Source organism: Homo sapiens, chromosome 11 (assembly GCF_000001405.40).
Source record: "Homo sapiens chromosome 11, GRCh38.p14 Primary Assembly".
Lineage (NCBI taxonomy): Eukaryota > Metazoa > Chordata > Mammalia > Primates > Hominidae > Homo > Homo sapiens.
Window position 1 is genome coordinate 72,279,569 of NC_000011.10, and position 934,967 is coordinate 73,214,535.

General features: G+C 45.9%; 6 protein-coding genes, 10 long non-coding RNA genes, 2 other non-coding genes and 8 pseudogenes across 53 annotated transcripts, besides 120 other annotated features; 15 read left to right on the plus strand and 11 right to left on the minus strand.

Annotated features, from left to right (window-relative positions):
* On the plus strand, positions 583-1,539 carry LOC401703 (U2 small nuclear RNA auxiliary factor 1 like 4 pseudogene; annotated as a pseudogene).
* On the minus strand, positions 5,927-154,963 carry CLPB (ClpB family mitochondrial disaggregase). Of its 8 annotated transcripts, XM_047427656.1 has the most exons (19): positions 154,504-154,963; positions 150,744-150,795; positions 130,703-130,804; positions 128,530-128,636; positions 123,398-123,484; positions 100,713-100,816; positions 93,357-93,446; positions 79,312-79,440; positions 50,139-50,236; positions 37,538-37,652; positions 28,959-29,036; positions 27,631-27,686; positions 22,736-22,780; positions 22,235-22,396; positions 15,924-16,080; positions 15,052-15,125; positions 14,757-14,876; positions 14,454-14,558; positions 5,927-14,047 (listed from the first exon to the last, which is right to left on the minus strand). In XM_047427656.1, exons 5-19 carry the CDS (start codon positions 123,424-123,426, stop codon positions 13,799-13,801), a joined length of 1,611 nt encoding a protein of 536 aa, XP_047283612.1. In that variant the 5' UTR covers positions 123,427-123,484; positions 128,530-128,636; positions 130,703-130,804; positions 150,744-150,795; positions 154,504-154,963; the 3' UTR covers positions 5,927-13,798. The 8 variants fall into 8 exon arrangements, with proteins under 8 accessions (XP_047283612.1, NP_001245323.1, NP_110440.1 ...); NM_001258394.3 differs by lacking the exon at positions 130,703-130,804; NM_030813.6 differs by lacking the exons at positions 128,530-128,636; positions 130,703-130,804.
* LOC124902708 (uncharacterized) lies at positions 20,395-23,393 on the plus strand. Of its 2 annotated transcripts, XR_007062767.1 has the most exons (4): positions 20,523-20,612; positions 20,798-20,893; positions 21,165-21,361; positions 22,571-22,861. It is a non-coding gene; the product is annotated as an uncharacterized LOC124902708 (long non-coding RNA). The 2 variants fall into 2 exon arrangements; XR_007062766.1 differs by having other exon boundaries at positions 20,395-20,612; positions 21,165-23,393.
* Positions 21,630-22,829: an enhancer, noted in NCBI's record as "MED14-independent group 3 enhancer chr11:72012242-72013441 (GRCh37/hg19 assembly coordinates)". NCBI's record gives its function as "activates an origin of replication core promoter dependent on BRD2, BRD4, P300/CBP and CDK7 cofactors, and independent of MED14, by STARR-seq in HCT116 cells {active_cell/tissue: HCT116}" and the evidence as "EXISTENCE:reporter gene assay evidence [ECO:0000049][PMID:35650434]".
* Positions 28,896-29,377: a silencer, noted in NCBI's record as "fragment chr11:72019508-72019989 (GRCh37/hg19 assembly coordinates)". NCBI's record gives its function as "represses an EF-1alpha promoter that drives an FKBP-Casp9 reporter gene in an ReSE screen in phorbol 12-myristate 13-acetate-treated (for megakaryocytic differentiation) K562 erythroleukemia cells {active_cell/tissue: K562(+PMA)}" and the evidence as "EXISTENCE:reporter gene assay evidence [ECO:0000049][PMID:32094911]".
* Positions 35,117-35,411: a silencer, noted in NCBI's record as "tiled region #1135; K562 Repressive non-DNase unmatched - State 14:Gen5'". NCBI's record gives its function as "represses a minimal TATA promoter and a strong SV40 promoter by Sharpr-MPRA in K562 cells {active_cell/tissue: K562}" and the evidence as "EXISTENCE:reporter gene assay evidence [ECO:0000049][PMID:27701403]".
* Positions 35,515-36,016: an enhancer, noted in NCBI's record as "H3K27ac hESC enhancer chr11:72026127-72026628 (GRCh37/hg19 assembly coordinates)". NCBI's record gives its function as "activates a minimal SCP1, AML or CMV promoter by ChIP-STARR-seq in primed H9 embryonic stem cells {active_cell/tissue: H9 hESC(primed)}" and the evidence as "EXISTENCE:reporter gene assay evidence [ECO:0000049][PMID:30033119]".
* Positions 71,811-83,887, plus strand: LOC112268077 (uncharacterized). Of its 2 annotated transcripts, none has more exons than XR_002957257.2 (3): positions 71,811-71,899; positions 73,204-73,243; positions 75,583-78,416. It is a non-coding gene; the product is annotated as an uncharacterized LOC112268077 (long non-coding RNA). The 2 variants fall into 2 exon arrangements; XR_007062768.1 differs by lacking the exons at positions 71,811-71,899; positions 73,204-73,243 and adding exons at positions 74,948-75,126; positions 83,815-83,887 and having other exon boundaries at positions 75,583-75,807.
* Positions 112,656-112,705: an enhancer, noted in NCBI's record as "active region_5185". NCBI's record gives its function as "activates an Ori minimal core promoter by ATAC-STARR-seq in GM12878 lymphoblastoid cells {active_cell/tissue: GM12878}" and the evidence as "EXISTENCE:reporter gene assay evidence [ECO:0000049][PMID:35858748]".
* Positions 132,197-132,276: an enhancer, noted in NCBI's record as "active region_5186". NCBI's record gives its function as "activates an Ori minimal core promoter by ATAC-STARR-seq in GM12878 lymphoblastoid cells {active_cell/tissue: GM12878}" and the evidence as "EXISTENCE:reporter gene assay evidence [ECO:0000049][PMID:35858748]".
* Positions 132,347-132,406: an enhancer, noted in NCBI's record as "active region_5187". NCBI's record gives its function as "activates an Ori minimal core promoter by ATAC-STARR-seq in GM12878 lymphoblastoid cells {active_cell/tissue: GM12878}" and the evidence as "EXISTENCE:reporter gene assay evidence [ECO:0000049][PMID:35858748]".
* Positions 132,457-132,546: an enhancer, noted in NCBI's record as "active region_5188". NCBI's record gives its function as "activates an Ori minimal core promoter by ATAC-STARR-seq in GM12878 lymphoblastoid cells {active_cell/tissue: GM12878}" and the evidence as "EXISTENCE:reporter gene assay evidence [ECO:0000049][PMID:35858748]".
* Positions 134,498-134,547: an enhancer, noted in NCBI's record as "active region_5189". NCBI's record gives its function as "activates an Ori minimal core promoter by ATAC-STARR-seq in GM12878 lymphoblastoid cells {active_cell/tissue: GM12878}" and the evidence as "EXISTENCE:reporter gene assay evidence [ECO:0000049][PMID:35858748]".
* Positions 134,598-134,707: an enhancer, noted in NCBI's record as "active region_5190". NCBI's record gives its function as "activates an Ori minimal core promoter by ATAC-STARR-seq in GM12878 lymphoblastoid cells {active_cell/tissue: GM12878}" and the evidence as "EXISTENCE:reporter gene assay evidence [ECO:0000049][PMID:35858748]".
* Positions 138,461-139,148: an enhancer, noted in NCBI's record as "NANOG-H3K27ac hESC enhancer chr11:72129073-72129760 (GRCh37/hg19 assembly coordinates)". NCBI's record gives its function as "activates a minimal SCP1, AML or CMV promoter by ChIP-STARR-seq in naive H9 embryonic stem cells {active_cell/tissue: H9 hESC(naive)}" and the evidence as "EXISTENCE:reporter gene assay evidence [ECO:0000049][PMID:30033119]".
* Positions 139,149-139,836: an enhancer, noted in NCBI's record as "H3K27ac hESC enhancer chr11:72129761-72130448 (GRCh37/hg19 assembly coordinates)". NCBI's record gives its function as "activates a minimal SCP1, AML or CMV promoter by ChIP-STARR-seq in primed H9 embryonic stem cells {active_cell/tissue: H9 hESC(primed)}" and the evidence as "EXISTENCE:reporter gene assay evidence [ECO:0000049][PMID:30033119]".
* Positions 139,837-140,523: an enhancer, noted in NCBI's record as "H3K27ac hESC enhancer chr11:72130449-72131135 (GRCh37/hg19 assembly coordinates)". NCBI's record gives its function as "activates a minimal SCP1, AML or CMV promoter by ChIP-STARR-seq in primed H9 embryonic stem cells {active_cell/tissue: H9 hESC(primed)}" and the evidence as "EXISTENCE:reporter gene assay evidence [ECO:0000049][PMID:30033119]".
* Positions 141,206-142,405: an enhancer, noted in NCBI's record as "CDK7 strongly-dependent group 2 enhancer chr11:72131818-72133017 (GRCh37/hg19 assembly coordinates)". NCBI's record gives its function as "activates an origin of replication core promoter dependent on BRD2, BRD4, P300/CBP, MED14 and CDK7 cofactors, with strong dependence on CDK7, by STARR-seq in HCT116 cells {active_cell/tissue: HCT116}" and the evidence as "EXISTENCE:reporter gene assay evidence [ECO:0000049][PMID:35650434]".
* Positions 154,585-155,044: an enhancer, noted in NCBI's record as "active region_5191". NCBI's record gives its function as "activates an Ori minimal core promoter by ATAC-STARR-seq in GM12878 lymphoblastoid cells {active_cell/tissue: GM12878}" and the evidence as "EXISTENCE:reporter gene assay evidence [ECO:0000049][PMID:35858748]".
* Positions 155,108-155,914: an enhancer, noted in NCBI's record as "H3K27ac hESC enhancer chr11:72145720-72146526 (GRCh37/hg19 assembly coordinates)". NCBI's record gives its function as "activates a minimal SCP1, AML or CMV promoter by ChIP-STARR-seq in naive H9 embryonic stem cells {active_cell/tissue: H9 hESC(naive)}" and the evidence as "EXISTENCE:reporter gene assay evidence [ECO:0000049][PMID:30033119]".
* Positions 157,326-157,375: a silencer, noted in NCBI's record as "silent region_3719". NCBI's record gives its function as "represses an Ori minimal core promoter by ATAC-STARR-seq in GM12878 lymphoblastoid cells {active_cell/tissue: GM12878}" and the evidence as "EXISTENCE:reporter gene assay evidence [ECO:0000049][PMID:35858748]".
* On the plus strand, positions 198,653-199,669 carry ART2BP (ADP-ribosyltransferase 2B, pseudogene; annotated as a pseudogene).
* On the plus strand, positions 241,383-242,072 carry ART2P (ADP-ribosyltransferase 2, pseudogene; annotated as a pseudogene).
* Positions 244,296-255,469, minus strand: LOC105369376 (uncharacterized). Of its 2 annotated transcripts, XR_950284.3 has the most exons (4): positions 255,379-255,469; positions 248,686-248,845; positions 245,896-246,081; positions 244,296-244,586 (listed from the first exon to the last, which is right to left on the minus strand). It is a non-coding gene; the product is annotated as an uncharacterized LOC105369376 (long non-coding RNA). The 2 variants fall into 2 exon arrangements; XR_007062769.1 differs by lacking the exons at positions 244,296-244,586; positions 245,896-246,081 and having other exon boundaries at positions 248,605-248,845.
* Positions 255,602-256,102: an enhancer, noted in NCBI's record as "H3K4me1 hESC enhancer chr11:72246214-72246714 (GRCh37/hg19 assembly coordinates)". NCBI's record gives its function as "activates a minimal SCP1, AML or CMV promoter by ChIP-STARR-seq in naive H9 embryonic stem cells {active_cell/tissue: H9 hESC(naive)}" and the evidence as "EXISTENCE:reporter gene assay evidence [ECO:0000049][PMID:30033119]".
* Positions 256,103-256,603: an enhancer, noted in NCBI's record as "H3K4me1 hESC enhancer chr11:72246715-72247215 (GRCh37/hg19 assembly coordinates)". NCBI's record gives its function as "activates a minimal SCP1, AML or CMV promoter by ChIP-STARR-seq in naive H9 embryonic stem cells {active_cell/tissue: H9 hESC(naive)}" and the evidence as "EXISTENCE:reporter gene assay evidence [ECO:0000049][PMID:30033119]".
* LOC100421204 (cyclic nucleotide gated channel subunit alpha 1 pseudogene) lies at positions 271,492-272,815 on the minus strand (annotated as a pseudogene).
* Positions 282,688-282,895: a silencer, noted in NCBI's record as "fragment chr11:72273300-72273507 (GRCh37/hg19 assembly coordinates)". NCBI's record gives its function as "represses an EF-1alpha promoter that drives an FKBP-Casp9 reporter gene in an ReSE screen in phorbol 12-myristate 13-acetate-treated (for megakaryocytic differentiation) K562 erythroleukemia cells {active_cell/tissue: K562(+PMA)}" and the evidence as "EXISTENCE:reporter gene assay evidence [ECO:0000049][PMID:32094911]".
* LINC01537 (long intergenic non-protein coding RNA 1537) lies at positions 291,088-293,654 on the plus strand. The gene is made up of 2 exons (NR_126364.1): positions 291,088-291,339; positions 291,460-293,654. It is a non-coding gene; the product is annotated as a long intergenic non-protein coding RNA 1537 (long non-coding RNA).
* A 2,918-nt stretch (positions 293,655-296,572) lies between these two features.
* On the minus strand, positions 296,573-394,854 carry PDE2A (phosphodiesterase 2A). 5 transcript variants are annotated; one of them, NM_001146209.3, is made up of 32 exons: positions 389,442-389,496; positions 388,730-388,858; positions 362,686-362,758; positions 329,094-329,183; positions 325,570-325,658; positions 317,942-318,051; positions 317,025-317,080; positions 311,729-311,788; positions 310,859-311,012; positions 310,624-310,676; positions 310,339-310,413; positions 310,183-310,224; positions 309,607-309,672; positions 309,216-309,346; positions 306,502-306,613; positions 305,986-306,025; positions 305,803-305,866; positions 305,304-305,376; positions 304,983-305,160; positions 304,633-304,745; positions 303,870-303,947; positions 302,876-302,998; positions 302,309-302,379; positions 301,789-301,911; positions 301,318-301,405; positions 301,009-301,056; positions 299,966-300,040; positions 299,716-299,815; positions 299,329-299,441; positions 298,908-298,946; positions 298,665-298,771; positions 296,573-298,026 (listed from the first exon to the last, which is right to left on the minus strand). In NM_001146209.3, exons 2-32 carry the CDS (start codon positions 388,771-388,773, stop codon positions 297,816-297,818), a joined length of 2,799 nt encoding a protein of 932 aa, NP_001139681.1. In that variant the 5' UTR covers positions 388,774-388,858; positions 389,442-389,496; the 3' UTR covers positions 296,573-297,815. The 5 variants fall into 5 exon arrangements, with proteins under 5 accessions (NP_001139681.1, NP_002590.1, NP_001230713.1 ...); NM_002599.5 differs by lacking the exons at positions 388,730-388,858; positions 389,442-389,496 and adding an exon at positions 394,569-394,854; NM_001243784.2 differs by lacking the exons at positions 388,730-388,858; positions 389,442-389,496 and adding an exon at positions 351,510-351,571 and having other exon boundaries at positions 362,686-362,875.
* Positions 304,721-305,244: an enhancer, noted in NCBI's record as "H3K4me1 hESC enhancer chr11:72295333-72295856 (GRCh37/hg19 assembly coordinates)". NCBI's record gives its function as "activates a minimal SCP1, AML or CMV promoter by ChIP-STARR-seq in naive and primed H9 embryonic stem cells {active_cell/tissue: H9 hESC(naive and primed)}" and the evidence as "EXISTENCE:reporter gene assay evidence [ECO:0000049][PMID:30033119]".
* Positions 304,869-304,978: a silencer, noted in NCBI's record as "silent region_3720". NCBI's record gives its function as "represses an Ori minimal core promoter by ATAC-STARR-seq in GM12878 lymphoblastoid cells {active_cell/tissue: GM12878}" and the evidence as "EXISTENCE:reporter gene assay evidence [ECO:0000049][PMID:35858748]".
* On the plus strand, positions 305,038-308,638 carry PDE2A-AS2 (PDE2A antisense RNA 2). Its single transcript, XR_001748291.2, has 2 exons — positions 305,038-305,488; positions 308,233-308,638. It is a non-coding gene; the product is annotated as a PDE2A antisense RNA 2 (long non-coding RNA).
* Positions 305,245-305,766: an enhancer, noted in NCBI's record as "H3K4me1 hESC enhancer chr11:72295857-72296378 (GRCh37/hg19 assembly coordinates)". NCBI's record gives its function as "activates a minimal SCP1, AML or CMV promoter by ChIP-STARR-seq in naive H9 embryonic stem cells {active_cell/tissue: H9 hESC(naive)}" and the evidence as "EXISTENCE:reporter gene assay evidence [ECO:0000049][PMID:30033119]".
* Positions 306,209-306,308: a silencer, noted in NCBI's record as "silent region_3721". NCBI's record gives its function as "represses an Ori minimal core promoter by ATAC-STARR-seq in GM12878 lymphoblastoid cells {active_cell/tissue: GM12878}" and the evidence as "EXISTENCE:reporter gene assay evidence [ECO:0000049][PMID:35858748]".
* LOC105369377 (uncharacterized) lies at positions 326,659-339,621 on the plus strand. Of its 2 annotated transcripts, XR_001748292.2 has the most exons (4): positions 326,659-326,794; positions 334,524-334,734; positions 335,061-335,169; positions 339,376-339,621. It is a non-coding gene; the product is annotated as an uncharacterized LOC105369377 (long non-coding RNA). The 2 variants fall into 2 exon arrangements; XR_007062770.1 differs by lacking the exon at positions 339,376-339,621 and having other exon boundaries at positions 335,061-335,221.
* Positions 334,470-334,569: an enhancer, noted in NCBI's record as "active region_5192". NCBI's record gives its function as "activates an Ori minimal core promoter by ATAC-STARR-seq in GM12878 lymphoblastoid cells {active_cell/tissue: GM12878}" and the evidence as "EXISTENCE:reporter gene assay evidence [ECO:0000049][PMID:35858748]".
* Positions 335,495-335,562, minus strand: MIR139 (microRNA 139). The gene has a single exon (NR_029603.1). It is a non-coding gene; the product is annotated as a microRNA 139 (primary transcript).
* Positions 338,813-339,332: an enhancer, noted in NCBI's record as "H3K4me1 hESC enhancer chr11:72329425-72329944 (GRCh37/hg19 assembly coordinates)". NCBI's record gives its function as "activates a minimal SCP1, AML or CMV promoter by ChIP-STARR-seq in primed H9 embryonic stem cells {active_cell/tissue: H9 hESC(primed)}" and the evidence as "EXISTENCE:reporter gene assay evidence [ECO:0000049][PMID:30033119]".
* Positions 342,198-342,259, plus strand: RNU7-105P (RNA, U7 small nuclear 105 pseudogene; annotated as a pseudogene).
* Positions 346,271-346,815: an enhancer, noted in NCBI's record as "H3K4me1 hESC enhancer chr11:72336883-72337427 (GRCh37/hg19 assembly coordinates)". NCBI's record gives its function as "activates a minimal SCP1, AML or CMV promoter by ChIP-STARR-seq in primed H9 embryonic stem cells {active_cell/tissue: H9 hESC(primed)}" and the evidence as "EXISTENCE:reporter gene assay evidence [ECO:0000049][PMID:30033119]".
* Positions 346,816-347,359: an enhancer, noted in NCBI's record as "H3K4me1 hESC enhancer chr11:72337428-72337971 (GRCh37/hg19 assembly coordinates)". NCBI's record gives its function as "activates a minimal SCP1, AML or CMV promoter by ChIP-STARR-seq in naive H9 embryonic stem cells {active_cell/tissue: H9 hESC(naive)}" and the evidence as "EXISTENCE:reporter gene assay evidence [ECO:0000049][PMID:30033119]".
* Positions 349,059-349,584: an enhancer, noted in NCBI's record as "H3K27ac-H3K4me1 hESC enhancer chr11:72339671-72340196 (GRCh37/hg19 assembly coordinates)". NCBI's record gives its function as "activates a minimal SCP1, AML or CMV promoter by ChIP-STARR-seq in naive H9 embryonic stem cells {active_cell/tissue: H9 hESC(naive)}" and the evidence as "EXISTENCE:reporter gene assay evidence [ECO:0000049][PMID:30033119]".
* Positions 350,111-350,636: an enhancer, noted in NCBI's record as "H3K4me1 hESC enhancer chr11:72340723-72341248 (GRCh37/hg19 assembly coordinates)". NCBI's record gives its function as "activates a minimal SCP1, AML or CMV promoter by ChIP-STARR-seq in primed H9 embryonic stem cells {active_cell/tissue: H9 hESC(primed)}" and the evidence as "EXISTENCE:reporter gene assay evidence [ECO:0000049][PMID:30033119]".
* Positions 350,637-351,161: an enhancer, noted in NCBI's record as "H3K4me1 hESC enhancer chr11:72341249-72341773 (GRCh37/hg19 assembly coordinates)". NCBI's record gives its function as "activates a minimal SCP1, AML or CMV promoter by ChIP-STARR-seq in naive H9 embryonic stem cells {active_cell/tissue: H9 hESC(naive)}" and the evidence as "EXISTENCE:reporter gene assay evidence [ECO:0000049][PMID:30033119]".
* Positions 354,208-354,804: an enhancer, noted in NCBI's record as "H3K4me1 hESC enhancer chr11:72344820-72345416 (GRCh37/hg19 assembly coordinates)". NCBI's record gives its function as "activates a minimal SCP1, AML or CMV promoter by ChIP-STARR-seq in naive H9 embryonic stem cells {active_cell/tissue: H9 hESC(naive)}" and the evidence as "EXISTENCE:reporter gene assay evidence [ECO:0000049][PMID:30033119]".
* Positions 354,805-355,400: an enhancer, noted in NCBI's record as "H3K4me1 hESC enhancer chr11:72345417-72346012 (GRCh37/hg19 assembly coordinates)". NCBI's record gives its function as "activates a minimal SCP1, AML or CMV promoter by ChIP-STARR-seq in naive H9 embryonic stem cells {active_cell/tissue: H9 hESC(naive)}" and the evidence as "EXISTENCE:reporter gene assay evidence [ECO:0000049][PMID:30033119]".
* Positions 362,511-363,011: an enhancer, noted in NCBI's record as "H3K4me1 hESC enhancer chr11:72353123-72353623 (GRCh37/hg19 assembly coordinates)". NCBI's record gives its function as "activates a minimal SCP1, AML or CMV promoter by ChIP-STARR-seq in naive H9 embryonic stem cells {active_cell/tissue: H9 hESC(naive)}" and the evidence as "EXISTENCE:reporter gene assay evidence [ECO:0000049][PMID:30033119]".
* Positions 363,330-363,669: a silencer, noted in NCBI's record as "silent region_3722". NCBI's record gives its function as "represses an Ori minimal core promoter by ATAC-STARR-seq in GM12878 lymphoblastoid cells {active_cell/tissue: GM12878}" and the evidence as "EXISTENCE:reporter gene assay evidence [ECO:0000049][PMID:35858748]".
* Positions 363,330-364,035: a biological region, named in NCBI's record as "H3K4me1 hESC enhancer GRCh37_chr11:72354058-72354647".
* Positions 363,446-364,035: an enhancer, noted in NCBI's record as "H3K4me1 hESC enhancer chr11:72354058-72354647 (GRCh37/hg19 assembly coordinates)". NCBI's record gives its function as "activates a minimal SCP1, AML or CMV promoter by ChIP-STARR-seq in naive and primed H9 embryonic stem cells {active_cell/tissue: H9 hESC(naive and primed)}" and the evidence as "EXISTENCE:reporter gene assay evidence [ECO:0000049][PMID:30033119]".
* Positions 373,196-373,741: an enhancer, noted in NCBI's record as "H3K4me1 hESC enhancer chr11:72363808-72364353 (GRCh37/hg19 assembly coordinates)". NCBI's record gives its function as "activates a minimal SCP1, AML or CMV promoter by ChIP-STARR-seq in naive H9 embryonic stem cells {active_cell/tissue: H9 hESC(naive)}" and the evidence as "EXISTENCE:reporter gene assay evidence [ECO:0000049][PMID:30033119]".
* Positions 377,089-377,590: an enhancer, noted in NCBI's record as "H3K4me1 hESC enhancer chr11:72367701-72368202 (GRCh37/hg19 assembly coordinates)". NCBI's record gives its function as "activates a minimal SCP1, AML or CMV promoter by ChIP-STARR-seq in primed H9 embryonic stem cells {active_cell/tissue: H9 hESC(primed)}" and the evidence as "EXISTENCE:reporter gene assay evidence [ECO:0000049][PMID:30033119]".
* Positions 381,195-390,348, plus strand: PDE2A-AS1 (PDE2A antisense RNA 1). Its single transcript, XR_001748293.2, has 3 exons — positions 381,195-381,277; positions 385,956-386,087; positions 390,262-390,348. It is a non-coding gene; the product is annotated as a PDE2A antisense RNA 1 (long non-coding RNA).
* Positions 382,425-383,089: an enhancer, noted in NCBI's record as "H3K4me1 hESC enhancer chr11:72373037-72373701 (GRCh37/hg19 assembly coordinates)". NCBI's record gives its function as "activates a minimal SCP1, AML or CMV promoter by ChIP-STARR-seq in naive H9 embryonic stem cells {active_cell/tissue: H9 hESC(naive)}" and the evidence as "EXISTENCE:reporter gene assay evidence [ECO:0000049][PMID:30033119]".
* Positions 384,419-385,081: an enhancer, noted in NCBI's record as "H3K4me1 hESC enhancer chr11:72375031-72375693 (GRCh37/hg19 assembly coordinates)". NCBI's record gives its function as "activates a minimal SCP1, AML or CMV promoter by ChIP-STARR-seq in primed H9 embryonic stem cells {active_cell/tissue: H9 hESC(primed)}" and the evidence as "EXISTENCE:reporter gene assay evidence [ECO:0000049][PMID:30033119]".
* Positions 388,494-388,998: an enhancer, noted in NCBI's record as "H3K4me1 hESC enhancer chr11:72379106-72379610 (GRCh37/hg19 assembly coordinates)". NCBI's record gives its function as "activates a minimal SCP1, AML or CMV promoter by ChIP-STARR-seq in primed H9 embryonic stem cells {active_cell/tissue: H9 hESC(primed)}" and the evidence as "EXISTENCE:reporter gene assay evidence [ECO:0000049][PMID:30033119]".
* Positions 389,053-389,112: an enhancer, noted in NCBI's record as "active region_5193". NCBI's record gives its function as "activates an Ori minimal core promoter by ATAC-STARR-seq in GM12878 lymphoblastoid cells {active_cell/tissue: GM12878}" and the evidence as "EXISTENCE:reporter gene assay evidence [ECO:0000049][PMID:35858748]".
* Positions 393,423-394,049: an enhancer, noted in NCBI's record as "H3K4me1 hESC enhancer chr11:72384035-72384661 (GRCh37/hg19 assembly coordinates)". NCBI's record gives its function as "activates a minimal SCP1, AML or CMV promoter by ChIP-STARR-seq in primed H9 embryonic stem cells {active_cell/tissue: H9 hESC(primed)}" and the evidence as "EXISTENCE:reporter gene assay evidence [ECO:0000049][PMID:30033119]".
* Positions 394,050-394,675: an enhancer, noted in NCBI's record as "H3K4me1 hESC enhancer chr11:72384662-72385287 (GRCh37/hg19 assembly coordinates)". NCBI's record gives its function as "activates a minimal SCP1, AML or CMV promoter by ChIP-STARR-seq in primed H9 embryonic stem cells {active_cell/tissue: H9 hESC(primed)}" and the evidence as "EXISTENCE:reporter gene assay evidence [ECO:0000049][PMID:30033119]".
* Positions 394,676-395,302: an enhancer, noted in NCBI's record as "H3K4me1 hESC enhancer chr11:72385288-72385914 (GRCh37/hg19 assembly coordinates)". NCBI's record gives its function as "activates a minimal SCP1, AML or CMV promoter by ChIP-STARR-seq in naive and primed H9 embryonic stem cells {active_cell/tissue: H9 hESC(naive and primed)}" and the evidence as "EXISTENCE:reporter gene assay evidence [ECO:0000049][PMID:30033119]".
* Positions 395,303-395,927: an enhancer, noted in NCBI's record as "H3K4me1 hESC enhancer chr11:72385915-72386539 (GRCh37/hg19 assembly coordinates)". NCBI's record gives its function as "activates a minimal SCP1, AML or CMV promoter by ChIP-STARR-seq in naive H9 embryonic stem cells {active_cell/tissue: H9 hESC(naive)}" and the evidence as "EXISTENCE:reporter gene assay evidence [ECO:0000049][PMID:30033119]".
* Positions 396,078-396,578: an enhancer, noted in NCBI's record as "H3K4me1 hESC enhancer chr11:72386690-72387190 (GRCh37/hg19 assembly coordinates)". NCBI's record gives its function as "activates a minimal SCP1, AML or CMV promoter by ChIP-STARR-seq in primed H9 embryonic stem cells {active_cell/tissue: H9 hESC(primed)}" and the evidence as "EXISTENCE:reporter gene assay evidence [ECO:0000049][PMID:30033119]".
* Positions 397,439-397,488: a silencer, noted in NCBI's record as "silent region_3723". NCBI's record gives its function as "represses an Ori minimal core promoter by ATAC-STARR-seq in GM12878 lymphoblastoid cells {active_cell/tissue: GM12878}" and the evidence as "EXISTENCE:reporter gene assay evidence [ECO:0000049][PMID:35858748]".
* Positions 400,872-401,697: an enhancer, noted in NCBI's record as "H3K4me1 hESC enhancer chr11:72391485-72392310 (GRCh37/hg19 assembly coordinates)". NCBI's record gives its function as "activates a minimal SCP1, AML or CMV promoter by ChIP-STARR-seq in naive H9 embryonic stem cells {active_cell/tissue: H9 hESC(naive)}" and the evidence as "EXISTENCE:reporter gene assay evidence [ECO:0000049][PMID:30033119]".
* Positions 405,166-405,725: an enhancer, noted in NCBI's record as "H3K4me1 hESC enhancer chr11:72395779-72396338 (GRCh37/hg19 assembly coordinates)". NCBI's record gives its function as "activates a minimal SCP1, AML or CMV promoter by ChIP-STARR-seq in naive H9 embryonic stem cells {active_cell/tissue: H9 hESC(naive)}" and the evidence as "EXISTENCE:reporter gene assay evidence [ECO:0000049][PMID:30033119]".
* Positions 405,501-472,840, minus strand: ARAP1 (ArfGAP with RhoGAP domain, ankyrin repeat and PH domain 1). Of its 5 annotated transcripts, NM_001040118.3 has the most exons (35): positions 472,760-472,840; positions 452,947-453,029; positions 447,052-447,604; positions 434,584-434,753; positions 433,608-433,675; positions 432,870-433,000; positions 432,628-432,771; positions 431,862-431,931; positions 431,453-431,573; positions 430,817-431,019; positions 430,302-430,408; positions 427,607-427,806; positions 426,237-426,322; positions 424,584-424,766; positions 423,337-423,511; positions 422,081-422,215; positions 419,849-419,984; positions 419,437-419,539; positions 418,343-418,538; positions 418,030-418,081; positions 417,755-417,918; positions 417,415-417,627; positions 416,981-417,086; positions 416,150-416,297; positions 415,974-416,060; positions 415,819-415,887; positions 415,412-415,529; positions 414,124-414,237; positions 413,757-413,902; positions 413,185-413,217; positions 408,887-408,969; positions 408,120-408,170; positions 407,871-407,934; positions 406,474-406,623; positions 405,501-406,113 (listed from the first exon to the last, which is right to left on the minus strand). In NM_001040118.3, the coding sequence occupies exons 3-35, from the start codon at positions 447,558-447,560 to the stop codon at positions 406,096-406,098; spliced, it is 4,353 nt and encodes a 1,450-aa protein (NP_001035207.1). In that variant the 5' UTR covers positions 447,561-447,604; positions 452,947-453,029; positions 472,760-472,840; the 3' UTR covers positions 405,501-406,095. The 5 variants fall into 5 exon arrangements, 4 of the variants coding, with proteins under 4 accessions (NP_001035207.1, NP_056057.2, NP_001356418.1 ...); NM_015242.5 differs by lacking the exons at positions 447,052-447,604; positions 452,947-453,029; positions 472,760-472,840 and adding an exon at positions 442,282-442,772; NM_001369489.1 differs by lacking the exons at positions 413,185-413,217; positions 447,052-447,604; positions 452,947-453,029; positions 472,760-472,840 and adding an exon at positions 442,282-442,772.
* On the plus strand, positions 420,906-426,039 carry ARAP1-AS2 (ARAP1 antisense RNA 2). Its single transcript, NR_146780.1, has 2 exons — positions 420,906-420,985; positions 424,296-426,039. It is a non-coding gene; the product is annotated as an ARAP1 antisense RNA 2 (long non-coding RNA).
* Positions 421,452-421,551: a silencer, noted in NCBI's record as "silent region_3724". NCBI's record gives its function as "represses an Ori minimal core promoter by ATAC-STARR-seq in GM12878 lymphoblastoid cells {active_cell/tissue: GM12878}" and the evidence as "EXISTENCE:reporter gene assay evidence [ECO:0000049][PMID:35858748]".
* Positions 424,483-425,319: an enhancer, noted in NCBI's record as "H3K27ac-H3K4me1 hESC enhancer chr11:72415096-72415932 (GRCh37/hg19 assembly coordinates)". NCBI's record gives its function as "activates a minimal SCP1, AML or CMV promoter by ChIP-STARR-seq in primed H9 embryonic stem cells {active_cell/tissue: H9 hESC(primed)}" and the evidence as "EXISTENCE:reporter gene assay evidence [ECO:0000049][PMID:30033119]".
* Positions 426,397-426,983: an enhancer, noted in NCBI's record as "NANOG-H3K27ac-H3K4me1 hESC enhancer chr11:72417010-72417596 (GRCh37/hg19 assembly coordinates)". NCBI's record gives its function as "activates a minimal SCP1, AML or CMV promoter by ChIP-STARR-seq in naive H9 embryonic stem cells {active_cell/tissue: H9 hESC(naive)}" and the evidence as "EXISTENCE:reporter gene assay evidence [ECO:0000049][PMID:30033119]".
* Positions 428,618-428,997, plus strand: RPS12P20 (ribosomal protein S12 pseudogene 20; annotated as a pseudogene).
* Positions 430,073-430,775: an enhancer, noted in NCBI's record as "H3K27ac-H3K4me1 hESC enhancer chr11:72420686-72421388 (GRCh37/hg19 assembly coordinates)". NCBI's record gives its function as "activates a minimal SCP1, AML or CMV promoter by ChIP-STARR-seq in naive H9 embryonic stem cells {active_cell/tissue: H9 hESC(naive)}" and the evidence as "EXISTENCE:reporter gene assay evidence [ECO:0000049][PMID:30033119]".
* Positions 433,074-433,654: an enhancer, noted in NCBI's record as "H3K4me1 hESC enhancer chr11:72423687-72424267 (GRCh37/hg19 assembly coordinates)". NCBI's record gives its function as "activates a minimal SCP1, AML or CMV promoter by ChIP-STARR-seq in naive H9 embryonic stem cells {active_cell/tissue: H9 hESC(naive)}" and the evidence as "EXISTENCE:reporter gene assay evidence [ECO:0000049][PMID:30033119]".
* Positions 434,236-434,815: an enhancer, noted in NCBI's record as "H3K4me1 hESC enhancer chr11:72424849-72425428 (GRCh37/hg19 assembly coordinates)". NCBI's record gives its function as "activates a minimal SCP1, AML or CMV promoter by ChIP-STARR-seq in naive H9 embryonic stem cells {active_cell/tissue: H9 hESC(naive)}" and the evidence as "EXISTENCE:reporter gene assay evidence [ECO:0000049][PMID:30033119]".
* Positions 437,556-438,056: an enhancer, noted in NCBI's record as "H3K4me1 hESC enhancer chr11:72428169-72428669 (GRCh37/hg19 assembly coordinates)". NCBI's record gives its function as "activates a minimal SCP1, AML or CMV promoter by ChIP-STARR-seq in naive H9 embryonic stem cells {active_cell/tissue: H9 hESC(naive)}" and the evidence as "EXISTENCE:reporter gene assay evidence [ECO:0000049][PMID:30033119]".
* Positions 438,361-438,861: an enhancer, noted in NCBI's record as "H3K4me1 hESC enhancer chr11:72428974-72429474 (GRCh37/hg19 assembly coordinates)". NCBI's record gives its function as "activates a minimal SCP1, AML or CMV promoter by ChIP-STARR-seq in primed H9 embryonic stem cells {active_cell/tissue: H9 hESC(primed)}" and the evidence as "EXISTENCE:reporter gene assay evidence [ECO:0000049][PMID:30033119]".
* Positions 439,636-439,715: a silencer, noted in NCBI's record as "silent region_3725". NCBI's record gives its function as "represses an Ori minimal core promoter by ATAC-STARR-seq in GM12878 lymphoblastoid cells {active_cell/tissue: GM12878}" and the evidence as "EXISTENCE:reporter gene assay evidence [ECO:0000049][PMID:35858748]".
* Positions 439,946-440,015: an enhancer, noted in NCBI's record as "active region_5194". NCBI's record gives its function as "activates an Ori minimal core promoter by ATAC-STARR-seq in GM12878 lymphoblastoid cells {active_cell/tissue: GM12878}" and the evidence as "EXISTENCE:reporter gene assay evidence [ECO:0000049][PMID:35858748]".
* Positions 442,729-442,798: an enhancer, noted in NCBI's record as "active region_5195". NCBI's record gives its function as "activates an Ori minimal core promoter by ATAC-STARR-seq in GM12878 lymphoblastoid cells {active_cell/tissue: GM12878}" and the evidence as "EXISTENCE:reporter gene assay evidence [ECO:0000049][PMID:35858748]".
* Positions 450,181-450,250: an enhancer, noted in NCBI's record as "active region_5196". NCBI's record gives its function as "activates an Ori minimal core promoter by ATAC-STARR-seq in GM12878 lymphoblastoid cells {active_cell/tissue: GM12878}" and the evidence as "EXISTENCE:reporter gene assay evidence [ECO:0000049][PMID:35858748]".
* Positions 457,122-457,301: an enhancer, noted in NCBI's record as "active region_5197". NCBI's record gives its function as "activates an Ori minimal core promoter by ATAC-STARR-seq in GM12878 lymphoblastoid cells {active_cell/tissue: GM12878}" and the evidence as "EXISTENCE:reporter gene assay evidence [ECO:0000049][PMID:35858748]".
* Positions 457,472-457,571: an enhancer, noted in NCBI's record as "active region_5198". NCBI's record gives its function as "activates an Ori minimal core promoter by ATAC-STARR-seq in GM12878 lymphoblastoid cells {active_cell/tissue: GM12878}" and the evidence as "EXISTENCE:reporter gene assay evidence [ECO:0000049][PMID:35858748]".
* Positions 461,586-462,363: an enhancer, noted in NCBI's record as "H3K27ac-H3K4me1 hESC enhancer chr11:72452199-72452976 (GRCh37/hg19 assembly coordinates)". NCBI's record gives its function as "activates a minimal SCP1, AML or CMV promoter by ChIP-STARR-seq in naive H9 embryonic stem cells {active_cell/tissue: H9 hESC(naive)}" and the evidence as "EXISTENCE:reporter gene assay evidence [ECO:0000049][PMID:30033119]".
* Positions 461,890-461,939: an enhancer, noted in NCBI's record as "active region_5199". NCBI's record gives its function as "activates an Ori minimal core promoter by ATAC-STARR-seq in GM12878 lymphoblastoid cells {active_cell/tissue: GM12878}" and the evidence as "EXISTENCE:reporter gene assay evidence [ECO:0000049][PMID:35858748]".
* Positions 462,010-462,089: an enhancer, noted in NCBI's record as "active region_5200". NCBI's record gives its function as "activates an Ori minimal core promoter by ATAC-STARR-seq in GM12878 lymphoblastoid cells {active_cell/tissue: GM12878}" and the evidence as "EXISTENCE:reporter gene assay evidence [ECO:0000049][PMID:35858748]".
* Positions 463,141-463,917: an enhancer, noted in NCBI's record as "H3K27ac-H3K4me1 hESC enhancer chr11:72453754-72454530 (GRCh37/hg19 assembly coordinates)". NCBI's record gives its function as "activates a minimal SCP1, AML or CMV promoter by ChIP-STARR-seq in naive H9 embryonic stem cells {active_cell/tissue: H9 hESC(naive)}" and the evidence as "EXISTENCE:reporter gene assay evidence [ECO:0000049][PMID:30033119]".
* Positions 469,702-469,861: an enhancer, noted in NCBI's record as "active region_5201". NCBI's record gives its function as "activates an Ori minimal core promoter by ATAC-STARR-seq in GM12878 lymphoblastoid cells {active_cell/tissue: GM12878}" and the evidence as "EXISTENCE:reporter gene assay evidence [ECO:0000049][PMID:35858748]".
* Positions 472,521-472,640: an enhancer, noted in NCBI's record as "active region_5202". NCBI's record gives its function as "activates an Ori minimal core promoter by ATAC-STARR-seq in GM12878 lymphoblastoid cells {active_cell/tissue: GM12878}" and the evidence as "EXISTENCE:reporter gene assay evidence [ECO:0000049][PMID:35858748]".
* Positions 472,691-472,980: a silencer, noted in NCBI's record as "silent region_3726". NCBI's record gives its function as "represses an Ori minimal core promoter by ATAC-STARR-seq in GM12878 lymphoblastoid cells {active_cell/tissue: GM12878}" and the evidence as "EXISTENCE:reporter gene assay evidence [ECO:0000049][PMID:35858748]".
* Positions 473,251-473,480: an enhancer, noted in NCBI's record as "active region_5203". NCBI's record gives its function as "activates an Ori minimal core promoter by ATAC-STARR-seq in GM12878 lymphoblastoid cells {active_cell/tissue: GM12878}" and the evidence as "EXISTENCE:reporter gene assay evidence [ECO:0000049][PMID:35858748]".
* Positions 475,161-514,479, minus strand: STARD10 (StAR related lipid transfer domain containing 10). The gene is made up of 7 exons (NM_006645.3): positions 513,307-514,479; positions 501,407-501,726; positions 479,666-479,813; positions 478,962-479,065; positions 478,199-478,316; positions 476,133-476,185; positions 475,161-475,574 (listed from the first exon to the last, which is right to left on the minus strand). The coding sequence occupies exons 2-7, from the start codon at positions 501,611-501,613 to the stop codon at positions 475,329-475,331; spliced, it is 876 nt and encodes a 291-aa protein (NP_006636.2). The 5' UTR covers positions 501,614-501,726; positions 513,307-514,479; the 3' UTR covers positions 475,161-475,328.
* Positions 483,285-483,494: an enhancer, noted in NCBI's record as "active region_5204". NCBI's record gives its function as "activates an Ori minimal core promoter by ATAC-STARR-seq in GM12878 lymphoblastoid cells {active_cell/tissue: GM12878}" and the evidence as "EXISTENCE:reporter gene assay evidence [ECO:0000049][PMID:35858748]".
* Positions 495,196-495,695: an enhancer, noted in NCBI's record as "H3K4me1 hESC enhancer chr11:72485809-72486308 (GRCh37/hg19 assembly coordinates)". NCBI's record gives its function as "activates a minimal SCP1, AML or CMV promoter by ChIP-STARR-seq in primed H9 embryonic stem cells {active_cell/tissue: H9 hESC(primed)}" and the evidence as "EXISTENCE:reporter gene assay evidence [ECO:0000049][PMID:30033119]".
* Positions 501,903-502,082: a silencer, noted in NCBI's record as "silent region_3727". NCBI's record gives its function as "represses an Ori minimal core promoter by ATAC-STARR-seq in GM12878 lymphoblastoid cells {active_cell/tissue: GM12878}" and the evidence as "EXISTENCE:reporter gene assay evidence [ECO:0000049][PMID:35858748]".
* Positions 502,303-502,422: a silencer, noted in NCBI's record as "silent region_3728". NCBI's record gives its function as "represses an Ori minimal core promoter by ATAC-STARR-seq in GM12878 lymphoblastoid cells {active_cell/tissue: GM12878}" and the evidence as "EXISTENCE:reporter gene assay evidence [ECO:0000049][PMID:35858748]".
* Positions 502,771-503,473: an enhancer, noted in NCBI's record as "H3K4me1 hESC enhancer chr11:72493384-72494086 (GRCh37/hg19 assembly coordinates)". NCBI's record gives its function as "activates a minimal SCP1, AML or CMV promoter by ChIP-STARR-seq in naive H9 embryonic stem cells {active_cell/tissue: H9 hESC(naive)}" and the evidence as "EXISTENCE:reporter gene assay evidence [ECO:0000049][PMID:30033119]".
* MIR4692 (microRNA 4692) lies at positions 503,962-504,024 on the plus strand. The gene has a single exon (NR_039841.1). It is a non-coding gene; the product is annotated as a microRNA 4692 (primary transcript).
* Positions 506,525-507,523: an enhancer, noted in NCBI's record as "H3K4me1 hESC enhancer chr11:72497138-72498136 (GRCh37/hg19 assembly coordinates)". NCBI's record gives its function as "activates a minimal SCP1, AML or CMV promoter by ChIP-STARR-seq in primed H9 embryonic stem cells {active_cell/tissue: H9 hESC(primed)}" and the evidence as "EXISTENCE:reporter gene assay evidence [ECO:0000049][PMID:30033119]".
* Positions 506,893-507,228: a silencer, noted in NCBI's record as "fragment chr11:72497506-72497841 (GRCh37/hg19 assembly coordinates)". NCBI's record gives its function as "represses an EF-1alpha promoter that drives an FKBP-Casp9 reporter gene in an ReSE screen in HepG2 liver carcinoma cells and phorbol 12-myristate 13-acetate-treated (for megakaryocytic differentiation) K562 erythroleukemia cells {active_cell/tissue: HepG2 | K562(+PMA)}" and the evidence as "EXISTENCE:reporter gene assay evidence [ECO:0000049][PMID:32094911]".
* Positions 507,524-508,520: an enhancer, noted in NCBI's record as "H3K4me1 hESC enhancer chr11:72498137-72499133 (GRCh37/hg19 assembly coordinates)". NCBI's record gives its function as "activates a minimal SCP1, AML or CMV promoter by ChIP-STARR-seq in primed H9 embryonic stem cells {active_cell/tissue: H9 hESC(primed)}" and the evidence as "EXISTENCE:reporter gene assay evidence [ECO:0000049][PMID:30033119]".
* Positions 508,183-508,302: an enhancer, noted in NCBI's record as "active region_5205". NCBI's record gives its function as "activates an Ori minimal core promoter by ATAC-STARR-seq in GM12878 lymphoblastoid cells {active_cell/tissue: GM12878}" and the evidence as "EXISTENCE:reporter gene assay evidence [ECO:0000049][PMID:35858748]".
* Positions 512,604-513,103: an enhancer, noted in NCBI's record as "H3K4me1 hESC enhancer chr11:72503217-72503716 (GRCh37/hg19 assembly coordinates)". NCBI's record gives its function as "activates a minimal SCP1, AML or CMV promoter by ChIP-STARR-seq in naive H9 embryonic stem cells {active_cell/tissue: H9 hESC(naive)}" and the evidence as "EXISTENCE:reporter gene assay evidence [ECO:0000049][PMID:30033119]".
* Positions 514,235-514,804: an enhancer, noted in NCBI's record as "active region_5206". NCBI's record gives its function as "activates an Ori minimal core promoter by ATAC-STARR-seq in GM12878 lymphoblastoid cells {active_cell/tissue: GM12878}" and the evidence as "EXISTENCE:reporter gene assay evidence [ECO:0000049][PMID:35858748]".
* Positions 518,614-519,351: an enhancer, noted in NCBI's record as "H3K27ac hESC enhancer chr11:72509227-72509964 (GRCh37/hg19 assembly coordinates)". NCBI's record gives its function as "activates a minimal SCP1, AML or CMV promoter by ChIP-STARR-seq in primed H9 embryonic stem cells {active_cell/tissue: H9 hESC(primed)}" and the evidence as "EXISTENCE:reporter gene assay evidence [ECO:0000049][PMID:30033119]".
* On the minus strand, positions 522,740-534,499 carry LOC107984421 (uncharacterized). 2 transcript variants are annotated; one of them, XR_007062771.1, is made up of 3 exons: positions 533,065-534,499; positions 524,031-524,192; positions 522,740-522,976 (listed from the first exon to the last, which is right to left on the minus strand). It is a non-coding gene; the product is annotated as an uncharacterized LOC107984421 (long non-coding RNA). The 2 variants fall into 2 exon arrangements; XR_001748490.3 differs by lacking the exons at positions 522,740-522,976; positions 524,031-524,192 and adding an exon at positions 529,207-530,963.
* Positions 528,308-528,377: a silencer, noted in NCBI's record as "silent region_3729". NCBI's record gives its function as "represses an Ori minimal core promoter by ATAC-STARR-seq in GM12878 lymphoblastoid cells {active_cell/tissue: GM12878}" and the evidence as "EXISTENCE:reporter gene assay evidence [ECO:0000049][PMID:35858748]".
* Positions 533,106-533,165: an enhancer, noted in NCBI's record as "active region_5207". NCBI's record gives its function as "activates an Ori minimal core promoter by ATAC-STARR-seq in GM12878 lymphoblastoid cells {active_cell/tissue: GM12878}" and the evidence as "EXISTENCE:reporter gene assay evidence [ECO:0000049][PMID:35858748]".
* Positions 533,326-533,455: an enhancer, noted in NCBI's record as "active region_5208". NCBI's record gives its function as "activates an Ori minimal core promoter by ATAC-STARR-seq in GM12878 lymphoblastoid cells {active_cell/tissue: GM12878}" and the evidence as "EXISTENCE:reporter gene assay evidence [ECO:0000049][PMID:35858748]".
* Positions 533,996-534,085: a silencer, noted in NCBI's record as "silent region_3730". NCBI's record gives its function as "represses an Ori minimal core promoter by ATAC-STARR-seq in GM12878 lymphoblastoid cells {active_cell/tissue: GM12878}" and the evidence as "EXISTENCE:reporter gene assay evidence [ECO:0000049][PMID:35858748]".
* Positions 534,486-534,935: a silencer, noted in NCBI's record as "silent region_3731". NCBI's record gives its function as "represses an Ori minimal core promoter by ATAC-STARR-seq in GM12878 lymphoblastoid cells {active_cell/tissue: GM12878}" and the evidence as "EXISTENCE:reporter gene assay evidence [ECO:0000049][PMID:35858748]".
* ATG16L2 (autophagy related 16 like 2) lies at positions 534,843-564,172 on the plus strand. Of its 11 annotated transcripts, none has more exons than XM_005274376.6 (18): positions 534,843-534,995; positions 537,160-537,259; positions 538,188-538,287; positions 542,100-542,173; positions 542,476-542,727; positions 542,910-542,975; positions 543,280-543,393; positions 544,492-544,554; positions 545,166-545,274; positions 545,734-545,839; positions 546,605-546,675; positions 546,950-547,021; positions 547,135-547,255; positions 547,620-547,725; positions 548,791-548,940; positions 549,161-549,208; positions 549,315-549,416; positions 563,049-564,172. In XM_005274376.6, the coding sequence occupies exons 1-18, from the start codon at positions 534,878-534,880 to the stop codon at positions 563,089-563,091; spliced, it is 1,815 nt and encodes a 604-aa protein (XP_005274433.1). In that variant the 5' UTR covers positions 534,843-534,877; the 3' UTR covers positions 563,092-564,172. The 11 variants fall into 11 exon arrangements, with proteins under 11 accessions (XP_005274433.1, NP_001305695.1, NP_203746.1 ...); NM_001318766.2 differs by lacking the exon at positions 563,049-564,172 and adding an exon at positions 549,735-550,067 and having other exon boundaries at positions 541,980-542,173; NM_033388.2 differs by lacking the exon at positions 563,049-564,172 and adding an exon at positions 549,735-550,067.
* Positions 535,466-535,615: an enhancer, noted in NCBI's record as "active region_5209". NCBI's record gives its function as "activates an Ori minimal core promoter by ATAC-STARR-seq in GM12878 lymphoblastoid cells {active_cell/tissue: GM12878}" and the evidence as "EXISTENCE:reporter gene assay evidence [ECO:0000049][PMID:35858748]".
* Positions 542,670-542,839: a silencer, noted in NCBI's record as "silent region_3732". NCBI's record gives its function as "represses an Ori minimal core promoter by ATAC-STARR-seq in GM12878 lymphoblastoid cells {active_cell/tissue: GM12878}" and the evidence as "EXISTENCE:reporter gene assay evidence [ECO:0000049][PMID:35858748]".
* Positions 543,160-543,489: an enhancer, noted in NCBI's record as "active region_5210". NCBI's record gives its function as "activates an Ori minimal core promoter by ATAC-STARR-seq in GM12878 lymphoblastoid cells {active_cell/tissue: GM12878}" and the evidence as "EXISTENCE:reporter gene assay evidence [ECO:0000049][PMID:35858748]".
* Positions 543,530-543,639: an enhancer, noted in NCBI's record as "active region_5211". NCBI's record gives its function as "activates an Ori minimal core promoter by ATAC-STARR-seq in GM12878 lymphoblastoid cells {active_cell/tissue: GM12878}" and the evidence as "EXISTENCE:reporter gene assay evidence [ECO:0000049][PMID:35858748]".
* Positions 543,690-543,809: an enhancer, noted in NCBI's record as "active region_5212". NCBI's record gives its function as "activates an Ori minimal core promoter by ATAC-STARR-seq in GM12878 lymphoblastoid cells {active_cell/tissue: GM12878}" and the evidence as "EXISTENCE:reporter gene assay evidence [ECO:0000049][PMID:35858748]".
* Positions 546,770-547,270: an enhancer, noted in NCBI's record as "H3K4me1 hESC enhancer chr11:72537383-72537883 (GRCh37/hg19 assembly coordinates)". NCBI's record gives its function as "activates a minimal SCP1, AML or CMV promoter by ChIP-STARR-seq in primed H9 embryonic stem cells {active_cell/tissue: H9 hESC(primed)}" and the evidence as "EXISTENCE:reporter gene assay evidence [ECO:0000049][PMID:30033119]".
* FCHSD2 (FCH and double SH3 domains 2) lies at positions 557,177-862,750 on the minus strand. 5 transcript variants are annotated; one of them, NM_014824.3, is made up of 20 exons: positions 862,289-862,750; positions 860,463-860,560; positions 804,127-804,172; positions 736,241-736,317; positions 721,422-721,566; positions 709,396-709,529; positions 705,494-705,548; positions 704,520-704,648; positions 642,260-642,382; positions 622,975-623,070; positions 610,261-610,377; positions 607,902-608,006; positions 588,297-588,458; positions 570,187-570,321; positions 563,881-563,964; positions 563,583-563,760; positions 563,053-563,273; positions 561,886-562,015; positions 561,309-561,391; positions 557,177-559,306 (listed from the first exon to the last, which is right to left on the minus strand). In NM_014824.3, the coding sequence occupies exons 1-20, from the start codon at positions 862,307-862,309 to the stop codon at positions 559,223-559,225; spliced, it is 2,223 nt and encodes a 740-aa protein (NP_055639.2). In that variant the 5' UTR covers positions 862,310-862,750; the 3' UTR covers positions 557,177-559,222. The 5 variants fall into 5 exon arrangements, with proteins under 5 accessions (NP_055639.2, XP_011543711.1, XP_011543712.1 ...); XM_011545409.2 differs by lacking the exon at positions 862,289-862,750 and adding an exon at positions 861,653-861,916; XM_011545410.3 differs by lacking the exon at positions 862,289-862,750 and adding an exon at positions 736,956-737,037 and having other exon boundaries at positions 860,463-860,535.
* Positions 569,330-569,831: an enhancer, noted in NCBI's record as "NANOG hESC enhancer chr11:72559943-72560444 (GRCh37/hg19 assembly coordinates)". NCBI's record gives its function as "activates a minimal SCP1, AML or CMV promoter by ChIP-STARR-seq in naive H9 embryonic stem cells {active_cell/tissue: H9 hESC(naive)}" and the evidence as "EXISTENCE:reporter gene assay evidence [ECO:0000049][PMID:30033119]".
* RNU6-672P (RNA, U6 small nuclear 672, pseudogene) lies at positions 589,976-590,082 on the minus strand (annotated as a pseudogene).
* Positions 658,856-659,150: a silencer, noted in NCBI's record as "tiled region #15519; HepG2 Repressive non-DNase unmatched - State 15:Elon, and K562 Repressive non-DNase unmatched - State 24:Quies". NCBI's record gives its function as "represses a minimal TATA promoter and a strong SV40 promoter by Sharpr-MPRA in HepG2 and K562 cells {active_cell/tissue: HepG2 | K562}" and the evidence as "EXISTENCE:reporter gene assay evidence [ECO:0000049][PMID:27701403]".
* On the plus strand, positions 660,891-661,591 carry RPL15P16 (ribosomal protein L15 pseudogene 16; annotated as a pseudogene).
* Positions 706,143-706,343: a silencer, noted in NCBI's record as "peak1347 fragment used in MPRA reporter construct". NCBI's record gives its function as "represses an SCP1 promoter by STARR-seq MPRAs in K562 erythroleukemia cells {active_cell/tissue: K562}" and the evidence as "EXISTENCE:reporter gene assay evidence [ECO:0000049][PMID:32103011]".
* Positions 860,726-861,347: an enhancer, noted in NCBI's record as "H3K4me1 hESC enhancer chr11:72851339-72851960 (GRCh37/hg19 assembly coordinates)". NCBI's record gives its function as "activates a minimal SCP1, AML or CMV promoter by ChIP-STARR-seq in naive H9 embryonic stem cells {active_cell/tissue: H9 hESC(naive)}" and the evidence as "EXISTENCE:reporter gene assay evidence [ECO:0000049][PMID:30033119]".
* Positions 861,199-861,248: an enhancer, noted in NCBI's record as "active region_5213". NCBI's record gives its function as "activates an Ori minimal core promoter by ATAC-STARR-seq in GM12878 lymphoblastoid cells {active_cell/tissue: GM12878}" and the evidence as "EXISTENCE:reporter gene assay evidence [ECO:0000049][PMID:35858748]".
* Positions 861,348-861,969: an enhancer, noted in NCBI's record as "H3K4me1 hESC enhancer chr11:72851961-72852582 (GRCh37/hg19 assembly coordinates)". NCBI's record gives its function as "activates a minimal SCP1, AML or CMV promoter by ChIP-STARR-seq in naive H9 embryonic stem cells {active_cell/tissue: H9 hESC(naive)}" and the evidence as "EXISTENCE:reporter gene assay evidence [ECO:0000049][PMID:30033119]".
* Positions 861,348-862,018: a biological region, named in NCBI's record as "H3K4me1 hESC enhancer GRCh37_chr11:72851961-72852582".
* Positions 861,469-861,698: an enhancer, noted in NCBI's record as "active region_5214". NCBI's record gives its function as "activates an Ori minimal core promoter by ATAC-STARR-seq in GM12878 lymphoblastoid cells {active_cell/tissue: GM12878}" and the evidence as "EXISTENCE:reporter gene assay evidence [ECO:0000049][PMID:35858748]".
* Positions 861,879-862,018: a silencer, noted in NCBI's record as "silent region_3733". NCBI's record gives its function as "represses an Ori minimal core promoter by ATAC-STARR-seq in GM12878 lymphoblastoid cells {active_cell/tissue: GM12878}" and the evidence as "EXISTENCE:reporter gene assay evidence [ECO:0000049][PMID:35858748]".
* Positions 862,419-862,798: a silencer, noted in NCBI's record as "silent region_3734". NCBI's record gives its function as "represses an Ori minimal core promoter by ATAC-STARR-seq in GM12878 lymphoblastoid cells {active_cell/tissue: GM12878}" and the evidence as "EXISTENCE:reporter gene assay evidence [ECO:0000049][PMID:35858748]".
* Positions 862,959-863,338: a silencer, noted in NCBI's record as "silent region_3735". NCBI's record gives its function as "represses an Ori minimal core promoter by ATAC-STARR-seq in GM12878 lymphoblastoid cells {active_cell/tissue: GM12878}" and the evidence as "EXISTENCE:reporter gene assay evidence [ECO:0000049][PMID:35858748]".
* Positions 863,569-863,678: an enhancer, noted in NCBI's record as "active region_5215". NCBI's record gives its function as "activates an Ori minimal core promoter by ATAC-STARR-seq in GM12878 lymphoblastoid cells {active_cell/tissue: GM12878}" and the evidence as "EXISTENCE:reporter gene assay evidence [ECO:0000049][PMID:35858748]".
* Positions 863,759-863,898: an enhancer, noted in NCBI's record as "active region_5216". NCBI's record gives its function as "activates an Ori minimal core promoter by ATAC-STARR-seq in GM12878 lymphoblastoid cells {active_cell/tissue: GM12878}" and the evidence as "EXISTENCE:reporter gene assay evidence [ECO:0000049][PMID:35858748]".
* Positions 873,176-873,285: an enhancer, noted in NCBI's record as "active region_5217". NCBI's record gives its function as "activates an Ori minimal core promoter by ATAC-STARR-seq in GM12878 lymphoblastoid cells {active_cell/tissue: GM12878}" and the evidence as "EXISTENCE:reporter gene assay evidence [ECO:0000049][PMID:35858748]".
* Positions 873,526-873,745: an enhancer, noted in NCBI's record as "active region_5218". NCBI's record gives its function as "activates an Ori minimal core promoter by ATAC-STARR-seq in GM12878 lymphoblastoid cells {active_cell/tissue: GM12878}" and the evidence as "EXISTENCE:reporter gene assay evidence [ECO:0000049][PMID:35858748]".
* Positions 874,356-874,405: an enhancer, noted in NCBI's record as "active region_5219". NCBI's record gives its function as "activates an Ori minimal core promoter by ATAC-STARR-seq in GM12878 lymphoblastoid cells {active_cell/tissue: GM12878}" and the evidence as "EXISTENCE:reporter gene assay evidence [ECO:0000049][PMID:35858748]".
* Positions 874,876-875,115: an enhancer, noted in NCBI's record as "active region_5220". NCBI's record gives its function as "activates an Ori minimal core promoter by ATAC-STARR-seq in GM12878 lymphoblastoid cells {active_cell/tissue: GM12878}" and the evidence as "EXISTENCE:reporter gene assay evidence [ECO:0000049][PMID:35858748]".
* IUR1 (imatinib upregulated ABL suppressing lncRNA 1) lies at positions 876,212-903,335 on the minus strand. 2 transcript variants are annotated; one of them, XR_950294.3, is made up of 4 exons: positions 903,222-903,335; positions 885,139-885,202; positions 882,972-883,103; positions 876,212-878,445 (listed from the first exon to the last, which is right to left on the minus strand). It is a non-coding gene; the product is annotated as an imatinib upregulated ABL suppressing lncRNA 1 (long non-coding RNA). The 2 variants fall into 2 exon arrangements; XR_001748495.3 differs by lacking the exon at positions 885,139-885,202.
* Positions 877,169-877,258: an enhancer, noted in NCBI's record as "active region_5221". NCBI's record gives its function as "activates an Ori minimal core promoter by ATAC-STARR-seq in GM12878 lymphoblastoid cells {active_cell/tissue: GM12878}" and the evidence as "EXISTENCE:reporter gene assay evidence [ECO:0000049][PMID:35858748]".
* Positions 877,749-877,798: an enhancer, noted in NCBI's record as "active region_5222". NCBI's record gives its function as "activates an Ori minimal core promoter by ATAC-STARR-seq in GM12878 lymphoblastoid cells {active_cell/tissue: GM12878}" and the evidence as "EXISTENCE:reporter gene assay evidence [ECO:0000049][PMID:35858748]".
* Positions 877,809-877,948: an enhancer, noted in NCBI's record as "active region_5223". NCBI's record gives its function as "activates an Ori minimal core promoter by ATAC-STARR-seq in GM12878 lymphoblastoid cells {active_cell/tissue: GM12878}" and the evidence as "EXISTENCE:reporter gene assay evidence [ECO:0000049][PMID:35858748]".
* Positions 878,099-878,278: an enhancer, noted in NCBI's record as "active region_5224". NCBI's record gives its function as "activates an Ori minimal core promoter by ATAC-STARR-seq in GM12878 lymphoblastoid cells {active_cell/tissue: GM12878}" and the evidence as "EXISTENCE:reporter gene assay evidence [ECO:0000049][PMID:35858748]".
* Positions 898,483-898,532: an enhancer, noted in NCBI's record as "active region_5225". NCBI's record gives its function as "activates an Ori minimal core promoter by ATAC-STARR-seq in GM12878 lymphoblastoid cells {active_cell/tissue: GM12878}" and the evidence as "EXISTENCE:reporter gene assay evidence [ECO:0000049][PMID:35858748]".
* Positions 905,775-905,824: an enhancer, noted in NCBI's record as "active region_5226". NCBI's record gives its function as "activates an Ori minimal core promoter by ATAC-STARR-seq in GM12878 lymphoblastoid cells {active_cell/tissue: GM12878}" and the evidence as "EXISTENCE:reporter gene assay evidence [ECO:0000049][PMID:35858748]".
* Positions 919,096-919,390: an enhancer, noted in NCBI's record as "tiled region #14106; HepG2 Activating DNase unmatched - State 9:DNaseU, and K562 Activating non-DNase unmatched - State 9:DNaseU". NCBI's record gives its function as "activates a minimal TATA promoter and a strong SV40 promoter by Sharpr-MPRA in HepG2 and K562 cells {active_cell/tissue: HepG2 | K562}" and the evidence as "EXISTENCE:reporter gene assay evidence [ECO:0000049][PMID:27701403]".

Below are 934,967 nucleotides of genomic sequence, written 5' to 3' on the forward strand. Positions count from 1 at the left end.
TCACTAATAATGCCCTTGCTTTCATTTCTGATCTTAGTAATTTGACTCTTCTCCCTCTTTTGCTTAGTCCCTCTAGCTAAAGGTTTGTCAATTTATTGATCTTTTTAAAGAATCGATTTCTAGTTTCATTGATTTTCTCTGTTGTTTTCCTGTTCTTATGTTATTTCTCTTCTCATCTTTATTATGTCCTTCCTTCTGTTGGCTTTGAGTTTAGTTTGTTTTTGTTTTTCTAGTTCCTTAAATTGCAGGTTGTTGTTTGAGATCTTTTTTTTTAATGTAAGCATTTATAGCTATAAATTTCCTCCTTAGCACTGCTTTCACTGCATTCCATAAGTTTTGGTGTGGTGCATAAAGTTACAGGTCATTATCATGTATCTGTAAGTATTTTCTAATGTCTCTTGTGATTTCTTCAATTCATTGTTTGATTTTCATAATTTTATGAATTTTTGCCATTTTACTACTGTTACTGATTTCTAATTTATCTTGCTCTGTCAGAGAAAATGCTTTGATATCTATGTTTTAAATTCTAGGGCTGCGTTGGCAGCAGTGTCGGCGGTGGTGATGGCGGGTGGTGGGTGGGAAATGGCGGAGTATCTGGCTTCCATCTTCGGCACTGGGAAAGACAAAGTCAGCTGTTCATTTTATTTCAGAATTGGAGCATGTTGTCATGGAGACAGGTGCTCTCGGTTGCACAATAAACGGACGTTTAGACAGACCATTGCCCTCTTGAACATTTACGGTAACCCTCAAAACTCTTCCCTGTCTGCTGATGGTTTGCGCTGTGCCATGAGCGATGTTGAGATGCAGGAACACTATGATGAATTTTTTGAGGAGTTGTTGTTGTTGTTGTTGTTGTTTGAGATGGAGTTTTGCTTTGTTGCCCAGGCTGGAGTGCAGTGGCGCTATCTCGGCTCACTGCAAGCTCCGCCTCCTGGGTTCACGCCGTTCTCCTGCCTCAGCCTCCCGAGTAGCTGGGACTACAGGCGCCCGCCACCACGCCCGGCTAATTTTTTGTATTTTTAGTAGAAACAGGGTTTCACCGTGTTAGCCAGGATGGTCTCGATCTCCTGACCTCGTGATCCGCCCGCCTCGGCCTCCCAAAGTGCTAGGATTACAGGCATGAGCCACCGTGCCAGGCCTTTTGAGAGTTTTTTACAGAAATGGAGGAGAAGTATGGGGAAGTTGAAGAGATGAACGTCTGTGACAACCAGGGAGACCACCTGGTGGGGAACGTGTAGAACGTGTACGTCCTTTCGCCGTGAGGAAGATGCGGAAAAGGCTGTGATTGACTTGTATAACCGTTGGTTTAACGGACAGCCAATCCACGCCGAGCTGTCGCCTGTGACCGACTTCAGAGAAGCCTGCTGCAGTCAGTATGAGATGGGAGAATGCACACAAGGCAGCTTCTGCAACTTCATGCATTTGAAGCTCATTTCCAGAGAGCTGAGGCGGGAGCTGTATGGGTGCCATCCGAAGAAGCATAGATCAAGATCCCAGTCCCGGGAGCGTAGTTCTCGGTCTAGAGACCATGGCGGTGGCGGTGGTGGAGGCGGCGGCAGGCGGGAGCGTGACAGGAGGTGGTTGAGGGATCATGAAAGATCAGGGCAATTCTGAGCCATGCCATTTCTACCATATGTCTGCTAGAAAGTGTTGTGGTTGATTGACCAAACCAGATCATAAGGGGAATTTTTTTTTAAAACAACAACAACAAACCACAAAGTTAATTTTTTGAATAAAATTTGTTGTGATAACAGTAATAAATAAATAGATTCTATTGAGGCATTTTGTGGCCTAACATATGGTCTATCCTGAAAAATGTCCTGTGTACACTTGAGAAGAATGTATATGCTGTTGTTGTTGAGCACAGTGTTCTGTATATGCTCATTATATCTCGTTGGTTTATTGTCGTGTTTAAATCCTTTATTTCCTTACTTCTTTCTGGTTCTTCTATCTAATACTGAGAGTAGGGTATTGAAGACTCCAACTATTATTGTAGAACTTTCTATTTCTCCCTTTAGTTCTGCCAGTTTTTGTTTCATGTATTTTGATGGTCTTTTTAGGTATATAAATTTTCATAATTGTTGTATCTTATTCCTGTATTAAACCTTGTATTTATAATATTCTTGGCTGGGCCCCATGGCTCATGCCTGTAATCCCAGCAGTGTAGGAGGCCAAGGAAAGAGGATAGCTGGAGCCCAGGAATTTGAGACCAGCCTGGGCAACATAGTGATACCTCATCTCTACAAATAATTAAAAATATTTGCTGAGCATGGTGGTACATGTTTGTGGTCCTAGCTACTTGGGAGGCTGAAGTGGGAGGATCGCTTAAGCCCAGGTGGTTGAGATGGCAGTGAGCTGTGATCATGCCACTGCACTCCAGCCTAGGCCACAGAGACCTCGTCTTAAAAAATAATAATATAATGTTCTTTTCTCTTGTAAATTTTTAAAAAATGTCTTTAAAAAATTGAAGTGTATAGTGTCTGATGTTGGTATAAGCATTCCTGCTCTCTTTTGGTTACTATTTGCGTGGAATATGTTTTTTCCATCCTTTCACTTTCAATCTATTTGTCTCTTTGGAGCTAAAGTGAGACTCTGGTAGACAGCATATTGTTGGATTATGTTATTAAAATCAATTCTGACAATCTTTGCCTTTTGATTGGAGAGTTTAACCCATTAACATTTAAAGTTGACTGCGAGTGGTGGTTCATGCCTGCAATCCCAACACTTTGGGAAGTTGAGGCAGGTGGATCACCTGAGGTCATGGGTTTGAGCCCAGCCTGGCCAACATGGTGAAACCCCATCTCTACTAAAAATACAAAAATTACTAACTCTGCATCTTCTCTAAGACATTATGATTACTTTCTAAATTTCCCAGTATATGCAATTGCTTTTGAATATCCTAGTCTTAAATGTCTGGCTACCAACAGGAAGTAAAAGAGAAAAATGAAGAGGGAGGGAAGGGTGCAAGCACATTAATCCTAGACAGCACTTCAGCCAGAGGGGCTTGCTACAATGGGAGGAGGTATAAGAATAATGGTCTCTGCCTCTTTTTATGCCTGTGATCAGAAGTAGCAATCAGAGCACAGATCCTAAGTATTTGAAAGACAGGGTCCTTTTGCCCCTCCTGGCTCCTGGAAGCTGCATTCCAGCTGTTCTAGGAACACGTGCACAGCTGCCTGCCATGGGGCTGGGAGGTGGGGGATGGGTAGTTGTTACTGTGCTAAGAGTTGAAATTGAACAAAATTAACCACAATTTATCATCTAAGCCTTCCCTGGGAAGTCGCAGAACTCCAATAGACTCCAGAGCTCCAAAATAGTTACATCAGACAAATTCTGCCACTGTAATTGTCTGGGTGGGGAGACAGATTCCTGATGCTTCCTACTCTGGCATCTTCCCAGAATCCTCTGGGTATTTACCTTTTAAAAAATTATTTTACTCTTTTTTTTTGTGTGTGTGGGGGGTGTCTAAGGTGGGGAGCATACTATATAGTGCTTAATCTGCCATACTTTTTTCTCTTTTTTCCTTCCTTTTCCTCGCTTTGCCCTAGTATTTTATGTAGATTGTGTTGGTTGACTTCTCAATTTTGCCCACAGGTTAAAATATATCTAAATAGGGTTATGATAGAACCAGAGGAAGAATGCTCATCACACAGAGATCCTTGATATGGAACAAGTTGTAGCAACTGATGAGACTTTGCTATGTTTATCTTTGTAAGAGTAAATTGCTCTGTGCAAGGGATAGGTGGCATTACGTAGCGTGAAGTTTTTTTTGAAAATACAGGTTTGGGAAGATCTATATTGTTGTTGGGTTAAGTCTGAAGATTCTGAGAATATTTGGAAGAGAGAGATTATAATGATGGGCCCTGAGATTTAAGTGGACTTGGAGAAAGAGGGATCAGATGGGCAATAAGAAGGTTGGGGTTAATGGACTAGAAGTATCAATAAGGTCACAGAATTACACACAGAATGTACTCCAGTTCATATAAGTGAACTGGAAGATGAAAGATAATTGGCTAGAGAGGGATAGGGGCTTCGGAGGAAGTTTAATTACTTGTGATGAAATTTAGACTGTGACCATAACATAGGTGATTTAGGTGGGCAGGGGCAGAAAAAAGACCACTAAATGTGAGGAGAGCAGGGCTTTAGGTCATTCATGGAAGGTTGAAGCCACCAAGAATGATGGCATGTGCTGGGGAAGAGAGAAAGTGACACAGGTACTAAAATCTTCCCTGTGACACAGTGATTGGGAGATCAGTAGGCAGGACAATTAGAGAAAGGCTGGTATAGTCGAACTGATGAATTCAAAAGAGCTGAGAGGAAGGATGAGAACTAATTGAGGAGGAGCAGTGGAGGCTCACTTCTGGGTCTAACAATGAAAGCAGCCTCTGCCTAAGAGGGCTACAGGTAAGCAGTCTTAGGGGACAGCCAGAGTAAGCTGTGTCTTTAGGGGACAGTTAAGATGAAGAAGTGAAGCAAATATTCCAAATACAAGGTGCATATAGAAAAGAATCTACCGATTTTAGAAAGGAAGTGCTGGAGGACACAGTGGAAAGGCTGGAGAGGGAAGCAGTATGTGATGATGTGGTGGTAGATGACCACTGAGGTTAGGGTCAGACTTCTTGGGATTACTATAACGAATCTGTGAGGGATGGTATTAGACTTGAAGACTCTTAAGAGGATGGTGGGCTAATGGTTTCAGGATTGTGGTTGAGGCTATATTCCTTATCTCTGCAACTGATCATGACTCTGGAGGGTCACACTGGTGACTGCCCTCCCTGACCATTCCATATTCCCCTTGTCCTGTGTCACTGCCTTAGACCACTATGGTTTGTTGTCCAGTGGATGACCCAAATCTTCCTCCTTTAAGAATATGAGTCCTTATTACTCCTAGTATCTAATATCTAAGTCAATTAGGACCACAACACTAGAAAAAATTGTAGAAATGCATAAAAGACGAAAATTAATCTGAGAAAATCACTCAGAATGAAGCCTCTTTTTCAAATATACCTACTATTTTTTCTTACTGCCCTTTCTTGCTTTATGTTTTTTAGTCTTCTCTCCATGTCTGAACATTTTAAGATTTTTTTTTTTTTTTTTGAGGCGGAGTCTCGTTCTGTCACCCAGGCTGGAGTGCAGTGGTGTGATCTCAGCTCACTGCAACCTCTGCCTCCTGGTTCAAGCAATTCTCCTGCCTCAGTCTCCCCAGTAGGTGGGATTATAGGCACATGCCACCACACCCAGCTAATTTTTGTATTTTTAGTAGAGATAAGGTTTCACCATGTTGGCCAGGCTGACTTGAACTCCTGACCTCAGGTGATCTGCCTGCCTTGGCCTCCCAAAGTGCTGGGATTACAGGCATGAGCCACTGTACATGGCTGGGATTTCCCATTCTTGGTTTCAAGTCTAGTTGTGTATTAAACTTTCTTGTCTTATTACATATATTAAATATTTCTGTTTGAGGTGGAAGAGAGTTTGCCTGAAATTACTCTCTGTTGTATATTGGTCAGAAGTCATCCCAAATCATTCTACACAATGCAAACAAAGGGTCTTTTAAAACACAAATCTGGTCATTTCATTCCCTTAGCATGGCATTCAGGGCACTTTGAAATCAGGAAACTTGCCTCTCTAGCTTCATTTTCCACCAATTTCCTCTCTTCTCCACACTCATACACAGCTACTATACTCCAGCCACAGACAGTAACCCTTCTCTTTCCTTTCTCTCATAATTGTATTTAGGGTGTGTGTTAATAATAAATTTACATTTTCCCTAATTTTTGCATACTGTCAAGATGGGATTGCAAAAGTAGTAATGACTATTTCCTGAGAGGCTAGACCCAGAAAACAGTAGCTCCATGTAGCATCGCCTCTGGACATAGTAGTGCAGTATGACCTTAACATTATTTAATTAAAAGTGCTGTCAATTAGATTTGTATTAAATTATTTATTAGGTTTACATTAAGTTATATATTAAGAAATGTATATTTTAGTATTAAATCATCCTTTCTAAAACTTGATGTTTTTTCACTTGTCAGGTCTTATTTTTATGCCCTTCAATATGGTTTTCTTGTTAAATTTATTAAGTATAATTTTGAACAGGTAATACATTAATATGGTTCAAAGCTTACTAAAAAGTATTTAAAATAACATAGCAGTGTTCCCCTTCCATTGCTGTCCCTGAATTGCCCAGTTCTGCTCCCTTCCAGAAATAGGTTATGTGTAGAAGAGCAAATATATATATACCTATTTGTTGCAATTGTAAATGGAATGTTTTTCTTTTGATACTGTTTCTAGTTGATTATTGCTAGAATACAGAAAAAACAATTGATTTTTGTACAGTTATCTTTTATTCAGACACTTATCCATGCTAATAGGCTTCTACTATAGCCTTTTTTTTTTTTTTGGAGATAGGCTGGAGTGCAGTGGCACGATCTCATCTCACAGCAACCTCCACCTCCTGAGCTCCAGTTATATTCCCACCTCAGCCTCCCAAGTAGCTGAGACCACAGGTGGATGCCACCACAACCAGCTAATTTTTTGCAGAGATGGGGTTTCACCATGTTGCTCAGGCTGGTCTTGAACTCCTGGGCTCAAGCAGTCCACCTGCCTTGACCCCTCAGTGTTCTGTTGAGATTACAGGTGTGAGATACTGCACCTGTTTTTTTTTTTTTTTTTTTTTTTAAGAGATAGGGTGTCACTCTGCCACCCAGCCTGGAGTGCAGTGGCATGATCATAGCTCACTGTAACCTCATACTCCTAGACTCAAGGAATCTTCCACCTCAGCCTCGAGTAGCTGGGTATACAGGCATGCACTACCATGCCTGGCCTGAAATAACTTTATACTTAAAAGTTGCAAAAACAATACAAAGAATTCATGTACATCATTCCCTCAGATTTCCCAAATGTTAACATCTTTTTTTTGTTTGTTTTTGAGACAGTCTCACTCTGTCATCCAGGCTGGAGTGCAGTGGTGTGATGTAGGCTCACTACAACCTCTGCCTCCAGGTTCAAGGGATTCCTGTGCCTCAGCCTCCCAAATAGCTGGAATTACCGGCATGTGCCACTATGTCCGGCTAATTTTTGTACTTTAATAAAGAGGGGTTTCACCATGTTGTCCAGGCTGGTCTCGAACTCCAGACCTAGGTGATCCACCTGCCTGGGCCTCCCAAAGTGTTGGAATTACAGGTGTGAGCCACCATGCCTTGCCAACACCTTACTTTTTGCTTTATCATTCCGTGTGTGTGTGTGTGTGTGTGTGTGTGTGTGTAGTTATCTGAAATACTGGCAAACCAAATTAGAGGTTTACCTTTAACCTCTAAATACTTACATTTTCTGAAAACAAGGACGTTCTCTTCTGTAATCATAGTATAATTATCAAAATGAGAAAATTTAACAACACTAGCACTCTCTAGACATTTAAATAACATTTAAGTTCTTGATGTAATAAATTAATAAATTTCCTGACACTGAGCCTTGCATTGCTAAAATAAACCTTATGTAATCAGAGTGTGCAATTCAACTTGATTTTATTTGGGATTTTTGCATCTATGGCCATAGGTGAGATTAGGCTATAGCATTCTTTCTGGCACTTTATCAGGTTTGAGTACAATAATAGTTAAAACTCATCTATTTTGGGGGTTGAGTGATGGCTATAGGAGTGTGTTTACTTTGTAATCATTCACTGAGCTGCATACTTGTGATTTGTACAATTTCCCATATATTTTTCAATTAAAAAGTTTAATTAAAAACAATTTTTTATTTTTGGGACATGGTCTCGCTCTGTCACCCAGGCTGGAGTGCAGCAGCACAGTCTTGGCTCACTGCAACCTCTGCCTCCTGGGCTTAAACCATCTTCCCCACCTCAGCCTCCCAAGTAGCTGTTGACTACAGGCAAGCACCATCATGCCTGGCTAATTTTGGTATTTTTAGTAGAGGTGGGGTCTTGCCATGTTGCCCAGGCTGGTCTCAGACTCCGGGGCTCAAGTGATCTGCCTGCCTTGGCCTTCCAAAGTGCTAGGATTACAGGTGTGGGCCACCACCATGCCTGGCCATCAATCTTTTACAAGGATAAAATTTTATTTATTTTTCACCATCTTATGGTGCTCAAAAAGGATAAAATTTTAACCACCTTTCCAGTTTCTTCTTGGGTAACCAACTGGCCTATTCAAACTATTTCTAGGATCAGTGTTTGCTGGGAAATTATCCATTTCCTCTGATTTCAAATTTGTTGCCATAGAGTTCTATTCTTCTTCTCAATTCCTCAATATATATGGTTATGTCTAATTTCTCATGCCTAATTTTGTTAATTTTTTTGGCTCCTTTCCCCTTTTATCAGGCTCAGGAGGTTTTATCTATTTTATTGGTGCTTTCAAAGAATTTTTTAATTTATTCTTTTTCTTTTTCCTACCTTGTTAAGTTTAGCTTTTATCTTTATTGGTCCATTTTCTATTTTTTATGGTTTAAGTGTGTTTCTTTCCTAAATTTCTTTCTTGTTTTTCTTCTTTCACTATATTGAGGAATTTCCCTAAATTTTAAAATCACTACACACCTTTGAGTTTTTCTTTTTGAACAATAAACATGTTACACTTTCATTTCCAAGTCTGGTCTCATGTATTCTAGGATCCTCAATAAGGAATTTGGGGCCGGGTACAGTCGTTGACGCTTGTAATCTCAGCACTCTGGGAGGCCAAGGTGGGTGGATCACTTGAGACCAGGAGTTTGAGACTAGCCTGGCAAACATGGTGAAACCCCGTCTTTACTAAAAATACAAAAAAAATTAGCTGGGTATGGTGGCATATGCCTGTAGTCCCAGCTACTGAGGAGGCTGAGGCATGAGACCTGCTTGAACTGGAGGTGGAGGTTGCAGTGAGCCAAGATTGCACCACCGCACTCCAGCCTGGGCGACAGAGCAAGACTCTGTCTCAAAAAACAAAACAAAACAAAAGAAATCTGGGTCTCACCTTGCTGCATTGTCTCAGAGCTCAAATCCTGGCCACAGCAACATGGGACAAATAAAAATATGCTGAGCAAACAAACAATACTTTTCTGTTCCAGAGCCCACTGAGAAGATCTGCACTTGCTGCAGGTCCCATCCACTCACCCAAGTATAATAATAAAGGAACATCTGTCATATGCCTGCACTGTGCCAGGTTCTGTGAATGGCTGAACAGCTTGGCATCTGCCCTCTTAGAACTTACATTCTAGTGATGAAGACACAGAACAAGTAGGACAAGTGAGCTGAGCCTGGGATGCTATGGAAGTAAAAGATATGGGTCCAACACCACCTAGGAGTTCTGGCAGAGAATCTCTGGAAGAAGTAATTCTTTTTTTGTTTGTTTTTGTTGGAGACGGAGGCTGGCTCTGTCACCAGGCTGGAGTGCAGTGGCACAATTTCGGCTCACTGCAACCTCCACCTCCCGGGTTCAAGCGATTCTCCTGCCTCAGCCTCCCGAGTAGCTGAGACTACAGGCGCCCGCCACCACGCCTGGCTAATTTTTGTATTTTTAGTAGAGATGGGGTTTCACCATGTTGGTCAGGATGGTCTCAATCTCTTGATCTCGTGATCTGCCCCTACATGGCCTCCAGAGTGTTGGGATTACAGGCATGAGCCACCACGCCCGGCCAGAAGTGATTCTTAATTAGGTTCCTTAGAATCTAAGGTTCTACCCCTGTCTCCTTATCCTATTCTCAGGAAGGTGGCCATTGGCTTTTCTTGTATAAAAGTTATCTGATTTTAAGTTATATGCCTAGTATTCCTGGCCACAGTTAACTGAACCAACGGACTGACAGCCGGGCATAAGACCTCTATCTAGTAGGAATACTGCACACAGGCTGGTTACTAGCTGACTTAACTAGAGCCTCTATGGGAAGTCTAAACATCAAATAGAAAGGAGCAGAAACAGAGATAGCAGGAGAAAAAGCAGAAAAAGAATAGTAAGGTTATAAAAATGGCAGTCGCAAACCCTATGGTATTGAATTAAAACCGTATCTAAACTCATGATTTTTATTTATTTTTAAAAATATGAAACGGAGTCTTGCTCTGTCACTCAGGCTGCAGTGCAGTGGTACAATCACAGTTCACTACAGCCTCAACCTTCTGAACTCAAGCGATCCTCCTGCCTCAGCCTCCTACGTAGCTAGGATTACAGGAATGCACCACCATGCCTGGCTAATTTTTTATTTTTTAAACGTTTGGAGGATGAGGTCTTGCTATGATGCGCAGGCTGGTCTTGAACTCCTGGGCTCAAGTGATCCTCCCACTTTGGCCTCCCAAAGTCCTGGGATACAGGCACGAGCCACCATACCTGGCTCACGGTTTTTAATAACATACAGATGGATAGAATAATAAATTCAGGTGCTTGTATTTGCATGTTTTAACATATATACATATATGTTTTCTAGCTCTGTCTGCTGAGCAGGCCTACAAGCAATGACACTCCGCCAATGATACTCTAGCCAGGAGTATATATTCTGTCCAGATCTTGGTTTCCAGTGGCATCAAGAAACAACTTGGTTTCTAAGTTCCTTTTTTCTGGAATAAAAGGAACTGGGAGCTTCTTAGAGAATGACTGATGCCAGGGCTGAGATAGGGAAAATGTGAGGAAGCCTGAAACATCTTGTGGTGCCAGAAAATGCTTAAAAAGTGACAGGGGCAATGTCGAAACAACACAGTGCCAACTTCAATGAGTTCTCACTGGCCAAATCTGAGCCAATTTGAGCAACCAAATAAACTGTTAGCATTAGATTGTAGCCTGTAGAATAAAACAGATATCCACTCATTCATACTGATATAAATTATCAAATAAATAAATGGGGAAAAGGGACAGCTCTTCCTTATAGTAGAATACCAATTAATAAATACAGGTAAAATAATGAAACAAAGTCACCATTAGGCAAGCATAACATTAATACCTGTTATAAGCAAGAATCATTGATGATGGAAATGAAAATCAGTAGGCAAAATTTTAAGAATAAGACATTCACATAGCTTCAAAGTGGAAGATTCTTGTTAATTTCAAAGGGAAAATTCCTAATTTTACAGTGGAGAAACCTGGCACACACCACCTTAGCCATGTGATCAAAGTTACCACCACCTAGTCTAGGTGTGGTGGCTCATGCCTGTAATCTCAGCACTTTGGGAGGCCGAGGTGGGTGGATCACCTGAGGTCAGGAGTTCAAGACCAGCCTGGCCAACATGGCGAAAACCTGTCTCTACTAAAAATACAAAAATTAGCTGGGTGTGGTGGTGGGCACCTGCAATCCCAGCTACTCAGGAGGCTGAGGCAGGAGAATCACTTTGAACCCAGGAGGCAGAGGTTGCAGTGAGCCGAGATTGCGCCACTGCACTCCATCCTGGGTGACAGAGCGGGACTCCGTCTCAAAAAAAAAAAAAAAACCAAAACAAAAAGTTACCACCACCCTCCGCTAGGAGGCACTAAGAATAGCACAGTATCACTTCTGTGGTTGTCTTGGCAAAAATGCAGATCCTCAATCATATCATGTAAAAACATTAAACAAACTAAAACTGGGGAATATTCTATAAAATAACTGGCCTGGACTCTTCCAAAGTGTCAAGGTCATGAAAGATAAAGACCAAGAAACTGTCACAGGCTGACAGAGATGAAGGAAACACCACAACAAAATGCAATATGGGACCCTGGACCAGACAAAGGACATCATCGGGAAAACTGGCAAAATTTGAATGTCCGTAGATTAGTTAGTAGTAGTTTATCAATGTTAACTTCCTGGTTTTCTTTTTTTGAGACGGAGTCTCACTCTGTCGCCCAGGCTGGAGTGCAGTGGCGTGATTTCAGCTCACTGCAACCTCCGCCTCCTGGGCTCAAGTGATTCTCCTGCCTCAGCCTCCCAAGTAGCTGGGATTACAGGTGGGCACCAGCGGGCCTGGCTAATTTTTGTATTTTTAGTACAGACAGGGTTTCACCATGTTGGCCAGGCTGGTCTCGAACTCCTGACCTCAGGTAATCTGCCTGCCTCAGCCTCCCAAAGTGCTGGAATTACAGGCATGAGCCACCACACCCGGCAATTTCCTGGTTTTGATAAACTACAGTATGGCTTTGTAGGATGTAATCATTGGGAGATGCTAGATGAAAGATACATGGGAATTTTCTACTATTTCTGCAACTTTCTCTAAGTCTAAAATTATTTCAAAACAAAAAGTAAAAAACAATGAAAAGCAGGCCGGGTCCAGTGGCTCATGCCTGTAATCCCAGCACTTTGGGAGGCCGAGGCAGGCAGATCACAAGGTCAGGAGATTGAGACCATCCTGGCTAACATGGTGAAACCCTGTCTCTACTAAAAATACAAAAAGGTAGCCGGGCGTGGTGGTGGGCACCTGTAGTCCCAGCTACTCGGGAGGCTGAGGCAGGAGAATGGCGTGAACCTGGGAGGCAGGGCTTGCAGTGAGCCGAGATCGCGCCACTGCACTCCAGCTTGGGGGACAGAGTGAGACTCTGTCTCAAAAAAAAAAAAAAAAAAAAAAAGGCAGTCAGTGAGGTAGGGAGCAGCAGCCCCTGAGGGGTAGACAGTGATCCAAGCATCTGCTGGAGCTCACACCCTGGATTCTGACTGCCTCATACCCACCATACTGTTAGGACATGCTTCCATTACCCAAGGGACTTTGATTCCTGGCCCCATTCTCTGCTTCCTGAAAGACTAGCTAACACTACGCGAGGGTTCCATGAAGGGCCTGTGGGGGAAGGTGGGTGGACTGCTTATCAGCAGTGGCTACTGTAGATGGTGCCCAAGGATGCACCAGGCCTTACTGTGCCTGGCTAAGGTGGGCTTGAAACATTGGCTGGTCTGTGAAATGCCCTTGGGGGACGGTGTCCAGACCCTCTGCTTTGTGACTAACATGCAGACTGAATAAACTGCATGTTTATTCCAGGCTCGTTTAGCTGGACGAGCAGTACAGACAGGGCTGAGGCTGACTCCATGGCCATGTGGGCAGAGGTCAAACCCATGATCTCTCTTCCTACAGCTTCCTAATGTCTGCGATGTTGGTCTTTTGAAGGAGGCCCCCACAGAGCTGAGCTTGCTTGGTTATCTGGGACTGCTGCTCAGTCTGAGTAGGGGAGGGTAATGAACCAGTCAGGCCTCCTCCTGGAGGTGCCCAACACTGGCCTAGTCCCCAAGGCTGACGAAACATGGTCTGGCCTGACCCCAGGACGTGGGGTGAGGAGGAACACTGGGCATAATATAGTAGCGGAAACAGGCAAGCCTCTATGGGTCCCTTCCCCTTAGAATTTTAGGGTAGGGAACGAGGAGGCTACAGACTAAATTGCAGAACTATCTGCACCTGGGCCTCTGAGCTCTTCCTCCACTCCCAGTGGAGCCATTCTGGGGACTGAGTTGCATGAGGACTAGCAGAGGGTGGCAGTTCAGTCTGGTCCCTGTCTTCTTCCAGCCAGCTGTGTTCTTAGCTGCCATACTTCTGAGCTTCCTGGGAACATGAGAAAGTCTGGCGACTATGGGGGATGGGGATCATTCTGAAGGAAATAAGGGACCTCCATCCCTCCTTGCCTTGAAGGGGGTGGAAAGGCAGCTCCTCTCCTGAAGGCTTGTTAGCAGGTTATGGGCCCACAACAAAGGGGCCAGAGTAGGGCGAAATTCCTCCTTCAGGTTTTGGGGCTGAGAAGGGGTCTTCATGGGCTGTGAGGAGGTAAGCAGGCCTGAGACTGGGTAGAGATGGGAGCGGCATGAGGGGAAGGTAAGTCAGTTGCCATGCCACAGCCAAGGGGCCTTTATTGGATGGTGAGGGCACATAGGAGCAGGCAGGTGGCTGCTAGATGGTGTTGCACACCTTCTCAGGGTGCAGTGGTGCCCGGATGTCCAGTCTGCGAGTCTTGCTGTCCTTGTCGATGATCTCCAGACGCAGCTTGGGGAGGCGCTTCTCAGCCTGGGGTGAGGGCAGTTCTGGGCTTTTGAGTAGCTGCTTGTCTGAGTCCTCCACCGTGATGCGCAAAGTACAGCCCCCTGGCAGCAGGTCCTGCTCATAGGCTGCTGCCAGCTGGTTCACCACACGGCGTTCTACCTGTCGGTGGGGAGGTGAAGTGGTCACTCCCTCGGCCTGGACCCAGCTTGGAGGTCGGCCTCCATCACTTACTGCTAGGGCAACTCAGAGACCTCCTTTGAGCCTGAGCCTCAGCTTTCTCATTTGCCAATTGGGGCTAATAACAGCTAGCTCGCAGGACTGCGCTCAAGTTTCTGAGGCTCCCAGCCCAGTTCCCTGGTCCTAGTGGGGTTCATACTGGGCTACCCTCCAGCAGGGGTTTTACTTGGTGATCATGTGTTTATGGTTCTGAATGGGCATCCACTCTGGGTGTGAATATCCAGCAACCAAGCTATAGGGAGGCAGGCTGAGAGCTCAGGGACTGGGTCTGGGGGGCCCTGGGGAGGGAGGTGTGGAGGCGCCTCATTTCTCAGGCTCCTGTGCTCACCTCATGTTTGATGGAGCGGGCGCCATAGTGCACATTGTAGCCGTCGACCAGCACATCTGCCACCTCGCGGTCCCAGAGCAGCGTGATGTTGTGCCTTTGCTTGGCCTGAGATGGGTCAGATAGAAGCATGCCTGCATGTGGCCCACTGCTTTCCATCTCTTGCCACTCTGGCCTGAGGCCAGGGCCACTGGCCCCACACCACTGTGCTCCACCTTTTATGTGTGTGGGGGTGCCCCCAGTCCAGTGTTCCAGATTTCCAGTGGCTGGCTATCCCGCCCCCACCCATGGGCAGTTCCCTCTTACTCTCTTGGCCCAGAAGTTTAGTTCCTTGTTGACGAGTTGGATGAGCTCCGAGTGGCAGAAGGGGAGGAAGTAGACGATCTCATTGATCCGTCCCAGAAACTCATCCCTCCGGAAGTGAGCCTGAAGGGCCAGGTTAGGGGTGGGATGAGCTCAGTGACCCAGAGCGGGTTAGGGAAATTACCAGACACCAGGGGAAGACTGGGGAAATTATGGGGCTTCCAGATCTTTAGGATGGCTAAGATCACCCTCCCCCAACCTTAGGCTCCAGCAGGAAGTGCCAAGAAAGACCTCTTACTTTCAGGATAGGGCGAATCACATTCTCCTTGAAGTTCTTTGAGATGGTGATCTTGTCACTTATCTGGACATCCCCTGTGGAGAAGAATCATAAACTGCTTATTCCCCACATTCAGGGAACTTTGGGGGCTGTGCCTGCCCCTTGGCCTGCCCATGGAAAGAGCCCTGGTCCTGTCCATCTGTGTGGTCCTGGTCAAGGTCTAAGGCTCTCTGGGCTTCAGCCTGGTCTCCTCCTCTGACCAGGCACTTTCGGAGGCCTTTCCAGCTCTCAAGTGTATGAAGTCTGCGATTCCTCAGGGTGGGAGTTGTGTGAGGGAGGGAGAGGAGAGGAAACGTCAGGATTAAGACTTGAGTCCTGACTTGGAGGAAGGGGGCTGCAGGGCTCGATCTTGAATGGAAAAGGTGACAGACACAGCTTCCTGCCGGATGTGCTCCTTTTTTTCAGCACTCTCCATGGCCCACCTACGCAGGAAGCTGCCCTGGGTGAACAAGGCTGTGTCCACTGCCATAGAGTTTTCGATCTGCTGTCCCCTTCTTGCACCAAAGCATCTGTGTCTCTTGCATGTGCATCTCCTCAGTCCCCTAAGACACTGAGCAGCTTCTGGCCCCCCACCCTGGTGTAGCTCTGTCCATTCCTGCCTGGAGCCCTCTTATCACCCAACAGACTTGAGGCTTTCTTGAAGTGGGGTCTCTGTCTCTTTTGTCTCAACCCCCACTACTTGGTATGGTGTCTGATATCTGCTCAGTGTCAGCTAGGGACAGAGCTGCCCACTAGAACCTTCACCTGGGCCCAGGGCCCCAATCCCATCCTTCCCCAGGAGATAGGCTGGTGGCTTGGTCACTGGACCAGACTGCTCAGGTCAGCCGCCATACCCAGGTTTTCGGCAATACGGTTACGGCTCATCTCCAAAGCTTCCTGCCTCAGCTGCAGCGCGTGCTGTGCGATCTCGTCGCTGGCCACATTGGAGGTCATGATGAAGATGGCGTCCTTGCAATCAATGGTCTTCCCTTTTCCATCTGTCAGCCGGCCCTGGGAAGGGAAGGAAGGGAGTGTACAGTCAGGGAGCTATGTGCCTGGGCAGGCCTTAGCACTCTCAGTTCTCACCTCCTTCAGGAGGCCTCCCCAGAGCCCTGTGTCTCCCTCCAGCCCCAGCAGCCAGCTGCTTCCTCCTCTGGGTTCTCCGAGCACTAGACTTGCACCTTGGCTGCTGTGCTCACCGCCCTGCGCTGCAACTGCTCTCCCTACTGAGTGCCTCCAGGTGAGGCTGCAGTTGCTCTCTGGCATCTCTTGGGGCACCCAACTATCCCTGGCATGCAGAAGTCAGTCACAGTTAGCCATTCATTTGTGCAACCAACACATTTTTTGGAGGCCCGCTGTGGGCCAGGATCTGTGGTGGGGTACTGGGGTCCCACTGAGCCTACAACATGCTCCCAGTATAGAGAAGCAGTGAGATACAGGAAACAAGCACTGACCATCCAATATGTTACGTATGATAATAAAGGGAAGCCCAGCATGCTGCAGGAATTCAGAGGAGGGTACTTTACATGGCTACTGTCAGGACTAGATGTGGTTATCTGGTGAAAATTCTTAGTAAACCATGCTGTTCAAATGTTCAGAGCTATTATTACTGTAGTAGGTGATATATAATGAAACAGGACAACCTCTTTTATCTTTGGAGCTGCCGCCTGGCCTAACAGGGATAAAAAATGAGATTGCTTCTTTAACCACCTTGGGAAGTTTCCTTGGAATCTTCAGCTCTTTCTAGAAGGGACAAAGGAGGCATCTATACTGGAGAAAGATGCACCAAAGAAGGAGAAAAGGAGCAAACAGTATAGGGCAGAGACAGAAGAATGATAAAAGTACAGTGTTCTGGGACCAATCAGTTGAAGGGTACAGAGCCCCGCTCACTCAGCGAACCTCAAGGGCATGACCGTACAACAGCACTTTATGTCATTTATAACAAAAGCAATGATCAGGGACTCCTTGAGAGCAAGCAATAGAGTGACAATGCCGAACACGGACAGGGACTTCTACTTTCATCACAGATGCTCTGCTTAGTGCTTTTTGTGTACAACCCCACTCCTTCTACTAGGAAAGTGGCTCCTTGACAACAGAGGCTGGGTCTTGTTCATCACTGTGTCCCAGAACAGCGTCCGGTACAGAGTAGGTGTTTGACACCTGCTTGCTGGAGGCTGGAATCTTCACATCCACCCTTGGAGGTAGGTGCAGTTAGGACCCCTACAAAGAAACTGAGGCTCAGAGAGGATCATAACTTGTTCGAGGTTTCACAGCTAGGATACAGTAGAGGCGAGACTTGAACTATCTGACCTCAGAGCCCATGCCCTTCCTCTGCACCAGGCTACAGAGGTCAGACCAATGGTGCTGGATGAATGAGGCCTCGTGCTATTTTCTTTCCTTCGACAGAATTTTCTCAGAATTCTGCCAAATTCAGTTTGATCCTCACTGGAGAGATGCAACTGGGACAGGTGCTAGGGAGGAGATCTACCTGAGATTTCTTTTGGGAAGCAGAGAAAGCACAGCTCCCGCCAAGCCAGAAACCGTGGCTCTGGGGATATACATCACTGACCTCAGCCTGTTGGCTCCTGCCTGAGCCAGGGATGCTGGGCCCTGCCCGAGCTTCAGGGTTAGCCCTTGCTTCTAAAGCCAGTGTAATGGTAAACCCAGTCCTACTCCTTAGGAGCAAAGGAGAAAGGACTGTGCATCAACCGAGCTAGCTTACTGCATGCTGGGTGTAGTTTCCAGCCTTGCTTTCCACTGGACCTTGGCAGAGGCCTTTGAGAAACTGTTAATTCCCAAAGGGTCTATACACAAGGGGCCTGGTAATCCACATCCTGGAGCTGGTCACTCTGCTGTCCCTGCCTTGGGGCAGGAAAAGGGAAGCAAGGGTGCAAGCAGATGTCCTTGAGCTTTTACCAGCAGCTTTTCACTCTTACCCCACTGCTTATGGGTTCTAATCTAACAGATCCACTGAGGGCAGTTCTAGTTTTGGGGACCAGGTGTGTGTGTGTGTGTGTGTGTGTGTGTGTGTGTGTGTGTGTGTGTGTGTGTGTGTGTGTGTGTGTGACATGTCCAAGCATGTGCATATGACTGTGTGTGTGTTCCATACTCACTTTGCAGAGCTCATCCCTAAGGACTGGGTTCACACACTGCTATACTGGCCAGAGCAATAACCTAGCAGCAATTTCATTCTCAGAGATCAAAGCTCTGCTCATAACTGGGCCTGAGGATGGGTCCCAGGTGGGTGAGGGGAGCAGGTGCAGTGCATGACTGACCCAAAGGGTGACTTTCAGTGCTCATGTCTCCTCCTCAGTTTCCTTAGCAATAAAGATGTGTCTCAAACAGGAAGCTGTCCGTGCCTCACCTCCCTCTAACAACCAGAGCGTGCACATCTTGGGTGGGGCTTGAATGCTCACCCCAGGGTTATGGGGCTGCTTTCCCACTGTCTCACGTATGACTCCTTGGTGGGAGGAGTGGGGGCTGGGCTCTCTGGGGACTAGTCTCTTTCTGGGACTTCTGCCCTGGGGTCACCTGTGAGTGGCCAGCAGTAGACCTGCTTGGTGCTTTGATGAGAGCAATAGGGTTCTTACTTTTCTGGGCCCAGGCTTGGGAGAACTAGACTGGGTAGGGGTGAGGCTGCTTCCCTCACACCTCCAGCCTGGATTAGGTGCCCCTACAACTCCTGGCACTTGCTGCTTGTCCCTAGCGCAGCACCGACCACAGTGGACTGAACTACTTTTTAGCTGCCTGTCTCCGCACTCATTGGTCACGCCAAGGCCAGGGCTGCATCTGTTTTGTCAGTGTCCCCTCTACCCCACACAGCGCCTCATGAATAAATGAATGAGCCACATTCTTTTGGTTGGCTCTTTTTTGTTTTTGAGACAGGGTCTGGCTCTGTTGCCCAGGTTGGAGCGCAGTGGTGCAATCTCTGCTCACTGCAACCTCAGCCTCTGAGGCTCAAGCCATCCTCCCACCTCAGCCTCCTGAGTAGTGAGGACTACAGGCACATGTCACTATGCCCAGCTGATTTTTGTATTTTTTGTAGAGACAAGGTTTTGCCATGTTGCCCAAGCTGGTCTCGAACCCCTGAATTCAAGTGATCTGCCCACCTCGGCCTTCCAAAGTGCTGGGATTACAGGTGTGACCCATCATGCCTGGCCTGGTTTTGCCTCCTACTTCTCTGGCGAGTCTGTCTTGACTTCCCTGATAGGTCCCAAGGCTCTGTGTATAGCCCTCTTTTCTCTGCACATTATACACTCCCTGGGTTACAGACCTCATCCATTCCTGTGGCTTCCGTTAACCTCTCTGGGCTGAAGGATTCCTGAACTGCTATTTTCAGTCAGACCTTTCCTAAACTCCTGACCCATAAAACTGATGAACGGCCCCTTGGCCATCTCCATCTGGATGTCCCTCAGGTATCTCACCTTCAACATTTCCACACCTCAGTGCCTCACCTTCCTCTTCAATCTGCGGCTTCCCACTGTGTTCGCCGCCTTAGCTGATGGCCAACTGGCAGCAGCCAACTGGCCACCCTTGGCTCCTCCTCCTCTCCTCAGTCAACCTTCTAGTAGTTTCTCCAGCCCATGGCCTCCCCAGCTGTAGCTTGGGCTCCCCAGCAGTCTCCTTGTTAATGACCCTCTCCCTTCTCATCCATTCTTTACACAGCTGCCCACGGCATCTTTGTAAAGTGAAAATTTGACTGTTTCTTTCTTGCTTAAAGTCTTTAAAAGGCTCCTTACTCTCTACCAGAGAAATGCAAACTTCTGTGCCTGGCATTTTAACTGGGCCCTGTTTACCTTACCTACCTTGTCTCTAGCACTCTGTCCTTGTTTTCCCTCTGCAATCGAGCAGTACTGACCAGCTGCAGTTCCCTGAGCATGCCAGCCTGTTTCATGCCCTGTACTTTTATACATTAGGTTTCTACTGCCAGCCCCGCCACTCTGTTCACCTAGCACTTACTAACCCTTTGAAGGTTTGCTAACTACTGTTGAATTAAAACTACTGTTGAATTAAATTAGTCAATACAACATTTCCCCTGACTTTGTGGGCTCTGGGAATGGTTCAAGTGAACATGACAAGGGCCCATCCTCAAAGAGCCTAAATCGAGTAAACCTGGATGGCAGCTTTGGTCAATGGAACCAAGAGCATCAGAAACTATAGTAGGCTGGGGCTGGGGGAAGGGGCGACAACAGCTGCAGGAAGGAATTCCTATCAACCCCTAAAAGGCAGTCAGTGGAGTGAAGTGACGGAGGAGGGGGAGACAGGGCTTCCATGTATGGCTGATTGTACTTCAGTCAGCAGTTGCCTTCTGTTTTTTGGGCCAAGAATGCCATCAGAGGTGCCTCTCCAGGGAGACCAGAGATCAAACAGGCCGCGATGCTCACCCTCCCTCAGCGGCATGGTCCCGTCCCTTGCGTGCTTCACTGAGACGGACCTCGCTCTTTTGGCCCTAGCTGCGTGGCAGTCATTCAAGCTGCAGGATCTAGAACTGGGCTGCCTGGGTTTGAATCCTTGATTCTCTCTCCCCAGCTGCATGACCACAGGTAAATGACTTAATCTTACTTTGCTTCAGTTTCCACATCTGTTCAATGGAGGCCGTAATAATAGCTAGCTTTGGAGGGTTGTTGAAAGGGTTAAATTGATACACATAAGCCTCTGAAGACAGCGAATGGCACACAAAATGCAAAATGCCAGCTACTACCATGTCTCCTTTCCACCTGTCTACCAGGCAGAGAGCTCCAAGAGGGCACATTCGGGTCTGGTCATAGCTGTGCACTTGAATCCCATCAAGAGGCTGGAATGGAGTAGAGGCCTCAGTGTACACGTGAGTAACTGAGTATGTGACCTCTGAAGGACTGGTCTCTTCTTCCTCAGCAGAGGTTCAGGGGCAGGGAGCAGCTGAAGGGCTAGGAAGATACAACGGAACGGGCAGGGGCAAGGAGGCTGGGCCAGGTGGGGAAGGCAGTGAGCAGCTGGTAGGAGATCTGGATCTGGATCTTCCTGGCTTGGTACCTGATGTGCTGTTCGGTCTGGAGGAGTCCCCTCCCTGTGGCCTCCTATGACATGGGAAGCAAACCACCTTTTTGTTTTCCTAGGGCTGCAGGAGACTAGGTAGAAAGGTGAGCTGGACTCATGGCCAGGTGCTAGCTAATATAGCCCCTGCATGAGAGAAGAGAGGCCTCATCCCCGGTTCAGTCCTTGGCTCCTCACGCTCTCTTGATGGAGCAGGGCCCCTGAAAAGGTGGAAGTCATCTTCTTCCGTGATCGTAAGCAATCCCTCGCCTGGTTCAAGGTAAACAGTGGTATGGGGGGAGAATTGGGGCTCTGGGATCAGACATATCTGCAGCCCAATCTTGGCTCTTTACACAGCAGCTGTGGCCTTAGGCATGTCTTTTATAACCTCTCTGAACCTCAGTTTCTTCATCTGTAAAAAATGAGCTAATTTCTCCCTTGCCTGTTAGGAATTTTTCTACCTACCTTGTGAGGATTAGTGATAATGGCTGTAACGTCTTTAGTACAGGTCTAGTACACAGAAGGTACTGGATAGAAGTAAGCTCTTCTCTCCATTTAGAACTTACCCCTACGAGCAGGGGAACTGGACAGTCTGTGAGAACCCTCAGATTCTCAGAAGAGAAAGGCTCCATGAATCAGAGTATCAGCATCTCACCATTAGCAGCAACAATATTAGCATTTTAAAGAACTGCAGGAGACAATGTTTGGCACACAGGGAGGAACAAGAGCTGTCTGAGGCAGAAGGATTTTTGGGGCTTCTCTGATTCAGCCTCCTCGTTTGTCACATGAGATCTCTGATGCCTAGAGATGGGCAGTGACTTGCCAAGGCCACAAAGCCAGTCAGGAGCAGAGCTGGAACTAAAAATTCATGTCTCGCTCTCATGGCACCTCTGCCATACCATGTCTCTCTAGAAGGTGGGCTGAGCAGCCACACAATTTCAACTCTTAGGCAGGGCTGGTCTTCGCTTGAGTGCCCCACCCAGGCCCTAGTGCAGAGGGGCTAAGTTGCACCTACTGGATGAATGAATGTACACATGCGGGAGCAGGAAGCCGAGGAATGACCAGCTAGCCTCTGGGCCCTTGCTTTCTGCTGTTCACAGTCCCCCTTATCTCCAGGTGTCCCCCCGCTCCATCCTGGCCCAAGGTGACTCACCTCATCAAACAGCTGCAGCATGATGGTGAGCACATCTGGATGGGCCTTGTCTACTTCATCAAAGAGCACCACAGCATTGGGGCACTGCTTCAACTTCTTGGTCAGCTGGCCACCCTCCTCATGGCCAACGTAGCCTGGTGGAGACCCAATAAACTTGGCCACCTGGTAGAAGGAAGGAAACATGCTAGGAAGGCCTTTCTGTGCTTTTAGTTTCCAACATGGGGCATGCATGGGAAGATGACTTTATACGCTATTAAGGTTGCCTCTCTCAACAGAGATGATTGGCTGTCCATCTCCTGGTGTGGCAGATAGATCTTCTCTATGTTTATTCTTCAGAGCAAATCCTATGTGAAACAAATCAGTGACCCTGCTGCACACCTGTGCTCCCAACGACAAATCCCAAGGCTGCTGGAATTATCTGAGGCCCAAATGACAAGACCCCGGCAGTCATGCTGACAAGCCCTCCAAACCATGCTTCAATCAAGGACTGTCATCACTCACCTCGTGTCGCTCCTGGAACTCGGACATGTCCAGCCTGATGAAGCCCTGTGTGGAAACAAGCAAGTACCAACTCCGTTTGGAGGCAGGAAAGTGAAGAGAAGGGTTAGGGAGGAGAGCACCTCAACTATCCCCAAGGCTTTCACACCACACCAACATAAGATCTTCTATCTCACGCTCAAGATGTTTTTTTCTGACTTCCTGTCTCCTTTTCTGTGCACTCATTTCCTACGAGTCCCTCATTCTCTTCCTTAAAAGACCCAAATCATGTACCTGACCTTCTAAATCTGACTTGGGGTGTCTTCTTTCAGGGAGGCCTCTCCTGTTCTGATCACCACATCATCCACCCACCCATCCATCCATTCCACGTTTCCTGAGGGCATCCTGTGTGTGCTGGACACCGGAGTTACAACAGGGAACAAGTCTTGGTCTCTGTCCTTAAGAAGCACCCCATCGAATGGTGCAGACATGGACAAAGTCAGTCACGATCAGTGTGGACTGTGGTGCGAGGGAGGAGAGAAACACTCAGATGGCTCCAGAATGCCTCTCAACTCTGCAAGTCTGTGTGATGCCCGTGTCCCTTTGATTTACTTTTCTTCAAAATGAATATATTTTAAAATGTATTTACATTTCTTCATTTCATTAAAAAAGATATCCATAACATAGCTTTACAGCCCTTTTCTCTCCACCACAGGGTGTAGGGGTGATTTCCGAGGAAGTGGCCCCATGGGTGAGGGCCATGGTTAGCCCTTGGGGAAGAGAACAGCTTGCATTATGTGATCTGAAGAGTTAACACAGGCAGAGTGCCCACTGGTTTTCAAGAAGCATTACCTGATTAGGGAGCTGTAAAGGCATCCACAGGTGCCCTGTCTAGCCACAGCCAGGACCACAGTTCCCCACAGTCCCCCGGGCTCCTCTCCTACTGGCACATGCCTCCATCTAAGAGACAGCATTCACTGAATCCTGCTTCTCCTGAGAGCCGGTGATGATGGGGGTGCCAAGATTCTCAGCGGGAGGTAGCTATGTCTGAAATCCAGGGCTATATTCTAGCTTGGCCACTGGTCAGAAATTCACGCCATGATGTACTTTTAGTTCTTTCTCTGTCCTGTCATTCTACAGCTGAGACACAGGGTGGCAAGAAGAACCCTGGGCTGGGAGCCAGGGGGCTCGGGTTCCAGTCCTAGTTCTGCCTGCCTGTGGAGCCTTGGACATGCTGCCTCCCCTTTTTGAGCTGCAGTTTTGTCCTGTGTTACAGAAGGCTCTTGGCTCCTCTCCCTGCCTCACCAGGGGTCTGAGGATCTAATCCAAGAGGTGGGACAGGGCTTAGAGAAGTTATTAAGGCCACATGGGGGAAAGCACTGCTATCAGCACATGGGGCATAAGCCAGAAAGCATTTCCAGAGGGTCCCTAGGCTGCTCAGTCAAGAGATCTGCAGGTTTCAGGATTTACTGGGTATTTACTATGTGCCTGGCAATGTTTTAGGCAAGCTATAAAGGGCTTAGAACATGTACAAGTCTCTGAGGTAAGCACTACTATCATCTCCACTTTACAGATGAGAAAACTAAGTCACAGATTAAAGTAACTTGCTCAAGGTCACCTGCGCTTGGCAATTCAGCTCCAAGTCTGTGCTCTTAGCCATCATGCTACACTGCCTCATAGCTTCCTCTCTGCCAATCAGCTGGGCTCTTGACAGTCTTCACCTTGAAGGGTGCTGAGCTTTGTGTCCAGATGCCAATGAATGTCGGACGACAGATGGACTATAGACTCTCGTGCTTACTTATGTCAAGTGACCTGGGTTCTCACCCTAGTTCTTCTAATGATTTGCTATGTAATTTTGAACAAGTTTTTGGGCTTGACTTTCTTGGCCGGAATCATCATTTTGATTTCACATGATCTTAGTGAGGCAAGAACAATAAGAGTAACATCCAACATGTACTGATTGCTTACCACATGCCAAGAACGGCGTTTAACATTTTACATCACTATCTCATTTAACCTTCCGAACAATCCAGTGAGACTGGCACCATTATGGAGCCTACTTTACAGATGAGAAAGCTGATGTAAACAGAGGTCCTGGCCAACTCCACCTAGTAGAGTACAGTTGGGATTTGAACCCAAGCAGCTGGACTCAGATAGTTGTTCTTTATCCCTTATCATATTGCTACTATAACTAAGTCTTTTGGGCTCCACCACCCTACCTTATGATGATATCACAGAACACCATTAAGGTTCCTTCCCAAGGCTTATTAGCTCTAGTAAGGAAAGTTAACAGAGCCACTCAATTTGGAAGAAATAGTATACAGGCTAATGAGAGAAAAAAATAAGTTCACAGATCTGATAAAGAAATCATATAAATGTACAAAGAATGCTTCTGAAGCAGCAAGATCTGGAGGTGTCAGTGTCTCTTTACAAATGAAGAAACTAGGGATCAGAGAGCCAGAACTAGAATTCACATCATCAGACTCCAGGCCAGTGCTCATTTCATTTCGTCAGCTGTCTTGGGAGGCAAATTAAAGGGAGCTTCTGTTTGGTAAAAGTCTATTTTACACTGGGCTCTGAGAATGACACTTTCCATACATCACTCTTTGGGTCCCAGGTACACTGGCTACGTAGCTTAAAGTCCAGGGCTCTCTTGGATTTTGAAGGCAGGTCTCAAACATGCCTGTCATGTGGCTATAAAGTGTCTACGCAAAACACAGATTCTATAATGAGTTGACCCACAGGGCTAGCACAGGCAGGAGTTTCATAGAAGCACCACCTATGATTTAAAAATAAAATACATGGTTGTTTTTATGGAGCTTCTCATGCCTCTCATCTCCCAATGTGAAATGGGGACACACTGGCAAGTTTCCAATCCAGCTTCCTAGAGCAGCTGAGAACAACGGTATCACAGTGAGGAGTTGAGAGACTGGATTGATTCTGGTTTTATTTCTTCCCCTAATAGGTGACCTTAGATAAGCCTAAGAATGCTGTAGGGCCTCAGTTTTCTCATCTGAAAAGTGGGTCTAATTTAGCATCCATGCTATCTTCCCCATAGGATCAAATGGGAGAGTAGATGGGGCACTGCTATGGTAAGTAGGAAGTGACGAATAAATACAAGTCAAGGAATAGGCACTTGCTGTGTGCTCACCATGATGTGATGACATAAGTGATGAGCACACAGCATCGTCACTTGATGCTCACCATAACCTAAGATATGGGTTGGAGGGCTTTCACCTTGAGGCAAGAGAGCTGAAACTTCAAGGGGTAAAGTTTACCTGCCTAGGGCCAGTAGAAAGTAGAAGCACCGGAACCTGAAGCAAAGAATGGTTGCTCCAGAGCTCTGTCCACCACAGTGCACTGCCTCCGAGGGTGGTGGTGTTACTTCCTTCTGAGTGAGGCATGCACTGAAGGATGCCAACATCATCCTGCACTGGGGTGAATTTGTCTCCCATTCAGTTGTGCCAACTAAAAAATTACTTGCATTATTAGTCTTTTAACAAGCCCCCTCTCCTTTCTACATCAGCAAGTCAGTAGATACTTTCCTTCTACTTCTACTGTGTATGAAGACATATGAAGACAGCTTGGATAAGGAGATTATAATTTGTAATTAAATATTAACCTTTCTGACAGTATTAAAATTAAACCACTCAGAATTCTTCATCCCTAATCAGGTGGTTCCTGCCCATAACTACATCTTCCCTAATAGTCCTGCTAGTTTATGGCCCTTTCCAGAGTGCTAATTGTTTCAATCGCTGCCAACCTGATGAATTGACTTAAAAATGCTATCTCGGTCGGAGCGCATTAGCATGCTATGCGCTGCTTCTTGCTTGCCTGCTTGTCAAGTGGGTCTGCTCCAGGTTTGGTGGAGGCAGAGCACAGCTACTGGCAGAGCTAGGGGGAGTTTAAGAGCCTTCAGCCATTTATGAAGCAGAAGGGGGCTCAGGAGGACACAATCTGAGCTACCTTGTTTCTGTGGCTGCCAGTGGGGCAGGCAAGCCAGAAAGAGAACAGGAGTCCAAGACTCTGTGCTGCTGGGGCCACTTGGCTGGCAGAGGCCCAAGAAACTCCTCATTGCCTTGGCCAGGGAGGCTTTCCTTAGAAAGGCAAGAGCATCTGGGGTCTCGGGCGACCTCCTGCCCTGGATGCTGGGAAGGCTGGTAGGAGAATGTTTGGCTTTCAGTGAAATGTTTTTGCACTCTCTCCGAGGACTGCTGTCTCTGCACAAAAGCATTTCCTTTCTCCCTAAAAAGTTAAACTGAGCAGGCCTTGGAAAGCCTGAGTGTGAACAAACAGGGGATGGGGATGGCCCTCTCCTGTGGAGAATCCAGGGCTCTGAGCCATGGAGGAAGGGGGACTATAAGTATCCCAGGCTCAAGACATAAGAAACCATGTTTAAAAGCTCATGCAGGATAGTGAGAGGCAACAAGGCATCCTCTTATTCCCACTTGTTTTCTCCTACAGCCCCCAAGACTCCCATTAGCACAGCCATGACTGCACTGAACAGTAATGTTGTCTTTCTGAAGCTGTTTCCCCCTCCAACCTGAGCTCCTTGGAGCAGGGGGAGTGTCTTAATAAATGCTGTATTAGCAGCATCTAGTACAACACCTGGCATGGCACAGATGCTTGAAAATGTTGTATGGTAGATCTCACTTTGTTTCCTCAAGAGTCAGGCAGGGCAAGGATTATTATTCCTATTTTACAGATGAAGAAACTGAGGCACAAAGAGGTGGGATAACTTGCCCAAATCTCTGGAGCAACTGGTGGCCAAGTTGGGGCCAGAGCTGAGGTCTGCTTCCTGGGTCAGGGCCCATCTTTTTGATTGCCTATTACTGAATTCAGAGGGTCAGATTTTTTGGGATAGCAGGAATGGTGAGGTCTCCACGATCTGCAGATCAGACCTAGGTCCCAGTTCTTACCTTTTTAGCATCTTTGTGCATATATTTGGCTGTCTGCTTGGCCAGCTCTGTTTTTCCTAGTAAGAAAGAAGGGGGAGGTGTTGGGTTAGAACCAGGTGACTAACCGCTGGAATGAAAGAATACTAGAAATGCACGGACACTAGAAAGAATATATTCTATGGATGAGAATGTTGAGGCGCAGAAAGGATCAGCGACTCTCCCACAGTCACCTAGGGAGTTAATGGTGAAGCTGGGACCAAAATCAAAGTCTGCACCTGCATCTTAATTTTTCTGGGATTGGGATTGAGGCCTTTTCTCTGTAGCACCATCCTAAGAGTGACAGGCTGACTTTATAATCCAGAACCAACTTGCTTTTTAAAGCCCAGTACAAACCTCACCTCTTCTAGGAGTCCCCAGGCCTCCTGGCTCACTGCCCTGCATCCCTCTCAATACCCACAGTCCTGCCATTTAGCCAGGCCCTGGAACCACATGGCAGATAGAGGGTGGGAGGGGCTGAAGAGTACCTCTCACTGTGGCTTCACGGTCCTTCTTTGTAACACAGAGAAGGAATGACAATACTGAAGTGGGGGCTCTGAAGGGCCATTTGGTGGATGGTAACCTTTGGAAGTCCCTGACTAGTATAAAAGTCAAGTTCTGTAGCATCATGGTCAGGTGGTGGTATCCTTTTGGGGGCCTACATCTGAGGGAGAGGCCCATGAAGATGCTGGGAGGGGAAGAGGAGGAAACTAAACCATGAAATTTCCCATCAGGTTCCCTTCAGGTTCCAGTGCTTCTGGTGGGAGGTGGTAGTGAAGGAATGGGGGGGTTCTGTCAGGGCAGAGAATGAAGGGGTAAGAATGCCTCGGATAATCCAGCCCAACTGGCTAGAAAAATACTCAACCCATCTTACTGCAACCAATTTTGCTATCCACCTGGCACCATGGTGGTCATTAGGGGCCTTCTTTAGCATTTACAGCTAGGCTGTACTGAACATGGTTGATGTGCTGGGCAGAGGAGGTGGTTCAACTGTTCCCGAAGGGGAGGCTCTGCGCATGCAGAGTGGCTGGACCAGGGTTAATGGGCCCTGAAGGGCCTGGTCCTCCATGTGAATCAGTCTTAGCACCACAACTTCCAGAGGGAGGGGCATATTGCAGCTCTTCATAACATGACAGATGGTAACAGAGTCCTCTTTCTTGGTGGCTCTGTAATCTGGAGGCCGTTGCTTTTAGAGCTCAAGTTGACCTAGAGCTGGACCTGCTGACCCTGGCCCGCAGCAGCTGGGGCTGTCAGACTTGGGCCGGGCACTACCCTAGCTCTCTGTCCCCACTGGCTGATCTGCTCCCAATTACCTATTCCAGATGATCCCAAGAAGAGGAAGACCAGAGGGTGTTCTTCATCGTACCAGCCATTCTCCTTCCTCCGGATCGCTACGGCCAAACACACAAGATCAGGGGACAGGGAGGGAGGCAGATAAATCAATGACACAAAAGGCAGGATAATTATCACTAAGTATACAATATGTTTTACTGCTCTGCGCCCACTCAAAGTCCTCACTACCATTAGTGCTGCCTAATCTGATTAGCTGGCAAGGCCCCTAGAGACACGTAATCAGGTTAGCATGGATTTGGAAAGCTGCCCAGAGCAGATTTCGGATAAAGTTTTCCAGGATGAGCACTCAGCGTTGCTAGGGAAACTGAAAGGCGGGTGGATGGTGAATGGAGGTGAAGGGGGTGGGGGACTGGTGAAGGAGAATTCGAGAGGAACTTCTGCTCTCACTGGTTACTCATCTACTCATCGCTAGTGGGACTACGGGCCGCCTCCTATGCAAATACAAGAGGCAGAAGCCCATGGCAGGCCCTTGGGGATGTGGGGTGTGAGCCCTGGACTCTTTCCTGTCTGGGGAAGCTAAGGTCTGGTCCACTGTCTGGGTCAGAAAGTGGAAACACAGCCAAATGCATTTTCTGGAAGTCAATCAAAGGCAATGTGGAGCTCAGGGCATGGAAGGGGTAAGCCACATGGTTACCAGAGATGCTGACCATAGCCTCCAGTGGTGGAGGGAGTGGGGAGCACGGGGAGTGGGACAGATAGGTACCAGGTTCCTTGGAGGCTCAACTCTGCTAGAGCAAGACCTGACCTCCTCTTCAAGAGGACGTATGTAATTAAGGGCTATGCATTCAATCTGAGAAAACTAAGTGCTTAATTATGGAGTAGGAGAATCAGGCTCAGAAACATTCTCAAGTATACGAGTGGGGGTGGAGTGAGGCAGAACTGCAAGAAGAATCATGCACTGAACATGCTGTATGCTAAGCACAATGGGAAAATTCACCAACAACGTATCTATTCAAGACCCACACAAATACCCGGAGAGGAAAGTAGTATTCTCAACTCCATTATACTGAACACGAAACTGAGGCAACAGATAGAGACTTGCCCAAGTCACACAACTAGTAGATGGCAGAGTTGCTTCTCTCTCTAAACCTGTCGTCTTTTTTTAAAAAAGTAACATATGGCTGCTCAAAAAAGTATGAATTTTGGTTGCACTAATGGAAACACGGCAGTCAGGAGCAGGAAAGAGAGTACTGTGTAATGTCAAGGTCAGTCTGCAAATGGAACAGCATGTCTGATCTGGTCCCCAGGGTGTCAGGGGAAAATTAGCTAAGGGATAGATGTCAGAGAACAAGGCCTGGAACACTAGTCAATGGGGAAAGATTTGACAGTGTTTGGGATGTGTCTGCCCATCTTGAGTTGCCAAGATCCTAACTACTATACTGTGTGGTTGGATTTCAAAGAAACGACTGCAGAGGTCTGGGAAGGTTCTCTGGAAGAGGCAGGACTGGTGATGGATCATGGAGGATGGGCAGGATTTGAAGAGGCAAAGGTGGCCAGCATGTCAGAGGTGGAGAGACAGGAATGATCATGAGGAGTGGTGGGGTGGGACCAGACTGTGAAGGTCTGGAATACTGTTTTAGGAGTTCAGCCTCAAGCCAGTGGTCTTTCTCATCTCGATCTCTAATGTTCCTGCCTAAAATACGACTTTCTCTCTACTTCTGGCCTCAGTAGAAACAGATGGAAGCTGTGCAAATTCATGGACATCAGACTAGCCACTTCTGCCTGCCCAGAAAATGCTCCCTGAGAATCCTGAAAGAGGCCTGAGAAAAAGCTCAGTATAACCTCTCTCCTGGGCAAGAATCCAGATTTTGTCTAAACTAACTGGCCCAGGATCTCTGGAAAGGCTGGCTATAAGGGGAACCCACAGACCTCATAGGTACCTGAATGCTGGGGATGAAGAGGGAAAAGTGCAAGCTTGGCTAAGCGGGGAGTCCCTGGTGTCCAACAGAAACAGGGAGCTGAGAGTGTGGGTATCTGAGGAAGTGAAGATATTGAAACGGCAAAGGCTAGACTTGTGAATACTGTGTGGACATGTGTGTACGTGTTAGGGCAGGGGTGACAGCAGTGACGTGAAAGGAGCCGTGTTCTTCTAAAAGTTGGCTAAATTAAGAGTCTAGGTTGGAAACAAGTTGAGCATGAACTGAGTTCAAGCTTCATGGGGTATTTGGGGAGGGAGATGTACCCAGACATCCCCCTACGTGGGTTCTGCAGGGTATCATGTACCTGGGGTTCTGATCCTGCCTTTTCTTTTAAGGTAGCATCCCAGCCCACAGAGAGCTGCACACTGCTGGGCTGTGCAGTACAAAAACACCATGGAGAATGAGGAATTGAATTATGCCTGGGGCCACTGTTCCCCGCTTCTTTTCTAAGAATGCACCTGGGAGAGAGCTCTTTATAATGCCAGGCAGACTTCACTGCACAGCTGTCCCTGGTCAATTCTGCCCGACCTAGGGCATGAGTCCGGGGTGGGCTTGATGTGGGTCCCCTGTGAAACAGGTGAAATGCCAACCATTAAGCAATTCCAACTCTGGATATTTCTAATAATATCTGAAGAGAAAAACAGCCAAGCAGATGGAGTCTGACAGAATGAAAAATGGTGGCAGCTAGGAAGGACTGGAGAAGGCGGGCCCTAGTGTTTGTGGTTGGCAGGGTGGCCGAGGACCAAGGCTATGGGCCTTGAGGATCCCGTCAGGCCAGAGTAGAGGCTGGGACAGAGACCTGCATGGGCCCACGTGGGAGGTGGCCATAGTTGTTGTTGCTCTCACTGTGGCCAGCAAATGTATTTACAACTGACTCACTTCAACATTTCATTGTTGTCTATAAAGAACTTCTGTAGACATAATTTCATTTCAGCCTTGTGAGGTAAGCAGAACAGGGGACTTGATTTCCATTTTATAGGTGAGGAAACATGCACGCAGAAGTTAGGTGACCTGCTTAAGGTTACAGGGGGAAGAAACAAAGACCCTGGGCTTTACCCTCAGTTCTGGCTTAGCCTGAGCCTGCGCTGTACTATGGGAGCTTAGAGGAAGGTCAGCTCTCCTCCTCTGACTCTCCGCTGCCACAGCACCTCCTCACACCCTGACTCCTTGGAAAACGTTCTCTGTAGTCTTCCAATCTGGCCTGCTCAGCCATTCAGCACATGGCCTCAGGAGCCCCTGTCCCCTAACCCTGTCTTGGTCACTGCTCTTGGGCTAGAGATGGTGTCAGGGCCCTCTGCACAGGCAGCCTGGCTCCCTTCTCTGGCCAGTCCCATCGCCACAAGCTCCAGGCAGGCTGCTCTGCCTCCCAGCAGGTAGTGCCGGGTGCCCACCTGGCTTGTGTTCTGCTTTCTCCTGGCCATGCTTGTCACTACTGGACCATCTGAAAACTCACCTGCAACAGCTCTTTTTGATTCACTCCACCACACCACATCTAGCCATTAACTTGCAGGTCTGTATTCTCTGGCATGCATTCATCTACCGGGTGGTATAGTGGAGAGGGCAGGAGTTACAGGATCTAGCATGGAGTCCCGCCTCTGTCACTTACCAGCTGACTGACTTTAAATAAAACACTTATTCCTTTAGAGCCTCCGTTTCTTCCTCTATAAAATGGGAACAGTCACATATACTGTGTCAGCCCCACATGCAGATTAAACAAGTTAATGGTGATGAAAGCAATTTGTAAGTGGCGAGGAGTGGGATAACAATAAGAGTAAAAATAATGGTAGTCATAGCAGCAGCAATGGTAGTTACCATTAGCTTTGGTATTTTACAGTAACTCTTTCATCCTCCTAATAATCCTGATAAGTAGGTGTTATCTCCATTTTACACAGGATACCGAGGCTCAGAGACGGGCAGTGTAAGGTGTTTCATCTACCTGTGCCCTTGTGTCTGGCAGGGAGGGTGTGCCCCCAATCTGACCATATTCCATGGGAGCAGGTGCTGGGTGTCCTGGGTGCCCTATTTTCTGAGGACCCCTGAGACTAGCCCAACACTGGTTTAATACTTGCTGACTAAATGAATTATTGGTCTTTCTCAAATTGCAAGGGAGAAAGAACAGGTACTTCAACTCATTTTACAGAGAAGAGGAGAAGAGTAAGGCCTAGACTTGAGTCTCTTAGTGCCCCAGGTAGTTACTACCACTCTTGCATGAAGAAGGCTTCCACTTTCTTCTAAATCCTTCTCCAGGAAGCCTTATGTATTTGTTTAGCAAAAAAGCTCTGTGCTAGGTGCGGCGGCTCTCACAAAGAGGCCTCAAAAAAGGTGCGTGCCATAGAGGTAAAGGCTGCTATGAAAACTGTGGGCTCCAAACGGGATGGGTGCACAGAGGGAAGTATGGGAAGAGCCATTTGTGCTGGCCTGACATTTGTGCTTGAAGGGTGAGAGGGAGATTGCCAGCCACTTGCAGGTATGATGGGACATTCCAGGAAGAAGGCCCCAGTGTGTGTACAACCAAAAAGGCAAGAGCGGCCTCCTCCTTCCACCCCAGGCCTTTGTTTCTGTCCAGCTCAAGGTTCTAGGGCAGTCTGGGTGGGCTGACTTACCTTTCTTGATAGGTGCCAGGGATATAGTGTGGGAGGTTTTTTATAACCTAATCTGGAACATGTTTGTCACATGTCTGTGGCATCTCCTAGTGGGAACCAGTCCTTCAGAGGGACTCTCATGGTTGAGAGTCATACAAATGTTTATCAGCAATTGCCTGACAACTGCTTGTAGGTTCAAGGAACATGGTAAGTACTCGACAGGTGCCTACTGAGTGGATACTGATGCCTTGGGTTTGGTGGATCATGAAAGAGCTCTCTTCTTAGTCCTTAGTAAGGATTATTCTTTCTGCAGGCAAACTATTGCTGCCAAGTGGTTAACAACTTAAAAATGCAAGTAGTAGCTTCTTACAAGACCTAACATTGTGCGTGAGCTCAGGCTTCATTCACTGAGTTCAACAACTTTTTATACACCTGTGTGCCCAACCTTACAGAAAAAGAGCTGGTGTGCAGTAGCTCTGGACTTTTGGAGGGAGAAAGACATACAAACATAGTAGATAACATGTGATAAAGGTATTCCTAGGAATCCCAGGGAACGAGCCCTGAATCCAGGAGGACTGAGGAGGGCAACCTGCAGAAGGCCTAGGTCTCTTCTTTTTTAAATGGGTATTTGTGGGGTACATGAGATATTTCGATATAGGCATACAATCCATAATAATTACATCAAGGTAAATGAGGCATCCTTCACCTCAAGCATTTATTATTTCTTTGTGTTACAAACATTCCAATTATACTCTTTCAGTTGCTTTAAATGTATAGTAAAGGGCCTAGGTCTTGAATGTCTCAGCAGACAACGTGGAAGGGCAGGGCAGTCCAGCAACGAGAAAGCACAGCAAATGACTTCAGAAGTAACATGATGTGGGGTGGAACTGCAAGCAGTTTTGTAAGTTAATCACTACAACTCCACAACCCAGGGATGACCTAGATGTATTTCTCAGATGAGGATTCAAAGGGAGAGTCCAGAAGGGTGCAAAGCTTGGGAAGATTATGTTTTTGGGCTGGTCAAAGAGGGAAGTGAAGCATGAGATCTGGTGGTGTGCCGTGGTGGCCATACGCAATCCTTCTGTAATATGGAATATGCGTCATACTCTGGCAGAGCCGAACACATGAGGTGGCAGAGCTTCCCCAGGGGAGCATGTGGCTTCAGAGGGTCAACCGGGACTAGGTGGACGGAAGCTCGGGACAGGTTCCTGGTCAGAAGGAGCTCCGAGAAAGCTGCCGGGTATGTGCAGGCTGACCTGCTGCCCAGGAGAGGCTTCTTAGAGCAGGTCTGGGGAATAGCCTGCCCACCCCAGGGGTCAAAGGTCAAGGAGTATGGCTGTAATAAGCTATTCTATAGTTGTATTCCCAGTATGCTGTGGGCTACTAGAGAGCAGGTGTTGCAGCTTCTCTGTTTTACCTCAGGGTACATCCTAGAGCCCATGAGGGCCTGGGCTCTGGGGCCATTCCCTAGAGATGGACAAGGGGCCAGACCAAATTCTTTAATTTAACAAACTGCACTAAGCATCTACTTTGAGCAGGGTGCTGTGCCAGGAATTGGGAGCACAAAAACGATTAAGTCATGTTATCTCCCCTCAAGCAGCCTGCAGTCAATTGCTCCTGAACTGAGTTAGGCTAAGTAAAAACCAGCCAGTGTGTCGGCAATGGGCTGGGGTGGGGTGGGGGAAGGGCCAGAAGGGAAGGATTGCAAGCAGAGAGGGTGGCAGACAAATGCAGGCAGGAAATCGACAGAGTATGTGCAGAGAGGCAGAGGCAGGCCATTGTGGCTGGTGCATGCAGCACAAAGCAGGGAGCAGCAGGAGCAGGCCTGCATGCCAGGTTAGGGCAGCAAGGAACATGCAAAGGTTTTAAACAGGAGTGGTACTGTTAGATACGTGTTTTGCAAAGATCACTCCAACTGGTGAGAACTGATTCTAGGGGAAGGAAGGGAGGCAGGGACACCAGTGAAGGAGCTGCCTGGTTCAGATAGGAGACGTGGACACCCTGAGTTAGGGCAGTGGTATTAGGAAGAGAGTGGAAAGGCCAGGTGTTTGATCCTTCATTGGCTGTAAGGGGTGAGGGGGAGGGAGGGGCCAAGGAAGCATCTGAGTTTCTATTTAAGAGACCAGTGAATGTGGTCTCTACACAGATCAGAACACAGGAGATGAGCAGGCTGGGGAGGGGGAGGAGTCTGGTTCTGTATGTGCTGAATAGATAGCTGGTTGCCTTTCTGAGGAGCATGGTGGGGCTTAGAGGTGCTGAGCTCCCAGGAAGTCTGCCCAACAGGGCAGGCAGCCTCCCTTCCTCAGGATCGAGAGCAGCTCTGGATTCTGGAAGGAGAGCCTCACTTTCAATGCCAAGGCTCTGGCTTGCAGGTTGTCCTGGTTTGGCTCCAGTGGCCCTAGACCAGAGAGGCCATGGGGGCCTGAGCTGTGAGGCTGACGCTTTATCTCCTCCGTTTGTAAGGTGGTAACTGTGCGCCAGCCTTGCTAGAGGCCCTGCAGCTGGGGATCACACTGATAAATTCACTGTATTACTTTGCACAAATCAATATCCCAGCACTTACCAGGGGTTGATGTGACCGAAATTGGTTTCAGCCAATTCGTGAGGGTAATAAATGGCCATTTATCAAATCAATTCATTCTGCGGCACTTCTCTGGCTGCCCATCCTCATGGTACCCATGGGGTGCCAGGCTCCATCCAGCCAGTCCCTACCACACATGTGACACTAGCTTGGAGAACTCAGGGAGGCCTGGCCTAGCCTCTAGATCTGCCTCACTCTCCTGGACCTGCTTCAGTTTGAGGTCCCGAGGTGTTGGGTGCTGCTTGCCTACCATAAGTTCTGACCCAGAGAGTGCTTCATGCTTCAGCTGGGCTGGCAGTTGCAACCACCGGGCTGCCTTATTCCCTCATGCTTGGGTTTAGAAGCCTCTGGGAGCTAGTCACAAGGACTGGGCATGGCTCTGAACATTATCATTGTGATCCCCAGCTGCAGGGCTTCTCAGCAAGGTGGATGCAGTAACTTCCTTACAAATGGAGGTTAAAAAGCACCAACCCCTCAATCCAGGCATACCACACGACCAGGTAGGGCCTTCCTGGGGCAGTGGTATTTTAAACTTCAGCTGAGTGTCAGAATCACCTGAAGGGCCTGTTAACATACAGATCCCAGAATTTTTGATTCCACAGGTATGGAATAAGCCTGAGATCTGATTTTTAACAGGTTCCCAGAAGATAGTGATGCCGCTGGTCCAGAGACCATGCTTTGAGAACCACTGTGTTGGGGGATACACCTTTGTCTTGGCCTGGCCTGGGGTTCCTCTTCCCTTGCCTCATCTATCTGAAATCAAGCCCAAGGAGTGGTGCTCCAGAGTCGGAGAACAAAGATGAGGCCACTGTATTCAGCAGAACCTTAGTTTTAATTATCTGCTCGTTGGGTCTGCACAGGCAGGAGGGCCATTACATTAGGGATTACACCAGAGGGCAGTCTGGCTCCCAGGGATCAAAGTATGGAAATAAGAGCTTCATGGGTGGAGAAGACACTCAAAAGTTGCTCAGGATATTTTCTATAAAATTAGGCCAGCTGCTGACAAACTATCTGGAAGTGACAGAAGAGTCCCAAGTTGACAGATGGGGACATAAGTTCTGGCTCAGCTGCTACATTGCTAGTGACAGACAAGCTCCCATCCCTCTCTGGGTCTCAATTCTCCCACTTGAAAAATGGAGTTGAGGGTAGCGGACCAGATGACGGTCAGAGTTAAATTCTATGCATAGGAAAGCAGCCTCGAGCAAGTGATTTAGGTATTCTGTGTCTTGGCTTCCTCAGCAGTAAAATGGGATTTAGCAGTACCAACCTCAGAGGATTGCCATGAGGATTAAATGACACATGACATGCAGAGAGCTTATAACAATGTCTGGCATGTAGATAGTACTCAACAAATGCTAATTTTTAATATTATTAACAGCGCCTATCCAGTTTGGTGACGACAGGATGTACCCCTCAAAGGGCACCACTCTGCCCTTTCTGGTGTCCCACACACTCACCAGCACCCACTGTGGCGATGGCGCTCTCCTGGCCAATGATGTGCTCCTTTAGTCGCTGCTCCAGGGGGAAGCGGCGCCGCTCCTCAGCCTCACGCTTCCGCTGCTTCTCTTGGTACTGTGGGGAGAGAGGGCAAATGGTTGAGGGCTGCCGGGCCCATAGCACCATAGCTTCACTCTATCCCCCAACTCGGGGAAAACACAGGTCTGGGTATCCAGGGGTCCTGCTTCATAGCTGTGGTTCATGGTCACTGGAGGCTGGTCCAGCCCTTTCCACTCTCCACTCAGGTGGCTGCCGCTCAGGGGTCTCGGCTCACTCTGCTGGTAGAGTAAGTACTACTAGCAGATTAACCGTGGCTCTGGAGTCTGACAGAAGACCTGGGTCCAAGCCCAGCTTTATCACTTATGAGATGTGCTTATCACCTGGAGCAAGTTATTTCACCTCAGTTTTCTCATCAGCAAATTGGGGATTAAATATTAATATGATGATGTATGTAACAGGCCTAGCATCATGCTTGGCATGGAATAAATGCTTAATAAGTATAAATTCCTTTCTCTTTCCTCTTGAAAAACGTTTTGCTCAAAAGAGAGCTATGAACACCCTCCATTTCAATTATGCTGCATTTCAATTAAACATAATTATTCAGCAGTTCTTGCATGCCCAGCCTTGTGCATGGCCATGATGAAAGGGTGGGGCAGAGGAAGGAGGACTGTGCCCCGTTGCCTGGGAGGTTCTAGTTGATGCTGAGGGTCTGGCATGTCTGGCCCTGGGCTTCATCCACTTCACAAAAGGCAGCAGGAGAAGCCTAAGCTTGGTTGCCCGCACAGAAGAGGAGACCCGGGCTTGCCCTCAGGCAGCTCAAAGTCAGGAGATGAGGCATGGCCTGCACACAAATACTTCGCAACCATTTTCCTCAAGGGTCCAAAGCATGAATGTTTATCTCTAGCACTGTATCTTTCACTAAAAACACAAAAACCTACTTGAAAACAAGTTTGGTGAATATAAGTCTGTCCTCTAAATCAATTATGAGCTCCCCAAGGACAGGCCCTATCTTTGACTCACTGCTATTTCTAGCATGGGTCCTGGCATAGTGGGGCATCTGGTGAGTGTTTGCAAAAATGACAAAGAGGAGAGAATTAACAGCTAGATGGGGTGGTGTAGGAGTAGAGAAAGGAAAGACACATAAGTGTGGAACATCTGTTGGGGGGCTTTCTGGGGAACAGGAGGCTTGAAGAAGCTGGAGGAAGACTGGGCCAGGAGGGAGCCGTGGGACTGTCTGGAGAACAGGCAAGGAGGGGTGAGGGCAGGGACCTGATGGTAGAGTATTTGTGGAGGTTGGGAACTGGAGGGGAAGGAAGCAGATCTTGAAATGGAAAGGAATGACCAGGTCTTCAGGAGGCTCCTTTCCCCCAAGCCTGTAACACTAACATCTTTCTGGAAAGAGAGCTGTCAAAGTCAGGCCCTGTCACAAAAGTTGTGGTTGCAGATTGCTCTTGCGGGCAGAGTGGATAAAAAATACCTACTGCTTGGGCAGTGTTTTCCTGTTACAGTAGTGACCTTGACAGAAGTTAAAAAAAATAAATAGCAAACAATCCAATTTTGGCTGTTGCTATCAGTCTATAACTGAAAGCTCCCATCAGTCCTGGGGTTTCATATGGAGCAATAATTCGGCGCCAATCCCAGTGGAGTGACACTTGCCGGTTGGAATCCAGAGTGTCACTGTGCAGCTCCCTCAGGCGCCACATACATCACTTGGCTCTGCCGACTTCAGCCATAGATCTGCTTTTTCCTCCTCCCTGCCCACCCAGCCCCGCTCAGCACTTAGGTCCACTGGGCTGGAGGCTCTGATGGTGAGATGCATACATACTGGCTGGGACAGTGCTGACTTGCAGTCGGGCAGGCCATGGAAGGAGCCTGAAGGGATGGAAGCTGGCTTGCAAGGGTTTGTTGGGTCAGTTTCCTCACTTCCCTTCAGTGATGAGTTCCAGAGTATGCCTGCCTCTGGGCCTTTGCTGACACTATTACCCTACTACAAAGGTCTTCTCTCTTCCCACCAACCTCCAATGTGGTACTGTCTAGGGAGTCTGTTGTAAGGCTTTGTGCCTACCCCAGACCCTGGGACCTCTGGTACACTTAAATAACTTCCTGTTTGTCTCTCCTTCCTGGACCATGAGGTCACTGGTTACAAGACCATGTTTATTTCTCTCTATAGTTCCAGTGCCTAGCAAAGGGCCTGGCTCACAGCAGGCGTCAATTTGTGTTACTAACTGAATAAATGTGACTACCGTTTGTGGAATGGCTGCTGTATGCCAGGCACTGTACTCAGCACCTTATACACAGCATCTGCTTTAATTCTTTCAGCTGTCTCCATCTGAGGTTTGGCTCTTCTTTTGGCTCACAGTGAGGCAAGTTGTGTACAAAAATATGCTTTGCTCCAGACAGACCTGAGTTCACCCCTCAACTTCATCTACTTCCTAGCTAGCTGACCTTGGGGAAGTTAAGCTCCCAGAATCTTAGTTTTCCTCATTAAAACGCAGGATAGTATTCATAGTTTTAGCCTGTAGGATCCTTGTGGAATGCCACAAGGTGAGGATTAAATGAGATAATGCATTAATATATAAGTTCTTAGCAGAGTCTCTGGCACATAGCATTAAGAGGTAGTCTGAGTGACCAAAATGGCTACCTTCTACCTAACCCTTATTAAACCTTTGATAAATGTGACTCCTCTTCTCCTTCACTGCATTTTGATAACAGACTGTCTAATCTAGTGCCTTTTTGTTTTTGGTACTGGAATCCTTTAACTAATTTAATTGTGGGTGGAATTCCACAGATAATAAGAAGAGTTACCCTGGCTCAAGCCGAAGCCATGAGCCGAGTCCACTTGGTTGCTACCACTGCCCCAGAGGCGGCTCTCGAGGCTCCATCTCTAGGAACCCTAGGTCTGCAGGGTGCAGTCTCAACACTCACCCGGCTCTAGAGGTGCCTCCACTGCCTGAGGTGGCTCATCTTTGCTGTCAGTTTTCCTTACGTGATAGAGAATTCCACCTCTGGGTACCTTCCATCCATTGGTCTGTGGGGCCTCACATAACGTATCTTTTCCCTTTGCCACAGGCAAAGTCTAACATAACTTTTCTTTCCACTTTGTTGATTTGGGTATGACCAGTGTGGCCTCCCTGAGTCTTCTCTGGGGAAACACTTCTACTTCCTGTAACTCTTCTTCAGTGTCATGGTTTTAGGTTGTTTGGTATTCCTGTTTATTTCTTGGGCAAAGGAAAGGACTCCTTGACTTCTATGGAGGTGACAGGTGGGGTGGGGAGAGTTATACCGTGAACTGGTTAGTTTTCCAGGAGCTTTCTAGATGGTCTTGGGAAAGATTCAAACCATGGCCTAAATTTCAGTACATTCTGATTCTCCCCAGCCTGGAGTCCCAGATATCTATGCCAATTCACTAAAACCTCAGAAAATGGATCAGACTTCTTGATAAAAATGTAAAGGACACTGAGATTAAGCCAGGCAGGCAGAAGATTACTGCTTCATGCTCTTTTCACAATGCTTAGCACAGAGTTTGTGCTAAAAAACATATGAAATGAATGACTGACTTCTTTTATTTTATATATATATATTTTTTGAGACAGAGTCTCACTCTGTCGCTGAGGCTGAGTACAATGGCACTGTGTCGGCTCACTGCAACCTCCGTCTCCTGGGTTCAAGCAATTCTCCTGCCTCAGCCTCCCAAGTAGCTGGGATTATAGGCACCCACCACCACGCCCAGCTAGTTTTTATATTTTTAGTAGAGATGGGGTTTCACCATGTTGGCCAGGCTGGTCTTGAACTCCTGACCTCAGGTGATCCACTCGTCTTGGCCTCCCAAAGTGCTGGGATTACAGGCGTGAGCCACCGCTCCCGGCAATGATTGACTTGTGCCCAGCCTTGTGAAAGGCTAGCCAGTGGAGTAAACTAGAGAAGGAAAAATACTTGAGATATATATATATATTCTATTTGGAGAAGAGGAGAAAGAAGGATGGGAGGAGCTTGGTAAGGGCTCTATAAATACTATTGTTCCTGTCTTTGAGGAGATGGGGAGGAAGGCTACAAGACGAGTTCAAGGCTCTGCTCTGATAGGGATCCACTAGAGAAGAAGAGAAGGCAGGAATTCAGCCTGCAGAAGCAGAGGGCACTGAGCTGAGAGGCACCGTAAAGGAGCCACCCAGGAGAGCAGGAGTCGGGGAGTGAGCATCTTCTTAATAAAAGCCACACACAATTAGCTTCAGAAGCCCTCACCTGGAGCCATCAGCGACCAGCTTCCCATGCTGCATCTTGGCTGGGTAATTGCAGTCACTGGTTTCCATCAGTCTTGATTTAATATGGCACCCCTCCTGGCTGTGAGTGCATTTACAGGAAAGGGCTGGGAGGCCGAGGCGAAGCCTAGCTGGGCTCGCTTTGCTTAGAGGTGGGTGGCTGGGCTGAGTGGCTCTGCGGGGGAGGGTTACAGAAGGGATATGGCAGGCATCCCAACTGTTGGGCATCCCTCAGGGCAGAGGTCTGACAGTGAATCTGCCAGTGTGTTCACTGAGGGGGCAGCTGGAGTAGGCAGAACAAGACCCTGGGCAAGAATGGGAAGGTAGGTATGGAGGGGGAAGAGAAGAGAGGCCAAGCTGCAGTTTGCCTCTCAAGGGGAGGTCAGGCCTATAGAGTCCACCTGCTACTCATAGATAAACTCGGGTATGCCCCATACTCCTGAATCCCTGACTCAGATGGTGACTCATATCACAGTCGGGGCTTCTACCATGTCCTGAAATGGTATGACATAGAGGCCTGGGAAGGGAGGTCAACAAAGGGAACAAGGGGGTAACAGATGAGATGGTGGGGGTGGGGATGACGATGGAGAAAGCCTGGTGGAGGGGAATGATAAAAGAGGAGCCCAGGAGTGCCAACAAAGAAGTCTAGGGGATGCAGAGCAGATGGGAACACAAGACTGGGAGATGAGAGAGGCACACAAGGAATTTGAAAGTCTCTTAAACTAGTCCACAAAGGACACATCCCTGTAGAGGAAGGCCGAAAACAAAGCAGGTGTCAGCCCCTTCACACTTGGTAATCACTAGGTCGGCATCCCAGATTCCATTCTCCTCTCTTCCAGTCCATCCTCCTTTTGCTGCTAAAGCCAATATTTTAAACATGTAAATCTGATCATGTCACTCCTCTGCAAATAGCTAGGTGGATCAGAGACAAGACTGATGAGAGAAGGTTGAGGGGCAAAGAGTGGCTAAAGTGAGAAAATGAGTTTGTGCTCGTCTCAGGTGGAACTCCTGACCTCAGGTGATCCACCCGTCTTGGCCTCCCAAAGTGCTGGGATTACAGGTGTAAGCCACTGCGCCCGGCAATGACTGACTAAATTTTAAAGACATGAGCCATGTGCCCAGCCTTGTGAAAGGCTAGCCAGTGGAGTAAACTAGAGAAGGAAAAATACTTGATATGTATATATTCTATTTGGAGGAGAGGAGAAAGAACGATGGGAGAAGCTTGGTAAGGGCTCTATAAATACAGGCTACTACAGGCATCATATCAGAGACGTGTGATGTTGATTTATCTCATAACTGGTAGTCTTAACTTCGATCACTAGGTTAAGGTGGCGGCTGCCAGGTTTCTTCACTATTTTTTTTCCCTTTGTAATTAAAAAGTATCTTGTGGGGAGAGACTTTGACACTGTGTAAATATCCTGTTACTCCTCAAACTTCAACTCATTAATTTTAGCACTCACTGATTTGGGACTGGGTGTTTTAATCCTCATAGCCCTATGAAGTTGATAGTATCATCATCCCCATTGTACAGAGATTAAGTACATTCAAGCAAGGTTCTACTGGCAGCGAGTATAGAGACAGAACAGTAACCCTTGTAGTCTGATTCCAAAGCCTGCACCGTCCACCTGGAGATAAGGAAAGACTTGCCTTCAGGGAGTTCAGTCTGTTTAGGAAGATGAGACTTAAAACAGAAACTTTCTATCTGTTAGAAGTATTAATGCTTCTAGTAAAGGGCAACTTGATACATTTATTGAAAATAAACCCCACAGGGTGTTCTTGCCAGAAATGCATAATCTGAGTTTAATCACAATGAAACAGCAGATAAACCCAAATTGAGGGACATTTTACAAAATAACCAACCTGCACTTGTTAAAATGTCAAGGTCGGCTGGGCGTGGTGGCTCATGCCTGTAATCCCAGCACTTTGGGAGGCCGAGGCGGGCAGATCATGAGGTCAAGAGATCGAGACCATCCTAGCCAACATGGTGAAACCTCGTCTTTACTAAAAATACAAAAATTAGCTGGGCGTGGTGGTGGGTACCTGTAGTTCCAGCTACTCTGGAGGCTGAGGCAGGAGAATTGCTTGAACCCAGGAGGCGGAGGTTGCAGTGAACTGAGATCACACCACTGCACTCCAGCCTGGTGACAGAGCGAGACTCCATCTCAAAAAAAAAAAAAAAAAAGTCAAGGTCATAAAAGTCAAGGAAAGACTGAGGAACCATTCCAAATTATTATGTTTTATTTTTCTTTTTGATTTCCACATCATAACGTTTGGACCATTCCAGATTAAAGAAGGTTAAAGAGACATGACAACCGAATGCAACTTGGATTTTGAAACTGTCTTTTCTTGTAAGGAGAATTATTAGGACAACTTGTGAGATAGGAATAACATCTGTAGATTAGTTAATATCAATATTAATGCCCTGATTTTGATGATTATACTGAGGTTCTGTAAGAAAATGTCATCTTTTTTTAGGAAATACATACAAATATTTAGGGGTAAAGGAGCATCATGTGTAAACTTATTCTCAAATCATTGAGAAAAAAATTATATATATATCCTTATATGTATTATTTATGTACATAAATAATAAAGCAAGTATGATAAGATGTTAATAGTTGGGAATCTAGATGAAGGATTTATAGGAATTAATTGTACTATCTCTAAAATTATGCAAAAATAAAAGTTAAAAATATCAGGATAATGCCTACCCTTGGGGGATGAGTCTGGAAGGGAGTCTGAGGCAGGCTTTTGGGGTGCTTCTAATAGTCTGTTTCTTAATAAGGTGTGTCTTGTATGTGAAAATACAGTGATCCATACATTCCTGATATGTGTATCTTATACAAGTATATTTCAATAAAAAGCTTTTAAAAGTTAAAAAAAAGGCCAGGCATGGTGGCTCATGCCTATAATCCCAGCACTTTGGGAGGCCGAGGTGGGTGCATCACTTGAGGCCAGGAGTTTGAGACCAGCCTGGCCAACATGGTGAAACCCCGTCTCTACTAAAAATACAAAAATTAGCCAGTTGTGGTGTGGCCCCTGTAATTCCAGCTACTGGGGAGGCTGAGGCAGGAGAATCGCTTGAATCTGGAAGGCAGAGGTTGCAGTGAGCTGAGACCGTGCCCTGCACTCGAGCCTGGGCGACACAGCAAGACTTCATCTCAAAAAAAAGAAAAAAATAAAAATAAATAAAAGTTAAAAAAAGGGAAAGAGAAAGTTGGTCCCTAAAAAGCACTTAGCACTGTATCTGGCCCATACCATAGTAAGCCACAGGGCCAAGTACAGAGCCAGGCACATGGCAAGCTGGCACCTGTAATGAGAGGCAAAGCAGAGAATGGGTTGAGTGAGGCCAAGGGGAGGAAGAACATAATCCTCCTACCCTCCTGTGTGCTCCCCCTCTCTCCTCCTGTAGGGCTGCACTCAGCTCTGAGAGGAGCACCCAGGCTCTCAGCCTGGAATGCGGGCCCAGGGGAGCATCACATCCCCAGCTACCCCTGAAGCAAATGAAAAAATATAGATAGGAAATGTGCTTGTGATCCTGTCACTGGGATATGCAAATAAAATATATAGGATAGGCCTATCTGCCTAATATTCCTGCCGATGCATTCTTTGGGTGTGATTAAAATGAGCAATAAATTCCTCGTGAGTCTCGGTGCAGTGAGGATTGGGAGTGGAGATGCAGGCTGGCACGAGCACGTTCCCCTCAGCTGAATATTCATCATGGGATAGCTCCACATATTTTTGTTTTATCTGCTATCATGTCAACAGAGATATATTTCTACCTCTCCTTCATCTCTTAGTTAAGACATGAAAATGGTCCTGGCTTTAAGTATTAAACTCTCCATCTATTGAAATCCTTCAAGGTGAGATTACAGGCTACCTCCTCTTTGAAGCCTGCCCTGCTCTCTCTGCCAGGAGGTGATCCACGCTTTCTTGGAGACTCTACCAACTCTGCGAACCCTCCTAAGACAAATCAGTCTGCAGGTATCAGAGCTAAGAGTGCCTGCCTCTCCCCCAGCCAGATGGCAAACTCAGGGACAGGGGCTGGGCCTCATCACCTCTGGATATTCTCAGGGGGCCTAAGGAGGCTTCGGCGCACAGAATGCTGAGAGAACTGAGGAAGCCAACAGTGAGGGACACATCATTCAGACCACTTAAGGTGACAGAGATTCTAGGGTAAATGATGCATTTTAAAGGGCAGAATTAAATAAAAAATTAGGCTTATGGATAATTTTAAATGGAAAAATCACCAATAATATTAAGTGAATAAAAACCAAATTCCAAATATAGAATAGGATTGTAACTCCTTCAGGGCCAAGTAGGAAACAAAAGTGTCTGATAATCGAGGACATAATATAAGAGGGAATGGGGGGCCCTGTGGCTGGACAGTGCACACTCCCAATCCCCAAGGCATTACCTTCACATTTTTGGAAAACTCTGGGTGGCTATATAAAATGCGGCTGCCAGTCTGAGACTCCTGGTATATATGGTGGACTGTCAACCACATTTTTTACAAAAAAGGCCATCTATATAACTATACATAGATATGATCCAGAGAAGGCTAATACAGTATCATAAGAGGAAACCTATTGTTCAATTCCTAATAGTCACTTATAACAACTTGGTTTTCTGTAAATCATCTGCTTGCTTTCCTGCAGCTTTAGTTTTCCCATCTGAAACAGGGGTAACAAGAACTACTTCACAGATTTGCTACAGGGTTAGAAAAATATGTATTTGAGCACCTGGCACACTACCTAGATGCATTTGATAAAAACAGTATATATCATTGTTATAATTAATTAAAAATATTAATAGTGGTTATGTCTTGGTAGGAGGGCTAGAGTCTTTGAATTAAATTCAGCTCAGTTGTCATCTCTTCCAGGAAGTCTTCCTTGATAAGTCATACCACTGATGACTCAGTGGTGTCATGGTTTACTTGCCTGTCTCCCTATCAGACTATAGCTCCTTGAGTGTTTTACTCATCAGTCTTCTTCCCATCTAGCCCAGAACCTGGCACATAGATGTCATTCATAAATATGTACTATATTATTTATTTCTCTTCATTTTACTTTTCTGTATCTCTAAAACTTCTATAATGGGACATACAACTTTAATACAAGTTTTCTATGAGCATAATTTGACTACAGAGTGGTAGGTGGAGGTGGAGGAGGCTGAGCAGGGTGGCAGGGGGATGCTGAGCAGAGAGAAGGGGAGCCAGATAAGATCAGAGTGACAGCAACCCATGTCTAGACAAAGAGCCAGGAGATGGGGCCCAGGCTGGAGCTTCAGCAGCCTCCAGGCCTGAGTCATTATGTTACAGATGCAGGGCCTGAACTCAGAGGCAGCTGCTTCTTACTTACTGGCAGAGGGAGAAGAAACCAGGTCTAAAATGGTGTTCTTCCCACAAAAGCCTGCCTCACAATTTTGAAGAGGAAGCTTTTTGCAGTTTGGAGGAAAAATGCAGAACAGAATGAATGGGTGACCAAGTAGATGCTGAACAACTCAGAGAAAGCCAATGCCGTTGGCATCCAGGGAGGGCTGAGGGGTGCTTCACATAGGTAGAATCTGATGGGACAGCAAAGCAATTAGGTGGAGATGCTCAGTGGACACATTCAGAATGGAGAAAGTCCAGACTGGATGAAGGGATCAAGTGCACAGAGTGACAACGGATGAAATGATCTTCCAGCTGAGAGCTAGGGAATCCCTGGACTGGCTCCAAGTGGTCTTCTTAGCCTCTAAGGCAGCCCCTCCATGGTGGGACAGCTGTGTTAGGGGCTCTTCCCTGAAGCTGCTGCCCAATAAGCCTAGCCACTCTGGCTCTGCCATGGAATAAATCTCACTCCCTCTCACTCAGAGCTGTTTCTATGCTCTTCCTCTTCTGGCCAGATGCCCTATTACCATCAGCTTTCTCTCATGGCATAGTTCCTCCTGCCACCCTACTGCCCTTTTCTGCACAGATTCTAAGAGATCAATGTCTACTTCGAATATGGTGTCTGTAATTGCCCTCCATGCTCCAGAAGGGTCTGACTGGCACAGGGGATTGCAACTGCCATTTGTTCACTCTGGACATTAGCCCTGTAATAATGTGGCCAACTTCAAGCCACTTCCCTTGGGCAGCTAAATTTTGTGAAGGGTCCCTCAGTGGGCCTAACCCCTCCACCAGCGCTGGCACTAAGGGGCCTGTTCTCTTGCTTCAGTGGCCAGACCAGTACCTGCTCTATGTCACACAAGCTCAAAAGCTACAGGTACTCTTGGCCAAGTCTAGGGCTGGTCTCTCAGGCAAAAGCCACTGGGCTTGAAAGGGGAGCTGATGATGAGCATGCAGTCCCTAAGATTATGCACAACAGTGCTGAGGGATTTCCTTAAGGCACTTAAGGAAGTTGACCTGACCTCCTGACCTGCTCCTAGGACAGAAAAATCTGAACAAAAGGAAAGAAGCATTTGCCCTCTGAAATTTAGTAGTTCTTTCTGGTCACAAGGGCCCCCGGGGATGGGCTGTGAAAAGCTAGTCACCCTTCCTAATTCCTTCCCTTCTCCAGAAGAAACTACTGCAAAACAGTTACTAAAAATACCAGGGAGGCAAACTCTGTATGGTTCATGTTGATTACCAAATATTTCCAGCTCTCCCATTCTAGGCACATGGTAGGATCACTCTTCTTGGCCCCCCTTATGATTGGTTTGAAACATGGGATTAGTTCTGGCCAATGAATAGTGAGTGGAAGAAAAGGATCCTCCTTCTAGGCTGAGCATTTAACTGCAGATGTAAGACCCTTCAGAGCATCCTTTTCCCTCTGGCAAGCAACTAGCAACATTCCAGTGGGTGGCTGCTCTGCCTGCTGGGATCCCTAAGTGCCTAGGATGAACAGAGTCTGCCCCTCACCCACAACCACAAGGAACATGCAACATAAGGCAAAAATAAATCTTATTTTGTTTTGTTTTAAACCACTGAAATTTGGGGTTGTTACAATAGCATAATCTAGCTTATCCTGACTGATCCATAGACAATCATATGTTGCCTAGAACATTAGAAACCATTTAGTACAATGTTTTCATATCACAGAAGACTGAGCTTTAATGAGGGGATGTGGTAGCCCAAGGTCACATGGGCAGTGAGTGGTGAAGCTAGGATCAGAACCCACATCTCTTCAGTCTCAGTCCAGGGAGCTAAGTGCTTGGACTCAAGACAGAGAATATTTGCCACTAGGTGGGACCTGCCACACTGAATCATCTCAAGGTACTTCAGCCAATTTGTGGATAACAGACTCCATGAGGCTGGAAAGGGCACAAAAGTCAAAAACCAGGTCTTCCAGTCCCCGTCCTGCCACTGAACCTACCACATGACCTGTAGTCAAGCCTATTATGTTCAGTTTTGATGCTAACTCACTCTGGGACCAAAGGCAAGCCACATCACAGCCCTGGGCTCCAGTTTCTCCAGGAGTAAAATAAGTCAGCTGATTTAGGTTTCAGAGATTGAAACTTGTGGCAACAGCAGAGTCCCCTCAGAGGCTGAGTGAAGGGCAGGAGTGAAGGGCAGGCCACGTGGGCAGTGCTCTAGTCCATCTCTCTCCTTCAACTCGAACAACTCAATTTTCCTCTGATTTATTGGCTTATGTTTTTGTAAGATTTCCCATCACTGGACTTGATTTCTAAGGTCCTTGCCAGCTCTCAGATTTGTGATTCTAGTTCTTGGATTCTGTCCAGTAGTTCCTGAGTTACAGCTCTGTGGCTGGGAGAGGTGGAAGACTTAGCCCTGTTTTCAGGAGTTCAAAAGTTTGGTTGGGAAAACAGAATTAGAATGGAGGGTTTTTTGGCTCAGATTCTATACTAGGCTTTCTGGAGTGTGTGTGGAGGGGAGGGGTGAAGGAATAGTTCTAGAAAGAATGATGATAAGAAAAGATTGTTTGATGAGACTGTAGAATACATGAGGCCTAGGAAAAATATGACCAAAATCTTTGCTTGGGCTAAGGATTTTGTCTGGCTAGAACCCCCTCCTCTGAAAAGGACCTGGGAGATCCATCACTTCATAAACCAAATTTAAAGGTAATGCTCAGAAGCCAGAAGTGGCCAAGGCCGCTCCCTGGTCATGATAGGGGCAGCTTCCTATTCTTGATGAGACTGGGGGCTGGATTTGTATTTAAACAGATAATAATCAACAGATAATAATACAGATAATATCTGTATTTAAACAGATAATAATCACCTAAGGAGAAGTGGCCTTTGGTGTAAAGCCTGACATAATTTAATGAGTGAAGGATTAAATGATGCATGGAGTACCCACAGGCCTCCTCCCTTCCCTGAGACTTACCTTGGCTTCAGAAGTCCTCAGAAGCTTCATCACTTCCCCTTCTCGGGCATAATCCAAGGGTGTGTGTCCCATTTCATTCCTCTGCAGGGGGTTGGCTCCTGGCAAGAGAAGAAGGATAAACAGAGGCTCTATGAACGATCAGTGGGACCTCAGCCTTCCCTTGGAGGTGGCTTAAGGCTCTGATTTCTATGTTGGGAATGTCCATGGACACCTACAAATGGTGGAAAAACATGGTACTGGGGCTCCTACATGTGCATGCACACATGTTCGATAACATACTACACACACGTAGATGTGTTATACATACACAAACACACACAGTTGAACATGCTAAGAAAGTATGCCAAACAAATACACAGGTTAATATACCGCAGCACAAATACATGTAAACATACAATTTCATACATGTATTCATTAAAATGTCCATATTTTCCAACATATCAGCATACAGATAAACATTCATTCATGAAGCCATATAAAGGGTTCCTTTCTAAGGCAGAGAATATCCCAAATAACAATTAAATGGTTCCCCTTCTTTGTTTTCTGCTACTCTCCTTTTATGCTCTCTGACCTCTGGGCATTTCCTGTCTGTCTGAGTCAGCTGAGTCCCCTGGAAGGGCATGGGCACCACCAGCAACCTGTCTATGCCACTCTGGCTGTTGGTGGGTGAGTGCATGTGGCTGGGTATTTCCTCCAATCATTAGTTCCTGTGACTTAAGGACAAAGACTTTGAGTATGACAAGAAGAAGGGGTTAGCTTGGGGCCATGTATCTACCTTCTCTCTAAGTACTGGCAGCTGACAAGCCTGTATCAAGTGTCTACTTTGTGCCAGCCTTGGCAGTTATGGAGGAAAGGTCACTCTGACTCTGTGCTGTCACAGCCTTCCCAAAGCCCATGTGTAAGCACCTCACTCTCTTCTTCGAAAACCATCCATTCCATTCAAGTCGGCAGACCCTGAATGAATGGGGCCTGAGGATGCAGAAGAATCAGATCTGGCCCTGCCCTTTAGGGAAGGGCAGGAAGACAGAAACATAATTAGAAAGCTGCTTTGTACACAGCAGATGCTTAATAAATGTGTGTTACACAGAACATTAAGGTAATAATTATCTAGTATTTTTTGAGCTTCTCTCTTGCTCAGGAAGTACTGTCTGAAGTAAAGAAGGTTAAGACTCAGTCCCTGCCATAGGATAGAATGGGCTGGCTGGGAAACCAATTAGCACAGGGCATGGCTCAGGGTAGGTGTCCAGCCACTGTTGATGTACAGTAAAAACCAGTATTTCTCAATCCAGTATGTGAAAACATTTATATCATGATACAGAAGTATTCCTATTGCAAGTCTCTACTTTAAAAATTTTTTTATTAAAATTTTAATTAAAAATTTTTAATAAAACTTTTTTAATCAAAAAAATTTTTTTTGGCCAGGTGTGGTGGCTCACGCCTGTAATCTCAGCACTTTGGGAGGCCAAGGCAGGTGATCACGAGGTCAGGAGATTGAGACCATCCTGGCTAACATGGTGAAACGCCATCTCTCCTAAAAAATACAAAACATTAGCCGGGCGTGGTGGTAGGTACCTGTAGTCCCAGCTACTCAGGAGGCCGAGGCAGGAAAATAGTGTGAACCCGGGAGGCGGAGCTTGCAGTGAGCAGAGATCGCGCCACTGCACTCTAGCCTGGGCGACAGAGCGAGACTCTGTCTCAAAAAAAAAAAAAAATTTTAAGAGACAGGGTCTCACTATGTTGCCCAGGCTGGTCTTGAATTCCTGGGCTCAAGCAATCCTCCTGCCTTGACCTCCCAAACTGCTGGGATTACAGGCGTGGGCCACTGTGCCCAGCCACAAGTCTCTACTTCTTCTTTTCTTTTCTGTTTTTTTTTTTTTTTTTTTTTTGAGACAGGGTCTCACTCTGTTGCCCAGGCTGGAGTGCAGTGGCGTGATATCTGTTCACTGCAACCTCCACCTCCTGGGATCAAGCTATTCTCCACCTCAGCCTCCTGAATAGCTAGGATCACAGGCATGTGCCACCATGCCTGGCTAATTTTTGTATTTTTAGTAGAGATGGGGTTTCATCATGTTGGCCAGGCTGGTCTCAAACTCCTGACCTCAGGTGATCCTCCAACCTTGGTCTCCCAAAGTGCTGGGATTATAGGTGTGAGCCACCATGCCCAGCCACAGTCTCTACTTCTTAAAAGACCCTATCAACTTATGAACAACAGTAACCATTTATTAAGCATTTACATGTGGCTGTCTGCCTGAGAGGCAGAGGAAGTGGCTAAAGCTCTATAGCGATGTGGGAGGTGGAGGGGGAAGGGGCAGGCCATAGGAAATACAATCCAGGTGAAGGAAACTTTTATTATCAGTAAGAAAAAACTAAGTTTTTTTTACACAGTACTATCTTCTAACAGGAATTTAGTGCAGAATATTGATAAATATATTTTTTTTTATTAAGATACAATTCACACACCATAAAATTAAACCTTTCAAAGTATATAATTCAAGGCCGGGCACAGTGGTTCATGCCTGTAGTCCCAGCAATTTGGGAGGCTGAGGTGGGCGGATCACTTGAGGCCAGGAGTTCGAGACCAGCCTGGCCAACATGGTGAAACCCCATCTCTACTAAAAAAAAAAAAAAAAAAATTAGCCAGGCATGGGGGCACATGCCCGTAATCCCAGCTACTCGGAAGGCTGAAGCACAAGAATTGCATGAACCCAGGAGGCAGGGGCTGCAGTGAGCTGGGATCACGCCACTGCACTCCAGTCTGGGCAACAGAGCAAGGCCTTGTCTAAAAAATGGAAAGGAAAGGAAAAAGGAAAGAAAAAAGGAAAGGAAAAAGGAAAGCAAAGGAGGTATACAATTCAGTGGTTTAAAATATACCATTCCAGAACATTTTCACCCTCCTCCAAAAGAAATTCCCTATCTATTATCAGACACTCCCCCTACCCCCAGCCCCAGCAACCATTAGTTTACTTTCTGTCTATGGATTTGCCTATTCTGGATACTTCCTATGAATGGAGTTGTATAATATGTGGCCTTTTGTGTCTGACTTTTTCAGGCTTACCAGAATGTTTTCAAGGTTCATCCATGTGGTAGCATGGCTGAATAATACTCCATTCTGTGGATATACTACATTTTGTTTTTCTATCAGGTGATGATCGACATTTAAGCTATTTCCCCTTTTTGGCTATTATATAAACAGTGCCATGAACATTCACACACAAGTCTTTGTGTAGATGTATGTTTTCATGTCTCCTGGGCAGATAATTGGAGTCATGATGTAATAATAGTAACACTGGTATTTATTGAGCACTTACTCTGTGCCAGGCACTGTGCTCGGTACTTTCTGAGGGATGGGAATTAAAATCCCCAAGCTACAGGCTCAGAAAAGTGAAATAACTAGCCCAAGGCCACAAAGCTAGCTTTATTTGCTTGAACTAGGAGTAAAAACCACCCCCAGGTTTTCCTAACTCCAATTCTCTACTCTCATGAGGGCAGCCACAATATACCCCTGATGAAAAAGCCTTCAGTTGGCCTTTGCTTTCAGGACAAAGTGCAACCTCCCTAGGAAGGAGTGTGTCTGTGGTCTTCCTAACTACTGGGCAAGTCCTTAGAGGCTCAGCCAGAGCCTCATCCTTTCTTTCCATTCTGTTGGCACTTACTGGGCACTTTATATCTGCAAGCCTCTGTGTGCAGGATGATGAAGGATTGGCAGAGCCAATGAATAGTTTCCCTCTTTATATTTCACGACTGTTCTGTAGCAACTGATACCTTGGCCACTCTCTCCTTTGAGTTCTATAAAACCACTTTTCAGGTTTTCTTCCCACTCTTGTGACCATTTCTTCTGTTTCTTTTGCAGACTCCTCTTCCTGTCTTTAAGATTATTAGGTGCTACCTAGAGTTCGAGTCCAGCACAATTCCACCTCTCCAGGAGCTCATGGAGACAGGAGGTCACAGACTGAGTGTCATCAGTGTGCTGAAGGAGGGACAGGCGGCACTGGGGGGCTCAGGAAGGAACAAAGTGCTCAGGGACTTGTTCGCCTAGCCTAGCCTTCCTGGCCCAGCCCCACTGAGTTGCTTTCTCTGGCGCTCAGCACTGAGCGGCTCTGCAAGGGCTGAGGAGCCAGTGGCAGACAGCATCCTCCCCTCCCCGCAGAGCTAAACCACAACGGAGGCAGAAAGGGAGCTGCAAAGAAGCAGTGGAAAGGTCTGTCCTTTCTTAGCCTCAAGGGGAGCTCTGTCACTAGATATGAGCTGCAGTGGAAGGGAGGGTTAGGGAGAGACCTCTGGAAGGGGAAGAATGGCAAAGAGAAGAGCTTCTGCTTTGGATAGGAAGAAAGAAATGGGAGAGAGAAGAGGAGGGGCAAGAGGAGAGAAGGTGACAGAGGAAGACAGTGGAAGAACGAACAGAGTGAGATTAGCCTCTTCAAACAAGTGCTGTCAGTGATCTATATTTGCTTACAGAATGAAAAATGTGTGCCATAAACATTGGCCACTGAGTAATTTCTAGTAGGAGTCGTGTCACTTCTCATAAAGGATGGGATGGGGACAGGTAGGACATCTCTGCACCTGGGCCAGCCAGCACAGGGGCTCCTTTTAAAGCAGTACGGCGCCTGTCTCCAGCCCAGGAGGCTCTCAGGTCAGGCTCCACCTGACCATTCACGGAGAAGGCTCCCCAAGGTTCTGGAGCCTCAGGGCAGCATGTCTGCCCCCACTTTAGGAAGGCTGAGGCAGGGGTACCATGGATAGTGTCCATCTAATATTAGTACCCCAGCCCTGCACCCTCGCTCTGACTTGACTAATTGCTGTAATAATTGATAGAACCTGACTTCTACCACTGATCGATTTCACCTCCACGACCAACGGCCACAAACCATTACAGTCCAATAAATAACCACGTTGGGCCTCACCCGCCTGCCCTCTCCAGGGGCATCAGGATGGCCCGTGCCCTGGCCTGACCTCCCCTTGCCTCCCACCCAGGGCCCCTTCGGGCCAAGCAGCTGGTCTAGAGGGCCAGGCCTCTGGGAGCAAGTGAAAGGGCTGGATGGAGGTGGGGAATGCTAATCGCAGGTCATCCGTCACCTCCCACTGGCTGTCTGGGGCTGGGGCAAACACCTGGAGCACCCCAGGCAGTGTGGTACAGGACCCCTCCCCTCCTCTCCCTCTCCAGATTAGTGTGTCCCAGCTTATAATATTTGATAAATAGCAGACTGGCTTCCTGGCAGCACTGCTGCGGCTGCGCCTGCCCGCTACAGCTGTGGAAGGTCACTCATTGGGGAAATATGTTTCTGTCAGTGGTATTGAAAAAAGTTTAGTGGAGTGACAGGCCTCAATTTTTCAAATTTTATTAACTCCATCCTCTTAACCATTTGTCTTGAATTCCTTCAGATTCTGGGGGATCTGTCAATAGGGCCTAGGCCAGGAAAGTAGTGTGGGGGGGTGGGTGGTCGTGGGGCTGATGCTGATTGGTGCCACTATGGCTGGTTTGGACCTCATCACCCAGGGCAAGGTAAAGCAGTGGCAATGGTGTTGGTGGGAGTGAAGGCCTGGCTCACTGGTGCTGAGGGAGCCCACTCCTCTTCTCTGGTTCAGTACCTGCTTTTGATTTGACGCAATTATTGACTCTCCAAGTGGAAAAATGGTGAGTTCTTCCAATTCCCTAAGAAGATACTCCCTTCTACTACATCTCAAACGGGTGGTCACTCGGGCTCCTCTGAATGTCCCCAGTACCCAGCCCCAAGCTCATGGCTCTCCCAGGGGTGTCCCCCATTTAACTGAGGGCAGATTTTTCATATATGAGTCCCAGATTCTCTCACCAACCCCACTTCCATCTTGGTTCTGAAAACACCTGTTCATCTTTTAAGACTCAGTCCTAGCTTCTCCTCCAGGAAGGTTTCCTTGTTTCCCTTCCACCCCAGGTTGGGTACCATCCTCTCTGCTCCCATAGGTCTTTCGGCTTCCATCTTACTGCATTGGCCACCCTGCATTAAAGTCTGTCTCATCTAAGACTGAGAGTTCTTAGAAGCCAGACACTGTGTTTGATACACTGCTATATATCCTTGCATGGGATGGGAGCTCAATAATATTTGCCAGATGATTGAACCGTATTCTCTCCAGGTGCCATCTTCTGAGGCCACACAGAACATGGCTGTTCTTTCTGCCCCAGGAGAACCTTTATGATAGCAATACAAAACCATGTACCTTTTTCCTATAGACCAAAGTCCCCAGTTTCTTTGCTGGTCCCAGAAGCCTCTCTGCCTGGTTGGCAGAAGAGGTCAGGTCAGGCCCCGGTACCCTCTATGCTCTGTAGGTGCGAAGTGGGGAAGAAGTGGTTGGAGAGAGAGGCCCACCTGCCTTTCCTAGGGAGAGTGCTGAATCCCACCTAGGGAGGTGGGATTCAGATCTTCTCTGTGCTGGTGGGAAAAGCTCATAAGCTGAGGGGGTGGGAGGAGGCTTGTCACTCCCTCCTCCCTTGACACTACTCTGTCCTGGCCCTTGCCTACCTCAAATAAGATAATGTGTATAAGAGGGCTTAACAACAACAACAATAACAACAACAGTAAATGCCCTATATAAATGTGTCGGCCTATTATGATTAACATTGACATTCATGCCCCTCCCCACCCCCGGTTCTGTCAGCACACTGATCTTCTAGTGATACGATTCCACTACAGTTCCCATGACTCAGCCCTTCCCTCTGAGAGCACTGGGCTGGGGAGCCAGTGAGGGGCCGCCTCTCCCAGCTGTGTGATCCAGGGCACTTGCTCTACTTCTCTGGTGATAATGACTGCTGCCCTACCTACCACCTACCACTAAGGGCTTTGTGAGGACTAATTAGATTAACAAGTTCAAAAATGATTGGAAAGAAGGATTAGACAGGTGTACAATGTTCTTTGTAATAACTTTTACATTCACTCTTGCTTTCCATATTTATTGCTAGTGGCTTTACCACCTTCATCCTCATTGTCACTATTTCAGCAGTCTGTTGACTATCTCAAATTAGAAGTTTTGGTTGAAACTTCTGATTATGGGAAATCCTTCCCATGATCAGAGACATGTCAATGTGGACTGATCCATTCTTTTCCGTTATGAGCTCCCCATCAAGGAAACATTGAGAGAGAGAGTGGCAGGATGACCACATATGAGCAGCCATGCACCTTCCCTGTGTCCACGCTCAGCTCCACTCTGTCCCCACCTGTGGTCTCTCCGATTACCCAGATCCTGCCCATTCTTCAAGGCCCAGTTCTCTCCTCCTCCAGTGATCAGTGCTCTCCCTTCTGGGCTCCTAGTGTCCTCCCTACTTACTCCTTTTCCTGGCCCTCAGCCTCAGGGTCCTGGCCTGCCACTTTCATATCTTGGTTTAGTCTTCACATCCAGTATGTATGGGGCTACTCAAGTCAGAGCCAATTCTCCTCTACTTTCCCAGAGGCTGAAGGTGAGAGAGAAGAGACTTGTTGAGAATGCTGCAGGAAGCACAGAAGAACTGGGAATAGAGCTCTGGTCTTCTGATATCTTGAGCTTTTTCTATAAACCACACCACTGAGCCCTGCTCAACATACGTATGTACACAGACATTCACACTTGCAGATATGCCCCCGCCCCCCTGCCCCTGTAATGAAAAATACTTACTGGGCACTTGTTATGTGCCATAGCCTGTGCTGACAACGGCCATGGATTTAACAATTTGGTGAAGACAGCAGGAGACATTATTATTTTTTCTAGTTTACAGATGATTTAACTGAGTCTAGCAGAAGAGCAAGGGGAAAGGTGACAGGCTAACATTTTTTGGGTATAATGCCTTTATATACAGTGTCTGAATTATTCATCAAACAAAGATTCTGAGAAAGTAGAGGCTCAGAAAACTAAAATAATTTACCCATGGTCATACAGCAGATAAATAGTAAAGCTGGGATTTAACATGGGGATTTATTATACTATTCTCTCTTTTGTACATGTTTGATATTTTACATAATAAAAAGTATTTTTTTAGGAAAGGAAGCCAGGTCTGATTTTCCACTACAAAATGCTACCTTCCAAAGGCCTGATGACTCAAAAAGAGAGAAAACTCATCTTTTTTCCTCTCTTCCAGTGTGCTCAGATGCTCCAAAGCTAAGATAGGGGCATTTCTAGAGGTAGATTTGGGATAGACAGCTTTGTAGAAAGGGGACAAGATGAGGCTCCCTTTCCTCCCATTCAGGGCTTCCCTGTCTGGGGGCCAGGGGAATGGTGACACACATTAAGTAACCTCTCAGAAGGTCATCCACAAGTCCCAACCCCCCAGTGGACATGCTCTGATATGATCCCTTGCCTTCAGGGAGGCAGATTTCTAACATTCAGGGAACAGAGAGAGTTTTAATGGAATGGATCCAGACATTCCCCATTCCACTGTATGGAATCAGACTTGTTCTTGCCCTTGAGCAGAACTCAGAGTAGTGAAAGACAGAGAGGGATAGAAATAATGTCATTATACTACAGGGGAGTGAGGAGATGAGGATGTCAGGGGAGTGAGATGAAGATGATGATTCTTCCCCCTACCCCCCTGGTACAAGGGAGCTAGGCATTGTGTAGCTGAGGAGGTGGGAAACCACAGCACCAGCTGGAGAAGAGCAGAAGATACTACACTGAGCACTAAACAAAAAAGGACTGGAGAAGTGGAGAAGCCTGGGGAAAGGAAATTAGAGCTCAAGGTCACAGAGACTATGAGTAGGAGAGTGGGAGCTAGAACCCACGCCTACTAGTCCAGGGCTCTTTCCACCTACACTGTCTCAGCCTCTGCCCACCCCATAGCTTTCACTTCCTTAGCACCCACTGGAAGGACTGGCCTATACTGGGCTACCACTGTTCTCTTCTGTGGTGCCAAACTCATCTTTGCCCATCACTCAGACTTTATGTTCTGCAGACTCGGGTTCATCTTCCCTGCCCTGAAGCTCTTCCAGGCCACTCAAGCCTACAGATCACTTCTTCCTTTGAACCGCTAGAGTTATTACCTGATCACAGACTTTCACACATAGGTCTTGTCTCCACAATCAGATGTATGACCAAGAATGCTTTGTGAATGGCTAGAAAAGGAATGATGATGATCACTAGGCATCAGGATGGGTTCGCAGAAGCCAAGTCATGCCAGACTAACCTCTCCTTTCTTTATCAGGATGACCTATTTGCTCAATCAGGTACAATTAGGCCAAATGTGGACTTCATGAGACATCTGATGGGATGTCTCAGGATAATCCTGTGGTCACAATGGAGAAATGTGGGCTGGATGCCAGTACCACATGGAATGCTAGTAAATGACTGATGGACTAACCAGACCCAAGGAGGTGGGTCACTGATGGATCAGAGGTCTGGAAGGAGTTTCCACTGGCAGCAAACACTTGGTCCTTGTTCAGCATGTTTATCTATGACATGGATATCACAGGGACATCTTCCTCATCAAATCTGCAGATGTAATTAAGGTGGGAAGGGTACCAAATACACCAGATGGAAGATTGACATTAAGAGCTAAAGCAAATATGATGCAAGTTAGTGGAAATAAATAGGAAGTCATAGGTTTGGAAGAGAAAGTGAGGATTGTTCTGGGAAATGTGATTGAGAAAGGAAAGGGTTTAGAGGGCACCTGAGAAAAATAGTTTAAGGAAGTAGAGGGTTTAGGCTGGACATTTTCAGATATTTCAAGGGCCATCATGTTAAATTGGGATTAGATTCATTCTACATGAATCCAAGGGTAATATTAAAACCCTGAGAAGCAGATTTTGGCTAAATTTCTAACCATGGGAACATCCGAAAATAGAATATGAGCAGCCTCAAGAGCAACTGAGTTCTCCAGCACTGAAAGTGTTCAAGCATTAAATGGACAACCGCTTAGGAGGTTTCCTACTTATATACTGGTTTACAGATTTTTTTTCAAGATTAATTGTTATCCATTCAAAGATATTTTTTTGAGTCTTCTATGTGTTTGGCACCATGGTAAGTGCTAGGGATACAAAAGTGAGTAAGAAGATACTGTTCTTGCTTTTCAGGAGTTCCTGATCCAGTTGAGGGGAGATGGACAAGTTTATTTCAGTAGTATCTTGTGCTTTGATTACAGACCTCAGCACATGGAAGGCTGGCTTTAGTTTAGATTAAGTCAGAGTTCCTGTGGAAATTCAAAAATGCGTTTGGTTACTAAAGGCCAGTAACAGTTTAATCAAGGCCAAATCACTTGCTTAAACTTACTACTGGCTGTGAGAATGTAAGTGTACAGTGAAACAGAATTTGTGCATTTTTGTGCATGACATTTTGCTCTTATACCTTGAGTTTTGGTCTTTGGCTGGGACTTGTTTATGAACCTACAGATTGTCTTACAAGTGGCTGTGGTGTCAGGGTGAAATGATTTAGCCAGCAGGGCTACCCAAGTCTCCATTTCTTACCCACCCTATGGGGACTGCTTCAACACAGACATAAACATGCTCCTGCCGTTACCTTATTGCACTCGTCACACGGGGAGGCTAGAAGGCTTGATTCAGGGATATGATTGGATTTTAAATCCCAGTCTCACAGGATTTTAATTACTGGTTTGGGGCAGCAGAGATAGGCGCTGGCTGCCTTTGGATGGAGGAGGTCGATACACCAGTCCACGACATATTGAGCCACAATGCCTGCAGACTCTATTGCTCTATTTAATCATCTTTTGCAAAATTTACAGTGGAACAGGAGGGATCGATACGGAATTTATCACATTCTCTTGTAAATATGAGCCAGGAAAGAGTTCCAGGCAGTTTGTTACTGAGTGGGAGGGAACATGTCTGTGTACAGCTGGGCATTAGGAGATGAGACAAAATCCATACTTCTTGGCATAAGCTACAGACATTCAGCCAGTCCCTCTTACGCCTGAAGGCAAGTTCAATGGGTAGAATGCTGATTCATTCATTCATTCAACCAAGCAACCAACCAACATTCTAGATTACCTATTTTATGCCAGACCCTACAGAGGACAGGGTGGACCCTAGAGAGCTCTGGGAACATACACTGGAATTCTGCTTATGAGATCCTAATCATAGCTATAATAACACAATGGCTCTGCCACTTAGTGGTGAACCTTGGTTGTTACTGAACTGCTTGGTGCCCTTGTTTATGCATATGGAAATGTAGATAATAAGAGTCCCTAACTTGCAGAGTTATTATTATTATTTTTTGAGCTGGAGTCTCGCTCTGTCGTCCACGCTGGAGTGCAGTGGCACGATCTCGGCTCACTGCAAGCTCCATCTCCTGGGTTCACGCCATTCTCCTGCCTCAGCCTGGCACCACGCCCGGCTAATTTTTTGTATCTTTAGTAGAGATGGGGTTTCACTGTGTTAGCCAGGATGGTCATCTCCTGACCTCGTGATCCGCCCACCTCTGCTTCCCAAAGTGCTGGGATTACAGGCGTGAGCCACCGCGCCTGGCAAGTTATTTTAAGTATTAAAAGAGAGAAAAGCCTTAGTCCAGAGCTTTTATCAAAAAATGGTAACTGTTGTTATTTTTCCTTCAATTACTATTACTAACCATTCCTTCCTACAGTGGATAGGGTGTTGAACAGGGAGCCGGCTACCCTACCTCCTTAATAGACAGAAGGGAGACTGGATGGCCTTCCCAGGTTAGAGATCTGGTCAGGGCCACCAGCAGCAGAATCAGAGGAGCAAGAGGAAGAGGGTGTGTAAGGAGGAGATTCATGTTAAGCTCTGTTTTTTGAAGCTTCAATTGCAATCTTTAAAACAATAAAATAGTCTCCTAAAATTGCTGTGGGGGAACAGAGTGAGAAGTGATTCACTTCATGTAGGCCAACCATGGAAAGTTATACATTAAAGATATAAATGAGTTGGATCTTGAAGGCTAAGTAGGAGTTTGATAGGTGGAGAAGTGGGGAAAGGATATTCCAGGCAAAGTGAATGAGGACAGGTTTGGAGGCAGGAAAAACTATGCTAGGTAGTGAACAGTTCAGTGGGCCATAGGCAGAGACAGTTCCTGTCTCCCAGGCCTACTTGGCTGCAGGCATCCTCCTGGTAGGCCCACAGGATGATCCCAATCCTGAAGCAAACCATCATCCTCATCCTCTCTTGGAAACTGGTGGCAGAAGTCACTTTAGAGTGACTGCATGCTGGGTTAAACATCTGGGCTTAATTTATAGGCAGTGGGAACTGCTGAAGGTTTTAAAGCAGGAAAGTGACATGGTTTTGTGAGATGGAGGCTGGTTTGATGGGATCCTAGAGGTAGGAAGAACAAGGCTGTTATAATAGTCCAGGTGAGAGTGATGAAGCCTGAATTAGAGAAGTGGGGACAGAGGAGAGAATGGGCTTAAGATGAAATTCTAAGAAAGACAGGGCTTGGTGGAAAGTGAGGGAGAAGTCATCAGACATAACACTTCCTAGTTTGAGCGACCAGTAGACAACCATACTATTCATCAAAGAGAACATGGAAGAAAGTGTGAGGAGGTATGGATTTGGACGCATTGAGGATGAGAGATGTCTACGGAATATTAAGCATCAACAAAGCTATGGAAGACATGAAAATGCCTGGTTTGTTCTACGGAAAATAGGTAGATCAGTGTGGTTAGAAAGAGGTGGTATAAAAACCATGGAAATGAATATTCAAACATAACAGAGTTAGACAAGGAAAACAGCAAAAGCAAAAACTCCTGCCAAGGATCTCTGGTCAATGCAAAGCTAACGTAGAGGTTTTCTAACGGTGGATAATGCTCTGAATAGCATGTGACACAGGCAAAGAAGTGAGGATCCTTAGCTCATTTTCATTTTGGACAAGTCCCAAAATGAAAATGTTCACGACTTTCCTGGAAGTCGTGGGCTTTCAAGAGGCCAGCCCTACTCCTCCTTATCCCCACAGTATAGCACAGACTCTCCTCAGAGGTGGCAGCAGGTTCTATGGCCAGAGAGCAGCTAGGAGCAACTGTCAGTGGGGAGGGAAAGGCTCTGGATAAAGCAGAGTTCAAAGTGCACTATCAGAGCCAGGGTCCTCAGGCCTCTGCAGTCTTCCCTCCTGCAAATGACAGCTGAGACCAAAGCATCCGAGCCTGGGGTCTGGGCTGAATTTAGCAGTCATAATTACACTGTTAACGTCTGGGGCACAGCCACAGTCTCCGTAGAAGGCGGCAGCTTTTGTTCATGCACTAAAAACACATCATCTTCAAACATGCTAATCCTACGTCTGCTTCCATCTAACAACATTGAAAGGAGGCTGAGGAAAGGGCACACAATGCCCACACATCTGGCTAATTCAGTTATGAGGCCAATCAATCTTGATGGGTTGTCTACGAGACCCCAACCACCCCAAAGGACTGAGCTGACCAGATGTTTAAGCTTCTGTTGACCAATCCTAGCCTAATGTGCAGGGCAGAGAAGAGGGGTTATCAAGAGATGACTTTTGCTTCCACTTACACATCTATTCCCAAAGCCAAGTAGAGCCCTCTGCTTGGATGAAAAGTATCAGCACATTAAAGTAGTGGTTGAGCCAAGCTCACTGGAATGAGGTACACTCAAATATACAGACTTTCAGTCTGAACTCAAGGAAGATAGGAAGCCTTATTTATGGCTGCCTTTGTGAACACTCACAGCAACAGAAACCAATGAAATATTTTTTGCTAATTGCACTTCCCTATATGGAGAGAATCGGAAATGTGGGGGTGGGGGAGGTAGTATCTTCAACTATAATATCAAATGTTATAGGCTACGGTTCTGGGAACAGGAACTGTTTTATCTGCTGATACCTGCTTTCATTCAAGGCTGAAGGAATTACTCATCTCCCTCATAAAACATTTGCTTTTTAAAAAAACCAGAAGCTTCTGCCAACAAGGACTCTTCCAGTTTATGCACCTTCTTTTATGCCCAACCACAGTCACCAGGCAACCATCACCAAAAATAAAAGTGGAAAGGTGGTGGGAGGCTAGGAGGAAGGGGAGAGGACAGGGATAGACTACAAACACCAGGAGGACCACTTTGACCCAGAGCTCCTTGCTGTTGCTAGTGATTCCATTTTTTTCAAGATGCTTTTCCCTCATTAATTCTGAGGATTTCACCAAGTTTGTCCCAGAATTGAGGATGCATGACAAAACAGATGAATGGTCCTGGGTAAAAGAAACTTCCAACTTATTAGAAAGTAGTGAGAGAGAAGCAAAGATTAAAAATGAGATCTTTATTGTGATACCCTGTGCCCAGAACAGTAATTGGCACTCAGTAGGAGTTTAAAAAATACCTGCTGACTGAATAATTATGGCCCCATTATGACACAGCTGAGCTGTGCTCCTTCCATTTCTGTTTGTCAGGAGAGGCCTCCTATGGTCATGGGCAATACTGCTCGACAAAACCACTGCCCACAGATCAGGAGAGTCTTCCTTCAGCCTGAATAAGCACAGATGAAGTTGTGCTGAGAGGTAGGGCTATGAATGTCATTACCACATCCAGCAACCTCTTTTTCCTCCTCTCCATGGGTGCAGTAATCTATACTGCTGACCAATCTTGCCTCCTTTTAATTCTTTTCTACCTTAAAAAAACATATTTTTTTGAGGCAGGGTCTCACTTTGTCACCCAGGCTGGAGTGCAGTGGCGCAATCTCAGCTTATTGCAACCTCCACCTCCCGGACTCAAGCAATCCTCCCCACTCAGCCTCCTGAGTAGATGGGACCACAGGCACATCACCACACCCAGCTAATTTTTGTATTTTTTTTTTTGTAGAGACAGGGTTTTGCCATGTTGTCTAGGCTGGTCTCAAACTCCCGGGCTCAAGCCATTTGTCCACCTCAGCCTCCCAAAGTGGTGGGATTGCAGGGGTAAGAGCCACCATGCCTGGCCTTCTTTTCTACCTTGATTTCCATGATATGCAATATCCATGACTTTCTCTCCTTTGCAGTTCATTCTTCTTTTCCAAGTTATTGAGTGTCACCGAAGCCCGAGTCCTCAGCCCTTATTCCTTTCTCTCTCTAGGCATTCTCCTTTAAAAAACAGCTCCGATTTGTTTAAACTGCCCTAGTGGTTCTCACTCCTGGCTATATATTAGAATCACATGGGAAGTGTTAAAACCATATCAATCCAAAGTAGGATAAAATATTTCTATATATCACAGATAAAGGGCTAATATTCTTAACATAAACAGAAATTTTAAAAATCAAGAGAAAAACAAGACCAAAAGTCCTATAGAAAAGTGGGCAAAAGACACAAATAGACAATTCACAAAAGGAGATATAAAATGACCGCCAAACATATGAATTGATGTTCAAGTTCACTTATAATAAGATAATCAAACTAAAATTACAATGAGATACTATGTCTCACCTTCATATTGGCAAAAATCCAAAAGCTTGACAATACACTCTGTTGGAGAGGCTACAAGGAAACAGACCCTCTCATACGATGCTAATGGAAGTGTAACATGGTACAACTCGTACGGAGGAGAAGCTTGGTAATATCTAACCAGAGGACGTATGCATTTACCCCCTGACCCAGCAATACCACTTCTAAGACTTTACTGTAAAGGCATACCTCCAACAAGACCAAAATATATATGCATAAGGTTATTCATTGTAGCATTATTTGTAACTGCAAAATATTGGAAATCTCAAGGTCCAAGTATAGAATACATGGAATATACATACAATGAAGTATTATGCAGCTATTAAAAATGAGGAATATCTCTATGAATTTACATGAAGTGATTTTCAAGAAATATTGTTAAGTTAAAAAAGCAAACTGCAAAGCGACATATACAGTATGCTACCTTTTGTGTAGGCAGAAAAGTGAAATAAGAGAACATACAAATATTTGCTTATACAAAGAAACACAGGGAGGATAAACCAGAAAACAACAAAGCTAATTATTTACAAGGGGTCAGGACTCACTGAGAGGGACAGAAGCAGGTTGAAAGGGATACAGGAGGGAGGTTTACTTCTCTGAGTATACCTTTTGGTACCTTTGACTTTTAGAAATGAGATAGTGCTCTACATATTCAAACAATAAAATTAAATCAATCAGGATACGTAGGGGAGAAAAATCCTAAAACTGAGAGCAAATTGAAAAATTAACCCAACTGTATTTCAAATGAAGAGCATAAACACACTGAAGGGGGAGAAAAGAACCCTAGTAACTTAGGAACCCAGTATTTGACTATATACTCTCAGCCTTGGATAGACTAGGGGTGAGAACTGCAAACAAATCCTGACCTGAACTTTTAAGGAGATTTGTTTTCTACAGTGGCATGGGTAAAGCAGTTCTGAAGCTTTTTAAGATGTATTATAGGATTGAGCAAATGAGTAAATAAATAAATGTATCAACGTTATTTGCAGCTACCATTGTCACTAAGGAAGAAGGACATATTAATATGAAATGTGTGAAGACACGAAAGAACCCGTCAGGATTAACTAGAATGTGGGGCAGATGAGGGGGCAGGCAGTATTGGTGTTCTCAGGATTACTAACAAATGTAGGTGCATAAGAATAGCTCGTGCTTACAGTCCCAGCTACACGGGAGGCTGAGGTGAGAGGATCACTTGAGGCCAGGAGTTTGAGAGCAGCCTGGACAACATAGCTAGATGCTGTTTCTTAAAAGCAAATATCATCCTTAGTGCATTCACGTTATAAACAAAAAAGTAAACAATATAGAATATCTGTGTGCATATGTATATACATGTATGTGTATATTTTAATGGATATGTATATATATGTGTATATACCTATATAAATAGTTCTTGGCTCTATCAACAGAAGGAGCAATGAGTACACTTGGTACTCAGATTTCACACTCTAGTACAATTATCAACAAAAAAATCCGAGGGCTCCTCAAGAAATAGCTGATTTCAGGGCAACAGCAAGGTAGATACGAGATGAGCCTGAGACATTTCATTATGTAGAAAAATAAGAAAATGCTATATGTTAAAAAAAAAAAAGATGGAGATATGCCACACTGGCCAAATATGAGGCAATGATAGCCCCAACATAACTAAGCCTATAATAAATTTTACAACATTAAAATGGTAAGTACCCACCGAGCGTGGTGGCTCACACCTGTAATCCCAGCACTTTGGGAGGTTGAGATGGGTGGATCACCTGAGGTCAGCAGTTCAAGATCAGTCTGGCCAACATGGTGAAACCCCGTCTCTGATAAAAATACAAAAAAATTTAGCCGGGCTTGGTGGTGGGCACCTGTAATCCCAGCTACTCAGGAGGCTAAGGCAGGGGAATCGCTTGAACCCGGGAGACGGAGGTTGCGATGAGCCGAGATCACGACATTGCACTCCAGCCTGGGTGACGAGAGCAAAATTCCATCTCAAAAATTAAAAAAAAAAAAAAAAAAAAAAGGTAAGTACCCATGAACACATTTTGACAGTATTAGAAAATAGAGGGAAAGGGGTTCTTGCTTAGAGAGAATGCCAAGTGCTAACTGGTCAATGTGGAGTACGTGCTGGAGTTAGAAAACATGGAAAATATTCATTCGGCAAGCATCACATAAAGATTGGTTCAGGCAAAAACCAGCGATGGGTGCTAATTCTAGGGTAAAATTTTGATGAGGAGCAGGATATTTTTGTGGTCTTAAAAGTATCTCCTCACAGCCTGGGCAACACAGCAAGACTCTGTCTCTACAAAATTATTTTTTTAACAACTCAGCTAGGCAAGGTGGCTCATAACTCCAGCTACTTGGGACCCTGAGGTGGGAGGATCACTTGAGCCCAGGAATTAGAGATTGGAGTGTGCTATAATTGTGCCACTGCACTCCAGCCTGGGTGGTAGAACAAGACTCTATCTCAAAAACCAAAAGCTATCTCTTCATAGAGTGCTAACTAATGTCAAGGGAAAAGATAGTAACAATACAGTGGAGAAACTGGACAATTCTTTGATTGGAGATGGGGTGAGAGTAGACTTTTCTCTGAAAATTCTTGTGAATTTTGTACTATGTACAAGTATTAACTATTCAAAAACAGGATTAAAAATAAAGCATTTATAAAATATCTCCGAGAGTGTGATACACAGAATAACCCCCCACCCTCACCCAAGATGTCCATGTTCTAACCCTGGAACCTGTGAATATGTTAGGGGAATATGAAGGTTGCAGATAGAATTGATGTTGCTAATTAGTTGACTTTGAGATTACTCTGGACTATCTGAGTGGGCCCAATATAATCACAAAGGTTTCTAGAAGTAAAAGAGGAAGGTAGAAGAGCCAGTGTCAGAATGAGGAAACGTGAAAAAGATTCAACCGGTCATTGCTGGCTTTGAGGATGGATGGCAACTGCATGGAGACATAGAATGTGGGCAGCCACTAGAAGCTGGGAAAGACAGGAAAGATTCTCTCCTGGAGTCTCCAGAAAGGAAGACAGTTCTGTCAACACCGTTTTCAGTCCAGTGAAACCCATTTCAGACTTCTTCCCTCCAGAACTATAAGATAAATTTGTGTTGTTTTAAGCCACTAAGTTTGTGATAACTTGTTACAGCAGCAATAGGGATGATACATAAGAAGAGTTAGGTGGTTGCCTCTGAGGAGGACCAGGGATGTGGAAGGGAGACTTCCTTTCCACTGCATGTCTTCTGGTACTACTCCAAATTTTTATCTTGTGCAACTTTTAAAGTAAAAATCACAATGGTCACTAAACAAACACATAAACAACAGACAGTCACTTCAGGAGCTCTCTATGGACTACAAAAATAAGTACAAGTCCTCTGTCTCTTCCCCAAGATCCTCCACACCCATCTCCCTACCCCTTTATCCAGCAGGTGGCCAGCTTCTACCAGGACTCTAAATAATACACAGTATTTCTGGCTCCTGGCTCCTGTGGACAGCTCCTGTTGCTGCCTCACCTGAAAAGCTTCCTTCCTTCTCTCTCTTTGTTTGAATTTTACCTGTCCTTCTAGGTCTGGCTCTGGTCTCACCTCCTCCATTAAGCCTTCTATAATGCCACACTGGTCTCTCCCCTCCTCATTCCCCATGACAGCTGTTAATTCTGGCCCTTGCTTATGTTTAATTGAAAGTCCTGTTATCTACTGTCCTGCACTGTTCTCAGTGTGCTTTGCATATGGGCATTTTCACCAAACTATCACTGTACAGGGTGTAGTCTCAAGGAAGTGCCTGTATCTTTTTCTCTTATTTCTTGGCATGCCTAGTACCCATTAATTCAACAAATGTTGGCTAGGCACCTATCATATGCTAAGGACAGTGCAAGGTGCTGGGAACACAGTACCTCAGATCCACATCCTATCTTCTGTGAACTCACTGTTAAGTGAAGGAGAGATATATTAATCAAATAACTATAGAACTACATGTTATGGTAAAAGTGATAAATCATACAGGATGCTTTAAGAACATGTATCAGAGGAACTGAGAATAGGGATGATGGTGGTTAGTTGTAAGAAAATAATTAATAGTTGCTGAATAAATAAATACTTAAGACAGATCAGTGAGCAAGTATTCAGAATCACAAAATATTACAGTGAAAGGAAGTCTGAGATTATAGTCCAATTATATTATTTTACGGATAAGGAAATTGAAGCTCAGTACGGGGGAAGGGCTTGCTTGACAGCAAGGCAGAGTTAGTGCCAGAACCATGTGCCAGGTCCCTTGACCCCTAGTCAGCACTTTACCACACAGGCTTCTATTACTTCAAAGGGGTCCCTGAAGGATTTCTCAAGTGGCAAGCTCCTTTTTTCTGCTACATTTAAAAAATACTCATTTCCAAAATGCAGTTCAGGAAGGAGTCTGTGGTCCAAACCTATAGAGAACATCCCTGCTGTGTTCTTCCTTGGATACTGCCTGGCTTCTGTATCTTAGGAAGACAGCACATGAATGCTAGAAGCAAACTCCTTTTGGGAAGGGACACTTGAATGCTAGGAGCAAACTCCTTTTGGGAAGGGACACTTGGTTCTGGTCATCCCCAGTCTCAGCCTTGGAAGGGGCTTTTGCTGCTACTTTACAGGCCCTGACTTTCAGATTGACATTCTCCTTTCTTAAAGCTGCAGTGTGGTCCTTTATCTGTGCATTCTGCCCAACAGCAAAAGCTGCAGTGTGGTCCTTTATCTGTGCATTCTGCCCAACAGCACATACGCTGGAGGGGGCATGAGTGGGCTGGCAAAGGGCAGCTAGAAAATCTGATTCTGACTCAGCGCTGTTTCCAGGCTCAGTGCAGGTGGAGGAGAGTGTAGGACACGGAACAGACCTGGCCCAGCCGATGCTGACCTCTCCCTCACCCAAGGGAGCCTTGGCCTCCAGCTGCCACTACTGGCGGTGATGAGGTCATGCCGGATACCGGCCAGGCTCATCTGAGGACTGCTTGGAGCCGATTAAAGCCTTGATGAAATGCGGGGGCCTGGATGGCAAGTGGCTCTGGAGAGCATGGGCTCTGGTGACCAGGCTCATCTCCAGCTCAACTATGCAGTGGCTCCTCGATGTCCACAGGAGCCAGGATACAGAAATACTTTTCCCTGCGGTGAGCAAGGACAGTTCCTCATTCTATACTGGGTAAAGGGCTGAGGGTAGGACTTAGGTCACTGAGGGCCCCTTCAAGGCCTGGTCTTCCACATGGGCTGCAGATACAATACCACAGAACTCCTCCACTCCCCAAAATTGGACTAGACTGCTGGATCCCTTTGGATGACTAATGGACATCCCTCTCCACAGGATTTTCTCAAGCTAAATGACAGGCTAACATCCACATTTTGAGTCTCAGTGTAAATGCCATATGCTCAGGGAAGACTTCCTCCATTCCCCTTCGGACTAGATTAGGTCCCATTATGCTCTTATAGTACCCTCTATTCTTCCTTAATAATACTTTTATTATTAGCTAGCAATTTAGCTAATAATTAGCTGGTAATTTTGTAATTATTTGCCTAACATCTATATTCTACCAGACTTTAAGCTTTACAAGGATGCAATACATATTTGTTAAAATAATAACAGGAAATCAATAAAAAGGAAGGGAAGAGAGAGGTTTACAAATTTTTTAATGATATTCTTTAAAAGGAAACTGTTTTATACAACAGAGGGGCTCATCTCCTCTACCACACTAGCTGTGGGGTTGATCTGGTCCTCCTGGCTTTCCAGCCTGCTTTCAGGCAATCAGTCAGACATCCAAGACAAGATTTTCTGGTTTTGAGAGGCATGGAGGATTTTTTTCTTTTCTTTTTTAATAGCTTTACTGAGATGTAATTTACATACCATAAAGTTCACCCATTTAAAGTACACAATTTAGAGGAGGTTTCTCGTATACTTAGAGAGTTGTGCAACCATCACCATAATCTAATTTTAGAATATTTTCATCATCTCCAGAAGAAACCTTGTACCCATTAGCAATCTCTCCCCATCCCTCCCCCAGATAACTGCTAACATGGAGGGACTTTAACATTTGAATCCAAACAAGAAGAAGAAACCTTTAGTATTCAATCACCTGACACAAGTTCTTCATTTTATAGAGGAAAAAAGTGATGTTAGAGAAGGGCCATGATTTTATAGAGGAAAAAAGTGATGTTAGAGAAGGGCCATGTTAGAGAAGGGTGAGATGTGGCAGAACTGGGGTGGATCACAGTCCCTGATGTCTACATCATAATGGCAGTGCTGTGACCTCTTTGCCACACAGTGTGACTATATTTGTCCCAGAATGTCTATACCACTGGACTTTAAGCTAGTTGAGGGCAGAGGCTCTATTTTGCTCATTTGTCTCCCCTTTCTGCCTGGGAGTACCAGCAAAGCAGTCATGTTTTAAATGTGGTCTGTGTACTGGTGCCAGACGGTGAACTTTGCCACCAGCTTTTGATGGGATAAATACAAACAGTAAGTGTCTGGAAACTTTTATAGCAACTAGTCAGAGTAATTTTATGTCTATAGAAATTAGTGGCACATTTGGGGCTATATTTTGCATGCCTTTAAAAATATAATTTTTCTTTTTCTTTTTGAATCGGAGTTTTGATCTTCTCGCCCAGGCTGGAGTGCAATGGCATGATCTTGGCTCACTGCAACCTCCACCTCTCAGGTTCAAGTGATTCTCCTGCCTCAGCCTCCCAAGTAGCTGGGATTACAGGCACCTGCCACCATGCCTGGCTAATTTTTGTATTTTTAGTAGAGACAGGGTTTCACCATGTTGGCCAGGCTGGTCTTGAACTCCTGACCTCAGGGATCCACCCACCTCAGCCTCCCAAAGTGCTGGGATTACAGGCAAGAGCCACCGCACCCAGCCTCCCCTCATTTTTTTTTAAAACCTGTTTCAAGTGTAACATATAAAGAAAAGCACAAAAAGTACATAAGGATACAACTCAATTTTCACAAAACGGACACACCCACATAACCAGCATCTACATAAATAACATTACAGCATCCCAGAGATCCCCTCACGGCCTCTCCCAGTCACTACCCACACTCTCGAGGTTAAGCACTACCCTGACTTCTTATGCCACTGATTAGTTTTCTCTATTTTGGAATTTAAATGCAGGCATACAGTAAGCACTCTTCTGTTTGGCTTGTGACCTGATGTAAGGTTTGTGTTGTAGCACACAGCAAGAGTTGACTCAAGCCCATTGTACATTATTCCATTGTGTGACCATCCCACAATTTATTCATCCATTCAGCTACTGATAAACATTTTAACTATCTTTCACATTATACATAAAGCCTATCCTAGTCCTCCTCTAAATCTTAATGATTTTCCATTGCAGGATAAGTCCAGTCTCCTCAGCACAGCTTACATTAGTGACCTTCAATATTAGCTCCTGCTTTCCATTCTTGCCCTCTGATACCCTCCAGCTCTTCTGAACTACCTGCAATATTCTGAGTAAAGTATGCTGCTTCATACTCCATGCCTTTGAACACGTTGCTCCCTCCGCCTTCCTACCTCATCTACCTGGTACACTTGCATTCATCCTTCAAGAGTTGGTGTGAACACCATCTCCTACATCATGCTTTCCCTGCCCTCTTCAAGATTTAAAAGGTCTTTTCTTTGTGATCTCACAGCACCTTCTACAGATCTCCATTAATACACCAGATAGCAATTCTTGGTTAAAATGTCTGGTTTTCTCATAGAACTGTGAGTTACTTAAGTGCAAAAATCATGTCTGGATCATCTTTATTTCCTTGGTGCCTAGGGCAGGGCTTGTGGCAGCAGAGATGATCAGTAAGAATCTGGTAAGTGAAAGAATGCTGGAGCTGGAAGGGGTCCTTGGGATCTGCTATCCTAACTTCTTTATTTTACTGAGGAGGAGAGAGGATATGCCTAAAGGTGAAAGGATTTGTTGGTGGCAGAGCCAGAACATCTGATCCTTCACCCAGTGCTCATTCCCCTTCTCTGTACTGCTGGCGTGAATCAGAGTGTGGAGCTTCAACAGAGGACAGACAGCCTGAGGCACAGCTGATTCTCTCCACATCAGGCAGTGCCGCCAGATGGACAGACGGTGAAGTGTAACAAGAAGCGAACTCTTAAGTTTTGGGTCCTGACAACAAGCCAAGAGGCTGTTAAAGGGGATGGCACCACTGGAAAGGATCTTTGCCTCAGGCAGGGATGGTGGGGAATTTAAGGACTCATTTGATGATGGCTAGTTAACACTGATAACTCAGTGCAGACTTGGAGATGGGGCAAGGAGGATTCACTAAAGTAGGTGGGAAGGAGGCTGAGAGAGGCCCCAGGGAAAGTATTAAGTTTCGTTAAAGCCCAAGTGTTTCTGAAGTGAGAGCACCAGTGACTGAAAAGGAAGTGGCATTATGACTGTAAGGAGAAGGAAGGTAGCCAGGCAGAGGTGGCTCATAAGTGAAGCTCTAAAAAGTCAGACACATTAGGAAATTAAGAGTCGGGGAAGGGGATCAGCAAAGAGTAGACCAAAAAGTAAAGACACCACATCTCCCAAAAGAAAACCTACAGTGGTTTTGGAGATTTATCAGTGCATCCAATTCAAAAACATACTAAATCATGTGCAGAGCATTGCAGCAAAGGAGATGGAGACAAAAAAAGACACAGGCCTGGCCTTCATCCACCTTGGTCTAGTAAGTGAGACTGGACCCAAATCCAGAGAACAGGAAAGACTTCAGAAGGAAGGTGGCATGAGGCTGGTGACTGACTGGTAAAAGGAACTCCACCAGCATGCAAAATGGTCTTAAAGGGGACAGAGAGGCCGAACAAACTGCGAGAATAAAGGCACCAAGGTGGGAACACAGTGTAGCTGGAGTATTAGGGCTCCAGTAGGGGAAAAGGTAGGTGAGGGTCAGACTAGAACAACTCTAAAACCAGTTAAAAGCATTAGTATGGTTAGAATTTTTTTTTAAACGAGTGAGCACTGAGTGTTTCTGAAGTTAATAATAACAGAGACTATATATAAAGTACCTACTCTGGAGAAGTACATATGTCCTAATCCTTACAAATCCTTAGGAGGTAGGTGGCGCCACCCCCATTTCCAGATGAGGAGAAAGAACTTCAGAACAGTCAGTAATTTGCCCTGGATCACATAGCTATTAAATGGCAGGGCTGGTACCAAGATCCTGACTCCAATATTCATGCTCTTCCCTTGCAACCTCTCTTAGCTGGGGGTTCTCCTTTGAAGCACATACAAAAAAAAATTGACTAGTGATTTTCTCAATGCTTCCAAAGATGTGTGTGTGTGTATATATATATATATATATATAGCTAGTACCATTTTAGATTCCTGGGAGAGAAGTTAATTCCTGTGTACGATGGATGCCTTGGAGAATGAGGGCTCAATTCTCTGGAGGAACCTTGGTCAAGAAAAACGGCCATGATTAGAGATATGTTTTAGGAAGATGGATCTGCCGGTGGGATCACATCCCTGAGAGGACCTGGTTGCCAAAGCAACTTAACAGTCCTGGAAATATCAAGATGAGTCATCTTCAGGCACTTGAAGTATGAGGCTCCAGCCACCTTCCCTGATCACTCCTCTTTCTAGTCCTACTGCCTCTTCCCCACCTTCCTCCCTCCCTCCCACCACACCTGCATTCAAGTGCTGAAGCAGAGCCTTCCTGCTGATAAGCCATCAACACAGGCAAAAGCAGCATCTTCCAAGGTAAAAAACATGAGGGTCTCTGTACTTTTCTGTGGCGGTTGGGAGTAGAAGACTGGCACTAGTTAATTCAAAACCCTTCTGGAGAACTCTGGCAAACTCCCATCATCCTTCCTGATAAGGCCTAAGCACCCCCTCCTCTGGGAAGCCTTCTGTAACTGATTCTACCTCTCTGATCACCAGGCAGAAGACATCATTTCCCCCTGTTCGTCCCCAGAGCCCCTTGTCCAGGCGCCTGCCAGAGCACCTACCCCATTATCATGGTCTGTTTCCACATCTATCTCCTCTGACAGTGTGAGAGCCTCTCAGGGTCAGTGACAGTTTGCCTGATCTGTCTTAGGATTCCCTGAGGCCCATGGTCTCAGAGATGGCAAGTGGCTTGCCCAGGGTCACTTGACAAGGCTGAGATTTAAACCCAGGTCTGACTTCAAAGCTTGTTTCTTTTTCACTATGCTACAGGGTCTCCCGAAAATGAGACGACGTTAAGCAGTCTGTGCTAAGCTGTACAATGCTGTACAAGTTTGGAGGAGGAAGTATCGGAGTAGACCAGACGACGAAGAAAGGCTTCTTAAGAGAGAGAGGCCTTGAAGAGTCTGAGGATTCAGATAAGAAAACAGGGAACATGATGGCACTTTAGGCAGGATGGGAATATCGTAGGTAAAGACAGAATTAAGAGGCCTTAAGGTAGGAGTAAAGGTTCTATATTGGGGAGGAATGGAATTACAGCTGCCAGAATGAGAGTTTGATTTCTTTATACATGTCACAATGATAAGTACTTATAACAGGGAACCTACCATGTGCCTGCCAGGGGCTTTCATAAAAAATACCACCAATCCTCATGCTATCCTTGTGAAACAGGTGTTATTTTAGATGTACGAAAACTGAGGCTTAGAGAATTAAGGAAACATGCCCAAGGCAACACAGCTAATAGGTGGGTAAACTGGGATTCAAACCTAGGTTGGCCTGATTCTGAAGCCTGAGGTTCCCTTTCTATTACTCCATGCCACCTCCTAATGGGCCAGAGAGCTTTCCACATTATCAGCCTGATGCTTCTGTCTGAATCTCCTCCCAGCTCAAATGGGGACTTTTGGTCAGACAGCAAGAGCAGCTGACTTTTCTAGCTCTAACCCTCTAAGGTCTGGGGACCCTAAATCCCTGAGGACTAAGTAATTTCAAGGAAACTGTTCTGTGTGGGCCCTGTGAGCACAGGCTGGCCTCTGTATTTAGGCCTGCTTTGGATCTCACAGAATCTCCCTTTAGTTACTGCAGCAAAGCTGGTGGCAAGTACAGCCTAAGAAAACCGGATGGGGCTGGGCGCGGTAGCTCATGCCTGTAATCCCAGCACTTTGGGAGGCCGAGGCGGGCGGATCACCTGAGATCGGGAGTTTGAGACTAGCCTGACCAACATGGAGAAACCCTACCTCTACTAAAAAAAATACAAATTTAGCTGGGTGTGGTGGCACACGCCTGTGATCCTAGCTACTTGGGAGGCTGAAGGTAGGAGAATCGCTTGAAGGCGGAGGTTGTGGCAAGCCGAGATCGCGCCATTGCACTCCAGCCTGGGCAATAAGAGCGAAAATCTGTCTCAATTAAAAAAAAAAAAAAAAGCCAGCCAGATGGGCAGGAAGGTAGGCTCCCTTGCCTTTCCTGAAACCCTTTGGAGAGGGTCAGCTGAGGTCAAAAGACTCTGGAAATATTACTGGCAACAGCCCCTAGAATGATAGAGCAGGATCCTGCCTCTCGGTTGGCTGGTCACACACACAGGCAGACCAAGGGAGGTCAAGGGGGAAGGGAGGTCAGAAGTTGGCAGCCTGCAGGCCCTGAGTGACGGCAACTTGTTCAGGGTTGGGAGGGAGAAATAGTGGGTTAATGGTTTTGGCCCTTGAGGCTGGGAGGCTAGGGCAAGGGGTGTAAATGTATGCTGGCTAAAAAGGCAGGTGGGAGAAATGTAAAGGTGGGGGCTAAGGGCATCTGTTCCAAGTCAACAGGCAGGAACCATGCCCCTGGAACGGCTCAAAGGGCCAGCCTTGGCCTGGGGGTGAGGATAGAGGGAGTTTCATAAAAGGCCCTCGTCTTTTCATTTCAAAGGTGTTCGATCTAGAAGGCTAGGAAGAGGGGCTCCTTATAAAGTGAATTCTCTTGTCTGGGGGTTGGGGGAAGCAGAGAATGTAAACTACTGGACAATAGCTGGGAGTATTGATTGATTTTAAGGCACGGCAGAGATAATGTCCTTGGTGAACACTCCAATTCTTAGCTACAAATGTCTTGCCACAGAGTTTTCCAACGGACAAAGGAAGAAGCTTTCTGCTTGGGGATGTTTTCTAAGTCTCTGCTTCTGAGAACAGCAAGTTCTCGCTCCAGAAGCATCAGTCATCCCAAGAACTGCTGCCACATCCACAAGTAGTCCTGCCCTTCAGTGGCTGTGCCCTAGAACAAAGCATATTCTGGCTGCTCTGGGGCAGGTCCCTTGTAGGCTTGGGGATACAGGCCAGGCCTGGGTTTTAAGCTAGCATGGCTGTGGCTGACAGAAAGTGGCAAGATTACGTGCGTGTTCCTGGGAAGTTCCCAGAGGCCAATGAGAAGATGATCTGGGGATGCTGGGCCTGTGGAGGCAAAGGCTCTGGGACTGAAAGAACTTTCTTTGAAGACTGGTATTTGGAAAAGTGACTAGGTAGCAAAAGACAGTTGGCATAAGTTATAGAGAAGACCACAGCTCATTAAAAAGATGTTTCAACCATGCCGGGCGCAGTGGCCCAGCACTTAGGGAGGCTGAGGCGGGTGGATCACCTGAGGTTGAGAGTTCGAGACCAGCCTGACCAACATGGAGAAACCCTGTCTCTACTAAAAATACAATATTAGCCAGATGTGGTGGAACATGCCTGTAATCCCAGCTACTCGGGAGGCTGAGGTAGGAGAATTGCTTGAACCCGGGAGGCAGAGGTCACGGTAAGCCAAGATTGTGCCATTGCACTCCAGCCTGGGCAACAAAAGCAAAACTCCGTGTCCCAGAAAAAAAAAAAAAAAAAAAAAAAAAGGTTTCAACCAGTCTCCCTGGGGAAGAAGGAGGTTCCTTCTGTCTCTGAAAAATGTCAGCTAGCCAGCTGTTGGAGAGGGTTCTGCTGGAAGAGAGGCAGGCAATCATCAGAGTGGCCCAGAGACCTTTGAGGACCTTTCCAGTGCTCAGGTTCTATGAAGAATGATCCCAACAAGGAAGACCCTGGGGTCTAGCCCCAAGAGAGGATCCCTGGCCCTCAAAAAGCACCAGAGGAGGCATGAACAGGCAGTCATGTGCCATGTACTCACTCAGGGGTCTGTGCTCCACACATCCTGGCCAGATGCTTCCCACACTCTCCCAAGGAGAGGCAGGAGTGGGATATGGGGAAGTGGGAAAGAAAGTGACTGGGATGTGTCTGGCAGGTAGCACTACCAGACTTGGACAGGACTTGCCCAGCCTGAGTCTGGGGATGGCATGTTTTGTCTCTCCAATTAACTGATGTTCTCCAAAGGGAGGGTATTCATTATTCATTGATTTATTGAGTGCTTACTAAGTGCCAAGTACTATAGTAGATGCTGGGGACACTTGAACCAGTCAGCCATGGTTCTTGCCTTTTAGAAGCTCAGAGACAAGTTAGGGAGAAGGCTATTGAACAAATAAAAACAATTTCAGGTTGTGACAAGTGTAATGACGGAAAAGAATAGGGTGCCATGACCCAGAGTAATGAAAGGGGCCTGAGACGGGGGTGGGACCAAAGAGGATGTCTTTGTGACCTGGGTTAGGAGGGATTTAAAGAGCCTGTGTCCTTTGTTTCATTAGCTCTGCTTTGGAGGTCACGGGGGAGAAGAGAGAACACTTTTAGGGATAGCAAGAGTCCAGAAAACTCTCACAGCATACACAGACAGGCAGGATGACATGGTGTATCACACCACATATAGGCAGAGAACACACATCAGCCACAGGAGGGCAAACCACATGTGTGCACTGCCACTGTCAGCAGGCAAAGCTGCTCTCGAGGCATCTCTAGCTCTAGGAGGATAACAGGGCTCTGGGGAAGTATGTTATTTCCAGAATAGTGAGGCTGCCAAGTACTCTCTCCCCCTGCCAAGCCCCATCCCACCCCTCCTCCACCCCCCCCACCCCACCCCTCTTCCACTTCCCCCACCCCACCCCTCCTCCACCTCTGCTCTCACCTCCATCAAGCAGCTCCTTGACAGTGCGGTAGTCATCAGCAAGAACAGCATAGTGCAAGGCCGTGCAGCCCTTGAAACTGGCGCGGTTGTTCAGCCTGTTGTTGAAGTCATCCTCTCGGGTGATCAGGACTGGGGAGACAGCAACACAAACCCTTCCATTAGCAACGACAGCATGAGCCACCAATCTCACCTGTTTTCTAGTGGCATTTTAATTCACTCACTCATCTACCTACTTACTAAGCATAAAATGGCACCTACTATGTTCCTGGCCATCTGTGCTGGGTAAGAAGAGGCAAAACAGAGGCCAGTTAGTTCCACAATGTTTACTGACATCTGTTATGTGTTAGGATTCATCCTGGGGACATGAAATAGATCAGATAAGGTCCCTGACCTAACTGACAAGGGAGGCAGACAATAACCAGATGTTTATAGAACTGTTTGAGATAAATGCTCTGTTAGAGGTATAATAGGAGAATATACCAGAACGCCAGAAGAGAGTTTAGCTCAACTTGGGCATGAAGAGAGGATCCCAGAAGACAGGAGTCTTAAAGGATGAAGAGAAGTTATGCAGGTAAAGAAAGCAGGTTGGGGTAGGATAAGGAAAGAGTGGGGCAGGAGACAGAGGCTGTTTTAGCAGATTAATATACCTCTCTGCTCTGAAAATGTTTACATTCTAGTAAGTAAGTGGTTTTAATTTTTTAAAGCTTAAAAAATTTATAAAAGCAATTAAATTTTTAAAATCACAGAAAAGTACAACAAAGAAAAGGAACCAATATCTCAGTGACTTGAGAAACTATGTGTCAGATTTTGATATATGTTCTTCCAAATTTCATGTGTGTGTGTATCCCCTATAAAATTGGAATTTACTGTAAATGCAATTTTGTAATCTGCATTTTTACCCTTATTACCTGTAAACATTTTTTGAAAGAAGAACAAGCATTTCATGTGGTCAAAGAACCAAAATCCCCCAGGCTCACTCTAGTGCTAATATTTGTGATTTTCTCACTCTGATTTGATATAAAATAACATAAAACCAGTCCATCATTTTTCCAGGACTCTCTGGGTTGGGTGACTCCACACACCCTGTTTACCCAGGGTGGTCCTGGTTTTCTTCTGCTGTTATAGACAGTTCCAGTTTGGACAATAAATTAGAATGTTACCCCACCTCTGGGGCCCTCCCTTGGGAAATGAGACCCCTCAGAGCACTCTCTCCCCTGCTCAGGCAATGGAGCTTCTTTCTAGCCCCCATGTGAAAGTTATCCAGGCAACTGTCTTACATTCCCTCCTGAGCTGAGTTTGTAGGGGTAGAATTTGGGTCCTGACTACCTATACTCCTCCCTGAGTCCACAGCACAGGATCTGCAGAGGACAGGTTCCTCTTACCTCTCACTGGATAAAGGGGTACACTCAGTCAAGAGGCGATCTTACCTATGTAGTCAAAAGCACCAGACAATTCCTAAACCATTCTTTTTCAAGTGGTCTTGGAATGGAGTCTATGCAATACTAAATGTCCTATATAAAGTTCCAAAAGCCAGAAGACTGCCATGCCTCTTCCAAATACTAATAGATTTTTTTTTTTTGGAAATGGAGTTTTGATCTGTCACCCAGGCTGGAGGGCAGTGGCGCGATCTGGCTCAATGCAGCCTCTACCTCGGTTCAAGCGTTTCTCTGCCTTAGCCTCCCGAGTAGCTGGGATTACAGGTGCCCGCCACCACAGCCGGCTAATTTTTGTATTTTTAGTAGAGATGGGGTTTCACCATGTTGGCCAGGCTGGTCTCAAACTCCCGACCTCAGGTGATCCACCCGCCTCAGCCTCCCAAAGTGCTGGGATTACAGGCGTGAGCCACCGCGCCCAGCCATACTAATAGATTTCACTTACTGACCTTCTATACTATGCCTGACATGGTCACTTCACACAATCTTACTTAATTCTCATAATTACCTTACATAGTAGGTAATTATTATTCCCATTTTATAGATGAGGAAACTGAGGCTCAGAGGTCACATAGCTAATAAGTGATTGTCCCCACTGTTTCTCACATATCATAATGTCACCCTCAATTTCCAAATGAGGAAATCAGACACCAAGAAAGAAGTAGAGCCCAGATGTCCTGGTCCCAGCCTTGGCTCTTATTCCATCCTGTTTTCCTGTTTGGGTGAAGGTGCAAACTCACTCTCTGCAGAATTTGCCCTTAACAGAAAATGGCCTGAGGTTTGTAGCTAGCACTCAGATAACCTAATGTGGATGGAAGCATTTCAAATGTTTGGCCAAAATAAAGTTGGTGGAGTGTGCAGCTGGAGAACAGACAACAGTTTCTTAGTTTCTTGTGGTTTATAGAATCAATGGTCAATGAGCCTTCTACTCCTGACATGGCCTCTCCAGACTGATGAACCCCCTGCTCCTGCCCCAGGAGTGTTATCTGACCTTTCCTGGAGCAGGAAGAACAGGAAGTTAAAAGGCCTCTAACATACAAGTCCCATGTGCAATGGCATCTACACTTTTCCCATAAGAGAGCCGTTTAGGACCTCAATCAGAGATTACTAGCCCTTAGTTACAGTCTTATCAAATCATGCTAGGTGATCTTATTTCCAGCCCACTGCAGATTAGGAGAAGGAAATAAGAAGGCCAGGGAGGATGCTACAGAACCAAGCAGATTGATTACAATCAAGCACTGGCCAGGCAGGCAGGGAAAAGAACAGGACAATGAAAAGCTGAAAAAGGAATTCAGAGTACAGCACCTCAAAAGCCCCTAAGGGCATCACTGAACTGCCACATAGGACATTAACTGCTGGATATAATGATGAACCTGACGAAAAGTGATAGTTGGCTCAAGAAAGCAGGAAAGGTGTAATCCATTTTACAAAGAAAACACATCATTCATTCAACATTTAATGAGCACCAATGCATGGTGGTAGTTCCTGGAGATATAATAATAAATAAGACACAGTTCCTGACTTTCAGAAGCTAACATCCTAATGCAAGAATCAGACCACTGAGCAGACAAATGATAATACAATTTCACATGTGCAATGACAGAGCTATACACAGGGTACTTACCATAAACAGCAGATGAACTCAAGGAACACAGCTGGGGCTATTTTGGCACAAACGTCAGGAGAGTGCTGGTGTCATAGCCCAACTAATAAGGAATGTCCAGAGGAGGCCCACTGCTCACCTCAGTCTCATCTCTCATCATCACCTTTCTAATGCTCTTTCTTGCCTCTGAGCTTTTGTAAATACTATTCGACTGCCTGGAACATCTTCCCCTCTCCCATGCCTTTAGTTGGCTAACTCCAATACAGCGCTAGGCCTCTGATTAGAAGTCACTTTCTCCAGTGATTCCTCCTACGTTTGAGGTAGTTATTGTTCCTAAGAGCTCCTCTAGCACCTTAGGCATCTCCCAATTCTAGTATTTATTACATTCTATCGTAAGCACTTGCTTACTTGACTACAATTCCCCACTAGACAAAAAACTCAATGAATACAGGAAGTGTGACTACCTTCTCCATTGCCCAGCAGTGTATGGCCATAAGTATGTGCTTGACAAATACTTGTTGAATCAACAAATAAACACATCAAACATAAACAAGGTCCTAATATTATCTTTGGTTTTGGAATAATAAAAATAAAAGTAATACCAGTCAACAGTATTTGGTGGGGCCCTGGAGTCAGACCACTTATGTTTGAATCCCAGCTCTGAACTTACTGACTGTGTAATCTTGGGCAATTTACCTAACCTCTCTGTGCCAGGCTCCTTTATCTATATGTGGAGGTAATAACAGTAACGCCTTCATGGGATGTTGTAAGGATTAAATGAGACACTATGAATAAAGGGGCTGGGTACAGTGCCTAGCATATAGTAGCTCTCAATAAATGTTAGTCATTATCTCATCATGGGCTTCCAAAAGTGTATTTTCTCTGTGAAAAAAGGCTTCACTTGAGGAATCCTGCATATACTTTCCTCTCAGAAAGGCACAGTGAGGTGGGCAAAGTGAGGTGGGGGCAGTGGCTCACGCCTGTAATCCCAGCACTTTAGGAGGCCGAGGCGGGCAGATCGCTTGAGCTCAGAAGTGTAAGACCAGCGTGGGCAACATGGCGAAACACCAACTCTACAAAAAATACAAAAATTAGCTGGGCGTGGTGGCGCATGCCTGTAGTCCCAGCTACTCGGGAGGCTGAGGTGGGAGGATCACTTGAGCCAGGAAGGCAGAGGTTGCAGTGAGCCGAGATCACGCCACTGCACTCCAGCCTGGGTGACAGAGCCAGACCCTGTCTCAAAAAAAAAAGAGAAAGTAAAAGAAGGAAGGAAGGGAAGGGAAGGGAGGGGAGGGGACGGAGGGAAGGAGGGAGGGCACAGTGAGCATAAGAATAGAGTTCTGAGTTAAGAGTCATCTGTTTCACTGGGTGTCACTCAGCAGTTTCTTGTTTGACAGCTGAACCCTCGTTAAAATCCTGCAGTGGTCTCTAGATAACAAAAGCTTTATTTACTGTTCACTTCTGCAGGTGAAGACAACCCTAGCTTTGAGTCCCTCTCGGCCTCTACTGGCCACTCCCAGAAGCCGGTGCCATCTAATGTTATGGAATGTCTAGCAGTGCCCTTGCCTTTAAAGATGTGAACATGTTTCCATGAGAGGGAACCTCTATGACTAATAAGACAAATAAAAGAATAACCCCTTATGTTTGTATCATGTTTTAAAGTGTAGGGAGCACTTCAAGGCAATCATTCCCTCATCCTCATGACAATCCATGTAGGACCGACAGTTCAAGTACTATCATCTCTATTGAACAGATGAGGAAACACAGGCTTAAAGAGGTTAGGTGGCCTGCTCAACTTGCAATGCTGGTCGGTGGTAGGCTAGGACTAGACCCTAAGCCTGAGTGGCTCCATGGCCTCTGCTCTATCTTCTGTACTGTGCAGCTTCTGCCAATGCCCACAGGCCCAAGCCTCATATAACTCAGGGTCGGTTGATACCAGCTGAAGCTCAGGGACTAAGCTAACTTCTTTCAAGAATCTCTAGGAAGAAGCCTCTGGCCTCTCAGCTTCCTCTCACTGAAGACTCTATACAAATTAAGACCCTGCTGAGGCATCACAGCACCAGTTAGAAGCAGAGCACTTGCCCCTTCTTGCCACTGCTCAGGAATGGCATCTACAATGTGTGTGTATGTGAGGGAGTTGTCTACAACCCACCAGAAAGGTCTCCGACTTTCCAACTTGGATGAGTTACTTCATCTCATCATTTTCATCTTTTCCACCACCATTCAAACTAAAAAAAGTGTAGAGAGCTTCAGCATGAAGTGTATTCCAATTACTTTTTATTTATTTATTTTTTTGAGATGGAGTCTCACTCTTGATGCCCAGGCTAGAGTGCAATGGCATGATCTCGGCTCACTGCAACCTCCGCAACACTGCAACCACTGCAACAATCCAAGTGATTCTCCTGCCTCAGCCTCCCGAGTAGCTGGGATTACATGCACGCGCCACCATGCCCAGCTAATTTTGTATTTTTAGTAGAGATGGGGTTTCACTATGTTAGCCAGGCTGGTCTTGAACTCCCGACCTCAGATGATCCACCTGCCTCAGCTTCCCAAAGTGCTGGGATTACAGGTGTGAGTCACTGCGCCCGGCCAAAAAATTTTTTTTTATTAAAAAAAAATATATAGAGAGAGATGGAGTCTACCTATGTTGCCTAGGCTGGTCTCAAACTCCTGGGCTCAAGTGGTCCTCCTGCCACAGCCTCCCAAAGTGCTAAGATTACAGGCATGAACCACTCACTGCACCCAGCCTTCAAACAAATTTTCCTTCCCACCTTTTTCCTTTCCTCCTCCCTTCCTGCCACATAGAGGACCCTGGTGACCCCAGTATGACTCCTCAGCAGGCAGCAACGTGTATTAGAAAGACCATGGGGGCTGGAGTCAGCAAGCCTGGAAAGCAAAACTGACTGTGTGACTTTATTAACATCTGTGAGATTCAGCTTCTTCATCTCCAAACAGATAATATCACCTATCTCACAAGAGTCAATGGCAAACCTAATTTAAAAAATGGACAAAGGACTGGAATAGACATTTCTCCAAATAAGACATACAAATGGCCAAAGAGCACATGAACAGATGCTCAATATCACTGGCTATCAGGAAAGTGCAAATCAAAACCACAATGAGGCTGGGGGTGGTGGCTCCTACCTGTAATCCCAGCACTCTGTGAGTGTGAAACAGGAGGATCATCTGAGGTTGGGAGTTCGAGACCAGCCTGGCTAACATAGTGAAACCCCGTCTCTACTAAAAAGTACAGAATTAACTAGGGGCTGTGGTGGCACATGCTTGTGGTCCTAGCAACTCAGGAGGCTGAGATGGAGGATCCCTTAAGCCCAGGAAGTCAATGCTATAGTGAGCCGTGATCACACCATTGCACTCCAGCCTGGAGGACAGAGCAAGACCCTGTCTCAAAAAATAAAATAAGATTCAATTTCTATTTAATGTCCAGATTAGGCAAATCTATGGAGACAGAAAGTAAATTAGTGGTTGCCAGGAGCTGGGAATAGTTGAAGAGAAATGGAGAGTGACTGATAATGAATACGAGGTCTCTTTATGGAGTGATAAAAATGTCCTAAAACTGATTGTCATAATAGTTTGCACAACTCTTGTGAATATACTATATAAACCATTGAGTTATATACTCTAAATGGTGAAGTGCATATAGAACCAAAAAGAGTCCAAACAGCCAAAGCAATCCTAAGCAAAAGAACAAAGCCAAAGGTATCAGACTACCTGACTTCAAACTATACTACAAGGCTATAGTGATCAAAACAGCATGGCACTGTACAAAAACAGACACATAGACCAATGGAACAGAATAGAGAACTCAGAAATAAAGCCACACACCTATACCCAACTGATCTTCAACAAGGTCAACAAATATAAGCAACGGGGAAAGGACTCCCTATTCAATAAATGGTGCTGGGATAACTGGCTATCCACATGCAGAAGAATGAAGCTGGACCTCTACCTCTCACCATATACAAAAATCAACTCAAGATGGATTAAAGATTTAAGTGTAAAACCTAAAACTATAAAAATCCTAGAAGAAAACCTAGGAAATACCCTTCAGGACATCAGCCTTGGCAAAGAATTTATTACTAGGTCCTCAAAAGCAACTATGACAAAAACAAAAATTGACAAATGGGGCCTAATTAAATGAAAGAGCTTCTGCACAGCAAAACAAACTATCAACAGAGTAAACAGACAACTTATAGAATGGGAGAAAATATTTTTGCAAACTATGCATCTGACACTGGTCTAATATCCAGAATCTATAAGGAACTTATGTGGGTCTTTTGTCTTGTTTTGTTTTGTTTTGAGATGGAGTCTCATTTTGTCACCCAGGCTGGAGTACAATGGTGTGACCTTGGCTCACTGCAACTTCCGCCTCCCAGGCTCAAGCGATTCCTCTGTGTCAGCCTCCCACATAGCTGGGATTACAGGTGTGCACCACCACACCCGGCTAATTTTTGTATTTTTAGAAAACCCTGTTTTCTAAAACAGGGTTTCACCATGTTGGCCAGGCTGGTCTTGAACTTCTGACCATGGGTGATCCACCTGCCTCAGCCTCCCAAAGTGCTGGGATTACAGGTATGAACCACCGCACCCAGCCAAGAATCTATAAGGAACTTAAACAACTCAACAAAGCAAAAAACAAATCCCATTTAAAAAATGGGCCAAAGACAAGGACATTTCTCAAAAGAAGACATACAAGCAACCAACAAACATATGAAAAAATGTTCAACATCATTAATCATCAGAGAAATGCAAATCAAACCCACAATGAGATACCATCTCGCACCAGTCAGAATGGCTCTTATTGGTGAGGCTGTAGAGAAAAGAGAATGCTTATACACTGTTGGAGGGAATGTAAATTAGTTCAGCCACTATGGAAAGCTGTTTGGAGATTTCTCAGAGAACTCAGAACTACCATTCAACCCAGAAATCTCATTACTGGGTATATATCCAAAAGAAAACAAATCGTTCTACCAAAAAGAAACAGGCACTCATATGTTCATCACAGCACTATTCACGATAGCAAAGACACAGAATCAATCTAGGTGCCCATCAGTGGTGGACGGAATAAGGAAAACATGGTACTATACCATGGGATACTACATGGAATACTACACAGCCATAAAAAAGAATGAAATCATGTCCTTTGCAACAACATGGATGCAGCTAGAAGCCATCATCCTAAGCAAATTAACACAAGAACAGAAAACCAAATACTGCATGTTCTCACTTACTATTATTATTATTTTTTGAGATGGAGTCTCTCTCTGTTGCCCAGGCTGGAGTGCAGTGACACAATCTAGGCTCACTGCAACCTCTGCCTCCTGGATTCAAGTGATTCTCGTGCCTCAGCCTCCCGAGTAGCTGGGACTACAGGCGCGTGCCACCACACCAGGGTAATTTTTGTATTTTTAGTAGAGTTGGGGTTTCGCCATGTTGGCCAGGCTGGTCTTGAAATCCTGACCTCAAGTTATCCGCCTGCTTTGGCCTACCAAAGTGCTGGGATTACAGGCATGAGCTGTGTCCAGCCTGCATGTTCTCCCAAAGTGCTGGGATTACAGGCGTGAGCCACTGTGCCCAGCCTACCTGTTCTCACTTATAAGTGGAAGCTAAACAATGGGTACTCATGGACATGAGTACCCTGTTGGATGGCAACAATAGACACCAGGAACTCTTAGAGGAGGGAGGGATGAAGGGGGGCACGGGTTGAAAAACTATTGGATACTATGCATAGTACCTGGGTGATGGGATCAATTATACACCACACCCCAGCATCATGCAATATACCCAGGTAACAAACCTGCACATGTAGCCCCTGAATCTAAAAGAAAAGTTGAAATAAAAATATTTGATACAAAATTAAAAAAAAAAGAAATGAGGTAGGAATTCTAGTGAGGTGTGAGAGGAGAGGAAGAGAAGCTTTTTTATATTAAGCTCTTGTATAATTCATTTTCTTTCTTTTTTTATTGATATATAATTCACACTCCATAAAAACAAATGGTGAATTGTATAGTATGTAAATTAAAACTTAATAAAGCTGTTAGGTTAAAAAATATATGTAAGAAGATAAGCATATTGCCTGGCATGTAGTAAGGACTCAATAAATGGTAATAAATTCATTATTGTACCCTTTCCTCTTCCTGATGTCATTCCAATACTGGCTAGGATCACCTCTAACACTAACACTGTAGAATATGTCAGGCTCATTCGAGGCAGCCCATTTCATACTAGTGGAGAGTCACAGGTGAGTCCTGAAGGCTAACATCCCAAGACTAAGAGTTTTCCTCCAATACTCAGACAACTAAATATACAACAGAACAGTAAGAAAATAATGGTTCCATTTATTGAACACTCACTATGTGCCCAGGTACTGTGCCAGGAACTTTACGACTATTCTCATGAGAATCCTACTAGGCTGTTATATTATTATTCCTATTCATTAAACGAAGAAACTGACACTTAGAGAAGTTATGTATCTTACAAAGTCACACTGGCAGTCACTGACTGAGCTGGAAAGTTCAACTCCAAGGCTTATAACTCTTTTTCTCTAAGTGATTACATGGCTTTATTATGCTTTCTCTTATTTATGCACATTTTACCCACACTTTACAATTCAAGCATCTTGATTTCACTGATCTCCCTTTCCTCTATGCCTTCTGTTTACATCAAATTAGTAAACATTTCCTTTTACATAGTCTTGTGTGTTCTCAGATTGTTTCATGTATATTCTCTTAAGTATGGCAGGTTGCTTAATAAACACTTCTTTAGTGAATGGATGTTAAGCTTCCTCAGGCAGGAAACACATTCTTGATGGACAGACACTGTGTCTTCAACATGTCTTTATCCTTTATATAGAGAAGGCACTCATGGTCAAGTAGGTTGGCCGATGGCTGGAGGACCATTCCCTACTTGAAAATGGTTCTCACAGACATCATGCTTTCTGCCCATGGACTGGAAGTTTTCTCCTTAGGAATAGGACCTCACCTCATTATCACCCCATCCTAGTGTAGCATGGGGGCTCAGAATAGAGCTGATGAATTAAAGACTGGGTCAACACTTATTCCACTGGAGACACCTCAAGGGCAGCCTTCCCACAGGGACCCCAAGCACATTTTCTCTCACCTCCATGAAAGGGAAGGGGGAGACCAGGAAGGATGGCAAGGAACTTGAAGAAGACAGGCTATTGTCCCTGCCTGTGGCCATGACAGTCAGTGCGGCATCCTCTCTGACTCAGGACCCTTCTTTTTAGTGCAGACCCAGGGGGTGCTTTCCAGAGCCCACATCTCACCTTCACACCACCAAATTCATAAGGTGGGGTAAACTCTTAAGAATCTGTTAGTCGGTTATCTACAGACCCATCAAAACTCTGTTTTAACCTCCTCTACTTCCTATCTCGCCTAACTCTCAGAGTAGTGACATGCTCACAAGTATCTAGATTCCCTTAGATTTGTCCTATAAGTACCCTGAGGTCACCCTCTTCCCCCTCCTCCCCCACCCCCATCCTATCCAAAGCAGTGTTCTTTGAGCTCCAGGGATCCTCTGGGGCAGGGATGGCAACAAGAAGAAGGTGGCAGCTCTTTGCCTCTCGGCAGCTATGCTACTTGGTTGGTCAAACTTGGTCCCTCTGTGTTCCCCGTCTCTACACCTGCTTGCCTCTCCTCTGCCTTTTCTTCAAGATGTTAAAAACTCGCAATAAAAAACAAATACAAAATGCTGTAATTAATAGCCAATTCCAAGCCAACCCAGCATCTCTACTAATAAACCTCAACACTTGCAAAAAGAACAATAAATTCTGCCCCTCTCTGGTTCTGAGGTGGTCTCTTTTATATAGTCTGTGTGTGTGTATGTATGTGGGTAAGTGTGTCTACATATATATTTATTTTCCTTTATTTCCCATCCAGGGAGGGGCAGAATAATGAACTGCGTGCGTCAGGGAAGATGAATCTGAGATACTAGGGAGCAGTGCAGTAAAAAGATTAAAGTGTTATTATTGTTGGGTTTTTTTCCCCCATGGTCCATTGTGACAGCTCGACCGTCATCTGTAAAAAATGTCTCAGTGAGAGATAATCATCGGAAACTCAATAAAGCGTCAGGGGGAGCCTCAGCCCCTATCAATCACTAGGTGCCTGGAAAATTTCAGCCCTCTGTCTCCCTTCCTGCTATCCATATAAATGTCTCTAATATATTTTGTGTGGTGTGTGGGACCCGTCCCTGATTTGGAACTTTTGATGAAAAAATATTTATACACAAAATATGTAAATCAGTTAAAAATCATAAGACTAGTTCTTTGCCACCCAATCCTATTGTTTCTTATTTTTATAAATGCATCAAATTTATTCTGTTTAATAAAACATGTCAACTAGTCTATCTCTCTCTCCTAGGACACAGACACACACACACACACAGTTTGGAGGGCTAAAAGGATGGAAATAATTAACCTAACTGGCTGATTCATTTAATCATGCAGTTGGCCAAAATGTATCCTGGTAACTCTATGGTGGCCAGAACCAGCACTATGGAGAAATGACATGTAGAAACATTGGCCATGGAGTGTGACAAGGCTCTGAGTGAGCCTGGACAAGGATGAGGAAGGGGCTGTGACATTATTAAAAATAATAAATTGCCCATACAGCTTTTGGCCTGGCAGATTCTCCCAAGCCTTTGGACAAGCCAGAGATCTGAGCTGACTAAGCTGGGGGCACATGCAGGCTGATATGGTTGCTGGGTCTTATACAAGAGCAGGAGGCAGTTCTGCTGGCATTTGACATCCTCACTCTGCCTTAGTTTCCTTTAGTACCTGCATCATAAGGTTACTGTGAATACAAAGTAAGTATCAATCAATATTATCTGCTACCCTTGCAGCTATCATCATCATCGTCATCTCATTATCACCTCCCTCTGCTTCTCTACCCTGGAAGGAATCAGTTCCTGCAGTGCCCTCTCCTTTAGGACCTTCAAGGCTCTTCTCTGTCTAAAGGATAAAGTCCAAGAGTCTTGATCTGGTCCTATTCTACTAATGTTGCATCTTTATTGCTCATTACTCTCTAAGATGAATCTTCTGCTGTGTGCCTGCTTCACCCTAACATGTTCGTCTATCAGCGTGAAACATAATTTTTCTGTTTCTCATATCTGAGTGGTTTTTTTGTTTTTTGAGACAGGGTCTTGCTCTGTCACCCAGGCTGGAGTGCAGTGGCGTGATCATGGCTTACTGCAGCCTTGACCTCCTGGGCTCAGGCAATCCTCCTGTCTCAGCCTCCTGAGTAGCTGGGACCACAGGCACAACCCACTACACCTGGCTAATTAAAAAATATATATATTGGGCAGGGCGTGGTGGCTCATTACTAATCCTGGCACTTTGGGAGGCCAAGGTGGGCAGATTGCCTGAGCTCAGGAGTTCGAGACCAGCCTGGGCAACATGGTGAAACCCTGTCTCTACTAAAATAAAAAATTTTGCCAGGCATGGTGGCACATGCCTGTAATCCCAACTACTCAGGAGGCTGAGGCATAGGAATTGCTTGAACCCAGGAGGCGGAGGTTGCAGAGAGCTGAGATCATGCCACTCACTGGACTCCAGCCTGGGCAACACAGCAAGACTCTGTCTCAAAAATAAAATAAAATAAAATAAAATAAAATAAAATAAAATAAAATAAAATAAAATAAAAGTTGTGTAGAGATGGGGTCTCACAATGTTGCCCAGGCTGGTCTTGAACACCTGGGCTCAAGCAGTCCTCCTGGTTTAGCCTTCCAAAGTCTTGCGATTATAGGCATGAGCCACCACACTCGACCACTCTGTATGTTTTGAATATAGCACACCCCTTCTCTACTCACATTCAATTGCACTCACCTGTCAACCCTCCATACAGCTGTCCAAAACCTTCCTATACTTGGAGGCTCAAATGTCATTTTATTTCCTTGACTTCTCAGCCACAGATTCTCTTCTCTGAGCTCTGATAGTCCTTGTTATCTGAACCTCTGACTGGACCCTTTGTCAAATATTGTTTTGGTAATGTCTTACATCTTTATTATTACTAATTATTGTTCTTGCAAGCACCTTACATTTGCACAATGCCTTGTATTTTCTCAAGCGCTTTCGTAAGTACTCCAATTTGGGCCTTAAAATAAGCCTATGGTGTAGGAAATATTATTCTCTACAGATGCGAAAATCAAGCTCAGAGAGCGAAGAAGAACTGCCAAGGTCACACAGTTAGGTAATGGCTAAGCCATTCCTTGGACTCTAAATAATATTTGGCTCTTTGAGGGTTAATGGTTTGCTACCAGAGGAAAGCATTTGGAAGGCTGTGTCAAAGACTGACATTCCGTTAAGAATATGAGGAGGAGGATGTAGAAACACAGGTTTACATTCACAGAATTTCTTCTATGTTCTGGGGTTTAGGTTAGGCGTAAATGTACTATGCTGCCTCCCAATAACCTTTATTTTACAAATAAGGAGACAGTGCCTCTGGCAGGTATAGAAAATTGCTCCAGGTGTCAGAGCTATTAAGTGTTCTGCACACATATAATACCATGGCTTAAACACATAGCCTCTCTAGGAGTGAAGCTTAAAGTGGCAAAATAAGATCTCTGGTAGGGAGGTGAAGGCCCAGATGAGTTTTTTAAGCAGTTCAAGCACAACACCACAACTAATACCTGTAGTCCAAATCATGCTTCCCAAAGGGTAGGAGCCTATTATTAGAAACGCAAAACCTCGGGTCCCACCCCAGACATACTCAATCAGAATCTCTGAGGGTAGGGTCCAGGAACCTGTGTTTTAACAAGCTCTCTAGGGGATTCTTATTTCCTTGGGAGCCTTATTATTCTCATCTGAGTTTTTGCTCTCCAAGAGCATGCATTCTCTCTGCTATGCTTGGGTTAGGCTGGGCACACAGTGGGTGCTGGGTAGTTAACTTATACTGAGTAAAAGAGATAGTCAGATGAGACCATCCTTGGCATGTCCTGGGGAGGGGGAGAAATATTATACAGAGCAGTTCCATTACCGCCAGCGGGGAGTCCTAGCCATCTCCTGAACTCCAGGGCACTTGTCCACTGGTTTGTGATGTGCCGGCTTGCACCGTCCTGTCCCCCATCTGAAGACACAGAGATGGGGAGGTCAGCTGGAGCAGGCCAGGTCCTGCAGGCCCTGGAGCTCTGGGAAGGGGGCACTCAGGCTGGTGGGGTTGTTCCAAGCCCTCTACCCCCAGAAGGGCCCTATGCCAACCCAGCTTCTGCCCCACTCATCTTTATTCAGCTGCCACTTGGAGCTGAGAAGAGAGGCTGATTTATAGCCTGCTCTGGCTGCGTCTCTGCCGTGTTTTATTGTTTTAATTGTACATATGAGAGGCACTCAAAATGCTTGCTTGCATTTCTGACAGCCCCAGACACCCAATGTTTATAACAGTTACTTATAAGCAGCCAGCGGCAACCCCGGCTGGGCGACTTGTTTACTGTTACCACTAATTTATTACCTCCTCCATCTGAGGATTACGGCCCCCACCCATCAGCCAGCCACAAGTGGAACACTCCTGGAGTGGGCATGGGTAGGGCTCAAGGCACTGAATGGAATGTGGTTGAGATCAGGGAATAGGTTGGCAGAGGAACAGCTATGATCCTCATACTTCTCTCTACATTTATTCCATCTCACAGACATTCTAAGCTGTGCCCTCTGCTTTTTTATTTTTCCCCATCCTCTTCATCCTCCAAAGCCCAACTCAAATCCCACTTCTTTCAAGAATATCACATTGGGTGCAGTGGCTTACCCCTGTAATGCCAGCACTTTGGGAGGCCAAGGTGGGTGGATCACCTGAGGTCTGCAGTTAGAGACTAGCCTGGCCAACATGGTGAAACTCCATCTCTACTAAAAGTATTAGTAAAATAAAAATAAAAATTAGCCGGGCGTGGTGGTGGCGCCAGTAATCCCAGCTACTTGGGAGGCTGAGGCAGGAGAATCGCCTGAACCCAGGAGGCAGAGGTTGCAGTGAGCCGAGATCATGTCATTGCACTCCAGTCTGGGTAACAAGAGCGAAACTCTGTCTCAAAAAAAAAAAAAAAAAAAAAAGAACATTACTTGCTCTGATAGTGAGCCTAGAGCTTCTAAACATTAGAAATCACATGGCTGACAGGGGCACCGGAGGCCAGATAATCCAATGACCCATGGCGAGAATCCCCTTTACAGAATCCATGATGGGCAGACATCTCAGCTGTTAGTACCCCTTGAGTGGTGAGTTGCTCAATACCTCCTAGGCAGGCTTCCTGCTTTACACTTTGCCAAAACCCACCTCCATAGAGAAATTCTTTATTAAATGTCACTGTGCTTTAAATATATATGATTATCTCTAATCATCCTAACAACCCTATAAGATGGGTATTGTTTTTACTATGTTACAGATGAGAAAATTGAAATTCAGAGACTTTAAGTCATTTACTCAAGATCACACATCTAGTAATAGAGCTTAGATGAATCATTCAGATATCTGGTACTGAAGCCCAATCTTTCTCTAGGACACCAATGTGCCTCTGAAGATGCCACTCTGAGGGCTGGAGGGAAAGCAAAGAACAATCAGGCCAACAAGATTTCCATACCAAGCATCCTTGGGTTACCTGAACCAGTAAGACTGCCCTCTACCCAGAAACACCAACTTTGACAAAAGTGGACCCAGCTAAGTAGGCTTCTTGCTAAAGAGCAAATGCTCACATGACATGGGAGAAGAGTGTCACTAGGAATGGCATAACCAAAGATAAAGTCTCAGCAAGGATGGCAAAGAAGTTTCTTTCCTCCCTAGGCTGTGTCTGTTCTCAGCAGGTAAAACAGATACAAAGCATCTTTGATACCTTTTAGTTTTCTTGCCTGGATCCTTTTTCCTGCTCACACCTTAAATGCTGGTATCCTGAGTAAAGGACTTGTCCTCCTACCACCCCCTCACTTTAAATCCTTTCTTTGGGCAATTTTGGTTACATCTATTGTTTTAACTCCCAAGGAAATGGAAAATACTCCTAAATCCCTATCTCCTGCCAAACTACTCCTTTGAGCTCTCCAGACCCACATATCTAACTATTCACTCAAATTGGAAACTGAGGTGTCACCATGCATACCTCCTTTTCCATCAATTCTCACAATCCACTGAGTACTCAATCTTCTAATATTCTGCTAATATCTATTTACTCTATTCCCAAAGATCACCTTTAGGAATCTCCAGATATTTTAAATGTTTTTTTGGAGGACAGGAGCATAGCTTCTTACAGATTCCCAAAGGAGTCCATTATCCCTAAAAAGTCAAGAACCATTGCTAATCTTTCCCCTCCAATTCCTCCTCCACCCTGTCAGAATGGTCCATCTAAAATGCAAGTGTGAATTCGACATTGCCCTGCTTAAAATCCTTTAACGGCCTTCAGAATAGAGAATGAGCTCCCTAGAACTGCCTTACAAGGTCCTTCCTATGTGTAGCCTTCTTCACTCTCCGGCCTTATTTCTTGTTATTCTCCTCAATCCTGCAGCAGATGGTTCCACCTGCTGTCACTCCCTAACCCCCACCCAACGCCTCTGCATAGACTGTTCCCTCTGCCTGGAAGGTCCATCCCTTTTAGCCTTCCTGGCAATCTCCAACTCATCCTTAAGACCCAATTCAAGGTCACTTACCCTGTGACACTTCCCAGACACCAGCCTGCTCACTTCTCAGGTAGAGCTCACCAATACTTACAGCAGTGCTGCCTACATACTTTGTGCAGCTACCATTGCATTTATCACTCTGCGTTGTGATTCCTTGTTTACAGGCTTGTCTCTGTAAATGACTGGGAGCACTGATGAGGGGCTAGACTATGTATAATCATTTATATAATCCCAGCAACTGGCAGAGTGCCTGATACTCGGTAAGAACACGCTGAATTATGCATAAATGAAACTAATAAGCAATTACAACTGTAGAGCACTTTACAATCCACATATCACATATTTTATCTCTTGATATTCACAACAATACTGATACGGAAGAAAAGGAATGTATCATTGGAGGTTAGAGAGGTCTTGCCAAAGCCACAAACTACACCTTCCTTCCAAGGGCCACAGAAATATCTATTAGAAATTTAGTGGACTTCATGGACTTGGCAGTGACTCCATAGTCTAATATAACAGCAAAGGACTGCCCAACTTTCCTGAGCTTGTGAACTTCCTGTGAATTTGCCTAGACACACTCGAAGGAAAGGGAATTACATCTCTTGTTTTACTCTACCTTCCTTACCCATCCCTACAAGTCAGGTAATTTTTCATGCAAAAGTCAATGCAATACAAAAATAAGAGAACTACAGGATTCTTTTGTTTCTATTTCATCCATGAGAATGAGTCAGAGCTGGGTATGGTGCCTTGCATACAATTGGCAGTCAATATATATTGGTTGAATGGCTTAAAAAATGAGGTTTCCTTAAACGGAAAAAGGAAAGACATGGTTAAGACGAAGCTAAAGGCTTAGGCTGATGAGAGAGAAGAGCCCTGAGAAGATTCTAAAAGACTATCACTATCCAGGTCCAAGTCGGAACGTTCAGTGCACCAAGTTGGACAGCAGAGCACATCCAAACTGATACACCCAGGAAAATAAAGCCAGCTGCCAGAAAACTGTGGCAGACAAAGGTAGTCTAGAATTATTTAAAAAAAAAAAAAAAAAGGTAGAGAGATCTTGCAAGCCACAGTGAGTTTATTAATGATTCCTGACAAACTTCTAGGACGTTATTATTATTATTTTTTTTTAACAGTTGTTTGTTTTTGTTTTTGTTTTGAGACAGGGTCTTGCTCTGTCACCCAGGCTGTAATGCAGTGGTGTGATCTCAGCTCACTGCAACCTCTGCCTTCTGGGTTCAAGTGATTCTCGTGCCTCAGCCTCCTGAGTAGCTGGGACTACAGGCATGCACCACCACGCCCTGCTAAGTTTTGTATTTTTAGTAGAAATGGGGTTTTGCCATGTTGGCCAGGCTGCTCGAACTCCTAGCCTCAGGTGATCTGCTTGCCTCGGCCTCCCAATGTGCTGGGACTACAAGCGTGAGCCACAGTGCCCAGCGTTTTATAACAGTTCTTAAACACTTGGGTAATTACCGGGTACCAGTATGGGTTCCCTAAGAACAATAAATCAACATGCCAGAATAACCTGATTTCCTTTTTTGGAAAGCGTTATTAGACAGGAAAATACGACAAATGCTAGAAACATTTTAATTTTAGCAAGAAATATGGGGAAAAAGCTCTTAAAATTTTGTGAACAAAGCAGAGGAATGGAGGATGGAAAAGAATGAAGGTTGGTAGAATTACACCTGAGAATGCTGAATAATGCATCAAAATTATCCTGACCATGTGCTCTAGGACTCTGTGTTTAATAAAGTCTTTATAAACATTTTAATCCAAGTAAGAACATGACGGCAGGGGATCTTGTCTGTCTAACTCATCAGTGCTTAAAACACTGCCTGGTATACAGGAATGTGATCAATAAATACTTTTGAATAAATAAGTGAATCCACAGGAAGCCTACTACTAAATTTGCAGATCATATGAAATAAGAAGAGATAGTTAATATTTTAATTGTTATTTCATAAGGGGACATGATAGCCTTTTCAAATATTTTTGTTGTCTATCTCTCCCTATCTACCTACCTACCCAGAATGTAGGCTGTCTGGCATAAGAGTTAAAAATAATCCAGAGGTTGACCAGGAAAAAGAAAATAAAAGAAAAAAGAAAAGAAAGGGAAGCAAAGGGGAAGGGAAGGGGAAGGGAAGGGGAAGGGAAGGGGAAGGGAAAGGGAAGGGGAAGGAAGGAAGGAAAAACTAAGAAAAAGAAATTATGTAACCTTGAACTAGGAATGCGAAAAGAAAATTATGTAGAGCAGGGTTGGCAAACTACAGCCTCTGGGCCAAATCCAGCCTGCTGTGTGTTTTTATAAATAACATTTTATTGAAACATATCCACATCACTTCGTTTGTGTATTGTTTGTGGCTGCTTCTGTATCACAATGGTCGAGGTAAGTAGTCACAACTGAGATCAACTGGCCCACAAAGCTTAAATGTTTACTATCTGGCTCTTTCTAGAAAGTTTGCTGACTACTGATCTACAATGTTGAATGTGAGTATCACCCTGGAGGTTACCATTAAAACACAAAGCTACAAAACATGAATGTACATTGTGGAGATCAGTGTGACAGCAGAAGTTGGACTAGATGGCTTCATAGCTCTGAGATTCTATAAAACAAAAAAATGTTTATTGAGCCCTGCTAGAATCCTGACAGCAGAAGAGAAGGCACTCAAAAGAATCCCCTCCTGTCTACCTGGCCCTGCCCTCTCAACAAATGCTCCACCTTGCTTTTTGGTGAGAGCACCTGTATTAGTTCGTTTTCATCATGCTGATAAAGACATACCTGAAACTGGGAACAAAAAGAGGTTTAATTGGACTTACAGTTCCACATGGCCAGGGAGGCCTCAGAATCATGGCAGGAGGTAAAAGGCACTTCTTACATGGCAGTGGCAAGAGAAAAATGAGGACGAAGCAAAAATGGGAAACCCCTAGCAAACCCATCAGATCTCATGAGACTTATTCACTATCACAAGAATAGCATGGGAAAGACTAGCCCCCATGATTCAATTACTTTTCCCTAGGTCCCTGCCACAACACGTGGGAATTCTGGGAGATAAATTCAAGTTGAGATTTGAATAGGGATACAGCCAAACCATATCAGCACCTAAACTGAAGACAGAGCTGAGCACTGCAATGCTGTGCCTGAATGAGAAGAGGATGGCCCATAAGCTGAGTCCCCACATATCAGGCTGCAAATAGAGGGCAAGGTGGTACTCATGAAATTCTCTGTTTAAAACATAAACACAATTCCTCCGGCTCAGTGGGGAATACAAGGACACAAAGATCATGGCCTGCACATGAGGAGGAGAGAAAGGACATATGGGTAGATGAGAGTTCAAGTAACCATACAAGAGGCCAAGATCTAGAGAACATTCAAAAGAACAGCTGAGGGCAGGTTGCAATTATTGTCAAGGACAGGGAAGCCTTTGTGGAGGATCTAGCCTTAGCAATGGAGCCTTAAGAGAAGGAGCAGGTTTAGAGAGGTGGAAGGGAAGGGAGAGGGTAACTTCAAACTTTACCTGGGCAGCAATGCCTTAATGCTCTTGGACACTCCTCTCATGCCACTGATTTGAGAAACCTTCTCCCCGGGGCAGCAACAACACCGCTACTCTGAGTTACCACATACCACGTCAGTCTGGCAGCCTTACAGCTCTGAAGGCTGAGCACATTGCTCCCCTTGGCTGAATTTCCCCCAGCGTCAATATTCTGGCTCTCAGGCAGTCAGAGAGGCTGTCTGTCCTCCTGGCATCACTGCTAACACTAAAGCAGCCACTGCTCAGCCACCCTATTGCTGGCAATGTCAGAGGGATCGCAGCCTCTGTGAATGATCCAGGACAAGGGGAAAGCAGTGGCGACAGTCTGGATAAACGAAAGCTCAAATGTAAAATACTCATTTCTGACTGCAGCCAAAGCAACCAGCTGTTTTTTTCAATCCCACTTTGGAAGAAGTACTCACCAGACACAACATAGACTGACTTGCTGAGGCACCCCCCAACAGACACATGATCGAGCCCTAGTGCAAACCCAAACACCTGCCTTGGACATTCAATCCCCAAGACTCATCCCAGAGCCTCTTCATTCTGAAGTTCAAACCACCACCAACACAACATCCCAGACATCCCAGAGGAGGCATTGATGATGACCTCATTTTATGAGGATAGACATCAAAACACAGAGAAGGTCCACTGTTTGTCCTGGATCATAGAGTAAGTTGAGGGGACAGTCCCAGAGACAGGACTGCAATTTACATTTAGGAGGGGGAAAAGCAGTATTCAGAGTAATAGTATTTAGGGACTTCTGAGGCTGAGGAATCCAGTGAGGCTGTTGTCTAGTTCTGGGGCAGGAATGGGGCAAGGTAAGTCTGCAGGAAACAGGAGACGAACAAATCCACATTCCATGCAGTTGCCTTAATTATTTTACTGAAATCTGCTCCGTTGTCCACTCATCTGCGGCTCTCCAGGCTGAAGCACTTTCAGGAAAACACCAGTTGAAATGTACTTCCTACCCGCAATTAGGTCATGAAATCAGGCCTCTATTTCTTTCCCCAAGACTTCTTTTGAAGTGACATAAAGTTAGAGCCAGGGGACTGTGAAAGGCAGCTGTTCCAAGCCCTTTGGGGTCTCCATGAGTCCACAGAGGTAAAGAACATGCAGGCTGTCACTCTGAGTTGCTGGTAGAGCTGACACCACAGAGCAAGGCTGCATGAAAGCCACAAGAGGAGAGCTCTCAGAGAAGCAGGACAGCCCACACTTACCTTCCAAAGAATGGATTCCCTGTTCCTTGGCAGTCTTGTAAACACTGCTGAAATCATCTCCAAGGTTTGGATCAGCCCCAGCAGCAAGCAGGACCTGTACCACACTAGAAGAAATCACAAAGACAGAAGTGTCAAAAGCAAGAAAGGCCCAGGAGGTACAGACCCAGATCCGGAAGCATGTTTGGGGACTGGAGCTGTCTCTGCTCATGTGAGTGATACGGTGGGAAAAAAACCATGAACTTTGGGAGTGTAAAAGACAAGGATAGGAAAGACAGGGACAGGAGATCTTAGCCGGGTGCAGTGACTAATGACTGTAATCCCAGCACTTTGGGAGAATTACTTGAGTCCGGGAGTTCAAGACCAGTCTGGGCAACATAGTGAAACTTCATTTTTAAAAAAAAAGGCAGCAGCCTCTGAAACTTATCAGCTGAGAAGCTTGGGACAAGTTACTTAACACCTTTCTAAGGCCCAGTTTCCACAATTATAAAATACAAACTGTTTATCCAACAATTACTTATCAAATGCCTACCATGTTCTAGTCCCTATTTTAGGTGCTGAGGTCTGTGACCTCAAGAAGCTAGGGCCAGTCTGCTGAGAAAAACAATAATTAAGTATAAAGCTACAGCTCAAAGTGTGATAAAGGTTACGACAGGAGAAACGTGCAGCAGACCAAGAAACAGGATCAAGAAAGCCCTTACGGCATCAGCAAGATGGCAGAACAGGACTCTCCAGCACTTGCTCCCCAGCAGAAACATCAATTTGAACAATTATCCACATGCAAAAATACCTTCACAAGAGCTAAGTAAACCAAATGAGAGATTATAGCACCTGGGCGTAGCACAGAGGTAAAGAAAAGATTACCTACAGAGGGTAGGAAGACAGTCTCCCCTTACCCATATCACCCCTCCCCGAACTCCAGGCGGTACACATGGAGAGACATACACTCATGGGGGAAGGAGAGGGAAGTGAGGGCTGGACTTTGCCTTGGACCCTGAAACCAGGCCCACTCCAGTAAAACTCAGTGCCTGGAAGGCTCCCAAACTCCCGGCTGATACCCTCAGACTAAGCCTCTAGGCCTGCCCTGGTGCCAGGCCATACCCCATAGCCCCAGGCTCCAGATCTGCTTCCTAGCCAGACTGACCTTAGCAGCCCGACTCTGGCCCTAGTGCCAGGCCAGCCCCAGCAGTCATGGACTCTGGGCCCACCTTAACATGAGCCCAGCCCCTACAGACTCAGGCTTCAGGCCCACCTTGCAGATTCAATCTCCAGGCCCATCCTAGCGCCAGGGCAGCCTTGGTGGCCCAGGGCTCTAGACTCCCCCCAGAACCGGCTGGGGCATGAATCCAGGCTTCAGGTCTGCCCTAGCACTGGGTCAGCCTGACAGCCTTAGTTATCAGGCCTACACCAGCAGACCCAGCCTCCAGGTCCACCCCAGGCTCCAGCCCAGCCCACAGCCAAGTTGGTCCACACAGCTCAGAGCTTTAGGCCTGCCCTAGCACCAGGTCAGTACCCCTGGCCTTAGGCACTGGGCCAGCACCTGTGGACACAGGCTCTAGGCCTGCTCAGTTTCACACCAGTCCCTGCGGCCCCACACTCCAGGCCTGCTCTAGCAACCCCCAGGCCCATCCCAGTAGACCCAGTACTGAGCTGGCTCCCACAAATCCAGACTCCAGGATAGCCCTCATGGACCCAGGTCCCAGGCTGGCCCTCATTGCCCTAGTACCCAGGCTAGCCCTCACAGACCTACCCTCTGGGGCAGCATCTGCACATCCAGGCTCTTGACCATCACTCACAGACCCAGGCTCCGTGCCTGCCCAGGAACAGGCCAGCCCAGGCTCCAGGCCAGTCCCCATGCCACAGACTTCAGTGAACCCAAAGTCTAGGCCTGCTCCAGCAGACTCAAGGTCCAGACCCACTCCAACAGATGCCAGTAACAGCCTGGCCCCCATGGGATGAGACTCCAGGACCATCCCTGTATACCCACGTTCCAGGCCAGCCCTTGTGGACCCAGGGCCCGGGCCCAACCCCCATAAACTCAGGCTCCAGGTCTGCCCCAGTACCAGACCAACCCCTGTGGACTTAGGCTCCAGGCCCGTCCACCTGGATGCAGGCGCCAAGTCAATCCCAATGACTAACCATTCCCTGCAGATTCAGGCTCAAGGCCCATGCCATCACAGGGTCAGTCCCTGTGCACTTAGGCTTCAGGCTGGCTCCCGCAGATATAGGCTCTCAGCCCACCCCTGTGGTCCCAATCAATAGGTCCACTCCAGTGGGCCCAGGCTCCAAGCTTAACCCTATGAACCCAGGCACCAGGCCCACTCACCTGCTGACCCAGGTACCAGGCCAGCCTGCCTAAGGACTTCAGCACCAAGATCATTCATGAACCACACAAGATGGCCTGCCCAGAATCTCTGGACAGGCTGAATGGTGAAGGGCTTTCTCAGGCAAAGCCAATCTGCAAAGACTGGATAAGTTCCTACTTTTTCACATGCTCAGACACCAAAGCATGGCCAGAAGAATCAAGAACAATCAGGGAAACTTGATCCCACCCAAAGAACAAAACAAAGGATCAGTAACCAACCCTAAAGAAATGGATATTCATGACCTGCCTCACAAATAATTAAAAATAATTGTTTTAAGAAAGTTTAGCAAACATTAAGAAAATATAGAGAAACAATTTAACAAAATAAGGAAAACAATAAATATCCCAAACAAATTTAAGAGATTGAAATTATTTTTTTAAAAAACATCAAAAGAAATCCTGGAGCTGAAAAATACAATGAATCCAATGAAACTGCAACACAGAGCATCAACAGCAGAACTGATCAAGCAGAAGACAGAATATGTGAACTCAAAAATCAGTTATTTGAAAATAGGAAGGCCAATGGTTTCCAATAAGATTCAGTCCAAATAACACTACACCAAGACATATTATAATCAAACTATCAAAAATTAAAAGACAGGCTGGGTGCGGTGGCTCGCACCTGTAATCCCAGCACTTTGGGAGGCTGAGGGGGGCGGATCATGAGGTCAGGAGATCGAGACCATCCTGGCTAACACGGTGAAACCCCGTCTCTACTAAAAAATAAAAAATAAAAAAATTAGCCAGGCGTGGTGGCGGGCGCCTGTAGTCCCAGCTACTCGGAAGGCTGAGGCAGGAGAATGGCGTGAACCCGGGAGGCAGAGCTTGCAGTGAGCCAAGATCGCACCACTGCATTCCAGCCTGGGCGACAGAGCAAGACTCTGTCTCAAAAAAAAAAAAAAAAAATTAAAGATAAAGAAGGATTCTGAAAGCAGTGAGAGAAAAAAAGCAAGTAACATATAAGGGACTTCCAATAAGGCTAACAGTGGATTTCACATTATAAACCTTATAGGCCAGGAGAGAATGGGATGATAGATTCAAAATGCTGAATGAAAAAAAAACCCTGCCAACTAAGAAGACTATATCCAGCAAAACTCTTCTTCAGAAATCAAGGAAAGATAAAGACTTTCCCAGAGAAATAAAAGCTGAGGGAGTTTATCACCACCAGACCTGTCTTATATTTCTTAGACAGGTCTGACGGTAATAAATTTATATGAAATGCTAAGGAGAGTGCTTCATGTTGAAAGAAAAGGATGCTAATTAGCAACACAAAAACAAGAAAGTATAAAACTCACTGGAAGCCTGAGAAACATGCTGAAACCCCATCTCTACCAAAAACAGACAGACAAACAAATACAAACATTAGCCAGGCGTGGTGTCACATGCCAGTAGTCTCATATACTCAGGAGGCTGAGGTAGGAAAATCACTTGAGCTTGCGGGGCAGAGATTGTAGTGAGCTGAGATCAACCATTGCACTACAGCCTGGGTGACAGAATGAGACCCTATCTCAAAACAAACAAACAAAACACCCCAAAAACCTCACTGGTAATGGTAAGCACATAGTTAAATTCAGAATACTATGATACTGTAAATGGTGGTAAGTAAATCACTTTTATCTTTAGTATTAAGGTCAAAATACAAAACTGCTAAAAATAATATTAGCTACAATCATTTGTTAAGGGATATATAATACAAAAATATGTAAATTGTGACACTAAAAATACAGAATATGTTTGTGGCGGGTATGGAATAAAAGTGTAAAGAAACCACAAAGTAAAACCTAAAGTAGATTCATAAAAGGTAAAAAGTAAGGAATATAAGTATACTACTAAAGAAAACCACCTAATCACAAAGGAAGACGGCAAGAGAGGAAGAGAGGAATAATGGATCTACAAAACAACCAGAAAACAACAAAACGTCAGAAGTTAGTCCTCACCAATCAATAATTGCCTTGAATGTAAATGGATTAAAAAGAGTAAGACCCTACTGTATGTTACCTACAAGAGACTCACTTTACCTATAAGGACACACATAGACTAAATACGAAGGAATGGAAAAAGATATGGCATGCAAATGGGAACCAAAAGAGAGCAGAAGTACTGATATTCATATGGAATAAAATAGACTTTAAGTCCAAACTGTAAAAAGAGACAAAGAAGGTCATTATATAATAATAAAGGGGTCAATTAATCAAGACACTATAACAATTGTAAATATATATGCACCTAACATCACAGCACCTAGATATATAAAGCAACTATTAATCAATGGGAAGGGAAAGATAGACTATACTACAGAAACAGTAGGGACTTCAATATCCTACTTTCAGCAATGGACAGGTCATCCAGAAAGAAAACCAATAAGGAAATGTCTGACTTAAGCTACACTTTAGACTAAATGGATATAACAGACCTATACAGAACATTCCATCCAACAGCAGTACAACACACATTCTTCTCAAGCACATGGGAACATTAAAGGTCTCCCCTTACATGCATCTCCTTAGTCCAAATTCCAAGAGTAACTACTGTTTATAGATTGGCAAGTTTCCTTCCAAACCTTTGCAATTACAAAAATCACTCCAGTGGCTGTATAAGAAGAGGGAGTATGACCAGAGGCAGGGACTCCATGTTAGCTTCCCTTCTTCCTGCTATTTATGTAATATTCCCACTAATACATTTTTTCCTTCTAATAAAAAAGGGCTCATGTTCACTATAAAAAACCAGAAAATATAGATAACCAAAAGAAGAAAACGTCTTAGAACATATAACATCTTTCCAGTTTCTTCAATGGATATATACATACTTTTATTTATAAAAATGGCATCATATATAAACTTTCTCTCTGAATGCACATACATCTTTCCATGTATTATATGTCTATTACATTGTTTTACTGGCTGGGCACAGTGGCTCATGCCTATAATCTCAGCACTTTGGGAGGCCAAGATAGCTGGATCACCTGAGGTCAGGAGTTCGAGACCAGCCTGGCCAACATGGTGAAACCCTGTCTCTACTAAAAATACAAAAATTATCTGGGCGTGGTGGTGTATGTCTGTAATCCCAGCTACTTGGGAGGCTGAGGCAGGAGAATCGCTTGAATCCGGGAGGCGGAGGATGCAGTGAGCCGAGATCGCGCCACTGCATCAAGCCTGGGCGACACAGCAAGACGCCGTCTCAAACAAACAACAATAAAAAAACCCACATTGTTTTAAATGGCTACACAGTATTCCACTATAAGACTATTCCATGCTTGATTTAACCAATCCCTACTATAAAACAATAGATTGTTTTAAATATTTTAGTAACATATTTCTGATTATTTCCTTTGGATAAATTCATATGAGATAAAATTTACATCAAAAAGTATAAGCATTTTAAGAGTTTTATAAATATTACTAAGTTGCTTTGCAAAAAGATTGTGCTAATTTTTATTTTCACTAGCAAAGTATGCTGTATGAGAGTAACTGCTGTGCCTTCCTTTACCAAAATAGAGTAGTTTTTTTCTTCTTTTCCAGAATATGTCAATCTGGAAAACAGAAAATAGAATCACACTGCTCTTTCAATTTGCATTTTTTGATTACTAGTCAGGATGAATTTTTTTAAAATATGTTTAATAGTCAGTTGTGCTTCTTCTTCACAAATCCCTTATTAAGGTCCTTTGCCCATCTTTCTCTTAGGGTGTCTATCTTTTGCTTACTAACCTTCAAAACTGCTAATGCTTCTGCAAGCAGAAGTGGTAAGCATTTTAAACAAATTACTTATCGTAACTATTAAAAAGCCAAACTATGGCTTGTTTTCTCTTCCTTGATAGTTTTTTAGTATTTGTAACCAGTAATGTTGATGGTTTCCCACGTACCATTTGGTTTGAATTTCATTACCTTCAACAGGCACAGTATCTGATTCAATTACTTGCTGAACGAATGAAGGAATTTCACTAACTTACATGCACACAAAGATACAGTCCTTACAGGTAAGCCCAAAACCAGATTCCATCTCCTACATAGCAGTGGTTCTTCTATATGTGACCTAAATCAGTTAAGTGAGTCTTCTGTGCCTACTCACCTTACCTAAAATAACTTTTAAAATTACCTTCAAAGGTAATTTATCCAGAATATGAATTAAGATTTCAAAGAGAAATGAGAAGGGTCTCTAAGCAGCTAAAATCTATGTCTAAAACTCATATGTTTAATTCATAGAAGTCTGTTGGGTTCTCATTTGGAGACTATTTACTCTCAGTTTATACACAATTTGGATTAAGATTGGCATTAGTCAGTCTTCCTATTTCCCAGAACGTTTAAAGCTAAGAGGGTACAAAAAGGCAGATACAGATAGGCAAACTAACTGAAAGCACTGCAAAACAATGTCTGATAGAGAAGTAGTATGGCACAGAAATTAAGAAAACTGGCTGTAAAATCTGGGATGATCAGAGCATCAGAATGAATAATGACAGTAATGTATTATAACCCATTAATTATATATAATTATAACCCACTGAGTAAAATAAGATTCTCCATTGAAGTCCACACTGAAAATTAATAAGTAAATGGAGAGAAGGGAAAGTTCTGTCTTACTATAGAATGAAAACTAATAATTGTAGAAGGAAGGATGAAATTAGAAAACCACCATTTTGTGGCCTCATAATAATTATTAGGATAATAAGAGTAGCTCATCTGGTTGTGTTAATACACATAAAGTAGCTTAGAACAGTGTCTTGACACATAACAACTGCTCAATGAATGTTAGTTATTATTACTATGTACCTGACCCTGTGGCTGGACTAAGGAAAGTCAGGAGACATACCAATTAAGACATCTAAATTGGGAAGACAGCATGGCATTTTATAACAAGCACAGAGAGACCTGTGTTCAAATCAAAGCTCTATCATTTACTGATTGTGTGTTCTTGGACCAGTGACTACACCTCTGGGCCTTCATTTCCTTACCAGAATAATGGAGATAATGATGGCTGCCGTGCAGGTTATAAGTACGTAAAACTCCATAGTGCCTGACACATTAAAAAAAAAAAAGCTCCACAAATCTAAGCTCTTTACCCTCTGTTTGTATAATCTCAGCAATAATCACATGAATCTGGGCTGTGATGGGCACCAGATCTATACCTGACCACCCTAGCACTCATGCTGGAATAGTCCTGCGTTAAGAAGGCAGCTCTTCTATATTCTGCACAAGTTGATGTGTGTTAAAATCCAAGTGTCGATCTAAACTCAAAGGGACGTAATTTGGTTAATCCTCAGCTGCTGTGTCCAATCACCATTCAATCACACCCCCTCCCATGGCAGGCTGTCCCTCCAGGCAGCTAGCGTCACTAACTGTGCTACCTGGGCCTCTCCAGGTTCATGAGTATTGATTTCATCTGTCCAATTTGCAGGCTGTAGGACGTGTCCAAGCAACCACGTATGTTGCCCTTGGTCCCAGAGGGCAGACAGTGGTCTAGCAGGGTGGGGAGAAGAGAGTGACTAGGATCGACCCTGGGGCTGCTAACCCAATCAAAGGGAATAAGCAATTCACTTCACAAACTTGGAGGCCAAAGAGGGTAAGCATCCAAGACAGTGACTCATCCTGAAACCTCAGAGAAGATTCCCTTCCCCTTTTTTTTTTTTTTTTTTGAGACAGAATCTCGCTTTGTCGCCCAGGCTGGAGTGCACTGGCGCAATCTCGGCTCACTGCCAGCTCCGCCTCCCGGGTTCACACCATTCTCCTGCCTCAGCCTCCTGAGTAGCTGGGACTACAGGCACCTGCCACCATGCCCGGCTAATTTTTTTGCATTTTTAGTACAGCCGGGGTTTCACCGTGTTAGCCAGGATGGTCTCGATCTCCTGACCTCGTGATCCGCCCGCTTCAGCCTCCCAAAGTGCTAGGATTACAGGTGTGAACCACCATACCCGGCCCTCCCTTCACTTTTAATAATACTCAAAAGGCAGCAGCACCACTGTGGGGTATAGACAGGGCTAAAGAAACCATGGCTGCTCAGTAACCAACAGTGGCGTCAAACACCTTGACATATGGCCAGTAGGTTTTTTGTTCAACAGCCTTCATGTACTTATAAAGTATCTAACCAAGAGCTCCAAACGGGTCAGGCCCTTCTTGGAGAAGCCAGCCCAGATCGGGCTAGAGGGCTACAAGAGTATGATTCACCACTAGCTTTGATCACCAAAAGAACCTCACTGAAACTATAGCATATAGCATATAGCAGGGCAGAAACACGGTAGAAGGCTAGCCAGGTTAGAGAAATCTAAGGCAAGGATGGTGAAAACGGGCTCAGCAGTAGGCCAACACCAGGGAGTGCCAAGAAGTTCACAATCAAAATAAAATTAAGGGCCACACACCAGGCAGCAAAGGTGTACATGAGGTCAGAGGTCAAGAACTAGAGGGTGAGGTAGAACAGATTATAAACCAAGTGAGTAGCCAGAAACCAAGGATTACACTGGTACCAGAAGTCAAGGCAAGGCAAAAGCAGCAGCATCCAGGAGCAGCAGTAAGGAGACAATGGAAATGGAATTATTTCTGCCTCTTTTATTTTCTGCTGAAGCAGAAAGAAATCCCCAACTCAAAACAGTATTTGGGAGAAGGTGACTTACATGGGGAGATGATGGTGAGTCAGCCCACCTGGCTGATATACAGAACACAGAGTGAGCAATAAGAACCAAATCTGATGGCACAGAGGAAGGTAGGCACTGCTACTGGAGCTGATCCATTAAAGGACAATAGGACAGTAGCAACTTCTCCTTTGTTCTGATGCTGGCATACTGGCTGCCATGTTGTAGGTGTGGGTTTCACTATTACTGTCTTAAATTTGAGTAGCTGGTACCACATGGGCTGTGGTATAAGGCTAGGTCTTCACGGTCTTAACAGTTGGATTAAAGGAGGCAGAGTAAAACAGGCCACTCAATTATGTTTTTCTATATCAGGACACATCTCCACTCAAAGGAATTACTCCACAGGCACTCACTGGGCAAAGGCTTAAGAATATCAGCGATTCTCTGGCTGGCATGGTGGCTCATACCTATAATTCCAGCACTCTGGGAGACTGAGGAAGGAGGATCATTTGAGCCCAGGAGTTCAAGACCAGCCTGGGCAACATAGTGAGATCCTGTCACTTAAAAAAAATTAAAAATTAGCCAGGTGTGGTGGCACATGCCTGTAGTTCCAGCTACTCGGGAGGATCGCTTGAGCTCAGGAGGTCGAGGCTGCAGTGAGCTGTGGTTGTGCCACTGCACTCTAGCCTGGGCAGGAAAAAAAGAAAGATTATCAGCCATTCTCTCAACCAGCTCAAGATTTGGCCTCTCATGGTAGTACAACCCTCAAAGGCTAGGGATAATCTCCAGATACCCTATTACCCTTACTAATTTGGGGAAGCAGAGAATGTCTATGGCACAAGTATGTTATATTGCCTTTCACTTCCCAATACTGACTTTCAGGTAGTTAATAGTCTGTAGGAGCACTTTGCCCCAGATCAGGCTTTGATAGAAATGCTAGGATCAGAAGGCCCAACATGCCAGGCGCAGTGGCTCATGCCTATAATCCCAGCACTCCGGGAGGCTGAGGCGAGCAGATCACTTGAGGCCAGGAGTTGGAGACCACCCTGGCCAACATGGTAAAACCCCATCTCTACTAAAAATACAAAAATTAGCCAGGTGTGATGGCAGGTACCTGTAATCCCAACTAATCGGGAGGCTGAGGCAGAAGAATCACTTCAACCCAGGAGGCAGAGGTTGCAGTGAGCCAAGATCACACCACTGCACTCCAGCCTGGGCAACAGAGTGAGACTGTCTCAAAAAAAAAACGAAATAGAAAAAAAAAAAAAGAAAAGAAAAAAGAAAAAGAAGGCCCAACAAAAATGAGGCAAAGATATCAACAGCCAATTCCTAGAGGAGGAAACCAAAAAAGGATTATTACTAGGTATATAAAGAAAATCTTCAAGTTCATTTGTTATTACAGAAATGCAAATTAAAATGAGATATCACTGTAAATTCAACATATTCACAAATGTTAGAAAGCTGAAAAATGGCAAGTGTTGGTGAAGATGTGAGGATCTGGGACACTTCATGCACTGTTAGGGTATAGACTGGTGCAGCCATTCTGGAAGCCAATCTTGCAGGACTTCATTAAAGCACCTTACCCTATGACCAAGCACTTCTGCTCCTGAGTATACAATTCTTAGAAAAATTCTTATGCAGGTCCATAAAGGGCAACACAAGAAATGGTTCATCACAGCATTCTGTGGCAGTGGGGAGTTGCGGGCCATCAAGTGTCCACCACTGGGGGGACAGATAAGGTAAATGTGGTAGTCACACACTATGAAACACGATGCAGTAGTTAGAAGCAACAGGCTGGATATACATGCAACAACATAGATGGATGATTTTTTTCAAAAAGTGTTGAAGTCCTATCTCTTTTATTTACATATTAATTGAACTTGACCATTTGTTCCAAAAGTTAATCCCTTTCAGGGAGTCTCTCAATTATAAAACTTCTAATTCCTATATGATCTAGTAGTCTTGGGGGCTGAAATATTAAAGACCCACTGAAAACAATGAACTCCCTGCAGTACACCAAGGGCCATCAAAGATGCCACCTGCTGTCCCCTCCTTCAACTGGTTGGTGTTCATTCACCTTCAGGGCTCCTTGGTGACACCATCACCAACTCAACTGTGCCTTCTCTGATTCCCAGTATGAGTCCATGCTCTTTCTCTTTGTCTGCACAGCACCCAGTACTCACTCCCATGGTAGGTGACCCTCATATTGTATCATGATGGCCTGCTTACTTTTATTTGCCTTTCCCACTAGACTATGGGGCAAGGGCCATGTCTCAACCTTATTTCCCAGCTCCCTGCCCAGTGCCTGGATCACAGATGTTTTCTGAATGAGTGCATGAATAAATAAATGAAAGATGAATAAATGAAATCATTAATTTATTTGATGGAAAATGGGAGAGAAAGGTGGACAGCAGCTGTCTCTGCCCTGCTCAGCCTTCTCCCACCTGAAGGTCCCAACTAGGCTGCGGGTGGTTTAGCTGTGGAAAACGTATATGTTCCTCTCCTGAACAGTAGCTCCTTCCTGGGCTACAGAAAGTTCCCAGACAAAGCTCAGGAAATGAACAGGAGGGTGGTCACTAAGTGGCAGCTCCTGAGATTCATGGAACTCCCTTTGGAGCCACAGCCAAATTAATTTGCTGATCAGGCTGTAATTAGATTAAAAGTGGAAGCACATGTAGGAAGGTTGGCTCACACTGACCTTGATGAGCTCTTGCTTTCAGGGTGGTGGGGAGTCACAATAAATGGGAGGGCAGTTACTTCAATCAGTGTTTAGGCTTTCTGCTTTCAGTGGCCAGAGGGGGTTGGGGTGCTCACATTGTTTAGGGAAGAGCGAGAAAACCTATGGTGTGAGCTCAGGCTTGTGTTGGGCCAGGCGCGTGTCAAAGACGGCTGGCGAGCAGCTGGAGTTGGTGAAGCAAGAAGGGCAGTGATCCCAGCTCCAGGTCATCCCTACACAATGTTGAGCTTCAGAAGAAGCTCCTCTAACTCCTCCTCCTCCCCACCCCCCACATCTGAAGCATAGGATCACTGTGATGAGTGTCACGGGTCCCAAGGAGAAGACAAAGAGTGACCTCTTCTCAACCCAGTGCACACCTCGATGAGGGGAGGAAGTGAAAAGGTCACAGTTCAGGAGGTCTGCTGGAAAGTCAAATGAGTTGTGGCTCATTCAGTAACCTGGTCTCTGGCTGGTCAGGAAAGCCGGGTGGCCCAACCAAAGGCACTAGCATTTGTTAAATCTACAAGTCCTGTGGCATGGGGACATGAGCTGAGAGTAGAGAGGGCACAGAGAACAGTTTTCTTTTTAAAGCCAGATTCCTAAGGAAATGAATTAAAGATTGGGTAGGAAATAAGGTACCTGTATAGAAAATGTGCCCCAGTTTCCTCAAATGAGGATAATGTTTATTTATTTACTTCAAAAAGTAAAGATCAATAATCATAATAAAGCAGCCGCAGTGTGTTAGACACTTTATATTCACTATTTCAGATCCTTATAACAACTTGCAATGAGGTACCAGTCCTATTTTATAAATAAGTAAACTAAGGCTCGGCAAGATAATATGAGTTACCCAAATGTACACATTAAATAAGCACAAGAACCAAGATTCAAAACCAGGTCTGTCTGAGTCTAAATTTGGTGTACATTCCCCTAAACCACGTTGGCTCTCACCCAACTGACCATCCATTAGTCTGTCTTCTTATCCCATAGTTACTAAGCTCTTACTGCATAGTACCAGGAACAGTGATATTTTCAGATGGCAGTTAAAGCAAAGCAGGTCATAGCAGCTAGCTGGGATAAGAAGGAGTCTGTTTGAGATAGACAAGGGTAAAAATCAGTGGTGAACCCAGACAGAGGTGATATAATTAGGGGCAAGGCTCGAGGAAGGCATGGCACGTTAAGCTGATGGCCAAGGAATCAAGATCACCCACAACAGGGTTTCCAAGATAATCCCAATTTCACATCCTCAGCGTAGTTCTAAATACACTTCCATGTCTTTCAATTTGTGGTTCATAATATATGGTCACCAAACCTAAGGCCAGTGTAGTCAGGCCCTAGATGTTAGGACTTATTACAGTATGGACCCAGACTAGGCTCTCTCTAGGCAAATGATCCAGAACAGTATGATGGGGCTGGCATATCTCTTAGACTCGGGTGAAAATAACAACAAAAAGAAAAAACAATATTAATAACAGCAGCAGATACCTACTTATTCACTACACTAAGTAGTTTTATGTGCATTTTAATCTTTGCAACCACCTTATGCTGAGGTAGGTGCCATTATTATTCCCATTTTGCAGATGGGTAAACTAAAAACCATAAGAGGCACAGCAAGGTCTTCAACACAGGCAGCTTCACTCCAGAGCCCCTATTCTTCACTACCATAGTATACATAAGTAGACTGGATGCTCCCCAAAGCAGGGACTGTGCCTTGACTATTTCCATCTCCACACACATAGGGCCTATACAGGGCAGTAAATATTTGCTGAATCAATTCACTTCTGGGGCCTGATGTTGCACAGCAGACAACATATTGGGTTTTTAGTCAGCTTCTAGACTTTACTTTTAGTATTGCTAAGTTTTGCACGTTGGGTTTTACAGTTGGTTTTTAATTGTTGACCCATATACTTATCCTTGTTAGTTTTTATCAACACAGATTTAACCATTGCTCTAGCCCACTGAGGTTTTATTTAATGTCCCCTATTTTTTCACCCAATATATTAGTACCTCCTCAAGCTTCATTAACTCTGTTGGCATTTATCAATGACCTCAATGAAATCAGTGATATAAAATACTGAACAGGACAGAGCCCCATTGCTCACCACTCAAGCCTGCTCTCTAGTCTGATGTCCATTCATACATAAACAATGAACCAGGTCATTTACATTTACTAGTCTGACTATACTATTTTTACATCATAATTTTACTCATATAGATGTCATTAGAGACATCCAAATATCTTACTAAAAGCCTGAAACACCCATGATATCTACTGCCGACCCCTGGCCCACCAGCCTGGCAGCTCTGTTAAAATAAGCAGCTTATGGTACAGCTGTTTTTAAAGAAGTCTCTTAAAGAAGAGGTATAGAACTAGACCATCTCACAGTTCCTAGAGATGGAACACCCTGCCCCAAGCAGCTGAACTGAATGAACACTGGATGCTTTCCTATCCCCAACTGCCACTCTCCATAATGAACACTGGATGCTCTCCTATCCCCAACTGCCACTCTCCATAATGAACACTGGATGCTCTCCTATCCCCAACTGCCACTCTCCATGAAGACAGCACTGAACACAGAACCCCAGGACAGAACAGAGCATTGGGCCCAGGAAGTATACCCTGAGACTGTCACGTTAGGCAAATGAGCTGGCACTGATTTCCAGGGAGCAGCGTCTTGAGTTGCCTGAGGTTGAGGCATGTGTCTGCCAAACTACGAGTGCATGCTGGAATTGGAATATCATTACCACAAAACAGGATTATCTTGAGCAACGATTCCAAATGGGATTAGAAATGACTCTTTCTTACTCAGAGATAATCGGCCATAGCAGTAGGGGTGGGAGAAACGTCAAGCCCAACACTTTCCTGGGGGCACGGTGCTGCGGTGCTGGCATTCTGGGCACTTGGCCAGCACCCTCACCCATCCTTCCTTGCTGGGGAATACTGGGTACTGTCCTGCACTGGGCAGGTGGCCACCTGTAACAAAAGCCAGCCTATATCAAGGTACCCTGCTCAGGGGTCCCATGTTCTTGGGTTCCCTGCCGGTTGCTTCTACGAGCACATCTCTGCTTTCCACCTTTGTGAGCCTATGCTCACAATGGTCCTTCTGCAAATGCTCTCCCCCTACTCCCTATGTTACCAATCAAATCCTGCCCAACTCCTCTGAAAGGGCCTCTTTTCATGATGCTGGCTCTACACAGCATCATCTCCTCCACAGCACTCTATGTGTTCTTCTCTGTGGCACTGAACACATTCTGCCTCATTCTCCAAAGCGGGACTTTTATCCCTTTTCTGAGTGTCAGCTTTCTGAGAACAAGGAGAGTGGCTTGTCTGTTTTTACAGTTCTCAAAATCCATATAATACATCATGGGTCATCAAGAAACCCTGATAGAGCCGACTTGACTCCTGGTTCCAGCATCCTTCGGTCCATCCCATGGCCTTGCTCCCGGCCCCTTCCCTCCATAGGCAGTGTAGTCCAGTGGAAAGAGCAAGGGTTTGGGGTTCAGAAAGACCCAGCTTCAAATCCTGGCTCCTTCTTTTACTAGCTGGACAACCTTGGACAACTCTGAGCTTCATTTTCCCTATCTGTAAAATAGGAATAATAATCCCTTCCTTTCAAGATTGCCCTGAGGATTAGACCCAACATGGGAAGTGCTTGACATGGGCCTGGCACACAGAAAGCACCCAATCAACTACTGCCATCATCATTACTACAGTCAGGAGATCACACAGCACAAAGCCCAGCCTCCTTGGGCAGAAGGTAGCCCTACTCTACAGCACGAAGCCAGACCAAGAATAGGTTAGAAGACGGAAAAGGCTCTGTGCCCCTAAGGCAGGACCGACTTCCATGTGGTTGGTCAGGTTCCCTAAGGACCTACTTTCAAGCACAGGTACACTGGTACTCTACCTGCTCCACGTATAGCTAGCCAGGAAGGAAGCAGAGCCTCCCAGGGAGGCTGCCAGTAGTCTAGCTGCAAGATTAGCATCTGCTCTTCGCTCTAAGAACACCCATGGAGCTGTTGGGGTCCACAAAGGAAGGCCTTTAAAACCTCTTCTGTAGGACAGCAATCTGGCTTAGGCTATCGGTTTTTTAAAGAAAGGGTTTAATGCACCCTCTCCCCTTAGTAAGGCAGAGGGAAAATAAGCAAATGCTAAAAATAAATGACTGCTGTGAGAGGGAATTGAATGGTCTTCAGCCAAGGATGGCAGCACTTTAAAATTAACAAAGCCCGGGTACCACATCCAGGAAGGCCTTGGCAAATGCGTGTTATCCACTCATTAGCTCAGTTCCTCGGGGACCCTGGCCAAGCAGGGAAGGCAGTGCCGGGAACCAGTCCTTCCGACACTGATGAAATGCACTCGGGGAGAAAAGGCAGAAGGAGGGAGGGAGACTCTTGTGGGGAATTTCAAACAGTTCTGATGTGCTTCATGCTCTGCCTTGCAGTTCTCACCTTCTCCGAGGCAAAGGCTTGCAAAAGCCACCACCAAGCCCAAGCAGGATGAAATCAAAATCTCCCCACACCAGCCTCCCTTTTCAGGATCTTTGGTTCCTGAAGCACCACAACGGCCTCACTATATAGGTGGTGTCCCTGCATGAGAGTCCAGAGATAAGGAACCCAAGAATAGTGTGGGAGAGGCAAGCTCCCAGTCTGTAACCTCAACTTTCTCCTTGCTGGAATGAAGAATCATATACTTTATGAATTTATACAAGTCCACTGTACACTACTCATAAAGTGAATTTATCACTATTCATCAGTAATTATACTTCATTACATCACTGATAGTATGAATTGACAAATCTTCATTCCCTACTAAAAATCAGAATGCATATCACTCTAATGTGAGATATCATCAACAATAAGAATTCAAAACATTCCAGGTGACCATTAACAATATGAATTAATTTTGATACTACTAATACAAATTCTCAGTATGCCACTGGTCACAATTAATAATGAAAATTAGAGAGGGATGACAGCTTTTTAAAAAGTGTTTAAAGTCAGTTTACTGAAGTATCACATTTACACAGAGTAAAATTCATCCTTTTTAAGATATATAATTTAATGAATTTTGATAATTATATACATTCATGTAACCAGCATGATAATCAGGATACAGAATATTTCTCCATCATCCCAAAAAGTTCCTTTATATTCTCTTCCCATTCCCAAACACTGGCAACCACCAATCTGATTTCTGCCCCTAAAGTTCTGTCTTCTCCAGAATGTCATATACATGGAATTACAGAGCAGGTAGCTTTTTGTGTTGGTTTTAGCTTAGCATGGTGCTTTTGTTGTTGTCATTGTTTGTTTGGCTGTTTTTACCGTATGGATATACCACAATTTGTTGGTCCATTCACCAGTTGATGGACATTGCATTATATCCAGTTTTTGGTGGTCATGAATAAAGCTGCTATAAATATTTACATACAGGTATTTTTGCAGACGTACATTTTTATTTCTCTTAGACAAATACCTAGGAGTTGCTATTGCTCTGTGGTATGGTAAATGTATACTTTACCTTTATAAGAAACTGCCAAAGTGTTTTCCAATGTGGCTATACCATTATGCATTCCTATCAGTGATGTATCAATATTGTTCTGTATCCTTGTCAGCCCTTAGTATTGTCAGTTTTCCTAAATTTTAGCTACTGTAGCAGGTATGTAGTGGTATCTCATTGTGACTTGAATTTGCACTGAGTATGTTTTCATGTGCTTATTTGCCACCCATCTCTTTTTCGATGAAGCATCTGCTAAAATATTTTGCCCATTTAAAAAAATTAGATTTTTTTTATTATTGATTTGTAAGACTTCTTTATATGTTCTGGGTACTACTGCTTTATAAGATACATGTTTTTACAGCTCCTTTTTTATGAATTAGAAATTATAAGAATCTAAGTCTTACAATTTTTCTTCTAAACCACTATCCTCTGCACATATACTCTAATTAAGGGACTAGGAACAACTTAAACTTCTAATTTACAAACATCTTAGTGCTGCTGGAACAGAGGGCCAAGAAGTACTTAAACCGTGCTAAAACTCATGAGACTATTTTTATCTCCATTGCAAGCACCTAACAATACCAGAGCTTTAAGGAAAGCTACATCTGGAGAAATGACTGTCCTATGAACAGCTTTTGGCCCCCCAGGCTCTGCACCTCCCAAAGCCCTGTTCTGGTCCACCAGACTTCTGGAATGGTCAACAGTCGTCACACTCCATTGCTGGCCATTGTTCACTGGGAAAGGTAGGAGGCTCCCAATCCATCCCTCAGTGGAAGAGCAAATAGTGGGGCCTGTGGCTGCTTGGACATCAAAGTTGAGCAAACAGGCCTGGCAGGCCCTGCCTCTCCGCCTACACATCCTGCAAATGCCATCTGAAGGAGCTTCCCCAAGGGGGTCATGACTTTCAGCCTGTCATAGAACACATCAAAGTTTGCACCACACACGAACTGGGTGCATGGGTTCGAATCAAGTCGCCCGAGAGCGGATACTCAGCCATTGTGTCCAGTTTTAATCCTGTGTTTTCCCAAGTAATTAAGCCTTCTTGCTTATGAACTTGTGACTAAGTAAAGCATCACCGAGAGGTTGTAACATCAAAGTGCCTTCCACCGTCTGTCCGTGTTTGGTAAAATTGGATTTCTTTTCCTTCTTAAAGAAAAACTAATTGAATTTAGCTGAAGGCTGTGTATATTTGCACAAGCCGGTGAAGGCTACGCTAAGTCACAGTGATCATTCTGGGACCCTGTGGCTTAGCCTTTAGCTGGACTGGGTCAGAGTGCAATATAGAATGAGACACCCAGACTCAGGCTAAACAAGTGCCTTGTGGCATGAGGCTTATAGAGGGCTAACTGTGGAGAAGGGGCCAGACCCCAATGACTGTTCCTTGAGTCAATACTATACCCAAGCTGTTACTAGGGCTGGCAAAAGGATTGTCCTAGTAGAATGTTGGTAAAGCTTTGGCAGCACGGCTACTGAAGACAATGGCCATCACATTACTCAAGTCCTGGATGTCGGCAGTCCAAGTAAGCTTCTTAAGGCAAAAGCTGTGACTGCTTATTCTCTGAATCCCTGATAGCCTAGCACATTAGCACCTGACACCACAGAGTTTTTAAATATGTTTGCTGAATATACATAATGATAATATATATTTTATATATATAAAACCATAAATATATATAATACATAAAGATATAACTCTCTGTATCCCTTTTTTGCCCTATCAGGAAACTTCAATCTAAATTAATACTCAATTTCCCTAATTACTTAATTTACAGTAAATACAGCATGGTCCCATTCATGTTAAATTTGTACATAAACATATATATAACAATCAATTTCCAGATAAAGGGAATTCAGGTGACTACTATTTTATGTATGATTTTTACAAAAACAATAAATCTATTTTCAGAAAAGAGAATCTCTGGTTCAATCTTTATACAATTATCTTTCCTTTAACCAATATGATTTCTGATCTTGATCCAGTTTTCCCTCTCCTGTGTATATTTATATTTGTATTTTAAGTCACTTCAAACTCTTTTTGGAAATAAAAGGAGAAAATAAATTATAAATTAAATTATTGTGCATATTTTTAAAGTGTAGTTCTATAGCACTGTTATTTCCTATTCAAAACCAAATAAAATGTACATACAGACCTAGAAATTCATAAGACATTAAGCTCCTTAAGGACAGAGACTATTGTATTCTATATCCCTAAAGACTTAACATATTATTAAGCAGCATCAGGGTGAAATGATTGGGCTACTCCGAGGATCTCTCTCTTGAGCTTGTGGCTGCCTACATCCTAAAGGAGGTGAAGGAGGTGAAGGTTCTCTGCTTTCAGCCTTGAATCAAGGGTGCTCCCCCTCTATCTTCCCTTCATCGAAATCTAATTCAAAGGTGGTAGCATTTCAGGCCTGACCAATATGATTCTGGAAGGATTTGGAGATTGATTATATGAAAATCAGTATATTTCTAATAAGGAAAAACTTATTGGCAGATTGTGCTGGTATGGATATGCTAATCCTCCAAGACTACTCACAGGGCACCTTAACAATGAGGCCTACTCACCCTGACCAATGTACTCCTGGTACTCCCTTTTTAACAAGTTCTACTTTTCCTTTTTCCCACGGCACTTATCTTCTAATATATTAAATAGTTTACGCATCCATTATACTCATTGTTTATTGTCTATCCACATCTTTCTCTACCAAAGGACCACAACTAATACAGAAATAAGCTCTATGTGGGCAGGGATCTTTGTTTTTCATCAACATTATTTCAAGTACATAGAACAGTACCTGGCAAACAGTAGGGGCCAAAAAAAAATTCTGCGATATGAATACATAAATCCAACCCAAGAGTGTGCTATTTTCAGTAAAAATCTGTCCTCCCTGGATAGTGGAAGAGAAGGTCACAAAATGGATAATTAGTCCTAGGAACCAAAGCAAGTAAATATAAGCCAACACTCTCACTTTGCTCAACAAGCATCACTGATTTGCTAACAGCTCTGGATAAAGACAGAGCAATCAGTTAAGCCAACAACTCATTAGATTCAAAGAGATGTGTCCCCAAAAGCATATCTACTAGCCATCTGATCACTAATTGACAGTATTTTTAAGCATCGTGTTGTTTCCTATTCAGTCTCAACCTTGAAAATACTACACACAGAAGGGAACACACCTCTCCACCTCTCCTTCTTTAGCACCACTGGCTATTTCTTGCAGAGGGAAACAGCTACAAGCTGGGGGAAAAGACTGGTGCATGTGGTGAAGTACCAGCGGTGTAGAATAACACATGTGTTTGTGTACAGAGATCTAATGGGGGCATCAGGGACTAACAACCCACCTTTATAACCTGTAGCACATACATTACCTTATTTGATTCTCCAAAGAATATGGTGAGGATCTACTATGCTGCCACATTGAGTCCCCTCACACCCTTTGCTTCGAGGGTATCCCATACATACTGCTCTGAAATCACTGATCATACTATACTATGTCTCCTTACCTGCATTTGTTTTCCCCATTAGACTGCAAACTCCCCAAGGTCTCGGATTCTGCAAACACTAGCACAGGGCCTGGCTCAAGGCAGATATTTACCTAATGTTCATAGAAATAATTAATTTCTGATGAAGAAACAGGCTGTCCATGGAGTTCTGAAATTCAGTTAAGGCTTGGAACCAGGACTGGACTCTAGGTCTCTCAACTACGAAGCCTATTTATATCAATTTTGCTTTTAAAGAATAGGTGCGCCAGACATGGTGGCTCACGCCTGTAATCCCAGCACTTTGGGAGGCCAAGGCGGGTGGATCACAAGGTCAGGAGATCGATACCATTCTGGCCAACATGGTGAAACCCCATCTCTACTAAAAATACAAAAAAAATTAGCTGGGTGTGGTGGTGTGCGCCTGTAGTCCCAGCTACTCGGGAGGCTGAGGCAGTGGAATTGCTTGAACCTGGGAGGTGGAGGGTTGCAGTGATCCAAGATCGCGCCACTGCACTCCAGCCTGGCAACAGAGTGAGACTCCGTCTCAAAAAAATAAATAAATAAATAGTAAAAGAAAAAAGAAAAAAGAATAGGTGCTTGGAGCTAAAGAGAGCAAATCAGGAAACCGAGTGACTAAGAACAAGTCCACAACAAAGGAGCAGAGAAGAGAGACCTATCTCATGTACAGCTAAGTCTCTCAGTCAGTCTGAGGCAGTACCACCTCTAGATTATAAAATCCCAGTTACATTTGTTCTTTCACATTTATAATCCTTTCACAGGTGGCCAGTACACCTTAAACACCTACTTGCAGAAAGAACTGAAATTGGTACCTCCAACTATCAATTTCAATGGCTGTTACTAAAGTGCCCACTCTGCTTTCTTTGAAAGTATCCCTTTTTGCTCTTAATTCTTTCGCACAATCATAGCTAGAGCAAATGTGTACTTCATCCCAGCACTTCCAGAATTATACAGACTCCAAGGCAGAAATCAGAACAGACTGAAATGGAAAGGCAGCATCAGCACTAGGCTGGTATCTGGCATCGGGAGGTAGCAGTGAGATAAAGTAAAAAACACAGATCATGGCTGGGCACAGTGGCTCACGCCTGTCATCCCAACACTTTGGTAGGCTGAGGGTGCAGGAGCACTTGGAGGCCAGGAGTTCAAGACCAACCTGGATAGCACAGTGAGACCCCTATCTTTAAAAAAAAAAAAAAAATTAGCCCAGTGTGATGGTGCATACCTGTAGTCCTAGCTACTCAGGAGGGTGAGGTGGGTGGATCGCTTGAACCCAGGAGGCTGGGGCTGCAGCGAGCCATAGATCGTACCACTGCACTCCAGCCTGGGTGACCAAGCAAGACTGTATCTCAAAAAAACCCCAAAACCCAAAAACACAGACCTTTCAGGCAGCCAGACCAGGTTCTAAATCCTGTCCATGTGACATAAATAAATCACTTTATCTCTTTGGGTTTCAGTTTTCTGAGCTACAAAATGAGCATAATATATATTTTGTGGAGTGATTGTGAGAATTAGATAACTCACTACACAAAGTAAACTATTTCAATCTTTATACAATAGCTACAACCCTGATAGGATGGGGGAGGGGGCAGGAAAATAGCACAGCCTCCAATGGGAGGGAAAGAAGCCCCCATCTTTCTTAGTTTCCATCAGAACTTCCAAAGAAAAAGCCCCTGGAGGAGCACTCACTGGGGACAGTAACTGCAGACTTCTCAAGGTCAACAGATGGTAGGTAACAGAACATTACAATAATTTGCACCTATAAACACAACCAATTACAACAGGCTTCCAAACATTTGGTTGCTACAACAATGCAAATGACGTGCCTAAGGTCACAAAGCCAATGACTGAGGGAGCTGGGATTCAAGGCTACATCTTTCTGGTCCACAGCTACTATACAGTCCAATGCACCAGGTGAAGTCCAGTACCTCAGTCTGAATCTATCTTCCTGCCTCTGGAAAAGACAGCAGGGAGGCACACCAGGTGGGAGAGTGCTCAGGAGCACAGTCTGCAGAGATCTGCCTAAAGGAGCCCTGTGTGGAAGGTGGTCTCTCACCTGTTGTTTCGGTTGATGGCTGCCACCATGAGTGCTGTCCAGCCAAGTCTGTGCTTTGCATTGACATCTGCACCTTCTGACAACAGCCTAAAACAAGACAGAGGAATATTTTCAGTGTATGGCTTGACATCTGCACCTTCTGACAACAGCCTAAAACAAGACAGAGGAATATTTTCAGTGTATGGCTTATCATGGATGTAAAAGTAGAAACAACCATAGAAGAAATGACATAGTCAACAAACAGAGCCTGAATGAGTCAGGAAATAGAGGCCTTTGAGGACTACATTCCCAATTTCAGCTCCTCTGGCCATTCTGTCCCATCAAGACTTTCCCTACCTCTCTCCTTCCCTTAAATCAGTCTGTCCCCCTTATTATCTTCCAAACCCTTTGAGAAAAGAATGGTCCCTCCCTAACTTAATACTCTGACACTGTCACTCCCTTGGTCCAGAATGCTCTCTCCCGGCTCCTTTGCCTATTTGAATTCTCCTCTCATGCTATTTAATACAATCCTTGTGGCTCGTGGACTCCTGAGAAGGAAGCCTTCCTTAACTCATCCAGTCCACAGCAATTCCTTCCTTAATTTCCCAATGCTAGGAACAGAATGCCTAATGACATGTCTTATCTAGGTAGTTCTCAGTTCACAAAATGATCATATTCCTCAAGTTTATCTGTACTGTGGTTGTTTGGAAATTGAAAATCCTTCAACTCAAGGAAAGATGGAAACAATAGATTAGGTTCCTAGGAGAGTCCACACAGACCCTACCAGAATCTATATGCCAGTGCCTAACACATTGTAGAAGCTCAATAATTATTAAATAAATTAACAAACACAGAATTTAAAGTATCCCACTAAAAGTCTGAATTTTTGCTCCCAGGACAAAAGGACCAACAATGTAGGGGTGGGTAAATAGAATGAACTCTTACTGAGCACCTTCTACAAGCAGGAACTACCCCAAGTACTTTACATTCATGATTCCATGTACTCTCAACACCACCTAAGGACCTAAGAGTAATCGCCTCTTTTCAGGGATAAGGTAACAGGCTCACTGAGGTGAAATGACTTCCTTAAGGTCACGCAGCTAGTTAAGGGGCAGTGCAGTGACTGGTTGGCAGTGACTCTACAGCCAGGCTCCTTCTCACCTCACCACCCTTCCTCCAGACAGAACCTGGCTCTAGATAACATGAAAGACAAACACTACACTGATGTCAGTGAATCAGTATGACATGCACTTGGTCCCCTGCTAGATTCTGGATGAGGGTGAGGAGAAGACATGGCTCAAGACAGCATATCAAAGAACACAGTGCCAAGAAAGGGAGGAGGGGTTTGGGAAGCTAGGAGGCTGTTTTTCAGTGGGTTCTAGCCAAAGGGCAGAGAGTCAAAGGCTTGGGTTTGAATCCTAGCACCATTCTTGTGCCACGATCTATAGTAAATGTCCCTACAGACCAAGTCAAATAAAATCTGTGTTGCTGATGTTAGCAGGTAACTAAGGCTTGAGAGGATGATGAGAAACATCATGTACTAAGGCTTCTCTCAAATACTTTCGAAGGCACTGTCAAAGCCCAAGGGGGAGACAGAACAGAACTGCACATCTCATGAGTGATATGAATGGGACTATGGGTTGCAGGTGCACTACAAGGAAACTTAACCCAGTCTCAGTGGCCAAAAAGGCCTCTCTGAGGAGGTGCTGATAAAGGGGAACTGGCCAAACAAAAGCAGGTGAGGGAGGGGAAGGAGTGTTCCAGGTAGACGCAGTCCTCTTCACCTGGAGCAGACCCAGGGTATATGAGACCCCCTAAGATGTTTGGTATGACTGGGGTACAACATGTGAGGGAAGAGTATTAAGAGAGGTTAGGAAACATTCCTTTCTTACCTCTAGTTTGGAGGATTTACTCTGGTGAAGGTCCCTTACTATACATAATGTTACACTTCTTTTATGCAGAAACAATTTTCTATGGCCAAGAATGTTAAAGACGCTAAGAACCCTGTCTAATTTACAAAAACCTCTTCTCCTTGTTTAGCAGGCCACGTGATATGGTAGAGAGCGCATGGTTCTGATCCTAACTATGATCCTGATGGGATGGCCTCGCTTCTCTGACCCTCAGTCCAAGAGGCTAGAAAATCAGGATAGGCTGAAGAAAATCAGAGGCTTCTGACGGCACAAACTTGAATTGTGTCTTGAAGAAGGGGAAGAGTTTAGAGAAGTGGAAGGAAGTGCACGTCAATCAAGGCAAGAAACAGGGTATGACTGCGAAGCAGGAAAGGAACATTCAGAGATCATTAGGCAGCTCCATCTGGGTGACAGTTCACAGCAGAGAAACAGACAGCTGCTGAGGCATGCACAGCCAACACAAGACCTCGAATGTCAGACTAGGAGGCTAAGGCAGTGGGCATAAACCTTTCTGAGATATGGGCTCTTTTGTGACTACGATCAAATTTCTTCCAGAAAAGTGCATAGGAGCATACACTCTCAAAAACATTTTTTTTACATATAATGATCAGGTGTTCGCAGCCCCCATGAAATCAGTAATGGACCCTAGGATAAAAGCTCAGTCTAAAGGTTTGACAGATTCCTGGCATGCATGCTACTGTCCTGTGCTCCCACGTCTAAGAGGGATATCACACATCTCTCCCAGCAGTTCTTGCTGTGGAGCCTTTGAAAGAGCCTCAGAATCCTCTTCAAGGCCGGGCACGGTGGCTCACATCTGTAATCCCAGCACTTTAGGAGGCCAAGGCAGGTGGATCACGAGGTCAGGAGATCGAGACCATCCTGGCTAACACGGTGAAACCGCATCTCTACTAAAAATACAAAAAATTAGCCGGGCGTGGTGGCAGGCACGTGTAGTCCCAGCTACTCAAGAGACTGAGGCAGGAGAATGGTGTGAACCTGGGAGGCGGAGCTTGCAGTGAGCTGAGATCACACCACTGCACGCCAGCCCGGGCGACAGAGTGAGACTCTGTCTCAAAAAAAAAAAAAGAATCCTCTTCAAAATAGGTTCCAATCAGCCACCATCAATCCACTGAAGTTAGCAACAGAGAGAAAACCTAGTTGCCATTCCTTAGCTTCCCACCAAAGGCAGTGAGGTTGTCCATTCAAGGTTTTGGGACAAAAGAAATTATAAAATTAACCTAATCACTAAGCAGGCTGAATTTGAAGGGCGAAGAGTACAAAATGGGGATAAGAAGACCAGTTTGGAGGTGTAATACAGACCTTGGGAGAGGAGCTTGGGCAGGAAAATGAGAAAGGAGGGTGCAGCTAGGATAAACTCAGAGTGACCAAAATCCCTCATGCCTCCAAGGGAACAATGACCCATGTTCCCCTGCCTGGACCCTGAAAATTGTGGAAGCAGCGTTGCTCTAGAGGTAGGGCTGAAGAAAGAAGATTGAAATGCCTCCTCCTACTGCCCCTGAAGGGCCGAGTGCAGTCTAATAAAAAGAAATGGATGAATAAAGGGCATTGGAGTAAGTCAGACCCCGATTTGAATTCTGATCTAGCTAGATAACTCTAAGCAAATCAACACTAATTTTCAGTCTTCTGACCTCTGGGATAATAATCTCTAAGTTGCAAGATCCCAGCCTTGGCATATAGCAGGTATTCAATACAGACCCTACTATCCTATCTCACTTCCATCATTTTGATGGAACAAAGTGTTGCACTCTCAAGCTGGTAGTGGCAGGTTGGCTAATACCCAGGGATTCTAAGATGTGATCACACAGGATGACCTGGATAATTCAGCAAAGCTGGCTCTAGGCACTTTGTTCATTCATTCAGCAAACATGTGCACACACCCACTCTGTGCCCAGCCTCTTGCTGGCTACTGGGGAGGAGACAGAGAGAGAGGTTCTTGCTTTCCAAGACCTGAGCCAGGCAAGATCTATCTCTTCTTTTCCTTCCCTCCTTCCTTCTTTTATAAATACATATACATGGGTGTGTGTAGGTACGTGTGTGTGTGTATGTGTATAAAATTCTGCTTACAACTTTTTTCACAGAAAATTCTGTTTTAAGTATACTCATATTGCTAAGTATGCAATAACTCCATTGTTTTTAACTGTTGCATAACTCCCCACGGTGTGTGTCCACATTTTCTTTCTCTGCTCTCCCAGGCATACCCGCCCAGGGAGCCTCTATCTCCCAGCCACCAAAAACAATGCTCACAGAACATCCTCTCCTATGTCCCCTTTTGGACCTATGTGAGCATTTCCCTGTGGCATGTACTTGGAGTGAAATCACTGGGTCCTACAGTATGTGCATAGTTGATTTGACTAAATAGTGCCAAGGTCCTCTTCTGAATAGCTGCCCCACTGACCCTTCCACAAGCAGGACAGAGGTGTGCCTGTGTATCCCTCTTCCTGTCAACACTTGGCCATAGCCAGCTTTCTAATCACTGCCAGTCTAATGGGTGGGTGTAAAGGGCTATTATATTATTGTTTTATCTTGCATGTCTCTGATGACTAACAATTTTGAGCTATTTGTTATACGCATGTTTGCATTTCGGGATTTTCTCTTCTGTATATTGCAGGGTTTTCTATTTTAAGAGGAAGAACTCCTGGAAGAGGCATTTCTCTAAACCTGCTATCATAGAACTCCTGGAAGAGGCACTTCTCTAAACCTGCTATCATTTCAATGAAAGAACATACAGGAGAGTCAGGAGACCTGGGTTCTAGCTCTAGCTCTGCCACCTACTATTTTTTTTTTTTTTTGAGATGGAGTCTCGTTCTGTCGCCCAGGCTGGAGTGCAGTGGCACGATCTCGGCTCACTGCAAGCTCCGCCTCCCGAGTTCACGCCATTCTCCTGCCTCAGCCTCCCAAGTAGCTGGGCCTACAGGTGCCTGCCACCACGCCCAGCTAATTTTTTGTATTTTTTAGCAGAGACGGGGTTTCACCGTATTAGCCAGGATGGTCTTGATCTCCTGACCTTGTGATCCACCCGCCTCAGCCTCCCAAAGTGCTGGGATTACAGGCATGAGCCACCGCGCCCAGCCTCTGCCACCTACTATTCTAACATCCTAAAGGAAGGCACATCATCTGGCTAAGCTTTGTCTCTTCATAGGTCCAATGAGGATCACAATCCTCCCAGTGTCATAGGAGTTTTAGGAGGCAGCACCGAAATATAAAGGAAAGGGCTCTACAAACCTGAGGGGCCATTCAGAGGAGGAAATCTTGGTGTTCTTCAGTGAGACTCCAGCATTCAGCCCTGCCCAGCTTCTTGACTGAGCATCATTCTTTGCAGTCTCTTGGGGCTGAGGTATAATGGAAAAAAAGCAATGACCCTGGAGTCCAAAGGCTGGAGTTCAGATTCTAGCTCTGTCACTTACTAGCTGTGAAATGGAAGATATTAATCCCTCTTGTGCAAGGTGGTCGTAAGGATTAAAACAGAATTTCGTAAGGAGTGGTGGCACCTGGTAGATCAAGAAAGAACCGGGCTGGGTGCGGTGGCTCATGCCTGTAATCCCAACACTTTGGGAGGCCAAGGTGAGTGGATCATGAGGTCAGGAGATCAAGACCATCCTGGCTGACACGGTGAAACCCTGTCTCTACTAAAAATACAAAAAATTAGCCGGGTGTGGTGGCACACACCTGTAATCCCAGCTACTCGGGAGGCTGAGGCAGGAGAATCACTTGAACCCAGGAGGCGGAGGTTGCAGTGAGCCAAGATTGCGCCACTGCACTCCAGCCCGGGTGACAGGGCAAGACTCTGTCTCAAAAAAAAAAAAAAAAAAAAAGAAAAGAAAAGACCACAAGAGAACCCAACCACAAGTAACTCTGAAAGAGCTGGGTAGGCCCCTCCCCTGCCTCCCCTCAGTGCAGAGCAGCCCAGAAAGTTGGAATTTTACAAACCAGGTCTCCTGCATTTCACTGTGTTGCTCTGCAAGTGAATGCACAGTGGGCAGTCATTTCAAAGTCCTGGGCCAGCTAGGCGGCGGGCTGCCCGCTGAGAGAGGCTGAAAGGGCGTTTGAGGCCTGAGAAAGCCACCCTTGCTCTCCCCTGTGATTTTCACCAATGGGCAAAATGTGGCAAGTGAATTAATCTCTTTTAAAAAGAGCAATGCTTGTGACAGAGTACGGTGTCTCTGAAAAGGTTAGGATTCCATCATCCCTGAGATGATGAGTAGAATGCTTAATTCAGGCTGCCACTCAGGGCAGAACAGCCTGTGTCCAGGGGCTAGAGAGGCAGGGTGGGCATAGTGGGCCTTTCTGGGCTCACTCCAGACTTGTGGAAGGCCCTTCCCTAATGAACTAGGTCTCCTGCTTGGCAGGGCAGCAGTAGGTGACCCCTATCTGGGGATTGCCCAGGGTGGTAGACACAGAGTAGACCGCATTAGAAGTCCAGAGTTGAAGCCACGCATGGTGGCTCACACCTGTAATCCCAGCACTTTGAGAGGCCGAGGTGAACAGACCACCTAAGGTCAGGAGTTCGAGACCAGCCCAGCCAACAAGGCGAAACCCCATCTCTACTAAAAATACAAAAATTAGCCGGGCGTGGTGTCGGGCACCTGTAATCCCAGCTACTCGGGTGGCTGACGTATGACAATCACTTGAACTCGGGAGACAGAGGTTGCAGAGAGCTGAGATTATGCTACTGCACTACAGCCTGGGCAACAGAGAGAGGCTCCATGTCAAAAACAAAAAAAAAGTCCAGAGTTGAATCCAAGCTCTTGCACAACTCTCAGGCAGTAGAGTGGGTCAGAAAAATCAGCAGCAAAGATCTCGTTTCAAATCCAGGTTCTGGGGGCCAGGTGCAGTGGCTCACACCTGTAATCCCAGCACTTTGGAAGACGGAGGCGGGTGGATTACCTGGGGTTGGGAGTTCGAGATCAGCCTGGCTAATGTGGTAAAACCCCGTCTCTACTAAATATACAAAATTAGCTGGGCGTGGTGGCGCACGCCTGTAATCCCAGCTACTCCGGAGGCTGAGGCAGGAGAATCGCTTGAACCCAGGTGGCGGAGGTTGCAGTGAGCCGGGATTGTGCCACTGCACTCCGACCTGGGTGACAGTGAGACTCCGTATAAAAAAAAAAAAATCCAGGCTCTGGCGGGTGGATCACCTGAGGTCAGGAGTTTGAGACCAGCCTGGCCAACATGGTAAAACCCCATCTCTATTAAAAATATAAAAAATTAGCCTGGCATGGTGGCCAGTACCTGTAATCCAAGCTACTCAGGAGGCTGAAGCAGGAGAATCACTTGAGCCCAGGAAGCAGAGGCTGCAGTAAGCCAAGATCGTGCCACTGTACCCCAGCCTAGGCAACAAGAGCAGAACTCCATCTCAAAAAAAACAAAACAAACAAATCCAGGCTCTGTTACTTACTAAGTGAGGAGTGGTGGATGAATGAATGACTTAGCCTCTCTGAATCTCAACTGCTTCCTTCATTTACATGATAGCTCCTGCTCTCTAAGCCTGTTTCTGCATCTGTTAAAAAAAAATGGAGAACACCTCACCAACCCTACTATATATGTCACATAGGGGTGCTATGAAGAGACAGTGAGAAAAAATATGTAAAAATACTTGGGATGCAATAAAGCACTGTACAAAATAGCATAAGAAGAGCTTATACTATTCTTATCACTTTCCAATTTGTGTTCACTCGATTTTAAAGAAGTGACAGAGTAACTAGGATGATACAGGAAAAGGTATACACAGAACTTGGAACACAGTAAGTGCTCCAAATTACTGGAGGATAGATAAATGAACTGTCTAAAATTCCCAGGCAAGGGCAGCAGCAGGAAAGGGAAGGTTCCCTAGCCCAAGAGCTGAAGATTACCACAGAAGGACAAATCAGTCGGGAAAAACATATCCTGCTCCCATCCATCAGTGATCCTGGAGAGTCCAGCAGGCTAAAGACCAAAGAGGTAACAGCTATTACCACTGATTGGGGAAGGGGCAATGAAGCAGTCAAGCTTTCTCTTTCTGCTGTGAGTACCTCTGTATTGTTTGAAGTTGTGCTGTTTTTATAACAATGACCATACTATTACTCTTTTTTAAAATAAAACTTTCTTAGGAAAAAAAAAAGTCCTATACTTTAAGAAGCCTTCCCTAAGATGACCTTGTTGCCACCACAATCCCCTGTGCTAACCTGTATCAATGTAGTTATCATACAGTCCACAGGTCTAACTTCCCCAGTAGGCAAGCATGTCCTTCTAGAAACAAGGACTTGCCTTCATCTCTTTGCTCCAGGTGCCTGCCATGGCAGTTGGCACACCACAAAGCTCGGGGTCTGAATGAATGAATGTCTACAGCACTTACCTACATTAACTTCTCACCAATACTTCTGTCTGGTGCTGGAAGTTACCTGTTTTATAACTGTAAGCTTGTCTTTTTCGAAGAACTTAGGCTTCTATGTATATGTAGGAGGGTGTGAGTGCAGCTTCTCAGTCTCAGGGCTGAGGACATTTGTGGATACAGGCCTAGGGGCTACAGGTCACAAATTCCAGTCATGGCTCTATCACTTACTAGCTATGTGACCACAATAAATGTCTTTGTGGTCCTTACTTTTATCTGCAGTAAAAGAAGGAAATGAATGAAATTATTTCTGAAGTCCCTACCAGCTCTATAATGTTATAATTCTAAATATGTGTAGCATCAAAATGAAAATTGAGTAGATTCCTAGCAGACGCTGCACTCAGCAAGACTTCCAACGAAAAGACAACTCCCCAGGCTCTGTTTGTGGGAGGGAGGGAAAGAGTCCCAGAAAGGGACACAGGGGCAGCTTTGAGTTATTCTGGCTAACTAGCTCTTCCACTCAGGGGAGGGAGGTACCACTTGATTTTTCTTCCTCTTTCTTTAGGACCAATCAATACAAAGCGGCCACTGAACTTCAATGACGCATTGTTCCAACTGATTTCCGGATCCTTCACATGAACCAGCCCTCAGCTGCAGCTGGGGAGGGGCTGAAGGGTAGGGAGCCCTATCCCACCTGCATCAGAGGCCTGGAAGCACTGAGCCATGCAGACCCAATCATGATTGCTATCTGGGCAACAGGGCCCTGGCTGGAGCCTCACAGAAGGCCCTGTTTACAGTAATAACAGCACCAGGCCCTGCTGTCTGAGCAGAGGCAAGGTGCCTGGGGCCAGAATCCCCAGGCAGCCTCCATCTGTGCCTTATCTAGCCTGCCAGCCAGGGCTGGGAGGGGCAGGGCAAGGGAGCAAAGGCTGCTCATAGACCCCCCAGCCTGGGACAGCAGACTTCAGGCAGGGTCTTGGTGCTTCAACTCCATAGACAAGGCCTCTCCAGCAACTTCTGCATTTGCTACTTGAACTGAGCACCCTTCTCCAAGGCCTAGCTGGGGACCCTTCCGTGAGGAAGCTCTCCAGATGCTCTCACTCCCAGTGAGATGGCCCACTGAGCATTCTGTCATGCCTGGAGAACTCCAAGGGAGTGAGAGCAGTGAGGGAGGGGAGAGGCTGGCAGGTATGCAGTACCTACCACAAATGCCAAGTGTACTGTGGAATGTGTCTGCATGTTTCATAGCTGGCTATTTCCTATCACAGAAAACTTTAAAATTTCTGAACTTAAAGAATGATCTGCAGAGATTAATCAGTCCAAATCTTCCTTTTACACACACAGATAGGGAGGCTCAGAAAGCGTCCCCTTTGGAAAAGACTGATCTATATATGAGCCTGCCTCTGTCTGTCTCTTCCAGGCTGTGTGACTGTGGGCAGATCACACTACCCTCTCTGAACCTCAGTCATCTTACCCTATCAGCCTGTCAGCCCTACCTAACATGGGTGCTGAGATGACCAAAGGAAATAATGTTTGTGAGGGCACTTACATTTTCCAAATCTTAGTTGCTATTATTACACTTGTTCTGTTTGTTGAGGCACACAGTGGAGGAGCTGAATCACAACCTCAGTGAATACTTGCTGGATCAACTGAATAAAGTGCAACACTGGGTGATCATTCTTTGTCCCATCTCTCTTACAGAAACTTGGCCCACATTAAAGTGCTCAGATTATTTTTTAACTTTTTATTTTGAAATAATTTCAAACTTATAGAACAGTTACAAAAATCACACACACACACACACACCCCTTCAAACAGCCTTCATGCCAGGTGCGGTGGCTCAGGCCTGTAATCCCAGCACTTTGGGAGGCCAAGGCAGGCGAGTCACCTGAGGTCGGGAGTTCGAGACCAGCCTGACCAACATGGAGAAACCCCGTCTCTACTAAAAAATACAAAATTAGCCGGGCATGGTGGCACATGCCTGTAATCCCAGCTACTCGGGAGGCTGAGGCAGGAGAATCGCTTGAACCCTGGAGGCGGAGGCTGCAGTGAGCCGAGATCGTGCTATTGCACTCCAGCCTGGGCAACCAAAGCGAAAATCCGTCTCGAAAAAAAAAAACAAAGACAAAAAAACAAATAAATAAATAGCCTTCACTCATATCCTGTTTACATTTTGTTTCATTTGCTTTTCTATTCCTTTTCTATTTTTTTTTGCTGGACCATGTGAGAACTAATTTCAGATACTATGCCCCTTTACCTCCAAATACTTCATCGAGCATATACCAGATACATTGGTACATGCATCTCGTACCTAGTACCAGAGCATTCTCTTACAGAACCACTAACTAATGATGATAAAATTCAGAACATTTAACATTGATATACTATTTTTATCTGATATACAGCCCACATTCAAATTTCTTCAATTATCCCAATATTCATTATAGCAATCTCCCCCTGTGATCCAGATGAAAGCCAGGATCAATATCAGGACCAAACACTGCATATGTTTCAATTTCATCTAGGATAGTTCTTCAACCTTTCTTTGATTTTCATGATATTGACATTTTTTGCAGAGTAAGGCTAGTTTGTTTGTAGAATACCCTTCAATGTGGATAACAATTTTTGAGGTACTACTTATTATGCATCCATTCGTTCCATAAACTCTTCCTGAGGACTGGTTATTACAGGACTCTGAGCAGGGCACTCAGGGTACTGTGATGAATTCTGTGGTATCCTTGCCTTCAAAGCATTCACTGGACAGCTACACACTGGGCAAACAGCTAAAATACAAGCAAGGACCCTAGAGGAAGGTGCCATGAGAGTACAGGTCAGAGCAAGAGAGCCACAGGGATGACTTCCTAGAGGCAGAGTGTGCCAGAAAGGATGGGCCAGAAGCACAGATTCCCAGAGTGACCTTCTGGGATCCTCTATAGCAAACATCTTTGCTTCCCCAGGCAGTGTGTGCCAAGGCTGAGACTGAATAAAACACGGAAGTCCAACAATACAAGGCCATAAACAGGAGGGAGTGGCCCAAAGCACCTTCATCTGGGTACCCCTGCCCAGAGCTATTAATATATGCATTTCCCAGAGAGTCAGCAGCTGTGGTGGTGAGAAGGAAAGGCCTGTGCAGGACCTGAGGTGTGGGAAAGGGTCATAGGCGCCACCTACTGGCCCCACAGCAGGCCTCCTGGCTGGCTGCCAGGAAACCTGTCACACTACAGCAGTGAGACACAAAAGTGGTTCAAATTTCTCAAACAGTGAAACAGTGTTGGTACTTGAGCCACCTTCTGTGAAGTTCAGGAATCTCACAAAATTTCCAGTAAAGAAGAGACAATGAAAAGCCAACCATAAAACCTGGCCTCCTCGGGCAAAGGTGTGGCCTTCACTCACTCAACAAAACTGAAGTAACATCTCCAAGCTAGCCTCTGTGTTGGGCATTGACAGACACCGAAGTCAATCAGACATGAATCTTGCCTACAAGGAGCTCTTATTCTGAGCTGGAGGAGGGAAAATGAAACAAGCGCACAAATAAGTGCACTAAGTATCACAGGTGCTCAGAGATGTTTACACAGGCTCAGGGAGCACAACTCACCGCCTTGCAAAGCTCTTGAATGATGGAGTTCAAAAGAGCTCACATTTCTTGAGCTGCCTACTACGCAACAGATACTTGACATTTATGATCTCATTTGATCCTCTGAAAGAAGCCCAAGTCTTACAGAGGGTAAATGACTGATTAAGATTACAAGGCCAGGCTGGGAACGGTGGTTCACGCCTGTAATCCCAGTACTTTGAGAGGCCGAGGTGGGTGGATCACAAGGTCAGAGGTTGAAGACCAGCCTGACCAACATGGTGAAACCCTATCTCTACTAAAAATACAAAAATTAGCCAGGCATGGTGGCAGGCACCTGTAATCCCAGCTACTCAGGAGGCTGAGGCAGGAGAATCACTTGAACCCGGGAGGCGTGGGTTGCAGTAAGCCAAGATCGCACCACTGCACTCCAGCCTGGCGACAGAGTGAGACTCCGTCTCAAAAAAAAAGAAAAAGAAAGATTACAAGGCCAATAAGTAGCAGCCGGGGATGAAGCCCAAGCTCTATGGAGCCACACTGCCTTCCAGGGCTCATATGCCCAATTCTTCCCTTCTTTCCCAGATTTAGCATGCGTCAGCACACCATAGTTGTCTGATGGGACCAATCAGCTGACAGAAAATAAGGAAAAGCCTCAAGTGGAAAGGAGTTTACTTGAGGGGTGAAGATACTTTCTGTTTAGTCCTGAAGCTTCCTAGAACCTTCTCTCTTGGAAGTTCTAGTTCCTTCTAGTCGCATGCTGAGAACATTCCAAGCCTATCCTTTCTTCTTTCTGGTAGTCTCCATACCACCACCACTACTTTCACATAGTACATATTCACATTTCAAATATTACAAATTCACAAGCAAATACAAAGCCTTAAAGTGTCCTTACCTTTAGGTTAAAACAAGCTCTGCAAACAAATCCAATCAAAGGGTTACAGGACAGAAGAAGTCATGGATCTCAGAAGGCTGGGCCGATTACAAGCTTAACAGAACCTAGGAGTGTAACGCAGCTGCCAAGAAAGCCAATGCAAGGTCGGGCCATATTAATAGAAGTATAAAATCTTTAACAAAGGGGATGGTTGCCCTGCTCCTCACAATAATGGTCATGCCACACTGGAATTCAGAGAGGGCACCAAAACTTTCTAGCTGTTTCATTTTAAAATGACTAGGATGAGGAGGAGACTTGAAACCACAGTTTAGGGAACCAAGGCTCATATAGCTTGGAGCTCTGTCTCCTAAGAGTTAAAAATCTGGAACAGGAAAAGGAAGCCATGTAGTCCTAGAAGACAGAGCTGGGACCAAGTGAGGGGAGTTGCAAAGGGAGCTAACACATAATGACAGCCCATCATGTGCCAAGTGCTATGCCAGGTGCTTTCACACTATTGCTTCAGAGCTCATCAGAAGATAAAACTGTTTTCTACTACTAATTACAAATTGTCTTTACTTACATTACTCCAACTGCCCAGAAAGTCTTTCTGCAAAGCTCCTTGTATACAAATACGACCTATCTCCAGACCCAAACTAAAGGCCACCTTGCCTGTGAAGCCCTAACTTTTCACCTGTACTAACTACAATTCTCTTACCAGACCGCAAGTTCCTTGAAAGACAAAGGTCATCATGATACATTTTTCTCCCCCTCAATGCCTAATAAGAAATTGCTCATAACAGGCCTTAAGAATGAATAAATGCCAAAGAATGGCTGGGTGCGGTGGCTCACACCTGTAATCTCAGCACTTTGGGAGGCTGAGGCAGGCAGATCACCTGAGGTCAGGAGTTCGAGACAAGCCTGGCCAACATAGTGAAACCCCGTCTCTACCAAAAATACAAAAATTAGCCAGGCATGGTGGCACGTGCCTGTAATCCCAGCTACTTGGGAGGCTGAGGCAGAAGAATCGCTTGAACCCGGGAGGCAGAGGTTGGATTGAGCCAAGATCGCGCCACTGCATTCCAGCCTGGATGACAGAGCAAGACTCCGTCTCAAAAAAAAAAAAAAAAAAAAGAAAAAAGAATGAATAAATGCCAAAGAAGATACAGAAATGGCCAATAAGCACATAAAAAGATGCTCACATCATTAGCCATTAGGGAAATGCAAATCAAAACCACAATGAGATACCACTCCACACACACTAGGTTTGCTGTAAGTGATGACAACACTGATGACAACAATTGTTGGTGAGGATGTGGAAAAGGTAGAACCCTCACACGTTGCTTTTGGGAATGTAAAATGGTGAAGCCACCCTGGAAAATGGTTGGGCAGTTCCTCAAAATGTTAAATGTACAGTTACTCTATGGCCCAGCAATTCCACTCCTAGGTATACACTGAAGAGACATGAAAACATACATTCACATAGAAATCTGTACACGAATGTTCACAGCAGCATTATTCATAATAGCTAAAAAGTGGAAACACAAATGTCCATCAACTGACAAATGACATCCTGTATGGATGTACATCCAATAAAATGTAGTACATCCATACAGGGAATATTATTCAGCCACAAAAAGGAATAAAGTACTGATATATGCTACAACATAGATGAACCTTGAAAACATTAAGCTCAGTGAAAGAAGCCAGACACAAAAGGCCACATATTGTATAATTCCATTTATATGAAATGTTCAGAACAGGCAAATCCAGAAACAGAAAGCAGATTAGTGGTTGCAACATCTAGGGGGAGAGGAGAATGGGGAGTAACTACTATTGGAACCAGAGTTTTCTGAGGGTCCGGGGTGGGGTGGGAGAGTGATAGAACATTCTGGAATTAGTGGTGCTGGTTGCACAATCTTATAAATGTTCTAAAATCCACTAAATTGTATATTTTTAAAGGTTGAATTTTATGGTATGTGAATTATACCTCAAAAGAAAAAAGAATGAATGTATATTCAGTCAGAATCTGCCTATTCTTCAGGAGGCAGAGAGTGCCTCATACCTAGAGGCACCCAAAGAGGGCTGGATGTTGACCATCAGAGAAGCTAAAGTGGGGACCTGAATACTGGAAAGGAAATGAGGCTGGAGACAAAAGTGCCTGAGATCCTGTGTGACCCATCTAGGGGTTGTGACTGAGCCCCTGATGTGTCCTGGGAAGGATCCTGCCCCTCCCCACCCCTGCTGGACTCTTGAGCCCTTGGGAATTCCGGGGGCCTCCCTCAATTGTTTGTGCTTTACATCCTGCCCCAGTACACTGTCCATCTGCAAAGGCTGGTCAAACACACAGGCTTCGCAGGAGGCCTGGGTGCTATCCCTTCAAACAAAAGGGCATTGAGATGGAAGCCTCAGCCCAGCCTCAAAGAGGATTCTTATGCAGCCTTCCTGAGCCTTCCATCCACATGAATGGAGGATCCTGGAGACCAGTCAGCCTGCCCAGCTGCTGCCTAGGGCTGTGCTCTCCTGCTGGTTAGCCTTTGGAGAATAAACAAGGTTTCTATCAACCAATCAATCAACGGGCCAGACTCCATCTGTACCATGTGTCTTCTGAGTGCCAGCCAGCCTTGTGTGACTTACTACGGTGAAGGCAGGAGAAGGAGGTGCCATACACCTTGCTGTGACAGGGCTCACAGCCTAGGTCAGGAGAAATACATAAGAAGCAACTGAAGAGAAAAGTGAAGAGATGAATCAGTAAACATGACACAGCAATGGTGTGAGGCAGGTCAATTATCATCCCTACTTTGCAGATGAAGAATCTAAGGTTAAAGATGTTAGACAACTTTTCCAAGGTCACAGAACTAACCAATGGTCACAGCCAGGATTCAAGCCTTGTTTTGTCAGACTCCAAAGTCCTCACCACTGCTTCCTGCTAATGATAAGAAATCCACTTGAAGGCCAGGTGCAGTGGCTCATGCCTGTAATCCCAGCACTTTGGGAGGCTGAGGCGGGAGGATCACGAGGTCAGGAGTTCAAGACCAGCCTGGCCAACATGGCGAAACCCTGTCTCTACTAAAAATACAAAAATTAGCCGGGTGTGGTGGCACACACCTGTAATCCCAGCTACTCTGGAGGCTGAGCCAGGAGAATCGCTTGAACCCAGGAGTCAGAGGTTGTAATGAGCTGAGATCGTACCACTGCACTCCACCCTGGTGACAGAGTGAGACTCCATCTCCAAAAAAAAAAAAAAAAAAGAAAAGAAAAGAAATCCACTTGTATTTGCATCCATTGACAGAATCACAAGGAGAGGACGACTGATTGCCTTAGAAGGACTTTGGGCCTAGGGCTCTTGCTCAGAAGGGAGGAACACAAAGGAGGCAGGACATAGTAGAGCCTCAAAGTTCAGAAACTGAAATTTTCTGAGGTTTTTTCAAAAAGGCAGACACAGAACAGGAAGTACAAGGCAAGCAGCTTAAGTGAATATTAGAAGCCCAGTAACACACTGGCTTGATTGTTTTCAATATTCTTAGATTCATCTCTGTTCCTCAGTTTCCAGGAAAATTCCTTGGGAGAAAAATTCCAGTTGGTTCTGGCGGTGCTGACATGAATTGCGTTATGATTTTGATTAAGCTGGGATTTTAGAGGAGAGATAGCACTTGGGCGACATAAATGATGGTAGGGAGGCAGAGCCTGACAACTGCCCCTGCTGTTAGGCCCTGAGCGATTACAGCTTTGTGGCCTACACTGCCTCAAGAGGCAGGACCATGCCCAAGATGATGCCTGGCACATACAAGCAGGAAGGCACTCACATTAGTTCCTCATGTTCCTCAGCCATCAGAATGGCTACTGATCATATTGATCCCCTCTCAACCCATCTCAGCTGCCACTGCCATAAAAATAAAGACAAAGCTTCTTCATGTGGCCTCTGATGCCCTGTAGGGTCTGCTTGTTCTAGGCTCCTGGCACCTTCCTCTAGCTGGAGTACCATTGGCCTTTTTCAGTCCTTCACACTGGCCTTGCTTCCTCCTCATGCAGGATTCTTGTAAATAAAAGTTCCTTGTGCTAGAGAGCTCTTCCCAACCTTTTCCACCTAGATAAACTCTTCCTTATCCTTCAATTCCAAGCTCAAGCTTCCTCTGACCAGGGGAAATCTGGCTGTCACAGGCTCTCCTGATTCTCTGTGTCCTTCCTTTGCAGCATTTGTACTAGTTGTCATTTCGCATTTGTAGGATTCACGTCTGACAAGGCTTTGAGCTCCATGAGGCAAATCCTGTACATGTCTGACTACTGATCTACCAAGCACAGTGCCACACATAGTAGGCACTATTTGTTTAATGAATAAACGATTGAACTACTTCATTTTTGTTTGTCCTCTGTCTACAGGTTTATTATGACTGTAATAGCTACACAGTTTGCTTAATTTTTATCATTTACAAAACACTTTTAGCCAGGCGTGGTGGCTCACACCTGTAATCCCAGCACTTTGGGAGACCAAGGCAGGACTGCTTGAGCCCAGGAGTTCAAGACCAGCCTGTGCAACATGATGAGATCTTGTCTCAATTAAATAAACAAACAAACAAAAACACAAAACGCTTTCAATGGCTGGGCATGGTGGCTCACGCCTGTAATCCCAGTACTTTAGGAGGCCGAGGTGGGCGGATCAAGAGGTCAGGAGTTCAAGACCAGCCAACATGGTGAAACTCCGTCTCTACTAAAAATACAAAAATTAGCTGGGCGCAGTAGCTGTCGCCTGTAATCCCAGCTACTCGGGAGGCTGAGGCAGGAGAATGGCTTGAACCCAGGAGGCAGAGGTTGCAGTGAGCCGAGATTGTGCCACTGCACTCCAGCCTGGGCAACAGAGCAAGACTCCATCTCAGGGGAAAAAAAAAAAAACTTTCAATAATATTCAGTGAGTATTTGGTAACTATTTACATGCACAGTGATGAACAACACAGCAATGGTCTGCTGCCCTCCAAAACTCACAGTGTTGTGAGGGAGAGAAGGAAACAGATAACCCATCCCAACAGAAGGTGGTAAGTGCTCTCACTTATATAGTACAGGGTGCTATGGGAATCCACAGATACTGGTGTTGTAGGAGTTATTAAGAAACTATTTCAGGCAGATAAGAGAGGGAGAGGTCCTTGGGAAATTTTCGTTTTTTAAAGCATCTCCAGAAGTTTCTGGTAAAGCCCCGTTCTTAGAGCCAGTCGGCAACCTTTGATATACAAATGAAGGCCATTAAAAAAACTGGGTCTACCCAGCAGAACGCAGTGGCTCACGCCTGTAATCCCAGCACTTTGGGAGGCCAAGGCGGGCGGATCACCAGAGGTCGGGAGTTCGGGACCAGCCTGGCCAACATGGAGAAACCCCATATGTACTAAAAATACAAAATTAGCCGGGTGTGGTGGCGCATGCCTGTAATCCCAGCTACTCAGGACATGGTGCCCTGCATTTGCATATTAAAATGCTAGGGTGGGAGGACCAGCTTTTTTGCAGGGTACATGAATGACATACCTAGTCAAACCAATCCCTTGAGTCCTATGCAAATCAGATACCACCTCCTCCAGCCTCTGTATATACCTGGCTGGTATCCATGGCAGGTGGGGTTCCCTCTCTTGGCTTTGGAGCCCCCTCCCTCTGTCTCTGTACAGGGGAGCTTCTTCCTTCTCCCTTCCTTCTTGCCCCTCCTTCCCTACTAAACTCTCTGCTCCTTAAAACCAATCCACGTGTTTCCGTGTCATCTTATCTAATTCGACATGAGACAGGAGCACTGGTGTCCCTCCACTCATCAGAGCCGTATCACTGGGGGATCAGGGAAGGCTTTCAGGAAGATGTGACAGTGATGACCGAAGGATGAGGAATTTTCCAGACAAGGACTCACCTGCCTGGAATGCTCACAAGATCCTGGGAGAGTGATGAGACAAGTATCATCAAAGATACTTTACAGTGGAGGCCCCCGAGGAAACTGAGAGACTAGCCCAAGGCCACACAGGGCTGGCTGTGCTCCTTTTCAGTGACATGACCCCTCCCTCCAGGCCCACTGCGTTAGGCCCTGGCTGTTCTCTGCTCATGGCCAACTGCCTGCCTCTGCAGGGCTTCTGGGCAGTTGACCACCTGCTCCCACAACTCACCTACCCATGAAGTTATAGAGAAGCTGCTAATCCAACCTTTCCCAATTGCCTTCCATCACCAGGGAACAAGCAATCAGAGCCTCAGCAAGCCACATACCCCAGAAAAGAAGCCAGGCACTACGCCACTCTGTAGAACTGCTTGAGAGGTACAAGGTCTACTTGAGCAAGCCTAGGGTTTCAGTGTGTGATCTGGACCCTTCCAGAAGGACTCAGCTTTCTCTGAACACTAGGAAACTGGCCGGGCGTGGTGGCTCACGCCTGTAATCCCAGCACTTTGGGAGGCCAAGGCGGGCGGATCACGAGGTCAGGAGATCGAGACCATCTTGGCTAACATGGTGAAACCCCACCTCTACTAAAAATACAAAAAATTGGCCGGGCGTGGTGGCGGGCGCCTGTAGTCCAGCAACTTGGGAGGCTGAGGCAGGAGAATGGCGTGAACCCGAGAGGCGGAGCTTGCAGTGAGTCGAGATTGTGCCACTGCACTCCAGCCTGGGTGACAGAGCAAGACTCCGTCTCAAAAAAAAAAAAAAAAAAAAAAAAAACTAGGGAACTGTATTTAAAAGGTCTCAGTGGGGACCCCATGAACAATACTTGGAAGCTAAGACTTAGGGTAGGTCAGTGACTTATTAATGGTCACATAGCTTGTTAGTAACTATGACAAAAGTAAAACGAGGTCTTTTAATTCTAAAACTCTTGTATTCTTTCTGTAACATTATGCTGCCTTTCCAACATTCTGGAAAGGCATTCAAAAAACCTGTGTACACCCTAGCATTCAAAAAACTGTGTGATGATCTTCAGAAGCTCTCACTATAAGTATCAAATTACAGGAGTGATGCCCTTGAGGCCTTGACCTTTGGTCTAGGATAAAGCTTGTGTTTCAATCCACTGCAAGCCACAAGGATATTTACATACTTCCTGATTAAGAGAGCTGGATGTTTTGGTTGCTCTGATGCCATCATTAATATCTTCCCATCCAGCCAAAATGATACAACAATCAATAAACAGACAGCCTCTCTGAGGCCCCGAGACAGCCAAATGTATTTACCAGCCAGGGTTTTGTTAATTAGATAAAATCCCTGGATCAATGTGCAGGACATTTACCTATGCTGTAACTAAGTACATTCTGGACACCTCAATCCTGGCACATGGACAGCAAGTGCCTCAAGCCCCAAGCTGGGGCATCCAGGGACGAGAACCAAACCAAGCCATCAGTGCAAAGCTAGAATAAATATGTTTACCCCTCAACAAAGCCCAACCCTTTCTTTTTTCCTGAACTGTAAACCAAATCAGATTTTTTTCCCCAAAGCCATCTAGTAAACCAGTTTGGGCTAGTATGAAGTTCTTTATTTTCTAAAGCCATAAAACCAGAAATCAAAACAGGACACCAAAAGAATCTCCTAAATGATAATTTAAGAGGCAACATGGCATGTATAGTGGGAAGTCAGAAAGACCCAGAGGTTCTAGTGCCTAAATGACATTTCCATTGGCATGTTAAATTCAGCATGTTTAAAACTGAACTCATAATCTTTTCCCCAAACCCAGTGTTCCTCAGGGATCCACATCTCGGTGAATGGCAAGAGCATCTACACAGATGATCAAGCCAGAAAACTGAAATTCATTAAGACCCTTTTCTCCCTAATCAACCATATCCATTTATATTCATTCATTTATTGAATACTTACTGTGTGGCAGGCACTGTACCAGGCATTGTCCTAACCATCACCAAGTCCTATCTAGTTTACTTCCTCCATCTCTGCTGCTGTCATCTTAGTCCATGTCACATCTTCTCTCATCTGGACTACTCCAGCTACTTTTCAACCAGTCTTCCAGCATCCAACACAGATCTCTACCAATCTGTTCTCTACCAAACAACCAGAATGATCTTTCAAAACTGCAGATCTATATCATGTCACAATGTGTACCTGTTAGTCTTTCTCACACATACACATACTGGCTGAAAATTCCTCAACGGTTGCCCATGCTCTTAGGACAAAAATAAAAACTGTTAATATGGCCTACAGACCCAGTGTGGTATGGTCCCTGCTTAACTCGCCAACCTCATTTGACACCACTCTCCCCCTTGCTTTCTAGGGTCCAGCCTTATTGGCCTTCTCTCAATTCCTCAATTTCTCCACATCTTTGAGTCAGGACCTTCCACCTGCTGTTCCCTCTAACTGAACTGTCTTCCGCCTTTCTCTTCATCATTAAGAGTTCACTTCAGTCTCATTTACCAGAAGCTTTGATCTAGGACTTTGATCTCTAGAACTGAGAGGAATACATTTATGCTGTTTATAAACCACTCAATCTGCGGTATTCTGTTATAGCAGCCCAAACAGACAAAGACAGTGGCCTTCGGTGACTAGCTTTTTTCACTTAGCATATTTTCAGGGTTCATCCATGTTGTAGCACGTATCAGTGCTTCCTTTGAATTGATGAATAATATTCTGATGTACTGTTCTATCATATTTTTATGCAAAATGTATCGGGCCCAGAGAGACCTGAGTATAGGCGCTCAGCCATAACCCCACACCCTTGCCCCATGCCTGGGGGCAATTGTTTAAAGCCATTTTTTTCTTTCTTTTCTACCCTGTAGTTTCCTAACTAGCTGCCTCACCCATTATTTTCCTGTAGTTCCTGGAATATGTGATACAAAGAACAATGTATAGCCAAACAATAGCTTGTTATTTTAATGTAAATTCTTGGTAAACAACTTGGAAAGTGCCTCTTCTGCGTGGTGGCTCAGGCCTGTAATCCCAGCACACTTTGGGAGGCCGAGGTGGGCAGATCACTTGAGGTCAGGGGTTCGAGATCAGTCTAGCCAACATGGTGAAACCCCATTTCTACTTAAAAAAAAAACAAAAATACCCTGGGCGTGGTGGCTCACGCCTGTAATCCCAGCACTTTGGGAGGCCGAGGCGGGCGGATCACGAGGTCAGACCATCCTGGCTAACATGGTGAAACCCTGTCTCTTTGTAAAATACAAAAAATTAGCCGGGCGCGTTGGCGGGCACCTGTAGTCCCAGCTACTCGGGAGGCTGAGGCAGGAGAATGGCATGAACCCGGGTGGCGGAGTTTGCAGTGAGCCGAGATCGCACCACCGCACTCCAACCTGGGGGACAGAATGAGACTCCGTCTCAAAAAAAACAAAACAAAACAAAAAAAAACACAAAAAAAAACTTAGCCAGGTGTGGTGGCATGCACCTCTAATTCCAGCTACTCGGGAAGCTGACGTATGAATATCACTTGAACTCAAGAGGCGCAGGTTGCAGTGAGCCGAGATCGTGCCACTGCACTCCAGCTTGGGTGACGGACTGAGATTCTGTCTCAAAAACAACAAAAAAGTGTCTCTTGTTTTTCCCTTTAAAAACACACTTGCAACTGTTGCTAATCTGGAGCATATATTTATGGCAACTTGAATCTAGACTCTTGGGTTGCAGTCCTCAAACTTGGCCCCAGTAAACTCTTTCTACTAATTTTACAGTTGCATAATTAGTTATCTGACTCCTAGTTAGACTGTGCCAAGAGGGCAGGGACTGTGCCAATCTTGTTCGTTACTGTTAACTGCCACATTCAGCCCAATGCCTAGCTCTGAATATGCACTCGTAAGTATTGGCTGAATGAATTAATCATTTTGTTATTAGTAATAATGACTCTGCCACTCTGTGGGGTTAGTTATTATCATCTTCATGTTAGTTGGAAGGTAGGTAATTTGTTCCTTGTTTCACTGGCTCTCAATGTTTGACTCATGTCCTTCTTCCTCACCAGAGGGCACACGAGCTCCTCTAGGGCAGGGACTGTTTCTCCTTCCTCATTTTGTTGCCACAAATTCAGCTCAGGGCTAGGCACAAAGCACAGGCTGGACAGATGGGCGACTGAGGGACAAACGGAGAGTCAATCAATGTTCTCCACGACCAGGTCGCTACCTGTCTCCAGTCCCTCCTGGCCTCAGACTGTGATCCAGCAACACCGAACAGCAAGTGACTTCCCCTCTGCATACCCCCCAGGCTGCTCCTTGCCTTATGCTACCACATATGCTGCCCTTTTTGCCTGGAATGGCTTCCCCTTCTATTTACAAAGTCCAACTGATATTTTAAGTCTATGATCAGGTGCCATTTCCTCTGGAAGTCTTTCTCAGATCCTCCAGGCTGTTTGTCCTCTGGTCTCCTGCAGCCCCTGTAGTTTCCTGTCTCACAGCACTGACCACCCTATTGCCACAGTTTACCCCGACTCTGTCATCATGGGCAGGAACCATGACTGCTTAAGTGTTCCCTGTGCCAAGCAGAGGACTCAGGATATGGCAGATGCTGTTTGTCAAATGAATAAATAAATCCTGGAGAAAAAGGGCAGGCAGTCTGAGGCCCAAGACTGATCTTGCCAGGCTTCCTTTATTAGAGACTGCTTGGGCTGATGAACAACTGAGGTAAGCACTCAGCAGAGGCCTAGCCCCCTGCTGGGAGAAGGGAGATGGGTAGGGGTGTTGTCTTTCACCCACTTTGTGCTGAAGGAAATGTGATCTCCACCGGGAGAACAGGAGGCCTCACTTTTCCCAGTCCCAGTCCTGACAACTCCTCACATGGCTTGGCCTGAGCCTGGACAGATGTGCCTCTAGTCTGCCTTGTGCCCTAGGTTTCGGGTGAGCAGTTCCTCAGGCTCAAGTTTGGGGTAAGCCCAGGAGCAGGACCACCTGCTCACACTGCTGACAGGTAGGAGGCCAGGCTTCCACTTCTGAGGAACCAGAGATGGATGAACTTAAGTGCCTCAGGGGAGAAGGGAGGAAATGGATGTCACACAGGAAGGGAGGGAGGGAGGGAGCGAGGGAGGGAGGAAAGAGAAGAGACCTGGCCTCCCTCTGATATAGCCAAGGGGAGTGTGAAAGCCTCTGGACTGCTTACTTCAGGTACACTGAAAAGTCAATAAAAAGCAAAGAAAGAGTCACAAAAAACAAGTAAGTGCCGCTGTGCTGTGGAACAGGGTAAAAGACGGTAGAGAACACAACCTTGTCCCTGCCCTTCAGGAGGTGCACAATCCAGCAGTTTCAGATGAAATATAGCCCACAGACTTCTTCATATAAAGAACAGTGTGGCAAGTGGCATTCAGCTCTACTTCTCCAACCTGACCTCCAGCTTCTCTTCCACAAAAGGAGCTCCCTCCTGTGACAAGCTGCCATGGTCCTTTCTAGATCACCCTCATACCCTCCCAGACCAGAAGGCAGGTGTAGGATCAGAGTGGGGGGAAGAGGCAAAGGAAGATGAGATCACACCCAGCTGGGAGGAATCCAAGAAGGCTCTGTAAGGAAAGCAGCACTAGAGCTTTGAAAGGTGTAAGCAGAGGATAATGAATACAGATGGCAGAGGGCCATCTGTGGAGGACCCACATCCAGGGCCCATGGACTGAAGATTCCAGGGTGTCCTTAAAGAGGAGGATCGAATACCTCCCCCTGGGAGCAGAAGAGCATTAGGCTGCTGCCCTTCACTATCCAGAACTTTCCCAAGACTCTGGGGCTAAGGACAGGAGCTGGGGGAGGTCAAGTAGAGGCAGACACAGTACAGAGCCCCAGAGAGGTCAAGTGGGGAAGAAGGGTAAAGCACGACATTATTTACGAGGTCTGAGTTTTGCTCTAAATACTGATATTATTGACCATATCAATCATATACACAGTGACCCAACCATGTGTAACCTACAGTCATGCGCTACACAATGATGTGTTTGTTAACGATAGACTGCATGTATGAGGTGGTCTTATAAGATTATAATGAAGCTGAAAAATTCCTATCCTCTTGTGACGTTGTAACTGTCTCAACATCATAGTGCAACAAATGACCTTTTCTGTATTTAGGTATGTCTAGATACATAAATACTTACCATTATGTTACAATTGCCTACAGTATTCAGGGCAATAACGTGCTATACAGATTCCTAGCCTAGGAGCAACAGGCTATACCATATAGATTAGGTGTGTGGTAGGCTATTACCATTTAGGTTTGGGTAAGTATACTCTATGATGTTCACACTGTGATGAAATTGCACTACTCAGAATGTGTCCCTATTGTTAAGCAAGGCATGACTGTATGTGTAAATTCAAAGAAATAAATGAGTATGGGATTCTGTCCTGCTATAGGCAGGTCTGTTGGGCAGAGCTAAGAGCCCAGGACATTGAAGAAGAAATAAAGAGCAGCATGAACCACCTGTACAGAGTCTAGGGTACAGAAAGGCTGAATAAGGACCTACTGTAGGAATTCCAGAAAGTTTCCTTCTAGCAAGGATGGTCAGGCTCCCTTTACCCCCACTGCCCCCAGACCTGGCTCTGTTCGCAGGAAGAACTATAACTGGTGGGTTACATGTCTGTTTCCTTGAGACCAGGGCCTGGGTCACCATCCCCATCCCCCATCTGCAGTGCCCAGCAGAGGCCCACTCACTCTTTCATAATCAAGAGCTGCTTTGGGTGAGGGGGAGGGAAGGATGTCCTCATTCAGGCCCTCATCATCTTGAATCTGTCTTTACTGAAACAGAAACAGCCTCTTAACAGATCGGCCCTCAGCCTTTTCCCAATGCAGTCCATCCTTCACTCCTCTGCAAGTCAGCCTTAACTGGGTCATTCCCCTGCTCAAAAACTTCCCACGTCTCCCCACTGTGTACAGAGTAAGAGTTCAAAACTCCTCACCCTGGGCATGGCAGGCCTTGCACATTCCAGCTTCTCTCAGACAACCTTCCCTCTTTTCTGACACCCTGTACAAATCCCACCTCAGGAGCATCAACATATTCCGCAGGCCCAGCAGCCAGCCAGCATCTGCTTCCCGCCTTTGCTTAGCTTGCTCCTGGCTCTGTGGTCTTGTATGAGATGGGGGCTGAGGGCAGGTCTGTGCCTCGCTCATCTCTGATGTCCTCACATGGAGTGAAGGGAGATTCTGACAGGGTCATCCTGACCAAGTGAGGTGGGACAAGAGGAGGCAGGAGAAAAGCAGGCTAGAGCCTGGGGACACACATGAAAAGCCCCCCCAGACACTATCCACACGAGAATGAATGTTCAGAAAAATTGTCTGAATCACACATACACCGTTAAGTTCAATTACTTTCTGTATTTTTGGGATGGGTGTTTAATTGCTATTAGAAAAACATGTATTTGAAAGAACTAAATAATCAATGCCTGGCAGCTCAATGGAATATGGTAGTGGCATCCCCTGGGGGATGGAAGAGTGGATTCCCAACATTGCTGCTCTGCAAATGCCCTGCCAAAAGGGGAAAGTCGCAGCCCGGCAGCCCTTCGCAGTAGCCAACAGGTGATTCCAGGGTCAGCAAGGGTCAGTTTCCATACCCGTACTCCTGTACTGCAGCAGAATGAAGCAAAGCACATCTGTTTCTGGAGGAATGAAGATGCCACACACAGCCTGCAGTTATGAATGGCTCTTATAACAACAGGATGACATCTGTGCTTGGTTTTTAAGATGCATCATCGCATGTTTATTAAACTATTGCTCCAACATATTTATTTGGCTACAAAACAACTCCCAGCCCATATTTCCAAAAGTGGTTTATTAAAAACTAAGGCTTGAACATTAATACCCAAAAGCACCCTTGAGAATCAATAATAATGCTGCAGATAAAATGAAAGGGAATCAAAGCAGTAAGTCTTGGTGGGGTGGGCTGCTTTTCAACACTTTCTTGTATGTTCAGGAAGCTAAGGTGGGGAAGAACACCAAGGGCCTGTGGCACTGGGTGTGGAAATAGCCACCCCAACACCTGACTTCCTGTCTAACATGCAGACATGATGGCAAGGAAGGGGGGTGTCCTATGGCCACCTAGCTCTATATAAATGGCCAAGAGAGGCCAAGGTTAGGCCCAGTGGGGGGCATAGTTTCAACAAGAATAAGACCTCTGCCCTTAACCAACAGCCCTGTAACTGATGCCCCATGCTGGCCCCAGTCTGAGCATCCATCCTGGACACAGACTCTGCCCTATACCTGGCACTGGGCTGAGCCGAGTTGAATCTTGCCCTTGCCAAATAATAAGCCTCAAATTCAACCTGCCAGTGGTCACTGGAGACTAGCTGAGCCAGTGAAGCTACAGAAATGCAGTCTGTCCCCGGGCAAAGCCAGGTATGGGCCCCTGGCCCTGCAGGCAGGCATTTCTAGCCCCAGACCTTCTGGCAGATGGTCTCTTCCAGCTCTGTCCCAAATCCCCAAGCCTTTCCATAGATGCCGACCTGCAACCTGTCCAGGCAGCAAGCAGTAATACATGGCCATTCCCAAAGAAATGAGCACAAATCAGAAGATTCAGAGAAGAACCCAAAGGATATGGGGGCTGAAGGGAGTCCAAACCAACCCAGTGAAGAACAAAATAGCTGAAGGATCCAGGGATGTTTGGGAGCTGACTCCCTACCGAAAATATCCAAGGGGTGATCTGGGTAAAGGAAGCCCAGGTGACTCTGTGACTACAGAGATGTCACAGGGGACAGTTCCCAGCTTAGGGTAAGGATTTCCTCCAAAGCAAAGTCATCACACGAGAAGAGGCTCGCCCTGCTCAGCCTCTCCTGTAGGGGAGAGCAAGGCCTGGGGTTCAACTCACCTGCTGACTTCTTGCATATTGTTGGCACGGGCAGCTTCCAACAGGGCTGCATCTGAAGAGAAAGGGGGCACTGGTCAGATCCGCGGCCAGGACATACCCATCTCAGGACTGCGTGGAGGGCCCACTAAGACAGTGGCAGTACTTTAGAAACGTGGACTTTGACAAGCAAACTGATGTCACAATATATAATGAGAAACGAATCATTCCCTCCCCACATGGTGTCCACTGTTAACAACCTGACTTCCACACCTTTCTACTACAGAGCCCAAACTCTTCACTCCTCTCATCATAGAGGGAATGCAGGTCAACTGCTAGCACCACGTCTTGCCTATGGTAAATAATGTGCTCTTCATAATCTATGAAGCTCTGCATATGCTTTATGTTCCTATAAGAGTTATTACTAAAGATTCCCTGATCTTGTCCACTTTCTCCCTCAACTCCAGTTCTTCAACCCAGTTCTGAATCTTGATGTCAAGTCATAAACCCAAAAGGAAAGGTAGAATGGAGAGGAGCAAGCAGGGTGTAGGCCTCTCTGAGGATGGAGAGGTCTCAACTAGGAGTCTTTGAGATCTAGCTCCATTCCACTCCCACTACTCACCACGTGACCATGACAGCTCCTCTCTCTCTCAACCACAGCTTTCCTGACTGTAAAACATAGACAAAACTCCTTGCCCTGCCAGCTTCACAAGGATGTCAAGGAGATGAAATGACAGTTGAGACGTCTGCAAACTCCCCAGTGCTGAGCCCAGGGAAGGGAGACCCAAAGCAGAGGAGACACTAAGCCTAGGAGAAAAGCAACGCTAGCTAAGTGCGTCTGGCCTGGTCTGGGCAGCCTGCAGGCTGTTGCCACCACCTTGTGGCCATAAAGAAAATTGGACTGACTCAGAAAAACTCAAAAGTCAACAGGAGAGGCACAATCTTTTCAAATAGCTCAATACCAGGTACATGGAGCCCTCTGTGCCCAGCCTGGTTCTGAGCTACACTGCTGGGCAGTGGGCGGATTCATAGCCAGCCCTGACTCAGGGAACTCTCAGTCCAGCCAAAAGACTCACTCATGAGCAAATGCACTGGAGTAGAGTGAAAGAGCAGGATCTGGAGACAGTCAGACCTGGGGTCTAGCCCAGCTCTGTCGCTTATTTGCTGTATAACCTAGCCCACCTATCTAACCTCCTGAGCCTTAGTTTCCTTATCTGTACAATACACCTTATCATGCATATGAAAGCCAGTCCTGTGGTTCAGACATTGATGCCTCCTGGCCTAGATTCCAGGGACAGGTCCTTTCTACTTACCTTACCGGATGTACCTAAAGCACATACCCAAGCATGGCTCAGACAGCCACCAGCTGGGAGGGGATCAAGCCTTCCTTAGAGATGGCTATATCCACTCTCCCTTCACTCTGCAGAAAAAAATGTGGCTTCTACAAGGTTACAGAGTGAGGAATGAGCTAAGAACCAGGGCCTCCTGGCTTCTAAAAGGGTTCAGTTTCTACCACACTGCACTGAGGGTCAAAACTCTAAGTCAGGGGACAGGGTAGCTGGCAAGTCAGTTCCAGCAGGAACTGGTCACGGCTTTGACCATTATCTATTTTGGTAAATAGACCCTGGTATTCTTGCTGGAGTTCATAGGCCATAAAGTCCAGTTGGGAACCCCCAGGAACTTCTTAGGCAAGACCTCACCAAATACACTGGACTCAGAACATTCCCTGCTCATGAACCTTCCATAACTCTCCACTGCCTACAGAAGAAATTCCAACACCCTCACCTACCCCACCCCTGACTGGCATCCAGGCCCCACTCCATCTGCTCTCATCTAATTCCAAAGACCTTATCCTCCAACCAAGCTGGCTGCTCTGCTGGCCCCTGCACACACCATGGTGCCCCGAAACTGTTATTTCCATTCCCTGAAGCCTTTGCATGGAATATAATCCAACTCTCACACATTTACTGAGCACCTACTAAGTTCCAGACACTGTGGTGGGCAAATGATGTCTAGGTATTCGGGAAAGTTGCTAGTATAACCTGAAAAAACAAAAGAGAAGATACATTTCCTGCTCTCATGGGGCTCAAAAGATCACTCCCCTTTCCGTTTCTACTTCATCCTTCAGAACTCAAGTTCAAATTTCCCATCCTCTGGGGTCTCCAATACTCCAGAAAGGCTTTCCTGACCCTACTGGCCCTCTGATCCCCCAACGACACATAGCACCACTCACCAGCCCTACATTCCAACTGCCTGCACTGTCCCCTTGACTGATTTTGTGTTAAGTTAGGACTTCCCACACACCTAGCCTAAAACTAGACACACAGTGGGTACCCCCAAAAATGCTGGAAGTTATAGGATTACAACATGCCTAAGCTCGATGCCCTTAGTGTCTATTTCAAAACCCTCATTTTGTAGATGAGGAAACAGAGGACCCGTGAGGAGAAGCAAAAGTCCAAATTCACAATGAGAGTTAGACACAGAACCAAAACAAGATCCCCAGTGTTGTCTCTCCCAGACCAAAGTCCTTCCTTTACAATTGGCCACATCAAACGAATCAAAGTCAAGGCACTCCCTACTCCCCAACTCTTGCTCCAAATTCTCAGAGCTTGGGGTGCATGGAATCTATGGACACCATGCCTCAGTCTTTCTTCTTGAGGAACAACTAAGAACCTGAATGGCTGGACTCACATAGGTCATCAGTCTGGCTCTCTGTCCACTCTCTCAGCTGCTGCTTAGCTCCCCGGATCCAAATGAGATGCTAATCGGGATCAGCCAGTCCCCCAGCAGTTGCCCTTGGGCCTCCAGGAATCCACCTTCCTTCTCCTGCCAACTATCCCACATGGCAAGATCACCTCACAGCATGTGAGACCAGACACAGCAAAATCCTGAGACTGACAGACTCAGGCCGCTGAACTCCAAAAAGAGTCAAAATAACAGTACTGTAAAAATGTTGGGAAACTATCCTTCACTATATAAATAAAGAAATTGGTCAGACGCGGTGGCTCACGCCTGTAATCCCAGTACTTTGGGAGGCCAAGGCGGGTGGATCAGGAGGTCAAGAGATCGAGACCATCCTGACCAACAACTAAAAATACAAAAATTAGCTGGGTGTGGTGGCCCGCACCTGTAGTCCCAGCTACTTGGGAGGCTAAGGCAGGAGAATAGCTTGAACCCGGGAGGCGGAGGTTGCAGTGGGCCGAGATTGCGCCACTGCACTCCAGCTTGGCGACAGAGCAAGACTCCATCTCAGAAATAAATAAATAAATAAATAAATAAATAAATAAATAAATAAATAAATAAATTGAGGTCAAGCTGGCATTAGAACCGAGTCAGGTTGTTCCTGACTCTGGCACCTTTGGTGGCGGGGGGTAGGGGGGAGCGGTTTGGCAACTTCTCTAAACCATCTGGCGGTTGCCCTTAAAACACCCCATAATTTCCGTTTCCTGGAGATCTCAGGAAAGAGGAATTGGACCAGGCAGAATATGAGAAACATAAGGGGACCATGCTATAATATTAGATGTTTAGTCCAATATCCCCATTGTACAGATGGATAAAATGATGCCCAGAGAGGGGAAGCGGATCTATGGTACGAGATTATACAACTCCGAGGTGATGAGGTCTCTAGGGCAACACCCTGCCCCTGTAACCAGATGATGTCTGAGTCCCTCCAAGACTTAGGCTCTAAGGATCTAAACCTATAAGTACCTCCCACCCTCCTAAGATACGAAGTTAGGACAATCTTCCCGCCTCTCCCTTCCTCAAACCCAGATCTCATAATCACCCTTGTTGGACGGACTCTTGCTGTAGCAATGAACCACCAGCGCTGCGGCCAGGGCGCACATGCCCAGTCCGGCCCTGCTGGGGACCCCGTTCCAGCTGTCCTGTCCTGGGAGTGTTTCTTCGGGACCAGGAAGGCGTCCCCAAGTGGCAGCCGCGAGGCATTTGGTATCGAAGCGTCCTCCCTGGCGCCCCCCGGTGGCTGCCCCACGTCCGGAGAACAAGGCCGGCGATGTTCCAGGGCGCCCCCCGGTGGCTACCCTCAGCCACTGCGGCTCCCCGAGACTCCCAGTAGTCACATTCCGGCCGGAAGCACCTCCATGGCCCCGGAGCGTTGGGGACCTGAGCAGCCGGAGGAGTAGCCGTGGCGCCAGTGCTTTTCTCCTCAACACCAGGGACCCCAGCATCTTGACAGCTGCTTCGATAACCCCGTGGTGCCGGCCCCTGTGCTGACCACGTCCAACATGGCTGCCGCGGCGCGTTCGAAGACGCCGCGAACAGGGTGGAGTTGCGCACTACCTCACGGGAGAGGTAGTCCACAGCCCTAAGCCTTTCCCCAGCTGGAGAATAAATAAACTACGTTTCCCAGAAGGCTGTGGGATTGCGTCACAATGACTGCGGGATTATAGAAGCCCGGGGCATATTGGGAAATAGAGTTCGGGTGAAGGGGCGTGGCGATTAGAGTTAAAGATTAGAATCCCAAGACTTCTTTCCTAGTTTAGTTGAAGCACACGACACACTTTTTTTTTTTTTTTTTTTTTGAGACGGAGTCTCGCTCTGTCTCACAGGCCGGAGTGCCGTGGCGCGATCTCGGCTCACTGCAACCTTCGTCTCCTGTGTTCAAGCAATTCTCCTACCTCAGTCTCCCGAGTAGCTGGGATTACAGGCGCCCGCCACCATGCCCAGCTAATTTTTGTATTTTTAGTGGAAACGGGGTTTCACCACGTTGGCCAGGCTGGTCTCTAACTCCTGACCTCAGGCGATCCGCCCGCCTCGGCCTCCCAAAATGCTGGGGTTACAAGCGTGAGCCACCGCGCCCGGCCCACAATTTTTGACTGGTGTAAATTACCCAAGAATCTTCAGCAGAGGCATATTATGAAACTTATGCTTATTTAGTTTAGCCTATCTCTTTTTTCAGCCTGGGCGGCCTTTCAAAAAGATGTTTAGGGTAACTACTGCACCTGAGATAGGAATACATTTTATTTGAAGAGTTGACTTCCGGTCTTTTTTTTTTTTTTTTTTTTGAGACAGAATCTCACTCTGCCGCCCAAACTGGAGTGCAGTGGCGCCATCTCGGCTCACTGCAACCTCCGTCTCCCTGGTCCAAGCGATTCTCCCACCTCAGCCTACCGAGTAGCTGGGATTACAGGCACGCACCACCACGCTTGGCTAATTTTTGTATTTTTAGTAGTAGAGACGGGGTTTCACCATGTTGGCCAGGCTGGTCTCCAACTCCTGACCTCAAGCGACCCACCTGCCTCAGCCTCCCTAAGTACTGGGATTACTGGCGTGAGCCACTGCGCCTGGCCCTGATTGTGTTATTTTTAAAGGGCTTTCAAGTGGGTCATCTCATCTGATCCTCATGGCAGCTGTGTGTGAGAAGCTGGGCAAGAACTGTTATTCCCGTCTACAGTGAAGGGAATTGAGGCTCAAAGGTGAAAAGATTTGCCAGTAAATCACCTGGAGTAAAGTAATGCTCAGGTCTTCTGATTTTGAGCATATAGTTTCCATTAACACCTGCACTCCCATCCCGCCCCCTCTTTTCCAAACTGAACCCATAGGTAGGCAAAGGAGGAAGTTCTTCTTTGTGCCAGTTCTGTTTCTTCCAAGTCTTGTACGTCTGCTCAGACTTCACATGATCAGAGTCTTCCCTGACCATTCTGGTTAAAATAGTAATCCTACGCACCCCATCCTAATTTTCCTTCACAGCATTTATCACCATCTGACATACTACATTTTTATTGTCTTTCTCCACTACAGCATGAGCCCCATGAGACAAGGACTTTGTTTTTTCACTTTTATATCACTAGCACTCAGAACAATGTCTGGAACAAAAGAGGCACTCAGTTTTTTTATTTTTATGTATTTATTTATTTATTGAAGCAGAGTCTTGCTCTGTCGCCCAGGCTGCAGTGCAGTGGCACGATCTCAGCTCACTGCAAGCTCAGCCTCCTGTGTTCACGCCATTCTTCTGCCTCAGCCTCCCGAGTAGCTGGGACTACAGGCTCCCGCCACCATGCTCGGCTAATTTTTTTGTATTTTTAGTAGAGACGGGGTTTCACTGTATTAGTCAGGATGGTCTCGATCTCCTGACCTCGTGATCCACCTGCCTCGGCCTCCTAAAGTGCTGGGATTACAGGTGTGAGCCACCGCGCCCGGCCTGAGGCACTCAAATATTTTTTTCAGTGAATGGATTACTCTCACCTTATTAGTGTTGGAGAGTACTTGAGCTTTGGCATTCAGGCAGACGTGGATTTTAATTTTGACTCTTGCATTTATATGGGTGACCTTGGACAAACTCCCTTTACCTCTCTGGTAGTTAATTACTCATTGTTGAAGATATCAATTCCTGCCTTCAAGATGATTGCTTGTATTAAATAAGATAATATGTAGAAAGCCCCTAACACTGTCCCTGGCTCACAGTAGGTCTTCAAGAAATGGTAGCTATCATTGTATATTCTCTGCTCTGTGTATTCTACACTTCCTCCAGGCAAAGATGGAACTTCTCATTTCCACATCCGTTAGTAAGACAGGAATGAATGAGCGACTTTTTTGGTTTTTTTTGAGACAGGGTCACGCTCTGTTACACAGGCTGGAGTACAGTTGTTACTGCAACCTGAAACCTCCTGGGCTCAAGGGATCATCCCACCACCTCAGCCTCCTGAGTAGCTGGGACCACAGCTGGCACCACTACACCTAGCTAATTTTTTGTTATTATTATTATTATTATTATTTGGGTAGAGACTAGGTCTCGCTATGATGCCCAAGCTGGTCTGAACTCCTGGGCTCAAGCAGTCCTCCTGCCTCAGCCTCCTAAAGTGCTGGGATTACAGGCGTGAGCCACTGCGCCTGGCTTTAATAACTTTTTTTTTTTTTTGAGATGGAGTTTTGCTCTTGTTGCCCAGGCTGGAGTGCAATGGCGCGATCTTGACTCACCGCAACCTCCGCCTCCCAGGTTCAAGCGCTTTTCTTGCCTCAGCCTCCCGAGTAGCTAGGATTACAGGCATGTGTCACCACACCTGGCTAATTTTTTTTGTATTTTTAGTAGAGACGGGGTTTTACATGTTGGTCAGGCTGGTCTCAAACTCCCAACCTCAGATGATCCACCTGCCTTGGCCTCCCAGAGTGCTGGGATTACAGGCGTGAGCCACCGTGCCCAGCCTTGAATAACTATTTTTAAATCATTTTTAAAGCACTCAATAATGAAAGCATTTTGACCTTTCTGTTTTGAGAGATTTTCAGCACATATTATTTTGTTAACCACCCCATTCACTATAGCAACTTCACCTTCCCTGTATTCTTGAAACATTTCTGTCTCCCAACTTAGGGTGGTCACAGCAGGAAGAGCAGTCTCCGAAAGCTCCCATTACCAGATGCAGAGTTCAAACCCTCTCACTGCAGACACATCCCAGGGCCCTTCAGTTTACTTAGCAATGCATAATTTTCAAAGCACTTCCCCATTGATTTTCTTATTTTATTTTCACAGATACCATCTGCGAGGGGTTCAAGGAAGGGTTTAATTACTATCAGTATTTGGTAGGGATACTGAAAAGCTTAAATTATCAATCTCTGAGTGGGGGATGTAGTGAGGAAGTATGGAAACACCCATTAGGGTCGTGTGTGCTTGCTCACGTGCCTGTAATCCCAACACTTGGGGCAGGAGTTTGAGACCAGCCTGGGCAACATGGTGAGATCACAGTCTCTGCAAAAAATAAAAAATTAGCCAGGCATGGGGGTGTACACCTGTAGTTCTAGCTACTCAGGAGGCTGTGGCAGGAGGATCCCCACACTACTGCACTTCAGTCTAGGCAACAGAGTGAGACCCTGTCTCCAAAAAAAAGAAAAATAAACTAAAATTAAAACAAACAAAAAAACCCCACCCATTAGAATCAGCTGGGACTCAGAGTGAATTCTGTATGGTCAATAACCAATCCAGGGCCAGGCACAGTGGCTAATGCCTATAATCCCAGCACTTTGGGAGGCCGAGTTGGAAGGATCATTTGAGGTCAGGAGTTCGAGACCAGCCTGGCTAACATGGTGAAACCCCGTCTCTACTAAAGATCCAAAAAATTAGCTGGGCGTGGTGGCACACGCCTGTAATCCCAGCTACTCAGGAGGCTGAGGCAGGAGAATTACTTGAACCCAGGAGGCGGAGGTTGCAGTGAGCCAAGATCGCGCCATTGCACTCCAGCCTGGGCGACGGGGCGACTCCGTCTCAAAAAACAAACAAACACACAAAAAACTCTTAGGTCACATTTTAACAGATTTTCAACGCAGGATGGCTTCCTTTTGGTCTGCTCAGAAAGCAAAAATTTATATCAGGTTCCAATGACCCCACCTTGGCCCTAAGCTTCTAACTGTTGGGTTGGGAGAGAGAGAACTCCAGTTTTAGTTTGTAGGAAGGTGACTGGGGGATATCTGAATGGGGTTTAGGAGGAGACAGAAAGTGAAGAATCAATGCAGTTGCTGTGGTCAGCTGCCTCTGGCATGGAGTTGGAGGCCATTTGGTGCTACACATTCTATAGGTTTCTGAGAAAAACTTTTCCAGAAAAAGAAAACAAAACAACAACACACACACACATTTTTAAACAAATAAGTAAATAGATAGTAGCTGGGCTTTTCACTGTTGGAGAAAGAAGTTATAAATAGGGAAAAAAAGAAAGCTAAAATGAACCTTGTGGTATTGAATTGGAATCAGATGTATCAGCATAAACTCATGGCTTTAATTTTATTTTTACTTTATTTATTTTTGAGACGGAGTCTTGCTCTGTCATCCAGGCTGGAATGCAGTGGCGCGATCTTGGTCACTGCAGCCTCCGTCTCCCAGGTTCAAGTGATTCTCCTGCCTCAGCCTCCTGAGTAGCTGGGATTACAGCAATGTACCACCGCCCAGCTAACTTTTGTATTTTTAGTAGAGACAGGGTTTCGCCATGTTGGCCAGACTGGTCTCGAACCAGCCTGATTGGTCTCAATTGGTTATTGACCATATGGTTTTGCCACGTTGGCCAGGCTGGTCACAAACTCCTGACCTCAAATGATCTGCCTGTCTCAGCCTCCCAAAGTGCTAGGATTACAGGTTAGAGCCACCATGCCCAGCTGTAAAACTCATGGTTTTTAAAAATAGATACAGACAGATCAATACAGAAATATAAATATGTAAGTATGTATGGGTTCGTGTATTACATATATTACCTAGCCTCTGGGAGGGTCTAGAAGCAATTACACCCTAAAAATTGAACACACCTAACACCCAGACATAAACAGCATTCTCCAATAACCCAGAAACCAGTTACCCTTGGAGAATGGTTGTTTTCAGGACTGGGCAGAGAAAATCCAAAATGAGTCAACAACATCGTATGTGCCAGGAAGTTAGGAAAGGCTCAAAACCAGATGCAGGCTTGTGAAAAGAACACAGGAGCCAGTGTGAAGGAGTTCATAATGACCTAAGTAGGAACAATTTAACTGAAAAGTAATGACCATATGGGGTTTTGATCCACAGAGTAAAACAAATATGATATAAATAATCAAATAAATAAATAGATAAATAGGGGAGGAATGAGGGAAGAGGCAGCTTTCTTTCTTTCTTTTTTTTTGAGACGGAGTCTCGCTCTGTTGCCCAGGCTGGAGTGCAGTGGCGCGATCTCGGCTCACTGAAAGCTCTGCCTCCCGGGTTCACACCATTCTCCTGCCTCAGCCTCCAGCTGGGACTACAGGCGCCCGCCACCATGCCCGGCTAATTTTTTTTTTTGTTGTATTTTTAGTAGAGACGGGGTTTCACTGTGTTAGCCAGGATGGTCTCGATCTCCTGACCTTGTCATCTGCCCGCCTCGGCCTCCCAAAGTGCTGGGATTATAGGCGTGAACCACCACGCCTGGCCCGAGGCAGCTCTTTCTTACAGTGGAAGTTCAATCAATAAATGTAGAAGAAAGAGAGAAATAGAGAATTACCACTAGGCAGACACTGGAGTAATACAAATTTCAGGCTGGGCACAGTGACTCATGTAGTGACTAATGCCTGTAATCCCAGCACTTTGTGAGGCCAAGGCAGTAGGAGGATCACTCGAGGCCAGGAGTTTGAGACCAGCCTGGGCGACAAAGTGAGACCCTGTCTATACAAAAATATAAAATAAAAAAATTAGCAGAGCAGGGTGGCACACACCTGTTGTCCCAGCTACTTGGGAGGCCGAGGCGGAAGGATTGCTTGAGGCGAGGAGGTCAAGGCTGCAGCAAGCCTTCATCGCACCACAGTGCTCCAGCCTGGGTGACAGAGCAAGACCCTGTCTCTAAAAACATAAATAAAAATAAACATTTCAGGCAAGATCCATAGATGATACTAAAATTAGTGGGTGACAAGGAGGAGAAACAGAATTTATATAGTCTCAAAAGTACTTCCTGCAGCCGGGCACGGTGGCTCACGCCTGTAATCCCAGCACTTTGGGAGGCTGAGGCAGGTGGATCACAAGGTCAGGAGTTCAAGACCAGCCTGGCCAAGATGGTAAAACCCTGTCTCTACTAAAAATACAAAAATTAGCCAGGCGTGCTGGCAGGCGCCTGTAATCCCAGCTACTCGGAAGGCTGAGGCAGGAGAATCACTTGAACCCGGGGGGTGGAGGTTGCAGTGAGCCGAGATTGCGCCACTGCACTCCAGCCTGGGCAACAGAGTGAGACTTCCTCTCAAAAAAAAAAGTACTTCCTGCAAGATAATTATGAACTACAAAAACTTTACAGTGGGGAAAACCTGGCAGACACCAATTTAACTACATGATCAAAGGTAAATATCACCAGTAATAAGACATATACACAACAGACAAAATGAATCCCTTGATATGATGCACTGGGAAGAACACATCGTTTTTGTTCATTCTCATCAAGCATATATAACCTCATTCCAAACATGAGAAAACATCAGACAAACACATATTGAGGGATATTCTACAGATAACTGATTTATATTATTATTTGTATTAGTTTTCTATTGCTGCAAAACAAAGCACCATAAACTGAGCAGCTTAAAACAATTGCCATCTAATATCTCACAGTTTCTATGGGTCTGGAGTCTAGCATATTCTAACTATGCTCTGCTCTGGGTCTGAAATCAAGGTGTCGGCCAGCTGCATTCACATCTGGAGGCTCAATTAGGGAAAGGTAGTTTTTCTTTTTGTTTTTTGAGATGGAGTTTCACTCTTGTTGTCCAGGCTGGAGTGCAGTGGTGCAATCTGAGCTCACTGCAACCTCCACCTCCCAGGTTCAAATGATTCTGCTACCTCAGCTTCCCAAGTAGCTGGGATTACAGGTGCACGCCACCACACCCAGCTAATGTTTTTGTATTTTTAGTAGAGACAGGGTTTCACCATGTTGGACAGGTTGGTCTCGAACTTCTGACCTCAGGTGATCCACCCATCTTGGCCTCCCACAGTGCTGGGATTACAGGCATAAGCCACCATGCCCACCAGGCAAAGGTAGTTTTTCAAGCTGCCTTACACTGTTGGTTGAAATCATTTCCTAGCAGCTGTGGGACTGAGGCTGTATTGCTAGCCAGCAGCAGCTGAGAACCTCTCAGCTCCTGGAAAAAACTCTTGGGTCTTTGCCATGTAACCACTTCCTTAGATTCTCTCATACTTGCAAGCAAGCTTCTCTGACTTCAGGAAGGGCCTGGTTATTTTAAAGGGCTCACCTGATTAGATCAGGCCCACCCAGATAATCTCTCTTTTGATAAGTCAAAGTGAACCGATAAGTAATGTTATCACAGGAGTGATATCCCATCACATTCACAGGTTCTGCCTGTACTCAAGAGTGTATACAAGGTATGTACATTCAGCGGTGGAAACCTTAGGGATCATCTTAGAATTCTGCCTGTCACAGTACTCTGCAAAAGTGTCAAGGTCACGAAAGATAAGGAAAGACTGAGAAGCTGTTACAGACTGGGGATTGAGAAGAAATAAATACTAAATGCACTGTGTAATCATGGATAGGACCAGGGAACAGAAAAGGGACATTAGTGGGAAAATTGATGAATTTCAAATAAATTCTAAGGTTTAGTTAATGATATTGTATAAATGTTAATTTCCTGTTCTTGATCATTGTATTATGGTTATATAAGATGTTCACATTGGGGAAGTGGAGTGGAGGATATAAGAGAACTCTTTGGGCTGTGCATGGCGGCTCATGCCTATAATCCCAGCACTTTGGGAGGCCGAGGCCGGCGGATCACAAGGTCAGGAGATGGAGACCATCCTGGCTAACACAGTGAAACCCCCTCTCTACTAAAAAATACAAAAAATTAGCCGGGCATGGTGGTGGGCGCCTGTAGTCCCAGCTACTCGGGAGACTGAGGCAAGAGAATTGCTTGAACTGGGAGGCGGAGGTTGCAGTGAGCCGAGATCGTGCCACTATACTCCAGCCTGGGCGACAGAGCAAGACTCCGTCTCAAAAAAAAAAAAAAAGAATTCACTTTCTGCTGATCCTGCTGCATATTGCCATAGCACTGTCTTCAGGTCCACTCTTCTACAATTCTTCTTTGGAATAACTAAGACAAAATGATTTATTATTAATAATAACAGGAAGTTTTATTAAGTATTTTCTATGTTCCAGCCACTGTGCTGAGTAAGTGAACCACATCAATTATCTATATAAATGATCAGGTAAGTTTCTCCCAGGTTTGGTAGGCATGTTTTCCATGTGATCTCTCCAGTCAATGAAGGCACAATCCCTCAGTGATAGCAGGTAAACCACATCTGAGAAATCTTGGAGAAACTCATCTAAGCATTTTTCAAAAATAGAAGTTAACAGCTACTGAATATTGAGCATGTATTCTGAGTCTGGCATTGTGCTAATAAGCACTTTACATGAATAAACTCAATCCCTACATTAACACAAGTTAGAGACTAGTAGCATCACAGGCTTATGTTGAGTCAGAGCCCAAAGTCTTAGCCATTACACAACTTTTCCTAACGAAGGAACTTGTGTGTGTGTGTGTGTGTATGTGTGTGTGTAAAGTCTTCTGCATTACTTTTTCTCAAAAATATTGAACACTTTCCTTATTCACAAATAGAAGATAGTAAATACAATTTAATCTTTTCCTGATAAAGGTTATTGCTATCCTGATTTTTGTATCACATGATAGATGTAGAACTCTTAAGCACTAACTCAAATCATGCTCTGAAAATAAACAAATCTCTTAATTGCCTCCTTTTCTTGTCATCTGTTTCTTTCCCATAGAATCAAAGTGTAGCATGTGGCCTCTGGGCAGGGTAATATGTCCTCTTATTACATTAAAGATGAGAATTTAGTTTGTGATAAATCTGGCACTTTACGTAAGTGGGGAAAATATTAATTATTTAATAAACAGTGTTGGGACAACTAGGTGGCCAACTGGGGAAAAAATAAATTAGATTTGTCTCACCCCTTCACCAAAATAAATGCCAACTGAATCAAAAGACTTAAATGTGAAAAAGAAACAATAAACATGCCAGTAAGAAAACATGAAGTGATTTTTCAAAATAACTTTGGAGTAGGGAAGCTTTCTAAGCACGACACAAAATTCAGACCCACAATAGCAAAGACTGATGTATTTGACTCTACAAGTAATTATTCTGATTGAAAAATACCATGAACAGTAAAAAATGTAAATGATAATCTCGGAAGAATATATTCACACCACAATGATGGAGGGTTAAGTAATACAGAGAACTCTTATAAAATATGAAAAAGACCTACAATGCAGTAAGTGAACAAAGACAATGCCTCTGCTAGCTTATGCAGTGCCTCTGGGAAAAGTAAAGAAAGCAGCCATCTCAGGATGAATTAGAAAAAGGGGCCCCTAAGCAGTGTACATGTCCCAGGGAGCAGCATGCTGCCAGACTGCAGCCTCCACTTCTCCTATTGGTTTAGGCTTTTGAGTGGCACACGAACTGCATATCCAAACACAGCTGCCTGGGCAAAGGACTTGACCAAAGACCTCATGAGAAATGAAATATAAATCATATTTAAATATATGAAAATATGCTCAATACACCCATGACAAGAAACATACAAATTAAAACTATAGTGATCCATATCTTACAGCATATACAAAAATGAACTCAAAATGAATTATTGTCCTAAATGTAAAACCTAAGACTCCAAAATTTCTTGAAGAAAACATAGGAGAAAATCTTTGTGGCTTTGGATAAAGCAGATTTCTTAGATACAACATGAAAAACACAATGCATAAAAGAAAAAAAAAAAGATCAATTTGACTTCATCAACATTAGGAACTTTTGCTCCTCAAAAGCCACTGTTAAGAGAATGGATAAGCTGCAGAGTGGAGAAAATATTTGTAATTATACATCCAGTAAGGAACTTACATCAGAATATGAAAAGAATTCTCAAAACTCAATGATAAGAAAACCACCCAATTTTTATGTTGGAAAAAAGATTTGGAGAGATAACTTCTTACTGTCAAATAAGAACGCTAAAAAACACCCTCAATATCATTGCTCTTTAGAGAAATAAAAATTAAAACCATGAATTATATATGTATTAAAATGTCTAAGATTAAAAAGACTGGCCGTACCACATGACGATGTGGAGCAACTGGAACTCTCATATACTGCTGAAGGGGAATGTGAAATGGTACAACCACTTTTGAAAACAATTTGGCAGTTTCTTTAGAGGTTAAACAAGCATGTACCATATGATCCAGTCATTCCAACTTTTAGATTTATTATCCAAGGAAAACAAAAACATATGCTCACACAAAGACTTGTACATGAATGTTCATAGCAACTTTGTAAAAGCTACAAACTAAAAATATTACCAAAACACCAGGGGTTTGGTCTAGGTCCAGGGAGGGTCCTGCTTCTTCCATATACTAGAGGTTTGGTCTAGGTCAAGGGTTTGGTCTAGGTCAGGGGTGTGGCTTAGGTCAGGCCTGCTGCTCCCCTTTCTTGGTGCTACAGCCTAGAAGATGGGAGCTCAGTCTCAAATCCATCTCCCTGACTGATTAAAACTAGGGGTTTATACATCAGGGAAGAAATGTAACAATGTGTAAAAAAACAGGAACTAGGGAGGGGCAAAGGAAGCAATCATAATGAATGAGGGGTTGTCATCTGGTGCTGTGATCCATTGAGTTTCAGTTCTTTGATACTTTTTCCAGAGGCCTGAAGGTTGTTTCCTGAGGAAGGAACTCAGATAAAACAAATATAAATTTCAAGCTTTAAGATCAGGAGGGTCAATTTCTATGTTTATCAAAAAGAACCATCTTTGGGACTATTGGATTGGTTTCAAAAACAACCTAAACTTCTATCAATACATAAAAGGATAAACAAATTGTGGTATATCCATACAATGGAGTGTGACTCAGCAATAAAAAGGAACTATTGATATGCACAATGACATGGATGAACCTCAAGATATTAATGCTGAATGAAGCAAGTCAGTTCTACAAATAAATAAGCAAGCAAGCAAACACAGACTACACATTGTATTATCCAATTTTATAAGATTCTAGAAAATAAAAGCAAATACTGTATATAGTAACATAAAGCAGAACAGTGATTGCATGGGGATGATAGGATTACAGGGGTAGTGGGAGGAAGGGTTTACAAAGGGGCACAAGAAACTTTTGGAAGTGATGGATATAGTCATCTTGATTGTGGTGATGGTTTCAGAGGGGTACATATGTCAAAATTCATCAAATTTACACTTTAAACGTGAAATTTACTGTATGTCAGTTATACTTCAATAAAGCTGTTTCAAAAAGCTATAATGAGATATAGTTCACCTCAGACTGGCATATATACTGCATGTATTATTACGTATTATATATGTGTGTATATATATATATATATATATAAAAAAAACTGCGTGGCAAGTTTGTAAAGAAAAAACACTCATATTGTTGCTGGAAATGTAAATAGGTACAACTTCAATGGAGGGCTAATTGATAATATCAAAATATTGGAATTTAAAATCTAGATATACTTGCAGGTGTATAAAATGAGGAATGGTTTGAGATATTTGTAAGAGAAAGAGATGAGAAGCCATCTGAATGTCCATCACTGGGACATTGGTCAAATACATTAAAGCTAAACAATGGAATATTTTTTTAAACAGGGTAACACTGTTTTAATATGGAATGCACCGAGATATTTTAGGTACAAAAAAGTTCAAGGCGCAGAACAGTTGTATACAACCACTGGTGTTATTTGAAATATATATCTACTTGGCCAGGCGCAGTGGCTCATGCCTATAATCCCAGCACTTTGGGAGGCCGAGGCGGGCGGATCATGAGGTCAGGAGATCGAGACCATCCTGGCTAACACAGTGAAACCCCGTCTCTACTAAAAATACAAAAAAAAAACAAAAATTAGCCGGGCGTGGTGGCCGGTGCCTGTAGTCCCAGCTGCTCGGGAGGCTGAAGCAGGAGAATGGCATGAACCTGGGAGGTGGAGCTTGCAGTGAGCCGAGATCACGCCACTGCACTCCAGCCTGGGCTACAGAGCGAGACTCCGTCTCAACAAAAAAAAAAAAAAAAAAAAAAAAAAGAAATATACATCTACTTATGTGGTTTTATACCTAGGATATCCCTAGAAGGATATCCATCCCATGTGTATAATAAAAATTGTTGCCCATGGGTTGGGCAAAGTGGGGCTGGAGGAAAAGGGACAGAAGTAGGGAGGGAAGAAGAGTTTACTTTCCACTGTATACTTGAATTCTGTTCTATATGTACATATTACATATTCAATCCAATCAACCAATCCCTATTATTTCTATATCAATATTAACTTTAAACTACTTCTGCCATCAGGTAGAGGGAGTGCTTTTAATTTCATCCAGACTGCCACATTTTTTCTCAAGTAGAGACACTGACATCTTGTGGGCTTTTGGGATAATGCAGTGAAATAGCATTAAAATCAGCATATTCACCATTCCATTCCATTCCACTCCACTCCATTCTTCTCAACAAATTATTTGGCATTCAATGCCTATGCTGGGCTTTTGTCCAACTCTCTAAAGCTTACAAAGTTTCAATAATATTCAGCCTCATTTATTGAGCACCTGTAAGGCATGGGTTACTGAAACTGTAGTCATGAAGAAGCCATGGAGCTCTGGAGGGGCATGCAGACAATAGGCCATGTCAGCAGAGAGTGGTGAGTGCCACGATTGAGATAATTCTGGTGTCCCTGGGAGCACATAGCAAGCCGAGTGGTCAGAGAAGGCTTCCTGAAGGAAGTGACATCTAAGCTGAGCTCTGCAGGAGGAGCTAGAATTGACCAGACGAAAGGGATTACAGTAGCTGATGTAGGGTGGGGCACTTGGAGAATAGGGTCACTGTAGGTAAAGGGAACCCTACGGGCAAATGAGCAGAGGCAAGAGTGCAATTCTTTTTTTTTTTTTTTTTTTTTTTGGCAATGCATGTTTGAGGAACTGAGTGTTCAGTGTGGATTAAGTGTAGAGTGGGAGGGGCTAAGAGGGGATAATGAGGCTGAACCAGAGGGGTTAAGTAACTTACTAGGTTCTCCCAGCAAGTACTTAGTGCACCAAGAATTTGAACCCAGGGCTAAATGACTTAACCATTTTCTCTTATACTCATCATGAAGACTTTGCTCCACGAGCCTTTACTAGACCCCATGCCTACTGCCACTCTGCTTCTTCCAACTGGGCACAAAGCTTAGCCAACTGCTTTCCCTCTCTTGCTCCTTATTTCCCTCTCCTTCCTTCCTTCCACATTGCTTGTTTTCTGCAGCCTTGGTGCTAGGGAGAAGACAGAGAAGGCACTTTGGGTCAGGAGGTGATAATTCAGATCTCAGAGGAACTGTCCACTCTGCTCATGTTGATAGATAAAGCTGATAGATGAAAATGATTCCTGCATCAGAGCCTCTCTCCGTCTCTCCAGCTTAGTAGAGCAGGGTGGGGCCTGGGGTGGGGATGGTGGATGAGCCCTGGCATTGAAAGCTGCGTCTCTCGGTAGTAGCCCTCTGTCTGTTCATGGGCAAATAAATGTGTGTACGTGTTTACTGAGTGCTTACTATGAGCAAGACTCTGCTTTTGCTGCTTATGCTACATTAATTCCAACAACAATCCTATGAGGAAGAGATTCTCTCCACTTTACAGATTCAAAAAACCCAAAATGGAGCAGCCTTGCTAGTGAAGTATGCAGCATGTCAGTCTCAAAAAAAAAAAAAAAATATATGTATATATATATATATATAAAGGTTAAGTAATTTGGCCAGGGTCACCTAGCTTGTAAATGGCAAAAATGGGGCTCAAATGGTCTGAATCCAAAGCCCAGACTGTTTACCACTACAAAATCCCAGCTCCTAGGAAAAAACAAAGATCCACATGTGATAGATATCCTTGAAGTTTGCCTAAGGTATGGAGGAAGAGAAGAATTGAAAGTATAGTCAACACAGTGCTGAGCCAATATGATACATTCTGAGCTGTGATGTGTGCGAGGGTGCACTCTCACATAACTGAACCAAAGGCACAAACAAATGAAAGGGAGGAAGGAAAACTCCAGGCAGGAAGGAATTCCCAGATGCTCAGCTGCACAGATGGCTCTTCCTTGAGAGCTAATGGGATGACCACCATCACTCCTTTTCCAAGCTTGAAGGCTCCCAGTCTTTCTAACTGGACAGGCATAAGACAAACTCTTTTTTCTTCTTCATTCATCTGAGATATTGGACAGCCTTCAAATATAACCTTACTAGAATGCTGACAAAATAACAAAACCTTAAAAAGCAAAGGGACAAGTGTAATTCTAGAGCACATATTTTTGATAGAACGGCGAGTGAGTGAACTCTGGCCATAGATGTGCTGGCTGGGCCCTCTGGTGGGCAATGAAACTTCTACTCTTTCCTTTCCCTCCACCCCATATCTGTTTTGCTTGGATGATGGAGCAAGCTACTTTGTCTCCTGTCACAGGATGGGTTCTCTGGAAGCAGAAGCTGAGATAGAGCTGTGGGTGCAAGATGGTTATTAGGGATCAATATCTGTGAGGAGAAGCGGGAGGGAGCAGGATTGGGCAGAGGAAGAAACTGAACTGTGATGCAGACCTGGCCAAGGCTTGGTCAACTGTATTAGTCCATTCTCACGCTGCTATGAAGAAATACCCAAGACCGGGTAATTTTTTTTTTTTTTTTTTTTGAGACGGAGTCTCGCTCTGTTGCCCAGGCTAGAGTGCAGTGGCACGATCTCGGCTCACTGCAACCTCTGCCTCCCGGGTTCACGCCATTCTCCTGCCTCAGCCTCCGGAGTAGCTGGGACTACAGGCGCCTGCCACCATGCCCAGCTAATTTTTTTTTTTTTTTTTTTTTTAGTAGAGACGGGGTTTCACTGTCAAGATGGTCTCGATCTCCTGACCTCATGATCTGCCCGCCTCAGCCTCCCAAAGTGCTGGGATTACAGGCGTGAGCCATCGCGCCCAGCCAAGACTGGGTAATTTATAAAGGAAAGAGGTTTAATTGACTCACAGTTCCTCATTGCTGGGAAGCCCTCAGGAAACCTAATCATGGCAGGAGGGGAAGCAATCACGTCCTTCTTCACGTGACGGCAGGAGAGAGAAGAATGAGAACCGAGCAAAGGGGGAGCCCCTCATAAAAGCATCAGATATCATGAGAACTTACTATCACGAGAATAGCATGGGGGAAACTGCCCCCATGCTTCAATTACTTCCCATTGGGTCCCTCTCACGGCACGTGGGAATTATGGGAACTACAATTCAAGATGAGATTTGAGTGGCGACACAGCCAAACCATATCAACAACCCAGAGTTACTCCAGAGTATTGACTGTCGGAGCGGTTCTGCATCAGACTAAGTGGCTGAGCCTCTGTAACCCTTTTCCGTTCCCCTGACCTCCAACCTAGCTCAGTCACCAGCAAGGGCTGCTGAAGCAGACTCTGAAAGAGCTCACGGCAACAGTCTGTCTGCTGACTACATTCTCTAAGCCTGGGCAGCAAGTGTTTCCTTGAAGACTGATGTGAGCAGTACATGTCTATGACCACCAACATTTTTAACATTGTTCATTCGCTGATTGATTATTCAATGTGTTGGGTGCTAGCCACCATGTTGGGTGCTAGGGGACAGAAGAGGATACAGGGATGAAGCACAAGTGGATCCCACCCTCAAGTTTGGCCTAGTGGGGGACTCGGATCACTATGGATTAGGGCAGTGAATTCAGAAGGCAGGAGAATACCTAGACAGGGTCATTGCTCCTACTTAGGCAACCTCTGCTCGGGGTCCCTCTCAGTAGAACTTTTCCAAAAAAAGTAGTTCACATTTGGCCGGGTGCAGTGGCTCACGCCTGTAATCCCAGCACTTTGGGAGGCCGAAGCGGGTGGATCACGAGGTCAGAAGATCGAGACCACCCTGGCTAACACGGTGAAACCCCGTCTCTACTAAAAATACAAAAAATTAGCTGGGCGTGGTGGTGGGCGCCTGTGGTCCCAGCTACTCAGGAGGCTGAGGCAGGAGAATGGTGTGAACCCGGGAGGCGGAGCTTGCAGTGAGCCGAGATCGTGCCACTGCACTCCAGCCTGGGCGACAGAGCAAGATTCTATCTTCAAAAAAAAAAAAGCACCAAGTTATGACACTATTTATTATTATTATTATTATTACTTTTTTTTTTTTTTTGGCAGATGCCAAAATCTTGGTGTTTCCCGAATTTGCAGCCCTTTTCTGTACAGGCCTATGACTGCAAAAGAAAGGCACTCCCTGCCAGGTGCACTGGTTCATGCCTGTAATCCCAGCACTTTGGGAGGCCAATTACTTTTCTTCTATAGAGAATCTACTCTTCTGTGCCATCAAAAACTCAGGATGCACGGGACAGAAGGGAGGGAGTGGTGGGAGACGGGGCTGAAAGGTAGGCTGGAATTAGCTTGTGAGAAGCCTTATGAGCAATGCTAAGGAATTTAGAATTGATTTACTGAGGAGGTGATCACACTTCAGATGACTGGTTATTGTGATGGGGGTTTAGTGGATAGCAAGAAGGTATCAGATCAGAAAAACAAGCCAGATTTTGGGGATGTGAAAAGGTTCTTAATAGGTAGCAAGGATAGGTAGCAAGGAGAAGACATAAGAATTTCCATGGAGTTTGGATGCAACAGCAAGAGCACCATTAATTCGTAGGAGTGCCTTTCTTTCTTTCTTTCTTTCTTTCTTTCTTTCTTTCTTTCTTTCTTTCTTTCTTTCTTTCTTTTTTTTTTTTTTTTTTTGAGACAGAGTCTCACTGTGTCACCCAGGCTGGAATGCAGTGGCGTGATCTCGGCTAGCTGCAACCTCTGCCTCCCGGGTTCAAGCAATTCTCCTGCCTCAGCCTCCTGAGTAGCTGGGACTACAGACGCGCGCCACCATGCCCAGCTAATTTTTTGTATTTTTAGTAGAGACAGGGTTTCACCGCGTTAGCCAGGATGGTTTCGATCTCCTGACCTCGTGATCTGCCTGCCTCTGCCTCCCAAAGTGCTGGGATTACAGGCGTGAGCCAGTGCACCCAGCCAGGAGTGCCTTTCTTTTGCAGTCATGGGCCTGTACAGAAAAGGGCTGCAAATTCAGGAAACACCAAGATTTTGGCGTCTGCCAATTCTTTAACATACCTTCCATCAGGATGTGGGGTCTTTGTCCCTTCCCTTGAATCTGGGAAGGAGTTGTGATTGCTTAAATAGAATAAGGCAGAAGTGACGCCATGCCATTGTCCAGGCTCAGGTCTTAAGACACTAGTAACTTTCACTTACTGTCTTTTGATATGTGTGCTCTTGGAATCACGAGGAAGTTGGCGTTGACCCATGGTGAAGCCTATGTGGAGAGGAACTGAGGACCTTGGCCTACAGCCTTAGCTGAGCTCTTAGGTGACAGCCAGCCCCTGCTTGCTAGCCATCTTGGAAGGGGATTCTCCAGCCCCAGTCAAACCACCCCAGCTAATGCTGTGTGGTACAGAGATGAATCAGCCCCATCAAACATTGCCCAGATTGCAGATTCATGAGCAAAATAAGTGATTATTGTTGCTATAAGTCATTAAGCTTTGGGTAAGAGTTTGTTACTGTCTATTGTTTGTTACACAGCAATAGATAACCATGACAGCTGCTCATGCAGTTTGCCAGGAGGTGAGAAGGGAGAAGATATTTGCAATAAATATAACTGACAAAAGGCTCACATCTATGATTTAGTCTGCTCAGGCTGCCATAATAAAATCCCACAGACTGTGTGGCTTAAACAATGCATATTTATTTTCTCACAGTTCTAAAGGCTAGAAGTCCATGATTAAGCTACTAGCAAATTCAGCTCCTAATGAGGTTTCTATTCCTGGCTTGTAGATGGCTGCCTTCTTGTCATATCCTCACATGGCCTTTCCAGAGAGACAGCTCTGGTGTCTTTTCTTCTTTTTATAAGAACACCAGCCTTATCAGATTAAGGCTAGTCCCTTATGACCTCACTTAACCTTTGTTTCCTCCTTAGAGGCCCTATCTCTAAATACAGTCACATTGGGGGTTAGGGCGTCAACATAGAATTTTAGGGTGGGTACAGTTCAGTCCATCACTTCTTAGCATATAAAAAAGAATTCCTACAGATAAATGTTTTAAATAGACAAAATACTTGAACAAGCACAAGAAATGCAGATGGCCAATAAGCATATGAAAAGTGATTGATTTTATCAGTCATTAGGGAAATACAGAATGAAAACATGTTACAACTCTGTACCCACCAAAATGGTAAAAATCTGACAACATCAAATAATGGCCCCAACTAAAGCTGCTGTGCCATATTGTGTCTTTGTTGAAATGGATCAATTCAGTCTATGGCATTTGGCATGTGGCTACTGATCTGTCAAATGTGTTATTTTCTGTCACTGTCACTAAAAGCAGTTTACATCTATAGGAGAAGGTCATCAATACATGTTCACTGTCTTGTCCCATAACTATATTATTTCTCCTGCTCTCTGTCAAGACGTAGTCCACAGGGGCCTTGATCTTTATGTTTCACATATTGGTCCACTATATTGATGGCATCATGCTGATTAGGCCTGGACAATAGAAAGTGTCAAATATTCTGAATCCCCTAGTAAGACAAATGCATGCCAGAAGGTGGGGAATAAACTCTGTAAGAAATCAAGGGTCTACCACATTGGTGAAATTTTTAGGAGTTCAATGATCTGAGGAATTCTAGGATCTTCTTCTTCTTCTTCTTCTTCTTCTTCTTCTTCTTCTTTTTTTTTTTTTTGAGATGGAGTCTCACTCTGTTGCCCAGGCTGGAGCACAGTGGTGCAATCTCGGCTCACTGCAACCTCCACCTCCTGGGTTCAAGCAATTCTCTGCCTCAACCTCCTGAGTAGCTGGGATTACAGGTGCCCGCCACCATGGTTGGCTAATTTTTGTAGTTTTAGTAGAGACAGGGTTTTACCATCTTGGCCAGGCTGGTCTTGAACTCCTGACCTCATGATCCACCAGCCTTGGCCTCCCAAAGTGCTGGGATTACAGGCGTGAGCCACCATGCCCGGCCTCTGGGACATTCTTCTAAAACAAATGGCAAGTTATTGCATCTTCTAAACCCATATCACTAGAGAAGAGGTGGTGTTTTGTGGGTGGGGGGGATTTGGATTTGGGGAGCAATATACATTACACTTAGGAACACTGTTCTGACCTATTTCTCAAGTGACTAGGAAGGGTGCCAGTTTCAAGTGGAGCTCAGAGAAATATAGGGCCTTACAGCAAATCTGGGCTACAGTGGAAGCTGCCTTGCCGCTTAGTGGGTAAATGGTATATTTGGGATCAGTCCAGAGCAGATTCTAAGTTACAAGTAAGTTACATGAAGGAGTGGCCCAGTCTATATCACCCACTTTTGTAGCATTCAGCAAACCTCCTCCTTAATTCACACATGCAACCTCATGGAGGTTTTCCTTACAACCAGCTAACAAAGGAGAAAAAAAAATTGGGATGGCTATGGATGGGGGGGACTCAATATGTTTTTGTAACCAAAGCTGGACAGCTGCCACACTAATACTTCACTAAGTGGGACCCTAAAAGCAAGTGTAGTGAATAGTACACTTGGTTGTTACTTTGAATGGAGGGAAAGTAGTTTGAGGTAAGAATATACATAAACTCCTGGGCAGTGGAGAATGATTTAGCTGGTTGCTCAGGATTCTGGAAAGGTCAAGATTGGAGAATTAGAGACAAGCTGATGCAGGGGAAGAATCATGTGGCTGGATATTTGGAAGCAGATACAAAGTGAAGTGAAAGGACCACTTCTAATGGAGGGGGATGTGATTCTCCCTTACTGAAACTGACACCTGCTCTTGAAATGTTTGCCTTTCCTGCCTTAAGTGCCTTTCCCAGCACCACTATCCCAAAGGCCTGGAGTTGGGGAATGCCTGATCAACCCATATGGGATCCCAGAAGATGTTGCCCCAGACCGAAGGATCCATTTTACGGCCAAGGAGGTGCATAACAATAATCACAGTAGCCACTCGTTCTACCGTATATTGTATACTTGAAAGCAGCTGGCAAACAGAATGGTGAGATGGCCTATTAAAGGCTCATCTAAAGTGCCAACTTGGGGACAGTATTTTGAGGGTGGAGTCCTGTCCTCCAGGAAACCAATAGCCAACATATAAAGATGGAAGATTGGCCCCTCTCACCATCACTCCTAGTAACCAACCCCCAAATATTCGCTCATCCCCTCAACCTTGGGCTGCTGGATTTAAGGTCCTCATTCCCTGGGAGGAGGACTTTTCCACTAGGGGGCACAAAAAAGTCTCCGCTCAATCTGAATCTGTAACTGTGATCCGGTCACTTTGAGCTCCTTATGCCTGTGGACCAGCAGGCGCTAAAAGTTATACTGACAGCAGTGGTTGACCCTAATTATCATAATGACCTAGAGTAGCTGCCAATAATGAGGACAGTGAAAAAAATGTCTAGAATGTTGGAATTCTATGGTGTCTCTCAGTAATTCCAAGCCTAGTAATAACTGTGAATGAGCAATTGCAGCAACCACCACCTGACAAAGGCAAGACAACCAAGAGCTTAGACTCCTGAGCAATGAAGATCTCAGTCCTCCTGCCAGGCAGGCAAAGTAGACAAGATGGAATGCTAGAGTGGGGGTGGAGGGGAGGGTGTGGAGAGAAGAAAGATAATGTCTATTACCATTTTGGGTAACCAGTGGGATTGTAGCTTGTCTCAATAATCCCTATACATTAAATCTTTGTCTTTTTCACTTACTCCAACATGAAGCTTAATATTAAATCTTTTCTAGAGGCTGCAGCTGGCTAACATCTTTAACAGGGTGGATTTAACAGAATGGATATGGGATACAAAGGAATCTTAGTGGCGCAAGAAGTGACCAGAGTCTATGGTGCCCTGTGTCAAAACTCCTTAGCTTCCCTCTGACTTTGGCTATTACTGTGATTGATAGTTCTTTGTGACTGCAAACTCATCTTGTGGTGACTATTCCCACCTCAGGCAGGAATCTGTTTGCATCCTTATTTAATGTTTCATTTTTTTGATATTTAAACTACCAGAACCCAGTGGTAATTAAGATTTGCTTTTCAAATGGAGAAGAGCTGGCAGAAAAGGGCATGCTTTTACTCCAAACCTCAAAGAGTCTGCACTGTGATTCTCCTTTTGGGGCTTGGCAGAGGCTCCCCATACAATTTCTCTTTCTTCTACAGACACTTCCCACACCATGGGGTTTGCTGAGTCTCAAGACCCAAGCGGCAGGGCAGCTTGAATAACTGAGACCTGCTACAGGTATTTTTCTTGCTTTGGGTCCTACACAAGACTGTAAACCTGGATGGGCGTGGTGGCTCATGCCTGTAATCCCAGCACTTTGGGAAGTCAAGGTAGGGGGATCTCTTGAGGTCAGGAGTTCAAAACCAGGCTGGCCAACATAGTGAAACCCCATCTGTACTAAAAATACAAAAATTAGCCAGGCATGGTGGCACACACCTGTAATCCCAGCTACTCGAGAGGCTGAGGCACAAGAATTGCTTGAACCTGGGAGACAGAAGTTGCAGTGAGCTGAGATCATGCCACTGCACTGCACTCCAGCCTGGGTGACGGAGTTAGAGAAACTCTGTCTAAAAAAAACAAAACAAAAACAACAAAACTGTAAACCTTATAGATTCCTTGGTGAATGGACTGGAGCTACAAGTTCAAATGTAGAATATGTTGCCTCCAAAATCCAAACAGGCCTACCAAGCATTGTGCCTCTTTATTCATAGTGGACAATGTATGGTGAAGCAAACTGTCTGTCATTTTAAAGCTACTGTCAACATGCCGCAGGCCTTGGACCCCTAGAAACTTCCCTATGTGTCAGGTCCCTGAATTTTCACAGGGTTTATTGGCCAGCTTTTGAAACGCATGTGTTCCACTAGAGTATGTGGGATGCTTGATACTTCTTTCTCACCAGGTCCAATTAGCATAATGTCATCAATGTAATGGAATAGCATAATGTTCTGTGGGTTATCAAGGTAATCAAGGCCCCTTCTGGCTATAATATACCAAAGTAAAGAAGGTTGACACAGTCCTGAGGAAAAACAGTGAAGGAATACAGCTGTCATGCCACACAAAGGCAGTTTGCTTTTGAATGGAAAAGAAAACACTTTCCAGATGCCAGAGGCTATATTGATTTGCTCTGTTAAAGATACCACATCCAGGTTGCAGCTCTAATTGGATTCCCTACCTGATTACATTTACAATAATCCATAGTCATGTTCCAGGATCCATCAAGATTCTGCATCTGCCAAAAGGACAAATTAAATAGGATTGTGGAAGGAATAACTACCTTGCATCTTTCAAGCACTGGTGGTGGTATTAAGCATCGCAATTTTCTGAGGTTTTTTTTTTTTTTTTTTTTTTTGAGACGGAGTTTCATTCTTGTTGCCCAGGCTGGAGTGCAATGGCACGATCTCGGCTCACTGCAACCTCTGCCTCCCAGGATTAAGTGATTCTCCTGCCTCAGCCTCCCTAGTAGCTGGGATTACAGGGACCACCACCACGCCCAGCTAATTTTTGTATTTTCAGTAGAGACGGGGTTTTGCAATGTTGGCCAGGTTGGTCTCAAACTCCTGACCTCAGGTGATCCGCCCACCTCAGCCTCCCGAAGTGCTGGGATTACAGGCATAAGCCACCACACCCAGCCTGGGATGGTTTTTTGTCTGCCTTAATAGCTAGAATACACAGGCCTGGTCGACTACAAGGTGACAGAAGCATTGCCCCTGACCACCATTTCTCTCAATGACCCACTTGTGGAATTCATGTTTCCTGTAGCCTTAGGCCCTGAGAAGACCTATTCATATGTGCTTCCACCTGGGAACTGGAAACTGTGGTCATGTTTGGCCACTTTGGGCTCCTCATGCCAGAGGATCAGCAGACAAAGAATGGCATTTCTGTACTGGCAGGGGTAGTTGACCCTGAGTCACATGAATAGCAAGAGTTGCCATTTCATAATGGAGAATGAAAGAGCTCCCAGCCTGGGAAACATAGGGGGACCCCTGTCTCTAAAAAATTTTTTAAAAATTAGCCAGGCATGCTGGTGCGTGCCTGTAGTCCTGGCTACTCAGCAGGCTGAGGTCAGAGGATCATTTGACCCTATGAATTTGAGGTCACAGTGAACTATGATCATATCACTGCACTCCAGCCTGGGTAATAGAGTGAGACCCCATCTAAGAAAGATATAGAGATAGAGGAAGGAAGGAAGGAAGGAAGAAGGAAGGAAGGAAGATAGGAAGGAAGGAAGGAAGGAAGGAAGGAAGGAAGGAAGGAAGGAAGGGAAAAAGAAAGAAAGAAAGAAAGAGAAAGAAAAAGGAAGGAAGGAAAGAGGGAGGGAGGGAAGGAGGGAGAGAGAGAGAGGGAAGGAAGGAAAGAAAGAAAGTGAGGGAGAGGGAGGAAGGAGGGAAAGAAAGGAAGGAGAAAGAAAGAAGGAAAGAAGGGAGGGAGGGATGGAGGAAGAGAGAGAGAGGGAAGGAAATAAAGGAAGGAAGGAAGATGGGAAGAAGGGAAAGAAAGAGAAAGAAAGAAAGAAGGGAAGGAAGGGAAAGAAAAGAAGGAAGGAAAGAAGGGAGAGGGAAGGAAGGGAGGGAGGGAGGGAAGGAAGAGAAGAAAGTGAGAGTGGGGAAGGAAGAGAAGGAAGGAAGGAAGGAAAGAAAAAGAAAGAGAGAAGAAAGAAAGAAAGAAAGAAAGAAAGAAAGAAAGAAAGAAAGAAAGAAAGAAAGAAAGAAAGAAAGTAAGTCTGGAACTTGGGGGATTCGCTGGGCCATTTCTTGGTGCTTCTCTGCCCAGTGAGAACTGTGAGTGGTTAATTGCAGCAACCATGGCCTTACAAAAGCAAGGCAAGAGGGCTGAAGGTTTAGGTCACTTCACCAGGCCAGTGACCCAGACCAGCCAAAGTGCTGACTGAGGGTAAGGGAAACCTGGAATGGCTGGTGGAGGTGCAAAATGAGAATATCAATTATGGCCCTGGATGTCAATTATGACCAGCTGTAATAATGGGATTTAACTTGGTTTTCTAACTCCTTTTTTAGGAGATTGGAACTGGCCATCATCTTGAAGAACTGGGTTTTAAATTTTCTTCTTGAGAAAAAGTGAGAGCATCATTTTTTTTCTCATGCAAGATTCAGAAATGAATGGGTCTGAGCAGATCTATGTGGTGCAATGCATGGATGTGCAAGATCCAGTTTCTTTGCACCCCAAATGTGTTGAGCCTGACTTTTCCGCTCCTCTTCCCCAGGGCCTGAGCCTCTTGCCCTATTTTCTGGCTGGATTGGCCCTGGGGATGGCTCATTTCATTCCAGTGGTCATCGCCGTGGCTCTGGTTGCCTCAGCGGAACCTCAGGGTTGGACAAGGCTTCAGCACAGCTTCTGTCACAGCCACTGCCATAGGAGCTGTGGCAGCTTCGATACCACGTCTCACCTGACTGGGTCCATGGAGGCTCTGGCTTCCCCTGTGACTTCCCAGAGTGGTCAATACACAACCTGCAAATCGTAGGGAATTAAAGCTCCATGGGGATGATTTTGACCAAGGAGAAGAATGCCAGAAGGCTTGAGAAGGAGTTGAATAACCTCTGCGTGCCCCTGCTGAATTGGGTTTAGACGCCGTGGTCCTCTGGCCTCTCTGGAGGAGCCCTGTGAGCCCCGCGGTTGGATATTCTTGGAAGATGTTGCCAGCTCTACAGCACACTTTGTGGTTGCTCTCCTGACTTTCCTGCCTGACTGCTCCTTTCCCTCATTCTTGCTTCTTTCTCAGTAAAGCATCAGCACATTTGCTTTGCTTCAGGCTGACTCTGTGTTCCAGGGACCCTGGCCTAGGAAAGAGGTGTGTTCAGAGCATGGGATATTTGAAACTGAACTAGTGATGGGATTGAGGTGATTGTTATGACAAGACTTAAAATATGACCATGGAAGACAATCGCTTAGGTAGAATGGATGACCAGTTCGTTGGAGAAGAGAATATCATGGAATCTAGAGTCCAGGTTCCTGGAATAATCATCCATGTGGGTATGGAAATCTCTAGGAATGTTGGTGAGGATGATCCAGGAGCTAAACTCTTCAAAGCATGGGGGAAGGTGGCAGAGATGCCTGCAGACAGAGGGACTGTGGATTGTGGATACTGAGTCTGAAAGAGAGGGCATCTGGGATTAGCAACGGGGAACGAGGAGAACATCTAACTACCCCCCAGGCCCAGTAATAGAAGGGCTGTGGGAGGGCAAGCAACCACCTCTGAAGAGGACAGCAAAGAAAGAAGTATCCTTAGAGCATGAGGATGAAGAGAACATTTTGGAAAGAGAGTTAGGGTGCAGAATGTTCTGCTGATGAATAACTTTGAGCTCCAGAGTGCACGGTGGAAAGGTTTCAGGAGATGAGGAGCTATGGAAGATGGGGTTGAAAGGTAGTGCACAAGCTGAATGGGGATTAGAGGTGGGGAATGAGGAATGATGCGGTGGCTACAAGCACAAGACTAAAGGGCCTAGTAAGATTCATCCTGACAGTCCCCAGGTAGAGTGACAGAGCAGCTGCAAGTGTTCAGGGAAGCGGGAGTGTGAGCTCTTGTCCAGAGTGTGCCCATTCAGGGGTTCCCACTCAGCCTTGCTGAGAGAGGAGGGGGGGTCCTGCAGGCATGGGGGATGTGTCCTGTTCTGAATGCACAAGCTCCTCCTTCCTCCCTGAAGGATGTCTCACTCAGTTAGGCTGGGATGTCTTCTTTTTCGTTGTCTTTTGGTTGTATGTTTTGCAGGGGACTGTTCTTCTTTGCTTGCACTTGGTACATGTCTACTTATTTCTAAGACACCATTACACTTAGACAAACTTTCATGTTCTTCTATTTTTCTTTTCATTCCCTCACCTATTTTACATAACTCTTTGATTCTCTATCTTCTTATGAAAAAGAGACTATTTTTAATTTCTTGACATTTCTCCTATTCTCTTTTGCTGTGACACCAACTCCTTCTTTTACCTTAACTGACTTTGCACTTGTTTGAGCTCGTTCAGCCTGACACTGCCAGCCCAGACGGTTTCCCACTTCTTCCAAGAGATATGCAAACCTCCCTCCTCCTTTGAGCCCACTCTTCAGAAGGATTTGGTGACCTGTACACAATAACCTGAGTTTACTGGCTTTGTGCTTTTTATTACTATTAATTAATCTTGATATCTTCCCTTCTTCCATCACAGTAGACTTCCTCTCTGTTCAGTATTGCCTAGCTAATATTTCTCCACCTTTTACTTACATTTTCCATCTTCCATAGCATTGCCCTTATCCACAAAATTACCCTCACTTTCTACAAGTATACCCCCACCTTCTACAAGTACACTCTTACTTTAAAAAATACTTTTGGCCAGGCGCGGTGGCTCACGCCTGTAATCCCAGCACTTTGAGAGGCCAAGGCAGGCGGATCCCCTGAGGTCAGGAGTTCGAGACCAGCCTGGCCAACATGGTGAAGCCCTGTCTCTACTAAAAATACAAAAAAATTAGCCGGTTGTGCTGGCGTGAGCCTGTAGTCCCAGCTACTTGGGATGCTGAGGCAAGAGAATCACTTGAACCTGGGAGGTGGAGATACAGGTTGCAGTGAGCCGAGATCACGCCATTGCACTCCAGTCTGGGTGACAGAGCGAGACTCTGTCTCAAACAAAACAAAACAAAACAAAACAAAAAAGCAGTGCATGGTGGCTCACGCCTGTAATCCCAACACTTTGGGAGGCCGAGGAGGGTGGATCATGAGGTCAAGAGATTGAGACCATCCTGAACAACATAATGAAACCCCGTCTCTACTAAAAATACAAAAAATAGCTGGGCGTGGTGGCATGTGCCTGTAATCCCAGCTACTCGGGAGGCTGATGCAGGAGAATTGCTTGAACCAGAGAGTCAGAGGTTGCAGTGAGGTGAGATCATGCCACTGCACTCCAGCCTGGCAACAGACTTAAGACTCCATCTCAAAAAAAAAAAAGGCCGGGTGCGGTGGCTCACGCCTGTAATCCCAACACTTTGGGAGGCCGAGGAGGGTGGATCAAGAAGTCAAGAGATCAACACCATCCTGGCCAACATAATGAAACCCCATCTCTACTAAAAATACAAAAAATACCTAGGCATGGTGGCACGAGCCTGTAATCCCAGCTACTCGGGAGGCTGTGGCAGGAGAATTGCTTGAACCAGGGAGTCAGAGGTTGCAGTGAGCTGAGATCACGCCACTGCACTCCAGCCTGGCAACAGACTTGAGACTCTGTCTCAAAACCAAACCAAACAAAACAAAACAGAAAAAACTTTCCATGTTTGATGTGTGCCTTTCTAAGATTTTTTTCTCCCAAAACCTACTCCTAAATTTTATTTTCTGGGATATGACCAAAATGCCAGTGAATGACTCACGTAGTTTGGGCTGATCAATACAAAACTTTAATAATTTTGCTAGCTAGTGTGCACATTATCACTACTTTTTCTTTTTACTCGTATTTTTATCTTTTGAGGCAGAGTCTCACTGTGTTGCTCAGGTTGGAGTGCAGTGGCACGATCACTTCCCGGGCTCAAGTGATCCTCCTGCCTCAGCCTCCCAAGAAGCTGGGACTACCAGAGTGTGCCATTGTGCCAGGCCATCACTACCTTTCAGTTCCCTTTGTGAAGTCTTCCTTCTAACTATTTAGGATGCTGTGGACTCACAGTTCTTTCAATAGACTCAGTTCGTTCTGATTAACTGTGGTCATTTTTTCCCTCTCTGGAGTTTATGTGGTCACTCTTTGGCTACTCACAGCTCTGCTTTCTTGAATGACAGGGTGTTCCAGGCTGGGTATGAAATGCTTTCTACTTCAAAAGGTGGAATCAGTTTTTTTCCCCAGAATCTTAGTTCTTCTTCCAAGAGAAAAATATTAGAGCCAAAATTTGGGACCTAGGCTGGTGCCACTTATCAACCAGGAGAAGGCAGATCAATATCAGAGTTTTCTCAGGTCACTTTGATGACCTAGCATGCATTTTCTTTTTGTTTCTGCCCCACTCTCCCTTTCATGTAAGGAGTCATGAGTACATCGTATCATGCTCCAAGGTTGTTGTTACTTTTTTCTAATGTGAGATATTATTAAATATCCCTCCTTTTTTCAGCTGATAATTTTTCTATTTTCTCACCAACATTGATGTTAAACAACACTCAAACCAAGCCATGTTTTCATTAGTTTTATTCCCCCAATTTCTAAGTCTCCAATTCATTTTCTCTTTTAACCTCAGCTGAAGCATCCTCGGGCTGGCTACCAAGTGTGCACATCCAGATGATCTGACTGATAAGCATCAGTTGCACATCAATCATCCAAAAGGAAAAAGAAGTGCCAACCATCCTAGAGTAGCCTCAAAGCAAGTACCAAACGCTTATAAGGGCAGCATATAGACGAATACCATTGCTCACAGTTTCATTCCAATTTTTCCTCTAGTTTCCTCCAGCTGGACCTTACCATTTAAATCTATTTTCCTTCCCTTTGATTTTTTCCCCTTTTACTTGGTGCTCAAAAAAATTGTTTTTTTCTTCAGGATTGGAGGTCAAATAAATTTTGTTTTGTTTTTAGTGGTTTTAGAACTGAACTCCATTTTCTCAAAGGTCCTAGGGTACATATCTTTTACTCTCCTTACTTGTCTTCCCAATTTGCTTATAACATTGTTTGGGGTTCCTTTATTTGTTACTTCTGTAACTTTAAATGCTAACTTACACTTTTATTTCTTGTTTCATTGCCTATGGGCTGTTTCTTGACCTCAAGTTTTTAAGATATTGGTGCTCTTGTTCTTTATTTACTCTTCCTTTTATCTTCCACCTCTGTTTCTAGCATCTGTGCTTTTATGTTAACATTGTCAAGTTAAAAACACTGATATTGCTTGATGATACTGTCTTATAAAAATAAATAAAATAAAAACATTGATAGTCTCTTCTTTTGCCATAATACATTCTGTTCAATCTAAAAGTTAAAAATCAATATGTGAATACATACAATCTATATTAGTTAAGAATATTTTCATTGTATGCAAGACTATTTTCATTGTAAGCAAAAAGTGGATTGATAGGCTCATGCAATACAAAAGTCCCAGATTAGGGCTGGCTACAGGTGTAACTGAGACAGGAGCTTGTGAAACATAATCAGGACATGGATCCCCTCTGTCCTTTGGCTCTGCTCCCCAGTTTGTGTTGGTCTCATTCGCAGAGAGAGTGTCTCTCCCCTGTGGTTTTGATATGACTGTCGGCGACTTCTGGGGCAACATCATTCCACATTCATGTCCAGTAGGAAAGTGTGAAAATCTTTGCCTCAACTTTTCATCTAAAGTCATAAGACTCCCTGTGATGGGACATCTTGGGGCAAGTGTTGCCTCTTAACCTGTCAGGTCATTGGTGAGTGCTTTGTGTTGTTTATCTTAAGCCTGGCTTATATGGGCCACCCTTAGACTTGAGAGCAGAGCCCCACTTAAATCAAATGGCTGATTGGAGAAGGGCCTTGAGCTAATTGGGGAATAGATATTATGTAATTCTCCATTTCCTTGTAATTTTCCTTCAACCCCAACTTCCTTTAACCTCAATGCCCATCTCCCCTCCCCTCATATATATCAATTCTCTTAAACAGAACCCTGGGAGAAAGTTTCAGGCCTCACACTCCTAATTTCTCCTTCTCCTTCTCCTTCTCCTTCTCCTTCTTCTTCTCCTTTTCCTTCTCCTCCTCCCTCCTCCTCCCCCCTCCTCCCCCTCCCCTTCCCTTTCCCTCTCCCTCTCCCTCTCCCTCTCTCTGTCCCTCTCCTTCTCCTTTCCTTATTCTTCTTTTTGAGACAGGAGTCTTGCTCTGTCACCCAGACTGGAGTGCAGAGGTGCAATCATGGTTCACTGCAGCCTCAACTTCCCAGGCTCCAGTGATCCTCCTACTTCAGCCTCCAGAGTAGCTGGGACTACAGATGCGGGCCACTATGCCTGTCTAATTTTTGTATTTTGGGGAGAGATGGGGTTTCACCATGTTGCTCAGGCTGGTCTCAAGCTCCTGAGCTCAAATGATCCACCCACCTTGGTCTCCCAAAGTGCTGGGATTACGGGCGTGAGCCACTGTGCCTGGTGACACCTCCAAGTTCTGAGTAGGTAGACTCTTCTGAGAGCTCCATCTCCTGAGCATTTCCTGGAATGGGTACAGAGAAGAGGAGAGAATGGTAGTGTAGATTCACCAGGAAAGGATTTTGAAGCAATTTTTTAGAAATGAAAGACAATGGCTTTTCAGAAGGGAACAAAGCTTTCATTACCTCCTTAACTTTCTCTAAATACTCCAGGAGATCAAATTTCTTGACTCCATATTCTCCAGCTCCCTCCCTGTTGGAGTCCTCCACCTTCCTCCTCCAATCTGGACTGGTTGCCTACTGGGATTTCCCTTCATTAACCTACTGGCTTCAATCTCAAGTCACATCTTTGTTGGTTTACTCACTTTTTTTTTTTAAATGGAGTCTCTCTCTGTCACCCAGGCTGGAGTGCAGTGGCTCGATCTCAGCTCACTGTAACCTCTGCCTCCTGGGTTCAAGCGATTCTCCTGCCTCAGCCTCCCTAGTAGCTGGGATTACAGGCATGCGCCACCACACCCGGCTAATTTTGGTATTTTTAGTAGAGACGGGGTTTCACCATGTTGGCCAGGCTGGTCTCAAACTCCTGACCTCAAGTGATCTGCCCGACTCTACCTCCCAAAGTGCTAGGATTACAGGCCTGAGCCACAGTATCCGGCCTAGACCATGACTAATTCTTAAGAGAAATAAGCCAATGAACAATGGAAAAGCTTTGAGAAAGGGCCCAGTGAGAGGGAGATTCTGCTTGAAATGTTCAGGAATCATTGGGGTGGGATAGAAGAGTGGAATAGAGAAGAATAGAGAGAATCCTGTAAAATATCTGAGCCCTGGTCACAACTCTGGCCAATGCTATTTCTATTGCATCCACTCTATCAGGAAGATCCCTTCATCTCAACCCTTTTTCTATGGGTTTCTCCAGGACAGGGAATAGCCATGAACAGTATGTTCATAGTCACATCCATCTCAGACTGAAGCATGCACAGGGTTTCCCTCTGAGAAGCTAGGTGGTACTAAATGGTTGGAGTCCTTTTCTATTTTTTTTTTTTTTTTTTAGTCTTTATATACAATAGAGTTATCTTTTGACTTCTAGTTCAAGATAGAGAATATGTGTTTGTGTCTTTTCCTACATAAGAACCCATTTCATGATAGAAAATAAAATTTAAGGCCGGGCACAGTGGCTGGCGCCTGTAATCCCAGCACTTTGGGAGGCCAAGGTAGGCGGATCACCTGAGCTCAGGAGTTCGAGACTAGCCTGGCCAACATGGTGAAACTCCGTCTCTACTAAAAATACAAATATTAGCCGGGCGTGGTGGCACAGGTCTGTAATCCCAGCTACTGACAGGAGAATCACTTGAAACTGGGAGGCGGAGGTTGCTGTAAGCCGAGATTGCACCATTGCACTCCAGCCGGGGTGACAGAATGAGATTCCACCTCAAAAAAAAAAAAAAAAAAAAGAAAATTTAAAAAGTTATAAACCCACAGCAAACAGAAAATAAGAGAGAGGCTATCAATGTAAGAGAAATTTCAATGCATTTTGAAGAGAAAGAAAGTGAATGAAGAGGTAGTTACAGGTGAGGCAGGTGCTGGAAGCTGCAGCGTGGAATATGCAAGGGTGTGTGGGGAACAGAGTTGAGAACCCAAGAGAACCCTAAGACACAGAAATGCTAGGACAGCCACAGGAGGAAAGACGACTCACCCATGAAAACTGGGAAATAAATTGAAGTTCTATAGATAGAACATTGTACCCTTCTTGCACCCTCTCCTGCCCCACCCACACACAGAAACCCTAGCAGGCAGGCATCTGTCTCTCAAGCAAATATTTAGAGCATGCTTCTCTAACATCTACACTCTTGCTAGCTGGTTACTAGATCAGCCTAGAACAAATCCCTCCAATAAACGAGCCCAGTACATGCTCCTAGAATCCCAGTTAGGTATTTATGGCTCATTCTTAAAAATAAAAGAAGTATTCCCAGGCATCTGAAAGCCTGCAAGATGAAATAGAGTAACCAAGAGGCTATGAAGAACAAGAACAAGGCTGGGGCGGGGTAGCTCATGCCTCTAATCCTAGCACTTTGGGAGGCTGAGGCAGGAGGATTGCTTGAGCCCAGGAGTTCAAAACCAGCCTGGGCAACATAGGGAGACCCTGTCACTAATAAAAATTCAAAAAAAAAAAAATGTCAGCTGGACGCGGTGGCTCACACCTGTAATCCCAGCACTTTGGGAGGCCAAGCCAGGCGGATCATGAGGTCAGGAGATCGAGACCATCCTGGCTAACACAGTGAGACCCCGTCTCTACTAAAAATACAAAAAATTAGCCGGACGTGATGGCGGGCGCCTGTAGTCCCAGCTACTCAGGAGGATGAGGCAGGAGAATGGCGTGAACCTGGGAGGTGGAGCTTGCAGTGAGCCAAGATCGCGCCACTGCACTCCAGCCTGGGTGACAGAGTGAGACTCTGTCTCAAAAAAAAAAAAAAAAAAAAGTCAGGCACAGTGGTGCACTCCTGTAGTCTCAGCTCCTTGGGAGGCTGAAGTAGGAGGACCGCTTGAGCCTAGGAGATCGAGCCTGCAGTGAATGTGTTCGTGCCACTGCACTCCAGCCTGGGCAACAGAGTGAGACCCTGTCTCTAAAATAAAAAAAACAACAAAGGAAAACAAGAACAACAAGCTATGAAAAAGAACAACCAGCTCCTAGGATCTAAAGATATAATCGGCAGGGCATGGTTGCTCACACCTGTAATCCCAGAACTTTGGGAGGCCAAGGCAGGCAGGTCACCTGAGGTCAGGAGTTCGAGACCAGCCTGGCCAACATGGTGAAAACCTGTCTCTACTAAAAATATAAAAATTAGCCAGAAGTGGTGGCACACGTCTGTAATCCCAGCTACTCGGGAGGTGGAGGTTGCAGTGAGCCGAGATCATGCCACTGAACTCCAGCCTGGGTGACAGAGTGAGACTCTGTCTCAAAAAATAAAGATATAATTGATAAAATAAATAATGCAATAGAAGTACTGTAAGATAGAAAACATGAGAAAAAAAGATTATCAACATCAGAATCACAGAAACTCTAGAAATTACAAATGGGTAAAACAAGGAGTGAGAAATTATCAAAGAGATACTAGAGAATTGACCAGAACTAAAGGACACAGATCACTGGACTAAAAGGTTCCGTCAAGTTCCAAGCACATGAGTAAAAGAGACTCTCATCTTGATAAATCATTGTGAAATTTCAGAACTCCATGAAAAAAGAGGAGATTCTAAAAAATTTCAAAGATGGAAAAGAAAAAGGTGACTTTCAAATTAAACTTGGGAATTAGACTCACTTGGAACTGCTAGTCTGTAGTCCTAGGTGCTAGAGACAATGGAATAATGACTTTAAGATCTGAGGGGAAAGGTTTTCTATTTTAATTTTATGTTCTGCCAAATTTTCTGTCAAGTGTGAAGGCAGACTAAAGATATTTTTAGACAAACAAGGAATCAGAATTTTTACCTCCAGCATAGCCACTAGGAGGAAGTTACTTGAAGATAAACTCCAATAAAACAAGTGAGTAGCCGGGCCTGATGGCTCACGCCTGAAATCCAGCACTTTGGGAGGCCGAGGTGGGTGGATCACAAGGTCAGCAGTTCGAGATCAGCCTGGCCAATACAGTGAAACCTCGTCTCTACTAAAAATAGAAAAATTAGCTGGGCGGTAGTGGCATGCGCCTGTAATCCCGGCTACTCAGGAGGGTGAGGCAGCAGAATCACTTGAGCCTGGGAGGCAGGGGTTGCAGTGAGCTGAGATCACTCCATTGTACTCCAGTCTGGGTGACAGAGTGAGACCTCGTCTTAAAAAAAAAAAAAGGCCGGGCACGGTGTCTCATGCCTGTAATCCCAGCACTTTGGGAGGCTGAGGCAGGCAGATCACGAGGTCAAGAGATTGAGACCATCCTGGCTAACACGGTGAAACCCCGTCTCTACTAAAAATACAAAAAAAATTAGCCGGGCATGGTGGCAGGTGCCTGTAGTCCCAGCTACTTGGGAGGCTGAGGCAGGAGAATGGCGTGAACCCAGGAGGCGGAGGTTGCAGTGAGCCGAGATCACGCCACTGCACTCCAGCCTGGCGACAAAGCGAAACGCCGTCTCGAAAAAAAAAAAAAAAAAAGGTCAGAGCTCCCAATCAGGAAATCGGAGAATTTGTGGGGTGAATAAATAAGAATAAGAGACTGGAATCTAAATTAACCTGAGTCCTTCCTGAAAATGAGAATTTAGGGGAAGGTGAAGGAAGGGCTGAGGACTGGGGAAGTGGTGGCAATTAGGAGGGGGTGTGGGAGTGGATAACCAAATATTCCAAGCAGGGAAGTAACATCCCTTAGGAAATTCTAAAATTTAACCATATCATATCATTGTCCCCTGGCCCCTGGGGCAGCTCTGCTGGCTGCCTGGTCCCACATGGTCCCTTGTCAAAATGGTGAAACCCGGTTCCTCAGGACAGTTGATGAGCAGGAATATTCTATTTTCCCACCTCTCTCTCCCATCCCATTCAAGTTCCCCTGACTGTGTTAATCACCTCCTTTTTCCTTTAGTCAGATTTTTGTTGGAAATGAAAACTGTGAAATCAAGTCCTTCAAACCGATGCCCCTTGTGAGGGGTAATTCATAGTGGAAGGCCATGGTTCTGTATTTCCCTTGTCCATTTAGGCTCTGATAGAACATTCTGTTCTACTTCGAATGATTCTGTTTTATTGAGTTAGCATGACGGGTATGGGTATGAAAAAGAGCACCCAGAAAGTTCAAGGTGAGGAAATACTTGAGAACAGGAACCTGTCTGGCCCATCTTTGTAGTTCCCTTAGCCCAGCCTGGTGTCTAGCCAGGTATCAAAGGTACCAGAGCAGTGACTACAGTGCCATTGAGTATTGAGCTAGACGTGCTGACTACCTCACACTCCAGGTCAGGAATCACCCCCCAGCCTGGGGTAGAGCCACAAAGGCCAGTGGCATAAACTTGGCTATGGGGAAGGACTGCAAAAGCTAGACACCAGGAAGTTTTGACTTTCCAGGTGTGAAACGTAGAAGATGGCCAGTGACGACTAACTTCCCAATTTGTTATAAATACACATACATAATATGTTTATAGAAAATTACTTTTGAGAGTGAAAAGCAAGAAGCAGTTTTGAATAATAGGTGCTGAGAAATTATGTGATTATTAAAATAATGACTATGTAAAAACTACACATGCATATTAATGAATGAGGATAATCCAAAGAAAGACCACACCGACACTAAAATAGTTTCAGTGATAGCATGAAGCAATTTTAAGTGAAATTCTAATTAATTTTTATAATGTCATAAATGTAATTTTAAATATTCAAAGAAAAAAAGACTACTGAACTTCAGCATTGCACGTGGTGAACTGAAATTAACTTGGAAAACAGCACATGAGAGAACCCATTCAGGACTGCTACTCCTTGTAGATTTCCCCACAGGATCTGAACTGTGGGTAGCATACTTCCTTCCCATTTGTCACCTCTTTCTCCTATATCATTTTGAAGATGAAATACAATGGCTATTGGGCATGTCAGGTTTAGACAGAGATCCTGTTCCATGATCTTGGGAATTAGGTGGAGAATATTTCATAGTCCCCCAGGAAAAAGTATCTAGGGACAGCTGGAACATAGGCAAGATATCATTTTCAATTTCCTGTTTTCCTGTGTCTTCGCCCAGTTGGTTCTGGACCACCTAATTTCCCCTCTCCTTTAGTCACAACACACATTAACGAACACAAATAGATGTTTAGGCAGCTGCTGCCAGATTTACACATTCAGTATCTGATCTGATGGAGCTCTGCTGGAATGCTCCACTACGTTTAAGTGTGTGTAAGTTCTGGACAGCTGTGGAGAAAATGAATGATCAGAGTAAGCAGGGCTTCCTTGGTACTGTTGTCTAGTTCTTGCACTGCGTAAAGATGCCTGGCTGAGGAGGTGCAAGTGGACTGAAGCCCAGTCCCTCCGTCACTCCTCATGCTGTGTGCACCAGCAGGAGCTGCTTCAGAAGGAGTGCTATTTTCTTCTCACAAAGATGTTGTCCGCTTGTTAGGCTGTGGTCCCCAGGGGCCGCGTCTGCTCAAAGGAGGGCACTTGTGTCTAACTTGTCCACATAGAAGGAGCATTCCTCATTCATTCAAGGCACATACACTTCGCACCTGCTCTCAGAATGGGTTAGGGTTACTCAGAGAAGCCTGCTTGAGAGAGAAGGATTTTGAGACAACTCTGAAGGAAGAAAAGTATAGTTTTCCGAAGAGAAAAACTGGAAATGCACAGACTTATTTAGGGAAGGGGCCAGATGTCATAGAGACTCTCAATGTCTGCCTGTTTTCCCCTCAGACACTGCCATCTCTGTATTTGTTGCATCTCTGTACCTGAGGACTGTTTCCAGAACCATGGAAAGCTGTCTTACCCACCCAGACTCTCTAGGCTGGAAGTGCTGGGGAACAAACACTCCCGCCAGCAAGCAGCCCTCAACTGACGAGAGTTGGTATAAAGTACCCCAGTTCCCTTGTATCCCTAGTGAGATGATTCTGAGGGGGTGTGTTTTATACTTTTAATCAGAATTTTCCGTGGCGTTAAGCTCTAGTTGCACTCTGTGGCAGTCAGCTTGTTGCTCCTTTCACTGGCTTCCCTCAATCATTTCTCTATCTCTCCTGCAGGGGGCTCCTGCACCTCGCTTCAAAACTGCCTGCGCTTCCAACTCGTGCTCGGCTTCTGAGGGAACCCACACAAAGACATGGTTTGCCCGGCTGAAACAGAGATGAGCTGGGATTGAGGGGAAGCTGGATACATGATAAGGGGCAATTTGTGGAAGGCCTTAGAGACCACACTGAGAGGTCAGACTTGATTGAGGAGACAGTTCATGTGCCGGATGACATATGAGTGATATATTTTTCTTTCAATTTATTATTTTCATATTTGATTTATTAATTCCTAGGTTTCTACAAGCCTTGCATTGCCCATTGAGTTCTGGCTAATAAAATCTCAGCTGGGCCAGGCACGGTGGCTCACATCTGTAATCTCAGCACTTTTGGAGGCTGAGACAGGGGGATCCCTTGAGGTCAGGAGTTTAAGACCAGCCTGGCCATCATGGTGAAACCCCGTCTCTACTAAAAATACAAAAATTAGCCAGGCGTGCCTGTAATCCCAGCTACTCGGGAGGCTGAGGCACCAGAATCGCTTGAACCCAGGAAGTGGAGGTTGCAGTGAGCTGAGATCACGCCTCTGCATTCCAGCCTCGGTGACAAAGCCAGACTCTGTCTCAAAAAAACAACAACAACAACAAAAAAAAACTTAGCTGAAGATAAACACTGTAACCTTCTTATCTGTCAGTTGCCAGTAAAAAGAAATTCTAGAGAGAAAAGTGTGATTAAGGTGTAAGACTGAGATGAAATTCAGAGCTATGAAACCATTCCCAAGATCTCGTTAGAGAAATATGAAGGTGAAAATAATCACAAGACTATAGTCCACATAAAGGATTTTTATTTGCAGCCATCCTGTTCAACATTTTATATCCTTAAAAAAACCAACTTTGTAAAGTAATCTGAAAAGTATCCTTAAGCACACTGGGTTTTCAAAATTTTAAGATTATTTCTTATGGTAGGAAACCTTGAATCCCACAGCACTGCATAATAATTGGTTGTCAAGGGAAACTGCATGACTGTAACTGGTATTGGTAACTCCTAAATGTATATAAATAACTTAAAGCCTTTGTTTTGCAGAAGAGTCTGAAATTCTGTACATGGTTCTTCTCATTTAGACCCAGAATAAAATTAATAATGTCAGTGACTCTGGCAGACTCTTTGTCCTAAGAAAATACTTTTGAGTGGTTTAAATTAGAAATTTGGCAAATACATTATATTCTCTTTGCTTTGAAGGCTTAGAAACACAGATCAAATCTTCTGTCTAAGCATTTTCCTCTGCCACACAACTTCAGAAACCTAGAATCACCTTTAACATGTGGACTGTCATCAATCAATCTCACAGAAAATGTGGTATTAAAAAAAACCCAGAATGCCAGTTTGATAATTCATACTGGAACTCTTTCTACAGAGGGGTCTGGGTGCTCATATTCTCCTATCAGAGCACTTTTGCCCTGCAGGCAGCTACCCAAGGAGCCAGATTGTAATCAGAAGTTTATGTGGCATGCATGAATTCAAAACAAAGGGAATTTGATGAGTTGAATGGTTAATGGTTTCAGGCCAAATGAAGGTGACACTCCCATCTTATTCCCGGGACAGAACATTTTATGGATTTCTTGGTGCAGAGTCCTCATCACCATGGATAATATTGGATGGACACTGATAGTGTGTGTCTTTGTGACTCTTAAATACTTTTAATACATTGAACTAGTCCACACAGGCATGGGGTTCTTAACTATGGGTTTATGAACTGGATAACTAGAGATTCTTTCTTTTTTTAGGAACAGGGTCTCATTCTGATACCAGGCTGGAGTGCAGTGGCTTGATCCTAGCTCACTACATCTCAAATTCCTGGACTTTTATGATCCTCCTGCCTCAACCTCCTGAGTAGCTAGGACTCCAGGCTTGCCATCAAGCCTGGCTAAATTTTTATTTTTTGTAGCAACAGGGTCTTGCTATGTTGCCCAGGCTGGTCTTGAACTCCTGGGCTCAAGTGATCCTCCTGCCTTATCTCCTGCCTTGGCCTCCCAAAGTGCTGGAACTACAGGCATGCCCAGTCTGTATAACTAGGATTCTTGAGCACTTGGAAACTAAATGCAAATTTCGTGTCTATGCATATTTTCTCTGGGGAAAATTTATAGATTTTATCAGACTCTCAGTGTGATTTGTTATCCAAACAGAATTAAGAACCACTGATGTAAATAAAATCAAGTCCTGCCAGCCTGGGTCTCCACTTTTCCTTAAAGTGACTTTTTTAATGTTCCTGCTCTGATTCATTATGTGCTGCCTTTTTGTTTTGTTTTGTTTTGTTTTTGTTGTTGTTGTAGTTTTTGAGACACAGTCTCGCTCTGTCGCCAAGGCTGGAGTCAGTGACGCAATCTCGGCTCTCTGCAACCTCCGCCTCCCAGGTTTAAGTGATTCTCCTGCCTCAGCCTTCCGAGTAGCTGCGACTACAGGTGCCCGCCACCATGCCCAGCTAATTTTTGTATTTTTAGTAGAGATGGGGTTTCACCATATTGGCTAGGCTGGTCTCAAACTCCTGACCTTGTGATCTGCCTGCCTTGGTCTCCCAAAGTGCTGGGATTACAGGCGTGAGCCACTGCGCCCGGCCCCCATTATGTGCCGTTTTAAAGCATTAACTGCTCTAGGGAGCTCTTATTTCCAGGTTTAGGGGGAAAAGAGAGTTCCTTAATGTAACCATGAAAGGTTTGATAATCAGAGAGAAATGGGAGGATATTCTACACACAGTGATCAGTGTGAGCCCAAAGTGTCCCGTCCATCAAGAGTTTAGATGTATTTTTAAAAATTTACTCTGTGTTATTTTGAAAGTTCCAAGTTTGATTTCTTTCTTTTCATAGTTAGTGGTCAGAATGAGTAGAGATAGCATTAGAGCTGGAAAAGCTGGAAAGCATATGTGAAAATGAATTTTAAGTGCATTGGACCAAAGAGGATGAAATGTAAGTTTGATAGTCATGAAATTATCAGCAGGAGTGTACTTACATGGATTCAGGCTGTAGTAATTAATTGAGTGCTCACAAGTGGCTTTAACAACTTGCTTGACTAGTTTACTGAAGCCTGGATTCAGTGGTGGTCTAGAGTCAATGAGGCTAAGGTGTCAAAGATCCAAAATCTCAGGAAGATGGGAATCTTGGAATGGACCTAAATGTGCAATTTTCCCAGCCACCCTCATCCATGACCCTGGAAGGTTCAGAGGATGCTCCATTTACTGTGGTGCTGAGATATGTGGACCTGATGGGCACCCCAAAAAGCATTGCCAAATGTGATAGTGGGAGATGCTACCTGAGAACTGGTAATAGGTTGCAGGGACAGAAAGGCTATTAGAATGCTTTGACCTTCGAAGATCAGTAGTAGCAACTAATTGATGGTAGGGTTCTTAGAAATGAACAGATAGACAGTCTACCAAGATGTGGCTTTATCTATATTATTGAAAAATAGAAACCTGATTCAAGTCACCACAGTGGGAATTTACTGCCTCATACCCAATTATTAAACCTAAGACAGTTCGCAGGCCTATTGCTCATTGATTGAGAGAAAGGCTCAGTCCCTTTAAGGAAAGATCTTGCAATGTGGCAGTAAGTATATATTACAAACAAACTTTCCTCCAAGCCTCCCCTGGAAAGGCCTGCAGCCACTTACTAAAATGACTGTGCATTGGGAGAGAAAATACCCAAACCCTTTGGAAGCTATTATACACTGGTTCTGAGTGTGTACTAATCATTGGTGGTACAAAATGCCAACCTGGTCTTCTGGTCGGAACAAGGGCTTATGGAGGTCATGTGATACATGGATTCTTGGCCTCAGTCCATCACTGGACAGTGGGTCCAATGAATCTAGTTATTTCCCTTGTTCCTGCATATATAGTTAAAATAGACATACTTAGTCATTGACTGAACCCCTTCCATTGGCTGCATGATTCACCATTGTTTAGTGTCTCTCCTTCACCCACTCCTATGGCCTCTGTGGCTTCATGACATGGATGACCTGGAGAAGAGATACGTAGATGGGCCTCTTGGAATGGGCATAGAGTATGAAGGCAATCATGTCCCACAAAAATACCCAACAGAGGTCATCCACTGCAGATGAGTCACTCAGTGATCAGGTGGACAAGATGACTGGATGTGCAGATGTCAGTTGGCCTCCTTCCCCAGCCCCTCCAGTTGTTGCTCAATGGACCAGGTACAAAGTGTCAAGATGGAAGAGATGGAAGCTGCACACAAGCTTAACAACATCTATATCCTCTCACCAAAGCTTATTTGGCTACCACCACTAGTGAGTGCCCAGCTGCCAACTGCAGAAGCCAAGGATGAGTCCCCAGTATGGCACCATTCCCCAGAGAAACTAGCCAGGAATCTCTGGTGGTAACTGATTTAATAGGAACCCTTCCTTCATTGAGGACAGAAAGTGCTCTCATGGGAATAGATATGTTTCCAGAGTTTTTTTCCTTGTTCCTAATGCTTCTACCAGAACCATGTCATTTTTTTTTTTTTTTTTTGAGACAGGGTTTTGCTCTATCACCCAGGCTAGAGTGAAATGTTGTAATCATAGCTCACTGTAGCTTCCAATATGAGCCCTCCTGGCCTCAAGATATTCTCCCACCTTAGCCTCCAGAGTAGCGGGGACTACAGGCACATGCCACAATGCCTGGCTAACTTTTTAAATTTTTTATAGAGACAGGATCTTGCTGTGTTGCCCAGGCTGGTTCAAACTCCTTTCTTTTCATGGTTAGTGGTCAGAATGAGTAGAGACTAGCATTGAAGCTGGAAAAGCTGGAAAGCACGTGTGGATTGCCTCAAGCAATCCTCCTGCCTAGGCCTCTCACAGCCGTGGGATTACAGGCAGGAGCCACTGTACCCAGCCAAGAATGTCATCTTTACCAACATGGTATCCCATACATCTGACCAAGAGGCTAATTTTATAGTGGAAGAGGTGTGGCAACAGGCTCATACCATGAGATTTATGTTAACCTTAGGATATATGTTATCACCCAGAAACAGCTGGCTTGAGAGAATCACCTATGAAGGTCATGGTTACTGAGAGAATGACCTGCTGAAGGTCAGTTATGGTGCCAGCAGAAATACAGCACCCTAACAAATGGAAGAGCAGTACATTCTTTACATCAGCAACCAATATATGACATTATTTTCTCTACAGCAGGGACACACAAGCATAGAAAGGAGGAGGGTGGAGTAAGAGAGGCCCCTCTCATGAATGCATCTAATAATCCAGTTAAAGAATATTTGCTTCTTGTCCCCACTGTCTTATTCCTTGCAGGTTTAGAAGCCTTAGTTGCTAAGGGAGAAAATGCTTCCAATAGGGAACATAGTTGCAGACTCGTTAAGTTGGAAGCTAAGACTGCTCAGTTGCCATTTTGTTTTCCTCATGCCGCTGAGCCAATAGGCAGAGATGTGGGTTACTCTATCGGCTGGGATAACTAATTCTAATTATTAAGGGGAAAGTGAATTACTGGATGTTTTAGAACAACATAATTCCTAGAAACATTAAGGAGAAACTCTAATTTTTAGTCATCTTCAGTATATCAATTATTTTATTTTAAACTTTTTTTTGTGTGTGTGGAGACTGCGTCTTGCCATCTTGCCCAGGCTGGTCTCAAACTCCTGGCCTCAAGCTATCCTCCTGCTTCAGCCTCCCAAAGTGCTAAAATTACAGGCATGGACCACCATACCTGGCCCAGTTATTTTATTTTAAGTATGACTTGACAATCTAGGGACATGTGGTTTAACATGAAATGTGAGAAGTTGGAATTCTTTTCTAACCTTTGGTCTGGGGAAGGACCTTGAAAGGTTAGTCTAGCCTAGGGATAAAAGCAGAAAACTCAACCTTTTTATGGGTTACATGGGAAAGGTATCAGGGGAGTGGACAGGCTCAGTTTATGATCACTCTCTGAAATGACGAAGACTTCTCAAATAAAAGAAGTTCAAAAATGGAGTCACAGCTGGGCTTGGTGGCTCACGCCTCTAATTCCAATAACTGAAGAGGCTGAAGGAGGGCGGGTTGCTTGAGGCCCGGAGATTGAGGCCAGTTTGGGCAACATAGCAAAACCCCACCTCGCTTAAATCTCTCTTAAAAAAAAATTCCAGCCACTTAGCCAGGCTTGATGGTGCGTGCCTGTAGTTCCAGCTACTCAGAAGTCTGAGGTGGGAGGATTGCTTGAGCCCAGGAGTTCAAGGCTACCGTGAACCATGATCGGACCACTGCACTCCAGTCTGGGTGACAGAGCAAGACCCCGACTCTAAAAATAACAAAATAAAAATTTAAAAATGGAGTCAGATCAAGGAGAACTCAAAGACAGCAAAGAGGCTTACTACAGATACTCACTCTTATCCTGCTGGCCCTGTCGACCATTCTCAGGTTCTGCCGTGCTCCAGATTCTGGCAGAATTAGGTCAGACGGCGGTGGAATATAGGACTGCAGACTTAAAGATGATAATAACATTCCATCGTTTAATAAAAATAGCTCCATGCTGGAAGAAATGGAAAACACGCACCATTGAGAAATTTTCTGTTGGAACTTACCTAAGATGGAAGGTGTCCAGGATGCAGACGTAAATGCAAGTCTGGAGTTCTGGACCCTACACTGGTGGTTGATGGTCGTTAGCACAGAAATAAGGCAACAACAATGAAGTTAGTGCTCAGGCCTCACTTTCACGGTCTTATGTGAAGTCTTTGTTCAACTACTAGATGACATCAATTTTAGACATGACAGATCACCTTTTGACTCCAATTTGGTGGCTAATAGTACAGGTAATATTTACTACCTCTGGACCCTCATCCTACTGACAGCTACTCCTTCATATTTTATAAAACAAGAAGACCCTGGAGTGGAGCTATGATGAGGGTCTGTTAGAGATGGTGGATTATAAATAAGAATCACAATTTTTCAGCCAGGCACGGTGGCTCACACCTGTAATCCCAGCACTTTGAGAGGCTGAAGTGGGTGGATCCTTTGAGCTCCGGATTTAAGACCAGCCTGGGCAACATGGCAAAACCCGTTGCTACCAAAAATACAAAAATTAGCTGGGCGTGGTGGCACGCCTGTGGTCTCAGCTACATGGGACACTGAGGCAGGAGGATTGATTGAGCCCGGGAGGTTGAGGCTGCAGTGAGCTGAGATCACACCACTGCACTCCAGCCTGGGCAACAGAGCAAGACCCTGTCTCAAATTAAAAAAACAAAAAAGAGAGAGAGAAACTGAAAGCAAACAAAAAATTTAAAACTGAATGTGAAAGGGCAGAGGGGAAACAAACAAACCAAACCAAAATAAACAATTCAACGATTTCCACAGAACAGCTCTAGTGGCCTGTACTGGGTATACAGTGCCAGGGTTATTAGCAGGACTGTAAGAGAATTCCTCCAAATTTTACAAAACTTTCAGTTTAAAGCTTTCTCTTATTATTTGACAAGAGCTCTTCAACTTCTCACTACAGGGCAGTGTTACATCATTTATAGAGGCTGTTGCACCAAGTTTCATTACCATGGGAGAGGCAATGCAATTTTGGCCAATTTTCCTTGTATTTTTTTCCCTCAACAAATAGCTACTCATACACACCATATTTTAATAGAAAGCCTCAGTCCTTGTCATCAGAACCTTCTTAGAAGTTTCTATTAGAGATATGCTTTTGGCCCACGTGAAGATGAAGTGCTGATTCCAAGCTCTAAGGTGTTTCAGAATGTCACCCTTAAAAACAATAATAATGTTAACTTTGAAAAAATAAAGCCAGTAATTTCTACTGCTTCTCAGTTCAAGTGAGTCTGGGTCTGCTGATGTCCTGGAATAGGGAGCAGGGCACCGGCACAGAGCCATGAGGCAATTTAGCAGTCCAGTAAAGCTCCCAACCTCTGCTATGCAGAAAGGCCAGAAGGATCTGTTGGGCACCAGGCAGAACGAGTTATGAAAACTACTGCCACGTTGGGGGACACATCAGAGGGCCAGGAGAATGGGCAGACCTGGTTCCGGGCAGAAGGCTGTGGCTGCTGCAGAAATTGGGGCAAGAGATGAGGGTGCCTGAACTCAGCAGGTGGCCATGGTGATGGAGGCAGGCTTGGGAACTGGTGCTCTCTATGAGGTGCTCTAGGAGGTAGAGAGTGGAAGCTGGGCAGACTGAGAGGGGTGGTCAGAAAACAGATTGATGGGCCTTGAGATTTCAAAGGTGGAGTAATTTCAAGTTCTGATTAGATTGTAGAATACGTCCATGGAAGTTTGTTCTAAAATTTCTCTGGAAAATATAGGAGCATTCCATACACAGAAAAACAAAAACTTAAGGTGTGATTCCAGGGGAACTTTGAGCTTTCGAAAGGAACTTTTGTAGGCTTGCAAAATTCCTATCGGGCCTTACTGGAAACAGGATGGTCAGGTAAATAGGCCAGCAGAGGAAAGATGCCACCTCACATCTGGAGCAAATGATTCCCACCAGATCCTGGTAGCTTCACCAAGAGTAAGTACACCAGTCAACCTGTGAGTAGAACACATATTTTGCAAAGCCATGTTGGGTGGAGAATGTCACAAAAAATAGCGTTTCCAGAGCCAGAGATACTTTCAGGGGTGGAGAAAGACAAGCACAGAGGGTTCCCCTAATGGCCAGAGGACCGCCAGGCCCAGATAGGAAAGGTCTTTCTCACATAAGGAGCAGCACCCGGGGTGCCAAGGTCATTCAGAGCTGAGGACTTGCAGCCCTAAGCACAAAGGCCTACAGGTGGAGGAACTGAGTTGTTCATCAGGCTTGACAGCTGCAGCAGTTTGAGACTTTCTTGGGTTGGAATTTCCAGTGGAGAGGAAAGGAACTAAAAGATAATATCCTTGGAATCTTTGGAGTGTCACAGGAATTCCCGGTGGTGAGAGTGGATTTCATATGAGAATGTAGAGGAGTGGGCCCGAAAGTCCCTCTGTCTGGTTTGTTTTTGATTTTTTTATTATTATTATTATAGAGACAGGGTTTCACTATGTTGCCTAGGCTGGTCTTGAACTCCTGACCTCAAGTAATTCCCCTTCCTTGGCTTCCCAAAGTGCTGTGATTACAGGTGTGAGCCACCAGGCCAGGCCTGGTTTATTGTCAGAAGGGTGGAGCTGGAAAGGTCTCATATGTCCATGTTCTGAGACATTTCTTCCCTTCACAGACACAAGAGAAGGCCTTGTGCTCCTGGTTCTCCTGCCTGATCTCCTGGTCTTGTTGCTTCCCACTAAGTGGAGCCCTTAACCTGCTTTCTGACTGCACATTTTCTATAGCGTAGAGCAGATATTAAAGGAAGGGTAAGGATCTGACTGCTTCCCAAGTTTGTTATAGCAAATACTAGGAAGCACGAGAAGTGGAATCTTTTCCTTGGTTCACAGTTACTGCTTTTTTTCTGCAAGGAAATCCAAAGGATCTCCTAATTGAATTCTAAGATTGTGTGACCTATTTCGAGATTTTTTTTTTTTTTTTTTTTTTTTGAGATGGAGTCTCGCTCTGTCGCCCAGGCTAGAGTGCAGTGGCACGATCTGGCTCACTGCAAGCTCCGCCTCCCGGGTGCAGGCCATTCTCCTGCATCAGCCTCCCAAGTAGCTGAGACTACAGGCACCCGCCACCATGCCTGCCTAATTTTTTTGTATTTTTTAGTAGAGACGGGGTTTCACCGTGTTAGCCAGGATGGTCTCGATCTCCTAACCTCATGATCCACCCACCTCGGCCTCCCAAAGTGCTGGGATTACAGGTGTAAGCCACTGCATCCTGCCCCCCTCCTTTTTTTTTTTTTTTGTGACAGAGTCTTATTCTGTCACCCAGGCTGGATAGCAGTGGCACAAACATGGTTCACAGCATCTTTGACCTCCTGGGCTCAGGTGATCCTCTCGCCTCAGCCTTTTGAGTAGGTGGACTACAGGTGTGTGCCAACATGCCTGGCTAATTAAAAAAATTTTTTTTTTGGAGATAGGGTCTCTATGCTGCCCAGGCTGGTCTCGACCTCCTGGGCTCAAGGAGTCTTCCTGCCTTGGCCTCCCAAAGTGCTGGGGTTACAGGTGTGAGCCACTGCGCCAGGCCTACTTTGAGAATTTCTAGTTAACATGACTTGTATTCTGTGTTTAAGTCCTTCAGTGTGATTAATAACCACGTACACTGTCAGCAATAGTTTAAATATATGTATTGTGATCATAAATGTTGTAAGTTGAAGAAATAAATGATCTGTAATAATGTTTCCCCTTCCTTGACTTGAGAGAATTCCATAGGCTGTGCTAGCTCCTGGCTAGGATTGTCCTCAGACCTACCTGATCCTTGAACTGGACACAGTAGTGATAGCTCATGTGACAGGTTTTTCACAGCTTTTCTTGATGCAGTGAATGCCCAGGTTAGACTGTCTAGACCAGGTTATTTTGACCTTGGCACTTTGGCATTTTGGATTAGATAATTCTTTTTTTTTTTTCCTTTTTGTGGAGAACAGGGTCTCACTATATTGTTCAGGCAGGTCTTGAACTCCTGGGCTCAAGCTATCCTCCCGCCTCTGCCTCCCTAAGAGCTGGGATTATAGGCGTGAGCCACTGTGCCCAGTGGGACTGGATTATTCTTTATCGAGGGGCTGTCATGTGCATTGTAGGATATTTGGCAGCATCCTTGGTCTATCCCCACTAGACTGCAATAGCATTCCTCCTTCCAAGTTGTGACAACCAAAAATGTCTCCAGACATTGCCAGATGTCCCCTTTTTGGCAAAATCACCCCTACTTAAGAACCACTATTTTAGACAAATCCATCTTCCTTCCCCACTGGATATATAATTGATCACAAAGTCTGTTGAATCCACATTCTTGAATTATCTTTCAAATCCATTTCCTCTTCTCTGTCGCCAGTGTTCCCAGTTTTCCAAGGGAATGCACAAGGCTCTTCTTAAGGTTTGGACGGAGTCCAGGTTTGGAAGAGTAACCCTGGAGCAAGGTATTAGCCAAGGCTGGGATTACAGTAGCCCATGCTGGCCACTGGGTGGTGTCAGTACAGCACCAAACCTGGAACCAAGAGGCGCGCTCAGAGCCAGGACCCTGCATTGCCCTAGAAGCAGCCGGACATGACACCACCCAGGCTAAGTCAGTAACATTTGGCACCATCTATCTACAGAGTGCCTACTGTGCACTGGGCACTCCAGAAGGTGCTTTACCCATAATAATAAGAAGCATAGTTAACCGTTATTGAACATTTCCTCCATGCTAGACCCTGGGTTCTGTGCTTTGCGTGGATTATATTCTTGAATTCTCACAACAATCCTAAGAAATAGGCAAGGCATATTTTGCCGGGCGCTGTGGCTCATGCCCGTAATCCCAGCACTTTGGGAGGGTGAGGCGGGCGGATCACGAGGTCAGGAGATCGAGACCATCCTGGCTAACATAGTGAAACCCCATCTCTACTAAAAATACAAAAAAATTAGCCGGGCGTGGTGGCAGGTGCCTGTAGTCCCAGCTACTCGGGAGGCTGAGGCAGGAGAATGGCGTGAACCCGGGAGGCAGAGCTTGCAGTGAGCCAAGATTGCGCCACTGCACCCCCAGCCTGGGTGACAGAACGAGACTCCCTTTCAAAAAAAAAAAAAAGAAACAGGCAAGTTCATTTATTTATTATCTCATTTCACAGATAAGAAAACAGAGGTACAGAGAAGTTAAGAAACTGGAAAAAAATCATATTTAATTCTTTCAAAAACGTTCAATAAATTCATTTAACTATTGGACATCTACTGTGTGCCATGTACTCTTGTAGATATGAGGGGTTTTTTTTTGTTTGTTTGTTTTTTTGAGACTGAGTCTCACTCTGTCACCAGGCTGGAGTGCAGTGGCGTGGTCTCGGTTCACTGCAACCTCCGCCTCCCTGGTTCTAGCGATTCTCCTGCCTCAGCCTCCCGAGTAGCTGGGACTACAGGCGCAGCCACCACGCCCGGCTAATTTTTTGTATTTTTAGTAGAGATGGGGTTTCGCCATGTGAGCCAGGATGGTCTCGATCTTTTGACCTCGTGATCCACCTGCCTTAGCCTCCCAAAGTGGTGGGATTACAGGAGTGAGCCATCACGCCCGGCCACGAAGTGATATTTTTAACCCCATATTATATGAGAGGAAGTAGATCTCAGAACATGAGTGTTATAGTCCAGGTTTGCACAGCTTGCTGAGTCAGTATTTTAACTCAGGGCTATGTGTCTGATTCCAGCACCTCCCTCTGCACCCGTATTAGAACACATTGAGAAGGCTCCCCAAGCCATGCCTCCTGTTGGCCTATCTCTCGCTGATCTGCTCCACAGTGGAACCCTCACATGCATCTACATGTTTCAGACAAGGCTCTGGGCACCCAAAGATTAACAAGACAGACCCAGAGCTTGCTTTCATAGAGCCCACAGTTAGGGGGTGCTCAGGGAAGACAGCTGTTCAAACAACTCATTCCAGAAGTTGTTATGTACAATTGTGCTGACTGCTAGAAAGGAAAAGCACGGGACAGGAAGTTGTGAAATAGTTTCAGGGAAGCCATACTTGTGTAGGAAGTCAGGTCGAACTTCATGGGAAAGGGGAATTTAGGCTGAGAGTTCAAAATTGAATAGCAGTTGATTGAGCAGTGAGTCATGGAGGAACTGTCTATACTAGAAATGAAAAGGCTTTGAGGCTGGGAAAGAACTTGGCCCTAATGGTCAGAAGGGTGAAGGGCAGTGAGCAAGGGATAAATAATAAAAATCATAATTCATAGAGGTAAGTGCAACTAATGTTTCCACGTGTCTTATTCTAACCAATTCTGGTTAAGAATATGGGTTCTGGAGCCAGACAGGCTGGGTTTGAATCCTAGCTCCACCATATTGGTTGTATGGCACTGGGCAAGTTCCACCTTCTCTGTGTCTCTATTTCATCATCTGTAAAATGGGAGCAAAATTGTCCCTATCTTTTCAGGCTGCTGTGAGAATTAAATGAGTTAATATACGTAAAGCACTTAGTAAAGCACCTGGCACATGGTAAGTGCTATTTTTTATTACTACTCTTATACAGTTTGATACATAGAAATTTACATTCGATACATACAAATTTATATTCTACTCTCGTTGTTTTACAAGAAAGCATCTCCCCATGTGGTTAAAAACTTCTTTGTAAATGCACACTGTGTATGATTACATATGTTTGTAAGAGCATGGAGGAAAGCTAAATGCCTCTCAGAGTGGTAACGTGGTTACTTCAAAGAGAAGAGGGTGGGAGGACTTCATCCACTTTTTCTTTATGCAACTCTTTATTGCTCCTCTGGGAACAAAAAAAAAGAGAAAAAACCACCTAAAGAATAGAACAGAGAGCCCAGAAACAGACCCACACATATATTTATGTGTGGGATTCATGACAAAGGTTCCATTCCAATTTATCAGTTATTTAAATAAATGGGTTGATGGGATAACTAAGCTGAAAAATTGAACCTTGACTCCTTCCTCGCAACTACCAGAAATTAATTTAGAATGGATCGTAGACTTAAATGTGGAAGCTAAAATAAAGCAATCAAGCCTCTAGGAGAATATGGGTGGAAAAGAGTTCCTAGACAGAACATAAGATTGATAAATTGGATTTTACCAAAATTAAGAACTTCTGTTCACCAAAAGACACCATTAAGAGAGCAAAAAGGGGCCAGGTATGGTGGCTCACGCCTGTAATCCTAGCACTTTGGGAGGCTAAGGTGGGTAGATCACCTAAGGTCAAGAGTTCGAGACCACCCTGGCCAACATGGAGATACCCCATCTCTATTAAAAACACAAAAATTAGCCAGGCATGTGGTGCATGCCTGTAATCCCAGCTACTCGGGAGGCTGAGGTGGGAGAATTGCTTGAATCCAGGAGGTGGATGTTGCAGTGAGCTGAGATCATACCACTGCACTCCAGCCTGGGAAACAGTGAGTCTGTTTCAAAAAAAAAAAAAAAAAGCGAAAAGGCAACTCATAGACTGGGAGCAAATATTTGCAGTACATATATCTGACAAAGGAATCATACTAGATATTTAAATAATATGTATGAAATATCATATGTAATATTCACGACATCAGTAGGAATATATATAAATATAGCATACATGTGAAAAATTAAACAGCAATGAGAATAGTGAACTACTAACATGATACATGAAAAATATGGATGAATCTCAAAGACAATGTTAAATGAAAGAAGCCAGACATACAAAAAGTGTATATTATGTGATTCCATTTATATGACATTTTAAAATAGGATAAACTAATATATGGTGGTAGAGATCAGAATAGCAGTTACTGTTGGAGTGGGTACTGATTAGTAGGAGGCACAAGGATGTCTTTTGGGGTGCCAGAAATGTTCTGTATTTTTTTGGTGGAGGGTGATGGAGTTTTGCCCTTTTTGCCCAGGCTGGAGTGCAATGGTGCAATCTCGGCTCACTGCAACCTCTGCCTCCCGGGTTCAAGCAATTCTCCTGCCTCAGTCTCCTGAGTAGCCGGGACTACAGGCACACACCAACATGCCCAGCTAATTTTTGTATTTTTAGTAGAAATGGGTTTTCACCATGTTGGCCAGGCTGGTCTCAAACTCCTGGCCTCCCAAAGTGCTGGGATTACAGGCGTGAGTCACCAGGCTTTGCCAACGTTCTGCATCTTGATCTGGGTGATAGTTCCACAGGTGCACACATAAGTAAAACGTTATTAACCTTAGGATTTCTACACTTTGCTGATGTAAGTTGTATTTCAATAAAAAGCCTTTTTGTTTTGAGGCGGAGTCTCGCTCTGTCGCCTAGCCTGGAGTGCAGTGGTGCGATCTTGGCTCACTGCGAGATCTGCCTCCCGGGTTCACGCCATTCTCCTGCCTCAGCTTCCCAAGTAGCTCGGACTACAGGCGCCTGCCACCACGCCCAGCTAATTTTTTTTGTATTTTTAGTACAGACGGGGTTTTACTGTGTTAGCCAGGATGGTCTCGATCTCCTGACCTTGTGATCTGCCCACCTCGGCCTCCCAAAGTGGTGAGATTACAAGCGTGAGCCATTGCGCCCAGCCTAAAAAGTCTTTTTAAAGTCTTAGAAATAAAATTCAAAGGTGAATAATTTAGTGTAAATCATAATTAACCACACAAAGAAATAAGGTATCATGGGCAAGGACTAGTAGAAATGAAAACAGAGAGATTCAGAAGACAAAAAATCCAGTAATGGAATTATCAGAGTTTATATAATAACATGCTCCATAAGTATAAATAAACGACAGAAATGCTTGAGAAGCATGTGTAGGAAATGAGAAACTATAAAGAATTGCAAAGCAGACTTGAAAAAGAGAAAAATAGACTTTCTAGACATAAAGTCATAAAATAATTATAATTGAAAACTCAGTATATAGAACTCCCTTTTCCCTGAAGATGAAATAGGTGTACTTTTCCCTATTCTTCCTGCCAAGTACAGCTAAAGTCCCTGTACATTATATGTAAAATAAACATTAGACTTTGGAAGATGTGCAGAAGAAGGGAGACCAGATAGGGACTTTGGGACTGAAGGAGTGACACAGTAATGAGTTCTCTACATTTTCTTCCTGCCTCATATATCCCAGACTTGGAAGTGAAGAAGCGAGCAGTTTGCAAATGCCAACATGCACAGACAAGGAAAGGCCCAACAAAGGCTTGCTCTTTCCAGCCAGAAGACCAGGAAAGGAGAACGCAGAAAGACAGAAAACTTCTAAACAGTAACTGCTATACTCTAGCCAAACACCAAAGAAAAACTGTGATTCCTCCACCACCCATGTCTGCAAAGGCCAAGTGGGGAGTGTAGATTTACACTACTCGACACTAATGAAGCACCCCAACCCCTGCGGGGTAATGTCAGAGAAGACTGAGTAGGGAGCTGGGACTCTCATCCCTGCTAGATAGTAACAAGTTTCCCTCCCCACTGCAGTGTCAGTGAGGACCACGTTGGGAGTCATACCTGGCAGTCATGAGGAGCTCTTCTCCTTATGTGTCAATGGAGGCTGGGTGGAGAACTTGCACTTCTAGCCCTGACTGGTAATAATCAGGTGGTGCCACCCTGTTATCCCCTGCTGGAGTGGTTATTTAAAAAACAGCTAAAACAGATAATTTAAATACAATTCAGATTCTTATAACATAATATCTAAAATGTACAGGTTTAATAGAAAGCCACTTGCTGTACTATGTTAGTCTGCTCAGGCAGCCGTAACAAAATACTATAGACTGGATGGTATTTATTTATTTCTCAGAGTTCTGGAGGCTGAAAAGTCTCCAGATCAAGGTGCCAGCCCAATCAGTTCCTAGTGAGGGCTGTCTTCCTGGCTTTCAGACGACAGCCTTCTCACTCGGTCCTCATGTGGCCTTTCCTCTCTGCTCACAAGAGGAAACAGACAGCAAGTTCTCTGCTGTCTCTTGTTATAAGGGCACTAATCTCATCAGACAAAGGGCCCATCCTCATGACTACATCTAACCCTAATTATCTCCCAAAGGCCCCATTTTAAAATACCAGCACATTGGGGGTTAGGGGTTCAACATGTTAATTTGTAGGACTCAAACATTTAGTCCATGACACAAACCAAAAACCAGAAAGATCCTAAACTTAATCAAAATGGACAATGCATAGATGCCATCAGCAAGATGACAGAAATGTCAGAATTATCTGATAAAGATTTTAAAGCAGTATTGTAAAAATCACTTAATGAGAAATTATGAACACACTTGAAACAAATGAAAAAATGGACTGTCTAAGCAGACAGATAAAAGGGGAAGGAACAAATGGAAATTTTAAAATGGAAAAGTACAATGACTGAAATAAAAACACTCAGTGGATAGACTCAACAACAGAATAGAGGAGACAGAAAAAAAACCAGTGAACTGGAAAATAGAACATCAAAAATTGCCCAATTGTAACAACAGTGAGAAAATAGACTGAAAAAAACATTAACATGGCCTTAGAGACCTGTGAGACCCTAGCAAAAGATGGAACATTGCTGTCATACAGCCCCAGGAGAGGAGAAAGAGAGTGAGGCTAAAATGGTATTGAAGACATAATGGCTGAAAATTCCCCGAATTTGGCAAGAGACATAAACCTACAGAGTTAAAAAGCTGAGAAAAACCCACACAGGATAAATCTAAAGAAATCCACATCATGGCACATTAAAGCCAAATTTCTGAAAACTGAAGACAAAGAAAAAATCTTGCAAGGTACAGTGGCTCATGCCTGTAATCTCAGCACTTAGGGAGGCCAAGGTGGGAGGACGGCTTGAGACCAAGAGTTTGAGACCAGCCTGGGCAGCATAGCGAGACCCTGTCTCAATTTAAAAAAGAATATATATATAAAATATATATGTGTGTGTGTGTGTGTGTATGAATAAAAAAAGTAAAAACAATCTTGAAAGCAGCAAGAGAGAAATAACATCTTGTATATAGGGCAAAAATAATTCAAATGACTGCCAATTTCTCATCAGAAACAATGGAGGCCAGAAGAAAATGGCACAACCTTTTTCAAGTGCTGAAAGAAAAGAACTGTTGACCTAGAATCTTATATCCAGTGAAAATATCATTCAGGAATGAAGTAGAAATCAAGACATTTATGAACAAAGGAAAATAAAGGAAGCAAAGGAGAATTTGTTTCCCGTAGACCACTAAAAGAACAGTTAAAAGAAGTTCTCTAAACGTAAAGGAAACAATAAAAGAGGAAATCGTATAACATCAAAATGGAAGAATAAATGTGGTATGGGAAAATTTGGGCAAATAAATACAAACACTTATTCTCCTTTTGAATTTTCTAAAGTGTGTTAGATAGTTGCAGCGAAAATTGTAACACTGCCTGATACGGTCCTAAATGCAGAGAAAGGAAATTTTTAAGACAATTGTATCATAAATGGGGGATTAAATGAATTTAAAGGGAGGTAAGATTTCCAGTTTCATTCAAACTAGTGAATGATAACCTAGTAGACCGTGATAATGTACATATGTATAATATCTACAGCAATAACTTAAAAAGCCATACAAAGACATACAGTAAAAATACTACAGACAAATAAAAACAGAGCTCTAAAAAATGTTCAAGTAACACACAGGAAAGCAGGAAAAACAAAACAGAGAGAAAAAATAGAAAACAAGAAACAAAATAGCAGAATGAAGCCTTAACATACCAAGAAATGCATTAAATGTAAATGATTTAACTCACAAATCACCACTAAAGAACTTGTTCATGTAACCAAATACCACCTGTTCCCCAAAAACCTATGGAAATAAAAAAAATATTATTAAAAATAAATAAGTACATTTCACCAAAAATGTAAATGATTTAAATATAGCAATTAAAATACAGAAATTGGCAGACTAAATTAAGAAACATGACCTAACTATATGTTACCTACAAAAACTTCACTTCAAATATAAAACACAGGCAGGTTGAAAATGAAAGGATGGGAAAAAGAGATAGCATGAAAACACTTATCAAAAGAAAGTAGGAATAACTACTAATATCAGATAAAGATGACCTCAGAGCAAAGAAAATTACCAGAGACTGAGAGGAACGGGGTACCCTACAACACGGCTGATCAGTATTTTTCAATGCTCGCAAGATAATCAAAAAACAAAGACAGTCTGAGAAACTGTCACAGCCAACAGGAGCCTAAGAAGCTATGACAACTAAATGTATTGTGATATTCTGGGTGGGATCCTGAAACAGGAAAAGGTCATCAGGTAAAAATTACTGAAATCTGAATAAACTATGGACTTTAGTTCACAATCATGTATCAATATTGGTTCATTAATTGTGGCAAATGTATCATACTAACAAAGATGTTCATAATAAGACAACTTTTGTGCAGAGGACGTGTGGGAACTCTTTGTACTATCTGCTCAATTTTTCTGTAAATCAAAAACTGTTATATTTAAAAAAAAAGTATTTGGCTGGGCACAGGGGCTCACATCTGTAATCCCAGCACTTTGGGAGGCTGAGGCAGGCAAATCACTTGAGGTTGGGAGTTCGAGACCAGCCCGGCCAACATGGTGAAACCCAGTCTCTACTAAAAATACAAAAAATTAGCCAGGCGTGGTGGGGCATGCCTGTGATCCCAGCTACTTGGGAGGCTGAGGCACGAGAATCACTTGAACCCAGGAGGCGGAAGTTGCAGTGAGCCGAGATCTAGCCACTACACTCCAGCCTGGGCAACAGAGCAAGATTCTGTCAATAAATAAATAAATAATAAATAAGAATTAATTTTTTAAAAATAACAAGTGATCTCTTAGATATTAAGAAAAATGATGGCCAATATAAAAGTAATCAAAGTAGAAAATGCTGAAATACTGCCATTAGCTTATTAAGTTTAATGTTCACATACCTTCTGCTAAAGCAATTGTGATCCTAGATATTTTCTAGGATTCAGGTACTGGAATGTTATAGCAGCAAAACCCTGGAAATAAGCAAATGCCCATCAACAGGAGAATGGATAAATATGCCATTGTGATGTTTAATGTTATGTATTCTCCTGACTGGGCCATGGGGAGCCCAGATATTTGGTCAAATATTATTTTGAGTATTTCTATAAGGGTGTTTCTGGATGAGATTAGCATTCAAATCAGTAGACTGAGTAAAGCAGACTGTCTTCCCTAATGTGGGTGGGCCTCAAACACAAAGGCTGATTCTCCCCCAGTCAGAGAGAATTCTTTCCTGCCTGGCTGCCTTTCAGCTGAGATATCAGGTTTTCCATGTATTTGGACTTAAAGTGAAACATCAGCCATTCCTAGGTCTTGAGCCCGCCAGCTCAGACAGGAATGACAACATCAGTGCTCCTGGTTCTCAGGCCATTGGACTCAGACTGAAACAAAACCATTGGCCCACCTCCATAATCACATGAGCCAAATTCCTTATAATAAATCTATCTATTTATACTTACACATTCTATTGGTTGTGTTTCTCTGGAAACCCTGACTAATACAGTCACATTATATCAAATCAGATGGAGACGTTTCAAAAAAGGAAAATTACAGGACCACTCCATTCATGAATATGGATATAAAAAGTCCTTAAAATATTAGCAAATCTAAGCCAAAGGGAGTAAAAAAGCAATCATACCATTGCTTAATTGAATTTAACCCAGCTATGCAAAACTGGTTTAATATTAGAAAATCCACATATGTAAATCATTTTATAAACTGATTAAAAGAAAAAACCATATTATAATGTCAATTGATTCAGAAAAATCCTTTGATAAAATCCAACTCTCGATCATTATAAGTAGTTATGGAAAATTAAGAAGAGAAGAGAAAATCTGCAACCTAATAAAGAACAGCTATTAAACACACACACACACACACACACACACACACACACACACACACACCCCTAGAGAAATCTGATACTAAATGGTGAAACATTAGAAGCATTCCTTTGAAGTCAGCATGTCTACTAATGCCACTTTTATTCAATGTGGTATTGGAGATTTACACTGGAGAGTCGAGCCTGTACAATACAACAAAGAAAAACGATATTAGAGGCTGAGCACAGAAGCTCATGCCTGTAATCCAGTACTTTGGGAGATTGAGGCCAGAGAATGACTTGAGCCCATGAATTTGAGACCAGCCAGTAATATCTTTTTTTTTCTTTTCTTTTCTTTTCTCTTTTTTTTGAGATGGAGTCTCCCTTTGTCACCTAGGCTGGAGTGCAGTGGCATGATTTCGGCTCACTGCAACCTTGACCTCCCAGGTTCAAGCAATTCTCCTGCCTCAGCCTCCCGAGTAGCGGGATTACAGGCACCTACCGCCACACCCAGCTAATTTTTTGTATTTTTAGTAGAGACAGGGTTTCACCATGTTGGCCAGGCTGGTCTCGAACTCCTGATCTCAAGTGATCTGCCTGCCTCAGCCTCCCAAAGTGCTGGGATTACAAGCATGAGCCACCATGCCTGGCCAACATAGTGAGATCTTATTTTTACAAAAAGTAAAAAAATTAGTGGGGCATGGTGGAACACACTCTTAGCTACTAGGGAGGCTGAGGTAGGAGGATCACTTGAACCCGGGAGGTCAAGGCTGCAGTGAGCTGTGATTGCACCACTGCATGCCAGTCTGGGTGATAGGGCAAGACCCTGTCTCAAAAAGAAAAAAAATGATTGGCTGGGCGTGGTGGCTCACGCCTGTAATCCCAGCATTTTGGGAGGCTGAGGCAGGCATGTCACTTGAAGTCAGGAGTCTGAGACCAGCCTGGCCAACATGGTGAAACCCCGTCTCTACTAAAAATACAAAAATTAGCCAGGTGTGGTGGTGGGCATCTGTAGTCCCAGCTACTTCGGAGGCTGAGGCAGGAGAATCACTTGAACCTGGGAGGCAGAGGTTGCAGTGAGCCGAGATCACACCAGCCTGGGCAACAGAGCAAGACTCCATCTAAAAAAAAAAGATATTAGGGACAAAGTATTGGAAATGAGACATAAAATGTCATTGTTGAAAAATAACAAATCCAAACAAATATACAGATAAATTATTAGAAATATTTATAGCTGGTTATAGATTACCAAGCCAGTTGTATTTCTATATAACAGCAGCAAACGACTAAGAATACAATTAAAACTAAAAATAGGTCAGGTGCGGTGGCTCATGCCTGTAATTCCAGCACTTTGGGAGGCCAAAGCGGGCAGATCACAAGGTCAAGAGAACGAGACCATCCTGGCCAACATAGTGAAACCTCATCTCTACTAAAAATACAAAAATTAGCTGGGTGTGGTGGCGTGTGCCTGTAGTCCCAGCTACTTGGGAGGCTGAGGCAGGAGAATAGCTTGAACCCAGGAGGCGGAGGTTGCAGCGAGCAAAGATCACGCCACTGCACTCCAGCCTGGCAACAGAGCGAGACTCTGTCTCAAAGTAATAATAATAATAATGATGATGATGATGATATAGGTGTATCAGAGAATATCAAGTCCCTAGGAATAAATCTACCAGGTCTTCAAGATCTCTACAGACAAAATTTTAAGGATGTCAGTTCTCCCCAGATTGATCTGTAAGTTCGATGTGATTCCAGTAAATATCCCAACAGAGTTTTCATGGAACTTGGTAAGGTGCTTTTAAAATTGCTGTGGAAGAGTAAGGGCCAAGAATTGCCAGGGAATTTCTGTAGCTCAAAGAAGGGAGATGGTGCTTGGGACGAGAGAACCAGCTGGGGGCAGTGGCTCAATCCTGTAGTCTAAGCTATTCAGGGGGCTGAGGCCAGAGAATCCCTTGAGCCTAGGGGATCAAGGCTGCAGTGAGCTATGATTGCGTCACTGCACTCCAGCCTGGGCTGACAGAGCAAGACCCTGTCTCTAAAATAAAATTTAATTTTTAAAACAGAAGAGAACCAGAGGTCCACAACAGGTCCATTCCCAAATCCCCTGAGGGACTTCTTTCAGCTGACAAATTTTTGGACTTCTGGATTGCAAACCAGGATAGCATCTCCCTTTGTAGTGTGGAAGTACTCAATACTAATTTCACCTTATTAGAGAAATGAAGTTGGAAAAGGAGAGGAGAAGATCAAAAGAAATGTCATCCTACCCACAGCTCTGAGCATACAGCAAAACCTCAAATGAGCCAAAATCTCCTGCTTGTGGTTTCCATCTGCTGTGTGGAGTTAAGGCTTGCTGGCTATGTATCTGTCAAAAAGTTTGCACAAGTGTGGGAGAGAGATAAAGGCAATGCTGTCAGTATTTATAAAAGAATCAACTCAGAACATCATAAAAAAAGAAAATAATTTAAATTTCACTCATAAGTTCAAGCATCCCAGCAAAAAAAACTATTTTTTATATTCTCATGTTTCTTTATAGTCTAAATTTCTATATATAAATATAGACACATAATTTTTTGCATAGTCATCACTTTAAAGACTACATAATATTCATCCACTGTTTCTCTGGCTTTGGACATTTCTGCTGTTTTTGATTTTTTTTCACTGTTATAAAGAATGCTCTATAAACATTTTGTGCAGTCACGTTCTCTATCATTTCAGAACCATTTCAGGGTCAGAGACATTGAGAAGTATGCTAGGTTTCTAGTAATTACTTTTTCTCTTTTCCAAATATTCAGCAAGAAGCTCTACCTATTTCTCAACCTTTATAGATACCCTCTTCTATGGTTTACTTAATGTTATCTGCATAATAAATACAATTCCAGTTTCTAGAATCAATTCTGATCATTGAGAAGGGTTATTTAGCTAGCTCCAGTTCAACAGCCATTGATAGCACAAACATTAACTATCAACTATGAGATAAGCAAAATACCGAAGGCCGCCCTCCCAGGCAAATCTCCGAATTACTTAAGGTGGAGAATATTTTGTAAACTTTCATCTGTGATTATGTGCATTGAACTTATGACACACCTTTATTTTAAAGACTAAATCTTGGAGAAATAAGCCCAAATCTGGTAAGCCACCCTCTTCTGATGGAATGGTGTTGAGAGAGCAAGACCAGAGATTAAGATTCTTTTTCAATGGATGAGAGTAGTGGAAGTGATACGATAGAGTGTGGTGCAGAGGATTCCCCCAAAACATTTGAGCCCTGGTCACATGCTAGGCCTCATATGACTGAAATTACCTCTATTCCATTTGAAGAAGTCACTCTTTGACCAGACCCTCCTCCTTTAGCTTTCTCCAGGATAAGGAAATTGAGGCCCAGGCAGCTAAGCCTGGATCAGGAATAACCATTAACATGTATTGACCTTAGGGAAAAGATGTCTGCACTGGCTAGCTAGCTATTGGTTCACATCGAAGTAAAGTGCAAATAAGTAAGCCCAGTACATCTACCCAGAGCTCCCAAGTCAGTTCCTTATGGCCTTCTTCTTCTTTTTTTTTGTTTTTTTGTTTTTTTGTTTTTTTGAAACAGGATCTCACTATGTTGCCCAGGCTGATCTTAAACTCCTGGGCTGAAGCGATCCCCCTGTCTCAGCCTCCTGAGTAGCTGGGACTATAGGCATGCACCACCACACCCACTTTATTCTTTTTTTTTTTTTTTTTTCGAGACAGAGTCTTGCTCTGTCACCCAGGCTGGAGGCAGTGGCGTGATCTCGGCTCACTGCAAGCTCCGCCTCCCGGGTTCATGCCATTCTCCTGCCTCAGCCTCCCGAGTAGCTGGGACTACAGGTGCCCCCCACTGCACCCGGCTAATTTTTTGTATTTTTAGTAGAGACGGGGTTTCACCGTGTTAGCCAGGATGGTCTCGATCTCCTGACCCTGTGATCCGCCCGCCTCGGCCTCCCAAAGTGCTGGGACCGAGACCGGCCCGCTTTGTTCTTAAATATAAACAGATGACAAAGATCAGACATTTCTGGAATCAACATAAGCGTCTATCAACAGATGAATGGATAAAGAAAATGTGGTATATATATATATAACGGAAAATTATTCATCCTTAAAAAAGAATGCAATTTTGTCACTTGCAGCAACATGGATGGAACAGGAGATCATTATGTTAAGTGAAATAAGCCAGGCACAAAAAGACAAATATCACATGTTCTCATTTATATTTGGGAGGTCAAAAAGAGGGTCCCATGGAGATAGAGAGTAGAATGGTGGGGCCAGTCGTGGTGGCTCACACCTGTAATCCCAGCCCTTTGGGTGGCCAAGGTGGGTGGATCACGAGGTCAAGAGATCAAGACCATCCCGGCCAACCTGGTGAAACCTCATCTCTACTAAAAATACAAAAATTAGCTGGGCGTGGTAGCGCGTACCTGTAGTCTCACCTACTTGGGAGGCTGAGGCAGGGGAATCGCTTGAACCTGGGAGGCAGAGGTTGCAGTGAGCTGAGATCGTGCCACTGCACTCCAACCTGGCGACAGAGCAAGACTCTGTCTCAAAAAAAAAAAAAAAGAATGGTGGTTACCAGAGTACCAGAGGCTGGGAAGGGAAGGGGGAAGGGCAGACAAAGAGAAGTTGGTTACAGAGTACAAAAATACAGTTAAAATAAAGAAATAAGTTCCAGCATTTGAGAGCATAGTAGGGAAGTTATAGTTAACAATAATTTATTATATATTTCAAAACAGCTAGAAGAGAAGAATAGTCATGTTTACAACACAAAGATAAATATTTGAGGTGATGGATATGCTAATTACCCTGATTTGATCATTACACATTGTATACATCTATCAAAATATCACATGTACCCCCCAAATATGCACAACAATTATACATAAATTAAAAAAAAAATTTTAAGAGAATGACCAAGATCATATAAGAATAAGAGGTTATATAAAACAAAGGAAGTGGTGGGGGATGGTATTAATGGAAGAGGCAATGCATGTGTGGGATATGGGGTACACCGGCTATCTGTGCACCTTCCTCTCAATTTTTCTGCGAACTTAAAACTGCTCTGAAAAATAAGTCTTGGCCGGGCGCGGTGGCTCACGCCTGTAATCCCAACACTTTGGGAGGCCGAGGTGGGCGGATCACGAGGTCAGGAGATTGAGACCATCCTGGCTAACATGGTGAAACCCTGTCTCTACTAAAAATACAAAAAATTAGCGGGGCATGGTGGCAGGCGCCTGTAGTCCCAGCTACTTGGGAGGCTGAGGCAGGAGAATGGCATGAACTCGGGAGGCGGAGCTTGCAGTGAGCCTAGATCGCGCCACTGCACTCCAGCCTGGGCGACAGAGCAAGACTCTGTCTCAGAAAAAAATAAAAAATAAAAATAAAAATAAGTCTTTAAAATGTTGAGGGACAGGGAGCAGCAGAAAGGAACAATCAGAAGCCAAGATGAGTTATTGGATATTAAAAATATTTGCCAAGTTTTTAATGAGTTTAATAGAAGAGCAGAAGATAAATGCATATCAGTCTCCTTGAAGGTAGAACAAAGACAAGGAATCAGAAAATATGAGAGAAGGAAAATAGAAATAAAGATCAATCCAGAAGGTACAACCTCTAATAAAAAGAACTTCTTTTTTTTTTTTTTCTTTTTTGAGACGGAATCTCGCTCTGTTGCCCAGGCTGGAGTGCAATGGCACGATCTTGGCTTACTGCAACCTTCGCCTCCCGGGTTCAAGTGATTCTCCTGCCTCAGCCTCCCAAGTAGCTGGGATTACAGGCGCCCGCCACCGTGCCCAGCTGATTTTCGTATTTTTAGTAGAGATGGGGTTTCACCAGGTTGGCCAGGCTGGTCTCAAACTCCTGACCTCAGGTGATTCACCCTCCTCGGCCTCCCAAAATGCTAGGATTACAGGCATGAACCACCACGCCTGGCCAAAAGAACTTCATAAAAGAGAAAACTAAAGACAAGAAATCATCAAAGGATAAAGACAAGAAATTTTCCTAGATGTTAAAAACCAAGTCTCCAGATTAAAAAGGTCCACCAATTTCCCAGGACAAAGATAAAAGACCCATATCTAGATATATCATTGTGAAATTTCAGAAACCCAAGGATAAAGACAATAGTTTGGAAGCTTCCAGTGGGGAACAAGAGTGGGGAAAACAGATGACTTTCAGAGTCATGGGCTGGACGTAGAGTGCTTCAGATCTTCTCACACTCTCCGTTAAATCCAATCCATCACAGGGTCTTTGCAGCTGTCTTCTCTGCAAAGATTTGGTACAAGAGGATTAGGGAAAGAGCTACAATTCCTGCTGCTGCAGCTGGTCTCAAAGCCGTAATTGATATTTATCATCTCCCTATAATGCCCAACAATACAGTGTTATAATTATTGCTTTATACAATCATGTCTTTTAGAGAAGCTAAAAGGAGGAGGAAATATATAGGATTTTATATTAAGCTACATGTTTACCATTTATAGTACTCTTCATTTTTCTCTCTTTGAATTTGAGTTACCATCTAGAGTCATCTCCTTGCTCAAATGTTGCTTCATTCCCTCCCTCCTGCTTTGTGCTATTATTGTTACATATATTACATTTTAATGTTATAAGTCTAATAATACAACTTTATATTTATTGCTTTATGCAGTTGTCTTTTTTTTTTTTTTTTTTTTTTTTTTTTTTGAGATAGAGTCTCACTCTGTTGCCCAGGCTGGAGTTGGAGTGCAGTGGCGCCATCTTGGCTCACTGCAACCTCTGCCTCCTAGATTCCAACGATTCTCATGCCTCAGCCTCCTGTGTAGCTGGGATTACAGGCGTGTGCCAGCATGCTTGGCTAATTTTTTGTATCTTTAGTAAAGACAGGGTTTTGCTATGTTGGCCAGGCTGGTCTCAAACTCGTGGCCTCAAGTGATCTGCCCACCCCAGCCTCCCAAAGTGTTGGGATTAAAGGCGTGAGCCACTGCACCCGGCTGCAATTGTCTTTCAAATCATTACGGGAAGAAAAGAGAAAAATATGTTTATAACACCTTTGGTAATTACCTATATAATAAACTTTATTGGTGTTCTTTGTTTCTTCTCCTTTTGCTTTTGGTTCACAGCAAAATTGAGTGGAAGGTCCGGAGATTTCCCATATACCCCTCACTCTCCATGTATAGCCTCCCCCATTATCAACATCCCCCACCAGAGTGGTACATTTGTTTTAATTGATGAACCTATATTGACACATCTTTATCATCCACAGTCCATAGTTTACATTCCAGTTCACTCTTGATGTACATTCTATGGGTTTGGACAAATGTATAATGACATGTAACCACCATAAGTACCATACAGATAGTTTCGCTCTCCTAAATGTCCCTGTGCTTCACCTGTTCATCTCTGCCTCCCTCTCACCCTTGGCACATACTGATCATTTTACTGTCTCCATAGTTTTGCCTTTTCCCAAATGTCATATAATTGAAATCCTACACTATGTAGCCTTTTCAGATTGGCTTCTTTCACTTAGTAATATGCACTTAAGTTTCCTCCATGTCTTTTTATGGCTTTATAGCTCATTTCTTTTTTGCTGAATAACATTTCATGGTCTGAAATATCACAGTTTCTATCATGTGGCCTGAAATATCACAGTTTCCATTCACCTACTGAAGGACATCTTCATTGCTTCCAGGTTTTGGCAATTGTGAGAAAAGCTACCATAAATATCCACGTGCAGGTTTTTTTGTGGATGCAAATGTTCAATTACTTTGGGTAAATAGTAAGGTGCACAATTGCTGGATCATATGGTTAGAGTATGTTTACTTTTAGAAGAAACCATCAAGCTGTCTTCCAAAGTGGGTATACCATTTTGAATTCCCACAAGCAATGAAACAGAGTTCCTGTTACACCACATCCTTGCCAGCGATTGGTGCTGTCAGTATTTTGGATCTGAGCCATTCTAGTAGGTGTGTAGTGCTCTTTGTTTCTTCATGGGGATTGACATTATCATCTGAAGTCACTTCCTTTCATCTTCAAGACTTCTTTTAGTATTTCTTATCAGGTAAGTCTCCTAACAACAAATTATCTCAATTTTTGTTTATCTGGGAATTTATTCTTCATTTATTAACAAAGGATAGCTATTCTTTGTATGGAATGCTTGTTTGACAGTTTTTTTTCTTTTAGTACTTTTATTTTATTTTATTTTATTTTATTTTATTTTATTTTATTTTATTTTATTCTATTCTATTTTATTTTCAGATGGAGTCTCACTCTGCCTCCCAGGCTGGAGTGCAATGGCGCAATCTCCACTCACTGCAACCTCCACCTCCCAGATTCAAGCAATTCTCCTGCCTCAGCCTCCCGAGTAGCTGGGATTATAGGCACCTACCACCATGACCAGCTGATTTTTGTATTTTTAGTAGAGATGGGGTTTCACCATGTTGGTCAGGCTGGTCTTGAACTCCTGACCTCAGGTGATCCACCCACCTCGGCCTCCCCAAAGTACTGGGATTACAGGTGTGAGGCACTGCAGCTGGCCTCTTTCAGTACTTTTAATATGTCACATGTCATCCCACTGTAGTATAGTTTGAAGTTGGGTAATGTGATGCCTCAGCTTTGTTCTTTCTGCTTAGGATTGCTTTGGCTATTCAGGATCTTTTTTTGTTCCATCAATGTTTTAGAATTTTTTTTCTAAATCTGTAAAGAATGTCATTGGTATTTTAATAAGAATAGCATTGAATTTGTAAATTGCTTTGGGTAGTATGGCCTTTTTTTTTTTTTTCTTTTTCTTTTTGAGACAGAGTTTCACTCTTGTTGCCCAGGCTGGAGCACAATGGCGCAATCTTGGCTCACTGCAACCTCCACCTCCTGGATTCTCCTGTCTCAGCCTCCTGAGTAGCTGGGATTACAGGTGCCTGCCACCACACCCAGATAATTTTTGTATTTTTAGTAGAGATGGGGTTTTGCCATCTTGGCCAGGCTGGTCTCAAACTCCTGACCTCAGATGATGCACATGCCTCGGCCTTCCAATGTGCTGGGATTACAGATGTGAGCCACCACATCTGGCCAGTATGGCCATTTTAACAATATTGGTTGTTCTGATCCATGAGCATGGAATGTTTTTCCATTTGTTTGTGTTGCCTCTGATTTCTTTCAGTAGTGTTTTGTAATTCTCATTGTAGAGATCTTTCACCTCCCTGGTTAGCTGTTTTCCTAGGCATTTTATTCTTTTTGTGGCTATTGTGAATGGGATTGTGTTCCTGATTTGGCTGTCATCTTGGATGTCATTGGCCTATAGAAATGCTACTGATTTTTGCACATTGCTTTTGTATCCTGAAACTTTGCTGAAGTTGATTATCACATCTAGGCACTTTTGGACAGAGACTATGGGGTTTTCTAGGTGTAGAATCATATCATTTGCAAAAAGAAATAGTTTGACTTTTTGTCTTCTTATTTGGATGGCTTTTATTTCTTTTTCTTGTCTAATTGCTTTGGCTAGGACTTCAAGTACTATGTTGAATAGGACTGATGAGAGTGGGCATCCTTGTCTTGTTCCAGTTCTCAAGGGGAATACTTCTAGGTTTTGCTCATTCAGTATGATGTTGCCTGTGGGTTTGTCATAGATGGCTCTTATTATTTTGAACTATGTTTCTTCAATGCCTAGTTTGTTCAGGGTTTTTAACATAAAGGAATGTTGAATTTTATCAAAAGCCTTTTCTGCATCTATTAAGATGATCATGTGTGTTTTGTTTTTGTTTCTGTTTATGTCATGAATTACATATAATGATTTGCATATGTTGAACCAACCTTGCATCCCAGAGATAAAGCCTGCTTGATTGTGGTGGATTAGCTTTTTTTTTTTTTTTCATTTATTTTTTTATTGATAATTCTTGGGTGTTTCTCACAGAGGGGGATTTGGCAGGGTCATGGGACAATAGTGGAGGGAAGGTCAGCAGATAAACAAGTGAACAAAGGTCTCTGGTTTTCCTAGGCAGAGGACCCTGCGGCCTTCCGCAGTGTTTGTGTCCCTGATTACTTGAGATTAGGGAGTGGTGATGACTCTTAATGAGCATGCTGCCTTCAAGCATCTGTTTAACAAAGCACATCTTGCACCGCCCTTAATCCATTTAACCCTGAGTGGACACAGCACATGTTTCAGAGAGCACAGGGTTGGGGGTAAGGTCACAGATCAACAAGATCCCAAGGCAGAAGAATTTTTCTTAGTGCAGAACAAAATGAAAAGTCTCCCATGTCTACTTCTTTCTACACAGACACGGCAACCATCCGATTTCTCAATTTTTTCCCCACCCTTCCCGCCTTTCTATTCCACAAAGCCGCCATTGTCATCCTGGCCCATTCTCAATGAGCTGTTGGGCACACCTCCCAGACGGGGTGGTGGCCGGGCAGAGGGGCTCCTCACTTCCCAGTAGGGGCGGCCCGGCAGAGGCGCCCCTCACCTCCCGGACGGGGCGGCTGGCCGGGCGGGGGGCTGACCCCCCACCTCCCTCCGGGACGGGGCGGCTGGCCGGGCAGGGGGGCTGACCCCCCCACCTCCCTCCCGGACGGGGCGGCTGGCCGGGCGGGGGGCTGACCCCCCCACCTCCCTCCCGGATGGGGCGGCTGGCCGGGCAGAGGGGCTCCTCACTTCCCAGTAGGGGCGGCCGGGCAGAGGTGCCCCTCACCTCCCGGACGGGGCAGCTGGCCGGGCGGGGGGCTGACCCCCCACCTCCCTCCCGGACGGGGCAGCTGGCCGGGCAGAGGGTCTCCTCACTTCCCAGTAGGGGCGGCCGGGCAGAGGCGCCCCTCACCTCCCAGACGGGGCGGCTGGCTGGGCGGGGGGGCTGACCCCCCACCTCCCTCCCTGACGGGGCGGCTGGCCTGGCGGGGGGCTGACCCCCCACCTCCCTCCCGGACGGGGCGGCTGGCCGGGCGGGGGGCTGACCCCCCACCTCCCTCCCGGACTGGGCGGCTGGCCGGGCGGGGGGCTGACCCCCGCCACCTCCCTCCCGGACGGGGTGGCTGCCGGGCGGAGACGCTCCTCACTTCCCAGATGGGGTGGCTGCCGGGCAGAGAGGCTCCTCACTTCTCAGATGGGGCAGCTGCCGGGCGGAGGGGCTCCTCACTTCTCAGACGGGGTGGCTGCCAGGCGGAGGGTCTCCTCACTTCTCAGATGGGGCGGCCGGGCAGAGACGCTCCTCACCTCCCAGACGGGGTCGCGGCTGGGCAGAGGCGCTCCTCACATCCCAGATGGGGCGGTGGGGCAGAGGCGCTCCCCACATCTCAGACGATGGGCGGCGGGCAGAGACGCTCCTCACTTCCTAGATGTGATGGTGACCGGGAAGAGGCGCTCCTCACTTCCTAGATGGGATGGCGGCCGGGCTGAGACGCTCCTCACTTTCCAGACTAGGCAGCCAGGCAGAGGGGCTCCTCACATCCCAGACGATGGGCGGCCAGGCAGAGACACTCCTCACTTCCCAGACGGGGTGGTGGCCGGGCAGAGGCTGCAATCTCGGCACTTTGGGAGGCCAAGGCAGGCGGCTGGGAGGTGGAGGTTGTAGCGAGCCGAGATCACGCCACTGCACTCCAGCCTGGGCACCATTGAGCACTGAGTGAACGACATTCCGTCTGCAATCCCGGCACCTCGGGAGGCCGAGGCTGGCGGATCACTCGCGGTTAGGGGCTGGAGACCCGCCCGGCCAACACAGCGAAACCCCATCTCCACCAAAACCAGTCAGGCATGGCGGCGCGTGCCTGCAATCGCAGGCACTGGGCAGGCTGAGGCAGGAGAATCAGGCAGGGAGGTTGCAGTGAGCCGAGATGGCAGCAGTACAGTCCAGCTTCGGCTCCGCATGAGAGGGAGACCGTGGAAAGAGAGGGAGACCGTGGAAAGAGAGGGAGACCATGGAAAGAGAGGGAGACTGTGGGGAGGGGGAGGGGGAGAGGGAGAGGGAGAGGGAGAGGGAGAGCAGAGATGAGGTCTTGAGTGGTGGATTAGCTTTTTGATGTGTTGCTGGATTCAGGTTGCTAGTACTTTGTTGAGGATTTTTACATCTATGTTCATCAAGGATATTGGCCTGAAGTTTTCTTTTTTTGTGTGTCTTTGCCAGGTTTTGGTATCAGAATGATGTTGGCCTCAAAGAAAGAGTTAAGGCGGAGTCCTTCCTTCTCAGTTTTTTGGAATAGCTTCAGTAGGAATGGTACCAGCTCTTCTTCATACATTTGGTAGAATTTGGCTGTGAATTTCTTTGGTCCTGGGCTTTTTCTTGTTGGTAAGCTTTTTATTACTGATTCACTTTTGGAACTCATTACTGGTCTCCAAGGATTCAATTTATTCCTTGTTCAATCTTGGCAGGTTGCATGTTTCTAGGAATTTAACCATTTCTTCTAGGTTTTCTAGTTTGTGTGCACAGAGGAGTTCATTGCAGTCTCTGAGGGTTTTTTGTATTTCTGTGGGGTTTTTGGTAATGTCCCCATTGTCATTTCTGATTGTGTTTATTTGGATCTTCTCTTTTTTTCTTTATTAATCTAGCTAGTGGTCTATCAATCTTATTTATTCTTTCAGAAACCCAAGTCCTGGATTTATTGATCTTTTGAATGGTTTTCCACATCTCAATTTCATTCAGTTCAATGTCATTCAGTTCAGCTCTGATTTGGGTTATTTCTTGTTTTCTGCTAGCGTTGGGGTTGGTTTGCTCTTGTTTTTCTAGTTCCTCTAGGTGTGATATTAAGTTGTTAATTTGAGTTCTTTCTAGCTTTTTGATGTGGACATTTAGCACTATAAACTTTTCTCTTAACACTGCTTTAGCTGTGTCCCAGAGATTCTGATACGTTGTATCTTTGTTGTCACTAGTTTCAAATAATGTCTTTATGTCTGCCTTAATTTTATTTCTTACCCAAAAGTCATTCAGGAGCAGGTTGATTAATTTTCATGTAGTTTATGGTTTTGAGTGATCTTCTTAGTATTGATTTCTATTTTTATTGTGCTGTGGTCTGAGAGTGGTTGGTATGATTTCAGTTTTTTTGAATTTGCTGATAATTGTCTTATGGTTGATTATGTGAGCAGTTTTAGAGTATGTGCCATGTGCAAATGAGAAGAATGTATATTCTGTTGTTTTTGTGTGGAGAGTTCTGTAGATGCCTGTTAGGTCTATTTGATCAAGTGTTGAGTTCAGGTCCTGAATATCTTTGTTAGATTTCTGCCTCAATTATCTGTCTAATACTGTCAGTGGGATTTTGAAGTCTCCCACTATTATTGTGCGATTATCTAAGCTTTTTCCTAGGTCTCTAAGAACTTGTTTTATGAATCTGGGTACTCCTGAGTTGGGTGCATATATATTTATGATAGTTAGGTCTTCTTGTTAAATTGAACCCTTTACAATTATGCAATGCCCTTCTTTATCTTTTTGATTATTGTTTGTTTAAAATCTGTTTTATTTGAAATTAAAATAACAACCCCCACTTTTTTCTGTTTTCCATTTGCTTGGTAGATTTTTCTCCATCTCTTTACTTTGAGCCTATGTGTGTCATTGCATGTGAGATGGGTGTCTTGAAAACAGCATACCATTGGGTCTTCCTTCTTCATCCAACTTGCCACACCATGCCTTTTAACTGGGGCATTTAGCCTGTTTACATTCAAAATTAATATTGATATATGTGGGTTGGATCCTGTCATCATGTTGTTAGCTGGTTATTATGCAAACCTGATTGTGTAATTGCTTTATAGTGTCAATAGTCTATGTACTTATGTGTGTTTTTGTGTTAGCTGGTAACAGTCTTTCCTTTCTATATTTAGGACTTCCTTAAGGAACCTCTTGTTAGGCAGGTCTGGTGGTAACAAATTCCCTTAGCATTTGCTTGTCTGAAAAAGATCTTATTTCTCCTTCACTTAGAAACCTTAGTTTAGCTTGTGTATTAGGCCGTTCTTGCATTGCTATAAAGAAATATCTGAGACTGGGTAATTTATAAAGAAAAGCGTTTAATTCCCTCATAGTTCTGCAGGCTTTACAGGAAGCATGGTGCTGGCATCTGCTTGGCTTCTGGTGAAGTGTCAGAGAACTTTCCTTTTTTTTTTTTTTTTTTTTGGAGACAGAGTCTCACTCTGTCACCAGGCTGGAGTGCAGTGGCACAATCTCGGCTCACTGCAACCTCTGCCTCCCTGGTTCAAGCAATTCTCCTGCCTCAGCTTCCAAGTAGCTGGGACTTCAGGCACATACCACCATGCCCAGCTAATTTTTGTATTTTTAGTAGAGATGGAGTTTCACCATGTTGGCCAGGATGGTCTTGATCTCTTGACCTCGTGATTCACCCACCTCAGCCTCCCAAAGTGCTGGGATTACAGGCGTGAGCCACCGCACCCGGCCACCTCAGAGAACTTTCAATCATGGTGGAAGGCAAAGAAGGAACAAACATGTCACATGATAAAAGCAAGAGCAAATAAGGGGCAGGGCACACATTTTTAAATGACCAGATCTCCTGTGAACTCTGAGAAAGAGCTCACTTACCACCATGCAGATGGCCCAAGCCATTCATGAGGGATCAACCCTTGCAAACACCTCCCACCAGTTCACACCTTCAGCAGTGGGGATTACAATTCAACATGAGACTTGGTGGGGGGACACACATCCAAACTATATTAATCCACCCCTGGTCTCTTCCAAGTCTCATGTCCTTCTCACATTGGGAAATACAATCATGCCTTCCCAACAGTCCCCCAAAGTCTTAACTCATTCCAGCATCAATTCAGAAGTCCAAAGTCCAAAGTCTCATCTGAGACAAGGCAAGCCTCTCCCACCTATAAGCCCGTAAAATCAAACACAAATTAGTGACTTCCAAAATACAGCGGGTGTATGGGCATTGTGTAAACATTCCTATTTCAAAAAGGAGCAATTGGTTAAAAGAAAGGAGTAACAGGCCCAATGCATATTTAAAACCCAGCAGGATAGTCATTAAATCTTAAATGTCCAAAATAATCTCCTTTGACTCTATGTCCCACAACAAGGGCACACTGCTGTGAGGGGTAGATTCCCAAAGCCTTGGACAGCTCTGCCTCTGAAGCTTTGCAGGGATCAGCCCCTGTGGCTATCCTCACAGGTTGGAGTTGAGTGCTTGTGGATTTTCTTGGGGTGCAGAGAGCAAGCTGCTGATGGATCTACTGTTCTGGGGTCTAGGAGATGGTGGCCCCCTTCCCATAGCTCCACTAGGCAGTGCCCCAGTGGGGACCCCGTGTGGGAGCTTCAACCCTACATTTTTTCTCCACACTGCCATAGTAGAGGTTTTCTGTGAGGACTCTCCACTTGCAGCAGGCTTCTGCCTAGGTGCCCAGGCTTTTCCATACATCATCCGAAATCTAGGCAGTGATGCCAAGCCTCAATCACTCTTGCACTCTGTGCATCTAAAGGCTTAACACCATATGAAAGCCACCAAGGCTTATGGCTTGCACCCTCTGAAGCAACAGCATGAGCTGTATCTGGGGCCTTTTGAGCTGAGGCTGGAGCTGGAGTGTCCTGGATGCAGGGAACAGAATCCTGAGGTTATGCAGGGAAGTGGAGCCTTGGCCCCCGAAACCATTCTTTCCTCCTAGGCCTCAGAGCCTGTGGTGAGAGGTGCTACCTCTTAGATCTCTGAAATGCCTTTGCGGTCTTTTTCCCATTGTCTTGGTTACCAGCACTTGGATCCCTTTTAGTTATGCAAATTTCTGTAGCAAATGGGTGTTCTGCTGCCTGCTACAATTCCTCTCCCAGAAAAGCTTTTTCTTTCTCTGCTACATGGCCAACCTTCAAATTTCCCAAACTTTTATGCTCTGCTTCCTGTCTAAATATAAACTCCAAACTTAAGTCTTTTCTTTTCTCTCAAATCTGAGTGTAGGTTGTTCAAAGCAGCCAGGCCACATCTTGAACACTTTGCTGCTTAGAAATTTCTTCTGCCAAATACCCTAAATCAAGTTTGTCCAACCTGCAGCCTGCTGGCCGCATGTGACCCAGAATGACTTTGAGTGAAGCCCAATACAAATTCATAAACTTTCTTAAAACATTGTGAGTTTTTTGTGATTTTTTTTTTCTAGCTCATCAGCTATCGTTAGTGTTAGTGTATTTTATGTATGGTCCAAGAACAATTCTTCTTCCACTGTGGCCCAGGGAAGCCAAAAGATTGGATACCCTTGCCCTAAATCATCACTCTTTAGTTTAAACTTCCACAGATCCTTAGGACATGGACAAAATGGAGACAAGTTTTTTGCTAAGGCATAACACACATGACCTTTGCTCCAGTTCCCAATACGTTTCTCATTTCCATCTGAGACCTCATAAGCCTGGACTTCATCATCCATATTACTATTGTTGTAAGACTTTTCCTTAATTGAGTGAAAGATGGGGTCCTTGTCCATCCCACAGCCACAAAAATTTAGGCTCGTAGATGATTTGAAGGGTGAGTGAAGCAGGGTTTTACTGGGTTAAAAGGAAGAAAAGGGGGAAACAGGGACTCTCACTAGGCCAGAGTCCCTCCACTAGAGTGCTTCCTGCCCGGGTGATTGAATCCCAGGTTCCACACAGGAAGAGGAGGCACCAGGCTCCTCCCTGCTGCAAAGGTCATGAACTTCCTGAGGCTCCACCTCAGTGGGCAGGCTGGTTGGAGTTTCTCCAGGGACTCCCTCCCACCTGGCTGTCTCACTATCAGCATTTTGGTCACAATCATTTAACCAGTCTCTAAGAAGTTCTGGACTTCCCTTGGTCTTCCTCTCTTTTTCTGAGCCCTCCAAACTCTTCCAACCTCTGCCTGTTACCCATTTCCAAAGCTGCTTCCATGTTTTCAGGTATCTTTATAGCAAGGCCTCACTCCTCAGTAACAATTTTCTGTATTAGGCCATTCTTGCATTGCTATAAAGAAATACCTGAGACTGGGTCACTTATAAAGAAAAGAGGTTTCATTGGCTCATAGTTCTGCAGGTTTTACAGAAAGGATGGTGCTGGTATCTGCTTGGCTCTGTTGAACTGTTGAGGAGCATTCAATCACGGTGGAAGGTGAAAGGGGAACAGGCAGGTCACATGGTGAAAGCAGGAACAAGTGAGAGTGTAGGGGGAGGTCCACTTTTAAATGGCCAGATCTTGGCAAGAACTCACTATTGCAAAGACACCACCAAGCCGTGAGGGATCCACCCCCATGACCAAAACCCCTCCCACCAGGCCCCACTTACAGCATTGGGGATTACAATTCAACATGAGATTTGGGCAGGGACAAATATCCAAACTACATTAGCTGGATATGAAATTCTTGGTTGGAATTTCTTTTCTTTAAGAATGCTGAATAGGCCGGGCACGATGGCTCATGCCTGTAATCCCAGCACTTTGGGAGGCCGAGGTGGGCAGATCATGACGTCAGGAGATCGAGACCATCCTGGCTAGCATGGTGAAATCCGTCTCCACTAAAAATACAAAAAATTAGCCGGGTGTGGTGGCAGGCGCCTGTAGTCCCAGCTACTTGGGAGGCTGAGGCAGGAGAATGGTGTGAACCCAGCAGGCAGAGCTTGCAGTGAGCCGAGATTACACCACTGCACTCCAGCCTGGGCAACAATGCAAGACTCCATCTCAAAAAATAAATAAATATATAAAAGAATGCTGAATATAGGCCACCAATCTCTTCTGGCTTGTAGAGTTTCTACTGACAGGTTCACTGTTAGCCTGATGAGGTTCCCTTTGTTGATGACCTGCCCTTTCTCTCTAGCTGCCTTAAACATTTTTTCTTTCATTTCAACTTTGGAGAATCTGATGACTATGTGTCTTAGGGATGGTCATCTTATACAGTACCTCACAGGGGTTCTCTGCATTTCCTGAATTTGACTGTTGGCCTCTGTAGCGAGGTTGGAAAGATTTTCAAGAATGATATCTTCAGATATGTTTTCCAAGTTGTTTGCTTTTTCTCCCTCTCTTTCAGGGATGCCAATGAGTCATAGATTTGGTCTCTTTACATAATACCATCTTTCTCAGAGATTTTGTTCATTCTTTTTTATTTCTTCACTTTTGTCTGACTGAGTTACATTGGAGGACTGGCCTTCAAGCTCTGAGATTCTTTCCTCAGCTTGGTTTATTCTGCTATCAATATTTGTAATTATGAAATTCTTGAAGTAAGGTTTTCAGCTCAATCATATCAGTTTGATTCTTTCTTCAAATGGCCATTTCATCTTTCAGTTCCTGTGTTGTTTTATTATATTCCTTAGATTCCTTGGATTGGGTTCTGACTTTCTCCTGAATCTCAATGATCTTCATTCCTATCCATGTTCTGAATTCTGTATCTGTCATTTCAGCCTAATTAAGAACCATTCCTGGGGAAGTAGTGCCATTATTTGGAGGTAAGAGGACATTTTGGCTTTTTGACTTGCCAGAGTTCTTGCACTGGTTCTTTCTCGTTTATGTGGGCTGATATTCCTTCAATCTTTGAAGTTGCTGTCCTTTGGATAGAATTTTTTGTTTTTATCTTCTTTGATCCCCTTGGGGGTTTGATTGTGGTATAAAGTGGGTTTAGTTGACTGGCTTCATTTCTGAAAGATTTTCGGAGGCCCAGTCTCAGCTCAGTAGTCCTGGGAAGCATGCTCTGGGAGGCTGGTACTGGGCTCTTGGCTTTATTCTCTGGCCTCTTGAGGTTAGGAACCTGCTGTACTGAAGGGGCCACAGTGCTCCTGATCCACTGGCCACAACACTCCAATGAGTGGTGCCAGCTAAAGAACTTTGTTGGGGCAGTGGCAGCGGGATCCATGCTCCCCTGCATGTGCCAGTAACTGTGGCAGTGTGGTGGGGGTACACGTGCATTGTCTGAGGCAGGGCATTAGCTGGAGCAGGGTGGCAGTGTTCCTGCATGTGCTTACACCAGTAGTGGGTGCAGCATGGTGGGGATGGGACACTGGTAGGGGTGGGATTGCTGGTGTCTGTGTGTGCATTTGTGCCAGCAGTGGTGGTACAGCAGGGTGCCCATGTGTTAGTGGAGGGAGGGGTGGTAGGGTGCACTAGTGTTGGCAGTGGTGACATGGTGGGGTGCATGCGCACATTCACTGACAGTGGAGTGGGGTGAGGTCCACCTATGCATGCCTGCTGGCAAAGTGGTGGAGCAGGGGCTGTAGACAAATGTGTGCTGGCAAAGTGGCAGGGGGAGTCAATGGTGGAGGGAGACTGTGTGTGGACTGATGTGCATTGGCAGGGGCCCATCTGCTGGAGCTCTCCAACAGCGAGGTGTGGTCTGACAATGAAGAAGTTATGATGAGGTTCCCTGGATATAGCAGTTGGGCATCCAAAGTTGTGCTGCAAGTGAGAATGGGCAGGCTGGGTCCCCAGGCGACGCCAGCAGACAGAGGGGTGCTCAGATAAAATTGGCCCTGTCCCACAGGCAAGACTGCCCTGCTCTGTCCAGTTCTGACAGTCACCCTAAGGCTAAAGTCTCCTGAAGGAGCATGGTGAGCCTTGGGGGATGAGAATCCCTGGCCATGCTCCACTGCAAATGTTCCCACATCAAACACTGTTGGCTCCACACAGGCTGGAGTCCTGCCCTAACTGCCTCTCTAAGTAGCTCTTGCTGCCAGCTTAAGTGTCCATGGGGGTCATGGGGTCTCCTGCTGCTAGGATTCTGGAGGTCTGTGGCAAGAATGGGCCACTCCTCAACTGTTCAATTCATCTCTTCTCCAGGAGTCACTCAGGAATGAGTCCCAGTGCACAACAGCCCCATACAGGGTTCCCAGCATCATCCCCCTTCAGCTCAGTGTCTGAGTCCTACTTCCATCCATTCTCAAAGCCTTCCCTCTGAAGATCTGCTTGGAGTGTGCCATTCTTCCTGATGTCCCAGTCTCTTGGTTGGGAGATCTTCTCCTGGCTGTGTTTAGTCAGCCATCTTGGCTCCAAACTCTCCATTGTTTCTGATGAGAAATCAGCTGCTTATCTTAATCTGGTTCACTCATATGTGATGAGTCATTTTGCTCTTGTTGCTTTCAAGACATTCTTTTTGCCTTTCAATAGTTTGACTATGGTATTTTTAGTTGACAGTCTCTTTGTGTTTATCCTACTTAGAATTCTCTGACCTTATTGGATGTGTAGATTAATGTTTTTCATCAAATTTGGACTTTTTTTTAGTATTGATTTCTTCAAATATTTTTTCTGATCTTTTCTCTCTCTTTCTCCTTCTGGGACTCCTATTATACATTTGTTGGTATGTTTTATGTGTCCATAAAACATACAAGTCTTTGAGGCAATGTTCATTTTTCTTCATTGTTTTTCCTTTCTGTTCTTCCATTTGGATGATCTCTATAGACCTGTTTTTAAGTTCACTTACCTTTTCTTCTGCTAGCACAAATATACTGTTCAATCCCTCTAGAGAAATTTTTATTTCAGCTATTATATTTTTCACCTCCAGAATTTCTAGCTGTTTTTTTTTTTTTTTTTTTTTAGACAGAGTCTCACTCTGTCACCCAGGCTGGAGTGCAGTAGCACAATCTCGGCTCACTACAAGCTACAAGCTCCGCCTCCTGGGTTCACGCCATTCTCCTGCCTCAGCCTCCTGAGTAGCTGGGACTACAGGTGCCCGCCACCATGTCCAGCTAATTTTTTTTTGTATTTTTAGTAGAGATGAGGTTTCACCGGGTTAGCCAGGATGGTCTCTCTCTCTCCTGACCTCTTGATCTGCCTGCCTCAGCCTCCCAAAGTGCTGGGATTACAGGCATGAGCCACCACGCCTGGCCTCTAGTTGGTTTTTTAAAATAACTTTATCTTTTTGTTGAATTCTATAACTGAGACGTTGTTCTCATGCTTTACTTCTTTAAACAAGGTTTCTTTAGTTCTTTAAACATATTTATAGCAGTTGCTTTCAAATTTTTGTCTGCTAAGTTCAACATCTGTATGCTCTCACAGATAGTTTCTGCTGTCTGCTTTTCCCTCGTGTGTGGTCATATCTTCCTGTTTCTCTTTGTATCTTATGATTTTATTTTATTTTATTTTATTTTTGACAGAGTCTCACTCTGTTGCCCAGGCTGGAGTGCAGTGGTGCAATATCGGCTCACTGCAAGTTCCGCCTCCTGGGTTCACGCCATTCTCCTGCCTCAGCCTCCCGAGTAGCTGGGACTACAGGCGCCTGCTGCCATGCCTGGCTAATTTTTTGTATTTTTAGTAGAGACAGGGTTTCACCATGTTAGCCAGGATGGTCTCAATCTCCTGACCTTGTGATCCGCCTGTCTTGGCCTCCCAAAGTGCTGGGATTACAGGCGTGAGCCACCACGCCCGGCCATGATTTTTTTTTGAAATTGAACATTCCTGTAATATATTTTAGCAACTATGGGTTTTGATACCTCTTCCTTGGGGTTGTTGTTGCTGTGTTTTGTTTGTTTGCCTGGACTAATTCTGTGGAACCTGTTCTCCCTGTAGTGTGCAGCCTCTGATGTTTTGGTTCAGTTCCCCCAACCCTTCTTTTATTTTTAGGTCTGGCTTCCTATGGGTTGCCCCAGGTTGGCATAGCTTAGTGGTCAGCCAATGATTAGTCAGTGGTTATGCTTAAACACTGAGCCGGTAAGACTTCCACACTTAGCAGTTGAATCTGTGTGTGGCTTAGGGAATAATTTCACAATTCAGCGACTTTACAAGTTGCTTTATATTCATCCAGAGACAAGTGTCTTGCAAGGATTTTTTCTAATCTTTCCTAAGCTACTCCAGCCTTGTACGTGGGCACAGCTTTCTGAATTGCTGGTGACAAATATGATTTTAACATGGTCCTCTTTAGCTATCGCCTTACTTAAGTATCTCTTAAATTTCTGGGTGGCCCGATTTTTTGTTTGCCTCAATTATGATTTTAGCTTTCCCTGATTGTTTGCCACTGAAAGCTCCATTGTTTTTGACAATGTCACTGGGCATGGATTTCCCCATACTCTACTCCAAATTAACTCACCCCCTTCAGACATTGAAGCAGACCTGCCAGTCCTCATGGGCTGCCCCTCCCACCTGGGATAGAATTTCTGTGCATGGAGATAAAGTGCAGGGAGTGGAAGTGACTCCCAGCTAAAATGTCACAGACTACCACTTTCTCTATTTTTACCAATATTCAGATAATTTCTAAAAATAATTTATTCTCAATTTATTGTACAGTTAGTCCTCCATTATCTGTAGTTTTGCTCTCTTCAGTTTCAGTTACCCCTGGTCAACCAGGGCTCAAAAATAGGTGAGTATCATACAATTATATATTTTGGGAGAAAAAGAGACCATAGTCACATAACTTTAATTACAATATATTGTTATAATTATCCTATTTTTATTAGTGTTGTTCATCTCTTACTGTGCCTAATTTATAAGTTAAACTTTATCATAAGTATGTATGTACAGGGAAAAAAACAGTATATATAGGGTTCAGTACTATCCATGGTTTCAGGCATCCACTTGGGGTCTTAGAATGTATCCTCCATGGATAAGTAGGGACTACTGTATGCAGACACACATGCACACACATTATATGGATTGCTTTATCCATCTTTATATGGCTTTTTTCTCTGTTTATGGCATTTTACTTTACAGAGTTTCATATTTTAAATAATCAAATAGTTGAATTTTCAATTATGGCCTTGTCAAAACAAAGCTGAGTTTAATGCTAATGGAGGTAAGAGAGAACGCTATCTCAATAGGGTCTCAATAACATCTCAGAGGAGGAAGGGCAAAGTTAGGGTGTTGAGACTTTCTGAGGTCTCGAAGTCTGATCTAAGACAGGGACTTGGTTAGTATTGAATACGAATCCTAATAAAATGGAAGTAGATTGGTGAACACAGCAAACTGAGAGTTTTGAGGCAAAGTGTTCACAGAGTCTTGGGGTATAAACTGTCATTTGATGCTTTTTTTTGAGAGCAGATGGGCCACTCAGGAAGTTCCTCAAATTGATAATACTGTATCTGTGTTTAAAACTTTTATCTTCTTGGACAAGAGTTTCCTGGAATCATACAGTTATGCTGATAAAGAGGGGAATTGTGAAGTCAATTAACGTAGACAGTAAGCTGTGTGAACATAGATGATTTTGGTTCTTAGTGTCCCCTCTTGTGGTCATTCTTCAACCTTTGCTGATTGGCAGACCATTAATATGTGGGACTGGGATCAATAAAGATTTTCACTACTCTTTGAGGTGTCTGAATTACATGCCCAATTTCCAGGAGTGGTGGTTTTGACCTCTGTTAAGTATCAGTGTTCCCTGTTCTTTTTGCTGGGTGATCATTCCTTAGATCACTTGATGAGACAGCACAGCAAAGCAGCATTTGAGTCTGGAGATCACACATCTGAACACTGCAACATATAATCAGTTTGGTTATATGCTTCAGTCAATTCATGAGCAAATTGTAGGTGGATGTTGGTTTCATACTAAAGAGTGACTAAGGACGTGAAAATTATCCCCAAAAGCTCACCCCAGAAGTCCTACCCAAAGCAATTAGGCAAAAGAAAGATGTAAAAAACATCCAAATAGGAAGACAGGAGGTCAAACTATCTCTCTTAGTGGATGATATGATTCTATACCTAGAAAACCCCATAGTCTCTGCCCAAAGGCTTCAAGGCCTGATAAACAACATCAGCAAAGTTTCAGGATACAAAACCAATGTACAAAAATCTGTAGCATTTATATACACTAATAACATCCAAGCTGAGAGCCAAATCAAGAACACAATCCCACTCACAATAGCCATAAAAAGAATAAAATACCGTCAAACTGGCCATACTACCCAAAGCAATTTACAAATGCAGTGGTATTCCTATCAAACTACCAATGATATTATTTACAGAATTAGAAAAAAGTATTCTAAAATTCATATGGAACCAAAAAAGAGCCCGAATAGCCAAAGGAATTCTAAGCAAAAGAATAAAGCTGGAGGCACCACATTACCTGACTTGAAACTATACTACAAAGCTACAGTAACCAAAACAGCATGTTACTGGTACAAAAACAGACACATAGACCAATGGAACAGCATAAAGAACCCAGAAATAAAGCTGCACACCTAAAACCATCTGATCTTCAACAAAGTCAACAATAATATGCAATGGGGAAAGGATTCCCTATTCAATAAATGCTGCTGGGATAACTGGCTAGCCACAAACAGAAGGTTGAAACTGGACCCCTTCCTTTCATGATATACAAATATCAACTCAAGATGGATTAAAGAATTAAATGTAAGACCTCAAACTCTAAGAATCCCAGAAGAAAACTTAGGAAATATCGTTCTGGACATTGGGTTTGGCAAAGATTTCATGACAAAGTCTCCAAAAGCAACAAAAACAAAAATTGACAAGTGGGACCTAATTAAACTAAAGAGCTTCTGCACAGCAAAAGAAACTATCAACAGAGTAAACAGACAACCTAAAGAATGGGCTAAAATATTTACAAACTATGCATCTGACAAAGATCTAATATTCAGAATCTATAAGAACTTAAATCAACAAGCAAAAAACAAACAACCCCATGGGAAAAAAATGGGTAAAGGACACGAACAGACACTTCTCAAAAGAAGATATACACACAACCAACAAGCATATGAAAAATTGTTCAATGTCACTAATCATTAGAGAAATGCAGCCACAATGAGATACCATCTTGCACCAGTCAGAATGGCTATTATTTTTTTAAAAATGTTGGCAAGGTGTGAAGAAAAGGGAATGCTTATACACTGCTGGTGCGCATTTAAATTAGTTCAGTCACTGGAGAATGCAGTTTGGAGATTTCTCAAAGAACCTAAAACAGAACTACCATTTGACCCAGCAATATAATAACTGGCTATACACCCAAAGGAATGTAAATTGTTTTACCAAACACATATATTCACTCTCCTGTTTACCATAGCACTATTCACAATAGCAAAGACATAGAATTAACATAGATGCCCATCAACAATGGAATGGATAAAAAAATGCAGTATAGATACACCATGGAATATTACACGGCCATTAAAAAAGAATGAGATCATGCCTTATGCAGCAACATGAATGGAGCTGGAAGAATTATCCTAAGTGAATTAACACAGGAACAGAAAATCAAATATTGCATGTTCTCACTTATAAGTGGGAGCTAAGCACCAAGTACACATGGACACAAAGATGGGAACAATAGACACTGGGGCCTACTTGAGGGGAAGAGTGGGAGGAGGATAAAGCTCAGAAAACTACCTATTGGATACATCATCATTTGTACACCAAACCCCAGTGACACACAATCTACTTATGTAACAAACCTGCACATGGACCCCCTGAACCTAAAATAAAAGTTGACAGAAAAAAAGCTCATCTGTCCTTCCTTTGCCTTGCCCTAATTCTCTCAAATTCTAACACCCTCAAATGGCTCAGGTAATCGGTTAAAACCAAGTGTATGGGGAAAGGATCTACAGCAATCTCTGCTTTTTTCAGGACCTACCTCTAAGCCACAAGCCACACACACACACACACACACACACACACACACACACACACACACATATCAATTCCATGGAAAGAAAACATAAAAGGGCGAGAGCATTTTGTTCTCAGACACTATTGTCAGAGAGGGACAGGGACCAAATCAAGGATCTGCAGGAGACCAGATATTGACAAGTCTGAACTCGGCCCTCTGAAGAGCGGAAGAAGGGTCTCTGAAGGTGAGGAAATTAGGAATGTCCCCTGAGGAGACATTGGTATTAGGATGGGGCTGGGAGACGATCTGAGGGTTGGGGTGACTGAGGTAGGGGGCTTATATGTCAAGAGGCAAAGTCTAGTTCTGTGCAAGAAATATTCCATGTAGAGAGGTGGGGTCAGATCTGGAAAAAGGAAAACAGCTAAAAGGACAGGAATCTCTGTTGGTAACAAGTTTCCCAGTTGAGTTCTTATGCACTCAAACCTTGAGAACCACTGTGAGTAGAGGATAAGGAGCTGCTAAGTGATTTTAAAGTAGATAGGATGTAAAAGCAAAGTATTTTCTCATTAGCGGTGTCTTAACTCGGGGCCAGTCAAAATCTTCCTCCGGGGGATTTTAACAATTTAAGGAGGATAGCTCTAGTCTTAGAAATACTTAAAGAAGGCTGGGCATGGTGGCTCATGCTTGTAATCTCAGCACTTTGGGAAGCTGAGGCAGGAGGATCCCTTGAGCCCAGGAGTTCAAGACCAACCTGAGCAACATAGGGAGACCCGGTCTCTATAAAAATTTAAAAAATTAGCCGGGCATGGTGGTGTATGTCTGTAGTCCCAGCTACCCAGGAGGCTGAAGTAGGGGGATCACTTCAGCCTGGGAGGTCGAAGCTGTAGTGAGCCATGACGTGCCACTGTACTCCAGCCTGGGTGACAGAGCAAGACCCTGCCTCTAAAAAATAAAAGTCCTTAAACAAGGGTATATTAAATAGAAGCTTTTACAATTTTGCCTGAAGATCAAAGATTAGAATTTACTCCATATATAGAGACATTGGATAAATACAAATATTCATTACCCTAATGCTATACAATTTAAAAATTCTAAGAATCAATTAAGAATGTTAGAATAATATAATCAAAGTATAAGATGACTAAACAATTAAATTAAAAAGTAGTTATTTGAGGTATGTGTCAGACAGCAAAACTTTAAGTGGTGCTCAGATATTTTAGGTGGAAATTTTCTCATAGAGTCATATAATTTTCAAACACAGAAGACCAGTTTTTATCATTATAGCACATTTCAATTTGCAAAAAATTTCATTTGAACAGCCATGTTTATATTAATTTTGTATAGTGCTTTAGTTGTTCAATATTAGTGAAGAAATCTAAATTTTCACATAAAATCAAAATATGCCATGCTTAAAATTCCCAATCTTGCATTCTATAAAAAAAGCACTTATTATACAGAGAAAAATATAAAATTACTTCTTTTAGAATTAAGGAGAAATTTTAAATTTTTAGTTATAATTTCATTTAAGTCATTTTTTGAGGTTTAACAGTATTTAATACAAAGGCTCCCAAATTCAGAATACAAATTTTAGAAGAAAAACATCCATAGAATTATTACTATTATTTAATAAAAGAAAGCAGGATGTGGTTGGTTCAGACTTGGCCCCCATATTTTTGATTGCCCTAGAATCATGCTGACTCTGTGACAGGATTAAATTTGATTAAAAAAAATTATTTCAAGGGTACCATTCTTGGCTGGGTGCAGCGGCTCATGCCTGTAATCCCAGCACTTTGGGAGGCCAAGAGGGTGGGGATCAACTGAGGTCAGGAGTTTGAGACCAGCCTGGCCAACATGGCGAAACCCCGTCTCTGCTAAAAATACAAAAATTAGCTGGGTGTGGTGGCACACACCTGTAATCCCAGCTACTTGGGAGGCTGAGGCAGGAGAATCACTTGAACCCAGGAGGCAGAGGCTTCAGTGAGCCGAGATTGCGCCACTGCACTCTAGCCTGGGGAACAAAGCGAGACTCCATCTCAAAAAAAATTACCATTTTTTAGAACTTGAAACATAATTTTTATTCAATGCAATATATTCCTATCAATTATGGCTCCCCAAGTGCTTTTTGTCTGAAAGAAATTCTTTACCTACCATATTCATAGAATTTTCACAATTAGACATCAATTTCAGTATATTCTTAATGCTTCCGGCTAGACTAGGATTCTTTGTCATCCCCGACTTTCTGCAGTGTAGGGAACTGGGAAAGCTGCAAACACTCAAATTGTTGTTGTGGGCTGGTTGGGGTTCTTGACTTTGCCATACAAAAGAATTTGAGAGCAAGTCCGTAGTAAGAGTAGGCAAAGAAGTTTATTGCAAAGTGAAAGTACACTCTGAGAGGCAAAGGAGGCTGCTTAAAACTAGAGACAGCAACTAGTGCCTGAGGAGCGATTCCTTTTGTACTGACAACTTTGAGAGATATTCAGAAGTATTGACTTAAATTTGAGCCCCATGTTAACACAACTTTGAGAAGAATTTTTTTAAAAGCATTTGTGAAAGGACTTGCAATATTTCTCTATGGGAAAGTAAAATGTTAGGGGTTAGGAAGTATCTGCCAAAACGTAGTCTGTTTCTCTCACTGGCAGTCTGCATGACACGTGGCTCTGCCTATTACCAGGATGGATTGTTTTAATACCAGTGCCCTACCCGGAGCCAGATGTCAGAGTCACCTCATCCCTGGTGCAGGACCCAGGCAAAGCTCTTTACAAGGACTCCTGGTTAACTGTTCAGGAAGCAGTGTACATAGGAGCCTAGACTTCCAGATTTGAAGTAGGGATTCATTAACACAGAACGGATGCATCAGCACACTCACAATGAAACTTATGTTCACACTTCACATTGTCTTATGTTTATTTGCAGTTATTTTTGAACTTGAAGATGGCATATCTTCCAGCCATAGCAGTTCACTTCTTCATGTTAATTTGGTGGCTAACACAACAGATAATATCTACCACCCACTCCCAACCTACATCCTGCTAATCTTGCTTTTCTCACATCTTGGAGACAATAGAGTTTGCAGAGTTGAGTCTGTGGCTAGAGCTGGTCAGAGAGCATGAATCTGAAAGATATTTCTAAAATAGCACCAGTAGGCCAAGCAGGGTGGCTTACGCCTATAATCCCAGCACTTGGGAGGCCAAGGCAGGCAGATCACTTGAGGTCAAGAGTTAGTGAAAATACAAAATCAGCGGGGCATAGTGGTGCACACTTGTAATCTCAGCTACTCAGGAGGCTGAGGCAGGAGAATCACTTGAACTCGGGAGGCAGAGGTTGCAGTAAGCCGAGATCATGCCACTGCACTCCAGCCTGGGGAACAAAGCAAGACTCTGTCTCAAAATAAGAAAAAAAAATAGCACTACTAAACAGAACAGTCACAAAGCTTAGCTTTTCTCTTTATACTACTAATAGTGTCATAAGATGGTTCATACATGTGCCATACATGAGTCCTATGAGGGGAACCTGTGAAATTTCATACTGAGCTAAAGCCCATGCTGTGGGCTCTGGGCAGCTTGCAACACACTTTCCCAGCAGGTCAAGGGCCTCTACTCCTTCTTTTTTTTTTTTGAGATGGAGTCTCGCTCTGTTGCTCAGGCTGGAATGCAGTGGCACAATCTGGGCTCACTGCAACCTCCACCTCCCAGGTTCAAGCGATTCTCCTGCCTCAGCCTCCTGAGTAGCTGGGATTACAGGTGCATGCCACCAGGCCTAGCTAATTTTTTTTTTGTATTTTTAGTAGAGACAGGGTTTCACCATATTGGCCAGGCTGGTCTTGAACTCCTGACCTCAGGTGATCCACCCACCACGGCCTCCCAAAGTGCCAGAATTACAGGCGGGAGCCATCACACCCGGCCTCTACTCCTTCTTAACAGGTGACCAGCCTGGGACAGCCAGCCAAGCTGGACATGGCTGACAATGTGTTTGATGACCAGTGCGTGGGTTGTGTTGAAGAAATGGAGAAAAGGGTGCCCCAGCTGTTAAAAGAAGAACTGAGAGTGAATACAAATTTAAACATTGACTAGAAAAAGTCGGAAACATGGAAGCAACTCAAAAACAAAATAAGCTATTCTGAAAAACTCAGTGATTTCCATGAAACAGCTCTAGTGGCCTATACTGGGAACACTGCAAATGATTGTAACAAAGCTGTAAGAGAATTCCTTCAAAATTCACACAACTTTCAGTTTAAAGCCTTCCATTATTATCTGACAAGTGCTCTTCAGCTTCTCACTACAGGGAATTGTAACAGAGTTTACAGAGGCTCTAAAACCAAATTTGATTACAGTGGGGAAGGGAATGTATGATTTGGGCAATTTACTTCATCATCTTCATCTCGAAATGTATCTGTGTCACCACCATTTCTTGGTGAAGAGGGGACACTATTTATCATCACAACCTGCCTGGGTGTTAAAATCAAAAACTTCTCTTTCTATCCTCATGAAGAAGTGCTAATTCTTTTTTGAGAGTATAAGGTGTATCAGAAAGTTACCATTAAACAAACAAATAAAAAACACAATAAAATTTTGCTTGAAAGTTCTAAGAAAATAAGGAGTAACTTCAATTGTTTCTGCGATGGTTCTACTAAAAATCCCAGAAAACAAGACAGCAATTTCAACAGCTCAGGTGAGTCTGGGTCTGCATTGGAGGTGCGAGTGGTGGGGCCATCATGGAATGGAGGAGGGGATGCCCTCCTATCAGATGCAGCCAGGGCACAGAACCCTGGGCCTCCAATCAACTGCTGAAATGTATTAGGTTCCTGAAAGGACTGGGCTAATGTCCCAGAATAGAGAGCAGAGCCCAGGCACAGAGACACAGTGAAATGGGAAAGGTTCTTTTGTCCCCCTAACAGGGCATGTGACAGGGGAAATTGCTTGCTTCTTCAGTACTCCACTGCTCAAACCTCTAGGGGAGCATATAGATGGGCAGGTGGTGGGGCTCTGACCCCACAGCAGTGTCTAGGGGTGAATGTTTACAGCTCCTGAAGCCCCAGTGGGCCTGTGTTACAGGGTGTTCTTTTAGTTTTGCTCTTTTAGTTTAGCTGTCCATAGGCAGATTGTGTTAACCAGCTCAATTAGACTCTCTACCTTGTCACAAGGTCAGAGGTCTTTCTGTATCCTGGGTTCTTGCCTTGGTGTACCTGAAGAATCGGATCACACCTGGGTTTGGAGAATGAGTGCAAGATTTTACTGAGTGGAAGTACCTCTCTGCCCATCAGGGAGCCAGAAGGGAGATGGTTTTCCCTTGGACCTGGGCTGCTGGGAGGCCTGGGCTCCCCTCCAACTGCCCTGGCCAAACTCCCCGTTGTCCTGCCAGTCAGTGGCCTGCCATCGTGCTGGTGCCTGTCAGTGCTTTCCTCACAACATCCAGCTGCTGTGTGCTGGTGTGTTCCTCCGCTGATGTGCTCCTCTCCACGTCCAGCTGCCTCTGTGTCTTCTTCCACCCATGTGTTCCTCACGATGTCCAGCCACAGCCACTTGTGTGTCTGCCTGCTAGGGTCTGGGGGGCAGGGGATTTTTTTTTTGTTTTTTGTTTTCTTTGAGGCAGAGTCTCACTCTGTCACCCAGGCTGGAGGGCAGCGGTGCCATCTCGGCTCAACGCAGCCTCCTCCTCCTGGGTTTAGGCGATTCTCCTGCCTCAGCCTCCTGAATAGCTTGGATTACAGGCGCAGGCCACCATGTCCAGCTAATTTTTGTATTTTTAGTAGAGATGGGGTTTCACTATGTTGGTCAGGCTGGTCTTGAACTCCTGACCTCGTGATCCACTCACCTTGGCCTCCCAAAGTGCTGGGATTACAGGTGTGAGCCACTGTGCCCGGCCGAGAGTTGGTTTTATAGGCACAGGGTTGGGGGCATGGCAGGCCAGGGTGGTCTTGGGAAATGCAACATTTGGGCACGAAGGCAGGAGTGCCTGTCCTCACCTAGGTCCGTGGGGGTGGAACCCTAGCCAGGGACCACACCATTCTCTACCCAGCACTTCCCTTCCTTCCTTCCATATCATTTAAAGGATTTAAAGGGACCCTGCTCTTCCCTTCCCAGCACTTCCGTATCAACAGGGCAGCCTCTAGCCCAGTGAAGCTCCCAACCTCCCTGCATGCAGAAAGGTCGAAAAGATCTGCTGGGCAGAATGAGTTATGGAAACTACTGCTATGTTGGGGGACACATCAGAGGGCCAGGAGAGTTGGGAGACCTGGTTCCGGGCAGAAGGCTGTGGCTGCTGCAGGAATCGGGGCAAGAGATGAGGGTGCCTAAACTGAGCAGGTGGCTGCAGTGATGGAGGCAGGTCTGGGAACTGGTGCTCTCTATGAGGTGCTTTAGGAGGAAGAGAGTGAAAGCTGGGCAGACTGAGAGGGGTGCTCAGAAAACATATTGGTAGGCTTGAGATTTCCAGTGTAGCTAGTTTACAGATTCTGGGCAGGCAAGAGGACATTTCCATAGAAAAGGTTGGCTAGACAGAAGAGAGATGGATGGTGTTGGAGTGAGGAGATTGAAAAATGGAAAGGTTTTGCACAAATGGGCCACACAATAGACCAGACACATAGGGAGGATGGCTAGGCTGAGGAAGGTTAGAGGTGGTACAACCAGAGGACAGGGACCTCAGTAAGGCAGAGCAGTCATGGTTGGCAATGATAATGGAGGGCATCAGGAGAGGCTAGTACTCCTCCCAGACCCTGATGGTGAGAAGTGCCAGCATGAGCACTTTACCCACCCTTTCCTTTCCCACATGGCATGGCTTTTAGGTCTTTGTGCCTTTGCACCCGTCATTCTTTGTGGCCTGAAGTCTCGTCCCTCCTTTGACTGCACATCATATTTCATCCCATCTAAAACACCATCAATTTCAGTACGGTAATTATCTTTCAGGACCTACCTCAGATGTCTCTTCCAGTGGTAAGCCTTTCTTAACACTTTCAGGCAAAAGTAAACATTGTACCATGCTCCGTGCTGTAGGTTTGGAGTCAGACCACCTCAGTGGTAATCTGGACTCAGCCATCACCAGCTCTGTGACTCTACGCCAGTCACCTGAGCAATCTGTGCCCCAATTTCCTCATTTGAAAGATGTGGGTATGAGTAACAAATACTTCAGTAGTGTTGCTGTGAATATTAAGAGAGATATTTGTAACTTATTGCCTGGCACACAGACATTGCTCAACAAATACTACTTTTCTTTTTCCCCTGTGCACATCTCAGCCATACACTCACCATTTATATGATAACCATTTGTTTACAGTGTGGAGACTTTGCCTCCCTTTCCATCTGCACTTAGGGCTTGCCATAATGCCTGGCTGGAATGGGGGCTCCAGCACATGCTGGTGAAGTGAGTTAAGCTTTGTTGAGAGGCCAGGAGTCCATCCAGAAGTGAATCTGAGCTGCAGAGGGATTGAGTACCCAGCAAACTGAGATCAAATTAGTCCTTATTTTCTGAAGGGGTGCTGGAAACACAAGAAATCTTTGGGGTAGAAATGGGACCACAGAGAGGAATTACAGGGGAACTCTGAGCTTTTACATAGAGAGATTTTGAATTTGGATCAAGTCTAATGAAAATAGGATAGCCAGGTAGACAGTCCAGCGGAGGAAAGATGCTACTCTCCATCTGGAGCCAAATGGTTGGTGTTCAGATTCAGGAAGACTGAGAACCCCAGGTGAGGAAGCCAGATCCCACCAACTCCGGTTAACATCAGCTGTAGGGACAGGAGTACATATGTGACTGCAAAAGATTGACTTCCAAGAGATACAAATTCAAAAACCTCTTCTTGGGTGAGAAAGACAAGTGTGGAGGCCACAATGGCCAGGGGAGCTGCAGGCCCCAGATAGGGGAGGCCTTTCTCACTGAGTCACCGGTGACTGGGAGCCCAGGTCTGGAAAGTGGCCATGGAAAGATGAAGGACTCATCAGGCCTGAGAGCTCAGTCAACTTGAGGTGACCTTAAATTGAAGAACCAAAAGCAAGTGTCCTCACAGCTTCTCTCTCCCCTGTATTTCTGAGTACTTCATGAATCCTGAAAAGGCAAGGGTCTAACTAGGTCTAGTGAGCCCCTAGAGCCCACCTTTTTGGGTTTGTTTTTGTTTTTTGAGACAGCATCTTGCTCTGTCGCCAAGGCTGGAGTGCAGTGGTGTGATCATAGTTCACTGCAGCCTTGAACTCCCAGACTTAAGTGATCCTCCCACCTCAGCCTCCTGAGTAGCTGGGGCCACAGGTAGACATGACCATACCCAGCTAATTTTTAATTTTTTTGTAGTGACAAGGTCTCGCCATGTTGCCCATGCTGGTCTCAAACTCCCAGGCTCAAGCGACCCTCCCACCTCGGCCTCCCAAAGTGCTAGGATTACATGCATGAGCCACCGTGCCTGGCCCCTGTTGTTGTTGTTTTTTGTTGTTGTTGTTGTTTGTTTGTTTGTTTTACCTTAAGATGAAGCTCTAAAAGTTTGGGAGGCCCGTGTCTTGAGAATTCCCATGCAGAATCCTTTCCTTCTCTCCTTCCCATCTGCAGGAATGAGAGCAGGCCCCATGTTCCTTCTGCAGCTGCCAGATCTCCTCATCCTGCTGCTTCTCCTTGCTGAGCTGTGACTGCCCCGCCTGGTGCCTGGTTCTGCATGGAGTTTGTGGAGCAGGGGTGTGGGAGGGAGGCAAAGAGGCGGGGCCTTGATTGGCTCTCTGGCACTGGCAGTATTAGAAAGGGTAGGATAGTTTTTGTGGTCTACATTAGTGCTCACAGTACCCACAGACAAATGAGGAAACTAGTGAGTCTGGCTGCAAAAGTGAGCACTTTCTTAAAATTCACTACCTAAGATAACACCCTGGTCTCCTAACACTTCGCTATGATTAAAAAGCAATACTTCCATGCACTGTCAGCAGTAACAGTCTTAAAAATGCAATTTAATTGTGATGTTATAATCTAAAGAAATAAACCATTTATAATCATGCCTTGCTTTTCTGTGACGAGATATTTCTATAGGTTGTATTATTTGCTCAAGAAATTGTCCTAAAACATTAGACTTGATGCTGGCATTTTCACAGTTGAGAAGGCTCATGTTGTACATTTCTCTTAGGTTTCCTTGCAAGACTGGTTGATTGAGCCAGAAATACAAGGGCTGTCCTAGAAAAATCTCTCCTCCTTTACTACTCCACCAAAAATTCAGGCAGCTACCAAGCCCTGTCAATTAATTTTAATAATAGCTCCCAAATCTAGTCCTTGCCTCTGCCTACTCTGATTGTCTCTGAGGAAATGAACAGGCACGTTCTGATGTCTGGATAGAGCAGGGAAGGCTACGTGCTATACTTGCCAAGGGTGGGTTTGGCTAAGATGCACAGAACTTCACACACTCCTTATCCTCCACTCTCCATGCCTGAAGACTACACTGCCCTTGGCTTAGCAGCTATTGAGACAAATTACAAAGAAATGGTAAGTAGCACCAAATAGTAGGATGGTGCAATAATAGACAAAAACACCATCAGAGAGAATAGAGTCAAGAAAAAGACCCATGTAAACACAGGCCTTAGGTCTATGGCAGGAGGGCCTCACAAACTACAGGGGAAAGGACGAGTCACTGAATGGTTGGGACCCCTGTCTGTTAATATGAAAAAAGAAAAAGAAATTGAATTGGATTCCTGCTTTGCACCTGTTAAGTAAAATTCATGGGAGGCCATTGTTTTGGCCTAAGTTTCTTCACCAGGCCCCAACAAACCAAAGCAAACCAGAATGGACTCACTGGTGCTAGCTGCCACATAATCAAAGTGAACTTTGAAACGGGTCAGTTTCCAAAAAAAGCCCAGGAGAGTCACAGAAACCAATCAGAAAGGGCCCAGTTTACCTGAGCCTGTATGATAAGGAAGTCATTTCTGTTTTAACCCTGTGAGAAAAGAAACTTTAAATGACCAATCCATTTTCTGTTCTTTATTTCTGCTTTCTTCAGCCCTTTTCTACCCATAAAGCCCACTCCCTCTGCTCAGCTCATCACGACCCCCATTCTGTTTTCTAGAATGAGACTTTGCCCGGTTCTAGAATTGCTAATAAAAGCCAATTCGATTTTTCTTTTTTTTTTTGAGATGGAGTCTCACTCTGTTGCCCAGGCTGGAGTGCAGTGGCACAATCTGGGCTCACTGCAACATCCGCCTCCTGGGTTCAAGCAATTATCCTGCCTCAGCCTCCCAAGTAGCTGGGATTACAGGCATACGCCACCACATCTAGCTAATTTTTGTATTTTTAGTTGAAACAGAGTTTTGCCATGTTGGCCAGGCTGGTTTTGAACTCCTGACCTCAAATGATCCACCCACCTTGGCCTCCCAAAGTGTTGGGATTACAGGCGTCAGCCACCATGCCTGGCCACCAATTAGATCTTTAAATTAAATGTGTTGTTTCTCTTTTGACACGTCATACATAAAAGTAATCCCAAAGAAATTAAAGACATAAATGTAGAAAATAAACCTCTGAAATTGTTTATTATGATTATGATTATTATTTTTATTTTTTGAGACGGAGTCTCGCTCTGTTGCCCAGGCTGGAGTACAGTATCGTGATCTCAGCTCACTGCAAGCTCCGCCTCCTGGGTTCACACCATTCTCCTGCCTCAGCCTCCCAAGTAGCTGGGACTATAGGCACCTGCCACCACACCCAGCTAATTTTGTTTTTGTATTTTTAGTAGAGATGGGGTTTTACCATGTTACCCAGGATGGTCTCGATCTCCTGACCTTGTGATCTGCCCGACCCAGCCTCCCAAAGTGCTGGGATTACAGGCGTGAGCCACCGTGCCTGGCCTCTAAAGCTATTATTAAAAATGTAGGCCAGGTGTGGTGGCTCATGCCTGTAATCCCAGCACTTTGGGAGGCCAAGGTGGGTGGATCACAAGGTCAGGAGTTCGAGACCATCCTGGCCAACATGGTGAAATCCCGTCTCTACTAAAAATACAAAAGTTAGCCACGCATGGTGGCTGGCACCTGTAGTCCCAGCTACTTGGGAGGCTGAGGCAGGAGAATCACTTGAACTGGGAGGCGGAGCTTGCAGTGAGCCGAGATTGCACGACTGCAGTCCAGCCTGGGCGACAGAGTGAAACTCCATCTCAAAAAAAAAAAAAAAAAGTAGAAGAATATTTTTTAACATTAGGAATGGAAGATATTTTTTACCCGTCCAAAAAATGTATTTATTGTCCCTGCCTAATTCAGGCAACAACATCACAGAACATCCTTTTACAATTACCAAGGCAGGAAATGAGAATGCAGGGAGTGGGTGGGTGGCCTGTCGGATTCCTGGATCTCACCACTTCTGCCCAGAAGCGACACCATCAATTTGCTCACATTTCACTGATTCAAGAAAGCCACATGGCTACACCCAACTTCCAAAGGGGCTTTCCAGAGGCCTGGAAGGTAAAGAGAGGAGGAAGATTTGTAATATGCCCCATTGATTGGGGAAGTCTTTCTTAAATAAGACCAAAAAGCACAAACAAATAAAGAAAAATAAATAAATTTGACATATAATAATAACACAAATACCTAAAATGTATTGGGTGATTGCTGTATATCAGGCACTCATTGTTCTAAGCACTTTACGTGTTTACTCATCTAATCCTCATCATGACCCAATGAGGTAAGTTCTGTTATTTTCCAATTTTACAGTTGAGGTACTGAGAGGTTATATGATTGACTGTCAAAGAATAGAATAGAGGTAAGAAACAAAGGAAGGGAACACACCAGGGAAAGACCAGGGATTCTTAAGTATTAGTAGGAGTTGTACTAATTAAGCAGTAAAAAATGGCATTCCAGATAGGATAGATTGAGTTCATAAGTCTGCATATAATTGGCTAAAAGAAATCCTATTGTTGGCCAGTCACGGTGGCTCACACCTGTAATCCCAGCAGTTTGGGAGGCCGAGGTGGGCAGATCACCTGAGGTCAGGAGTTCGAGACCAGCCTGACCAGGATGGAGAAACCCTGTCTCTACTAAAAATAGAAAATTAGCCGGGCGTGGTGGCGCATGCCTGTAATCCAGCTACTCGGGAGGCTGAGGCAGGAGAATTGCTTGAACCTGGGAGGCGGAGGTTGCAGTGAGCTGAGATCGTGCCATTGCACTCAAGCCTGGGCAACAAGAGCAAAACTCTATCTCAAAAGAAAAAAAAAAAGAAATCCTATTGTTTCTTGTTCAGGAAAGAGTCCTCGTTTACCATCTGGCATGCAAGAGTCATTAAAAGTTCATGATTATTTATCAACTTCAACAGGGAAAACCCACTTGTAATGAGATAAAACATGCAGTTTTTATATCTCCTAGGCAAGTGCTTCTGTAAGTCAAAAATTTTCCTTTTACACAGCAAGTAAATTAAGTCAGAATCAAACATTTAAACTTCTGAGTGTCAGAAGACACCACAAACAAGCTTACAATGCAGAAGTAGATTGGGAAAGAATCTTTCCAAGATGTTTAACATGTAGAGAATATCTACAAATACATTAAAAAAAGAAAAGAAAAAAACAATAGGGCCGGGCACGGTGACTCAGGCCTGTAATCCCAGCACTTTGGGAGGCTGAGGCGGGCGGATCACAAGGTCAGGAGATCGAGACCATCCTGGCTAACACGGTGAAACCCCATCTCTACTAAAAAATACAAAAAAATTAGCCAGGCGTGGTAGCAGGCGCCTGTAGTCCCAGCTACTCGGGAGGCTGAGGCAGGAAAATGGTGTGAACCAGGGAAGTGGAGCTTGCAGTGAGCCAAGATCACGCCACTGCACTCCAGCCTGGGTGACAGAGCGAGACTCCATCTCAAAAAAAAGAAAAATTGGAAAAACAAATGAACTAGCAATTTAACATGATAAAAACATTTTTAAATGCTCATTTTATGCAAATTGCCATGGAAATGTAAATGGAAACAATAACATATTATTTCACCTGTAAGATTGGCCACTAGACCTTATTAAGTTTCTGCTATTTAAGCAACATTTTATCCTAGCTTTGAATCTGCATGAGATTCTGTACCCCTTGTTCCTATATTTTCATTACATTATTTGTTTAATATCCAGGTGAGAAAGGTTTTGATGCATCCTTTAAGGTTGCAACTTAGGTAACATATTATAAGCGATACTGTGACATAAACTATTATTGCCAGACCATGCAATATTTTGTACAATTTTTATTCAATTCAAGAAGGCACAAGATTCCAGAGTATGTGAGGGCTCTTTCCTTTGGTGTTTATTTTTCTTCTGTCTCCAAACATCTACAACCCTTCCATTTTCACTTTCCATCTTGTCCTTGTGAGCTTCATCAAACATCTCTTTTTGCTCCTCTACTTCTCCCTTTCCACAATTTGACAGCACTTCTCTAAGTTTCTTCTCTTTCAAGTCATCACACACATACCCAACAGACATCAACTTGTAGAAGAGATCAGCGGCATGCTTAGCCTCGGGCCTCCTTAGGACATCCACCTCAGGTGGGAATGAGCAAACTGGGCTTCAGAGTCTCTCCTCGTGGTTGAAGGACTTGTTTCTCCTCGGTCCAGTCAATAAATGATGACTGGAATTAAACAATGGCTGAAAATAACAGAGCGTGATCTCTAAAGACCAGGTCCTTGGTTTAGGCTTCTTCCATTCTCCTGGGCATCAGGTGTCTTGACCACTTCGGCTCTACCCAAAGTCTCTAGCCTTTCTAGTAGTTTCCACTATAATTGTGCAACATCAAGATTCTGGGAAGGTTTCAAGAATTTTCAGGCGAAACATTTCAGCTGATTGGAAAGCCAGAAAGTTTTTAGAGATTATGTGCTGGAAGCTTAAAGGGCAAAAGAGAAATAAAAGGAAATCAAGGTGGCAAAGTTAAAGAATAGCCATAGTTTAGCAGTTGGAGGCTGTTCTATGAAATAGAGTTGTGATATTCTTTTTTTTTTTTCTTTCTTTTTGAGACGGAGTCTCACTCTGTCGCCCAGGCTGGAGTGCAGTGGTGCAATCTCCACTCACTGCAAGCTCCACCTCCCAGGTTCATGCCATTCTCCTGCCTCAGCCTCCCAAGTAGCTGGGACTACAGGCACCTGCCACCACGCTGGCTAATTTTTTTGTATTTTTTTTTAGTAGAGACGGGGTTTCACCGTGTTAGCCAGGATGGTCTCGATCTCCTGACCTTGTGATCCACCCGCCTCAGCCTCCCAAAGTGCTGGGATTACAGGCATGAGCCACCGTGCCGGGCCATTTCTGGGTTCTTTATTCTGCTTCATTGGTCTATGTGTCTGTTTTTGTATCAGTACCATGGTGTTTTGGTTACTGTAGCCTTATAGTATAGTGTGAAGTTGGGTAATGTGATGCCTCTGGCTTTGTTCTTTTTGCTTAGAATTGCATTGGCTATTTAGACTCTTTTTTTGTTCCATATGAATTCTGGAATAGTTTTTTTCTAGTTTTGTGAAAAATTACATTGGTATCTCGATAGGAATACCATTGAATCTGTAGGTTGCTTTGGGCAATATGGCCATTTTAACAATATTGATTCTCCCAATCCATGAACATGGAATGTTTTTCCATTGTCTGTGTCATCTATAATTTATTTCAGCAGTGTTTTGTAGTTCTTCTTGTATAGGTCTTTCACCTCCTTGGTTAGATGTATTCCTAAGTATTTTATTCTTTTTGTGACTATTGTAAATGGGATTGTATTCTTGATTTGACTCTCAGCTTGAACAGTTTTGGTGTATAGGAATGCTACTAATTTTTCTATGTTGATTTTGTATTCCAAAACTTTACTGAAGTGGTTTATCAGTTTCAGGAGCTTTTTGGTAAAGTCTTTAGAGTTTTCTAGTTATAAAATCATGTCGTCTGCAAACAGAAATAGTTTGACTTCTTTGCCTATTGGGATGCCTTTTTTTTTTTTTTTTTTTTGAGATGGAGTCTTGCTCTGTTGCCCAGGCTGGAGTGCAGTGGCGTGATCTCGGCTCACTGCAAGCTCCACCTCCCGGGTTCAAGTGATTCTCCTGCCTCAGCCTCCTGAGTAGCTGGGAGTACAGGTGCCCGCCACCACGCCCAGCTAATTTTTTGTATTTTTAGTGGAGACCAGGTTTCACCATGTTAGCCAGGATGGTCTTGATCTCCTGACCTTGTGATCTGCCTGCCTCAGCCTCCCAAAGTGCTGGGATTACAGGCGTGAGCCACCGCACCTGGCCGTGGGATGCCTTTTATTTCTTTCTCTTGCCTGATTGCTCTGGCTAGGACTTCCAGTACTATGTTGAAAGGAGTGGTGAAAGTTAAGTATGCTTGTCTTGTTCCAGCTCTCAAGGGGAATGCTCCAAGTTTTTGTCCATTCAGTATGATATAGGTTGTGGGTTTGTCATAGATGGCCCATATTATTTTGTGGTACGTTCCTTTGATGCCTAGTTTCTTGAGAGTTTTCATCATGATGGGATGTTAAATTTTATCAAAAGCTTTTCTGTGTCTATTGGGATGATCATATGGATTCTGCTTTTAATTTTGTTTGTCTGGTGAATCACGCTTATTGGTTCATGTATGTTGAACCAGCCTTTCGTCCCAGGAATGAAGCCTACTTGATCATAGCGAATTAGCTGGTTTCAGTTTGCTAGTACTTTGTTGAAGATTTTTGTGTCCATGTTCATCAGGGATATTGGCCTGAAGTATTCTTTTTTCATTGTATCTTTGCCAGGTTTTGGAATCAGGGTGATGCTGGCTTCATAGGGCAGGAGGAGGAGTTAGGGAGGAGTACCTCTTCCTCAATTTTTTGGAACGGTTTCCATAGGATTAGTACCAGTTCTTCTTTTTATGTCTGGTACAATCCAGCTGTGACTTCATCTGGTCCAGGGCTTTTTGGGATTAGCAGGTTTTTAAAAGTACTGATTCAATTCTGGAACCCTATAGTGGTCTGTTCAGAATTTCAATTTCTTCCTGATTAAATCTTGGGAGATTTTGTGTTTCCAGGAATTTTTCAACTTCCTCTAGATTTTCTAGTTTGTGTGCCTACAGGTGTTTATAATAGTCTGAGAATAATTTGTATTTCTGTGGGATTGGTTGTAATGTCACTTTTGTCATTTCTGATTGTGCTTATTTGGATCTTCTCTGTTTTTTTCCTTGTTATCTAGCTAGCAGTCTATGGATCTTGTTTATCCTTTCAAAGAATCAATTTTTGGTTTCATTGATTCTTTGTATGGATTTTGGGTCTCCATTTCATTCAGTGATACTCTGATTTTAGTTATTTCTCTTCTTCTGCTAGCTTTGGGGTTAGTTTTTCTAGTTCCTCCAGGTGTGAGGTTGGACTGTTAATTTGAGATCTGTCTAACTTTTTGAGGTAGGCATTTAGCATAATAAACTTTCCTCTTAATACCACTTCTGCTGAATCCCAGAGATTTTGGTATGTTGTGTCTCTGTTTTCATTTAGTTCAAAGAATTTTTTGATTTCTACCTTAATTTCATTGTTTAGCCAACAGTTTTTCAGGAACAAGTTGTTTAATTTGTATGTAATTGTGTGGTTTTGACAGATCTTCTTTGTATTGATGTCTGTTTCTGTTCCACTCTGATCTGAGACTACGGTTGGTGGTATTTCTTTTTTTTCTAATTGGGACTTACCTTATGGTCAAGCATGTGGTTGATCTTGGAGTATGTTCCGTGTACAGATGAGAAGAATATATATTCTATGGTTGATGGGTAAATGATCGTCTATGATCAGAATCATTTACAGATTTAAAAATATATTGTTAACATTAAACACTGATAGGCCGGGCATGGCAGCTCACGCTTATAATCCCAACACTTTGGGATGCCAAGGCAGGTGGATCATGAGGTCAGGAGATCGAGACCATCCTGGCTAACACGGTGAAACCCCGTCTCTACTAAAAATACAAAAAATTAGCTGGGCTTGGTGGCAGGCGCCTGTAGTCCCAGCTACTCGGGAGGCTGAGGCAGGAGAATGGCGTGAACCCAGGAGGCAGAGCTTGCAGTGAGCCGAGATTGTGCCACCGTACTCCAGCCTGGGCGACAGAGCAAGACTCCATCTCAAAAAAAAAACAAAAAACAAAAAACAAAAAACTGATGATAAGAATTCATAAGAGAAATATGGTAACAAAGCATTATCCACTTTAACTGGATTAACTATAAATTTACACAATTTTGCAATATTATATGAATTCCACCAATACAATAACCAATTTATAGAATACTTGTTCTTTTAAATAATTCAACTAGTTGAATACTCACATTTACATTGACATACTCTTAAATATTAGTGCAAGTAATGATAATCAGGAAATTTGGAAAGTTTACTTCATTTGGCTTTTGCAGGGATTAAAAAACTAATTTCAAAGTCTTTCAGGAACTGAAATCCAAAATTTGCATTTTTGTTTCTCACTGTGGTAAAATCAGGGAGAAGACCTACAGTCATCTTTAAACTAAAATTCACAATACAATTTATTTTATCAAAGGATTTGCCTTCACAGATAATATCAAGGGCACAGGCATTAGCATTTAATTTCCTTGTATTTATTTACTTTTCTACTTTGTATATTATTTGAGAGCTTTGCCTGTAAAATCCCTAACTGATAAAGGCACATTGTTGCAAGATACCTGGAGGACAAATAAGGAGAACTCCTGATAAAGGATGTACACAGGCCAGATTAGATGGCTTTTACTTCCTTGTTTTCCCTTTCCTCCCAAACCACAAATCACAGCAAACTCCAAAACAGCAGCTAATTTCAAAGCTAATTTGCTCCCCTCAGCTGCACTCTTGCCATGAGGGCTTCTGTTATGCGTTTTAAAAATGAATTGCTAAGCTGAGAAGGATCACACAAGATACACATTCATACACAGAACACGTTCATCCTCCTGAATACAAGGATTCTCAGGGACCCATGCAGATTTAGGATTCTGGCAAGATTCTTGGTCAAACAAAACCAATATCCAGAAGTAATCCCTGAGAGTGAGGGTGAGAGTTACCTGAGCAGAATCAGTAGTCAGTGACATTGGGTCCATACCAGAGAGCTGGGCTGTGAAAGTCCTTCACTCCAGGAAGGCACACCCTTGGCCTGAGCCGCAGGGAAAGCTAAGCTAGTTAAAATACCAGATACTGACTCAGCAGAAACCAACATTTTTCTCTTAGGATTAAAACAACTAAATTGTGCCTGGTATTTCCCTCAAAAATGATCAAGTGAGAACTATTTGAGCACACTGACTGAAGTGGTTGTGTGCAGGAGAGGGTAGTAGGGTTCCCATCCACAGAGCAGATTTGTGTACAGGTTAGAAAATGCTCTGGTGTTCTTTTGAATCAGCAGAGTGAAGACTCCAGCTCTAGGATGGATCAGCAACTGGAGTTTGCTCCATTAGCATTTAGTAGTCTGCGGTAGGCAAGTGCAGCCACCAGGGGCCCGGGTGCACATTTAACCCTGGCCTTTCTGAAACCCAGAGCACCCAAGTCTCTTCAGGTGGATCTGGAACTGTTTTCACCAAGCCAGTATATTGTTTTCATTGACTTGTGAAAGCGGTGGGTCATCAAGATAAAATAAAGAGAAAACACCCTTAAAGAAACTAAGAAGTTGAAAAACAATGTCAGTAGGCTAGGCATGGTGGCTCACACTTATAATCTCAGCACTTTGGAAGGCCATGGTGGGAGGATTGCTTGAGGCCAGGAGTTCAAGACGAGCCTGGGCAACATAGTGAGAACCCTGCCTCTACTAAAAACTAGCTGAGTGTGATGGTGTGCACCTATAGTCTTACCTAATCAGGAGGCTGAGGCGGGAGGATTGCTTAAGCCCAGGAGTTTGAGGCTGCAGTGAAGTAATGACTGTGGCATTGAACTCCAGCCTGCGTAACGGAGTGAGGTCCTGTCTCTAAAAAAAAAAAAGAAAGGAAGGAAGGAAGGGAGGAAGGGAGAGAGGGAAGGAGGGAGGGAAGGAGGGATGGAGGGAGGGAGGAAGGGGAGGGGAGGGGTGGGAAGGGAAGGAGGGTGGAAGGGAGGAAGGGAGGGAAGGAGGGAGGAATGTTGGGAAAAAGGAAGGAAGGAAGGAGAAAAATAAAGAGAATGTCTGTTATATGTGCACACATTGTCATTTACCCATCAGTCTCCATATTACTTTAGAAAAATGGAACTCTAGAGAAAAAATGAGGTATGTAGGGGTTCCCAACCAGAGAATTCAAATGAAGACTATGCTGGATCTCTGTCTTCAGTCATTTATAAGCTGGATGGGGCTGTCATGTCCCTGAGCCACAGAAGGCAGTTGCACAATCCACAGACTGCAAGGAGGCACTGGGCCAAGGCCACATGCTGGCCACCTGACGAATGGCTCAAGGGCTTCCTTGTATTTATTTTATAGAGTAATAAGACTCTCTAAGTATTGATTAGAAGTCTTAGGACTGGGCTGGGCACGGTGGCTCACGCGTGTAATCCCAGCACTTTGGGAGGCTGAGGCGGGTGGATCACGAGGTCAGGAGATCGAGACCATCCTGGCTAACATGGTGAAACCCCATCTCTACTAAAAGTACAAAAAATTAGCTGGGCGTGGTGGCGGGCACCTGTAGTCCCAGCTACTCGGGAGGCTGAGGCAGGAGAATGGCGTGAACCTGGGAGGCGGAGCTTGGAGCTTGCAGAGAGATTGCGCCACTGCACTCCAGTCTGGGCGACAGAGCAAGACTCCGTCTCAAAAAAGAAAAAGAAAAAAAAAGTCTTAGGACAGAAGGGTTTCTTAAAGTGTTTATGACTACCAATTTTTGGCCTGATGTGAATTTGCATATTAGTGGGCCTGATCTGCATACTTATTTTGTAACTCAGCAGGAAGCTTGAAGCCATTGAACCAAAGTTAGAGTTTACTGTTTTCCTATCCAAAAACATTTTGAAGAAAGGGCTTAGATTTGAAAACAGGAATAGTGTTTAAATTTGTATTAACAACCTAGTGTATTTTCCAAGGTAATTTTCACGTATTTCATTTTATTCTTATAGGAATATAAAACTCACCTCTTACATAGAGTTTTTAATACTCAGTTGAGTACTTTATTTTGTTTTCACTCGGAAGTCATTTTTTCTAAGTAGAATGTTAAAAGATTCATCCTTTTGAAGACTAATTTCTTTAGTCTATTTAAATGTATTAGCATAAATTACAGAGTGCAAGTTACAGCTCAAGTCTCTTTGCAAACATGGTGTTCTGCGGTTTGGAAGGTTTTCTATTATTTTTCTGTCAGCCTGGAGGGCTTTTCATAAAGGGCTGGCACATTTAAAGTATTGGAGGTGAGGCTTAATTTCTTAATTTTTCCCCCGGGAGACATTGAATCCCTTTATCTTAGATTTATATAAGCTCTCAGTGGTCTATTGAAGCCAGTATGAATAGGAAATCCACTAGAGATACATTTTAGCTATATTTCCTATAAACCTACAGAGGAGGCCTAATTATTTAATAATTCAAAGTATCTTTGATATCAAGCTCATTTCTTTGTCATCCATGGTGTGTCCAGACCAATCCTCCAGAAACAAGCAAGCTGAAAAATCTGTTGGGGTTCAGAATTCCCTTAGACTCCCCACTCTCAATCCCTCAATTCCTATCAATGCAAACCCAACACAGCTGGGCTTTTGCATGGGGGAGCAAATCTCTCAAACAACAGAATACATTATTAAATTATTGGACAATCTGAAGATTGAGCAGTAGCATTTTTCTCCCAAAGAAAAGAAAGAAGAAACCATTCAGAAAAACACAAAGCCACCTGAGCTTCCCTGAATGTCATACACATATTTATCTTCTAAGGACATGAATTCCTTGTTTCTGGTGCAAAACAACCTTGTCTAGTTCAGAGTTTTGCCTCTTGGAACCTCTAGGGTAACTTCACTTAGCTGGAACTTAATTCCAACAGAAAGAAAGCACTCTACCTTCCAATCAGATAAAATTCTATTTTAAAATTTTATTTATTTATTTTGAGACAAGGTCTGTCACCCAGGCTAGAGTGCTGTGGCTCAATCATAGCTCACTGCAACCTCCAACTCTTGGGCTCAAGCAGTCCTCCTGGCTCAGCCTCTAAGTAGCTGAAACTACAGGTGTGCACTACCGCACCTGGCTAATTATTTTTTCTTTCTTCTTCTCTGTCTTTTTTTTTTTTTTTTTTCAGTAGAGATGAGGTCTCCCTGTGTCATCAAGGCTGGTCTCAAGCTCCTGGCCTCAAAAGACCCTCCCGCCTTGGGCTCCCAAAGCGCTGGAATTGCAGGCGTGAGCCACTGTGCCTGGCCCAGATAAAATTCCAACCCAGAATTGGAATTTTACAAATCCAACCTAGAAGCATTCATTCCAAGAGTCAGGGGCACAAGAGCTCTTCCAATCTGCTCAGCTGGCAGGTTCACAGATTGGACTCTACCTGTATTCTGTGGATTCATACCTAAGAATACCTGGGAAAATCCACAAGACAATTTCTATCCACAAGAGAAAACAGAAACTGCAGTTTTTGCTTCCTGACGCTATGTAGATGTTCTTGGCCCACTGCTCCCTAGTGCTTCTGTTTCATGAGCTAGTTAGAAACAAATCGAGACAGGCACGTGCTCAGTCAAGACCCAAATGCATTGTCATTGCCTGAGTTCCCTTCCAAAAACAGAGCCTGAGACAAGGAGTTGCTTGAAGAGGGTTTATTTGGGAGGTGACTTCAGGGTGCAAGGGTGAGGAACTGGTAGGGTGACCAGCTGTCCCTGTTTTCTGTAGACTGCAGGGTTTCCTAATATGTGAGATTTTCCATGCTAAAATCAGAGAAGTCACAAGCAAACTGGGATGAGTTGGTCACTACAGGAAATGGGAAGCTAGACCCAGAGAAGGAGGGAAAGCCAGTTCAAGGCGGGCCTAATGAGTTGGTTTGATCCCATCGGACACCCAAAAATTGTCTGCCAGAAGGATGGAAGTGGGCAGCGTTTATCCACTGGTTCCCATCTCCTCTTAGCAAATGTTGTCCCTTGTTAATTCCTCCCACACTCAGGGCTCATATCCATGAGTGCCTGTGAGTTCCCACAGGCATTTCCCACTGAGGCTTCAGAGAAATGCTGGGCAGAAGTGAAAGAAACACACTGCAGCTGAGGCATGATGCTGTTGGGTTACGCCTACATAAATCTGGTGGCTGCAGCAATGGCTAGGTTCAAAACTGGACTGACAAGGTGTGAGGTGATGCACAAGAAGCATCCAGTACATGAGGGTGAGTTTTGCTTCCCTCTGCTTGCCTCATACTTGAGTTCAGCATGAGTTAACCAAGCTCTGCTCTTAACTTCCCATTAGTTTATCAATTTAAATGAAACAAAACTCTCAAACTCTTTGTTTAAACCAGAAATCCAGCAGAGTAGTTTTATTTCACCTTGTGTATATAGAAGAAGATGCATGCCAGTGGTCCCTTCCTGGCTAAAAAGAAAATTCATAGATATTTTTACTTCCCCCCACCCCACTGCAAAAAAAAAAAAAAAAAAAGGATCCCAATTTAAATGTCATCAGCAGTGCAAATTGTTATTAACTGAGACAACCAATCAAGATCACAGACTTTTTAGAAGTTAGGGCTTACTGTCACCAGACATAGCAACAACCTCTGAAGCCCAGGTGTGTTGCAAAACTCCTTTTTGGAAATCATATTTGCAAGGATGATTTATATGTATTTTTTATTTCCCTAGTTCTTTTAAACGTTTTCTTATGGAAAATTTTAGAAATAAACAAAAGTAGAGAGACTAGTATAATGAATACTCCTGTACAATTAACAACTATCAACTTTCAGCCATTCATTTTCCATTGCCCTCAGTAAAGAAGACATGCAGCCCCAAGAAACAGAAAACCTACTTATATGATCTGAAACAAATGAAAGCACTATTAGTCTCAGATAATATCCCATCTAGAGATCTGCAGTTCTGGGCTAGTGTAAAATTGAATAATGCCTTCAAAAATTCGCTCCTCCTATTATTTTGTTCCTCCATGTTTAGAATGTGGTTGCAATATAGCTGCTAAGCCTCCAGAAATCACATCCTTCTTCCAGGAAGAAAGAATACAGAAGGATGAAAAAGACCAAATGATGTGCCAACTGCCTCAAGTTTCCTTTGAAACTTTCCCTGAAGCTCCATCCAGCAACTTTGACTTACATCTCTTTAGCTAGGACAGGATCACATGGTCTCTCCTTGGTCCAAGGGAGTGTGGGAAGTGAGTAATTTTAGCTGGGGACATAGCTGCCCTGAATTAAATCAGGGTCCTGTTTGTCGGGAAGAATGGGCCTCTGTTCTTTTATCTCTGCTTTCCTCTCTGCTTTGAATGCCTTCCCCTCCCTTGCCCACTCAGGTTATTACTTTATTTAACAAGTTTTTTAACATTCATTCCCTGCCAGTCCCAAGGCCAGGTCCTGGGGCTCTAAAGGTAGTAGGGGCTCTAAAGAAGTAGTTTTTGCTCTTGAAGAGATCCTATTGAAACCAACCCAATAATTCCATAGGATTTTTTTTTAATAAACATAAACATTGACCCTCCTGGTCTTAAAGTTTGAAACATATTTGCTTTATCTGAGTTCCTTCCTCAGGGAAAGACCTTAAGGGCTCTCAAAAAAAAAAAAAAAAAGTATCAAAGAGAATTGAAACTCATCAGATCAGGCATCCAAGGCAGTAAGATAGATGCTTGACCCCTCAGATTGCTTCCCTGCCCCTTTCTAGTTCCTGTTTTCTTATGCATTGTTACATTTCTTCCCTGATACGTAAACCCCTAGTTTTAGCAGGTCAGGAAGATGGATTTGAGAGTGAGCTCCCATCTCCTAGGCTACAGTACCCAAGTAAAGCTTTCTTCCTTGGCAATACTCGCTGTCTCAGTCATTGGCTTTCTGTACAGTGAGCACAGGACCTAGACCAAACCCCTGGTGTTTTAGTAGCAGGAAGCCAATACCAATATCTAACTTGATAAATCCAGAGTCACACAGACACTTTATTTAAAGATATAAAAGTAACCCCTCTAAGATATAAAACCAGGAATGGTTCAAAGGGGTTGGTTGTCTCTGGAGACCAGATTGGGGACAGGGAAGTGGAGAACTGGGGATTGTTGAGACCATTATACATGATAAGCTCTTCTATACTGCTTGGTGCTTTTTTTTTAAACCATGTGCCCGTATAATTTTGATAAAATATTTTAAAAATTTTAAAAAAATACAGCAGGAAACATGTTTGTGCATAAAGAATTGTTGCCACTTTTTGTTATGTTCTCATGCTGTATTCTTATAATTTCTGTGTTAAAGATTGCTGATACAAATTTGTTTCCAGAAAGTGCAGGTTGCTAAATAGAGTGACATGTAAACTATCAATCACATAGCAGGTACTCAGTACATATTAGCTAGAAACAAATCACTCAGTGCTATGTCCAGATTCTAACCCCTTCCCAGTAGTTGCCACAAAGAAGTGCAGCTCTCTGGATGATATCCCTCTGGGCTTTTGCTAATACAAATACTACTGCAGCAAGCAGCCTGTGCTAATATCAATTCCAGTTTTTGGCAGTGTGTACTTGGGATAGATTCCTAGAAATGGGTAAATGCACATGTAATTTGGCTAGATAATGTCATGTTCCCCTCCACAGGGACTGTAGCATTTTCCACTTCCTCAGTAATGTGTGAGCAGGCTTTTTCCCCACATCTTCACCAAGAGAAATTATTATCCAACTATGAAATTTATGCAGTGAGAAATAATCTCTCAGTGTAGTTTGAATTTACATTTCTGTAACTGCCACTGCCCATTCCAAGCTTCCTTTGCCCTTTGCCAGCACTTCAGCTGGTCTAGCTGCTTGTTAAGTGGTGACGCAGATCTTTGTCCCTGAAGGCTCTGGGCTCTTGGCCACCTTGCCCTTGTCAAGCCATGGGTCCCTCATTGCCCATTCAGTGTTATTACAGCACATAGATGCACCAAGATGCATCTTAGGGAATCCCCTGAGCTCCAGACATTCTCCTTTTTATCCACGTTAAGTGTCCGCAACCGAACCTCTTTGTGAAAATCAGTGTTGATTACACTCTGCCAGCATAGTAAATCCATTTTTGCTTTCTGAACCACTGATCCCAGAGTGGCCAGGTAGCAGCTGTATCTTCAGGTCAAGTGGAACCCTCCTGTGTCTCTTGATGGAAGAGCTCACCTCTTCCTGCAAACTAGGACTTCTATCCAGCAGAGCCTAAAGCTGTAGGAGCACAAGGCAAAATTTCTGCAAGTGGGTCACTGGAAATGACGGTAAGAGGAGCCACTCCTCCTCCTGCCCTTTGGTTCCTGAACCTCTGTATTCCAACAAATGAAGACAGAGCGCCACATAACAGCCATTGGTTCCGTGTATATTTCGCACCCTCCAGGTGCCCTCACCCTACGGGATGTCATCTCCAGGCTAGCGCCTTTGCTAAGCCTTTCCGACCAGGTAATTCCAGGTGACATTCTAAGTAGGACCAATGGATCCTGTGGGAATGTGCCCACTGTCATACCTTCTTCACCATAAAATGAGGGCCCTTAGGCTGAGGCAATGTGAGGCAGGGTTCTGTCTCAGGAAATCAGAAACACCGGCAGCTCTGCATTGGTTCTGGCAGAGCTGCTGTAGGCAGGGAAGGCAAACCCACAGCCAGAGATAGTTTACGTTTATATTTTTCTTTCACACTGGACATAGAGGTTTTTAATTAAATCATCTCTTACAGAAACCTCAATACAACTCTTAAAAAATGTAGTCAAACCCAAATGGCTGCAGTAAAACTTATTTTTATAGCATTAACATATGAAAGCTAGTTAACAAAATACATCCCCCAGCAAAGAGCAAACTAAGCCAGATTTGCTCCACAAGTTGTTCATGGAAGCAGTTATTTTTGGCTATTTAACAGACTTCTATATCATGATACACAGCCTGATGTGTCACATCAGGCTGTCTAGATAACAGGACAGACTACAATATTTCCAAAAACAAAAAAGGGAGGGTCGGACGGGCATGGTGGCTCATGCCTGTAATCCCAGCACTTTGTGAGGCGGAGGCTGGTGGATCACCTGAGGTCAGGAGTTCGAGACCAGCCTGGCCAACATGATGAAACCCCGTCTGTACTAAAAATACAAAAAATTAGCTGGGTGTGGTGGCACACGCCTGTAATCCCAGCTACTTGGGAGGCTGAGGCAGGAGAATCACTTGAACCTGGGAGGCAGAGGTTGCAGTGAGCTGAGATCACGCCATTGTACTCCAGCCTGGGCGAAAGAGCGAGACTCTGAAACAAACAAACAAACAACAAACAAACAAACAAATGGAGGATCATTTAAGCCTATCGCAGCAATCGTGGCTGCAGCTCAAAATGGCACAACCGGCCTGAACCCAGAAATAGTTTGTTTCTTTAAGGAAAAATCACTTCCCCTTCCAGGATAGAAGGGGTCTGATATAATCAACTTATTTGATCTTCTCCAGAGATGGAGCCTTCCTGGGGACTCCTTTGTTGGCCCATTAGATAATTGGCAGAGGCAGTGGCTAGAGCAGCCTTGGTGAACAGGAGCCATGCCACTGAGCCAGTGCTTGGCCTCCATCCCCACCACTGTCACTGCTCCATTCATGGGTCCGTTACTCAAGCACAGGAATGGCTAAGGACAGAGGCTGGCTGACATCCACCAAAGAAATCACCCTGTCCAGTGACTTGCTGAGTTCTTCTTCTGAGGTAGAGGCTTCCAAGTAAACACTGATGTGAGACACAGACATCTTCACTCTCGGTGTCCACCTCTGTAGGTCCATCCATGTGCCTCTTCCCAGTCTTCAGATGATGCATCTTTCAGTGGCCAGCCAGTGATTCACCGCTGCTCAGGAGTAGGTGTATGTCTCTACCTCAGGCCACTTCTCATTCCACAAAATGCTTACAACCAAGTGCACTGCTCTTTGCCCACTAGGAGGATTTTCCTTTGACACTGCCTTTAGGGACCCCCTGCCTAGGGGTATCGTGTGGCAGCAGTTCATTTTCAGCTCACACCAGCCTACATGTGAGCCTACCCATACAGAAACCAGGCCTGGATGTTTTCTTCCTCTATCATCTGATCATAGGGAAGCCCCATGAGGCCCTAAGTGTGAGCTGCAGGAGAGACATCAGTGCAACAGGTTACGTGACAGAGGCTCTGAGCCACCTGCTTGTGTGACTAATTTGTGCCTTCTAGAGCTCCTCAGGCCTGGATGTACCACTTCCATCAGACAGTGGATTGCTGCAATGCCTGCCTAATCTTATCATGACTTGATGAATCTAACAATACCCAGTTTATGACAGGCAGCTCCTGTCTCGAAATCGCTTGGTGTCTGTGCCATGGTCAGTGACCACTAGGGCCTAGAAGTACACCAGAAGCTTCTTTTTGAATGCATAGTTCTCTAATGCAGAAGGGATGGCCTAGCTAGAGGTCTGTGTCATCATCTCCTACTGGGACCTGCCAGAAACTGCACCCAGCAACTCTATCTCCATGGATACCTCTAACACTATAGCCAAGTAGCAGACCAGCTTGCACGCAACCTGGTCCTAATGCAGAGCCCTCTCTTCCTCTGGGCCCCGCTTGAAATTGTTAAACCTCTGATTACTTGGTAAATAGATTGGGATAGTATTCTCAATGTAGCATATGCTGCATCCAAAATCCAAAGTACCCATCAAACGCATGCGTCTTGCTTAGTGATAAGGAGTATAAGGTGCAATAACTTGTTCTTTATCTCAGAAGGGATGTCTCAGCGTGTCTCAGAGCTGGACCCTCTACAACCTTCACCCTGAATCTTTGTAGGGTTTATCGCCTATCCTCTGACACATATGTTTCTCATTAGGACATTCAGAGTAATGCCATATTCCTATCTTCCAGGTCCAATTAGCATGATGTCACCAATATAGTGGATCACAGTGCTGTTCTGCAGCAAGTCAAGATGAGCAAAGTCTTAGCAGATTACATTGTGACAGAGAGGAGAGTTAACATAGGCTTGGGGCATGGCTGTGAATGAGTATTATTACTCTTTCCATATACATGCGAACTGCTCTTGATTACTAATTGATTACTAAGGGAGATTGAAAAAGAACACATTAACAGAGTTAAAGCCAAGATGCCAGAGGCTGTGCTGATCTAGTCCAATAAAAATACTGCATTCATCATAAGCGCAGCATTTCTGACAACCACGTGGATCCTGTAGTTACTACATCATCTGTTGGATGATCTGCATGGATTTTGCAGATATTAATACAAGTGAATTAAGTGGGAAATGTCATGGGGACCATCACCCCTGCATCCTTTATGTTTTTAAGGGTGACATTAATTTTTGAGCCCAAACAAATTTCCAACCTGCAGATTCAGGACTAAATAAATAGTTTTAGTTTTAAGCTACTATTTGAGACATGGTGCCATGCAGCAAAAACTGCACTGGATATGCATATTGGGAATACAGAAGCAAAATCTGGACAGGGAGAATAGACTTCAGAGCCACAAGATGAAGTCAAGGAAGTGGGCGAGACCACCCTGGAAACTCATGTAAAGTAAAAACAGCTTGAGATTCCAAAACTCCACATTCCCAACTGAGTTCAGTATTCCCATCTCAGAAAATGTCACCAGCATCTACCCTAGCAGCCAAGTGGGAGACTGAGCGTTTCGCAGCACACATCATGTCTTTGGTGGTCTGGCCCTGCCAGCTTCATCTCCCTCCTTCAGGCACCCTACACTCCAGCAAAATGGAACTCTCTGATGCTCCCAAAATTTACTATGCTTGCTTCCCAGCACCATGCTATTGCCCATGCACCTTCTTCTATCTGGAATGCTCTTCCCAGCTCCTTCTTCGTATATTTTACTGCCATTTCCATCTCATATGTCTCTACCTCTGGGTAGATTTCCATGACCACCTTCCACCAAGAGTTAGCTTCTCCTCCTTCCACATCTTTTTTTTCTTTTTTTTTTTAGACAAAGTCTCACTCTGCTGCCCAAGCTGGAGTGCAGTGGTGCAATCTCAGCTCACTGCAACCTCCACCTCCTGTGTTCAAGCAATTCTCCTGCCTCAGCTTCCCGAGTAGCTGGGACTACAGGCATGTGCCAAATTACAGGCATGCGCCCGGCTAATTTTTGTATTTTTAGTAGAGACGGGGTGTCATTAGTTGGCCAGGCTGATCTTGAACTCCTGACCTTGTGATCTGCCCGCCTTGGCCTCCAAAAGTGCGTGAGCCACTGTGCCCAGCCACCTCCTTCCTCATCTTTCTGTTCACAGACCACCATAGCACACAATATTGAGACAATTGCTTTATTTCTGCCAGCCCTTTCCATCCTCCCCACCAGACTGAGGCGGCCTGAAAGACAAGGACTGCGCCTTTTATATCTCTAGGCATCTGTGCTTACATATAATCAAGAACTTAGAGTGTCTCCCTGGAAACAAATAAATCTAAGCTGGGTCCTACTTGAGATGGGGAGATTTCAGAATGGCCAGTCTGAGTTAATGTCAAGTCTGGTTTCTTTTTCCTGTCTTCCTTCTACAGAGTGTATAGTGATCACTGTTGATGGACTGATGTAACACTCATTCATTCATTGTCAAGCCACTTTTCCTTTGTCTCCTTAACTACAAAGGCGGAAAACCTACCCAGTTGATTTCCCAGGCTCTCCTGCATTTAGGTGTGGCCACGTGACAACATGTGGCCAACAAGGTGAAGCAGAAGTTTGCTAGAGGCTCCTGGGAAAGCTTTTGCTTTTCTGATCAAAATGACATTGGGGCTGACCTTAGAGATACAAAGCCTGAAACTTCACCAGCTGTCTTGCACCTTGAGGCAACAAGCAAACACACTAAGGGTAGTCTGAGTCCCTGAGGGCTTTCAGAAGCTCTGCCCCAGCCTCAGGGGCCTGTCTCCAGACCACTCCTGATGTGAAGTATCTAAGTGCTCTGATTGTTGAAGCCATTCCTGAGACAGAGCACCCGGAGCCGCAGGAACAAGCTGCCGGAAGAGTATTCAAGTCAAGGTCATGCTGGAACGGTGTTAAATAAAAATCTATCAATTAACAAATCCATAGGGGCCTGTTTCCCTTCTGCTCTTGGTACTGTGGAGGAGACCTGGAAACATGTACCCTTTGTTCTGAAAGTGTTGACAGTGGAGTGGGAAGCGGTCTGATGAAAGAACACACTCAGCAGCACACAGTTAATTGCTGGATACCATAAAGCTCGGGGGCTTTGCAAAGGGGAAGCGCCTTCGATGGGGAAGTCTTCCTGGAGGACAAGAGGCTGGACCAGGGCTTCAGAAGTCGAGTGGGATGTGTTGAGCTGTCATTAGCCCATCTGTGATTTCTGCCTGGAGAGGCGGGTGAGCTGAGGGAGGCAAGCTGCCTCGTGAGCCTCCAGAACACAATAGAGGCTCGGTGAGTGTTAACGCCCTGCTGATCCTCTGCACAAGGTGGTTTAGAAAAATGTTTTTCTCCTCAGATTCATTCACTCAACAAATATATTTATTAGGCCTTTACTACAGATGAGGAACTGCTGTAGATGCTATAAATATACCTATGGACAGAACACACACAGTTCCTGACCTCAAAGAGCTTCTATTCTAATGAGGGAGACAGGTGTTAAATTAAAAAAAAAAAAAACCCCAAAGCTGGAGGGGGCAGCATTAACAAACTCAGGACTGGGCAGCTTTCTTTTTTCCTCAAGGTTTCTGTCTTCCCTGATGGGTTGCACATGTGTTATGTTGCCCAAGCAACTCATCAGACAGCCCTGCTTCCTGGGGCACATAGAAAATAGTGGCCTGGCGAGGGTACCAGCTGTGGGTGCTTGTGCAGCCTCCACACTGCAGGCCAGTCCTGTGTCTCTTCATCCAGAAGGGTCCTTTTCTTCTTCCTCTACCTGGGGAATCCTTCCTCCTTGGCCAGAACTGAGCTGATTGCAGTTGATCATCCCAAACTGTGACACTCTGCAAGGTGAAAGGGGGCACTATTATAATCACACCAAACAACAGGCAAACCAAGACACGTGGTCTCCTATCCAGAGCCCAGTTCTGACATCTCATCCTCTAGACACCATTCCCTATGTTAGATCATTATTTCCTAAACTGTGTTCTGTGGAACATCTGGGAGACCTCAATAGGTGTTTCAGAAAAACAAAAACAAACTGAAAATCCCACATTGAAATTATTTTGAGAAAGTCTGAGTTAACCCAAGGCGAACAGATTTCCTTACTGCAGGACTCCCAAAATGAATATGTATTGGTAAGAGTATAGCATGTCATGTTTCCCAAACTCATTTGACCATGAAGTCCTTTGTGCAGAGAGCATCTCATGGAAGTAACACACTTTGAGAAATACTGTCCTAGACAAATAGAATTGTTCCCAGAGTTTAGACTTATCCCTGTCCTGATGTTTAGTATGAATGTATGAATATTAGGACGAAGATGGGCTCATGTCCAGCTCTGCCTCTTTCCAGCTGGTTACCATTTTGCATCAGGATGCTTTTGGCTGCAAGTAACAATTATTAGTAGGTATTATGGTTTATTACCCTTGACAACTAATAAGAAATAAAACCAACACTGTGGAGTGGCAAACACAAGAGAAGCCTTTTTAATCAGGGTCTTAAGGATTGCAATTTGGGAGTCACAAATTTAGCAAGCAGCTAAATCGTGTTCTGTCCAGGCGAGGTTGGGCAGGAGCTTATGAAAGTTTACTGTAAGTCTACACAGGGGGAAGAATTTGGCACAGTCTACGTCAATGTGGCTTGCTGACAGTTTAGAATGCCTCTTCGGTGACGATTAGCTGAATTTGATGCCACTGTCTCCCCAGGAGATTTATGATCAGTCCTAATATAAAGAGTTCAAATCAAATGCAGCTGCTTCTTAAGAATGTTGGTGACTTAGCCCAGTTGAACAGGTGAAATTCCAGCTGAGTGTGTATGTGATTGGGTCCCAACTCCTCATGCTCATGCCCTCCCGGCTCCTTCTTAGAGGCCTCTGACATAACCATCTCCATTTTGGATTTCATTTTACACTCTTACAACAAGAACTTCTGAGCATAGCACAGAATTTTCCTCAAGGGCCCGGATGTCCATTTATTTTTTATTTATTTATTTTTTTTGAGACGGAGTCTCGCTCTGTCGCCCAGGCTGGAGTGCAGTTGTGCGATCTTGGCTCACTGCAAGCTCCGCCTCACGTGTTCACGCCATTCTCCTGCCTCAGCCTCCCGAGTAGCTGGGACTACAGGCACCCACCACCATGCCCAGCTAATTTTTGGTATTTTTAGTAGACACAACATCTCTCTGTGTTAGCCAGGATGGTCTCGATCTCCTGACCTCGTGATCCACCAGCCTCGGCCTCCCAAAGTGCGGGGATTATAGGCATGAGCCACTGTGCCTGGCCCAGATGTCCATTTCTTCACGCTGCCATCTTTAGCCTGTTGCTTGTCTCCAATCATGGTGCAGGATGACTACAGCAGCTCCAAAAATAACCCACAGAAGACATCCAGTCAAAGGGGGCATTTCCTGCCACGTATGTCTTTACCATTTATTCTTAGCAAGAAAAGCGTTTTCCAGATGCCACCTCACACACACACACAGACACACAGACACAGACACAGACACACAGACACACACACACACACAGCCTACCCACACACCCCTATAGAAGTCTTTTCCTCAGGTCTCAGTGACCAACCATCCCAGTTTGCCCAGGGCTGAGGGATTTCCAGCAGGCAGCATTACTAGTACTAAACCTGGGACATTCCTAGGCAAGCTTGGACAAGTTGGTAACTGGATTGAAATGGACCACATGACTGTCTAAACCACAGTATCACCATGATTGGTTTAGACTAATCAGGAATACACCCTGAGGCTAGAAAGGGGGCCAGCTTTCCTGAATATGGAATGATGAATGCCCCAACAAAACCTACTTTCTTACAGTGAGGAAGAGGGGCAAAAGTTACTGGATAAGTAATCAACAGGGCTCCCTTCTCTGTAAAAATTCTCTCCTCATGCTCTTCTTATAAAGATTAGATGACATGATATGCAATGGTTCCTCATAGAGAAACAAAGATAGAGCATCTTTTTTTTTTTTTTTTTTTGAGACAGGGTCTTGCTCTGTTGCCCATGCTGAAGCGCAGTGGCATGATCATAGCTCACAATAGCATCTTTTTATTAGGTACTTACCATGTATATGCACTGTGCTAAAACTGTCAAATGCAGTAAAGGCATTACATGTGTTAGGTCACTACATCCATACGACACGCTAAGGAACAGGGATGTGAATCCTATTTTACAGATATTCCTGAAACATAGAGAAGTTAAGTGATTTACCCAAGGTCAAGCAGCTAGTAAGCAGTCAAGCCAGGTCTCAAACCAAAGTCTGTCTGATGCCATGATGCTCCTCTTTTTTAAGTAACTAATCTTACTTTATTACATTCTAATTTTTTTTTTTTTTTTTTTTTTTTTTGAGTGGAGTCTCGCTCTGTCACCCAGGCTGGAGTGCCGTGGCGCAATCTCGGCTCACTACAAGCACCGCCTCCCGGTTTCACACCATTCTCCTGCCTCAGTCTCCCGAGTAGCTGGGACTACAGGTGCCTGCCACCATGCCCGCCTAATTTTTTGTATTTTTAGTAGAGATGGGTTTTCACCGTGTTAGCCAGGATGGTCTGAATCTCCTGACCTCGTGATCCGCCCACCTTGGCCTCCCAAAGTGCTGGGATTACAGGCGTGAGCCACTGCACCCGGCCTACATTCTAATTCTTTTAAAAATGGTTTCTCCAACATGATGTACAAGCTAATTTCTGGTTACTCTGAATATATTTTATTCCTCAACAAGTCAAATTGCCTGAAAGCAAGGGATGCTTGTTTACTTTTATAAACACTATTACATAAAAAGAACATTATGTGAAAAAAGATACAGATACTAATAAATTAGTCACTGTATGTCTTTGCACATTGTCTATTGTAAAACTTCCCAAGATATGATGATTCTTTAATCGTAGTACCTTGAATGTGAGTATGTGGGCCTTGTGCCCTGAGCCTAAGCAGTTTCCTTATGGAAAAATTCCCTAGTTGAGTTTTCTTCTTCCAAATTACAATTGCCTTTAGTCACATGACCAAAAGGATCATGGGATGTGTCCTTGTTAATGACCAGCTTTTCACTCCTGTGTAGGAATCGTGGGCCCACTTTCCATTCCAGGTCCTTCGATATCTGAACATTCTGTGTCAACAAGCGAGATCAGATATTTCTCAGCTTTGGTTAATCTTTGCTTCAGTTTCTGCCTCATTGACTCATAGCCAGCCAGGATCCAGGCAAAACTTGTTTTCAGGAGTCTACTGACCCCTCCATTAGGATGGCCCCCTCTTCAAAATCTTCAGGCTCACTTCTGGCATCTGCAGTATTTATATCCACATTCATCTTTCATCAAGATTTGCTTCCCTTTCTCTTCCAGCAGAGCTTTGGCATCTGGGTACTCAGAGCTTCCATGAAGTCATCTTCTGAGAGACAGAACAAGTCTGAGTAGCCGACACTTTAAATATTTGCCATTCTTTGATTGCCAGTTCTGCTGCCTTTAATGATAATGCTGACCTCTCTGGGTGCGGTGGCTCACACCTGTAATCCCAACACTTTGAGAGCCCAAGGTGGGCAGATCATGTGAGCCCAGGAGTTCTAGACCAGCCTGGGCAATGAGAGGAAACCCCATCTCTACAAAAAATACAAAACAACTAGCTGGGTATGGTGGCATGCACCTGTAGTCCCAGCTACTCGGGAGGCTGAGGTGAAGAATTGCTTGAGCCCGGGAGGTGGAGGTTGCAGTAACCCAAGATCATGCCACTGTACTCCAACCTGGGCAATAGAGTGAGACTCTGTCTCAAAAAAAAAAAAAAATGCTGACCTCATCAAAGTAGCTGCCATCACTCAGTACCACAAACTGAGTGACTCCCTCATCTCATCATCTGCCACCATGACGAGTTTACCTCCTTTGATTACTTACGTCTCTCATACAATGTCCCCTTTCTCACAAATGTAATCTCCAGGCTGGGTGCGGTGGCTCCATGCCTGTAATACCAGCACTTTGGGAGGCCAAGGCAGGAGGCTCGCTTGAGGCCAGGAGTTCAAGACCAGCCTAGACATCATGGTGAAACCTCGTCTCTACAAAAAATACAAAATAATAATAATAATAATAATAACCAGGCGTGGTGTCGCATGCCTGTAGTCTCAGCTACTCAGGGGACTGAGGCAGGAGAATCGCTTGAACCCAGGAGGCAAAAGTTGTAGTGAGCCGAGATCACACCACGGCACTCCAGCCTGGGTGACAGAGCGAGACTCCCATCAAAAAAAAAAAAAAAGCCAATATTCTGGGTAATTACACTGAAGTTCATCAAAACAGGCCATCTCAGTAACCATAACCCAGGTGTACATTTAAGAGGTTCCGCCATGCAAAACAGCCAGTTGTAACATGTGTTTCCCAAGGGATCAATAAATGCAACTTCTTTCTTATCCAATTTATTATAAAGGATACAACTTAGGAATAGACAAGTGAAAGAAATGCATCATATGTAGGAATGGGGAGGAGCTTCCATGCCCTCTCCAAGTGTGCCACCCTCCGAGCACCTCGATGTGTTCACCAGCCCAGAACATCAACCATGGTGCCCTCTTAATCTCTCTACACTCTTCCCACAGTTGTGCATCCAATGTTAACTTCTTTCCTGTTAATCTCCAGCACCTGGTACAGATAGCAAGCATTCATTAAATATTTTTTAAATGAGTACATGGTAACAGCTGACATTTCTGCAACCATTATGGTTTATAAAGAACTTTTTTCTGAACTCAGGATTTTCTCCCCCAGATCTGGTCCTCTTTCATGGCTTCTTCTCCTAGCAAATGGCACCGACATCTATGCAGTCACACAAACCAGAAAACAGAGTCACCAACCCCCCTCTTTCCATTCCACACATCATATCCAGCCCATGACCAAGAGCATCTCTCACATCTGTGCATTTCTCTCTCTCCTCCATGACTTCAGGCCAAGGGATGATTATGTTCTCGCCTGGGCTGTTGCAGGAGCTTCCTGCCTGGTCTTCCCATCGCAGAGAACCTATTTCCAGACTGTTCTCTGTGCTGCAGACACCAGGTTCTGACTGGGTCACCTGCCTACTTAAAACCCTTAATGTTCACTCCTTTTGGGATAAAGCCCAAACTCCTTAACGCAGCCTGGCCTCTGCCTGCCTCCCTTGCCTCATCTTACCAACAATCCTCTCTCTTTCACACTCTACAGCCACCCCAACCATGGAAGCTCCATTCCTCTGCCTACATACCTTACCCTGCGCATTTCTTCCACTCAGCTATTCCTGAGTTGTATCCTTTATAATAAATTAGTAAAGCTTCTTTAAGTTCTTCCTTCTTGTTGGGCCTCATCCTGCCTCCAGACCTTTGCACAAACTGTTTCTTCCCCTCTTTGCCTCTTATACCTCAGGTGTTAGCCCAGGCATCTCTCCGTCTACTGTGACCCCTCTGACCACCATAATTAGGTCAAATCCCCTCATGTAGACTCTTGTGGCATCACCTACTTTTCCTTAATGGCCCAGTTGCAGTTTTATTTTTGCTTTGGTTTTATTTGATTAGTGTCTGTTTCTCGGCTAGTCTGTGTGCTTGCTGTCTGGTTTTGTTTACCTCTGCAGCCTTTCCAATCCCTGGTCAGGAACAGCGCATAATATGTTTTCAATAAACATGTGTTGAATTAATCCATTAACATTTCATTCCGGTTATTGTGAGCTCCCTCAGGGCAGGACCCCTGCCTTAATGCTCTCTCCCCTCTACCCCAGCAGTGAGCCCAGGGCTGGGGCTGGGGAAGTGTGTAATGAGCATTCTGTGAGGGACAGATGACCACATGGCTGATGGATGGGAGTGCTTGTAGAAACAACCTGTCAGGGAATTAGGCAAGCAGGCCAGGAAACGTGAAAGAGCTGCAGAAGGATGTGGTCTAAGGTGGAGGCAGCCATGGCCTGATTGGGGAAGGAGGGTCTGGAGCATAAATCATAGATGGCATGGAGCAGTTGCGCCCCCTTGAGTCAAGGGGGCCAGCTTCTTGTGTGTGCATCCCAGATGGTCTTCGGGGATTGGGCTATCCTGCCAGCTGGACCCAAGATGCCAAGCTGGAAAATGATGGTCATCAGCTAAGTCTCCTCCTCCCTCCCATCTATCTATGTCCTGTGACCTGAGGGGTCCCTCCCTGACCCACTCACCGTGTTGGTTTCCTAGGGCTGCTGGAACTAACGGTCACAAACGGGTGACTTCAAACAACAGAAATGTATGGTCTCACAGTTCTGGAGGCTGAACGGCTGAAATCACAGTGGTGTCGGCCGTGTTCTCTCTGAAGGTTCTAGGGATCTCTCCTTGCCTCTTCCAGCCTCTGGAGATTGCTAGCTTCGGTTCCTTGGTTTGTGGTAGCACAACTGCAGTCTCTGCCTCCGTCTTCATATGGGCTTCTTCCTGTGCGTCTGTGTTATTTCCCTCTTCTCATAAGTCTTCTTACACCAGATGCTGGATTACAGCTCACCACAATATGATCCATCTTAACTTGATCACACCTTCAAAAAAACACCCTATTTCACACTCATTGATAGTGGAGGTGAGGACTTGCACAGATCTAGAGACTGGAGGACGTAGTTCAACCCACAACAGCTACCAACCTGGAGTGCTATAGTTGTCTGTTTTGAACCCAAGTCTCTTCTGCTCTTCTGTGTCTGAAGCTAAAGCCCTCTTCCTGGGAGTCCCTTCTGGCCCCTCTGTCTTTGTCTGAAGACAAAATGAGGAATGAGCTCCCTCCTTCCCAGAAATGCACCTTCATGGAGCCCTGCACTTCAGAGAGCTGCAGCTTTAACAGTGGCTGAAACCTCTCATGCCTTAAATATCCTCACAGCAGCCTTAACAAGGTTTATTATTTTTTAAAAATGTCACTAGGTTTTAAAATGTCACTAGGAGAACAGGTGGTGTTTGGTTACATGAATAAGTTCTTTAGTGGTAATTTCTGAGAGTTTGGTGCACCCATCACCTGAGCAGTGTACGCTGTATCCAATGTGTAGTCTTTTATCCCTCAACCCCCTCCCACCCTTTCCCCCAAGTCCCCAAAGCCCATTGTATCATTCTTATGCCTTTGCATCCTCATAGCTTAGCTCCCACTTACAAATGAGAACATACGATGTTTGGTTTTCCATTCCTGAGTTACTTCACTTAGAATAATGGTCTCCAATTCCATCCAGATTGCTGCAAATGCCATTACTTCATTCCTATACATGCATACATACACACATACCTATATATTTCATTCCTATATATACATACATACCACAATTTCTTCATCCACTCATTGATTGATGAGCATTAGGGCTGGTTCCATATTTTTGCAATTGCAAACTGTACTGCTATAAACATGCGCATACAAATATCTTTTTTGTATAATGACTTCTTGTCCTCTGGGCAGATACCCCAGGAGTGGGATTGCTGGATCAAATGGTAGTTCTACTTTGAGTTCTTCAAGGAATCTCCACACTGTTTTCCACAATGGTTTTACTAATTTACATTCCCACCAACAATGTAAAAGTGTTCCCTTTTCACCACATCCACGCCAACATCTATAATTTTTTGATTTTTTTTATCACGGTCATTTTTGCAGGAATAAGATTGTATCACATCGTAATTTTGATTTGCATTTCCCTGATCATTAGTGATGTTGAGCATTTTTTCAGAAGTTTGCTGGTCATTTGTTTATCTCTTAAGGTTTGTGGCCGGGGCGGTGGCTCATGCCTGTAATCCCAGCACTTTGGGAGGCCGAGGCGGGCGAATCATGAGGTCAGGAGTTTGAGACCTGCCTGGCCAACATAGTGAAACCCTGTCTCTACTAAAAATACAAAAAAATAGCCACGCATGGCAGCGTGCGCCTATAGTCCCAGCTACTTGGGAGGCTGAGGCAGGAGAATTGCTTGAACCCGGGAGGCGGAGGCTGCAGTGAGCCGAGATCATGCCACTGTACTCCAGCCTGGACGACAGAGCAAGACTCCGTCTCAAAAAAAAAAGAAAAAAAGAATGTTTATCATTATTCCCATTTTATAGATGAGGAAGCTGAGACTTGGGAAAGTTAACAGCCTTACACAAAGCCATGCAGCAAGGAAATGGCAGAGCAGGGACTTGAAGCAGTTCTGCCTGATGCTAGAGATCATGCCCTGAACCACTGCATTCTACTGTCTAGATGCTTCCCCTTGGCGGGCAGCTGCCAGCCGTCAAGAGGGTCCATGGGAAGCACATCCCACAACTTAGAAAAGTGACACGGAAAACTAAAAGCTTAAGAGAGAAAACAAAATTGGGGGCCTGTGTTTTGGTCACTAGGAAGACCCAGGGATGAGGAGTCACATGAAGAGATTAAAAACAGATGCTTAGGGGCAGTTTGGGGTGACATTTCTTTAAGGAGGATTTTTTTCCATTGGTGATATTTTAGAATTTATTTGATGGCAACATAGTATAAATTTTGTTCTTTTTCTCTGACCTACTTTTATATGCCCCACTCATAGTGAATGTCGTTTTGCATCCTGGAACCTGCCAGTGTCCTGGAAGCCAGTTTGTTTTGATCCATGTTCAGCCAGTCATGCAAGCAGGATTCCGTCGTGAACATGATTCCCATTGATGGGAGGCCTGGCTGTTTGTCATGCAGGCATGGTTTTGCTGGGCAGACTGTTTTCTTCTGTTGAATGAGGTGACTTGTGTGACCGTGATCACCACTGAGATAGTACTGAAGCTCTGCAGGCCAGCCCAGGGCTCCTGAGTAGATGAAATCGCTCAGATTGGATTTTTAATAATAAATGACTCACATGTCATTTAAGCTTTCAGTGAATTTTTGCTGAGTCCATACTCCATCTCAGGTTCTGTGTTGGGTGCTAAGGACATAAAATGAACTAGATTTAGTCTCTCCCCTCAAGGAACTCAGGCTATATTAGAAGAGAAGACAGGCAATTACAACCAATGGGATCAGTGCTTCAAGAAAGCTGCACCAGTCAGCGTTCTTAGCTGTGTACGCCATACAGGTTTAAGTAGAAGGAGAAGAGAACTAGGCTTAGTGCTACACAGCCAAAGACAACAGGGCCAGGGACAATGCAGCCAGCCAAAACGCCCAACTGTGCCACGGGAATTTCTACTGGAAACACTACCTGTAACTTGGCACCTATGTGAGGTTCTGGCTATTAGAAACTCCCCCATGGACAGCCCTGAAATACCCAGACACCTCTGTCACAGCTCCTTTCCAGATGATTCTATCCACCTGCATGCAGTCATCAATGCCTAGGATGTACTTCCACCTCCACATCTGACTGGGGCACTTTCCTGATGGAACTCAGGTCACACATGAAACCCAAGCTGCAGAGGAGCCTAGAAAATGTCATTTTAGTTTTCCAGCTTCTACAACAGGAAGGCAGTCTAGAAGGGATTGGGCAAGTAGGTAATTGTAACTGCTATTTTGGAAAAATATATGCACCAGTGAGCTGGGCCAGATCACAGAGAGTTTGCTTGGGTACAAAGATTGGTAAGAATAGCGATTCAGACCAGGGTTCAAGGGTGCTTCCACTTTGGTTCACTGCTGAGAGAGCAAATAAGCTGGTAAAGGTAGAGATACAAATATGCCCTCATACAGGGGCACTTGGAGCCAAATGGTCAAAGCACAGCAACAAATCCACCAGGGCAGGGAAGCCCTTGCTGCCCATTGGCAACCCTTTATTCTGCTGGGCTGAGGGGGAGTGTCCACATCAGCACTGTTGGCATGAAGTGGATTCCTTGTTTTGCCAGTGTCAACTTCTGTGTCCCCCTCTCTCTGCATCATCAAGCCTATCATAATGTGGCCTTGACCCACCACAGCGACATAAATATTTCAGTGATCAATATCAATATCCAATTGTGATTGGATCCCAATATTACTGGCTAAAAGTGGAGTTGGAGGAAGGATAATGTCTATATTAAAGCTTCTGGGATTTTTTTCCTTTATATCCTTTTTTCTTATATATATATGATATAGAAATAGAAACAGAATTTACCTGTGGTAACAAGTTGATCAATTATTTGGTGCAAATATTTTAAGAGACATTTTGATTACTCAGTAGTAAATCCAAAATCTTATTCTGATATGAAGGAGTTCTAAGCAATGAGATGCTAATTTGTTCTGCATTAAAGTGTAAATGTTGACTGAGAGGCATATGCTAAACTAGAGAGACAGAGGGAAACTAGTTTTCCATCTCACCAGGCATCAGATAAGAAGGTGGAATGCCCTGACTCCAGGTAGGGACACATTCTTGGTGATAGATCAGGAGCTGGAGAAAGAGACTTCCACCAGGGACCCTTCTCTTCCAAGGAAGTATGTTAAGTTTAAACCCTAAAGACAATAATATAGTGGCTAATTTAAAATGTTTTCCCTATCTCTACATTATGATTTCTTTCCTGTTATCCCAGGATTTTAGTAGAATTTTGTAGAACTTTCTTACCATGCTTTGGGAATTATGGGAAATACACTTATCTATACTTGATGAAGTTAGATTGAGGAAAGGCAAAATCATCACAGATTCAAGAAATACTATTTGCAAACCACACTGAAAAAGACATGCTATGAATCTCAAACAGAATAAATACAAAGAAAACCACATCTAAGCACATTGTGATAAAACTTCTGCAGACCAAAAATAAAGATAAATTATTCAAAGCAGCCAGAGAAAAACATGTATTACTTTCAAAGGAGAAATAATAAGACTGATGGCTGACTTTTCATCAGAAACAATAGAAGTCCAGGGGCTGGGCGCAGTGGCTCACACCTATAATCCCAGCAATTTGGGAGGCTGAGGCGGGTGGATCACAAGGTCAGGAGATCGAGACCATCCTGGCTAACACACGGTGAAACCCCGTCTCTATGAAAAATACAAAAAAATTAACTGGGCGTGGTGGTGGGCACCTGTAGTCCCAGCTACTCGGGAGGCTGAGGCAGGAGAATGGCGTGAACCCAGGAGGCAGAGCTTGCAGTGAGCGAGATCACGCAACTGCACTCCAGCCTGGGCAACAGAGCGAGACTCTGTCTCAAAAAAAAAAAAAAAAAAAAAAAAAGCAACAATAGAAGTCCAAAGAGAATAGAATGTTATCTTCAAAGGGCTAAGAGAAATACTTCCTAACCTAGAATTCAATAGCAGCAAAAATATCCTTCAAGAATAAAGAAGAAATATTTTTTTATTTTTTATTTTAATTAAAAATACAGGATGCATGCCTGCCTCTTTCTCCCAATCTCTTGAGAAAACACCCAGTTGGAAGGGGAGAGGACCTTGCCTTCAGGGCAGGAGGTAGGCTCCGTTGCAAAGACATTTAATAACAGAAATAGTAGAATTCACCAGCAGCAGGCCTGCACTAAAGGAAATACTAAAAGGGTATTTTTCATGTCAAAAGGAATGATCACCCCAGATGGAAGCTTGAAGATGTGCATTAACAATAGAAATGAAGAAATAAATTCTAATATATTCATACAATGGTATATTCAAAACATATACAAGAGTTTCCTAGGAACATTGTTCCCAACAGCCAGAAGCTTCATATCCAAATGTCTATTCACATTCAAACATGGAGTACTCTATAGCAGTACAAATTAATGAAATAGACATGCACTCCCATCCAAAATAGACTAATAAAGACTAAATTTACCCTCCTGTCTAAAATAACAAACAAAAAAGGGGCAAAAATCTATGAAATGAAGGTTTTCAAGGCATTGCATATCAGGCAATGACTTTGACTCCTAAGAAGAAGGAAACAGATGTGGTGAGCCCCACAATGCTCCACTTATTGCCTGGAGAGAGTTTCCATGCCACAGGCTAGGCGGGGGAACCGAGGGGAAGCCCAGAAGCCTCCCTGAGTTGAGGCGATGGAGTTAGGAGGCTGAGGAGGGCTTCTAAGCTGGAACACCCAGGGCAGGGTGCCAGAGAGCAAAAGTTGCCTAGAGAGAGAATTGGAGAGAGAATTTGGAGATTTTCATAGGGCCTCCTTCAGTCTTCAGTTGAGTTTGGATGACTGGGTGCGTTTAAATCCTGACTCAGCCACTTTCAGTCAATGAATATACCTGTTTGGACCACCTACTATGTCCCATACTCTGAGTAGGGATGTAGGAAACCAGAGCTGAGGCAGATCTGTTCCTGCCCTTAAGGGGCTCCCAGTCTACCTGGGAAGAGAATCTACCTGCCCCTAATAGGCACACGCTACCCAGGTGGTCTAAGCTGAGAGCCAGATAAATGGTTCAGAGGCAGGTGGGAAGAGAAAAGAGGATCGGCTGCTCTAACCCGCACCAGGCAGGTACAGGGGCACAGTGATTCATGGGAGATAAACCAGGGGCTGGTCTGTAAGGTGAGCCCAGCGTGGGGCCTGAGGCTGGACCAGAAACTGCCATTCCTGTGACAGGGCAGAGAACCTGGGCCAGGAAATGAGAGCTGGTACAGCATTCATTTTGTAAGAATTCCCATCAGCAAAAGGCTAGACGTTAAGTACATAATTTTTTTTTTTTTTTTTTTTTTTTTTTTGAGAGGGAGTCTTACTCTGTCACCCAGGCTGGAGTGCAGCGGCGTGATCTTGGCTCACTGCAAGCTCCGCCTCCCAGGTTCACGCCATTCTCCTGCCTCAGCCTCCCGAGTAGCTGGGACTACAGGTGCCCATCACCACACCCGGCTAATTTATTTGTATTTTTTAAATTTAAATTTTAATTTTTTTATTTTTTTGAGACAGAGTCTCACTCTGTTGCCCAGGCTGCAGTGCAGTGGCACCATCTCTGCTCACTGCAAGCTCCACCTCCCGGGTTCATGCCATTCTCCTGCCTCAGCCTCCTGAGTAGCTGGGACTACAGGCGCCGGCCACCACGCCCGGTTAGTTTTTTGTATTTTTCATAGAGACGGCGTTTCACCGTGTTAGCCAGGATGGTCTCGATCTCCTGACCTCGTGATCCACCCACCTCGGCCTCCCAAAGTTCTGGGATTACAGGCGTGAGCCACCGCACCCGGCCATTTTTTTTGTATTTTTAGTAGCGACAGGGTTTCACCGTGTTAGCCAGGATGGTCTCCATCTCTTGACCTCGTGATCCGCCCACCTCGGCCTCCGAAAGTGCTGAGATTACAGGCGTGAGTCACCGTGCCTGGCTTAAGTACATAATTTCTTTTGAGGAGAAGAGAGGAATGGCAGGGGAGGAGGGGGATGAAAAGGAATCCACCAATAAACCATGAGCAGGAGCTTGGAAGGACCAGTGATGGTTCCACGCTGTGAACTCAAGAGCAGGATTAGCTCAGCCCTCTGCACCAGCTCTCCCTTCGATCTTTGAGTGATCTTAGAATTTCCTACTCCTTCTAGGTCTCAGTTTCCTCATCTGACCCTGAAGGTGCTCTTTAAGCTCTATTTGCTCTGAAGGAGGGTTCACCAGCTGAACTTCTGGGCCTCAGTTTCCCTTGCCTACAAAGGGGATAATAATTCCTGACCGTCCTTGGGAGAGCCTTCCATTTAAGAGATTGTTCTTCAGCCACTGCCGAGAGGAGATGAGAAAGCCTCTGGCTGCAGATGCTGCAGGTACCTTCACCTCAACATGCCCTCCCAGACTGAGGGCTGCCCTCTCCACCTGGCCTCAGGAGCTGTTACAGGGTAGTAACTGGGTATAGGCTTCAGGCCAAAGATGGACTTTGGAGTTTGGGGACGGACAGGCGGTGGCTCCTAGGAGCTCTACACTTTGGAGTTTGAATCCAGGCTCCACCACTTCCTAGCTGGGTGGCCCTAGGCTCTTCAAGCTTCCTTTTCCACATCTGTATAAGGAGATTGCCAGTAATAAATGAAATAAACACAGGAAAGCACCCAAAATAGGCTTAGCTGATAGCCTGGCTCAGCCCAGGTTGAGGCCCCCTCCCTCCCTCCTGCCCACACTTGAGGCTTCACCATCGTGACCCTGGCTCAGGACACCTGCAATGATGCCTATGTGGGCTGTGGGAGGCCTGGAAGCACTCATGCTGAGGAACTCACCAGACCTATCCCCTCTCTGCCCTTCCCCTCCCAACCACACAACATTCCATCCCATCCACCCTGCTCCACCCCAGCTTACAAGCCCAGTCCTGGCCAACATCAACTTGTCCAACGCCCTGAACTGAGAGCTGAGCCAGGCCTTGTGGATAGGCAGAGGCTCCCGAGAGCTCTACATGAGGCACTTTCCCTTCAAGGCCCTGCATTTCTACCTGACCTGAGCCCCGCCACTGCTGCAGTGCAGAGGGATTGCTGTGGGCACCCTGGGAGGCAGTATTCCTAGGGATGGACAGCCTCCACTTTGAGCTTGGGAGGATAGGGGCCTCTGTCCAACAGGGCCTGTTCACCTCCAGCTGCCTCCAGGGGGTAGTCCTCAGTTTTGGAAATGCTGCATTTTTCTCCCTGCAGACCTGCTTCGGAGCTTCCATCCATGCCGGTCAGGCTTCCCAAGAGGTGCTACTTCCCCCCGTAAGGTTTTGTGGCTGCCAGCCTCTCCTGTGATGGGGCAGGTGTGCAGCCTAGTAACTCTTCAGAGCACCAAGCAGAATTGCAACCATCTCAACTGTGCCTGCCTGTCAGGTGAGCTCTCCTCAAGGTCTGCGCAAGCAGCCCGGCTCCCTCATTCATTCTCCATTCATTCACCCATCTATTCACTCATCATTGCATTGACTCACCCAATCCAGTCACTCTTTAACGTCTTGATTCATTCACTCAGTCATTCTGGCATGCACTCATTCATTCAATGGCCCATCCATTGCATTCACCAATTCACTTACTAATTCAATCATTAGCTCATTTCTTCTTTAACAGTTATTCATCTGCCCATTCATCCATTCACAGACTCCTTCATTCACTAAGTAAGCATTTAGCAAGGCTTTCTAAGGGCCAGGAATCAGATACTCTCTGAAAGGCTCTGCTTCCGGAGACAAATGCGTTCTCAAACAAGAACAATTAAGGAACTCAGAGGAGGCTGACTGGGGGCAGGTGTGCTTCTTGTTCCTATGATATTTGTTCCCCAGGCCTCAGGTGCAGAGGGCTGAGCTAATCCTACTCCTGAGTTCACAGCGTGGAACCATCATTGGCCCATACAGGGTCCTGCTCATGGTTTATTTACGGATTCCTTTTCATCTTCGTTCTTCCCTGCCATTCTTCTCTTCTCCTCAAAAGAATTTATGTACTTAATGTGAGCCTTTTGCCAATGGGAGTTCTTATAAATTGAATGCTGTTATTCTGAAGCCCAATATTTTAGTTTAGGTAAATTGTAGTGTATGATAGATCTCATTCTCTTTCTCTCTTTCTTCACTCAGCTGTATGTTTTTAGGATTCATGCTGCTATAGGTATGTCTATACATTATTTCTACCTGCTAAGTAGTACCCTGTAGTGTGCATACACCCTATTTTGCCCATCAACATGCTGTACATTCCGCCGGCATCTTCATTCCTGTGCCCTTTGAGCCTGTGGGAGGATTTCCCTGGGCTATATACCCAGGAGTGGCACTGCTGGTCTAGGGAATCTGGACACTTTGACGGAGTACTGCCATGTTGCTGTCCAGAAGCACAGCATCAGTCTACATTCCCATGGCCACTGTGTGAAAGTGTCCATTTCCCGGATCCCTGTCAACAATCGACATCATCTGGCTCTTTGAGTTCTGCCGCTGTAACAGGTGTAAAATATCTTCTTGTTTTCATTTCTGCTTCTCTGATAATCAAATAGTTTGAGCATCTCTTCCATAAATTGCTTATTCTGGGCTTTTCCTATTGGGGTTACTGTCCTCTTCTTGCTGGCTTGTGGGGATTTCTCATCTATTCCAGATATTAGCCTCTTGTCAATTTTAAACATTGCAAATAACATCTCTCCTTCTAGCGGCTCTCTATTAACCTTACCTTGACATCTGTCACTGAACAGAAATCCACAATTTCAATTTAATTGAATTCACAAATTGTTTTTCTTATGGTTTGTCTTCCATGCACACAAAGATGCTCTGTGTTTTCTTCTGTTGACCTGACACTCCTACCTTTCATGTTTAGTCTATAATCTGCCTGGCATCCACCTGTGTGTGTGATGGTAAGCAGGGATCCAGTCTTCTATTTCTGCATATTATGAGTGAGTTTTCCCAACAATCCATCCTTTCCCCTAGAAGTGGGAGTCCCATCTTTACTGGGTAGTATTGTAAAGTTCCTAGTTGTACATATGCTCCCCTCTGAGCTCTCTACTCTGTCCCATTAACGCTCTTGTCTCTCTGGCACCAATATCACCTTTTTTTCCTACTCTTGTGATGGATTACAATGTCACTTTTGGCTGGGTGCAGTGGCTCACACCTGTGATCCCAACACTTTGGGAGCCCGAGGCGGGAGGACCACTTGAGCCCAGGTGTTTGAGATCAGCCTGGACAACAGTGAGACCTCGTCTCTATTTTTTTTAAACTATAGTATCACTTAAAAATCATATTCTTTTTACTTTCACTTTTCAAATTTAACTTGCTGTTCACAGATTTTTATTTTTTCATGTATACTTAATAGGAGTTTATTGTGTTGCTCAAGAAACCAGCAGGAATTTGTATAGGGATTGTATTAAATATCTAAATTACTTTTAGTAAGGGAGGAGACCATCCCTTATATTGTCTTATGCCCAATTTCTGCCTCCAAAGAAAGAAGAAGTAAAAACTAAAAGGCAGAAATGAAATCCACAAGCAGACAGCCTGGCGCTACACCCGAGGCCTGGTTAAAGATCGACCCCCTGACCTAACCAGTTATGTTATCTATAAATTCCAGACATTGTATGGAAAAGCACTGTGAAAAATCCCGGTCCTGTTGTGTTCCATTGTGATTACCAGTGCATGCAGCCCCCAGTCACGTACCCCCTGCTTGCTCAATCGATCACGACCCTCTTATGTGGACCCCCTTAGAGTTGTAAGCCCTTAAAAGGGACAGGAATTGCTCACTCGGGAGCTCAGATTTTTGGAGACGTGAGTCTTGCCGAAGCTCCTGGCCGAATAAAGCCCCTCCTTCTCTAACTCGGTGTCTGAGGGTTTTTGTCTGCGGTTTGTCCTGCTACATTAAGAGAATTAACTTGTAGTAATATCAAGTCATTTCATCCAGAGCATGGAATCCTTCATTATTCAAATAATCTCCTTTTCTTATCAGATGTCTAGATATTGTCCCAAAGATAGCATTTTTATTCTTAGCTAGATTAATTTCTAAGATGTTTTATCATTTTTATTGCTTTTGTGAGTGGCATACTATTTTTGAGTTACATTTTCCAATTGGTTCTGGTTGTTGTAGAGAAATAGCATTAATTTTCATCTTATTTCCAGAAATACTGATAAACTCTCCTATTAGTTCTAATGGTTTGTCTGTTGATTCTATTTGCTTCTAGATAGACAATTGTATCATCTGTGAAAAAAGACACTCTAATCAGTTCCCTTCCAAAATGTACACCTATTTCTTTTCCTTTCATTAAAGCATTGGCCGGGACCTCTAGTACTAGGTGCAACAGGATTGGTGATAATGGGCATCCCTGTCTTATTTCTATTCACAGAGGAAATACATCAAAATTCCTCCATTGACTAAAATCTTAATTGGAGAGTTTTGGAATATTACCTCTTCCAAGTTAATTTCCCATATAATCCCAGTTCATTGAATTATTTTAAATCACAAATAGGTATCAATTTCATCAAATACTCTTTTCTACATCAATTGAAATAATCCTATAATTTTCTCCATAAGTCTATTAATATTGTGAATTATATGGATAGGTTTTCTGAGTGGAAACCATCCTTGCATCCCTTAGAAAAAAATTTCTATCTGATTATGATGCATTTTAAAATATTCATTTGCATCTGGTTAGCTAGCATTTTGAATATAGGATTTTTGCATCTAAACTCCTAGATGAAACTGAACTAATCTTGCATTATCTTATTTTGCGTTATCTGGTTTGAAAATCAAGAACAGGTTAACATCATAAAATGAACTGGGGAGTTTGCTTTGTTTTCTGGAATAACTTATATAAACCAGACACTTCCCAAAGTTTTAAAGTTTAGTGAACTTATCTGTAAAGCTATCTGGAAAATGAGTTTCTTTGAGAGGAGGTTTTTAACTGCCATTTCATTCCTTTAACATACATTGACCTATTCAAATTCTATATCGTGTGAATTTTATATTTTTCTAGAAATGTATCCATTTCATCCAAGTTTTTAAATTGTAATTTTTTTTTTTTTTTTTGAGATGGAGTCTCGCTCTGTCACCCAGGCTGGAGTGCAGTGGCCCGATCTCAGCTCACTGCAAGCTCCGCCTCCTGGGTTCACGCCATTCTCCTGCCTCAGCCTCCTGAGTAGCTGGGACTACAGGCGCCTGCCACCATGCCCGGCTAATTTTTTGTATTTTTAGTAGAGACGGGGTTTCACCATGTTAGCCAGGATGGTCTCGATCTCCTGACCTTGTGATCTGCCCGCCTCGGCCTCCCAAAGTGCTGGGATTACAGGCGTGAGCCACCACACCCAGCCTTTTAAATTGTAATTTTTAATGATACTCTTTTTTTATGTTTTTAACCCCTCTGGTATCTGTAAATATTGTCTGTCTTTTGTTCTATACTTAGTATGTCTACATCTTTCTTTTTTTATGATCAGTCTTATCAGAGGTCAGTCTTACTAATCTTTTAAAAGAACCAGCTTTTGGTTTGGGGAATCTCTAATTGCTGTTGTTGATGTTCTCTGGGTTATTTATTTCTGACCCATTTTAATTTTCCTCTTTTTGCTCTTTTGCTGTCTTTTGTCCAGCCTCTTAAGTTGAATGCTTAGTTCATTTTTAGTGTTCTGTTTCCCAATAAATGAATTTAAAGATATACATTTCACCAAGTACTGTTTTGGCTATTCCATAAATGTTGATACTGTATGTAGTGGAGATTTGTTTTTACAGTCTAGTTCTAAGTATTTCATCATTTCCTTTATAGTTTTCTTTTTAACCCAAGAGTAGTTTAATAACATACTACATCACTTCCAGATATATGGACATTTTAACCATTCTTTTGTGATTAATGTCTATTAATATCTATGTTTATTATATTATGGTCAGAAAACATTATGTCATGTTGATCCTTTGGGGCCTTTAGGCTTCTGTGGGGTCTCATAGTTCAGTGGTACCCAACCATTTTGGCACCAGGGATTGGTTTTGTGGAAGACAATTTTTCCACGGACGAGGAGTGGGGGATGGTTTCAGGATGATTCAAGTGCATTACATTTATTGTGCACTTTATTTCTATTATTATTACATTGTAATATATAATGAAATAATTACACAACTCACCAGAATGTAGAATCAGTGGGAGCCCTGAGCTTGTTTTCCTGCAACTAGACAGTTCCATCTAGGGGTGATGGGAGACAGTGACAGATCATCAGGCATTAGCTTCTCATAAGGAGTGTGCAACTTAGATCCCTCGCATGCCCAGTTCGCAATAGGGTTTGCGTTCCTATGAGAATCTAATGCCGCTGTTGATCCGACAGGAGATGGAGCTCAGGCGGTAATATTAGCGAGCAATGGAGAGAGGCTGTAAATACAGATGAAGCTTCGTTTGCTCGCCTGCCACTCACCTCCTGCTGTATGGCCTGGTTTCTAACAGGCCAGGGACTGGGACTGGTCCATGGCCTGGGGGTTGCGGATCCCTGTAACAGATGGTCAATTTTTCAAATACTCTGTATGTGCAGAAAATTGTATATTCTCTGTTGCATGTAGGGGATGTGTATATACAGTCTTTGACTGTCCCATCTTTATCCATTCCAACCAGCAGTGAATACTGTTAGGAACTCTGATGATAACCTGGTTCATTCTCCTTTTTAGGTGACCTGCATTTTCTCTCTGGAAGTTTTTGGAATTTTCTCTTTGCATTGGTAGTGTTAAATTTATGAAATAATGCATCTGGTTGGAAGTTTGTCCTTATCTCCCATGATTGACACTCTCAGATCCCTTTAAATTTTAGGTCTTTCAATTTTTTAATATAGTATATTTATGTCCACTGTTTCTATAAATATTTCCTCCAATTTGTTTATCCTTTCATCTGGGATATCTATTGCCTGGATGTTGGCATTTCTACTTCTATCCTCCACATCTCTTATATTTTATTTTCTCGTATACCTTCTATTTCTTGATCCCTTTCCAACCGCCTTTATCAAGAGTTTGTCCAGCTGATCCTCAAAGTTCACTATTTCTCTCTTCAGTTGAATCCTCCCTGCTCTTCTCATCTGTCCCCTTCTTTATTCCAACTATAATCTTTTCATCCCTGATACTTCTACTTGGCTCTTTTTTTGTTTGTTTTTTTGTTTTGTATTTTTGAAGACAGGATCTTGTTCTGTTACCAAAGCTGGAGTGCAGTGGCACAATCATGGCTCACTGCAGTCTCGACCTCCTGGGCTCAAGCGATCCTCCCACCTCAACCTACCGAGGAGCTGGGACTATACAGGTGTATACTACCACACCCAGCCAATTTGGGTATTTTTTTTTTGGAGAGACAGGGCCTTGCTATGTTGCCCAGGCTGGTCTCAAATGGTTCTTTTTGAATGATTTCTTGTTCTTACTTCATGTTGCTAATATCTTCCCTTATCTCTTTAGGGAAATTTAAAGCATTTATTTTACATTCTGGACCCATCTGTTAAAGTCTGCCTGATTTGTCTGTGTTGTTTGGTTTTCTTTCTTTTCTCTCTCTCTTTTTTTTTTTTTTTTAGACAGTCTCACTCTGTCGCCTAGGCTGGAGTGCAGTGGCACCATCTCTGCTCACTGCAAGCTCCGCCTCCTGGGTTCACGCCATTCTCCCGCCTCAGCCTCCTGAGTAGCTGGGACTACAGGCGCCCGCCACCACACCCGGCTAATTTTTTTTTGTATTTTTAGTAGAGACGGGGTTTCACCGTGTTAGCCAGGGTGGTCTCGATCTCCTGACCTCGTGATCCGCCCACCTCGGCCTCCCAAAGTGCTGGGATTACAGGAGTGAGCCACAGTGCCTGACCTGTTTTCTTTCTTTTAGTTGTATTCTTTTGACCTGTGGACCAATGTTTCCCTCAGGGCAGCATGACTCGGATTGGTAATATGTGCTGGGGATGAGCTGAAGGCAGCATCCTAATCTGTGCTGGGTCCTGACCAAGGCGAGGACAAGATGTGAGGCCCAGGCACCCCACAGCCACAGCTGGACACTCCCTTCTGCTGGAGCCTCCTCTGACTGGAATATCTAGAAAAGAAGCAGCCCTAGGCATCTCCCTGGATTGTGAGCCACCCATCCTAGGGACTGGGGAGAGAAAGTGCTAGGATGATGCCCACGGGGACCTGGCTGGCCCCTCCTCACTGAATCAACTCACATCAGGAGTTTGTGCACAGGTGAAATGGGAGGCAGTGACTGTCCAAGCACTCCTCTCCAACCCAGTTCTCACTTTTATCTCTCCCTGCTCCCAGCGCACCCCAGGCTGCCGTGGAAAAATTAAGTGAGAAACTGAGAATGATAGTGAGAGAAATCTGTCACAGCTGACTGCATCTTCCTTCTAACCTCACAAGCACATCGTCTGCTCATTCCTGGGCACAGGCCAAGCCAACTATGGGAGGAATTTAGTTTATAGTTTAATTTTAAAACAAAAATGAGGCTGGGTGCGGTGGCTGACACCTGTAATCCCAGCACTTTGGGAGGCCGAGGCAGGCAGATCATGAGGTCAGGAGATTGAGACCACCCTGGCTAACACGGTGAAACCCCATCTCTGCTAAAAATACAAAAAATTAGCTGGGCATGGTGACGGGCACCTGTAGTCCCAGCTACTCAGGAGGCTGAGGCAGGAGAATGGCATGAACCCGGGAGACAGAGCTTGCAGTGAGCCGAGATCGTGCCACTGCACTCCAGCCTGGGCGACAGAGCAAGACTCCGTCTCAAACAACAACAACAACAACAACAAATGATGATAGCCTCTTCCTGAAACTAACCCCCTTTTTGCAAGGGGACCAAAACTGCCTTTATAAAACTTTATAAAACTAACAAATTGTCCATAAGTTTAGAATTATGGCTTAGAAGTTATGAAGCCAAAGGTCACAAGATTTGTAACCTCCCCAATTGCTCCTATAGATAACACCACTATTGTAAAACCTAAGACCGGTATTTGAGATATTTTTCAGACCTTGCATTCTGAGGAACCAGATGTTACCACCCAGACCAGTAACCTAAGTCAGGAAACTGACTCAACCAGTCCTGTGACCCCCACCCAGGAACTGACTCAGTGCAAGAAGACAGCTTCAACTCCCTGTGATTTATTCTTCAACATTCCCCATTTCCTAGTCCCCTGCCCACCAAACTATACTTAATAAACCCTACCCTCCAAATTCTCAGGACGGCAGATTTGAGAAACATCTCCTGTCCTTGGCTGGCCCTGTGATTATTAAACTCTTTCTTTGCTGCAGCACCTGCTGTTCTCAGTGCATTAGTCTTTCTGGGCAGCAGGCAAGAAGAACTTGTTGGGCTATAACACTGTTGTCTTTTCCTAGAATCCTATGCATCCCAATCAGTTCTGTAGTTCTCCCAGGGGTGATTTAGGGATTGAGAGTGGCAGCCATCTTGGCAGGATGTTGCCACACCTCCCATTCTCACATCTGACCCACCAGTCCCCAAACTTGATGTTGTGCTTTGTTTCCTGTATGGACTGATCTTGGTATTCCCTCAGAGAAAAATCTGGCTGTGCCGTCTATCAGACTTCATTCCCACACAGCTGCCCAGACACAGGGCAGCCTTCCTCTCAGAACATCTTCTGTATCCTGAAAGCCTCCAGTGGGTTCATCCTTCAAGTTAATGGACAGGAAAACTAAGACCAGTGAGGAATCCCAACACTCATCCTGCCAGGATAGAAAGGAAAGCCCAGAGGCATTGCAAAGAGTGCTGAAGAGCAGGGATTCGCTGTATGGGGACAACTCTTGCTTTGTGTTTCAGGACAGGGAACCCAGGAGTGCAAACCTCAGTCAGGTAAGAGGCCTGCCCTGACATCCTTGATCCTCCCACACCACCCATGCTGCCTCCTCCCCTGATTTCCCATGCCCCTTCCTTCATTCCTGCCCCAACCCTGATTCTCCCTTCTCTCCCCAGGTGCAGTCCAGAGCCTGTCTTGAGCATAATGGCTGCTCTGCTCTGCCCCCGACCCTCACCACCTCCAGCGGGGTTCATCATCCCAGTTTATGGACAGAAAAACTAAGACTAGAGGGGGAGGGCTTAGCTCCTGCTCGGAGGAGACCTTCAACTCCTTCACCTGCCTGGACTTGGCACCCTCCCAAGAGACTGCAACCAAGGTTATGAAAATAGCATCTACTCACCATCCTTCCTCAGCACACCCCCAACCAATCCACCCCTCAGTCCCACCCCTGTCTCAAGGAGACTGAGCCCCGAGAAGCACAGCCTCCTGCACCTCCTCACCTCCCAGCCTGCCTTCCTGGTCTATCTGCAATGTCCTCAAGTCCTTTCCCGTCCTCCTCATCCAAACTCCAAGACCTGCCTCACCTCACCCTCCTCCAGGAAGCCCCCTTCATGGTCTGGGTTCACTCCCTGTCATGACGTCCGCCCTCACCAGCACAGCACCAAGCCTTGCAATGCTCTCTAGTAGTTATTTCCTGCACAGAGAAGGGGTGAGGGAAGCATCATTTCTGCCTATCCCTGTTCACACGCAAGGCTGGCTCTGCCTTCCCAGGGACCGTTCTGCAGAGGGAGACCGCTCATCAGGCAGGTACCACCTCCAGGGATCTCACTAAGGTAGAACTGATGGGCCTCAGTTCTGTTCAGAGAACAGCTATACAGGCTGGAGGCCTCCAAGAAACAGTTTCCATTTTCCCTGAGGAGTCTGTATGGATGTGTACTGTACAGGGTATAGGCTGTATGGAGTCTGCAGGTAAACATGCCTGTGTGTCAAAGAATGAGTCTGTATGGGTGTGTACTGTACAGGGTATATGCTGTATGGAGTCTGCAGGTAAACATGCCTGTGTGTCAAAGAATGAGCATGTGTGTGTGTGCATGTGTCAGCATGAGAATGCCTCTGTGTTTGTGAGTGTGAGAGGGTCATATAGGTGCAGCATTCTGTTGATGGAGAGTCAAACTCTGTAAAAAAAAATTTTTTTTTTCTTTAGATGGAGTCTCACTCTGTCACCCAGGCTGGAGTGCAGTGGCGCGATCTCGGCTCACTGCAACCTCCGCCTCCCGGGTTCAAGCAATCCTCCCTGCCTCAGCCTCCCAAGTAGCTGGGATTATAGGCACCTGCCACCACGGTCGACTAATTTTTGTATTTTTTAGTAGAGACTGGGTTTTCGTCATGTTGGTCAGGCTGGTCTTGAACTCCTGACCTCATGTGATCCACCCACCTCCGCCTCCCAAAGTGTTGGGATTACAAGCGTGAGCCACTGCACCCAGCCTGTAAAATATTTTAAGAGATTTATTCTGAGCCAAATATGAGTGACCGTGGCCTGTGACACAGCCCTCAGGAGGTCCTGAGAACATGTGCCCAAGGTGGTCGGGATACATCTTGGTTTTATGTATTTTAGGAAGGTATGAGACATCAATCAAATACATATAAGAAATACATTGATTTGGTTCAGAAAGGCAGAACAACTCAAAGCGGGGGGCTTCCAGGCTATAGGTAAATTTAAACATTTTCTGGTTGACAATTGTTTGAGTTTGTCTAAAGACCTGGGATCCATAGAAAGGAATGTTCAGTTTAAAGATAAAGGATTATAGAGACCAAGTTTTATTGTGCAGAGGAAGCTCTCAGATAGCAGACTTCAGACAGAGCAAGTTGTAAATTGTCTCTTATCGGACTTAAAAGGGTGCCTGGCTCTTACTTAGTTGATTATCTCCTGGATCTGGAAAGAAAGGAAGGAAAACAAAGGCGGAAGGGGAATCTCTATAGAATGTGGATTTTTCCCACAAGAGACTTTGCAGGGCAATTTCAAGGTATGGCACGGAAATATATTTTGGGGTTAAATATTTTTTTCCTTGTCTCATAATGTTATGCCAGAGTCAGATTGAAAAGTAAATCACAACATATAGGGTCAAATAAAACCCATCTGATGAGAATGTATGGTTTGTAGGGCATGACTTCCTAGACCTCTTAGGTAGGAATCTGGGTAAGACAGAATATCAGACTTAGTCCTCAATTCCTAATGCAAAGTTCTGAGATCCAAAATGCTCCAAAATCTAAAACATTTTTTAGCACCGACATAATGCCACAAGTGGAAAATTCCACACTTGCTTCAATGTGCACAAACTTTGTTTCATGCATAAAATTATTCAAAATATTATATAAAACTGCTTCAGGCTGTGTGTATATAAAACATAAATGGATTTCCTGTTTAGCCTGGGGTCTCATTCCCAAGATATCTCATTATGTATATGCAAATATTCCAAAATCCGAAAAAAATCTTAAATCTGAGACACTTCTGGCCCCAAGCATTTTGGATAAGGGATACTCAACCTGTAGGTGAATGGACAGGAGTGAGACTACCAACCACCGTCCCCCCCGTCCCCGCCGCGTCCCCCTCACCCCACCCCACCCCCTCCCATATCCTTCTCTGACCTCTGGGGAGGTGAGGACAGCGAGGGCTGGACACCACCTGGTGGCCCTGAGCTGCACTACAAGCCACCACCACCCCACTCTTTTCTCCCTGCCCCCTACTCCAACTCACACACACACAGACACACACATGCACACACACAGTTGATCCCAGCTCTCAGCTCTTTCTCTGGGGCTTCAACCCACTTTGTGCTCACCATCCCAATGCCCTACAATAGTCTTGCAAAGACTGAAGATGGAGACCCCGTCCTTCTGAGTCTCCTTTCCCTATCCCAGAGGAGGAGAAAGGAATCAGACAGCTCTCGGAGGGGAATCAGACAGGTAGGGCTCAAATCCTAACCTTGGTGCATTACTTAACCTCTCCAAACCTTAGACAACTTGGCTGCAGAATAGACTAATGGTATCTGCTAGAATCATTGTGAAATTTAAATAAAATGCAAAATGAAACCATTAAGTTGGGAGAGCAGGACAGCTACAGGAAGCCAATGGGGTCAAGCCTTGTGTTCTGTAACCTGGTGAGGGCTGTCCTCAGGCTCTGTGCAGAGCCTCCTCCCATCTGTCCTCTCTCCCTTCCTCCCACCTCTCCTCCCTGGGCATCCTCAGATAGCTGTTTTGCTCACCTTTGCAGGGAGCTCACCCCTGCCAGAGGCTCCACCCAATACCTGTTGTGGGTGAGGGTGATGCTGAACAGAGCCCCCACAGCTCTTCATGGAGTGGCATAGACCCCACCTCCCAGGGCCCCTCCAAGTCCTCCCTCTGCATCCCCCGACCCACTGGTCACCATGTTCTGCCAACCTAGCATCTCCTGAATTCCTCTCCTCGCCCAGCCCAGGGCACAGCACATCACCCATAGAATAATCCCTGCCCACCCTCTCCCCTTGCAGTCACTTCCCTGCTCTCCAGGGGGATCTTTCTAAAATGCACTTCTGAGTCACTCTCCTACTGAAAACCTTTCTCTGGTTCTCCACTGCCCACAGAATAAAGCCAAACTCCACAACCTGGCATTTAAGGCCCTTCAGGATCTGGCCTTGCCTCCTCCTCCATCTCTCGGCTCCTCCACCTGCCAGTCCCTTCTGTTCTCGAGGCCTTTGCAAAAGCAGTTTCTTCTACCAGGAGTGCCTGTCCCCTTTTGCCTATAAACAACATCTGCTCATCTTTCAAACCTCATTGTTGTTCTCAGGGTTATGATCCTGCCTGGAGCCCCATGGCCGGGCACCCCACAGCGTTGTCATGGCCTGCATCTGAGTTTAGATCTAGCTCTCCAATCAAACTGTGAGACTTTCCAGAGCAGGACAAAGACAAAGCCCTCAGCCCTAGCACAGGGTCCTGCGTGCACAAGGAAATATCTGTGGTTGTTCCCTCCATTTGGTGAAAAACAGGGATGTGTCACAGCATGAGCCTCAAAGGAGGGCTGGGCTGGGGACAGACAGATGCAGGGTCAAGGTTCTCTTTGCCTGAAGAGTTGTGGAAGAGGAACACGCACACACACTCAGGGTCAGGGGTCAGGCAGAAGAGCAGCTACATCAGCCCACAGTGACCCTGGGGTCAGCCAGGCACCATTAGAATAGCCATCTCTTATTGGCCGTGGGCCACAAACTGACCACTCCCACCCCCACCTGGGGACCCACTGGCCAAGCCTGGGTCCTGTGCTGTGAGAGGATAGAGACGGACTTGGGGAGCCCACAGCAGGAGCTGGGAATGGGAGGAGCCTGGAGCCCCATGACGCTAAGGGAAGCTGGAAACCTGGAGACCATTCAGCCAGAGGAGCAGATTCCAAACCCAGACAGGCTAGTGGGGCAGGGGGAGCTGCAGAGGAAGCAGATGGGCTCTGTGGTCCCAAAGGCAAAGCTGGCAATGGCTGATGGTCACAGGATGGCCCTGTCCATCTCCTTCCTGCTCCCACCAAGAAAGGAGACCCCAGTGCCCACCCTCTTAACACATCAACCTTTACTGACCAGGAAGAGATGAACACGGAGAGGAGCTCAGAGGGGGGTAGGCAAGTCGGGGACAGGGTCTGGAGACTGTGCCAGGCAGAGCCTCCGCGTAGCCCCAACCTGCAGTCTGCCCATCTTGGACTGGGCGGAAGTAAACACTCTCATGCAGAGGAACAGACACAACTCCTCAGACACAACCCGGGGCTGGATCTGGTGTGGAGTCTGACTCAGGGGTGCACCTTCGGCAGGACTCAGAGTAACTGGGATGTGGGACTTCCTGGGACACAGCCAGGCATCACTGCAGCTAGAAACAGAGTTCAGAGGCCTAGGCCCTCGCCGTATGGGCACTCATGACCAGGGCAGGCCAGCGCTGGGAGGGTCTAGGACAAGCTCCAGGCTACCTCCTCCAGGCAGCCTGCCTGCTTGCCTCAACCTTTGTTTTTCCTCTATTCTACAATCTCTGCCAGCCAACATGTCCCATCACTGCTCCATGGCCAGGCCTTCTCATCTGCCACCCACCCCTTAGCCTCCACGATCTGGCCTAGGGAGTACCCCAACAGGTCTATGACTTCCCCAGAAGGGGGGCTAGGCACCAAGGGTGGAGGACCCTGGAAGCCATGGAGTTCCAAAGGGCGTTTGCCTCTCCCAGTTCTATTCCCCCCCTCCACCCACCCCAAGCACAAAGTCTGCAAACAGCCCCATGGGGGAGGACTGGTAGAAAGAAATAGATTTATTCTCATGTACAAAGCGGTCAGCCCACGGGACCATATACGACAGTTGCACAGAGTCCTAGAAAAACGCATCTCTCTAAAGGCAACTCAGAAAGGTAAGGCAGGTGGACCCCCTCCCCCACCCCACAACGCACACAGAATGAAACAGAGAAAAAGAGAGAAGCCAGTGGCCGGGCTGACCCAAGAGTCCCGGCCCTATGGGGTCTCCCAAGCCCCAGGGCACAGGTGGATATGGCCTTGAAGAGAGAGCCCTGCCAGGGCTGAGGCCAGGTCTCTCACTGGCTGCAGGAATGGGTAAGGGGCTCAGGCCAAGGGGAACACTCAGGGGGCCTCTGAGACACTCAGGGTTGGGCTCTCTGTGCCTTAGGGTTGCAGAAACATTCCATAGCCTCTGCTGGGACTCCGCAGAGCGATAGAGCTATTTTAGACATTGATCTAAAATGGATCTTAGAGCATGGATTGTCTTACCCGCTCCCTGTTTGGCCCAGACAGGGGAAGAGACTCGCCCAGCGTCACACAGGCAGGAGGAAGCATGGCTGGCTCATTCATACCTGGGCCTGTCTCCCAGTGCGGGGATCCCTCCTGCCCATCAATCCCATCCTGCTTCTCCCCAGGGCCCCTCTCTGCAGAGCACTGAGCTGCCCCTCTGGCAGCTTCTTCCTGGGGCCCCTGTATCCCCCAGGTCCCAATCCCACCATCAGTATAGTAGTGGTCCTCAGGGGGCCTTCGCCCCGCGGCTGTTTCTAGTCCTCCCACAGAACTAAGGACTGTTTCCAAGATGCCACACTCTGCTCACTCAGATGTCTCACCTTCCCCTTCCATGAGGATCCTGGAGACCCCAAAGGGTGGGAGTCCTCAAAGGGAAAGGAGCAAAGATCTGGTGGGGCAGAAATGGGGCAAGGAGAAACCATCAAGCTGCTCAGACAAAGAATGGCTTGGGAAAGACTTGCCAAGGTGTGGTCAGAGGTGCAGAGTAGGGCCCACTGCTCATTGGTCACCCCTGTGCTCTCAGAAAACAAATTACAAAGTCTCCGTGAGGTTGGAAGTCTTGCTTCCATTATACAGACGAGAAAGCTGAGGCCCAGGAAGGTAGTACTTGTCCAGGGTCACACAGGAAGTCCTGGTCTAGGACCCAGGACCCGTGGCTCTGTTCCCAGTGCATCTGGCCAGACCAGTGGAGGGCTGTGGGAGGTGGCCTGGGCAGGGAAGTGTCCCTGGAGGGGATCACTCAGCATCAAGGCTGCAGCAGCCATTGATGGGGGCCCTAGTGCCATCCAGATCAGGCACCTCGTACTCCTCATCCAGGAAGTCCAGCGAGTTGTTACTTGGGAGGCCGCGGATGGTGAACTTGTGGGACACCTTGGTCCAGTGCTCACGGTTGGAGGCCACGCGCTCGTACAGCTCTGCCGCTTTGGGGAACAGGTCCTGCAACAGCCTGCGGGTGCATGGGGGGCAGAGGGCGAGAGGCCAGAAATCAGACCATGGGCAGCAAGAAAGACTAGGGCTACACAACAAATAGAACTTCCACAAGGGCCAGGTACGGTAGCTCACGCCTGTAATCCCAACACTCAGAGATGCCGAGGTGTGTGGATCACCTGAAGTCAGGAGTTCAAGACCAGCCTGACCAAAATGGTGAAGCCCCATCTCTACTAAAAATACAAAATTAGCTGGGCGTGGTGGTGCATGCCTGTAATCCCAGCTACTTGGGAGGCTGAGGCAGGAGAATCGCTTGAACCCAGGAGGGGGAGGTTGCAGTGAGCCAAGATCGTGCCATTGCACTCCAGCCTGGGCAACAGAGTGAGACTCCATCTCAAAAAAAACAAGAACTTCCACAAGAATGTGAGACAGAGGAGGACACCTAGGAAAGCATGATGGTCTCTTTCCACTGAGGACCAAGGATGAAGTGAAGGACCCACTGAGGGGCACAGCGGGAGACAGTTATGCCCAGAGGCAAGGGGATGAATCAGTTGGACCTGGGCCAGGCCAATCTCAGCACCTGTGTTTCCTGTGATGTCCCCACTCCAGCCTACCCTCTCTGTGCAGGGTGCAGCTTGTCCCCATGAGCTCACTCACTTGTAGATGGGCATTGCAATGTGCTCCATGAAGCTGATTTGCAGCTCAGGGATATAGGCCTTCTCCCGGTCCATCATCTCCATCGGCCTGTTGCCCATGGCCTTCTCCTGCAGGCATCGAGTCGTCAGGCCTGTCCCTCTCATTCCTCCATCGGGTACCAGGGTCAGGCTAGTTCAAGCCCTCCCTGTCCCAGGCCAGGAACCCTCCCCCATCCTGGACATCCTGGGGTCACTCCACACATACCAGGTCTCCCTGGGAGAAGAATTCTTTGTAGATCAGCTCCTGAAAGGCCAACACTCTCATCACATCCTCTATGTAGGATACATCCACCCAAGCTCCTCTGACAGCCCGTTCCCAGGAGAGAAAACTGAGGCCCAGGGATTCAGTCCCAGCTCAGGAGCCGTCCCCACCAGCCCCAGCTTGGCAGTGGGATGGCCTGAGGCAGGGAGTGGCTGGGTTGGGGCCCACCTTCCACCAGCCACTGACTTGCTAGGTCTGTTCCCCTCTCTGAGTCTCCATTTGTCACCCTGAGATGGTCTAGGTTTCTGTCTCCCCAGAACACAGCCAGGCTGAGCTGAGCAGAGAGAGGGTATTCAGGCACAGGGGGCACCCAAAGCTGGGCAGGGTGGGCAGCCTGTGCCTTCCCAGGGAGGACTACACCTACCGCGATCTTTCTCGTAGTCTTCCAGCCCTTGGTCTGGTCAGAGAGGTCACAGGAGGTCATGAGGAGGCAGAGGAGAAGTCTGTGGTGCTGCTTGTTGTTTCGGTCGTAGCCCACTGTTGAGGGGAGGATGGGGTCAAGGAGCGGGGCCCAGCCTCTTTGCCCTTCTGAGGACAAGGCTCCCAGGGCCCAACCCAGAGCGGTCCAGGGAATTGGGCACCCTTGATGGGAGCCAAGGGGCCAGTGCTGGGTCTGCCTGGGGGGGGCCGTGCAGCCAGAGAAGGGTTGATGTTGCAGGGGATGGGTCTGCACCCTGGGAATGCTCCCCTGGCAAATCCTTCCCCTGGTTGTTCCTCCCCAGCCCCAAGGACTGGGGCTAACAGCAGTCACCCTCAGCCATCTTCTGGAGGTCCTTGAAGATGCGGAGATGGTGGGCCAGGTCTGTGGCCAAGATGATGTCCCGCATCAGATCCAGCATGCGCTGATAGTCCTGAGGCGAGGGCAGGGGTGTCATGCCCTCCTACTGGACACCCCCACCCATTTGCCCATCCCAGTGAGCCTCCACTCCTTGGCTCCTTATCCCACCTCCAGCCAGCTCCCAGCTCCCCCTCAATCCCCACCCCACCCCCAACCCCATCACCTTCCGGGAGAAATGATCAAAGATGTTGCAGCCGTGGGTGTTGAGGATGGCGATGGCCTGAGCAAAGTGGTGCCTCTGGGGGGAGAGGAGTGATGGGGGCCCAGCTGGGGCAGATGGGCTCCCTTACCATTGACCCCAAGAGAGGAAGCAGGGGCCTCGTCCAGCTCCAGCCCCCAGGTCAGCAGAGCAGTCAGAAAGGGGGAGTCAGGGGCCCCAGTTCCCTTTCTGAGCTCTGTTTCAACCCTCTGTGTGACCCAGGGTGAGTCCCTAGACCACTCTGAGCCTCAGACTCCTCAGCTGTCACATGCAGGGACCCAACAAGGTAAGCTCTGGGGTCCCTGAAAGCTGGAACATTTTTGAAATGATCCTTTGGAGTCCTAGACACCAAATCATGCAGAACACATTTGTTTGCTGACAAGGAGAGGCAGTGATGAGGCAAGGGCAAGGCCCCCATTTCCGGATGCTGAAGGGCTGTCACTCAGAAAAGGAGCAGCTTATCTCAGGGGGGCAGAGGGCAGAACCAGCACTGCCACCAGGCCTCCTGGGAGAGAGACAGAGAACCTCGTCTCTGGGGGTGTGCAAGCAGGGGCAGCCTCTGGAGGGGTGTTGTGGGAAGTAGCATGAGGCAAGGTGACCTTGGAAATGTGTCTCCTACTCTGTGCCAAGCCCTGTGCCAAGTGCAGGGAACTCAGAAATGGCTCAGACCTTGTGCACGAGGAGGTAGGCAGACCCAAACCAAACAATCTAAGGTGACGCTAAGTGATGGGAGTGGAGCCCATCCCAAGTTTGGCAGGAGGGGGCTGAATGGGGTGTTCCCAGGCAGCCAAAGGGAAACACGCTGAACACAAATCCTTGCTATCATCCGCACCTGCACCCTTCCAAGCCCACTCCAGGAAAATGAGCCAGACATGTCCTAGGTGTGGCTGCAGCTCTCGCAGCCTGTCTGGAGAGCATGGTTTGGGAATAGGAGGAGCTGGGTCATAACTTTGCAAGTCACTGGCCTTAAAGGGGAAGAAGGACGGGGTGGGACAGAAGAGTGATACCTCCATGACGGAGCCCTCAGAGCTGTAGAGCGCAGCCAGCACAGATTTCTGGAAAAGCCCAGGAAAACTGTGGTCACTCCTCACATCCGGATCCAAGTGCCACTGCTTTAGGCTGAGCAGTGTCCTGCCCTTCCACCTTTCTCCCCTCCTCCCTATCTCAGAGCCAGGGGCAAACCCTGGGGGAACCTCCTCCTGTGTCTAAACCTGGCTCCTGGTCTCACTCGCTCCCACCCATCTTCAGGCTGGGAGAGGATGAGACTCCCAGACACCCCATGGAGGGTCCCCACTGTGAGCAGGGCAGGGTCTTACCGAGGCCACCTGGAAAGAGTTGTTTGTGCCTCTGTGGTCCAGGTCATGACACATGCAGGAAATAAACAAGGCAAAGATCTCGATGTCCCTGGTTGAGAGGCAGAAAGGAGAAAAAAAAGAGGTCAGCCCACAGTTCCCTCCCTAAATCCCCAAGAGGACAGACAGGAGATGACATGCCCAGGAGCCACTGGGACAGGAGGTTGGAACACCTGGGTTCCCTTCCTGGAAAGAAGCACTGGTTTGGAGCCCAGCAGACCCGGGTTTAAATCAGGCTCAGTCTTCACTAGCTGCTTGGCTGTGAGCAAGCCCCTCCTGGAAGATGGGGCTCACAGCCTTCCCCTCTAGTCCCCTGGGGCTAAGAAGATCCCATGAGGCAGTGCGTGTAAAGTGCCTGACACACAGGGGGTGCTTCCCTGTCCCAGGGAGGGGACCCCAGTGGCTGCCAGATGTGGGGGAGATGCAGCCACTCACTCGAGGTAGTTGGTGAGCTCCAGGTTCTTGTAGAGCAGGTAGCAGAAGTGGGAGACAGAAAAGGCGTGCATCCAGTTGTGGTAGGGGGGATCCCGGTAGCCCTTCTTCACCATCAAACAGAACCTGGGGGAGGGAAGAGGGCAGAAGAGGGGCCTCAGCCTCTCCTCCTCCATCACGGCCCCATGATGGCAAACTACATGTCCCCTCCATCCCTGAGGGACCCTCCACAGCCTTCCTTGATGACTCTGTCTTAGCAGGAAGTTCCTATGCACATCTAACTTAAACCTCTGGCTACACACTCTCGGCCTTGCCTCCAGGCTTTGCCTTGCCTCATTTCTTGCCTTTATTGACAGTTCAGTGTCTAGGAATTGCTTCTCATTCATGGATCCTCCCCACCCCCATAAGACTGGGTCTCCCCAGTCATCCTTAGAGAGATCCTCTCCAGAATGCCGGGGGCAACGGATGTGACAGTAGAGGAAAGAGGGAGGCGAAGACTGGGGCTGTCTGTGGGCGCACGAACCGGGCCAGGGTCGGGCAGTCAATTTTGTAGTTGTTGATGAAATTCATGTCCTGCAGCATGCTCAGGATGGCCTGGAGAGGGCAGAGGGAGGTATCAGAGGGGCTGCCAGTATCAAGACGGGGCCCTTGCCTGGGTCCTTCTTCAAGCTCCACACTCAAAATCTGGAGTCTTAGAAACTTACATCTAAACTAGAGAACCACAAAATAGTTGAAGCAACCGTTCTCGGAGCTATGCATTTTTAGAGATCTAAGAACTAAGAACTCTTGAAACCAAGCCCACACAAAATGTTAGAAAAACAGGGTTGGGAGGGATGCAAACCCTGAGGTCACATGCCCTGGGCATGGTTGGTCCAAGAGCAGCCCTTGGGATCATCCAGTCCAGCCTCTAGCCCCTGGGCAGGCCCTATGGCTTCCTGATGGCAGACTACAAGCCCCTCCATCTCTGAGGGACCCTCCACAGCCTTCCTTGATGACTCTGTCTTCCCAGGAAGTTCTTGATGCGCATTTAACTTAAGCCTCTGGCTACATACCTTCGGCCTGGCCAGTCAAGTGGAGGAGAGCAACTCACCATGGACGTGTCATCCTCGGGCAGGGAACGAGGGGTATAGGTGAAACTTGCAAAATTGGAGTCAATGGCAGCCACAGGCTGGATCCCATCATGGAGAAGTTTGGTATACTCATCATCGGAGACCTAGAGGAGACCAGCCAGAGCATTAGAAGACAGCCTTCACCCCATCTGGTGTCTTCACCCTCAAATTCCCATGGCAGGTGGGGGATCCGTCACCCAGAATGTACCACAGTTGGGCCACCACGCTGTGGACTGTAACTGGGCAGGAAATCACCACCCTCCCCTCACAGCCCTGCAGCCCACCCCGCGCGCCTCCCTGCAGGTGACCACCCTTTATCTGTAACAGCATAACCTTGGCAAAGATCGACAACACCCCTTCATGACACCCCCTAACCATGGCAGCATTTCATACACAGTAACTGTAGCAGTCCTCCTTTTGTGGAGACCTTTCTACTCTCTAACCTTAACTCTTCCTACTACAGTTTTGATCCAACTCACAAGGTCTGGGCCTCTCTGGTTTGGACACAGGTGAGAGGAAATGTCCAAATGAACAGCGACTACCATATACATGGAACTAAGCCAGCTTTTGTGACCCAGGGTAGGGAATGGGATAGATTATCAGCAATTAAGACTGCCCAGGGCTGCATGGGCATTGTACCTAGGGAAGCCATGGGGACGGGTCCTGGGTGAGCTTCCTAGCCCTCAGTAATTCCCAAGATGGGAATTATTCCCTGAACATGGGGAATACCTGGCTGAACCAATTACTCCCTGGGCTGGTTCCTCTGGCTACTTCCAGCCTTGGGACTGAGCTCAGAAGCAGCTTGGAGGAGAGGTCTCTAAGCAGGGGTGGGAGCTGCCCCTAAGGAGGGCAGGAGGCCTGCTGTGGCTCTGGGCCTATCCTCTCATCCTCAGTAGAGATTGATCAGGAAGCCCTGCCTGGCCCTGGGTCCCCGGGGAATCTGGGAGGAGGACCAGAGGTCTCTGCAAGCCTCACCTTCATGTGGTACATCATCATCTCATTGGCCAGGTGGCTGCGATACTGAGCCTCATTCACTTTTTTGTATAGGAGAGACTAGGGGAAAGAGGGAAAGATGGGGCTCAAGGAAGGTGGCTGTGAAAATTTAGCAATGCCCAGGACTGGGATGAAGGGGTCAAAAAGACACCCCACTTCCTGTCCCATTCTGGCCCCAGTCAAAACCTTCAAGCTCCAGTCCACAGTAAAGACCCCACCCCCACTTTCATCCAGACCCCGCGCCGGTTCCTCCTCATCAAGTTCTCCCAGCATTTGGTCTGGCCCTTTGCACTCCCCCACACCTGATCCAGGCTTCAGTGATGGAGCCCAAGGCCCATGGCAGGGAAGGAGAAGCAAGGAGGGGATCATGTCAGGGACCTTGGGGCTGGATTCCCAGGCCAGAGCGCCAGTAGGCCTGGACACCGAGACCCAGCACTTCCAAAAAAGCACTCGGCTTGGGTTGAGACTGCTTCCAGGGAAGAGAGGAGGTTTTGACAACGGGAGTTTCTCATGGTCCCAGGAGGCTGAGTGGACAGGGCAGGAAATCGTATGCCCAATTTTTAGATGGGAAACTGAGCCCAGAGGTGGCCAGCGTGTCCTGAAGGCTGCACCCCAGCGGCGGGACTCTGAGTGCCAGACCAAGGGATCAATCCACAAGGAGAGTCAGTCGGAGGAGGAGAACCGAGGGTCCTTCGTGGGCCCCGCCCCCTATCACCCCACACCCCACTCCCAACCCCGCCCTCACATGGGCGATGCTGATGCCGCAGTAGATGGAGAAGGCCGTCGCCAGGTCCTCGTCGAACTTGCTGAACCATGGCCCATTGATCTTGTTCACCAGCTCGGCCACACCGATGACCTCTGGGGAAGGGAGAGGGGCAAGGAACCACCGGTGGAGGGAGGGATCGGTTGGAGGGAGGGATCCGGCCGGGACCTGCCCTCGCAGTTTCCGCAGGTTACGTACGTCCCAGGCATGGAACCCGACTCCCTTATGCTCCGGGACGCTGGAGGCGGTGGGGAAGTGTTGCCACCCCCGCTCGCTCGGACCCGCCCCGCCCGGCGCAGGCCCCGCCCCTCCGCCCGGGCCGCCACGCGCACCCTGGTTCTCGTTCTTGATGGGGAAGCAGAGGATGTTGCGCGTGCGGAAGCCGGTGCTGTCGTCCACGCCGCGGTAGAAAAGCGGATGGGCATATGCGTCAGGGATGTTCAGGATCTGGCCCGTGGTCGCCACGTGTCCCGCGATGCCCTGATCGGCCGGGATGCGGATCTCATAGCTCTGCCGGAGCAGAGATGGAGTCGAGAGGAAGAAGTTAGTGACCCGGCCACAGAGGGGACTGTTAAACCTCGGGCCGCTCCCCAGCGCCGCCGGCGGACTCCCGGACACCCCTAGGGCCACATACTCCCTCCACACCCTCTCACCTCATCATCCACCACGCCCCCGTCGAACACCTTGGCCACCAGCTCATTCTGATCCAGCAGGAACACAGAGCAGCTGTGGAGGGAGGGGTTTGGTCCTCTGGGGCCTGACAACCCCCTCTGATCGCCCTCACGTCCCATAAGGAGGCAAAGGCCGGATTTCCGAGGCCTGGGAGGAGTGCTCCAAGGTAAGACACTCTGCTCAGGGCTGGCTGGCTCCAGAAACGTGTCCATTCAAGTGTTTTGTTTTTTTTTTTTTTTGGAAGCACCTACTATGTGCCAGGCACTGTGATAGGAGCTGAGGATCCAAAGCCAGCCCTGTCCCTGCTGTATTGGAGCCTACAGTCTAGCGAGGGAGACAGGCATGAAATAAAGGATCCCTCAAAAGGTGATGAAGTCCCGCAGAAGGCAGAGAAAGGGAAGTGGGTGGGGCAGGAAAGGAGATGATGGGGACTGAAGGCCACAGCCTCTCTCGCCCTGTCCCCTGGGTAGAGTCACTCACATCTCTGCGTTGCTGAGGTTTCTGGCCTCCGTGATGATCTCCTGGAGCAGGACAGAGACGTCATCTGGGGAAGGGAGAAGACCAGGCAGGGTGAGACCAGGCTGCCAAGACCTCCCGCCTCTCCTCTGCAAATGCCAGCCCCCATGCCCACACACAGCCAGGCAGAGAGAACAGTGCACTCACCCAGGTGGGTGAAGAGGTTCTTTGCCACTTGGAGAAGAGCCTGGAATGAAGGAAATGGAGATCATAGGGGGGTCGGGGTGTAGGGGTCACCCTATCCAACCTCCTGCCTCCAACAGCACCCGGGTCTTCTCCTTCCTTCCCTAGGGCTCACTGGACAAGCCAGAAACTGTCAGTGTCTAATTATATCATTTGGCTACTAAGTGAAGGAGTGAGGGAATAGCCCCGGTGCAGGTGAGGAGTCTCCTGAGTGTCTCAGCCGCCTTCACGCCAGCTCTAGCTGCCTAGGTGTTGCTGTAGTGCCCAAATTGAACACTAGAGGGCGATCACATACAGTGCCTGCGGGCAGTGGCGCGGGTCCTGAACAACTGCAAGCCTTCAAGTTATGAGGTTATGGAGCCACCTGGGGAAGGGCTGCCACCAGTCCAGAAAGACATGGGCATTTCCCTTCTGAATGGCTCTCGGGGCTGAAAACTGAGCGAGTCGGTGCCCGAGAGAGGCTGAAGGCAGGTCACTCACCTGGCACTCACACTTGAGTTTCTGTTCCTTCTGGAAGGCCAGGGTGCTGGTGAGCACGGTGCTGGTGTAGTGGAAGCAGTGCTGGATCACATGCTCGTCCTCGTCGGTGAACCTGGAGGAGGGGGTGGGCTCACTCAGGAGGGAAGGGAAGACTGGCTTCTCTCCCCACTCTCCTTACTTCTGTTCCATCAGAAGCCCACAGGGGTACCCACCTGCCAACTATATAACCACTGCACAGGCCCTTGGAACAGCTTCCCACCCCCATGACCCTGCAGACTGGGGGCTGCCCAAGGGGAGGGCTCCAGTCCTCCTTAGATGCTTGAAACCAGAGCCATACCTCCCGTCTCTGATTTGGGATTTACCCAGCCCAAAGCTGGGTCTCCTCCCTCAGACTAGAGATTGCCTGGGCTCAAGCTGGTGTTCTGCTCTTCCCCAGGCACACCTCCAGCCTTGGGGAGGGGCGGTGGCACTGCCCTATCTTGTGCAGCTCCTGTCACTACCCCACTCTCCCTGGACTCCGCTGGCCCTGATTCGGTGCCTCCAGAAATCTTAGGGTGGTGGTGTGGAGAGGACTGCTTGCCCTGCTCATGGAGCTAGCTCTGGTGAGACAAGATAAGCCCCAAATCCTGCTCACGTCATTCAATCTGGCCACCAAATGATTTGTCACTGGGGAGCTGCATGGGGCTGGGTGGACCAATGGTGTGGGTCATGGGAAGAGCCTGCCTTAGCCCACATCACGCTGCCCTGAGGTGTCCCTGCCTAAGCCCTTCCCCACTTTTTGGCTGGCCTTGGTGCTCCACCCTGGTGGGGCATCCCCCATTCATGCTTGCCATCCAGTGATTCGGATCTAGATCCCATCCCCACCATCCTGGGTCTGTCTGCACACCTTTCTTACATTTGTGGTCCCTCAGCTAGCCCCACCCACCTGTCACCCCTCAACCCAGAACATCTCTCAGCTTCAGCCACACAAAGATCCTCATCATTCTGAGAAAACCTTGGGCTCTTTCACACCTTCATGCTTTTTTTTCTACACTGTTCCCTCGGCCTAGAATACCCTTCTCACTCTCTTCCCTCTATGCCCTGAAAATGAGCTTCGAGTCTTATGAAATGGGGCCATGACTATATCACCCATGCCCAGTGCAGAGCCTGGTACAGAGGAAACACTTCGGAGGTCTTTGCTAATGTCGTCAGTGTATCCTATCCCTGGCCTTGCCACCAGCCCCATCCCACTCACAGCTGAAGGGCTTCTGGAGCCCCTGTTCTCTGGCTACTTAGCTGTGTTTCAGGAAGCTTCTCTGTAGTCACTGCACTGAGCTGAGCCCCACCCTGGCTCATGCAGTCATTCAACACTCACTCCCTGAAATGCGTGGGACACAGAGATAGCCCTGCCCCTGCCCTGGGCCTCAAAGCTGCCACCAAGGCCCCATCCTTATTTCCTGCTGATACCACCTCTTCTCCAGCTCTGGGGCCATCCTAGAACCCAATCTCACAGCCAGCAGCAAGAAGTCATGGCCCCTGCTGGACCCCCATTCACTCTACCTTCCCTTCCCCAAAGGCCTTCCCAAGGCCATCTGGTCAGCACTGGGATGGCAACATTAAGTGCTCAATATTTGTTTGCTGAATGGCATAAATTCTCCCACCATTAGGATGCCCACAAGTTCCAAATGCCACCAATCCCACATTCTCCCTGCCTCAGCTGATTCTGCCTTGCCCCTATCTTTGTTTCTCCAGGCCCACCCAACTGTCAACACAGTTCCATGCTGGTAGGTTCTGCAGCTCAGACCTAGGACTCCTGGATCTCCACCCTACCCCAGCAGACCTCAGGCCCGGGCTCTGACACCTACCTAGTCCCAGGCTCTCTAGTGTCCACCTCCTGCAGGAGCTCCAGGCCCTGAAACCCAGCCTGTTTGCTTGGACTCCAGAGACCAGCATCCTATCAGCATCTCTTTGCATCAGGACTCAGCCCCTCATCTGTCTACTTCTCCCCACCTATGTGACACAGCACAAACTGCTCATCCTGCCAGCCCAAGTGTGAACCTGCACCCAGGACAGAAATGGCTCATCAGACGCAGCACTGTTTCTCCCTGAACTAAGATCCATTTGCAATAAAATTCAGGCACCTACTGCCTGTTTATGAGTTGGTGTAGGATATGAAATTTATTTATGACACCATTTCTAGACCCCAGGTTTGTCCTCAGTTCTCGAGATATCCTTTCCAACTAAGCCTCCAAGCCTGCTTTCCTGTCCACTGTGCCCTGCCCACAAAAAAAGAGATTTTTGTGTATCATTTTTATAGCTGCCCTGTCAGGGGCTCAAAAGATCCACAGCTTTTCCCAGTCCCCAAGCATATTCCCTTTAGCCACTGTCCACTGTGTTGATGATGCTTTGTGGGTCCCAGAGGGTTCATCCAACCCAGAGCACACCCACCCCTCCATCTAGCAGTTTATAGCAGTAATGCAAAAACAGGGATGGCAAGGGAGGGAACCCAATACCCCAAGAGCAGATTACCCAAACTTCAGGAAGCAGGAGAAGAGAAGAGGAACTAGCTTGGACCTCAACATGACTTTCATTCTCTTGCACTAACACACTGTTCAACCCACTGCTGCTGAGACAGTAGCCCCTGCCCAGTACCCATCCCACATTGTTACCCTCGTGGAGCCCTAGCCAGCCTCTCAGTGACATCTCCTGATCTGCATCATCCCACAAAGACTCACAAGTCTCCTTCTAGCTTGTTGAAGGCGCAGGCCAAGGCCACCACCTGGTCAGTGGCCCGGCTGATGACAGGGACACAGAGCATGGCCTGCAGCTCACAGCCCAACATGCTCTGCAGCTGTTGTACATCCTCCTGCAAAGGCGAGGCAAGTCAGGGCAGGGAAGCAGGGCGCAGTATGCTTCCCTCCTCCAGCCCTCCATCACATTTTGCAACAGGCAGTTCTAAGGGACTCATGCAAGGCTGGAAGCTCTGTGTCATGGAGATGGGACAGTAGAAAGTCCCCAGGTCTTATCTGCCCCATTCCTAGGCTGCTCTGTAACAGAGACCCTGGCTCTAGGGGCTGGCAGTGGGGTCTCCTCTTTCCCCTCTGGGTCAGCCAGGCCATGACTTACGGAGGTGAGGTCCTTCAGCTGGATGGACTTCTTGTCTTCCACCACCTGGCCCAGGCATCCTGTCAACTAGGGGGTGAGGAGAGACTGAGTCAGGGCCCAGTACTCCCCAGGTCAGGGGATCTCAACCTGTCCCCACCCTCAAATCTGGAAGTTTCAAAGAACCCTTCAGTCAGTCCAAATGGTGGACAGGGTCAGCATTGATGAGCAGAGATGGAGGGGAGTCTGGCAGAATTCGCTATAAAGGACTCTAGAGTCTTCCCTAACTACGAGAGAGATAAGCAGACTCCAAGGATTCTCGTCAACAGATTCTAGCAGATCCATATCCAGAAATACTCCAACAGAAGTGAACAGGTCCCAGGTAAGCCTTTCTGTAGATGCTAAGAGATTCTTCCTAATAGAGCCTGCTGATCACAGGTTGTGATCCCTGCAGCATTTCTAAGTAGTCCCAAGATCCAGATAATTCCATCGGATTCCAAGAGTCTAGAAGATCCAAATACTCCAGGCAGATCCCAGGAGTGTCTACCCGGCCTCAACCGCCCCTGCAGACTCCAACGAGAAGACAGACGCGGGACTCACGGGAAAGCTGACCTCTTCCCCGAGCACTTTGTCTCCGATGACCTGAGGAACGGAGTGCAGGGGGCTGGTTAAAGGAAAGGCAATGGATTTCCCCCTCGGAGACCCGAGTTCCTCGCCCAGCCCCGCCCCCGCTCTACAGTGGACCTGGGCCCTCACCTTGCAAGAAAGCTGGAGATTGTCCTCCGACACCAGCAGGAGGCAGCAGCGGGATGCCCGGGTCTCCTGCTGCAGCTGAGAGAGGGACAGGCAGGGCGAGGGGGTGACCGCGGATCCGGGTCACCCCACTCCCCACCTGCTCCCCTCTCCGGGGCTCTTCAGGCGGGTGGAGGAGAGAGGAAGGAAGGACATCGTAATTGGAACTGAGATGGAGGGCTCAAGGGGAAGTTGGTCCCCGGAGGGAGACAGGACGGGGAGGTGGCCGGCAGGGGCGCAGGGACTCACGTATTGGAGCACTTTGAGCTGCAGGGAAGAGGCATCCAGGTCGTAGAGTTCCCCTGCAAGGGCCAGGCGCCGGTCAGAGAGAGGGCCCCTCCGCACCTCCGTGTCCGGGTCCCTCAGGCGCCGCTCAGCTCCGCGCCGGGCCCGCCGCCGGCTCCCGGGATCGCCTAACCCGCCCACCTCCCCTCCAAGTTCTGCCCGGCCCCGCCCTCGTGACCTGTCCAGGCCGGGCCCTCACCGCACAGTTGGAGGATCTTGCGGTCGCGGTCGGTGTACGCCGCCCCGCCCTTCTGGTCTTCCGCCGTCCCCTCCGGGGGGTTCTGGACGGCTCGGGGAGCCTCCCTGGGCCCGCGCTGCTGCAGGACCTGCACCCTCCGCAGGGCGACCAGGGTCTGGGGCAGGCCGAGCGGTTAGCGCGCCGCTCGCCCCAAGCTCGCTGCGCTTGCTGCAGCGGGATTCCTGCCTTTGCTCCCGCCGTTCCCTCTGCCTGCCGGGCCCAGGGACCCCGCCGCCGTCCCAAACACCTCATCCCTGGACTCTACCTTCCTGAGGGCTCCCCCGGGGGCTCCCACAGCCCCTGGAGCGTCCGGCGGTCCAGGAACAGGAGGGTACAGGGTCTATCTCCATCCCTAGCCCCTAGATTCTTCCAAGACAAGATGTCAGATTTCTGTCTCCAGCCCCCTCAGGAAGTCGTAAGTCCTTGTTAAAGTCACAAAATCATAAAGTCTCAGGCATGAAAGAGCCTCAGTATCATTATGTGGAGGGTTCTTTCTAAGTACAGATGCTCCTGGACTTAGGATAGGGTTGCTTCCCCATAAATCCATCAAAAAGTCGAAAATTGTAAGTTGGCAACCGTGTGTATTTACAAGATATTTGACCAGTTTTGTTTCACCACTGCCCTAGGTCAGTCGGTGCTATCATTATCCCCATTTTCAGGTGTGAAACTGAGGCCCAGAGACGTTTAGTGACTTGCTCAAGGTCACACAGCTCAAAAGCAGCAAAGCCGAAGCTGAAACCCAGGTCTGTCCAGCTCCCTGGCCAGGCCATCTTCCCACCAGCTGTGATAAGGGTCTTCAGCCTCATTGCACATGGCCCCACTCCCACTCACATGCTTCTCCACCGCCTGCAGGCTCCATTCCTCATTATCACTCAGCTGGCCACAGTGCACCTGGAGGGATGGGAGAAGGGAACTAGCTGTGACCTCTCTCAGTGTCTGTCTCTGCCAGAGTGCCCTCCCCATGCGCAGCACACACTGGTCCCCACCAACACATACACACTCCAGTCTGTGGGCCTCAGTGATAACCCCATCTTTCTGACCACTCAGACAGCTCCAGGAAAATCCCTCCTGTAGGAAGTCTCCTAGGACTAACCTAAGGACGTGAAACTTTTTTGTCTCTGCCTTTTCAATCACTGTCTCATCAAGAGCACAGTCCGGGTGTATGGTTCAGGGGATGGAGGGACCTTAGACCCCTTTTTAGCTCACAGATTATGGAGCGCTGCAGGTCCTGATTTTAGAATTGGTGGTATTAGCCTCAGCCTCCCGGCTCTATCCTGTCTGAGTTAGGGTTTGAGCTGCCCCTAAGTCTTGGATAAAGGAATGGGCTCAGTATGATGCACCTGCCATGGTGAGGATGGACGGGTGAATGAATAAATGGATAAATGGGTTCGTGAAGTGCTTTGCCTTACATGTGATTCTCACCACTGTGATGCAAGCCTCCACCTGGCAGGCAAGCCATGGCCAGAAAAGTGGAGTGACTTGCCCAAAATCACATAGCAGAAAGTGGCAGAGTGAAGACAGCACCACCCACTCCCTCCCGTTCTCTGCCCACACCTTCCCCCCTCTAGATCCACTCTCTCCACCACCCCCATCATCCTGTCCCTCTCCAAGCTCCCTGTGCCAGTCACCAGGGAACTCAGCCCATCTTTCATACTCTGTGAAGTCCCTTCCCCCACTCCTACTTGGGTGCTTGTCGAGGAAAATGAGAGACGGTGGGGAGGGAGGGTGGCAGCCTAGGGACCCACTACAGGCCCTGCCAGCAAGGCTCCCCACCTGCGTCACTAGCTTCCGGAGCTTACTCAAAGCTGCTCACCACCTGCAGAGCTCCCCACAGCGCCTGCACTGGGGGCTCCTCCTTCCTCCTCCCTCCCCAGTCAGCAGCCAATGCCTGCCTCAGCTCTGGGTCTCCTGCCAGGAGCAGATGGGGAGGAGGAGACCAGCAGGTTCTCGGGAAGCTCACAGTCTGTCTGGGGTGGGACGAGTGGGGAGACATGACTGGGAGGAGGTGTGGAGCCTCATACCTGAGGAAGGAGAGAGAAAACTAGGTGGGTAGCTCAGAGGGGAGGACATTTGGAAGGCTTCCTGAATTGGCATGGGGAGGACAAGTAGACCTTGAAGAGACCAGGACACTGGCGGTAGGTGGTGCGGGGAGATGAGGATCCAGGTAGGGGTGTGGTCCATGGTACCACAGAAGGAAGGGCCTTGAGTGCCAGGCTAAGAAGTTAGACTTTAGCCTGAGAGTACTGGGGAGCCATGGCAGACTTTAGCATCTGAGGGCCACTGTCTGTGGGGTGTAGGGTGAATTTGAGGGAGGGAGATTGGAGGCAGGAAGACCTGGAAGAGACCTGGGCTGTCAAGGATGGTGTTTAAACTTAAGCTCTGGATGAGGCTCAATCTGTGACTCCTACAGGACAGCGGGGGCGGGAGGGAGGAGAAGCTGGGGCTATGGTTCATTTGCATATGGCTTATATAAATATGTTGGCATTTTACTGTTAGCACATGGAGGAGGACGTGGTTCTTGTTCCTTCCACCTGGTCCCATCTCTCAAGAATAGAGAAGGCTGGGACCCCTCTAAGGCTGTGGGGGCAACCAGTTCTCGGGCTGCCTTGGCCTACTTGCACCCAGCATGTGCACAAACACACACACCTACACTCTCATGAAGAACGTCAGGCCCTCACACACATGCACTTACACTCAATCTCCCATGGAGGTGGTACACACACACACACACACACGGTGCAGTCACAGACACAAAGACATCCACACACCCACCCTTACAGTGTCCACAGCATCCCCACAGGCACATTCATGCCTGTACACAGGAAATAGTTCACTTACCCAAAAGCCATGCACATGCACCTGGCGCCCCCATACACAAACACACACAATCACCCCCACACACTCATGGCTTTTTGTTCGCCAACAGGAACACACACTTACACCTGCTCTTGCTAATCAGGGCAAGTGTCTGGGACCCAGTGGGAACACTCAACATTGGGCACTGTGGCTGTAAGAGAGGGTTAAAACCCAGCACAGCCCCCAGGTCCCCACCCTAACCAAGTTCAAAATGGTTAATGGCATGAACACCCCATCCCCGTGCAGGGAGCTGGTGTGGCTGGTGCAGCTGGGGGAAGAGTGGGCACAAATCAGGCATCAAATGCCAGAGACCAAGGGCTGCCACTCCTCAAAGGGACTTATTATCCCAGGATTAAGGAACAGAGCCAAAGACTTTCCACACAAAAAATTTGCAATCAAGGTGCTTTGAGCAGTGAGCTGTAAAGGCCCAGAAGTCAGCCACACAGCCCTGCACCTGGCCAGCATATTCCTCAGAGAGCCCTCGCTGATGGCGTCGCCACTGGACCCCAGCATTCCTTTGCAGGACTCCCTCGAGGGGTTTCCTTGCTAGCACTTGCCATCACGTGTGATCCTATCCTTATTTTGCTCACTTGTTTTGCAGTATTTTTGTTATTTTTATTGTCTTTAGAGATGGAGTCGCACTCTATTCTCCAGGCCAGATTCAAACTCCTGAGCTCAAGGAATACTCCCAAGTAGCTGGGGTTATGCTCACTTTAGTGCTTCTCACCACCAACCCTCCAGACCATATGGTCTGTGAAGGCAGGGCCTGTCTAATCTGTCTTGGTCACTTCTGTGTTCCCAGCACCTAGCACTCCATGCCTGACATACAGTGGGTACTCAAGAAATAGTTGTTCAACTGATGGATGAGGGGGTGGATGGGTAGGTGGATCAGTGGATGAATACTAAGAGCAGAGACTGAGAGAGGGGAATGGGGCTTGTCCAGGAAGGAGCTGGTGACTCGGCCTTCCCAAAAGATCAACCGACCCTGTGGCTCTCCATCTTCCTTCTGCACCCTCTGCCCTCAGGATCTGGCAGCAGCTGGGAAGTCTGGGGCTGCCTGTGCTACCTCTGGGAGGCAGTGAGATCCTGTGAGCCAGGGTGCATCTGTCAGACATGTATGCCTTGGGGAGGGGGCATCCTAGGGAAGTGCATTTACACATGAGTGGGAAGGTGCAGGCTTAGAGGAGAGGCAGATGTGAATAATCTAAACACCTTTCAAGAGTTCTTCCCTGCCCAGGGTATTTGAGGAGGTGAAGGGACGGTTGTTGAAAACTCCTGGCAGCCAGAGCCCAGCTGGCTAGCATCCTGCTCAACAGCATGCACCCCTACTTCAGCTTCCCCAGGACCACACTCTCCCCTCAGCACACCACCCCTTCCCCCGGCCTCCTTCCTGCCTTGCTCACATTCCTCCTCTGCCTAGAATCCCCTTTCCCTTCTTCCCTGCCTGTGGACCTCCTACCTGTGCCCCAAGGCCCCACACAAATGCTTTCTCTGTGATGAGGTACCACTTGCTGCTCCAGGCTTTGCCACCAGAACACCTGCTGGCAACAGTATTTCATCTGGCCTGTGGTGGGGAGGGTGTCCCTGCCTTCCCCCAGACTGAGAGCTCCCTGAAGGCAGAGTCGGCTCCAGCACCCAGCCTGCCGCAGGACCAGACCAGAGTTCTACTGGGTGAGTTAAGTGTAAGTGATCTGATCCCACCAGCGTCCCTGAGACACACACACACACACACACACACACACACACATTGGCCTCTGGCCCAGCCTGAGCCAAGGTGAGCAGCGGCCATGGCAAGCATTCCGCCCACAAGGGAAGCAACCTTCCAAATGTCTTCCCCTTACTTCCCTCCTGACCCAGTCCTCATAGCCTCAATCTAAGGAAGTCCTTCTCAGGCACCTGGCACCCCAGGCCCTTTGCCCTCAGCAGAGAAGGAGGTGCGTGACCCAGCCACCACCTCCCAATCCCCACCTCTGCACACAGCCCCTCACCTCAGTGCCCCTCAAAGCTGACCAGCCCTGGGGCAGACCAAGAGCAAAGAATAGGGGGAGGCGACCCCCTGAGAACTCCGTGCAACAGCAGCTCCGTTCCAGAAACCGGGGGTGGGGGGAGCAGCTTGCGGAGAAACCAAGCAGCGGCCTTGGCTCCCTCAGTCAGGAAGATGGGTGCAGAGGAGACCCAGCCAAGTACCCCTCCTCCCCTCCCCCCTCTCCTCCCCTCTCAGCCATCCCTGACTCCCACTGCCCTCTCCTGCCAGCAGCTCAGAAAGGTCAGGCGCCTGGGAAGCGTTTAATTCCATTTTAATGAGCTGGAGAGGAGTCCCCGGGGAACCAACACCTGCTCATTTATCTGTCCATGCCCCCAAGCCTGCCCTTTACTGGAATGGCAGCCCCCTCGACAGAAGCAGACCCCCAATAATAGCAATTTGGGGAACTCATCCTTTGGTTACTAGGATAGAACGAGTTTGAACCCCCACCTCCATACAGGAGAAGAAACGGAAAGAGCGGCAGAATCCCGTCCCCACAGGCTCTGCACTTCCACAATCCCCTCCACGGAGCAGAAACCCTGGGAACTCCTCGAGGGGCTGCAGAGGGAGGCTTGTCTGGGTTCTGGGGCTCTGGCAGAGCATCCACCACTTCCCACTAACACTCCTTCCTCAGCCACTCCAGAAAGCCCCCCTAGCTGCCTGTCTTCCGCCCAGCCTCAGCCCTGGGTCTGGCTGGCCTGACCATGGCCTTTCTCTCCTCAAGGCCCCCAGCTCCAGCCACTCCAAATCTCTGGCTAGTTTTCCACACTATCTCTATTGGTCAGGCCCTTATGTCCATCTGTCCCTCCGCAGCATCTCTCTTCACACCTCACTTGGTTCATGCCCTCCTGGACATTATCCCCACCCCATCTGGAGGATCCCAAAGAGAAACCAAGGTTAGTGCTGCGTACGCCAAAGGCTGGGCCTTCTAACCTTATGGGGGCTGAGAGTCCAGCAGGGGCTTGCACACCCCTCAGAAAGCTGCTGACTGGGCCAATGGCTTCATCCTACCTATTCGAGGTGGGGCAGAAGGCTGGGGTGTGGGAGATGCCCCAACTCCTCCCACCCCCACACCCCCATTTCCCCTCACTCCATCCTCGCTTATGGCTCCCATCTCTCTCTCTCTCTCTCTCTCTCTCTCACACACACACACACACACACACACACACACACCCTGGACAGGCTCCATCCACCACTCCCTCCCATGGTCTCCTCTCCCTACATCCCACCGCCTAGGCAGGCTCTTACCAAGATGACAGCTGCCACGGCCCCAGCCTCCTTGTCCGCTAGCGGCATGACCAGCACTGAGGGGGAGAGGGCAATGAGGTGCTCCTGCAGGGCTGGCGAGGCTCAGAGATACCGAGCCGGGACCCAGGTGGGGGAGACAAAGATGCAGACAAAGAGAGGCCAGGACAGAGACACACAGAGACCCCAAAACCCACAGAAACACAGAGGCGGGTCCTGAGGCAGCAACAAAAACAACCACAGCAACAGCCTCTGCATGGAAGGAAACCCCTTCACTCACAACCTTCTTGTGATCCTCCCAGGGTTGCAGGGAGGAAGGCAGGTGAGGCTGAGCACCTCTATTTTACAGATTGGGAAACTGAGGTCTAGAAAGGGGAAGTGACTTGCCCAAGATCACACAGCAAGTCAGGTCTCCTGACTCCCAGTCTTGTGCACTTTCCACATCGAGACAGAGGACAGAGACCTAGAGAGACTGAGACACGAGGCAGAGAGGGACATGGCGGACAGGAGGCATGGAGGAGAAGAAAAAGAGAAATAGGGCCAATGACAGTGACAGAGAGAATGTGAGAACAACTACAGCCCCATCCAGCATCAGGCACAGGCACATCACAACCACAGCCACGGGCCACTGAGCCCTCGCTTGTGCCAGGCCCCTAACATGCATGATCTCACTTGCACCTCCTTGAAACACCCCCTCAAGGTAAATACTATTGTCCCATTTTATAGTCAGGAAGTTGAGGCTCAGAGAATTTAGTAGTACAATAGAGAGAGAATTAGATGGAGGGACTGCTAGAGACACAGAGCAAGAGAAAGAAGGAGACAGAGATGAAGAGGAATAGAAGACACACATGACCTGGAGTGCAGGGGCCACAGTCCCTCCCTGCCCCTGCCCCTGCCCCTGCCCAGCCCCTAGCCCTTACCTTGGGTATCAGGAGCCAGTGGAGCCACCAGCCTGGCCAAGGGCTTCCCTGGCAGGTCTGAGAAGCCCAGCCCATTGCAGCCCAGCCGCTTCTGGGAGATGATAGCCTCCCTGAAAAGAGGACATGATGCCACCTTGAGAGCCCCCGACTCAGGGAGGAACGAGGCCTGGCCTGGGAACACAGGACAGTTTGGACCCTGCACATGTGCAAGGATCTGGGCAAGCTGACCTGCCTCAGGTTGGACACGATGACAGCACAAGTAAAAAAGTAGGGGACCCTGGACCCTATGTGGAGAAACAGGCAGCCACAGTTTGGCCTCTGGTGCCCCTTGCTGGTAAAGGCTCGGGTGGGGCCCAGTGCAGATCTTCCAGGCAGTGGGAGAGCAGAGGAAGTGAATGCAGGGGCTCAAAGCTAGGCTGCCTGCTACAATCTGACCTTAGGCACATGACCTGACCTCTCTGATCTTCCCAAGGAGAACTAGGGTGGAGAGAGAAGAACCCTCCCTGTCACCATCCTCAGAAAACAATTGTTGATCAGCTTTTAGTGCTAAGCACAGGAGGTAATCATCATAACTAAAGTTTATTGGCCATTTCCTATGTCCCGTGCACAGCCCAAGCAACTCACATAGATGAACTCAGAATTCCCAGCAATTCTATGAATTAGATATCTTCATTTTCAGATGGAGAAGCTATGGCACCAAGAGGCTAATTCACTTGCCCAGGGTTACACAGTGAATAAGCGGTAGAGCCAGGATTTGAACCCAGGTAGGTGGCACCAGGGCTAGGTCTAACCACTATGCTGGAACCTTCCCAAATACCTGTGGAGGTGTGAGCTTTGAACAGGGGGCAGGTGTGAGTGGCAGGGTATGACAGTGGCAGAGGGGTGGTGGGAACCAAGGCAGGGGAGGTTGGTATGGGAAGAATGAGTTTCTCTCTGTCCCACCACACAACCCACCTCCTCTACCCCCCAGCCTCTGGCTCATCCCGCTTAATTAAGCACCTGAGTTTGCACCAAATGTCACTCCTTGATGATTAATTGTCCTGGGTTCTTCATCCCTCATGCTGCCTCCACTTAATTGTGCTTGTAGGAACTGCCTGGCCTGGACAGAAGAGAAACTTGGGGAACTGTGTGCATACAGGGTCACTAAGGGAAGCCCAGCAAAGGTCACATGAGGAAAAGGAGGGGGTGGCCTGCAAGTCACGAGATCACTAGGTCAGAGACTCTAGACAAATCGAGGACCAAAGAGGTTGAGCATCTCGTTCAAGCTCACGCAGCATTCTGAACCAAACCCATTCCTTCCTGGCCACTTTAAGTAATCCAGGATCTACAGGAACCGGTGGTGTCTCCCACCTTCCAGCCCCTACACCCAGGACCTTTAAGGTTCCTGAAGTGCTGGGCTCCAGTTCCCGGCTGTCCACATTGCCAGTCACCCCGGGAAGGAGAGGGACGTAGGGTGGCAGGAGGGCAACGGGAGCCACGTTTCCTGATGATTAAACTGATGAAGGCTGAGGCTTCACGGAGGCAGGGGGTGACCCCTGGCCAAACCCTGCCCAGCTCCTTGGCCTCAGACAATCTGGTTAACCGGAGGCCACAAGGTGGCACTGGTCCTTGCGTTGCTGGTCAGTGCGCACTGCAGCCTCATCCTGCCGACTCCCAACTATTTCCCCTCCCACCCCTGGACTGGAGCTGCTTGGCCTCTCTTTCCCAGGACCCTGATGAAGGAATCTGTCCTCAGCCTTTCTTCTCTTTTGCACAAAACCCCTCCTCTGTGCTCACGGCCTCATGACTCTCCAGCCCTCACTCATGAGCTCCAGACCCCAGATACCCAAAGGCCACCTGGAGCCTCCCCACCACGTCCCTGAGGTGGCCCAGGGACCCCCATACCATCTGAATTATTATCTCCACTCCCTCCACCTCACAACAAAGCAGCACAACCATCCACCAGGTCCTTCACGGCTTGTCCAAAAACCTGCCTTCTTTCCTCACCTCCCCCATCCGATCAGTGAGTCACCTCCCAGTTGTCTCTCACAACTGTCCTCTGCTCTCTATGCCCAAGCCACTGCCCAGCTCACATGGAGACACCTTTTCCCTGAACCCTGAAGCAGCCTCTCCCCAAGCCTCTAGCCTCCTAGCTGGGTCTCTTCAATCCATTCTCCATGGCAGAGCAAGAATAAGTGTTCTAGATGAAAAACCTCGGGGAGCATTCTACTTAAAGTCTCTCATTTCACTGGGTCCTTCTGGGTCAGGTTCAGTGCTGAGGGCTGAGATGAGCAGAGGGGTCAGACATATGCCTCACTTGAGGAGGCCAAGAACACGCAGAGATCAACGTACAGACCCACGCTTCAGTCGGGAGATGAGAGCTCTGCCAAAGGCAGGAAGAGCAGGCCCCAGCCCACTCAGGTGCAGGGTGTGATGGAGTCAGAGAAGGCTTCCTGTAGAGGGAGACATCTGAGTTGAGTCCTAAAGGACAGGCAGAGGTTATCGAGGCAGACAGGAAAGGATGTCCAGGGAATTGCAATTGTGAAGGCTTGGAGGCGAGAAGATTGTGTGCCTGCTGAAAGGTATGGCCACAAGGAGGTTGGTGTGACTGGACAGCCGAGAGCAAGGCTAGACAGGGGCCAGGGCCCTATGGAGCTGGGCTTGAGCCTGAGGGCAGGGGGTGCCCTGGGAGGGATTTGAGCAGGGACGGTAATGGTCAGGTATGATTTCAGAACGATCATGCTGCCTGGGTAAAACTCTCCACATAAGGAGACTGTGACACTGGAAACCTGGTCTCAGTGAGGGTCCTATCATCTTAGTGGCCCTGGACAAGACAGAGGCTGAGCTGGGATAGACCAATCTTGATAAGCCGAGATGCCCCCAAGCACTGGGGCTTCCAAGGACCCTCAATTCTTAGGCAGCCTCGGCACCTTGCTCTGCAGCCTGCCCTCCCCCGGCTTTGCGGGACCCCATAGCCCACACTCACCTCAACCTACCCCCATGGGAGCCCCTTTCCTCTGCCATAGCCCTCCCAGAACTGCTGTCCTCCTGAAGTCTCCAAAGATGCCCACAGACTGCGAGGGGGAATGTGCCAAGGCTGAGTCTCCCCCACCCACATGGGAGCGGGAGCTTCGTCCACTGCTCAGACCCCCGATAGCTCCTTGCTCAACTCAGAGCCGCTCCCTGCTCCTCTCCAGTTCCTCCCTTACTACTACCCCACCCCCACCCTGCCTTCCAGGCTCATGCTGGGGGTTGTGGGGAACTCCACAACCCAGGGCCAGCTGCCCAGGCGAAGGCTAATGACAGCACTGGGTGCCTGGGTGGTCATGGCCTGCCCCACTGAAGATAAGGACAGATGGGCACAGAGTGGAGAGAGGAACAGGCGTGGACTTTATGGCAGTTCCGTCCCTTTAACAACTATTTGTTTAATGGAAAAAGAATCGAGGGAAAGGTTCTCTGCTGGTAGGGCCAACAGCCTGGAAAGAGCTGGGTCCCCTGCACTTCTCTGAGCCCCTGTGTGTGTCCTTCTCGCGTTCTCTACTTTGGAGAAGCCCCCCTCCAACACCCACTAGGTCCCAGGCATCAGTAAGCAGCCAAGCCTGTTGCTGAGCCCATCCTCCCACGGAACCCCATCCCCCCAGGGAACCCCCACCCTCACTGAGCCCCCCGACTCTCACTAAGTCTCCATCCCCTCACTTAAGTCCCTACCCCCTCACAGAGCCCCTCACTCTCACTGTGCCCCAATCCCCTCACTGGGCCACCCCACTCTCACTGAGCCCTCATATCCTCACTGGGCCCCCATCACCTCACTGAGGCTGCCCACTGTCACTGGGCCCCCATCCCCTCACTAAGCCCCCCACTCTCACTGAGCCCCCAGGACCTGGACCCTCTTCTTGCCCTCCTTCCCCCAGCATGTGAGGATCCCGAGATGGGAGCAGACCGTTCCCGGTGTCCTCTGAGACAACCCCTAGGGATGGTCAGATTCTGCAATGAAAGAAGACCTGGTCAGCTTAGGGGAAGAAATTTCTTAGGGATGGGCCCTGGGGACCCCAAAATGGTAGCAGAGGGAGACAGCCAGCCTGGGCCGAGGTGGGCGGTGGGTGCTTCAGTTGCAGCTGAAAGGCCTGAGATTTTTGCTGCACTCAGCATCAGGTAATCAGAGGCTTTAAGATAGCAGGAGACACAAGAAGAGGAAGGCGGCAGAGCTGGGGCCTGAAACAGTCTGGGAGATGGAGGTGGGGCACCAACAAGAGGGAAGTGAAGCCTCCTTTCAGGAAGACCCTGGCCCAGGCAGCCTTCCAGGATTCTCTCCTCTCCAGCCCCAAGGTCGTTTGCAGCCCTTACAATTCAGAGCCTCACCAGCCCTCAATATCAGAATGTTCAGCGTATCATTTTACAGAAGGGCATATGGAGGCCCAGGAAGAGGGCATCGGATTGTGATTGCAGCCATGTTGTCCTGGATCCCAGGTCTCTGACTCCCAGCCCAAGGTTCTTCCTGTGGAAGAACCCTAAGGGAGGCCAATATGGCCCAGACCCCTTTTCTGAAACTTGGTTCCTTCTCAGTGTCAGGGAACTGTGGAGCAGGCTTCCCCAAGACAGCTTCTGGTCAGGCCATGAAAGATAATTACAATGGGATTGGCTGAGATGAAAGTGGAGCAGGGACGGTCTTTGCAAGGGAGCAAGCAGCCCTTACAAGCACAAGAAGACAGGAAAGCCAAACACACTGGGGGGATGCAGCTGGGCATCTGAGAGCCCAAACAGCGGCAGGAACAGGGACAGGTGGGGCTGGGAGCTGGCGGGGGCCTCCTCACTCCCGCCTTGACCCTTTTCCACCCTGTCTCTCCCCACACTGCCCTGATCCCATTCCCTGCCCATTGCCTCGGGCCTCCTTATCTGTCTCTATGATCCAGCCTCCACGCCACACCTGCTGCTGTTTGCCCACAGTCCAGGGTTTCCTGGAGTAGCACCCTCCCCACACCCCCACCTCCTCGGGCACTGCTAGAGCCTCAGGCTCCACGGCAGCCTGTAGGTCAGTCCCTCTCCCTCCTGGGGGGACCAGAGCCACAAAGGTCACCATCGGAAGGACCCTGTACCCAACCCCACCCATTTCACAGAAAAAAGGCCAGAAGAGAAGTCGTTTTCTCAAGGTCACTCAAGGCTAATCATTGGTTGGGACTTGGGAGTGCAAGTAGCAATCACTGAGCTCCTACTGTGTGCTGGGCACTGTGCCAAGCACTTGGCCCCTGTTACCCCATTAAGCCAATAGACCGGGCCTCAGGTAGGAAAGCAGAGAGACAGGGAGGGGGCTGAGCTAGAATCCAGACCTGTCTGAATCCCATTCCAGTGCTCTTCCCTCGTCCATACACCTGGGTCTCAAGTCCCCATCCTGCTGGGAGCTCCTGAGAGCAGGGCCCAGCCAACCCTGGGGCCTCTCCGCCCTAACTGTGGAGATGGGCTCACCACCAGACACCAGGCACAAAGGTGGGCAAGCAGAGCTCAGATACCAGAGAGAGCACTGGGCCTGGGCCTTCCCCCAATCCTTTTTCAGGTAGCAGCTGAGCCTGGCAAGCCACTCACCTTTCACAGGGGCCATGGAAAGAATTCCTGTTTGGGGATGATGACGGGTGTGTCCTGATGATGGGTATGTCCCCTGGGAGGTCCTTGCTGTCCTCACTCTCTTGCCTTCTCATCCCCTGGCCCTCCTCCTGGAATCTTCAGCCCCTGTCTACCAGCAGGCACTCACCTCCCCATCTCCACTGAGCTCTGGGATAATTGGATTTGAATATTCACTTTTAATTGCTTTTTTTTTTGGTATTTTTTCCAAAGGCCTTACTGAGTCTGAAGTGGTTGGAAGGAGGATGTTGAAAGGGCAGCTGATGCCAAGGATCTGAGCCCTCTCAAAAATGCCTGGACCGCAGATACGCACCCACTCTACATGCCCAGACAGCTGAGGGGAGCATGTGTGGGTCCTAGGGAGTGAAGCAAACCTGCAGGCTGCTCCCCGCTGCCTCCTGAGCCTGTTTTCCTGCATCCCTCCCAGGAAGGCCTCCCAGGCTGCTCCGAGGAGCCTTCCTGGAGGAGTGGAGCTTATATGAAGCAAAGTTCTTTAGAATTAGAGGTGGGGGATGCTGGAGGAGAGCGAAGTTCTTTGGAATTAGAGGAGAAAGGGGGACATGACCACATTTTTCCCCTTAAGGTTCTAAAGACCTTTCAGACCATCCTCTTACAGACGGGACACAAAGGCTAGAGAGAGGTGGTAATGGCTTTGTTCCCATGCTCCTTGACGGAGAAGTTGTTAGGGGAAGGTGAAAGGAGCTCAGTGGGAGAATAGGAAATGGGAAGGTGGCTATCAGAGCAGAACCAACTCCTTCCACGGGAAAGGGCTGAGGAGAGACCAGCATCCTAGAAACCAGGGTTTCCAGCACAAGGAGGGGCCTCAGGACCATGAGTCCAGCATCCTCAAACAGGAATTCTTTCCATGGTCCCTGTGAAAGGTGAGTGGCTTGCCAGGCTCAGCTGCTACCTGAAAAAGCCACATCCCTGGACCACCTGGCCTGCTGGAAAAGCCCTCCTCACAGGGGTAGAGAGCTGCCTTCTTGGGACATCCCCACTGGTGCCCACTCTGCCCTCAGCTCCTGCCCAGTGCTCCCTGGGCCCCACAATGGCCCTGCATTCAGTGCTTAGCAGGCAATGGCCACATCCTTCAGAGCCTGCCTCCTCCCAGCAGCATGCCTGCCCCCAAGGTTTTCTCATCTGATGAGTTCCACTTCCTCTCACTTTCCCCTAAACAGCCAGGAGTCAGAAGACCCGAGTCCTAGGCCTGGCTCTGCCTCATACCTGGCATGTGGCCTTGGTCATGTCTCATGATATCCACCCATCTGGAAGATGAGGAGGCTGAATTAAATGGGCATCAAGGTATCAGGGGGCCAAGTGCCCTGATCCCATGATCCTGAAGTCAGTGATTCCAGCATTCTCTCACAATGGTAATCCCCAACAGACAGCCCTCACCATGGATCAGGCCTGATTTAAATGCTTTACATGTGTGACACATTTAATCCTCCCCACAATCCTATAAGCACCATTATTATCACCATTTCATAAACAAAACTGAGGCACAGAGAGGTTGTGTCATTTGCCCAAGGTTACACAGCTAGTAAACAGGGAGCTGAGATTTGAACCCAGGCAGTGGGGCTCCAGAACCCTCAGCAGGACGCTGCCTGTGATCTCCCTGTTCTCAGATGCAAGGAGTTGGCACTGTGAGCTCCTGCAGGCCCAGCATGCTGGGATTCCAGGTCCAGCCTCGCAGTAGTTCTCACAGCATGCCGGTGTTCTAACTGATACACCCCATAGCCCCAATGTTCTGAGACTCTGCTCTGAGGAGGCTGCAGCCATTTAGAAGCAATTAGAAGGAGAAAATTTACCATCAATTGGTATTTTCTCTGTGCCTATCCATTTCCCCAAGGAAGAGAAGACATTGCTTCTGCCCTTCTGTGCTGGAGTCAGCAACCTGGCCAAGGAATCCCACCTGGCAGGGAGGCGGGGATCAATGTTGGAAGGGGAGGGTCAGACCAGATGACCTTGGATGGTGCCTCAGCCCTGAGAATCCTTGGCCATGCAAGAGGGCAATGGGGGTGCAGAGAATGGCTCACCGGACTTTCCCCTCCTGGGGCAGCTCATGTGGGGGGTCCTCACACACCAGCTGGGACTCACCATCCAGTAGGTAGGTGTAGACAGTTTCCTAGGACAGAAGGCACTTATGAGACCCTGTGGAGAGGCCCTCCCAGCTGCCCAGTCCCAGCCTGTACACAGGGGTCTGTGGGGCAAGGTCATGGAACCTGTGGGAGTGGAGCTCTGGCAATGATCTGTTTGTTTTTCTCTCCAGGTGATTCTAAGATGCAGCCAGGGCAGCAAAACACCCGGTGAACTAAGCACCTCGTCCTCTCCTCTTGGACGGAATTCTAAGCAGGCAATGATTCATGAACCTATGACCTTTTTTACCACCCAAAACCCAATGTGCCAGGTAAAGAGTTTCAAGGACTGAGGGTGCAGACAAATCACCTCCCACCTGGGATATTTCCCTGCCTGACTCCAGCCTCAGGCATTCAGCAAACAATAACTGAGCATCCACTCTGAGCTGTACCAGGGATGGGGCTCAGAATGTTCTAGGAAGCATCCCTCCTTCACCTCTACAAGAAACCACACACCCATAACCCCAGCCAGGGGAGGAACACAGAGCAGGGCACTGCGCCATCCTCCGGTGGGGCTGGAGAGGGCTTCCTGGAGGAAGTGACCTTTCAGCTGTCACTGAGTGGGAATTAGACACATTCAGGGAGTGGGCAGGGTGCAGAATGGGCTCCCAGGCCTTATAGCAGGTACACAGGTAGGTCCAGAGGCGTATAAAGCATGGAGCATTTAGGAACAGACAGTGAGGGAAGGGGCACAGGGGCTGGGCCCAAGGTCAGTAGGGCTGAGTGGGATGGGCTTACGAACAGAACTGGGGCAGGGCAGGACGTGCACAGGGAGACGTGAGCAGATTTGTATTTTGGACCGATTACTCCTCAGAGGGAGATCAAAGCTCTTGCTCTTTAATCCTCCCTCCCCAAGGGCCCAGAGCAGCTCTGGCCTCAGTTCCAGGCCATGTCTTGGCAGAAGTAGTTGCCCTCACTGACCTACAGGCAAAAATCCACATTCCTTCCAAGCAGAACTGGCAACCCTTCGGGATCCCTGACCAACCCCCATGCAACGCAGCCTTGTCCACAACTCTGCTGTTTTCTCCGCAGGAGGATGGAGAAGGGCTTGCCTCCCAGCTGAGGGTATCCTGGAGGGCTTTGGGAGGAGCTGACAGTGGAGCTACGTGTTGAAGGCCCACCCTCAGTAAGTGTGGAATCCTTCCCAGAAGAAGCAGTTGCCTTCCATGACTCTGAGAGCGTCCACAATCCTGCCAGCCACTCTTCTTGTCATCAGCTGTCGCCAGCCAGCCCCCACCACAGGAGATGCCTGGCCACTACTTCCAGAGACACTGAGCCAGGTTCCGTGGTGGGTGTGGCATGGGGTGGGAATGATAAGGCCTGAAGGGAGTGAGAGGGGCAGACACCCTCTTGTTTGGCTGGAAGGAAACCTAAGTGGGATGTTCAGGGATAAAGAATTCAGTGGGAAGGAGGCCGCCCACTCTTCGGCTATATCTAGCCTCCTTGTCATCCATCTCTTCCAGCAGCCTGGGAGGGGCCTGAGTTATTTGGCCCAAAGAGGTTAAGAGACCAGCCGGGGTTACACAGAAAGTCCTGCCCAGGCAGAGGGAGGGGTGGGTAGTCCATGGGGGCAGAGGGGGACAGATTCTCGCTTCACTTCCGCATGTCCGTATGTCTCCCACCCCCTTACTCTCAGCCCTCTGGGTTAAAATTAGCTGAGTCTATTGGAGAGAAGGAGGGAACCATTTCAGACACATCAGCACCATCTGCATTCGGGGCTGCCTGCCACAATGGGTGCTGATGAGGAAGCCAGGTGCCAGCAGCTCTCCTCCCTGGGCGGGGGTCCCCTCCCCATCTCTGCTTCCCTCCCTGGGGGCAGCAGAGCAGACCTCAGCTCCCTTACCTCACTGGGGGCTGAGCCCCTCCGTGCAATCAAGCCAGGACTCCCGAAAGTCAGGGCTTCCCTAGCTCCTATAGGGCTCTTGGGTGGGCCAGGGCTGACATTTCCCACTGTCCCAGGAACCTGGACCACAGCTGTCATCCCAGCCCCCAGCTTTGGGGAGACAATTAATCTGTTGCAGAGCATCTAGGCTGGCACAGCCGCCAGGGCACCCTGCCTGTGAAACAGAGCCAGTCACTTCCTCCTCCCACCCTACGGCAGCCTCAGTGGCCACAGAGGCTCTCGGGGCAGCCCTACAGAAACCGACCTGCCAGTTTCCACCACCCTCCCTTTCCAGATGTGCCTTCACCCCAGCCCAGATGTTGCCTTAGTCCCGTCCTTCTCCAGGAGGATTTATTTTTGGGCGCCAACACACCACCCACTTCCTACCAATTTCACACTCAATAAAGCTCACTCATTAGCCCTCCTCCTGGGCTCTGAACTTCTAGGAGGTTTGGGGAAGGCAGAGCTGAGGAGAGGGAATGGGGCTGCTTAGATACCAAGTCCCATTTATCCCTGTCATGCTGTGTGACCTTGGGACAAGTGCCCTCTCTCTCTGGGCCTCCGGTGGTTCATCCATCAAGCAGATTCAGGGACAATGGGCTCTGGAGGGATGGGAAGGTCACATTCTGAGTTGGCCATATTTCCTGGAGCAGAGGCTGCCCTTGGCCGGGTTTAGAGTAGGGAAGAGGACATTCAAGGCTATCAGGACTCAGTTAGGGCATCTCCTCCTCCAGGAAGTCTTCCATGCCCCTTAGGCTGGATCAGACTCCCTTCTCCAGGCTTCAAACGTCCCCTGCTTCCCTCTTTCTGGTGCAACTAACACCCTGCTACTTTGGGCCTCAAGGGCTGGTTTACCCATCCTCCTGCCTAAGGGATGAACAGTGGCCATTGAAGCCAGGTAGGGGAGTGGCCTGGAACAGATGATGAGGGGCACAATCTCCCCAGTAAGGCACTCTGGGCTCAGGCAACCATGATCACCCCAAACCTGCCCCAAACCTGCAACTCATCCATGGTATTGGGATGGGACAGAAAGAAAGCTGCTAAAAGGCTGCTAGAGGCCATTTTTCCAGCCTCCCATCTCCAGGCAGGGCACTTTAACCCAATGCATGTCTATTCATCAAAGCTGAGCCCTATTCTAGTACCTCCCAGACCTGGCTTCCAGGAAGTTCTTCTACATGTCTACCCTCAACTTCTCCTGCTGCATGTATTCCAAAACTCAGCTGGCTCCACCACGTCCTGTTATCCTAGGTGAATCCCTTTCATTATCTGAGACACAGCTTTTCCACTTAACCTCTAAGGCCCCTTCTGGCTCAGCCATTGCAGGATTCCTATGCAAGTTCATTCCTTGATGCTTAGCTTCAGGCTTCCTCCTCCAGAAAGCTGTCTCAGAACACCCATCCAGACCCTTCACTTCCCCATGAAAGTCCTCTGGGCAGGGACCCTGCCTCTTCCTTCCTCCTTGGCCCTGAGTGAGGTACAGCATAGAGCTGGTCAAAGGATTTGGGGGTGGGGTGGGAAGCGTGGGGCAAGGGCGGGCACCTACCACTCGGGGGAGCACAGCTGACAGGGCCTCCTTGACAGCACGTTGCAGGCCTGAAATGTCGATGACAGAGCCCAGACTCAGCAAGGCGTCCTGGAAGAGAGGAGAGGGCAGTGAGAGGCTTTGCCAGGCAGGCCAGGGCAGCCCCATCTGCCCAAAGGACTGTGAGCAAAACCCCCCAGCTTAGTCCAGAGCCCGAGTCTTTCAGGCACAGGAATCCCAGGATCTTAGGATCTCAAAATCAAACAGTCTTAAGGCCACAGAATGTCCAAGTACCCTCATCTTACAGGTGGGGAAACTGAGGCGCAGAGAAGGGCCAGGGACTTAGCAAAGGCCTCATAGTGAGTCAACAGGTCAAGCCTGGCCTAGACCCCAGGTCTCTTGTTCTCTAGTCGAGGACAATTCTGGCACAGTAGGGAAACCACAAGGCTCCAAATTAAAACAAAACAAGCAAACAAAAAAACACCCAAATTTGAATCCTAGCTCCGCTGTGTATGAGCAGTGAGTGTCTTGGTTCAGTCACTGAGCCTCAGTCTCCTATCTGTAAGTTGGAAGCAGCTGGGGCTATTGCCCCCTACAGGCTGACATGAAGATAAAATGAAATTGAGCCCTTAAAAATGAAAATAAAAATCAGAGTCCTAAAAGTGCCTCACAGAATGCCCAACACAGAGTAGATGCTCAGCTGAATATTCGCTGAAGCTGGGTCCCGCTCACTTTCCCCAGAAGGAAGGTGGTCTCACCTAGTCTCATTTTCCAGCCTAGTGAGGGGCTGGGTTGAGAGTAGCAAGAGCCTATGGGGTGCATAACCCATAAGGTGGGAGAACAGCTGGGCCACCCCTGGCAACTATAGGAGGAGAAGGAGACGTCAGCCTTGACTGTCTCACAGCCTTCCCATCCCAGGAACAGAACTCGTCCTTGCAGAGCCGGAACGGAGACAAAAGTCCCTGCTTCTCGCTCTATTAACTTGGCCAGAGCCATGGGGATCAAAGAGAAAGGTAACAGAACAAAGGAAACGAGGGCCAAGGCAAGATCGTGACTCATACCAGCCACCAGCCATGCCCTCCCGCAAGCCCTTGGAAGTCCTTTCAGATGTCTTCCCAGTGGAAGGTTGGGTCTGTGTTCAGAAAGCAAAGTGATTAACTGCAAGATGAAGGAGACATGGCTGGGTCCCCATTCATGTGAACATGATATGAGGTTGAGGGTCTTAAAAGACCACAGTTCAGCATGAGCCCACAGTGTAAGCATGACTGGCAAGAAATAAAAATGCTCAAATTGCAGGCCATATTAATAGAGGTCTGTTAACCCAATTGGGAAGATGACAGTTCCCCCACTTTTATAGTCTAGTTAGACCATCCCCTGTTCATTGTGTCCCAGGGGCTGACAAGATGACACTCATCCAGAGGAGGCGACCTATGAAACGAGGGAATTGGAAACCAAGTTTTGCATGTGACTAAGACTGGATAACCCAGGGATGCCTCATCTAAAGCAGAGGAGACCCAGGGTTATCAGTCTCCAACTCCAATCTCTCAGACCCTCCTAGATGGGGGATCTGAACTCTGTGGCCCCATGGACAGCCTGGGGACCCATAGGATTTCACAGGAGGCTGGCCTTGGTCTAGTGGGCTGAAGGACCTTCTTCCAGGTAGGGCCATGCTACAAAGGCATGCCACAGGTCACCAGGAGAGAGGGAGGAAGTGAGCTTCCCATCCTCAAGGGTGCACAAGAGTGGGCTGAATGCCTATTTGCCAGAAAGTTCCACGCTGGGCTCTCAATGAAGACTTGCATCCAGGCTTCAGCTCCAAATTTCACTCCTGGGTCTTCTTGGCTGCAGTTTCCTCCCCTTCCCCCACCCAATCCAGTGTTCCCAGGAGGAGGGCAGTAGTGGGCCTTCTCCCCAGATGCTTACTCAGCATCGCTTTCCCCAACCCCCAGGCTTCCTTGGTCCCTCCCACTGCTCAAGGATGAAGACACATATCTTGGTCATGGGAAGATGTCTACCCTCAGACATCAGAAGCTACTGATTCCAGACAACACAATACCCAAATTGGATCACTTGTCTTTTGACCCTTAGGCACTCCTCATCACAGCACAGACAACTTCAGCACCACACAGCCACAGATCCCACGTCCTCGCAGACATCCCAGCAGGCCTTCAGACACCATCCATGTGCGCACACACACACACGTTCTCACTGGTACAGTTCCTTAAAGATTCACAGGGCAAGAGCTCGAGTGATACCTGTGCACAATACACGCAGGCTATTATGGCCTTCCAAGGTCAATTCTGAAGACTAAAAAGGGGAGGAAGAGCTGATGCCCCCAGTACTCCCAAGATAAAGTCTTCCAGATGCACGCTCCCCAGACGGGGGCTCTAAAGACAGCACAGAAGGTGGTGTTGGTTTGTGTCTATTCCTTCTTGGAGGCAGAGGAGCCCACAAGCTGACTCCTGAGAGGCCCTGCCCTTGGTGGAGTCTGATGCATGTGATGTGGACTTGGGGAAGAGAGACCCAGGTGACGGAGTGAGCCTGATACAGGGGGAGAAATTCTTCAAAGCCACAGCCTTCAGAGAGCTAAGTCTCCCCATTTGACCGATGAGGAAGCTGAGGTTCAATGAGAAGCAATGATCAACCTGTGGTCAGACAGCCAGTCAGAGCAGAGCCAGGTCCAGAACCCAAACCTCTGGATCTCTAGCCCTGTCTGGTTCCTGCTCAGCACCCGATCCCCAGCTCCCACCCTAGGGTGCTCAGAAAGAACAGTCTGTCCTTTATTCTGATTGGTGGACTCCTCAACCTGCCCTTTGCTTCAATTGGGGAATGCCCTCAACTGTCCTTTACTGGAATTGGTGGGTGCCTGCCTGACCTTTGCTCTGATTGTTCAGTTTTCTGTGACTTTTCAGGCCAAGTGCAGGATAGTAGCAATAAGGAGAGCAGGAAAGGAAAGTTGGGGAGAGTTGGGGCAGCAGCAGGGAAGGGCTTCCCATCTGTGCTAGAGCGGACTGGATGGTAATGTGACTGATGAAGCCCAGGGCTCTTTGTGGGCATCCTTCTGTCAATCCACCTCCTGGTCCTGCCCAGCATGCCCCAGGAATGGAGGGTGTTGGGTGCAGGAACTGCAGCTGGGAAGGGCCACTTCAGATCTGGCACTCAAAGGGGCCTTCAAGGCTTGCTCAAATGCCATCTCCTCCATGAATCTTCCTCAGATCTCAAAGCAACTTCACCCCCATTGCACCAACTCAGGGGAGGAAATAGCTCAAATTGCAAAGCCCATGAGGTGTGGGCTCAGAGGGAAGAGTTGCTGCTTCAGTGAAGGAAGGAGAGAATCAGTGGGGAGCAGCTGCTAATGGGAAGCAGGGAGATTCCTGAATTGGAGGCACAGATGGGGAGCAAGGCTCAAGTCAGGGGGCTTCGATCTTAAAAGGAAGAGGAAAGGAAAAATACAGACACAGCTTTACCTGCTCACATGCCCATCTACACATGCCACACAAATACATATTGCTACGCACTCCTCTACTCATACGTATATGCACAGGCTCTCACACAAACACGCACACAGACAGATCAAAAGGCAATCATATATTCAATGCATATACAAGGTTGCACTTAGACATGCACATCACATCCACACACACACACACACACACACACACACACACACACACACACACAGAACTCAGGCTCGGGATGGGGTGAAGGAGGTCACATTTCCTGCCTTCACAGCTTTTTGGAACAAATATCAGTATAGATATCAGCATAAAAACCAGGCAATTTCCCAGACCACAGAGGAGAACTTGTGGTGTGTAGAAAAGAGCCGCAATTTCCAATCCTGTACCAGACTGACTACAGAAGTTCTGTGTGGCCTTACGCAACACCTTTCCTCTTCTGAGCCTCAGTTTTGTCATTACTAAAAAATGGATCTTTCTAGCTCTGCAGCATATAGTTCTATGGTTTAATTCAATGAGGCTGGATGGATGAGTGGGTAGGTGGATAGATGAATGGGTGCAGGATGGGTTGGGGGAGGGATGGTGGATGGATGGGTGGGTGGATGGTGGGTGGATAGGTAGATGGGTGGCTGGGTGGGTGGGTAGATGGATAGATGGAGCCTTTCTGCTCTCTCCAGCTCCACCTGCAGCTCTGTAGTCCAAGGTAAGGCCAGTCAGCACCACAGACAGCACCATTACCACGGACTTAGCTTTCATTCACCCCAGGTACCAAGAAAGGGGAGCCTGTTCTGAGTCAGGCCTCCTCTGAAGCCAGGGTTGGGGCTCAGCCGTGGGCTAGATCTGCATTTCTGCACTTATCTGGGGAGAGGAGAGGGTCTGGACTAAATTACTTCTAACTCGTTCTTAAAGCCTAAGATTCTATGAAACCAGAGACCTTGGTCTTATCCCCTTTGGAGCCACAAGCACAAGACCAACGCCCTTCCTGAGGGTTGGGGTCGCTGCCATAAGATCTTTCCTGTTTCATCTTCATGAGTCTCTATGCCTTTCCCCATCTCCACAGGTCCTCCTATGGCTCACCCCACTGCCTGGCACTGGCTCCATGCCTCCTTCTCTGGAAGGAAGCCTCACAGTGCCCCTCACACTGGCCTACAGGAAGGCAATAACATCAAACTCAAGAGTCAAGTACCTCCCAAGGTCCGGCTGTGCTCTTGGGACTGTCCGTTCACACTGATTCATGCAACTCTGCTTGTGTTAGGTCCTCTGTGAGGCCCTCCTCTCTCTCTGGGCCTTGGTGTCCCCTTCTGTAAAGGGAAGGGTCCTTCTAGATCCCCCAGGACCTCGGAGCCCTCTCATTCTCTGTCCATCATCCCTTCCCTTCCTTTCGGGTGGACCTCCCTGCCTTCCTCCCTGCCTCCCCCGGCCGACGTCCACCTCTGTCCCAGGCTGCACTCCTGTTCCTCTCCAGGAGTCTTGACGTCTTTTCCCACCTCCGCGTCCTCTCTTCCTCTCATAGCTTCTCCTCCCACTCTCCATCTCTCTCCTGCATACTTCCTGCCCCCACCTACTCCTGTGTCTCCAGCCCACTCCTCCCACAAACCTCCAAATAGTCACCTTGAGAACACTGGGAGAAAGCACCTAACTCAAGAGAAGCGCCCACAGAATGGGAAACCCAGGAAGGCAGCTAGAGGGGAAACAGGGGGTGCCAGGCAAGTGTCATCTACGCCTCTTTTGCTTCCTGCCTCCTGTTCCGGTGGGCAATATACACAGCCTCTTATCTTCCCAGAGGACAGGGCCCTTCAAGAGCACAGGAGAACGTATCGACCTCTGTGCCTAGCATGGGTCTGGCACTAGCAAGCACAGCCGCCCAGTCAGGGTGACTGGCAGAACTGCCCCAAAGGAGGCATCCTGTAGGCTCAGACCAGAGAAGCCCGCTTCAGCTGAGCCTCGGCCCCTGGCCTCAGCCCAGCACCCAAGCTGACTCTATGCCTCCTCGCAGCCTTACAGCACCCCCAGCCTGCAGAGTCAGAGACAAGAAAGCAGAACAAGGCGGTTCCTCCTCCTTCCTCCCCACACACCCACGCCTGCCACCTGGCCAAGGAGACGCCTCTCAAAGACACTGGTGCCTTGGATGTGCAAAGAGGAACTGCCTGTGAGTGCGAAGATCTTGCAGCCCCAGACTTCTCTCAATGAGGCTGAGCTGGATCAGGGTGAGGAGAATAGAGGAAAGAGGCTTGGCAACCCTTGGGAGGCTTAGTCTGAAGGAGGAGGCAAGACAGAGACCCAGAACGCAGCTGAACTAGCCCAACTGTCAGTGTCATGCTTGAGTGAGGCATCAGGCTTTGGGGAGGGGAAGGTACCTTTCCCAAGCACCTCCTGTGGCTAGAGGTTTCCACCAGCCGTTCCCCAATTTTCATGTGCACCAGAACCACCCAGAGTGCTTGTTAAAGTGCAGATTGCTGGCCCCACCCCCAGGGTTTCTGATACAGTAGGTCTGGGACGAGGTCCAAGAACTTGCGTTTCCAAACATTCCTAGATGACACTGATGCTGCTGGTCGGGGGACCACACCTCGAGACCCACTGACACTATCTTGGATCCTCCTACAAGCCCAAGAGGTGCCTGTTTGGGTCATCCCATTGTACAGGTGAAGAGGCTAAGGACTGGAGGGGAGGGGCCTTGCTCAGGTGAGAACAGCCAATGAGGGGACGCCCCAGGGAAGGTCCCAATGGAGGGGAGAGGCTGGGGGTGGAAGGACAGAGGGAGACTAGTGGTGGGGAGATATGGATAACAAGGCAGTATGGACGGGGCCACTCGCAGCGCAGGAGCCCAGTCTTAAAGGAGGGACCTGCCAGAGACCTTTCCTCCTCCCTCTTTCTCTTCCTCCCCTCCCTCCTCTACTTACCCCCTCCCGCTCCATGCCCCCATCCCTCCACCCTCCTGCCCACCCTTCGCAGACTCCGGCTTCAGTTGTTACTCCAACAGGGCCGCGTCTCCAGCCTCCGAGCCACACTGGAGACACGTGCACTGTAGAATACACCTGAGCCAGTCCCAGTGCCTCCCAAGGGTGTCCCCATCCACAGGAGCCTGACCCCACACTGTTGGCTCCTCCCTTCCAGCGCCCACAACCAGCTCCGCCCCGGCCTCTCGCCCTTCCCAAGCCAGTCCCAGCTTCTATTCCAGCTCCTGCCTCCTCCAAAATGACCTCCCGGTTGTCCCCCGCACCCTTGGATCCATCAGGAGCTAGGTTTGGGGGTGGATGAAGGAATGGGAAGAGGGAAAGAGCAGGAGAAGGCAGGCAAGAGTTGCCTGCACGATCAGTTCCCTGAGGGCCTGACTCACTGGAATCACCTCAGTCCCTCACCCAGAGTCTGGAGTCAGGAAAGGAGGGAACAGTCAGAGTGGGTAGAGGGAGGGAGGCAGGAGCTGAGTGTGGGGAGGGGGAGGATGGCCCTGCAAGGCAGACATCAGATCAAGCGGGGCAGAGCCAGCTCAGGTCTCCTCCCACCCCCTCCCACCTTCAGCTGCTTCATCTACAGGGAAGAACCGAGAGTGGTCCCATTTCTGCTGCCCACATTCTCCTGGACACCACAAACTTCCTCCCAAACACATCACAGCATCCCCCTCTCCATGCCATCACAGTCATCCTGGTCACCTGGCATTCTAGCTATCCTTGTCCTCTGGCCTGGGGCCCACGAGGCAGCTCGCGGCAGTCACAAGGAGGCAGATTTGGGCACACTGTGAATCAGAGTCGCGCCACAAAAGAGAGCCTGAGCAGGATGGATGAGGGGGCTCCTAGTCCCCAAGGGTGTGCAAGCAAGGGCCAAGGCCCTGCCACCAGGGAGCCTGTGCCCTGAGAAAGGCCCCTGGTGAGGTGGCAGGCCTCCAGCTCTGAGTTTGGTGACCCTGAATGTCTGTACACCCTCCTCAGCCTCACCCCCTCAGGGTGGGTTGGGAGCTGAGCAAAGCAAGTCCAGGAGCCTCCAAGAGGCAGGCATGGTGGCTCAAGCAGGAGAGGAGGAGGACGCTGAGTGTCCCGCTGGGTCAGTGTCAGAAGAGAGTTTACATCCCTCAGGAAATGATGGCCAAAGGAATAATTGAATGGGTGGATGGATGAATGACGAATGAATGAATGGAGTGATCTCCCTTCTCTGGATCCCCTCCAGGGAGAGTCTGTTGTTGTTCTCTCTCCAGGCAAGTCTGACCCTCCCACCTGGGGCTCCCACTGCCCCCCTTTCCCCCACCATGGCATGCACTGTGTGCATCAATGCAGTGCCACCCTTTCCCGTCTGGCTCCCACAACAGACTGGGAGCTTTTGGAGGGCAGAGATTGTGTCCTGCCCCTCTCCAGGTCTCCAGCATTACCCAGCCCCTCATAGGTGTTGGTAGGCGTTTGCTGAGCTGTAAATGACTGGGTAAACTCCTGTGTGCCCAGGACTACTGTACTGTGAGGGCTACATGCCATCAGGGAGAAGAGGGGTGTGGAGGAAGGATCTAGGCAGGGGAGATAGCTGAGACCTCTCAAAGCCTCCCCAGTCTGGCACAGTTACAGTCTCAGAGAAGGAGCCTGAGGAATGGGGTGTCTCCTACTGAGAGCCTTTGGCAACCTCTCCCAGGCACCTCTGCAGGCCGGGAGGCCCTTTGTGCTTCAGGATCATCTCCACGTGCAGACCGGGTGGGGGCAGCAGGTCAGGATGGAGGGCTCTTCCCCAAGAGGAGCACTGTCACTATCACCTTCTTTCATGAGTGAGGACACCTCCTCCAGGAAGCCTTCCTGCGTGGTCACCTGTCCCCCTCCCAGGCCTTCTGAGAATTCCCAGGGACCAGGGGCTACAGGGCCTCAGGCCTCATGTAGTCCAATCCCAAGCTTGATGGGGTAGACTAAGGCCAGAGGAGGCAGGGAAGGATTCACCCAGGCTCTCATCTGGAGCCAGGAGACCCATGCTTCAGCCCAGCCCTTTGGGCCACACTAGGACACCTTGTCCCAGAGTCCTGCTTGTCTTTGGGGCCCCTCTAATACCTGCCTTGGCCAGGGGATGGGCTGAGCCCTCTCAGATGTCGGGTAAGGCTGAGTATCTGCCTCCAGGCCAGAGACTGGGTCTCTTATGTCCTCACTGTGCCCATTGTGTGTGGGAGGTAAATGCTGAAGGAGGCGGCCTGGCCTAGGGTTAGTGTGGGCCTGCAGAGGGCGGGGAGGAAGGGCCAGCCTGGGGTAGGGCTGGTGGGGTGGATGGCGGGAGGCAAGCCCAGCCATGCTGGTCTTCTTAGGGACAAGATAGAGAGCAGGGCACAGAGGCTGGCTGCCCGGTGATGCCTGCCCTGGGGCTCTCCCTGACTGTCCCAGCGTGTTTTCTCCCTGCCTCTCAGCCTCCCTGGGCGCTCTCTCTGTGCCTGGCCACCTCTCTCTGTCTGTGCTCTGCGGCATGTGTGTATCCCACAGCCTCCCGCTGCTTTGTCCTATGACTGTATTTGGCTCTCTCAACAGAGCTTGGCCCATCCCAGCTGTTCCCCAAACCCCAGGGGGAGGGGGAAAGTGGAAGTATGAGAAAGAGAGACAGGGACAGAACAAGTACCAATTCAGAAGCAGAGGGATAGACATAAGAGCCGGTAGGGAACCCCAGGGACAGGCGGAGGCTGGAGAGGCAGGGCTGGCTGGGGAAGCCCCTGAGGAGAAGTCCCTGAAGACCAAGGCAGAGTTGGGAGAAGAGCGGGGTCCACCCTCTTCCTCTGCACTGACTCCTGCCCCCTTTCCCTCTCTCTGCCCCTGCAGGAATGTGTGAGCACTTTTATTGTTCCTAAAAATAGCCTTTCTCTTTGGGGGGTTGGGATAAGCAATCTTCTGAGTGGGGTCCGTCTGGGGCACGCCTGCCCTCCGGGGTCCCAGCCACCATGCTCCCCAGGGCCGGGGTCTCTCAGCTCCTCTCTCCCAGCGCAGTGCTTTGTTAAACATAAATGTGACCCTGTCCCTCCCTTGCACAAGACTGTCATAGCTCCTGGGAACACCCCCTCCCCTCCTCCAGAGTGACAGGCTCCGAGCAAAGTGCTCAGCACACAGCCTGGAGCAGGGCTCGTGGTCACCTTACCTCATCAAGGAGCTGAGGGTGAGGAGCTGCTCGCTCCCTCCATCCAGGCACTGCCTGCTCTGGCCTCAGGCCTCTTCGCAGCGCCCCAGTCTGATTCCCTGCACCCCTCCAGCCTCCCCACTCCCAGCCTTTGCTCCTCCGTTTCCTGCACTGTGGTGTCCTCTCTTCTCTCCTGCTCTTCCTGCTCTGGCCCTCCAGAAACCCCCAGCCCTCTCCCCTGGTCTTGTCCTCCCCCTATCACTGGGACTCTCATCCTTCTCCCGTCCCCCTCACAGAGCAAGCAAGGGGCTGAGCCACAGGGCCCTGGGCAGGTGGGGCACCAAGGCACAGAGCCCTCCTCCAGTGAGGGAGAGAGTTGGCGGAGACATGGCAGGCTCTGGGGCCCCACGCACTCCCCTGAACCCAGACCTTCTTTGCCCCCCTTCATGTGCCCTCCCCAGCTTTGGTTGTCTTTTCTGGACCCCGGGCCTGAGTCTCTGTCTCTCTAATCAGTCTCCAGGAGAAAGCCCATCCAGTCTCATCTCCTTCCCACCTCCATTTTTCAGATGAGAGAGCCAAGCCCCAGAGAGGGGAGGCGATGGGCCTACGAGCCCATGGGACGCTGGCCATGGGCCTTGGTCACTCTGCCTCATTACACAGGGTCCCGGTCAGTGGGGCCACAGGGGCTGAGGCAGGCTGTCATACAGCCCACCTCCCAACATAAACAGCCCACCTCTCCACCCAGCCCGCCAGGCAGGCAGGCTGACATCCAGAGTTATTTTCCTTTGAAGGGCCCAGGAAGCCAGAGAACAAACATCCGGAGTCTCTGGAATCTCTCCTACTTTCCTTCCTCACATCCCGAGGATCTGGGAGCCAGCATGAGCATGCACACAGCGTGCGCACACACACACACACACACGCACACACTGGGCTGGGTAAATATGTCAGCCTGGGATATCTTGTGGGACTGTTGTGAATCTGTGGGTGCCTTAGAACCCCAAAGCCTTGAAAAGATGATGATGCCCTCCCACCAGACCCTCGGACCCTCTATACAATTCAAACTAAATTTTATCTTGGAAATGAAAATTAAAATAGTTTTTGTGTGGTTTTTCTGATTGCAAAATTCTGGATACACTCATCAGAACTGACCTCTCCTCTCACTCTGTGCAGAACTCCCGCTTTGCTGGGGACCTAAGCATGTGTGCAGCCTGCCCATTAATGGTCCATAGTGGCGAGCCCCTACGGACCATCACATCATCATGGCAGACTATGTTCCCTGGGTCACTGGGAGAATTTCCTTGTGAAAGTATGTAGGTCTGTGTCTCTGTAGGAATCTGTAACCCACATGGGTCGTGAGAGTGTAAACATGTGTGAGTACCCTGTGTCTATGTGTGTGCACTGGCCATCTGCACGTGGGAGTGACCATGTGGGCCTGCATCTATGCATATGTGATTCAGGTCATTGATGTCCATGTGACAGTGGTATAGTCAGTATGTGGCTGTCTGGGGTGCTGTGAATGCGCTGGTGGTTAGTCTTGTCTCCAAATGAGTGAGTGAACGTGTGGCTGAGAGTGGTGGAATCTGAGAGGGTCTAATTCTCCTCCTCTGCGCACCCCTGTCACTTCTCCCATCGCCTCCCTCAGATGCGGGCTCATCTGCCTGCCCTGCCACACACCACATGTACTGGACAAGTCTTTGGACCTTCCTGGGCTCAGTTCCTCATCCGTAAAATGGTCTCTTCCCCCAGAGCTGCTGAGAAGATTAAGCTGAGCCATCAAACCTTGCCTAAGCTGACTCCCAGCAGGGGGCTGGGGCCACCTGTGTGCACATTAGAAAGGAGGGACCCCAATTCTCTGGGCAGATGCGGGCCTGAGGGGAAAGGCTTGGTGAGGGAGAGTGGGCTCAGTTTCAGCACCACCCCACCTCTGCTGGAGCTCCTGTGCAAGGTATAGCCTGCACGGTTAAGAGACTTTGGCCTTGCAGGTGACCAAGAAAGGGCAGCTTCCTTTCTTCCTGCCCCACCTTCAGGTGTGCAGCCTGGAACTAGAGGGTCTCTGATTATAGGACTGGGGTAGACACATTCCAGATGAGACTCAGAGGACACTTACCCCTCCTCACTTCCCTGGGGCCCTGTGCTCTCCACCTACCCCTCAGTGCTCCCTCCCCAAGGCCCAGGAGAAGGCCCCTCAGAAGCCACAAGGGGGACTGACCAGAGCTGGGATGCAGAGCTAGGCCAACTGGGGCCTCTGAGACTCCCCAGTTCCACTCCCATTTTTGGAAAGGGAGACTGAGGCCCAGAGAGTAGCAGGGACCCTCCCAGGAACACAAGCGAACCCAGGAAGTCCAGACTCCTGTTTCAAGGCCTCTGTAGTTGGGTTTGAGAAGACCCAAGCTTTGGACTCTGTTGGCTCCTGAAAGGAGCCCAAGGAAGTGGGTAAAGGTCCCAAAAGACAGGCACTTTGACACCTGTGCCTCAGCTGCGGGTATGGACTCCTATCCACCCCCACCCTCCCGACCGGGACCAGATCCCCTACTGGTGTGATTAACCAAATTATGGGGCTTTTTCTTGAGCAAATTGCATTGGCCTAATTGGATGAGGCTGCAGGAGCCTGGGCTGGAGGCTGACAGTGGTAAGGACGGCAGGGGAGAGGAGGGGGCAGGAGTGAGTGGGCAGGAGGGGGTATCGCTGACAACACCAAGCAGGGGACAGAAGTTGGGGGAGAGGGAGAGAGGAGGGCTGTGGGTGTAAGAGGACACCTCACTCAGCGCACCTTCACTGTGCTCCTACTGGTGCTCCTGTTATTTGGGGACCTGGGGTGCAGGTGTTGAGGTTGCTGCTCCCCAAGAGACCATAGAGTATTTACCAAGTGCCAGAGACTGCATGCATTGGAGCACTGCTTCATGCAATCCTCCTAAGAGCTCCCATTTTATACTTGAGGAAATTGAGGCTCAAGAGATAAAATGACCTGCTGAATGTCAGAGCCTAGACAGGGCTGTCTGACACCACAGGCCCTGCTCTTAATCAGCACCTACAACATCCTGCTGAAGTGCCCACATCCTGCCTCCAGGAAGCCTTCCTGGGTATTCAGAGAAGGGAGGAGCTCGCATCTGGGCACAGACACCATTTCTGTTCCCATTCAGTGTTTCTCCTCATCTACCCTACAATGTCCATGCTCCCTCCCATACTCAGCAGCTGAAGCTGGGGCTGAGCCCACTTGAATCACATGCAGCCCGGTCACCTATAGCACAGCTTCAGTCCCTCTTACTCCCATGCAGAGTCCTGCACTGTGTCACACTCATCAACCAGGATGACACAAGAAGACATGACACCTGTGGCCTTCACACAGCAGGTCCCACCTGCTCGGTGACACACAGTCATTTCAGGGTCCACAGCGTCCCACTGTCCCATGTCACTGGGTGTCACAGGGCCACACACACAGTGATCTCTCACTGTCACCCTCACTTGGAGTCTCCCATATCTTCAGTGTTGCACCCATGTTCCCAAAGCCACCATGTCACCCTCACACAGCATCAGACACAGTTCCACACTGGCTCTGTGTCACTGTTACATTTCAGCATCATCCAGGACCTCCTAGCCTTAAAAAACAAAAATCCAAAGTCACATCTATTTTAGAATTTGTCTAGCAGGTTTTTCAGTCTTCACCGGAAAGCTCCCCCCACCAAAAAAAAAGTCTACCTTTGGTGAAATGACATCATGTCTGGGATTTGCTTTAACATATTTCAGCGAAGCAACCTATGAAATGGGAGAAAAATATTTGCAAAGCTTTTATCTGATAAAGAGGTAATATCTGGAATATATAAAGAACCCCTGCAATTCAATAACAACAAAAAAGCAAACAACCCAATGTTTTAAATGGGCAAAGGACTTGAATCAACATTTTCCCAAAGAAGATATACAAGTGGCCAACCAGCACATGAAAAGATGCTCAACTTCACTAATCATTAGGGAAATGCAAATCAAAACCACAATGAAATGTCACCCCACACCCATTAGGATGGCTACCATTAAAAAATAAAAGAAAAAAAAGAACAGAAAATAACACATGTTGGCAAGGATGTGGAGAAACTGAAACCCCTGTACACTGTCCGTGGGAATGTAAAAAGATACAGAAAACAGTATGGCAGTTCCTCAAAAACCAAAAAATAGAATGACTGTGTGATCCAGCAAGCGTACTTCTAGGTATACATCTGAAAGAATTGGAAGCAGGATCTTGAAGAGATATTTGTACACTTATGTTCATAGCAGCATTACTCACAATAGCTAAAATGTGAAAGCAACCCAAGTGTCTGGTGTTGGATGGATGTGGTCTGTCCATACACTGGAATATTATGTGGCCATAAAAAGGAAGGAAATCCTGTCACATGCTACAACATGGGTAAAACTTGAAGACGTTATGCTAAGTAAACTTAAAAACCAGTCACAAAAAGACAGATACTACATTATTCCAATTACTTGAGGTATCTAGAGTAGTCCAAGTCATAGAGACAGAAAGTAGAATGGTGGGTGCCAGGAGCTGGAGACAGAGGAGGATGGGGGCTGTCGTTTAATAGGTGCAGAGTTTCAGTTTGAGAAGATGAAAGAGTTCCAGAGATTGGTTGCAAAACAGTGTGAATGTACCTACCACAACTGAACTGTACACTTAGAAATGGTTATGATGGTAAAGTTTAAGTTATGTATATTTTACCACAATTTAAAAAATTTTAAGCTTAAGCAAAGGAAAATGAAAGAACAGATAGGGGGCAAGAGAGGAAGAAATGAGGCCAAATCCCAGCAACTGTTGAACTGGGGTGATGAGTATATGGCAGTTTCTTATATGCTTCTCTCTGGTATTGTGTCTGCTTAGAATCACCCATAATAAAAAAATGTAATCTCCCTTTCCAGCGATCATGTCCTTCTCTGCAGCCCTCACAGCCCAACGTCTCCAAAGGGCTCTCCAGGCTAACGTCTTCACCTCCCTCACCATCCTACACAGGCCAGTCTGACTTCTGGCTCCAGCCCATCACTGAAATGGCTCCCATTAGCCTGACTCACCCACAGTGCCCAGCACAGCACAATCTTCCGGTTCCCATCTTACCTGTGGGCCAGCACCATCCACACACCGACCCTCCCTCCCACTTGAGCCTCTTTCCTCCCTTGGCTTCTGGCTTCACACTCCTGGTCTCCTCTGCCTCCCTGGCCCTCCTCCTCTGTCTCGTTGCTGCTCCTTCTCACCTCCCCGGCCTCTAGACAATGGAATATTCAGAGTTTAAGGCTCGGTCCTCAGTCCCCACCTCTTCTGTTGCCAAGCTCCCTCTCTCCATTATCCCAGCCAGGTCCACGACCTTAACAAACCCCCCATGCCTGTCGACTCCCAGATGTATCCCTAGCCTGGCCCCGCTGCCCACTGCACACCTTCACCTGGATGCTTCCCTTAACACATCCAAAACAGCTCACTCGGTTTCTGCCTCCTTGTCCTCCCACCCCACTAGTGCTGACCCTCCCCCTTGCCTTTGCCCATCTCAGAAACATCTTCACCATCCATCGCTTGGTTCTTCAAGCCAGAACCCTGGAAATTGTTCTCTGGTTTTCCCTCTTGCTCATCTTCTCATTTATCAGCAAGTTCTGTCATTTCTGTTTTCAAATATCTCCAAAGTTGCTCCATATCTCTAACTCTTCTGCCATTCCATTAACACAGGCACCACCATCTCCTGCCTGGGCAGCTGCAGGAGCCTCCAGTTGCTCTACCCACCTTCTCTCTGCCTCCCCCTAACTTATCTCCCCTCCCCTGCCACGCACCATGCACACTCGCACACATACATATTCTGCAACCTGAGCAATCTTTTTCTTTTTTTTTTTTTGAGATGGTATTTCACTCGTCACCCAGGCTGGAGTGCAATGGCTCAATCTTGGCTCACTGCAACCTCTGCCCCCTGGGTTCAAGTGATTCTCCTGTCTCAACCTCCCGAGCAGCTGAGATTACAGGCGCCTGTCACCATGCCTGGCTAATTTTTGTATTTTTAGTAGAGATGGGGTTTCACCAGACTGGTCTTGAACTCCTGACCTCAGGTGATCCACCCAGCTCAGCCTCCCAAAGTGCTGGGATTATAGGTGTGAGCCACTGCATCTGGCCAGAGCAATCTTTTAAAACCATCCTTTGGACGGTGTTACTTTCCCGCCTGAACCCATCGGTGCCTTCCCATGACAGTGTCCTACACAGCACTGTATGTGCACATTGCATACTGTTACAACCATTACAGAGCATCACACATGTAATGTCAGGCCCAAGATCACACAGCATCACACGCCCACTTCCACACACTTGCTATCACTCCATGTCATGCCTTTGTTTACACACTCAGCCTCACTAGATCATATGCTTGGGACACACTCAATGTCACAATTCAGTGTCAGACACTCGAGCCACAGACTCAGGACCATACCTGCTACTGCAGCGTCATTTGCTCACGTTTCTGTATTTGATTCTCATGGAGACACACCCTCCATGTGCTCACTGTCACTTTCAGTGTCACACACGTGGTAGCATGCAATGTGCAATGTCACACACTCGGTGTCAGCATCACACAATCAATATCACACAGTGTTACACACTTGGTGGCACAGCCACTGTACACATCTGCTATCATGGAGTGCCTCACAGCCAGTGTCACATACTCAGTGACTCACCCACACTCCACACAGTACCCTATGATCATGGTCACGTACTTGATATTACACGTCATAAGCTCCGTGTCACATGTGCAGAACGCCCCCTGTCCCACAGTGTCTCAGTGTCCCTCTTGGCATCACCCTGGGTCCCACAAGCTTGGCCCCTCGTCCCCACCCCAACTGGGCACAGTCGCCAGGGCTGTTGCCCCATGTCACGGCTGTTTCCTGTTGTTGTGCTCAGAGTCCTCAGCCTCTGCTTGTTCCTTCAAGGATTTCCTGTTGTCAGGGCCCCTGGCAGGCCTGGCCTGTCTGGGATACACACCCCTAAGCCCAGAGGCTGGCCAGCAGGAACCCTGGGCCCTCTGCCTCCCCACTCCAACATTCCGGCTGGATCCATGGGACTTTCCATCCTCCCCTGGTCCACCAACCTGGATCCCCCATGTGTCTGCACTGGTGCTGGCTCTACTGGGATGGACAGAGGAGATCAGCTCCGGGCCTCGCCCCAGCCCCAGGGTGCCCAGACCTGTGCTTCCCAGAACAGGGCTCCAGGGCAGCCTGCACAAGCTGTTACAGCAACTGAACAACTGTGGACAGGACCAGCCCAATGCTCCACGTGAAGCTGCTGAAAGCCTGAGGAGTGGGAGATGGAGGGCAGAGGACAAGGGTTCGAGGGTTTAAAGTTGAGGAAGACTTCCCAGATGGAGCGGCTAAGAGCCAGGAAACAGGGAGGAGGAGGAGGAAAAGGCAGCCTGAGGAGGGGACACCAGGCTGGAGGCCGGAACCTGGAGGAGACAGGATGGACCAGGAAGAAGAAAGGAACATGAGAGAGGTGGAGGGCATTTGTGGGGTTTGGAGAAAACAGGCTTCTCTCCCATCTGCTCCCACCTCTCCCTCAGCCAGCACTCAAATTCAGGCTCTAGGCAGGGGCCTCTGGCACACCCTTCCCTCCTAGCCCCACAGACTCCCCCCAGCAAGGGCGCTGCCAAGCTCCCTCTCCTCCTGCCCCAGCCGGTCTGCAGGAAGGACACACGGAGGCCAGTGCACACGCTCTTCACACAGCCTGAGATAAATATTTCCCGGGAAACGGAACTTGTTCTCTCAGTGTTTACAGCCAAAGGCCAGGCAGGACGGTGGGGGGTGGGGCCGGCTGGAGCAACCTCAGCCCGGGGCCGCAGCATCTGGCCTGGGCACTGCCTTGGACCTGCCTGCGCCTCTATGCCAGCTCCTGCCTTTCCCTGAGTCTCAACTCCAGGCCCTTGACGAGGCTGGCCCTCCCTGGGCCTAGGCCTTGCCCGCGAGCCTGGCGTGGTCTCAGCATGTGTCTTCTCTGGGTATAAGTCCCCGGTGCTTTATGCCTCCTCCTTTAGACTAGGCTTCTTTGATGGCAGGACCTGCGATGCCCATCTCTCTCTTTACTCAGTCAGCCAGGGGTGTGGACAGTGGATGGGCAGGCAGAGAGACAGGCTAGAGTGGCAGCTGAGACCGCCTCCCTGGTCCCAGGTCCCTGCACGCCCCGGGCCTGTGCAGCCCAACAGGGGCACAGACAGATGGCAGGGCCTCAGGACCCCCATGGATGCCAGATGCTAAGGCCAACTTGTTGGCAGCCACTCCCTTGGGGCCATGGGGCATTGTAGAGGCCACTGGCTCCTGATGTGCAGAATCCAGGAGGAAGTAGCACATCTGGCAGCTAGGAGCACTCACTTGAGAATGTTAGATAAGGGCCCGAAAAGTGCTGCCTACAGCGCGGCCCCTCCAGCCTCACCCCAGGACTTGCTGGTAAGCTATGCTCGTATACTCGGAGCCTTCTCCCCTCCCACTCCTGCCCACACTCTCGCACAAGCTGCTCCTTCCCCAGCGAAGCCCTACTCCACCTGCAGCGGCAATGGCAATACCCCCTCCAACCTGGCTCCCGCCCCTGCCTAGTGCTACCCCCGCAGCTGGGCCCACATATTCACTGGTGGCCTCAGCCTCACCCTGACTCTGGCACCAAGCCTTCCTCAGCCCAGCACTCATGGGCAGAGTGTTTTGGAGCCGGGTTCTGAGCATGAGCCAACCTCCTGCAGCCTCCTCTGGGGCTGAGTCCTTGCTCCAGCCTCCTCTATCTGCTTTTTCCCAGTCCTGTTCTGGTCCTGGTTGTCCTTAGCTGCTGCTGTCAGAAGCTGACCTCATGGACCTCTCTGACTGCCTAGCTGGTCCCTGGCTTCTTCGGTTGGTGCCCTTGACCCTCTCCATCCTTCAAAGTTCTAAGGTTGCCTCCTCCAAGTCTCCAAGACCGCCCAACCCAACTGTGCCCCTTCTTGGAACTACTCCAGCCCTACTCACAGCCACTCTTGTTCATTCAAGAAGTATTTATTGAGCACCTACCATATACCAGGCCTATACCAAGCACCACATGGGCCCAAGAGAGACAAAGGAGACTCAGTCTCAGCCTCTGCCTCCTGGGTGTTTACAACCCCATGGGGAAGGATACACTACCCACAGCACCCCGTGGGGTAACAGGTTTCCCAACTGTGGGCTCAGGGAAATGGGGACTGTGAGTGCCCAGGGAAGGGAGGAGACTGGCTCGGCCTGAGGTAGAGGGACCAGTCTGAGGAACGTCACAAAGGAGGTGACATTTCATCTGGGCCTTGAAAAGAGAGTAGGTGGAGAAAGAAAGGAAAGGTATTCCAGACAGGTGGTCAGTGTGAGCAAAGGCAGGGAGGCAGGGGGAGCTGCTGTGTGCTGGGAGTGAACACAACAATGTGGCTGTAGCGCTGGCTGTCTCAGGGCATAAGGGGACACAAGGGGACATGAGGGGACCCAGCAGGCAAGGCCAGCAATGCCCTGCCAAGGGGTGTGGTCTTTGTCCCAAGGGCAGCAATAGAGGAGCCGGTGTTGGGCAGTGCATTTCAGTACTTATTGTGGATGTCAGTGCCCTCATCCACGTCCGCCTCTCCCCATGCCCCCATCCCAGCTAAGGCTCCCAAGCCGCCATCTGGGCCCTGAGAGCCATCACAAAGAGGGCATTGACTCAGCATGCTCAATTCACCAACTTGAACTGCCCCAGACCTGACTTTCAGAGAGACAGTAATGATGCAGAGGCCTGGCCCTGAAGGAGGATGCCAGGCTGAGCTGGAAGAGCCCCTCCTCCAAGTCAGCTGCTGGCACAGGGGCTAGGTAACCATCCCAGGAGGGTGTGCTGAACACACGCCTGCTGGGTGGGGATGGGTGCTGGCAGCTCTGCTTTCTTGGCTGCTGCCCAGCCAGTGCCAGGAGAGTGTGCCATGCCCATAGAACTTCCATAAGCCTCAGCCCAGCTCTGCAGAGCATCCTGTCTCACAGGGGTACAGCCTAGTCCTGGCTCTAAGGATGTCATCCTTGAGGGAAACAGAGAGGAGGCTAACTCTCCCCAAGGATCTGCCATGTGCCAGGCCTGCGCCGGGCACCCCACACATACAGTCTTTGTAACTTCTCCCAACAGCTCTATTGTGGTAATGTTGAATAACAGTGATTACATCCAAGAATGATAGAGGTTCTTTTTTTTTTTTTTTGAGATGGAGTCTCACTCTGTCACCCAGGCTGAAGTGCAGTGGCGCGATCTCGGCTCACTGCAAGCTCTGCCTCCCGGGTTCACACCATTCTCCTGCCTCAGCCTCCCAAGTAGCTGGGACTACAGGCGCCCACCACCACAACCGGCTAATTTTTTGTATTTTTAGTAGAGACAGGTTTCACCCTGTTAACCAGAATGGTCTCGATCTCCTGACCTTGTGATCCACCTGCCTTGGCCTCCCAAAGTGCTGAGATTACAAGCGTGAGCCACCGCTCCCGGCAGTGATAGACGTTCTTATCCCGCCTGGCAGGTGAGGAGACTGATGCTCAGGCTGGTTAAGTGACAGGCACAAGGCCACACACCTAGGAAGCAAGGGAGTTGGGACTTGAACCCGTGCTCATCTGACCCTGTGGCTTGTCCACTATATGAGGCCATCTTGGCTTCCCAGATCCACCCTGACAGGAGGGCCCCTCAGGCTCCCAGTCCCTTTTCCCTCCAGCTGCCCCTGTGGTCTGAGCAATGCCCTCGGGTCCCCACTCTCTCCAGTCTTGCCCTCTCCATGTTGGCAGCGTCCCCTCAGGCAGCCCATCTCTTCCCAGCAGTGCTGAGTATAGGCCTGGGCACTCGGGTGGGGTGCTGGCAGGACCCAGAAATCCAGCAGGCCCTGCCAAGAGTCCAGGCAGACACTAACTGTTTTGGGGATGAGTGTGGGGATGGGGTCAGGACAGAGCTGAGGGCTGAGGAGCTCATGGCTCCAGATCCTCGGTCAGAGGGAAGAGGCAGCAGGACCCAGCTCAAGGAAAGGCAGAGAAAATACAGGGATAGGAGCAGGTGGGGCCGACCCAGGGAAGCCTCATGGGAAGGACGAGGCCGGTGGAGCTGGACAAAGAGCAGAACTTGAACCTGCAGAGGGCAGGCAGATGGCCTAGGCAGCGGGGGCTGCCCCAGAGGCATAGCAGGGTGCCTGGAGCCATACTCCTTCCCTCAGGGCACAGTCCCCGTTGCCCAGGAGGGTCTCAGCTTTGCCAAAGCCCCCTCTTCTTGTGGCTCCCTGGGTGGATGACAAATCCAGTCTTTCCTGGCGGGTGGCCGAGGCTGCTGAGACACTGCAGGCTCCCAGGAACACCATCTGTCCCAGCTCTGGGGGGAGCCCCGCCCCATGGGGAATGCCATGGCAGTAAATAAATTAATAATGTGGCTTTCCAGGCCCTCCCCTCCCAGCTCCCTTTGCCAGCTCCCAGCAGCAGGGCCCAGCCCCACTTGGAGGCACATTCTCAGGTCTTGGCCCTGTGTCCCAGCAGGGAACCTGTGCTGAGCCCCTCCTGTGCACCAGGCCCTGTGTGGGCACCTTCTTTCCCATCTTACTCAGGGGCCGGGAAAGAGTGAGCCTCGAGCCTGAGACACATCTAGGCTCCAATCTTAGCTCTGTCCCAACTCACTTGCTGAATGATCCCTCTGGGCCTCAGCTTCCCCAAATGTGAAATAGGAATAATAGCAGCCCCTACCTCATGGGGGTGCTGTAATAATTAAACAAGGTGGGTGTCAAAGGCTCCTGGCACACAGGAGGGCTGATACAAGCATCATCTTCCTCTCCCTCTCAGCCAGGCCTGGGCAGACTCTGTTCTGGCTGTGGGTCCAGTTCTCTCTCTCTCTCTCACACACACACACACCCTCCTCTGTGCCGATCTTCAACATCAGCAGCCCACCTTGTTTGCTCGTCAAGGCCCCTTTGAGCACTGAAGAGTCCTATGAGGCACCCCTCACAGGGAAGGAAGGCATGGTCGGGGGGTGGGGATGGCACCCCTCGCAGGGCAGGAAATGCGCTGGCTGAGCCCTGCACCGGTACCCATCCAAGGGTGGTAGAAGGTTCAGGAATGAAGAAAGCACAGTCCCGAGGCTCAAAGAGCTCACAGTGCAGAGAAGACAAGGCAGACACACATACAGAGTCACGTGATGGAGAAAACAGGGTGCTCGTGGCACAGCACGGTGGGCGACAGACAGCAGAGCGCCCTGGCATCTGACTGCCAGGGCAGGAGAGCTCAGAGGAGGGAGCAGGAGTGAGCTTGGTCCCATGGTCAAGGGGTAGAGAGGACTTCCCAGAGGAAAGGAGGCTAGAGCTGATCCCCGAAGGATTTAGGAAGCTGAGTGGGGAAGAGGCCAGCAGGAGCAGTTTGGGGGAGGCAGGAATGGATGAAGGGGAACGATTGCCAGGCTGGGGTTGTGGAGGGGGCATGGGGGTGGGGAGCATGGAGGATTCTGGGGCAAGAGAGTGACAAGTTCAGGTCTGTGCATTAGAAAGATCCTCCTGGTGGCCACGTGGATGATGGGGGAAACTGAAAGCAAGCAGCCAGTGAGTGGCCCAGGGGAGAGTTGAGGGAGCCTGGACCCAAGCAGGCGGCAGAATGGAGAGGAGAGGAACTCGGGAAATACTCAGGGCAGAGAATCAACGGGAATTGTTGGGTGAGGGTGGGGAGGACAAGGGAGGAGTCTGTAGTGACTCCCCAGGTGAGTTGGGAGGAGGAATCCTCATGGGAGGACTTCCAGGCTGGGGATATATAGGGTGAGGGGAGATGGTCTTGATATAGGGGTGGTCCTAGTCTGGAGGGCTGGGGCTGGGATGTGACTCCAGCCTCCCCGTCCTCCCAAGGGGGAGGGCACCACTCAGACTGATCTTCAGTCTGCGCCCCACCCCCTCAAGCCCACCCACTTCTCCCTCCACTGAGCTCTCACCTCCAGTCGGTCGTCTCTACTCCCTGGGGGTCCTGGCTCCTTTGCAAGGGGGTCCAGGCTGGCTGCAGAGACAAGAAGGTCAGGGGCTGAGGCCGGCCAGGCCTTCTCCCCTTCTCCCCAGACTGTCCTCCCATTAGCCCCCAGCAAGCCCACGGATGGCCCCCTCCTCCAGGGAGCCTTGCCTGCTTGCACCCTGCTCTCTCCCAAGACTCCCTCCTTGTTCTCTGCTTCCCATGGGCACCTCTGGCTCTGCCATATTCTCTGTTCCTTGACTCTGAGAACAGAGCCATATTCCTTCTTTCCACCTAGGGCTCCTAAGGAGTGGAAATGACCACCTCTTTACTCTTTCTGAGGCCTCCTCCACTTCTGCTTCTCTCCAGGGAGCTCTACTAGCCCTCTCTAAGCCTCAGTTTCTCTGTCTGTAAAATGGGATCCGTAATGTCCACCTCACACAGTCACTGGGCCTCCACAGTGAGTTGGGCCTTTACTGACAGACAACCAAGGGGCTTCCAACCTGGGTGCTGTGAGTCTCAAATGAATGTGAGACCATGTGGGAGCCCCCCTACCCCAGCCTGGCGCCCAGTCATCTGGACTGGGATCAGACCCCCGACCTGTATCCTACCAGCACCACTTCCACAGTTCCCGGAATGCTAGCGGTGGAGACACTGCCACAGCAGCCTGGAGACACAACAGAGACCTGCTCACTCATTCTCCAGAAGCCCACCACCCTGCAGCATTCCAAACCCCCAGCCTCTCTGAGGGGCACTGCCCAGGGCCTGGCTGCCAGGCTCCTGCCCCTCCCCACCCCCACCCAACAAGCCTACTCAGGCATCGGACAGGCGGTGGGATATTCTGAGCCTGGCTTCGTTCCCGTCAGCTGCTGGCCGCCATGCCAGCCTGGCGCGGGTGCAGGGGCTGATTTGATTTGGCAGCTTCAGAATCGTGTGGTGGGGACTGGGAGGGGGAGGGGGATGAGACACCCATCCCTGCTAGTCCCTGCTAGGAAATAAACAGCCTGAGGCACTCCTTCTGTGAGCTGGGGGGAGGGCACAGTCTGGCATGGAGGAGGTTCTGGGTTCCCTGCTGGTGTCCCCCTCTTCTCGCCTGGGCACTGGATACCTGCCCACGACTACTGGAATCTCTGGCTCTCCTTGGGTTGACCGTAGGGGTGACAGGAGCTGCACCTGGTGTGTGGAGGCTTGTGGTGTGGCCGAAGCAGGGCGTCTGGTTGTCCCACGTGTCCCTGTGCCCTGCAGGGTCTTCCCTCTTAGCTGCGCCTGCAGCTGGGCCTGAGTGTCACCTGGAGAGACTGGGTCTGTGTGTGGTGTGATGGTCTAGGTGTGGCCATCTCCGGCAGTGACTGTGGTGTGTGTCTGGGCCTCTATGAGGGGCTGACTGCAGCCCAGGGTGTGGCAGGGTCACCCATGTGCCTGACTCTCCTGTAGGGCCTGGTATGCACTGGCCCTGGCCTGTTCCTTCCCTCTGTGCAATGACCCCACTCACCCAGTCATGTCCGGCAGAGGAAATGACGAGGGTTGAGATAAGTGCCTGACCCAGGGCTGTCCCTTTTATCCACAAAGCCTGAGTCTTCTTTTCCACCCACAGCCAGATGGGCTACCTGCTGAGCAGCCAGGGACAGCCCCCTCCCCTCCCCTGAGAGGAGGGAGGGCCAGTTTCACTGGAGAATCCAGCTCCCCCCTCACACCTCCCACCACCCCCAGGACAGGTTCCCTCCCCCCAGCAGAGGCACTGCCCGGAGGTGGAGGCAGGGTGCTGGCTCCTGTCCCTCCCCAACCCCACCTAACTTCTGGTTCCCCCTCCAGCCAATTTCAAGTGTGGGGAAAGTGCCTAGGATGAGGGGATTCTTAGCTAGGTATTCCCAGCTCCCTGTAATCCCACCTAGCCTGTGTTTATCACCCTCCTATCTCCTGTACATAGGCCCCCCAGGCCAGCTCACCCCTCCTGGACACTGGAATCTGCACCAACCCGCCAATAACCTACCAGTGCCCTGGAGGCCTGGACTCCATAGCCGCCAGTTAGAGAACTGCTGCTGGAGAACCAGGGCTTCTGATTCCCAGACCTCTGCATTGTGGGGTCAGACCAGGACCCTAGTCCAGGCCAGGGCTGTGTCCAAGCCACCAGCCAGGGAGGTCAGGGGAGGGTGGAGTCTGCTTTAGGGAAGACTCAGCCTCTCATCTGTCACCGCCTCCCCATTGTCCCACGTCCTGTGGGGACCTCAGGGCTCTCCCCACCCAGCAACAGGAAGCTGAGCCCCTCCTGAAGACACTGAAGGAGTGGCCCCAGGACTGAAGGGGGGACTCAGCCTTGCCCTTCGAGTCACAGGAGGAACCTAGGCTCACAGAGTTCAGTTGTCACAAAGGGGCTAGTTGGATGAAGATGGTCTTCAGGGGTCCTAAGGGGCTTCCTGGAGGAGGTGTGTGAGGCCTGACAGGAAGAGGAGGACACTGGGTTCCAGGGTGGCCTCCTGATGGTCTGACCAGTTTTCAGCTGGGATTTATGGACCCCGTGACACGCTTGCACATGTTTATGTGTCTGTGTCTGGGTGCATGGGTGTGCATCCCAGTCCTGGAGGCCTGAGCTCTAGTCTGTGTCCCAAGGACAGTGTCTGCCAGAGGCAGGAGTCAGCAGACAGCAGGGATAGTGAAGGAGAGAGGAGCTGGGCAAAGAAGAGGAAGGGAGGGCAGCTCAGGGCTGTGAAGAAGGGCTGAGGAGAGAAGCCCCCTACCGCATTTCTGTAGGTGCCTGTGTGCTTAGCGCTGATCATCACAGTCAGTTCTCAAACCCTGGACGCCTGATGCCAAGGGCAGTGTGCACCCATGACCCAGCGCTGAAGGGAGCACAGCACTGGGCTCTGCCTCAGCCTACTGTGCAGCTTTGGACAGGACCTTCCCCTCTCTGACCTGGCCTCCTTATCCGAAGAATAAAAGGGTTGGACTTGGTGATCTCCCAGGGCCCTTCCAAATCTAACTTTCACTGGAGAGAGGCTTAAACCCAGAGAGCGCCAGAGACGAGACCTCACGGGGATGGGGAGGGCCTGAGGGCAAGCGGAGATGAGAAGAGGGAAGGGGCAGCAGGAGGAAGCGGGTGGCAGAGTCACGACAGGAGGGCCCGGGGAGGCACACTTCTGGCCTGCAGCTGGGGAGGGGCTCCCTGCCGGGGACAATGGAGCCTTGTGGAGGACTGGGGGCAGCTGTCACCACCACACCTGCTTCTGGCCTGTGGGAAGAGGAAGACGGAGGGATGATGGACAGAGGCTCTGCTCCCTAACCTGAGCCCCACCTCCACTCCTGCCCCTCAGGTGTCCCAGGGGAAGTGGGGGAGGCTGTGGGCAAAAAGGAACACCCAGGACTGGGAATCAGGAAGCCTGATTTCAGGCCCCGTTGTGCTGTGTGACCAGGGCCAGCTTTGGTCTGTGAACCTACCAGGCAGCGGAAGCCCTTGGAACTGTGCAGCTGTACTGGGCTTCTAAGGATCCATCAGGGATGGGCACTCTGGAAGGAAACCCTCCCCTGCAGCCTGGACCCCTCCCCAACTCTGGCCTGGGTGCCAAGGCATAAGAAGGACTCAGGAGGCAGTGAAACACTGGACAATTGGGCTGGCCTTCTGCCAGGCTGGACTGTGGCCTTGCACACAGGGGAGGACCTGTCAGCACTTCCAGTCCCTGACCTGGGACTCCTTTCCTTGACCCCTTCTCACTGTCACCCTTGGGGCAAGAACAGGGTCTTCCCTCCTCAGCCTATACTGAGAGGGTGCTGATGGGACCCCACTGGCTGTCCTGGCCTCTGCCCTTGTCTGAGCCTTTGGACGCGGGGCCCTCGAAGGCAGGGGTTCATGCATTTCCATGTCTGTGTCCAGGAAGTATTCATGTCCTGTTTTCCCCCTCAGGCTGTCAGGGAAGGGGCGGGGGTGAGCAGACCTCTCCTTCCTCCACTGCTGCCATTTCTGCCCAGAGACTTCGAGGGCTGGGAGGAAAGGGTAGTTACCCCTCTCTCTGCCCAGTCTGAAATGGTTAAGGAATAGAGGCCAGTGCTGAAGGAAATGAGCCCCTTACCCTGCAAGCTTTGGGAGTGGAAGCTCTCTCGAATGTACACACACCAGTTCTGTTGTGACAGGAGAAACAACCTGTGTGACCCAGGTTGAAAAGGTCTCTATTCTCTAAGGCCAGCCCAGCCTCTTCTGTCCTCCCTCACTGGGAGTGGAGGGAGCGCCCACCATTCTGAGCTATCTGTCTCCATTGCTTCTTGTTATGTTTTTAATAACTGAACATTGACATTAACAAGGCAGGTGGTTGCAGCTCTTCCCAGCAGCCCCATTTAGAATCATTGAATCATCAAACCATCAAATCCTAGAATCCTAGATTCACAGAATGTCCGTATCTCTAGCTCCTAGAGCCTCAGCATCTTAAAGTCTCAGAATGTCGGAATCACACAACCACGCATCCACACAGCCCTGGCTGGGAGCTGAGAGTCAAGGAATGCTAGAATTGTCCCAGTTAGAACCCCACAGACTAACAATTCCAGATTCTCAAAATCCTATACTCCTAGAGCTAGAGCTCATATATCGCTTGGAGATATTGACCCCCAACTTCCTCCTTTTACAAGTGAGAAAATGCAGCCCAGAAAAATGGTCTTGTGCAAGAATACCCGAGAGTGGGGGCCAAGGAATGCCCAGCTCAGAGACTGCAAGATCGGACCTCAGCATTCTGATAATTCGGGAAATGGAACAGCTTTCCCATTCTGAAATACCAGTATTGATGTTGGGGCGATACTGCTCTTCAGCTCTGCCTGTCTCCCTTTGCTCTCACTCCCGGCCCTCTCCATTCTTTCGGCCACCCGACCTTCCCGCTCCCCCTCCACACCACGAGATCTCAGCCCCTCTTACCCTGAGCTCCCGAAACTCCCATGCCCTTCCTGTCTCCCAGTGGCAGCCCCCAGTAGAGGCAACCGTGGATGGGAGGCATGCAAGGCCAACTCCCTTAGGGTGGGAGACAGGAAAGGCAGAATGCCTGCCCCCTGAAGCCACCAGCCAGAGTACAGGCTCTGCAGAGGAGGGGCCCTGCCGGCTACTCTCAAGGGAGCTGAACAGGAAGGTCCTGGAGCTGCAGGGGGCAGCCACATCAGAGGCAGCAGCTTCAAGGGAGCCAGATCCAAAGTTCTGGGAAGCAGCTGAGGCTTACAATTTACATTAGAACAATCACGCATGTTTAGCATTTTCATAAATTTACATTTTTACTCATTTTGGAATGTACTCAGACATTTTTGGATTTGAATTTTATTAAGTATTACATTTCACAGATTGTTTTGATTATTGAATTCTGAACACCCTTTGCCCAGGGCAGATCTCAAGTTCCCATGTTACAGGTGAGGCTGTAGCAGCCCTGGGCCGGCTTCAGGTCTCCCTTTAATCTCAAAGCTCATGATCTCCTCTGAGGCTTTTCCAAGACCTTTTGGTCCTTAAAGGGCCCTGACACAGGCCCAGGCATCTGCCACTAACCCCTGTCTTCCCTCCTATACATCTCAGAGACTGCACAAAACCCATCCAGACACCTGGGTGGGGCAGCATTCTCCTCCCTTGCCCTTCACGTCTACAGCTGTCCAGCTCCCTCCACCAGCCCTGGCCACTCCGTCCCCTCCCCTCCATTCTTCAGCCATTTCCCTGTCCAGGCCTCATCACCCCCGCTTACCTGGACCACACCAGCCTCCCCTTCAGTCTCCACACCATGGTCCAGGGAGCTATTGAACATGCAGATCTGATCTGTCATATCCGTTCTCTCAACTCTTCCCCAGGGTCAATTTCCCTCCAGAATAAGTCCGCAGTCCTTAACATGGCTTACAAGTCCTGCACCATCTGGCTGGGCCAGCTTTACCAGTCCCCATCCCCCCGGACCCAGCCGGCTGGCACCCAGGGGCCTGCTCCATGGAGTGGTGCTGCCACAGGCTCTCCTCCCTCTGTCTGCCACCAGCGAACCTTCACAGTAACCATTCTCTCCCCTCTGTCCAGAACTTTCTCCTGGCTTGACCTTAGCTCTCAGTTCAGATTTGTTTCCTCCTGGAAGCTCCCCAACATGCCCCTCCCTCCCACTCTGGGCTGAAATAGGGGTCCCTGCTTTATATCACCATGGCCCCTGAGTTTATCTCCCTCGTTGCCCTCCCCACACACTCTACCAACATCACTCCCTGTTTCTCCGCCTCCCCTCCCCCAGCCCTAGTACCTAGGTCTGTGCCACCTGCCAAGGGGCTGATGCAACATTGCTCAGGCTTGGAGGAAGGTGTGGGGATTTTAAGGCCTGCATCCTGCTCATCTCTTCCCACCCTCTGTGCTGGGCACATAGCAGGTGTTCACTAATGTCCACCTAGGAAGTCCTGGAAGTACACATGTGTGACTCAGACAGGAAGGGCACTGTGCTCAAAGGAGGTAAGAATCCCTGGGCTGAGTGGAACTGGAGACTTCCTGGAGGTAGCATCTGGGAGGACCCTTCATATGTCAGTCCTAAGGCAGCAATTAGGGACAGTCTGCGGGAAGTGCCCAGGCCAGCCCTAGGGCTGTCAGAGCAAACCATCAGTGGAGGACTAGAGTCTGCAATGAGGGGGACTCAGTGCCTCGGGCTCAGGGTAGTGGACACTGGAGGAGCTGGCTGTGCATTCAGAGAAGCCTTCTTGGAGGAAGAGCTACTTCTGGCTGGCATGGGACAAGGAAGAAGGTAGAGATGAGTCAGGTTGGAGAAAGTGGTGAGGGACAGGGATATGGAAAAGAAAGCTCTGTAGCTTCTCGTCATTTACCCTTAGGATGTCAAGATCAGGGAGGTCGGGGGATGGGCAGAAGGAGTAAAGAAGACTGAGGCAGAATGAAGATAACATCAGCACCGATGCCATGGTCAGGACGGGTATGGATAGCTGGGGCTGGCAGGGAGCAGGTCCCCAGCTGTGGCTGGGAAACATTTCCTGTCTCCTTGCCAGGGGGGTCATTAATAATCGTTTACCCGCCGCAGGCAGCACAGAGGCCAGCCAGAGAGCAGCATGGTGCTAGGACCAGAGCCCAACCTGGCAGCAAGAAGTGCTGTCTTCTGACACCAGCCGCGCCACCCTGCTGTGAGACCTGCACCAGTCACCTGACCCTTCTTGGTCTCTGGAGCTACTGGTAAAAGAAGGGCCTGATGAGATGCTGCCTGATGAGATGAGAGTCCCCTCATCCGATGGACCCCAGTTTCCCTAGACAGAGCTGGACTGCCAACCCTACATGGCAGTTCCAGTCACTTGATGATAGGTGTGAGCATCTGGACTCTGCCAGACCCAGCTCAGGACACACACGGTGGGTAGAGGAGAGACCCGGGCCCAGCCTCTGCAGAGCTCACATTCTGGTAGGAGCCAGACCCCAGCACCAGAGGGTGCACATGCGGAGCCCCACAGAACCAGGCGCCCCAGACTGGGGGAAACACAGAAGGGTGGGCAACTGACAGCATGGCTGGACACAGAAGGTAGGAGCTCCATGAGGCCAGTTTGGCCACCACCATGACCCCGGCACTTAAAACTGTGCCTGCCTGGTACACAGCAGTGTTCCATAAAGACTTTTGGACAATTGCATGAGTTAACCTGCTAAATGAGACATTTGTGAAAGGACCCTGGAATTTGGAAATAACTGCCTAAAAGATGATGAAGATGACAATGTCAACGACAATGAAGATAATTCCAGCCAGAGACAATGGGATAAAAAAGGTACCGTGAAAGCTTGAGAAGGCTGGAGGCCCAGGGATGGCTACCCAAAGCCAGACAGTGTTGCCTGGGGAATGGCCAGCAAGATCCCTTTTGCCAGTCAGGCCAGAACCTTCCTCAGCCCCAGGCTGCATTTCTCTGCCCACCCCAACACCCCCTTCAAGGTCCAGTTCAAGCCTATTCATTTCAGAGAACCTTCTGGTATGTGACACTGCGGCATCGACCCCAGCCCCTTCCCTGACTGACTCAGACTTCTCTAAGCCTTCCAATCTCAAGGAACCTTGGATGTTTCTTCTCTCAAGCACCTGCTGGGAGGCAGCCCAGTAGGGTTTTCCCACAGCTCTCTCTGGAAGGTATGACCTCGATCCCCCTACAGACTGCGTCAGTCTAGAGGGTCCCCAAAGGTGTGACCAGCTCTCTCCTTTCAGATAAGTGTCTCTGTGAGGATGGGGACTCTTTCTCCTCCATCTGACCTGGAGTGAACACAAATAGAACTAAATCGAGGTCTTCCTGGTTGTCTCCAGGGGCTGCAGCCACACAGAGAAGGGGCGAGGGCAGGTGAACTTGGAGAAGTGAGTGCTTGGCTGCTCGGCTGCTCAGCCCCGCTGACATGAGCCAGGAAGGGCGCTGGGCCACTATGGACTAAGACTGCATGGCTGGCAAACTCCAAGCCCAGCCTAAGCTGTTCTTACACCAACAGGCGCCACCAAAGACACCACCCAGGCCTCACTGCCTGCGCCGTATGCCTCCCCTCTGCGGAGCACGAAGTGGTGTAGTAAACACAGTGACCTTGCTGCCACGTGCATCCTCTCCACACCCTCCTCCAAACCAAGGCCCCAAACACCAGTCAAACTAAGAGAACAAAGGTTCTCAGACCACGACATTGCCTGCCGCCCGCCTGTCCAGCGCCTGCTCCGCCGGAAACCCAAAACAAAGGGCTTGGTCAAGGCAAGGAGGATGAAGGGCAAAGGGTAGGGGCAGCTGGGGTTGGGGGGGCATGGAGAACATTCCAGGGCATCTCTAGGGACCTGATCAGGAGGGGAGCAAGAACAGGATGGCAGCCAAGCCCTTTTGCACACATGCGTCACTCCACAGACATTTATGGGGACACCCACTATATTCCACACGCCCCAAATGTTACAGACCTCATTCCTCACACACACCTCATGCACACACTGCCACCGCAGCACATTCTACAGTCCTCAACACCCCCAACACACACACCGCCAGCTCACTGGCCATCCTCCACTCACTCCTCACCACAGGCACACACAGCTCATGGGGAGAAAAGATCACATAATTCACACGTCACACCAAAAAGTCACCCAGCTCACACACCCTCACTTCACACCACACTCACACCGTCTCCCACCACGCACCTCACACACCTCTCACCTCCCCAGCCACAGGTGTATGCATCCAATTAAATTCAATACGCACGCCACCTAGACACAGAGACACATGCAGACACAACCTGCATAGATAATGTGCACACCTAATGTCACACGTTTGTGGGCACACACAGCCCCTCAGCATAGACAGCGCTGCTGGCCCACTGCCTCCTCCCACCCCACCCCATTCCCATATGCACGTGTACATGCACGCACACACACACACTCACACACTCACACACTTGTCAACTGGCTCCTCACCTCAGACCCCTCAGCCCTGGCTGCAACCCTTTCCTGTCCAGAATCGCGGGAGCAGCCACCACACAGACACATGACATTCAAACACCAGCACTCAGGTCCTAATAGATATATTACCCAAGCAATCCCAGGATGTGCCATAGTGACTCTAAGCCAGCCACCTAGGCTGCAAACACATTGGCACACACGGCACCCCCTGCCCCAACTCCTCTCTGACAAGACACCCAGTGGAAACCATCAGGCCCCTGCAGTGGCCCTTCCTGGCCACACACAACAGCCAGTAACACACACAACTACATATAGAATCCTGTATGCAAGCTGTCCCTACAACAACTCCACTGTACAATAACAGACATACAGCCACATACACACAAGTTCTCTACACACACAACAGCCACACACCCAGCTACCACTCCACAGCCACAACACTGCCTCCCCAGCCACACATAGCACACAATGCCATAGACCCATAATTCCCATAATCTCCCCACAAATAATCCCACTCTCGATGACACATTCATACACGGCACAACACACATGATTACACACAAGACACACCCAACACATGCAACCCAGCCCGTGCTACACACAGACAGGAACACTCACACAAACACATACACTATAGACCCACCCAGCCTGGACACATCCCACCGCAGGTTGACACCAGATTGCAGTTTACTCTTCCCTATCTCAAGCCCTAGCCGCCCCCGTCAAGACCAGGGCAGCTGGGATGAGGGGCTTTATAAGTTACAAAAGCCAGTGCCCACCACATCATCCCCCCACCACCTCAGATCCCTGGGCATCGCCTGAGGGCAGCACACTCCACATTTAGGCCCTTCCACCTGAGCCCACACCATGCCATGCCTGAGAACATGGGGGGCGGGGGTGTCCCAGGGACACTAGCCCTGCTCTCTGAGCCTGCCCCCTCCTCACCACAAAGCAGAGGTAGATACAAGAGGAAGGGGTGGCTGCAGAAAGAGACCCCAAAACGAAGATGGAGACCTAGAGAAACAGGAGAGAGACCAAGATAGACCAAGAGAGGTGGGCACATGGGGCAACAGACCAAATTAGAGAGCCCAGAAATACTTGAAGAGAAACCAGAGGAGAAGCCCAGAGAATAAAGTGGGACCACTGTACCTGGAGAGGAACAAGAGGAGGGGCCCCCCACGAGGAAAGACTCGGAGATCTCCAACACAGGAGGGAGGGAAGGGATCGGGGAGTGGGTCCCACAGAGAAAGCCAGTGAAGCCCTGATGGAAGGAGAGATTTGGACTCTGGGGTAGGTTCCAGGCTGAGGACTGAAGTCCAGATGTTTGGGTGGGAATCTGAGCGGGTGTCCAGTTGAGGCTTGGAATGGAGGTTTGGGGCTTTGGGTGAGGCCGGCTCTGAGGTGGAGTCCTGGATGACAGCTGGGGGTTCAGGTGCTCCAGGTGTGCCGGGAGCCCCACATATATGGTGAAGGTTCCGAGGCGTGGGCAGGGTCCCCACTAATCTAAGGAAAGGGAATTCGAGGCTTGGGCACAGCTCTCAGTGTGCACTGCGGTCCCACCGTGGACTGGAAGCTCAGTGCTTGGGGTGGAGCCCCGGATCCGAAAGGAGTTCAGAGTCTGGGGTGACGTGTGGACTGAGAGCTGGGGCTTCAAGGGCTCTTGGTCTGCGCTGCCGTCCCAGCACAGGAGTAGAATTCAGAACTAGAGGAGGGGTCTCCTCCCTGAGAAGGGTTCGGGGGCGGGCAGACCCGGCCCGGCGCTCGCCGGACACCCCGTTCTCCTGGTGCCCAGCGCGGGGGCCCCCCTACCTGCAGGCTGTCGGCGCATGGCTGCGGCGGCGGCGGCGGCTCGTCCGGCTTGAGGAAGACCTGCTGGCCCCGCCTGAGGAATTGGACAACAGCGATGAGGATGTGGTGCAGCACCAGGACCATGCTCGCAGCCGCCCGCCCGCCCGCCGGCCCGGCCGCTGCGCTCGGTCAGCGCGTCCGCGACAGCTTCGCCTGGTCCGCCCGAGTGTCCGCCCCGGCCCCGCCCCGGCCCGCCCCCCGCCCGCCCCCGGCCCGCCCCGGCCCCGCCTATGTCCCCGCCACCGCGGACCGCACCTCTCGGCCCGTCGGATCCTCCGACCCCACCGGACACCCGGCCGCTGTCACCCCGCTTCTGTCTCGCCCTGGGTTCCCTCGGCCCTTCCAGCTGGCCTGCTGTCAGCCTGCGCTCGCTGCCCCTCGCCCCGTCGCCACTTCTCTCGCATCTCGCAGGGGCCGCTCTCAGAGCCTCCACCCTGTCTGATCGCACCCTGTTTCCCCGCCACCACTCTGGGGTCCGGGGCCCGGCCAGAGCCCCAGGCAGAGACCGGCGCAGTGGGGTGGGGTGGGGAGGGAAGGGGAAGGGGGGCAGGGGCCGCGGACACCGCAGGAGCCTCGGGCTTGCTCCTCTCCCTCAGCCTAGGAGGCAGGGGGAAGTCGGGAGAATGTTGGAGGTCGCTGTGAGACGGACAGGCCCTGGAGCAGTCGCCCATCTGCGAGGGAGACACGTGCGCACAGACACCGAGCGCACACACGGCGGCCGCCACTGACTGGGGCCCCCAGGCCTGGGTGGGCAGGTCTCTGTCGCCGTCCCCGGAGCCGGAGAGGGTGCAGGCCCCAGGGCCACACGGTCCGCAGTTCCGCGGTGGGACCCGCGCTCCGGGAGCGCGTTTCTCCGCAGAGCGGCTTCTGGGTTCAGGAGCCTGCGGCAGCCGCGACGCTCCTGCGCCCCCTGCCGTCCCATCGCGGCGGCGCAATCCGGCCTCAGTTGCCGGCTGCCCGGAGGGGCCGCGTCCGGGGATTCAGCGGGTCACCGGGGTCAGCTCCCTGCCCGGACCGACCCGGTTCTTAGGCCTCTGCTTGGCATGAAAGCGGTTGGGGCGGCAGGACGTGTCTGGACTGGAGGGTGCGCTTGGGTCTCGCTAGGCCTTTGCCAGCGACTTGCCGCATGACCTTGCTCGGATCCCCTCCCCCCACTTCCTGGGCCTCAGTTTTCTCATCTCCCTCACAGGACGGCCAGGAGGACCAAACCCGGGAATGGCGGGAAGGTAGAGTCCCCCGACAGCCCTCAATGTGGTCTGACCTGAATCCCCCCGTCAACTGCACTGCCGGCCCCTCTCTCTGCAGCTCCCCTCCTCACCAACTCTTGGACGGTGACTCAGTGAGCTCCCAGCCTCCCAGCCTCCCAGCCTCCCAGCCTCCCCACCTCAGCTGGGTGATTCATCAGGGCCCTTTCTCCCTGGGGAGTGATTTTCTCAATGTTGAGTCATTGTGCCCATTCCTGGACACAGTCCAGGCAGCTGGCACATAGCCTTGGCAGAGCCCGGCCACCCCACCAACTCAGGGGGCAGCCCTCCATGCCAGCGTTTCTCCCACCTTTCTTTCTGAGGCATGCTCTGGCATGCTCTCCCCCACTCACCCTCAGTGGCTCCCTACCACCAGCACAATAAAGCCCGAGCCCTGAGCCTGGCGGGCCAGACCCTCTACAGCTGAACCCTTGCTTGGTCATCCAGCTCTGACTCCCCTCCCCACCATTCCTTACATTTCTACTTCTTGCTCTTCTCACATCAATGACTGACTGACTCTCACCTCCAGGCCTTTGCCCATGCCACCCCACCCCCAATACCCTCCCAGATCCTTCCCTCCTGCCTGTCATTTAGGGGCCATTTGAAGGCCCACCTCCTCTGGGAGGGCTTCCCTGGTTACTACCTTATCCCTCTGGGTAGCCCTTTTTTGTGTCTTTCCTGGGAGTCACATCTGGGGACTTAGGAGAGGTGTAGAGTAAGTGATCTGGGCCAAGTCAATGTATTTTACTGAATCTTCCAAACAGGGGCAATTCATCCTACTTATTAACACTGTAGAAAAAATTACCTGGGCTAAGATGTGTAAAGGTTCTGGCCCCCACAGGGCCTCCCTTCCTATTTTTGGCCTCAGTTTTCTCTTCCGTAAAAGGGGATGACCCATGTAAGGGCTGTTGGAAGGACTAGGTCTGAGTCTGAGCTCAGTGCACAAGTCTCTTGGTAAATTCTGAGCATGTGTCACTGGCTCAGTCCTGGGCTCTGGACAAGGCTGGGTGAGATACAGGTGCCCGGGAGGTATCTGTTACAGCCACTGGCCAGAGTTACTTGTTCTTCAGGGGAGGCCACCTCAGACCATGGTCAACAGCCGACCCTGGCCTGGCACCGCCACCATCTCTTGGGCTCCCAACTCCAGGCACCACCTCCATGGCACTCACCTCTTGAGAAGTTATTTTATTTATTTTATTTTATTTTATTTTATTTTATTTTATTTTATTTTATTTTTTTGAGACGGAGTCTCGCTCTGTCACCAGGCTGGAGCGCAGTGGCGCGATCTCAGCTCACTGCAACCTCCGCCTCCCGGGTTCAAGCAATTCTCCTGCCTCAGCCTCCCGAGTAGATGGGACTACAGGCATGCACCACCATGCCCAGCTAATTTTTATATTTTTAGTACAGATGGGATTTCGCCATGTTGGCCAGGATGGTCTCGATCTCTTGACCTCATGATCCACCCACCTCAGCCTCCCAAAGTGTTGGGATTACAGGTGTGAGCCACTGCACCCAGCCAAGAAGTTATTTCTTCAGTCTTACTTGAATCTCTCAAACTACAGCTCAATGACTGGGGTCCCTGGTGTGTGCTCTATGTGTCCCTCAGCTCAAAGAGTCTTTCTGTGTCAACCTTTCAGATCCAAGCATTCCTCAGAGGGTTTGAGTCCTAACTGTGCCATAGACTTGCTGTGGGATTCTGAGCAGGCCACAGCACCTCTCTAGGCCTCTATTTCCCCATCTGTGAAATGTTATTACACTAGACTCAATAAACAAGTGCACTGCTTTCTTCCAGTGCTTGGTAGAGTGCAGAGCCCTTTCAGAAAAACCCTCTCACACAATCCTTGAAATTCCCCAACCAGCACCCTTCCTGAGGGGGCAACCAAGGCTCCTTGAGTTGGCACATTTAAAGGCCTTGCCGAGCTCTTATAGCTAGGAGTGACCCCACTCCAAGGACTCCTCCACTCACACGCAGATCCCTACCTCACTCCAACTGCACAATCTGTGATCCTGTTCTGGGTTCTCACCCTGACTCATGTTAGAATTGCCTGGGAGCATTTTAAATACTGATATCTGGAACCCCCATCCCAGATGTTTGTGAATGTCCCCCGGTGATTCTAATTTGCTGCCAGGTCAGAGAACCCTGGAGTAGATGCATCTCCTCCCTGGCTGACCTCTGTCCCATGGAGGTGAGGGCCAGGGCTGGCCCCTACTGGCCGAGTGTATACATCTGGGGCTGGGAGGCTTTCGCATTTATTGAGCACATACTGTGTGCCTCACATTTCATCTTCTCAACAATGTTATAGGGTGGGATCTATTATTAGTCACACTTCACAGATAAGGAAAACTCAGGCACAAAGTAAACTGCCCACAGTCACATAGCTTGTAAGTAGTCAAAATTCAAACCCAGGCCATCTCACTCCAGTCTGTGCCTTAAATACATTCCTTGCTTCTTGAGCAAAGCCAGGTAAGGAAATCAGATTTCCCAGCTCCTCTTTTGTCCCCAAGAATGCAGTGGCTGAGGGTCCTACTATCCCGGTGTCTGCACCCTCTGCCCATCTCGGACACCAGGAAGCCCAGTCCCAGCCCCAGCTTTCCTCCCAGCTCCAGCTTAGGAATGCATAGCCCAGCCCCTCTAGCCAACTCTTTTTGTCTTCCCACCTTAGAGGCCACTTGGCCTGGAAAAGGTGACTCAGCTGTCAGCCTGGGTCCTGGGCCCACTCAACCTCAGGCCCTGTCTAGGAACCAGCCCTGCCTTGTTCCTAATAAAAATGACACCTCTCATTGGTAGGGCCTTGTGCTGGCAAAGCATTTCCTCACCCAGGCCAGATCCAACAGCCTCAGGAGGCACGGCATTAGCCCCATTTTACAAATAAGGAAAGTGAGGCTCAGAGAAATGTAGATGCTTACCTGAGATGGCACAGCTGGTTACTATAGGAATGTGAACCCTGGCCTATAGACTCCAAACCCAGTGCTCTTTGCACCAAGGATAAGCAGCTACTATGTAGCCCAGGACCCCCCAAAGCCAGGGCAGGTTCACTCTGACCATGTTCACCCTCTGCTCATAATCTTCACTGGGCTCCCCATGGCCTCCAAGGCAACATCCAAACTCAGTATAAGATGCAAGGCTCATCCCCACGTGACTTTTTCCTGCTGCTTCTCCTACCACTTCCCGTCCAGCCATGCCTGACTCAGCTGTACCCTGAACCTCTGGCTTTTCTTCCACCTCTTTGCCTTTGCCCAACCTGTTGCCCTCCCATTTTGAATACCCTTCCAAAGGCATATCTGCCTGCCAATATCATACTTTCATTAATTCATTCATGCCATAAATATTTACTGAGAATGTACTCCATGCCGAGTTTTGAGGGTAAAGAAATTTGAAAGTTAGATCTTTCAAGATGCAGGAAGAAAACTGCCATCCAACGAGAAGTAGCCCCCACCATCTCCCCAGTCTATAATGCCCTCTTCCTTCTTCACCTATCCCCAGCCCTCCCTCAAGAGCAGGGCCTGTCTGATTCTTCCCTGAGTCCCCATGGTCCAGCCAAGCTGGGAGCCCTGTGGTGCCCAGTGAGCTCTGGTGAAGAAGCACCATCTCTCCATCTCACACACTTGGTCCTGGCAGATCTCCATAGACTGTAAGTCTTTTCCTATCCCCCATGACCACATGTCTTGCTTCCAAGGGCCTGTCTGCTGCCTGACATGCATCTATCCTGTTGCCATGGACCATGGTTACACCCCCACCTGGAAGCCCAGGTTCAAACCCTAGCCCTTCCCTGACATGCTGGGTGACCTCAGGCAAGGCTTTGGCCCTCCCTGGTCTCAGACTTCTCAGCAGCCGTGAAGCTTGGCCTGCTTCTCTTTGAGTGCTCAGGAAGCTGAGGTGGAGGAGGCAGTATCCAGGCAGGCCTCCCTGGGCAGAAGGTACCTCTCCTGAGCAGATGGTCCTACGCAGGCACCAGGCCCAAAGATATGGACAAGGGCTGGATCCTGGTATTGGAGGACCCTCAGGAGAGGCTGTGTGTGACTTGCTCTCTCTGTGACCTGGGCTAGAGCCCATGGACTAAAAGAGGGCCCCACTTCCAAGGGCTCTGTGAAGGGACAATCCAAGATGCTTCCTGGAAGAAACTGACATCTCTGCAGGTTCTGCCTCCATCCAGACCCTTTCCTCAACACTCCAGCCCTGGAGTGGGCACAGGTGTTCACCTGGGCAGGGGTGAGCCACCCTTAGGCTGCTCTGTATGTGTGTGCATGTGTGTAAGGCTGCACACAGGCTTGTAAGCATGATGTGTGTGAGGGTGGAAGAGAGTGTGAGCACAGGTTTGTATCCTTGTGAGGGTGTGTGATACTGCAGTGGTATAGCTGAACTTATATGTGTATACACAGATATGTCTGTGTATCTATAGGGGTTGGCACGGGTGTGTCTATGCAGATAGGCATGTGTCTGTGTGCAGAAGTGAGTGTATATTCACACATGCAGGTATATGTGTGCAGTGGTGTGTGTACACAAGTGTCCAGGAATAGCATGTGCGTGCTTTCACGTGTGAATGTGTGTGCAAGTATGTGACACGTGTTTATGCTCTAGCCCAGGTCAGAGAGAGAGCAAGTCACACACAGCCTCTCCTGAGGGTCCTCCAATACCAGGATCTAGCCCTTGCCCCTATCTTTGGGCCTGGTGCCTGGGAAGGCCTGTCTGCTCAGGAGAGGTACCTTCTGCCCAGGGATGCCTGCCTGGATACTGCCTCCTCCACCTCAGCACCTGCCAGAGGTGCTGCCCATGGCCACCAGTCCAGATCCAGCTCTGTGTCCGCTGGCTATGGCTCCAGATGTGGGGGTAGCCCTCACAGAGAGAGGATGTGGCCACGGGCAGGTGCTGGGGACAATGTGAATTTCAGCTCCTAGTGGGCAAGGCCTGTTCCCAGAGCCCTGGCAGCAGCTCTGGGTCAGGAAGGGTACAGGCTGAGTGAACTCAGGCCCAGGGGATGGGGGCTGTAGGGTGGGTCAGCCACAGGCCTCATCCATTTTCATGTGATTTGCATGCATGTTTGTCTTGTCTGCAGCAGATGGCTGGCCCCATGACCCTCTGGGGGAAGGGAACCCATAGGATTCTAGTCCAGGACTAGTCTAAGACCTGCCAGCTCACAGGGGATAAAGTCCAGGGGGCTCGAGCCCCAGCATACCTTAGGCCTTAGTCTCTGCTCCCCATCATCCACAGACCCCAAGATCCTTCCTTTTCACAGGCTGCCCTGGGCCACAGAATCTTACACACATACACCCCTATGCACAATTGGAGTCTTTCCATAGATACACGTCCATGTTCCTATCACGCCTACACCCCAGTCCTCTACACAGACACACATCCTCAAGCACATGCTCACACAGCTCCTACACAGAGGCACAGGTGGCCACGCCTGCTTCTGTGCCTCCTCTTCGATGCCCACACTGGCTGGAGTCATCTTTTCCACACCTAAATCTGATTCTGCCTCACCCCCACCCATATGGCTTCCTATTGCCAGCAGGACAATTGGAGCCCTGGTCCTGGCCTTCAAGGCCTTCCAGGTCCTTAAGTCTGGACAAAGCCTCCTCTCATGCTGCGCCCACACTCTGCCTTCTGGCCACTCTCCCCACCACTCACCAATACTTCTCATCACGGTCTGGAAGAGCTCAACCTTCCCACCATGCTGTCAGCTCTGTTTTGCTCACTGCTGTTTTATCCCAGCAAATAAGAACAAGTCTTGACCCAGAAGAATTGCTCAAAAAGACATCTACAGACTACAGGAATCAGTGATGGAACTGCCTCCCAGCCAGGTATGCCCCCTTTTGTAGGACTTACCCAGCTATATTTGTGTCCCTGTGTGCCTCCCCCATCAGACTGGGGCTCCTCTAGGCAGAGACTGAATCTGATTCAGCTGCACATGTCCGTGTTCAGCATAGGCCAGGCACAGAGCACAGGAGTTGGGGCTGGATCAGAGGCAGTGCCTAGGGTGCAGCAACCCCCTTTGTGAGGCCCAGGGACGTCTGGAAGGTGGGGCTGGTGGGGCCCCCAGAGCCAATCACACAAAACATGATTGTCTCAGGGAAGTGGCCTCCAGACTGCTTCCTCTGCCCCATCTGAACCCCTTTCTGGAGTCACTCTAGCCATTCAGCCCCTACCCTGCTTGCACACTCCCAGGGACAGGGAACTCACTTTCTTACCAGCCGGCTCCTTCCCATGTGGGATGGCTGTGCCTGACACAGACTCCTTCCACAGCGCCATCCTGTCAACCCCTGATCATCCTGAGCCACAGATTCCCATGGAAACCAGAAAGGAAGATGAGCAAAAGGAGAGGCAGATGCCAGCTTTCTTAGCAGCTCTAACAACCTTTCCAGCTTTGGGCAGAGTTGGGAAAAGGAGCTCTTGCTTCTCAGCCTACCCCAGGGACAGAAGACTCCCCCAGCCCCAACCGCCGTCCTCAGGAACCTGGAGCAGTGCAGAGACAGCCCTGAGACTTTTTTTTTTTTTTTTTTTTAGATGGAGTCTTGCTCTGTCGCCCAGGGCTGGAGTGCAGTGGTACAATCTCGACTCACTGCAACCTCCGCCTCTCAGGTTCAAGCAATTCTCCTGCCTCAGCCTCCCGAGTAGCTGAGATTACAGGCGCCTGCCATTACGCCCGGCTAATATTTGTATTTTTTGGTAGAGGCAGGGTTTCACCATGTTGGCCAGGCTGGTCTTGAAGTCCTGACCTCAAGTGATCCATCTGCCTTGGCCTCCCAAAGTGCTGGGATTACAGGCGTGAGCCACCGCGTGTAGCCAACCCCAAGAAACTCTTCAGCAACCTCCACTGAGCCACATCCCCTTGCTGAGCCCCCATCCTTCTCTCTGAGTCTCCACCCTCTCAAAAGGTCTCCCACCCACAGAGCCCTTGGCTCCATCCTAAGCCCCAGCCCATCACTAAATCCCCAGCCCCTTCACTGATCCCACACCCTTCAAAGACTCCCACTATATCTCTCATCCCCCCGTGCCCCACCTCACCGCAGATAAAGGTCCCAATCCTTCCCCAATCTCCTCCCCTTAGTGGCACCTCCTACCGTCCAGGCTGCAGAACCTGGAGGGGCTGCTCTGACTCCAGCCCTAGGAGTCCCATGGAGATGCCTCCTCCTGATCCTGGTAGCAGGCTGGGTAGGGGACGAAGGAGGCAGGCTGGTCCTCTGCCAAAGGCAGCCACCCAGAGCCCTGCCCTGTACCACCAGACAGCTGCAGCCCTGAGGCTGCCCGGCTTTCCTCCACCTGCTATTCCTGGGCTGGCCCCACTCCAGGGGTGCCTCAGGTTAGAGTCAGTCCCTGACCCCTGACCCCAGTCCCCACTACACACACACACACACACACACACACACACACACACACACACACACACACATACACAAAGGCTACTAAGAGCTGAGCCCATCAGAGATACCAAGGCAAGAAGGTCTAAGCAACAGGGACCAAGGCCCCATACTCTGAACACTCCCTGCTAACTCAGAAACCATCACACAGGGAGGCCCCAGTCTATGGCTTCAAGGCTCCAAGAACTCCCAGAGCTTCATGTTCTTAGAAAATCAAAGCTTCTGTTATAACACCCCATCATTCAAAAAGTCTGTTTTTCTTACATTCTGTGAATGCGAGAACCTGGGGTCTTGAGAATGTAGAAGCCCAAGATTCTAACATTCTAATGTCCTGACTGCCTGAGATGCCTGATTGCAGGACTCTAAGACTCCAGCACCTGGTTTCTATGCCCCTGAGAGCCTAATGGTCAGTGGGCTTGAGTCTCTGTGATGCCAGGTAAAGGGGAGGGCACAGCAGCAAGCACCTGTGTCTGCCTGCAGTTGGGGATACCAAGGACTGGGATTGGGAGAGCCCAAGGAAATGAACACCCACTCCCAAGGGGTGTCAAGGGAGTGATGGGTGTCCTGGAAGGGGCACGCAGGGAGAGGCCAGGGTCTGGGGGGGTGACTCGGTCTAACCACCATCTCCAACTCTCCAGCTGTGTCACCTTAGACAAGTGCCTCCTGGAGACCCCGTTTTCTCACTTCTAAACTGGGGATCAACTGGCCTTCCTTGAAAGGTGGCTGTGAATACATGAGAAGAGGCTCAAAAGTATTTAACAGAGAGCTTGGCACTCCCAACAGCTCAGAAAAGGATGTTGCTTGTTGTCCTTATGCCCCAGCAGGCCTCAGCATCCTCTGGCAGTGCCAGTGCCCATGGCTTGGGATAAGGGATCTTTAACCCTTTCCTGGCTGCCCAAGTGACATGAAACTCTGTCCTCAGGCCCCCGCCCAAGTCTATCTCATCTCCTTTCCTCCCTCCCCACCTTCCCTGGTGGCCTGAAGTCCTTAGTGCAGAAGACAGGCCTGAAAAGAGGGAAGAGCTGGGCCCTAGGACCAGGAAGCCCTCCTACTTCTGAGCCTGTTTCCTGATCTCTACGATGACAGAGTGGGGCCTTCCATGGACACTTGCTGGCCCCAGGATTCAGGCTGTGTGGCCATGGTGGCCTTGGTGGGCAGGCCTGGCAGGGAAAAGGAACCAGTGGGAGCCCCTCTCCTGGGACCAAGTGACAGGGCAGAAGTAGGGAGCAGCATGAGAATAAGCAAGGGGACCCCAATGTAGCTCCCTACCCAGCAGCCCCAAATGCTAGAGGAGAAATTAGTCAAGCCCATCCCTTTGCACCTGGCAAGAATATACCTCCCAGGAGACAGAGTCCCTTCTCCATGGGCCCATCAGCCTGCCTGTTGTGTTTTGTTTTTTTGAGATGGGGTCTCACTATGTTGCCCAGGCTGATCTGGAACTCCAGGGCTCAAGTGATCCTCCTGCCTCAGCCTCCCTAGTAGCTGGAATTACAGGTGCATGACATGGCACCCAGCTTGGCCTGGCTGCTTCTGGCAGAACCATTTCCAGATATGGCCCCTGGTCCTCCCTAAATACTCCAGCATATGTGAGGTGCATGCCAGCCTCCACCCCTTTGCTTACACCATTCCACAGGCCTGAAGAACCCTCCTTCTCCTCTCTGTCAATTAAATTTTAAACAACTTTAAAGGGGAAGGGAGGGGAATGGCCATTGATGACCACCTACTAAGTGCCAGATCTATTCTCTCATTTAATCTTCATGATATTATTAGCCCAATTTTACAGTTGATGAAACTGAGGCCCTGGGACCTGAGGTCATTCGTCCAAAGTCATGCAGCTAGAAATGATGGAACAGCAATTTCAACACAGCCCCTTCCAGCTCCCAAGCTTGTGCCTCTTGCAGCAGGCTGACTTGGGGAAAAGAGCCCAGGGCCTCCCCCAGTCCTTCCTTGGCTTCAGGGCTGTACTTGAGCAACTCCTCCCAGCCCAGCAGTCCCCCCAGCTCCAGAAGGCAGAGACCACAGTCCCCTCCTCTCTTGCCTCCTCAAGTTGGAGGCAACCTAGAGCCTGGCCACACTTCCTGATTGATCAAAAGGCACTCGCTCAATCGGCAAAGGCTCCTGTGGTGGGACTGGGAGATGTGGCATTCTGTTTCTAAGCACCCGTCGCTATGGAAGCCAGGTGCTGCCAGCCCAAGGCCTAGCAACAAGGCACGGTGCAGGGCGGAGGCCATTGTTTGGGGCTTCCGAGGCAGCCAGCAAGAGAGAGGGAGGGTGGACTCCATCTGTTCTCTGGGCTGGAGGGCTGGACCTGCTGCCTGGCTGGGCTCTCGAGGGGAAGAAGGAGGCAAAGAGGTCAAGACCAGTCAGGCCCTGAGAGACAGAGGCCCAGAGATAAGAGCAGAGAGAAGCATATAGAGAAAAACAAAGGGAGTTCAGAGACAGTGAAAGGCAGAGACACCATCAGACAGCAAGAGAGATTCGGGAAGGTGGAAAAAGATAAGAGCTGGCCAGAATCGCAGAGACTGCTTAGACAGAGACCAGAGGCAGGGGGGTCCTGATTCCCAGCGAGGCTCCACTCCCGACTCCCAGGGAGGGAGAGGGTGTGCCAGGGAGTGAGGCAGAGTCGCAGGGGAGTGACAGAGGTGGATAGAGGCATGACAGGAGGAGATAAGCCTGAGGCAGGAGGCAATATAGAGATAGTAATAAAGGAAGAGAGGAGAGGACTGGAGAGGGACAGGTGGTGACTCGGACGCGGAGACAGACAGCAGTGGGGCAAAACGGCAGCAATACCAGGTCAAGGGCACCGAGGCCACCAGAGTCCTGAGCTGGCCCCAGTCCTGGGCCCCTGCTCCTTAGTCTGCCCATCAGTGGCATGGGGGTCACCCCCCAGCCTCGCCTGTCCCCTAGAACACAGAATCATCTGGGCACAGAAGCTCAGAAGAGAGACTCTGGAGGTCAGAGGTCACATGTGTCTCTTACCCTCAAGGGGACAGGTCTTGCCCAAGATGGAACAATGAGGTAGTGCCTGAAATAACAGGAAGTCAGGGCTTGGAAATCCCAGTCCAGAGATCCTTGCCCACCTCCACCCCAAGTGACACCACTCCTAGTTGCCCATGGGGGCTCAGTTAGTGCAGAGAGGCACATTTGTCCCCATACCAGAGTGAATGAGGAGATTACAGAGCCTAAGATGGAACACCTCCATAGTGGGCAGAGCTCCAGCCCTGGGATGTTTACTTCCCTCTTTCCCAATAGCAGGCCCTGTGTCGGGGCCCTGAGGACCCACCAGTGACCGGTAGAACACAGCCGCCCACCCAGCGCTGGGACCAGGGGAGGCAGGTGCTAGAGAACCCAGAGCAGCCTAGCTGCTCGGCGTCAGGGAAGTGGCAGGCACTTGACGGGCAACATCTCATTTAACCCTCACCAGAGCCTGTCACGGATGAGAGGGCTGAGGAAAGTGATTTGCCCTAACCTCTGCCAGCCAGCAGGTGCCTGAACTGGGGCTCAATCCCAGCTCTCTTGAGGCCAGTGCAGGTGGGAGAGCCTGGGGGAGGCTCCTCCGCCGGGGAAGAAGCAGCCAAGAAGCAAGGTGACCAGGCCTGCTCAGGAGCCCCTCCCAGAGGGAGAGTGTGGGGTGGCCTGGGGTGGGTCCCCAGCCCTCCTCCGGCCACCACTGCTCCTAGCACCAGACATCTCTCCCCTCATCAGGATGGGTGACAGCATGCTCTCCTCCGCCCCAAGCTACCTGTCCTTGGGATTGCTAACACTGTTAGCTGCACCTGCCAGCCAGCCCTGGGAGCTCCTGTGCCCTCAGAGGCACCCAGCTGCTCTTGGTTTCTCCAGACTCTTACTGGAGGAACGAGACAAGATGAATTCAGCACCCACTATGTGCCCCTTTACATTTCTTAACTCATCGTTTTGTCTGTCGAGGTCTCCAAAGGCTCTGAGGTGGGCTTGCCTCACATCCCCACAGCTCCAGCCCCCGGTCCCCCTACCCACCCATCCCCAACCACCATAGGGTGACTCTTGCAGCACCCACCCGAGACCTGCCTCTAGGGCAGGGCGGGATGGTAGCAGCAGGCACACAGGTGCCTGGGAACTGGGAGTTTGATTCTCAGCCTCTGTAGTGCCCAGGTTGGGGACAGTGGGGGAATCAGGGGAAGGTGTGGGGCTGGCAGGTGAATGGCAGGAGGAAGGCAGGAGCAGGGGAAGGGAGCCAGGGGAAGGCGGGCAGCTGCACACCAGCCTCGCCCCACACACACCCTGTACGCACTCAGAGACTGTGCTGCTGCCCAGAACATCGACCCGTGGCGCCACACTCCCCTGGGCCCCAGTTCCTGGAAGGAGGCACTGCAGGGATGATCGATCGACTGTCTCCCAGCCTCCCCTTTCCACTGCCTGGAGGCTGCTGCCTCCCTGCAGCTCCCCAGCCAGCCAGTGCCACAGCCAGGGTGAGGCAGCCTGGGGACAATGAGCAGTGACCCCTCATGCCCTCTGCAGCCCAGCATTCTCCTCACTCCTCAAGAACCTGGCCCAGGTAGATGGATGGTACAAGAGCCAAAATGGTGGCTCGTGCTCATGCATGCAAGTGAGTGCCTGTGTGTGTGTGTGCACGCACGTGTGTGTGTGTGCATGTGTGTGTGTGTGCACAGGTGAGTCAGTAGAGCAGGAGTTGTGAATGCAAGATGTGAGCCATAAGGATGTGGGTTCAAATCCCAGCTCCTCCATTTCCTGGATATGGAGCCTATGCAAGTCACTTAACCTCTCTGAGCCTGAGTTTCTGTATCTCTACAGTGGAGTGATGAATGAGATGATACATATGGCTCTGCAACAATACTTGCCATACAATATTCTTTTGCTACACGAGAGCTTTTATTAGTGTTACTGTGAGTGTGTGTGCCTGTGTGTGCATGTGCACGTGCCCTAGGGAGATTCAGGAGGGATTTCTGACACTCCAGCAAGGGAGTGCAGGCTATTCCCTAACCCTCGGGCCCCCCAGAGTGGGGGCTGCAGCCAAACTCTTGGCTCAGCCTCAGAGGAAGACCTGCTGTGCCCCCCTTCTCCCCAAACAAAATCACCTGTGCTGGGCAAGGCTGTGTGGGGAGATGGATGGCTTGGCGGCCACCAGGCAGGACTGGTGATTAGGAGGCTCACGGCCCGGCATCCGGAGAGGAATGGGAGGGAGGTTGAGCTGCAGAGCCATCCATCAAGGCTGGCAGGCCCAACCATGCTGCACAGTGGGGTGCGAGAGGCGAGGGGAGAGCCACGAGGGGGGCCATGTAGACAAGCTGAGGGCCAGACGCTAGGCCCAGCCCAGCCACTGACCTGTTGTAACCCTGAATGAGTCACTGTTACCTCGGGACCTCAGTTTCTTCATCAGGACAATGGGGCTAAAGGTTTATTCTGCCTGGATAAGTTCCAGCACAGCAGGCCCAATATCAGGCCCCAGGGCCAGAAGGAGCCCTGAGGAGAATGTGAGGGGCTCGGGGGGGCCCTTGCCTCCTGTAGGTGCCTAACTCAGCCAAAGGCTCCTGAGAGACGGAGGAAGGAGATGGAGCACAGAGTCTGGGCTGGGTCTCCAAAGACCCAAGTTTGAATCCATCTCTGACCCTAATGCCTTGCTGGCCCTGGCAAGCCCCTGACTTCCCAGATCCTTCCCTGGATGCTCACCTCCACCCCACTCCCACCCCCAAACAGGCCAGACACGAGCAGAAAGGACTATCGGCATAGCCCTTGCTGATGCAAATTTCATTCAAACTGAGGGCAAAGTCACCCATGGGCTCTCCTCGCCTTTCTCGGAGGTAGTGATTACCTGGGAAAATCCTGGCCAGCAAGTCTGGGGCAAGAGGTCCCAGCTAGAGTCCAGCAGGACCCAAGCAGAGCCTGTACTCTCAGTCTGTCTCTAGTGACTTAAGCTTGAGCAAGTCACTTTCCCACCCTGGGCCTGTTTCCCCATCTCTAAAATGAACCCTCCCATTTAAAAATCAAAGAAGCAACAACAAAAATCTTCAGGGCTCCTCTTCCCCCAGGGACAAACTTCAAACTCCTCACTGCATCCACTCTCTCCCAGTCCTTCTCGAGCCTCGATTCCTCCCACGTTCTCTGCTCCGCATCTCACACTTAGGCCACTCTGAACATCTGTCGCTCCCCCATCCCACGCTGCTTCATCTCTGACCCTGCCTCTCTACTGAAAACCTCCTCCCCACTCATCAGGGTCAGCAGCCACTTGCACAGCCCCTGGCCCAGCTGGGTCAGGCCCTCTCACCAAGCCATCAGTGGTCCCCACACACCTTCCCTGAGGCCTAGACCAGAAGGTGGCTGTCCCCCACCTCACTCAGCTCCCCGGGGTGAGGGCTGAGCCTGGCTTTATTCCCAGAGGAGGGGAAAAGGGTTGGCAGCCCAGGGCCTCAAACAGGAACAAGGCTCAGAAGAAGTGGGAGGAGGGGAAAGAGGAGGGATGGAGGAATGAAAAGAAAGGGGGAAGGAAGGAGAGAAACAACTGTCCCCAAGGTCCCTCTGGATGGAACAATCTGAATGAACTCCAGTCCATGCCAGATGCAGCCCCATGCCCCGGCCCCTGCCCCTCCCACTCCTCCATCTCCCTCAGGCCCCAGCCCCGCTCACACACGCCAGTACAAAGGCCCAGAGCCAAAGGGGTCTCTGGCCTCTGCGGCTGAGCCCTGACTGGAGGCTAAGAGTGCCATGTGGTTGTCATAGCGATGCTGGATGCTGTCATCACTAATTCATCACCTGAACCCTGGAAGGCCTATGAGGTGTGAGGAGAGCTGGTCAGAGCTGATCAGAGCAGCCACTGGACATAGGCGTCTTAGGATCTTGGATCTGGGGGAGGAGCAGGGATTGAACTCCATCACCCCAATCCAGCTGTGCCCTTCCCTCAGCCTCCCAACACCCTGGTAAAACAAGCACAGACCTGCCCCCATCTGTTATGTGCACCTACTGTGTGTCCAGCTTGGTCCAACTGCAGAGGCAGCCTCAGTGAAGGCCATGATGGGAGCCTCCCACCCAGCCTCTGTGAGCAGGGCAGGGCATGTCCCTCCTGATGTCACAGGAGCTGAGGAGGGGTGGAGGGAAGAGGGAGGGAGTTCATATGTTGTGCCTTCTCCTGGCAGGCATGTACCAGGCATCTTTAAAATGTAACTCATTTAATCCTCCCAGAAAACCTGCAGGGTCAGAATCATTACTCCATTTTACGGATGCCGGATGTCTTCTCAGCTAATCCTCCCATCCAATCCTCTGGGAAGCCTTTCAGGATGCCCCACCCCGACTTATCGCTGCCTTCTCTGAACTGCCAGCAATGGTGGGTGAGGGTTCTGGTCTCCCCCATCAGATTGGGCTGGGAGCTCCTCCTCCTCCCACCCCAGGTTATGGAGGAAACAAGGGCAGATCTTCCCACCTAGCTACCCTCCTGGCAGCCAGAAGACCACCCTCATCCAAGCAGGCTGGAGCTGTGGTTCTGATCCCTCCCAGGACTTTCCCTGGAAGTCACCACCTCCTCAGCCTGGAGGAGAAATGCCAGACTCCCACCTGTGAGGCACCCCTGCAACCTCCCCACCTGCCCCCCCACACACCCTAGATTTTTTCTGTTTTAAATTTTTTTGAAGTAGAGATGGGATCTCGCTAAGTTACCCAGGCTGGTCTTGAACTCCTGGCCTCAAGTGATCCTCCCGCCTCAGCTTCCCAAAGTGCTGGGGATTACAGGCATGAGACACCACACCCAGCCCACACTGCCTATTTTCTTCACTCACAACCTCAGGAAAATGAACTTTTTTTTGGAGCAGGAGAATGGGAACAAAATTAACACGCAGTCACACAACAAAGCATTTACTGAACACCTACTTTGTGCAGTCCTATGAATGAAGCTTGAGATACAACAATGAACAACACAAACCAAACCTAATCCCTGCCTTTGTGGGCTTTTGGTCTAGCAGAGTCAGCACCGAGTCTTCTAATTTTTTTTTTCTTTTAAGAGACAGGGTCTCCCTATGTTTCCCAGGCTGGTCTCAAAACTACTGGGCTGAAGCACTCTGTCTCAGCCTCCCAAAGTACTGGGATTACAGGTGTGAGCCGCTGTGCCCAGCTGAGCACAAAGTCTTGCTTTGCACATTTTAACCCACTCAATCCTTATAATATGCATGCAGGTGGATGTTATTGTGCCCACTTTATAGTGGAGGAGACGGCAAAGCTTCTGGTGATAAAGGAACCTGCCCAAGCCCACGTGCTGGCAACCCGCAAAGGCAGGAGTCACACCCAGTTGTGTCTGACTCCCAAGTCTCATTCTTGGTCTCCCGCTGGGTGAGGAGGCAGTCACAGACCTAATCCCTGCCCTCACAGAGTTTACAATCTAGTGTTGCCGTCCCAGTTCTCAAATAAGCACCACTGGGAAGTGTTCTTGAGTCTGATCCGAATCCCTCCTGCTGCAGCTCTGACTCGGCCTTTCTTCCTTAGGACCTCAGTGGGGCGGAGGATCAGCTTTCATCTCCTTGCAGACACCTGGGGTGCTCCCATGAGTTCCCAGCCTTTTTTCCACCCCCACCTTGCACAGAGGCCTCCCCCACAGGAGAGAGTGAGGTGTGTGCTCTAAAAATACCTTAATCCCTCCCTGCTTGCGCTCTAATTAAGCTGAGTGAGTCACTACTTTAAGTAATTTATTGCTAGTTACATAATTGCTTTAATATTTAGTTCTAGAACTGGGGAACAAAAGTGACCCCCTTCTTTTCAGGGAATTGTTAATCTATAGAGTGGGGTTTATGGCCTCTGGTTGGAGGAGGATGGGGAGAGGAGTGGACCATCTTGGCCAGCCCCTGCTACAGTCTGGACAATATATAGCCATTTCCACCAGGACCACAGGGCACACCTGGTCAAAGGAGGGGCGGGTTTGTGGAAACACCAAGTCCCTACCCTGTCACCCACTCTATGGGTTTCTGAAGCCACCACTTCCAGCCGATCCAACCCTCACATCCAAGGCTTGCCCTCAGGAGACCAAGGCCTAAGCATCCCTTCCCCTGCCTGGCTGCACTGCCTCTGCCAGGAACCAAGGCCCAGAGAGGGTCAGCAGTTCCCTGGCAACTTCCAGCATGTTGGAGGCACCCCCACTCCATGTGCCCAGGTTTGCAGCCCAAGGAAAACCCAGTACTTCTCACACTCCTATAAGAAGTCCCCCTCAAAGGGACTGACTACAAAGGGCACAAGGGAAGTTTGCCAGGATAAAAATATTCTTTTCTTAATTGTCATGGTGGTTATGACCATATATATTTATCAAAACTCATTATACACTTTAAATTGGTGATTTTACTGTATGTAAATTATGCCTCCATAAAACAGATGTAAAAAATTAAAAATAAATTCAGAAAAAGTAGTCATACCCCCACCTTCTAAGCCCCCACAGCAGTAACAGCTGTGCAGAACTGGCAGCCATGCAGAAACTAAGGAGGGGCGGGTCACAGAGCCCACTACAGAGGCACATATTAGGTGCTCACACAGGAGGTGTTTGTTTCACTAAGTGCCAGTTAGCAAGGACTCACTAGGCACCTTCTGAGTGCATTTGCACATCCTTGATCTCATTAGCTTTCTCCCTGCTCTCACGCAACCTGGAGAGGGAGCCAGGTACATTACACACTGTGTCTCATTTAATCCTCATGGCTGCCCTAATGAGGTGGGCTCTATTATCCTCTCCTTTCTACAGATGAGGGAACAAAGGTGGCAGAACTTGCACAATCCTGCAGCTAAGAAGTAGAGGAGCAGAGATCTGAACCAAGAGACAGTCCTCAAGGCTTGTGCTCCCAAGCACGTCCCTCCACTACCTCCCTTCACGATACTCAGTGGCACGGGTTAGGACGCCAGGCATGGATGATGTGCCCACTGACCTCAGGCCTTGAATAACAAGGATTTCACTGCACGTAGAAGTAGGGGTAGGGCACAGCCAAGCAGAGAAGGTGAGTGAGTATGTGTGAGCTCCGAGAGGTGGCAAGGGGCAAGGCCAGCTCTGGGAAGGAGGGAACTGGGTCAGGGAGCAAGCCTAGAAGAAACATAAGAGAAATCAGGCAGGGTCTGAGAAAATGAGGCAGAGGGCATCTGGCTGTGTCCTCTCTGTGGGTTTCAATGTCTTCTGAGGTCAGGTGCAGTGGCTCACACCTGTAATCTCAGCACTTTGGGAGGCCGAGGCAGGAGGATCACCTGAGCTCAGAAGTTGAAGACCAGCCTGGCCAACATGGTGAAACCCCGTCTCTGCTAAAAATAGAAAAATTAGCCAGGCATGGTGGTGCGCACCTGTAATCCCAGCTACTCGGGAGGCTGAGGAAGGAGAATCGCCTGAACCTGGGAGGTGGAGGTTGCAGTGGGCCAGGATAGCGCCACTGCCCTCCAGCCTGGGTGACAGAGCAAGACTCTGTCTCAATAAATAAATAAATACAGAAATAAATATCTTCTGAGGCCCTGAGTAGCTGGGGCTCCTCACAGCTATTCCTAACTCATTTCCCCCCAAATTTGCCTCTGTCCAGTTTTTTGGGGGGGTTTTTTGGCCCTAATCACCCACTCACACCCACAGTCACCACCTCAACGAGCACAGGCAAAATCCTTCATCCCAAAACTTGACAGAAACTCATTGGAAAACAGTCAGTGATGCCATGTGGCAGGAAGCACTCCAAGGCTGGGGAGTATGGAAAGGCCCCTATCAAGGAGGCAGAAGTCTTCCTAGAAGATCTGAAGAATGACAGGAATTAGCCAGGTAAAAAGAGGAGGGCCTTGGGGAAGGGAATTCCGGGCAACAGCATGTGCGGCAGCCCAGAGGCGAGAGACGCTGCACAGGTGGGGAACCACAGGCGGCTCCCTCTGACTATCTTGGCATCTGTGTATACTTCAAGTGCAAGTGCTTCCCTGCGATGCGCCACACATGTGCTGAATCGTACCTGTGTTGCATATCTAGATGTGTATACCTGTGTCATGTGCATTGATGTTCCCATTTGTTCTGTTTTCGTTTCTGGGTCACTTTTTGGAATGATCCTGTGTCTGCTTTTCAGCATCTGTTGGTGTCTGTGTTGTGTGTGTACTGTGGGTCTCTGTCTGTGCTATGGTCTGCTTCCTGGTATGGGGAGTTCTTCTGTGTTATTGGGTTTTTCCTCTTTGTATATTTATGTTGGTGTTCAAGTCCCTATGCCTAGATTGTGTCCGGGTTTCGGTGTGTTGTATGTTTGTGGCCAGGTCCCTTATCTCAGGCAGCTGGGGTCTGGAGGAGAAGCTGGGGCAGGGAGGTGCCGGAGCTGGGATCCAGTTGCACACAGTAACACCTAATGATTGTCAAGCACTTAGAGTGGGGCAGAAAGCTGCAGGGGAGATGCTAATTAGCACTGAAAATGAGTTGGCTGCCCAGGCCCAGAGAGGCTGACACAACAGGGATGAGTTGGCTGGGCCAAGGTCCCTCAACTCCCAGCACCATAAGGGGGCTGCCCTCACTGACTCGCCTCCCAGGGAGGCCCAAGGCCCAGGCTCTGGACAGCAAGAAGGACTGAGATCCGACTCCAGGAGGAAGGTCTTCAAAGGGAGTTCTTTTATCAGATTTGGCAGTGGAGGGGTCAGAGTGTTATCAAGAGATATGCAACGGTGACACAGTTTTGCTTTAGGGGCCATTGTCTGAGGGGGTGGCTTATGGGTGCCATGGATGAGTGCTCCAGAGAGTGAAAGCCACAGGCAGCATGAGGCAGGGAGGGATGTCCCTAGAGGAGGGTCTAGAGCTGCCACACACCTGCATTGGTGGGCAGACACTGAGGAACTAGGGCCTTAGCTCAGGCAGGTGAGCCGGGAAGTAGCGGCTGTCACCCCTCCTCTGGCCCATTTATGCAACTCACATGTCCTTGGCCAACCGCAATACTGCCTCTCACCTGGGTCTAGCCCCCCTACTTCACCCATCATTTGGAGCTTCCTAACCCCAAAGCTAACCATGGCCTGACCCTGCTTAAACTTTCCTCTGCTTCCCTTTGTGAGCTGGGCCTTCACTCCCTTCCTCTCCACCGCCAGGCCCTTCCTCCAGCCCAGGAGCCATGAACCTGCCACCCTTGATTTCTTGCTGCTCACACCTTTGCTCTTACGGGGATTTTTGCCTGGAATACCCTTCCTTTTCTCCTCCACCTGGAAAACTCTCAGTTGTTCTTTAAGGCTAAGACCCAGCATCGCCTCCTCAGGAAGGGTCCTCATCAGCGGTCCCAGCACTCACCCGACAAAATTGATTGCCTGCGTCTGGGTGTGCCTGTCTCTAATGAAGCGGAGAGCAAGGGCTTTTGGGTCCATCTCCATGGCCAGGGTGACAAGCACAGGCAGGGCACACCAGGGCACCCTCAAGGCCAGTTGGGATGAATGAACAGGTGGCTTGGGGGGCTCCAGGGCACACTGCGTTCTGAGAATGACATTCTTCAGCAGCCCCTGTGCTGCCCAGATACAGAGCGCGGTGATCACGGCAGGAAGCAGCTCTCAGCCAGAGAGTAGATAATGCGCATATGAGTCCACTCAGGAGACCTCAGTGAATGTGACAAAGTGAGTGTTCAGGCCAGGTGCAGTGGTTCACGCCTGTAATCCCAGCACTTTGGGAGGTCAAGGCGGGCAGATCACCTGAGGGCAGGAGTTCGAGACCAGCCTGGCCAATATGGTGAAACCCCGTCTCTACCAAAAGTACAAAAATTAGCCAGGCATGCTGGCAGGTGCCTGTGATCCCAGCTACTTGGGAGGCTGAGGCAGGACAATCACTTGAACCCAGGAGGTGGAGGTTGCAGTGAGACAAGATCGCACCACTGCACTCCAGCCTGGGCGACAGAGCAAGACTGTCTCAAAAAAAAAAAAAAAAGAAAGAAAAAAAAGAAAACCAAACAAACAAAAAAGTGAGTGTTCAGAGGCAGAGCCTGGCTTCTGACTCCAATTCTGATATCAACAGGCTGTGTGACCTTGGGCAAGTCCATGCCCTCTCTGTTCTTCGGTTTCCCATCATCTCTTTGTCCCTCCACATCCAATCTCTAACTTTTGCTGCTGGGTTGTGTGCCCCAGAGGCCGACTTCTAAGTGGCAGCTTCATCCAGGGCTCCCTTGCCCCCTGGCATCCAGAGAAATTCTGCCAGTGAGGGTCAGGGTACTGGCAGGAGAGCAAAGGGTGAGAAGCATGCAGGCTCATGGTGGGTATTCACCCCCTCACCCACCTGCCTCCTTTGACAAGCAGTGGCTGCAGCCACAGCTCCTGCAGGGCAGCCCCATCTCCAGGGCTCTGGCTCATGGAGCTGGGGCACTCTCCTCGGCCCCCCTCTGCCAACGCCCCTGGCCCCTTGGATGCCAGTCCTGAGTAACTTGACATGTCCTGCTGGTTCCCTTAAGCCTTCCCCATCTCCATAATACTTGCTTCACTAACTGTCTTCAGTTAAACCATTTAAGTTTGTCATCTGTTTCCCCTCTACAAAATAGGGCTAGCCCCTTGAAGGATTTTTTTTTTTTTTTTTTTTTTTTTTTGAGACGGAGTCTTGCTCTGTCCCTCAGGCTGGAGTGCAGTGGCACAATCTCGGCTCACTGCAAGCTCCGCCTCCTGAGTTCATGCCATTATCCTGCCTCAGCCTCCCGAGTAGCTGGGACTACAGGCGCCCCCCACCACGCCCGGTTAATTTTTTGTATTTTTAGTAGAGACGGGGTTTCACCGTGTTAGCCAGGATGGTCTCGATCTCCTGACCTCGTGATCCGCCCACCTCAGCCTCCCAAAGTACTGGGATTACAGGTGTGAGCCACCGTGCCCGGCCTCCCTGGAAGGATTATTTAAGGAGGCGATTTGTTTAATCGCCTCCTTAAATAATCATTTTTAAAACTTAAAGGTCACTCTGTAAACATTAGTTCTCTCCATCTGGACCCCAGATCCCCCCTCACTGAGAGGTTTTGTTTGTTTCTTTGTTTGAGGCAGAGTTTTGCTCTTGTTGCCTAGGCTGGAATGCAATGGCACAATCTAGGCTCACTGCAACCTCCGCCTCCTGGGTTCAAGCAATTCTCCTGCCTCAGCCCCCCGAGTAGCTGGGATTACAGGCATCCACCACCACGCCCAGCTAATTCTGTATTTTTAGTAAAGACAGAGTTTCTCCAGGTTGGCCAGGCTGGTCTTGAACTCCCAACCTCAGGTGATCCACCCACCTCAGCCTCCCAAAGTGCTTGGGTTACAGGCGCGAGCCACTATGCCTGGCCCACTGAGAGTTTTAAGACAACTCCGAATTACCTGACCTGGGAAGGAGGTGGTACCCAATTGCTGCTTCTCTCCTTTTCTACCCCAATTCCTGCCCAGACCCCAACCCCAGGAAGCCTCTCCTCTGCCCCAACCAGAGCCCATGTTTGAGCCCCACAACCATGGGCCTCCCACCCTAGAGCCCTGCATGATTCAGGATATGCCTCCCTGCTCCTTCCTGCGGGTGCTGAACAGCAGAGCCGCCTCGGACTTGCCCAGTCCTCCCCATCCCACCCCCACTCCACCCCAGAGTGTCCTCCCATCCAGCCCCTGCCTCCAGCCCCAAACCTCCAGGAAGACAAATTTCCCTTCAGTTCTCCAGGGAATGGGATCTCTCTGCTTCCAGGTGCACAGTCTAACCTTGCACCTTCCACTGCCCAGGACACCAGGAGCACTCTGTGGACTCAATCCTCCCCAGGCCCAAGAGAGCTGAGGCACGTTCTTCTCTGGCCCCCCATGGCAGCTACAGCTTGAAGGGACTCAAGATAATCTGCAACCAACTTCCTCACTAGGGTAGGTACCTTGTATACAGCCTTGCTAACCAGGCTGTCCAGCCCCTGCTCATGCCTCCCCACTATGGGCAGGAAGCTCATCCCTGTCTCCCACGCAGCCCTTTCCCTAAGGGACTGCCCTGCCACCCTCACTTTGAGCCCAGATAGGCCTCCAGGACTGCCCCAAACCCCAGCACTGTCTCAGTACTAAGAGCTCAAAGAGAGATAACAGAGAAAGCCTTGAATGTTAGAACGGTGAAAACCTAAAAAACAACAACAAAAAAAAAACACGAAAAAAAAAGCAACTACTGCAAAGAAGAAATTGAGGCTTCCAGAGGAAGCCCCTCCTCTGGCCTCACTTCACCACTGGGCTCCTCTCCATCGAGTCTCCATGCTCCATGGAACAGTCGACTTCACACGTCCCCAGGAGGAATCTCACAGCATGCAGAAGCTCTGGTAAAAACTTCAAAGGCAGCCTCTGAGGCCCAGGAGGCATGGAAATAGCCAGGTGCAGGAGGTGGCTTCACACCACAGACTTGGCTCTCCTCTGAGCTCCCCACCTGCTCTAGGGGCTGGAGGGAGGGCAGCCTTCCAGGTCAGACACTCCCCTCTCTGCTGCAAGCCCTATCATCTCATCCTGGGTCCTGCTGGGTGACCTTGGGTTAATCACTGCACCTCTCTGAACTTCAGTAGTTGCATCAGTACAAGAGGACCGTGCTGGGAGTCCCTGAAACTCTTTAAGTGTGACCATTAAGAGTTCCTGGGGAGAATGGAACCTAGACACTTCCCAGCCATGTCTAGCTGCCCAATCCGATAGACTAGGACCCTGGCTGGCCCAACCTGAGACTGAACACAAAGCCTGACTCTGGCCCAGAGTCCCCTGAAGGAAGCCCAGCCCTTCAAGGGTCTCTACCTACAGGAAAGCGCGACCCAGGAGAAAAAGTATTGAATAGCCAGACATTAGGCGCGGCCTTAAAGGTTAGCACAGCAGGTGTCTGGGCCTTCACACACACATATCCCCTCATCCCTGTGCTCACATTGAGACACAGGCATCTGTATACACAGGGAACACACATACGGTTTCACTAGAACATATGTATATGGCACTCTACATACATGTACACACACACAAGCCACAGTCACATGCATATAACTGTTTACCAAAATCAGACATAAAGATGGACAGTCACAGCCGGGTGCAGTGGCTCATGCCTGTAATCCCAGTACTTTGGGAGGCCAAGGTGGGTGGATCATTTGAGGTCAGGAGTTCAAGACCAGCCTGGCCAACATGGTGAAACCCCATCTCTACTAAAAATACAAAAATTATGCAGGTGTGGTGGTGCATGCCTGTAGTCCCAGCTACTCAGGAGGCTGAGGCAGGAGAATAGCTTGAGCCTGGGATGCGGAGGTTGCGGTGAGCCGAGATCACGCCACTGCACTCCAGTCTGGGTGAGAGTGTGAGACCCTGTCTCAAAACTAAACTAAAAAAAAGGACACTCACATGCTCACACATGTGAGTATGTTCACACTTTTATACGAACACTGACCCACACATTCTCACCCTCTCAGATCAGCATACACATATGCACAACTGGAAGCTCACATTCAGGTACACATACACACACTGAGACACAAGCAATATCCCCAGCACCTCAGTATCAAGCAAGTCATGACCCAAAAGAAACCCAGACCCCAACTGCAATGTCATTCTAGATGCATTTCCAAATCTTAGCCTGTCCCAGAACCATGAGGAGAAAATTTCCTCTGGCTTAACTCAGTATGTCTGTCCCTTCTGGTTGGGGTCCAACCTCTCCTCAGCCTTCATTCCTCCCAGTGCCATTTCAGCAGGGCCCTCATGTCCTGGGCTCAATGGAGGTGGAGAACAATGGGCTATCCTTCTCTCCATCCTTCATCTCTGCCACTTGTCCAACACTTCTACTGGCCCTTCAAACACAACGAAGATTCAGGCTGGAATGGACTGTATGTGACAGCACCCCCTTCTGGAGACATGTGATATTACAGCACAGCTCTATGGTATAAAAGTCATCACTCCTCAGCCTGAGGCAGAGAGGAGTAGGAGAGAAAGAGGAAGATGAGCTGGGTGCAGTGGCTCACACCTGTAATCCCAGCACTTTGGGAGGCCCAGGCAGGAGGATAGCTTCAGCCCAGGAATTTGAGGCTGCAGTGAGCTATTATGGCACCACTGTACTCCAGCCAGCAAGACACTGTCTCTATTAAAAAAAAAAAAAAAGGGTGAGGGAAGAAGATGAAGGAGAGGAGAAGGAAGAAACTGAGAAGAAGCATGGAGGAGGGACAGCAGCAAAGTGCTGGGTGCACCAAGGATGGGATTTAGAAGCCTCAGTCTGACTTTGGTTTCTCCAGTTCAATCCATTCAGCCTAAGCTGCAAGACCAATTCTCTCAAAGCTCAGCTCTAATCAGAAAACCCTTGGGTGGATCCTGGTGGGCCACAACACAAAGTCCAAACTCTCAGCCTGGAATCAGCAGCTCTCTGCTCAGCTGTTCCTCTGCCGAGATGTCTCACATCCAACTTTAGTTGTCCACATCTTGCCTGTCTGCCATCTGGAACAGTAATGTATGGAAAGAGCAGGAGCTCTGGAAGCAGACAGATTTGTGCCCCAGGTCTGGCTCCACTGGCTGAATACCTGTGGGCAAGCGATTTCCCCTCCTGGATCCTCTGTTTCTTCATCCAGAAAACAGCAGTCTCTTGGGTTTGTGGTGAGGATTAAATGAGATCACAGGTGTGGAAACAGTGCTCAGGAAGCTGTAAACTTCTGTGTGAACATGTGAGAAGTCGTAATTATGGCTTAATACTTCTATCCCTGCTCCTACCTGCACCCCCCAACACATAGCAAGCCAGGGGGTCCCTGAGGGAAGAGGTCGATGCTGCTTCACCTTTGGGCTCCACACAGCCCAGCACCCACCAGGGCCGGCCCTCGGCCAGCCTTGGCAGCAGGGTGTGGATTTGGATCAAAAGAGGCAGTACAAACTATGCTTACTGCAAATTCACAACAGACTACAGCTCCCAGAATGGCTCACAGACTGCATGGGTGTGGCCACAGACTTAACCCCTTCTTCACCAAGCCCTTTCTTCCATTGTATTATCTGGGGATTGGTCTCAGACCAGTCAGAACAACTTAATGAGGTGGCCACACTTCTCTGAGAAACCTCGGTCCCTCCCACAGAGCTTTGTGCTTCTCACCGTAGCCACAACCACAGCTCTGTTTCAGGCCTCCTGGTCCCTCCCACACGATGACAGCCCTGAGCTCCTAGCTCTGGTCTCTCCCTCTCCAGGCCCCGCTAAATCTTTCTGAAAGTGTGGCTGATCGTGGGTGGTTCATAATGACAGTAGCTAACCTTTGTGAGCACCTGCCGCATGCCAGGGGCTAAGCTCTGCACTTCCAGATTCTTCAGAATCATCCTGCCAAGAAAGGATAATTATCTCCACCCCACTATTCACACAAGGTTCAGAGAAGTTAAGTAACTTGCCCAGGACCACACAGCTACAGAGTAACAGTACATCTTTCAGTATGCTGAAATTTGAGCATAAGCCTGTCTGCCACCTTCTCTGCTCTATCTTCAAAGCCTCCTCTGCGCCCAAGGCAACCATCCAAAGAATGAAAGCCCAGAAATCCAGGGTCCACACATCTCAGCAACCACACTGTTGGGAAGTCCTCCCAGATATTTGACTCAAATCTGTTCTGCTGCACCAAGCCCCAGTTGCCTCCTGTTTTTCGGGGTGGGGGGGCAGTGAGAAGGGTGACTTCAGGGACTTCAAGAAGTGGGTCACATCACTGGGGACCTGGCCTTTCCCAGGGAGCAAGCAGCTGAACAATAGGAGATAAATGTGTGAAAACATTTCTGTTACTAAATATATCGACTTCCCAGGAGGACGAGGGTGCTGACAGGGAGCCCACGGCCACCACCCTGGAGGCCACAATCCTGTGTCTCAGAAAAGCTGGGGCGCTCCAAGGAGCAGACAAGGCTGTTCCGGCTGTCCTGGAGGCTGGGGCAGAGGGGGTAGGAGGCCGGCATAATAAGGGGTGATGGCTCATTTCTTCCAACCAAAGCTGCCAAGCCCTAGCCAGCTGATTTGCATATTGCTTTGTATTTGTTTGCACGCCACTTTCTGGAAGGGGCCCACATTCTTCAGCCACTGCTTCTCTCTCATTTCCAGGGTCTCTTTTGTTCACTGAACACCCCTTTCTCAAGCAAGGCTGGGTCCCTCAGCAAGCTCTGGTCACGAGCACCAGGAGAGACCAAGAAGTTGCAAACTTACAATAATGCCTACACATCAAGCCTGTTGGAGACACCTTCACGGAAGAAAGTGCTTCCTACAGTCTAGGCTCAATTCCCCACTCCTCTCCTGCTCCACCACGGCCCAGGGCTTCCCCCCAGCCTGGCACTTCATGCCTAGGCCACTCTGAACTCCTATAGTGCTAAGTGAACAAAATCCTGCTTGCCCTTACCTTGAGGCCTTTGCAAATGCTCTTCCATCTTCCTAGTGCTGTCCCTCAACTCAGCCTGAAGTGGCTCTTCCTTATAAGGCCAGCCCCAATGGCCCCTCCTCCTAAATACCTTCCTGCGACATTAACACAGGTAGGAAAGACTCGGAGCTTCCATCCACGTGGTCACTGGCTCTGTCCATCTGCCCCCAGGGGTGTCATGTTTGGTAGGGCCAGTGAACGGCTGCTGAATGAATGAATGATGAGTCCTGATCTCCCTCCTCTGTTCCCTCTCCCTGGATGACTTCACTCACTCACCTATGGGAGAGTCAGAGGCTGACAGTGCCTCTGCCTCCAATTCCCCCTCTTGTCCTCTGAGACCCTCCCTTTCACACGTACAGCCCACTCTCATAAAACCAAGAGACTCACAGCCCTTCTGCATTGGTAGGAAGTTCTTCCTGCTGTCTGTCCTCACTCCCTTATTTGACCATGCCTGCTTCTTTATCATTATTTTTGGAGAGGAGTCAGGGCCTGCACCCATCTCAGATTTTTGTTAATAAAGGCTGCGCATTTCTCCCACTCTCTGCCTAGATGTGTTCTTGCCACTCCTGGATCATTGTGCCCCAGCCTGGCCCTACTTCAGGGGACAGTGACACAGGACGGAGAAAGGACATAAGGCCAGGCTGGGTAGCCTGGAGTTGCTGGGCCCTGCGGAGAAGACCCAGGACAGATATAACCACCACAAGGGAAGGGCTGCCCAGGAGGGAAGAGATGAACATCCTATGTCCGGGGGTATACAAACAGCAGGCTGGATAGATCTGCAGGGCAAGTTGTAGAGAGTACTAAAACAACTGCTAGAAAATGACCCAAACGCCCTTACTGTCTTCTCCCACCCAGAGGCTGCACTGAGTCAGGTGCCTAGCCCTGTGCCTTTCCTACCCACCTTCACAAACTGTTCCCTCTGCTCTTCCCTGCCTGGGTGATTCCTACCCATCCTTCAAGGTCCGGCTCAAATGTCTCTTCCTCTGAAGCCCAGGCTTGCTGTGGGCCCCCCACCTCCTACACAGCACTGCTCACCCTGTAGGGTTGCAGCTTTCCATTTCTTTCTCCTTCATCAGACTGGGCACTCCCTGAGAACAGGGACTCAGTCAGTGTCTGCTCTGTGTCCCCGGTGACAAGCCAAGTGGGCACCAAGCAGCTACTGAGAAGTTCCTGTTGAGTGGTTGAATGAATGAATGCAGCAATGGAATCATGCTGAGTCGGGAGATTTCATAGGCCCAAGCAGCAGAAGCCCGGGGAGCGCAGGCCTGGCCTGACAGCAGCATGGCTGAGGGTGAGACTCCCAGTCCATTAAGACCAAGGGGTAAAGGACTGCTGGGAGCTCTTCCCCCCACCCCCGCCCCCACCCCCCACCATTTGGCTAGATCCCAGCCAAGCCATCAGCAGTCCCTGGGGACAGGAGGCTGGAGTGGGAAGCAGGAAGAGTGGCAGGAGCTGCTTGGTGGGCAGGGGGAATGACTGCGGGGGGTGGGGGTGCAGGGAGCATAAAGACAATTAACCCTCACTGAGCTGACCAAGCTCAGCAACCAAGAGGTTCCGGGCAGGGCCTGAAGGAGAATGATATTGAGGGTCAGGTCTGATGAAGAGGTTGAGCCCCAGCCTTGCAGCCAAAGGGTAGTGATGAAGCCATAGTCTCAGTTTCCCTGTCTGGCAAGAGATGGCTCCATGATCTCTGACCCTCTGCATCCTAGCTAGAAACACTACAAAGATCTCTCCCACTACCTCAGCCCACCCACGCCCAGCTTTCCTGAGCCTTCCATGAGCCTTTTCCCTCATGAGATCCTGACTTACTGAGATGTCTGCACTACACCCCTGACCCCAGTCCAAGCCTGAGCCACCTAGACATTCCCTTCCCTGTTCTCATCTATCCAGCCTTTCCCAAGTTCTCAAAAAGCTCCAGAACTCACTGACCCCTGTATTGGCTTGGCCTCCACTCTAGCCTCCTGGCCCCACCTCTCTCTTCCAGTTCAACCCAGACAATGCCACCGAGGCAGGTTTCTTTATTTTTCTTCTTCTTTTTTTTTTTCTTCTTTTGAGACAGAGTCTCACTTTGTCACCCCCAGGCTAAAGTGCAGTAAGGCAATCTCAGCTCACTGCAACCTCCACCTCCCAAGTTCAAGCGATTCTCATATTCTCATGCCTCAGCCTTCTAAGTAGCTGGGACTACAGGCGTGTGCCACCACACCCAGCTAATTTTATTGTATTTCTAATAGACACTGGGTTTCACCATGTTGGCCAGTCTCGTCTCAAACTCCTGGCCTCAAGTGATCCACCTGCTTCTGCCTCCCAAAGTGATGGGATTACAGGCATGAGCCACCATGCCTGGCCCAGGGCAGGTTTCTAGAACCCAAATCTGATCATGTCTCTCCCCTATATAAAACCTTTCTGGGCTCCCCAGGGCTCTCTGGATAAAGCCTAAGAGTCCTGGATCTTAAAGTTCTATTGAATGTGGGTCCTGCCTGCCCCCCACTCTATACAGTGTCTTCACTGCTCCAGGACATGCCCAGCCCAGGGCCTTTGCTTATGCAGTTCCCACCCCACCCCCACCTGTTAGCATGACGTTGATCTCTACTGCTTAATTATTCTCAAGCTATTTTATGTCTAAGAAGCTTAGGAAGCCCCAGAGGGCAGAGTCATTATTGCCTATTTCTTTTCTGCATCTTTCCCACAGGGTGTAGAATGAATTGTCCTGAGTTCAAAGAGGCGGTCATACATTCAGCCCCTCCCTGCCCTGCATCAGTGGGCCATGGTGTCCCAGCTGTATCCTCAATTGCCAGGGGAAGGAAACAGCCACCCACACACACTCAGATGAATACACACATATAGATACACACACACACCAGCCACAGAAGCACCGATATACACACTAGCACCATGATCACACACCCACACCAGAATACTTATACGCACACAGCCACATCCACCTCCACACACAGCAATGCTATTATTCACACACTAACAAATACACACACATAAATGCACATGGAACAGATAAAAAATGCACACTGATTCACTCTATTTTGCAGACACAACACACATAATATACAAACTCAACCTAATAGACACACCTACATACATATGCAGACCAACCTGCACTCACACTCAGACACATGCGAATAAACTCTCACTCACACAGGGATGATCACAAACTCTGACAGGCTGCTTTACATCCAACCACCAAGGACCCTAGAGCTCTACAGGCCCCTCTACACCCAACATGTCCCTTACATTCCACATGTATACACACACACACACACACACATACCCTGCCTACCACCTCGGCAGCCCTTAGTAGAGGGGTGTCGCCACGGCGCCCCCCACTCACTTGCACATGCACCCCCCTGCACGTGGACACACACGAGGCTGGCACCATATTCCATCTGGCTCCGTAGAACCCTATCCTGGGACAGACGCTTTGGGGTAAAGTTTCATAAAGTGGTGTCCCTGAACCCCAATTCCCAATTCCATGGAAGGTGGTTACCTCTAACCCTCTCTTGCTCCAGGGCCACTCTTATTCATATTTTCTCCATCTTTCCCCCTCCCCACCTCCTTCACACACACATAGCCTTGGTGGGCCAAGACACTCTCCCTCTCCGGGTCCTGAACCAGCCTATTGCAGCCCCGAGAGCTCCTCCCAACTACTTGGCAGACCTCCCCCTCCCCACATACACCCTCAGCCCTTGAAGAACCGGTTCAGGTTCATTATCAGCCCCTCCTCCAACCAGCAGCCCCTTCCATGGGACCCCAGCCTCATCACCTACTAGGTTGACGTTAGACACCCTCATTCTGCTCAGAGGTAACCTGCCCCCACCCCAGGCTGCAGTCTGGCAACGCGGGGAGGAGGGGTGCCCAGGAACAGGATCGATCCTTCCACGTGGCTCAGCTCCATGCCAACCCCAGCTCCTTGGAGGGACTCCCAGGACCCTGTCTGTGGCACCTCTCACAGCCGCTCACCACCCCAGCCCCTCACTATACTCACGGCTCAGCCGGTCGCGCTGCCGGGTACTGCTGGCTCCTGCAGAGGATGGAGTGGCCGCATGCCTGCCCCATCACTCCTCATCGTCCGCCTCCCCAGCCAGACTAAGGTGGCACCTCGCCCTGTCCCCGCTGCCTGGAGTTCAGGGCAGGGCACCCCCAGCAGGCACAGGGACCAAGAGCAGTGGGCTGCCCCCTACTCAGCCTGGACTCAACACCCCAATCCAGCTCTGCTGCCCCGCTGCTCCCGCCTCTCCCGCTGCCACTGCCTCTGCTGCTCGGCTGGCTCTGGGAGGAGGTTGGAGCAGGTCTGATAATGCAGAAGGGGGAGGGAGGAGGGAGGAGGAACAGAGAGAGGCCCAGACAGAGAGGGAGAGAGGGAGAGAGGGAGGGGTAGAGAGAGAGTCTGACTGGGAGAGAGGAAAAAAGACTCACAGACAGAGAGACTGAGAGATAAACAGAGACAGGAAGGGGGACAGTAACACATGAAGAGGGAGAGGAGAGAGGGATCAGAGCCTTAGCGAGATCAAGATGGAAGTACAAAGAGACCAGAGAGGCATAGAGAAACACACACACAGAGGAACAAAGGCAGAAAAGGAAAAAAAATCAGAGGCAGAAATAGAAAGAGAGTGGGGTAGGGGGAAAGGGGAGTGGCTGACAGAGGAGAGAGGGGAGAGGACGAGGGATTTACAATCCTCATGGGCTAGGATGGGGCTGGGGACTTGAGGGGCAGCAGACCCAGACCCTCTGCTGCCCCATCGCAGAAGCCTTCAGGATGAGGGGACACGCTTGTGCCCTCAAGTCTGAGAGATCAGGCCTCCATGCACAGCTAGCTGCCCTCTCCTCTGGGCTCCCTCACCCGGTGTGTATCATCTCCTAGCGTGCATCCCAGCCTGGAGCTGGGTCCACGGAAGACTTAGGGGGCTTTACTGATGGCCTTTGGACTCAGAGCCTTGTCACAGGGCCCACCTCTTGGTGGCTTGGTTTAGCTGGGACTTGGAGCTGATGCGTGAGCATGGACTTCTACCAGGATCTGTGGAGACCTAGGCCACAGCCTGCCCCACATGGCCTTCGCTGCTCACAGACTACAGGCATGGGGGAAGGCCTGTTGCACCCCCACCCTGCTTCCAAAGAGGACTCCCTAGGATAAAGCTATAACCTAGTGAAATAGAGGCATTTTAGGCCCTAGGACAGATAGAGAGTTGTCACAGCAGAGCTACTATTGTATGCAGGAGAAACAGCTCCACACCTTGAGGCAGGAAATGGGGATTTGGATCCTGGCTTCACCATTAACTTACTTATTCATTGGCCTACCAGTGGCTGAGCTCATGGCTCACACTATCCCTTGTCTCAGAGAAGCACTCGGGCTGGGGAGTGGGGAGGGGAGACTTGCAGGCTGTGACAGAAAGAAGCACAGGGTCTGTGAAGCCCAGAGGGACCCCTGACCTAGTTTGGGTGGTGGGGGGGCGGTTAGCAAGCATTTCTGGAAGAGAGGGTCCAAGCTGGGTCTTTTAAGGCAGAAGAGGGTATATTCCAGGGTAGAGGAGCTACAGCAAACCCTCCACAGCAACCCCATCTCTCTGAGCTGTGGGGAGAATACCTCCCCGCCACACAACAGGCTTCAAGCAGAGAAGTCCCTGAGGCTGAATAGAAACCTGACCCATGTTGAAGAACATGGGGGTGCACGGTGGAGGGGGCAAGGTCAGAAATGACTGAGCTTGTGTAGATGGCCTGCCCAGGCTGGGTGCTGCAGAAAGCAGTTGTCTTGTGGCCTGGGAAGTGTCAGGAAAGAAAATATGAGGAGTCTTTGCTTCCCACTGTGGCCCCAGAAGGCATCATAGAATTTTAGATCTCTGAACTCTGGGCAAACCATTTTCTCAAAGGGAACGAGGCCCAGGCTGGTTGTAAAGCAGCTGAGCCAGCCCAGAACTCATGTCTTGCTTCTCCACCTCACCTATCACTGGGGCCTCGCTGCTCCATTCCTGACAGCTAGGAAGGCATTCTCTGGGCTCAGGAAGCTGCAGCCCTGGACCATGGCGTCCTGCTCCCTCACAGCTCCCCTTCATGTCCTGGGAACCTGCTCACTGGTCGGAGGAACCTGGCAGCAAGAAGCTGAGTCAGAAGAGTTCAAAGGAGGGTTCCTCCTGGGCATGCATGGGTGCAGGTGTGACGAGGTCTCACCTGGCCCTCAGCCTCCTTTCTGCCCTCCCACTTCAGAAACAATGGTGGTGGCCTCATCTTCAGAAATCTCCTGGGAATACACTCAAGCAAGCAGGTGGAAGGGAAGGTCTCCTCCCCATCCCACTGCCACACCAGACTCCACAGCCACCCAGAAGTGGAGAGTCTGCAGGAACAAACTGCAAGATTCAGGACTCAGAAGGGCTAATGGGCACTCAGGACTTAGAGCCCGGCAGGTGGAATTCAAATCCCAGCTCTGCCAAGTGCCTAGGCAAGGTATTTCACCTTCCTGAACTTCAATTTAGTTTCCTCATCTGAAATATGGGGTCACGAATTCCAAGCTCAAAAGGTTGTGAGGTTTTGGGAATGTCTGAAAAGTTCCCAGTAAATAGTTGCCCCTCTCCTCCCATCTCATTTCCTGAAGTCGTCAGGAGAGTAATAGCCCCAAATGCTGGGATAGGGGCTCCTGTAGGCCAGTGCCGGGATGGGGGAGGTGCATAAAGGGGAGAGAGCTGGAGAAAATCCAAGATTGTTTTTCCCTCCTCCATCAATTGCCTGCCTGCAAGACCGCTCCCAGACGGAGCCAAAGGCCCGACTGCTCTGACTGCGCGCCCCTACCCCCGCCGCAGGCCCCGCCCCGGCCACAGGCCTCTCTCCAGGGTGCTGAACCCTGCGAGCCGTGTTCACAAGACCTGCCCGCCCCGCCGCCCTGCCGGGAGTCAAGAAACACCGTTTTTTGTTAGCTGGGGAACTGGAGGTGGGATGGCAGGAAGGATGCTCCTGGGAGGTAGGGTGGCTGCCCAAAGCGATGGGAAGATTCAGTTCTGGAATCCGGCCTCCGCGCTGCCCCCATAGCCTTGAGAGGACTGCAGGCTCCACAGGCTTCAGCTACCTCTTTGCCGAAGAAGGCGGCTTCTTCTCAGCGCCCGCCCCCGCCCCGTCCTGCGCGGCTGTTTCCCTCCCACCTTCCAGACGGCCCCTCCTCTGTCTCCCTCACTGGTGCACCCTATCTTCGCCCCCTCAATATGGATGCTCCTTGCAGGACGGCGGCCCTGTCTCTCCTCATTCTCCACCCTACTCCCACGGAGCATGCAGCCTTCTCCCAGCATACCAACAACTCCGGGTGTCCCCTGCTGCCCATCCCTCTCCCTGGAGCTCCAGGTGTCCAGGCTGTCTCTTGGACATCTCCTCTGGGAACAACCCGTAGGTCCCTCAAATATTGAACATCCAATACACCTTTTGTTACTATTAAAGGCATCAGCAAACTTCTTAGTTTTTTGTTTTTTGGGTTTTTGTTTTGTTTTTGAGACGGAGTCTCGCTCTGTCACCCAGGCATGGGGAAGGGGTGGAGTGGGGAGTGCAGTGGTGCGATCTGGGCTCACTGCAACCTCTGCCTCCCGGGTTCAAGCAATTCTCCTGCCTCAGCCTCCTAAGTAGCTGGGACTACAGGCACCCGCACCACGCCCGGCTAATTTTTGTATTTTTAGTAGAGACGGGGTTTCACCATATTGGCCAGGCTGGTCTTCAACTCCTGACCTCGTGATCTGCCTGCCTTGGCCTCCCAAAGGCATCAGCAAACTTCCAATCTCTGAGCTGGACACTTCAAAGTCGCCTTGCCCCATCCCTCTCCTACACTTCCTGTATCGTTTGTTCCAAAGGACAGTAGATTCTCTTAGATCCATCCACTCCCTCCATCCCCACCCCCTGCTTCCTTCCCCCTCCCCTGGTCATGCTCCAACCCTTACCCCAGGTCAACCTCTCTACTCCACCTCCTCCTTGCACCTAGAGGCGGCTTCCAAAGACATCTATCTGGTAATGGAATTCCCTCTCAAAACCTTTGCAGGGCTCCCCAGTGCCCTCAGGATAAAGGCCAAGCTCCTCAGCCTGGCATTTGAGGTCCCTTGTGATCCAGCCCTGACTGACCTCACCATCCTCTGCTCCAGGTGGGGCCAGGTCTGGTCCCTAAGCACACTCTGGTTCTCTCCTCCTCGACTTTGTACAGTGTTTCTCCTCCCAGGCCGACTTCCCCCTCCTCTTCCTTTTCTCTGCCTATCCCAAATCCTAGCCCACCATTGCTGGGCCAGTCAGCACACACCCTGCCTCCCACCCACAAGGACAGGTAGGCAGGAAGGGGCATTGGATTCTGGGCTAGAGACCCTTGGTGGCCTCTCCCTTCCCTAATGTCTCACCCCCCGACCCCCTCTCAGGCTCATCTCATTTCTTCTACAGGATCCTGTTAGCTCAAAAGACAAGCCAAAGTCCTATGTACCTCGGCCCCAGTCCACAGCCTTTGGGTAGCCCGCAACAGGCCCAAGCAGGAAATGTTGATGGAGAAAAGTCAGAAAGGAGGCCGACGGAAATCGGGTGGTGCACAACAGAGCTCAGCTCAGGGGCACACGTGTCTTGCAGACAAGATAATGCAGGTGTGTGGGGATGCAGGCAGTGACGCTTACTGCTCTGTGAGCACCCCCCCAACCCCAGGGCAGGCTGAGACTACCCAGTGTGAGACAGCCCTCAGCTCTCCGGAGAAAGGCTGGTAACTGGTGGAACATGGATTTCACAAAGGGTTGGCCTGAACACCCCTGGGTGACTCCCTCTGGCTGGGGGACAGGATAAGCCCACATCTGGGTCTTTGCAATGGGAGCCCAGGCATGGGGAAGGGGTGGAGTGGGGAGCTCAAGGAGCCATTCCACAGCTTCTCCCCACTCCTCCTCTGCCAGGAAGCTCCCCTCTGTGGCTCTGATGACAATGGCTGAAGGAGCACCATGTCCTTGGGTAGGGCCTGGCATGGGTCTCTGCATTCTCACACTAAGCATGTCCCCCACCACACAAGTGACAAAAGCTTTTGCTGATAAAGGAATGAAAGGCCACCACAGCCCCTATAGTAGTTCCAAGGTGGAGCAGCTTCTTCAACACCTCAGGAAGGTGGCTTTGGGATTCAGGATGGGGCATGAAGGATCCACTTCAGGTTCCAGGATATCTGTCAGAGCTCTCCGGGGAGGAAGGGGTGACCCCAGGTGAGGGCAGTGACCTACCCATGGCTGCTAGGCAGGGGGCTGGGGGGCTGGAACAGATGGCGAGTTCAGGGAAGGGAGAAGCCGCCCAGCCCCAGCTGAGTCCAGGGCCCTCTCCTGCCTCTTTTGTCTTGTGGGTGGGGGTGGCTGCATTGGTCTAGGAGGGATGGCAGAGAAAAGAGGGAGGGAAGTCAGCCTGGAACGCGGCTGGGCCAGACACTCGGAAGTGCCTTCAGCCTCAGGTTGAGATCATCTCCAGGGTTATAAATCAGAGAGAATGAGACGCTAGAGCCAGTTAATCTAATCCTTCACTGTGCAGATGGGAAAACTGAGGTCAGAGGGGTGCCCAGGTAACCCAGTGAGTGAAGGGCGAGGCTGAGCCTAGGACCAAAGACGGTGGCCATTGCCCCACCGGACTACTTCCCCCTCTTCATACTCTTCCACCTCTCCTTCCTCCTCCAACTGAGACAGCAGCCCACAAGAGAAGGCTGTACATATAGCTTGTGACTCTGGGGAGGGCCCCCAGGAATGTGGAATTCCAGCAGGGATGGGTCAGGGCAGAAGTGGCCCCTGTGGCTTCATATTCTGGCGAAGGCTCTGCTCTTCTTGGGGCCTCAGCACCAGCCCCCTCACCACCACCACCCTCCAATCCAGCACACTAGGGATCTTCCTTGCCAGGAGGCCCCGAACCTCCCACTCAGCCCTGAACCACCTCTTCCCCCATAACTCCCCGCACCTGAGGGGGGATGCAGGGGGTGTGACTCAGTGGGATAAAGGCAGCTGCTATATTTGAATTATTACATAAGCCAGGAGGGAGGCAGCTGCAACGTGACTCCATGAAGGTCAGGAGACAAGTTGAGGCTGGGCACAGGAGGCAGGGGTCTCCTCCCCTCTGTCCCTAGACTCCAGCTTGACCTAGGGATTGGAAGTCGGTCTGCATTGCTGCACTGCAAGAAAGGTCTTCCCTAGGTCTAACCACACTAGGAAAGCTCTATTCTCTATCTTCTTAGAAAAATATCCCCTGGTTTCTAGAAACCCTAAGGCCAGACCCAGGCTATGCCCCAGATCCTCCCCCTACACTCTTACCGGTAATAAAGATGGGATTAAAAGCTTTGCCATTCTTTTAAAAGAGCGCCTGATGGAGACAGCAATACACACGAGCCTTGACTCACCTGCCCCATCTGAGAGGGACCTGTGTTCCTGTCCCAGCTACTCCACTTACCAGTCATCTTCCTCCTGGGTCTTGGAATAAAATGGGATGACACATGCAAAGCCTTGGCACAGCAGGTGGTGGGCGCCCCATGATGGTTTCTCGGCACTATCACTTGCATCTTCACTCCCACTGCCAACTCTAAGGGCTGGCTGAAGATCGTGGTGGGAACTGAGGTTGGACTGACCCCTCTGCCCCCAGTCCCCTTTCTGGGTGGAAGGTGGGAGACCGGAGGAGAAAACAGGTCTGAGAGTCAGGAGCTTGGCCAGACTTGCTGTGTGACCCTGGGCAAGCCCCTGCCCTCTCTGGCGCCCAGCTCTGGAGCTGGTGTTTGAGAGAGGATTTCCCAAATGGGATCAGTGACTTGTGGCACTGGAAGCTGCAGTGGCAAGCAAAGTTGGCTGGGGGGATGGGGGTGGGCTGTCCTGGGAATGGTGAGCTGGAGGCAGCCATGGTGGGCACCAGCACAAGGCCCACCTCCTCGGCACCTCCTCTTATGGACCCCACACCCCAGGAGGAGGAAGCTGTGCCCACCCGAACTGTGTTGCCATGACACTGGTCTCCATGGTGCCAGGCACACAGCCCTCCCCTAACCCAATAGGAGGGACTGAAGGTGACAGGAGCTGAGGAGATTCGGGACCTGGGGTCCCTTTCACTTGTCCCTATGCCTCCATCAGCCCTATGAGGTCAGGTCCCCATCCTGAGCCTCTCAGGAGAGCTGGGAGGAGCAGTTTCCACTTCAGAGTCAAGAGTAACAAAGAGAGGCCTCAGAGTGACTTGTGTGGAGGGCAGATACACAGGAACGCAGGGAGGTGGCAGGGCGACAGGGAGGCAGAGAGAGCTGGGGAGGCAGACGGGCAGGGGGAGGAGGGCATGCTAGTCACAAAGGGAGGAGGGCGTCCCAGGCTGACAAGTGGTGAGAGGCACCGTCCAGCCCATCTCTTTGGTCTCAGCATTTGGAAGTGGGTGGTGGTGGGAGGACAGGGTGGAGGAGGAGCAGGAGGGAAGGGGAGCAATTTTCCTAGAGAGCTGTGTGTGGGTGGGTGTTCATCCACGTGCCGTGTGTGTGTGCTCATCCACGTGCCGAGTGTGTGTGTGTGCGCGCAGCATGCACTCGCAGATCTGGAGAAGCAGGCTGAGGTGTGCAGGCACGTGTGTGCAGGCCTGAGTGTGTGTGGCATGTGTGCGCCTGTGCCACTGTGTCTCCAGGGTGATAAATACAGCAGTAGGAGCTGTAACCAGGGCAGAGAAAGTATGGAAATTTCCACAGGCTGGAAGTGGTGTAGGAGAAGGGACATGCTAGGGCTGGGCCAACCCTGGCTGACCAGGGAAACTGTCCCCGACTGCTCTTCCCTAGGTGAGTCCCTGACTAGGTGTGGTGACCTGGGCACATACGCATACCCTAAGTAGGCACAGTGGGATGGGAGAGCAACCCAGAAGAGCTTCCTGAAGGAGGTGTCGTAGTGGAGGAAGGGCTGGGAGGTTCAGGCCACTGCACTTATGTGAGAGACAGTCCCCAGAGCAGGGTCAGGGTCACTTAGGTCACAGAGCTGGCTAAGAGAATAGGAACTGTTCCTTATTCTGATGGGGGATGATCCCAAGGAGCCCACTGGACTGGGATGTGGTCATATCTCAGAGGCAGGCGCAAGGGGGATAGGCCCTAGGGTGCTGTAGGGCACTGTGTCCCAGCCACAGCAGGTAGTGACCACAGCAGGGTCACATCCCCTTGTCTTGTGCTCAGACCACTTCCTCTCCTCCACCTGTGGAGAACTGCCTCTCCTTTCAGACTCACCTCCTCCAGTCTTTCCTGATAATATCCCCTACCAGGAGGTCTCTACCTTCCTCCACACCACTCACTCATCTGCTCCCCCTCAGTGTTCAGTAACGCTCTGCATACAGTTGGTGTTCAATAAGTGCTTGTTGAGTGCAAATATATTGGGACTAGAATATGCCATGATACCTTCTCAGAAACTGCAGACAGTGCAGTGGGAAGGGGATTAGCAAGGGGCAATGCTAGGCACTTCACACTTACTAGCTCATTTAATTGCCCAAACCACTAGGAGGTAGCTACTATTAATACCCGCAAAGTACAGATGACAACATTGAGGATCAGAGACCTAAGTAACTCAGGCAAAGTCACACAGCTTGTAAACAGGAGCACTGGCACCCACACGCGTGCTTTCCAAGACAGCGGGCTGTGGGCAGGTGGCTTGGAGGCCACCAGAGCATGAGGCCAGGAAAGAAGCCCCAGCTCTTGCCCTTCCCTGTCCCACTGATTTCCTTCTCCAGAAGCCCCAGGACTCCTCAGAACTCTGCAGGGTAGGAAGGTTGTGCTGGAAGGAGGCAGGAGAGAGGCAGACATCCTACCCCACCTCCCTGCCCCTCTCCCCTCTGCCCCCCAGCCTCCCCTTCACCTGCAGTGCCCTCACCATCCAGGCTCTGACGTGCCTCGGCCTTCTTTCCCAGGGCTCCCCGTATTCCCCAGGGGCTAGGCCTGGATTTGGGTTGGTCCTTGAAGCCCTGTCCTCCTCCCCCAATATTTCAGTATTTCAACCTCTACCCCAACCACACCTGGCAAGGCCTCCGGTCTTCAAAGCTGGCTCAGGAGCACTTCCTTGTCCAGGAAGCCCCTCCCTTTCCAAGAGCTGCTCCTGGCCCCTCTGCAGGTCCAGGTCTGGGGTCTTCAACTCATCCATGGCAACCCAACTTCAAATAATATGTGAATGAGCAAACCATCCAGGGTCCCAACAGGCCCCATTTTTAGGAATCCTTGCGACAAGGACCAGCAGAGCCTCCTGCCCCTAACCCATCCAACACTGTTGTCACAGGCATATTTCATTCCGGCTGAGGCCCTGAGGCTCCTGTTTGGATGTCACCCCTACCCCTTACCAGAGGGAAATCACTTTAAGCCATCACTAACTCCTGACAGTTCAGACCCCCTGCCTCAGGCCATTTCTAAGAGGAGAAAAGGGTTGGAATCAGGAGGGGAGTCAAAGAGGGAGACCCCACCAAAGTAGGGCAGGGGAAATGGACCTCAGGCCTGCTTCACGAGCATGGTGTGACCTTGGGAAAGTTGCCTCCCTTCTCTGGGCCTAGCTCCCCCTTGCCAAGAGCAGACAGTGCAGGGGGCACAGGGGCCGATTCACAGCAGGTACTTGGTAGAAGGCTGTTCCCTCCTCTTCCTGGTTCCCAGAGCCCAGGACTCCAATGCACATTCCTGTATGGTGCTGCCTTCCAGAATGTCACCAGCCTGCAGGCCAAAGGCAGAACTGGGTCCCGCTTCACACCCCAGCAGAGAAAGGTCTGGGCCAGGACCACCACTCAGGCATCCTCCAGACCCTGCTTTGATTCCAGCAATGATGAGTGGTCCATGGCTGCCGCCTTGTGGCCTAGTGCAGGACTGCAGCCAGCACGCTGAGCTGGGGCAGTGGCCTTAGCAGAGCAGGGGGCGCCTCCAGTCTCACCCACTCAGGTGGGCCTCAGGGCTGGCTGGGCAGTGCAAGGTCAGATCCAGGAGCGGATTCCAGCCCCTCAGCACTTGGATAAGGGGGTCCAACCTGTCCTGGCTGGAGGCAGAAGGGTCAGACATTCGACCTGTGGATCTGGCCAGAGCGACCCACAGGAGGTGGGAGACTCAAGGGGCTTAGCCCCAGCCTGTGAAATAGGTCAGTAGGACTCAGGGAACCGGTTCCAGTCTCCTGCCATATACCTCCCCTTCCTGAGACAGCGAGAGGGAACCTGGAGTCCAGCTCCCCAAGTCTTCCGCTGGACCCAGGCTCCCCACTGAGCTGGATGCCTGAGTCGGAGGTCACATGGCCCATCCCCACCCACTCTGCCCAGCCCCACTGGCTGAGGCTAAGGATGGAGGTCAGCCTGTCCGCCCACTGAGCCCCCGAAGAGCGGGTGGTAATGAGGCTCTAGGCAGAGGCGGGAATGTGGTGTCTGGCACCTCCCCAGGGAGTCCCAAACCCATCTCTGAGCAACTCATTATTTCCTCTGCAGGCCAGGGCCTCATCTTCTTAGTGGAGATGGCCAGGCAGTGCCCAGTGAGGGCAGCCCCCTGGTGCATGGCAGGCCCCACCTCTGGAGGGGTAGGCACTGGGGCCACAGGTGACCCAAAGGTGCTTCTTCTCAATTTCCTCAGGCTCCTGTGGCTCTGACCTTGTGTCTCCAGCAGGGGGCTGCTGCAGGGCTGCCAGGCCTGAGTCACTGACACACCACACCCAGGCCCCAGCTGGGACTCAGACTCGGACTGCAGCAGGACAGGGGCTTGTGTCCAGCCAGGGTCAGTGCTGGCCAGGAAAGGACCGGCATTCCCAGCCTGGCTGCAGGATAGTACAATGGGGAAGGCATGGAGTCAAGCCAGGGCTCTGCTTGGGGAAGGGGGTCGTCTGAATAGCTCAGGGCCTGGAGAAAGCAAGGCCTAGGTTCTCAGCTTCAGGCACTAGGCACTCACCCCTGGGCTTCCCGACCTCCTGTCCCCTCCTACCCCAGGACGCCCAATCCCCTTAGCCAATCACAGGCCTCAGCACCATAGGGTAAAATATACAGATATATTTATATTATCAAAAAGTCCCCAAATTGGGGAAGGGGCATCAGGTAGTCTGGACCCCCCACTCAGCCCAGACTGGAAGGAAGGCTGAAGTCCCCAAAGCGCAGCTCTCAGCCCTGTAGAAGCTCAGCCAAGAGCTCCCTCCCCGTGAGCTGAGTGCTCCTCTACAGCACCCGCTTTCTGCTGTTCTGGAGTTTGTTGGGAGGAGCAGGGGGCTCCCTTCCGGCAGGGCCCCAGGGCCTCACGCCTCTGAAAGGGTGGTGGTCCTCCCAAGTTCCTGACTTATGCCCATCTCTCCAGCCCCACAAGGACAGTGAACCCGGTGGGGTGAGCAGGTTGGGCCAAGAGGTCTGAACACCTGGACAGAGTTGGGAGAGGTTCCTGCCCAGGCTGACCCCTGCTGCCTCCCACCCCTGCCGGGGAACCCCATGCTGCAGTCAGGATGGAGGATGTGGGTTGTGGGGTGCAGTTTCCCATGCACCCCCCGCTGGCTCACATCAGGCCTTGGAGCATAAGGGGTGTCTGAACAGAAGGCTTCCAGCGGCGGAATCCTAGAGCCAAGGATGGGCTCCTGTGCTCAGACGTTGCGCAGAAGCTGCAGGAAGGCAAGAGACCCACAGGTATTTTGTGAAGGCCCAGAGGGGCTGGCGCCCCGCTGAAGCTGCTGCAGCTGCTGCAGCCACTCTCCACTGCCAGCCGGGGAGCACTCCAATCAGCCAGGCTCCCAGCTCCCAGGGCCAGGCAGAGGGGACTCCCAGCTTCCAGGGCCAGGCAGAAGGGGCTCCTTTGAATGGTGTGAACCAAAGAGGCCTATGAGGGCCCCCACCAAGGCTGGAGGGAGGGGGCCGGAGGGCAATCGGGGAGGGCAATCAGGGCAATCATCTACTGTGGAGTAGAAGGCAGGCACCCAGCCAGGCCCCCAGCCCCCTGCCCAAAGGCATGGAGAGCCACTCACAGACAGAGGGTCCGCGGTGAAGGCAGCCACACTCCGGCGCATTTCATTTTCACTACCTCGAAGGGGGATCAGTGACACACTACCCAGCCGGACCTCAGGCACTGCCCGGGACACGCGTGAGGGCTCTGAGGGCCACACCAGGCCGTCATGCTGGGGAGCAGAGAGGAAGGGGCTGGGCTCAGCTTCAGTTCACCCAGACACTCAGCCTCAGATCTGCCCACCCTTCCCAGAAATGCCTCCAGCTGTGGTCTGAGATGACACCCTCAGCTTTGATCCCCGCCGATATGAGAAGCAGCTGTGGGGAGAACATGACTGCATCTCTGGCAAAACACGGCCAGTTCTGTTACTCAACAACTCCAATCTCCAGATCCACAAACCCCTCCAAGAACCAAGAAAACATTTCTCTTAGAGGAACACGTCTGCACCCCATCTTAGGAATCGGGAACTACAAAATCCACCGTTTCCCTTTAGGCTTTGCTTACCAGGAAGCTCAGGGCTAAAAGAACACAGCTCCAAGAAAGAACTCAGCCTAGCACCCTGGTTGTTTTGTCTCCCTTTCCCTAAACACATATGAGCTCTCACTTTAAAAACTCTGTGTCTTAATTCATCTGTTTTAAGTCTAACCCAGCCTCTGGCCCTGCTCTGGCTCAGGAGTCATCCCCACCATGTCCCTGCCTGGGCTACCACAGCCACTGCCTCACTGGCCTGCTCACCTCTGGGTTCTACCCTCGGTCCCACTGCCCGACGCTGCACCCAGAGTGAGCCCTCGAAGACTCAAGCCTGCACCACACTCTGCCTAAATGCCACCCCCACCCCCGCCAGTGGTTCCCCACTGACCTCTGTGTCGAGGTCAGTTTCCCTGGCGTGACCTACAAGCCTCTTCTGAGATTCTGCTTCTCACTCCCTTTCCTGTGCTGACTTCCAGCACTCCTGGCTTCTCCCCTCACATTCCACTGTAACAATCTGTGCTTCTCTTGCATATCTCTGGACCTTTGCCTAAACCGTTCCCTCTGCCTAGAAGTCATCCCCCTCCTCTATGCTTGGTGAATTCTCCCACATTTCCTAAGACTCAGATCCCCTGGGCTCTTCACTGCCACCACAGCACTGATCACACTGGGCTATAACTGGCCACTTCTGAGTCTGTTTTCCTGTCCACATGAGGGGTGCCCCAAGGGCAGGGTCTGTGTCCTGTCTGTCCCTAGCATCCCTGGCTTGGGGCTGGACTAACAGTAGGTGCTAGGAAGGGTTTATTGAATAAACTAGCAAATGAATTAAAAGCAACTCAAAATCTCCTTGAAGCAAGGGGTGGGTTGAATAGCACAGAAGCCAATGTCCCCATTCTCCATAATGGAAGCCTCCAGGGACCCACCCCACACCCCACACTCTGCACCTGGTACCTGCACAAACAGAAAGGTAGCGAACCACTCCCGGAGCTCCATCTGTGTGTCACAGCAGAGGTACCTGCAGGGTTGGACGCGGACCCACATGATGCCAAAGGCCTGACTGAGCAGGGAACACCGTGTCTGCCTTCCCAGCCCAGGGTCTGCTAGTGGTCACAGATCTGGGCAGTGATGAGGGACACAATGAAGGGGGACGTGCCACCATCTTTCCTCAGCCTGGGATCTCAGGATGAGGCGCTCACTCACCACTGCTGCTTCTCATGTTTCTCTGTCTCATGCACCACTGTGAAGCCCCAGCTACAGAGGAAGAAGGGAGAGAGTTGGGTGTTTGACAGGCCATAGAGGCTCAACACCCCAGTTCCCAGGACAGAGCCCAGAAGCCACAGCCAGAGCCAGAGCCAGAGTTCAGAGCCTTCTCACAAGAGTGGCACATCCTGGCCTCTTCCTGTCTCAGCCCCAACCAGCCTCCCAGGCCCTTGACACCCCTAAGCCCCAGCCCTACCCTCAGAATCTGTGATTCAGTAGGAATGGGGTGACACCTGAGAATTTGTGTTTTTTTGTTGTTGTTTTTTTTTTGAGATAGGCTCTCACTCTGTCGCCCAGGCTGGAATGCAGTGTCGTGACTACGGATCACTGCAGCCCAAACTTCGGGACTCAAGCGATCCTCCCGCCTCAGCCTCCTGAGTAGCGCGCCACCAAACCCAGTTAATTTTTGTATTTTTTTGTAGAGACAAGGTCTCGCCATGTTGCCCAGGCTGGTTTCGAACTCCTGGGCTCAAGCAATCCACCTGACTTGGCTTCCCCAAGTACTGAGATTACAGATATGAGCCACTGCACTTGGCAGAGAATTTGTGTTGAAGGTGTGTCCAGGTGATGCTGCTGGTCTGGAGACCACACCATCAGAGCCCCTGCACCTATCTCTGTCAAATTAAAAACCCCAGCTGTGCCTCCCCCATCAGTTCTGAGCCCCCATAAGCCCCAGTAGCAGGCCTATCTGCCCAGTCCCAGCTTACCAGGTGGGTGGCCTGAGTTTCTTCTTCACTCCCAGGTAGACTTTGAGACTCTTAATAGGCCACTCCTTCTCAGGCCGGTGACTCTGAGGTAGGGCAAGGAGAAGAGGGCACTTTAGTCTGCAGAAAGGGCACTGGGGCCGCTCTCCCGACTGGGCAGCTCCCTCTTCCAACTCCCCAGCCCTCTTTGCATCCCAGCACAGGGCGCCTCCTCCAAGAAGCCTTCCTGATAAAGCCCTCCCTGTTCACAATCTAGCCCAACCAACCTCCCAGCCCTAGGCCCCCAAGGCCTGTCTCCCTGCAGCAGTATCAGACAGTCAACCCTCAGTCTCCGAGGCAGCCGTCCCAACTGGGACATCTGTAACAGCGAATCCCAGCACCACCCTGATGCCCTGCAAACTGGAGGACTTGAAGTATCACCCTGAATCAGATTGTATGTGGAGGGAGAACTGTACATCCTCCCCCAGCACCAAACTGGAACGAGCGGGTGTGATCAGAGAGCCTCGGTTGGCTGCCTGTGTCTATGTTCATCTCAGATTATTCATTTCTCAGCCCTCTCTGCCCCATGGAGGCTCCAGGGTTGACCGTGTGAACAGAAGGCTTGAGGGACCAGCAGTTACTAGCTCTTTGGTTCCACAAGGAGGCTAATGACTCAAGCTGAAGCAGAACAGCTGTTCAACAGACCACAGGAAGAACTTCCCAATGGTCTAGGTCAGGAAGCGAGAGACCAATGTACTGGGGAGGGACACCAGATTGCCAAAATGTTCACCTCTGGCCCCCGCCTCTGCATATGGGTCTGGGCTTGGAAGGAGCAGGCTGGCTCGGAGGCAGAGGGATGGGGGCAATGACCCCCAAGGAAGAGGCTGGTTGGAGGTCAAGCTAATGAGGCTTCCTCCTGCTCTAGGAGCCACTTGCTTGAAGCCCTACCCCTACCAGGCACCCCTGGAGTCCACAGGGGCACCAGAGTGAATGGCAGGGGAGGGGGATTCACTTACAACCGAAACTGGGGGTCAAAGACTGAGCCACCTCCCCCCTGTTCCCCACCATTGCTCCCAGCCACCACCAGGCATGGCTCCTCAGCAGGGGCCAGAGAAAGGACAGCCAGGGGAAGGGGAAGTTTTGGGAACTGGTGGACTTCCTGTGATATCACAAAAGGATGGGCTGCTTAGGGACTGGAGAAGACCTCTGTGCTCTCACAGGGGGTGTGGCTTAGGAGGGCCTTAGTAAGGACTTTTCACTCTGCTTTTACCCCGATACCTGCTGATTGGAAAGCCTCATGTCTTCTACAGACAGCACCTAACCTGATGATGGCCATGTGCCCAGGAGGGCCTGGAACCAACTGGGCTGCAGGCATGGAACAATCAGGGCTGCAGACAGGGAGGAAATTAGGCAGGCGGGAGGAAATCAGGCTTCGGACATGGAAGAAACAAGATGTGGGGGAATATAAGGAAGAAACCTGTAGGCACACACAGAAGAAGCAAGGCTGGGAGCACTAGAGCAATCGGCCTGCAAACTGGAAGACAGCTGATGGCAGAAATGGAAAGACTGAGACAGAGGCTATAAAAGAGATTCGGCTGCAGGCATGGAAAACACAAGGTTCTGGGTATGAGGAAGGATGTGGGGGAAACTGGACTCCAGGTACAGGAGGAATCGGCTGAGGGGATGGAAAACAGGCTGTGGGTTTGGAAGAAGTCAGGCTGTGGGTGGGAGGGGAACAGAACTAGAAGCAAGCAGTCAAGTGAGTTGAGGGTGGACGGGACAGGCCCAGTCAGGCGCAGAGGCAACTGCAGGAATCAAGACATTCAAACCAGGCTGTGGCTCCAAGAATGAAAACACAACCCTCAGGCCTCCGATTCCTTGGGGTCTGATGTGCATGACATGTGTGTGATGTAAGGGTGGCTGAGTCAGAAAGTCTGCAGAAGTGGGTCTTGGGAGGGAAGGATGTCAGTCAATGCAATCTCCTTTTGAGAATGAATCCCCCAAGCTGGAGTGTAGTGGTGCAATCTCAGCTCACTGCAACCCCAACTCATGGGATCAAGCCATCCTCCCACTTCAGCCTCCTGAGTAGCTGGGACTACAAGCATGCACCATCACATCCGGCTAATTTTTATAGAGACAGGGTTTCACCATGTTGCCCAGGCTGGTCTCAAACTCCTGGACTCAAGCCATCCTCCCACCTTGACCTCTCAAAGTGCTGGGATTACAGGCATGAGCCACTGCACCTGGCCCAAGGACATTTCTAATCAGACGGCTCATGTTTCCAGCATCTCCAAGGCATGGGGCCATGGGCAGACAATGACGTTTACTCTTGATGCTTAAGGATCTCTGCTGGAACCAAGATCTTTCTAGCATGTGCCTTTTCCAGGTGCCTCAGGGTCTTTAACAAGAGGAGACCCCCAGGATAAGGCACAAGTGGACATATATCCTACTGAATCACCTGAGATTGTCCCAATTTCAAATATTCTGTCCTACTGCCGCATAAACCAACAAATGCCAGAGTTGATAACCCCGTGGTAACCAGCTCACATCTGCTCAGGGCCTCTGCCAGGCCAGAGGTGTTGGCTGTCTCTGGGGTGTGAAGAGCACCACCTACCCTGTGCTGAGCACCCCTCCCTGCTGAGTCCTCAAGTCTGAGACTTCCAGGAATACAAGCTTGCGTTTCCACACTAAGAAACCTGGGTGCAAGTCCCAGTCTACACTTATAGATGGCCTTGGGCAAGTCACACAAAGCCTGTTTTCTCACCTGGAAGTGGGGACAGCCCTCTTCCTCAGAGAACAGTAGTAAGGATTCCATGTCTCAGTATGTGAAGGGCCAGCACTAAGCCAGGTTCCTTAGGGAACATTAGATCTCATCCCTTTTTCTAGCTCTCCTGCCTCCTTCCTTCCATGCCCAGGGATCCACACGTCCCTTTCCAGGTACCTCAGCCATCTTCCCTCCCTTCTGCCCACAGTGAGGGTTCTAAACACTCCTAGAGGGAGGCGGCCAGGGAAATAGCATCCCAGAACCAAGGGGGATTGACTGGATGGGCAGATAGGCTCAGAAGTGAGGATGTGATCACAGAAGAGGGCAAAGGAGAGAAGAGACGGTGTTTCCCACAGGGTTAGCAGGAGCCCAGGATGCATTAGAGGAGGCACAAAATGCAAAGAGAAGGAGATGAGGTCCTGCTCTATCTGCTCTGCTCCTGCCATGGCAGCCAAGCCTGTTCAGATGACCTCAGGAAATGCAAGGGGCAGGAAGAGGCTGAAGACACTGGGGATGGGGTGGTGGGTAGCTGTGGGAGCTCAGGCTAGACCACCAGGCTTGGAACCATGTCTCTGTTGCCCATCCTGCAGGGCAGCAGTCCCCAGTCTTTTTGGTACCAGGGACCAGTTCTGTGGACAACAATTTTTCCATGGGTGGGGGGATGGTTTCGGGATAAAACTGTAAAACCTCAGATGTTCAGACATCAGATTCTCATAAGAAGCGCACAACCTAGATCCCTCGCTTGCACAGTTCACAGTAGGGTTCGCACTCTTACGAGAATCTAACGCCGCTGCTGACCTAACAGGAGGCAGAGCTCAGGCAGTAATGCTCACTCGCCCGATGTTCACCTCCTGTTGCACGGCCCTGTTCCCAACAGTTGGGGACCCCTGCTGCAGGGCATCTATGCTCTGTAGCCCCCAAGGCATAGCTGGGACCCATGGGGGCATCATGAGATGCAGATTCTCAGCAGAACCTGAGCAAGGACCTTTTCCAGACAGAAGTATCCCCCTAGGAACAGGGCAGCCCCAAGGGCGGAGGGATGAGCTCTCTCTCCTAGGAGTGTGCAGAGTGGAAATAGCCAGCCAGGAAGCCTCAGAGAGACTGCTACCCCAGGTGGGGGTATCCCACAAGCCTCTCTCGTCCCACCCCGGCATGTTAGGATCAGGGCAGTAGCAAGAACATTCTGACAGTCCTGGAACACTGTCCAGGGTTGGAAATAAGGTGGCTCCAGGGATGACAGGAGATGAAGATCAGGGCTCTAATTCAAACCTAGGTGCCATCATTACTGGCTCTTTAACTTCTACACTAAGTCCTTTGGAAAATTCTAGAGCATTGCACTGATAAGGAACCCTATATTGGGGAAAGGACCCTGGGACAGGATTAGGGATAAAGGGGAGGAGCTTAGGCCCCAGGATAGGGGCCAGTGCCAACGGGCAAGGGGGCAGGGATCCATGCCTGGAGATGGCCAGGAGCCCTGGCTGTCTCCCCATGCTCCCACCCAGCTCATTTGGCCCCCAGGTGGTGTAAGGCAGCTGGCAGTCAGCCCACAGCTACTCACGGTCTCAGGGGCCCCGCTCCACGGCCTCTGGCTCTGTTTGATAGAGGATCAGGGTTATGGAAGAAGTCCCAGGTCTAGAGCCAGGACAGCATGTGCAGTGATGTGTGGGGTTGGGGTGTGTGTATGGCATGTATGTGCAGAAGGTGGAGGGTGTCAAATGGAGTCTGGGTTGGGAGAACACCTGCATGTGGACAGAATGAGGGAGAAGGGTGGCCCGGGAGGCATATGACATACGATATGACAAGGCATGCATGCACAACTTGGGGCTGTCATCAAGTAACAGGTTCCTGTGGATGCAGTGATAAGGCACAGGCACAGTGAGACAGAGCATGGGCATGGAGTGGTGTGATGGCATCCGGGTGCCAGGGCTTAGTGGGGCTACAGGGCACACTAGAGTGGCCGTCCAGGGCCACAGCAGGAGGGGTCTTGAGAGTCTACAGTTCTCCCCCACTGCTGTGCCATCCTGAGAGCCTGTAACGGGAATATTTCCACTTGCAGACCAAGGGGAATCTCTGAGCACATTCAGGTGTACAGGTGCCCACCCTGGGGCAGAACCCAGCGGGGCCACTTACCCGGACCTCCTTGTAGAGCCGCAAGCAGCTGCTGTTGAGGATGAAGTAGCGATCGTGGAAGCCACCTGAGGGCAGGCCCAGGCCCAGGAGGCTGCGGTCCTCACGGAACTTCATCATGCCATGCTTGGTGTCACCGACACGGCTGGCTGGGGGGTGGGACTGGAGTGGGCACAGGCTGCACCAACCCCTACCCGGGGCTGGGTCCCAGGATGAAGGAAGCTGCCCCATCCTGCCCCAGCCTCTCCATAGAGGCCCACCCACTTGGCGCCCTCTGTCTGAGCTGTTCCTACCTGGCACCACCAGGTCCCACCCTGGCTCTGGAAGAGAGGACCACCCGGAGCCTGGCCACCCTGCAGGCACCACCTACCCAGGTACAGCAGCATGGCCTCCATGGCCTGGTGCTTCTTCACCACCAGGTGGCTGTCCGTGCCCAGCCCGTGCAGGATGGGCAGCACCTTCTCCGCAAAGTGCAGGGGGCGCTCTGGGGAGAGGTCACACCTACCGTCACTGGGACCACATGGCCCGATACCACCAAAGGCTGGCAGATGGGCACATATCACCTACACATCCCCTGTCCACTCCAACCATATGCAAGTGCCACGACACAAAACACCACCATCATGACCACCCTTCCCATGACCAAGCTTCAGGCTTGACACACCTGGCTGTGACCAAAGCTGCTCAAATTCAACATGTGCAAAACCATGCCCATGATCTCCACCCCCTGCCTCCCATCCCACCCTCCCTGTGGCCCCCATCAGGGAAACACCACCACCACCCGCCAGGCTGCTCAACTCAGAAACAAACCCCTCCTCCCTCTCCCAATCCACACGTCGAATCTCTCTGCTCTGTCTATCTCCACTGCTGCCACCCCAGCCCACATTACCGCCTTCTCCTTGGACGAAACCATGGCCTTCAAAGTGTGCTCTAATTTCCCTCTCCCCACCCATCAGCGAGTAGCAATCTTCTTAAACTGCCATTCACTAGCCCTCCGATGGTCTTGCATTGCTGCTAGGCCCTGCATGGCTGCCTCTGCCTCGATCTCCAGCCCCACCCATGTCACCACCCCCTCACTGCCCTCGTCTCCTTGAAAGGGCTGTGCCTCTGCCCACCACAGGGCTTTTGCCTTCTTCACCAAGTAACCCCTACTCTTCCTTCCCATCCTGGCTCAGGGAAGACCTGGCAATGCCAAGGGTCTTTCCTCCACAGCAGTTAATGCATCTGTAGTTGAACATTTATTGGTATGATCATTAGACTAATGCCTCCGTCCCACACCAGACTAACCCCCACGAGGATAGGGACTGTGTGTGTGGCTCCCTAGCCCAGTGCCTGGCACTCAACAAATATAGTAAAACAAATGAACAGATACAGCCTCATCCTCCACTGCCATCAAGACCACCTTTACCATAAAATACATTTCTCACCTCAACCATCACCACTGTCACTGACATCTTCTATCAGCCACATGACAGCCATAACCTCAATCCCTGCCAGCACCCTATCACCACCATCACAGAGATCAGTGTGACAGCAACATGTCATCAAAGCCCTTTTCACCACCCATCCTCATGTGCAGGGTAGGGGAGGACAGACTGGGGCTACAGCTGAGACAAGACAAGCCATACCACACCCTGCACAAGCCCAGCGTCACCCACCTGCCTCCTCCCTCTCGTTGACCTCAAAGCAGGTCCAATAGTCCTTCTCCCTGATGCCCACGTTCCGGCGATCCAGGATCTCCAGGGTGAGCTCCTCAGCAGTCATGGATGCTGGGACCTGCAAGGACCAAGGAGGAGATTAGCCTGCCTGTGCCTAGCCCCTGCTCTGCCACAACCTTGCTATGTGACTCAGAGCCTGAGCCCATCCTTCTCAGGCCCTTCTGGAGTCCTGGGATAGAGAGGGGTATTTCTGAGTGGTCCTTAGGAGCAGACCCCAGCACCAGCCAGATACAGGTCCCAAACTGGTCCTCTCCTCGGGGTAGAAGCACTGCTCCCCTGGCCATCTGAGCCTGTACCTGGCCCAGCCTGATTCTCTAGCCCCTTGGCTTCTAGGTCCCAGCACCTACCTTGATATGCTGCTCAGTCTCTGCCTTCTTCTCTTCCAGATACACTGTGCAGATGAAGTCACCGGCATGCTGCAGGGAGACAGGGCTCAGCTGGGGGCCTAGGAAATGGGTGCAGGTGGCAGGTCCAAGCCCCCCACCCAGGCTCCAGCCTTCACCTGGGTCCCACTGGCAGTGCCAGCCACGCGCATCTTCACAATGGCAGTGATCTCCTCCCGCTGCTTCCTGAGCTCTTCCTCATCCACCTGGGAAGGGGCGAGAGGCAGGGACAGGTGGTCACCGTCATCTGCAAGGATCACCCCTGCCCTCCACTGCCCACTGGCCAGGGACGCACACTAAACACCACCACATAGTGGTTAATGAGGTCTTCCACCACACGGCCAGCCTTGTAGTCCTGCCCATCTGTCTGGAAGAGCGTGGGCCCAAACACAATTGCCAGGTTGTGCACGTTCATCTGGTTCGTGTCTGAGAAGCACTGAACACTGGAGAGGGGAGGAGGAGGGCTTTGAGTGAGGAGTCAGGCCAGAGCTTCCCATCTCACCCTATTAATTTCTGACAGGTCCAAGACTGGTCTGGTCAGAGGGGACCACTGTTTAACAGGGTAGGAACAGTTTTTCTGGCCATATCTTGGGTCCTGGTAGGAGCAGGACTGGGAAGCTGGGAGATCCAGACAAGGTACCCTGGCCCCAGTTGGAAAAATCCTCTACAACAGTGGTCCCCAACAGTTCTGGCAGAAGGGATTGGTTTCATGGAAGACAATTTTTCCAAGGACAGGGTCGGGGGGCAGGGGATGGTTTCAGAGGCATTAGATTCTCATAAGGAGCGCGCCACCTCCCATGCACGGTTCACAATAGAGTTCCGATCCTTTGAGAATCTAATGCCGCGGCTGATCTGACAGGAGGCAGAGCTCAGGCAGTAACACTTGTTCACCCACCACTCACCTCCTGCTGTGCAGCCTGGTTCCTAACAGGCCACGAACCTGTACTGGTCTGTGGCCTGGGGACTGGGGAACCCTGCTCTACAAATATCCAATGTTAGGGCAGATCACAGTCAGCACTTGGTGCAAAAGCCCAGCTGGCTCCCAGAGGAGGGTAGTCAGCCAGGGTGGGGGTAGAAGAACCTTCATCCCATCCCCCCAGAATCTCACAATGGTATCGTCCCTCACCAGTACAGGTGGCTGATAAGGGCCTTCACTGTGGCCCGGTTGACAGGGGGCAGCCGCACCAGCAGCTCTCGGTACCTGGAGACCTTCTCCTCCTCGTCCTCAATCTCTGGGTGGGAAAGATAAATCAAGTCAGAAACCCCCTGTAACTATCTTCCCCCCACCCCGCCTGGGCTGCTGTGCCTCTCATGGTGGGTGACAGCAGTCCCTGTGCCCTCCAAGTCAATGCAGGCCAGGCATTCAACCAGGGTAAGGAACTCTCGGTCTTCCAGGGCCCCTGGCTCTGTATGGAGCGGCGATGGGAATGAGAAGCAGAGGCAGGCAACTGGAGCCTGTGGGTTAGGGTAAGCCTAGTGCAAGTGCCACAAGGGAAGGGCGCAGGAGTCCGGAGGGATGGGTGGAGGAGGAGGAGGCTGGGCACGGGCTGCAGGGCCCACCTGAGGCCTCCAGCCAGGTTAGGCGCTGGGCGCGAGTGAAGAGCCCATCAGGCAGGTCGCGCAGGAAGCGCTTGAGCGCCGAGGAAACATCATCCACGTGCTGCTCGCCCTCCTTGAGGTGCACAGAGCGCGCATCCTGCCGCAGGCTCTCCAGCAGCCGCTGTGTCTTCGATGTCTGCCCACACTTGCGGTAGATGCCCTCGGAGGTCAGGCCTAGGGAGGGGCGGGGCCAAGCGTTCGGGGCCTGAGGCATAGAGTCATGGGGCGGGGCCGCGCAGCTCTGGGGCGGGAGGCGGCTCTCCGGGAGGGGCGGGGCTGGCACCCTAGGGGCAGGGCTCACCGCACTGCGTGATGTAGTCCACACAGCGGTACACGATCACCGGGATATCCGAGTCCCCAAGCTGCTGCTCCGACAGCGTGTCCCCCATGCTGGCGGCTGCTTTCTGGATGGCCCCCAGCCAACCCATGAAGTCCAGCCGCCGCTCGCCCTGTATGTACAGTGTCCTGGGCCAGGGACAGTCAGTCACTGAGGGGCCTACACCTATCCCACCCTGTCCCCAGGCCCATCAGACTGCTCCAGCCTTCTCAGAGCCCCTCAGGGAGGCCGTGGCTCACCTCCTTCGCTCCACCAGCACCAGCACCTGGTTCTCACTGTCCCCCTGGATGGCTGTGGAGGGGTTAGTCAAGGTGAGGCCCAGGTCTTGCTCCTGATCCCCAACCTGCTCCCTCCCTCTGTGAGCACACACACACCCTTGAGACCCGCCCACCAATGTATGGGGTGGCTGAGATGCACCCCAAGGACATGAGAGGGCAGGATGGCGGCTCTGGCCAGGCCAGGCAGAGTTCAGATTTCCAGGCAAGGGCTGGGGGCCTGGGAGCCCAGGATAGGGTGCCCTGGAGGCTGGGGGCCCAGGTCTGGTCCACGCACAAAGCTCCTGCAGTTTCCGTAGTTGCAGCGGCTCTTCGCAGGGCCCCTCCGGGAAGACAGCACGGAGCTCCGAGCCACTGAGAGAGAACCAGCCCTCCTGGGCCCGCTGTAGGCTCAGGCCAGCTTTGTAGGGTAGGCGTCCCAGCCGCTCAAAATCCCGGGCCAGCAGATCCTCGGCTAGGGGAGGCACGAATGCCTGGCAGAGAGGCGCCGGGGGAGACAGCATCAGCCAACGGCACTGCCTGCCCCAATGCCCCAGCTCCTTGGCTTACAGGCACATGCCCTCTTCCCACCCAGCTGCCTTCTCTTCTCTTCCCCAAGGCAGAACCAAGCCCAGTGATGGAACTTGGGTACCATGCCCCACTTCATACCCACTCAGATGTGCCCGCCTCTGGAAAGCCTTCCCAGACACCTTCTGGAGGGCCCTTCTCTGGGCCCCCACAGCACCAAAGCATTCTTGCCCTCTGTTGTGGCACTGGTTACACTGCTGCTGCCGCCTGAACTACACCCGCAGGGGAGCTGTCTCCCCCACCCACATGGGTGCTACTGAAGAGCTAGGACTAAGCCTGGTTCATCTGGGTCCCAGGTCTCCGAGGGCTGACTCTCAGGAGGCGCACAAGACAACTGATCAACGGAGAAGTGAATGATAAAAAGTCACAGGCTCTCACAGCACAGGGGACCCCACAGGCACCTGGCTCTAGTCCCCGAGGCAGAGCTCTCCCGGTGGCCTCCCTGCCTCTTCCCTCCAGCCTCTGCTTGCTCGCCTCCAGGAACGAGGAGCACACCCCCTCTGGAGGCCGCACTGTCCATCCTAAGATGGCTCTGACTGTCATTCACTGTTAAACACTTATTGAGCACCTATGGAGTGCAAGGCCCACAGCCCTTCTTCTGCAGAGCTAGGATAGGTCTGACCAACTCCGCAGAGGGCTGCAGATTACAGTAGGCTCTTGGTGGGACAGGCCCGCTCCATGTCTGCTGCCCTGCATCTAGCTTCTGCTCTCTAGACGGGGGAGCTGGGATACATGGGATTGGCCAGGAGGCCCCACCTTCCCCAGTCAGACACCCTTACACCCACCCTGCTACCCCAGGCTCACCTTAGCAATACACTTGACCCACTCATGAGCCTGCTCCGCACTCTCCAGCCCAAACAGGTACAGCCGTTCTCCCTCCGTGTACACCTCAAAGGTGTGCTCAAAGCTGCAAATACACAGGCCAGGACTCAGGCCCACCTCATCCAGCACGGGCCCACCCCCAACCCGCACCATCAACCGCCATCCTCTGCCCCCTCCGCACTGCCTTGGCGCTTGTCCTTATTCTGGTCCCCTAAGAGGTGGTGGAAAAGTCTTGGGCTGGGGCCTCAAGAGACTGGAGTCGGCCCTTGTGCAGCCTCCGTTTGCTGTGTGACTCTGCGGAGGTCCTCCCCTTCTCTGGGTCTATTTCCCTGTCTCCCCAGTGGGGGATTGTACCTTATAGCAACCACAGTCTGATTTGCCCAGGAGTACTCACCCATGGGTGTCAGGAGGGGGCACTGCCAGGCACACAATCTCGCTGGCCCGAATCTCTCCATTGGGGGTCACTGCCCGCTCATTCTCAAAGTAGCTCAGGACCCCGTCACCAAGGACACACCAGCGCCGGCTGAACTCTGGGGAGAATTTGGGCAGGGGAGCCATCAGGGAGCCCCCCACCACCTGAAAACCACCTCTGCATCCTCCCGGGGCTCCTGCTCCCATCTGACCCATGAGCTCTTCATTCTCTCAAGTTTTCCCTAAATCCATCCACCTCTCTGCATCCCCACCACGCTAGCCAGCCCACAAGTCATCCGCTCCCCCAGGCCTCTGCAGCAGCCCCTTCCAAAATCCCAGAGTGATCTAGCTAAAATCAGACCCCATCCTTCCTCTAACCAAAACCATTCCATGGTCCTCAGGACAGACTCTGTGCCCCTCAGCCTGCCATTCAAGGCCCTGCCAGGTCTACCCCTGCCCGTCTCTCCAGCTGCCTCTCTGTCACTCCTGGACACACACATCCCTACCCAGCACTCCCAGCTTTTGCAAACCTTGTCCCCTCTACCCACCACCTGAATGTCACAGGAAGCCTTCTATGCCCCAACCTCCTTTTCCAGAAGCATCTATCACTCTGTACTCTGCCTCCTGCTACAATGGCTCTGAAGGACTGGCAAGGTCCCATAAAAGAAACAGAAATGGGAATCTGGACCAGGAAAGGTAATGGAAAGGATAGGCTGTCATGGCCATGCAGGCTTGTACCGTTCACAGCACTGAGCTTTACAGTGGCTCAGAGCTTCCTGGCATCCAGGGCAAAAAGGATGACTCAGGCAGTTGTTACATAAATGACATTGTCAGGCAGAGGGAGGCAGACCTGGGGCAATGAGGTTGTGAACAGCATGGAGTTCCAAAGAAATCTCTTTGGGAGTTGGAGGGCTTTGTCCCCGTAGGAAAGCATGCAGGAGGTGCTGAGGGATGTTGTCAGCAATGACCTCACAATGTTCCCACAGCAGACTCTGTCTCTCATCCTGTCTGTGAGGGCCTGACATGTGCTCTTTGAGAGCAATGTGTCCTCAGGCCTGTCCCCGCAGGTGGGCTCCCTCCAGGAGCACCAGCTCTGCCTGAGTCATCCTTCATTCTGCAGGTATTTGCCAAGTGCCCACTGTGTGCTAGCCACTGTTCTAGGATCTGGGGGCTACAGGCAGTGGTGGCCAAAAGGAGTTTATGTCCCAGTGGGGTACAGAGAATCTATAGATAAGTACATTAATGGACAAATGAGTACCAGGTAAGTGGTGTGAAGAAAATGCAGGGTAGCCAGGCGTGGTGACTCACGCCTGTAATCCCAGTACTTTGGGAGGCCAAGGCGGGCAGATCACCTGAGGTCGGGAGTTTGAGACCAACCTGACCAACATGGTGAAACCCCATCTCTACTAACTAAATTAGCCAGGCATGATGGCGCATGCCTGTAATCCCAGCTACTCGGGAGGCTGAGGCAGGAGAATTGCTTGAACCCGGGAGGCAGAGGTTGCGGTGAGCCAAGATCGCGCCATTGCACTCCAGCCTGGGCAACAAGAGCGAAACTCCATCTCAAAAGGGTAAAGGGAGAGATGGGGGGTGCTATTTTGCATAAGGTAGTCAGAGATGACATCTCTGCAGGAGTGATACTGAAACAGAGACCTGACGGAAGTGAGGGACTGGCCATGCAGATACCTGGGGGAATGCATTTCAGGCAGAGGGAACAGCACAGGCAAAGATCCTGGTAGGTGACGACGTGTCTGAGAAACAGTGAGGAGACCGGCAGAGTGATTAGGGGGGTGGTTCAGAGAGGTAATGGGGGTGGTGGCCAACTGTGCGGGCTCTTGTGGATTTTCTTCTGAGTTGGGGAGTGAATGGAAGGCTGAGATCAGATGGATAGGGCTTTCGTTCAGTCCTCAAACTCCCTACCAGCCACAGGCTCTTACTACCAGATGCTCAGCAGAGCCCATATCCAGTAGGGGCTCAATAAAGGCTCATTTAGTCCAAAGAAACTCTGGCACTGACCTGCTCTGCAGTGTCATGCACTACCCCCACTCCCACCAGGATCATTTAGGAAGTACCTACTGTGTACCACAGACTATATCCAGGAAGCCCTCTAGGGTGACTCTGCCAGAGTCCACCAGTCTGGCCAGCCCTGGCTTCCCTAGCCCTGCAGCCGTGACCAGATGCCATGGGCTAAAGCAGAGTCTGGGGTGGCACCCACCTTCCCGGGCCCGGCGGTCCTGTAGCAGCTTGCCGGCAGAGGCAGTCTTGTAGAGGAAGCCACTGTGGCTCACGGTCGGCAGGACAACTGAGTAGTGCTTTTCCAGGGGCTTCATCGAGTCCAGCCGAGGCACCTCTTTGTAGGCGGGGAAAGGATGGCAGGTCATGCTGGCCACCCAAGAGGGTGTCCCCACCTCACTCCCACCTGGCCTGGGCATTCAGGCTCACTTTCGAATCATCAGCCCCAGCTCCCTAACTGGCAGCCTCAAGCTCCCCCTCCTACCTGCAGGGTCTTGTCCAGGCTGTTTCTCCACCTCTCCCCACTTGTGGAAATTCACTCCACTCCCAAGGCCCAGTTCCAGCACCTCCCCTTCCAGGAAGCCTCCCTGATTCCTGCCCCACCCCACTCTCCAGGTTGGAGGCATAGGCCAGGCACACTGGCATGAGGGGGGCATTGGGCAAACTCAATAATAATCCCTGGAAAGAGGATTGTCCCAGACAGCGGGAAGCTCAAGGTGGCAGCCTGACTACAGCCCTGTTCCCCACGGTCAGCGCCGTGGGGGGGCGGTGATCTGTCCCCAAGCCCAAGCCAGTTGGGTGGTCTCCTGTGTCTCCCTGGACACCTGGGCTCTCTCCAGCCCAGTGTGCCCCGCCCACCCATGGCCCTGAGCCCAGAGCCCCAGCCATTGAGCTCCACCCTCAGTCCTGGGATGTGGCCCCAGAGTCCAGGCCTGGGCCACGAGCTGTGCTGCTCAGCCCACTGACCCCTCCTCACCCACCCCAAGAGGGAGCCAATGGTACCCAAACCAAGTTCAGGATTGAGCTCCACCCAAGCAGGGCAGTAGACAGGGCTGCCTAGGTGGGTGACCCACCCATGGAGAAATGTAACTCAGCACCCCTCACGCAGCAACACAGACACACTCTGCACACGCATGTACTCCAAAGCTCTCAGCATCCCCAGAAACACAAATCCGGGGGGCTCAGAGGCGCACAAACACCAGCACAGCTGCCAGCCATCCTGAGGGGCCCACACTGCAAGTCAGGGAAGTCATCAACAGTCACAGAGACACAGACACAGAGGAACATGCATACGTAGTACAAATACACACTGACATGCAAACCCAAGCACACCCCAGCTCACACATGATTTATCACAGGCCCTTGAGGAGCTGCGATCACGGCCTGAGAGCAGCAGGTAAATCAAACCCCACCAGGCACTGCACAGCCTGGTGGACCCCCACCCTCTGCCACGCTCACCTGTGGTCCGGTTGTTCCGAAGGAATTCCATCTGCAGCGTCTGCCCCGCCTGCTCTGCAAGAGCCAGGGGCGTGGGGGCCTCAGGGTCCCCCGAGAAGCAGTTGATCCCAGCCCCACAGCCCAGGAGCGCCTGGGTCTCAGCCAGGTCTGTGGTGGTGACTGCAGCACACAGGGCCTAGGAAGAGGCAGGGGAGGGTCAGCCCAAGAAGGAGTAGGGGGCCCACAAGGAAAGGGGCTACGGGGGAGGAGAGGAAAGAAAAGGAAGGAGTCACCCAGGCCTGGAGCAGTCCATCCTCAGACTGAAAGAGAGAATAGGAAGGAAGAAAGAGAGAAGGAGAGGGAAGAGAGAGGCCAAGGGGAGGAGGGGTGAGCAGGGGCTGCCTAGCAGAGGCCAGGGGATCCCAGCTGCCCGGGGCCTCACCCCTGCTGGCTGCCTGGACACAGCTGCCCAGTCAGCCAGAGCCTCCAGAGGATCTCAAGCTCCTTCTGCCTTGTGGAGGAGCCGGGGGGGGGGTGTGCTTTGTAGCTAATTCCTCCCACATTTGAATTCCTCACCGCCTGCCCAGCCCTCCCAACCAATGGGAGTTGCCGCCCTCCTGGCTTGCAGGCTAGACTGGGTTGGGCTGGGAGCAGGACGCCTGGGTCCCTGGGAGGTGGAGGCCTGACTCCCACCGGGCTTCTAGCTGGACTGAGTCTGCCTGGGAGGGGCGGTTTGGGGGAGGGGCTGAAGGCCAACCAGAGGTCACAAATGGCATACCCCTGCCTCGGAGCTGGCTGCCTCCCACTCAGGCAGAGCCAGATCAGGGCCTAAGACTTGGCTCCCAGCCTGTCAGGGCCTGGGGCCCATGCGGGGCCTCATCTTGAGTGGGGTGTGGATGGGGATGGGTCAGAGCAGCCCAGCTGTTTTTCATGAGCCTGACAGGAAATAGCATCCCCATCAAGTTCACTCTTTTTGGCAGGATTCAGAAGCAACCGGACGGGGTGCAGGAGACTGAGGAATTGGGAGAGAGACAGACAGATGCTGGGGATGTGCCCTTGGCCCAAGGGTCAGGCCTGGCTCCTCCCTGCATGGCCAGAACTTTTCACATGGCTTAGGCAGGGCCCTTCTGCCCTCCAAACATCAGTTTCCCCATATGCCAAGACATCTCCCTGAGCTGGTAGATGAGATGGGTTAAGACAGCATGAGGAACAGGGCAGCAGAAAGACGGGGGTGGTCCCAAGGGGCCCCAGAGCTGCAGTGCCCTGACCTTGTCCAGCTCCTCCTGGTTGCCAAAGAGCGGGTGGTAGCGGCGGTACTTGCCCTCACGGTACTTGGCCTCCAGGTGGCACCGCCGGGTGCTGGGGCTGCTGCTGGGCTGCAGGGCCTCACTGGGGGGCACGTTGGCTGCCCAGAAGCGGTTCCCAGCGCCATTCCCCAGCTGTAAGAAGAGCTGTGGGGGTGTGCAGGAGGTCAGACGGGCCAGCTGACAGCCAGGGGCCGTGCCGGGCAGAAACTTGGTTTCTGAGGTTGTTAGGAAAGGGGCTGGGAGAGCCAGGCCATCTGCCCACTTTCCCAATGGGGAAGGTGAGGACAGCCTGGCCTGCTGGTGGCTGGGGATGCTCCTGCCACCAGCACTGGGCTCTGAGCCTAGGTCTCAGGCTCAGTGACAGGACAGGGAGTCAGCAGACTGACAGGTGGATGCCTCAGGCCTTGCACCTGGTCCCAGGGGCCTTGCTGCTGCCCCACCCAGTTCCACATCTGGAGCTCTGCATTCCTGAGGCTGTGACAGCTGGGGATGGGTGCCTAACCTGTCAGCCAATGGGGTGGGCAGGGATTTTGGAAACCTCTCCTATCCCTGACATTCCTCTCTGGGCAAGAGGGATGGGGGTGGATTCTGGGTGAGTGCAGGGATCCAGCATTTGGTAATCAGTTCCTTCATTCGGCTCCTCATTCCACAGCCATTTCCTAGGCCCCCCACCTTGCCTCCTTGTCAGGTCCTGTATGGGGTGCTGGAGTCACAGCACAGAACAAAGCAGAAAAGTCCTTGCCACTACTGATTCACTCTGTGTCTTCCAGCAAGTTATTTTCTCTCCCTGGGCTTCAAGGCTGTAAACTGGTTATTCTAATCCTAACTCCTGGCTTGTTCTGAAAGTCAGTTAATTAACATATGCAAAGTCCTTAGCACTTATGTGCCAAACACACCGTGGGGAGGTGAGAAACGGATGTGACACTCCAAGTGTCTGGAGTCTGCAGCCTGGGTCTACCCTCCCATTGCAGGTTCTCCCCTATATCTACCACATATGGGTACCTGGGAGTTTCCAGTACAGGGGCATAAATGTACACGTGTGTGCACACACAGCACACATATATATACCCACTGGTACATGTGAGTTCACATGAAATGGAGGCTGAGGGCCTCTGAGGGGCTGTGCAAGGTAGGGGAGAAGGCCCTGGGTCAGCCAGAAGTGGGATGGAAAGAGGCAGGGATGGTGGTCAATATGCATTTACAGGGTAATCTCAGGCAGATTACAGCCCTGCCCAGGACCTCAGTTTACACATCTATTCAATGGATGACAGTGAAATTAGATCAGAAGTTAGCAAATTCTTTCTCTAAAGGGCGAAATAGTAATTATTTTCGGCTTTACAGAACACATACAGTCTCTGCTGCATTTTCTTCCTTTTTTTTTCTTTAAAAAAAAATAACACTTTACAACTATAAAAACATTCTTAGCTCACTGGCCAGTTTGCTGACTTTGCCAAAAATTGCTTTTCCGAAATCCCCACCCACTAGATTATCACAAAGGGTCTCTTCCAGCTCCAAGGTGCTGTGGTCACTGAGATAGGGAGGGGGCTGGGAGACCCAGACAGCTGTTGAATGGGGCAGACCCCAAGTATCGGTGGCAAGCAGGGGCATCCCCACCTCGATAAGTGTTTCTGTCCACACCTTCCTGTCCATCTTCAGGCTCCGCACCTTGGAGACGCCAGCGCCCAGGCCACGGTGCTCCCCTGTAGACACAGGGCCAGACCCAGAATCACCTGGGCCCCCCCTTCACGGGAGCACTTACCCACCCCCAGTGTCTACTGGGACAGGCAGGGATGAGAGGCCACAGGCAGGCCCCAGGGGGTAGGCCTGCTGGCAGCTCTGGAATCCAGCCGTGTACTCTTGCTCCCCACAGGGCAGGACTGAGCCCCGTAATCCTTGCCTGGGCTCCTGCACCAGCCCTCTGCAACTGGCCCCCTGGAACCATGCTTGGCCTCTTGCAGGCCACTCTTAACAAAGCCCTGCCAGAGGTGATCTCTTTAAAATGTAAATCCCTGACTTCTAATCCCTGCTTTCACCCTCCAGTGGCTCCCAGAATTAGATCACAACTCCTTACCTGCTTCCCCTCCTTCATCTTTCTACCCAGACTGTCATCACCCATGTCCTCATGGCCACTCCTTCCTGCCATTCAGATCTCAGCTGGCATGTCACCTCCTCAGAGAGGGCCTCCCCAGCACACTTCCCTAGACTTGCTCCTCCACCTGGATCCCCACCTCCAGCAGCCCACAGCCACCACCTGGGCTACGTCAGCTCCCAAGAGGACAGAATCCCCAGCATCTGGCACACAGTGGCCAGAATGAGTGGCCTCGATTGAGCAGATGAATGAACCTTGGGCTCAACCCTCTCGCATTTCATCTTCCTCATCCAGTCAGTCAGAGAGTTTTCCACCATAGATCCTGAACAGCCCTCAAATGCTCACGGCTTCCCCAGGCCAGGCTTCCTCCTCCTCCCTCTCCTGGATCCTATGGCAGCCTCCTCACTGGTCTCCAGTCTTGCCCCTCTAACTCAGCTTTCACCCACCAGCCAGAGTCTGACCCACAAATCTGACCATGTCCCCGCCTCCCATCGCCCTCCAGACAAAAACCAGCTCCTCCCTCTGCATGCAAAGCCCTGCCTGGCCCCTGCCAACTCCTCTTGCCTGGCCTTCCCTATTCTTCTGACATGAGAGGAACACCAGACCCCAACAAGCCTGGGCTCAAATCTGGGCTCACTTACTTGCCAGGTGACCCTGAACAAGCCATTTCCTCTCCCTGTGCCTCCGTGTCCCCACCCGTGATGGGAGAAGTTGAACCCCTGCCTGGCAATGTAAGGACTCAAAGCTAATCACAGGTGTGCAGGAGAAGCCTCATCAACAGCAGCTCTCTGAGTGCTGTCTCCGCTCCAGGCCCTCCTCCAGATAGGATACCTGCCATCCCAACTGGCCAACCCCGCCATGCCTCTGCCTGGTGCCCCGACCCCCATGCACACACCTGCACAGCGCTTGCAGATAACAACACAGAGGTTGATGGAGGCCCAGTCAGGCTGAGGAGCCCCGCAGTCAGCACAGAACCTGTTGGGGGCTGCAGCCCAGATGCGCTCGGCCACCTCCGAGGTAGACAGGGCCTCAGCGATGGCTCCCTGCATGGCCTCCAACCACTGCTCCTTCTCTAGCTCTGAGTCAGCAGAGAAGCTGGGGACATAGGGGTGGGGAGATTAGTGGGGATGGACTCAGAGGGATTTGGGGGCAGCATGAGGATGCACAGAATGAAGTGGGGGACAAGGTGTTGGGAGCGCTTAGGCAAAAGAGTGAGGCATCCCACTCTGGTAGGGAAGGTAGGTGTGGACAAAGGCAAGGACAACAGGAACACAAGAGCGTATGGGGGCAGGGGAGCCCAGTGGGGGGCTCTGCCCAGCCCGCAGAATGAAGGCTGCTGGGAAGAAAATGATGCCTGAGCTAAGATTCGACAGATCAGAAGGGCTGAGCCAGGTGAAGAGGTGAAAGGACAGTCTAGACAGAGGGAACAGCATGTGCAAAGGGGCAGGATTGCACAGGGGGCATTCCAGGAGACAGAAGGGCAGACTGGCAGAGAAAAGGGTGGGAGATGGACAGGGACAGGCCTGCATCAGGAAGAGGAAGTCAAAGTGTACCCTGAGGACAATGGAGAACCCACAGAGGGTTTAAGTAGGAAGGAGGGGAGGGTACAGAGATGTCTTTAAAAGACTCCTCCGCCATCCCTATCCTCATTCCTGTCCCAGCCCCAAATGTGACATGCTCCATAACCCCACTCCACAAAGAACTCCACTGGCCCAACATACCGAGACACCTGTGGCCGCTATAGCATGCCCTGCTCTTCAGGGTGGGAGGCCCTGGTTGAACAATAAATGATGACTGTCCCTGAAAAAATTTAGTTTTAAAAAGACCCCTCTGGCTCTTTCCCTGCCACCACCGAGTCACACATGTGACCATGAGTCTACTCCACCCATGACCCATTGCCACAACCAAGGAAGGCATCGCTGCTGGAGGTGTGATGGCCATTAATGCCACTTTATGGAGGTGCTGGAGACCTCCTCCTCCACAACCTAGCACGTGGAATTCGCAAAACTGCCAAAGGTGGAGCCAAGCACCAAGCTCACCTTCCTGTGCTTGCACCCAAATGCAACGAGCCACTCATGCCAGCTGGGGGAGGCCCTTTGTGTAGAACACTAAGTCTACCTCTTTAGGGTTGATGACAACAAGAAACCCAGGAACGGACAGGCCTCTCAGACTGACAATCAGAGAACGCCCGTCAGGCGGGGCTGCAGCTGTGTGGTAGTTAAGGACTATGGCAAAGAATCTCAGGGCAAGGATGTCATCAAAGAGAACTTCAAATGCAAGAAATGAGCAAATAAAAACTTAGCTCTCAAATATAAGGCTCCCGCAGAAGTCAAAGCAGTTGGAGTAAAGAGGCTGGACAGGCACGGGCGGCCCAAGAGTGAGGAGGCAGGCGCTGGGGCCAAAGGCCCACCAGGCCTGGGCTAGAAGGGTGACAGCAGAGGGATGGGGCCAGATGGGGTAAAAAGGAATGGCACAGGCCAGGTGTGGTGGCTCACCCCTGTAATCCCGGCACTTTGGGAGGCCGAGGTGGGTGGATCACCTGAGGTCAGGAGTTCGAGACCAGCCTGACCAACACGGCAAAACCCTGTCTCTACTAAATATACAAAAATTAGCCGGGCGTGGTAGCGTGCACCTGTAATCCCAGCTACTTGGGGAGGCTGAAGCAGGAGAATCACTTGAACCTGGAGGCAGAGGTTGCAGTGAGCCGAGATCGTGCCACTGCACACCAGCCTGGGAGACAGAGCCTAAGACTCTGTCTCAAAAAGCAAAAAAAAAAAAAAAAAAAGGAAAGGCACGAGTCCTTCCTTCTTGGTTGGAGAGACAGGCCTCTGGGAAGAACAGGGAGCTGAAAAGGGGAGATGCCCACAGCTGTCAGATATGCAGGCCAGAGCTCAGCAGAAAGATCCCGCTGGAGACAGACACCTGGACTAAGAGCAGAGAAGTGGAAGGGTTGGGAGTGATGCTAGTGTTTATTGAGCAGTTACTACCCAGTATTACAAACACTTCCCCAGGAAACTGAGGCACACAGAGGCCAAGTGATTTCCCAGGTCACACAGCTAGTCAGTGGTGGACCCAGGATTCGAACCCAGGCATAGTTCAGTACCTCAGAGGTAGCGGCTGAAGGCCTGGGAGTGGGCAAGGCTGCCCAGGGAGAGGGCAGAGGACAGAGAAAGACACCAATGAACAGCTGAGGTCAGAGGAAACCAAGATGGCAGAGGCTTGGTGGCCCAGAGACAAGGACTGAGGAGCAGCCTCATGAGAGACAAGAGCACTCTCCAGGGGTGGCGTAGGCGCAGGGATAGTGGGGCAGGGGCAGTGGGAGCAGGAGGCCAGATGGGCAACCCCTGAGCAGCATGGCGGGCAGGGGAGGACAGCAGTTGCCAAGCAGCACAGGGGAGAGTAAGACCTCTCAGGAGGGAAGGAGATCAGAGAGGGTTAGCAAGTGACGGGAGAGGGGCTCCACAGGTGGGGCAGGGCGGGGCAGGGTGAGGGAACCCATCCCATAGGAAGGGGCAGCTTCCCACGTCGCGCAAAAGGAAAACATTAGGAAGGAGTGAGGATGCCGGTGAGCCAAGAAGATGGAGGGTCACCTGAAGATGCGGTAGGGCGTGGTGAGGTCGAAGCTGCGCCGGTCCACTTCCTTCACGTTGCCCACGCTCATGTCGATGAAGGTGATGCCAATGCCCAGGTGGTACTCCTGGAGGGCAGATGGGACGGGATGAGGGCAAGGCTTTGGGGGCAGGGCGTGAGGCTTGGGACAGGGAGAGGAAGGGAAGGTGGTGCAACTCAGGGACTGGGGGGGGTGCCCAGGAGGGAGACAGCAGGGGACATGGGAGGCTGGGCAGGGTAAGGGGCTGCAGGTTCAGGGCCCACACAGCAATGAACAGAGGTGCGGGGGAGCAAGGGCCAGGGCAGGGACTGGAGGGCAGTGCTCAGAGCCTGGGGGAAGTGGTCAGAACTTGGGGGAGCGAGGACATATCCAGGCAAAGGGCTGGGCCCAGTGCAGGAAAAGAGGGAACAGAAAAGGCAGGGCTAAGGCCCTAGGTCAGCCTGGGGCAGGGTAGGTGGACATGGGCAGGGGAGAGGTTCCATGACCCCTTAGCACCTCTAGATTCTTGTAGAGCTGCACTTTGTCCCCGACCACGGCCACGTACAGCTTATTCTTGAAGCCACGAAGCTCCAGGCTGCCAGCGCGGTCAGGCTGCTCTGAGCCTGGAACTCCCAGCAGATAAGCGCTAGAGAGCCGGGCCCGGGCACGCTGCTCAGCCATGGCCTGCTGCAGGGCCTGCATCCACTCCTTCCGCTCCACTGCAGGAGAAGGGTAGAGGAGTAAGCCCAAGGTTGCAGGGAGCCCCTCAGGGGTCTCCTGGCCCTAGGCTCCTCATGCAACACCTCCTCCAGAAAGCCCACTCAGATGCCCCCATCATTTTGCTTGACTTCTCTGACTTGAACGAGCTCAGGCTCCAATCCCAGCTATGCCACTGATGCTGGGCAAGTGACCTCACCCCTCCAAGCCTGCTCCCGCTGATTGTGTGGTTCTGAGGAGTCAGTGACCGTGCCAAGCACAGAGCCGGTCACAGAGGGTGCCCCCTTCCTCTGCCCACCTCACAAAGGCAGCATGCCTCCCCGGATGTGATGTGAGAGGGCAGATGCACCATGACTCTCTTCCCCCTCCTCTGCCCAAACTTCCAGTCTTCTCTACCCTCTTCTACACACACACACAACACCCCACACTCCCCACCATCACTCTCTGCCCGGAAGGCAAAGGTTCGGTTGTTTGTGATCACTTCAAACTTCTGGTCCCCGATGGCAGCCACGTGGGAGATGCAGGCCACAGAGATAAAGCGCTTAGAGTAAGCGTCCTGGGGGAGAGACAGGAACTATATTTTGGGACCCAGCACCTCGCTGACTCCCCCAGCCTCAGCCAAAATGAAGTCTGCAGCCCTGTCTCCTGCAGCTGGTTAGAGACAAGACCCTGTGCTGACCCTGACTGCAGCCCTCAGCAGGCAGAGGGCCAGGAGGACATGGGTTAAGGGGTCAGACTTAGAACTCTGGCGAGGACTCCTCTGGGGAGGGACGCCACCTCGCTCCAGTGTTGGGGCCAGCCTAGGCTGGAGCAGGGGTCGCGTCAGGACTGATGCAGGCCTCACCTTGTTACTGTCAAAGTATCGCAGGTGATCAGTATCCAGTCTCACCCATCGTTTCTGATAGATGTAAGATCTGGAGAGGGAGAGGGACAACAAGCAAATGACCGGGGGTAGGAGGACAGGTTCCAGGACCACCCCAGCCCTCAGAAGCCACACTCAGAGTGAGGATCAGCCAGGTTCTAGGGAGGAAGAATCCCAAATGGCCACTGGCAAGAAGATGGACTTTACAGCAAGAGTGACTGAAGTCAGACTCAAAGTAGCACATCTCTTTTTTTTTTTTTTTTTTTGAGACAGGGTCTCACTCTGCCACACAGGCTGGAAGGCAGTAGTACAGGCCTAGCTCACTACAGCCTCAGATGCCTGGGCTCAAGTGCTTCTCCCACCTCAGTCTCCCAAGTAGCCAAAACTACAGGCATGAGCCACTGCACCTGGCTAGTTTTTAAATTTATTTGTAGAGACGAGGTCTCGCCATGTTGCCCAGAGTGGTCTCAAACTCCTGGCCTCAAGCAAACCTCCCATCTCAGTATCTCAAGTGCAGAGATTACAGGAGTGAGCCACTATGCCCAGCGATCTCCCAATTTTCAGGGCAATAAAATGGGTCTGGAGGGAATCATCAGTGGTCACAGTGTGCCTGGAGGGAGACCTGTGCAAATCATCGCAGGCCCTTCTGGTTTTCAGATCAGTGAGTGATACCAGTGTCCTGGGGTCCTGGACACTGCCCCCCACCCCCCCATGCAGAGCACAGCAGGACCCAAGAGGCCTCACTCACCCCTGCGGTGGGTTCTTGTCCAGCCAGCCAGCCTTGATGACTGGTGTGACGGGGGTGGAGCCCCCAGGCGGCCCGTCCATGGGGTGTGGCGCAGCTATTGTGCTGGGCAAGGACAAGCTCAGGCTGCTGGTATGCCATCCGCCACTAGCGAGAGATGAGGGGATGGGGGGCCGGGCTGAGGAGGCAAGGAGGGGGCGGGCTGAGGTTGGGCTCAGTGGGAAGGAGGGTGGCCGGACACTCACTTGGGGACGCCCTCATAGGCGTGGTCATCCTCTTCCTCATCCCCTTGGTCGTCCCCAGACAGTTCCTCTCCCTCGCTCAGCAGACTGGCCACGCGCACGGCCCGTGGGACTCGGCTCGGTGGGGGCTCCTCCTGCCCCCGAGACCCACTCAGCGTCATCCTTCCCTTCAAGCCACAGATCACACCCACCCGGGGCTGCCACGCCCCCTCTGTCCACACAGCCCCGACCCACACAGCCCAGCACTTTTAGTTCTGTTTCCTCACACTCCCCTCCCCCTGCCAGCGGAGACCACACAGAGACCCAGATCACAGGGACAGGAGAGCCAGTGGCAGAAACCGACCTAGGACACAGACAAAAACAGAAAGATAAAGGGACAGAGAAAAAGACTGCGGGCTAGGGATGCAAGACAGACAGACACGGGAACACAAGAAGTGAAACAGAGACAGACACTCCGGGACAGGACACGAGTTCCTAACACACAGGGTGGGGGGAGGCCACATGCCCACCCACATACAGCCAGGGCCTGGGGGAGCCACACCAGAGCCCCGACCCCTGGCCCAGAGCGCTGTGGCTACACGTGACTCCTGACCCCCGTATGGCAAGAGAGTGAGGTGGGGGAAGGGGAAGCCTCCCGGGAAATGGCTGCCCACTCTCTGTCTGGTAGTCCTCAGGGTCTGACAGGCAGCTGGGCACCCCCACAACACCCTGACAGGCAGACAGTCCCATGCCTGGCCCCACCTTCTTGGTCATCACTCTGGCTGGGGCCCCCGGCCCCTCCTCTGGGACCTCATCGTAGTCAGAGTCATCTGGTGAGAGAGGGGTTGGGGGGCCTCAGGGCAAGGGGCCTGGCCTCCTCTCCTGGGGCACCACACTGGGCTTCACAAAGCCTCCCCCATGCCAAGACCCCCATCCCCACCTCCCCCTGGCTTTCAAAAAAAGGCACAGGGGACAGGAAGTGCGATTTATACCCCCAGGCCTCATAGGACAGTACTAAAGGGTGGCAGAGGAGAAGCTGGGACACCACAAGGAGGTCCGAGCCAGTGGTGAGCTTGGGGGTTGGGGTAAGGACTGTCAAAGGCAACAAGAATCAACAAATGTGGCCAACCCCAGGAAAAGCAAACCACCTCTGGCCAGGCGCGGTGGCTCATGCCTGTAATCCCAGCACTTTGGGAGGCTGAGGTGGGCAGATCACGAACTCAGGAGATCGAGACCATCCTGGCTAACACGGTGAAACCCCGTCTCTACTAAAAATACAAAAAATTAGCCAGGTATGGTGGCGGGCGCCTGTAGTCCCAGCTACTCGGGAGGCTGAGGCAGGAGAAGGGCGTGAACCCAGGAGGCAGAGCTTGCAGTGGGCGGAGATTGCACCACTGCACTCCAGCCTGGGCGACAGAGCGAGACTCCATCTCAAAAAAAAAAAAAAAAAAGAAAAGCAAACCACCCAACACCATGGAAAATCAGACCATGGGTAACTGGCAAAGCCGGCCATGGCCCCACACTTAACGGTCAGGAGGCCAGAGAGGTGGGTGCTGTCTCCATTGTGAGGATGAAGAGAATAGCGCTCAGGGAGGCTGTGACCTGCCCGGGGCCACACAGTGGGCTGGTGGCAGGCTTGCACAGAAAGGAGTGTGATCCTTGCATACCTTCCAGAGGCCTGATTCCAGGGATCCCAGGCCATCCACCCAGAGCCCCATCTCCTGGCTGCAGCACTCACCGAACTCTGGGAACAGGCGTACCGGCTTTGGAGGTATCTCCGGGGGGCAGGGAGGTGGAGAGGGAGGCTGGGGAGGCCCCTGGGGGAGGGTGGACAGGGGCTCCTCAGACTGTGGCTGGGGAGGGGATGATAATGATGGCAGCAATGACTCCTCCTCCTTAGTGGGCAGGCTGGGAACACAACAAAAGTTGGGCATCACTAAGCAACAGAGCCAAGACTGAAACATACTGAGCCCCCAGCTCACCTGAACTGCAGCAAAACTCAGGCACTACACAAACTCACACAGACAGGAGCCCTCCTGCACACAGTCCTCCTCAACTCATCTCCCAGACCAAAACCCCTCCTGGTTCCCCGAAGCCTAAAGGAAGCAGGCACCCTCTTTGGCCTGAATGAGGTGTTCACCTATCCCCAGTGCTCTAGCTTTTAGTCACATATATCTACTGGGTCTCCACACTGAAGGAGGGATAAAGACCAGAATGGGGAGTCAGGGAAGGATTCGTGGAGAAGGTGATGCTTGACCTGAGCTTTTAAGGATAAGAAGGCATTGACGGCAAAGAGAAGGGACAGGATTGAAATGAGCTGCAAGGCCCGAGGCACAGACCAGAGCCTCAGAAACCAATTCCTAAGGCCCTGAATTGTGGGTCTCTGTCTCAAGATCACCTTGCTCTTGCCCAGATTTGGATATTCACTACCTCCTGGTGCCCTCAGACTCCTCAAACTCACCTGATCCCACCAGACCCATCTCCCACACCTCTGCTACCTCACCCCACTCACTCACCTCTGCTACCACTCCCCAGGGAACCCTCCCCTGATTCTCCAAGGCCAAGTTCAGGGCCTCCTGGGCTCTCACGGCCCCACAGTGTTCCCATCTGTCTCAGTACAGATCACATTGCTTCTGGCAGGCTGTCTTCTGAAGGGCTGTGGCATCAAGGACATGAATTTGAATCCTGCCTTAGTTTCTTAGTTCTTGTGTGTCCTGGGGTGAGCACCTAGCCCCTCTGAGCCTCAGTTTCCTCTTCTGTGAAACGGGGGCTATATCACTGACCTGGCAGGGTGCTAGAAGGATTAACCAAGACAGGATGTGTCATGTGCCAGTGCACAGGATGCACGGGGACTACAGGCTGGAACAAGGTGCCTGAGCCCTGGAGGCCTGGCCCCACCAGCTGTCTCTGCCAGTGCCCTGCAGGGGCCAAGGAGGAGAATCAGGGTGGATGGCTTATTTTTGGCCTTGTCTGTTGCCCTGGTGTTCCTGGCTGATGGTGTGGGGCTACCGTGAAAGCAAGGAAGGGCTGGGAGGCAGTGACAGGGTCTGCCTGGGGTGTGGTCATGATGCCAGGCCTTTCCTCCTGCTGTTGCCTCCACCAGTAACACCCTTCTCCCTGTTCTCTGCCTGGGAATATCCACTAGTTTTTTAACTTCTTTTTTTTTTTTTTTTTTAAGAGACTGGGTCTCACTCTGTGGCAGACTGGAGTGCAATGGCACAATCACAGCTCACTGCAGCCTCAAACTCCCGAGTTCAAGTGATCCTCTGACTTCAGCCTCCCGAGTAGGTGGGTCTCAAGGTGTAGAGACTGGGTCTTGTTATGTTGCCCAGGCTGGTTTTGAACTCCTGGCATCAAGCAATCCTCCCACCTCGGCTTCCCAAAGCAATCCTTTAACTCTAAAACCACATTTCCCTTCTCTGAAAGTCTTCCTTGACCCTCCTTTATGCTGCTCTCCATTAAGACCTTCATACAAATGGCTGGGTGCAGTGGTTCACACCTGTAATCCCAGCACTTTGGGAGGCCAAGGCGCGCGGATCACGAGGTCAGGAGATCGAGACCATCCTGGCTAACACAGTGAAACACCATCTCTACTAAAAATACAAAAAAATTAGCCGGACGTGGTGGCAGGCGCCTGTAGTCCCAGCTACTCAGGAGACTGAGGCAGGAGAACAGCATGAACCCGGGAGGTGGAGCTTGCAGTGAGCCGAGATCGCGCCACTGCACTCCAGCCTGGGGGACAGAGCAAGACTCCGTCTCAAAAAAAAAAAAAAAAAAAAAAAGATCTTCATACAAATTATTCTAAATGACATTTTTCAAAGTATCTCCTTTGTGCCAAGATCTGAACCCTGACTCCAAAGTTTATGAGCTTCTTAGGACACTTGGCTACTTCCACATCACCTTCTACTATACTTGTCTCTTCTCCAGGTGTAGATAAAAGTTAACCAAACCCTTTCCTCTTCTGTGTGAAGAGCTGGCCTTCGGCTAGGTTTCCAGCTCTGTTCCCCTAGAAACCTGCAAACGGTGGCGTGTCAGCCCTGTTACCAGGCAACCACTGCCTTTGGCAGCATGGCCTGTGGAGGAACAGCATCTGGACGGAGAGAAACTATAAGCAGATTCTATATCTGGTAGAGAAACCGGAGCTTTGAGCTTCGCTCAGTGTGGTGACTTGCAAACTGGGCACATCGCACACAGGGAGTTGAAGCCACACCTGTGGGGATGTTAGAAAACTACTGGCCCCTTAGGTAAGAGCTTTCAAAGCCAGGATGGCTCCCTATGAGTCACTATCCACTGTGAGACCCAGTCCTTCACTCCTGAGCTGTCACTTGGAGGGCCACAGAGAATGGCTCCTGGACAGCTGCATGGGCTGTGGCTCGGATCGCTTCAAAGACCCCATGGCAGACGAAGGCCTGCCACTGCCCTGGCGGCAAGCTGCTCCCTACCCAACGGGCCTCTCTGGGAATCTGGGGCCAAGGGGTGGGCCTGTGGGAGTCTTGAGTCGGAACGTACTCTCACAGCTGGACCTATGAAGACCCCCTGGTGGGCACTGCACCAGGCCGTCTCCCCTACATGACCTGAGTCCCTTTGGGGCAGGGGCAGCATCTGACTTGGTACCCCCGCAGCCCAGTCAGTAGCAATAGCATGTGGACAAGGTGGGTGGACAGGTGGGCAGGTGGAAGGGAAGGCAACGGAAGGGGTGAACGATGACCAAGCAACTGAGGGAGTGCCTGAAGGCCCAAGAGCATGAGCTGGGGTGCTGGCCCCAGCTGGTCACCTGCGATTCCCTTAGAGACTTCTTGATGGGCAAATCAATCCATCACTGCTGCCTCCCAGAGCCCAAGAGGAAGGCGCCTTGGAAACCCGGCCTGGGATCAGCAGAGAGCAGAATTCCAAGCTGTCAGGCCAGGGCCAGTCAGACCTCAGTCCAGGGAGGTGGGGACAGGTGCCATCTCTCCAATGCCAAGCAGGATTGAGGGAGCCTGGCTCCCAAAGCTCCCCCAGGTCTGAGGGCCAGAGCTGAGGGGAAGGTGGTAACCATAAATAAAAACTGCCCACCTGCTCGTCCGCATCCCTGGGGTCCGGCAGCATCAGCCCCCCTCCTCTGGCACCACAGTGCATCTCCCATCACTGTCCTGATCAACTGCGACGGGTCTGTGCATCTTGGGCAGCAGGCACGTTCCCTGAAGCAAGCTCCACACCCTCCTTCCTCATTGGGGTAACTCCAGCACTCAGCAGGGACTTACAAACACCTGGATTCATTAATTGTGTGTATGCGTGTCTACATGTGTGTGTTCCCAGCCATTTTCTGAGCACTTGACATGGATTCTTCATTCATCTACTCACAGCGCTCTGTAAGGCTTGTCATGATTCCACTTTACAGAGGAGAAAACCGAGGCACAGGGATGCTAGGTTATTTGTTCTTGGTGCCACAGCTGGGATGTGAACCCTGGCAGCCCAGTACCACAGCTGAGCAAATGAGGCCATGCCAGGGTCCCAGGGCTCCTCTGAGGCCAGCCTCCTCCCATGGGCAGCCAGGTCTCAGGACCCATCTGAGAGGGAACACATCACTGCCCTGCCCACGGCAAGAAGGGAGAGGGAAACAGATGCAAAGGGCTCCTCTCCCAGCAGAGCTTCCACAGGGAAGGGACCGTGTCTCACGAAGGTGGAACACAGGGGCCTCTCGGAAGCATCTGGGAAATTCTAGCCACCTTCTCCAGGAAGTCTCCTGGCTGCTCCCTGCCTGCCTGCTTACCACAGGGTATCAGGGCACTGCTGAGTCAGGACGGAGCCCAGGAAAGGAGAAGTGCTTTCAGGAAGGCACAACATGTGGGAAAACCCCAGGGAAAAGGCAGTGACCCCCTACCGAGAACAGGGCCCACAGAATGCCCCCGCCATAGCCCAAGTCCCAGCCTCTCACTGCTTGCACCCCTAAGAGTAGGCCCCGCTCCAATCCCGAGGTCCAGCTGAGGCCCGGCTTGGATGTCACCCACTGACTTGTCACCCACTGGACCACGTCCTCAATGGCGCCACCTCCAAGCCTTCACACAGTTTCATCCTCCTCTGCCCTCTCCCTCCCGTAGCCCACAGAAGCCCACCTCCACCTCAAAATGCAGCTCAGCCGGCCTCCTCCTCTAGGCAACCTCCAAGATTCTCCCACAGAGCTGCTCCCCACTCACCCCGCACTGCAGCTCCCTCTCCCCTCTACCCAAGGGGCATGTGAACCCACCTGCTTACCCACTATTCCCGAGAGACTAGGCACCCCGGGCAGCTAAGGGGTTGGTTCACCCCAGCCTGGGCCCTCAGCCTAAATCTATTTTATAGAATCAGAGAAAATACATGCAGCAGACCTCATGCCTGGGGGTTAGGTGACATGGTGGGTAGGCAAAATGCAGAATGGGTAAGAGGAGGGTGCAGCTTGTGCAGAAGTTGAGAGGCAGACCATGGACATCCCATCCTCATTGGGGTATCTCCAGCACTCAGCAGGGACTTACAAACACCTGGATTCATTAACTCTGTGTGTGCGTGTCTACGTGTATGTGTTCCCAGGCATTTTCTGAGCACTTGACATGGATTCTTCATTCATCTACTCACAGTGCTCTGTAAGGTAAGGCTCGTGATGATTCCACTTTACAGAGGAGGAAACCGAGGCACAGGGATGTTGGATTATTTGTTCTTGATGCCACAGCTGGTATTTGAACCCTGGCAGCCCAGCACCACAGCCGAGCAAACAAGGCCATGCCAGGGTCCCAGGGCTTCTCTGAGGCCAGTCTCCTCCCATGGGCCACCAGGTCTCAGGACTCATCTGAGAGGGAACACATCACTGCCCTGCCCAAGGTCACCCTCCTCTTACCCATGACCACATAATTCATTGTATAAACCACAAACACTTCTAAGAGTTAAAAGAGGCACTATTAATAACTATGTCAGGGCAGCAGGCATAAACAGGGCCTGTCCCACGTCAAATGAGATGTGTGGTTACTCAATTAACTAGAGACAGGGCTTGGAGCCAGGCAGACCTGGGCTTGAACTCAGCTCAACTCATTGGTTTGGGACCTTGAGCAGGTCCCTTCCTCTCCGAGCCTCAGTCTCCAGGCTTACTGATAATTCAGTAAAGGAGGGCCACTTGCACATGGCATCAACAGAACCTCTTCACCTTGAAGGAGACCCAGGCCCTACAGGCTGAGCCAGGAACCAGCTTCATAGCCTTAGCGGCCTCTAATGCCACCTCCTTCTCCTTCACCCCTACCCGTTCCTATCTTTCTGTCTATACCAATCTCTGGCCGAAAGAACCAGGTGTCACTGTGAGAGAAGGAAGGCCACAGAGTGGAGCAGTCTGCATATCTCAGGCTGACCCTGGACTCACCCCACTACTCACACTCCAGCCCTCCCTGACTGAGCTGCAGTCTATCAGTGCATACTTACAGGCCTTTAATACTCTGTTCCTTCCACCTGGAACACCCTCCCCTGCCTGGCCAACTCCTAGTCCTCCTATAAAAAGCCCAAATCATACATCCATCCTCCCCACTATCGCAGGCCTCCCCTCACATCTCAGGCTGATCTGGGGCCTCCCTGGGGCTCCCCACAATTCTGATCACTCAATATGGTCATATCAATGTGTGCTTCACTGAACTGCCTCAGAGGACTGAGGACCCAGACCTAACCCCATCCTAGAGTCACCACCTCCCCACAAGATGTCACACAGGTCTTGGAGGGACCTGGCCCAATCCCAGCCCCTGGACTCTCACCATCAGGGCTGCCGGCCCAGTGATCTGTGGACATCTGTGTCCCACCCTGATGTCTCCATTCCACAGGGGTAAACTGTCCCAGCTGCCCGCTTCCTCAATCATGCTCTGGACTCTCAGGGGCCCGGGCCTCAGTCCTATGCCTCCTGCTTCCTCTGTGGCTTCTTCCTTCCTCCTCCATCATGAGACCCAAAGGTCATCCCCTCCAGCACTCTCCTGGTTCTGCTCTGTTCACTTCTGCCTAGCCCCCAGCATAGACAGCCCTTCCTAGGGTCTCACTTGCTAGAATGGGATGTCCACGGTCTGCTTCTCTCAACTTCTGCACAAGCCGGGAGCCCCTAGGGCCAGTCCTCTCCATGCCGCCAGCAGTTCCCAGCACAGAAGGGGCTTTAGTAAGTGGGTACTGAATGACCACCACCCTACTCGCATCCTCATCACTGGAGAAGGTCTGCAGCTCCCCAAACTCTCCATACAGCAGTGCCCAGTTAACCTGGAGCCCATCCTCACAACCGCGCCTTCACCCAGCTCTCAGCACTTCTCCCTGGGACAACAGCTACCACTTGCTAAGCGCTCACTATGTGCCAAACATTCTGCTAGGGGCTTTTTTTCATATAATGACCTGGGATTATTAACTCCATTGTGCTCAGGGCATGCCTCCTCCTCCAGGAAGTCCATCAAACCGCTCCCTCCCTCCTCTAAGCCCACACAACCTGTTTGACCTTCCACCACCAGACCTACACTCAGCTTTCCCACAGGCCAGCCCTGCTGTCTGGGCAGGAGGTGGCAGAGGCCCCTTTCCCATGGCAGCTCTAAGCGCTTCCCAGGCCTGGCCCTGTGCTGGCTCCTGAGGGCAGCAGCAGGAGGAAGTTCATCCTCAGGGAGCTCACAGAAGTACTGAGCTCTTCCTGGGTCCAGCCCAGGCCTGGCCTGGCCTGGCAGAAAGAGCAGGTGCAGTTATCCGCTGGGCCCTATGGAAAAGATGAGCCAAGGGCACAGGGCAGGGCTGAAGAGTGCCGGGTGGGTGGACAGGACTTGGTTAGAGGTCTATGTCCCCAATAAGCCAAGCACAGGATTGTTGAATTCATTAGGGATCCACGGTAACTCAGGAAAGGGGAGACCAGCCCCCACACTCCATAAGCACCCACCACAGCACCAGTCCTGGGGAGGAGGGGTAAGCAGCACACCATCTCCCCATCACCCTGGTCTGGGGGTGAGAGGTTCAGAATCACAGCACCCTTGAACTTGACAGTGAAATAAGCCAAACTAAGCCTCCCCAACGAATCCCCAGAGGGGTGTAGGGAGGTGGGAGCAGAGAAGTAAGGTGATCAGCACCAGGCCCCCAAGGGGCAAGAACCCCAAAGAGGAGTATTCTGTGGGGCAGAGTCTGAGAAAGGCCCAGAAAACAGGCACCGTGGGCTCCTGGTGGACCCAGGAGAGGCGTATGGGGAGGTGGAGACCTAGAAAGCCCAGGGAAGAGGGAGGGATGAGACAAGGGGAGAAAAGGAAAAGGCAGGGGAAAAAGAGAAGAAGTGGGGAAAGTGAAATAAGACAAAACTCTAAGAGAAAAAAAGAGAAGGGGGAGGAGAGCAGCACAGAAAACCAGGCCAGAGGTGACAGACAGGGACTTCAGCCCTCCCAGGGCCTCCCTCCTACGTGCCCAACAGCAACAACAGCAACGGCGGCACCTCGCTTACCCTCAGACGCCTGCTGGGTCTTGGGGCTGAGGACTCCCACAGCTCCGGCCAGGCGGGCTGCGTATGCCCAAGAATGTCGTGTACCTGCCCGTGCAAGCCTGGGTCCCGCCTGGGCTGGTCTCGCAAACAGCCTGGCCCCTGGCCCCTGGGTGGGTCTGAGGCTGCGTTCTCTTGGAGGTTTTTGAGCCCAGGTATGGCTTTGCACCTGTGATTTATGTCTTTAAGTGTTTGTGAATCACTTCTCTACGTGCGTGTGTGTTTGTTTCTGTGTATAACTGTGGATCTGTCCAGGAGGAAAGGACAGAGAGAGAGAGAGAGAGAGAAAGACAGAGGGAGAGAGAGAGAGAGTGTGTGTGAGTGTGTGTGACTCTGTGTGTCTGTGTGTATGTGTGTGTGTATGTCTGCACCCAGCTCTGGTCTCCCGGAGGCTTCCTGCTTTGTGTCTCCCCCACCTCCTGCAGCCGTGGCCAACACACACACTTCCTGAAAACACTGAGAAAGCGAAAAGTCACCCAGAATCCCCCGGGGCAGACACTTCCTCCCCGCCCCCAGGCTGCACCCCCACCCAAGCTGGGAAGAGACAACCAACAGTGTCCACTGATCTTGCAGGCCCTCACAGGGTGGATGCCCAGGAAGTCCTGACTGACAAGCCCTGGCGGTGGCCTCTCCACCACTCCACCCGCATAAGGAGACAGAGAGGCTAGGAAAGAGGCTCTCTGAAGGGCGCAAGTTCTGCCCTGGCAACAAGTGATCAGCCTCCAGGAAGACCAGGGATTGGCTGGACTGCAGGGCAGTCAAGGGCACAGGAGGGAAGCCTTGGCAGTGTGGCTCCAGCTGGGCAGCTGCCTTCTGGGCACACACTCCTTCTTCCTGAGGTGCCTCCAGGCATCCAGGTATCAGAGGGGGACACCAAAGGCCAGAGCAAGCTGGGAGGGGATCTGCGGCATGACCCTGGAACCTCACATCAGAAACGACCCCTCTGCCACCCTCAGGGAAGCCAGTTCACAGGGCTCATGTCTGCGGCATTTAAGAGCTGAGTAGACCTGACCTGAAGCCAGGAGGCAGGGTCTGGGCACCGGCTTCCCTTCTGCAGGGCTGGGTGACTCTGGGCAAGTTTCTCAGCATCTCTGGGCTCCTCAGCAAGCACCCCACCACGAGTTTAAATTAATGGTAGGGTGCCGAGTGCAGTGGCTCACACCTGTAATCCCAGTGCTTTGGGAGGTCGAGGCAGGAGCATTGCTTGAGCCCAGGAGTTCAAGACCAGCATGGGCAACAAAGGAATACCTCGTCTTTACAAAAGATTTAAAAATTAGCCAGGTGTGGTAGCACACACTTGTAGTCCCAGCTACTTGGGAGGCTGAGGTGGGAGGATTGCTTGAGCCCAGGAGTTCGAGGCTACAGTGAGCTATCATGGCACCACTGCACTCCAGCCTGGGCAACAGAGAGAGACTTAGTCTCTATTAATAATAATGATGATAATAATAATAATAATAGCAGGGGGTGCAGACTCTGGGGGTGATGTAGAGTCCCCCTAGGCCAGGCAGAATCATGAGCCTGGTTCTGAGAGTCCTGGGCCATGCCAAGGCCAGGAGGAGGGAACTCCATCCTTGCTTGTTTTCTGATTTGCCTAAACCTTGGTCTGTGGCCTACAATCCTATCACAGCCTCGTTCTTCCCACCTGTCTCCTCTGAAGACCTCTCCCTTCCTAAAATATCTGGGATGACGTAGGTTGGGTAGTAGGATGGGGGACAGGGAGCTGGGGCGGTGAGCTCAGGGCCCTATGGCCCAGCTGTGCTGAGGGCACTCACTGGGTGCTGAGTCACATGCGTGTTTACCCACATGCACCCCAAGCTCAGCACGTGCCAGTACACAAGCTCACGTTGGCAATCATTTACTCACCCACACGATATACTTCCCAAGGGCCTATTAGGCATCCAGCACTGTTCTAGATGTTGGGGATTCTGCAGCAAACAAAATCGACTAGGATCCTGGCCCCAGTGGAGCTGCCATCCTAATGGGCTCTCCCTCTTGGCAGCACATGTACACACACGTGCACACACTGGCTCAAGCCTGACAGTGCACAAATAACACAAATGTCATGTTCTGCTCAAACAGCACGTGCACACTCGCGGATGTACTCACACACTGTTGGGGTCTCCACCACAGCAGTAATTGAGCACAAAGGTCCTGATAAACTCACATACACACCACTCCATGTCACCACTGAAACTGCACAAATCCCTACATGCTTCTACATCTTAGTAGCACACACTCTCAGAACCTGTCTGAATGTGTAAATGCACAGACATTCTACTACCCTGACAGCTTGTACTACCACCCACACCCATCTGTATGGGTGCACACACAGACTGGCCCAGACATGCCTCACACTGACTCGAGACACTGAGAGTACACACATGCACACGCATCCACCCCCAAGCTCCACTGGGGAGCCTGGAGATGACCGGCCTCAGCCACCACATGACCTTGTGTGAAAGGCCCTAAGGTTGAGAGAGTGAGTTCCCCATCATGAGGGGTTGCAAGCAGGGGTAGGAAGGCCATGTCATGAGACACTGTGATGGGACTCCCACAAGGCGGGGGTGGGCAGGAGCAGTGTTCCTCTCTACATGCCATGGAGCCTGGGGATCACAGGAAGGGACTGAGAGCGGACAAGGTGGCCAGTCAGGGTCCATGTTGGCCCCCACCCTGATCACTACAGCACTCAGTCTTGGCCTGGTATACACACATGAGGCTCCATCTGCTGTGAGTTTTTCCTACCACAGGGCTTTGAAGACCATACACTCTCTGAGTTGAGTGTGTACAAAGCTGAAGACTGCATATGCCCATGACTCCAACTGCCAAAGACCCCAGGACACAGGAAGCCAGGCTTGGTAGCTTACCCACTACCATACTCTGCCGTAAGGAATAGTCCCAAATTGCAGGAAATACTTTTCTTCCAATTCTCTTAGCACAGAACAGATTTTGGGTACTCAAACTACAAGGGGCTAGACCTTTTCCCGACCATGGCGCCTGGCCTCCTCCTCATGTTGCCTAAATGGCTATGTTCAGACAGGCTCTGAGAGTAGGCATTGGTACCCTGGAGCCCTGGGGTGTGGACAGGACTTCCTCCTACCCAGCAAGCCTCCTGAACTCAGATGTCAGTGCCAGGAGGGCCCAGAAGTCTATGGAGGACCACAGAGGGCACCTGATGGGGAAACAGGCCCAGAGAAGCAGGTCCTCATCAGAGTCACAAAGCTAGCTGGGCCCGACCCAGGCATCCTGCCTCCCAAGCAGGAACCCAGGCCTCCACTGCCCGTCCGGGAGTCACAGGAAGGGCCTGAGAGGGGACCTGGCCAGGGCCCTGCTTCTTCCCTTTGTTCACCCACTTCCAACCCCAGAGACAGACAGACAGACTTTCTCTTCTCTATCCTCTTCTCTCTTCTAACCTCTCTCTCTCTCTCTCTCTCTCTTTTTCTCTCTCTCTCTCCCCCCCACAAGCTGATGGGGTTGAAATAGAAAACGCTCCTGCATGCAGAAGAATGGTCACTAGAGGGCGCAAGGGCACCAGGAACCTTCAATCTGAGCTTCCCTCCAGGTTCCTGGAGAGACCCTATACCTGTTACGAGTTGTGTGAACCCAGGAAGAGCATGTACCCTTTTTGTGCTTCTACCAATCAACCCTCAAAACACCACAGCACTAGCTTGGTCTTCAAGGCCCCCTGACTTAATGCTCCTCCCTGGGTGGAAAGAATCTCCCAGACCCTCCCCACAAGGCCCCCTGAGTATGTCCTTGGCATGGATCCAGCCAGGGCCCCCTCCCTGCTCTCCCTCTGATTTGTTCATGTCCTGCTCGTAAAGCCAGTACACAAATCTCCCAGAAGGTCTGCTGCAGGGATCATGGAGACCATAGAAACACAGAGCCCAGCAGAGTGCCCAGCAATAAACAAACAGGGACCAGGAGACCTCTCTCCGCACACCCCTTCCTCCTCCAAGAAGCCTTCCAAGATTAGCCTCACTTCGCCCAAGTGCTCCACCAAATCTCCCTCACCCCAAACACATATCTACCCTGTCTGGGGATGCTCCCTGACAGCCGGGCATCCCAGCAGATGGCAGGAAGGGAGGGCGTCTGTGAAGGAGATTAACATGGAATATCCACAGGAGCCAGAGGAAACTCAAGAAAACACAGGGTACCAGAAGCCCCAGAGGGGAAACAGTTCTGAGGAGGGAGGGCATGCCAGATGAGGCCTGAGAAGTGTCCCAGGATTTGCTGACATTTGGCAGTGGGAGAAGGGGACAGGGTGTGAAAGAGCACACCACCAGGACCTGGGCAGTCCCCTCACCCCCAACCCTACCCCGCAGCTTTCCGTTTCCTACACATGTTGCCTCTTGATGCCGGCATGGACCCCGATACCCTGCAGTATCTCACAGTTGCCAGGTCCCAAGCTGAACTCGACTTCCTCCCAAAGTCACTTCTGTCCTTGGGTCTCTGGATCAGTGATGGCACGACTGTCCACCCAGCCACCCAAGACAGAAACCTGGAGGCCTCACTGGCACACGCCCAGCAGCCCAGGCACTGCGCTGAGTACCTGCACAGCTCTCCCCTCCTCCTGAGTCACCAGACAGCAATCCTGTCCTCCGAGCTTTGCACACGCTGTTCCCCCTGCACTTCCGAAGTGCCTTTCTTACCCCAGCACCAAAGGCCACAAACTCCCCATCTACCCTCTGGGATCCTCTGCCTGTGCGCCTCCCACCCTGGGTGGCATCCACTCACCTCACCAGCAGGCGGGGGGGTCCGGTGCGGGGCGGCACGGGTGGAACGCTCAGCTCTGCCAAATGCCGCTTAGCAGGCAGCGGGGGCAGCACAGGGTCTGGGGCAGCTGTGGATGGGGTGGTGAAGCAGGTGGGCGGAAGGCAGCTCCTCCGGGGCGGGATGGGTGGGGCAGCGGGGAGCCCCTCATCCTCTGTAGTGGTGGGCAGCGGCTCGGGTGGAGTGGCAGGCACAGGTGGTGAGCGGAAGATGTGGCGCTTCATGGGCACAGGCCGTGGGGTGGGGCGGGGTGCAGGGGCCGGTGAGGTATGGGCACGGAGCAGGCCAGCCAGGATGCGGCGGCGGTGACCAGGGAGTAGCATGCCCATGTCCATCAGGCGGGTGTCGCTGAGGCCTTGGCACTCAGTGGCCCACACCAGGCCATGCTGCTCAAAGAGCCCCGTGTACTGCTCCAGGTGCAATGCCCGCAGCCACTCGGCCACCGATAGCGCAGCATCCCCAGCCTCTGCCATGGTTCCTGCCAGCGGAGGCCTGACTGGCAGGGCTTTGTCCAGAGCTAGAATAGACAGACAGGCACAGGTCAGAGGCAGGGCTGCCGAGGATTGGTCCCCTCACCAGCAGCCTGCATGGCTCTCTCAAGCCATAGGTTCAAGTTCTGTCCTGGAGCTTCCTCCCCTGTGCTCCATGTGCTAAGCAAGGCCAGGTACTGCCAGGTCTCTGAACACACAGGCTCTTCTCTCCGCCTGAACCCCCTCACCCCTTCCCTTGTGCTATCCCAGCATCCAGCTCATGTTTTCTTCTCTAGGAAACCCTCCATGATCTCTGGGGTTGGTACCACCCCACACCCCAACACACAGCCTTGGCCACTGCCGTGAGAATGGCCAGTGGCATGATTGGTGCTGTGTCTTATACCTCCTCCCCACTGCCCTCTGCAAGACCCACGGCAGGGCTAATTCCCTCTGAGGCACCAGTTCCCAGTGAGGGCCAGGCCAAGGGCTTAGCGAGCATTGAAGGATACCACTGCTGGTCCCTCCTGCAAGCCCAGTCTGGGAGCCGAGACTAGCCTCCCCCTACCTCCATGCCCCTGGAGGAAGTGAAATGCTGTGGGACGTGAGTAAACCCAGCATCACATGGCCTCTGGGGGCCTGGCCCTGGAATTGGGTAAACCCTCCCATCACTAAGGCCATTCATCCATTTGTTCTTTCAAAATAGCCTGGCACTAGGCAATGGGGACTCAGGCTCTACCCCTGCACCCTGTAATCAAGAGCTCCTGGCCTGGTGGGAGTCAAGAGGTGATATGAAGAGGTGACCAAAAGAGGTGATTAGCAGATCAAAGGGAAAAGTCATCTGATTATCTCCACAGACACTAAAGAGGCATATGATAAAACCCAATATCCAGCTTACTTACACAAACAAAAATCTTACTAAAACAGAAATAAATTGATACTTTCTTAAATGAGAAAAGAATATCCATTTTACTGTTGTTATTATTATTCCTCACATTGCTCTGAAAGCTCTGGACAACAAAAATAAACAAGAGGTCTTAAAATCAGAAAGGAAGAGATAAACTATCCATTTGTTGCCAATAATATGAGTGTTGAGTTTGAAAGCCCAAGAAGGTCAACTGAGAAACTATAACAACCAGTAAAGACTTTAGTAAGACAGTTGGGTTCAAAATTAATATAACAGACTGGCCGGGCACAACTATAATCCTAGCACTTTAGGAGGCCGAGGCGGGTGGATTGCCTGAGCTCAAGAGTTTCAGACCAGCCTGGGCAATACAGTGAAACCCCATCTTTACTAGAATACAAAAAATTAGCCAGGCATGGTGGCATGCGCCTGTAGTCCCAGCTACTCAGGAGGCTGAGGCAGGAGAATTGCTTGAACCCAGGAGGCAGAGGTTGCCATGAGCCGAGATCATGCCACTGCACCCCAGCCTGGGCAACAGAGTGAGGCTCCGTCTCAAAACAAAAACAAAAACAAAAACAAAAGAAACAAACGAAAATTAATATAACAGAAATCAACATTTATAAGCAACAAACAGGTAGAAACCAGGATGAAAGACCCCATTTACAAAAGCATCACAAAATAGAAAACACCAATAAACTTCCTAAGAGATAAACAACAGCGATAGGAAGAAAAATTGGGAGTGTTACTGAGGGACAAAAAGAAGACCTGGACAAATGGCAGAGCACAGTAAGTTCTGGATAGAAGACAACATAAAGAGATTAATGATGTCTAAGTTACTTTATAAATGTACACAATCCAATTAAATATGTACAGAATTTTTTTTGAAGCTGATTTGAAATTTCATGTGGAAAAATAAGCAGGAAGAGTGAGGAAAATTCTGGAAGCAGGGGTGGAGGGCGGGGAGGGTAAAGAGTAGGAGTCAACCTCACCACATGTTAAAACATATTATAAAGCCACAATGATTAAAACAGTATATGGTAACAGTGCATGAACAGACAGATCAATTAAACAGAACAGAAAGTTCAAAAGTAGACCCAAATACATATACAAATTTAGGATACACTAAAAGTAGCCTCTCAAACTTGTGGGGAAACAAGGGATTCTTAAGTTGTTGGGACAGCTGTGGAGTGCTCTCAAAAAAAACTAATGTGGATCCCTATCTCACACTTTACAACAAGAAACATTACAGCTGTATCAAAGACTTCAGTATTTTAAAAAACCATGGCTGGGCAAGGTGGCTCACACCTATAATCCCAGCACTTAGGGATGCTGAGGCAGGCAGATCCCCTGAGGTCAGGAGTTTGAGACCAGCTTGGCCAACACGGCAAACCCTTGTCTCTACTAAAAATACAAAAAATTAGCCGGGCATGGTGGCAAGCACCTGTAATCTCAGCTACTCAGGAGGCTAAGGCAGAATTGCTTGAACCCAGGAGGTGGAGATTACAGTGAGCCGAGATCACTGCACTCCAGCCTGGGCAACAGAGAGAGACTCCACTTCAGAAAAAAAAATAAAAAATAAAAAATGAAAGGATTTACGAAATCATCCTAGGGCTGGGTATGGTGGCTCACGCCTGTAATCCCAACACTTTGGGAGGCTAAAGCAAGAGGACTGCTTGAGGCCAGGAGTTTAAGACCAGCCTGGGCAACACAGCAAGACTCTGTCTCTACTAAAAAAAAAACCTAAAAATTAGGCAGCTGCACACTTGTAGTCTCAGCTACTTGTGAGGATGAGGTGGGAGAATTGCTTGAGCCTAGGAGTTCAAGGCTGCAGTGAGCTATGATCACACCACTGCACACCACTGCACTCCACCCTGGGCAACAGAGTGAGACTGTCTCTAAAAAAAAAAAAAAAAAATCATTTCAGAGAGGCAAAAGCCTTCTGGAAATGAAACAAGTCCAGAAGGCACACAGAAAAGACTGAAATATTCAACTCTACAAAAATCAAGCACTCTTGCATGGTAAAAAGCACCATAAGCAAAGCCAAGAGCTAAACAACAAACTAGGGGATATCTGCCACTCATATTCCACACAAAGGGCTCATTTTCCTAAAAGTTGAAAAGCATGCAGAAATAAGAAACGGATCAATAATCTAACAGAAAAATGGGCAAAGAGTATGAATGAAAAAATTTACAAAAAGGAAAATATAAATGGCTCTTAAATATCTGAAAAGGAACTTAACCTCCCCCACACTAGGAAATATGAATGTAAAATATTTTGAAATACTGCTTTCTACCTATCAGATTGTCAAAGAGCAATAAAGTTGGAAAATACAGGCATTGGTGATGTGGTAGGGCATCCCTTCCCTGGCTGTGGAATGCCTCTAGGCATGAAAGCCCTAAGAGATGCAGATGTCTGGGCTGGGCGCGGTGGCTCACACCTGTAATCCCAACACTTGAGGTCAGGAATTCGAGACCAGTCTGGTCAACATGGTAAAATCCCGTCTCTACTAAAAATACAAAAAGTTAGCCAGGCACAGTGGCAGACACCTGTAATCCCAGCTACTCAGGAGTCTGAGGTGCAGGAGAATCGCTTGAACCCAGGATGTGGAGGTTGCAGTGAGCCGAGATCACACCATTGCATTCCAGCCTGGGGGACACTTTGTCCTCCCGCCTCCCCCAAAAACAGAGATGCAGATGGCTGACCCAGCCACCCATAGGCACTTAGCCTGCATTTTTACTGGCACCTGCCAGAATTGACATATATAGAAGGTTACTAGCTACAGTGCCTGTGTTTAATAGCAAAAGAATGGAAATAACCAAAATGGCCATCAATGGGAGAATAGTTAACTAAATTATGTTGTAGTTGTGCAATAGAATACTGAGCGGCCATAAGAATGAGGAAACTCCTCACATATTGACATGGGATGATCTATAAGATACACTGTTAAAGGAGTAAAGAAAAGTGCAGAACAGTTTGTGTAACATTCTCTCTCTGTGAAAAAAACAAGGGGGAGCATGGAGTAGTGTGCAGCTACTGGTAAATGAACAAAGTATCTCTGAAAAGACACATGAGGGCAAGGTGACAACAGTTATCAGCTTCCTCCTAGGACGAAAACTAAGGCCTGAAGGGACAGGAGGGAACAGTGGAAGATGCAGAGTTCACAGGGCCTGAAGTTCATGGGACCTGAAGCTTACACAATTTAAGTGCCCTCTGATATGGTTTGGATGTTTGTCCCCTCCAAATTTCATGTTGAAATGTGACCCCCAATGTTGGAGGTGGACCTAGTGGGAGGTGTCTGGGGTCACGGGGACAGATCCCTCATGAATAGCTTGGTGCCCTCCCCATGGTAACAAGTGAGTTATCACTCTATTTGTTCATGTAAGAGCTAGCTGGTTAAAAGAGCCCGGCTTCTCTCTTGCTTCCTCCCTCACCATGTGACATGCCTGCTCCCGCTTTGCCTTCTGCCCTGACTAAAAGCTTCCTGAGGCCTCACCAGAAGCTGAGCAGATGCTGGTGCCATGCTTATACAGCCTGCAGAGCCCTGAGCCAAATACACCTCTTTTCTTTATAAATTACTCAGGGTATTCCTTGATTGCAATACAAAACAGACTAACACATTCTCCTTAAGAGTATCTCACTTTTGCAAAATTCACAAAAACACATGACCACATGCACACACTGTTCAGGACCCTCTTTAGATCCTGGAAGGAGCCCTGCACCTCAAACTCCAGCTTCCCTGGAAATCCACCTCTGAGGAGAGGGAGACTTTTCACTTCAACATATAAAGATGTCAGTTCCTCCAGGGTTAAGCTAAAACTTTAACACCATCCCAACTAAAATTACCAGCTGGAATTTGTTGAGACCAGCAGATTCTAAAGTTCATATAAAATGATATTAGAGATGTGTTAAGTGGAAAAGCAAGATGCAGAACAGTGTTATGTAAACATCTCGGTTAAAGAAAAAGAAAAAAATATACATATGTTATATATATATGCAAATATAAACACAGAAAACTGGACGGATATATATAAAACTGAGTTTGGGGAGGGGAATTGACAGCTGGGAAGACAGGAGACACTATACCCTTCTGTATCTTTTAAATTTTGTATCATTTTCCAAAAAGTAAATAAAAATTAAAAGGGAATGTGATAACCATGAATAGAGCCTGAGAATGAGAAAGGGAACAAAACTTGCCAGGCAGGGAGGGGAATCCAGTGAGGAGATACATAAACACAGACCTGCAATTCAGCCTGCTGGCCCCTGCCTTGTCCCTCTGTCTCGTACCCCCACCCTGTTCCAAGGTTCCAAGGCCTGCTGGGAGGCTCGTAGCAAGCTCTCTGGGCCTCACCCTCTGCCTCTCAAGCTCAGTTCTCAAAATGGAAAATGGGCTATCAGGTGTCAGCCTCCATCAAGCCTTCCCCGACCTCAATGTTAAGGCCTAGCGTGCCACAGCCAGCCCTGTTCCCACCGCTCCACCTCCTGACTCACCAGCTGGGCTGCCAAGGACGCCCGGGTCCTCCCAGAGACAGCAGCTATTCTGAAGGGCTCCTCATCTCGGCCTGAGGCGGGAGCTGCAAGGACAGGGATGGAGGAGAAAGCCCGTGAGGCAAGGCCACTATGAGATGCCAGAGAAGGAGAGGGGAAGAGGGAGAGGGACAGGGAAAAGGAAAGAAGAAATGGGGGCCAGGCACAGTAGCTCACGCCTGTAATCCCAGCACTTTGGGAGGCAGGTGGATTCGAGTCCAGGAGTTCAAAACCAGCCTGGGCAACATAAGAAGACCCCATCTGTACAACAAAAATACAAAAATTATCCAGGTGTGGTAGTGTGTGCCTGTAGTCCCAGGAACTCAGGAGGCTGAGGTGGGAGAATCACTTGAGCCCAGGAGGTGGAGGCTGCAGTGAGCTGTGATTGAGCCACTACACTCCAGCCTGGGAAACAGAGCCAGACCCTGTCTCAAAAAAAAGAAAAGAAAAAAGAAGAGATGGGGAAGAGGTGGAAGAAGAGGAAGAGAAGGAAGAGGGAAGAGGAAAGGATTCGGGGAACCTCATGCTCATGGAAACTGGCAACAGAAGTCAGACCAGAGGAAGGCCTTCCTGGAGGGAGAAGGCAGACAGACAGGCCTGTCCAGATGTGGGGGCTGCACAGGTGGTAAAGAGGAGTCAGGACTTCCCCACTCTCTGGCCCTGCAAGACCAGTGCTGGGATGTGTGTAGGGGCAGACTGTGGAAGGGACAGCCCCAGGAAGGGTGAGGAAGGGACAATGCAGCCCTGCGACTAAAGAGGTCTCCCTGACACAGAGCCTGTCAGGAGAGGTGGGGGACCTTAGAGGACCCAGGGACACAGGACCCTCTCCACTAAGCCTGGGGACCATGAAGTGGCCTGAGGGCACAAGTAGGGTAACTGAGTCAGGGGCATGAGACCCCAGGGCCCTGCCCCTAAATATGTAGGGGAGGTTGAGGAAAACAGACCAAAAGGGGATGCTTCCAGGCAGGAGGAGAAAGAATAGGATATTCCTGACAGGCCACCACCCTTGCTATGCAGACAGCCGGAGCTCTGTGGGGCTAGGGACCAGTGGAGTGGCATGGACAGGTCTCCCTCCCCAGGACCTGGAACAGTCAGGTCTGCCAACACTAGGGTTAACTTCAAAACTGCTGTGCTCTGCATAATGGCTTCAGTAGGTATTCATGAACATTTTACATCTTACAAACACATAAACAGGTATTTATCTTAAGCAAACTCCATGATTATCACTGCCTAGGATAGGGCTAAAACAGGTATACATTTTTTAAATATTTTATTTTAGTTTATTTATTTTGAGACAGAGTCTAACTCCGTTGCCCCAGCTGGAGTGCAGTAGCGCAATCTTGGCTCACTGCAGCCTCCACCTCCCAAGTTCAAGCACGATTCTCTTGTCTCAGCCTCCCGAGTAGCTGGGACTACAGGTGCGTATCACCATGCCCAGCTAATTTTTGTATTTTTAGTAGAGACGTGGTTTTGCCATGTTGGCCAGGCTGGTCTCGAACTCCTGACCTCAAGTGATCCACCCACCTCAGCCCCCCCAGTTGCTAGAAGTACAGGTGTGAGCCACCACACCTTGCCTTATTTTATTTTTGAGACAGGGTCTTGCTCTGTTGCCCAGGCTGGAGTGTAGTAGTGCAATCATAGCTTACTGCAACTTCCAACTCCCAGGCTCAAGCAATCTTCCTGCCTCAGCCTCCTGAGTAGCTGGAACTACAAGTGCATGCCACTGTGCCCAGCTAATTTTGTTATTTTTTGTAAAGACAGGGTCTCGTTATGTTGCCCAGGCTGGTCTCAAACTCTTGGCCTCAAGCAATCCTCCCACTTTGACCTCCCAAAGTGCTTAAGATTATAGGCATAAGCCACTGCACCCAGCCCAAAAGTCAATACTTAAAAAACAACCTTTAAGTAGCTAGCACTTCAGATGAAAGCATTGGCAAAAATGGCAGTGCTACTCAAACGACAATTTGAAACAAGAAAAAGAGACCACATAAACAGTGCTTACTGCATGCCAGGTATCCAAGTACTTTATATTAACTCATTAAAGCCTCACAGCAGCCCCAGGAGATACATATGATTGCTATCCCTGTTTTAAGGTGAAGAAACTGAGATAAAGGGAGGTTAAACAACTTTCCAAAGCCACACACCTAAGAAGGAGGCAGTATGAATATAGTCTAGCCCTGTGCTGTCCAATAGCAGCCAGCAGTAGCCACACGTGGCTGTTGGACATTTGAAATGTGGTCCCTGGAATATGATGTGCTAGATTTTGAACACAGTGGATTTTGAAGACTGAGCACAAAAAAAAAAAAAAAGAATGCAAAATATCTCAATAATTTTCCCTATTGTTTACATGATGAAATATATTATTAACATTAATTTCACTTGGACTGTTTAAATTGCATTGTGGCTTACACTCTATTCATACTGGAGACTGTAGCTCTCAACTTTTTTTTTTAGACAGGGTCTCGCTCTGTCACCCAGGCTGGAGTGCAGTGGCACAATCTCTGCTCACCGCAACCTCTGCCTCTTGGGCCCAAGCAATTATCCCACGTCAGCCTCCCAAGTACCTGGGACTACAGGCTTGCACCACCACGCCCGGCTAATTTTTCCATTTTTTTGTAGAGATGGGGTTTTGCCATGTTGCCCAGGCTGGTCTTGAGCTCCTGGGCTCAAGTGATCTACCTGCCTCTGCCTCCCAAAGTGCTGGGATTACAGGCGTGAGCCACCAGCCTTTGGCCATCCACTTTTAACCACTCTTCACGGCCTCTCAAAACACAAACTGAGGGCCGGGCGCAGTGGCTCATGACTGTAACCCCAGCACTTTGGGAGGCCAAGGCGGGTAGATCACTTGAGGTCAGGAGTTCGAGACCAGCCCGACTGTCTCTACTAAAAATACAAAAAATTAGCTGGGCATGGTGGTGGGTGCCTGTAATCCCAGCTACTCGGGAGGCTGAGGCAGGAGAATTGCTTGAACCTGAAACGCAGAGGTTGCAGTGAGCTGAGATCGTGCCATTGCACTCCAGCCTGGGCGACAGAGTGAGACTCCAGCTCAAAAACAAAAGCAAAAACTGAGCACCTGCTATATACAGGCCAGGCACTGTACTAAGCGTTTAACACAGATTGATAGATGACGGTCCCAGCAACCCCACTGGAATGACCAGGTCTGGGAAACAGGAAACTACTTATCTCCCTGAGAAAAGCCTGGCTCCCTACTGGGCCTCTCTCAAGTTCCTATTCCTGCACTAAGGGCATCTGGCTAACATCAAAGACACGGTGACTCGGCACTGACACCTCTTTGGAACAGCCATGTTCAAGGCACTGGAAGCATGAACCAGACCTCAGACCTGGACTGGCCCTCCAGGAACCTCAGGCTGGAAGGGATCAGATACCATCAACCAGTGAAAACAGCCCAGGGGGCCCTCAACCAGGCTGAGGTAAGGGAAGGCTTCCCGGAGAAAGCAGCAAATTGAAAAAAGAAGTTCAGAGCAGTGCCCTGCTAAGCCACACTGCAGCCTGAGGCAAAGACAGAATCATCAGTACTGTTCCTCTCTTAATTTAAAATGTTAATGTTTTATATTTTGCTCATCATGGATTTTTGGCATTAATTTTTATTTTTTAAATGGCATTAAATATTATATACCTTGAATACTGACCTTTTTAAAATAAATAGTTATTGCTTTTACATTTTAGTTACCTTTTTTTTTTTTTTTTTGAGACAGGGAAGGTCTCGCTTTGTTGCCCAGGCTGGAGTGCAGTGGCATGATCATGGCTCACTGCAGCCTCAACCTCCTGGGCTCAAGTGATCCTCCCACCTCCCCCTCCCCAGTAGCGGGGACCACAGGATCTCATGACCAAACCCAGCTAATTACTGAGCTTTTTGGTACCCCCTCAAATTCTGCAACAGAGGCAAGTGCCTCACTTGCTCTACCCTAATCCAAGCCCTAGTTTGGAGGTTTAAGCCCCTCAGCTGCTATGACACATCACTGAGTCCTCATCCTCAGGAAGGCAGGGACCTGGCAGAAGGGAGTGTCATCCTGTTGCGACAGCACAGCCAAGAGCTGAGGGGTTTCCCTCCTCTCCACCCTAATGGCCCAATCAGACTTCAGCACCCCCACACCCCCATCCTGCCTCTCCTTCTCTCTCATGTCCCTCCAGCGTCTCTCCACTGTGCCAACTACAGTCCCACCCCCACTCAAAGCCTTTCCATGGTTCCCAGTGCCTTCGAGCACTCCTTGGTCTGTCATTCAACTTCATCCAGCTCTGACGTTTACAGACGAAGAAACAAACACCCACAGGGAGGAAGTGACTTGCTCAAGTTGTCAGTGACATACCCCAACCCCCAGCCAGGCTGGGCTGGCCCTGTCCATGACTTCCTCCATGTCACTTCTCACAGTAGGCACTGGCCTGGCAAACAGGGAGCCCCCAAAGTTGTCTGCTGACAATGAGTGAGTAAACCACATCCTCCCATCTTCAGGTGGCTCCAGGCCAGCTCCTCCAAAAAGTCTGCCCTGACTGCCCCCTCAAGCTCCTAGTCCTCTGAGGCTGAGCCCCATATCTCGGCACTGCTTCTGCTCTCTCTTTGGTTGCTTGTTTTGTGGGGGTCCACCTCCACCCAATCCCCCATGTATCCTGGAGTATCCTGAGAGTCCATACCCCTTCTTATCTCCTCTGCTGTCCACAGTGGTGCCCAGGACCTGGCTGGGCTCACAGGTGCACTCAGTCCCAGTCCAGAGGTAAGGGTCGCCTGGAATCTCTAATCCTTGTCAGCCAGTCCTTCTTCACGTCTGGCTTGAGTACTTCTTGCTGGAACCAAAACTTTTGCCCTTCTGTCCTCTACCTACCATTTCAACCCCAAGGTCAGAGTTCAAATCTCATCACCCCTTCTCTGTCCCAGCCCAGCAACTCCATGGTAATATCTCTACCCACTACTGACTAGTGACCTGTTTCACCGGCCCAGCAAGAAGATGACCCAGAGCCTTAGCCAAAGACAGGCACCCTCCAGCTTCCTTCTTTCCCTAAATGCACACCATTTGGCAACCATGTGCCCAGCCCCTGCTAGATTTTCTCCTTCATCTCATTTGTTCTTTTTTTTTTTTTTGAAACAGGGTCACTCTGTCACCCAGGCTGGAGTGCAGTGGTGTGATCTCAGCTCACTGCAACCTCAGCCTCCTGGGCTCAAGTGATCCTCCTACCTCAGCCTCTCCAGAGTAGCTGGGACTACAGGGGCATGCACCATGCCTGGCTAATATTTGTACTTTTTGTAGAGATGGGGTTTTGCCACGTTGCCCAGGCTGGTCTCGAACTCCTGAGTTCATGCGAGCTTCCCCTCTTGGCCTCCCAAAGTGCTGGGAGTACAGGCGTGAGCCACCGCACCCAGTCCCTCATTTGTTCTTATAACAACCCTAAGGCCTGTGATTCTTCTCTATGTCAATGTCATGGAAGCTGTGTGAGGTAGAAACTCACCAGGTCACCTGCTGGAGCTCACGGGGCCTTCAGAGGACGTGACTGCTTCTGTCTGGTGAAGTAAGGGAGGCTTCTAGAAGGAACCCCTGACTTGGGCCTTGAAGGATAAGTAGGAGGTGGCCAGGTGGAGGCCATTCCAGGCAAAGGGGACTGGGTGTGCAAAGCCCAGGGACAGAAAAGGACCTGGTGAATTTGGTGACAGGAGATGTCAGTGGGGTGGGAACAGAAGATGTTTAGAGAGAAAGGCTCAATGGCTGGCCCTCCGTCACCTGCATAGTCTGCTGACCGTGTGGGTGTGGCTCTCTCTTGAGGCCTCCCTGAGCCTGTTTTGCATTCTGATTTGCATGAGTCAGCCCTGGATCAGGGCAGCCTTAAAGGTCCTAACCCTTTCCACACCCAGCTCTGGAGTCCTCTTGGCCAGGCCGCCTCCCCTGATTGCATCCTCAGCTCCCCTCCGCACAGGCCTCTGCCCTGGGTTCAAGGAAAGACCTAGCCCTATGGGGAGCAAGGAGGGGAGGAAGGCAGGCTAGGGGTCCTAACTGAGGCCTCAGCTTGTCCACCACCACCTCCCTTATACAGCCTCATCCCCTACCCTGGGCCCAGCTGTCCCAGCACAGGCAGGCAGGGCAGCGACCCCAGCATCCAGACCTCAGGAAACTCCTCGGAGCTCCCCAACAGGAACCAAGAACATACACAGCCAGCTCTGGCCAGGCCTGGGTCTACAAACCACACCCCACTGGTACCACAAATGCACACCTCACACTACCTCAAGGGCCACACATCTCCCAGGGCCACACACACCTACCACCCCACCCAATGGCCACACCTCAGATCTGCCCTTTCCCACCACACACAGCTCCTACCAGCAATTCAACTGTGTGCAACAACCCCACAGCCCAATACCCCACCCTTGGCCCCCTCCCCGGCCCAGTCACCAGGTGATACCTCTGCATAGGGCCTCTTCGGTCTGCTGCCCTCCTGGGCCTTCTCCAGGCTCCGCTCACTCAGGCAAGAGTGTTAGAGGCACTTCCGCAGATATGAGGAACTAGTGGGGGCTGGGTTCCCAGCCCAGAGGGTGCAGAAGTGGCCCCCACGCCTCTGCAGAAGCCACCTCCCTCCAGCCCTGCCAGGAAAGGCAGCAGGTACAGCCTTCGAGTGGGCAGCTGACCGATCTCTGGGCCAAGCAGCCTATTTTCCATCTCTCGGGGACTGGTGGCCACCACATAACAGTCTCAGGAAGGCACACTGGGGTCTCCTGTCCTACCCCAGGCCGCATCTCTGCCCTATAACTCTCCCTGGCACCAGGAGATTCCTGTCCTGGCCCATGTGTGGTGTGGCCTGTCTTCTGGGGTCTCCGGAGTGCTGGTGGCTGATGGGGAGCAGCCCCTCAGGGCAGTGAGGACTGAGTGGGACCCCAGAGCCGGGGGAATGAAGAGCTGCCTCAGCTTGCTGGTGGGGAGTTGGGGGTCTATCAGCAATGTCCCTCGGCTCCAGGCCTGGGCCCCCTCCCCACCCAGTATGCAAGGCAAGTCTGGTTCCAGTCCTGGCTCCACCATTTCTTGTCTGAAGCCTGGGGCAAGTCACATCACATTCTGAGCCTCAGTTTCCCCTCCACAAAGTAGAGCTGTCACTCCCTGCCTCCTAGAGCCTGGCACCCAGATGACCATGACACGCCACCGCATGTGTACTGGAGGCCAGCGTGCTCTTCTGCTCACTCCTCTGCCGTCAGGCAGTCACTTCCTGTCCCTAGCCCTAAGGTCTTGGCTAGTCCTGACCCTGGGTGCTAGGCTTGTAGCCAGGCTCTGGGCTAGACTCCCTCCACATCCTGAGGTTCTCGGTTACCCCAGACACCAATGACTACCACAGCCTACCTCCAGCCATGTCCCCCTGCAGAGCTCCAGACCAGACCTGACTTCACGGCATTCTGGACCTCCCCTGGAATGCCCTGGCATGGCACACTCCCATCATACAATGAACTCACCAGCTCCCCTTGGGGACTGTGGGGAGCAGGGGGAGAAGAGCTGTCTCCAACCCAGGTGGGGCCTTTAGGCAAATAAGAAAAAGATTCCTCTTCTTCCAGGAGCCCCACACCAAGGGAAGCAGCTGAGCAAGAAGAGGACAGGCTGGGTTTCAGTCCTCCTTCTTCTGGCCCTCACTTCCCTACACCTGCCAGGCACCTTTGAGCAGTGCACAACACGCACACCCACACACAGTGGACCTGGTGGGAGGCAGGACCTTTTAACAACCTTCCTGCAGCAACCCTACCAGCATCACCCTAATAAAATGCTAAACCACAGTTTTATTAATGACTAAGGGACATGAAAGACCAAGGGACAGTAGGCATTGCTGACCCCACTTTCAGGCCTCACGCTAACTCCAACCCCAATCTTGAAAGACTTTCACTTTCTACAACCTTCATGTCTGCACTGTTTCAAGTTTTCACAATTATCACTTTTATAATTAGAAAAAAATGATAAACATGTTTTAAGTCATTACAATTGAGTTTGTTCCAGTTTGCTCCCCAAAACCATCATTATAAGGTAGCTTTATCATTTAAGTATAACATGCATAGATTACTAACAGAACTATTATAAGAGAAACTGCTAATTTCCTAGGCCATCTGGATGGAAAATAAGAGACTGACACTCAAAGCCCCCTCCCTGCCCCCGACTTACCCTCCCAAGGGTCTAAGACAAAGCTAATCAAATAAGGTCTCCCTCCCAGGCACTGGTGGCCAGCAGCACAGAGCGCAGCCCTCAGACTTTCACATGGGAAATGGACTGAGGCTCATTAATAAACTCGAGACGCCAGGGTCCCCGAGGTTTGTCCTCAAGACACCATCAGACCCCACCCTGGCCCTGACTCTCACCTACCACACCTTAAGCCTCACCCAGGGGCCCCTCATGTCCAAGCCCCAACCCAAAAGAGGGTCAGGTAGGGAAGGAGGTGTGGGATGACTCAGGAATGTCTAACATACCTCACTTGCAAATAAATGAAGCTGAAAGTTAAATGGTTTGGTTTTAGGCTTTGTCAAAAAGCCTATCACATACTATGCCCCTCTGGCCCCACCACATACCCCCGACCCCTAATGGGTCTGGGGACCCCTGCCGCTTCCCCCAACTCCTTCCTGTTTACCATGTTTTGGGCACACCCCTGCCCTGCATCCACACTGCCCCCATTCAACCCAGGCCCCTCAGCTTGCCTGGACTTCTGGGCCCTCACCGCTGCCTCCTGCCTCTGCCCCCTGCAACCAGGACATACTCTAGCCCACCGGGCTCATCTAATACATGGCATAGCTCCTGACCCCAACCCTCCACAGCCTCACCCCAGGACCCTCCCCACTCTCCCAGTCCTCACCCTCGGCCTAGCTCAGGCCCTTCCCACTTAGAAAGGTGACTCAACCAGCCCCACACCTACAGAGACCTGGGGCGCTCCCACCACCAGCAAGACAGGGCTCTGGCCTGGCTCCCTGGCCCTCAGGCACAGACACACTCTACAGGGGCTGGGGACTTCCTGTGGCAACTCCTCCCACAGAGGGCAAGGGGCAGCCTGAGGAGCCACAGGATGACTCCAGGAAGATCCTCCTGTGACCACTGCCCCCAGCGGGAGCAGGAGGGGGACTCCGAACACCATAAATGAGGCAGAAACAGGAAGAGACAGGGCTGACCGCAGCAGGGTGGGAGTGCACAGGGCTGACCACAGAATCACAGGCAGCGGGAGTGGACAGACCCAGTGACACCAGCACTCAAGATACAGACCCTCACCACGTGCCCTGGGGGCCGAGGGCCAGCACCCACCCTGCCCCAAGAGGGAAGGGGAGGCCGCCAACTGACTCCTCTGTGAGCTCACTGGAAACCTAAAGCTCCTGCCCACCAAGGAGGAGGGACTTGGTGGGCTCCTCTGTACCCCAGAACTAGGGGTGCAGGGGAACAGGGACCCAGACCTGCCTACTCTCTAGATGGCCCCTGGAATGCAGAAGACAGAAAATAAGGGGGTCCCTTACTGCTGGCACGTGAAAGGGGAAGCTGCCTGTGTTGGCTGGAGAGGGTGACCACATGGGTGGGGCCGGGACTAGGGTCAGAAGGGAAAGAGGGAGACAGGGGGACCAGCCCCACAGGCTTTGGCCTCCAATTTGATGTGTGACCTCAGTCTCCTGACTATAATCAGACAACAGCTAGGGAAGACTCCCTGACTCAGTCTCCCTCTCGATTCTCCAGCAGGCCCACAGGGAGCCCTGGAACTTGCTCACCTGATCCGGCCACCCCTGCTTGCAGCAACAAAAGGTCGTGTTTATGCAGTGCTTACCGTCTACCCAGCACCACACTAAACATATCACATGGATTGCCTCATAAAATCCTTCCAACAACCTAGCAAGCAGGTGGCTTCAGGCCATGTTACAGATTAGGAAACAGCCTCAGAGAGGTTAAGTAACTGGCTCAGTCACTCAGGAGCCAGAATCTGTATCAAGGGTCCTCTCAAGGGGACAGCGTGAAGACAGGTAAGGCCCAGGGAGGAGAAGGGGAGGTTAAGTGATAGAGGGAGAGGGAGGCTGAGTGCAGACTGAGAAGGGCCTTGAAGGCCATGCTAAGACCCCGATCCTTACTGTCCAGACAACAGGAAGTCATGGAGGACAGCAGGGTGCTCTGGTGATGGAGCACACTGTGACAGACAGGCAGCAGGCAGGGATTCCTCCTGCTGTGGGATTTGGGAATTCAACTAACTTCTCTGAGCCTCAGTTTCCTCATCTGTGTAATGGAATTAGGATAGCTCCACCTTGCAGGCTTGTGAGGGAGGGATGAAGCAGATCTCAAATCTGATCAGTTCTCACTCCCCAGTGACTTGCCACCTCCCTCAGAGTAAAAGCCAAAGCTAGCAGCCGGCCTGCCAGGCCTGTGCAACCTGTCCCTGTGTGCCCCCACTCAACTGCTGGGTCCCGAGCTCCTTCTGGCTGGAATGTTCTTGCCCAGGCATCTCCATGACTCCTCATACCCATTCGGGCACCTCCTCAAATGCAAGGCCTTTCTTCCCTGACCACTCTATCCTAAAAAGCACCCCATTAGCCTCTATCTCCTTACTCTGTTTCCTTTTTCAGCATCCCACTTATCACTACCGGACACTGCCTTATATGGATATTTGTTAAAGTCAGACTCTTTAACTGAGAGGCACAGACTTTGTCTTATTCACAGTTGTATCTTCCATGGCTAGGACAACGTCAAGAAAATGCTCAATCGATAATATTTGTGAAATGTATGAATGGAAATCTACAAAGGCCTGGCTTGCAGGCATATTGAGCAGGCACTCAATATGTGGCACCTTCCAGTGTTTTCAGCCTTTGCTGCCCACCCTTCTGAAGTGCCCCCACCCCCAACCCCCACCTCAAATCCCTCCCCAGGGAGCCTCCTGAGCCACAGCAGCTGTGGCTGGACACACACACGGAGGCAAGAAGAGGGTGGCCAGGGGCAGGGTCTGCAGAGGGTTGGACTGGGAGGCCTTTGGTCAGGGCCTGACCCCAGCTCACCCTGCTCAGGAGGCTTGGGACAGGGGCTGCCTGGAGAGATGGGCAGAGTGAGGGAGAGTTGGAGGAGGCAGGTGTCAAGGTTCAGCCTGGAGGTCTAGGAGTTGGAGATTGACTCTGAGGCTCCCCGGCACCCTCCATGGCAAGGCCTGTCCCTTCTTTTGACCTCTGAGGCTGCCCCAGCACTTCCTGCTGGACCGGCCCCTTAAACACTGCTGGGGATGCCCTCACCCACACAGGGGAAGTGTGACTCTCAGTCCCCCTCAACCATTCCCCAGACCAGGGCAGAACCACCCCAGACTTCTAGGAGTCTCTGAGACCAACCCCCAGCCCTCAGGCAGGGGCTACCTCTCCTGCCTGCCTACCCCTTGCCTGACCCCCCATTACCCAGTGGGGCTCAAGGGGCTTCCACCCACTGGCTCCTGCCACCTGCCCCTCCCCTCTGGTCTCATTTCCTCCACTCTCACGCTCCAACACCAGGGCTTCACCACCAAGCCTTTGCTTACCCGGTTCCCTTTGCCTAGAACATCTTTCTCTACCTCACCCTGCAAGCTCAAGTGCCACCTGCTTGAGGAAGCAGTCTCCGACTCCCACAGTCACAGCCCTGATCACACCAGATGTCACCATCTGTGACTGTGTGTGTCACCATCTGTGACTGTGTCTGTCACATACATACTCTCTTACCCCCAACCCTGGCTGGGTGCTTTCTCAGGCAAGACCAGGGATACCTGTGTCCCAAAGGTGGCACACAGTGAATATCTGTTGACTGAACGAACATTTCCCAATTTTACACATGGAGAGCCAGGCAAATGACAACTTGCCACTGCAAATCAGTGGCCAAAGTGTGGCCAGAACCCAGCCTCCAGCCTCCCAATACGAGGTGCCTCCCATTCCACCCAGTCCCACCCAGTTATAGTTCTACTATAGTTCTACTACCCAGCCCTGCCTTCTCGACCAGTACCACACAACCCAACCACCTGCTCCTTAGGCACTTAGGAACCACCAAATCAACCTTCCACATTTCTAGAAATGAAAGTAAGTCCCAGTCCCAGAAGGGGCAAGAACCTAGCCAGGGCCGCACGGGCAAGTCAGGACCATGACTCAGACCTTGGCCCCCGAGCCTGAGCTCAGATATCTCCAGCAGCCTGTTCCTTGGAAGAACTGGGGAGGGGGCCTCAGGCAACATTAGAGATACTGGAGCAACCTCCCTCCCCCGTCCCCCACATATCTCCAAGTGGGCTAAGCCAGTTCTGCACTGAGAAATGTGGGTTTTCAGGCCACAGGCAGTAGAGGCAAATGAGTGTCCTGGTTCATGTCCGTGGAACAGAAACTGGAACAGAACCACTAGACACCCCCTGGATCTTCAGACTCCCTAGGCTTAGCATGTCCATCTTTAGAGCCGAGAAAGAGACAGAAGGAAGAGAGCAGCCCCAGGCAGAGCAGGGGAGGGAAGCCTTTAGCCAAGGCTCTGGTGCCCCTTCACCAAGCACGGGAGCCGCTACCCCAGAGCTTTCCTGTTATCATCTGGAAAAGTGTCAGTCTCCAACTCTGCTCCTGGAGTGGAAAGGGGTGGCCCATTCTCCCTACCAGGCACACTGTGGCCACTGGGAACAAACTTGCATTTAAGCTGCAAACCCACACAGCAGCCCAAGTTTCTTTCTTTTTTTTTTTTTTTTTTTTTTTTGAGACGGAGTCTCGCTCTGTCGCCCAGGCTGGAGTGCAGTGGCTCGATCTCGGCTCACTGCAAGCTCCGCCTCACGGGTTCACGCCATTCTCCTGCCTCAGCCTCCTGAGTAGCTGGGACTACAGGCGCCTGCCACCACGTCCGGCTAATTTTTTTTTTTTTTTTTTTTTTGTATTTTTAGTAGAGACGGGGTTTCACCGTGTTAGCCAGGATGGTCTTGATCTCCTGACCTTGTGATCCGCCCGCGTCGGCCTCCCAAAGTGCTGGGATTACAGGCATGAGCCACCATGCCTGGCCACCCGAGAGACCAAGTTTCAAGTGGGTGAAAGCCTTGCCCAGCTCACACATCAAGGGGTGCAGAACTGGGCCCCTCCTACCCCAACCCATGAGGAATGCTGACCATACCCGCATGGAGTACCCACTGGAGGGATGTGCTGCAGGCTGGGGCTGGGAAGCACGACCCCGCCAGGAGCCTGGCCAGGCAATCTTCCAGGAGACACTCCTGTGTCCCAAAGGGCACCTGTGTCATGTCTCAAAGGTGGAGAGGACCAGGGGCCACACCTGGAATCTTGGCTGTCAGTGCCCTTCTCCTGGACGACTGCCTGGCTGGGCTCCTGGCTGGGTTGTGCTTCTCTGAGGGGCAGAGCTGCTCCTGACCCGCAGCCTCTTGAGTGCAGCTGCTGTGCCCACAGGCCCAGACAGCACGGGAAACAGCTAGGGATGGTAGCTCCTAAGTCCCTCAGTCAAGCCCAGCCTTCTATACCCTAAGGCAGAGCAATACGTCCCCTCAGGCTCTTGATCTCTGTCCACCACCTTCTGCAGAGGCTCCTGAGCCTGGCTCTGACCCTTCAAGGCTTAACCTTGGTCTGCTGAGCCACATCCCATACTGGCCCTGATGGCCAGCAGTGTGACCCTGACCTTGCTCTTTGAATTAGCCAGCCACCAGCCCTCCCCAACCCCGCCCTAGTGTCCACGGGAACAGCCCCACTACAACCCGTGAATGCAGAGGGGGCCTGGCCCATCTCTCCCCACTGCCAAGATAACTGAGTGCCCCTCTGCTACCACCTAGTCTGCAGGGTTCCCAGATTTCTTGAAGGGGAGACAGCCGGGTGTGTGCTGGGGGTGGTAGATGCAGGGAGCACCCGGCACCTGGAGACCAGCTGTGCCTCTGACCCACCAGCCAGCACTGAGAAACTCTCCAGGCCTCAGCCGTCTGCACCAACCAGGCTGAAGCACGGCACATGCCCCAGCCTCAACTTGGGGGTGACCCAGCCCAACTCGAGGCTTTTTAGGCTCTCGGAACCTAGAATTTCGGAAATTCAGAAGCTGGGACTCACAGGCACATAAAACCCTAAAATCCTCGAATCTCACCAGCCTAGAATCTCAGACTCAGAATCTTAAAATTCTAGCTGCTCAGTGTGAAGAGAAGGGAGTGGAGAGGAGTGGAACAGCCCCCTCCCCCCAACCCCCTCCCCCTCTCACCTGCCCAATTTGGTTGGTTTCTGTCCTGACCTGTTCACAACTGGGGGCTGGTAAGCCTGGGGGATCCCCAGAGTCGCTCCTTACTGCCCCTCCCTGAAGCTCCAGGGAAGTTGAGTACAGTAAAGATAAATGCCCAGCCAAAGGTCTCTCACTGAGCTAGAGGCCTGAGGCAGACCCTGGGTTCCTGACTCTGCACCTGACTACAGGCAGACCCCTGCCCTATGCATTATGGGTTGGGGAGGAGAGAGGGGGATGCCCAGGGTGGGGCAGTGCTCGCTGGGCCAGTAGGAAAGCTGGCAGGGGAGACCCTGGCACCTGGAAAGCCGAAATGCAGTGGCAGCTCAGCCTTGCTCCTGGTCTTCTGTCCCGGGGGTTAAGCCACCCCAGCACTGGCCTGGCCAGAAGGAGGCAGGGCCAGCCCAAGCTCCCCCAGGGCCACTGACAGCCAAGATTCCAGGTGTGACCCCTGGTTCTGCCCTGAGAATGGGGATAGAGAAGTGGCCCTCCTGATCTTCTCCCACCCTCTTGCCTTTACCGTTGCCCTCACAACAGTGAGGATAAGGACAGGAGGGAGATTTTAACACATCCCCTCAGGGAGGACTCTCTGATGCCTTAATCTTCCTCTAGGCCCCTCTGACCCTGAGCCCCACACACTGGACCATAGGTGGTCCCTGTCTCTGGGCTCTAGAACCATGTTTCCAGGGTTGTTCAGTTACTGACACCCTGCTGTAGCAAAGCCCCAGCATCCCAACAGGATCAGGTTCCTGGTTTGGTCAGGGAGAAAAGACTTGGACCTTGTAACAAGGCAGTGTGGGCAGGGTCTGAAGGAAGCTCAACACTTCAGGAAGCCCCAACCAGGCCTCAAGCAGAGAGGTAGAATGCAGGCCTCAGAGCGCCCTGCCGGGGTTCCAGGGCCTGCTCTTGCTTTCCTTGGCTGAGAGACTGCAGGCAAGTCACCACCTTCTACTGGCCTTAGTCTCATCAGCAAAATGGGGTCTGGGAGAACCACTGTATGAACAAGAGCCAAGGTGGATAGGACAATAGCAGAAACCAAACCTCCACAAGACGCTTATCCCAGGGCCAGGGCCACGGGGGCTCAGGATTTGACGGCAATTAGTCCCGTCTGCAAGCAGGATACCCCTGTACCCTTGAGGGCACCCCAGATCCACAGTTGGTCACCAGCAATGTCACCTGACCAGGTGGCCCTCTAGTCTCTGCCTATCACTGACTAGGCATTCCCAGGGTAGGACTGGGTTTAGATCTCCTCTGTCTGCAATGCCTCCCAGTGCTTGTGGTTTTCACTGTGAAGCAATGGAAATGTAGATTCCCAGCTATTCTATGTAATGGATGATCTTGGACAAATCACTTAACTTCTTGGGACCTCAGTTTCCTCATGTGGAAAATGGGAATGGTGCCTACCTCAGAAGACTATTTTGAGGATTAAATGAATTCAGTATATAAAGTGCTTAGCACACTGCCTGGCACATAGTCAGCTTCCAAGAAACAATAGCTACTGCTACTATTATTACTACTATTAAATAATGATTTGTTGACTGGGCCCAGTGGCTCACACCTGTAATCCCAGCACTTTGGGAGGCCAAGGCGGGCGGATCACGAGGTCAGGAGTTCAAGATCATCCTGGCCAACATGGTGAAACCCCGTCTCTACTAAAAATACAAAAATTAGCTGGGTATGGTGGCGCGTGCCTGTAATCCCAGCTACTCGGGAGGCTGAGGCAGGAGAATCGCTTGAACCCGGGAGGCGGAGGTTGCAGTGAGCCGAGATCATGCCACCACACTTGAGCCTGGGCTACAGAGCAAGACTCCATCTCAAAAAAAAAAAAAATGATTTGTTATTGAACTGGTCACTTAACTCCACGTCCCCTCCCAGCCACTCTTTGACTGTCCCAGTGGCCTAGGACAGATAACCTAACTATGGGACAGGCTCTTCCCCTCTGTACTACGGCCCAAGGATGAGAAAAAGAGACATTCCACAGGAAGACCATGTGGAACACAATCCATGCATTGCCCCCCACCATCTTTCACATCTGGGGTCATCTGCCTCCAGGTGGGACTGTCCTCCTCAGATCCCTGGTTGGAATGCACATACAGTCTGGGGGCCTGGCCAGGGGTAGGGGAAGGTGGAAAAAATGTTATCTCTGATCAGAGCTGGGGACACTGGGGTTGATTCAGCGGCAGCCTCTGAGTTTTGTGGGGCATGCACATTGGATGGGGATGTCTCCCCACCCACCAAATCCTCATGCTGTTCAGAACCCTGGAGTGGCCACCCTTAGCACAGAACTCCTTTCTAAAACATAACACCTCTCTGCACAGGGCTGTGGAGGGTGCTGACTCTAACCTGCCCAAGACCAGAGAAAGAAATGAGAAGAGCTGCCCGAGGGACTGGACTCTGCTCCAGAGCGGGGACTGGGTCAGCTTAGCTGGGGTCACACACTGTTCAAGGCTGCCTCGGTCACCACCCGGGGAAAGCACCTCACTCAGCCCTGGGAGGTGCTCAAAGAGTAAGATCAAAGTGAAGTCAGACAAAGGAGGCAATGAACACCTGGGTCCTGACCCTGTCTCTCTACCACCCTCCCAATGTATTCTTACACAAGTTACTTAGCCTCTCTGTGCCTCAGTTTCCTTATCTGTAGAATGTCACCTAATTTCTTGGGTTATTGGCAGGGTGGAATTGGTTAATATGGATAAAACTTTACAACAGTGCTATAGGCATGTTTGCTGACCTCATTCTCACTGATGTTATTACTCAGCTTTCTCTAAGGCTGTTACTTCCACTATGATATTGGAGGGTGATGGTCGTCTTATGCTCTTATGCAATTATGTAAATCATTAGATGACAAATGTGCAGTGTCCAGCACACAGCAGGTACTCAACAAAGAATGTTCCCTCTCCCAGCCGGGAGTGGTGGCTCACACCTGTAACCCCAGCAGTTTGGGAGGCTGAGGCGGGCAGATCACGAGGTCAGGAGATTGAGACCATCCTGGCTAACAAGGTGAAACCCCGTCTCTACTAAAAATACAAAAATTAGCCAGGTGTGGTGGCGGGCGCCTGTAGTCCCAGCTACTCAGGAGGCTGAGGCAGGAGAATGGCATGAACCCAGAAGGTGGAGCCAAGATTGTGCCACTGCACTCCAGCCTGGGCAACAGAGCAAGACTCCGTCTCAAAAAAAAAAAAAAAGTTCCCTCTCCCTCTCTCCCCTTTCCCCCAGAGAGGCCAGACTAGGAGACAGAACCTGTCCTGACCCCCACCAGGGGTCTCTGTGTGATCCTACCCTCATCTCTAGCTCTTGGCCTCAGTTTCCCCATCTGTGAAAGAAGCTTTTAGGCCAAATGGTCTCTAAGTGTCCATGGCCATATCTGCTCCAGCCTGTCCCCCACCCTTGTTCCCTCCTTCCTTCCCCATTTCCTACTGCATCCCCTCCTGATGTGACAGAACCCTTGGGAGCCTGAAGCGGGGTAGAGGGGACAGCTGGTGAACAAGAATCACCAGCCCTCAAGGAGCCCAGGGCCCGGTCCAGGCCCCCAAGGGTTAAGACCTAGAGTGAGGGGCGGGGGGCCAGGGTCAGCGCTGGACAGGCGGGCCTGGAGCCCAGGGCCTGCCTCCCCTCCCCCTACCCTGGGAACAGAGGCCACTTGTTTGGGCAGTGGCGGGTGGCTTTGAGCTCAGCCAAGGGAGAGTTGGGTGGGAAGGAGAGAGGGCTCCGGAAAATGGAAGGGACTCCCCACCTCCAGCCGATGCCCTAGGCCTGGTCCACCACTAGCCCCCGATACTCTCAGACACCCCCCCAACCCCTCTAAACTGACCCCTTCCCCTGGGTTCTCTCTTTCTTTCATTCAAACTCTCAATGCTGGAGACAGGACTTAGCAGATAGGCCTATTGCCCCAGCATCTTAGCAGATAGGCCTGACTATTGCCCCAGCACCGTCTCTCTTTGGGGCATGAGGCCAGGGCTGATCACTCCATCCTGCAGATGGGGAAATGGAGGCTCTGAGGAATTTGGGGACTTGTAGAGTCACATAGTGATTGGTGGCTGCACAAGGACTCGGGGCCCCAGGTCCCATGATCCCCATGGCTCTGCAGGCCCCATCCCCACAGAGCTCCAAGGAGACCCTTCCTAAGCTGTGCCATTACACAAGACTGAAGGCTGGGCAGGAAGGAGGGGCAACAGCAGCCCATCTCTGAAACCTGAAGTCCCAAAGGACCTGGGGATTTGAATGGGGAGGAAGCTTCTAGAGGGTTGGGAGGAGGATTAACAATCTGTACAAAAAGCTGAGGCTGGATGTGTGAAGCATGGCTGGAGCCCAGGTGGTGGGGGTATAAAGCTGGGGTTGAGTAGGAGGCTTGAATGCAAAACAAAACCTGGGGGCCATCAGGGCTCTGGTGGCCTCTGCCCCCTCCACCTCATCAGTCACCGGTACTCTGCCTGGGACACCCCCTTCCTAAACTACTCCAATATGCAAGTAGCCAATGGGGAGGCAAGGTCCCCAGGCCCAGTCCTGACAATCCCCAGCCAGGAATGGGACACAGGATGAGTTCTCTCTACACCTCTGCCAGCCACACCCACCTTTCTGCCATTCCTCAGACACACCATCCAAATTCCTGACTTTGCACAAGCTACGCCCTCGCCTTTGGAGGGTCCTTATCCTTGTAAATTGCCACTTAACTGCCAAGCCCATTCCAGTCATCCCCTCCCCTGGGGCCTGCACCTGTCCACACCTGTCTTCAAGGCTCTGCTGGGCTCCTTCTACCCTGTGATGATCTTGCTGGGCAGTCTCTCCCAGCCTGGCCTCTGGGGACTCTCCGCGAACAGGTATCATGAGTGCCTCAGTCTGGGACCCTGGGACCCACCAAAGAGTCAAATCCTTCCGAGTACCCCCAGGTATCTGGCCCTGAAGCACCCCCCTCCCACCTATCTGGGATCAGGGAAGGCTCCCCAGGATATGGGATGTGGGGGAAGGGACGGTATATAGCAGAAACCACAGCGTGATGGCTTCTGGCCAGATTCCCCCCCTCCCCGCCGGCCCTGCACCAAACACCCATCCCCTGCCCCCAGGCTGCACCCTAAGCCTGCTCTCTCCAGGCCCAACCACCCCACTCCCAGCGTGACCCCATTCCCTGAGCACATACTTTCTTTCACCAGCAACTGGGCCAGGTAGGGGCTCTGGGGAAGCCATGCCCCATTTACTGGTGGGGAATTGAGATGCAGAGACCGGAAGTAGCCTGCCCAAGGTCACTGGAGCCCCAGGCCCAGGGCATAGGGTCGTACAGATCTCCAGAAATGTAAAGGTCTCAGCGGCCAACGAGGTGGGAGCCTTCACTTCACAGATGGGAACCCCAAGGCGCCCGAGGGCGGCTGACTCCAGAGACCCTTCACGCCAAAGGGCTACGGGCTGGAAGCCCCGGGTCCCGCTGGTTCACCCCCCTTCCCTACCGTCTCTGGCCCGCTGGCTTATCCTCAAGAGGCGACCCCCCCATCACGCCCAAAAAGGTAAACAGACAAGATGACCCGGGGAAGCAGAAGCAGCGCGCGGCCTCGGCGTTCCTTTCTGCAGAATGGGGAAACTGCAGGCCAATGTGGCGAGGGGCCTGCAGACGGGGAGGCTCCGGCAGCCGCACTGACCTGTTTTGAGTAAAGACTCCACGCGGGGACCAGGCGTACCGGCGCCGCCACCGACTTACACCGCCACCGCCAAATTGCAGCAAGGGGCCGGGCGCGCCCACCCCCCCGGGCGCTTCCGCCCGCCCCACGTGACTCCCGGGGAGGGGAAGGTGGGGCTGGGGCAGGGCAGGGCAGGGCCCCGCCCCCTCATCGGCCCCTCCCCCCGCCTAGTCACGGTCCTGGAGTTGGTTGGCCTGGCCCGCCCGCCGGACCCGTCGGTCTGTGTCTCTCTCCTGCCCCTCTAGCTGCTTGCGGGTCTTCCGACTGTCTCCTGAGGCTCAGGTCTAACCCCCGCCACCTCGCCCGCTGAGTCCACCTCTCCCTGAGTCTCCCTGCTCTCGCCACCCCTCTTCTGGTGAGTCTGCCCTGACATACACCCCACCCACAAGAGGGCCACACCCCCAGGGGGATAGGAGGCAGTTGAAGGCCGTCAGTGGTGCCTGACCACCTCCTCTAGGAAATCCTTCCTCCACCACATTCTTCAAGGGTATCTCACTTCCCTCCCTGGGTGCCCACAGGCAGGGTTGTGGGGAAGCTACCCACCCAGCCACACCTCCCAAGGATCCCTCAGCGGAAGGCTGCAGCCTGAGGTTCCAGCACCCACACCTAGAGAACAGGAGATTCCCACCCATCCTCCCAGCACATACACAGATGAGGGTACCAAGCTTGGCAGACATTTCTGGGTCCTGTGTCCAGAACACCTCCGGGGCCAGCCACGCCAGAGACCTTCCCTGGGCTTCAATTTCTTTATATGCACAAAGGGTATATTTGGAAGAACAGATCTCACATTGCGGGGGATGAGGGTTTACCCCCTGAGAAGAGGAAAGTGTCATTAATTGGAGCACCTACTGCATGCTAGTCCCAGTGCTGGGCAATTTATTCCTTTTATCTCAATCCTTACATTCTGCTTGATGGCAAAAATTATCATCCCAGGTTATGGGTTAGGAAATAAGGCTCCAAGAAGTCTGAGGGCTTGCCCAAAGTTACAAAGCCAGTGTTGGGCAAAGCTGGGAAGCAACCCATTTTTATGAGTTCTAGAATCTCCTGCCTGCCCCCCACTGGCCATTCACCCTGTCCCTCTGGGAAAGAGTTGACTGAGTAGACCGTGTCTTCTGGTGGTAGGGCTAAGGCAAAGGAGCTTTCCGGGAGGGGAGAACAGGGCCAGACCTTGCGGAGAACTTCCGGGCCCCAAGTTCATATGGGGTCAAAAACACTGCAGAGGAGCAGAGCATAGGCCCCTCCTCTGGTCCTGGCAGCAGGGGTGTCCCTTGGGCAGCAGAGGGCACCTGGGGGCCACAGATCACAGGGGAGGCCCAGGCGTCCCTCTAGACTTCAGACCAGCGAGGTGCAGCACAGGGTGAGAAGGCTGGCATCTGACCACTGGCAAGGGGATAGGGGGTCTGGGGACCCTACCATTTCTGTTAACACAGTCCTGAGGTCTTCAAAATGACCTAGGGAGGGCGTGAATCACCAAGCCTGGTCCCCACCAACTGCACTGGAATCTGAGGCCCCTCACCTGCACCCTTGACCTCCCTCCAGGGTATGCTGCCCCAGCCTCAGCTCTGAGACCCACAGCCCTGTGGCTTGAGACCCACGGACCCCTCCACCTCCCTTCTGGGATGACAGGAGTGTCAGACCCCAGTCCATAGGTTGGACCCAAAGGGCCTTGGGCCGAAGGACACAGAGTAGAACCTCACCCTCTGACTCCTGACCCAGGGTCTCTGTCAAGGCCTGCTCCTTCCCTTAGAGCAGAGGTCCCCAACCCCTGGGCCACAGACTGGTACTGGTCCTGTCAGGAACCTGTTAGGAACCAGGCTGCACAGCAGGAAGTGAGCAGAGGCTGAGCTAGCATTACCGCCTCCTGTCAGATCTGCAGCAGCATTGGATTCTCATAGGAGGGAGAACCCTATTGTGAACTGCGCATGCGAGGGATCTAGGTTGTGCGCTCCTTATCAAAATCTAATGATAAATGTGATGCACTTGAATCATCCCAAAACCAATCCTTCCCCAATCCTGATCCATGGAAAATTTGTCTTGCACAAAACCAGTCCCTGGTGCCAAAAAGGTTGGGGACCGCTGCCTTAAAGCAGTGAAAAAGAAAGCAAATAGCCTGGCGTGAATGCCAAAATGACCGCTCAACAAGGACAGCTGGATAGATACGGGCAGAGAATGGAACAGAGTATGGACAGAAGGGGGGCAGTGATAAACCCCGTCTCCTCCCCGCTACACAATGGGAAATGAGGAGATGCTGGAAGGATCAACGGCCGGATGATCAACAACCTTAACAAAATTAAGGGCAGACGCAGGGGACCGCGGCAGCGGCCATGAGGCAGGTGGGAAGCAGGCACAGTGATGAGCCGGCTGAGGCTGTGGGATCGTTTATTGGGGCTCTGTCCAGCCAGGCTGCAGCACCCGCCTGGGCCTGGCCCGGTGCCACCAGGTGCCGGGTGGGGGAGGGGAGAAAGTGCAGGAGCGGCCGCCGCCCCAGGGCTCGCCCGGTCCTGTCTCCGTCCCTGAAGCGGTGCGGCGCTCAGGTGAGCGAGGTGTCGTCGTCGCTGCCCTCGCCGCCCGCGCCGCCCATCCGCTCCTCTCTGCTCTCGGCCACCGCGCTCTCGTCGATGTTCTCCAGTGAGTCCGCATGCTGCACCGACAGCTCCGACAGCGCCAGGCTCGGCAACGGGCTCTGCTCCGGGTGCAGCCACGGCTTGAAGTGAGGCAGGTGCTTCTGTTTCCACTCGGGGTACTTGAGGCACGCCTTGTACATCTTCTTCATGGCCTGTGGGCCCGCCGCCCCGCCGGGTCAGGGGGTGGCTAGGGGGCAGGTCTTCTCCACACCCCCCTCCAGCGGCTCAGCCCCCAGCATCCTGACTGGCTCCCTTTCAAAACTTCACTCCTCAGCCCTACTTGCCCTCCCTGGGCCCTAGGCTCCATTCTCCATTCTTTTTTTTTTTTTTTTTTTTTTGAGACGGAATCTCACTGTGTGGCCCAGGCTGGAGTGCAGTGGCATGATATCGGCTCACTGCAACCTCTGCCTTCCAGGTTCAAGTGATTCTCCTGCCTTAGCCTCCCGAGTAGCTGGGATTACAGGCACCCACCATCACACTCAGCTAATTTTTGTATTTTTAGTAGAGACAGGGTTTCACCATGTTGGCCAGGCTGGTCTTGAACTCCCGACCTCAGGTAATCCACCTGCCAAGGCCTCCCAAAGTGCTGGGATTACAGGCATGAGCCACCACGCCTGGCCCTCAGGCTCCAGGCTTGACTCCACCCACCTCATTCCATAGTCCTCTTTCCAGTCTTCAACACCCCTCCCCAAAATCCCAAGGCCACTCACCTTGGGAGCCAGGAACTGAGAAGATTTATTCACCACCCACTTGGGTAAGGAGCCTGTGAGGGCAGGGAAGGGAGGAAGCAGCCTCAGGGACCCAGCCCCTCCGCCCCTGACAAAAGCCCCACCCTCTGCCCAGAGCTTCCAGGGAGGCCACTGTCTTCCCCATGAGGAGGAGGTGTGTGAGGCAAGTCCTACAAGCCTTTACCCTCACTCCCTTCCACCTCAGACCGAAGTCCTCAGGCTTAGCTCTGTCCCCCACTTTCCCTCTGCCCAGCCTCAAAGATTACGTGGAAGAAAACCACAGGGTCCTAGGTAAGCACAGGCTATACATGGGTGGAAACTCTGACCCACCCTGCTGCACCTGCTGCCTCACTCAATCACACTGACATCCCTTCTCAACCTAACCTCCCTCCCAGGAATGCCCCTGACGCTCAGCCCCTCCCCTGCCTGTCCTTCCAAGTCCTCCCCTGACCACACAGGCCTCTGGCTGAGCACCCCAGCCTGGCCTGACCTGGAATCCACTGCCCAGCTCTCCACCCTATCTCATTCCCAAGTGTCCACTCCACCTCTGACACCCAACACAATGAGGTGCCGGGGGAGTGCTAGGCCTGGACCACTGTGCGCTCTGGGGCTTGAAGCATTTCCAGGCAAGGATGCTCAAGGCTTCCCCATCCTCTAGTCATTCACTCACTCACTCACTCACTCACTCCATGTTCACTGTGACACCCACCCTGGGCCAGCCCTGGGGACCCAGAGAGGAACTCACTGGGGGCCCAACAGGAGCCGACTGTTCTACTAGAGGGGAATGGACTACAGAACAGGGAGCCAGTGACTCCCCTGAGTGTCAGGGATCAGGAGGTGACACCCACAGCACCCCTGGAGGGGCGAGGAGGGGAGGCTTCGGGGAAGGGCTGCCTGGGCACAGAAGTGGGGATGGGTGAGGTGTGAGAGACACCAGGAGACCTGGGACAGGGCTTAGGCTTTTCTTGGAGGGCAATGGAGAGCCACAGAGTAACTTCAAGCAGATGAGAGTCATGAGGAGATAAGTGTTTTAGAGAAATTCCTCTGGCCGCTGTTATACACAGACAAGGTAGTTGGTATGGAGAGAAATGCCAGACTCAGGAACTGCCGAGGAGGAGGCAGAATCAATAAGAATCAGTGACGGGGGCTAAGCGCGGTGGCTCACGCCTGTAATCCCAGCACTTTGGGAGGCCAAGGTGGGTGGATCACAAGGTCAGGAGTTCGAGACCAGGCTGGCCAACATGGTGAAACCCCATCTCTACTAAAAATACAAAAAGTTAGCTGGGGGTGGTGACAGATGCCTGTAATCCCAGTTACTCGGGAGGCTGGGGCAGGAGAATCATTTGAACCCGGGAGGCAGAGGTTGCAGTGAGCCGAGATTGCACCATTGCACTCCAGCCTGGGAAACAAGAGTGAAACTCTGTCTCAAAAAAAAAAAAAAAAAAAAAATCAATGGCTGGATTTGGCTGAGGAAGAGGGAGTGACCCCAAATGATGGCAGGTTCTGGGCATGGGTGACTGAAAAGTGGAGACTTAGGGCAAGGGGCAAGTTAGGAGGAAAGATGGCGAGTTCCCCACTGGACACAACGAGGCTTAGGTGCCTGGAAGACATCCGAAGGGAGATGTCCAGGTGGCCGATGGCCACAGGAATCTGAATCTCAGCTGAGAGAGACATGGCCACTTGTGACAGAAGCCACAGGGGTGGCTGAGCCATCCCCAGGGAGAGAAGACTAAGGCCTAGAAAACCCAGGCATCCAGGACAGGCAGAGGGAACAGCCAGTGAGCAGGGAACAAGGCAGAGCATGGGGACGGCAGAGCCCAGGAAAAGTGCTCCCAGCTTCATCAGTGGGGCAGTGGCACCTCCCTGGCCCACTCTTTTCAAACCACTGTAAAGTCCCAAGCCTTGGTTCAAGGAAGGCTTTGGATGGAAATGCCCCAAAATGCAAAACAGCTCCTAACAGATGCCCTTCTGGATCCCTAGTAGATCAGGCCCCACCCCTGTGGTATAGGGAAGGATCCCATGATAGGCTGCCAGGGCCAAGCCCTCACCTTTGGGGTCCACCTGGGCCAGGTAGGTGATGACGCAGCTCTTGGGCCCTGTGCTCTGGATGAGGTAGCCCGTCTGGATGGACACAGCTCGGACCAAGTCTTTCCGAGGTGGGTATTTCTGGGGATGGAAGGCACAGGGAGGTGAGACTCGGGGTGGGGGCAAAGAAGATGTTTTTGTGAGTATACACAAACGCGCACGCGCACACACACATACAGTTAATTCACATGCCGTGACATCTGTTACAGATCAGTCCTGATTCTGGGTGCAGAGAAAGGGAAGAACCAGAGTAGGTCATCCTAGCCCCTCTTGAAGCTTTTCCTGTTCCCCTCAGAAAAGCCCCCAGTCTGGGGTCAGGGCTCATGAGCACATATGGGCACTCACAGACACACACACTCACCCTTGCCCAGGCCAGCTATACCTGCCTGTCCTTGCCCAGGGAGATCAAGGTGGCTTAGCCTCAGGGAGGACCAGAGGACCCTGCCTCTCACCTCTTGTTCCTCATTTCCCTGTCCCAGAGCCCAACCAATCGAAGTCAGCCCATCCCACCCACTTGCCACAGAGGTGGCCACACTGCCCTCTCCTGATCTGCTCAAGAGACCCAGCAGGGAGAGAGGAGCCATTATCCTCACTGTACAGGAAGGAAACTGAGGGCCAGTGGGCCCATGCCTGCCCGAAGTCATATTGAAGTCATGGTGGCAGCCTCAGCCTTGCGCTGCCTGACCCTCTCCCCTGCTCCACCGCAGGGAAGGCAGGTTGACTCACGGGATGTTTGACTGAGTAGTTCATAATGATGTAATCAGCGCCCATGGGGAGCCAGGAGCGGAGGGTGATGACATCACGGTTCTTCAGGGGCTTGGGACACCTCCCTGTGGGGGGCAAGGGACAGTTCAGCCAGACCACTGGTCCACCTGCCTACAAGGGAGGGTGTGGCAGAGGCCAGAGATGCAGGGATGCCTAATTAACTGCCAGCTCTCCAGTGCAAAGATACACCTCCCTCCCAGACCACAGTCCCACAGCTGGAGCCAGAAAAGAGACAGGGCAAGACCTGTCCCTACTGTCTCCAGCCAGCCCTGCTCCTTACAGCCTCACATAGCCCTTACATTGTTGGCCTGGCTGGTTTGTCTACGTGAACGTGAGTGTACAAGAGAAAAACAGTATGAGTGTGCATGAAAATGTGTGCCTGGGACTATGTGGCATGTGGGTGGGGGCTGTGTGCCTGATTGAGTGTATGCCTATGTGTGTATGTATATACGTGAACATGTGAGTGCATATGTATTTGTAAGTGTATGGGTGTGTGCCTAAGGGTCTAGGAGTGGACAGGGAGGGCAGCTCTATCTCTCAGCACTCAAGTCTCCGAGCAGCTTGGTCATGTGAGTAACCACAGGAGGGAGGGGGGAAGAGGAGGCTTGGTGGGAGGCCTGGATGGAGGCCAAGGGGACTGGGATCAGCGTGCTACGCCTGCTCACAGGAGTAATAGCCCACGTCAGCGTTGACTGTCAAGCGGGCGATGTCAAAAGTCTCAATGACGTTGCTGTCCCATTTCTTGCGGTACTCAATGTCGTGTAGGACGTCGTAGAGTGTCTCGGCTGGCACATCACAGCACTCCATCCGGCACTGCAGACAAGATATATGGGTTGTCAGGATCATATGGGGCTCAGAGCCTTGGCCAGGGGACCAGAAGGCAGACAGGCAGAGGGGGAGGAAGAGAAAGAGGACAGCAAAGAACAGGGGCCTCTGAAACCAGCATGGACTTCCTTCTTGCCACAAGCCCTGTCCAGCTCCCCAAAAAGCCACCTGTGCCAGGAGACAGACAGCCTCTGTATCCAGAGACCATCTCCCCCGACTCAGCCCAGTCTCCTCCTCCAGGAAGCCTTCCCAGCCAGACCTTCTGGGCTCCCACACAATGCATCTCTATGTCTGTGCCCTCCCAGACCCCTGTGAGCTCCTCGTGGGCAGAGGCTCATGGTTGCTTCAGCCTGGAGCCTGGAATAGCTACATGTTAAATGAAATGAAAGCATAAATGAAAGTCGAATGCCAAAGTGGATGATTTATTTCCTCCCTGGTACTTATCACGCGGCCATACCACCTGTCCTCTTATTTGTGGTTTGTTTGTTTGTTTTTCCTTCAACAAACATCTTTGGATTTTTTTTTTCTTTTTTTGAGATGGAGTTTCGCTCTTGTCACCCAGGCTGGAGTGCAGTGGCGCGATCTTGGCTCACTGCAACCTCTGCCTCCCGGGTTCAAGTGATTCTCCTACCTCAGCCTCCAGAATAGCTGGGATTACAGGCACGTGCCCAGCTAATTTTTGTATTTTTAGTAGAGATGGGGTTTCACCATGTTGACCAGAATGGTCTCAATCTCTTGACCTTGTGATCCACCCACCTCGGCCTCCCAAAGTGCTGGGATTACAGGTGTCAGCCACCACACCCGGCCTGGATTTCTTTCTTTTTTTCATTCATTCATTCATTCATTTATTGAGACGGAGTTTTGCTCTTGTTGCCCAGGCTGGAGTACAGTGGCGTGATCTCGGCTCACTGCAAGCTCTGCCTTCCGGTTTCAAAGGATTCTCCTGCCTCAGCCTCCTGAGTAGATGGGATTACAGGCACCTGCCACCACTCCCGGCTAATTTTTTGTATTTTTAGTAGAGACGGGGTTTCACCATGTTGGCCAGGCTGGTCTCTAACTCCTGACCTTGTGATCCACCTGCCTCTGCCTCCAAAAGTGCTGGGATTACAGGCATAAGCCGCCGCGCCCAGCCTGGATTTCTTACTGTGTATTAGCCTTGCCCTCAAAGAGCTTTCCATCTGGGTAGAAGACGGCCAAGGACACCTTGTTTTATTTAACCCCCTCACCAACAACTCTGTCAGATAAGAAATCCAAGGAGGAACTTGAGGCTCAAAGAGGTTAAGTAACTCGCCCAATGTCACTCAGCTGGTAAGTAGCAGAGCCAGGATTTAACCCAGATCACATGTCTGGAAAGCAAGTAAAATCAGAACGAGGTTTCCCTAGGTTTGCACTCAGTGAGATGAAACTCAATATCCTTGTTCTGTGATTTTTTTTTTTTTTTACCCAAGTGCCCTATCCCCAAGATCAAGTTCCTCTCAGCAAATGGACAAGTTTTCTTGTGTAGTTTAAAAAGATCTCCCAGAACTGGCATTTAGACAGTGCCAAGGGAACCCTCACATAATACTTTTCCACTCACAAGAGGAGATAAGCAACCATATGAGGGAGAGGTCACACTGTCTTCCCCCTCATCCCAGAATAGGCCTTGGCCCCACTAATGGTGGTGGGATGCCGCAGGAAGGACACACCGACACCTGCTAGCTATTCTAGGCACCAAGAAACCCATCACGCCTTGGATATAACTTCAGTTTACAGAAAATACAGAGGACAGAGGAATGAGCTAAGTGACACCACATGAGAATGCAACCAGACAGAGCCAGACAGTGAATCATTCCACGGGACTCCTGGCCCAGGCTCTTCTACTGGTCAACGTAAACAAAGGGGCTGGGTGGGACTGACTGGCAGGACATAACAACCACATGTAAAGTGTGTCTCTGCATTGCAAACTGATTTGGACACACCATCTATAAAGGGGATTTTTGGGACAACTGGAGAAAAGTGAACATGATCAGAGTATCAAATGCACTGAAAATTTACAGAAACAAAATGGTGGAAACTGCTGCCTAAAAAAAGGTTACAAAATAGGTTGGGCGCGGTGGCTCATACCTGTCATCCCAGCACTTTTGGAGGCTGAGACGGGCAGATCACTTGGGGTCAGGAGTTCGAGACCAGCCTGGCCAACCATCTCTACCAAAAATACAAAAATTATCTGGGCGTAGTGGCACATAACTGTAATCCCAGCTACTCAGGAAGCTGAGGCAGGAGAATCGCCTGAATCTGGGAGGTGGAGGTTTCCGTGAGCCGAGATCATGCTGTGTGCTCCAGCCTGGGTGACAGAGCAAGACTCCATCTTAAAAAACAAACAAAAAAAAAGCAGCATAACCTCAATTGGGGGAAAAAAAATATACGCATAGAGGAAGCTCAGGAAGCACAATTGCTAAGGTGTTAACAGTGGAGATCTCTAAATGATAGATAGGAATGTGATGGTTTCATTTTGCTTGTCTGTATTTCTTTTTCTTTTCTTTTCTTTTTTTTTTTTTTTTTTTTTTTTTGAGATGGAGTTTCGCTTTTGTTGCCTAGGCTGGAGTGCAATGACACGATCTTGGCTCACCGCAACCTACGCCTCCCGGGTTCAAGTGATTCTTCTGCCTCAGCCTCCTGAGTAGCTGGGATTATAGGCACCCACCATCATGCCTGGCTAATTTTTGTATTTTTAATAGAGACGGGGTTTCACCATGTTGGCCAGGCTGGTCTCAAACTCCTGACCTCAGGTGATCCTCCCGCCTCGGCCTCCCAAAGTGCTTGGATTACAGGTGTGAGCCACTGTGCCCGGCCACTTGTCTATATTTCTTATTATCTAACATGTATAGTACTAATTCTGAAATAATGAAAACAATTTGGAAAGGTCCCCCAGCAATACTGACAGGTGCACCCACCATGTGCCAGGTATTACACTAAGTGCTTTATACACATTATTTTATTCTTACAGCAGCGCTCTGGGATATTGGCCCCATTATAGGATTAAGAAAAACAAGGTTCAAGGACAGACTCGAGACTGCAATATTGTTTGTGTCACCCTAAACAATTCACCCTCCCTTTCTACCCCATTTACCTTTCTGCTCTATAATGGGGCATAACTAGATCCAACCATTTAATCAGCAGCCCCCAGCTCCAGCCCTGTACTGAGCCCAGAAGAGTCAGAGATGAATTCGAGGCCTGTCTTTGAGAGGTCTGCAGTGAAAGGAGGAGCCCACCTTGGAAATGGGGAGATGTCCTAAAGTGCTCATTGGGGGCATAAGAAGGAAATCAGCTCCATGGGCTGGGTCGGGGGATCAGGCTTCATGGAGAATCTCAGTGCAGGAGGTAGGGGTTTGCCAAGTGCCCCTGGCAGAAAGAACAGCCAGCCAAGGTGCAGAGGCAGGCAAGAGTGTGGCCTGTGGGCAGTGAATGAGTTCCATCTGGCTCAGTCTCCGTGGTGTGGTATAGCCTGCTACTCAAAAGGTCCCTGGTTCTAGGTCTTCTTGGAAAAATGGGTGATTCCAGGGCTGGGTCAGAGAAAGTATAAGATGAGCATGGAACATCTTCTTGTGCCAGGAAGTAAGCAAATACTCAAAGAATGATAGAGATTTTGGACACCGGAACCAGCTTGAAGGGCTCTTCCCCTGGCACAGTGGCCAACTCTTCAAGGTTTACCGAGGACTTCCCCAGTTTTACCACTGCAAGTCTCACATCCTGGGAAATCCCCCAGTCCCAGGCAAGCTAGGACAGTTGATCACTCTACCATGGGCTCAATCTGAGATAAGCTGCATATTAAACTCAATAATGACCATAACTGTAGATATTCCATCGAATAAAATAGGAAACCAAAGTCTATACAGGTATGAATAAACAAGTAAATGGAATGTTTGATGAGGAATGGGGGATTTACATAGTTTTAAAGTAACTTCCCATCAAAATACTTATTAATTACAAAGGGAAAATTAGTCACTTCATAGTAGAGAAGCCTGGCAAATAGCACCTTAATCAAGTGATCAAAGGGAATCTCATTAATCACAGGACAAGTTGCTGTCAGGTGTTGCCTGGTAGGACACAGTGAGAGGAATACAGGTATCACTTCTGTGCTACCTCTGCCACAGAGACATAACATAAATAGAATCACAAGGGAACCTCAGACAAACCCAGAATGAGGGCTTGTCTCATTTTATAAAATAATTGGCCTATAAGTGTCAGGATCATGACAGTCACAGAGAGAACTACATTAGACTGAGGAGACTAATGAGATGTGAGTGACTGAGTGAATGAATGAAGGAACAAAGTGAAGGGAGGAACGCGATGGTGAGAAAGGGGGTTGAAGAAGACAGAGGCCGGATCTGGCATCATCGTTAGCATCCAAACAGCCTCCTAAGCGGCCACAGGGAGGTCCAGGCACTGCCCCAAATGTTCAACACGCACTCATTCTTCACCCTAAACCTAGCTGGTGGTCGCTGTTATTATTCCTGCACTGAAAAATAGAAAACTGAAGCTTGGGGGATTCAGCAACTTGCCCAGATCATAGGGCCTGAAAGCAGCAGAGCAGGGACTCAAAATCGGATCTCCCTGTGTTCTTAACCATCAAAGAGCACTCAAGCGTGGCTTCTGAGGAAACCAGAATTTCTCTAAATCCAAATTTGGATGCTAGTTGGCTCTGCAAATCTTCAAACATGTTATCCTGGACCATGAGTGGATGGAGGGGCAGTGACAACAAAACCCTGCTTCCCAGGTTAGAATCCAACCTGGGACTGCCTCTTCCCTAGCCAGGCTCAGTGCTCCCAGGGCCCAGCTGCAAAGCAGCTGAATGCACACTGGGAAGGGGCCCATGCTGCCCCATCCTCCTTCCAGAGGCTCCCAGAGCAGGGCTGTTGAGGCTCCAGAGGCCAAAGACCCACCTCTGGGACAGAGGACAGTGGCCGGAGCATGCAGAGCCACGAGACAGACCAGTTGCTCAGCGTAAACTCTGAGTAGCACTTTATCTCATAAAGAGAAACTTCAAAGGTTTCCCAGGCTAGTGGCAGACTCTTGTGGAGGAAGGCCTCTGCCCAGAGAGTAAGAACCTTTGCTGTGGCAGCGCAGGTGAAGAAACTGAGGCAGGCCGGGTCGTGGGGGTCAGGTAAGTGTCCACAGGCCTCCCTAGCCTGGCCTGGCTCGTGCCCTTTCCATAGCCCCCAGCAGGCAGCACTGCTGCGCTAAGCAGAAGAAATTACACCCATCTTTGTTCCTGCGGGCGGCGGTGGCCACGCCCCAAAGGTGTAATTCTAAGAGGCTTGGGGAGGGACAGGTGGCGGGGTAGGGCTGAGTCTCTGGAGAGCACCAGGTGGGCGGGCCGGTACCAGGAACCCCCAGCTATTAGGCCCTGGCTGAGTGAGTGTCCACACCAGATGTTGCCGTCAGGTGTTGCCTGGTAGGCCATCTTGGCTGCCCCCGGAGAAACTCCCCCTGGAAACAGGAACCCAAGGGGTGTTGCTCCACCAAGGAGCCATGCTGGGCTTGAGTACGTTTAAAGCCTGGTGACAGCAGGGACCCCGACATGCAGTGGTATTACATTTGAGAAAACAGGCCAGCCAGGTGCGGTGGCTCACTCCTGTAATCCTAGCACTTCGGGAGGCCGAGGCGGGCAGATCACCTGAGGTTGGGAGTTCAAGACCAGCCTGACTAACATGAAGAAACCCCATCTCTACTAAAAATACAAAATTAGCCGGGGTGGTGGCACATGCCTGTAATCCCAGCTACTCAGGAGGCTGAGGCAGGAGAATCGCTTGAACCCGAGAGGCGGAGGTTGCAGTGAACCAAGATTGTGCCATTGCACTCCAGCCCAGGCAACAACAGCAAAACTCTGTCTCAAAAACAAAAAGAAAAGAAAAAGAAAACTGAGGCCAGGGGGAGCAAGTGACACCAGAGAAACTACAGGCTGTGTCCCAGGCACTCCACTCTCCAAACCCCCTCAAGTTCTCAAGGTGAAAAACCGGGATTCCCGAGAACCCCTGGGACCAGCACTGCACTCCACAGCTCCCCAATTCCCATGAAGCCACAATCAGAAGGGACTGAACAAGCAAGGCGCAGGAAAGACCCACACAGGCTTTGAGGCTGGCAATCCCAGGCTCAATCCCAGCTCTGTCTCCTGGGCACAAGAGTTAATGCTTAGGAGTCTTCATTTCCTCATGTGAAAAATGGAAATAATAATAGCAGCTATCTCATGGGGATGTTGTGATTAAATGAGATAACGCATGTAATATGCCTAGCGCGTAGTAAATACTCAAAAATAGGCCGGGCACAGTGGCTCTCACCTGTAATCCCAGCACTTCGGGAGGCCGAGGCGGGTGGATCATTTGAGGTCAGGAGTTCGAGACCAGCCTGACCAACATGGTGAAAACCTGTCTCTACTAAAAATACAAAAAAAAAAAAAAATTAGCTGGGTGTCGTGGCGCACACCTGTAATCCCAGCTACTCGGAAGGCTGAGACACAAGAATCACTTAAACCCAGAAGGAGGAGGTTGCAGTGAGCTGAGATCATACCACTGCACTCCAGCCTGGGTGACAGAGTGAGACTAACTCAAAACAGAAAAAAAGAGTAGCTATTGGCTGGTCCAAATGTAGTGAGTGATCTCAATTGATTATTCACAGTAAGTTACAGATCGAACTCCTTGTTCTACTGTTTTCCCCCTTCTCACTACTGCATTTGACTAGTCTTTAAAAAAAAAAATAGTAGCTATTATTACTCCAGTGGGTTTCCGTGAGTAGCCATGCACCCTTCCACGTGGCCAGGACTAGGCTGCATTTGCAGATACTATGTACCCTGGGTGCCTCCCACATCTCACCCTGCCCTGCCCTTCCATTCATCCTTTCACCATTCTCTGAAGCCTGCTGTGTGCCAGACCTGTGTGCAACTGTGTGGTGGGAGACCGGCGGTGAACCAGACCTGAGCCCTGCCCCAAAGAGGTTCCGCCAAGTAGAGTGGTAAGGGACAGGGACACAAAACCTCAAGATAGCACGAGCAGGGCTAGGAGAGGCGAATGCACATGAACTGCATGGTAGAGTGCACCTGAGCCCAAAAGGATAAGGCCCTGAGCCACTGAGGGGCAGGAAAGGGCATTTCAGCAGGGGGACGAGTGGTGCAAAGGCCTGGAGGCTTAAACAAACAAGTACAGTGCAGGGTCCAGTGCCCAAGCTGTATCTCACTCTACCCCCCACCTCTCTCCCGCCCCCTGACTGTGTTCTCTGGGATGTCTTGCCAGTGCTGAGCATTAGAGAAGGTGGACTCTCCACTCCAGGGAGGGGCAGCAGTCTCTCCCAAGACCCAGGGAGATGGTCGACCTGAGATGGGAAAGGAAGTCAGGTCCCCTCCATGGGGCCACGTCCTGGCCTTGAGAGCCAAAGGCCCAGGCAGTTACAAGCAGACACACACACAGACAGGTGGACCTAAGGCTAATCCTCCCTCCAAGACCTTACACAGCAGGACGCCAGTATCCTTGCCCATGGGATATGTGGGGCACACAGATTATCCCAAAGTCCTAGGGACCCAGGAAATGATCTCTTCACTCAGAACCCTTCAGGTGACCACTGGGGAAACCTGGCTTCAGTTGGGCTCTGAAATATCCCACAGGCTGTTCTAACTTCTCCATACATTGCATTTCAGCAGATAGTTTTGTGATGAGAGTAACTGTTAAGCAAATCACCCTTTCCCAACAGAACCATATTCAAATGAGAGGAAGAATTCCTGATGGGGTGGGGCACAAAGTATCAAATCAATCACAGCCCTGAACAACAGCCCCAACCTCCATAACCATTACCATTGCTCGAAATCACTGACCATTCAGCACCCCGCAAAGGAGACAGGGGCACCTGGACCATGGACCCCACAGGGGCTGAAATTTAGCTCAAACCACCTCTGCCAGCTGTCAAGGGCACAGAGCTGCATCCTTTGCAGATATTGCCTCTGACCCTTCCAACACCCCAGAAGGAAGCATCGCCCCCATTTTACAGATGCTGAAACTGAGGCCCAGGGAGGTACAATCCACACAGCTAACAGTAGTGAAGCAGAGAACCAGAGTCCAGGTGTGACTGACCCTACAGTGTCAGGACTTTCTGCTACCTTCACCAAGGGGCAGGACTGGCCCAGCTAAAACAAACACCCTGGCAACTGGAGGCTGCCTTAGTTGATGGTTATAATGCAGCACTTTGCTGACCAGGGAGGCAAAGCTCACAGATTCCTCCTCCAAACAAAGCTCCTGACCCAAGTTCCAGATTTTCCAGAACCCAGTGCTGGGGCTCCAAACCTGAAGCACCTGTCGCCTGCAGGCCCAGAGTTCATACAGCAGTGCTGGTCCATCTGTGTCAGACAGACCTCTGCCCTGCCATGTCCCAGCTGTGTGGCCTTGGCTTGGGCAAAGAACTCTGAGCCCCAACATCTCATCTGTCAAGCAGAGATAATCCTCTCCTCAGAGTGGTCCTGTAAGGATTAGATGAGATTGGTCCCTAAAACCCTTGGCAGTAGCTGCCCCTCCTCCAGCCCCAGGCCCCAGCAACTTTCCCTGATTTCTCAGGCCCTGCCCTGGGGGAACACCTCCCACTAACCCCCAAAGGACAGGACACACAAGGACAACAAGGAACAAAGTTTAAAATAACAAAAATGCCAAGATCCCTCCACAGCGTGAGTGCACAGCGAGGGGGTGGGCAGCTCTCTCACACCCCACACAGATGGCCCCTCTACCCTCACAGCCCACAGCCAGGCCCTGCCCTCACCATGCTGGACCAGGAGAGGAGGCTCTGAGAGATGCAAAGCCTGGCCCACAGTACACAGCAGGTCCGAGCCCCAGCGCCAGTGCCCCTCTGCTCTTTCTGCTCCTGCTTCTCCTCCCATGACCCACACACCAGCTGCTGGCTTCAGGGCCCTCCACTCTGCCCTTCCCTGAGGCCCCCACAAGGCAAGCATCAGGCCAAGCTGATGGAGCACCTGCCTCTTGCCTCTGGGTTTCTGGGGCCCCCAAAATGGAGACCACCAAGACCCTTCACTTTACACTCCCCCCGCCCCCCAAAAAAATCCCAAGAGCTGCGCCAGGGCACAGACCTGAGGGTTCAGGGGAAGAGGGGAAGGAGAGAGGTCTGCTCAGTGCTGTCATGAGGGGTGCTGAGGCACCTCCTCCTCCAGCACTGCCCAGAATGCTTTCCCAGGACTTCCTCTCACTAGCTCCCTTCCTATTATGTCTTCAATATGTCTTCAAACTTCAGACTGGCTGCCCCCTGTCCAGGCAGCCTGCCCTATCCCTAAACTCTCCAGTATGGGCTGGAGGCCACCTTTCCTTGTCTCCTAGACCCCCAGCAGCTCCCCCCTCAGCATGCGTTGTCATGCATTCATTTGCCTGCAATGCTGTGGCCCCTTGCTCATCTTGGCATCCTCCATGCCTTGCAGGGGGCCTGGCCTACAGCAGGCGCTCAATAAGGAGCTGTTCCTGAATGGAGGGATGGGCAGGTAAGCCAACAAAGAGGCTGAGCCTGTGTGGGTTTCTCTGACTTTTAGAATGCTGGAGCCCTGGTCCGTGGCCCTCAGTGCATCTGTATAATTCAGAAGGAGGTGCAGCCGTGAAAATCCCTGAACTCTTGTAGATCTCTATAACACAAGGACAACTACTATTACTACTTCCGCCATCATCCTCTTAAAAAGGGGTAAAGGGCTGGGGGGTGGAGGCATGAGGCGTCAGAAATACCAAGAGACAGGTTCAGGGGAGATTCTGGGACTTGCTTTAAGATCTTTAATAGTCCTGACAGTCAAAGAAAAGTAAAGTAAAATTGTACTGAGGTACCGATTTATGCTCAGTAAATTACCAAAAATATATAAAATACTCACTGCTTATGAGGTACTCACTGCTTATGAGGTACTCACTGCTTATGAAGGTATGGTAAAACTGTTACACAGTTAGTGGCAGCAAAAATTGGTTCCATTATTCTAGAAAATAATTTGGCAAATACTTTTTAAATCATAAGAATGATTTAAAAAGAAATTTCTCTTTCTTTCTTGGTCCACTGTGGTGATCACAGTTCACTGTCCCAGTAGCTGGGACTACAGGTGTGTGCCACCACGCCTGGCTAATTTTTGTATTTTTTGTAGAGATGGGGTTTTGTCATGTTGCCCAGGCTGGTCTCAAATTCCTGGGCTTAAGCGATCCTCCCACCTCAGCCTCTCAAAGTGCTGGGATTGCAGGTGTGAGCCACTGCACCCCACCAAAAATGTATTTTTCAATTCAGTTCCCAGAATCCCAGGACTACAAATTTGTACTCAGAAAAAAATATAAAATAAGAAAAAAAGTTATGTTACAATATTCATGAGTATATTATTGAATTTGCAATTAGCAAATTATACTGGAGAACCACCTGAACACTACCAGCAGCAGCCCCAGTTCGGGTAAGAGTGACATCACCCTAATGATGACGCACATCACAGAGGGTGGAGGGTTCCCCCGAGCAGGGGTGGCCACTGAGCTAGCTCTGCACCTTCAGAACCCAGACAGGCCTATAGGGAACAGCTGCCAGAAATGTTCCTGCATTAATAATTCTGTAGCAATATGAGAAACTTCTACAGAGCAAGATTAAATAAACAAAACAGGATACAAACTAGTACCCGTGACATGGTTTAAACTATGAACAAACTCTACACCTTTGAATGAGAGCTGGAAGGAACCAAGAAAAAGTTCTACTCAGGGAACTGAGGCTCCGGATGATTTATCTTTATTTTTCTTTTTTGGATTCTCATTACTGGTGCTACAGTATCATTTATACAAGAGATAAAAATCACTTTTTTAAAAGAATTATTTTTTTTGAGACAGAGTTTGGCTCTGTCGCCCAGGCTGGAGTGCAGTGGCACTATCTTGGCTCACTGCAACCTCTGCCTCCCAGGCTCAAGGATTCTCGTACCTCAGCCACCTGAGTAGCTGGGATTACAGGTGTGTGCCATCGCGCCCGGCTAATTTTTGTATTTTTAGTAGAGATGGGGTTTCGCCATGTTGGCCAGAATGGTCTCAAACTCCTGGCCTCAAGTGATCCACCCATCTCAGCCTCTCAAAGTGTTAGGATTACAGGCGTGAGCCACCACACCCAGCCTTACTTTTTTTCTTCCTAATTAAATGCATTGCCCAGAACCCCAACTCCTTACTCCCTGGACCTGAAAGCTGGGACTCAGCTGAGTTGGGGCCTGAGACTACCCATCTGATGCTGAGTTAACCTGGGAACACTCTGCGTTGTCTGGCAGGGCTTGCAGGCACAGACAATGACAACTCTTTAGGTTCAAGGAAGGCACAAAGGGAAGCCAGAAATGCAGGTAGAGGGAGGGACATCTAAGCTGGATCCTAAAAGATGACCAGGAGAGGAGACGGCACCCAGATGAAAGGGAGGGGGAAGGGGCTCCCGGCAGAGGTGATGGCCTGAGAACTAGAAACGGCATGGACTGGTTGGGGGAAGGAGAAGGATCAATGCAGTGCCACAAGGTAACCCAGGTGAACAAGCACAAAAGTGGGAAATGGAGCTGTCCTTTAGGGACCTGTTCATTCATTCATCCATTCTCAGCAAATGTGGATGGTGTGTGGCTCTGTGCCAGGCTCTGTGCTAAGAGGTTGGTATAATAAATTCACTGAATTCTATCCTCTCAACTATCTGGGAGGAGGGACAATTATACTCATTGGTAAATGGTGGCTCAGAAAAGTGAAGTGGAGGAACCAGGTTGGAACCCCCAGCGTGATCCAAAGTCCATCCCTGAGACTATTCCCTCAGAACTAGGCTCTGTTCTGTGTAGGACCCAAGGAATCAGGTGGGCCAGCACCTGGCCAGAGGAGGACAATCCCTGACAAGTCCATGCTGGGAGCTAGGGCTTTTGAGGGTGTGTGTGGAGTTCAGGGGATGTTGGGGCTGGCTTGCCTAGAGCTGGCATGGGGGTTGGAAGGACACAGAGCACAGTGGTGTGGGCCCAATGCAGGGTCTCCTTGCCCCATCTTTGGACTCAGTATTCCCACCTGCAAAATGACCAGGCAATCCCTATGGCCCTCTCCTGTGAAGTGAAGGGGATCTGGCAGCAGCTACCTCCAACTCATCTTCTTCCCAAAAGTGGAACCCCTGAGACTGTAGTGGAGAGTAGAGATGTTACCATGTCTCACCCAGACAGAGCTCCCTGAGCAGACTGAGCTAGGCCTTCTCCGCCGCTCTCCATGCAGGGCTGAGTGACTCATCCCTGCTCTGCCTCTTTCCCCCTTCCCTCCCTGGTCCCCAGCAGCCTCCCTGGACCTCCACCCCCACCTCCACCTCCAGGCTCCAGAGCAGCAGGCCCAGCTCTGCAGCAGTGATGAACGTTGCAGAGGCTGGCCTCCTGCCCTGTACCTCTCCACTTCTATCCTGGGGGGGCGAGGGGGAGCCAGACAGAGAAGGGAGAGCTGAGAAAGGGAGGCAGAGAGTGGAGGACCTAGAAGAAAAGGGAAGGGGTAGGGGATGCCAGTGGGACAACACAGAGGCCAGGGCTGACTTCAGACATCAAGACAGGCAAACACAAAGAGGCAAAAAGCCTCCCAGGGCTTCCGGGATCACCAGTGGACTGACGCCCCCAGAGCTCTCCAGTAAAGTTCCAGGCTTCATCCCCAACAGCCCCCAGAGCACCACACCCTGGGCAGCCCACGGATGTCTCCCGCTCCCCATGCTTAGCGCTGCCATAGCAGTCACGGTTCTCCCTGTGCCTGGCACTGCCATAGTGGGCATGGTTCTCCCTGTGCCCGGTGCTGCCATAGGGGGCATGGTTCTCCCTGTGCACAGCGCTGCCATAGCCATAGTGGGCATGGCTCCCCTGTGCCCGGTGCTGCCATAGTGGGCACGGTTCTCCCTGTGCCCGGTGCTGCCATAGTGGGCATGGCTCTCCCTGTGCCCAGTGCTGCCATAGCCACAGTGGGCACGGTTCTCCCTGTGCCTGGCGCTGCCATAGGGGGCATGGTTCTCCCTGTGCCCAGCGTTGTCATAGTGGGCATGGCTCTGGACTTGTCCCTTATGCTCTTACTCTCAACCTCTAGCCAACTCTGCCCGTTGGATTCCACTCGGCCACAACCTTCCCAGCAGCCCCTCTTCACTGCCCAGACAGGCCTCACCATCCTTACTTGGACCCCTGTAGCCACATCCTCTTCTCTGTCCTCTGTGGCCAGGGAGCTTTTTAAAACCCAGAGCTGGTAATGGCTCTTCCCAGCCTGAAAGCTTCTGCTGTCTGTCTGTCTGTCTATCTCTCTCTCTCTCTTTCTCTGCCATCAGGATAAAATCTAAACTCCAAAATGTCCTCCCCACCCTGGTTCTGCCTCTTCTTTTCCTCACTGTTATCCCTGAACCCCTGCCACAGGGGAGCCTACCTCCCTGACCAACTCACCAAGACTTTCTCAGCTTGTTGCTTTATCCTGCTGGTCCCCTGAGGCCCCATCCAAACACCAGCTCCTGGAGAAGCCCCTGTACCGTCCCCCAACCATGCTGCCAGTCATATACTCACTCAGCCTGAGTATATGTCTCTGTCCCCACACTGCTCACAAAAGGCTGTCACTGTCTCCATGTGTCTCCCCATGAGGCCTTGAGTCTCTTAAGAGCAGGACCCAGGTCTGATATCTCCAGGTGGCTGGCAGGATGGGTGGGAGGCATGAGAAGAGGTTTGTTGAATGAATAAACAACCGGGACAGGAACAACATGACCAGTATAAATATTAAGGACAGAGTAACCTTAAGACACAGGAACAAAGTCACCAGTAGAGACATTAAGGACACAGCCAGTAACCATTAAGGGACAGGGGAACAGAGATGGATAGAAAACACACCCCAAAGGGAAGACCTTGAGACCCAGAGACAGGCTTGAGGTGGCTGCACCCCTCTTGGTACCTCCCTCTATCCCCTCTGGCATGCTTGGACTGGCCTTGATGCCCTGGGGCCCCTGGAGGCAGGACAGGGGGCTTCAGAAGGGGAAACCACAGCACAGTCAGAGCTGAGCCAGGGGCGGGAGCTGCCAGGAGACAGCTGAGGAGACATAATTGGATCACAGACAACTCTGCTTCTGCAGTGAGGGGGTGTGACTCACACACACAGAGTAACGCCAGACACAGAAACACACACAGAGTCTCACTCACAGGCACAGGCGCACATACCTTCAACACAGATTGACTGACCCTGTCAGGCCCCTGTCCCGGGGCTGTCACGTGGGTAGGAAGGGGGGAGATGGGAAACCCAGCACCTGCCCCTGAGGAGCTCAGTGTCTGCCAGACTAAGGGCCACATCACACACACAGTCACCCACAATTCAGCTCCACACACGAAGGCCCCAACAGAATCCTCAATCCCTATCACGTTATCTCGTCCTTATGCACAACCATCATCTGGTGTCTTATTTAGTTGTTTGCTTCTATTTTGCTCGTCACCCGTTCAGGATGTAAAACCCATGACAGCAGGGTCTGATCTGTGTGGTTTGCCCCTAAATTCCTAGATATGACACAATCCTTGGAACATAGTATGTCCTCAATAAACATACTGAAGCAATGAATGAATGCATGCATGTATGCAAGTGGAGACACACAAGGGAACTCCATCCTTCTGGCTATCAGGCCTCTACCTCAAGACTCATCACCTCTCTGGCAAAGTACCAGGCCCCAGCCACTCTGGCAGGGTCCAAAGACGGCAGGCAGGGGCAGGAGATGGTGGAGGGGATCTCAGGAAGCCGGGGGAGATGGAGGTGGTAACAAAACCCAAGGATGAGTAAATGGCTCAGGCACCAAAGGGGAGAGCAGAGGTGGCAGTCACCCCCTACTTCCCATTAGGCAGCAGGAGGCAGTATATATGTGCAGACATTGCTCACTGACCCCAGGACATAGGATTCCAGAGAAGCATCAGAGGTGGCAAGTACCTGCCTTCAGGGAGCCCAGGCTGAGGGGCAGGAAGGCAATGGTTATGCTAAAGCCCCAGAGAACAGCTCCAGCTGCCCTGTGCCACCTGCCCCGTGCCACCTGCCCCAGGCTCTCTTTAAAGACAGGTGAAAGGAATCTACTGTGATTGGCATGGTACCCTCTGCTGCCCATACTTTTGAGTCTCCAGGGGCCCCAGGGCATCAAGGCCAGTCCAAGCATGCCAGAGGGGATGAAGGGAGGCACCAGGAGGGGTGGGGCTGTCTCAAGCCCAACACGTAGTCTGAGCTGCTTTCCCCAACCTGTTGCCAGAGCACCACCATCTGCCCAGTCAGGGGCAAAGGTGAGGGATCGGGGCTGAAATAAGGTTTCTATCCCCATCTATCCTCAGTGGCAACCAGGCACCCAGGCCAGGTCTCCTGCTCCTCGGGAACAAACTGGAACAGCCCCGCAGAGGCCCCGGAGCCCCACAGAGCACAGGCCTCTGGGGTCACGGCATCCACAGCCCTGGCTCCAAGTGGCCCAGCCAGGCATGGAGATGCAGGGGAAGAAAGAAAACCCATCTGTCTCCAGGACTCCCTTTCTCTCATCTCCTGAAACTTTAAAGACTCTCGGCTGGAAACTGAGCTGGGGCTCGTTAAAGTTTAAAAGCGGGAGCCTGGGCAGCTGGGTGTGGAGGGCACAGAGCCAGCCTGGGGGCTGAGGGCTTCTCTAGTCCCAGCAGGGACACAGCCTGGAGGCACCCTCCACTCCACTCTGGCTCATAAGGGTTCCTTGGCCTGCTTAGGATGCAGGCCCCATCCATGTACAGGATGGCTGTACATCCATGCCGTCCTGCATCCCAGCCTGCACAACACTTCACAGTGCGCACATCGCAAAGAGTTATGCTATAACCATCATATCCCGTCCATGATCATGCCTAAGGCTCTCTGGATTCCATCCCTTGCTCCATTCCCCACAACCTGGCTTTAAGGTGGGCCTTGGCACCTCTGCCCAGACAAATACAGCAGCAGCGCCCTCTTACCAGTCTCCCTGTCTAAAACCTTCCCCTGGCACCCCAGAGCCTCTAAGACTCAAGGCGTGGGGCCTCGGTCTAGCTCTCTAATCACCTCCAGCCCCCTGAGTTCTGAGCCTGCACTGAACCACCTCCCATTCTCCAAATGTACTACCCTGTGATCCACCTCTGGGCCTTTGCACAGCTGCTGCTCTGTATGGAATGCTCCCGACACGATCAAACTTGTAATCTTCATTCCCCACCCAAAAGGATCACCTGAACATTCCTCCTCCGTGGAGTTCCTTCCCTGACCCCCAAGGCTGATTCAGATGCCCTCTCTGGATTTCCAGAGCTCCTGTGACAAGTGTGTGTCTCAGCACCCAGCTGGAGGCTCCTTGAGGGCAGGGCTTGGATCTGATTGCCCTCTCCATCCCCCACCTCCAGCACAGGGCCAAGCAGAAAGAGGGTAATGATGGATGCTTGCTGAATGTGTGAATGAATGAAGTCTCTGAAGACAGGCAGGGCAGATAAGGAAGCTGAGTCCCAGGCAGAGAACTTGCCCAGGGCCACACAGCGAGGACTCTGGATCCTGGTGTTCTTTCCCCAACATCCTCAACCCAAACCAGGCACCTCCTCCAGGAAGACTTCCCTAACACCTCCAGCCACCTCTGATCTTTCCCTTGTCTGAGCTCCTCCAACCCAAAGTCTAGACACTGACTACCTGGGGTCATGCTCTCTGGGAGCCTGTTCCCCAAGGACAGCTCTGGAACTACTTCTTCCAGGTCCCCCCATGCCAAGTCAGAGCTGGAACCAGGCAGCTCAGGGCCTAACCCTGGATTCTGGATCCCCTTCTAGGGACCTCTCTGATGGCATAGACTGGCAAGACCTTAGCCACCATCCTCACTCTGTGTCCAGCAGGGCAGCCTCCCCTACGCTGGCCTAAGGTTAGGACAGCCTCTACAGACCACCTGCCCAGCAACTTCCTGTATGGGGAAACTGTGCCCCACAGCAGGCAGAGCCAAGCTAGAGCCTGAACTGACCCAGTCCAAGGCCCTAAAACTAGATGAAGTCATGCGCCTGCCACCGCCGATAAGAAGACTGACCCAGAAAGGTGAAATGACCCCCAAAGTCACATAGTGAGGACTGGACTCTTGCCCAGCTGGGTCTCCTCTAAGGTGCCCTCCCACAATGACACAGCACAGGGAGACCCACGGGCCCAATCATGTTAATAACCCAGCCCAAGGGAGTGGCGAGATCTCAGCCTTGGCGAGTCAAGGACCTAGGTCCTGATCTAGCTTCAGCCATGTCCGGCTGTTTGGCTGTGCACAAGTGAATTCCTGCTCTGAGCCTCAGTTTCCACATCTGCTTGATGGGATTAAGGAGACCTGTCCCACACGTGGCCCTGACCTTCCCCATGACCCTTTTAAGTCCCAGAGACTAGTAAGAGTGGGAAGGGCCTTGGAGACCCCTGAGCCATCTGGCATTTCATAGGGTGAGAGGGTGAGGTGCTGAGGGGTCATGAGCTGAGCACTGGCTTTGGTGTCTGGAACCCAGGTGGCCTGTGGTGTGGGGTAGGTGGACAGTGAGACAGGGCTGGGAGGGGCCGCCTGAGCTTTTCCCAAAGGGGAAGGGGAGGAGCAGCAGGACAGGAAGTCAGAGGAGACAGGTCCCCACTGCCCAGCTTCCTGTGGCCAGCAGAGCCTCAGGCTCTCAGCCACACCCCCTCCCACACCTGCTCCAGGGCCAGGTCTCTCCTGTCATGGGCTCAGGCTCTTATCAGGCCTCATTCCTGCCCCAAGGCTGCCTGTGCAGTGGGTAGGAGGTCACCTGGAACTGTCTGTCCTCTCTCCACCAGGGTCTGAAGACCTCTGAGGAGATACGCAGGTCTCCCCTGCCTCTCATGCGGCCAGCCTCAGGAGAACAGAGCACGTGAGCATCCAGGCCAGGGCCTCACAGGCCACGTCCTCTGCTGTCTGCCTGCTCCTCATCTCTCCCCAGCTGGGTGCTGAGTTCAGAGGCTCTTGGAGCCAAGAGGGCCCAATGGCACAGACGGGCAAGCAGCCCAGAGAGGGGCAGGAATGTGCCCAAGGTCACATGCAACAGCCAGGACTGGACCCCAGCTGGCCCTGGTTGAATGACTGACAGAAGCTCTTGGTCTCCCGTTTCTCACACCAATACAGGTGCCATGAGGAAGCTGACCTGGGCTTTGAGAGACCTGAGTTCAGGCTCCAAGCTGCCCCCTGCCTTGTACCCAGGATCCACATTCAGCATCTGTCCCTGGGACAGGGACTGAACTGTCAGGAGGTAGTGTCTGTCTCTTTTCCAGTATTCAGAGCACAGTGCAGCCCTGGGGCCAGGTCAGGCTGGAGGCCAGGAGGGAGGGAAGGGGTGGAGGTGGCCTCCAACAGCCCCTTTCTCTTTGTCCTGGCTCCAACTACTGGGCCTTGAGCCACAGTGGCTTCCAGGGACCTCTGGACCCAGGTAAGGGGAAGAGAGATGAGGAAGAGGAATTGAATCAGGTAGATAGCTAGGTGGAGTCCCACCCCCACCCTGGGATCAGGAGCACGGGGCATGTCCAGGGGTCAGCTGGCTTTCCCAGCTCTGGGGACAGGCCCAGAGCAGGCTGAGGCAGGAGAGGGGAGGGGGAAAGGGGGGCAGAAGCTCAGCAAACACCTGCAGTTGAGTCCCAGCCTCCTGGAGTGACCCAGTCATCCCCAGGGATTCTGGCTCCAGACCTGCTGGGTGACCTTGGCAAGCCACTCCCCTTTGTGGGCCTCGGCTTTCTCATCCATCAAACAAGAATAGGATGATGAGAACAACGCGTCCTCCAGGCCTTCAAAGAGTTATTGATGGGGTTAAAGGCCACAGTGTTGACTAAGATGCGAGCCCATGTGGAGAGGGGCAGGGGCTCTGGAGCCAGGCTGGCATGGGTTCCACTCTTGCCTCAGCTGTGGCATGACCTTAGGCAAATAACATTACCTCACTCAGCCTCAGTTTCTTTGTTTGTAACACAGAGACAAGACTACACTGCCCCAGACTAGCCTCGGGGTAAATTAGATGATGGGGAGAAATGCTTGGCTCAGAGCAGGGCTCTCATTATCAGAAATGGGATTATCTGCATGGAACCTGGGAGTCCTGCAATCTTGGGGATGGGAAGCTCACAGGCCTCTGTCCATCTCTCCCAGAGCTCCAACTAGCTGTGCTGAGAGGATCAGGAGTGGGAGCTGGCACCTTGGGGTGCCCATAACCAGGGTCCCAGCCTCCTTCCTGGGTCTGGGCTCTGCTCACCTCCTCTCCCCACCCTCTCTCCATTGTAGGGAGCAAAGCTGGGGAGGCACCCTGCAGGGAGAAGCAAGGCAGGAGGACTGCCAAGATGCTGTAGATCTGGGTTCCAGACCCAGCTCTGCTGAGACAGCTGTGTGACTCTAGGCAGGTCCCTGCCCCTCTCTGAGCCCCAGTATCCTTGCCTGCATCCCAGGGGCAGGAGGGGTATGACATAGGGATTACCAAGGGCTCTTTGGCACCTCCAACATCTGTTCAGTCTGAAAGAAAAGGAGGGTAGGGTCCTGGCTGCCCAGGGTGTATGCCTGTCCAGAAGCCTACAACACCCCAGTTTTTCCAAGTCCCCGCCACCCACAAGGAAGGCCACCTGACAAGTCTGATCTGGCCACGAGTGGTCTGTTGCAGTCAGCCTGGCCCCAGACCCACCAATTCCAGGCCTGGGCTGGGTAGGGTTTATTCATTAACCAAGCCAGATGGAGGAGGTAGCTCCGCCCTATTGACACAGAGGGTGGGAGTACTGGCCTCAGTTCAGACCCCTCCTCCTCTGACTTTCTGGAGTGCCAGCTTGGTGGGGAAACTACACTTCTCCCCCAGTGTGCACTGCCCGCCTGAAGCCTTTCCCAGGTCACAGTCAGGCTCTCGTGAATTCCCTTCTCACCTTTCATTCAATTTGTTCCTTGGTTCTTTCCTCCCCCCTCTCTTCCACCAATATCCCTGCTCTAACTGTGTTGGATGCTGGGGACGCAAAGAGGACAGGACCTGAGAGGCTGAAGCGGGTGGATCACTTGAGGTCAGGAGTTCAAGACCAGCCTGGCCAATGTGGTGAAACCCTATCTCTACTACAAATACAAAAATTAGCTGAGTGTGGTGGTGTGCACCAGCAGTCCCAGCTACTGCTGGGAGGCAGGAGAATCACTTGAACCTGGGAGGTGGAGATTGCAGTGAGCTAAGATCTCGCTACTACACTTCAGCCTGAGAGACAGAGTGAGGCTTCTCAAAAAAAAAAGAAAAAAGGATAGGAGACCTGTCCCTGCTCTCAGGGAACAACCAGCTGGGACATGCCAGCTGCCTTCCCCATCCCTGCTCCTCAGGCTCAGACACAGGTTCTGAGGCCCTGGGCAGCGAATCCCAAAGTGGGAGACACACATGGAAACCCAGAGGGAAAAACAGTCAGATGGCCAAGGTGCAGACAGAGTCAGAGGGGAGAAGGGGAGGCAGAAAGTGAAAAGCAGATAATCGTGTGGGGATGGACAGAACTATATGTAAATGATTAAGACAAAGTGAGGCAGAAGGGCTCAGGGTCAGAGGGGAAAGGTCAGACATCTCAGGTCTTGGTAAGGGGCCAAGATACATGCCTGAACTAAGTCTGAGACTAGGTCCCAGGCAGAAGGGGAGGGTGGACTCCTCCACATTTCCAGGAGGATAGCAGAAGGGAGAAGGCAAGGAAGAGGAAGGCGAAGGGCACAGCCTATTGCCAGAGCCCATTGCAAGGGGACCTACCAGCCCTGGAAATGCAGCACCCACAGCAACATCAGATGTGTTGGGGGCAGCTATTGAGGCCCTTAAACCAGAGTCTTCACGAGCCCCTGCCCCATCTGGTCCCCTGGGGGATATGCGTTCCCAGGGTCCCAAACCCCAAGCCTGCCCTGCACGGCAAAGAGAGGAGAATTGTGGGGTTGGGAAGAGCAGGGGAGATGGCTGTGAGCGACTGATGTGTCTGCAACTGCTCCCTATGTTGGCTTCCCTTGACCCCAGGCCCCTTCCTTCCCCAGCCCACCTGTAGCCTGGCTCTGTGCAAGGCAGGGGTATTGGAGCCCTGCCTTCAGGATCTGCCAGCCACAATCCTGAGTCCCTGCAGGAGGCTAAGGGAGCAGCCAGGGAGGGAGGGAAGGGAAAGAGCAAGAGCAGGGCATCGGGCAGTAAGGAATCGGGTCCTGGGCAACCCAGGGTGCAGAAAGCGGGGAAGGAGACCCAGCTCAGGCTGAGAACCAGGAATCAGGGAGAGAAGGGCCCAGTCTCCCACCTGGAGTAACTCAAGTCAGGAACCAGGTGCAGGCTTCCCCAGCAGAGGGGTCCCTGAGGGAGACCACTCTCCTAGAAGGGCCTGGCAGCAGCCCAGATCCCTGGAACAGGCAGGGGCATGCAGAAGCCTGGGTTCCAGCTGAGAGAGGCAGGGTGAGTCACTCCTGCTCTCCAGGCCTCGGTTGGCCCATCTGTGTGATGGGGCTTGGCCCAGCAGACTGTGTCTCCTCCCGGTCCCTGGAAGGAGACTCTCTCTGGGCCCAGATATACAGCCAGGTGTCTAGCCCGGAGAGAGGACCAGGAGACTCCGGGAGAGAGGCAGTAAGGGTGCAGTGGAGGCTGCAGGTATAGCGGGCAACCCTACCTTGATCTTGTGCAGCGTCCGATCCATCTCCACAGCCTGCACCCAGACAGACACCCCAGCCCTGCTATAGGTCAGGTTCCAGCCCACCTCAGCCTCACACTCTGACCGGAAGCTGCGAAAGTCTTGGTCATCGGGCACCTGGACACTCTCACGGCCCAGGACCGGCCGAGGCCCTTGGGGCTCTGTAGAGGCCGCCAGCTTCTCCATGGGGAGTGTGGGGAGGCCCAGGGCCCTGGTCCTAGTCCGGCTCTCCTGGGTCCTCCGCGGAGGCTCCGACAACGTCGACGCGGCTGCAGATGCTGACGCCACCTTCCTGGGACCTGCAAGACCGGTTTGGGGACGGGAATCAGTGCGCTGGGGGCGCGGGTGGGGCTGTTCGGGGTCCTGGCGGGTGGGGAGCTGGAGAGAGGTAGGGGCTGGCCCCAGGGAAGGGCGGACGGGCGCTGGACAGCCTCGGGGTCCCCCTCCCGAGGAGCGCCCCAGACCCCCTGGGGCCGGCGTGGGGACTGCGTATGGGACGCGGTGGCCGGCGGGCGCCCGTCGGGACCCAGGGACTGGCCGGGACCCGAGGGGAGGGACGGTGCGGCGGGGCCCGCGGAGCGACCTGCTCAACTAACTCGCAGCGACGCCGGGCGGGCGCGGGGCGGGTGGCGGGGCAGGAGGGGCGCCCTCCAGGCCGGGCTGCTCACCTTTGCCCGCCGCTCCGCCGGGGCCCGCCGGGGCCGGGGTGCCAGCGCCGCCGCCGCAGCTGCCCGGGAGACCCGGGGCCGCGCGGGGGCTCTGGTGGGAGGAGCAGTGGGTCCCGCCGCCCGGCCCCGCCCCGGGCCCCAGCCCCGCGCGCCCCTCCCGGCTAGGCTGGGGGCTCGGGGGCTCGGGGGCTCGGCGGCCGCGGCTCGGGATTTTCCAGGCTGCGGAGGTGAAGCTGACGGATCTCCGAGCCCCGCCCCGCCCCACCCCGCAGGGTCCTAGCGCCCGCCCCCGCCGGCCCTGGGAGGGGACCCTGCGCGCGAGGGGCAAGTCCCCAGCGGGGACAGGGAAAGGGGTGAGGAGATGCCAAGACAGAGTGGGCTCTGCGAGGAAGGGCCACGAGGTGCAAGAAGAGGAATTCTGGAAGTTAACGGTGAACCCCTTCTCTCCACCACCTCCCATACTCACAGGTACACACCTCTGCAACAACCTACAGTATTTACACACAGGCACGCTGTCCCCAGAACAACCCAGAGACGCCCCCATGCAATACCCCAGAGATCCAAAGATGGGCACACACCCCCATGACAATCAAGAGACTAACTCGCAGGGATGACAGCCCCACAGCAGCTCAGAGATGCCCACAGCTTGCATCCCCCACCAAGCTAGAGGCACACCAAGCCTACACACACCCAACCCCATTCCCACTGGGCTGTGCAAACCCAGCAGGAAGCCGATCCAACCCACAAGGCTCAAGGTTCACAAGCTGGCCAGATGTGGGCAAAATCTCCACCCCAGTCTCACTCCTACCTGGGAGCTTGAACCGGGACTCCCTCCAGCCCCACACTCTGGCCCTTGTCCACCAGCACCCCTTCTCAGCATGCACACAACGCGCGTGTACACACACACACACATGCACGCACACACGCACACCTGCTATGGACTAGACTAGGCTCTCAAGAGCATCTGGCCCAGGGCTCTGGGCTCTCTTACCTCCCCAGGCAGAGTTGGCCAGAGCTCCATAGCTACCTGCACCAGCGCTCCTGCCATCCCTTCCAGCCAGGGAGGCTCCCCCCTGCCCCCTGGGTCCTAGTGCCAGCTCTTCCTCCATCTGCTCTGTGTGAACTGAGGCCAGTAGCTCAACTTCTCTGAGGCCAGGCCAGGGTGAGTGTGGCAGTCTGTCGCAGTGACTGTGGTGAGCTCCTCTGGATGAGCAACTAACAGGGCCCAACAAGAACCTGCCACGGTCATCCTGACCAGCACGCAGATCTCAGCCTCCTCCCACCTCCGTTCCTGTCTGTGCCCCGCTGCCTCCTCCTCTCTGGTCCTTAGTTTTCCATTTCCAGAAAAGGGAATCAGAATGGATAACCCTAAGGTGCCTCCTAGCCTCACCAGCCTAGAGCTCTAGGGTGGAACAGATTTTCTTAAATGTGCTAAGAAAAAAACGAGGAGTCGAGGATTTGTCACGGTGCTTCACAAATAGAGGTGTTTCTTCCTGAAGTGCTTAAAGCACTGAGATGTTTGTAAATTAGGCCACATTTTAAAAATGAGTGGGGGTGAGCGGGGAGCTATGATGGCAAGTGACCCTAAAGGGCATCCTGCAAAGTGAATCCTGGACAATGTGCTGCAGGTCCTCATGAGGCCTGTGTGAATGACCTTAGATCTCCAGGCCTTCCATCTGCAGTGTGGGAGGCACAGTCAGATAATCACCCCATCCCTTCTAAACCACACTCCTGAAAAGTGTCTGGGAATGAGTAGGTGGCAGGGGGCTGGCTCTGGGCTCAGGATGCCCAGGCTCTGATTCTCTGCTATCTACCTCCTCTGCCTCTAACTCTAGGCAGGTCACTGCCCCTCCCCAGGCCTCAGCAGTTTTACTTGATACCCACACTGCCTGGGTGGGACACTCAGGCAGTGTGGGTATCAGATAAAACCCAAAGGGGACCCCATTAGAGCCAAAGCCTGCTTTGCTTTGTGAACTGTATCCTCTTGGATCTGCCACGAGGAAAAGAGGTGGCAGCACTGGCCTGGTGGCTCCTGCCTTTTTAGGGCCCCAATAAAACACACCTCAGCAGATAGCAGGTACCAGGGCAGCAAACCTCTCATACCCACCATCCAGTCCAGGGTAAAAAAGACAAGGCCAGGAGGTAGCAGTGAGGGCAGACTGATAGAAGGACTTCCCCACCCTAGAGAGCTGCCAGAGAGATAAAAACTCAGAGAGGTGCAGATGGCAAGAATGAAACCATCACTCAGAGCCAAACACAGAAGAACCAAGAATCTTTTGGATCTTGGGTCAGTAAAGGTGGGCGACCTGGCAGGCAGCCAGGCCCTGGGCTCATCCCCTGGGTCCTAGGTTTAGGCCAGGCTACCTCGCCAGCAGGTGGGTAGAAGGGTATCACCTCATTCTACTCATCATTAATTTGCCCTTGCAAATGCCACCCCTCCCAGGAATTTCAGTATCTCTGGCTCTGGGTCTCATGAAAACCTCTCAAACGTGACAAAGCCCATTCATATCCTTCTCAAAACACCCCTAAGCAGCCGAGAAGGGCCCCATCTGCTCCAGAGCAGAAGAATGAGCCCAGGAGGGCTGGAGGGGCTCTGGGAGAGGAGTCTGGGGAGGACCCACAACCTAGCAGCACAAAGGGCCTGTGGAGCTGGGTTCAAATCCTGGCCCTCTGATTTCCTAGCTGTGTCACCAGAAGCCGGTGACAGGCCTTCTCTGAGCCCCAGTTTCCTCATCTGGAATAATAATACCTATCCTCTGAGAATTGTGGCAGGGAAAAGAGTTGTATATGTGCCAGTTTCACCCCCAGATAAGTAACTAAAAATATAACTGGTGGGGGTGACTGGGGCAGGGAGGAATACACTGTCCAAAAATGCATGGTTCCAACAAAAAGTGTTAAGGTAACATCTTTACATGATGGTTTGGCAAGTTTTGATTCTCATGGAAGATCAAACAATGGAAACAGCTTTGGCAAAGCATGACCCCTGCTCTGCCCACTGCAGTCCCCTGCCCCAGATATGGTCCCCTCCACAGGAAGTGAATTGAGATGTCTCTCTGAGCCCCGAGGCCAGAGTCCAGGTCTGGCTGCTCTCTGGGTCCCAGTTCCAGAATGGGGCATCACGGAGCAGGAGCCAGAGTGGGCATAGAAGGTGAGACTGTGTACGAGAAGGCGCTTGACAAACTGAGAAGCGGCGTGGGAATGTGAGGCATCATTACACAGGGCACTGGGCAGGCCTGGATCTCACACGTGCCCCTCGCAGACAGAGCAGCTGAGGTTGTGGGGGGCACGGGGCACCCCTGCATCACACAGCAAGTCAGAAGCCCTAAGGGGACTCCAGTAACTCAGGATTGATCTAGACTCCTGCAACCGGGGAAGGGAGCACTTGGAAAGAGTCACACCAGACTTTTTGTTCACTACCCCCTGATGGCTGTTGGGGGAGGGGTCAGGGCACCTGCCTGGAGCCAGCCACCCCATGACCTGGTCCCTAACACTCCCCTCAACTCCCCACAGCAGAACTAAAGACCCCTCAGACTAAGGGCATCTGGCCCCACCCCCTCCCTGTACAGATAGAGAAACAAAGATCCTACTAGCAGGGACAAAGCAGAAATAAGAACCTAGGGGCCGGGTGTGGTGGCTAACACCTGTAATCCCAGCACTTTGGGAGGCCGATACGGGTGGATCACCTGAGGTCAGGAGTTCAAGACCAGCCTGGCCAACATGGTGAAACCCCATCTCTACTAAAAATACAACAATTAGCCAGGTGTGGTGGCACGCACCTGGGAGCCTACTCGGGAGGCTGAGGCAGGAAAATCGCTTGAACCTGGGAGGCGGAGGTTGCAGTGAGCAGAGATTGGGCCACTGCACTCCAGCCTGGGTGACAGGGCGAGGCTCTGTCTCAAAAAAAAAAAAAAAAAAAAAAAAAAAGGGAATAAGAACCTGGGCCTCTCAGCTCCTAACCTGAGGGTCCTGTTCCTCCCACCCCGTATTACATACCACACCTTCCACTTGCCTGCCGGTGACCTTAACACGGTCACTGCCCTCTCTCAGCCTCAAGAGTCAGCCTCCCTCGGTGGCCCCCAACCTGCCCAGTGTCCTGGACAGTGAGGGGCCTGAAAGTCTAGCCTTGCTCCAGGATGCCCACCCCTACTCACCATCTAGTTCGACAGATGATGGCTGCCTTGATCTCCCCTCTGGGAGATGATAGGGTCCCACCCCTACCCCTTCTCCCCCACCCCCTCCTCAGGGGTAACCCTGCCTGCCAGTTTTGATGGAGCAAATTCACAGGTTGTGCAGGGCAACAAGGCAGTGTCCTGGCACTGTTCTAGAAGATTAGGCAGTGACCTGTGTGATGTCACCAGGAAGCAGTGACATGGAGGAGGAGTTCCAGAGACCCTCAGGGTGCAGCAGGCCGGGCGCGGTGGCTCACACCTGTAATCCCAGCACTTAGAGAAGCCAAAGCAGGCAGACTGCATGAGGCTAAGAGCTCAAGACCTGGCTGGGTAACATGGTGAAACCCCGTCTCTACTAAAAATTTAAAAATTAGCTGGGCGTGGTGGTGCACACCTGAGGTCTCAGCTAGTCAGAAGGCTGAGGCAAGAGGATGGCTTGAGCCCGGGAGATCAAGGCTGCAGTGAGCTGAGATGTTGCCACAGCACTCCAGCCTGGGTGACAGAGCAAGACTCTGTCTCCAGTTAAAAAAAAAAAGGAAAAAAAAGGTTCAGCACCAAGAACTCTGAGGCCCCCAGGGCTGGCTCGGCCTTGAGAGGGATGTGTCCTTCACAGTGGCGATAGGTGTTCCATCCCAGTCCCACCTGGAGCCGGATCTAAGTGTTTGCCCAGGGTGGGTCTCATACCTTGCTGGGCCTCACTGAGCAAACAGCTCACACCTGCCCTTAGGGAGCTGCTGGAGCCTCAGGGAGCCACACTGTAGTGCGCAGCCTCAAAGTCAGTGCAGGTCAGGGTCACCCCCACCTGCACTTCTCCTAATGTCCTGTCACAGTCCCATACAGAAACACTCCACCTTGGTATTACACAGGGCCAGACCTACACAGCTACACACACTTGATCATGCCAGGCCACACATGGCACCAAAGTGGAGTTGCCAGATAAAATACAGGACGACAGCCAGGTGCAGTGGCTCACACCTGTAATCACACCTATAATTCCAGTGCTTTGAGATGCTAAGGTGGGAAGACTGCTTGAGGCCAGGAGTTGGAGACCAGCTTAGGGAACATAGTGAGACGCCATCTCTACAAAAAAATGTAAAACTTAGCTGGGCATGGTGGCACATGCTGGTAGTCCCAGCTACTAAGTAGGAGCCTGAGGTGAGAGGATCACTTGAGCCCAGGAGTTCGAGGCTGCAGTGAGCTATGATCGTACTACTGCACTCTAGCCTGGGTGACAGAGAGAGACCCTGTGTCCAAAAAAAAAAAAAAAAAAAAAGGAAATGGGACAGCTGAGACACAGAGAGGCTAAGTAACTTGTTCTAGACCACACACCACTAAGTAAGCAGTTTCAACCCAGATGGCCTGGCCAAGCCATTATACAAGACCACTGAGCAGGGAACTTTGTGGCATCTGTCCTGCTTCCTCTTCCAGCCTTCTCCCCACCCCATCCTCTGATCCCTGCACCTCTGAACCCTGGGAGCTGCCCTCTGGGCCTCGCAGGGGCCGTTGCCTCCCCTAGGCTCAGGGGAGGGAGAAGTCTAGCTGCAATCCCTACCGCCACCACCATACAGGACTTCAGAGTTGACAGAATCCCCAGCAGGTGGGGAGGCCTCTTGACAGGAGAACAGGCCTAGAGAGGGCCAGAGGCTTGTCCCAGGTGGGCAGGGCCTGAAACAGAACCAGGTGGATTCTCCTTCCGGAGGGTTCCCAGGCCCAGATGGCCACACCCCGCTCTGCCTGCTGGGTCCTCCCGCTGTCGATGTCTATTGGACACTGGCGCCTGCCAGGAACTCAGTTCGATTGCGGGGTCGATGCGTCCTTCCAAAAGCCCGGGAGTTTCCTGTCAGAGGCGCCTGATCCATCTGCCTGACCCCAGGCCCTCCCTTCAGCTCTGTGCTCAGGCTGGGTGGGGGTGGGGGCATCGGTGTCTTGTGTCTTCAGGAAGGACAAGGTTGTCTAGGCCTTCCTCCACCAAGGTGGGCAAGAACTCCAGCCCTGGGACCACAGCTTCTTTTCTGGCAACCCACACAACTTCCTTCTTTTGGTTTCTTCTTCTTTTTTATCTCAAAGTTGGGGCCTCAGTGTCCTGACTCAGTACAGTTTCCACCTCCTGGAACTGGTGGGGACTCTGGGGAGGGCTCAGGGACACCGTTTGGGTGATAGGAGAGGTTTGGGGGGGGCAGCCCCAAAACATAGCCTAGACTGTTACTGTTCCTGAGGGAAGGGGCTCCTCTGGGAGGCTTTGTGGCCTGAGTGCTGTGGGCCTGCTTGGGGATCCTGGACCTACCCAGGGAGATAGCATGGCCTCAGGTATAGACCAGCTTCCATACCCAGGGACCATACGCTGGGACATTTGGGGTAGGGTCTTCTCTCACTGGGCCTTATTTTCCTTATCTGTCCGATGGCACTAATGGTCCCTGCCTGACCTTCTGCCTGAAGGGGTTACGAAGGTGAGACCAAGTGTGAAAGGCACCTACTGTGCCCAGTGCCCCTCCCTAGAGAGGGTGTGCAGAGCCGTGTGTGAGTGACAACCTACAGACCTCTGTCACCTCGGTGCTGGTGTGCACATTCTCCAGGAGCACGAGTGACTGAGGCCTATGTGGGAGCTGGGGTGTGGCTGTGTCGCACTGCAAGGTTTCTCAATGTGGGTGAGGCAGTGCCTTGGGTGTAAGATTACCAGATTTAGCAAATATTTGGGATGTACTTATAGTAAAAATGTATTTGTTGCTTATCTGAAATTCAGCCTTTTTTTTTTTTTAGATGGCGTCTCACTCTGTTGCCCAGGCTGGAGTGCAGTAGCACGATCTCAGCTCACCACCACCTCCCAGATTCAAGTGATTCTCCTGCCTCAGCCTCCCAAGTAGCTGGGACTACAGGCATGCGCCACCACGCCCGGCTAATTTTTGTATTTTTAGTAGAGATGAGGTTTCACTATGTTGGCCAGGCTGGTCTCAAACTCCTGACCTCGTGATCTGCCTGCCTCAGCCTCCTAAAGTGCTGGGATTACAGGCGTGAGCCCCTGCTCCCAGCCCATTTTTTTTTAAAAGATAGGATCTTGCTCTGTTGCCCAGACTGGAGTACAGTGGTGCAATCATAGCACACTACAGCCTTGAAATCTGGGACTCAAGTGGTCCTCTCTCGTCAGCCTCCTGAGTAGCTGGGACCACAGGTGTGCACTGCCACGCCCAGCTAACTTTGTAATTTTTTGTAGAGATGGGGTCTCCCCAGGCTGGTCTCGAACTTCTGGCCTCAAGCAATCCTCCTGCCTTGGCCTCCCAAAGTGCTGGGATTATAGGTGTGAGCCATTGTGTCTGGCCTCAGTTGTTCCATCTAAGTTGGGTGGACTAATAGAATTTCTGTCATGACAATGAGGATGAAGTGAGTTAATCCCGTGGAGTGCTTAGCACAGTGCCTGGCACACAGTGAGTGCTCAATAACTGCCACAGCTACTATCAGTTCTCAGTTCCTGAGCTTCCTTCCGCCAGGTCTGGCATCTGTCTCCGAGGCCTGGCCTCTGTCCTACATCTTTGTTCCTCAGTCTGGAGGCAATGATTTCTTTCTCCTGAGTGGGGTTAACCTAGAGCCTGGAGGGTTGAGAGGGAAGAGAGGTAGCTGAAATGACATCTTGTCCCCCTCCCTCACCCCCAATCCAAGCAGAGCTGCGAAAGGCCTGGTGTCAATGGCATTTGCTCCTTGCACCCACACAGCCCCTCCTCAATGTCTGACAGCTGCATGCTGGGACAGCAGTGAGGCACAGGGGGTCTGGCCATGTCTAGCCAGAGGGCAGCATGGCACTGAGAGGTCCACATTCCAGGGGCTGGCTCCCAGGACCGCGTGAGGACTGGTGTGGGTGGAATTCTCTAGGGGCTCTGTCTGAGAATGGGGCTGAAGGCTCTGCCCTGGGTCAAGGTTCACCCTAGGTTCCAAACCCACACCTGGAACAGGCCTGCAGCAGGCTCAGCTTCCATGGGCACTGCTATCTGGGGACTCCTGCCAACCACTGCTCCCTGCCGTGAGTCCCTGGTGTTCTGGGTCAGCAGGTATCTCCACAGGCTTCCCGGGGGAAGACTGCCTCTTTCAGCACCTTCTAAATTTAGGGCTTGGGCTCCGTGACTCACTCCTCTGAGCCTGCTTTGCTCCCCTCCTCCAGGAATGTGCTCCCACAGGATCTGCATCCTCTGCTGCCTCAGACTGATGAAGGCCCCACAATCCTGCAGCAGCCACACGCACACCAAGGAGAGCTCTCGGCCCCACTCGCCCCAGACCGGCCCTGGGTTTCTCCCGACTGGGCCCTGTACTCTCCTTCCCTTACCTCTCCATCTTCCCAACCCTCCCTGCAAACCACAGCCCACCCAGGTGGCTACATTGGGAGCTGGCTCCAAGCATGACTATGAGGGTAGTGGGGGGAGGAGAGGTGGAATCAAGCCCTGCCCCCTCCCATGTGGCTGTGGGCAGAGCCCTCACCTGAAGTCAGGAGGCTTGAGTTCTGGACCAGACTCACGCTTACCTCGCCGTGGGGCTCTCAGTGAGTTCTGGCCTCTCTGGGATTCTCTTTCCTCCTCTATAAATAAGGAGTTTGAACCAGACTTCCATTAGGGAAGCTTGAAACAGAGCTAAAGTGAGCACAGGGCCAGGCCTCCAACTACTAACAAGGTGGGCCGGGGGGGTATCTGATGTCAGGCCCTGTCTCCCACCCAGGCGCCCCTCTTCCCCCAGCCCCTGCTCCATGAGGGGAAACGAGGACCAAGAACCTGCTGTTAGCATTCATGGACTTCTGCCATGCAGGGAGGAAGCTCATGCACAACCCCACACCCTGAAAGGGCCAGAAAGAGCCCAGGATCTTGTTCTGGTCTGACTGTCCAGGGCTGTAATGTGTAGCTTTGAGTAAAAACCATCTTCACTCTTGGCCTCAGGTTGTGGGGAAGAGAATCATGTGCATGTGCAGGTGTAAACACTCGAGACATTTCTCCCCTGCCAGCTTCCCAGAACTGGAGGAGGAGATGGGGACATGGGTCCTCCCTTGACTTTCAGAAATGCAGGCACCCAGGGCAGGGTGTGGAGGTATCTAGAGATGGTCAGACCTGGGGCTGCTGCTTCTCTGCCCCTGCATTGACTTTTGGAGAACCCCATCTGCGGCCTGCCTCGACCTGTGTTCACAAGTAACAACAGTGGCTAACAGTTACTGAATGCTTACCACGGGCCTGGTGCTGGTCTATGCACTTAACAGGTCTTAACTCATTTAATTTATAGGTAAACCTTGATAACAGGTCTTAACTCATTTAATTTATAGGTAAACATTGAGACAGTCCCAAGGCTTAGCATCCCCACTTTACAGACAATTTGAGGCTCAGAGAGGGGCAGGGACTCACCTGGGGTCACAGTCTTAAATCACTGGGAGGGCTGGTTAAAAGCCAGGTCTGAGGGCAATCCTGGCTTCTATTTGCTACCCCAAGGTAGTCCTTCTCGGAGTATACATTAGACACTAAATAAATGTTTGATGAAGATGTTTGACTACTGCCATGTAATGGAAAGATCCCTGTCGTAGTCCAGTTCTACCCCAACTCCTTGTGTGTCCTTAATAGAGTCCTTTTCTGGCCGGGCGTGGTGACTCATGCCCATAATCCCAGCACTTTGGGAGGCCGCGAATGGATCACCTGAGGTCAGGAGTTTGAGACCAGCCTGGCCAACATGGTGAAACCGTGTCTCTACTAAAAATACAAAAAATTAGCCAGGCATGGTAGTGGGCACCTGTAATCCCAGCTACTTGGCAGGCTGAGGCAGGAGAATTGCTTAAACCCAGGAGGCGGAGGTTGCAGTGAGCCAAGATCGCACCCTTGCACTCCAGCCTGGGCAACAAGAGTGAAATTCCGTCTCAAAAAAAAAAAAAGAGGTCCTTTTCCTTCTTTAGCCTCAGTTTCTCTGGCTGAAAAACAGAAATGATAAGTGAAGGCCCAGATAATTAAATGCTTGGAGGTGAATCCAAGATCCACCTCCAGATAATTCCATTGAATTATCTTGGATACCTTTTTGTTGTTGTGTTTTGTTTTGTTTTGTTTTGTTTTGAGACGGAGTTTCGTTCTTGTTGCCCAGGCTGGAGTGCAATGGCACCATCTCGGCCCACGACAACCTCCGCCTCCTGGGTTCAAGCGATTCTTCTGCCTCAGCCTCCCGAGTAGCTGGGACTACCGGCATACACCACCACACCTGGCTAATTTTTTTTTTTTTTTTTTTTTTTTTTGAGACAGAGTCTTACTCTGTCAGCCAGGCTGGAGTACAGTGGCGCCATCTCGGCTCACCGCAAGCTCCGTCTCCCGGGTTCACGCCATTCTCCTGCCCCAGCCTCCCGAGTAGCTGGGACTACAGGTGCCCGCCACAACGCCCGGTTAATTTTTTTTTTTGTATTTTTAGTAGAGATGGAGTTTCTCCACTTTGGTCAGGCTGATCTCAACCCCCAACCTCAGGTGATCCGCTCGCCTCAGCCTCCCAAAGTGCTGAGATTACAGGCGTGAGCCACCGTGCCTGGCCTATCTGGGATATCTTGAAGGATCTTGGATTTCTATTTCTACATATACCTGCCTTTCATGACTTGCCTGGGGAGGCCCAATCTGTAATGAGACCTCAGGGTCTCCCAGCCCTTCCCCCAACCTACCCCCAAAACCTCTAAGAGCACTCTAGAGAGAATCAGCTGCATACAGCCCAGCTCCACCGCTCCAAGGGTCAGAGAAAAGTCCCCTTCCCTGGGGTTAGCTGCATGATCCTGCAGGTGCCATGGTGTGCCTAGGTGCCACCTCGCTTCACCTGGCTGGGGAGTGGCTCCTAGACCTCAGCTCAATGCGCATCACTTCCCCTTCTCATCAGCCAGGCCAGCCCAGGTATCACCTCCAGCTCCACTGCCCCCAGATGGAGTTACCTGAGTACCCAATTCCTCCCAAGCTCAGAAACAGTGTCCACTGCCTTCCCACTCCTTTCCATTCAGAGTCTGTCCCCTTAGTGCTGCCCCCTCATCTGTCACACCTGGGTTCTTTCCCTTACTTGGGCCACTGACCTGAGAAGCAGGGTCTGTACAGCTCCAGCAACACTCTCCTCTTCCTCCAGAATTCTCCAGATCCTCCTCAGCTTCTTGGCTCTGGTGCTCATCTCAACACAGCAGGGTCTTCCTCCATCAGGCCAAGGTGGGGGTAGGAGAAGAATTGGGAACAGGGACTCCCCTAGGTTCTCAGGGTACAGTCAGTCAATCTAAGCCTGTATCCAACAAAGACACTGACCCCTGGGGTACAAGGAAGGGCTCCAGGCCCAAAGGCAGGAGGATTAGGCTTTAGCTCTTGCTCACAGCCTGCTGAGACCTGGGGCAAGCCCCTGTCCCTCTTTGGGCCCTCAGGTTTGCAATTTGCAGAATGAGGAAATGGGTTCCTCAATCTACAATCACCTGACTATAATAATATTTTGCCTTTATATACCGCGTGGGTAAATTCCTGAAAGTAAACTAAGCTGTTTTCACCCCTGGATCTCATTTGATCCTCCCAACAGCCTGTTTGCATTTACAAATGAGAAAGCTCAGTTCCCTAAGGGAACAAAATTACCCAAAGTCACACAGCAAGCTGGAAGCAGAGCCTGGGTGCAGTCCTTGAATCCTGATCCTTCCCTGGTCCTTTACTCTCTATGATGCTGGAAATCTGCCTGACTTCCTCTAACCTGTTGTCCCATTTGTAAAAGGACTGTTGTGAGGACTGAATTAGGAGAGGCGATGAAGAGGGTCATTCCTTGTGAATCATAAAAGAAAGGACCACAGAACGATGACTGGACCGTTAGGTTACTATTTATTACGGTTATCTTCGCTCAGGCGCCCCCACGTGTCGATCCCGAGACTCTCGGCTTGCGCAGGCGCTCTTTGGTGTTTACAGCGGCCGCGAAGCCCCGCGTTTGCGCGTGCGCTTCCCGCCCGGGACCGCCCAGAGGTCCCGGACTAGGGGCGGACTAGGGGCCGCTCTGCCTCCCGCCCCCTAGTGGTTGTGGCCGCTCTGTCACCACGGCTCCCGGGGCCTCTGTCGGCTCCACTTTGGTTGAGACGTCTCCACAGCCCAACAACGGCGGCGATCTGAGGAGAGGCAGGAGAAAATACGGCGCGCTCGGCATCGTCCTTCTGACCGGGGACTCCAGCATCTCAGTCATCGCGTCACCAAGCCCCACGTGCAGGTTCTGGCATCCATCATGGCAAACTGGAGACCGCGGTGAATTCCACCGGAATGGCGCGCGCATTGCCACATGGGAACTGTAGTTCTTGGCTAGGACCTTTCTGGGGCTGGGCCGCTGGAAAAACTACATTTCTCAGGAGCTCAAGAGTCAGGCTGACAGAAAGGGGGCCCGCGGCATGTTGGGAGATGGAGTTTGGGGGGTTCGTGCTAGCAGGGAAACAGTGAAGCAATGGAGCCAAGTGTTCTGAGCCTGGGCCTGTGGGTTTGAGTTGGGCAGGAGTTACACAGTAGCTCTTATAAGAGAGGAGTAGCATTGTTGCGGCTTTTAGAAAGAATGCTACTTATTAGTTGTGTGATCTGAGCGATCAAGACAAATGCCCCTTTATCTTTTTTATTTATTTATTTTTTGAGACAGGGTCTCTGTCTGTCAGGCTGGAGTGCAGTGGCCCCAGAACTGCTGGCCTCCCGCCTCACCCTCCCAAAGTGCTGGGATTATAGGCGTGAGCCATCAGGCCTGGCCAGATGCCTTTTTATCAACTACGATGGACCTTAAGGTTAAGGTTAAGGAAACAAACGTTGCCTACCTCAGGGCTCAGCTGTCAGCTGGCATGGCAACTTCTTAAATTTCTACTGCTGCCAGAAAAACCACACTCTTACTAAACCCCTAGCAATAGGAGCTATCATGCAAATTGTCAGACTCTTCTTTACTGAGATTTACAACTCAGACCACTACAACGCTGATCGACAGAGGACAGGCCTTACAAACATTCTTTCCTGATAAGTAACTGCAGACCTCAGGCCAGTTTCAGCAAGCTCATAGAGACTGCACGCAAACTGTGTTTGTGTCCTATAGTCCACCTTATGATGCAAAGAACCAAATTCCACCTCACTTTAACGCAAAAACCCCATCCCAAAGTGAACATGGAACATATGTTACAGGTGTTTACCCATTGTGCATGCACTCACATCCCCTCATAAATATGTATAGCTTTTCCCCAAAACCTGCTGAATATGTATGATTATTGTGAAATACAGACCCTGTGAGTCATAAACCAGCCTAGGCCGGGAGTGGTGGCTCACGCCTGTAATCCCAGCACTTTGGGAGGCCAAGACGGGCGGATCACGAGGTCAGAAGATTGAGACCATCCTGGCTAACATGGTGAAACCCCGTCTCTACTAAAAATACAAAAAAATTAGCTGGGTGTGGTGGCGGGCGCCTGTAGTCCCAGCTACTCGGGAGGCTGAGGCAGGAGAATGGCATGAACCTGGGAGGTGGAGGTTGCAGTGAGCCGAGATCGCACCACTGCATTCCAGCCTGGGCGACTGAGCGAGACTCCGTCTCAAAAAACAAAAACAAAAAACAACCAGCCTGCCTTTTCCCTATACAAAGAGAGAGCACCTTTGGTACCTACAGGAGAGTGTCTCTTTTCAGTTTGCAAACTGATGTCGCTAATGAAACTGCCCTCTACTATTTAGGCATCCTGGTGTTCTAGAGGGTAGCAGTCTGCACCTCTCACAGGGCTTCCTCTTCCATCACTCCTCAGAGACTGTATTCACAGGGGTCACCTGTGTGTGAGATGCAGTTTGTCTTTTTTGGGGGGAGGGCAGGGGCTGTTCGTTTGTGGTTTTTTTTTTGTTTTTTGTTTTTTTTTTTGAGACGGAGACTTGCTCTGTCATCTAGGCTGGAGTGCAGTGGCATGATCTGGGGCTCACTGCCAGCTCCGCCTCCCGGGTTCATGCCATTCTCCTGCCTCAGCCTCCTGAGTAGCTGGGTCTACAGGCACCCGCCACCACGCCGGGCTAATTTTTTTTTTTGTATTTTTTTAGTAGAGATGGGGTTTCACCGTGTTAGCCAGGATGGTCTCGATCTCCTGACCGTGTGATCCGCCCACCTCGGCCTCCCAAAGTGCTGGGATTACAGGTGTGAGCCACTGTGCCCGGCCTTGTTTTTGTTTTTTTGAGACAGGGTCTCATTCTGTCACCCAGGCTGGAGGCAAGACCATTGTTCACTGCAGCCTGGACCTCCTGGGCTCAATCTATTCTCCCACCTCAACCTCCTGAGTAGCTGTGTTTATAGGCACACACCACTACACCTGGCTAATTTTTTTTTAATTCTCACTTTAATTATGTTTTGCCTTTTTTTTTTTTTTTTTTAGATGGAGTCTTATTCTGTCACCCTGGCTGGAGTGCAGTGGCTCACTGCAACGATCTTGGCTCACTGCAACCTCCGCCTGCCAGGTTCAAGGGATTCTTCTACTTCAGCCTCCCAAGTAGCTGAGATTACAGGCGCACACCAACACGCCCAGCTAATTTTTTTTTTTTTTTTGAGAAGGAGTCTTGCTCTGTCGCTCAGGCTGGAGTGCAGTGTCGTGATCTTGGCTCACTGCAACCTCTGCCTCCTGGGTTCAAGAGATTCTCCCGCCTCAGCCTCCTGAGTAGCTGGGATTACAGGTGCTCACCACCATGCCCAGCAATTTTTTTTTTTGTATTTTTTTAGAGACGAGGTTTCACGCTGTTGGTCAGGCTGGTCACGAACTCCCGATCTCATGATCCACCCACCTCGGCCTCCCAAAGTGCTGGGATTACAGGCGTGAGCCATCATGCCTGGCCTAATTTTTGTATTTTTAGTAGAGATGGGGTTTCACCATGGTGGCCAGGCTGGTCTCAAACTCCTGACCTCAGGTGATCCCCCTGCCTTGGCCTCCCAAAGTGCTGGAATTGCAGGTGTGAGCCACCGCGCCCAGCCTAATTTTTTGTGATTTTTGTAGAGACAGGGTTACGCCATGTTGCCCAGGCTGGTCTCAAACTCTTGAGTTCAAGGGATCCTCCTGCCTTGCCTCCCAAAGTGCTGGGATTACAGGCGTGAACCACCCCACCTGGTCTCAAACTCCTCTTTGGAAAAAAAGTATGGGCCACAGATTCTACTGTGGCTGTTGTCTCTTTCCCAGGTTTGTCCTCAACCATGGTAAAATAAATCTCTAAACTGATAGAGACCTGTCTCAGGTACTTTTTGGTTTACAAAATTGTATTAATAGGCCGGGTGCAGTGGCTCACGCTTGTAATCCCAACACTTTCAGAGGCCAAGGCATGGGGATCACTCGAGGCCAGGAGTTCGAGACCAGCCTGGCCAACATGGCGAAAACTTGTCTCTACCAAAAATACAAAAATTAGTCAGGCATGGTGGTGCACACCTGTAATCCCAGCTACTTAGGAGGCTGAGGCAGGAGAATCGCTTGAGCCTGGGAGGTGGAGGTTGCAGTGAGCCGAGATTGTGCCACTGCACTCTGCACTCTGGCCTGGGCAACAGAGTGAGACTCTGTCTCAAAAAAAAAAACAATTTTTTAAAAATTATATGAATAAGAATGAGGCCGGGTGCTGTGGCTCATGCCTGTAATCCCAGCACTTTGGGGAGGCTGAGATGGGCAGGTCACTCGAGGTCAGGAGTTCGAGACCAGCCTGGCCAACATAGCGAAACCCTGTCTCTACTAAAAATACAAAAATTAGCTGGGCATGGTGACACGTGCCTATAGTCCCAGCTACTCGAGGCTGAGGCAGGAGAACTGCTTGAACCCGGGAGACAGAGGTTGCAGTGAGCTGAGATCATGCCACTGTACTCCAGCCTTGGTGACAGAGTGAAACTCCAGCTCAAAAAAAAAAAAAAAAAAGAAAAAGAAAAAGAAAAACACTTGCTTGGAAGATCTAAGTCACTAAATAGACAGGGTTTATAATGCAGGTACAGAGATCCAGGTAAGGAAGTTTTGAACACAATATTCTACATCTATCTTATTTTTTCCAAAGAAACAGGACTGTAGGTCCTGTGGCAGTCCAGAACTGATGCCAGCCCCTTTATACACAGTTCTGCTTTGCTTTGAGCCTATCAAAATATTGCTTCATTTAAATTTCACCTCATCTCCACCCCCTCCCAAACCCTGTAAAACTATCTTCCTTTGTGCTTAGTGGGACACTCCTTGGTTTCTCCAGTGTGCTGTCTGTCTCATTACAAGGGGACAAGAAACCTGACTTCATCAAACCATGGGTTTGTTCCTTGGTGGTCTTGGCTGATTGGGCTAGGACAGCCTGAAATACTGGTGTCCTCCAGGTCTGCCACAGACCCTCTCTTTACTCTGCACACTTTTTTGGGATGACCTCATTCACTTCCATCCATATGCTTATAGCCCCCAAACCTCCAGCTCAGGCCTTCTTCCTGCCTCTAGGACATCTCCCTCTGGTCGACTCACAAGTTCCTTAAACTAGGTGTGTTCAAAACTGACTTTTTTTTTTTTTTTCTGACTCTTTGGTTGGAGGGCAGCTACTCCTCACTGGGCCAGGTCCCTCTTTACCCACTGCCCACAAACTGCGTCACATTGAATCGGCTGTTTTTCACATAGATCAATATCCTAAAACCTTAGAAAGCTGGGAGGATTTCAAGGTGGGGGAAGGTAGAAACTGGGCCCGATTTGCTCCACCCCCTCATCCCTGTCTCTTGACAAGGGGTTGGGCCTCAAGGTGGAGGCTGCAGAGGAGGTCCCGCCTTTCTACCCCTTCTCCTGATCTGAGCTCTCATGGTCTCCTACCTTGAAGACTTTCTAGTCAGTTTCCCCACCCCCTCCAGTCTTGATCCCTTCTTGTGTCTTGGGAATTTCACAGCCACCTCTCTTCTCTGATCCTGGTGGCTTTCTCCTGGGGTCAGCTGAGATCTCTGCAGAGGGGCAGCCTGTGGCCTATCTGCTGCTGGGAGGGGGAGTACTGTGACAGGAAGCTTCCCTGTGGCTGTGCCTGGTTTTCCTTCTAACACTTCTTGAAACCAAACACACTTCCATAGAGGGTCTAACTTCTTTGTGAGGGGATCCTCTTGCCACTTCATCCCAATCCACCTCTGCCACGTCTCATACCAAACAAATTTGTATTCCTTTTATTCACATGACTTTGACCTGGCTTCTTTTAAAATAATATGGGGTCATCTTCCTCTCTCTTGCCTTTTTTTTTTTTTTTTCTGAGATGGAGTTTCGCTCTGTCACCCATGCAGAGTGCAGTGGCACAATCTCAGCTCATTGCAACCCCTGCCTCCCAGGTACAAGTGATTCTCCTGCCTCAGCCTCATGAGTAGCTGGGACTACAGGCATGCACACCGCCATGCCTGGCTAATTTTTTGTATTTTTAGTAGAGATGGGGTGTCACCATGTTGGCCCGGCTGGTCTTGAACTCCTGACCTCAAATGATCCACCTGCCTTGGCCTCCCAAAGTGCTGGGATTACAGGCATGAGCCATTGCGCCTGGCATCTCTTGCCCATTTCGAAGCATTTTCCACATTAGCCAATATTGAATGATGCTTGATTCTTCCCTTGGGGGGAGGAAAGGTATAATTTCAGTTCACTCCATCCCAAACACTGTTTTCCCTTTAAGGTGTCAACCTAAATAACAGAGAGGCTCTTTAAAAGAAAATGACGTTTATTTGGGAATAGAACATCGCAATGGGAATACACATGCTATAGAAACCAGTGTGTATTCAGGGAGGTAAATGAAGACAAATGTTTTCAAAGGGAAAAAATGAGGAGGATTATATAATTGTTTTGAAATAATTATGCTTGGCTACAGAGATCAGGTGACACCAGTCTGGGGTTAGCCAGGCAGTTGCTGGGCAGATTCCCTCACAGAAGTATTTTTATTTTTTTTAATTAATTAATTTTTTCTTTTTTTGTGTGGAAGGTTGCAGGTTGTGGTTTTTATAGTCGTTTGTGATTGTTTTTCTTTTCTTTTCTTTTTTTTTTTTTTTTTGAGACAGAGTCTGGCTCTGTCGCCCAGGCTGGAGTACAGTGGTGTAATCTCGGCTCACTGCAACCTCCACCTCCTGGGTTCAAGCGATTCTCCTGCATCAGCCTCCCGAGTAGCTGGTATTACAGGCGTGTGCGACCGTGCCTGGCTAATTTTTGTATTTTTGGTGGAGACAGGGTTTCGCCATGTTGGCCAGGCTGGTTTCGAACTCCTGACCTCAAGTGATCCTCCTGCCTTGGCCTCCCAAAGTGCTGGGATAACATGTGTGAGCCACTGTGCCCGACCTGTGATTGTTTTTCTTTTTCTCTTTTTTTTTTTGAGATGGAGTTTCACTCTTGTCACCCAGGCTGGAGTGTGATGGCACGATCTTGGCTCACTTGGGTTCAAGTGATTCTCCTGCCTCAGCCTCCCAAGTAGCTGGGACTACAGGTGTGTGGCACTACACCTGGCTAATTTTTTTTTTTTTTGTATTTTTAGTAGAGACGGGGTTTCACCATTTTGGCCAGGCTAATCTTGAACTCCTGACCTCAAGTAATCCACCTGCCTCAGACTCCCAAAGTGCTGAAATTACAGGCGTGAGCCACCATGCCTGGCCTGTGATTATTTTTCTTAGGAGGCATATAAGCATAACAATTCTCTCTTCATATCCTTCCCTGACCGTACTGTCAGGGTTTTTTTTTTTAAGTTAATTAATTAATTAAGCTGCTAAGTTCTAGGTAATTTGTGCTAAAATAAATTATTAAAATTAATTGATTAATTTTTTTTTTTGGAGATAGGGTCTCACTCTGTCGCCCAGGCTGGAGTGCAGTGGCACGATCTCGGCTCACTGTAACCTCTACTGCCTGGGCTCAAGTGATCCTCCCCCTTAGCCTCCTGAGCAGCTGGGATTACAGGTGTGCACCACCATGCCTGGGTAATTTTATAATTTTTTGTAGAGACAGGGTCTTGCCATGTTGCCCAGGCTGGTCTTGAACTCCTGGGCTCAAGCAATCCTCCCACCTCAGCCTCCTGAAGTGCTGGGATTGCAAGTATGAGCCACCACACCCAGCCTTGTTTTTTTTTTAAATACTAGTGACCTCTGTTTGGTATGGCTGTTTTTTTTTTTTTTTTTTTTTTTTTTGAGATGGAGTCTTGCTCTGTCGCCCAGGCTGGAGTGCAGTGGCACGATCTCGGCTCACTGCAAGCTCTGCCTCCTGGGTTCACACCATTCTCCTGCTTCAGCCTCCCGAGTAGCTGGGACTACAGGCACCCGCCACCACGCCCGGTGAATTTTCTTTTTGTATTTTTAGTAGAGATGGGGTTTCACCGTGTTAGCCAGGATAGTCTAGATCTCCTGACCTCATGATCCACCTGCCTCAGCCTCCCAAAGTGCTGGGATTACAGATGTGACCCACCGCGCCTGGCGTTTTTTGTTTTTTTTGAGACAGGGTTTGCCTCTGTTGCCCAGGCTGGAGTGCAGTGGCGTGATCAGGGCTTACTGCAGGCTTAGCCTCCTCCTGGGCTCAAGTGATCCGCCCACCTCAACCTCCCAAAGTGCTGGGATTATAGGTGTGACCCACCGCTCTGGGCCAAGTGACTCCATTTTGATTCTGGCAACTTTCATAAAATAATAGTGAATAGTGAGTGCATGTGGTATGCACACAAGGTCAGGGAGTGCTGAGACCCCATTAGCAACTGCTATGGTCTGAATGTTGGTATCACCCCAAAATCCATACATTGGAACCTGATACCCAATGTGATAGTATTCAGACGTGGGGCTTTGGGGGAATGATTAAATCATGAGGGCTCCACCCTCATGAATGGAATTGGTGCCCTTATAAAAGAGGCTCAAGAGAGCTTCCCAGGCCTCTTCTACCATGTGGGAATAGAGAGAGAAAGCACTGTCTTTGAAGCAGACAGCAGCCCTCACCAGACACTGAATCTGTTGGTGTCTTGATCTTGGACTTCCCAGCCTCCAGAAATGTGAGCAATAAATTTCTCTTGTTTATAAATGACCCACTCTAGGGTGTTTTATTATAGTAGCCCCAAAAGACTAAGACAGCAGCCGGGCACGGTGGCTCACACCTATAATACCAGCACTTTGGGAGGCAGGTGGATCACAAAGTCAGGAGATCGAGACCATCCTGGCTAACACAGTGAAACCCCGTCTCTACTAAAAATACAAAAAATTAGCCGGGTGTGGTGGCGGGCGCCTGTAGTCCCAGCTATTCGGGAGGCTGAGGAAGGAGAATGGTGTGAACCCGGGAGGCAGAGCTTGCAGTGAGCCGAGATCGCGCCACTGCACTCCAGCCTGGGCGACAGAGAGAGACTCCATCTCAAAAAAAAAAAAAAAAAAAAACAAAAGACTAACACAGCTACAGCTGAACCCACTTTCCCCATACAATGGATGTTTTTAACCATTTCAGACTTTTAAACTGTTTAGTTTATTTTTTACCTTTAGTAGAGATGGGGTTTTGCCATGTTGCCCAGACTTGTCTCGAACTCCTGGGCTCAAGTGATCCTCCTGCCTTGGCCTCCCAAAGTGTTGGGATTACAGGCGTAAGCCACCACACCTGACCTGTTTAGTTTTTAATTCTATTAATATATTAGTTTATCATATTTAGTGGGCTATTGGTTATGGATATAAATAACTAATTAAAAAGAAGCATAAAAATAAACCTGCAAATTTGCCTCAAGCTGATTGTTACCAGATTCTTGCATTTATCTGCTCCAAACTCATATCCAGATGTCACTAAGGCTGCAAAACCACGGCTGGAAGGAAAAAAAAGTAGACATGATGATCATATCTCATTTGGTTTTTCATATACTGAGAAGAAAGCCAACCTGCCCCTAAAGGTGTCATTTGTGAAAACTGTTTGCAAACAGCAGTCTGAACGCTTAATCTCATCATTTATAATAGAAACAGAATATGGCTGGTTGAGGTGGTTCATGCGTGCAATCCCAGCGGTTTGAGAGGCCAAGGTGGGCAAATTGCTTGAGTCCAGGAATTTGAGACCAATCTGGACAACATGGCAAAAACCTTTCTCTACAAAACAAACAAACAAACAAAAAACAAAACTTAGCAAGGTGTGGTGGCACATGCTTGTGGTCCTAGCTACACGGGAGGCTGAAAATGGGAGGATTGCTTGAGCCTGGGGGTGGAGGTTGCAGTGAGCAGAGATCACGCTACTGCACTCCAGCCTGGGCAACAGCGCAAGGCCCTATCTCTAAATAAATAAATAAATAAATAAATAAATAAATAAATAAATAAAAAGCTTGGTGTGATGGCATGCCCCTGCAGGACCAGCCACTTGGGAGATTGAGGCAGGAGGATCACTAGAGTCCGGGAGGTCACGGCTACAGTGAGCTATGACCACACCACTGCACTCGATCCTGGGTGACAGACAGAGACCCTGTCTCAATTAAAAAAGAAAAAGAAGGCCTGGCACGGTGGCTCACGCCTGTAATCCCAGCACTTTGGGAGGCCGAGGCGGCCGGATCACAAGGTCAGGAGATCGAGACCATCCTGGCCAACATGGTGAATCCCCGTCTCTACTAAAAATACAAAAATTAGCTGGGCATGGTGGTGCGTGCCTGTAATCCCAGCTTCTCGGGAGGCTGAGGCAGGAGAATCGCTTGAACCTGGGAGGCAGAGGTTGCAGTGAGCTGAGATCGTGTCACAGCACTTCAGCCAGCCTGGGCAACAGAGCGTGACTCCATCTCAAAAAAAAAAAAAAAGACAAAGAAACAGAATATAACATTAGAAACAAAAATAAACCTGTCGGGTTTTAAGAAGTATTATGAAGTATTTCAGACATATACTTACAATGTCAGGACACATAGATCCAGCTCCTTCTTTGAATTGCATTGGATTCTGTCTTATGAATGTACCATGATATCTGTAACCATTCATCCTGTTGCACACTGGAGTGCAACTGCTGGGTCCAAGGATGTGCATATATATCAGTGTGTAGATGGCCAAATTGTCCTAAGAGATTAAACCAATTTACACTCCCACCAGCAACGAACAATGGACTCCCTTTTCCCCACGCTCTCACCAACTCTGAATATAGCCATGGATCACTTAACAACCAGGATACGCACTGAGAAATGCATCGTTAGGTGATTTCATCCTTGTGTGAACATCACAGTGTACTTACACAAACAGAGGGTATAGCCCACCACACACACCTTGGCTATATGATATAACCTTTTGCTCCCAGGCTATAAACCTGTACAGCATGTACTACACTGAATACTGTAGGCAACTGTAACACAATGGTTTGTATTTGTGTATCTTAACATAGAAAAGGTATAGTAAAAATACAGTCTTATAATCTTATGGGACTGCTGTCTTATCTGAAGTCTGTTGCTGACTAAAACATCCTTATGCAGTGCATGATTATATCTTGCAATGTCTTAACTTTTGCCAATATGATGAGTAAAAAAATGACCCCTCATTTGTACTTTAACTTACATTATAATTTTTTGTGGTTAACTTTTATTTTCCTTTCTTTTTTTGGGGGCATGCAAGATCAGTGAGTTTTCTTTCTCTTCTGATGATGAAAGCCATTGCTCATTTTTATATTGCGTTTTCAGTTTGGTTGATTTGTAGAAGTTCTATCTTCTGGATTTTACTACTTTGTTTTTCTGGTTTTTGTTTTTGTTTTTTGAGACAGAGTCTCACTCTTGTCGCCCAGGCTGGAGTGCAGTGGAGCGATCTTGGCTCACTGCAACCTTTGCCTCCTGGATTTAAGCAATTCTCCTGCCTCAGCCTCCCGAGTGGCTGGGATTACAGGAGCGCACCACCATGCCCGGCTAATTTTGTATTTTTAGTAGGGATGGGGTTTCACCATGTTGGCCAGGTTGGTCTCGAATTCCTGACTTCAGGTGATCCACCCACCTGGGCCTCCCAAAGTGCTGGGATTACAGGCATGAGCCACCACGCCCGGCCTACTTTGCTTTTGTTTGTTTGTTTTTTGTTTTTGTTTTGAGATGGAGTCTTCCACTGTTGCCCAGGCCAGAGTGCAGTGGTGCGATCTCGACTCACTGCAACTTCCGCCTCCTGAGTTCAAGTGATTCTCCTGTCTCAGCCTCCCAAGTAGCTGGGACTACAGGCGTGTGCCACCATGCCCAGCTAATTTTTGTATTTTTAGTAGAGACGGGCTTTCACCATGTTGGTCAGGCTGGTCTTGAACTCCTAAACTCAGGCAATCCACCCGCCTTGGCCTCCTAAAGTGCTGGGATTACAGGTGTGAGCCACTGCGCCCGGCCTCCTAAGATGATGTCATTCTTTTTTGAGTGAGGTTTAAAAAAAAAATTGTGGTAAAACATAAGTAACACAAAAATTGCCTTTTTAACCATACTTTAATTTTTTATTTTTAAGAGACGGAGTCTCACTCTGTCATCCAGGCTAGAGTACAGTAGTATAGCCATGGCTCACTGCAGACTCGACCTCCTGGGCTCAAGTGATTCTCCTGCTTCAGCCTCTCAAGTAGCTGGGATGACAGGCGCATGCCACCACGCCCCCACTAATTTTTATATATTTTGTAGATATGGGGTTTTCCTGTGTTGCCCAGGCTGCTCTCAAACTCGTGGGTTCAAGTGATCCACCCACCTCAGCATCCCCAAGTGCTAGGATTATAGGCATGAGCCACTGTGCCTGGCCACTACTATTTCTAAAACTTTTTCATCACCCCAAACAGAAATTCTGTAAACATTAAGCAATATTTCCTCGTTCCTCTTTTCCCCCTAAGCCCTGGTAACCGCTAGTCTACTTTCTGTCTCCATTAGTTTGTCTATTCTATATATTTTATTTTTTTTAATTTTAATTTCTTTTTTTTTTTTTGAGATGGAGTCTCGCTCTGTCGCCCAGGCTGGAGTGCAATGGCACCATCTCGGCTCACTGCAACCTCTGCCTCCCAGGGTCAAGCGATTCTCCTGTCTCAGCCTCCTGAGTAGCTGGGATTATAGGCGTGCATCACCATGCCTGGCTAATTTTTGTATTTTTCATAGGGACAGGGTTTCACCATGTTGGCCAGGCTGGTCTCGAACTCCTGACCTCATGATCTGCCCACCTCGGCCTCCCAAAGTGCTGAGATTACAGGCGTGAGCCACTGCGCCCAGCCTTGTTTTATTTTTATTATTACTATTTTTTGGAGAACAAGTATCCCTCCATTGCCCAGGCTGGAGTGTAATGGTGTGATCTTGGTTTACTGCAACTTCCGCCTACTGGGTTCAAGCAATTCTCCTGCCTCAGCCTCCCTAGTAGCTGGGACTACAGGTGCCTACCAACACACCTGGCTAATTTTTGTATTTTAAGTAGAGATGGATTTTCACCATGTTGGCCAGGCTGGTCTTGAACTCCTGACCTCAGGTGATCCACCTGTCTCGGCCTCCCAAAGTGTTGGAATAACAGGCATGAGCCACTGAGCCTGGCTATTCTGTATATTTTATACAAGTGGATTTATAAATCTGTCCTTTTATGTCTAACTTATTTCACTTAGCATGTTTTCAAGTTTCATCCATGTTGTATGTATCAGAATTTCATGCTTTTTTATGGCTGAATAATATTTTGTTCTATGTACACACTCATTTTGCTTATCAATTCATCTGTTGATGGACACTTACATTGTTTCCACCTTTTGGATATTGTGAATAATGCTGCTATGAACATGGGTGTATGTCTTACTCTGATTCCTGAGGCTGGGTAATTTATAAAGAAAAGAGGTTTATTTGATTCACAGTTCTGCAGGTTGTACAAGAAGCATGCCACTAGCATCTGCTTCTGGTGAGGCCTCAGGCTGCTTCCACTCACTGTGGAAGGTGAAGGGGGGCCAGGGTGTGCAGAGATCACATGACAAGAGGGGAAGCAAGAGAGAGTGAGATGGGAGGGCCAGGCCCTTTTTTTGTTTTTTTCTGAGACAGAGTCTCCCTCTGTCACCCAGGCTGGAGTACAGTAGCGTGATCTTGGCTCACTGCAACCTCCACCTCCTGGGTTCAAGCGATTCTCATGCCTCAGCCTCCCAAGTAGCTGGGACTACATGCACTTGCCACCACACCTGGCTGATTTTTTTAAAATTTATTTTTTTGTATTTTTAGTAGAGATGGGGTTTCACCATGTTGGCCAGGCTGGTCTCGAACTCCTGACCTCAAGTGATCCACCCGCCTCAGCCTCCCAAAGTGCTGGGATTACAGGAGTGAGCCACTGCTCCAGGCCTCCAGGCCCTTTTTAAACAATCAGTTCTCTGGGAACTGATAAAGTAAGAACTCACCACTCCTGCCCACCCAGGGAGGGCATTATGTCTTCATAAGGTTTCTGCCCCCATGACCCAAGCACCTCCCATTAGGCCTAATACTGGGGATCCTATTTCAACATGAGATTTGCAGGGTACAAACATCCAAACTATAGCAGCATACAAATATCTGTTCAAGTCCCTGCTTTTGATTCTTTTGATCTTGTGGATATGAACCCAGGAATGGAATTGCTGGATCATATGATGGTTGTACGTTTAACCTTTTGAGAAACTTCCAAACTATTTTCCACATCAGCTGCACCACCAGCCATTCCCACCAGCAATGCATGAGGGTTCTATTTTCTCCACTTCCTCCCTGACACTGTTATTTTATTTTAAAAAAATTACAGCCATCTCAGTAGATATAAAGTGCTAGCTCATTGTGGTTTTTTATTTGCACTTCCCTACTGATGATGTTGAGCAATTTTTCACATGCTTATTGGCCATTTGTATATTTACTTTGAAGAAATGTCTATTTATTTATTTTTGAGACAGTGTCTCAATCCATCGCCCAGGCTGGAGTGCAGTGATGTGATCGCTGCTCACTGCAACCTCTGCCTCCCGGGTTCAAGCGATTCTCCTGCCTCAGCCTCCTAAGTAGCTGGGACTACAGGCAAGTGCCACCACACCCAGCTAATTTTTGTATTTTTAGTAGATATGGTGTTTCACTATGTTGGCCAGGCTGGTCTTCAGCTCCTGACCTCAGGTGATCTGCCCGCCTTGGCCTCCCAGTGTGCTGGGATTACAGGCATGAGCCACCGTGTCTGGCCTGAAGAAATGTCTACTTAAATCCTTTGCTTGGCCAGGTGTGGTGGCTCATATCTTTAGTCTCAGGAGGCTGAGGTGGGAGGATTGTTTGAGCCCAGGAGTTTGAGGTTACAATGAGCTATGATTGTGCCATCGCACTCTAGCCTGGAGAGCAGAGTGAGACTCTGTCCAAAAAAAAAAAAAAAAAAAGAGGAAGAAGCAAAGTGTAGAAGTGTGTAAATGCTACTCTTTTTCTGTGGGTTTTTTTTGTTTTAGACAAGGTCTCACTCTGTCACCCAGGCTGAGTGCAGTGGCATGGTCACAGCTCAATGCAACCTCTGCCTCCTGAGCTCAAGTGATCCTCCCACCCCAGCCTCTGGAGTAGCTGGGACTACAGGCATGTGCCACCATGCCTGGCTAAATTTTGTATTTTTAGAAGAGACAGGGTTTCGCCATGTTGCCCAGGCTAGTCTCAGACTCCTGGGCTCAAGTGATCTGCTCGCCTCAGCATCCCAAAGTGCAGGGATTACAGGCGTGAGCCACTGTGCCTGTTCCCCTTTGTGTTTTATGTGTCGTATATGCATAAATATTTCTGGAAGTATACACTCTGTAGTGTTAGTGGTGATGCTTTTAGAGGAGGAGACTGGGAAAGTGGTGTGTGTTAGCCACAGTGATGTATCCACACCCATTTCTCTTTTCCAGGGACTATGGAAAGACTACATTTCTCAACCTTCCTAGTAGATGTGATGTCACCAGTCGGAATTGGGCAGAAGAATGTATCACTTCAGTCCAAGGCAATTAAGTGTTAGTGTCAATCTTTTCCCTCTCCCCTACCCCAATCTGAGCAGTTGGAATCAAATAACTGAGATTATGGTGATGTCAGAAGGATTTAAGTCCCTGCTGGGGGAGAACAGCACACCATCATTGTCTAATGTGGGATGAGTAAGAAATAAGCCTTTGTTGTTTTAAGCGACTGAGATTTGGAGTTTTATTTAGTATCCACATGTGGTGGATTAAAGATGGCCAGACTTTTTTGACATTCCTTTTTTAATTTTTTTTTGAGACAGTCTCATTCTGTCACCCAGGCTGGAATGCAATGGCACAATCTCGGCTCACTGCAAACTCCACCTCCTGGGTTCAAGCGATTCTCCTGCCTCAGCCTCCTGAATAGCTGGGATTACAGGCGTGCGCCACCACATCCGGCTAATTTTTGTATTTTTAGTAGAGACGGGGTTTCACCACGTTAGTCAGGCTGGTCTCAAACTCCTGACCTCAGATGATCCGCCCGCCTTGACCTCCCAAAGTGCTGGGATTACAGGTGTGAGCCATCGTGCCTGGCTTGACATTCCTTTCATTGAAGGCTGGGGCCTATGTCCCCTCTCCTTCAATCTGGGCTGGTCCGTGACTGCTTTGGTTAATAGAATGCAGAGGAAGTGATGTGTTCTAATTTCAGGGTCAAACCGTAAGAGACTGGCAGCTTTCATACTGTTGGATGCATGTTTTGGGATGCCTCCCTCTCAGAATCTAGCCACCATGTTCTGAGAAACCTAAGCCATGTGAAGGGGCCACATGTAGGTGCTTTGGTTTGCAGCTCCGACCCTCTAGCCAATAGATGGCATCTCCTGCCAGCCAAATGAGTGAGCCATCAACAGTAACCTGCCCAGCTGAGTCTTCAGGTAACTCCAGTCCTGGTGTGATCGCAGTCACATAAGCCATTCAAAGTAAGAATCACCAGTTGAGTTCAGCCAACAGTCATGGGCAATATTAGAAATCACTGTACTGCCAGGTGCGGTGGCTCACGCCTGTAATCCTAGCACTTTGGGAGGCTGAGGCGAGCAGATTGCCTGAGCTCAGGAGTTTGAGACCAGCCTGGGCAACGTGGTGAAACCCTGTCTCTACTAAAATACAAAAAATTAGCCAGGTGTGGCAGCGTGTGCCTGTAGTCCCAGCTACTCGGGAGGCTGAGGCAGGAGAATTGCTTGAATCTGGGAGGCGGAGGTTGCAGTGAGCCCAGATTGCCAAGATCATGCCACTGCACTCCAGACTGGGAGACAGAGCGAGACTCCATCTCTGGAAGAAAAAAAAAAAAAAAGAAATCACTGTAACCACAGACCAGCCTGTCCTATCCTGATCAATATGAAGGTGTGAGGCAAACAGGCTCACTTTTGTACTATTTCAATTCTTTGCTATGTGCATGTGATTGGTTTTCCAATTTAAAAAATAGCTACTTTTTTTTTTTTTAAACTGAGTCTTGCTCTTTCGCCCAGGCTGGAGTGCAATGGCACGATCTCAGCTCACTGCCACTTCTGCCTCCCAGGTTCAAGTGATTCTCCCCGCTCAGCCTCCCAAGCAGCTAGGATTATAGGCACCTGCCACCACTCCCGGCTAATTTTTGTATTTTTAGTAGAGACGTGGTTTCACTATGTCGGCCAGGCTGGTCTCGAACTCCTGACTTCAGGTGATCCACCGCCTCGGACTCCCAAAGTGCTGGGATTACAGGCGTGAGCCACTATACCCAGCCAAAAAATAGCTACATTTTTTATTTCAAAACTTCTAAGCACTGGACCATGCAAACTTTGGTTTTTTCTTTTTGATACACAGCAACAGCAATTTATTTACGGATTACCTACTCAGTTGGTGCCAAGCCTGGTTCTAGATGCTGAAGACAGAGCCTAGATCAAGATTGACTTGGTCCTGGCTTTCCTGAAGTTCCCAGCCTGGTAGAAGAGACATAATAAACAACTAGCAAACACAGAAATGTGATTCTTTCTGGGAGTATTAGGTGCTCTGAAAGGAAGAACAAGGGTGATGTGATAGACGCTGATTGGGATGGGAGCTTTTTCAGATTGGATGACAGGAAAGGTCTTCTGAAATCTGCCTGGTATGTAGGAGCTAGCCTCTAAAAGTTGTGGAGGAAGAGCACTAGGAGAGGGGTGCAGCCAGGGCAAAGCCTCCAAGGTGGGGCTAAGCTTGGCAGTGGGATTTCAGTGCAGTGAATAAGGCTAAAGAGTAGGAAGAGGTAAGATCAGTGATGTGGGCAGGGGCCAGATCAAGCAGGGCCTTGAAGGCCATGGTAAAGGGTTTGGTATTTGCTTTGACTATGCTGGAGAGCCTTTCAAGGGTTTTAAGCAAGAGGAACTTGAGATGACTTAAGATTTTTGTTTTTGTTTTTGAGACAGTCTTGTTCTGTTGCTCAGGCTGGAGTGCAGTGGCGCAATCTTGGCTCACTGAAACCTCTGCTTCCTGGGTTCAAGTGATTCTCCTGCCTCAGCCTCCCAAGTAGCTGGGATTACAGGCGTGCGCCACCATGCCTGGATAATTTTTGTATTTTTAGTAGAGACGGGGTTTCTCCATGTTGGTCAGGCTGGTCTCAAAGTCCCGACCTCAGGTGATCTGCCCACCGTGGCCTCCCAAAGTGCTGGGATTACAGGTGTGAGACACCGTGCCTGGCCTGATTTAAGTTTTTGAACAATCACTCTGGCTTCTGGGAGATGCCTAACCCAGGTGCACTTTTTTTTTTTTTTTTTTTTTTTTTTTTGAGATGGAGTCTCGCTCTGTCACCAGGCTGGAGTGCAGTGGTGCGATCTCAGCTCATTGCAACCTCTGCCTCCCGGATTCAAGCAATTCTCTGCCTTAGCCTCCTGAGTAGTTGGGATTACAGACGCCCACCACCAAGCCTGGCTTTTTTTTGGGTATTTTTAGTAGAGATGGGGTTTCACTATGCTGGCCAGGCTGGTCTTGAACTCCTGACCTTGTGATCCACCTGCCTTGGCCTCCCAAAGTGCTGGGATTACAGGTGTGAGCCACCGTGTCTGGCCTCCCAGGTGCAAATTTTAAATTACATTTTAAGTACTTTAGGGCCAGGTGCAGTAGCTCATGCCTGTAATGCTAGCACTTGGGATGCCAAGGCAGGAGGATTGCTTGAGCCCAGGAATTAGAGACCAGCCTGGGCAACATAGTGAGACCTTGTCTTTACAAGAAAAATTTAAAATGAGCTGGGCGGCTGGGCACGGTGACTCACACCTGTAGTCCCAGCACTTTGGGAGGCTTGAGGCGGGTGGATCACTTGAGGTCAGGAGCTGGAGATCAGCCTGGCCAACATGGTGAAACCCTGTCTCTACTAAAAGTACAAAAATTAGCTGGGTGTGGTGACGCATGCCTGTAATCCCACCTATTCGGAAGGCGGATGCATGAGAATCGCTTGAACCCGGGAGGAGGCGGTTGCAATGAACCGAGATTGTGCCACTGCACTCCAGCCTGGGTAACAGAGACTCTGTCTCAAAAAACAAAACAAAACAAAACAACAACAAAACCAGCGATAGTGGCATGTGCCTGTAGTCTCAGCTACTCGGGAGACTGAGGTGGAAGAATCATTTAATCCCAGGAGGATGAGGCTGCAGTGAGCCATGATTGGGCCACTGCACTCCAGCCTGGGCAACAGAGAGAGACCCTGTCTCAAAAACAAAACAGAACAAAAAAAGTGAAGTACTTTAGGTCCCCAGATTATGGTATAACATTTTTTTATATTTATTGGTCAAATCATATATCTCTTACATAAATAATTTGAGATACATTAAACAGCAAGTTAAATGTAAAAAGCAGAAATTTGTCTCCATATATTATCTAAAATTTTATTTCAAGTGATCTTTATAATACAATCTTTCATATTCTAAAAATAGAACATGAATATTTTTAGTCAAAATCAATCACTTCTTTATCATATACTACTCAAAAATGACTATTTATTTAACATTTCCTAGGTGTATTTTGTGAGTCAAAAAAGGATTAGGAAACCCCTGCCCCAATATGGCTCCTTACCTGAGAGAAACGGCATCTCTGCACCTCACAGCCAGGCCAAGCCCTGTTAATATACTCTCCCATGCACACAGCCAGAGTTCCTTATTTATATAGTGTCTCCAAGCACCCAAGAGTCCGCCAGTTCTAAAGGGAATTCATCACTGTCATCAGCTGGCCCTGGGTCTCCATGGGTACTGTGCCTGTCTCCTGGGCATGGCTTTTGCTGAACGTTACCACCCATCTTCAACACAAATACTCCTTCAAGAGACAGGTCAGGCCTGGTTTGGGGCTAGAGGTACAGAGACATCTAGGACCCAGGTCCTGCCCTAAGGGGCACCGCACAGATTACAGGATGGTGTGATAACTGGTGACGGTTATAACTCGAACTCAACTGGGGCTGGTGTCTGAGAAGCTTGAACTCAGTGTAGGGGCAGGAAAGTTCTCCTGGAGGAGGTGATGCATGATTAGGAGCCAGGCCCCCTAGAGGCGACGATGTTCCAAACATCAGGCTCGGCCTGTGCAAAGGCCATGGGCGTCTAAGACAATGACATGTGGGGGACTGAGCCCAGCTCACTGGAAGCAGAGCAGGCTACACTGACCTGGGGGCGTCTAGGCCTTCACTGCTTTCTACGTCCTCTGACCCATCCCCATCAGAATCTCAACAGACTCGTCACCTCCAGGGCCTGCACTGCTCTCCCATCGTTGCCCAACTTCTCTCGTTCCCTAGGGATGTTCAAGTCTGCCAACACTCAGAGGGCAGGGCCTGCTGGCATGCCCCAGGGTGAGGCTGTGCCCAGCGAGTCCCTCCTTTCGTGTCTCACAGTAGCCTGAGCCTGCAGAGCTGGCTCTCTAGCATCTAGCTAGAGACGGTTTGACCACAGTTCCCTGCGACCCATGATTCACTTTCGAGGGTACCCACAAGAGATGTGTCTGCTCCTCCAGACGCCGCCCAATGGGGTGAAGCGTCTGGCCCTGAGTCAGGATGCTGGGGTGCTGGCCGTCTCAGCTACCCACTCCTTTGCAACCCCAGGCAAGCAAGCTCGTTCTCTCCTCCCGGCCAGGGGCTTTCTAGATGAAATCAGCTGCACCCCTTTACTCTCAGGGACCTAAAATTTCGGCGACCATGTGGAGCCGTAAACCCTTCTGCCTCCTGTCCTCCCAGCCCCGCACCCACCTGGCGTTTTCGTGTCACGGAACCTCTGCACGTGCTCTTCTCGAGGCCTAGAGTCCCTCTCTCCCTCTGGCCAACTCCTATTTCATCCCTCACAGACCCAACTCGAACGCCATCATCCCCGGAAAGCGGGGATTCCTCCCTTCAGTCTCTGCTTCCTTATCTTGCTGTCCTGCTGCGCCGCGCCCTCAGTGTACGCGCAGAGCCCGGGGCTGAGGGCCTCTGGGTCCCTGGCTGGGTGCGCGGCCAGGAGCGCGACGGCCTGGGAAGCACCAGCGGCTCTCGAACTCGGCCCGGGCGCGGCGGGGTTAAGACACCCGGGCCTTGAGGGCCCCGCCTCCGGAGCGCTCCACCCGCGTGGGGGAAGCCTCCCCGGAGGCTCCGACCTCGCTCCTGCTTATGACCCTCGCAGCCACAGGAGCCCCCACTTAGGTGAACATTTCGGACGGGGCCCCGGCGGTTCAGACCCGGAGGCGGCTCCTCCCGGAGGCAGATCCTCCCGGCGTCGGCCTTCGGTCCTCCCCGCCAAAGCCCTCTTGGGACAAGCCGGGGATTCCCCGCCGCCGCCCGCCCCCTGGCGTCACGGAGTCCCCGCGAGGCCCCGCCCCGGCCTGGCGCCGTCCTGGGCGGGAGGAACGCGCCGCTAGGCGGGAGAGCGCGGCCATGGCGGGGCCGGGCGTCCCCGGTGCCCCCGCAGCGCGCTGGAAACGCCACATCGTGCGGCAGCTGCGGCTTCGGGACCGTACGCAAAAGGCGCTTTTCCTGGAGCTGGTGCCGGCCTGTGAGTGCGCCCCGGTGCTGAGAGGATGGCGGCTGAGGGGACGCGGCTACGGGCGCGGGGAGAGGGTTTGGCTGGCTCCTCCGCCTGTGACCCGAGTGCGCTGTGCCTTATGCCTTGAGCCTGTGCGTTACGCCCATCCCGACTGCCAGGACTCCGCCCCTTGCCATCCAGGCTCTGGTTAGAACCTGGACGAGCCCCTCCTGGTCCCCCTGCCCTCGTCGCCCCTCAGGACGGGCTCTGCCTCCCACAAGCTGGGCTTCCGAGACGCAAGTGCGTCCTCGGGTGTTGGTTTTGCAGGGTCTCTTTTGCCTCCCCACCCGGGCAGTCCCCGGGGTAGGGGCTTGATCAGTGCACTTAGTCTCGGTAGCGCAGTGAAAGAACGCGGGACTTGTCCAGAGCAGCCACTTATTGGCCCATCCGGAGAGGGGCGACACTCGGAACCTCTAAGGAGGAGGCTGTGCATCTCAGGCTCTGCCGCTGACAGGCGACGCTGGCACAGGCTTATGGAACACCTCCCTGTCAGCCTACCCAGCCTGAGGGGGCATCAGGGGGCCCCGGGCTGCTGGTGGATGCTGGCTGAGCCCAGCGAAGTCGGACTCTCAGAATTGTTTCTGGGCAGCTGGTCAGGATAGGGTGTGGCATTTCAAGAGGGGATGAACAGGTGTGCCTGTGTGTCGCACCTCTGGCCGCCTGCGATTGTATGTCTGTGGTTGGAAGTCTAACCACAATCCCTGCGGCTCTCTCACTGGGGCTAATCTTGGCCAAACCCCCACAATCAAATCTGCTCTTAGCCAGGAAAATTTCTCTGCAAGCTTCCAGGCTGCTGGTCCTCTACCTTCAGGGTTGCGAGGCCAGCCCCCACCTCCAGCAGCCACACTTCTCCACTGCTCAGACAGACAGTGGAACCGTCCAGTTTGAGGGAGGGGGTCACCGCCCCCCCAACCCCTGCCCCCCGCCCCGACCCAGGGAGCTGTGAGTCTGAGGGACTAGAGAGATCTGGAGGGCTGAAATCAGACTGAAGGGCCAGTCTTGAAACCTTGGGCAGATCACATCGCTAAGCCTCAGTCTTCTTACTTGTTAATTGGGTATAGAGACCTTCTTTAGGTTTGCTGGGTGCTGCAGTACCCTGGGGGCTGAGGTGGGGTTTTCATGAGAACTAGGCCAGGCCCAGGGCCTCAGTCAAGGTGACAGGGCACTGAGTGTGGGAAGGAAGTTGATGAGGAGGGAGCTAGGCCCGGACTTACCACCCCACCCTCCCCTGGAACTGGTGAGAAAAGAGGAAGTGACTGTTGATGGGGGAGGGTGTTCCAGGGTCAAACCACCAACCTCCAGAATGTCGGCTGGATAATTGCTCAAGGACTTTCTATTCTGGCCTGGGGGTACCTTACACCAGGGCTGGGGAAGTTGGGATTATTTATTTATTTATTTATTTGAGATGGAGTCTTTGCTCTGTTGCCCAGGCTGGAGTGCAGTGGTGTGATCTCCGCTCACTGCAAGCTCTGCCTCCCAAGTTCACGCCTGTCTCCCGTCTCAGCCTCCCGAGTAGCTGGGACTACAGGCGCCTGCCACCACGCCTGGCTAATTTTTTGTATTTTTTAGTAGAGATGGGGGTTTCACCGTGTTAGCCAGGATGGTCTCGATCTCCTGACCTCGTGATCCGCCCGCCTCGGCCTCCCAGAGCGCTGGGAATTCAGGTGTGAGCCACCGCGCCCGGCTGGGGATTATTTTTAAGTGCAGAAAGCTAGAGCCCTTGGAGGGGAAGTGACTTGCCAAAGGCCATTGACAGGTAGAGCTCGGTTTATTTCATCACTTTCTGGGGCTAAGCCTTGCTCTGAGGCAGGGATGAATCAATCCCAGGCCCCTTCCTTCCCTCAGGACCCTCAGCGGGCAGTACCCCGCAGTGGTCATCCTTCTGTCCCTGGGAGAGCAGGTCCTCTTCCACGTGGGCCTGGGGACCGGTGCTATGAGGACACTGCTAGGGCTGAAGGTCCTGTAGAACTGCACAGATGCCCCTCAGGCACAGGGCAGAGGCCAGCCTGCCAGAAGCTTCCCCATCCCTAGCATCTCTGGGCTCCTTCAGCCCTTTTAGCCGGAGATAAATTGCATGCCAGGGGGCTGCTGGGTATCTGTCTCTGCCCCAGGCTCACTCTCTTGCACTCTCCAGATAACCATCTCTTAGAGAAGGCTGAGCTGCTGGACAAGTTCTCAAAGAAGCTGCAGCCGGAGCCAAACAGTGTCACTCCCACCACCCACCAGGGCCCCTGGTAAGTGTATGTGGGTCCGTGGTCACAAAGGGCTGCCTGTGCTGGGGCCCTGCCCCTGCTGCCTGTGCTGGGTTCATTCTCTCCCTAGTGCCTCATCAGCCCTTGGCTGCTGCCCAGGGGTGGTGGGGGTGGTGGAGGTGGTGGGGGTGGTGGGGGAGGCAGGCCCTTGGCCTTCCCACAGGACAGCTGTTTAGAATCTCTTTCCCCTCCACCTTTCTTTGTCCATCTCTCTGCATTTGTCCCATCTCCTTCCCGTCCCACCCCTATACTTATGTCTTTTCCCTTTCTCAGTCTTTTTCCATTTCCCTGTTCCTTGCCTGATGCCTAAAGAAAGGGTCTTGCTACCTGTTGCAAAGAGGGAGTAAAGATGAGAACCAGGAATAGGTTGGGGCTCAGAGTTGGGAGGTGCTTTGCTTTTTTTTTTTTGAGACGGAGTCTGGCTCTGTCACCCAGGCTGGAGTGCAGTGGCGTGATCTCAGCTCACTGCAACCTCTGCCTCCTGGGTTCAAGCAATTCTCCTGCCTCAGCCTCCTGGAACGTGCACCACCACCCCCGGCTAATATTTGTATTTTTAGTAGAGACGGGGTTTCACCATGTTGGCCAGGATGGTCTCGATCTCTTGATCTTGTGATCCTTCCACCTCGGCCTCCCAAAGTGCTGGGATCACAGGTGTGAGCCACCACGCCTGACTGGGAGGTGCTTCTTGAGAAGGGTCCTTGGCCAAGGCCTAGGGGAATCTTAGAGCAGAGGAGTCATGGACAGCTCATTTCTAGAGACTTGCCTTTTCCTTTACTGGCTTGCTGGCTTCCATCTTCCCAGGACGAAGTTAATGGCTCTTGTTTTAGGCTTTTCATGTAGCATCACTTGGGTGCCTTTGGGCACTTGGGTGAACCGGGGGACATTGAGCACCACTCTGATTGGTTGGCAGGGAGGAGTCAGAGCTTGACTCAGACCAAGTCCCATCACTGGTCGCACTGAGGGTGAAGTGGCAGGAGGAGGAGGAGGGGCTCCGGCTGGTCTGTGGTGAGGTAAGTTGGGAAGGGGTCTGAAAATGGGGTAGAGAGATGTGGTCCAAGGGAGCCAGCCAGTGACGGGTACTCCTGTGTTTGCTGAATTCTCCAAGCCCAGTGCTGCAAGCATTGAGTGAGCCCTAGTGTGTGCCAGGCCCTGACCTGAAGCTGAGCAGGGGTCAGAGTGCCCTGGGCAGCCCAGGATGAAGTGGGCTCCAACAGCAGCTGGAGGGAGTTAGGTGTGCAAGGGCCTGGCAGCCCATTTCCCTTCCACATGGTTTAGCCTGCTCTGCTCACTACTCCATGGCTCACCCCTCGCCCAGCCATCCCCAAGGCCTAGCACCAGTTGATGCTCAATATACATTTGCAGACTACAGAAGTTAGGTTCATTTAGCGCATTGGCAGAGTGTGGACGCTCCACCTGACACTACCGCCTTCCCTGCCCCTTTGCAACAGTGTCTCTTGGCTTCTCTTTCACCATGCTCTCCTGGTTTCCCTCTCATTTCTGTGATTGTTGCCTCTGAACTTCCTTCACTGGCTCCTTCCCCTCCTCCCTATTCCTGTCCCTTCAAATGTGGGTGTTCTTGGGGTTCACTGACCCCCGTTTTTTCTGTTTGCCAACTCTCAGTTCTGTCTCTAGCCGAGCCTTCTTTTCTGAGCTTGACTCTCTTGCTCAGCTGCTTTTTGGAGATCACATCTAAAATCAGGCTCACCATCTCCCCCAGAATTTGGCCCACACCGTTTTGAGAGTTGACTCCTTGCAGGCATCGGGCTAAACATTGTCTCAGTTAATCCTTCACAACTTTATGGTTGTAGAGGAGGAAACTGAGGCTTGGAGAGGTAGAGCCAGGATTTGAGCCCTTCTCACACAAATCAACTTCTGTGCTCTCCATTCATTCTCTCAACATCTGTTGACAGTTGCTATATCCAAAGTACGGGGAGTGCAACAATAAACAAGACCTGGCCCCATGGGGCTTCCAGTCCTCTGAAAGAGACTGTGATAGCCCAGGAAATACACATCCAGTCACAGAATGGCAAGTCACCTGCCCAACAGAAATGCGGGCATAGGTACGGACTCATTTGAGAACCTTTCCCTAGAGCTGCTGTTGTAGGTCCAATTTAATATTTGTTTGAGAGGTGATTCTCAAACATCTGACCCCCACACCACCCCCAGCCTCTGGGCTGTGAGCTCCCCAAGCCCTGGGATGTCTTCGTTTGCCTCCGAGGCAAACCTATATCCTTAGGGCCTGTGTCCACAGTCCATTCCATACTAATGACTATTTGTAGACTAAGCGATGAATGAGGTGGGCTGTCCTTCCTGTCTTCCTGTGACTGCCCCCCAGTCGTTCTCACACATGCTGGAAATGCAGGGGCACCTCTGACTCTTCCCAGCCCTCCATCCTGAGCTGGTCACAAGCTCATGTTGACTCTATCTCCAAATCCATCAATGTCTCTCTGTTTCTTGCACCATATCTGACATAGTACAAGTAACTTTCATCCTGCCCTGGAACACTCCTTTAGCACTCCCTGTCCCTTCTCCATACAGCTTTCAGAGTGACATATTTTAATTAAAAAAAAAGAAAGATCTCCATTAAAGACAAGCAATACACAAAACATGCTTGTAAACAAGTCAAGAGAATAGAAGCCATAGAGTAAAAAGTAAAAGCCCGTCTTACTACCTCTGTCCCCATGGTTAGTGCGCTGTAGATCTTCCAAAGCTCCTAGCCTGGCTCCCCCGTCGAGCTCCCCAGGCTCTTGTCGCATTTCCTGCCACGCTCATCTCTGAGCTCCCAGCTCCCTTTGCCTGAGATACTTTCCCTGGCCCCCAGCACTCCTTCCCAGGACACACACCAGCCAGTACCCATTGGATGCGCCAGAGGATGGGGGCAGTGAGGAGGCTTTTTCTTTTCTTTCTTTTTTTTTTTTGAGACGGAGTCTCACTCTGTTGCCCAGGCTGGAGTACAGTCGCGTCATCTCGGCTCGCTGCAACCTCAGCCTCCCGGGTTCACGCCATTCTCCTGCCTCAGCCTCCCGAGTAGCTGGGACTACAGGCGCCCGCCACCATGCCCGGCTAATTTTTTGTATTTTTAGTAGAGATGGGGTTTCACCATGTTAGCTAGGATGGTTTTGATCTCCTGACCTCGTGATCCACCCACCTTGGCCTCCCAAAGTGCTGGGATTACAGGCGTGAGCCACGGCACCCGGCCTTTTCTTTTCTTTTGTAAAAATTTCTCTAGTAGTTCCACACATCACAAGCATTTATCATTATTATTAACTTTTTATTTTAAAATAATTATAGATTCACAGGAAGTTGGAAGGATAGTCCAGAGTTCCTGCATCCCCTTCCCCCAGCATCTCCTGCTGGCTACATCTTACATAACTATAGTACCCACAACCAGGAAACTGGGATTGGTATGAAGTGTGTATATGTCCTTTGTCATTTTATCACGTGTAGATTTGTGTAACCATCAAGATATGGCACTGTTTCACCACTGCAAAGATCTCTTTCTTATTACCCCTTTTTAGTCACATTCACCCCTCTCCCCCCAACCATCCCTAACCCCTGGCAAGTACTAATCTGTTTTCCACTTCTACTACTTGAATTTTGAAAGGCATACAATAAAATATTGAATGGTACAACACAACATAAATGAAAGCAAGTGACAAGTGAGAAAGTGGAGGTGGTGATCAGATTGCTCAGTGGTGAAAAGAATTATGTTATAAATGGGGCCAACTATGAATAAAGGTGCCCCAACCCGCATGTGCAGATTCCTTCTTCGCAGACTCACTCACATAGCGCGTCATGTCAGTGCAGGTGGCAGCGCCAACCGTGCTCCTCAGTCTGTCCTCACCAGGCCCACGTGAGAACACAGGAACAGATTAGCAACAAGAGCCCCCAGCCTTGGCCTGGGCCAGAGGCGCCTCTGGCCCTCATGTTCTCTTGTCACACTGGTGGGAGCTGCCTTGCCTGGGGTCTGTCTCTCCCACCGACCCTGCTTGGCTCTGGGTTGAAGGCATGACGAGTGAGGCGGGAGTGCAGATGAAATGACCCTCACCCACTCTCCTGGGCTGCCAGCGCTGTTCCCATATTGAGTCTGGGCCCTGGCTCCCCGAGTCCATGCCTGATCTTAGCCTTGTGTGCCTCTGCGCAGGGCCTCTCGCTGCTGAGACCTGTGCTTGGGCAGGCCTGGGTTGGGTGAGGCCAGGAAGCCAGCAGGGAGGGGTGGGGAACAGAACTCACATTCCCCTGACCAGCCTGGAGGGTGATGCAGTTAGGTAGGTGGCTTGTGCCCAAATCTCTTAGCTACGTGACTTTGGGCAAGACACTTAAACCTCTCTGTCGGTGTCCTTGTCTGTGAAGTGAGAGTGGCAGTACCAGCCTCCTGGTGTGGTGAGGATGGAAGGAGCGTGTAGCCTGCTGGGAACATCATGGCGCCCGAGGGCCGGATGGGCATTTGGCAGCCTCTGCGCGAGGAGTCCTCGCAGTGGTTATGCATGGTGCTGGGAGCGGAGCGCTGGCTTCCCACTCTTCAGGCGAGGCAGTGGAGCGGGTTGCTCTTGCCAGAGAGGTTCCTAGTAGGGTCGCAGAGAAACGAAGCGGCACGGCGAGGATTGGGACCCAGGGCTGACTCCAGAGCCCGAGGGCCTTCCACTGCTCCACAAACAGCAGCGCGTCCCTGTGCAAGGTCCCAAACCTGTGTGGGGCTCAGCTTGCTTTTCAGGAAGGGGGCGGGCAGGTGAGCAGCCGACTCCCTTAGCGCCTTCGGCCCCGGAGGGACTGGAGGCCTGGAGGGGCCTCAGCGCCGCCGTGCCCACCTGTCCGCCCCCAGATGGCCTACCAGGTGGTGGAGAAGGGCGCGGCCCTGGGCACGCTGGAGTCGGAGCTGCAGCAGAGGCAAAGCAGGTGAGGCGCGGGCGGGGGCGGGAGGGACCGCGCCCACCTCAGGGAGGCCCGGGGCCAACTATACGGGAGGCGGGGGGAATGGCGCGGGCCGAGATCTTTCCCTACGTCCCCCCGACCCCATCGGTTGGTGCCAGAGGACCGAACGGCTGGGCTCTGAGGGCGAAGGCTTGGGGGAGACCTGGCTTAGCCACCCGGCTAGCCGCGTTTGGCATGGGCAGGTCTGTCTCTGCTCCGAGGCATATTCCCACTGGGCAGTGACGGGGGAAGCTTGGGACCCGCTATCCGCTCTTTCCGTCCTCCAGGCTGGCAGCCCTGGAGGCCCGCGTGGCGCAGCTGCGAGAGGCGCGGGCGCAGCAGGCCCAGCAGGTGGAGGAGTGGCGGGCGCAGAATGCGGTGCAGCGGGCAGCCTACGAGGCGCTGCGCGCGCACGTCGGGCTCCGGGAGGCGGCACTGCGCAGGCTCCAGGAAGAGGCGCGCGACCTGCTGGAGAGGCTCGTGCAGCGCAAGGCGCGCGCCGCGGCCGAGCGCAACCTGCGCAACGAGCGCCGGGAGCGGTGAGGGAGCAGGCCCCGCCCCTCCTGAGGAAAGGCCCCGCCCCTGCAGGGAGGAGTCGGGCCTCGCCGGTGTCTGGAAGGGAGGGGGGCAGCAGCCGCCCCCTGGAGGAAGGGACCGGGTCTAGCCCCGCCTGCGTGCGAGGCGCCGCGCCAGGGTCTCAGGATGCTTTTTACCCAACAAGGGCCAAGCAGGCGCGGGTGTCCCAGGAGCTGAAGAAGGCTGCCAAGCGGACCGTGAGCATCAGCGAGTAAGAGTGGGGATGGGCCGGTCCGACCCTTGCGTTCTGCCTCCCGCCCCGCCTGCCTGCGGCGACCCAGGCTGCCGACTGTACTTGTGCACAGCCCCGTCCTGAGGCCCCCATGTGGTCGGAGCCCACGAGACACCTGCAGAGGACCGTGTGGTCGTAGGAGCCTGCATGCGTGACCGCTGCACGTGTACACCCACACAGAACCCTCATCACTGGGAATTCCTGTCTTCAGCGTATCCTGTGCTGGGGTCGGGAGGGGCTGGCTTGGTCCCTTGGCCTTTCTGAACTTCATTACCTCTCCTAGGGGCCCGGACACCCTAGGCGATGGGATGAGGGAGAGAAGGGAGACTCTGGCTCTGGCCCCTGAGCCAGAGCCCCTGGAGAAGGAAGCTTGTGAGAAGTGGAAGAGGCCCTTCAGGTGAGGACCCAGGTGACAGTCTCAGAGCTCTGAGCTGAGCCCCACCCCAGAGGCTGCCAGGGTCTTCCTCTTGGACCTTGGAGCCAGCTCTTGGGTTGGGAGGGGGCTTGAGGAGAGGCCAGAAAGCTCAGATCTCCCAGGGCTAGTCTGACCTCCATTGTCTGGAGCCACTTGGGGTCAGTTCCATCTCACCCCCCCAACCCCTACCCTCAACCCTTTCCCTCCTTCTTGGGATCAGAGCTCTGGGGGTGGGGAGTCAGGCTTCTGAATAGCTGTCACCAGGAGAGAACCTGTGGGCAAAGCCCAGAGCCCAGTCATGCCAGGCATGTGTGCGCAGCCATAGGTGTGCAAGCATGTGCATCCGCAGGGACATGAGGCCACAGGTGTGTACAAGCTTGACTGAGCCCGTCTGTATGTGTGAATATATAAGCATGTGTAGATGTGTGCTCACACTTGTGGGACCTGATTGGGGCTTCAGACCTTGGGTGCCTGTCCGCAGGGTCTCCTCCATCCTTCTTGATTTGCCTGTCATTGAGGCTGCCCGCTCTGGGCGCCATTCCCCAGCCTAACACCTCTTCTCAGTCTTTCCTTGCAGGTCCCTGGTGTCCAGGCCTTGGGGCAGTGAAGAAACCGTGGGGAGGGGCATGAGATGCCAGTCCCCAAAGTCCTTGGGAGCCCTTGTGGGCCAAGTCATTGTAGGACACACCCTCTCCTGGGCATTGCTGAGGTCACCCAGTGAGCCTAGGCTCCCCCCTCCTCCCATCCCCAGCCTGGGGGAACCTTCAGCGTCTCTCCTCCCTGTAGGCCCCGGCTCAGCTTCCCAGGAACTTTTGTTGGTGGGTACTAGTAGGGTAAGGCAGTTCTTCCCATCATGAGGGAGACCTTGGGAGACTTTCATTACCAAATCCATTGCTGCCCCGACCTTCCTGGGACTGATCTGGGTCACCCTGGTCTCCTGATCTTGGAGAAGTCAAGTTCTTATCCCAGACTTGAGAGGTTACAAGCCTCCAGGTCTCTGGCAAAGTGTGGAGATGATGGACAGCCATTTGTACACACACCAGCCAGTCCCTTAGCATATCTCTCTTGGTTTTGTCTCAGGTCTGCCTCAGCCACCTCCCTGACGCTGTCCCACTGTGTGGATGTGGTGAAGGGGCTTCTGGAGTAAGTGTGTGTGTGCCTGTGTGTGCACCCACGTGTGTGTCGGGCTCCCCAGCCCAGGCTTGGTCTGTGTCTGTGCCTCGACCTGTCCATCCCTGTGATGTGCAGCTGTCTGCCTGTGAGTCTGTTGGGCCTTGGAGACAGGAGCCAGGTGAATGGCCTCAGCCCCGGCCCCGGTTCAGCTGTCTTCCAGGTTCTGTCCTCACAAGGGTCTGTCTTCATCCAAGGTCGTCACAGGGGACCAAGAGCTCCAGCCTCAGGCAGGGCAGGAGCTCCTACTCAATTGGGAAAAATGCTCTGAAATGTCAGGGACTCATTCAGAGTCACAGAGCCAAGCAGTGGCAAGACTGGGATTGAAACCCCGGCCCTGAGGTTTCTTTGCACCCACCAACCCTACCCTGCTCCTGTGTCTGCCTCTGTGTGCTCCCCACCCCGTCTCCACACCAACCCCTGGGGTCGAGGCTGGGTTGGGGAATGCTCTCGCTGCTCCTTGGGGCCATGTTCTGCCGCCTGCCATGTCTGCTTCCTATGGTTGATGCCTCAGGGGAGCTGGAGGCTCCCACCTGAGAAGGACTTGCTGAATGCCCTCCTGACCCCAACCCACCTTACCCCAGTTTTAAGAAGAGGAGAGGTCACTCAATTGGGGGAGCCCCTGAGCAGCGATACCAGATCATCCCTGTGTGTGTGGCTGCCCGACTTCCTACCCGGGCTCAGGATGTGCTGGTAAGGGAGGAGCTGAGCCACATGGGTGGGGCAGTGGTGAGAGAGTGCAGGCACAGGGGTGGTCTCGGCACCAGGGGTGGTCCCAAGAGGCCAGGGAAGCAAGGCTGGGCTCCTCAGCAGGAGCAGGAGGCTGCCTCCCACAGCCTGTGGTGGGAGCCACTCAAGCATGTTATGATGTGGGCATAAGCCGGGGAGGGAGAGAGAGGAGGCTGGGAGGCCAGGAGGCCAGGCAGGAGAGTAGAGTAGCATAGCACGGAGGCTGCTGCAGGGGTCCAGGCAGAGGTGAGAACACCTGGTGGGGCCGGGTTTGAAACTCAGAGTGTGGACAGAGAAACTGGGGAGGGAGATACCACGTCTGCAGCAGGCTGTGTCTGCACAGGCACCGGTAAGAGGGCCCGTGAGCACTCACAGAGACATGCGCGGGGAGGGCCGGGGCACCAACCTCCCCTTTCCCCACAGGATGCCCACCTCTCTGAGGTCAATGCTGTTCGTTTTGGCCCCAACAGCAGCCTCCTGGCCACTGGAGGGGCTGACCGCCTGATCCACCTCTGGAATGTTGTGGGAAGTAAGGAGCCCTCCCCTGCCGGCCAACTTGGTGCTTCTCTCCAGACCCTCTCCTCAGCTCACTCCTTGGTGGGCAGAGGTCTTGGATCTCTTTGTGTTTCTCTATCTGGAATATTCTGTGGGCAGTGACTAGACAATGCCTTGGAAAGAGTGAGACTCTGGGCTCACTGTTCTGAAGAAGGGTGGAGCCTCCTGGCTCCTAGGGTCCAGATTTGCAGGATGGGGAGGGCTGAGTTCAGATGGTCCCTGATGGGGATTGGTGGGGGTCCCCTATCATGAGGTCCTACAGGGACAGGCCCTTGAAGAGCAGGTCCCTGAGTCTACCAGGTGACCCTCTTCTAGCATCACTTGAGCTCTCAGAACTCAGGTAAGAGACAAGTATGAACTGTTGGCCTTGTCCCAAGCTCTGTGCTCTGGAGAGGGGGTGTCCTGGGGAGTCAGAGCCGGCTCCTGGGGGCTTCCTAGAAAAGGCAAGTTTCTGGCTGGCCTGATCCTGGCTTGCTGCGTGCTCTACATAGTCCCTTCTCCCTGGTCCTCTCTAGCCTGGTCTGTGAAATGACTAGCTGTCCCTGGGACCCAGTGCCAGCAGTTAGGGGAGGTGTAGTCTCCAGCCCAGGCCCGCAGAACAGACCCAGCGATTCTGTCTTCTAACCTGGGGATGTGTCGGGGGGTGGGGCGGGAACTGATCTTCCGCTCTCAATCCCAATTCCTCCATTTTGTGAGGTTAAGACCTCATTTCAACTGTCCCTTCCCCTGGTCCTCCCAGGTCGCCTGGAGGCCAACCAGACCCTGGAGGGAGCTGGTGGCAGCATCACCAGTGTGGACTTTGACCCCTCGGTGAGGAACTCTGCCCCAGTGGCATGGGATTGTGCCCTCTCTGATCTCCACACTGGGCAGGTGGGGGCTGTGGGACCTGAGGGCGCAACATGGATACCCTAGAACCAGGCCCCTGGGCTCTTACACAGATCCTCCTCCTTGGGCCGGAGGCTCCTTTGCCTGCCTTGGTGACCTGGGCCGTGGGAAACTGTGAGGCAGCCCCTAGCCTCATTCTGTGGCCCGAAGAATGTTGCCTCCGGCTTAGCACCTCTCACTTCCTCTCCCATTTCTCCAGGGCTACCAGGTTTTAGCAGCAACTTACAACCAGGCTGCCCAGCTCTGGAAGGTGGGGGAGGCACAGTCCAAGGTGAGGCCTGACTGGGGAGGCTGCCTGGAGGTCAGAGGTCATACCTCAGGACTAGGGGGCCTGTTATGGGGTCTTGGCCAAACTCTTGATCCGTACCTGGGGCCGGGGTACAGGAGACACTGTCTGGACACAAGGATAAGGTGACAGCTGCCAAATTCAAGCTAACGAGGCACCAGGCAGTGACTGGGAGCCGCGACCGGACAGTGAAGGAGTGGGACCTCGGCCGTGCCTATTGTGAGCCCGAGCCCCAGCCCCACCTCTCCTCCCCACCAGCCAGGAGCCCCAGGCCAGGGCACAAGGGACCTCACCTGCTCTCTGGGAGTGGCTCTGAGATTCATAGGCATTTGGGGGTGAAACCTCTCAAGGCCCTCCAATTCCCTAATGGTATCCCCCAGTGGTGTTTTCTGTCTGGTTTCTTGGTGACCTCAGGCTGTGGGTAGGAAAAAGACGTGGGTGAGCCCTGTGCTGGGAAGCGGAAGACCTGGGTTCTAGTCTTGGGAGGACACTGGGTTCTGGGCCTCAGCTTCTCCATATGTCCTGTGGGGTGGCTCCCGACAACCCTCCTCTGAGGCCCTGGGGTCTGCTGCTTGGTCCCCAGGCTCCAGGACCATCAATGTCCTTTCCTACTGTAATGACGTGGTGTGTGGGGACCATATCATCATTAGTGGCCACAATGACCAGAAGATCCGGTTCTGGGACAGCAGGTGACAGGCGCAGGCTGGGGGAGGACTTGGGGAGGGCTGGGGACAGGGCTCCCAAGTTCTTGTTCCTTTCTCTGGCCATGGCAGGAGGAGTCTTGGTGGCACTTTGGGCAGGCAAGGCTGTGGGGCTGGCACTGCCAGCTAGTGCCTCTCGGCTGGGCTCAGCTCCCGCAGGAAGCTGTGCCACTGTCTTCATGGCTCTTGGTCCAATGCTGGACTCCGCCTGGACCTTGCAACCAAGATGGAGATGTACCTTTTTCCATTTAGTTACCACTTTTATATCAAAAGGAAAAAAATTCTTTTAGCTGTTTTTTAAACCAAAGACCCTAACTTTGGGCTTGAATTGTTTGTAAAAGCAAAGCTAGAGGCCAGGCGTGGTGGCTCATACCTGTAATCCCAGCTGTTTGGGAGGCCGAGGCGGGCAGATCACCTGAGGTCAGGAGTTTGAGACCAGCCTAGCCAACATGGCGAAACCCTGTCTCTACTAAAAATATTAGCCGGGTGTGGTGGCAGATGCCTGTAATCGCAGCTACTTGGGAGGCTGAGGCAGGGGAATGGCTTGAACCCGGGAGGCAGAGGTTGCAGTGAGCCCAGATTGCGCCACTGCCGTCCAGCCTGGGCGACAGAGCGAGATGTCTCAAAACAAAAACAAAACCAAAACCAAAAACAAAACAAAACAAAAAAACAAAGCTAGAGCCAGTGCTAGGCCTGCCTCAAGCCTTTACTCACTGATCTCCAGCAATTACTGTTTGCAACCCTTCCTTCTCTCTCTCATATTTTTTAAAGACGAGACTTCATTGCTCAGATGATATGGTTCTTATTTAGTGACCCAAAGGTTTCAAAGGCTCCAGCTTTCAAATCAAAGTCTGTCTAAGTTCCTCGATGGAGGCAGCTGGCTGCAGTGGGGAGAAGGGAGATGAGTCACTCGCAGCCTTTACCCCAGCGATCCAGGGCCCTGGGGTTCCTCCGGACTTGGTTAGCTAGGAAGGCTGCTGCGCCTGGCCCCTTCCTGTCAGGAGTGGCCTGGCTAGGCTGTTCCTCATCCCTGTCTCTGTCCTTGTTCCTCAGGGGGCCCCACTGCACCCAGGTCATCCCTGTGCAGGGCCGGGTCACCTCCCTGAGCCTCAGCCACGACCAACTGCACCTGCTCAGCTGTTCCCGAGACAACACACTCAAGGTCATCGACCTGCGTGTCAGCAACATCCGCCAGGTGTTCAGGTACCAGCCTCATGCCTGCTGACCCTGTGGCCTTTGCTGGGACAGCTGAGCCTCTCTTCTCCTGTAATAGACCCTCTTGGAGCCCTCCCTGGAGGCCCCTCCAGACCAGGTCCTGCTGAGGTACCAAACCCCTCGACAAAGAGGAAGCTCTGGAAGCTCACTGCAGAGGGCAGAGACTAGTGATGACCTCTGTTCTGACCCCAGCCCTGTCTGTCCTCAGGGCCGATGGCTTCAAGTGTGGTTCTGACTGGACCAAAGCTGTGTTCAGGTATGTCCGTGAGAGCATATGCCTGTGTCCAAGTGTGCCCTGCCGGACCCTGTGTGTGCCCTCCCCTCTGACCCCCCGTTTTCTTGCTCTGCTGTGGCCACTACAGCCCGGACAGAAGCTATGCACTGGCAGGCTCCTGTGATGGGGCCCTTTACATCTGGGATGTGGACACCGGGAAACTGGAGAGCAGACTACAGGGACCCCATTGGTGAGCATGGCCTCCACCTGGCCACCTGCCTGGCCCCAGTCCTGCCAGGCTGATTCCAGGTTCTGACATACTGGGACCCTGGAGTCCCCAGCCCTTGTCCCTCCACCTTCCACCCGACCAGAGCCCTTTGCAGTTCACAAGGTACTTTCCACACGCACTTGGTTCCATCCTTTCCACAGCCCTGTGAGCTAACTTGACAGATGAGGAAACAGGCTCAAGAGAGGGCCTCAAACTACCCAGGTCCAGCAGTCGGGGCAGAGCCAGGTTGCAGGCGCAGTTCCTGAAGCCCCCCTGAAGCCTGCCCCTCCCTTTCCCCAGCGCTGCCGTCAACGCCGTGGCCTGGTGCTACTCCGGGAGCCACATGGTGAGCGTGGACCAGGGCAGGAAGGTTGTGCTCTGGCAGTAGGGCCACGACCTGCCTGCCTGGGCTGGAGCTCTTGCCCGAAGCCTGAAGCTTCCTTCGGCGCCATGCAGGGGTTGGGGTTGGGACTGGAGCTGGCCTTGGGATTTAATGGGGAAGAAGGCCTGGCAGGACCTGGCCTGTTTGTTTAAAAATGAAGTATGGGTTGGGGGATTACGCTAGTTTTTCTTTGTATTTTTATCTCTATCTCCTCACTTTTTCTCCCAAAGTAGAAAAAAATGATATCTGAACTGCGTCTGCCTACCTCTTTGCAGCATTCATGGTACAGAGACCTTTGGGCTAGTGGGCTCTGGAAGATCCAGGCTTGGCCCCCTTCCTCCTTCCATACAGAGCTGAGGCAGCCAGCCGAGTCTCTGCCTGCAGAGACAGGTGCTGCTCAAGTCTAACCATGGAAACAGCAGGAAGAAAGGCCCTGAGGCAGCAAAGAGCCATGGATGTGACTCTTGGTCCAACCTGGTCCTGAGGCCAAAGCAACATGTTGGGCCCACCTGCTTCAGGCACTCAGGGTAGACTGAAGCTGAGGAGGGGCTGGGGGAGCTCTGAGGAGAGGGCAGGGAGGCAGCCCAGAGGGGTCCCGGTGGGAAGATCCTAAAAACCCAGGTAGTGATATCAAAGTCCTTGGTCCACAGGGCCTCCCTTAGACTGGGTCCGCGTTCTTCCTCCAGGGGTAGTGCCCAGGGTGGGGCAGAGCAAGGCCTCTGTGTGTCTGTGCCTGGGGGAGGGCAGCTGTGGGCCAGATCTGGGCCTGGGGCTTTGCTTACAAGGCAGAGCCCACAGGGCAGAGTTGGGGCAAACCAACTTCCTTTACCAACCTAGGACTGGGCACAGGCCTGTGGAGACGGTGTTGGTTAAATGGCAACACCTACACTCTGCTGACTCCCAGACCACTCACTACTTTTGGTCTAGCTGCCTCCTGGCCATCATCTCCCCTGCAAGTGACCCGTTCCTCCTGCACCCCATGTCCCTGGGACCTTGTGCTGCTGGTTCTAGTACTCCTCCACCCTCCTGCCACTGTGGGCCACCTTCTAGACCTGCAGTCTCCCCATCCAATCCTTTCCCTTACTATGGCCAGAGTGACTTTTGTTGTTGTTGTTGTTGCTTTTGAGACACACAAAAAACCTTAGTGCAGCCTCAAACTCCTGCAGCCTTAAACCCCTGGGTTTAAGCAATCCTCCCACCTGGTCTTCCCGAAGGGCTGGGATTACAGGTGCACAGCACCATGCTCGGCCCAACAGGGTGACTTTCTAGGGTGTCGTGTTCACAAGTCCAATCCTTTGGAGTTCCCCTGCTGCCTTCAGAGACCACCCGCAACCCCAGCATGAAATCTGGAGCCCTTTGGATGTGACCCTGCTGGCCTCTCAGCTTCATCTTCATTTCCTTGCTATTCATTCATTCATTTACTCATTTAGAGATGATGTCTCACTATGTTGCCCAGGCTGGTCTCAAACTCCTGTGCTCAAGTGGTCCTCCTGCCTTAGCCTCCCCAGTAGCTGGGCCTATAGGTGCATGCCACCGTGCCTGGCTATTTCCTTGCTATCATGAGTGCATCTCAGACATGCTTTTCTTTCTTCCCAGAATGTTCTCCTTCCCTCCCAGCCCCCAGTTCAAATTTTTCTTTCAGGATTCCCCTTCCTTCGCCTGCCAGGCTGGGTAGAGGCCTCCTCTGTCCCTGAGCTCCCCTTTTGTATCTGCCTCCTCCATTTTAAGTCAAGGAACTCTTGGAAGAGGCCAGGATGGGAATAGATTATTTCCTGGGATCAGGCCTGGCACAGAGAATGACTCAGGAAATGTTTATTAAGTGGTTAAATTCTCTTATTCAGGCTGGATGCGGTGGCTCACGCCTGTAATCCCAGCACTTTAGGAGGCCAAGGAGGGCAGATCACCTGAGGTCAAGAGTTCAAGACCAACCTGAGCAACATAGTGAAACCTTGTCTCTACTAAAAATACAAAATTAGTTGGGCATGGTGGCACATGCCTGTAATCCCAGCTACTTGGGAGGCTGAGGCAGGAGAATCACGGAACCCAGGAGGAGGAGGTTGCAGTGAGCTGAGAATGCGCCATTGCACTCTAGCCTGGGCAACGAGAGTGAAACTCCATCTCAACAACAACAAAATTCTCTTATTCAAGGACTCAGCCAGTCTAACGGTCTAAGAGCCTTGGGCTCCAACATTCTTCGATACTCAGCCTTCTACTCTGCCCCAGCCCTCATGCCCTGGCTCCCAGCAGCCACCAGGGGTCACCAGCTGCCTAGTCTACTGAGGCCATTCCCGTTTCCAGGGACACATGGCTGGGGAGACCGACACTCCTGTAGCCACCGTGACTGAGCCCTTAGGAGGTGCCAGGCCCTGCCCTGCACCCTTTCTGCAGCATTATTTGTTCCTCCCAACTACATTGCCATGTAGCTACCATGTTTCCCAGGTGAGAAAACTGAGCTCAGAGAAGCCCTGCAGCTGGACTGTGGCTGCATTACACATACTCTTTTTAAAGCAACGTGTTCAGACTCGCAGTTAGGCAGGGCTGCGGGGCATGCCCCCTCCCCCAGGGTGTGTGTGCCCCCTGCCTGCTACCACGGGGGTAGAGGTGTGATGCTAGCCTTGTGTCTAACCTGACTCCCTCCCTACATCTTCACCCTTTTCTATTCTGGGTCCTGAGCCTGGACGGTTAGTATCCCTTGAAGTGAGGGACATGCAGGGACACAGGAGTGAGGGAACTTGAATCTTGGGAGGCCAGCTGCGCCATTGCGTTTCTCCCTCATTTCACAGGGTTGTAGTGGAGACTGCTTAGAGAGCCCAGAGGAGGTGCTCAGGAAATGGTCTGACTGATCTCTGGGACAGTGAGCCCTTCTCTCCCCCAAAACCTTCCCTTCTACTTTATGGGCGTCAATCTTACCACACACGCTGCTGCCATCGGGTGGAGTTGCCTCTCTCAGGGAGCACATGTTCACCTTAACTTGCTTGGAGGTCCCCCTCCCAGTAGGAGGGGGTGCTTCCTGGAGGAACAAGTCTGTAAGGCCAGAAACAGGCCAAGGAGTTCCCGGGAATGAGGTAGGCAGGAGGAAGAGGAGCTCACAGACTGAGCAGAGGAGTTCAGAGGGGCATGTCAGCGGGAAGGCTGTTCCTCCCTCCAGCCTCTTCAGTCCCGTTCAGCAGAGAGGTGAAAATAGATGTTGACAGCTCCTCCAGGCTCTCAGCAGTCACTGCCCAGGTTTTCAGAACTCTGGTGCTCAGGGGCTGCCTGCCTGAATTCGGGTGCCTAGGTCAAATCTGGAGTGGCCCGCACTCATGGGTATAAAAACTGAGACCCAGAGATGGGGCAGCTCCTTCGGGTCACAGAGCAGAGCTGGGATAAGAACCCAGACCTCTGATTCCTGCTTTTCTAAAAACTGGATTCAGATTCTGCAAAGGGGCTGGCCAGGGCTTCTGGAGGCCTAGTTCTAGGTTCTCCAGTTCTGTCTTCCTGGGAGATCTTGGGCAGGTCACAGTGACTTCCAGGCGCTCATATCCCCACCTGTGAAACTTCCTGCCCCAAGCCTCCCCAAAAGTGACATGGCTCTTCTGCAGAGCTGTTCTGTAGGCATGAGGACCATGGCCTCTGCCTGCCCTGCCCAATCTCAGGCCTTAGTGAGCCTGAGACCCCAGGGAGGGAGAAATGACAGATGCCCCTATCCTGTGCTCCTACTGCCCCTTGGTCATCTCTCAGTCCCTGGCTTCAGTCTGCTGTTGCGCTGAGTGTCTCCCACCAGATGCAAGCCCCTCAGTGACAAGGCTCCAGAGACCTGAACACTACCTGGGGCAGCACATTTGCTGAATTGAATAGAGGTGGTTTCTGGAGAGATCTGACACCATCAGACGTGGACCCATCTGTGAGATTCAGACATATCCATGCCTGGATACAGGCTCTTCCACTGGAGACACATTCACTCATCACAAACATTTTCAGCTTATCTGTACATTACCCTATTTCATCCTCCTGGATCTTAGAAGTTGCACTATCTGCTTGTTCCTACTTTACAGATGAGGAAAGCAGGGTCCAGAAGGTGAAGGGATGAGCCTCAAGTCACAGCTAATCTGAGGTGGCCTGGGGACTGGAATACATTTCCTTTGGCTGTGCTCTTTTCTGTTCCTCACAGGAGCAAGTGGTGAAGAGTGAGTTCTATGCGCAGTGTAGAAGGGCTGTGAGCCCTGTCCCTGGGTTCATTTCTGTCAATGTTTCAGCATAAAACATTCTAGGAAAGGCCGGGCGAGGTGGCTCATGCCTGTAATCCCAGCACTTTTGGAGGCTGGGGCAGGTGGATCACCTGAGGTCAGGAGTTTGAGACCAGCCTGGCCAACATGGTGAAACCCCGTTTCTACTAAAAATACAAAAAAATTAGCCGGGTGTGGTGGCACATGCCTGTAATCCCAGCTACTTGAGAGGCTGAGGCAGGAGAATCGCTTGAACCCAGGAGGCAGAGGTTGCAGTGAGCTGACATAGTGCCATCACACTCCAGCCTGGGTGACGAGCGAAACTCCGTCTCAAAAAAAAAAATTTTTTTTTTTTTCAGGAAAATATTCCCAGACCAGAGCTCTCAGAAACAGACACAGCAAAAGTGTGTTTTTTGGCCTCTGGGACCGAGGGAAAATAGTCTAGGAACAAGATGCTCTTTGGCATTCATTTGGTTCTTGGCAGATCAAGCAGTAACAAGGCAAACACAGGAAGAGTCTAGGAGGAAACTTAAAAGTTGCAGGATTTGGGGATAAATTACAATCCTCCCCCTTCTAACCTAAAATTTCTGTAATTTAGTTATATTTCTGTCATGAAAAACAACTTCACGATGAACAAAATAAATGCGAAGATTCAGAGCAGCTGGATTTCATCCTAAGGCCACTGGGAGAGGGCTGGGCAGTCATTGGCCACAAAACCAAAAGCTGCAGCTGGGTTCTTCAGGCAGTGAGTGGATAGAGCAGCCTGGGATGCAGTTGCAATCTAGAGGATAAAGGTTTGTTTTGTCCCAGGTCCCAGCGGGAGAGTCCAGTGGCTTGCTTTCTTTTCAATTTCTTGCCATCCAAAGAAGTCTGTGTCTTAGTAAGTCTGGTTTCAAATATTGTGACCTTTTTTGTGTGATGTTCTCTGTATCTAGAAACAACTCATCCAGGGCATGAGAGTTAGATAAGCCCTGGGAGATAACCTCATTCCATTCCTTTTTTTTTTTTTTGGAGACAGAGTCTTGCTCTGTCACCCAGTCTGGAGTGCAGTGGCATGATCTTGGCTCACCGCAACCTCTGCCTCCTGGGTTCAAGCAATTCTCCTGCCTCAGTCTCCCGAGTAGCTGGGATTACAGGTACCCACCACCACACCTGGCTAATTTTTGTATTTTTAGTAAGAGACGGGGTTTCCATTATGTTGGTCAGGCTGGTCTCAAACTCCTGATCTCAGGTGATCCACCAGCCTTGGCCTCCCAAAGTGCTGGGATTACAGGCGTAAGCCACCGTGCCCAGCCATCATTCCATTCCTTTACAATTGAGGATGTGGCAGCTAAGAGGGAAAGGTCTTCCATCAAGCAGTGGCAGGGCTAAGGCCAGATGATGCCCTCCCACTGGGTCTCTGGCTTGTGAATGTGGCTGGGGTGGTGGGTCAGAGAGGAAGGGGATCTAGGTGGTGTACTGAGAACCTGTGGGTTGATTGCATCATGCATCAAGTCAGTTCCTGTGATGAAGGAGACCAAAATTTAGCTATGACGCTGGGGTGAGGCAGTTAGCTGAGCTTTGCCCTTGGTCACAGACGGAACCTCCAGTACCGAAAGCAGCTTTCACTGGCAGGGAAGTCAGAAGACGGAAATGACATTTCGTGTCCTGACAGCCCTTCCCACATTTTTGGTAGAGCACTTCACACACATTCTTTCCCTTGGGCCTTATGACAACTCTGTGCGTTACTATGGGCCTGGAAGACTATCAAGGACCCTAGTTCTGGAGGGAAGGACACTGAGAAGAGGCAGGAGAGGTGGTGGTGAGAAAAGGCAGGAGAGGTGGTGGTGAGGAGAGGTGGTGGTGAGGAGAGGTGGTGGTGAGAAGAGTTCGTGGTGACCAGCCTGTGGCACACTTTATATGGCCTTCCTGGAACCACAGTCTTATTCTCAGGTTCCAGATGAGGACACAGGCTCAGTCCCCATGGCTGTCAAGTGGCAGAGCCAGGATTTAACCCAGACCTCCTGGCTCCTAAGTCCATATGCGGTTGGTGGGAGTGTAAATGGATATAGTCCTTATAGGAAGCCAATTTGGCAAAATCTAACAAAATTAAATACATACCTTTTTGACCCTCAAATTCCACACTTAGGAATCTACCCAACATTTATACTGGAACATATTTTTTTTTTTTTTTTTTGAGACAGAGTTTCACTCTTGTTCCCCAGACTGGAGTGTAATGGCACAATCTCAGCTCACCGCAACCTCTGCCTCGCAGGTTCAAGCGATTCTCCTGCCTCAGCCTCCAGAGTAACTGGGATTACAGGCATGAGCTACCATGCCCAGCCAATTTTGTATTTTCGGTAGAGACTGGGTTTCTCCATGTTGGTCAGGCTGGTCTCAAACTCCTGACCTCAAGTGATCTGCCCGCCTCGGCCTCCCAAAGTGCTGGGATTACAGGCATGAGCCACTGCGCCCGGCTGAACACATTTTTATGTAAACAAGCAGTGTGTACACTTAAGAGTCTTATGCACAGGATAATGTCTGGAAAAATGCTTACTGCATGTCCCCAGCTCCAGGAAAGAGGAGAGCTTGTGGGGCCCTTCCCCAAACAGGCTGTGTCCTGGTCCTCAGTGTGGCTGGCTGGAAGCCAGGGGGACTCAGCCTTTGACTAAGAATGCTCCATCCACCCCTGGGACCGAGAAAATCTCCTTTCACACAATTCATTACTCCTTAGGGTGGAGGTTTAGGAAAGGGGAGAGGCATCCAGAATGCCCGCTTCCTGGAAGCCAGTGGTCACATCCGGCAAGGGGACTTCAGTGACCTTCCTCTCACCCCTCCAGCAGCAGAATCAGAGCTCCCTCCTCAGCTGCCTCTATGCTATCTGCCCCTCCCTTCTAGCACATGTCCCACAGTACTGTCCTCACGTATTTCTTTTTTTTCCCATGGGAAAAGCAAAGACCGTAACCTATTTACTGCCATCTCTAGTACCCAGGATATTACACCTAGCACATGGGGGCTTCAGGGACTGTCTGTCTCATAGATGGATTAATTTACTTTCTCCTCTCTCTGTCTGTTAGCTGGTTTAAAGGAGGGCCCAGGAATGTTTTTATAAGAAGCATGGGCCTTTTGGAAAGGTCTGTTTACCCAAACCTTTCTATATTAAAACTTAGAAAACATAATTCCATTTTTTTTATTATTCAACATTTTATACATAATAAATACAAACTTTTTACAGCCACTGTAAAGAAAGCACATCTGCACAGAGGCTCCCTCCGAGCCCTGACCTGTGCACTGTGGTGCTGGATTCCATATCCTGGATGGAGGGGTTATTTTTTAAAAAGGAGGCATGTTTTCACAACTTTGTTTTTTAAAATAAAATTAGCAGCTCTTCCAAAAAATATTTTAAAATACAACAAAAGATTTCAAATAACCCTTTGAGGTTGTGGAAAACCCAAATTCAAGGACAATTTGGCTAGCTAAAGACAGAATACAAGACTGGGTGGCAAGAACTGCTCTATTTAATAAGCATTTGAAGATTTTTAATATGTTAGCAAACTTTAAAATCTTAAAAAAACCACCCTTTTAATTTCTTTTTTAAACTTAAGAATAAGTTTGATAAACACAAAAGACCTCAAATAGATCAACAGGTTAAGAAGTGTAAAAAACAACAACGAAAAAAAACCCCAAATCATGGAGAAGATTCATTAATGGGTATTGTCACTGAAGTGATCAAAGAACTAAAAATTTCTTCAGTTATCACCTTACTTTTGGTCAAAAATCCCATGGGGACATTTGGCGAGCATTTCAAGTTTTTTAAGATTCTTAGGAGGGATGGAGTTTTCAAAGCATAATACAACTTGTAGATTAAATTCTGCAAATTTGATTTCTTAACCAAGGAAAAAAAAAAAAAACAAACCACAACCGGCGAACATCCCTTAGTCCCTAGGTATTGTGCTCCCTACCTTCTACAGGAGCGGACAGCAGACAGTCAGCACCTGACGTGGGGGCACCTGCTGCTGCAGGCTTGCTGGCCTGCAGAGAAGGCCACTCCTGGCTTTCCCTGTGACACACAGAAGACACTTGTCTTTTCCTGGTCAATCTGTACTTGTGCAGGGTGCGCAATCCTTCAGTCCTTTCTCATAGAAAGCTGGTTTCCTCCACGAGCCACCAGGTTCTTCCTTCCACGGAAATGTCAGGGTAGTGGGACCTGGAAGCTGCATTTTCCACCATAGCAGTTGGTCTGGACCAGCCACAGCCTGGCTGTCTGGGCCGGTCTGCTGGCTTGGGAATAAAATAATGCCGGGGCGTCCCCAGTAGAGAAGCTCAACAATGCAGGTATGTGTCCTCAACTTATCTAGACATTTGGATTCTAAGGATACTGGTAAGAAGAGTATATGCTGTAAAAATTAAGATGAAAAATACCCAAATACAAAAGAACATTATATTGGCTAATTTCAGATCCGGAAGTTCCATTTCTGCTTTAGCCACAGCCTCCTTTCTATTAGTCTATGTGATGAACAAGATGTGGCTACTAGTTCAGCCCCTCCATATTAGCTCTGCTAATTCTAAATGAATGGCACAGATATTAATACGAAGGACACTGTTATTTTAAGTCTGTTAGTTGTGGAAGAGATGTGCGTTAATGCAATTGGTGCTAAATTCAGGGCAGTCCAATTTTTCCCAATAAGGTTTCACTTTCTCAGTCTGGGGACTAACCTTGGGGAGGAGCCAGCCTCTCCTGAAATCCCTCCTTCTGTTTCCTTATGTAGCCAACATGATCTGATTAATTCTCAATCAGATGAGCAAAAGCCACTTGAAGAAAGATGAGAATCTTTGCCACATCCTTGTGGTCACAGTAATATACTGTACGAGTGCACATGATCAGTAATTTAGGGACTGTGCCCTGGAATGAGGCCTGTTCTTGAGTCTCATATAAAAACAGACCACTGTTAGGCATGAGGGCTGCCCCCCTCTTTGCTCCTAGGGTCCGCTAGGATTTGTGCTATGGTAGGAGAAATGACATAGAAAATGACAACAAAAAAAAAAGGCACGAAATATTCAAAACGTGGGAGGAGTCTACCAGGCCACCCAGTCACACATAATCCTCCTTGTTTTTTGCTCTGTTCAAGAGTCATCATCATGCAAAGGTGCCTAAAAAACAAGACTGGCCAAACTCCAAGCCTGGCCTTGATTGTAGCAGTAATGGATGGGCAAGCCCATCATCACACCAGTGTGATTTCCACATCTTCAATCTTCTCTGCTGGCCTTCGGTGATTCTGTGTAGGTGGAGGGGGAGCTGCCCGGACCTGAGCAGGAAACAATTACGTAGTTTGTCAGTCAGTTCCTGACTCAGTATCTGAAGCATCCCCAAAACCTAATCACTCATCTGTCCAAGGACATGGGCACCCTAGGGGTCTCAGAAATGTTGTGAGCACGTGCTTTCAACCTAGTCTTCACTATTTCCTACACTGAGAAGCAGTTGTTCTCAATGAAATATCAAGCCCACAAATCAGCTTCTTGCCTAGGCTAAAAACCTCATGGGCACAAGTCCTATGACTAAGATCCTAGCACATCCTCCAAAGCAAAGGTCTGGCTGGAAGCAAGGGAGAGCAATGCTTAGAGAAATGAAACATTTCAGTGTGTCTTGGGTAGAGAGTTACAAAAGAGAAGGCTAGAAAGGTAGGCTAGGGTTAAGTTGTGAAGGGCCTTGTTAAACCATGTTTAAACATCTGCTTTAAGAAGAAAAAAATAAATCTGTGCTTTATTCTGTAGGCAAAAGAGGAGTTTTTGGTGGATTTTAAGCAATATCAGATCTGCGAAAAGATGACTCAGGTAACAACTGGAGAAAGGATCAGAGGCAAGCAAGAGTCCAAGTAAGAAGGCAACTTAGGAGACTTTTGTAATCCTCTGAATGAGAGTTGACAATAGCCCAAACGAGGGTACTGGCAGTAGGGGAAGTAGAGAAGTGGAAAGATTTGCGAGCTCTCTGCAAGGTATACCTGGCAGGATTTGGGAATGACTGTGGGAGGCAGGGGCAGGAGGTATTAAGAATGATGCCAGAACACCAGTAGGATGGGGGTTCCATTTACCAAGATAGGCAATATGGGAGAAGGAACATGTCTGGAAGGGAACATAACTCATTTTTGCTGAGTTTTGGGGATCTGGGATATATAAACTGAGATATCCACACATCTGAAGCTCAAGAGAAGAGATCGGATTGGCAGTTATAAATCTGAGACTTGCTGGCATATAAATGGTTATCATAGCTGTGGAAGTAGATGAGGTCATTCGGCAAGAGTGCGTTCAACAACTTCAAGAGAAGCAGCCCAGTGACAGAACCATGAGAATTATCAGCAGAGACAGGTGGCGGCAAGGCTGCAAAGGTCCACAGAAAGGTAGGACCAGAGAGGAAGAAAGCAAACGAGGCAAATGTAGAGAAGCACATCAGCCCACTGCTCTCTCTTCCCACTCTTACCCACCAGTCCATCTTGCCACCACTTCTTTCTTGGATGCTGCTCCAGCCTCCTAATCGCTCCCTATATCCTTTCTGCCACCCTCCATCCATCCGCCTCTTAGCTGCCATAGCGATGCTTTAAAAATGCACCAGCCACAACACTGTCCAGCTTACCACTTTACAATGGCTTCCTGTCTCATTTGGGATAAAGACTCAAGTCCTTAAGAAGGCACTCAATACATATTTGCTGAATGAATGAAGCCAAAAGAAGCCAGTGGTAAAGGAATGGTATCAAAAGCTAATAGGGGTCAAGGAAAATAAAATTGCAAAGTATCCGACTGGATTACCGTGCAAGTTATGACCTTGGAGTACAGTGGTGGGTGGAATGCAGATGGCAGTAGAGTGAAGGGTGAGGAGAGGTAACTTTGCAATAATATATTCACCCGGAGAATAAACGCTCTTTAAGGCCATGAAGTTAGCTTATTATTTCATCTTGGTATTCCTCAAAGAGGCAAATAGAGGCCTGGAAAATTAAATGCTTACTGAAAAAAGTGTTTCACAATTAGCCCGCTTTAATGCTCATAAAGTTTGTTCTATTCTAAATCACTTTCATAGCCATCATCTTGCAATCTCACTGTGGCTCAGTGAAAAAAGTTCCAGTGTAGATTAAATGTCCCGAGATGAGTTGATTTCTATGGCCTTCCTTTTCAATAGCTCTTTTTACCTTCCCAAACCCAGTTCATCCTTGTTTGGCATAGTCAGTAACAACACAGGGGCCACGGGGAAACATTAATTCCTTACTTTCAATTTGGAAGAACTATGCATTCGATAATCCTGCAAGATCAGAGACTTACAGGTCGCAGTTTGCCATATGAGGTCTCAGGAGTATGCCTTGATGCCTGTGAGAATCCTGGTGACTCAGCATGAAGGCTTTTTTCTAAGGGAGAAAACCAAAGAAGCTCATTTTACTTGAGTTGTTGAGCAATAATGCTGATGCAAGGCTGGCATGGTGGCTTGAGCCTGTAATCCCAGCACTTTGGGATACTGAGGCGGGAGGATTACTTGAGGCCAGAAGTTCAAGGCTGCAGTGAGCTATGATCCCACCACTGCACTCCAGCCTGGGTGACAGAATAATACCCTTTGTCCAGAAAAAATACAAAAATTAGCTGTGTGTGGTGGTGCATGCCTGTATTCCTAGCTACTAGGGAGGCTGAGGCAGGAGGATCACTTGAGCCCAGGAATTGGTTGCTATGAGCCGTGATCATGCCACTGAACTCCAGCCTGGGTGTCCAGCCCAGGTGACAGAGACTCTGTCTCCAAAAAAAAAAAAAAAAAAAAAAAAGCAAATGCAGTTTTTTTTTGCCCTTCAGGCGAATATGTAGGTTTCTGAAGTGAAAATGCATTTAGACCCATGCCCAGGAGAACCCTTACCGTTTGCTGAAGGAGACCGGGGAAAGTACAGGGAGCTCCTCTTATCTGGGCTGGGGTAGGGGCTGCTGGGAGGCTGGTCGTACAACGGCAGTGGAGGCAGGGAGGCGTGTGGCTTGGGGGAAGGAGAGATCTGCAGCAAAGGGAAGCGAGGTTACCCGGTGCTCCCCTCCAGGAAGGAGAGCCTGGCTGCTTCTCTGACTGCTCTGTACTCATGCCTTTTCTCTAAAGCTAAGCTGATTGTTGAAACTTGTCAACCTCATTAGAGGCAACTGAGCATTAAATAACCACCTCAAGCTCCAATTTTGCATTGCACTTCACTTTTTCCTCTTACAGATCTCATCACATTACTGATTTTAGTTTATCTTAAACAGTTATCAAGTGAAGCTACTCTCTAGGGTTCTATTGAAAATGTACCAAATTAGTCAATTCAGTAAACTTAGCAAAGAACAACAACAACAAAAGGAACAAGTTGGATTTTTTGGGGTGAAGATAAAATACTTTGCTGAATTTCTGACTTCCCCAGGTTTTGTGCATGTTAGGCTAAGGGGTCACAATCACCACGCAAACAAGATCGGCAAACACGTTCCTTCTTCCTCTACCTGTCTGGCCTGCAGTGATAGATCCCTGAGGGGACAAACTAAACTCTGACTGAATTAGAGGTTCCTTTAAAGGCTGTTTCCCTGTGATGAACTAAGTCTAGGGTCACTTGAGTGGGGATTAGGGGCTCTGGCAGGCTCATTAATTCTCTGAAATAGACTGGCAGGACCTGGACTAGGCAAGGAGGCTCTGACAGTGAGGGAGAGAGAGAGCCAGCTAAGAGTTTTACTACGTAAATTAACCACAGAGCAACGCCTTCCCTCTTCGGTTTGTTTCTTTCTCTCCACCAAAACGATCTTTGGTATGTCACATATAATTTGGCATTTTGGTTAACCAATTCAAGGAAGAGAGAGAATGTGGGAAGATGGAGGTGTGGGAGGATGGCCACATTCCACAAGGGACTGACTGACAAGTCTCTGGTTTCCCAAATGCAGTTGTGCAGACACTGGCAACCAAGGACCGGTGAGGGTAAGGCAGAGACTGCAGCCCACTTTTGTGTGGATCCACAGACCCTTTGGGAGCAATTTTCTTTAAACATCTTTTAATTCAACTGTCTCCCCTCTCAGGTACCTGAATCTCTCTCATCCATGGAGTGTCACCATTTTCTGAGGCTGAAAGTTCTTCCACTAGCACCGATGGGAAAACTCCAATACGCCCATTGAATTCCCCTTCCCAGAAGCCATCATCATCTTGGTTTTCTTTGTTCAAGATACGGATTATTGCTCCCTCAGGAAAAGATAACTCATCATCTGTCTGGCCCTCATAATCATAAAGTGCTTTCACAAAACATACTAGGGAGCAAGAGAAAAACAAATCTGGTAAGATAATTAACAGCCGGTTGCTTTTGCAACCACCCCTATGCTCACATGACAACTAAAAGAGCATCATACAGAATAGGATTAAAGTTGTAATTTTTTTACTCACTGATGAATGATTAACTTTAGGGTTCTACTGTGCAGGACAAACGTGACCATATAAAGAAAAGCATATTATAGGACAGGAGGAAAGTTGTGCTTTTTATCCTACTGAAGGCTTACTCCAGGGCAATACAGTTTAGGTCAAACGTGACCAAATAAAGAGTGCCTTGTTTCAGTCTTTACCACTGGCATCTCCGTTGAGGCTGCCTGAAACGAGTTCTGCTTCCGTGGAATTGCTGGACGTGTGTGACCGACTGTCCAAAGCGGCCAGGGACTGCAGCATGCTCAGGAGGCTGTTCGAGGTGGGAAACTGTAGGTACTTTTCTGGCACATAACCCACTTGGCCAACTTTATTTCGAGCCTGGGTAAAAGACATGTGACAAAACAAGTTTACACACACAATTTAGACAGGGCACAACAAAGACCAAAACAAACTCCTAAAAATGTCACAAGAAAGGGCGATATGAGCAAAGGAATATACCTTTACCCAGTCTTCCATATCTCCATCTTCAATCACTTCTAACACCTCATGTTCCTCAATGGTCAACTCATCTGGTTGAGAAGCCTGCAGTGTAGGATGGTCATGGACAAAATTAAAAAGGTTAGATAAGGAGCAGATGTGAGCTGATCATGACAAAAACTGGGGATCAAAATATTGAAATGATTTTGAGAAACATGTTGAACATAAAAATTTAAATGCTGTAAAACTTTCATAATGAGGTGAAGTTTTACTTTAAAAAACTAAACAGAATAAAACCATAACAAAAACTCAAGAAACTGAATCCTCAAGAGGCAATGACGTTCAATGAACAGAACATGTAAGCCTGGGCAACACAGCGAGACCCCCATCTCTACCAATAAATAAATAAATAAGTAAATAAATAAATAAAATTAGTCAGGCATGGTGGAACATGCCTGTAGTCCCAACTACTTGGGAGGCTGAGGTGGGAGGATCGCTTGAGCCTGGGAGGTTGAGGCTGCAGTGAGCCATGAGTGAGCCACTGCACTCCAGCCTGGGCAACAGAGCGAGACCCTGTCTCTAAAAAAACAAACAAAAAAAGAGAGCACTTCCTGGAAGTAGAGGACCTGGGTTCCAACTCCAGCTTCTGTATCAAGTTATTCAACTTGATGCCTCCATTTCTTTGAAATGACAATCCTGCCATTTTCTGGAGGATGTGAGTCAATGTGGGATGGATAAGCACAGAACTGTGATGATTTGGGAAGCAAAGGCAAACGAGAAGGCACTGAATTGGAACTGCTACCAGAGGGCTCCCATGGACAAGCATGCAGTGAAAATGCAAAGAACTATGTACGTGAATTTGATGATAGTGGGTGCAGTGCCTAGGATTGATCTGGAATCACTGTAAAGCAGTGGCCAAAAGAAAAAAATTGTAGGAAAGGAAATGATTGAGATCAGTCATGGTTTGGATTTCTTATGCTCCAACTTAACTGTGTGGAGACTGAGCTGATCCATTTGCGTGCTACCGTACAAGCTGCTAACCATAATGGTTTTATTATCCCTGACAGCAGCAATCCACCAGCATCAGCCACCCACATGTTGCCCTTGAGACTGCCAAATCTGTAAACGCTCTGAGGCTCCACAGAGGGGCTGGAAAGTCCGTGTGGCTTTGCTTCCTAACAGTCTTGCCTGTCATGTGTAATAGACAGGGGCCTGCTGGCTTCTGGCTCTCTAGAAAACAGTCTTAAAAGCTTTCCCCAAGTCCCAAGATGGGTTAAAACCATCACCTAAAACCATAAAGTTTTTAAAATCTCACAATCTCAAAATGTAAAATTAACTCCAAGTTACACAAACAAAAATAAGGCAAAAAAGGGGTCATTTTCAAGATCAATTTCCCATTTTATGAACATTAAAACATTTCATCAAAATCCAGATTCTGGATGTTGCCATAGCTCCCTGAGACAGAAAAATAATATTGAGGAAAAAACCCCACTCATTTACCCTTGATAGCTTTTCCAATGGAATTCCTTCACTACTCTGAAACCACACTATGCCTTGAATATGCCAGCAAAAGGCATTTTTGTAATAAAAATGTTTTTCATGGCAAGACCTAAAAAGTATCAACACGACCAGACGTTAATGTATGTGACAGCAAACCAGGGAGGTAGTACACTTTTAAATAAACTGCTGCCCTTATAAAAAGCTATGGAGAGGCTGAGTGAGGTGGCTCACGTCTGTAATCCCAGCACTTTGGGAGGCCAAGGTGGGTGGATCACTTGAGGCCAGCAGTTTGAGACCGGCCTGGGCAACATGGCGAAACCCTGTCTCTATGAAAAATACAAAAAATTGGTGGGTGTGGTGGCACGTGCCTGTAATCCCAGCTACTTGGGAGGCTGAGGTGGGAGGATCACTTGAATCAGGGAGGCAGAGGTTGCAGGGAGGCAGAGGTTGCAGTGAGCCGAGATCACACCACTGCACTCCAGCCTGGGTGACAGAGCAAGACCCTGTCTCAAAAAAAAAAAAAAAAAAAAAAAACAACAACAAACAAACAAAAACCATGGAGGTCCATGCAAGTTTTTCAACACTGCAGCACTAGTTGTCCAATGTAAGCAGACACTAGCTTGATCATCCCATCCTAAAGCAGTGATGACCAATTCTTCCACCTAACAAGGTCAAGTTCTTTGCATGGCTATCAAGACCCTGCAGAGTTTGGTCCCTGTGGGCCTCTTGACGCTTTGGCCCCTGCACACTATTTCTATTCTCTGAGCATACCATGTTCTTCCTTGCCTCTGTGCTTTTATAGGTGTTCTTCCGTCCATCAGGCTCTGTTCCCTCTTTCCTATCTGATGAGCAGACTTAGATTACTGTGGGTTTAAGTCCAGCTTCAGTATATTTTTATGGGCAAGTGACTGTAAGATACCTTTGAACCTCAGTTTTCTTTTTTCGTACTAGAATATAAGCTCAATGAGGGCAAAGATTTTTGTCTGTTTTGATCAATGCTATATCCCAGAGCCTAGAAAAGCCCACAGCACTGATACATGGAAGGTGCTCAAGCACTATTTGTTGAATGAATGGGGTGTTTGATAATATCTTCCTCATAGGGTTATTGAAGGGATTACAAATAAATAGATAGATAGATAGATAGATAGATAGATAGATAGATAGATAAGTAGTTACGATTACTTTTGACTTGAGACTGAGCGCATATGTTTTCCCAGACTACTCATGATGAGTAAGCTGCTCCTCCTTTTGCTCTTTTTTTTTTTTTTTTTGAGACGGAGTCTCACAGTGTTGCCCAGGCTGGAGTGCAGTGGTGCCATCTCGGCTCACTGCAACCTCTGCCTCCCAGGTTCAAGAAATTCTCCTGCCTCAGCCTCCCAAGTAGCTGGGATTACAGGTGCACACCACCATGCCTGGCTAATTTTTTGTATTTTTAGTAGAGACGGGGTTTCACCATGTTGGTCAGGCTGGTCTCGAACTCCTGACCTCGCGATTCGCCCGCCTTGGCCCCGCAACGTGCTGGGATTACAGGCGTGAGCTACCGTGCCCAGCCCCCATTTTGTTCTTAAAAGGCTCTCTGAGCGTCCCCATAACACTGACTACCATGATGCTCTAATGAGTTTGTCCTTGTGAGCTTCCTACTAGAAATAATTAGGGACTACATTTCTTCTCACTTACCCCAACTAAAGACAGTGAGCAGTAAATGGTTATTAAATACACACATACTCTCATACTGTCTCCTTAAGTCCTAGTATCCAGTGACAACCAGAGCTCCGTTTCCACCAGTATCTCTCCAAATTTCCTGTATTTCTTTTAAAACAATATGTTTTTCCTGATTATATCATACATGTTCATCGTAGAAAAGCTGGAAAATATGCATAATTGAGCTCTTACGGTACATACAATTTGGTATCCTACCTTTTAATTTAATATTAGGACATAAGGGTTTCTTCTTATATAGAAAAACTCTTGATGAAAATTTCAGTAAGTTTCATAATATTATATGTTATGGCTATAGTATATGAATGTCTAGTTTAATTATTCTCATTGAACTGCCAAATTTAAATTTTTTTAAAATTTATTTTTTAGAGGCAGGGTCTCACTCTGTCACTCAGGCTGGAGTGCAGTGGTGTAATCATGGCTCACTGCAGCCTCGATCTCCTGGGCTCCAGTGATCCTCCTGCCTGAGCCTCCTGAATAGCTAGGACGATAGGCATGTGCCACCATGCTCAGCTAATTTTAAAATTTTTCTGTAGAGACCAGGTTTTTCTTTGTTGCCCAGGCTGGTCTCAAACTCCCGGCTTCAAGTGATCTTCTCGCTTTGGCCCCACAAAGTGTTGGGATTACAGGCATGAGCCATTGCATCCAGTCATGAGCTCTATTATCCTCACTGATGTCTCTATCAGAATGAGGTCAAGGGAAGGATTCATTTGTTCATGCCTTCCATCATTCAAGTATTCATTCCACAATTATTTACTAATGACCTACTACGTGCTGGGCATTGTCCTAGGGGCTGAAGACACACAGACAAGGTAAACATACAGAGACAAAACTTCTCCCTTCATGGACCTTTAGCGGGGAGTCAAAGAAATATGAAAACTAAGATTAAGTTTGGCTGGGCAGAAGTGCCATACATTATAAAGCAGTACTATATGAAAGGACATTTTTGTGTCCAAAACTTTTCTATATTATGATTTACTTCCTTAGGATGGATGCTAATAGGGTCAAAAGTTATGAACATTCTTAAGGCTTTTGACTCTAACCTTTTTTTTTTTTTTTTTTTTGAGACAGAGTCTCGCTCTGTCACCCAGGCTGGAGCGCAATGGTGCGATCTTGGCTCACTGCAACCTCCTCCTCCTGAGTTCAAGTGATTCTCCTGCCTCAGCCTCCCTAGTAGCTGAGATTACAGGCGCCCGCCACCACGCCCAGCTAATTTTTGTATTTTTAGTAGAGATGGGGTTTCACCATGTTGGTTGGGCCAGTCTTGAACTCCTAACCTCAGTGATCCACCTGCCTCATTTTCCCAAAATGTTGGGATTACAGGCGTGAGCCACCATTCCCGGCCAACTCTAACCATTAAATATAGTTTCTTTGTTCTCACCAGATTATTCGAGGCCTCCTTTTTGGTCTGGACTATAAGAATTATGATTAGGCTTAAAGTCAGTCCCTCTGTATCCTAATCTGTCCTCTAGAATATCTATACCATGACCAGGTTAGCTTCTTAAAAGTCCAATCTGATTTCAGGCCATCTAAGGATCTTCCTAGCCAGGATAAAAACCAAACCTCTAAGTCTGGTACCCAAGGCCCTTTACTATCTGACAACAAACACCTTTATGCACAGCCCCTCTGTTCTCCCACTCCTACACCACTGAATTTAACATTTCCTGAACACCCCACACTCTCATCACACTCTGTCTCTATACCTGCTGTTCTCTTTGCTTAGAAGGCTCTTTCCTCTCCCTACCTTCTCACTGCATCTAGAAAGGTCTTAAATCATGACCTACTTTAAATGCCACCTCATCTGTAAAATTTCTCCCAATGATCCAGGTAGAATTAGTGGCTCTACCTTTACTATAAATCTTTTCACACTTGTTCTATTTTCCAGTTTAATATTTAACCCTTCATAGATTGTCCATTCCTAGAGGGGAGAGATGTCATATTCATTCTGGCATCCCCCCAGTGTATCACATATTGGGCACTCTATATGTTTATTCAATGATTAACTGACTAAATAGATGTTCATAGTCTATTTAACGCAGGGATGTGCCTGGGATATGCCAACAGAGGGAATGTTGAATGAATGTGAACTGTTTAAAATCACTCAGACACTTAGGAATCTCTCTATTTAAGGAACTTAAATTTTAGTTCTGGGACGTTCAAGTAAATATAATGGGAGGTGGTATCAGGAAACAATTCCAATGCTAGTTTTATAATACCCTGTAATACCTTTCCAAGTATCTGAGAAGATGATTTTAAATTTTCAAAAGATTATCAAAACGATTTACATTGGAAAAAAATGCTAACACTTTCAATGAACAGGAAGTATTATGAATTTAAATATAAAATGAAAGGATGTTAAACTCAAAACAAGTCTGGGAATCACTGATATTGAGGTTACCAAACACTGCCACCTTTTGGCTACACAGGGATGTGGCGGAGGAGTGAATCTGGTGCATGACAGGTGGATTCTCTCTCCAGGACCTTCCCTTCTGATAGCCTTCCGCATTGCCCCTTCTCACACATGCCTCCACCAGAACAGGGGCAAGAGAAGATTCATGTATTCACGCCTCCCTTCCAACATTCATGTAGTCATCCCACAATTATCTACTGATGACCCACTATGGCTGGACATCGTCCTCGGGGCTGAAGACACACAGACAAGGTACACATACACAGACAAAATTTCTGCCTTCATGGACCTTTAGTGGAGCATCAAAGAAATATGAAAATAAATAAGATTAAGTTTGGCTGAGCAGAAGTGCTATATAATAAAAGAGGCAATGGGATAACAAGTAGTGACTGAGGAGTTGGTTATTTATTTAGGTGGTTATGGGTGACCTTAAGAAGGAACTATTTGAGCTGAGCTTCAATGAGGAGCAGGGGACAACCAACTGAGATTTGGGGAAAAAAAGAGTTCTAGGCAGACGGAGTAGCAAGTGAAAGACGTCAAGTCAGAGCCTAAACTCATCACCATTCTGTTATGTTGCCCCAATATTAACCTAATAACAATTTTATGCTAAGTACAGCTTGAGAGACTGGATGGATACAGTCATGTGTATCTTCAGAGTTAATCAGAATTTAATAACATTATGTTGGAGAAATACAAACCTTGTAGGAATAAACAACTTTGCAGGTGAGTGGATAATTTCTTAAGGTGCCAGAAGGGCTGGAACTGCTGTCATCGAAAACATCCATGTTATCTTCAAACTCTTCGCCTTCTTCTCTTTCGGTATCTGCATTAAGCTAAGAAAAATTAGAAACCATTGGCTAGTTTCCTTACTTCAAGAAAATGGTTGAAAGCCGGAAAAACACTTAAAACCTGATTGTTTCAAAATGTTAATTTGCCTTTTAACTCTGCATAGAAATGACTATCTTTCGCACTTACATTTTTCATGTTATGAAAGAATAGAGTTTTTTTTTTTTTTTTTTTTTTTGAGATGGAATTTCGCTCTTGTCACCCCGGCTGGACTGCAATGGCGTGATCTTGGCTCACTGCAACCTCGGCCTCCCAGGTTCAAGAATTCTCGTGCCTCAGTCTCCCGAATAGCTGGGATTACAGGCACCCACCACCACACCTGGCTAATTGTTTTGTATTTTTAGTAGAGATGGGGTTTCACCATGTTGGCCAGGCTGGTCTTGAACTCCTGGCCTCAAGTGATCCACTCACTTCGGCTTCCCAAAGTGCTGGTATTACAGGTGTGAGCCACTGCACCAGGCCTAGGACAGAGATTTTTTTTTATTTTATTTTTGAGACGGAGTCTCGCTCTGTTGCCAGGCTTGAGTGTAGTGGCGTGATCTCGGCTCACTGCAAGCTCTGCCTCCTCAGCCTCCCGAGTAGCTGGGACTACAGGTGCCCACCACCACGCCCGGCTAATTTTTTGTATTTTTAGTAGAGATGGGGTTTCACTGTGTTAGCCACGATGGTCTCGATCTCCTGACCTTGTGATCCACCCACCTCAGCCTCCCAAAGTGCTGGGATTACAGGTGTGAGCCACCGTGCCTGGCCAGGACAGAGATTTTTTTTAAATCAAGAAGGAAGTTTCTGTCAAATATGTAAGAAATATTTATCAGTATCCTTTCACTTTTCACTGTTAAGTACTGACTGACAAGGGCCTCTAAATTTTAACTGATCCTGTTAGTGAACATTAAAAAGGTTTCAGGCCAGGTGTGTGGTGGCTCACGCCTGTAATCCAAGCACTTTGGGAGGCCAAGGTAGGTGGATCACTTGAGGTCAGGAGTTTGAGACCAGCCTGGCCAACATGGTGAAACCTAACCCCATCTCTATTAAAAATAGAAAAAAAATATAGCCAGGCATGGTGGTGCATGCCTGAAGTCCCAGCTACTGCGAAGGCTGAGGCAAGAGAATTTCTTGAACCCAGGAGGTGGAGACTAAGTGAGCCAAGAAAGATTGCACCACTGCACTACAGCTGGGGCGACACAGCGTGACTCTGTCTCAAAAAAAAAAAAAAAAAAAAAAAGGTTGCTAAGTGCTACCAAGGATGTGGAGAACAGGATTTCATCTATGGCTGGTAGAAATGTGAATTCATACATCCTTTTGAAAAAACAACCTGTTCACTGAAATTAAAAACTAAACATACCATTGATCTAGCAATTCCGCTTTTATGAATACATCATGGGGAAATAAAAGCACCAAGGTGTAAGACTATGTATTTTAAGATGTTTACTGCAACACTGCCTGTAGTGACAAACGCCTCGACACAATCTATATGTCCATCAACAGGGGAATGTTTGAATGCACTCTGATGTATCCATATTATAGATTAATAACACTCATTAAAAATAAAGGTTGCCGGCCGGGTGAGGTGGCTCATTCCTGTAATCCCAGCACTTTGGGAGGCCGAGGTGGGCGGATCACAAGGACAGGAGATCGAGATCATCCTGGCTAACACGGTGAAACCCCATCTCTATTAACAAAAAAACAAAAAATTAGCCGGGCATGGTGGCATGCGCCTGTAGTCCCAGCTACTTGGGAGGCTGAGGCAGGAGAATTGCTTGAACCTGGGAGGCAGAGGTTGCAGTGAGCCGAGATTGTGCCACTGCACTCCGGCCTGGTGACAGAGCGAGACTCTGTCTCAAAACAAAACAAAAAATAGAAAACAAAACAAGAAAAAAAATAAAGTTCGTGAAGTATGTGAAAAAACACTCAATATCACTAAAGAAATGCAAATCAAAACCACAATGAGATACCATCTCACATCAGTCAGAGTGGCTTTTTTTTTTTTTTTTTGAGATAGGGTCTTGCTCTGTTATCCAGGCTGGAATGCAGTGACACAATCACGGTTCATTGCAGTGTCAACCTCCTGGGCTCAAGCAATCTTCCTGCCTCAGCCTCCCAAATAGATGGGACTATAGGTGTGCACCACCACACCTGGCTAATTTTTGTTTTTGGTGTTTTTTTTTTGGTAGATAAGGGGTTTCACCACGTTGCTTAGGCTGGTCTTGAACTCCTGGGTTCAAGTGATCCTCCCGCCTTGGCCTCCCAAATTGCTAAGATTATAGGAGTGAGCCATCATGCCTGGCTGAGAATGGCTATTATTTAAAAAGTCAAAAAATAACAGATGCTGGTGACGTTATGGAAAAAAGGGACGCTTATACACTGCTGGTGGGAGTATAAATTAGTTCAGCCACTGTGGAAAGCAGTGTGGCAATTCCTCAAAGAGCTAAAAACAGGACTACCATTCAACCCAGCAATCCCATTACTGGACACATACCCAAAGGTACATAAATCATTCTACTATAAAGACACATGGGCAGGAGTGGTGGCTCATGCCTGTAATCCCAGCACTTTGGAAGGCTAAAGTGGGTGGTGCCAAAATGGCGAAACCTTGTCTCTACTAAAAATACAAAAATTAGCCAGGCGTGGTGGTATGCCTATAATCCCAGCTATTCAGGAGGCTGAGGCACGAGAATTGCTTGAACCTGGGAGGTGAAGGTTGCAGTGAGTCAAGATTGTGCCAGTGCATTGCAGCCTGGGCAACAGAGCAAGATTGTCTTAAAAAAAAAAAAGACACATGCACACATGCACGTGTATATTCATTGCAGCACTATTTATACTAGCGAAGACATGAAATCAACCTAAATACTAATCAATGACAAGTTGAATAAAGAAAATGTGGTACATATATACCATGAAATACTAGGCAGCCACAAAAAAGAATGATGTCTTCTGTAGGAACATGGATGGAACTGGAGCCCATTATCCTTAACAAACTAATACAGGAAGAGAAAACCAAATACTGCATGTTCTCACTAATAAGTGGGAGCTAAATGATGAGCACTCATGGACACAAAGAGGGGAACAACAGACACTGGGGCCTACTTGAAGGCAGAAGGTGGGAGGAGGGAGAGGATTAGAAAAAATAACTATTGGGTACTAGGCTTAGTACCTGGGTAGTGAAACAATTTGTAAAACAAACCCCCATGACACGAGTTTACCTATATAACAAACCTGCACATGTACTCTTGCACTTAAAAGTTTTTTTAAAAATTGAGTTCGAGACTAGAAAGCCCAGAAATAAACCTTCACATACATGATTAAATGATTTTCAACAAGGATGCCAAGACCACTCAGTGGAGGAAAGGACAGTTTTTCAACAAATGTTGCTGGAAAAATTGGATACCCATATGCAAAAGAATGACATTGAAATCTCACCTTATACGATACACAGAAAAAATTAAATGGATCAAATACCTAAGCCTATGAAACTTTAAAAGAAAACACAGGGGAAACACTTTATGACACTGGATTTGGCAATGATTTTTTTGGAGACAGAGTCTCGCTCTGTTGCCCAGGCTGGAGTGTAGTGGCGCAATCTTGACTCACTGCAACCTCCGCCTGCCAGGTTCAAGCAATTCTCCTGCCTCAGCCTCCCAAGTAGCTGGGACTACAGGTGCATGCCACCACACCCGGCTAATCTTTTGTATTTTAGTAGAGATGGGGTTTTACCGTGTTGCCCAGGCTGGTCTCGAACTCCTGAGCTCAGGCAATCCCCCCACCTCAATGAGTTTTTTAAATATGATACCAAGAGCATAGGCAACAAAAGAAAAAAACAGATAAATTGAACCTTATCAAAATAAAAAATATGTATGCATCAAAGAACAATAGAGTGAAAAGACAACCCACAGAATGGGATAAGGTATTTGCAAGTTATGTATCTTAAAAGGGACTAATATCCAGAATATATAAAGAATCCCTAAAACTGACCATCAACAACAAATAATCCAATTAAAAATGGGCAAAAGATTTGAAGAGATATCTTTCCAAATAATTTATGTAAATAGCCAATAACCACATGAAAATATGCTCAACATCACTAATGATTAGGGAAATGCAAATCAAAACCACAATGAGATACCATTTCACACCCATTAGGATGCTGTTATATATATTTTTAAAAACCCAGAAAATAACAAGTGTTGACAAGGATGTGGAAAAATTGGAACTTTTATACACTGCTGGTAGGAATGTAAAATGGTACAGCTGCTATGGAAAAACAGTAACATGTTTCTTCAATAAATTAAACACAGAATTACCACATAATTCAGCAATGCCATTTTGGGTATATACCCAAAAGAACTGAAAGCACAGACTTGAACAGATATTTGTAAACAAATGTTCACAGCCACATTATTCACAAAAGGTAGAAGCAACTCAAATGTCCATTGAGAGATGAATGGATAAGTAAAATGTATGTATATACCACAAACCAAATAAAAATGTGGTATACATACATACGATGGAATATTATTCTCTGTCTGTCTACCTATCTGTCTATCTGGTTAGAGACAGGGTCTCGCTCTGCTGCCCAAGCTGGAGTGCAATGGTGCGATCATAGCTCATTGCAGCTTTGAACTCCTGGATGCAAGGGATCCTCCTACTTCAGCCCCCCGAGTAGCCGGGACTACAGGAACATGCCACCATGCCCAGTTTATTCAGTCTTAAAAAGGAGGGAAATTTTGACACATGCTACATATGACATGGGTGATCTTTGAGGCCATTATGCTAAGTGGAATAACCCAGTCACAAAAAGATAAAATACTCTGATTCTACTTATTTGAGGTATGCAGAGTAGTCAAATTCATAGAGACAGAAAGCAGAATGGTGATTGTCAGAGGCTGCATGATGGGGAGTTATTGCTTAATGGCCAGAAAGTTTTACTTTTGCTAGATGAAAAGAATACTAGAAATGGGCCAGGCACGGTGGCTCATGCCTGTAATCCCAGCACTTTGGGAGGCCGAGGCAGGCAGATCACGTAAGGTCAGGAGTTCGAGACCAGCCTGGCCAACATGGTGAAACCCTATCTCTACTAAAAATACAAAAATTAGGCCAGGCACGGTGGCTCACACCTGTAATCCCTGCACTTTGGGAGGCCGAGGCAGGCAGTTCACCTGAGGTCGGGAGTTCGAAACCAGTCTGACCAACATGGAGAAACCCTGTCTCTACTAAAAATACAAAATTAGCCGGGTGTGGTGGCGCATGCCTATAACCCCAGCTACTCAGGAGGCTGAGTCAGGAGAATCGCTTGAACCTGGGAGGCGGAGGTTGCTGTGAGCTGAGATCGTGCCATTGTACTCCAGCTTGCCTGGGCAACAAGAGCAAAACTCCGTCTCAAAAACAAACAAACAAACAAACAAACAAACAAACAAAAAAGACCAAAAAGTTGCTGGGTGTGGTGGCAGGTGCCTGTAATCCCAGCTGCTCAGGAGGCTGAGGCAGGAGAATCACTTGAACCCGGGAGGCGGAGGTTGCAGTGAGCCAAGATCATGCCACTGTACTCCAGCCTGGGTGACAGAGTGAGACTCCATCTCAAAAAAAAAAGAGTTCTGGAGATGGATGGATGGTGGGGATGGTTCCACAATGATGTGAATGTACTTAATGCCACTAAACTTACACTTAAAGTGGTAAATTTGTATATTTTACCATACACACGAACAAACGTGAAAAGCACACTCTCTTCTGAAATGTAACACAAGGAGAATAATTTTTTAACCCAGTTTCAAGGTATATTACCCATCATAGCTAAAAGGCATTTATTAATTGAAATGGCATTGAGTGTAAAAAATGAGTTAGATCCACAGGCACTTACCTAGAGCACTGTCCGTGATATAGTGAATATAAATAATATTTATATGAGCATACGTATCTGACAGGGGAAGGCAGAATGAGAAGAATAAAGACTGGAGAATAGAGGAAATGACTGACTTGCTTTTTATATACATCTATACTCTTTGAACTATTAGAATATGCACGTTTTACTTTTTAAATTAAAAACCTAATAAAGAAGAGACAAACAGCCTCAAATATTTGTTTCTTGCCCGCTACACCCAAGCACTTATTTGGCTGCTTTTTCCCATATTCAAACATACAAAAGCACCAATGTTTACACATTTAAGGTTACAAAGAATGGACAGGCAGGATTGGCCTTCATAGGAGAGCCATTACATTAATTAATTAAAGTATCAAATATCTACTGTATGTAGAAAACTACGCTAGCCTCTTTGATGGATAGAAAACGAAGGACACAGTGTCTCCTTCCAGTGGTTCACAATCTAGAGTGAAGGATACTAAAAGGAGAGGCCAAGTGCATGGCCCTGGGAATGCGGAAGAGGCCACTGGAGAGAAGTCAGGATATGATGAGTCCAAAAGTACAGGCTGCCTAGCTGTCAAGTTCTACTTTTTCATGAATTAAATGGCTTTCTCTTGAGTAATTATCACTGAAGTTTTAAAACTGACTCTCCTCTTAACCACTGTTTGCCTAATACAATTCTATAGCACTGTATACATGTATCAAAATGTCCTTCTGTATCCCATAAATATGTATAAATATTATGTGTCAAATAAAAATAAAAGGGAAAAGATTACACAGAATTGTGGAGAGTTCCAGAATAATAAATTATATATTTTTCCTGACATATTTATTGCCACCATTTCAAAGCTGCTGAAATATTCTCATTGATAACTTTACTGAAAATTCTCCACAGCTGAGTGAGGAAATCCTGTGCTATCTCTTACAAATTATTCATCTATCATCAGTCAGTTCGGTGGCAAAACAGTCTCACATGATACTGAGTCTTTTGCCACTCACTAGTTAGGAGCATAATATTCAGAATCACAGACTTATGATTCTATTGTTTTCCAACAGGGCATTGTGCCACATAAAAGAATCATGCTAGAAATTGCCATAAAATTAACTTGAAATGTATTATATATACTTAGAAGACATTGCCTTCATATTCTAGGAAAGTTTACAGGCATTTAAAAAAACAGTGGGTATTACAAAAATCAAAACAAAACACAACACCCATACATTTATAAAAATGTGGGTAGAACAAGTTTCCAAAAATATACATGTACTGTGCTTTGACACTGGGAATCAATCCAAAACATTTTATCTTGGCAACCCGGTTGATACTAAACATTCCTTTTTTCCTCCTTTATTTGGAGTTGATTTTTGGATTCCCATGGAAGGCAGTAAGAAGGCTGCAGTGCCAGCAATAGCGGTCACTGTCATATGCTTCTGCATTGCTCTAGCTGCTTTCCAAAGCATGTCATCTCAGAATAATTTCTTCCTTTTTCCTCTTCCACTCTCTTAACTGAACTGTTACACTGTTTTCTTGACCCAGCATTTCTAAAATCACATGCTTCCTCTGTCTCTTAAGGACTGCTCTCTCCTTTTCTTCTTGTCACTTGACAGAACTTCAATCAAAACTATTCTTTCTAGCCATACTAACGTTTACCCTTTCTTAGATGTTGTAAAATGCTTACTCCTTTTTTTTTTTTTTTTTTTTGAGATGGAGTTTCACTCTTGTCGCCCAGGCTGGAGTGCAATGGTGTGATCTCGGCTCATTGCAACCTCTGCCTCTTGGGTTCAAGCGATTCTCCTGCCTCAGCCTCCGGAGTAGCTGGGACTACAGGTGTGTGCCACCATGCCCAGCTAATTTTTGTATTTTTTTTTTTTTTTAGTAGAGACGGGGGTTTCACTATGTTGGCCAGGCTGGTCTTGAACTCGTGACCTCAGATGATCCACCTGCCTCGGCCTTCCAAAGTGCTTGGATTACAGGCATGAGCCACCGCGCCCGGCCAAAATGCTTACTCTTATTGCAGAGGCAGGAAAGATGATCTTTTTGAGTTGGTTTTGGGAGCCATCTTCTTGTACTCATTAAAAACACCTCTGAGGGGCTCAGCTTCATGGCACAATCATGAGGTAGAAAGCAGGGTCTTGGGGTCTGGCCAACTTGGGTTTGAATGTTGACTATGTCACTTACTTGTTGTGTGACCTTGGGCAAATTAACTCCTCAATTTCAATGACCTCGTCTCTCTAATGAAGACAGTTACTTCTTCACAGGGTTAGCATAAAGATTAAATGAAGTAAAATATTTAAAACCCCTAACACATGTTTGGTGCATAGGAGGTACTTAATAAAGCATTAGCTTTTGTTTTTACGAGGAAGGGAGAATCCAGATAAAGAATCTGGTAATACCTAATACAGAGGAAGACAGCTCCTCAATATTTACTAATAGAATCTCTCAACTCCACTGGACAGAGAAGTAATCACAGTGGACATCACTCCAAATACAACATGAGTAAGTTATCAAAGATGATGTTAACCAAAGGAATATAAATCATTCTATTATAAAGACACATGCACATGCATGTTCATTGCAGCACTATTCACAATAGCAAAGAAATGAAATAAACCTAAATGCCCATCAATGGTAGACTGGATAAAGAAAATGTGGTACATATACACCATGGAATACTATGCAGCCATAAAGAAGAATGAGATCATGTCCTTTGGAGGGACATGGATAGAGCTGGAGGCCATTATCCTTAGCAAACTAACACAGGAACAGAAGACCAAATACCGCAAATTCTCATTTGTAAGTGGAAGCTAAATGATTAGAACATGGACACATAGAGGGGATCAACAGACACTGGGGCCTTTCGGAGGGTAGAGGGTGGAAGGAGGGAGAGGATCAGGAAAAATAACTAATGGGTATGAGGCTTAACACCTGGGTGATGAAATAATCTGTACAACCCCCCCATGACACAAGTTTACCTATGTAACAAACCTGCAATTATATCCCTGAACTTAAAATAAAAGTTAAGAAAAAGATGATGCTAAAAATATCAGGAAAATGGATTTGTGCTTCCAGGCAAGATGGAGTATCAGGGATCAGATTTAACCTCCTGTCAGAAACAACTGAAAAACTGTTCAAAATATATGAAAGAACAGTTTTCAAGACACTGGGCATCACTCATGAAGGACAGTGATCCCTGGGGGATGGGAAACAAACAAACTCCTACAACATACTGTATGAAGAAAGTTTTTAGGTTATGACATAGGGAGAAGAAACCCAGGCACATGATGGTGACCTCCCTGAACAGAGGAGATGAAACTGGGAATTTAGTAAAGCCAAAGTGGAGAGAGCTCAGGATGCGGAGTATAGCAGTCTCCCCTTATGTGTGGTTTGGCTTTCCATGGTGCCAGTTACCCAGTCAACCATGATCTGAAAATATTAAGTGGAAAGTTCCAGAAATAAACAATTCATAAGTTTTAAATTGTGTGCCATTCTGAGTAGCCTGATGACATTTTAGTGTTTCAGTCTGTCTCCCCAGATGTGAATCACCCCTTTGTCGAGTATATGCAAGCTATGTAAGCTACTTGTCCATTAGTCATTTAGTGGCCATCTCGGTTATCCCAATTGACTGTCACCATATCACGGTGCTTGTGTTCAAGTAGCCCTTATTTTACTTAATACTGGCCCCAAAGCACTACAGTAGTGCTGCTGGCCTATTGTTATAGTATTCTATTTTATTACTAGTTAGTGTTGTTAATCTCTTACTGTGCCTCATATATAAATTAGCTTTATGATAGATATGTATGTATAGGGAAAAACACAGTATACATAAGGTTCGGTACTATCTGTGACTTCAGGCATGCACTGGAGGTCTTGAAATATATCCCCCACAGATAAGGGGGGACTGTAATGAAGAAGAGAGAGATGCGCAGAACTTAGGAAATCTGCAGAGGGTCCTCCTCAAGACTTTGGCTGAGTATTGGTCAGTACATATATGTGAAGAAATTACCCAAAGCTAGGGCTAGAAGCACTAAAAAGGATTAGGAAAAATAATCCTCAGAACTCACACAGGTCTGAGAATAACTCCTGCTCCCTCCTAAAAGAGTAAAAACTTCATAAGGCACAGGGCACCCAGTAGAGTATTAACATTAGTAAGGATACAGAACAGCTGTCCCCAATCTTTTAGGCACCAGGAACCAGTTTCATGGAAGACAATTTTTCCATGGACTGGACCCTTGGGGTACCATGAGGGAAGGTTTCAGGATGAAACTGTTCCATCTCAGATCATCAGGTATTAGATTCTCATAAGGAGGGTCCAACCTAGATCCCTTACATGTGAAGTTCACAATAGGGTTTATGCTTCTCTGAGAATCTAATGCTGCCTGCTGGTCTGACAGGACGCAGAGCTCAAGCAGTAATGCTCCCTCTCTGGCCACTCACCTCCTGCTGTGTGGCTCAGTTCCTAACAGGCCATGGACCGGTAAAAGGTTCGTTCCAGTCTAGAAGACTAGAACAATACTATAACCAACCTGACTTAATTGACATTTATAGAACATAACCCCTAACAATAGCAAAATATACATTCTTTTTTTTAAGAACACATGTAACAGTTACCAAGATATACGTTTATACTGGGTTACAAAACAAAGCTCAAAAAGTTTAAAAGGGTTCAAGTATGTTATTTGACTACAATGGAAATAAACTAGAAATAAAAAACAAAAAGCTATCTGGAAAAATCTCCAAATATTTGGAAATTCAGTAACACACTTTTAATTACCCATCAGTCAAAAGAAGAAATTAAAACATAAATTAGAGGCCAGGTGCAGTGGCTCACTCCTATAATCCTACCACTTTGGGAGGCTGAGGTGGGTGAATCGCTAGAGCTCAGGAGTTCTAGACCAGCGTGGGCAACATAGTGAGACCCCATCTCTACTAAATATACAAAATTTAGCTGGGCGTGGTGGTGCTGGGAGGCTGAGGCATAAGAATCACCTGGGAGGAGGAGGTTGCCGTCAGCTGAGATTGCATCACTGCACTCCAGCCTGAGTGACAGAGCAAGACTCTGTTTGAAAAAAAAAAAAATGTAAATTAGAAAATATTTTGAACTGGATAAAAATGATGACACAACATACCAGAATTTGTGCAATGGACCTAAAGCAATACTTACAGGGAAATGTTTAGCACTTAATGCCAATATTCAAAAAGAAGAAAACTCTCAAATCAATGACCTCAGTTTCTATCTTACAAATTAGAAAGGAGAAAATTAAATCCAAATTGAACAGAAGAAAAGAAATAATAAAATCCTGAGTAGAAATCAAGAAAATAGAAAAGAGAAAAACGAGGGAAAAATCAATAAAATCAAAAGCTGATTCTTCATAGAGATCCATATAATTAATAAACCTCTAGCAGAATGATCAGAAGAGAGGAGACATGACCAATATCAGGAATGAGGTGATATCTCTACTAATTTTCCAGATAATCAAAGGATAAAGGAATATTATAAACAACTTTGTGCCAATAAATCTGACAACTTAGATGGAATGGACAAATTCCTTAAAAGAGACAACTTACCAAAGTTCACTCAGAAGAATAACCTTAATAACCCTGTATCTACTAAAGAAATGGAGTCTATTATTTAAAAACTTCCAAAAAAAAAAAAAAACTCCAGGACCAGATAACAGCCCTGGTAAATTCCACTAAACATTTCAGGAAGACGAAATTCCATACAATTCTACACAAGGCTTCCAGAAACTTGAAGAGGAGAGGATACTTTTCAAATCATTTGGAGACAAGCATTGTAACAAAACCAGACAAGAATACTACAAGGAAATGAATGGAGATGGAAGCATGCTTATCAGAGTCCTAGCAAACCAGTTCCAATCAATATATAGAAAGGATAGGCCGGGCGCGCTGGCTCATGCCTGTAATCCCAGCACTCTGGGAGGCTGAGGCGGGTGGAGCAACTGAGGTCGGGAGTTCAAGACCAACCTGACCGACATAGAGAAACCCTATCTCTACTAAAAAAATATAAAATTAGCCAGGCATGGTGGCATATGCCTATAATCCCAGCTACTTGGGAGGCTGAAGCAGAAGAATCGCTTGAACCTGGGAGGTGGAGGTTGCGGTGAGCTGAGATCATGCCATTGCACTCCAGCCTGGGCAACAAAAGCGAAACGCCGTCTCAAAAAAAAAAAAAAAAAAGATAATATATCATTACCCAAGTGGGGTTTACCAGGAATGTGAAGCTGGTTTAATATCTGAATAATCATCAATGCAATTACACCATATTAGCAGACTAAAAAAGAACCATTTGACAAGATCCAACATCCATTTCTATTAGCAAACAAAATAGAAACAGAAGAAACTTCTTTAACATGATAAAGGGCATCTACAAAAACCCTACTGCTAACTTCATACTTAATGGTGAAAGACTGAATGCATTCTTGCTAAAAGTTCAAGAACAAGGCAAGGATTTCTGTTGACTCTCACCACTTCTATTCAGCAATTTTATAGTAAGAAGGAAAAAGGAATCCAAATAGGAAAGGAATAAGTAAAACTGTCTTTATTTGCAGGTGACACGGTTATATAGAAAATCCTATGGATTTACAAAAAAGCTACTAGAACTAATAAGTGAGTTTAGCAAGATTGCAGGATATAAGATCAATATACAACAATCAACTGTATTTTTATGGATCAGCAATGAACAATTGGAAACTGAAATTTAAAAAATCATTTACAATAGCACCAAAATTATGAAATAGGGGTAAGTCTGACAAAGGATATGCAAGATCTATCTACTGAAAACTACAAAACATTGCTGAGAGAAATTAAAGTCCTAAATAAATGGAGAAGTATATTATGTTCATGGATTGGAAAACTGAATATTGTTAACATGGCAATGTTATCTTCCAGTTGATCTATGCAGTCATCATAATCCTAATAAAAATCCTGATAGGCTTTTTGGGGTAGAAAACCAATTTTAAATTCATATGGACATGCAAAGGACCTAGAATACCCAAAACAACTTTGATAAAGAAGAAAGTTGGAGGACTTACACTACCTGAAGTCATGACTTATTATAAAATTACAGTAATTAAGTCAGTGCAATACCGGCATCAAGCTGGACAAACAGATCAATAGAACAGAACAAAATGTCAAGAAACAGACCCATACATATATGATTAATTTTTTTTTTAAAGAGACTTGCTCTGTTTCCCAGGTTGGAGTGCAGTAGCACAATCATAGTTCGCTGTAACCTTGAACTTCTGGGTTCAAGATACCTTCTTGCTTTAGCCTCCTGAGTAGCTAGGACCGCAGGAATGTACCACAATGCCTGGCTAGTTGAAATTTTTTTTTTTCTTTTTTTAGAGACAGGGTCTACTATGTTGCTCAGGCTGGTCTCAAACTCCTGGCCAGAAGTGATCCTCCCACTCAGCCCAATGTGTTGGGATTACAGGCATAAGCCACTGTGGCAGGCCTGAATAACTGATTTTTGACAATGATGCAAAGGCAATTCAGTGGCGAAAGGACAGTTAAAAAAAAAAGTTCAAAAAAGGGACAAAGAACTCTGACTTATTCTGTTTACCATAATAAAAGATAAGCTCATGCTGAATTACAGATTTAAATGTAAAACCTAAAACTATAAAACTTCCAGAAGAAAACCTAGGAGAAAATCTTTATGACCTTGGTTTTAGGCAAAGATTTCTTAGCTACCACACCAAAAATATGATCCATAAAAGAAAAATTGGTAGGTTGGACTTCATTAAAATTAAAAATTTGTGCTCTTTGAAAGGTATTAAGGAAATAAAAAAATAAGCCACAGACTAGAAGAAAATTGCATAAATCAAATATCTGATAAAGGATTTGTATTCAGAGTATAAACTCTTAAAATGCAATAAAAATAAAACAAACCCAATAAAAATTAAACAAAGATTTGAACAGACACTTCACCAAAGAAAATATACAGATGCAAATAAACATATGAAAAGATGATCAACATTATCAGAGAAATGGAAATTAAAATGACAATGATTTACAACATCACACCTATTAGAATGTCTAAAGTTAAAAAGACTGACTATAGTAAGTACTGATAAGGTTGTGGAACAACTGAAACACTAGTACCCCGTTGATGTAATTGTAAAATGGTATAACCACTTTGGAAAACAGTTTGTCAGTTTCTTAAAATGTTAAATATATACCTATTATATGACCCAGCCAAAGCATATGATCTTAGCAGTTTTAGAAACTCCTTATCTTACCCTTATCTCCAACATCATTATTAAGCATGGTTCTCACAACAACCAAAGTCAGAATTTATTTATATGCAACTCTGCAGATGTTCATACTCTAAGTGAGGCTGTACAACAGAGTAGACTGGCAGTTTGCCCTTGCACATTAGTTGGGGAAAGTGGCTGAAAACGGGGAAGTGATGTTAACATTGTGGGCTATAGTTTGAAAATGTAAGCAATAAAAGAACAGGGTGGGCATAGTGGCTCATAAATAAAAGATTAGAAAAAATAAAAATATGGACTGGGTGTGGTGGCTCATGCCTGTAATCCCAGCACTTTGGGAGGCCAACGTGGGCGGACTGCTTGATCCTAGGAGTTTGAGACTAGCCTGGGCAACATGGTGAAAAATACAAAAATTAGCTGGGCATGGGGGCATGAGCCTGTAGTCCCAGCTACTCAGGAGGCTGAGGCAGGAGGATCCATTGAGCCCCAAAGGTTGAGACTGCAGTGAGCCATCAACAGCACCACTGCACTCCAGCCTGGGCGATAGAGGGAGACCATCTCCAAACAAACAAAAATACACATTATGTTGTACACCATAAATATATACAATTGTTTGTCAATTAAAAAATAAATAAATAAGAGTAAGGAAATACACCAAATTGCTAGCTGTGCTATTATAAGGATGGAGCTATTAATCATTTTCTTCTGTATTGTATTTTCCAATTTTTTGGTAATCTGCTTATATAACTTCTTCTATTGCAGAATTAATATAATATCAAAAGTCAGGTTGTCATCTTGGTATGGCTTTTGAATAAGAGAAGCAGGATGATAAGAGAAGGGAGGCTGAGTGACACAGGCTGATGGGGTTGCTGGCAGCAATCTAACAGGGGAAGCTGCATGCAGGCTCCAGACACCTGCAACTGAGTAACTGTGTCAGTGGACTGTTCTCCTTTAAAAACAACGTTGCTATACTCTGGGATTCCTTTTTTCCAATCTTACATTCTGTACTATAGCATGATACAGAAGGCAGAGTTAATACCCAAGTAAGTATAGTTCCTTCCTTATTCTATAAGGGAGTAGTCTGTGTCTTTTTAAAACATTTATCTTCCACAAGGCACTTTTCAGTTGCACTATTAATGTCTAACAGTAGTATTAATCATGTTTTCCAGATGACGAATGCTTTTGTTGGCAGCTGTAATGGAAGAAATAATTTAGCCTCTAGAATGTGCATTTCTGCTTCATGTTCCTCAGCCAGCTAGCTGTCAGTATGAAGAGATACAACCCCCTCTAAATAATTTCAGTGCTGTTACTTAAAAGCAGATTAAATAAATATAGGTCCTCATTAAGCTATTTTGTGCCTATGTCTCTCCTTTATTTATATTATTAGATCTTCCACAAAATGTAATCTCTCAGTTGAAAGATGCAGGCTCCATAAGAGTGATGAGGGGGAAGAAAAACGTCGGATGGAATTGCAAAATGCTCCCTTCACAGAGGATATGTATGTCTCTAGAGGAGTGATTTCTCTGGACAGGTCTCAAAAATACTCATTTATTCAATGCTTACTACTACTGTACTAGGCACAGCTCCTTCATTCCCTTCCTTCACAACGAGAACAGCCCTTCTTCTTTATCTCCTGTTAAAATTCTTCAAAGACTATCTCAAATGACATATCCTCCATGGGGCACACTTTCTTCCCTATTCTTCTAGCTGATATTGAGCTTTTCTGATAGTATTTCAAAGAATCATGAGATTCTGGAGTTGGTGGGGGTGGGGAGTGGGAATCTCAGAGTCTTTTAATCTTTCTTTCAGAAACCCAAGAGAAGTGACTTTTTCCAAGGTGTGCAGATGAGTTAGAAGTAAGCAATCTCAAGTGTGCTACACAGTAGTCCAGTCATACACTGCCATGTATCATTAAGATCTATGAAGATCTGTCTGGTCTCCTAGCTTGTAAATTCTATGAGGAGGGAGACCAAGTTTTGTTCATCTTCAGTTTGCCCAGGAAGTAAGTACAAAGTTAGATGGTATGTGCCTGCTCAGTTCAAAGTCAGATGGTATATGGCCCCTCAATTGATTTGGTTAGAAAAGGTGCTAGCTGAAGGAAAATCATGGGTTTGATTGGTTGGAAACAGTCCTGCTGTAGAAGCCCAAATCAAGTGGGCCTGGAATTTGCTGTCATCAAAAACTCTACAACAGTCTGAAGTAGATGAGCATTATGACTTTTAGAAAGTGCAATAGTAGGAGATATTCCATGAGATGGAGCAACTCTGTTCTGTTTTTTGTTTTGTTTTGTTTTTTTTGTTTTTTGAGACAGAGTTTCACTCTTGTCACCCAGGCTGGAGTGCAATGGCATGATTTTGGCTCCCTGCAACCTCTGCCTCCCGGGTTCAAGCGATTCTTCTGTCTCAGTCTCCTGAGTAGCTGGGATTATGGGCGTCTGCCACCATGCCTGGCTAATTTTTGTATTTTTAGTAGAGACAGCGTTTCACCATGTTGGCCAGGCTGGTCTCGAACTCCTGACCTCAGGTGATCCATCTGCCTTGGCCTCCCAAAGTGCTGGGATTACAGGTGTGAATCACCATGCACGGCCAGAGCAACTCTGTTCTAATAACAACTGGGGAAGTGCTTACAACCCCAAAGTCAAGTGGGTGATGTTTCTTTTTCCCTCTAGCTGGATTAACATTAATAGTTAAATGAAAATAAAGCTTCAATAGATTGTTTTTCCTTAAAATGTAGACCCACACACAACCCTTTTTAAATGTGCAAGTGTATTCTCATTAGAAAATTAGAATGCTATGTGAAAAAATTGACAAAACTTCCAAGAATGTTGAAAAATTTTCGTCAGTTTCGCTAGCAAGCCTGCCTGATATCTGAAGAGCACAAGCATTTAAAGAGGCACTATGAAGACAGTGGGAAGTTGGGAGGTTAGAGTTTTAGCTTTTAGTTTGCCACTATTCCAACTAGCCACTCACCCATCCAACCATTCACTCCTTCCTTCAAAAATATTTAAGTACCAACTATGTGTCAGGCACTTTGCTGTGCAGAGCAGAGAACCAGGAAGATATGGCAATTACATTCTAGAGAGGAAGACAACAATAAACAAAAGAAAACAAATAAAGAAGGCAAGTTCAAACTGTAATAAATACCATTGAGGAAATAAACAGGATGACAGAGAGTAATGGGTGGGGAGGTGACAGTAGGAATTACATTAGTCTGACTAGCAAGGCATCACATATCCAGCTATGTAATATCAGGCAAATCAACCGAATTTTTCTGGTACTTAGATCTCCAACATGAAAAACTAAGGTTGAACCAGATGACATCAGAGTAGAAAAAGCCCTGGACTTGAAGTAAGGAGACTTAAGCTGTGTCCTGGCCTTGTCTGTAAAACTCACCTACACTCTCTCTATGTGAGGAGAATATGAAAGCTGTCAAGAATTGAAGTCACCTTCAGACTAAGCCCACGTACTAAGAAGAACATTCCTTTCACTTAAGATTTTGTGCAAATCTCTGGATGTTTATTTTCATTTTCACTAAAGAAGACCTCTGAGAACTTCAGAGACACTAGATTGTTTTCTATTCTATTACTTCCAGACACGAAGCATATTTACTCTATGAATGGGATGAGTTTGGTAGATAGGCATCGATAACCCAAATAGTGATAACATATTCTTCATCATACATTAAAAAAAACACTCATTTTTTCCTCTCTTTCACTTCCCGCAATAATTTTAAATCAATTAGTGATAGGCTGAAGAATAAAACCTAAATCACTAGCAAACTATTATCTTTTTAAAAAATTTTGGCTATTATTAAGTTTGACTACAGAGTCAAAGCATGCTTCAGTGAAAATCAACTTGTCATATCCAAGAAAAGAAATCGTACCGAGTGTAAAGTGCCATTACTGGTCACTGCAGGAGGGCGGGCCCATCGCTCATTTTCCAGTTCTTCCATTACTTGGTTCATGGCACTCTTTAGCCATGTGTCCACAGAAACACCAATCTGCTTTAGCAGGTCCAACCGGGCTTCAGCTTTCAATTTAATTATCTAGAGAACCAAGAAAATGGTCGGAAATCAAGGCTTTTATTATTCACAATAGCAAAGATAAGGAATCAACCCAAATGCCCATCAATGATCGACTGGATAAAGAAAATGTGGTACATATACACCATGGAATACTATGCAGCCATAAAAAGGACAGAGATCATATCCTTTGCAGGGACATGAATGCAGCTGCAAGCCATTATCCTCAGCAAACTAAGGCAGGAACAGAAAACCAAACACTCCATGTTCTCACTTGTAAGTGGGAGCTGAACAATGAGAACATACGGACACATGAGTGGGGGAGAACAACACACACTGGGGCCTGTCAGAGGGCGATGGGTGGGGAAGGAGAGCATTAAAAAGAATAGCTAATGGAGCTGGGCTTAATAGCTAGGTGATGGGTTGATCTGTGCAGCAAACCACCATGGCACACATACCAGGATTACTTTTGCACCACCCTAATAACAAACCCGCACATCCTGCACACGTATCCGGGAACTTAAAAGTTGAAAAAAAAATTAGCTAGGCATGGTATCATGGGCCTGTAGTCCCAGCTACTTGGGAGCCTAAGGTGGGAGGATCACTTGAACCCAGGAAGGGGAAGTTGCAGTGAGGGGAGATCGCACCACTACACTCCCGCCTGGGTGACAGAGCAAGACTCTGTTAAAAACAAACAAACAAACAAACAAACAAACAAACCAAGAAACTATATAACCGTCATGAAAGGAAATTACTTAAAAGGAAAAAAAATCATACATGATCCTATCAGTCTTACATGGCAAATATTCTCAAGGCTTTGTCCACATGCAGACATATTTTTGCACAACTGTATTCTTGGTGGCAATGCAGCTTAGCTTTTACTTTTTAAGTTACCTTTTTTTTTTAAATTTTTTATTTTTTTGAGATGGAGTCTCACTCTGTCACCCAGGCTGGAGTGCAGTGGTATGATCTTGGCTCACTGCAACCTTCACCTCCTGGGTTCAAGCAATTCTCCTGCCTCAGCCTCCCAAGTAGCTGGGATTACAGGTGTGTACCACCACACCCGGCTAATTTTTGTATTTTTAGTAGAGGCGGGGTTTTGCCAAGTTGGCCAGGCTGGTGTCGAACTCCTGACCTCAGGTGATCCACCTGCTTCAGCCTCCCAAAGTGCTGGGATTACAGGCATGAGCCACCTCACCCAGCCAAGTTACCATTTATTATAAACTTCTTGTTTATATCCCTATCAAAAAAAGGAAATCAAGGCTTTTTTCCCTCAAATTAATTAAGTTCTTCCTAATCGATTAATTACAACAATCTTGATATTCACTAGCAATTCTTCCCTGGCACAGATGCTAATTTTTCACTTGAAGCAGGGCAAGAGAAGGGGAAAGGGAGGGGAGATAGTGAAGAAGGGAAAGAGAGGGTTGGGGGGAGGGAAGAAGAGAGAGAGAGAGACAGAGGCAGAGAGACAGAGAACATGAACAAAAGAAAGGAATCAGGGTCTCCTAACAATGGAATACTTGCTTTTTTTTTTTTTTAATAAAAGTATGGAATGCTTCACGAATTTGTGTGTCATCCTTGCATAGGGGCCATGCTAATCTTCTCTGCATCATTTCAATTTTAGTATATGTGATGCTGAAGTGAGCACATACTTGCATTTTGACAAGGGCATGGTATTGATGATAGATCAAATATAACTTGTGAAGAGGAAGAGATCAAGAGTGATAAAGTCTGTTTCCTTTTCCTGTTCATAATGCTATGCCTCAGAACACCCTGAAATCCAGCATTTTCAGTAGCCTTCTAACCCATTTCCTGGACTTTTTCTCCTCTGTAATCCATCTTTTACAGTCTGTGAATGACCTCATCATGTTGCTCCCCAGTTTAAAAACTTTCATAACTCCTGACTGTCTACTGAGTAAAGAATTAACTAATTCTTAACTAGGAATAAAAAATATCTTTCACAGTTTGGCTGAGTTATTTCCTTCTACTGTTTCTTTCCACACCCCCCTATGCTCCCACCCCACTGTCCCACTTGCTGTTCCTCTGATCCATCATGTGCTTGCGTGCCTGTGTGCGTGCCAGTCCCTCTGTAAAGGCCTTCTCATTGCTTTTTGATGCCTGGTGAGTGCTTATCTTTTGACGGTCCGTTCAAATATTACCCTTTCCACAAAGATTTTTCTAAGTATTTCTCAACCTTCCTTAGGCAGTTAATAATTCCTTTTTCTCTGCTCCTAAAGCACTCTATATAGATCTAATTACAATGTGATAGGCACGAAATTATACTTAGCTATTTAACTAAGTATGCCTGTTTGATATAATTGGGGGCTCCTTTAAGACTCGAGCATTGACATTCAGCGTTATTCTCCTGTTATGTGTTCAGTAACCTTTTTTGAATAAATATCCTATATAACTGTGCTTCTACTTTTCCAAGAAAAGACTGAATAGGCTCTACCAATTCTTTCAAGATTGGCTCTACCAATCTTGAAAGACTGCCATTCAATGATATTGAGTTATAAACTACTGTGTCTCTTTAATAATAATAATTTTTAATATAAAAGAACTTCTCTCTAACAATTCTAACATTCTTCAGCACAAGCTTAAAGAATTCCCCCTTTGGGCCAGGTGCGGTGGCTCACGCCTGTAATCCCAGCACTTTGGGAAGCCGAGGGGGGCAGATCACGAGGTCAGGAGATCGATACCATCCTGGTTAACACAGTGAAACCCTGTCTCTACTAAAAATACAAAAAATTAGCTGGGCGTGGTGGCGGGTGCCTGTAGTCCCAGCTACTCGGGAGGCTGAGGCAGGAGAATGGCGTGAACCCAGGAGGCGGAGCTTTCAGTGAGCCGAGATTGCGCCACTGCACTACAGCCTGGGTGACAGTGCGAGACTCCGTCTCAAAAAAAAAAAAAAAAAAAAAAGAATTCCCCCTTTGACTTGGCTGCCTTTATTGACTAACTTGTTTGTTGACTAACAGTAATGTCTTTGCTTTTAAACTACATTTATGATGTGGCTGGCAGAAATAGCAGAGATTGAGAATAAAAAGTTCCTATTCTCCAAATTCAAGAAAGGGAATAACTGCTTATTCTTTAGCCCTTGTTCCATAAACCATAAACAAGTAACCACAGAACTAGTTTTAAACCCCTCCCGATCAGAAAGTAACTGCTGCTTTGCTCCAACAGCCATGCCTCTGAAAGTCAGCTAATCTGTGACAGCTTCTGCTTCTACTAGTCCTCCAAACTCTAAAAACCAAGGCTGAAAGTGAGCCAACCCCTTAAACATTCCTAGTTTTGAAAATCTGCCAATCCCTGACATTCAAGCTTCTCAAAACCCTATATATCAACTCTTGCTTTGTTCAGAGTCAATGTGTTTTGTGTCATTCTCTTTTGCTTAGCAAGTAAAACATTCAGCCTCTTTTGCTTAGCAAGTAATGCATTCAGCTTCATTGTTTCACATATGCAAGTGGTGATCTCTTCCTTAACATTTAAGGTTCCACTAAGCTAATTTTAGGTTAAGTAAGGTTCCACTTACTTAACCTAAGTAAAGTTCCACTCTCACTTGGTGGCTTTCTGTGGGACTCTTGGACAAACAAGTTGGAGCTGGTGCAGTGGCTTGTACCTGGAGTCCAAGCTACTCAGGAGACTGAGGAGGCAGGCTCACTTGAGTCCAGGAGTTTGAGGCTGCAGTGAGCTATGATCATGCCTGTGAATAGATAGCCACTGCACTCCAGTGACAAATACCTTTGGTACATAATTTTTTTTTTTTTTTTTTTTAGAGCCAGAGTGGTTGCTCTTTTGCCCAGGCTGCTCTTGAACTCCTGAGCTCAAGCAATCCTCCTATCTTGGCCTGCAAAAGTGTTGGGATTACAGGTGTGAACTGCTGTGCCCAACAGGTACATAATTTTGATTTCCCTCCGAATTCTCTGCTTGGGGAGTTGATATCAAAAACAATTTATGTTCTGACTTGTATCACTGGGCTTTCTTTGCTGAATTAATTTTTTTTATATTAACGTTTTTAAGCAAATAGATTTTTATAAAAATTGAGGTAAAACATTACATAAAATTTACTATCTGCACCATTTTAAAGTATACAATACAATGGTTTGGGGTATCATATACGTCTTTATATAAGACAATTGGAATTTTTGGCTTAGAGGCACTCCAATTGGTAAATACTCTTGCAAAAATCTGCTTATTCTTTTCATAATTTCTTTTTTTGGTAAAACTTTATTGACATATAGCTCAGGTGACAAAGACCTTTTGGCACACAACTTTTTTTTTCTTTTCTTTTTTTTTTTTTTTTTTAGAACCACACAATTCACTCATTTCAAGTCTGAAATTCAGTGGCTTACAGTATATTCATAGTACATGCAACCATCACCACAGTCAAATTTAGAATATTTTATCACCTCCAAAAGAAACCATGTACCATTTACCTATTGTTCTCCAGCCCCCTATTCCCTGCAGTCTTGACAATCACTATTCTACTTTCTGTCTATAAAGATTTGCCTATTCCAGACATTTAACACATATGAAACAATATAATACATGGTCTTTTATGACTAACTTCTCTCACTTTGCATAATATTTTCAAGATTCATCTATGTTGTAACATGTATCAGTATTTCATTTTTTTAATGGCCAAATAACATTCTATTGTATGGATATACATTAGAATGTTTATCCATTTGTCAGTTGGGAGTCATTTAGGTTGTTTCTATTTCTTGGCTATTATGAATAATATTGCTATAAACGTGTGTGTATAAATTTTAGTGTGGACATGTTTTCACTTCTTTTGGGTTTATATGTAGGGCTGGCATTGCTGGATCATGAAGTAATGCTAAGTTTAACCATCTGGGGAAATACTAGACTGTTTTTCAACGTGGCTTTATCATTTGATCCCACCAGTAGGGTGATGAGGGTTTCTCCACATCCTGGCAAATGCTTGTTAATGTCTGTCTTTTGACTCTAGCCATGCTAGTGGATATAAAGTGGTATCTTACTGTTGTTTGCATTTTCCTGGATAACTATTAATGTTACAAATCTTAGGCCAGGCACGGTGGCTCATGCCTATAATCCCAGCACTTCGGGAGGCTGAGGCGGGCAGATCACCAGGTCAGGAGTTTGAGACCAGCCTGGCCAACACAGTGAAACCCCATCTCTACTAAAAATACAAAAAATTAGCCGGACACGGTGGCGGGTGCCTGTAATCCCAGCTACTCAGGAGGCTGAGGCAGGAGAATCGCTTGAACCTGGGAGGTGGAGGCTGCAGTGAACCGAGATCGCGCCACTGCACTCCAGCCCAGGCAATGGTGTGAGACTCTGTTTCAAAAAAAAAAAAAAATGAATCTTTTCATGTGCTTATTTATGGGTCATTCATACATCTTCTTTGGAGAAATGTCTATTCAGACCCTTTTCCCATTTTTAAGTTGAGTATTTTTGCCTTTTTATTATTATGAGTTTTAATATATTCTAGAAGTAAGTTTCTATCAGATACATGATTTGCAAATATTTTCCCCCATTCTGTGGGCTGTCTTTCATTTTCTTGATAGTGTCATTTGAAACATGAAAGTTTTAAATTTTGATGATGTCTAATTTATCTAGTTTTTCTTTTGCTGCTTAGGCTTTGGTGTTATATCTAAGAAACTAATCCAAGGCCACAAAGACTTACCCCTGTGGTTTTTTTTGTAAGTTTATTAGCTTTCGCTGTTACATTTAGGTATTCATTTTGAGTTAGTTTGTATATATGATGTAAAGTGGGGTTGTTAAGATAATTAACTGGAAGGTCATTAAACTGAGGCAGCTCCAGCATCCCGGGTTCCTACGTAAGCAAACCAAAACTCAACTCAGTATAAATGGTAAAACAAAACTGAAGCTTAACCAATCAAAAACTGCCAACTACCTTCTAACTAGAAACCTTCCACTGGAATGATCCAAAAAAGGATACTACCGTGCCACTTTAACCAATCAAATATTTGCTTTGTTTTGCTTCTGAGTTCACCCTATAAAAGCATTCCTCTGGTGTTCCATTGGTGGAACCCTGAACTGCATATGATCTGGTGCTGCCCAAGTAATTATCACTATTTTCTCAAATAAAAAAAAATTTAATGTGCCTAAGTTTATCTTTTAACAGGGTCAAACTTCATTCTTTTGCATATGGATATCCACTTGCCCTAGCACCATTGTAGTATGCTTTTGCTTTTTTAAGAGACAGGGTCTCACTGTTGCCCAAGCTGGAATGCGGTGGTATGACAATAGCTCACTGCAGCCTCGAACTGCTGGGCTCAAGTGATCCTCCTACTGTAGCCTTCCCAGTAGCTAGGACTACAGGTGCATGCCACCATGCCTGGCTAATTTTTTAAAATTTTTTGTAGAGACAGCTGTCTCACTATGTTGCCTAGGCTGGTCTTGAACTTCTGGCTTCAAGTGATCCTCCTGCCTCAGCCTCCCAAAATGCTGGGATTACAGGTGCGAGCCACTGTGCCTGACCTCTAGTATTCATTTTAAAACAATGAAATGTTTTTATTTTTGTTTTTTAAAAGAGTGAACCAACAAGCTCTTTCTTAGAAATCACATATGCAAGTCATTTAATTGCTGAAGCAGAAAAGAGAGAAGTATTCACTACATTCTATTTTCTCAAAGCAGTTATTCAAGTAATCCAGTTTTTATAAGATTTTGTCAGTATTTTATCAAACAACAGATAAACATGGTATTTGCCAACTCAGATTTAGACTGCAGTCCCAGAATTAAACACTGCTATCTTCCCTTTAGGATTTCAGTTGCTTATAAGTTAAAAATTGTCTAAAAGCAGAACTTTCTAGTGTTTTCAAATGAATTTTCATGATTTGCCAACTTATTAAAAATTTTCAGAGTATAGCTCTCTGTAAACTTGATGGCATTCCAGATACTACTTGACCAAATCATTTTTGGAAGCTTTAAAGAGACAGAGCTTTTAAAAATAGTATTTTAAAAATCCAGATCTTTTAGGATACATAATCTTGGTTTATAAACACAGTCAATTACCTAGATTTTAACACAACATTTAACATAAACACATATAAGTGTAAAGCTATAGTTGAATTTCAAGTCTGTAAATCTAATTTGGACTAATTCATTTGCCTTTAACATATCTCTTCTCTAAGGACAAGGACTGTGTGTAATGTATTACTATTTAGGACAGTGGTTTACTTGTAGAATAGAATCAATAATGGTAGATAATAGTATTTGCTACTCCATCTTTGGTACCTTAAAAAAAAGCTCCAAACAGCTTTTATCATAGGTACTAGGAACTATATCATCATATATTTCATTTAATTCACAAAACAATTCTAGGGGTCAATATTATAAACTCTATCTATCTATCTAGCTAGCTATTATTTATTTGACAGAGTCTCGCTCTGCTGCCCAGGCTAGAGTGCAGTGGTGCAATAATAGCTCACTGTAACCTTGGATTTCTCCTGAGCAGTTGGGACCAGAAGCATATGCCACCACATCTAATGTTAAAGTTTTTTGTAGAGATGGGGTCTTGCTATGCTGCCTGGTTGGTATCAAACTCCTGGCCTCAAACGATCCTTCCGCCCTCCTGCCCTGGCCTCCCAAAATGCTGGAATTAGAGGTGTCAGCCACCATCCCTAGCCCCAAAACTCCATTTTATAGATGAGAAAAATGATTTAATCAAGGTCACACCAACTGTGGTAAACCATTATATTAAAGGTTCCCAAATAATCATGCTTCCTGGTATCCATGTAGTCCACTCCCACCATGATTCTGGGCTTGTCCATGTGATTTGCTTTGGCTAGTGGGGCATTTGCCAATTTAATGGAAACAGAGGACCCTCAGTAAGTGCTATTTGGATCTGACTTCTTGAAATATGCTGCCACCATGCTGGGGAAGTCCAGTTTAACCTATATGCTGATGAAAGACCACATGGGGAAAAGACCCAGCCATCACAGCTGAGCCCAGCCCTCTGGCCAGTCCTCTAGCTGAAAGTAATTGCTTGAGTAACCTCAGGCAAAACCAGCAAAAGAAATGACTAGTTGGCTTGGCACAGTGGCTGACACCTGTGATCCCCACATTTTGGAAGGCTGATGTGGGAGGATTGCTGAGCCCAGGAATTCGAGGTTTGAGGCAGCCTGGGCAAAATAGCAAGACCCTATCTCTATAAAAAAGGAAAATAAAATATTAGCTGGGTTTGGTGGTACATGCCTGTAGTCCCAGCTATTCGGGAGGCTGAGGTGGGAGGATTGCTTGAGGCCACGAGGTTGAGGCTGCAGTGAGTTGTGCCACTGCAGTCCAGCCTGCGAGACAGAGTGAGATGGTCTCAAAAGAAAATAAAAGAATAAAAGGAAATGCATAGTCAGCACCCAGAATGGCAACAGATAATAAACCACTGTTATTTTTGCCATAAAGTTTGGGATGGTTTTCAAAGGCAGCAACAGATTACTGTGTTTGAACAACATAATCTCCAATTATTTGGGTATTTTCTAGCCATCTTTCTATTATGGATTTTTAATATAAGCCTAATTAATCAAGAACTTACTATGTATAATATCAATCCTTTTAAACTTATTGAAACAGGTTTATGGTCCAGTGTATGGTCTTGTTGAATGTTCTATGTGTACTTTAAAAGAACATATATTCTACTCATATGCAGTGGAGTTCGATGAATGCCAATTAGGTAAAGTTGGTTAATGATGTTGTTCATCTTCTATATCCTTACTGATTTTCTATATTCTTGTTCTATCAATTACTGAAAGAGGGATCCTAAAGACTCCTACTACAATTGTAGATTTGTCTAGTTCTTCTTTCAGTTCTGCCAGTTTTTGCTTTATGTATGTTGTAGCATTATTATTATATATACGTCCAGGATTTTAATATATTCATGATGAAATGTCTTTAAAAAATCATTATGCATTATCCTTTTTAATATTCCTTGTCCTAAAATGTATTTTGTCTAACAGTAATATGATCACTTCATTTTTTTTTTTTTTAGACAGGGTCTGGACTTTGTTGTCTACGCTGCAGTGCAGTGGTACGATCACGGCTCAGTGCAGCCTCAACCTCCAGGCTGCCTCCAGTGCAGCCTCATCCTCCTACCTCACCTCAGCCTCCTGAGTAGCTGGGACTACAGGCGTGCACCACCATGCCCGGCTAATTTTTGTATTTTTTGTAGAGATGGGGTTTTGCCACTTCAGTTTTTTTAATGATTAGTGTTTGTTCTCCTGTGATAAGCAACAGCTAAAATTTCTCCTGGATTTTTTTGCCTTTCAGTTATTGTTTCCTGCCAAGCTCCTTAGAGTCTCTGTTCCAAAGGACATCCACCTTCAGGCCAGTAAGATGGAGGTTCTGCTTAAATTCTGGTTGTGCTGCTCCTTACAGATGCAGGGCTATATAATGGAAATATCACTAAGTATAGTCTTGTTCTTTCAAGGAGAAATTCCTCTCCAGGTTTTACATGCTTTGGGTCATTTTCCAGCTCTATTAAATAATTTTTGTTTTAATATTTTTACCCCAGATTAATATTGTCATCTAAAATAGTCTTATATAAGCTAGTAACCTATTACAAGAAGCAGAAAGTCTCTTAGAGATATATTTATTCTACATTCAAAGAGAATTATAAAGAAATCTAAAACTTTCAATAGTTTACTATTAATAGCAATATTTATGTTGTAGTTCTGAAAGTGCTTAATATATACTGCAGTTATTATTCTATAATATACAAAGCAGGCTGGGCATAGTGGCTCATGTCTATAATCTCAACACTTTGGAGGCTGAGGCATGCAGACTGCCTGAGCCCAGGAGCTCAAGACCAGCCTGAGAAACATGGGGAAACCCTGTCTCTACAAAAAATGCAAAAATTAGCTGGGTATGGTGGCACATGTCTGTAGCCCCAGCTATTCGGGAAATGGAGGTGGGAGGATTGCTTAAACCTGGGAGGTGGAGGCTGCAATGAGTGCCACTGCACTCCAGCCTGGGTGACAGAGACACTGTCTCAAAAAAAATTTTTTTAAATATATAAAGCAAATAAAATATTAGATAATATGATTAGGAATAAAACTTTTTGGTGTAAGGCAAAAAGAACATAAATAAATGTAAAATCAAAGAAATCAAATAAGTTCAATAAAATCCCTCTGGCTGGGCATAGTGGCATGCAGTTGTAGTCACAACTATTTTGGAGGCTGAGGCAGGAGGATCATTTGAGTCCAGGAGTTCAAGGCTATAGTACACTATGATTGTGCCTGTGAATAGTCACTGCATTCTAGCCTGGGAAATATATTGAGACCCTGTCTCTAAAAATAAGTAAAATCCCTCTAATTGTCCATGTTAATTGGAAATATCAACATGAACTCATGACTTAAAAAAAGTTATCCCTAGCTCTAACAACAAAGAAAAGATAAAAAAGAAAATGACACTTAGAACAATAAGCACCTTCACAGCCCAGGCCTTAGTGTCTAAATACCATTTTCTATTAAGAGAATCAGAGCTTCTTGGAGAAACAGCTAATTCTAAGTCTGGGCAGGAAAAATATAAGGTGAACACTGTGATAGCTTGTTTTACTAGGAAGAAAGTATTCAAGGACTAACGGGGGTAATGTCAAAAGTACACAGAAGTCAGTTGAATGGACTCCCAGTTTTAGATAATATGGAACTTAAAATGACAACTGGAATTGATAATATACTAAATAGATAAAAATCTATAATAAGTTGAAATGATGTCAGGTGGAACTCCAGGAGGAGAGGCAAACAATAACTACTAAGAAAAGAATATCTACAGTAGAGCTATGAACTGAAAAATTCCTAGAGCTTGTACAGGGTTGAAAGACATTAAAACTCTGTGGTGGCTCATGCTTGTAATCCCAGCACTTTGGGAGGCCGAGGCGGGCAGATCACTTGAGGTCAGGAGTTCGAGACCAGCCTGGCCAACATGGTGAAACCCCGTCTCTACTAAAAATACAAAAAAAATTAGCTGGTTTTGGTGGCGGGCACCTGTAATCCCAGCTACTTGGGAAGCTGAGGCAGGGGAACTGCTTGAACCCAGGAGGCAGAGGTTGCACTGAGCAGAGATCATTACCACTGCACTCAAGCCTGTGCGACAGAGTGAGACTTTGTCTCAAAAACAAAACAAAACAAAAAAACAAAAAAAAAGATATTACAACTCTATCCAGCCAGAGTTGAGAGAACTTGGTGTATACCCACGGCATTAGTATAGGGCTAATTTCTAATTTATCTCTACATTAACCCAAACAAAGCTTAAAAGCAAGCTTCGAAATGATCAAACTGATCTGCAAGTAACTGACCTGGCAGCCAAAACAAAACTCAATAGTCTTTATAAGAAGAAAATAGAATCTAGAAACTTAATAACCAAACAGTCACTATGTCTAGATTCAGTAAAAACTTAGTAGGTATTTGAAAAGCAGAAAAACATGAGCCAAGACAAAAATCAGTCAATAAAAAGAATGAAATGACAGAGATGATGGAATGAGTAGACAAGAACTTTAAAATTGCTGTTATAAATATACTTAGAGGTTTAAAGAAAAACATGAAGATAAATAGGAATGAACTAGAAGATAAAAGAAGAACCACATAGAACTTATAGAGCTAAAAATATAACATTTGAAATAAAAATTCACAAGATGGCCTTAACAGTAGTTTATACACTATAGAGGAAATATCCATAGGTTTTAATAGACACTAATAATAACTCATCAAACTGAGACTGAGATAAAAAATAAGGCCAGATAAAAATGTGTGGAATGAGCTTTGCATATGACATGTAGGATAATATCAAGTGATTTAATATTCATGTAATTGAAATCATAGAAGAGGACAGAAAACATATATCAAGGCATAATGGGCCAGGCTCAGTGGCTCATGCCTGTAATCCCAGCTACTTGAGAGACTGAGGCCGAACAATCGGTTGAACCCAGGAGGCGGAGCTTGACGTGAGCCGAGATCGCGCCATCGCATTCCAGCCTGGGCAACAAGAGTGAAATTCTGTCTCAAAAAAAAAAAAAAAAAAAAAAGTAATCCTATTTAAAATAGCTACCCAAACCAAACCAAAACAAGACAAAAACAAACAAACAAACAAAAACCACCCAAAAAACAAAAAAACAAAAAACCCCAACCCCAGGAATAAATTTAACCAAGGAAGTGAAAGATCTCTACAAGGAAAACTACAAAACACTGATGAAAGAAATTGAAGAGGACAAAAACGAATCCATGTGCAATTGCTATCAAAATCAATGACATTCTTCACAGAAATAGAAAAAAAAATCCTAAAATTTGTATGGAACCACAAAAGTCCCTGAATAGCCAAAGCAATTCTGAGCAAAAATAATAAAGCTGGAGGTAATACACTACCTGACTTTAGTAACCAAAACAGCATGGTATTGTCACAAATACAGACACACAGACCAATGGAACAGAACAGACATCCCAGAAATAATGTACTTATAGCCAACCAATTTACAAAGGTGCTAAGAATTTACATTGGGGAAAGGACACCCTCTTCAATAAATGCTGCTGGGAAAACTGAATATCCACCTGCCAAAGAATGAAACTAGATCCCTATCTCTCACCATATATAAAAGTCGGCTCAAAATGATTAAAGACTTTAAAAATAAACCCAATATTATGGCTGGGCACAGTGGCTCACACCTGTAATCTTAGCACTTTGGGAGGCTGAGGCGGGTGGATCCCTTGAGCCCAGGAGTTCGAGACCAGTCTGGGCAACATAGCGAAACCCCATCTTACTAAAAATACAAAAACTCAGGTGGGAGGATCACCTGAGCCTGGGGAGGCCAAGGCTGCAGTGAGCTGTGACTGTGCCACTGCACTCCAGCCTGGGTGACAGAGTGATACCCTGTCTCGAAAAAAAAAAAAAGAAAACAACAACAACAACAACAAACAAACACCCACACTATAGAACTAGTACAAGAAAACATAGGGGAAATGCTTCTGGACATTGGTCAAGGGAGATTTTTATGGCTGAGGCTTTAAGGCCACAGGCAACAAAACAAAAAACAGACAAATAGGACTACATTAAATTAAAAACTCTATGCAGCAAAGGAAACAAAAGAGTTAACAGATGACCTACAGAATGGAAGAAAATACTTGCAAATTATTCATGCAACAAGGGACTAATATACGGAATATACACGGAACTCAAACAACTCAATAGCAAAATACCATGTAATCTTATTAAAAATTGGGCAATGGATGTGTAACCACTTTTCTCAAAAGAAGACATAATGGCCAACAGGTATATGAAAAAATACTCAACATCACTTATCATCAGTAAAATGCAAATCAAAACCAGATATCAAAACCAAAATCAGATATCATCTTACCCCAGTTAGAATCACTATTTATCAAAAAGACAAAAAATAACAAGTGCTAGTGAAGATGCAGAAAAAAGGGAACTGTTATACACTGTTGGTGGGAATGTAAATTAGTACAGCTATTATGGAAAACAGCATGGAGGTTTCTCAAAAGACTAAAAATAGAACTACTATATGATCCAGCAATCCCTCTTTTGGATATTTATCCAAAGGAAAGGAAATCAGTGTATCAAAGTCATACCTTCATCCCCTGTTTATTACAGCACTATTCACAGTGGCCAAGATGTGGAATCAACCTAAGTGTCCATCAGTGGATTAAGAAAATGTGATATATACACACAATGGAATACTATTCAGTCATAAAAAAGAATGAAATCCTGTCATTTGCAGCAATATAAATGGAACTGGAGGTCATTATGTTAAGTGAAATAAGCTAGGCACAGAAAGACAAATATCACATGTTCTCACTCATGTGTGGGAGCTAAAAAATGTTAATTATAGAAGTAGAGAGTAGAGGCTGGGGCCGGGTGCGGTGGCTCACGCCTGTAATCCCAGCACTTTGGGAGGCCGAGGGGGGCGAATCATGAGGTCAGGAGATTGAGACCATCCTGACTAACACGGTGAAACCCCATCTCTACTAAAAATACAAAAACAAAATTAGCTGGGTGTGGTGGCGGGCGCCTGTAGTCCCGGCTAGTTGGGAGGCTGAGGCGGGAGAATGGCATGAAGCCGGGAGGAGGAGCTTGCAGTGAGCCGAAATCGCGCCACTGCACTCCAGCCTGGGTGACAGCAAGACTCCGTCTCAAAAAAAAAGAGAGCAGAGGCTGGGCATGGTGGCTCATGCCTGTAATCCCAGCACTTTGGGAGGCCAAGGCGGGTGGATCATGAGGTCAGGAGTTCGAGACCAGCTTGGCCAACATGGTAAAACCCTGTCTTTTATTACAAGTAAAAAAATTAGCCGGGCGTGGTGGCGTGTGCCACTGCACTCCAGCCTGGGTGACAGAGCAAGACTTCGTCTCAAAAAAAAAAAAGTACAGAGTAGAATGATGGTTATCAGAAGCTGGGAAGGATTATGGGGAAGGAGAAGAAGAGAGATTGGGGAATAGAAGCAAACAGTTAGATAGATGGGATAAGTTCTGGTGTTTGATAGCTTAGCAGGGTGACTAGTTAATAATTAATTCAAAATAACTAGAAGATTTGAAATGTTCTAAATATAAAGAAATTATAAATGTCTGAGGTGATAGATATCTTAATTACTCTAATTTGATCATTATACACTGTATGCATGTATCAAAATATCACATGCATCTCATAAATATGTACAATTATTTTGTATCAATAAAAAATTAAGAAGCCAAAAAAGGAAACAGAGTGCCTAAATAAATAGAGAGACACATCATGTTCATGAATTAGAAGACTCAATATTGTTGAGAAGTCAATTCTCCTCAAATTATTTGTGGATTCAATGCAATCCCAATCAAAATGCCCGCAGTCTTTTTTTGTAGAAGCTGATGGCAATGAGAATAGTCCAAATAATTCTAAAACAAGAATAGTGTTGGAGGAATTATACTATCTGATTTCAAGACTTACAATGTCATTAAGACTGTGATACTGGCATAAGTACAGACATATAGACCAATGGAACTGAATAAAATTGAAAATATTCATACACATATGATTAGTTGTTTTCAATACGGGTGCAAAGGTAATGGGAAAAGCATACTCTTTAAAATATGATGGTGGAACAACTGGCTATCTGTATAGGAAAAAACAAAACAAAACAACAACAAAAAAACCAAACATGACCCTTAACTCATACCAGACCTCAACAATTTAACTAGAAATGTTTAGGACCACAGTCCACAAAGAAAAGCTTGAACTATAACACTTCTAGAAGAAAACATGAGAGGACATATCACAACCTTGATCAGGCAAAAATTTCTTAGAACACAACACTAATCATAAAGGACAAAATTCATAAATTAATCTCATCAAAATTAAAAGTTTCCAATCTAGAAAATGAAAAGGTAAGCCAAAGACTGGAGAAAATATTTGCAGTACATGTACCTAAAAAATGACTAGTATCCAGAAAACATAAATTGTTATAACTCAGTAATAAGACCAATCTAAATTTGGGCAAAAGATATTAACAAATACTTTACTAAGGGGGATATATGAAGGGCTAAAAACTTATAAAAAGATGCTCAGCATAGTTAGTTAATGTCACTAGTCTGTAGCCAAATGCAATTCAAAACCACAGTGAGATACCATTACACACATACTCAAATGGCTAAGTTTAAAAAGACTGACAAGTCGGAGGCAGTGGCTCACGCCTGTAATCCCAGCACTCTGGGCGGCCAAGGCAGGCAGATTGCTTGACCCACGAGTTTGAGACCAGCCTGGGCAACATGGTGAAACCCCATCTCTACAAAAAAATAGAAAAATTAGCCAGGCATGGTGGAGTGCGCCTGTATTCCCAGCTACTCGGGAGGCTGACATGGGAGAATCGCTTGAGCCCAGGAGGTTCGGGCGGCAGTGAGTTGAGATCGTGCCACTGCACTCCAGCCTGGGTGACAGAGTGAGACCGTGTCTCAAAAAAAAAAAAAAAAAATTTTTTTTAATGAGGTCATAATAATACCCAAGAAAAAAAAATACCCATTCACCACCACTGGAGGTGACTAGCACTTGGTAATTGCAAAGAGGAAAGAATCTTTATCATGGAAAGATCTGGTAGCACACCACCTTATTAAGAGACCACTCTTAGTATCATTAATAGCAGGACAACTTGATATTATGATTCTTTATGTGATGAAAAACATCACATCATCTACGAACTATTTCTGCCTAAAACACTAACCTGCCTCTAATCAGGCCTTAAGACCTAACTTCCATTTTATACAACACAGTTAATGGGTCAATCTAACAAACACATAAAGCCAGTATTGCAAAATATAATAGTTGAATCTAGATGTTAGGAAATACATGTTTATTCTTCATATTTTCTGTATGTTTGAAAATTTTCAGTAAAAAAATAAAAGTGATTAGTCAAGAGGTCTGCTAACATAGCATGAATACAGTGAAACCTCACAGTAACAGGCCCAGAGGTAATATAAATTTGGAAATAATGTGATTAGAAATATATATATATCTGTGTGTATGTTATATATATCATATATATAATCATACATAGTTTATATATAAGATCATATATATAGTTTATATATATGATGATATATATAAAAGATCATATATATATATATAAAAGATCATATATATACACACACATACATATAGTCTTGCTCTGTTGCCCAAGCTGGAGTACAGTGGTCCAACCATGGCTCACTGCAGACCAACCTTCCAGGATCAAGCCTCTGCCTCCCAAGTAGCTGAGACTACAGGCACATGTTAGCATACCCAGCTAATTTATTTTCATTTGTAACAGAGACGATGTCTCATCTGTTGCCCAGGCTGCTCTCAAACTCCTGAGCTCAAGTGATCTTCCCACCTCAGTCTTCCAAAGTGATAGAATTAGAGGCATGAACCACTGCACCTGGCCTAAAAATTTTGTTTTAATAGCAGGGTCACTCTTGTCATTAACTTTGCAATAATGAGGACTCACATTTTATATAACCAGTGTTCTCTCTTTTGTATAGGTATTTATAATAAATAAAGTATCGATAAAAACGAAAAACCACTGCAAATGATATACAGGCAGAAGAAAGGAAAAGGGTATGTGCAGAAACCATTATTGTTAATTCCTTTGAAGACTCTCATGGTCTAGTCCATCCAAAAATTTTATTATGATAATCCTGTAAGTACTACCCCAATAAATATGCCCTCATATTTGCTGGCTAATTTTACTTAGGCTATTTTTTGTATCTGTTAAGTGGAAACCAAGTGAGATTATTTTATGCTAACAGTAAAATTAATTAAATGCTACAGATATTCAAAACTGAGAAAACGGATCTGCTACAATGGTTTTAGCATACTATATTCAACATTTTTGATAAGAAAACTATTTTTGAGAATGTAGACTTAAATACTTGCATTAGAAGAGGTGAGACATCGTGGTATGAGAATTTCACTTCATATTTTTAGTTTGAAACTAACAAACACAGTCTAGTTTGGCATACTATGGAAATAATAGGTCATCTGGCCTAAATGAAGACTCTGTGTGCCTGATACCTACTACTGCTACTACTGGGGATGGCGGGAGGTTTCGTGGAGTTAGGGTACCAGTCGGTGATACCATGCATGGGGTCTGGAAATGGAAAATACATGAAATACCCCTCAGAAAACCTCTGAGACTTGTCTTAAAATAATTACTCCTGTTCCACCAAGGCTCTGAAAAACTGGCTTCATCTAGAGTGCGGAGAAACAAACAACAGGAATAACTCTTCTACCACAGGCCAGTGTTTCTTAGAGTAGATGAGGGCTTGCCAACACTACTTGGCCAGCACCCTAAGATAGTGGTTTAGACATGACCCTGAATTCAAAGAGAAAAATGACTATTCATTGTACACCCTGCCCTCCTCACTATGGTGGCTGTCAATTAGACTGTGAACAGGAATGAAGTGGAGGTGGGGTTACTGGGGTTTCTCCAGCCCAGGCAGATGGCAAGCCTGTTCTGATTCAGATCACTTCCATGGGGCTGTACCAAAAACATGCTCATATTCTCTATGCTTGCCTACGCTGCCTCTCCCTTCACCCCACAACCAGTGAAGCACTTCCTCAAAACCTCTGGAGTTCTAAGGGGGTGTTAGAAAACCATTAGTTTAGTTTAAACCTAAACCAGTGCAGGGATTCCTTGTATTGGGTCCCTGAAAGATGCTTGCCCAGAATCTTCTTACATACTTATAGGGCTGCACTATGTCTCAGGAGTGCTTATTCTGTCTTTGGGAAGATCTGACTATTAGAAAGTATTTCCCAATACTAAACTCACATCTCCTTCTTTCCTACCTTCATCTTTTGGTTCAAATTCTACCTCCTGAAGTTGCATGGCATAAGTCTGTGCTATCCCCTTTTCTCTGACTAATCAAATACTATTCATCTGCCAGCATTCATCTTAAGTCTTCTTCTGTGTTACACCCGCAACAATCCCTCCCAGAGTGATTTCTGTGGCCTCTGGGTTCTTCAACTATACTTAATGCACCACTCCTCGGCAGTTATGCTTTACCATCTTAGTGATTTTTGGCATTCTTTATGCCTTTCTAACAAGAACCTAATCTTTTAATGGCTGGATGGTGTCAGTCTTTTATAAATGTCTACCTCCATACCCCTTCACCACATTGCTGCTGAGTAGATAAAAGTGTGTGCACAGGTCCTCCATAAACTGGCCCTAACCACAACAAGTTTACTTACTTTCTACCACATTTCCTCACAAAAATCCTCCACTCTAATCATATCCAGCTACCAAATTATACTCTGTGTCTTCCTCCTTTGCTAATACTTTCTTGTTTCCTATCCCAACCTCTCCCTATCTAGAGCAGGGAGTATTAGCCTCAGGCATAAGAACTCTAAACACTACACAAAATGTACATTTTTGTGTGTGGGAGAGAATGTTTCACAGCTTTCATACAACCCTCAAAGGTCCCATGACTCCACAAAAAATTAAAATCCACTATTATAAATTTTTTCCCATCTCTGCTTAGCCAAATCTTCCCTATTCTTAAAAGCCCAGCTCATGCCCCTGGATCCAGGGAACCTTCCATATGGGGGAGATTTCCTAAGCTCTGAAAATATATATATATATATGAATATATGTCTCCATAGATATTGATATATAAGGAGATATATATATATATCTAAATTGATATATATACATCATTTTTTCTACCATTAATCTCTGTGGTTTATTATGTACCTTTTAGAAACTTTAAAATTAGTATCTTCATTGTGACTTAAATCTTTTGTATTTAATGTTTCATGACTGTAAACTTTACAGCATCTTTTTGTTATATGTACTGCCTTCCACAGAGCAGGTACTCAACAAATACTACTGTGGACACGAATGAAGACGGTGAATCACCTTCATCTCAGTGTGTGTAGAAACTCAGTTTTAAAGATGTATATCACAGCTGTGACAGTGTCATTAGACCTGGGCAAAATGCCACAATTAGCTGCCACCTTACCTCTGCTTTACGAATATTTTCTCTAGCTTCATCTATTTTCTGTTCTAGCTCTGCTCGGCTTTGTTCTGATACAGCAGCTCCATGACACTCCAGATCATTTAGAACCTATTAAAGAAAATGGGACAATAATGATGACTGTTTTTTACTTTTCATCTTCCTTAAGTGATTAAAGTATTTACATAATTCAAAGGGCTTTAGTGACTAGTAGCCATAATTTTTTTTCATTTATTTATTTTTTGAACATTTTGAAATAATTATAGACTTACTAGTAACAAACTTACTACAGACAGTCCCTTCAGTGGGGAAGCCAGGACCAGCCACTATCTGATTGCCGCCACATGAGAGACCCCAAGGGAAACTGCTAAGCTGAGACCATCCAATACTCAGATTAGTGAGAGATAATGTAAAAACCCTCTTGTTCTATGGCATTAAGTTTGAGGTGGTTTGTTAAGCAACATTACATAAGTGGAACACTGAATTTGAGACACCTGTGAGATAGTGAAAAGAAGATGTCAAAACAGGCAAGAGATTATATGGATACACAGTAGTAGCAAGGCCCAATGTTGAAGATGTTAATTTATGATTTGGTGGTAAAGTAAAACCATGGAAGTGACTGAGAATGCCTATATGAGGGTAAAGAATAAGAAAACAAGATAGCCAAGTATAGGAATCTGAGAAACTGAATATTTCATTGTGGGATGGAGAAAGAGGAACCCATGAAAAAATCTAGGTATGGCCAGAAAGGCAGAAGGAAAGCCAGGACAATGTTGAATCGTGGATGACTAGAGAAGATAACATTTTAAGACATGGAATTGTTAATTGTGATGAAATTGTTGACAGATTAAGAAAAATGAGAAATCAAAGTGTCCACTTGGAAGCTAGCAACACAGACATCATTGGCGATTTTGGTAAGCTTAGACAGGGGAAGGAAAGGACAGGAAAGCTCAAATGTAATGGGCTAAAAAGTAAGTGGGAGGTGAGATTCTATAGATAATAAGCATAGGCAATTCTTTTAAGAAGCAGGATGTGAAGGCAAAGAATGAGACGGATATAGGTATCAATAAATGAAACAGAAAAAAAGTACTATACTCCAAATAATTTCTTTGTGCTTAGAGTTTAGTCTTCGAGATATATTTTCTTTCTTTCTTTCTTTCTTTTTTTTTTTTGGAGACAGGGTCTTTCTCTGTCACCCAGTCTGGAGTTCAGAGGCATGATCTTACCTCAATGTAACCTCCACCTCCCGGGCTCAAGCAATTCTCCCCAACCTTAGCCTCCCGAATAGGTGGGAAGATAGGTGTGCGCCCCCATGCCCGACTAATTTTTGAATTTTTTGTAGACACCGGGTTTTTTGCCATGTTGCTCAGGCTGGTCTCAAACTCCTGGTTCAAGCAATCCACTTGCCTCAGCCTCCCAAAGTTCTGGGATTACAGGCGTGAGCCACTGCGCCCAGCCAAACATATATTTTCATGAAATCTATAATTGTGTCTTTCTTTTTTCTTTTTATTGAGACAGAGTCTCGCTGTCGCCCAGGTTGGAGTGCAGTGGCGTGATCTCAGCTCACTGCAAGCTCCGCCTCCCAGGTTCATGCCATTCTCCTGCCTCAACCTCCCGAGTAGCTGGGACTACAGGTGCCCGCCACCACACTCGGCTAATTTTTTGTATTTTTAGTAGAGATGGGGTTTCACCGTAACACATGTTAGCCAGGATGGTCTCGATCTCCTGACCTTGTGATCCACCCACCTCGGCCTCCCAAAGTGCTGGGATTACAGGCGTGAGCCACCGCGCCCGGCTATAATTATGTCTTTTAAAAAATATGTCTTGAGGGATGAAAACTTATATTAATTCAACATATGTCTCTTCCCCTGCCCATAATACACTATCACAATTTTCTTTGTTAATTTTATGGTAAACAGGTAAATTAATGTATTGCTGATGGAGGGCTTAAGGAAATTCCAACATGAGTAGATAGCTGACAGCACACTGCTGAGTGTTGAGAAAGTACAGAAAAAACACATATAATGCTTGAGCAAAGGAGTTTGAGACCAGCCTGGGAAACATGGCAAGACCCTATCTCTACAAAAAATCTAAAAAAATTTAGCCAGGCATAGTGGCATGTGCCTGTGGTCCCAGCTACTTGGGAGGCTGAAGTGGGAGAACTGCTTCAGCCCAGGAGGTTGAAGCTGCAGTAAGCCATGTTCACACCACTGCCCTTCAACCTGGGTGACAGAGCAAGCCTCTTGTCTCAAATAAAACAAAACAACACATATAGGATATTTTTCACATTAATAAAACTCAGTTCCTTAAACTGTTTGACATTTGGCTTAAGGTGAATGTAACTAGGACTTTCTCTTACACTTACCCGTTGTTGGTGAACAATGTTTTTATGCTCACGTGCCACACGTGTGGCCCATTTTCGAGCTTCCTTATTTAGACTGTGCTCCTCTGTGGTCCCAGTTTCTGATTCTAACTGTCGGCTCTACAATACAAGAGAGAACAGAGATAAAAATATTGCTATCCTTATTGTAACCACTACTGCTTTGTAGATGGATCAGAAGGCCTTCACTTAATCAGCACTCAAAACATGAGGCACGCTCCACTACTGCTGGAAGCAATGTCTTAACGTCACAGAAAGTTACCAGAAGAGTAAGATCAGCATAAAACCATTAAAGACCATAAGCTTTTTGTCTTACACTGCTGAACACAAAAGCATCATCTATAATACTGCAGACTTATCTTTTTGGGTGTGATGGACTTATCTTTCCGAGTGGGAAGGAAGCTAGCTAAGGTAAGCAAAGAAGAAAATGTATTCATGCCAACCTACTATGGTGATAAAATCATTGCATAAATAAAAATGGAAACAACTTAATAGTTTAAATGTGAGTAAAGAATCATTAAAGAGAAGTAAGAACAAAACAATATAATAACAGCAACACAATCTTGCACCCCTCCCCCTGCCCCAAGGCAGACGGAACTCTTTAGAGGTCCACCATCAACTTGCCACCAAACCTCAAAAGCCAGCTTTTGCTCTTTCTCCAGGCTTCATATGAAAGATAAGGGTGCTAGATCAAATGATCACCAAGGGTTTCTTCTAGCTCTAAAATGCTATGATTCTGATTTACAAAGAACAAACCACAAAATCTAAATAAAAATAGTAATAGCTAACTTCTATTGTGCAAGGTACTATGGAAAGTGCTTCATATAACTTTTTTTTTTTTTAACAACCTGATGATGTGGGTCCCACATCATTTTATAGAAAAGAAAACAGAGGCTCAGAGAGGTTAATTTTTCCTGGATGTCCTAGATGTTAAATGTTACAACCTTAATTGACCGATTCCAGAATCAGAGCTATTAAACACAAAACTATTTTAATTCTCTCTAAATTCTTAAAGACCCAAGAAAAACAAACTTTATTGAGATAATTAGGAATTTTTTTTAAAATATAAATTACCCAAAGAGGCTTTTAATATAGAAAGCAGCAAAATTGTAGAATGAAAAGAATTTTAGAAATTCTGATCACGGCTCACTGCAGCCTCAACCTCCGGGCTCAAGTGACTCTCCCACTTCAGCCTCCTGAGTAGCTGGAACTACAGGTGTGTGTCACCATACTCAGCTCATTTTTTTTTTTCCTTCTAGAGATAAGGTCTCACTATGTTGCCCAGGCAACATAGGAGTTCAACATCTTGAACTCCTTGGCTCAAGTAATCCTCCCACCCTGGTCTTCCAAAGTGTTCAAATTAGAGGGATGAGCCAGTACACCTGGCCTAGTAATTCTTTTGCAAGGTCTCATAGCTCAAAATTGATAGAGTAAGTAGAAATTGATAAACTGGATTTTAAAAATTAATATTTTTGTTGGGGGAATTGTGATGAGGCAGGGTTTAAAAATTTTTGTTCTATACAGACATTTCAGCTAGATTATAACAATGACAAATAAATTGAAATAGAGCAAAATAATCAATATTCAAACTTAACCATCTTTACATTCATATTTTACATTCTAATTCATTTTTGGGGTTATCAGAAGTTTGGGAATGAACTTTACTATTATATTTTGCTTTGCAAATGAATCTGGGCATTCAAACTTACATCTGTTCTCAAAGTCAGGAATATTAAAGTGTTAAACTCTGGACACAGATACAAATGAAATATACAAAAGTCAGAGGAATGTGATCTGTAAAAGTAGAAAGATAAATTCTGAAGAGTCCAAGAATAGGTTTTTGAGTCAGATAGACTTAGTTTGAATCCATTGTATGCCATTTTATGGCACTACTAGCTTTATGATCTTGGGCATGTTAATTATCTGAGTCGTAGCTACATCTGAAAACTAGTGAAAATGTCACCTATCTCCATAGGGTTGGTAGGTTATAATGAGGTCATATTTTAAACATTCTGGTATAGGATCTACATAATATCTTAGGCATCCAGTAATGGTAACTGTTAATGTTAAAGACCCAATTGAAAATTACTTGAAACAAAAATTTTCTTATTACTGTTCATAAGAAAATCCAGATAATTCCTAGGTTCTTAATAGCCTAAACAATGAATCCAAAATGAAGATTGAAGATATATTGAAAGATTAAGGCAGATCTCAAAGAGAATGAATTTGTAGGGAGTAGCTAGATGAGAAAGGAGGCAACTGATAGAGACATTTAATTTTTGTTACTGAGCAGCATTTTAGGAATAGGTAAAGGGGTTTAAATTGTGTGCTGGCTGCAGATGGGCCATAACCCAATTTGCCTTACAGAATTTATACCTTCTTATTGAGTATTCACTGTGCTCAGGATAGAGCTTTTCCCTTATTTTTTATGTGTCTACTAAGACTTGGGAGTCCAATGATCAGGACAGGTAACTAATGCCACTGATTGGAAGATGTGGCTTTGAGATCCTTTGGGTAGGGAATGACACAAAACTAAAACTCAAATTAATTTATCCTTTTCATGAATTCTGAAATCAAGCCATGGAATACATGTGGAAGCTCCTGAGACACAGGTCTTGACAACTGAGAATTTCATACAAGGTGAATACAGCCCAGGCTATTAAACAATACACAGAGAAATGTTCCAATACCACCTTCACTATCAAAGATCAATATAAATCAGGATCTAGTATAGATAATTATGTTTTTGTGTTTTTGTTTGTTTTGTTTTTTGTTTTTTGAGACAGAGTCTCACTCTGTTGGCCAGGCTGGAGTGCAGTGGCATGATCTCAGCTCAGTGCAACCTCCACCTCCTGGGTTCAAGTGATCCTCCTGCCTCAGCCTCCCAGGTAGCTGGGACTACAGGCATGTGCCACCATGCCCAACTAATTTTTTGTATTTTTAGTAGAGACGGGGTTTCACCATGTTGGCCAGGATGGTCTCGATCTCTTGACCTCGTGATCCACCCGCCTCGGCCTCCCAAAGTGCTTGGATTACAGGTGTGAGCCACCGTGCGTGGCTGGTAATTTTTTTTTTAAGACAGTGATATTAGCAGTGGTCGATTCTAACAAAGAAACCGTAATGACTGCTTCTTTTTAAAATGCTGGCAAATTTATTTTTATTTTTAATTTTTTGAGACAGAGTTTCACTCTGTCACCCAGACTGGAGTGCAGTGGCATGATTTTAGCTCACTGCAACCTCTGCCTCTCGGGTTCAAGAGATTCTCATTCCTCAGCCTCCGGAGTAACTGGGATTACAGGGCATGTACCACCATGCCCAGTTAACTTTTTGTATTTTTAGTAGAGATGGGGGTTTTGCTATGTTGGCCAGGCTGGTCTCGAACTCCTGTCCTCAAGTGATCCACCTGTTCTTGGCCTCCCAAAGTGCTGGGATTACAAGCATGAGCCTCCACGCCTGGCCTAGATCATTCTTTTAACATTTTTCTTTTTGGAAGACAGGTTCTCACTCTATTGCCCAGGCTGGAGTGCGGTGGTGCAATCATGGCTCACTGCAGCCTTGACCTCCCAAGCTCAAGCAATCCTCCCACCTCAGCATCCCAAGTAGCTGAGACCACAGCATATGCCATCACACGCAGATAATTTTTTTGATTTTTAGTAGAGATGAGATCTCACTATGTTGCCTAGGCCATCTCAAACTCCTGGCCTCAAATGATCCTCCTGCCTTGACCTCCCAAAGTGCTGGGATTAGAGGCATGAGCCACTATGCCCAGCCCAATATTTTTCCTTTATCTTTTAAAAATGTATTTGATACAAAAATTAGCTAGGCGTGGTGGCGCCGGAGGTTGCAGTGAGCCAAGATCGTGGCACTGCACTCCAGCCTAGGCTACAGAGGGAGACTCTGTCTCCAAAAAAAAAAAAAACTCTAGTCCCTTTAGAATAAAATATTACAATAAAGTCTTTTCAACATTCATAAAGTTATTAAATAACTTTGAAGAACTAAATTAAGGAAATCAGCATTCCAATATTCTTGATATATTAGTCTTTAAGTCATCTTAACTATTTTGTCCTTAGATGCTCTCTCAAGATATGATTTTGTTTTATTTTAAGGTTAATACAAAGGCATAGAAGGCTCAGATATCTGAGCAGAGTGAGCAGCGATAGAAAAGCTGACTTCGCAGAAGAAAACAATCAGTTTTTTAACTCTGTAACTAAAATATAACCATTTCAAGGAGAGAAAAAGAGATGGTCATGTATGATGAATGAAAATCACTAACAGTAAAATACTAGCATTCCAAACCATTTCAAAAAAAGATAGTGTTGGGGTTGTTAGGCCAATGGCATAACATTCTAGTTAACCCTCATTCAGGGAATTTGTACTACTTACATTTTTCAGTTTACTGAGAGACAAGAAATATACTGGGGCTGGGCACAGTAGCTCACACTTACAATCCCAGTGTTCTGGTAGGCCAAGGCAGAAAAACTGCTTGAGGCCAGGAGTTTGAGACCAGCCTGGGCAACATAGCTAGACCCCAGCTCTTAAAAAAAATTAGCACATACCTGTAGTCCTATCTATGGGAGGCTGAGGCAGGAGGATTGTTTGAGCCCAAGAGATCAAGGCTGCCAGGAGCTATGATTGTGCCCTCCAGCCTGGGTGACAGAGCTTCTCAAAAAATATATATTAATATATTGAGTTAAATATTGGATCCATCTTATTCTTTATGAAGTATATTAATATATGGTTAATTATTTCAATAAAGTTATTAATTATTTATCCTCAAAAGGACTTCTTCAAGTAAAAAGCATCTGGATCTCTGTATTCCAACTACACGTTTGTACAGGTTCACAATCCCACAATTCTGAAATTCAAAATGCTCTGAAAAAGAATAAGTATTTTTTGGTAAGTTTGGAGCCAAAACTCACTTGAGCCAAAATGTGATTTGAACTAATAAGAGGTTATTTATAGTTTTTTCTTTCATATATACATATATGAATGAAAATATTCATATGTTTCACTGCAAAAATACTATGTTTGGTCACAGGTGCTTCCCCATACATTGCTCAGGGTTTTATGCAATGTATGGTATATGGGTCACTTTTCTAAAATCTGGAAAATTCTGAATTTTGACATGTATTTGGCCCAAGGCTTTTGGTAAGAGACTGTAGACTTTTAAGTCACATATTTCAAATATGCCACACACCTTGAAGAGGAGTGGAACAGTGCCTCTTAAGAGACATAATTTAACTTATTCTGACTATGCTAGGATAGCAGAACCTTCACTTGGAAAGAAGTGGGAACTCATCTAGATAATTGTTGAGTGTGCCTGGCCTCTCAGGAGAGCACACTGGAGAAGAACTGGTGTGGACTGAGCCTTGGGACAATTCTGGAAAACTCTGGACACCTGGGGAAAAGGAATATACCCATTAAGGCTGGGGTGAAGAAATGATGAGAACTCTGAAAGGAGCTATTCTTTTGTCTTGGATTAAGAGTACCAAAGGCAAACCTTAGCAAAAAATATGTCCCTGAGTAATGACATGAAAGTAAAACAAAAATGGCATAAAAACCTTGCGTCTAACACTTTTGAGAACATACCTAGAGGCATGGTTAGATGGAACAGCCTTATAAAGAGTATGCCTTTATTTTGGTAGCTCTCACAGAGATCTTGCTTTAAGAGCTATAATCACAAGCTAGATAGGGGAACTTTCAGGCTCCTATTGTCAGCACATAACTAATGCGTCTATGCAAAGATCTAGTTACTCTGGATGGTTAGACAAGGAACCAGATCAGGAGAAAGGTGACTAAACCAGTAGAGGGCCTATCACATAGATAGTGGACTTTTTACAAAAAGCCTTTTGTGAAACGCTGAAGAAATTAGGACAACCACTACGAACACTTAACTGTCAGTATTGCTAATTCTAAAACGCAACACTCATGTCTTTAGTCAAAGCCTCTCATTTTTGGATACTGTGCCAAGCATGTGTAAGAGGATGGTACCTATTTACTCAACAGGAGGACATCCCACAAATTCTATCACAGCCTTTTTCACATTTATGAGACAACGCTATATGCAATACAAAATTTCTACAAGCAGAAAGAGCCACCCATAACAAAGAGAATTTTCAGGTACATTTCCTGCACAGTATATTAACCCCATGTAGACTTTTATAGACAAGGGAAATTTTTGCCAAATATTTTTTTAATAGATGCATAAATCACTCCCCTTATGTAAAACTTTAATGTGTAAAAATCCTCAACTACAGCAAGTGGACATTTTACTTACTATAATTTTTAATCTATAGAAGGCAGAATTAAATATCAGAAATAGCATCTAGAATAACAGGGAAAGATCATACATCAGAAATTTAGTGTCAGCTTTTTGCTGTCATGATCTGTGAAGATCTTGTTATTTGCTGTTCAAAGAAGGTAAAGGGGAAAGTGTATTCTCATTCCGACTGGGAAACCTGAGGAAGTTTCCGTGTTTTTCCTGCCTGTATAGATCATACTTATCTAAGTTTTGTGGACATGCATGTTTCCCATATTATTTCCCATCCCAGCTTCGCTTTGTCCTTTTTCACAGGATGTGAGAAAATGCCCCTAATGGCACTCATCACTAGTTCTGGTAATGAAAGGATAGGTCACTGAGATGTACATAGGGCAGAGATGTTGAAAAGTACAAGTCATGTACTTAAAATTATTCCAAACAGATTGCCTTTCAGATGTACAAACTGCCAAGAAGGCCGTTGATGAGATCCTCTTTGTGGAATAAGTAGAACAAAAGTCCCAAGGGACTTTTAGTGATCAATCCAATAAGGGAGTTGAGAGCTAGGGATCATGACTGCAAAAGTATTGCAAGTATTTCAAGATTTGTAATGTCTTCTATATTTGATATTTGGTATTTCCTGTAGCAATTAGGGGGAAAATACTAAAAAAAAAAAAAAAAAAAAAAAAAAGAAAGAAATATGCTTGCCTTGTGGATTTTTGTTTTGTTTTGTTTTGTTTTGTTTGAGACAGAGTCTCACCCTGCCACCCAGGGTGGAGTGCAGTGGCGCGATCTCGGCTCACTGCAAGCCCCGCCTCCCAGGTTCACGCCATTCTCCTGCCTCAGCCTCCCGAGTAGCTGGGACTACAGGTGCCCGCCACCACGCCCGGCTAATTTTTTGTATTTTTAGTAGAGACAGGGTTTCACCATGTTAGCCAGGATGGTCTCAATCTCCTGACCTCATGATCCGCCCATCTCAGCTCTCAGCCTCCCAAAGTGCTGGGATTACAGGCGTGAGCCACCACGCCCGGCCGTCCTGTGGAAAGATTTTAAGAAGTCAGTTAACATCTATTCTGACTCAATGTGCCAGGCATTGAGTTAAATGCTTAGTATCCTATTTAATTTTCAAACAAATAAGGTATAGTTGTCCTTCCATATCTGTGGGTTCTGTATCTGTGGATTCAACCAACCGTGGATCAAAAATATTTTTTAAAAAGAGTAAAAAAAAAAAAAAAAAAGGATAGTTGTGTCTGTACTGAACATGTACAGACTTTTTTTCTTTGTCTTATTTCCTAAACAATGTAATAGGACCATTATTAGCATAGCATTTACATTGTATTAGGGATTATAATCTAGTGATGATTTACAATATATGAAGGATGTGCACAGGTTATATGCAAATATTACATCATTTTATATAGGGGACTTGAACATCTGTGAATTTTGGTACACAAAGAGGTTCCTAGAATCAATCCCCCATGGAAACCAAGGGACAACTGTTGTCATTTTACACATGAGGAAGCTGAATCACAAAAGTTAAATATATGTAAATAAACTGCTAGTTTAGACACCCAAACCCATGTTTTCTCCATTGTACACCACCTGTATGAATCACTAACCCCAGTGTGATCCATGTGTCAGCTGAATGACTCTAACATTGAGATCCTAATAAATGTGTTTGTCAGTTCTCTCTCACAGAATATTCTTATTATAGACAGGAAGATTTAAAGGCACATTCCATATCCTCCTCAGAAAAATTCTGCATTAAAAAGTCATTTCAGCAAAAAAGATGTATTTTACTTTTTCTAGAAAGAGCTCTGGCTTTCTGGTATCATCTGAGAAATGATAATTGAAGATATAAAGAAAGAACACTTTAGAAATCAGTAACTCTCTTATGGAAATATAGATAAGAAAATCCTTCAGTATTAACCATGAGACAGCTATTAAGTTACTACATAAGAACAAAGCTTGCCATTGGTCACTGTCACTTGTAGTCATCTTTTGGTTAATATTAAAATTCTACCCAAAAAAGCCCTAATTAAATTACTATAATAATACTGTGACTATACATATTCAATTGGGTGTCTTGGACTTTTGTAGGGAAAACAGTGTAGTTTGAAATGGGTTATATTAAAAAGTTAAAAAAATTTTAAGACAGTTTATGAAAATCATCAGAAGAGTTACATTTTATCACAGTGGTAACTTTAAAAGTCCTATAACTTTCCTAACTATATCTTACGTAAATTTAGATAAAATATTTGCTGAATTCTCTTGCCTGTAAGGCAAGGGCATATGCAAAGTATATGTAAGTGTCTGCTTAGTAAATGAAAAATAAATTTGTTAAACCCATAAGCAGTTCAAAATTCCTAATTCAAACTATAAAATTCAAAATAAAAGAACAATACTGTCCTGCCCCTGCAATGGATCTCATCCTATTACTATCTTACCTGAGTATATAGTTCTCCATTTACCATCATATATAAAACTCAAAAATAACACCTGGTTGCATCCCACTTTCATCATCAAGTCTACTTGCTATTTCAGGTATAGTCATGTACTTTCAAACTTTTCTGGCTCTAATGCTTATTAGCTGAGTGACCTTGAGCAAAGCAAATTGCTTTTCTTTCTATTTTTTTTTTTTTTTTTTAAAGACAGGGTCTTGCTCTGTCACCCAGGATGGAATGCAGTGGTGTGATCACGGCTCATTGCAACCTCCACCTCCCGGGCTCAAGTGATCCTCCCACTTCAGCTTCCTGAGTAGCAGGGACTACAGGTGTGTGCTACCATGCCCAGCTAGTTTTCTGTATTATTATTATTATTTTTTTTTTAGAGAAAGGGTTTCGCCGTGTTGCCCAGGCTGGTCTCGAACTCCTGGGCTCAAGCAATGCACCCACCTTGGCCTTCCAAAGTGTTGGGATTACAGGCGTAAGCCTCTGCACCCAGCCAGATTTCTTAACTTTAGTTTCCTCAACTGTAAAAGAAGGATTAAAAATAGCACCTACAATATAGGGTTGTTGTGAAGATAAAATAAATTAATATAGGTAATGCCATTAGAAAAATGTCTAGCACGAAATAAATGTTCAATGAATGTCACCTATTATTTTTATTCTTTTCAATTTTTGTTTTTGCTTCCTGGCATGTTGCTTCTCCCTCTTTGCAGAGTAAACTGCAACTCATCTTCAAGATCTAATTCATAACAAGTAGACACAATCCAATAAAAAAATAGAAACAAGGTTTGAATAGACATTTTACCAAAGAAGATATATGAGTGGCTAATACACTCATGAAGATACTCAACATCATTAGTCATTAGGGAAATGCAAACCAGAACCACGAGATACTATTTCATATCCACTAGGATGATTATAATCAGAGCCAGACAATAATACATGTCTGGCTGAGGCAGGAGGATCTTTTGAGCCCAGGAGTTCAAGGCCAGCCTAAGCAACATGGTGACATCCCCTCTCTACCAAAAATAAAAATAAAATAAAACAAAATAAAATAAAAATCAGCTGTAGTCCCAGTTACTCGGGAAGCTGAGGTGGAAGGACTGCTCGAGCCCAGGAGGTTGAGGCGCAGTGAGCCGTGATTATGCCATTGCACTTCAGTCTGGGTGACAGAGTAAGACCCTATCTTAAAAAAAAAAAAAAAAAAAAAAAGACTTTTTAAATGATTGAAGGTCTGGAATGATTTTTTAAAATCATAGGCATTTATCTTTTTCCATTATGAAAAAACTAATTGCTTCCCAAGTCCTGAACATTTCTTCTTAGAAGACAGAATAGCACAGCAGACATAACATTACTATTGCAATCACAACAGTAACATGTCATTAATTTACCGTATGACTCTGGACAAGTCTCCCTTACTAGGCTACAGTTTCCCCTTTAATAAAGACAAGATTAGCTCTAAGGTTCTCTCCAGCACACCTGTTGAAGAAGATTAAGGTGCTTCACACAAGATGAAAAATGAGTAGCTCAATTTCTTCACTATAAACAGGGAAGGAAATTCTTAATTTATAAGAGAAAACACAGCTGGTGCATCAGGGCCTCTTATACATGTATATACATAACTTTCATCCCAACACCAGGTCCCACCCTTCATTAACATGCAAACCCACACTTCCCATCCCTCCCGCCCTTGACCCACACCCCATATACCTCAGCTATGGTCATTCTCAGAGCACTGACAGGGGAGAGCTCAATATCCACCAGTTGGGCGGCTTTTAAACTCTGCCCAGTAAAGATTGCACAAGGACAAAAAACATAGCATAGAGTTAGAAATTTAAGGCAAACAAGGACACAACACCTAAGAACATTTAGCACAGTGTTTAGAAACAAAAGATTTAGGGCTGCAGTTGGGCTGGGAAAAAGTGAGATGAGAGTCACTGTTATTCTGATTTTTTCTGTGGAAAATAGCAATGATAAAATAACATCAAATTAGTCATAATTTTAAGACAAGCTTGACACACTTGTCTATACCCTGTATCTTCTAATGCTCTGCTTCATCCCTCCCAGGCTTCAAAGAAGTCAAATCACAGGAGAATGTGAATAAGTCATTGGCAAAAGCTGATTTGATTAAAAAAAAAAAGCACTACTATAAAGGGCAAAGGTTGTAATATAGAGGGAAATGCTGATTTCCTACATTTCTTTATATAGCTGCTAACAGAGCTACTTAAAGTATAAGAAAAGTAATGAAGATATCGCTGGCAAATGTGTTTCTATTAAACTGATACCATTAAACTCTGGAACTATATCATAAACTCCCTTGGTTCTGGTTCTAAATTTATCAAAATACTTTATGAATATAATTTGATTTTCCTTTTGGCTTGCCTACATTGACAGAATGTACTAATAATGCCAATGCGTGCCTTCTCATTTTGCAGAAGTTAAATTTCAATTTTTATGTTACCAAATTAGCATTTTTGTTCTTTTTTAAAAATTTAAATAATGGCAAACATTTCCCATAAACTCAAGGACGATTACTGTATGCTTTTAAACAATTGCCAATTGGGGCCGGACATCGTGGCTCACGTCCGTAATGCCAGCACTTTGGGAGACTAAAGTGGGTAGGTGGCTTGAACTCAGGAGTTCGAGACCAGCCTGGGCAACATGGTGAGACCCCCCCATCTCTATTGAAAATACAAAGAAAATAGCCAGGCACAGTGGTGCGTGCCTGTGGCCCCAGCTAATCGGGAGGCTGATGTGGGAGGATCACTTGAGCCCAGGAGAGGGGGGCTGTAGTGAGCTGAGATCACGCTACTGCCCTCCAGCCCCAGTGACAGAGTGAGACCCTGTCTCAAAAATAAAATAATAATAATAATAATAAATAAGTAAAAATAAAAACAAAAATTGCCAGTTGGAATCTACAGACAGAAAGTAGATTAATGATGTCAGGGGCTGAGGTGAGGAGTATAGGGAGAGTGACTGCTTAATGGGGTCAGGATTTCTTTTTAAAGTGATGAAATGTTGTGGAACTACCAAGTTATGACAGTGCACAGCACTGGAAATGTAGTAAGTGACAGTGAATCAATCTCACACTTTAACTATGGTTAAAAATGGTAATTTTTGTGTTATGTGTATTCTGCTACCATAAAAAAAATGGCAGAGGGGTAGAGGCATTAAAAAAATTGCTAATTTGAGGTTTATGTAAGTGCTTTAATATTCTAAGAAATCTGAAAGGAATTATAAAAGGCCTATAATCTTTTATAAGACCAACCAAAATATTTCATACACATGTTCATTATTCCATTTATTAATTCTATTCTGGTTTTTTTTTTGTTTGTTTGTTTGTTTTGAGACAGAATCTCACTCTGTCATCCAGGCTGGAGTGCAGTGGTGTGATCTCGGCTCACTGTAACCTCTGCCTCCCAGGTTCAAGTGATTCTCCTGCTTTAGCCTCCTGAGTAGCTGGGATTACAGGGGCCCACGACCAAGCCCAGCTAATTTTTGTATTTTTAGTAGAGACAGGGTTTTGTCATGTTGGCCAGGCTGGTCTTGAACTCCTGACCTCAGGTCATCCACCTGCCTCGGCCTCCCAAAGTGCTGAGATTACAAGCGTGAGCCACAGCGCACGGCCTACTCTGGTTAAAATTTAACCACTGATTTCTGTGGAGGGGTACAACATAAAAAATTTCAGGGAAAATATAATTTACATTTGAGTAAATGTATTGAATATTTTTCTTCTTCCCTCAGTTGTTTTCAGGTTTCAGTAACTTGTCTTATAACTTAACCTCATTTGGTAGAAGGTTGCTAGCATAAAGACACTGAGTTTCTTGGCCACAATTCAGAAAAAAAAAGTCATAATTATTCTGTGTCCTCACAGTTTTGTTATAAAATTGATGAGATATACTCAGCTTTTTCTGTCTGTCTATGCCAAGGGTAACTGTTACTTAAGCACAAACACAACTGAACAACACATGAAATGAAAATCTATAATTCCCTTACAGTATCACTGTCACAAGGCTGGAACTGGAAGGGCTGGGGTTTGTGAAATACAGCGTTTTCTTGCAAAAACAGCTGAAGATTGTAGTCCCGGACCACCTAAAGAGAAAATAAAATATCTTTAGGTCTTTAATGAGGTTAAAATGTCCAATTACATTATAAAGTTTAAGATTTATTCTGCTATTTTCTATACAAATGAGAAATCATCCAACACTGTGGTAAAAAAGAAATGGTGTTACGCATTTTATTTTTCATTTTAGACAATGGTTATTATTTATCTGTCCTATTTTCTCAAAAATAAATTTGGAAAGTGATAGTTTAGAAACTAGATCAGATTTGGGGACTGGACAATATATAATACCTTAAGAAAGCAAGAAGATAGTTTTTACACAAAAAGCTATTCTGTGTAACACAGAATAGTGTGCAGATAAGGAAACACATTGGTCTTTGCCATCTCTCCCAGCTCTAAAATTGTATGGGCCTCTTAAAGTCTGTTTCATGGCCATTGCCATCCACTAGGAAACTGCCAGATAATCCCATCCACAGCACCAAATAGTGTTTGTAGAGTATTTCTCAGCACCTTCTTGAGGAGGTTACACTCTAATTACCATCTTACAGCATACCAAGAAGACAGGCTAGAAAGGAATTTATTTATTTATTTATTTATATATTTATTTATTTATTTATTTATTTTTTGAGACGAGTCTCGCTCTGTCGCCTGGGCTGGAGTACAGTGGTGCAAGCTCGGCTCACTGCAAGCTCCGCCTCCCGGGTTCATGCCATTCTCCTGCCTCAGCTTCCCGAGTAGCTGGGACTACAGGCGCCCGCCACTGCGCCCAGCTAATTTTTTTGTATTTTTTTAGTAGAGATGGGGTTTCACCCTGTTAGCCAGGATGGTCTCGATCTCCTGACCTCGTGATCCACCGGCCTCGGCCTCCTAAAGTGCTGGGATTACAGGCGTGAGCTACCGCGCCCGGCCTGGAATTTCTATAAAAGGAGAATTCTGATAAGGCAGCATAACAAATAGCACAGAAAGGCAGCCATCTGAAAAGAATTCATTGCATTTACATACCTTGGGAAAGAGTGGAAATCGGCATCTGATGGGGCAAAAAACCCCACTTTCTATTTTGCTACCATATCGCTTACCCCTTACTTGTCTTTCATTTGCAGTATATTATAGCCCATTAGCACCTCTGCTAGAAGATGGGCAGAAGAAAAAAAAAGTTCAAAGTAACTCTGTACCTCTACTTTAGTAGTCCTGGGAAAAGGGATAATTGAGGAGACGCAAAAAGTAGTAGGTGTATATTGCATTTTGTTTACCAGTGCAATCCCATTTCTCTACTGCTTCCCTCCCCCTCACTCCACCAACCATTTATTGAGAGAGTTTACCAGGTCCAACATGAAACACAGGGATAAGGGGGATATATAGATGAATAAGACAAACAAACAAGGTTAGTATCTGCAAAGAATTTATAATCTGGGAACTGGGCGAACCAAACAGACTACATAATTAAAATACACCACGGAGTGTGTAAAGGGTACGAGAAGAGAACAAGGTGATATTTAATCCAGGCCGATGATGGGGTGAGATGAGGTGAGGAGTTGTCAGAATATGGTCTGGGAAGGCTGGCTGAATAAACATATTCTCAAAGAGAAATGTACTTTGTTCTCTTCTTGGATTCCAGTTTTAAGCTAGAATAGCTGTGAAAGCTCATTACACAGCCCTCAGAGCCTCTCTAATCACCATGCAGAAAAGCTAAGAGGATCACCTCTCTAGTTGCCAAACTTGTCCTCAAAACTATTAACCTTTTTGTTTTGTTCCTCTTGAGGAGGAGATTTCAACCTTTTAAAATTTTAAACTCTTTGTTATGGAAAATTTCAAATACATATGTAAAGACAACAATAGAATGTATCCTCATGTCTTCATCACCCAGTTTCCAAAACATCCCCTTATGGCCAATATTCTTTCATCTTTAAGCCCACCTACCTCTTCCACCCCTAATTATATTGAAACAAGTTCCAGACCTATCATTTAGTTTATAAATATTTCAGTATGACATCTAAAAGGACTCTTTTAAGAAAATATATCCATATTACAATTTACAGTAAGTACTTACAAAGCAACAAGTTCTCAAATTTCCCTGATTGTTTCTTTTTTTTACAAAAAAGTTTTTCAAATCAGGATACAAATACAGCCCCCACAGTGCAATTGCACGATGCTGTTTAGCTTTCTTTTCATATACTAGTTTCTTCATCTATCTCTCCTTTCCTCCCTCTTGCAATTTAATTGTTGAAGAAACTGGGTTTTTGTTCTGTAGAGTTTCCTGTAGTCTGGGAAGAAATGACAAACATGTAATTTTTATTACATCCTTGTAGTATTCTGTTTCCAGTATTTCCTATACATTGGAATGGGTGTTTTTTGTCTTGTTTATTTATTTATTTTCTTGGGAAGGTAACGTTTACTTCCATCAGGAAGCTTGCTTCTTTTTACAAACAGCTGTAGTGGGCTGAATGGTAGCCTCTCAAAAGATATGTTCATGTCCTAATTCCCAAAACCTGTGAATGTTACTTCATTTGGCAAAAGTGACTTTGTAGAAGTCCAAGATCGAGTGTTGACAGGTTTAATTTCTTCTGACGGTAATTATTGTCGGCTTGTAGTTGGCCACCTTCTTCTGGTATCTTCACGTGATCTTCTCCCTGTGCCTGTGTCCCGCTCTCCTTTTTTTCAAAAAGTTTTAACTTTTAATCTCTGTGGGTATATAGTAGGTATTTATATTTATGGGGTACATAAGATATTTTGATACAGGACTACAATGTGTAATAATCATATCAAGGTAAATGGGGTATCCACCACCTCAAGCATTTATCCTTACTTTGTATTACAAAAAATCCAATTATACTTTTTTATTTTTATTATACTTTCAGTTCTAGGGTACATAGGCACAACGTGCAGGTTTGTTACACAGGTATACATGTGCCATGCTGGTTTGCTGCACCCATCAACTCATCATTTACGTTAGGTATTTCTCCCAATGCTATCCTTCCCCTAGCCCCCCACCCCCCGACAGGTCCCAGTGCGTGATGTTCCCTACCCTGTGTCCATGTGTTCTCATTGTTCAACTCCCATCTATGAGTGAGAACATGCAGTGTTTGGTTTTCTGTCCTTGTGATAGTTTGCTTAGAATATTGGTTTCCAACTTCATCAATGTCCCTGCAAAGGACATGAACTCACCCCTTTTTATGGCTGCATAGTATTCCATGGTGTATATGTGCTATATTTTCTTAATCCAGTCTATCATTGATGGACATTTGGGTTGGCTCCAAGTCTTTGCTATTGTGAATAGTGCCGCAATAAACATATGTGTGCATGTGTCTTTATAGCAGAATGATTTATAATCCTTTGGGTATATACCCAGTAATGGGATTGCTGGGTCAAATGGTATTTCTAGTTCTAGATCCTTGAGGAGTTGCCACACTGCCTTCCACAATGGTTGAACTAATTTACACTCCCACCAACAGTGTAAAAGTGTTCCTATTTCTCCACATCCTCTCCAGCATCTGTTGTTTCCTTTTTAATGATCGCCATTCTGTTGTGACATAGTATCTCATTGTGGTTTTGATTTGCATTTCTCTGATGACCAGTGATGATGAGCATTTTTTCATGTCTGTTGGCTGCATAAATGTCTTCTTTTGAGAAGTGTCTGTTCATATCCTTTGCCCACTTTTTGATGGCGTTGTTTTTTTCTTGTAAATTTGTTTAAGTCCTTTGTAGATTCTGGATACTAGCCCTTTGTCAGATGGGTAGATTGCAAAGATTTTCTCCCATTCAGTAGGGTGCCTGTTCACTCTGATGATAGTTTCTTTTGCTGTGCAGAAGCTCTTTAGTTTAATTAGATACTATTTGTCTATTTTGGTTTTTGTTGCCATTGCTTTCGGTGTTTTAGTCATGAAGTCTTTGCCCATGCCTATGTCCTGAATGGTATTGCCTAGGTTTTCTTCTAGGGTTTTTATGGTGTTAGGACTTACATTTAAGTCTTTAATCCATCTTGAGTTAATTTTTGTATAAAGTGTAAGGAAGGGATCCAATTTAAGCTTTCTACATATAGCTAGCCAGTTTTCCCAGCACCATTTATTAAACTGAATCCTTTCCCCATTTCTTGTTTTTGTCAGGTTTATCAAAGATCAGATGGTTGTAGGTGTGTGGTGTTATTTCTGAGGCATTTGTTCTGTTCCACTGGTCTATGTATCTGTTTTGGTACCAGTGCCATGCTGTTTTGGTTACTGTAGCCTTGTAGTATAGTTTGAAGTCAGGTAGCACGATGTCTCCAGCTTTGTTCTTTTTGCTTAGGATTGTCTTGGCTATGCGGGCTCTTTTTCGGTTCCATATGAACTTTAAAGTAGTTTTTTCCAATTCTGTGAAAAACTCAGTGGTAGCTTGATGGGGACAGCATTGAATCCATAAATTACCTTGGGCAGTATGGCCATTTGTTTGCGTCCTCTTTTATTTCGTTGAGCCCTTCACATCCCTTGTAAGTTGGATTCCTAGGTATTTTATTCACTTTGTAGTAATTGTGAATGGGAGTTCACTCATTATTTGGCTCTCTATTACTGCTGGAATGCCTGTGATTTTTGCACATTAATTTTGTATCCTGAGACTTTGCTGAAGTTGCTTATCAGCTTAAGGAGATTTTGGGCTGAGACAATGGGGTTTTCTAAATATACAATCATGTCATCTGCAAAAAGACACAATTTGACTTACTCTTTTCCTAATTGAATACCCTTTATTTCTTTCTCTTGCCTGATTGCCTTAGCCAGAACTTCCAATACTATGTTGAATACAAATGGTGAGAGAGAGCATCCTTATCTTGTGCTGGTTTTCAAAGGGAATGCTTCCAGTTTTTGCCCATTCAGTATAATATTGGCTGTGAGTCTGTCATAAATAACTCTTATTATTTTGAGATATGTTCCAACAATACCTAGTTTATTGAGAGTTTTTAGCATGAAGGGCTGCTAAATTTTGTTGAAGGCCTTTTCTGCATCTATTGAGATAATCACGTGGGTTTTTTTTTTTTTTTTTTTTCTTGAGACGGAGTCTGGCTTTGTCTCCCAGGCACGATCTTGGCTCACTGCAACCTCCACCTCCCAGGTTCATGCCATACTCCTGCCTCAGCCTCTCGAGTAGCTGGGACTACAGGCACCCGCCACCACGCCTGGCTGCTAATTTTTTGTATTTTTAGTAGAGACAGGGTTTCACCATGTTAGCCAGGATGGTCTCGATCTCCTGACCTCGTCATCTGCCCACCTTGGCCTCCCAAAGTGCTGGGATTACAGGCGTGAGCCACCATGCCTGGCTGGTTTTGTTATTTTTAAATGTATAATAAACTATTGCTGACGTGGTCACCTTATTGTGTCATCGAATATAGATCTTATTCATTCTATCTAACTATATTTTTTATACCCATTAGCCATCCTGGCTCCCCCCACATCTGACTACCCTTCCCAGACTCTGGTAAACAACCTTCTACATTTTATCTCCATGAGTTCAATTTGTTTTAATTTTTTAACTCTCACAAATAAGTGAGAACATGTGAAATTTGTCTTTCTGTGCCTAGTTTATTTCACTTAACATAATGACCTCCAGTTTTATCTATGTTGTTGTAAATGACAGGATCTCATTCTTTTTCATGGCTGAATAATACTCCATTGTGTATATATACCACATTTTCTCTATCCGTTCATCTGTTGATGGACACTTAGGTTGCTTCTAAATCTTGGCTATTGTGAATAGTGCTGCAATCAACATGAGAGTGCAGATATCTCTTTGATATATTGATTTCCTTTCTTTTGGGTGTATACCTAGCAGTGAGATTGCTGAATCATAAGGCAGTTCTATTTTTAGTTTGTTGAGGAACTGCCAAACTGTTTTCCATAGCGGTTGTACTAATTTACATTCCCAGCAACAGTATACAAGGGCTCCCTTTTCTCCACATCCTCACCAGCATCTGTGTTACTGCCTATCTTTTGGATAAAAGCCACCTGAACTAGGATGATATAATATCTTACTGTAGTTTTGATTTGCATTTCTCTGATGATTAATGATGTTGAGTACCTTTCCATATGCCTGTCTGCCACTTATTTTTATCATTATTTTTTGAGACAGAGTCTCACCCAGGCTAGAGTGCAGTGGCACAATCTCAGCTCACTGCAGCCTCTGCCTCCCTGGCTCAAGAGATCCTCCCATCTCAGCCTCCTACAGACATATGCCACTATGCCCCGCTATAGTTTTGTACTTTTTGTAGAGATGGGGTTTCACCATGTTGCCCAGGCTGGTCTCTAACTCCTGGGCTCAAGCGATCTGCCCACCTTGGCCTCCTACAGTGCTGGGATTACAGGTGTGAGCCATTGCATGTTGCCCTGTCTGCTATTTATATGTCCTTTTTTGAGAAATGTCTATTCAGATCTTTTCCCCATTTTTAAATCGAATTATTAAATTTTTTCCACCTCTCCCTTCCCCTCCCCCCTCCATCTCTCCGGTCTCCCTCTGTTGCCGATACTGCCGTGATCTCAGCTCGCTGCAACCTCCCTGCCTTGGGCTCCCGTGATTCTCCTGCCTTGGCCTGCTGAGTGTCTGGGATTGCAGGCACACGCCGCCACGCCTGACTGGTTTTTGTATTTTTGGTGGAGACGGGGTTTCGCCCTGTTGACCGGGCTGGTCTCCAGCTCTTGACCTCGAGTGATCTGCCCGCCTCGGCCTCCTGAGGTGCTGGGATTGCAGATGGAGTCTCGCTCACTCAATGCTCAATGTTGCCCAGGCTGGAGTGCAGTGGCGTGATCTCGGCTCGCTACAACCTCCACCTCCCAGCTGCCTGCCTTGGCCTCCAAAAGTGCTAAGATTACAGCCTCTGCCCAGCCGCCACCCCATCTAGGAAGTGAGGAGCGTCTCTGCCTGGCCGCCCATCATCTGGGATGTGAGGAGCCCCTCTGCCCGGCCGCCCTGTCTGGGAAGTGAGGAGCGCCTCTGCCCAGCTGCCACCCCGTCTAGGAAGTGAGGAGCATCTCTGCCTGGCTGTCCATCATCTGGGATGTGAGGAGTGCCTCTGGCCGGCCGCCACCCTGTCTGGGAAGTGGGGAGCGCCTCTGCCTGGCCGCCCCGTCTGGGATGTGAGGAGCGCCTCTGCCTGGCCGCCACCCCGTCTGGTAGGTGAGGAGTGCCTCTGCCTGGCCGCCCCATCTGGGAACTGAGGAGCACCTCTGCCCGGCCGCCCCGTCTGAGAAGTGAGGAGCACCTCTGCCCGGCAGCCGCCCCATCTGGGAAGTGAGGAGTGCCTCTGCCCGGCAGCCGCCCCATCTGGGAAGTGAGGAGCACCTCTGCCCGGCTGCCCATCATCTGAGATGTGAGGAGTACCTCTGCCCAGCTGCCCATTGTCTGGGAGGTGAGGAGCACCTCTGCCCGGCCGCCCCATCTAGGAAGTGAGGAGCGCCTCTGCCCGGCCACCCCGTCTGGGAAGTGAGGAGCACCTCTGCCCGGCCGCCCCATCTGGGAGGTGAGGAGCCCCTCTGCCCGGCCACCCATCGTCTGGGAAGTGAGGAGCACCTCTGCCCGGCTGCCCCATCTGGGAAGTGAGGAGCACCTCTGCCTGGCCGCCCAGTCTGGGAGGTGAGGAGCGCCTCTGCCTGGCTGCCCATCATCTGGGATGTGAGGAGAGCCTCTGCCCGGCCACCCCATCTGGGAAGTGAGGAGCGCCTTTGTCCGGCCGCCCCGTCTGGGAGGTGTACCCAACAGCTCCGAAGAGACAGCGACCATCGAGAACGGGCCATGATGACGATGGCGGTTTTGTCGAAAAGAAAAGGGGGAAATGTGGGGAAAAGAGAGATCAGATTGTTACTGTGTCTGTGTAGAAAGAAGTAGACATAGGAGACTCCATTTTGTTCTGTAATAAGAAAAATTCTTCTGCCTTGGGATGCTGTTAATCTATAACCTTACCCCCAACCCCATGCTCTTTGAAACATGTGCTCTGTCAACTCAGGGTTAAATGGATTAAGGGTGGTGCAAGATGTGCTTTGTTAAACAGATGCCTGAAGGCAGCATGCTCGTTAAGAGTCATCACCACTCCCTAATCTCAAGTACCCAGGGATACAAACACTGCGGAAGGCTGCAGGGACCACTGCCTAGGAAAACCAGAGACCTTTGTTCACGTGTTTATCTGCTGACCTTCTCTCCACTATTATCCTATGACCCTGCCACATCCCCCTCTCCGAGAAACACCCAAGAATGATCAATAAATACTAAAAAAAAAAAAAAAAAAAAAATTTCCTATAGAGTTGTTTGAGCTCCTTATATATTCTCATTATTAATCCTCTGTCAGATGGATATTTTGCAAATATTGTCTCCCATTCTGTGGGTTGTTGCTTCACTTTGTTGATTATTTCCTTTGCTGTGCAGAAACTTTTTAACTTGATGTGATCCCACTTGTCCATTTTTGCTTTGGTTGCCTGTGCTTGCAGGGTATTACTCAATCTTTGCCTAGTCCTATGTCTTAGAGAGTTTCTCAGTGTTTTCTTTTAGTAGTTTCATAGTTTGAGGTCTTAGATTTAAGTCTTTAATCCATTTTGATTTGATTTTTGTATATGGCAAGAGATAGGGGTCTTAATTCTTCTGCATATGAATATATCCAGTTTCTCCAGCACCATTTATTGAAGAGATTGTCCTTTCTCCAATGTATGTTCTTGACAACTTTGTCAAAAATGAGTTCACTGCAGATAGGTAGATTTGATTCTGGGTTCTCTATTCTGTTCCACTGGTATTTGTTTTTATGCCAGTACCATGCTGTTTTGGTTACTATAGCTTTGTAGTATAATTAGAAGTCACACAATATGATTCCTTGAGTTCTTTTTGTTCAGGATAGCTGGATAGCTTTGGTTATTCTGGGTCTTTTGTGGTTCTGTCAAAATTTTAGGATTGCTTTTTCTATCTCTGTGAAGAATGGCACTGGTATTTTGAAAGAGACTGCATTGAATCTGTAGACTGCTTTGGGTAGTATTGACATTTTAAGAATATTTATTCTCCCAATCCATCAACATGGAATATCTTTCCATTTGTTTGTGTCCTCTTCAATTTATTCCTTCCTTCCTTTTTTATTTTTATTATTATTATACTTTAAGTTTTAGGGTACATGTGCACAATGTGCAGGTTAGTTACATATGTTCGCTTTTGTTGCCTAGGCTGGAGTGCACTGGCACAATCCTGGCTCACTGCAACCTCCATCTCTTGAATTCAAGCGATTCTCCTGTCTCAGCCTCCCAATTTCTTTCATTTTAAGAGACCTTTCACTTCTTTGGTTAATTCCTATGTATTTTAATGTATTTGTAGCTATTGTAAATGACATTACTTTCTTGATTTATTTTTCAGAATGCTTACTGTTCACATATAGAAATGCTACTTATTTTTGTATGTTGATTTTGTATCCTGCAACTTTACTAAAGGTGTTTATCAGTTTGAATATTTTGGTGGAGTCTTCAGGTTTTTCAAAATATAAGCCTACATCATCTGCAAAGAATAATAATTTGACTTCTTCCTTTCCACTTTGGATGCTCTTTCTTTCTTTTGTCTGACTGCTGTAGCTAGGACTTCCAGTACTATGTTGAACAACAGTGGTAAAAGTGGGCATCCTTGTCATGTTCCAAATCTTAGAGGAAACGCATTCAGTTTTTCTCCATTCAATATGATACTCATTGTGGGTCTGTTATACATGGCTTTTATTGTATTGAGATATGTTCCCTCTATACCCAGTTTATTGAGGGGTTTTATCATAAGGGGAGGTTAAATTTTATCAAATGCTTTTTCAGTATCAATTGAAATGATCATATAGTTTTTGCCCTTCACACAGAGTGATTTGTGTATGTTGAACCATCCCTGCATTCTTGGGATACATTCCACTTGGTCATGATGAATAATCTTTTTAATGCGTTGTTGAATTCAGTTTGCTAGTATTTTGTTGAGGATTTTTGCATTAATGTTCATCAGGGATACTGGCTTGTAGTTTTTATTTTTTGATGTGTCTTTGTCTGATTTTGGTATCAGGGTAATGCTGGCCTTAGAGAATGAGATGGGAAGTATTCCCCCCTCCTCTATTTTTTGGAATTGGTTGAGTAAAATTGGTATTAGTTATTCTTTAAATGTTTGATAAAATTCAGCAGCAAAGCCACCCAGTCCCAGGCTTTTCCTTGCTGAGAGACTTTCTATTACAGCTTTGATCTTGTTACTTGTTTTTTCATCTCTTCAGGTTTTGAATTTCTTCATGGCTCAATCTTGGTAGGTGTATTAGTCCATTCTCACATTGCTATAATGAACTACCTGAGACTGGGTAATTTATAAAGAAAAACAGTTTAATTGACCCATGGTTCTGCAGGCTGTACAGGAAGCATGGCTGGGGAGGCTTCCGGACACTTACAATCATGGCAGAAGGCAAAGGGGAAGCAGCTTTGTCTTACGTGGCAGGAGCAGGAGGAAAAGAGAGAAGGGGGAGGTGCTACACACTTTTAAACAACCAGATCTCATGAGGACTCACTCACTACCAAGAGAACAGCAAGGGGGAACTCCATCCCCGTGATTTAATTACCTCCCACTGGCCCCTCCTCCAACATTGGGGATTATTATAATTTGATGAGATTTGGGTGGGGACACAAATCCAAACCATATTGGTAGGTTGCATGCATCTAGGAATTTATCCATTTTTTTTCTTTTTTTGAGACAGAGTCTCAGTCTGTTGCCCAGGATGAAGTGCAGCAGTGCAATCCTGACTCACTGCAAACTCTGCCTCCCAGGTTCAAATGATTTTCACACCTCAGCCTCCCGAGCAGCTGGGATTTCAGGCATGTGCCACCACACTTGGATAATTTTTGTATTTTTAGTAGAGACAGGGTTTCGCCATGTTGGCCAGGCTGATCGCGAACTCCTGGCCTCAAGTGATCCACCCACCTTGGCCTCCCAAAGTGCTGTGATTACATGTGTGAGCCATCACACCCAGCCCTATTTATCCATTTCTTCTGGGTTTTCCAATTTATTGGCATATATTGTTCACAGTAGCCTCTAATGGTCCTTTGAATTTCTGTGGTATTGGTTGTAATGTCTCCTTTTTCACTTCTGATTTTATTTATTTGGTTATTCTCTTTTTTTCCTCACTAGTCTGGCTAAAGGTTTGCTGATTTTCAACAGTCAAGCCGAGAGCCAAATTACTAATGGACTCCCTTTCACAACTGATATACAAAAAAACCAAAAAAAACCCAAAAAAAAAACAAAAAAAAAAACCCTAGAAATACAGCTAACAAGGGAATTGAAGGACCTCTAAAAGGAGAACTACAAATCACTGCTGCTCAAATAAATTAGAGATGATACAAACAAATGAAAAAACATACTATGCTCATGGACAGGAAAAATCAATATCATAAAAATGGCCATACTGCCTTAAGCTATTTATTTATTTATTTATTTATTTCAGAAGGAGTCTCACTGTCGCCCAGGCTAGAGTGCAGTGGCATAATCTCAGCTCGCTGCAAACTGCGCTTCCTGGGTTCAAGTGATTCTCCTGCCTCAGCCTCCCGAGCAGCTGGGACTACAGACATGTGCCACCACTCCTGGCTAATTTTTGTATTTTTAGTGGAGATGGGGTTTCACCATGTTGGCCAGACTGATCTTGAACTCCTGACCTAAAGTGATCTGCCCACCGTGGCCTCCCAAAGTGCTGGGATTACAGGTGTGAGTCAGGTGCCCAGCCTGCCCTAAGCAATTTATAGATTCAATGCTATTCCCATTGAACTACCATTGACATTCTTTGCAGAACTAGAAAAAACTATTTTAAAATTCATATGAAACCAAAAGATTCTGAATAGCCAAGGCAATCCTAAGCAAAAAGAACAAAGCTAGAGGCATCACGCTACCCAACTTCAAACTATACCACAGGGCCACAGCAACCAAACAGCATGGTACTAGTACAACAGACACATAGACCAATGAAACAGAATAGAGAACCCAGAAATAAGACCGCACACCTAAAACCACCTGATCTTCAACAAACCTGACAAAAAGCAATGGGGAAAGGATTCCCTATTTAATAAATGGTGCTGGGATAACTGGCTAGCCATATGCAGAAAATTGAAACTGGACCCCTTCCTTACACCATATACAAAAGTCAACTCAAGATGGACTAAAGACTTAAATGTAAAACCCGAAACTATAAAAACCCTAGAGGAAAACCTAGGCAATACCATTCAGGACATAGGCATGGGCAAAGATTTCATGATGAAGATGCCAAAAGCAATTGCAACAAAAGCAAAAATTGACAAATGGGATCTAATAAAACTTAAGAGCTTCTGCACAGCAAAATAAACTATCAACGGAATAAAAAGGCATCCTACAGAATGGGAATTTTTTTTTTTTTTTTTTTTGCAAACTAAGCATCTGACAAAGGTCTAATACCCAGCATCTATAAGGAACTTAAACAAGTTTACAAGAAAGAAACAAACAACTTCATTCAAAAGTGGGCAAACGACATGAACAGACACTTCTGAAAATAAGACATACATGTGGCCAGCAATCATATGAAAAAAACTCAACATCACTGATCATTACAGAAATGCAAATCAAAACCACCATGAGATACCATCTCACACCAATAAGAATGGTTATCAATAAAAAATTAAAAAAACAACGGATGCTGGCAAGGTTGTGGAGAAAAAGGAACACTTTTACACTGTTGGTAGGAGTGTAAATTAGTTCAACCATCGTGGAAGACAGGGTGGCAATTCCTCAAAGACCTAGAGACAGAAAAACCATTTGACCCAGCAATCCCGTTACTGAGTATAACCCCAAAGGAATATACATTGTTCTATTATAAAGACATATGCCTGCTTATGTTCATTGCAGCACCATTCACAATAGCAGAGACATGGAACAAACCTAAATGCCCACCAATGATAGACTGGATATAGAAAATGTGGTACATGGTCGGGCGTGGTGGCTCATGCCTGTAACCCCAGCACTTTGGCCAAGGTGGGTGGATCACCTGAGGTCAGGAGTTCAAAACCAGCCTGGCCAACAAGGCAAAACCCCAGCTCTACAAAAATACAAAAATTAGCCGGGCGCGGTGGTGGGCGCCTATAATCCCAGCTACTCGGGAGGCTGAGGCAGGAGAATCGCTTGAACCTGGGAGGCAGAGGTTGCAGTGAGCCGAGATCACGCCATTGCTCTCCAGCCTGGGTGACAGAGCAAGACTCTGCCTCAAAAACAAAAAACAAAAAGAAAAGAAAAGAAAATGTGGTACATATACACCACAGAACACTATGCAGCCATAAAAAAGAATGAGATCGTGTCCTTTGCAGGAACATGAATGGAGCTGGAGGCCACTATCCTTAGCAAACTAATGTAGGAACAGAAAAGCAAATACCACATGTTCTCATTTGTAAGTGGGAGCTAAATTATGAGAACACATGGGAACAACGCACACTAGGGCCTACCAGAGGGTAGAGGGTGGAGGGTGGGAGGAGGGAGAGAATCAGGAAAAATAACTAATGGGTACTAGGCTTAATACGTGGGTGATAAAATAATGTGTACCAAACCCTCCATGACACAAGTTTACCTACATAATCTGCACATCCTGCACATGTACCCCTGAAATTAAAATTAAAGGGAAAAAAAGGTTTATCAATTTTGTTAATCTTTTCAAAAAACTAGCTTTTAATTTCATTGACCTTTTGGTACACAACTTTTTTTTTTTTTTTTTTTTTTTTAAAGAGACAGGGTCTTGCTCTGTCACCCAGGCTACAGTACAGTAGTAGCATGATCATAGCCTGCTGCAGCTTCCAATTCCTGGGCTCAAGTAATCCTCCCACTTGGGCCTCCCGAGTAGTTGGGACAACAGGTATGCAGCACCATGTCTGGCTAATTTAAAAAATTTTTTTGTAGAGATAGGGTCTTGCTATGTTGCCTAGGCTGCTCTTGAACTCCTCAGCTCAAGCAATTCCCCCACCTTGGCCTTCCAAAGTATTGGGATTACAAGCGTGAGCCACTGTGCCCAGCCTCCTTTGTTCACTTTTATATTGGGTTGTCTCTGATGTTGAGTTGTAAGAGTTCTTTGTATATTCTGAATATGAAACTTTTATCAGATATGTGATGTGCAAATATTTTCTCTCATCATTTGGGTTGATTTCACATTCTTAATAATGTCCTTTGATGCACAAAAGCTTTTAATTTGATACAGTCTAATTATCTATGTTTTCTTTCGTTACTTGTGCTTTCAACGTCAAATCTGAGAATGCACTGCCAAATCAAGGTCATAAAGATCTATCTCTGTTTTCTCTTATAAGTTAGGTCATTGATCAATTTTGAGTTAATTTTGTGAGGTAAGGGTTCACAACTTCATTGAACTTCATTCTTTTTTTTTTTTTTTTTTTTTTTTTTTTTTTTTTGAAGCAGAGTGTTGCTCTGTCGCCCAGGCTGGAGTGCAGTGGTACGATCTCAGCTCACTGCAACCTCCACCTTTCGGGTTCAAGCGATTCTCCTGCCTCAGCCTCCCAAGCAGCTGGGACTACAGGCACCCACCACCACGCCCAGCCAATTTTTGTATTTTTAGTAGAGATGAGGTTTCACCATATTGGCCAGGCTGGTCTTGAACTCCTGATCTCATGATCCACCCATCTCGGCCTCTCAAAGTGTTGGGATTACAGGCGTGAGCCATCACACCTGGCTTGAACTTCATTCTTTTGCATGTGGCTATCCAGCTGTCCCAAAACCTTTTTCTGAAGAGAATATTCTTTCTCTATTGAATAGTCATGGCACCTTTGTTGCAAATCAATTGACCATAGATGTTCAGGTTTATTTCTGAACTCTCAATTCTGTTTCATTGGTCTATATGTCTATACTTATGTCCATACCACGCTATCTTTACTACTGTAACTTTATAGTAAGTTATGAAATTGGGAAGTGTGAGTCCTCCAACTTTATTTTTCCTTTTCAATATTGTTTAAACTATTCATGGTCCCTTGTAGTTCCATATTAATTCGAAGACTGGGCCGAGTGCAGTGGCTGACGCCTGTAATCCCAGCACTTTGGGAGGCCAAGGCAGGCGGATCACTTGACGTCAGGAGTTCAAGACTAGCCTGGCTAACATGACGAAACCCCGTCTTGACTAAAAATACAAACAAATTAGCCAGGCGTGGTGGCATATGCCTGTAATTCTAGCTACTTGGGATGCTGAGGCAGGAGAATCGCTTGAACCTGGGAGGTGGAGGTTGCAGTGAGCTGAGCTCATGCCATTGCACTCTAGCCTGGGTGACAGAGTGAGACCTTGTCTCAAATTAAAAAAAAAAAAAAATTGAGGACCGGCTTTTCCATTTCTGCAAAAAAGGCCATTGGAATTTTGATAGGGACTACATTGAATCTGTAGATCACTTTGGGGAATATTACAATATTAGCAACATGAAATCTCCCAATCCATGAACATTTATTATATGCATTTATTTATATCTTTTATTTCTTTCAGCAATGTTTTATAGTTTTCAGTGTACAGGCCTTTAACTCCTTTGGTTAAGTTTATTCCTAGATAGTTTATTCTCTGAGTATTATTGTAGTTGGAATTATTTTCTTAACCTTCTTTTTGGATCATTCATTGATGGAATATAGAGATGCAACTGATTTTTGTGTTTTTATCTTATATGTTGCTAAATTTATTAGCTCTATTAGTTTTTTTAATGGGCTCTCTGAGAGTTTATAAATATAATCATGTCATCTGCAAAGAGAGGTAATTTTAATTCTTCTTTTTCAATTTGGCTGCCTTTTATTTCTTTTTCTTACCGAATTGCCCTGTCTAGGACTTCCAGTACAATGGTTAATAGCGGTGGTGAAAATGGGTATCCTTGTTTTGTTCCTGATGTTAGCAGAGGAAGATTTCAGTCTTTCATTATTGAATATGACATTGGTTGATGCTATCATGTTATGTAAGTTCCCTTCTATTCTAGTTTGCTGAGTGTTTATCACAAAAAAGTACTGAATTTTGTCAAATCTTTTTCTGTGTCTATTGAAATGATCATGAAGTTTTTTCCTTCCTTTTATCTACTTTTTTTGGTTAGACTTCGAAGTATTAAGAACAGTAACACTAGACAAATTAATTTTCAAATAAATGTAGAATAACATTGTTATTTTCTGAATTCTTTTTTTAAATTTATTTTTCTGAATTCTTAAATGAACTTTGTTATTAATTGGAAGGCATTTCCTTATGGAGACAAAAAGCAAGCACACACAAACAAATTATAAAGGCCAGTAGAGCTACCTTCAGAGTTACTATCCTAGAGAAAATACCTATGACAACATCTGCTTCAGTTACATATACAAAGCATTTCATAAAATATTAAGAAGAAAAGCAAGCTTCATAAATAATTAAAGTTTAACAAAAGCTCCTAGGGCCATCTGTTTCCATTTAGGGGATGAATGATATAGGAAGCACTTTAACATTTACAGTATGTTGGATGAATTACCACCAAAATATCTTTGGGGATATGTCACATTTTGAACATGGTAATAATAATATAAAATAAAAAAAATCTAAAAAGTGTCAAACTTCCCTTTAGGTTGCTTTCAGCAGCATAGCAAGAGCAGCATAACAAGCTCTTCATAACAGAAAAACACATGGCATAAAACTTGTAGGCCTCTTCTGGTACTTGGAACAAAAGGGCACTACATTATTCTTATTAAATTTTTATTCCTACCACTTTCAATTTAAATGTAAGAGCATCTCATTTATTCCTCATTTCTGGGGAGTGAGATACTCATATGAGTGAATGCAGAAAATGAAAGCTTATCTCTTTATGTGTCCAAACTAGTTCATAAATTCTTAATTCATTTTCTATTAAAATAATACAAGCTAAAGAGAATATAGTAGAAGATCATGGAAAGCACTATGTGTGAGTGTGTAACCTCAGGCCAAGCCACATAAACTTCTGAGTCCAATTTCCTCCATATAAAATGAACATGGTAATGGCGACCTCATGGGATTCAAGATATATCCCATGCTAAAAGTCTTAAGAAATTGTTAAGTGTGTGTAAAATATTAGCTATCTGTTACGACTATAATGTTTCCTGTTTTATAAACTAAGGGTAGTGTCTCCAGTCCAACTTATTCTTGGAAAAAAACATTTCAAAGAATTTTGCTAGAAGATAACCTCTCTGATAAAATTAGAATAAATGTCGTTGGATTAAAAATACAATTTATAATAAAATTAGAATAAATGTCGTTGGATTAAAAATACAATTTATAATAAAATTAGAAATAAAAATGTCACCCTACCACATATTCCAACTGAATGGAAACTGAAAAACTCATTTCTAAATAATCATGGGTTAATAAGGAGAAAAAAATAGATATAAAACAAAAGCCCTACATATCACAGAATGCAGTTCAAGCAGAAAGACACTTTTTTAAAAGCTTTAAACAAATTTACTTAAAAACAAGAAAGACTGAAAATATAGGATCTAAATAGAAAAAGAAGCTTGAGAAAGAACAATAACATAAACTGTAAGACAGTAGAAATAATGAATATAAAGGCAAAAATTAAGGAAATAGACACAACACTGAGAAGCAGAATAAAGGTCATTTTATCTGGTTCTTGGCAAAGATTAATAAAATAGACTGGCAAGTCTGGTCAAAATAAGACAGAGGGCACACACAATATTAAAAACAAAAACAGAGACAATTCTAGAAGCAAACAAGTTTATGACATCAAATCTGATAAATGAAATGGACAACTGCCTAGGAAAATTGGACATTTTAATGAAATGGACAATTGTCCAGGAAAATGTAAGTTACCCAAATATACTGAAAAAGAGACAGAAAATCTAAATGGACAAATAAACATAAAAAATTTGATCACGGCTGGGCATGGTGGCTCATGCCTGTAATCCCAGCACTTTGAGAGGCAAGGCGGGTGGACCACTTGAGGCCAGGACTTCAAGACCAGCCTGATCAACATGTTGAAACCTTGTCTCTACTAAAAATAACAACAACAACAACAAAATTGTTCACTCAAAAATCAACCACTTCATAGAAGGAACAAAGATAAGATTTTTTCATAGACTTTTCCCCCAACATTCTTTTCTGAAAAATTCAAATATATATACATTAAAATCAAACAAATTATACAGTAAATACTTATATACATACTACATAGATTCCTCAATTAATGTTTTACTACATTTTCCTTTTCTCTTAGATTTTGGGGGATGACAATATAGGAAAACAGATACATGACAGGACTTCAAAGCACCAGGCTAGTGATTTTTGTATTTCCGTATCAACCTAGCATTTTTAACACTTTTATAAACACAGAATTGAGAGCTCTGGTACAGTGAAAACAAGAATATATATACAAGAGGCATTCAGGATGAAGAGTCTGTGCTTTTCTTTCCTGTCTTTGGACACTGTCATGTGAAAATGGATATCCTGATCCCTCTCCTAAAAGTATTAGCCAGTTCTCACTCTCCCTGACAAAAAAAAAAAATTGAACTGGATCTTTTAAAGTAGCAGTTATGAAATGCGTATTTTTAAAAAATGCATTCCTTTAGTCAGGAAACATTTATTGTGAATTTAATTTATCAGATAAAAAACATTTGCCAACCACAGGAACAATTTATCTTCCAAAGGATAGTTTCACGACTGCAAAACATTTTAATCTATCAAATCTTGAAGAAAAGTCATTGCATTTATTTTCTCTGCATACAATGTGACATGTCAGCAAACCTGATGGATCTCAACACTTTTAAATGAAACGACTGCTGTCAAAGAATGACAGCATATAGATAGTAGGGCTTAATTTGAAAAAAACCCAAGACACTGTTGTTTTTATATCAATTACAAAACGCTCCTTTTCCCTTCGTGCTCTTTTAGTACTCTTTGTACTGACACATGACCTGTTGTTTCCCCCATGTGAGCAGAGTGCATTTAAACTCTGAGTAGAATACAAAACTGTTTAAACCCTTCTCAAAGGCAATGCACATGGCAATGGGCCAATGTTCTAAGCTACCTTGTATCAGCACCTCTCTTTTTGCCCTTGGTGCCATCTTCAACTCATCAACAAGGAGAACAGAATCTCCTCCAACTTTGTTAGAAGGAATGCTGTTACCAGGAAATTTGTTCGTTAATGCATTCTTCTAATATCACTAGTACCTTCATTTTCTTTGTATGCAGAAATACTTTAGCTTCTAAGTTGGATAACACTACACGTTGCACTAAAGGTAACTTACCTTGCTGGAGTTTTCTAATAAAAACTGGAATGTGTTCTGCACAGCTTGGCATGTTTCTAGCTCAGTCCGGCTGAAGGCTATTAAATAATCCTTGAGATGATCATACACATTTCCATCAAGAGCCTGTAATAGAGGAGTAAATAAAAGAAAAAAAATTACAGTAAAGCCTTGACATATGATATCTTCTGCCTATGAGAAAAGTAGGTATGTTCAGTTTAAAATTTATTATTAATAATAAATGGACAAAAGATACAGATTGTAAGTAAATATGAACAGTTAACAATCACTTGAGAAAATGTTGAATCTCTCTAATAAACAGGAACTAAAAGAGGTAAGATCCAATATTGGTAAAGCTGTGGGAAAACAGGACACAACTTAGAGACAAAATGCGTGGGTTCTGATCTTTGCTCATCTGCTTAGGTGTAGGAGTTAAGTGAAATAATAAACGTGAAAGGATGCAGGTGCAGTGCCTGGAAAAGAGTAGACACTCTACAATAATCTCCGTTTTCCCCCAATCCATTATTGGTAGGATTATACATTGGTATATGTATATTTACTGAACAGCAGTGACAGAAAAAACACAATAGAAATATTAAAAAAAGAAAAGTGACTCAGAGATACTGCTTTGGGGAAGAAAACCCAGTGTAATATCTATGAAGGGTTGGAAACATTCTTATTTCCTTAAACATTTTGTAACAGGGATCTTTGAAATAAAAAAAAAGGAGAGAAAATCACTGAACATTTGAGGAATGATTAAGCTATGATGTGTACTGTCACCAAAATAAAAACCGTGGAAACTGTATAGATGACAAGTATGTATCAAATAATTTTAGGTTAAAAAAACAGAATATACATATGACATATACACTAGCAATAACTATGGAAAAATATAATAATAATAATTAATAATAATCAAGGTTCTGAAGTCTTGCCAATCAGTAGAGGTAAAAATTGAGGTAAAATTCACCCAATATAAGTCACCATTTTAATAATTTTAAAGTGTACAACTCAGTGGCTTTTAGTACACTGACAAAGTTGTTTAACAATTTCCATTATCTAATTCCAGAACATTTCCACCACTTCTCCAAAAACACTGTACCTGTTAAGTGGTCATTCTCCATCCCTTCCTTCCCCCAGCCCCTGGCAACCACTAGTCTGCTTTCTACCTCTATGGATTTGCCTACTCTGGATATTTCATATAAATCAAATCATATAATATATGACTTTTGGTGCCTGGCTTCTGTTGCCCAGCATAATATTTTCAAGGCTCATTGATTTATCAGTACTTCATTCCTTTTTACAGCTTAATAATATTCAGTTGTACCACATTTTGTTTATTAATCAGGTGATATAAATTTGCCTTTTCCCCATTTTTTGACTATTATAAATAATGCTGCAAAGTTAAAAAATAAATAAATAATGCTGCTATGAACATTTGTGTACAAGGTTTTGTTTGAGCACCTGTTTCCATTTCTCTTGGGAATATACCCAGGAATGGAATTGCTCGGTCATATGATAACTCTATGTTTAATTTTGAGGAACTGTCAAACTGTTTTCCAGTGACTGCAACATTTTACCTTTCTACTAGCAATGTATGAGGGTTCAAATTCTCCACACCCTTGCCAACACTTATTCTTTTGTATTTTGGTATTTTTTTTTTAAATTATGAAAGCCATATTAGTGATTAGGAACGGTATATCTTTGTAGTTTTGATTTGCATTTCTCTAATGACTATGTTGAGCAACTTTTCATGTGCTTATTTGGCCATTTGTATATCTTCTTTGGTGAAAAGCCTACTCAAGTCCTTAACTCATTTTTAAATTAGGTTGTCAGGTTGGGTGTGGTGGGTCACGCCTGTAATCCCAGCACTTTGAGAGGCTGAGGTGGGCGGATCAAGAGATCAGGAGTTCGAGACCAGCCTGGCCAAAATGGTGAAACCCCGTCTCTACTAAAAATACAAAAATTAGCTGATGTAGTGGCGTCTGCCTGTAATCCCAGCTACTTGGCAGGCTGAGGCAGGAGAACTGCTTGTACCCAGGAGGTGGAGGTTGCAGTAAGCCGAGTTTGTGCTATTGAAATACAGCTCTGCGTGACAGAGCAAGACTCAGTCTCAGAAAATAAATAAATAAATAAAGTTGTCTTTTTGTTGTTGGGTTGTAAGAATCCTTTATATATTCTGGATACTAGATTCTTACAATATGTATGATTTGCAAATATTTTCTCCCATTTTGTGGGCTGTCTTTTCACTTTCTTGAAAGTTTCTTTTGATGTACAAAAGTTTTACTTTTTTAAAAAAAGTGATAAGGTCTTGTCATGTTTCCCAGGCTGGACTCAAACTTCTGGGTTCCAGTAATCCGCCTGTCTCAGCCTCCTAAATAGCTGGGACCACAGGCACTCACCACTGCATCTGGCTTACAAGTTTTAAATTTTGATGCAGTCTAATTTAGCTATTTTTCTTTCTTTTTTTTGAGACAGAGTCTTGCTCTATTGCCCAGGCTGGAGTGCAGTGGCATGATCTCGGCTCACTGCAAGCTCTGCCTCCTGGGTTCATGCCATTCTCCTGCCGCAGCCTCCCGAGTAGCTGGGACTACAGGTGCCCGCCACCACACCCGGCTTTTTTTTTTTTTTGTATTTTCAGTAGAGACGGGGTTTCACCGTGTTAGCCAGGATGGTCTCGATCTCCTGATCTCGTGATCCGCCCACCTTGGCCTCCCAAAGTGCTGGGATTACAGACATGAGCCACCACGCCCCACCCAGCTATTTTTCTTTTGTTGCTTCTGTGTTGGTACTATATCTAAGAATCCTCAATGGAAGTCTTCCATTGTATCTTATGTTTGGCTGTTCCATTAAACTTTTTTTTTTTTTTTTTAAATACACAAATTCTGTCCCAAAAGCACTGAGTAATAAAGCTGCACCTTCTATAGTGCTTACACCACTAGATGACACCATTGAGCACTTCAAATTTAGGCACTGCAAATATTATTACTATGATTTCCATGTAATTATGTAACATAACCAGAGACACTGCTGGTGTTAAGTCTGAATAAATTTCCTGTATCAGGACATACTTTTCCTGAACTTGTTTAGAAAAAGAAACATATAACATCTTCTGATGTAAGGTTTCTACCTTAGAAATGGTCTTGGTGGACAATCATAACATGATTACATTTTGGCAGGAAACCATTGGAGTATTTTGAGTTCAGCAAATGGTAATACAGGCATCATGAGCTCAAAAAAAAATAAGGCATGGATTTTAAGGTGAACCATATACCCACACAGTTTCTATTATCTCAGTACAATATAAACAGTACCCACTGTGCCTAGGCTCTGTGCTAGCTGTATGGGTGCAAGTGAGAGGGAGGAGAAAAGTTGAAGAAAAGAAAATCAAAGTTCTGCTGGTACTTCTGTTTTTGACCTTACCATAATCAGGATCATTTCTGATTATAGATATTTCTTACTAAAGGCATTGTACTTTTAATTTTGATAGAAGTATATTACAAATCAGGAATTATACATTCACTCAGCTTCTTAAATCCTACTTTAAAAATTCCAGCTGGGTACAGTGACTTGTGCCTATGATCTCAGCTACTTGGGAGGCTGAGGCAGGAAGACTGTTTGAGCCCAGGAGTTTGAATCTGCAGTGATCTATGATCGTGCCACTGCACCCCAGCCTGGGCAACAGAGCGAGACCCTATCTTTAAAACAAACAAACAAACAAATAAATTTCTAAACACTTCATAAAGACATTCAAGAAGGAATTTGTTGCCACGGTGTATTTCACTTCAGCAATAAAACATATATTATCTCATCATGAGATAATAACTGACGCACGTATCCCAGGGTCCACCAGTAGACACGATTATCGAAATGGCTGCCAAAGCCTTACCAAAGTGATGGCAGTGGCTGCTGCCATCATGCCGGCTAGAGCAGGGAAGCATTGCTGGGGTTGCACACTCCATGGAGCCAGTGGCTACAGAGCCCTGCCCCTTCTGAGTTGGGACGGGAGCTGCCCAGGTACCACTGCAGTCGCTCAAACTGCACCTACAGACCCTGGCCTCCTGGTCTACGGAGCAGGCAGGAGCCCCACCCTCCTGGGACTGGCTACAGCTGACCAATCTGCAGCTGTGGATCCAAGCCTCCCTGTGCTCCTGGGGGAGGGCCGGGAAGGGCCCCCTGCCCCTGTCCCTGCTGGCTTGGGGATATCTGTTCCCGCTGCTTGGCCTCTCTCTTCTCCTGGAGCCCACTCAGATTAGTGGGGTTGGGGCTGAGCCCCAGGGCCCTGAATAGCAATGGGAGGCAGAGTCCTGGGCAGAAGAGGGTGGGTTCCCAGTAAGGCCCCACCTTCAGGCCAGGGAGGGCCTGAAGACTGGGGGCTGGACTGCCAGTCCAGCAGACTAGAGTGGGGACTGGTGGTGCCTCTTCTGGGCCTTCCCATGGCTGCCCATAGACCAATCCACACACACTTCCTCCATTCTGAGGTCCATAAAAGCCCTGGGCTCAGACAGAGCAGAGCAGAGGATGGCCAGAGGAGGAATAGGGTAGAGAGAGGATGGCATGACCAGTTGCAGAGAGGAGTATTCTCTCTGCTAATAGCTGGAGACGATGGGATGGCCAGCTGCAGAGAGGAGTACTCTCTCCATTGAGAGCTGCAGAGACAACTTGCCAGCAGAGAGGGGAGCTTCAGAGACCTGCAGAGACATCCCAATGACTTGCCTGTGGACAAAAGCCACCCTCTCCAGGGCCTCCTCTCTGCTGAGAGCTGAACACTCCAAGGGACGATATGCCTACAGAGAGGAGCTACTCACTCCTCTGAGCTGTTTTAACAGTAAATAAAATTCTTCTTTACCCTTCACTTGTCTGCCTACCGCATACTTCCAGGACACAGGACAAGAACTTGGGCAAAGGCACCATGGCCACAGAGGTTTCTAGCCAGAAAAACTGGCACCCCAGAGATCCCGTAACAAAAGGAGCTTGATTAGAAATACTGAACTTTTGTTGATAGTTTTGAATTTAGATGTAGAAGCATCTTTCTTCACTTAAGTTGGAAGAATGTCAGCCAGAATTATACAGATGTGCATTATTTAACATAAAAGAGTGAAAAAAATGGCGACTTGGTGCACTAGTAGTACCTAACTACTTATATGAAAAGGATTTACTTCCAACAGGGATTTGAACCACTCTTTTTAAAAAGGCAAATCCCTACTTAATAGTAATAAATCCTAGTTTTTACTATCTTAACAATTCACAAGCACAAAACAAATGTATTTCAGTCTTGCCCTCTCTTCTTTTCCGGGTAGGCAAAAAACCCTGTAAGCCTTTAAGGGTAAGGAAGATCCTTCAGATACGAGCTGCCTTCCATTTTCTAAGGTCTAACTAAACCAGATGTTCTCAACTTTAAGCATGCCTGAGAATCACTTCAGAGCTTATAAAAGCACAGATTGTTTCAGGGCAGTGAGGCCATTCTGTATGATACTACAATGGTGGATACATATCATTATACATTTGTCTAAACTGAGAATGTACAATACAAAGAATGAGCCCTAATGTAAACTGTGAATTTGGGGTGATGATGATGGTGTCAGTGTAGGTTCATCAATTGCAACAAATGTGCCACTCTGATGGGGGATGTTGATAGTGGGAGGAATTGTATGTAGGGGAAGGGAGTGTAAGGGAAATCTCTGTACCTTCTGTTCAATTTTGCTGTGGAACTAAAACTGCTCTAAACAATAAAGTCTGATTAAAAAAACAGTAACACAAATTGTTGGGCCCCACCCAGAGTCTCTGATTCAGCAGGCTGAAGATGGGCCCTAAGAGTCTGCATTTTCTAACAACTTGCCACTGGCCTGGGACCATACTTTGAAAACTACTGAACTGCACAGTTACTTTAGCTGACTAGGTTGAGCATTTATGTGGACTTAGATTCTGGTGACCCTCTGGAAGGAGAGTGGCTGCAGGCAGAGAAGCCTACCATCCTGAATAGGGTCAAGAGCACCAATAGGTACTGTTACTGTAGATGGATCAGCAGCTGTTTTCAACGGGGAATCACGCTCTACTTTAGATGCAAGACAGGAATGACCTTGAGCTCTGAAATCAGTTGGATGTGGGTTAGAATCCCAGAGCTTTTACTTACTTTATCATGTTAATGATTTTCTCATTTATAATTAGGGAAAGTGGGAGTACCACATACTCCACAGGACATAGTGAAGATAAAGGATAAAGGTAAAGGATGTGGTATAATGTTAGTCTTTCTTGCCTTGCTTTAAAATCATCAATGCATTGGCCACATATTGATAATGGTTAAAGCTGGATAATGAGTACGTGGGGGTCATTATACTGCCTTTTTTTTTTCCTTCAGTGTATGTTGGAAATTTTTCATAAAAAAGCATAAAGAAAACCTGAATAACATATTAGGGAAAAAAAATTCCACAAAATTTTTTTCAATGGCTCCCACTGTATATTTTGCAAAGTAGAAATTCTTTAGCAGGCATTGAAGATTCTTTACAATCTGGTCCCAACATAACTCTCTCTCATTAGCACCATCTCTCATCACTGTTCTCTGCATTATACTCTACTTCCCAACTATACTGAGTCATTTTGGAAAATGACATTCACTTTCATGTTCCCAAATAAGTTATTCTCTTGGCCTAGAATGTCCTTCCCCCCTTCTCTTCCACTTAAATACTTAAATGATAATGATGGTTAACACAGGCAACTGACATTTACTAACGGCTTACTGAGTTCCAAGTGCTTTACAAAACTGACTCAACTAGCTCTTCCTTAGCGTTTTCACAATATTCTTCTATGTGCTGTATGGGTATTATTGCCAATCATGGATTGAATCTTATTTAAGTAGGTGAGAGGAGGCCCAAGTGATCAGAAGCCACTTTCTTTTTTTTATTTTATTATTATTATACTTTAAGTTTTAGGGTACATGTGCACAACGTGCAGGTTTGTTACATATGTATACATGTGCCATGTTGGTGTGCTGCACCCAGTAACTCGTCATTTAGCATTAGGTATATCTCCTAATGCTATCCCTCCCCCCGTCCCCCACCCCACAACAGTCCCCGATGTGTGATGTTCCCCTTCCTGTGTCCATGTGTTCTCATTGTTCAATTCCCACCTATGAGTGAGAACATGCGGTGTTTGGTTTTTTGTCCTTGCGATAGTTTGCTGAGAATGGTGGTTTCCAGCTTCATCCATGTCCCTACAAAGGACATGAACTCATCATTTTTTATGGCTGGATAGTATTCCATGGTGTATATGTGCCACATTTTCTTAATCCAGTCTATCATTGTTGGACATTTAGGTTGGTTCCAAGTCTTTGCTATTGTGAATAATGCCGCTATAAACATACGTGTGCGTGTGTCTTTATAGCAGCATGATTTATAATCCTTTGGGTATATACCCAGTAATGGGATGGCTAGGTCAAATGGTATTTCTAGTTCTAGATCCCTGAGGAATAGAAGCCACTTTCAATGGAGATTAATCTTAAAATATCTTTTTCAGCTATCCAACACCCAGAATTCCCTGAATTTTAATTACCACCTCTGCAAGGCTGTGATACTCATTAACCTGCACATGAACTCATTTTCTGGTGGGTAAGATAGCTGGAGGCCTTCTGGCCTGGGTGGATTATTGCTAGTGTGCATAGAGTTAATGCAGGAGATACAAAAATTAAGAAACAGTTGGAATTCAAAGCACGGGAAGTGGATGATAACCCTATGATTTGCTCCAGCCCCCTGCCTTAAATTGCAATTGTCTGAACCAATGATGGCATCTAGAAATGAAGTTCAAAGCAATTCTGGGTAGTACTGTCTCAACATGGTTTGTGATTAGAAGGCAGATTGCATAAATATTTATATAGACTTTGATTAAAAAGCCAACGATCAGAATAAAAATTGTCCCAAAAATAGAACCAAAGAGCTTGAAAACAATTTTTACAAACTCCCCATCACAGTATTTAAAACACTATATTGAAACCATTTATATACATGTCAGATTTTCCCAAAAGACCCTTAATTCCTTGAGAACAGGCAGCACTTTCTTCCCTTTATCCTACCCTTAGCAGAGGCCTCTAATAAATGATTATTGAAATGAATCAAACTGAGAAGGGTCTGAGCTACAAAAGCAGACTCCAGTTGTGTAAGAGGGAAAGCACCAAAGAAACATTTTGAGAGTGAAGTAGAGAATGAGGCATTTATCTTAATTGGGTCACCTTTATTATGATGAAAAAAATAATATGTTGTGAAAGTTGATTATAAAAATTGGGTCATTCTTGTCATATCCAACTAAATCAATTGAGGGGCCAGGAGGAAAAAGCACTTAGGGCATATAATGTTGCTCCATGAATGTAATTCTCTGCAAGCCCGCTGCTGAAACTGCCTGTGGTAACCTGAAACCAGTATTATCTAATAGCTGCCGAAACAATCTGTTGTGACTCTAAGACTAACTACCCACTGCTGTCACCAATCACAGCTTGCCAGCTCCTCAAAACTTTACTAGTGCCAACCTTCTCTTTGTTCTTTGTACATACTGAAGATCACCCAATCTGTCCCAAAATGCAATTCTTGTTTTCCAAATAAAACATTTTTAATTTAGAGATTCATCTCTATATTTTCTTTGACTTCAACAATGTAATTGGCTGGGTGCGGTGGCTCACACCTGTAATCCCAGCACTTTGGGATCAGGAGGATCACCTGAGGACAAGAGTTTGTGACCAGCCTCACCAACAAGGTGAAACCCCGTCTCTACCAAAAATACAAAAATTAGCTGGGCGTGGTGGTGCCCATCCGTAGTCCCAATTATTTGGGAGCCTGAGGCATAAGAATTGCTAGAACCTGGGAGGGAGGCTACAGTAAGCCAAAATCGTGCCACTGCACTCCAGCCTGGGTGACAGGGCGAGACTCTGTCTCAAAAACAAAACAAAACAAAATGTAATTATTCAGACTGACATGATTTTTTAATTTTTAAAGGGTAGTAGGGGTTGAGGAGGAGGTAGGGATGGCTAATGGGTACAAAAAAATAGAATAAGACCTACTATTTGATAGCACAATAGGGTGACTATAGTCAATAATAATTGTACATTTTAAAATATCTTAAGAGTGTAATTGGATTGTTTGTAACTCAAATGACAAATGCTTGAGGGGATGGATACCCTACTCCCCATGATGTGCTTATTTCACATTGCATGCCTGTATCAAAACATCTCATGTGCCTCACAAATATATATATATATATATACCTACTATATACCCACAATAATTAAATTTTTTTTTTTTTTTTTGAAAAGGAGTCGCGCTGTGTCACCTAGGCTGGAGTGTAGTGGTGCGATCAGGCTCACTGCAACCTCTGCCTCCCGGGTTCAAGTGATTCTCCTGGCTCAGCCTCCTGAATAGCTGGGATTACAGGCTTGCACCACCATGCACAACTAATTTTTGTGGGTTTTTTTTTTTTTTTAGTAGAGATGAGGTTTCACCATGTTGGTCAGGCTGGTCTCAAGCTCCTGACCTCAAGTGATCCATCTGCCTCAGCCTCCTAAAGTGCTGGGACTACAGGTGTGAGCCACCATGCCCAGCCTTAAATTTTTTTTTTAAATAAAATAAAAATTTTAAAAATTAATTTAAAAAATAATTTCTAAGTTTTAAAAACTCTTCTGGCCAGGCATGGTGGCTCACGCCTGTAATCCCAGCACTTTGGGAGGCCAAGGCAGGTGGATCACAAGGTCAGGAGTTCAAGACCAGCCTGGCCAAGATGGTGAAACCCCATCTCTACTAAAAATACAAAAATTAGCCGGGCGCAGTGGCAGGCATCTGTAATCCCAGCTACTTGGGAGGTTGAGTTAGGAGAATTGCTTGGACCCGGGAGGTGGAGGTTGCAGTGAACAGAGATCGCACCACTGCATTCTAGTCTGGGTGACAGAGCAAGACCCTGTCTCAAAAACACAAAAAACTCTTCTTACATCTTGCATAACAGTATCCAACAAACATCTGTCAAATAGAATTGCACAGACAGACAAGATCAGGGCTATGCGTATATTCTTCACAAGATCTTGCAATAGCATTCTGGGTCAATGCCATTGTTTCATTGTTGTTGTTTTAAATTTTTATCAGACTGACTTATATTTTGACCAGACACTACTTCCCTCCTCTGACTTTCTAACCTGTGCATCAAATTGCCTCTTAGACTGAATCATTCTCTTTTCCATCTGCTTTTCTTTTGAGTTCCTCAGTGTGTGATGCCACTATTCACTTGCCAACCTGTGGCAGAAACCTGGAAGTGAAGATTTACTTTTCCCTCTGCCTTGTCCCCCACATACTGTTAATTACCAAATCTTATTGATTCCACTTCTTAAATATTTACCAAACCCAACCCCTCCTCCTGATCTCCACAGCTACTCCCCTCTGGCCATCCTGTCTCATCCAGATTATTGCAGCAATCTTCTGTTGCCCTGCATCCAACTCTCCCTCTCACCAACTCATTTCCACTCTGCAGCTAGGAGGATGTTTCTAAATTGTGTATTTTACTTGACTGCTCTACACTGTTCACTGGCTACTCATCACATTTAGGAAAAGGCTTTTAAAAAAATCATTACAGACCACATTATCTGAACTTGGCATACCTCTTCAGCTTCTTCACTTATTACTCACTCCCCATTCTCCTTCCGTATTACACCTTCTCTACAATGCAGTTTTTGGCTTCTCCAATACTCCTTTTTTGCCTCTGAGCTTTCACACAGGCTTTTCTTCTGCCTTGACTACTCTCTGCTTTCTCTCCCATGGTTTGGCTCACTCTTATCAGCCTTAGTCTCTTCACTTAATCATCTACTTGGATATCTCTATTGTCTTTTTGCTTCATAACTCCTGATCATAGCATACAACCTCATACTGGTGATATTTGTTTGTATGTCCCTCTTTTTGTTTAAGTTCCATAAAGGGAGGCATCAGGTCTGTCTGTTTACCATTCCATCTTCTGTGTTGAGCATAGGGTTTGGCATACTGGTAGTGCTCAATAAATATCTGTTCAACAAATAATAACACCAATCAGAATTCGCATGATTACAAAAAATGAATAAACCTATACTTGAGCCCCATGACTGAGAAATCTAATGATGTTACATAACATTTATAAAATCGTATACAAGTTAAAGGAGTAATTGATTTCATAAAACTCTAATTCAGTAATTTTCAAATATTTTCAGTAGTGGCATCCTTTTATGTGGAATTCCAAGACATAAAATATATATAACCTTGCATGCCTTCTTCTTCCTTCTAGCAACAGATCCTGCTGTCCTGATCTCAGGGGTAAACTTGCAGGGTAGGCAGATATGCAAGACAGAACCTCAAACCACTGTCCTCTGCCCCTAATTACTGGGTGGAGGTGGTCCCTTGACTTAAATTAGGTCATCCCTGGGATAGAGGCTGAAAGATTAATCCAAAAATGGCCTATCCTTCCCACCAAAGTTATTCTTCCTACCAAGCAGATAGTGCCTATCTGTAGTAGGAAAGAATTAAACCAACTCACAGAGAAAAGCAGTGATGAGAAATTTGGCAAAGTGAAGATGGGAATGGTGGGCAGAGGACAGGGACAGTGTCCTTGAATTGGGTAGTTCTTGAGCAAGCACCATCTCATCCTTTCTGTGATTTGGTTACCTTAGCCAACAAATTCCTCTGTTTTGCCTAAGCTACTTTGAGTTGGGTCATTGTTATTTGCAATCAAAAGACTTCTTACTAAAGAGTAATAAATGATACCCAACTTATATTAGCCATATCCAAATTGTGTCTTTTGGTTGCATTGTAAGGAAAAAAAGTTGATTCACATGGACAATAAATTGCAAGTAATAATAATTCAATTGCTTTCCTTACTATTCCTGGTTCTCTTCAATTAAACAGATCTCAAAGCTTAAAGTAGACAATTTTTATGTCAAAGCTGAATTGCAAATACAATCCAAAAGCTGCATATATTTCTTACAAATTTAAAGTAAAGTAAAAACTATTTAGTGCTGGGTACAGTGGCTCATGCCTGCAATTTCAACACTTTTGGAGGCTTAGGTGGGCGTATCACTTGAGCCCAGGAGTTCAAGACTAACTTGGGCAACACAGCAAGACTCCATCTCTACAAAGAATACAAAAATTAGCCAGGTGTGGTGGTATGTGGCTGTAGTCCCAGCTATTCAGGAGGCTGAGGTAGGAGGGCTGCCTGAGCCTGGGAGGTTGAGGCTGCAGTGAGCCATGATCGCGCCACTACACTCCAGCCTGGGCAACAGAGTAAGACACTGTCTCAGAAAAAAAAAAAAAAAAAAAAAAAAGAGCTATTTAAAGCTTACAACAAATCATAAAAGTATCATAACAGTTTGAGAAGGGCACGTATGATGAAGATGCATCTGTATCTTGTCTAGCATTTTACATTTAAATGAGCAAAACACAAGAATGTTCTTTACACTTGTTTAAGTGAACAGACATGCACAAACTTCAATTCAAAGAGACCTCTATGAAGAGCCATGCCTTTTTTTTTTTTTTTTTGAGACGGAGTCTTACTCTGTTGCCCAGGCTGGTGTGCAGCGGCACTATCTCGGCTCACTGCAACCTCCACCTCCTGGGTTCAAGAGATTCTTCTGGCTCAGCCTCCCGAGTAGCTGGGATTACAGGTGCATACCACCATACCCGGGTAATTTTTGTATTTATTAAAGTAGAGACAAGGTTTCACTATGTTGGCCAGGCTGATCTCAAACTCCTGACCTCAGGTAATCCACTTGCCTCGGCCTCCCAAAGTGCTGGGATCACAGGCATGAGCTGCTGTGCTTGGCCATAAATTTCTTAATCAATGATAGAATTCACTTATAAATGCTCAGAAATGGCAGGATAAGCATTCTTTCAAGGTTTATATAAATGTGAGTTAATCTGGCAGTATGAACTCCTTGGTGGTCTCCAATATGCAAAAACTTGGTAGGTAATTTATCCAAATATACTTAAAAAAATAGCCAAACTTTTTGACTATTGGACACAAATTTCTAAGGGAATAATTCTGTAGTAATTGAGAAACTGAGAAACCATGGGACCTTTGACCAGCAATATGTTTTAATGACTCCACAATATTTTTAAACAATTGAATTTGAATGCCTTTAAGCAGCCACGTCCTTTCCAGGTAGCTATTAGGCCACACACTCCCTTACACATTACCTCTGCCCTCTTTATTCATTTTATCTACTTGATCCTTAAAATCAGTTGAGTTTGGAACCTAAACTCCCAAACTCATAATGTTAAATACTCAAAATAGTGAAGAAAAAAAAAGGAATATTCTAAGGACAAATTCAGAAACTTAGAAATCTGGAATGCTCCACTGAACATTTACTTACAGGAAAGTGTAAATGTCCTAGAACTTGTTTGAAGAAGAAGATTATGATGAATTAGGAGGGAAAATGGGTCATTTTCCTAAGCATTTGATGTAATTTCCCCTAAAGTAAGAACTTTAAACAGTCCCCTCCTTATTTAGATCCAGGAGGGGCACAGATTCTTCAGCAATAAAGTTTTGCTGAAATCTCTTGAGTTTCCTTAATGCAGCCTAGAAAAACAAACTCTTCTTTTCTGAGAGCAACGGGCATTTCTAAAATAGACTTTGGTAAAAGTCAAGGATATAAATATCAAGATGATGATAAATGTGAGTTGTCTTAAAATTAAATCATGAAATTCTACAGTCTTTCTTTGCTGATACTGGAAGAAAACAGACTGCCTCCTTGCTTTTGTTTATCTTTTTCAGAAGACCCCAAGCTACGCCTAATCAGGTTACAAAGAGAAAGTAGCTTTTTACAAGAAATCAAAACAAGTACTGGGCTGTATTTACATTACTGTAAATATCTTAATATGTAGTTGAATTTATCAGTTGATATAAAGTAAAATCAGAAACATATCATCTAATTTTTTATGTGGTTGTTTTATTTAAAAGCACTGAGTTACTTCAGGTTACTTCATGTTCTGTGAAAGAGGAAACAAATAAGGAAGTTTATGTCTGTAAATTACAAAACCAGGAAAGGAAAATTTCAATGCTGTTTTTCTATAAAGCTTGTGTTATCCTCTTGCATTACTACTAGCATGCAAGATAAGTCAGATGTCTGAAAAAGGTCTGCTGTACTACTTATGCTCACCCAGTTGTGAGTGGGCTAAAACCACATAATATTTAGGTTGCCATCTCAAAACATCATGGGCAACAGAAAACCTTGAACCCTATATACTTTCATTCAAATCCCAGTTCTACCACTTACTAGCAACCATCACTCTGGGAAGACACTGACCGTTCTTGAGCTTTCCATTCCTTATCTGACAGAATCATAAGAGTATGGTATGTGTAAATGGTGGTTATTAAAATAATAGGGCTTAACCATTTCTATGTTCTACCAGAGAATTTCATCTATCTCCCTTGTAAGCCTATAGTAAGGAATTTTGGTGACAGACTGGGCTTCTGAGTCTGACTCTATTATGTACTTGAGCAGTAGAACTGCTCTAAGTCTGTTACCTTATCTATAAAATAATTTAAAAATAGTATCTCCTTAAGAGGTCTGTTAAATCAATATTTTCTATGTACCATTTTAATTCCCTTGTTTTTTTTACTATATATTTTGGCATGGTTGCCTGGGAATTATCAGTGTGATTTTATCAAACTCAAGAATCTCGACCAGGTGCCATGGCTCATGCCTGTACTCCCAGCACTTTGGAAGGCCAAGATGGGAGGCTTGCTTGAGGCCAGGAGTTGGAGACCAGCCTGGTCAACATAGCAAGACTCCATCTCTAATTTAGAAAAGAAATAAAAATTTTTAAAAAAGAATCTCAATTGACTGACCTTTAAATTCAGATTCTCCCTTCTGCCAACTTAACTTTGCTGCTGAACACTTATAGTATATCTTTACTTCAGTTATTGTATTTTTAACTCCAGAATTTATATTTGATTCCTTTTTATAATTTGTATCAAAGATGATATTCTTTATTTGCTGAGATATCATTCTCATACTTCCCTTCAGTTCTTCAGACATGGTTTCCTTTAGCTCTTTGAAATATATTAAAAATAGGCGATTTAAAATCTTTGTCTAGTAAGTCCAATGTATGGACTTCCTTGGAGACAGTTTCTCTTGCCTCCTTTTATCCCTGTGTATGGGCTATATATTCCTGTTTCTTTATATGCTTCATAATCTTGTTAAAAATTAAACATTTAAATAGCAGATTTCTGCTCATCAACCCTACCATCCAATAGCAAAGAGGAGTTCTTCCTTAGCTGTGGTCCTGATGAGGAACAGAATATGAACACAATTATATAGCTGGAGGAAGACAGAGCTAGAGGACCAAAGGCTTGATGAAGGAACTCTTAAGGCTTTTGGGGAAACTAAAACAGAAGTTTAGATATTTAGGTATCTAAATCAGAAAAACGTATAGATTAGACAGTAAATAGGACTGCTGCAAACAAAAAAATTCTTGGCATTTCAGTTTAGTCTGAGAATTTTGCTATATTCATCTTTTGGCCATGTTATTTAAATAGTCTCTTTTGTGTGCATTTTTGACATCAAAGTATTGAACTGACAGAAAGCATTTAGCAAGAAATATAAAGCCTTAGTGTTAATTCAGTAAACAATATCTCTGATGCTGGCCAATTTGAGTATTCCTTACATTGACATTTTAGGAAAGAGTTAATAAACATGTCATGGACATATGGGACCATTAATGGAAAGGCAAGGTCTGATCTCTAGATGTTTCCATCTCCTGACCTCATGATCTGCCTGCCTCGGCCTCCCAAAGTGCTGGGAATATAGGCGTGAGCCACCGCGCCTGGCCAAAATATTTTTTTAGAACCTACTCTGTGCCAAGAACTATGCTTAGCATTAACTCTGTGTTTGTATATGTGCTTTTGAATACATAACCATGAGAACCTGGGCAAGCATTGGAAACAAACAAACAGGATAATTTCAATTATACAGGGTGCTAGAAGAGAGGCACCTAGACAAACATGAGGTTTAAAAATGATTTTCTATAGGAAATCATGTCTGAGTGCACCCAGTTATTATGCTAGGCACCATGGGAAATACAGAACATAAGATCAAATATGTGAAACAAAGACTGATGTAGCTGTTAATATAATTTAAGATAAGTGTTATGTCTGAATGGTAAGGGAAACAACAGAATAATGCTGGCTGGAGTCTCTAAGGAGTATGTCTAAGAAGTATGACATGAATTGAGATAGGAGGAAAGCATTCCAGGTAGGGAAATACATCCCCAGCACCCTCAATGGCAGAATTTAGTTACCTGAGGTAAATAAATGAAGAGTGCTGAAGGTAAGACTGGGGCAGTATTATCCAGATTATGAAGGAGTTTTTTTTTTTTTTTTTTTTTTTTGAGACGGAGTTTTGCTCTTGTTGCCCAGACTGGAGTGCAATGGCACGATCTCGGCTCACTGCAACCTCTGTCTCCTGGGTTCAAGTGATTCTTGAGTTTGAATTCCAAGATTTATACTTGAATTTAATGTCAGCCAGTCGAGACTATTAGACAAGGCTATTAGCAGAAGTTCAAGAAACCTGGCATAGCTGGAAGAACTTATAAAGTTTCAAAGATTGAGACCAGAAGGGTCTAGGATAGTTAAGGGTGTTCAAAGCAGTAGCCGGTTTGGGGAGAATTTGCCTTCTATTCTCTTCCTTGCTGGTGTCTAGGTGTGCCCACAGCCAGCAAAACAAGTCAGGGATTTGCAAGGTGTCCTTTTCCTGACTGAATGAGGGGTGAGCAGATCACAGCATCTCACCAGATGGAGAAGCTTAGGCATCTTCTAGCAGGTAGTGGAAGTCTCTATAGGTTTGTCTGGAGAGGGTCAATTTTCATCATTCTTTTACTCGTATTCTACACAAACAGTAGAGAGGAACCTGTCTTGAAAGTCCTTCAGAATTACATTAGTCACAATTTTCATTAACAGAATAGTTCAGTTCTAAACTATTGAAAAAAATCTTATCAAGCTAACCCAAGACTAATTTATCATTTTGGTTTTTGTTTTCTTAATAATTTAATTCATTAGGTTTTAAAATGGTTTTTGAGTTGCACTCTAAAGCTGATTTAAGATTATAAATATTTTCTAAAAAAATATAGTAAGGATAGGGTCACAGAAGTTTTGGTCTTTACATTTAATAAAAGTGGCCTCTGAGCTACTAAACATGTAATGCAGGATATTTTCAAATTTTAATACAGTAGCCAAACTGTACTTTTTTGGGGGTATATGGTTATTCAGGATAATAAATATTTTAAGTACAGAGCCTATGAAAAAAAGAATCTGTTTCCTTATTATAAACACTCACATGTCCATTCTAAAGTCAATTCCAGCAAAAACTTGTGCTGTGCTTGGCAGTATTTGAATCACAGAAATAACATTAGCAGAGGACGTTCAGGAAGGAAGGAAGGTCAAAAAAGACAGGATCCATTTCTCAGCAGCATGACAGTAATTCCCCCCTAAAAATTGTAACTAAGCATTTTTCCCCCAGTCGGTAAGATTGTGGCTGCAACAGATTGGGCCTCAAAAACCTTTCTAAGGAATGGTTTTTAAATTATTAAACAAAAATTAAGTTTCAACTTCCATGTTCCACAGTTTAATGGTACTACAATTATAACTTAATTTTCTCTAGAGAGTTATAGAGATTTATTCAGATGTTAAAAGCTGCCTGTTTGATGAATACATTTCAGTTTCTTGGTTAGAATTTGATCACTGAGAAAATTCTCTGGCTTATAGGAAATCTATGAAGACGGTTGATGGCTCTTTCTTTTCCTTTTTTTTTTTTTTTTTTTTTTTTTTTGAGACAGTGTCTCGCCCTGTCGCCCAGGCTGGAGTGCAGTGGTACAATCTAGGCTCACTGCAACCCCCGCCTCCCGGGTTCAAGTGATTCTTATGCCTCAGCCTCCCGAGCAGCTGGGATTACAGATGCCCACCAAGACACTCAGCTAATTTTTGTATTTTTAGTAGAGATGGGGTTTCACCATGTTTGTCAGGCTGGTCTTGAACTCCTGACCTCAAGTGATCTGCCCACCTTGGCCTCCCAAGTGTTGGGATTACAGGCATGAGCCACCATGCCTGGCCTTGACGGCTCTTTGTATAACCGAGTAGTAAAGTTCCAGGGAGTTTCTTCGAGAACATCTGTGGACTGCTTGTACAGTCCCCTCTGGCAAGAGCCCCTAGTGTTTTATGCGGCAGTGTTACAGCCTGTATAGAAAATGCAAGCAAATCAAAATTGAAAAGGCATTTGTGACCTACCATAGGTGACTCTCAGGTCTAATTCCATAGAAGCAGGACAAATAAAATTTAGCCCCAAGTTGGAATCAGCTTTGCCATCATCCTTAGCCTTTTAAACTCATCACTACTGAGATTCTAAATACTGAAAGCCTCACAATATCTAAATGGGGCTTTGTGTGTTTATATTATGCTTACCACAATGCACTACACTTTCAATACTGAAGGGCCTTTTACAAAGCATGTTAGTATTTTAGTTGATGTAAACAGGTTTAATTAGAAACATGCTAGTTTCTAAAATGCAGTTACCAAATATTGTTTTAATATTAAAGGAAATAATATATGTAATGAGGTTAGTATAATATGTGGCAATAAATAGTAAATAAGCTATTTTCCTTTCTGTCTGGCAGTAGCCATCAGGTAAGCCAAGATGGGTGCATACCCGCACATCCAGGAGCTATGGAGAAAGAAGTAGTCTCATGTCATGCGCTTTCTTCTGAGAGTCAGCTGCTGGCAGTACTGCCAGCTCTCTGCTCTCCACAGGGCTCCCCGCCCCACCCAGCCTGATAAAGCGCGCCGACCAGGCTGCAAGGCCAAGCAAGGTTACATTATATATAGGATTCATGTTCACCGTGGTGGCAGAAAACGCCCAGTTCCTAAGGGTGCAACTAATGGCAAGCCTGTTCATCATGGTGTTAATCAGCTAAAGTTTGCCTGAAGCCTTCAGTGCGTTGCAGAGGAGTGAGCTGGATGCCACTGTGGGGCTCTTAGAGTCCTGAATTCTTATTGGGTTGGTGAAGATTACACATACAAATTTTTTGAGGTTATCCTCATTGATCCATTCCATAAAGCTATCAGAAGAAATCCTGACACCCAATGGATCACCAAAGCAGTCTATAAGCACAGGGAGATGTGTGGGCTGACATCTACAGGCCGAAAGAGCCATGGGCTTGGAAAGGACCGTATGTTCCACCATGCTATTGGTGGTTCTTGCCGGGCAGCTTAGAGAAGGCGCAAAACTCTCCAGTTCCACTGTTACCACTAATATAAGTAAAGTTTGTAAAATTCATACCTCATAATTTAGGACAGTCAAAAAAATAAATAAATAAGCTATTTTAATATTTTTATTCTCCTTCAAGGGACCAGAGGCCACATGAGTCTTGTTCACTATGTGTCCCCAGTAAATGACACATAGAATGACAGTAAATATTTGTTAAATTATGAATTAATGAATGGCCTCAAATAAAAACCTTTGCTAAGTCACTGAATCCCACACGTTCAAAATAGTATCTAAGAGGATATAAAAACTATACTTAAATTATAATTTATATAATTTTTATATTTATAAAAATACAAATTATAAATTATGTTGGATGTCAGTTTGCTTAGTATAAAATATAGACTCCCAACTCTATTAATATATTACTTATTATTACTTTATCATTAACTGTTTTGTTCTTGTATTGATCTATTTTTTCTTTTAACTCATCACTGGTCAGAAGAGTTGTTTAAACAACATGAAATAAAAATGTTCAATTTGTTAGTAAGCAAAAAATTAAAAATTAAGATTTCTTTACCTTCATCCAGATTGTTGCTCATATATGTACGTTTGTTTAAATATAAAATACAGTTTTGACAAGGGTGCAAGGATAGGCACTTTCATACACTGCTTTCAGAAGTATATACTGATATAATCTTTTCAGAGGGCAATCAGCTAGCCAAATGAAAAGTATTAACCAATCTTTGTTTTTGACCAGGGAATGTAGCTTCAAAAAAAGATATCTTAAGGAAGTTATCAAAGAGGTGTATTAAGATTGTAAAAAAGAACCTTCACTAAAAAGCATTAAAAAAGTTTATAAAAGCATAAAAAAGTAATAAAGTTAATGGCATATTAATATGATCAAATACTATGCAGTCATTAAAATCACATTTTCAAGTAACATGTAAAGGCAGTGATACAGTTTGAATGTTTTGTCCCCTCAAAATCTCATGTCGAAATGTGATCTCCAATGTTGGAGGTGGGCCTAGCAGGGGGTGTCTGTGTCATGGCAGCAGATCCCTCATGAATGACTTGCTGCTGTCCTCACAGTAATGAGAGCGTTCTCACTCTATAAGTTCACACTAGAGCTGGCTGTTTAAAAGAGCCTGGCAGCTCCCTCCTCTCTTGCTCCATCTCTCACCATATGACATGCAGGCTTCCACTTTGCCTTCTGCCATGATTGTAAGTTTCCTGAGGCCTCACCAGAAGCAGATGCCAGCAGCATGCTCCCTGTACAGTCTGCAGGACTGTGAGCCAAAATAAACCTCTTTTCTTTATATTACCCAGCCTTGTGTATTTCTTTAAACCAATGTAAATGGGCTAACACAGGCAGGAATAGCTCAGAATGTATTTTATGTGAAAAAATAAAAGGACTTACGTGTATAACAATTTTGAAACATGTATATGTAATACATGCCTAGGAAAGATTAGAAGGATATGCCAAGATGACAGTAAGAGTGGTTTACTGTTACAATGTGAAGTTATTTTAATTTATCTTTAGGTTTTCTGTACTTTTCAAATTTTCTTCTGGTACTTTGGTAATCAAATGGAAAATACATACTTTATTAAAATTAAAAAGTATTGACAAACATGCTATAGAATGTTATGGTATATGCTATGCTATTCATTTTATTTTATTTTTATTATGGCTCTCCTAGAGGATGTGAAGTCATATCTCACTGTTTTGTTTTTAGACACAGGGTCTCGCTCTATCACCCAGGCTGGAGTGCAGTGGTATGATCATAGTTCGCAGCTTCAAACTCTTGGACTTCAGAATCCTCCCACCTCAGGCTTCCAAGTAGTTAGGACTACAGGTGCATACTTCCCAAAGTGCTGGGATTATAGGTGTGAGCCACCATGCCTGGCTAAATCACAAATTCATTAATACTGACTTTTTCTTTTGAGACAGAGTTTTGCTCTTGTTGCTCACGCTGGAGTGCAATGGTGCGATCTTGGCTCACTACAACCTCCGCCTCCCGGGTTCAAGTGATTCTCCTTCCTTGGCCTCCTGAGTAGCTAGGATTACAGGCGCGTGCCACCATGCCCAGCTAATTTTTTGTATTTTTATTAGAAATGGGGTTTCCCCATGTTAGCCAGGCTGGTCTCGAACTCCTGACCTCATGTGATCTGCCCACCTCTACCTCCCAAAGTGCTGGGATTACAGGCATGACCTACTTTGCCCAGCCCTGACTTTTATATTTACTATCTACATTTAACACTTACTTCAACTTCAACCTACTTAATTCAACTATAGTTAGGATTAACTGAGGACTACTGAATAGAATTCCAAGATGTCTGATGGAGAGGTTTGAGTAGGAAAGGATTAGTGAGACACTGAATCAGGAAAAAGACAGCACAGAACAATATGGATTATGGGAAAACAGTAAATGTGAACTTCATATTACCTTGGTTATTTATTAATAGCTTTAATGAAAGGGAAGGAAATTGAAGAGAATGACAGGTGAGACGGAGATGAAGGGCACAGAAATGGAAGTGAGAATTCCCTGGGTCAGTCTATTTGACTTTTGAACATATATGTTTCAGTGTTTTACATATTTAAAATATAAAATTATATTGGCTGTTTTGTTCACTGAGGCACTCAGAATGATACCTCACACTTAGTATTTATTCAAGAAATACTTGCTGAATAAGATACATAAACATTGTATTTTGATATTTTATTAGTTCATTAACTACAAGAAGTTTCAGTTAGCACATCTATAATTAAATATTTGTTCTAAGGCATGTTCAAATATTGTAAACTACTACACTAAGAACGTATGAAGATAAACTGACTATTAAATACTCAGACTTTAATCATTATTCATTGTGATGCTGCCAACTTTAACTTCTATTGCATGACATGGAGGTAAAACAACACAATTACTTCTAAAACTATTCCAATGAATAGAAAAAGAGGGAATCCTCCCTAACTCATTTTATGAGGCCAGCATCATCCTGATACCAAAGCCTGGCAGAGACACAACAAAAAAAGAGAATTTTAAAACAATATCCCTGATGAACATCGATGCAAAAATCCTCAATAAAATACTGGCAAACTGAATCGAGCAGCACATCAAAAAGCTTATCCACCATGATCAAGTGGGCTTCATCCCTGGGATGCAAGGCTGGTTCAACATACTCAAATCAATAAACATAATCCAGCATATAAACAGAACCAACGACAAAAACCATATGATTATCTCAATAGATGCAGAAAAGGCCTTTGACAAAATTCAACAACGCTTCATTCTAAAAACTCTCAATAAATTAGGTATTGATGGGACGTATCTCAAAATAATAAGAACTATCTATGACAAACTCACAGCCAATATCATACTGAATGGGCAAAAACTGGAAGCATTCCCTTTGAAAACTGGCACAAGACAGGGATGCCCTCTCTCACCACTCCTATTCAACATAGTGTTGGAAGTTCTGGCCAGGGCAATCAGGCAGGAGAAGGAAATAAAGAGTATTTAATTAGGAAAAGAGGAAGTCAAATTGTCCCTGTTTGTAGATGACATGATTGTATATCTAGAAAACCCCATTGTCTCAGCTCAAAATCTCCTTAAGCTGATAGGCAACTTCAGCAAAGTCTCAGGATACAAAATCGATGTGCAAAAATCACAAGCATTCTTATATACCAATAACAGACAAACAGAGAGCCAAATCATGAGTGAACTCCCATTCACGACTGCCTCAAAGAGAATAAAATACCTAGGAATCCAACTTACAAGGGATGTGAAGGACCTCTTCAAGGAGAACTACAAACCACTGCTCAATGAAATAAAAAAGGATACAAACAAATGGAAGAACATTCCATGCTCACGGGTAGGAAGAATCAATATCGTGAAAATGGCCATACTGCCCAAGGTAAATTATAGATTCAATGCCATCCTCATCAAGCTACCAATGACTTTCTCACAGAATTGGAAAAAACTACTTTAAAATTCATATGGGACCAAAAAAGAGCCTGCATTGCCAAGTCAATCCTAAGCCAAAAGAACAAAGCTGGAGGCATCACACTACCTGACTTCAAACTATACTACAAGGCTACAGTAACCAAACAGCATGGTACTGGTACCAAAACAGAGATATAGACCAATGGAACAGAACAGAGCCCTCAGAAATAATGCCGCATATCTACAACTATCTGATCTTTGACAAACCTGACAAAAACAAGAAATGGGGAAACGATTCCCTATTTAATAAATGGTGCTGGGAATACTGGCTAGCCATATGTAGAAAGCTGAAACTGGATCCCTTCCTTACACCTTATACAAAAATTAATTCAAGATGGGTTAAAGACTTAAATGTTAGATCTAAAACCATAAAAACCCTAGAATAAAAGCTAGGCAATACCATTCAGGACATAGGCATGGGCAAGGACTTCATGTCTAAAACACCAAAAGCAATGGCAACAAAAGCCAAAATTGACAAATGGGATCTAATTAAACTAAAGAGCTTCTGCACAGCAAAAGGAACTACCATCAGAGTGAACAGGCAACCTACAGAATGGGAGAATATTTTTGCAATCTACTCATCTGACAAAGGGCTAATATCTAGAATCTACAATGAACTCAAACAAATTTACAAGAAAAAAACAACCCCATCAAAAAGTGGGCAAAGGATATGAACAGACACTTCTCAAAAGAAGACATTTATGCAGCCAAACGATACATGAAAAAATGCTCATCATCAATGGACATCAGAGAAATGCAAATCAAAACCACAATGAGATACCATCTCACACCAGTTAGAATGGCGATCATTAGAAAGTCAGGAAACAACTGGTGCTGGAGGGGATGTGGAGAAATAGGAACACTTTTACACTGTTGGTGGGACTGTAAACTAGTTCAACCATTGTGGAAGTCAGTGTGGCGATTCCTCAGGGATCTAGAACTAGAAATACCATTTGACCCAGCCATTCCATTACCGAGTATATACTCAAAGGATTATAAATCATGCTGCTATAAAGACACATGCATACATATGTTTATTGTGGCACTATTCAAAATAGGAAAGACTTGGAACCAACCCAAATGTCCAACAATGATAGACTGGATTAAGAAAATGTGGCACATATACACCATGGAATACTATGCAGCCATAAAAAATGATGAGTTCATGTCCTTTGTAAGGACATGGATGAAGCTGGAAACCATCATTCTCAGCAGACTATCGCAAGGACAAAAAACCAAACACCACATGTTCTCACTCATAGGTGGGAATTGAACAATGAGAACACATGGACATAGGAAGGGGAACATCACACACCAGGGCCTGTTGTGGGGTGGGGGAGGGGGGAGGGATAGCATTTGGAGATATACCTAATGTTAAATGATGAGTTACTGGGTGCAGCACACCAACATGGCACATGTATACATATGTAACTAACCTGCACGTTGTGCACACGTACCCTAAAACTTAAAGTATAATTTAAAAAAAACTAGACAATTACATGGTCAATAATTACAATGCTCAAAATGTCAATACCTGCCAATATCCTCTAATGCAAGTCTGTAAAATAGGTATTGTGGAAGTATCTAGCATATTTTACCTTTAAAATACGATGGTATAAACAGAGTAATAGCTACCATTTACAGAATATCTATTATATTCTAGGAGCTTTGTGCAGTAACTCTACTTTTTACAACCACCTTTAAGGTAGACAACATTTTCATTTTACAGAGCAGGAAACTGAGTCCCAAGATGTTAAGTATAATGCCTAGGGAAATTTTTCAAGCTTAAGTAAACATTCATATTCACAAGACTACTCACAAGGATGTAGGACAAAAATGACTGCCTGCCAACAAGGCAGCACCAGGTGCCCCTCTTTGTGGGACTAGTCTTTGCAGCCATCTATGCAATAGCTCACCCAGCTACCCAAGAGCTATTCTCCTTGTGTCCCAGCCTGCTTTCCCAGGCCCCAGGTGAGATTCAGGTCCAAGAAAATGAGACTCACATCACTGGGTCTGGGAGTCACTCTGGTTTAACAGCTGCATGCCCCATGGGGCCAACATCTCTTAACAACAATGCTGTAGGTACGAAGCATTTTCCAATATATCTTATTTCTTAGTTAAGGGCTTTAAACCAAGTGGAAGACCTAGGTTTTATGTTCAAATTTATTTAAACTTCCCCTGGGTAAGAAATGCTGTGTGTCACAAGAGAAGTTTGAACTCTTCTTATCCAGACTCACACTCAGGCCCACATCTGGCCAAGAGGAGCAGAACTGAAGAGGTTTTCCCACAACAATGGTTGATCTACAAAAATCCACTTATGCTCTCCCATGTAGTGTCCCCTCTGACTTGTGATACACACTTACAAGTTGTCTGACTAGAACTAAAGCCAAAGTCAGTGTTTACTTGACTCACATAGGAATTGACCACAAGATCTTATTCTAAGCAATGAACTAATCAACCAGAGTCACTGAGTCTAGCAAGAAATGGGTATATTATAATGAAAGATTAATAGCCACACCACTATATTGCTGGTCCTAATGGACGTGTAGGAACTCCCATCCTCCAGCACATTCTGTTGGAACAGCCCTTACTTTAAATCTCCCAAAAGTTAGTTCATAGATTTCTGATTATAAATTACAGTGTGATAAAATCATTAGTTAAAAAAAATATTGAAAACATAATTTTCTCATAAAGAAAATTAAATACAGAAAAATCCAAAGAAAACAAAAATCACAGGTAATCTCACATAAATATGGGAACATTAACTTATAAAACAGACTTTAAAAACAAATTCAAGACTATATTTTACATATTATTTATGATTCTCATTTTAATCAGTTAATACAGTGTTAACATTTTTCATGGCACTATAATGGTATAATCTTATACAACATAATTTTTATGACATCGTTTGGGTATCATACATTTTTTGTTTGTCTGTTTTGTTTTGTTTTTTTGAGACAAAGTCTCACTCTGTCACCCAGGCTGGAGTGCAGTGGTGCGATCTCGGCTCACTGCAACCTCCACCTCTGGGTTTCAAGTAATTCTTCTGTCTCAGCCTCCTGAGTAGCTGGGATTACAGGCATGTGCCACCAGACCTGGCAAATTTTTGTATTTTTAGTAGAGATGGGGTTTTGCCATGTTGGCCAGGCTGGTCTTGAACTCCTGGACTCAAGCAATCCACCCACCTCAGCCTCCCAAAATGCTGGGATTACAAGCGTGAGCCACTGTGCCCAGCCACTGGATATCATAAATTATTGGCTGCTTATTATGAAACATTTCAATTACTTCAAAATTACTGAATGTTTCATTTTTCAACATTTTAGTTGCTTTCCATTTTTAATCTCATTGTCATCATCAAGCATGTAGACAAATATCATAATAGATATTTATTATATCCTTAGAATAAATTCTTACAACATAATTTCTGAGACAAAGAATATAGTTTATTTTAAAGCATTTGATACATATTACCAATTAAGTCCTCCAAAACAACTGTATCAATTTACATTATCAATAATAGAATATGAGTGTATTAACAAAATTTTAACTTACCATTTTAATGGATACAATTAAGATTAACATTGTCATAATTTTCATTTCTTTTTTTTTTTTGAGAGGCAGTCTCGCTCTGTCGCCCAGGCTGGAGTGCAGTGGCACAATCTCGGCTCACTGCAAGCTCCATCTCCCAGGTTCACAACATTCTCCTGCCTCAGTCTCCCGAGTAGCTGGGACTACAGGTGCCCGCCACTACGCCTGGCTAATTTTTTATATTTTTAGTAGAGATGGGGTTTCACCACGTTAGCTAGGATGGTCTGGATCTCCTGACCTCGTGATCTGCCCACCTCGGCCTCCCAAAGTGCTGGGATTACAGGCATGAGCCACAGCACCCAGCATAATTTTCATTTCTTTGATTACTGGTGGGATGCTAGATTTTCACAGTCACTAGTCTTATTTTTTATTGAGATATTAGTCACACACCATTAAGTTAATCATTTTAAAGTATACAATGCAGTGGCTTTTAGTATATTCACAAAGTTGTGCAACCATCACCATTACCTAATTCCAGAACATTTTTATCACCACAAAAAGAAACCTGGCCGGGCGTGGTGGCTCACGCCTGTAATCCCAGCACTTTGGGAGGCCCATGGCGGGCAGATCACCTGAGGTCAGGAGTTCAAGGCCAGCCTGACCAACATGGTGAAACCCTGTCTCTACTAAAAACACAAAAATTAGCTGGGCGTGGTGGTGGGTGCCTGTAATCACAGCTACTCAGGAGGCTGAGACAGGAGAATCACTTGAACCCTGGAGGCAGAGGTTACAGTGAGCCGAGATCATGCCACTGCACTCTAGCCTGGGCACCAAAGAGCAAAACTCCATCTCAAAGAAAGAAAGAAAAGAAAAGAAAGGAAAGAAAAAGAAAAGAAAAGAAAAGAAAAGAAAACTTTATAGCCATTAAGTAGTCAGTGCCCTCTCCCCCTGTGCCTGGCAACCACTAATCTACTTTCTACATTTCTGGATTTGCCTATTCTGGACAAATGAAATGGAATCATACAATATATACGCTTTTGTGTCTGGCTTCTTTCACTTAACACAATGTTTTCAAGGTCTACCCATGTTGTAGCATAAATCATTACTACATTCAATTTTATGGTTGATAATATTCCACTGTATGGGTTTACCACATCTTGTTTATCCATTCACTAGTTGATGGACATTTGGGTTGTTTCCACCTTTGGATTGTTATGAATAATGCTGCTACAAACATTTGTGTACACAACTTTTTGCTTGAACACTTGTTTTCAGTTCTCTTGGGTATAAATCTAAGAGTGGAGTTTTGGGGTCATATGACAATTCTGTTGGATAGTTTGAGAAACCACCAAATGCTAATGTTCACATCACTGTTTTTCCACAATGGCTGTTCCATTTTACATTCTCACCCAATTTCTCCATCTCCTCACCAACACTTGTTATTTTCTGTTTTTAAAAATTTTAGTCATCCTAGCGGATGTGAAGTGGTATTTCATTGTGATTTTGATTTGCATATTCCTAATGAATAAAGGTATTACTCATCTTTGAGAAAAAAGTCTATTAAAATCCTTGCCCTTTTAAAAAAACTGGGTTATTTGTTTTTATTGAATTGTAAAGCTTCTTTATATATTCTAAATATTAAATCCTTTTCAGATATGTAATTTGCAAATATTTTCTCCCATTCTGTGGGTTGTCTTCACTTTCTCCATAGATTCCTTTGATACACAAAAGTTTTTATTTCTGCAATTTGTCTATTCTTTCTTTGGTTGCTTGTGTTTTTGGTGATATCTGAGAAACTGTTGCCTATTCTAAGTTAACATAGACTTGCATTTTTTTTTTCCCTCAAAGAGTTTTATATAGTTTTAGCTCTTAAGTCTTTGATTCATTTTGAATTAATTTTTATATATGCTGTGAGGTAGAGGTCCAACTTCATTCTTCTTGCATGTGGATATTCAGTTGTGCCAGTACAATTTGTTGAAAGACTATTCTTTCCTCCACTGAATTGTTTTAGTACCTTTGTTGACAATCAGCTACTGATGTATGATTAGTAGTCTTTTGTATTTCCCTTTTTAAAACTGAATTTGTAGTTTTTCCTTATTTCTTTTAGGATATTTTAATTTTTCATTTATAAGAATACTTAACTCCCACATTATCATTTGGCTTCTCAGATATTTAGAGGCAGCACAGGTAGTAGTTGCGGTGGAAACTATTTGTTGTTGTCCGCCAAATGTTATCCCTTTCTTCCTGGGCACATGCTGTGGGACTACACTTCCTAGCCTCCATACCTGCTGTGAGATTGACCACGTGACTAATTCTCTCTAATTCAGTGTGAACAGAAGTAACATTTGCTCCTTTAAGGACTAGATCTTAAGAGAATAGGTGTGTCTTCTCCATGCTCTCTTTCCCCTATCCACTGGCTAGAACTCAAATAAATCAATGACACAGGTTTAGCCAGGCCATGAGAGAAAGTGATGGACTACCCTGCTATCTGAGTCTCTGAATAACTTCATGAGGCAAATGCTACCTATCTACTCCAAACCATTGCATTAGAAATAATTAACACCTATCTTTTGTGAACCACTGCATTTTGGGTCTTCCTATTCTAATTGTTTAGCCTTTATCCTAATTAATACAGGATTAGTATCTGGTGTAGGATATTGCTGTAACAAAAAAACTAATATAGGTGGCATCTGTTAAGTGGCAGAGTTGTAAGCAGTGATGAAACAGATGCTGCAGATTGGGAAGCTGGTAAACCTTGTTACACTATGACAAAACATCTGGCATATGATAACACAGCAAACGAGAGCGACAGATTACGCAGCTCTAGGGCAGAGTTTCTCAACCTTGGCACTGACTTATACGTAAAGCACTTACTACAAGGCTTGGCATTTAGCTCAATAAATGTTTGCTCTGGTGTTATTATTACACATTTCTGAACTGTGGGATTGTAAAATTTATCACCATTTTCCCATATAGTGCTTGCCTTTGCTAGAATCCTTAAAAATCTCACCCCTACACTAAGATCAGATAAATATTCTCCCATGTTTTTCTCTATTACATTTATCTTTAACAAACCTATAACTTACTTTGGCCTGGTTTGATGGAAGAAACAAAATTTTTCTTCCTAAGAGTCTCAATGTCATGACTTTTAAAATCTGTTATTTTCCCATTGATTTGAGGTTTACCCTTTCACAATCTCTTTATAAATTCTTAATATCTAACTGAGATCAATCATGCTTGCTGAGGAAATGAGGCTAGCGTTCAGTATAGCAGAGAAAGTCCTTACTCCCATAAAACTTAGGGAAAATCCTATTTGACAAGAATACTGTAACAGCTATACTCTTTCTTTCACTTACAAGATAACTTTCAGAATCTACATATTGTTGGCATTTTCAACAGGCACACTTCAGGGCATTTTTATTTTTGGCAAGAATCAAAAATTCCCTGAAGCTTCATGGTAGGTCTGCATATGTCTTACCAAATGAAGACAAGATTAGACAGGAAGAGCACCCATGAGTTTAATGCTTGGAAACTCCCTGTGTACTTTAACTTATATTGGTCTTGCTTGGTCACTCAGATGAAGCAACTCTCTCTTCTCTATCTTAATACCAGAAAGATATATATGGCCTATGAAGGAAAACACTAATCTAGTATTAGTCTCTAGTATTTTTAGAGCAAAAACAATTCCATACACTTTTTTGTTTGCTTGTGTTCACCAAGTTTGACTATCTTTTTTTTTTTTTGAGACAGGGTCTCACTCTGTGACCTAGTGTGGAGTGCAGTGGCACTATTTCGGCTCACTGCAACTTCCGCCTCCCGGGTTCAAGTGATTCTCCTGCCTCAGCCTCCTGAGTAGCTGGGATTACAGGCATGTGTCACCACGCCCAGCTAATTTTTATATTTTTAGTAGAGACAAGGTTTCACCATGTTGGCCAGGCTGGTCTCAAACTCCTGACCTCAAGTGATCTACCGGCCTCGGCCTCTCAAAGTGCTGGGGTTACAGATATGAGCCACCATGCCTGGCCTATAGTTAATTTTGGTAAGAAAATTTGGTTAAGATACATAAGAGCTTATTGGTAGAGATGAGACATTAAGTTATATGGATTAGTGGAAGATAAGGGAAGGAAGAAAGATAAATGAATACTTACAGAACACCTACTATGTGCCAGGCACTTACACATATTTACAATTCATGAAAAGGATATTGTTCACCTTATTTCCACAGGTGAAGAAACAGGATCTTACAGTTTAAGATATATAATAAAGCAATAAAAGCCTACTCCTGGAGGGAGGCTTTCTTGATAGAATTATCTGCTTTTCCTCAAGGTCAGCAGTTCACCCGCTTTAAAGCCTCAGACAATCCTGAAGCAAACACAACTACTCCTCTATGGTGCTGGCAGACTTTGACTTGAAAAAATTTTGTTACTGAAAGTGCAAAGAATAAGAGATATTTATGAAGTTATTGTGCTCCAATAGAAAATAAAATAAACATAGTATTAGATATTAAGAAAAGTAAAACACACCAGAAAACATGAGATGCCTAACAGTGCTGGATCAGAAAGAAAAGGTATAGTTAGAGAAGAGGAACATTCTTTGAGAAATGGTCTTGAGAAAGCATGACAAGCATTAGAAACTAAGGTAGTGAGGTAAACTCCAGATCTTAGATCTCCAGAAACCTACTGCTGGTGATGAGTATACTTCCCATCAATTCCTTTTTCAAAATTCCTTTTTCACAATTTCTTTTTCAAAAAATCTTTAATCTCTAATTCTGCTTTCTGAAATATCTACATTTGGAAAATAAATTCTCTCTCTTAAGGCCAGTTGAGAGCTTATTTGACACTAGTACTCCTTGTAAAACATCATCTAATTTACAGCTATATAAAAGATACTGCTAATATATCACCTAAATCAATTTCAACCACATGAATTTATTGAACATGAATCCATAAAAAGTCACTCAACAAAATATTTATCAAGAGTCTACTATTTGTCAGACATTATTCCAGGTACTGGAGACACTGCATGGGGGAAAAAAAAAACACAAAAACTCTTGCTCTTAAATGTTATGGCAGGTTGTAATAAATACAATAAACATAAACAAAGAAAAGAAATAGAGAATGAAGAAAAGATGCCGCCTTATGTTGTGTAGTCAGGGAAGGCCTCACTGTTAGAGTCACATTTGAGCAAAGACTTGAATGGAGTGAGGGAGTATCGAGTTCTGTGGCTCTCTGGCATTAAGAGCTTGCTTGAGGAAACATCACATGTGAAAGTCCAGAGGTGACAATGTGCTTGGTGTGGAATAGTAAAAGGCCAATATGATTAAATTACAGTGAGGGAAGGGATAGTAGATGACCTAGGACTTTGATAAGAATTCTGAATTTTAAATTTAGTGAGAACAGAAGCCACTAGTAGGTTCTGACCAAAGAAATGACATAATCTGACTTAGGTTATAAAAGGATCACTTTGGCTATTACGCAGAGAATAGACATAAAGGTAGGGGTGGGAGTAGAAAGCCAATTAGAAGAATCTTGCTAAAGTACATGCAAAGATAATAATGGTGGCTTAGATTATTAGAATATTAGCAGTAGATGTGGGGATTTTTTTTTTTTTTTTTTTTTTTTTTTGAGACAGGGTCTCACTCTGTCACCCAGGCTGGAGTGCAGTGGCACAGCATGGCGGCTCACTGCAAGCCTCAAACACCTGGGCTCATGCAATTCTCTCAACTCAGCCTCCTGAGTAGCTGGGACCACAGGTGCATGCCACCATGCCTGGCTAATTATTTTATTTTTTGTAGAGATGGGGTCTCACATTGCCCAGGATGATCACAAACTCCTGGGCTCAAGCGATCCTTCCCCTTCAGCCTCCCAAAGTGTTGGGATTACAGGTGTGAGCCACTGTGCCCAGCCAAAAAATCATTCTATTTAAAGGAATTATTAATGGGATGAATGAGGGGTTTGGAGTGGGGCAAGAAGGATGACACTAATACTTTTAGCTTGAGTAATTCCAAGAATATAGTTGTCATTACTGAAATTGGGAAGATCAAAAGAGTAGCAAGTTTGGGAGGGAAAAATCAAAGGCTGAGTAGGTAACCAGGCTGGTCAGGAGATGAGTAGTGTACAAAGAGATTAAGAAAATATATTGAGTATGATGAAAGCCAGATTTATCAATGGTAAGGAAGATATTTACATACAAACATAGAAAGGGGGAAGGCTACAAAGAATCTTGAAGTATTGAACCTGCCATCAGACATCTCAATGTGAATTGATATCTATACATATACACACACACACACAGATATATACAGAAACAGATCTGGCTGTATGTATATGTAATAAAGATAGGAAAAAACTGAAGTGCTTTTTCTACCCTCACTCACCACTCAACACAATACTTCTGACTTCAGATGTGTGGGGACTTTCCCACATGCCAAGCAATTCCCTGGCAGATACCAGCTGGACATCCTCCAGTCCAATTCTGACACTCTCTTCCTGGAGAGCGTCAGGTCTCACAGACTGCTAACCCACAAGACTGCTCCCCACTTCAGATGCTAATTGGAAGTCTCAGGTTGTGACCTGTACTTCTGACCAACCAGCTAAAAATTGGCGTTCCTATGACACCTTTCTTAGGGTCGATTAGTTTGCTATAGTGGGTCACAGAACCCAAGGAAACATTTTATTTATACTTACTCATTTATTATAAAACATTATTACAAAGGAACAGATGAACAGCCAGATAGAAGAAATGCATAGGGCAAGGTATGGAAGAAGGCATGTGAGGCTTCCATGCCCTCTCTGGGTGGGCTACCCTCCAGGAGGCTCCCCGAACCCTGTCCTGGGTTTTTCATAGAGGCTTCATTTCATGGGCATAATTGGTTACACCACTGGCTAATGGTGATCAAGTCACCCTTTAAGCTCCTCTCTGAAGTAGGTGGGTGGGGTGGAGCTAAAAGTTCCAACCCTTTAATCATGTTTGGATCCCTTGGCAACCAGCCCCCATCCTGACGCTATTCAGGAGCCCACTAAGAGTTACTTCATTAAGACAAGATTCTCCTATGACCCAGGAAACTCCAAGGGATTTAGGAGCTCTGTGTCAGACACTCCTATCATTCAGGAAATCAGAAAGGTCTTAGGAGCCCTGTGACAGGAACTGGGGTCAGAGACCAAATATAGGAACAAAAGATTCTCTTAGTGCCCCTTATCTACAAGGGCTTTAGGAGCTCTGTGCCAGGAACTTGGGGGCAGAGACCAAACATGTATTTCAAATTATAATATTACAGTGCATACATACATATATTTCCTAGTTCTGCCCACTACGGACTCAAAGTAATAGCACACAGAAGCAATGAGCACACCAAGTGCTTAGTTTTTAAATATCATCCTCCACTAAAAGGAAACAGGGGTTCTTGGGGAAATAGTTGATTCCAGAATTGGGGCAAAGAAAGTACATGATAAGCCTGGAACATCCTGCACCAGAGAGGAAGTGCTCAGAGAACAATGGGGACATACTCCTATCAGTCAAGTATGGAGCAATTTGAGCGTAAAAATAAATAGTAAGAGTAACAAATTTCAATCCATTGAATAAAACAGAAATCCATGGACATAATGATATAAATAAATAAACAAGCACATAAATGGCAGAGAATAGAAACTTCTTCCTTCCATTAGAATGCCAACTAAGAAAAGTAGAAGAAATGATGAAAATAGAAAACCACCATTTGGCAACCATCATAAAGGTGGTTGATTCAGGAGGGTTTCATCAAAGTATGCTAAGGCTGGTGAGTGGAGGTCTGACAAGGAACAGGATATTGGCAGAGTCTCCCCACAAAATACTATTTGTCTCAATCTGTTGAGGCTGATACAAGAAATACCATAAACTGTGACTTATAATCAACAGGTTATTATAATCAACTTTGACTTATAATCAACAGCATTAATTTCTCTTACTTCTGGAGACTGAGAAATCCAAGATCAAGGCGCCAGCAGATTTGGTGTCTGGTGAGGGCCCACTTCCTGGATCATGGACAGTGGCTTCTCAAGTGGTGGAAAGGGCAAGAGGTCTCTCTGGGACTTCTTTTATAAGGGCACTAATTTTGCCCTCATGACTTAATCAAAGACCCCACCTCCTAATATTATCCCCTTGGGGGTCAGGACCTCAACATATGAATTTTGGGGAAACTTCAGACCATAGCACTATTGCATAGGGGAAAAATGATGATTTCATAGTGGAAAAAAAAAAAAAACCAACCCTAGAAGACACCAAATTGACTAGGTGACCAATATTAATATCACCAGGGGTGAGACAGTTTGACATCATGCACTTCTTCATGTGATACATAGAGAAGACACAGCATCATTTCTGAGGTATTTCTGCCAAGAATGCATGATCTGACAGACATCCAACAGAATCAAAGGACTCTAGTCTTTTTTTTTTTTTCTTCTTTTTTTTTATTATACTTTAAGTTTTAGGGTACATGTGCACATTGTGCAGGTTAATTACATATGTATACATGTGCCATGCTGGTGCGCTGCACCCACTAACTCGTCAGCTAGCATTAGGTATATCTCCCAGTGCTATCCCTCCCCCCTCCCCCCACCCCACCACAGTCCCCAGAGTGTGATATTCCCCTTCCTGTGTCCATGTGATCTCATTGTTCAATTCCCACCTATGAGTGAGAATATGCGGTGTTTGGTTTTTTGTTCTTGCGATAGTTTACTGAGAATGATGGTTTCCAGTTTCATCCATGTCCCTATAAAGGACATGAACTCATCATTTTTTATGGCTGCATAGTATTCCATGGTGTATATGTGCCACATTTTCTTAATCCAGTCTATCATTGTTGGACATTTGGGTTGGTTCCAAGGACTCTACTCTTTAAAACTGTCAAAGTCATAAAAGGAAAAAAACTGAGGAACTCTTCTAGATTGAAGGAGACTAAAGAGACATGGCAACTAGATTTAATAAATGATCCTGGATTGGATCTCAAGTCAGAAATAAAAAAGATATTTTTGGAACATCTCGTAAAAATGTGTATTGGGTCTGTGGTTTGGATGGTAGTATCTGCTGATGTTGATTTCCTGATTTGGATAGCTAGGTAAGGGAGTAATCTTGCATGGCGGATATAAATTCTGGAGTATTGAGAGGTGAGGAGGCATTATGTTCACGATTTGCTCTCAAATGGATCAGAAAAAGAATAATGATAATGGATATAGATATTTATATATACACAAGCACATAAATATATAGTGAGGGAGAGGGAACAAACAGAACAAAATGTTAACTGGGGCATATAGGAGTTTGTACTTTCTTGCAATTTTTCTACAAGTTTGGAATTATATAAACATAAATTATTTTAAAAAGTTAACATAAAAACCTATTCTTCATTTCTATTGAATGATAAATGTATACAATATCTGAATCTACAGATACATATATGTCTAAACACACGACTCTTACCTCACCATTTAACTACTTTAATGTACTCTGTTGTAATCTTAAAATATTTTGGCTTCATTTCACATGAAAACCTCAGCAATAAGTGTTCCCACTATTTTACAAAGGGGAAAGATGGCTTGCTTTAAATCAAGTCAGAGGAAAACCTTTGGAGCTAAGGACTAGAGTGCAAAAGTGACAAGTTCTGGCCAGGTGCAGTGGCTCATACCTGTAATCCTAGCACTTTGGAAGGCTGAGGCAGGCGGATCACTTGAGGTCAGGAGTTTGAGACCAGCCTGGCCAATGTGGTGAAACTCTGTCTCTATCAAAAACATAAAAATTAGCTGGGCATGGTGGTGCTGACCTGTAGTACCAGGTATTTGGGAGGCTGAGGCAGGAGAATCACTGGAACCCAGGAGGCGGAGGCTGCAGAGAGCTGAGATCGCACCACTGCACTCCAGCTGGGCAATGGAGCAAGGCTCCATCTCAAAAAAACAAAACAAAACAAAACAACAACAAAAAACAGTTGTTGGATTCTATATGTAAACACCACGGAACAAAATCTAATAAGTGAGTATTTCAATATTTTCCTATACTGATCCATCAGTTTCGACCTCAAGTTCACCAATTCCACTTTCTCCTTTTATTAAAAATCTACCTTCAGAGAAAGGTCTCTTATCTCCTTCCCAAGTTTTATCTATAGTCACTTAAAAGTAATCAGATTTAAGAAAAAAAGTTATCTATTTTAACCAAATCTCCCTAAGAAATAATCTTTTTAAAAGTTGAAAAAAATAAACAGTAACACAAAATTCAGACTCTTGTTTCATAAAAGGACATTCTAGTCTGCCAAAACAACTTACCCATTTCCATCTATGGAAACAGAAGCACTGGAATAGATAAGTCTCTCAATTATTTTCTTGCTTCGGCACTCCTACAGGATATTACATATACTCATCAGTAAGATATGTGTGTGTGTGTGTGTGTGTGTGTGTGTGTGTACATCCATGCGTGCATGGGACACACATCTCCTTACATATCAGAATCTTGGGAGGACAAGAGGAGAGACAAGCCACTTGAGATTCACAGGCTTAGATGGTCTGTATGATTCTGTCAATACTCTTTACCCATTTTAGAAATTTCAATCCTGGTTTCCCTGTTATTCTTTCTTTTCCACTTCATATATCCAGCAGTCTTTTTTTTTTTTTTTTTTTTTTTTTTTGAGACGGAGTCTCGCTCTGTTGCCCAGGCTGGAGTGCAGTGGCCCGATCTCGGCTCACTGCAAGCTCCACCCCCCAGGTTCACACCATTTTCCTGCCTCAGTCTCCCGAGTAGCTGGGACTACAGGCGCCCGCCACCATGCCCGGCTATTTTTTTTTTTTTGTATTTTTAGTAGAGACGGGGTTTCACCGTGTTAGCCAGGATGGTCTTGATCTCCTGACCTCATGATCCGCCCGCCTCGGCCTCCCAAAGTGCTGGGATAACAGGCGTGAGCCACCACGCCTGGCCCCACAGTCTTTTTAGTCAGAAAGGCTCAGTCTACTCTGAGACCGTCAATTTAGGGTTGCTTCTACAGTCAGTCAGGTGCCACATGAAATAAAAAGTCTCCACACAATGTGGGCTTGGTTTCAATAAATTGCTAAGATAGACATTTCAACGCACCTGCTCCCAATAGCTTTCTATGTGTTTACTGAAAGGAGCAATAGAAGTATTTAATATTAAATGTCAGGCACTGGTCCAACTGAGATCAAGACAGATCATGTACATTATATGCTGATGAGCAGAGGTAGAACTATACTTCAAATTTCCCTGATTTTAAGTTTCTAGGGTGTGTGTGTGTGTGTGTGTGTGTGTGTGTGTATGTGTGATATCAATATACCTCAGATATTTCAATGCACTGACCTCAGTCTAACTTTGAGGAAGATGGTTTTAAAAGCACAGATATATAGGAAGAAACCTACACACTTCAAACACATATTAATATAGGGTATTAATCTGTTCTGCACTGCTGTAAAGGAATATGTAAGGCTGGGTAGTCTATAAAGAAAAAAGGTTTGGCTCACAGTTCTGCAGACTGTACAAAAAGCACAGTGCCAGGATCTATTTCTGGTGAGGCTTCTGGAAGCTTACAGTCATAGTGGAAGGCGAAGGCAGAGCAGGCATGTCACAAGGGAGCAAGGTGGGAGGGGAGATGCCATGGCCAGTCTCATGTGAACTCACTCATTACTGTGAGGCGGGCACTAAGCGATTCATGAGGGATCCACCCTCATGACCCAAACACCTCCCATTAGATCTCACCTCCAACTCTGGGGATCACATTTCAACATGCAATTTGGAAGAAACAAATATCCAAACTATATCATATGGAATATATGCTCTAGTCTGCTGCTCCTTTGGATTTAAATGGATTCAAAGGCAGAGATCTGCTAGGTCAGGGGGCTTCAAATGTGGAGTCCATGTGCTGTCATTCACTCTTCTCACACCTATGACAGTGACTGATAATGGATTATGGCACTTGAGCCTAGCAGTTTCATAATACTTCTTGGTCCAGTGTTCCATGCAGCTGCTATTAATTTCTTACAACTGACACATAAACTGAAACCTATTTGCCATTCCCATTCCTTTAAAGTTACAAAGATTTCTAGTAAAATAGTATCCATTCTGTTAGCCACCAGAAAGTTCTCTCTGCTTTGATAATGTTGGGAGTTGATGTGGAGAAAGGGTATGGGGCAAGGGACAGGGCATAATAAAGAACCCCAGGGTGTGAAATACACTCTGATAATAAGAATACAGGTAAAGAAAGGCTTTAATAAAAAGAATTCCCAAGTTGTAGATAAGAAGACTGAGCCAGAAATTTGGGGGTGAAGACAGAGAAAGTAAATTATGCTTAGGGAAAGAGGCACACATACCTCTCACTTACTATGTTTTCCTACTTTTGATCTAAAGCACTTTTTAGTGGTTGCAGAGTAGGGTAAATAGAAAATGGTGACCTAGGAATGGGGAGGTAACACACATGTGAGGCTGCCTTAGCACTGCTCAAACCTAATGCTTTCCATCGCCAACATTGTGACTTTTCACCCTGTTTTTATTCTTTAATATTCAGTTTTAAAATGTGGTATCTGCCCTCCCAATTCTTAGCTGCTCTACAAGTATATCAAATCCAGGTGTTTCTAGGTCATTTTGAATTGTATTTCTCTGTATTTAGTACTTTTTGTTTGTTTTTTGAGACAGAGTCTCACTCTGTTGCCCAGGCTGGAGTGGGATCATAGCTCACTATAGCCTCGAACTCCTGGGCTCAAGCAATCCTCCCACCTCAGACTTCCAAGTAGCTAGGACTACAGATGTGTACCATCATGCCTGGTTTATTTTTAAGAAGTTTTTTGTTGTTGTTGTTGTTGTTGTTGTTGTTTTTAATAGATGGGGTCTCACTATGTTGCCCAGGCTGATATTGAACTCCTGGCCTCAAGTGATTCTCCCGTCTTGGCCTCCTAAAGTGCTATGATTACAGGCGTGAGCCACCATACCTGGCCTACTATTGTTTTAAATGCGGATGTGTAGTTCAGAAATGGATACTTTTGAGAAATGAATCTAAAGTGACTTGAAGACAGCAATTCCCTACCCTGTTTGCCCAAATCTTTCAGAGCAAGTTATTAAATATACTAGCCTAAAGCAAAATGCAATGATCTCTAAAGATTGCTGTCATTTTTGTTTATAGTTAATCACATGTCAAGAGAATCATCAATAGTCAAAAATATTTTATAGAATTATGTAACTTAGTTTATAAATTGCAAAGGTGAGTCTAGTGGTATGTAGTTTGTTTACTGTGACAACAAACATGTCACCCCTTTTCACTCTATTTCAACTCGATGTGTAAATGCCACATTTCGTAACAAGAAAGCTCTTGGAGAAAAGAAGTTGTATTTGTTTCATCTCTGCATCCCTGAAAGTATCTAATACATTTAGATAACCCTTAATAAGCATTGTTATTGAAACCTAAGAATTCCATTGAAATATTCAATTCTAGATCTTCAATTTTAGTCTTAGAGTTTCTTCTAACTGAAGACAGTAATAAGTTTATTTAGTATATGGCAGAGGTTCTCAAGGTAAGATCAAGGGACCACTGGGGGGAATCTCTGAGACCCTTTTAGGGGACCTGTGGGGTCAAAGTTATTTTTATAATACTAAGACATTGTCTGCCCTTTTAACTCCCACTCTTTCACAAGTATGTGGTATAGTTTTCTAGAGGCTGAATAACGTGATGATGCAATCGCTCTGACAGCTAATGAAATCTGTACTTGGGCATTCTTGTGTCTCTAAATTTTCTCAGTTTAAATTTCAAATACATTAAATACCAATAAGTATAACCTACATCAACAAAAGCTCTTTGATTCCTCAATAATTTTTAAGAGTGTAAAGAGGTCCTGAGACAAAAACGTTTGAGAACCTCTGGTATAAGCGATTGATATTCACTGTAAAAAGAACAGGAGTTTACAAAATATACTTTATATAAACTAAGTGATTTTTGAGATGTTTTTCTTCAACCATTGTCAACTAAGGATATGAACTAAATTCCCCCTTTTTTTTTTAAACTAAGAATGTTCTTTATGTAAAACAAATGACAGAGAGGTAAGCTTAATGTGATTTCCTATCAAATTCTGGAAAAGATGGTTAAACAAATAGCTTTGTAATTTAAAAAATACCAATAATCATCAGGAGCCAGCACAGGTTAAAATAAAAAAAAAAATCACACCAAAATGATATCACAAAGGTCCCTCCTATTTTTTTTAAGCAATTAGAGTCAATAGATTACAGAACTGCCACAAAAGTTAAATATCTTGATTTCAGCAGGCATCAGTGGAAGTGACTCTGGATGAGTGACAGTATTACACAGTGGTTAAGAGAAGGCACACTGGAGCCAGACTGGTTGAGTTCAAACTCCAGTTCTACCACTTAACTGCTTACCTGTGTGAGCTGGCAAGTTACCTCTCTATGCCTTGGTTACCTCTTTGGTAAAAGAGGGATAATAATAGCACCTACTACAGAGAGTTGGTAGGCTAATGAAAGCAAATTATTTAGATCAGTGCCTAGCATATACTCAGTACTTTACGTGTGTTTTTAAAAAAATATTGTCTTTGTTTCACTGATGTATTTCAAATATCCAGAACAGTGTTAGGCCCATAGTAGACCCTCAATAAAAATTTTAAAATTAAATAACATCTTATTAATAGCAATAATGATGATGACTACTTTTCCATTTACTATGTGCTTACTATATACCTGGCAAAGTAGTGAGCATTTACTACGCACTATCTCATTTAGATTTCCTAAAGCAATCTGGGATACTTACTAGCAGCCTCATATTACAGATGAGCTAAGTGAGGCATACAGAAGGGAAATAATTTTCCCAAGGCTGCAAAACTGGTAAGCAGTGAAACCAGGAGTCAAACCAAATTTGCCTTGCTCAAAAAAACTTCTCTTCTTTAGCCATTATGCTGTGTGTGATTAAGAACAAGACTGAAAAAAATGTGGATTGGATCAGCAGCCCCCAACCTTTTCGGCACCAGGGACCAGTTTCGTGGAAGATAATTTTTCCACAGATGGGTAGGGTGGGGTGGTTTTGGGATGAAACTGTTCCACCTCAGATGATCAGGCATTAGATTCTCATAGGGAGTGTGCAACTTAGATTCTTCACATGCGCAGTTCACAATAGGGTTCTTACACCTATGATAATCTAATTCTGCTGCCCATCTGACAGGAGGTGGAGCTCAGGCAGTAATGCTCACTGGCCCTCGGCTCACCTCCTGCTGTGCGGCCTGGTTCCTCACAGGCCATGGACTGCTGAGGTCCAAGGCCCTGGGGTTGGGGACCCTGGATTAGATGACAACTCTGTGTCATGAATAGATTTCACAGTTGAATAACAATGGCTAATTAATAGATGGGTAAACTTGGAAGTAGATCTTTACTTACCAAGTAACCAGAGGGCTCTATCCATTTCAATGACTTAACTAATCCCTGAAGGAATAAATAGTAGGAAAGCCTATCAAATTTATGGATGATACAAACATGGATAATATAGTTAATATTATGGATGACACAATCAGCATTCAAATATTTCTCTAAAGATTGAAATGATGTAACAGAAATCAAGAGAATTACTTTTAAAGAAACAAAAACAAATATATCCTGACTATAAAAAATCAGTGCAATATGTACAGGAAAATGAACAACTGGTTGATGGTTCCAATCTTATGTTCTCATCACATCGAATCATGTACTATTGTCTTTGCACTGGCTCTTCCCTTTGCTTAAGATGTCATTATAACTCTTCTTTGATGTCATTATACCATCTATCTTTTAAGACCCAACACAAATGTAACCACGTCTGAGAAGTCTTCTTTACTCCCTGAGATGGGGTTGGTTATTCCTTCCCCTTTGTGCTACTACCACACTGTGTACATGCCTCTAACAGTACACATCTGCCTTCTTCATTCCTTAAGGGCAAGGGCTGTGTTTTTGTTGCCTTTTCGTCTGGAGTCTAGCAGAGTTCCTGACATACAGTAAGCACTCTCTTCATGTTAACTTCTATCATCATCATCAGCAGCAGAATCTTCTGCGTTAACTTCCGAATCTACCTCTTTCTCCTTTACAACCCACAGCCCCAGGTCTTTATGGTAATAGCCTTACTGGTATTCTTGCTATTAGTATCTGCCTTTCATATTGCTGCCAGAGTAATCCTTCCAAACATGTAAATTTGATCATTTCACTTTTTTTTTTTTTTTTTTGAGATGGAGTCTTGCTCTGTTGCCCAGGCTGGAGCGCACTGGCAGGATCTCGGCTCACTGCAAGTTCTGCCTCCCGGGTTCACGCCATTCTCCTGCCTCAGCCTCCCGAGTAGCGGGGACTACAGGCGCCCGCCACCACACCCGGCTAATTTTTTGTATTTTTAGTAGAGACGGGGTTTCACTGTGTTAGCCAGGATGGTCTCAATTTCCCAACCTCATGATCCGCCCGCCTTGGCCTCCAAAAGTGCTGGGATTACAGGCATGAGCCACCGCGCCTGGCCAATCATTTTACTTCTTAATTCAAAGGTCTTTGATAGATCCCCATTGCCTGTAGAACAATTCTTAACAGTGGATACAACCCCATTCATATAACTTCCTAGAATCCAGCCTCATCTCTTGCTACACTCCAGCTGTACATTATACTGTAGAAATATTGAACTACTTCTATCTGTAGCCCAGAATTATTGTTGCCTCTATACTTGGAAAGTTCTCCATTTGCCTGTCTTCCAGGAAAACTAAATTTGATTCAATTCTATGAATTTTTACTGAGCGCTCTTCTATGCACTAAAACACAGTAGGAAACAATACACAGTTCCTCCTTTCAATGCCTTACATTCTACCAGGTGAGACAAAATAAGTCTTAACTTAAAAGCTACTTCTATAAAGCCTTTTGTGACTTTCCTTCTATTTCCTATGTTCTAATTACATTTGTACATACTGCCATTATAGTATTTTTTTAAAACTCAATATTTTCATGTATTTATTTCTGAAACTTTTTGTTAAAGTATAACATGTAAATGTGACTCTTCATAAGTCTTCAATGTGATTATACTTGGGTAATTACCATCCAGATCAAGATTTAGAGCATTTCCAACACCTCAGAAGGCACTCTTTCCCATTCTATGTACACCCCTCACCCAAGATAACCATTGTTCTGACTTCTATTAGCACAGATTAGTTTTGCATGTTCTTAAGTATATAAATAGAATCACACAGTATGTCATCTCTTGTGATAAGATTCTGTTGCTCTACCTCATGACCAGGATTAATCCATGCTGTGTGTAATACAGTCATAAAACAGAACACAATACTGGAGGGGAAATGAATGAACTACAGTTCTATGTATCAATATAGATACAATCTCAAAAATATAAACATCGGCAGGAAACATGATTCTATTCACATAAAGTAACAATGAGGCAAGAGAAGAAGATAAACAACATTGTTTATGGATAAATTCCTGTGTAATAAAACAATAAAGAAAAGCATGGGAACATTTAATATAACTACCAGCGTGATGGATACATCTACAGGGCAAGAAGGAAGATGTTCACTTTATTATTCTTCTTTGAACTGAGCCTTTTTTTTTTTTCAGTTGGTCTCACTCTGTCGCCCAGGAAGGAGTGCAGTGGTGCGATGTCGGCTCACTGCAACCTCTGCCTCCCGGGTTCATGCAATTCTCCTGTCTCAGCCTCCTGAGTAGCTGGGATTACAGGTGCCCGCCACCACACTCAGCTAATTTTTGCATTTTTAGTAGAGACAGGGTTTCGTCATGTTGGCCAGGCTGGTCTTGAACTCCTGATCTCAAGTGATCCTCCTGCTTCGGCTTCCCAAAGTGCTGGGATTACAAGTGTGAACCACCACACCCGGACTAAACTGAGCATATTACTTTGTTATACTAATACGGGAATTACAGCATTTATTCTTACAAAATACTTACTTGCCTGCATAGCTTCACTGCAAGCTCCCTGCAAAGAGACTGGTTTTTCATTTTTGTGTCCCTAGTACTTAATGATGCAAACAGATTCCTGCATGAATACATTCAACAGATATATATGTCAGTTACTGTGCTAGATTCCAGGGATACAATTGTGAGCAGAAAACACAATTTTGCTTTCATGAAGTTTATAGTACACTAAAGGTAGGAGGAAAAGGCAAAGAGACAATACAATCAGGTATATAATTATAAATTACAAGGATTATTTTGAAGGAAAAAAACCTGACGCTAGAAGAAAATATAATAGAGGAATATGATATAGTTTGAGGAAGGATTCCCTAAAGAAGTAGATTTGGACTGGGATGTGAACCCTGATTATGAGTTAAGAAAGTGGCCGGGCGCGGTGGCTCACGCCTGTAATCCCAGCACTTTGGGAGGCTGAGGTGGGCGGATCACGAGGTCAGGAGATTGAGACCATCCTGGCTAACACAGTGAAACCCCATCTCTACTAAAAAAATACAAAAAATTAGCCGGGCCTGGTGGCGGGCACCTGTGGTCCCAGCTACTCAGGAGGCTGAGGCAGGAGAATGGCGTGAACCCGGGAGGCAGAGCTTGCAGTGAGCTGAGATCGCGCCACTGCACTCCAGCCTGGGCGACAGAGCAAGACTCTGTCTCAAAAAAAAAAAAAAAAAGTTAAGAAAGTAAATGAGGATAGTGAAGAGAGGGATTGTTTTAGGCAGTAAGAGCAATATGTAAAAAGACCCTTGTGTAGTGGGGGAAATAGATGAGAATAGAGATAGGCTGGTAACAGCCGAAAAGTGGAAACAACCCAAATGCCCATCAACTTTTGAATGGGTAAACAAAATATGGTATATCCATATCAATATGACTATTATTCAGGTACAAAAAAAAATAAAGTACTATTACTAATATATGCTACAACATGAATGAACCTTGAAAACATGCAAAGTGAAACAGTCTAGACACAAATGGGCCACATATTGTATGATTCCATTTATATGAAATGACCATTAAGAGGAAAATTCAGAGACAGAAAGCAGATTAGTGGTTGCCAGGAACTAGGGAGTAGGGAGAACACAAAATGACAGCCAATGGGGTATAGAGCTTTTTTGGGGGATAACAGAAATGTTCTGGAATGAGATAGTGGTGATGGTTGTACAACCTAGTAAATATAATAAAACCACTGAATTTTACATTTTAAAACGGTGAGTTTTATGGTATGTGAATTATATCTAATTTTTTTTAAAAAGAAGTGGGCAGAGAGGCTGGGTGCGGGTGGCTCATGCCTGTAATCTCAGCACTTTGGGAGGCCGAGGCGGGCGGATCACGAGGTCAGGAGATTGAGACCATCCTGGCTAACGCGGTGAATCCCCATCTCTACTAACAATACAAAAAATTAGCCGGGTATGGTGGCGGGCACCTGTAGTCCCAGCTACTCAGGAGGCTGAGGCAGGAGAACGGCGTGAACCTGGGAGGTGGAGCTTGCAGTGAGCCGAGATCGCACCACTGCACTCCAGCCTGGGCAACAGAGCAAGACTCTGTCTCAAAAAAAAAAAAAAAGAAGTGGGCAGAGAACAGAGCATATAAGGCCTTTGGAATTATCTTGAGGTTTTCCAATTTTATCCTAAGGGCGATAAGAAGCCACTGAAGGTTTTATGTAGGGTACAATGTAGATGCTCCAAAATTACTTTCTGAACAAATGAAAATAATTACAGATAAATAACACTGGTACTCTGTCCTTAAGACTGATAGATCTTTGCCTTTTAATTTGAAACTATAATTTATCATTCTGTTTCCTAGAAAATACCTTCAGGTTGACCTAAGCTTTTGTTCAGAAACGGTTACTCCTCTCCAGAGGCTATTTTTCAGATGTGCTATCTTACCTGTAGTTATGTCTTGATGTCTCATTGAAAGATAATCCATGAGGACTAACCAGGGCTGGGATTCCAATACATAGGATCAGAATAACTGTGGCACATGTATCTTAATGGAGAGCCCTGAAGAGGAACTCTTCTTGCCAAATAATACATATTTCCAATTATGCTGACAGATGATAAATTACAATATCCATAAATGGGGGGTTATTCTGATTTCCAAAATGATAGTGCTGGCATGGAATTTCAGAAGCCCTGCAAACTTTCTCTGTTCTTGGCAGGGTTAAAGGCTATAAACTATATACCCCATGAGCATAAGGCCTGCTTACAGAAGTCAGGATGCTCTGACCAGTCATCCTCACTCCAGAGACCAGCAGTGCTTCTGTGTACCCAAGGTTCATCCTTTGACCAACACTTCTCCTTGGTGCTTTAATGGTTTTATTATAGTAACATTAAAAGATATTTCTATAAATTGGTAAACAAAACAAAAATAAAACCCAGTTATCCTTTCCTTCAAAACTGATAGGTAATAATATTAAGGCTTTGTCCAGTGATTCATCTTATATGAAAAACATGGTTTTAATGATATACACACATATATACATATGCTACTACCTTTCATATAGATTTTCTTTGAAATCAATTTAAAATAGTATACCTGGGGTATCACTTAGGTGGCTGGTCTTCTCAGACTCCAGATGTCTCCTCCTCATTGTCAGCACTAAGTTAATACTTGAACTGTCCAGTGTAGCCATGTCAAAATCAGTGTTAACAGTCTACCTACTCCCTTCAAAAACCTTATGAGAGACGGAGCTGCATTCCAATGTTTATTATCTTCACCTACAGACTTTCTCCCTCTTGGATCATGTTAGAATGGTTTCATTTAATTTAATTTGGCTTTAAGTTATTTATATCAGGAATAAAAATCGGATTAGAACTGTGCAGAAAAGCTAGTTGGCATTTAGGTTTTGCCACCTCAGTTAATTTTTTAGAGTATGTGTCTGAGAAAGAAAGAGAAAAACACTGAGAGGGACAGAGACAAAAAGATGAATCTTTGTCTTAATTTTTTGAGGGTAGAGAGTATTTGTCCCATTTCCTTACTTCTTTGTGTGCCTTGCACAAAGTGGAACTTTAGGCAAAATTATCCTCCTTTAAGACACCACAGAATACAAGAAGCATCGAAGATATAAAAAACATTAAAAGACTAGAAAAAAGCCCAAATGTTAGAATCAATGAAATACGGTATGTTTTGACTAGTTAATTTAATAAGAAAACAAATAAAATGGCTTAACATGCAATTAAGTCAGAAATTATAAAGCCATGTCTGAAAATAGAGTTCAGCAAACTCCACACTATGTTATTTGTGATAAAGAAGCAAAATTCTTAGGCTTAAGTGATTTATTGGATGAAGTTTAAACACACACATTGGTTATGCTAGGTACAACACGACCAAATACACACAAGTGAGACCTGACCCTCATTATTACAGGAATAGGGGACTGGGCTCAGAAAAAGACTTGTCTGTGGCCAGGGACTATTTTAATCTGTGACTAAGCACCTCAGTGATGGAATATCATCTTTATTGTATTTTGTGACATGATTACATCAGCCTGAGAACCACAATCAACAGTCATCAGAATACCAGTAAAATGAACCCAACTTGCTGTTTCAAAGTGGTTTGAAAAAGAAAACTAGAGGGAGGTACTTGATAAATGACTGATAAAGCAAGAAAACTCACTAAAGCCACAAATGGCTAAGAATGTTGAACAGATAATACATATACCACTTCCTTTCTTAACCCCAAAATTAATGCTAACAGTGCTCACCACCTCAAGTTTTTAACCAACAATAAATATTACAGAATCTAAGAACACTACCAAAACCTAACAGTCTACAATCCAGTGAGTAAAAATACTTACAATTCTAATGTATGAAAATTGTCTTTTATCTAAAAGCCCTACAATAAAAGGTAATGGAAAAATATCATGTGTTATAGAAAACTGCATTTAAAACTAAGATAACAAATAATCATGTGTTCACATTTTAACCTGGTTGGTTTTAAAAAATCAAAGCTACTTTAGTGGCATTTTAGAATTCTTTCCTCAAGGTCAAATTTTTTTCAACCTCACTTAAAAACTATTGCTAGCACTCTCATGGCTCTCTCCAAGATTAATGGAGCCACTGGTTTCTTCTGTGCATTACTTTCACTCCCCTTTTCATAAAAGTCCATCCCTGTGAAATGCCACTGTCTGCTGCCACAGCCTGCCGACATCCCACTCACATACAAAGCCTGGTGAGATGCGAATTCTTCTATGAAGAAAAGACTTCCATGAAGAAAGGCCGCTGAACCTCTCCTTTCTCACTCATTTAACACCAATTTTGGGGTTAGGTATACAAAATGGGACAAAACATACCCCTAACCCCCACTGCCCTCATATTTGCCTTTGGAACCCAACCACAACATTGTGAGAAAGGCAATACCAAGAAGCCAAGTGCAGAAGCTCCAGCTGACAGCCTCGGGAAGGTCTGAGTCAATAGGCAGCATTAATGAGAAACGTGAGATAGCAAGCCCTCAGAATTCAACCTTCACATTTGAGTTTCTCTAGCTGATGTGAGTGGTACGGAGATAAGTTATCCCTACTGACCCCCCTGCCCAAAGTATAGACTTGAAGGCAAACTAAATGCTGTTGTTTTAAGCCACTGAGCCTTACAGTCATTTGTCATGCAGAGTAACACTATAAGTAACTGGAACAGGTCAAAATATAAAAATCAATCATATGTTTATATATTAATAAAAAGAACTGAAAGGAAAAATTAAAACCTAAATGTTACAGTAACATTGAGAAATATGAAATGCTTAGGAATAAATTTAACAAAATACGTGAAGACTGCTGAAGTAGACAGAACTATAAAATGATCCCAGTGACCCTTGCCCTTGTATAATCCCCTTTCCTTTGAGTGTCAGTAGAACATAATCACTCTTGTGATTATGCTACGTTAAATGGCAAAAGGGAGATTATCTGCGATTACCTAATCACATGAATCTTTAAAAGCAGAGTTTTCTCTAGCTAGTAGCAAAAAAGTCAGAAATTCAAAACATGAACAGGACTGGACACACTACTGCTGGCTTGGTAATGGAGAATTATGTACAAAGGACCTGAGAGCACCTCTAGGAGCTGAGAATGACCCCAGCCTACAGCCAGCAAGAAAACAGAGTTAAGTCCTACAACCAGAAGGAACTGGGTTTTGCCAACAACCTGAATGACCCTGGAAGGAGATTCTTCCCCAGAATCTCCAGATAAGAATGCAGCCAAGGTGACATTTGGATTTTGGCCTTGTGAAACCCTAAGCAGAGAACCTGGCTAAGCCTACTTGGACTTCTGACCTACAGAACTGTGAGATAATAAATGGAGGTAGTTTAAAACGTCTAAGTTTGTGGTGATTTGTTACATAGCAACGGAAATCAAATATAACTGCAAAGGAACGAGAGATAAAAGTTTGGGAGGATAGAAATATTCTAGATATTGATTGCAATTATGATAGTGACAATATGGTTATACATATTTGTCAAAACTCAACCAACCCTATTTTAAAATAGATGCATCTTATTGTATATTAATTGTACCTCAATAAAATTGATTTAAAAAGAGTTAATCTCTTTAAAATTTTCTTCTTATGCCTCTTGTCACCCTATACAATACTCTCGTTAATAGTTTTATGTATTCTCTGCTTCAGTACCCCTCATCTATTGTTGATTCTCCAGCCCAAGACATTAAATTAAACTCTGAAATGAGAATATTCAATTACCTGTTAGACCTGTCCACTGAAGGATGTGAACTGATTACCATGTTTTGATTTATATTTTTATGAGTTTACCTCAAAAAACTCTAAAATTAAGATCATCTAGGTAAAGCTTAGACCTCTATAAGAAATTTGGTAGTTGGAAAATCCTGTCTTAGAACATTTCTTTCCAAACTATATTTCAAGGTGCCCTAGTATTCAGCCTGATGCCTTAGGAACCATGGGAAAGTAGAGGATGTCACAGGCAGGTATAGGGAGTGGGGAAAACACACAAAGAGGAAACAGGCTCACAAACTTTAACCAAATAACTTCCCTTTTATCTGCTTTATATATAAAGATTCCATGTAGGAGTTTGTTTTAAAAAGTTGTTCAACTGCTAAAAATATTTCGAAATAATTACTTTAGAAGTTTGGTAAAGACTTACAAGAAGCATCCTAATTTTATCTTTCTGAGTCACAGGGAACCAATCATAAAATAACCAATGTAGCAGGGAAAGAATCTATTACCCCATATTCCATAAGCCCCTTGTGGGCGGCACCAGAGAATAACCTTGTTTCTGGCTCAATGACAGTATGGATCACATCCAATTCATCTCTGTATCACCAAGTGCCTATCACCTAGTACAAACTCAAATGCTTCCCGAGCTTCAAATGATATGCAAACAATGCTGAAAGGTACAATAAAAGGATTGTAAGCTGGCACTCTTTTGTACAGCTTCTAATGCATACCACTTCTAGGTATATTCCCTTAAGAATCTCTAGCACAAGTGAGCCAGGGAGAATGTACAAGACTGTTGATAACAGCACTGTTTGTAACAGTAAAACAATAAACAACTAAAATTTCCATTAAGAAAATGGGTAAGTTATGGCCGGGCGCGGTGGCTCATGCCTATAATCCCAGCACCTTGGAGGCCAAGGCAGGCGGATCACCTGAGGTCAGGAGTTCAAGACCAGCCTGACCAACATGGAGAAACCCCGTCTCTACTAAAAATACAAAATTAGCTGGGTGTGGTGGCATGTGCCTGTAATCCCAGCTACTCAGGAGGCTGAGGCAGGAGAATCACTTGAACCCAGGAGGCAGAGGTTGTGGTGAGACGAGATCGTGCCATTGCACTCCAGCCTGGGCAACAAGAGGAAAGCTCCATCTCAAAAAAAAAAGAAAGAAAAGAAAAGAAAAGAAAATGGGTAAGTTATTTATGATATATATATACAATGAAATACTATATAGCAAAGATAACAAAGAAAGTTAAAAATTCATACAAATGAATCTCAACAAATACAATGTTGAGTGAGAAAAATGCAAGTTGCATAATATCACAGGGCATGATACTATCTAAGACAACACTATCTATTGTCAGAGTGGTAGTTACAATCTGTTGAACATAAGGGAGATGTTTTGGGAGGGGTCACCTGGGAGATTTCCACTGTACTGAGAGTGTTTCATTTTTGAAGCTTGGTGGTTGGGTAAATGGGTACTCATTTTATTATTTTCAGCATATTTATATAGTTAGAACATTCATAACACAGTTTTTAAAGTTCTATACCAAGGGTGGGCAAACTAAGGCCTGTAGGCCAAATCCAGCCCATCATCCAGCTTTGTAAGTAAAGTTTTACTGGAACATAGCCACATTCATGGCTGCACTGCAACAGCTGAACTGAGTAACCACAACACAGAAGCCTATTTATTATCTGTCCCTTTACAAGAAATGTTTGCCAACCTCTGTTCTTTAACAAGATATAAGTAAAGACCTAGAGTGCAAATGAAGGAGCAATTAATTGTGAAATAATCAAATATAACCAAGTGGTTACTGGGAAAAATGACCAGCAGAGTTGATAACAGACAGGTAAGGGCGGGGGGCGGGATGGAAGAAAACAAAGTTTTGGTCCATTTTCTGTTGCTATAACAGAATACCACAAACTGGGTAATTATAAACAACAGACGTTTATTTGGTTCATGGTTCTCGGGACTGGGAAGTCCAGGTGTAGGGGCCTGTATCTGGCAAGGGCCTTCACGCTGTATCATCCCATGGTAGAAAGCAGAAGAGCAACAGAACACAAGAGGGAAAGTGGAAAGGGGCCAAACTTTTCCTTTTATCAGGAACCCACTCCTGTAATAAATAACTCACTCTCACAACAATGGCAATAATCCATTCATAAGGGCTCTGCCCTCATGACCTAATGACCTTTTAAAAGTCCCACTTCTCAGTATTGTTGCATTGGGAATTAGGTTTCCAACACATGAACTTTAGAGGACACATTCAAACCATAACAAGTAAAAACAAAATAAGCTTTAGAGCACTGCTGTTCAACAGAGTTTTCTAAGATGGCAAAAATGTTCTATATCTGCACTGTCCAACATGGTAGACACTAGTCACATGTGGCCTTTAAGCATTTGAAATATGGCTACTGGGACTGAGAAACAGAATTTTAAAATGCATTTATTTTTAGTTACTTTCAGTATTCACAAGTACCAGTGGTAAAGGCACAAATATGAATAATTAAAGGGCAGGCTGCAGACAGATTTGAGAATCATATGGTATTTATGGGAACTGAGTCAAATGATTACTCTCTCCAAGAAAGAGGGCATTAAAAAAAAAAGGATATAAAGCAAGAGAAGCAGAGATTTAACAGAATTAAAGCAGAATTAAGCAGAATTTAATAGAATTGAAGACTTCCATGCTAATTAATTAAGTAAACAGACATTAGGTGAATCAGAGGTACAAGAGCTAGAGACGACAGAGAAACCAGAAGAGCCACAACTCAAAATAAAAAAGATGAGTTATATACGCCTACATATGAATGAGGAAGATTTTTGGAATTAATGCTTAGCCAGAAAAACCGAAAAAGAACTTGGCTTTCTGTTCCTGGCTTATTTCACTTAACATAATGTCCTCTAGGGTCATCCATGTTATTGCAAATGACAGGATTTCAATCTTCTTTATGGCTGAATAATATTTCATTGTGTATATATACTACATTTTCTTTATCCATTTATCCACTGACGGACATTTAGGTTGATTCCACATCTTAGCTATTGTGAATAGTGCTATAAGACATCTCTTCAACATACTGATTTCCATTCATTTGGATATATATCCAGCAGTAGAGAGTAGATTGGTGGTTACCAGAGGTTGGGAAGGATAGGAAGGTGGGGCCAATGAGAGGTTGGTTAATGGGTATAAAATTACAGTCAGATAGAAGGAATACATTCTACTGTTTAATAGCACAGCAGGGTGACTATAGTTAACAATAATTTATGGTATATTCTAAAACAGGTAGGAGAGAAGATTTGGAAATGTTCTCAACACTCCATGATATATAATAAATATTTGAGATGATGGATATCTCAATTACCCCCATTTGATCCTTACACATTGTACGCATGCATCAAAATATCACACATACACTATAAATATATAGTTATTATGTATCAATTTTAGAAAGGATTTGTATATTAATGTTTTTCTCTTCATTTGATCAAAAAAAGTCTGCAAAAGATAAGTCAAATTATATTTTCTAGATTTCTGCCATACAGAAAGATGTTTATCTTTTATTACTTCACCAAATTATCAACTAGTCAATGTATGTTTGGCTTCCACTGAAGAAATATTTGTCTAGAAATAAATCCTATTAAGAATTACTAAGCTTTTAAAAAATCTTCCATTAAATTGACGTTTGTTCTCTTTTCTACTATGACACACTGTATCTCATTCTTCCTCATCCAAACCACAAAGAAAATATTTCACAAGCTTCTAAAAAATGTTAGTTCATATATTGCACAAGAACATGCTATGAAAAAGGAACATGTGAGGAACAAATTATCTCACCACAAACCAGCTGAGTTGATTTCTGTAGATTTGATGAAATCAGTTATCTGATTTCCAGGGTCTAGCAATAGTTTTTTGTTTGTTTGTTTTAGTTTAGAGTTTAAAGAAATCTGCCTAATAATATACAGACAGAGAAAGATATATTCAGTATCTGCTCTAGTAACTACTGGCATAAGAAATAAATAGTATTTCTTGGGGAATCTGTCCAAATACTTGTATTTAGATATCAACATGAACTTATTCTTTTTATTTCCTTTTTTTAAGAGATGAGGTCTCACTTTGTCACCCAGGCTGGAGTGCTGTGGCAGGATCATAGCTCACTGTAGCCTTCAATTCCTGGGCTCAAGTTATCTTCCCACTTCAGCCTCCTGAGTAGCTGGGACTACAAGCACGTGCTAATTTTTAAATTTTTTTGTAGAGACAAAGTCTCACTATGCTGCCCAGGCTGGTCTCAAACGCTTGGACTCAAGTGATCCTCCCACCCCCGCCTTCCAAAGTGCTGGGATGACAGGTGTAAGCCACTGTGCCAGGCCTGATCTTATTCTTCAGAATAATTAGGCTGGGGAAAAGAAAACTGGAGGAATCACATTACCTAACTTCAAATTATACTACAGAGCTATAGTAACCAAAACAGTATGGTACTGGCATAAAAATAGACTCACAGACCAATGGAACAGAAGACAGAACCCAGAATCAAATCCATACATCTACAGTGAACTCATTTTCAACAATGGTGCTAAGAACATACACTGGGGGAAAAGTGCTGGGAAAACTGGACATCCATATGCAGAAGAATGAAACTAGACCCCTATCTCTCACCATATACAAAAATCAAATCAGAATGAATTAAAGACTTAAATCTAAGACCTCAAACTATGAAACTTTTTTTTTTTTTTTGAGACAGAGTCTTGCTCTGTTGCCCAGGCTGGAGTGCAGTGGCATGATCTCGGCACACTGTGACCTCCACTTCCCGGTTCAAGCGATTCTCCTGCCTCAGCCTCCTGAGTAGCTGGGACTACAGGTGCCCACCACCACACCTGGCTAATTTTTGTATTTTTAGTAGAGACAGCATTTCACCATATTGGCCAGGTGGTCTTGAACTCCTGACCTTGTGATCCACCTGCCTTGGCCTCCCAAAGCGCTGGGATTACAGGTGTGAGCCACTACACCCAGCCCAAAACTATTAAAATAAAGCATTGGGGGAAATTCTCTAAGACACTGGACTGGGCAAAGATTTCTTGAGTAATACCCTGTAAGCACAGGCAATCAAAGCAAAAATGGACAAATGGGATCACATCAAGTTAAAAAACTTCTGCACAGCAAAGTAAACAATCAACAAAGTGCAGAGACAGCCCATGGAATGGTAAAAAATATTTGTAAATTATCCAGTTGACAAGGGATTAATAACCAGAATATATAAGGAGCTCAAACAACTCTATAGGAAAAAAAAATCTAATAATCTGATTTTTAAAATGAGCAAAAGCATCATCACTGGCCATCAGAGAAATGCAAATCAAAACTACAATGAGATACCATCTCACACCAGTTAGAATTTTAGTATATGTGCTGCCGAAGCGAGCACGCTCTCACACCAGTTAGAATGGCAATCACTAAAAAGTCAGGAAACAACAGGTGCTGGAGAGGATGTGAAGAAACAGGAACACTTTTACACTGTTGGTGGGACTGTAAACTAGTTCAACCATTGGGGCGATTCCTCAAGGATCTAGAACTAGAAATACCATTTGACCGAGCAATCCCATTACTGGGTATATACCCAAAGGATTATAAATCATGCTGCTCTGAAGACACATGCACATATATGTTTACTGCAGCACTATTCAAAATAGCAAAGACTTGGAACCAACCCAAATGCCCATCAATGATAGACTGGATTAAGAAAATGTGGCATATACACCATGGAATACTATGCAGTCATAAAAAAGGATGAGTTCATGTCCTTTGTAGGGACATGGATGAAGCTGGAAACCACCATTCTGAGCAAACTACAGCAAGGACAGAAAACCAAACACCACATGTTCTCACTCATAGGTGGGAATTGAACAATGAGAACACTTGGACACAGGGTGGGGAACATCACACACTGGGGCCTGTCATGGGGTGGGGGGAGCGGGGAGGGATAGCGTTAGGAGATATACCTAATGTAAATGACGAGTTAATGGGTACAGCACACCACATGGCACATGTATACATATGTAACAAACCTGCACATTGTGCACATGTACCCCAGAACTTAAAGTATAATAAAAAAAGAAAAATAAATAAATACATAAAAATAAAAAATAAAAATGAGCAAAAAATCTGAATAGACATTTCTCAAAAAAAGTCATATAAATGGCAAGCAGGCATATAAAAAGGTGCTCAATATCATTGACCATCAGAGAAACATAAATCAAAACTATAATTAGATAGCATGTCATCCCAGGTCAAATGACTTTTATCCAAAAGACAGGTGATATGTTTGGCTCTGTGTCCCCACTCAAATCTCATCATCTCAAATTGTAATCCCCATATATCGGGGGAGGGTCCCTGTGGGAGGTGACTGGATTATAGGAGCGATTTCCCTGATGCTGTTCTCATGATTGTGACTGAGTTCTCACGATATCTGATGGTTTAAAAGTGGCACTTCCCCCTTCGCTTCCTCTCTCCTACCCCCATGTCAAGAAGGTACTTGATTCTCCTTTGCCTTCTACCATGATTGTAAGTTTCCTGAGGCCTCCCCAGCCATGCGGAACTGAGTCAATTAACCCTTTCTTCTTCATAAATTACCCAGTCTCAGGTAGCTCTTTCTTTTTTTTTTTTTTTTTTTTGAGATGAAGTCTCACTCTGTCACCCAGGCTGGAGTGCAGTGGTGCGATCTCAGCTCACTGCAACCTCCACCTCTCAGGTTCAAGCGATTCTCGTGCCTCAGCCTCCCTGAGTAGCTGGGACTACAAGTGCATGCCTCCACACACAGCTAATTTTTTGTATTTTTAGTAGAGATGGATTTTCACCATGTTGGCAGGCTGGTCTCAAACTCCTGACCTCAGGTGATCTGCCCACCTCGGCCTCCCAAGGTGCTGGGATTATGGGTGTAAGTCACCATGCCCGGCCACAGGTAGTTCTTTAAAGCAGTGTGAAAACGAACTAATACAACAGGCAATAAAAAATGCTGGTAAGGATGTGGAGAAAACAGAACTCTCATACATTAAAACTACTATGAAAAAATTAAAAGTCCAATAAAAGAAACTGTAAAGTTGAAGAAGTCTCCCAAAAAGTACAACATAATGACAAAGATGGAAAATAAGAAAGAAATGAAATTTAAAGAAGCAAGCTAGGAGATATCATATCTTAATAATGGGAAGTTCCAGAAAGAGAAAACAAAAGGGAAGAATTAATCCAAGAAATCAAAGGGTACACTGAGAATATTCCATAAACTTCTAAAAAAAGAAAAAACAAACAATTAGATCAGATACAAATAATCAAGAACTAGGATGGCTTTGGATTCTCAATACTTACACAGTAAAGAAGAAAACAATGAGGTATGGACTCCAATGTTTCAATGAAAGAGTTTTCAACCTTTAATTCTATATCCAAGTACAAGCAAATAATATGCCATTTTCATAAACATAGTATCTCAAAAAACTTACTTCCCATGCCCACTTTCGCAAGAAGGTACTGGAGGATGTGCTCTACCAAAGGACAGTATAAATCAAGAAAAAAATAAGACATATCATAAAGAAAACTGGAGATCTAACACAACAAAGACATATAGGAAGATCTCAGGATAAATACTTGCATCTGACACAGAGGGCAACTAGTCCAGATTAGAAGAATGTAACTCAAAAGACAGTCATAATGAGGGTTGTTATCACCAAGATAACTGCTAATGTAAGAACAGAATGTCCAGGAAATACGAAAAGAACATAAAATAATTGTTTTGTTCCCTAAGAAGGCAGGAGGGGATGAGATATAATCCAAAGCTGAGGTGAAAAGATCACCTTTAGACAGGAACAACTGCTACTGAGACTCTGGAAGAGTCTTCAACACAGATGAAGTGGACAATATTGAAGCTGTCTTCCAACGGTTTCTATCGTCTCTGTAAATTAGGAAGAAAACCCACTTGCTAAGCATAAAAGAGAAGGGGTAAGTTTGAGGTTTGAAGAGGGGGGAAAAGTTGAAATAACTGTTAAAAATAGTAGGAAAAGTTAACTAGGGAAAAGACAGTAGGCCATCTAAGCAGTGTTGAAACTGCTGCACTGGTTTCTCTATTAATTTATGATCATGAATCTGCTCCGTCGAAACTTTTCTTCAGCAGTACTTGGCTGCTTAGATACAGATTATCCAGTTATGGGGGCTCATCAGAGTTACAATTTCATTTCATTTGAAGAAGGGCAAAGATAAGAATATAAGTTAGAGTATTATTTAAATAATGAGCTATGAACTTTAACGAGGATAACAAAGAAAATGAGAAAGGATAACATGTATTAAATGGTTAGGATAATGCCAAGGCAATATTAAGCAATAAAAAAGATAGCTATTATTATTACTAACCACAGTCCTCCAGCAGTAAGTGATTTCCATCACTCTAATTTGCAATCATGTATATATGTATGTGTATGTGTGTGTGTGTATATATATATATATATATATAATGTATGTATGTATATATATGTATGTGTATATATATGTATATATGTGTGTGTATATATATGTGTATGTATATATATACATCTCACTCTCTTCTACCATATTGAGCTCTTTGAGGATAAGTAGTATGTCTTACTCATCTGTCTCTTCCCAAAGCCTAACTCAGTAGTTAGCATGCTGTAAGAGGCTCTTAAATGTGTATGATTAAACCAACAAATCAAATACCCTGCTTTTAAGCTACCCATATAGGGCATTATCACCTTAACATTAATTCAGAAAAATAGATATTTCCTTAACATTAATTCAGAAAAACAGATATTTTCAAGAAAGGCATCTAAGGGCCACTGACAATTCAATGGTGGAAATTTACTAAGTAGCTAACAGCATGATTGATAGGAGTTTTCCTGTACTGCAGACTATAGAATTAGCATGAGGAAGAAAATGAGTTAATGTACAGTACATGAAAACTGAAAGTATGTTTTCTCATTTTTAAGGGGCAGGAGGGACCAACCCCTGCCTCTATTTTTAATCAGTTTAGTACCCCACAATGTTTCATTAAATGAATACTCCAAAGCATGACCTACCCAATGCTGATCAAATATATGCATAAAGACTTCAAAGTAAGTTCGAGAACATATATTAATCTGTGAGCTGGCCAGGCCCTTTAACTTCCTCTTTGCTTTAGGCAGAGAGCAGATCCCCCAAATAAGAATGTACTTTCTCTGGTTTATTGAAGGCCATCTTTTTTAGCTGTAGATCCAATAGAAAAAAAATAGGATTTTATTTTTGCTGTTGCTTAAGTTAATATAATGTTCATTTAAAAATATTCATAGGGAAAAATATACAGCTTTGATATAATAGTAGACATATATAGAATATAGTGAATTACAACCTTAAGTGCGAGCTGTGCTAAAAATCATCTTTAGTAAATGTGTTCTTTGAAACTGTTGGTCCTTGTAAGTCTGAAGCACTATGTAATACCTAATACGATACTAAAACCAGCCAGGCCCAGTAGCTCACCCCTATAATCCCAGCATTTTGGGAGGCTGAGGTGGGAGGATCTCTTAAGCCCAGGAGTTAAAGAATAGCCTGGGCAACAAAGTGAGACCACGCCTCTGCGAAAATAAAAATTAAGAAATTAGCTGGGTATGGTGGCAGGCACCTGTGGTCCTAGCTACATGGGAGGCTGAGGCAAGAGGATCCCTTGAGACCAGGAGGTTCAGGTTGCAGTGAGCCATGTTCAAGCCACTGCACTCTAGCCTGTTATGACAGAGCGAGACCCTGTCTCAAAAACTATATATACTAAAACACCTAAACCTCTAGGTCTAATACTTTATGGAAAATATATGCAGAGTTTTCATCTGAGATGACAAAACAGTTCCTTGTCTCTATATTTTCTAACCTGTATTCTAATAAGCAGAAGTCACAACAGAAGCTAGGAAAAGGGGATTTCAGGCAGTGAACAAAAAGGAAAGAAAAAACGTTTTTGCAATAGGATACTTCTTAGTCCAGTTTGACTCCCTTCAACACTCTTGTTTTTGCCTGAAGGTCCCGAGAACTGTCCCATCTCTACTTTCAAGGAAAGAACTTGCAGTTTCTGGCCAGAGTTGACCTCTTTTCCAGAGCTACTGCAGAAAAAAGAGCACCTGCTCTGGCTGCATCCCCATTCACAATTGCTGATTTGTAAATTAAGCAATTCGACTACAGCAATGTGTGTGTTTGTTAGTCATTAAGAACAATACATTTGAGGGGGATGGGTTGAAAATAAGAAAAAACAAAATGATAAAATGTTTGGGTTTTGGGAAAACAGGAAAGAATGACAGATACAATCCAAAGCAGAGCTTGCCTGTCAGCAACAAGGGAGAAACCTGGCAACAGATTACAAAGGTTTCCTTTTCCTCTACTATCTTCTCTTTATTTCAGTGAAAGTTAAAGACACATCATAGGTGGTATAAACAGGGAAATGCTAGATCAAGTTTGGGTACACAAACTGTAATCTAATCTATCTGCATTTCAGAGTAATACCCAGAGGACAGACATCTTCATATAGCTACTGAACATACTCTTTTGTTTGTCCCGTACGCAGCTCAAAATCATCAAATAGTAATGTGCAATTTTACCCATAAATTCAGGATAAACGTAATGAAATTTTTTAAAAATCTAAGTTTTTTTAGAAATAAAAAATAGCCAAGCACAATGGCTCACACCTGTAATCCCAGCATTTTGGGAAGCTTAGGAGGGAGGATCACTTGAAGCCAGGAGTTTGAGGCCAGCCTGGTCAACATAGCAAGACTCTTGTTTCTAAAAATAAAAGAAAGGGGCCGGGCGCGGTGGCTCATGCCTGTAATCCCAGCACTTTGGGAGGCTGAGGCGGGCGGATCACGAGGTCAGGAGATCGAGACCATCCCGGCTAAAACGGTGAAACCCCGTCTCTACTAAAAATACAAAAAATTAGCTGGGCGTAGTGGCGGGCGCCTGTAGTCCCAGCTACTTGGGAGGCTGAGGCAGGAGAATGGCGTGAACCCGGGAGGCGGAGCTTGCAGTGAGCCGAGATCCCGCCACTGCACTCCAGCCTGGGCGACAGAGCGAGACTCCGTCTCAAAAAAAAAAAAAAATAAATAAAAGAAAGGTGCCAGGCATGGTAGCATGCACCTGGATCCCAGCTACTCAGGAGGATGAGGCGGGAGGATTGCTTGAGCCTGGCAGTTCAAGGCTGCAGTGAGCCGTGATCATCACTGCACTCTAGCCTGGACAACAGAGCGAGACCTTGTCTCTAAAAAATTAAAATTAAAAAAAGCTTCATAATTATCATTAGACATAGTTGTGGCCAAAATTGTAGTTAATAAAAAATTCAGGCTAAGAGATACACTATAAAAATATATTTTTAATAGAAATATTCTTTTGCATAAAACTTTTCTTATAAAAATTTTTCAAAAAATACAGATACAATCTAACAAAAATTATGCTAAAATGTCTTTCTCCGATGATTCAGAAGATACCTGAAGATTCTGCCTAGCTTCAATAATTTATTGAAACCATGACATGAGTCTCATAAAATAGCTCAGAAGTAGTTTCCCAGTTTGAGTCATTATTTTATTTCTTACATCACTCTTGTATCTTCTACATCAATAACCACTAGATAACAAATGTTTGCCGCACCTAGGGAATAATATAATCCTTTACTGTGACTTGTCTGTAAACATTTTCTTAACTAAAAATTAATTCCAAATTATCTGAAACAGATGCTATCCAAACAATAACAAGTATATTCCAATGAGATGCAACATAGCCTGGCTACTCTTTTATAGATTCAATCCCATAAACCCAACACCCAACTTAAGTTGTTTTTGTTTTCAATGAAGTAAAATTACCATAGATATGAAAGCTGTATTACCTTCATAATGTTAACTAAATCTGTTTGATAGTAGCGATCCTGATGTGCATTTGCTGCCGCTAGGGTAAGAAGATAATCATTCCTTGCGTGGGTAGCTTTGGAATTACACTCAGATCGCCGGGCTTTTAACTAAAACATAGCAAAATAAAATAATCAGTGCAAACTGATATTGTACTGCAAAACACATAGGAATCCTACTCTTAGTTTGCAATTAATGGCTCCCCAACAAGAATAAAGGTAACCACGTGCGGAAAACATTTATACGTATATAAAAATTATTCATCACTACTAAGGAATGAAACAGTGACTAGAACTGTTATACAGGGCAGGAGCATTTTCAAATATTTGCTTAACATACTTCTAAAGCTTTGTAGATAACTTAAAAATATTTTGCCCATTTATTCAAATGACTAAATAAAGGTTCTGAAATAAGTACCTTATCTTCAAAGGTATGGGTAAAATCTAGTGGAGTTAGAAAACAGTTTTTTAAAAATCAGCACTCCTAATGTGCCAGATGAACTGCATGCTAGTTTGAAGCCTGGCAGCCACAGCCAGGTCTCTAAGCTTACTTAATCAGGCATTCCACAGTGTGAAGTTTCCGAAGGAAAAACTCACTCACATCTGGCCCAGAATATCACTCAGGGGTCTAAATCTAAACGAAATAGATTTTGTAGAGCTTTCCAAAGCCCCCGGATTAAGTCTCTTGGACTAAGAGCTAAAGACAACAGGCTGCCTAAGCAGGTAAGGTCCAGAAACTTATCCCTAATGCAGTCTTGAGAAGCAAGTGTGTCCAAGGTGTTGACAGCTGGGTGCAAAACCCCCATGAACTGGGAGGGAAAGTTCCTCCCTGAGTCAGTGACTTTAAAATGCTTCTCTAAGGTAGAAATAATCCACCTCCACCCTCAAAGATCCAATTCTCTGTTTTACAAGCTAAGAGGTTTCTCAGTTGTGAAATACACTTATTGAAAACTTACCTTTACACTTGCCTTCTGTAAACTGATTCTTGATTGAAAAAGACTAAGTTTAGATCTATAATAAAAATAGAAAAGTATGTTTAATAAAATCATCTAATTATATCACAATAAAATTACTAAATATATTATTAAAATTTAAAAATAATCTTTTTTGAAGATACTGCTCTAAAAAAGAATGAAAAAATGGAAAACCAAGAGTAATGATTATTTTCCTTTATTTTACTACAGGAAGAATTTATTATCATGGTAAAACAGGAAATACTGGGATTAATATAAGACAAATATCCAGAATGACCAAAAAAAAAAAAAAAAAAACTTGACCAAAAAAAAATCAAAATATATTGGTGTCTCCTAATAAACAAGAGCCATCAAATTATAGACTATTCTCAGTACCATACAACTTCATACACTTTAGTTCCTGCAAAGGTTAGAGAGACCCAGGGACAATCAACCTATGGAGGCAAGCGTCAGCAAACTTTCAGGGCTGTGTGTGAAAGACTCTAACAATAGGCTCTATGAAGTCCTTACTTCTATTATTTCCACCATTAAAAGTACTTCTTGTTTGGGTACCTGCCTGTGTGCCTCCTCTGCTCTAAGGGGGTATTCTGAACTTACTGAGAAAGTCCTGGGACTCTGCCCTGTATGATGTAATCTTCTCCCACTCTTGGGTTCTTATTTCCCTTGATCCTTTTTCAGTTTGGGAGAGTAACCATAATCTAACAATAGGTAGTACAAACATGTTGATTTTACCCAAACAGCTGCAGATAACCATATGGAGAAAGTCAACAGACAAATGCTAGGGAACAAGCAACACTCCCAGGACCAGTGATTTTTTTTTTAAAGCTGCAATGTTTGTCCTGACTTCAGTGTCAGGGTGATTTCCATGAGAGAATTCAATACATGTGTTGGCAGCTGTGCCTCATGAAGTAAAGTTGCTGGCCAGTTTGGGACTGGATGATGGAGCAGTTAGTCTTTGCAAAGCCAGTGTGAAGAGGATAGGAAAAGCAGCCTCTTATTTTTCTAACAAGAGAAAACATTCAGGGATGAACACATATGCAGCCCAACTACTTCCCCATTGTTAAAAAAATTGGGTTTAAAAGATTCCTGTTATTTTTTACCTTGTCATAGTCATATTTCATAATTACTTTATTTTATTTATTTATTTAGAGACGGAGTCTCGCTCTGTTGCCCAGGTCGGAGTGCAGTGGCGTGATCTCTGCTCACTGCAACCTCTGCCTCCTGGGTTCATGCCATTCTCCTGCCTCAGCCTCCCGAGTAGCTGGGACTACAGGCGCCTGCCACCACGCCCAGCTAATTTTTTGTATTTTTAGTAGAGACGGGGTTTCACCATGTTAGCCAGGATGGTCTCAATCTCCTGACCTTGTAATCCACCCGCCTCGGCCTCCCAAAGTGCTGGGATTACAGGCGTGAGCCACCGTGCCCGGCCCCAATTATTTTACTTTTATTAATCATATTCCTGTTTATTTTATCTAGAAAAGTAAAGGCCACAAACTCAAATCTCTAAGAAAGCCTTTTCAGAATAAGACTGTGTTTGGGGATATTCCCAGTTCTCCTTTTTTTACAGTCATTACCCAAATAGGCTGAGTTGCATGTAGATCTTCCAATATAAGGTTTTAAATTTCTGGCTTCTGCTTTATTTCCTAATCCTAATATACTTCTTGTGTAGTATTAAGGTAGGTATTAGTGATAGATAGAATAAAATAGTACCTGTTCTCAAACATTTCAATCTAGAAAAAATAAGGCAGGATTTTTACACCCAAACACTACACAAATAATGAACTATACCGCGTGCTACTCTTTACCACCTACCCTTCAAAATTAATGTTCCTTGGGGTTCCAAACTCAACTTCTCATCTATTCTATATACTATGTAACTACCATCTGATAGGCAACTGACCCTCAAAGCGAGATCTTGAGGCCCAAATTCTCATTTAAGTGCCAGATATTTGACTACCTTCCAAACATATTCACCCCAGTGTTTCCCAGGCTCTTCAGAATAAACATATCCAAAATGAAATTCATCATCTCCTTCAAATTGTATCCCTCTTCCTTCTATGGTCTCTCCTAATGTGTGCATCTCCACACCATCTATCAAATCATCTATAAAAACTATAGGTAGTACAGTTTAACTTCCCCTTCCTGATCTTCCTCCTTATCTCTACTTAGAAAATTTATACTCATTCCTCAAGATTCTATCCAAACATCACTTCTTCTATAAAGCTTTCATTTATCATTAGGCAAAATTAACCTCTATATTTTCTAGGCTTTCCTAAAAGTGTTTTCACATTACTACTGCAAGTAAGTTATTAGTTAATATTAAGTGACTTTAGGCACTTGATTTCTTTGAGTTTCTAATTCTAGGCCTTAAATTCCTTGAGGGCACAAAGCTTACCTTACTCATCTCTGTACTCACCATATCCAATATAAAGTATTCAACAAACTGCGAATAAATGAAGATAAAGTGGCATTCCTTACTCTATAGTTGAAAAGTTAATATTAATATGTCTAGCTTGCTGTATCCCCTCTGAATTTGGGTCATGTTAGAAGGCAATTCCTTGTGATCAGCTCTGTGAATCAGACCCTATCAAATCCCCACTTCTCAGAAACGCCCCTCCACTGTGCTCATGTTCATCCTGTGGGCTGTGGCTAAATTATTTGTTTATACATGCTTTACAAATCTGTCAATTCTCTGTTCTAGGATCTCTGAAAGTTTAAGAAAACAAGTTTCTAAAAACGACTATGACAGTATATTCCCAATGGACATCTAATCTAAAAACTTCAGGTCTTATTGAGAAGATGGGTTCACTGACTCTATAAAAGTACAGGAAATATTTGTAGGTTCAAACAATAAAACAATAAATACAATAAAACAAATTAGAGAAATATTAAATGTGTTTTCCTGTAACATCAAGTCCTTCATGAATACTCACTTACCAGCCCTTGATAAACCGCGGAGCCCCTGAATTTTCACAAGTTGCTTATAAGGTTGCTTACATTTCTTGTGAATAAAAACTGTATTAGAAAGATAGCCCCCTCCTTACTGGTCTGTTTGTACAGGTGTTCAAAGCCTTTCTGATATTATGATTAGGAGTTCAGACTCCTAGATTTTGCATCAGTCAGCACACTGACCCTGAGTCTCAGCTCTCCTTCTCACAGATGTCTTCAGAGTCCAGTTATACAACATGCTTTTTCTCATCAACTTTTTATCTTTCCTCAAATTGTCACTGCAAAAATCTCTATTATATTGCTTGCTTTATATCACCTTCTATTACCAGTTGCCAGTTCCTTCTTTTCCTACTTATTCTTAAAAAAAGGTCTTATAATTCACATATATTGAATTCATACAATTGCTAAAGCATACATGAAAAATTATGTATATATACACTAGATTTTTGTGTAAAAGAAAAAAACAGTGCCTGGGGCAGGGTTTCTACATGGAGGTCAGTGCTTTTGTTCACTTGATGTGTTCATGGACCTTCAGTGGCATCCTGAGGATCACAGGAATTTCCAACTACAACTGATTGAGAATCCAGCATGAGAAAAATGAGGCTCTTAAACCCTGATATTCAGACACCATAGCAGTGACTTCAGGCTTTTGATAAGCTTTCAAGTCTGTAAATACAATGTTCATTTACCTTCTTTTTCAAAATTCAATTTAATGTGAAAAACTGACTAATCTAATATTCCCATTTTGCTATATTAATTCAGATAAAAATCAGCCAATTAAAAAAATGTGACCTAAAGTATATAACACATGTAGGTCAAATGAAACCACCACTACCTGAGAATGGGTCCATGCTCACTACTAATAGAGAACAAACTATTAGCAACAATAACATTTATTTGCATAATAATTTTCTCAGAAATGTTAAAACACATACTTTGCCTCGATGTCAGCTTTCTCTCGTACTGCATGAGCCATCTGTTCAGTCTCAAAGTATTTCTTTTTGCCTTTAGCTAAATCTTTCACTGTCTCTTGTAATTCAGTTTGGATCTTTGTCAACTGGTCCACACACTGTAAAATACAAAAGTACAATCATTATGATTTTAGTTTTCAGGCTTACAGAAAATGACTTCATCCTAAGGACTATACACTATGCCTTCAGGATGGAAATCCAGGGGAAAAGTCAGTACGTTCAGTGTCCTTCAAATTGCAGATTAAAATCCTGTGAATTAAAATCCTGGTATTTCCATCTCAAGTACTACACATCAAACAGTGTCACAGTTTGCCTAACAACCATACATTGAGAAATAACCCGAGTGCTGCTGATGACTGACGTTAAGGTAAGACATGGAAGAGCAACTATGAAAAATGTTCTCACTGTTGGAGATATCATGATAATAAAATCAAAAGAATAAGGCAATTCTGTATTTCCCCATAATCTTAACAAAGTCTCTCTTTATGTTTGGGTAACCGACAGTGCAAAGGGTACTGAAGAATTCACCCCTTAGACAAGAGGGAGTGAAATCTGAGTAGTCTGACTTGGTAAGTCCAAGGTGAACAAGAGAAGCACGAAACCTGGGTACCACATAACAATTATTACTCAAAACCATCCCCTGCCCAACTCCGTGGATACACATATACATTCGAGGAGAAGGGATGGACATAACAACTAAAACAATGTTTAATCAATTAACTCTTATAACACACCGGGGCCAAGCAACACTGCCTCAGGACCTTTCTGAGTATCCAAAGGAGATTGACCCCACTTTGAAACAAACCAATTAGAAGTTTCACCAGCCTGAGACCAGCTTAGAGCAGTTACATCTAAAAACTTCTAAGCCTGAAATAGCACTGGTGGAGACTGGCAAAAGCTCAGCAAAGCAGGAGGAGACACTGGTGAAGGACTATTGTGCAAGGGTGAATAGTGTGGAGGAGGGCAAGGACATCAGAAGAATGAGGATAAAACAAGAATAAACTTAACCATATGACATACAGGCTAGACTTTCCCAGAAGCTGTTAGGTGTTAAGAAAGGACTACAGGGGATGAGACATCTAGAAGATTCTGCATGGACAGATAAAAGCAAAATAACCACTCATATTTATTAAGCACTTAATAAGTGTTAGGCTGTGAAGGAAAAGGTTAAAAAAACACAAAATAAAACAAAACTTTTCCCCTCTGCACGAAACTGGGCCTTTGCTTAACTTTCTAGATCTGTGTTTCAATAGAAACCTGATGAGAAGACACAATGTCAGCTGTGTTATTAGGCAACATTGCTTACAAACCCTGGTAGGCAAACTGCATCAATTTGGGATAAACTAAAAATTAACTATAAATATCTGATAGGAACCCTCCACCCCAAATCAACAGAATATACATTCTTCTCAGCACCACACTGCACTTATTCCAAAACTGACCACATAGTTGGAAGTAAAGCACTCCTCAGCAAATGCAGAAGAACAGAAATTACAACAAAACTGTCTCTCAGACCACAGTGCAATCAAACTAGAACTCAGGATTAAGAAACTCACTCAAAACCACTCAACTACATGCAAACTGAACAACCTGCTCCTGAATGACTACTGGGTACATAATGAAATGAAGGCAGAAATAAAGATGTTTTCTTTGAAACCAATGAGAACAAAGACACAACATACCAGAATCTCTGGGACACATTCAAAGCAGTGTGTACAGGGAAATTTATAGCACTAAATGCCCACAAGAGAAAGCAGGAAAGATCTAAAATTGACAACCTAACATGACAAGGCAAAGAACTAGAGAAGCAAGAGCAAACACATTCAAAAGCTAGCAGAAGGCAAGAAATAACTAAGACCAGAACAGAACTGAACGAAATAGAGACACAAAAAAACCCTTCACAAAAATCAATGAATCCAGGAGCTGGTTTTTTTGAAAAGATCAACAAAATTGATAGACTACTAGCAAGACTAATAAAGAAGAAAAGAGAGAAGAATCAAACAGACGCAATAAAAAATGATAAAGGGGATATCACCACCAATCCCACAGAAATACAAACTACCATCAGAGAATACTATAAACACCTCTACGCAAATAAACTAGAAAATCTAGAAGAAACTGATAAATTCCTCGACACATACACCCTCCCAAGACTAAACCAGGAAGAAGTTGAATCTCTGAATAGACCAATAACAGGCCCTGAAATTGAGGCAACAATTAATAGCTTACCAACCAAAAACAGTCCAGGACCAGATGGATTCACAGCCGAATTCTACCAGAGGTACAAGGAGGAGCTGGTACCATTCCTTCTGAAACTATTCCAATCAATAGAAAAAGAGGGAATCCTCCCTAACTCATTTTATGAGGCCAGCATCATCCTGATACCAAAGCCTGGCAGTGACACAACAAAAAAAGAGAATTTTAGACCAATATCCCTGATGAACATCGATGCAAAAATCCTCAATAAAATACTGGCAAACCAAATCCAGCAGCACACCAAAAGCTTATCCACCATGATCAAGTGGGCTTCATCCCCGGGATGCAAGGCTGGTTCAACATACGCTGATCAAGTGGGCTTCATCCCTGGGATGCAAGGCTGGTTCAACATACGCAAATCAATAAACATAATCCAGCATATAAACAGAACCAACGACAAAAACCATATGATTATCTCAATAGATGTAGAAAAGGCCTTTGACAAAATTCAACAACGCTTCATTCTAAAAACTCTCAATAAATTAGGTATTGATGGGACGTATCTCAAAATAATAAGAACTATCTATGACAAACTCACAGCCAATATCATACTGAATGGGCAAAACCTGGAAGCACTCCCTTTGAAAACTGGCACAAGACAGGGATGCCCTCTCTCACCACTCCTATTCAACATAGTGTTGGAAGTTCTGGCCAGGGCAATCAGGCAGGAGAAGGAAATAAAGGGTATTCAATTAGGAAAAGAGGAAGTCAAATTGTCCCTGTTTGTAGATGACATGATTGTTTATTTAGAAAACCCCATCGTCTCAGCCCAAAATCTCCTTAAGCTGATAGGCAACTTCAGCAAAGTCTCAGGATACAAAATCAATGTGCAAAAAATCACAAGCATTCTTATACACCAATAACAGACAAACAGAGAGCCAAATCATGAGTGAACTCCCATTCACAACTGCTTCAAAGAGAATAAAATACCTAGGAATCCAACTTACAAGGGATGTGAAGGACCTCTTCAAGGAGAACTACAAACCACTGCTCAATGAAATAAAAGAGGATACAAACGAATGGAAGAACATTCCATGCTCATGGGTAGAAAGAATCAATATCGTGAAAATGACCATACTGCCCAAGGTAATTTATAGATTCAATGCCATCCCCATCAAGCTACCAATGACTTTCTTCACAGAATTGGAAAAGACTAAAGTTCATATGGAACCAAAAAAGAGCCCGCATTGCCAAGTCAATCCTAAGCCAAAAGAACAAAGCTGCAGGCATCACACTACCTGACTTCAAACTATACTACAAGGCTACGGTAACCAAAACAGCATGGTACTGGTACCAAAACAGAGATATAGACCAATGGAACCGAACAGAGCCCTCAGAAATAATGCCACATATCTACAACTATCTGATCTTTGACAAACCTGACAAAAACAAGAAATGGGGAAACGATTCCCTATTTAATAAATGGTGCTGGGAATACTGGCTAGCCATATGTAGAAAGCTGAAACTGGATCCCTTCCTTACACCTTATACAAAAATTAATTCAAGATGGATTAAAGACTTAAATGTTAGACCTAAAACCATAAAAACCCTAGAAGAAAAGCTAGGCAATACCATTCAGGACACAGGCATAGGCAAGGACTTCATGTCTAAAACACGAAAAGCAATGGCAACAAAAGCCAAAATTGACAAATAGGATCTAATTAAACTAAAGAGCTTCTGCACAGCAAAAGGAACTACCATCAGAGTGAACAGGCAACCTACAGAATGGGAGAACATTTTTGCAATCTACTCATCTGACAAAGGGCTAATAACCAGAATCTACAATGAACTCAAACAAATTTACAAGAAAAAAACAAACAACCCCATCAAAAAGTGGGCAAAGGATATGAACAGACACTTCTCAAAAGAAGACATTTATGCAGCCAACAGACACATGAAAAAATGCTCATCATCACTGGCCATCAGAGAAATGCAAATCAAAACCACAATGAGATACCATCTCACACCAGTTAGAATGGCGATCATTAGAAAGTCAGGAAACAACAGGTGCTGGAGAGGATGTGGAGAAATAGGAACACTTTTACACTGTTGGTGGGAATGTAAACTAGTTCAACCATTGTGGAAGTCAGTGTGGCGATTCCTCAGGGATCTAGAACTAGAAATACCATTTGACCCAGCCATCCCATTACTGGGTATATACCCAAAGGATTATAAATCATGCTGCTATAGAGACACATGCACACATATGTTTATTGTGGCACTATTCACAATAGGAAAGACTTGGAACCAACCCAAATGTCCAACAATGATAGACTGGATTAAGAAAATGTGGCACATATACACCATGGAATACTATGCAGCCATAAAAATGATGAGTTCATGTCCTTTGTAGGGACATGGATGAAGCTGGAAACCATCATTCTCAGCAGACTATCGCAAGGACAAAAAACCAAACACCGCATGTTCTCACTCATAGGTGGGAATTGAACAATGAGAACACATGGACACAGGAAGGGGAACATCACACACTGGGGCCTGTTGTGGGGTGAGGGGAGGGGGGAGGGATAGCATTTGGAGATATACCTAATGTTAAATGACGAGTTACTGGGTGCAGCACACCAACATGGCACTGTATACATATGTAACTAACCTGCACGTTGTGCACATGTACCCTAAAACTTAAAGTATAATAAAAATAAATAAATAAATAAATATCGGATAGAAAAGCCAGGCTTTGGGCTTCTGTGAGTACGGTGTATCCGGACATGTCCCTTACAGGGACACTGGAAGCTCTGTCTATAGAGTTGTTGTAAAAAATTTTAGTCTCCTTTAGGGGCTAAAGCTGGCTCTGCAAATGTGTCTCACTCCCTTGTCCTAGACCTGTCACTTGGAGGACCAAACAGAATAACTGGTCAGCTATGTGGACCGAGACATACAATAGTGGGAGAATTATTTCCATTAATGCTAGATGCTTCCCTACTGGCAAATTGTGTTTCCTGTACTCTGTCCTTCTCAGTAAACCTCTTGTCAGGTGTGGCCTATGAGAGCCAAGGGAGTCTGAATGCTTATTACTTCTAAAAAGACCCCTTGTGGGCACTGCACAGGTGCTATGTTTCGTACTTTACAGGTATTATCACATTTAGTCCTTGAAACGACTCTATGAAAAAGGTAGTAGTAGTAGTAGCAGCAGCAGCAGTAGTAGTAGTAGCAGTGATCCCATTAAGATGAGAAAATAGACTCAGATGTTAAATAATTTACTCTGAGTCACACGGCAAGGATGTGATGATACCATTTACTATGGAACCCATTAAAGTGTGTACCCTAGTTCTGTGATGACCATGTTTTAAGATATAGTGTAAACTCACGGTGAAACCCCGTCTCTACTAAAAATACAAAAAAATTAGCTGGGTGTGGTGGTGGGCGCCTGTAGTCCCAGCTACTCGGGAGGCTGAGGCAGGAGAATGGCTTGAACCCAGGAGGTAGAGCTTGCAGTGAGCCGAGATCATGCCACTGCACTCCAGCCTGGGTGACAGAGCGAGACTCCATCTCAAAAAACAAAACAAAAAAAAGATATAGTGCAAACTGTATCTTATAGATGTAGTTTATCTTAAAAGCTTTTAAAAAATTGACATATAATTCACATACAACAAAATTCACCTTTTTAAAGTATACAATTCAGTGGTGACAAGGTTGTTCAACCATTACTCTGCTTGAATTCCAAAACATTTTCCTACCCCAAAAAGAAACTCTGTATCCATTAGCTGTCACTCCCCATTTCTCCCCACTTCCAACAACAATTAATCTATTTTTGTCTCTATGGAGTTCCTTTTTGGGATATTTAGTACAAATGGAATCAAATAATATGTGGCCTTATGTTTCTCACTTCTTTCACTTATCAAAACATTTTTAGGGTTCATTCAAGTTGTAGCAGGTGTCAGTACTTCATTCCTTTTTATCGCCGAATAGTATTTTGTTACATATAAACTAAAAGTAAGCTTTTATCTTGCAGAACGAAAAGCTGTTTTCCCCCTAAATTGTAATAGTACTTATCAAATACAAAGTTTTTGTTTAATAAATGACAAGATGACAACCTGACACTCCCATAAAGAAGTGCTAAACATTCTAATAATGCTGTGTTTGCAGGTGTGAAGAGCTAAAAGCAGGCTCCATGGCTACAATTTTGATATTAAGAACCAAAAACTGGGCCAGGTGCGGTGGCTCACACCTGTAATCTTAGCACTTTGGGAGGCTGAGGCGGCCAGATATCTTGAGCCCTGGAGTTCGAGACCACCCTGGGCAACATGGTGAAACCTCATCTCTAAAAAAAAAGTACAAAAATCAGCCAGGTGTGGTGGCAAGCACCTGTAGTCCCAACTACTTGGGAGGCTGGGGTGGAAGGATCACTTGAGCCCAAGAGGTTGAGGCCACAGTGAGCCGTGTTCATGCCACTGCACTCTAGCAGGGGTGACAGAGCAGAGAAAAATTCTGTCTCAAAAAAAAAAAAAAAAGGAAGAAGTTAAAAGTATAGTCTCTGAGTATGACAGAGACACAATAATAAACTTGCTAATAACTTGAATATAAGAATACAAATAAAAGTAACCTGGGCCAACACATCGAAGTCCTACAAATGATTAGGTTCTCTAACCCAGTAATAATGCCCTAGAAATTTATCCTAAGAAAAAAATTTAAAAAGTTAATTTTTACTGTAGACTTAAGGGTAATGTCCAAACCCAGTTGTATAATTAAAGAAAGCAGAATGGAAAATTCACAAAATAATAAAAAATAATAAACATAAAGGTTATGTAGAAACATGAACAATTAATTAGGAAATTGGGAGAATGAGGATAAAAGGAGCAAGATAAAAGGAGTAAGAGAATTAAGTAGTCTACTATGGTGAAGGCATTTACATGTATTTTTCTATAAACCTGTTTCAATATTAAGCTTTGTTTTAAAAGCATTGTACAGGATTTGGAATTAGGAAGTAGTAGTATATTCAAGTTCCCACTCTGTTATTTACTACCTAAGTCTCTTTAACATTTTTAGCTTTAGTTTTATCATTTGTAAAATAATAATACTTAAATACTATCAGGGTTGTGTAAAAATCAAATGTGACTATAATGGATATGGCAGCAGTTTGCAAACTCTAAAGTGTTATACAAATGTGAACCACAATATTTCAAGGATGGTAAGTAAACTCTAGTATAAATGTGAAAGATACGGACAAAAGTATGGTTAAGTAAACATAAGAATGGCAAAAAGCCTTAAGTTATTGTAGCTCTCATTCTAATTTTTAAGCAAATGTCAGCATACAGAAAATAATTTTGAAAAATGTAATAATTCTCATAATCCTCATTATAAACTGGGGCTCTGCATAATTGTAATACAATTGTGTTTATCTTCCAAGCATTATAAAAGAAAATAGTCAAATTAGAGAAAATCTTTAAAAAAACATGAACTTTAAAATGTTGTAGAGGAAAAATTTTAAGTCAGATTGGTTCTGATCATGACAGAACAACTTGGATCAGACTACCTTTCTCTAGACTGGAAAGTGTAAAAGTTGAACAAAATACATTTTTAAAAAACTGCCAGCATTAAAGACCACCACCACACACTGGACTTAAAGGACTAAGACACCCAGGAAAAGAGGAATACACCAAGGTAAGTCTTAAATTCAACTTAATGTTTTTCCTTAGGGCATTTGTTGAATCATGGTATAAAGAAATAGGACAGAAACAGAAAGTGGCATTTTTACGAGACTGGGGAGACAGAGGTTGGAGTTTAGGGATGCCAAAAGAACAGGAACTTGAGAGGTAAGGGTCTAGAAAGAGGGGTACTGCAGAAAAGCAAGTCCAAAAATCTGTATGCAATTTCCCCTTGGGTTAACAGATGACTTCTAAAAAGCAGGTGTTGGGTAAAATGCCAAGAAATCCAGTAGAGAACTATAGCCGAGAGGCCAAAGAGTGAGCAGAGATCAGAGCATCAGAGCAGCTACACGATGTTGAGAAGACAAAGGTTAGAGTTCAAGTCTTGTCAAATTAGAAGGGTCTTGGTAAGCACCCTATATTTTCAGTTAAAACTCTAGGAGTAAGTGAAACAGAATAGCCCTAAAAAGCCTAAAACCAGAGATCCTAACAGAATCAAGGTGATCTAATAGCATTCTATCCACTTGCCAGAAGAAAGCTTAACCCTCTTTGGAAATAACATCTTCCCAGAGCCTCTACAGTTTTTATCCACAATGTCCAATATTGTGAGTCATAATCAAACAGAAGACCCAAATAACCAAAAATCAAGAAAAACCGCAGGCGGTTAAAAGAGACCTACAGTAATTCAGATAGTGAAATTATATAATAGAGATCAGTAGTAACATGTTTAAGAGGATAAAGGAAAAACATGGAGAACTGTACCAGAAATATGGAATGTAGTATTTAAAAGTCAAATAAAAATCCTGGAACTGAAAAGTACATTAAGATTCCAAAATATGAGGTTTTCTTTGTTTTGTTTTGAGAAAGGGTCTCCCTCTGTCATCCAGGCTGGAGTGCAGTGGCACGATCTCGACTTCCTGCAATCTCTACCTCCTGTGCTCAAGTGATCCTCCTGCCTCAACCTCCCAAGTAGCTGGGACTGCAGGCATGAACCACCACACCTGGCTAATTTTTACATTTTTTGTAGAGACGGGATTTCACCATGTTGGCCAGGCTGATCTTGGACTGAAATGATCTTTCCACCTTGGCCTCCCAAAGTGCTGAAATTACAGGTGTGAACTACCACTCCCGTCCCCAAAAGATGAGTTTTTAAAGCAGATTCAAAATAGTAGAACAGTATATTAATAAACTTGTTAAATATTCAGATTGAAGTACACAGAGAAAAAAGGGTGGAAAACAAAATGCTGAAAAAGTAGAAAAGACATGAACAGAGTCAAAAGGTCTAACAGCCAAAAAGTCATAAATGAGAGTTAAATGGAATTATCTTGCTAGAAGATTTTTATATTGTTCATGAGGTAGTAAAATACTAATTCAAGGTAGATTGTAGTAAGTTAATTTGGACCAGGCGAGGTGGCTCATGCCTGTAATCCCCGCACTTTTGGAGGCTGAGGCAGGCAGATCACTTGAGGTCAGGAGTTCAGGACCAGCCTGGCCAACATGGTGAAACCCTGTCTCTACTAAAAATACAATAAAATTAGCCAGGTGTGGTGGCACACGCCTGTAATCCCAGCCACTCAGGAGACTGGGGTGGGAGGATCACCTGAGCCCAAGAGGCAGAGGTTGCTGTGAGCGAGATCATGCCACTGCACTCCAGCCTGGGTGACAGAGCGAGACTCTGTCTCAAAAAAAAAAAGTTAATTTGGAACAAGGATTGGGGAATAGTAAGATTAATGATTCAAGGTAATGTAATAAGTTAGGGAGGGATATTATAATCTCTAAGGTAATTACTAAAAGAATATAGGATTTAAAAAGTAAGAAGCTAATAGTGGAGGAAAAAATTGATAATAAAAAATATTAGATTGCTTAATATCACCAACCATCAGTGAAATACAGATCAAAGCCACAATAAAATATTAATTACCTCACACCTGTTAGGTGGCTATTATTCTTTAAAAGGATAACAGATGTTGGCAAGGCTGTAGAGAAATTGGAGCCCTTGTGCACTGTTGGTGGGAATGCCAAATGATGCAGCTGCTATGCAAAACAATTCTGGTCATTTGGGAAAATGAAAAATCTGGGATTGCTACCTTTAAGATTTATAAATCTGGCACATTGGGGGTCACCATGTGGAGAGAGTTGTTAGTGAGTGAAGCCATTCAGAAAAGCAGAGCTAATGGATGGAAAGAAAGTCTGAATTCTAATACCATCATTTGAACCCCTAGATCCACCCATGCTTGAAGTCCTTCAATTTTCAGTTATACAAGCAGATACATTCCCTTCTTGGCTTAAAGCAGTTTGAAGGAGGTTTCTTTCATTTGCTATCTCAGAGTCCTGACAGGTATACCCAATATGTACTGAATATTTAACAATTGCTTAGATGTAACATAGATCATCAGCAATAATATAAAACAAGTTAATTCACAGACATGAGCATTTGTTGAATCTTACCAAAGATTCTTTTTTTTTTTTTTTTTTTTTTGAGATAGAGTCTCACTCTGTCACCCAGGCTGGAGGGCAGTGGCACGATCTCAGCTCACTGCAATCTCCACCTCCCGGGTTCAAGCAATTCTCCTGTCTCAGCCTCCCGAGTAGCTGGAACTACAGGTGCACGCCACCACACCTGGCTAATTTTTGTATTTTTAGTAGAGATGGGGTTTCACCATATTGGTCAGGCTGGTCTTGAATTCCTGACCTCAGGTGATCCACCCGGCTTGGCCATCCAAAGTGCTGGGATTACAGGCGTGAGCCACCACACCCGGCCTTATCAAACATTCTTTGCCCAGGAATGTCAGTTAAATTCAGGTCTGAGATTACTTCATCAATGGAAGAGAAAAGCACCAGAGGTAGTTAAACTCTCTAAATATTCTGATATTGAGTAAGGTGGCAGTAATTCAATTAGATCTGATGAATGCACTGGAAATTTGAAATGCAGTATTTCCTCCTGGTTGGGAAGTTATACTAGTATTAATTCTCTGCCCCTACCTTACACCCTCTTTCTGCACAATCAGACACACACACACACACACACAAACACACACACACACACACTTTCTTCCAACTCAAAATCACTGGCCAGTGATCACATAGGTTACTCACTATGTTTGTTTTGAAAGAGATATTTTTTGGCAAAGATAAAACACAGGCATTCTTATACAAATATGTTTAACTGACTAATATTAGGTGAGTGCTCTAAAGAAATTAACATTTTACATAAAGACACATATACATCTAACATATTGATTTCATGCTACTAGAATCATCTTTGGCAAACGGAAAATTGGGGGGTTTTTGGTGGGAAAGGTGTTTGTAAAAATGTTCTGAAAATCCTAATGACAATTAGAATCAAAACACTGGATGGCTTCTAAAATATTATTTCCCGAAATAATTACTTTAATATTTTCTTTCTTTTACTTTAATATTTTCTAAAGTATTAATACTTCCACAAGAAAATTTTAATTACTTATTAGGTATAATGATAATCTCAATTTTTGTAACTCTATTTCCAAAAGAACACAATTCAATCACCTATTTTCAACAGCCAACTTTTCTAAAAAGTCACATTAAGCAATGCCATTTTCCTATGAATTTTTTATTTCTGTGTAATAAAATATGTCCATTTGAAAACATTTACTCATGTGTAACCCATATAATTAAAGTTTAGAGTCCATCAGGTTTTTTAAAGTAAGTTTTTTATGTTTAGTCAAAATGTGTTAATTTCCTTTAAATTATTATACAAAATGGGTCAAGTTGAAAGTAAGACAAATTAATGTAAACTTTTTTCAAGAACTAGTGGGATTAATAACCTTGTAACTATTCTAATACACATCAAACTATACCGATATTGTGAAACTAAGTAGATCTATGTACTTGAATTATGCCGAAAAGCGGTATTACTAAAAAGTATTTACTGAGCTTTTTGAACGTCCATGGATTTGAATTACATTCATTTTTAGCAGTTAATAAAACATAGTACTTAATGAGAACATGTTGAAATCAGAAAATCCTAGTAAAATGTCAACCAGAAACATATGGGACCATATAGTTTTAAATAAAATTTAGCATAACCTTGCAGATTATAAATGTAGCACTGGGATATTAAAATGCATATAAGAACAGAAATAAAAACAATACCCTTTTTAGTTGCTGTTCTTTTAAGCTTCTCACTGTCCTTGCAGGCTCAGAAATGAAGTTTTTATAGTTTTCACATATATTCATCCGAGACTGGGCTACCTGCATTGTTCCCTCGAGAAAAGATTTCCAAACGGGATACATGCTCCTAAATTCAAAGAGGGATAGAAAAGCATTAGGCAGGGAACAGGAAGAAAAAGTTGGCTAACCTTTTGCTCACAGGGCAGCACTGACAGAATAAATGAATGTCTTCTTTAATGTATTTATAATGGCTTATAGGCAATATGTCAGCACACATAACAAGCAACATGGCATATACTCTATTCTTCTTATAGCTCAGCAATAGGGAGTTCTGATTCATTAGTTATTCTTAATAATGGAGTAAAGTGCTACAAGAATTACAAAGCTAACACTATAAAAATTAGTGAATATTTCAGACTCTCCAAGTCTTTTGCTGTCACAGGGCCATAATTATGAATATCAAGTTTTATTACTTCATTAAGTTATTTTCCTAATTTTAGTAATAAGGTAACTGAGGCCCAGAGAGATTTTAGAGTATCACTTTAGGTCATATAAGAAGAAGGTGGCACTACTGAGATACAAGACGAAGATTGGGTACCTGTATATATAGTACATTGTCTTTCAACGACATCATTTTACTCTTATATAAACTGACGCGGCTGGAAAAATATATCATGAACAACTGTTGATGTGCTTGCAAAGTCTATTTTGTCTGACAAAAGAAATCTATAATAGTGTGGCTCTACATCTGTCTCCCTGTTACAACAATGCTTAGCATCACACTGTGCTTTGGATTCATTCCAAGCAAGTGCCATCACCTTTGCTTGATAAATGTGCTCAGCAATCTCAGTCAAGTCAAAGAATTATTAATCCTTTGCTTTTTCTAGCCAACTTCCTCTTCAACCTTCTTTCCTACTTGCTAAATGCCTTAGTCAATTCTAGCATGCTCCTACACTATTTATAAACACAATCGATAATTTATAACAATGGCAATGCTTTATTTTTTAAAATGAGTCCTTAAAGTGAAATTCTGATAGATTATAATATTCATCTCCTGAGATTTCCCTTTTGTGGGAAATCCATATCGATTTTCAACCACAGCAACATGTGGGACTAAATGCTATACAGAATGCTCACTGTGGTCAACAGATGACAGTGTAGAAGCAAGAAAAAGAAAAATTGCCTGGGTCCCTATCTTAGTTAGAAGTAAAGGAAAAAACTTGATAAACTATGGTTTTCAACCATGGAGTCTTACAAATTTGTTCATGTAATATACCAGATGAATCGGTTTAGATGGAAATAGTCATTATTTAGGCAGAGGTGTATCACTATTCCTTTGGAAAGATTCAATGTGTTGCACCAGCAAAAACTGTCAGCATAAAAGCACTGATGAAGTTAAGAGCAGCAAAACGAATGCTCTCCATGGCCTCACTGCATGACAACCAATGGAACTTGCAATGTAAACTCACCACAGGCTCTCCCTCCTAAGCAGTCCCAACAATTGATTTTCTTGAAGAATGTACTGAGAGAAAAATTCAGTACTATGATTTGTAACTATTAATTTATACTTAAAATACATTTTAAAATAATAAAAAAAATGAAAAAGAACCATTATAAATTGTGATAGGAAGAAAGAGAGGAAGGGAGATACCCTTCATCCATGTTCTTCTCTCAGTGTAACACCCTCTTCTCTTTATCCCTTCTCCTAGTTAATAGCTGTTTGCCCTTCCAGTCTCAGTTTAAATGTAACTTCCTTTGGGAAGTCTTTCACCGTCACCACCAAGCCAACCCCCAAACTCAATCAAGTTATTCTTTGTTAGTTGTTCTTGGTTCCAGCACTTTTCTTTTAATTATAAATATTTTAATGTAATTGTTTATTAACATCTGTCCCTCTCACTATAGTGAAAGCTCCATGAAGGCAGGGGTGTATGTCTTGCTATTGCAAGGACCTAGCAAATAAAGAATGGTTACAATAATATATGTTGAAGGAGTAAATAAATGAATGGATGAATGTATTAACTATGAAGACTGTACAATAAAAAGACAAATCCTTTCATTAAAAAGATAGTTTAAAAAGAGACCTTTAGAGTTTAGCAGATTTATAGCAGGGAAACATATCCTGAACACTGATATACCATGAAAAGCACAGAATTCAGTCACCAGTCAGAAGACCTAAGTTCAAGTTCTAGTTTTAACAAAATAATCATAAGTAGCACACTTCACTATACTTTCATTTCCTCAACTGGCAAATGGAGAAATAACAAAAATACCTGCACCACTTACCTCACAGGGCTATTTTAAAAATTAAATGCAAATGATATGAAAATTCATGATACACAGATTCTTTTAAATGAATACATAGTAACAGCAGCAGAATTGTAACAAATAGAAGCACTTCTTGTTAACATAATAGTGGTACTCCCAATGGTAGTGGTGTTTTTCATTCCAATTAAGGAAAAATAATCATAGGTCATAGAGTGATTTTTTTTTTTTTTTTGAGACGGAGTCTTGCTCTGTCGCCCAGGCTGGAGTGCAGTGGCGGGATCTCGGCTCACTGCAAGCTCCACCTCCCGGGTTCACGCCATTCTCCTGCCTCAGCCTCCCAAGTAGCTGGGACTACAGGCGCCCGCCACTACGCCCGGCTAATTTTTTGTATTTTTAGTAGAGACGGGGTTTCACCGTTTTAGCCGGGATGGTCTCGATCTCCTGACCTCGTGATCCGCCCGCCTCGGCCTCCCAAAGTGCTGGGATTACAGGCGTAAAAATTTTATTTCACCAGGTTTCATATGAAGCAATTGTGAAGGATAAGAAAAGTATCAGCCAGCGTGGTGGCTCAAGCCTGTAATCCCAGCACTCTGGGAGGCCAAGGTGGGCAGACTGCCTGAGGTCAGGAGTTCGTGACCAGCCTGGCCAACACGGTGAAATCCCGTCTCTACTGAAAATACAAAAATTAGCCAGGCGTTGTGGCTGGCACCTGTAACCCCACCAGCTACTCAGGAGACTGAGGCAGGAGACTCGCTTGAACTGGAAGGCGGAGGTTGCAGTGAGCCGAGATAGTGCCACTGCACTCCGGCCTGGGCAAGAGAGTAAGACTCCAACTCCAAAAAAAAAAAAAAAAAAAAAAAAAAAGGATATCAAGCATATACGGTACTTTGCCATTCTACATATCACATGGTAAGTACTACGTTATGTATTTTACATTTATCATATCATTTAATCCTCATCGTAATTCTGTAAGATAGGTATTATTCCCATTTTACAGAGGAGAAAATTGAGGCTCAGAAGGTTGTGAAATTTTTCTAAGGCTACTCACCAGGAAATAGCACCTCCATGGTCATAACCTAGATTCTGCCATTACTAATAACTACTGCTTTGCTCCCATCCCAAGTTCAATCTTCTGATTTCTGACTAACACCTCCTGATTCTACTCAAACCCTTTAGAATTCTGACTCTAACAGTTACTCAGTCCTATAAGAACCCACAATCCATTTGGTCCTACCCCCTTTCCATTGTCTCTTGCCCCTCTCATAATCTCCCTTTTCAGTTCATTACCCAGCTTAGGTTTCATGGTCTATCCTTATAATCACTCCCTTATGTATGCCCTTTTTACCCTTGCCTCTTTCTCTTTCCACCTTTATAACCTACAAGCTCCTACCTTGGTTAAATCTAAAACTGTTTACATCACATCAAAGTATATGGCAGAATGTGGCTGGAGAAAAAGATAATTACGTTGCCTGGTAGCATTTTAAATTGATGTCAAATAAATGCTAGTAACCCCTTAGTGCTACCCAGCAAGGGTACTACATTTCCTTAATCCATTCTTCACCCACCCTTCTACACAATTATTTCCCAAGTTCTCTCTTCTCAAACCTCTAATACGACCACACTTTCAGCCAACAGTGGCACTATCAGAAGGCAATGTCCACATGTTCCCACCACATTTGCCAAACTCCTTGTCTCTGCACCCATACATTATGCCAATCCTCCTATTACTTGCACGAACTACCTGTGCTCTGAAGGCCAACTCCTCACATTTACACTATGTTACACAACCTCTCACTCAAGAATATCAATTCAAAAATCTACAATGTCAGTTTTTCCATCTCTACTGGAGCATTCTTATGAGCAAACATGCTATAATATCTCCATTTGAAAAATCTCCATCAAACCTCCATTTCTCACCAGCTGCCACCCTAATGTCTGCTCTCTTTTATAGAAAAACTCCTTGAAAGAATTGTCTAAAATTACTGTTTCTACTTTCTCTCATCTGGGTCTCTCAATTCTATCCAAATCAGACTTTAGTGTCTACCACTCTTCTGAAATTGCTTGCCAAAGTCATCAAAGATCTTCCTATGGCTAGTCCAAATAGTTCAAGTCTTGATTCTATTACTCGACCTATCAGCAACACTGACCTAGTTTATCCTTCTTGAAATGTTTTCTTCACTTGGCTTCCAGGACATCACTCTCCCTTGGTCTACTCCCACCTCACCAGCCATTCTTTAGTCTCCTTTGCCGGTTCCGCTTCATCTCACTGTCCCATAAATACTGGAGTGCCCTCAAGTCAGACCCCAGGCTTCTTCTCTTCTCTAACTACATTCACTCTGTTGAAAATTGTTTTTAAATTTTTATTTTATTTTTATTATTTCTTTTTTGAGATAAGGTCTTGCTCTGCCACTCAGGTGGTAGTGCAGTGGCACAGTCATAGCTGACTGTAGCCTCAAACGCCTGGGCTCAAGCAATCCTCCTACCTCAGCCTCCAAAGTGCTAGAATTTCAGGTGTGAGCCACTGCACCAGGCCTACATTCACTCTTTAGATGATCTCATTCTACAGATGGTTTTAAAGCCATCCGGTCTCATGGCTTTAAAGAGTATCAATATCCTGACTATTCCTAAACTTTTTTTTTTTTTTTTTTTTTAAAGAGGCAGGGTCTTGTTCTGTTGCTCAGGCTGGAGTGCATGGCATGATCACAGCTTACTACAGCCTCGAACCCCTGGACTCAAGTGGTCCTCCCGCCTCAGCCTCCCAAGTAACTGGGCCTACAGGCATGAGCCACTGCATGTGGCTATTTTTTTTTTTAAATAAAAATAGTATCTCACTTTGTTGCTTAATCTGCATCTTGAACTCCTGGCTTTGAGCCATCCTCCTGCCTTAGCCTCCTAAAGTTCTGGGATTACATACATGAACCACTACTCTCAGCCCAATTCCTGAATTTTTAATTCCTGCCCAGACACCTTCCCTAAACCCTAACTGCCTGTTCAACATATCCAACTTGGATATTTAGTAGGCACCTTTACACCTAACATGTACAAAACTAAATTCTTGATTTCCCTAAAATCTGTTCTGGCAATCTATCTATTCCATCTCACTGACAGCAACTCAAACCTTCTAGTAGTTGGCTCAAACCCAAAGCCCTGGAATCATCATTGATTCCTCATTTGTCTATCATATCTGCTCCATCAAGAAATCCTGTTTGCTAGACTTAAAAAATACCATGGAATTTAATTACTGCCAGTCTCCTCCACTGTGACTACCCCGCTTTGAGCCACCCTCACCTTATGCCTAGATTACTGCAACAGTCTCCTACCTGCCCTCTCTGCTTCTGCCTTGTCCCCCAACACCTGTGCTCTGCACATTACAGCAATTGCTGCGCAATCACTTCTTGGCCCTCTGTATTCTCCCTACTATGCTTACTGCTCTTACCGCCAATTGGCATATATGTTTAATTATTCACTTGTTTACTGTTTGTCTTCCCTCATTAGAATGTAGGCTCCATGCAGCAGAAGCTCTGTTTCATTCACTGTTGTATGTTCGGCACAGGGTATGGCATAGCAGGCACTCAATACATATTTACTGGAGGAGGAGAGGAAGGAATGATGGAGCCTAGATTTGAAACCAAATGTGTCTGGCTCCCAAACCTCTGTCTTTTGCTGACACAAGATTGTTCTTAGTCTCAGTAACAATGCTGAACATTAAAAAGGGCCTCTTCATTCTGATATAGTTTATACCAAGACTTATGTATCCTAAGTCCTTTGTACACATCATCTACTATTTTTGTCTCCTATCTTCTGTACCATTATTTTCTTATCATTTTTGTTAAAAGGACTAACCTTTTAAACTAAAATATATGTATCTTACGATTTTATATCACTATTCTAACTGAAAAATACTTGCCATAATAATTAGGTTATAACTAGTAAAATACAAAACCATTCATCCATATACCACCTAAGTTCATGCTGTGAACGATTTCTTTTATGAATATCATATAAGATATCTAGGAAAACCTAGAAAACTTTACCAGAAGAAATTTCTCATTAAGAAATAAATCAAGGCTGGGCACAGTGGCTCACGCATGTAATCCCAGCATTTTGGGAGGCTGAGGCAGAAGGATTGCTTGAGGCCAGGAGTTTGAGATCAGCCTGGGCAATATAACAAAACCTCATCTCTACAAAAAAAATTTTAAAATTAGCCAAGCATGGTGGTAGTGGTGGCTATGCAGGAGGTGATGTGGAAGGATCACTTGGATCCAAGAGTTTGAGGCTACAGTGAGCCACTTCACTCCAGCTTGGGTGCAAAAGTGAGACCCTGTTTTGAAAGAAAGGAAAGAAGAAAGAAAAAAGGGGGGAAAAAGAGAAAGGAAAAGAAAAGAAAGAAATCAAGAAATTCTTAACAAGATCTTAAGTGTGGAAGAGGTCACACAAAGCTACAAATGTGGTAAAACTGCACAGAACTCAATATGCACACACATACACACAAATGAATGTGTATAAAACTAACGAATTCTGAATTAAGTTGGATGACTGTATCAGTATCAATTTCTTGGTTGTGATATTGTACTACAGTTATGCAAGATATTACCACTGGGAGAACTGGGTGGGGAATGTAAGAGCACTCTTTGTATTTATTATTTCTGACGACTATGTGTGGCTACAATTATCTCAAAGTAAAAAGTGTTTAAGATATAACAAACAAAACCACAGGTCTTCCCTAGGCTTAGAAATACACCTTTCTACTGGCATCACATCTCAAGACAACTCAGGACAATGTGATTAAGGGCTGGCTGCAGTGCCTCACGCCTGTAGCACTTTGAGAGGCTGAGGCAGGCAGATCACTTGAGGCCAGGAGTTTGCGACCAGCCTGGCCAACATAGTAAAACCCCATCTCTACTAAAAATACAAAAATTAGCAGGGCATGGTGATGCACACCTGTAATCCCAGCTACTCAGGAGGCTGAGGCACAAGAATTGCTTGAACCCAGGAGGCAGACATTGCAGTGGGCCAAGACTGTACCACTGCACTCCAGCCTGGGCGACAGACCGAGACTGTCTCAAAACAAAGAAAAGAAAATGTGATTAAGTTCATAACCTAAGAATAATTTATATAATAACTAGTAACAAGAAGAATGGTGTTTTAATAAATGTTCATACATGGTTGTTATTGGTAGTAGAAAGGGAGAATATCCTAAGCCTGGGTAACAGAAATAAAGACAAGGAAAAAGACTGCTTTCAGTCCAGTGGAGGTGTTGATAAGAACTGAAACACAACTGCAACTGAGGTGCCCAAAGGTTGGAAAACCAAGGATGAAAGCAGAAATGGCCAGAGGTAAGTAGAGAGATAATTTGGTGCCAGGTTTCTTCATGGTTTTGAATATCATGAAAAGAAATTTAAATTTATCCCATCGGCAAGGAAAAACAATAGAAGATTTTCAAGCAGGGGAGTGACAGTAGGCCTGTTTTACAAAGATATAAAGATATAGTTTGTGTCATTATAGCAGATGGAATTGTGAAAGAAATCACATGCAAACAAGCAGCTACTTAACATTTCAGATATGAAGAGATCTACAAAGAAGGTAAAATTAGAGGCAGCTTTTTGTTTCCCAAGTTGAAAAGTTAATAAAAATATATTATTATTACCAGTTCATAGTCAAGATTTAAAGACAAGAATATAAATAAGCTTACTTAAAAGTCATTAGAGAGCTGAGGGATTTTTGAGAAGCATTTACATAGAAAGGAATGAAAACCTGTTCTCAAATTTAAAAAAAAAAAAGGTCCAAGAGAAAGTAGTGTTACAAAAGTCTAATGCAAATTGAGGTTTTAATGACATTAAATGCTGCATGTATCATCAGATAGGCAAACAATTTAAAAGACTGATTACATGCACTGTTGGTAAAAAATAAAAACAAAGGGACAATTTAAAATCATACTACAGGCTGGGTGTGGTGGCTCACGCCTGTAATCCCAGCAGTTTGGGAGGCTGAGGTGGGCTGATCACTTGAGATCAAAGAGTTTGAGACCAGCCTGGCCAACATGGTGAAACTCCATCTCTACTAAAAATACAAAAATTAGCCAGGTGTGGTGGCGTACACCTGTAATCCCAGTTGCTCGGGAGGCTGAGGCATGAGAATCACTTGAACCTGGGAGGTGGAGGTTGCAGTGAGCCAAGATCATGCCACCACACTCCAGCCTGGGTGATGGAGTGAGAAGTGTCTCAAAAAACAAAGTCATACTAGAAAAAATTAAATATATTTATACAGTTTATGGGGAACAACTTCCAATATTAATATTTTAGGGCCAGTCTAGTAGTGATGAATTCCCTAACCTTTTGCTTGTCTGGGAAAGAATTTACTTCTCCTTCATTTATGAAGGATAATTTTGCTGAATACAGTACCCTTGGTTGGTAGTTTTTTTTTTCTTTCAGTACTTTGAATATATCATACCATTCTCTCTTGGCCTGTAAAGGTTTCTGCTGAGAAATCTGCTAGTAGTCTCATAGCAGTTCCTTGACAGGTTACTGCATGCTTTTTTTCTTGCTGTTTTTTGAATTCTCTCTTTGTCTTTGATGTTAGATAGTTTGACTATAATGTACCATGGAGAATGCCTTTTTGCATTTCATCTGCCTGGGGGGGTCTCAGAGCCTCCAGTATCTGGATGTCTAAATCTCGTTAGACTTGGGAAGTTTTTGTCTATTATTTCATCAAATAGATTTTTCTAACCTTCCCTTCCCTCTTTGCCATCTGGGAAACCAATAATATGTGTATTTGGTCACTTTATGTTGTCCCATATATCACAAAGGCTTTGTTAATTCTTTCTTATTTTTCTTCTTTTTGACTGCTTGGGTTATTTCATAGGACCTGTCTTCAAGTTTTGAGATCTTCTCTTTTGCTTGATCTAGTCTATTGTTGAAGCTTTCAAATGTATTTTGTATTTCATTCAATGAATTCTTCCATTACAGAATTTCTGTTTGGTTCTTTTTTATATCTCTCTTTGGTAAATTTCTCATTCATATCCTGAATTGTTTTTCTGATTTCTCTGTACTGTTTTTCAGAATTTTCTTGTATCTCATTGAGCTTCTTTAATATCAACATTTTGAATTCTTTTTCCAGGATTTTGTAAATTTGTTTTTTATTGGGATCTGTTACTAGAGAATTATGTTATTCCTTTGGAGTTATATTTCCTTGCTTTTTCATGTTTCCTACATTGATAACTGCACATCTGATGTGATAGTCACTTCTTCCAGTTTTTTGAATTTGCTTCTGTAGGGAATGTTTTCCTGAAGATAGATCTATGGTGTTGTTTGGTAGGGCCCTTTGGCCTTGATTCTGGGTGCTTGCAGTGGTACGGTATCTGTACGATTTCTTTGGCTATGAACAGTGTCAGTGGTGTTTGTAATTTATTCAGTGGTTTCAGGTGCAGTTATTAGTGGGGCCTGTGGTAAAGTTTTGCTGAGGACTGGGGCACCAGGTAGGCCAGTCTTTGAGCCCCAGTAGAGGCAGTGGTGAGTTGGCACTAGTAGTCCAGGTGGGCCAATTCTTGGCCTTCAGGTGGCTTACTCAGATGCTGGTAGTGGCAGCAGTGAGCTGGGTGGGTGGGCAGATTCTTGGGCCTCTGGGCAGCTGGCATAAAACAGCAGTGGCAGTGATGGGATAATCTTCTGGGTCTTGAGCAGTGTATGCTGGTGTTGGTGGTGGCTGTGAGGGGGTGGGCAGCTCAGTCTCCAAGCCTGCAGGTGCCATGTGCAGGTAGGTGTCAGCTGTGATTGTAGTGGCAGGGGTGGGTAGAACCAACCTCAGGCCCCCTAGAGGAGTATTCAGGTGCCAATGGTGGTAGAATGTGCTGGGCAATCTCCTGGACCCTAGCCTGTGTGCTCTGGCATGGAGTAGGGATATGAAGTCAGGCTGGGGTGGCTTGCCCTCAGGCTCTCAACAATATGTGCAGGTGCCAGCCATGGTAGGCAGGGGCAGGCTGATCCCTAGGCCACTGGCAGAATGCTCAGGTGGGAGGCAGTAGTGGCTGCACTGCTGCCCTGCCACTGGAAAAGGGAGGGCTACCTTCTGAGCTGGAAGCCTAGGCTAGCAGGTGGGGAACATGTGCACCACCTAGGCTAGCAGGTGGGGAATACTTGCCCCAGCACCACTCGCTCCCCAGCAGCACTTACACTGCTAACCTAACAGTGTTAACCCACAGCTTGGCCCCAAGGGCAGCAGCTCACACTTCTCTTGTGGTTTAGCCCTAGTGATGCTGGACCCCAGGACAGTGCACAGTCTGTTGGGGGCAGGGCTCTAAAATAGTGCCTTGCTGCAGTTGCTTAGTTCTCAGAGCGTGTGTGGGACCCAGCATGAGCTCCCTTCTTGGTGTAGTGCCATCACACAATCTCCTGGCAGCTCCCTATCTTAGTTTCAAGGCCCAGGAAGGTTGAAGGGCTCTTCCATGGCCAGCACTACAGAAGTCTACAGTGGGAATGTGGACCAATGGGGGTCTCTCTTGGCTCCTGACTAATCCCACCTGAACAGGCTACCTTGTTTCCCTTTCCTTTTTAACTTTAGGTATTTCCTGTCACTTTTCTGTTGAATTCCAGTGTTCTCTTGGATGATCTAGTCAACATGTGATTATTCACTCACTAGTTTGGTTCTTCTTAGTGGAGGAGGTACGAAGTGCCCCTAGTCAGCCACCTTGAAGACCCTCCCTCCAATATCAACATTTTAAATATATAAACCCTTTGATCCAGCATTTCTCCCTCTAAGAATTTACCCTACAGATACACTTTCAGTGTACAAAAATATACTTATGTTCATACAGAACTTATTCACTGCATTATTTGAAATACTAATAAACTAAATAACTACAAATAGGGATGTGGATAACAAAAGTATAGTTCATCAATACTATGGCACTAAAGCAGGCATTAAAAAGAATGAGGGACCAGAACATACTGACATGAAGGGATTTCTAAAATAGACTCCTTAAGTGTGTGGGCGGGGAGCAAGGGTGTTACAGACTGCATGTATATAATAATTGCAGTTCTGTTAGAAACAACAAAACTATGTATGCCCATGTGTGAATCACACAGAAAAAAATGTGAAAGAAAAGACCACACACTTGTAATAGCAATTACCCTAGGGGAGCAGAAATGTGAATGGAAGATGCTTGGGAAATGATATTCTTTATACTCCTGTACTGTTTACCTACTTGATAAAAAACATGTATTACTTGGATAAGAATTTAAAACTACCAATGCAAATATAAATACGAAAAAGTTAAATGGAAAATTTTAAATAACAAAACTAAAATAAGCTCCAAATAAACAAAAACACTGGCAATTGTTCTCAGCCTCAATCCTGATCTTTCTATTGTCTTTTTCACAATAGCACCACCATCCTCTCAGTTGCCTAAATGAAAACACCTGGGAGTCATTGTATAATTCTTCATCTCTCTCCCCCTGCTTCATTCATTCAGTCAGTAAATATTTATCAAGTGCTTTCAATGTTGCAAGAGCTATTTTAAATATGAAGAAAACTGTTTATATATGTAATTTGTCTCAGAACAAATTTGACAAACACAAAAAACAAAACTCTGCCAAATCATTTGCAAGTCCTCTGGCTTAAGTCTTCTAAATATCTCTGAAATCTTCCCTACAACTTGATTTCTGCTACAATTTCCTTGGTTCAAATATGAGATGATGAGGAATTAAATTCCTGCCATTCTATCCTTTCTGAAGTCTTCCTCACACCCCTCGAATCCACCTTTACACTATCATTAAAGTAAAGATGATAATATGATTCCTCTCATGGAAACATTTCAACACCTCCATTACGTTCTGAATAAAAAAGCAAACTCTATACTGTGATATGTAAAGTCCTTTTATGATGCCTACCTATGATGTATCCTTAATCTCCACCACTCCAGTTAACCTCTAACCCACATACTTCACAGCAACCCTACTGAACTGTTACCTAACAGTCACATTTTCTCATGCTCCATGCCTGGAAGGGGTTATTTTCACTTAGAATTTCTTTTACCAAACTGTCTGCCTGGAAAACTCCTGCACATTCTTTAAGACCTGGCTCTACAAGCCCAGGTTTTCTTCTATGGCTCCAGTGCCCCTCTCCTACTACCCAATTCTGCAACTATTTATAGTGGCTATCTCCTGTATGCTTACAAAGGACAGACAACATATCTTCTAGCCTCTCTAATCCTAAGGTCTACTTTAACCGCTGACATGTAGTAGGTATTTCATATGTATCCTATGAATAAGAAAGAAAGAATAAATGTGTGTTTAAATAGCTATCTGACCTTGAGTAAGACATATAACCTGAGACCTGGTTTCCTATAGTATAAAATGAGAATTATTATATCTACCTCACAGAGCTGTTCTGATAATCATGGGAAATGAGTTCTTAGCACAGTGTCTGCCACATAGTAAATATTTTGTATATCTTGGCTTGCAATACTTTTTTAAATTAGGGTTTATAAGCTAGCCTAGGAGCATAGCTTTTTAATCCTTATTTCTTTGGTAACCTGAATCCTGAATTTTAAATAAACTTGGAATATAACTCCTGGCCTCAAGCAATCCTCCCATCTTAGCCTCCTAAAGCACTGGGATTGCAGGCATGAGCCACCATGCCCAGCCTAACTATCTATAAGTTGGATCCTTCTTTACTGCAAGCAATCTTCTTCTTAGGCTGATTTCCTTATACCAGCAACACTGAACATCCCATGCTCACTGTCACCTCAAGGTTTTGTTCTACTTGCCTCTCTTGCCTAGAATTTCATCTCTCCTCTCTTCCTCCTTAGCTGAATTTTGCAGATACAGAAAATCCTTAAGAAAATCTGTGTGGTTTCTTTTTTTTTTTTTTTTTTTTTTTGGGAGACAGAGTCTCACTCTGTCACCCAGGCTGGAGGGTAGTGGTGCATTCATAGCTCACTGCAGCCTTCAACTCCTGGGCTCAAGCGATCGTCCTGCCTTAGCCTCCTGAGTAGCTGGGACTACATGCACGTACCACCACACCCAGCTAATGTATTTTTTTGTAGAGATGGAGTATCACTATACTGCCCAGTCTAGTCTTGAACTACTTGCCTCAAGTGATCCTTCCACCTCGGCCTCCCAAAGTGCTAGGATTACAGGCATGAAGAAAATCTATTAATATTTTTATTTCCTGTTTTGCTTTAATATGCTCTATTGCAATCATACTGTTCTATTATTTATTGCTCTCAAGACACCTTCCATGATATCAGTAGGCCACTGTGAAGAATTATTAGGGCTTCTTATCATATATCCTTCAGTTTTCTAGCTTCATTGCCACATTCTTAAGAAATCATCTGATGTCAATCATCACTGACAATTCAACAGCTTGATTTCGTATTCAGACTCTAAACCATGCGCTTCAATACTAAGTTCTCAATTACCCTGGATTCTCTGCTATTGTTTGAAGGGTATTTGGTCATAATCCTAACCAGACTGCAAGCTCTGAGGTCACTGACTTCTGGGTCCTTCAACACAAAGGACAACTCCTGAGCGTAAAAGATAATAAATACTTCCAAATTGACCTCAAAAAAGAAATCAAATTCTTTTTTTTTTTGAGCTGGAGTCTCACTCTGTCGCCCAGGCTGGAGTGCAGTGACATGATTTCGGCTCAATGCAACCTCTGCCTCCCAGGTTCAAGCAATCCTCCTGCCTCAGCCTCCTAAGTAGCTGCGATTACAGGTGCCCGCCACCACACCTGGCTAATTTTTATATTTTTAGTAGAGACAGGGTTTCACCATGTTGGTCAGGCTGGTCTTGAACTCCTGATCTCAGGTGATCCACCTGCCTTGGCCTCCCCAAGTGCTGGGATTACAGGCGTAAGCCACTGCCCCTGGCCAAAAGAAACCAAATTCTAAACAAACATATACTTTTAAGATATCAGTAGGTCACTGAGGACACAATCTGTATTCCATTCTCATCCACCTTCATTACAATTCGTATGTGGGATATTAACTAGCCACGTCTAAATCTTTTGTTTATATTCAAAAATACAAACACATATATTTTTCTAAAATAAGTATTATGCTAAAAAGAAGCTCCTTTCCTTACAATACATTAGAAAGTTTCCCCCCTAGTCTCACAAAAACCCCATCTTTCCATATTTAGAATTTATTTCAAAAGTATCAGTGAAGATGGCAGAACATATACAATCTTGTTTCATCACCGTCACAATAATGTGTTTCATCATAGGTCACTCAGCAATTTGTGTTCCATTGTCACCTGCCTTCTTTAAGTTTCAATTGGGGGTATAATTAATTATATAAAATATAATCTTGGCTTATATAAGACATGAAAATGATCTATTTTATATAGATTACAATCTATTTTAGATTATTTAATGTTATAAAACATTAAAATTTTGATAATTTTGAAATTATATCCGAAAACACAGCAGAGGAAAGAAGTAATTCTTTTAAAAACTAGAGTGTTACATTATCTATATGTAACATAGCTTTAAGTAAAACCGTTTCTAAAGAAAATAGGCAAAAACTACTAATTTACCTGTAATCATTCCGATCATCAGCTTTTACTCCAGGCCAATCTCTCTTCAGGTATTGACTAGCCAACTTCTGCATACCCTGTTAAAAAATACATATTTTTTCTAAAATAAATATTATGCCATAAAGGAAGCTCTTTTCCTTAAAATACATGACTTAGAAAATCTCATTTTTCCAAATGTAAATTTAATTCAGAAGTGAAAAAAAACAATGATAGGCTGCACGTGGTGGCTTACACCTATAATCCTGGCACTTTGGGAGGCCAAGGTAGACAGATCACTTGAGGTCAGGAGTTTGAGACCAGCTTGGCCAACATGGTGAAAATCTATCTCTACCAAAAATACAAAAATTAGCCGGGTGTGGTAGCATGCGCCTGTAGTCCCAGCTACTTGGGAGGCTGAGGCAGGAGAATCACTTGAATCCAGGAGGCGGAGGCTGCAGTGAGCCGAGACTGGGCCTCAGCACTCCAGCCTGGGTGACAGAGTGAGGCTCTGTCTCAAAAAAAAAAAAAAACAAAACCCAATTAACCAACCAACCAACCAACCAAACAAACAAAAAACAATGATAAATGGTAGAACACTACAACCTTTTTTCATTATTGTCCAGTCCTCTCTTGTCTCCATTTTTAGGAAAAGGGTGAGTATAAGGATAAGAAAGTTGAAACTTCATTGATATGCCTTTCACTTTTAACTATTTGACTAGCCATAAAAACAAACCACCTCTGGCATGTCACAGGGAACACAGCTGTCCATCTCCATAGAACTCTGATCACACAGCTTTCTAAATCTCGGCAGCCAAACTCTCAAATACCAGGAAAGAGAAAAACAAATTCAATTTGAAGTAGACAGATATATACTGGCATGTAAAATTAATGAACAAATTTTGGTGCTGTTCCATATTATTAATTCTCAAGACAGATTTTAAGGGTCTTTTCTTTTTAAATGATACCATGACACAAGTCACTTCAAACAACAAAATAAACTGTTTTACAAAGAAATTTGCCCACTTACTATTATCTACACAACACAAATCTGGATAAAACAGAATGTTTATCTATAACAGGTGTCAGGGAGAGGTACAGGGATTTGAATTGAGAAGACCATTTTGTTAAGAATTGATTTTAAACTGCTCATTCCAATTATACAATGTATTATGTTTGTTTTTTTGCTTGTTTGTTTTCGTTCGTTTGTTTGTTTGAGACAAGGCCTCATTCCAATGCCCAGGCTGGAGTGCAGTGGCGCGATCATGGCTCAATGCAGCCTCAACTTCCTGGGCTCAAACAATCCTCCCAACTCAGCCTCCCAAGTACCTGGGACTACAGGCACATGCCACTGAGCCCAGCTAACTTTTTGTATTTTTAGTAGACACAGTGTTTCGCCATGTTGCCCATGGCTCAACTCCTGGGCTCAAGCAAGCCACCTCCCTTGTCCTCCCAAAGTTCTGGGATTACAAGTATGAGTCACCAAACCTGGCCAACGTATTACTTTTGGATAGGAATATATGTGGTCCCCTAACACTATAACAGGGCCTAATGTAATGGTTATAGAAATCATTAACATTGAGATACTTATTTCTATACACGTAACTAAAAAGAACACAATGCTGAAATGAAGAACAATCACATCTATTAATCAACTACCTGCTTGAGGCAAAAATTACTCAAGTAAAATCAACACTACACTCTACATGGTACCTTTCTATTAAGGTCTGCTGTCAAATTAGCTTCAATCTCAAGTTCCTCCCGAACTTGGCAACAATTTGGTTTCACTATTTCTAAGTATTGTGTATTCTGAGAACTTGTATAGAACTACATATCCGTAACAGTTCCACTTAACATATCTTGTACTTTGGGAGCTCCAAATACTAAGTCTTCCCTAAATATGTACGGTAGTTTTTCACCTCTGCACCTTGTTCATAATGCTCCCATTGCATGAAAATATCTTCTAACCACTCCTATTCCTACTTGCTAAATTCTCACCCCTCCCTTTTAATCTGATACTTAAATTTCCTAACGTAAACAATCACAAATATATATAGGAAAATGTGAAAAGCGTCATTGCCTAGGTACTTATTTTCATTTCATTAAAGTATAATAGCTATTCTTTCTATATTTATTAGCTATAATTCTATAAAGAATTATCCCTCATGAACTATCTGGTTATATTGAGATACAGTTCTTGGAGGAAAGACAGGATAAATATTTGAATGTCCAATATTTGGGTCCAAAGATGAACAATGAATTTTTAAAGTAACATTATGAACTCATGTATTTTAAATAATAGATGCATTCCAATTAATTAAAGTTGCTTTCTTCTGATGCTCAAATTGTCACATCTGTGGTCTGTCAGAGCCCCTCCAAGTTGGCTCCCATATCATGATCCCAAATAGACTCTGAATGCATCTTTGTTGTTGTTGTTGCTGTTATTGTTGTTTTACAGTTCCTGGCCCAGACTTGAAATAAGCTAGTTCTCCAAGGAATCCTGATTGTTTTCAGGGAGAAACCAGAGACCACAATCTAGGCAAGTTCTCATTCTTTGGGTCTTACTATTTGTGTCTTTTTCTAAAACGCCTTTTCTAATCACTGTATGCAAAGTATCTTCGCCTCTGGCCCTCTCACATAACTCTATTTATGCATAATCATCATACACTGTTACTGTCTGGTTTAAATATTTGTCTGTTTACTCTATAAGCTCCATCAGGTACAGATCTTGTCTTTTTTTTTTTTTTTTAATCATTATATCCCCGGCTATAGCAGATCACCTAGAATTTAGTTGATACCGATAAGATCCACTGATTGCATGGATAAATGCCACCTACATTACTCTGTTTCTAATGTATAGTGCCCATCTCCATTTATGTTTTTGCCATTCTGTGTTAGAAGTCTTTGAATAAAAACTTCTCTGGTTCCTAATTTTCATGTACTCAAATTTTTTAATAACTGTATCAGATTTCTGAGATTATGACCAGGTGGCTTTAATATAATAAATTCCTTGGTAAAATTACAGTCAAATTTGACCATCTTCACTATTTTAAGAGAAATATGTGTGGGTATTCCAAAGCAGTTTTTAAAAATAATAGAAGTTTATTCCATACCTAGAAAGCACTACACATTAATTTTTATGAGGGTTCAATTAAGTCAAGATCTCAGAATTCAAATAACTCATTATCTGTAGAGAAGAATAACAAGTATACAACATAATATGCCAGGCAACATATGGGTTACTGCCAAACAAGTGGCAAAATGTGATATAAGTACCCAAATGAGGAAAAGATCATCTGGTATTTTCTCAAATCACATCTAAATGACATGATAGTGACTTTTTCAGTTTAATCACTGTTAAAGTGTTTACAGAACACATCACACAGAACATAGAATATGAGATGAGCCTCAGTTCATGAGCAGGATTAAGACAGAAAGCAGAATGACAGCACTCTAAATTTATGTAGGAACAAATGAACTTAAGCACTTTCACATGTTTATTTCTCTTAACTCTATGTTAGGCTTTGTTATCACCACAGAGAAATTGGACATTAAAAGCATAAATACTTTACTTCAAATCATACAGTTCGTAACTAGTTAGGTGTGAGCTAGAATCCAAAGTTACCATGTCTTTGTAAAAGAAATCATTTTAGAGTGGACTTTATCTATTTTTTTAAATTATGAAATTAATTTGTTAACTTTGTGCATTATAAATTACAATAGCAATTTCTAGAGCTCTAAACCACAAAGCTAAACTGTATTAAACTGAATGAGCCCTTCAGAGATGAGATGAGGGATTCATGAAATAGACAAACAATGAGATCTTTAGATGAAAGACTTTATTCAAGTTAGTTCACAGAGGCAGGAATCATGACTTCTGTGTACTCCATGCAGCTGTTCAAGATCTAATCTGCATGGATGCTCAGACATACTCTGGGGCTATTACAGTAAAGGTCCTAAATAATATTGCACATTTCTGAAAGCATTCTATGCTTAAATTAACTGGTTTCCTCTATACTTTATATTTAAAGCTACATTTGATGAATAAAAGGTTTACTTACATAGAAAACAAAATCCAGCCTAATTAATTTGCTAAGGAAAATAAACCTATGTCTTGCAATTTTTTAAAGTTTTTAAAAAAATTTTTTTCAAATCATTCTCCAAGCCCACAGCACTACTATCTAAAATTGGTCCACTAAACATAATATTTATTTATATTTACCTAAGCATCACTGATGCATAATGCTGATTTGATTTGCAATTCAGTTCACTTTAGAGCAGTGGCTTCCATAAAGATGTACTATCAATATACTCTTTGAAACATGCAATAACATCCGATTCCAACTTTTAAAAAGCCATCAGTGTCTGATGTTAGGCTTGCTTTGTTTTACCTCTCAATAACACTTGCTGTATTGCTTTAACAAGTGAAGAAACACAAAGAGAGCCACTGTTGAGTAGACACTAGGAAATGGACTGATGGCTTAACCTTTGGCCAATTTATTACAGCAAGCTGAGTAGAAGGGTGCTCTATGGCTCTAGCACAGGTAATTCTGTATCCATTTCATCCCTCAGCATACAGAGAAACTAATATTTAAATTTTACTAAGGGTTTGCCATTAGATGGCTCTTTAAAATTTTTGGAAACCATATTCTTTATATACTATACCATTTTGTCATGAAATTCCCGGCATTATGCAAGTGATCTTTTAACAATGAACAAGTTCACTGCATAAGCTGGATATTTCTTAAACTAATGCAAATTATGCAATTATTACCTTTACTATATTCTTAAATCACTTTAAAAGTAATATAGAATTTCACTCCCATCCTAAAGGAAAGTTTTAAAATATTCTTCATTGTTCTGTGTGGTATATGATTATGTAAGATTAAAAAAACAGTATATTATTTTAAATTACATAATAAATTGTCTTTATTTACTTTTCCATAATTTCATGACGAAATGAAATATTAATCTCATATAATAATATGTTCTATATATTAAAAACTAAAGGTATCTTTTAGCCTTTTCCCATTTATAAAAATAAAGATTAATTTTATTTAAATTAAGTATATATAAGAAATAAGATCTATTGACATTTTATTTACATTGAGACAGGGCCTTGCTCTGTCACCCAGGCTGGAAGGCAGTGGCATGATCATAGCTCACTGAAGTCTTGAACTCCTGGGCTCAAGTGATCCTCCTGCCTCTCAGCCTCCAGAGTAGCTGGGACTGCAGGTGCATGCCACTGCGACCAGCTAAGTTTTAAAATTTTTTGTAGAGATGGGGTCTCGCTATGTTGCCCAGGTTGATCTGAACTCCTGGCCTCAAGTAATGCTCCCACCTCTGCCTCCCAAAGGGCTGGGATTAAAGGTGCAGGCCACTGTGTCTGGCCTATCTACTGACATTATAAATGACCCATCCTATTTGATTTAAAGATCAAACATAGAATAAAAAAAAAAAAAAACAGGCACACATACGTTCACTGCAGCCCCATTAGCAATAGCAAAGACATGGAATCGACCTAAATGGCCATCAATGGTAAAGTGGATAAAGAAAATTTGGTATGTATACACCATGGAATACTATGCAGCCATAAAAAACAATGAGATCATGTCCTTTGCAGGGGCGTGGATGGCGCTGGAGGCTATTAACCTTAGCAAACTAATGCAAGAACAGAAAACTAAATAATATATGTTCTCACTTATAAATGGGAGCTAAATGATGAGAACACATGAACACATAGAGGAGAACAACAGACACTGGGGCCTTTTGGAGGATGGAAGCTAGAAGGAAGGAGAGGATCAGGAAAAATAATTAATGGGTACTAGGCTTAATACCTGGGTAACGAAATAATCTGTACAACAAACCCCTGTGACATGAGTTTACCTATGTAACAAACCTGTACATGTTACCCAAATTTAAAATAAAACTTAAAAAAAAAGCTCATTCATGACAGAATTCTAAAAAAACTAGATGCAGAAGAATACGTCCTTAACCTAATAACGGATATATACAAAAAACTGGCTGGGCGTGGTGGCTCACACCTGTAATCCCAACACTTTGGGAGGTGGAGTCATGAGGATCACTTGAGCCCAGGCAACACAAGGAGACCCCTGTCTCTGTAAATAATAAAAAAAATTTTCCAGGCCTGGTGGTGCACACCTGTGGTCTTAGCTACTTTTGTGTATGGCAGGAGAGGGAGAGGAGAATGAGATGGGAGGATCACTTGAGCCCAGGATGTCAAGGCTGCAGTGAGCCATGACTGCACCACTGCACTCCAGTCTGGGCAACAGAGTGATTCTGTGTCTCAACAAAGAAAAAAAGCAAAAAATAAAAACCAAAACTAAACGACACACATAAAACTAAAGTTAACACCATACTTTTAATGGTGAGTGAATGCTTTTCCCTTAAGATAGAGATAAGGCAAAGATTTTCTCTGTTACACTTCTTTTCAACATTGTACTGGAAGCCCTACTTAGTACAATAAGGCAAGAAAAAGAAATAAAAGGCATACAGATAGGAAAGGAAGAAATAAAGCTATCTTTATTCATAGATGACATGATTGTCTATGTAAGAAACCCTGAAGAATCTACCAAAAAACCTCATGGAACTAATAACTGAGTTTAGCAAAGTTGCACAATACAACGTCAATATTCCAAAGTTAATTGCTCTCCTACATACATGCAATGAACAACTGGAATTTGAAATTTTATTAAATGAAGTACTTAGGTATAAATCCCACAAAATGTTTGCAGGATCTGTATGTGGAAAAGTCCATAATACTAATGAAAGAAAGAAAAGAATAAAAGAATCTAAATGGATGGAGAGACATTCCATGTTAATGACTTGGGACTTCATATTGTTAAGGTCTTATTTGTTCCCAATATGATCTATACATTCAAGGCAATCTCAATCAATAGTCCAGAAAGATAAAGGTATTAGAATAGCCAAAATTCAGAAAAATAAGAACAAAATCAGAGCACTCTCATTACCTGACTTCAAGGTATACCTTGAAGGCTGCAGGAATCAAGATAGCATGATGTTGGCAAAAGAATGGACAGATAGATCAGTGGAACAAAAGAGAGATCCCAGAAATAGACCCATACAAATATAGTAAACTGATTTTTCACAAAGGGGCAATGACAATTCAATGGAGACAGGATAGTCTCAATCAACAAGTGATGCTAGAACAATTGAATGACCATAAACAACAACAAAACAACAAAAACCCTTGACACATACCTCACGAGTTACACAAAAATTGGCTCAAAATGATTCATACACCTCAATATAAAGCATAAAACTATGAAACATTTAGAAGAACAGAGAAGAAAATCTCCTTGACCTTTGGTGAAAAGTTTTAACATATAACACCAGAACCAAGACACATGAAAGAAAAATGATAAATTGGACCTTATCAGAATTAAACTCTTTCTTCTGGAAAAGACACTACAAAGAGAATAAAAAGACAAGCTGCAGATTAGGAAAAAATACTTGCAAATCATGTATCTGATAAAGGAAGTCCAAATATATAAAGAATTCCTAAAATTCAACAGTAAGAAAAAAATCAACACATTTTTAAAATGGGCAAAGGATCTGAAAAGATACTTCATCAAAGAAGATATAAGAATGGCAAACAAGCATATGAAAAGAAGTTCAGCATCACTTGTCATTACGGAAATGCAAACTAAAATAATGTGGTACCACTACACATGTATTAGAATGCTAAATCCAAAAAATTAACAGCAAGAAATGCTAGTGAGGACGCAGAGTTACAGAGTACTCCTTCAACGGTGGTGGGAATGCAAAATAGTATGGCCACTTTGAAAGACAGTTTTGAAATTTCTTATGAACAGAGACTTCCACAATCATGTTCTAGGTATTTGGCCAACTGATTTGAAAACTTAGGTTCACAAAAAAACCTGAGCACAAATGCTTCTGGCAGCTTTATTGATAAACTTGGCAACAAAGATGTCCTTCAGTAGGTGAATGGATAAACAAACTGTGGTACATAATTATAATGGAATAGTACTTAGCAATTAAAAGAAACAAACTATTAATTCACATAACTTGGATGAATCTTAAAATGCATTTTGTTAAGTCAAAGAAGCCAAATTAAAAAGGTTACACACTGTATTATTCCATTCATATGACATTCTGGGAAAGACCAATTGATAGAGAAAACAGATCAGTGATTTTGAGGGGTTTGGGGAGAAGGAAGTGTTTGCTAGGGGAAGAATTTTAAGGGTGGTGAACTAATATACATAGTATTGTAGTAGTGGATCTGCAACACTATACATTTGTCAAAACCCAAAGAACTTTGACAATACCCACAGAACTTTGACAAGAGACAAAGAATGACTCTTAATATACGTAAATTAAAAAAAATCTACCAGTGGTTGGGGGAACCGAAGATAGAATGCAGACTGTGACAAATCCAATTGTATTACAAAATGTGAGACATAACCTCATAAATGGGTATGGGGAATGAAGGGGCAAATTTTATAATTCTGTAAAATAATGTGTTTATAAATGGATTCAAGAAACTCTGGAAAAAAGTATTTTAGCTAGAAACTGTACGACTAAAGACAAAAAACTGTATATAAACATTGTACACTAGTTGATAAAGTTGTTTCTCACTAGGCACAGGTAAAAAATTCTGAAAAGTGGTACACATATACTGGGATTAAACAAACATGTAAACAGATGGCAGAGGGTAAAAGCTCAGTGTTGGAGTGGGACTTAGAAATAAGAAGGGGAAATGAGAATGAATTACATGGGGGTAAATTAGAGTCACAGACATCAAGTTCAATATATATTTTGTTGCAATTGCAACAAAATCAAGCATTGACAAATGGGATCTAATTAAACTGAAGAGCTTCTGCACATCAAAAGAAACTATCAACAGAGTAAACAGACACCCTACCGAATGGGAGAAAATACTGCAAACTACGCATCCCACAAAGGTCTAATATCCAGCATCTATAAGGAAATTAAACAAGTTTACAGGGAAAAAAACAACAATCCCATTAAGAAATGGGCAAAGGACATGAACAGACGCTTTTCAAAAACAGACATACATGCAGCCAACAATCAAATGAAAAAAAGCTCAATATCACTGATCATTAGAAAAATGCAAATCAAAATCACAATGAGATACTATCTAACACCAGTCCAAATGGCTATTATTAAAAAGTCAAAAAATAACAGAAGTTGGCAAGGTCGTGGAGAAAAAGAACGCTTATACACTGTTTATGGAAGTGTAAATTAGCTCAGGCATTGTGGAAGACTGTCATGATTCCTCAAAGAACTAAAGACAGAAATACCATTCAAGCCATCAATCCCATTACTGGGTACATACCCAAAGGAATATAAATCATTCTATTATAAAGATACATGCACACATATGTTCACTGCAACACTATTCACAGTAGAAAAGACATGGAATCAACCTAAACGCCCATCAGTGATAGACTGGATAAAGAAAATGTGGTATATATATACCATGGAGTACTATGCAGCCACAAAGAAAGAATGAGATAATGTCTTCTGCAGGAACATGGATGGAGCTGGAGGCCATTATCCTTTGCAAACGAATGCAGGAAAAGAAAACCAAATACCACATATTCTCACTTATAAGTGGAAGCTAAATGATGAGAACACATGCACACATAGAGGGGAACAACAGGCACTGAGGCCTTTTGGAGGGTGGAGGGTGGGAGGAGGGAGATAATGAGAAAAAAATAACTAATGGGTACTAGGCTTAATACCTGGGTGATGCAATAATCTGTACCACAACCCCCGATGACACAAGTTTAACTATGTAACAAACCTGCACTTGTACCCCTGAACTTAAAATAAAAGTTTAAAAATTAAATAAATAGAATTTTAAAAATTTTTTAAATCTCCTTGGAATTAGTTTGTAGAATTATAATCTGTATACTTGTGACTAAACTATATCTCTAAATTGGTATATCCTTATGACTAAGAATTTTTTTAAAGCTATATAGTATTTCAGTCAAAAACCAAATCTTAATGTGTTATGCTGTATGATGTACCAACTCAGTAACATCCTTCTGGTCTCCCGTAACCATCCACATATACCAGTAGGTATGTGTGGTATATATACCTACTGATATGCTCCACGTTTTGACTAAAAAACACAGATATGCTCCATGTTTTGACTAAAGAATTATAGAGATTCATTTTATGTATGTATGTATGTATGTATGTATGTATGTATGTATGTATGTATTTTGACATAGAGTCTCACTCTGTTCCCAGGCTCAATTGATCCTCCCATCTCAGACTCTAGAGTAGTTGGGACTACAGGTGTGTGCCACTGCACCCAGCTCATTTTTTTATTTTGTTTTTGATACAGATGAGGTTTCACCATGTTGACCAGGATGGTCTCAAATTCCTGGGCTCAAGCAGTCCACCTACCTTGGGCTCCCAAGTGCTAGGGTTACAGGCATAAGCCACCGTACCCAGCCTATACAGATAAATGAAATATTCTGTATGAGGACTATAGTTCATAGTATACTGGATTCAGGATTTTGCTAAATGAATAATTACAGTTGCTCTTGCCACTGGGAGCAAAATGACTGACTGAGACAATGGATGCTAATTTGTTCCACTATAGTGACCATTTTACATCATATCTTATAACATCATATCATATACCTTAAATATATGCAATAAAATTTATTTTAAAATAAAAGAAACCGAGTATAAAAATAATGTAGAATATATAAAACAGATATACAGTGCTCTAAAAAACTTTAAAGATAGGGGGAGGTGGTTTGTATATTCAAATAGACTTAATTGAGAACTACATATGATTAAAGATCAGAAGGACAAATGAGAGTTAACTGTCTAAGGGAAGTGATATGGTTTGGCTCTGTATCCCCACCCAAATCTCATCTTGAATTGTAATCCCCATGTGTCAGAGGAGGGACCTGCTAGGAGGTGATTGGATCACAGGGGCAGATTTCCCCATGCTGTTCTCATGACAGCAAGTGAGTTCTCATGAGATCTAATGGTTTAAAAGTTTGGCACTTCCCCCTTTGCTCGCTCTCTCTCCTGCGACCATGTAAGACATGCCTTGCTTTCCCTTTGCCTTCTACCATGATTTTAAGTTTCCTGAAGGCTCCCCAACCATGCAGACCTGTGAGTCAATTAAACCTCTTCCTTGATAAATTACCCAGTCTCAGCTAGTTCTTTATAGCAGTGTGGAAATGGAGTAATACAGAAAATTGGTACCGAGAGACATGGCGTATTTCTATAAAAATACCTGAAAATGTGGAAGTGACCTTGGAACTGGGTAGCAGGCAGAGGTTGGAACAGTTTGGAGGGCTCAGAAGAAGAGAGGAGGATGTCGGAAAGTTTGGAACTTCCTAGAGACCTGTTGAATGGTTTTGACCAAAACCATTGATCACTGATAGTGATATGGGCAATGAAATCCAGGCTGAGTAGGTCTCAGAGGGAGAAGAGGAACTTATTGAGAACTAGAGCAAAGGTCACTCTTGCTATGCTTTAACAGAGAGACTGGCAGCATTTTGCCCCTGCCCTAGAGATCTCTGGAACTTTGAACTTGAGAGAGATGATTTAGGGTATCTGGCAGAAGAAATTTCTAAGCAGCAAAGCATTCAAAATGTAACCTGGCTTTTTCTGAAAGCATACAGTCATATCCAGTCATAAAGAGATGGTCTAAAATTGGAACTTATGTTTAAAAGGGAAGTAGAGTGTAAAAGTTTGAAAAATTTGCAGCCTGACCATGAGGTAGAAAAGAAAAACCAATTTTCTGAAGAGAAATTCAAGCTGGCTGCAGAAATTTGCATGAGTAAAAAGAAGCCAAATGTTAATAGCCAAAACAATGAAGAAAATGTCTCCAGGGCATTTCAGAGATGTTCGCTGCACTCCCCGCCATCACAGGCCCAGGAGGCCTAGGAAGGAAAAATGGTTTTGTAGCCCAGGACCAGGGCTGTGCTGCTCTGTGCAGCCTTGGGACACGGTGCCCTGCACCCCAGCTGCTCCAGCTCCAGCCGTGGCTAAAAGGGGCCAAGGTACAGCTCGAGCTGTTGCTTCAGAGGGTGCAAGCCCCAAACCTTGGTGGCTTCCACATGGTATTGGGCCTGTAGTTGTGCAGAAGATAAGAACTGATGTTTGGAAACCTCTGCCTAGATTTCAGAGAATGTATGGAAACACCTGGATGTCCAGGCAGAAGTCTGCTGCAGGGGCAGAGCCCTCATGGAGAACCTCTTCTAGGGCACTACAGAGGGGAAATGTGGGGTTGGAGCCCCCACACAGAATGCTCACAGGGGCACTGCCTACTGGAGGGGTGAGAAGAGAGCCACCATCCTCCAGATCCCAGAAAACCTCACACCATGTACCTGGAAAAGCCGCAGGCACTCAATGGCAGCCTGTGAAAGTAGCTGCAGGTGCTGTACCCTGCAGAGCCACAAGGACAGAGATGCTTAAGGCCTTGGGAGCCCACATCTTGCAACAGCGTGCCCTGGATGTGAGACATGGAGTCAAAGGAGATTATTTTGGAGCTTTTACTATTTAATAACTGCCCTGTTACGTTTCAGACTTGCATGGGGCCTGTAGCCCCATTGTTTTGGCCAATTTCCCCCATTTTGAATGGCAGCATTTATCAAATGCCTGTACCCCCATTGTATCTTGGAAGTAACTAACTTGCTTTTGATTTTACAGGCTCACAGGCAGAAGGGACTTCCTTGTCTCAGATGAGACTTTGGCCTTGGACTTTTGGGATAATGTTGGCATGAGTTAAGACTTTGGTGGACTGTTGAGACGGCATGATTGTGTTTTGAAATGTGAGAAGGACATGAGATTTGGGTGGGCCAGGGGTGGAATGATATGGTTTGGCTCTGTGTCCCCACCCAATTCTCAACTGGAATTGTAATCCCCATGTGTCAGGGGAAAAACCTGGTGGGAGGAGATTGGATCATGAGGGCAGATTTTCCTCATGCTGGTCTCATGATAGTGAGTTCTCATGAGAGCTGATGGTTTAAAAGTTTAGCACTTCCCCTTTCGTTCTCTCCGTCTCTCCTGCCACCATGTAAGAGATGCCTTGCTTCCCCTTTGCCTTCTGCCATAAGTTTCCTGAAGGCTCCCAAGCCACGTGAAACTGTGAGTCCATGAAACCTCTTTTCTTTATAAATTACCCAGTCTCAGGTAGTTCTTCATAGCAGTGTGAAAACGGACTAACACAGGAAGCATGACATACAGCAATGAAAGTAGAAAGTTAGTCAAGAGACAAACTATGAAGACCAGAAAGGGCACCATAAATATAATGGTGTAGTACACTAAAAACGATAAAATGCCATTGAAAACCTTTTAAATAAGGAGATAAAAATCAATTTGCATTTTTAAAAGGTCATTTTCACAGCTATGTAGGAAACAACTTTGGGGGAAAACAAAAGATACGGAAACCACTTACAAGACTATTGTAGGAGCAAATTCTGAGAATAAGGCAGAGCAGAAAGGACCAGGAATCTTGTCTCCCAACCTAGACAACAATCACACTGCGGCAAGATCGGTTTGATGCAATTATTTTAGAATTCTAGAAGCCACTGTGGACTTGCAACTCCCAGAGAAAGATTTGGAGAGTAAATTACAGTTAATTTAGGTCAATTTCAGCTCTTAGCTCAGCTGTGGCTACCCATCTTTATCCCTGGCCCATTGGCAGGCAGCCATGCATATGTTCCTGGAACAACTCCTATGCTCCTTATGGGAGCCAGGATGGGCAAATGGGACCCTATCTTGTGCTATGATCACTGACTGCTGCTTATGATTGTGGAGGTGCAGACACAGAGGTAGGAAGTCATTGCAGCACCCTTTCCCTATTGCTACAAGCCCTTCCCCCTTAGGCTGAAGTGACTTCCGGGGAACTTAAAGGGACAGCGTCCTTTTTCCCTGTCTTCATTTTCCCACCTTTTGAGAACCACACATTGAAAATTAGGACATTGAAGGGCAATTGCATATTTGAGAGAAATTAGTAAGTCACCACAATATACAGAGAAAGGCACAGGCTCAGAAAATTCCTGAGAAGACCTTAAGTTTACATCTCAGGCTGATCCTCAGCATGGAGACTACTTATGTTAATCAAAAACAAAAGAAAAACAAAAACAAAAACAAACTAGCAAAACCTCAGAAAGAGGGAGAATCTGATGTCCAGAGTCACCACCTTATTAGATTCAAATGGCCAGTTTTTAACAACAACAACAACAACAACAAAAATCACAAAGCATACAAAGAAATAGGTAAGAAATACCCAAGGGAATGCCATTAGTTTGAAAATATTTTTGCCTACAGTTATAAAACTGCTACATGATAGCAGTACCCCCACAACCCCACATAACCCACAACTGATTGCTTAGTTCCTATGTATATGTATGCGTGTGTGGGTAATCACAGTATCTTGTCCAAAAGTCAAGACACTTATCGGAAGATGTGCACTTCTGCTAGGTACTAGCATAGATTCTAGAAGTATGTATAAGAGAAAGTTCCTGTCTTGTTCTTCAAGAGATGATGCAATAGAGAGATTATACTAAATAAAAAAAACAAAAGGAGATATTTTCACAACTGAATATACAAAACTCAATTTACCATACATAAATGTATCCAAGTGAGTATATAGTTTTTACGCCAACCAGGAAAGGCAATAGGGATGGATTGTATATGTCTCCAGAGCCCTAAACACAGAGTAACATTCAAGAATACTGTTACGGCTTCCTGGGCATTGTATAAGGTCTCTTACCTGATGACCTTAACTTTGTAAAGATGGTGGTGGTCAATACTTTAATCTATTTAAAAACCTCATTGGAGCTACAAATCAATCCACAAAACCAACAAAGAAAAATATATTAATAGTACTGACATTTAAAAAATACTGTATATATTTAAGACGTACAACATGAAATTTTGCTATACATATTGATAGTGAAATGGTTACCACAGTCAAGCAAATTTAATATATCCATCATTTCACATTGTTATCCCTTTTTGTGTATGTGTGCCTAGAGCACCTAAAGCCTACTCTTTCAGCAAAAAATCCTGAATACAATATTATTAACTATAGTCCTCATGATACACATTATATCTCTATACTTGCGCGTCCTGAATTTCTGCTATTTTTTATCCTTTGACCTAAGAAACTGTAGTATACACATACACATACACACACACATTGACGCACACCTCCAGAAATACTATTCAGCCTTAAAAAAAAGGGAGATCCTGCTATTTGTCACAACATGTATGAATCTGGATGGGTTCATCCAGAATATGTTAAGTGAAATAAGCCAGATAGAAAGAAGACGACTACTATTTGATCTGTTATATATGGAATCTAAAAAAATAAAAAAACTTGAATAAATAGAGAATAAAGGCCGGGCACGGTGGCTCACATCTGTAATTCTAGCACTTTAGGAGGCTGAGGCAGGTGGATTGCTAGAGCCAAGTTTGAGACCAGCCTGGGCAACATAACGAAACCCTGTCTCTATCAAAAATTATAAAAATTAGCCTGGTGTGGTGGTGTGTGCCTGTAGTCCCAGCTACTCGGGAGGCTGAGGTGGGAGGATCACTTGAGGGCGGGAGGTGGAGGCTGCATTGAGTTGTGACTACTGCACTCCAGCCTGGGTGACAGAACAAGACCCTGTCTCCGAAAAAAAAAGAGAGACAGAGAGAGAATAAAGCAGTGGTTACCAGGAACGGGGAGGGAGACAGTAATGCCAACATTTGTACTGGGTGTTACACTTACAAAGTATTTGTATATGCATTATGTTGTTCGATCTTCACTTAAACTGAATGTAGTAAGTATCCTATTAGAATCTGACCAACAAAGGACCATATTAACCAACACTGCTTATACCCAGGAATCCAACCCAAGCCTTCTGACTCCAAGGCCAGTCCACACTCCCGTTATTCTATTTCTCACCATTGATATGAACTGATACATTACAGGTAACCAACACAAATCAGGTAAGAGCTGGCACAGCAGCCTTTTCGCCTGGAAAAGGCATATGCATTGCTTAACAAGTTTTATTAAGTGCTTTCTATAGGGAAGGCACTGTATTAGATGCTGGGGGAATAGCAATAAACATTATGGGTATTATCAATGTTCTTCTGGTATGTATATTCTGCCAGGGATTAATTTAAAAAATTAATATCCACCAAGAGGAACTATTAACTAAATTATGGTCATCAGTATGCTGCAATGTTACACAATTATTAAAGAGAATGTGCTATATAGTCTCAAATATTTAATAAAAATATATAAGCTGCAGAAAAATGAATAGCACGGTCCTATTTTAATTTAAAAAACATGTAAGCATATATACTCTAGAATACATATGAACTTGGAAATGAGGTTCAAAAGTAAGAGCTTTTAGTTTTTATTCTTTATACCACTGGATTGTTCAATGTTTTTTTATTTTAAGAGATGGGGTCTCACTCTGTTGCCCGGGCTGGAGTACAACAGCACAATCATTGTTCACTGCAGCCTCAAATACCTGGGCTTAAGCGATCTTCCCACCTCGGCTTCCCAAGAAACTAATATTACAGGTGTGCATTGCCTGGTTAATTTTTTTAATTTTTTTATAGAGACAGGGTCTCACTTTATTGCCAAGGTTGGTCTCAAACTCCTGGCCTTAAGTGATTCTCCCGACTTGGCATCCCAAGGTGCTAGGATTACAGGTGTGAGCCACCATGCTTGGCCTATTTCTATCACTTAATTGCTCAGTATTTTTAAAGCAAATGTTTATTACCTTCCTAACTGAAAAAAAAAAAGCACAACAAAGAGGAAAAACTCAAGAAGTCACCATTTGGTGTAGGTATTACAACAGGAAAGTATATGGGAACATAAAGCAGAGAGATCGAGTCAGGGAAGGCTTCCCCAAAGGAAATGAAAATTGACATCTAAAAAAAAAGAGCCTGTAACGAGAGGTGGGGTGCAAGTGGGAACATAGCCCCTTCAAGAAACTTCATACAAGCTGGCATGGAGCTTGTAAAAGGGAGAATGGCTTAAAGGTGAGACTGAATAAGTAAGGGCTATATCACACAAGGATTTATGTTTGGACTACCTTAAGACAACAGGAAATCAAGCTTGCGAGCAGTGCAGTGCCATTATCAGACTAAAATGTGATTTAAAAATCATTCTAGCTGCAGTGTGGGAAACATGGATTAAGAGTACTTAGATTGGCCGGGTGCGGTGGCTCACACCTGTAATCCCAGCACTTTGGGGGGCTGAGGCATGCGGATCATGAGGTCAGGAGATCGAGACCATCCTGGCTAACATGGTGAAACCCCGTCTCTACTAAAAATATAAAAAATTAGCTGGGCATGGTGGCGGGCACCTGTAGTTCCAGCTACTCGGGAGGCTGAGGCAGGAGAATGGCATAAACCCGGGAGGCGGAGGTTGCAGTGAGCTGAGATCGCGCCACTGCACTCCAGCCTGGGCAACAGAGCGAGATTCCGACTCAAAAAAAAAAAAAAAGTAGTTAGACTACAGTCAGGGAGACCCATAGGAGGCTACCACTCTAGTCCTGTCCAAAGATGATATGCACAGTATGGAGGCAAAGAGATGTAAATGGGACAAGTTTTAGTGCAAAGAATTTTAGAATTATGAACAGAAGAGACAGAAACAGGTAATCTCTAAGGTCTCCGCTTATAAACATACTCTGACCCCTCACATTTTAGATCTACTAGATGTAGCACAGAAATGGAGGAATTATAGGGCGCTACACAAGACATCTTCCACAAGAATATTCCTCTAACATTAAAAGATATGAAGCAACTACAAGCATATCCACACTCCCAAACCAGGATAAAACTATGTTAATTAAATACTCAAACTATGGAATTCTATACAAATTTATATAATTTATGGTTATTGGCAATAGTAAAAAGACCAGGACTTTGAAGTCAACACTTGAGTTTGAGTACTGTACTGCCTTTGCTGTGAATTAGTTATGAGTATTCTTGGATAAGACACCAAGCTAACTAGGTTAAGTAGGTTTTTTCCCACATCCCAGTTAACAACTAGTATACTGTATTTACCTATTTGATGACGTGACTTGAAGTTGAAACATGATGGTAAACAACGCTTATGACACAGAAACATTCAATAATGTTGTTTTAAAGAAATTTTATTTATCATGTTATTACGAATAGAAATCATGAAAATATAATAGACAATTTTAATACCGATAGCAAATATATCATCTTTTTTTAAGAGTTGCTTTTTTCTTTCTAAAGTTTTTCTTTTTTAAAAAATTATTTTTATTATACTTTAAGTTCTGGGATACATGTGCAGAATGTGGAGGTTTGTTACATATGTATACATGTGCCGTGGTGGTTTGCTGCACCCATCCACCCATCATCTAGGTTTTAAGCCCTACATGCATTAGGTATTTGTCCTAATGCTCTCCCTCCCCTTTAAGGTTTTTCTTTAAATATATTTACAGATACGTTAAAGTGGAATTTTTTAAAAGCCTTTTAAGACCAAGTGCTCACACCTACTTCAAAACATGAAGCTAGAAATTCTCATGTAGCCTGTCTGATTTGACTTTGGTAGCACACAAACATGCAAAAACGTTCCTCTTCCTGAAAGAAGCAATTTCCAGCTGTCTAACCTAAAACACAAATGATTACACACCAGAAACTGTTACTAATGTTAAAATTCGGTACCAGAGGCTGAGCCTGTACCAAGGAAATAGAGATCAAAGTTTCCACTCTTGTGAAAACATCTCAAGTTAGGAACCACATCAATAAAACACAATACTCAGAACTCAGCAAATTTATACTCATAGTAAAGAAAAAGTCAGTCAAAGTAAGCTTTAACTCTTGATACTACATCGCCTACATTGTTGAAGTTTCCCAATTTTTTTCAACTTCAATAAACTTATTTGCACAAAATGACCTGCAAATTTTAAAGTAAAAGTAAATAGAGCATTGCAATTTACTTATTAAGGATCAGGTGAATTTTGACCAGAACTTCGAAGCAGCAAAAGAAAATAAATTATAGAAGGACTAAAAGTCAAAAGAACCAAGACTGTCAATCTGTCTGTCAACAACACAACTGAAAATCCTCTGGGTGCAAAGTAGTACCTTTAAAAAGGTCACTCCACAGGCAGCTAAAGTACTATAGGATAAATGTCACCTGCTGAGTCAGACTCTAGAGGTGGGGCTGAGACACTGATAGTTTAACAAACTTCACAGGTGATTCTGATATGCAGCCACTATTGGGAACAACTAGTATACTGGTTAAGAGCACAGACACACATTCTCAGGTTTAACTCCTGGACCTTGACAAGTTATTTAACTTGTTTTTAGTTTTTATTTTTATGTATGTATGTATGTATGTATGTATGTATGTATGTATGTATGTATGTATGTACGTACTAAGACAAGGTCTCGCTCTGTCACCCAGGTTGGAGCGCAGTGGCGCGATCTTGGCTCACTTGCAACCTCCACACCCACCAGGCTCAAGAGAGTAGCTGGCACTACAGGCACGCACCACTACTCCTGGCTTGTATTTTTTGTAGAGACGGGGGTCTCATCATGTTGCCCGGCTGTTCTCGAACTCCTAAGCTCAAGCAATCCACCCACCTTTGGCCTCCCGAAGTGCTGGGATTACAGGCATGAGCCACTGCGCCTGGCCATTAACTTGTTTTTATCTTGGATGTCCTCATCTCAGAAATAAAGATAGTTATAGTACCTACTTCATTGTTGCTAAGCAAATGAGTCAGTGTTTATAAAGCACTTGGCCCAATGTATGGCATACATTAAGTGCTTAATACCTTCATCTATTCAATAAGTACTTACTGAGAATTTTCTACAATATGCCAAATGCTATTTTAAGTACTGAACAGTACTGAAATGTTCAGTTTTTATTTATTTATTTATTTATTTATTTATTTATTTATTTATTTGAGATGGAGTCTCGCTCTGTCACCAGGCTGGAGTACAGTGGCGCGATCTTGGCTCACTGCAACCTCTGCCTCCCAGATTCAAGCAATTCTCCTGCCTCAGCCTCCCGAGTAGCTGAGACTACAGGCGTGCACCACCACACCCAGCTAATTTTTGTATTTTTAATAGAGACAGGGTTTCACCATGTTGGCCAAGATGGTCTCAATCTCTTGACCTTGTGATCCGCCTACCTCAGCCTCCCAAAGTGCTGGGATTACAAGCGTGAGCCACCACTCCTCGCCCAGTTTTTATTAATGTTGTTAAAACAAGAATGATCAAATATTTAAGCAAACTTCTTACTTTTAGTTGAAAAAACTAAAGGCTAAGAGTAGACTGGCTTGGACAGGGCTCAAAGTGAACCAGTAGTAAAACTGGGATTAGAACATGGGTCATTTGACTTCCAAGCTTCCCAGTGGAGTTGACCTGTGGGCAGGTTTTAAAGGAAGAAAAATATACAATTAGAAACATTAAAGTATTGGAGCCAACATAATAATTTTGAAATGTGTGAAGGGTAAGAAACAACCAAAGAAGTATAGGAAATAAAAGACAAAAAAAAAAAACCCAAGCTTCATAATCACTATTTTGTACAATATTTCACAACGTTATATCGGTCTTTGGAGTCAAATAAATGTGGGTTCAAATCCAAGCTCTACTATTTATTTATAAATTGACACTGAAAATAATTTCATTAGTCACTTTGAGCTTTAGTTTCCTCAACTGTAAAATGGGCATAATAATGAAACCTAAATTTAATGATGAGTACAATGACTAGCATACTGCAAGTCCCTGATAAATTATAATCATGATTACTGTGATTAAAAACTTTCAATGTCATTATTAAATGTAGAATCAAGTCTATAAATTTTAGTTCTACTTTGGGTATCTTACTGAGTCCAATGAGTAATAGGTAATTTTATTTGTGTATTTATTCATCCGTGTAACAAAGCCTAACTTCTACTATATACAAGGTACTAACATTTCAACCCTCAAGAAGTCTTCCTCCACAAATATTGTGTTCACTCATAATTTTTTCCTCAAACTTTTTATTGATAAAATTTTAAAAACTGAGTACAATTTTCTGTAATACACATATTCTGCTTAATTGAAATTCAAAGTTAGTGTTCCCTACCATCAAAATCCATTACAAACGTTCATCTGTTAACGCGGATCTGTAATTAGATTTTAAATATTTCATCTTTGCAAATGTCTTCACACAGATAGGGACTGCCAAATACTGATATCAATTCAAGAGCATATGACTTTGAGCATATTCATCACCTGGAAGATATTTATAGAATTCTATTATATTCTTCTCTTGATACTCACATTTTTTAAAAATTACAGACTTCATATTTTTTAGAACAGTTTTAGGTTCATGGCAAAATTGAGAGAAAGGTACAGAGAGTTCCCATGTATCACTTGCCCCCACACATGCATAGCCTCCCCATTAACAACATCCCCCACCACAGTGGTACATTTACAATGGATGAACCTACACTGACACATAACACAGTCATCTGAAGTCCATGGTTTACACTAGGATTCTTAGTGCTGTACAGTCTATGTGTCTGGACAAACATATAGTGACATATCCATCATTACAGTATCATAGGGAGTTATTTTCACTGCCCTAAAAATCCCCTGTGCTCTGCTATTTGTCCCTTCCCCTTCATCCTCAACTTCTGGCAACTACTGATCTTTTTACTATCTCATAATTATGCCCAAAATTATTTTTTGCCTCTGAGTTTTTGATAGCAGCCTTTCTCTGGTATAGAATGCATTCTTTCTCCATATCCACACAATATTCTTGTCGTCTTTAGATATTCTAATCCCACTTACCATGTTTTCCTAAAAACTTAGGGCCCATACTGATTATGTTATGAATGTGGCCATTTAATCATATAAGTCAGATATAGCCCTATTGATAGTATATATTTGTAACTTTTATGCATACCTATCTTACTTTGTCAAATGGGTTTTACATTCTGAATATAGGAGTCCTCATTACCTTGTAACCCTCCAAAAGCAATCACACTTGTTATGCATAGAGCAGAACCTCAAACATAGTGGACAACTTTAGGAAAAGAAGAAGGCAGTTCTCTGGGATATCCAGAGCATAACCTTTTATATCCAATCCCTCACCAATTTCACACTAAAGAGTGGGAAACTTATTTTATTTTTATATGAAATATGTGAAACATAGGGATTACTCTGATGAAAAGATTCACCAAGTCAAGCTTTTTCCACAAACAAGTCTTCTGCTAGATGCTAAAATAGTTTTCCAGCTGAAATATTAAAAACAAAACCATCTATCACTAAAAAATTCTTATGACGAGGTGGGAAGATTGCTTGAGGCCAGGAGTTCAAGCCAAGCCTAGGCAACAAGGAGATCTGTCTCTATTAAAAAATTTAAAAATTAACTGGGCGTGGTAGTGCATGCCTCTAGTCTCAACTACTCAGGAGGCTGAAATGGGAAGATCGCTTGAGCCCAGGAGTTTGAAGCTGCAGTGAGCTATGATTGTGCCACTGCACTCCAGCCTGGGTGACAGAGTAAGACCCTGTCTCTTTAAGAAAAAAAAAAAAAAAGGAAAAGAAATTCTGATGACTGATTGATTCTTAAAGGGACCTTATAATTTATCCAGTCGAATCCTCTCAGATCAAGAAAAATGGGCAGTGACTCAAGATCACTCACCACTGATGGGCACCTGTGGTACATATACAGCGTGGATACTATGCAGCCATGAAAAGAATGAAATCTTGTCCTTTGTAGCAACATGAATGTAGCTGGCAACGATTATCCTAAGCAAACTAACACAGAAACAGAAAACCAAATACCACATGTTCTCATATCTAAGTGGGAGCTAAACATTGAATACAAATGGACATAAACATGGGAATAATAAACACTAGGGAATCCAAGAGCAGGGAGTGAGGCAGGGGCAAGGGTTGAAAAAATAATTAGGCATGCTCACTACCTGGGTGATAGATTCATTCATACTCCAAACCTCGGCATCATGCAATATATTTTTGTAACAAACCTGTACATGTATTCCCCTGATTCTAAAATAAAAGTTGAAAAAAAAGATCTGTCACCAAGTAATAAGGCCAATATCCATATAAATTATGACATGCCTCCCACTTTAGTGTTCTTTTTCCAGTACATTTTTTTGGCTTGACTTCTGTAATGACCCCCAGCCTAGTATTCATAATCTTCTATCAAGTTGTATCAACTTAGTATCTTCCAAGTGTATCTCCTTACTTCTTTCTAATATTACTTAAGTCTCCATAATAATTGCAGAATCACTGTTTATTTTTATCTGCAACCAGTTTCAAACTGGAATATCCGTGTATTCCAAATCCTATCTATTCCTAAGAGTCTAGTTCAAGACTGTCTCACTGGGAGTAAGCAATTCCTTTAGGATTCCTCATAAACCTACCTCCATAACAGAACCTAACTTTCTGCAGGGTGCAGTGCTCACACCTGTAAGCCCAGCACTTTGGGAAGCAGAGGTGGGCGGATCACTTGAGGTCAGGAGTTGGAGACCAGCCTAGACAAAATGGTGAAATCCCATCTCTACTAAAAATACGAAAATTAGCTGGGCATGGTGGGGCGTGCCTGTAGTCCTAGCTACTCCAGAGGCAGAGGTGAGAGACTCGCTTGAACCCGGGAGATGGAGGTAGCAGTGAGCCGAGACATGCCAATGCATTCCAGCCTGGGCAACAGAGAGAGACTCCGTCTCCAAAAAAAAAAAGAAAGAAAGAAAAGAAATATTAATATGTCACATGTAAGTTTGTCACAGGTGAATTTTAAAAATGTGTAAGTATGTATTCATTATAGGTTAAATGTAGCTGATTAATAAAATTACTCAACACAGCAATATATGCATTATTAGGACAAAAACTTCCTAAATTCACAGGTGAGTCACTGGATTCATTATCAAGGATAACGAATGATGCAGGACTTGTTCTTACATCAAGATCTTAGATGTGTCTTCTTTTTTGATGACTTTAAGTGTTTAATTATTCCACATAAGTAAAACAGACTGCTAGAAAAAGACAACAATTAATTTATAATTTATAGAATAACGAATGCAAATCATTTTGAAGTTTCTTTTTAAATTTTCATATCCCTAATTAATATTCATGAGGATATCACAAAAGCAGTTATAAAACTATACCAAAGATGATATGGAAATACATAGTTGTGCCAGTGGAAAAAGAAGAAAATTTTTCTCCCAGCAAAATGGAGGACTTACGTTGAACACAATGTTTCCTAAATAATAGTTTCATATTATTTTAACCAAATTATCCATTACTCAGAAATAACACTGTGGATAACCAGATAATGTTACACAAAGGCTGAGTTCATTTGTTTTGGACAGGTGGCCAGTCTGCAGCTCTGTGTCAGCAGCCCAAACCCACCCACAATGGCCCCAAAGACGATTATGCAAATGCCAACCAACCCAGCTCTTTTCCCAGGAACAGGAGAAGCCCTCCTACTAGAAGCTGTAATTGTTTCGCAGTCATGTGGAAAAACAAAAAGAGGGGTGTTTTGTTTTTTGTTTTTTGCCAGAGGCAGAGTGTTTTCATTAAGGGCACTATTACAATACATGTGAGATGTATAAACACATACACACAGATACACATTTGTATGTGTCTGGTGTATATTTCTCAAACACCATACAGTTTATTCCATCCTCCTTCCCAAGTCTTGTTGAGCAGATCTACCTCTTATCAATATCAAGTCCATTCTGTTGGTGATACCTTCCCTTGTCAATAAGATATATAAAGAAATGAACAAACTTTCGGTTTTACAATTTTTTGTTACATAATAATTGTACACATTTAAGGGGCACACATGATATTTTGATACACATATTCAATATGTAATGATCAAATCAAGGTATTTAGGATATTTATCATCTCAAACATTTATCATTTCTTCATGTTGGAAATATTTCAAATCATGTATTCTAATTATTTTGAAAGACATATTGTTGTTGATTACACTAATCCGACTGTGCTATAAAATACTAAAACGTATTCCTTCTATTTAACTGTATATTTGTACCCATTAACCAATCTTCCCTTCAACCTTCCCACAAACTGCTCCCCCCCCTCTTTGGTAACTATCATTCTACTCTCAATCTCCATGACAGCAACTTTTTTAGCTCCCACATATCAGTGAGTGAGAACATGTGATATTTGTCTTTCTGTGCCTGGCTTATTTCGCTTAACATAATGACCTCCAGTTCCATCCATGTTGCTATAAATGACAGAATTTCATTCTTTTTTATGGCTAAATAGTATTCCATTGTGTATATAAACCATATTTTCTTTATCCATTCATCTGTTGATGGACACGTAGGTTGATTCCATAACTTGGCTACTATGAATAGTGCTGCAACAAACTTGGGGGTGCAGATATCCCTTCGATATACTGATTTCCTTTCTTTGGATAAATATCCAGTAATGAGATTGCTGGATCATACGGTAGTTCTATTTTTAGTTTTTTGAGAAACTTCCATACTGTTTTCCATAGTAGCTATACTAATTTACATTCCTACCAACAATGTATAAGAGTTACCTTTTATCTGCATCCTTGCCAACAGTTTTTTGTTGTTGTTCTTTTTAATAATCACCATTCTGACTGAGGTAAGATGATATCTCATTGTGGTTTTGATTTTCATTTCCCTGATGATTAGTGATGCTGAGCATTTTTTCATATACCTACTGGCCATGTATATGTCTTTTTTTGAGAAATGTCTATTCATATCCTTTCCCAACTTGTTAATGGGATAATTTATGGAGTTTTTTTGTTTGTTTGTTTGCTACTGAGTTGAGTTTCTTATATATTCTGGATATTAGTCCTTTATTAAACGAATACTTGCAAATACCTTCTCCCATTCTACAGGTTGTCTCTTCACTATGTTGACTGTTTCTTTGATGTGCAGAAGCTTTTTAATTTAATATAGTCCTATTTTTCAATTTTGTGTTTTGGTTTGTTCACAGTTTTGTGTTTGGTTTGTGAGGTTTTAGCCATAAAATTTTTGCCTAGGCCAATGTCCTGGAGTATTTCCTCTATGTTTTATGTCAGTAGTTTTATAGTTTTGGGTCCTAGGTTTAAGTCTAATCCACTTTGAGATTATTATTATTTATTTATGTTTTTGAGACAGAGTCTCACTCGTCACCCAGGTTGGAGTGCAGTGGCGCGATCTCAGCTCACTGCAACCTCTGCTTCCTGGGTTCAAGTGATTCTCCTGCCTTGACCTCCCAAGTAGCTGGGATTACAGGTGCCCACCATCACACCCAGCTAATTTTTTTATTTTTAGTAGAGACAGGGTTTCACTGTGTTGGCCAGGCTGGTCTTCAACTCCTGACTTCAGGTGATCCACCCACCTCAGCCTCCCAGTGTTGGGACTACAGGCATGCGCCACTGCACCCGGCTGAGATTATTTTTAAACTCTGGTGAAAGACAGGGGTCATTCTTCCGCATATGGATATTCAGCTTTCCCAGTAGCATTTATTAAAGATGGTATCCTTTCCCCAATATAAGTTATTGGCACCTTTGTCAAAAATCAGTTGGCAGTAAAATATGTGAGTTTATTTCTAGGTTACTTAATCCATCCCATTGTTCTATGTGTCTGTATTTATATCAATACCATGCTGTTTTGGTTACAATAGCTTTGTAGAATATTTTGAAGTCAGGTACTGTGACGATTCCAGCTTTGTTCCTTTTGCTCAGGATTGCTTTGGCTATTGAGGTCTTCTGCGGTTCCATACAATTTTTAGAATTGTTTTTTCTATTTCTATGAAGAATGTCACTAGTATCTTGATAGAGACTGCATTGAATCTGTTGATTGCTTTGGGTAGAATGGTCATGTTAACAATGTTCATTCTTCCAGTCCATAAGCATGAGATACCTTTCCATTTTGTGTGTTCTCTTTAATTTTTTTCATCAGTGTTTTGCGGTTTTTTGTTGTAGGTCTTTCATCTCCTTGGTTAAATTTATTCCTAGGAATTTTACTTTTTTCTAGCTATTATAAATTTGAGGCTTTCTTGATTTCTTTTTCTGCTAGTTCATTATTGGTATATAGAAATGCTACTGATTTTTGTATGGTGATTTTGTATCCTGCAATTCTACTGAATTCATTTTTCAGTTCAAAGAGTTTTTTGTTGGAATCTTTAGGCTTTTCTATATATGAGGTCATGTCATCTGCAAAGAAGGACAATTTGACTTTCTCTTTTCCTATTTAGATGCCTTGAATTTCTTTCTCTTGACTGATGCTCTGGCTAGAACTTCTGCCACAACGCTGAATAGGAGTGGTGAAAGTGGGCATCCTTGTCTTACTCCACTTCTTAAAGGAAAGGCTTTCAGCCTTTCCCTATTCAGTATGATGTTAGCTGTGCGTCTGTCATACATAGCCTTTATTTTGCTGAGGTATGTTCTTTCTATGCCCAGTCTGTTGAGAGATTTTATCATGAAGGAATTTTTACTTCTCTTCATCACAGATTAAATCACTAAAAGGCTCGGTCAAGTAGTGAAGATAAATATTATCAGTTTCCATAAGCAAGTATTTATCATCCTATCCACTTTTCTGGGCAACCTGTCAAGTAATGTATAATTTAAATTTTCTATTTGCTTAATTGTTCTTTTCCATTTTGGTAAGCAGATCCACCAACTATTTGTGTAATTAAAGGAATTAATCAGTTAAATTACATACAACTTTTATTGTTGTCTTTAAAAACTGACCCAATGTACACAGTATAGATAAAATATATTCAGATTTAGAAACCCATTTTGGTACTTTTAAATTAAATATATGTCAGAGATAGCTTGCTTTACCAGTATCCCCATTCTCCTCTTTTCCAAGGCATATACATAGAAGAAATTTTCCAGCCTCCTTTAAAATTAGATGTGACTATGTGACTGAGTTTTGGCCAAGGAAATATTAAGAGATATGATATGTGTTACATTCAGTTCTGATCCACCATAACCTCCACGTACCATCTTTTTTTTCCTTCCTCTCTGCTAGCTAGATGTAGAGGATCCATTGAGGACTTGAGGCCCTAAAGGATCTAGAAATCTCAAGATCAAAGGAGCCTGGACTAAAGGATCTAGGAACCTCAAGATTAAAGGAGCCTGGATCATTGAATCATCATCCCTTGGAAGGCCATTCACCAATTTTGGCAACAAACTATTAGGTGAGTGAGAAATAAATTTCTTTTTATAAGCCTCAGTGATTTGGGAGTTGTTGGTTAAACAATTAGCCTATCCAAATGAACACAGTATATTTACCAGTGAGATCCTATATTTACAACGGATTCCAAATTTGTTACCACTGATACATCCAAGGCCTGCTACTATATGTCACCTTTGTATAAATCAAACAAAGAGACCATTTTAATAGATACATTTTACTCTTAAACTGAACTGTAAAATTCTATGATTATTGCCTCACTTATTAACGCTGAATTCCTCAATTAAAAAAAAACTTATGAATATTTCCAAAGTCAGAGGCTGAGTGTGGTGTCTTATATCTGTAATCCCAATGCTTTGGGAAGCCAAGGTAGGAGTATCGCTTGAGCCCAGGAGTTTGAGACCAGCCTGGGCAACACAGTGAGGCCCTCTATCTCTACACAAAATTTAAAAATTAGATGGGCATGGTGGCACACACCTATAGTCCTAGCTACTCAGGAGGCTGAAGTGAGATCACTTGTGCCCAGGAGTTTGAGGCTGCAGCGAGCTATGATCATGCCATTGCACTCCAGCCTGGGTGACAGAGTGAGACCCCAGTCCCTTAAAAAAGTCACTCATAAATCTTAATTCTATTAATCTACAATAATAGAATTCAAACTCTGTCCTTAAGAGATTAAGCATACATGTGCTAGATACAACATTAAAATTAGGCAAATGCTGGGTAAATACTATATAGAAAACAGTGCACATAGTACATGCAATAATTTAACATTCTAGCATGTTATATAAAAATCATCTAACACTAAGGATGGGGCTGGGCACAGTGGCTCACGCCTGTAATCCCAGTACTTTGGGAGGCCGAGGCAGGTGGATCACGAGGTCAGGAGATCGAGACCATCCTGACTAACACAGTGAAACCCCATCTCTACTAAAAATACAAAAAATTAGCCGGGTGTGGTGACACGTGCCTGTAATCCTGGTTACTCAGCAGGCTGAGGCAAGAGAATCACTTGAACCTGGGAGGCGGAGGTTGCAGTGAGCCGAGATCGCTCCACTGCACTCCAGCCTGGGCGACAGAGCAAGACTCCATCTCAAAAAAAAAAAAAAAGAATGGGGTAAAAGTGGGCAAAGGTCATGAACAGACACTTCTCAAAAGAAGACATTTATGCAGCCAAAAAACACATGAAAAAATGCTCATCATCACTGGCCATCAGAGAAATGCAAATTAAAACCACAATGAGATACCATCTCACACCAGTTAGAATGGCGATCATTAAAAAGTCAGGAAACAACAGGTGCTGGAGAGGATGTGGAGAAATAGGAACACTTTTACACTGTTGGTGGGACTGTAAACTAGTTCAACCATTGTGGAAGTCAGTGTGGCGATTCCTCAGGGATCTAGAACTAGAAATACCATTTGACCCAGCCATCCCATTACTGGGTATATACCCAAAGGACTATAAATCATGCTGCTATAAAGACACATGCACACGTATGTTTATTGTGGCACTATTCACCATAGCAGAGACTTGGAACCAACCCAGATGTCCAACAATGATAGAATGGATTAAGAAAATGTGGCACATATACACCATGGAATACTATGCAGCCATAAAAAATGATGAGTTCATGTCCTTTGTAGGGACATGGATGAAATTGGAAATCATCATTCTCAGTAAACTATCGCAAGAACAAAAAACCAAACACCGCATATTCTCACTCATAGGTGGGAACTGAACAATGAGATCACATGGACACAGGAAGGGGAACATCACACTCTGGGGACTGTTGTGGGGTGGGGGGAGCGGGGAGGGATAGCATTGGGAGATATACCTAATGCTAGATGATGAGTTAGTGGGTGCAGCCACCAGCATGGCACATGTATACATATGTAACTAACCTGCACAATGTGCACATGTACCCTAAAACTTAAAGTATAATAATAAAAGAAAAAAAAATGGAAGGAAAGCAAAAAACATCTCTTGCTTATATTTCTACAATAATTTCAGTAATTTTTTTTTTTTTTTTTTTAGAGACAGGGTCTCATTTTGTCACCTAGGCTGAAGTGCAGTGGCAGGATCATAGCTCACTGCCACTTCGAATTACTGGACTCAAGGGATACTGTGGCCTCAGCCTCTGAAGTAGCTGGGACTAAAGACACACACCATGATGCCATGCTGATTTTTTAATGTTTTGTAAAGACAGGGGTCTTGCCATCTTGCCCAGGCTACAATCGAATTCCTGTGCTCAAGCAATTCTCCCACCTTGGCCTCCCAAAGCACTGGGATTACAGGTGCAAGCCACCATCCCCAGCCTCTGTAAGAATTTTTGAAAAGCCTTATGAACTGATTTTAAAAAGAAAACAATTAATAATAAAAAAGATATGAATGGCCAATACAGCAAGAATGCATTGTAAATAGCTACAAACATTGGAATATGTCTGAATACCAATTTTCATAGAAAGGAAACAAAATTAGATATCATTTTTGGCCCAGGATGGCAAAAATTTAATGACTGGCAGCATCCACTCCTGGTAAGATAGGATGCACCACATTACTATAAATTATTGGTAGAAATATAAATTGGTGTAGCATTTTAAATTTTTATTAGTAATCAAGTTTTTAAAAATGTTTTTACCTACTAATATCTATTAAAATTTTAAATATAGATAGACTTCGCTTACAAGGAAGCCATTTTCAGAACTGCTAAAATAAAAGCACAAGTATAACAAGATAAATAAGTACATTTATTGTAGTATGTGTATTTGTTTGTTTATTGATTGATTGATTAAGACAGGGATTTCACCATGTTGCCCAGGCTGGTCTTGAACTCCTGGCCAAAAACGATCCTCCTACCTCTGCCTCCCAAAATCTTGAGATTACAATCGTAAGCTACCATGCCCAGTCACAGTATTGCTTTAAACAACTTAAATCAATAGGATGTAGATCAAAATATGTGGATGTTAAATAATTTATATCCACAATACGAACTATGATGCTGTCAATAAAATGAGGTCTTTCTGTATTCACTTTGGGAAAATATCAATGATATTTTTATCAATGATAAAAAATACTATTAAATATAAAAGACAAGATGCAGAATAAATGTGAATATAATTCTACTTTTTTATAAAGGAAAAACTACATATTAAATGAGTACACATAAAAGGAAAAGATTTATACCAAACATGACTGTAAATTTGAAAAAAAAAGGCAAATATTTCATGTACCACCCATATTATTTGAATTGTTAAAACTACCATTTTTTTTTTAATTAAAGAAAAAGATTCTTATGAAACAGGATGTCAAAATATCTGGTAGAAGCTACATACCTAAATGATAGGGAAGAAAAGTGGTCAGCTTCACTGTTTTTACTGCATCTTATTCAAGGTTATAAGAAAAAAATATGATCCCCTATAATACTCAAAAGCATGATTTGTACTTGGGATTATATTTTGAAAAAATTAACTGAGAGAAAAACAGAGCACAAGCAATTCTATCCTTTGTTTTGGATTCACATCCCCAGATAGAACAAAAAATACTGGTCATTGACAGTACCTAGCCACTGCCAAGGATAATGCAAAAAGAAATCCTGAAATAAAGTATTAACCTATCAAATAACATAAAACACATCTAAAAACTGTTCCATGATTTCTAACGGCAAATATTTATGCTCTTTCTTTCAGAAATGGGATTAGAACCCCCTTCTCTTTTCCTTTCATTTGGCATCAATGTGACCCCAACAAGTACTTTCTAGGTCTAGGACTATCAAAATGCTATAAAATGTATTGACTTTTTTATAATGTGCAAAGCACTGTATCCCTCAGAATTTACTCAGTAAATATTTGCTAATGACTGTATATACAAATGATGGTGAGCTAATGACTTTGTTATCTCATTTAAGCTTAGCAACAACTGTGAGTTATTTATTAATCCCAATATGCAGAGGGGGAAATGGCTTAAGTAATTTATGTAGAGTGATTATGTTAACAAATGGTGGAGCCATAATTAGAACTCTAATGGTCTTATTCTATATTGTTTCTTTAAGTAGTACATACTGTGAAAACATGAGTTATTTCTAAAAAGGCAGGAAGTTAAAAAAAAAATACAGGAGGAACAAGAAAACAGAACAGAAAGTAATAGAAAAACTTGACAATGTTAGCATATCAAACTGCAAAAAGTAAAAATCTGACCCAAAGCATTTGAGGCATAGCTAGAGCAGCAGGATATTTCTGTATATCCTGTTTAGCCAACTGTAGTTCCTTTCTTCAGCGGCATCCCTCAGCTCATGCCATGTACCGACACACATATGGGACCCAAAAGTTACCTCTGATCTCCCTTAAGCCAAGGTTCATGATAGTCTAGTACTGGCTTGTTATTTACAGGTACTAGGCATTTCAGAGATAATTCCTGCAAAACAGAATGGCTTGGTTAGCTGTGTATGGACCAGCTATTGCTGAATCAATACTCTGTAACAACTCAAAAAGTGGAAATGGATTAAAACAATAAATGCTAACTTCTGCTCATGAATCTGCAGGTTGGCTAGAGCATCTCTGCTTCAGGTTGCAGGGTCAAGTTCAGGTATCCTTCACATATCTTTCATTCTGGGACCCCATCTGAAGTAGTTACCTGGGGCAAGTTCTTCTTACAGTAAGTGCCGGAAGTACGAAAAAGCTGGAAATAACTTGCCATGCCTCTTAAAGCCTCATTTTAGAAATGGCTTTACAGTCAATTCCATCTCCATTCTACTAGTCCAAGCAAGCCGTATGACCAAGTCTAAAATCAGTAAGACAGGGATGTATGTATAGTTCACCTCAAGAGAAAGGGTGGGGAATGAATATTTGCTGAGCAATAATTCAATCTACCATAAACTCTAAGAAAAATTCCCAGAACAATTTCACTTGGATTCAATAACGACCACACAAACATAGCAAGATGTTGATCGAGTAACTCATTGCTATCAAATTCTCACATGACAAAGAGCTATGAAGAACAGTAAATATTTAAATAACAGAATCAAGATGCTAAAACTTCTCAACATACTGACACAGTGGAATAAACCTAATACAATAGAATCTCAAAGGAGTAAAAAGTCCTGCCATGGGTTCAGCGTAGGATGGTGAAGATCTGATTTAATAGCAAGATATGTAAAAAGACGTAGTGGTTTTTGAGTTTGAGCTCATTAAGAACCTTTAATGTGATATCACTGTTTAAAAAATAATGCCACTTAGCACATATTTAAAGTAATAATAACACAGTTGAGTGCCCAGTATATATGAAGTACATAGTAAAACTTTAAGGAAAAAATTAAAACATGACAGAAACTGTCTCATACCCACAACAATATTAAATTTGGTTCTGATTTCTGTATCAATGGCTTAAGAATAATGACAAGAAACAAGATAGGTAAAAGGTTTAAAACAGTTTCATAGGACGTTCAAGTGTGAACTAAATAAACTACAAATTTTTATGATTGGAAAGACTGGGAATGGGATGTAGACTACTAGAAAGAGATAAGAAGTATAAAAATTGTTTTTATCACACTCTGGGGACTGTGGTGGGGTCGGGGGAGGGGGGAGGGATAGCATTGGGAGATATACCTAATGCTAGATGACACGTTAGTGGGTGCAGCGCACCAGCATGGCACATGTATACATATGTAACTAACCTGCACAATGTGCACATGTACCCTAAAACTTAGAGTATAATAAAAAAAAAAAAAAAAAGAAAAAGGGGGAAAGAGAGACACCTGAAGAGTTGGATAATTCTTTTATACTATGTAAGGCATATTTTAAAGGGCTACCATTTTTAGAGGGTACGTTCTTACCAACTTTTTAAGGAGAGGATAAAATTTTGTGAAATCAATATTATGGTTATTAAAAGCACAAAAGGACCATAAAAAAAAAATTGTTTTCAAATTCCTAAAAGTCTATCATGTGTACAAGGAAGGTTTCTTAAAAAAGTTTTGCTCAAGATAAATAGAAACTAACTATAAGCTGAATGCTTTGAGAGAGAGTGAAATACTGTCACTGAATGAATTCAGGTAGAAGTTGCCAGGCCTCTCTATATAAGAAGTCAGTAAACTTTTCTGTAAAAGGCCAGAGAGTAAATATTTTTGGCTCTGCAGGCCATAAGATCTCCAGGGCAACTACCCTAATATACTATTGTAGTGAGAAAGCAGCCATAGACAATATGTAAACAAATAGGTATGTCCGTGGTCTAACAAAACTTTACTTACAAAAACAGGTGTCAGACCAGACAGCCCTAGTTTGCCAGCCTCTATATTAAAAAGAGGGCTGGACCATATGACCTTCACACCACTTCTAGCTCCAAGTTTCCATAAAAAGTCATTAAGCAATTCAACAATATGTAGAAATAAGTGAAAAAGACGTATTTAGATTGATATAGAGACATATCATATGCAGACATATATGTACATTTATAAACCATATAGAAAGAATATTACTATAAACATATATGGGACGGGTCACCTTTATCACAATGGATTTGAGCTATAGCTGCTGAATATATAAGGCTCTTAAATAGTTCCTTTCGTGGGACAACATTGGAGTAATCAGAAAATAGACATAGGAACCCAGGCCCCCACAATGGTTTTTCAGTAACAGGTGAACAAATAAGACATAAACTAAGACTGCTGTCCTTAAACAAGCCTTTCCATATCCACATGGGGAGATAATGGGAACATCTGCAAATTGCCTGCTTAAAGTCCCTTTATATTGGTTGAACGTTATGTCTCCATTCACTAACATGAGGAAAAAACCGTCTCACTGAATCTCAAATACAGCAAATGAAAACTATAATTAAGTTTTACCAAAGGCCGAGAATATCTACTCTAAGAAAAATAATATAAGACTCAGAACACCCCTTCTTGCTACAATGGCCTTCTATTAGTCTCTAGATTAGAACAAAGGTCCTCCAACTGTTTGTTACTGATACATAACAGGCAAGTACAGAAATTGAGAGTAAGCATTTAGAAAGTTTTAAGCAATTTGACATCAGTTAGTTTGTTATCTATAATGGAAATATTTTAAAAATCTTGCTGGGCACAGTGGCTCATGCCTGTAATCCCAACATTTTGGGAGGCCAAGGTGGGAGGATCGCTTGAATCCAAGAGTTCAAGACTAGTCTGGGCTAACAAAGTGAGACCCTGTCTCTACCAAACTTTAAAAATTAGCAGGACGTGGTGTCACACATGGTGCTGCCAGTGGTGTTGCATGCTGAGGAGGGAAAATCAGTTGAACCCAGGGGATTGAGGCTACGGTGAGCCAAGATTGCATTATTGCACTTCAGATTGGGTGACAGAGTAAGACTCTAGCTCTAAAAAATAAAAAAATAAAAAATTTAAATCTGAGAAAATGTAAGCATATTTTCATAATCTGTCATTGTGTCATTTAAATTTTAATCAGCCTATAATTTATAATTTAATATTTTTAGCTAAATTAAGGAAGTAAATAGGTATTTTTACACCTAATTTACAAACAGAAAAAGTTTAATGGGCTTTCCTTGGCAAAAAAAGATAAAATGTCTCTGAATGAGGCAGAGGTAGTAAACCAAACAACAATGAAAGTAATTTCAAAGAAATAAAGACCAACGACTTTATACTATTTTACACAAAAGTATGACTGACAGCAAAGTTTAAAACCACTATGGGTTATCTGCAGAGATGTACTGGCTATGCAACAATAAAACCCTCAAAACCTAAGTAGTATTTATGCAAAAACCATATAGACATTCAAAACAACAAAAAAAATTTGAAATAAATAGTAGTGAATTGCAAAGCCAACAGAAGCAAATGTCTGCTATTTCAAATAAGTATTAGTGTTTTCAGGCTTTTTATATAATAGACCTTCAGGATGCTAACACGGTATATAAACACACACACACACACACACACACACACACACACACACACACACACACCCCACACACACTGACATCAGGGAAAAATTCCACCAAAGATGTTTGCTTGGAAATATTCAGTGAATCTGCAATAAAGAACCAATTTCCAATGACACCATAGTCTGATGAATTCAGGAACTGGTTAATGACATGGAAGACCAATTCACAGAACAAAGAAATTTAGTGACATGTTTTTAATTGAAACTTAATAAATGCAAAGATAGTATGGCATTTCCTTTGGTATATATGTGATCTGAACATGATGGTGCTGTGAAGGAAGAATTATTTTTCTGCTTCACTGCCAAACATAACGATTTCTAAACTGTACAAATCTATGAAAAATTATAAGTCAATAAACATGATTTGAGTTTAAATTTTGTGTAACGGTATATTCTGATGGTGCAATTGTAATGACAAGAAAGTATTCTGGAGCAGTTATCCAGATTAAGCCGTTTACTCCAGAGTGTAAATCAATGCATTGTTTCCATCATTGAGAAACTCTTGGTATAATTTTTTTTTTAAAAAAAGACACCTGTCTAAACAGTACGTTTAGTGACAATTAATAGTGTAATTGTGAATTACTTAAAGGCTAATGCAGTGTATTAGAGAGTACTCTCTTCACTGAGAGAGGATATGAAAACTAATTGTACACTACTGTTACTACATACTGAAGTTCCATGGTTGTCAAGGAGAAACACTGTCGAAAATAAACAATGAAACAAATTCTTAGTGTTTCTGCAAGATAAAAAAGTTTGGTCCTAATGTTTTAAAGGTGTGAATTGGACAATTGGATTTATTCATCTTATATATTCGGTATTTTTAATAATCTTCATACTTGTAAGAAAGGGATACAAGTATTTCTCAATGACCAATAAGATCAAAGGGCAAAAAAAGATGCTAATAGCATGAAAAGATCAGTTTCTACAGATATTTAGGACATATTCCATAATTTTCTCTTTTTTTCTTTTTGAGATGGAGTCTCACTCTGTTGCCCAGACTGGAGAGCAGTGGTGTGGTGTCAGCTCACTGCAACCACCGCCTCCTAGGTTCAGGTGATTCTCCTGCCTCAGCCTCCCAAGTAGCTGGGATTACAGATGCCCGCCACCACACCTAGCTAATTTTTGTATTTTTAGTAAGATGGGGTTTCACCATGTTGGCCAGACTAGTCTCAAACTCCTGGCCTCAAGTGATCTGCCCACCTCAGCCTCCCAAAGTGCTGGGATTACAGGAGTGAGCCACTGCACCCAGCCTTTTTTTTTTTTTTTTTTTTTGGTCCATAATTTTCAATGAAGTAGGTATAATCAGGTATGGTATATTTGTTGAAAAATTATCACTAACCTTACAAATTTGATAAAAACATTTTCAAATTTTTTCCACCAAAAGAAGATTCATACAAAAGAAATGTGTGGATCTACAACCTATTCATTGAGAGATAATTTAAATTTAACTGTAATTCCACAGGATAAATTATTGGAATTGACTACTAATGAAAGATAGAAAATGAATTCTGAAAAAAATCACTTGCTTCACCTTGGAAAAAAGTTAGACATGAATATCCTGAGCTTGCTAAAATTTCTTTTAAATCTAAATGTCTTCAGTTCACAGCAACATATTTTTAAATCTGGTTTCTCTAAACTGAGTGTTGTTAAAACAAAATATAGGAGTAGTATACAAATACGTTATCTCTTGTGAGTAGTACTGTCGTCAATCCAACCTAGATTAGATAAACTAATAGCAAAAAGCAAATCTATGTCATATTAAAATTGTTAAATATCCATATATACAATGTTTGTTTACAGTATGGGCATTTAATAAATGGAGAGCTGCAATTTTGCTTGGCTTTGTGTTTAGTTAGTATTACAGAATGACAAAAAAGTTATGACTATAGCAGCGATTCTCTATATTAATAGAAGATATCTTCAAGTAACAACATTTATGGTTCTTCTAATTGTTTTCTTTTTCCCTATGTATGACCATTTAAATTATAGATTGAAATGTAACTTGTTGTCTGTAATCTAAAAATTTTAACCATGTATTTTTTACTCATCCAATAATTCACTTTTATTGTATTTTACAAAAATGTCCATCTACAAATTTTAAGGGAAAAGGGGGGAAGAGTCCTCACAACAGATAGTTTGAGTGCACAGGTTGGCAAATTCTAGCCTGCTGTCTGTTTCACTAAATAAAGTTTGACTGGAAGACAGTCACATCCATTTGTTTGCCAATTGTCTATGGCTGCTTACACTCTACAACAGCAATGTTGGGAAATTTGACAGAGACCATATGGCCCTCAAAGCATAAAATATTTACTATCTGGTCCTTTGCAGAAAAAAAAAAAAAAGTTTGCCAATCTCTGCTCTGGATGGTTGAACATAACCCACTGGAATTACTTCTCTATTTTCCTTCCCAATCATTCAGTAAGCAAAGACAGGACTGCCCAGACCCTTAAAACGATTAAACATTCCAACACGCAGACAGGGGGCTAGAAAAAAAAAAGAAATTTAAATACCATTTAGGTATTTCCTGTGATAGGGAATGATGGGCATGTAAACCCTTCAATGTAGTCTCTGTCTCTTGGTATCCTAAAATTCCTGTCTATTTTGGATTTAAAAAGAATCGAAGTATAGTCTGATCCAGATAGGGGAAGAAGCACTAAATCTGGAAGACCCTAAAGAATCCCAGACACATAACAAGTATTCCAACTACAGGAGGGGAGGGAGGGATGGAGGTGGGGGAAACAAACAGAGGGGGTGGAGGAAAGAGAGAAAGGACCTTTTCCTGTTATAATTTTTTTTTTCAGACAGAGTCTTGGCTTTGTCACCCAGGCTGAAGTGCAGTGGCACAATCATGGCTCACTGCAGCCTTGACCTCCTGGTCTTAAGTGATCCCCCCCACCTCGGCCTCTAGAGTAGCTAGGACTACAGACATGTGGGCCTGGTGGCATGTGCCTGTAATCTCAGCTACTGGGGAGGCAGAGGTGGGAGGACTGCTTGAGACCAAGAGGTTGAAGCTCCAGTGGGCTGTTGTATTAGTCCATTCTCACGCTGCTAAATAAAGACATACTTGAGACTGGGTAGTTTATAAAAAGAGGTTTAATGGACTGTGGTTCCACGTGGCTGGGGAGGCCTCAAAATCATGGGGGAAGGCAAAAGGAGGAACAAAGGCTCATCCTACCTGGCGGTAGGCAAGAGAATGAGTGCCAGGAGGGAAAATGCCAGGCACTTATAAAAACCATCAGATCTCGAAAGAACTCACTATCATGAGAACAACAGGGGGAAAACCACCCCCATGATTCAATTACCTCCCACAGGGTGCCTCCTACAACATGTGTGGGGATTATGGGAGCTACAATTCAAGATGAGATTTGGGTGGGGACACAGCCAAACCGTATTAGCCATGATCACCCCACTGGACTCCAGCCTGGGCAACAGAGTGAGACCCTGTCTCGAAAAAAAAAAAAAATTCTGATAAAGAAACACTGAAGTAAATACTAATAATTCAAATACAAACAAATGGCAGAGCTGCCACTTTCTACCCATACAGAGCTCTTTATCAGGAGAAGTATACAATGACCATCCAATAAAATCTGATAAGAAATAAGACAAAGTTTTAAACCTTGAGATACAAGCTAATGATAGCAGAAAGTCATCAAAAGATACTGATATTTCAAAATAATATTTATTTCATTAAGATTTTATGCATATTTTATAATGTATACAATATATTAGTACAGAGTACATGTATGTTACAAATATATATATCACTTAAATTTTTTAATAGATAAAACATACCATCAAAAGATATTTGAAAACCATTATTTAAACAGACAATCTGTAGAGTAGAAAAGCAGAAATATCCTTTAAGAATACTGAAGTCCAAAAGGACAAACATCGTGATTCCATTTATATGAAGTATCTAGACTAGGCAAATTTATAGAAACAGAAAGTAGATTCAGGGGCTGTGGGAGGAGACAAAGGGGAATTACTGCTTAATGATTACAGAATATCTATTTGGGTTGATGAAAATGTTCTGGAAATAGTGGTGATAGTTGCACAACACTGTGAATGCCAATGAATTTTACCCTTAAAAATAGTTAAAATGATAAATTTTATGTTATGTATATTTTACCACAATAAAAAAAATCTGATCACAAGCCCCACCCCATAAAAAAAACTAAACTCATTCTCTCAGTTCAAATTAAATGCTTACTATCTTTGACCTACAACCTTGCTTCCCTAAGTGTCTTACTTATCTGGACCAGCAGATGTCCATTATACATTAATAGGTTAAGCGTCTTGTTAGTTTTATCAGGACATGTCTTCTGGGTAAACTGAAATTGAGTTTCTGGGCTTACGAGCCAAGGTAGGGGTCCTGTGCAACTGTGCCTAAAGTAAAGAGATGGTCTCCATCTTTAAAATCTCTTTGATGCAAACAAATTGCTAATTGATGTACAGGAGTTATTTTTTACTGCTAGGGAATACCGGTATTAGTAAAGAACACTGCTCATACCCCCAAAATGTAATCTTTTTAAAAATTATTTTTTGTCTCCCTAGATTCTAAAAGTCATACATGTTCACAATGAAAAAGGACTGTTTAGGTACATTTGTCTCTTCAACTTTGCTAAAATGAATCAATTTAATCTTTCAAATGGGGTAAATTTCACCTAAGGATTTATTATCATTCTCAGAACTTGAAACTATATTTCCTCATTCATTCATTCATTAAATAAACATTCACCATGCATTTAACACATACCAGAGACTATGCAAAATAGGTAGAGAAGAGAGCATAACAGAACAATAAGTCATATGACAGAAACAAAAGGTACTACAGGAGAGCACATGAGAGCCATCAAATTCAGACTGAGCAGCAACAGATGAGGGAATAAAATCCATAGATTGACAAGGCCGGGCGCGGTGGCTCACGCCTGTAATCCCAGCACTTTGGGAGGCCAAGGTGGGTGGATCACAGGGTCAGGAGATTGAGACCATCCTGGCTAACACAGTGAAACCCCATCTCTACTAAAAATACAAAAAAATTAGCCGGGCATGGTGGCAGGCGCCTGTAGTCCCAGCTACTTGGGAAACTGAGGCAGGAGAATGGCGTGAACCCAGGAGGCGGAGCTTGCAGTGAGCCGAGATCACACCACTGCACTCTAGCCTGGGCGACAGAGCAAGACTCCGACTCAAAAACTAAAAAATAAAATAAAATAAATAAATAAAATCCATAGGTTGACAATTGATTTGCATCGTGAAGTACATAAGGAAACAACCTAGGAAAATGCAGAAGGACCTTTGTAGTAAACAAATGAATACCCCACAATTAAAGATTAAATGAAATCATGTCTTTAAGTGACCGGCATAGTACCTAGGACACAGTACACAGGTTCGAAGCATGGGCACTGAGGCCACTAGGAGAAGCAAAACAGAAGCTAAAGAATCACAAGGAAGAAAAAAAACAGCCAGGTAATCTCCTTCAGAAGAGAAACTTAAAGCATTCCACCAGGATTTCCTTACTGTGGTAATTATGGGGGTTCCCAGCTTACTTGTCTGCTTCCTGCCCTCACAGCCAACAGAGGTAGGCCTTCTCCAGAAAACTATATTAAAAAGGATATAGGTGAATGGAAAGGACAGAAGGGAAGAAGAGAGGAAGGGAGGGAGGGAGGAGAAAACATCTATATAAGGAATATTCTACCTCCTTCTAGGTGGCCATCAGGACTATTCCATTAGGCTCCATTTCCCTTTCAACATCAGTCACCACGAGATATGCCAAGACTCCCAGTTTATTCATCATCAACAAAACCCTTATTCTCAAAGTGTTCTGTACATCTATTAATCAAGCTCAGTCCCTAACCCTTTAAATCAGAGCTTCCCAAACAATGTATTGCGCCCCACAGCTATACAGGGAATGAGTTCCCCTCAGTTCTTGAGGGATCTAAGAGGAGCCTGGGACACATAAGCCTCCAGGACTGCCAATTCGGTATTCTTTTTTTTTTTTTTTTTGAGACAGAGTCTCGCTCTGTCGCCCAGGCTGGAGTGCAGTGGCACGATCTTGGCTCACTGCAAGCTCCGCCTCCCGGGTTCACGCCATCCTCCTGCCTCAGCTTCCCGAGTAGCTGGGACTACAGGCGCCCACGACCACGCCTGGCTAATTTTTTGTATTTTTAGTAGAGACAGGGTTTCACCGTGTTAGCCAGGATGGTCTCGATCTCCTGACCTCGTGCTCCGCCTGCCTCAGCCTCCCAAAGTGCTGGGATTACAGGCGTGAGCCACTGTGCCTGGCCAATTCTGTATTCTTTAAAGGTATTGGACCATTATTGTTTTATGTCATAAAATCAGCCAGGCTGATGCTACAGCAACCTGGCATTAACACTTGAGGTTATTACAGCACAGAGAGCTATGAAAATCAGACATTAAATGGTATAGTATATATACCAATATTCTAACAACAAAGGACAATTCCAGTTGTAACATACTCAGTGTGACATGGTATGGCTAGATGTCATCACAATTTGCCCATCAATTATCTAAACAACAAACTGACTAACTTCTTGATTTGAATACTACTAGTATAACACATGATAGAAAGATACATAGTTAAATTAGGGAAAGGCTTCAAGATCTTTATTTTTAACAAAACTTCTTGGCTATATAATCATTCTCTGATAATGATTACTTGTTTTTTAGGTTTATTTCATTTTCCTTTTTTTTTTTTTTTTAAGACAGAGTCTTGCTCTGTCGCCCAGGCTGGAGTTCAGTGGTGTGATCTCAGCTCACTGCAACCTCTGCCTCCCAGGTTCAAGCAATTCTCCTGCCTCAGCCTCCCGAGTACCTGGCTAATTTTTGAATTTTTAGTCGAGATGGGGTTTTACCATGTTGGCCAGGCTGGTCTTGAACTTCTGACCTCAGGTGATCCGCCTGCCTCAGCATCCCAAAGTGCTGGGATTACACGTGTGAGCCATCCCACCTAGACTTTCATTTTCTAACGGGATAAATAATCTTTTACATCTTTTTTGGATCACTTACCAACCAGAAATATAATTGCATATGAGTTTCCACAGTCCTTACATTGATAGGCTAGCCTCTATAACATAAGGTGAAATAGACTCAATGAATCATCCCATTTTAGTTTTTAAGCTAAGCTAAGAAATACCATTGTTGAACTGTACTCAATTCAACAAACATGGATATAAATGTAAACAAGAAAATGAGACTACTTTCAGTGAGAATGCACACTATAATTCATAAGGTAAGTCTAGCTCAAATACTGAAAAGTCAACCATTTGGGATGAAAGCAAAATGATTTCAAAATACAGAGTCTATTGACAATGGCTGAAGACTTTACATTACACTGTGTGAACTACGGTTTATTTACCCTCCGTGGGTTTTTTTTTTAACCCCCATACCAGAAAAGGATTTTTACACTATAAAGTTGTTTCCTTTTTAAAAAAGGAATTTTAAAAATTAATTTCTAGGTTTTCTAGGATTAAGAAGTTGTAGGACGGGCTAAAGAAAACATTGTGTCAGATAAGTGTTAGCCATCAGACTGCACTTCAAAGAGTTCATAAATCATAAACATAAATGTCAGATGTGACTATCCCTAAAAACGAGGAATGCTCCCTACCCTTCACTCTAACTTCTTCTGCCTTGTACTAAGTTTATTTTGCTGAAGGTCAACCAATACTTCTAATCTTCTTTCCATGGTAAGAGGAAAAGCAAAATTAGTCTATGAAAATTCAAGTTTTATGTATCCTGGTACCAAATGAAGTCCTGAGAAACCGGCTAATAATGAATTTTACTAAAAATTTTCTGTGAGGTTTTCTTTCTTTTTTTTTCTTTTTTTCCCCTAGCTGTGAACACTTCCAGAATTCTGGCAATCTGAAAGCATGGATTCTCATCCCAAGACAATGAAAACCCACGGTTAAGGAACAGACAACAGTTTTAGCATACTCTCAAACAATCCTTGACTAATAGAAGACTTGATAAATTAACCATTTGTTGTACCAAAACTTTGCTTATATCTGCAGAAATTCTACCCTAAACTGTACCTTGTTTACATGGTCATCAGTACATTCTCAGGTATTCCTGTTACAAACAAAGCAAATTATATATTCCTCTAACGTATACCTCCTATCCTTACTAAAATGTTCTTTTTAAAAGCAGGTAGGATACACTGCTATCAGAGATGACTAACACCTCTAGAAGCCTAGCCTTAACCTCTGTGACTCTGTTACTGTATAAGGAGTTAGTCACCCAATAGATTCATTGAATGAATGCAAATGCAGCCACTAATTTAAAGTTAAACCTCAGGAAAGTAACACCCATTCAAGGAAGTTTAAACAAATGTCTAATTGTACCATATTTTGGCATTTAGGAAATTGAAGCATTATTCATATCTTCATTTCTACCTATTTATTATTATTATCTGTCACCAGCAAATTCAAACATAATTTCCCAAGAACTCATAATTTATCTGAAGACATTTTGTATAATTTCATTTCAAACATTCTAATACCAGGAGCCTGGAAAAATACCAGGATAAAAAAAAAGTTTTATTTGTCTTGTGCTCCTTCTCACAGGCAATGAAGGAACACATTACAGTGAGAAAGTTTTCCAGGGGAAATAATCAATAGTATATCATACAATGTCAGAGCCAGAAGGAGCCATAAAGGCTATCTAAGAAAGACTTTGCATGAAGACCATGTAATTATTTCATGCTTTGATGGATTGTCCACTCATCCCACTGAAAACACTTATGAATGAGAGATTTAAAAAATAAAAAGGAAAAAACTATAAGACAAAAATGGGCATGAAAATAAGATAACTATTTCCCCTGGGCCAGAAAAGCAAAGCTGTGGGCAAGATTGAAGTTAGAAATACACAAAACTCTAGGTTAAGAAGAAGGCAATGGAGAGTTTGGCTCCTGCAAAGTAAAGGAAACTAAAAGGGCTCACAGTGGGACAGGGATCAGGAGCCAGGTTCATAGCTTGAAACCAGGCACTATAGTGAGATTCCCGTGTTCATGAAGGAAGGCTGAAAAAATGCTACCAACAGCTGCCAGGAACAAGAACTTATATAGAACTGTTGATAAATAGAAGCAAAAGAAAACAGGCAAGGATTGCTGGCAAGATGGCCAAATAGGAACAGCTCTGGTCTGCAGCTCCCAGCAAGATCCTCGCAGAAGGCAGATGATTTCTGCATGTCCAACTGAGGTACCTGGTTCATCTCATTGGGACTGGTTGGACAGTGGGTGCAGCCCATGGAAGGCGAGCCGAAGCAGGGTGGGGGGTCACCTCACCTGGGAAGCACAAAGGGTCAGGGAATGTTTCCCCCTACCCAGGGGAAGCCATGAGGGACTGAGCCTGAAGAACTCTGGAACAGATACTGTGCTTGTCGCATGGTTTTCGCAAACTGCAGACCAGGAGATTCCCTCCAGTGCCTACCCCACCAGAGCCCTGGGTTTCAAGTACAAACCTGGGTGGCCATTTGGGCAAACACCAAACTAGCTGCAGGAATTCTTTTTTTCCATACCCCAGTGGCACCGGGAATACCAGTGAGACAGAACGATTCACTTCCCCTGGAAAGGGGTGCTGAAGCCAGGGAGCCAAGTGGTATGGGTCTGCGGGTCCCACCCCCACGGAGCCCAGCAAACTAAGATCCACTGGCTTGAAATTCTCACTGCCAGCACAGCAGCAGTCTGAGATCGACCTGGGACGCTCGAGCTTGGTGTGGGGAGAGACGTCCGCCATTGCTGAGGCTTGAGTAGGGTGGTTTTATGCTCACAGTATAAACAAAGCCTCTGGGAAGTTCGAACTGGGTGGAGCCCACTGCAGCTCAGCAAGGCTGCTGTGGCCAGACTGCCAGATTTCCCTTCTCTGGACAGGGTATCTCTGAAAAAAAGGCAGCAGCCCCAGTCAGGGGCTTACAGATAAAACCCCCATCTCCCTGGGACAGAGCACTTGGGGAAAGGGGCAGCTGTGGGCACAGCTTCAGCAGACTTAAACATCCCTGCCTGGTGGCTCTGAAGAGAGTAGTGGACCTCCCAGCACTGTGTTCGAGCTCTGTGAAGGGTCAGACTGCCTCCTCAAGTGGGTCCCTGACCCCTGTTCCTCCTGACTGGGAGACACCTCCCAGTAGGGGCCAACAGACACCTCATACAGGAGAGCTCTGACTGGCATCTGGCAGGTGCCTGTCTGGGACGAAGCTTTCAGAGGAAAGATCGGCAGCAATCTTTGATGTTCTGCAGCCTCTGCTGATGATACCCAGGCAAACAGGGTCAGGAGTGGACCTCCAGCAAACTTCAGCAGACCTGCAGCAGAGGGGCCTGTCAGAAGGAAAACTAACAAACAGAAAGGAATAGCATGTGCACTCAAACACACCAATGGAAGGTCACCAACATCAAAGACCAAAGGTACACAAATCCACAAAGATGGGGAGAAAGCAGTGCAAAAAGGCTGAAAATTCCAAAAGCCAAAATGCCTCTTCTCCTCCAAAGGATCACAATTCCTCACCAGCAAGGGAACAAAACTGGATGGAGAACGAGTTTGACAAATTGACAGAAATAGGCTTCAGAAGGTGGGTAATAACCAACACCTCCAAGCTAAAGGAGCATGTTCTAACCCAATGCAAGGAAGCTAAGAACCTTGAAAAAACGTTAGACGAATTGCTAACTAGAATAACCAGTGTAGAGGAGAACATAAATGACCCGATGGAGCTGAAATACACAGCACGAGAACTTCATGAAGCATACACCGTTTCAATAGCCAAATCGATCAAGAGGAAGAAAGGATACCAGTGATTGAAGATAAACTTAATGAAATAAAGAAAGAAGACAAGATTACAGAAAAAAGAATAAAAAGGACGAACAAAGCTTCCAAGAAATATGAGACTATGTGAAAAGACCAAATCTACATCTGATTGGTGTATCTGAAAGGGACAAGGAGAATGGAACCCAGTTGGAAAACACACTTCAGCGTATTATCCAGGAGAACTTCCCCAACCTAGCAAGACAGGCCAATATTCAAATTCAGGAAATACATAGAACACCACAAAGATACTCCTCAAGAAGAGCAACCCTAAGACACATAATCGTCAGATTCACCAAGGCTGAAATGAAGGAAAAAATGTTAAGGGTAGCCAGAGAGAAAGGTCAGGTTACCCACAAAGGGAAGCCCATCAGACTAACAGTGGATGTCTCGGCAGAAACCCTACAAGCCAGAAGAGAGTGGGGGCCAATAGTCAACATTCTTAAAGAAAAGAATTTTCAACCCAGAATTTCATATCCAGCCTAACTAAGCTTCATAAGCAAAGGAGAAATAAAATCCTTTACAGACAAGCAAATGCTGAGGGATTTTGTCACCACCAGGCCTGCCTTTGAAGGGCTCCTGAAGGAAGCACTAAACATGGAAAGGAACAACCGGTACCAGCCACTGCAAAAACATGCCAAATTGTAAAGAACATCAACACTATGAAGAAACTGCATCAACTAATGGTCAAAACAACCAGCTAGCATCATAATGACAGGATCAAATTCACACATAACAATATTAACCTTAAATGTAAATGGGCTAAATGCCCCAATTAAAAGACACAGACTGGCAAATTGGATAAAGAGTCAAGACCCATCAGTGTGCTGTATTCAGGAGACCCATCTCATGTGCAAAGACACACATAGGTTCAAAATAAAGGGATGGAGGAATATTTACCAAGCAAATGGAAAGCAAAAAAAAAGCAGGAGTTGCAATCCTAATCTCTGATAAAACAGACTTTAAACCAACAAAGATTGAAAGAGACAAAGAACGGTATTACATATTGGTAAAGTGATCAATGCAGCAAGAAGAGCTAACTATCCTAAATATACATGCACCCAATACAGGAGCATCCAGATTCATAAAGCAAGTTCTTAGAGACTTACAAAGAGACTTAGACTCCCACACAATAATAATGGGAGACTTTAACACCCCACTGTCAATATTAAACAGATTAATGAGACAGAAAATTAACAAGGATATTCAGGACCTAAACTCAGCTCTGGGCCAAGCAGACCTAATAGGCACCTACAGAACTCTCCACCCCAAAACAACAGAATATACACTCTTCTTAGCACCACATCACACTTATTCTAAAATTGACCACATAATTGAAAGTAAAACACTCCTCAGCAAATGCAAAAGAATGGAAATCATAACAGTCTCTCAGGCCACAGTGCAATCAAACTAGAACTCAGGATTAAGACACTCACTCAAAACCACACAACTACATGGAAATTGAACAACCTGTTCCTAAATGACTACCGGGTATATAATGAAATGAAGACAGAAATAAAGATGTTCTTTGAAACCAATGAGAACAAAGACACAACGTGCCAGAATCTCTGGGACACATTTAAAGTAGTCTGTAGAGGGAAATTTATAGCACTAAATGCCCACAAAAGAAAGCAGGAAAGATCTAAAATTGATACCCTAACATCAAAATTAGAAGAACTAGAGAAGCAACAGCAAACAAATTCAAAATCTAGCAGAAGACAAGAAATAACTAAGATCAGAGCAGAACTGAAGGAGATAGAAACAAGAAAAACCCTTCAAAAAAAAAAATCAATGAATCCAGGAGCAGTTTTTTTGAGAAGATCAACAAAATAGACTGCTTGCCAGACTAATAAAGAAGAAAAGAGAGAAGAATCAAACAGACGCAATAAAAAATGATATAAGGGATATCACTGATTCTGTGGGATCAGTGGTGATATCCTTATATCAGTGGTGATATCCTGTGGGATATTCTTATATCACCACTGATCCCATAGAAATACAAACTACCACCAGAGAATACTTTAAGCACCTGCATGCAAATAAACTAGAAAATCTAGAAGAAATGGATAAATTCCTTGACACATACACCCTCCGAAGTCTAAACCAGAAAGAAGTCGAATCCTTGAATAAACCAATAACAAGTTCTGAAATTGAGGCAGTAATTAATAGCCTACCAACTAAAAAAAGTCCAGGACCAGACCGATTCACAGCCAAATTCTACCAGAGGTACAAAGGGGAGTTGGTACCATTCCTTCTGAAACTATTCCAAACAATAGAAAAAGAGGGAATCCTCCCTAACTCCTTTCATGAGGCCAGCATCATCCTGATACCAAAGCCTGACAGAGACACAACAAAAAAAGAAAATTTAAGGCCAATATCCCTGAGGAACATCAATGCGAAAATCCTCAATAAAACACTGGCAAACCAAATCCAGCAGCACATCAAAAAGCTTATCCACCATGATCAAATCAGCTTCATACCTGGGATGTAAGGCTGGATCAACATATGCAAATCGATAAATGTAATCTATCACGTAAACAGAATCAATCACAAAAAAACACGATTATCTCAATAGATGCAGAAAAGGCCTTTGACAAAATTAAACAGCGCTTCATGCTAAAAACTCTCAATAAACTGGGTATCAATGGAATGTATCTCAAAATAATAAGAGCTATTTATGACAAACCCACAGCCAATATCATACTGAATGGGCAAAAACTGGAAACATTCCCTTTGAAAACCGGCACAAGACAAGGATGCCCTCTCTCATCCCTCCTATTCAACATAGTATTGGAAGTTCTGGCCAGAGCAATCAAGAAAGAGAAAGAAATAAAAGGTATTCAAATAGGAAGAGAGGAAGTCAAATTGTCTCTGTTTGCAGATGACATGATTGCATATTTAGAAAACCCCATCGTCTCAGTCCAAAATCTCCTTAAGCTGATAAGCAACTTCAGCAAAGTCTCAGGATCCAAAAAATCAATGTGCAAAAATCATAAGCATTCCTATACATCAATAACAGACAGAGAAAAATCATGAGTGAACTCCCATTCACAATCGCTACAAAGATAATAAAATACCTAGGAATCCAACTTACAAGGGATGTGAAGGACCTCTTCAAGGAGCACTACAAACCACTGCTCAAGGAAATAAGAGAGGACACAAACAAATGGAAAAATATTCCATGCTTACGGCTAGGAAGAATCAATATCATGAAAATGGCCATACCACCCAAAGTAATTTATAGATTCAATGCTATCCCCATCAAGCTACCACTGACTTTCTTCACAGAATTGGAAAAAAACTACTTTAAAGTTCATATGGAACCAAAAAAGAGCCTGCATTGCCAAAACAATCCTGGGCAAGAAGAACAAAGCTGGAGGCATCACGCTACCTGACTTCAAACTAGGGCTACAGTAACCAAAACAGCATGGTACTGGTACCAAAACAGATACATAGACCAATGGAACAGAACAGAAGCCTCAGAAATAACACCACACACCTACAACCAACTGATCTTTGACAAACCTGACACAAACAAGCAATGGGGAAAAGATTACCTATTTAATAAATGTTGTTGGGAAAACTGGCTAGCCATATGCAGAAAATTGAAACCGGATCCCTTCCTTACACCTTATACAAAAATCAGCTCGAGATGGATCAAAGACTTAAACATAAGACCTAGGACCATAAAAATCCTAGAAGAAAACCTAGGCAATACCATTCAGGACATAGGCATGGGCAAAGACTTCATGTCTAAAACACCAAAAGCAATGGCAACAAAAGCCAAAACTAATGGGATCTAATTAAACTAAAGAGCTTTTGCACAGCAAAAGAAACTATCATCAGAGTGAACAGGCAACCTACAGAATGGGAGAAAATTTTTGCAATCTATCTGACAAAGGGCTAATATCCAGAATCTACAAAGAACTTAAACAAATTTACAAGAAAAAAAAAACCATCAAAAAGTAGGCAAAGGATATGAACAGACAGTTCTCAAAAGAAGACATTTATGTAGCCAACAGACATGAAAAAATGCTCATCATCATTGGTCATTAAAGAAATGCAAATCAAAACCACAATGAGATATTATCTCACGCCAGTTAGAATGGCGATCATTAAAAAGTCAGGAAACAACAGATGCTGGAGAGGATGTGGAGAAATAGGAACGCTCTTACACTGTTGGTGGGAGTGTAAATTACTTCAACCATTGTGGAAGACAGTGTAGCGATTCCTCAAGGATCCAGAACCAGAAATATCATTTGACCCAGAGATCCCCTTTACCAGGTATATACCCAAAGGATTATAAATCATTCTACTATAAAGACACATGCACACGTATGTTTATTCCGGCACTATTCACAATAGCAAAGACTTGGAACCAACCCAAATGTCTATCAATTATAGACTGGATAAAGAAAATGTGGCACATATACACCATGGAATACCATGCAGCCATAAAAAAGGATGAGTTCATGTCCTTTGCAGGGACATGGATGAAGCTGGAAACCATCATTCTCAGCAAACTATCACAACAGAAAACGAAACACTGCATGTTCTCACTCATAAGTGGGAGTTGAACAATGAGAACTCATGGACATAGGGAGGGGAATATCACACACCAGGGCCTGTTGGGGGTTGGGGGCTAGAGGGTGGATAACATTAGGAGAAATACCTAACATAGGTGACGGGTTGTTGGGTGCAACAAACCACCATGGCACATTACACCTATGTAACAAAACTGCGCGTTCTGCACATGTATCCCAGAACTTAAAGTATAATAAAAAAAAAAGAAAGAAAGAAAATAGATATGCTCTTAAATTGAATAAAAAACAATTTGAACTTCCCCTCTGGTTCAGTGGTAGGTCTGCCATATCCCCAATATCATCATGTTCAAGATCCCTGAAGCATTTATAAGACCTGGTTCTACATTAAAGACTTAGGAGCTGAAAAGGAACAAGTGCAAAATCATCAGACAGAGAAGGATAAGCACAGAGAAAATGAGCGGAATGAAAAAAAACAAAAACCCCTACCTCTCAAAATGAGGCTTTAAACCAATATTCCAGCAATTGAAATACAAAATCATTTCACATGAAATCATTGAGAACAGTCTTACAAGGACCTTTATGAGGTACCTGCATTAGTCCATTTTCACACTGCTGATAAAGACATACTCAAGACTGGGTAATTTATAAAGAAAAAGAGGATTAATGGACTGATAGTTCCATGTGGCTTGGGAGGCCTCACAATCATGGCAGAAGGCTAAAGCCATGTCTTACATGGTGACAGACACGAGAGAATAAGAACCAAGTGAAAGGGGTTTCCCCTTATAAAACCATCAGATCTCGTGAGACTTATTCACTACCACGAGAACAGTATGGAAGAAACTGCCCCCATGATTCAGTTAACTCCCACCAGGTCCCTCGCACAACACATGGGAATTATGGGAACTACAATTCAAGATGAGATTTGGGTGGGGGCACAGGCAAACCATATCAGTACCCCAAATAAATGAAGAAATAATTTCTTCTTTAAAAATATGCCATTATGTGCATGTTCTCGCTTGTGAGTGGGAGCTGATCAATGAGAACACATGGTGGGGGAACAACACACACTGAACACCTGTGCGGTGGGTGGTGGAGGGAGGGTGGGGTAGGGTGGGGTTGGGGGGGCGGAGAGAGAGCATCAGGAAGAATAACTAATGGATGCTGAGCTTAATACCTGGATGATCTGTACAGTAAACCACCATGGCACACAAAATTTACCTATGTAACAAACCTGCACATCTTGCATATATACTCCTGAAGTTAAAAAAAAGTTGAGAAAAAAAAAGTTATTATGAAAACACAAGGTGAACTAAAATTAGATTCCTTTATATATTTTTGGTTTAAAGTTTTATCAGTTTTTATACAGTTAACAAAATTAACAATTGGAACACACATTTGGTACAGATGAAGTTAATTATACATAAAACTCTTTATAAAGACTTCAGGCCAGGTGCACTGGCTCATGTCTGTAATCCCAACACTTTGGGAGGCCGAGGCAAGAGGACTGCTTGAGCCCAGGAGTTCAAAACCAGCCTGGGCAACATAGTGAGACCTCATCTCTACAAAAAGTAAAAAAAAAAAAAAAAAAAGAAAAAGAAAAAAAAATTAAAAAAACAAAAAAATCAGCCAGGTGTGGTGGCATGTGCCTGTAGTCCCAGCTACTTGGGAGGCTGAGGTAGGAGGATGGCTTAAGTAAAGAAGGTCGAGGCTGCAGTGAGTCATGACTTCGCCACTGCACTCTAGCCTGATGACAGAGCAAAACCATCTCCAAAAAACAAAAAAAAAGGCCAGGAATGGTGGCTCATGCCTGTAATCCCAGAACTTTAGGAAGCCAAGGTGGGCTAATCACCTGAGGTCAGGAGTTTGAGACCAGTCTGGCCAAAATGGTGAAACCCCATCTCTACTAAAAGTACAAAAATTAGCCAGGCGTGGTGGCATGCACCTGTAGTCCCAGCCACTCGGGAGGCTGAGGCAGGAAAATCACTTGAACCATGGAGGCAGAGGTTGCTGTGAGCAGAGATCACACCACTGCACTCCAGCCTGGGTGACAGAGCAAAACTCTGTCTCAAAAAAAAAAAAAAAAAAAAAAGACTACAAAATAACTATCCAAAGAGAAATTTAAAAATCATTTCTAATTTTAAAAGAATAAGAAATTACAAAAACACACAGAACTGAAAAAAAACTGGTATAAGAACATATATACATACATACATATATACACACATCTCTAAAAAGAACCAAAAATCCTAGAAAGAATATGATCACTAACAAAGCAATGGATAAGATAAAACCCTCAAATAGACACAGTTAAATAGACAATTGGTGAGTTGGAAGTTCAAACTGGTTAATTCATCCAGAACATAGCACAAAGAGCAAAGAATTAAAAATATGTGAAAAAACCAAGAGACATGGAAAATAGATTAAGAGGATCCAAGATACAACAATTAAAACTTTAAAAAGAGATAGATACAAATAATGTTGAAGAAGCAATATTTACAGAAATGACTAAATTCTTTCCAGAATTGAAGAAAAGCAAGAGACCCAGGTTAACAAATAACAAATGACTCTGGGTACCAGCAAGGCAAATAAAACATCTAGATTCATAAATGATACATTGGTCTCATTCCACAAAGAATCTAAATCACTTATCAGATTATATATAAAACAATAACTAAATATGTAAAAAAACAGAGTCACAGAAAATTACATGAAGTAATAGATCAAGACCAGGTAGAAAGTTAGAATGCACATACATGGGCTTGAATTTTCAACTGAATTTCCAGGTGGCGAAAGTAAAAAGGGAAACTTATCAGTCACAAGAACTTCTGGCAAAAGTAAAAAAGGAAACTTATCAGTAACAAGAATTTCATTGTCCCAAGAAGAAAATATAGGGTAAACAAAGATGTTCCTAGCCTTCATATAATGGTCTATTAATGACATGGAAAGCAATCTCCAGAACAATATCCCTATAAGTGTAGTCTATTTCATAAGGCTATTTCTAACAAGCCTCTTATATGGCATAGGCCCTGTCTGCTCCTCAGCTTCATCTCATACCACTCTGTTTTACTGATAACATTCCAGCACTAAACAGCCTATATATCCCAACCTTCTCTTGACATCCCTAGAACCTAGCATCACGCCAGTCGTAAAGTAGATACTTGATAAATGTCAGGGTTTTTTATTTTTATTTTTATTTTTGAGATACAGTCTCGTTCTGTCGCCCAGGCTGGAGTGCAGTGGCACGACCTTGGCTCACTGCAACCTCCACCTCCCGGGTTCAAGCGATTCTCCTGCCTCAGCCTCCTGAGTAGCTGGTATTACAGGCGCCTGCCACCATGTCTGGCTAATTTTTTTGTATTTTTAGTAGAGATGGGGTTTCACCATGCTGGCCAGGCTGGTCTCGAACTCCTGGCCTCAAGTGATCTGCCCACCTTGGCCTCCCAAAGTGCTGGTATTACAGGCGTGAGCCACCATACCCGGCCTAAATGTCAAATTAAAAAAAAAAAAGAAATTGAACAAGTTATTAAGTGAATGGTGACCTTAGAGCGTCACCATTCACTTAATAACTAACCAACACCTCAGTGGTTAGTTAAGTGAGGTTTAAGCATACCTCAGTAAAAGCAGTCTGCTGGAAGTGAAATAATGTGGTCTGAAAACTAAGAATTTAGTTTGATTCAGAAGTAAAACCTAGAACAATTAAAGCAGAAGTTGCAAACTGGCATCCTTCAGATGGGAAGGGCCTTTACACATGTTTTATTTGTCCAATTCCACAAGCAATTGGAAACATTAAACAAAATCTTTTAAGGAGAAAAATGTTTTCCATAAATGCCTCCTACAATATTACTAAAAGATGGTCTACCAATTATTTTACAAGAACACTTTTGGAAGACACAGTCTCTTCCATTCTGGAGCTGCTCTAACTAGCTAATACCTTCTGTCATCCTGATCTCTCTACTCCCTCTTCCTAGTTTTGCACTTCAGAGTTACAAAAACTAGTCAAATTCAATTCACGTGCATACACATGAAATCTATAATGGAGGCTGTTGAAAATAATGCAGCTTCTTTGACCATTTTCCCAAAAAGCATGATTTCCAACCCCACCACCAACTTTGGTCATCTTTTGGATGCACCTCAGACTGCCAATGTCTCTCTTAAAATGTGTCCAGGACTGGGCGCAGTGGCTCACGCCTGTAATCCCAGCACCTTGAGAGGTCGAGGCGGGCAGATCACGAGGTCAGGAGATTGAGACCATCCTGGCCAACATGGTGAAACCCTGTTTCTACTAAAAATACAAAAAAAAAAAAAAAATTAGCTGGGCATGGTGGTGTGTGCCCGTAGTCCCAACTACTCGGGGGGCTGAGGCAGGAGAATCGCTTGAACCTGAGAGGCAGAGGCTGCAGTGAGCCGAGATCATGTCACTGCACTCCAGCCTGGCGACAGAATGAGACTCCATCTCAACAAAAAGACAAAAAAAAGTGTCCAGTAGTAGATTATTTGAAGGGAGGGAAATGGACAGAGTGAAACACAGGTTTCTTGTCTTGGTGTCCACAATTATAAAATGGGAATAACAGTAACTACTGTATCCCTCAAAGGTTATAGGGAAAACATAAATGAGTTAATCTATGTAAAGTGCTTAGAACAGTGCCTGACACATGATCTTAATATATGTTCTTTAACCCAAAATACAGAGAAAGAGTCCACAGCATAAACTGATATAGAGAGGTTAAGACAGAGGTGCCTATAAAAAATCTTATTTTTTGATCAGCGGTCAGGGCAGGGGACTCAAACTCAACCAGTGGGACCAGGTAAACAACAAATGAGTGAAGACATACGCAGACCACTATGTCCTGTATAAAAGGAGCCAAAATAAAAACGGGCATGTTCACACACAAAAGGTTCAAAATCACAGATCTAGTATGAATTCTCCCCTCTCTCCACTCTGTTTTATCCTGGCCTAACCACTAAATTAATTAATAGAAACAGAAGGTTTGGGGAGGAAAATAATGGGGATCAGCATCAACAATGATTTCCTCTCAACACCTTTACGAGATGTGCTACCGAATAGCCATGAAAAAGTGAAACTTACTAGCAAATCTATGTCCCCAAGAGTACTAACATTTAATTATAGCCACCATTTCTTTAATGAAGTTTAAAAACTTAATTAAATTTTTAATGAAGTTTTTTAAAACTTCCTTTAATGAAGTTTTTAAAAACTTAAAAATCAAACTGTACCAACTATTTCAGGAGAGGACTCCATCTGCTCTTCCTTCTATATGAATTTCTAAACACTGTTATAAGATAAGGAAAAATGAAATAAAAATAAACAGTAAGATTTTAAAAAGTAATTTACAAAACAGGACACAGAAAATAATACTCAATTTTGCCCTGGTGGACGTCCTATTGTGATAGTTATCCTGTCTCCTTATTTGTTCTATAGGACAAGATTGGCAGAAAGAAAAGCTCCAAATATATTCACCATTAATCTCTAATAGCATTAGACAGAAAAGTAACCACACACCGCTAAATTAAGCTACATTTTTAAGTTTCTATGCAGATGAAATTCACCAAAAAAGAACCCCCACCACATGCACATAACACTAACTTCTTGTATAGTATGCCCAAGTCTTCATAATTTTATTTCTTAAAAGAGTAAAAATAGCAAAAAATTTTAGGTGCAACAGTATAAATACCACAGGGTATTTGCCAACATGTCTGTGTTTACTCTGTGTTTGTCTTTAAGCAAGGAGCCGCCCTTAAAGTCCACAATGTTTTCCTGCTCCTTCTCTCCAGCCACAGTAACCTTCTGTATCCTTCCTTCACTAGCAGCATTCTGCCAAAGACTACAGGAAGTACTTTAATACACAGCACTTGCCTGTAGCAATTTCAGTTTGAGTACTGCAAATGATTTTACCAACACCTCAGTGGTTAGCTAATTGCAGTCAGAAGCTAGACTTGATTGTTCCCTAATATTTAATGTTGCTCAGTTATTCTTACATGACTTCTGTTTTCACAGATACATTTGTCATTTGTAGAAACAGATATGCAATACATCTGTTACTTCTGGAGAATTACAAAGTGAACTTCACAAACCATACTTAAAAATAAAACATTAATACTCTTGTAGGAAACTGAAACTACCAAGCAACTTGAAAAAGTTCACTGCTTGAATTCCTCCAATTATATAAGCAAGGTTTTGCAATATTATTTTCTTTCTTTCTTCTAACATCGCCCTAAAGAGGTAATACAAGTTTACTTTGCATGTGCTTGAGATAAAATTTTCCAAATTGCTGTCATACGATCAATCCCACTTGAATTAATTTCCTTCACAATATTTTTCTTTTAGGATGGCTCACCTGTATGCTCTGTAAACCTCACAAACGCTCAATCTTTTTAGTCAATCAATCCTTTGCACAGAGGATAACAATATACATTCCTCGTAATAATTCTATAAAATTATTCTTTTTCTATAAAAGTCATTCTTTTCCAGTTGGCCATAATGCCATATAAGTGGCTTTGAAGAGAAAGAAGTTAATATATTTAACTGGAAGACCACATAAAATCAAATAATAAAAACTGTACATGTGCAAGGATTTTTTTTTCTTTTTTGAGCATTGCTGTAATCACAGTACCTAGAAGACTTGTTAAGATATCAGTTCCCCCTAAATTGACTTAAAGATTCAAACCAAGTCCAATCAAAATATCAGGCAGCATATGGGAGAAATTAACAAACTGATTCTAAAATTTATAAGAAAATATAAAGGGCAATAATAGTATAAGATCTTAAACGAACAGATATCAAGATTTATTGTTATAAAGACAAAGTACTTAAAACAGTGTGATATCGGGAAAAAAATATTTCAAAGATAGGTCAGTTGACTAGAATAAAAAGTCCAGAAACAGACTTACATACACAGTTAACTAATGTGCCACAAAATATCACTTCAATACAGTGCTGGAGTGCAGTCAGGGGGAATAAACTTTTCAATCCATATAGAAAAATAAACTTTTCTATATGGATTTTCAGTTGAGGAAGCACAAAATATGCTTGCAAGACTACATAATATCATAGAATAAAACTCTGTATGTGCAAGGACTTATGTGTGCAAGTATAAAATATGTGCAAGCATATGTGCAAGCATAAAATATGCTTCAACTGAATATCCACATAGAAAATGAAATCCTCACCCCAATACAATATCACATACGAAAATTTACTTCAGAAAGACCATAGAACTAAATGTGAAATATTAAACAATAAAAATTCCAGAACATTGCATAACACACCTCAAGGTGGACTTTAGGATAGCAATATACCCTTAAGTAGGACATAAAGAGAGCACTGAATATAAAAGAAAAAAAATATATTTCCTTAAAATTAAAAACTTGTTTTCATCAAAAGAAACCATTAACAGATAAAAAGCTATCAAACAAAACATTTCCACATGAGATTACAGAGATATCTGTAATACATACATCTGACAAAGGAGTCAAATTTGGAACGTATAAAGAGATAGTAAAACTGGCCAGGCACAGTGGCTCATGCCTGTAATCCCAGCACTTTGGGAGGCTGAGGTAGGAGGATCACTTGAGCTCAGGAGTTCGAGGCTGTAGTGAACTAGGATCACGCCACTGCACTCCAGCCTAGGCGACAGAGTGAGACCCTGTCCCAAGGATGGACGGACAGACAGTGGGGAGGGAGGGAGGCAGGGAAAGAAAGACCATAAATCAATAAGAGAAAAGCCAACAAGAGACTTTAACAGGCACTTAATAACACAAAATATTTAGATGCCCAATCAAGATATGAAAAGTTCCTCTAATTCATTAATCATCAGGAAAGTGCAAATCAAACCCACAATTCTTTACCATCATATATTCACCAGAAAGGCTAAAATGAAAACCACAGACAAAACCAAGTATAGGTGAGGATTTAAAGCAATAACAACTCTCATTCACTGCTCACAGGATTGTAAATTGCAATAATCACCTGAGAAAACCATTTCATGATATTTCCTAAAGCTGAACAACACATAACCTATGACACAACAATTCCATTCCTTAGGTAAATACCCAATAGAACACATTCATATAGTCACCAAAAGATACATATAAGAATGTTCACAGTGGCACCATTCATAATGATTGATTATAGCCACTACAATTGTTATTATCAGAAACAACAGACAATGACAGGTATTTGCTAGGACATTACTAGAACTAGAACCTTCATGCATTGCAAAACGAGAATGCAAACACAATGCAAAGCAGAAATGCAAAATGATACAGTCAATTTGGAAAACAGTTTGATCATTTGTTAAAAAGTTAAACATGGTGGGAGGCCAAGGAGGACGGATCACTTGAGGTCAGGAGTTCGAGACCAGCCTGACCAACATAGCAAAACCCATCTCTACTAAAAATACAAAAATTAGCTGGGAGTGGTGGTGCGTGCCTGTAATCCCAGCTACTCAGGAGACTGACGCATGAGAATTTCTTGAACCCAGGGGGCAGAGTTTGCAGTGAGCCAAGATCATACCACTGACAAGACTGTCTCAAAAGAAAAAAAAAAATCAACAAAGAAAAAATCATTAAACACGGGGGCCAGGCATGGTGGCTCACGCCTGTAATCCCATCACAATGGGAGGCCAACGCAGTCGGATCGCTTGAGTCCAGGAGTTCGAGACCAGCCTGGGCAACGTGGCAAAACCTCATCTCTACTAAAAACACAAAAATTAGCCAGGCATGGTGGTGCACACCTGTAGTCCCAGCTACTTGGGAGTCTGACATAGGAGAATCACCTGAGCCCCCGGGAGGTCGAGGCTGCAGTGAGCCATGATCATACCACTTTATTCCAGCCTGGGCAACAGAGTGAGAACCCATCTCAAAAACAAACAAAAAAATGTTAAACATAAAATCACCAAATGATGTGAAAATTCTACTCTTAGTACATACCCAAGAAATATGAAAACATGTCTAAATAAAGACTAATATGGTTATTAGGCAGCATTATACCTAATAACCAAATTTGAAACATGGGAAAATGGGAAGCAATCTAATGTTCACCAGTTGGTGAATGGATAAACAAAATGTTATATATCTGTGCCAAGAAACACTACTCACCAATAAAAAGGAATAAATTAATGATGCATAGTAAAACATGTAAGAACCTCAAAAATATCTGCTAAGCGAAAGAAGACAGACAAGAAAGGAGACATACCATATGATTACATTTGTATGATACGTCCAGAAGAGGCAATTTTAGAGAGACATAAAGCTGATGGTTACTTTGGGCTCAGGATAAAAGTAGAGACTGACTTCAAACAGCCACAGGAGATGAACTGGAATAATGGCAATGTTCTAAAACTGAATTGTGCTGATTATGGCATAACTTTGTATGTTTGCTAAAAATCATTTAATTACATACTTAAGATTGATGAATCATTAATGGTATGTAAATTAAAAGTATACATAAAAGTATTTTTTAAAGTAACCAGCAAGGGATAGCAGGTGGGAAGCTATAAATGAACAAATTTTGTAATGTATTGATACTACTAGAAGCTGGGTGATAGCTAATAAGAGTTTGTTATGCTAGGCCCGGCGCAGTGCCTCACGCCTGTAATCCCAACACTTTGGGAGGCCAAGATGGGTGGATCACGAGGTCAGGAGATCGAGACCAACCTGGCTAACATGGTGAAACCCCGTCTCTACTAAAAATACAAAAAATTAGCCAGGCATGGTGGCGGGCACCTGTAGTCCCAGCTACTCAGGAGGCTGAGGCAGGAGAATGGCATGAACCCGGGAGGCGGAGCTTACAGTGAGACAAGATTATGCCATTGCACTCCAGCCTGAGACTCTGTCTCAAAAAAAAAAAAAAAAGAAAAAGAAAAAAAAGAAAAAAAAAAGTTTGTTACGCTCATTCGTTCTACTTTCACATATGTTTGAAAACTTTAATAATAATGTTTCTTTAAAAATTAAGAAACCAAACAACCCAATTTAAAAAAAAATCAATAAAATATTTGAACAAACACCTCACCACAGAATATATACAGATGGCAAATAAACACATGAAAATGATGCTTAGCATCATTAGATATTAGGTAAATACAAATTAAAACCACAATAAATACTACTACACATCTATCACAATATCAAAAATTAAGAAGACTATATCTAGTGTTGAGGAAGACATGTAGCACCTAGAACTCACATACACAGCTGGTGGGAACAATCTCCTTGGAATACAGTTTGGCAGTTATTTAAAAAGTTAAAAATGATTCAGCCATTCCATTCCACTTACCCAAGAGGAATGAAACCACTTATCCATACACAAATGTTTATAGCAACTTTATTTATAATACTCAAAAAACAGAAATAACTCACATGTCCATCAACAGGAAAATGGATAAACTGTGGTATATCCATACAATGGAATACTACACAGCAATAAAAAGAAATGAAATACTGATGCACACAACAACATAAACTACAAAATAGTTAATGCTAAATGAAGAAGCCAGCTGGGAGAGAGGGATTATAAGGACACACAGGAAAACTCTGGGGGCTTACAGATGTGTTCATTATCTTGCTTGTGATGCTAGTTTCACAGGTACATACTCATGCCAAAATTTATCAAATTATAAATTGTGTGGCTTATTGTGTATCAACTACATAACAATAAAGCTATTTTTTTAAGTCAGTATAGTAGATTCCTTGAGTAAGAGTGAGGGCAGTAATGGCAGGGAACAAGAGGAATTTCTGGGATGCTGTTAATGTGTTTCTTTACCTGGGTGCTAGTTATATGGATGTGTTTGCCTTGAAAATTCCTGAAGCTACATAATTATGACTTGTACTCTTCTCTGTACGTATATGTCAATTTTTCTAAAGCTTATTAAAAAGAAAATGAGATACTACTATATACTCACCAAAATGTCAGTCTTTTTAATTTTAGAGAATACTAAACTTTAGCAAAGATATGAAGCACCTGGAACTCTCATACATTGCTGGTGAGAATGTCAACTGGTACAGTCACTTTGGAAAACTGGCTGTATCTACTAAAGTAGAACATACCACATGCCCGATGCCCTAGCAGTTCTACCCCCAGACATATACCAAAGAAAGATATGTTCATATGTCCACTTAAAGACACGTATAAAACCTTTGTTTAGAAGCCCTAGTCAAAAGTCATACAAAACAAGAATAGGAATTTTCTCTATCAGTATAAATTGTGATATATTCATTCAGTGGACACAATAAAGAATGAACTACTACTACATGCAACAACATGCATGAAGCTTAAAAGCTGAATACTGAATGAAAGAAATCAGACACAGAAGGGTACATATTCTATGATGCCATTTAAGTTCAAAAATTAGAAATCCAAAAATAACAACTATTCTGATAAAAAAAAAAAAAGTACTGGTTGCCATTGAAAGGTATGAATATTAACTGCTTCTGGGGCCCTGATAATGTTCTTGGGGGATAGGGGATTGTTCTTTTTTAGAGACAAGGTCTCACTCTGTCACCAAGTCTGAAGCACAGTGGTGCGATCACAGCTCACTGCAGCCTTGAAATCCTGGACTCACGTGATTCTCCTGCTTCAGTCTCCAAGTAGTTACGACTAGAGGCATGCGTCACCTCGCCTGGCTAATTTTTTTTTATTTTTTATAGAGATGGGGCCTCATTATGTTGTCAGGCCGGTCTGAAACTCCTGATCTAAAGTGATCAATATGATCTGGCCTCACCAAGTGTTGGGATTACAGGCGTGCGCTACCGCACCTGGCCTGCTGGTAATGTTCTATACCTTAATCTGGATAATAGTTTACATGAGTGTGTTCACAAAAATTTATCAAACAGTGTACTAAGGACTTGTCCATCTTACTATAAATAGGCTATATTTCAACTTTTTAAAATGTATTCCCCAAAATTTCAAGTCTACACTAAGCCAAAAGAGTTAAGAGAAATAATTTTTTTTTTTTTTTTGAGACAGTCTTGCTCTGTTGCCCAGGCTGGAGTGTGGTGGCCTGATCTTGGCTCCCTGAAACCTCTGCCTTCTGGTTTCAAGTGATTCTCCTGCCTCAGCCTCCTGAGTAGCTGGGATTACAGGTACCCGCCACGACGCCTGGCTAATTTTTTTTGTATTTTTAGTAGAGACGGGGTTTCACCATGTTGGTCAGGCTGGTCTCGAACTCCTGATGTCGTGATCCGCCCGCTTCAGCCTCCCAAAGTGCTGGGATTACAGGCATGAGCCACTTTGCCTGGCCTAGAAGTAAATAATTTAAATAATGCAACTGTCCTCTCTGACCACATCCTGTCCCCATACAGGAAATGCAAATAAGCCTGAAATAATCAATGCATACTGGCAAAATCTATAGAAAGAATATGCTAATTATTTCAGAGGTTTCTCTACTATTGACAAGAAGTAAAAACAATGTTTACACAATCAAAAAGAGAGGATAGAAATATCTTTGTCTATATACTCAGAAAATAAGTTGAAAATTAATTGGGAGAACATTAAAGAGTAAGAAGAACTCAGAAGGATCATCTAAAGGGCAAATGTGATAAGTAACAGAAACAGGCAGTAAACTGGCTCTCTATAAATGGGCTCGATTTTCCCAAGCAGAGACACACTGGAGTATTTTAATTTCTGCATATGATTACTTTATAAAAATTTTAAAAATGCATTATTAGATACGTTACATAGTTTACATACATTATTATATAGGATTGTATAAACAAAACTAGTTATAATCTATTTGAGAGACATTTAAAGAAATTTTTCAGCCAGGCGCGGTAGCTCATGCCTCTAATCCCCAGTGCTTTGAGAGGCTGAGACAGGAGAATTACTTGAACCCAGGAGTTCGAGACCAGCCTGGGCAACATAGTAAGACCCTGTCCCTACAAAATAAAAATACTAGACGGGTATGGTGGCATGCACCTGTAGTCCCAGCCACTCAGTAGGCTGAGGCAGAAGGATCACATGATCCCAGGAGTTCAAGATTACACTAAGCTATGATTGTGCCACTGCAATCCAGTCTGGGTGATAGAGCAAGACCCTGTCTCAAAAAAAAAAAAAAAAAAAAAAAGAAAGAAAGAAAAGAAATTTTTCAAGGGTAAATTTGACTTTAACTTTGACCACTCTGTAAAATGTAATTCCACTGTACCTGCATACATTCATATTTACACACAGATACACAGCATAAATATCTATGTGCATATATGTATTTAACAAAAAAAAGACCAAGTTTAAATATATCATTTAGAGTTACAAAAGTAACAAAGGTACTAAAGTAGTGCCACAATTATATTGAAAAGAGTAGGCTGGAGAGGAATGGCTTAGTAAGTTTCTCATTTATTATAGGTAATCAAGTGATAATGTCTAGAATTGACAAAGAGTGAGTTATAAGCATATTATTTAAAGATATAGAGGCTGGGCATGGTGGCTCACACCTGTAATCTCAGCACTTTCGGAGGCTGAGGTGGGCGGATGATCTGAGGTCAGCAGTTCAAAACCAGCCTGGACAACATTGTGAAACCCCATCTCTACTAAAAAGACAAAAATTAGCCAGGTGTGATGGCAGGCACCTGTAATCCCAGCTACTCAGGAAGCTGAGGCAGGAGAATCACTTGAACCCAGGAGGCGGAAGTTGCAGTGAGCCAAGACTGTACTACTGCACTCTAGTTTTTCCTGGGTGACAGAGCAAGACTCTGTCTCAAAAAAACAACAAAAATAAAATAAAATAAAATAAAATAAAGAAATAGAAATAATCACCAGGAGAACCAAAGTAGACATCCACTTTTAATCTTTGTGGAAAAAGACTGGGATTGGAGCAGAGGACTCACTTTTCATAAAATTTAATGTAGTATTTTACATTTTAAATAATAAACATGTCCTATTTACTTGATTAAAACTTTAAATCGACCAGGCACTGTGGCTCATGCCTGAAATCCCAACACTTTGGGAGGCCGAGGCAGGTGGATCACAAGGTCAAGAGATCGAGATCATCTTGCCCACTATGGTGAAACCCCAACTCTACTAAAAATACAAAAATTAGAAGGGCATGGTGGCACGCACCTGTAGTCCCAGCTATTCGGGAGGATGAGGTAGGAGAATTGCTTGAACTTGGGAGGTGGAGGGTGCAGTGAGCCAAGATGGCGCCACTGGACTCCAGCCTGGGTGACAGAGTGAGACTCCATCTCAATTAAATAAATAAATAAATCTTGTTACAGAAGACTGTATCATATAAAAATTTTGATTTTGTATTAAAAATTTTTAAAGCATATCATAGACTTTTTTTCTATTTTTTTTTTAGACAGGGTTTCACTCCCATTGCCCAGGCTGGAGTCCAATGGCACTATCTGAGCTCACTGCAATCTCCGGCTCCAGGGATCAAGCAACTCTCCTGCCTCAGCCTCCCCACTAGCTGGGATTACAAGCATGTGCCACTGCACTTGGCTAAAATAGCGTATCACAGACTTTCATCTCAATTTTATAAATATATATGTAGTGTACATGTATGAAAGTGTATTTGTAAAGGGCATCATAACTGTTGCTATTTCACAGGTTTGAAAGGATCAAACCAGATAACATATATAAAATACTCAGAGCATGGTACAAAGTAAGGATTCAATAAATGTCAGCTATCATTACTAGTATTTATTATACAGGCATAGAAAAAGCATTCAAGATCGGGCGCGGTGACTCACGCCTGTAATCCCAGCACTTAGGGAGGCTGAGGTGGGCGGATCACCTAAGGTCAGCAGTTCGAGACCAGCCTGGCCAACATGGCAAAATCCCGTCTCTACTAAAAATACAAAAATCGGCTGGGCGCGGTGGCTCATGCCTGTAATCCCAGCACTTTGGGAGGCCGAGGTAGGCGGATCACGTGGTCAAGAGATTGAGACCATCCTGGCCAACAGGGTGAAACCCAGTCTCTACTAAAAATACAAAAAATTAGCTGGGCGTGATGGCGTGTGCCTGTCATCCCAGCTACTCAGGAGGCTGAGGCAGGAGAATCGCTTGAATCTGGGAGGTGGAAGTTGCAGTGAGCCGAGATCGCACCACTGCACTCTAGCCTGGATCACAGAGTGAGACTTGTCCCAAAAAAAAAAAAAAAAAAAAAAAAAAAGAAAAGAAAAAGCATTCAACAGAAATATTAAAACTGATGCTATTCATTATGTAAAGCACCTGATACACAATAAGCACTCAACAACTACTGATTGAACCAATGAATTAATTAGTTCTGTCTAGCTTTCAAGGAATAGGTGATTTTCTTCTAAGATTATCAAATCAAAAATAAAGGCAAACAGCTACAAAATTAACTATAATGAAATCAGAATTTCATTAAAAAATCTGACAAAGCCTAAAAGAGTCATGCCCCAATCTCTCATTATTTATAATGAGAATAAAAACAGTAGCAGCAATAGTGGTTACCATGTAGAAAATTTACTGTATGTTAATTTTTCCTTCTAACAATCTCCCATATTTTAAAATTTTTGCTACAAAGACAACTTTTACAATTTGCAGAAGGAAATAACAATTTTAGAATACTCCCCCACATATAAAGTAATTGCTTAAAGGGTCAAAATTTTCAAACTGTATCAAATTATCTTTGTACATGAAAGAATAGTTATTAATTCTTATACAACCATAAAATGATACATCAACATAATTTTTTCTTGTCACATTTTGTAATCTGGACTCCACTAAAGGTCTAAGTAAAATTAAAGAAGGAAATGCTTCAATTTCCCTAGGAAAAGCTCCATGTCATCCACTAAAAGCATTATTACTCTTTATCAACACAGTCATAATGAGAACTAAATGCGTGATGAAAAATTAACCTTTCATAAACTGCAGAGAATGGGGCATATAAAGAAGAATAAATCAACAAACTTGTAAAAAGTATTATTATTCATACTTGTAAATACTTTACAAATATAGTAAATAATGTCTCCTCCAGGTTTACAACCTTCTTTATAATGATTCAAAGGCAGCAAAGTGGGGGATCAAAATGAGACAGAAATAACAAGAAAAGGGCTGGGCACAGTGGCTCATGCCTGTAATCCCAACACTTTGGGAGGCCAAGGCGGACGGATCATAAGGTCAAGAGATCGAGACCATCCCGGCCAACATGGTGAAACCCTGTCTCTACTAAAAATACAAAAATTAGCTGGGTGTGGTGGCACACACCTGTAGTCCCAGCTACTCAGGAGGCTGACACAGGAGAATCGCTTGAACCTGAGAGGCGGAGGTTGCAGTGAGCCAAGATTGCGCCACTGTACTCCAGCCTCGCAACAAAGCGAGACTCCATCTCAGAAAAAAAGAAAAAAAAAAAAACAAGAAAGAAATAACAAGAAAAGGAAGGCATAGGGATAATATGGCTTCTCTCCAAAAACCATCTCTGTCCTTAAGCCACGGAAAAGAAGTATACCTAGAATGGGACCTCCAATTTCAAGCTTACCTGTGCATACTCTCTTTCAATAGCAGCCTTCTTCTGACTGAATGTCCTAAAAATACAAAGAAAAATTAATTACCAGAAGGATAACTTAATAATTTAATGTAAATCTATCAACACACCTTCAAATACTGCCTGGTTAAGATATGTGAGGGAAAGGACAATATTTTATTCATCTTTATGTGCTTAGGAATACTGCTAACAGCCTGGTCTCTACAGTCAGAGGATCTACATTCAAACCCCAGCTGTACCACTTACTAGCTGTATGACCTTGGCCAAGTCATTTGACTTCTCTCTTCCTCAGTTTCCTCCTTGCTAAAATGGGGATAATAACAGTACTCACCTCATAGGGATATTATAAAATTTAGTTACTTGAAATACATAAAGCACTCAAAATAGTGCCTACCACACAGTAAAACCTATATAAATGTTGGCTACTGTTATAAGAATAGCTACTATATATTAGGCACTAAAGATGTTTACTGGACTTAACCAATGTAAGAGGGAACTAATGAAAACAATGTGAAAATCAAATTTTGATTGGCTTCTGAATATGAAAAATGCTCAAAATGTTTCCTTCACTCCAGTTTTTTATAAGCATTACAAAACAATGTACAAGGCCACTACAAATTGTGGTATGATGAGAGCACACTTTCCATACATGTATTATATTTCAAAGATTCTAAGGTATACCCTTTTCTTTTCTTTTTTCTTTTTTTAGAGATAGGGTCTTGTTCTGTTGCCTAGGCTTGAGTGCGGCGGTGAGGTCCTAGCCCACTGCAGCCTTTAATTCCTGGGCTCAAGAGATCTTCCCACCTCAGCCTCCTAAGTAGCTGGGACTACAGGTGCACACCACCACATCTGGTTAATTTTTAAATACTTCTTGTAGAGATGGAGTCTTGATATGTTTCCCAGACTGGTCTCGAACTCCTGGCCTCAAAGCAATCCTCCTGCCTTGGCCTCCCAAAGCATTGGGATTACTGGCATGGGCCAACGTGCTTAGCCAGTACATCCTTCACCTGTATTAACATTTATGATACTGGAATGCATCTTTTAATGATGATTGGCAGTATTTTCCTCCATCTTAATGGTATATAAAATAACAGTGTACCTTACAAACATAGGCATTGTAGAGTCAACAAAATGTGGTACTACTGACAATTTACCTTGAATATCCTGAGTTTAAAGACTTTACCGTTATGTGCCAGGAATCGGTGCTCTTAAAATCACTGCACCAGTGCAAAGACCAAAGACATAAGAGTAAGAAGGAGGAAAAAAAAAAAAAAAGGAAAGCACTGAAATAAAGAAAAAGTCAAGAAACCAAAATTCTCATCTTAAAAATCATTTAAATTCACCAAATGACTTGATTTCTTATATAAAAATATAACTGTTTAAGATCTTACTATATTTGTTTTGAGTAAATAATTTCTTAATTTCAAAATAACAAACGGAAGAAGTTTCACCTTAAACCTAAAGACTCATGCTTATTCAAGAGTGCTTCAAATGGCCAATACAATAAAACGAAGACTAAGATTTTTTTTTAAATGTTTATTCAAAAAAAGTCTCCAGTGCATTCAAGGTTAAGCAATGAGAGAGGATTCTGGGAGATGGCAGCTTAGTAAACACCAGGAATCTGACTCCCAGGCTAGGTAACAATTGCACTGGCAGAATGAATCATGTAACCATTTTGGAACTAGGAGTCAACTGAAAGAGAGGGGATGACCACTGTTGTTGCACTTCCCTCAACATTGATGCAAGTTCCTCTCCTGACTGAAATGACTTTCGGAGGATTTAAAGAACTGATGCCTCTTCCTTCTCCCTTAATTTTTCTCTTTTTCCCCTTTTGAGAGCCAGATCTTGAAGAGTAAGACATTCTAACGCAACCACATTTAAGGGAGAAATTGAAAAGTCACCACACAAACCCACGGGAAGGTGCAGGTTCACAAAAGACTTCAGAAGACCTGATTTTAACACTTCAGGCACAGCTCAGTACAGACTACCTACAACATTTAAAAACTTTTTAACTATTAAAAAAAAAAATCCCTGGGCAAGGAGGGGAATCTGATTAGCAGAGTTACCACAAATCTGGTATTCTGGTTCAAGTTGATGTTTAAAAAAAAATGAGAGCAGAGTTACCACATTATTACATTCAAATCTCCAGTTTTCAACAAAAATCACAAGGCATGCTAAGAAGGGGAGAAGTATGGCCCATTCAAAGGGGAAAACAAGCCAATACAAATTGTCCCTGAAAAAGAATTGATGGCAGATCTACTAAACAAAGATACTAAAACAATGGTTTTAAAGATGTTCAAAGAATTAAAGGGCAAAATGGTAAAACTAAAGAAAACTATGTGCGGGCAAAATGTAAATATGAAAAGAAAGCAGTGCTACGGGGGAAATTTATAGCTTCAAATACTTACATTATTTTACAAGATGAGGCTGGGCTCAGTGGCTCACGCCTGTAATCCCAGCACTTTTGAGAGATAGAGGTGGGTGGATCACTTGAGGCCAGGAGTTTAAGACAGGCCTGGCCAACATGGCAAAACTCCGTCTCTACTAAAAATACAAAAATTAGCTGGGCGTGGTGGTGCGTGCCTGTGGTCCCAGCTACTCGGGAGGCTGAGGCAGGAGAATTGCTTGAACCCAGAGGTGGGGGTAGCAGTGAACCAAGATAGGACCACTGCACTCCAGCCTGGGAAAGAGAGTGAGACTCCATCTCAAAACAAACAAACAAACAAAAAACAAAAGATCAATCTCAAATCAACAGCCTAACTTTACAACTTAAGGAACTAGAAAAAGAACAAATTAAACCCAAAGTTAGCAGAAAGAAGGAAATATTAATAATAAAGATTAGAAAAGAGATAAACAAAGACAGTAGAAAAATAACACAGAAAATCAATGAAACCAAAAGTTGGTTCTTCAGAAAGATCAACAAAATTGACAAACTTTACCTAGGACTTAGGTGGACTTAGGAAAAAAGGGAAAACACTAATTACCAAAATCAGAAATGAAAGTGGTGAACACTACTACTGTTCTATAGAAGTAAAAAGACTGTACAGAGTATTATAAGCAACTGTACACCAGCAAATTAGATAAATTAAATGAAAACAGGAAATTAATCCAAGTGTCCCAGAAATGAATAGATAAATACAATGTGGTATATACAATGAAATATTATTCAGCTTTAAAAAGGAAGACAAATCTGATATATGCTACAATATGGATGAACCTTAAGAATATTATGCAAGGTGAAATAAGTCAATCAAAAACACACAAATATTGTATGATTCCAATTATATGAGGTCCTACAGCTAACTGTAAAACAGCCTCAGGCAGTTCCTTCAGGAGGTATACCAGAAAAAGGCATTGTATCATAGGAGATGACAGCTCCATGCATGTTACTGCCCCTGAAGACCTCCTATGGGACAAGAGGTGAAGGCAGAAGACAATAATATTGATGATTCTGACAGTGTGTAGGCCTAGGTTAATGTATGTGTGTCTTTGTTTTTGACAAAAAAATTTTAAAAGTACAAAAAAATAAAAATTTGTAAAAATAGTCAAAAGCTTATAAAGATATAAAGAAAATATTTTTATACAGTTGTACAATATGTGTTTTAAGCTAAATGCTATTTCAAAAGTCAAAAAAGTTTTTTTTTTAATTTACAAGTTTATAAAGTAAAAAAGTTACAGTGAGCTAAGGTTAATTTATTTATTACTGAAGAAAGAAAAGTTTTTGGGCCAGGTGTGGTGGCTCACCCTGTAATCCCAGCATTTTGGGAGGCCAAGGCAGGTGGATCACTTGAGGTCAGGAGTTTGAGACCAGTCTGCCAACATGGTGAAACCCCATCTCTACTAAACATACAAAAATTAGCCAGGCATGGTGGCGTGTGCCTGTAGTCCCAGCTACTCGGAAGGCTGAGGCAGGAGAATTGCTTGAACCCGGGAGGCAGAGGTTGCAGTGGGCCGAGATCACACCACTGCACTCCAGCCTGGGCAACAGAGCGAGGCTTTGTCTCAAAAAAAAAAAAAAAATTTTTAAAATAAATTTAGTGCAGCCTAAGTGTATAGTGTAATAAATAAACAGCCTACAGCAGTATACATTAGTTTCCTAGGCCTTTACATTCACATGGCACTCACTGACTCACCCAGAGCAACTTCCAGTCTCCTAAGCTCCATTCATGGCAAGTGCCCTACACAGTAATACCATTTTTCATCTTTTTCCGTCTGTCTCCCAAGCTGGAGTGCAGTGATGCAATCATAGCTTACTCTCAACTTTCAATTCCTGTACTCAAGTGATCCTCTCACCTCAGCCTCTTAAATAGCTAGGACTACAGGCACATGCCACCACATGTGGCTAATTATTGTTGTTGTTCCATTCCTTGCTATGTTCCCTAGGCTGGTCCTGAACTCCTGGCCTCAAGCAATCCTTCTGCCTTGCCCTCCCAGTGCTAGGATTACAGACATGAGCCACACTGCCCAGCCCATTTTTTAATCTTTCATACCATATTTTTGTTGTATCTTTCCTACATTTAGATATGTTTTGATATATAAATACCATCATGTTACAACTGCCTACAGTATTCAGTACAGTAACATGTTGTACAGGTTTGTAGCCTAGGAGCAATAGGCTATATCATATAGCTTAGGTGTGTAGTAGGCTATGGTTTGTGTAAGTGTACTCCATGATGTTCACACAATGACGAAATTGCCTAACAATGCACTTCTTAGAATGTATCCCCATCATTAAGCAATGCATGATTGTATACATACGTGTGTGTGTGTGCGTTTGTGTGTGTGTACTAAAATAGTAATGAAAGTTTTCTCTGGGTCATGGTATTATAGGCTTCCTTTACTTTCTTCTTTTGCTTTCCATAATTTCTGGTGTTTTAGTAAACATATAATGTTTGAAAAAAAAGTCCTTTTTAAAAAAAATGCACATTCATAAACATGTACACACACTTTTTTTACACTCATGTTGTTTTTCTAAAATTGGACTAAGAAATTATTATGACCAGCACTACCAAATGTTATCTCCCTACCCACTACAAATACCCAAGCAAAAGAGACTAACTAAAATGAACTAGTTCACACTTTCACCATTTAAAAACCTCTAAAAAGCCTATCTATATATTTTGTAGAAGGTTGGATTTTTTTATATTTCACAAAAGATAAAAGGAAATATTTAAATTATGTATTTTTTACCCTTTTAAGTTTATACATAACTCATTTTAAAATAAGGACATTCACGTGAAGTCCACAAGAAAAAGGAATAGCTTTTGTACCCTTGATGTGCATATCAACTAATTTAAATATTCTCAGTGGCATTTTTAGTTGTTAGTAAAAAGTTACTTGTCTACCAACTAATTTCCTGTTTTAAAGCAAAAGACAAATCTGGGATAACAACTACTCAAAATTCACATAATAAATATTTGGAAATCTATTCATTATAATGTATCATATATATATCAAGAGAGCACAGCAGAAGAAACCTGATAATCTCCATGTAAGATGAAAAGGCATTTGCTAAAATTCTGAATCAATGTCTCATAAAACTTTTAAATGATATTAATGGATGCTATAATAAAACAGACAGTAACAAGTATTGGTAAGTATGTGAAGAAATCAGAACTCTCATAGCGTTAGTGGAAAAGTAAATGGTGCAGGTTCTGTGGAAAACAATCTGGGAATTCCCAAACTGGTTAAACACATCATTAGCATATGATCCAACAATTCTATTCCTAGGTGTATATCCATGAAAACTTAAAACACATGTCCACACAAAAACTGGTAAATGAATGTTCACAGCAGCATTATTCATAATATCCAAACAGTACAAACAACCCACATGTCCATCAACTGATGAATGTATAAACAAGATGTGGTATATTTATATAATGGAATGTTATTCAGCCATAAGAAAGAATGAAGTACTGATACATGCTACAATATGGATGAACCTCAATAACATTACGCTAAGTGAAAGAAAACGGATGCAAAAGGCCATATATTTTAGAATTTCATTTATACAAAGTGTCTAGAATAAGCAAGTCCAGAGAGACAAAAAGTAAATTAGTGGTTGCCAAGGCCTGGGAGATTGAGAAAAACTTTGCCATTAATCCAAAAGTACAGTATTTTTATTTAACTAGATAAGCATTTTCATACAGAAAAATGAACATGTAAAAATAGCCATAAAAATTCCGAGAAAGAGTAATATTTTTTTAAAAAGCCTACCCTTACCAGATGTTAAAAATTAATTTTAAAGTAACAGTAATTAAAATAGCTTGGTAATGGAACATAAGTAGACAGAGATAATAAAACAAAAGTTAGTAATCAGGAATATACCTAAATATATCTACAAATTTAGTAACTGAAAATTCTCAGGGAAAAAAGATGAATTATCAGTAAATTGTGTTGGGATAACTTGATAGGAAGATCTAATGTTAAGTAAACAAAAAATGTACAGAATAATGTAAACCATCTTTTCATATAAAAATGTTTACAAATATATATTTATGGTAATTACAATACTTCTTTTTTTTTTTTTTTTTTTTTTTTGAGACGGAGTCTCGCTCTGTCGCCCAGGCTGGAGTGCAGTGGCGGGATCTCGGCTCACTGCAAGCTCCACCTTCCGGGTTCACGCCATTCTCCTGCCTCAGCCTCCCAAGTAGCTGGGACTACAGACGCCCGCCACTACGCCCAGCTAATTTTTTGTATTTTTAGTAGAGACGGGGTTTCACCGTTTTAGCCGGGATGGTCTCGATCTGCTGACCTCGTGATCCGCCCGCCTCGGCCTCCCAAAGTGCTGGGATTACAGGCGTGAGCCACCGCGCGCGGCCTACAATACTTCTTAATTACAGCATTTCCTCACGTCAAAAACTGTCCTGTGCAAAAATGCCTACTCTGGTTCCCTTAGAAATCACTGTGACAGAACTCCCTAAAATATTACATGAGACTAGCCTAACAAGGGCTCCACATGGAGAAACTGGCAGTATTAGTAGAAGAAAGACCTTTTACTACATTCCTGTTTGTACTATTTGAATGTAAACTATGTGCATATATATAATGCATGTTTTTATTGAGATGAAATTCACATAATATACAATCAACTGTTTTAAAGTAAACAATTCAGTGACATTTAGTGCATTCACAAATGTTGTACAACCACCACCACCTCTAATTTCAAACTTTTTCATCACCCCAGAACACTCCAGACCCATTAAGTAATCACGCTTCATTCCCCTTTCTTCTCCTCCCCTGTCAACTACTAATCTAATTTTTTGTCTCTACAAATTTGCCTATTCTGGATATTTCATATGAAAAAAATTATATGTGACCTTTTGTGTCTGACTTCTTGCACTTAGCATACATTTGTAAGGTTTATCCAAGTTGTAGTATGTATCAATACTTCATTTGTTTTTATGGCTGAATAATGTTCCATTCTATGAGTATACCACAATTTGTTTATTCATTCATTTATTGATAGACATTTGGGTTTCCACATCCTGAGTATTATGGATAATGCTGCTATCCACATTCATGTATAAATCTGTATGTAAAGACACGTTTTAGACCAGGCATGGTGGCTCACGCCTGTAATCTCAGCACTTTGGGAGGCCAAGGCGGGCAGATCACTTGAGGTCAGGAGTTCGAGACCAGCCTGGCCAACATGGTGAAACCCCATCTCTACTAAAAATACAAACAACAAAAAAAATTAGCCAGGTGTGGTGGTGGGTGCCTGTAATCCCAGCTACATGGGAGGCTGAGGCAGGAGAATCACTTGAACCCGGGAGGCAGAGGTTGCAGTGAGCCGAGATCATGCCACTGCACTCCAGCCTGGGCCACAGAGTGAGACTCCATCTCAAAAAAAAGAAAAAAGAAAAGAAAGCAAATATCACTTCCAGACAGAATTATAGAATGTCAAACCACATTCACATGTTATGCCCCAGCTAAGTTTCTTAAAAGGACCAGTAGGCTCATGCTTTCATGTTCTAGCAAATGTGGTCTTTTCCACTTGGAATTTCCTCCCGTTATTTGGCCTAACTCTTCCTCATTCTTTAAAACCTAGCTGATGCTGGGCGTGGTGGCTCATGCCTGTAATCCCAGTACTTTGGGAGGCCGAGGCAGGTGGATGACTTGAGGTCAGAAGTTCGTGACTAGCCTGGCCAACATGGTGAAACCCCATCTCTACTAAAAATACAAAAAATTAGCTGGTAGCGTGCACCTGTAATCCCAGCTACTCAGGAGGCTGAGGCAGGAGAATTGTTTGTACCGGGGAGACAGAGGTTGCAGTGAGCTGAAATTGTGCCACTGCACTCCAGCCTGGGCGACAGAATGAGACTCACTCTCAAAAAAAAACAAAACCTAGCTGAAAGTATGATCTCATCTGAGAAGCCTTCCTGAATTCCTCTTGTGATTCAGATACACCTCCTCTGAGATCCTCCAGCATCTTCTTTTTTAGAGGTAGGGTCTTGCTCCATCACTAAGGCTGGAGTACATTGGTGCGATCATAGCTCACAGCAGTCTCTAACTCATGAGATGAAGTCATCCTCCCTCCTTAGCCTCCCAAGTAGCTGGGACTATAGGTGTACACCACCACACCCGGCTAATTTTTTAAGTTTTTGTTTTTTTTTTTGTAGAGATGGGGTCTTGCTATGTTGCTGAGGCTGATCTCAAACTCCTGGCTTCCAGTGATTCTTCCACCTCAGCCTCCCAAAGTGCTGGGATTACAGGCACAAGCCACCATACCTGGCCCGGCATCTTCTAACATAGCATCTGCTTTAAGTATTGTGACTGTCTATGAATTGACTATGGAGCTCCTTGAGAGCATTTAAGTATACTCTGTATCTTAGTATTTATATGTTTGGCACAGTGACTGAACATTGTAAAAAGTTCAAAAAATGTTTGCTGAATGAATGACTGAAACAATAGACAAAAACTACATAATCAGTTTTCAGACTCTTCATAAATTTGATTAATAGCTCAGTAGGTTAGCTCCTGAGACACACAGAACCAAGATCACAATCTACATCCACATGGACCAATCAAGTTTCTTGACTTTGGTCACATTATATCAGTTAAAACAAGCATTTTGTGTATATCAAATCAAGGAGGGCATCGGAGTATACAGTAAAGGATTAACCCTACCCAAAGACAGGTCTTACCTTTGTCTTTGGCTTCTGGGAGGTAATCTCTAAGCCCTTGGAATATCTTGCCTGACACAAGTGTTTCTGTCTACCTGGGGACCTTGTGCCACACCAAATAGTCTATGCTAACAATGTGATTTCATCAGGGGTGGGTGGGATGATGAGCCTTGGGTCACTCAGTATCATCTCAACCTCTGGAGAGGCTGGAGGCTAAGGCCAGCCGCATGAGTAGTAATCATGTCTAAGTGACTGAACCGCAATAAAAACTGCATACCAAGACTCAGGTAGGCTTTCCTAATTGGCAAGACTCTGTGCATACTGTCACACATCATTGCAGAAGAAGTGAACACTGTACAGTTCCACAGAGGACAATGGGAAGCTCTGACTGGAACTCTCTTAGACCCTGCCCTGTACACCTCTTCCCTTGGCTGATTTTAAACTCTACTCTTTAGCTATAATAAATCATAACCTTACTGAGTAAACTTTCAGTGAGCTCTGAGAGTCCTGGCAAATTATTGAATCTAAGGTGGTCTTGGGACCCACAAAATTGCAAGTCGTGTCAGAAGTAAAGGTGGTCTTGGAGACCTCCAACCTTGAAGTTGGTGTCAAAGTGAAGGAGGTATTAGGGATTCTCGAACTTACAGCTGGTGTCAGAATTGAGAGCTGTCTTAGAAGAGCTGTAATGCACCCATTTAAATTCATCACCAAGATAAGCAAAATCCCTAAGAATGTTCAAATTACCAATGGTGGTAGTGAGGATGGGGTATTGATGATTTCTTTTTTTTTTGAGACCGAGTTTCGCTCTTGTTGCCCAGGCTGGAGTGCAATGACGCGGTCTTGGCTCACCACAACCTCCGCCTCCCGGGTTCAAGCGATTCTCCTGCCTCAGCCTCCCAAGTAGCTGGGATTACAGGCATGCACCACCATGCCGAGCTAATTTTTTTTGTATTTTTAGTAGAGACAGGGTTCTTCCACGTTGGTCAGGCTGATCTCGAACTCCCGACCTCAGGTGATCTGCCCACCTCGGCCTCCCAAAGTGTTGGGATTACAGGCGTGAGCCACCACATCCAGCTGATGAATGTTAAGAATAAAGATAGGACTGGGTGTGGTGGCTCATGCCTGTAATCCCAATACTTTGGAAGGCCGAGTCAGGCGGACAACTTGAGGTCAGGAGTTCAAGCCCAGCCTGGCCAACATGGTAAAACCCCGTCTCTACTAAAAATACAAAACTTAGCCAGGTGTGGTGGCGCACATCTGTAATCCCAGCTACCCGGGAGGCTGAGGCAAGAGAATCACTTGAACCCGGGAGGCAGAGGTTACAATGAGCCAAGACCACGCCAATGCACTCCAGCCTGGGCTACAGAGCAAGACTCTTGTCTCCCTGCACCAAAAAAAAAGAATAAAGATAAACAAATCTACCAGAATGGTAAAAATTAGACTGAACTATAGCAATGAGGATAAAGGGCAATGGAACTCTAACATGCCATTGGTGGGAATGTAAAATGGTACAACCACTTGGGGAAAAGTCTGGTCTTACATAATTAAACTTACATTTATTTTGATATAACAATTCCAATACTAGTTATATACCAAGAAAAATGAAAACGTGTCCACAAAAACACTTTTACAAAAATATTTATACCATCTTTAGTCATAAATAGCCAAAAACAGTCCAGTTGTCCATCAATGGGATCATGGATAAACAGTAACATATTTATTCTTAAATGGAGTAAAGCTCAGTAACAAAAACAAATGAACAAGATGACCACTTCATTTTTGCTACGATACTTGACCCCTGTTATTTTATAAATGACACTGCTTAAATATACCTCATATTAGTATATAAAAATATTTATAGCATGGGCAGCAAACTTGTGTAAGGGAACTAGTGCTTTTATTATCAGCAAATTGATAATTGTTTAATAAAGAAATATCTTAATTTTGTTCTGGAATACAGTGGCTGTTTGTAAAGGTATTATTACAGTAAATACTGCAATAGCACTAAAATGATGACCTGAGAATACAAACAAAAATATTTTTTAACGAGGCAAGCGGAACGAACAACTGAAGCTATGTTGTAAGTCTGGCAGAAAGCAAATTATTTGGCTCCTAATAAAAAATATTAATTCTCTAACATCCATTGAATATCTTCTGGATTTCAGGAATTCTACTAAATATGCAATGAGAATATAAAGATGAATGAAACACAGACCCTGCTCTCAAGGGATTCATTTGAATACAGTATAAACAGATGATGCCAAGGCCCACAAATGCTATAGTCATAGAATGAAAATTAGAAGTGTTCTTATTTCTTATTAATTAGGTGACCTTGAGCGAGTTAACTTTCCTGACTGTGCTTCAGTTTCCTATCAATAAAATAAGAATAAAAAGAAAACCTACCTCATAGGTATTATGAGGATTAATTAAGTACATATTTATAAAGGACTTGGGATAAACTTGGCACACAGCAAATGTATTAAAGTATTTGCTAAATAAGTGACAATATCACATTCCACAGCTTATAAATATGAAATCTAATTCAGTTTTAACATTTTCAGTAAATGAATGTGCAAAACACTAACGAAAAATACATCTTAACTACTTCTCATCTTAAATAACAAAGTCAGACTCTCCCCTCTCCTCCAGTCAGAAATCACCCAAAAGAAACAAAGAGAGTAAGAAACATAACTGGAAATATGATCTCCAATAAAACTAGGAAACATATGTATGGACATATAAGGGAATGATATGCTATAAGGAGAGACAACTTGGAATAAGAGGAGAAAGGTAAGGCATAAGGCTCCAAAACTCAAAGCGGGAGTACCTTTGTACAAGCATACTTCCTGAGGTAGTAAACTTAAATTCTGCATTTGCAACAACAAAAGCAGGGAACATGGGCTGGCAGAGGAAGCTTTCCTGTTCATAGTTTGAAGAAGTAGAGGAGACAGAACTAAATAAGGAATCACACAAACAAGCCACGCTGGCAGAAACTGAGTTGCTGGTGTGGCAAAAAGATAGTGAGAGAGCCTACACTATGAACAGCCCTGCAGCAGCAATCTTCACTGACTGGCTGAGGATTAAAAAAAAAAAAAGTTATGCACAAAACCTGCTCACAAACAAAATTGCTGTAAATTTGAAAGACACAACCCTGAGCTACCAACATCTAATATCCTAAAGTGCTATAGAAAAAAACAAAAAACAAAACAAAACAAAAAAACCTTCTCATTCAAAAATAAACCACCATAAAGGAAGAAGGAACGAGGTATCTAAACAGACGTAAAATTTTTAAGAGAAGAAGAAACAGAACAGGAAAAACATGGTAGCAGAAGGACACCCATGAGCAAAAAAATGCTGTCATGAAAGAGATAATATGTAACCAAATATTTAAAATGAATTTTTAAACTTCTTGTATTTAAAAAAGAAAGCAGGCAGGGAACAGTGGCTCACGTCTGTAATCCCAGCACTTAGGGAGGCCAAGGCAGGTGGATCACTTGAGGTCAGGAGTTCGAGACCAGCCTGGCCAACATGTTGAAACCCTGCCTCTACAAAAAAAAAAAAAAAAAAAAAAAATTAGCCAGATGTGGTGGCGGGCGCCTGTAATTCCAGCTACCGGTAAGGCTGAGGCAGGAGAATCACCTGAACACAGGAGGCAGAGGTTGCAGTGAGCCGAGATTGTGCTGCTGCACTCCAGCCTGGGTGGCAGAGCAAAGGAAAGGAAAGGAAAGGAAAGGACAGGACAGGATGAAAGAAAGCATATACCACTTCCAGATAGAATTATAGAATGTCAAACACAAGAGAATAGCAATGGTAAAAAGGTGCATCCTTGTGTTCTTCCTGAACTTATAGGGAAAGTGTTCAGTCTTTCACCACTGAGTACGATGTTACTGTGAGCTTGTCATATGTGCCCTTTAACATGTTAAGGACGTTTCCATGTTTCCCCAGCCTAGACCGTGTCACTACACTCTGGCTTGGGGGACAGCATGAGACCTTGTCTCAAAACAAAAAAAAAAAAGGAAATTTCCTTCCATTCCTAGTTTTCTGAGTCTTTTTATCATGAAAGAGTGTTAAATTATGTGAAATGCTTTTTCTGCCTCTACTGAGATAATCATGTGGTTCTGTCCTTCCTCTTACTAATGTGATGTATTTCATTGATGGATTTTTTTTTTTTTTTTTTTTTTTTTTTTTGATGAGACAGGGTCTCACTCTGGTCATCCAAGCTGGAGTATAGTGGCACAATCTCAGCTCACTGCAGCCTCGACCTCCCAGGCTCAAGCAATCCTCCCACCTCAGCCTCCCAAATAGCTAGAACTACAGGTATGCACCACCAGGCCTGGCTGATTTTTGTATTTTTTCGTAGAGATGGGGTTTCACCATGCTGCCCAGGCTGGTCTTAAACTTCTGAGCTCAAGCTATCCACCTGCCTCAACCTCCCAAGTGGCTCCCTGGGATTGCAGGCGTGTAATCCCACTTGGTCGTGGTGGATAATCCTTTTAATGATTTGCTGTTGGATTCAGTTTCCTAGGTTTGTTTGTTTGGTTTATTTTATTTATTTATTTTTTTTTTTTGCATCTCTCTTCACAAGAAATAGTAGTCTATAGTTTTCTTCTGGTATCTGTTTGATTTTTGTATAAGGGTAAAGACGGCCTCAGAATATGTTAGAAACATTCCCTTTTCTTCTGTTTTTTTGGAATAGTTTTAGTAGGATTGGTGTTAATTCATCATTAACTGTTTGGTAGAATTCACTAGTGGAACCGTCTAGTCCTATTATTTCTTGTGAGGTGTTCTTTTTTTTTTTTTTTTTTCTAATTACTGATTCAATCCCTTCACTTGTTATTGAGAATTTCTATTTTTTTCTGTAATCAGTTTTAGTAATTTGTGTGTTTCTAAGATTTATCTATTTCACCTGAATTATCTAATTTTTGAAGAATTATTATTCATGTTATCATAATCCTTTTAGTTTCTGTAAGGTAGTAGTATCCCCACTGTATTTTCTGTTTGTACATATTTACTCTGTCTATCTATTTTAGAGACAGAGTCTTGCTATGTTATCCCAGTTGGGCTTAAACTCCTGGGCTCAAGCGATCCTCCTGCCTCGGCCTCCAACTGGCTAGGACTAGACTTGCATAGCCCATGGTGCCCAGCTCTTCTTCTAATCTAAGGTTTGCCAATAAGTTATCTTTTCAAAGTACCAACTTTAGTTTCATTGATTCTCTTCATCATTTTTCTATTCTATATCATTTTTCTCTGATCTAACCTTTATTATTTTTCCTTTTGGGTTTAGCATGCTCTTTTCCTAATTCTTAGGGTATAAAGCTAGGTTGTTAACTTGAAATCTTTCTTCTTTTTTAACACAGGCATTTACAACTGTTAAGTTTTCCCTGAATACTAGTTTCACAGCGTAAGTTTTGGTATTGTATATTTTTGTTCTCATTTGTCTCAAAGTATTTTCTAATCTCCCTAGTGACTTCTTTGATCTACTCGTTGTTTAAGAATATGTTTAATTTCTACATATTTGCATATTTTCTGTCCCCTTCTATTAATTGATTTCTAGCTTCATTCCTCTATGGGTAAAGAAAATACTTTATATGATTTTGATCTTTTAAAATTAACTGATAATTGCTTATAATCTAACATATGATCTATCCTGGAAAATGTTTTATGTGTACTTGAGAAAAATATACACTCTACTTCATTGGGTGGAGTGTTCTATATACACCTGTTGGGTCTAGTTTGTTTACAGTATGGTTAGTTGGAATAGAATTGATAGTCCAGGAAAAAAAAAACAAACATCTATGATCAGCTGATTTTCAACAAGGGTGCCAAGAGCACTAAACTGAGAAAGAATAGTCTCTTCAACAAATGGTGCCAAGACAAGATTTCTACATACAAAAAATGAAAGTGGATCCCTATCTCATTTCAAATATAAAATTTAAAATGGCTCAAAGACCTAAATGTAACAGCTAAAACTATAAAACTCTTAAAGGAAAACACAGGGGCAATTCTTCATGACCTTGGATTTTGCAATGCATTCCTAGATGGGAAACCAAAAGCACAAACAACGAAGAAAAAACAGGTAAAATGAACTTCATCAAAATTTAAATCCAGGTGCCAGTGGCTCATCCCTATAATCTCAACACTTTGGGAGACTGAAGCAGGAGGATCACCTGAGCTCAGGAGTTCAAAGCCAGCCTGGCCCACATAGTAAGACACCATCTCTACAAAATAAAAAAATTAATTAGTCGGAGGTAGTGGTACATGCCTATTGTCCCAGCTACTCAGGAGGCTGAGGTAGAAGAATCACCGAGCCCAGGCGTTCCAGGTTGCAGTAAGCTATGACTGTGCCACTGCACTCCAGCCTCAGCAATGGAGCAAGACCCTGCTTCCAAAAATAAACACACAATGAGGTACTACTTCCTACCCACTAGGATGGCTGTAAAACAACACAAAACAAAACAAAAACAGAAAATAATAAGCATTGGCCAGGATGTGAAGAAATTAGAACCCTCATGCATTGCTGGTGAGAACATAAAATTATGTACCTGCTACAGAAAACAGCTTGGCAGTTCCTCAAAAAGTTAAACACTGAATTACTACATGACACAATTCCACCCCAAGGTATATACTCGAGAGAAAACAAATGCTAAACAAAAATTGGCACACAAATGTTCATAACAGCATTACTCATAACAGTCAAGAAGTGGGAAAAAAACAAAACCAAATGTCCATCAACTGATGAATGGATAAATAAAATGTGGTATATACATACAACCGAGTATTATCCAGTCACAAATGCAGTAAAACACTGATACCGCCCAGGCACCCCTGAGCAGTCAGGCGTTAGGCTTAGCGGCGCTCACCACCCTGGTTCTTCTGCACCCTCGGTCTGGTTGGGGCTGTCAAGCCGGACCAAAAAGGCTGTTTCCCCGTGGTTTCCAGAGAGTGACTGCTCCAGCGGGGCTGTGGCTAGAAAGAGTGCGAAGGGAAGCCAGGAGAGGCGGCACCACCATTTTCTTCCCACCTCACCTTCCTTCACTGGCCTCTCGGTCACTCCGAGGGGACTTTCGGCACTTGCCTCTGCCCGTCCCTATCCCCCACTAATGAGGCCTTTCCCGAGCTCTAAGTTTCCCCAGAAGATGTGCCGTTTGTCATAGAAGCACTCACAGCATTTAAGTGCTAATCTTCAACCGCTGCCTTCCCTGACGCACCCCGGAAGGCGTGTTCTTGGCTTGACACTTCTCAGCCCTTCCGCTTCCTACAGTGGCTGTGACACCCCGCTAATCCTCACTGGAAACATGTGCTGCCCCCACCACTCTTCTCACTCCAGCTCTCTTTGTGAACACACCCTCTGTTTCAGAATCCCACCTCCTTGTCACCAAAATGTACCAAGGACCATTCCTCTTCGCGTCCCTTCCTCCCTTCTCAAGAAAACCCTTCTCCTATTAACAACAACAATTAACAGAGTGCCTTAAAAGGAAGGCACTGACCTAAGCGCTTTACATGCTTTTGTTGTTGTTGTTGTTGTTGTTGTTGTTGTTGTTGTTGTTGTTTTGAGATGGAGTTTCACTCTTGTTGCCCAGGCTGGAGTGCAATGGTGCAATCTCGGTTCACCGCAACCTCCACCTCCTGGGTTCAAGCGATTCTCCCGCCTCAGCCTCCCAAGTAGCTGGGATTACAGGCATGCGCCACCACGCCTGGCTAATTTTGTGTTTTTAGTAGAGATGGGGTTTCTCCATGTTGGTCAGGCTGGTCTGGAACTCTCGACCTCAGGTGATCCGCCCACCTTAGCCTCCCAAAGTGGTGGGATTACAGGTGTGAGCCACCGTGATCGGCCTACATACATTTTATCTAATCTTCCTATGACAGTCCTTAGGTAGGCAGAAATGAAAAAACTGAGGCACAGAAACGCAGCTTGGATGTGGTAATGTTGAAATTCGAATCTATTGGGTAGCTGACTCTAAATCTGGTGCTATTATCATTCGTTTCTCTTTCCCAAATACTGGGCATTCCTTTTTTTAGATGCTTCTACGTGGGATTTTTTTTTTTTTCCTTAATGCTGTTTAGAGGTCCTTCTTGAGAAATTTGGCTTCTGTCTGACAACCCTTTTCTCAGAGCTCTCCTCACACAGACCCTTGTTTTTTACCAAGTGTCTAAGCTCTGAGCTTAATATTTTGCATGCCCAAAATGTGCTTATGCTTCCTTTAAAAAGTACCTCTAAACCAGTACCCACTAACCAGTCCTCTTCCTCTACCTCAATATGATGCTCATTATCATTATCACTGTTCCCAGCAAACATCTGAGATAATTGGGGTTTCAAAGAACCCTGAGGTTTAGTTCCGACCTGAAGGAGAAACATGACATTTATTCATAAAAAGGCCACATAAAATAGCAGATAAATGCCATCTCAGTTGCACAGAAAATAGATTGCATAAGAGCAACTTTGGGCAAATCAGATAAGTGCTAGATTTGTTTATTCATCTGTAGAATGTTAAGGTTAGGCTACATCACTAAAACATTGTAAATCTAAGTTCAGAGAAAGGAGTGATAACTCTGTACTGAGGTGGGAACTACTGAGGGAGGTAAAGGCTGTACTCTTGTTGTTATTGTTGTTGTTGTTGTTGCTGTTTTAGAGACAGGGTCTCACTCTGTCACCTAGGCTGGAGTGCAGTGGTATGATCATGGCTCACTGCAGTCTCCATCTCCTGGGCTCAAGATCCTCCCACCTCAGCCTCCCGAGTAGCTGGGGCTACAGATGCACATACCATGCCCAGCTAATTTTTGTATTTTTTGTAGAGACAGGATCTTACTATGTTGCCCAGGGTAGTCTGGAACTCCTGACTTCAAACGATCCTCCCACTTTGGCCTCCCAAAGTGCTGGGATTATAGGTGTGAGCCACTGCACCCCCCGCCCCCGAAAAAAACACAACACAACAAAGCAAAACAAAAATAAAAACACTGATACCTATTCCAACATAGATGAACCTCAAAAGCACTATACTAAGTAGAAGAAGCCAGTCACCAAAGGCCAATGTATTAGCAGGGTTCTCCAGAAAAACAGAATATATTGTGTCTATGTATGAAAACAGATTTGCTTTCAAGGAATTGGCTCACAAGATTATGAAGGCTAGCAAGTCCAAAATCTGCAGGGTAGGCCAGAAGCTGCAGACCCAGATAAAATCCAATGCTACAATTGAAGTTTGAAGGCCATCAGGCTGAAGACCATATTTTTAAATATGAACAAATGATTTGAATTGGCACTTCATTAAAAACTTATCCAAATAATTGGTAACAGTGAAAAGATGCTTAACATCACTACTCATCAGGGAAATGCAAATTAAAATGAGATACCACTGAACACCCACTAGAATGACTAAAGTTAAGAAAATTAACAATTCCAAGTGCTGATAAGGATTTGGTACAACTAAAATGCTCATACACTGTTGGGAGGAATGCTAAATAATATAGATAGACTCTGGGGAAATTTTTGGCAGTTTCTTTTAAATTTAACACACATTTGTCAAAGAACCCTGCAATTACACTCCTAAGTACTTATCCAAGAGAAATAAAAACATATGTCCACAGAAGGACCCATACACAAATGTGTACAAAATGTGTACAGCAGCATTATTTATAATAGCCAAAAACTGAAAGCAATGAAACGAAACATCCATCAACTGATGAATGAATAAACAAATTGCAGTTGTACTCTGCCATGGTTTGAATGTCTCCTCTAAAACTCATGTTGAAGTTTAATTGCCATTATAACAGTATTACAAGCTGAGACTTTTAAGAGATGATTAGGCCATGAGGGCTCTGCCCTCATAGGGGTGAGATTAATGCCATTATAAAAGGGTGAGTTCAGCCCCCTTCTCTCTCTTTTTGCCCTTCTACCTTTCTGCCATGTGATAATGCATCAAGAGCTTCCTCACCAGATGCTGGTGCCTTGATTTTGGACTTCCCAGCCTCCAGAACTATAAGCCAATAAATTTCTGTTCTTTATAAATTATCCAGTCTCAGGTATTCTGTTATAGCAGCACAAAGTGGACTAAGACATACTCTTATTAAGAAAAACTATTTAGCAATAAAAAAGAAAACTAAATATTAATATACACAACATGGATGAATCTCAAAAACATTACACTAAAAAAGCAAATTACACTATTAAGTAGAAAATGTCAAACATAAGTGTATCTACTGTATGATTCCATTTATATGAAATTCTAGGAAACACAACTATAATCACAAAAAGTAAATCAGCAGTTATTTGAGGCTGAAGCATCAAAGGGCACAAGAAACCTTTTTAGGATGATGGAAATGTTCTATATATTGAGTGTAGTAGTGTTTAGTCAACTACATATAATTACTAAAATGTATCAAACTCTGTACACTTAAGGTAGATGGATTTTATTGTATGCAAATTGTCTCAGTAAGATTAAGAAAAAATAAAACATAATAAAAGTTGTAAATCCCAAATTACAAGTATTAATATTAACCTTTTAAGTACTACTTCAGAACCCGCAAAACACTGAAATAAAAAAAATTACTTCATTGTTTCTGAAAACTTAACCTGCTTCCATTTTTATAAGATTTAATTAGACTTAGTTTAGGTATCCTCTCTTTCAGAAATCATTACCTGAATCCCTAGGGTGAACCAAATATCTGCCGCCTTCTGTACTCCCAAAGCACATATCTGTCTTATTGCTAACTATATTACATTGAATATATCTACAATTGTGTCTGTCTTTCTCAAACAAGTCTGTAGCCCCAAGCATTAGCTTTATGCCAACACACAGTTCAATTAAACTAAAATGAACCTATGTAAAACCTACACATAAAATACAGATATTATTACTGCCAAGTGAAAAAATATGTACTTTCAAGAAAAAAGAAATGCAAAAAAAGAAAAGAGGATTATCAATCAGCATTCTTCATGTCATTTTAAATTTATGTAAATTTTTCTAGATATTCATTAAATCTAATTATAGCAAGCCACATTAACTTGATGTGGTATTCTTCTAAAAGTCCCATGAACCAAGCAAACTCTCCTCCAGAGAAGTTTTGTAACAGCCTTTAAATTTTTTAAAAGCACTCCTGTATCCTTTTCTTTTGCAATGTCTGAAACAAGGTGCCTAACGTCCTAATAAATATGCCTGGTGCAAATACTAATACAAAAATACAAATAAATGTTTTCTGTTATTAAACCCTTTAAACAGCTCCCAAGTACCTGAATGTCAGCCATCCCCATTGTGCACAGAACTCATCTTAAATGCAGGCTATCATATAGTTGCTGGCGGCTAACAGTGTAATTCCAGTCCAGCTCACTTGGCCTGCCACTTGGCATTAGTGAGAAACACTATGTACACTGCAACTGGTATAATTAAATAGCACATATAGTATCATTTACTTTGCTTCTCCTAAACAGAAAAGATGGTACAAACTTTACTTATTTATTTATGGAGACAGAGTCTCACTCTGTTGCCCAGGCTGGAGCGCAGTGGTGCGATCTCAGCTCACTGCAACCTCTGCCTCCCAGGTTCAAGCACTTCTCTTGCCTCAGCCTCCTCCAGAGTAGCTGGGATTACAGACGCACACCACCATGCCTGGCTAATTTTTGGATTTTCAGTAGAGATGGGGTTTCACCATGTTGGCCAGGGTGGTCTCAAACTCTTGACCTCAAGTGATCCAGCCTCCCAAAGTGTTGGGATTACAGGAGTGAGCCACCACACCTGGCCAAAACTTTACTTACTTATTTATTTTTGAGACAGACTCTCGCTCTGTCACCCAGGCTGGAGTGCAGTACCGCAATCTCATCTCACTGCAACCTTCACCTCCCGGGTTCAAGCCATTCTCCTGCCTCAGCCTCCCAAGTAGCTGGGACCACAGGCACGTGCCACCGCACCCGGCTAATTTTTGTATTTTTAGTAGAGACGGGGTTTCACCACCAGGCCAGGCTGGTCTCAAACTCCTGACCTCAGTGATCCGGCCTCCCAAAGTGCTGGGATTACAGGCCTGAGTCACCGTGCCTGGCCAACTTTACTAATTGAAAGCAAGAGAGCTATAGTACCAAATGGTGAAAATCTATATTTTACAATATAGTTTTACACGTTTAAATGAATGCATTTATTTCAAAGCAGCCTATCAACAGACCAAGCCACAGAGGCTGTCATGTAAAAACAATAATAATCCCTGCTAGTAAAGTACTTCAAGTTTTTCAAAGTCCTTTCCCATCTTATCCTACCTGACTTGACAATAACTCTATAAGGTAACCAGAATAGGTTATTCCCATTCCATAAATGAGGAAAGTACAAATCAGGGCAATTAAAAGACACACATAAAATTGCTACTAAGTAGCTCTGGTTAGGTGGGGGGAAGACTTAGGAAAAGAACCTAGTATCAATTTCATCTAAGACTCTTTCCACAATAATGTGCTATAAAAGGTGGTGATAAAAATGAAGCCAAAGATAAAGAGAATAAGGACAATGAAACAGGATAATAATCATTTACATTAGCTCCATGCTTTATCACACCTTCCCTTCCACTGTCTACAGTACACCCTCTATATAAGACACCACCATGCCCCAGAATCTACCAGGCTCTTTATTTGGTAACATTACTTTCCTAGGGAAGAACTCCAAAAGAAAGATAACTTGGGAAGTGAAAAGGGAATAGAGAAGAAATCATAAGATCTAAATCTTTCTAATCCTAACATTGGATAAGTATCTTTACTACTCTAAGCCTCAATTTTTACATCTACAAAATATACTTACTAGGCAGTTCTGAAGATTAAGTAAAATAAATGGATATAAAAGTCCTTTGAAAAACATAAAGAACTCAATAAATATTTATTATTAGGCTACAAATATGTGGTACAAAAACTCACAATAGGTGTCTTACATAATTGTGTTAATAAATTCAAATTATACTAATTATTTTTAAGTTTTACATAATCATACAAAAAATGAGATTTTAAAATATTTGAATAAATGGTCTATGGCAGAATTAACCATAATATTTGAATCTATTAAGTCTGAATGAAGAAAAAGCATTGTATTTCAGGTCTCTAATAAATCTGACAAAGTATCTGGTAAATAAGATACCTATAGAAGATACCTGGCAGAAGCAAGGCCTCTATCTTCACAGGTCTGTATACAAGCTAATATTTGCATCCAAGGATTTCCAGAATTATTCAGAATCATAAAATCAGAGAACTGGGATGAACTTTAGAAATTATGTGGAGAACATCTGTGGTTCACAGAAAAAGTAACTGAGGCCAAAAGTAAATAATTAATTTTACAAAATCTTGAAATTTCCCTTATTGGACCTCGGAGGAGTTGAGGGGAGAAACATAAAAGGAGGACTGCTTTGGCCAAGGAGTTCGAGACCAGCCTGGGAACATAGTGAGAACCCATCTCTACAAAAAGCACATGAATTAGCTGGACATGGTGACATAAACCTATATCCCCAGCATTCGGGAGGCTAAGGCAGGAGGATTGCTTGAGCCCATGAAGTCAAGGCTGCAGTGAGCTGTGATGGCACCACTACACTCCACCCTGGGTGACAGAATGAGACTCTGTCTCCAAAAAAAAAAAAAAAAGAAAAAGAAAAAAGAAACAAGAATTTCCTCCAGTTAGGCTCTTAAATCAGTATTCTGCTTGTTAAAGAACCCTGAAGTGCAAACTGTTACAGGAAGTGAAAGAATCCCTGCAACAGGTCTGAATACTACAACTTTAAGCAAAACAGTAGATAAGAATTTAACATTGTTGCAGGGTCATGAAACTTATTGATAAATAAATACAGTAACATAACATTTCCATAAAAAATGGACCACATATACAAGTGGGGTCCCCAAAAATTAGAATACCATATTTATGCTGTGTTTTTTCTACGTTCAGAATCACAAAAACTTACCATTGTATCACAATTGCTTAAAGTATTCAGTACAGTAACATGCTGGACAGGTTTGTAGCCTAGGAACAACAGACCAGAGCCTCCATGTGCAGTAGGCTACGCACTCTAAGTTTGTGTAAGTACATTCTATGATGTTGATACAAGGATGAAATTACCTAATGATGCATTTCTCAGAATATATCCCTGACATTAAGCAACACATACCTGTATTGTGGAAAATTAAAACTCTACCACCAGATATCCTGGACTCGACTTTTTAAAGCCCACTTCACATCTCTATTATTTTTTGTTAGAAAAGCTATATATATATATATATTTTTAAATGGAGTCTCACTCTGTCACCAGGCTGCAGTGCAGTGGCGCAATATCGGCTCACTGCAACCTCCGCCTCCTGGGTTTCTTGATTCTCAAGACTCTCCGCAATTCTTGAGCCTCAGCCTTCTGAGTAGCTGGGATTACAGGCATGCGCCACCATACCCAGCTAAGTTTTGTATTTTTAGTAGAGACAGGGTTTCACCATGTTGGCCAGGATAGTCGATCTGACCTTGTGATCTGCCCAGCTCGGCCTCCCAAAGTGCTGAGATTACAGGCATGAGCTACCACACCTGGCCATTTTTTTTATTTTTAATTTTTGTAGGTATACAGCAGGTGTATATATAGATGAGGACATGAGATATTTTGATACAGGCATGCAATGCGTAATAATCACATTAGAGTAAATGGGGTATCCATCGCCTCAAGCATTTACGCTTTGTGTTACAAACAATCCAATTGTCACCCTGTTGTGCTATCAAATACTACTTCTTATTCTAATTGTTTATACCCATTAACCATCCTCACTTCCCACAAACACACACCCTCACTACCCTTCCCAGCCTCCAGTAAACTTCCTTCTACTCTCGAGTTCCATGAGTTCAAATGTTTTCATTTTTAGCTCCTACAAATAAATGACAACGTGCAAATTTATCTTTTCTGTGTCTGGCTTATTACACTAACATAATGATCTCCAGTTCCATCCATGTTGTTGCAAAGGACAGAATCTCATTCTTTTTTATGGCTGAATAGTACTCCACTGTGTGTATGTACCATGTTTTCTTTATCCATTTATCTGCTGATGGACACTCAGGTTGCTTCCAAATCTTGGCTACTATGAACAGTACTGCAATCGACATGGGTATCTTTTGGATATATACCCAGCACTGTGATTGATGGATTGTATGGCAAGTGTATCTTTAGTTTTCTGAGTGAACTCCAAATTATTCTCCATAGTTGTTGTACTAATTTACATTCCCACCAACACTGTCTGAGGGTCCCCTTTTCTCCACATCCTTGCCGGTGTTTGTTACTGTCTGTCTTTTGGATAAACGCCATTTGAACTGGGGTAATATCTCATTGTAGTTTTGATATGCATTTCTCTGATGATCAATGATGTTGCACCTGTTCAAATGCCTGTTTGTCAATGACTTCTTTTGAAAAATGTCCACTCAGATCTTTTGCCCATTTCTTAATCAGATTATTAGATCTTTTCCTATGAAGTTGTTTAAGCTCATTACATATTCTAGTTACTAATCCCTGGTAAGATAAAGAGTTTGCAAACACTTTCTCCCATTCTGTGGGTTATCTCTTCACTTTGTTGATTGTTTCCTTTGCTGTACATAAGCTTTTTCACTTCATGTAATCCTATTTGTTCACTTTTGCTAGGTTGCCTGTGCTTGTGTAGTATTACTCAAGAAATCTTTGCCCAGTCCAATGCCATGAAGAGGTTACCTAATGTTTTCTTTTAGCAGTTTCATAGATTGAGATTTTAGATTTAAGTTTTTTTTTTTGTTTGTTTTTTGTTTTTGAGACGGAGTCTCGCTCTGTCGCCCAGGCCGGACTGCGGACTGCAGTGGCGCAATCTCGGCTCACTGCAAGCTCCGCTTCCCGGGTTCACGCCATTCTCCTGCCTCAGCCTCCCGAGTAGCTGGGACTACAGGCGCCCGCCACCGCGCCCGGCTAATTTTTTTTTGTATTTTTAGTAGAGACGGGGTTTCACCTTGTTAGCCAGGATGGTCTCGATCTCCTGACCTCATGATCCACCCGCTTCGGCCTCCCAAAGTGCTGGGATTACAGGCGTGAGCCACCGCGCCCAGCCTAGATTTAAGTTTTTAACACAATTTGATTTGGTTTTTATATATGGCAAGAGACATGGGTCTGGTTTCATTCTTCTGCATACGGATATTCAGTTTTTCCAGCACCATTTATTGAAGAGACTGTCCTTTCCTCAATGTATGTTCTTTGCACCTTTGTCGAAAATGAGTTCACTGTAGATGTATGGATTTGCTTTTGGGTTCTCTATTCTGTTCCATTGACCTGTGTGTCTGTTTTTATGCCAGTACCATGCTGTTTTGTAGTATAATTTGAAGTCAGGTAATGTGATTCCTCCAATTTTGTTATTTTTGCTCAGGATAGCTTTGGCTAGCTATTCTGGGTCTTTTGTGGTTCCATATATATTTTAGAATTGCTTTTTCTATTTCTGTGAAGAATGTCATTGGTATTTTGATAGGGATTGCATTGAATCTGTAGATTGCTATAGAAACTATGGACATTTTAACAATATTGATTCTCCCAATCCATGAACATGGAATATCTTTCCATTTGTTTGTGTCCTCTTCAATTTCTTTCATCAATGTTTTATAGTTTTCATTGCAGAGATCTTTCACTTCATCAGTTAATTCATAGGCATTTTATTTGTAGCTACTGTAAATGAGATTACTTTCTCAATTTCTTTTTCAGATTGTTCACTGTTGGCATACAGAAATCTTACTGATTTCTGTATGCTAATTTCATATCCTGCAAATTTACTGAATTTAATGGTTTTTTAGTGGGGTCTTTATGTTTCCCCAAATATAAGATCAAATCATCTGCAAACAAGCATAATTTGACTTTTTCCCTTTCCACTTTGGATGCTCTTTCTTTCTCTTGTCTGACTGCTCTTGCTAGGACTTCCAGTAATACACTGAGTAACAGTAGTGACAGTGGGCATCCTTGCCATGTTCCAGATCTTAGAGGAAAGGCTTTCAGTCTTCCCCATTCAGTGTGATACTAGCTGTGGGTCTGTCTTAAATGGCTTTTATTGTGTTGAGGTATGTTCCTTCTATACCCAGTTTATTGAGTTTTTATCATGAAGGAATATTAAATTTTATTAAATGCTTTTTGAGCATCAATTGAAATGATCATATGGTTTTTCATTCTTGATACGATGTATCATACTGACTGATTTGCATATGTTGAACCATCCTTGCATCCCTGGGATATATCTCATTTGATCATGATCAATTTTCCTTTAATGTATTATTGAGTTCAGTTTGCTAGTATTTTGTGGAGGATTTTTGCATCAGTATTCATCAGGAATACTGGTCTGTAGTTTTCTTCTTTTTTTTTTTGATGTGTCTTTGGTCTTTGGTATCAGGGTACTGCTGGCCTCACAGAATGAGTTTAGGAATATTCCCTCCTCCTCTATTTTTCAGAATAGTTTGACAGCAGTGGTATCAGTTCTTCTTTAAGTGTTTGGTGGAATTCTGCAGCAAAGCCATTAGGTCTTGGACTTGGCTTTGCTAGGCGATATTTTATTACGGCTTCAATCCTGTTATTTGTTATTGCTCTGTTCAGGTTTTGGATTTCTTCAAGGTTCAATCTTGATAAGTTGTATGTGTCTATGAATTATGCATTCCTTCTAGATTTTTCAATTTATTGGTATATAGTTGTTCATAGTACCCATGAATAATCTTTTTAATTTTTTCAGTATTAGCTGTAATGTCTCCTTTTTCATCTTTGATTTTGAGTCTTTTCTATTTTTTCCTAAGTCTATCTAATGTTTGTTGATTATCTTTTCACAAAACCAACTTTTCATTTTGTTGGTCTTTTGTATTGTTTTCTTCATTTCAATTTATTTCTGCTCCGATCTTTATTATTTCTTTTATTCTACTAATTGTGGGTTTGGTTTGCTCTTGCTTTGTCAGCTGCATAAGGTACATCATTAGGTTATCTAGCTGAAGATTTTTTTTTCTTGTTTGATGTAGGTACTTATAGCTATGAACTTCCCACTTCGTACTGCTGTCGTTGTATCTCATGGGTTGTTGGTATGTCATGTTTCCATTATCATTTGTTTTAATAAATTTTTCAATTTCCTCCTTAATTTCTTCATTAACCCACTAGTCATTGTGGAGCACATTGTTTAATTTCCATGTGGTTATATAGTTTCCAAAATTATTCTTGTTATTGATTTCTAGTTTTATTCCATTGTGATCAGAGAAGATACATGCTATTATTTCAGGGGTTTTTTTTAATGTTTTAAGACTTGCTTTGTCACCTGACATATGGTCTATGCTTGAGAATGATCCATGTGCTGAGGAAAGGAATGTGTATTCTGGAGCCACTGGATGAAATGTTCTGTAACTACCAGGTCCATTCGGTCTATAGTACAGATTAAGAGTGATGTTTCTTCGCTGATTTTCTGTTTGGAAGATCCTATCTCTCTTTTTAGCTCTAATATTTGCTTTACATATCTGGGTGCTCCAGTATTGGGTACATATATATTTACAACTGTTATATCTTCTTGCTAAATTGACCTCTTTATCATTATACAATGACCTTCTTTGTCTCTTCTAAAAGTTTTTGTCTGATATATGCATAGCTACTCCTGTTCTTTTTTGGCTTCCATTAGCATGGAATATCTTTCTCCATCCTTTTTTTTTTTTTCAGTCTATGTGTGTCTTTATAGGTGAAGTGTGTTTCCTGTAGGCAACAGGTCACTGGATCTTGTTTTTTTCAATCCAGTCAGCCACTCTATGTCTTTTGATTGAAGAGTTTAATCCATTTACATTCAATGTTGTTACTGATAAAGACTTACTCCTGTTATTTTATTTTTGGGTGTGTGGTCATCTCTTCCTTCTTTCCTTCCTTCCTGTCTTCCTTTTAGTGAAGGTGATTTTCTCTGGTGGGGTGTTTTAATTTCTTGCTTTTTATTTTTTGTGTATCTGTTATATGATTTTTGATTTGAGGTTACCACAAGGCTTGCAAATACTACCATAAAACCCAATTATTTTAAACTGATGACAACACTGATTGCATAAACAAACAAGCAAAAAGAAAACTAATAAAAACCTACACTTTTAACTTTGTCCCCCTATTTTTAACTTTTGGTTGTTACTATTTATATCATATTATACTGGATATGTCTTTAAAAGCTGTTGTAGTTAATATTTTTAATTTGTTCATCTTTTAGTCTTTCTACTTAAGAATAACTTATACATCACAATTACAGTGTTATAAAATTGTTTTTCTGTGTACTTACTATTACCAGTGAGTTTTGTACCTTTAGATAATTTCTTATTGCCCATTAATGTCCTTTTCTTTCTGATTAAAGAACTCCCTTTAGCATTTCTTATAGGACAGGTCTGGTGTTGATGAAATTCCCCAGCTTTTGTTTGTCTGGAAAAGCCTTTATTTTTCCTTAATGTTTGAAGGATATTTTCACCAGACATACCACTCTAGGGTAAAAGATTTCCCCTTTGGCACTTTAAACATGTCATGTCACTCTTTCCTGGTCTGTAAGGTTTCCACAGAAAAGTCTGCTGCTGGACATATTGGAGCTCCATTATGTGTTTTTGTTTCTTTTCTCTTGCTGCTTTTAGGATCTGTTCTTTATCCTTGACATTTGGGAGTTTCATTATTAAATGCCTTAAGGTAGTCTTCTTTGGGCTGAATCTGCTTGGTGTTCTATATGCTTCTTATACTTGAATACTGATAGCTTTCCCTAGGTTTGGGAAGTTCTCTGTTGTTATCCCCGTGAATAAACTTTCTACTCTGATCTCTCTCCCTGCCTCCTCTTTAAGGTCAATAACTCTTAGATTTGCCTTTTTGTTGTTGGTGGTGGTGTTGGTGTTGTTGAGACGGTGTCTCGCTCTGTCGCCCAGGCTGGAGTGCAGTGGCATGATCTCAGCTCACTACAACCTCTGCCTCCCAAGTTCAAGCAATTCTCCTGCCTCAGCCTCCTGAGTAGCTGGGGTTACAGGCATACACTATCATGCCTGGCTAACATTTATTTATTTACTTATTTAGTATTTTTAGTAGAGATGGGGTTTCACCATGTTAGCCAAGCTCGTCTTGAACTCCTGACCTCAAATAATCCACCCACCTCGGCCTCCCAAAATGCTGGGATTACAGGCATGAGCCACTGCCCTCGGCCAGATATGCCCTTTTGCAGCTACTTTCTAGATCTGGTAGGCGTGCTTCATTTTTATTCTTTTTTCTTCTGTCTTCTCTGTGCATTTCCAAAGAGTTTATCTTCAAGCTCACTAATTCTTTATTCTGCTTGATAAATTCTGCTGTTAAGAAATTATGATGCATTATTCAACTCCAGAATTTCTGCTTGATTTTTTGTAAGTATTTCAATCTCTTTGCTAAGCTTATCTGATAGAATTCTGAAGTCCTTCTCTGTGTTATCTCGAATTTCTTAGAGTTTCCTCAAAATAGCTATTTCGAATTATCTGTCTGAAAGGTCACATAGCTCTGTTTCTCCAGGACTGTTCCCTGGTACCTTAGTTTGGTTGATCATCATGCTTCCCAAGATGGTCTTTTTTTTTTTTTTTTTTTTTTTTTTTTTTTCTGAGACAAGGTCTCACTCTGTCACCTAGATTGGAGTGCAGTGATGTGATCTTGGCTCACTGCAACCTCTGCATCCTGGGCTTAAGTGATCCTCCCACCTCAGCCTCCTGAGTAGCTGGGACTACAAGCATGTGCCACCACGCCCAGCTAGTTTCTCTATTTTTAGTAGAAACGGGGTTTCGCCATGTTGCCAAGACTTGGCCTTGATGCTTGTGGATATTTGTCGGTGTCCAGGCATTGAAGAGTTTGGTATTTATTGTAGTCGTCATAGTCTGGGCTTGTTTGTACCCGTCCTTCTTGGGAAAGTTTTCCAGGCATTTGAAGAAACACCCATTTGTACCCATCCTTCTTGGGAAAGTTTGTCAGGTATCTGAAGAAACTTGGGTGTTGTAATCTAAGCCACATCTGCATTAGGGGGCACCCCAAGCCCAGTAATGCTATGTTTCTTGAAAACTTGTAGTGGTACTGCCTTAGTGGTCTTGGTTAAGATCCAGAAGAATTCTCTATATTACTAGGCAGAGATTCTTGTTCTCTTTCCTTACTTTCTCACAACACTTGGTCTCTTTGCTCAAGGGCCTAGGGCTCTACAATCAGCAGGTGATAAAGCAAGCTGGGCCTCTGTCCTTCCCTTTAGGGTGGCAATTTCCCCCATACCCCAGGCAGGTCCAGAGATGCCAGTAGCCAGGTACTGGAGTCAAAAACCTTTGAAATCTACTTGATGCTCTATTCTACTGCAGCTAAGCTGGCACTCAAACTATAAGACAAAAGTCCTTCCTATTCTTCCCTTCTCTTTCCACAAGCAGAAGAGCTTCTCCCCAAGGTCATCACCACCCCAGAACCACAGAGGGTACTGCAAGGCTACTGCCAATGTTCACTTCAGGCTCAAGTGCTCTTCAGTCATCTTGTGGTGAATTCTTCCAGACCTGGGACTAACCCTTCAGCGCAGTAGGCTCCCATCTGGCCCAGGGCAGGTCCAGAAACGCTGTCCAAGGGCCAAATCCTGGAATCAGAGGCCCCAAGAGCCTGCTTGGTGCTCTACCCAACTGTGGCCAAGCTGATACCTGAGGTGCAAAACTAAATCTCCTTCACTTTTCCCTCCCCTTTTCTCAAGCAGGAGTTTCTCACTGTAGCCACCATAGCTGGAAATATGCTGGGTCTCACCTGAAGCCAGCACATCACAGAAGCTCACCCAAGACCCACAGCGTACTAACTAGGTATTGCTGCTGGTTCCTCAGGGCCCAAGGGCACTTTAGTCAGCAGGTAAAGAATGCCACCAGGACTGGATCCTTCTCTTCAAGGCAGGAGTTTCCCTTCTGGCCCAGGGTGTGTCTACATATGTCATCCAGAAGCTAGGGCCTGATGACTCCGCCCAGTGCCCTATCCTCCAGTGGTTGAGCTGGTATCCAAGATGTAAGATAAAAGTCCTCTTTACTCTTACCTCTCCTCTTCTCAAGCGGAAGGAGGGGGTCTTTTTTGAAGCTACAAGCTGTGCGCCCAAAACTGAGGGAGGGGTGGCACAAGTACTCCCTCGGACGCCATGGCTGGTGTCTCACTAGGTCATGTGCCCCACCATGTTCACTGGCTCTGAGCCCAGCTCAGCACAAAGACTTGCCTAAGAATTGGAGTCCTAGTGTCTTAGACTGCCTTTCAAGTTTATGTAGGGCCTACAGCAATTTAGCCTGCAGTGGCAAGGCGTGCTGAAATTCAAGTTCCAACAACTGGGCTGGGAGATTCCCCTCTGACTATGGCTGGCCTAAATGCTCCCTCCATGAGTGGTCATTGGCTAAGTTTAGCCCAGTTTTGCTTTCCCCTTCGACAGAACAGCACTGAGTTCAATGGAGGGTCTCAATCACAGCACTCTCCCTCCCTGACATGCAGAATCTCCACACCATGCAGCCAGTGCCAGGGTATGGAAGAGGGGTGGCGTTGGCAATTCAAGACTCTCTTTCCTACCTTCTTCAGTGCCTCTTTTGTATTTTTAGCAGAGATGGGGTTTCACTGTGTTAGCTAGGATAGTCTCGTTCTCCTGACGTTTGGCCTCCCAAAGTGCTGTGAGCCACTGCGCCCGCCCTATCTCACTGTTTTTAAATGAAAACAATCTTATATATCTTTTCCAACTCTATACTTTCGTGTCGTTTTCATGTCTTCTGGCACTGGAGGGTGCATGCATCAAGGTTCTTCAGAGAAACAGAGTGAATAGGGAAGAGAGAAAACACGAGAGAGAAGGCAGATAGCTAGACACAGACAGACATAAAGATATTTATTTTAAGAAATTGGTTCATGCAATTGTAGGAGCTGACAAGTCCAAAATCTGTAGGGCAGGCCATCAGGCTGCCAAACTGAGATAGGAGTTGATGCTGCAGTCTTGAGGCAAAATTTCTTCTTCTTCCAGATACCTCAGTTTTGTTCCTAAGGCCTTTCAACTAATTGTGAGACATATCCACATTATTGAGGGTAGCCTCCTTTACTTAAAGTCAACTGACTGTAGATGTTACCAACATCCACAAAATGCCTTCATGGCAACATGTAGATTAACATTTGATTAAATAGCTGGGTACTACAGCATAAGCAAGTTGATACATAAAAGTAACCATCACAGGGGCACAACTGTGTTATCCACGAGTTTAATGAGAAGACTCTTAAAACATCACCACTAAATATGATGACTGCAGATTTTTAAATAAATATCCTTCTTTTCAGATTGAAGACTTTCCTTTCTATTTCTAGTTTGCTAATAAGAGTTTTTATTCTGATTGGATACTGAATCTTTACTGAGATGATCTTATGGTTCTACTCCTTCAATCTGTTAATGTTAGATTTTCTAATATTAAATTGTCCTTGAAGTTTTTATAAAAACCCAATTTCATTATTACTTAATTTTCTTATATACCACTAGATTCTATTTAGTAAATTTTTGTTGACGATATTTTTACTTATGCTCCTAAGGCAGACTGGCATATAATTTGATTGCTTGTACTGTCCTGTTAGATTGTGGCATCACAGTTATACAAGATTAATAAAATGAGCTGGGTGTTTTTCTCATTCTGTGAAACATTCCATAAAATAAGTATTATCTGACTTGATAAAACTTAATTGCAAAAATGTCTTTTCTGGGCCTAGTGCATTATCAAAAGTCATAATTCCTTCTTTCGTTTTTGTTTTTTTTTCTTTGAGATGGGGTCCCACTACTCTGCCACCCATGCTGGAGTGCAGTTGTGTGGTCATAACTCACTAAAGCCTTTAAATCCTGGGCACAAGCTCCCGCGTCAGCCTCCCAAGTAGCGGGGACTACAGGCATACACCACCATGCCCAGCTAATTGCTTTTTATTTTTATTAGGGACAGGATCTCGCCATGTTGCCCAGGCTAGTCTCGAACTCCTGGCCTCAAGCAATCTCCCAACTTGGCCTCTCAAAGTGCACGGATTACAGGCATGAGCCACAGCGCCTGGCCCATATCTCTTTTTTTAGTTATGAACTCAAATTGTTTCATGGTCAATTCAAGTTCCTCTTTATTCTTCGGTAAGAGTAATTATATTTTTTCATGTAAAACCTTTCCATTTTTCCCCAAAAAAAATCACTATTGTTATATCTCTGTTTCATTTTTAGCATATTGATTTTTATTACTCCTTTTTCCTGAGTTTTCTGTATCATATTGGTCTTTTCAAAAAACTAGCTGTTGGCCTATTGATTATACGTATTTTTGTTTTCCATTCATCTTTCTACTTATCAATAACAGAAGCTGGTATTTATAAGCTGGTACTTATAACAAATACATTCTACATGTACTAACATATTAACTTATTCAATCTTCACAAACCTATGAATTTGATTCTATTATTATCTTCATTTTGTAGATAAGGAAGCTAAGAAGACACAGACGGGTTAAGTAACCAAGTTTGGACAAGCAGGAAGTGGAGAACTAAGAATTCACAATCAGGCAATCTGGTTCAAGAGTCCACACTCTTAAATACTACATAATAATGCATGATTTATATTTTATTATTTTTCCATCCTATTAGGCTTTTAGGCATATTTTGGGTTTTTTCCTAATTTATTGAGATGAACCCACTACCTTTCAATCTGTCCTATTTTCTAACAAATTCATTAAGAGCTATAAATTTCCTTTTGAATCATACCCTACAAGTTTGTTTATATAGGGCATTCATTTTCATTGTGTGGTATTTAGTAATTCTCATTATAATTTCTACTTTAACTCAGTTAGTAGTGGTTTTGTTTGTTTTTAGTTTGCAAGCACAAGTAGGGGAATGGGAAGAAAGCTTCAACAGATTATTGCAAAATTTTTCAATCACATTGTAAAGAATTTTACAGCTAACATCCATATAGCCGCCATTAGATTCTGCCACAAAATTCTATTAGACTTGCTTTATCACATATCTATCCATTTATCCATCTCCCTAGCCATTAATTAATCCACCTTATTTTTGGTGTCTTTAAAGCAAATTGTAGACAATAATACTCTTCCCTCTAAATATTTCAGCATGCTTAGTGTTAACCAGCATCCAATATTTGCTTATCTTTTTATGTAAAACTACTTAAAATCATATGCACACATATTATATATACATTTTCTGAGTTTTGACAAATGTACATACCTATGAAACCCAAATCCCTATCAAGACATAGAATGGGGCCAGGCCCAGTGGCTCACACCTGTAATCCCAGCACTTTGGGAGGCCAAGGTGGGCAGATCACTGGAGGTCACGCATTCCCGAGACCAGCCTGGCCAACATGGTAACACCCCATCTCTACTAAAAATATAAAAATTAGTAGGGTATGGTGGCAGGTGCATATAATCCCAGCAACTTGGGAGGCTGAGGCAGGAAAATTGCTTGGACTCAGCAGGCAGAGACTGCGGTGAGCCGAGACTGTGCCACTGCACTCCAGCCTGGGTGACAGAGCAAGACTCCATCTCAAAAAAACAAAAACAAAAACAAAGGACACAGAATGGCACTATCATCCCAAAAAGTTTCCTCATGCCCCATCTTAGTCAATTCCTACCCTTAAACACCAGAGGAAACCACTGTACTGACTTCTCCACCACCACAAATTAGTTCTGCCTGTTTTAGAACTTTTCAGTATATAATTCTGGAGTATAGTATACAGTATATATTCTTGTATCTGAATTCTTTCACTAAGAATGTTTCTGAGATTCACCCACATTGATGTGTGTATCCATAATTCACTCATTTTTATTGCTGAATGGTATATTTGGAGGTTTTTCTTTTTGGTGTAAGGAAGAGGATGTTTATCTCTTCATTACTGATTTCTATTTTCATTGCATGTGATCAGAGAATATGATGATACTATAATGATGATGGCAAACACTAACTGAGCCCTTACCACGTGTAATGCATTGTTCTGAATGCCAGCCCTCACAACTCTGAGAGACCACTATTACCATTTCTGTTTTACAGATGAGAAAATTGAAGCACATAAGTAACTTACCCAAGGTCATACAACTAGGGGAAAACCACATTTGGTTCCTGAGCCCTCTCTTAGACACATACTACACAACATGTATGATATCAATTCCACAGAATTATTTGAGACTCTTTTTATGGGCTAATAAATAAATAATTAATTTTTGTTTGAAAAGAATGCATATTCTCTAAAGGCCAGGCGCGGTGACTCACGTCTGTAATCCTACCACTTTGGGAGGCCAAGGCAGATGGATAGCTCAAGCTTGGGAGTTCGGGGCTATCCTGGGCAACATGATGAGATCCTGTCTCTACATAAAATACAAAAATTAGCCAGGCATAGTGGCACATGCCTGTAGTCCCAGCTACTCGGGAGACTGAAGAGGGAAGATTGCTTTGAGTCTGGGAGGCAGAGGTTGTAGTGAGCCAAGATCATGCCATTGCATTCCAGCCTGCACAACAGAGCGAGACTCTGCCTCAAAAAAAAAAAAAAGAATGCATATTCTCTAATATGGGATATAGAATTCTGTATTATGTAACTAGTGTATTAATCATTAAATTCAAATCTATATACTTTAAAATTTTTATGTGCTTAATATATCCACTTCAGAGAGGTGTGTTAAAATCTCCTACTATGATGACAGATTTGTTTTTTAATACATATGGGGTCTCACTCTGTCACCTAAACTGGAAGGCAGTGGCACAATTATAGCTCACTATAACCTCAACCTCCTGGGTGCAGCCTCCCAAGTAGCTGGGACTACAGGCACATGCCACCATACCTGGCTAATTTTTTTTATTTTTTTGTAGAGATGGGATTTCACTGTGTTGCCCAGGTTGGTCTCACTCCTGGCTTCAAGTGATCCTCCCACCTTGGCCTCCCAAAGTGCTGGGATTACAGGTGTAAACTAGCATACCTGGCCTAGACAGCCATTTAAAGAGTATACAATATTTGACCCATCAATTCTACTTCTAGAAATTTATCCTTATTTATCCTAAAAATTAGTACCATAAATATACAAGGATGTAAATAAGAACACTGTATTAGTCTGCTTTCATGCTGCTGATAAAGACATACCTAAGACTGGGCAATTTACAAAAGAAAGAAGTTTAATTGGACTTACAGTTCCACATGGCTGGGGAAGCCTCACAATCATGGCGAGGAGGAGCAAGTCCCCTCTTACATGGATGGCAGAAGGCAAAGAGGGAATGAGGAAGATGCAAAAGCAGAAACCCCTGATAAAACCATCAGATCTCATGAGACTTATTCACTACCACCAAGAACAGCACGGTGGAAACCACCCCCATGATTCAATTATCTCCCACCAGCTCCCTCCCACAACACGTGGGAATTATGGGAATTCAGGATGAGATTTGGGTGGGGACACAGACCCAGGCCACATCTGACACTTGTTTACATCCTTGTATATTTATTGAACTATGGAAGATTACATATTATAATGTAGCATATGGTCTTTATGTAAACAAAGGAAAATAAAACTTGACTTTTAAGAACAATGTACATTTTAAAAGTCTATTAAGTATTAATTGGCCAACAATGTCTCATTTGGTAGCAAACATTTCTTCAGTAAGTGTATACCAGGCTCAGAAACATATGAAGATAGGCCAGGAGCAGTGGCTCACACCCGTAATCCTGGCACTTTGGGAAACCAAGGCAGGTGGATCACCTGAGGTCAGGGGTTCGAGACCAGCCTGACCAACATGGTGAAACCCCGTCTCTACTAAAAATACAAAATTAGCCGGGCGTGGTGGTGCATGCCTATAATCCCAGCTACTCAGGAGGCTGAGGCTGGAGAATCATTTCATCTTGGAAGGCGGAGGCTGCAGTGAGCTGAGATCATGCCACTGCACTCCAGCCTGGGCAACAACAGCAAAATTGTGTCTAAAAAAATAATAATAATAAAACAAAAATTAAAAAAAGAAACATATGAAGATAAAAGACAGTCTTGCTCCGAAAAAGCTCACAGTCTGGAGGTGAAGATATACCAAAAAAAAAAAAAAAATAGATGATTAACATATAATGTGATGAATGCTCTAACAGCACTGGATGTTATGGGAACACACAGGCAGAGTCAAAAACATAGGCTCCCCACGAAATCTAATCTGGCACCCCTCAAGTCAATATTTTTGTTATTGTTCAACGTTTGTTTAGACAAGAGGCAGAGAGCTACTAGTTGCAGAGCTTACACCTCTTCTCTTTCTCAGCAATTTAGCTCTGTCTCCAAACTTGCATATCCTATAAAAATGTATTCCTAATTTACTCAACTTCCTTAAAAAGCAATTAAGCATACCCTTTGGGGTCTCACTCTCTCTCTTATACACATACACATACACACACACACACACACGCATGCACGCACACACACACCTCCCAAGAAGATTATTTGCTTCTGCTTATTCCTCTCATACTTATCCCAGAAGGAGCTCTGGTAAATGCAATTTTATCCCCATCTCATATTTCAAATACTGTTTTGTTACACCCTAGTAAACCAGATAGTCCATTATTCCCACTCTACACAGATGAAGGACACTTAAAAAGGAAAAAGAGAAGGGAGGATACCAGAAAAGGCCTCATAAAGCATTATAAATATATAACTTTAAAAGAATAAAAAATTAAAAGTTGTGATCTTAGACAAATTAGTAAATCCTTCTGTGCTTAAGTTCCCTCACCTATACAAATAATGATATCTGCCTCTTGGGTTGCTAAGATTTAAATGAAATAATAGATGTTTAACATTTTATAAACAGAAAATCAACCTGTAAAGCTTAAGACAATAAAGTCTTAACAAAGAATCAGTAATTGTTAAGGGCCAAAAAAAAAAAAAGTCTACATCCTTAGATATTGTAAGGTAAGGTAAGTAAACAATAAAAATGCCACTGTAAACAATAGCTATAATTTATAACAGTGGTCCACAAACTTTAATATATATGAGAATCACCTAAAAGTGATTATTAAAACATGGATTGCTGGGCTCCACTCTCAGAGTTCCTGATGCAGGAGATTAGGGATAAGCCTACAAAACTGCATTTTTAACAAGTTCCAGATGGTGTTGATACCACTGGTCTAGGAAATACACTTGGAAAACCACACAGTTATAATTATGATAGTACTTAACCTGAAAAGTACTTAGGATATAATGTTTCATTAAAAAATTGAACACAAAATGCTATCTACAATATGACTGCAACTATGTAAAAACACACATAATCAATATAGACAAACATAAAGCAAAACCAAGTAAGAAACAGTTATCTGTTTAGGATAGTGGGGTTTTCTCCTTTAGGTTTTCTTTAATACCAGAGTTTTTTGTTGTTGTTGCTAACTTAAAAGGCAAAAAAAAAAAATGTAGCTCAAAGCCAAATCAATAAGAAAGTGATTCAAATTTTATGTTTTCATCAAAGAAAAATAATGACGCTGATAATAACTGACTCCAACCTCTTACAAGTACAAAAACTTCCCCGTATTAGAGACTCAGACTACCAGAAGAAACATCAAGACATAGACTCTGCTGCAGCTGAATGCACCCTGATAGCCCCAGAGAAAACCACCCCACCAGGAAAGCAGGTATACAGGCATCCCCTCAGTGGCAGACTGCACTATCCTGCACAAAGGTAACACCACTTAACCATCTTCTTTCTTGATCTGCTCTTCAGAACACAGGAATGGCTACTTGTAAGAAATGGCCTGAAGTAGAGATGCATGGCTAAGGAATAGAGACTTAAATTTCCTTTGTTAAATCAAATAGGCAAAAGTAGAAAACTAGTGTTAATGAGGGAAAAAGAAGGGGACAGTTTATTAAGAGAATTAATACAGTCCAATGAAGGCATGGCAAGATTTAGGATATATATTACTCAGATGCCTTGGAGATGGTACTTATTAGACACTTAGAAAAAAAGTCTCTATTGGACTCTGTGAAATTCATAAAGAATGAATTTGCCATCCCAAAGTGGATTATATTTTTCAAAAGAGCACAAACAATAGCTTTATAGTGTGGCTGTTCTACTACATTTACAAAGAATCTACAAGATATGCAGATTAAGTAAATGTCATTTAGTCTCATTGCTGAATGTTTTCATACTCTACAACGCAGTTACATTTAGAGTACACATAGTTTATCTTAATCATTGAACATTTATACAACTGTAAGGAACCTCATCCTTCCTTGTCCCATCAAAAAAAACCACAAAATAATTAATTTTAAAAGATACATAGGTGAAGGATAAATCTGTAATTAATTAACATGAACTATATATACATTAAAGAAGGGAGAAAAACACTTTATAAACAAGCCAAACCGCCACTCTCTTTATCTATCATCTATTGGGGTACACAATAAAATAAATGTGTTAAATCACCAATTATTTCACTGACATTTTTGACCTATGACAAATTCAATGTTGACTATCCAATTGATAATTTTATACATCTTGGAATTCCACCTCTCCTGCAGTATCTCCTAGCCAAGCCAGTATTTCCTGGAATCCCTGAGGTCAGGAAAAGTATCTGAAATGCATATCAAACAATGCATATTAAACGGTGGTAACTCCTGGAAAAGTAGCGCTCATCCTTAATTACAAATGAGAATCATATGCTATGGCTTTTTATATATGCGCAGGCCTCTCCCAAAATCTACCAACGCAGAATCTTAGGAATAGGGCCTAGGCATCTGTAATGTAAAGTGCACAGGTGACTCTTGCTTTTATAATGCGTTCTTGGCATCTATATTTGAATAAGCTATGTTTAATTCTGGGAATTCAAAATATTTCAAAGACAATGTCATCACACTATAATGGCAATATTCAGGAATTTGAATAAACTATACGATCTTCTTAATTGCATAACCATCCCCCTCCACCACTTCAAAACATCACAGAGGCTGGAGAGTATATCACCTCTCAGACTGATCAAATGCAGTCTAAACAGAGCTGCCTTTTCTCTAGTTACAGGTGCTGGCCAACTGACTCTTACTTAAAAGGGAATCTTTAAACTTCTTTGCCTTTCAGCCCTTGATCCACTATAAATCAAAACAAGGTGGTCAAACTGAGTTACCTGAAAAGAGATAATCTTATCATAAAATTAAAGTTTAAATTTGTCATGAACAGGCCTTAATATTGTATAAGGTGTAAGAAAGGGATCCAGTTTCAGCTTTCTGCATATGGCAACCCAAATGTCCATCAATGATAGACTGGATTAAGAAAATGTGGCACATACACACCATGGAATACTATGCAGCCATAAAAAAGGATGCGTTCACGTCCTTTGTAGGGACATGGATGAAGCTGGAAACCATCACTCTGAGCAAACTATTGCAAGGACAGAAAACCAAACACCGCATGTTCTCACTCATGGATGGGAATTGAACAATGAGAACACCTGGACACAGGATGGGGAACATCACACACCAGGGCCTATTGTGGGATGGGGGGACGGGGAAGGGATAACATTAGGAGACATACCTAATGTAAATGACGAGTTAATGGGTGCAGCACACTAATATGGCACATGTATACATATATAACAAACCTGCACATTGTGCACATGTACCCTAGAACTTAAAGTATAATAATAATAATTTTAAAAAAAGAAGAGAGAGAATGGGGCAGAAAAAAAATATTTGAAGAAATAATGGGCCAGGCGCAGTGGCTCACACCTGTAATCCCAGCACTTTGGGAGGCCAAGGTAGGTGGATCACCAGAGGTCAGGAGTTCGAGACCAGCCTGGCCAACATGGTGAAACCCCGCCTCTACTGAAAATACAAAAATTAGCTGGGCATGATGGCGTGTGCCTCTAATCCCAGCTACTCAGGAGGCTGAGGCAGGAGAATCACTTGAACCAAGGGGGCGGAGGTTGCAGTGAGCTGAGATTACGCCACTGCACTCCAGCCTGGGCAACAGAGTGAGACTCTGTCTCAAAAAAAAAAAAAGGAAACAATGGCCAGAAGTTTCCCAGGTTTCATGAAAAGCATCAACCATTGAATGATGAACCCCAAACAAGATAATTACAGACACTATACTAGTCACATTACACTCAAACTGTAGGAAACCAAAGATAAAGAGAAAAAAGCTATTAGAGCAAGGGAAAGCACATTCCATAGATGTGAACAAGTCTATAAGTAAGAGCTAACTTCTCATCAGAAATAATGAAAGCCAGAAGACACTGGAGTGACCAACTCAGAATTCTATATCCAGCAAAAATATCTTCCCAAAGTGAGGGTGAAATAAAGACATTTTCAGACATATGAAAGCTAAGAGAAGTGTCAAAAGCTGCAGAATTGCACCAGAAATGCTGAAGGAAGTTCCTTAAGCTGAAAGAAAATGATAACAGATGGAAACTCAAACCTGTATGTTGGTTTCAGGAAGGAAAGAAGAGTCAGGATTAGTAAATATAAGACTTTTTTCCTTCTCTTAATCTTTTTAAAAGATACCTGTTTAAAGAAAACTAACATTATATTACGAGGTTTATAAGCAGCACAAAGTCTGGGATGGAATAACTGTAATTAGACCATTGTAAGGTCGTATGTGGAATGGTACAATATTAACTCTAAGTAGACAGTGATAAATTAAGAATGCATGGTGTAGATCGAGTGTGGTGGCTCATGCCTATAATCCCAGCACTTTGGGAGGCCAAAGAAGGGGGACTGCTTGAGCTCCACAGTTCAATGATGCCTGGGAGACATAGTAAGACCCTGTCTCTACTAAGAATTTAAAAAATTAGCCAGGCATAGTGGCACACATCTGTAGTCTGAGCTACTCAGGAGGCTGAGGCAAGAGGACTGTTTGAGCTCAAGGGGTTAAGGCTGCAGTGAGCCATGACCGCACCACTATAACCTAGCCCAGACAACAGAGACCCTGTCTCAAGACAAAAAAAAACACAATGTCATATCTTAGAATGACCACTTTAAAAACAGAGGAATAGCTAACAAATGCAAAAAGAAAAAGAAAAAAGAAAGAAAGAAAATGGAATACTAACAATTTCAATTGATTCAATGTAACTAAGAAAAACTATTATATAAAACACTTCTTTTAGTAAAACAGAGCAAACCATTCTTCCATGGAGAGAGCTGGCTAATGCAAAACTACATTTCACAACAGAAACAATGTTTTAATTGATGGCTATGATATAAAACCTTTGGATAAAGGCAGCTAAAATGAAATTTGACATTAGGCAAGACTCTATCTAATATGTTTGCTTGTTTCAAGACAAAAGAATTCCACGGCCAGGTGCGGTGGCTCACACCTGTAATCCCAGCACTTTGGGAGGCCGAGGTGGGCGGATCACAAGGTCAGAAGTTCGAGACCAGGCTGGCCAACATGGTGAAATCCCATCTCTACTAAAAATACAAAAATTAGCCAGGCATAGTCATGGGTACCAGTAATCCCAGCTACTTGGGAGGCTGAGGCAGGAGAATCGCTTGAACCTGGGAGGCAGAGGTTGCAGTGAGCTGAGATCACGCCACTGCACTCCAGCCTGGGCAACAGGGCAAGATTCCATCTTAAAAAAAAAAAAAAAAAAAAAAAAAAAAAAATTCCACAATACAGAAAGAAAGGAATACAGTAGTACATAAAGCTTGTTTTCCCAACTTTGTGCTACAACCAACTGGAAACCAATCACTTTATGAAGAAAAGTTTGTAAATCAAGTATTCTTAATACTTGTACATATTAGAAATAAATTTTAAAGTCTATTAATAATGAAAATAGCTTCACTAAAAACTAATTAAAAGCCAAAAATGGCATTTTAGCATCAACTAATACGAACTTTTATAATATCTGTTAAATATCTGTTATGCTTAACAGACATGCAATAAAATGTTTACCAATATTACTGAATCATTAAATTTTAGTTTTGAGCATAATATTCACATAGTTTAAAATTCAAAATACACAAAAAAGAACATACAATAAAAAGCTTAGACTGGGTGCAGTGGCTCACGTCTGTAATCCCAGCACTTTGGGAGGCCAAGGCAGGTGGATCACTTGAGGTCAGAAGTCCAAGACCAGCCTGACCAACATGGCAAAACCCTATCTTTATGAAAAATAAAAAAATTTGCCGAGCATCGTGTTGCACACCTGTAATCCTAGCTACTCAGGAGGCCAAGGCACAAGAATTGCTGGAACACGGGAGGCAGAGGTTGCAGTGAGCCGAGATTGCACCACTGTGCTCCAGCCTGGGATGGAATAAGACTCTGTCTCAAAAGCAAACAACAAAAAGAGTCTCTGTCCCTTGCTCCCATCCTCCAATCACCAGTAAGAGGAAAAACAATTATCACTAAAATACAATCAGGAGACATATATAATATATACTCCAACTTGTTTCTGTGGAACCACAGACATGGTAACACTTTTCATAACACCAGAAATAACATTTTCTTATTAAATTGGGATTATTTCCAAGCTCACAAAACAGAAAACATCTGGATGACAAAGGATTCCCACATGAATGCCAAAAAGATCAAATGGAATGTTAAAACAAAGCACGATCAAGGAATATTGAAAGGACCTAACAAAATGAAATTAACAAAAATACCAGCTAAGGTTCCATAAATTACTCCCGATCAACACTGACAGAACATCTGCAGCAGTGGGACAAAGGACAGGGTTACAAGTTTCTGTGCCTAGATCCCTAATTAGTTACTGAAAAGCCAAGAACACGAGCCAGACTTACAAAACTAACCCCTGCTTATGCATCAGATCACCCCTGAAGACTGATACCAACAACATAGAATGGCATCTGTGGGGCTCAAATGAACATCTGGAGAATTTACAAAGAAAACCATCAACTTACAGGCCTCCTCAGATAAACAGCTTCAGACTTGATACTCTCAAGAGTAAATTGCCAATCATCAATTATTAAGGGGCAAATTATTCAGCTAAGGGTGATTAAAACTCTTTATATGGCCTTCCCTCCTTTAAATTTAGGCACTTCACTAATGCCTTCACCTGAGAAGTAAAAAGAAGTTCACAGCTGGGTGCAGTGGCTCAAGCTGTAATCCCAACACTTTGGGTTGGGGGGCGGGGGTGGGAATCACCTGAGGTCAAGGTCAAGAGTTTGAGACCAGCCTGGCCAACATAGTGAAGCACCGTCTCTACTAAAAATACAAAAAATTAGCCAGGCGTTGTGAGATCACACCACTGTACTCCAGCCTGGGCAACAGAATAAGACCATCTCAAAAAAAAAAAAAAAAAAGGTTCACTGAGAACACAATTGCCTGCGGGCCCTTTGACCACCATTTCTCCAAATTATCAGAAGACTGAAGTGGTAAGATTGGGAGGAGAATCCTAAGAGGCCAAAATACAAAAACCTACTCCTAACCTGACATACTTAATTCAAAAGGAATTGGGAAGAGGGAATACAAATAATTTCTATGGAGTCTCTAATTACCAGTCAGCTTGGGACAACTGGAGTTCCAGTGATAGCCCTCATAATCTAACTCCAATGCATTTTTTAATACTTTTATGGGAACCTCTAGGAGTAAACTGGAAATGGGTCCCTGCAGCAAATCAGGCAAAACAATAATGTGGCAAAAGCTACATTACTGCCACCACTACCTTTTTTGTTTGTTGGCAAGGACCTACCTCCAAGAAGATCACATTTCCAGCCTCCTCTGCAGCTAGGCATGTTCAAGCATATGACGCAAACACAGATAATGAAATATAAGGGAAAGTCTGTTGAGTTAATTTCTGGTAAAAAATTTCTTCCCTGGTGGAACAAAAGAAAAAAGGAAGGAAACAGAGATGGGGGAAGGAGGGAGAAAGGTAGGAAAAATTTGCATAAGGAGAAATTGTCCTGCTCTCCTCTTCTTCCACCTGAAGTTGTTATATGAAAATATAGTACTTGGAGTTGCAGAAACTATCCAGCAATCACGAGGAGAATCATTACCAACATACAGAAAGATGGAAGGTACCTAGGACTACTAACCGTGGTGAAAGATTCTGTAGCATCACTGGAGCAGTTTATCTTTGAGATTAATTTCACGTTTCAACCCACAGGTTACTCTTTAAAGAATAAGTCAGGCTATAATTTCTTTTTATTTTTATTTTCTTTTTGAGACAGAGTCTCGCTCTGTTGCCCAGGCTGGAGTGTAGTGGTGTGATCTCAGCTCACTGCAACCTCCATCTCCCGGGTTCAAGCGATTCTCCTGCCTTAGCCTCCCCAGTAGCTGGGACTACAGGCATGTGCCACCGTGCCTGGCTAATTTTTTGTATTTTTAGTAGAGACGAGATTTCACCATGTTAGCCAGGATGGTCTCGATCTCCTGACTTCTTGATCTGCCCACCTCGGCCTCCCAAAGTGCTGGGATTACAGGCATGAGCCACCGCGCCTGGCCAGAGACTCTAATTTCTAAATTGATGTTCTCAATTACAAAACAAATTACAGCTGGGCGCCATAATTTGTGAACTAGAATTGATACCCAGGTTGCATGTCTCTAAACCAGGGGTCCCCAACCCCCAGGCCACGGACCACTAACGGTCTGTGGCCTGTTAGGAACTGGGACACACAACAGGAGGTGAGTGGCGGGCAAGCAGGCCAAGCTTCGTCCATACTTACAGCCGCCCCCGCATTGCTCACATTGCCACCTGAGCTCCGCCTCCTGTCAGATCAGCAGCAGCATTAGATTCTCATGGCACGAACCCTATTGTGAACTGCACATGCAAGGGATCTAGGTTGCATGCTCCTCATGAGAATCTAATGCCTGATGATCTGTCACTGTCTCCCACCAACCCCAGATGGGACCGTCCAGTTGCAGAAAAACAAGCTCAGCCTCCCACTGATTCTACAGTATACTGGGTTGCATAATTGTTTTCATTATATATTACAATGTAACAATAATAGGAATAAAGTGCACAATAAATGTAATGCACTTGAATCATCCCAAAACCATCCCCCTGACCCCACCCGCAGTCCATGGGAAAACTGTCTTCCAGGAAACTGGTCCCTGGTGCCAAAAAGGGTTGGGGACCACTGCTGTAAACTAGCACTTGTTCCGATATATCACACCTATGCTACCACACAGATTACCTTCATAATCTTTTTTTTTTTTTTTTTTTTGAGACAGAGTCTCGCTCTGTCGCCCAGGCTGGAGTGCAGTGGTGTGATCTCAGCTCACTCACTGCAAGCTCTGCCTCCCGGGTTCACGTCATTCTCCTGCCTTAGCCCCCACCGAGTAGCTGGGACTCCAGGCACCCGCCACCACGCCCAGCTAATTTTTTTTAGTAGAGACGGGGTTTCACCATGTTAGCCAGGATGGTCTCAATCTCCTGATCTCGTGATCCGCCCGCCTTGGCCTCCCAAAGTGCTGGGATTACAGGTGTGAGCCACCGCGCCTGGCCCATAATCTCTTATATTTATATACCTGGGTGTGGCTAAAAAGACCAGGGGAAGGTAAAGTATACATAAAAATTATTCAATACTTTTTTCTTAGAGATAGGGTCTTGCTAAGTTGCCCAGGCTGGAGTGTAGTGGCTACTCACAAGTACTATCATAGCTCACTGTGGGCTCAAGCAGATCCTCTTGCCTTAGCAAGGACTACAGGCACGTGCTATGGTGCCAGACTAACACTTCTATTCTTAACCCTAGAGATAAGTAACTTTCATTATTAGTCCTTAGTTTAATACCATCAAGTTCAGGAGAGTATCCTCTATTCATGTCTATGAATCATAAACTATCTTCACCTGCCTTGGGCTGCAATGGCTGTCCCATTCAGAAAAGAATCTTTAAATTTTAGGAGCAGGTAAAGATTTCTGAATAATGGCTTAGGAGCTAATAAACCAAGAGTCACCAATAGGAAGAGGTATTACCAAAACCCTAATTCTTTCAATTTCAAGTACACAGTGGTCTGTGACAAAAAAAGTTTAATTAAACAGACCCTCTCAAACTATATTTCCTTCTCTGCCTAGTTAGCATCTCCTTTTTCTCCCCAACATAACTGACCATAATATGGAAGTATATATTTACATTTAAATTTTATTTAGTCATTCGAAGTTGCATGTTACCTTTTATTAATTATAAAATCAGGTAATCTTTTTTTCCCTCTCTTAAAGAAATGTTATTTAAGTGTAGCCCTACTTGATCTTTTTTTCTTGCAGCTCTCAGTTTTTCAAAAATTCTCCCTCTCAAGATTTACAACATTTTAAGTTCTAATTTGAAAGAATACTAATTGAGAAGCAACTATGATTGTTGAATGAATTTTTAAATACCTGAGTCCAGTACCTGATCTGCTACTTCCAGTTTTCATCACATCTAAAACATCACTGAGGGCTGGGCATGGTGGTTCACGCCTGTAATCCCAGCACTTTGGGAGCTTGAGGCAGGCAGATCACTTGAGACCAGGAGTTGGAGACCAGCCCTAACCAAATAACGAAATCCCATCTCTATAAAAACTACAAAAATTAGGCCGGGCGCAGTGGTTCACGCCTGTAATCCCAGCACTGTGGGAGGCCGAGGCAGGTGGATCACAAGGTCAGGAGATCGAGACCATCCTGGCTAACACGGTGAAACCCCCTCTCTACTAAAAGTACAAAAAAAAAAAAAAAAAATTAGCCAGGCATGGTGGCGGGCACCTGTAGTCCCACCTACTCAGGAGGCTGAGGCAGGAGAATGGCGTGAAACCAGAAGGCGGACCTTGCAGTGAGCCAAGATAGCGCCACTGCACTCCAGCCTGGGTGACAGAGTGAGACTTCGTCTCAAAAAAAATAAAAATTACTACAAAAATTATCTGGGCATGGTGGCATACAGCTGTAATCCCAGCTACTCGGGAGGCTGAGGCACAAGGATCGCTTGAGTCTGGAAGGCAGAGGTTGCAGTAAGCCAAGATCGCACCACTGCACTCCGGTCTAGGCAACAAACCAAGACTATGTCTCAAAAAAAAAAAAAAATTAAAAAATTTAAAAAATAAGAACACCATTAACTGCAAGACACATTATTTTATATTCTGCTAAGAAAAAAATGCTGCCAATTAACACAATACCGTTACTTAGAATTTTCATTTATACTTATTAAAAGAGTTCTTTTAAACTTATTTAGTCAGAGTTTAGCATATGCATAATAAAAAAAGATAAATGAAATAAACTGGTGCATAAATGGGTCACATTCAGAGTCGAACTCTTCTCATTTTTTTGAATCAGTCACTGACATCCATATATTTCCACAAATTACCATCCTCCATGCTATCAAAAGCCCAGGTGATCCAACATTTGTATTCCAACCATTGTCTCTGGGATTTTCTTACAAGATTGCTGATACCCATCCCGCAAGTTCTATGCATGAAGAGGCAATGACAACTGCATCACAGCCTAAAAGAGCCATAAGATGCATCTTGATTTCAGAAATGTAAGAATGTAAAACAATGTGCTTCTTATAATTCATGAAACACGATAACTTCCTTTTGTACCTTGAATAAGACAACATTCTTCCTGGACTTCAATTTTCCACTAATAACAGTAGCTACCAATGCTAAATACCTACCATTCTTGGCATTTCACCTGTCTCATTTTACTTTCACAGAAAAGCAAAAAGGTCAATATTAATCTTGTTTCACACATACAAAATACTGAAGCTCAGAAAAGCTAAGCCACTTGTCCAAGATTACCCAGCTAATAAGCAGCAGAGCTGGGTTTCAATCTACGGCCTACCTTCAAAGCTCTTGTTTCCATTACCAGTGGTTCTCAAAATTAAGTGCACATAAAAAACTCAGGTGAAGACAGGCACTGTGACTCATGCCTGTAATCCCAGCACTTTGGCAGGCTGAGTCAGGTGGATTGCTTGAGCCCAGGAGTTTGAGACCAGCCTGGACAACATGGCAAAACCCCATCTCTACAAAAAAATACAAAAATTAGCTGGGCATGGTGGTGTGCAACTGTAGTCCTAGCTACTCCGGAGGCTGGGGTGAGAGGATTGCTTGATCCCAGAAGGTGGAGATTGCAGTGAGCCATGACCATGCCCCCTGCACTCCAGTCTGGGTGACAGAATGAAACGGTAACAGAAAAAAAAAAAAAAAAAACCTCAGGTGATTCTTCCATAGAATGGGAAAAAAATACTGCATATATTTGCAAATCATATATGTTATAAAGAACTCTTAAAATTCAATAAAAATGATTTTTTAAATGGGCAAAGTACTTGAATAGACATTTCTTCAAAGAAGATATACAAATGGCCAATAAGCACATGAAAAAATGCTCACCATCATAAGTTGTTAGAAAAATGCACGTCAAAGCCACTTACAATATCACTTCACATCCACTAGAATGCCTATAATCAAAAAGACAGACAATAACATGCACTGGCCATGACGTGGAGAAATAGGACCCATCATGTATTATTGCTGGTGGGAATATAAAATGGAGCAGCTATTTTGGAAAACAGTTTGAAAGTTCCTCAAAAAGTTAAACATAGAGTTACCATATGACCCAGACATTCCATTTTTAGGTATATATCCAAAAGAAAAACATATATCCATACAAAAACTTATACATGAAATGTTCATAGCAGCATTATTAATAATAGTAAAAAGTAGAAACAACCCATATCTCTGTCAACTGATGAAGGGATTAATAAAATGTGGCATATCCATACAATGGGGTATTATTTGGCAATAAAAAGGAATGAAGTAATGATACTACAACCTGATGAATCTTGAAAACATTACACCAGGCTGGGCGCAGTGGCTCATGCCTGTAATCCCAGCACTTTGGCAGGCCAAGGCAGGTGGATCACTTGAGGTCAGGAGATGGCCAAACCCCATCTCTACTAAACATCACTGAGGCTTTGAGATGGCAAAACCCCATCTCTACTAAAAATTGAAAAATTAGCTGGGTACGGTGGCGGGCACCTATAATCCCAGCTACTCAGGAGGCTGAGGCAGAATTGCATGAACCCAGGAGGCGGAGGTTACAACGAGCCGGCATCGCGCCACTGCACTCCAGTATGGGTGACACAGAGAAACTCCGTCTCAAAAAAAAAAAAAAAAAAAAAAAGTAACCATTATGCCAAAAGAAACCAGTCGCAAGATTCCACTTCTATAGAGACAGAAAGTAGATAAGTGGTTGCTTAAGGCTGGAGAGGGTTATGGGGAGCGACTGCTAATGGGTACCAAGTTTCTTTTAGGGGTAACTAAAACATTTTAAATTGGCGTGACGATTGTACAATCCTATAAAAAAAAAGTTGAATGGTACACTTTAAATGGGATACGTAATCATATATGATATACAGTCACATCATGTAACTTACATGATATGTACATTGTATATAAATAAAGCCTTAAAAAAAAAAACTCTAGACCAGATTAGATTACCTCTAAGATCTCTTTCTAGATACAACAGTCTCTGAGACACTGAAAAAAAGTCTCAGCACCATGCACAGTGGCTCATGCCTGTAACCCCAACACTTTGGGAGGTCAAGGTGGGAGGATCACTTGAGCCCAGGAGTTCGAGACCAGCTGGGGCAACATAGTGAAACCCTCTCTCTACAAAAAATACAAAATTAGCCAGGCATGGTGGTGCATGCCTGTGGTCCCAGCTACTCAGGAGGCTGAGGTAGAAGGATCACTTAAGTCTGAGAGGTTGAGGCTGCAGTGAGCCATGATCACACCACTGTGCTCCAGCTTGGGTGACAGGGCGAGACCCTGTCTCAAAAAAAAAAAGTCTCAGAACATCCATAAACAGACCTTGGAATCCAATCTCCCATGACTCCTGGGAATCTACAGTTCAGAGAAAGTAACATACAGTACAGTAATTCCTCACTTGAGGTCTCTAGACCACCAGGTGTCTGCAAAGGCAGGACAGGTGCTTCTTGAGCCAGTTTCAATTCTTCAGAACATCTATAAGAAATCACATATTCAGCCTTCTCTGGGATAAAGTTTTTTAAGTGTCTTTGACTTTGGTGAAACTCACGTTAACGGTTTGAAAATAGTGATTTGGAGCTGATCGACAGCTCAATGTATCAAAAAATAAGAAAACAAATTATTCCCTGATAATATACTGTTTTCTGGGGGGGAGTTTGTTTTTTGGTTTTTGGTTTTTTTTGAGACAGAGTCTAGCTCTGTCACTCAGGCTGGAGTGCTGTGGCACTATCTCAGCTCACTGCAACCTCCACCTCCCAGGTTCAAGTGATTCTCCTGCCTCAGCCTCCCAAGTAGCTAGAGTAGCTAGGATTATAGGTGTGCGCCACCATGCACACCTAATTTTTGTATTTTTAGTAGAGACAGGGTTTCACCATGTTGGCCAGGCTGGTCTCGAACTCCTGACCTCAAGTGATCCACCCGCCTTGGCCTCCCAAAGTGCTGGGATCACAGGCATAAGCCACCGCACCCAGCCTCCTGATAATATATTATACTTTTTGATAGGCAAAATATTTTTTACAACTGGACTCATGATGAGTTCCTTGGTTAAAAGCTTGGGAAACACAGATACAGGGGAGAGTACAGTAGTATGGAAATCAGGACAAATAGCTTAGAGTCTTCAACAATATAATTCACTTCATTTCACTGTGCCTCAGTTCCCACTTTCATCTATAAAATGAACAAACATGATAATATCCACCTGACTAAAATTCAATAATTTTTCCATATTATAGACCTCCTTAAACTGTCCTCTAAGAAGGTAGTTCTTTAAATTCTGGGTCACTGCAAAAAATTTTTCTTAACTAACTCTACTCAACATAGCACAGGATAAACAATCCTAAGAAGAAAAGTACACAGACTCTAGTATGTAGAAACTTATTGTAAGTGGTCTTAAAAAGCAAAGAGAAAAAAATATAATAATAAACTAAAAAGAAAGTAGACTCTACTTGTCTACTGCTGATAGCAAAAGTCAACAGGAAACACATCAGTATAAAACCTCCACAAAGCATGGAATGTCCCTGATTAACAACAAATTAGTTGTCTTTTCATCTCAAACTTCACTCCCAAATACTAGCTTCCAAATGCCATTCGCAGAACAAATGAACTGAAAAAGGGGAGGAGAACAAAGGAGAAAAACTGTATCATAATTGGTCTCCTCCCCTCGAAATTCCAAAAGATAAGAACTGGGGATTAAGGGGTGCGTTGCAGCAGTAGTGGCTCATTTCTGTAATCCCAGCACTTTGGGAGGCTGAGTGGGAGAATCACTTGAGCCCAGGAGTTCAAGACGAGCCTGGGCAACAAACAAACCCTGTCTCTACAAAATCTTTAAAATAAGCCAGGCATGGTGGCACGTGCCTATAGTCCTAGGTACTTGGGAGGCTGAGGCAGAAGGATCACCTGAACCCAGGAGGACAAGGACACAGTGAGCTAAGATCACACCACTGCATTCCAGCCTGGGCAACAGAGCAAGACTCTTGTCTCTTAAGAAAAAAAAAAAAAGAAAGAAAAAAGAAGGGACGTAATGGGGAAGAACTAGACAAAATTTAGCATAAAATTCTATTTACAGTCTAATGTGCTGTAGATTTTTTTTTAACTTTTTTCAATGATATAAAAACTTTTGACATTTTCTCAAGCTGGGCACAGTGGCCTGACGGTAGGACTGCTTGAACCCAAAGTTCAAGACCAGCCTGAGTAACATGGTAAGACCCCATGTCTACAAAAAACACAAAAATTAGCCGCGCACCTGGAGTCTCAGCTACCATGGAGGATGAGATGGGAGGATCGCTTGAGCCCGAGAGGAGAGGTTGCAGTAAGCAGAGATCACACCACTGCATTCCAGCCTGGGCAACAGAGTGAGACTGCCTCAAATTTAATAATAATAAAAAAAATTATCTACTACTAATTTCTTTAAGAACACAAAGCTATTTGTACTTTTCTAAGTGAATTCATACTAACTTAAATTGAGCATAAAGTTGGCAGGGGGCACTGGTGAGAAGGAGCACTAGTCTCAAAAGAGGAAAAGCAAGTAAGATCCTTTACAACTTAATTCATATAAAAACCCAAGTTCGGGCCAGGCGCAGTGGCTCATGCCTGTAATCCTAGCACTTTGGGAGGCCGAGGCGGGTGGATCACTTGAGGTCAGGAGTTCAAAAGCAGCCTGGCCAACATGGTGAAACCCAGTCTCTACTAACAATACAAAAAAATTAGCCGGGCGTGGTGGCAGGTGTGGTGGCAGCTACTAGGGAGGCTGAGGCAGGTGAACTGCTTGTACCCAGGAGGCGGAGGTTGCAGTAAGCTGAGATTGCACCACTGCACTCCAGCCTAGCCAACAGAGCGAGACTTTGTCTCAAAAACAAACAAAAAAACATCCAAGTTCAGAGATTTCCAGTGAATTTTTAAAAAATCATTCCACTTACTAGGGCAGACAAGAGAAGCCAGATCACCTCCTTCCTCAGGCAACTGAAGTTATCATGAATACCAAGAGGAGGCAAGTTTCAACTTTTTCAATATTGTCTTTGAAAAAAAAAAGCAAATCAGAAACCTAAACTCTTGTTTTAGTAGGTAATACGGTATCCTATTTACAACTCTATGGGAATGAAAGGATTCATTCCATTAAGTTAATATAGATAGAAGAACACACTAACTCCTTTAAAAAAAACCTGTTAATCCTTGGAGCACCAACAATCTCTGTCTTTACATATTATATACTCTACAACAAACAAGATAGTGTAATTAAAGTGATCACGTGAACCAAAGTATATAACACAAGCTCAACAGAGGCCCCTATAGCTCCCCTACAGAGTGTATACAGTATCTCACCCAAGAAAAAATAAGATACATTTAAATATAGCCAGTTACATTCGACAACAAGGGTATAAAGATACAAAAATGAATAATAGCCCATAACTTCAAAGACTTCATCTGAGGGAGGATGCCAGAACCATGTGCAAAATCAAAATCCTTTGAGATCACAGAGAACAAAGAACTTGCAGTTATTGGTAATCAAGAATTTGTCAGGTGAAAAAGTGGGAGGAAGGGTACCAACAGGCAAAGACAACAGCATACACAGGGGCATGAATGTAGAGTGCACAGTTAGACAACCTGACGTCCCGAGTGACCAGAGCAGGGGGAAGAAAGAGGAAGGATGCATGGGCATGAAACGGTAGTAACTAAGCCAGGAAAGGAAGCTTGCAGCTGGGTTGCAGAGAACCATATATACTATGACAAAGTGTTTGACCTTTATCCAGAAGGCCACAGAGGAGTGATCTATAATAATGTTTTTAGAAAGCTAACTGGTGGTAATGTGGAAGACATATTTAAAAGAAGAGATGGGAGATGGAAGATATAAGGACACTACTGCAATAATTAGGATACTAGTATATTGCAAGCAAAATGTGATGGATCAGCAATAATACAAACTAAGCAACAGCAACAGGAGCAACAGACTATATCAACTTAGCTTAGATGTGTGCCACATCTCATATGTATTGTCATTTGATCAATACAACCTTGGGCAACAGAGGCCATTATTGCCCCATTTTACAAATAAGAAAAATTAAGTTTATAAAGATTAATTCATTTTCTACAAGTCAGCACAGATATCAGGACACAAACTCAGGACTGTCTGACTGCAGTGTCCATATTCTTGACCATAAGCTCCTGCACCAAGCTACAGACAACAGGGGAAAAATGGAGACAAAACGCAATCAAGAAGTCTTTAGAAGACACAACCAACAGAAATTATTACAACTACTGACCACCCATACCCCACACGGGATCTTCACTTACACACTAATTCTGCCTTCCTGAACTGCTTCTGAAAATGTATTACTTTCTTCATCTAGATATTTCTTAGTTTGCTTAATAAGTTAAAAAAACCTTACATTTTTAACCATGTCAAGAGTTTCAGATATCTTGCACAGGAATTTTTTTTTTTTTTTTTTTTTTGAGACAGGGTCTCACTCTGTTGCCCAGGCTGGAGAGCAGTGGTGCCATCTCGGCTCACTGCAACCTCCGCCTACTAGGTTCAAGCAATTCTCTGCCTCAGCCTCCTGAGTAGCTAGGACTACAGGCGCACGCCACCATGCCTGGTTAATTTTTGTATTTTTAGTAGAGACAGGGTTTTATCATGTTGGCCAGGCTGGTCTCGAACTCCTGACCTCAGGTGATCTGCCTGCCTCAGCCTGCCAAAGTGCTGGGATTACAGGTGTCAGTGACTGCGCACGGCCTCGCATAGGAATTTTTAAGTCTAAATATTTTCTTATGGCTATGATAAGGGAAGGAAGACAAATACAGAATTAAAATTGTAATTTTCAGTCAGAAAACAACAATCTTGATATATCCAGGTTGGATGAGAATAGATTTATATGCCTTAGTCATAAACCCTGAAGACAGGTATACAGCAGAAATGCTTATAGTGCCTAAATATAGGAGAGGAAAAAAGGAAATTCTTGAAACTAAAATCTTTGGGCTATAAACAGCAATCCAAACACATAATTTTATCATTAACACCAGAGTTAATATTTTTCATGAAACCAACACGAAGTTAGTGTACCACCAGAAAACTAGGTAACTGATGAGGCTTACAGACCCAATTCCAATTTGATAAATGTATTATACAAGGGAAATAAGAATTGCAGCCACTCTTGCTTCACCATGCAAATCATCTTCCATTCTTGACGAAAATCTTTGTTGAACTGTCAGTCTGTATTACAAGATTGTTAAATAAGTGGTATTTCTTTCATTAAAATAAGTCATCCATCCCTCTAGTAAGAAAGATACTGATTTTCACAATATTAGCAAGATGTCTTAGCTATTCAAAGTTAACTTGATTATGAATATGAGTAACCTCAATAATAAAATAAAATATGATAAACACACTTCTCACTAAATTTGGCACTCAAAAACAAAGTTGTATTTGTCATGTTCTAACCCAGTGAGAGCATATAACCATCTGGGGTTGACTGGCTCACCCCCAGATATTAACCATTAACCACAAGTGTTGGTTTAAAAATCTAACTGTGTAAAACCGTTAAGGTCAATAAAATGATTGTTACAATTCCGTGGAAAGATTATTTAAACAAGAATCTTTAATTATTATAATTTGACTAGTAAGACTTTTAAGGTCCTTGTTTTTTCTGAATACTATGTGTGCATTATAGGTCCCCCACTGAAGGAAAAAGTTTGTATTGTGTTAGTTCCAGTTCTAATTTCCAGCTGAGTCAAAGTTCTAACAGCCTTAAAGCAGGAAATCCAAAAGGAAATTCCATCATCAGTTCCTGGGGCTTGGTAACTCAAAGGTTCTTTGAAACAGACAAACAGAAGTCCTTGAACTATTTACTATAGCCTTACCTCATATCTTCAAGCAAATCACATTCTGCTTGATGTTTGGCTTGAAGTTTTGTCATCTGCTCAACTTGAATGTTTTTCAGTTCTTGTGTAACTTTCACCTAAAATATACCATATATTTATGAAGGTCTTTTTACAAATTTAACCCAAAAAAATTGCTTCAGGAAAATACATCTGTCAGAATATGTCTCTTGCTCGCCTCTCCCCTGAAGGCCATAAATCCAATATTCGCCATCTAGTTTTATTTATTGAAGATACTTATTTAATGAAAAATTAAAGCCAAATAGCCTGAACAGAGGTTAAATGAAAATACACGACTATAAATATTACAAACTAAAGACGTGCAAAATAAACTGCCAGTCATTCCATTTCATGCACAAGCTCAATCCACGTCTAGGTCTTCCTACAGTTTTAAAAGAGCCTGTCTTCTATTTCTAAAAAAGATTCAAAGACATTAACCACCAGGAGAGGTGAGCAGAGTGTGGATGGGGGCTGGGAGCCTAAGAGTGCCTGATACCCAATGACCAATATTTACACAATCATGATAATATGCCTGAATCGACTACATAAATTACTCCATAATGGCTGCGAAAAAGCACACTGTCTCAGAATGATGCCCTCGACTTGCTGACAGCGCATCAAATCACAATCTCTTTCTCACAAAGGAGAAAGCAAAAGTGACCTTCCAGCATATGCAGTGCTTTTAAACTACCCCGGGAAGCCGATCCCCGTGGAGGCTCCACTTCAAACAGCGGAGAACAGCAAATGCCTGCTGGCCAGAGAGCCTCGCCCGCCAGGCCGGGGCCCCAGGGTTCGAAGTTAACGGTCAGTCTGGAATCTCGGCCTCAGCAGTGGGACCACCCGGAGGGGTGGGGGTACATGTTCGAAAGAAAAGGACTCACTTAAATGGAGAAACCCGGATTAGGAAAGAGAGAAAGCAGCGGCAGCAGACACGGGTGAGTTAGGCGTTAGGCAAATGTTTGCCCACGAGGGGAGGACAGAACGGCCTCATCCACCCAGTGCCCAGAGTAGACATTCAGTATCCATCTGTAGGATTAAAAAGACAAGGACACAGCCTCGGCCCCTGGGAAAGCTGGGGAAGGGCGCAGCGGGGAGACTGATGACAAGCCGGGTGCATCCGTCACTCCCACCCTGGTCATCCAACCCCGGATCGCAGTGCACACCCCACGCACCTCCCGGGCCCGGTCCTCGCTTTTCTGAAGACAGCACGACAGCCTCCTCGCCCCTCAGCCGGGGACGAGGCAGGACCCGTCAATCCTTAATTTGTTTTCCCTTGGGGTGGGGAGGCGGTGACTATTCCAACTTCTTTTCGGCCGCCCCGTGGGAAAAGCAGGCCAAACCCTAAGGCTAGGCTAGAAACAAATCCCCCGCAAATTTGCAAACGGGCGGGGCTGGCGACAAGCGGCTGGAGGGCTCAAAGCTGGTGCAGACTAAACAATCACACACGCACAAGGCTCTGCAAAGCTGCAGGGGCGTCCCCGCCTCCCCCTCGGTGCAGCCCCGAGAATGCACTTTGCAGCGGGCAGCATTGCCATGCGCGCGCACACACACAAATGCACACCCGAAACTCTTGTGAAATGTCTGGGGGTCTCCTGCGTTAGAGGACGGACGAGCCCCGGCGGCCCCTCTGTCGGAAAGGCAACTCACACGCGCGCCCCCCACCTGGAGCCGGCGGCAAGTCGGTGACAAGCCCAAGACGAGGGCGGTCACGGCCCCTTGCGGGAGGGGGAAGGGGCGCAGCGGTCGCCCCAGCCGCGTTCCGCGTACGCATCTCTCCGAACCCCAAAGCCCCCCAGCTGCGCCCTTACCTTCCTCGGCGGCGGCTGCATGATGCTGAAGGGACATCAATCCTCCCCGACGGCAGCGTTAGCAAGGACCAGGAGGAGGAGGAGGGCCGGAGAGGAGGGGACGGCCCAGCGAGCGCGCGCGTGTGTGAAAGGAGCGCTTAAGAAGCAAGACTTGCCCCGGAGGGAGCAGGCCAGCGGGCGGCAGGCGGACCCCAGCCAGAGAGCGAGTGTGAGGAGACGAGGGAGGAGCACCGGGAAGGCTTGGGGCCCGGGCGGCCCGGGCGGCCCGGGGGTGTGTGAGGAAGGAGGCGGAGACGGCGAGGGGGCGGGGGCCCCAGGAGCAGGGGCGCGAGGGTCTCAGCCGGCCGGGCGGCGGGTTAGCCGCAGCCGCGTTGTCCGCGCTCCCGGTCGGCCGCCTGCGCCGCCGCTCCCGGCGGACGCAGCGGCCCCCACCCCACCCACTCAGGCGGCCCGGCCCTCGCTGGGCCTAACGCCCCCGCCCGCCCGGGAGGAGGAAGGTGGCGCCGCTCTCCCCGCTAGGGCTCCACCACTCAGGCCGCGGGAATTTCCGGCCTCGCCGCGCGGCGCAGCGCCCCGCTCCGGATGCTGAGGGAACCGCTCTGTCCAGAGCGGGGTTCGAGGGGCCGGTCCGGGCTGCCAGGAGGGAGCTAGGCCACGGCACGGGGCTTCGTACCGCGGCAGGGGAAGGGGGAAGCTAACGGATTGGTCGGTGGGTGGGAGGTGTAGAAACGCCAGCGCCACGCGAAAATCCCCCCTTTCTCTCCGAGAGTGGCACGTTCCAGACGCCTCCTGCCCTCCCTCCCCCACGCTGGGAGCCAGCCGGGGGCTTCCCGCGCGCTTTCCCGCCAGCTCGCCCCGGCGCGCGCGTCTCCGCTCGGGGGCGCGCACGTGGGCGGGAGAGGGCTCCGCGCCGACGCACGCGCACAGGCCGCCCCCGCCTCCTGCCTGCCTTTGCGTGTGTGTGTGTGTGTGTGTGTGTGTGTGTGTGTGTGTGTGTGTGTGTGTGTGTGTGTGTCGGGGGGCGCGGGGGACGACGCTCGCAGGGAAACGTTTGCAGTGGGGAGGGGGGCGCAGCATGCCTGTGGGATACGAGAATTCCGGCGTTTTCTTCCTCTCAGCCCCTCAACACCCTACTCTCCCTACCAGCTAGATGTGCGCGAGAGAGGCGAGCAAGGACAAGTCGCTTTGCGGCTGGCCGCAGGTGCCAGGCCATTGCGATTGTAGGGCGGAAAGGCAGTTGCTCTGCAAAGGAAACGGCGGCACTCTACTGCAGGGCATTCAAGTCAAACATCACTGACTCCGCTGAGAGGGAGCCAAGAGAACGTTAAGGCCGAGGCCCCCGTTTCACAGACGGGGAGGCAAGTGCCCATAGAGGGAAGCCTTTCTAAAGGTTACACAGCAGGACTAGAATCTGCGTCAGGAAGTGTTCTATGGGTTATTTTAAAAAAGAAACAGGTGCAGGATAATAAGCACGAGGAAAAGTAGAAGAGGCAGGAGAGGCCATAGAGGAAGCCCTTGTCTGGGAGTCAGGATCTCTGGGTGCCAGTCCACTTTGCCTGCTCCTTAACAGGCTAGGTGAGCTCGGCTTCCTTATCTGCCAGTGAGGGTGCTTATCTAAGCAGTGCACCCCACCACCACACATGAACCTTCCTGCTCTGTTCAGACCATCTACGGGGGAGTTTATCGACCTCCCTTGGGGTCCTCAGAAGAGGAATACCTCTTCCCCATGCCCAGGGAGGTTTTTTTTTTTTTTTTGAGTCACGGGGCTGTGTGGAGGCTGAGCTGGATTACTCCACCGTTTTTTCAGAAGTTGAGATCCCAGACAGCTGTTCTCAGAAGTGCAGTCAGGCCTAAGAGGAAGGTGAATGAGGCCTGGATAGACGAGTAACTTCCCAGATGACCACATGACCAGAAATTGAAAAGGTGGAACTTCAACCCAGGTTGTTTACATTGAGTTAGACTAGATTCTTGTACAGAAAAGTGACAGAGCTGTGTTTTGAATAAGATTAATCTAGAGCTGTGTATGAACTAGGAGACTAGTCTTGCTTTTTCTGGCTTCAAAAGTTAGCCCTTCACCAGAATCCTTAATCAAATCAGGGAAGGCCTGGGGCAAGGGGACAGGTGGATGGAGGCCCAGGGCCCTGACAGCTGCGGGGTGGCAGCTAGAGCCCAGGCCATAGGTAGCGTAGGCTGGGCTCCAGTCTCAGCTCCACCACCAATTTATTGTGAAGCGTTGAGCTAGTCAATTCACTTATTTCAGCCTTGTTTCCTCACTTGTAAAATGGAGGTATAATGCTAGCCTCATAGGCTTACTGTATTAAATAGAATTTCTCCTACCACAGGGCCTGGCATGTAGTGCTTAATAAGTGCTTATTGAGGCCAGGCGCGGTGGCTCACGCCTGTAATCCCAGCACTTTGGGAGGCCGAGGTGGCCAGATCACAAGGTCAAGAGATCGAGGCCATCCTGGCTAACACGGTGAAACCCCGTCTCTACTAAAAATACAAAAAATTAGCCAGACGTGATGGCGGGTGCCTGTAGTCCCAGCTACTCAGGAGGCTGAGGCAGGAGAATAGCGTGAACCCGGGAGGTGGAGCTTGCAGTGAGCAGAGATGGCACCACTGCACTCCAGCCTGGGGGACAGAACGAAACTCCGTCTCAAAAAAAAATAAAAAATAAAAAATAAAATAAGTGCTTATTGATTCATCATTCATTCAAAAAATACTTGCTAAAGTCCTGCTTTGTTCCAAGCCTGTGCCAGGCACTGGGGTTCTAGAGATGAGCAAGATAGAATCAGCCTTCGCCAAGACTGAGTTCCAGACCAACCATTCCTTGAATGACACTGGGCTAGTGGAAGAGGAGTAACACAGTACTTGGCCCGGATGCAGTGTCATGCACATAACAAGTGCTTAACAAAGATTTGCTGAATCCTAGTCTTGGGTGCAACTGGTCTGGCCCAGAGATTATCCTCCCTTCACCTCTCTTCTTAGGAAGTGAGCACTGGGGTATAATGGTGCTGGATGTTGGGAGACATGGGATCCAGCCTCTACCATGGATCTAGTGGGTCTTCTCTGGGCCTTGGTGCTGGCCTGCAGAATAAGATAAGTGAGTGAGCCTAGAACTTAGGAGGCTCTTCACAGAAGAAGTCAGACCCTGGGGATTTCGTTTATGCATATAGGAGGGCATCCTCTACCTGATTTGCCACCGTTCTGAAGCCAGGAGTGGCACTGACTTTCTGGAATGATTTCCTTTGGAAGTGTTATAAAGAGCTAAGGGCAATACCAGATGGGCTTACCTACTAACTCCTATTTCAAAACTGTGATTTAAAAAAATTGTTTTAATACTTACCAAGTGTCTCTTCCAAACCCTAAACTTTCATATTACTTTTCCAAGCTAATCTTTACCCATGAGATAGTATTCGTTTCTTCATTTTTACTGATGGAGAACTGGAGGCTCAGTGGGGATAAGTGACTTGCCCTGACATGATAGACTTCAGACCATAACCCAGTTGTCCGATGAGGAATGTTCGTGTATGAAGAATGTTCAAAGGAATTGGGAGAGTTCCTAACGCAGGAAAATAAGCAGACCCAGGAGGATACAATCCATTATGTTCCAGACTCTAGGGGACCAGGGAAGGGATTTCTGTGACTTATGTAAGCCTGACTTGAAATGTACCATTTTGAACAGGGTTGGGGACTTCCAGAGCCTTGCTCCTGCAATGCAGGCAAGCGCTGTGTTGCCAGTAGCATTGCTTGAGATTCTTTGGGGAAATGGTGCAGAGCAGCAGGCACTATGGCCCCAGAGACAAAACTGGGACAGGTGTTAGCTGCATCTCAGGAAGGAACTTTTCCAGGCAGAGCTACCCCTGGAAGGAGTGAGCTCCCTGTCCCTGGGGCTGTGCAAACAGGTTCTGGCTCCCTTCCATCAAGGAGACCACAGATGGGATCTCACTCTGAAAAGAAATTAATAACAGCTGCCATTTATTTTGCCTCTTCCATGTTCCAGACATTAAAATAGGCGTGTTATTTACATTGTTTCCAACATTCACAACAACTCCTCATAATACATATAACCCCATTGCACAGGCTGCAGCTCAGAAGTGAAATGACCTACCCAAGGTCACACAGCTAGTGAAGGAAAGGGAGGGCTGGCCCCTGGCTCTGAAGCTGTGCTCTCCCTCCAGCATGCTGCAGTGCAGTCTCCCATTTCATTAGGAATATGATTCTAAGGTTAAGTCAGAGCTAGGATCAAAAACTGGCCTGGAGCAGGTATATGAATGGGTATCAGAAGATCAGCTGTTCTGATATTCCAGGGCTCCTGGGAAAACTGGCAGGGAGACAAAGTATACAGCGGCCCTTTAGCATGGCCAGAACATGAGTAGCACACTACTCCCCATCCAGAGCACGCACCTAGGACAGTTTGACTTCGTCAAAGGCTCTCTTCAGAGAAAGTAGCTGCCAGTCCCCCTGCCCACACTGCACCAAAGCATCCCTGACCGTTCCTGCAGTTGGGGTCCATCAGCTCTCTCTACTCTGTCTTCCTCTGTGTCATTATCCCCCACCTGCATTGACACAGACTGCTCAGGAATACTTGTTAGCACGTCTGGATGCCAGCTATTCCCTGCCTGGGCCCCACCAAGTCCAGCTGGGGATGCTGCGGCAGACAGTGTGGTCTATGGACCCCATCCCCATTCATCTCCTTCCTACCCCTAGTCACCTTTCCCTACCCATGCCTTTGCTCCCTGAGCTAATTCCCTCAACACCAGCCTCCTGCCAGCCTGATGTGAGAGTGTGCCAGTCTCTTCCACTATCAGCTCTCAGGACAGAATCCCAGCACAGGTAAATGAGACTTCAAGATTGGTGGCCACCAGAAGAGAGCAGGGGCTCTCCTTAAGACACATAGTGAGTTTGTTCAAGGCACTAGGCCTTGAATTCCATAGTATCACTCAACAAGCCCTTATCCTGGGCTTAGTCATAAGCAGGTCTCTGAGGTGAGGAGCTGCCCACCAGGAGCTCCCAATCTCAATACAGAGACCAAGGTCACAGCAGTGAAACATGCAGGGCCAGGAGGGTCATAGGGACCCAGATCCTACCAGGTGGTAGCAGAGATCTAAGGCCAGAGGCAAGTCCCTAAGAAGCAGGCACTGGGACCAGGAATTATCTTGTCAAGTGTTGCCCCTACCAGGGAATATTACAACTTTGGGTGGCAGGGGTGGGGGTGTACGGTAAATGAGCAGTCAGTCCCAGGGCTATGGTAGGAGCTGATAGGCACATGGTTTTAACATTACAAGGCAGGAAACCACGGTGCTAATTCTATCTCTGCCAGGTACTCACTGAGTGTGACCTCTAGCGCATCACTGTCCTCTCAACCTTGGTTTCTACATCTATAAAATAGGAATAATAAATTCCATCCTGTCTTCCTCTTGGAGGGCTGTGCAGGTTAAATGAAATAACAGGTAAATGGTCTGCAAGGGCTGAGGAGCCACATAAACAAGTAACTGCTGATCCTAGGACACATCAGGGAAGGTTGAGTGACCACCTGTATTGAACGCTGATCAGCACCTTCCGCCATGAGCTGCACTGTGATTAGGCACCAATGAGTAAAATACTTTTGGTGGAGGGATGAGGTTACAGGGGTCTGAGGTCAAGCAAACCTGGGTTAGATGTCTATTTCTCCTCTGCCAAGCTTAGAGTTTTTGATCAAGTCTTGAAACCTCTTTTCAGCCAGGTTTCCTTGTCTATAAAGGAGAGATAATGGCTCTTTGCAGGGTTGCAGTGGGAATCAAATGGGAATGTTTATGTAAAGTGCCTGCAACTGTGCTGGCCCACAAGTGTGTTTCCTTTGTTGAGTTTTCCTTCAGTTTCCCGTCATTTTGTTATGGCTTTATTTGTAAGTTAAAAAATAAACCACAAAAAGAGGAATTTCCATGGGGGAGATTGAGCCCCACTAGAATCTTAGTTCTGCTCCTTACTCATTGTGAGGACCTGGAAAGTCCCTGCCTCTCCCTTAGCCCGGGTTTTCTCATCTGTAACACCAGGGGTTCCACCAGGGAGTTTCTCCAGAGCCTAGCCTGGGAGGTATGGGATGCTACCAAGTCTGTGAGCCCCTTTCAGGGAAAGGACCCTTCAGGCTGAGCTGGGTAAGGAGGGCCAGGCAGGGATCAGGGGAGAGAGAGGAGAGTTGTGGGAGAGGGACAGCAGGATGCAGAGGTGGCAGTTCTGTCACCACCATGGGCTGGCCTGTGAAGGGAGCAGGCCCTGTTCAGGATGCCTGCCTGCCTGTTTTCCCACAGCCTGCTGAGTTAATGCCAAAACAAAATACACTTGCTTGCTCCCTGCCCGAGGGCAGCAGGCCAAAATAAGTGTCCTGGAGGGCTGGCAGACACCCTGGCATCCCGCCTGTCCTCCGTGGGCATCCGCCCTTCCCCTGTCTGCGGCACCACCCTCAGCCAAAGCTGGCCTAGGGTGTGGAGAGGAGCCTCCCCAGGGTCTGCACTCCTCCTCCCATTTGCAGCCTTCGTAAGTGGACACTTCCAACCCCTACACCTGCCTGTCCTCCCAGTCCAGCCTTGGCCCGAGATGTGATCTAATTCTCACTATGCTGCTGTGGGCAGAGCACATGGCATCAGAATGCTAGGAGCTGCTGTCGGGCGCCATGGGAGGGAATTCCCCAACTCAGGAAAGCTCTTCCAGCGGAAAGGAGCAGGTGGCGAGCCTCCCTGAAGAGACAGACACTGCCAACGCTACAGGCAGAGCCAATCGTGGGGTAAGAAGTGTCAAATCTACCACCCCCGGCCTTCTGTCTGATGCTTGTCTACACTGTGTACATTAATAATAATAGCTCATGCTTTATAATAGTTACTATGTGGCAGACAGCCTTCCAAGCACTTCGCATAAAAAACTAATGTAATTCTCACAACTCTGAGGTAGGTACTATTACTAGCCTCATTTTACAGATGAGGCATTCACAGGTTAGGTATGCCTATGGTCATGCAGCCAGTGGCAAACTGAGATGTATACCCAATTAACCAGGCTACAGGGTCTGTGCTGTTAACTGCTAAACTAATCTGCCACCAAAAAATGATATCCCCCATAAAACCCAGGTCCAAACTTGGAACATGACAAGATGCTTGCCTTAGGACCTTACAATCCAATCATCTTTCCAACTTGCCTAAGCTGAGAATCACCAGGGGGTGCTTGTTTAAAATACATAGTCCTCTGTCCCTAGCCTCCAGCCCCACTCTGAGGATTCACTGAATTTGAAGTGGGAGGAGAGGCAGTGCCTGACATGTGGAAATCGCACCATAAATGCCTGTTAAATGAATGAATGCTTCTGACTTCTCTGAGCCTCTGCTCATCTCTAAAATAGAGTTACAGCTCCCTACCCTCCCCCATTTCCAAGTGTGGCTGTGGGTTAAGCCAGTGTATGTGTCTGCTCCAGCTTTGCTGGGTGTGGGAAATTGTTTATAAGCATACCCGGCTGGCTCCTAATAATAGCTGTAATAATAATAGCTGACATTTCTTGAATGCTTAGGGGGTACCAGGCACAGCTCTGAGGGCTTTGACTGTGTTAACCCATTAATTCTCACAACACTCAATGGTCTTGATTGCAAGAATGGAGCTAAGTCACTTGCCTGAGATCACACAATTAGTAAGAGGTAGGCTATTTGAACACAGATGGTCCTGCCCCAGTGTCTAGAGGTTAACCGCTCCATCACAATTACCAGAGTCACCCAGACCTTCCTCATGGGAACTGGGCTGCCACCATTTAATTGAGCAAATGATTTCTGTACCTGTAGTATTCTAGGAGGGGAGAATGAAAAGTTGAATTAACAGGTACCCTCAATCTAGACGGAGAGGCAAGATATAGAATTCCCTAATGATTGTTTGAGTCTGAGTAATTCCAAAGCACAAAATCAAAGTGCTGTGGTTGTTCTAAGTGGGGGAAGACTGCCTCTGTCTAAAGGAGGGGCCCACGAGGGCTGCATTGGAAGTAGGCCTTGATGCATGGGAGGCAGGCACTCCCTGCGGAGGGACAGAGAGAGCGAAAACCACAAGCTGAATGGGCCTGAGCCACGTTTGGAAACATGGCTCTATCCATATTTCTCTTGGATAGAGAATCCTGTGAAATGAGGTAGATGGTGTAGCCTTGGGTGGCCCTCTTGAATGTCTGCTCACAATTTCCTCCTTCCTTCCTTCCTTCCCTCCCTCCCTCCCTCCCTTCCTTCCTTCCTTCCTTCCTTCCTTCCTTCTGTCTTACTTTCCTGTTTGTTTGATTGAGATGGGGTCTTGCTCTCTCACCCAGGCTGGAGTGCAGTTGTGCAATCACAGTTTGCTTGCAGCCTTGACCCCCTGGGCTCAATCAGTCCTCCCACCGCAGCCTGCTGAGTAACTGGGACTTCAGGTATATGCCACCATGCCTAGCTAATTTTGTTGTAGTTGTTTTTTGTAGAGACAAGGTTTTGCCACATTGCCCAGGCTGGTCTCGAATGCCTGGGCTCAAGCAATTCGCCCAGCTTGACCTCCCAAAGTGCTGGGATTACAGGTGTGAGCCACCGCACCTGGCTCTGCTCCCAATTTTAAAAAGCAGTAGTCCTTTATGGTTTTATCACACTCCACAAATATTGGCTATCTCACTCATCCTATCAATGTCCCCATCCCCGTAGACTTCTGGGAGGAGATCTTGTTTGTGGCACCCAACAGGCACACTAGATGGATGGATTTCAAGGTCTGTAGACCCAGAGGTTTAACAGTAGTGGAACATTAAGTGTGGGCAGCCAGGTCATGGAATACAAGGCCCAGTCAGCAACCTAAGGGAGGATGTGCCCAAGGGCCTGCACAGGCCTGTCCTTTGCTCATATTCAGCCTATAACCTCACCTGCTGTGCTGAGCCTGTGACCGGGGGAGGTTTGTGAGTGAGTGGTCCATAAGGAGAAGATGGGGTGTGTCTGAAAGACAAGATACCCTGGGCTTGGTCACACTAACTCCAGTACCTTTCCTGTCTGCACACTGGGCACTCAGCTTCCAAGTAGATGTGCACTTAGAAGCTGCACATCTCAAACAAACAAACAGGCACATCAGCTTCCAAGCAAGCCTGCTAATAGGCTATTTTGACCATGCACCCACTGCTCAAGACCCTTTTATGGCTGCCCACTGCCCTCCAAATTTAGCCCAAGCTTTTTAACCTGACATTCAAGGTCCTTCACTGTGTGACTCCAGCCAGCCTACATAACCTCATCTCTCAGTCCTACCATTTTAGGTACCCTTTGTTCCAAAGACACAGCATATATGTACACACACACAAACACACACACAACTTTTCCAGCAACTCATCAGGCTCTTTAGCAACTTCATGCATCTGAACATGCTATTCCCTCTGCTTTTAACACCCTTCTCTCTTTTCTCTACAGGGTCAGCTTAGGGTCTTGGTTAAGAGCTTGAGTCAAGTTCCAATTCAGACTGACCAGTTGGACCTTTGGCCCTGCTGCTCTCTAGCTGTGTGGCCTTAACTCCATAATCTGGATGCTGTGTACCTCTCCAACATGAGCTCACAGCATCTCCCCTCCACCGTGTTCTACTATGTTCTGCCCTGGGCCTGTTTACCCTTGGCACAGCTCTGACTCTCTCTGGGCCTGTGTCACTATATATGTTGGGATAATTCGGTACCCTTGAGGCCCACGTGCCTCTGTCACTCTGTATATTGGGATAATTCTGTACCCTTGAGGCCCACATGCCTCTGTCACTCTCTAGTCTGTCACTATCAAGACCAGAACATGCTTTCTAGATGGTACCGGAATTACTCTGAAAGTAAAGCTTCACCTGTTCTCTCTGGGACAGCTGGAAAAACCTCCAAACCAGCACCGATCACAGAGAAGTGACTGCATCAAGGCCAGAGGCATCTTCCAGATATTCCATCTGGGTGAGAATCTTTCAGCCATATCTGGAGACCGTTAGTCTCCATTTGCACCCACACCCACACCCTGCACTGTGCCCTGGGAGGCAGACCTCTGTGGGCTCCCTCATGAGGCCTTCTTGCCAACTGGCTTCCACTTCGGTCTGGACATGATTCCTGACCCCTTTGAGTGCTGGGCCGTAAGACTTTTCCACTGTTGCCAGCCTCTGGGTGGGTGCCTCAACGTCCTTTTTTTTGTTCTCTTACCCTGCCAACACCTCAGTACAGTAGTCCCCTCATTAAAGTCTCTTCATCTGAACCATTAGGGGTGAATTGCTTCCTGCTGGTCCCCAAATACCTGACCCTGCACCTGGAGATGATTGATCTGAATGGGCAGATCCAGGTGGAGGGTCAGGTATTTGGGGACCAGCAGGAAGGAATTCACCCCTCGTGGTTCATAACCCCTACAAAAAATAAAAAATTAGCCAAGCGTGGCAGCACATGCCTGTGGCCCCAGCTACTCACAAGGCTAAGGTGAGAGGATCATTTTAGCCCAGGAGCTCCAGGCTGCAGTGAGCTGTGATGGTGCCCCTGCACTCCAGCTTGGGCAATGAGGCAAGACTCTGTCTCAAAAAAACAAACAAACGAACAAATGAAAAAAACAGACACAATCATGTCAAGATTTGCCCCAGAACAAAGAACTCATCAGCGCAGCCCATGAACAGCCCCTCCCCAAGTTCATGCTTTGGGCCAGGCATACTCAATGCTAGCTTCTCTGGGCACATGAGGGTCTGATTCTGACTTATCAAGAGCTCTTGTGGGCAGAGCCCAATGAGACAGGGGCACCTGCAGCTGCAGTGAGGTGACAGTGAAGTAACAGTGACTAGTTTGGTGAACCAACACTACAGAATAAAACAGGCCTCAAGGCAAAACATGGTCAGACCACTGCTCAGGCAGCATGAGCAGTGCAGGTTGGTGTAGGAGAAGCCAAGGAACTTGAGCTGCTCGGGGCAGCCTCGCTGGAGGGCCTACAGGACCTGGATAGGAACCATGGGATGCTAGAAAGGGTGGGATGGAACACTGGGAGGGGTGGGGAGTAGGGAAGGAATATCTCAGGAGAAAGAGTTAAGGCCTAGCAGAAGGAAGTGGGATCTCTGAGGGCAGGAACAAGAGGCAGGGGCTTGGTCAGGCATAGCCCCTTACCCTGCCCCGTCCTGGAACAGGTCTCCAGCCTGAGGACAGGCCCCTAGCATCCCCCACAAGCCATCCCCCTCCTTCAACTGGAAGTCACCCCAACCCTTTCACTTCCCTTGCTTACGGCACCTGCCCAGACCACAGCCACAGCTGGGCTCAGGTTTCAATTCTTGTTTCCTCCACACCTATGTAGTCTCTTGAAAAGTTTCTATTTCTTGACAGGGGCTAGGCCTGACACCTGACACCCTCAATCCTCTGCCACTGCCTCTTTACAGTTGTTTCTGCCTGGCCCCAGCCCTGTACTTTGGTCCTCTGCCCTCCTAGCAGCCCGAGCAAGACTGCTAATAGGCTATTTTGACCATGCATCCGTGGCTTAAGACCCTTTTATGGCTGCCCACTGCCCTCCAAACACATTCAAGGCCCTTCACTGTGTGATTCCAGCCAGACTATGAAACCTCATCTCTCAGTCCTCCCATTTTAGGTACTCTTTGTTCCTAACATACCGCACATACATACACACGCACAAACACACACAGACAACTTTTCCAGCAACTCATCAGGCTCTTTTTAGCAACATCACACATCTGAATATGCTGTTCCCTCAGCTTTTAACACCCTTCTCCCTTTCTGTACTTGATAAACTCATATTTGCCCTTTAAACCCCAGCTCAAAACCTCTGCTTCTGTGAAGTCTTCCTCCTTCTCCTAAGTCAGAATTAATCTCCCCTCCTCTGGGTCTCCATAACTTTGTTCAGATCTTGATGACAGCAGCAAGCACAAGCAGACTGGTCTTCCAGACTTCTATTTAGCCATGTCCTCTTCTGAATTCCCCTTCCTTTCAAGACTCTGGCCCCAGGTGGACCACTTAATATCTATATGACCTTGGGCAAGTTGCTTAACCTTCCCTGGATCTCTGGATGAATGCTGAATTAATGCTCTATGTCCACAGCTTTTCGGCACCTATACATGCATTGATAATCACAATTAACCAATGATTCTGTAACTATGTCCTACCAGGCTGTGAGTCCCTTGCCAGCAGGGTAACAATCCAGGTTCCTTGTAACCAAATTGTCTCTGTATCCCCAGTGCCCACCATTCCAGAAACCCTTATTGCACAGGCAAATTTAGCCCAAACTCCATTTTTGCAAATGGAGAAACTGGACCCAAAGAGGCACAGAGATTTGCCTAAGGTCATGAACCAGCTTCAGAGTATTCTCCTTTGCCCTCCCTCCAAATCTTTGGGCCAGCATCTCTCCAAAGACTGTCTCTGGCCTAAGCTAGGGCTCTGGACCAGAGAACAGGCCTGCACCAGGCCCCACTTGTCACTGTCCTGTGGACTCTCAGGGTAGAAACTACCAGATGCCCAGACAGTTTTACTTCCCTCCTGGCTGCAGAGACCATGCTGAGAGCAACTGTCAGACCTCAGACACTTCCGTTTCACCCAGAGCCAGGCTTCCTTTTCATATCTTCCTTAGGCAGCAAGCAGACCTTGGGCCACAGCCTCTGCACCAGACCCTGGAGAGTTTTGTTTCTTCTTGGGGGCTCGGCCCAGACAGCCACAGTAGTGAACTCCCCCTGAGGAGCCTAGCAGGAGGTTCGTGGCAGGAAAGTTTGTGGCAGGAAAGCCTGATAACCCACAAACCCTAGAAATTGGAGTCTTGACTTTGATGACACCTCATCTGATCTGTATGGTTGGGGACAGAAAGGCCTCACATAAGGAAACTCCTGGAGAATCATAAGCCCTCAGAGCCCTTGGTAAAACCTGTTCATTTTACGGATGGGGAGACTGAGGCCCAGAAAGGGATTTGCCCAGAGCAGATATGCAATGGTGTACCCAATGCTGATCTTAAAGGTTTTGATCTGTGGTACCTTTAGTTGCTTTTGCCCATTTTCTTTCTTCTCTTTTCTCTTCTATTTTCTTTTCTTTTCTTTGACGGAGTCTCGCTCTGTCACCCAGCCTGGAGTGTAGGGGTGTGACCTCAGCTTACTGCAACTTCCACCTCCTAGGTTCAAGCAATTCCCCTGCCTCAGCGCCCCGAGTAGCTGGGACGACAGCATGCACAACCACACCTGGATAATTTTTGTATTTTTATTTTATTTATTATGATTTTTTAAGATGGAGTCTCGCCCTGTCACCCAGGCTGTAGTGTAGTGCACGATCTTGGCTCACTGCAACCAAGCAATCCGCCCGCCTTGGCCTCCCATAGTGCTGGGATTACAGGCCTGAGCCTCCGCTCTCGGCCTGTTTTCTTTTTCTATTTCCTTTCTACCAGCCTGGCAGATGCCTCCTCTCTCTGCTGCCTTGGTGAATACCTGCCTGCCTGCAGCAGCAACTTCTCACCCCCAACATTGGCTGCCAATTAACCTTTAAACCTTTTACAACCAGATCACCATGGGCTTCATGCTCAAAGTGTAAAGTGAGAATGTAAAGTATGAGTAAATGGATTCACATCAAGGTTCTGGGGATCATCTTAGGTATCTAAAGGCCTTTTATACTTAGAATATGGTTTCTGCAGCAATTCTTCAACAGAGAGAAAAATCCAGAGATAAAAATGGGGTTCAGGCCAGGCACAGTGGCTCATGCCTGTAATCCCAGCACTTTGGGAGGCCGAGGCAGGTGGATCACCTGAGGTCAGGAGTTCGAGACCAGCCTGGCCAACATGGTGAAACCCCATCTCTACTAAAAATACAAAAAATAGCTGGGCGTGGTGGTGTGTGTCTGTAATCCCAGCTACTCGGGAGGCTGAGGCAGGAGAATCGCTTGAACCTGGGAGGTGGAGGTTGCAGTGAGCCGAGATTGAGCTATTGCACTTCAGCCTGGATGACAAGAGGGAAATTCCATCTCAAAAAAAAAAAAAAAAAAAAAAAGAATGGGGTCCAGGAATATGTTTTCACTGCTCTTTGTCAATCCTCTCTCCAGCTCACATTTCACCCACACACACTTGGAGGGTGCCTCTGGAAGGATGACAACAGCTTGCGCCTCCATTTTTCTCACTTTGGTAATTCATTATCATCCCTAAGGCTGGAAAGGGCATTAAAGTTCAGGCAGTTCAATTCCAAGTTCGATTCAGAAATTATTTCCTCCATCCATTCTTCTGCTCCAAAACCTTGACTAACTCATGCCAGATCTAGTGCTTGGTGCTGTGAGATCCAACAGGGTCTTGCCTTCAGGGAACTCACATCTGAGAAGGGAGACAGGTGTGTAAAGAACACCTACAGTGGAGTGTGTAATGTGGTAGAGGGGAGAGTGATCAGGTTTCTCAGGGAAGGAGATGCTCTCCTGGGATCTTGAAGGATGAATTTACCAAGCAGGGAAATGGGGGAAGGGCTCCAAGCAGCTGTCAATATTCATACCACCAGAACTTGCCCTGTCAGTCAGGCCACTTCTTACTCAGACTCCCAGACTTCTGCACAACCCCTTGCCTTTCTCTCAGGCTTTACTCACCCACTGTGTCTGTCAAAAAACGTTCCCAGGCACTTCATCTGTAAAGGTCCTGTACTGGGTCCTGGAGACTCCTGGCCTTGAGGAGCCCACAGCTTGGTGGGGGATGGATGCATAGAGAGCCAATGACCACATAGTGTGAACATGGGAAGGTCAGAACTGAAGAGCCAGCAACAAATGCTATCTGAGCCATCCTTGGGAGGACAGGGGAGACTTTCTGCAGGAGGTGATATATAACCTGACATCTGAGCTATGGAATCTCCTACATCCTCATAGCACTCCTTTAAGGTAGGCCTTATTATTCCCTTTTAGATATGATAAAACTGAAGCCCAGAAAAGGGCAATGCCTTACCCAAGGTCACATGATTAGTGAGCGAGGTAGGTATGCATTCACCCCTGTGTACCCAGCAGCAGAGGTGGAAGTGGCACTATTGGAAGAGCTGGGCCTCAGGGGCTAGGACCAGAGGTGGAATGTTCAGAAGCACGGAGGGAGGAGCAGAAGCTGAGAACCTGGAGCTGATGGAACCTACAGGTTGTGCCATCTCTCCCAGACATACAGTAGAGCAGAGAAGGGACAGGAATATCCAGCAGGGCATCAGCTTGCAGCTTCATATCAGCAGAGCTGGCTCAGTCCTTAGACACCATCCTATCCAGCCCAGGAGAAACAGGTTTGTCCAGGGCAATTGATGAGGATGCATAGTATCACAGTGGCTGACCCTGGGCTAGATAGAATTCAGAGGCTTTGTCCTCCAGCCCAGTGCTCCACCCATTGCCCCAGCTGCCACTACATTGTTCAATCCAATCTACGTTTACTGATGGTGTGCTCTGGATTGGACACTCTTCCAGGCACCATGGAGACCACAGGGATCCTCCCCTTCACTGCTGTCAGGAGCTTTCAGCTGCATGGAGGAAGTCAGGTTGGGCTCCAAGACCTAGACTCCAAGTAGCATGTGGGAAGTGAGACAGCAGCAGGCATGAACACAGTGCTGGGGAGTGGGGTGAGGAGGACCTTAATGGCACAAGTGCCATGAGCAATCCTTAGACTTCAGATCTCCCATCTGTCCCAAGAAGAGACTGGAGTCAACAATCTCTGAGGTCTGCTAGCCTCTACCCTCCTTTGCCTTGCAAGGATTGGGAGGCAGGGCTGGGTCCAGCTTCTGGTAGGCTAGGGGATGGGAGGCAGAGGAAGTGGCTTGAGCTGCTCGAGCCACCCCCGCCTGCCCACCCCGGGGCTGTCCCATTACCGGCAGGGAAATCACAGACTCAGCGCTCAGACATCTGGGAGGTGCTGGGTGGCCTGGGTATTTTTAGAAGGCCAGAGGCAAACATGCCTGGAATCCTGGGTGTTGCTGAGCCAAAGAAGCTGGGAGGCCAGCAGAGGGTGAACCAGAAGAGGTGGCCTCGGCCCGGGTCCTAACTTCACCAAGGTCAGCTGGACTTGCCTTTCCCCAGAGGCTAGTGTTCAGGCCTATGGTGTGCAAGCTCTGGTTCCCCCAACTTGTCACTCACTTCTGCTTCCTTCTGGGCAGTCAGCTGCAGAGCTGTTACAGGGCCTCAGGGAGAACACTTGATCTCTTGATTCATTCAGCCAGTTCTTTCTGTGCTTTCCGTGGTCCAGGTGAGCTGCTGGGCCCTAAGGATACAGAATAGAAAGGAGGCAACCCTGGAGGGGCTCAGATCTGTTGGGTTGGGGGGGGTGGTGGGAAGATGGGAACACAGACAGTGATAACACCTTGAGATCACTTTGGAAGAAGAAGAAGTATGGGCCTGAGGGAGCTCAGAGGGTCCCCATCTCCCAGGATTGCCACAAGGGCCAGCTGATTATCTATGAACAAAAATGTAAGCTGCCCAGCTAGGGGACCAGCTCTGGGTATAACTAAGTTGTGATTATCAGTCCTTTCTAGAGCCATGCCTTTTCCTTTAGCGTGATTTCTGAAAGATAACATCTCAGAAGTGGAATACAAGGTAAGATTATCTTTTCAGCTGCTGACTTATCAACTACCAGAAAAAAATGCCCAGTTTGCACTGACAGCTCTGTCCCTGTCTCCTTCTCCCCATCCTATCCCTTCCAATCCCTCCAGGCAAATCCACACTATCATATTACAGATAAAGACTCAAGGTCCAGAGGGGCAGGTCCAGCCCAGGTCGGCTCTGAGCTATCCGCGACCTGCAGATTCCCAGATGGTTGAAACCACAGGAAGGACGCTCCCAGGCCTGCCTATCAGAGGAAGAGGGCTAGGGCATGGAGTGGGCAGAGGGCAGGAGTCCAGCCCCACACTGGGCCCCATCACAATTGACACTGTAGCTTAAACCCGATCTGTCCCACTCACTCCCCAGGATTGACTGGCCTTTCAGCCCAGGATTTCTCAAACTGGGCTCTTCAGTTTCATGAGTTTCCAGCCTTATTCATGGATGTCTGCAGATATGCTACCTGAATTTTTTAAGTTTTGTACGTTCACTTTAATGATAATCTAAACACATTCATATGAAAATATTCTGGCTTGACTGGAATGCACAGCATCTTATGAAAGAGGCTGCTCTAAGCGTCAGTGTCCATATCCGGATTTATCAGCAGACTAGTTCCAAAGAATCTAAGGGAACCACATTTAACATCAATGCAGTGTCTCAAGCTGACTTAATCAAGTTTGAGACTCATTGCTCTAGCTAAAATGCTTATTTCCTTCCTGTAAGATCCTGGGTAGAGAAAGAAGGATCTCAGTTGGGATCAGAGGCCTGGGTTCTAATTTTGTCTCTGCTTCTAACTCACTGAATAGCCACAGACAATTCCCTATCTGTGTCTTGTTCTAGATCTCAGTGTATTCATTTGTAAAATGGGAAGTTTGAGTTAGACTATCCCTATGGTCCCTTTGGGCTCTCACATGCCAGGATTCCAAATTGTGATTGAGCTGCCCTCTCACAGCCACCCCTGCCCACCCCACACCCCCACACCATCCCCACTGAGGCCCAGTGCTGCCGGGGGCTCCTGGGTTGAAAAGTAGAGCCTCCAGGAGGGCGGGTGTCAGGCAGATGTAAAGGGGGTGGCCTGAGTGGGATTGAAGGTCATCAGGAAGAAAGCCACCAGGCCAAAGAGAGTACTTACACCCAGCCAGGCTGTCAGCTGAGACCTACCTCCCCAGGCCAGGAGGGCTCCTCCCAGGATAGTGGGGGATCAGGGAACCCACCCCTCACCTGTGTGGGATTCTCCTCTAAGATTCACTGTCAGCCATCCACCCTCCTACCCCATAGCGCTGCCAGGAACCTAGAGCAACCTTCTCCTATAACCCCCTCCCCCATTCCAGCTCACACTGGGGTCTCAGGGAACAGGGCCCCCAGTCAATGCCAGAACAACCCCACTGACTAGACCTTCCTCAGCTCCCATCCTTTGGGCCTGCCTAACTCCTATAGATTACCTAGAATTCAGATTAGGAGTTCCCTCTGTCAGGAAGCTCTCCCAGATCCCCCATTCCAGGCAGGCTCAGGACCTTTATCCAACCTGCCATCTGTACTATCCTCTGTCCCTGCACTGATCCATCTTAACTGTTTTCTGTTGATCTCTCCCTCCTGGCTCCCAGCTGCCTTTGTTAATTCAGACATTGTGGACATGACATCTTTCTCGCTTTGCTGGGAAATGATTTGAAGCTCTGTCCCTTGGCCAAGAAATTCTAGACCTGGAAAAGCACCTGGAGTAGTAGGAAGTTTTCTCCTGACCTCAGGGCTCAGACATGCCTGCCCTCCAAGTCGATGCTCAGCAGCACCGGGGGCAGGCTTTTCCTGCAAAGGACAGTTTGCTGAACAGATAAACTAATCTGGGCACCCTACATCCAGGCCTATCAGTTTGTCCTATCTTGTCGTTCTCTACCCTACGGAGTCTTGTGGGGACACAGGCCAGAGGAGTGATGTCACATGGGAGGACAGGGCAGGATGGGAGGGAGGAATGGGACTAAGGAAATGCTTGGGGAGTAGGTGGGGTGTCCCCATCACATCTAGGTGGAGGTGGCTATGTCTTCATCTGGGTGTGAGACCATCCTAGCTCTCAGTATCCTGGTCCCCACCCTAGCCCAGTTGAGGAGCCTTCAGAGGCCAGAGGTCATATGTCATCACCTCCCAGAGAAACCCTGCCTAGCCCCAAAGTTGTCTGTTCCCAGCATACCAGCCCAGGAGAGAGAGAGCATGGGGCAGTGAGTCACCAAAGTATATGACTTTGGGCATATCACACTCCCGTCTGTACGATGAAGAGGTGGACTCTGTAAACACTAAGGGCTCGTCTGGTCAGGACAGTCTGTAGGCAGATGAAGTGGAAGAGACTGCTCCTGTGTGCAGGTGCTGGCTGGGTGCTCCCGTGTCTCTCGTCCCATCTAACTGCTCGGCCAAGGAGGGAGAAAGCTCCATGGAAAGCTTTGCCTCTGCTTGAGGCAGAGAAAGGTGGCATGGGCATTGTGTGTATGTGATAAAAATATACGCGGAATATAAAAATTACAATTTTAACTATTTTAGATGTACAATGATGTACAATGCAGTGTCATTAAGTACATACACAATGTTGTGCTCCACTATCCATTTCCAAAGCTTTTTTTTTTGAGACGGAGTCTTGCTCAGTTGCACAGGCTGGAGTGCAATGGCATGATGGCTCACTGCAACCTCCGCCTCCCAGGTTCAAGCAATTCTTCTGCCTCAGCCTCCTGAGTAGCTGGAATTACAGGCACCCGCCATCATGCCCCTCTAATTTTTTTGTATTTTTGTAGAGATGGGTTTCACCATGTTGGTCAAGCTGGTCTTGAACTCCTGACTTCAGGTGATCTGCCCTCCTCAGCCTCCCAAAGTGGTGGGATTACAGGTGTAAGCCACTGCGCCCAGCCCATTTCCAAAGCTTTTCATCATCCCAAACAGAAACTCTGTAATTATTAAACATTAACTCCCCATTCCCCTTCCTCCTACCCCTGATAATCCTCTTATTCTGCTTTTGGTCTATGAATTTGCCTTTTCTAGGTACCTCATATAAGTGGGATCATACAATACTTGTTTTTTGTGTGTATCTGGCTTCTTTCATAATGTTTTCAGGATTCATCCATGTTGTACATGTGTCAGTACTGCATTCCTTTTTAAAAGTTGAATAATATTTCACCTTATGGGTATACATTTTGTTTAGCCATTCATCTGTTGATGGACAATTGGGTTATTTCCACTTTTTGGCTATTGAGAATAATCCTGCTGTGAACATTGGTATATAAGTATCTGCTTAAGTCTCTGCTTTCCATTTTGGGGGATATAGACCTAGAAGGGAAATTGCTGGATCAACTTGGTAGCTCAATGTTTCACTTCTAAAGGAACCAACAAACTGTTTTCCACAGTGGTTACACCATTTTACATTTCTATGAGCAGTGCACTAGGGTTCCAATTTTCCTACATCCTTGCAAACACTTGTAATTTTCCTTTTAACAAAAAGTTATATCCATCATAATGGGTGTGAAGTGGTATCTCATTGTGGTTGGCCTGGAGATTTTTTTTCAAAAAACATATTTGACCAGGTGCAGTGGTTCGTGCCTGTAATCCCAATGCTTTGGGAGTCCAAGGCAGAGGATTGCTTTAGCTCAGGAGTTCGAGACCAGCCTAAGCAGACTCCTGTCTATACAACAACAACAACAAAATAATTTAAGAAAAAATTAGCCAGGCACAGTGGTGCACATTTGTAGTTCCAGCTTCTTGGGAGGCTGAGGATCACTTGAGCCCAGAAGTTCAAAGCTGTAGTAAGCTATGATTACACCACTACACTCCAGCCTGGATGACAGAGCAAGACCCTGTCTCTAAATAAAAAACAAAGCAAAACAAAACAAAACAAAAACCGTATTTTAGCTGCAGGGTTCTTTAATCAGAGGAAAAGTTACCCAAAGACTGCATGAAGGCTTTGGTGAGGAGTTGATAGTGGTTAACTGGAGGCAAGAAGGGCAGGTAAGGTCGCATGGGGCTGATAACTATGCACGTGCGTGTGCGTGCATGCGTGTATGTGTATTGAGGGGGTGCTCGTGTGTAGAGGGCACTTTCTCTTGGTCTCCCTCTCCCTGACTTGCCCCACACAGAGGTCTTTTCTGAGGAACCCAGTGGCATAGTATAAAAGTCCCTGACTAATGGTCACTGAAGTCACTTCCTTTCTGGGATACTTACCGGGAGGAGGCCATGTGTAACAGGGGCAGGAAGCTTCTCTATTTCGTCGTTAGGGGAGGACTTAGCAAGTCACCTTGGAGGAGGCCCTCTCTGTTCTGTCCACCACTTGAGTTTATCAGATGTAAGTAGCACCTGGGAGACAAAACAGGACCTTTTGTGGCCCAACAAAGGCTGCCTCTCCTAACATCAAATGGGATGCAGAGCTGAAGAAAAAGGCAACATATTTGGGAGGAGTGAGACGTTGACAAAGGAGCCCCAGGGCACAAATGGAAGAAGGTCCAGTCACTTTCCTTGTGAGGTTCAAAGTTATCTGGCTGCTAAGATGACCATCCCCAGTGAGCCCCACTTGTTGGAAGGAAAGAACCCCTGAGCCCCCAGTGGTGTAGGAAGGAGCCTTGGACTGGTGGCCAGGCTTAACTCTGGGGCTGAGGACCTAGAAGCCCCTCTGGACCTTCCTCCTGGTGAAACTTGCTGGAGCTCAGGAGTGTGAATGAAAGCTTGGATTTGGGGGTCATGTGTTCACAGCTGCTGGGACTCTGAACAGTAAGATGGAGCAAGACTGGGACTCAAGAGTGCCTTTGTTGGAAAGGAGCTAGTGTAGTCCCTGTGGGTTTTGAGCACTCCTGTGACATGGGGGAAGGCCTCCAGAGGGCCAGATTGAACTTCCTGCTGATAAAATCTTGTGGAGCTCAAGCAATTAATGGGGAAAAAATTTGGCCATAGTTTTTACCTTAAGCTGGTGGAGGGACCACACAAGTTACATGCAGTTCTCAAGTTATTTGGTTCTCTAGTTCCAGAGGTGGGGCAGGATGAGGGGGACCAGGAAAGTATATTATTCCTTTTTGCACCCAAGCCAGCTCAAGACAACCCTGGGGAATGGGAGGGAAAGTCTCTGGGCCTCTTTCCTTACTTAGGTTTCCTTCGTGGGTCCCCTTCAAGAGCCGCTCCTCATCTTCAGGATTCCACCATGGCCCCTTGCCTATGTCTACAGCCCATGATAGTACTCAAGTACTCAGGCTATTTCCTGTTCACTGTCCCTACAAAGCTTATCCAGCCTGGGTCCAGGTTCCTCTGTTCCCCATTAGGAGCACTGAGCTCAGCTAATAGACCAAATTGACCGAAGGAGCTGGTGACAACAGTTGGTTAATCCAGCCACTAAGGGCTTCACATGCATCCCTTCCCTGACTCCATTCACATTTCACCAAGGATCACAGTTACTCCAAAGGCACAACAATCTGAGCAAAAGGTTGCTGGAATGTGCTGCTTCAACAGCCTTTCAGCTCTGTTGTGCAAAGAAGGTGTAATTCTACTGGTGGAATTTTAGGCACTTTGAAAGAATGTTTGGGATATAGTTTCTTGCAAATAGGCAACCTTTGCTCACCCACAGAGAAGACAGCATTTTCTGCCTACACATGAGGGAGCCTACGTGAGGCCCAGCTCCAGTTGTGACCTTCAGTTCCACTCCCTAGGCCAAGATGCTAAATTCAGATCACCCATTAGTTCAGAAGCAGGTTAGACCAGTCACCATAAGCATGTGCCTGGGCAACCAATCTTGTTTATGCAAAAGGAGTCTTTAGTCTGCAATGTTTTGCACACCCAGCACACAAATGAAAACAGTTCTTGACTACACTTGGAAGGAAAAGAAAGAAAAGCAGGATAAAGGGCAAGATAAGAGAAGATAGCAAGTGCCAAGGAACTGAATCCTATCAGCCACCAAACCTTCATTTAAGCAGCCTGCTCATCTATGACCTACATTTATGAATTCTTTCTTGCAACCAACCAATCAACCTTCATTCAACTAATCAATGAATGAACCAGTCTTCATTCAGTCAAGCATTCTGTATTTATTAGGACTACTAATTTCATTCATTCATTCACTTTCTCTAACAAATCAACCTTCATTCAACCAGCAAATAATAAGTAGCTATTCACTCTTCATTTATTCAACTAAGTATTCCAAATAGCAAAGCTCAGGGCTGCAAGAGACCTCAAAGACCTCAAAGTTCAACCCACTGCAACCTTATAGGAATTCTGTCCATTACAACCTTGCCAAAATACACAGCTCATTACCTTCAAAGGTTGCCTGGTCTGTTATGGAGCAGCTCTGACTGTGAGAAAAATATTTTAAAAGCTGAAATGGAGTCTGCCCTCCTTGTAACATCCATACCTGGTTCTGATACTTCCTTCCAGGCCACCCGGAATAGCTCAGCTTCTGTGCTTGGAGACCTTGTCTGCAGGCAAAGGTGGAGATTATGTCCTCTGTGGCCCCTTCTCTCCCTCCCCTGTCCCTGTGAGTGATGTTCCCTTGTTGTTCCAGTCTCTCTTCTCTGGTCAGGAAGGTACCACTCAATCCAGGGCTTTCTCCTGGTTTGGGATTTGGAATGGGAGCCCACATTCTAAGTGTAATGTGGCAAGGGGACAGTCACCCCCAGTTCTGAATGGACTAAGCTCCAGAGTGTTTGTCATGACAGCCATTTTGCTCAAGGGCTCTCCCCTCACCCTGTTCCACAACCCTCCACCTCCCTTATCTACAGCTGAACGCCTCAGAGCAGCTAAGCTATGGACTTGCTGGAGATTTCAGAGCTGGTTCAACCCAAAAAGCTTGGGGCCCAAACTGGAAGACAGGGATTAAGTTGGGCCAGCCATTCATTCCTCTGAGGAATTTGAACCTGAGATCTGAGGAGGAAGCTAAGCTGTTGGAAACAGGAGATGAGGCAGGAAGACTCAGAAAAGAGGGAGTGGGTAGCTGCCTGAGTCAGTGCAGGCTATGAGAAAGCAGAAGCTGAGCTAGGGCAAGGGACAGGAGGGATCCACTGCATCTGTAGGGTTGTGGGAGCAAGTGACAGCAAAAAATGACCAATTTAAGCAGAAAAATAATGTGTTAAAAGGACTCTGGGTAATTTGCATAAACTGATCTCCAGTTAAGGGGTGATTTAGCAGTGTGGTATATATTTGGTTCTGAAGAATTATAACACACGACAGGAAAAAAATATGTTTCAGAAAATGTAGGTAATTCTGTAAAGTGATGAATATGTTAATTAGCTTGATTGTGGTAAGCATTTCACAATGTATACCTATGTAAAAATATCACATTGTACACCTTGATTATATATACATTTTATTTCTCAATTATACCTCAGTAAAGCTGGAAAAAATATGACTTCAAATTAATATTTTTCCTTCTGGGTACATAATTTAAAAAATTATTTGATATTATAATTATAAATACATACAATATACAAAATTTTACAATATAAAATTATATATTTTATATTGTATATTTATAATTTTTATGTTGTATATTTTATAATTTTTACAATATAAAAATCATTTTATATTGTAATTTGACATCTATGTAATGTACAATGATTTAAAAATCAAGTCATTTTTCTCATATATAACAAAAATTCAGATCTGAAATTATATAATGATACTACCATAATCACAAGAAAATTTACAATTTCCTCCATGCCTTCTAAGGAAAATATACCTAGGTAGGTTGCAGGTTTTTGGTTTGCTGAGAACGAAGTCTTGTTCAGGGTCAGGGTGATGGCCTTTCCTATGCTAGATCACAGCCTTATATATCACGGGTAAGGAAGAGAACCCCAGAGCTAATTGTGCTATAAAAAAAGTAGTGTGGGGAGAGGGCAGGAAAGGTGGAGGTGGGGTTCACTGGTGAGGAGAGGAGCCTGGGGTTGCTTGAGAGGAGAGAGAGTTGCTGTGGACTGTTTGATGTAAAACACTACTCCATCTCTAGACAGGAATCTACAATACAATAACCATTCCTCACTAAGGCCTTGAGGTAAAGATTTACTTTGGGGCAATTCTAAGAGAAATGTTGAGTCTTGCTCTTTGGCGAGGGGTATAAATGGAGGCACACACCTAGGCTGCATTTTAGGATCCTGCCCAAGGGTTTTTTGTTTTTTTTTGTTTTTTTTTTTGAGACAGAGTCTCACTCTGTCACCCAGGCTGGAGTGCAATGGTGCAATCTTGGCTCACTGCAACCTCTGCCTCTGGGGTTCTAGCCATCCTGGTGCTTCAGCCTCCCAAGTATCTGGGATTACAGGCGTGTGCCACCATGCCCAGCTATTTTTTGTATTTTTAGTAGGGACGGGGTTTCACCATGTTGGCCAGGCTGGTCTCGAACTCCTGACCTCAAATGATCCACCTGCCTCAGTCTCCCAAAGTGCTGGGATTATGGGATTATAGGTGTGACCCACCGTGCCCAGCTCCTGCCCAGGTTTTTTGATGGGCCATTCAATTCTCAGCTGAAACTGGGTATTAATCATTACCCTATGTAAAGAACCAAAGGTGAGCCTCCCTCTCCATCACTGCCAAATTACCAGGGCAGGCGATCCAGCTGAAACAGAGATGGTGTTGGAATGTTTCCCCAAAGCCAGGGGGAAGTTATATCTTTGAGGTCAGCATTCTGACCTAAGAATGAATTTTTCAGAAGGTATATTAATCAGGATTCTTTGGGCTGCAAATCATGGAAATTCATCTCTAGTGTGTTAAGGAAATAAAATAAAGCCCAACCATAAAAGGGGAGTTTGGAATTATTGGCTCACATAAATATGAAAACCAGGAGTATGGCTAGCTTCAGGAATGGCTAGATCCAGGCACACAAGTCAAGTCACCAGGAATCTATCTCCATCTCACCACTCTTTCTTCCTCTGTGTTGGCTTCCCTCTCAAGTTACTCTCCCCATGTAGTAGAAAAGTGACTTCCAAGAGTTGCATCTTGACATCATCAGCCCTGCTAGAAAATGTTGACCTTCCCAGTAGTTCTGGGGAAAGTACCAGTCTCATGTAGCTAACTGGATTATTTCCCCAACTCTGGAGTTGGGAATGTGGGGTCCGCCACATAGGAATTCCTTGAACTGAGAGTAGAGATGGGAAAGTCTCTCAAAGGAAATCAAGGTGCTGATAGCAGAAATGAGAGTGGCAAGACAGCAGTCAGTGAAAAATGAGGCCATGTACCCTGTGCAGTGAGCTCAGGGACTGATGTCAAAAAAACCCCAAACTTCCTTATGTGACCCAGGCTGGAAACTGATATTTAATCCAGCCTTGAAGGACACGTGATTTATTAAGAAACCAGTGTCTCCAGGAAGGGGTGAGGTGGACTGAGGCAGATACCCTGGGCTGATTTGGGTCCCCACTCCCTCTCCTTTTGGCCTTAGCTATGGAGACAGGATTTCCTGGAGCTGGACCTGCTGCTGCAGGGCTGGCTACCAGACAAGCACTGAAACCCTAGGTCAAGGCCACATGCTACCAAAACAGAGAGACGTTTGCAGGAATGCAGCCACAGGGATAAAAAGAGGATGCTGAATTGTGATTAAAGCTTCCTGCTGTAATATTACAGGATGGTGGTAGGAGAGAGGGAGAGAAGTGGGAAAAATTAAGAGATTTTAGGTTCTGACAGCAAGAATCAAACACGGATTCAGAGCCACAGATCAATCCCTCAATTCCTGCACAAGAATGACCCGTGCCACTTAAGGAATATGCAGTGAGAAGGGGAGGCCAAGATTCACAGGACGACAGGAAGGAGAAAAGCGCGCCCAATATGCACTAAGATTGAAGAGATGTGTGCTATAAGCCATAAGATGTGCTTGACCACAGCATGGAAAATCTGGTCCTGCTAGAAGAGATATCCGTGGATGTAATTTATAGGGAAACCTCACTGAAAAAAAGCAGAATTCCCTGGAAACTGGATTTCCTATGCTGGATATCTTCCATTCCCTACCCTTTCCCACCCTGCTCTTTACAGGAAGATAACCACTACAGCCTTAATTAACAACAATCTGTGCTTCTGGCTTCAGGTTGGGTTTGGCCAATGGAGAGGCCCAGCTGGAGATGAGAGGAAGGGAGGAGAGGGAGGTCAGGGTATTTATTCCCGCTATTTTTTTTTTTTTTGAAATGGAGTTTTGCTCTTGTTGCCTAGGCTGGAGTGCAATGACATGGTCTTGGCTCACTGTGACCTCTGCCTCCTGGGTTCAAGTGATTCTCCTGCCTCAGCCTCCCAAGTAGCTGGGATTACAGGTGCCTGCCACCACGTCGGCTAATTTTTGTATTTTTAGTAGAGACGGGGTTTCATCATGTTGGCCAGGCTGGTCTCGAACTCCTGACCTCAGGTGATCTGCCCGCCTTGGCCTCTCACTTACTACTGCTTTTTTTCTTGTGACACTCCCTTGGGCTGGCCCTGTCCCTCAACTAGACTCAACTGCCCCTCTCAAAGTGGCAGACTCTCTGTGACTCTTTCTCATTCCAGATTCCAGTAACTGCTCTGTCTTTTTGGCCATTCAGGCCTAAAGGTGATGACAGCTCTGCTGTTCCCCTACACTTAGTAAATAGTCCCTTCATAAATAAAACTACCTTCCATTTTCATCTGTTTTCGTCGGAATCCTGAATGATATTACCCCTGACATTCTCCCCATTAGGTAAGGTGATTTGAAAGGAGGAAGGTGGGGCTGAGCTGGGCAGTCCTCAGAGAATATGAGCGAACCACGGAGTTATGGCTGGAGGAGCCAGTGCTGACTGGGGAGTTGGAGGGAATGCAGACACACCGCTCAGCCTCCTGAATCTGAGACCCTGCAGGACGGGGGTGGGGCAGGCAGGAGGTCAGCACTCACAGAAGGTTCTCGGAGCAAGCCTGAAGCCAGGGGCTAAAGCCCTGGGGATACTCCCTTCCACAGGGAAAGTCTGGTCACCAAGAGGATTGGCACCTGCTGGCACCTCACAGGACCCTGAACATGTGGTCAGATTGAAGGACAAACTAAGGGACGCCAATGACTCAGGAGTTTGAAACTTTCTGGCACACATTTTCATCGTGACCAGGAAGGCCACCCTGTGGCAGATGCCCTCTGAAGAAGCTCAGTAAATGCATCATTGTTTTCCCTTTACAGGAGATGGGGATCTCAGAGCTGAGGCAGGCAGGGGCCAACCTACTGCTGGGAGGATCAAAGATATGGGGACGGGACTTGTCTCTGAAGGCAGGGGAAGTGAGAGAGGGGTCCAGATGGAAAATTCCACGAGTCCCACTAGCCCCTTTGGATGCTGATGCTTCTACATTTCAACCAGCAGTGGTTCCAAATCTCCATGTTTGTCTTCCCTGTCAAAGCTAAATGTGGGGGTGAGGAAGCAACCAAGAGGATGCTTGAAGAGACTGCGGGGTGCCTGCAAGAAGGGGAGGAGCTTCTCCGGGCACGCTCACTGAGCTCGAACCCTGCAGGCTCATCCTGTGCTGCTGTGGAAATAAAGTGTGGCGAGGAAGCAGGGCTGTGGGCAGGGAGGACCTGGCCTGTGTTCCTGTGAGGCTGGGGTCATTTGTGAATATAGATAATGGACCAGAGAGTTCCGAAGGTAGCAGGCCCATGGAGGCACCTGGGTCAGCAGAGCTTGTCAGGACCAGGGTATGGTGGGTTTGGGAGGAAAATAGAGGCACCCCTCTCAGTTCTTCATACTTCCCATGGCTCCATGGGAAAGAGCATGGGGGTTAGAGGAGGGGCAGGAACCAGAGAGCCAGCCGGCAGCCACTGGGCCAAGCAGTGGGCCCCTGGACCTGAAGGAGGGGCTAGGGGACAGACAGATGGCAGGGTAAAAGAAGGCCAGGCTGCCCGTATCTGTGGGAGTCCTGGGCAATGAGGGGGCCAAGGTAGGATTGAATCCCCCAGGAACCATACATATCACCTCTGTGGAGCCCAGCACATCACAGACGCTGCTAAGGGCAGACAGAACCAGAGTAAGGCCAAGAAGCCCTTTCCCCTGCAGAGTGTAGTCAGGCCAGCAGGAGATCTCACCAGACTGCTTCTCCACCCCCAGGTGCTAGTGGCCAGAAAAGAGAGCAGAGTGTGTAACTGGCATGCCATTCCCCATTCCACAGCAAGCCCTTCAAGCACAATTCTAGCCTGGCTGGGGTAGGAGGATTGCCATTAATTGGATAGGAGATTGAAGTTTTAAACTAGACTGATCTGAGTTGTAATAATTGAACAAGACCAATAATTGAACTTCAATTAAATAATTGAAGTTATTTAAAAGAAAAACCTCTATCTATGACGTTTTAAAAAAAGAGGAAAGTGTCAAGAAAAAATAAAAGCAAAAAAGCAGGCAGGCATGGTGGCTCACACCTGTAATCCCAACACTTTGGGAGGCCGAGGTGGGAGGACTGCTTGAGCCCAGAAGTTTGAGACCAGCCTCAGCAACATAGTGAGGCCCCCATCTCTACAAAAATAAAAAATAAAAAATTAGCCAGGTGTAGTGGCATGCACCTGTAGTCCCAGCTACTTGGAAGGCGGAAGTGGGAGGATCACTTGAGCCCAGGAGGTTGAGGCTGCAGTGAGCTATGATAGTGCCACTGTACTCCAGTCTGGGCAACAGAGCAAGACCCTGTCAAAAAAAAAAAAAAAAAAAAAAAAAGGCAGAATTGTTCCATGTGTCTGCCTCAAGTAAAAATTCCTCAACAACCACTTGCAGTAACACAATGGCCACTGCCCTCCCATCTCTACTGGAGTGCCTCCAGGAAGCTGAGAAAAGAGCAACTGAACCAGAGTGCCTGCGAAAGTCCTGAGACTTACTCTGATCGGATCATCTTGGGTCACACGCCATGCCTGACCCAATCACTGTGGCTGAAGGATGGATGCACGGATTGTTCAAGCCTAGGTCATGTTTTCCCCGCTGGAGTTGGCTTCCCTGGAACCGGAGTGATCCCAAAAGAAATGTGAGAACTGCAGGGAAGACAGAAGGAGGATGAATGTGGGGGAAATACTGAATTGAGGATTTACCCCATTCTCTCACATGAGAGCATAAAGTTTCTGCCTCAGGAAGAGAGTGGGACTAAAACTAAAATTTCAGGTGTTCTATAATTCTTAGAATAATAGCCACTGATATACTTAAAGACTGTGTTAAATAAATGGTTCATACAGAGTAACAGGGCAGAATTAAAATCCTCCAGTAAGAAAAGGGAGCGAGGGAGAGAGAGGAGATAGCAGAGAGTCCCTAAAGGGTGTCCAGGGCCTGACGACTGGGTGGGGCATCAAGATGGAAGGAGAACAGGGCTGAGCTGCTTCCGGAGAAAGCACATGTCTGATGGGAATTTTGTGAGGTGAAATTGTGAAAGTGATAGTGAAGGAAGCCACTAAAAAAAGCCTTCTCTTCTATTTCCCATAGGAAGCCATCAGTTAAAAAGTCAGTCTCTTCTGTCACAGACCACAGTGAGGAGACATGATGACTAAATGCAATGTGGTACCCTGAATTGGATCTTGGAACAGAAAGAGGACAAAATGGGTGAAATCCAATTAAAGTGTGGAGTTTAGTTAATACTAATGTACTACTGTTTCTTAGTTGTAACAAACGTAGCATAGTAATTTAAGAGGTTAACTGGGTGAGAGGTATAATTGTATAAGATGACTCAGTCCCCTTTCCCTGGGAGCACTCGGGCTGGGGAGTATGCTGACTGCCATGCACAATGTGGCCATCTAGTCTATGAGAAACAGGGCCCAAGACTGAAGGTCTCCAGAGAAGGCCCCTAGCCTTTGCAACTTTTCTAATCTAAAATTATTTCAGGCCGGGTGTGGTGGCTCACGCCTGTAATCCCAGCACTTTGGGTGGCTGAGACGGGTGGATCACTTGAGGTCAGGAGTTCAAGACCAGCCTGGCCAACATGGTGAAACCCCGTTTCTATGAAAAATACAAAAATTAGCTGGGCATGGTGGCAGGCACCTGTAATCCTAGCTACTCCGGAGGCTGAGGCAAGAGAATCACGTGAACCTGGGAGGTGGAAGTTACAGTGAGCTGAGATCATGCCACTGCACTCCATCCTGGGCGATAGAGCAAGACTCCGTCTCAAATAAATAAATAAATAAATAAATAAATAAATAAATAAATAAATAAATAAAAATAAATTCAAAATAAAGTCTCTTTTTAAAGTCACTTTCTCCCTATCACTTTACAGTGTAGATTCACTTTTACTGCATGAAAGAGCACCACACCTGGGATGTTATATCTATAAATGAACACTCATCTGCCTCTAGGTACCCTGGCATCACTGCTATAGTACAGGGGCAGTGGAAAGAGCCAGTCTCGACTGTAACTTCTCTAGGATCCTGAGAACTGGGGGTGAGTGCCTGTGATAGCCTGTGATGCACTTAGCAGGTGGTGCAGCACATAACAGATCCCCAGTGGAGGTCAGTGGTCTTCAATCCGCCCCTATCTGGACACCTTATAATGTGCCTGCCTCCTCCTCTGGGTCTCCCACATTCCCAGGCTACTCTTCCCTGTGCCTGGGTGGTGAGGTGAGTTGCTCAGCTGCTTAATGGAGCTTTTCTACAGGGCTGAGAACCCCAGCGCTGAGGCTCCTGCATCTTGGTGCAGGTTGGCTGTGCCTTACTACCTGCCATCTGTGTGGACAACTGAGATGACTTTGTGCTGGGTTCTGAGCTGACTCATTTTATTTAATCCTTACATCCACCTGGAAGGGTAGGAATCACTATCTCCATTTTACAGGTGGAGAAACTGAGGCTGCCAAGGCTGGTATTTGCTTTCTGTCAGAGCAACCTCCTGAGACAGATAAGATGAACAGCACCAATAACTCTGGGGCTAGGTGGGCTGATAAGTAGAAAAAACTGGGATTATTGGAGAACTTGGAGAGGAAAGGTCACTTTTGTGTCCCACAGTCAGTGGACTTTGGAGTCAGGAGGGTTTCCGGGGAGAAGGGGATGAAGAAAGCACCCCCAGCAGTAGGAAATAGTGAGAGGCCTCGCACTGAAATGGAACACCTAGAAACCCAGCCGTTCACAGGAAGCCTGTCTAGGTGGCCTGGGGCCCAGGATCCATGCAGAGAGTGGGATGGGACCATAAAACAAGCAAAAGAATCAGGGATTGTTGGGATGCCATGGGCTATTTCCATCCCACTCCATAGGCCCTACTCCCCCTCAGGAGCTGCCCCTAGGCTAATATTAGCATTCCATCCTTCAGAACTAAGGTCTACCCACTCTAAGGCCTCTTTGTTTCTGTTGGAAGGAGGTCCCTTGCTAGGGCCTTTATGGGTCCGTGCTGGGAAGACTCAAAACAGGGCATAGATGGGAGTAGCTTTTATGCATCTATTTTGTGCCAAGCCCTAAATGGGCCCTGGGGCTCAGGATGACCCAGTCCCTTTCCCTAAGTGCATTCAAGCTGGGGAGTATGCTGACCACCATGCATGATGTGGTGACCTAGTCCATTATAAACAGGGTCCAAACTAGTGGTGCCCAGAGGAGACCCCTATCCTCTAGGGATACTCCTTGGCAAGACCTCCCTAGCCTCCTCCCACTGCTTCCTGGTGGGCAGGGCAGCCAACAGCAGTCCCAGTGGGGAGGAGAACTCTGAGTTCCACCCCTGGCTGCCTCTCTAGGAGAATCAGATCCAGGATGGGGCGGGCCCCTGCCAGGTCTGGCAGGGTGAACTGGGCCTTTCCACCCTGGAAGCCCTCTTCCGGCTAGAGGGCAGTATCTGGGCACAGCCCCACAGTGACGCTGCTCACAGGCCTCACTGCCAGTGGGTATGATGTCATGCACCACCCTAGGTGACCTTTGCAGCCCACGTAATGGGTGTGATGCTGTGAACCTGCCATCTGCCAGCTGTCCAGGAGCAGACCAACCCAGGAGGGCCTTATCTCCTGGGCTCGAGCTCAGGACGCCCAAGCGCAGGACTATCTTAATCTTAAGTGCCCTGGAGACCTCTCCATGTATGTGCACTGCACGGAAGTCCTCTGGCCCTCCAGCTCAACCTGCTCCATGCATTTCCACAGAACTTCAAGGAAAGGGAAGCCTCTGTGGTGGTGGGAAGGCAGGCGGTGCACGTTTAGATGTGGGCCATTATGTGGGGACCTTGCTTCAGGCAAGCACTCTTTCTGTTCTTGTGAAATGAGTCAGAAGGGGTCAAGGTGATTCCCTGTCAGAGGAAACCCCACGATTTCAGGAAAGAAAGGCTTAGAGACACTCCGAGGCTGAGTGGGGGATGGAATCACAGTCTCGGATAAGATGTGGAAGGAAAGACCATGAGGTTGGAGACAGAGTGGATTCCGCCCTGGAGAATGTAGAACCTGTGATTGTGCTGTAGGTGCATGGATGGATGGGAGTCCAGAAACAGGGGCCTGACTAGGCCTACCTGACCCCATGAGAAGCACTAGATTCTGGATAATCAGAACCAAAGGGGCTACAGAGCCCACAGCATCCAATCCAGTACACTGATGGGAAAACCAAGGTCTAGAGGAGAAGGGGATATGTTTTAGGTCACCCAGTGTGTCAGGGGTAGGGGTCCTGCCTTCCAGGCCAGATCATTTACCAACCATGTTCAGGTAAGTAAAACCCAGCCAGACAGTACCCTATGTAGGGCTTGTGAAAGGGAAGGGCACCTAGAGAGACTATCTGGTACCCCTGCCTTATTTCTCAGCTAATGAAACAAGCATCAGAGAGGGGCAGGGACTTGCGTTAGGTCACAAAGCCAGGGAGCAAAATCTTCCCAGCAGCCCCAGGTGTCCTGACCCCCGCCCAGTCCAGGACTTCTCACTGCATCACTGTCTCCCAAAAAGAGGAAAGAGCAAGGAGAAGGTTGGGCATGGTGGCTCACACCTGTAATCCCAGCACTTTGGGAGGCTGAGGTGGGCAGATCACCTGAGGTCAGGAGTTCAAGACCAGCCTGGCCAACATGGTGAAAAACCGTCTTTACAAAAATAGAAAAATTAGCCAGGTATGATGGCAGGCGCCTGCAGTCCTAGTTACTCAGGAGACTGAGGAGGGAGAAATGCTTGAACCCGGGAGGCGGAGGTTTCAGTGAGCCGAGATCGAGCCACTGCACTCCAGCCTGGGTGACAGAGCGAGGCTCTGTCTCAAAAAAAAAAAAAAAAAAAAGAAAGGAAGAAAAGAAAGAGCAAGGAGCAAGGAGAAAGGAGCTCACATTTACTGAGCACCTATTATGCACCAGGGCCCTGATGTGACACATCTTCCTTCTAATCCCCACAGCAGCCTTGGAGGCAGATGTTTTTGCTCATGTTTAACAAATCAGAGAAAAAGATTCAGAAGTGCGAAGCAGTTTGCCGAAGGCCGCACAGATGGTAGATGGCAATGCAGGAACTTTGGCCCAGGTCTGCCCACTTCTACAGCCTGCACTCTTGTTCTTACCCAGGCTGGGTTGGGTTTAGGACCCAGGGCTGACAATGCAAGGACATGGTAGGGAGGAGGAAACCAGGAGTAAATTCCAGGCACTGCCCTTGCTCCCAATCTCCCAGTTGTCCCAGTGACAAAAATAAACCGAAGTGACCTTGGACAGCGGAGCCCTGCCTCCCACTGAAAGTTTCTTTTTTTCTCTTTCTCTCTTTCTTTCTTTCTTTTTTTCTCTCTCTCTCTTTCTTCCTTTTTTAAGTCTATTGATCCACACTCAGCAATAAAGCCACACAAAATAAACAGCTGATGGACAAAAAGCATGGCTCCTGGCTTGCTGAGTTTCTCACCTCCAAGTGGTTTCAGGCCTCAGAACCTCAGATTCTCAGATCAATTTAGAAATTTGTAGACTCTCACAGCCCTAACATGAGGGGTGTCCCAGGCTGCTGGTCAGCCCCACCAGTGGAGGAATCCACGACTTCCCAACTGGCTCTTCTGTGGACCTTTGTTCCCCTTTCTTAGGCATGGCTTCAGAGCTGTAGGCCCTGCCCAGGTGGTGTCAGACCCAGAGCAGAGAAGAAGCAGAGCCACTCTCCTCTCAGTTGAATAGGGCAATCTCAAGGCCATGGGGCAGCTCCCTTTGTGCCTCAAGGGAGACTATGGGGATGTCACGAGAGGCTGGTCTTAGCTCAGTGTGCAAAAGGCAGTCTCAGAGCTGAAGGGGCTGCTTCTGGAGACAGGCATGAGGGTGTGAGAGCAGGCTTGGATGAGTCCAGAGGCTTTCTGCCTCTGCTAATGCAGCCAGACATCAAATCTACCTTTGTGCTGGCCACGTCCCACTGCATTCCTTTCATCTAAGACCTCAACCTTTTTTTTTTTGTTCCATCCAAGTGCAAAGTCTTGCATTTCTCTTTTAAATTCCATCTTGTAAATATTAGCTCTTCATCCTAGTACAGTGGCTTTACATGGTGCGGTAGAGTTTATGTGCAGAGCCTTCATGTGCATCATCTCCTTCCATGCTTAGGACAGTTTGCTGGACCTCACAGAGGTGATTGATGCAGCATCCCCCCGGGAGCCGGGTGAAATCACAGACTCCAGCAGCAGCTTCTGAGATGACTGTGAGCATTAGGCCAGCAGGACCCCATTCCCTGAGGAGCAATGAATACAAGCCCATGGAGCCAGAGAAGGGGAAACTGGTGCAGCCCACATGGTGTCTGGAAGGGCTTCCCAAGGGCTGCTTCAGAGGCAGCACAGAGCCTCAGGCAGGACTACAGGAGGAGCAGGAAGAGGGGAGGATGAGTCAAGTCTACCTGGATTGGTTTGGGTGGAGTCCTTCCTGAGGCAGGGTGGTGTGGGGGATGGTTGTGTAGATATTTTTGAAGCCCCCCCGCCCCAGTGTCTGTGTCCCCTTAAACAAGTATTACAATCTTCCTTCCCTCCCATGAGCAGAAGAGGAAACTAAGGCTCTGCCAGGACTAGAGCCCAGGTGTCCCAGATGGATCACCTAGCCAGGGATCTTCAGCAAACCAGGCTGGTCCAACTGTCTGTCCCGAGCTCCCTGAGTTGGCTTGAGGAGAAGACTTGCTCCCTGCCCTCTTGGAACTCCTTTCTGGTTGGAGAGCTGGGTGTTGAGTTTTGTGTAAGGTTATTTAGGCAACAGTATTCCAGAAAGGCTGATGCTGGAGATTCAGACACTGGCACCAAGCCTGTGAGCATCACTCTGGAGCTGGACCATGAGCCCATCCTATGCTCCTGCCTCTAGACCTAGGTTGGGTTGTTCAGGAGCTGGGTCTGGAAGCAGATCAGAAAGCAGGGTCCACCCCAGCCCAGGGGCTGGGCCTGTGGGTGTGTCCAAGCTAAACCTCTACACAAGGATCCATTGTGGTTGCTCAGCCTGGCCCTGGGCTCTGCCAGCCCTTCCGGCTCCCGGAAAATGTTTCCCGTCTGGCAGCTCCCAGAGCAGCCTGTCCTTGGCCAAGATGCTGACTGGCCCCACACACAGGCCTCTCCTACCCAGTGAGGATCCTGGAGTCCTGGCAGCTCAGAGCTCTTGGGTCCAGCCCCCATTTAACAGTCAGGATCCCTTAGGCTCAGGGAAGTAGGCACAGGCCACAGCAGCACACGAGAACCAGAATCAGGACCAGAACCCGGCACTCTGGCCATTTTCTCAGCTCTCGCTACCAACATGAGGCAGAAGGATGCAGACTCGGAGAAGGGAAGGGGCTGTCCCATTACACAGTCCTTTGTGGCAGAGTCTGGAGGAAATGACTGGTGCTTAGCTGGCCGCTTGCCCACCTGGACCCCTCTCATCTGGGTTCTCTAGGTTCAGCTGTGTGGCCTCGTGAAGGTTGCTATTCCTGTCTGCATTTGGGGACTGAAGACTCCCCACTCTCAATCCATCCCTGACATCCTAAGCTTTAAAATCAGGCATAAGCGCACTGGATGGGGTGAGGAGAAGCAGCTCTGGAATTTGGGGCTTTGACAACTCCGCCCCATCTGTGTGTGCCAAGCTGTACCAGAGCCAGAGGCTTAGGGCCTGGGGCTCCCCAACCCTTACTTGGGCTGACAGTGCCACCTGGTGCCCAGTCGGTGTGACATGAGTCCCGCTAGAGATGCAACCACAAACCTTCGCTCTCTGTGGGACCTCTGAGCCACCCCATGCTAGGCGCTGGGGACATAGAAGAAATTGTGACCCCAGATGTGAGGGGAGAAGACCCACAGAGAGTGACCACTCAGGATGTGGAGGCTGTGACAGCAGAAAGCCCGGGGCCGAGGAGGGTCGCTGAGTACCACAGGGTCAAGAAAAAGAGGCATTGCCATCAATGTAACTCTCACTGTCTTCTAGGCCAGGTCCTATGCAGGCCTGGGGACCCTCAAGGAATCAATTGTAATCTAATAGAAAAAAGTAGGGTGGGGAAGGGAGCTCAGAGCCAGGGACTTGGAACTGGGTCTTGAAGAATGATAGTAATTCATCTTGTGAGCCGTGGGCATTCCAGGCTCAGGGAACAGACTATGCGAAGGCATGGAAGAGTGAGCTTGTGTGTATAAGCTTGAGGGTGACAGGTGTGGAGAGGAGGGGGACAGCAGAAGAAGTGCCAGAATACGAGGTCTGAAAAGTCACAACCCTGGGTACCTGTGGCCGACACAGCTTGTCTGAATTTCCTTGCCCCATACCTACCTCCTTTCTTGACCTTCAATGTCTGGGCAGGTACAGAGCCCCTGCCTCAAACTCCAACCCCATTCCCTCTGGGTCTGGTTACCTAGAGGAGGTCCTGATTCCTGAAAGCCTCCCCTCTTCCCCCAGGGCAGGAGCTAGGTCGGGCTGCCCACAGGCTGATCTGAGGGGACACAAACCTATGACTTCCCTGGCCTCCAAGAAGCCCAGGCCCAGCCCTTAGATTGGAGAAGGATCTTTAAGCAGTTATTTAACTCTAGACTCAGGTTCCTCAACTGATGGGGATAATAATGGTACCTGACTCATGGGATGTGGTGAGGATTAAATGAGAAAATGCATAGAAAGCCACTTATTTGCACCTTGCTGGCATGGGTTGAGGCCAGGTAAAGGGGCTCCTCCCCATTGCCAATCCCCCTGGCATATTTCCTTCTAGGGGGAAGCTTGAGGGCTCCAGATTTTGGCCCCACCTGGGCTGCCTACCCCCCAACTTCAGGCTTCTTTCTACATTTCCTGAACCCAGAGAAGCTCTGTTGTATACCCAGCAGGTGATTGCTTTTTCATGTTTCCCTCTGATTGTTTTTTTTTTGAGACAGGACCTCACCCAGTCACCCAGACTGAAGTGCAGTGGCATGATCTCGGCTCACCGCAATCTCCACCTCCCGGGCTCAAGCAATTCTCCTTCCTCAGCCTCCCAGGTAGCTGGGATTACAGGCACATGCCACCATGCCCAGCTAGTTTTTGTATTTTTGGTAGAGACGGTGTTTCACCATGTTGGCCAGGCTGGTCTCAAACTCCTGACCTCAAATGATCCACCTGCCTCAGCCTCTCAAATGCTGGGATTACAGGCGTGAGCCACTGTGCCCAGCCTCCCTCTGATTTTTTAAAAAATAAAATGTTCAAATACAAAGGAAAAAAGTATACAATAAGCAAATGAGCACCCATACGTTCTTCTAGACTCAACGATTAATGTTTTGCCTTATTTCATTCATTGCTTTGTCATTTTTTAAAATTTGAACTAGGGCCAGGTGCGGTGGTGGCTCATCCCTGTAATCCCAGCACTTTGGGAGGCTGAGACAGGCAGATTGCTTGAGCCCAGGTGTTCAAGACCAGCCTGGGCAACGTGGCAAATCTCTGTCTCTACTAAAAATACAAAAATTAGCTGCGCATGATGGTCCCAGCTACGCAGGAGGCTGAGGCAGGAGGATCACCTGAGCCTGGGAGGTCAAGGCTGCAGTGAACTGAGATCACGCCACTGCACTACAGCCAGAGTGACAGAGTGAGACACTGTCTCAAAAAAAAAAAAAATTGAACCCATTTGAAAGCAGTCACAGGTACCATGACACTGAATGACCCCCAACACCTTGGTGTGCAGCTCCAAAGATTTTTCATACATAACCACAATCATAATAGTAAGAAAAGCAATAATTCCATACTATCATCTAATATCCAGCCCATATTCCTATATCTCCCAACTTTCCCAAAATGGATTTTACAGCTATTTTGGGGAGTTTGGGGGAGTATGGAGGAGGAATTCAAGATCCAGTCAATGTTCTTTCATTGCATTTGGTTCTTGGTATCCTTGTTCTTTTTATTCTATTTATTTATTTATTTATTTTGAGACAGGGTTCTGCTCTGTCAGGCTGGAGGGCAGTGGCATGGTCACCACTCACTGCAGCCTTGACCTCCTGGGCTCAAGTGATCCATCTGCCTCGACCTTCCTAAGTGCTGGGATTACAGGTGTGAGCCACAGCCCCCAGCCTATAACCATGCTTTATATATTTTAGATACAAATTCCTTATCCAATACATAATATGCAAATATTTTCCCCCATTCTTGTTGTTGATTGTGCTTTTGGTGTTCTAAGAATACATTGCCAGGCCAGGTGTGGTAGCTCATGCCTATAATCCCAGCAATTTGGGAGGCCAAGGCGGGTGGATAACTTGAGATCAGGAGTTCGAGACCAGCCTGGCCAAAATGGTGAAACCCTGTCTCTGCTAAAAATACAAAAATTAGCTGGGTGTGGTGGTGCATGCCTGTAGTCCCAGCTACTTGGGAGGCTGAGACATGAGAATTGCTTGAACCTGTGAGGCGGAGGTTGCAGTGAACCGAGATTGCACCACTGCACTCCAGCCTGGGCAACAGGGCAAGACTCTGTCTCAAAGAAAAAATAATAATAATACATTGCCAAATCCAAGGTCATGAAGACTTATCCCTATGTTTTCTCCTAAGAGTTTTATAGTTTTGGCTTTTACATTTAGGTCTTTGATCCATTTTGAGTTAATTTTTGCATGTGGAATAAAGTAAGATTCCAACTTTGTTCTTTTGCAGGTGGCTAACAAATTTTTCCAGCAACACAGAGCTGAGAGGATTGGGATCTCAGAGAAGAAGGAGCCCTGCATTCTTGGCTTCATCTGCCTGGAGTGGAGTTTCCATCATGCTGAGCTGGAGGTGCACGGGGCCAGGGAATGAGCAAGTCGTAGCTCAAATGTCCCAGACTCTTACTATTCTTATTGAAATTTAGTAGGTTTTCTTGAATAAATGTTTCTTCATCTGCTGTATGCCCTTAGGACAATTCCCAGGAACATACATCTATATTGATATCAATATAAATATAAATAGATAATTATGTATGTATAACTTTAGCAGTTTTACTTGTTCTGCTGGAAAGAAGGTCTGGAAGGTTTGCAGAGCTGCTCATGCCACCATTCCAGAAGTTATCCACCAGTTCATTGCTTTTTGCACAGTAGTATTCCATTGCATGTCTATGCCACAATTTGTTTATCCATTCACCTGTTGATGGACATTTGAGCTGTTTCCTGTTTGAGGCTATTACAAATAAAGCTGCTTTACAAATAAAGCTGCTTTGAACATTTGTGTATAAGTCTTTGGACATATGCTTTGATTTATCTTGAGTAAATATCTAGAAGTGGAGTGGCTGGGTTATATGGTAGGTTTGTGTTTTAATTTTTAAGAAGCTGCTAAGATGTCTTCCAAAGTGATTCCCCCATTATGCACTCCTGCCAGCAGTGTGTGAGAGTTCCAGTTTCTCCAGATTCTCACCAACACCTGGTATGGTCAGTCTTTTTAATGTTAGCCATTCTAATAGATGTGTAGTGGTATCTCATTGTGGTTTTAATTTTCATTTTCCTAATAGGTAATGATGTGTTTGAGCATTTTTTCATGTGCCTATTTACTATCCATACACCTACTTGGTGAAATATCTGTTCAAATCTTTTGCCTCCTTTCTTTTTTCATAATTGGGTGGTTTGTTTTCTTATTATTGAGTTTTGAGAGTTCTTTCTATATTGCAGATACAAATTTTTCTTGGATATGTGTACTGCAATAGTTTCTCCCAGTTAGTAGCATGTCTTTTCATTCTCCTAACGGTTTCTTTCAAAAGGCAAATGTTCTTAATTTTGATGAAGTCCAATTTACAAATATTTTTCCTTTACAGATCATGTTTCTGGTATTATATTTATAAAATCTTTGCCTAACTCGAGGTCACGAAGATTTTGTTTTATTGTTTAGTGTTCTCTCCTTCCAATTTTTGGTTCCCATTGTGTGTATGGTTTTATATCTTGCTTTTTTTCCCAAAAAAACTTTAAAAAATTTAAATCCATGGAAAAATTGAAAGATTAGTATCATGAACAATGGCATACTTTTTGCCTACAAGCATCAATTGTTAATACCTTGCTACATTTGCTATATCTCCCTGGATACCTTTAAGTTGCAGGATTTTGTAACACTGACTTTTTGCAAGGTCTAGGAAACCCATCCTGAAAATGTTCTTTAAAAAACATCAACAGCAGCCTGTGCCATTTTCTGCGATAACAAAGGTCGTACTTGCCCAGTGTAGAGGACTGGGAAAAAACAGAGCAGCAAAAGAAGAAAATAAAACTGTTCCCTCCCCCTATTCCAACCCCATGATACCAGGAAAGCCACTTACCTGAGAGGTGGGTAGGAAGGACACACAGAGCTCAGATACCACCTGAAATTTGGGGTGCAAATCCCTGACTCCCATGGCAGCCCCCTATCCTGGGATCACTTTCTGCAGAAGAGCCCTCTGCTGGGAAGCTGAGGCCAGGATCTCCGCAGCCGACCTTGAGCCTGCTCCACCCTCTCTGGGCTTAGCTGGTAAAGTAGATAACAAGGTGGCTTGGCTTCTGTCCCAGGACACTATTTGTATCTTTACCGTGGTTACTTCTTATTGTGAACAGGCTGGGCACCCCTGTCTCCAGCACCCCACCTCCAAGCAGGCCTATCCCAGCTGCTTTTGCCTGGAATAGCTCCTCCTTTACCAGCCTCCATCCTTCAAAGCCCAGCTCAGGGTTGCTCCCCACCAAACCTCCCTTGACATCACCCCACCATTAGAGTTAGCTTGTCTCTCCCTGTATCCTTGCAGCAAATCACTCATCTGTTGTGGGAGAGGCCTGTGCTGGAACTGCTGTACACTCCTATCTCACTCAAGCCTCATAACAACCCTCAAGAGAGGTTATCAGGGCCATTTTGAAGGTAAGGAGACTCATCCTCAATGCATAGGGCTAGGTCAGTCACCTCAAGTTAGGGCAGAGCTAGGTTCACTCAGACCCCTGTCTCTGCCTTTAGAGACGTTGATGCCCTTGTTGCAACCCCAGTGGCTTGTGTGCACAGAGATCAGGGCTGCGTTTGATGTATCTGGGCCCTGGATGCCCCCGTCTCCTACCCATCTCTCCTCTTGTTTCAGATGCAGCCAGCTGTAGGGTTGCCTTTTCCAATGCAGCCTTCCCTCACTCCCACTGAGAGTAACTGCTCCTTTTCTGCACATCCTCATGCCCCAGAATCAATGGCCTGACTCTTCTGCTTCTCCAACCATACTCAGACATCCTCCTCCAAGTGCCCAGGCCGTGGTCCTGCACATGGATCCTTAATCAGCTTTGTTCAATGTATTTTAATATTTATTTTAATTTGCTTGCATTATCTTTCTTTCTATTAATATTCATTATTTTTCTTTACCTTCTTTTATAATGTTGGTTTTTTATCCCATTGATACATGTCCAAATTGTAAAAAATTTAGGAAAGAATAAAAATCACCCCAAATTGTTATAGATAATCATATTAACATTTTGGTAGATTATTATTTTTTGGGTCTGGTTTCTGTAGATGTATGCATTTTACAGAGTTGAGATTACATTGTATGAATAGTTCTAAAGACTGCTTTTAAAAATCTAACATTATACCATGGATATTTTCCCCATGTCATTAAAAAGTACATGTGCCACACCCACTGGGAAGGCTCTGATAAAGAAGACAGATAATAACAAAATGTGGCGAATCGGAACCTTCATACAATGCTGGTGGGAATGTAACATGGTACAGCCCCTTTGGAAAACAGTTTGGAGGTCCCTCAAATAGGTAAGCATAGGGTTACCATAAGACCCAGAAGTTTCACTGCTAGGTATATATTCAAGAGAAATAAAAACATGTGTCCACACACAAAACTTGTACAGAATGTTCATAGCAGCATTATTTATAATAGCTTAAAAAATTGAAACAACATAAATGTCCACCAATGAATGAATGGATCAATGAAATGTGATATATCCACACAATGGAATATGATTCAGTCACAAAAAGGAATGAAGTACTGATACATACTACAACATAGATGGACCTTAAAAACATTATGCTAAATCAAAGAAGCCAGACGCAGAAGATCACATATTGTATGACTCCACTCATACAAAATATCTAGAATAGACAAATCTATAGAGACAGAAAGTAAATGTATAGGCTGGGGGATGGGGAGGTCTGGGGAGAAATGAAGAGTGTCAGCTAATGGGCATGGAGTTTTGTTAGGGGGAGATGAAAATGTTATAAAATTGACTGTGCTGGTTCAAAACTTTGTGTATATACTGAAAGCCATTGAATTGTATACTTTAAATGGGTGAATTGTATGATATATAAATTACATATCAATAAAGCTGTCATAAATAATTAAAAACAAAAGACAGTAGCATTTTTAATGTCTGTAGACATTATTCCTTTGCACAGCTGCATCATAATTTATTTAGATTTATATTGCTAGACCTTTATGTTTTCTATTAATTCTTTCATTTCAAAATATTTCAAACACACATGAAAATGAATCGAACGGTGTAATGAACCCCTGTGCCCGTGACCCACTTCGACAATTACCAACACAGTTTCTGCTTTTACACACATTGATTCGATGAACATTTTGTTTGTCTTTGTCCACATTCCACACTGTTTCCTTTCATTTATGCTGAATTCAATTCCACTCAAACCACTTCCTCAAACCCTCACAATGCCCTCCCAGCATGCCTAGTGATATGATGGATCCGACCTTGCCCTACCCGGTCTGGTGGGGGCTACCGGTCTGGTGGGGGAGGTGGATACTGGATTGGAGTGATCGGTAGGGATGGAGGGTGTGTAAGTGGAGAGAGCCCTCACCCTATTACCCAGGAAGGGCACTTCACACTGGACTCACCCCACCCAGAGATGCCCATCCACCTCTGCCCAGCCCTGCCTTTCTCCCCTGCTGCCACACGGAGGCGACAGAGCAACCCTTCCACAGCTGCCTCTGGACGTTCTCCCATCAGCAACGTGGATGGGTGGCTGAGGTGGGATCTGTGCCTTCTGCAGATGATCCCGGCCTGGTGATGGCCCTCTTTTGGGCTGAGACTCCTCACGCGGAAGATGATGGAGGTGGATGTTGTGAGTCCTCTGGTCCTCCAGCACTTCAATCCAGCCTCCCACGGCAAGCCAGTTCTCGGCAACTGTGTGCCTGGGGTTCCACTCCCAGCACCTGCTTCTGGATGGCCTGGGGGATCCACCTGGGTGCCCCTCCACTCCGGGTCCCAGGGGAGACTGACACCCACCCAGGCAACCACCTGCTTGTTACAGAGCCCTGCAGGAGGCAGCTCACCACCCACGAGGAGGGACTTAGGCAGCGGACTTGCTGAGGGGTAAGGGTCTGCCCCATGATGCCTCACAGCTCCACCTTCTGGGAGCCACCCACGTGTGGGCAGCCTCAGGGGACTCCAGCTCCAGGAGCAAGATCGGGTTGTGGATGGAGGAAGGGTAAGTGAGTCACTGGGCACTTCCGAAGGCCCAGCCTAAACGATGTCCGGCCCGGCCCAGAGGAGATCTGGTCTCCAGTGGGCATGGCCTGCAGGACCGTGAGGGCTGATGTGTCTGGCATAGCTGAGGGCTGAGTCAAGGGACAGGGTGTTTGCTTTCCTGAGAGGACTTCTCCGGAGTTGGGGCATCTCCAGCCTTGCAGCTTCTCCTGTCTCTGCCAAGGGAAAGGTGGTGGGCCAGTCTCTGAGCTCTGTTCAAATGTCCGTCCCTCCCTGGGTGCTCCCTCAGCTGCAACCCACTCCACGCTCCATGCCTTTTCACCACTTGTCCCCAGCCCTCCCCAGGATGCCTCCTTTAATCCAGTGAGCTGGCTGCTACCAGTCAGGGCACAAGTCACTCCCAAGCAGTTCAGTCCCTAGGGGAAGGAAGGGCCAGCTCACACATCTTGAGTGCCTGCTGTGTGCCAGGCAGGCCCGCGTGGCACACTTTGCGTTATTATTGCGTTTCTTTCTCACAGCAGAGCCTTGTGAGGCAAATATTATCACACTAATTTCACAAAGGAGGAAGTCAAAGCTGGCCCTGCAGTATGAAGACTCAAGCCCAGACTTGCTGGCTCCTGCCTGCATCTCCCTCCACCTGGGTCTCCTGTCTCCCTACCTGCGGAAAGCTCACACTCTGAATCATTGTGCATGGCTCTTACCCCGCCCACCCCATCCTTGCGGCTGCTCACCTCCTGCATCACCTGTGCCCACTCAACAGCACACATGCCCACAAGCTCACATGCACCAAGATGGGCGCACTGGGTGCACGGGTGCACATGCATATTCCAGTCCTTACTGCTGCTTATCAGCTGTGTGACCTTGAGCAAGTCACTTAACCTCTCTGAGCCTCGGTTTTCTCATCTCACAGGGGTTGTTATGAGAATTAAATAAGATACTGAGTGTAACATTTCTAGTACCTTCCCTGGGCATAGTGCTCAATAAAGATTATCTACTTTTTAAACTTTAGCTATTTTTATTTCATCATTATTGTATATGTGCATCTTTGTACACTTTTTACACATGTAACAAGAGACATGCAGTAGACACAGAGGCCCGGGGATTACCACACACACCTACTGCCCATGCAGGAACCCACAATAAACCAGCCAGCCACCTAGTATACTGGGTGCCCATATGCTCATGCCAGGCTCTACTGAAGATGGGAGTTGGGGTTACCTGTGGTAGGGATACCTGTGTATAGGAGAAGACGGGGCCCTGGCCTTGGGGTCCACCCAAGCTGCCCGGGAAATGAGTTTTGTGCTCAAAGTGTGATCTGCGGGCCAATCTGGGACCTTGTTAGAATCTTGAAGAATCTCATACCTGACCCCAGATCTTCTTCTGAATCATGATCTGTTTTGGTTTGTTTTTTTTTTTTTTTTTTTGAAACAGAGTCTTGCTCTGTCGCCCAGGCTGGAGTGAGTGCAGTGGCGCAATCTCAGCTCACTGCAAGTTCTGCCTCCCAGGTTCATGCCATTCTCCTGTCTCCTAGGACAATAGGCACCCACCACCACGCCTGGCTATTTTTTTTTTTTTTTAGTAGAGATGGGGTTTCACCGTGTTAGCCAGGATGGTCTTGATCTCCTGACCTCGTGATCCACCCACATCGGCTTCCCAAAGTGCTGGGATTACAGGTGTGAGCCACTGCGCCCCGCCCCGATTTTGTTTTGTTTTGTTTTTAGAGATGGGGTCTCGCTCTGTCAGCGACAGGCTCCAGTGCAGTAGTACAATCATACTCAATAGCACACTGCAGCCTTGAACTCCCAGGATCAAGCAATGCTTCTGCCTCAGCCTCCCAAGTAGCTGGGACTATAGGCACATGACGCCACATCCAGCTAATTTTTTAAAAAGTTTTTTGTAGAGATGGGGTGGGGTCTTGTTATGTTACCAGGACTGATCTCAAAGTCCTGGCCTCAAGTGATTCTCCCTCCTTGGCATCCCAAAGTGCTCGGATTATAGGCATGAGGTACCACACTCAGCCAGGATCTGCATTTTAAATAAGATTCTCAGAGCACTAAGGCAGAGCAGAGGAAAGTGGGTGGAGCTGCATGCCTGGGCAGGATGAGGCTGACTTTGGGCCTGTCCCAGGTGTCTCCAATCCACACCTCTATCAATCAGGCTAACACACCTCCTGGCTCCTCCTCTGCTCTTGGGAGTTGATGCTAAGGTGTGAGGTTATCCAGTTCAGCCTTGGAAGGACAGGCTGGCCCCCTCAATCCTGTTCTAGGAGAACAAAAATAGTGAAGTCTCTCCTTGGTTCCTCTCAGGGCTCTGAAGGGCTTGGGGCTGGGAGCCACATAGGATCCAAGAAACTAGCAGGGGGTGCCTCCTGCCCATCGATCCCCCTTCTGAACCATGTTCATCCTAGCTTGTGAATCTCCCCTCCCAGCCTCCGGGTAGGTCACTGCCAAAACTCTGGCTGACCTCTTCCATCTTGAGTGGGGTGTGGGCTCAGTCCCTTGGGGCCATGGGAGCCTGAAGCCTGGGCCAGATCCCCCCTCCCTATCCCTGTTGGGGCTAATTTTAGGGCTGCTTTGACAGCTGCCTCAGCTCAGCCTGGGTCAGTTCCCAGCCACTCACTGTTGGGGTCAGTTAGGGTCACCTAGGAGTGGGCCAGGCCAGCCCCACCTTTGGCTGCAAAAGATGAAACTAGAATCTTTGTCCCCTGTCCGCCCTCCCCACTGCCTGGAGAGTCCCACTGAGCTGACCTCCACGTCCCATGCCCTGTATGTGAAACCGCAGAGGAGCCCAGGATTTAGAACAGCCCATGGAGATCAAGACTGAGTATTGGTGCCTCCATGCCTGGAGGATGCAGACAGGTGAGGCCCCTTCTCAGCGGCCCTCTCTGATGCCAACCCAACACATATTTCTGAACTCAGTTACTGTGCAAGGCTGTCAGAGATTAGGAGCAGATGACACCTGGGATACTTTCTGTTTTTTGAGATGAGTCTCGCTTTGTCACCGAGGCTGGAGTGCAATGGCACAATTTCGGTTCACTGCAATCTCCGCCTTCCAGGTTCAAGCAATTCTCCCTGCCTCAGCCTCCCAAGTAGCTGGGATTACAGGCACCCACCATCACAACTGGCTAATTTTGTATTTTTATTAATTTTGTAATTTTGTATTTTTGGTAGAGATGGGTTTTCGCCATGTTGGCCAGGCTGGTCTGACCTCAGGTGATCTGCCCGCCTCAGCCTCCCAAAGTGCTGGGATTACAGGTGTGAGCCACCGTGCCCAGCCACACCTGGGATACTTTCTAGAGGGAGGATTTTAGCTTCTGAGAACAAAGGGATGGAGTCCTTCCTCTGTCACCAACGCTCTGGTCCTTGGTTTCCTCCCCTCGGAAAGGGTGTGGTGATACCTGCTCACAGACTAGCTGGGGGTACAGAGGAGGAGAAAAGGGCCGGAAAGCGTGCTGGGAACTCTGGAGTCTGCAGTGCCCACAGGGCCGCCACTCGGCTGGGGCCTAGGTTCTCTCCCATGAGAACCTAGAGGTTGAGCAGCTACCACAGTCTTCGCCCCAGCCTGCCCCCAGCCAGTAATGTTGCAGAAGAAAAGAGGAACAGATCTTGAAGCTGACGTGGGCGAAAGGGAAGGGAAATGCAAGCAGGGGCCACGGAGGGAAGCTATGGGTCTCCTTCCCCCACCTGCAGCCTTTGCTGCCTCTGTTACTACCTTCTGTCTTTCCAAATCCTCCCCTCATCTCCAGCTCCTGCTTCCTCCCTGACCCTAGGGGGCTAAATAAGATGGGACACTGAGCACCCTGTGGGGAGGTGAGCTGTCTGGTGGGCTTTGTTTAATTTTCCAGAGCCCCCTCTCTACATATAACCAAGGAACTTTCTAAAGACAGGGCTGGGCTTCAGTCCTCCAGGGGCAGCCCTGTGAACTGGGCTCAGAAAACCTCAGATTTGAACCCTCAACCCCATATCTGTCTGTGTTACCCTGAGCCAGGTGGGCCTCCCTCTGAATCCAGGTGCCTCATCCTCACACTGGCCCCATGAGGCCTTTGCAAGCTTCTGCCTGGTTCCTGGTTCTCATGGTGCCCCGGCCTTGTGTGTGAATGAGTGTGTGTGTGCACACTGGACTTTGCTGCACATGGTAGCCCACAATCAATATTGAATAGCCCACCTCAAATCCTTTTTGAAAGGCTGAGTACCTGAATAAATAGATAAATGTTGACTGAGTCTAAAAACACACATGCAGCCTGAGAAAAGCCTTGTTTATCCAGCCTCCCTAAATAAGGAGTCAATTCCCAGAGCGGACTCTCCAGATGATTCAGGATGGAGGAACCTAAAGATGTGGAAGAATAGAGGCCTCCTAGGTGGAGGGAACATCGTGAGCCACAGCTGAGAGCTGGAGGATACTTGGCTGCAAGTCGAACAGCCACATGAGATGAGCTGATAAGGCTGGCAGGGTCCAGAGCCTGGAGGGCCTCGAATGCCAGGCCAAGGAGCCAGACCTTATCCAGAGGGCAGTGGGAACCATGGAAGGGTTTTGAGCAGGGGAGTGACAAGGCTGGGTGTGTGGCCAGCAGGGTCCCTCTCTGGTTGCTGCATGAAGCATGGACTGAAGGCAGACAGCAGTGTCAAAGGGCCCTCTGCTTTTGAGGTTCAGGAGGAAAAGATGAAGGATGAAGTTGGGCAGTTCAGCGGAAGGTGAGAGGTGGACAGTCCCCAGGATAGCACAGAGGGGTGGCCAGGATTTAGTTAAGGATGGGAGGAGGGCAGGCAGAAAATGAGAGGAGGCTTGGTGGCTTCTGGGTTCCTGGCCCAGGTGACCGGCTGGTTGGTGATGCTCTTGCTGAGGTTGTGACAGGAAGAGCAGGTCTGGGGAAAGATAAAGAGTTCATCAGCTTTGGACATGTCAGGGGAGCAGGCGTCCCAAAGGAGGATTGATTAGAGGGCTGGAGCCAGGTAAATGTGGACAGATTTTCCCTGAATGACATTTTACTGGATGACTTTAAAGTATCCCAAGTATCCTGGGGACAGTCTTTGGCACCAACTGCCTATGGTCCCCAAGACAGATAGGACCAGGACTTGGGTCCCAGAGAAGGGTCAGCAAAGGGTCTGACTAGGGTGAAGGGGAGGGTCTAAGATCCTTGGCTCAGGAGTACCCCCAGGGTAATGCAGGAGTGGCTGGCACAGAGGTTTAGAGGTAGATAAGGGGTAGGAAAAAGCCATGGGTGGGCTGAGCTGGCAAGCCTCAGAGACCAGTCAGCCCAGAACCATCATTGTACAGACAGACAGAGCCAGGCCCGGCAAGGCCTAGGGATCTGGCAGGTCACAAGTCAAGGCAGACAGGTCATCAGCTTCTGGCTCAGTGCTGTACCCTCAGCCCGACTGGCTGGGAGGGGTCAGCTCCGTGTGGGCCTGGGATTGAGCTCCTGGGCCACGTCTAGGTGCTGTGGGCTTGTGTGGTTCGGGTGGAAGCACTGGGGCAGGCAGATGAGAGCCCCACCCTGAGCAGCACCCTAAACCCACTGTCTGTCAGTCTGCCCCAACCCTGTGCTTTTACTTTCTCAGTCCCAGGACCCAGGCTGGGCTGTAATCAGAGGAGGGAACTGGAACCTGGACCGGGGGAACACAAAGCTCTGCACACAGCCAGTCTCCTGGCAGATGCTGAGATGCTCATGGGTGGGTGGGGGACTGTGGCATCAGGGGCCATGTTCCACACAAGGTGAAATGCAGTAAGGGCAATTTCCACAAAGCTTGTTGAGCCAGGTACTGTTTTATGATCTTGAAACAGTGAACAGGATTTATGTTCTAACTAGACATTGACAATAAGCAAACTAATACATAACATAACAATGGAAAGATGAGAGGAAGAAACAGAGCCCAGAGGGATGGGCACCTTCAGTGGGGAGCGGGGAATGGCCACTTGACAGAAGACCCCTGCAGGCCTGATGGGCTGAGTGATTTTAATTAAATCTATGTCCCTACCCCCGACCCATGTACCCCCACCCCGCCTGCCACCAGGCACTCCACCTTCTCCTCAGCTCTAGCTGCACCACTGGGAGTTCCTATTTTTTTTTTTTTTTTTTTTTTTTTTGAGACAGAGTCTCACTCTGTCACCCAGGCTAAAGTGCAGTGGTGCGAACTTGGCTCACTGCAACCTCCACCTCCCGAGTTCAAGCAATTCTCCTGCCTCAGCCTCCCAAGTAGCTGGGATTACAGGCTCCCGTCACCACACCCAGATAACTTTTGTATTTTTAGTAGAGACGGGGTTTCACCATGTTGGCCAGGCTCGTCTTGAACTCCTGACCCCAAGTGATCTGCCCGCTTCTGCCTCCCAAGGTGCTGGGATTACAGGTGTGAGCCACTGCACCCAGCCGCACCATTGGGAGTTTCTGAGGGCTGCCCTTGACTGGACCATTACCAGGGCCTGAGGAGGACTGTGGGGAAATGAGCCTCTCACAAGGTCTAGTCCCTCCCACAAAGTCCTGCCCAAGAGCCACCCCAACCTGCCCACTTGGCTCCTCCAACCTGGGAGCCAGGTAAGAGCTGAGGAGCCCCAGGGCCTTGGCACTGAGTCAGATGTAGCCTGGGAGGTGGAGGTGACTCACTTGGGGGTGTCAAGATCCAGGAAACCACAGCCCAGGGTCAGGGCAGAAACCTGGAGACTCCCTGCCTTGCCTTGCCCCAGAATGATGAATAGGAGGGCCCTGGCCTTTCCTAAGAAGCCCCCAGCCAAGGGTCCTCCTGCTGTCATGAAGGCCCAAGTTCCAGTCAAGTTGTTGAGAGGTGCCCAAGGACCTGCCAGTGCCTGCTTCCTCTGGGCCTCGGCCTCCTAGTCCACTTATAGTGGGGAGCAATGGGGCTAGATAAGCTTCAGTGTTCCTAGCAGCTCTGAATTTCTGTTTCGTTGAGTATGTTGCAGGAGGCCCACAACCTCTGATGGTTCCTGGGGGCTCAGGGCAGGGGTGAATGACAGATGCTGAAAAGCGGGGGTCAAGGGAGGGTTTGCAAGGTTTAGCAAATGTCAATACAGGATATGTTGTTAAATTTGAATTTCAGATTAGCAATGAATAACTTTTTAGTATAAGCACATGTCCCAAATATCCGTTATGTTAAAGAATTTTTCACTGTTTATCAGAAATTCAAATTTGACTGGGCGTCTTGTACTTTCTCCGGCCATGCTAGGTGGGAAAGGTAATTGGAGCTGGGACTTCATCAGAGGAAGGTCTTAGACTCAGACAACTGGAGCTCTCACCACCTCCCTTGCTGCCCTCAGGGTCCCTTATCCATGAACTTCTTGATTTGTTGGAAGGTAGGGGGATGAGGGAGTGAGAACCCTGGGGTTAGGGGAAACTAAGAGCTATGTAGAGAGGCAGAGAGACCCCAAGACCCCAAGAGGCAGCACCGGAACTCTTCCTGGCCTGCACTCAGCTAACCTCGCCACCTCTCTTCCCCAGAACTCCTGCAAAGCTCAACCTCATTCCTACTGCCATACCCTTGCTTGTTCCAGCCCTGCCTCTTTCCATCCTATGCAAACTTTACCCACAGCCTCTGCCAGGAGCCCTTTCTTGGCTATCCTTTAGCGTTGTGACTTCCTCCTCTGGGTTCCCAGAGTGCTGTCAGTCACCCTCCTCCTCATGGAGCTGTTCAATCAATGGAGCACCCTCTCTGGAGGAGGCTTTGGAGCAGACTCTGGGCAGTGATTAGGACAGTGGAGCCGACAGTGATCGGGACAGGCACAGCCCCTGCTCCATGGAGCACACGGTCTGGTGGGGAGGCAGACACACAATCACAAAACAGGAGAGAATGAATCGCCCTTTCACTGGGACCAACTGGTCCATGTCACTGAGGCTTTATGCAGGCAGAGGACACGTTCTGTTGTACTCGGGCCCTACCACAGAGCAGGCTTCAGTGAATATTAGTGGCATAAGTGAGAGTGCAATGATGCAACTAAAGCTGGGGATGGTGGGGACGCTGACTAAGTCTGAGAGGTCACCATGCAAACAGCCTGAACTCGGCACCTCCGGCCGTGGCCTGGACCTGGTGAGGCTTGGCATCATGGCATGCCATTGCTCATGAGAATCTGGCCCTGCAAGAGTCTGCATTTCCAGGGGTCAGGGACTGGATCTTCCTCTCCTCTCATTCCCTCTTGCCCTGGCCAATAACCTGACACAGGAGATGAATTGATAGAGAGCTGATAGATGGGAAATACTGTGTGGCTGTCCCACTGAGGCTGGAAGGACTAGTCACACCACATTGTTCTTTCTCCTCTGCATAGAATGTTGCTTGGGGCAATTTTAGTAGGTAGTCACAATCTCTTTCCAGTATTAGAAGAGATGAGTGACTTTCTCCCTGTATGCAGGTCCCAGTGGCGTTTAGCATCTGCTTGTCCAGACCCCTTCACAGCTGTGGTCGGGGACCCCGCAATGACTGTGACAGGGCCATGCCTACCTACCCTTCACTAAGCCCTGGCTAAATGAGCCAGGCCCCCCTACAGACACCATCTCCAGTGCCCAGATTAAAGAAGAAACTGAGGCTTGGGAAGTGTAGGTGCTACAGTGGCTAAGCCAGGATTTTAACTCAGATTTGTCTAATGCTGAGGCTCAAGCTCCTTCTGTTGCACTGAGCTGCCTCTATTTTTTAAAGTAACCTCTGAGATGTTACTTATTTTTGGAACTCAGAAACTCACTCCAGCTTTATCCCACTTTGATCTTTATGACTTAGGTTGCAGATGCCATCAAAGCTGTTGCTTCTCTGTGAACTGCAGCAGACTTTGCCCGGAGCAGTAAACTGTGGACGGAGGAAGGGAAGCAGGAAGGCAGGTTTGAGACTGGTTCCCCATGGGTTCACTGGCACTATCCTGGGTCGTCCCACCCTTCCTTCAGCCTGCCGCCCTGTCCTGAGTCATGCAGTTCCCTAGCACTCCTGGGACAGCTGAGCCCTGTGCATGCATGCACGCAGCATTCCCCTGCAGCCTGCGCTCACACCACCCCCCACGCACCACCCTCCACCTGGTCCTGGACATACTTCGCTACCTCAAGGTATCCAATGGCCAAAATCCAAGGCTACCACTGGGGAAGATTCTTCACGGGTTTGCAGTGTGCCATGTCTCCCCTGCTAGACTGTGAATGCCTCTAGGGCAGGGACCTTTCACCCTCTCATTTGTGTGCCCAATAAGCACCTACTATGTGCCAGGCACAGTGCTGGATGCCAGGGTATAATTGGAGCTGATGTGCAGTCAGTACACAATGGCACAGCTGTAGCAGCCCTGAGACCTCCAAGTGCTCCAGCACCCTGGCTGCCCCTTGGTGTACTGCCTGGGCCTCCTCACAGTCCTTCAATGAAAGGGCTAATGTTTGGCACACTGGAGGGCTCCAGGAGCTCATGTCACATTGGCTCATGTCTTAGACCTCCTGGACCTCCCTGGCCTCTGTAGGTATGTGCCTGATTCCGGGCAGGTTTGCACTGGGATAGACATGGGGCGGTTTCAGTGATGAGTCACCTGATGACAGCCCTGTAAAATATAAAGGAGTGCTGGGTACAGGCATGCACAAGACCTTGAGTGCTCCTCTGTGACAGTCTCCTCACCAGTAACTGTCTGAGTCAAGTCTGGCCATAGGCAAATCCATTGTCATCCTTTCCTCTCCCCCTGCTGGCTTCAAGATCCAGCCAGTTCTCTCTTTCTTTGCTGGCTTCTGTATCACTAATGGACTTGTGGCTTTGGGAGCAGGTGCCATTTCCCTGCAGGCTGTGGACTTCTTATCAGCTCCATCCAAGAGTTTTGACAGGAGCCTGAAGCCCTGTTTAAAGTCCCTGTCTTCTAGTGGAGTTTCACTGATTTTCTGGTTATGCCAGCTTCTGGTTCCAAGGTCATTGCCAGCCCTTAGTTCATGGGCAGAGCTGAGACCTTTGGCATGCTTGGTGCCCAGCTCAGGTTCCCAGGTCTGTCCCCCTACCCCAGGGGCTCCCACACACCCTGGGATGGTCTTCTAGGGCCTGTCCATGTGCAGTGTTCACAGTGGCAAAAACACAGCAACAACAGCACATGCAAACGCTCCCAGCAAAAGGTAGGAGGGTTTTACACTCCTGGACCAGGGCTGGAACAGCGTTGTTTATTAAGAACACGGACTTTAGATAATTCTATTGAGATTATACATGGAAAGCCCTTGTTTCAGTATCTGACACATACTAGGTGTTCAATAAATTACAACTATCATTAAAGGCACTTTGAGGAGAGCAGAATTTGCTATGATGGTTGATGATGTGGTAAAGGTAGTGATTCTTGATAGTGATTATGGAGTCTCACCACTGACAATGGCAACGATAGTTTTCCTTACCCAGGGAATGATATATCTCTCTGGGGATATTTACAGTAGGTTTGTAGGTCACATTTGATAAAGAGAGTCAAGAAGAGAAGGAAATATGTCCTATGGGTAATTTCTAGTTTGATTATGGAGACAAGATTCAGAGACACAAAAGAATTATAAGAGTTCTCCCACTTGACCTGGGAGCCAAGGGCTCGGGAAAGGGAGGCTCAAGGTTCCTAGCACAAGGTAATCATTCAAATATGATTCCCCAAAATGGCATTGACAGCCTTCGTCCTCTTTCCACTGTTGGTCACTGTTAGAACAGAAGGGAGGCTGGTGAGCCAGTGAACCCCTGCTTCTTTCTCCTGCTTACTTTCTCCCCGCAACTTGCCAGAGGTTCACAAACCTTCAGGTAAATGACATGACAGGGAATGTCACTGACAGAGGGTTAGGGGTGAAAATGTCAGGATGGGCAAGTATCAGACCCTCCTGGCCTTCCCCCAGCTGCTCCAGAGGAGTTTTGAGCTGAATTGCACCCCTAGCCACAGCGGAGCCCACTACTGTGCTCACAGAACCACTGTCGGAGAGTTTCGAGGACTCAGAGAGAACACAAACACCAGGAGACTGGAAATTCAACTTTCTTTCTTTTTTTTTTTTTTTTGAGGCAGAGTCTCACTCTGTTGCCCAGGCTGCAATGCAGTGGCACAATCTCGGCTCACTGCAACCTCCACCTCCCGGGTTCAAGCAATTCTCCTGCCTCAGCCTCCCAAGTAGCTGGGATTACAGGTGTGCACCACCACGCCCAGCTAATTTTTGTATTTTTAGTAGAGACAGGGTTTCACGATGTTGGCCAGGCTGGTCTCGAACTCCTGATCTCAAGTGATCTGCCTACCTCGGCCTCCCAAAGTGTTGGGATTGCAGGCGTGAGACACTGCACTGGCCTGGAGATTCAACTTTCAAAAGGTAAACGATGGAAACCACAGAGGAGAGACTTTTAGACCCTCTGCCAGTGACATTCCGGATTACCAATACCTTCAATAGTCCAGAACCTTATTACCTGTATTTTACAGTTGTGGAAACTGAGGGTCATAGGGTTTAAATAAACGAATAAGTGATAGAATCAGGATTTGAATGTAGGGTTGTCTATTCCAAATCATTCCTCTTAACCACTATCCTGCCAGTCGAAGCCATGGTGATGCCCTTCTGAGCAAATTGATGGTGTCTGTGATGCCCTTATGTACCAACCTTCTCTACTCAGCAGAGGAGGAAATGGCCCCTGGCTAGTGGGCGGGAGCATCAGTGGATATTATGCTGGATTAAGATGTCATTCTACTGTTGACTTAGAACATAACCATGGGGCCATGAGGCCGCACCCCTGTGGGAAGGCAGTGAAATGGCTCATCTAAAGTTCTTCCTGGTGTAAGTGCCCTGGGGAAGATGTGTGATCCAGGGCCTGGGAAGCAGAACTGCTGTAGGATCTTATGGCTACAGAAGAGAGACCCGGACTCTTTTTTTTTTTTTGAGACAGAGTCTCACTCTGTCACCCAGGCTGGAGTGCAGTGGCAATTCTTGGCTCAATGCAACCTCTGCCTCCCAAGTTCCAGTGATTCTCCTGCCTCAGCCTCCTGGGTAGCTGGGATTATAGGCACACACCACCACATGCGGCTAATTTTTGTATTTTTAGTAGAGATGCGGTTTCATCATGTTGGCCAGGCTGGTGTCGAACTCCTGAATTCAGGTGATCCACTATCTCGGCCTCCCAAAGTGCTGGGATTACAGGCACGAGCCACCGTGCCCGGCCAGACCCTGACTCTCATAGTCTGCACTTTTGAAGATATTGAAGATATTGGTGTCTATAAGGATGTCCCCAAGTCAGGGGCCTATCAAAAAGAGGCAGGTCAGGAACTAGAAGGGGAGGGTGGAGATCAGGCAAGGCCCTATGTTTCACTCTGGAGTCAGTTAGCACCTGGAGAACAAATGATACCTTACACAACAAACTGTTTAGTAGGTCACACTCCACCCCATTCATGTCCCCATTGTCACCTCTATCTGAACAGCCTGTTACAGCCATTTTAAGGAAGCAATTTTTAAGGATAATAATTTAAAATAAAATTTTAGAACAAGTAGACAAACTTCTTAAAAGAATAGTTTTTGATGCACAGAAAAGTTGCAAAGATGGTACAGAGGATTCTCGTATATCCTCACCCACTTTCCTCTACTGCTAACGTCTTATATTGGCCACGGCAAATGAACCAGTATTAGTAAATTATTATTAACTAAAATCCATACTTTATTTACATTTCCTTCGTTTTTACCTAATGTCCTTTTTCTGTCCCAGGATTCCATCCAAGGTGCCACGTTACACTTAAACATCATGCCTCCATCCTTTCTTCCTGGTCTGAGAGAGTTGCTCAGACTCTCCTGGTTTTTGATGATCTTGAGAGTTTTGAGTATTCATCATCAGGTATTGTGCAGACTGTTAATTTGGGCTTTGCTGTTGGTTTTCTCATGATTAGACTTGGTTGAGTTCTTGCGAGGAAGGTCACAGAGGTGAAGTGCCACTCTCATTGCATTATATCAAGGGAACATTCCATCAGCATGACTCATCACCATTGATAACAGGCTTGATCACATGACAGAGGGAGTGATTGTCAGACTTCTCCATGGCGAAGTTACTCAAAGGATGCATTCCAATCACTGAGATGGAAGGGGCAGTACCCCCTGGCAGTCTGTATGGTGGGAACCCATGAGAGAACCCACCCGATAGGTAAATTTCAGAGGGCAATGTTCAAGTTCTGGGTTCAACTGCCCCATCTCAGCATCTAAGGCTATGGGCTCTACCAGCACTGGCAGGAACCAGGTCTGATTCATTTCCATGTTCTCAATACCCAGCACAAGGTTGTCGGTTGAATGTATAACTGAATTTATTTTCTTTTGCAAATCATTTTTTATTGAGGTGAAATTCACATAATATACAATTAACCATTTTAAAGTGTATGTCTCAGTGGCATTTAGTACATTCACAGTATTGTGCAACCACCACCTCTATCTAGTTCATATATATATATATATATATTTTTTTTTTTTTTTTTTTTTTTCTGAGACAGGGTCTGTCTCTGTTACCCAAGCTGGAGTGCAGTGGTGTGGTCTCAGCTCACTGCAACCTCCACCTCCCAGGTTCAGGTGATCCTCCCACCTCAGCCTCCTGACTAGCTGGGACTACAGGCATGTGCCACCATGCCCAGCTAGTTTTTGTATTTTTTTGTATTATTTTTCACCACGTTGCCCAGGCTGGTCTTGAACTCCTGGGCTCAAGCAATCTGCCAGCCTCAGCCTCACAAAGTGCTGGGATTACAGCTGTGAGCCACTATGCCCATCTAAAACATTTTCATCACCCCAAAAGAAAACCTGCTTAAGCAGTCACTCTGTTTCCCCTACCCCTCAGCCCCTGGCGACCGCCAATCTGCTTTTTGCCTCTATGGATTTATTTATTCTGAATATTTCACATAGATGGAATCATATAATATGTGACTTTTGTATCTGGCTTCTTTCACTCAGCACAATATTTTTTTGAGGTTTGTCCATTTTGTAGCAGTATCAGAACTTTACTGCTCTTACGGTTGAGTAATATTTCATTGTATGAATGCCACATTGTTTATCCATTTATCTGTTGATGGACATTTAGGTTATTTCTACCTTTTGGCTATTGTGAATAGTGCTACTATGAACAATTCATGTATAGGTATCTGATTTCAATTATTTTGGGTGAATATTAATGCATGATTGGATTTTTAAAGAAGGTGGTATTTCCTCACAGGCTTTTAGGAAGCTGATCAAACTTATGGCTCTGGTTATGGGCCAGGGCCTGTGAGAAGGGAGTTTCTGTCTTGGGCCAGGTTGAGGTAATTATTTCATCAACAGGTTGGATAAAGACACGGCGCACATGTATCAGGTTCACCCATGACAAAAAGTCAGGAAGGGTGCTAAAAATCAACGCAAATATTTAAAATGGGAAATATATCAAGGCTTGCGTGTGATTTCTTCAAAAGATTGCCCAAACACAGGCTATGGGAGAACTGGTTTACCAACAATGATACAAAAAGGAGCTCAGAGTCTGAGCTGACCACAAGCCCTACATGAGCTAAGGCAGAGGCTGCCAAACAAACAAATGCAAATGCAGGCTGCATTAACAGAGGCATAGCAACCAGAACAGAGAAGGGACTGCCCTACCCTGCTCCACACTCAGCCAGACCCAGCTGGAGCTCTAGGACCTTTCTGACACTTTGGGGTATGTGCTGAGTCAAGAGAGGGTGACCAGGCTATAGAGGCCTGAAAACCAGGCCATGTGACAAGTAGGCAGAGGACTGAGTGGGAGCAGGGTGGCTGGAGCAGAATCTTTGCTGCCTAGGGTCTGCAGGGCTATCCCCCACAGAGGAAGGCATTTTTCCTAGCAGGGAGTGAGATCTCTTCACTTTAGGGTTGGGTGTGCAAAGCGAGCAGGGGAAAGATTCAGAACCTCAGGTGAGTCCAGATGATCCTGGGAGTCAGGTGGCTGCCCTGGCATTCCCATACTGAGAAACATATTTAGCATGAGGGGAAGAAAGGGGCAGAAAGCATGAATCTCCTTGGTGTTGGTTTTATCTCCTCTTTTCTCCTCTCTCCTCCTTTTCCTCCAGGCTGGCACCCAGCACTGTGCTATCCTAGGAAGAAACAGCTAAATCCCAATGAAAGGTAAGGATTTTTGTCAGAAAGATTAGCTTAAATCAACAGGGTATAATTTAACTGGCTGGCTTGTAAAAACCCAGGAAAAGGTTTTGTGCCTTTATGGTGAATGAAAAAAAGGCAGGATACACAATTGTATTATACATTATGACCAGGTTAAAATGCCTAGAAAACCTTAGTATCAAACACAACAAAATCTTAATGTCAGTTACCTGTGTGAATCAGGACTGTCAGGATTTTTTATTTTCTGTTTTATATTTTTCTGTATTTTTCAAGTACTCTGCAATGAAGAGGTGTTATTTCTAGCGTCAGAAAAACAAAATCCTTTGTTTAGTACTTGAGAACTAATTGAACTGTGGGCCCCACCCCCTTCCCTACTCTGTGTTTCTTCTGGGCCCCTGGATCTCCCTGCCAGGGCCTTGTTCCCAGGAGGTGGTTGAGAAATTTCGGTAAACGCATGACGTCTTGCTTGAAGAGTCAGACAAATAAGTGATTCTAGGGCAGGAAGGAGAGCCCTAGCCCACTCTCAGGTGGAAAAGACCTGAAGGGTGGGGAGCCCACAAGATGGGCACAGCCAATGTGATCGGGCAATCCCCAGGGTGGAGTGGGCCGCTCCCCTCCTGGCGGAGGCTGCATTTGGCCATCAGCCTGGATGAACCCAGCCTGGGCAGGGAACATGGGCTGCCTAGAAGGGGACCTGGGGAGCCCATGTGGTGTGTGTGGCTGTGTGGCAACAGCGTCCGACACTGCCATGGGAAAGCATGGATTCCCTGAACACCTCCCTAGTATGCATTGGGCTGACCCTTTCTTTACACACAGTCATTTAATCCACACACTAACCTACCAGGCAGGCGTCATTATCCCATTTTACCAGCAAGAAAATCCACTTCAGAAGGATTAAGGGTCACGCAGCTAGTATCTAGCAGAGGTGCTCTTAACCACCATGGCATACTGCCTTGAAACAGTCTTCAGCTTCCTGCTTGGCAGAATGGCCTGTCTTTTGCCTTTCAGTGTCTCTTGCCTTTCAGTGGCCCCACTGATGGTTTAGTGATTGCAAGTGATGACACTTTAACTGTGGCCATGGAGAAAGGAGCTACTGCTCACTTGTTCATCTCTCAGGGATGGCAGGGGCCTCATCCCCACCCCTTCCCCTGGCTCTCCTGGACTGTTTTGGGCTGTGGGGGGAAGATAAGGCTCTGTGGCCTTGGAGATAGGGAGGAGACCCTTGGGGAAGTGACTGGTCTCAGGTCTCAGGTCTCGGGAAGAAGGCTGGTCTCAGGTCCCAGGTTAAGGTGAGTTCCCATTGCTGAGGGCATTATAATCAGGGCCTGAACAGGTCAGTTTGGATTCTTCAGAAGGGAGGAGCAAAGTGATTTTTTGAGCCAGCCTTTAGATCACAGCCTAGGCTGACAAGTGTATGGCTGCACAAGCCGAGAAGAGCCCCTTCTCTTCTTAGAAGCTCGGAGAAGTTGCAATCAGATAGGACTTGAATGTGAGACCGCCTGAGACTACCAGGTCCATCTGGGTTTTGCTGCCCCCATTCACCCCGAAACAGCTGTTTTCTCCTAGAGTGGGGGCTCAACCTCATGGAGACACCATGGGAACAAATGGCTCTGACATCTAGAGTCCAATGTACAGCTGTGTCCTCACATGAGACCAGAGGAACAAGGGTCAGTGGAGACTCAGGGTTTCGGAACCTGCTCTCAAGAAACGGTGTGGCGCTGCCTGTCACTTGAGTGTTTTATGGGTACAGACACAAGGAAAGGCAAAACTAGAAATATATATACACTCACAAATAAAAGATTTCTATTTTTAAGTATATAAGAAATATGTTATATATATAATTATATGCATCAATAGATAAATAAATAAAAATTAAAATCTAGATATTTATACATATAAATTTGTAGCACCGTCTGCCAATCTGGTGGCATTTCCCCATATATGTGAGAAGAAAAAGAAATGTACGTATGTGACCAGGCGCAGTGACTCACGCCTGTGATCCCAGCACTTTGGGAGGCCAAGGAGGGCGAATCATGAGGTTAGGAGTTCGAGACCAGCCTGACCAACATGGTGAAACCCGTCTCTACTAAAAATACAAAAATTAGCCAGGCGTGGTGGTGCGTGCCTATAATCCCAGCTACTCAGGAGGCTGAGGCAGGAAAATCACTTGAACCTGGGAGGTGGAGGTTGCAGTGAGCTGAGATCGTGCCACTGCACTCCAGTCTGGGTGACAGAGCAAGACTCCCATCTCAAGAAAAATAATAATAAAACATAAATAAAGAAATGTATATATGTATACACACACACATACACATAAAATATCCATTTATGTATACTTATACATTTCGCTATTATATATGTATATATATAACTATATAAAGTAATATATACTAATATAAACATCTATGGATAAAATAAACACAAGCTAAACATACACACACATACACACACACACACGCAAATGCACCTGCATTTATACCAGGGGCCATTAGGCCCTTTTGCAACCTACTAGCAGCGACAGGAGCCAAAGAAGCCACAGAAGTCTTTCCCTGCCAGTTCCATGTAATCCCATGCTGATGGCAAACACCTGGCCAGCGACTTTAGGGGCCAAGGGAAAACTTCCCCTTTGCCCTCTAAATATTTGCTGAAACATCAACTGACCAAAGGCAGATGAATAGGAGAAAAGGCAGACACATTCATTAATGTGCATGAGGGAGAACTATCGAGTGGCGATTCCAAGCCCCCGATGGGGTACAGAAGCTCATATATCCTTTTCATAGGGGAGGGAGAAGATAGGAATGCAGACAATTTTTTGAGGGGTGGTAAATAATTATTAAGGAGAATGAATGGACCAGAAAGACAGAAAAAAAAGGGCAGGTGGACAACAAGACCACAGAGGGCCTTTCTATCCTTTAGATTCAAAGATTCTCCCATTTCAGGACACTCAGATATGGACAGCGGACAGGGGTAGAGGCGGGGCAGTGGGTTGGTGCCTTCCCCACCCTGGGTCAGAGGCTGTCAGAGCCTAGGCCCACCCACTCATGGTGTAACCATGGGTATCCTGGCCACATGCCAACGACATGGTGTTTATGTGGCTCCCGATGAACCTTCCTTCTCCTGAGGGTGGGGGAGCCTGGCCCCTGGGCTTAGGGTACACCTCTCTCTGAACTAAAGAAACATTTCCTGGCAGGGCACAGAGGCTCATGCCTGTAATTTCAGGACTTAGGGATGCTGAGGGGGGGCAGATTGCTTGAACCCAGGAATCTGAGACTAGCCTGGCAAGATGGCAAAAACCCATCTCTACAAAAAAATAAATAGAAAAATTAGCTGGGCATGGTGGGGCACACCTGTAGTCCCAGCTACATGGGAGGCTGGGGTGGGAGGATCACTTGAGGCCAGGAGGTTAAGGCTTCAGTGAGGCATTATCACACCACTGTACTCCAGCTTGGATGACAGAGAGAGATCCTGTCTCAAAACAAACAAACAAAAAAAGTAAAATGAGAAAGAAGAGAAATTTTATATCATGTGCTGGGGGGAAGGGGTTGTCCAAGCTGGGCACTGGGCACACAGAAGATAATTATCAATTTCTGCTTTTGGATAGAGGCAAACAGACCCAGGCCCAGCCCAGGAGGCTTGGTGCTGAGGCAGGGGGACACTTCAAGAATGCAGGAGCCAGAGGAAGGGTCCCAACTCTAGGAACACATGCCCAGGGAATTTGGAGGGCTAATTCTTCCTTCCCTGCCAGTTCCAGGAAGGTCTCCAATAGCCTTTGGGGCCCACACTGGTGGCCTCAGAACAGCTAGGGGTATGCTGAGTCTGCCCGCTATCCAGGCCCCAGATACAGAGTCATGGGCAGCCCGGCTTGTCCTGCTGGACATCAGGAGCGTCACGGCTGCCTCATATGGCCCGTTGGGTAACTGGGAAGAGGCTGACAGTTTGTGGTTGTTGAGTAACCACTGGGCTTCCTGAAACTTCTAGTTTCTTTCAGGACCACTCCCCATCTTCCTCTTTCAGGGCCGGGCTGAGGGCTGGGGAGTATTCGCATGCCCACATTCATTTATCCATTCATTCAACAGTCTCTGCTCACCACCTCCCCTGCTCCTGCCCTGGCCTGGGCTTGGGGGGACCCAGAGAGACGTCCATAGGGTTCTGCCCTCCTGGATTCTCTGGCTCAGACGATGGCCCCATCATATACTCCTGCAGCCAAGGCAGAAATCCAGGCATCAGCCCGGACTCTTCCCTCACGCCCCCTCGTGTGCCCCCTTCTGTTTTCCTGCAGTGCCCTGATGTCCTCTGTTGCATTGTTTATCATCTTTTATTGTAAAGGCTCCAATTGTCCATTTCCCCATCTAGATGCAATGAAGGCAGAGGCTGTGTCTATCTTGTTCCCTGCTGTATTCTGGGCACCTGGCACAGTGCCTGGCACTTAACAGGTGCTAATTAAACACTGTTGATTGAATTACTTAGTCCCTTTGATTCCATTTGCTTGATACTCATTGAATCCATACCCTCCTGTCTCCCCCAGCCGCAGTCTTTGCTCAGATAATTCCACCTGGGCACTGGAGCAGTTTTCTGACTGGGCTGCTTATCTTACCTCCACCATTCAGTCTATTTTCCACATTATAGCTGGAGTGGTCATTCTAAAGTGCCCATCTATCCTACTCTGAATCCTTCCCTGGCTTCCCATTACTTACAGGAACAAGGACACTTTCCTGGGATGATAAAAAAAGGACAGCAGATATGACTGATGAGACTAATCTCCATATCCTGTGAAAATGCTCAAGAAGATATGCAGAAATCCAAAAGCTTGCAGTGATGCTTTAGAAACTAAAGATAAGAGAAGATCACAGGGTAAAGTGCAAGGGAGAAATTGCGCTAACCAGATGGTAGATGGGGCCAGATTGAGAAACACATTCTTAGACAACACACCACCTGCTACTCCCTTTGGAACAGAACAGCATGTGTCATCTGTGCCGTTAACTGACCATGTCTTATCCCCCACCTTTCAAGGCCTTTAAGGACAAAGACCATATCTAATTTATCTTGGTATCTCTGGCACCCGGCACAGGACTTGACACATAGTAGGCACTCAATACATATTTATTGAATGAATCAGAGGATTAAATGAATTAATGAATGAAGAACCGAAGGTTCCAAAGTAGATAAGAGAGACTAATCCCCACTGCCTACACCAGTCTCAGAGACTCAGGGGCAGCAGTGACCAGATGGATGTTTGGTCATGGCTTAACAACACAGAAATTATCTTCCAAGCCGGTCAGAATGATTGAGGGAATGGATTCTGGGATCAGATCATGTAGGTAGTTATGGTTCCACCAGATTTTAGCTGTGTGAGCTTGGACAAGTTATATAACCTCTCTGTGCCTCACCTTGGTCATCTGTAAAATGGAAACAGTAAAAGTACTATTTACAGGAATGTTGTACTGTTTACAGTACTGTTTACAGAAATGTTGTGAGAACTAAATTAATGTGTGTGCATAAATTTAGCACATATGTATTTAGTGTATATATATATACACAAATGCACACACATAATACATGAATTTACATACACAGAGTGCTGTTCAAGTGCCATGATATGATGATGAAAATTCCCCTAATCGACCCCGGTCAGCTTCTTTTTCTGTGTCTACACTGGCTGTCCAATGGTGGAACTGAGACTTCCACAATTATTGAGCTTTACTGCATAAGGTTGAAAGGATCAGGGGGCAGTCCTTAGCCTGGCTTTATTTCCGCCTGATCAAGAGAGAGTGAACAAAAACAATCAATATGGAATCTGTGAGAAGATCTCACAGCACCGGCAGGAAGAAAATTGTCCCGAAGGTTCAGATGAAGAGTTTATTATCTCAGAAATGATTTTCTGTAAGAAAGAATAAAACTCTAAAAGTCATCTGTTTGGTATTCTCAAAACAAACAAACAATCCAGGAAGCTTTGATTTAGTGGTTATTTGCTGAGTACCTCCCAAGTGGGCAAAAGATATGAATAGGCAGTTCATCTAAATGAAGATGCAAATGGCTTTCAAATATATGAAAAGATGGTTGGTCTCACTCATAAGAGAAATGCAAACCACAACTACAGTGAGCTATGATTTCTCACCTATCAGACTGGCAAAAATCCAAGAGTTCCATATGAAAGGTTATGAGGCCATAGGGATTTTACTTTGAGGAATTCGCCCCTCCTTCATTTTCAGCCCTGTTGTTTAGCCGAGATTTCCTCCACTCCAGCTCTGGGGTTGCCCTGCCTGGCTTAAGCTTGCTAATTTCTCATCATCCAGAGATCATTAAAAATTATTAGGCTGGGCACGGTGGCTCATGCCTGTAATCCCAGCACTTTGGGAAGCTGAGGTGGGCAGATCACCTGAGGTCAGAAGTTCGAGACTAGCCTGGCCAATATGGAGAAACGCCGTCTCTACTAAAAATACAAAAACTAGCCGGGCGTGGTGGTGTGTGCCTGTAATCCCAGCTGCTCGGTGGGCTGAGGCAGGACAATCACTTGAACCCAGGAGGTGGAGGTTGCAGTGACCCGAGATTGCGCCACTGCACTCCAGCCTGGGCAACAGAGCAAGACTCCGTCTCAAAAAAAAAAAAATTATTGGGCGACCTTGGGCAAACTACTTAAACATGCTGAGCTTTAGTTTCCTCATCTGTACAATGCAGACAAAAGTAGAGATCCATTAAACACAGCCAGTACAGTGTAAAAAACAGCACCTTCTACTGACTTTGGTAATTTGATAAATATACATTTAAGTATATGTGGTTGACTAATCTAAAGATTTAAAAAGGCCAGGTGCAGTGGCTCACGTCTGTAGTCCCAGGACCTTAGGAGGCTGAGGCAGGTGGATAACTTGAGGCCAGGAGTTCGAGACCAGCCTGGCTAACATGGTGAAATCCCATCTCTACTAAAAATACAAAAATCAGCTGTGTGTGGCAGCGTGTGCTGGTAATCCCAGCTACTCGGGTGGCTGAGGCATGAGAATTACTTGAACCTGGGAGGTGGAGGCTGTAGTGAGCTGAGATCCCACCATTGCACTCCAGCCTGGGTGACAGAGCGAGATCCTGTCTCAAAAGAAAAAAAGGTTTAAAGAATTACAAACTTGATCTTCACCTTCAAAATCATTATAGAAGCTAAAAGCAAGAAAAGCCTAAAAAGTATAGCAAAGAACAAAAAATAAAGCAATAAGGAAGCACAAAAATGAAGCAAAATGAGGCCACATTATTATGAAATATATATAAACAAATTAAGCTAAGTTATTGAAGGCAAATATTTTTATATTCTCATGTTTAAAAACAAAAGTCAACTACATAATATGCTGCTTACAAGAAATACTTAAAATAATACAGAATATCCAAATACATGTATTAAAGATAAACGTGAAAAAAGAGAAAAACAAGTATTAAAAGAATATATGGGGAAGAAATGTTGGAGTAGAAAAACCTTTCTAATTATGACTCAAACTCCAGAAGCCATAAAAGAAGAGATTGGCCAGGTGCCATGGCTCACATCTGTAATCCCAGCACTTTGGGAGGCTGAGGTAGGAGGATCACTTGAGTACAGGAGTTTGAGACCAGCTTGGGCAACATAGTGAGACCTTGTCTCTACAAAAAACAAAACAAAATTAGCTAGGTGTGGTGGTGCACGCCTGTAGTCCCAGGTACTTATGAGGCTGAGGAGAGAGGATTGCTTGAGCCTGGGAGGTCAAGGCTGCAGTGAGCTGAGAAAATGCCACTGCACTCCAGCCTGGGGGACAAAATGAGACCCTGAATAAAAAAAAAATAAAAATAAAAATAAAAGATTGATAAATTAAATCACAGAAAAATTAAAACTTCTATGTTAAAAAAAAGTTACAAACCTAAGTGCTATGATTTGAACATGTCCTCCAAATTTCATGTGTTAGTGACTTAATCCCTAAATTCATTGTTGATTGGAAGTGGGGCCTTCAGGAGGCACTTAGGATTAGACAAAGTCATCAAGGTGGGGCCCACATGATGGGACTGGTAGCTTTATAAGGAGAGGAAGAGAAACCTAAGCTAGCATGCTTGCTCCGTATTGCCATGCGATACCTCTCACCATGTCATGCTACAGCAGGAAGGCCCTCACTAGATGCCTGAACCATGCTCTTGAACTTCCCAGCCTCCAGAATCATGAGCTAAATAAATCTCTATTCTTTATTAATTACCCTGTCTATGGTATTCAGTCATAGCAACAGAAAATGGACTAAGACACTAAGTAAAACCTAAAGACAAATGACAAACTAGGAAAAAATATTTTCAATTCAGGTCACAGACAGAGGGATGAATAATCTTCCTAAAATACAATAAGCTAATGCAAATCAGTAAGACCAACAACTTAATAGAAAAATGGCTAAAGGATATACAGTCATGCACCGCATAGTGATGTTTTGATCAATGATGAACTGCATATACAACAGTGGTCCCATAGGATTATAATACTGTGTTTTTACTGTACCTTTTCTATGTGTAGATATGTCTAGATATACGAATACTTACCATTGTATTACAATTGCCTCTAGTATTCAGTACAGGTACAAGTTTGTGGCCTAGGAGCAATAGGCTATACCATATAGCCTAGGTGTGTAGTAGGCTATACCATCTGGGTTTGTGTTCACGTTCACACAATGATGAAATCGCAAAGTGACACGTTTCTTAGAAAGCATCCCAGTCTTTAAGCAACTCATGACTGTAATGGAAAAGGAAATGGAAATGGATCATAAATTATACTTTTGTTATGAAGATATGCACTCAAAACAAAAAAAAAAACCTGACAAATTAAAACTACACTGAGACATGACTTTTCACCTATCAGACTGGCAAAAATCCAAAAGTTTGATATCACAGTGTTGATGAGGCTATGGAGATACAGGCACTCCCATACACTGCTGGTGGAAGGGTAAATGAATACAATCTCGGTGGCTGACAATTTGACAACAGTTATCACATCTTCAAATGCACAATCCTTTTGATCGAGTAATAAGTTTCTGTGAAATTTTCCTACATATATTTACACCCAAGCAAAAAAATATGTACAAGGCTATTCATTGCAGCATTGTTTGTACTAGCAAAAAATTGGCAACAACCCAAATGTCCACCAACAGAGGACTGGTTAAATACATTATGGTATGACTATACAATGGGATACTATGCGGCCCTTATAAAGAATGAAGAAGCTTCCAATGTACTGACTTGGAAAGATCTCCAAGATACACTGTTAAGTGATAACATGCAAGGGTCAGTGTGTATCTTTATGATACTCTTTTGTGTTTTTTCAAAAAGGAAAATGAGGGAAGCTGAGGCAGATGGATCACTTGAGGTCAGGAGTTTGAAACCAGCCTGGCCAACATGGTGAAACCCTGTCTCTACTGAAAAAAATATATACAAAAAATTAGCCAGGCATGGTGGTGCAAGCCTGTAGTCCCAGCTACTTGAGAGGCTGAGGCACAAGAATCGCTTGAACCTGGAGGGTGGAGGCTGCAGGGAGCCAAGATCACGCCACTGCACTCCAGCCTGGGTGAGAGAGCGAGACTCCATGTTAAAAAAAATTAAAAATAAATAAAAATTAAAAAGGAAAATAAGTGGAAATGTTTGTATTCACACAAAGGAACTCAAGGATACGCAATAAACTAACAAAAACACTTTCCAGGTTAAGAGTGAAGGGAGCAGTGGAAATCAGGCAACTGAATGATGGGGGATGGAGGGAGACATTTCTCTGAATATCTTTTTTTCCTATACTATAACATTTTTGAACCATATATTACTCATTCCAAATTTTAAATAGAAAAGTTAAATGACACAACAAGTTTACATTTGGAAGCACAGACAAAGCTATGCTGGCTAAATGCAAATGAAATAAAGCAGGGGATGGTAGTAGTGATGTAAGAAATATTTTAAAATATGGCTAAAAGCATTAGATGGGACAAAAAGGGGACACTTTTATCTATAAAAATATGTAAGCCATAGTGAGGATGTACTTTTATATATTGAATAACAGAGGATCAAAATAGATGAAATAGCAATAGAAGGAGAGGTTGATATAAACAAAAAAGTAGTGGGAGACACATCATTTTCAGCCTGCTGGGTTATATAAGTGAAAAAGAAATACTGAGGCTGGACGCAGTGACTCATGCCTATAATCCCAGCACTTTAGGAGGCTGAGGCAAGCAGATTGCTTAAGCCTAGGAGTTCAAGACCAGCCTGGGCAATATGGTGAAACCCCATCTCTACTAAAAATATAAAAAATCAGCTGAGTGTGGTGGCACCAGCCTGTAGTCCCAGCTGGGAGGCTGAGCTGGGAGGATCACCTGAGCCTGGGAAGCCGAGGTTGCAATGAGCTGGGCTGGGCAACAGAGCAAGACCCTGTCTCAAAAAAGAGGAGAGAAAGAAAGAAAAAGAAAGAAAGAAAGAAAAAGAAAGAAAGAAAGGAAGGAAGGAAGGAAGGAAGGAAGAAAAAGAAAGAAAGGAAGAAAGGAAGAAAAGAAAGAAGGAAGGAAGGCAGGCAGGCAGAAAGAAAGAAAGAGAGAAGAAAACAAAAGAAAAGAAAAAAAGGAAGGAAGGAAGGAAACGAAAGAATGAAAGAAAGGAAGGAAGGAAGGGAGGAAGAAGAAATAAAGAGAAAATTATTTTTCAATATTATATATGTGTGTTACTTACGTATATAGTACAACTAGGCAAATAAAATATCAAGAGGTGAATCTATAAAAAGAAAACACACATCTCCCTTAAAAATATCCATGGAATGCATAAAAAGTAAATTATAAAAAATAAAATATTCACCAACTACAGACTTTACCCTTTCTTTACAGACTTTAATTTAACCTTTCTTCCTCCACATACCTGCAACAAAACTAGAAACTCATAACATGTTTAAGCAATAAACAGAACTCCAAAACCTAAATATTCCCCTAAAAAGACTTTTGGTTGTGTCAAAGAGTAATTACAAATTCAATTACTACTATATTATAGTATTATAATATATAATATTTTATATATATTATATATATTATTGTTATAATAATTTATAACAATTATAACTATTGTTATAAAACAATGATAAAGAAAGCTTTACATATCAAAATGTATGTAACATAGACGAAGCTGAATTCAGAGGGAAATGATAGCCTTAAAAATGCTTACATTATTGAAAAAGAATGACAACAAAATAGGTATTCACATTTATTTATTTATTTATTTATTTATTTTGAGACAGAGTCTTGCTCTGTCACTCAGGCTGGAGTACAGCGGCATGATCTTGGCTCACTGCAACCTCCAACTCCTGGGTTCAAGTGATTTTCACGCCTCAGCCTCCCGAGTAGCTGGAATTACAAGCGTGTGCCACCATGACCGGCTAATTTTTGTATTTTTAGTAGGGACGGGGTTTCATCATGTTGGCCAGGCCAGTCAAACTCCTGGCCTCAAGTGATCCACCCACCTCGGCCTCCCAAAGTGCTAGGATTACAGGCATGAGCCACCGCACCCAGCCTAAGTATTCACTTTAATAAGCTTGTAGAAAAAGAACAGAAAAGCTACCCAAGGTAATTAAGAGGGAGAAAATAGTAAAGATAAAAGCCAGAACTTAATTACTTAGTAAACTATAGAGCTGAGAAATAAATTCAAATGTGTTTTAAACAAGCAAGCAAAAAAATTCCTTAGTATGGCATTATAAAACCCTTCGTGGCTTGGCCCTGGTGAACCTCTTAACTTTATCCCTTGACAGTGTCCCTGCACACTCAACTCCTGCCATTCTGAACTATAGACTCCTTGCTATTTGAACTCAGCAACCTGGCTGATGCAGATAAAATTTTGGAGATAGGGCTGATATCCCTGATTCTTTGAGCTCCTGTCACTTCTTACCACTGACATTCACTAGTGAAGTCCACCTGTCCTGTAAGGCTCAGCTCAAAGGTCCCCTCTTCCAGGTAGGCTTTGTGGATTGGAACAACTACAACACAAGCCAGCGTGGGAGGAGCACCGCTAGAGTGGGTGAACCCAACATGTGTAGATTAACAGGTTAATGAGCGAAGCTAAACCCAACTGTGGGCATGGAGGAAAGCTGGCTACTGGAGGTGGCATTTGAGCTGGTTCATGGAGGAGAAATGGGATTTCAGTCTACTGGAGCAGGGGAAACAGCCCCCCAGGAAGAAGGAAAAGCATGAGCCAACATGGGGGTGTGTGTATGAAAGGACAGAGTGTTTGGAGAATGGTGGGACGTTCCATGTGACTGCAGCGTAGAAGGCTGAGGAGGAGTGGGGACAGGTGAGTGAAGAAAGGTCAGCAGGGCAGGTCACACAGGGCCCTGAAGGACACTGCGCCGAGGGCATATGCTTCATCCTGCCACTGGTGATGGGGAAGGGTCAGAAGTATTGTGAGGCTGGGACTGCCAGACAGTGAGTTGCCTGAGCCTCACCCTCACTGAGAAGGAGGAATGTGGGGCGGTGGATGGTTTGTGGGAGATTCCATAAGCTGGCAGGCTGCCCAGGAGGAGCTAGGGGGAGATGGGGTCAGAGGCCTGGGGAGTGGGGAAGGGGCCCATCTCTGAGTTTGTTTCTCCTCCCTGACCCATTTCCTGGTTCCTGCACACCAACACCCTCCCCAACCCTCATCACAACCAGGTAGGGTCTAGGAGGCAGCTCCTGGCAGCTACCCCAGTCACCACAGATAGAGTCACAGGGCTCCATCCATTTGTCTGTCCCAGCCCCCAGAGGGGCCTCTGTGGTCAGGTCTTTGTGTCTGCACAGTGGCCCTCTTTGTCCTGAGCAGCCTGTCCCCATCCCACCTCCCTCCTGCGCTTCTCTCTCTCCTGCCTGGGTCACAAAAAGCACCAGCTTCGAAGAGAGCCAGGCCAGAACTCTGATCTTGGCTTCCCCCACTGAGTCTCTGTGTGACCCTGAGCAAGTTACTTTGCTTCATGGATTTTTAGTTTTTTGGTTCTGTGAAAAAGAGCTGTTGTAAGCAATCAAACTCCTGGCAAGGAGTTTGGCCTGCCACCCGGTGCTGAGACCCAGATAACAAATCATGAACTTGGAGACTCTTACCTCATCCTCATGCTGTTCACTGGACCTCTTACCACCAGCTCCCACCTCATTCTCACCCTCACCCTTTTGGCCAGTGGCTACCATTCTCCCACTTGACAGACAAGGAAACCAAGGCCTGACGACAGGGCTGACTTTGTGGGCATGTGACCTGGACAGTAAGGGTCATGATTTGAAGTGTTAAATACTCTGCTATCACCATCTTGAAATTCTTAATTTTTTCTTATTTTTTCATTCTTTTGTTGGAAATTTTAAATTTTTGAATGAGGGGCCCACATTTTCATTCTGCTCTGGGTCCCGCAGATTAAGTAGCTGGTCCTGCTTGAGGGGAGATGGAACAGAGGCATGCCCAGGCCTGGACTAAGCTTCCTGCATCCCAGGCGGCCTCACTTGGGTGCCCGCATCCTGGCATGCTGAGAGCTAGAGTTTCCAGGCTGCGTTTGGCATCAGAGCCCTGGACCCTGCCCAGGAAACCTGAGGAGCACAGTTCTCGGCTGGCAAGGGAAGGGAGGATGGTGCAGGTCAATGCA

Coding starts and splice junctions, on each gene's coding strand:
- ATG16L2 (NM_033388.2), top strand. CDS start 534,878: ATGGCGGGGCCGGGCGTCCCCGGTGCCCCCGCAGCGCGCTGGAAACGC. Junction 538,288..542,099: donor TCCGGCTGGTCTGTGGTGAG/GTAAGTTGGGAA, acceptor GTCCGCCCCCAG/ATGGCCTACCAGGTGGTGGA. Junction 544,555..545,165: donor GTGGTGAAGGGGCTTCTGGA/GTAAGTGTGTGT, acceptor ACCTTACCCCAG/TTTTAAGAAGAGGAGAGGTC.
- PDE2A (NM_002599.5), bottom strand. CDS start 394,639: ATGGGGCAGGCATGCGGCCACTCCATCCTCTGCAGGAGCCAGCAGTAC. Junction 309,347..309,606: donor AGCTGAAGGACCTCACCTCC/GTAAGTCATGGC, acceptor TCGCCTTTGCAG/GAGGATGTACAACAGCTGCA. Junction 306,614..309,215: donor AACAAGCTAGAAGGAGACTT/GTGAGTCTTTGT, acceptor CCCCTCCTCCAG/GTTCACCGACGAGGACGAGC.
- FCHSD2 (NM_014824.3), bottom strand. CDS start 862,309: ATGCAGCCGCCGCCGAGGAAG. Junction 563,761..563,880: donor ATATGGAAGACTGGGTAAAG/GTATATTCCTTT, acceptor TCTTTTACCCAG/GCTCGAAATAAAGTTGGCCA. Junction 562,016..563,052: donor CATGGATGAGAGAGATTCAG/GTACCTGAGAGG, acceptor CCTTTGCTGCAG/ATCTCTCCTTCCCCCAAGCC.
- STARD10 (NM_006645.3), bottom strand. CDS start 501,613: ATGGAGAAGCTGGCGGCCTCTACAGAGCCCCAAGGGCCTCGGCCGGTC. Junction 479,814..501,406: donor GGACGCTGCACAAGATCAAG/GTAGGGTTGCCC, acceptor TCTTGTCTGCAG/TGCCGGATGGAGTGCTGTGA. Junction 476,186..478,198: donor GGCCCAGGTGGACCCCAAAG/GTGAGGGCTTGG, acceptor CTGCCCTCACAG/GCTCCTTACCCAAGTGGGTG.
- CLPB (NM_030813.6), bottom strand. CDS start 154,906: ATGCTGGGGTCCCTGGTGTTGAGGAGAAAAGCACTGGCGCCACGGCTA. Junction 79,441..93,356: donor GCTAGGACTCCCCGCTGGCG/GTAATGGAACTG, acceptor CTGTCTCCCCAG/TCCTGATCACCCGAGAGGAT. Junction 27,687..28,958: donor CTTGGGATCATCTGGAATAG/GTAATTGGGAGC, acceptor CTTTCTTACTAG/GAAAAACAGAGCTGGCCAAG.
- ARAP1 (NM_001040118.3), bottom strand. CDS start 447,560: ATGGCAGAGGCTGGGGATGCTGCGCTATCGGTGGCCGAGTGGCTGCGG. Junction 431,932..432,627: donor GACAAGAACCCACCGCAGGG/GTGAGTGAGGCC, acceptor CTCCCTCTCCAG/ATCTTACATCTATCAGAAAC. Junction 408,970..413,184: donor GGAGCGGGGCCCCTGAGACC/GTGAGTAGCTGT, acceptor GCCCTACCTCAG/AGTCACCGGCCTGAGAAGGA.